Here is an 817,640-nt window from a genome sequence, read left to right on the forward strand (position 1 = left end):
TCCTTCCCAATGCACCCAGAGGGCTTCCTTTGAGTCTGTGTGGTCACCTCTGGTCCACAGAGTCGCCGATTGGCAGTGACTTTTGGGAAGCTTGGCTCCTGGCCCTGTCTGAGCAGGAAGCAGCTGGCTGCCTGCCCCTGGTGCCCTCCTACAGGAGGCTGGGAGCCCAGCAGGCAGCGCTGTGTTTGACAGCAACACCTCAAGGAACCCCACAACTCCCTGGGGGACAGTTTCTGGTGGAAATACACGTGTAGAGGGGATTTAAGTGGCTGGTTATCTCGGAGGAGCTCCTGGGGGCAGATTGGTACCCCCCAGCCTTCTCTCCGGACAGTGGTGCCGATAGCTTGGCACTTCCCAGCGCCGCTGCCTGGAAGTCAGCGTGAAGTAACTGCTCTCTTGTCGTCACCTTTGTCAGGCTCTGAGCTGGAGGCCAGGCAGAGCTTCCCGCTTGTGAGAAACCACTTGTGGAATAAATACAGTCGTTCCTGAGGGCATCCCAGGGTGCAGGTATGAAACGCAGGCAGTGGTTTCCATGGAGATTCCTTCTCTTCTGTAGTGGTCAAGGGCCAGTTGTTGGAATCGCTCTTGGCTGTGCTCGAGCATGGGGAGGGCTGTGACGGGAAGTCGAAGGACAAAGCCTTCTCTGGAGGGGAAGCGTTGTTGGGAATTCCTTCTCTGCTTTTTTATTCCCTGCGTTGTGCTCCTGGAATCTCTGTACATTTTTAAATAACACTCTTCTTTTTTCACTTGGTTCAGCGTGGTGGTGGTTTTTCCACCACGGCAGGGACAAGAATTGCTGGCAGAAGGTTCACTGTGTCCTTGTGTTCGCTGCGACCGTCGCCGTCTCCCACTGACTCTGCCAAGCAAATTGTGCTTTTCCTGATACCTTTTCTGAAGTCTCTAGGGTACAAGTGGGAACTTTTGGCCCCCGCCTGTGTTCGTGGATGAGCTTTTCCAACCTTAATGATTCCACCCTGCTCGAGTGAGCTGCTCTGACAGCAGCAGGAGCTGCTGCAGCTCCCTGAGGGCTTAGACACGGTGGGAGAGGGAGAGGGGAGGTGAGGATGGGTGCTGTATCCTTGTGTCTGGCTCTGGCAGCTGCTGTGGTGGTGTTGGAAGGCTGTGGTGTTCCCAGAGGAGCATGGACGAGGTCAGATTCCAGTCCAAGGTGGGAGAAACCACTTCTTCCCACGCATCCCTCCCCAATCCCAGCCCTGTGCATGGGAGGTGGGTTTGTCCTGGTGCCCTTGGTCTTTATCCTACCTCCTCACAGCTCTCCTGTCCCAACTGTGCCTGCGGCTGAGTGGCTCTGGCAGCAGAGCGATTGGAAAATGCTGCAGGGGATCCTCTGGGATGAGAAGGGCGATGGAGATAAAGGGAGTGACACCGGGAAGCGGATCTCTTTATTAGTGCTCCTGGAAGGGCAGCAGCCCCGGTCTTGGCACCGAGCAGCACCTTTGATTAGCTTGAACCACAAAAAATGAATATTAAAATCTTAATTTAATTTAAAACACTGTCATTCACAGTCGTGGCAAACACTGAGCAGAGTAATTATTATGCAAATTAGGCAGATAGAAAAATGATTAATAATTGTGCAAATTAAAAATTATTGTAAACATCCTGTGAGGGGTGATAAGTCGGGGAGGAGAGCTTACGCAGGAGGCAGCTGTGCTCAGCTGCATGCCTCCTGCATCCCGATTTCCTCATTAGTAGCTGGATTTAATGAGCAAAGGATGCGAAGGAGCCGCCAGGGGAGGTCGAGGGCCAGTGCTTGGTTTTGAATGAGGGGAGAGGGGTGGATGCCACCCAGGCAGGGATGGGTGAGGGAGAGGACTGGCTTCAACACTGAGTCCTGCTCCCAGCTTTGAGCTTGTGGCTTTGTGGAGAAGCCGCTTTCGGAGTGGATGTCTCTGTTTTGGAATAACTGCACTGCCAGGATGGTCACACTCTGGTCAATGTGGGGATCCTGTCCCTCCAGGCATGGGTGAGCTTCACCCTGGAGCAGCCCCCAGCTGGGGATGGCTAAGGAGCAGCAGAGCTCGCTCCCTCTAACGATTAACGAGCTTATTTGTCTGGTGGTTTGCTGCTAATTGCACAACATTATTTCCCCCCCCCAGCCCCGTTCCACTGTTTTACTTTTATACTTTTGACAGTGAGCACGATAATAACAATAATAGGCTTACAGCAGCTAATAGGCTTACGCTGTGCATTATTCATGTCAAGGACAAGCAATTAAGCTCGGCCTCACACATCATAATTAGATTTTTGTTGATGAGCTTATCGGGAATGGTTTTAGTTAAGATTAAGGGGTGAATTCCTCATGCGTGACCCCTGCCCAGGGGTTGGGAGGGTTGCTGGTGCCAGGGGGTGCACGGGGGCTGGTGGAGTGCGATCTCTTGGGAGCGGGATGAGGAAGGGCTGGGGTAGTGGCAGCCCTGGGAGTGACGTGGTGAAGGGTTGGCGGAACAGGAGCATTGGAGCAGGGTGGCAAAGGGCTGATGGAGTGGGATCCCTTGGCGTGGGATCTCTCGGGGTGGGATGGTGAAGGGCTGATGGAGCTGGATCCCTCTGCGTGGGATGGTGAAGGACTCGGAGCGGGATCCTTTGGGCTTGGAGTTCTATGCTCTGAGTTCTACCCTGGCAAGGGTAAATGTGGCTTTTCCTGCGCCTCCCTCATGGTTGGGTTTTCCCAGTAGCTCCCACCAAGCAGGCTCTGGCAGGTGAGCCTTTACCGTTGCCTACTGACATCTTCTATTTTTTAATTAAAAAGAGCCCAAGACATGCAATTTTCATTTCCTTCTAAGCAGCAATGGCTCTGGGGTGTGGGTGCTCCGGGCTTTGAGTGAGGAGCGCTGGAGGCCAGGGACATCGAGGGGTCCCCTGGCAGCTCTGATCCACCCAGGGGAAAATCCCTTTCCCCTCCCGGTGTTTCCAGTGTGGCTGGGAAGGCAAATCCCCGAGACTGACAGGTTAGTGATTGTATATGCATATGTGCGCTTTCCCTAATTATGGAATAATTAGGGACACGCAGAGATAAAAATTACTAATAATATTTACTCTAGACTCTATTTTTTTAAATAACCTCTCTCTCTCTCTCTCCTGCTCATTCTCCGAGTCTTGGTGGAAATAACTTTGCAGATCCCAGTTAATGAATATTTGTAAATGCAAGAATGTTCGGCGCCGGAATATCCAGAGGGCATCCTCGCTCTGCCTTGTAATTCTTTTTTCGCTAGATATTTAATATTTATGGTTCCGCAGCCTGGTGAGTAAAGAGCCGCCCGCAAGCCCCGGGAGCGCAGCGCCGGGGATATTTATGGCGCTGCCTCTTTTCCTTTTCAATTACGAAGACACCTCACATAATTAAGTGCTAATAACCTTGTTAATCTCAAATTGATACTCTTTTCTCTTGGCCATCTCTTAATAGAATTAAAAACAGATTAATAATCAAGGGTAGGACACATTGCACGCAATTAAGGAGGAGGAGGCCGCGCTCCGGCCAGCGCCGCGTTCCCTGAGGAGGATGCAGGAGCCGGGATGCAGGTGATGTCGGGGCGCCCTGGCAGGGAGATGCGTTTCCCCTGTGCTCTTTACCCAGCTTAAATTTTTAAGACAAACAGCCCATGTAACACCATCTCCTAATGAAACTGTTTTATGTTAATTAATTATGTATCAAGGCTCATTTTCATGCGCAGCCCAGCTCTGCTTCCCCTCCGCTGAGCCTTTGATCTGTCAAAGGCTAAACGGGAGATAAATAATCAAATTAAAAAAGCAGCCTGGATGGAAATAAACACATTTTCGATGGGTTATCTGGTGGTTGGAGCAAGGTACTGAGTAACTGCGCTCCTGGCGTGGGCGCTGCTCCGCCGTGCACTTGGGAAGTGTCCCGTGCCTCAGTTTCCCCAGCCCTGCTGACATCCCTGTGTCCCCACGCATGGAGAGAGGTCTCGGGTGCAGCGTGGTGGCTGCTGCATCCTGGAGAACTTGTCATCTCCATGAGGAGGAGGTTCTGGGGGTCTTTATCAGCACAATAGCGATGAAAAACTAAAGGTTGGTAGTGTTTTTTTTTATTTCCAGATGATGAAACAGCTCTGGGCCACAGCTGGTCTGTGCCCAGGGTAGTTGGGATGGTGGACTCTGCTTTGGGATAATTAAACACAGGCTCTGACAAGTTGTTACACCTAAGCGCAGGCAGATATTCGTTTTGAAGAAACTCCACTAGCCGAGCCAGCCTGGGCTGCCATTCAAGTGGAGAAGGTGAGGATGGTGATGAGGATTTATCCTCCGCAGCTACCCAGAGCCTGATCCCCTCAGTGTCAGGGCTGAGAGGGCTGGAGCACCTCCTGTACGAGGACAGGCTGGGGAAGAGAAGGCTTCAGGTAGACCTTGAAGCAGTTTCTAGTATTGAAAGAGGCTCTGGGAAAGCTGGGGAGGGGCTCTTGATCAGAGGGTGCAGGGATAGGATGAGGGGAATGTTTTTCAGGTGAAAGAGGGGAGATTGAGATGAGATTTTAGGAAGAAATGTTTTGCTGTGAGGATGAGGAAGCCCTGGCCCAGGTTTCCCAGAGCAGGGGTGGCTGCTCCATCCCTGGAGGGGTTCAAGGCCAGGTTGGATGGGGCTTGGAGCCCCTGATCCAGTGGGAGGTGTCCCTGCCCATGGGACTGGGGCTGGACGCCCAGGGTGCTGTGATGCCCCTGGCTGCATCCTTGGCTGCTCTGGAGGATGCTGGGGGCGGTGGCCGAGAGCAGCAGTGGGGCAGGACCCTGTGCACAAAGCACTAAATCAGGTGTTGCTGTAACGGTAAACGCCCTACGGCAGAAATTACAGATTATAATTGTGAAGTGCTTTATAGCCGTAATAAAACTGTAGTGTTCCAGCCTGTGTGTAATTACCGCTAATGGATTCCTGCTCACTGAAGGGCTCGGTGCAGCGAGGCGCCCGGTGGCTCTGGGCACCCAGGGCTTTGCCCACCCGCCCCGGCTGTGGTGCCACCACTGTGGGGGCTCCCTCCCTGCTGCTGCAGCTCCGAGGGACCCTTTTCCCATGCGGATGTGGGCTGGGGGCTGCGGAGAATCCCGGGGAGCAGGGACCCCTGCTCCAGGGTGGGATTAGAGCTTTCCTCGTCCTCCTCCACGTAAACAGAGCGGAGCTCTCGCCCCTTCTCGTTGCGCTTCTCACACCTGTTGCGATGCCAGGTTGCGTTATGCCTGGAGGTTGTTCCGTTAGATGAGGAGGGAGTTTATTATATTGCATCGGTATCTCTTTGGGGTGTTTTGATGATGTTGTTGTTGTTTTCTCTCCAGGTGCACTCGAGCGCTGCAGCCCCGGCTCCCCTGCGCGCAGAGCCGCGTCCGCGCCCTGCAGAGTGAGTAAATGTGCCGTGCCGGGATGTTAGCCAAATCCAGCCCTGCGTGAGTGCCGTGCTGGGGGGTTTCCAGCCTGGAGTGAAGCCTGTCCTGGTGCTGAGGACACCGCATCCCTGTCTTGGCTGGTGCTGTGCCAGGTGAGCATCCCTGACCTTCAGGAGGGAGGAGGGAGCACCTGTGAGAATGGAAGTGGTGTTGGTAGCAGCAGCCTGGGCTCATGCAGCATCTCAAGTCCTGCCTCTCAGCAGGATCGTAGAATAATGGAATCACCAGGTTGGAAAAGACCTATCGGATCATTGAGTCCAACCATTCCTATCAAACACTAAACTATGTCTCTCAGTGGCTCGTCCACCCTTCCCTTAAACCCCTCCAGGGAAGGTGACTCAACCCCCTCCCTGGGCAGCCTCTGCCAGTGCCCAATGACCCTTTCTGTAAAATATTTTTTCCTAATGTCCAGCCTGACCCTCCCCTGGTGGAGCTTGAGGCCATTCCCTCTCATCCTGTCCCCTGTCCCTTGGGAGAAGAGCCCAGCTCCCTCCTCTCCACAACCTCCTTTCAGGTAGTTGTAGAGAGCAATGAGGTCTCCCCTCAGCCTCCTCTTCTCCAGGCTAAACACCCCCAGCTCTCTCAGCCGCTCCTCATAAGGCTCCAGGTGTTTGCACGGGCTGAGTGCTGGGGTGCAGAGCCAGCCCTGGTGATGATGCCCAGTGGGAGCAGCTAGGGCTCTCAGCGAGGTCATGGCACCTGTCGATGCCAGCCAGCCCCGGGCAACCTGGCTTTTTCTGTCACCGTCCCGCAGAGGCACCATCTCGCCCCACTGCCTTGAGGCGAAGCTGAGCGCGGAGCAATCAAAGGGAACGCGTGGAGAGTGTCGTCCCCTCCAGTCTTGCCCCAGGCCCTGCCTTTGGGCTTCTGAAGGCTTTGCTCCAGTGCTGTCAGTTCTCGTTAATCCACGCATCAAAGCCAGAGCTGCCAAACATCCTGGAAAGATCCTAAGCGGCGTCGCGGGCAGGCAGGGAGGGGAGGTGGAAGGACAAGGCACGTGCCGAGGTGCGGAGCTGGGCTGCTCTGGGCAGAGCATCATGAGAGGGGTTCAAGGCCAGGTTGGATGGGGCTTGGAGCCCCTGATTCAGCGGGAGGTGTCCCTACCCATGGCAGGGGTGGGACTGGATGGGCTTTGAGGTCCCTTCCCACCATGGTTCTATGTCCCCTGGACAATGGAATGCCTTTTTGCAGCCCTATCTCTTACGCAACGCAGATCTGCAAGCCAGAAAAACAGATTTTGCAAGAAAACCGAAGTCCCCTGTCACTGTGAGACCGGATTTCCCTGCTCCACCGCAGCGCAGCATCCCTCCTGCAGGCTAATCAGGTCAATGCATTCCCAACGTGGCCCGGGAAATCTTTATATTTTTTGTCAGCCTCATTCCTCTCCCAGGCCTCTCTGCAGGGGGCTGAATTATTTAATGCTGAATATCAAGCAGAGCTGTTTTCCCTGGGCCGGGCTGCTGACGGTGCACTTTAGGGCTGGAGAGATTGGCAGGCGGCTGCTCTCCGAGGAGGGTGGAGGAGGAGGGTGGAGGAGGAACCCGTCGTAGCGAGCAAATTACCCACTTTACAGCCTGAGTTACGCAAAGGCTCTGCTCCTGCTCCCGGGCATCCAAACCGACCCGGCTGAAGGGGCGAGTGGTCCCGGTTTGTGCTGCCGGAGGACGATCCCCGTGGGTCTGGCGGGCGCCGTGCCCCTAATTGGGTGACAACGAACGTATGTTGGTGGGTGCGGGTCGCGCGCAGCGATGCTCCCAGGCCAGGCAAATAAACACCAAAGGCTGCTGTTTGTATCGTGGTTTATCTTTGCCATTAATGGCTTTCTAAATTGGTGGCAGTGGAGCAAAGAAACCCAATCTGAACTCAGAGCATGCATGATTACTATTGTAATAACCTCGGCTAATAAGAATATGATGTGGTGTTAGACGGGGAAAGAAAACACATTTCTCATTAGCTTTTTGATTAATTACTCCACATAATTTCCTAGGGGGACATGCCTGGGACTGATTGCCTTCGCTTTTGACGCGGGGAAGAGCTTTACCTTAACTTAATAATTTTCTTAGTGACATTTTAATAGCAGTCGTCGATTAATCTCTATCAGATGGAGGTGGCGCAGCCTTGTCCGAGCTTAGGGCAAGGGTCTTCGCATTTCTGGGGGCCTCAGCACATCTCCTGTACCCAATGTTGCTGCTGGGGTGAGTGATGCTCCATCCGTTCCGTGATCCACTGGGTGCCGTGTGGGCAGAGCTGCCCTGCCTGGTGCTGGCCTGGAGCATCTCTGTGCCGTGGAATCATGGAATCGCAGAACTATGGGATGGTTTGGGTTGGAAGGGACCCCAAAGCCCATCCAGTTCCACCCCTGCCATGGGCAGGGACACCTCCTGCTGGATCAGGGGCTCCAAGCCCCATCCAACCTGGCGTTGAACCCCTCCAGGGATGGGACATCCCCCAGCCCCTGGTCCTGCCCTTACCTGGTGATGCTTGTCTGGTAAGTGTTTTAAATACCTGAGAACGTGACGCAGCCGCTTCCTTGCCTGGCGAAGGCTGCCAGGGATCCAGCTGTTCTGAGGCATCTGTTTACATGGCTTGGAAGCGACCAATTTCCTTCCTTGCATTAGAATATAAATATTTTACGGGAGCTAAAATATTCAAAGATCGTTTGATGTTGCCACATGGAGCGGTATCAAATGAGGGTGGGAAGGAGGGGAAAGCACGAGAGGGGAGCAAGCAGAGATTCATTTGTTTGCCTTGCTGAAAATTGAATTATGCTGCCTATTTCCGTGTCATAAAATTACCCAGAACATTGATCTCTACTTATTGTTTCGGGAGCAGGCGCTTGGCTCGCAGGGTGATGTCCCGCTTGGCTGCGGGTGGTGGTGCCACCCCTGGGAATGGTTCTGGTGGCTCGTCATGCAGATGGGATGTCCATCCCACATGCCAGGTGGATCCACTTGCTGATGGAGTCTCCACCTGAGCGGTGCAAACCAACTCCCCCCGCAGCGCTCTCCAGCAGAGCCTGCGCTTTTAGACCAGAATTAAAACATTGGCAGATCCATCTGAATTCCCACTAAATAAAATGTCAGCGTAGTTCCACATCTCGCCCTGCTAGCCTGACATTTCGGGGGGTTTTGTGTGCTTGCTGATTGCCTGCTGCTGGGAGCTGTTTCTCATGGACCTTCTCTGCCTCTGCTCCTTTCTGGCTGCTTCCCAGGACCCTCATCACGCTGCTCGTCCTGCCTGATCCCAGGACTGGTGACAAACGAAAACGGAGCCTGGCTCCTGTTCGTGCTGCTTGCAGGAGGCTTCCTCGAGTGAGGGCTGGAAGCAGGGTGAGATTTGATAGGAATGGTTGGACTTGATGATCCGATGGGTCTCTTCCAACCTGGTTATTCTATGATTCTATGTTATCCCAAGGGTAGGGGCGAGAAGCCCCTCCTGCACCAGTGCCGCCTGGTGAGGAACAGGAGCAGCCTGAAAGGGGCTGCTGGAGGAGAGTGGGTGGCAATGGGTCCCTGCAGAACCTGAGCCGCTTCTTTTCTGAAAGTTAACTGCGTGTGTCTGTCTTGAGGAGTGATAATGCTTAATATTTATAGCTATCAGCAAAGGAATGGGACATGGGGATGCAGAAAGGCTGTTGCTTATCCTGATTCTTACAGAAACCTGTGCCCTCCTGGAGTTGTTGGAATGCCGTGAGTGAAAGGGGTGGAACAGGGTCACTCCAGGACAGGGGACCCAAACCTGGCCAGCAGGGGCTTCCATCCCATAGGCGTCAGACTCAGCAAAAAGCTTAGAGACAGTGAGGGTTGAGCCTTCTCCTTTGATAGCCAATGTTCAGCAAAGATCTCATCCTTCTGATCCTGATCCATGTGTTCCTGAACCCAGCTCCCATCTGCCCTGCACCCAGTCCGGGGCTCTCCGCGTGCGTGCCCTGCAGTGCTGGTGGGGATGCATCAAGGGGCTTGATTGTGTAGGTTTGTGTCTATTTTATTTTCCTTAATATTATTATTGTTTCTATAAAGCTATTTTAGTTTTACTTCCCAATCCCTGAGTCTCTCCCTCTCCTTTTTTGCCCTGTTTCCCTGCCAACAAAGCCAGAGGTTGGGACTCAGCCCTTGTCCTTGCACCCTGGATGCCACCTCAGCTTTCCCCATCCCCGCTCGGCACCGTTCCACCTTACAATGACTTTTGTTTACCGGCGTGTTTATCTTTCAAACAAAGTAATTAACTAATTAATTGGCGAGGAGCTTTATTCCTAATCCCTCAGCTGATGGGAGGGAAATCTGGCCGGGTCCGTGGATGCAGGTTTGTGTCTGTACCAAGCGCTCTGTGGCCAAACCGCAGCGAGCGGTGCCCGGCACGGGAATTGCCGATGGATGGAGCCGAAGCGGCAGCTCCTGCGAGCAGACTCCGGTAGGGACGGCGTGGTGTGAGATTGGGATGTAACGTGGCACAGAGCGGCTTTGGGGCTGTAGGAGGCCAAGGTGGCATCGCAGGGGAGCGCCGGCGGCTCGGCAGGAGCTTTCTTTTCCTCTCGCTCGAGGGAACGCCGCTTTGCTCTGCTGTGGTGTTTCAGCTGGTTTTAGGGCTTGGTACAGTAAAGCTGCTGTTATCTCGAGTGGCCTCTTTGGATAAACACGATGTCTCGCTGCTAAAGCCTCTGCCTGTGCGGCAGCCCTGCTGCTGGGCCAGTGCTCCCACGGCTTCCTCCTCCCTAGAATCGTTTAGCCTGGAGAAGAGGAGGCTGAGGGGAGACCTCATCACAGTCTACAACTGCCTGCAAGGAGGTTGTGGTGAGGTGGGCGCTGGGCTCTTCAACCGAGGGGCAAGTGATGGGGTGAGAGGAAATGGCCTCAAGTTGCACCAGGACGTGTTTCAGGTCAGATGTCAGGAAAAATTTCTTCATGGAAAGGATTCTTGGGCACTGACATAGGCTACGCAGGGAGGTAGCAGAGTTCCCATCCCTGGAGGGGTTTAACAGATGGATAGATGAGGTGCTCAGGGGTGGTTCAGTAGTGGACAGATGCGGTTGGACTTGATCTCAAAGGTTTTTTCCAACTAGTGATTCTATGATGCTGTGAAATCCAGTGGAACCAGGCATGGCTTGGAGATGATGGATCCAGCAGGGAGGCAGCACTCGATGCCAAGGAGTTTTTCTCCATTGGCTTCTTTTTATTGTGATTCTTTCTCTCTTTTCTCTCTCTTCTTTCTCTCTTCTGGCCAGTGCCAGGCGAGTTGATGAATTATCCCAATATATATTCTGTCTGGAAAGAAAACACATATCATATATATCTTTGACAAGTTATTATTCTTCCTTATCAGAATATGTGTGCATCCAGCCACGCCATAACTCACCCTCCGTGTTGCTCGTGTAACCAGGCAGGAGGAGTGCGGTGGCTTCTCTCTGCTCCGGGGGGGACCCTGGCTGGGGTGCGATGGGGCTGGGCAGGAGGGGTGTTTTGTGCCTCCAGAGCCCACCAGGAGGGGAGAGGGGCTGGAAGGAGGCGTGAGCATCACGTCAGGGCTAATTCAGCGCCTGCCTCACCTCCAGCTGATTGTTGCAAATTAAATTTCACGCCAATGAGCTGGAGGAGTCGGCGTGTGGTGCGGCGACGGGGAAGAGGGCTGGGTGGCGGAGGCAATCTGCAGTGAGAGATTGCTGGTGCAGCCTCCCCGCCCCAGCTCAGTGGGCACAGAGGGGTGTGCTTGGAGATCTGAGCACCTCCCGTACGAGGACGGGCTGGGAGAGTTGGGGTTGTTCATCCTGGAGAAGAGAAGGCTGGGGGGAGACCTCAAAGTAGCTTCCAGCACTGAAAGGGGCTCTGGGAAAGCTGGGGAGGGGCTCTTGATCAGGGAGGGCAGGGGTAGGATGAGGGGGAATGGTTTTGAGCTGAAAGAGGGGAGATTGTGATGAGATCTTGGGAAGAAATGTTTTGCTGTGAGGAGGGGGAGGCCCTGGCCCAGGTTGCCCAGAGCAGGGGTGGCTGCCCCATCCCTGGAGGGGTTCAAGGCTGGGTTGGATGGGGCTTGGAGCCCCTGATCCAGTGGGAGGTGTCCCTGCCCATGGCAGGGGTGGAACTGGATGGGCTGTGAGGTCCCTTCCAACCTAAACCATTCCATGAGCTGGTCCTGAGCTCCTCTCCATCAGTCCTTGGGCTCTGCTGGGGACCCCTCTGCCCCACGCCCCCCTCCTGCCCCGTGCAGGGGGACGCGCTGCAGGGCTGGGTGCGAACTGGTGCGCAGATGAGCGAGCAAACACTTCTCTGTTCCTTCTTCCCTGTAATGACAGCCCCGGACTCTGAAATGAAGCCCAGCGGGGCACCAGCTCTGCCTGGGCTTCGGGAGCGAGGAGAGACGTGCGCTGCAGCACGGAGCCGGCCCTGGGGATGCTTGGTGGGGTCCCCCAAAAGCAGGAGGTGCAGGGGTCCCTGCCGTGGCCATGCTGGGTGTGCACACACAGGTGTGCAGGGCAGCGAGCAGCAGCAGCGCTCCTGTCTCCTCCGTAGTGCCTTTAATGTTTAACTTATTAAGATAATAACTGTTCCATCTCCGTCGGTTTGAAACGTGATCTAATAGGACTCTTATAACAAAAGTTGCTAAGCAGCAAGGACATGATTTACTAATAGACTCTGAATGTGCTGTAACCGAGATGGAAATTAATTTAGTGATTAGGAGATTAATATATAGAGTTGAGCATATCCTCGCCTCTAACGGCCGGGAAGAACTGTGGGGACGCGGCGCTCGGGCAGTGGGAAGGGGTTGAAGCTGTTTAATCCCAACGTCTCCTTCCAGACCTTGGGGCGAGGGCGCGCTGCCTCATTTTCTATTAAATGCAATTTGTAAGCGTTGTTTTGGATTTTTAAATGCCTGAGCCTGGTATCTGGGGAGAAGAATCCCCATCTACCCCCCTGGATCCAGGACGGAGGCAGCGCTGGCACCGCATGCCGGGAGGGAAGCATGTGGAGCTCGCAGCCTGCCCGTTTTCATTTGTGTTGATTCTCCCCAGCAGCAGCTGTGCATCCATATTTATTGAGGGGAAGAGAAGGAAAATTGACGGTAATCCCAGGAAAGAGGAACATGGTGTAATTATCCAGGCAACTCAGCTCTGTGCATGCTCCCGAGAGCATGGGCTGACCAGGAGCGCTGCTCTGATTTCCCAGCTCTGGGTCACCGGGGAGGGCAGACAGGAGAGATCAGATGTTAAACAAGCTCTGAACATTGCAGGGAGAAAAGGAGCTGATGGACAATTGTCTCTCCCGCTGAATGGAGCAGAGCAGGGAGCCGATTGCCTCCTGCTCTGCGGCTGGGATGGAATAAGAGCTGCCTGCTTCCCACTGCGCCCAGGTGAGGTGTCCCCACCTCTACCCATTCCCCTTGCACCGAAGCTGGTGGGACAGCAGAGCTGGGGAAAGGCCGTGCATCCCCAAGCCTCCTGGGAAGATGCAGGGAAGCAGCGGGTCTCCTGCAGCAGCAGGCAGCGCTTGCCATGGCCCTGGGAACCGAGGCAGGAGCAGGACCCCTCCGCTGAGCCATGGGAATGATGCTCCATGCCCTACTGTGCTTTTCAGTTGAAAGAGGGGAGATTGAGATGAGATCTTAGGGAGAAATGTTCTCCTGGGAGGGTGAGGAGGCCCTGGCCCAGGTTGCCCAGAGCAGGGGTGGCTGCCCCATCCCTGGAGGGGTTCAAGGCCAGACTGGATGGGGCTTGGAGCCCCTTTTCCAGTGGGAGGTGTCCCTGCCCATGGCAGGGGTGGCACTGGGTGGGCTTTGAGGTCTCTTCCCACCCAAACCTTCCCATGACAATATTGAAAAGGCACCAGCATGCTCTGATACGAAGGGATCCCCAGCACCGGGGTCCATGTGGGGATGGTGTGAGGGTACCAGGTCCTCCTGCACCCTGGGTGCCTCAGGGACAGGGATGGGGAACAAGTCCCAAGATCTGAGCTGACAGCTCCTCCCTGCATTCAGCTGGCAAGGGAGGTGGCGTTTCCAGACGGCAAAACGTGATCTCTTGAAGATGCTGATAAGATTTCTGACAGAGGGCAGGGGTGCGAGATGAAGAGGAGCGTGTGCACGCGTTTCTTCTCCCTTCTTTTTTTTTTTTTTTCCTCCTTTCCCCAGCTATCTCCGGCGCATCCTTGCAAGAAGAAAAGCTTGTGGGCATCTGTGCCTCACTTCTGCCTTCCCCGGGGGCCATCAATATGCAGGGCCCGTTACCTGGGTAAAGGGCCTTCGTGCCGTCAAGGTCAACTTTCTGCAGGGAATGAGCCTCGAGCGGAGCTGGCAGCAGGGCAGCTCAGGCAGGATGCGCTGCCCTGGAGGAGGGGGATGCATGAGGATGAGGAGAATGAGGAGAATGAGTTCTTCTTTGGCTAGTGTTGATGCCTTGCAGGGTGCAGCCAGGCTCCAGCAGCCACCGTAAAACCCACGGAGCTGTTTTTCCCAGTAGGAATCCCCCATCCTGCCCTGGTGGGGTGGGAGGCGGTGGGGGTGAAGGCGGATGAACAGGCAGCCCTGCTGGATCCAGAGTCCCTGAACATCCGCGCTCCCCACCGTAGCTGCTCCAGGTGCTGGGACGAAGGCAAATATTTGGAGAATGGCAGAGCCCTGCTTGTGCGGCGTTTCAGCCGGAATCGGCAGCCTTTTGGAGGCTGGGATTAATTTGAAGGAATTTACTGGCGGAGTTTGTGGCAGATAAAACAGTTTGCTTATTTCACACTTGTATGGCCACCTGCTACGAACTGTTTGCTCAGTTTCAAATTCTTTAATTAAAATCAACATAAAGCAGATTGAAAACATCCCAAGAAGGGGATGCTTGATTTGCTGGAGGATATTGCAGAGGATGAGCCAAAGCACGTAAAAGGTGCTTTACCGGGGGGAAGTGCCTATGGGAGGATGCTCGGTGCTGCTGGTTGGTGGATGCCCTGGGGATGTCACTGAGGATGCCCCAGGGACCTCGGCTCAGTGCCAAGGTGGTGTTTCTGTGCGCCTTAGTTCCTTTCTTTGGGTGCCCTTCCCGGCACAGCCAGCCCGGCAGTGCCCGGCGCGGGTGGGTGCAGGCGCTGTGCGGCATCTCAGCCCTTTGCGGGAGCTGATTAGAGGCCTCCTCCAACAAACATCAAAGCTTCAATTAACAGGGGCCGCTTGCAACCCTCTTGCAGAGCCCAGATAAGAATAGAAATTTCCCTTGGAAAATGGATTTGTGTTTAGCTGCGTGTGCCGGGCGGTAAATGACCTGCTCCGCGCGGCGCGGAGAGGGGCCGGCGACAATTAGGGTGCTCGTTGGGAACTGGTTATCTGAAGGAAACAGGCGCGCTGCTATTTAGCTGTCTAATATCCCAGTGGGAGGGGAAGCAGAATTAAACCCCGTCTCTTTTCAGAGCCGATGCAGTCTGAAAGAGGATTCTTCCTTTATGCGGTGCCTTTTCATCTGAAGTGGCTTCTTCCCTTCTCTCCCGGTCCCTTCTTTGCGTGTGGCCACCTGCAACCGAGAAGGACGTTGAGGAGAAGGAGCTGAGGGTGCGGGGATGCTCCCAGCCAGCCTCTCCCAGATTCATCCCAGCGCCGGCGTCTCCCGCTGCGATGCAGGCGAAACAATAACAGCCGCGCGGTGTGGGAAGTTAATACGAAGCCAGGCGAGCGTTTTAATAACAGGAAAGGTTAAAAAAAAAAAACCCTTTCAGGCTGCGCGGGCTCCTGCCAGCTCGCGCTCCCGCGCGCCTGGGAGACCCAGAGTACCATGACTGTATTGATTCAATTATTCTCTACAATGTAATACTCTGCATTTGTGTGATAGCAACAAACACAGTTGAAAGACATACAAAAAAAAAAATGATCTGAAAGTTAATATGGCTGAATGAGCAGCTCTGAATAAGAGGAGAGCGCGCTTTGGTTTCGCATTGTAAAATCAATAGCGCGCAGAACAATGTCCCAACTTCCTCCAGGGACCCAGAGAGGACCCGCCTGCATCGATCTCTATGCAAATGAATGGAATTCATGAAACCCGCATCGCTGGGTAATTGATGCTTCTCATAATTACCTCCGAGTTACGAGCTTTTAGGGGGATTTCATTGATCCCTGCGCAGGGAGAGGGCGAGGGCAGGCTCCTGGCAGCGCCAACTCGGCACGGGAGGCTGCGCGGTGGCTCCCCGGGACCCTCGGCTGCGACAGCCGCTGCCAGGAGCTGATGGCATTTTCCAAGCGCGGATGCTGCCTGGTGAAAGGCAGGGAAGGTGGCTTGTTCTCAGCCCTGGGAGCTCCTGTAAAAGCAGAGAGGAGGTGCTGGGACTCCCAACCTGCTACAGCCCCTCGTGAAAGCATCGTCCCCCAGCTCTGGGGACGTGGGGTGGTCGGTGTAAGTGGCACTCCGCGGTGCCCGGCTGATGGATCGTGTAGGAGAGAAGGTTCTGTCAAAAGGGATAATAGGCTTACATAGTGCATTATTTAAGAAAAAGGGACAGGCAATTGAGCTCTGCAGACTAATTAGATTAAGTTGATGAGCTCATCAGTAATGTGTGTAATTAAGATCAAGAGCTAATTGCGGGCTGTTTGATGCCCTGTGCTAACCGAGTTGTCCCTTGCAGAGCGCGGTGTAGTTGGGCTGGTGGGGAAGCGGCTGGGCTCCCTGGGTTCATGCTCCTTCCAGAGCTGCAGAGGGGACAGGGGGATGTCACCAAACCCACTCCTGGGTGACACCGCTCACGGAGGCAGTTCCCAGCATTGTCACCTCCCTCCTCTGCCACGCTGCGGCTGCTTGTGAAGGTAGAAATCGCTCTGCCTCAGTGCCCTGCCTTGATTAATCCAGGCTGGCAAGGCCACTGTTTGCACCCAGGATCATGGGATGGTTTGGGTTGGAAAGCACCTCAAGGCCCATCCAGTCCCACCCCTGCCCTGGGCAGGGACACCTCCCACTGAATCGGGGGCTCCAAGCCCCATCCAACCTGGCCTTGAACCCCTCCAGGGATGGGGCAGCCACATCTCAGTGATCTTATGGTTTTTAAGCTTTCTTTTTAAAAATCTCTAGCCCAGGTTAGCGCAGAGGAGCAGAGACCTCTCCCAGAAGTAATGGATGTATCTGACCAGATATCTCCCTCTCCACCCTCAGCCTCGCTCCGGTGGTGCCTGTGGAGCTGTGTGTGCCAGGAGCTGCCGTACCACGTCTGGGGCTGCCGGGAATTTCTCTGGGAAAAGCTCACGTGCTGAAATTGTGGCCAAGCTGGAGAGAATCTGGAGGTTTGTGCCGAAGGGTTTGTGCCAAACGGGGGGACCAAAGAGTGAGCGGGATGGGCTGGATGCAAAGTAAGACAAGGAAAAGTCAACGCAAGTTCTGAGGGAGCTGCAGGCGTCTCTTGCTCTGGAGAAATGGCACGCGGCGAGGGTTCGGATTTATCAAAACAGCCACAGTGCTTAACAAGACAGACAGTTCTGGCTGTGTCGTGGTGGCTGGAGTGCTGGAGCAGCCTCTTTACAGCTTTTATCCTTGCTCTCTCATATTTCATACCTGATCTTTTTTCTTCTCTCCTGCATCAACGTCTCTTCTCTGCTTTGCTCCCTTATTTCTCTCACTTTGCTTCTTTCTTCTTCCACTCTCCCATCTGCCTCGCCCTCCCACTCCCTCCTCACTACGTGGGTTCTCCGCAGAACACTTTGTGCTCTTCCAGAGCCTCCTTGGGACCTTGCTGGGCTCCCCCTCATCGAGGGACAGTGTTGGGAAGGGGCTGGGACCCCTCCTCGCGGAGTCCCCCTGCGCTGCTGCCCATCCCCGGTGCTCCTGGTGCTGTTGTCCCTCCGCTTTGGGCTCCAGTTCTCCGTCTCCAAGGTTACACACGCTGCTTCCCTCTCCTCCCCTGAGCTCCCGGTGGGATTTCCTGACAATGTATGCTGTTTAGGTTTTGTTTTGTTCTCCGCTGCCTTTTGTGCTTCTCTGCTGCCTTTTGGACAGAGGGCTGGTTGCCGCATCCTCCCTTTGGAGAGCATCCCTTGTGCTGGGATAAAGGACATCTCTGTTCCCATGAAACTCTTCATAAGTCCCAGCTGAGCGGCCAGGACCACGCTGGGGCATCCAGGTCGGGCTGGAGGTTCTTGGGGGGCCCCTGGGCTGCTTCTGCTCTCCTGCCTTCAGGGAAGCAAAGTGAGGAGGGGCTCATCCTGATGAGAAAGCAGGGAGAGCGGGAGAGCAAATGCGAACGTGGTCTGAAAGGGGCTGTGGTGACCTGCAGGACCTCCCCGCTGCAGAGCCCTTCAAGGCAAGGATTTAGGGACATTGCCTCAAAATAATAGCAGGGGGATTATAATGCTCGCATCCTTTCTGTAGGTAGTTTCAGTTGTTACAGCCTGAAAAGTGATTGCAAGGGGAAAAAAAAAACCAAAACAAATCCAAACCCCCTTCCCAGATGTATGAGAAGCCTTGAAATATCTTCGGCTCCTCTCTCCGCAATAACTGGAGGGGAACAGGAGCAGATGTTTATAGGTCACACGCTGCATTGTTTTTTCCCCTTTTCTTTTTTGACGAAGAGTTTATTTTCCTCTGGTTTATTTTGCTAATTGGCAGCTGTGTCGCGAGTTCCCCTCTCCGTGCTAGATGACAGCGGCGGCTTCCCGCAGGGAGCATCACTGGCCACGCAAACCCTCGCTGGTACCCGGAGGGGGTCCTGCATGGGAGCTGGATACAGGGATGCTCCTGGGACAGCGGGAGCTGGTGCTGCAGGGATGCAAAGCCCTGTGGGGACCCCCTGGCACAGGGGGTCTGTGTGGGGCTGTCCCCACAGCGGCGTGGACGGGAGATGGCAGTGGTGCACTGGCGCAGGGCCCCGCATCCCCAGCTGCAGCCGCTCGCCAGCCATCCACAGGCCGCTGCAATTGTTAATTGTGTCTAATAAGAACCCGTTGGTCGCAGCAGGAACCCGGGATCGCAGCCTGGATGCTGCTGGGTTGGGACCAACAGCATCTCCCGCACCCGGGTGCAACCCAGGAGTGAGATGCGGGACTGAAAGCAGCTCGAGGCAGGGTGGGGGACACCGGTTGCTGCTCGAGACCCCCTGTCCCTGCAGGAGGATGCTGAAAGGGGACAAGGAAGCACCGAGCGCATGGGCAGGGCGGCTCGCAGCTGTGTTGGTCCCTTAGGAGCTGTGGGAGCGAGAGATGTCCCTGCAAAGTTCTTGAAGAACATAAAGGCTCTGTCTGCATCCTCCTGGTTGCTCAACCCAGCCGTGCAGTGGGATGCAGCAGGTCGCCATGACCTGAGTGGCTTTGGGGATGGCAGCATCCAGCCCCAAACAGCCCCAGCCAGGAGGAACCCAGTCCCTGCTCCGCTCTCTGTTCCCCTCGGAGCTGCTGGTGCAGAAGGGGCTGGTCCTCAGGGGGCACCTCCACAACGGAAAGGTCTTCGATCAGGAGAGATTTCTCTCTCAAGGCTTTTCTTTTCTCTAAAAGCTCTTTTGAAGGGGGGGTGTTTGGAGTCGAGGAGAGTTTAGACAGATCTGATTGCCCTATCTCAGACAAACACGCTCGGCTTTCCCTGACTGCAAATCAACAGGACACGTTCCAGGGAAAGATCATCTCGAAAGAAATGGATTTTCCCCCTACTGCTTTGCCATTTTTGCTTGTATTTCTGAAAGCCGGAGTGACGGGTTGTGAACTTTAAGGAGCGATTTCTATTCTTCTCTCTCGTCTGACATGTGGGCAGAGGGACTGCGAGCCTGAATAACGAGACAGGGCTGAAACAGCTTGGGGGGAGGATGCTGAGAGCAAGGCTGCATCCTCCTGCCTCCGAGAGCAGCTTCTGCTCTGAGCCTGCAGTAGGAAACTTTGTTCAGGATGAGAACAACCCCGGCTCGGATGCTGAGTGCAGTGTGGCAGAGAGCAATAAATACAAAGCAATCCAAGTAATAGAATGGCAGCGTTTAATTAATAGTGAATGACTCATATGGATTTCTATGTTAGGTCCGTGTTACAGAGAATCACTGAACCACAGCATTGCTTAGGTTGGAAAAGACCTTTAAGATCCCCAAGTCAAACCCTTGACCTTGCACTGCCAACTCCACCACTCAACCCTGTCCCTAAAGCGCCTTGTCTATGTGGTTTTTGATCAACTCCAGGGATGGTGGCTCCACCGCCGCCCTCGGTACCTCTTCCAGTGCTTGACAACCTTTTTAGTGAAGGAATAATTCCAAATATCCAGTCTAAACCTCCCGTGGTGACCGGTAGGCGAGTGCCTGCTTGGCTGTCCCACCGTGGTTCAATGGGAATGGGATTTTTCCAGCAGGTCCCGCCTGGTTTGGCTGATGCATCCGCCAACAGAAAGCTGAAGAAATGGAGATGAAGTTTCTGAGCTCCACCCAAATGCAATATCCTTCTCGTAAGTAAAGCCCCCCCATCCCAGCCCCGCAGCCTTTTGAGTTTTGTATTAAACACTCATTATACCTTTGGTGTGACAAATGATTGAAAAGTGTAATTTGAAAGCTAAGCTCCCCATCACACTCTTTCCTATTGTTTATTTGCCAGCTCCAAACGGGTTGGCTGCCAAGGAAAGTAATCAGAAGGTAATAGCCTGATATCGGATGAATCCCCAGAGCTGCCAGCAAGCTGGAAAACTACAATCTCGGTGCCGCCTGCAGTATTCATGCGCTGAAAATAATTGTGTAGAACAGCATAGCTGGGATCAAACTTGGGCTGACATTTTGCGTTGTAAGGCTTGCGTTCGGCACGGTCTGATGTGGTTATTAGTAACTTGCTCGGGGGCAAGGCAGCCAAAATTGTCTCAGGGAGGGATGTTGCGATTCATTTGCCCATGTAGATGAGACGGCATCTTCCCAAAGCAAAGTGCATATCTTTATTGCCGTCCCCTCCCTCCCCGCGTCGCCTCTCGCTTCCCCCTTGTGCTGCGATCCTTGTGAAGCGCTGATTTTATTGAGTGTGGCAAGTGGCAGTTCATTAAAAAGTGGGAGCAGATGGGGAAGGGATTGTAGAAGAAGATTAATGATGCACACCGACAACTAAATCGGCCCAGGTTTTGGAGTAAACACAATCACGCCGGCTTCCCGGGAGCGGGTAATCCTCCCCTGTCAGCTCCGGTCTCGTTAGCCGGCCGCGCGGGGCCGGGAATGCGAACGCTGTGCCGTGGATCCTGACGTAGGTGTGACTCGGCTGCTCTCGGGGGGGACCTCAGCTCCGGTGACGATGCTGGCAGGGGCTGCGGGCTGGTCTGGGAGCGGGTGCTATCATGGAATCGTAGAATCCTTTGGTTGGAAAGCACCTTTGAGATCATTGAGTCCAGCCGGACCATCCCTGAGCACCTCATCTACCTGTCTTTTGAACCCTTCCTGGGATGGGGACTCCACCACCTCCCCAGGCAGTTGTTCCAGTGCTTGAGAACCCTTTCAGTGAAGAAATTTCTTCCTGAAATCCAGCCTAAGCCTCCCCCGGTGCAACTTGGGGCCGTTTCCTTTTATTGTATCACTTGTTCCTTGAAAGAAGAAGCCGTCAGAGGCGGCAGGGTTGACGCTGGGTGCTCCGTGTCCTCGCCAGGGCAGGATTTCTCCATTCCTCCTCAGCCTCGCTGGCCACCCGCCGCTCCCAGCAGCGAGCTGAGCTTTGCACGTTATCGCTGGCATCGGTGGCGCCTGGCTCTGCAAGCCAGCTGGCAACCACGCGGGTGACGGACGCCCAGGGCGAGACGGAGCTCAGCTGCCCCTCCGCAGGCTCCTGGGCGCTGGGGACGCGCAGCGGGGCCGGAGAGGGACCGGGGGCAGAGTGATGCTGCGTGCTTGGGAAAACAGAGATGTCAGGGCTGCCGCGGAGGCACTGGGCTGCTCATTAAGCAGGCTAAATTTCTGTCAGAAGGCTCTTTTCCCAGCTGTGACAAAGTTCACCTTTCCCTACCTGCTTTGCTTGTCCCGGCCTCGCGTCTCCTTTCATTTTCTGACAGCACCGACCTATCCGCCAGGCTTTGCCGCGCGCTAATAGAAAGGCCAGAGACCAGCGAGCATCTCTGCCGCTGGATTTAAATACAGGGTACATTTGTCTTTCAGCAGGACGGCTGGTTCCTGCCAGCCTTCCCCTCAGGAGGACAAGCCTTTCATTATTGATGTGACTGTAATTTTGCTGCAATTTACGGCAAAGCGCCCGACACCTTGTTTAAACGCCGGCTGGGACGGGGCTGGTGCGTTAAGCGGCATCGCAGGGGGATGCTGCCCCTCGGGGGGTGGATTGTGAGCTGGGTGGGATGGGGTGAGCCCCATCTGGGCTGGGGTCCTCACCCGTGGGATGTGATGGCTCAGCCGAGGCTGCCACAGCCGCTGTCCCCTCCTCGCCTCTCGGATGCTGCCGGGGACGGCCGCTGGCCTGCTGAGCCACGGCCAGGGGCATAAATAATTTAATAAAGGAATGTTTGAAATTATATCATCCTAAATAATATAATAAACCCTAATTTACTCACATTTATCTCCTGGAGTTTTTTCTGAAAGCAGTAATCTTGCATCTTCTACAGTGATGGATTAGCAGGAAGGAAACTCCGCTGGGGAATAAAAACCCACATCGTGTAGTTTTTGACATGTTATTATTCAGTTTTATCTTGGGTTGCTCATTCCTGGGCCATTACTCATGTTCGCAGGGATTTTTCTCCCCCCTTATTTATTTATTTTTTGTCGTGACCAGAAGCAAAGATGCTAAAGAGTCGTCGCGCCCTGTCTGAGGGGCGGTGGGCACGGGGGTCTCCGTCGGCATCCCACACACTGGGACACTCTGCAGGGAGCTGGGACGATGCCACCAGCACTGGGCACCGCTCGGCACCTCCCCGGCATCGCTTTGGCCGTGGCCGAGCTCCTGAGGAAGCGAGGGATGCGACTTAATTAGTCCGCGAGTTTCTAACAGATCCGATCGATAGAACAGATTACAGCTGTGAGATCTTGTTGTTTTCAAGGCGCTTAATCACACAAAATAAAAGAGGAGCCGCTTCCCGCTGCCTGCGGTGAGCTGGGCGGCTTCGACAGGGCAGGGTACCGCGAGGGATGATGCTCCGGGCACCCCGACACGGTGCCGTGAGCCCAGAGGGGTGGCACGGGCTGCACTCCTCTCCTTTTCTGCAATTATTAACGCTGAGGACATGGGAATCCGCTGTTGGTAGCTTTAATTATTGCTAAAACTCTGTCTTTATTGCTTATTAGCAGCTATGCGTGGCGGTACCCGGCAGTGCCCTGTAGTTTTCCCCTCGGAGGGCAGGATTTTTGGCTGCCTCGCTGAAACTCGCAAAGAGGCGATTAAATAACTGCAAATTACAGGAGTAGTGCCTGGGATAGCGGCTCTCATTACCACTGCTCTGTTTATTCTGAAGCTTCAAAGACGTTGTGGAAATCAGATAACATCCAGGGTGCCACCTCAGTGTGTGGAGCGTGTCCGAGCAGCCCTTCCCAGGGCATCTCCCCGTTAGAATGGAATGGGACCTCAAATCCATCCAGTTCCACCTTCTCCCATGGGCAGGGACACCTCCTGCTGGATCAGGGGCTCCAAGCCCCATCCAACCTGACCTTGAACCCCTCCAGGGATGGGGCAGCAAAACGTTTCGTCCTAAGATCTCATCTCAATCTCTCCTCTTTCCGCCTCAAACCATTCCCTCTCATCCTATCCCTGCTCTCCCTGATCAAGAGCCCCTCCCCAGCTTTCCGTACTGGGAGGCTGCTATAAAAGCACAGTGAGACCAGTCCCCGCTGGTGGTGGCTGGCAGAGCTCCCCAGCTTTGCTCTCGCCCCTGCTGGTGCTCCTGCCCCATCTGGCAAAGCGCAGACAGGCAGCGAGAGCTTCCTCTGTGTACTAAATAGCAGCTTTCTGTTTGTTTATGTTTACCATAAACCGTGCCTGTTGCATATATATAAATATATATATATGTGTGTGTACACTGCATGGGGATGGGCTGGGAAGCGCGCAGCTCTCCGGGAGAGGCTGGCAGAGCACGAAACCCTGGAAGGCATCCAAACTCCAGCAGTGACAGTCACAACAAGCCCCCCAGTTGATGGGAGGAGGCAGGACTGCTCTCATTTCTCCTCCAGCGCTGCCAGCCGCTGCAGCCCCGCTGCTGCCCGCGCCGCCGGAGAGCTCTGGGGGCTCCTCCTGCCCTCCCACCAAATGCATCTTTGCATCAGCTTCTTGGAAAAAATATAAAGCATCCTGTAATGCTGAATTGAGGGAGGATGCTGTTGAGCCCCAAGCCTGGAGCTCCGTTTGACGCGGGCTTGGGGCTCGCTGCCTCTGCGCTCCCACTGCGAGCAGAGCTCGCCAGGCAACCAGCTCCCTCCCTGTTTGCCGATCCCTCTCCAAATTTGCTCAGCTCAAGCTGGAATCTGCAGTAAGCAAACGATTTTCTGTTTATACTCAGCGCTAATGAAGAGGCAGCGAGTGCTGCCCATTAATAACTGCAACGATGCCGGTGTTTGCCGAGGGCCTGTGTACAGCGTGTTGGGCTCACCGGGCAGCGCCACCGATTCCCCAGTGACCAGAGGTTCTCTGTTTGCGCCAGTATTTGTTTTTTTCCAGTGGGAGATTCTCTGTGCTGGGTAGGTGAGGATGGGAGGCCACCATGCACGCCGCCAGGGATGGGACAGCTCAGAGCATCCCACTTGTTGCTCCATCTGAGCACCACGCAGGCTTCTCCTGCTCCAGGTCTCATCATTTTCTCCTCCCCTGCTGCTGCCAAAACCTCTATCTGAGCAGATTTTCTGCCCCCGAGCCGGCAGCAGCTCCCGTCCACCTGCCCTTGTGGGAAATCACGTTTATTTGCAAATAAGGACATTATTGAGCCAAATGAGTGAGATTATTAGGGGCTCCTGGAATTGTCAGCGCAGGCTGTTTAATTAGAGCGCAGCCGTAACACTCATCATTACGCCGTGGCTCCTCTCTGATCTCGGGCTCCGTACCCCCGGGCTCCCCCACCACAAGGAGCGTGGCAAAGCCGGCTCTCTCCCCAGCCCCCTCATCAAATACCTGCTCAAGACTCTCAAGGTTAGCGCGATGGGGGTCAGCCGCGTTCAAACGCTGATTACAGAGTCGGCAGGAGCTGCTAAGATTTCTAATTAAGATTAAAGAATGCACACGGCTTATAAATGCTTCTTAGGAATGTATAATTTGATTAGCTTGTTTTCTCGCATCACTTTCCTTCCCAAGTTGGCTCAGACGGCCCCGTGCTGGGGGCTCCCGGCTGCCCCTCGCCCCGCCTGGGCTCCATCCCTGGGGATGCAGAGCGATGGGTCCAGGCATCGCTGCATCTCCTGCAGCATCCGGAGCAGACGTGGCCTTGCTAAACCTCCAGACGAAGGTTTTGCACAGCAGGCAGGGTCCTGTGGCTGGATGCTGCACCTCTTTGGAAAAGGAAGCAGCATAACAAGTGCCCAGCCCCTGCCTGGTGCTCTGAAAGGAGCTTGAATTTGATTCCCGTGCCAGGAGAGCCTCGAGCGGGTACCGGTGTCCCCTGTTGGTCTCACTCCCGGTCTGTCCACTGGCACAAGGCAAGCCCGGAGCCGGCACAGAGCTCTGCGCCGTACGTACCTGAGCGAGGGGACAGCTGTGCATCAATATTTATTCAAAACTCCCAGGAAACCTGGATGAAGTATAATTATCTCAGTGCAGTCAACCCGGATTAGCATACCATCAAGTCACCCATCAGATGGGGAGTTTGATTTCTGGGATCAAAGCCGCGTGCTGTAGCCACTGATTAAGCGGGTGCAGGGGAGGCAGGAGAAGAAAGCCACGTCCTTGGCTGCTTTCATATTCCCATTGTTGCCAAGTTAACTTTTTCCTCCTTAGCATCCCAGGGGAATCACAGGAAGCGAGTGCCCTGACCCCCGAGTGCCCATCACAACCCCCTCACTGCACAGAGCTGCCCCCTGAGCAGCATCTAACCCTCAGCTCCACTCCCAGTAATTAAGAACTAAATATAGATCTTAATTAAGGCACTGATGAATTTAATTTAGAGTGGCATTACTGCCTTAACTTCCAGAGCTCGACGCCTTGTTTGTATAATGTATAATATAAGCTAAATGAGTGCGTACTTGTTACCACCATAAATAATTCCCTCGCAAATCCCTGCGATACATCTCAGACACTAATCCACCTCCTCCTACAGAATATTCATCGGCACCGAGCCTCTTTCTTCCTATCTCACAGATTTTAACGTAAGCCAGCTAGCAAACCTCCCCCCCCTCCAACAATTAGGGAAAGACGGCAGCGTGGGGTGGGAGGAGCTGGAGTTTGGGTTCAAGGCTGAGGTTGATGGAATCACAGCATCAGGGAATGGTTTGGGTTGTAAAGGACCTCAAATCCATCCAGTTCCACCACATCCCACTGGATCAGGGGCTCCAAGCGCCATCCAGCCTGGCCTTGAACCCCTCCATGGATGGGGCAGCCACCCCTGCTCTGGGCAACCTGGGCCAGGGTCTCCCCACCCTCCCAGCAAAATATTTCTCCCTAAAATCTCATCTCAATCTCCTCTCTTTCCGCTGAGTGTGGGAGCCGGAGCAGGGAGGGTCTGGTGGGGTGGATTCCTGGATTAGAGCCAGTGGGAGCTCAGCTATCAGATGCAGCAGGAGGGCGGATAGTCAGAAATCAGCTTCTGCCTTTGATTAAATAACATCCAACAATCAATTTCCTCTGCCAAGCAAGAACAGGAGAACAGCGTGTGGAAGAGAAATAAAGCAGCCTGCATTTGCTCTGCACTCAGCCACGAGCCTCAGTTGCATCCTGCTTGCTCAAAGGATTTCTGTTAAAGCTCCACCACTTTTATTCCTTAAACTTATAGCAAAATAATCAATGGAATTTTTGATATGGCCTAAGCCGTGTGAAGCTTTTCATGGGAAGCAATGGTGAGTGGATAGAGCTGGCATTAAGGTCTGAAAAGAAACACGCACAGAAAAAGCCGCAGCTAAAATTCCTGGGGCTCAGGGGCTGAACGGGCAGCTCGGTGCCTTTCCGAGGGGAACACCCCGCGTTTGGCTGCCCCGCCGAGAGCTGTGTGGCCGCAGCGTCCTGCCCCATCGCTTGGTGCTGCCAGACCAACCCCTCCGCAGGTGAGTTGGAGCGCCACATCTCCATCCTTTGCTTGGGGACGGGGAGAGCTGAGCCTCCTCAGCAGCACCGGCCGGCTCAGGGATCGCTGCCCACCCTGCGCACCTGCAACGTGGCCGTAAAGATGAAATGAGGACGTGCTGCTGCGTGTCTTGGTGTGCAGGCTGGGGATGGTGCAGGTGAGACCGCTTAGGAGCCATCCTCTCCTCCAGGGACCCAACCTTCAGCTGGCAAACAAATCCCTTTGCTTTCCCACCTCCTGTGCTCGTTGTTTTCTCACATCTCTAACGCCCTGGATCACAACGCTGCACAGGTTTAGCCATCACCCTGCCTTTTATGAGTGGAATTGCCTTAAAAACAGGTCAGAGGTTCCTCTAATTTACTCGTTACTGAAAGGAAATCAACTGTTTGAGATCCTGCCTAATATAATTAGCCTGGTGACAAACGCTTTGCTGCCACGTTGATAAGGTGGCCGCGCTGCCGGCACCTGAACGCAGCTCTTGCCCTGGGAGGGACCTCGGTGAAACGCAAGCGCTGCCCCTTGGGTGCTGGACAAGGCGATGCTGGGACATGGGTCATGGACTCATCATCGTGGGGCTTTGCCTCGTGGAATGCACCAGCCACGTCCCCAGCGGATAAAAGCCAGGGCCCTGGCATCACCCTGCTCATCGCCGCGGCTACGCAAGAGCTCTGCGAGCCTCTCAGCCTTGCCCTCATCACTCTGGGAAGGATGCGACCTGCGATGTTGGTGATAAAAGGCATTCCAAGTCATGGAATTGTGAAGGCTGGGAAAGCCCTCTAAGCTGATCCAGTCCAACCCCACCGCACCTGCTAAACCGTGTCCTGAAGTGCCACAGCCACGCAGGTTTTGAACCTCTCCAGGGATGGAGACGGCCCCACTGCCCTGGGCAGCCCCTGCAAATGTTTGAGACCATGCTCAGGGCACAGGGATGTCCTTCCAGATCCTCTCCAGTCCTCAGCAGGGCTCATGAGATGCTCTGGCTACGCGGGGCAGGACGGTGGGTGCAGGGATGCTCTGCTCTGCCTCTGCCTGTCTGCTCCGTTTTCATGCTCCTTCCTGTCCCGGTACAAATCATTTGCTGAGATAACAGATGACGTGTTTATCCCGAGGGATACCAGCCTGAATATTAGGATGTCAAAACCAGCTGCATTTGCAATACGTTACTGTCAAATGGAAAATAAAAAGGGAGTTGCAGTTATTTAATTTGGTGCCAGCGAAGAGAAGGGGAAGCAGGGGGGGTGGCAGCGGCTGCTTGCTGGGGTCCAGACCCTGCTCCCCACCAAAAGCTCTTGGGGGCCAGGGGAGGCGAAGGCATCGCTGTGGGGGGAGATGCTGCATCGCTTCTCCTCCCACCTCGCTCCGGGAGAAGCAGCCTCGTCTGCGGGCAGGTCGCGTGGGGCACGCGGCAGCTCATTCATCCGCGCCAGGAAAATTTGTACTTTAAAACATTTTTTTTGGGGAAAAAAGAGGCTTTTTGAAGACAAACATCCCAGCTCCTGAGGGAAAGCTCGGAGTTTGCAGCATACCAATTAAAAATAGAAAAGTGCTTTTAAAAAAACAGCTATAAAGCCGGATTCTGTGATGAGAAGAGGGTTTTTTTTGGTGCATCGCGTCCTTTAGCAATAACACGTCAAGGGGAGGGAGGGGAGAAGCGATGCCATACAGTGCTGGTACCACAGCCGTGCCTGCTGGGATCAAAGGCGGGTTATTTATACAGATGCCTCGGCCCTTTGGCTTGCAGGAGACAGGCGTGTGAAAAGCTGCTCCCAGGAATCGGTACTTAGAATCATAGAATCATAGAATGACCAGGTTGGAAGAGACCCACCGGATCATCGAGTCCAACCGTTCCCATCAATCACTAACCCATGTCCCTCAGCACCTCGTCCACCTGTCCCTTAAACCCCTCCAGGGAAGGGGACTCAACCCCCTCCCTGGGCAGCCTCTGCCAGAGCCCAATGACCCTTTCTGTGAAGAATTTTTTCCTAATGTCCAGCCTGACCCTCCCCTGGTGGAGCTTGAGGCCATTCCCTCTCGTCCTGTCCCCTGTCACTTGGTCCCTCTTGCCCAGCAAACCCACCCTCATCCCCCTTTGGCTCCGGGCGGGATGAGTGACAGCCTGCCAGCGGCAGGGACCCGAGCCTCCCCGCTGATGCTGAGATAATGCACTAGGTAATAGTTTTCGACATATTTCATTGAAATATAACAAAATATTTGCATAGCATTATTAGATAAATGGGAGCTGACTGGAGGCAGAGCTCATTTGGAAATAGGATGTGAAAATTCATTTAAAATGAAAGAATATGGAAGCTTGCGTTTATGGTAATAGATTGATCGCAGAGAGTAGCTAATGACTCCCAACAAATATATCTCCTCAGCTGCTGGATCCGTTTTCCCTGCTTGGCTGCTGCCCTGTTCACACTCCTGCGTGTGCCGGCTCCCACTCCTTACGGAGGACGGGGACGCCTTCCAGCCTGGTGCTGCTGGTTTTAACAAAACCCTGCCTGTAGGTGTTAGCAAAATCCCAATTTATGGGAGCAAACTGGAGCTGCCAGCTCCGACCTGGCCTGGGAATGCTGGGAGCCCACGAGGAGCGCGCACGGGGTGCGATGGAGCGGGAGGAGGAGGAGGACGGGAAGGGCTGCGTGACTCCAGGATAAATGCTAGGGTTTGATTTCCATCTCTCGATGCTAAAGCAGATTGAAATGAAGCAACTGCAAAGCTGCAGATGAGAGGTGGGGAAATTAATAATGTCATAGTAATAATAGTAATGAGCGGCTGTGCAAGTGCTAATTAGTTTGGAGCCCTCTCTCCAACTTTGGAGCGCGTGTGCGTGCTGGTTTAATCAGCTCGCCTGGGAGTGGCACAGCAGGAGAAGCTCACAGGTGAGAGTAGGTGCTGCTGCCCACCTGAGCTGAGTTCTGCTCATTAGCACCCAGGGCGGCTCCAGGGCTAATTGGGCAAGTGAGAGCCTTCAGATAGAGGTGGCCCCCTCTCATCTCTAGGCTGCAGGACCTGGGACTCCTGGGTGTTGCTGGTGATGGGAGGAGCTGCTCTCTGGCTGTGGAACCCCAGGCAAGTTGTGTCGTGGCACGTGGGGCGGTTGTAGAAAGAGAAAAATGTGGTTTTTTGGCAGTGGGGAAGTGGAGCCCTGAGTATGAGCTGCTGTTCTCTGTGCTGTGAAGAGGAGGTTTAGATTGGACTTCAGAAAATGTTTCTCTCTGAGTGGTGAAGCCCTGGCTGAGGCTGCCTAGGGCAGTGGTGAAATCTCTGTCCCTGGAGGGGCTCAAAAAGTGTGTAATTGTGGCACTTTGGGACATGGTTTAGCAGGCACGGTGAGGCTGGGCTGATGGTTTGAACAGATGAGCTTGGAGGGCTTTCTAACATCAGTGATGCTACGATTCTAAGTGCCTCTATGAGCTCCAAGTTGAGAAATACCTTGTGCTGTATCCGTGTATTTAAACCGTTTTAATGCTGTGAGGCTGTACCGGCTCCTGCCTGCTTTGGAGCTGGAGCAGTGGGGAGCTCTCTGTGTGTCTCTGCTGCATTCTGGGCTGCTGGCGAGTTAGCACAGTGCTGTGAGATGTCCTCAAACCCCAGCAAAGTTGGTTGATGGATGCTGCAAGAGGCTTCCAGGATGCATGGGAGAAAAAAGGGCTGTGCTGTGTAGGAGCAAGGACAGTGCAGGGAAGGTCTCTTGAGCCACCGGTGGCACAGATAAAGGCAGCCACTGAATTTCTGGCTTTCAGTGCTTTGGCTGAGCTTCTCCTCTTAAGCTGGGGGCAGGTGTGGGAGGTGAGGCAGCACGGGTGGGAAGGGAGAGCAGATGAAAGAGAAGAACGCCAAACAAACAGGCAACTGCTCCCTCTTTGTGTCTTTCTTCTTTGCCTGCTGTTTGTCACAAGGTTTGGAGAGAGAGAACCTTGTCCCTAGGATGCTGGGTCATGGGTGGCTCTTTGGAAGACGTTGGCCAATCCTCCATGGAAATAGGTTGCTGCAGGTCTCTGTTGCTAAAGGAACCCCAGGTGGCATTGGTTGGAGATGCTGGGTTGTGTCCCAGCTGAGGTGAATCTGCTCTGTCTTGAAAGAGGGGAAGGTGGGATGGGGACAATCCTTGGGGCACTGCAGGGCTTTGATGCATTTTCCAGCTGGGTGCTGGGGTGTCGGGTACACCTGGCACAAGCTGGAGGGGGTTGTGCTGGCTGGATTTGTGTTTTCATTGTTCAAAACAAAAGCGATCTCTCTAAATGGCTTAAGGAGTCCACTAGCAGCCTCTGCTTCAAGCTTTTTTTCAGAAACCAACAGCCCCTGGGCTTCTACGAGAAGCTGATATTTCAATGTTGGTATTTCCCTAGCAGAGATGGTGCTCAGGAGGCCAAAGAACAACTGCTGCTTGCAGAATAGAGGGTTTTTCTGCACAAAATCGCATGTGAGAATAGCAGAAGGGAACCTTGCTGGCCTGCTGTGTGACAACGGGCTCTGTCCCTCACTTGCCTGCCTGCCAACACCATTTCCATTAGTATTCGGGGCGGGTGGGAGAAGCCACTTAGGCCTGGAGACAGCTTCACACAGGCACAATTGAAATGTTTTTATAAATGACCGTCCGGGTTTGAGTGACGTGCCCTTCTTAAGCTAAATAAAATTAAAGATAAACCTTCTAAAAAATACATGAGCTCAACATCCCTTCTACACTTCATTATGCAAATGCCTCTGCCCATCGCCTCGGCAATTAGCTGCCTCCCTCAAGGTGCTCCCTGCTCAGCTCGGCGTGGGATGGAGCTGAGGAAATGGGTGCCTTCTCAGCTTCTTCTCTGCTGGGAATTAAAGATCAGGCCAGCCCAGGCTGCTGGGCTGTGCTGGGGGTCATGGGGATGCGCGGCTGTGATGCGTTTTAGAGCTGGGGTGGGAAGAAATGCCTCCTCGCTGTCCCCTTGTCCTGCGGTGCGGCTGGGGAAAAGCATTGGCTGCTTGTGAGTCCTTGGAATTTGAAGGGTTGTGGTGTAAATGTTCATCTTTACAGCATCCTTTAGGTTGGAAAATACCTCAAGAGCGAGTCCAACCATAAACCTCACACTGCCAAGTCCACTACTAAACCATGTCCCTAAGCACCACATCTCCATGTCTTTTAAATCCCTTCAGGGATGGTGACTCCACCACTTCTCTGGTTTAATTACTTCCTTCTATTAAAGTGAGAGCCATGGTGTGCTCAGGAGTGCCGTATGGCTGGGTTTTGGGTCTTGAGCATCCACAGGAGTTGGCAACTCACGGCAGGAAAGCGGAGGAGACCCTTACCTTTCTTTTACAAGAGGAAGAGGAGTCTCTGATGTGACTGATTAGACTTCATGATCTCAAACTTCATGATCTCAAAGGTCTTTTCCAACCAACCAATCCTATGACTGGGGATTCTGACTGTGGATCCTGCAAGGGTTTTCCATGATTCTCTCTGAAGCAGATGGGGTGCAGAGGGGTGCTGGGGCAGCTCAGCTCTAGTGCTGCTGGCTGGGAGAGTCCATCGTCCTCTCCATCCATGGCATTGCTCACCAGCGTTCCCACTATGATGTTTTCTCTAATTGCCTCTGTCCTTGTTAACAAGTTCTCCCCTTCTTTGCGCTCCCTTTAATGAGTAACTCCCACTTGATGTACAAGATATACATATGCGAGTTATTAATCTTCTACTGAAGCAATTACATCGGTGTGCGATCCCTCCCCGCCGGTGAGCGTGTTCCGCCGTCACCCCCTTATCAGGTTCCCAGTTTCGGATCTGCGTTAAGTGTTCCGAAATCAATTTTCAGCTTATTTTGTGCGACAGACTTTGCCATGCCTGGATCTGTGATACTAATTGAACAAGAGCAATTGATGTTTTAGTAGTAATTAAAGATGGTAATTATTACCAAATCTCCCCGTGGCCCCGTGTGTTTGCTTTGGACTTGTCAAAACTGGAGGCAGGCGGAATCAATCTTAATAAAGTTGGTACTTTGAAGCTGGTGATGGTTTCCCACCAGCTTGGTGATGGAGCGAGAGGGGAAGGTGGGGAAGAATTATCAACCCTCATAGAGGGCAGGGATGTTAGTGGATGCTTCCTAATTAAAACAGTCTAAAAAAAAATCTTTATCCAGAATGAAAACTTGTTGCTTTTTAAATCATTGAATCCCTGTGAGGAGGTTGGGAAGTCACAAGGATGGGTTGGCTGGTCCCAGGCTGGGAACGCTGCCCCAGCCCTCGCTGCTGGTCCGTCCTCTCGCCAGCAGCCGGCAGGATCCATGTGTTTGGCCCCGTCTTCCCATTGAATCCGGAGAGCTGCTCGACAGCCTCGCCAAGCCTCGGCATGCTGCTGGTGGATGAATTGCTGACCTATTTATCAACACCTGCTTTACAGGCATTTCTGCCTGTTGATGCCAGACCTGAGAACCACGCTGGGACATGCAGATGATGTCCTGTGAGGATGGGCAGCCTGGAGAGGAGGAGGCTGAGGGGAGACCTCATTGCTCTCTCCAACTCCCTGAAAGGAGGTTGTGGAGAGGAGGGAGCTGGGCTCTTCTCCCAAGGGACAGGGGACAGGACGAGAGGGAATGGCCTCAACCTCCACCAGGGGAGGTTCAGGCTAGACATTAGGAGAAAATATTTCATGGAAAGGGTCATTGGTCACTGGCAGAGGCTGCCCAGGGAGGGGGTTGGGTCCCCTTCCCTGGAGGGGTTTAAGGGCCGGGTGGACGAGGTGCTGAGGGACATGGGTTAGTGTTTGATGGGAATGGTTGGACTGGATGATCCGGTGGGTCTTTTCCAACCTGGTGATTCTATGATTCTCTGCTGAAATGGCTTCTGGCTGGTATTTAGAGAGGCAGAAGCAGGATCAGGCCTGCTGAATCGCTGCCTCCCTGTCCCCATGGAAACAGATGCAGGATGCTGCAGAGCAGAGCTCCTTGCAGCTCCAACTCTGGGAGCTGGTCCTCATCCCCGGTGCCCTGGCAGAAGAGCCCTTGAGCAGGAGGCGGGGGGGCCAGCCCTGCTCTCCCTTTTTGTCTTAGGAGGGCGAGACCCTTCTCTTCAGGGGGAAAAATGGAAATGTAATCAGATCAGCTTGTACAGTGCAAATAGAAAATCAGTTTTAATAAAGCCAGGAGAAATGCAAAGCAGCCGCTTGCGATGGAAATTGTGTTAAATAGACACCTCTTTAAGGAAAAGCTGCTCGGGGATGTTTATCGGGGAGGTGTGCAGCCCTGGGCTTTGCTCTTTGAGGTGTTGGGTGGCAGCAGGAGCAGCCTTTGCAGGCAGAAATGGTGCTGTGGGTTGGCATTTGCTCAGTAGCATCCTCTGCAGGCTCTGGACCCCCTGAAATCCCAACCTCTCCCCAGAGGCTCCCCACACCGCAGCCCCTTTGAGGGAGCGGCTGCCTCTAGCTCAGCTCTGCTCACTTATAGCTCAGAGGAGGCATTTTGGCTTTATTGCTTTCATTTATTACAAAAAGACCAGTGTCTGTTTTCTGAAGCTGCTATCTGGTCAAATCGTGGCTGATAAGCAATGCTGGTCTGTCTTTTTAAGACAGCCAAAATTTATCACTTTTCACTTATTTATTTATTTTGCAGGGCGCTGGTGGTGGCATGTATTTTTCTTCAAGTGACATTTTGCAAAAGGCTTTATTTTCCCCATTTGGCTCTAGGGAAAAAGTGGAAGGCAACTTCCTTCTGAACCCCACTGGAAAGTGTGGGAGGAAACTTTGTGCTTGGCTCCAGTGGTGCGTTTGCTGCCAGGCACCCCAAACTCTGCTCCTGCTGCAGCAGTTGCCACCCGCTGTTTATTTTTATCTTCTAAATTAGCTGTTAAGTTGCACCGAGCTTCTTGCAGTGCAGGATGGGGCGAGACTTGCTTCCAGTGAAGGTGTGTGGGATGGGTTTGCCTGGCTTGATCAGCATCCCAGTGGGTGCTGCTCTGTGCTGGGAGGTGGCGAGGCTGGGCTGCCTGCATCCTTCAGAAATTGGGGTACAGGGGTTTGCCCAGCACTGCTCACTCCGGAGAAGGAGTTGGAGACCCTTAAGTGGACCAGACAGTGCGGGAGACACTTGCAAGTCTGTATTATCGCAAATGTCTTTAAATTTTTTCCTTTCTGAGCACCACTTATAGTAAAATCCTCATGGCAAATGAAACAAAACAAGGGGGAATTTAAAGCGTGAAACCTTTATTAGAGCCCTGAGGAACAGGCTCCCTTAAAGTTTCCCTTAATGAGATTAGGGGGATGATGTACCTTGCATCTGCTGGGCTGTGTCAAATGGGCTCTGAGCCTGTTTGGAGGCTGCGGGTGCTGCAGGGGAGGTGGCGGTGGGTGAGCTTGGGAGGATGCTTGGAACCTGACATCTCAGCCTTTGGGAGGGATTCTGCCCCTCTGTGAGACCCCATTTGCATCCAGCTCTGGAGTCCCCAGCACTGGAAGGATGTGGAGCCGTTGGAGCGAGTCCAGAGGAGGCTACGGAGATTATCTGAGGGCTTGAGAGCCTCCTGTATGAGGACAGGGTGGGATAGCTGGGGATGCAGAGGCTGGAGCTGGCATCCTTGGGCTGTCCCTTGCCTGGGGTGGCAGCAGGGTGTACCCCATCCCAGCCGCCCTGGGTGGAGATGCTGCCTGTAGGCAGCCCCAGTCCCCAATTACTGCTGGTAATCAATGGATTTCACTCCCCAGCCTTCCTTTATTCCCCTCTGCTGCCTTTCCACACAGGGTGGAAGGTGTTTCAGGGATAACAAGCGAAGGGCAGCGTTTCCCCTGTTCCATCAATTCTTCGCTCAAAGGAAAGAGCCGGGTGTTCGGAGGGGAGGGAGGAACTGAGAGGCGCATGGAGCAAAGGCACAATCTATAATTGGCCAGCCGTAATTTCATAATTCATCTCTATGAAACACAATGAAATTAAAAGAGTTTAGGTTCCAAAGTGTAATGATCATCAATTAAATTCTGCTGGGGCCGAGCTCCCCTCTCATTTGAATTTTATTTTATTATTATTATTTCTCTTTGATTGTGAGAGCCTGGAAACAAAAGCTGCTGTTGGGGGGAGCGGGTGGGGGAAATTAGAGCTGGCAATTACTGCTTGGTGACAGAGCAAACGGAGGGAAAGGAGGTTTTTCCTCTGCCTCGCACCACTGGCAGGCAGGGGAATCCATCATCCTGAGCCTAATCAGTTAATGCTGATAAACTGCCAGCAATAACTGACAATTGAGCTGGGGGTTTTGGGCTCGGAGTTCATTCATTTTGAAAGTGCCATAACTAACCCATTAAAACCAGAAAAGCACAAAAGCAAAGCCCCAGCCCCTGCCTGGGTGCCCTAATGAAGGTTGCTGCTGATTCCTTTAAGTGTGGATGATGGTGTGTTTAGCAGCTATTGATGCCAGAGGTTTAGCCCAGGCTGGAAAAGCAGCTTGATGCTTTGAAGAAAGGAGTTTGTGTTTATCCCTGGCAGCTTTTGCACTGGGCACTGGCTCCTGGTAATCCCAGGGAAATTGGGATGGTGGCGTCCCAGCAGATCCAGGGTGGGACTGGGCATACGGGGCTCTGTGTTGGGTGCCTATGGACTCGATGATCTGGTGGGTCTTTTCCAACCTGGTGATTCTATGATATGGGGTCCAGTTCCTAAACTGATGCTGTGATAGTGATAACACTGCTGCTGTGGTGGTTCCCTCTGGAGTTGCCTCCCTTGGGTGGGATCACTCATCTCTTAAATTACTGACGCAAATGCAGTCAGGCTGCGCTCACTCTTCTCACAAGCTGCCTCTTGAAAGGCAAAACCTGGCTTAGGAGCACAGTTACATCCCCTCTGTGCTTGCTCAGCGCTGGTGATGGTTAAACACACATCAACAAATACATTCAGTTGCTCTGGAGAAACTGGAGCTGTTCAGCCTGGAGGAGAGGAGGCTGATGGGGAGACCTCATTGTGCTCTGCAGCTCCTGGAAAGGAGGTTGTGGGGAGGTGGGTGCTGGGAGGAGTGACAGGATGAGAGGAAATGGCCTCAAGTTGTGCTGGGGAGGTTTAGATTGGATATTAGGTGAAATGTCTTTACTTGACAGAGTGGTGAAGCCCTGGCAGAGGCTGCCCAGGGCAGGGTTGGAGTTTCCATCCCTGGAGGGGTTCAAACAATGTGTAACCGTGGCATTATGGGACCTGGTTTAGCAGGCACAGTGAGGTTAGCCTGATGGTGGGACTGGACGAGCTTCGAGGTCTTCTCCAACCACTGATTCTATAACTGAGCTTGATGAGATGCTGGCTGAAGTGGGACAGCAGTGCCTTCCCACCTTGGACTGTTCTTCTGCTTCACTTAACTCCAGGCGTTGCCTGCAGAGTATGTGGTGAATGATTTAACCCCCAGCATGACAAATCATGGGAACTGAGCTCTGTGGGAAGCTCTGCACAAAAGGATGGAGGATGGCAGAGCATCTGGGGGCTGTTTGGAGTGACTCATTGCCCTGGGATGGGGTCCCTTGCAGCCACGTGGCCCCTCAGTCTGTCCTGGCTCACTTGGCTTTTGGTGCCATCCTTTGAAACTGTGTGGATGGGGGCATCCAGATTTATCCTAGATAGCCAGCTTCCCTTGCTTTAGATGAAATAGCTTTTCCCATAAAATTATACGGCCAGGGAGCCACCACTCTGGCTGCCCATCCCGTGCAACGTGAGCTGGAGCAGTTCCCATGCCTGCTTATTCTTTAGTGGGGGTGGATTCTTACCCAAACATCCCAGTGGGGTCACAGCTTTAATTATCCTTGCTGCAAAGCTGGCATCTGATGTCTGGGCTGCGTTTGTCTGGCTCTTGCTTCCAGGCACCGAGTTTTTTTTCCACCTTTGTTGTTAGACTGAAGAGCCCTCTATTATCAATTTTTTTTTGTTCTCTGTGTAGGTATTTAAAGACTTTGATCAAGTCACCTCATCACCTTCTCTTTGTTAATCTGGAGAGACTGAACTCCTTGAGACTTTTGCAATGAGACGGGAATGGTGCCTCTGTGTCCCTCGGCTGCTTTGAAATTCCCAGCCGGAGAGTCGAAGGTTGGGCACCTGAAAACGAGAGGGTATCAGGAGAACTCGCCCCGTCGTGGCTCTGTGCTTCTCCCCTCTTTTGCAGCGGGCTTTGAGATTGCAGAGGGATTGTGCTAGCGACTCTGTCGGCAAGTTTCTCTTCGTGTTTTTTTTGCCTTTCTTCTCCTGTGATGGATAATAACTCCTTCTCGGAAGCGGATTTCCCAGGGAAGCGCTGGCTTTTCTCCCAGTCCTCCCTCTGACAGCACTTACTGCCCTGAGCTGGCATCGCCGTGCCAGGGAGATGGGGAATTGCTGTGTTCATGAGCATCCTCCTCTCCTGCTGTCCTTTTCCTCTCAGTGGTGGCAGAACCCCTGTTGTCTGTGTTTGGGGAGGTGGGAAGAGCAGCATCTAGGGGTTATTTTCCTGGAGAGCTGAAAAGTTGCAGTGTGTTCAGCTTCGGATGCTTTCATGGATCAGTCAAGGAGGACTGACTTTAATCTTGACCCGGCAGACCCTTCTGCACAGCACATCTGGGAGGCTGCGTGAGCTGCTCCAGGAAAGCCTCTTGGGAGCCCACTAAAGCCCATCATCAAAGGTGTTTAGTCTTTGCAGGAAACAGGATTGTGGAAGGACTAAAAGCTCTGGAAAGGATGTTTCACCTCTGAGGGGTCTGTTTGCCAGCCTGGATCTGAATTTGAAACTCCTCGCTGTGCAAGGGGCCCAGCTTGATCTCCAAAGGACCCAAGTGCAGTGGGTTTGGGTTTCAGGACCGGGATTACCCGGGTGTAGCTCAGATATCCCACTGTGGCTGGGCAGGAGGAGTGGCAGGGTGGTGGGCTGTGCCAGCTCTTCCCATTGCTGATGTCCCTTGTCCTTGTCCGCCCCTCGTTTTTAGAGGCACTGCAGGGGCACATCTGGCTGGTGTTCTACCCCGTGCGGGGCTGTCAGAGCTGCTCAGCCTGGCAAGGAGCGAGCCCTGACAACCCCTGCAGAGCCAGCCTCTCAATTCCAGCCCGAAGGGAGGAAGGCTTCCTCCCCTCATCCTCCTCTCCCCAGCTGCCCCAGGGTAATGAGTTGTCAGGACCATGAGGATGGACGGGGCGCACCAGGTCCTGATGAGATGATACAGCAACGATTCCATTTCATCTCGAATTTGACATTAAACTTTAATAGTCTCAAGGACAAGAAGCCAAGAGATATCAGATGTAATGAGATAAAGCAAAGTTTCTCTGACAGCAAATTTGATCACAAATGGGCTCCGAGATTGCTTCTTTGATATAAATGAAACATAATTCATCTTCCAGTGCCTCGAATGGGCTTTGAGGCCATGTATAATAACAGTGTCGCCATTGCCTGGCTCTGACAAGTGCCTGCGTGGCACGAGGGGAAAGGACCCAGGACCCCTGCTTGCTCTTCTCCGTGGCCTTGGGTGGGACATCAAAGGAGGCAGCTGGGAGCTGCGGATCGGGCTGGTGGAAGGGGACAGGCAGCACTGATCTGCTCCAGTTTGCTGGGGAGAGATGCTTCCAGCCCTGGAAAGGAGCTGGGCTGTGCTCCTTGCACCCCTCCCTGCGCTCCAGCCCCAGTTTCTGCCAGCACAGAAGGGAGCTGGGACAGCTGGGACCCTTCCTGGGCACCTTTATGAACATCAACACACTTAGTTGAGCGATTGCTTCCCACGTGCCTTGGAAAAGGGTTGGTTTGCCTGTGGCCTCGTGCTGGGAGCAGAGGAGGGGCTGAGGCAGCAGAGAAAATGCAGCTGCTCCTCTTGAACCATGTTGGGAAGCAGCTGCGAGGTTGGCTGGGGTTGCGAATGTGAGCATCAACCTCCCTGGGGCACACGATGGGGTCTGCGGTGAGGTCAGCAGCGCTGGGGATGGAGCAGGCAGGGATGCTGGTTTGGAATGCAAAGAGGTGCACGCGGAGGGATGCTTGGGCAGATGCATGGGCTCAGCCAGGTGGCAGGGATGGTGAGATGCCCTGCGACTGTTGCCTCAGGGCTGCTGGGGCCACCCCTGCTCCCTCTGGCTCAGCAGTGGTCCTTGACCCCACGCCTGCAGGCACGGGGTGCAGGGGAGGGTGAGGAGGGCTTTGTGTTGCAGTTGCAGATACATTAATTGTCTGTGGGGAAATGAAGAGGAGTTTTCGCAAGATAAAGAAGCCTGAGAATCAGGGATGGCAGCTGCTTCATTTCCTGTAGCTTTTTTTTTTTTTTAATTTTTATTATCATTAAATTGCTTCCAGTGACCTGTAATGTTCTTGTGCAGTGGCAATTACTGCTCTTGGAGGATTAAACTGTGTGCACACGCACAACCCGTTAGCTTTGTCTAAAGGGCAGAGCTGAAGCTCCCTGGTGCACAGGGAGCCTGTGCTTCTCTCCCCTCACCCCGTTTACCCTAACGAGCTCTGGCGCTGACACCAGGATGCGCATCAGCCGGGTTTGATGGCAGCGAAGAGACACCGGGTGGGATCCCTGATGCTATTTGGTTGCTGTGCTGGTGCTGTCTTAGTTGTTGACCTGCCGCTTGTTCTCGCCAGAGAAGGAATTGGGGGTGTTTCTGTCATTTTATATTTTTAAATATTCAGTTCTATGTTTCCAATGACCAACGTTCCATTTGCTGGTCTGGGATACGGATCCTAACTGCCCATCTTCTTGCTGTGATTCCCTGGGTGATGGGGAGGACAGGGCTGGTGCATTCAGTGTCCTCTCCTTCTTGTTCCCCTTCCCTTGGAGAACAGCACCAGTGTCTTCTGGCTCTGCAGCCAGAGATTTTCTCATTCCCTTCATGCCCTCTGTGCGCTGCCTGGAGCTGAAGCGCAAGGGGTTGAGTGCAGGCGGCTGATGGGGTCCTTCCTGCCTGGAACTCCTGGTGAATATGAAAAGTCGAATTGATTCCCTCTAATAAATGAAGCAGTTGGATGTCTCATTTGTAACTTGACATCCACGCCAGTGCTTCAGCTGCTGCTTCTCACCCCTGGCTGAGAGATGCACTTATTAAGATGGCATTCTGCAAAGCTATTGCTGTTTACTGGGAGCCAATCTATCTGCAATTCGCTTCGGGTCGGGAAGGAGCTGCTGCCAGGGTGAGAAAGGGGTCTGGGGCTGCTTTGGATGCTTGTGTTCTGCCCATAGATCTCTGTCTTGTTCCTCAGCTGATGCTGAAGTTGATGGTTTGCTCTCCGGGCAAGTGTTTTGGGGAGTGTGGCGGCTGGTGGGGCACCGGCTGCGTGTGACAGGGCTGGGGGCTGCTTGGTGAGGGATGCTGGGGAGTGAGGATTGGGGCTTTGTGAAGCTGGGAACTTCTGCACGTGCTGCTGGGGCAGTTTAAGATGTTCCCTTGGTGCCTGGCTCTGATGGTTTCTCTGTTCCCTGCAAAGCCAATGACACAAACTGCCCTTTGGAGGGGGCACAGTGTTCCTGTACAGCATCCTTCTCCTCCAAGGGCCTCGTGATGGAAGTGGTTTTGCCCGCTTCCCCTCCCCTGCACTTTGTGTGGCTCCTCCGCAGGGCTAAAACCAATCACGATAAATCAGAAACCCTCCCTTGGTCTCGGCGAGGTGCTGCGAACTCGGGATAAGAGTTTATCAATCCTAAATAATAATGCACTGGAGCTGCCAGCTCCCCACTGACTCTATTTGCATGACGCTAAAAATCAATGACCCGAGTGGCTCTTTGATGCACGGAGAAGTGAGTCCAGAGGACTCGGTGCTGGACTATCCAGGGACACGCAGGATGCTGGAAGCTATTAACAGTGAGGATGTTGTTGCAGGCTGGCCATGCCCTGGCTTTCACACCAATCTAACAAAGGGAGTGAGTTGCTGCGAGCGCGGAGCCTGGGCTGATTAAATCTTTAAGAGCTCCAGAGCTCCATTACCTACATCAGGAGGGAGTTAATTAAACAAGGAAGGTGGGAGGTGGCAGCCGATGTGGCTGAAGGCATCTCCGTAGAGGCAGAGCTCCTGCGAGGCGCCAGCCGCCGCTCGCATGCTGTTGCTCCTCCGGACAGCACGCCAGACGAGAGCGAGTCTTCTGCAAAGCCGTCTGCTCACGTCGGTGCTGCCACTTTCCAGGGATGTGAGAGCAGCTGTAAAATTCCACTGTGGTGCCACCATCCCTTTTTCTTTCCCCTCTCCCAGGGAATATCTGGGAAATGTGGTTTCTCCCTGGGCTTTGGGTGCTCCTTGCTCCCTATTTGTGCTGATAGAGCTGGTGAGCAGCGCTCGGCTGAGTCCTGGTGCTCTGGCTGCTACTCCCTGTCAGCTCCCAGAATTGCTCCAGTGCAGTTGAGGTGGGAATTGGATGCAGAGTTGGTTTCACACACCAGCGTAGGCACCGGTCTGTTGGCATCCCAGCCACCAAGTGCTCTTGCAAGCGAGTGGGATTTCACCGGGTACCTCATTCATTGAGCGCGGTGTGGGGAGTGGGTGGGAAAATCAGCGGAGTTCCCCTCCAAGGCCAGCGCAGCTGCTGTCTCTCCTGGCCCCTATTTGTTATTTGGATATCAGGCTGCCCGTAATCGGTTTCCACTTCCATTAGGCGCGTCCCTGTCAGGAGCTGGAGGCTTGGTGGCAGCCACCCCGCTGCTTCCATTTGGCTGTACGAGGCAATAGATTAGATTCCTGTTTGCTTCATGGAAGATCCCTAGTGATATCAATTAGATGTGTCAGAGGGACCTGGGGGAATATTTCTTCCTTTATTTATTTATTGGAGTTGAAGACATCACAGGCTATCACGGTGAGACACATAATGTCTCTCTCCTTTCTTCACTCACACTCACTCTCTTTCTTTTTATGGCTTGTAATAAAGCACAGCAAAGGTTATTTCCAGGAGGAGAGAGGCTGGTACCCAGCCGTGCTGGATGGAGCATCCCTGCTCACACAGCCAGGCACGTGCTCGCTGTGTCTGAGCCAGAGCAGAGATGAACTATCGTGTCACCTTTGCTCATGTTTGATGTTTGAGAGCCTTGTGCATCACTGTCTGGGTTTGGCTGCCCTGCAGTGCTCTGGGTCCCCGGCACCACTCGCAGCCCTTTCCCTTCGGTCCAGCCCTGGCAGGTCCCACTGCAGGTGCCACTGAGAGACACCAGAGCGAATCGAATGGAACATGCAAGGAAGGGGTGCAAATAATTTTAATCTGTCAGTGGTGGAGGTGATGAGAGGTGAGGATAATGAAAGAAGCCCTGATGACACCTGACATCCTAGATGCATCAGGAGCAGGCGTTTCGTTAGTGCCGCGGGCCCTGGCCAGGCGCAGGAGAGGGGAAATGTCAGTTAATGATCTTGGATTCCTTGTGGCATGCCTGAGCAGCCTGGCCAGATCCTGCCTCTCTTGGAAGGACCTGGGGAATTAGCAAAGTGATGCTTGGGAAAGCTGATGGTGCAAGAGGAAAACATCTAGCTGGCGTGGAACTTGCTGTTTGTCTTTGCGGTACGCCTTGAGGGGGGGATGCTGGCCCCCCAGGGGAGGGCGTGCAGCCCCACGGTGGGCAGCAGGGGGATTGGGGCTGCGCAGAGCATCACTCCGTGCCCGGGTGGGCTCATGTGCTGCCGGGGCTCTCCGCAGGGCAGCTGCGTGCGCACCAGAATGCCCTGAAATTCCACAAAAGATGAAGCCCTGGCTTCCATGAAGCTGCTAAATTCAGATTAGCTGTGTTCTGCCAAGTTAAGAGGGCCTTGGTCCATCCTGCAGGCAACCCGCTCTCTTTCCAGGGCCTGTTAACCTGTTTGGATAAAATAGTGTTGGCTTCTGTCATCAACTGACTCCTCTTCCCACCGAGGTCAAGTGCAGCCCTCCTGCCTGTTGCAATGAGAAGGGCAGGCCATAAAACATGCTTTATGAGCATTAGCCAACGAATCCCTCCCGTGAGAAGTGCGCTGTGCAGCGAGGTGGTTGAATAGCTGCATTTTATCCCCCTGGAGTGGATTTCCTTGGTGTTTTGGGGGCGTTATTGCAAGGCAACGAGGCTTTTTTGGAAGGGGGACTAAGAGTGTGGACGCTGCTTTACTCACCTACCTCATGCTGGAGTGCGGGGACGATCCTGTGTCGCCCTCCTCATGTTGCCCATCAGGATGTGATGGTCTTGCCCAGGTTTGCTGGGGAGAGTTTACTTGCGAGCAGCCTGGACACAACGCACCGAGTCCCAGACTCAGGAGCCAGAGAGCTCCCAGCTCCCGTTATTAATGCTCCGGCTCCCCCCAACCCCTGGGTTTACTCTGGCTCCGGCTCTGCGAGTGAGTCCCATTTGAATGTTAATGCCTCTAAGATGAAACCTGGCTGATTAAATTTTAGACTTGCAAATGGATTTGGTAAATAGATGTTAGGGAAGGCGGGACAGAGACTGCCTGCCTTGATAGCAGATACAGTAAATAGCAGCACTTTGTGATTAGGTGAGAGATTCACTCTCGGAAAATGGGAGTCTCTAGGGGCTGTTTTCTGGTGAGAAATCCTTTAAGTAAATAAATTTATGGCAGTTTTTCTTTTCCCAAACAAAAAAGGAGTCCCTCATCTGCTTCTCCCTGGCTCTCTGCAGGCGGCTGAATGGGAAATAAAGCAAGCGGCAGCCAGGCTGGATGGGAGCCCTGCTTGGGTGCTGGGGGAGGCAGCAGGCGCTTGCATCCCATCCCAGCAGCATCCCAGAGGGCAGCGGGACCATGAGCCCTGATGCTCACAGCCTCTCCTGCTGTGGTTGGGAAAGAGGGTTTTGCAGCAAATGCCTCTGAGATGGATTTCTGGATGCTACAGATTGCTGGGGGCTCGCTGAGCTCCCCAGTAAATGCAGCCCCTGCAAGGGCTGAGCCACAGAGCCCTGTGGATGCTGCTGCAGTGAATGCAGGAGTAGCAGGCAGGGAGGGATGGAGCCTCGCTGCTCCTAGGGAAGCACTTGAGCATCTGTTCCTTGTGCTGCGGGTGGGAAAGCAAAGGCGAGGGGCAGAGATGCAGGCTGGAAGAAGGATCCTTGCTCCCTGCCCGGCCCTGGCAGCAGCCTCTGTCTCAGTTGCAGTGGAGGATGGATTATTCCTGCATGGGGCACAGGTCTTTCTTTTTCTTTCCCTGTGAAAAAGAAAGCCTGTATTTGAAATACCTTTAAAAATGCAGATAGCAGGGCAAACCACATCAACCCCTGCATATAATAGAGGGAGATTTTAATAACAGTATTGCATTCATTCTTATCTGGAGCAGTATGAAATATTGAGAAGAAAGAAGAAAAAAAGTAAGTGTTGAAGCTGGAGCCTGGATTTAGCACATATTAAACCATTTGTCTTTTGCTCCCTGGCACATGGGGCTGCTCCAGCCCTAACCTCTGGGGGAAGACCCAGTGCAGGCTGCGGTGTCCAAGGGGAAAGGGCTGTGAGCTGCCTGGCAGTGGATGGATGGATGCTTCCCCTGGAGCTGCTTCACTCCGTGGCGGAGCCTTTCCTGTCCTGGTGTGGTTTTCAGGGCAAACTGGGTGGGATGCTGCTCAAGGTCCTTTGCTTGGTATTCCCTGTGGTCTCTTGAGGGAGGGCACAGCCATGCACCCTGTCCTGTCGGTCTGCTGAGCATCTCCCAGCTGGAGCCTCTATGGGGTGAGGGGTACCTGGAGGGGGCTCCTGCTTTGGGTGAAAAAGCTGGATGCTGGGATTTCACATCCTCTAGGAGAGATGCGGCTACTGAATGTCCATGGGGAGTTACGCTTCCTATTCACCTGTCTGAAACCTCCATTGCTTTTCTTGTTCCAGATATTGAAACATACATCATCTGCTCATTAAAGCATAATCTCTGAATTATACTGGCCCTGAGCAAACAAGGTTGCGCTGACTGCTCGCATTAGCAGGGATCGATATCGCACTGGGCCCTGCTGCAGCTACTTGGGAGGAGATAGTGCTGAAATCCTCATTTCTTTGAGGCATGTGGAGGGATGCCCAGCCTGCAGGAGGGTGTAGCACCAGGATTTTCATTCGGTGCATGAGGCAGAAGCACCTTGAGATGAGGTTTGGTTGGGACTGGGCGTGCGCAGAGCACTTGTGTGTCATGTTGTGTGGTTGGATGGATGGAGATTTCTGGCAAAATTCCCTGGAGGAGGGAACTGGGGAAAGAAACACCAGACCCCAAGCAAACCAGCTGAGGCTTCTCATGGACAGGCTCAGGAGCAGAGTTCCTTGGGACTATGGAGACTCCTTATCCCAAGCAACAGGATGAGAGGATATGGCCTCAAGTCGCACCTGGGGAGGTTTAGATTGGATATTGGGGGAAAACTATTTTACTGAGAGAGTGGTGAAGCCCTGACAGGCTGCCCAGAGCAGGGATGGAATCTCCATCCCTGGAGAGGTTCAAAAAGCATGTAGATGTGACGCTTCAGGACATGGTTTAGCAGGCACGGTGGGGTTGGGCTGATGGTTGGACCGGATGAGCTGAGAGGTCTTTTTCCAACCTTAATGAAACCGTGTTTCTATAATTCTCGTTTCCCACAGGGAACCGGAGCCCGTACTGTAGCGGACACATTAATACACACAGTTTGCCAGCAGTGGAGCTCTGTGGCTCACACCGACTGGCTGGTGGCCAGGTTCAGTTGCGTGTTCATGCCTGTTTTCTCCAATATGTGACTTGTGTCCCAGGAATCTTCCCGCTACCGGCAGTGGACACGGCTGGGCTCAGACCCAAGTGTGTCCCCAAGCCTCTGTCAAAGGTGTCATCTTTGTAAATGAATTGGGAACAGAGGGACCTCCTCCTTCAGTCTCCTCCTTAGGGGTGAGGAGGGTGATTTTTAGGGGCTTTGGGCAAGTTTTAATTATCTTTTTAAGAAATACTGCTTCTCATTGGTGCTGCTGGGCACTCAGTGTCCCTCCTGGGGATCCTGTCCCTGCCATCCTCCATAAAGACGTGTCCTTGTGAGCTAGTTGGGGTGCATGGTGGGGCTCGGGGCTTGCAGCAGCACAGCAGGCAGCGTCATCGCGATGCTGCTGCAGTCCCCCGACCACCCTCCTCAGGGGCCCAGGAGCTGGGTTTGATTTGACAGGATTCACGGGGAAGTATTTTAAATAATACATGAATTTTCCGCGCAGTTCAAGGCTGGTGTGCTCGTTTAACAGCAGCTGCGATGTGTTATTGTCTGATAAACATGCTTGTTATATATTATGTATATCGCATCCCGATGCCAGATTCTTCGGGAGGTTTCTCCGGTCACACAGCTGGGCTGTTTGTGCATGTGGATGAGGCTGCGTTCGCGTCCCCGATGTAAACACTTGCTGGGAAGCTCCGTGCGGAGCAGCCTGGCGATGTAGTGGGAAGGAGAGGCTAATCGCTACATCTAATTACTGAGAAGGGGAAATCGATACGGAACGTTTCTTAAATGTCTTAAAATATCCTAAATTCCCTCCCTTTCATGGTGCTGCTTGCTGGCTCTGGTGGGGAGATCTCTGTAAGGGAGATCAGGTGCTGGGGCGCATCCTGACCTAGCTGGTGGGAGAGTGGGATGCAGGGGAAGGAACAGATGCTGTTTGGTTGTCTCAGTGCTGATGGTGCCTGCTCCATCCTTCCCTCACCATGTCCTGGTTAACTCGGTTAACTGGACCTCTGCTTTCTGGTGAGAAACCCTTCAGCCTAGACCCTTTGGTTGGGGGTCTCGAGGCTCCCAGTTGGAGAGAACACAGGTTTGGGGACCCTGCATGTACAACAGAGCCTGTCGGTGCTTGCTGATGGGAAGGTGCAGCAGGGATGTGCTGGAGCTGCTGGAGGAGCCCTGGCTGCAGCTCTCCTGCGTGTGCTGGGGAGGGAGACCTTGGTGTTTCAAGGGCCCCGAGGAACTTAGATTTCAGGCAGATGGAAAAAGGGAACTAATTAAAAATAAACAAACATGCGAGTTTGTCCATTTTTTAAAGGTTATATGTATTCTGCGAATTACGCCTGCCAGCTTCGGGCAGGGACTCGGGGGTTTTTGTTGGAAAATAGCAGGGCTGCTTGGCTGTGAGGAGCACAAGCTGTGCTCAGAGTTGGCCTCCCATCACTACCCCAGGTGCAGGGGCACTGGGACAGCGCTGTCCCGGGAGGGCAGAGCTTGGAGAAGCCTCACTGGCCTTTAGGGGTACAAAAATCTGCTTTTCTGGGGTGCTGGGGGCTCCCCAGGCAGCAGTGTGACCGTGGAGTGCTGCACACCCCACCGCTGTCCCAACCCAAGGGCATCCATCCAGCGGCAGGGGATGGGGATGAGGAGGAGGAAACTGTTTTGGGTTTGTTTTTCCCCTCAGGCTTTTCAGAAGACGGGAGCAAACATTTCCTACATACAATATTCAGGGCTCCGATTTAATCTCCCTTTTATTCACATGTTGATGAGGTCCTGGCATCCTTTTCCAGATGCTGCTCTTTGAGCTTTCCCAGCCTTTTCCTCAGCAAAGAAAACCCTTGTCATGGCTAAAAGTGCCCTTGGCTGCCTCCTGCCCAACCACCAAACACGTTGGGGCTGGGGGTCAGTGACCCCCATCCGCTGATCCCCATCACTTCAGACTTCGGTGCCTTCCATGAGCGAGGCATCGCGGTGCTTTGGGGAAGCAAGCCAGCTCGTTAATGAGAGACAACCACGGGCTCTTCCCTTGCTTGGCAGCTAATTGAGGTGTGCTAGCTGCTCTCCTGTTAGGTGGTGACTGGGAGTTTGTCGACAGCAATTGCTGAGCACCTGCTGGATCAAAGGGCGCAGGCTCCTCAACCTGCCAGTGCCCCGGCTGCTGACAGCGCCTTCTTCCCCCTTCTCTGAGTGACTGGTTGACAAAATAAATCTGTTGGAGAAGGAGGCATTTCTGATCTGCTGTCATCTTCCCCAAATGCTCCTGATGCATTTTCTTTCCTCATTACGCGCGAGATGTCAAGTCCTCACCTGTGAGAGTGCAGCTCAGCATCCCTCCTGCGCACCAGCCTCCCCCTGAAAGGTTTCAATCTCTGCCAGCAGCTAGCTGACAGGGTCCTTGCAGAGGTTTCTGCCTCTGGGGAGCTTCCACCCGCCTCCCTGCAGCTTTGCCTCCCGGCTCAGCACCCTTCGGGGTGGTTTCCATCCCACAGCCTGCTGCCCCATGTCCTTGATGGGAAAGGACAGTGTTTAGCCTCTTGCAAAGGTCCCTTCAGCCAGAAACTAGCTTGTTAGTGTGCACATCTTCCTCCAAGGCTGGGTTTTCCTGGGGTCCATACCTCTTTGAGGAGGGCTGAGCGTGTGTGGGTGCAGCCCCATCCCTGGGAACGCTTTCCCAGACCTATAGGGAATGATCTGGGGCTTGGGGAAGGGTGGCTGTGTTGCTTCACCTCCACTGTGCCTTTGTGGAGGAGAAGGAGCAATTAGCAGTCTGATAGCAAGATTAATAGCAGATGCTCATAATTAACTCACTATGCATGTAAGCAGCTATTGTCTCCATTTTACCCTGTGTAGATTGATATTCAGGAGTGACTCATTATAGAGACAGAACCTATTTTGCCTGCAGAGCGCAGCCACCAGAATGGAAATTGCAATTAGAGTTGGCTGTGTCCCTGCCAAAGGATGGGAGAGGAGAAGGTGCTGGGGTGGGACGGGCACCCCTTGCGCTCTGGGGGCACTGCCCTGGGGTCTCCCCTTGGTCCCCCCGCAGCCCTGAGCATCATCCCAGCCTGGGTGCTGCCCCCTGAGCCCAGCGCAAGGTTCATTACTGCAGAGTGGCTGCTGGGCTGTCCCCAGCCTGCGTTTGAAAAGGAGAGTTGAAAAATGGCTGGAGAAACTGGAGAGTAGCCAAAAACTGCAGAGAGTTGTAAAGAGAAGCAGAACAAAGCGAGGTCAAACACTGCAGCTCTCTCCAAGGCAGAAGAGCCTCGTTTCTCACCTATAAATGCCATCTGGACCAGCCTTTCCCTTGCTGGTGTGGATGTTCTCCATGCCAGCACGGGTTAGGGACCAGGTCAGGCTTGGGTGTCTGTTAAGGGGTGCGGGGGCTGTGCCCAGCACCCTGACAGCTGCAAGTGCAGCATCCTGGGGTTTGGTGCGGGTTCCAGAGGTAGGAGCACAGCAGGGTGCAGCAGGTACGTGCTCTGTCCCAACCCAGAGTGTGAAGGGCTCCTTTCCGCAGCAGGGGAACCCTGTGAATTTATCCCACCAGGGCCCTCGAGTGCATCTCTGGAGGCTCAAGATAAACCGAGCCATGTCCACGGGTGCAGATCCATCCGAGGAAACTCGTCAAGCCCTGTTGAGGGCTGATGGGGAGCTGGCCTGGTGCATCGGTGAGTCAGGGCTGTGAGCTCGCAGACAGCAACTCACAGTCTGTGTGGATGTGTCTGTATTTTAGTGATGTCTGTGGCCATGGAGCCGCAGGGACTCGCTTGACCCAGCTCCTTTGGACATCCTGGTAATTGCCCATGTCAATTCGCTTCCCTGGAGCTGCTTCTCTAAGGACGAGCCTCTCTGGGGAGAGGCGTGAAGCTGCTGCAGTCTATCTTTTGTTTTCTCCCTGCTCTCCATCACCTCTTAAAGGTGCTTTGCTCAAGATTGACTCAGGGAAGGTTTGTTTGTGTAACCTGATAAAGTATTTTCACACCACAAAGAAGCTACTGAAGCCAGAATTTGTTGGGGGAAATCTAAGAGGATGTTATCATAGTGCAGCCGCCAAGGCACCCGCTCGATGGGCTGTTGGGAAAATACTGAGCTCTCTTAAATACCCATGGCTTCTAAGAATTGTTGGAGAGATGCTGTGGAGCTGAGGGGGATGGATCTAGACACTTAGCAGGTCCAGAGAGCAGCACTGCTCTGTTGCTCGAGCTGTAGGGCTGTGTGGTACTTGGGAAACCCCAGCACCATCGAAAGATGTTGTGCTTCAGACTTTGGGTACGCGTAGTTTTGCAGTCTAGTGGTCTGTCCTCGCATTTCTCCTTCCTCCAGCCTGGTTTTGGGATGACGAGCTCTTCTGGACTCTGTTTCAGCCTATGTGAGCATCCTCACAGAGCAAGGACAAGACCTGAGACTCCTTGTAATCAGGGATATGGATGAGGCATGAAATTATTTGGATGCTCTGCTTCCCCTGTGCTCTGACAGCCTTGTGTCAGATGTCTCCTCATGCACCAATGCTCCGTGCTGCGCTAGTTCTGCATCACCCAGATTAAAGGAGAGATGCTGCACTGCTGGAAGGGCTTGGGTTCTCCTGCCTCAAGAGTCCTTGTACCTGCAGGGTGCTGCGAGGATGCTGAGTAACCGTGAAGGGAAACCCCTTGTCCCCCCTTGTGCTGTGCCACTGCGGTCAAGTCTGGTGACAGCATTGTGGGTCTTGTGGTACTTGGTGTGTTCTTAACACTTCAGAACTAATGTTGAATAACCTGGAAAGGAGACTTTGCAGCAGAAAAGCGAGGAATGTGCCTCTGGAGATTCCTAGAGCGGAAGCCAATGGGAAAACCAACTGAAACACTGCAGTCTGCAATCCCTGCAATGCCATGCTGGGCTGATGGTTTCCCTTTATTCCCCACTTTCACTTGCTAAGTGGTGGGATGGGGAGAATCACCCTGGGAAAGGAGCTCTCTAAAGAAAATACACCAATAATAGAACCACAGCAAGGCATCTCTGTGAGCTGCTTTGCCTGGTGTGACTGAGCGCAATGGGGCTGTGCCGAGACACCTGGTAAAACACCCATTAAATCTGATGGCAGTGCACTGATAGCAAAATAAAGTTAAAGGGCTGTTCATTAGCCCTTTGCTCACAAGCCGTTGCACTAAAGGGAGGGTGGAAGCTCGCGGAGAACCCTGGAGCAGCTGCCCCCGACCTCTACCCTGGGCTTTTGCCAGCACCAAGGGGCAGCATCGCAGGGCTGCAACCCCTCCTGGGCAGGAGAACTGCAGTTCAGCAAAGAATTTAAGTACGTGTTCAACTTTTATAAACCTGTGTTTAATATATTTCCAATTAACCGAAGCACTTGAGAATGTGCTAGGATTTAAGCAAGCGGATAATTGCATTCCGGGTCTGGCAGCACTGTCAGGTCCGGGGCTGTTCCTAATGGTGCTGGGTGGATCGGAAAGCGGGGCTGTCCTTCCCTGTGCCATGAATCATGCAGGCTTCATTAGCTGCCCACACAGCCTGGATGGAGAGGGCCACTCCTGCTGCAGGAATCTTTGCAGGGAAAGACTTTTATTGCTGCTCTCATGGCTGTGATGCGCTGTGAAGATGTGGGTATCGGTAGCGTTTGTGACTGAGGAGCAGGCGCTTGGTTTTGTAGGTTTGGGGCAGTTGCTGGAGGAGATTGAACACTTTAAATCCCACAATTTGCTTTCTTTTCTCCCTTTTGAAAGGGATTGTGGATGCTCAGACCTCACCTTAGTCCCTTGCTGTTTGCAGAGCTCACACGAGAGAGACAGTGGCAGTGAGGAAGGCGTGCGATGCAGAGCTGGCTGCTTTCGCAGGGAGAGGATGAACATCCTTCTCTAAACTGTTCCTTCTCTCCTCTGGGAGCAAAGAATCTCCTGATTCTCCCTTTAGAGAGCTGCCTCGCTCCCGCTGTGCCCAGCACAAAGCGGAGCCCTGGGGGCTGGATGCAGATGCAAGGCATGGGGATGGCAGAGGCAGTGGCAGCTGGGGCAAAGCAAAAGATGGAATTACACACGGCTGCCGGCTTGTAAATTATCCCATTTGTGTAATCCCTGCACCCTGAGCAGCCTTGCTGTCTGATCTCCTCAGAAACTCCAGCAAGAATCAAACATTTTTGGCCAGCATCGTCTGCATGGGTAATTCGAGAGCTACAATGACCATCTGGGCTCTGTGTTCACACAGACCTGCAGCCAGGCAGGGGTGTTGCTGTCAGAGCTGGGGAAAGCTGCTTGCATCGCATCCCTCGCAACTACCTGTCTTGTAGCAGTGGGGAAACTGCTTTGTCCTCTTCCCACTGCGAGGGTTTCCCTCGCTGAGGATGCTGCAGGTCCTTGGAATGGTTGGACTTGATGATCCAGTGGGTCTTTTCCAACCTGGTGATTCTGTGCTTCTTTGTCTGGGCTAATGGTTCCCATGGCTTTGGGGAGATGCAGCAGCGCTGCTCTCCTCGCACCCAGGGAGAGGTTTGTGTCCTGGCCCTGTGGCTGCAGCCTCTGCAGGGTGAGAGGAGAGTGGGAGCAGATCTCCAGCTGCTTAGTTGCAGGAGTGATGGCTCTGGGTGCAGGCTGGGGGTGCCAGGCTGGCAGGGAAGCAACACACTCTTCTTTCTGAGCTTCCAGCTCTTTGCTCCTGCGTCTTCTCACTGGCTTGCGTTGCCTTCTAACAGACCGCGAAGGCGCAGGCATATGGTAATGCATATTTAACTGATATTTACATTCAACATTGTCTCTCTGTAGCTCTGTTTTCCTTCCCAAACACTCTTAATTCCTCCAGGCTCCCGACTGGTGCAGCTGGGGAGGCGTGGGGGGAAGGCAGGGGCCAGAGGGGCTGCGCTGCAGGGGTGCAGCCCTCCACCTCTGCACCCTCTTTGTTAGCACAAAACCAGCGCACGGCAGGGCTGCTGGCTTGGCCATGAGCTGAAATGCTGAGACCTGCCCACTCTGGTCCCCTGCTCCTAGGCTGGGGGGTCAAACTGCTCTCTGAAGATAAAATAAAGCACCTGCCAAGCTGCTTTTTGGAGTTAAATACCTGGTGTGGCCGGGAAGGGTGTGTGAGAAGGCAGTGTTGGGGTCTGCAGAGAGCAGAGATGTGCAGCCCTCCAGGCTCCTGCCCTGTGGGTAGGTGAGCATCCTCCTGTGCTGGGACGGTGCTCCCCTTCCTCTTCTGCCACTGATCCCCTGACTGGGAGAGCAATGTTACAAGTGATAGGATGAGAGAAAACAGCTTCAAGTTGTGCCAGGGGAGGTTTAGACTGGATATCAGGAAATATTTCTTTACTGACAGAGCGGTGAAGCCCTGGCAGAGGCTGCCCAGGGTGGGATGGAGTCCTCATCCCTGAAGGGCTTCACAAAAACCACGTGGACGTGGTTCTTTGGGACATGGTTTAGCAGGCATGGTGGGGTTGAGCTGGTGGTTGAACTGGATGAGCTGAGAGGGCTTTTCCAGCCTTAATGATTCCATGATTCAAATCGCAGAAGGGGCTCTGCCAGACCCCCTTGGGTGCAGGGTCTCTGGCTGCTTGTAGCAAAGGCTGAGAAGTGGGAAAAGCAAATAAGAACAGAGGGGAACTGTTAAGGCAAAAAAATAAATAGCTCCTGTTCCAATTGACTCCGCTCCTTAATCTTGGTGCTCGGGAGCCATTGTTATTCCAAACATACAGGCTTAATAATTAAACATAATTACTTGTAGGTTCTGGGCCGGTGACTATCTATACCTAATGCTCCTAATGAAATTTCTATTAAGAAACACAGGCACTGCTTAATAAATAACAACAATTCCTTGCTGTCTGCTCATCAGGAGGGCCCTGGGGTGTTTGGGGCACCTGGTGAGGGGTGAGCAGGGGCATCCCCAGTCCCATCCTTGTGCTGTCCCATCCCCCTTAGAGTCTGGGGGTGTCAGAGCCCCCCAGTGTCCCTGCAGAGCGTGGCTTCTGCAGCCTCACCAGCCCCAGGGACTGGGGGGTCCCCACTGTCCCATCCTTAAAGAACAGCCCAGGGCTGTTAAGAAGTAAATGATTATTTTAGTACTGAGGATGTGGTCAGAGCTCCAGAGAGAAATCACCTGTTTAGCTCCGAACCTGTTCCTTGAGAATTAATCCTAATTTGGGATCCAATTATAAATACTGAGGGCCTGAAACATTAGTCAAGGCAAATTCCATAACTGATGACTGCTAACATGAAATAGTTTGAAAATGAGGACGCATTTTGTTTTCAAATCCTACCTCCTCCTCTGAGAAATCCACCCGCTTGGAGCACTTCAGGAGAACAAAGACCCTTTGAAATCTCCTTCCCCCACCTCCCCTTTTCAATGCTTATCTGAAAGGACATCTTTTTCCCCTTAGTTGCTGTAATCATAAAAGCGCAGGTGACAAACTGCTTCCTAGCAGGCATCCTCCAGTCTAAGGTGGGATTTTTATAAATACATGTGTGTGTATATATAGCAAAGCAGCAGCCTGCAGGCTCAGCGCCGGCGGATGATTCCTATCGGCTCGATGGTGAAAAAGCAAGCCAAGAAACTTTAAGGGACAACTTTTATCTGTATCCCCTGCGGTGGCAATGCTGGGTGCTGGCTGGTGGGGGGCACAGCATCCTGGGGCTGGTGTCGGGCTGCTGGGGCTCCAGGGCAGGTGCCCACAGGGACCGCTTGATCCTCTCCATGGTGAAAGGATGTGTTATTACCTCCTCGTCCGCTTTGCAAATGCACCACGGGCGAGTTTTTTCTAGGCTCGTGAATACTTTCATCTCTGCCTTGCGCTTTCCGTTGCTGCAGGAAAGAAAGATGACTTTTAATGTTGCGGCTCAAAGGTGCCCCGGCGTAATGTCAGTGGGCAGCTGGGGGGGATGCGCTGTGTTTTCATTAGTGATATGCTGATTTTTCACCCGGTTCGGGTTGCTCAGAGGTAGGCAGCGGGCTGCAGCGTGGATGCACTCACCACTCGCTTGGGTCAGGGGATTTACCATCCCCGTTGGTCCAGGATTGCAGGTAGAAGAGGGCTGCAAAAGTGTTTGCAATGTTGCTCAGAGCTCTGATGGACACATCAGGCCATAGCGATGAAGGGAAGTTACCCATAATAGACACTGCTCATGGAACTGGACGATGGATCTGCTGCCTACATGGAGAGGTGGCTCTGGCCCAGGTTACCCAGAGCAGTGGTGGCTGCCCCATCCCTGGAGGGGTTCAAGGCCAGGTTGGATGGGGCTTGGAGCCCCTGATCCAGTGGGAGGTGTCCCTGCCCCTGGTAGGGGTGGAACTGGTGGAACTCAAATCATTCCATGATTCTATGAATGGGAATGCAATCATCCAGCTGTGTGAATTCCTTCCCTCCCCACAGCACTGAAAAAGTGACTCCATGAAGATCAAACTAGGCTCAAAACCTGAGGTTGCTGCTTCCGCTGGAGCAGCTGTCCTGAGGAGATGCTTCCCTCCTCCTCCTGCCTGTGGTTCAAGTAGAACACTCTGGTGTTGTCCTCCTGGGACTGGGCAGCTGGTCCTGGCTGGGTCTCTGTGCTGTCTTGGCACTGCTCTGGTTTCCAAGGTGACTATCTCCTTCCCCAGCCTTTGAGCTCCAAGGTGATTTCTTGTCTCTGAACACCACCGCAGGTCTGCTGGTGTTTCTCCATGCCACATCTGCTGCCCAGGATGCTTTTCTCAGTCTGATCAACGAAGTGTTTTGGTCAGATAAGGCTGTCTTGGGTTGCCACACGCTTAAATAAATAAATATCTGTGCCTGTGTGAAAAATCTGCTTGGTGGTGTTGAGAAACCTGGGTTTTTCTCTGCCTGGTGTTTCCCTCCTCCAGCTCAGCCCAGGTGGGAAGAGGTAAGAGCTAAATCCAACAAAGACCCTTGGCAAGTCAGGGGCTTAGGGAATGGATTGGGGAGCTCTCAGCAGTGCCAGATGGATCAGAAAGGCAATGGGCTTCCCTGGGTTAGAGTTGGATACCCTGAAGCCTCGGAGGGACAACGGGATGGGGGAGAACCTGGTGCAGGACTGGGGGAGCAGTCAGAGCTCTGCTTCCCCTTCCTACAGCGCTCAGCCGTCTTCCCACAGGTTTTTATCTGCAATCTCTTTATGAGTGATAAGAAAGCAAAGGGAAAGGAAAAAAAAAAAAGAGAGAAATCCGAGGGGGCTGAAAGCCGCCCTTTGAGGATAACTTTATTGTTGTAGACTTTACAATCTGAGCGGCTGAATCCGCTCACAATTCAGTGCCAAGCAAATACCCAAACCATGTGAGCTCTGGCAGCTTTGATCCCAAAATGCTGATGTGCCGCTTGGCACGCGGAGCACCTGGTGTGTGGCCCCTGGATGGGTCTCTGCAGCCCTCGGATGTTTTGCGTTGCCGTTTCAGGCTTGTTGGCTGCTGAACCTCCTCCCAGCGCTGCTGCCGAGGGAGTTGGGAGCCCTGGGGTGCGCGGCTTGTGGATGTGTGTCCTGCAAGGCTGCTCAACACCCACAGCCAGGACAATAGCAACTTCCCATGGTCTCTTCCACCTCGCTGCCTGGTGTAGTTCTGTCTCCCTTGGCTGATAATGATGTGTCGGGCTTAACTCGAAGTCAGAGTCCGCATGGAGCGGTGTGGGTGTCATCACACCTAATTCAGCAGTCTCTGACCAAGCAGCTGACTTTCTTTTTTTCAAGGACAGGTCTTGGAGTTGTCTAACTTATCTCTCTGGAGGTTTTTTTTATGTCTGTCTGTCTGGATTTTTGTAATTTGCTTGCTCCCAGGGCACAAGGAGCATGCAGTGTTGCTCTAACCTGTCTCAGGCTTGTCCCCGTAATGGTCCTGTGGGAGAAGTTCAGTCTTCTTTGTAGGACCTGTGTGAGAACGGGCTTCAGAAACCACACAGCACCCTCCATCCACTGCCACCAACCTCCTTCCTGGAGGTTAATTCACCCTTAATCTTGGGCTCAGCAAGTCAGGGGTCCGTGCTCCTCTGTGAAGCAGGACAAGATAATCTGCTTATCTTCGAGTCCATCGTGCTGTCACAGCCCTTTGCTTGCAGCGAATTAGTGCAATGCTATTAGGGATTATGCCTACCCCTCCTCCCCCAACCCTGACCTCCCATAAATCTCTTGAGTTTCTGTGCCCAAGTGATGTGCTGCAGGGAAGCTGTGCCAGATGCTAATAGCACCGGACCGTAAATCCCTCCTCCTGCACTTAAAAGCCTATAATTTATGCTCCCCCTGGGTAGCAGCATGTGCCGTCATGGGGTGTTTGTCAATACCGACTGGGCAGGTAGAGGTGAGGTCCTGCCTGGCTCGAGGATGGATTCGCTGACAGCTCTTTCTGGCTGGAGCATCCTTTGGCTGGGAAAAGGGATGCTCCATGCTGTCCTTCCCTGTCTGCGCTCAGTGGAGGAGAACCAGGACAACCACCTTGGCATGGGCACCTTCCAAACAGCCCCTCTTTGGCTGGGTTCCACCTGCTGCTGTAGCGCAGCAGGGCTTGCAAAGCCTGCTCGTGCCTGACTCTGTCTCAAAAGAGAGGGGATACCCAAACCTGCTCCCCTTCGGGTTTGCATCCCTTCCTTCTGTGAGGTGAGATTCAACCCCACGTGCTTTCACCTGGCAGTTTGTGCCACCCAAGCGCTCCCCACGTGCTCCTGCCGAGCCTGGTGCGTAGCACCGCATGCATGCAGAGAGCTTTTGGCTCAGGCTCTGCAATGTCAAGAGCTTCAGCTAATCCAGCGAAGCATCCGAACATATTGCCTGATGTGCCGGCCAGCACCGTGCTGCTGATCTGCCATTTAATCTTCATGTTTCTGATGCTTCCAGCCGCGGTAAAATGCTCGCCAATGCAACAGCTTTGTGGCAGGCAGGGGTGCAGGCAAGTGGGGGGTTCTGCACCTCAGAAGGAGCAATTCCCTGCATTGGAACAGATGAGGGCTTGACCTGCTGCAGAGCAGCTCTGTGGAGAAGGGCTTGGGAGGTCCTGATGGACCAAGAGCCAGTGCTGTGTCCTCATGGCCAAGAAGGCCAATGGTATCTGGGGTACGTTGAGTGTGGCCAGCAGAGGGTTCTCCTTCTTTACTCTGCCCCATCTCAAGTCCTGCATCCAGCTCTGGGCTCCCCAGCTCCAGAAAGACAAGGAACAAGTGGAGGGAGTTTAGTGGAGGGCACAGAGATGGTGAAGGAACCGAGCATCTCTGTTACGGGGAAAGGCTGAGAGACCTGTGGCTGTTCAGCCTGGAAAAGAGAAGACTGAGAGGGATCTTATTAATACCTGATGGGTGTCCATTAGGGGGATGGGGCCAGGCTGTTGAGCGGCAGGACGAGGGGCACTAGGCACAAACTGGAGCCCAGGAGTTTACACCTGGACATGAGGAAAATCTGATTTCTTGAGTGGGTGATGGAGCACTGGAACTGGCTGCCTAGCGAGGTGTGGAGTCTCCTCTGGAGTTAAAACCCACCTGTACGTGTTCCTGTGCAACTTGCTCGAGGTGACCCTGCTTAGCAGGGGGGTTGGACAAGATGAGCTCCAGAGCAGGGTACTGGATGGGCTGGGGATGCTGCTGGGGTGGTGGGCAAAGCCTCCAATGCTGTGGGACACGTGTCAACGTTTTTCCTTCTCCCTCTGTGACATCCCTTTGCGAGAACCTTTCAAAGGCTGCTCTCCCCCTTCCCCTTCTTTAGGAAGGTTTATAAAAAACTTTAATTATAGTAGCACTGTTTAAAGGGGATCATTACACCTCCCGAACAAGCAGCAGCCACCAGTGTGACAAAAGCGCGCTGTGAAATATCAGGGTGACAAAATCCTCTCGGCGCTGTGTCAGCTCACTCGGAACTGTGTAACACCTCAATTTGTAAGGAAGATCGCGTGCCATGCCCTATGATAAATGTTTAAATGAGGCGTTCAGACGAGTTAGATGTTGAGGAAGGAACTGATTTATCCTTCTGTTGCCAAACATCCCTGGCGCACCTGCTTGTAATCCTGCAGATGATGAACCCCAGTTTCCAAGCTCCGCTCCAGCAGAGATGGAGGGGGATGGAGGGTGTCTGAGGGGGCATGACGGTGCCAGACTTCACATCCCATTTCAGGGACTGGTTTTTGATGGGTTCTTCAATGCAGAGTGCCCTCAGCTCTCCCCCCTGCAGCATCAGACGCTGGAGTCCAGGCTGGGACCCCTGGGCAGGAGAGCATGGATTTTTTGCTCTGGTGCTTTCCCCACAGGGCTGCGATTGCCTCGCAAAGGAGGAATTTACGCGTGAATAGATGGAAGGATGAGGCAGGAAGGTGACTCGGGAAGGAAGAGGTGGTAGGAGCCTATTTCTGCCTCTCCAAGAGCCTTCCCCAGGGGGCTGATGCCCCGGCTGGCAGCAGGCACGGCAGCGCGATGCAGCGAGTGGTGTTCGAGGACAATATGGCAGGTAATCGCTGAGCAGAGGAGAATAAATCTCTAGCATTAGAGGTGGATGTACAGTGCCGTAAAGCAAAGAACCAATATAACAGTCTACATAACACCATTAGTCTGGGAGCGAGGCATTTGATATAGAACGAGAGATGGCATGAGCCAACAGGTCTCTACTTTATTTTTTTTGCCTCGCGTTTAATACAGTGTTCTGGATGCCGCTTTCTATGCTCAATGTGTTTTATTGTTTTGCTCACCCTGAAAGAGGGACTGCTGGAGCTTTGATAAATGGATGGGTGTGTTGGGCTGGTTGTCGCTGAAGCTTTCCTGCACTGTGTGACCCAGCAGAGCCTGTCCTTGCGCAGGGAGGGTGTGAGATGGAGCCCCCAGGTCTTTTTGGGGCAGAGCAGGAGGGGACACGTTGATTAGGGGATGAGGAGCAGGGATAAAGTTGGGGGCATCCCCAAAGGGAGCCTCAACATGGAGCAAGAGGGGGGCAGCTGGGTCTGGCGGGGAGACTGGCAGAGTTTTGAGCAGAAATCCATGACTGGGGTGAAGGAACAAAAATTTATACCTCTATATCTCTAGTTGTGGAAGGGGAAGCAAAGCAAATGTGTTTGACAGTCCACAGGGAGTCAAGGTGTCTGTGTCCCCTGTCCCTGCTGCTGTGGCCAGAGGGCAGCTTGCTCGGGCTGTGAGCAAGCACCGAGTGACTTCAGGGTTGGAGGGGACAGTAGATCTGCCAGATGACACGCCTGGTTTGTGATGCCCTGGGCAGCAATGTGGGATAGATATTTTATTTATAAATTCTCTGGGAGAGGCTGCAGTGCCCTGTGAGGCTGGATGCACCTGGTGCCCTGGCCCTTCCCATCTACAGGGTGGTGACTCCCCAGCACCTTCCAGCTGAGCATCACTGTCCCTTCTTCCTCCCCCTCCTCTGCCTGGGACTCATCCTGAGCTCTGGACACAGAGATGCGGCTCCTGGCATGTGATGGGAGCTCCACCTGGGACAGTGCAGAGCCTATCCCAGCATCCTGGTTAGAGAATTAATTCAAGTATTGATTTAAAGACAAAAGGGAGCTGAAGCAGTGAGGTCGGGGGGACATAGGGATACAAAACCAGAGCCTCTGCTTCCCTGGAAGTGGCTCGGAGCCCTGATTATCTCCCTTGGATGTTGGCAGCTGGGGTCAGATCCATCAGGTTCCCACAGCTGGTTCCCCGCATTAGCACCTTGTTCCTCCAAAAGCCTGATGGGCACTGCTGGAAGCCAAAAGGGTGGCAAGCGGCACTCCTAGCCTCTCCTTCCCAGCTTTTGGTGGTGGGGTCCGGTCCCTGGGGCTCAGGGCTTTGGGTTTGGTGTCACTGTAGCACGGAGCCAGCAGGAAGAGGAAGGGTTGCAGAAGTGGCTGAACAAACCCCATGAGAATGAGCTGGGGAAGGAGCTACCGGCTGAGAAAGCAATTTTGGAAGACAAATGTAATCTGCGGATCTGAATATCCACAAGTGAAATGGGAGGAAAGATAAAAGGAGCAAAAAGTCAGGGAATCCAAGCAGCGCCGGTTGCACTTCAAAGGGGAAGGGAGCTGGCTTATAGATTTACCACCAGTTGCGGCTGTGCCGGCACAGAGTGGAGAGCCAGCATGGGAGAGAGCTGGGGAAGCAGAGGAAAAGGAATTTTAAAAGCAGAATTTCAGACGCGTGTTTCCCCCTGGGTGAAATTACACAGAGAAATATTCTGGCAAAATACGAAAGGGACCGAGATGAAAGCGCAGCCCAGAATATACAGAATATACATTGCAAATGACATCTGTCCAGGAGGGACAGCAGAGCTCGCTCCAGAATGGAGGGATGGGAAGTGTGGGGGAGCAAAGCCTGTGTTTAAAGTGCTGGTTTGGAGGTTGATGATGCAGAGGGAGTGGGGCTGGGGTTCACCCATGCACAGGTACCAGGGAAGAGGTGATAATGGCTCGTTGGAGTCCCCAGCACCTCTTGGTGCTCTGGTTGGGGGGGATCAATTAGAGCTGGGCAGAAATGATCACAGAAACATGGAATAGTTTGGATTGGAAGGGACCTCAAAGCCCATCCAGTCCCACCCCTGCCATGGGCAGGGACACCTCCCACTGCATCAGGGGCTCCAAGCCCCATCCAACCTGGCCTTGAACCCCTCCAGGGATGGGGCAGCCACCCCTGCTCTGGGCGACCTGGGCCAGGGCCTCCACACCCTTGCGGCAAAACATTTATTCCCAAGATCTCACCTCAATCTCCCCTCTTTCAGCTGAAAACCATTCCCCTCATCCTCTCCCTGATGAAGTGCCCCTCCCCAGCTTCCCTGCAGCCCCTTTCAGTACTGGGAGGATGGGCAGGTGATGCTTAGGTCAAAGATTGCTTGGGCAAAACAAATTTGTATGAATTTATACTGGATCAGTGCTTTGCATCGTGTGGCTAATGTGGGTCTGGTCCAGCAGCAGAAATCCTGAAAACAGTTTCCCTCAGGCCCAAGACCTGACGGCGGCAGGAGACACAACATGATCTAGGGATGCTCATGGGAATCCATGGGTGCAGGGGGATTTGCTGACCTAGAGCAGGCTGGGGAAGGACATGATGCTCGTGAGATGAGGAGCAGGAGTGCTGCAGGGGCAGGTGATGGAGGCAGGAAAGCAGCTAACACTGCTTTGGGGCTCTGCAGCATGACCCACCCGGGCGTGCGTGCCCGGGCGAGGGAGGGAGTTGCACAGAAAAGCTGGGAGTGGGTGGAGAGTGGAAACAAAAGCACCCCAGCGGCTTGGGGAAGGTTGCCTTTGCTTGCGGCTGAAAGCGCTGGGCAATAATAATCAAGATTTATCGCTCAGCGATCACCATAGCAACATCAAAACACAAGTGGGAGCCTGTGGAGCCAGGAGGAGGGCGGCTGCCTGCCCGGGAGGCTCCCGGCATCTCCTCGCTGCGGTCGCTCAACCCAGACCAGGAGAAGGCAAAGGCTGAGCAGCGCCTGGTGGGAAGGAAAACTGGGTTTAAATGGCGAAGGAAGGAGCTCTTCCAGCCGCCATTGAGCCCGGTCTTGCTGCTGAGAGATCGGAGATGTAGGTGACTCTCTGCATGCCCAGGTTTGAGATGGTCAGTCCTATCCCTATCGGAGAATGCTGGCAGCTCAGCTGCCCCTCAGCCCCTGTCCTGCTGCTCAGGGCGCTGCTGTCCCTCATCACCCTCTTTCTGGATGCCGACCAATGGCTGAGTGCAAACAGTGCATGGAAAGTTGAAAATGCTGGATTTTCTGTACTGTTTCAAGCCACAGGTTGCAGGCGTTGGTGACTCTGAGCTGCTCTGGGGGGGCGCAGGCTCCTCCCTGGCACTGGCACATACCTGCTACCACTGGGCAGCTCTGCTACGAGGAGCGCTCGTCTTGCTGGCTCTGGCTGCAGCCACATCTCTCCTACCAGCGCTGCTAAGCCTCGATAAATATGCTTCTAATAATCAAACAGTGTTTGTTTAGTATAAACCAACTCCCCTACTAAATCCGTGCAGAAGCCGGGAGCGGCGTGTGGTTCAGAGACATAACTCAGGGGCTGCCTGGTGCGGTCTCCACAGGGCTGGGGAGAGCATTCATCTCTGATCCTCATCGTTGTCCTCCTCCAGAGCCCCAGTGCAGGGCTGGCACCGTCCCGGCTGCTCCCTTAGGGTTTGGGTACCGGGTGGCTGCAGCATAGGGCTGGGAAAGGCTCCCTGGGGAAGCGCTGGGAGCAGGATGCGTCCCTGCTGGCACATAGGCAGTGACCAGCACCTCCAACACTAGTAATTGAGGATGCTGACCTGGCTGCAGGTGGAAATCTCACACCTTGTGCAGGGCAAAGAGCTGGCGAAGCATCCCCTGGAAAATAACTGAGGCAGTTTCTCTGTGTTTAACTTGCTGGGAGGCATCTCACCGTGTGATCCCCAGCCCTGGCAGGGGTAGGTTTGGGGGGTTCAGCCTCCCACAGGCCTTCCAGGTGAGCGCTCTGCTCCATGGAGACCAATAGTCTCTGACAGTGCATTAATAGCGGTTATTAAGGCACAAGTTTCTTCTTGCTTGTGTCGATGTTTGTGTATTGATGTCAGTGCCCTGATCCTGATCTCTTCTGGTGTGGGGCAATAAGCCAGCACAGCCCTTCACACATCTATATTCCAGTTTGGGGTTGGGGGGGATGGATGCTGTTGCTGGAGAGCAGTATATCTGCTGTGACTCGGTGGTGGGAGGAATTACAGCCTCGTATTTTGTCGGTGTGTATGGGAGAGTGGTTGAAGGCAGGCAGAGCTCTCCATCCATCTATCAAAGTGCTCACAGCTCAAGGTAGAGAGTGAGCACGAAAAGAGCAGGGAGACAATCAGTCGCCAGAGCTCTTTAAGTAAGGAGTTGGAAGGGGGTAGAAAGGCAGAAGGAGAATCGTTCTTGTGATTTATGGAGCTGGAGGGTGAGGGATGAAAGGAGACGCCTTCTGTGGGGCACGGTGCTCACTGCATTCCAGTGGGACAGTTTAAACCCATGTCTCCGTAGGACATGCCTACAGAGAGGAATTGCAGCTGCGTGAAAATAGAGGGGTGGAATTTTGAGGATGCATGTGCCAGGAGGTTCTTGGGAGCCCGGCATCCCCTCCTGTCCCCACACCTTGCTGGTCAGGACAGACCCCGAGCTCCAGGGGCTGCCCTTGCTCAGGATGCAGCAGCACTGGGCAAAGAATGCAGCAGGGAGGAGAGGGCTATTTCTCTTGTCCCACTTAGGGGCTGTGAAGAGACAGCATTCAGGGGGTGCTTTTCATGAACAAAAGCTGAAAAAGCAGCTTCTGCCTTTGAAGGGGCAGATGAGGTTTTATCTTCTGGGAGAGGAGCCACAGACTGCCAGCTCCTCTGCTTGCTGATCCAGTGCCAGGTTGCAGGGGCTGGAGCAGCCTGTGGAGTTAGCAAAATCCTTTATTTTACATTTGATATCTTGTTCAGATCAATATGGATTCCTTGAGCAATTCGGGGGCTTGTAGTCTCCTGATTAGCTGTCCCTTTATCCAGTTAGATTTTTCTTATCTAGAGTAATTGTTGTTCCAGAGAACATCTACAGCTGCAACATGACCTTACCAGCAAGGATATGCTAACACGGTGCTGGGAGCTGCTCCCCGAGAAATACAGCTCCCCACGCTGATTGCTGCGCCTGCCCCCCTCCCTGCCAGCCCCTCCGCATTATCTCCCTATAAATTGTTTCTGAAAGCTTTTGTTGCCTTCCCAAGGTGAGACGGGGCAATCCAGGAGGCAAATATATAAATCTAAACCACTCAGAGGCTCCAGCGGTGGCCATGGATGGGAGGAGGAGAAGGAGGGGGATGTTTACTGCGGCCACTTGTGTGTCAGTGCTCTAAAGTCTCCCTCCAGGATTGTTTGCACCCAACATACTTTAGGAGTTTCCGTTAACTGGAGCAGCTCGTCAACCCAGCCCTGATGTCTTTGGCGAGTTCCTGAGAGATGCTCCGGCTCGAGATTAATCAAATTGGGAAGGAATTGATGGTTAAATAAAACCCCTCTCCAGATGTGACAGTGATGAATAAAGGAGGCGAGGTGGGTTCAGGGAAGCTGCTTCTTTCTTGAGTTGCCAGTGAACATCTTGGCTCTTCTCGGCAGCACTAACTGGGATGCTCACAGGGCACCACTGCTTGCAGGAGCTGGAACAGTGTCTCAGGTCACTGTTTGGGGCTTCATTCCTCGTTTCCCCTAATTAGCCCATGGATACAAATACAGGGCTGATAATAAAGGAGAGGTTTGCTCAGTACCAGTCCCTCAAAAGCCACCTGACACTGGCACAGGCTGTACCTGGGAAGCAAACAGCTCTATTAAATTCAGTGCATGCATGGTCTGCTCCAGGGGGGTTGTCTCCACGGAGCACCTGTCTGCTCCTCCTCTTTGTCTTTACCAGAAGAATCAGAGCCGCAGGTTTTACCTGTGGGATGCTCAACTCCAGCTCGCTGTCCATCTGCAGAGATTGTCCGGAGAGGCAGCTGGGCAGTTTCTCCCAGAATAGATCATGGGAAACCAGGGACAGAGCTGAGCTGTGCTCTTGAAAGCAGCTGGTGACAAAAGGTAGGAGACAGGGTGTTTTTCCAGACACCTGGCAAATGAGCTCCCTGCTGACACTGGGAAGGGCCAGCGCTGCGAAGTGCTTGAGACTGAATTTGGCAGCGAGCTTTGGCCAAGCTGATGCTGAGGGGAAAAAAATATCATCAAAACCACCAAACACGTCAGCATTTCCAAACTGAGTCTGCCTTTCAGTTCCGACGCTGCCCCAGCAGGGTCCTGTGGTCCCAGCACCTGGAGAGGGATGGAAGGACGAGGGTGCTCGTGGGGTGGGATGAAATGGGACTGCTGAGAGGTCACAGTTGGGAAGCCGACCAACCTGCTGCCCTTGCCAAGTCCTCCTGTGGGTGAATCTCTGCCCTGCCGCACTGAGGAGGGTGCCAGGCTCCAGCTCCCGCATCCTCAGAAGCACCTGGAAAAGTCACTCTTGTTTCTGCTCCCTTACTCTCCTCTTGCTCCCCATTGTGTGCAAATTGCCTGCAGGGAATGTGGAGAATATTGATGGTGTTTGTGCTGCTCGAGGCCTTTTGCTGCTTGGCCAAGGGTGAGCATCCAGATTGGGCTGTGTGACTTTGTGCTGGGGCTGGAGAGAATCCCCAAGCGGGGCAGCATCATCCTCAGGCTGCAGAGAATCCCCTGGTGGGGCAGCAGCATCTTTGGGCTGTGGAGCATCCCCGGGCAGGGTAGCAGCATCCTTGGGCTGCAGAGCATCTGTGGGCTGTGGAGCATCCCCAAGTGGGGCAGCAGCATCCCTGGGCTGTGGAGCATCCCCAAGTAGGGCAGCAGCATCTCTGGGCTGTGGAGCATCCCCAAGTGGGGCAGCAGCATCCTTGGGCTGCAGAGCATCCCTGGGCAGGGTAGTGGCATCCTTGGGTTGCAGAGCATCCCTGGGCAGGGTAGCAGCATCCCTGGGCTGTGGAGCATCCCCAAGTGGGGCACCAGCATCCTTGGGCTGCAGAGCATCCCTGGGCAGGGCAGCAGCATCCTTGGGCTGCAGAGCATCCCTGGGCAGGGCAGCAGCATCCTTGGGCTGCAGAGCATCCCTGGGCAGGGCAGCAGCATCCTTGGGCTGCAGAGCATCCCTGGGCAGGGCAGCAGCATCCCTGGGCACTGCTGCCGCGGAGCCATGAGGGGGAGCTCAGCCCTTGCCTTCTCCTCGGCTTTGCGGAGCCAGCTTTGCGGCTGGATTGGAGCTGAGGGCAGGCGGTGCAGAGGTGACACCGCAGAGTCCTGCTCGCCCTGCCCTTCTCGGAGGGTGCTGGGGCCATGGGGTCGCACCCCTAAAGCACCCGCAGCATCTCGGTGGGATCGCAGAGCCTGGGCAAGACAGGGCTGCTCCTGCTCAGGGCTGGTACCCAACTGCAGCATCCTCATCCTCGCCTCTGTGCCGCCTTCTCCCACGCTTGTTTCATCCCCTGTTTCTGGTGTGAAGGCTGCGAGGCAGGAGGAGCACATCTAGGGGAGAAGGGGCATCTCAGAGCCTTCATCCAGGGTGGAAAGAAGGTCTCTGTCTAGCAGGGAGTCTGAAACTTCTCACTTGTCGCTCCCAGCCATCCTCTGGCCCTGGCAGAAAGAGTGCAAAGGGCAGGGTGTGTGTGTATTTTTCTGTAATATGATTTTCTGGAAATAGAAAAGGTTTTGTCCTGTGGTTGCAATTATTTTATTATGCAGCACTAATGAAAAATACACTCGAACAGCTAAAAAGGGCCTATGGTAAAGCGTCACTTAATGGAATAAATCTCTTTAAGTAATTATCCCCTTGATTTTTGTTCTTTCAAACACCGATTGGCTAGAGGTGCTCGGGCCGTGTTTGGTAGCGGCTGTGCGGGTACAGCGGGTGTTGCAGCTCCCGTGCTGTGGAGCAGGCAGGGCAGCAGCTCTGCGGCGGTGGAGGCGTTGCTCCAAATCCAGGCTGTGTTTGCCATGTGTGGTGCTGCGAGGCTGAGGATGTGTGGAGAACGCCTTCTCTTCTCCTCCTCCAGGTAATTTGAGGCTTGAGATCCTTACCAGGGCTTGCACGGGATACGGGGGTGACAGGGATTCCCCAACTGAATGGGGCAGGCGAACGTCCAGTGAGCAAACCATCTATAGCAAAGGTGCCCGGATGAAATGAGTGATGCTGTGGCTCTGCCGCAGTCCCTCGAAGACAGGTGAAGCTCAGAGAACTTAAGCAGGCAGGTGAGACGTGCATCAAACTGTTTCCCGAGTCAGCCCTGAACTGAAGGGTGAGCAGGATTTGCACGGAGCTCGTTCAAGCTGGTTTCCTAAGAGACAGCGAGTCGCTTCTCACCTCTGTGGTGTTGCTGGTGAGGGCTGGCTGGCAGCAGTTCAGGTTGTGGGTGCCCTGGTCCTGCTCCAGGTGGAGATGGGCTGCAGGATGCAGGACGCGGCATCCATCCCTGGCTCCCTCTGCACATCTCTGGTCCTTGCTGACAGCTCGTGCTGAAGCATAAGCCAGTGGAGCCTCTTCCCACAGCGGCGCAGGGAGCTGATGCAAGCAAGGAAGGAGGCAGGCGATAAATAAATAAGCTAAATAGCTGGGTTCTTCAAGGGGGGAATTGGGGCTATAAATTAGACAAAGATTATCTTGTGATCCCAGGATCTGAGCTTCATAAATATTAGCAGGCTAACACGTCCCAGAGTGAGGGACCAGCGCTGCAGAGGATGCTGAGGGGCCAGGCATGGGGTTTGTCCTGGGCAGAGGTGTTTGTATCCAGGCTTGATGTCACTTACTGAGGGAGGTGGCTCCCCAGGAGAAGGTGGCCCTCTGCAAGGTCCCAGCCAGCCCTCGAAACAGCTAATGGTGAGCACTGGGTCTCATGCTTTCCTCCTTCTGCACGGATCTGAGTCCCAGCAGCCTCGTGGTGCCAGCCCTGCGGGGAGCGGGTGCGATGTTGAGCCTCTGCTTTGTGTTCGCACCAGATGCAGTGTGAGGAAGGTGTGATAAGGAGCGGCGGATACACAGGTATCGCCTTTCTGCTCTGCTGAGTATTCCCCAGCCTTTCACACTCTCTGCTCCCGGCTCCTCTCCTCTAACAGATCTGTTCTCATAGAGGAAAACCAAACATCTTCCTGCAACTTTCTAAACGCCTCCTGCATAGTTTCATTCCCTCATCCCCTCCCTCCTGCTCAGTTTAGCCATGTGCCTCGGTTGGCTGAGCCACAGGGTGGGATCAGAGCCAGGATTTGTTCCCATTTTCCCTGCTTACCTAGGGTGCAGCTGCAAGGTCCTGATTTGCAGGACAGCTGAGAGGAGGGCTGGGATAGTTCTGCCTTGTCCCTCTCCAGGATTTTACGCTGTGCTGATCGTCTCCTTCATGCGGTTACGCCTTGCCCCAGCTCTGCTGCAGGGATGAGAATCCCCTTGTCACCAGCATCCCCTCCCCATCGCAGCTCTCCCCCCAACACAAACCTCAGCGATGCAGCACCCAGCCCCGTCCCCCGCCAGCCCCAGCCTTCTCCGGCTTATTTGTTAAATATCCTGTAATTATATAGAAATAAAAGGCTCCTACAGATTAGTGTGTAATTATACTTAATAGGAACAAAATGAATATTCCTGGTTAACCATTTGGGTTTGGGAGACAGATGGCACATAACCCAGTGTTTACCTCCTAACATCGCAGCAACAACAGCGCAGTAATTAACCAGTTGCTATCTGGCTCGTCACCGAAGGTATTAATTGGTTAACCGTCCCTGCATGCAGGCGAGCGGCTTTGCGGATAATTTATATGGCCCCGTCCTCGAGGCGGGTTCTCTGGATGGTTTCAGGGCTGCGCTTTGGGTGCAAGATGCCAGCATCCTCTGCCCTGCGTGGACCTGCCCTGCCCTTCCCGAGGGCCACGGTCACCTCATGCTGGCCCCACTAAATATTTCTGGCATTACGCGTCCTGGAAGCGCCCGTGCCCGGTCAATTGAACGAGGCGGCTGCTGATGGCAGCATGACAAGCAATATCCATAACTGCTTGTAATCTTCTGCAGACATTCAATTGCTCCCATCCAGCTCCATTGAAGATGAAGAGGCTTCTATTATCTTGAGATCCTTCTGCCACCGGTATCGCAAACCGATGCTGACACGCGGCCCGGGCGCGCACAGAGCGAGGCGCTTATTACAATACGTGTTTTGTCATCTCTAGTGAGACAGAGAAACCGGGGGGAGATAAATGGTTGCTGCATGGGTGGGAGGTGGTGGGGCTGGGGGATTCGCTGTCCCAGGCAGGGCTTGAGGAGTTGCTCCTCAACCTTTGACACAGGGGTGGAAACCCTCTGGGCTCTAGCAGCCTCTTGGAGGCACCTGGAAAGGACTCGTCGCTGCTGTTCGAATCCCCTTTATGTGCAGGAGCTACGATGCATTCTCATAATATTAATAAATATAACAGCAGCCACAGGGAGGACTTGGTATTTACTGTAAATTCAGCATCTAAACAGAGATGTAATTTTGTCTTCTACAGTTTAACACCATTCATAATTTTATGTTTTAACAGATTTCCCCCGGGGCCCCGGGATGCAGTTTTTTTTTTATTTGAGGCTATTCTCAATTACCCGCTGTGCCTCGCAGGAGCTGCCTCCTGGTTAAGCACATGCAGGACTGACTCCTCTGAAACAACAAAAGATGCCAAGACGCACACGGTTTCGGCTCCCCAGCCCCGTCCTCCCATTTTCTTAACGAGACCTTTGCAGCCCTGCGCCAGCGGGAATTCACCGGTGCCTGCGCCTGGGCAGCCCCTGCCCGGGACTCTCCTGTGTGTCTAAATACAGAGATGTATAATTCATCACGGCGCCTGCAGAGCCGCTCTTCTCTTCTGAGGCGCTTGGCAAAGCGCTGTGCTCGCTGTCCCCTCTTCTCCCGACCCGGGGCAGGGGAAGCGGCGAGAAGGGATGCGCGTGGGCTGGAGGGTTGGGTGGCATCGCTCTTGTGTACGTAGAATTTTGTCTGTGTGCAGTGGGAGGCGTGTAACTGCATCACTTGCAATTACTTGTCTCCTAAAATCTCTTTGCGAAAATGGATTTAGCCTGGAATAAGCCTTGCTCGGTGCTGAGGGGACACGGGTTAGTGTTTGATGGGAATGGTTGGACTCGATGATCCGGTGGGTCTCTTCCAACCTGGCTGCTGGGCTGGGAATGCTGCTCCCCCTGCACCAGGATGAGGAGCGGACTCGAGCGGCTGGCTGGGGATTCCCTCGGGATGGGCTCCGAGGAGGCTCCCGGTTTGATGTTCTTCTCCCTTATAGTTCTGGTGTTAGATGGTTTTGATGAAAGTAGATTTTTTTTTTTTTTTCAATTCACAAGGCTTTTTTTCATGTGAAAAGATGAATCTCGTCACAGTGAAGAATGGGAGCTATGAGAATAATGAAGCGTTTCTGAATGATTAAAATGAAAAGCTGGGCCTGATGCTGTCCAGCAGAGAATGAAGGTGGAGATCTCTTGGGTTAAGAATGAAGCTTTGACGCTGATTCCAGTGGTGCCTTTCCCTCCCATGGGCAGAAATGGGGTTTATCCCACTCTGGGATGGGACCTGTGGGCACATCTCCTCCGGGGCTGCCGCCTCCTCTGCTCAAAACCTCCTGCTTTTGCTCCAACTCTCCCTCCTGGGAGCAGGGGGCCTCTGTTTTTGAACTGCCAGGGCTGTATTTATTGGGGTCTTTGCCATTACCTGATTTCCTGGAAAATTAATTAGTGTCCCTGGAATGGAAAGCGACTACAGGCGGACAAAAGGCACGTCCCGAGGGAGCTATTGCAGCAGCGAAGAGCACAATCGCTCTCGACTGAACGCATTGGGATTTGGTTTTTGGGTTGCCAGTGCATCCCGCCCTTGGTATCATGGAATCACTAGGTTGGAAAGGACCCACAGGATCATTCAGTCCAACCATATGCCTCTGGCTCAGCCGCTTTGGAGCTGCTAGGGGTAGAATCTTGCTTCTCCACCGCCCTCCCCTTGGCTCCCGATACCAAAATTCAGCATCCAGCTAAGGAGTTAACACTCGCTTTTACCCCTCTCCTTCTTTTCCCCCTTCCCTACGCTCATCTCGGGGCACCGTGGGGTGGGCATCCTCGCCCTGCTCCCACCCCAGCAGCCCTGGCCTCTGGGCAGAGGGAGTTTTCCCCATGTAATGAATTTAGATTTAATTTGCAAGTGAAAAAGATCGTTTTCTTTTGTAGCTTACGCTGCAGCCCAAATGTCTAAGCTTCTAGGGTTTAAGTCTAATTAACTGCATTTCACAGCTTATTTAAAGAAAAGAATGGTGGCATTAAAATTGTAAAATCTAATTTTTAAGTAAATCTTTCAACACAAAATTAATGTCGCAGTCTCCCAGCCGCCTTGGCAATATATCTCTTGTCTTCAAATTTCAAAATGAGCTTTTGCAAACATGAAATTATTCATTAGACCGTCTGGTAAAAGGATAAATAAGTGTCTCTTCACATCCAAGATCTCCTGGTTTTTCCATTTAGCACAAGATTGGCTTATTCAGCCCGGTGCCAAGCGGGTGATGGGATCCCTGAGGCTGGAGGAGAAGGGAGGGAGGGAGCAGCCCTGCAGCCGGGCTGTGTGGCCAGGGTTTGTTGTGCCCTTAGAAGAAGTGAGGAGCAAATCATCCCAACATTTTGTCCTTTGAGCTTTGTCTGGTCTGTTAAAACTCACCATCGTGGAGCTCTCTCGACGCTGTAGGGTGCCCAGCACACCCATCCCTACCTGATCTCCTAAACCCGAGCGAGCAGGCTCGTTTTTTGCCCTCATTAAAAAGGAATAGATTTCGTGGAAGCAAAAAATATTATTTTAACAACTCTGCTTTTATATGGCTCTTAAAAACTCCGGTGATTTGTCTTTTTCTTGATTAACGCCAGATAATTAATTGTAGGAGCGACACGTTTAATGCTAATTACATAATTACTTTTGTGCGCGATGTCTCTGAACCCGGTGGTTTGACCTTGAATGAGCTCTGAGGGCTGCGTGGGGTGGGTGGAGGGGTGGGTGCTGTGAAACCTCGGGGTAGAGGGGATGTGAGCTGCTTGCCTTTCTTTGGGTTTTTCCTTGGGGTTTCTGGCCAGGGAGCTGGAGCATCTCCCTCCCCACCTCTGCACGCACCTGCCGACTGAGGACTTTGAAGGCAAAAATCTCCAGAGACGCTGGCTTGGAGACCTGGGGCTGCATCTCCCCAAGGAGCATCCTCATGCCAGGAGTGGGGGTTTCTGCTTCCCAACAAATAAAACGTAGCCCCAGCTCTTTAGAGGTAGTTCAAAGGGAAAAGAGAAGCAAGGTAGGGACGTTTCCACTGGTAGGAACAGGTTGTTCAGCCCCAGCCAAGCCCTTTATGGGAGAGCCGAACGCCTTAGTGGGAGCAATCCGAGCGCAGAGCTGCTGGAGAAGGGGGTGAAGGGCTCTACCCAGCCCTCTCCAGCCCCAGCACATGGGTTCTGCCCATCCCTGCTGTGAAGCTCAACAGCTCCAGCCTTGCCTCAGCAGATCAAAGCCTTCCCTGGTGCTCTCCCTACTCCTAGGCGAACGCACCATCTTCTTGAGCCCCTCCCCAACTTCTGTTTGTGATCAGGGATTGATTTCCTTTCCAGAAGCCCGTAATGATTTGATAAAGATCTCATTCCATGCTCATCCCAATCTGGGTTGGATGCTGATCCTTGTAGGAGACTTGGATGCTGGGGGAAGGCTGGATTCGGCATCGGAACTAGTGAATCTTCCCTCCCTGACCCACAAAGAGCCTGTGAGTTTGCAGGGAGGGTCAGCTCTGCCAGGCGCAGCCGCCGGGATGTGCTGATGCAGAAAAGCACATTAATTAACGGTGGGATGCCGAACGCAGGAGAGGAGCAATTAACAGCTAGGGGACATATAGAAAAATGATGCTCATTAGTGCACCCCGCAATTCTGGTCTGAGAATGGGATGTGAAGAAGGGAGGTGAGGTTTGGCACCGCAGGATTTGAGTGGCAAACAGTTCTGTGCCAGGAGGTGCTCATCTGGCTTTGCCCACATCCTCCAGCCGGCAGCACCGCTCAGGGATGCTCTTAGGGGTTTTTAATAGGGACACTTGTGTTTAAATCTTTCAATATTCCATTTGGAGCACTTGATTATCACCTGGCAGTTGGTGAATTTGCAAAAGCAGGTTTGAAGTGCTGGTCCCCCTGCTCTGCGCTGACAGCCTCATCTCCTGCCCCGCGCTCTGGGACAGCCTGGAGCTGCCTCCCGGACACCGGGGCCATTCCAGGGAAATAATGACCCACACAGGGGCCAGCCTGGACCAACTCCCCCTGAAAACACCTGGCAAAGTGGGACGCTTCAGTTTTATTTTGATGTTGCCTTAATGTAAAGAGAAAAGCGGCTGAAATCTCATTTCAGGCTGGGGAAATGAAGTAATGCGAGCGTGGTGCTCAGCCCCCAAAGCTCCCTGGGTGCAGCAGCAGTACCAAAGCCAAGGCATTTCTGTGAATATCACTTTCCCAGAAGGTAGGAAAGGACTCTGTGTTTTCCAGAGGGATGGGTGCCACCCTGCAGGGCCCCAGAGGGACATTTCCCTCCTGCGATGGGGGATCTGGGCTGGCCCCAAGAAGCATAAGCTGATTTTTTCTAAGCTGGGGCAGCCTGGTGTCTGTGGAGCCCCAGTCCCGAGCTCACGCCTCAGCTGGGATGGAGAAGGGAGCACGAGCACAGGCAGCGCTTCCCACAGCTCCTTGCAGGATTGCTATTTCTTGTTATTTTGGTTAAAGTAATTCAGAATTACAATGCGGTTCTGTGGGCTCTACTGTATTCCTGAGAATCACACTGTGTGCTAAATCAGTCCATGGCAATCAATGCTTTTCTAATGAATTCTGAATTCCTAATGTCAGGACATCACATTGCCTGTTTATTTTCTCTCTGCCCTTGTCTTATTCCCTCTGTGTTATTCCTGTAAGCTGCATAAAACACATTAGATGTCTGTATATATATATTTTTCCCCCTTTCTCCCCTCTGCAGCCCTCATTGGAAAAGTTAATGGTGTGTTTCTGGGGTAATTAGAATGATTTAAATGGCCTCATAACAAAGTTCTTCTGCAGAAGCAGCCACTTCTCACCCTCTGTGTCTGTCATATCTTGGCTGGAAGAATAAGCAGAGGGAAAACATGGTAGGAAATGGAGGGGAACAGCCCCCCAGCGAGGAGCGCTGGGCGCGGGTACGCGGCAATTAATTATTCACGGCCAGCAGTTCAGCAAGGTTTGCTTGTACATCTGGAAATCAATTAAAAAGGAGGGGATGGCTCCTGCGAGGACTTTCTGCAGTGAGCCCTCCATCCCTCCCCGCGGAGCTCTCGGCGCGGCACATGCAGGGGTGCACGTGGCATATTCCCACTCTCCGGAGCCAGTCAGAGGGGCCGTGAGCAGGACGAGTCTTGCCAGCACCAGAATATTCAGGAATATTTGCAGGCTGGGATTCTGGGCCGCAGGCAGCTGCTGGCTCTGCAAACAGCCTTGCCTTTTGGAGACATCGCTGTGTCCAGCTCTTTGCTGCTGCCCCTCTCCTGCAGCCGCTGAGTCCTCCAGGTGAAATCCTGAACCTGCCCTGGCCAAAGCAAACCCAGGCTACCCAAACTGGTGTCCCCAGCAGCTCTCCACCAGCTGTATTTTGGTCCCAAGTGACGGGCTCACCATGGCAACCACTCCCGTGGTCTTGTGGTCCAGCATCCCTGGCGCCGACGGAAGGAGCAGCCGTGGCTGCGTATTTCAGGGAGGGATGCGAGCCCTGACCCCGTTGCCGGTGGGCAGGGAGGGTGGTTGGGAATGAGGATGGGGATGGATTTGCTGTGGAGATGCTTTAAATGCGGTGGCAGAGGTGGCTTTGGAGCTACTGATGCCCAAAACGCACGATGCTTGGTTTTTGGGGGCTAACCCAGACCCCATAGAGGGAACTGAGAGGAGCTGCATCCCAAGTCCTTCTCCTTCCCCTCGTTCTGCAGACCCATGTGGCGATGATGGGATAGAGCCTGGCTTTGGAGTCTCCTCTCATGTTCCTGACAGTGCCTTAGAAATTAAGAATCAATCCGATTATTCAAGCCCATAAACAACATCATAAAAATAACATCAATTTGCACAGAAAGGCGCTGCATTAATGCGCCGAAATAATGATGCACTTTTACAACATAAATTTACAATCAATCTTGCTTTTAACACCGTGAAACAACAGTTGGAGGAGGATCAATCCTTCGCCTGATTTAGATGGCTTGAGTCAGAGATGCTCCGGGGGGTTATTTTTGGAAGCTTTTAACAACAGCTCTAGCAGGGCTTTCGCAAACAGATTCGCTGGGGCTGGGTGCGACAAGAGGGTCCCAGGCACTCACCTTTCAGGCCCCTCCGGAGGTCGTGGCAAGGGGTGACTCCTCTCCGCATGCTTTGCTCTCCCTCGGAGTGTCGATGGGGGAGCAGCGGGTGCTGTTGGAAGGGAAATAGTGAAGCATATGTAGCTGTAGAAAGCAGGCTGGGCTGCTGGCTGGCAACCTGGCTGGTGGCAGGTTCCCTCCTGGAGATTGGAGTTGCCATCTGGGGCATTGGAGGCAGGCAGGCAGGAGCATGTCTTGCTCTCCTGGTCCCTCAGACCAGGGTACGTATATCCCAGGAAAGGGCAATTGCCTGGATAAACCCAGATAACTGCAACTCCCTGCACTGGCCTTGAAAAGAAACATCCTTTTTGTGTTTCCCACGTCTCCTTTCGTGCTTCTCACATCCCTCAGCCTTGGAAAATTTGCTGGGCATCCTGGAAGCAACCACAGCATCTTGCTGTGCCTGTAGCTGCATCCCACCCATTTAATATTTTGGAACACTTTTCCAGTAAAGGCTCAGACCTTATTGACTCCAGCATTTCCAGGCCCTGGCGCTGCTGCTTTTTAGCTCACCGGCTTCCTATGTTTGTGTTTTTTTCTTGTAAATGGGCCCCAAAATGAAGTCTCTGCTTATGGAGAGATTGATTAGTTAACCAACTCAATTATATCTTTAGCTGAGAGCTATATTAAGTAATGCAGCGAAATTATTGCTCTGTGCAGATCCATTTTGTTAAACAGCTGCTCGCCGGCCCAAGGAGGAGAAGATGGAGGTTAAAAATACTTCTCTGGTTCTGGAGATGTGCAAAAACACACCAGTAGCAAGACAGGGATCCACCCCAGGTGTAGCTGGGACCCAGGCAAGGGGGGCAGCACCAGCCCAGGCTCCTTGGCTGAGCTGGGCTCCCTTCCTGAGGGACCCTCAGGCTCCAGAAGGTAAGAAAAACCATCCCTGAAGTCAAGCTGTCCCCCAACACCCTGGCCATCCATGAGCATCTTGCAGTGTTCTTTTCCTCGCTGTGTTTCTGGTGTCCACCCAGCTCTGCTGCAGGGTCCTCAGCAAAGGGACGGCCGGCAGCGCTGCCCCAGCCAGCTCTGCAGGTGATGGAGGAGCAGAAGGGGCATCTTTTACATCTGGTTTCCTTGCTGCCGTCATTAGCGTTGGTTTTCCATGCTGAGGGTTCCTTTCCTTCGCCTCGTCCTCCTCTGCTGCTTCCTCGTGCCTGCTCTCAGGGTCAGGGAGCATGTGTGGTGCATAGGGAAAATGAGAGTAATGATGCTGAGAGCTGCTGCAGGGGTGATCTCTGTGGCACGCTGAATCCTAAGAGACGTGTCCGGGGTCTGCCCGCTGCTGGGGCCACGGTGGGTGGCACAATTGGCTCCTCTGTCCCAGCACTCGGCTGCATACAGGACACTCACTGCAGGGTTTGGAGCCGCCTCCAGTCAGTGCTTCATAAATACTGAGTCGTGAGATCTCTGCATCCTCTGTGTCTTGGGTTTATAAATAGCAAAGACAGGCCTGTGTCGTGCTTGGGGATGAGTTGCAGCGAGAGATGCCTGCGGCCAGGCTCCGGCAGCCCTTCCGAGGATGCTGGGCATTCCAGCCTCGCTTTCCGCTCTCCGTCCTTCTTCCCCGGCTACTGTTAAAACGGCTTCCAGGGAGCTCCAGCAGGTTCTGCTGCATAATTAACTGAACTCATCTTCTTATTCTAAGTGTCTTTCTGGAATAAAATTATCTTCTGCACCACTTCTGTACTTTCTAAGCCTTTTAATTTAGTCATACAAGGACAAGGGTGTTATTGCCGGGAACAGGTATGTACAAATGTGAAAGGATCTGGGTCAGGCTTGGTCATAATTAAAATTGTATGCTCTGTGTTTAAGCGCTTTTCTGCATATTACAGCTGCCTTGGTGTGCGATTGCAAATGCCATCGCGGGGAGAGGGGAAAGGGCCACTTGTTCAGCTGTGGAAACCTTTCCATGCCGGGCAGGAGAAGCCTCCATGCTGTGAACCGCAGGCAAGGCAGGAGAAACCAGCGCCTTCCAGGGACACTGGCTCAGCCTCCAGGTCACAAACCAGCAGCTGGGAAATGTAGGTGGCATCCGATCCACTGGGCTGGAGGAGGCTGTGACTGCCCCGATCCAGTGGGAGGTGTCCCTGCTCATGGCACGGGTGAAACTGGAAGGGGTTTGAGGTCCCTTCCGACCCAAACCACTCCATGATTCTATGAAAGAAGAAAAAGAAACTGGTTTGACTTGGAGGGAGGATGTAGGGAAGCCAGCTGCTGGTCTGGCAGTAAGTGCAAGATATTCTATGATTCTATGAAAAGAGATTGAGCTTTGTGCAGGTGGCAAGGGTGACCCTGCCTGAAACCCCCAAGCATCCCTCGGTTCTGCAGAGCAGGGCAGGTGAGGAGCACATGTAAGGGTGGATCAAACCCTAAGGAAAGACGGAGCAAGGGTCATCCCACCCGAAGAAAGGGTGCTGGCGATCCGCTATGGTCCAGGTCCCTGTGCGTGTGTTCCTTCGGCTGGTAACTCAATAAAAGGGAGCCGCTCATTACAGGTCTGCCCGGCCGGCCGAGCGCCCTCATAAAAGTGCCCGATGGATCATTATGATCCAGCAGGCTCAGGTGAAATAATGAGTTTTCATTGCCGCGCAATAAACTTTATGGAAGTTGTAAAAAATGAAGCTCTGCGTCGATGCAAGCCGGCACCTGGGAAAGTGCAGCCGGGGGGGCACGGGGCTCGGGGGCCACACCAGGCACCCAGCGAGTGAATAATTACAAGCAGAACTGTAATTGGCATTGAGCAGCATCTCCATCCTGGCAGGAGAGGGGCGGTGTGAGGTGGGAAGGCTCGGCGTGCTCTGGTTTGATGTGCGGTACAGGGAGCGGAGGCGATGGGCACGTATGGAGAGAGAGAGTCTATGAATTAAACACCAGAACCACCACCCCATTACAGCTTCACATGAGGGTCACTTGTTTTATTGACTGTGGCACAATTCAATCCCTTTCCAGCCTGACATTTCTGGTCCTTCCTCCCTCTCAAAGCTTTTCTTTTACGGCAGCTCAGCTCCCCAAAGGGTTTTTTTTCTCTCTGCTGCCATTCAAAACCTCCAGAGGATTTATGTTTTCTCTGGATCTGAGCTCTCTGCCGTCTCTGGGCGGGCTGACTGGGAGCGGCTGGTGTCAGGCAGCAGTGCCACACTGGGCGATGCTCACACCCTGAGCCTGCCTCTTGCAGAGATTATTTCACATTTTATTTGCATTTTGCAGGTGTCAAACCCAAATTATGTTACCTGTCCTGCTTCTAAAGGCAGGTTTCTATCTCCATCGCTGGAGGGGTCCAAGGCCAGGTTGGATGGGGCTTGGAGCCCCTGATCCAGTGGGAGGTGGCAGGGGGTGGAACTGGGCTTTGAGGTCCCTTCCAACCCAAACCATTCCATGGTTCTGTAGTGTTTGGGGGAAGCACAGACCGTGGGGTGATGCTGGAGAGATGGGAGGGGCAGCGTCCCCAGGGAACAGGACAGTTGTGTCATCGCGGTGGAGCTGGGTGTGGGGCTGGCATCCCCTGCCTGGTCCCAGCCACCCCACAGCTCCTGCCTTTCCCTGCCTGGTGCCATCACCAGCTCTCAGGATGCTCTGGTTTCTCTCTCCATCACTGCGCGATGCACAGATGTCAGCAAGAGCCTTCAGGCTTTAATATTAATGATAACAACAGTAACTAAGTTTGATATGGATCTTTGTTGTCTGGAAGCAGAGAAAGGCTGGTGGCTTGCGGCTCGACATGGAAACCCAACCCTCCATGTGAAATTCTGCCTGGGCTTGACAAAACCTACCGTCTCGTTCTCGTGGGATCTGGGGATGGTGGGAGGCTGCGGCGTGCTACCCACAGCATCCCCAGGGCAGGGTGTGGAGTGGGATGCTGCAGGGCTGGTTGTGCTCAGTGTCACGTCTCCGAGCGAGATTGGCCCCGTGGTGCGGTGTTGCGAAGTTCGCTATTAAATATTTAATCCACGCTTAACGACTCAATACGGCTGGTGATGTCTGAGGGTCCGGGGCTCGCTCCCAGCCTGCTCTGGTTAACAAAGTACCTGGCTGGCAAAGATCTGCTGATCCAGTCACCCCGGGCTGTGTTACATGGCGCTCGATGCTGCCGGAGAGGCAGCATTAACTGGGAAGCATCGATTTCAGCATTAGCCGGCTTTTACATTCAAAAGCAGACAACGTAAGGACCTTCAATTATCTTCAAAGCAACTGAAGGGAAGGAAATTGGTCTTAGATGTGGTAAATAGACTCCACAAACTGCACTGAAGCATGCAAAGATGTACACAAGGGAATTACAGATTCTTGCGTAACCGGTTGGAGTTTACTCAAAAATTTGATTGGGATTCTCCTGATTTCATGCCAGGCTGTTTTGGTGCTAATCTGATCCAGGGAGTTGTTAATCTGATTGGGATTATTGCTTTAAGACAGAATTCTAGTCTCGTGTTTCCCAATGGGCCTCTCCCTACGTAGGAATGTCTGGAAAGTGAGAGATTTCCTCTCAGAGTAGCACTATGAGTTATCATCCCTCAGCTTTCTTCAAGATGACCGTGTACTTAGGACTGAAAACACAAAATAACAACAGGTCTTCTTTCAGCAGCCCTTGCACTTCCCTGAGCCTCATTGATGGTGTCAGCTGGGGCGGTGTTCGGTCTTTGGGTTTGGTTTAGTTTCTTGGGGAGGTTTTTTTTTTTGGTTTGGTTTTTTTTTTTCTGATAGTGTATTAATTGCCTTCCTACGTTGGACCAGATTTTCCCAAGAGCATCTGAGCAGCGAGAGAATGTTTCTTAGGCCCCTGAGTAATCTGCCTTTCCCTGTGGATGCCGTGCACACAAAAACATTGGTCCTTGATTCTCTTGAGACTGGTGGCTCCCAGTGCTGAGCGAGGCTCTTCTCCCCGGGTACCATGGGGCAGAACTCCCTGCTCCCATGGGCATCACCGCCCCATCCCCTCCCGTGGGATGCTGCATCCCAGAGCTCCCCAGCCCCTCAGCAGCTGTTTTCCCACATGGGCAGTGGTGGGGATCCCCTGGTATCGCTCTCATCAGCTTGGCAAGGGAGAAGATGAGGACCCAGGTGCCTCTTGCCTGGGTGAGAAAGGTCTGACCTGGTGATCAGGAGCCCAGGAGCACCTGATCCTTGCTGGACCCAACCTCCTCCTCATCTAATCTCACACCACCAAGTGCTGCTAATGAGGCAGAGCAGTTCTGGGGGCAGTTCCTGGCAATTAAGTTGCTTGGAGCCCTCTGCAGGCACCAGCATCCCAACAGTGCCCACGTCATCCACTCAGAGCCGTAACGTTGTGTAAGGAGCATGAGAGCAGCATTTTTGCTCTCACCACGTTCTGCTTTCACACGTAGGGTGACAGTGTGCCTGGCTTCTTCTGTCATCCCCTTTCCCCCAGGCATCTCTCCTGAACACCTTATTAACGCTGATGAGGAGCACGGCTCTCCCTGTGAGCCTGTCCTGCTCTCCCAGCTTTAAGGGACAAACCACCAGCAGGAAAATGACTCTGTTATTGTGCAAAGGCTTAAATAAGGAAATCCTGTTTAAAATGTTTTTTTTTTTCAAGCCCTGGTGGTTTCCCCAGCCCCAAAGGTTGTATCGAGCAAACACACCAGATCTTTCCGACAAGGATTATTGACTGGGAGTCACACTCCATGTAAACAGGGGTGGCAGTTTTGATCTGCAGTGTGTCCGTGTCAATACTCTAATTGATCCAAGCGGAGGGAGCTGAAAGCCCAGAAGGAAATGAGGCTGGGAACGCGATGCTGCTGGAGTGGGAGCCCTCTCCGCGTGGGTTATCTTGGCAGTGGGTCCCTGTCACGATGACGAGGGCGTTCGAGGGGCACGGGAAGATCTGGGGAGCCTGCAAACTGCTGGTTGAGGCACAGCTTTCCAGCCCAGTGGGTTTTCTCTGCGGCTGCAGGGCAGGCTAGGCTGGGCTGGCTCTCCCCATTGCTTAGCAACACCGCAGGGCTGGAGGGAGAAGAGGAAAACCACACACAGCTAAATTCAGCTTTGACCACTCTCAATCTCTCTCTGAGCACCCTTTGGAAACCTCTCCCTTGCCTCCCTCCCCGCCTGCCACAGGGTCCTGGTGCGGGGGAGGTGATGGAGCGGGGATGATGCAGCGCTCTGTGGGAGCCTCGGGCTGTGTTTATTCTTGCATTTATTTTGATCTTTGTGAAACAGGTGGTTTATGCACTGGTGAGACCGCTCCTCGAATCCTGGGGTCAGTTCTGGGCCCCTCACCACAAGAAGGACGTTGAGGCTCTGGAGCGAGTCCAGAGAAGAGCAACGAAGCTGAGGAAGGGGCTGGAGAACAAGAGGAGCGGCTGAGAGAGTTGGGGGTGTTTAGCCTGGAGAAGAGGAGGCTGAGGGGAGACCTCATTGCTCTCTCCAACTACCTGAAAGGAGGTTGTGGAGAGGAGGGAGCTGGGCTCTTCTCCCAAGGGACAGGGGACAGGACGAGAGGGAATGGCCTCAAGCTCCACCAGGGGAGGTTCAGGCTGAAGATTAGGAAAAAATTTTTCACAGAAAGGGTCATTGGGTGCTGGAACAGGGAGGGGGTTGTGTCCCCTTCCCTGGAGGGGTTTAAGGGACAGGTGGACGAGGTGCTGAGGGACATGGTTTAGCGTTTGATAGGAATGGTTGGACTCGATGATCCGGTGGGTCTTTTCCAACCTGGTGATTCTATGATTCTATGCTGCAGCTCGGACTCTGGCGTGTGGGTACCTCCAGAAGCAGGCTGGGGCATCTTGAGTTGTCTGCTTGGTTAAGTGCAGAGTGGTTGCACTTGGAATGCCTCTCCTAGTGTGGGTGAGTCCCCGTTCACCCCCACGGATGGTCCGTGTGCCTTGGATGAGGTGTAAAGTGTTGTTCTTGGGTCTGTGGGAATAACACCCCATGGAAACCCCCAGGGACTGGGCTCTGTCCCCACACCGGTGCCTTCCACCAGATCCCACTCACATCTCTGGTGCCTGCGAGCCGCGAGGGATGCGACTTCAGGAGCCGAGCACGGCCTATCAAGGAAACATTCCTCGAAACCCTTCATCTCATTTGTTATTTTATAGGAGCAGAATGATCTCTGGGAACATGAGTCAGCTAGCGACGTTGCGATAGGCACCGATGGGATAAATACAACCACGGTGACAAGGGAAATTCAGCACTGTCGCTCTCAAAAGGAGAAGGGAGAGAAAGAGCTGTCTGGGTGTGCGGCGTGGCCAAGAGCCAGGGTGATTTGTGGTGGGGAGAGGGGAGGCAGACGGGTGCGGATTCACATTTCAGGTGGTATGAAATCACTCTTACATTTTGATTAAATGCGGAGCTCCTCGGTAATGAAAAAAGCCAAAACGCAACCTGCAGACACTTGGTCACGACACAGGAGATCTGAAAGCCTCATTGAATATCTTATCTCCTCCTGGTACCGCTGTTGCTGTGCAATGAAACAAGGGGGAGGACAAGCCCTCAGTGCTCCCAGTAGCACCCCAGCCTGCCCGGGGCACCGCGAGGGCAGCCCTGGGCGGTGGCAGGGATCTCGCGGGGCTCCTGGGAGCTCCCTGCAGAATATTTTATATTTATACCCCCAAATAATCCTACTTCACTCTGTAATTACCCTTCTCTAGCTGCATTTTCCGTTATCTGGTAATTAAATCAAGCAGCACAAGTGCAGAAACACCTAGTGAGCTCCACTCTGGCGTTCCATCAACACCTCGGAGCTGCCAGTCACTCTGGTTTGACGCACAGCCTCAAATCTCGCTCGCTGGGAACAGACGGCTCTATGTCTGATTTCAGATTTCTTCCCAGGACACGGGACTCAGGGAGGGGATGCCAGCCCAGCTCTGCCCGGGGGTTCCCCCAGCATCTCTGGTGTCAGTGGGGGCATCCAAGGGCAAAGCTGAAGGGCAGGATTGAGGGCTCGGTGCATGCTGGCATTGGGTAGCCAGCGAACTGTGGCACGTGGGCTGGCAGCTTCGAGCAGCCTGTGCCGTGAACGGCCAGCCCGCTGGCCTGGGTTACACTCCGTTTGCCTGGGACGCCCTCCAAACGGCGTCCAGTCAGAGGGAATTTTCAGCCTGAGTGGTGATTTGGCTTCAGCCTGGAGGTAGCAGAAGGTTCCCCGCGACGCCGGGGGACTCAAGCGGTTTGGGCAGCGATCGCATCGCGCGTCCTTTAGGATCGATGGTGGCCGCAAGGCAGCCGGAGCCAGCGAGGGGGACAGAGAGAGGCTGGGAGAGCTGAGATCCTGGCACAGGGACTCTCTGCACCTTGGTCCAGCATCCGCTCGCGAAGCACCAGCTCCATGGGAGATGGGGTGCTTCTTCTCAGCGGGAGCTATTTATCTTGGGAGAAACAGAAGAATATTTTGTATCTTTGACAAAGCAGCACTTTACGGGTGCTTGACACTTTATTAACTAATCTCTGGTACTTGAGTAATTTATTATGTTTAAGCTGGTGCCATCAAGTCTCTCAGCAGTGTCCGTGTGCGCCGGGAAATAAATTAAAGACTGTCCAGAGATACTTGGCTCATCGCTGTGATTGCTGGGCTAGCGTGATGGAGGGCTAAGGTTCTCTCCTCCTGCAAATTGGAAATTAGGAATTAATAAGATGACAGGACAGAGAGCCCCGCTAGCTGTGTCTGGCAGAGAGCATCGGTGGGGGACGGGCTGTGTGGGCTGGCACGGTGGCTCCCCAACCGCCCCGGGAGTGGAAACACTGGTTGCCCCGGCTTGGGATGCTCTGGGGCTGTACGGAACCCAGTGTCGTGGCAGCATTTTGAATGAGTCAGTGGGATAATATGGATAATTACAGACCTGTCAGGCTGACATCAATCCTGGATGATATAATGGAAGAGCCGATACGGGACCTCATTAATAAAAAATTAAAGGAGGTAATATAATAAATGCCAATCAACATGGGTACATGCAAAATAGATCTTGTCAAACGAAGTTGATATCTTTTTGATTAGATTATGAGTTTGCTTGATAAAGGTAATAATGTTGATGTAGTGCTCTTCGGCTTCGGGAGTCGAGTTGGTGCCCCAAAGCTTTTGGGTCAAGAAGCTAAAAATGAATGAGGGCAGCACGGCAGGCGTGAGTGGCATTAAAAGTGGGCTGAGTGATGGGTCTTGTACTGCAGCATCTTTGCAGATGGAGCATCTGCCTGTGTCCTTTTCCCTGGGGCTGAAAGCAGGTGCTGGGAGGGTGACGATACAGTAGAGCTGCTCTCCAGGGACAGTGTCCATGTCCTCCTCCTCACTGAGTGTTGTGGGCTCAAGGCTGGATGTTACCCTGCTGCTGTTCATCCTGACTTGGCCCAAGGAGTCCTAGAGCCCACCTGGTACCAGGGTCACACACAGTGTCCCCCCAGTCCCACAGATGCAAACTTGCGACGGGCACCAGCATCTTCCCCGTGGTGGCAGCCGGGTACTCGGTGTCACCAGGGACTGACCCTGCCTCGCTGTAGGGCTCACTGGTGGTTTTTGGGGTATGTCCAGACACCTCTAGGAAGACTTTATGGCTCTTCCGACACCAGCAGCAACAAGATGGTGCGCTGCCCCATCCGCCGGTTTCCATGGCAACGCAAAATTGCTGCCTTTGGGGAGGAGCGCGGGAGCCGTTCGGCTTCTGCGTGCGCTGGCAGGGGTTGGGGTTGGGTTTCTCCGCGAGCCACGGGTGACATGAACGCATGGGCAGACTCGCAAGATAATTAAAACGTGTACCGTTTAACGAATGACAACTGCAACTTTAATTACTCAGCCTGCGCCTGGTGGGGTTTTTTTTCCCCTTCCCAAATTGCCCAGCACAAGGATGGAAGCAGAAGGAGGCAGGGAAGGAGACTGAGGGCAAAGCCTGATTACGTTTATTAAGCCAACACAAAATCTCGGCACTGTAATAATAATTAAATTAATTATAAAAGCAATTTGCTTCCAAAAATGTGATTTGACAGCTTACGAGCTGTTGCAGGGTTCCAACGGCTTCAGCTTAAACCAAGCAGGATGCAACCGGCCGCCCCGGCCCCTCAGAGCAAGCAGCCTCTGTGGGGATCGCAGCTCAACATGCCGCACACTGCCCGGGCTCGCTGGGACTTGGTTTTGCAGCATCTTGAGCTCATGGAGCAATCTCATCACCCTGGATTTTCACACCCCTGCTCCTTCGTGTGAGAGTGAGACCTCTCCCCGCTTCCCTGCTTGTGCTGCAGAGCCCCCATCCAGGAGGAAACGAAGAGAAGCGTTTGGAAGAGACGTGTGGGGACCAGCTAGGGACATCCCCAAGGTCTCCCTGCCCTGCCTGAGGAGCCAGCATCCCCAAGCAAGTTCTGGGCATAGAAATGGAATTCCACACTGCCTTTCCTAGCCTATGAGCACCCACCTCCCCACAACCTTTCCAGCAGCTGCAGAGAGCAATGAGGTCTCCCCTCAGCCCCCTCTTCTCCAGGCTGAACAGCCTCAGGTCCCTCAGCCTCTCCCAGAACCCCTGGGCTCCAGGCCCTTCCCCAGCACCCTGGCCCTATCTTTACTTCTCTGCTTGGCTACAAAACCATCCTCAATGTGAAGTTGTCAGCAGGACGCGTTGCGAGAGCCATCAAGGAGTGGAAAGGGAAGGGCTCTGATGACAGGAGGAGAGGCGACTTTCAGTGCCGGGAGCGAGACAGAAGCAAGGTTACTATAAAAATGTTTTGTCAAGACTTTTTTTTTCTCCTACAGAAAACAAGGTTTTCAATCAAACTCTTTCTGGTTGAAAGCAATCTGCTTCCTTTGAACGGCTTTCTATATCTAGCGGTGTGGGCCAAAATCTTGTCACTTCTAAGCCAGCTCTTTTCTCACTTTTCAGCAATTAGTTACTTACCACAAACCCATAAGCCATCCTCTGCCTGGCATTAGTCAGGTTTGGAGCCTGTAACCATCCCAAACATAATGGCCAAGGCTGTGTTGGTGTCTCCATCCCTGGAGGGATTCAAAAATCTTGTGGCTGTGGCACGTGGGGATGTGGTTTAGCAGGCACAGTGGGGTTGGGCTGATGGTTGGACTGGATGACCTGGGAGGTCTTTCCCAGCTTTAGTGATTCCATGACTCTGATATTCTGTTCTATGAAGCTGCCCCAATGCAGGTTTCTCCTCTCCTGCTGCCCCTTGCATCGAGGCGGGGCAGATGGGAGCTGGGGTCGGTGATGGGTACCCGCAGCATCGTTCCCAAATTGCCCCTGACCGCTGTGCAAAGCGACTGGGTCTGCGTTCTCGCAGCCTGCTGGGTTGTATTTTGCCATTTGGACTTCTTTAATGATGGAGGCAGCTTCTGCCATGCAAACTAGGTCAGAACCTGAGCAAAGAGCTTTTCAAACGCCCCGGGTTGGGAAGCGGGGAAGCGCTGTGCTTTTCTCCTCTCCCGTCCCACTCCTTTCTCCAAAGGCATGCTGACATCCAACCACTTCAAACCACTGGGTTTGAGCAGCAAATTATAAGTTGAATTATAAATAATGCCCAGCTCTCCCAGGGCTCTGTCTGTCGGGCCAGACTTGGAGCCGTTCCCCCGCCTGTCTCTGCATTCAGGCCGATGCAGTCATTATGTCTACGGGGTGCCGGGCTGCATTGATCGGCCTGAAAAATGCATGAGCGTGTTCCCTAGCCAAGAGCGTCGGAATCTCAGGCTTCCAGTGTCCTGCTAGAGCCCCCAGCAAGGGCTGCAGAGCTGTGTGAGGCAGGGACAATGAACCTGCTCGCTCCTGCCCTGCTGCAGCCACGCTCTGCTCACGCTGTGTCGTGCTGGGCTGCAGTTTCATCCAGAAAAACCCTCTTGTCCCACGAATCCTTGGCACTGCTGGGGATATCCAGCCCGGTGCTGCAGTTTCATCCAGAAAAATTCTCTTGTCCAATGAATCCTTGGCGCTGCTGGGGATATCCAGCCCACCTGGTGCTGGGGAGCACAGCTCCCAAGCGACGAGGCACAAGGATGCTGTGTTGGGATGTGATGCTGCTGTGGCATTACCATCGCCGTTCAGCTGCCACAGGGAGGGGATCATGAATCCCAGCAGCTGATCTGATGGTTTTTGCTGCTTGATCACGATGGTGGAGGGTAGGAGGCTGTGCGCTCCACTCTTGGACCAGCTGAATGAGAAGGACTAGGGGACAGGGCAGCCAGTGTAATGTGCTTGTTGGAAACACAAGTAGAGCTCAACCAGCAGGAAAAGATCAGGGCATATTGCAGAGAGAGGAGTTTTTCACACAGCAGCAGTGTGGCTGCACCATCTCCTGTGCAGCTCTGGGGAAAGACGTAAGAGTTTTCTAGCACTGTCTCCGAAGTTCAGGTGGAGAGGAAAGTGCTGGCTAAGCTGCTCCTCTGGCTCACCCCGTGCTTTACCCATCGGGTTTCCGTGTAGGTTTAATGGATGGAGAAGAGTGGGTTTGAAGGTCTCGGGGGCAGAGAAGACAGCATGTGAACCATCAGTCAGGTACAAAAGCAAAGCAGTAACAATTCAGTGCAGTAATTTTTAATAATTTATGATTTTCACTCGGTTCCCAGAGTGTTATTACCTCACTTAATATCATTTACAAATTGCACATGATCCCATCAATTGTAGTAAAGTGAGGAAGTGTCTGGGAGATGCTCAAAAATCAAACGGTATAGGGCAAATGAGAATTTATGAACCTGAACAGGCTGCAGCGGTGGCGGGAGCAGTGATGCGGTGCCTGGGATGCTGCTCACCCCAGTGCTGCTGGCTCAGTCCCCGCACTGGCACTTCCCTGGGCTGGCACGAAGATGTAATGGGTGCAGGGGGTGGGAGAAGGGAAAGGGATGAGCTGTGGTACCTGCCTGGACTGTGTGATCCATCAGACAGGGGTAATTTGGGTTCATGTGTGTCAAGAAGAGATGAGGAGGCAGGAGAGCAGCCCTGCCCCAGGGATAGGACAGGGAAAAGGGGACTGTGGGGCCGTGCAACCTTTGCTTTGCTGGGTTTGGCTGGTTAGCCTGCAAGCAGAGCCTCCTCGCTCCTCTTCCCTAGGTTCCCTCTGAGGAATGTGCAGCAGTGGGTGGAGAAGACACTTTGTTGAGCGGGTCCAGAGCTGTGTGTTTCCTCACCTCTCCGCAGCCGCCTTCCCTCCCCGCCTCTCTCAGCCTGGGGAGGAGAAGCACAAGCCGTGTGTGAGCTGCTCTCCTCCTCCAGGCAGCCTTCCTTGGGGGATGTCCTCATGAAAGCCAGCAGGGCCGTGTTTGCTCAGTGATGCTGCCAAGTCCCAATGTGATCGCAGAGGTCGGCTGTGCCGCGGGAACCTGCAGAGATGGCACAGGGATCCGACCTACGCTGTTGAGGAGGATGCTGACAGCAGGGACATAGAGGCACAGCCCCCCTCTCTCTCTGCACAGAGAGTGCACAAATAGGCTGAAAAAAACAGGATAAAGCCAAGGTGGGAGGGCTGGGGGTCTTGCAGGGGAGATGCTGCGGTTCCCCTGACCTGTTGCTTCGATGCTGCATCACGGCTGGTTCCTGACAGCGCCGTGTTGCCCTGCAGTGAGCAAGAACCAGCGCTGCTCGGCTGCAGATGCTCCCCACCCACCCTGTTTGGGGTTTTTTTTATTGTTTGCGCCCATGATTCCTGCAAGAAAGGAAGGCAGAAAGCAAGCCCCCTTGCCGCTCTCCTTCTCATTAGCGCTGCATCCCAGGCGAGCTCGGGGAAGTGCCATTTGCTTTGTGTCACTGGTGGCACAGGAATCTTCTCCATGGCAACGCAGCCGGCTGCGGGTGGGATGCAGCCCACCGGGATGCTCGGCCAGAGGGGAACCGGGTGCCTGGCAGAGGGCAACGCTGGCGTGGGGAGCTTCGGTGGAAGCCCCTCTGGCTTTGGAGGAAGGGAAGGGGCTGCATGGCACCGCCAGCTCGCATCGTTCTCTGCCAGGATGCAGAGTGGCATTGGGTGCCTTGCTTTGACCTGAAGAAAGGGATCAGAGTGGGCATCCAAGGTCCTTCTGGTGGAGGGGATCTGTGCGGGACGGCTGACCCGGGGCTCACACTTGTCCTCTGCCTCCCTGCCAAAACCCAGCTGTGTTTCTGCTGGAGGAAACCTGCTGGGAAAGGGGTGAAAACAATCCTCTGCACGGCTTCCTCCGGCATTCCTTAATTATCCTTCTCACAAGGTTCAGAGACAAGCAAGCCTCTGCAGAGAAAACAGCCCTTTGTTATCTAATAACTCACAGAGAGTGGCAATTTGCATACAGCAAAAGGAAGGGGAAAGAAAGCAGAGGAAAATGCCTGCTCTGAACATCACAGAGGCATTTGATGGCCCTGGCCGCTCTCCCTGCTTGGAGTTCTCCCCAGTATCTGGGACGAGTGGGACTCGCAGTTCTCTCTCCTTAAAGGCACTGCACTTGGCAGAGCCTTTCAACTAAATTGAATGTCCCTGCCCTGCAAAAATATGCTTACATTCCGCCTTTCATGCCAGCGCACCTGGACGCGGTGGTGGTTGCGCTGCTGAAGAGCAAAGCCAGATGAAAAAAGCTTCTGAAATGTCAGTGGCGATGGAAGTGGTCAGGGGCTGGCAGCTCTCTTCGGTGGAGGTTTTCATCCAGGGCTGGGAGGGGGAGCCCAGCTACCAGGACTTGTCATTAAAATGGGTTTTGTTTGGATTTTCAAGAGCTAAATCTCTGCTGGGGGCTCTGTGAGGGCTCCCTAGAGCATCAGGGCTATTACCAGGCTCCACGGACAGGGACCTTCTGATCTGCAAATGGATCATTTTTAAGCAAAAAGGCAATAACAGCTGCCTAATTGCGTTGACTTGTTGAAAAACATACAGATTTGGGTCTCTGTGCCGTCCAGCGCTATCACTTCGGTGTCTCAGCCCATCTGCGTAAAGTACCTATTGATTTTGGTTGATATGCATTGATTCCAAGAAAACGGCCCTGCTTTGAAAATGAACTTCCAGTAGTTTCAAGGGAAAATGCAAAGCGCGATCTCTCTCGCGGGGCTCCCATGTTTTGTTAAACGCAGCTCGTGCGGCTGAAAAACAGAAGCAAAGCCAAACAAATAGCTCGGAGGGAATTAAAATGCATCGATTCTCAGGGTGGGAATAATGGCCTCCGTTAAAAGCTTTTGGAGACGTTAACATACATTGCTTTGAATAAAGATCTCCCTCCATCCGCTCCTGCACCTGCTACCCTGGCGATTACTGGGATGGGGATGTGGGGAGCTGCGCTCCATGGGGCATCGACCTTGTGGATGTAGCTTCACCACGGACCCTGCCTGGCCAGGAAAACTTTGCTCCTCGCGCTCCGCTCCCGCTCAGGGGATGCTCTCCAGCTCCTCAGTACAAAAAGATCCTTATAAAGGGTTTTCGCTGGGAAATCTTGCTGGGGTGCACATGGGGCATGGCTTTTTCTGGGATGGAAAAGGGCTGCAGGCTCTGGTGCCCATCCTGGTGCCAGCACCAAGGCTGCCTCCAGCGCTCCCACACTCTGCGGGAGCAAAGCTGTGCCGCCTGTCCCTCCCTGTCCATCTGTCTGTCCCACCCGAGGCATCTCCTCCCTTGCAGTCATTTTAATTGGCAGGGAACGGCGAGGAATCCGGCAGCAGGTCCCAGCCAGCCTGACCTGGCAGAGCCTCACCGGTTAGACCAACAGGCAGAGAGTCCATCTGGGAGAGCAAGTCCTAGTCCCTCCAGCAAACCCTTCCTGTTAATTAAAGGTATTAATTGGCATGCAGCCTGCTTACTTAAAGAGGCGGTGGCCTCTGTGGTGCCTGGCAGTAATTAGAGCTCTACGGAGCTGCTCTCAAATCTGGGCACAGGCACAGAGAGTGGAGCGGAGCATCACATTCACACAAGGGACTTCTGTCCCCGTCCCTGGGAGGATGGGGCTGGTGCTGTGAGCCACGCAAAGAGACAGGGACGCAGGCCTGAAACACAAAACTAGGGTTGAATCCAGCCCTGCCATCCCCACAATCTCATCGTGGCTCCTCTCTGCATGAAGCTGGAGCTGAAAGCACCCAGGGTGTGTGTGGGCAGCGAGCAAGACCTGCTGCACGCAGATTTGTATTGTCAGGAAACACAATTCTTTTTGAAACAGATGATTTATCACGGGCTCCCTACCTTTCACCATTTAATTTGCATTATGAACCGTGAGAGGGACGTGTTCGGTGCTGTATTTTGCAGTAATTCCCCAGCAGCGTGGGATGGGGACGCTGGCCGTGCCCAGACCCTGGGTTGGCTCCGTCTCCCACAGCCCCAAGTTTTTCTGTTGCTCCACCCTAACTTCGTTAAAGTCTTTGCAGTTCAATTTCCGAACGTAGTCTGGGAGCGACACGAAAATTAGATCTAATAATGAATGATTACAACTTTCAAGTTAAGTCTAGTTGGTTGACTAATCAATTTGGTTAAGTGAAAATCCATAGCAAATGAGTCAGCCGCAGTACAACATTTCTCCATCCAATTTAAATTAAAATCACCAACCATAATAATTCCACAATTACTCTGTGAGGATGCACCAGGGACATGCCCCTCGCAAAGGAGAACGTCAAGGACTGCACGAGAGGCCCCTGGAGCAGGAGGGAGTGAGGAGCAGCCTCCGGCATGACCGGCCACTCCGCTGGGATGCTCAGGCAGGCTGGGAGGTGGTGATGGTCCCCAGGACATCTGGGCTCTTTCTGGAGCCAAACGCCTCCAAGTAGCAGCATCCTGCATCACTCACCCCAACACCAACCATCCTGCAGGGTGGACCCAGCCTGGATTTTACAAAGCAGCCACCAAGGGGTTGGAGAGCGGAGTCCAGTCTTGTAGATCGATGTGTAATTTTTCTCTTTTTGCTGTGGCAGGAATGTAAGGGATGCGAGCGTTAAATCCCCAGGAAAGTTGCCTCTGCAGCAGTCTTTAGCGGCGTGAATTATTTATGTGTGTACAGTGGTGCTGTGTGCTGAACTGTACCAAAGTTAATTAATTAAATAAAGTCGCTGCAGGCTGCGCAGGGTTGGTTTGGGCTTAGGGGCTCCTCGGGACGAGTCTCATCCCACAAGCAGGGGACTGGGTGGGGGCACAGGCAGTTCCTCCTCCTGGTTTTGGTTGTGTCTTTGGCTCCCCCATTATATACTGAGTGGCCGGAGCTGCTGCTCTCATCTCCCCTTGCTATAAACCTGCTCAGCTGCTGACCTGCTTGCTTGGAGGGGAAAAAAAAAAGAAAATCCCACGCCAAACAGCCTGGCTGGGGTGAGCACGGGGACAGCACCGGGGGGAGGCTCGCAGGAGAGGTTGCACGGTCACCTTGCTTCCCCGGGGACTCAGGCCAAACTTCGTGAGGGCTGTCCTGATAAATAATAGAGCAGCTTCATCTCCTGGCAGCTCTGAAAGAGCTCCTGCCCGGTGAGGGAGAAGCCTTTGGATGTGTTTTGATATAAAAGGGTCAGGAACTGGTGAGTGAAAGCCGAGAGACATTTATTTCATGTCACAAATGCAAAGGTCCCTGTGCAGGTGCTGGCTGAAGAGCAGTAATTGCTCACGAGTTTTGGAGATGATGTCTTTTCAATTCACCTTTCCTAGGCTGGGAAACTCAGGGGTTTGTGCCAGGGCCGCATGAGAAATGCTCGCTGCCCGTTGCTAGAGGAATTGCAGCATTTCCCCCTGGAAAGCTAACGGGAGAAGAGACTATTAGATGTGACTCGTATAACAGATGGATTTCTGGATTATTTGGAGCCTCTTGTACTAATTTTGCAAATGCTGTATGTCTACAGGCTCCTAATAGTTGCATTCCCAGCTAAAAGGATAAAGAATACGTCCTGTGGGGACTGAAGGCTTTGGGGAATAATTTATGCAAATCCTCCAGTCTGAAAGCAGGCTGTGACGAGATTTCTGCAGTCTCTCTTGCAGGATGGTGCAGACCTGCTCGGTGTGGCCACCAACTTGGTGCTGGCCGCATGCTCCAAGGTCTTGGGAGACACTGGAGCCCACAGGGATGGAGAGCAGTGTGCTTCTCGCCCATCCTGGAGGATGGAGCCAGGAGACCAGTGTCCCCTGCAGCCCTTGGCTGCCCTGGTTGGGGTGTGGGATGCTCGTTCAGACAATGTCCCCGCAGAGGGACCTGCAGATGGGACCGAAGGCAGGAGAGCTCGCGGGCACGTGTGTTGGTGGAGGGACTGTCCATGCTGCCTGCCGCTTCTCTTCTCCAGATGAGCGTCCCGCCTGCTCCCCGGTTCAAGATGTCTTTTGAATGTTAAGGCTCTGTTTTTATTACCACTTTAGCTCTAACTAAGAGGGAGAGCTCAGGCAGAGCTGCAGCCCAGTTGGAGAGCAGGAACCGAGGTGTTGAAAGATGCATTATGAATGCAAGGTGTGGGGAGGAGAAATTATTAAACTCACAGATAGCAACAGAGCTTCCTTTGTGAGCGGTGGAGATGGGAAATTATGCTGAAGCAATGCATTGCAAATCACCCACTGAAAGGCAGAGAAGGCCCTTTTATCCTCCAGGCCCTGAAGTTTTTCCGGTATCTTTGTATGCAGAGGCATTCCTTCAGGGGAGAAAGAGAAGCCAGCAATTTTGTGCCTGATTGGCAGGCTGTCCAGTGCCAATAAAGATATTTGTTTTTTCAGAGAAGTGCTCACAGACTGAAATCTCGCTCTTGCATTTTCCATTACAGAGGAAAATGAAACTTGGAAGGCGTTCTCCATTAGTGCTGCTTAGCCCCGGAGTAATAGCGGTGCTCCAGCGACTTGAAAGGAGGAACGCTCCGCTCCAGCCAAGCAGCCGGAGCAGACGCGCTGTGAGGTGCGGGTTCACAAATTGCTGAAGGTCTGGGGCGTGGTAGAGGCTTCTCCATCAGCTTTTAGTGTTTGTTTGTGCCCCCGATGCTGGTGTGGCTTTGGTGATGCGCTCAGCCGGCACCGAGGGTGGGTGGCAGAGCCGGGGCCAGGATGCTCTGCGGCAGCCGGGTGGGCGCGGGAGCTGGGGATGGAGCATTTCTGATTGCCCAGGTACAGCGAAGGGGATGGAGGTAGGATGGGTGGGAGGCTTGGTGGCACAGCCGGGATGGACGAGGTGCTAAGGGGCATGGTTTAGTGTTTGATAGGAATGGTTGGACTAGATGATCCGGAGGGTCTCTTCCAACCTGGTTATTCTATGATTCTATGGTGGGATGTTCCCACTGCTCCCCAGTGTAGCATCCCAGCAGGTCCCAGTGAGGTGGGCATCGTGGTGCTTGGGAAGAGGGTGCCTGTGGCTCTTGGGGACGTGGTTGAGTGATGGAGATCGGAACGTTGCATTTACAGTTGCACTTAATGCACTTGGCCTCTCACCACAAGAAGGATGTTGAGGCTCTGGAGCGAGTCCAGAGAAGAGCAAGGAAGCTGGTGAGGGGGCTGGAGAACAGGCCTTATGAGGAACGGCTGAGAGAGCTGGGGGTGTTTAGCCTGGAGAAGAGGAGGCTGAGGGGAGACCTCATTGCTCTCTCCAACTGCCTGAAAGGAGGTTGTGGAGAGGAGGGAGCTGGGCTCTTCTCCCAAGGGACAGGGGACAGGACGAGAGGGAATGGCCTCAAGCTCCACCAGGGGAGGTTCAGGCTGGACATTAGGAAAAAAATTTTCAGGGAAAGGGTCATTGGGCAGTGGCAGAGGCTGCCCAGGGCGGGTGTTGAGTCACCTTCCCTGGAGGGGTTTAAGGGACGGGTGGACGAGGCGCTGAGGGACATGGGTTAGTGATTGATGGGAATGGTTGGACTCGATGATCCGATGGGTCTTTTCCAACCTGGTGATTCTGTGGTTCTGATCTTAAAGGTCTTTTCCATCCTAAGTAGTTCTGTGATTCCATCCTTTTCCAAGGCTTTACCAACAGGACGAGGCTCTCGGGAGGTGTTTAATTTCTATAAGGCACGCAGGGATCAGCCGTTGCTCCCCATCCAGCAGTGGGGATGCTCATCCTTGTGCCAGGCTCTGTGGCACACAGGGAATATTCAGAGCAACCCAGGGGCTCCTCAGCACCCCCGTCCCCTCTGCAGGCACCACGCAGGGTTCAGCAGGGGCTGCCACCCCCCGAGCTGCCCCGCACCCCTCTTCCAGGCTCTGTGCCGTGGATCCAAGGCGGAGAGGAGGAACATCTGTTAACACAAATGCCTTTCTAATTTCTTCTTAACTCTCGCTCGGCATCTGCGTCGAACAAGCCCCCGCTCGGCTTGTACAATGTTTAATTCTGGAACAGATTCAAAAGGCGCTTCGGAGCCGGGAGCAGGAGGGAAGAGCCTCTAAATCTTTAATAAGGCGCCGAGTCAGAACTTCTGCCGGGCTCCGTCCTCATCACATGGAGGAGAACAACTAGAGACAAGATCCGTAATAACAAACACCTTTGCAGCAGCTCATTAAATCACCGCATTTCTGAAGCGCAGCAGGACACTTGTGTGAATAAATAGTGCAATCTCCCAGGCTGAAGTATTTTCACATCTGAGTTATTTCTCCCGCATATGATCAGCTCCTTCCTTGGGTTTTTTCACTCCCCTATCTCCACCATGAATGATTTTCGCTGATGAGCACAATTAACAAATGAGAGGCAAAGTCGAAAAACCACATCTCCCCCCACTCCTTCCTTTAATGTTTTACAGTTTAACAAATCACCCAGGAAAATGGAGTGAGGAGAGGTTTCTGGCAATGATCTGAAGGCTCAGTTTTTCTCTCCTTCTTGTTGCTTGTCTTTGTAGATGACAAAATGCCAGAATGAAAGGGGGAGAAAAGAGGTGGCAAAAAAAAAAAACCAACAAGGGAGGGCAGAAAAGACAAATTGTCTTCAGGGTGTTTATGTGCCCAGTGTGTTTGCCACGTTCCTGTCGTAGCTCAGATGCGATGCCAGCGAGATGCTCCAAAGGGAGACACGGAGCAGAACTGACCGTAGTGAAACAGGGGGAGCAAAAGGCTCCTCTGAACCCTCAGTGCCGCGTTTCGGATGAAGCAGCTTCCAGCACGGTCTAATTACAAGGTAAATAAACAGGCCCTCCCTTACAGTTAATTTGTTAGGTAGCTTTATTACCACCAGGAGAGAGATGACACAGAAGGATATTACATACAGTGTTGCTGGTAATTATTTTTATTACTTCATGCGAGTTTTATAGTGGTAGCAGGGCAAGTTTTGAGTTGCCGCTTCCCATTTCGGTGTAATTAATGTTCTTCGCGTGCCGCGGGTGGCTGAGCAGAGATGTGCCGGGGTCGGGTGATTCGGTCCGGGCTGGGCTGCTGCCAGGAAAGGGATCTCAGTGGTCTGGTCCAGCCAGCCTGGTGCCTGCACCCCAGCCTCCAGGTCCAGCGGCAGCGATGGGAAGGCTGAGGGGCTCATCCCTTGAAGATTCCATCACCTCCAGGCTTGTTTCCTTCCTCACCAGTTGGCCAAACTCTCCATTCGCAAATCAAACCACTCCGATCGGCAAAGAGCCCCTCGTTACTCCAAAGAATAAAAGTATATCATCATCTTTATGAAAGACTATCAATTCCCGTAGTCTTCTCTGCTGAATTCTGCTTCCGTAAATCTCTCTTTGCATGTGCTAATTGGTCTTAGCATTAATTAATCTGGTTTCATCATATTCTCTTTAATTTGTCAAGATGTAATTTCTTTATTAGGCAAAGAAAGGCTTTAAAGGATTGTCACAATTGGAATAATTCCCCCCATTCCTCTTCTTTAAAGTTACTGAGAGAAGTTGTTATCAATTAACCTAATTTGCATACACATTAGGGTAATCGTTTTAGTTTAGCCAAATTTGTGAAAATTTACACAGTAAATTGACCTTCCCCATTTTCACTTAAAGATATAAAGCAGGAGAGAGGCTCGAGCTGGCATTGATAATGAAACGGAGTTTATTTTGCACGGTTCTCTTACTAAAAGAGGTCTAATTAGACCAAGTAATTTTTTATTTTATCTGTAATTGCAAAACAAATAAGCTCCTTGGCAGTTTCTTCCCTTTTCCTGTGCCGGTGTTTTGCGGATGGGGAGCGTTAACAAGAAAGTTGTGTTCTCCTTATTGAGACAGATTTGATGTCTGTGCAGGTGCTTTGGTTTCTGACAGGTATCCAGCACCTTGGCTGAGAGAATTGGGGTTGTTCAGCCTGGAGAAGGCTCCAGGGAGACCTTAGAGCAGCTTCCAGCGCTGAAAGGGGCTCCAGGAAAGCTGGGGAGGGGCTCTTGATCAGGGAGGGCAGGGATAGGATGAGGATGCATGGTTTTCAGCTGCAAGAGGGGAGATTGTGATGAGATCTTAGGTAGAAATGTTTTCCTGTGAGGGTGGGAACGGTGAGTCCGCAGCGGGGCTGGGAGTCCTGGCACTGCTCTCTGCTGCCCGTTGGTACCCAGAGCATCCCAGGATCAGGCAGGGACAGGCAGCACGCGCTACCCCTGGCCAAGGACATTGCCATTTCATCCTTGCCACGTGGGTTGCCTGGCACGAGGTGCCAAGCAGTGGAAAATCAGCCTCTCGGACTGCTAACCAAGCCGGCCTCCTTCCCCCGCCACCACCATACATTTTTGGCCTTGAGTGTTTTTAACGGCAGCCTTCATGGTTTGATGGAGGATTTTACACTAATGCAAGGCATTACCTAGTTAATTTGGCCAGAATAGAGTGTAATTTTGCATGGTCAAAGTCATTGCTACTTGAGCTAAAAGTTCCATTACGGTGCACTGCCCACCTAGCGATTTCAGAGCACGGAGAGATAAGTAGCATTTTATTAATGGGTGTCCTCGGGAGCTTATTGAAAGGATGGCTTCTCGTCTGCATCGGAGATGAGCGTGGGAGAGGAGCCGAGGAAGCGAGGGATGCTGGTAGGTGCGTGTCTGACGTCTCGGGGTCATGGGTACCCACAATGTGCTCACGCCTCTCCTGCCTGGGGACTCCTTGGTCCCCAGGGCCCCGATCAGTGGCAGCATTGTGTGAGCATCTCATAATGCCAAAAGCTGAATAAACAAAGGACCAAAAAGTTGGCTCCTCTATCTGCAAATAATAAATGATCCTCTTTGATTGCTGGTGCCAACCAGGGTTCCCCAGCCTTTTGCGGAGCCGGTGATTGGAAGGGGCTGTGCTGTGCAGGATGCCCCTTCCGAGGGGGATCCATCCAGGGTTTGGAGGAGCAGACCTTTGTCTCGCTGAGCTGGTGAGATAAATCCCTTCAGTGTGCCATTTGTTTGGTTTTTCCCTTCTCTTGTGTATTCCCTCCTGCAAAACGAGGTGCACGACCAAGCCAGCCAACCTTGGGCAAGCCATCCCGATTCCTGACTTCTGAGCAGAGGCAGCTGGGACCGAAACGCCTCGATTCTCGGCTACAAAGCCCAGCTCATCTCCCTGCTGCCCCAGAGCGGGTCTGTCCCCGTCACAAGACTGCGCTGCCAGAGCAGGGAAGGGGGGTGACACTTTGGAGCCACTACAAACGCCTCGGAAAAGGCTCGGCCACGGCAGCGAGCAGCTGGTGCAGCTAATCCATTTTCCAGGCACATTTGCAAGATCCATAATTAAGAGTTCTGTCGAGGGGGGAAGTAAAGCAAACCATTAGGCTTGTTTATAACACTCTGGCTAGTGTAATACCCGCCCAGGACCTCCTCTTCTGGTGAAAGGCATTAAGATGATCCTGAGGAAACCTCCGTGGGCTTTCCCCGTGATGCCTGCACGGCATTAATTTGGAGTAAATATTTGCAATTCCACTTGCCATATAATTAAGCACAGCGAAGGGATCCTGCAGATTGTTGGGGTCTTGTTAGCTGCTAGATCGATTCCGCTGATCATCCCTTTGAGGTCCCTCCTCTGATTTCCAACCTCTCTTCCCTGCTCCGTTCCAACGAAGCGAAGCCAAGGTGTGAGTTTTCAGCCCTGCAGAGCCCACCAGCACTTTGCTGGCTTCCATAGCCAGAAAATCTGCTGTAATGGGAGTGGCAGGACTTGAGGCACCAAGCCAAGAGCTGCTGGTGCGTGTTTGAAACGGTCCCTCAGGCTGAGCGAGGGAAGGATGCTCAGGGGCACCCAGCGTGTCCCTCCCAAGCTTCGCAGATGGCTTTTAGATGGCAAGACTGGCACGGGGAGCTGGATCACCCTGCCTCGTGTCCCAGGGACTGGCCAGCAATGCAATCCATGCAAAGCTAAGTGTCCAACATGCAGGGAAGCAGCAGACACCTCTGCTGTGCCCAGCGCCGGGGCTGAGTCAGCAGAGCCGGAGGCGCCCGGCAGCTGAGCCCTCGCAGGAGTGGAGTCATCAAAATATTAGCAAAAAACACAAAGCGGGGCGGGAGAGGGATGAGTAATTTACTGCAGCCCCAGGCAGCTGCCTTGTCATCGGAGGTGGCGGCGACGAGCGTGCTGACAAGTTGCACGCGTTGTACATGCCCGTTAACTTGCTGGCTTAATAAAAAATGCATAGTTACCGCAGCGCCCGCGCACGCCGCCGCCGCGTGTGGCTCCTCTCCCGGCAAAATGCGTCTTCCAAAGCTGACAAAGAAATACTGACCGTGGCTGAAACCAGCCCAGCCTTGGCCTGCATCCAGCGCGATGCTTTCGGTTAAACCGAGGGATGCTCTGGGGGTCGCAGGGCACTGCCGCGTGGCACCGCTGCCCGTGATTGCCTGAGAAGAGCAGTCGTGCTAGAAAACACCTATTTCAGCTTTAAAAAATAATCTAGACAGTCTGTAATTTGTCTTTAGGGCACATCTAGCACCAAAGCAAGCCCATTCGACACCTCCAAATGAGGTCTTCCAGCCCCCTCCCCGCAGGGTCACACCTCGCCGGGGCCACAGCTGAGGCAGAGGGGGGGAATTGATTTGAGGGGTGGAAAATCAGCAGTACCCAAAGCCATGCACGGAGGTGTTGTGGAGGTGATGGAGAGTTGTGCTTGGGGCTGGGTTCTGGGGCTGGGGCCAGCTGGTGGCTCAGGGAAGGGGGCTGGCGGGGGAACCAGCCCCTCTCACAGCAGGAGCATCTCCATCCCGTTGGGTGTTCACAGCCCTGGACTTGACTAATTACAGCGTGAGGGAAGCGAGATGGGCTCCTGTCTGTCTAACTGTCAGAGAGGGTGAGTTTGCTGTGAGTCAGAGGCAGAGACGTGGAAATGATGCAGGAGAAAGGGAATGGTCTGTGCTGGGCTTGATCAGAGGGACCAGGTGCTTCACGTTTTCTCCAACAGAACTCTCTCCTCCGGGTGCCCGAGGCTAAGCCCAGCCTGGATGGTGAGGAGGATGCTCATCAGGCTGCCTTGCCTCCCAGGCACTCTCTCTCACATCACTGGGCACTGGCACTGCCGTGCTCTGTGCCTTTCCCTCTCCAGCATCCTACCAGAGGCAAATCCTTGCATCACTGGTGCAGGCGAGGGGCAAAATGCATTTGTTACCACGGCCCAGCCTTGCCTTGCAAGCTGTTTGCATCCTCATGGCTATTATTATTAATGATAATTACAATATTCTTAAGCCTGGCAGCAACACAAATCCTTCACCTATGCTAAGGATGGATTTCGTTTCTTCTGGAGGGATCCAGGAACCCTCCCCCTACCTGTGTAGTGTTTCTTGTGCCTGGTTAAAGATCATTAGAGCCTTTGTTAGTGGAGCTGACTGACAAGGGGAGTAGATTAATATTAGAACACCCTGTCAAAAGTGGTGAAAAGGCTGGATTGATTTTATAGGAAGTTTAGTCAGAGTTGTGTGTAAAGCCCTTGGGGGGTTACACTGCAGTGAATCAATCTCCTATATTAGCAAGTCCCTCTGGGAACAGTCAGCTTCACTGTTTATTACAGCCAAGGCTGCATATAATAGATATGGCATTCGCTTGCTCCCTCTCTCCTCTCTCGTAATTCGCAGCTTGAAATTGCAGCTGTGCAGATGAGCTCCCGAGACAAGAGGAGGTGCTGGGGGTGTCAGGGACCCGCAGAGTCCCTGCTCCCCAGGTTCTCCTCCCTTTGAGATGCGCTTGCTGAAGGGCAGGCTGTGTGCCACCCTCTTCCCCAGGCAAAAAATCCACCTCAGGGAACTGGTTCCCTTTCATTTGGGGACAGGCAAATGTGTTCTTCACCACGGCAGCTTTCATCCTGGTACCCAGGTAACAAAACGAATTCACACAGGACGATATCACAAGAAGCTTTTGCAAACATTAATTAAGGGTCTCCCACAATGCTTGCATTAAGAGAGGTTTTGGCAAGCCTGAAAGAGAAGGAATAAAGGCCACGGGTGGAAGCGACGTGAGCGCCATAGCCGTGCGCTCCGTTAGGCCTAATTGCGTGCAAGTGGAAATCAGCACAAGGGGAACAAAGCCCTTGTGGGTTACACGCCACGGAGCTGTAAGTCAGGGCAGGGGCTGAGGACCCTTCCCTGGCAGCATCCCCGCGCTGTGCCAGCCTTTGAGACACCTGCCCTGGGGATGGGTGGCAGCCTCAGCATCCCAGCAGCTCCTGTCTGCCTGCATCCCGCTCCCTTCCTGCACTCCAGGCATGTGCTGAGCTCGCAGGGCGAGGGCAGGCACCGCGAGCCCACGTACGGCTGGAAGTGTAAATATTGCAGTGGAATGTCCGCTGGCTGCTGTCAGTTAAGCCAGCATGAACTGACTCCAGCCTTCCTCCGCTCTGGAGTTGTACTCCATTGAGCCAAAAGAGGCTAAAGGTGATTGTGCTGCATAAAGAGACCGTGACATGAAAGCTCCTTTGTTCCTGACTCGAGCAGACTGGTTCAGGCTGCATGTACAACAGGATTTGCCTTTGCGGACTGCCAGTGCCGTGAGTTTTCCTCGAGATGCTCATCTCAGCACCATGGGTTCTCACCAGGGATAAGGTTCTACCCCTGAGATGTGGCGTGAGGACATGGGGGTGCAGAGACCCCAGCAGCTTTGGGCATGGGGAGGTTTTTCCAGTGCCTCGAGTGGGGGGTGAAGGCATCTCTGTGAGCATCGCACCGCAGCACCCCTCCTGCCCTGAGCAGCAGCTCCCAGAGGTGGGGCGAGGGAAGAGGGGAACAGCAGCCAGCTGGGGTCTCTTCCCAAGGTCCCCGTTTCACCAGCTGCAGTGCTCTCAAAGAGGTGCATCCCTCTGGGTACCTGGGGGTTCTGAGCCCCTGTCCCCCCAGGCTCATAGCTGGGTGTCCCCTCCGATCTCCTCCACCCTGCTGTGCTTCCCACCCTGGCTGTGGCTCCAGGGAAGGGATCTGGCCAGCTGGGGAGGCTCTTGCTGCAGATGAAAGGCTGTATATAAATATATATAAGTGTATATATATATATTCCGATATTGAACATCTTTGTTAGGAGACATCAATATTGTCTTAGCACAGCCGCTGCCTTCTGGTTGTTTTTTTTTTTTCTCCCTGGCTTTGCTGGGTTCTCCTCTCTCTCACCACATCAGAGCTGCTGGAAGCACTAAGAGCTGGACTCTCCCTGCTGCTGCCCCTCCTGGGTTTGCTGGACGCACTGGTTTTGCACAGACAGGAGGTTCCTTTTACAGTTAAATGTCTTTTCAAAGCTTTGTCTCTATGCTGGGCAACTCCGAGTGGTTGGTACCCAACAGCAGCAGTCCCAGCCCTTGGCTCTGCTGCTCCCCTGGGGAGGTTTTCCTCCCCGTGCTGGTGCAGAAGGACCCTCTGCACGCTTCGAAGGCTCCTGGGATGCATCCCAGTGGAGACGCAGCCCGAAGTCTGTGCCCACCATCTAAAAATAAGCTGGTGGTTCCCCATTGGCACGCGCTCCGTGTACGCAGCCTTTCTGTGTGGTGCTTAATAAGCTGGATAATTTTCATTCTTCCTCTTCCTCTGTCACTTCCCTTGTTATCTGCACAACAGAAATTCCTTCCCAGGCCCCCCATCCTCTCCTTTCACTAATGCTCTTCACTTTCAAATGCTAATAATCCGCGGCATTGAAAGGCTTAGAAGTGGTTCTGGATTGTTTGATCTTTGCCCTGTGATCTACTTTCATCTTTCAGCTTTCAAATGTTACTTTAGATTTACTTTAACCTGTTAACATGCTCGGTATTCACAGGCTTGGGCTCTTGCGATGTTTTGCACCAAATCCACCCAAAATCTAATGAAGCCAGAGAGAGTTAAACTCCTGGACACTGGTTTTTCAGAGTGGTTGGTCATCTGCTGTGGCAAACACAGCTGGGATTTTATCCCTCCTCGTGCACTAATGTTTCCAAGAGGTGCTGCCTGGCCACCCTGAGGATGGGGACATGGTCTTGCCTGCTGGAGAGGAAGGTGCTGAGGAACAGGGATGGCCATGGGCACAAGCTCAGTCTATCCTGGAGGATGCAGCACGCAGGGAGTTGAGCTCCTCCTTCTGCTTATGTAATTACTCCTCAGCCTCAGGAGAGAAAGGCTTTGAAACCATCACTTTGTTCTGAGCTCCTCCGGACTGCCTCATCCTTGTCAGAGCAGCAGTAGAGACATCAGAGCCTTCCCGAAGCTCTTGTAACTTTACCTGACCCTGGCCAGCCTGCGTCTCCACCCTCACCAAGAGAGGCAGCCAGAGCGCTGGGCGATTTTCAGCTATTAGAGAATGCAATAAATCAGAAAGCAGAAGTTATCGAGTGCTTCGCTAATGGACGTTTCCTTCCAGAGCATCCCCTCACGGGCTCCCAGGGGGCACGGAGGCTGCTTTCACAGGGGGAAGCCAAGGGGAGCCTTGCCAAGTCCTGATCTTCACTGGAAAACGTGCTGAGGAGGAAGGAGGATACAAGGGGAGAGGGAGGCACCGTCACTGATCGGAGGCAGGAGCTGCAAAACGACAGCTTGGAGGGTCCGACTGCTCATCCTGATGGAAGCGACATCCATGCAAAGGCAGCCCTGATTTCATGGTACCCTCCCTCATTCCATGGGGTCCCTGCACCAGTGTGGCTGCTGCTCCCACACTCGGGTACCACCCGCACGCATCCCCCTCTGCCTCGCCTCTGCTGTGGGAACCCCAACAGCAGCTCTTCTCCACGAACAGCAAACTGTTTAATATTTAAACCCAAGCAGCTTGGGCAAAGCTGCTTTTCTTTTTTTTTTTTTTTTATTTATTCTTTTAATTAAATGCCAATTAGAAAGGAAGAGAGAGGGGAAAAAAAAGGCATTAAACACTTAAATACACACTACACCCAGGTTGCTCGAAGTTGCTACGAGCTAATTAGCTATTTAAGTGATCATTTAAAATTCCATATCAAACAATTCATAATCTGCCCCAAAACCAGCAGCCAGCAAGGAAAAGCCCTCAGAGTCCCTTGCAATAAGCAGGCAGCACCCGAAGGGCCACCGGGCCACCTCTGTGCCCGGGCACCCAGTGTGGAGATTTGGCTGAAGGCACCTCCACCACCTTTCCTGCCACCCTGTGTCCAGGGACTGGGCAGCTCAGGCGGTTACAGCTCAGGACCTGAGCACCCAGGGCTGATTTTGGAGTCTCATCCATCACCTCACACGAGAGCAGCATGTAAAGAACAATAGGTTCATTAGCGATTCAGCCCCCACCCTCATTAATTCCAGCAGCGCCTGCGCTGCCTGCACATCCGACAACCTCTTCCACTCCCTTCCGCAAGATTTATTAATTATCGATGCTGGCTCCTGCGTGGCGCGCAGAGGAGCTCTCGCTGGCGTCTGGAGGTGATGGACTTGCCGCAGGAGATGCTGGCCAGCCTCATGGAGAGCTTTTTCTACCTTTATCTCTTTTCGTTATTACTATCAGCCTCTCTGCATGATAGCAGAGAGAAGTGGGCCAGCTGGTGCAGCGTGTGCGGCTGGAGTGGGGATGTGGGCAGCACCAGGGATGCTCCCGCGTCTACTCCTTCGCACGCCTCCAGTTTGGTCCTTCGCTCGATCTGTGGCTCCTGGAACTGGGCAGTTTGTGCCTCCAGAGCCCGGCACACGGTCACACCAGCTCATCAGCTGCGGTCCTTAAGAACCAAACCGCCAGTAAGTCCAAATACATCCATTGACAGATAACGCTTGGTGGGTTTCAGGTATGGCAGCTTAAGGGATGCCGCTGGGTTTTCTGTGTTCTTTTCTGCTGGTGCTGAGGAAGCTGCTTTTCTAAGGACTGCTGGCAGCTTCTCACCTTCCCTACTGGTTGCAGGGAAGGAGATGAAGCTGCTGAAGCTTGCAGCCCAGGTCACACCCCTAAGATAAGCTGGGTTTCTATTGCTGTTAGGGAAAACAAGTGTGGAAAGGTGTTTTTTTAATCATAGAAGCATGGAATGGTTTTTGTGGGAAGGGACCTCAAAGCCCATCCAGTCCCACCCCTGCCATGGGCAGGGACACCTCCCACTGGATCAGGGGCTCCAAGCCCCATCCAGCCTGGCCTTGAACCCCTCCAGGGATGGGGCAGCCACCCCTGCTCTGGGCAGCCTGGGCCAGGGCCTCCCCACCCTCACAGCAAAACATTTCTACCTAAGATCTCATCTCAATCTCCTCTCTTTCACCTGAAAACTATTCCCTCTCATCCTACCCCTGCCCTCCCTGATCAAGAGCCCCTCCCTAGCTTCCCTGCAGCCCCTTTCAGTGCTGGAAGCTGCTCTAAGGTCTCCCTGGTGCCTTCTTTTCTCCAGGCTGAGCAACACCAACTCTCCCACCTGTCCTCGTACAGGACGTGCTCCAGACCTTGGATCATTTCCTTGGCCTCCTCTGGACTCGCTCCAACAGCTCCACGTCCCTCTCATGCTGAGGACTCCAGAGCTGGATGCAGGGCTCCAGGTGAGGTCTGTACCCCTGCTCACCCACCCACCCCCCTGCAGGAGGGTTGCTGGGTCACAGCATAAATCGCCGGGAGCTGGGGCCGCGTGCAGAGCTATTTATTAGTACTTGCATGCTTGCTAATAAGAAAACATCATTTCAAACTTCAGCCCTCGTTTGCCTGCTACCAAACAGCAAAACAAAGCGAGCGAGAGGCTGTGAAGGGAGAGCATGTTCTAAATGCGCCGGGGAGAATTCAAAGGCACTTTAAAGTGGGGATGTGGTCTGGGGAAGAGTCTGTTTTCAATGCAGATTTGTTTTTGTTTGAATTAGTTGATGCTTATTTTAAGCTCCTGTGGCACATTGTCATCTCTGGATTGCTTGTTTTCCTGTGCCAAAGTCAACCTTAATTTCTCCCCTCCTTTCAAGAGGGAGCCGTGATTTTCCCTCTGCTGCACAGAGCATCAGATGGGCAGGACAGAGCCGGCTTCTCTAAGTAATGCTGACAAGATTACCTACTGATTGCCAGCGTAAAATGTTGCATTTCAACTAAAGCTGGGGCAGATGGCGGAGGAAAGCACTGGAAACTCGTCTCTAATTCCTAGTGAAGGACAAACCTCGCGGGGAGCGGAGAAGCGCTTTGGAGAAGCTGGGAAACTTTGGCTGCGTTTCTAAAGCTCAGCCGTGGATCCCGCGCATCCGGAGCCGTACGGGCTGCATCCTGCCCTGCGTCCCAGCGGATGCCAGGTTCCCTGCACCCTGGCACCTGGGAAAAGCCCCCGTGCCAACCAGGAGCCGGGCAGCAGCTGGCACTGGGAACCCCCATTCTGGCTTCTAGCCCTGCGTGGCACAAGGAACAACCACAAGGAGCCTCCAGCGGGTTTTTCTTCAGCAGAAAATAAATGTTTGCCTTGCTTCTGAACAAAAGGGGCCAGCGAGCTCAAACGTAGCCTGGGCCAAGCTGTGGGATGTGCCGCCTAGCCTGGGAATGTTCTACCTTTTATGTGGTGACGGGAGACTTGGAATTTGAACTCTTGTGAAACGGCAGCGGGTGTTTGCAGTCCCATGGGAGGCTCCTTGCCTTCCTGGGAAAAACAAAGCCAGGATGTCTCCCAGCTCCCCTGGGTGGGCAGGGGGGGCTCGCAGCCCCACAGCCACCACTTCACAGCAAGGAGAAACTGAGTCCAAGGAGATGACAGTGCAAGATTTCTGGTCCAACAGCACCTGCCACCCTCCTGGCTCGACATGTGGTGCCTGCACACCAGCACAGAGCCACATGGCACTGAGGGCTTTGCCTACGGGATGGACTCAAGAATCCAGTCCAAAGGATCAAATGTTAGCTAATTAGCTAATCACTTTCTTATTAACATCTAATGGTCAGAAACTTCACTGGCCTGTCACCTTCGCTGGCAGATGGGTGGATGCTGAGGAAGCTGGATCAAAGGAGGGATCCAAAGGTCCACCCTCTTGCTGCCCCAGCCCCTGTTTGTGCCACCTCTTGGTTGTGTTTGTACTCAGCACCAGCGCCTTTGAAGATGGGCACTTCGTAAATTATTTAAGGCAACAAATAAAACTCTTGACCTTCCTTGAGCTTGCCCCAAGGCGTTCTTCTCCTCCCGTATTTTGGTTGCTCGGCCACGTCGTTGCTTAGCCTGCTCTGTTTCCCCTCATCCTTTTATCCTGCTGGATTTGTTCATCATTAATCCCATTGGAGAGGTGCGAGGCGCAGGACCAGCTCCTGCTGGGGGAAGAGGATGAGCTCCGAGCCAGCATGTGTCCCTTGGCTCCACTCAGCCCTGCCAGAGCTCCTCGTGGCCTTCAACAAGATCACTCCTGGTTCCTGGGGGCTGCCAAGCCCTGGGATTTCAGCTCAATCATTTCTGAAAAGGGGAGCTGTGGCTAAACCGCCTTTGCAGTTTAACAGGATTGTTCCCAGCCTACACGGCGAGGCTGGAGCTGCCCATCACCCGCGGTTGTAATCTGCGCCGCTAAGCCGCCTGCTCGGTACGGAAAGCTTCTCTCTGCTCTGCTTATTTGCCTTCTCTGTTTCCTTGCATCCAGAAGCCACATTTCAGGGGGGAAAGTTAATATTTTTTTCTTCCCTTGACTCCAGACAAAGGCATTTCTAATGAGATACAAAGTGCTGATGCAATTACTGGCTCGGAGCCCCAGCTGGGAAAGGGCCACCTGAAAGAGTCTCCACCAAAGGGAAAGAAAAGTCATTTGAACAAGATGCTTGGGCCTCGCGTCCTGTGTGTCTTCATCTTCTCCTGGGGGTTGAAATGGATTAAGCAGAAAAAAGTTAGAGAGCAAAGCAGAGGACAAGACGCGCAAAGCCAGGTGAGGCTGGTGGAGATGCCCCGTCCGGGGAAGGAGCAGCGGCTGCTGTTTTGAGCCTGAGCTGCAGGGAACCTGAACCCCAGGGTGTTTTCCTGCCTCTGTCACACACCTCGATGTGCGAGGTCCTGCATCTGGGTCAGGGCAGCCTCATGCACAGTTATAGGCTGGGTGGAGAACAGTTTGAGTGCAGCCCTGAGGAGAAGGACTTGTGGATGCTGGTGGATGAGAAGCTCAACATGAGCCAGAAGCGTGTGCTCGCAGCCCAGAAAGCCAACTGTGTCAGGGCTGCATCCAAAGCAGTGGGACCAGCAGGTGAGGAAGGGGATTCTGCTCCACTCCATGAGACCCCACTTAGAGTCTGTGTCCAGTTCTGGAGTCCTCAGCACAGGAGCTGACCCAGAGATGATCTGAGAACCTCCTGTTTGAGGCTAGGCTGAGAGAGCTGGGATTGTTCAGCCTGGAGAAGACTCTGGGAAGACCTTAGAGCAGCTTCCAGTACTAAAGCCACTTTATATACAACTCCTCTGACCTTCTCCCCTGCAAATCTCAGTGGGCTTGGCCGTGGCTGAGCATCCCTGGGGTGTCTGGCTGGCCCGCTGTGTCCAGACTGGGCTGTGGAGGGCTCTCACTTCATTAGCTCTCATTATAAGCACCGTCTCAGAAGATAAATGTATGACTTAACACAGAGGTATGCTCTCTGGTGAAACTGAAAAGTTATAGATGTTAGCTTTGTAGCTTTATGAAAACGCTTTCTTATGGAACCTGAAATGACCGAGATTAGATTGAATTAATATGTACAGGTTTTTTATAAAGATTTCCAGCACAAGCATTTCATAAAAATGCAAATCTCAGCTGAGATTTATAATTAGCAGAGATATGAGTGGAGCTAACAAATTATCAGCACAGCCAAGCTCTCCACAGATAATTGCATGGGGCTGCATGCAGCATCCCGGCGCAGCCTCTGCACCTCGCGGTGAGCACGGGGCACTCCCGGCACCACGGTGGCACACGGGAAACCAGCCATAGCGCTGTGATATAGTGGGATGTCAGGGGATGTAGGAAGGCACCAGAGCATCCTCTGCCACCGTCCCTTGGAGGAGGAGGCAGGATGAAGATCTCATGGTTTGCTTGTCTTCAGCAGGGCCTCCGCGTCCTCCTTATCCTCCTGAGCTGCAGATGTTTCCATGGGTGTGTGACCAGGACCCTGGTGTGTCAGGAGCTACGGGATGGCTCTAGGAGCTGAGTGGTCCAAGATGCGATGCTTCTGTTCCCTCTGGGACAATCGTTTCATGAGAGACGCGTAGGCACGTATTGATTTTTATAGCATTTCTGTTTCCTGAGCATCCCTGAATCCCAGACCCTCAACACTGCATCCAAGAGCTACCAAAAAAGTTGTTGCAATTGCTTTAAAGTTTTTGGGGAGGAGGTGAAGCAGCGAAGGGCAGGAAGCTTTTGAAGGAGGATGACTTTTCTCCAGGCAATTCTTTGTGTGTCGTGCTGCAAGGCTTCATTTCTCCTCCCATCTCCCTCTGTCACTTCTCCTGGAGGCCAGGAGGAGATCCTGGTGGAATATTAACTCTGCGGTCACTGAGGGATTATTTATTATGATCATTGCTTTCGGGTCCTTTGACTTCTCTCTGTTAATTAGACTACAGGGTGTAATAAACATGATGGAAAGTGCTCAGGCGTGGGAGGGAGGGAGCCGGAGCCGCTCTGGGGAAGGCACGAAGGAGCAACCACACCAGGGGCAGCAACTGTCCCCACCGCATCCAGCCCCAGCTCGGAGCAAGGGGGCAGAGGGAGACGCTCTGAACTGAAATCTCACCCTGGGTCTGGAGAAGCAGAAGGTGCTGCCCCATGTTACCCTGTCCCAGCACCCCAGGGTTCAACGAGGGCTCAGTCCCTGCATGGATGAATGATGCCACGTGCACCCCAGGGCATTTCAGGGCGAGAGGATGCTGGGGCCCGAGGCAGCGCTGTCCTGCCCCTGCCCTGCGCTGGAGAAATATTAAGAAAGGAAGGAGAAATGAGCTTATTTAAATGGCATTTGGATTCCCCCCGGGGACTCTTGCAGAAGCAGAATATGAGCAGTGTGGCTGAGCGCCGGGTTGAGAGCCGAGAGCGGCTCTGCTCCAACGGTTATTTAAAATTTAAACCCACAAATTAAACAGATTCCTTTTTATGATGATAGAGTCCATGTCCCGGGTCCCTGAACACCTCTCACGCTGTGCAGCGGCGCCTTGGGGACTGATGCCAACTGAAATATCGCTGTTCACCACGGGCTTACAGGATTCAGCAGCGGCTCTCGCATTTCCAACCCAACCTGCCGGCCTCTTTGGGTCCCATGCACGGGGCACTTTCTGCTCCTTTGGGGTTTTCCTGGAGAAGCAGGAGAGGCGAAGCTGCCAGGCTCCCCTCACCCCCTCAGTGTGCTGCTGAGAGCCGGAATCTCAGCTGATTTCTGCTTTGAGTTTTGCCTTCATTTTTTTAGATTGTTGCTCAAAGCACAACTGCAGCAAAAGGAGAAGGAGCCTTGGCATTTGCATTGTGAAAGGAAACCTTTTTGTTTCTTTATCCTTTAAAGGTTTCCTTTTCTCCTGCTGCTACCTGTTGCGCTGAAGGGATTCAGCAAAAGGAAGCTTCGGGCTGGTGATGCTGAAGTTGGAAGCCCTGCAAGAAGAGCAGATGTCGTGGGTGAGAAATGTCTCTCTCAAAACAGAAGAAAAAATCAAGCATCGTTAAGAAAGGTGAGCAAATTAACGATGCAAAACAGCCTCGGCAGAGCAACGTTCCTCCAGGCAGCCGGGCACGGCAGAGTCGCTGCTGCTCTGAAGTCACCATGAGGCAGGAGGAATTTTCCCATTGAGGCTTTTCCCTGCAGAAGACAGCGGGGTTAATTAAATAAGTAGGTTGATGAAATGTGTCTTTCACCCCTCAGAAGCTCGCAGGTTTGCTGCAGGAAGGCAAACGCCACCAAACGCTTCTTTAATCTCCATCGTTCCAGTTGCAGCAGCCCCGGGCCAATAATTTGGGGTTATCGGGGTCGTCTTTGGCAAAGGCTGCCAGTCCTTTGTTGCGTTCTTGTTGTTTTAATGAGTACTTGGGGTTATTTAATGGAACTTGACTGATCCCAAGGCCTGACCCTGTCCCGTGAGTGGGAAGGAGGCTGCCCATGTAGCACGACAAACCTCAGCATCCTCGTCCTCCTCACCTGGGCTGGCCCTTGCTCACCAGTCCCTGGCTTGGAGGCTCTTCCCGGTGTGGCCAGAGATGAGCAGAGTGCTCAATCTTCCACCACCAAAACCAGCATCCGAGCTAGCCTCCAGGCTCCCTGTTGTAGCTCTTTTCCTTGCAAGCTGGGTCAGGAGCATGGGATATGAGATTAGAGTCTTGGTCCAAGTCTGAGACACAATGCAATGCAGAGAGAGACGGGAAGAAGAGGATAGCCAGCTATTTTATTTCAGTGCAAAACTATCCACTTTAAATACCCTTTTTATTACATTATCTGCATAGTAATACTAATAATAGATCTTGTTGGCAGTTCTAATGAGGCTAGAGAATATAAAGTTTCCAATAAAGTTAATTGTTGCCTTTAATACTCTCATACATTTATACATGGTAAATCTTTAAAGGAAAAAACACTCATTTCTTTTCCATTAAACTTTCAGGACTGGTTCATCCTTTGATGGGCTGAAAGCACATCCTCTCCTGGGTCAGGGACTCAGCACAAAAAGTCTTGTTATCTCTGAGAAAAAACTCAAAGGGGCTGAGAAGAGGAGGCTGAGGAGAGACCTCATCGTGCTCTGCAGCTCCTGGAAAGGAGCTTGTGGTGAGGTGGGTGCTGGGCTCTTCCCTAAGTAACAAGCAACAGTATGAGAAGAAACTGCATTAGGGGAGATTTAGGCTGGATATTGGGAAATATTTCTTGACTGAGAGAGTGGTGAAGCCCTGGCAGAGGCTGCCCAGGGCAGGGGTGGAGTCTCCATCCCTGGAGGGGTTCAAAAATCATGTATGCATGGCACCTGGGGACATAGTTTAGCAGGCACTCTGGGGTTAGGCTGATGGTTGGACTCGATGAGCTGAGAGGGCTTTTCCAACCTTAATGATTCCATGATTCTATGACTTTGCTTTCTTTGGGTGTTGGAAAATAGGAAATACTGGAATATCTCCACCTGCACAGGCTGCTGCCCCTTCTGCATGGGGTTGGGGCTCTCTGGGCACAACCCCTGATTCTCCCAGCCCCAGCACTTGCTGCGGGGTCCTCAGCTCCTCCTGCACAACGCTGCTCCGTGCTCTGCCGCCGGCAGCGGGGTAGCTCAGGGGGAGGCTGCCGTCGGCTGCGCCGGCGCTCCTAACAGGTGGTTGGATAATTAAGTGTGCTTTATGCACACAACACTGTTTTGCTCAGTGTAATTGCAGATTCCATATAAATAATTCACATGGAATTATTATACCGAGGACATCACCCGCCTCCTCATAATTTGCTTAACTGAAATAGGCTCTTTCATCGCTAGCCGTGATTTGCTTTAAGCCCGTGTACACACCGTCCCTTACAGGCTGCCTTCTTCAGTGGAGATTACTGAAAATTTAATTAAGTTATGCAAATTGTTTGTCCACTCCATGGTGGAAGGGTGGAAGGCCGCTGGACTGTGCCGTCCGAGGGCAGAGAATGCGGGCAGCGAGCTTGACGCCTCTGTAAGAAGTGGATTATTATTATTAATAAAATAATAATAGGGACTGACTTATGAACTTGCACGGCGTGCCTTCTCCCGGGGGTGGTGGGACTTGATGATCCGGTGGGTCTTTTCCAACCTGGTGATTCTACGATTCTACGATTCACTGGGCACCTCCAGGGCTTTCGGCATCCCAGGTGGAGCTGGCAGTGCCTCGGCTTGTAACGGGAGATGCCTGTTTTCCAGGGATACTTTGCCATGCCAGTGTGGTGAGAGGCAGCACCTGCCATTCCTGTGTTGAAGTTGAATGCACAATAGGGGCAGAGGAGCTGAGGGGACAAAACAGCTTTCCTCCTGTGCTGCATAAAGGATCCAAGGGCTGGTGTGCCAAGCGATAGCAGGAGGGTGGCCGAAGGCAGGGATGCAGGAGGTGTTGGGGCTGGCCCTGGGCAGCCATGAGCATCCCTGCCTCCCGAGCATCCTGCATGGCCAGGAGCATCCCTCCCTCCCAAGTATCCTGTGTGTCCAGAAGCATCCTTCCATCCTGAGCATCTCGCATGGCCAGGAGCATCCCTCCTTTCTGAACATCCTGCGTGTCCAGGAGCATCCCTCCCTCTCGAGCATCTCTGCCTCCTAAGCATCCCACATGGCTAGGAGCATCCCTGCCTCCCGAGCATCCCGTGTAGCCACAAGCATCCCTGCCTCCTGAGCATCCTGCATGGCCAGGAGCATCCCTCCATCCAGAGCATCCTGCATGGCCAGGAGCATCCTTCCATCCCAAGTGTCCTGCATCCATCCACCCACGCATCCTGCACCACAGCTGCCTTTGCAGGAGGCTCTCCTCCTTCCCAGTGAGATGCCACGGGGGCTGGAGACTGGGACGTGAGACTGAGCAGGAGGTGACCTTATCTCACAGAGGCAGGCAGGCCAGGTGGGCACAGCCCTTGGCTCCTTCCCAAGGCCGGTGAGCTGCCCTGGTACGCCCTGCTCCCGAGGCTGCAGTTACCATGGCATGGCTGCTGCTCACCCCGATAAGGGAGACAAAGCGACACGAGCTGCTCTTCACTATTCAGGAGTGCTCGCCGAGATGAGGCTGGCAGCTGGGTGGGAAAGATCTCCCCATCCCTTTCTCCTGCATTGTCTCCTCCTCCTGCTGCCTCTCAGTGCTGACTTCTGATCAGCTGCAGCCGGGAGAATGATGCTCACTGCCCTGCTGCCCATCCTAAATTCGGCTTGAGGGTCTTCCTAGGCTGCGGGTGGCACTGGGCAGCCCATGGGGCATCACAGTCCACCAGGGGTGCAGACACCCCAGAGCTGAGCTCCCCCAGAGCATCTGGCAGCCTCCGAGGTGCTTTGGGGACATTTGGATGCTACAAGCCCTTTCCAGCCCTGCGGACAGGGCTACGCACAGACAGTGGCAATAATTCCTGTCCTGGAGGGGGTGGAGAAGATGAGCAGTTGCCAAGTGCTGGAGGGAGGCAAATAGCCCTGTAAGCACAAAGGATGCTGTGAGGCCGTTGTTTATGTCCTCAGCCCTGATCCTTCCTCCCAGCCTCCAAACCCATCACCTGGGTGCTGCCTGACCATAAAACACTGCTGGGGGTGTGCTGGGGGACTCGCTGGCCAGCAGAGGAGGTGATTTAGCGATGATGCTCTGGCGCATGGGAAGAGCAAGTGAGGACTTGGCAAGAGGGATGTGCGGCACAGCCCTGCCCTATCTCCATTGCCCCCTTGTCCCTTCTCCCAGTGCAGCGCAGGGGATGGGGACCCATCCTGTGGCTCAGCTGCAGCGAGGGGTCCAGCTCCTCTCAAATGAAACGTCAACAAGAGCTTGGCCCTTCTGTCTGGGGGGGATGAAATCACTCTATAAACATTAATTAAGAATGAGGCTTCCCAACACCCCCGGGCAGCAGATCTCATGATTATCCCCATCTTAGGCATCCAGAAGCTCCAGCATGGAGAGAATGAGCGACCTCTCCAAGGTCACCCAGCGTGTCAGTGACAGAGATGGATTCAGAGCCTGGGCAGAGGCTTTTAAAAAAAAAAAAAATCTCCTTATCCTTATTTTTTTATTACATTTAGAAATAAAACACAGTTATTAAATATCATAATACCCATAATAGATTTTAAACTTGAACTGCATCCAGAGATGCTAAATGATAAATATAGCTATTATCAGAATAAGCACTCAGCAAAATTGATAGCTGGCTTGTGTTTAATGAGTGCGTGTGCACACACGCGCGGAGGCACGCATGTGTGGAGACGGGGAGAGACTCCGAATGTGAGTTTAGAAGGGGAGTTGTTATGTAATAATGAGTTGTCAACCCTGGGACTGAGCATCCCAGGGAGTCATTGAGACATCAATTCATTTTTTAAGGAGGACTTGGCTCCCACACCGCTGCGGCTCCCAGGACTGGGCACGCTGATGTGAGATCTACCCCCGAGCATCCCACCTGCAGCAGGGATGCAGCCAACGAGCAGCTCCACATGTCTGAACGGAAACTCAGTGTACAGTGAAGCATTTCTGGTGGGGTGCTCAGGCACCCAGGGTGCTGGGGGAGTGGAGGGGATGGCTCCCCTCTGAGCAGGACGCTGCCTTTGCTTTGCTCCAGGAGGAGGGCACCCACCCCTGCGCATGCCAGCCCACCTGGGCGCAGGGTTTGAGTGAGCTCAGAGCAGATACAGCGTAAAATCCTGTCCTGTTAAAGGTCACGGTGATACCTAGGAAATGCCCCACTTAACAATGGGGGGAAATATTTTTTTGGTAACTTTTAATTATTTAATTGCATGCAAACAGTCATTCCCAGGAGGCTGCTGGGACTGTGAGGAAGCAAACGATGAGAGTTTGGAGGGTCGTTGAAGTGGGACTCTTGGCTTTGCCAGGTCAGACACGGTGCATTTCCCACACCGCCAGGAGCCACCGGTGTGACCGAGGCAGGAGATGAAGCTGATGTAGATGCGAGCCACCAATCAAGGTGGTGGGATGGAAAGGTTTCCAGTGACAGCTGCAGATTTTGGGGATTAGGGAGCTGTAATTGTCAGTGCAGCAACCTTTTTGCATGCAGAACGCGGGAGTTACGGTTCACAGGGTGCCACTGGTCCCCAGGCATCACCCCTGGGGCGCTGGTGCATGTCAGGTGAAGGAGGGACTCCTTGGTTATTTAGGGGATGAAAGCAGAGCCCCTGGTGGGAAGGAGCAGCTGCCACCCATCACAGGGGAATATTTAAGGTGTTTTCAGCAGGAGCCTCTGAGCTGAGAGGAGCCGTATCACCACTACCTTGCAGAGCTCAGGTAGGTCTGAGAGCAGGAGGTGGGGAGCACCCTTCTCTGCTGCTCCCCTTGCTCCCCACCAGCAGAGATGAATCTGGTGGTGCTCTCAAGGCCTGTTTGGAAACCTGGAGGCTGCCACAAGGTATGTGTGGTGCTTCCTTTCTCTTTAGCCTGGTGGGGTGTGCAAGAGTCACTGCCCTTATGCTTCTGGGGCTACCTGTTTTGTTCATGGAAGTGCTCAAGACCCCTGCAAGGGACAACATGCAGACACCAGTTCCCATCCTGGAGCAACTGTGTGAGCTGCTGCTGGGGTTACTGGGACTGCATCCCGGGCAGGGCTCTGGATGGTGAGGTTTATAGCAATGAGTTAAAGATCTTCCTGCTCCCTGGCCCAGGTGCAGCTCTGCCAAATGGCCAAGCGACCTGCAGGTGGTGGAGGTGAAAGTGATAATGGTGATAATTGAGGGCTAATTATCTGCTGCTGCTGGCAATGGGCCACCAGGTATCTTGGATGGCACAGAAGGTGAGGTCAAGAGTGGTCCCTCCCTCTGGCTGAGGAGAGTGGCTGCGGTTGGTGATGCTCTAGGGAGTGAGGCTGTCGGTGGGACCTGCCAGAGAGGCTGTGGGAAAGGGATGGGGCTCCAGGCCTCTTTTGGGGGCAGTAAAAGAGAGAAAGCTTATTTCTTTCAGCTCAGCTTGCTTCACCTTGGCAATGCTGGTTTGGCTAAGCTGAGCAATCACCCAGCTCTGAATGTGCTTCAGCAGAGTTGCAGTGTCCCCTTCTCCCACCCAGGCTGATCCCTCTGATGTGGCACGTGGGTCCTTTCCTCTCTGTGTATGCTCCTAATCTCATCTCTTCTAAAACTACTTTGCCTTTATCTTTGTAGACCCTAAATATCTCTTTGCACCCCCTCCGTAATGTCTTGTTTCAATGGTTGAGCACTTGCGATGCAGAAATTAATGTCTCGCTTTAGTTTCAATAACTGCAGGGAAAATGAAGTGAAAGATCTGCTCTCAGGGCTTCCTGGGTATGAACTTTGGCTGGAAGCCCCTGGGTGCTGGAAGGTGCCAGGAGCTTTGCATCCACTGCCAAACAAGCCCCTCTCTTTTAAAGAGCAGTTTGCTCATAGATTATTTGGGCTCTTCTCTTCTAGGTGGCCAGTAGGGATGGGGCAATATTTTCAAAACAAGCATCACCTGAAGGAAGCCTTTGCAGGAGAGATTTTGTACCATGGCAATCAAAAACGGGGTGGTGGAGGGATGGGAGAAGGTTGGGGTGGTGGAGGGATGGGAGAAGGTTGGGGTGGTATCTCGGGTGCCCAGGACACACCGTGGCTTGGCCAGCAGGCTCGTGGCTGCCCAGCTCCAGCCCCGTCCATCCCAGCTTTGCCCCTGCTTTGTTTATTTACACTTTGGCTGAAGCGTAATATAAATAAAGCGCTGCCATAAAAATGTCAGGAAAAGTTCAAACCTATTCATTATCCATTTCGCTCGGATTAAAATTTCCATCAAGGCTGCTTGGTTTTGACTTGAGTCGCTTTCTTTTTAATGAGCTTGATATAGAAGGTAAAAGATGCTAATTCATCCTTACATCTCTATCATCTCCCAGCTTTTGCTATATAAAGCATCAAGGTCGCATTCTGGGGAAATGTCTTTTTACCAAAGGTGCCATAATAATAATGAAGAAGCAATTTGTTTCAGCAAACTGCCTACAGTAATGAAGCTTAATTATAACCGTGTTATTAATACTGCTGCTTAAGGTAATTCACTTCTGAGCGGGGCGCAGAACAGTAAACTATAATTTAAACAAGAATCGAGACCTAATTTAAATCATCAGATCTGCGGTGGGAAAAGGCAAACAGAGCGACTGTGCTCGCTGGCATCAGGAGTTTTCCCTCTGCTCGGCTCCCCGCGAGGCGCTGGAGATGCGGAATTTCTCGCGGGCTGCGTCGCTGCCCTGCTCCGTTCCAGGGGCTGCAGAGGTGTGGGAAGCAAACCCATCCTTCTGCCTGGGGGATGCAGCTCCTGCCTCTTCCTGACCTCTGAGCCTGTGAAGCAGGAAAATCCAGGAGCCCTAAAGAAAGATGGTACGTGTGTTCATGTAAACGCGCCTGGGAAAAGCACCCAGGGGGAGTCCTACGTGCTCCCCGAAGCTCCCCCAAGCAGGCAGGGCTATCAGCCCTAAATCCCCAACTTCATCTCCTTGTACTTTGGGAAACAAATGAAATGCTGCTGTTAAGAGTGATTTTTAGTTATTTATATATTTTTTTCCACTCTGATTTCTGGGTGTGTGCCTGAGGGCTTGGGACCCTAGTGGATTCTCAGTGCTTCCCATCACACGGCTTCCCCCAGCTCTGCTCCTCCACTCTGGACCTTCCAGGCTGAGCATCTCCATCCAGGTCCTTCCTCCTGTGTCAGCCCCCTCCCTCCTTGCCAGAGGCATGCAGGCTGTCGTATCAACTTCTTTGCTCCCAGATGCTCTTTCCTTTCTCTCCCAGGCCTCCGCTTCCCCCTTCCTCCCTAACAAGCTGCCTTCCCTTAGCACAGCTGTAAGCCCTGACATCCTCCTTCCCTGAATCCCTCATTATTTCTGTTTCTTCCCTGTGCTCTCTCACCTCAAAGCCTCAGTTCCCCTCCCACTCCCTCCAGCAGCATCTCTGCCTCTGTGCTTTAGCACTTGCATGGTTCCATCAGCTCTGTGAAGCCAAATGACAGCAGCTGATATTTCTGCTTTGCTGGTAATAACGTTTCCTCGCAAACCCCACTTCAGTAGGACATGGAGTAAGGAACCGCAGCAGCCTCTCTACTTTCCCACTCCTCTCCAGAGCTCGCTCTCAAAGCTGGATTTCCAAATCCTAGCATGCAAAATTCATCCATTCTTGCAGGGATCAGGCAGTCTGGTTTGCTAGGCAATTATAGCCCAGCTCCCCCTTGTCTCTGCCAGGTGTGGCTCTGCTCGAAGCGGTGACAGGGGAGGAGGAGGTGAGGAGGAGAAGTAAATAGGTGGAGTGTTTCTTCTCAGAAAGGGGGAAAAAAGCCTCCATCACTGTTCCACTTGACTGCAACCTCCCGCAGGCTGTTTCATCTCATATTATCTAAGCTCCAAGGGGGTGTCCAATTTGAGGAACAATAACTATAAAGTCATTTACAGTCCCCCGCTGCGACACAGCACATGATAGTGTGTGTAAAGCTGCAAACAGCCTTGATGGCCCCTTCTGCTGAGCCAGGCTTGGGCAGCGGTGTGGTGCTGGAGGGGTCAGCTGGCTCCTCGGCAGCGAGGGGGTCAGACCCTCCGGTGAGGGATCCTGCTGGGGAGCCGGCAGCTCATTTCACACAGAGCAGTGCAAGGGCAAGGCTCCAACCTCCTACATCCCTGCCACGCTCGCTGGAAGGTCATTGGGGCCACTGCGCTGGCTTGTGTGGAGCTGATGCACAGTTACCACCTTTGAGCTGCAGACCTTCTCTGCACTGGCATTTTTCCTTCCAATTTCCCACTGCTGTGATGCTGCCGGTGCAGCTCCATGGAGTTTACAGCTGCTGGGATGAACCTGCTCGAGATGATCCTGCCTATGGACTTGGATTGAGAGCAAGAAACTGGAAAAAAATAGGATTGCTTAGTGTCCAGCCTTTGGAAATGTGCTGGGGTGACCCTGAGCTGGGGTCCCACTGCTGAGCAGACTTGCTGTTGGGGTGCAAATATCCTCCCAGGGAATGCTCTTCCTCACCTCCCCTGTGTCACTTCACAGAACTATACGGTTATTTAGAATCATAGAATGGTTTGGGCTGGAAGGGACCTTATAGTCCATCCAGTCCCACCCCTGGCATGGGCAGGGACACCTCCCACTGGATCAGGGGCTCCAAGCCCCATCCAACCTGGCCTTGAACCCCTCCAGGGATGGGGCAGCCACCCCTGCTCGGGGCAACCTAAGATCTCATCTCGTTCTCCTCTGTACTTAACTATATCTCTGATACTCTCTCCTGAAAGCTGGGACTTCAGAGTTTCATGTAACCTTGGGTTGATCTGATCGGCTCTGCTCTGCCTCTCTGGACTTGTTCAGCTTGTTCCCTTTCCACTCACTCCTTTTCTGAGGAGGCTTTGCTAGAGACCCCCGACTACTCATTCCTATCGTGTGGTGCTCACCTGTGGCTGCGATATCCCCAGTGCCTTTCCTGAGCTGCTGTTGGTCCTGCAGGTGCTGGTGGCTTCTGCAGGGCTTGCTGGTGCTGGCTGCCTGCTCTGGCAGCGCACTTCAAGCTGCGCTCCTGAACTACAGGCTTAATCCCTGATAAGAGACTTGATCTCAGCGGGAGAGAGTCAACTGGCAAACACGGTGAGTGATATAAAGCAGCCCAGCGGGACTGAATGCATTACCTAGAGAGTATTTTAAGAAAACCAGGGGAGGGGGAAGAAGCAGGGGGGAAAATAGAAGTAAAAGCCAAGTACTGAGCTTCCCTGTGCATTCGTGTCACCTTGGGAAACACCTGGGACTGCCTAAGCCCTCCTTGAACCAGCATTTAAGATGAAAACCAAGTCCAGCAAGAGAAGATAGTGGAGTATGGTGTGTCAAAGGCTGTGGACTTTCTTCTCTCACGCTTGCTGTTCTGCTCAGCGCAGCAATGAGTGCCTTGCCGGGCATGAGATGCTGGAAGCCCTTTGAGAAGGCAGCTTCAGAGCCAAAGACCTCGGAGAACACGGCATGAATCCCCCTCCAGATTATGTTTTCTGTGTTGGCCTTATGCCTCCTGCTCACCCGCCCTCCTTGGGAAGAGGAAGGGTAATAAGAAAATAAGAGATGAGGTCTGGATTCCCTTGCACTGGGTTGCTCTGCTTCCCAATTCCAGGAGCAAAGTAGGTGATGGATCCTGCTGCTTCCCCAGCTGGGAGACTGGGGCATCAGTGAGCTCCCTCCTCCCTGTAGAAGTTGAATGGAGATGAATACTGGAAGAATAAATAAGAATGGGTACACCTGTTTAATGGGATTTGAACAAATCCCTCTGCAGAAATAGCACTGCTAGGTCTGTTTAAAGAATAAGCTGAGTCAAAAGGAGGAAGTCCATGACAATTCATATGGATGTTCTACATGATTCAGTGCTGGGGGAGAAGGATGAACAGTAATTAACTTATTGCACATCAAAGCAAATGTGCTGAAGAGTTTTGCTGCGCAGCGCTTCTGTTCAGCGTAGGAAGAAAATGGAAAAAATAGGGGGAATAAAGCATGCCCTCCCAGCTGTCACTACCCTCTAGCTTAAAGAGTCTCTGTAGAGTGGTGGGCTGGCTGAAAAATCCCTTTCGGGTCCATCAGGACCTCCCTAGAGCCTCTTCCTGGCATCCCTTGAGGAGCCCCCGTGGCTGCATGGAGCGTGGTGGGCAGAGCATCCTCATCTGAACAGAGCAGGTCCAGCCAGCCAGGATCTAATTTATACCAGAGTCTGAGAAGGGGAGGAAAAGTAGTCAGCAGGGACTTTGGGAAGAGCAGAAGTTTTAATTGGGTTTTATCTATTAGTTAATCGGGAAGTATTTTGGTGACAATTAGGTCAGAGCCTCTGGCATATCTGTGAAGCAGCCATCCATCATGAGCCCTACCTGGGCTCGCAAAGTGGTATTTATGACTTTCCAACTGGCGAAAAAGCCCTTCTAAGAAATTAAGGTGAAAAGCACAGTCCTGACCACGGGGGGAAGGCTGTCAGCTGTGAGTGATGGCCGGGAGTGGGGAAGAACAGCTGTTTATTGGGTGCAGCAGGGGCTGGAAACCTTTGTCCAGCAGCAGCAGCTGCTCCTGGAATGAGGCGATGTGAGGGTTTGTCCCAAAGGGCTGAATAGGCAGTGCTGGGGCTGCCTGGGTGCTCCAGGGCAGGACACGGGGTGGATGTGATGCTCCACAGCCAAACGGCAGCAGGAGCATCTGTGTGGCCCGTGCCGCAAGCATCTCCTGCATCCTCTACCCGTGTGGCATCGCTGCTGCCTTTGGAGGGGAGACGAGTGGCTGGGCACAACGACACAGGGCTGAAACGCAGGCTGTGGCACAGCAGGCTCCCTCCCACATGCCGGGGAGCAGGTTTCGTGGTGATGTGGAGCCCGTCTCTGCAGGCTGCCCTAACTTCATTGCTGCAGTGAGAAAATAATATTTTCCTGAGCTGCTGTGCACGCCTGCCGCTCTAAATGAGTGTTGTTCCAGCGGCTCTGCCCAAACAAGTCCTTGAAACTCAGTTAGGTGCCTGTTGTTGTTGTTCTCCTTGAGAAAGAAGGAATGGAAAAAGGCAGCAGCTCCCATCTTTTTGGAGCTGAGGTTTGGGCAAGGGAAGGACGTGGGTCTGCTGGGAAGAGACCAAGAGGAGGTCATGGAGATGATCTGAGGGCTGGAGCACCTCCTGTATGAGGACAGGCTGAGAGAGCTGAGGTTGTTCAGCCTGGAAATGAGAAGGTTGCAGGGAGACCTTAGAGCAGCCTCCAGTGCTGAAAGGGGCTCCAGGAAAGCTGGGGAGGGGAACTTGATCAGGGAGTGCAGGGAAAGGATGAGGGGAATGATTTTCAGCTGAAAGAAGGGAGATTGAGATGAGATATTAAGAAGAAATGTTTTGCTGTGAGGGTGGGGAGGCCCTGGCCCAGGTTGCCCAGAGCAGTGGTGGCTGCCCCATCCCTGGAGGGGTTCAAGGCCAGGTTGGATGGGGCTTGGAGCCCCTGATGCAGTGGGAGGTGTCCCTGCCCGTGGCAGGGGTGGAACCAAGTGGGTTTTGAGGTCCCTTCCGACCCAAACCATTCTATGTTTCTATGAAAGCTTGGCACGGATGGCACAGGCAATTCCCAGCAGAACTGTGTAGGACAGAATGACAGCTTTTGAAGCAAAGTTATTTACACATCCTTCGGTTATGTTTTCTTTTTCGAGTTGATGCTGGTCCACCCCAACTGAAACAGTTTGTTAGAAGGGGATCGAGCTCGGTGACATGTGTCTGAAAAATCCGAGTTGTGCTATCGGCTAAAAATGGCATTTCTCAATTTGCTAAATAATGTCAAAATAGTCTGTGTGCGGGGAAGGAGGCTGGTTTATTGCAAGGAAGCAAAAGACTTGGAAAGCAGCTATAAACCATTTCACAAATTGTGAGACAAAATATTTCAGCTATAGTCTGGCTCGTGTTTGGGGATGTTTGCTGACTCTCATGTTTGCTCATGCACTGCTGCTTTTTGGATCTAAACTTTTTGGCTCATTTTGAGAGGGACTTTAATCTTTTCAGTTCTCTGTGCGTAAGAGAAATATTTCCTTCCCAGTTCAAGTTTTCAGGTGAATCCTCCATCTGTAGAATTCACTTCGATCAAAAAAAAGTCCAGGGCTGCTGACCTGCAGGGCATCTCTCAAGATGTGTTTGCTCGTTCAGGCGATGCTGGAGGCTGTGGATTCAATGGGAGGTCAGGATTTTCCCCAGGGAATTGAGCAGAAAGCCTGTTAAGTTGGTTTTACCATTGGAGACCCTCAGAAAGATGCACAGCTGAAGGCAGAGGAAGCTTTGCAGTGTTTTTCTTTCCAGTCTGGTGTCGAGCATCCCTCTGTTCCCAGCAGAGCAGGGCCCTGTCCCAGAGCTCTGCACCGCTTGCTCCGTTAGTGTAAACACTGGGTGGAGTAACTCCCTTTGCCATGCAGCAGGAATACTGGGCACTGCCCCATTCCCGAAGAACGCTGGTGGGATAAATCCATTCAACATCTGCAGGAGAGGATCTGCACAGCCTGTGCAGGGATGCTCTGCTCTGTCCCGTCTGGCATCCAGAGCCTGGGGCAATGCAAAGCCCCGTGGGGAAAGCAAAGTGCTGGAAAGGTGGAGGTGGGAAAAGTGAGTCCGTTGCATCCTATGGATTTTGCCCATGATGAGCAGCTTGGGGTGGAAATAGCAGAGCCAGACCTGACCTGCAGCAATTTATACTCTGGAGGTTTTCCAAGCTTTAAGGCAATAACCATGGGTTTGTTTTTTTTTCCTTAAATAATTCTGCTTGAAGAAATGTTAATTGGGCATCTTCTGAACAATTTATTTTCATCCTTGCAGCTCTCTGGGGAGTGGCAGCAGGAAGGAGCAGCTGCAGCAGTGCACCTGAACGTGTGGCTGGTGGCCAGGAGAGAGCAAAGAGCTCGCTCCCAGTGGGACGGAGCCAGGAGAGAAGGTTTCCTCAGAGGCAGAGAATCACCAAGGGGAGAACATCTCAAGCTGGAGCCCAATCAGAGAGGAGGCGAGGGAATAATTGCTCTGAAATTACAGGTGAGGCGAGGCCAGCTTTGCTTTCAGGGCTTTGAGTGGAGCCTGCAGACCTCGGATGCGAGTGTTGGCGGCTTGGTTATGCGAGGTCCTCCTCGCTAAAACAAACACTTGGCTGTTTCCCTGCGAGAGGCCAGGCAGCCAGGAGCCCTTCTCTTCTAATTAGCTGTAGTGGAGGCTGTTCAGCAGGATGTGTTGAGCTGCTGGGCACACTGGGTACATTGCTCCTCTAGGTTAAGTGGCAATTACTCCTAATTAGGAGCACATAAATATTTGAGATGCTTTGGACTACCACAAATGACCAGTGGAAACCCAGAAGTGCTGGAGAACACCCCTACAAGGGACGTGGTAGATGCCTTGGCTGATGCTGCCTTTTCCCAGCATGGGGGTCTGCATGGCAGAGGCAGTGGCACCACGTTCAAGTAGGTGATGGTCTTGCCTCGAAGTTTCTCGTTTGTTGTGACTGCTCCTTTGAGGAGGTGCTGCTTCCTCTGTATCCTGGGTACAATGGGTGGAAGGATGTGCAGAAAGAAGTGAAAAAAAAAACAGGAGAGATTTTGCACACCTGTTGAGAACAGTAGAGGTTAAGTTTCTCTGCTGGGGTTTTGTGCAAGTCCATGGTGACACATCAAAGTTCAGCCCTAGCAGGAGCAGGCAGGCTCTGCCCCATTTTCCCATGGCTCCCTTTAGCTCTATCTCCCTTTTCCCAATCCTAATCCCCCTGCTTTCAGCCCCATGGCAGAAGAAGTTGTCCCTCCAAAGGAATCCGGGGTACCTGAAATCCCCACCATCCTCTTGGGAACCTTCTCTGCATTCCCCAGAGGAGGTCACTGAGAGCTGCCCAGCTCCCAGGGATGCTGGAGGGCCTCATTAGCAAATACCTGCAAATATTGCGCTCACACCTGCAATTCCTGCCCATCCCTGGGATTCCTGATGCTCCAGCTCCTCCATCCCCAGCCCCGTGCAAGTGTCCTGGTAGGGAAGAGGAAACGCAGCCTCAGCTTTGCCTTTTACTACGTTTCTGTTCTGTAATAAACAGCAGTGGGTATTCATTATTATTTAAACACCCCGTGCTTCTGAAGCCTTATTTAGGTGGCGTTTTTCCACAGCATATGTTGGAATTTACAGTAAGTGCAGCCGCTCTACAGTCAACATTTGGTTTCTCTCACCCACAGACTGCAGTGCTAATTAGGGGAGGTTTTCCCTTGTTATCCCGGGGAGGTCAGGCACAGCAATTAGCATTTTGCTGAGAAGCAAGAATAGCAATGGGAGCGATTCATCCTGCAGAAATATGGGGGGAGAGTTCCCTGCGTGGGGCAGAGGGGGCTCAGGAGCTCACTAAAACCACGGTCCTCATGCTACTGGGGCTGGCTGGGCTCTCCAAGAGGAGGATGACACATGCTGAGGGTGAAGGGGAAGGAGAAGGAGTCTCCATCTCAGCTGGAGAGATGATCTTGGGGGTCTTTCCCAATCTTGCTGATTCCGTGATGCTATGTGAAATGGTGGAGATCTCGCTGCTGGGTTAAGGGTGGCTGTACCCACTGTGGCCTTCACTTTCTCAGCCCTCAGCTGCCACTACAAGTGATGCACGTGCTCCTCCAAAGTCAAACTGCGTGGAAAAGCTTCGTAACTACATCAATTAATGAAGGGGTGCGGTGAGTGTCCTGTGTCCTCAGGTACTGGCCCACAACGAGCTTCCAAAGCGTTAACAGGTGTGGTCAGGGAGCAGTGTAAATAAGGGCATCCAAGTGTGTCCTGGTGTATTTGCACAGTGCAAAGCTTTCCAGACATGGGCTTTGAGATTGTAGAATCAAATTAAACTTTTTTTTCTCCTCTCAGCTGCCTCTGAGCCGGTGCAGCCAGCTCGGTGGGATAAAGAGCATCGCAACCCCTAGTCACCATGGTTGCTCCAGCAATTTTGCCTTTATACACACGCACACGCGGCGAAACAAAAGCAGAGCAGGTCCCTGTGGGCAAGGAATGGCAAGCAAAGCCGCTTCTGTGATTCTGCCTGCCGAGCAGAGCTCCCTCGCTCGAGATATTATCTGCAAGCTGCTCTCTGTAACTTTATTTAGATCTTTCTGGATTAATTGCAAGGAGAAGGGCTCCAAAGTTCAGGATGGGAGAGAGGGATCTTTGATGTAGGAGGCTGTTGTCTCTGAATAAAGCTTTATATTATTATGTAAAACATAAAGGGCATTAGTTAGAAAAACCGTGCTGATTAATTTAAGAACTGTCTTCTCCGGCTCTTCCCCCAGCTTTGTCTAACGAGCGAGGGGGAGGTGGAATCGCTTTGGAAATGAACCTTTTGCTCCCAGGCTAGCGGTGCAGAACTTCTCATGGAAGGATGAGGTGACACCACTGCCTGGTGGCAGCAGGGAAGGCAGCTGGAGCGGAGACTGGTACCTGTTTGCACCCAGGTAGGTGCAGGGGATGCCCGGCAAGGCACTAGCTGTGCCAGCAGCCCCAGCTCTGCCAAGGCTGCAGGTGACCCCTGCACCCCCAGGGGCTGCTCCCCTGCCAGAGACTCTCACCCCAGCCCAGCCGGTGCTGCTGCCAAAGGCATAATGAGAAAAACACACCCTTTCCCCCAAGAAAAATCAATAGGGAGACCTGTATGGTCACCTCGTTGGATGCTGCTCACCGAGAGGCTGCTACGATAAACTCAACCACACCACTTCAGCCTGTCTGCGAGATCATAAATCACACTGCGAGCCCGGCTCAGCCTTCTCTCCGTCTCGATGCTTCATTGATCGGATGCCACGGCACACTCCTGCGCGAGAGAGCAGATGGCCAAGGAGGACGTGAGCCGTGCTGGGCTGCTCCAGGCTCCCGGGAATGTCCTCGGGCTGGTTTCCTTAACAAGGAATCCAGTTATTTTTTTAGCAAAGGAATTCACTTGGGTTTCCTTCTTTATTTATTTGTTTTGGCGCTGGCTTTGGAAACACTCCAAGGATGTTGGCTAAATAAGAGCTAATTAATAGGTGGTGCTTCCCTTTGCCCAGCCACCGCCTGGTCTGCGCAGACTGAGCCAGGAGCATCTCTTCCCCATCCTTGTCCGGTACCCTGCTGGGACCACGGCTTGTACCCCACAACTCGCTTTGGTTCTTCAACTGCAGAGCCTCAGCTCTCTTTTTTTGTGCTCAGCTTGTTTTCCAGACTAGATTCAAAAGCCCAGTTCCCTGGAAAAAAGGTGTTCTCGGTGAAATGCCATCCATGTATTCACGATTGTGGTGTGCATCCCTTGAAAGAATTGATCTGAAGCAGCCTCTCCTTTCCTCCTCGAGGTGAGTAGAGCTGGGATCTGTTCCTCCTGCTCTGGGACCTTCCCACCAGAGACTGTGACAGTGGAACGGATAAGGAGCGCTGCTGGGAGAAGTCTCTGCAATACTGGTCAGTCCTGCACCCTCCTCCCAGCTTCTCCCTACGCTGGAGGAGCGCTCCCGGCTTGGAGACGATGATGCTGCCTTGCAGCCAGGCTCTCCTGCTGTCCCCAGCCGGGTCCTGCTTCCATAAATCTGAGCCCCGAGTGATTTAGAAACTGCTTTGCCTTCCCTGCCTGCCTAACAGCCTGCAAACTCCCATCCACTAAATCACCTGCCTGAAGGGAACAGTCCCAGCTGCAGCGCCGGGGTGGGAGGGCTGGGAAAGGGACAAGGGGCTGAAGCTGCACGATGGTTGGAAATGGAAAACCGTTAGAGAAAATGCTGGCTGAAGGCAAGCTGGGAGTGATCCTCGCTAGCTGAGCACTCCTGAAAAACAGAGGATATAATCTGTGGGATGCTTTGCTGGGGCATCGTGGGAATGGTCTCCCCAGAATTCTATGATTCTATGATCCCTGGAGGGGTTCAAGGCCAGGTTGGATGGGGCTTGGAGCCCCTGATCCAGTGGGAGGTGTCCCTGCCCATGGCAGGAGGTGGGACTGGATGGGCTGTGACCCTGGCATGGCTTCCATCCCTGCTGAGCTCCACCTAAAAGACAATCGGTCCCGTAGGTGCACGGGGGTCTGGCTGCCCTCGCTGCTGCGAATGCACATTTACTGTCCTTGCAAAAACAATCAGAACTTGCTCGAGAGCCTGCATGCTCCCTCGGATGTGCCTAGAAGGATTGCTCGGAGAGGAGCAGGAATAATCACCACAGATTCAAGATAAAAAAAATAATAATCAAAGACTAATCCTAAAAACTCTCCTTTAATCTCTGTGCTTCCAGACCGAGTCTCCCTTTCATCTAGGACTTTGCTGTTCTCTAGTTACTCTGTGGTTACAGAAACCACAAGGCCAGAAGAGGGGAAGAAAAAAGCAAAGATTAAATTAATGAGCAGGTGAGTGGGTTTATTATTTTGTCTGATCCTTTCTTCCTTCCTGCTAATTTCTCTGAGCCAATTTGGGAGGTAGAGCCCAGCGTTAACTTTGCAACAGGCTGTTGTATCCGTTTTCTTCATTAAACCATTTATCTGAGCAATATTAAGGTGCAATTTGCATAGATTCTTTAAGGAACAACGCAGTGAGGGTTCATCGGCCGCGCTGTGGCATCTGAAGAGAAAAGCATTTGCCTGCATGAAAACAATAAAATGGATACTTTGGGCTTCTGGTAATTATAAACATGCTATGCCTTAATTGCACAATATAGCAATAGCAGCTGCAGCATCCAGCACTGGTGCAGCAACCCAGCTTGGTGGAAACTGGAGCAGGTGACCAGGAAAAGCCACCTTTGGAGGCTTTAGGATGCTCACAACCTGAAATGAGTGGAAAAGCAGTGATGATTTGCTGCTGGGAAGTGCTACAGTCTTGGTCTGTACCGTGGGAAAAGCCTGCACTGCCTCTGAAATGACTGGGTAGAGACACGAAGGGAGCCAGGGCAGAATCCAAGGAGAGTTTTGAGAAGTGGGAGGCAAAATGCCTCTGTGGAAAAAAACTGATGAGCGTCCTCCAGCCTGCTGAAGAAGGACTCTCTTAGAGACTAAGGTCAAGGTTAGGTATGCACTGGACATGTGAGCAATACCTCCACAGGACTTTGAGGTGTCCTGGGCAACATCTTGCATCTGAGGGCATAAATCAGTTTAAACTGGAAATGCAGAAGGGTGTGGGAGAGGAGAATTAAAGAATCTGGGTGCTGACCCCACCCTGTCTCTTCCTATCTTAAAAACACCATGCTCTCTGCAATGTTCTGACTATTGTCGCTGTTCTTGGCTCCCCAGTGTGGTGCACAAGACGCCCTGATGCTCTGGGGATGTGAGGCCGTAGCCTTGGGTCTTGGCTGCCTACAGGGAGAGAGGCCACATCGATGCCATTAGGAAGAGCGCGTTTGCCACATCCTGGATCCCACATCTCATCAATCCAGCGAGAGAGCAGCCAAACGTGTGGAGCGATCGATCAAGCCTCAGTGGAAGCGTTTTCTGCCTGGGGCTGGGATGCTGCCAGGTAGCAAACACCGCAGGAGGAAAGGCCACCCTGCACGGGTACCTGTGCAGTGGGGAAATGTCTTGTCTTAACCTATGGAGGTTGTGGCCGTGGCAGTTCTCAATGGCCCATTCAAAAAAGCACTCGGAGCAGTAGATGCCTACCTAAAAGAAGGTTGTGGAGAGGAGGGAGCTGGGCTCTTCTCCCAAGGGACAGGGGACAGGATGAGAGGGAATGGCCTCAAGCTCCACCAGGGGAGGTTCAGGCTGAACATTAGGAAAAAATATTTCATGGAAAGGGAGGGGGTTGAGTCCCCTTCCCTGAAGGGGTTTAAGGCACGGGTGGGCGAGGCGCTGAGGGACATGGTTTAGTGTTTGATAGGAATGGTTGGACTCGATGATCCGGTGGGTCTTTTCCAACCTGGCGATTCTATGATTCTGTGCTCAGGCAGTGGGGTCTGTCTTGCCGGCTGATAAAGCTTTAGCTTAATACTTATGAACTGGAAACAGTCTGGTGCAGCGTGTGCTGTGCTGATGGCTCGTGGCTTTCAGCCTTGCTGCTCTGGAGCAAGGGTTTAAATTAATTCTTTTGGTGCCCTTTCTCACGCCAGTGGGTCAGTGCCCAATTGCAGCCTCCAGAACTGAGAGCAAGCGTTGCACCAGGCTCGGTGTCCCTGATCGTGTCCCTGCTGTCACCCGTATTCATCGTGCCTCATCCCTCCCCTGCTCTACGGTCCCATCAGGGCACTGCCCAGCCTTGCACAGCCGCCCTGAGGGAGATGAACAAACCGTTTGCTAAGGGGGCTCTTCACCACCAGACAGCTGGGTTCATAAATCCTCCGGCCCCTTCCAGATGAGAGATTACTGCCTGCCCTCCGTGAGTCTTGTTCTAAATTGGATTACGGCTGCTGCGTGAGACCCTGGAGGGAGAGGTCCTGCTGATGCACCCTGCACCAGCTTCTCTGATCTGGCAGGGGGGATCATCCCCCTGACCAACCACAGCTAGGGGAGAAACCCTGGCCTGAAGACTCCTTGCCGTGGGCGCAGCAAGACTGGGTGGTACCAGGAGGTCCCAAGAGGATTGTGCTCACCTATCTCCATTGCCCAGTAGGTCCAGGACTAGCTCCTCTTGCTTGCCTAAACTTTCATTTCTAATGATGTTTGTTGCCAAGATGTTTTCCTACTTTGTTTCCTTCTATCTGCTGCCTCCTTTCAATCCAATTAGTGCCTTGTTGATAGTTCCTTGAGTTCCAGTGGTGCTGCTCGTGTGACCCCTGACTTTGAGGTCCATCTCGCACCCCTACAAGGCACTGACATGTTCTTTCGTTTCATCTTCACTCGCTGGAGCTGCCTGGACTTCTCTGAAGTATTGGTGCTATCTCCAAAGTAGAAAGCTTTTCAATTAAGAAACTTATTTTTTAGGGCTCATTAAAAGAGAGAAAGAAAGAGATAGGGTTTTTTTTTTTTCCCTTTCTTTGTGGGTAATTATTATTAATGGCCTTTCTTTTTAGCAGAGGTTTGTTATGCTTGCAGAGAAGGGAGATGCTGGCAGGCTGGGGGTGTAACTGGAAGTGATGGAGAATGATGTCCTTTCCATTATTTCATTAGAAACAGAACACATCTGAGGGAATATGCGATGGGGATGTGGCTGGGCCTGATTCCCACCTCCCAGAAACTCTGGCTATCGAGTGCACAGGCACAGAGCCCTGTGGGACTGGTGCCTGCAGGCAGGGGAAACAAAAAATTGGTTCTGGGAAGAGGAGAAGCCTGTTGATACCCTGATCTCTGCATCTCCCTGTTATCTCTGGAAACAGGTAGCCTTTCATTTCCATAGAAGCCCTTTTGTCCCTGTACAGCCCTGCAAGTGCACTGAGGAAATTGCCTGGTAATTCAAGTTAAAGTCTGCACCATGTGAGCTGTACACCAGCCAGTCCTCCATCCTCTCCTGGCCTTCCCCCTCTCCTCGTGTATCAAAGCATCTCCAGCGCACCTCTGTACGTGACCCACTTTTGTATCCAGAGCATCCACTTCTGTTTGAAAGCTCATAATGCTGCTGTAATCCAGGATGATCAAAGAATCCCCCATCCACCCACGGGTACAACAAAAACAACCCAAAGCCCAGAGTGAGGTTGATGGGAGAGATGCTCTGGGCAGAGCACGCTACAGCACAGCCCTTTCCAAAGCACCGACAGCTCTTGAGCTCTGCTAGAGAAGAAACGGGGATGTGTCCCTGGAAAACCTCAGCCTCACTGGGAAATTCAGGCTGAGCAGGATGAATGTGTATGCTGAGTACAGGAAACTCCTCTGTCCATTGAGAGAAAGGCAGGGATGAAGAAATTCAGTGGTGGACCTTTGAAGAACGGTAGAAATGGTCCCCAGGCTGCCTGGAAAGGAAGGATGAGCAATTTGCTGTTATGGTGCTTTATTGTGGTGAGCCTGTGGTTTTGTTCTGCTTGGAAAAACTCATTTCCTGAGCCAAATCTGTAAACTGGGTCTACGCTTAAAGAAATTAAACTCCTGCTATGCCCCCATGCTCATGGAGGATTAAAAGCACAGGCAGAGGCTCTTCAGCTGGTACATCGGCACTATCTATCCTTCCCCACTCTGTGGAATGACGATGCATAAAGTCCTCCCTGCAAAGACCTAACAGGGGGCATCCCCTGCCCACCCTAGACCTCTGCTGCTTCTCATCAGGGGAATCCTGGTTCAGGCTCTCTGCAAACTCAGGCAGGAAAGCAGCATCAGCTCTGGCTGCTTCTGCAGCTGGGGAAAGCTTTACTGCAAATGACAGCCAGAGAACTGCTATATTATTTAATTTTTATGATCTTTTTAATGAAAGCTGAGGCTCTGGAGAAGGATGGAGAAGCCTTTCGATGACCCCACCAAACTCTCGCATTACCCTTCAGGGATGGGCAAACACTCATAAACACTTGGCTCAGGGACAAGGCTCTACATCATAAACATTGCCTCCTCGTTTGCACTAATTGTCCTCCTTGTCACTGCTCTTTACAGAGTGACAAACGATTTGGGTTTAAGGGAGATCAAATTCCCCTCTAAGCCAGGGGTAACTCCATGAGATGGGACAGGGCGTGTTGGGGAGCATCCTTCTAGAATTCCCTGTTCCCTACATACCTGTGTCTTCCATATCAGCAACTCCAGACCAATATTCCCCCCTGTTTTTTTTTTCCCAGCCAAAGCCACATCGTTGGCGAGTGTGGGAGCAACATTTCCCCTTCCCTGTGCCGCAACACCAAGCAAATGCTTGATAGAATTAAAAAAGAACACATTTAAATCTGATGCGAGTGCAGCAGGGAGGTTACCTGGGAAACTCACGGCTGCAGGGTCATTTTCCAGTAACAGTTTGGTAAGGACTTAAACTGTGACCCAGTGCAAGATGATGGCCAGAACCATCCTAAAATCGAGGGTCCTGTTTGCAGGATGGACTTCTGCATGCTTGGCTCTTGAAACTAAATATTAAAGGGGGGGGGGGGAAGCATCAAATCCACAAGTCCTCAGCTGAAGGGAAAAATATCCCAGTGACCTGTTATATGGGAGGCAAAGAACCCTTCTCCCCACGCCCAGGAGGGATTGTGGTAGCAGGATAGAGCCCCCCATCGTCTCGAGCATTCACACAACACTTTCAGAGGAGTTTACAGAAAACCTTCCTTTACCAGAGGCCACAAAGCATCTTTACCTGTTACAAACCTCAGCTCTATAGAAAAAGAGAAGCCTAACAGATGTGTGGCAGTGAGAGCAGGAGAAACAAAGCATTGACCTCTGGCCACAGCAATAGCCAGGAGTTTGTTTAGATATCAACAGAACAGAAAGTCGTAGAAGATTGCTGTTAATGTGATCTGAAAGAAATGTTGTTTTTTTCTCTCAATCCCAAATCCATCAGTTTAAGCATAAGCTAAAGTGCAGGACACAGCAACCAGGCTACACCAGCATCAGTGCACCTCACCTTGCTTTGCCCCTGATCCAGTGGGAGGTGTCCCTGCCCATGGCAGGGGTGGAACTGGATGGGCTTTGGGGTCCTTTCCAACCCAAACCATTCCATGATTCTATGAACCTGGCATCAAGACCCCTCATACCTAAGAAAAGCGTCCTGGCCCCTGTGTTGGTCACAGTGACTGTCACATCAGAGACTTCCTTCTCCCTTAGAAAACAAAAAAACCCACCACGCTTTACCTGGAAGGTTTGTCAGGAAGGAAATCAAACAAACCCCTCTTCAAAAATTATCTCAGCGAGTTAATGATGTAACGAGACTGCAAGATCCAGCTGGCTGGAAAAAAAAAAATCTTCCAGCTGAGATTCGCTAGCAGCCTCCTGGAGCTGGGAAGTTATTAAAAAATCTTGCCCCAGGGAAGAGCCCCGCACTGCGTTCCCAGCTCCCGTCACCCAGATGAGGATTCTGTGATTTTCTGAGGTGGATTCATTGCAATAAAAGAATCAGATTGTTGTATTTTTTTAAAATACATCTCTAACTTAGCTTCTCTGCCTGATTTTCTTATTCTTTGTTTTCTAGCTGCACCTGCAATAAAATGGGATGGTGATTTCCCCTGCTTAGAAGGTGTCTCTCATTTTGGGGTGCTTTGCAGATAGGCGCCTCCGAGCACTGTGATGTTCAGCTCCGGGAAGGTTTCAGCAGAGCGAGGTGCAAGGGGAAGGGTCCTGAGCTGTTTGGTACCTACTTGGGCATCTCTCTGCCCCTGCATCCGTTGGGGTTTCAGCCCGAAATGCAGCTGCTGGAATGTATCCCCCACACTGGCTGCTGACACTGTGGGGTTGGCAGGGGTGGGAAGTGGAGCGGTGAAACGGGGCCACCAAAACCTTTCACACAGAGCACTTAAAGCAGCAGTGCTGTGATTAGCAGGAGCGTCCTGCTCGTGTGAGGTGATTTTATTATGCTGTTTTAGCAAGCGGCGTTGAGAACATGACCTTGTCCACATGAAGAGGACACAGCTGCGTCCCTGGAAAGGCAGGGAAGGGATCTGCCTTGCTTGTGACTTACCTGCTTTCCAAACCATGCAGTGACTGAGGAAAAGAACAAAGGAAAAAGACATGAAAAGGTGGCATTTGGCCACTCCGAGGACACTGGGGATGGATGAGAAGAAATCGGTTGAACTCAGTGGGAATTGGATCTGCTGGTCAGCTGTTGGTGATCCTGTCCAGCCCCACCTGGCCTGCACGCATCCTTTTCCACAGTCCCAAGCTCTAACCTGCTAAATATCCCATGAACAAGGAGACAGACTCCGCTAATTGCAGAGCAAAGGCTCGGGAGCATCACACCCCCACTGCCAGAGCCCAGCAGGTACACAGGGCTGGCTCTGCGTTTTCCTAGGGACCTGCTCAGATCACTGAGCATGGTAGCAGGACCCCAGCTAAGCCCCCAGGGAGGGGCACACGAGGCCGAGTGAACCAGCAGAAGGAACCTAGGGGGGTTGAAATGGGGTCCTACCAAAAGGTGGGACCTTGGGAAGAGGTGGCTGCAGCACAGCTCCCTGCCCTCCAAGCAAGATTTGACCATGAGGAGCCACTGATGCAGGAGTTCTGGCTTGCCCTGCTCCATCCTCTAGGTTCAGGCTGTGCAGGGATGGAAGCAGTGTCCACAGCCATAGCTTTTCCCAAAAGCTGTGTTTTTTCCCTAAAGCGCTGCCCTTGCAAACGCATCTCTGGCCAGGGCTGGGAGTGGAGCCCACTGTGCCTCACTCCCTGGATGGCAGCTGGAGCTCATCATTGTTAGATGATCCCGGGTAACCTGTTGGGCTGTAAATCGCTTCCTGCTGAGCCCCCGTAACACACAGATTGGAGGTAACTTTACTCCAGAGAGCCAATTAGTACAAATCTAGGCCTGGTAATTACAGCGTGATAAGATCCCGGCTGCTGATATCTCGGGGCAGATAAGGCACCAGGAAGCAATCTCTTAATGCAATAGCAGTTATTACTACAGCTTCACCTCTGTCCTGCAAAACCCTTGGGACGTTGAGCACCAGGCAAGGAGCTGCAGCTGCCCATGCAGAGGATGGATGTAACCCCACAGCAGCTCCTCCCTGCTCAAGCCTCCGTACAGAGATGGAAATCTGCTCCTTGGCTTGCAAAGCCCCATCTAAGTTCTCCTGGTGGTGGGGAAACTGCAGCAGGCAAGCGTTGATCTGCTGGGGTGTTTGATCTGTGCCTGGTGGGAACTGGAGCTGCTGAGGGGAGCCCAGGGGGTTTCTGCAAGGAGGGATGCAAGCTGGTGCTAAGAGGGCTGGAAACCCCTTGGTGTTTCCACTATTTTAGCTGTGGGGTAAGGTGCAAGAGCTCTGTGTGATTCCTTGATTCACACTTCCTGCTACCAGGGGATAAGAAGCTGTGGGTCCAGAGTAGACTTGGTTGTGGGATGGGGAAAAGAGGATTTCTGCCTTGGAAAGAGTCCCTGCACAGGGCTATGCACTATGGCTGGATAAAGAGGAAAATCGGATTAGAATGTCTTCACGTCTTTGGAGCACTGTTCTGCATGATGCACTTTTCAGAATGACAATGCATCACCCCATCTGTGAATCTTAGGGTAATTTGTGAACTGTCCCCGATTTCTCCTCTTTCCCCAGCCCCCAGCAATAGAAGGACCCTATTTTTCCCGTATTATGAGACCTGAGGCTTGTGCATCTCGCTTAAAGATGTGTAAAGGGGCTGGGGCTCTTGTAGGTTATGTTGGTGTAAGCTGGGATGAATTCAGAAGAAGCTGGTGTGGAGGGGGTTGTGTTTGACAAAAATACTCTTGAGGAACTTGTGTTCTGAACTAGCTGGGTCGAGGACACTGAGCAAAGCAAAGAAAGTACAGATGCAGAGCGTCATCGGGCTCCATCGTGCATGTGGGGATGTCACAGAGAGGCTGGGGTGAAGGATAACGGGATGTCACATCCAGGGCTGCTCTGGAGCTGGGACCGGGTGTTCAGTATGTGTGAAGTGTGTGGCTTGAACTGGCCGGCTAGAGTAACTGTTATGAAATTAAAAGCCGTATAACACCAGGAACAGTGTAGTAAAGGGTCCTAAACCTCCCTGACGGTTCTGGTTGTTAACGTCAGCCTGTAGCTTAATTACACCATCAATTCCATTAAATAATGCAGTAACTAACTGGGATTTAATGAATACATAGGAAAGAATAAATTGGACTTACGGTGTAACTGATACCCCTTTATGGAATCAGAAGGAACTGGAACGGAGATTCAATTTCTGCTAAGAAAAATTAGGGAAATAAATAAATAAAAATTAAAAGCCTGACCTGCAGCAGCAGTGGCTCCAAAGCTGAGGAGCCTTGCGGTGGCTCTGGGACATATGCCGGAGGTTCCCCAGCAAGGGGCACAAACCCGATGAATGCCACGATGCTGTTTAGGGAACTGCAGGCTGCCAGCTCCCCAGCCCTGCTGGCACTTGGCTCCCTGAGACAGGAGCCGGCTGTCCCAGGGTGGACCTGGGGCTTTGCATCATCCCACAGGATGCAGATGCCCTGTTCTGTTCTTATTTCTTTTGAACTCCACATTTCAGTGAAAGATGTGTTTGCTTTTTTGGCTTAAATAACTGCATGCTGTTTGCACTAGAGGTGTTGAAGCACCTGGCCAAGTTTCCTCTGTGTTGACGAGAAGCAAACAGTCCAGAGGAACACAAGATTCTGGCACCAGGCAATGTTTGCAGAGGAAATCCTGAGGTGGTTTGGTGTGAGCAGAGCTGTTACTGCGTCAAGAGGGAACGCTGGCTCTGCCTGGTCTGTCTGGTGAGAAATCCCCCACAGGAGAGCTGCAGCATCCTTGGTAGGACGAGAGGAAACAGCCTCAAGTTGCTCCTGGGGAGGTTTAGATTGGCTATTAGAAAAAATGTCTTTACTGACAGAGTGGTGAAGACTTGGCTGAGGCTGCCCAGGGCAGGGGTTGAATCTCCATCCTTGGAGAGGCTCAAAAACCATGTTGAGGTGGCATCTTGGGACATGGTTTAGCAGGCACAGTGGGGTTGGGCTGGATGAGCTTAGAGGTCTTTTCCAACCTTAATGATTCCATGATTCTATGATCCTGGGGTAACAAAAGGAGGGATGTATGCTGCCAGGCGAGCTGAGCAGCACACGATGCTGGTTTAGGCATGAGATGTCTCCAATGCAAACCACCACAAGTTGAGTGGGAGGGTCTATTGGGAAGGAATGAGCGATTCCCACAGGGTGCACACTGCGTGGCCTTGACTGTTCTGCTTTACAAGGCGATGCAACCAGGACCTGATTTTCTGGAGAGCATCCCCTCCTTTGCCAAGCGTGTTCCTTGTTCCCCTGAGTCATCAAGCAGCCGAGTTAATTAGAAAAGAGAGGCTTTCAGCCGCTTGCCTCTTGCCCCTGGGCTGCACTGCTGCACACACGCCCTGCTCGTATGGTTTTCCCTGCCCGGAACAAGCCCAGGATTGCTGTGTCCTCCTCCCTCTCAGCGATGAACCGATGGAGCCAGGGGTTGCTCCCATTATCCGGGCAGTGATCTCGTATTGTCAGCGCTCGGCAAGCAGCAAACAGCAGCAGCAACGCGCGCGGGAGGGCATCGCGCTGGAGGCATCGCGCTGGGGCTGTCAATTCAGCCTCTCTCGCCGGCGCTAACCACACTTTCAAATTATAATAAAGCACAAAGGGAGCTCAGGCAGAAAGGTAACAAGCTGTGCTGCCGGGGAGCAGCCGCAGCTGAAAGCTCCAGCCTGCGGAGCACCGAAAACACATCGGGTTGCACGTTCTCCTCTACTGCTCGTTGATCGTGGTGGTTTCCCCAGCCCCCCATCTCTTGGCCTCTCCACAAACTGCTCCCGGGCTCCTTCTCGGCAGATGACACTGGATTTTTTTTCTTCCCCCCCACTTTAAACCCAGATGAAATCATTGTTTGCTGACAGCTCGGCCTCCCAGAGACAGCTGGATGCCGCGTAGGCATGTGCAAAAAATAGATGTGGAACTGCCTGTGCCTCCTCCCAGGGCGAGGGGGCTGGGGGGGACCCCGAGGGCTGCGGGCATCGATGGGGGGACGAGGCTCAGCAGCTCTTGCCTCCGCCGCTTGCTCTTCTCTGAGCTGCAGGAGGGTTGGTGTGGGCACCAGCCTTCCCCCACCTCCCCGCTTCCCGATGATATAATATCTTTCTTTCCATGTATCCCTGTAATAAGGCGGAGATGTGGCGGGCGAGCGGCGGTGACCGATGCGAGGGGCTGATTGTCTGTATGGAGATGCTGAAAGGGGTCGCGACTCTCTAAGTGCTCGTCAGAATGAAGGATGACAGCCCCAGACAACGAGACACTTCCCTCCTCTCCTGCTGCTAATAAGTGCTCGGGAAGCCAGGGCTGACGGTAGTTTTGGTTTGTTTTCCCTCTGTTCTTTCTTTCCCTATTTATTTGTTTAATTAATTTATTTATTTTAGGTTTCTTCCTCCTCTCCCTGCCTCACTGCTCCATCCTTTCGCTCCGTCCCCTCTGCTTTCTGCAGCAATTTGTGTTGGATCCCAAGCAGTTAATGCTCTGCAGTTTTAATTAGGCACTTGGACACAACCTGAAAGCTGAGTCCCTGCTGGAATTGAGCCTGTGAGACCCCCCAGACCCCCCAGCTGCTCTCTCCTAAGGCTGCTTTGCAGGGGGACAAGGGAGCCCCTGAATCTGGGTGGCTTCACCCTGGTCGTGCAGCCACCTCCATCACCAAGAGCAGATAGCTTTTATTCCCAGAGGAGGAACTGGGATGGAAATGGAAGAGCATTTTTCCATAAAACCTTTCCCCAGCTGCTTTTCCCCTGAAAAATCTGCGGAATTAGCCGGAGGGTGGGTGTGAGTGAGTTCTCTGCTAAATTGCTGGCAATTAGCTAACCAGCAAAAAGCAACAGATACAGCTCCAGGGCCCAACCACAGAGAGGGGCACACGCTGGCCTGTGGCATCTCGGCTGCTCCATGGGTAGAAACCTCAGGGGAGGCAGAGGAGGATGCCTGGGAGCTGGGCTGCAGCCAAAGGGGAGGCTCGGGAGAGGACGCGTCTCCAAACCCAAGCTCCCACTCTTCCCTAAAGTTCTGCTCTCCTGCCTTTCCTCAATGCCTTCCCAAGATGAGCTTTATCGGGCTCTGAAGGTCTTATTCTGAGGAAATCACTTAAAAAAAATAAAATACCCCACAACCTGTGTGGCATCTTCTCCCCAGGCTGCGGTGACACAGATGAGTGATTCTCATGCGCTGGCGCGAGCGCCTTTCCCAGGCACGATTGAAGGTTCCCTGACAATGTCACCCGGCTGCTCAAAACAACCTGCATCTCTCCTGGGGCCGCACGCTGGCACAGAGCTTCCCCTCATGCCAACAGGGATTGTTTGGGTTGTTTTTAATTCTATTTGAGAAATAATATTGTTTTTTTACATCCCTGCCTCTTCTGATCTTTTTTTATCCTCCTCCTCGTGACCAAACAATAGGACTTGCCCTGTTTTTATTCATTTTCTGATCTCGTGTTGTAGCAGCTCGACGTCAGCGGGGAGGCTGCGATGGGCTTAGGGGGGGATGCAGCAGAACCTGACATCCCCATCACTTACCCCTGATTCAAAGGTGAGGAGACCTCATCAGCCCCCTCCTCGTTCTCTATTAAATAATCACACACCCAAGGAAGCCCAAATGCTGCCTTCCCCTGGCACTGGCACAGAAGGGCTCAGAAATCTGAGCAGGCACTTATAAATTACTCACAGAATCGACACTTTGGCGATTTTTTCTACTGTAAAACAAGGGAAAAAAGACACCAGGCTCACTCTTGCCTCTCCCTTTATTTCTTTAAAAGGATCACTTAGACACAGGGGCTCCAGTGTGAATAAACTCAGATTTATGCCCCCATCAGTCGCATCCTTAAACTTCCTAAGTACTTAAACCGTGCACATTTTAGCTTGAAAAATTACCAGGTTTGTCTAAACGAAAATTTTGCACATAAACCAGGAAACTCATTTGAGGGGAGAAACTCTCCAATGAAGCGAACCCAGGCAGCCATAAAAACGTTAAACCAGGCATAAAGGGAAATGTCAGATGTGTGGGAGAGCCAGATGTCTCTCTATTTCTTCCTTTTTTTTATATATATTTTTATAACCCAGATCAGATTATAGGAGAATATATGAATGTACCTTGCAGGGAGGGGTGCGGTGAGAAGAGGAGAATTCCGCTCCCAGCCTTTAACTTGATGTGATGCGTGGCACTCTACAAAGAAAAACATTTTTTTATTTCTAAATAAAGCACTTCAGAGTGACACATTTAGTGCTGGCAGAGAATTAATCAAATCAGAGGCATTGTCAGCTATTTATTTTAAAAGCTTTTTTTTTTTTTGAGTTTTGGGGGGAAAAGAAAGAAAGAAAGATCAAAAACTCCTTTCCTTTCTTCTCACTATTCCCTTAAAAGCTTTAAAATAGAGTGGGTTTTCTGCTCCTAAGTTGCTTTTCTGGTGTTTTCAGGGCTCTGGAAGCACAAGAGAGCCTCGTGGAAAGCCCAGGGATGCTCAGGGATCGATGCAGGATCCCAGCTTGGAGGAAACAGGCTACCCAGGGTGGTGGTTGAGTCCCCTTCCCTGGAGGTGTTTAAGGGACGTGTGGAAGAGGTGCTGAGGGACATGGTTTAGTGTTTGATAGGAATGGTTGGACTCGATGATCCGGTGGGTCTTTTCCAACCTGGTGATTCTGTGATTCTATGAAACCCCATGGATCTCACATGGGATTTGCTGAACGTCACCCCCCATGGGCTTCCCATGGGATGGAGATGTCCGAGCTGGGCTGAAACACATGAGCACCAAGTTTTTCAACCCCCCCTCCTGCCGAGGTAGGGGGACAAATAGGCACAAAACCAGCCAAGCTGGTGCTCCCAGCTGCCCATTCCTCAGTGCCACCGAGGCCAGCGGTGCCTCCACCAGCAGCTTCCAGGTCAGTAAGAGAAATGGAGAGCCCGAGGCTTTCCCGGCTGGGAATGCAGCAACTTGGAAATAACAGGTCAAGCAAAGCGCCGCACGCTGTGCTGTTCCCCGGGACCTTGAGATATTAAATGCACTCTCGCTCCTGTCTCTATTTATCCAAAGCAGTGCGAGTCCCCGGAGTCTGCGGCTAAAATGCTCCACGCTGATTTGTTTCCGGAGCGATGGAGGCTGAGGGAGGAAGGGGCGATGCTGCACCAGGCGAAGTCTTTCTCGAGGCAGGGTTGCGATGGGTGGGATGGGGCCACTTGGGTCCATGTTGATGTGCGCGAGGCCCCATCTGAATCATAGAATCACAGAATCACAGAATCACCAGGTTGGAAAAGACCAACCGGATCATCAAGTCCAACCATTCCCATGAATCACTAACCCATGTCCCTCAGCACCTCGTCCACCCGTCCCTTAAACCCCTCCAGGGAAGGTGACACCTCGTTTGGGATGAGAGGCAGGGGAAAGGTGTCCAGGGGGACGTCAGAGCCAGCGCCAACACAACCCGCCACGTTTGGAAAGCCGTGATCGTTCCTACAAGGTCAGGTGATGTGAAACACCTCATTACGCTGCTCAGACACTGAGCCTTGTCTTTAACCAAGGCCTTTTGATGTCAGCTCCTACAGCAGAGGCAGCAGAGCATTAACATACCCGTCAAGGCTCCCCGGTTCACCTCTCCTGTGAGCGTGGTTTAAGCACCTTTCTCAGCCCATGGCTTGTTTCTCCTCTCTCCCTTGCAGGAAAAAAAAAGAAGGAAAATAGATCTTTCTGCACCAGGCTGCAGAGAGTCTCCCTGGTTGCATGTGGCTTTGTTTTACAGTGATAAATCTGTTTAACCCCACAGAAACATATCCCCATAGCCAGGACGGCCAGTTCTGTTTGGCAGTGGGAGCTCAGGGCAGCCCCACTTTGTGATGCCTGTAATTCCACGTGGGATGGGGCATCAGCTTGTGGGAAGGAGCAGGGACCAGGTGGAGATGTGGGAGGCCAAGGACAACGCTTGGCTTCCCCCTTGACCCGCCCTCCCCTTTCTGTTTAACACCAAACGCCCTTTAGTTCATCTGTGCACTGATACATTTGTCATTTCATTAGCTTTTTCATCTCAGCTACTTCCTTTCCCTCGTAGATTGTTCTTCTTCTCTTGCTTTCCCCCCTTTTCTGTTCATTTTACTCCATAATTGGATCATTTGCAGTTTATAGGAAGGTTGAGAAACAAAAGGTATTGACAACCCAAGCATCCAAAATTATGTGTCAACCTCAAAAAAATGAGATGAAAAGAAAATCTGGATACTCTTTCTTTGCATTCTGATTTCTGCATCCACGGAGCTCATTAGTTTTCTGCGTTCAGGGCTTTTTTTTTTGTGTCTGTAGGAACTAGGAGCCTACTTTTAAGAAGAGCTCTAGCTGGTTACTCCAGTGGATAGATGAGAAACAGAGATGTAAAAGCCTCTGGTAACAGTTCCTCTCTTCATTGGGTGAAGTTTTATGTTCTGACCCAATGCTCTTCACACTGGCCATTGGCAAAGATGAGCAGTTATTCTCTGGAAGGCTACAAATGGAGTTTTTAATGTGGCCCTGTCATAGAACCATAGAATCACCAGGTTGGAAAAGACCCATCGGATCATCGAGTCCAACCATTCCTATCAAACACTAAACCATGTCCCTCAGCGCCTCGGCACGAAGCCAGCGAAGGCGCCCGGAGGCAGGGACTGAAGGTGGATGCGGGCGCGGAGCTGCTGTGTGTGGGACAACCTGCCAGGTCTGACCAAGGCTCGGACCAATTACTCCTGGCAACAGCCCAAGCCATCCATCTCGGCAAATTTCCCTCCAGGGGCTGCCCCATTAGTAGCAAATAACTAATTATTGCTGTCAGCTTTAATAAAAAAACATTAGTTGAAAGATATTCCCCCCTCCCCCCCATAACTTTCTGGCGCTGTATAAATTAGCAGAGTCAAAACTAACTTCTAAATTGAGTAATTCCAGACATTTGTCAGACTCCAAGAAATGCTTTAATTAGTGTTGGTTAATAAAGTGTTTAGGTAATTAGGAGAACATTTGTCCTGTCTGTGCATTTTTTTTCCTCTCGCTTCCAACAACTCAAAAAAATTAATTGGAACCCAGGCTTCAAGAATTATTGGGTTTTAGTTATATTTTTTCCCCTCTTCCTTTGTATTAAAGTATCGGTGAGACTGTTAATGATTCCTAGTGGAACTCGTCTCTGCTGATGGGGTTCTGAAAGTTATTCCTCTTCTTTCTGGCTGCTTTTCTGGCGTGGGGAGCGGGGGCTCCCGGGGGACGGATCAAAAGCAGCGGCAGCAGCTGATTCCCGGCGGGGTGCCAGCCAGGATGCGCTCAGGGAGCATCTCTCGTCTGCAGCGACGGCGGCGGTGCCAGCGACGCGTCTATCTGGCGCTCCTCCTGCCAAGCAGCAGCCTTCGCTTCAATTCCAGCCCAGAAACCTGTCACTCCACTAGGAATCGGCCCTGGCAGCCTCGCCAGCCCCCAGCACCCTGCTCCTGACAGCCGTGGCGTGCGCCGCAGCATCCGTATTGCCCTCACATCTTGTGTTACCTTCGCACGGCCACCTGTGCCCATCACCTGGCTCCTGAGCCAACTCCTTAACAGTTTTCCGCTGGGTTGCATTTATTATTTCCCCGGTCCAGCAAATTATAACCTCCCCCAGACAAATCCCACCTTTCCCTAATGGAACTGCCCTTTAATTCTGCTTCCATGGCGGGTAGGGGCTGGTGGGGAAGGAGTTAAGGGCAGGCTTGGCTGGTGGAGGAGCTCAGCTGGCAAGGATTTGCAGTCAGGCTGTCAGGAATTAGGACCTGCCATGGCTATAAAAGGGCTGGTGCTGGGGGTAGGTAGGGTTTTGGCTGCTGAGGGGCAGGTTTGCATGCTAGGGAAGAGGAAATGTTATTTTTAGCAGTTTTTAGTAGTGGAGCTGTGGTGTTTCCTCCAGCCCAAGCAATGGAGAGGTAGCATGGGTGATGAACCCAGGAGGTGAGCACACGGCGGGCACAGAGGTGAGGCTCTTCAGGGCTTGCTGGCTTCAGGCTCCTCTCTTGCCTTGCACTTGAGCTGTGGGAATCTTTTCTCTGCTCTTGAAATGACTTCTTCTGCCTCTCTCTTCTGTCTCTCCCACAGTTATGGTCAGCATCCAGCAGCCACTTCATGTCAGCTCAGCTTGTTGAGTTTTGCTTGGTGGAGGACAGAGGTGTTTGACAGATGCTCATGCTTTGGGCTTTAACAATTCACAGAAAAGTCTTCACTTTTGAGTTGAAACAAAAAAAAATGTAGGTGTACTTCACATCTTGCAAACCACAGTGAGAGCTGAAACTCAATGTTGTTGCTCTCAGCAGGTCCCAGGGGCGTGTCCTAGCTGAATGCTTTATGTTAGTTATTGCATCTCAGCCTTTCCAATCAATACATTAAGTCAGTCTGCAATTAATTTGCTTGCCTGGGTTATAGAAGTGTGGGAGAAATGAGAAAAACAGGATTTTCTGGTCTGGTTTGGGCTCATTGCAGAAAGGGCTCCATTTGCATAGTGCAGGCAACCTTAAACTCCTCTGGCTTTGCAGTCGAGGAGTTCTTGAGCTCGTTCTGCACTAAATCCCTAGTTATTTGGTCAGTGGTTTCCTCCTTGGAAGCATCCTAGTGGCTCATCCCCTCTGGGAGAGAAGGGCTCCAAGAGACTGCTTGGTTCTGCAGTGGCAGATGGATGTTCCACCTCCAAGCTTTGAGTTTAGCAGCTGTGTGCAACTCAGAGGGGTGGGAAACTCCACAAAGAGCCCTGGCAGAGAAGGACAGGACTCAACTTTCAGCCCCCACAGCAGCCAAGCAACACAAAGAACCCCTGGGGAATTAAGCCCGGCACTTTCCCATCCTCTAACCCATGGTGATATGTCACTGATCAGCACAATTGGTTCTAATAGCTCCCCAAGTAGATTCGGCAGAGCAACGAGTTGAACATAAAAATCCCTTTATTATTGCCATTTTGCTTTTATATACCCATCAAGCTTTCATATTTAATCTCCTACATCACAATAGCTGATCATTTTTAACATTTGACATTGATAAAGTGCCCGCTGCTGTTATTCTGACATACTATAAAACATTACACCCATTTGCAATAGAAAAGGCAAAGAATCAATACTCAGCCCCATTTTCCAGCATGGCAGTAAATCACAGGGAGCCTAACAAATTGTTTTAAATATAAGCACCTTCAGAACCAATAAAGAACCCAACCGATCCCTGTCCGTTGTCATATCTGTCAAACATCTTTTCTGCTAAACAGGCACGTGGGTGTTCACCCAAAAACCTCGCTCCCGTAGGAAAAGGTCTGGGGATGGTGTGGGATGTGCCGTAAGTTCCTTTGGGCAGCTGGCTTTGGCTGTCGGGGGGGATGCCTTACATCTTACTTAGGGCAAGGGTGAAGGTTAGTAAGCCCATAAGCTAAATGAGATTCAAGAGGTGAAGCGCTTCACCCAGCGGTACAAAGCAAATCGATGTTCCAGAGCTGGGCTGTGAGGTCAGTCCTTGCCGGAGGTGTCGCAGCAAATGGTCCCAGGTTGCTTATTTTCCATGCGTTTGTTGCTGGAGAGCAGTGAACACGCTGCAAGCGAGGGCATCCGTGTTTTCCTCAGGCGATGCTCCTGGGGATGGTGTCTCAGCAGCGCGTTCGCTGCCTCCTCCCTTCGCTGTGAGCTGGGGGGCTCTCGGGATGTGCTGCTGGGCTGGGTTCTGGCTGCGCCGGTGCCTCCGTTGGGCAAGGGCTGAGTTCCCCTGGCAGAATAAGGTATCGCCTGACATTTCTTACACGGTTGTCCCTCCTTCTCAGGTCTGTGAGCTTGCTGCTCCCTGGATTTACCCTTGTGCTTGCTGTGCTGTGAGTTGTGTGCACCCCTGAGTAACCCCCATCCATCCATCTTCTTCCCCTGTGTGGGGAGGGCAAGGCAAAACAAACAAAAAAACCCATATTGTTTTTACATCTGAGATGATGTAAACCTTGTGCGCGTAGTTTAGAAGTGGTTTTTTTGGCACGTCTGCTGTCAAATAGCTCCTAAATAATGCGGTTTGCCTGGGTTGACTGATTTATGGGAACCTGGCTCCCAGACCCCAAGGATGACATTTTAAACGCATCTTCCTTTCATTTGTAAGGGATTAAGTGAACATGTTTTGACAAGATTGATCATATGGAGGTTCAGACGATTTCTCTTTGAGGCTTCAATCTATAGCTTGTAGAACTGATAGAATATTATTGTGTCTCATTAAAATAACGCATGGCTGGTTGGCGCCGCTGCACGCAGCCAAACAAATGTTTGGGGAGTTCCCTCTTCCATGGCTGCCCCAGAGAGCGATGGCAGCGCAGGAGGGGCAGCTCCTCACTGCTGTTCCCTCGTTACCTCCCGTAGCATCCTGTGGGGACCCTCTCAGTCCTTTATTAGACATTTATTCCTCGGTGCTGTCTTCTGAAAGGACTGCTTGGAGTTAAATCATGCCATTAACATCAGCTGAGAGCAGGAGGCAGAATCCAATTCCTCTCCTTCTCCCTAGGAAAGGTTTTCCCTCTGTTACCATGAATTTCTAGTGAGGGTTGTGTCTGCTCCCATGTGTTGGTGCTGATGGGGATGATCCTGGAATCTGGTTTGGTCTTTCAAGCCCTCATCCTGCAAGTGTTCTGCAGCTTTGGGCTCTGTGACTCCATAGCAGGATCAGATGAGGAGGTTTTGGAGTTTATACTCTTTGTTTCGATACCATTAACCTCATGACTGCCCAGGTTGCCCAGAGCAGGGGTGGCTGCCCTATCCCTGGAAGGGTTCCAGGCCGGGTTGGATGGGGCTTGGAGCCTCTGATCCAGTGGAAGGTGGCCCTGCCCATGGCAGGGGTGGGACTGGATGGGCTTGGAGGTCCCTTCCAACCCAAACCATCCTATGTTTGTGATTCTATGTAAAGCACCGGGGCTGTGGCACTGGGTGAAGGTCCCTGGATCCCTTTGGCATTTGTGATGTTTGTCACATCTTGCTAAGGTGCATGGAGAGGCCATTCCAGCCCCAGTGCTCGGTGGCCTTGGATGCCGTGCGGGGTGTCTGGGCTCAGATCTCAGCCCGAGTGTGACTGCTCTCAGCTTTTAAATTGCTTTCTGCGAAATTGCTGCTGGTGCCAGCGGGGCCAGTGGGAATGGAGTAGGACAAGGGAAAGAAAAACTGTGTTTCTTCCAGAGGCTGAATGCAGAGTCACCGGAAGGCTTTGCAGGGCTGGGCTGGTGCTGGTTCATCCCATATATCTCATGTTTTCCTCTTTTGCTAAATCAAAGCCATTCATTACGCTGCCCTTAGGCACGCGGCCAAATGGAAATGGGAGAGGACTTTTTCTCTACCCTGTTCTCAGCTTGTAGACGTGGCTTCTCTCCTTTCTCACTCATTCTGGGCTTAGGCAGCTGTTGGATGCAGGTGAAGGCAGCAGCCTTCTAGGTATTCGCTGGCAATTTGCATTGCTGCATTATGCATGGGCAGAAAACACAGAAATAAAGTACAGGGAACAGGAAATCATTGTGGTGTTTTTAATCTGAAAGGTGAGATCGAACTGCTGTTTGTAGGTTCCCTTTAATGGCCCCTCAATTGGTAATTAGTGTTATATTATCACATATCTTTAATAGAATATTGATGCTGTTGGCAGAGATATAATCCCAGTGTCAAGAGTAATTCCCCTCTTTCCAGCGCGTTGCATTTATTACACGTGGGCCCAGCAGAGCCGGTCGTGAGCCTCGGCTGGTGCATCTCAAATCAATTAGATACAGCACTTCACCACGAGTGACTTTGGGTACGTCAGAGAAATGCATATTAATGATTTGTTTGGGGAGTATGAGGTGCCGGCTCGGTCTGCCTGCTGCTCGGCTGGGTTCAAGGAGAGCCCTGGGGATCCAAGGTGCGTCCTGGCTGTGCAGGAACCCCCTTTCTCAGAGGAACAGCAGAGCCAGGCAGAGCTCTGGGATCATTTATCAAAGCACCTTCAGTTTCCGTTTGAAAGCAAGTGAAACAATAATAAATACCAAGCAAGGAAAGTTAATCTCTATCCTCAGCATTGTAATAAATGGGAGTTAAACAAAAATCAATGAGGATCTGTTAATTCTGGCCAGCTTCAGAGGCCTCGGTGGAGCAGAATTCAGCCCTGGTGGGACTCTGCATCCAGCCCTTTCCTTGGACAAGGGCATCCTCACCGTGCCACGGGGCATCAGTCAGTCCTGTGGCCCCAGAAAGCTTCTCCTGCTGGCTCTGCTGGAGCCTGAGAGGTCTCGTTTGGTGACGAGCATCAGGCTCTCGAATTATTTAGCTGCAGTCGTTTTTACTTCGTATACCGTGGGATTTGCAGGAGAATTGCTTAATGAATCACATCTCATCTCTTCCTGGTGCGCATGCACATGAGCTCGGATCAGGAGGATAATACAGTCTTCCAGCCGCTGCCTCACAAACGACAGCGACGGCAAATTGGGATCGATACTTCTCCTGTTATCTCCACCTGCTAAAGACTGTGGTGTTCCTGGCTCTCCGTGTGAGCCGCTCTCCCTCCTTCCCCTTGGCTGCGAAAGCCAAGCACGCCAGAACCCTCCTTTCCCCTCACTCTTGTCAAGGATTTCTCGGCCGCCTTCCAAGGGCACTCGCAGCCCAGGGGCGGCGGAGTGCAGACAGCATCCTTCAGCCTGTCTGACGGCAGCGATGCCACCGGCCCGGAGAGCCGGGAAAGGCTTTCAGCAGGGGCTCCAACAGCAAGAACCTCTAATTCCCTGCGCCTCCCTGCGCTCCCCGAACTCACAGATGTGCAGCGAGATCCCCAGTGGGACTCCAGCCTTTATCTCTCCCCCAGGATGACTCCTCCGTTGCCCTCTTGTCGGGGTGGCACTCGCGGCTCTGATGGATGTGTTTGCGGGAAGAGCGTTGTATCCCAGAGGAGCGATGCTGCGCGTGTTCCTGGCACATCGTAATGTCAAATATCAATCATGCATGATAAACACAGTGTGAAAGCAAAGGACACTTTGGAAGAACAGGAGAGAGGAATTTCAAGGCGAATTTGGACCTCTTGAGAGCCCTGGTTCCCCTGGAACAGGGTGATGCCAGGGAGGTGACCTCCCAGCAGTGATTCCTGGAGGAACTGGGTGGCCGTGCAAGCTCAGCACCTTTGTTTTCCCCTGGGATGAAGGAATTTGATTACTGCAGAAACCGCTGTACCGAGACAGCAGTAAACAACATCCCACACTCAAGACTGATGTCAGTATTCCCAAACACTCCAGACTTCTGGATGGATGGATGGAATTGCTTCTGGGGAGCCTTTCAGGGCAGCCAAGACCTCTCTTGCTACAGGACCATAAAATCCCTTCTCCGACCTGTGCATGGACTCTCCCTTGTCCCCCCTCTTACCTCCACCAAGGGGAGCTGCAAACCCATCTCAGAAGGGAAGATGGTTCAAGCTTTGGGCTGGGCTTGGGCTCCTGTTCTGGTGGCACCACCAAGGACATCCCTACGGTTACAGTTGGTTCTGGAGTTGGTTCATCCTGACCCTCCCTTTGGATCCGGCGATGTTCCCTCCTTCATCCAAGAGCGCTGATTTAAAGACAACCTGTGGATATCTCCTCTGACACCAACCTGCGTCAGGCCACCTCGAACAACCTTGTGCCAGCGCTGGCGTGGTAAATCTGCTGGGGCTTGGCTGTTTCCATTTGCACAGCTCCCTGATTTATTTCTTTCTTCCCTTCCAGTGCCTTCAGCCTCAATTAAGTAAAATAGCTTCGTGTGCGCCTGCATTACGGTCATAGTCCCTTTGACATTTACACTTGAGCGTGTTTTTTTTTAAGCGCCGTGCCGTACAGGAACCTTTAAATAGCCTTGTTTCCATTTTGTTGCATGTCGGCACCAATGACAAGGTACAAAACTCTCCAGGAGACAGAGCGAGGAGGCCACTTGTGCACAAGCTGCAGAACACGCTCCTTTTTCTACAGAAACCTGTTTTGATAACTCGTTTGTCTCCCATGCTTTCTGCAAAACCTCCAGGTCCATTTCCATGGAAAGCCTATGAAAATGAATCCTAACTAAAATTCCATGGCTGAGAAGAGCTTGTGGCATTGTCCACCACCCAGCACGAGTCCACTACAGCCTCTCCACTACCGGAAAGATGCGGTGCAGCACAGCATCGCACTCCCATCGTCCTCCAGTGGGATCCAGAGCTCTTGGAAAATTCGATCCATAGTCTTTAAAGAAGTGCCAGAGCTTGGGATTCGGCAGATGGGAACCACTACCTGGCGGATGAGGGCATTTCAAAGCCTGGATGTATTTAACTTGTAGCAAAACACCCGCAATCTGAAATCTCTTCTTCCTAGACACAGAAAAAGCATCTGTGGCAAGGTCTCCCCGATAATAACAGCAACGCGCATTAGCATGTATTTTCCTGAGAACTGAACTGTCACAAGGCTGGCCGTGAAAGCTATTCCGAGTATTTACAGCTTTTTATGGGCCCCCCCGGGAGAGAATAATCTTAAAGTACTGCAGACACTGCTTGGAAGAGCTGTGAAAAACATTCAATTTAAGAACAATTTTGCCTCCATCTATCTATTTTTTTTTTTGGAAGAGCTTGCTCCCACTGCCAGTTATTCCCCCAGCCGAAGCCCAGATCTCCTCTGCCATGGCAGTGGGTCGCAGCAGAAGCGATTCTGATGGCACAAGCAGGTGGAAAGCTTGGGAAAGAAAGTGATGCCTTCATGCAATACGTCTTTGAAAGAGAGAGAGAGAGAGTCGCAAGGAGACAAAGGAGAAGAATTGTCTCTAAACAGTGTGCGTTCCATACTGTTCCAGGAGGCACAGGTGGATTTTTGAGCCTGTCTGAATACCTGTGTCGTGTCCTATTACCCCATCCTGAGGATTCTGTAACCATGTCAACTGAGAAGGAAGGCAAGAAAAGCAAGAGTAAAAAGAAAAGGAAAACTCAGCCTGAAACCCACTATCTCTTGGATTATGCAAAACACATGAGTACCTGATCCAGCTCTCTAAATTACAGGGTTTTACAGCTTTCTGTTTATAGTGGGATGTCACAAGTCGTAATGATCTGCTATATCATTATGGGAGCAGATGCCAAACTTAGATCTGTGCATGTTTATAACAAGGCTCTCGCTTGCTCTAGCGCTGTAGAGAGGGGTTCCAGAGCTCCTTGGCAAGTTTGGAGGACGGGGGATGATGTTTGCCCAGGGCCGTGTGCATGTGCAAACACAGCTGTGAATGCACCGCTCCCCTTTTCATGCGCAGGCGTGTGTGGATGCTGCTGTGAGACACGGGGCTCTGCCAAACAGAAATATCTGTCCCATCCAGGAGCTGCACTGTCTGGTCACTGAATTACAACAGCAATGCTGCTGTCATTACTTCATTGTCATTTTTCTATTACTTAAAAACTTCAGCACAAAGCAGAAACAATCAGTTCTGGCTGTATTCCGTGTCAGTAAATGAAAATGGCACGTTGGGAGGCTCTGAGCAGACAGTGTGGACCAGGTATAACAGGCAGAAAATTCCTCTAGCTATCTGGTAGATAATTTTTAAATGCTAACAACAGCCATGGAAATGATTGCAAATTAAACTCTCTGAAGATGTACAAGCACCACCAAGCAGTTTGCCACACTTTAGCTAAAGGATGAATGGAGCTACATCCCTGGAGGTGTTCCAGGCCAGGTTGGATGGGGCTTGGAGCCCCTGATCCAGTGGGAGGTGTCCCAACTGGAACTGGAGGAGTTTCAAGGTCCCATCTGACCCGAACCATTCCATGATTCTATACCACGTGCAGAAACCTGAGTTGAGTCTGAGCTTGGCTTTGCTCTTGGCTCATCCCAAGCCTCGGGAACCATAAGGCAGCAATTCGAATGGGACAATATGAGAATGTGAAATCAGCAGTGACACCATCCTCATGCTCCTCCATGGATGTGGTTGGATGTGTATCCCTTGGAAATATCCCCCTGCAGCCTTCGGTGAACAGAGGAGGAACTGCTGATGGCTCTGGGGAGCTTGTGGCATTATCCATAGCATGGGTGCCAGCACCCAGCAGCTCCCAGGCAAGCGATGGGAAGCTTATGAAAACAGCAGCATTATCCCCTGCATGAAATAACCTCAGAGGAGCATCAGGCAGTGCCCCTCATTGCGGCCATTTGCCAAAAAAAATAAGCACGTGCCAGAATAGAAAAAGAAATAAAAGAATTATTGGAGCTTGTCTTGGGGGCGCAGCAGCATGAAGACCATGTTTTATTCAGTGAGGAGCAGCTGCACTACCTGGAGCAGAAATTCAGCTTGTTGAGGCCTAATCTAGGTAGATCACTGAAGCTTTGGGGAGTCTAAACAGGCAGAGAGCAGATCTTTGTTGCAAGCAAGATGCTTCTGCAGAAGGGGTCGGCCCTCTGCCTTCATCTCGCCTAGCGTGACCCCAGTGCAGAGTAGGGAGTGCAGAGACCACCCTTGGGTACAGCTTCCCATGATGCTGAGACCCTTATGGGGCTGCTCGTGACTCTGTTCTTCTCTGAGACCCCCCCCAATGCTTTCTCCTCACCTGCAATCCCCCCAACACCCAGACCTGTGGGATCTGTGCAGGACCCTTAGGATGTGCTGCTCTTTCCAGCCTAGCTGGAACCCAGGTCTGGAACTCTGCTGGCTCCCTGGCTGCTGTTCTGCACCCTAGGGAAGAATTCTGGATGCATCTGAGCCTGCTGCTGCTGCTTGAGGTCAGGCAGAGGGAGGAGGTCGTGACACATTTTTATTCTCCTTTCTTCCACGTGCGAGCATTCAGAAGATAAAGTTAGTAAAATTCCTCCTGTTCAGGGCAAAGAGCAGAACTTGTAAAGGCAAAAGCCTGGCACATAAAATCCCTCACGTGTCTGGAACACGAGGCACTCGGTGATGCTCTGGGGTTGCAGGGAGGCAGGCGAGACCCCAGGCACCAAGGCTGCCGCGTGCCCTGCTTCCCCCTGACTCTTTGTCAAGGTCCATGGTGCCTTTTGCTTGCCTGAATGGAAGGACTCGCCACAGGAGAACATTAGCAGAGGGATTCCCTTTCTTCCCCACCCAGCCGTGACCCCAAAAGCCTCTCCTCGTATTCTCTCCCTCTGTAGAGTCAAACAGAGCTGAGCCATCCTCCCTGCTCCTTCTCCGACTCCCAGAGCGCTGGCAGCTCCGTTCTGAGCCGTATCTTCAATATTTCATATTAAGCACACAGCAAGCCCGAGTTTCTCTTAGCAATTTCAGCCTGACTTTTTCTATTTTTAAGCTACATCTGTGTCAGCCGAGGGGCAGGGTGTGCTGCTCCTGAGCCTCACAGTCCTTGTACACGTGATGGAGCCCAGTTCTGGCTGAGCCGGAGCAGGGTGGGAATGGACTGGAGAGGTTGGGTGCTGTGTTCAGCAGAGCTTGGGTCTGGCCAATGGCTCCCAGCATGAAAAATGGTTTAGGGGCGATGCTTTAAAAGGCAGAGGCTCCTCCCCGAAGGGACACAGCATCGCTCAGCCGTGTCTTCCCGCACAGCATCCCAACACGGGCACGTGAGGTTAAACGGTTTGTATAGGAAGGAGCCCAGAGGTGTCCTGGAGACCCTTCCAGAAGCACAGGAATAATCTGGGAGGATGAAGGAAACAAAAAGGTCTGGGAAAAGGAGAGGAGCCGGGGGGGGGAAAGGGAGATTTTATTACTGAAATTTGCCAGAGAGACTCTTTAATAATGTCATTCATCTTTCTGTCAAATGCATCACATTAGGGTAGTGAAAAGGAACTTTGAGGAGATGAATTAAGACTTAAATACATTAAAATGACTTAAGGAATATTTAAATACAATACAATTTATTTTTTGTCTAGGCTTCTTTCAGGCTGGAGCCTCTGCCGTTTCAGAGGCCGGCACAAAGCCTGTGAAGCATGCGTGTGCGCGTCTGTGCATGAGCAATGCCACTTCCAATAGAAACCAGACTTAAATTAGCCTTTTCTTTGGACCGGAGATAAGCTGGATGCAATTAGCTGGCATGGAACCGTCGCCAGCACTGAATGCAAAACCCGAATTCCCCTGCAAACCCCTGCGTCCTGGCTGCCCCTCGCGAGGGGAGGCTCACAGAGGGAAACACCGCGTTTTGGTGTTGGCTGCTTTTAAATTCCAGCCGGCTGGTAACCTTCACCCGAACGTTTCCACCTGCTGCTTCCTCAGGTATTAGCAAGGGTGTATTTATCTGACTGTAGGAGAAACGCCATCCTCCTTGGCTGTGTGCTCAAAAGAGAAACGCGTCTCGGTCTCTTGGTTCTAGCTCTGTGATTTCACGTGGCATCACGTCCAGCACAGGGATGGGGTGGTGCCAGGAGCTGAGGGTGGGTGCAGGTCACCAGGCTCAGCCAGCCCTCCTCCTGAACCCCAGCTGCTGGTCTGGCTCTGAACAAATCTGAATAAAGGGGAATGGGGAGAAAGAGAAAAATTGCCTGGAGCTGCTCCTTGTTCAGCAATGTTCAGACTAAAAATATATTTGCAAAGAGTTAGTGCCCAGGGGTGCTGTGTGAGGAGCAGGCACCCGCTCCTCCCTTTCTCCTCCCTGGCAGAGCAGTCCCTGCTTCCAGTTATTTATTTGTTTTCTCTTTTTTTGGTTCACTTTTAGTTTGGTTTTGCTTCTCAGCTCCGAGTTCTTCATCAAGCGAAGCTACAGGAAAAGGCTGAGAGTGATTCAGCTTCAAGGGAATAAAAGAGGGTGGGGGTGATGCTGAAGCACAAACCTCAGTGAAAGCAGGACGCACCGTGCTGCAAAAATTGAGCTTTCCCTGCCACATAGTGCTCTTTGAAAGCATTCAATTATCTCCCCGCACCTATAGAAAACATTGGAATTGCTTCCCAAAGTCTTTAATGGCTCCCTGTGCAAAAGGCACACAGCCACTCCATAGCAGAGGAAATTAAAAACCTGTCGCAGCAACCGGTTTGTTTATCCCGGGAGAGGGGAGGTCACGGGAAGCATCCACACCTGTGCCTGCATCTTCATCCCTCTCTGGTGCAGCCTCACCTGGAGCACTGGGCGGAGGTTTGGGTGCCACAGGGTAAAAAGGATCTAAAGCTACCAGAGGGTGTCCAGAGGAGGGCACAGAGTTGGTGGAGGGTTTAGAGGGGAAGTGTGTGAGGAGTGGCTGAAGTCACTGGGTATGTTCAGCCTGGAGAAGAGGACACTGAGGGCAGACCTCATTGCACTCTTCAGCTTCATCACAAGGGGAGGAGGAGCAGATGCTGATCTTGTCTCTCTGGACCCAAGAGAATGGCAGGAAGATGTGCCAGGACAGTGTTAGGTTGGACATCAGGAGCAAATCCTTCCCGCAGAGAGTGGTGGAGCACTGGAACATCTCCCAGGGCAGCAGTCGTGGTGCCAAGGCAGATGATATTTCAGAAGTGTTTGGCCAATGCCCTCAGCCCCACGGTGTGAATGTTGGGTTGCCTTGTGCAGGGACAGGAATTGGACTCGATGGTCCTTGTGGGTCCCTTCCCACTCAGCACGTTCCATGATTCTAAAGGAGGATGAATAAAATGAGAGGCAGATGCTGCCTGTCTTGGGAGCACGGAGCAGGAGAGCGTGGGACCACTCTGGGATGGGGAGGGCAGGCAGGCATGTGTGTCCGCACCCAGCAGGTCAGTAGTTAGAGGATTAGCAGCCACCCAAGGTCATGAAGTTAACTGTAGTTGGATTTAAAGAGGAGCTGCCTAATTTTATTATGATCAATAATAACATCTGTATGCGTGCGTGGGAGGCAGAGGGCTAATCAGCTCCGGTCTCGAGGGTGGTGAGCTAATGGCTGCGGAGGTCGGGAAGGGTTTTCCCTGGGCCAGGCATCTGCCCAGGTGGTTCTGAGAGTGGTCACAGCTTCACCACCCTTGGAAACAAGAGGTACCGGGTCTGTGTAATTAGTCAATGTGCAGCACCCGTGCTTCAAAGCCACCTTGGGAGAGATGGAGGGTGACAGCTCCTATCGGAGGGAAGGGAGGTGGTTGAGTCACCTTCCCTGGAGGGGTTTAAGGCACAGGTGGGCAAGGTGCTGAGGGACATGGTTTAGTGTTTGATAGGAATGGTTGGACTCGATGATCCGGTGGGTCTCTTCCAACCTGGTTATTCTATGATTCTATGAAAGGTGAAGCTCGGAGCCCTCCCAGGACTCTCTCACTCCAGCTGCCTGGTGGAAGGGAGCACCCACCGTGCCTCCCACAACATCCCGTGATGTGGGACGGTGAGAGGAGAGGGGATGTTCTCCCGGTGCTCAGGCTCCATCCTCCCAGAAGAGCATTTTCCCAGCTGGCCTCCCCATCCCCAGTGCTCGGCTGATGTCGGTAGGGCAAACTGTTTTCCTAAGATCACAATTCTCCAACTATTAAATCGCAGGTGCAGCAACTCCAGTTTTGTCTCCTTTCCCAGAGCCAGCTATTACTGGGCATGCTCATTATTACACCTCACAGAAATCCCTCGGAGTTATTCCAGCATACAATACATGTCAGAACACAGAGAGACCCCGTTGCCACGCTGCGTGAATATTTATGGAGCATCATCCCAGGGCGAGGGAGAGCTGGTGCTGGGCGAGGGCTGCAAACAGCACCCTTCCGCACCATCAATCTGTCCTGCTGCCGTCTCATCCCTAGACAGAGCTGCCGCCTGAAATGCAAACTGATTCGTTAACAGATGTGACAAATAACTGGGCTATAATTGGTGTAACTTGTCAGAGGCTTTCTGGCGCGCTCCCGCTTGTGTGTGCTGCAGTCATGCTGCATTTTAGACTCCCCTGATCTCTGACTCCTGTCTCCGCAGAATGTACAAGGAGGATCTGAGCGTGTGTACACACACAGGGAGAGAGTGAGAGCTCGTTCTTGTCTTTCTCTTCCTAACCAGGAGGCATTATCCTCCCCCCAGCCCATGTGGAAGCTGTAGACAACACGGCAGAGCCTGTGAACGCAACGTCGTTTCAGGGCATCCTGCTGGGTTTGGGTTTGATGCCCTCTGTTTCCTGGAATATGAGCCAACATTTAAGGGAAAGCAAGCAGATTAGAGACTGAAAGTAAATGATTTTGTGGAGTGGGAGCGACTCTCTGGCCAGGAGGGTGAGGTGGTGACCCTGAGCAATCGTTGTCTGTGCAATCAGGCTTCCACCACTGGCTAAGTGTGTCTGACATCCCAGCCCTCCCCGGGCACCTCCACAACCACCCACGGCCCTTACTGACCACAGCAGCATCTTCCCTTCTCCCCAGTCCAAGCCTCTCTCTTCTCTGTCTCTTTTTCCCCTGTTGGAACCCATTGCTGCCTGTGATATATTTTCAGTCAACCTCAGCAAAGTTTTCCTCCTCGCGTTTATTTTATGTCCTCTGCAGGATTTCATGAGCTCTCGAATATTTTGCTTCTTTCTCCCATGGCATATTTTATGGGGTTTTAATTATTCTTGTTTATTATTATTGTGCTTTAATTGTCTGCTTGGGTCCCTCCGAGCCCTTGAGTGAGCAATTTATAAATAACACTATTTTTATTATTGCTGTTATTCCTCTAGCTTTCTCATATTCTCCACATCTCCCCTCTGCCCCTTCCCTCTTTTAAAGGCCTATATGTTAAGTTCCTTTGTCTCTTCCCATAAGTCAGACCTGCCAAACCCTCTTGGCTTTCTTTCCACTTGACATTAATGCTTTTTTTTTTTGGCTTTTAGTGAGATGCTTTGAGATGTAAGGATGCTGCAGGAGCTATTCCCAGGTGTAGCCCTGCAGTGATGAAGGAACCGGCCTCGGGTACCACCTTGGACTGCGACCGCGCTGTGTTCCCAACGCTGCTGTGCAGGAGCTGGGATGGATAACGACCACGGTTCTGTTGTTACAGGTGAGAGCTGGGGGATGGTGCACAGCTGCTCATCCCAGGTACCTCTCACCACTGGGGTTGTGCCAAGGGTGATCAATGAGGGGTGAGCAGAGGGGTGGGCTGGGCCATAAGGAAATGCTCCCTGCCCCATCGCTGGGTCTCTGTGGCTGCAGGAAAAGCAGCTGCAGGGACTGTCGGTGTGTAGGAGCTCAAGCAGGGATAATTCTGCAGGTACATGAAGGGATGCAGGGCTCGGGGAATGAGAAGGAGTGGATGCGCCTCCCTGCTGAGGGTCAGCTCCTTCCAGAGCGGCTGAGCCCCCTGGCAGCAATGTTTGGCTCTTTCAAAAGGTTGCAGCTTTGCTGGTACGGAAAAAAACACATGGGCTTTGCTCTTCTTCTCTGCGAGTGACCCACATGCAGCCTTTCCTGCGTTGCAGAGCGTTGCAAGCCCCTTGAGCTTGCTGTGGTGTCACAGCCTCGAAAGGTGGCCGTGGTCTGGGGTGATGGGCAGGCAGAGCAGGCGTGTGTGTGAAGCTGCTCCAGCACCCTGGGAGCTGCAGTCGCAGCACCTGGGTGGCTGGGTTCGTTTCCCCTGTACATTCACTCTCAATAAGTATCTCTGCTAATGAGTTTGCTGGCAGGAAGAACTGCATGGGCAGCAGTTTTGAGCTCAGCGTCGGCTAGAAAAGAATTTTTAGCTCATCAAGACAAGGGTTGTTGACCAAAGGCAGGTGCTGGATGTGCCAGTCGAGGGAGGTGTAACTGAATAGTACAAGAAAGATGTTGAGGGGTTAGAGAGTGTCCAGAGAAGAACAGGTCTCATTGTTTGGCAGCTCTAACAAGGGGGAAGCAAATCCAGGCTGGCAAACAAGCGTACGCCGCACCTCTCTGCGATGAGATTTATGAACTGGTTTAAATGGGTTTGGGGAAAATGTCTTTGGGATTGGAGCTACAAATGGCTTTGTGATCAAAACAAAGCCATTCACATTGAAAAGCAAAACTGTTTCATTAAATGTGTTTGGGCTTTGTTTGTTTATGTCAGAAGTGAGAGGTTTGCCAGGGTCTGAGAATTGAAAATTTTAAGTGTTCTTCCATCTCGGACTTACAATGAAAAAGCAAATCCCTTTCAGAGGTGATGGGGAAGAATAAGAACAATTAAAAATTTATATCCCAGGAGGAAAAGGAATGATTAGAACGATCAGAAAAGAAGTTCACTTGTTTCTTTTCAGGCCAACTTTGCTCAGCTTTAAAGGTAGGAGATGGCATCTGGTATGAATAGAATTGCACAGGGTCCTTTTGTGTCATTTGAAGCTGGCGAGGGGACTCTGCCGAGGGATGCAGAAAGGCTTTGCTGACACCTGACATTTGAGGCAATTTGCCCTTTTCCAAAGGCAAACGCCTTAGAAGTATTTTCATGAGCAGTAGCGATAATCAGACTGAAACCACAGATCCCCTGGACTCAATGGGCTCTTCTGCAGCCGCTGTAATGGGGCTGGAGTCTCCATCCTGATCTCTGCCAGGGAGGAATCAGCAGTGCCAGCGTGGGATGAGGCTGCTCGTCCTCAACCCTTTGGCAGAGAGACTTCCAAATCCCCAGGCAGAAAATGTGAGAGACCAGGGAGAAATTTTCTCTTAAGAGAAATGAGTGACATGGTTAAAACAAAATAATTCCATGTGCTACAGAAGACTGGAAAGAAAATACAGGCGTGTGGAGTAGAACAAAGCAAGCAAGGCAAAGCCTGGGCTTGAAAGACCAAAAGAAAGGCACATCTTATAAAAAAATTAAGGAAGGGTGGAGCAAAAGGCAGCCTTGAAGAGGAGGTAAGGGCAGAGCCTCCTCAGCAAGGGAGGATGAGATGGATGGAGAGCCCCAGGGAAGGGCACCACATCACGCCTCAACCAACCTGCCACCTGGACATCCATCCCAAATATCATGCTGCTTATTTTATACCCATTAAAAGTAAACGTAGCTTCTGGCTGTCTTCAGTACCTAGGAAACAGCTACAGCTGCCTGCCTGCCATGTAAGTCAGCAGAAGATTTAAGGACAGGCTGTGACCAGGGCTAAGAGGAGTCAGAGTGAACTGCAGGCACCACAGGCTGCACTGGATGAGGGGATCTCCTCCACCTGCACCACCTGCAAGCATCCAGCCTCCTGCCCGCTGTGCCGAGTATCGCGAGCCCGGGACAGGACCAGGCGTGGCTCTGGCTCCTTGTTGGCTTGCTGGGGATCATCTCTGCCCGCCAGGAGCATCTCAGCCTGGAGCAGCAGCCGCTTATGGGTGCGCCTGGGTCTGAGCTGACAGGACAGGCTCTCAGCTCCCTTTTGCTCTTGCTGGGCTGGTTGTGCATGACCTGTCCCCAACGCTGGTGTGATGCCTCCTCCCCAGGCTGTGCCATTTTGGCCTCTCTGCTAATAGAAGTGTGAGTGCCAAGCCCTACCTTGCAACCCTACAAAGGGATCTCTTGGTTCCCCTCTGGTTTTCCCAGAGGATTTTGCACAAGCCAAGAAAGTGAGAAATTGATGGTCAGCACAGAGCTCGTTACCAGCTCTGCAGACTCACAGGTGCCTCTCCTGCGACAGGCTCTGCTGTTCCTGCTCACAGAGGAGCAGCCCCTCAGCCCTGCACCCACCGTGCATGGGACTCCATCTTCCCATGGGGATGAAGCCTCCCCTTGCCACCAGAGCACTCCCCTCTACCCCTTCCCTAGGCAGGATTTTAGGCTCCAGTGGTGAGAACCCAGCATCTTTCACCCAGACAGGTGGTGATTGTGCTTCAGCTGGTGAGGATTGCCTTGCCCAGGGGAGCAGGATCCGTTCCCCACCACCACTGGGTAGAAATCTCTTTCTTCTACTCGGTGAGTCCTCTGGTCTTCATCCCATTTCCAAGGGATAATCTGCAGCTCCAATTCAGTTGACGGAGGTGAAGAGGAGATGTATCACAGCTCTGTGTGCTTCTGGAGCCCAGGGCAGCCTGGCCAGCATCGCTCGTGCAAAGCCCACAAATTCCTATATGTCCCTGAACCCGGCATCAGGAGCACGGATGAAACACAGTGGGATCTGGAGGACGGGGCTGTGTGGCTTGACCAGAGCCTGGATGGTTCCTGTGAACAAAAGAAACGCGTTTAAAATGAGACAGAACCGAACAGGCCTTTGCGAAGGGGAAGCAGCTGGCTCGACTAATTACATGTTAAAAATTCCAGCAAGACGAGCCTACCAGAAAACAAACAAGCATGACAGCCAGGATGGAAAGAGTTGGAAAGGATCCGTGTGGTTCCCCGTCTCTCCCATATGTGCCTGTATGGCCACTGGCAGCCGTGTGCTCCCACACTCGTGTTTATGCACTTTAGGGAGCGTGTTTCCGCATCGATCAGTGTAGATCAGGAGCCGTAGGGCTGTGCACCCCTGCTTCACCCCTCCAGGCTTCGCCTCGCTGGGAGGCTTCCCCATCACTCCTTAGTTAATGGCTTTTGGGGGGAGGGGGGTAAATATTTGTTGGCAGTGGGTTTGCAAATCGCCACTTTGCGGAGAGGAAATAAGAGCCATCCATTTGTGCTGGCGCTATTAAAGATTTTCTATAAAGTGCCTACATTTCCAGTACAGCTGAATGGATTTCGCTGCAGAAAACTGCTAGGACAGAGAGGCACAGTGGAAGAAAATATCATATACAATGATTCACGAACACATAAAAATACCCTTCCCAGCTTGTCTATTCTTCCACCGCACAACAAACACCTTGTGACTCATTCTTGAATGTATGGACTCATTTGAAAGCGAAAGTTGGATTTGAACATTATTCATTAAGACCTGGGATTAGTTCACTTCTCCATTTATCTCCTAAAAGCTAGCATGCCAAGTCAAGCTAAAACACATTTTAAGGCTGTCTTGGTCATAAGACAGCTCTAACACAGTGTTTTTCTACAGAAATGTTTCTGTATTCATCATAGGAAAAAAAAAAAAAAGAAGTGAAAGCTTAATTCCTTCCTCCTTGCATTGAATTAATCAGATATCTGAAGGTAGATGGGTGAAAAAAAAAACCAAACCCATCTCTTGGCAGGCACATTTACCTTGAAGGGCCACAGCTCTTCCTGCGGACAAGAAGATTGCAACGTTGAGAAAATAAAGAGAGAGGATGGAGGGACTCCGTGAAGTGACAGCTACCTGAATGCCCTGCCTCCAGCAATGGCAAAAATCACAATATTCGTGCTCCCACCTTGGAAGAGCTGTTAATGAGAAGCTACAGGAGCTGCTCCGACCCCTGTCAGCGGTAAAGATGTCGCTGAGTGCTGCTGGACTCTAGTCGGAGCTGAGGTTGGGAACAGCACCAGGGCTACAATAACACCCATGACAGCAGGAGGAGCGATGCGGGTTTACCCATGTTCGATGTGTAGGCACCTTCTCCAGGGGATGGCTTAAAGGACATAAGTCACGCAGGAAAACCAGCCCAAAACAGATGCAATTTCATTCACAGCTTAAACATCTGAGCTTGTGCTGATACGTGTGAGGCAACAGCATCCTCTCCTCCCTCTGCCAATGGGGAAACACAGCACAGCTGTGCTTACTGCTGCTCTAGGTATATTTAGCTTCGTTTGGTGACAGTACGGACCAGTTTGATACAAACATATGGATGATGCGACCAATCTTTGGTGATTACTCAGCTAACTGAGTTGCACCTACTCTCTGCAATGCCTAATTCTGCCTCGGGGATTGGGAGAAGCTGTTCCAGTGTGCGGATAAGGCTTCTATTAACAATTGTCTGCCCTTAGGAAATGCCCTTCAACGTGAGATCTCTCCCAGGCCATCAGCAGAAGAAATACAATGTGAGTGAAGCACCTAATTGTAAGCAAGCGAGCGGCCAGCCGGCTGAGCGAGCTACAGGCCAAGACAGCAGCTCCCCTGCATAATTTCACAAGACCAATCCCTCCGTGAGAAGCACAAGCTGCTTGTGGGCAGAGAATCAGCATTCGTAGAATAAATTATATGCGCTGAATTATTTGCCCAGCTTTGTTGATTATCCGCAGTTAAAAAGTTGGAGAGAGCCGAGCTCCTCCGCACATAAATACCAGACAGACGCTTGTAGTCAGGAGGTGTTTGGGGTTTGGCAGAGGGAAGAGGAGAAATTCCAGTCTTGGAGAGGTGCAGGGTGCCTCTGGACCCCTCTGGGCACCCCCGAGACTCGGGACAGGTGGCAGCCCCATCGCACGTGTAAACAAAAAGCTGTAGTCAGCAGCTTGGTGTGGTTTGTAGAGCATCACTCGCTACAGCTTGATGGTGATGCCTCCGTGTGTGAGAGGGATTTGCTGTTTGCTAACTGAACGAAATGAGGTTTATGATATTATCTATATGTTACAGAGCATTTAACCGCATCAATACAGTTCAGAGCAGGCACTTGGGGTGCTGCGCACTGCTTTTTCCACTCCTAATCCCTAGAAATAGTGCCAGTCCTGCACTGGAGGTTGCAGAGACCCACAGGAGTAAGAATGGGATGTCAGAGATAACGACGTTCGATTTATTTGTTTCCAATTCACGACAAACAGGCAAATATTTGTGGAGAAAAACAGTGTTCTGCAGCTGAAATCTGCTGGTACATAAACACTGTGAAGATGACTCTGAACATCCAGGTGATTCTCCAAACTGTGTTGGGGACGCCTGATGTGGCTCTATAATCCCAAGACAGAAAAGCCTTGGATGCCCCGCGTGCAGAGATGAAGCGTCCTGCTCCTCGTGCCTCTGGCTGAGCTCTGGCTCTGTCTGCAGCAGAAGAAGCCCACGCAGGGTCAGTGTATTGAAGGTCTTTGATTGAACCCAATGATGAATCGCAACTTGATGACTTCCTCTACGTCAATGTAGCTGAACTGGCTTGGGGAAACTGTTTGATTTAAGAGGAATAGGTCTAATTTTGGAAGTGCTTCACACCCATCAATCTAAGTGAAATTCATTTATCTGAGGCACAGCTGATACGTCTCCCATTTACATAGTATTAAGTGCCTCAAAATCCTTGATATATTGAAGCTCACAGCAGGGGAAAAGGATAGCGTTGCTAGCCACGTTTCGCAGGAGGAGAGGAGAACTTGCAGTGTAATCAAATGAGTCACTGGAGCCAGACTCTGCCCCAAGCCCAGAAACGTCCTCCAGCACCCAGAGATGTGCACACACGGGCGCTGACCGAGGGCAGACAAAGCAGCTGTGGATACGTATGTGGAGGAATGGACAGAAGGGGCCATCAAAGCATTTTCCATCTCTGCTCTAACATGGTTTTATGAAGTACTTGCAATCGTGTCTCAAAGGCAGGGTTGGAAGGCAGACTGGGAATCACAGCGGTATCTGATGGAAGAGATATTTAGAGGGAAGAGACATATGGCATCTTAAATAAAAAGAGCCTACTCAGTGGTTAATCTCCACTTGAAAAACATCCAGGACAGACTCGTCCATCTACCATTGTGCTCCCCGCCATGCAGCCTGCTGGCCAAAGATGCAGACGCTGCAGTTCATGCCGTGGCTCTTCCCTGGGCCAACCTCTTCCAGACTGCACGCCAGCTCAAGACATCCCCATGATGCAGCCTGGAAGTTCTTGCCTTACAGGAGGACGGAGCACGCTGTCGAACACCCTCAGCCCCCCAAGTCCCCACTGTCCTGCTCCCTGAGCCACAGTGGCACATGGAGGGGTGTCTCCATCCCCAGCCCGGTGATTCCAGCTGCATGATGGATGCTCTTACACTTGGGAGGGCGCAAGACACGTGACGATCTGGCACTCACCCATCTGTCCCACCAGCTGATGTTCCCCCGATGCTGGCTGTTCGCTGTACCCACCAGTTCACGGTCGGCTTGAGACTAAGGGCGCTGCACGTCAGTGGCAAGGTGGGTATTTGATTCCGTGTTCCCCCAGCTGAGGGTGATGTTCTCGATGAATGCCTGGCTGCAGGTTTGGTGTGAAAGGGAAAAGCAAGGACACTCAGCAGAGGAAATTTCTTGGAGTCCTTAGGCTGGGGATCAAAGCTTGTTCCTCTCACCAGGTCCCGTCCAGGCACCTCCGAAAACTCCAGCCCGAGACAGCAGATGGAGGTGGAGAAGCTGGGGAGCCCACAGGGGCGAGGGGATGGAGACCTTCAGCAGCAGCCTCAAGTTGTCAGCTTTGTCCTTGGCGCCTTGAAAACAGAAGTAGGCAGGAAAAACAAGTGCCTCCTTCCCGCAAATCTCCACAGGCACTTAGGACAATGATGAAATACTTGTGCAATCACACAATGTTTATTTAATGCCAAAACTATCCGAGCCGCTTTATAAACAAGCATGAGTAATGGGAGGGGGGGCAGAAGTTTCTCTCTCTTCCTCTCAGATCTTCTGAGTATGCACTTCTGCCGTGATTTATCCTTGTTGCAACCTTATCGACTGACCGGGGATGTAAATTAAGCAACCAAACATTTTACCCGGAATTCCAGTTATTTATACATAGATTGAAAGGGTATAATTACAGCTGCTAAATACGGCCCAGCAGAGAGGAGAGACACAGGTGTCCGTCTTCTCAGAGGTTAGGGATGGAAAAGTCCGCGCTGGCTCCCTGCCCATCCCTGCGGATTAGAGGCTCGCTTGCGCGTTTGCTGCTCTGCTGACGTGGAGGACAGGGGAGCAGAAGCCCTGGGCTGACATGCGGCGCGGGGATATATTTAGAGTTTGGCAATTAGGCTGTCCATCCTTCGGAAAAGACCTGACAGTGGCTCTTGCCCCTTTTTCCAGCTCATGTGTCCAACCTGTTCTGGGAAGAGGTCTTGGGAGGAGAAATCAATGAATCCTACGTGCGATTCTCTTCATCTCTCCTCCAGGAGCCGGTGTTTCTCATACAGGGATGTTGTGCCATGCACTTGCTGTCGCTGGGTGCTCATTAGCAGGCATGGGTTGTCTGGACATCATCCGTACGCGCTGCATCCCTGCTCCATGCGGTTTCTGCTGAGCTGGGGCAGCGGGATCGGGCAGTGGGGCACTGATTGCTACCAGAAGCTGCAGAGGCTGGGCTGAAAGGCTGATCCTCCAATGATCATTTCTGTGCAGAGCCCATGTGGGGATGGGCAGAGGGGCTTGGGGAAGCCACCGCTGCCTGCAGAACCCCCTGTGGCCCCACAGGGTCTGCCCTGGGGAGACAGCAGCTCTGCCTCAGCCACTGCAAGGTCCTTGGCATGACGGGAGATGGCGTGGCTGGTGATGGCTCTTCCCCATCTGGGTCTCCTAGTTGGAATCCTGGGAGGTGGCTGCATCTCTGGGTGCAAGCAGGGTCCATCCCAGCTCACCTCGGCTCAATGTAGCATCCATTGCATCCCAATTTTCCTGTGGATTTCTTTGTGGTTGGAAGAGAGAAGCAGACGCAGGGGTGAGTGGTGTTTTACTTCTCAAAGTAGCACCCAAGGTGTTGGGGAAGCAGCAACAGGCATGGCTGGTCCATCAGAGTGCTCCTGAATCTCCACACGACATCATCTTCGTTACCTGATTCACTCCATCCATTGGGGGAAAGTCCCTGACGAGTGATTTTGTGTCCCGGTGAAAGCGCAGCGGGAGGTGTCCCTAGCCGCAGGTGCCTGGCTGCCAAGCAAACTTTCCTTCCTCCTCTTCTGGGTGCTAAATTAGTCTCTCTCTGTAGAACAGCAATCTGCTGCTAATTAAAGGATACCCAAGGAGTTGACAACACCAGCCTGGGTGACAAGAAAAACATGGGACCGCTTCTCCCTCGCTGTTTGTGGCGTCCTGTCAGCTCATCCCCACCTCGCCTCCCCCAGATTCGGCTTCTCCGGCGCGGGCTCCCGCTGGGGCGGCAGCGAAAGCCGCTCCCGTCCGCGTGCCGCTGGGATGGCACATTAAAATAAAACTGTTACATGCTCGAAGGGATTTCAGCTATGGCTGGGATGGTGGGAAAGAGATTAACGGCGCCGCTTCCCCCCTGGCACCGGCTTGACTGGCAGCTTGGGTAAAGAAGAGCCCACTCTAAACGCTCCCAGGGGCCCCGGGAGGAGCTCATTACGTCTCGACTGGCAGTAGCCGGCAGTTCTGCTTTGTGAACTGTGAAACTAATGTTTATCCACCACTCAGATTCACCGCCATTTAAGGAATCCGGGGTATTAAGCAGGAGGAATGAGAAGTACGTTACCTGGCGTGCTGCTGAAGCAGATCTTGGTGAGGAGGGTGGGAGGAGGACCCCATCCCGATGAACTGACATGAAGAGCAAGGGGTGTCTGCAGGGCCCCCCATCCCATTCGCGCTTCAGCAAGGCTTGTTCTCTGACAACGTCCTATAAAAACCTGCTGCCAAACTGGCCTTCAGCTCAAGGCAACTGCTCCCTGTTGCATCTGTGAGTTCATAGAATCATAGAATCACCAGGTTGGAAGAGACCCACCGGATCATCAAGTCCAACCATTCCCATCAATCACTAACCCATGTCCCTCAGCACCTCGTCCACCCGTCCCTTAAACCCCTCCAGGGAAGGGGACTCAACCCCCTCCCTCGGCAGCCTCTGCCAGTGCCGTGTGCTTTAACAACACCTCCCTGATCCCTTGGAATCTTGTTTTTTAGCACCGCTCCTATAATCTCTCCCTCTTGTCCCATCCCTCCAGCAGCCACAGAGCCAGCAGCAGCCCTGCACACCGATTAAAGGCTGGAGAGCATCCCGGTGGCACCTGTAGAACCCGGGATCCCCGCGGTTGGTTGAGCATTGATGGTCTGGTAGACAGGGCTGAAGCCAAATCCCTGCGGGATGTCCCTGGTGCAGCTTCACTGAGATGAAGTGCGGCGCAGGGGCCACCACGCATTCCTCCAAGACGCTCTTCGGAGGCCCAGAGTGGAAAACATCTAAAATTCATAAATGTCAAGGAGGAAAGGAAGCGAGGACATCTAAATATAGATGTCTAAACACATTCTTTAAGGTTACAAAAGCAGTGCGATACACACAGCCTAAAAGCCTCCATAGACTTGAGCTCTAAAAAGCATTTAAGGGCAGCCTGGCACGTGGAGGTTCCATGTTCTTGTGTGGGAAAGTGGCACTGTGCACCCACAAACCCATCGTCACCCCACAAACCCATCCTCACCCCCATCCCGTGTGCGTCACAGCTCTCCTTATCTCGGCCAGAGCCTGCAGGGTTGGGAAAGGGCTTCTCTGGCTCCAATATCGCTGTCCCAAGGCTGTGTCTTCTAAAGAGGATTTCATAGTTAGACTCTGCTGACCACTAGCATAATCAATGAACATTACTGAGGTGGTTTTTTTGCAGATGGGGGCTGAAAGCAGGTTTCAGGAGTTGCTCAAAGCAGCCGGTCTGGGAGCCTGAGACTGGCTATGATGGAAAGCAGTGATGGGAGAGCCAAGCTGTGTGCCCAAAGACATGGTTTTAACTTCTTTCCCCCCCCTCCAAAATGGAAAAATATATCAGCCCCCCAACTGCCTTCTTCCCTGCTCATCCTCTTCTGGCAAATACAGAAGGACGTGGCTGGTGGGAGAACTCTGGTGCATCCCATACATCCTAACAAAGTACGTGGGCTGCCGGGAACTTCCTCACTGAAACCAGAGCTTCACTGACACTGCAGGCTTGCTTGGGAAGATGGAAGTGAAAAACATCCAGTGCTTCTGAGCTGAAAACATCTTTTCTTTCTGTCTCACAGGAATCGTCACTGTTTACTTCTCCATTCTGCTTCAAGGGGAACAAAAACTGGTCCTGTGGTGTCTGGGTTTCCTGTGGAAAGGAGATGCTAGTTTTTCAAAAGGGAATTGCAGAGCAGAAATAGCTGAAACCCGCAAAGACATCCAGGCTTGTCAGAGCCTTCAGTATCTCTTTTAATTATTGCTCTAGTGGGATTTTCTCCAAGATTATATTTTCACAGTGATAACTGTTATCACTTTATTTTATAGCCTCGGCTATTTGTAAGCTGGGAACGAGCAGGACTGGTGTTGAGAAGAGTTCCTAGGACATGTTCAAAAGCAGAAAGCACTGGCTTTCACCTGCCCTGCTTACAAGGACCACGATGTTGCACTTGCATCCCAGTCCTGATTTTCCTGCAGCCACAAGGCCACCCCTTGAGAAGGATGAATCGTAGGATCATCAGGTTGGAAAAGACCCACCGGATCATCAAGTCCAACCATTCCCATCAATCACTAACCCATGTCCTTCAGCACCTTGTCCATCCATCCCTTAAACCCCTCCAGGGAAGGGGACTCAACCCCCTCCCTGGGCAGCCTGTTCCAGTGCCAAGGATGTGTTGAAGCACCTCGTGTGCTTCATGCTCGAAGGTTGTGCTGGGTCAGCACCAAGGAGCTGCAGGATCCGGCCCTTCTAAGTTCTACACCAACAGAGCAAGGGAAATGGGATGCGAAGCGCGGCCCGCGTCTCTCCAGTCCCATAACTTTTGTTGGGAAGTTTTATCTTTTTAATTTGTTGCGTATCATGCATCGTCTGATTAATTATTGCTTCTCTGCGGGGAGGACTAGAGTTTATAGAGCAATATAGCATTAGTGTTAGCTTTATACACCCTCAAAGCCCAGAGGAAGCTCGGCAGAGTACTTATACGATGTTCTGTCGATAATAATGACTCAGCATTTGGCCGCTTCGTGGGTATATCAGGAGTGCTTTATTAAAATGTACACAGTGTATGCATCGAACATAAATACAGCCAAGAGATGCGGAGCGCGCCGTAGCGCATACAGAGCAGCCGGGGCAGCCACGCCGGGAGAGCTCAGGGCCGGAGCTGAGCTCCTGCAGCCCCCTCTGCCTCTCCCTGCCCGCTGCACCGATCCCCATCAATGCCCGAGTTTAATTGCCACGGTGGCCTGGGATGCATTTAGTGGCTCGGCGTGTCCTTCAGCTCCACGACTGCAGAAATAGCCACAATAAAAAAATCTCTTTACAGCCACATCTCTCTGTCTGCTGAGCGGGAGCCCTCTCCCTGAAGAAGCCTTCCCATCCAGCAAACGATATTAAGGTGGTTGTAGAACTGATTGGGGAAGGTACTGCGGCAGGACTAACGGCAATGAAATGCAGTTGAACATTTCCAGCACTGAGTAAACCATATGTCTTCATAATTTGATTGTGCCCCGGTCCCCCAGGTACCTCCCAGCTCTATTGAACACCGATGGAGTTATTTAGAATCATAAATAATATTATCAAAGAGGGTCTGCTGGGTAAACAGAGTCGGTGTATAAATTGTCAGAACATGGTATTGATTGTTCTGAGCTAACTAATGAATTATTCTGTTTAAGGGCCCCTGGAAATAATGCTCAGCGTTTGCAAGGCAAGGGGCCCTTTGAAGAATTTCCCCCCAGCACTGCTGGGCTTTGTTGTCCTGGGCACGGACAGTGGCCCCAGCAGAGCCCTGGGCAGCGGGCGGCTGGGCGAGCGGGCAGGGATGGATTAAGGATGGCAGCTTGTCACGGGCGACTCACAAAGCATTTCCCCAACCTTTGATCCCAACGGCTTCATCTTTTCCTTCTCATTTCTCGTCTCCCCTTCTGTCTTTATTGGCGGAGAAGGGACCTGATGTGAGATTTAGAGCTGCTCGTAGAGGTTACCCCTGACCACTGGAGGCTTCCCACTGCCTTCCCAGACCTAATTCTTTTCCCTAAATGCTGTGAACCTGGCTGCTTCCTCACCTGTTGCCGTTTAGTGCCTTTTTGGGGCTTGCATCTATTTAAGTAGGATTTTATCTGCCTTGATTCCTGCCCCAGAACGAGGAGGAATGAACCATCCTTTTTAACAGACCTTGTCTTTTTTTTTCCCCCCCTCACCTGCATAATATGTTCTGTTGAATTTATAGCTTTTCAATCCCTTTGATGTAGGGGACTCAAAACACTTCCCCGCTAATCTCAGGCAGCAGCGCCTGGAACGCTGAAGGCGCTGGCTGGGGATGTGGCAGGGAACCAGCGAACAATTATTGGCGTCTGGGGGCTGGGGCAGCATTAAGAGAGAGCTAATTTTAACATAAATGATGCCATTAAAATGCTTTTGTTCTTTTTCCCTGCTTTTTGGGGGCTACAGGCTCCCTAGAGAAGAGGAAAAGCTGGAGCATCCCGGTGAGCGGCTATGCTGGGTGCGGAGGAGCGCAGGGGTAGGAGGAAGAGGGGAGCTTGGTGTGGAAACCAGTCCACCAACCCCACCAAGTACCTGCATGGGAATGGCTCTTTCAAGCTGATCAGGCCAATCCCTCTTGCAAGGTGCTTCCCATTTAATAAACAATGATTTATACACTCCAAACCATTCTTCCATCTTACATCTGGCATGGATTTGCTGTGAGTTATTCGAAGTTGGAAGCAAAGAGAAGCAGTGTTGTGAGTCTGCCTGCCATGAATTCACAGATTTGGGGCTTTTGCCTGAGGAAGAGGAGAGAAAAAAGCACAGGACGTCGGGCCCTGCAGCTGGAAGGTGCACGAGAGGATTAGGAAGAGGCTTTGTGCAGAGTGTAATTCGCTGTTATTAAAAAGCTCAATTGCTAGAATAGCTTTTTCCTGCCACTGGCCCTGCCCAAGCTGGTGTCCCAATGAGTGCGGTGCCATGTGCTGGGGAAGAGGCACCGTGCCCTGGGGACGAGCCGCCTTCCCTTCCAAAGGGGGACACTAAACCATCAGCCTGTCACCAGAGCCCTTTCCCTGGGAATGTGGCCCTAGCTGCTGTTCCAAGGGCACAACTGCAGCTCCCTGTAATTAATACCAATTTTGCCATAATACCTTAGTGCATTAGCTTTCCTCTTTGTCACCCTGTGAGCTGTGATTGCTGCTTCGTGTTTTAAAGGAAGCCCCATTATCTTCCCTCGCAAATAGATCTGGGTCAATTTTCATCGCCCCTTTGCCAGCCCATTAAGCATTACTGGATTCACCATCTCTCAACAGTATTCCTGTCTCCGCTCACTTTTCTTTCCTGCCTAAAGCCCAGGAAGACACTTGCTTGTAACCGTGGGTTTAACATCCAAGGAACTCAGGGATCTGCTGAAAGTTAAGCAAAAATGTAAACTTTGCTATGGGTGGGATCAGTCAGGGCTCCAGCTTAGATTCTTCCCATAAGTGAAGAGAGTTTCTTTTCTGGATGAGATTCATTTTGAGAGGGTTGAGGTTGTTCAGCCTAGAGAAGGCTCCAGGAAGACCTTAGAGCAGCTTCCAGCACTGAAAGGGGCTCCAGGAAAGCTGAAGAGGGTCTCTGGATCAGGGAGTGCAGGGATAGGATGAGGGGAACAGTTTGCAGCTGCAAGAGGGGAGATTGAGATGAGATCTTAGGAAGAAATGTTTTGCTGTGAGGGTGGGGAGGCCCTGGCCCAGGTTGCCCAGAGCAGGGGTGGCTGCCCCATCCCTGGAGGGGTTCAAGGCCAGGTTGGATGGGGCTTGGAGCCCCTGATGCAGTGGGAGGGCTGGAACTGGATGGGCTTGGAGGTCCCTTCCAACCCAAACCATTCAGTGAATCTATTTTATTAATGAAGGTCTTAAGGGATGCTCAGTTTTGCTCAGAGGGGTCAGAGAACACAATTCTCTCCCACAAGAGCCTTTGCCTCGTGGAAACATGTGCATGAGGCTTTGGAGTGAGACGCTTGTGGAGATGCTGGATGGCAGGAGCTCATCCTCACAGGAGCCTGACTGGATGAGCGTGCAAGTTTGCTCTGGGTGTGTAAGGATGGGAAGGAGTTAAACCAAGCTACCCCAGGACCTTAATGTCCAGCATGATTCAGGCCATTTAATTAGTGTCCCATGCTTGGCATGTTCGATAGTGTTTTCCCCCCGGGGAGCAGTGCTCCGGCTCATATAGTGCCTGTTATCTTTCAAGTACTCAGAGCAGAATGCTTTTTCAGTAACCTCATCAAAGGATAAGCCAGGATTCTGATAAGCTTTTCAAGGAGGAAGTCAGGGTTATAATTTTCGGAGACTTCTGAATGTCACCTCCAATTTTCGGCTCTGCCGTTGGAGTGGCCGGTTTTGGAAGCCACCCAGGCTCAGATATTGAAATGGGTGACCTGTGGACTCGGGCCCCCTCAGCTCCTGGTCACCGGCAGCCTGGTACATCCCGGAGTTGAAAGTGCTTGAGATTTCTGACTTTATAATAGCGCGGTTTCTCAGAAGTGCAAATTACAGAGGAATTGGTGCTAAACTCCCTATTAACTATAGAGCCCGAGAAACCCTCCGTGTCCCAAATTACCTGTCACTTTCTCATAACACGGCATAATTCTGGCGCTTTAAAAAAGGGGCTGTAATTTGAAATTTCAGTGGAATTCCTAATTGACTGCACAGCTCGCTTCACAAGGGCGCTGCTCCCCATCTCAGCTGCAGGGCAGAGGGTGTTTGGCACAGTGACACCAACAGTGATGCTCCCCGAGTCCCCACGTGGGACCCTGCTAGTGATGCTCCTCCCTTCTTCATCCCTTTAGGGCACAGGGAACCTTTCTGCAGTGTTCAGCTTCCAGAAATTGTGGGATAGGGATGTGTTTTCAAGGATGGCCAGGACTTTATGTACAAACCCAAGCCTGATGCTGAAGATGATGGAGGGAAAGGGCAGCAGGAAAACTCCAGCTAAAGCTAATTTCAGGGGTAACCTGGCTGCTGTGACTATATTAAACCCCATGTCTCAGGGGAGAAATTAGCTTATTAGAAAGGATTTGAATATGGGAAGGTGGTTGGTTTGCCAGAGTGGGAGAAGGCGGCCAAATATAGATGATGGTATCAACAAGCATGTAAGGAATTAGACTCCAAACTGGTTTCTGAAGGAGGAAGTTTTGCTGTGAATTATAAATGGCTTTTGCCCTTGTTTTCAAGACCACATTTTTAGCTTTCATCCATGATCACAAGATGTTCACAAAAAATTTCCTAGACTGAAGAGAAAGGGCTTTTAGTTCAATACCGAGTGGGGAAACGATGATCAAAACAATAATCAAAACATCATCTTCTTTCAACAAACACCTGCCAGGAGGGACAGCAAGAACATCACCAGAGCTGGTGTTTTACTTGCTATTTCTACCTAAACTTTTGGGCTTTGCTGTAATAACCAATATCTCAGTGCGTTACCTTTGCTCTTTGGGTAGGCAGGTGAGACACTGTGGGCTGGAGGAACTGCAGCTGGTTCCTCCCCAGGGAACATCCTCATCCTCACCCAGACAGCTCTTTGTGCTCCTCCCTCCCCTTTTGTTTTAGTGATGCAGTTCCCGTAACTTCCAAACGGCTGGTTTGGACTTATCCCAGCAGGGGAAGAAAATTGCATCCCTGGAGTCCCTTTGCAAACACTCTCCGGCTTCAGTTTTTTTCTGCCTGTAAATGGCAGCACCGTTAAGCTGCTTTCTCTGAGAGAAGATTTCCAGCCTCGTCTGAGTGTATAAACCTGGTTCATCTACACTTAAAAACACACTCCTGCCACAGTTACCAGCAACGCTCCCTGGCCTTATTGCTCTCTCTGGCCTTAGCCTGGCATAGATTTCCTATTTTCCTTCCCCTTCCCCTGCTTTTGGAAGTTCCCCAGCTGTGGCCAGGAGCACAGGTGAGCTCGGTCAACCCCTCCAGGTGCAGAATGGGGCTCAGCTGGGGATGAGGTTATTTAGGTGCTGGTGCTGATGAGTATGGGGCTGTTTTAGTGCTGGTGCTGATGAGTATGGGGCTGCTTCGGTTGCTCCTGTGTCTCTCGTTGCATTGGCTGCTGCGTGTTGGTGACGTGGTGGAGGTGTCCCCTCTATCAGGGCTCGTAGCCCACCCTGAAAACCCTCAGCATAAAGAGATTCATTGCCAGCCTTCGGCTGTGTTTATGGGCTGTTATCCTCTGTGGTGTCATCCTGAGGGACTGAGCGCTGGTGTTTTGGGGTGTCTGCTCTGTGGTCCTGGCAGGGACAGGAGCCTTGCTGGCTCCGAGAATGGATTAACCACAGCTTGGAGGTTTGAGCTGGCTGGGTTTTACCCTTGGAGGTGGTTGATGTCCCAGCTCTGTGAGGAGAGATGCTTGCAGGCACCAAGGCTCTTGACTCGAATGTGCTGGTTAGCTTTTTAGCATCTGAGGAAGCGTTTCTGGTTCCAAATGTGAATTAAACCTCAGCCAAGATCTAAGCCCAGTTCAGGTGACGCCTGGCCAGAGGAGATGGGTGAGCTCTGTGTCTCGGTGCCTGGGGCTGCGAGAGGCTGGTGGAGCTCATTGTGTGAGCACGTGGCTCATGCCTGGTGAGGGACTGGCCCTTCACATCCTTCCTCCCCTCCTCTTCCTCACCCTGGTGCCAAGGAGGAGCTTGGGCTTCTGGCAGCCAGGATGCTCTGTGTTTCCTTCCCCTGGGATTGGGGCTGGGAAGCCGTGCAGGTCTGCACTCGATGGCTCAGTGCCTCTTCTTTCCCCTCTGTTTTTTTCCTTTTTCCCTCCTGGCTGAATCAATAATTAAGAATATTCTAAGTAGTGCAGTTTTGCTTGAATTTTTCCATTTGGCTTGTGCATTAGTTGGAAATGAAATATTTAGAGGACAGAATAAAGTAATAAAGCCAAGACACATTTTCTGCTGGTATATTTTATTTATTTTGTTTAATAATGAGGTTCTGTGTCTGTCTCCACCCCCTCTGTACCAGTGGCTTTCTCCTCTTCCCCTCGCCTTTGGAGGCAGAAGATAATATCCCCCTTCTAAAAAAATAATAAAGCTAGGCTTGTCTAACAAATCAGGTCCTGTGCTCTGATGTTGTAAGTGTTCAAAGGAGTTTCCCAGAAGGCTTAGGGAGAGGAGGAACCCGGCATCTCCGCACTGATGCTCCCTCTAACCAACGATTTGTCTGCCAGGGCAAAGCAGAAGGGATTCCTTTGCTTAAAATGATTTGTTCCCTGGTGCAAAACCTTTCATAATTCCCTGGGAAGAGAATGGGTCCTTTCCACATGGGAATGCAACCCACCCAGTGCCATCTCCTCCTCTTTGTCTCTGCGTTTCCAGTTGCAAAATAGATTCTGACTCGTTTGGAGCCTTTTTCGTGCCTTGTCTGCGGTGTCGAGAAATTTGCAGGAATTTATTCCCTGGGGGATTTAATAAATAAATTATGGATGTGGATGGTAGAGAGGAGAGAAAGGTCTGAATGCCAAACTATAGCCCCTTGGGACCTGGTGCCGCTCCCAACCCTTTCTGTGCCGCCGTGTTTTCTGGGCTGGTCCCAGTTCCTCAGCTGGTGAAGGTGGAGAATGGCTGCTGGATCCCAAGAAACAGTCTGAGGTTTCGACCTGTTTTTATTTTTTTCTTCCCTCCCTCATTCTGCTTTTGGGTTGTCAAAGCAAATGTAAATCCCTCAAATAGAAATTACTCCAAGGAAATTCATATCGTGTACAGTGAAGTGCCTCATCCCAACAGCTTCAAAATATTTCACTGAGATTTTGATCTTTTCTTCAAAACCAGTTTACAGTTTTTTAAAAAAAAAAGTAGAAAAAATATCTATGTATGTATTTGAAATTGTGGATGTATTTGAAATGGAGCAGTTCACGCGAGCAGCCTAAGTGTGTAGAAATGCCTCTTGTCTGAAAAGCAAATGAATTTTCCATCAAAGGAAAGAAACCCGAAGCTTGCCTGCTCCAGGCAGGGCTGGGGGGAGGCAAACGGCCCCGCTGGAGGGCTGCGAGTGTTTTATCACACATGAATTCCTACTAGGCCTGGGTTGTGATCCTTTCCTTGGGTAATAAAGGCTTTGTTGGGGCCCCACGTGGTCCGTGTTGGTGGCTGAGCTGGGTCATGGTCATCATTGCTGGTGCATGGACTCTGCAGGGCTTCTCCTGGTCCCATGCAGGTTTACACCAGCATCAGAAAGCATTTTCTGCTGGTAATCCCCCTCGTTTCTCAGTTGTTGCTTCTTCTCTGTGAAGGTGTGATTAAATAAATATAAAAAATAAACAGCAAACTGAAAAAAAAATCCCTCAGCCTTCTGCTTCAGGTGTGAAGGTGCTTAAGATCACTAATTATTTGCACAGCTTGGCTCTCTAAGCTCTTCTGCACTTTGGATAAACATTTTGTATACATTTGAACTCAGAAATTAAGAAGAAAGCTGCTCTGTGCTGATCTGCTTGGGATCTTGTCGTGTTTGAGGAGTCAATCCATTCATCTCCAGCAAATTAGGGGTGCCCTAAACTGATGTTTTTCTAATATTTGCTCAGGCAGCGTCTCGCGCTGCGAAGTCCCGGGAGGAACGGTTTGCGCAGGAATTCAATCACTGGCTCTTGTGCCTTCCTTGACTTGGCAGCTGTGGAGCACGGGAAGCGGAGTCGGTGTGAAAATAAATTCCTGGGGCCTGATTCTTCCGTTGTTCTGTCAGGGATGCTGCTCTGGGTGAGGACTGTGCCACGGATCTGTCTGTCTGTCCTTCCACAGCTGCTGCAGCCTTACTTTCTGTAGCCCCTGGCAGCCTCACTTGATGATTTCTGCTGCTAGTCCACATCTTGACCCTGTTTTGGGCAGCCCAAGAGTTTTTCTCTCTTTAGGATTTGTGCCAGGGCAGAGATAAGCAAGAAGGAGCGATGCTCTCCATTCATGGCTCTTGTTGCAGGCAGGAGGAGCCCTTTCTGGTCTGCTCATAGTAGTTAATTCTTGATAATAGTTCTCCCATTGTTAATATTGTTGTTAAACTCCTGCATTCTCACCGAGCAGAGCTAATTATAATAATTAATAGGGAACTCATGAACTTGTCAAACTGGTAATTATAAACTGTGGGGACACTTATCATTAAGAGATGCCATTCAGGAGGGGGCAAGACGGGGCATCTCTTGATGAGACCTGTGCCCGTGATGTATTTATTGCCCCCCTACCTGGGCGCCTTCTCTCCCAGGACCTGGATCGTGCTGCTCCAGCTAGAGCACAACCCGTCTTCTCCATGCCCCGGCTGAGCGAGGCGTTGGCACCGCAGCCTCCAAAATAAACAAGCGACAAAGGCAAACGCTTGCCTGCAAATCCACAAGCAGCCCCAAGGCAGCCAGGCAGGGCTGCTGCCAGCACGCACGCCGCTGCGCTTTGGCTCCGGAGGGGGTGTGGGGATGCCTAGCTTGCCATCTTCTTCCCTTGCCTTCTCCTCCCTCCTCCTGCCACCTTCTTCCATGGAAGAGGACCCTGTGGTCCATGATACGTGCTTCCTGCTCCCACCTTCCCCTGGTAAGGAGGTGGGGGAGCAACCTGTACGTGGAAAAGCATCTTTTCATATAAACCATTCCTCCCCTGTCCCCAGAAGACAGAGTAACCCAACGCACCTTGCTGTTGGATCTGTTGCAGCAGAGACCACATCTCTGCTTGCCCAGGCAGAGCTGCATTTACCCACAAGGAGAATAAGTGGCCACAAAGCCTGGTCCAGCAGCTCCCTGGGAGCTCGAGCCACGGGGAATGGCCAAGCACTCTGGCTTGAGCAAAAGGGCAAAGCCAAAAGCAGAGAACATATCTCCTCACCTTTAGCTACAAAACCATCCTGTCTTTTCCCTTCCATGTGCTTAAAACACCTCACCAGTGCCTCCCTGCTGTGCCTGGAGGCTTTCCCTGAGGGTCCTGGTTGTGTTATTTGGAAACAGGAGCCTCGGAGGAGCTGTTTATGTAGTTGCTAGAATAAATTATATGTTACACTCCATGCGTGGCACATTTTAGCTCCATGTGCACATTTATACGTGCGCAATTCTTGATGAAACCAGGAATAACAGCGCATTCTTCATTTTGACTTTATTAAAAGCACAAAGCTTGAAATATTTAGGTTAAGTGGAGCTCTGGAGGTCTGATTCGCCCTGGGAGGCGGCTCCAGCTGAGCTCATCATTTGGGATATGGCAGGAACAATCAGAGGAGATGATTTCTGCGTTAATCTGTGGATCTCTGCTTCACAGCCCTCTGGCACGCAGCTCCTTCACCTGCAACAGGTGGGCAGTAGGAGGGGAAGCAGGCACAGGAGACGCTTCATTCTTCAGTGTACAATGATGCCTGGTTTTGGCTAGTGAGAAAGTCAGCCTTGCTTGTGGTTTCCAGCCAGTTTTGGATGACTCGCCTTGAGGAGAAACACTCACAAATCCTTGTGAGCTGCTGTTGCGGGATCCCCCGTTGCATCCTTACCCATCAGTGGAGACCCATACTAATTTCTCAGGAAGGTTTCATTCCTCTGGAAGCTGCACATGCTGCATTTGCTAGGAGAGCATCCTTTCCCCTCCCAAGCCCTGGTGCAGCCACATGCATCCCTAGGGAAGCCCAGTGCCAGCCCACAGCATCGTGCTCTCCTCACTCTGCTTTGCACATCACCCAGCAAGTTTTCTGAGATATTCTCCAAGCTGCTTCTTGCGCCTACTGCGAGCTGTCTCTCCCGGACAGTAAACAACAAATGGTCCTTTTCACCCAGGAGATAAGATTGTTCATCTTCCAAAGTCACCGGCACTTGTGACGCCGGGTCTGGAGCAGTTTGAATAATGAGCCTTCAGGAGAACTTGTGTTTCTCTTCATGTCCTTTTCTTAACAAAGACCTGAGGCTCCCAAGGCAGCGGCAGCTCTGCCAGGCGATGAGTGCGACAGGGGCTGCTTCTGAAGGGCACAAGTTACAGCAAAGCTTTTCTTTTCTTCCTCTTTTTTTTTTTTTCTCCTCTACTTTTCCAATTGTATTTTCATCAGGCGCCGTCACCGAACAATCAGTCCTTTATAGAAAAATTCCCACCAGGAGCGACATGGATGCTGCTGTGCTGATCCCCCTCCTCCCTTACAACCACTATCTTTCAGTGCCTCGCATACACGTTTCAATTTAAAAAACAAACCAGAAGTTTCCTGTGTCCTTAAAGCCTTGCTTTTGTGGCTCGTGTGTTGTATTTCCCACCCTCCCTTGGCCTCTCTCTTCTTCTGCATCTCCTGGGTGAGTGGCTCCTGCATCCTACTCCATCCTGCTGCCCTGTTTCTCTCTGGGATGCTGGGCACTGCCCTCCTGCATCCCCTCAGAGCATCCTGCTCCATCCTTGATGGAGCAGCAGCCAGGCAGAAGAGGGAATGGTTTCCAGTGGAGACTCATCTTAGTGAGGAGGAAAGCTGTTTGTAGCCCTGGCAGGGTGCATAGCAGCCAGGAGGGTGACTGTTATCGGCCACTCCAGCATCGCCCGGGCTGTGCTGAGAGTCAGTTGACACGCTGCAAACTTGGGAGCTGTGGAGTGTGGTGGTGGAGTGGAATTGTGTCAGGAAAGTACTTCAGTGCACACTTAAGATCATCCATTCCAAGGCTCTATTTGAGCACCTGCTTGGCCTTCAGCTAGTGCAAGGTCCCATTTTAGCTGGGTGCACTGCACTTCTCCTCCTCTTCCATCCCTTCCAGCTCAGCCTTGTCCCTCTGGTCCTTTCCCTGTGCAGCCTCATACGACCCTGCCTTCCCATCCTTGCTGCTGGCTTTGGCCCCTCTCCTAAAAGGAGCATAACAAGAACAATAAAGCTGTTTTCACAGCATCTGCATAAAGCTTTGGAGGGTAAAAAGCATCAGTGACAAATTAGGGACGTTTGCCCAGTGTGATTGTGCTTTAGACCAGGTCCCTGGGCTGGGCAGGCAAACCCAAGCAGATGTATCCATCACCCAGCGGCTCTGCTGTTTTTCCAGCTGGAAAAACTCCTACCAGAGCTACACGGCTACTTCTGCCTGCAGTGGGAACCTGAAAATGAAGACACATGAAAATATGCAAATTGAAAATAAGAGAAGGCTTTCTCTCAGCAGTGAGGCAGTGAGAACGAAATCCATTCTCCCCGCTTCCTGGTGTGGCCACAGAAAGGGAAGAAATGCTTCATTTCCCAGCCACTCAGCTTGCAAAGCTGGAGCTGGAAACTCAGGTTTCTCTTCCTTACAGGCCTTCTGGAACCTGCCAGCCAGCGAATCTCCCTGTTTCTTGTGCAAGGCAGCCAGGTCTGTGGTCCCTGCTCCGTTACCCTGGGGGGGACCCAGAGGACCCAGGAGGGATGCAGGTGATGGCTGTGGGTGATGTGCGGCACCAGAACCATCGCATCCAGCACCGGAGGAGAAGTAGGAGGGGGAAAAAAACCCAACCTGGCTGTTGAAATCATCAGTCCCCCTGGATGCTATGGAATCTCCTTCAGGAGATGGTCCCATGAGGGGATTGCTGGGCTGCCCCCAGCAGGATGCGAGCCTGGCTTTGCTGTATATGCCACTTCTAGAGGCCGTGGAGAGGAGGGGAGTGATGCTGCCCTTTCCAGCCTGGTGCGTGGAAGCACTGGAACCACACATTTGAGCATTTAAAATACATGAAAGGAGCCTCCTTTGAAGTGGGAAACTCTCTGTTTAATCAGAAAGAAAGAACTTTTCAAAAGACTACTTTTCTTCCTCCTCTTTACCTTCAGCTGCCTAGCTTCTCCTGTGGGTAGTACCATGAATAAAACATGCATATCCCAATTAAATCTTGATTTAATTTCTCCTCTTTGCAAAGCTGATGAACTCGAGTGCTTTCATAAAGACATGAACATTAGCATTCTTTTGTCATGCACCAGCCAGTCAGAGGAACAAGGGACTAGAGTCATCACTCACCTCTCTCTTGGCCTCACCAAGCTCTTCTTCAGCTTGGAGAACAAACCCTCGGCTGGGATCATCCTCCAGAGCAGCAACTGTGGCTGGATGAACTGGGCTGGGATATGGGCATCCTAGCTGCTTTTTGTGATGAAAGCAGCACCAGCTCCTTCAAACCAGCTGCAAGAGCCATGAGCACAAGTCCTCTACATCCCATCCCGCTCCCAGGATGTCTCTGAGTGCTCGGCGCTATCTGGCAGCGGTGGCACATGGACATCCCATGGAGCTGATGCCTCAGGAAAGAGCTTTCATCTGCCTTTAAAGAAGAGATGACTGGCAATATCAAACAGAAGCATCCCAATTGCAAGTGTATGCGCTGCTGCTCTCTTGCAGCTGGCAAATCTATTCCAATTGATATATATTTTTATGGAAAAGAGCAGGTTAGTTGGAGAAAAAGAGGTTAATCATGCATTTTCTTGCATATACAACCTCTAGAATAAATAAAGCCATTCACACTGACATAGTCCTGCCCGTCATCGCAGGCGCTTGGCACTAATCGATGCTCTGTAGTGTTAGCGGATTGAATACAATGCTTCAAATTACCTGTCTTTGTGCTACAGCGCATTCATGGTTCTCCTTGCTGTCTTGGGGCCCCATCGTATGAAAATGCCACCCTTGTTTATTTTTCCATGCTGGAAGCGTTTCCATTTGATCCGATGACCTCATGTTGCAGCCAAATATGAAATGCTTCTTGTAGGAAAAAAAATGATAAATGATTCAACAAAGTTTACTTTCCACACAAGAAGCGAATGCAAAAATCCCTCCCCAAAAAAAGGTCAGTTCCCTTGTTAAGAAATGAAATCCTAAAACCCAGGACACTTCAGACTTTCTTTGCTGGAGACCTTTTTCTTTTAAAAAAAGGGTTTATGGAACATATTTCCCCCACAAAATTGTTTTTGCCCTTGCATTTTTAACAGGGATTTTTGAAATTCATTTCCTGCGTGGCTCTATGTGGAGCTGCTGAAATGTCACCATGGTGATTGTCCTTGTGACATTTCCATTCAGGACTTACAGCAGGAAAACAAATACACCCGCCTGGCTGGGGTGATCGCCGGCCGGCAGTGGTGTGGGAGCTGGGGAGGGTGGCAGGAGGTGCTGGACCCGTCACGACTGATGGGCTGGGCTCTTGGGCTGCCTGTGCCTCAGTTTCCCCATCTGTGGGATGTGGAGAGCTCCGGTAGGGTGGTGCTCTGAATGAAAGGGAACGGCTCAGCAGGAGGCAGGATTAAGAAATGGGAAAGTGTGCCATGGGGATGCCGTCATGGGTCATCGCAGGGGATGATGAATCCTGCTTGGTGAGGACCAAAATAGGCTTTGCAGGGTGAGCCCTTGGGATGCCTTCGCTCCGGGGGAACACGGCTCTGCTGCCAGGGTCGGGGATCCAGAGCTGGTGCTGTAACGGGCTGCCCGGCTGCTTTATCGGCTCTGGAGCTGCTGTATGACCAGCTCACCATGCAGTGAATGGGACAGGTGTGCCTCCCCTCTTCTTGTGGCTGCTCAACCTGGCTCCTTCACCCACCCTGATGATCAATGAATATTTCAGGCATGTTATTTATTTAGTAAAAAGTGATTTATTTACGCTCAAAAGAACTTTTTCTTGGAGTTGCTTGTTGGGTACCACAGCCTTGGAAATACTAGATCTATTGGCTGTGCCTTGGCGGCACCTGCACGTGTTTTCCAAGGCAGCCAGGGATCCTCAGCAATGCTGTTGCTTGTTGGGGGAGAAAAAGTTTCCCTTGCGTCCCAACTTCTCCTCTGAGCTATGGAAAATGTCTGTCTGTCCTTCCTCTTCCTTGCAAAGAGCTGCAGTGGTGCTGGTTGTGCCTGTTTGCCAGCAGCAGGGGAAGGTGGATGGCTGCGAGCATCACATCTTCCTCTGCGGGAAGCAAAGAGGTGCAGAAGGAGCCTTCCAGTTAATTGCAAACAAAGGTGTTGTTCGCAGGGGAGAGAGCAGGGAATAAAGTGCTTTTACCTGCTCAGCTGGATAATTAAAAGCCGCCTGAAGCACTGCTAACCTTTTTTCGTCACGGCATCATTCATTACAAAGCCAGAAAGAATTAGCTATGCTGCATTATCAGATAGAGAAAAATATTAATAGAAGAAATGGGAAAGAGAAAGGAGGAATTTGGGGTGAGTTAATTAAACTACACATCCTCAATGACTTATTAAGTAGCTGGACAGGCTTTCCTGGGCTTAGCTGGCCCCTGAGAGTGTGAGTTACTGTCTTGGAGGATGAAACTTGTCGGTTTGAGCAACTTTTCCATCCGAGGGCCAGGACTAATGTGGTCTTCCCAGCTCTTATCCTAATGTGGGACCTTTAGTACGAGGCAAGCGCCGATGCTCAGAGCCAGAGCACATCCCTGCCAGGTAAGGCTTGGACTGTTAGGGGCTCTGACATAACCCACCTCACCAGTAACACTTGACAACCCCATCTCATCAACAGCCGCTGACAGACTCTGCATCTCCTCCTCATGCTCTGTGAATGCATAGTTTCACATCCAGCACTACCAAAGAGAAGCGAGAATGTTTCTCCTGGTGACAGCTGAGCACTTAAACCCTGGTCAACCAGGTTATGTAGGTATCGGCTCTCAAACTAACCCTTGGGTGAGCGTGTAACGGTGGTAAAATGCTCCGCAGCCTGCGTGGGGTTAATTGAGAGAGGCACCCTTGTGCTAAGTTATAGGGCAAAGCTCAATTAAGTTGGGAACTGAAATGGATAATTCCATTAAAATGGATTTATTCACTGTGCCGCTGCTGATACACGTCACGCTGAGGAATTTTTTCAATAGAAGTTTGTATTTTACCAACTTTGCTTCCCCATCCTTACCATCCCCTGGCAACACTGGGTACCCAACGTACCCATCGATGGGATGCAATTCATCTCTCGCTTTACCTTCGCATCACGTTGTGGCATTGCCGTGAGGTTTCTGCCCTACAGCCCCCAGCTTAGGTTGTGCAGCAACAGGGAGCTTTTCCTTTTCTCCTTCTTGTGCCACGGTTTTACCTTTGCAAATGCTGAAGCACAAGGACACACAGGCTCGGGGTGGACGAGAGCCCTGGCGCCGGGCAGACGAGCCCAGTAATTAATAGGCGGTCGCCGAGTTAAACAAATACAGACTGACAACAGCTCGGCTCGCTTCTAACCCGAGCCTTCACCAACATTAGTTCTACAGCGAGACCCGCTGTCTGTTGACAAGTTGTTTCTCCTCATTAATAAATAACTGCCTGAAACAATTATCCGAGAAACCAGCCTTATTATTTTTACCTGTTCCTTTATTGGTTTGTTTGGCCTGTGAAGGGCACGGGAGAAACAAACAGCTCGGGATGCCTTCGTGTGCAGTCCCTGTGCAGGCATAATTTAAGAAGGAATGTAGGGATCTGGGTTTAATCCCTGATGTGGGAGGCGTTGTCCTCTGCCCACCCACCCCACCCCAGCCCCAGCTAAAGCCACCTCAGAGCACAACCCTCAAATCTGCGTTGTGGGCTGGTGGAGCTGCAGGCTTTGCATGCACGTGTGAGCTCCCACAAGGGATTTGAGCCGTGGGATGAGGTGGGCATCTTCTTCCAGCTAGCTGGCGTCCTGCAGAGGAGCTGAACAGCACCTCGCTCTCTCCTTGCTGGCCCAGCAGCTGGAGAACCTTTTATCTTGGCTGTGCTAGGACTTGGGGAACAGGAAAAGGGTCACTGAGCCGTTCCTGTGCCCACCCGGACCCAGGTCCTGAGGCGCCGCTGCTCAAGCCAGAGCATCCATTCATCCGAGAAGCACCGGGCTGCAAAGGGGGAAATAAAAAACAAGCCTTGAACATTTAAGAGATGAAATAGTTTCATCCTTTCCAAAGGTCAGTTTAGTTCAAGCCACCGGGGCACCTTTCAGTTTCATTTCTTGTGTTTAATTCTTGCCAGTTCATTAAAGCCTGACCTTCCGTGCTCTTGGCAACTGCTTGCGGTGGCCAGTGAGAGACAAGCCCTTCTGCTTTCAGGGCTGTTAAACTGCCAGGGATATTTTAGATTCTTTTCTTAATATTTCTGGTAGCAGCTCATCAGTCTCTACTGGAAACCTGAGTGTGGCAGAGAGCAGAAAAAGCAGAAGACAAAGCAAAACTGAAAGAATGAAGCCACCAAATGTTGTTTCTTGTGAGCTGAGGAAAGGTCAGGCGAGACTCTGGACAGTTATCTCCTCGCCGTTGTTGATAAAGCATGGAAGAGCTCATAGCCACCAGGCTGCCTTCAAACAAAGAGATATTTAATTAAAGCCCATGAAAAGAAAAGGAAGGATGAGTGCTTTAGAGATAAATTCCTACAAGCTAGCCAGGCTTCAAGAAAATTGAGATCAAATCTCCCTGTAAGCACTCAGTGGGCATCACTGGGTGCTGGGTGACTGGGTATGACCCAGAGACACCCCAAAGGCTGCGAGATTTGGGGGTGCTCAGGAGCAAAGCTGCTGTTCCCTGGGTGCTGGGGTGTGTGTTGTTTGAACCGAGGGCTAAAGTGGAGCCGGCACGAGCCAGGGCTGCGGGCTCGGTTCAGGATGGCACAGCAGCTCCTGCCTGTGTGGATGTAGGAGAACTCTGGTCTTGTAGGGATGTTACCATGATAGCAGTGTCAGAGGTGATATTAATAACTGGGGAAAGGACAACACACAGCCAGAGGCTCTGGGGGGGAGGCAACGCCGTCCCTGCCCTTGGCACCTGAGCTGTGTGGGTCTCCGAAGCAAAAGTTGAAGCTTCGAAGGGTAGAAAAGGTTCTGTTCTGGGTGGTTTTGGAGCTACTTTAGCCTGTGCTTTGGAGGTGGCGGGGGGTCACCTGTGAGGAGGTGAGAGCTGGAAGCTTCGAGCTTGCAATGCTGCACCCAGAGCACCCAACCCTGCAACCAGAGCACCCATCCTTGCACCCAGAGCACCCATTCCCATGCCTGCAGCAGTGCCAAAGCCTATCCAAGCATCCAGCAGCTCCTTCGCTGATGCAGGGGATTTAACTGCTGGCAGAGCCGAGGCCAGCTTCATCCGAGCAGGCTGGCTATGGCTGCTGAGGGTATTTAGACATCACATTTCACTTGTTCACCTAATTAAAACAGAGGTAGACCTGGCTCTTCCCAGCCCAACTGTCCAGTGCTGTTTTGAGGAAGGCGTTGATTGTGCAGCTCGCAGTGGAGGCGTGCAGCGCACCAGGTCCCACACGAGCTGCAGTTTAATAAAAACACTAGCATGATTTATTATCTCCCATGCTAAGGGAGCAGCCTCTCTCTCCAGGTAAAAAACACCCTCTGAATCCGCTTTCTTAATTTGCATAGGTAATGGTCATATCATTAACAGCTCATTAGGAACAGAGCTGTGTGACAAACAAAAATTTAGAAACGCTGAGGTAGAGGAGCAAGGTCCATGCCTGTTGAAGGAACCCAAGTGTACACCAAGTGGCAGGTTAAAAACACGACAGCCAGGACTGGGAGACAGGAAAACGTAAAGGGAAGAACCATGGGTCATTTAGATCTTATGAAATGTAATGTATGAGGAGTGATTTGCGGAATGAAAGTTAAAATTGCCCTGTTGTGGCCATCGCAGCCCTAAACTGCTTGTGACGGGGAGCTTGTACGCTGCCTTCAAGGTGAACGGATGGGGAGGAGATAATTGAATTGTAGCGGAGAGCGGAGGGAATGGGATGGAGCCCGTGCACAGATGCTGCCAGGCAATTCTCGGCTCTTGCCTTCTCTGGGCTGTGCCAGGGATGCTGTGACGGGGACCCCATGCTGGGGATGCTGGACTGGGGATGCTGGACCAGGGATGCCGTGCTTGGTGTCCCAGGTAGAGGATGCTGACCTGGGCACTCCAAACCAGGGATGCCCCCTCGCCCTGGCCAGGACCAGCAGCAAGGGCCTTTGTCAGGAGAGAACCCCTCTAGAGCTCTCAGATGAAGGGAAAAATAGAAAATGGGTGGAAAAAAAAAATATAAATTAAAAAAAAGAATAGAGCTGGTTTCAATCAATAACCCTTGAGTTATTGACTGCTTTTCCCATTACAGCCTCATCCCCAGCAATCCTGCAGGGAGGTCTCTGCGGAGCTGGGCCAGGTGAGGATGGTGGGCACTGTCGGGAGATGTAACCCCTTCCAGCCCCAAGTTACTGGCACCTATTGGGGGGTCCAGAAGTGATGCAGTGTCTTTGCGAATAACATGACATCATTATATCAAAGCCATACTGACTGTTATCAGAAGAGGTATGTGGCATGCTAGACGAGCTGTCACTGTGGGCAGGAGGACCTGTTTGAGCAGGGACGTTTTCTTTCCTTTTGTCAATGCGGTTCGACAGCTCTGTCTCGCCAAACTTCCCGCAGTGGTGGAGTTTTCCTCATTGAAAAGGGTGTTGAGAGGAAGGGAACTGCATGCAATCGGATAAAAAAAGAAGGAGCTCATGCTATGGATCAGGGAATCCATCGTTCTGCCCACGGAAACTTCTCAAGCAAAGAAAAAAACTCCGTTTGGAAAGAAAACATTGCTTAAAAAAAGCTCAGGGTGTTTTTTTTCCAAAACCCAGTAAGCGCATACTTTGATTTAAAAAGAAATACATGCAGAGTGTTGATGATGTGCGAGTAGCTGGTTGTGTGGAAGGTTTCCCTCCATTCTATGGGGGCTGGGAAACAGGCGTTTCATGTGTAATGTGTTTGGTTTTGACTGAGATGTCAGGGAAAGTTTCCAGCCTATAATTGGAGAAGAAAACAGCAGGTTTGGGAGGTTCTTCTTTTGGATGTGCAAGCAGGAATGCATCAGAGGTGTGAATTTGCAGGAAGGATGGACCCAACTGCTTTTCCTCCTGCAAGGCTGGGTGCAGATCCAAGAGCACTCGGCTTTCCCTAGAGCATCACGTCCAAATAGGAAAGCAAAGGTCTTCTGATTTTTATTGTGATTCCCAGGCAGTTCTTTTCCTTGGCAATTCTGCCCGCTGCCTTTATGAACGGCAATTCCAAAGCACTGATTGTCCTAGAAAGCAACAGGCAGGAGACAAACGTCTCAGGGAATGCAGGCGGCTGGTAATAAGTAAGGGCGCTTGTTAGGATGAGCCATGGGATGCTGCCCTTCGTTGGGAATCCTACATTACCTTTACTGCAGCACCTAGGATGCTGCTTTCCTTCAAATGAAGAGGGAAGGAAGGACGGAAAATAAGGACAGAGCGCAGCTGCGCTTGCAAATGAAGAAGCTGTGGTTCCAACACAGCGTTGATGACCAAGGCTGCGGGCACCCTAAAAGGAGCTGCCAGGACATCCACACTGGCCTTCCCAAGCATGTTATTAAGGAAATACTTCATTGTGAGCTTAAGCAGCTGAGGGGCCATTTGCTTAACGCATTGCATGAAGGTTTCGCCTGTTTATGAGCAATAATTCCTTCCTCTCATCCAACCACGGTCAGAGATGGGGAAATAATCGGCCAACTTGAGGGCAACGTTTTCGTTATGTCTTTTCAAACGAAAAACTAATTAGACTTTGAGAAATAAAAGATCTTGAGAGCCTTGTAAATCTTAAACCTCGTACTCGAAAATAACGCTGTCAGAGTGTCACCGCTGTCATCGCGCCTTTGCCTCAGCCTCCACACGACTCAATATTTATACATGAGAAAGTAAATGTTCAGAAGATAAAATATAAATCAGGTTAAAGTCCCGCTGCAGGAGCTGGGATTTAGTAGAGAGGGAGGAGAGCTCAGGAACCTTGCTGCTGTGTATGGTCCGTGCTGCACCTTTGCACCAAGAAAGGTCTTTTTGTTGCTTGGTTTGTTGCTTGGTTTGCAAATTCCTTTCTGCTGGGCACTTCTCATAGGCTCATGGAATGGTTTGGGTTAGGAAGGGACCTCACAGCCCATCCAGTTCCACCCCCCGTCATGGACAGGGACACCTCCCACTGGATCAGGGTCTTTGTATGGGACGATGCAGCCCATTCCCTTGTGCTAGAGAAAAATAATGAGCAGGTCTTGCCTACTCCCTTCTCCCATGTGTGCTTGGAGACAGGCTGCTCATGAAGCCCTGGGAGCTGGGTGCTGGCTGTGCCTCTTTGAGGTGACTGGAGAGCTGGAGCCTGGCTTGCAAAGCACTTGGGGATCTCAGGAATCATAGAATCACCAGGTTGGAAAAGACCCATTGGATCATCGAGTCCAACCATTCCCATCAATCACTAAACCATGTCCCTCAGCACCTCGTCCACCCGTCCCTTAAACCCCTCCAGGGAAGGTGACTCAACCCCCTCCCTGGGCAGCCTCTGCCAGTACACAATGACCCTTTCGGTGAAAATTTTTTCCTAATGTCCAGCCTAATGGAAGACAGGAGCTGTTTTGCGGTGACGGGTGCGCCTGCCTGTAACCAGCAGCGATTCGCAGGAGCCGCCAGCTCCGCTCACCCTATGCTGCGCTCGTGAATTAATTTCCCAGGATTAGACTCTGTGTGCCGGTACCACTCCTGGGGGGCTTTATTTGCACATTAATAATAATACGAATAATAAGAAGAGGAAAGCAGGGCAAGTTCTGACAACTTCCACAGTGGTCTGAAAGAAAGTCAGGAACTGGCTCTTTGCTGTCCTGAGATAATTCTGGTCCATCTCTCTCGTTTCCAGGTGCCCTTTTCTTTCTGGAAAGCCCCATCACCCAAGGAGATGTCTGGCTGAGTAGCCCATACTCATGCTTTGATTTAGTTCTGTTCATTGTCACCGCTGCTCCTCTTCTCCTTAATTGTTGTGTTATCTTAGGAGCAGGGTGCAGTTGGGGGATGTATTATTTATTGGTGTGTTGCCTATCGGGCAATTCTCTCAAGCTGTTAAGCGTAAACCCAATTCTTTGTTGAAGAGATCTGTTGCAAGCGTAATATAAAGCTGATACGCTGTCAGAATTGAATTGCTCCCCAGCCCTCACCCCATCAAACCCAAGATGCTCCCTCACTCTGCTCTTCTCTATATGAAACAGGGGTGGGTGAGGAGCATCCATCCCTTCTGCAGTGCCCTGGAGATCCCCTGGGCATCCAGGAGTCCGGGACTTCTCCAGTTTCCTCTCTCCTTTCCTTCTGGCACCGTTTTCCTTGCTCATGGGGGCCGAAGAACATCATCTCCTTGGCATTTGGAAATCCACGATGCACCAGCAGCTGCCACCTCCGCTTGGAGCAGTTTGGGAGGGCTGGCAGCGGCAAAGAGGCGCCCAGCCAAGGCTTTTGTTTCTGCTTTCTGCTTGCCTGCGTGCACGTTTCTTCCCAGGGCGGGAAGGTTTGAACATTTCCGAGGGCAGAGGAATAGCAGCAGGCAGGGAAGTCGTACTCCATTGACTGGGCTGCGAAAAAAACAGCACTATTAATGCTAAGCTCCAGCCCGTGGAACACAGAAAATGGTATTAAAGGATTTGCTTTTCATGACCATAATTCAGAGTTAATGTACATTTGATGTTTAATGTATGAACCACAGGTGATTTCAAACTGGCACGGCCTTTTCTAAATAGTGTTTTAATCTTAGGGGGTTTTTCAGTTTTTTAAGGTTCAGCTACTCAGCCTGTCAGACAAGAGGAGAAAAAAACCACGGCAAAGCTGGGTATGAGAATCCAATGTGGGCAGAGGCTTTTGTTCCGTCTTTTATTGAGGTTTTACCTCTAATCTCTGCCTTTTTGATGCAATTTAAGATTAAGGAAATGAAAGGCAAGGCTGCCTGCGAACCGTTATACAAACAGGACAGCCGAGGGGCGCTTGCAGGCGTTTTGTAAGAGGCTTTAGGCAGATTTCACCGAAGGGAGAAGCCAGAGGCTTGGCTGGAGGTCCTGGGGGAGTGGGAACAGGGCATCTCCTGCCCGGATGGAGCTGGCTTTGGGATGCTGGGTTAAAAGGAAAAGGGATCTGTGTTCTGACTGGGAGAGGTGTTGCTTGTGAGCCAGATTCAAGTCTCCCGTCGGCTTCTGTGGGTATTGTGCGCATGCTTTATCATGATAAAAATCAACATTTTGGGCTCAGCAGGGAACAGAAAAGGCTCTCTGAGCACAGGGACAGCCAGCTCATCTTCCAGCGGGCTCCCAGCAGCTCAGCTAACACGTGCTGGAAAAAAATCCACCTCTCAGCTTCACCGTCTCCAGTGGAAACTTGTACTCAATGCCCTTTTTGGGATGCCCCCATCCCCAGGTGCAAATCCATCGCTGCACACGGCTGGGCAGTAATTGTATTTGTGTTCACAGAGGGAGGATCCCTTGAAAGGCTCAGAAAACAAAGGGGAAAAACAAGTTCCTGCCAGGAAAAACATCTTGGGTAATCAAACCCCTTCACGTGGCTCTGGTGATAAATTGGCACTACTTATCCTGACGAGCTGAAAGGTCACGAGCAGACCTTCGGAAATAATTATTAAATAACTTTGCCATTTGTTCAGGATCAGTTGCAACCTCATTACCGGGACAGGGAGATGATATCTCTGCATCCTGGGCTCAGATCCAAAGAGATCATTAGAAACAATCGTCCCAAATTTTGCAAGGGGAGGGAAGATTTATCTTCAATTAACACATGCAACTTTCCAGGCTTTTGTCTGCCTGGTAAACAATCTGTGAGGATGTGGCAGATGTATATTCTCTCTTTCCATCACATATATTTCAGTAGCCTTGAAAGGGGCGAAGGGCAGAGTCGGAAAGAAATGTTCTGTCATTGCAAAGCTTTAAGCTCAGCAAAGAATCAAGCGCCATAAATTAAAACCTCTTTACTCAACCTCTCTCTGCCTTGCCTGCTGCAGGGACTGGAGCTGCTGGTTTCCACCCCAGTGGAGTCTCTGGGCTCCCAGCAGCACTTGCTGGAGCTGATGCTCCGTCTTGCCTGTCTCTGCATCTGTGCAAAGATTGAGGTTCAGGTTGCAGCTGGAAGAGGCTTTAGTTCTGAAGGGATGTGCATCTGTAACCCAGGGAATGTGCTCTCTGCCTGACTTTCAGCACAATTCCGAGACTTCTCCAGACCTTTCTGTTGTCTGGATGCCTCCTGCCCTGGGAGCCCTGGCAGGGAGGCTGTCCCAGCACCCTGAGCCCCACGCAGCATCACCAGTAATGGGATCAGCCAGCGAGGGCCATTAGTAGAACAGTTTGCCGTTCCCTTTTATTGTGCTGAAAATTTAATTGGCTGCTGATTCAAAGCAGAGAAATCCTATCTCTTTACTTTAATCTGGCAGCTGCTTTTGTCCTCCTGGGGTTGCAGCATTGGCCACCGATTCCTCGAGGACAATCAAAATGGTCTTAGAAGAATTCCCAATACCTTACAAGCCCGTCTCACATTATTAGAAAGTATCTGTCACGCCGCAGCTGGCAGAGGCAGCGCGCTCGTCCTGGCAGTTGGCTCCTAGAGGGCAGTTGCATCGCTCGCCTTTATCGTTCTCCAAGAGGACTGGAAGTAGAAAACGCGCACCCCTGTCTGCTCAGGCTTTGAGCTCGGCTCTTGTGATCACGGTTTGCACACCCCTGGTGCTCTCTGAGCACATGGGAAATGCAAAGAGAGCTGGGCTGTGGCACTGCTGGGGTTCTTGAAGCCCCCAACACAGTTCCAGAGGAAGGAGAAACCACTGAGCCTTGCGTTCTCTTGTGTTTCAGAGGTCAAATCTGACCTGGCTGAAGTAACCAAGAGTATTATTCACTGCTCATGTGGTGCCTACGCAGAATACACTGATGCCCTGAGTCTGTTTCTGACATATAATTGTATCAGGTCACTGCGCCTCTGCTCAGCACTAATAGAAAAAACAAGGCAGGGTCTGGAACCATCAAATCAGCACCAAGTTTTTAACCTCTTCCCAGCTTGTGTCTCAAGCTTGTCTCCCGTCACCGCGTGCCGGCTGCATTCAAACCCATATCGCAGAAGATGGGGTTGGGTGATCACCACACAGGTTATTTAATCCAGCTCCAGGGCTCTCTCATCCTACCTAAACTGCCCCAGCACCTGCTCATCCAGTCTCTCCATAGAATCATCAGGTTGGAAAAGACCCATCGGATCATTGAGTCCAACCATTCCTATCAAACATTAAACCATGTCCCTCAGCACCTCATCCACCCGTCCCTTAAACCCCTCCAGGGAAGGTGACTCAACCCCCTCCCTGGGCAGCCTCTGCCAGTGCCCAATCACCCTTTCCATGAAAATTTTTTTCCTAATGTCCAGCCTGAACCTCCCCTGGCAGAGCTTGAGGGCAGAGCTTGAGGCCATTCCCTCTCGTCCTGTCCCCTGTCCCTTGGGAGAAGAGCCCAGCTCCCTCCTCTCCACAACCTCCTTTCAGGTAGTTGGAGAGAGCAATGAGGTCTCCCCTCAGCCTCCTCTTCTCCAGGCTAAGGGAAGAAGAAGGGGGTTCCCATGCTCTCCCCAGGCCCTCCATCCCAGGATTTAACCAGCCGTGCCGTTAGCAGCACTCGCCGGGCGCTCGCTCTTCTCAAAGCTTTGCCTTGCCTTGGCATTAGAAGTGTTTCTGATGTCGAACATGAATGCTTCTTGCTGCAGTTTATGTTTATCTTGTCATCCTCATAGGTAACATGAAAACCTGTTTATTCTCTTCCTTTTCAGAGCTTTCCTTTAAATGTTTGAAGACTGTTCTCACGTCTCCCCTCCTCTTTCTTCTCTAGAATACGCAAGCTGAAATTTCCTCAACTTCTTCCCTGTATCAGGGTTTTAAGCTCTCTGCTTGTCCTTACTGCTCTCCATGAGATTCCCAACCTCAGGAGTGGCATCTTCTCTGGGAATGGGTTCAAACAGCACTGGGAAGCAGGGAAGAAGGGAAAACAAACCCTCTCCGGCTCATTGTCCATAGAGAAAAGCTGATGTTTGATTTTCTGGAGCTTTTCCCACTCAGCGTGCAGGGAAAGAGCTGATGGGGAGCATGGAGAAAGAGAGGGGGGCTCGGGGAAGCAGTAAGAGAAACACACCACTGGAGCTTTCATTTAAATAAAGAGCAAAGTAACATTGTGCTCCATTGATTACACATTTTTTTTCTGACTGTTGTGACATTTGCAGGAAAGCTAATTTATTCAAGCATGGAAATCTTTAAAAACTTAATTAAGTTATTTCTGCTATTTCCATGCCTTATTGTTTCGACTTCACATTTAACTTTTATTTCTGGTTAATGTCTTTTTAAAAAAAAGAACTAGAAAAAGGGGGAAAAAATGAAAGGGAAAGGAAGATGCAGTGGAACCTCTGGTTTTATACCTTTTGTGCGAGTGGTTTTGGAGGCCTGTCGTGCACTGGCTGGTCTCTGGGTTTGGCTGGTGGGTGGGCACGTGTGCAGTCGGAGCTGGATTTTAGTGATGACCTTGGCCTTGCGCCTGTTCCCATCTATTGCAGGCGATTTCTTACTCCTGATGGGGCAGTAGCATGGTTCAGAATTTGATGGAGAGGATGAGAGGTGGTGGTGTCACGGAATTTTGGAGTGTAAGTGGGTTGAGCGATGCCTCCCATCTCCGTGCTCTCCAGAGCATCCCGGTTAGCAATGGTTTGAGTACCAGCCTGGTTGTTTTGTGGCTCTCCACCACCGGTGTGTTCCCTGGGCAGGTGTGCAACCCCAGCTCCTCCCTGCCTGAGAGGAGAAGGGAGCAACCCTCGCTCCTCAGCTCCAGGGCAGGGCTGGTGGCTGCTCCTGGGGCTCCAGCAGGCAAAATAACAGCAGGAAAATCCCCCTCTGGGCCAGCTGCGCCGAGCAACCGGGGCTTGTCTGCCCCGGGAGCTGGTGTTTGGCTGAACAGGATGCTCTGAAGGGCGCAAGACGCTGCCAGCAGAGCTAAATGCTGCGTTAATAAAGTTTCTGTCAGTAAATTCACTAATTAAGGCTCACAGATGGAGCTGGAAGGGATGCTTGCGGTGAAACCCAAGAAGTGTGAAAATTGCCCGCTTTTTTGCAGGCAGGCAGCAAGTCTGGGAAAAAAAAAGGGGGAGGGAAAAGAAAAACCTTCAGGAGTTTCACAAAGCATCACCTGCATCTCAGAGCAGAGGGTGGGTTTGGTGGCCTCGAGTGAGGTTGGCCTCAGTGAGCCAGGTTTGGTCAATAAATGCGGCCACGATTTTATAGCAAAGCTGCCCAGGAGCAGGAATCTGAACCACGTCCAGGTTTCTCGAGTCCTGGTTAGTACCCTAATCATCCCATCTCCTTTTTCGTGACAACAAAGATGCATGCAAGGAGGAACTGCTGCTGCTAAACCCCCTTCAGAGCCATAAAAACCTCCAGCCATAAAAGACGAAGAGCTATAAACTCTCCCGCGGCAGCTAGGGCTGGGGCTGAGTGATCCCCTTGCTGTCCAGTGTTTGCTGAGCATTAGGCTAATTTCCCCTGGGCATTTCCACATGGCATTTGCTATTCTTGCTGAATTTCTGTGTATTATTTTGAAGCCGTTGGCCTGTCCCTCCTATTGTGACTTGAGAACTGTTACAGGAGATATTTACGGTGCTCCTCCTCCCCACAAGGTAGCAATTCACAGTGGTGGCGAACGCCCCGCGCTGATGGATGTTGCTCTTGGCTGGTTTTTTTCCCTTTTCTGTGCTGGAAGGTGCCAATTGGAGGGGAAAATGCTCCTTCTTCAGGCACTGGAGGTGGTTGAGGGGTCGGGGCTCCCTTACCTTGTGTCAGCCTTGTCCCAATATCGAGGTGAGGTGTAGGGGTAGGAAATGGGAACAGCAGCCTCATGCCTCTCACAGGGCAGCAGGAATCATAAAATCACCAGGTTGGAAGAGACCCACTGGATCATTGAGTCCAACCATCATCACCTGCTGCTCCTCGCTGGGGAGAGAGAAGGGGATGAAGGCGCTGGGGAGCTGCACCGCACTCGGTGTGGAGTTCATCTGCTTTCTCTGCTGTTGCATTTCTGCTTTTCCTCCCGCTGTAGCTAAGGCAACATTTGTATTTGTCAGCCCATGGCGATCCTTTGCATATGGAATACATTTGCTTTGGGTGTTTGCCATTAACATTTTCATTTCTGTTTAGCGTCAGGAGTTTTTGATTACTGGCCTCGCAGAGCAGCGAGCTGTTGTTTTCCTGCTCTCTTTGTTTTCATTTCCACCCGCTATCCCAGTAAATCACAGGACGGGAGCCCTGCCCTGGGGAACGCAGGGAGAAATCCAGTTACTGCACTGCGTTTGGGGTTGGCTGGTCTTATGCTGTTGTTGCCTTGCAGGGCTGGGTTTATCCAAGACCACGCTGAGCTCAGAAGCAGGAATGGAACGATCTGGTGGGTCTCTTCCAACCTGGTGATTCTATGATTCTATGAAACCCGTTGTCCCCTTTGTCACCTCTCCCTGTCCACGTGCAGGAAGGGGGCTGAGAACTGGGAGAAGCTCAGGGCAGGTGTGTCCGAGCACCAGGTCCACAGATGCTCTGTGGCAACATCCAGTGCAAGGTCCTTCTCCTCTCCCTTCTCCGGGCTTTGCTCTTCCTCCACTGTGGTTTTATGTCTCTGCTTTATAACTTAACTCCATGAAGTCGAGCAGATATAAAATTGCTTTAGCCAGTAAAGAAATGAGGGCCAAGTAAATGCACATCCTGACAGAAACAGCAAGCTCCATATTTCTGAAGTGCCACTTTCCTAAAATATAATTAAGCCATAATGTTTAGAAGCGAGCAGTTGAGAGAGCAATAAATGGTTGCCAGGTCAGGTAAACACCAGAGCAGCAGCAAAGTGTTTAGCAAAGCTGAAAGCCCTTTATTGTGAGCATACGCCGTGCTCCGAAACATTATTGCATTCCTCAGGCTGTCACCAGGCAGTGAGCAGAAAATCACGGGGGGGTTGGGGAGGTCCCCACGCCAGCCCCTGTGGGTGGGTGATGGACTGAGGGTTCTCGGCTGAGCAGTAGGATGGAGCTGGAGGAACAGATGCTTAAGCTCACGGGCTTTAGGAAGGCTATCACAGGCTCTCAGAACAGTTTGGGTTGGAAAGGACCTTAAAGTCCATCCAGTTCCACCCATGCAAAGGGCAGGGACACCTCCCACAGGATCAGGGGCTCCAAGCCCCATCCAACCTGGCCTTGAACACCTCCAGGGATGGGGCAGCCACCCCTGCTCTGATGCAGTTTGTGATGGGAAGGATGCTGGTGGCACCCGAGAACACCCAGAATCTGTGCTGAGACTTCCAGAAAGACCTCAGAGGTGGAGAAAAGCTGGTGTTCTCTCTTCAGTACAGAGGCTGCTCCTGGGGAGTAGGTCTCTGAGTGCACCCTGATGCCTCAGCTTTCCTGCCCTTGGCAAACCCAGCTGGGCTTCCCAGGGTGAGGAGCACGGGGTGCAGCATCCCAGCCTCTGCTCTGGACCTGCTGTGGGACCAGAGGCATCCCTGAGGACCATCCCAGCTCCTGTGCACACAGGGTGAGGCAGGGGGCTGGGGTGGAGCTGTGTTTTATCCCTGGTCTGGTTTATGTGCATTCCTGCAGCTGTTATTTATGAAAAGACAAGTGATTGGAAGTCAGTCCATATCCAGCTGGATATATTGCACTACGCCATTGATTTCAAATGCAGTAAAATTTGACTCATTTCATATAGGGCTAAATATTTTCTAAGTAATGCAACATCTCTTTTTAAATCAGTGTGACAAACATTTTATGGCATATGTAATGCAGGCAGGAGGAAATATACTGTCTTTTCTTGTAGCTAAACTTCAGCAGGCACTGGGGCAAACTCCATCTCAGCAAAGAGAAATGAGGCAAATAAATCCTGCAACTGTTTAATAACCGTACACACATCACCTCAAACATGCGTAGAGCCTTGAACAAACGACTGCTAGGCAGTCCCACAAACACACCCAGTGCCTCGCGTGTGATACCTCGCAACGTATCATAGGATTGCTGAATGGTTTGGGCTGGAAGGGACCTCAAAGCCCATCCAGTCCCACCCCTGGCATGGGCAGGGACACCTCCCACTGCATCAGGGGCTCCAAGCCCCATCCAACCTGGCCTTGAACCCCTCCAGGGATGGGGCAGCCACCCCTGCTCTGGGCAGCCTGGGCCAGGGCCTCCCACCCTCACAGCAAAACATTTCTTCCTAAAATCTCATCTCGATCTCCCCTCTTTCAGCTCAAAACCATTCCCCTTCATCCTATCCCTGCCCTCCCTGATCAAGAGCCCCTCCCCAGCTTCCCTGCAGCCCCTTTCAGCGCTGGAAGCTGCTCTTCTCCAGGCTGAACAACCCCAACTGTCTCAGCCTGTCCACATATGGGAGATGCTCCAACCCTTGGATCATCTCCATGGCCCTTAAAAGATGATCAGAGCGCTCGAACACCTCTCAATGTACAGATACAATGGTACACCTCAATCATACAGAGATACATCCTTTATTTCCTACCTTAATTTCCCATCAAGGCGTTGTGCCCTACCTCACTCCCAACAGAGCATCCCTGCATCTCCACAACACGGTGCAAGATGCAGCACCTACCCCTGCAGTGATGGGGATTGCGTAGGGAAAGGAGATCTCCCCAGCTTTCCGTAACAAATGGGGAAATCCAGGGAAAGGCATGAAAATCACCCTCTGATGGTCATCAGGGCCCGCAGGGTGCAAAGGAGATGTCGCAAGGTTCAGCGCTGTAGAGTTTTTCAACTGTACCAAATGCCGTTAACCTCTGATTTAAAGTCTGTGTTTCCTTTGATTTTGAAATGGTTTTAAAGGTTTCTGCGCTCCAGCAATCTAATTATCCAAAAGATTTCTGTTAGGTTCTTTTCCTCTCCCTTTGTTTCTAAAGAGGGCTTTCTATGAATGCCACTAGGTTAGAGTCGTTACGGCGTCTAATGCAAACAGGGCCATTTATTGCGTTTTTATGAGGGTAATGCTGCACCATCCAATAAATTTTACAGGAAGGCTTCAGTACAGAAATGCTGAGATTCAGCCACAGCAGGGTCAGCCAACATGAGCTCTAATTTCAGATGGAAGTAGTTAAGGGGGCAAAATGTGTATTTTTCACTCTCGTATTCTGGAGTGGGTAGGAAGGATGGGAGCTGAGGAAAAGGAAAGGAGACAGCAATGAACCAGCGCAAGCAGAATGAGGAGGTCCCAAGCTGCCAGTGCAAAAGCTACATCTTAACAGGTGTTAAAAACATCCATTTTCTCCCCCATCACTTTGCATTTCTGTGAGGGTCTGAGGTCTGCAAGGCCTGGTTTCTTCTGGGCTGCAGCACAGGGACTTTTGCCAGGAAAAAATGCGTGCTTGGTGGGAGAGAGGTGCAGAAATCCCCCTGTTGCTCATGTTGGAAAGTTGTTTCAACCAGCCTCACCCTTCTAACTCAGAGGATATCACCGAACATGGTCCAGGAGCCCTTGCCAGCACTGCTTTACAATATTCTTAGCTGATGAGCCTTGCTTGTCCGAGAGATCCGGTTGCTGCCCTTCTGCCCCACAAAAAGCTGCAGGCCAGTTTTCTGTCTGTTTTGCAGCTCTGCTTCTCTTAATCGGTTCATTACAGCAAGCAGGGGAATCCGTGTGAACAGGTTATCGATCGGAAATTCATAACGTAAAATTGTGCTGCTGGAACTGGTTCATTTCGCAATGGCAGAGACAAATCTATAGCTCCCATTCTCTGCAAGAGCCTCAGCTGGTGCCGTTTGCAACAACTCTTTTCCGATGTGGCCACCACAGAATCACAGAATCACCAGGTTGGAAAAGACCCATCGGATCATCGAGTCCAGCCATTCCTATCAAACACTACATAGAATCATAGAATCACCAGGTTGGAAAAGACCCATCGGATCATCGAGTCCAGCCATTCCTATCAAATACTACATAGAATCATAGAATCATCAGGTTGGAAAAGACCCATCGGATCATCAAGACATCCTCACAGTTAAAAAAATGCAGAGATGCTGCAATTAAGCACGTGCTCAGCCTGCAGCTGTGACGAAGCCCCGAGACTCTCAGGTGGTTTCTATTTTACCAGTTTGGGAAAAGTCATAGAACGATGGGGTGGTTTGGGTTGGAAGGGACCTCAAAGCCCATCCAGTTCCACCCCTGCCATGGGCAGGGACACCTCCCACTGGATCAGGGGCTCCAAGCCCCATCCAACCTGGCAATGAACACCTCCAGGGATGGGGGGATCCCCAGAAACCAGCTGTGGGTGCCCCTCCTAATGTGAACAACTGCTGGGAGCGGGTGTTTTGCAGCCACTGGGATGTGCATGCACGGTGTTAGGTGGCTCTCACCATGCAGGAGCAGGCACAGAGCTCACCTCTCTGCGTAACCGCTGCCTGTTGCTGCGTCTGCTGGAGGAAGGGGAGCTTTGACAGCTAATCCGATCTTTCATGTCTCTCTTGTTCTCCCCGCTCCCAACCGAGAGATCAAAACTCCCCACAAATGACCAGTTTCATGGGCTGTTTCCTCCGCTGTCAGGATGAGGAACGGAGATCTGTCATCGCCGCCCCTCCCCATGAAAGAAAGGATTCAATTATTTATTGTTGCCTCTTAGAAAACAAATTGTTTTGCTAATTGTTTTTTTTTCCTAGGAGGAATGTTACATATTTTTTTTTTGGCGAGTGGCCTCAGGCAGTGTAAGGATTTATAAAGAGTGTTTCATCAAACGTGGGATTCAGGAATGAACTCACTGAGATGACATTTCCTTTCCAATTTTCTGTTTATATTATCGAAGTGGGGCTTGCAGGAAGCCCAGGGCTGTAGCTGCTAACCTGATTCATTCCCTACACTGAGATGGGACTCAGCACAGATGAATTTTATCAAATTGGCCAGTGTTTGTATGTAATGGTAACAATAATGCTGTTTATCCATCTCGTGTTGAACCTGAGAGGAGTTTTCCCAGTAAGTTCAGCAGCAAGAGGATCAAGCTGCTGCTTAAATTTCTCATTGGAGGACCCCGAGGTATTTTTCTTTCACTGCTTCAGGATGGAGGAGCACTTAGCATCCCTGCACATCCCTTACACAAGGACAACCTGGGAGGAGGGAAGGATGGGGGCTGCTCTCCCCAGCACAGCCTGATGGGGAGGAGAAGCTCAGGGCTGGAACCTGGATGGGAAAGGACCAGCTTGGCAGGGACACGGCTCTTGGGGTGAGCCCACAGAGGGATGACAGCAGAGGATGTTTTTACCAGAGGCCCCTCCAAGGCTTCCTGCAAGTTGAAAGGGAAGTTAAATTTGAAGGGTTTATTCTTTACGTCTTTTTAACAGTTTTGCTCAACCTGCCAGACAGGGAACAAAGGAGGGGGGTGCTGGAAGGCACGGATGGGGAGCTCTCGTGGGCGACACGGGGTTTGTTAGCAGTGCAGCCAGCAGGGTCTTTAGAAGGCGGATTTCATCATCTGGGAGCCAGGGTCCTCAGGGCCGTCACACAGCACCCTTGGCGAGGCTGAAGTTCTGACTGTGGGAGAGCTTCGGCTCATGCACTGTATTGGACACGAAGGAGTATGGGATGCTTGCCTAGGGAAGCACCAGGCACACCAAAAAGGCAAAGGGATAGTTCAAGGCATGAGAATATCCATCCTGCATGAAGACATCACACTTTAAATGCCTCCTTTTCCAGAGGCAGAAGCTCTCCTATCCAAGTCTTCTGGCTTTGCAGAACCACGGTAAATCATCCCACTTAAAATACACCGTGAAGAGTGACAACATCAATTGTTTGCTAACTGCAATGTGTTTACAAGCTTTCTAACCCCTTCGATGCTTGGAGTGCCTGCTGTCTGATGGAGAAGAGACACATCCATGGATCCTTGGCACTGCTGGTCCATGTGCTCCCTCTCCAGCTCATCCTGCATCGACCTTCCTGATGCTGTACCTGAGCTCCCAGGACCACTATCTCCACCCTGGAAAGGAAAGGAGGGATGCAGTTCTGTTCTCATTTCCACAGCGTTAGGACTGAAGCGGGAGCTTGTGTCAGGTCAACTCCCTTTCCTGATTCCATACAATGAAATGCAGCAACCTGGGAAACATAATACTTCATTATGCTGCAATACAGCCAGCAATTTACATGCTGCTCCTTTTCTTTAATGGTGCCAGTGCACCTGAAGACTGAAATGAGCTGTAAAAACAAACACACACACACTCATCCCCCAGTCCTCCTGCTCCGAGACATCACAGACCCTGCAGATCACTGTAGGACCTGCTGTTGTAAAGCAGAAGCAGGCATAAAGCAGGAGGAGGCAAGGAGAAGCCCACCAAGGACAGCAGAGCTGGCTGAGGCTGCTGTGATTTAGCTGAATAGGTGACCACAGACCCTGACAGCTCAAGTCCTTTTCCCTGACTCTCCTCTACCTCCTCCTTTCCATAGGATGCTCCAGCCTGGGATGCTGGCAGTGCCTCGCGGGGCTCTGCCAATCCAACAGGAAGGCTCCTTATCCGGAACAGGAGCGCAGCCAGTGGTTCGACTGTAGCAGCGCGAGCCCACATCGTACAGGAAATCAATGAAACTTCCGTGCATTGACAAGCCCTTGCCTCTTAACTAGACAAGGAACAGGTAGCGATGGATCCTGCGGGTTCCTTCAGACCAGGAGGCATAAATCTCAAGGGAACAGCGGCGGAAAGATAAAACACTGCTGGAAAGGCAGGGTGGGATTTAGGGTTTGTTTAGAGATTTTCGTTTTGACAGCAAGGGAGAAACGACGGCGCTTTTTCTGCCAAGCAATTAGTACAGCAGCAGGGAAAGGCAATTTAACGGTGGGCATAGCAAAGACCTCGCTACGCATGCCTTGATGCTGCACGGCTCCTCTTTGTAAAAGCATCTTTGCCAACACATCATCACCCTGGTGATGGTTTTAGTTTGTTTAGAGAAGTCAGGCAGGGCCCCCCCTCCAGCAGTGGCCTCGATGTGCGTCTCAGCTGCAGCAAACAGGGTGCCACGCTGGGAAAAAGTTTGTAAGCATCCTGGAGACGGTATGAAAACAGTTAGAGGGCATCAGATGCTAAGATAATGAGCTCGGTGTAATTAGCCTTGATGGATAGGTAACAAGATAGAGTAGTATAAATGGGAATTAATAGATTAACCAGCCAGATTAGCTACTACTCTTTAACCAGCGGCTCCTGACCCAGCCCTCCAGCTCCAAGCGATGTCTCAGCCAGCTCTGCTATGGAGCAACCAGCCCATTGCACTGTGAGTCGGTTCTGTCTTTGGAAGAACAAATGCTAAAGCCATTACGTCCCTTTCCTTGTCCTTCCGAGGGGAACCAGGCTGTGCTGCTGTGAGCAGAAATGTCATTGCTGAAATGTAATTTGGCTGGAGCGTGCAGCAGGACAGCTGCAGCGGCAAATCCAAATAACGCTCAGCGCTGTAATTGCATGTGTAAAAAAGGGCAAAAAAAAAGAAAGAGCGAGTGGTCTCCTCTCTGCTGCGTATTACAGATGTAGCTGTCATCCTCTTTCCCTGGCGGAGTGGTTGTAGGTGTTCGGTCCTGGTGCTCCACTGGGTGTTGTAGAGAGACTGAAATGTATTTTCCAGTGCGCAGAGGTCAAGCCGTGAGGCTGTACAGTCGCATCAGGGCTCTGACAAAGACTTAGGGAGCTTAGAGCCTGATCCAAAGTCTCTCTGCGAGGATGACTGACCTGGAGCTGGCAAGCTGATGGAGCTGGTGAAGGGCAACGGGGCCAGCGGCCATGCAGGACCTGGTCACCACTCCTTGTGGGGCTCCCGTGTGCTTTCCCAGCAGTTTGGCATCATCCTGCTCACTATCCTGCATCACATTCCCTAAAATGTTCAGGAATCATCAATCCAGATGCCCCAGAGATGCTGGAACCAGGTCCCTTCCAAAGAAGAGCAGTGATGGTTGGATGTGCAGATGCACCCTGTACCTGCTGCCCTCCCAGGATAACCTACAGCCTCTCCAACTCCATTGCCTGTGAATAACCAGTACAGGCTTTACGCTAAAATCCTGTGTTAAATTCCTGTAGGTGCTTTGCAGAAGAAATATAATATTGTTTTACTGTGTCCTAAATTAGATGGTGTGCTTTATATAGACATTAATCAATACGTGAAAGAGACACCATTAGGGAGGACGGAGCTCTTTGCTTCCAAATGAACTCTTTGCCGTGTTACATCCCAGATAGCGAAAATTGAAATCAATTCATCAATCTAATTTTCTGTTCACAATTTATGCTTTTATTTTTCAGCTCGCTCTAATCAAGCAGCAGAGCTGAAGAGAGAGGTTCCTGCTGTGTGCGGTCAGCGTCCTCTTCCCAGTCTGACGGGAATTCACACTACGCGGTTTGCGTTTGTAGTGGGGGATGTGCTCTACCAGTGGGGATATGGAACTAATGTTCCCTTTGTGCTACAGGATCATTAGGGTTTCTATGTTATCTCTCTTTGTGCTGTTGAGTTAACCCACTCTGGTAATTTCATCCAGCTTCCCACTCCCTCTCCTAAATTATTTTGCAGCGAATACAGAGCGACCTGCATCTCAGTGGCAGAGGAAGATCTCTCCACAGATCTGCTCATCCATCACAAGGTTTTTGAGGTTCAGTTAACTCCTGCTTGCAGCCCGAGAGCCTCCCAAGGATGCGATTCCGGGTGGGAAGTGCAAAGCTCTCTTGTGCTGGACTGACTGTTGCCTTCCAAAGGTATTAGCCAGGTAATCCCCGATGGCGCTTTGCCACTCTACAAGCTTCCAGCTCGCTGTTTCTTCAGGTAGTAAATGTTTTCTCTTTCTAACAAGCTGTGAATCTGATGAAAGTGTAGAAAAAGACGACCAAGCAGCAGCAAAGCCAAGCTGTGCAGCGCACAGTGTGTTGCTCCTATAGGGTATCGTCAGGTTTGCCTCGTAATGCTCCGGCAGCTGTGGATCTATACAAACCAGCGCTGTTTCAGAGGGCTGTAATTATTAATCTGCTAACGCAGACACAATACACTCAGCCCTCCTCTCATCCTCTCCTAGGAATGGAAAATAATGCTGTAGTGGCAATTACCTTAATGCAATTATCTCAAATGTGAAAATTCATAACAGCACTTTGCATTTTTGAGTGAACGGAGGGGGAAGTGGGGGGCTCTCCCAGAGCTCTTGCACCCCAGGCTCAGGCACCGATCCTGGTGCCAGAGGAGCTCGTGTCCTGAGTCAGCTGGGTTGTTTAGAACTCTGCCAGAGGCAAAAGCTGAGCACAGCCACATCTATCCGTGAGCCCGCGCGGGCACGGAGCGTTGCTGTTGTCAACCGAGGCACAGGAACATCTTCACACATCTATCTGAGTGCCACTTTCCTCTCTTCCAGCCAACACTTTGCTTCCAAAGTGATGGTTAATGCCATGGATGTTAACGGAGCGGTGTCCAGAATAAGGATTCCTGAAATCAGGTGGCATTGGACGAGCGGTGATGGCAGCCCTCACCCCAGACACTGCCTAGAAGGAGCTTAGATCAATTTGTCTTGCTTAGAGGCAGCTCTCGGTAGCCCTCACCCAGGATAAAGGCAATACAGGGAGCCACACTTACGGTAATCCCTGGGTTAATGGTGAGCATTACCTACGCGATTCCTCCTCCTCACAAAACCCATGGCAACCCGTCATTAAGGGCACTCAGCAGGAAGATGTAAGCTGAAGAAAGAAAGTTCCTTGAAATACTTGCGCACACACACACCAATCAGACGAGGAAATATTCTGCAATTTGTTCGAGATGAACTTGAAGGCTATTCCAGCGTTCTCATCTCCGAGGGAGGAAGAAACTAATTGCAAAGGGCTTTGAAAAGAAAGATTGTAACTAGCCCAAAACAGTAAATGGATTTTACTTCCTCTCCTCTGATAAATATTTAACTATCAAATGTAATGCAGGGAGCAGGGTTTGTTCTCAATTGTTTTGATAGGCTTTTGTTTGGTTTTACACATATGTATTTATTTCTATTCTGTGCTTCCATTGCAACTGACGTCCTTGTGTGGCATCTTCAAGCTGATATCTCTTATAATTAGAGGGAATTGTCTTTTCATAGAGCTAATCTGCACTGACTAATTACTCAATGAATATTTAGCTCCTTGCAGAGGCAGATGTGAAGCGGGGAAGCGCTCCTCACTGCCGGCCAGGTTCGGAGCCGGCTCCATGTGAGCACGACGATGGGTTGAGGGGTTGCGGTGGGTTGAGGGGTTGCTGGCTGTGGTGGCCTCTGATGTCCAGGAGGTGCCAAGCCTAGTGGTATCTACAAAGAGCCAGGACTGCTGCTTGTGCCCCCCAGACTATCACCTTCTGTAACTGTCCTTACTTCAGTGCAGCCAAGGTGGCAGTAGGCAAAAGGAACAATGAGAAAGTTGGGTTTTTTCCCATCAAACTCCAGAAAACAAAGAAAAGAATTGCTTGTAGATATCCTGAGGTGCCCAGACGCTGCTCTGGACCCATGGGCTGCAGAACAGACCGTAGACTTCATGGTACCAATCCCATCTCCTGCAGCAGCTGTCTGAAAACAACCCCCCTCTCTGCAGAGCTGTCTCTGCTCTCCTCCCATTTCTCTGACAGCCTGTTTTCCCAGTTTGTTTTGGTTTCGTTTCCCTTTTTTGCTTTCTGGTGTAATCCTGCTTAATTCTTAACATTTTATTTTTAAAAATCTCAACACTATAATGTAATCGCTTGAAAGCGTTTATTTACTTAAGGGACTCTTTACTGAAAACTCCAGGCTCTTGACTACTAATATCATACATTTCCGTAATTGTGTAATTAGAAATCGAATGACAAATGTTTATATAAGCTCCATTTTTCACTTGAGCCTTTGGTTCACCCTGTTCCAAGAGCAGCGCATCGCTCCGGGCTGATTCCTGGAACCCGGAGCAGGCAGCCTTGTACAGCATCACCCGCTCTCCAGCACAGTGACCTTGCCCATGACCACACTTCATTTCTCCCCAGCCTGTACTCGAGGCTGATGAGTTATTACTCATGCAAAATCTCATTAAAATCACTGAGAATTTGCACAAATGAAGCACCCCAGGATCTGGCAGAGGACTCCTGCTCTATCTTACACAGTCAATATTGGAGCTACATCCTTGGCCAATGTACGTTGCCATCGATACACCTCAACATCTCGGAGTGACTAACCCCTGCCCCACCGCACGTACGCTGCAGCCTTCCTGTATCTCATTCCATGCAGCAGGATTTTTCCCAGTAGGATTGATAACAACACAGCCTCGTAAATAACGTTCCCCAATGGGATGCTGTGTCTGTGTCTGGCTATTAATGATTGTGTATTTTTCTTCATAAGTGCCTTATTTATGATTAATGGGATTCACTGTCTTTCTAAGGAGTAGTCGGATGGCTATTAATGGCTGGATTGGTGTTTCTTTAATGTATATTTTTAAATTGAAGTGGTTGTTACTCTTAAAGGCATCTACATGTTCTTAAAGCCAACCGAGCATGTCTGATTTTCATTTTTTGGCCAAGTTTATTCCCCAAGAGGTGATGCTCTCCTCCCCTGTGTCTGCAGCATCCCAGGTGTTCCCCTCCTTTGACGTGCAGAATATTCCCAAACACCCCTTCCTTCGGGGGAGGCCTGGTGCAATAAATCTTCCAGCCTTGGCTCCAGTCTCAGCTTTGCTTCTCACTGCATAAAGGTCTCTGTATCTGGCATTTGATGGCCTCAGCCTTGTAAGTAGCCATAAAAATGTAAGGGCAACTACACCTTAAGGTATTGTTTCCCCATCATCTCTCCCTGACACACGCCAGCGCGTTGCCGTGTGTTCCCAGCCTCTCCTGGCTGGGGATAAATGATGAGAATCCGTTACGAGCCGTGTTCCAGGAGGGAGATTGAAAGGTCTTCTCCTCTTTCCTCTTCATTAGAAGCCGTTTTGATAAGCAACCTGGCTTGCATCGTTCGCAGAGCTGAGCTGAAGTTTCAACAGCTGGAAAAGCCCTCCGAGACGTGTGGTGGTGTGGGTCGGCGCTGCAGGGCATCCACCTGAGAGTGGGGAAGAGAGTCTTGGCTCCGTACAGAGCCCGATGGGCCCCCGAGGAGCCATTGGGAGAGCCTTAAAGCTGGTGGGAATGTTTGATGTCAGCTTTCATCGTTTCATGAATCCCACTGAACCTACATCCATCAGTATAGAGGCTTTCAAAGTGCAGGGGAATAAAACTCCTCATTTATAACAGCCCCAAAAAATGCCTTTTGGCAGCTTTATTGCCTGTCACATGCAGGGAAAGGAGCAGATGCAGTTTAAGGAGCAGAAACCACTTCGATAATTCCATTAATAACCAGCAAAAGGTAAGACGAGGGGAACTTTGTTTTCACCAAGGAAGCCAGAGCAACCCAGGCTGCTGGAGCTCTCTGGAGGAGCTCTGGCTTGGATCTCAAGGCCCCTGCTGAGAGCCACACACACTGCTGATGGGAGCCCAGTGGGTAGGAAAAGGCTTGTACCAGCCGGGGAAACCAGCCCCGTGTGTTTTCATAGCAGAAATATCCAGAGCTTGTGCGTTAATCCCAGGAGGGAGGTGTTTAACCCGCAGGTATCATATCCCGATCAGCATGGTGTGAAGTTTACTGCCAATCTGCAGGGATATAGGAAAAGGCTTCTGAGTCTGCAGGATGGTTGGAACAGACCACAGATAGCACAGCAGGTCTCTGCCAGCCCTGTCCACACCGTCAGTGTGAGCTGACATCAAATCCAGCCCCAGAGCTCAGCCTCATCCCAGCTTCCTCTTCCACTTCAGTGCTCCAGACCCGGAGCATCGGTACCGATGTGTCTCACTGCGATTCCCAAACCCCAAGCAAACAGGCAGCTCGAGCCTCGAATGCCAGGCACGGTGTGCAGGTTGCTGGGGTTGCAGAGCCCACTGAACCCCTGGGGCTGCCGGCTCCAGCTCCAGCAGATCTTGGGTCCCCTTGCCCGGCAGCCGGACCGTGCCAGCAGATGGGCTCCTGGCATCCAGATGTTGTCACCGGGAAGTCCTGTCGGGGGTTGCTGGCCGAGGTCTCGTTCCCGCCTGTCAGACTTGACATCTTCAGCGTATAATTAAATGCCAGGACGCGAGCAGCAGAGCAGGTGCATGCTAATGAGGAGATCAATTTTAATTATGGTTTTAATTAAACACCCAATCCAGTAGGAAATATGACAAGCGGGCTAGAAATGCAAAATTTACAATGGGGGAAAAGAATGGTGAGAGGCGGGGAAGACAGAAGAGAGGTGAGTGCATAAGCTGAGGGATGGGAAGCCTGCTTCGTTAAGCATAAGCCACTAATGGGTAAGGGTTGTCCTGCTCTGGTCTGCTCCAGGAGCCCACGGGCATTCTGCTGGGACAGGCAGTATATTCCCAGAAGCCTTGCTGGAAACAGGAGATTAGGAGTTGGAATTGGATGATCTTTAAGGTCCTTTCCAAGCCAAACCATTCTATGATTCTACATAACTCTTTCTCCAGTCAATGGGGCACGGAGGAAACCCCTCCAGGTCTTTTGTTTCCCCTCTGTAAAGTATTTGCAGCTCCCCTAATGCTGATTTGTTACTGCAGGGGCAGCACAAGTACAAAACATGAGTCAGATGGAAGGGAGGATGGCTTGGTGGTCACAAGCCAGGGCTGAAATAGAGGGCATCTCACTCAGCCCCCTCACTCCAACACCCCCTCCTGCGCAGCCGTGCTGATGCCGCTCGGAAGAAAAGTCTCGGTGCCTCTGGGCTGTGTGGGCTCTTCAGGCTGGATGATGGCTAGCAGTGAATCACTCTTCTCAGCAGGATGCTCTCAGCACAATCAGAAGACAAAAAAAAAGAAACTGTGGATTTCAAGAGCTGCCATCATTTGATAAGGAAAGCTCAAAAAAAAAACCCCCAACCCAAACCCACATTTAACATTCTGTTGTTTTCTGCAACTCCTGCTTTTTGTAGGACCTGTATAAACACCATGGTTGGGCTGCTTGGCAGCGGTACCGCGAGGAGGATGCTCGGGCATCACCTTTGCCGCTGCTGGACCCCGGCTGCAGTGGCTGGATGCCTCGTGGTGGGAGCCAAAGGTGATGCTACCACTCCTTAAAGACAGGTGTGTCAGTTTAGAGTCCTGGCAACACACAGGAGGAAGGGGAAATCAGCTCGATAGGAGCCAGCTGAGAAAGGAGCAAAACAGGACGAGGAGAGGCTCTCTGCCAGGGCTTGCACGCTCCTGTGAACCACGGGGTGTGAAACCACATGGTAGAAATCAGCTATAAAGGGAATTCCCACCAAATTGAGATCTTTGGCAAGAGGCTTTAGGGAGGTCTGTGTTATAGAGGAGGCTGCGGTTTTGGATCACAGCTCAGAAGGAACCTTTGGGATCCATCAGTGCGTGGCCCAGTACATTCAGCTGCTGCGGATTAACTCCTATGTGAACTTGGGCATGCTTCAAAAGAACAAATCCCTCCTCGATTTATGGTCTTTCCAGGACAGGAAACCCTCCATCACTGCTGCCGTGGACCGCTTCCACCGTCTTACTCATCCAAATCTTTCTTGAGCTTGTTACCTTTGTGGTGTTACGGGATGCCTTTAACAGAGAGATGGGTGAACAACTTAAATCAGATTTTTCTTTTCCCAGCAGAGGTAGACTTGTGCGAAACACGGTTTAAGGTCCCAAGCCGTGGGCTCCGGCAGGAGCAGCTCAAAGCAGGTGTCCCATCCCTGCAGGACAGTGGCTGGTGGCACAGCCCTGCGGGGCGAAGAGAAGCAGTGAGATGCTCTGCTGGTCCATGACCCTGGAGAGGATCAGGAATGGTGAGTGCAGGCTGTTTTACAGACACTGAATGCTCACGGGCACACACCCACCACAAGCCCAAATGCTGGGAGTGGGATTTTTAAGCTCATTGCTTATCTGGCCTTGCCCCTGGGCTTGCTCCCTCCCTTCAATCTCCCCCTGACTCTGCAGAGCTATTGATTTTGCTGGGTTTTCACTATTGCATATTACAAATTTACTCCAGCAACCCTTTTCCCTAACTAATGAGGCCATTAGTGATAGGGTGTGGGCGGACAGGCAGCTAACCTGAGATCAATCAAAGGAGGGGATCTGTCTGCGCAAAGAGACAGCGAGGAGGTGTGGGCTCCAGTGGAAACGCTGCGCGCCCTTTACCTGCCACCTCTGCCACCCACCAGCAGTGGGGAGCAAGCTGATGGGTCCCTGTGCCCCGGAGCGATGCCGCAGGCAGTGGGGTTGAGTGCTGGGATGAGGACATGAAGCCTGGAGCATCGGTGAGGTGGGGCAGAAAGCAGCAGGCTCCCCAGGGTAAATAGGGAATTGGAGGTGGCCGTCAGGGATGTGCAGTTCTGCCATCGATCGTAGAATCACTGAGTGGTTTGGGTTGGAAGGGACCTCAAAACCTACCCAGTCCTACCCCTGCCATGGGCAGGGACACCTCCCACTGGATCAGGGGCTCCAAGCCCCATCCAACCTGGCCTTGGACACCTCCAGGGATGGAGCAACTGGTTCTGGGGCCTCCCCACCCTCACAAGAAAACTTTTCTTCCTAAGATCTCATCTCAATCTCTCCTTTTTCAGCTGAAACCCATTCCCCTCATCCTATCCCTTCACCCTTCCTGATGCAGAGCCCCTCCCCAGCTTTCCTGCAGCCCCTTTCAGCACTGGAAGCTGCTCTAAGGTCTCTGTGGAGCCGATTGCACATTTCCACGCTCCCACCCTTGGTGCTTTGACTTAGGGTGAATTATTCAGTGCTGTGAATGGAGCCCTTTGGCTGCAACAAGCCATGCTCCCCACCTTCCCCAGAAGCAGGAGGCTCAGGGGAGAAAAGCTCATGTCCCTCTGCAGCACGCCTCCTCCCTCACCCAGCCAGGCTTTCATTTGCTGGCTTGAAGTTCGCTCTGTGGTTTTGTCCCTCCCGCTTAATTAGCTGCTTTGAGAGCTCTGGCAGAAACGGAAAAGCCCTGGCCTGTGTTTTTGATATAGCGCGAGATCCTTCCTGCGTTTTTACCTTTCACCCTTTAGAAATGTCAGAGCAGCGGGGAACCCGCGATGCTTTGTTGCCTCTACTGTTTTAATAACTTTATGGCTCGCCATCCTCCGGTGGCGCCTTCTGCCCACCTCCCCCTCGGAAAAGGAGAGCGTGCAGGGAGATAACAGCCCATCTGATGTAGAGGAGGCAGCGAACAAGAGCACGGCGTATATCTTTAACCCCGGGCATCGGCGGGGTCATTTCATTTAGGCAGGATGGTATTTTCTGCTGCCTGAGCAGCCGAGTCCCGCGCACTTTCACATGGCGGCCCAGTAAATCATTCTGGCCAGATAAAAATGAAAAGGATGGTTAGTTACTTATCTGGGGCTCAATTTAAAAGCCAGCGGTTGTGGAGGGGGGGGGTGAGGCTGGTGAGCACTGGGGCACCTCGTCTCACCTCTGGTTGTTAGAACTGAGCCACCTGGGTCTGCAGGAAGCAATTTGTCTCCCAGAGGCTGACAGGGGCTCCTTTCTTCACTACTTACTCCTTGCTCAGAAATAAAAGGGGCATCTGCTCACATGAAAAGCAGGGAAGGCTCCATGTTTCCCTTGTAAGGTCTCTCCCAAGCTGGCACTGACGGGCAATTTGTTCAAATGACACTTCCCCAGGAGGGGGGAAAAAAAAAAAGAAGAAGAAAGACCAACCCCAGCTTCCAATTTGTGCTTCATCAGTCTGCTCCGTTTCCTCTTTCCCCCCAGCTTTTAACTTCATTCATGATGCTCTGGCTCAGGTCCCCAGCCCTTTTTCCCCTGGCAAGTGGCTTTATCCACTGGGGCAAGTGGAGCTGCCCTGGATCGATGGTTTATTTTGCATCACCCGTGAGCTCCTGATCCAGCCCCAGTGTCAGCATTTGGCTGGACGGCGATGTGCAGGCCAATGCATCCAAATTACCTCTCCAAGTGGATTAGCTAAACCTTTGCAGACTCCTTGGTGGGTGTTTTTATTCAGTATTAGAGTGGTTCTAATTCGATTTATCTTAATTCACTTACAATTTGCTTATAATTAAACTACACTGAACCAAGGGATCTGATTTACCCAGCGCACTGAAATCTGATGAGGATTGTGAATCAGCCACCGCAGTTCACTGCACAGCGTATTAATATAAATTGAAATCAATGGTGTTTTACATTAATGCTTTCTTGAATGTCCATATACGTGTGTGGCTGGGAGAGAGCACAAAAGGCATTTGTATTTGGGGAAAAACACCATCTCCTGGGCTTTACACCTGTTCACAGCACCCAGGACCAGCTTCTGGGCTTCCCATTAATTCTCCCTATTCCCTTGCGCCTTTCCAGAGAATGTGCAATCCTAAATTACAAAAAAAAAGCTCCCACTTGTCTGTCACACTGCAGCGAAGGGTTAGGACAGGTAAACTTGAGCCCAGGTGGGAAGACGCCCTGGGTATCGCACGTGGGAGACTTGTGGGTGTAGGAGCAGCTTCTCCATCCAATCCCACAGCTTCTTCTGAGCCAGGAACCGGGAAACAACCCCTAAATCCAGAGTTATCTCATTACAGAAGGACAGTTGAGGCTTGCATTTGGATGTGCCAAAGATGAGGATGCTCTTATCCCAAGTGCAACAGGTAAAACACATGGCAGTGATGACCAGGCAGACACCCAGCAGGGAAAAGCTTGGTTCAGAAGTGGAATAGCATCCTGTTCCCGCAAATAATCCGGAATCTCTTCATTTGCAGGCAGCTGGCTGAGGAGGAGAGGGCAGCATCCCTTCCCCCATCCCTTCCCCATCCCTTCCCCATCCCTTCCCCATCCCTTCCCCATCCCTTCCCCATCCCTTCCCCATCCCTTCCCCATCCCTTCCCCATCCCTTCCCCATCCCTTCCCCATCCCTTCCCCATCCCTTCCCCATCCCTTCCCCATCCCTTCCCCATCCCTTCCCCATCCCTTCCCATCCCTTCCCCATCCCTTCCCCATCCCTTCCCCATCCCTTCCCCATCCCTTCCCCATCCCTTCCCCATCCCTTCCCCATCCCTTCCCCATCCCTTCCCCATCCCTTCCCCATCCCTTCCCCATCCCTTCCCCATCCCTTCCCCATCCCTTCCCCATCCCCCTGCCAGCCCTCCGAGGATGCCACCACAGCCTTCGATTCGGAAAGCGACCCGTGTAATTGGACAAAAGAGGTAAGTGGGAGGATTTATTGCCCCCCAAGCCCCTCCTGATGGCCCTAGCACCTGACAAAAGGGGGTCGTTATCACGGGATAATGGACCTTGTCAACATTAAGCGCTCTCGGGACGCAATTCAGCGCACTCAATTATCTCCTAATCAGGGCCGTTTTGTCAGAGGTTATTGCCCTAAGGAATCAATTAGATTATATATACGTCATTAATATTTTATGGAAAAATCATTCTCATGAAAGTGTTAAATACCTTCGAAAACTGCCTTCCTTTCCTCCCAGCCCCGGGGAAAAGGCGTTTGGGGATGACTGGGAGCTGTGGGGTCTGGTCCTGGCAGGGGAAGGCGACAGCAACCCCACTGGCACCCTCTGCTCTGATCCCAAGGGATTCATCTCCATCCCCGCCACCACCCGCTGCAGCTGAGCTGCATCCTACAGCATCCCTGGGATGCCCTTGGTAGGATGCAGCGCTCGTACCTGGGCCAAGGGAGAACATCTCCATCCCATAGGGACAGAGGAGCCCCTGTGAAAAGATGCTCTGGCCTCATCCTGGCACTCCATAAGCAGGTTGGCAGCACCTGAGTGTGTCTAGGTGCTCATCCCTCTCCTGAAAACACGTTCCCCGCAGCGCAGCAGGAGCTGACACATCTCAGCGACGTCAAGCGTGCTTCATCCATGTGTCAGCGAAGCTTCTGTGCTGCCTGCAGGTCCCTGTCTCCAGTCCCTGGAAGGACGTGAGCATTACAGCTGTCGTCGCAAACCCGTCCCCTGTTGGCTCCCTGTACACGTGTGCTCTGAAGTTATTTTCATGCTCCGAGTTATATTTAACTCAAGACATAATAGTTTGGCACTTAGAAACCTCTCTGCTTTAATAAGTGAGGCATTTGGGTACTCGCAAGCGGAGCTGGGTGGAAAATGGAGCTGCAGAAAATTGCAGAGAGTGTGATTTATTTTCATTATTTTATTTTTTTTTTCCAGCTCCTGCCCCCCAGGTTTTCCCCTTCATCCAGCACATCTCACCTTCTGGACTGGGAGGTGATGGAAGCGCATCCTGCTGCTCACTGCACATGGACATCTCGCCCGCTGTGGCTTCCACACGTTCCCTCAGCAAACCCGTAGAAGGATTATAACGAGCGTACAGGGTGCTAAACGTCCTTCATGTCCACAGAGCTCAGTTCCTGAGCAACAGCCATTGAAATTAATGCCTTTGGGAGGCTTTTCCCAAACACTTCTCTGGTGGCCTCGTGCTGTTGCCTTTCTCTCAGGTGGATTTTCATGCTGGTAAGAACACAATGAAACGAGTGAACTTAACAGAGGAAAAACACATACAAAAAGCTAGCAACGCTACAAGACATTGTGATATTTGAGCTTTTTCTGAGATTTCTGTGTATAAACAAAAAAGCAGCTTTGCTCCTTCCAACAGCTTTGTCAGAAGTGCTCCCCAAAGCACTAAAGCTCCTTATGAAGTGGTGCTGGGCTCTGAGGATGTGACTTGGAAAAGTATTCATGGGTCTCTGGCGGTGCAGAGGTTCTCCAGGGTTTAGGGATGTGGAGAAATCTACTCCCAGTGATCTGAACCTCCGCTCCTCACACCCCAGCACGTGGATAAAAGGCAAAGTGCTTCGCATTAATGGGGATTGACATATGGTAGGGTGTTTTTTTTTAAAAAAAAAAAAAAGTAGTTCTCCTTGTTCCCCAGGCAGTTTTGATGTGAATATTAATATTAACATAATTTCATGATGATTAGAGAACACAAATAGGGGCTATTAATAATGACACAAATAATGACATTTAAGACCTCATTTTCATGTGAGTAATACTCTGTCTGGTGGTATTTAAACAGCTCTGTCTGGCAATTACCGCGCTGCCAAGGTGCAATCGCATAATCGCAGTATCAATCATGCGGCTCCTTGCCAGCGCGTGCCCCCTGCTAGAGGATCCAGCAGTTCGGGTGCTCCTATTGCTGGGAAGGGAAGGGGATGCTGGTGCAGAGGAATCTGGAGGAATTCTGAGAGTGGCACCAAGTCAGTGAGCCGGTTCAGCGAGCTGCTGCCTGACGGGAGCAAGGGGACCGCTGTCTCTGTGCATCGATAAGCGTTATCATCAACCTCTGCTCCCGTGAGCGCAGCCAAAATATGAGTGACCCAGCAGCTGGTGGCAGGTCACAAGTGGAAGAGCAAGGAGGAATTATAGGGCAGCGCTGGGGGCGGATGGAGCGATGGGGAGGCTCGGGGGAAGGGCTGGGGGGCTGCTTCCCTGCTTCAGGGGCTGCCTCCTATTTGCAGAGCATCCTCCAGCCAAGACTTCACCTCCCAGTGCCCAGGGTTCCTCAGTTGTGGGGTTGCAGGAGGAAAAAGGTGCCATAATATTAGTAGAATGCTGTCCCAGTGATCTCTCCCAAGTGACAGGGGACAGGACGAGAGGGAATGGCCTCAAGCTCCACCAGGGGAGGTTTAGGCTGAACATTAGGAAAAAATTTTTCACAGAAAGGGTCATTGGGCACTGGAACAGGCTGCCCAGGGAGGGGGTTGAGTCCCCTTCCCTGGAGGGGTTTAAGGGACGGGTGGACGAGGTGCTGAGGGACATGGGTTAGTGATTGATGGGAATGGTTGGACTCGATGATTGGATGGGTCTCTTCCAACCTGGTTATTCTCTGATTCTATGATTCTTCCACGCTCTCCAGAGACCAGCTCCCGCACCCCATGGTAAAAGCAGCTTAATGGGGCTGTTCCAGCATAACTCTGCTGAAGCCGGGCATTGAAAATGCCCCGTTTCTTTTACAATGTGCTCCACTGCCAAGCTCAGCCCTTGAAAGTGGCCGTGCTGTGCTAATGTGACTTAATGGAAACCTCTGAATCAATTTTTCACTCCCCAAAGAAAATCCCCCTGGTTTATGCAGCAAAAGCTGTAATACTGAAAATAGCTTCAGATTTTTTTGTGGGGGAAAAAAAAAAGACGGAGAAAGAGAAGAAAGGCACATTGTAGTTCTACAAAAAGAGGGTCAAGTGGAACTTTGCTGGGTAAGTGACTGTTCCCTGCGTGTTGTCCTCACTGCACTGGGCTCTGCATGAATGTGTCACGTCCCCCTGGCAGCAAGATGGGGAGATTGGTTTGGATTGGAAGGGACCTCAAATCCATCCATTTCCACCCTTGCCATGGGCAGGGACACCTCCCACTGGATCAGGGGCTCCAAGCCCCATCCAACCTGGCCTTGAACCCCTCCAGGGGTGGGACAACCACCCCTGCTCTGGGTAACCTGGGCCAGGGCCTCCCCACCCTCACAGCAAAACATTTCTCCCTAAGATCTCATCTCAATCTCCCCTTTTTAAGCTGAAATCCATTCCCCTTGTCCTCTCCCTGCTCAAGAGCCCCTCCCTAGCTTTGCTGTAGCCCCCCTTTAAGTACTCAAAGGATTCCCCCCAGCCCCACACAGTGCCCGGCTGGCTTGGAGCATCCCTCCTGGACCCTGGGATTCATTTTACACCAAGGAGGTGGGTGACCGCACAACCCAAACCCTCTTTATTCAAACCGATGCACTGGGGTGCTCTGGTTGTCTCTCAGGAGCAGCTGGAGAGATGCTCACAGCCCTCAGGATCACCTCCCATCACCATTCAGGGTCAGATCCATGGACTCTAGTCCTGCAAAATCCTGCAAAATTAAGGATCCTGCAAAGTTAAGGAGCTCAGGATTTCACTCGGCTCCTGTATTTGCTGTCCTTGAGGGAATCCCCCAGGCAGCGGATGCAGGAGCTGCTCCATTTGTTAGGCATTATGTACACCTATAATTCACACCTCCAACACACCACAACAAACAAAGCGTTTTCATTAAATTCTTAAGACAAACAGCCTGGGGCCATTCCGCATTTCAATGCGCACGCAGACACCTCGGTAAAATGCGGCTCCTTCAGCCTTCACAGAGAGGAATTTCCATGCAATCAGCACTCCAACCTGGCCTGCAGGGATTGCCCAGCCGGGAGAGCTCGGGATGGACCTGGGAAGGAGATCTGCAAGCAGGGATGGAGAGGCTCACCGGGAATGGAAAGGACCTTGCAGGCTGGGCTCTTGCAATTCGCAGGGAAGCATTTTCAGAGTCTAATTACCATGGATTTGATCATTCCAAAGGCTCTGGACAGAGCCAGGGAATGTTGGGGCAAGAGGATGAGCACAAACCCAAGGGATGTTGGGGTAAAAGCATGATTTGGACACTTCCAAGACGTCCACCTGGACCCAGAGTTGGCAAAGGGGAGGTTTAGGCTGGACATTAGGAAAAAAAATTTCACAGAAAGAGTGATTGGGCACTGGCAGAGGCTGCCCAGGGAGGGGGTTGAGTCCCCTTCCCTGGAGGGGTTTAAGGGACGGGTGGACGAGGTGCTGAGGGACATGGTTTAGTGTTTGATAGGAACGGTTGGACTTAATGATCTGGTGGGTCTCTTCCAACCTGGTGATTCTGTGATTCTATGAAAACAGGCACAAGAGCATCCAGCAGAAAAACAGCTCTGGGAGGTTCCTGAGACCTCTACAAACTCTTCCACCTCCTCAGCCAAAGCCCCCGAGGCCACCAGCCCCCCCAGCCAATGCTCCACCATGGGCAGAAAAAGCCACCAAACAAGGCATTAAACTTTAATCAAACAATGCAGAAGGCTGCAGAGGTATTACTAAAATTTAATGAGCCAGACTTGTTGGCTTCCCAGAAGAAGCACATTACAGTAAAAGCGCAGCTCCTGAAAGGTGCCTGACTTCCAGATATTATCCTCAAACCCTCCTCGCTCTTTGTCCCCCAGAACTAACGACCTGTGAAGTAGTTCATTATGGCTTGGTAAATGAGGGCTTGGTTTCCCCCCTCCTCCCACAGCCCAGGCACCAGTTCTTTTTTTTTTTTTTTTTTTTTTCACTTTCTCATCTTGCCACAATTTATTCCGGAGGTTTTTTGGGTTTTTTTTTCCTTCTTCAGAGCACGGAAGCAGAAAAGTCTCGTGGTCCAGCAGCAATGCAAACCCTCCTCAAATAACGGAGATGTTAAATTGATGAAGCAGCCCATCCCTGCCACCTGCAGCGATGCCTCTGACTCCTGCCAAGGGGTCCAATTCCAGCATCCTGCTCCACTATGCCTTGCACCCAGAAATCCTTAGAACGGTTACTACTAAGTTAGTACTTAATCCAAGGATTAAACATCTCTGGGCTGGGTTCATCACCAGCTCCTACAGCCAAACCTCCTTTTACTCCCTACCTTGCAGCTTGAGGAATGCAAAGACACCTGGCTGCCTCAGCCCAGCATTGGTGGGAAAAGGGAAAAACATCTGTAATGCCAACTGTGGGGTTGAACTCGATGATCCGTTGAGTCTTTTCCAACCTGGTGATTCTATGATTCTATGAAACTTTGCAGCCAGACTCCTGGGTGGGCTTGGAGACTATGTGGTGAGCCCTTCTCTTCCCAGGGTTTTTCATTCCTCCCCACCAGGGCATTTGCTCCAAAGAGTGTGGATTCCTACAGGCTGCTGAGCCCAGCATCCTCCCACCACAGCTCAGCAAGCAGCATGCAGGTTCTGGACAAGCAGAAAAGAAAAACTAAAACAAGAGTTAGGGGGTTTGTTTTTTCATGGAATCATAGAATAACCAGGTTGGAAGAGACCCACTGGATCATCGAGTCCAACCATTCCTATCAAACACTAAACCATGCCATTTTTTTTTCAGCTCTGAAGATGCTCCACCTCCCGGTTTAGGATGCAAGGAGCATAGCATCCCGAACCGCACAGCTGCGTGGAGCAATTCAAAAATTGCCTCGTTGGTCTACAATGTGCCAATTTCTCAAATTTACAGCCATTTTCAGTATTACAGCTTGTGGCGCTGGAGCCAGGAGGCTTTTCTTCAGGGAGCAAGAATTGCCGCAGAGGTCAACAGCGCTGCGCGCTGCTGCAGCTCCCGGCAGCGGGAGGGTGGGAGGCTGCAAAGAGAGGGATGGAGGAGGCTTCAGCAGCCAGATTCCATCGGCCCTTGGAGCGGTGGGATGGTGGTTGGCTCTTGCAGGAGAAAGGAGCGCGACGTGCCAGGTCGGAGCGCCCCGTCTAGACCAGGGGGATGCTGGCAGCGGTTCCTGCCCCGTTTAATATGCTTGGGTGAGCTCCAGGCTTGCAGAAGTGAATCAGCCCTTGGGTTGGAGCCAGGGCCCTGGTGCTCGTGCACTTGGCTCGCGGGAACACACTCAATCGAGGGACTGGTGATGCTCTGGGGGGCCAGGCAGGAGGGTGGCATCAAGGTGGAGTCCCAGGAGGGACGTGCAGCTCCGAGCACCCCAGCCTCCTTGCTGCAAGCGGGTTTGGGTACAGCTATGGATGCAGCAGCTCCCCTGTAGCTCTGGTGCAAGCTTAGTTTATACGATTGGAAAATGCCATTCAGTACTAAGGCTCTTTCCCAAAAATCCCCTAGGAAAGCGTTTCCGGGCAGTACCTGGCCCAGCTCAGAGCTGCTGGCATTGCCAGCAACACCCACTAGCGCGGAGAGCTGCGTCTGGCAGAGAGAAATGCTGGGGCAGCACCTTTGAAAGAACCTTCTGCTAGATTTTTCCACTCCCCTCCCCAGTCAGTCCCATCCCTGTGTTCCACGAGTTCCCCCCACAGCCTTATCTTGCCTTTATTATTAATTATTCAGCACCTGCTTGTTTTTATTTGCAAATGTGATTATTCTTCCTCAAAAAAAAGAATACTAATAATAAAAAAAAAGAGCTCTGCTCTTGCTGTGCTTCAGGATGGGCTGGGGCGGGTTGGTAAGGGGGCTGGTTAGGCAAGTGGGGTTGATAGGGGAGGGCAGGTGGGTCGAATTGGGCAGGTGGGGCAGACTGGGCAAGCAGGGTGGGCTGATGGCAAGTGCTGGCACCTGTGGGGCCAGGGAGGGGCTGTATAAGGGGGTTGGAAGGGTTGTACCTTCCTTTCTTTGAGCCAGGGCTGCACTGAGCTGAGCTGTGGTGAGTGTGGGGCTGGGGAGGGAGGGAGGGGGGGAGCGTGTACCCCTAAGTGATGACAGGACGTCGCTGTCAACACAATGTTCCGCCTTGATGAACCTTCATCTATAAAGATATTTAATGAATTAGTTAATTAATGAGCGGCGTTTGATGGATGGATCGTGGGGAGCTCTCAGCAGGGTGAGGCTGACCCTGGGATATCGCTGCTGTTGCTCAAATGCATCCCCTTGCCGGTCCGAAGCACTCTGTGTTCTGGCAATTTGCATGCATTAAATGTAGCTCCTTAATAGGATGTAATGTTAGTGAAAAGCCAAAAGCATAGCAGCTGTAACTTAAAAGACAGCCCCATTACTGCAAGCCTTATAATTAGGGTAAGAGGGAGACTTGCGCTGCCATATGTTAAACTCTTTTGAGGTTAATAGCTCTGTAAGATTTTGCAATTTAAAAAAATTAGTCTGGAGAAATGATGACAAGGCTCGTCAACGTGACTTGCTCCGGCGGGGGGCCGGGATGCTCTGCCCTGCTGCAGCCTCGCCACGCCACGTGCCGGGCTCAGGAGACGGGAGATGCTCGCAGGCATCCTCTGCCCTGCTGTCGTGCCCTCTTCTTCCTCAGCCTTTCCATAAAAACTGTTATTTCCCCCCTTGTTTCCCCTCACCTGCCCTCTGTGCCACCCTGGCTGCACCCAGGAGGTGCCCGTGGCCCCTCACCAGCAGCGCACGATGCGGGTGAGCATCCCTGCTCTTTTGAAGACAGCTTGTTTAAATTACGAGGAGCAGCTGATGCCTTTAGGTCCCTCATCGCTTATGCCGGGGTAGGGATAAATAACCCTCGTGCGATATTCCTTCGTTAAACCCCTTTTCCCATGGAACCGCAGCGAAGCGCCGTCTGCTTCGTGTGACTCCAACCCCTTGGTGCATGAGGGCTCCGTGAGGGATGATGCGTGGTCAGGGTAGGTCTGGTCTCCTGGCATTGGTTGTGGTTTGGAGCCCCGACAGCACTTGGATTTTTCCTTTGTCGCCGCTGCTGCTGATTTTTGTCCTTTCTTCTGTCATGTGGGCAAATTATTCTACCTTCCCAGCCTCAATTTCCTCATCCATAAAACTGAGACTAAAAATGTACTTGTTAAGGGTGTCACAGGGCCTTCTGAATCTACAAGGGCTTTGAAGTCCTCTTGTTAAAAGTACCGTGGAAGTGCAAGCCATTTATTATTATCTTGACGTGAGATGTGTGGCTATCAGGCAGCAGCCAAGGCTTTTTGTGTGTGGGGGGAATGTTCTGCTGTGGCTGGGATGGGTGGAATGTTGGGACTCTTAAAAATATCCTGGGATACTTAAAGGAGCCTCTGTGAAAGCTGGGAGGGGTTCCTTTATCTGAGGGCGAAGGGAAAGGACGAAGGCGAGTGGTTTTCAGTTGAAAGAGGGGAGATTGAGATGAGATCTTAAGAAGAAATGTTTTTCTGAGAGGATGAGGAGGCCCTGGCCCAGAGCAGGGGTGGCTGCCCCATCCCTGGAGGGGTTCAAGGCCAGGCTGGATGGGGCTTGGAGCCCCTGATCCAGTGGGAGGTGGAACTGGATGGGTTTGAGGTTCTTCACAACCCACCCCATGATTCTGTGACCCTTTGGGGATGCTTGAGGTTTGTGTACTTGATGCTGCTGCCCTGGTAGGGGGATTGTTTGGACACTGGTTTGTTTTCCCCTGTTGCTCAGTGTTAGTAAATTGTCTTTATTAGCAATCAGAAGGAAAAAGATGGGATGGCTTTGGGGAAGGGTGGGCTCTGCTGGGCTGTGTGAGGGTGAGAATGGGCTCACGGTGCTGTTGTGTTTAAGTCAGCCAGACCTGCTAACTATTAATGTTCTCAGCTGCAATAATGGAAGGCTTTAAGGTCATCCTGAAATCACTTTAATAGTTTCCTTCCTGCCCCCCCCCCTCACCTTATTAAAGTGTTTAATTGCTTTCTTATTTAAATGCATCAAGATTTCCTGATATGCTGGTCCATTTGGCGCACTTGGTCTCTTTAGGGAGGCTGGAGGAATTGAAAACAGAAAGTTATCTTGAAATGCCAGGTTATTGGCTGGGGGAGGGACAAAACTGTTAAATCTTTTCCATCAAAGCTGGAGTGTCCTCAGGTTTGGGGACTGTTTCGATGTTGCACTGGGTTTCAGCTTTGCAAGTTCATGTTTTGTTCTTTTATTATGTGGAGGAAGAAGCCTCAGCTGTCAGTGGTTTGGGCTGCTTTGTCGCTTCTGGGAGGTTTCCTGGGTGCTTTCTGAGGAGCCTGGGACCCACAGGTGTGGATTTGTGCTTGGGAAATACTCTGACCCTGAAGTGTTGGGCGAGGTGGTTCCCATTTGACATGGCACTTAGTGTGACAGAGCCCAGCTCTGTGTGGTGGTGGCACCTATGAACCCATGAGCAGCAGCTGATGGACCTGGTTCCCTCAGGAACAGGCTGTAAGCTGCTTCTTTCCTTTCCCATCGCATGCTCCAATGTCAAAGGCAAAATCACCATCTTCAGATCAATAGCAAAGCCATTAAAGAGCATCTTCAATTTCTGCTCGTGATGCTGCTGTGTTCATCACTGCTTTGGCCACTGTTTTATAACAAGTTCATCTCTTCTTGTAGAGGGAAATTCTTCACTGTGCTGTCTTCTGCAGGCTGACTGTGAAATGGTTGATCCCTTAACAGGGAAAAGATGGGTTAGAGAGGTTTTTGGAGCGGAGTAGCTACACAGCTGCAGATTTTCAAAATGAAGGAGTAGCTGCCAGCCTGCAGCTTGCTCACACTTCAAAAATATAGCTGCACTCAGGGCATGAGCGGTGCCAAAGCATGAATAACTTGCTTAGACTCCTCTTGCTCAAGGGGACTTATGCATTTGCAAGCACATTCTAAAGCATGACCCTCCTACATGAGAGCATGAAAAGCCCCTCGCTGCCCTCTTTGACGTTCCTCTTGGAGATCTGCCTAGCCTGTCACGCTTACAGGGAGCAAGCTGGATTGGCAGGTCCCGGGTCCAGCTGCAGCCTGTGGATCCCTTTAGTGCTGTTTTGCTGCTGTTCCCCATTTGGTGTCGGTAATCTGCTGATGCAAAGGGCACACTTGGTGCCTGGACAGCAACTGGTGCTTTACAACATGCTCAAGGCATTACTGGCTTGGTGCTGGGACACTGTTCTGCTCTATATTGAGCTGTGATTGCTCTCCCATAGCTATGAACCTTTAAACCTACTCTGTCTTCCTTTGTATGGAGGGGGGAGGTGAGGATGCTTTGGTCCTGCCCTCCCCTTATCTCCTCTTGCTGGGAACAAAGCTGACCCAGCAAGTCACTTGAGTTTCCATCTGTTTCTTCTGGAGGAGAATGGTATCTGGGTTGTCTGAGGGGAGGCTCCTTTTTAATCATTCCTGGTCTGCCTGGGGTTTGGGCGTTGTTGCCAGCTCGCTGGTGGGGAAAACAATGTTTAAATTATTTAATTAAAGGCATTGGCTCCCAGTTTCTCTGCCTCTGGCTGGCGCCTGATGGAGGGACGGTCTGCAAGGTGTGTGCCCCAGGAGACCTGGATGCTGAAGCAGCTTCATTCTGCATGAGGCTTTGTCCAGGCTCCAAGAAGATCTCAGCAGCTGTAAAGAGCTGTGCTCCCAGCAAAGGGAAGATACTTGTGTGCAGGGATGCTTCAGCCATGCCTCATCCTCCTTTGAGGAGGTTTTGGAAGGGTTTGACCTTCCAATGAGTTGGGGTGTGGAGTCCCCACCTGCTGCTGTTGCTGTCACATCACCTACGTCCCCACTGCTGCAGTTCAGGGTCCAGTTTAACAACTGATCACAGGGGAAATATCGATCTTAACCTGATTGTGCTCTGATGGATGGGGAAATTCGCTCCAGGAGCCTGGGAGCCTGACTGGTGTGTGATGAGTGAGGACAGTGAGCGTAACAGGAGGAAACAAAACGGAAATCCATCTTGTGGCTCTGGTTAAATAATGGTGTTGTTCAGACAGCAAAGAAATATCCCTTGGATAGCGTGACAGAAAACCTTATGGATGCTGTCAAACATGCCCTTAGCTCCTCTAAGCACATCGTTGATGTAGTTTCCTCCACGAGGTGAGACGAATTAGCTCTGTGCCCAGTGCAAGTCCAGTATTGTTAGTCCCTCTCCTAGCATGATGGCAGGTGCTAAAGCAAATGGGGTTTCTAGAATTCCTGTTGGGAACTGGGAATAGGCCAGGGGCCAAGGACCATGAGCAGCTGCTGAGGTCCTGAGCTGTCATTGCAGTGATGGGTGTTGTCATCCCAGCTGTCCCATTGCCCTGTGACTGTCACAGGCCTCTTAATCTTCTCCATGCTCCCCTCTGAAAGCAGAGGACAGTGACACTTGGCTAAGCTGCTTTGAGAAGGACAAATCATAGAATCACCAGCTTGGAAAAGACCCATCGGATCATTGAGTCCAACCATTCCCATCAATCACTAACCCATGTCCCTCAGCACCTCGTCCACCCGTCCCTTAAACCCCTCCAGGGAAGGGGACTCAACCCCCTCCCTGGGCAGCCTCTGCCACTGCCCAATGACCCTTTCCATGAAAATTTTTTTCCTAATGTTCAGATGTGCAGGGCTGTGCTGCCGCCCTTCCTTCTGTGGGCACCGGGCAGGGAGGGTGTCAAGATGTGTGAGGTTCCCCGTTGTTGGCAATTCTCACTCGCTTTTTTTCCCTCACCCCTCGATGGAGAGTGTCCTGGCAATGCTGAACGCTGATGAGGTATAAATCCTGATCCAACCTCAAATTTCAGCTACAAGTCCGCAGATTGAGAGCTGCAGATTAGCTCACCATTCCCCAGCAGGCTTGGTGGGGAGGGTGATGGAAATTGAATAATGCTTTTCCACCTCTTTGCACCAGGAGGTTTCCAAGCCCTTTGCAAATATAAGGAAAGTGCCCTGCGAGGATTAGTGTTCCTGTGTAACAGATAGACCTAAGCCAAAAGCTGTGCAGACGCGAATCCGAGGCTCTGCTGCACCTGAGCACCAGGATTAGGGCTCTGCAGCTTCCCAGACCTCTGCCTGGGCAGCGAGGTCCTGCTCCATCTGTGCTGGGTTGTTGGGATGCGTTGCCTGGTGCTTGGTCCATCAGCAGCGAACGGGAGCTGTTGCTCCTCCACATTTCCAGGTGTCCTGGGGGACAGCGGTGCCAGAAGAGTTCTCTCATCTTTGGTATCTCCCGCCTCCATGCTGAGGAACTGAGAATCCTAAGCAGAGTGACAGTCAGGTTGTCTACCTCGAGGTTTTATTTCACTTTTAAAATGGTTTAATTGATGAGCCCTTTCTTCTTGCACAGCCATGTTAAGCTGGTTTCCACAGTAACAACCGAACGTGGAACCCAAAGCTCTGAATCCTCTCAGAGTAAATAACACCAAACCCAATCTTTGAATATTTAGTTAAATTCACTGTTGTGCCTCTTTATCTTTATTTTCTGTGAATCTTCTGTAGAAAAATTTCATGAAAGCGTGGACTTTAAAGGAAACAGTGGAGGAGACCCTTCAGGGGAGATGCCCAGAAGCAGGTGCAGGCGGCCTCGGCTCTGCTGACAACGTCGTTCCTGGGCAGAAGAGCTCCTCTGCGTCTTGTAAAGCGCGTGTCAGTAAATGCCTCCTGCTCTGATGCCTTTCTGCTGTGCTGCGATGCTGTTGACTCATGTTCAATTTGTGCCCTCAGTAACCCCAGGCTCTTTCTGCGGTCCTGGTTTTCTAGAAATGTCTTACAAGTTCTTTAACTTCCCTGGATTTTTAGATCCTGTTTCCAGTTTCAGGGTCACTATCAATCCTAAGCCGAACCTCCGTATTATCACTGCTAGCACAGCGTCATCTGCATCTAATAATTCTGAGAAACACCTCAGTGGAGCTGTGGGTTACTTGGGGAGCCTGATTTCAGCGGGATTCCTGATGCTGGTCCTGTGCTGTTGGCTTGGTTCACCTCGAAGTGACGCGGGATGAGCCAGAGCATCACCGCCGCGGGCATTGGCTGCAGCGGTTAAAGCTAAAGAGAATTCCTCCCACTGAATCCTCTCCTGGAGGGAAAAGGAGGTTGCAAGACCTCTGCCTTTGGAGCAGAAGGCTTAAGAAATTGCGTGGTGTGTTCTTGCCCCAGATTTGCCTTCCCACACACGGGTCAGCGGATGCTGTTGCAGATGTGACATCAGGACAAAGAGCCGTGGTTCGAGTTGGTTGCTGGGAGCGAGGCTTCCAAAGCGGCTGGTAGATGATGCTGTGGGGAAAATCTGGCTCCCGACTCTCCAAGGGAAAGGCGATTAGTCCCACCATCTGGCCTCGTGGGCAGGATTCGCAGCCAGCTGAAAGTGGGATTTGTTCTGCCCCCAGCCCCTAAATCAAAAGAATTGCAGGGATTTATTTTTGGAGAGCCCCAAATCAGCTTTTCTTGAGCAGAACTTTGAGTAGAAGTGAAGGGTTGAGGTTGGGGGAGAAAATGAACAAGCACCCAGAGGTTTAATTTAAAGACAGATAAACAGGGAGGTCATTTCAGCCAAGGCAGAACTGCAGAACTGTGGGGTTTTAGCCTCTTTTTCCACCCCCACAAGCTGCTGCAAAGAGCAAGAGGTTTTACACTGACAGTATTGTCAACTTGCAGCAATTACGTTGATTAACCTCTAGGCAGATCAATTATCCATTCTGACAAGGAATATAATATTAATACCCAGTTGTGTTGGTTTACTTACAATAGCTCTTTGCTGCTTTTCCATGGTATCACAACACATCTTAATCAGATGGTGAGTGGGCTTAATTAGACGAAGTATAGGCTTTATTTTTGATTTCTATGACTACTTAATCTAATGGAAACACATTATCTGCTCCGAGGTCTGCAGTATTCCATTTGTAATTATTGCTGCTCTTAATTGATAGTGCATCAGGGGTTGTGGCTGCAATATGGGAGTTGAAATATGTCGCCTTTCTTGAGGACGGCTCCAGATCCGCTCCCGCTGAAGCGTCTGCGCCCCGGTGAGCTCCAGCAGATGGGTTGGAGTTGCTGGATACCTGGTTTCTGCCAGAGGAAGGAGGATATTCTATGGAATAGGGAGTATCGGGTGTCTGTGGTGCGGGAGCAGCGCGTGGGGAAGTTCATTGCGCTGTTCCGTGGTGGGGTTTGGAGAATTAGAATGCTTGGATGTAGTAGCTGGAAGCTGTTCAGGTGATGGAAGCAAAACAGCTTATCAATTTCCAAAACGAGGCCTGGCATTTATGACTAAAACCTCACATTTCAGGACATGCAGATGGTTCGGGAGGAACAGCTTGGAGGGATGGGCTAATAGAAAATTATTAATTGTAGCAATTTTTGAGCCTTTTCATACACAAGGGCACCTGTTGCAATCGGTGCCTGTTCAATGTGGCCGACGTGAAGGGCTGGGGTCTCCAGACACAGTGACACCAACCCCATGCTGCTGAGCCACATTAGCTGTTCTGTAAGTTTTCATGGACAGGGCTTGTAAAGTGATGTGATTTAGCCTCTTGCATCCTCCTCGGAGAGAAGAAACCAGCGCCCGGTTCCCATGGAGCAGCCTGTGCGCGGTTCCATCCTGTGCTGTTTGAGGTGGATAGGAAAACACATATTTGTAAGCATATTTCACAAATCCCAGCACCTTCACAAGGCTTTTGGGTGTTGCTTTTTCCAGCTTCTGCCAGCAGAGGGAATGTACATGTGTACCAAATGCTCTTTTCTCCTCCGTTTGCTTCCATGAAGAGGAGCCTGCGGAGCTGGGCAGGGTGGGTGCTCAGCTCCCTGGTGCTGCCCCTGGAGCTGGCTGTGCCTTGTCCTGGGCCACCCTGTGCTCAGAACCCTAGCAAGGGCTTCCCATGCATGCAAGGAGGCAGTTTGTTCTACAAAGTCTCTTGGATTCATGGATTCTCTTGTGCCCGACCTGCTTTGGTGACAGGGAGAAGCTGAAGCCTCTTCCCCAGCCTCTCGCAGGGTGACTGATCAGATAATGTTCTCTAAGCAAATGCACAAATAACATGAATTGGGGTTGGCACTGAGCAGTGAGGTGTAAAAAAAGCAATTTGAGGTGTTCGAAGAAAATGCCAGAGCCTCTGAGATGTGATTGCTTGTCCGCAAGCCGTGCCCACAGCGCAGAACCGCAGCACTGGGAGCAGGAGGCTGAGCCTGTGGATAAAGCACCGGAGCTGACCTGGGAGAAGGAGTTTACAGATTCCCTCTGGGATCCTGGGCTTATTTAATCTCCTTTAGCTGTGACATCTTGGCCGTGGTGATTTGTTGCTCGGTTTTGGAAGCTGCCCAGGGCCCCCAGGGTGATGGAGAGTTGCTGCGAGCAGGGACAGGCAGGGCTCCAAGGGAGATGAGGGCTGGGCTCCCTCCTCCTGAGCAAAGGGTGAACAAAACACACAGGCAGAGTTCAGCAGGGCTGGTATCATCCTCTGTTTTCCACTTACAAGTGTTGTCGAGCACAGATTGTGCTGCACGTGGCTGTGAGTCTGGGACACATCTCTTACTGTGGCTCTTCCTTTGCCCTCAGCTCCAGCCGAGCGCGGTGCGCTGGGTGCTGCTGTACCTTCCTTTCTGCGTGAGCCTGTCTGGAGGGAGGCAGACGATATCTGAGATGGCAGCCTTGCATTTCTGCTCCATTTCCCTCCAGCCCCTGCCTCCTCCCTCTCCTCCTGTAACATTCATTAGCTGCAGAGAGAGGCAAGGCTGAAGCGCGGAGCAGAGTCTGTGAGCAACCTCTGAGTCACCTCGCTGCCAAAGCCCTTGCCTCTGCACCCCCACCGCCCCTTCTCTGAGGAGTAATAAGTGCTCACCTCTGTGCCCCCACCACTCTGAGTAATACCTGTGTTCCTCGTTAGAGCCGCAGAACCAACATCTGTCTCCGCTGTGATGTCTCTTTACATTGGGGAGCTTCAGGGGGAAGGTATTTATTGCTAAAAACAAAAGCAGGGTTATAAGAGACCCGGGAATTCCATATCGTTTAGGAACCACACATCTTTCAAGTTTGAAATGAGCTGCTGGCAGCCTTCGGGGCCTTACGGACCCTTGAATGTCCATGAAAGTAAGTGGCTCTGTTCGAGGTGCTCAGGGACGTGGTTTAGTGATGGGTGGGATGGTTGGACTTGATGATCCAGTAGATCCTTTCCAACCTAGTGATTCTGTGATACCTGGGGGCCCCTTGGGTGCAGAGCGGTGGGTTGTTCTGGGATAACTTCCCTGCTCCAGTGTCTCCAGGAGGGTCCCACATCTGTGTTACCGAGATAGACCTGCTTGCCAAGTCACTTTGGAAAAAGTCAGCGTGTGCAGCCTGTGAAACTGGTCCAGCTCTGTGTAGAGGAACTATTCCTTGCTATACCTTTCATGCTCACTTCACTACCGAGCTCACATCCCTACTCCCGTCTCTCTTCTCCTCCTGCTCTTTCCTGCCTGGCAGAAGAAAGGGTGCTTCAATGCAAGGGGCCGTGGAGGAGGTCAGAGCTGAGGGCTGCGAGTTTTATATCTGTCGCAGAGAAAGGCAGGGAGTGGGATGGCTGCGACAAATGAGACCTGAGAGCAGTGCCAGATGAGGAGCACAAGCCAGCATGAAACATCGTGACCCCGTCGCACTCCAGGAGGACAAGGGGAGAACCTGTTTCAAACACCCCTGTTCTCTGCAACTGGTCTGACTGGTTAGTGCAGCTGGATCCACTGTGAGGGTTTGGCAGACAGGCTTTTGATGTGATGCACCTTTGTTCTTTCTGTGAAGCTAAAGGTGCCGGTTTCAGGTGAGCAGCTGGAAAGCTGATGTCCTCTCCATCCCCTCCTGAACGCTTCTGGTGCTTTCCTCACATCTTTACTGCTGCTTGAGCTCAATGCCAGGACAGGAGCTAAAATATAAAATACTCTTGCAGATAAGGATTCAAGGGAGTTATCTGGAAGCCTGCAGATACTGTATGTGAGGGGGAAGGTCACTGAAAAGAGGGAGGTGGCGGAGATGGAGATTAGGTGATTTGGAGATGGCTTGGGGGATTTAGTGGAGAGGCAGAGCTCCTGCAGAGCATGAATGGGCAGTAGCACCTCTGATGGATTATAGGGAACCTTGTTCAGAGGCTTTCCATGCTGCTGCAGGCACCAGCAGGAAAGAGATGGGGAAATCTTGCATTGAGGGGGGGGCTGCAGAGCTCCAGACAGTGACATCCTTGTGGTCTCCTTCCCTACCCTGAAAAGCACGCTGTCTGACAGGCAGAATGGAAGCAGCTGCCTCACAGCGTGTCAGTGGGTGCTGTGCCTTGTGGTGAATCCCTGGGGTAGAAGCGTGGCCGCGGGAGGTAACGGCAGGGGGGACAGAAGGCTTTCTCCGCATCTAGGAGCTCACGGTGGGATGCTCTCCCCGTGCAGGGTCTCTGCAGGGAGGTTCATGTCTGTCCTTCAGAGCCCCATCCTTGCTGCGTTCACTGCCAAGCAGCTCACCTGTGTGAGCTCTGGGGAACCACACCTGCATTTGGGATTTGCTCCTTTGTGTCCTTTTCCAAGCCCTCTGCTTTTAGTGGAAGCAGAGCTTAAGGCCCCCGTGGACAATGTCTTGTTTATGTTGCAGAGGGGCTTTTCCATGCCCCTTCAGTGGCACAGAAAACACATGGCAAGCTGATACCACTGTGCAATTGCTGTCAAGGATGTGAACCCCAGGTAATCAGCAACGAGATCATATCTGTTCGGCTGGACATAAGCAGTGAGATCCCTCCATCACAACCCGGCAAACTACAGCAGACTTTATCCCCTATTGTTAAGGACAAAGAAGAGGGATTTGTGTCCCAGGCTTAAGCTTTCTCAAATCTCCAAGTATATTCCCCAAACGCTTTTCTTGGCTGTGTTTCCGGAGTGGATTTTTTCTCCCAGTTTCCTTTGTTTTCTGCTGGTGTTGCATTTTGTATTTAGTAAATATCATCTGTATTTATTGCAAACTGGCATCCATGCTTCTTTTTCAATGGGAACGCTTCCCCTGGGATGCTCTGGCATCCTCTGAGCTGGACAGGAGAGGGACAGCCTGGGGACCCAACCCTGCCTGTTCCCCTTGCAGCAAGGTGCTCGCCTGCTGCCAGCATCATTTTGTGCCTCCTCTGATGCACAAGAGGTGCCTGTATCCTGGAGAGCATGTTAACATTTAAATCAGTGCAATGGTCTGGGAATAGCATCGAGTTAAAAGGACCTCTCCTGAAAAGAGCACAGCAGGGACTTGGCTGAAGAGTTCTCTTAGCCCTTTAAGTGTACACGGCTGCACGGATTTTCATCAGCAGCCGGCTTTGTGCTAGTCCATTAGGGCTTGATTTAGCTGCTCTGGGGGTGGAGAGGGAAGGGGGGAGAATGGGCATGTCCCCCTTCCCCAGGGCAGAGGGCGAGGGGGGCCTGAGACCTGCTGAGTCTCTTCTTCCACCTCCTGGAAGTCTGCCCTGGCCACATTCTCAGGGTCCTTCCCAGGAAGGAGAATCGCGTGAGCCGTTTCCAGGGGGGTTTTGTAGCTGGTGTCACGCTTCTGCCATCAAACTTGAGGCCAAGTTAATGAATGTATGATTACCTGCCCCATGCACGAGGCTTCATCTTAGTCTCTAAGAGTCCAAGATGCTCTTTAGCGTGACAGACGAGGTTTAAAATGCTTCTCAAACATTTCACCGTGTGTCTCAACGAGCCTGGGTGCTCCTGGTAGCTGTGTGAGCCTGTTAAGATTTTGTCCTTCTTTCCTGTGGCAATAACTTCAGCAACTTAATTACTGCACTGGAAAAGTATTTCTTTTTATCAGCTTGGACTTTCCTGCTGTCTGATTTTATTGAAAGCCCTGATTCTCCTGTCTTATGAGATGATGGAGAAGCCCCAATCTACCTCTTAAGTTTCATCCGTTGCCTTTTTATTGCCTCCTCTTATCAGTTGCCATCCCAAAGCCAGAGCCTCATTTTTTAAAACCTGCCTTTATTTCTGAGCTGTCCAGGACCTTCACGCTTTGTTTTGAGAAGTTTTGTCATCCCTGTAGGTGTTTAAAACAGAGTTGGATGGAGCTTTGAGCACCCTGATGCACTGGGAGGTGTCCCTGCTGCCCATGGCAGGGGGTTTGGAACTGGATGATCTTTAAGGTCCCTTCCAATCCAAACTGTTCTGTCATTCTATGAACACCTCTGTCTCTTTGATCTCTGTTTTGTGGTGGGGAGAGCAGACACGGGTGGGATGTGGGATGCAGGAGCCATCCCTACAGCAGAGCCATCCCACCCCGAGGACTCTTCCTCCCCTTTGCCGATGAGCAAGAGCTTTCAGCGAGCTGTCTGTAACACTGGCAGCCCCTTTAGCTGAGCTGACAGGATTAATTTAAAATCCCATATGGTGGAAGGGTTGGCTTTTCCCTCCCAGATTGCTCCCTGCATGGATCACAACCCACATTTGGCATCTCGTTGCCTCCGTACCTGAGCTGCTGCTGCTCTCTGAGGCTCCTCCGTCTCCCCCAGACCCAGGGAACCGCAGCAGCTGTCCTACCCACATGGTGTTGCCATTCTCTCCCCTTTCTGGGGTAATAAAACGCATCAAAGCCTGTAATCGGACACTCTGAGTGCATATGGGCTTTTGAGATCCTTCGTGTCACAGTCTGAGTGATTTATGGAGGAAGGGGGAAGATTCCATCTCTGACCCCAGATCTCACAACAGTGGTTAAAAAAAGAAATAACCCAGTTGCTGGGTTAAAGGTGTGGGGAAGTGCTCTGCTTTTCGTGGTGAGGCTCAAGGAATCGAGGCAAAACCCTGGTGCCTGTGCTGAGATCCCAGCTGGGTTATCTGGGGCAGCATCCCAAGAACGGCTTTGGCTTTGTGAGGTAGCCGAGACCCAGACACTGCTCAAGTTTAAATCAAGTTCGCTTTGATTTAATACAACTTTAGGCAAGTGAATTAATCTTTCTGCGTTTGTTGCTTTCACAGCTCCCTGCGCTGAGGTTTTGTTGCTTAATGTTTATAAAGTCTTTTGAAATGTGGCTGCTGGCGTGCGGGTCCAACAAAGAGAAGCAATTGTGAACAATAAAGGAATATTTTCCAAACTACAGCGTAGTAAAAGCAGCCGAGATAAGGTCTGCTCTCATTAATTTAAAAAATGATATTTTTCCTTCTTCTTTCAATAAAAACTGTCTGCATGATAAACTGACATCTCTAACAATTGTTTAAGCTGTGCAGGTTTAAATATACACTGCCTGCATCGGCTGCCGATGAGTCACTAGTCAAAATTATTTATCAGAAGCGATCGCTCTGTGCTAGACAGCGTAAGACACGGCTCTTTCTCTGCTTGCCAGAGCTACACGGTTGCTATGAACAATTACCGGGGCTCTAAAGTTCTGCCTGTGATTAAATGATTTTGAGTCAATTTTAGCATCGTTGGGGAGCCGGGTGAGTTCTAGGGAAGAGCACACACGGTGCTGAGGATACAGCGCTTTCCGTGGTCTGAAGGAAGAAGAAAAGCTGAAGCCATTCTCAGGCAATGCTGTTAGAAATGCATTTTGGAAATCTCAGATGCTCAGAGCTCTGCTGTCAATTTTTTGAACACTTACAATCCTATTTCTTTTGATTGCGAACACATAAACACTCTTCAGGTAATGTAAGAGTAACTCTATGCAGAGAGAAGCACCGACTGCAGCAAGGGCTGACAACATACACTGAGGAAAGGGATTTAATAAATGTATAAAAGCGCACACACCCCCAATGAGCTTTTATTTATGTCAACGCAGGATGGTATGTAATGAGCAAAAACATCTTAAGAAAGGTAATGTCTAAGATTCCTATCAAAAGCGAGCTCTGAAGTATTGAGGTGTTGATTTAGAGACTTGAATTGACGGGAGCTGGTGGCATTTGAGATTGGACTTCACCAGGGTGATAAGTTGTAATTACGGTGAATCTGGGAGGAAGTTCACTTAAAAACCAAAGTAGGACGTGCTTATGGGGAAAGGGCTTAAATGTGCTGTAGACTGAGCTGGATAACGTGGGTGAAATAATAAAGAGGATGCTCTGACTCTAAATTGTTCATGAATGCTGTTTGAGCCCAATGAGGGCTCCGGAGATCGGAGAGATGCTGAAGCTCCTGGTCCTTGGCAGAGCCCTGCTTGTCCTATGTCTCTGGTGTCTGGTGGTGGTGAGAAGCTCTCTAGCTCTAGGGTTGTGAAGCCTGGAGAAGAGGAGGCTGAGGGGAGACCTCATTGCTCTCTCCAGCTCCCTGAAAGGAGGTTGTGGAGAGGAGGGAGCTGGGCTCTTCTCCCAAGGGACAGGGGACAGGACGAGAGGGAATGGCCTCAAGCTCCACCAGGGGAGGGTCAGACTGGACATTAGGAAAAAATTTTTCACAGAAAGGGTGATTGGGCACTGGCAGAGGCTGCCCAGGGAGGGGGTTGAGTCCCCTTCCCTGGAGGGGTTTAAGGGACGGGTGGACGAGGCGCTGAGGGACATGGTTTAGTGTTTGATGGGGATGGTTGGACTCAATGATCCTGTGCGTCTCTTCCAACCTGGTGATTCTAGGATTCTATGAAAACCCGTCCCCTTGCCTGCTGGAGGACGGGGTCTCTTTCTTCCAGCATTCTCAGGGTTGGTCCCCTGCACAGAAGGCCTTTATTTTCTTTTAATCAAATTGTCACCAGGAGACACATCTGTTCCTGCTTGCCTGGCCGCTTTCATCAGGGGTGAGGATGGAGCCATCCTTTTTGAGCATGCCGATGCTTATGCAAAACACTTCAGCCAGGCAGGGCTACTCGGATATCAAAGGCAGAGACTGAAGAGGTGGCCTGCTGGAATTTGCATATAAAATTGCAAGCTGAAATCCAAACACCAGAGAGATGTGAAGATCAGTGTGAAGGGTGAGCATGAAAAGCACTGGCAGGCCCGGGGAAGGGGGGGAAGCGAGGGCAGGTGGGGGAGAGAAGCGGCGAGATATGAAAGAGGAGGAAAATGAACACACAGAATATTTTAACTCGGAGAAAAGTTTCTTGTACTGCAGACAGATGATGAAAGAGAGACAGCGAGGAATTATTAGGACAGAAGATAAGGAAACAGCAGAGATAGGAAATAATTATTTTGTATCTGTCTTTATAAATGAAAATGAAGGGCATTAACTTAAATAGGATTTAGATTTTCAGGGACAGAAGGGGATGAATTAGGAAGTGTTCAGATAACAGCAGAAATGATTATTAAAGGTTTGGGGCTCTTGAAACCGACGCCGCTCCTTGGCCGGCACAAAGGAGCATCCCGGGGTGCGATGGGCTGGGTAGGGACATCTCGGGGTGCTGCCACCCCAGAGGCAATAGCCATGGCCAGCTGGGAGGGTGCTGAGTGCTGATGGAGCCGGTGGGGTCCCTGAATCACTCGGGGAGGGATGGAAGGATATTCAAGGTGTTGGCTCCTGGAGAAAAGCTGTAGGTCATGCCTCCCCTCCCCAGGAAGCTGGCATCACTGTTTTCCCTCCACTGCTTTAGGTGAAAACTGAGCATCCCACCTGGTTAAGCTGAATTACTCCAAGAAAGAACATGGATGGGGGCCGTTTTCTCTCTCAACCCCCTCACCTGTAGCACACAGGTCCCCAACGAAGGTGCTGGTGTTGAGGATAATGATAATTAAGAACACATTCTGATGTTGCTGGGGGGGAAACCACAACAAGAACATCCTTCCCGGAGGTGATATTTCATCCCCCTTCCACACGTAAAAAGGAATTCAGCAAGTCAAGCATTTCCAGGTTCTTAAGCCAAAGAGCCCTGGGCCCTATTGCACTTTCATGCACTTAGACGAGCGCTTGCATCGTTCTTTTCATTTGCACTGAATTTAATTCCAGCTGATGCTTTCATAAATCGGCTTCCCCGCTTTGCATGCACAGCTTCGTACCTGCGGTTATTCACCAGCGTAAAACCTCCTCTGTAAGTAAAAATGTTTGTTTGCCTGGTTTGATAGAACAAATGGGTGGGTTTGAATATGCCAGTAATTGCCGATGCGGAGGTTAGGCTGAATGATTCATTGAAACTGCAGGTCAAGATTTTCCAAACAGACCAGCGACATCAAGTTTAATTTAGTGTCCAAAACGGAGCTGTTTGAGCAAGACCTGACCTTCAGGGGCTGCGTGTGAGCTGCTTTCTAAAAATGCTGGTGGAAGCGCTTCTGTTTGGGCGCTGAACCTCACAAGACACACGATGTAAAGCCCTGCCCCTTTGCTGGTTCTCCAACCTGCTGTGAACTTTTAACTTTTACCCTGATAAACAACATGTAATGGGCTTTAAATTAAGCAAGGAACAGTAATTTCGCTTAACCTCGGGCTCTTAATAACACTTTTCACTTCTATCGCTCTGATGTACTGAGTTTCAAGCGTGATGGATTGGGGTTTGGTGCCATTGTGTCCATCCAGGATCATAGAATAGAATCATTAAGGTTGGAAAAGCCCTTTAAGTTTATCCAGTCCAACGTTCAGTGCCCACTAAACCATGTCCCCAAGTGCCACATCTATAATCTTTCTGAACCTCTCCAGGGATGGAGACGCAAGCGCTGCCCTGGGCAGCGTCTGCCAGGGCTTCACCACTCTTTTGGTAAAGAAATTTTTCCTGAGATCCAATCTGAACTCCCCCTGGTGCCTCAAGGCCATTTGCACTAGTCTCCAGGGTTTGCTTGGACGGGGGCTGGACCTGGTGTGGGCTTTGGGGAGAAGACTGGGCTGATTTTTAAGCATCAGAGAACCAGCTCCCACCTCTGCTGCAGCTGGAGAACCCAGGGACGCGCAGTGATGGATCTTGCTGCCTGTATGAGCCCTGTGGTCGTGGCCCTGAGCCTCTGGCCACGCAGAGAGTGAAGGGTTGGCTCTGTAACCCTCCTGTTGAAGCCTCTATGGGAAGAGCTAGAGGAGTTCTGTCTGTCTGCTGCCTAAAAGAGGAGCAGGATCGACCTCTTGAGTGGGCGAGTCGCTTATTTATAACTCTCCCACTGAGTGTGAGGTTGTTTAATTTTCTGGAGCAGCACAGCCCTGGCGAACGAGGCTGTATAAATTTGCTAACAATAGTGTCTGTGCCTATATATAAACCTGGAGACGCTGTATCCGCGGTGCATTCCAATTAGCAGGATGATCCGTGATGTATGGCATGCCATAGGTAATCTGGGACCATACCTTGAGGCTGGTCCTATCAGTCCTGAAGGTCCCTGGCAGCAATCGTTACGCCTCCTTCCTTTATAGATCTTCAGAAAAGGTTTAATACCACCCAGTCTTGTTTTCTGCTCTTGCAATTTAGGTCTACCTGATGCATTTAGACCTACACATTGTGGGCTCCCTGGGTTTTTTACTGATGGCTTTTGCATCCTATTTACTTTTACACCCTGTGAGTGATAGCAATAAGCTGTGAGGGGGAATGTCAGGGTTTGTTTGTGCAAAAACCCTGGTGATGATGATGAGTGGAGCTAGTGAGAAGGGGAGGGGGAGGGATGCAGGGGAGCAGCGAGGTGATGCTGCAGTGTGAAAGGCAGCAGTTTCAGCACATCCAGGGTTTTTAAACAGACAGCACTGGAAAAGGGCTTTTTTTTTTGTTCCAGAGAGATGTCTATTATACTGTTAATTGCTAATTGATAAAATCTGACACAGTAAAGGCTAGAATCTGCATGAGGGAAGCTAAGCTTGTCCTGTAAATTACCCAAATGGAGCTCGAGTTTCCTCCTTGGCTATTCTGTCTGCAAGAATATGTCTATTCACCTGTTAAAGTGGAAAACCATGACTGAAATGAGATTTACAGCTAGGTTGTGGGAAATAATCAAAAGGAGAGGCTGCCTTTTCAAACCACTAACTGCGAGCAGAGAGGTGGCTAAAGGACAGGGAGCAGGGGGGGAGCTGGGGGTGCTGCTGCTGCTTGTCTGGAGCTTGGGGGAAGGGTGGGATGTGGAGCAAGGGGCATGAGTGGTGGGTGCATCAGCTCAGGCAGGTCCCAGTGAATCGACAGGTACCCACCAGGTGCAGGGAGCGCTGAGATGGGGTGAAAGTGTTTCAAGAGCAGCAGAAATAGCTGCATCGGTGAAGTACCTGCAACAGCAATGGTATTCCTGCAATACCTTATAAAATTCAAATCAGAAATAAACACTTACAAGCAGAAAGAAGTCAGAGACTCTTCTTCTGAGGGGAGACCTCATTGCTCTCTCCAACTCCCTGAAAAGAGGTTGTGGAGAGGAGGGAGCTGGGCTCTTCTCCCAAGGGACAGGGGACAGGACGAGAGGGAATGGCCTCAAGCTCCACCAGGGGAGGGTCAGGCTGGACATTAGGAAAAAAATTTTCATGGAAAGGGGCATTGGGCAGTGGAAGAGGCTGCCTGGGGAGGGGGTTGATTCACCTTCCCTGGAGGGGTTTAAGGGACGGGTGGACGAGGTGCTGAGGGACATGGGTTAGTGATTGATGGGAATGGTTGGACTCGATGATCCGGTGGGTCTCTTCCAACCTGGTGATTCTATGATTCTAGGGTGGTGTGATGTGTCTACCTGGTCTTTGTAGAGGAACTGGTTTTAAATGTAGCCTGGGCCTCAGTGAAGGCATTTGAAAACTTGGTAAAGCAGGTTTTCCTGTGTGGTCTGATGACAATTTATACCCTGGCTAAGCTTTCCGGGCACAGGGACAGCCTGTGTGCGCAGTGGCTGTGCTCGCTCGCTGTTTGACATGCAGCAGCCATAGCGAGCCGTGCACTGTCTTAATGGAGCAAAGTAAATTCCATCAGCTTCAGAGGCTGTAGACTGGACCTGGGGAGGGGCTGCTCCAACCTCTGGGTAGGCAGAGTCACACTATCACCATTTCATGTCATGCAAAACAAAAGGTGCAATTTAAAATACCATCCTTCGGGTGCATTGAGCAGCATTTGGTTGTCAAAACTGGGTTTCTTTAAGCCAGTGGTCCAGAATAAACTGGTAATGAAGAGTCATTTGACAGCAGGCAAGCTGGAAACATGTAGATGAAAATAATAGGCAAGTTCCCAGTTTATCATGCATTTAGCTGACTTATTTTTTCAGGTGCAGCCACTTACCGCAAGGTACTTCAGCATAACTATGTTTTGGGGAACGAGGCTGCATAAACACATTGCACATGTGTGAGGTTTATAAAAGGCTATTCCCGCAGCAGCCCATGAGGATATATAATGATATTCCCGTGCTGCTCCTGAGCGTGACTGAGTCTTGGCTCTGCTGGTATCAGTTGGAGAGCATGGAAACACAGGTTTATTCCTCGCCACGCAGCTACGCTTGCCTTGCAGCAGCTACAGGAGGGACTGGTTTCACCTCAGGCAGAGGTTAGAGATGCTATTTGCCATGCTGTATTCTGAAAACACATCTGGCTAGCACAGAGCTCCCCCCCATTCCTTGATTTTCACATCATTCCCCCGCAGCTGGGAAGAACTGGCTGACAAGACCTATTATTTTCCCAGTTATCCAAACTGTCCGCATCTTAACAGCTTCCCGCTTCAGTCGAGACAGTCTGAAAAGTTTAATATCATTTCAAATCAGAGCGCCGATAAAACTTGACATTATTAATATGATGTCAAGGGGTTTTCCAACTGCTTAGGGAAAAACAACGTGTCCCATTAAACAAAGCCTCTGCATTGTGAAATATTAAGTGACTTTTCAACGAGTGCCAGCTGGAGCTATTAGTTTTCCTTTGGTGCAGTTGATGTGGAGAGGAGGGCTGGTTGAGAACCTTTTATGAAGACATTAGCTGAATCTGTGCTTTTTGCTTTCCGAGGGACTGCGCTCTGGCTGGGCTGCATATGCAACGATGAATTATTAAAGACTGTAAACACAGTTGGTGGGATGCATTTTCTCTGCCCCCCCTCTCCTTAATGCACTTGTTACACTAGGGAGTCTGGATGATCTACTGGGACTTTGATCTGAGATTTCAATAAACCGAACCCACTTCTTAATCTTGTCCCACATCTTCCAGTGGGAGCTGGAAAAACAAGGGAGTGTTGCGGGTTTGCCTGCAGCGGGTTGACTCACGGCGGCTTGTTCTGGGCGTTGCTGCTGGGCATTATTGCCTCATCGCGGTCCTGGACCTTGACCTACAAAGCCTGGCTTGGCACTAGGGGGTTATTTTCCAGAATGGATTTCCCTGGGGTCGCCCCGCTGCTGCATTCCTGGACAGATTGTATTTCTGGTTGGTCCTTGAGCAACTTGGGGCAGCCTGATGTTCCCGTGATCTTCCCTTTCGCTCCCAGTTATTGTAAAAGCAAATCGCTTCAGCTCTTTGTCCGGACTAAACACGTTCTGCAGAAGAAACAGGTTTCTTTTTTTAGAATGCCTTTGGTAACGCACGCCGGGACTGAGCAGGTATCTCAAGGCTTTGTACAGCCCATTAAAGCCCCATCTATCCTAATGTTTACAATGGGCATGTGTCGGTGCACGTCCTTAAACACACCTCGCTCCTGGCCTCGGCTCTGCCTCCGCCTCTGTTTTCCCCACTTGTACAATAAGTAGGGCTTTGATGGCTCACAGGGGAAGTGTAAGTATTTAATTTAACTTTTATGAAGTTCTTTGACAATGCAAAGAGCACCGCGTATAAAGCGGAGTTTCAGGGAAGTCGAGGCAGTGATGTCCCACTTTCATCTCGGAGAGAGCGCTCACATCTGAGCACAAAGCCCTCCAACCCCCAGGGCTCCCAGCCAGCCGAGCTGTTGCCTTGAGGCCATAACTATTTTTCACGGTTTTAGCCAATAAAACCGTAAACCCCCTTTTCCCATTCCGATGCACCAGGGCCGTTTTATTATCCTAGCAGTGAATTCTGTTGCCGTGCTGCTTCTGCCAGGCACCCCGTCGCGGTTCAGGGCTGGGAGATTCCTCAAGGTACCAGCGTCCCATGCTGGAGCCAAGATCTTCCCCAGTGCCTCCTGTGGAGCATCCCTGGAGCTGCTGCTCCCTCCAGCTCTGCTGGGATGTGCCTGGTTTTTGGGACCCTCCAGGCAGGAGCGTGGGTCTCCAAGCCCGGCTGCTGTTTTGTTTCCCAAATAATCCAGGCTCCCCAAAGGAAAGCAGGCAGTTGTTACTCCTTCAAGGAGAAGGAAGCCTCACGCTGCCTCTTTTCTGCTGCACAACCTTCCTTCACCTTCTTTCTTTTAATGTCTTAATCAAGTGGCTGATAAGAGAAGTGATCCATGAAAAGGACGGGTATCTTGACAAGGCACAGAAGCTTGTGGCAGCACTTTCCCCACAGATCAGCATCCTCCACGAGAGGGAGAGACAAAAAAGGCAGATTTTTGTACCCTTAAGCTTCCACCACTGCAGTTCAAAAGACCAATCTTTACAGAAAATAAATTTAAAGGAGAATTTTTGATGTATATGATGGTCTCTTGTGGTCGACTGGAGTGCTGCTGGCAGTATATGGAGCTACGCAAAGCCAGAGTTGGGATTACTTAAAAGTGTCCGTGGTTCTTTGATTAACCAGTGTGTATTTTATTTTTTATATGGCACAATCAGAGCCCTACATTGATAGTATCTTGCTATTATTGTTCGATACGCAAAACTCCCCTTTTTCCTGCAGCATGCAGCTGCTTTTTAGGGCACTTTATAAAGAATTCGTTCTCTGCATATGAAATTCGTGGTTTTAAAGGCGGGTGTGCGTGCTGGGGTGCGATTCTGGAGTAACGTTGTGCATGGTTCATGGGTGTGGAAGCACAGAAAGGGAAGGATAACTGTAATGCAAGCTGGGGAGGAGATGCTGGACTGAGAGGTTTGCAGCATCCTCTTCCCCCCACGCTGAGGGTGCACTTAGAGCTGCCACAGCAGTGATTTTTGGTGCTCTTTTTTAGCATGATTCTCTGCCAGTTTTACGAGAAAGGCAGGTGAGGCACCAAGGAGGGGGCATGGTGCATCAGGCCACCAGCGCAGCCAGGAACAGATGTGGGGTCTCAGCTCTCCACCAGGACTGCTCTCTCCTCGCGCCCCCTCTCCTCAGCTGCCTTGTTCAGCTGTTTCCTGGGTCTGGGCTCAAGGCATGTGAGAGGTTTGCAAAGCACAGAGATAATAATAGTCAACTGTGAAAGGCAGAAGTGAGCAATCCGAGACTGGGGTTGCTGGAAGGAGAAGTTGAGCAGCTGTAGGGAAACAAAGGAGGAAAGCCTGCTCCGCACAGAGGGGTGGGTTGGGGCTTCAGGCTTGCTGCTGCCTTCTGCTTTGCCCTGTGCTCCGGACAGGGACCCTTCAACCTTTGGAGATCACCCAGGACCATGAGAAGCACGTAGGAGAGGCGAGGCTGGCTGAGCATCACACATGTGCAATTAGAGGCTTGTCCCTGCCCAGAAGTCCTTACACCCCGTGCAGCAAAGGCAAAACTTGAAGCAAGGCTGCGAATTCCAGCTGCAAGCTGAGTCAAGCTGCTCTCCTCTCCTTTCATCCTCTGGGTTTTGGTATTTTGCTTTTTGTTTCTGGCCCCTCCGCCGCTTGCGACTGGTTCCTGAGTCAGGACTGAGCTGGTGTAGCATTAATCCGTATGATCTATGTGTTCTGTGCAATGTAATAAGGCTCCGGCTCTCCCCTCCGCGGCTATATTGCCTTCGCGGTGCTGATGGCCCTAATGGCTTGTTCTTGTCAGTTGACTGAGCAGACAGGACTCCTGGGGTATACGCGGAGCCAGAGATGAGCTATATCAAGGTGTCTTATTTCCCCTGCAGACTTGCCTCCACCTCCCTTTGGAAAAGGAGGGAGGGGGGGAAAACCTGTATCAAGATTATTTAGCCTATTTTGGGGATGAGAGAGCATTCAGCATCGCTTTGGCTACACCAATGGAAAGGGCACCTTCTGTTTGCGTGCGCTGAATTTTCACAGGGATCGCGAGGGTTTTAATAAAACATCCACAGCAGCCCTGGTTCTGCCCTTGGAGCGATGCTGGGGACCCCCAAGGAGGACGAGGCAGATGCAGGGGGTGGGAGCTGGTTGGGTGCGGTTTGTTCGGTGATGTAGGATCAAACGTGAAGGAGGAAGGGATGCTCAGCCCTTTGATTATTTCCCTCCCTTTATAAAGCCTTCACTTTAAATAGAAATGAAGGTAGAGAGTAAATTTCACATCCAAAGATGGGTGTCCGCTCCTGAATAGGATTTATTGAGGGTCAGCGCTCCAACAGCACGCCGGGTTTGGGTTTCAAAAGTTCCCAGCCATTACTGCAGTCAGATTTTTCTAAAGGGCCCAGCGTGATGACATTTACAGCCAGATTTTTCAAAAACAGCATAGTACTTCAGATGCTGAACTCCTGAAAATCTAGTCATTTAATTTGTTAAATGAGAGCGAAGGTCTCTTCAGATAATCTCCCAGTCATTGTAAGAGTTGAGCTCTTCGGCAGGAAAGCAGCCTATGCCGTACTGAAGCTCTTTTCAGGTTCAAAACGCATCAGCCTGGAGTCACTTTAAAGTACATTTTAAAGGGGAAAAGCAACCTAAGGAGCACAAAATGCAACCTAATATCAATTAGCTGGAATTTGCATGGCTTATCGCTTAATTTTGGAGCTGTTTGGTCTGTGATGATGATGCCTGCGCTCATCGGAGGCGTCTTGCTAGAGTTAAGCACGGCATTTTCCCCTCGTGTGTCTCTGTTGGAGCGGGGAAGGGGACTGCAGGAGGCTGCAGGAGTGAGCGATGGGTCTCCGAAGGCAAATAAAGAGACTTCCATGACAATTCACTCCCAAGATTTCAGGCGCATCTTTTCCTTAAGAGACTCCAGCGGGCTGAGCACCGCCTGGGGAGGCACAGCTCGGAATTCATTACTCCCCTCAGCTGCAAACTGTGCGTGATGAGGGGCGAGGCACTTCATCTGCTGGTCCTGCTCTGTGCCGAGAGCTCAGCACCACAGGGCATGGGAATTCCCAGGTGACAGGGGACAGGATGAGAGGGAATGGCCTCAAGCTCCACCAGGGGAGGTTCAGGCTGAACATTAGGAAAAAATTTTTCATGGAAAGGGTCATTGGGCACTGGCAGAGGCTGTCCAGGGAGGGGGTTGAGTCACCTTCCCTGGAGGGGTTTAAGGGACGGGTGGACAAGGTGCTGAGGGACATGGGTTAGTGGTTGATGGGAATGGCTGGACTCAATGATCCGATGGGTCTCTTCCAACCTGGTGATTCTATGATTCCTGCTCTCGCTCTGTGGGCTGGATGGGATCCCGACCTGAGGGGCAGAGGTTCATTACTTCCCTCCATAGCTATAATAGTCCTCAAATTGTGAAATCGTGGCTAGTTGATACCTGGCCCCTCTCATTCCATCTGCTCTGCAACCCAAGGTACGATCCCAAGCGTGAACACAGTGACCCAAGATGCTTTCACCCCTCTGCACACGCAAAGTCCTTCGGGAAGATGCTTCTCGGAGCACCGTGTGTAAATATCAGCTGATGAGCTGAACCTCTTAGTGACCTTTAACTACTTGGTAACCAATTCCCTCCCATAATAAATATCTCCTGCAATTAATAGTCAATTGGTGCTTAATTAATGAAGCAATAACAGTGGAACAGAGCATTGTCACAGGATAATGGTCTCCTGCAGCCGTTATGCTGTAGCTGTCCCACTAAATCAAAATTAAGTGCAGTATTCTGCTTGTTTGGAGCGGGGAAAGCAGAGCCTTGTTGCGCTGGCTGCGTTTCTGCTGCCACGGGATGCTCCGAGCGGGCACGGAGGCGGCTCTGGTGTGAAACAGGCAGGGAATCGCAGTGAAGGTTAAGAGTACAGAACAAATGGAAGCTTTAAATAATCCTTCCCAAAGGTCTTGAGTCGAGGCTTGGTACGGCTGGAGCTGCGAGGCGGATGCTGGGAGATGTTGCCGTTGGCTACGTGGGGAGCAAAGGCTCGGCTCATGCTAAGCTGGGTTTAATAGCATGGACAGCATGGATCCTGTCTCCTCCTCCCTTCTCTCCTTCCTCATGCTGACCTTCTGCTCCAGCTGGCCAGAACAACAAACAATCAGGATTTCAAAGAGCAATGCAGGAGCCTTTTCCTCCAGGGACAAGGCTTTTTGGGAAGGGAGCAGGAGCTGGTTGTGCTGTAAAACACCCCTGTGCTTGGTGCTGGGCTGTGTCCTTTCCTGACATGTGGGTTGTTGCATTAGAGGTGACTCAAAGCATGCAAACACCAGCTTCCTTTTCATTTTTTTTTTTTTTTTAAGTCCCATTTTTCTGTCTTGTCAGGTCTATTTAAGCATTTAATGAGGTGAGATAGTACCAATAAATTTATCACAGCACAATAACTCTGATGCGGGCCAAAGCCTAATAAACCTCCATCTTTGGGACGGGAGGGCGATCCAGACGATGCCAGATTGCATCTGGTGTGATTGCTTTGCTCGGGTATTCCTGAGCTTGAACAAGGACTTTGAAGGAGCTGCCACATATCTGTGTTCATTGACATGGGCTGGAGGTGTTCAAGGCCAGGTTGGATGGGGCTTGGAGCCCCTGATCCAGTGGGAGGTGTCCCTGCCCATGGCAGGGGTGGAACTGGATGGGCTTTGAGGTCCCTTCCAACCCAACTCATTCCATGATTCTGTGATATTTTCTGGCGTTGCCAAAGTCACAGAAGGGGAGATTCATGATGAACCCCCTACACCCTGCTCCTGTAGATGCTGGACTTGCACAACGCTCAGTGCCTTGTGGGTGCTCCTGCCTCCACGCCTGCACCCCGCGCTGGAAGGCAACGTGGATGCACAACTGTTCCCTTCTGTTTGCTGTGACCGATGCCCAGAGTGCATGGGTTTGGTAGCCAGGCCCTGGGATGGAGCTGAAGATCCCCAAGCAGCTGGCTTGGATGCCGTAGTCGGGCTGGTTCCACTGCATCCAGCCTCAGATGAAATACTGGGAGATTTCTACGCTCTGTTGCAGAGTATAGAGAGATCTGTAACTTGGCTGTGTTCAATGCCTCCCGAATGAGTAACTTGACAGATTTGATTTTTTTTTTTCCCCCTCCCTCTCTCCCTACTTGCAAATCTGTTTGCAAGCAGCTTGCTTTCTTGGAGGAGGACTTGGAACCATCAGCTGCCTCCTGCGTCCCGTTTACTGAAGCATCCCTTCCCGTGACTGGCTTTGGCAATGCCTCTCCTCTTGATCTGAATGATTTTTATGAGTGGAGAGAACAGGGAAAGCTGAGTTTAAAGCCATTTCATCGAGGGGCATCTGCAGTTTTAAGGCAGTTTCTGGCTTGTTGGCAAGCGCGCTCGTGGCTGAAGCAAAGTGATGGTGAAGTTAGAAATGATTGTGTCTCACTTTGTATCTGTCTCAGGATTTTAATTGCATCTGCAGTGTGATATTGCCCATTCGGCAGGGGCAAGAGCTGAAGTAAGAGCTAATTTAGCCATCTTTATGCGGGTCCTATACGTTATAGCAGCGCGCAGCAGGAAACTATAGGGAATCCATGATTCTCGTGCCTTTTTCCTAAGGCTGTGTAAATACATAAGGCATAAACTGAAAGTCATCCAGCAGTGACACCACCTGCACTGAGGGAGAGGTAGGACAGCATCCACGCCCTCCATCAGCGCTCTCTGAGCCCTGTTTACATGGATCCCATACAAATTCACGTTGTCTTCCTCTCTATTTATAGCTTTAGCCTCTGCTAAACCCCATCATACTCCACAACTGGCCAGACACAAATCTAATTATCCCTAAAGAGGAGGGAGCGGAGAGAAGAAAGCTCATAGAAATTTCATCACCCAGCCCCGTGGAATGTGTGTGATTCGGAGCCTGGAGCCCTGGCTCAGCCGAGCGCAGCTCCCGTTCAGCACGCTGCTTCCTTCCACACTTCTGTTCAGCTGCTTTTTTTTCCCCTGCTCAGCTCACTGTGCTAAGGGACACGCTGCGAGTAGTTTATTACAGCTTTCTGTTTAGTTCTGCTGCAGTACAGTAGAAATAATGCAATCATGCCTCAGCTCCATATGGTCTCGGAGGCTGAGAAGCAGAACAACCTTTTGCTTTGTGTTCTCGCCGCTGGCGCTGGGGGATGCTGAGGGGATCGCTGGCTCTGCTGCTCCCCCTGCGCCCCCAGCCCCTCACCCTGCCCTGTGCCTGCTCCCCAAAGCCCCGAGCATCCCCGTGCTCGGGCTGGCGTGGCTGGAGAGGAACTGCAGCGCTTGGAAAAGAGCCACCGTAGAGCTAAATATTTGTGTTTGTGTGCGTGGGCTCCATATTGCAGGGAGTTGGAGCAAAGCTGTAGCCTCGAGCGCGGCGGGTCAGAGCATCCCACCCGAGGACGCCTGCCAGGTTCAGAACGCGCCGGTGCCTTCTCGTGCACGGCAGAAAATGACCTCGTGCTGCAGAAAGTAACCTTGTGCTGCCCGCCGGCTTTAATCGCCGTGGCCTTTGGCGCTGCTCTTACCCTGCAATCTGATCGGGGACTGTGGGGAAATTAGGGGTTGTCACCTGGATTCGGAGTGGTGGGACCTTGGAAAGGAGCAGCGTGGAAATGGATGCTGAAAGTCACCGTGCCAGGTCACGATTGAATCCAGCATGAAGTCAGAACAGAAATGACATGGGGGGTGTTGGGTAGAGGCTTGTCCAGAGCATCCAGTTGTGCATCTGATGCCTGGGAGCTGCTCCAGGGATAACTCGCTGCTGAGACCAGGGACTCTGTGCTTCAGCTAAATAAAACATTTAGCAGTTCTCTGAACAAAGGGTGGAAAGGTGCTCGTCCTGTCAGGTGTGCAGTGATTCAGTACACAGAGATGCCTGAACTGCTGGGTTTGCTTGGCTGCAGAGGTGGTGAGTTCTGCTAAATTCTCCCAGCCTCCAATTCTGGAGCTCCATGAAACAAACCTGGGGGAGAAGGAAAACATTCCTGATGCCCTCGTGTCCCTGCTGAGCTGCAGCAGCAGCAAATGTTTCCAATTACTGAGAAGTTTGCATGTGCCGGGTTATTCCACTCAGTGTCAGAGGGTCTGAATTTCCTCACTGCTCAGATAGAGTCTGTCAGCCAACATCTACAGTCGTGTAGAAACATAAAATCCATCTTGGTCTATCATTATAAAAATAAACTCTATCCCACAGAAGAGATGAGCAGAGGGAAAGCGTGGGGGAGAAACAGGGTAGATCCCAGTGGCCAGGCAGGGATGCTCAGGACACCAACCCCTCTGTGGGGAGCTGGGGCTCCACTGTGCAGCCAGGGCTGTAAAATAGCTCGTCTGACTTGGTGCCTTTGAGAGAGCGACGGGACAGAATGGCTGGAACTGTTCCTTAAACCTATCGAGACATGGGACCTGGCTGGACTTGACGATCCAGTGGGTCTTTTCCAACCTAGTGATTCTATGATTCTGTGTCTTTGGGACGTGGTTTAGCAGGCACGGTGGGGTTGGACTGGATGAGCTGAGAGGGCTTTCCCAACCTTAATGATTTTGTGATTCCGGGCTCGACTGCTCCGTGATGCTCGCGCAGCCGGATCAGGGGTCTGGGTGTCAGCCCGGGTGTTCCGCAAGGCGCGCTCCCCGCTGCGTCGTGAAGTGCCCTGCATACGGATGAGTGTTTCTTTAAAGCCTGTAAGAGCAAGCAGCAGAAGAGCTCCCTGGCTGCCTGACAACCCAAATGTGGCAGAAATGCCATATGCTTCTGGCTTTAACCCTCCACAGTGCCCCACTTTCTCCATGTTTTGATTTATTTTTGTAGATCAGACTCCAGCAACTCTTCCCGTCGGCCCCGGGGCTGGCAGGGAATGTTCTCCTCTCTGGTCTTTTGTTGTAGAAGCAAATTAGGCAGCGTCTCGGTTCCCTCGCCTTCCCACAATGCTGCCAAGTAAATCCCACAACTTTCTTGGGTGACGACATAAATTCGCAATGGTGTTCTACAAAACCTCCCCAGCATCTCGGAGCTGCCTGGCATCCCTAACAAGCTTATCAAAGGGTTTCTTTGCAGGGAGATCTGAGCCCTCCAGGTTTTGATTCAGAGCAGGTGAAGGCAGAATGTGCTGAAGCTTGATTGAAATGTGCGGGGTCAACAAAATAGAGCAGGGAGTGCACAATAATTGGGGAAGAAGCAGCAGCCTTGCTTTTCTGTATGTGTTCCAGTGATCCTTCAACTTTAATCTCCCATTTCCAAAGGGAAGCCTATCTTGCATACTTTATCATAGGGTTCATTTGCACAGGAGGCCTCTTTTTACAGAAAAGGGAGAGACCCCAAGAATAAAACCATCGCTGCGGGATTTATTCTACCCCTTTCTTGGTAACCAAAAAGGGCGACGCCTCGAGAGGGGCTGTGGGGAGAGGAGTGATACCCAGGTACCCGACTTTCTTTTTAAGTTGTCTGCTTTCTCCCAGATTTGAGCCTTTTCCCTTTCCAAAGGGCTGGCATGTGCTGCAGAGGTGAGACAAAATGAGGAAAGGGTTTCTGTGCCCTTTTGGAAGTTAAAAATCTCTTGCAGGATGAGGCAGCAGGGCTGAAACAGCCAAATCTATTTGCTAGTTCAGTTCTCACCTTGGCTTGGGGGAATTTACCATTTGGGGCATCTCTGGCCTTTCCCGGAGATTTTGGGGGAGAGGGAGGAAGAGTTTTATTATAAGCACGCGTTTTCCCCAAAGGCTGTAGCACTTTGTTGGAAAAGCTCCCTTCCCAAACATCTGTGCAGATTAAAACCTGCCTTTGCTTTGGAGTGTGCGTTTGGGGGCTTTCCCTTCCCTTCTGCGTCTGCTGCTGAAAGGGGAATGGATTTAAAAAAAAAAAAAAAGAAAAAAAGAAGGGAAGGGGGAAGAAATCTGTCCTGTTTCCCCTCCTTCCCATCTGTTGTTTAATCACCAGCTGTTTGTCCTTAAGCGTGGATTACAACCTCTCCATCAGCCTGCTCGCTGCAGCACCCTGTGCACTGGGGCCCCTGCGCCTCCCGTGCCGCATTCTGCACGCGCCGGCGGTTGGAAGAGCCCCAGCAATGGAAATCTGGGGAGATGGCAAGCCCGGTGCCGTCTCTCCTGCAGAAACGTTCATTTCTTCTCTCTGCCTGCCCCCGCTCGAGATGTCTCTGCTGGAAATGTGTGATGGGGCACGGGTCTGTGCCTCTCACCCCAGGATGCGAGTGTTTGGGGTCACTGTTTTTCCTGCTTGCAGGGGAATTGAATCTAAAAGGCAGTACGAGCACTAAGCCATCAGTCCTTGCATGTGTAGTAAATACTGGTTGTTAGGGCAGCGCCTTATTTGCTCTGCACCAGGGAGTGGGTAAACAAGGCTCAGTTTTCCACCCGCGGCTGGGAGGTGATGCCCTCCAGGAGCCTGGGAGGCTAAAAGGAGCCAGAGCATCATCCCCTTGCCTTTCTGGGGCTGCGGGAGCTGAGAGGGGCTTTGTGCCTTGCAGCTGCTCCCCGCGCCTTCCCAGATGGGCGCCTGACTCCCAGCGGGGAGCTGTGACAAGGGAGGGAGCTAATGGTGTTTGATGGAGTAAGAAGCCAAGAGTGACGCCGGGTTTTTAGGACGGGTGCCAGCTCTGCCTCCATCTAGAAGAGCTGGAGAAGTCAGCATAAAACCCAGGGATTGCTTAACAAGCTCTTTAGTGCTACTGAATGTGCTGAGCTCATCCAGGGAAGCCGTGGGTGCCAAGACTTTCTTATTGACAGGCTTAATGCCGTAGGACAGGGACCCATCAGTCCATTCCCTTTGCTTCCCATCTTCTCCTCAGGAAAGGGAACCTGGACCCACAGCCAGCCCTGTGCTGGCAGAGCGGATGCCTCGGAGAGGGGAAGAGCATCGCTTTGCTCCCCATCTCCCTTTGCCCTGGATGCCTGCTGCTCCATCCTTGGCATCACCCTCTCTCGTCCCGCTTTGCCGGGTTTGTAGTTCAGGCCCCCGGCCGGTGACGGCAGCAGCAGCAACGAGGAGGATTCAGCTGCACCGCGGTGCCTGCAGACACAGCTACTGGAGCCTAATTATCACCAAATCGGATCACTACCTCGCTGCAGCCACCAGCCTGATTAACAAACACCCCCGCCAGATGAGAGCTCCCCGCGTAACCCGCACGGAGAGCCCTGCGCGCTCCGCAACAAAGGAGGTGGAGGTTGAAAGAGGCAACGTCTCCCTAGGCGTGCGGCAAAGCACCAAGCAGCGCCGGCTACATCATCATTAATGATACCGGTATCAAATGTAAACTATTCTTAGACACCTGTGTCAATCGGGAAGGACAAGAAAAAAAGCAGAGCTGCCAAACACAGCATCCAAAATATTTTTATAGATTAGTCCGACTTCTTTTTACAGAGCAGGGGAAGTTCAAAGGAAAGCAGGGCATGGTGAGCGGTCTGGTACAGAGCGCTGGGAATCGATTGATTTAGCACTGAGTTTGTACTCGTATGAAAAAATCAAGGGAGGAGATGGGGCCGAGGTTTTCGGGACACAGCTCGCAGCAGGGGTTTGGGGGCTTCTTGCCTGTTCGGGTAAAGCTGCTGCTAGAGCTGAGACGGATGGTGCTCCCATGTCCATGTGGGACGCATAGAATCATGGAATGGTTTGGGCTGGAAGGGACCCCGTAGCTCATCTAGTTCCACCCCTGCAATGGGCAGGGACACCTCCCACTGGATCAGGGGCTCCAAGCCCCATCCAACCTGGCCTTGAACCCCTCCAGGGATGGGGCAGCCACCCCTGCTCTGGGTAACCTGGGCCAGGGCCTCCCCACCCTCACAGCAAAACATTTTTTCCTGAGATCTCATCTCAATCTCCCCTCCTTCAGCTGAAAACCATTCCCCCTCATCCCATCCCTGCCCACCCTGATCCAGAGCCCCTCCTCAGCTTTCCTGGAGCCCCTTTCCGTACTGGAAGCTGCTCTAAGGTCTTCCTTGATGTTGAACGTGGTGTTCGATCCCTTCAGGGGAGAGGGGAAATGGGTTCCCCTGATTTGAATCAATCTAGAAATGAGTCTTTAGAGGTGGGGGCCAGGGCTGGTTCTGCTGCATCAAAAACGCTGCCAAGCTTGGTATTTGGCTTCAGGCAGCTCTGATGCTGGAGTGGATCTTAGGAAGAGTGGGAAATCCTGTGTAGCGTACGTTAAGCTTGTGCTGTGGTTGCAGGGTCACTTGCCTCCCCCACTTTAGTCAAATCTGTGAAGGGCGGCTTTAAAAGATGGGCTTTTCATCTCGTATTTCCTGGGAAACTCAACAATGCAGGAGCAAGGAGCCGTTTGGAGTCAGGAAGGCCGTACACTTGCCGGTTAATGCCTCACCAGCAAACCCGAGCTTCATTAGATGAGAGCTAATCATTTACAAACAATACTTATAGATGTTTGGCTCAGAGTTCATTACTTCACGCTCCAGGAATGTGCCTTGGTTTCCTGGCTGTAGGGGGTGGGGGTGGCCCACTCTTTGTCCCCCTCTCCAGAAGGGGCTGGCAATGCGGCGTGAGTCCAAGTCGAGTTCTGCGTAGGCTCACGGCCTCTTGCCTGGTGCCCATCAGTGTCAGCCTCTGTCTGGAAAGAAAAATCATACTGCAGTGCCACTGCAAGTGTGGTGAGTTTGGAGATGCTTGAGCTTCTAAAAGTTGCTGTTCTTTAGCTTCTGCATGTATGAAAAGGGTGTAAATGAGTGGAAACCTCAGCCTTTGGCTTGGAGCAGGGCTTTTGGGTCTGACCCAGGAGAAAGTGTACAGCTTTAAACTCAGAATAGAATCATAGAATCACTAAATTGGAAGAGACCCACCAGATCATCGAGTCCAACCATTCCCATCAAACATTAAACCATGTCCCTCAGCACCTCGTCCACCCGTCCCTTAAACCCCTCCAGGGAAGGTGGCTCAACCCCCTCCCTGGGCAGCCTCTGCCACTGCCCAATGACCCTTTCTGTGAAAAATTTTCTCCTAATGTCCAGCCTGAACCTCTCCTGGTGGAGCTTGAGGCCATTCCCTCTTGTCCTGTCCCCTGTCCCTTGGGAGAAGAGCCCAGCTCCCTCCTCTCCACAACCTCCTTTCAGGGAGTTGGAGAGAGCAATGAGGTCTCCCCCTGACTCCTCTTCTCCAGGCTAAACACCCCCAGCTCTCTCAGCCGTTCCTCATAAGGCCTGTTCTCCAGCCCCTTCCCCAGCTTCGTTGCTCTTCTCTGGACTCGCTCCAGAGCCTCAACATCCTTCTTGAGGTGAGGGCCCAGAACTGAACACAGGATTCGAGGAGCGGTCTCACCAGTGCTGAGTCCAGAGGGAGAAGAACCTCCCTGGACTGAAACTCATGCCTGGAAGGTGCAAAACTTGCTCATGACTCTTAGAGCTCTGGGTTTATGTAGAGGGGAATGGTCTCTGTGTCGGTGGTGCCGTGCACGGGGGCTGCTGGGTTCCAGCTCAGCCTCGCTGCCGGCATCGCGCTCTGTCGCTGCCGCACGGCACGTGTGGCTTTACCGAGGGCTCTGCCCTCCTCCTGCCCCACGCCTCTGAGATCAGTCCCGGGGTTCACCTCTGAATTTCCCCTTGGAAGCAGCTATCGATTTTCCTCACTAATGCACCGGGCTGCACCGTGCGCCACACACCAAACAAAACAAAGAGAACTCAATCAACCACTTAAACAAAAAAAAAATAAAAAAAAAAATCAAACAAACCCCACTGGCTTCCCATTACAGGCCGGGCAGATCACGCAGTTACAGCTTGAAAGGGTTCCCATTGACCCATAGCACTCAGTTAAAATGAAGGTAGCAGTGCAAACGCCGGCTAGAGATGCAGGCTCAGGAGAGCTCTTTCCTTACATAAAAAAGAACATTTTGCTTTTTTCTTTCTTGTTTCCTGCAAATGAGAACGAAATGCTGCTCTTCTCCGCTCGGCGTAGCGTTATTCCAAGCGTACCAGCTCTCATCTCCCTTTTCCCTCAGCTAATAAGTAATCAGGAGGCGGTTTGTGGCCTTGTTTATTGTATTTGGCCCAGAAAATGCTTTTTTTCCCCCCTCTCCTCCACCCCCTGCCTCTTTCAGTAAAATGCTTTCTGAGATTTATTCGTAAGCCTGTAAATACAGAGTAAATAGCTTTAATTTAATTTACCGGGCCACCGTAAGAAACTCTATCTGCAAGCAGGAATCCCATCAGCCTCCGCTGAGCAGAGAGGTGTCTGTGGATGCTGGATGGGCAGATCTGTCCCAGTTTTGTTTTTTTTCTTACCCCTCTTTCCTAAGGAAGAAACCGTTTTCTCACCTTCTGCTGCCTTCATTGAGAGGCTCCAGGAGCTTGGCTCTTGGGATGCTCTGGGCATAGGTGAGATGCGTGGCACTGAGCGTGGTGAATCACCACAGCGACCCTGAGGAAGGGAAGGCTGAGCTGATCCTTCATGAGGTCGTAGAATCATAGAATCATCAGATTGGAAGAGACTCACCAGACCGAGTCCAACCATTCCCATCAATCACTAACCCATGTCCCTCAGCACCTCGTCCACCCGTCCCTTAAACCCCTCCAGGGAAGGGGACTCAACCCCCTCCCTGCGCAGCCTCTGCCAGTGCCCAATGACCCTTTCTGTGAAAAATTTTTTCCTAATGTTCATCCTGACCCTCCCCTGGTGGAGCTTGAGGCCATTCCCTCTCGTCCTGTCCCTTGGGAGAAGAGCCCAGCTCCCTCCTCTCCACAACCTCCTTTCAGGGAGTTGGAGAGAGCAATGAGGTCTCCCCTCAGCCTCCTCTTCTCCAGGCTAAACACCCCCAGCTCTCTCAGCCGCTCCTCTTGTTCTCCAGCCCCTTCCCCAGCTTTGTTGCTCTTCTCTGGACTCACTCTAGAGCCTCAACATCCTTCTTGTGGTGAGGTCCACGCTGCTGGTTTAAGATGATGGAGCCAGAGAGGGTATCTCCCTGCCTTTCCCAGCCTGTGCCCCATAAAAGCTTGTTTCTCAGGGAGATGGTTTAGTAGTGGGCAGGTACATTTGGACTTGATGATCTCAAAGGTCTTTTCTGAGCAAATGATTCTATGCTTCTGGATTTTCTCATGACTCTTGGAGGCTTCCTGGATTCTGGAAAATGCTTGGCAGGCAGGGCTCGCTGCCTGCCCGTTCTATAAACAGTGTCTCTGCAGAGATGTGAGCGAGGAAGAGTTTTATGAATGGGGAGTAGCGGTGGCATATGGGAATCAGTGCTGAGCCTAAAATCATCGTGAGAAAAAAGGGAGAGGATGGGAGCTGACGCTCACTGATGGCTGGAATGAATGAAGCTTCTGCCTTTCTCCGAGCCTGGATGGGTGCCCGGGTGCTTGCAGAGCCTGGCTGTAAGGGATGGCTCTTTCGGACCACAGCTTTATGATTGCTGCCGTGTAAGAGAGCTGCTCCCCACGTCTGTCTAAAGCTTGAGGTTTGGACAAGGACAACACCAAAACTTGGGTTAGCAGTGCCCTGCCCAGCCCTCCAGCCTGCGGTGGGGGCTTCGCTTGCTTCCTTAGCCCTTGTCCTGGGTTCCAGCAGATGGAACTGGAACAGCAGCCACGTGCAGCCTCCTCCTCATCTCCAGGAACAAAATGGGGCATCACAGCCGAGTGGTATCAGTTTTTAGCCCTAGTTCCCAGGACCAGAGTACGTGATAGCTAGTAACGGGAGCTCCTGTGCCACCCACACAGCTACGATAGCAGGAGCAGTGGGGGCACTGTCTGCTTTTGGAAAGATGGGGCCAGGGATGAAATGATGGCTACACTGCTTCCCCTCCTGATTCCCGGCGTTGTCCTGGCCATCTCCCCTCTCTCCCAGCCCTGTTGCTGTGGAGTGAAGCTGCTTGTCCCCGTGGAGCTCTATAGGAGTGCTCCATGGCCAGGAGCCCGGAGCAGGATGGGTGGGAAGGCAGACAAAGCTGGCAGCCTTGGCACGTGAGCCGAGATAAATCTGTGAGAAATGAGTCACCGACTTGGGAGGCTTTGCTGTGCCCCATTTCACCCCCATAGCAGGCGCTGGCGCTCACCCAGTGAATCCAGTGCTGCTCGTGCTCCTCGGCTCACGTGCGGGATGGGAGCTTTGCTCCAGGCTTTCTCATCCACCGAGCTCGGAGCTGAGGGTGCTGGCTGTGCAGTGCGCGTTTGCGTGGTTTTACACTTCCAGTTACAAGATTTGCCAGCTGAGATTTCTTATTTTGCATCAATTTGTGAGGAGGTTACCCCCCTACACACCCCTCTTTGGTTTTGTTAGCTGCCTCCGTTCAACCTGACAGCTTATTTAGGAGGAGCTGGTGCCCAGAGGTAGAATTTGCAAACAAATAACTTTCACCTGACGTGACAGCGCGCAAGACACTGCGAAAATCCTGGGCGATGTTCGCTGAGGTGACAGTGACAATAGGAGTTTTGTCCTCATTAGTTTCCCCAGAGACTTCTAGCTCTGCCTGGCAGTGGGAGCTGACTCCCACACCTCCTGGCTGCTCTGCAACCCAGCTGGTGAGAATCTGAGGGGTGCAAACCCCTTCCCATCCCTCCTTTCCCTGGCGAGCCGTGCTGATGTTGGTGCATCCCTTTCCCACCCCTCTTTTCCCCAGCGAGGAGCATGGATGCTGGCCTACACGAGTTTGATTTCTGCATCTACAAGAGGGTTTTTTCCCCCTGTACGCAAGCAATTGGCACGAGGGTGAATCTGGTTTGGGGTACAAGGAAGAAGGGAAGGCAGTTGTCTTGCCTCAGCACAGATCTCAGAGTTACAGCAAGTGTTGTTCTCTTCTGTGGTCATAGCAACTTCTAAATTAATTTTGCTTACTTTTAATCTGAAGTATTTGCGGTCCCCGCGTGAGTTGTCCTCACCAGTGTTGATCTCGATTACCTTGTTATGATGAGAGAGTGCGTGGTGGCAAGGGAAGAGCAGGAGTAAATCCTTCTACCACCAACAATGGGCTGCGGGATGGGATTTACGATAGGAGCTCTGCGGTGGTGGGGGCGGAATGGGGCTAAGGGGAAAGCTCATATTTAGTCATAGAATCATGGGTGGTTTGAGTTGGAAGGGACCTCAAAGCCCATCCAGTTCCACCCCCTGCCACGGGCAGGGACACCTCCCACTGAATTAGGGGTCTCAAAGCTTCTTCCAACCTGGCCTCGAACACCTGATTCAACTTATCTCTTGGGCAATGTGTCTGTCTGAACATCTACCTGATGGGAAATAAGGTTCTTTAACAATTTCAATCTCCTTTATTTAAGCCTCGGGACATGGAGCTCCTGGGGGATGGAGGAACCCCTTCTCCATCGCCTCCTGCCCCCAGGCTGCAGAGCACAAATGCCTCAGGGGCAGCTGATGAAGGTCCTTGGAGAAAACCTGCTGGTCTCCCAGCAGCAGGAACTGATGACACACTTCTCCTGCTGGGGTGCAAGCGGGCTACCATTTTTCCTAATTAGTCATGATGTCTTGCCCATCACAGGAATAAATAGCAAGCTTTCCCTAAGGATGTGAGATGAGAAGCACTATTTATCGTTTCTCTCAGAGGAAGCTGACAACATGACAGGTGAAATATCAGGAATAATTAAGAAAAATAAGGGCTTATGTACTTTATTGCACCAGCAGCAGGGATGTATTGCCAGCGACTCGTGCATCCTCATGTGTGCCCCCATCCTGAGATCAGCTGTGAATATCTTGTTCCCTGTGCTCGTGTGGTGCCTCTCGCCTGGGGCCCTGGGTGACTGCTGGCCACCCTGGCAGGCACCCCGTGGTGAGCATCCTTCCTGGTTTTAGCAGCTTAAATGAACCAAAGACACCTGTCTGGTGCCTCAGTGGCCAGGTTCAACCTGCAGTTGGAGGTCTTGGCTCTGAGATACAAACACGTTGGGTAACAAATGTGTGTTTAGGAAACACTGTTTTCCAGTGAGTGGGCTGCTTGTCCTGGAGAGAGGAAGGAAAAATATTAGTAACCTGTGTATGAGCAACAAACTTAAAGATTTTAGGCTTCTTATAAATTATTGGCTTGGGGAAAGCGGGACGCGGAACCTCTGGGTTGGTTTGTTTGAAGGGCAAGCTGCTCACCTTCTGTCCGGTGGTGCAAGCTCTTGGCTCTGTTAGGGAGAGCATCCCTGGCTCGGACGCAGAATTGTGCTGGAATCGATGATGAATGGTGCTCCGGGGCAGGGGAGCAGCTCCAATGACCTGGTTTTCCATTACAGCACTAGCTTTGCCCTAGGGTGCTCCTGGGTCCATCCAGGCTGTTGCTGGACTCTGCAGCCTCGTTGGGAACGAAGTGAGAGCCCCAGCCCGCCTGCGTTGGGAGATGTGTTTGCTTATGAGGCCGGACAGCTGGGGAGCTCAGGAACTGTATCTACTCAAACAATGTGAAAATCTGATTACAGCAAGTGTCACTGGGCATCACTGAACTCTTCCTCTGCAGCCCCAGCCTCGCCTGACAGGCATAATAGATCTCCTGGATACGTCTTGCACGGAATAAAATGCCTAGTCAAAAACGCTTAAAATCCCTCAGGTCTGGAGTTTGCTAATCCTGCCTTGCATCCCTGGGTGCTTTGGGGCCAGCCGTCCTGTGTTAAAGCCTCATTAGGGCCCTGCAGCAGCGTTTCCAGATGTGGTCAGTAGAATATGCCTTTTCTTAGGCACTTGGGGAAAAAAAGCGATTGTACAGCGCGGTCCTCATCCCGTCTCCTTTGACCATGAGCTCCCAGTGCTCTCTGGCGCTTTCTAGGAGGGCTGTGAAAGGGACCCTTTGTTGGGGGGAGGACGAAGCCAGCAGCAAACAACTCCTGAAGTAGGAAAAGCTGCTCTCGGGGCACTTATATTTAGCTCTCTTGCAGCTCTGTCCCTTCAATTTATACTCACCCTTTTGTTCCTTTTAACTACCAGCACCAAGGGTCTAAAAGAGAAGGATACAGTGAGGAACAGGCAGCTTCTCCTTGTGGAGCTTGAAGGTATTTTTAACACAATGCCAGAGAAAAAGGAATTTGTTTCCTCCAACCTTCACTCAGAAGCGGTGCTGCGAAGGAAAGCAAAGCCCAGGCGCTCCCATGGCACGCAGCAAAATCACATAGAAAAGCTGAGGAGGGGTGCTGAGAAGCAGAGGGAGAGGTTTATCCTTAGTGACTCCCTCCTGAAGGTGAGATGCTGCGAGGGAGGCAGGAAAACCACGTGCATTGATTATGAATTCCCAGGGTGGGCAGGATTCCAGCCCAGCAGAACCATCACCCAAGTGACAGGCGGTAGGACAAGGGGAACGGCCTCAAGCTGCACCAGGGGAGGTTCAGACTGGATGTCAGGAAGAAATTTTTCACAGAAAAGGTCATCGGGCACTGGCAGAGGCTGCCCAGGGAGGTGGTGGAGTCGCTATCCCTGAAGGGGTTTAAAAGATGGGTATGCAAAGTCCTCAGGGACATGGTTTAGTGACAGATAGGAATAGTTGGACTCGATGATCCAAGAGGTCTTTTCCAACCTGGGGATTCTATGATTCTGTGGAAGGGGTTGTGTTAGAAGGGACCACAAAGCCTATCCAGTTCCACCCCTCTGCAATGAGCAAGGGCAGCCTTCTCTTCTCAGGGCTGAACAAAGAAGGGGAGGATGATTGTTGAGTTGCAAGGAGAGCCAGGTCCCACTCAAAATTAAGTCTGTTTTTTGTTCTCTTAAATATTTATGGCGCTGTAGTGCCTTGTGCTACAGCCTGTGTTCCCTGAGGTTTTGGAATAGGAAAAAAACATCCAGAGCAGGCTTTATATCTCCTACAAGGTGCTACTTCAGAGCCTAACCTTCAGGATTTCTCACCTCCCTTCATCTCACGCGTGGTCTGATCGCTCTTGCCTCAGTGGAGCATCCCCCCCAGACGCCCTGGGGTGCTGGGCAGGCAGGGAGGGGACGGCTCAGCGTTGACCACAGGCAAGGAGCAGGGTTTGAAGGTGCAGGGCGTGCTTGCTCTGAGTAAAGGGCAGCAGTGGGAATCCAGGAATCTGGTGCTGGCTTTTCATGAGCAGCTCATGAGCATCTCTGCCAGTGATCGCTCACCAGCGCGTCTCCCCCAGTGTTGTGCCTTGTTCTGGGTAGGTTCTCACCACCCTGCCAAGCAAAAGCTTTTTCTGCCCCCCCCCTCCCTTAGCTATCTTTAAAATGTTTGCTTTCTTTATCAGCACCTGGCTGGTATCAAGCTCAGCAAGTCTTGGGTTTAACTGTGTGATTCCTCAATTCTCCAAGCAAATAAGTCCAGATAAAACCCAGACCTTTGAAGCCAATTGTAATTTAATACAGCTTAAACTGTAAACATTGAACAGTGGCAAAGGAAATATGATCAAAGCCATTGATTGCTTTGTAGTGACACGGTGTCTTTTTGAATAATGCCCAATAATGAGAGAATCTAAGGAAATTGAAACTTGTTTGCAGATATTATAAACCTCGATGGTCAAATAAATAATTAGCAAGCGACTTGTTTAAACTCTACATGTGGAAAAGCAAGAAGATCCTTACATTTGAGTAAAAATGCCAGAGTAAGCATCATTTTTGAGTAAAATGGGGGGAAAAGAGTCACTAGGCAGAGTGGAAGATGGATTTCTTCCACTGGAAGAGCAGGAGGCTTGCTGTGGAGAACAAATAGCTTTTTCCAAACGGCATCAATACAGTACGATATATTTTCCATTGCATGGCTTACATTTCTCTTCTGGTCTATGGATTAATTGCTAAGCACTAATGAGCTGGCCTGGCATAGAATTTAGAGCCTAGAAAGGGACTGAGGTATTGGTGAGAGTGAGTGTTTGAAGTTGTGAGAAGCTGTTTCTGATGGTTTCCAGATGTCCTGCTGCTCAGTCCTGCACTGGGAGCCAGTGGGGAAGGAAGGTGGAGGTGGAACATGGGGCTGCCCCGTGCCCAGACCCCGTGCAGGGTGCCACGTGCCACCTCCCCACCCTCTCAGCAAAACATTTCGTCCTAAATTCTCATCTCAATCTCCCCTCTTTCAGCTCAAAACCATTCCCCTCATCCTCTTTCTGCCCTCCCTGATCAAGAGCCCCTCCCCAGCTTTCCTGGAGCCCCTTTCAGCACTGGAAGCTGCCCTAAGGTCTCCCCAGAGCCTTCTCTTCTCCAGGCTGAAGAACCCCAACTCTCCCAGCCTGTCTCATGCTTCTTCCTAAACGAAAGCATCCTAGGGAGAGAGTATTTGGCCATTTCTGTTAAGGAATATGTTTGTAGTTGAATTTGTTTAATACAAGCTGTCTGTGATACCATAACAGAGGACGCTTTTAAAGCGCAGTTAGTGTTGTGCTGACTGCCTCTTTACATTTCTAAAGGGCAAAGTCCACCAGTGAAGAGGCTTAAAGAAATAGAAGCAATTTGTTGCTGCTTCCCTGCAAGTGCATGGAGAGGAGATGCTCCTGCTCATGCTGAGCTAACCACAGCGTGTCTTGCGCTATTTCTTCTCTCTCTGCTCCTCTTGTAAGTGGCCCTTAGCTGCTGGCTTCACTCCCGTTGGCCAGCTGGTCAAACCTCATCTGACCCTGTGGAGCCAATCCTGTCCCTGACCTGTCCCTCGAAACACACCTCGTGCTCTGCCAACCGAGATCGGTTCCAATTTCCGCTGTGAGGTTCTGGTTTTCTGCCTTTGTGCCTAAGCCAATCTTTGCTTTTATTAAGGAAAACGCATCCTCTGGGTCCCAGCCGGCTGCTGGGGGGCATGCAGACCCCGATCCCTGTGCCCACCCGCTTCCCTCCTCGCTGCTCTCCATCCACGGTCATCGCGTGCTGCACCGTGTCCCCGGCTCTTCCAGCACAGCAGCTCCTGCTCCATGACCCGGAGCGCTGATCCTACCCATTAGGTTTTACTGGAAGGAAATGGTTTTTGGTTTAATTTATCAGGCTTAGGAGAATGGCTTTTGCTTCTAAACTGGGAACCAGGGGCGTGGGGTATCGGATGCCTTTGAGCTTGTGTAATCCATGGTACGATGCTCGCAGCCCTGGCAGGCGCAGGAGTTGAGTGCTGCATGTGAGAATTACAGACTGGAAGGCAAGAAAGGGAGGCTTCCACTTTCCCCAGTACACAAAATACCCGATTACGGGCCCTGTAGAGGCTTCTAGCCTTTCAGAGCTGTGTCTTCCCAGCAGGAATGTTCCATGGGATGCCTGCCTAACCCCTGCGGAGATATCCCGCTCCCAAAATTCAGGTCTGTCTGGATTTCCACATGCAGCCGCGTTGGCTTTTGGATGCTGGGATTGCAGCCGGGTCTCGTGGCTGCCGTTCAAAGTGTAAAAATAGGGTGGTGGAAAAAATCAGGATGCAGCAGATAAAGCTGCCAGTCAGGGCGATGCTGCCGCTCGGGGCAGGAAGCCTCCAGTTATTGTTAATGCCAGGACCAGGCTCAAAGTGGATGTCCTCAAAACACAGCCGCGCTCTTCCCCAGCCCTTCAGACAGGAATGAAAAGGCTTTCATGTTCTGCGGGGGCGGAGAGCACGGTTTGTGGTGACCTGGCTCCGGCTGGTATCCGAAAGGTCACTTTGAGTACGAGGCTATCTGAGCCCATTGATTTTCTTAAAAAAAAAAAGAGCCCCAGCTCTGTACGGAGGGGAAAAGCAGGGGAGAGGAGCAAAAATAGCTCTGGCAACAGTCATTGTTTAAAACCAACAAAGAGGCACTGAAAGGCTCCCTGCTCGCCGCTGTCAATAGCCGTGGCAAGGGCAGTGGCTGGCACGGCGGTGGCTGCTCCGTGCTGGGAGCCTCTGCTCGGTGGCCAGGAGGATGGAGGAGGTGTGGAGGGTTGGGTACCCAACGGCCCTCAGGAGAGCTGTGGCAATGTGGAATGGTTTGAGTTGGAAGGGACCTCAAAGCCCATCCAGTCCCACCCCTGCCATGGGCAGGGACACCTCCCACTGCATCAGGGGCTCCAAGCCCCATCCAACCTGGCCTTGAACCCCTCCAGGGATGGGGCAGCCACCACTGCTCTGGGCAACCTGGGCCAGGGTCTCCCCACCATCATTTCTCCCTAAGATCTCATCTCAATCTCTCCTCTTTCAGCTGAAAACCATTCTCCCTCATCCCACCCCTGCCCTCCCTGACCAGGAGCCCCTCCCCAGCTTTCCTGGAGCCCCTTTCAGTGCTAGAAGCTGCTCTAAGGTCTCCCCGCAGCCTTCTCTTCTCCAGGCTGAACAACCCCAGCTCTCATCCTGTCCTTGGATGGAAGGTGCTCCAGCCCATAAACGTTGAGGGTCCCCACCCATGGATGGATCGTTACCCTGAAAGCATCTGGGGCTGGAAGCAGAAGGCTTTGCCCTAAAGAGCTCAGCCGACTCTCAGCCGGATGGCGAGCATTAGTGAATAATAAGGACCAAGAGCATCATCAGCCCGGCATCCTCCGAGTCATCTGTCGTGTAACAAGGGAAGTATTGGCACGCTGTCATGTTTCAAACACCGCTGATCAATGTTTAAACAAAACATAATAAAACCTGGCCCCATGCATGCGGAGATCCCCGCACGGGCTCCCTAGCAGGACTGGGTGGTGGGATTGGCTGGAGAGGCAAGGACCCTGCTCCTGGCCCCGTCCTTGGAGCGTGTGGAACGCGCCTCGCTGCTATTTTAAGCCGTCTGGCAGAGGAGCGAAGCGCGAGCTTTTAGCAGCTGCCCTGTTAGAGGGCTGGGCTGCTGTCTGCGTGATGCTTAAACCCCAGCGAGGGCCCTTTCTTCTCTTACCGTGAAGCGTAGGAGAGGATATCAGATCTCCTGCTCCCCGTGGGCATCGCGGCTGGTGTTCAAATAAATCGCCCTTGACCAGTCTTTGCACCCGAAAGAAATGAGTTGAGGGGAAAAGGGGTACAAGCTCACCCCAAGGGAAAGATTCAGTTATGGGGACCCAGAGAACCCCTTTACTCCAACACATCCTGGTCAGTGGGATGTGCTGAGGGAGGCAAAGATCTGCGCTGGCAGAAGAGAACTCAGAAAAAAATCACTTAATGGATTTATTCTTCCAATTTCCAAGCTTTGGATATAAGCGAGGAGAGCGAGTTAGGGCATAGATTATAAAAGTGATGGATCTATGGGAAAAGGAGAGGTTCGAAGGGTTGAGATTTACTGCAAAGCCTGGCCCAGCGATGACCCCCCGTCCTCCTCCTCTGGAATTTTTCAGTCTTGCGCAGAAAAATGCAGCTGGTCAGCTTGACAACTGGAAACTGTAGCTTTGTCATTAATGTGCAACGCTGAAACAATGATGTATGGCTGGCGATAGATCATGTTGGGTTTCCGGAGAGCAGGGAAGATGAAGGCATGAGACTAATTCATGATGCATGAACGCATTGATCTTCCTGGCTCTGAAAATACAATGTAATGAACCCCCGCTAACACATCATTTTTATGCCACTGCACCTCACTAATATCTAATGATTTCACCTTGCTCTGAGATAAAATATAATTGTATGGGAGTTCCAGCTTTGTTCTTTAATACTTGAGTAGAGTTAACGAATTATGTTTTGCTCTGTAGCTGTCGGCAAGTTGAGACAAGCTTACAAAAGCCCTGCAATTATTAGGCTAAGATGCACGTTTAAAACACCACGTGTGTATGTGTGTGTGTTCCTGGGGACAGCGTGAGTCGATGCCAGAGCTTGTGCTGTGACTGCAGAGGGTGAGGAATGACACTGTCGGGATCATGGAATCATTAAGGTTGGAAAAGACCTCCAAGCTCATCCAGTCCAACCACCAGCCCAGCCCCACTGTGCCTGCTAAACCTCGTCCCAGATGCTGAGGACAATTCAGGGATTGCTGGATCTCCTTCATCCGGCTGATGCTCAAGCAGCTTCCCGATGGAGATTACCTGTAAATGCTGTTGTCTGCAGCATTCCAGCTGGTGATTTAAAAGCACAGCAATCCTTTTATTGCTTCCAAAGCCCCAGTCCTTTGGAAGATCAACCCACTGCATTTTGCTCACCCAGAACCCCAGCTGGGCTGCATTTCTTCACCAGCCAGACAAAGCATTTTGCTTAAAATAAGTTTGGGGTCCTTTCGATAGAACTCTCCTGTGTTCTTTGTACTTCACCTCACAGAAGGTGCACATCAGAATTTTTCCTGCTTAGCGCTGTCTCCCTTCCAAGCCCGCAGTTTGTAGCTATTTCTGATGATAAAGGAGAAGGGAGCTTCTCTGTGGAAGCTAAGGTGGGCAGAAAGGAGAGAGAATCATAGAATAAACAGGTTGGAAGAGACCCACTGGATCATCGAGTCCAACCATTCCCATCAATCACTAACCCATGTCCCTCAGCGCCTCATCCACCCGTCCCTCAAACCCCTCCAGGGAAGGGGACTCAACCCCCTCCCTGTTCCAGTGCCCAATGACCCTTTCTGTGCAAATTCTTTCCTAATGTTCAGCCTGAACCTCCCCTGGCGGAGTTTGAGGCCATTCCCTCTCATCGTGTCCCCTGTCCCTTTGGAGCAGGTGACCACTGCCGGTCTGGATGGAGCTGGTGGTGCTGGTTTCAGGGGGCTGGTGAAACCAGACTGGGTGTGGGATGGGTAACAGGGACGATTCTGGCACCCTAGTCCCAGGCTGTCACAACCCCGACAGCTCGGGACCGACACTGTTTGTCTTGGCATCTTATCTGCAGTCACCTGTCTCCTCTTGTTTTATTTAGTGACGGGAGGCTCTTTCGGGGGCAAGCGAGCAGCAAACTCCTGCTTGTTGCGCAGCGTCTGCTGCAGCTGGGGGTCCCGGCCCCTGACTGCGGCTTTTAAGTGATATCGCAGCACGAAAAATGAGCAGGAGCTGGAGAATGTGAGTTGAAGGTGAAGATGTTTGTGGATTCTTCAAAGGCAAGCCCTCCTGTTACAAAAGAAGTCAATGAAAATCTAACCACTCCTGACAGTGAGAGCTGAAGTAATGCTGTACTTAATTTGAAATTCCCTCTAGGCTAAGTAAGACTTCTCCTTTCATGTGCGATGTTTGTATCCCTTCTGGGAGCCCTTGCCTCTGTACCATGCTTGGTTACATGTGGTGTTGACAGATGATTAAGATGTGAAGTCTCTCAAATCAGAGGAACAGGCAAAGTTTTGCATTGTGCGCTCAGGTGTTTACCCACAGCGGTTTAATCATTTCAGCCCCGACTTTGAGGTCTGGGACTTGCTGCCTCTTGCACCTTGAGGTATCCACTTGCTGGAGGGAACAACAAACCAGGGTTGTACGAGCGACGTACTGGAGGGGGAAACAATCACAGAGTCACAGAATCATTTAGGTTGAAAAAGACCTTTAAGGTCATCAAGTCCAACTGCAAACCAAACACTTGCTCAGCCCACTGCTCAGCCGTGTCCCTAAGCATCACGTCTGCATCTCTTTCACATCCCTCCAGGGTTGGTGGCTCCATCAGTTCTCTTGGAAGCCTCTTGACAGCCCATTCCTGGTAGCGATAAATTTATAGTGGATGATGTTACTGGATATAAGGGTGTCCTTAGAACTTACCTTACGGGGTTTGCTTTGTGGAGATGATGAGCACAAGCTTCTACAAGACCAACCACCGTGCAGGGTGGTTTAGGGAAGCCGTGATTCCTGCTCTGGGAAATGGTGCCTTTGCATCTTTTGGATGTTTCCAAACCCCAAGGATTAACAGGGTTTCTGTGATGGGCTGCTGTCTTGGAGCCTCAACACCGGTGTCCGCGCTGGGGTCTGGGGGTTCAGGTGGGGCAGACAACACCCACGAGGCATCTTGTTGTGGGGAAGACGCAGCTTCTGATGGGATCAAAAGGGCTTTTCTTCCCCAGCAGCTTGGATCACACAAACAAACAAACAAGAAGCCCCAAATACTTTTCCGTGGTGCCTGTCTGGAACCTAAACCAGCTCCACCACAGCACAGGGAGCGCGAGCATTGCAGGCAGACGGAGCTCAATGCAGAGCAGCAGCACTCTGCTAGCTCCAGAGCTGCCTCCTCATGGCTGTGGTTTCCCCTGGCACTTATTTTGATGGCTTATCCCTCCTGTCCTCCTGATCTCCATGTCTTGACTTCTGCAGGCACTTTTCTCCTATAAGAATATTAAACATATTTAAAAAACACTTAAATGCTAATGTGAAACCTGAGCAGAGGATGTCAAACGCAAGAGGCGCTCTGAAGACATGATGTCTCTGTAGAAGGATTTGACCCTGGTAATCTAATTTGCTTTACATTTAAAATGATACTTCATTCTCTTATTATAAGGCTCTGTGTCATTGGCTCATAAAGATTACAATTTCTTGTCTTCCAATTGTAATAAATCCAATTCAAGCACCCTCTTGATTTGAAATTTGTCACAACAACATGCAGAGGGCACAGTTCCTGAGTTTTATGGCGCGGGTGCATTAGAGACTAGTCTGCGGGGAAGATGATGCAAGACTATAAAAGGATTTGTCCCTCTACTCTCTCAATTGGATCTGTTTAAAAAAAAAAAAACAAACCCAAACCAAACCTGAATTATAGCTTATTCCTCATTAGCCAGGAGTAAAAAGGTTAGACTGGCAGGGGAGCCAGACTGGCTAGATTCTTCACGCTTTATCCTTCCACTGGGGAATAATCCGGTTTCTTTAAAACCGTCTGAAAATATTTCATCTCGTTTCAGCAGGCTCGGGAGCTTAACCTTTCTGGTTGTGCTTATTGGAGATGATGGAAAACTGATGGGTGTTTTGTGCATACATTTTAGCAGGCACTAAATAATAAAGTTGTAGCGGCTGCTGGGCACCGTGGCTTGATAGGAGCACGCAGCCTTGGCTGGGGGGGCTTAATAGAAGGGGAGGAACAAGCTGTTGGGGTGAAATAAGGTGTGGATTTGTGTGGCAGTGCACGGAGGTACGATGGGTATGGAGGCTGGTGGATGCTGGGAGTGTGAAGTGCCTCTTGGTCCTCGTCCATGCACTGTGCTTGGGAAGGAGAACCTGGTGTGGAGGTGACTCGCGGGCGTTGCTGCGTTCTGCTGGTGTATAAGCTTTGTGGTGGGCTCCAAACACAAGGATCTGTGAGATCCTGGCCCAGGCTGCCCAGAGAAGCTGTGGCTCCATCCCTGGAGGTGTCCAAGGCCAGGCTGGATGGGGCTTTGGGCAGCTTGATCCAGTGGGAGGTGTCCCTGCCCATGCTAGGAGGTAGAGCTTTGAGGTCCCTTCCGACCCAAACCATCCTGCAATTCCACCACCTGAACCATTCCATACCATTCAGGTGCAGAAGGAGCATAGGTTGAGTAGGATGTTTAATAGAAACCCACCTGGCGCTGTGCGAAGCCGTGCTGGGGCTATTTGAGGGAAGCATCTCAGGGCCGAGCACCGGCTTGTTCCAGCCTGCTCTGCCTGGAGCTGGAGCTGGGAATCAGGACCCCTTGGAACGCATCTCCCTGCCCTCCATCCTTCATCCCAACGCACCCCGTCCCTCCCCATCCCTCGAGCTGCTGCCGGAGGGCCAGGTGGTGGAACTCCATCACGTTGCTGGGTCGGTCCTGCTCGCTCCTAGCTGCTGTTCCGTACGGCGACGGCGACATCTCGGTCTGGAAGTGCCTTTTCTTTAAATTTTTTTTTTGGCTGGTCTTGAATAAATATATGCAGGAGACTTTGCTCGGCGAGAACTTTTATACTTTTAGTGTCTGCTGTTCCTTAGGGGTTTTTGGGTTGGTTTTTTTTTAACAAAGGTTTTAGCCGAGCGAAAAATCCCATCTGTATGGCTTTTTTATTAAAAGATAAAAAGCAGGAGTTCATAGGAGTTAGCATTAAGTCGCAGTCCGCAGCAATCTAAGGTATTCACTGGCTGGGGACTCTCTCTGTTTATTTCAAATACCCCTTTATCATTTTGTTGAAAGAGCGGTGTTCTCTGTAAAGCTCTGCCAATTGAAAAAAGAATCAGATAATGAAGACTGATGCCGCACTGATGACAGCCCTTCAGATCCTCAATAGGATTCCTCCAAAATCAAAAGACTTTTTTGTTTTATTGTCACACTTGTGGCTTCCAAATAATTAAATTTAATCTTTTAGTCTCTCGAAACAAAAATGAAAATTTAAAAACAGGCCCCCCACATGCAGGAAAAAGACAAAGCAAATGCAAATATCGAGTGGGTGCCGGAGAAAAATCTGTAAATTATAAATGAAAATATCATATTTGCAGTGGGTGCCAAGCATATGCGCTTTACAAAGAGTACATTATTGCTCCCAGCAAGCGTGACCGGGCTTTGTGTGTGCCTGCAGTGTTTGTCTCGAGGGAATTAAAGTCAACATATTATACACTCGTATAAATGGGGCTTTCATTTATTAATTTGGCACCAGTGGGTTTGTGAATAATTTTGAAACGTTCCATCCCTTCGGTACAAATCCAAGATACCCAGGCACGCCCAGGGGCTGCACCAAACCCTGCGGGTGATGAACGGGAGCGGGGGATGCTCCAGCAGGATGGGGTCCCTGCTCTGTACGTGGGAAGTGGGAGGCTGGAGCAGCCCCTGCCTGAAATACTTGGGTGTTCAGGAGTGCCAGGGTGCTCTCCAGGGATCCCAGTGCCTCGCTGGATGCCAGTGCCTCGGTTTCCCCTCCTGCGTGGTGGATGAGAATGGAACCCAGGCTCTGGAACAAGCGGGATGCGGCTGCTGACTGCGCAGAGCTGGATGGCAAATGGGTTCCTATTTCCATGGTGGTGATGGTCAGCGGGAATTCTAGGCGACGCTTTGGGATCTGTTTTTTATCTTTTAAAATTTTGGACAATTATTTTGTCCATCACAGTGGAAGGGAGATAAATAAAACGTATCGTGAGCTCTTTGCGCTGCATCTAAAACCCCAAATTTCCAGAGGGAGAGCGTAGCAAATGGCAACTTCGTCACAGCACATGAAAGACTGGAAATTAGGCTTTGCCTTGGTACCTGGTCTTTCAAGAGACTGCGATGGGTTCCTCGGGATGGGGACAGGGAAGAGGAGCTGCCGGAGGCTCCACCGGGAGCCCAGCGGCTGCGGGGAGCGCATCCCACCCGGGAAGCGCAGCGATGTCTTTCAGGCGAGCCGTAAAATCTGCAGGGCTATAACTTGATTATTTCCTCTCCGGCTTCCCTCTGACAAACTCCTCCATTTTCAAAGAGTTACACTGGATTTAGCCCCACGCTGGCTTTGGTGTGAATTGCGTGGCTAAAATTGCATGCGGCTCTTTGAAAATTTCAGACGGTGCTTTTTTCTGAGATCGACAACTGTTTTATTTCTCTTGACAGAATATGGAGAGCGAACAAACACCGCCAGTCGGGGAGGAATCTGTTTGGTCTCGGGCTCTGCAGCACCTTTAATCTGAGGCTCAAAGAGCTGCGTAAGAAAGGCAAGTCCTGCGGCACCTGCGAAGTTAAACGCAGCCCGTGTGAGCATCCTTTCCAGAGGGAATATCTTGGGTTCCTTTAGACAACCTTTAACCCTCCTTGGGGAGCGGCTGGCAAAGCTGGGGGCTGGGTGGGAAGCCTGTGAATAACCTCGGTTCCCTCTGCCCATCTTTGAGGAATTAAGAAAAGGTGATTTTGATCATTGGTTCTGTAAAGCGATCTGGAAACAGCTTCCACTAAAACTGCTGCAATGGGTGTAATCAATGATAGGTACCTGAAATCAGCTGAAAGTCAGGTGATGACATAGATCAGAATCATAGGATGGTTTGGATGGGTTGGAAGGGACCTTAAAGCCCTTCTGGTTCTCACCTTCCTGCTGTTTAAAACCATGAGGCTCTGACTCTGGAAGCAGATCACAGATTGGAGTTCTCGGTTTTAAGTCCATTTCTGCTCCTGGTTTAAAAGCTGCATGAACAAACAATTGATTATCGGTTTTAAAATGCAAACCCACCATCTGGTCCCTGCAATGTGCTGAAGTGCGACCGGGGGGAGGCTCAATAACACGTCTGAAGGGATCTCCACAAGCGGCACAGGGAGAAATTCCTGCTCCCAACCAGGCGGGCGAGGAAACTTGCTCTTCCTCGTGGGCGACTCCGAATTTGCTGCTGAGCAGTGGTGGAATCTCCATCCCTGGAGGGGTTCAACAGCCGTGTGGAGGTGGCACTTGGGGACATGGTTTAACAGGCACGGTGGGGTTGGGCTGGTGGTTGGGCTGGATGAGCTGAGAGGCTTTTTCCAGCCTCAGTGGTTCTATGAATTTATGGTCCTATGAAACATAGAGGGTGTCTTAGATACTGAGATCGTTTAAATGTTGGATTGTCACTTGATTTGTAATCACTGCTAAAACAACTGGTAGGACTCTCTTCCACCACCTCAGCTGAAGCTTTATTAAAAAGTGCAGCGCTTCTTGCATCACCAAAACATACAAAAGGATGGATGTAGGTATTGATGGACCCGAGGGGCCATCAAGTGCCGTCAGCCTCGCCTCCGGAGCGGGCACAGAGTGGTTTTCCAGCATCCTGCATCTCCTGATGGCATCCCTCGGGGGGACCGGTCACTGCGACTCTCAGAAACGAGGGAAATGAGTGGCTGCTTGTCAGCAGGACACATCGTTTGGGGAGCAACCTTGTCATGTAACCCCCATGATCACATCAGCCGTATTTGTGGGTGAGGGCAGCCTCCACCAGCCCCTTCCCTCGTTCCCACCACTGCTCCCACATTAGCTGCTGTCCCTGCTTGCCTGGGACTTGATTTAACACAGCTTTCAATCACTGCCAGTGGGGCTCGCGCTCCGATATCATAACTGCTAAACATACTGTGACAAATAATCTGACGCTAAGCTTCCAGGACAGAGGAAATCGTTTCCCCTCTTGAAATTAAAGTTGATGCATAATGGAATGCAAGAAGATGTTTCCAGCAGGAACGTAGCCAGTTTTAGTGCATCTCGGGTCCCTTTTTCTCCGCTGAACGAGACGTAGGAGGTTAGGGAAGTCATTTCCTAGAGTTCAGGATTTGTAATTTGCATTTTATAATCTCCTGGTCATTTAACAGAGGATAATTTGTCATGGTTTGTTTTAGCTGTTGCGATATTGATATTTATTATGCAAATTGTATTTCCTACTACTGATTGTTTTGCACCCTATGAATGCTTAAATTATTATAAACCTTTTTAGTTAATATGGGTTGTCTTTCAAGCTGACATTTGAGCAGCAGTGGGTCATGATGTACGCTATAAAATCATAGAATCATAGAATCACCAGGTTGGAAGAGACCCATCGGATCATCGAGTCCAACCATTCCTATCAAACACTAACCCATGTCCCTCAGCACCTCGTCCACCCGTCCCTTAAACCCCTCCAGGGAAGGGGACTCAACAAAAAGGGTCTAAACCATGTAATTAAAAAGAGAGGCAAAGAAAGAAAGGCATGGTTGGACTCAATGATCCAGTGGGTCTTTTCCAACCTAGTGATTCTATGATTCTATGGAAGGGAGCTTCTCTGTGGAGCCGCTCCAGCCAGGGTTGGTGTTTACCAGCACTCCAGTCCTTCCAGAAAGAAGGGAATTTGGTGTTGTAGGTGAAGACAAATGCTCTCTTATGAACTGGAGGATGAATCTGGCTTAGTTATGTGGTTACGGTGGCCTGAAACTCTGCACCCACGGCTCTCGTTGGGTGGGAAGGAGAGTTGTTGGGCACGTCTACGGCGCAGAAGGGCTCGCTGTCCTGGGAGATGTGGATTGTTGAAGGAGATGGGTGTACGGAGAAGGGTGGGAATGTTCCAAAGCGAGCCCAAAGGGGCTGGAGAACAGGCCTTATGAGGAGCGGCTGAGAGAGCTGGGGGTGTTTAGCCTGGAGAAGAGGAGGCTGAGGGGAGACCTCATTGCTCTCTGCAACTACCTGAAAGGAGGTTGTGGAGAGGAGGGAGCTGGGCTCTTCTCCCAAGGGACAGGGGACAGGACAAGAGGGAATGGCCTCAAGCTCCACCAGGGGAGGTTTAGGATGGATATTGGGAATAAATTTCTTCACAGAAAGGGTCATTGGTCCCTGTCCGAGGCTGCCCAGGGAGGGGGTTGAGTCACCTTCCCTGGAGGGGTTTAAGGGACGGGTGGACGAGGTGCTGAGGGGCATGGTTTAGTGTTTGATAGGAATGGTTGGACTCAGTGATCCAATGGGTCTCTTCCAACCTGGTTATTCTATGATTCTAAGAAACCAGCCTGGTTTTGCAATCGGGTGAGTGGAAACTCTTCCCAGCCCAGCGCTGTGACTCAACTCTTGCCCTGAGCAGTTTCAGCTTGAGGCTTGGCAGAAGCCAGGATGATAAAGTCAAACTGACAACTCACCTGCCTCAGGTTAACTCGGCAGAACCTAATTAATAACGTTAGAAATAGTCCATCCTCCCTCAGTGCCTGCGCAGACCCATCCTATTCCTGGTGGGAGGGAGCCTGGGGTCCCTTTCCCAGTGGGATAAACGTGCCTGGGGATGGCGAGGTGTCCCAGTCCCGATGGATTTGGGGTTCGGTGACTCGGTGCCAGCGAGGTGTCCCAGTCCCGATGGATTTGGGGTTCGGGGCGAGCGGTTGGGGTTCGGTGACTCGGTGCCAGCCGGAGGGGGTGGGGTGGGGGGGGTGTGGGGGCAGCCTATGGGGTGGGCTGGGGGCTGCTGGTAACGAACCTCTCTATCATCCCCGGCTCCCGGGGGCTCGCTGGGATCCCGGGAAGGCTCAACACCGCCTCCAGCGGCCCGGGCCCGGGGGGGGACCCGGGAGAGGAGGATGCTGCGGGGATGCAGTCCCGGGAGGGAGGGATGCTGCGGGGGGGTGATGGAGGGGGTGGGGATGCTGGGGGGGAGGGGACTCCGGGAAGGGGAGGAGGGAATCAGGAGGGGCTGCTGGGGTGGGCTGGGACTCTGGGAAGGGGGGGATGAGGCTCCAGGAGTGGGGGGATTCAGCCCCGGGAGGGAGGGAATGATGCTGGGGGTGGGGTAGGCGCAGAAACCGGGAGGGAGGATGCTGGGGACCAGGGGAGGGGAGAGGAGGATGCTGGGGGGGGGGATGCTGGGGGGGGGGGATGCTGGGGGGCAGAGGGGCGGAAACCAGACGAGGGGAGGATGCTGGAGATTAGGGGATGAGAGAGGGGGATGCTGAGGGCGACAGGACTCCGGGAGGGGGGACAACGGGACTTCGGGAAGGGACACCAGTCCCGAAGTGGGGGGGGGACACTGGGGTTGAGGGGGGGGGGGGTGTGTGACGGGGTTGGGGGCCATCGATCCCGAGGTGGAAGGCTCCGGGACTAGGGGGCACTGGTCCCAGGTTTAGGGGGTGCACTGGGACTGGGGAGAGGGGGGTGTACTGGGCTGTGGGCGCCCCTCCCCGGGGGGGGGGGGGGCAGCGGTCCCGGGTTTGGGGGGGTGGGATGGGATGGGATGGGGTGTACCAGGTCTGGGGTTCAGTAATCCAGGATTTGGGGGGGGGGGGGGTGTGTAACGAGTCTGGGGGGCAGTGTTCCCAGATTTGGGGTTGAGGGGTGGGGTGTACCGGGTCTGGGGGGCAGTGATCCCAGATTTGGGGTTGGGGGGTGGATGTACTGTGTCTAGGGGACAGTGGTCCCAGGTTTGGGGTTGTGGGGGGGGCTGTACCGCGTCTGGGGGGCAGTGGTCCCAGATTTGGGGGTGAGGGGGGCTGTACCCAGTCTGGGGGGCAGTGGTCCAAGATTTGGGGGTGGGGGGCGCTGTACCCAGTCTGGGGGGCAGTGGTCCCAGATTTGGGGTTGGGGGGGGTGTACCGGGTCTGGGGTCAGTGATCCCAGGTTTGGGGTTGGGGGGCAGTGGTCCACGATTTGAGTTTGGGGGGGTGTACCGAGTCTGGAGGGCAGTGGTCCCATATTTGGGGTTGTGGGGGGGGCTGTACCTTGTCTGGGGGGCAGTGGTCCCAGGTTTGGGGGGCAGTGGTCCACGATTTGGGGTTGGGGGGGTGCACCTTGTCTGGGGGGACAGCGATCCCAGGTTTGGGGGGACACATGAGCGGGGTGTGTGTGTGTGTGTGTGTGTGTGTCCCACTGTTTGCCGGAGGCACCGGGTCTGGAGGAGGCGGGGGGGGGGGGAGGGAGGGAGGAAGGGGGGGAGGGAAGGGTGGGGCACTAGGACCCGGGGGCGCGGCGACACTTGGCGCGCACAGGGAGGGGCGGCGCGGGGGAGGGGGCGTGGCCTGATGTAGCCCCGCCCACAAACCATTCCTAATAAGGCCCGCCCATTCCTCGCGCCCCCCGCCCATTGGCGGAGGCCCCGCCCGCTCCCCCAGAGGCCCCGCCCCCTCCGCGGAGGCCCCCGCCCCCCGCGCTCAGTCCCGGCGCGGCGCGCAGAGCCGAGCAGGTGCCGGGATGGCGGGCGGCTCGCACAGCGGCTCCGCGGCGGGCGGCGGCGCCCCGGGCCTCCTCCCGCTCCTCCTGCTGCTCCTCTGCGCCGCCGCCATCATCCACACAGGTAACCGAGGCGCCCGGGGTCGGGGGGGGGTGTGGGGGACCACGAGGCTCGGTTCGCTTCGGTGACGCCGCGGGGAAGCGGGGGCAGCTCCCCGGTTACCGGAGCCGCCCTCCGGTAGCCTGAGCCGCCCCGGTTGCCTCCAGCCGGGGGCCGGGTGTCGAGCCCCATCGGTGCGGGCAGAGGCTGCCGGTTACCATGGAAGCAGCTTCTGCCCGGGGGCTCGTTAAGCGGCCTCCCAATTAAAAAGTAATTACCGTGTGCGCCCCCCCCCCCCCCCCTCCGCCCGGTGTTGTTTTTGCACGAGGACTCTGCTTTCGGGGCTGAGGGAGGGGGGTGCAGCGCGGAGGATGCTGCCCCGGAGAGGAGGGGGGGGGGGGATGCACGGAGGAGGAGGATGCCCCGGAGAATGGGGGGGGGGGGGATGCTCTGAGGATGCTGCTTGAGAGAGCGGGGGATGCTCCGAGGAGGATGGGGAGGGGGGTGCTCCGAGGATGCTGCCCCCCGGAGAGGGGGGGGATGCTCCGAGGATGCTGCCCCCGGAGATTGGGGGGGGGGGGGGGGGATGCTCCGAGGATGCTGCCCCCCGGAGATGGGGGGGGGGGGGGGGATGCTCCGAGGATGCTGCCCCCCGGAGATGGGGGGGGGGATGCTCCGTGCCGCTGCCCGCGGGAGCGGGGAACCTGTTGGAATCCGTTTGCAACTTCCCAGGCGCTTCCCTCCCTTCCCTCGGTGGCAGCGAACGCGCCGTTTCTCGCCGCGGGCGCGTCTGGAAGCGGTCGCGCAGCTCGGAGGCTCCGGGCGTCCGTGTGAACGGGAGCGACCGGGGCTGCCGGAGCCTGGATGCGGCTGAGCCTGCTGCCTCCTGCGGCTGCCGAGCTCCCCACCCGCGGAGAGGCTGCCGAGACCCCCTTTCCTCCCACCCCCGGGGCTACCAACCTCCTTTCTCCCCACCCCGAGGGGCTGCGGCTCCCCCCATTCCACCCGCATCCCAAACCACGCGGAGCTACCGCCCCCATCCCCGCCTTGAGGGGCTACTGACCCCTTTCCTCCCACCCCGAGGGGCTGCTGTCCCCACCCTGTGGCTGCTAATCTCCTTTCCTCGCACCCCGAGGGGCTACCAACCCCTCCCAGGGGCTACCGACTCCTCCTTAGAGGCTACCAACCTCCTTTTCCCCACCTTGAGGGGCTACTGACCCCCTAGGGGCTATTAACCTGCCTTTCCTCCACCCTGAGAGGCTGCCGACCTGCCTTTTCCCCACCCTGAGAGGCTGCTGACCTCCTTTTTTCCCCAAGGGGCTACTGAACCCCTCCTAGGGGCAACCAACCTGCCTTTCCCCCCCACCCTGAGAGGCTGCTGACCTCCTTTTTTCACTGAGGGGCTACTGAACCCCTCCTAGGGGCAACCAACCTGCCTTTCCCCCCCACCCTGAGAGGCTGCTGACCTCCTTTTTCCCCAAGGGGCTACTGAGCCTCTCCTAGGGGCTACCAACCTCACCCTAAGAGCCTACTGACCCTTTCCCCCCACCCCAAGGGGCTACTAAACCCCTCTCCAGGGCTACTGCTGCCTCGCAGCCGAAGCCCAGTAGCAGCAGGAGGAGCTGGCACTGGTGCCTGATGGCTTTGATGAAATATTCCTCCTTTAATGCCACTTTCTATTTGCAGCGCGTCACCGGAGAGGCACAGGGCTCGCGTTCCGCGCCCGGCAGCGTTTGCCTGGGACGTTTTGGGAAGAACAAGCCGGGCATTGAGCGATCTGTTGAATCTCACTAATAGGGAGAGGGGAGGGGGATAAAGGAGAGGGCAGCGCAGTGGAACAAAGAGCTTTATTCATAGCCGTATTGTACACGCTTTTCCCCGTCTTCCCCAGTGGTCGTTTTGGTGGTGGGGAGGGAAAGCCGGTGGCGTTTTGGACTCGTTCTCCCTTCAGCATCCTCCAAACCGCTCCGACGGCGAGAATCGCTCGCTCGGAATGGTACGTCCGCGTCCGCCTGGTTTCGCCAGGGGGGTTCTGTTCTCCGAACGCAGCCGCGCTCCAGCCCGGAGCACCCGTTGAGGGCAGCCAGGAGTGATGGAAAGAAGCCATCCGTGTCGGCTCCTCTCGTCGCGACGCAGGGAAACGGTGCGACTGCTCTGTGCCCAGATCTTGGCGTAGGTAACATCTCCTCCGCCGTGTTCCTAGGGTGTTTTGTGCCTTTTTTTTTTTTTTTTTGTGGAATTCACATTCCCTTTAGCCCGTGGTGTAGCCAGTCTCCCACCGGTTTGACCTGGAGACCTCGCCGTTTGCAGCCGCCTGAATTAAAAACAAAAGCGCCGTAGCAGGACAGCCGCCCGCGTCCTTTGTTTGGCTGCCTGGCTCTTCAGCCCTCGCCTCCCGCTTCGAATCTGTGTCTGTAATTCCAGGCTGGTGTGATGCTCGGGTAGGGTAAGGCTGTTAATCGCCACAGCGACGCGGCGCAGAGCAGCGAAGCAGCTGAAGAGAAACAAAAGCAGGGTTGGACACCGAACGGAATCGCCTGCGCCCGACCTGTGCTCCTTGGGGTTTTCCGACGGTGAAAAACGTGGACGGAGAAGGCGATGCCGGCGGTGGGAGACGGCTCTCTTGTGGTGTCGGTGCTGTGTGGTGAATCCCAGGATGAAATCCCAGCCCCTCCTGGTTTATTGCCTTTTAGACAACATCTCCTTAAGGCTGAAGACCTCAATTATTTCCTTCCCCCCCTGGGCCTTCTCGAAGCTGTCAGCTTGTTTGCTTCGGCAGCCTCGGAAGAGCCAAGCAGTGCTGTGACAGTCGCATCCGAGTGCAGTTGTTGGCCTCCAAGGGGGTTGCTACCTGAGCACGATGGAGCAAGTGCCATATGGTGCTGGTGGAGCGCGTTTTGGAGCCTTTTGGCTTTTGGTGGGCATCACTGAAATGGCTAAAGGTGATGCTTGGATTGAGTTTAAACCAAGCTGGTAACTCGAGAGAAATCTGTGCGTTTCCGTGGCACCTTTATATCTGATGCGAATGTTTTACGGTTAATTAAACTTCATCCCTGTGAAGCAGGGAGAGCTTTGAGGAATGATTCTAGCTGCTCCTTTAGGTGGCTGGCACCGGGGTGGAACGCAGCGTCTGTCTGTCTGTGCAGAGCGACGGGACTCAATGAGCTGGTGGGTCTCTTCCAACCTGGTTATTCTATGATTCTATGAATAACTTTGGGGCTGAAGCCGTGGGAGGCGTTGAACGATGGCATCGAGCTGCAGCCCAGCTGCGTACCGAGGTGCGAGGAGGGATGGTTGCGATCGAGGGCTCTGTATCTGCTGGCATCCGACAAGCCCTGTGTGTGTTAGGAAGACCCTCTCGAATGCAGCCAGCGCTCCCGCTGGGGCTGGGTGAAGCCAGGCTCCTTTGTAAACACGGAATGAGTTTCCAAGGAGCTTCTGTGTGTGCGAACGAGGCGAGGCTCCCGATCTGCAGCGGCTTCGCTCAGCCTTGGCTGAGCTCTGGCGTTGGGAAACACGCGGTTGCGTTCTGCATGCGATGCAAACACCAGCGGAGCGTTGCAAGAAGGGGCTGGTAAATAAAGTAAATCCATCTGGGTTGCAGCTTGGGCTCATTTGTCTTGCATGTAGGCAGTTGAGCGCAGGTTTATGAGCACGACAATCTGGCTGGGAAACCACTGCCAAGGAGGCTCCCGAGGATGGGAAGACGGGGAAAGAGCTCGGCTCCACGCATGATCCGCACAGAGGAGGGGGGAATTGTTGGTGCCTTTGCCTGGATGGACTCTGTGGATGTTTGCTGGAGTCGGGATGCTCCTTGGCATGGGTGGCTGCTGCTGCTGGTTGGCAGAGACGGCTGGAAAGGGGAGTTTGGCTCCTCCAGGGAGGCCTTATCAGCAGCTGCTTTGCTGATGCTGCTTCGCCGTTGGCTGTGTTTGCCTTTGCTGGGTGTGTAAATACAGCAGGATTTGTAACCGCACGGCTCCGAGTGACCCCGGGTGGCTTGGCGAGCCTCCCTCGCCTGCGCCAGGAGGTGCCCAGGGTGCGCGGCCGTGGGCTCTGCCCTATTGCTGGACTGAAAATGGGTCACCTCTTAACCCTGTGCCTGCTGGGGCTGTTGGAACAGAGCGTTGGTGGCAGCCTGGGAATGCTCTCAGCTTGCAGTGGCTGCTTAAACGCTCCTGAGAATGTGTTTACTGGCTCAAAACACTTCCTGATATTGCATACACATGTTCCTGTTTAATGCGAGTTTTTCTAGGCATTGTTATCATACCTACAAGGTGTTTTGATAGCCTGGATCTCTGTTTTCTGATAGCACACGGGTGTCCTGAATGCAGGGGCCCCTGTATCCAAAAGGTTAAGTTGCCTCCTGCGGTCCAGGGAGACGGGATTTTAGCAGCTCCGGAGGCTGCAGCGCTCGCTGGAGCTGGAATTTGGCCAGTAAGTAAATACTTTATGCAGTGGTTTAATAGCACAAGCAAAGCTGGATGTGCAATCTGTATCTCGTCTGAGAAATTGGATGCTACACGGAGAAAACCCCGTCGTGTTTTGTTTCCCCGGGGAATATCGGGCGCCGTTCTCGGCTGGTGCAAACCCACCGGCGCTAACTGAAGAGCCTCTGTTTGGAAACCTGCAATGAAGGAGAGAGACCCTAGGTGGAATGCTGTAATTAGGAGTGGTATGTACTTGTTTAAGTTTCATAAATCAGCTGCTTTTCTGGGATTTAATTGCACGGTGCAGCCGGCAGCTGCTGTTGTGGGCAGTGGGGAGCTCCACCACAGAAGGCTTTGAAGGTCGTCCAGGGCTGGTTTGGATGCTTTGGTGTGCTCAGCTTCCTGGGGAACAAGGGTAGCTTTTGCATGTGTGGCAGGCATTTTTTTTTTTTTTTGAAGGAAAATATCATGAGGCTTCAACCAGGACTTTGGCTACTGGAGCAGGAACGAGGGAGCGGGTCGGCTGGGGCACACGTCGGCGCGTGGCAGGCAGCCCACGTTGCTCCGAGACGAGCTGGCGTTCGTGGTTGAGGCATGGGCTGAATTTAGATAGTCCAGTTTTTAATTTGCAAGCACCGAGAGCTCCCCGGCTGCGCGTCTGGCCCCTCTAAGGACCCCTGTCTGAGTGTGGCTGCCATCCGCTGGGCTTCTCTCTGCCTTTTTGGCCATTACAACAGTTTTTCTCCTTCCTAATGTACTCGTCGTCTGTTGAACTTGGTTTTCCTGCTCTGTTGTGCATCAGGTTCTTGCTGTAACGTTGCGTGAGGTGCGAGGAGGCTCCACAAACTGTATGGGGCTCCCGAAAACCTGACTTTCAGGTCTATCCGATTTACCCACTCCAGATTTATTATAAAAATTATTATTTATTATAAAAATACCCAAGGAGCAGTGATGGTTCTTGTGATGGGTGCTGGATCCTCCCACGTGCTCACCCCCTGAATGTGGTCGGTGGCTTTTGTGTTGTATTTAAAACACTCAGCTAGATTGTGCCAGAACTTTTGCTGGCTGGCACACCTCGTTATTTTAAATTCATGATGTCCCTTTGTGGGATTGGGCCTGGGTGCTATTTTTACCCCACGGTTTGATTTTAATCGATGACATTCTTCTGTGGTTTAAAAACTCGAGTATTAAAACCTTTCTGCCCGTACTGGATTCTCAAGGTGAAGCTGTTACAAGACTCGAGACCCCATTAAGATGCCAATATAAAGGATCAAAGTGATGCTTCAGCATTATTTCCTCAGAAATATAAGACTTTTGTGGGCTGCAGCTTAACTGAAAAGTTGAGTTTTGATTTTTTTGGGTATATTTGTCACTGGAAATGCTGGCAGCTTCTCGATGTTGTCCATTTAGTAGGATCAGAATGGTTTGGGTTGGAAGGGACCACGAAGCTCATCCAGTTCCAACTCTTTGCTGTGGGCAGGGGCACCTCCCGCTGGATCAGGGTGTTTGCCAATAGGTGCTGCCTTCTGGCAGGTTCCTGATGGGCTTGAACTCAATGATCTTGACGGTCTTTTCCAACCTTAATGATTCTGTGGTGGTGTGACCAGGTTCTTTCCTTATGAAGTGTCTTACCTTGAACGATGAAGTCTGTGTCGCTCCTTTTGAGTCGCAACGCCAGCCAAATGTAGATATGGATGAGAAAATAGACTTTAGCAGTAAAGGGTGGCAAGCGCTTTTCCAGACCCAGGTGTATGTTTGGCAGTTGGAGGTGGCTGTGTTTGGAGCTCGCGTTCTCTGCCAAGACCAGCTGTGAAGTTTGCCTCGAGCGGTTCCGTTACTGGCTCCGTTCTTCACTAGGATGGCAAAACGTTGTGTTTTCTGGAGTCCTTGGCAAAGTGATGGAGAGTGGGCAGCGATCTCTACCTGTGGAGCAGCGAATGTGGCTGTCGGAGCCAAGTACGCCCACGGGACCAGTGTTGCCTCAAGTTCCACTTGGGCTTGATGAGTGCTGGGTATATAAACCCCTGGGTTCAGGTTACGTATGAACCTCTTTCATCTGGTTATGTCCTTTTTTAGCAGTGTTAGTAAGCACTTGAGCCTGATTTATAATCCCTTCAAAGGTCTGCTTCCAGCAGGGAAATGTCACTGTATTCCCAAGCCACCGGCTGGATGCTGGTGGTGGTGTCTTCCATCCATAAAGATGCACTCGAGGGCTAATCCAAAGCTCCACGATGAGACTCATGGAGCTAAGATATCTCAAAATTTGATGTGGGAACACGCTTTTTTTGTTAGGTTGGTGATATATTTATAAGTATGGACTTTTCATGGACAGAACAGCAGCAGATCGGACCTCATCAAGCTCCAACGCGAGGCACGAGATTGAGCGGCTGTGGGTACCACCAGCCCATGGAACATCTCCACCTGGGAGGTGACTACATCCCAGACCCCTCATCCCCTTTAATCCAGCGCTCTGCGGTCTATATCCCTTCTCCAAAGTGTGACAGGGAAGAAAGAAATATCAAGCAGCAAAGTGACATTTCCCTCCCTCCCCTGCTCCCCCCGTGCAGTAATAGAAATAGGAGTCGGAGTCTGCAGCATCAAAAGAGAGATCAGAGTAATCGGATCAAGCATGAGAAACTGCTTGTTGCCGCTTTTCTGTTTTCAAATGAGGCTGCCTGGCAGCTTCCCTCGCAGAACACTTTTAAATATCAGGGATGTTAAGCTGTGGAGCTGGGGTTACAGTGAAGTGGAGCCCTGCTAAAATTGGGCTTAAAAGAAAACTTTCTTTGCACAGGCTGCGTGTTACGTGTAGCCTCTGGGCTAATGCACAGAAATGAGTCTCGTTCCCTCCCAGCCCTTATTTTGTACCTGAGGAGAGGAATGGAGTCGTAGAATCAGAGGATGGTTTGGGTCGTAAGGGTCCTCAAAGCCTGTCCAGTTCCACCCCCTCCCACTGGATCAGGGGCTCCAAGCCCCATCCAACCTGGCCTTGAACCCCTCCAGGGATGGGGCAGCCACCACTGCTCTGGGTAACCTGGGCCAGGGCCTCCCCACCCTCACAGCAAAACATTTCCTCCTAAGATCCCATCTCAATCTCCCCTCCTTCAGCTGAAAACCATTTCCCTTCCTTGTATCCCTGCTCTCCCTGACCAGGAGCGCCTCCCCAGCTTCCCTATAGGCAAGCAAGAATGTTTGTCCCTAACCCTAATTGCAGGGAGAGGGTGTTCACTTCATGTGTTTTATTGCAGTTGTGCTTTTCAAAAATGTGCTCTGTGATGCTGATACACATAATGACCTTGAAAATGTGAGGTGGCCTTCTCAAAAGGTCTTTGTGGCCAGGTTAACTGTGCCCTTTGTCCATCAGAAGGTGTTGGAATTCTATGTCTGTGTCATGCTGGAGGGGAAGGCTGTGGGCTCTGGTTTATGCCTCAACTATAAAGACTTCTCTTTATATACCAGCTCCTCCAGTGTTGTCTCTGCACCAGCTGGAGGACACCTACTCCAGTCCTTTATGATGCTCCAGACCATCACGCCAGTCGCTTCTCCGTACGGTTGCAAAGCTCCGATGCCTTCAGTTACACGGTTGTGTTTGCTCAGGCATTTTGCTTGGATTAGCTCAGTGGGTTTGAGGTTTGTAGAAGAACGGTGAGCATTGTTTGCTTTGCTTTTCTAAAGCAGAAAGTGATGCTGGACTTGTTGCTGGACATGGCAGATAAGATGACTTCCTTGCAGGAGCGCCTCTCGCAAAGATGCTAATCGGGTCCTTTACAACAGTGCTGCAAGTGAGGGGGTTTGTTTTGCTGCAGATAATCCTTTGATGCTGGACAAACACAAGTTGCTTAAGCATGCGGGACAATCAGAAACCCCGTCTCGCTCCTCAGAGGTAGGTTCTGAGGCCGATCAGCTAATTCTAACTGGCTTTATTGTAATAAGGACCTGAAATATTCGCATTTAGAGAACTGTTGCTGCAGCTTGGCTGGTTTTGGATTTGTATTCTAAGCTATTTTGCTTGAAAACATGACTTGAGCTGTTTGTGCTCCCATTACTTGCCTCTTTGATATCTTTATCCACATTAGCTAGCGAGACGTAGGCTGTGATATCAGAAGCTCAGAAGAGGCAGGGAAGCTCTTAGGAGTTGTCCCTCCTGCTTTCCCCACTCTGTATAAAATTAGATGCTCTTTTCAGCTGACTCAAGGATCCGCACTGCGTGAGCTCTCTTAAATGAGAAAGCACGCCGCGTTGTGTTGGGTGTCATCAGCTCTTTCAAAGCATTCATGCCTAGATTGCTTTTCCTGCCTTTACGCAGGGGAAGGTTTTGGTGTAACTGGGTAACGATGCTCGATGCTGTGACCCCGAGCGGTGCCGGGTTTCGTTATCATTCCCCGATGACATCCTGACCGTTCACGGCGTTGGGTACGGAGCTGATTGACAAACATTAATCCCGTGAATGCTTGTTGTTGAGCGAGCATCAGCTTTGTCACACAGAGCTGGTGGAGGCCAGCTTGGGTCTGTTAGGGCTGCACAAATCGAGCTTGCGTTTCCAGGACGGGTGCAGCAGCAACGGAACAAAGCAAAACCCGTGTGATGGGCTTTCACAGCCTCCTGGAGAATCTAGGTCGGCTTGACAGCACCTCCAGCTCTCCAGGCGGATTAAGTTTTTTTCCAACCTCATTTTTTGCTGTGCAGAGTCTGGAGAAACTATGTGCGCTTCCTTAGCGCCCGTTGGCCAACGGGAGCTCAAATCAAGTTGATGTGCGAGAGCGTTTTGATTTGCAGTGGAGCAGAGGGTGTAGTGTGGTCATAACAAGGTGCCCTGGTGAGCCAGCCAGTGTTTCCCTGGCTCTTCAGCAAACTCATCCCCTGCACGCTGCTTCTCCTGGACCTGGGAAGTGGAGCAGAGGAGGATGCTCGAAGCAGAGCCGTGTGCTCTGCTTATAGGGTCAGGGTACGCCGCTGCTTCTTCTGCCATATCACAGCTAAGTGCTGTTTTTCCTCCTCTTTGCTTAGCTTCTGGCTTGAAAGCGGCTCAGAAAGAGACGTTACTCATTAACCCGGTGGCCAGAACTGCTAAAAGTGACTCCTAAGCTGAGGTGTTTGAGCTCTGTCCACATTAACAGCTTCTCCTTCGATTTAAAGGTCTTATACTCTTAGTCGTCCTGTATAATCTTTAACAGAACGTACACATTTAATCAACTCTCCCTGAATCCGTCACTGCCAGGTATTGCTTCTTCAGCATGTGAAGTGCGGTCGCGTCTGTGCTTGGCGAGAGCCAAGATTAAAGCAGGATGGATAGGAGATTAACACTGTTCCCTTCAGACATCTTCAGGGAAAGAGGGGGAAACTTGTAGTCGACATAAAGAAAATACTCAGAGGCAAATCATTTATTGCTGTATGGGATATATAGAGCCTCATAAACAGAGGGGCTTTTAGCAAAAGCAGTGATGTAGCTTTTAAATCACTCTGGGAGAATTTTGGATGCACGATGACAGGAGGACTCTCTCCTCCAGGCTCTCTTTGGTAAATTGGATCTCGAGTTTTCGAGCGTATTAACACAGCGTGATGTACGTGGGGTGCAGCTCTGGAAGGTGCGCGTGGTCTGCAGGTCAAGCTGTTCTTTTGGGGTACCTCTCCAGTTCTGTGTTGAGGTCAGATGGGTCTGTTGATCTCATTCCTGTTTGAGATGGGGAGGCTGTCTGCCGACAGCTCTGCTAAATGTCATTCTAGTGTTTCTTATGGAGCGATTTGAATTCCTTGCAAGAATGAATCTCTTGCTGTGTTTATTGTGTCCCATTGTATTGACAATCTGCTGCTTCTTCCTCTCCTTCCCACTCATGTGCCGCAACCCCCCAAAATCTGACTTCCTTGGGTTTGTGTGCAAGGCTGCCAAGACAGGAAAAGTGAACAAAAATAGGTGTCCGTTGCTGGTTTGAGTCCAGCATTTTTATTAACTCCTGGAATTAATCACAGAATCGTGGAATCATCGAGGTTGGAAAAGCCGTCTAAGCTCATCCAACCCCACCGTGCCTGCTAAACCCTGTCTCCAAGTGCCACGTCTGGTTTTTTGAGCCTCTCCAGGGATGGAGACTCCACCCCTGCCCTGGGCAGCCTCTGCCAGGGCTTCACCACTCCATCAGTAAAGAAATTTTTCCTAATATCCAAATCCCCAGGGACTGTGGCCGCGTGCAGTGAGATCATAGAATCAGATGGTGCTGGTGGAATCAGATGGTGCTGGTGGAAGCGTGTTGCTCATCTAGAGAGTAAGACATCCTCGGCAGTTCAAACAAACTTGTGGTACGTGCAAATAAGAAATAAATATGTAAAATGGAGTGTGATGCTCTGGGTGGTGTTACCCCACAGTGCCTGTGGCTGCCCCTTAGAATGCGACTTTGCCTTGGGTTCCTGCAATGGACAGGGATGAGTGAATGGCACCTTCTTCTCCCATCCTCTCCCTCTTCTTATGGATAAATCCTCTCCTAACATAGGGAGTAGCTTAAATTATCCTGCGGTAAATAAATAAGGATTAGTAGGCTATTTTAAGCTTGGTCATCTGCCTGGCGAGAGCCCAGCAGACTGGCCGATCTTCGCTTGTAGGGATGAAAGGATTTTGCGTGGGAATTAACAAGGACATTGCAGGGGGATGTTGGTGAAAACCGGTGTGGATTGTTCCCTGCTTCTGCTGGATTTCACCGCTCAAAACCATCACTAAATCCACTGGGAAAACCTCTGAAAGTGCAAAGCAAAGAAGAGCTTGGTACAACATCTTTGTAGCAGTCGAAGAACCCAGCATCCATTAAAGATGCGATCCAAACCAGTGTGAGTTTTAATGACTTGGTATTTTTGTTGTGCCAAAAAATCGAATTATTACTGAAGGACTTCTACTTGCTGAGCTGATTTATGAATGTCTACAAAACCGCTTTCCGAAACCTATGTAGAAGTTGTATCTGAATGAACCAGCTAAAGAGATATTTTTGTGAGTCTAATAAGCATAATAAACTGATAAATTTTAAGAGGGAGAAGCCACCTCTGAAATTGATATCTGCGCATTTTAAATTGGTTCCTAGGATTTATAGGGAATTCAAGGGCAGATTAAGGGTGAGGAGCTTGGAGTTGGTATGGAAGCAACTTGACCCTGTTTTTCTGGGAACTCTGTGATTCCTGGGGCAGAGGAGCCAAGCTCTAGGGTACTGTTGTATGGGGATGAAGGCTTTAAGCTGAAAGAGAGGAGGTTGAGATGAGATCTTAGGTAGAAATGTTTTGCTGTGAGGGTGGGGAGGCCCTGGCCCAGGTTGCCCAGAGCAGTGGTGGCTGCCCCATCCCTGGAGGGGTTCAAGGCCAGGTTGGATGGGGCTTGGAGCCCCTGATCCAGTGGGAGGTGTCCCTGCCCGTGGCAGGGGTGGGACTGGATGGGCTTTGAGGTCTCTTCCAACCCAAACCATTCCATGATTCTGTGAATAACCACTTGTATAGCATAGACCATGGTGGCCCTGGGCTTTCCCTTCGGCTCTGTGGTCAACGGGCATTCAATGACCCCCATCTCTCACTGTGCAAGAGCTATTGGTGTTCGATTCTCATCACGTGTGATTTTTGTTCTTGGTCTCCTCTTGGAGTGTTTTTTTCCAGCCTTCGTTTGTCAGGATTATCAGCATGCAGAGGAGAGCTGACTCCTATTTACATGATTTAGTTGTAAATATGGTAAGTGTTGATAGATATTGTTGTCATAAGTGCTTACAGCTACCGGACTGATGACTGAATTTCTTATGTGCAAATCCGTACAAGCGATGCATGCGAGCAGCTTCCCAGGGGAAGGGCGTGAAAGGAGCCTGGGGCTGCTGTGAACAAATCCAACTGGAGGTGTGGCTGGAGTGGGTGGACTGATTGGGGCAGGATTGGCTAGCGGCAACTGCGGCTCCGATGCCGTAACGAAAGAAAAATAAAAGGTTCTTGTTCCTTTTTTTTGGATGTCAGTCTGGGGATGATGTGCCTAGGAGACACCTGTAAGGATGCACCCAAGGGATGCAGGGGATGAGCCGATGCAAAGATGCAAATCATCCTTGCCACTGGGATTGAGGGAATAAATGTGTTCTTTGCTCATCGTTTCTTTTTAATTGACTGCTAATGCTCTGCTTGAGCTGCCTTTGTTTAGTAGGTTTGATCCTCTACTACCTACCTAGATCCCTCTCCTTTGCGAACGAATATTTCTGGGAATCATCTCTCCAAATGCAAAAAAGCCTGGATTTGGTAAAGTCCTCTCCAGGGGCTGGGAATTGTAGAGGGCTCTTGGCAACCATCAGACATTCTTCATGTCTCTCAAGATCTGTGCTTCTTGTGTGTTTGACCAATGGAAATGGGAGTTTGGAGTGGAACTTGGGGTTTTGAGGTGCTTTAATTGATAATGTTAAAAAAAAAAAACAACACAGGGAGGGAGGAGCATGGTCATGTTGTGTGTGGAGGGAGGATGTAGAGATGTGACTGGCTCTGCACAATCACAGACCCATCAGGTTTGCTGGTGCTGGAAGCTGAGTCTGGATCCCAGGCAGTGATGGTCCCTCCTACCTTCCATGGGTTTGTAGTTCCAGCTCCTGCGAGTTGGAAACCTTGGACCTATAGGCTTTATATTCACACATTCCTAAGGAGTCAAAGCTTTGCAAGGCTGGTGATGCCATCAGTCCACTACCTCCTGATAGTGCACCCCATGCTGGATTTGGGGCATGGATAAAAAGCCTCTCCCCAACGTACATTGTCATACTAACATTTAAGACATCGCATATCTGGCTACGGCTCAGGTGATGTGAGGAGAACCTGGGAGCTGCGTCCCGGTTCTTATGGCGTTGGGTTTTAACAGCACTAAAAGTGTGAAATGAGAGGCAGCGGCGTCCGTGCCTGCTGCTTGGTTTCTCCATTTGGAGCGGCTTTCTTGGGAGCACAGACAAGTTGGAAGGAGTTCTGCTCCCTCCCAGGCAAAACCTGTCCCTTTGGTTGGCAATGGAGCAGCTTGTTGGGATTTGTGGTGTGGTTTGTTTGCCTCGCAGCCCCTGGATTCAGGAGCATTTTGCCTTAGGAGGGGGAAAACCCACAAAATGCTTCGCTCGTGGGGTCAGGAAAAAGGGAGAAGAGCCTCGAGTACTTAGTATGGGCAGTGGAAGCTTTGTGGAGTCACACATCCAGATGGATTACATGAGGAACTTGACATCTTGTTTAAAAACAAATCATTCATTATGTAGCAATGAATAATCAAGCATTACAGTTTCATCTCTGGAGGTTCCTTTTTTGGTTGGAATTTTGATAGTTCAGTAATTAAAAGCTGAAAGCTATTACACTGTCTACATGTTGATCAATTGGTAATTAAAAAGTTGATGATAGATATGGTATTTCATGGGACTGGTTTGTTACGATCAGATCTCCTTAGTGTGTTTTGAAAATTGTCATTTAACTGAGCGCTTAAACGAATTTCAATATTCATGGATGATTTTAGTGGAATTTTATAAATGCCTTTCAATTGCCACCATTTACATGCAGTAACTTGAGATCCTGATGGATCACGGGGTTTTTAATATGATCCAAAAGGTTGTTTTTCTCCCCATCCGCTGCGGCGTGTTTTGAGCCCGTGTCCATCTCCCTCCTCGAGTTGCTCGATCACTCTGAGGCTGTCATAGCACTAATTTGCTGCGGCAGATTGCTGTGGCTGCCTTAATCAGCCCGAACCCAAGGCAAATACTTAAACCTTCTTGAGGTGTGACCCTTTCCGCAAGATTCATTCCGTCTAAGAGTCCTTCAGCTTTCCTGCTGGCTTCTTAATCTGTACCTGGTGGCAAAGCGCTAATTGGGACGGCAGCGTGGACTGATCCAGCTGCGTTTCCCTGCAGTGATCGTAGAATCATGGAATAACCAGGTTGGAAGAGACCCACCAGATCATCGAGTCCAACCATTCCTATCAAACACTAAACCATGTCCCTCAGCACCTCGTCCACCCGTCCCTTAAACCCCTCCAGGGAAGGTGAAGCAACCCCCTCCCTGGGCAGCCTCTGCCGGTGCCCAATGACCCTTTCTGTGAAAAATTTTTTCCTAATATCCAGCCTGAACCTCCCCTGGTGGAGCTTGAGGCTCCAGGGTTCAGTTGGGGTTGTGGTGGGAGCATCGTGGCTCCAGCAGAGCCCCAGTTCCATGTCATCTTCCGAGCGGTCCTGTCAAATGCGTGGGTGGGATTCTTAATGGACTCTGGGATCTTAAGTGGAAGAGCTATCAAAATACTGCGTAATTTATATTGGAGGAATCTCTCAAAGCGATTAGCGGAGGACAGATAACACCGGGAAAGAGCTGGGGTTGTTTAGCCTGGAGAAGAGGAGGCTGAGGGGAGACCTCATTGCTCTCTGCAACTCCCTGAAAGGAGGTTGTGGAGAGGAGGGAGCTGGGCTCTTCTCCCAAGGGACAGGGGACAGGACGAGAGGGAATGGCCTCAAGCTCCACCAGGGGAGGGTCAGGCTGGACATTAGGAAAAAGTTTTTCACAGAAAGTGTCATTGGGCACTGGCAGAGGCTGCCCAGGGAGGGGGTTGAGTCACCTTCCCTGGAGGGGTTTAAGGGACGGGTGGACGAGGTGCTGAGGGACATGGGTTAGTGTTTGATAGGAATGGTTGGACTCGATGATCCGGTGGGTCTCTTCCAACCTGCTGATTCTATGTGATGTTCTGCAGCACCATGCTCTGCTTTTTGGGTATCGGAGCTGTGGGCTGTGGAGGACAGCTTGCCCTGCCTCAGCAGCTCCGGCTTTTTGAGCTTTCAGCTTCTCCAGGCAATGAATATTTGAAGAGCTTGGAGGTCTGCTGAGTCCTTTGCAGCTGAGGGAAGGTTGAAGATAAGTTTGATAGTACAATCAGGGGTAAAGCAGTCCAAAATGAAGGAAAACTGTGTTGGTAATGGCCTCCGTGATGAAAGATTCATTGCTTCAAGAGTCTAATCTGAGACCAAAATGAAGCCCGAACCTGATGCTCTTCAGAGCATAATGCAAGATTTACTGCTCTGCCACACTCCAGAGATTAAAAAAAACCCAACCATCCTCTGAAACACTCTTCTTCTCCTTGCAAAACTTGGGAAAAGTATGTTCTTTTTTTTTTTTTCTTGTGAGTAAATGTCCCCCATTTTGGTGATGTTTTTGCAAAGACGTGCCAAGTTCTCTTTTTTTGCAACCCTGCTGCTTGTAGGGAACTGGTGAGGTTGGACTCTGCAGGGATGGGTCTGGTGTGCGATGCTGCGGCAGGGGAGTGGTCATCACCCTGTTGAGACCACGGGCTGGAGAGGCGTTCAGTGAGCTCTCCTGGAGCAGCAAGGCACACGGTGGTGGCCTGGAGGCTGCTGCCGGAGGGGCTGTGCTGGGTTCGAAATCCCTCTCGAGCGCTCCTTGGCTGGGCTGGCGCGGGGCTGGCAACGCGCCCTACCTGAGCTGCAGCCCTGGCACCGCTTCCCCGGAGTTGGCTTGGAAGTAGAACACCGTTCAAGATCCCTGCCAACCTGATCTAGTGGAAAATACCTTCCCATCGCTTAGCCTGGCAATCCTGAAAAAGCCTGGAAAGGAGAGCTGGGGGTGTTTAGCCTGGAGAAGAGGAGGCTGAGGGGAGACCTCATTGCTCTCTACAACTACCTGAGAGGAGGTTGTGGAGAGGAGGGAGCTGGGCTCTTCTCCCAAGGGACAGGGGACAGGACGAGAGGGAATGGCCTCAAGCTCCACCAGGGGAGGGTCAGGCTGGACATTAGGAAAAAAATTTTCATGGAAAGCGTCATTGGGCAGTGGCAGAGGCTGCCCAGGGAGGGGATTGAGTCCCCTTCCCTGGAGGGGCTTAAGGGACGGGTGGATGAGATGCTGAGGGACATGGGTTAGTGATTGATGGGAATGGTTGGACCCGATGACCTGGTGGGTCTCTTCCAACCTGGTGATTCTATGATTCCCTCGTGGGGCACCTGAGGAGATGCCATGTTCAGACCGTGAGCCTCTCCTTCCCAGCATCACATCTTCAGTGCTGGGAGGTGTCAGAGGTGCCCGAAGGTCAAAGCCCAGATGTGTGGATCCTTTGGGTGGGTGAACCCCTTCCCAGCTTTCCCCCCTGACTGGTGGGACATCCTTCTGTACTCCAGGGCAGGGCAATCCTCATCCTTCTGCTGATGTAAACAATGATGAGGGCTTCACCCACTCCTCGGGGACATGGACAGCGTTTGAGGTGACCCATTTCTTCAGGGGATGAAGACGTGACATCGTATAAATGACACCGATGCCTTCTGGAAAGCCCTGGGTTTACAAAGCACTCTGTCCGTAGCCACTTGTTGCTTTGTGACAGCTGGTTCTAGTAATTTGTTTTTATAGGGCAGTTTGTACCAAATGAATGACACGTCGAATATTTTACTGAGATTTTAGATTATCTAAAGAATACTTTCTGGTTTACTAATTGGTAGATAATGCTGAGTACATTGATGTTGACATGAGCAAATGGATTTAAAATGATTTTGAAGTGAGCCTCATTAGAAGATGCTCTAATTCAGTCAACAGGAAATGTCAACTAATGTGTCCGTGCGCGCTCGGACCAGATTGCAGCAGCATTGGAGTTTTTACAGGTCTGTATTAATTACAAATATGCTGCTGCATGAGGCTACTGGTAAGTCTCGTTAAATTCTGGATGACAAATTCTGAGTTGCATTCGTTAGAAGGCAGTAAGTGTGAAAGCTGAGTAATTAGTGATCTTCCAGAGTTCCTTGTGGCCTTTGATGAGCCATCCTCAACCAGGCGAGGGCTGGGAGGCTTCTTTTAATCAGTCTCTTTCTGGAAAATACCAAAGAGCAATAAACCCAGTCGTAAATGTAGGAAGCTGGAAGGGGTGCTTGGGCTGAAACAATGCCCCGTTGAGTTTCTTCAAGTTCTGGAGGCAGGTGGTGCTTGTGGGTGGTTTTACGAAGGCTGTTTTTCCATGATCCTCGTTGAGCTGAGATGTGAGCTGGCTGCGTTGTCCAAAGCAGCCCTGGCAGAGCTGGGGATGAAACGCTGTGCTGCTGTGCACATGCAATATTTATCCATGGCGGGGAGAAAAGGAGACAGCAATCTTGTAAAGGGGCAGCTAACGTCTTCATTTCGCTGCGATGCTTCTGTTGGCAGAGGTGATCAGGTCTTCCGAGTGGATTCCAATGGGCACTGACAGTCCAAACGCATCTCGGTTTTAATCCTAAGGAAGGAGGTGGGTTTCGCTGTCTCCTCAGGTTTGTAATAAATCACCGTAGTGCTACAGCCCTCCCGCTCCAATTTGATTGCAGCGGGGGAGATTTGTTACTCACCCAGATTAGGATCTGCGCTTGTTTTTGGACCTTCCATCAGTAAAATCAACTTTTCCCTCTGTCTCTTAATCCATGTTGCTTTGCAAGTGGCATTGGAGGTTTTGAATTCATAAAACTGGATTTGTTTAAATCTCTTGCATTCAATTCCTCAAGACAAATGGGGAAATCAGTGGCTGTGCAGCTCTGGCCCAGCATTAACCCTTTTCTCTTTCGGGGAAACGAGTCTCTCTGCAGCTTAGGAAATGAAGGGAAAGATGCTCCGGAGACACGACCGACATATCAAATACGTGCTGTGCTGCATAAACCTATTAGGGCTGTAATGTAATGTTCTCTCTAACGAGATTCATGGCTGTTGGGGGGGAGCGAGGAGGCAATCCTTTTCACTAAATTGTGGCTGGATGAATATATTTTCAAAGGAAAACAGAGAAAGTGAAATATCTCCTCCCACGTCGCTGTGCTGCGCTGCCGCCGAGCCTCTCCCGTCGCAGCCGCTCTGCTCTCTCCTGTGCACCAAAACAAGGCTAATGAGTGGGAAATTGGACTGTGCTAATTGGCTTAGTGTAAAGGAAAGGGTTGTCTCTGGCTTGGTCAGCAGGCTTCGCGTCTTGAAGATGAAGCAGCAGCGCATTGCGGGCGGCTCGAGGAATCGCAGTTTCTTCCGAAGCGTGAGCTGCGTGCGGCGGCCGCGGGGTTCTCAGCCAAGTTTAAACCCTGCAGCATCAGCAATAACTCCTGTGCTCCCTGTATCACCACGTTTCCAAAGCTCAAGGCTCACGTCTGATGCGTTCAGCATGTTTGCTGCATGCAAGGGTGGTCGTGGCTGAGGGGACCTGCCCTTCCAGAACCCCTTTCGTATCGACTGCGCAAGCGCTGCCGGGCTTTGCTTCTGTTTTCCTCCTGTTTTCCAAACAGCCATGTGCATCCACAGCTTTTGCATTGCACGGAGCCTTGTAGGATGCAGCATCTGTGCTTGCTGAGCTTCTACTTGCTGGCCTGTTCCTCATCGTTGAGGAAAACCTTCCCTACCAGACCAGAGTAGAGCAATGATATAGAAAAAAGAGGGGATGAAGTGAATTTCCTTTATATTTCCATGATGCCCATGGGCCAACTGTTGGGAAATTATGAGAAGCTTTTAAAAATGGGGCAAAAAACCTTAAAAACCCTGAGATCAGGTTTTGGCATTCCCTTTGCCGGGGGTTCAGGTGGTGGCCAGAGCCCCTTGAAATTTTCTTTAATGTCTAGAATTGGTTTAGTATTTGATAGGAATAGTTGGACTCAATGATCCATTGGGTCTTTTCCAACCTGGTGATTCTATGATTCTATGATTCTATGAATAGAACTGTTAGCCATTTAGTGCGTTCTCTGTGCTGTAGGTGGCGTGTAGGCATGATCAAAGAGTGCTCGGTGTATTACATTACCTGTGATATTTGGGGATATTTTTATTATACTGTGAAAATAATCTGCAAGATCTGATATGAAGAGACACAAAAGGTGAGTTGAAAGCAGACAAGAACTGAATCATTGAATTGAATAGGAACTGCACTGTGCAGGCTGTAATGCTCCTTCCCATTCATTACTGCAATTATAATTATGGAACCCAAAGTATTTAATTGGCCTCACAGACTCTTCACACTGAATAGATTGCATTGTTACCATTTAAAAAAAATCCTCTTATGCATTGCAAATACACGTACGTGTTGCTCTCTGGTTCTCAAGAGGTTTCTTTGTTTATGTGATGAGTGATTAACTGAATTATGAATCTTTCTGATGTTGTGTCAAACTAAAATCTAATAGAGGAAAAATTCTTCCCATGCACCAGATGAAATTAGATAGGAGCTTTAAAAATATAGCTTCATATGTAGAAATGCCTGAGACCAGCATAATCAGGGCCATTGAAACGGTTTTCAAAAGTAAGAAAGTCTCTGCCCTAGGCTTGGGGCTTGAAGCTGGATGGCCCTTATTCCTGGAATAGAACAGAATTATAGAATTCATTGAATCACAGAATGGTTTGGGTTGGAAGGGACCTCCAAGCCCATCCAGTCCCACCCCTGCCATGGGCAGGGACACCTCCCACTGGATCAGGGGCTCCAAGCCCCATCCAACCTGGCCTTGAACCCCTCCAGGGATGGGGCAGGTTGGCTTGTCTTCCTCTCCTGCTTAAAGCTCCATCAAGATTTTTAAACAATCCGTATTGCCAGATTGTGTTTGTTGGGAAAATGAGTTCTTGGTGCTCGCATCCCGTTCTCTGGCGTGGACGGGCACCTTGCTCTGGGTTCTGGCGAGCAGCGTGCTCCCTGCGGACAAGGCGCCATCTCCACTCTGTTTTGGGTGAGCTTGCTCAAATTTTCTTCCTTTGTGCCACTTGGCTCTGTGTGTGGTGTGTGCGAAGCGAGCAGACGAGTTTAATTACAAAGCAGTAATTCCATCAGCAAGGCTCTAGTGAGCCCTTCAGATGCAGGGGAAGCCTATTTGTCCTCCGTTAACAACAGAAAGGTGGGGAAAGGTTTGTTTTTCCGCCCTTATTCCGATATCCCTGTTTGCTGCTCAGGCGGTATTTATTGTCCTTTCCTGATCTTTTAATGTTTCCACAAATGGAAGGACAGTGGGTTCCAATATACCCAGATCATAACTTCCCATTTAAATGGCTTTTTAAATGGAGCGTTCTTTCTGAATTGCCGTTTCTTCTTGTTGGCTTAATCTTCGCTGAGGGGCGGTGGGGGACGAGGGCTGGAGTCGTCACACACAAAGATGCTGTGTGTAACACTTGGCAGAAGGACTTGAAATTGGATTACAAGCTACTATTCCAGCAAGTAAATGTCCGTGGTGTTTTTATAGCTTATCTCTATTCATCTCTGTTTGCAGGGTTTTGCTTGCCAAGCGTTAATGTAAACACTCTATTTTGAGACATCGGTCCATTTGCCTTCTGGAAATCCTTCTTTTATAAGGTGGTAGTAAACCTCTCTACATAAAAACAAAATAGCCCTGTGGTCATAACTGCGCTGACTAACACTGCTGATGCACTTGCCACCTGTGTCAGCACTTTGGTGCACTCTAACCAGGGTCTGGTTTTGGTAAAATGCTCTTGTTCTGGGCACCGGAGCTTGTCGTGATCTCGTAACAACATCTTCTGGGTTCCCTGCCGTGAAGCTTGAAGCTCTGCTTCTGATTTTCAGTTGGTACCTCTGCAGCACGTTGCTCCTCTGTAGTTCTTTTGTGCCTGGTGGGCACGTGCTTCTACTGCAGCCTTTGTGCAAGGAGCTCCTGAGCCCTATCTCTTCCATTAATGATCTTTCTCTTTATATCTTTGAACTTCTTGTCTTTACTTCAGAGATTTCTCGCTTGTGCCTGTCCGGTGAGTATGTGGTCTTCATGACCTTATCCACATAGGTGTTTGATCTTGCTAGTTGGCCATCGTCTACTGAATGCAAGGGATGGCTTCTGATTAACTGCAACCCAGGGTGCTTCTGGATTGAAGAGAAAGCTCCTTTGAAACTGGAGCGAGCTTAGCTATAGATATAGACAGACAGATTTGGAGGGGTTTGCCCCACAGAGGATGGAGATCTCTTGTAGTTGAGCTTGGGAAATTAAGTTGACTTTCAACAGCGTTGCCTCTGATGGACTCTTCTAGAACAAGTTTTCCAGAGCTGATGTGCGATGCACAATGGAGAATAGCTCAAACTCTTCCAGGCATTTAGGAAATGATTTTATTGCTGGTTTGACTGAAAAAATCATGTACAAACATTACCTGAAACTTGGACTGAAAGGAGAAAATGAGCAAATCGCGTGTGTCCAGCCAAGCAGTTGATTGTTTTGGTAGCGTAATACATTGCACGATATTTTGAAATAAGCTGCAAACTCTCCGAAGTGCAGCCTGGAAAATGTGTGAAGAACGACGATGTTCTGAGAATGTGCAATCTGTGTGGTTCTTAGAGGGAAGTTGGTGTCAAGTGCTTAAGAATATTTTGTGGTTCAGAGCCTTCTCGTGTTTATTCTGGGATACTTTGTGATTGAAAAAAAAAAAAATTATTTACCATACTTCCCTGCCTCCTTTGAGAGCAGGAACAGAAGTGAATGAAAAGATAAAGGCGTAACTTCCCAGTGGAGAGCTGCTGCTGGCATATTTGTCTGGGAACAAAATGAAAATGTGTTCACAGCATAGGCAAATCAGCAGAAATGAAGGAAACGTGTACACAAAACCTGGTGGGTTTTCTTCCCCTCCGCGCGCTCCAGTTCCTTGACAACTTGTTTACGTACTAAACGGTGTTAAAGTGCTTCCCTTGGTGTCGGGTCTTCTTTAGAGGTGGGCTCAGGAGATGGGAATGAAAGCCTGAAATCGCTTCTTCAGATAACGAGGCCAGCCCTGGGAAAGTCTCTGAGAATTCATTTGGTTTTCAGCTGAAAGAGGATTGAGATGAGATCTTAGGGAGAAATATTTTGCTGTAAGGATGGGGAGGCCCTGGTTTCCAAGAGCAGGGGTGGCTGCCCCATCCCTGGAGGGGTTCAAGGCCAGGTTGGATGGGGCTTGGAGCCCCTGATCCAGTGGGAGGTGTCCCTGCCCATGGGACTGGATGGGCTTTGAGGTCCCTTCCAACCCAAACCATTCCATGATTCTATGATATTTTCTGGCATTGCCACAAAGTCACAGGAGGGGAGGTACAGGATGAACCTCCTACACCCCATATTGAGTGCGGGGGAACCGTTAATGGGGGCATCTCTCTGCTGCTGTGGGCTTGGCCGCACTTGCCCGAGGTGAAGGTTTAAGCTCGTTGCTGATGTTGGTGTAACAGCAGTGGTGTCTGGAGGAGCTTGTGCTGTTTCTAAAATGGGATTTTTCTCAACTGACCACTAGAAAAGAGGAACGAAGGGAGGGACACAGCAAAACCGTGAAATGGCATTAAATTGGAGAAGCTATTTTGGTGCCTTCGGAGGAGGCGAAGGGTCAGGGAAGAGCCTGTCACTGAAACGTGTTAGAGTGGTGTTCAGAGCAGAATGCAAAGCACAAAGCTCCACTGTACTTTAATAAACACATTTGTACTGGCATATAATAAAATACTTCTATACTGCATAGTGACAATTAAGATGTTTATTTACAGTGCCTCTTTGCTCTCTTTCAGGACAGGGAACTCCAGGATCAGCTGCGTGTTTGTTTGAGAAATGCCTCTCACCAGCTTCCCTATGACAAATGACATCTCTTGCTTCATTTTTGTCCCCAATTATGTAGCTCCAGGACCCATTTTTCAGGTGGGATACTGGAGCCATTAAAAAGAAATATGTAAACTATACTGTATTCCATCATTTTTGGCAGCTGCCCAGTGGTCTGTAGCCTTAATATGAGTGTTTCTATACAGGTATTTTTCATAGGGCTCCTGCAAGGTGACTGTTCAACCCTTTGTGCGTTGGTTTAACTTCCAGCAGACGCGTTAAGCAGATCTTGAGCCGAGCTCTTCCATGTGGAGCAGGTGATGTTTCTGTGCTGTGTTCCTGGAGGCTGGAGGTGGCTCAGTAGTGGATGTATTTAATACTTTCAGCTGTGGTATTTGTGGCCTCAAGTAAGGCAGACTCTTCTCTGAACTATAAATATTGAAGGGAAGTGACATCGCGTTGCTCTACTTGTTTTACTTATCGGATTAGAGCGAGATAGGCTGGTTTGCGCGTCTCACTCCTTGGCAGTGCGGTGGTTTCAGCCACACAGCTGTAATTTAAAGGCTGGCAGACCCTTCGTTTCATTGGAAGCGTTAATATACCATCCAGAGGCTTAGGCATTATCAAGCTTTGCCAGTTGCTCTCAGTATTTTCCTTAGAAAGCAATAAAGATCATGGCTTTGGGTTGCTATAACGCTCAACGGAGTGTTCAATTCTGAGTGTTCTTGTCCCCTCTGTTAGGAGGAACAGAAGTCCTGCGTCATCCAGTGATGCAGGATTTCCAGGCTGGTAGTTTATCATAGAATCATGACGGTTGGAAAAGCCCTCTCAGCTCATCCAGTCCAACTGTCAGCCCACCCCACCGTGCCTGCTAAACCATGTCCCCAAGCGTCACATCTACACGTATGTTGAACCCCTCCAGGGATGGAGACTCCACCACTGCGCTGGGCAGCCTCAGCCAGGGCTTCACCGCTCTGTCAGTGGAGACATTTTTCCTGATATCCAGTCTAAAGCTCCCCTTAGATTCCAGTAAGAAGCTTTACGGTGCGGTAGAGATGATTTTGCCTTTGTAAAGGTCATTTGAGGGAAGCTGCGTTACCTCAGGAGGGGCTGACAAAGTCTGTTCTTGGCATGGGCTTCGTGTTCGCTTCAGGTTTTAAGGTTTTGATAAAGGACCCGTTCACTTTGCTGGGGAATGTGTCCTCACGCGAGCGTAGCTCATTTCCTTATGGAGCTGTGTATTATCGTAAAAGCAGCGATTTGTGAGCACAGTGATCTCGTGCTCTCAACATCTGCCTTTTTTCCTTGGAGCATTCATCAAGAAGGGTTCAGGTACTTTTGTTATGAGTGACTTAAGCTTTACATTCAGTATTGCTGCTCTTCAGTGGCTTATTTTTATATATATTTTTTTATGACCTTGCTAAGTTGCGGAACAACCTCCAAGTTTATCTATTTCTTTAGTAGATTGATGTATGTATGTACATATAAATGGATATAAACCCAAAAGCTGCTTAGCAGCCGCAGCGCTGCATGCATCCTCGGCTGGTTGGCCACACACTCCGTCCTTGCCACTGTTGACATGGGGAAGATGCACCAGTTGGTTCCGGCAGCTCCTTCAGAGGAAACACTAGATTAGCATGTGTTAAGTTTTGTTCCCAGAAGGGATTTTTTTTTTTTTGACAAACTTCTTTAAAGCAGGGTGAATGTTCTTAGTGTGCCAACTCTGTTGTAAACCGAACGAGTCCCATTGCGTGGGACCTGGGTTGCCCCTGCTTGTGCATAAGTGAGGAGAAGAAGAAACGTGGGATTGGGAGTCCATCTAGGAATGCGGTTATGTCCCGGTGCATCTTCTAGCCTTCTAGATCTCAGTTCTTTCCCACATCCTCCCAGAATGTGGAGATTCCTTGATTTCAGTAGGAAATCTGGTGGTGTAGTAACTCTTCAGCAATGTTCTGCATGAATTATAAGAAGATGGGTAAACTGTGGAGGGGAAGACACCCCAGAGTAAACATCTCTGGTGTCATCCTTGTTCACAGATCATTTCATATCCCACAGCTAAGAGGCATGTCCCATCCAGGAGATTCAGGGTGGATGGCTTCATCCTACTGGAGAACAGCAGGGAGCAGAAAGGCTGGTGGGATGCCAAGGCTTGTGCTGTCCGTGCCGCATTGTGCTCAGCACATGCCAGGGAAATTGTGCTAGAACTTCTCCAGCTCCTGGCTCCTGGCAGCCAAGGCTGTCTGCCTGCTCGAGGTGGGTCCACCGCGCCGTCAGGTGAATGTTGAACAACCAGCCTGTGGGCTCCCAATGCAGCAAAACCGCTTCCAATTCCACGTTGGTACGGATTGAGCCCTGCTTTGCGAAACAGGCGTTCCTGAGGTTACTTTTTAATTGCAGTTGTTGAGGTCGGATTTAAATATGAAGTTTCTTATGAGGAAAGCACTTGGTGTCTTTCTTGGAAGTTATTTATCTGTATAATATTTTGATAGGAATGGTTGGACTCGATGATCCGGTGGGTCTCTTCCAACCTGGTGATTCTATGATAATGGAATTGGAATGAATGAGAAGTTACATCTGGTTGCAGGGGATGTTGACACCTTATTCTCTTTTCTAGTCCCGCTGTTATTCGTTGCAGTTCTAAGTTCAGGATTATTATATTGACAACTCTTGAAGCTGCTAAAATTGCTACTTAAGAGAAAGCCCTGGTGTGAGGTTGTAAGAGGATTATTAATATATGTGCACCTTTCCATAAAGGGGTGTTAGAGGCGTGTTCCATTTGATGGGGTGAGTGTTGGTCACTGTTCTTGGAATAAGTGCTGGTCGGTACCAGTGTGTGAGAGGAGAAGATGCCCAGGAGTGCAGGGCAGGCTCGTGTCGGTGGCTGTTTGGTACAGCCTGGCTCCAGGGTCGCTCTTTCTAGGCAGCAGCACAAAGCTCCTGTTGTGGGAAAATTTGAATGCCTTGAAAAATGGCAGAAACAACGATCACTTCTAAGGTTAGTGCTGGTTATAACCTCGCTTTTAAAACGGGGCAGGCTTAAGAGGTGGTGTCTTTGGAATAAAACACCTTTGTTAAAAAACTATCTGAACAAATCAAATCCTTCAGCACCCACGAAAGGGAACTACAAGAGATTATTTCTGGGATTGAATCAGGTATATAAGATAATTCGTAATTTAGTTTGGAAAATCCCCCGTTTACGGGATCCTGACATGTCCTTGGCAGCCTTTGCACGCGTTTGGCCGTCCTGGCAGTCGTATTTCTAAATTTCCTGACTATTGAGTTTAAATCTCCCTTGCTGGAGAGGTGTCTGCTGTAAAATTGCTCAATGGGATTCACACGCGTGCGCAGCGGATTCCTGCGGGCTGGACCTCAAGGGTGCCGGGTGCGGAGGGGCTTCCTTTGATCCACCTTAGCCAGGGAGGGAGGAGGATTCAACTAACGATAATTCTTGCAGTGTCGGGTTAGGGATGCAGCAGCGATGCCAGCCGGATGCTCGCACTCCACATCGGCACCACAAGACCTTGGGAGGCTGGATGGATCCTCTGCTGCCTGAAAAACTGGGAAGGTGTTTTCATCCCTGGCTCCAGGGCTCCTCGGCTCCCGTTGGAACTGCAGCGTTGGGCTGTGTCCGGCGTGGCTGGGCGATGCTGCCCCTGCCCTGGTCTCTGCCTTCAACGTGCTAGAAGCTTGCGGTGGATCAATAGCAATTTTGTTATGGGCCACGTGTTGGAGCACAGGAATGTGCTTCCAAATCCCAGGGCCTCTCTGCGACAGCCAGCGTGCTAACAGACATTTGCTTGGCAATCAAAGCCATCAATAGTGGGTTTTGTTGACCACCTGCTCAGGGGGAGGTTTTTAATTACCTTTTTGGTTGCTGGCCAGTGCGATAATGCCTCTACGTGTTTCCTTTCCTCTGTTTGGTTCCCCCAGCTTGAACACAAAGCCAGCATTAAATTGCCTTTCCAGAAGTGCTGCAGCCTTTGGAAGGGGTGATGTGCTTTCCCTGTATCTTCGCTGTATCTTGCAACCCGGGGTGCCAGGACGTTGAATTTCAAGGGAGAAAAAAAAACTCAGGGAAGGCTTCAGGACAGACTGGCAGCCCCGATGCTGCTGGTGTTTTCCTGGAAGGTTGCATGGTAGAGGGTGGCTTGGGAAAGGCACCTCCTGGCCACCGGTGGAGACTGAAAGGAGATGGGACAGCCAGTGCCTGCTACAACTTTTGGACCCAGTCTTCTAGTCTAAAAGCTGGGAAATGCAAATCCAACACCTAAATCATGTTTATTCCAGCGGCTTTTTGTGCTCTGCCAGCCTCAGTCCCTGCCCCCTGGTCCTGGAGGTGGGTGGCAGCAGCACGTCTGGCTCCTTGGGTTCCTGCCTTTTCTTTAGGAAGAACTGTGGGAATTCCACATGGAGATGTGGAGGGTGCCTGGGAATGTGTCACACGGGAACGAGTGGGGCTGGGCACCAGCATCAAGCCTTTATCTCCCTTCATTGCTAGTTCTGCCTCTCTCCTGAGTGTGAGCAGAGCTGACCTGACTCGCAGAGAGCCTTCACCTCAAAACCTAAAGGTGAATGGTGGTCTCAGATGTGACAAGCTCCCCACTGCGCTCCCTCCTTTCTCCGCAGCGTCTTTTTCCGATGGAGCTGCTTGGGATGCTCAAGGCTGGGGCAAAGGATGTGAGGATGGGATGGGATGGCTGCTGCCTGGCTCCAGAGGGAAGCCAGAGTGAGTTTGCTGGAAACCCTCTGTTCTCTCCTACACGGATGGATTCCCCTCCTCAGACTCCATAGGAAAAGGAAACCAGCTCTGCTCCAGCTCAGCCTGCGCTGAGCACCGAGTCCTTCAGCATCAGCTGTTTTGGTGGTGGGTTTGGCTGCCTTTCCAGGGAGTCAGACCTGTTGGAGGCTCTGGCTTGGTTTTCCTTCGTTATCGTGGGTGTCTCTGCTGTTGGGGTCCAAGGAGAGTCGAGGAGGAGCGGGATGCAGCGCGGGCTGGGGGAGCCGGAGCTGCTGTCAGGGATTTCTTTGATGTGGAAAGAGGATAACTCTGGCCTTCCGCTGAGGGCTGTTAAGGATTAATGTTTGCACAGGGCTTTGGGAATGTCAAGCTTTATGTAAATACCGGTTATGACTTTTTTATTAGCTCCCCGCCCCAGCCCTCAGTGAGGACCTGGGTTATTCTTAGCATGGGGTGTTTGAAGAGGAAAGATTGATCTGTGGATTTTACCTCCTCTGCCCATGTCTGTGTGTCTAATAACGGGGCAAAAGCTTCGTTGGAAGGAGAAGGGAAAGGTGGGATGGATCGGGCTGTTAGGGATTTTACTGCTGAGTTCAGGAACTCATTTCCAAAAAAACTTAGTGTTGTGCCTGAAACTGCGGAGGGTGAGAATTGACTCTGTGCCAGTTAGTTACTTAAACTTAAGAGATCTTTGCGTTCGAATTACTTATCTGGAGTGCTGGCAGGCTAATAAATTCCAGGGACCGTTCTAAACATTGTCAATCTCCAATGTAATCCTGTTAAAATAATTGAGTATTTTCAGGGTAAAGAATTCTCTCATCCTGTCCCCGGCGCGCAGGAGGGAACATGAAAGGCAGGCTGGAGTGTCCTCTGCACATCATTGAGCCAACCCGGCTCTGGGATCCCTGGCAGCCAGGACTTGTAACAGTCTGTGTTCTGGTTTTGTGCCTTTTGAGTCAAAAGGAGTGGGGTTTGTCCTTGGTCTGTGTTTGAGTTGGGTGAGGATAGGAGTGGTTGGACTTGATGATCCGGTGGGTCTCTTCCAACCTGGTTATTCTATGATTCTATGAGTGCATCTTGATTATGATGGGAGGCTGCTGCTGTCCTCTGGGATTTGTACCTGGAATGCTTGGAATGCCAAACCTAACCAGACCTGCTCTGCTCAGGGTGTCCGGTGACATTTAATTGTGTTTAAATTCGAGGCAACTGAGCCCAGAGGGAAATAGGTGCCGGCAATCCCTGCTGCCAGGGGGATTTCGCCCTTGGAAGCACAGATGGATGCTTTGGTTTATTAGGAAGAATGTTTTGCTGTGAGGGTGGGGAGACCCTGGCCCAGGTTGCCCAGAGCAGTGGTGGCTGCCCCATCCCTGGAGGCGTTCAAGGCCAGGTTGGATGGGGCTTGGAGCCCCTGATCCAGTGGGAGGGTTGGAACTGGATGGGCTTTGAGGTCCCTTCCAACCCAACCCATTCCATAATTCTGTGATTCAATGGTTTGTGGTGTTTCGGCAGAGCTGGGGCAATGGGCTTTCCAGGTGGGCTCTCCTCGTGGAGAAGCTGCCAGTGAAGCCCCTGGGAAATCAAAGCAGTCGCCTCTGTTGCTTTTTAAGAGAAGAGAGTCTCTCCAGTTTGCCTGGTGGTGATCTTCAAATGCAGACGTGACCTGAATTCACAACACAGAGGAAGAAAACAAGAGGAAAACTATCTCTAAAAGCTTTTAAGTTGTCTTTGACAGCAGTAAACTAGAGAAAATAAGCACAAATGTGTCCTCTCCCTATTGCTTTTCTAGGTCACTTCAGGGCAAATCTGAGCAAATCGGAGGACTTCAAAACCAAACCCATCGCTTCCACCACCAAACCAAAAACATCTCCTCCCGCGCAACCCACAAACCTCAGATTCTCTTTGGCAGGCTGGTGTGAAAAACATCTTTGAATAACTTGCCGCAAAGAGGACATGAAGTTCTCTTGATTTGGGAAAGTAAACCAATGTATTTTTGTTTGCAGAAGCTTTTGGCTCTGGCAGTTCAGCCAATCTGTAACTGAGAGAGAGGAGATTGAGATGAGATTTTAGAGAGAAGTATTCTGCTGTGAGGGTGGGGAGGCCCTGGCCCAGGCTGCCCAGAGCAGGGGTGGCTGCCCCATCCCTGGAGGGGTTCAAGGCCAGGTTGGATGGGGCTTGGAGCCCCTGATCCAGTGGGAGGTGTCCCTGCTTATGGCAGGGGTGGGACTGGGTGGGTTTTAAGGTCTCTTCTGACCCAAACCATTCCATGATTATTTGATTCTATTTACTCTGGGACTTGGCGTGCTGGAAGGACAGTGTCACTTGGCAAGAGGAAAGGGTGGGCTGCGCACGTAGCTCTGGTTACCCGTGCCCTCCTGACTATAAGGTATGATGCTGTTCAACCTGCGTTTTTCCACGGAGTAAAATCCACCACGTGAAGCCGGGGAAGGGGCTGGAGAACAGGCCTTATGAGGAACGGCTGAGGGAACTGGGGGTGTTTAGCCTGGAGAAGAGGAGGCTGAGGGGAGACCTCATTGCTCTCTCCAACTGCCTGAAAGGAGGTTGTGGAGAGGAGGGAGCTGGGCTCTTCTCCCAAGGGACAGGGGACAGGACGAGAGGGAATGGCCTCAAGCTCCACCAGGGGAGGGTCAGGCTCGACATTAGGAAAAAATTCTTCACGGAAAGGGTCATTGGGCACTGGCAGAGGCTGCCCAGGGAGGGGGTTGAGTCCCCTTCCCTGGAGGGGTTTAAGGGACGGGTGGACGAGGTGCTGAGGGACATGGGTTAGTGTTTGATAGGAATGGTTGGACTTGATGATCTGATGGGTCTCTTCCAACCTGGTGATTCTATGATTCTATGCCCATCGCCCCTCGTGTGCTCCCTTTCACCCGTGAGCTTGGGTTACCTTGACGTGAATTGGTTTACAGCGTGCCATCCTCGGTAAAGCGGGGAAAGGAACGATCGCATAACTCAGCAGGGCTTGCCCTTGGAGTGATTTAGTTGGGCTGGATGATGGCCGAGGAGCCGTATTGATTTGGAGCTCCCGCCGGAGCTGGATTGGGAAGGCTCTGCAGCACCTGCAAGACGCTTGCTTGAATAGAGCCACTGAGAAAAGCATTTCAGCTCCTGGCACCGCTCCTAATGCGTTTTGTATGTGTCTGTACCGCAACGAGAAATGTGTGGTTATTGTTGAAATATTATCTACATGGGTTTTCTGAGGATGAAGAAAAGGCACTTTGCTGCAATAACTGTTGTGGACGCGCTGTTGGGATAATGCTTCGGTGTTTTTATATTGAGATGGGGCTCAATCTATTTTCTATTTCCCGCGTATGTTTTTAAACAGCCGAGCAGATCTCTCTGATAAATGGGGCTTTGGAGGCTGCTTTCAGGTAGCCGGTCATTCTGGCTTGAAGTGTTTGTTTGGTTGAACCGTTCTTTTAGTTTAATCTCCTCGGATCCGGCTGGCAACGTCCCTCGGCTTTTCTCAGAGCTGCCCCTTGTGTTGACCATGAAATAGCGCTGGCCATAGGAATATGAAGGGATAAACGAGCCTCTCCAAATTGATGTTTATTGAGGTGAGCGTGTGGGAAGAGAATTTATTCTGCCAGGGCTTTGCAGCCTGCTGGAAATAGCTCCCAACACCTGTCCTCCCTCCTCTCGTTCGGGAATACCCTTGGCGTGAGATAACTGTGCAGGAAGGATTTGTGATTTTCCTCCATGAGAGCACTGGTCCTGTGGTTTATCCTCAAAGCCACGTGAAATGTGGCTCAAAAATCCCTTTATGTGTGTGTAGGGGGGTGTCTTTCTGTGGAAGGCAGTCGGGGACCGCTGGCACGAAGGCAGATGTGGAAAAATCCAAAGGTGAAACTTAGGAGCGGGCGCTGTATCTGTGTTTGTCTCCTTTGCTCAGCTTTCCTGATTTTTTTTGTCCTTACAAAGCAAAATGGAATTTATTGTCCGAGCGCCGGAGTTGCAGAGTAAGTGCTTATGTCCAGGGCGATCGTTGTCAGTGCCAAGAAATGGAATTGAGCAAAATTAAACCCACACATGATTAGTGACCTATTTGCAAGAGGCAGAGGGTGGTGTGGTACCGGTTAAAGCAGATTCAAATACTCTGTTTAATTGTTTTCCCTCAATTAAAAATATGTAAGCAAAATAAGATTTCTACAACAAGAAGCAACTTTAAACCACCACATATATTTTACCTTGGGAGAACTTAATGAGCTGTGAGCAGCACGATGCATGAGCGGTGACTTTTGAATGAAATGATGAAATCTCTGTTCCCGAGGCATTTTTCTCCTTTCTTCCACAGCGGAAGGGAACGCGACGGATTTGTTTAGATAGAAGTGAAGTCATTTTAGGAAAATGCTTTTGCCTTTGCTTTTTCCCTGCGTTAACTACAGCCTCGTACAGCTCTTTGGTTCTCGTTCCAAAGCGAGTGGTGAACACAGTGAGGATGTGAAATTAGGCTGGGAATGTACTTCCAAGCCAGTCCGAGATTGAGGTCTGTGGTTCTCCATTTAATGGGCTAATTTCTTAAGTGATTGAACTTCTATCATTCAACTGGGTACCACGGTAATTTACTTATTTCACAAATGCAATAAATAAAACACAGCCAGCAAATCACTCGAACGGTGCTAATTTAGGGCTCCTTGCTTCTGCTGACGTGTGATGGAAGCGCGGCGATCGGGAAAATTGATGCATTGGTTGAGCGCAGCGGAGGGAGCCAAGGATGTAGCGGCGAAGCGAAGGAGAGCGAGGCTCTTTAAGGTATTAAAATATCTTAATGTTTTGATGGGTTTGCAGTGATGTGAGTTGGTGAGACAGCGCGCCAGTATCAACAGCTTTGCTAGAGCATTAGTGTTAAATATAACCTGCCTGTTTTACCCAGGGTTGTCTCATGATAGAATTGAGTGGATTATTCTAATAGAGCCACTAAACTTGGCTTTCCAAGACCAGTTTGTTGCCTTTAGACCTGATGCCATTCTTTTTGTTTGTTTTTTTTTTTTTTCCCCAAGAAGCCTTCTCTTAATAACCTTAAATAAAAAAAGACCAATGAAACTCAAACAAACCTCTGGATTGTTCCAGTGGGGATGGCTGCATCTCCTTGGGAAATTTTATTTATGCATGCCTACCTTGATAATCAAACTTCCAGTCATAGCTTAGTTTCATAGAATCATAGAATCTTTGAGGTTGGAAAAGACCTCTAACATCATCAGGTGCAACCATCAGCCCAGCACCATCGTGCCTATTAAAACTTTGTGGCAAGGCATTTCCCAAGAGCCTTGAGTAAAGGTAAAAGGTACATGTAGCTACAGAAAACATCTACTGAGGGGACTGTCAGGTGATTTGTGAAACTCTCTTGTAGTGCTCTTACACTTGGGCTTCATAAAGGGTCAAGGTGACTTGGTGCTCCGTTGTGGCTCTTCTTAAAGTACAAGAATATGCCTTGAGGAGACACTTGGACTGGGTGATCCAACCTCTACAATTCTACATTTCTATGAGTTGTAGCGACGAGGCACTGTGAGACTTACTCCACTTGTTGTTCTCCGATGGTGATGTTCGAAGTACCTTCTGTCATGGTGATGCCTCTGGGTGTTGCTTGGCACTGCGATGTAGTCCGTCCCGTTGTAGCGCGATGTGTATGTTTTGCAAAACACCTCCGGTTTCTCTAATCGTTCTGTCAGGGTGTGAGGGATCTGCAGGGAAGGCTGGTGAGACGAGGTCCATCAGCAGTGCAACGCCAACTGGAAACGCTCCTGCAGTTCCTAAGTGATGGGATTCGGTCCACAGCATCCACGCACTGTAATGAATGAAGTCTGTGCCACTGATAGTTCTGATAAGAGCAAATTCTGGCTTTGGAGTCACTAAATCATCTTGACCGGTTGGTCATAACTGGATTTTCACACCTGGTTGGCACTAACTCGATGATGGACACTTGCGGGAACTGGTGACTCTGTGGGTAGCTGGAGTTGAGCAACAGCCCTTATTCTTAGAGCTTCAGCTTCTTAAATCATTTGAATGTACCTAAACCAACAGCTTCCCAGGGGGGCGAGGGGGATAGGATGAGGAGGAGCCCAATATTGTGATCCTAAGGAAAATCTTGAGAAATGTCTGGCCATATCTGGAACAACGTGTTGTAGGTAGCAGAGTAACAGTGAAAATGGTGCCAGAAGCACTCAGTGCGTGTGAAATTCGTAGCTGAAACAGAGCTGCAAGATAAACTATCAACATACTTTAAAAAAAAACATAAATAAAATGGGGATGTAGGGTGTCCCTGTGGCCCATCAGCAGCTCAAGTGGCTTCGGTGGAGCAGGCATCTGCTAAAAGGTGTATTTGCTCCTTTGCTACTTTAATATCTATGCAAATTTGTCTGAATCTGTAAAGAAGTGATTGCATCTTAGATGGGATTTGTACAAACGTGTTTTTAAGTGGCCACAGAAGCCTAACGTACGTGTGGGTCCTCATGTCTCTTGTTCCAGGAGACTTTATCTGCCTGTCAGCGGATGGAATTGCAGCGCCTGGCTATGGAATTCTGGATTTTTGAACAGAATGTGGAGCCAGCACTTCAGGTCTGAGCTTATGGGTGTTGTAAGGAGCTGTGTTTAATGCCCAGGGAAGGTCTGGCTTAAGTCAGAGGCCCTTGAGCTCGTGGCGAGCGGGGATGCTCATCTCCTGCTGCCAGGGGATGAGCATCACTCAGAGCTTTGAGGATTTTTCCTGTTAAAGTTTGGTTTGGCTCAAAACTGGGAAGGCTTCTGCCCACTGCGGGAGCCGTGCTAGCAGTCAGGAGGGAACCCTGGGGAGCTGCTACGGGAAGGGGCTCCTGGCAGGCTGGATGGTCCCTGCCTGGAGCTGTAGGGTTGGGGCTGGATGGGCTTTGAGGTCCCTTCTAGGGAGGTTCTTCTCCCTCTGTACTCGGCACTGGTGAGACCACTCCTCGAATCCTGTGTTCAGTTCTGGGCCCCTCACCACAAGAAGGATGTTGAGGCTCTGGAGCGAGTCCAGAGAAGAGCAATGAAGCTGGTGAAGGGGCTGGAGAAGAAGAGGAGCGGCTGAGAGAGCTGGGGGTGTTTAGCCTGGAGAAGAGGAGGCTGAGGGGAGACCTCATTGCTCTCTCCAACTCCCTGAAAGGAGGTTGTAGAGAGGAGGGAGCTGGGCTCTTCTCCCAAGGGACAGGGGACAGGACGAGAGGGAATGGCCTCAAGCTCCACCAGGGGAGGGTCAGGCTGGACATTAGGAAAAAATTTTCACGGAAAGGGTCATTGGGCAGTGGCAGAGGCTGCCCAGGGAGGGGGTTGAGTCCCCTTCCCTGGAGGGGTTTAAGGGACGGGTGGACGAGGTGCTGAGGGACATGGTTTAGTGATTGATGGGAATGGTTGGACTCGATGATCTGGTTGGTGGGTCTCTTCCAACCTGGTGATTCTATGATTCTAACCCAAACCATTCCATGATTTTATGACTTCTGTGACAAAAGCCAAGGATTGCTCTGGCAGAGCCTTGAATATCAAATATCGGGTTGTTTTTCTAGCCCAGATCCAACCTTCCCTCCCTGTCACCAGGTGCCGCACACCTCCCGATTGAGATTCCCCGCTCTCAGAGGCAGGGAGGAACGGTGCAGCGCTCCCCACGTCTTGGTGCCAACCTGTGACAAACAATTTCAAACTTGGCAGATGCGCTGGAGCTGTTCGCTCTATCCCGACGCTGCTGCCGGGGCTCAGGAATGGGTTTTTGTAGCAGATGGAGCTATTAGTTAGCGGTGCTATCTTGAAGAATTGCTTTCCCAGGTAATCAGCTCTGCTCATTTAGGATGTCGTTTCCCCACCTCGATATGTCAGCCGAGGAAGCAGGAATGATTAATCACTGCGGCTTGGACACTGCACAAGAATAACTGCGTGGAGGGAATCGGTTCTGCGGAGCACCAATGCCACAGGGAGTTTAAAGTGCTCTGATGCAAAGCAAACAAGATGGAAAAGATGACCGTGATGCTTCCCGATGGCTGCGTGTCAGCCCGGAGAGTTTCTGTGGCAACCCGAAGATTTGCAATTCATGGGAAGCCTGGAGCGAGACAAAACTTTTAAGCTGCGGCTGTGGCAGGGCCACACGGGCACCTGGCAGCCTCCTGCCGCCGCTTGCTTTTCATGCTTGGCAGGATCAATCATAGGAGAGGAACGCGCGCGGTAAGCCCTGCCGAAACACGAACGCCTTCCCCATTTCCAATGAGCTTGTGCTGAGGGAAGTGAAAGGTTTATGGTTAAAAATTAGCTATTGATCCCAGCTGCAGACTTTGGAGCTGACAGGCTGGGTTTGTGGACAGAGCCACAGCAGCGCTGGAAGAGCAACACATTTTTTTTCCTCTTGGGTTGAAGGCTGAGAATGAGATTTTGTTTTTTCAGTTACCACTGTTCTTAAATTGCCAATGAAGGAGGTTAATCCTTTGGTTTTATTTTGTTCCTGCAGATCTCAGGCTGGAGTCTCCTGGTGGCTGCCTCTCTTCTGCCCCTTAGAAAGGAATTTGGAATGTTTTGCATGATTTAATGTTGCCCTGCACCATATACATCTAAGGTGTAGATCAGGGCAGCCTGGGATTTGTGCTGTGAGAGGACATGGGCTTCATCTCTGAAGTTGGTGAAGGGTCTGGAGAACGAGTCTTTTGAAGAGCAGCTGAGGGACCTGGGGCTGCTTAGTCTGGAGAAGAGGAGGCTGAGGGGAGACCTCATCGCTCTCTGCAGCTCCTGAAAGGAGGTTTGGGTGAGGTGGGTGCCGGGCTCTTCTCCCAAGGAGCAAGTGGTAGGATGAGAGGAGGTGGCCTCAAGTTGTTCCAGGAGAAGTTTAGATTGGATATTGGGAAAAATATCTTCACTGACAGGGTGGTGAAGCCCTGGCAGAGGCTTATTAGCAGGATGGCTTTTCTTAACCATTAGGGTTAATCTCAATTTCAGATTGGCTTGTACCACAGCTGGTGAACTTGGAATATAAAAATTATAGCAGCATTAAACCTTATGTCGCGAGTTTTACGGTAGATGAATAGTCTGGTGTAAAGCCTGAAGAAATGTGTTGTAAAAGCTCATCAGGGGTATTTCTTATAATGAAAATAGTTGGTGCTGTCTCAGCACGTGGCGTATTGGTCAAATAGTGTAAAATACGCACTGAACAGTCACCTCATGTTGGATACTTCCCGACTTTACCTAAAACTCACTGCAGTGTTGGAACAAGTCTCCCAGAGCTTGAGCTTTGGGGGTCTCTTCATATCGGTGGTGGTTCCTGCAGCTGCCTGGCTGGTTTCTGCATGGGGTAGCGGGGCCTTTGCTGATGGTGTGTCCCTCTTCTGCTTGTTATCCTGCCAGCAGCAAAGGGTTTCCTTGCCGTGGCTTGTTTGCCGTGGCCTTTTCTGCAATTTCTGCACCTCATCTGAGGTGCTTCCAAAGTTATAGTGTGAGGTCATGCATCTTCTTATGTATCTGAGGTGTTGCATCCATAAAACCGGACCGAGTAAGAAGTTGTGCGTGTCATAAAGATCATCACATGCTGCCCAGGGTGGGTTGTTTGCTAGAGCATGTGCTGGGCTCGTTGAGGAGTTGTGAGGTGTAGTTGGGAGGGTAGCTGGGATATTGACCTTGGAGCGTGTTTGTGAACTTGTCTTCTCCTTACCTGCAAGGTCCAACACAAAAACCCATGGCTGGGGAACCACGAGTGGCTAGGGAGAGATGGAGAGGTGGTTGTAGAAGATGTTCTGAACTGTCACAGCAAGACCAGGCACAGCTCGATCACTGCACTTGGTGCAAGTGAACGCGTGTCCTAATGGAGACATCTCTTTACCTTCGATTGGAAAATCATAGAATCACCAGGTTGGAAAAGACCCACCGGATCATCAAGTCCAACCATTCCCATCAATCACTAACCCATGTCCCTCAGCACCTCGTCCACCCGTCCCTTAAACCCCTCCAGGGAAGGTGACTCAACCCCCTCCCTGGGCAGCCTCTGCCAGTGCCCAATGACCCTTTCCATGAAAATTTTTTTCCTAATGTCGCTGTGCAAGAGTGAACAGTGAGTGAACAGCCAGTTTCTTGTGAAACTGAAGAAATCCCTGATAGAACCTTTTCAATTATTGGCTGAGGCTGATGGGGAAGAGATCCCAGAGATCCAGTTGGTGCTCAAAGGAGCCCTGTTGTTGGTAGAAGATCCAAAAGTGATGGAGATGCTCAACAGGCTTTCAGGAAATGCCCTGTGGAATTCCTTCGGATGCCGGCAGCAGCATATGCAGCCCTGGGTCAGCTCCGAAGGGAGCTGTTGTGAAGGGAACTGGAGTTGATTTTCTTAATTTCCTAAATAAAAAGAGTTGCAGGCATCGTCTTGGGGTTTTTTTGTGTCGGACCGCGCTGCTTAGTCATGCCTGCTTCTGCAAACATTTTTGCTTGTTTTCAAAGCACCCAGTCCCTGTAGCGAAGTTTTGAAGTTAATTGCCTGGATGCGTGCCGCAAGGAAGGTGAAGTGTTACGAGAAGATAGCTGTAGATGGAGAGGCTGAGGAAATAACCTCGGGGCATCTGCCTATGAGCAGGCATGTGAAAATACTCATTTTTGAACTTTTGACTTCAAATGGTTTGTGTAAAAATGTTTAAGTATTTTTTTTTTTCTATCAGATTTGATCTTTTTGAGTCACAAGACCTTTTTGTGGTTGGCAGGGCTCCTGTAACATATTTCTTCTTAAACGATCTCTGAAGTTGTCGAGTGCGTTGGTATGAAAGTGCTTGATGGAAAGCTGTACAATTTGTTCAGGCACGAGCAGGGAATGAGGTTTTTTCAGTGGAAGCCGAATTGGCTTTTTGAATCTCCGCTCTCGATGCTGGAGAGGAGGTTTGGTGTGCGAGGGCTCGCAGGGATGGAGGCTCTTCCCAGCCAGCGAGAACGTCCGAGGTGGAAGTACATCTCGGAGTACGCCTGCAGGTGTAACGGGGCAGCAGATCTGCTTCTTGGAACTGGGAAGCCTTCCCGAAAATACGAACTTAAATACAGGGTGTGGGCTTTGCTGAAGATGTTTCCCTGTCAGCTTTAATAATCTGTCTGTGCCCCCCATCTGCTGTCATCGTGACGGACGAGTTTCTTGGCTACTGGTTCTCTTGTTGTTTTGACTGAGTAGGAGCATCCTGACACGCGGCACCGTACCAGACTGCGGCTGAGTCAGAAATGATTGAACTAGTTAGATTAGCACTTCCTACACACGCGCTCGGAAATCATCCCCAGAATCCCAATGAAGGGAACTTCCATGGGCGGAGGAAGAGTGCTGAAGGCTTTTAGGCGAGTATATGAATAAAAAAAAAAAAGTGAATCACTGGCCATTATTTTTAAATGTCAGATAACTGAGAGCCCACGCGGCCCCGGTGCCCCTCGGAGGTGACCTTGCAAACCTTCCGTGGGCTGCAGAGCTGGCGTTTCCCGCGCCTTGAAGGTGACTTTGACGACGGTTCCTGGCTGCGACTCTGGCATCGTCTACGGACAGGTAGTCAAATGTGCTCTGACATCGTTCTGACAACAGCAAGCAGCGTTGTTCATCAAGGCTAACCATGTCAGGTGATCCAGAGGCTCGTATGAGACAGGCTGGGAGAGCTGGGCTTGTTCAGCCTGGAGAAGAGAAGGCTCTGTGGAGACCTCAAAGCAGTTACCAGTACTCAAAGGGGCTCCAGGAAAGCTGGGGAGGGGGAGCAGGGGCAGGATGAGAGGAATGGCCAGGTTGGATGGAGCTTGGAGCTCATGATCTAGTGGGAGGTGTCCCTGCCCATGGCAGTGGGGTTGGAACTGGGTGGGCTTTGAGGTCCCTTCCAACCCAAACCGTTTTGTGATTCAGCATAAATAACTCCGATCTAAGAAATGTAACATTAGGAAAAGCACAACTCTTGTTTCCTGTATCAGGAACGATTGGACCTCATCCCTGAAGTTCTTATGCTTTGATCTTGAGGCTTGTTCCCAGGGAACTAGGTACATACGCCAAAGTATTTTTTGGTGGTGTCAAGTCTGGTTTTGACCCTAATAAGGCAAATGGACAGGGGAAAAAAGAGCAGCAGGGACGTGTCATCTGAAAAATTAAATGTTTTGAAATTGATTCTGCTCTGCAGAAACACGGCCCTCTTTCTGGTAGGAAGCTGTAAACAAAACAGATTGGATCAATTATCTCTTTCTTTGCAGCAGCCATTGCAATTAGTGAGCATCTGAAGTGCAAAACATGTTTCCCAGGTGGAGTCGGAGCGAAATGCCGGGCGATGCAGCCCTTGCGTTTACACCGGGAAGGCGTTCACGCCTCCTCTCCCAGCACAGCAAGAGGGAGCCTGCTCGGTCCTGGTTGCTCTGAGACACCTTCTCCCAGAGCCCGGAGCAGCGTGTTATCCGTAGGGTTGCCCATGAAGGGTACAGGGATGGGAGACAAGGTGGGTTTTTGGTGTGTGCTACCTTGCAGCTCCCCTTGGCGATGGGCGTCCTGTCCTTGTGTGTTCCCGCAGTGTTTCCCAGGCTCAATTCCAGCACGTGCTGGGATGTTTTGCTGAGTCGGGGACTTAACGAGGTGCCAGGTTGGGAAGGAAGTTGTGCCGGCAGGCTGGAGTTGGTGGTGGAGCTACCTTTAATGTGAAGTGACACTTGTCAAAATAAATGAGCGAGGTTTTTACTGCATGTTCGCTCGCTTGTAAAATCTGCGAGTCTGCAGTGGCTCTTAATCATTGATGTGAATTAGCCAGGTTCTCCTGTAGTTTAATTACTAGGATGTCATGTTTAAATTCTCCCTTGATGAACTAATGGCGAGATTATATGCACGGCTTCATAATAGGTAGCGGGCAAAATACAAACACACTGAATGAGTGGGGCTGGTGTGAAGGGCTTGGTTGGCAAAAGCTACAACTCCCTGAAAGGAGGTTGTGGAGAGGAGGGAGCTGGGCTCTTCTCCCAAGGGACAGGGGACAGGACGAGAGGGAATGGCCTCAAGCTCTGCCAGGGGAGGTTCAGGCTGGACATTAGGAAAAAACTTTTCATGGAAAGGGTCATTGGGCACTGGCAGAGGCTGCCCAGGGAGGGGGTTGAGTCCCCTTCCCTGGAGGGGTTTAAGGGATGGGTGGACGAGGTGCTGAGGGACATGGGTTAGTGATTGATGGGAATGGTTGGACTCGATGATCCGGAGGGTCTCTTCCAACCTGGTGATTCTATGATTTGGAGCAGAGAGCTGGGTGGTCCTGTCAGATCACCTCCATTCTCTGATGATGACTATCGCTGGCTTTGGACTCTCTTTACGTTGACATCATAGAATCATGGAATGGTTTGGGTTGGAAGGGACCTCAAAGCCCATCTGGTCCCATCCCTGCCATGGGCAGGGACACCTCCCACTGGCTCAGGGGCTCCAAGCCCCATCCAACCTGGCCTTGAGCCTCTTCAGGGATGGGTCAGCCACCACTGCTCTAGGCAACCAGGGCCAGGGCCTCTCCACCCTCTCAGGAGAACGTTTCCTCCTCCGGTCGTGCTGTTTCATGTTGTTGCTGCATGGTGTTTGTTCCATACTCACAGCTGGTTCTGTAGCAAGGCTTAATTATTTGCTAGGCAAAGCAGGGATGCTTCTTATTGTTTCATACTTCTTTGTTCCTGGGGGATTAATGAGGGCATGGGCAGGGGGTTGACCAAAGAGACAGACTTGGGAAAGGATTTTTTTCTTTCTCTGCTAGTACTTTAGAGCTTTTCAATAACGGAGAGCGCTTCCAAGCTGTGTCGTTCCGTGGAAGTGTTGCATGCTAATTGTTTGCCTTGCTTCTCGGAAGATGACGGAGCTTCAGTGATTAAACAGGATGGCAGGTGGAGCAGTCGATAACATTAAACCGAACCCTGCTGCAAGAGGTGTCCTCCTACAGCTTGTCTGAAATTCAGCGGCACCGTTCCTCGTTGCCAAACACACCAGCACCGGTTGGGCAGCAAACGCTGCGGGTGGAAAGCTGGAAAGGCAGCCTGGCCAAGGCTTGTAGGCAGCCGCGAACTCCTCCGAGTGCCTCCCTTGTCTTGACCTCTTGCTCAGAATGAAATTCTTAATTGCCAAGGAACCGGGTAACGAAGTCGTACGGCGTGTTGTCAAGGAGACAAGAGAAGCCTGTTGAGCTCATAGAAATCTTGTTGGGGTATCGGGCACGTTTCTTCTTGGTTCCAGAAGCACTTGGAGGCAGTGAAGTTCTCTGGGTGTTGCCTTTACAATATAGATTTCAAAATTACATACCTGAATATGAGAAAGCATATTTACCCGTGCTCCTAGGAAATTCTCTGTTTCCCGTGATAATGCAGTTTTCTAAGTAGCCATGCTCGATAATGACTGGGTAAGATGAGACGAGATGTGCAGAGGTTGTAATTGGGTAGAAAATAACATTTAAGAAGTGAGAAATTGAAGATGCTTTCCGTATGGAATAATATGTAATCAGCCTTTTCAATCTGAGGGCTGCCTGACTGCCTCTGGGGGGAGGACTCGCCTGTAAATCACGGGCAGTGCTGCCAAAGAGGAGGTCTCGCTCTAACTACCAAGGAAATAAGGCTCAGCTCCCAGCCTTAATTTACTGCTTTTACTGTTCCCTTCTGCTGTTTGTTTACCTGCAGCTGGAAGGGTGAAGGAAAATTAAGAAATGGAGGTGTGTGAACCCTTCTGTGCTGTTTTCCACTGCCGCGAGCAAAGGTCCGTGGCCACGGGGAGCGTGAAGTGTTGTTTGTGCTGGTAGGAGCTTTGCAGGGCTGGGCAGCCGGCGTGGTCTCCATCCTCTAGAAAGGTTTTGTTTCTGGATTTCCTTGCCTGAACAGATCTATATGATTGCTACGGCTTTGCCTGGGGAAACACCAGCGCCTGAGCAGTTTGAACTGCCAAGAGCATCGGTAGAGCAGCCCCTGGTCCCTCCCAACCGCGCCGCGAGGTTCTGCTATCCTGACATCCCTATAGGAGCATCACCTTCTTCCAGAGAAAATTGTAATTAAGGGCCTTAAGTCATTCCAGGACCTTAAACTTCCCACCAAGCCATTACACATAATATGAATCCAAGGATGCAGTGGGTGTTGCTCGTGTCTCGGAGCCACTCAAAGTTTAGTCCTTGTGCTGCAGTTTGCTGTAACTGGCTTGGGGCTGGGGAGGATCCAGATGTGCGTGCCCGGCGGCGCGTCTGCTTAAATTAGAGGTGACAAATTATTGATAATTAGCATTGCTTTTTGTTTTTGCCATTGCGGGGGAAAAAAAAAAAAGCAGATTTATAAAAAGGCAATTTATTTTTATCTTTGGCCTCGGGAGCTCCGAAGCAGTTGTACTTATTCTTAATTGCTTGTTTTATGGGTGAAAATTAAGCTGGAATGTAAACGGTGGTGAGGCGGCTGCTGTGTTCGAACAGTGAGGAGGAAAACGGGTGCTGAGGATGCCCGATACTCCACAAATCCCAGTTTTTATTAAGTTTAACCATGTACCCATTTCCAAGCTTTCTGTAACTAAATGTAGTAATGAAATTGTACTTAAAGCCAGGACCATTATCCAGAGAGGACGCGGTGTGTGTACGACACCGCCCGTCAGCCGAGAGGTACAGATTGTGTTAAATGGGCCTGAAATAAGCTTCAGGAGAGAAAATCGTTCTCTATTCTTCTTGACACAAAGTGTTTGTCACAGACACGCATTCCTATCCACATCTTGTTAGGGAAATCGTTATACTTTTCATTACAACTTTTATGCAAATACGCTGGTTTTCCTTGATTAGGTTTACATGAATAAGCTGTAATTACAGGCTGAGGTGATATTAATGTGCAACAATTAAATATGTAATTACTATGTGTAATTACGGCTTGAAGGATGGGTTGGAACAGCGTGGGTGCCGTGCTGGTGGTGAAGTTTCGATTCCTGGTGCTGTGGGTGGACAGGGTTTGGGACCTGTGGAGTTTCCATCCTTCTTGCGGATGCGAGGAGAAGCTTCATGCAAGAAGCTTCATGCTCAGGGACTTGGGGATGAAGGAGGGCTCTGGCTGAGCCTTCTGCTGCCATTTAGGACCTTAACAGCTTGAGGCAAACTCTTCAACCACGTCTTCGGGCTGTGTTGGTTTTACCTGGCTCCAAGGATGGCTTGGGGTCGGTTGCTTGTGGATATCTGCAGAGGAAAGCCGTTTGCCTCTCCATGTGTTCTTTCTCTGATGCTGTGAGGATGCTTTTTGCTTCAGCTCCTTCCCATTGAAGGCAACAGGAACGCCTGGGGGTACAGCATGAAGAGGGCTGCCACGGGGAGGATGCTTTTTGTGCTGGAAGCCTATCAGTGAGGGACCCGGGAACCGCCGCGGCTTGGCTTTTCCCTGGACTGAAGGAATCATAGAATAACCAGGTTGGAAGAGACCCATCGGATCATCGAGTCCAACCATTCCCATCAATCACTAACCCATGTCCCTCAGCACCTCGTCCACCCGTCCCTTAAACCCCTCCAGGGAAGGGGGGACTCAACCCCCTCCCTGGGCAGCCTGTTCCAGGAAGGAGGAGCGGAGGAAGGATGCGGATCCAGCAGAGTTACGATAAACTGCTGTCTGTGTGGCACGGAGGACATGGGCCAATGCTGACGGTATCCAAAGAGAATTGGAGGTCATGGGGATGCCCCTGTAGGGTCCTGGCACTGCCTGGTGTAAAGTTAGGTAAGGGTGAGCTGGAGGAACCAGCTGGACAGTGGAGATGTTCCCTGGGCAGGCAGAGCAGGAGCCGACCTCCAGGATTTCTGCATTATAACAAAGTGGGAGGAAGCAGCGTGCTGCTGGTGATCTCCCCAAAAGCATTCCCAGGTTGTACCCTCTGTCTCTGCGTTCCAAACTCCACGCGTAGCTGTATGTTCACCCTTTTGGTTGCTACAGGAGTGAAAGAATCCTCCACCTGATTTGGTTTGTGCTGGATGCACGCGTGCCCTTCCTTACATCTGATTTTCCTGCATCCTCAGCTCTGGTTACCCTTGGTTTGCTACCCCAGCGGGTGATTTTCAGCCGTCCTACTTGCATTCCTCCTCTGCCCACTGAAGCACGCGCAGCCTTTGAAGTGTTATATTTAAGGAGACTTTTTTTTTCCCAGGCAGCTTATTGTATCTGCTTTAATTTCTCTTAATCTCTTTGTGCACATGGCTCGTAACGTTTAAGCAGTGGGGATTCTTCCTCTGCGTGACACATTTTGCGGTGTTTTCAGTTGGTGCTGCAGAAAGAATACAAAAAAAAAAACCCTGAAGAGAAGCTTAGAAGGAGGAGGGACCAGCCAAAATGGTCCTCTTGGCAAGAGGTCAGCTGAGCTTTTCTAATGGATGGGATATTGAGAAGTTTTCCAATATTCAGGATATCCTAGTCTTGCCCTGGGAGCGTTCCAGAGGGTTTGTCAGAGTCGCTGTGTTGGGACAAGGGTGTCAATGTCACCAGTGATGGAAACGTGCTCTTGGAGGTGTCTGCGAGGAATGGAGAGATGTGCTGGCAAAGCAACGTATTTGATTGCCTTTGCTTTTCACAATATCCTTGTTCAAGAGCTCCCATAACTCTAATTCTTTTATTTTTGGTTTCGAGTGGGTTTTTTTTCTGTTGGCTGATAAGGCAGCAGGGCTTCCTCTGGTGGCTCCTGGCTGCAGATGGAGCGCAGCCTCTCCTTGCTGCCTTCCTGCTCAGCAGCATCCCAGAGCCTGGATCGTACTGGGATCCCAAATGCAAAAACACAACTTGCTATCTGTAGCTCGAAGAATGAGTTATTGTGCCGGTAAGAATTGTTTGAAGAATTAAAATTGACCCATTTCCTTCAGGCACAGAGAAGTTAATACTCCAGAGTTTTCGCAACGTAGGAATGATTTGAGAAGCATTATTCATCAAATCCCTGTGCTAATATGTATGTAGGTATAAATAAAAAGGCCTCAAAGGTTGGTTCAGTATTTATTAACCTCCCCTCTTCTTCAGGGGCTTAAACTTGGCTGCAAAAGCTCGCTCAGGCTTCTGAATTGGTGGAACTGGAGAAGCAGAAAAAGGGTTGTCAGCACCTCTGCAAGGAGCAGTCGCCTCCTGGGCTGTCGCTGTGTTCGTTAAGAGTGCCCTTAACGTAGAGAGGCGCCGGCATGGATCCTCTTGGAAGGGGGAGCCAGCTCTGCTCCAGGCATAGGGATGATTAGGGTCTTACCACGAGGCGCAGGGCAGGGGACCCTCGTGGGAAGAGTGTGAGGTTCAGCACTTCTCCTGTCTGAGGTCAACTTGGAGCAAGGGGCTGCGTTCACTGCGTTTTCATATTGCATGGAATGAAACTTCCCTCTGCCCAGGGGTTTTGTATCCAAGTTGCTACGTTTGTGCTAATTTTGTGTTTTCCCTGCTCTCTTTAGGTAAGTGAACGCGTTCAGACACTTAATTTGCACTGGGGAACGATGAGCGTGGACGCTGGAAAGCGTAAGCCCCTTGTGAGCCGGGAGATGCTTCCCTAGTAAGTGTGGAAAGGATGGAGCGTGCGAGCCGTGTGCTGACCCTAAGGATAGGGGGGGACTCAAGCTTTTCCGTGTCCTGGGGGCACAGCAGCAGCCTTCTCGTGCCCCACAAAGTGCCAACAGCCTCGGAGAGCCTGCTGCAGTTTCAAAACCCCTCTGAACCAAATCCTTCGGCAGCTTTCTGAGTTTTCCTGGGCTTCTCCCATTTGGGTGAGGAAAGGAGAGCCCCAGCGCTTCTTCTCCCACCCCTTGTGTGCAAACCCATCCTTTCCCAAGCTTTTGTTTCTGGTTTTCTGTGGTGTATTGAGGAGTGGTCCTCTTGTTTTCTTGGCTCGGGAGTGCTCTCCGGGTCCGTGAGGAAAGGGAGCAGGAGGGGAGGGGTAGGAAGGGGTTGGTTTTTTTTTTTTAAAAATAATGCTTAATCTAGAATTAAATTCTGAGGAGCGCCTGGAGAAAATAAGATCTCTCTGATCAGATTCTACGAATACTTTTTGTCTTATCTAATAAGCAAGAAAAGCCAGCGGAGGGAATTATATGCTGGAAGGGGAATTTTAATAGCAATAGATATGCAAAGAGGAAGGGATCTCAAGTGGATAAAGGATGCGGGCTGGCAAACGACGGATCATTTCCATGCTTGAAGAATGCAACTTTTTGCGGTGCAGATACAAAGCCTGCCCTTCCCCAGGGGAGCTGGAGGAGAGGAAGGGGCAAAAGGGGAGGTTTAAATTGGATATTAGGAGAGATTTCTGCACTGACAGAGCAGTGAAGCCCTGGCACAGGTGGCCCAGGGCAGTGCTGGAGTCTCCATCCCTGCAAGGGTTCAAAAACCATGGAGCTGTGGCACTTGGGGACAAGGTTTAGCAGGCATGGAGGGGCTGGGCTCAGGATTGAGCTGGATGAGCTGAGAGGTGTTTTCCAACCTCTGCGATTCCACAACTGACTGCACTGAGCTGGGGCTCATGCTCTTAGCTGGCCAGATGGGTCCAAACCTTCAGGAAACGTTTTTTAGGTCAGTAATTCCCTCTTAAGCTCGGGAACCAAGCAGTGCTCATGCCTGGGTCGCCTTGCTCGGCTGCAAGATTCCAGAGAAACTGGATGGTGAGCTTCAGCAGGGCCAGGCAGCTCCTTCCTCAAGAGAAACCAGGCGTTGGAGAGGGCTGTTAAAGAGAAGAAGGGAAAAATGGGAGTGGGAGCAAGATAAATTACCATTCCAAGTAGGACCCGTTTAGTCAAAACTCCTCATGTGATGTGTTAGAATCCCATTTCTGAGCAGTAACACCCTCATCCTTGTATTCAAACACTGAGATAAATGCATCAATCTAAATTCATGATTTTAGGTTTTTTTTTTTGGAGCTGCTAATTATTGAACATAACTGGCTTATTCATAATTTCTCTTCTCCTTCTGCTTGATAGCCATAATCCTGTATTTGTGCGGCTGTCATTCCCATGGCAACAGACTGGTGTCTGAAGCAGGAGATTATTAAACACAGAATAGTACATTAAAATAATGTTGAGGTTCTGACTTGGAGACTTTCACACGGGGGCAAACTTCAAAAAAAAAAAAAAAAAAAGAGAACAATTTTACAAAAAGCAATTTACTTTGCCAGTAATGTTCTCTATTCCCACAGCTATTACTGAAGAGCCGTGTTTGAGGAGCAGCCCGCTCCCTCGCAGCCCATCCCCTGCTCCTCCTGCTCTGCGGAGAAATCCTCGGCTCGTGTTTGTGTCGTCAGTCTGTTGCCAGGGAAACGTTGTCACCAGCGTATCCCGACCTCGCCACGGGATGGCAAAGTGGGGAACGTGGGCTGAAACGATTATCAAACGAAGGAAAACAACCCCGAGCCTTCGTGGATGTCACGAAGCGGTAGAAAATGGAACGGGGCTGTAGGGTGTTTATCTGATGGTTGGCGTGAGGACGTGTGTGACCACGTTGTTGTTCCAGGCTTGGTGTGCAGGAACTTGACTGCGAAGCCACATCTGAGGACTGGAGACTCTGCTGTACGAGGCCAGGCTGGGAGAGCTGGGGTTCTTCATCTTGGAGAAGAAAAGGCTCGGGGGGAGACCTTAGAGCAGCTTCCAGTATGGAAAGGGACTCCAGGAAAGCTGGGGAGGGGCTCTGGATCAGGGAGGGCAGGTGGATAGGACAAGGAGGAACGGTTTTCAGCTGAAAGAGGGGAGATTGAGACAAGATACTAGTAGTGAAGAGGTTTGATTATCTGTCACACAGATATCAGCCTGGTAACGTGCCGTGGCAATGAGGTGAAGCAGAAAATTCTTGCGTACCTGGCATGTTGATCACCAGGTGCTGCAACTTGTGACGGTTTCTGCTTGTTTGTGCTGACCAGACCCCTGCAGTAAACTTCCCAAAGACAGGAATTTCCCACCTAAGTGCTCCCTGTGACTTGGAGCAGGCGAGAGCTGCTTTGCTCTAAGGTGGGATGCGAGCTGCATCAGCAGTGTTTATTTCCAGGATGGACCTGTGTCTCCTCTAGAGAAGAGAAACGTGGTGTTTGAGGTTTGGTTTGGTGAACTGCTCGTCTTAGGGTTTCGGAAGGTTGGGAAGCATCTTCCAAACGCTCTTCTCTGGCAGCCAGCCACTTTGCCTTCTGACGCCACTTCCCTAAAGCATCTCTTGATGTCAGGAGCACAGAACGGTCTTAGGAGTTTGATGGACGTTTTCCTGATCCTTTTCAGAGCTGTCAGTCAGGACGTGGTGCCGGGAATTCTGTATCTGTCAAACAGGGGCAGTTAGGAGTCTTGAGAACGGACCTCCAAAGGGAAGATCTTGCTTGCAGCGTGTGTTCTGGAGCCTCCTCAAGCCTGTATGCAAGGCAGAGAAGGACCGAGGTGCCATTGATCTGTAGGAGTGGAACTTGGAGCGAGTGCTTGTATTACGCTGCCTTTGAGCTTAGATGTTTCCTAAATAGCAAGCCCGTAGCGAGCCAAGATGATAAAAATAGAGAAGCATACGGAGGTGACTGCTGCTCAGATGTTATCTCCATTCACAGGTGCTTAAAGCTGTGGAACCAAGTAGAAAAAGCGTGATTGTCCGCATATTTTGTGTATTTTTAGTACAGTCCCTTATAGCTCTTATATCATCATTGTTGAGCTTCAGTGGGTGCAAGTGGCTCCAGTGCTCGTGGATGTGAGGGACCTGGGGCTGTTCAGTCTGGAGAAGAGGAGGTTGGGAGGAGAACTCATCGCCCTCTGCAGCTCCTGGCAGGAGGTTGTGCTGAGGTGGGTGCTGGGCTCTTCTCCCAAGTGGCAAGTAGTAGGACAAGAGGAAACAGCTTCAAGTTGCACCAGAGGAGGTTTAGATCGGCTATTACGAAAAATCACTTCACGGAAAAGGTTGTCAAGCCCCAGCAGAGGCTGCTCAGGGCGGTGGTGGAGTCACCAGCCCTGAAGGTATTTAAAAGACATGTGGATGTGGCACTTAGGGACATGGTTTAGTGGTGAAAAACCCTCTTGAGGGTGTTTCTTGCAGTGTGCTGGGATGGAGCTCGACGGAATGGCATCCCCTTGCTGGTTCATCCCACATATTTTTTGTTGGGAATAAAATGAGGGGCTCCCAGGGAATGCTGCAGCACCTACTCCTCTTGGGAGCAGTTTCTCTGTTCTCTCTCCTCTGAAGAGCTCGAGCATCGCTTCCCTCTGGCAGTTGGCAGTGCCAGAAGAGATGAGTAGGTCCAGATTCCTGCGATCCATAAGCTGCAGAGTCCTGTCTGCTCTTTAAACCTTCGCTGCTTTATTTGCTTTGTTATGGCTTTTCACATGCGTTGGGTTTTAACAAACAAGAGTTTTCCCTCTGGAGACAGACTGAAAAAAAGAGGCTGTAAGGCGAAGCATTGTTATCGGCGCATCTTGTCTCACTCGTAGCCGTAAGAAATCAGTGACTTCAAAAGAAAACAGCAGTGGGTCTGTAGGTTCTTTCTACTCCTCCTTTGTTGCGTTTGCAACGTGTGCTGTCGAAGTTTGTTTTAGGCTACAGCCTGCAGCAGCTTTACAAGACAGCTCGGTGAAATTGGAGTGCTGGAACTCATCCTACGAGGGATGTGGATGCTCCAAAGGGGCTTCCTGCCGCTGGGAAAACTCTTCCCACTTGTTGCAGCAAGCGTGTCCGCTTTGCGAATCTTCCGTCGCAGATGAGGGAGGAGGACCAAGTTAGCAGAAAAATATCCTTTGAAAGTAGGGCATCCCGGCTGCTGCTCTTGTGTAACGCTGCCCTCCCTCCCCTCCCAGCCAACTCTGCCTCCTGGGGGATTTATGGCCGAGTTCGCCGTGGTTCTATATTTGGCTGATAGATTGAGAAATGCATTTGCTATCAATGAGTTCCTTTAATATAAAAGGAAGGAGATTTATGGGAAGAGGAGCGCTGGCATCACAAGTACCCTTTGTCTTTCCTCCTTTCACTCCTACCCTGTGTCTGTTGGTAGCCGGTGTGGTGCTGAGGATTTGGAGCTGTACGCATTCCTTGGATTTCCACCTCCAGGAGACGGCTGAGGACACGGGCTGCAGTTACGTAAAACACTGAGGTGCTTTCCTTTCTGTGCTCTGCCCAGTCTTAATCTTTCCTTGAGCTTTTCCTATTGAAGAAAGACTGGGAAGCAATGATATTTTTTTCTTACTTTTAACTTGACTCTTTTCTCGCTTGTGTCTGAAAACGCAACTGTGCTATAAAACGCTGCAGTAACTGCCTTTTGAGGGGACAACCCAAAGGTGGTGGAATTCAGGGTGACAACCACATAATAGAAGGTTTCAGAGGTCAGTTTAGATCCAAAGTGCTTGGATCGCTGAGCCTGAGGCACTGGAGGGTTGGGGGGCAGCGATGGACTGGGCACGGCTGTGGGAATATCAGCTCTGGCACCTCTGGGTTCAGCACCGATTCGAAATGATCCTCACGTTACCTTCTGTGCCTCCTCTTGCAATTCAGGAGGCTTGTCAGCATGTGAGTCCCTGGGCTTGGGATAACCAAGGAGGTCTGGCAGGGCGGAATTAAATCGGCAGTGGTGGAAGGAGCCTGGAGATGCTGCATTTGCTCTGTGTTGCTTGACTTCTAGAAGAAATGAGTGGTAGGGAAAAATATTCCCAGAGAAGAGAGGTAGACAAGCACCGAGGTTTGCAGCCGAGCTGGCCACGCAGGTCAGCGTAGAGGGTTTCATGGAGGGATTGCTTCCATATTAATCACCTTGATGAGGGGATGGTGACTCACTGCAAGGTGAGGCTGGTTCTCAAGGCATCCAAAGAGCTGATTTTGCGTCTTTTCCAAAGTCTGGGAAGCGCAGAGGTGCAGCAGTTGCTGGTGGGATGAAATGTCCCTGCTGAAGCCTGTCCCAGGAAGCAACCTACGGCTTGGTCCCATGGAGTGCCGGGGATTTGGGGACGCCACGCCAGTGGATGGGAGGAGGTCAGCGATGATCTGGAGATGCTAGGACTCATCGAGCACCAGAAATCCAACCTGAGATGCTGCGCTGCCTCGGTTTGTTTCCCAACAGCAGGAAGGCCGGTAGACGCCTGTGAAAAAGGCTTTGCGAACCGAATCTTGATCCAGATTTGTGTGCGAACTGGATTGCTAAGGTGCTTATGTTGAAAACGTAGAGGGAACGGCCGGCAGCAACGGTGAATCATTAGGTGCCAGTCTTGGTTTAAGCAGGACCATGTCAGCTGCTTGCTGGTGTGTGTCCGTGCGGCTCGGACACTCGACTCGAGAAGCTGCATTTTGGAGTCATGAGCCAGCGGTTGGCTCGTTGTTGAGGAGTCTCGGTGTTGGGTATCCCGTCCCATCCCACCGATTCCCTGTGAGCCTCTGTGATCCCTTGGCTGATAAAGACGGTGAACGCAGCAGTGGGACACGAGGCAGCGCACTCCTGAGAAGGAAGCAGGGTTAAACGGAAAGCATCTTTATTTTTGTTCGTTTTGATGAATTCTCTGATTCCTGTGTCTAATTGTGCTCAATTATTGCAGCCTCGCTCAAACAGGGTAATAGTTTTCAGGCAGTGATGTGCATTGATTTCTCACACAGGCTCTGAGACAACAGTCGATTTATAAAGAAGGACTCGTCCTGGTTTACTGTCAATCGCGGGGGGGTCGCGTTTTGCTGCTGTGTTATTGGCAGCCTTCAAATTGATTCAATTTGAAAACTGAATGAGAAATTAGCATGTTCTCGTGTGGACATGTTTCAACTAAATTATTAAATGAAGTGGTTGACTCTTCTCTCTGAATTAAACCAGTAGAAAAACTATAATTAACTATTTCATTAACTGGGGAGAAGCTGGAAAATTGGAGATGGGCATCGACCACATGGATTTTTCTCCCCTGTACTGTGGAAGCGAGGGGAGCTTTCAGGGGGATGAGGGAGGAGAACGGTGTCTACCTTGTTCCCAGAAATAAGAATGCTTTCATTTCATTCTTACAGCACTCTCTTGCTTTATATTTCCCCTCCCCTGGGAAATGTTATCCGGTGGTTTCCAGTGCAGTGATCCTTGCTGCTTGGCATCACATCGTTCACCCTTGCAGAGAGGTGCCTTTGGATGTCCCAGGGGGGCACAGGCTCCTTGCAAGACCTTGGAGTGCACTGATTATACGGAACGCGGATTTAATTGCGGCTCAGAGGGATGGGGATAAATGGGTTTCCTTCTTTTCATGGGAGAGACACGGAGCTGCTCCAGCCTTCCGCGCCTTCTCCTGGAGTGCACAGCTTTGTGCTCTGCAAGAGCTTAGGTGCCCACAGCAGCCAGACTGACCTCAGCCGTGCTGTCCTTGTGCAGCCCCCCAGGCTTGGGGAAGAGTATCTGGAAAGATGCCCAGCAGAAAAAGACCTGGGTGTGGAGTTCTCCATCCCTGGAGGGGTTCAAAAAGCGTGTGGCTGTGGCACTTCAGGACACGGTTTAGCAGGTGCAGTGGGGTTGGGCTGTTGGTTGGATTGGATGAGTTTAGAGGTGTTTTCCAGTCTTATTGACTCCATGATTCTGATTCCATAGTCCTTGTTGGCTTTTCCTTAAGAGAAGAGACAAAGGAAGGGGTGAAGTACTGCCTTCACTTTGAACGTTTGTCTTAACAAAACATGTGTGCTGCTTAAATTCTGACATAATCAACTCTTCCAGGAAAATTCCAACGAGTCTTAACTGACATTAGTGGTTCCTTCAAGTAAATCTCTGGGATGCCAGCCGATGCCCTGCATCCCGTGTTAGGCTGGGGTTCTGCAGGGATTTTAAGGATGGTGGGAAGACGTTTACTTAGCGAAGCTTCCCAGTCCTGCCAGAACACTGCAAAAAGTCACTGTTCAAATGCCCTTGTGAGCTTGGGAGCTCCAGGTGGAGAGCAGAAGGCAGTAGATGCTCGGCAAGGGTCCATGGTAGAAGGGCACCGTGCCCACAGCCGGGCTGCGCGTTCTCCAGCAGGATGCTGTGCGTAATCCCAGCACTCCGGGCACAAGGCGGGGTGGGATTAACTAGGGATTGTCGGTAAATCCCTGGTACGTGCAGTACTGCCAGCTGTTTATTCCTGAAGATGACAACGTTGTTCTCTGAATAGCGGGCGGCTTTGATTGCTTCTTGGCATGCAAAACAAGAAGCGCTTTTTGGAAAGCTGGGAACAGGGGGTTGGTCTGATGCTGTAGGTGGGGGAAGGAGGGATTCCATTCCTTAGTGGAATGTGCTGTCATGCTGTGGTGCTCCCAGCTCCTTCGAGATGGGAAAATACATGCTTTTTATCAAGAATACCCAAGTTATTCTCCTAATACAGAATTATATTGGCTATATAAAAGTGTACTTCTCAGCGCTGTGTGGGATTCATAATGGGTTCTGTTGGTTCAAATACATTACCTTTCACTCTCCAAATTTTGCATCCAAGTAATAAAGCAGTGTTATTACCTTTACTAACGTCATACGTGGAGTTTCATGAGGAATTGCTCAGGACTGTTTTATTTTCTTCCAAGGCAGCTGTGAGAGGGCTGTCTGTTGGCTGGATTTGAGGAGTAAAAAGGGAATGCATTTTTCTTTCCTCTCCTCTCCTCTCCTCTCCTCTCCTCTCCTCTCCTCTCCTCTCCTCTCCTCTCCTCTCCTCTCCTCTCCTCTCCTCTCCTCTCCTCTCCTCTCCTCTCCTCTCCTCTCCTCTCCTCTCCTCTCCTCTCCTCTCCTCTCCTCTCCTCTCCTCTCCTCTCCTCTCCTCTCCTCTCCTCTCCTCTCCTCTCCTCTCCTCTCCTCTCCTCTCCTCTCCTCTCCTCTCCTCTCCTCTCCTCTCCTCTCCTCTCCTCTCCTCTCCTCTCCTCTCCTCTCCTCTCCTCTCCTCTCCTCTCCTCTCCTCTCCTCTCCTCTCCTCTCCTCTCCTCTCCTCTCCTCTCCTCTCCTCTCCTCTCCTCTCCTCTCCTCTCCTCTCCTCTCCTCTCCTCTCCTCTCCTCTCCTCTCCTCTCCTCTCCTCTCCTCTCCTCTCCTCTCCTCTCCTCTCCTCTCCTCTCCTCTCCTCTCCTCTCCTCTCCATGCTGGGGGTCTGCGGAAGGTCCTTTGCTGCAGTGAAGACTCTCCTGCCAGTGCTGAGTTGGGTGACCTGGGAAGCAGTGGGTTGGGTTCTGCAGCGTGGAAAGCTTGATCTGATGCTGTGGGTCTGCTTAACGCATTCACATATCCCTGTCCGATACACGGTAGCTCCTTTAACCTCATCTGTTTTGAATCATTCTATCCTATAATAAGTCTTTATGATCGCTGGCTTGCGAGGAGGGGCAAAAATCACCGTGAATGCAGGTTCTCTGTAAGGTTCCTGAGAGCAGCGTTTAAGGCACGCTGTTAGAAGAAGGTGAGCTATCCATCAAATGCACAGTCTTGGATCTGAGCCTTCTATTTAGATGAAGCACGTTAAGAAAGATGGATGGCAAATGTATTTCAGCAGCGTTATCCCCAGCCCAGAACGGAATATGAAGGCTCTTGAAGAAGGATTCAATTACGTTGGCAAATAGCTTGAACAAGAACTAGGTGGAAAGGGACCTCGCGGGGCAGCGGGGCGCGGTTGTGGGTTGATGTGGTTTTAAGATGAAAGCGTTGTTTTCATCAAACCCTCCCAGTCGCACAAAGTCCCTACAGACTGCTTGTGTGGGGTGTTTTATGGAGACCTACCTGGAGCTCACTTTCGACAGTGATTTTTATGCTACTTCACTGTGTTGATCCGTTCATGATAGTTTGTAAGTAAGACGCATTTAAATAATGTTTGTACAAAACTGGAGAGCTTTGTTGGGATATCTTTTTGTTGGGAATTGCTGCTGGTGCCTTTTTTGGGGTGACATCCCAGCATTTGCCTTTTCTGTTGGGGCAAAGCAGCTTTTGGTGTTGAAGAGCACGCATCCAACGTGGTTTTGATTGTGCGGTGCCCGGGATCTTTGGGTGGTTGCTCTGCTGACTTTGACTGGCAAACACAGCATCAAATACAAATATTTCCAGTGCTTGGTTTTGCTTAAAGTAACAAAAATGTTTAAAGCGAGCTCCTGTTCTTTTGGCTTTGAATGGTTGAACTCAATGATCCAGTGGGTCTCTTCCAACCTGGTGATTCTATGATTCTATAAATATTCTTTTTCTAAAGCCCCTTGTGCCAACGGTGTGTGCGGCTGAAAGGTGACGTTGGTGTTCAGTATCTTAGGTACACAGAATTAGGAGAGCAAGAAAGCGCACTAAACCTTTGGATAATCTCAGTGTTGGCTCCAAAGGTGTTTGCAAAATGCTTTAGGGTGACCTGAACAGGGACAGTGGTTTGCTTGCTTTGCCCAGAAAGCATCGCAAGGAACTAGTCGTGTCCTCGATGTGGATGAGCTTTAAAAGGTAAAGGTGTGAGAAGCAGCTGTGTTCTATTGCTTCCTTGTAAAATTAATTAGTGCCCAAGACATACGTTAAGAAGAAGCTCTAAGTTCTGCTGCAATATGAGGTTCAAGGGGAGCGAGAGCAGAACTCACTGGCATTCCAAGCTCCCTTTCCTGAAGCTTCAGGCTGGGAGAGCAATTACAGCTGGCGCGCTGGTGAGATGTTTTCTTGTTCTTGACGTAACTGCAGTAGGTGCAACTTTGTTCTTTTCCTCCCAGTCTCGCACTTGGCAATTAGGAAGCCCTATGATGCCTGTACTTTGATCTTCCTTACTTGTTTCTATGATCTCCAGTGCTGCTGTGATTTGGCCAAGGGAAGGTATTAACCATTGCTTAGACCAAGAGCTAAAGTGGCATTTCCTTGTCAGGACAGTGTTTTGAATGGTTGAGTTTGTCCATTTTACTCCTCACGTGCCAAATTTCCCAACTAAATAACCCCCAACATCTACTGAAGGGGAAATCCTGTCTTCAAAAGACTTGATTTATCTCCTAACACACCTCTCGGAGGGGATTACTGTGCACTGAAGGGTTAATGTGGTTTTCCTCTTGGTTGCAGTTATTTTACTTGAAGATAAATGATTTTCCTTCCCAAATTCTTATTGCTATTCTGCGTGTTCATTTATTTTGCCCTCATTTTGATAGATATGAAAAGCCAAGTAACAATCCTAATCTCATTCAGCATTCAATATTGGGCTAAATTAAATAAGATGCAGGTGAATGAGTAAGTAGCTGGCGTGGCTGATTCATCCCATAAGATCTCTGTGCATTGGGTTGTGCTTGGGTTCTCTCTGTGGTACAAATACTTCGTATCGGTTCCAGTGCTGCAGACATAGCAGCCCTGCTAATGATCATTGGGATTCTGTGGTGGCACGCTCTCTCTAAAGCTCTGAAAAGTGATCTCTCCTTCACTTGGCTATCTAAAACACTCCAAAATCTACAACAAAAGAACCCACTCATGCATTTTGTTGAGTTTCTTCCCCTTCCAGGGTGTCCAGATGTGGTGCCACAATGGGATGTCTTCTCCACGCACCCTATTCCCTCTGTATTTACATACCCAGCTTGGTGGGGTTTGTGCAGGATGGTATTTGTTGTTTTTTCCCCAGTGATGGTGGTTTATATTTACATTTCTATGTGCTTTTGGATGATCCATGAGCCGTGTGTCCCATGGAGCTGGGTTTGGGGGTCAGGGTTTCAAGAAAGCTTCCCTTATTCCTTTGGGTGATGGGAATTTCCCATGAGAATCATCTCTCTTAAGCACAAAGTTTTCATCCAACCATGTGGATTTCCAGTATCAGTTTTCCAATTAATTTTTTGGTCATTGTTGCTGTGCAAGATGTAGAATCATGGAGGTTGGGAGGGACCCCTTGAGATCCAATCCCACAGCTCAAGACAGACTTTTTTAGCCTCTCAATAACGGATAAGTTAGGTGATTTTGTAGCAGTAGGAACTAGCAAAAGTATTCCTGTGATTTCTTTTTTTATTTTCACCTGTGGCTTGTCAGCCATTCAGATTGGGACTGGATGATCTTAGAGGTCTTTTCCAACCTTAATGATTCTATGATTCTGTTCTTCTCCAGGTTTAGTGTCCAGCCAATATCCAAGAGGCTTTTACCCCCTTCATTACCCAGCTCTTTTCATTTAATGCTGCTCCCTGAGTCATGTAGGGATGTTTGAGTGTGTTGAGACATGGTCACCGTGCTGTGAGCCAGGTCCCAAGCCTCCCCGCCTGGTTCTTGGAGGTGATAAAGTTGTGTAGGTCAGCTTGGAATCATCATGCTTGCAAGGAAAAAAATTAGAACTGACTTCAAAGGACAACTCTGACACGGTCAATTAATAATTAAAACAGTTTTTTAATGAGCTATGCAATTACCTGTGTGTCCCTGGAGATGATAGTTTATGGTATTATTGCTCGGTGCCCTTTCTTTAGTCATGGCAGATGACATCTGTAATTTAAAGCGGGCCAGACATTAAAGTGACAGAACTTTCATTAACCTTGTCTAAAGTTTGTTAATGACAAATGTCTTGTAAAAAAAGCTATTGTCAAAACACCAGCTTAGCAAAAAGAGGAGCCTCTAATCCTGCAGCTTGGGGGGGTTCTTTTCCACTAATAAGGGTGCATGAATCATTCTGATGTCCCGAGGATGTTGAGAAGATGCTGGTGTCCATTCCCATCTCCACATCTTTGAATGGAGTTATGTGGATGTTCTTCCTGGGTGCTTTTGGGTTGAGTTCTGTACTCAAGTGGATGTGATGAGTTCAAGCATATAATATGACGTATAATAATTTGGGAATTGGAACTGGATCATCTTCCAACCCAAACCGTGCTATGATTCTATAGCTGTGCCTTTGAATTTGGTTTATCATATGGTCTTCTGAACACAGTCAAAAGACCTTGTTAAAAGCAGGGTGATAGGAGAGGTCTGGAGGTCTCGAGCTCCACTGCTGATCCAGGTCAGGTTTGTGCCTCTCCTCCCAGCTTTGAAAGCCACAAGCCTCTGGTTGCCCCTCGCCCTCGCTGCTCATGGGAGTTTTCTTTCCCTGTGGTGTTTTGCTGCTGTGTCTGTCTGGCAGAGCATTTGGATGCTTCCATAAACACCTTCTTATAATGTATTGGTAAATCTAACAACCTTAACTCCTCAAACGCGAGATCTGTGATGCAGTGCTTTCCATTTGAGGCAGCGAGAAGATAATTTAGTTTCCACTGGAGTCTAGATTAAAGACAGAAATTATCTGCTTGAATCATGAGCAACTTTGTTGGAAGGGGATCAGCCACAGGGAAGGCTGGTGGGGAGAAATGCATTAGCGAGGAGATTGCTTTGAAAAGGATAAGTCAGATCTTAACATCTCAGTATTGAATGTCAGGCTGTTTGGAAATGGAATTTTTGCAGCAGCGTGTCAGCGGAGATACTGCAGGAGAAAACATTTTGTTTGGCACTCTCGTAGCCTCCAGTATGGATCAGGTAGGAGGAGCCTCGTGAAATTAATTATTACCTTCAGATGAACTTCAGAGAGTTTATAGTTGGTCTCTCCTCCTAGGTAACAAGTGGTAGGATGAGAGGAAATGGCCTCAAGGTGCTCCAGGGGAGGGTTAGGTTGGATTTTAGGAAAAATTTCTTCACTGACAGAGTGGTGAAGCCCTGGCAGAGGCTGCCCAGGGCAGCGTTGGAGTCTCCATCCCTGGAGGGATTCAAAAACCACGTGGCCAAGGCACTTTGGGACATGGTTTAGCAGGTGCAATGTGGTTAGGGTGGTGGTTGGACTGGATGAGCTGAGAGGGCTTTTCCAGCCTCCATGATTCTCTGATTGTATGACAGTGGCTTTAGGCTTTTGTTAAATGGGGTTAATTTTTGCTTCCAGTCCTGTGAGACTTAAAGACCTGTTATTATTTGCTGCAGTGTTGAGGAAGTGTCTTTCCTGCAGGACACCTCTATCCCAAGCTATTCTAGGATGGAGAGAGCTTGGTTTCACCTGCTGGACAGACGTGTTTCTGTTTAACGGTAAACGGGAAGGTAAATGTCTGTGTGAGGGTGACAACGTATTTCATGGCTTTCTCGGCTGTGGAAAATTGGATTTCAAAAACTTGCTTCTGCAGGAGGATTTTATTTGCCCTGCAGAAAGGATTTGCTGTACTTGCTGAGTCCTTCACTGTACAAGTGTCCGTGTGTACGTACACACATACATCGATATCTACCCCCATGTACATCTGTGTATGTGGGTGCAGAAGGGATGTATCCCAATTTTGTCAGGATTTGAGATGCAGGCTGCTGAAACATCTCCAGTTCCTCCTGCTGATCTCTCCGTGTAGGTTGCCAGTTGGCCTTGCATTGGCATGAGGTCGATATCCGATCTAATTTGTGAAGGACACCAAGCATCTTCATGTTATTAATGTCGCTATGACCGATACAGGGTCTTCTTTCCATATTCACTTCAGTTTCCCTATGAAACGTTGTCCAGTGGAAGCGGTGGGTTTCTTGGATGCAGGGCACTCTCGGAGGAGATGTTTGCATCCAGCTCCTTACTAATTCCATTGTTCTAATGCAGAAACCGAAGGATTGCCGCAGAACTGCGAGCGGCTCCTCCACTCCACTACTTCTTTAATAAAGACAAGACAAAACAAAGCAGATCCCATGGATTACTGTCATCGGAATGCAGAGGGAAAGGGCAGAGGGGATGCCGCAGGCAGCGTTATTATTAGTGGATTTTGAAGGCAGCTTGAGATTATTTACAGCCTTGTATGTGTGTCTGCTGATCCCAGAAAGCCTCTGTACACCTAAAAACTGGAACGGGATTCGCCACGCGGCAGGGTTGACCTTCTCAGCGCCGGCAGCGAGCCTCGTTGGTTCTTAGTCAATTCAACCGGCGGTGGAGGTGCTGAAAAAGAGATAGGGAATAGCTATTATGTGTGTTTATCTAAGTAAGACATAATGTGTATTCCCCAGATAGATGTATCGTGTTGCCAAATTTTGGTCTACAAATTGCTGAAACCGGTTATGCAAGCGCGTTCGCAACGGCACATGGCTCTGGGGAGCCTGCTTTTGTATTAAATAGCCCATTAATTTCAACAGAATGTTTTAAATAGTTTTAGATGATTTATTTCTAAGAGCTCGGTTGCTCGGATGTAACAAGGAGCAGATGTGCTGATGCTTGTTCTCGCGGATGGTGGATGGGCTTGAGCGGAGCCTCGGCTTGCACCGATGTTGTAATTCATGTAACATTGGGCTCCTGGAGTAGTGATACAGCGCTGGGTTGTACGAACGCTCGTCAGCAGGCGTTCCAGCGCATTTAATTGCTGATTTGCTTATGATATGCAAAAAGGTTGGAGAATGTATGTGGCTGGAGAGTTTGGATTACGCAGCCTGTTTGTATGAGCTAATAAAGGGAAGTACAATATGCAAACGCGCGCTCTAAGGCGCAGGCACATTCCAGAGAGGTTTCTCAGTGCTGCTGACAGGAATCACTGGGCAGGCTTGAAGTTAGAAGATGTGTGAGCTGGTGGAGTCACTAGCTCCTCAACCCGAGTTCCTGACCTCCAGTTTTGAGTCAAACTAGGGGAATGGTGTTAGAACTAGAGATGATTTTCTGGTCTGGAGTCCCCTGGTCACTGTCCGTGTTGCCTGGGCCAGGATCAAGTGTGCCTGGCAGCTTCTCCTAAACCAGCCTTGACTGCTGTAATCAACCTCTTCACGTGTTAAACGTCTTTCTACAGGCACAGACCTCACGTGCTGCAGTTTAACCTGTTGCAGCTCACCAGCTCCGCGGTGTTATGTGCAGAACAATGAAGTTTCTTTTCCTTCGTGTGTTTGAAGAGCCTTATCTTTTTCCATGTCCTCTCCGAGCTCAGCTTGCCAAATCTGCCAGCACAGTTGTGTTCTCTAAAAAGACACAGGATGGCAGTGATCTGAGCCAAGTAAAGACTTCTGACAGCTCTGGCCAGGTTGGTTTTCAGCCCTTGACACTGACTCGCTGTATGGTCCCACCAGTGCAAGAGTAGAACAGGAGATGGGTGACCACTTCTCACTAGTTTAGCTGATCTCTCAGCCTGTGGGTAAGGTCAGAACGGCTGTTCCAGGGCTCCTTGGTTAATGAAGATAATGCAATACGAGGGGTGAAGAAGTGGCTTGAATTGGCAGGATTCTGGGTTGCTCACTAGGTGCCTCCTTCTATCTGCAGCTGCCTGTTGCACATGGTTCGTTTTGCCAGCCTTGAAGAAGGCTAAAATAGGAACAAATTTGGTTTAAAGACAGCAAGATAACTGGTGCATAGCTAACTTGCGATTGTTGCTGCTCTTGGTGTTTTATAACCACAAAAATATCAAATGCTGCTCAGTTCAAGACTTATGATGTTGGGGGGAAGCAAGGTTAAATAGCATCTCACACCTTTCACTTCACATCTCATTATTCACTGCTAATAGAAGCCTAGACCATCTGTCTCCTCACAGAACACTGCGATGTGACAGGCATAGGAGATGTTACCAAACTTTCTCTGAGAGATGTTTATTTCTGGGTGTCTCTGTGAGCTCCCCGGCTCTCGCCGATGAGGGAACCGTGAGCTCGGCTGCTGCTGCAGTGAACTGACGGCTCTGCTGTGATTTCACTGTGTCCTTTTGGGGCTGTCAAGGTATGAACCTCACTTCCTTTCCTGTTGCCTTGTAAACAACCTCCTAGAAAGTCCTATGAATTTTTGCCATGTGTTAGAATCATAGAATCACCAGCTTGGAAGAGACCCACCAGATCATCGAGTCCAACCATTCCCATCAATCACTAACCCATGTCCCTCAGCACCTCGTCCACCCGTCCCTTAAACCCCTCCAGGGAAGGTGACTCAACCCCCTCCCTGGGCAGCCTCTGCCAGTGCCCAATGACCCTTTCTGTGAAAAATTTCTTCCTGATGTTCAGCCTGAACCTCCCCTGGTGGAGCTTGAGGCCATTCCCTCTCATCCTGTCCCCTGTCACTTGGGAGAAGAGCCCAGCTCCCTCCTCTCCACAACCTCCTTTCAGGGAGTTGGAGAGAGCAATGAGGTCTCCCCTCAGCCTCCTCTTCTCCAGGCTAAACACCCCCAGCTCTCTCAGCTGCTCCTCTTGTTCTCCAGCCCCTTCCCCAGCTTCGTTGCTCTTCTCTGGACTCGCTCCAGAGCCTCAAATAGAAATGTATGTTGGGCAACCAAGAGTGTGTTTCTGCCACGTAAAGCCATTTAACCCTCTGGAGATGGGTGTCTGCCTGGGGTTTCAGGACAGGGAGCTGAATATCCTTTCAAGATGTAGGGGCTGCTCAGGCAGAAGAGAAGGCGACCTTAGAGCAGCTTCCAGCACTGAAAGGGTCTCCAGGAAAGCTGGAGAGGGGCTCTGGATCAGGGAGGGCAGGTGGAGAGGACAAGGAGGAATGGTTTTCAGCTGAAAGAGGGGAGATGGAGATGAGATCTTGAGAGAAATGTTTTGCTGTGAGGGTGGGGAGGCTCTGACCCAGGTTGCCCAGAGCAGGGGTGGCTGCCCCATCCCTGGAGGGGTTCAAGGCCAGGTTGGATGGGGCTTGGAGCCCCTGATCCAGTGGGAGGTGTCCCTGCCTGTGGGGAGGAGAAGGGGGCAATGGGTGTTCACTGCTGCATACAGCGCCCACAGCACTCGTGAGAATGCTGCCTCTTTATTTTCCTACTGTTTTGCTGGGGAAATACTTAGAATATCAAATACCCATCTTCCCTAGAGGGGAAGGAGCTGCTGTGACATTCTTCTTATTCTTTTATGTTTTCTTACTGCAGTGGTGAGGAAAAATATCTGCTTGTTTCCATCAGTTTAATTGATGCTTGTAAAAGATTTAACAAATATCTTCTTTCCAAATGTTTATCAGGCTTGTGAATGTAAGCAGCAAGCGGAAACCAAAACACAGGGAGTCGTGTTGAGTTGTGATTCCCTTCTGTTGAGGTTGCAGTTGGCTTGGTGGTCGTACTGCAATTCCCGTATTTTTGAAGATTTTGAAGCCAATTTCCCCCCTCCTTTTCCAAGAAGAAAATAAAAGGGAAACAGTTGACTTTTTTTTGTGGCTGTGTAATAACTGCAATGTCTAATTCCCTGTGAGGGTGGAGAGAAGGGATGCTCCGAGAAGTGGTTGCTGCCTCATGCCTGGAGGGATTCAAGGCCAGGTTGGATGGGGCTTGGTGCCCCTGATCCAGTGGGAGGTGGAACTGGAAGGGACCTCAAAGCCCTGGGCCAGGGCCTCCCCACCCTCACAGCCAAACATTTCTTCCTAAGATCTCATCTCAATCTCCCTTCTTGCAGCTGAAAACCATTCCCTTCATCCCATCTTACCCCTCATCCTGTTGAATTCTGCGTGAATCCGTATCTGTGTGCACTGTGTGTCTCGGTGTGAGCGGTTGTTATGAAGGGCAGGGATTGATTTAAATGCTGAATAATTTAAGAGGAGAGTGCAGCGGGCCGGGGGCCGAGGCTGGCTGCTTCAGTGAAAGATGATGGATTCCTGCAGAATCCCTTTTTCTCACTTTTTGAAGGCATTTTAGGGAGACAGCGTTCCTGAGGGGATTGAGGTCATCGCTCTTTCCTTTTTAAGACCTGGTGAATTGCCTCTCGGACACTTTATCTTGTGGATGACATGGTGTTCAGTCAAGGGGTTCTGCCGGCAGCGCGAGCCACACGAGCAGGGTGCAGTTTGTGAGCATCAGCAGAATCGGAGATTGAAATAACGCTGCGGCGCTTATGATTTAGTCATGGAATGTAAAGAATTTTCAACAGTAAATGCATCGGGGTTTGAAGTATTTTTATCCTCTGCAGAGTGTTAACCGAGATGCCAATGGGATATCAGGATTCATTTTATAGAATTCTTTCCGCGAGATATTTCCCCTATTTTCGCCAGGCTGATACGGTTCGCATTCAGTTTTTCTGCTATCAATAACGGGGAAGGCAGCGCTCGCAGAGTTTGCAGAAATTGCTTTGTCTGTGCTTTCCTCCTCTGCTATTTATTGGCTGACAACACAAGGCGATTATTTCTGTGTCCCTGTTAATGACACCGCTCTGAGAGAGTCCATCTCAGGATGCAAAACTTGCACTTTTCCCCCACTGATGAATTTGTAGGAGAACGTAGCTGATTTGGAAGTTGTTTCTTCAGTAGCTGAAGATGAAGCATTGTATTTATAGCAGGTCGGTCCCAGATGGGGTGAACCAGCAGTGAGATTTCCTTTAAGGTAACGGATGCGACTGACACTGTTTACTCGGGGCTGAGTAAGAGCAACCTCGCCGCGAAGCTGGACGTGCAGTGCTCTGTCTTCATTGCTGCTAAATCCCCTGTAAGCGCTGCCTGGATTTCTGGAGTGCCTCTCATTCCCTTGTTCTGCAGGAGGTTGAGCAGCTGCATCATTTTTCTCCCAGTGTGGTGTAAGGAAATTGTACAGCGAGGGGAGAGGAGCCTGCGGCGAGGATGCGTGCGGCATCGCTCCAGCGCAGGGCTGGATGCGGTTGGTGCCTGTCAGAGGGGGCTGAACACAAGCCCTGGTCCCTGTAGTGGCCACTAAAGCCACCCCAGGGATAGAATCTTGTCCGCAGGCTTCTGTGAGCAAAGGGGAGAGAAGAGAGAGAGAGAGGAGGGTGAGCCCAGGATAATCTGGTGCTGGGAAGAGAGCACTTGAGTCCTTGTGGGAGCAGCTGGCACGGTGGCTGGAGTTCCTGGCGTCCCAGTTTAGATGTGCTGGGTGTGGATGGGAGCTCAGTGCCTTTCTGACCTCTGCAAACACAGCACATCCACAGTTTGCTGAGGTTGAAGAAAATGGGATGGAGATTCCTGTTCCGAGCAATCCCTTTTGTGGGTGGCTCCTGTTGGTCCGTTTCCCCTGGACTTTCAGGGGTGGGAGAGAAACCTGGGCTGTGTTGCTCAAACCATGGATTAGTCAGCGTAAATATCTTTCCCAGATAAGTGTTTTTTAATAAACGCATCAGTGCAGTGTTGCCAGCAATCCTAGATGAGAATCAACCAAGGAGAATCATTTACCTGGAGACTCTGCAAGCCATGGCCTGGCTGGACACAGTGGGCAGGGACTAGGTGGCCAAGAAGGCCAACAGCATTCTGGCTTGGATCAGCCATAGGGTGGCCAGCAGGAGCAGGGCAGGGATCATCCCCATGGACTGGGAGCCAGTGAGGCTGCAGCTGAAATCCTGGGTTCAATTCTGGGCCCCTCACTCCAGGAAAGACCTTGAAGGGCTTGAGCGCATCCAGAGAAGAACAAGTGGAGTCTCCATCCCTAGAGGGGTTCAAAAACTCTGTGGCCATGGCACTTTGGGACATGGTTTAGCAGGCATGGTGGGGTTGGGCTGGTGGTTGGACTGGACGAGCTGAGAGGTCGTTTCCAGCCTTAAATCATTCCATGATTCTATCACTGTGCTGATGTGGGCAGCAGGAGGACATCCCGTCTGGTTGGGAAGGGATCATTCCTTGGGGGTTATTAGATCAGGTGAAGGTCTAGAGTTAGCTTTTAGGTGGGATTTGAAATTCTGGAATGGTTTGATTTGGTTACACTCACAAAAGATGGCAGGATAGAGAAGTTGTAGCAGGACCAGAACCAAGTTCTTGCCGTCTGGGGTGAGTCTCTATTGGCAACACATGCCTCCGAGCGGGATATTTGGCCACTGAGCTGGAAAATTGTTATCGTTTGTGGGAAGGCTATTTTTAGTCAGTAACATCTGTGGAACACCATTTCCTCAAACTTTTGCTGTCTTTTGACAAGTCGGCCAGATGTGACTCACACGAGCATATTGGATGGGGAGGGGAAAACAAAGCGATGTGTTTACCGAAAATGCAAACATGACCTTTAGAGGATAAGTCAGCATTTATTCCTACCCCATGGAAGAGAAAGCAAGAAAAGATTCGTTTTCATCACCAGTATTAAATGTCCTTACAGTGCAGTGGTTTGGAGTAACGCTCTTGCAGGAGTCGCGTTGAATGGACTTGGGCAGATGTCCCATTCTCTCTCTAATTTCAAAACTGAAAGGGAAGGTGGCTTATGACAACGTTGCTGTTCACCCCCCGTGTGTCGCCTTCTGTGATACAACTTGCTTGTGCCACGGCTTTGTCTCTGCCTTGGGAACCTGTCTCACCTTGGCAATGGCTCTTGCTTTTTCTGCAGTGTCCAGCCCTGGGAGCAGAGTTTTTTTGCTGATGTTGGAGTTACTGAGAGCCCCTCTTGCTCAAATGAGCCGTGGGCTTTTAGTTTTCTCTCTGTGTGTTATGGATGACTTGCCATGGGTCATAGCATCATGGAATGGGTTGGGTTGGAAAGGGTCTCAAAGCCCATCCAGTTGCACCCCCTCTGCCTCTCTCAGCCTGTCCTCATATGGAAGGTGCTCCAGCCCTCGGATCACCCTTGTGACCTCTAGTAAGGAAGCTGTTGAGCATCATTGGCTTTTTATGAATGATGAACATGTTTTCTCTTTGCTGCAGCTGTTTGGGTGTCTGCAGCTTGGAGATAGTCACAGTTTGAGTTGCATTAACATCATCAAAGTTGGCGCTGGGCAGGGGAGCTGCAGCCCATCACCTCCAAGCCCTTCTGTGGCACAAAGCCACGATGAAGAGCCCTTGAGTCACCACACGAGCTCTGTGCGGGAGGAGAGCATCACTTATTGCAACGACGGGCAGCTTGGGGTGCTGCCGAGTGGGCGTGGGACGTCAACTGGAGGTCTCAGAAACAGGTTTGGCTTAAAATCAGTTGCCAACTGCTACAACCATAAGCAGATTTGTTTAAGTAACTTGTAAAATTTGATGGCATGAGTTGACTTACAGCAATAGATTCCTCGCTTGCTCCCTGCCCTCGTGCCAGCGCCCGGAGAAAGTGTAGTCCTGGTATCATCTGTGAACCATTGCAAGGCAAAATGGAATAACTATAGTAGTGAGCTGACTCAAACGGTGCCTTTTACTGCATGGAAGAACTCGCTGAATTGAGCACATCTCATCCTTTAACACTGCTGAGTCGAAGCAAATCAGCCCCGAGAAAATATGACCTGCCAGGCTTCAGCTGGGGTGTTAGAAGAGAGTCAGACCTTGACATTTGATGTTTCCGAAGCAGGCTTTGGCTTAAATTCAGTTGTTTACTACTGCAGTCGGGAGCAGATTTGTTAGACAGGGCTAATTACATGTGCATGTTCCAAAATCATTTGGAAACTGTAACATTTGTTGCTTTTCAAACACTTTAAAATATGCAAATATTTCACGCAATGAAGAGAGCTGATTTTCACAGGAATCCACAAATGGCATTAAAGCAAAACCTGGTTTTAGAGGCGGCCCAAAGCAAATCCATTCGATCCCCTGGAAAGAGAGGGGGAGGAGGAGAAGGAGGGTTCCTGCTCTGCACCACTTGCTGTGGACACGTGTAATCCCAGCTGCAAACGGAGCAGGCGGAGCAGTGGGTGACTCTCCTCGGTAGGGATTTGTTAGGCAAGACGTGGAAGGTTATCGAAGAACATTCCCAGCGATGGGGTGATGCTTCTCCACGTGGTCTGTGCTGCGCTGCCCTATCCGTGTGTGGAGCCTAGATCAGAACTCCCCATAGCAACTGGAATTCCACGATGTTTCAGGTATCTGTGGTTCTCTAATTACTGAGCAGTTAGCTTGAATGTTGTGTGCATTGGAGGGAACCACAGCTGGCTTCTCCTACAAGCGGGGATCACCCATCCCGCTCTTCTCTTCTCTTGTAGGGTTCTACAGGGACCCTGTTGATGTGAGGCTTTGGGATGTTCTGTTGAAGGTCCAACGTCCTCAAGCCACGTGACTAGAACAGACTCTGGTTTTGTACCATGGGTGCTGGGATCTCAAAGTGTTTCTTTTAGGTCAAAAGGTATCGCAGGAGAATCATAGAATCATGAAATCTTTTTGGTTGGAAGGGATCTTCAAGCCTATCCAGTTCCAACCTCTCTCCCGCTGGATCAGGTTGCTCCGGAGAAAAGCTCCTGAAGAGCGGTTGGGGTTGGAGTCACTGATGCATATTTTAAGTCTGGATAATTTTTTTAAAAGACTACTTACTTTGTTTGGTTCTTTTGCTGGAAACCATGTCTATCTGCCAACCTTCCTGAAATGTCATGATGTAATTATTTTAACAGGCAGCCTGTGCTCCTTTATTTGGGAGATATTAACCTTTCTAAACAAAAGAAATGTTAATATACATTGGAGACGCAGCTAATGGGATTTCATTTTTCTTATTAGAACAGGCTGGAGTTCTCTTTTTAAATTATTGTGAAAGAATTCAGCAAGTCAAGTAATTGCCTTCAGCTAATCCATGATAGCGAGTTTGAACGTGAGTATCCAGATCGTTCTGTATGGATTGGAGAAAGTAATGTGATTTTCTTGTTTTTTATTTGCTTTGGCTAAGCAGTGTTGAAGGATGATACAAATTCTTTCAATCCGAAACAAAGGAAATGCTAATTATTAATGCGCTGAGTTCTGATATGCTACGAACCGCGCTGTTTAATTTGCAAAGCCTGTTGTGGCCCATTTATATTTCATTGCGTATTGATTCCGGGTTTGTATTTGTATTGGGTTCAGTGGTTTGTTTTTTTTCCCCTAATAGCCTTGGAATTTCTGCTGGATTTATGGGCTTTTCCCTGTGCTGTGATGCTCAGCACATCAAGTGAACAGGGGACACAGATGGTTTTGGTTCCTCCAACACCACGAGTCAACTTTTGGGGTGGTCCTGTTGCCTTTGCAGTTGGGAAGCAGAGATTTGAGCAGAGTGCGGTGTTGGTTGACCATGAGGGGCTGCATTTAAGGTTGTATTTTATAGAGCTTGGCTCAAGCTGATTGTATTAATTAAAAGTTTATGTATGTGCAATCTATACCTAACGCCGTTTGCCACTTACCAAACGGCCACTTGGCTTGCGGTGCTATTTTCGGTGCAAACACTATTGCGTTTATGGGCTGATGCTGCATTTAAAGTCGTTCTTCCATCCCCGTGGAGCCTTGCGGTTGGAACGCGTCGAGATAAATATCCCAGGCTCTAAAGGATTTATCTTTCAATCTTGATTTTAAATGAATATTTCCAAGCGCTCTAATCACCTTGCTCCATCAGCAGCGATCCTGATGCATTTGGCACTGCTAGAACTGCTTCAGCACCTCTGTTGAGGTTACAAAGGAGCGACGCTTAGAGTTAACAAATACATAATGGAATTTAATATAACCCCTTGATGCATAAAGAGGATAAGTGGAAAGCAAGGTTGATTGCATGTCGTGAAGAATATTTGTGCCTGATTTATGTTCTAATTTAGCATTGGGTTCTCTCTGTGATACTGAAATGTCACGTTACCATGGCCCTTTGATCAGAACACACGTACCGACGTTGAGCCTGGAGTTGGGGAGAGGTGTTTCTTCTCAGCATTTGTGTTGGCTTTTTGCTGTAGGTCAAACCACACAATTAAAAGCAGCAGAGTTGACTCCTTGGTGCTGCGACCCAGGGTTGGATCCTCCAGGCTTGCCCAAAGGCTCAGCTGCTGCGACCACCCCATGTGAGAGCTGCTGATGGGAAGCTCTGGAGATCCAATCTTCTGTGGTGCTGGGGACAGCTTCTGAGCTGATTTTGATACACAGGAATTGATGGGTTGTCTTGCGTCTGTAGGAGGAGAAAGGATTAAATCTGATTGGTAAAAGACAGTTTTTGGCCCAGTGATTTGGGATTTTCAGTAACAAACTTGTAAAACTTATCAATAATACTGGAAGCTTGGAGTGGTTCAAAAACAATGTAATTGTGATGCTTCAGGACGTGGTTTAGCAGGCACAGTGGGGTTGGGCTGACAGTTTGACTGGATGAGCTGAGAGATCTTTTCCAATTTTGAAGGTTCCATGATTCTGTGAAATGAATGGTCTTCAGATGGTGAATTCACTTGGATCTGTTGCAGGTATCAGGCAAATTTCAATGGGTAGAAGGCTTCTGGTCAAGTTTGGCAGAAGCGGGGACGCTGGGGTTGCTGCCCTCGTACACTTGGAGCACGAGGAGAATGTGAGGACTTAATATGCACATTTGCAGCTTAGAGTTGCGTCGCACTCGCTTGGGATGATGCTGTTAAAAGTTGGGCTGCTTTTGTAGATAAACACGAAGACATCTGCTTTCAACTTCACATTCTTTAACCTTGTTTTATTCCTCGCTGAGTGCTGACACTTTCAAGGCAGATGAAAATCGGACTAAATTTAGCAGTGAGCGAAGCCCCCTGTTCCTCCTTCCCCCCTCGCTCCCCGTTCCAGGAGCAGCGTCCGTATCCTTTTGATTAGTTTTGCCCTTGGTTTCTGCCTCAGATGTGAAGTTTTGCAAAGTGATGCTGACAAGAAGCCTGGTTTTTATTTTTTTATGAAGCGAGCCCTTAGCATCGTGGCAGCGCCGTGGTCCCGCACTAGCCCAGCACCAGCTTGGGAAGCGCTGGGCTTGCTGCCCTGCACCGAGGGCTTCCTGCAGCACGGGTGGGACATCAGCGTGGTGGAGAGGGTTATGGTCTGCTCTGGGTTCTCATCCATGTGAATTAATAGTTTCTTGCTGTATTGGGTCAACCGGTGTTGGCAAAGGGTGCCAGATGTAGATGGGACTCTCGAGGTCATCCTCAGCCCTTCCCAAAGGCGAGTCTGTGGACAAACCTCTTCCCTCGCTTGGGCTGCTCCCTGCTCTCTGCGACTCTGTCCTCTTACTTAAGACTTTTGGTTTGTTTGCACTTTAGAGGGGTGGCGTTTTTCTGTACATTTCAGTGCAGGACAGAGCCACTGGTCTGGGGATCTTCCAGAGCTATAAACTATGAGCCTCAAGGTTTAGTTTGAACTCTCGTCTTTGCATTTGGAGAAGCAAACCAACCCTTGATAGCTGCAAACTATCGAGTAAAGGGACAAGAGGTTCTTCCACCGTACCTAGAATTGGGCAGGTAAAGAGGCAAGATGTGTGAGGTGAGTGCCCAAACTCCCCTTGTACCCACTGAGTGTCTTGAGGTGATGTGGGTGGGTTTGGTTGGGTCTTGGTCCCTTCCAAGACACCCTGGTGAGTTCTTCCCATTGTCCAGCGCCGTCTGCCCAGTGAGCAGCCCGCAGCTCCGCTCCTCGGCCCTCCTGTCTCTGCTGCGTCTTGATTGTTCATTGTTCTCCAGCCTTTCAGCGGCACCAGTGGGTTTGCATTTCTAATAAGGAGAAATTGGTGACATCTCAGGATTAAATAACCCCTATCGGTTGGGAAATTAAGCCCTCTTGAGTGTTAAAATGCTGCTTAGATGGCAAGTGTGTGTTTCTATTATTAGGCTTCGATATGCAGCTGAAAAATGAGTCTTGCTGTCCTGTTATCTCCTTCTGTAGCCACTTGAACTTGCCTGCATCTGTCTTGGCATGAAAGGCACCTGTGTAAATACCGTAACTTCTACGTGCCGGGTGCCAAGGGTTCTTGGATGAAGAGAAACTCTTTCCAGCAACTGGAAGGTCAGGGAAGGTCGGTGGGTTGTGGAGATGCAGGGCTGGCTTTCTCTACGATCCATGGCAAACATCGTGCTGCTACCAAACACACGGCTAAAACGTTTCGGGTGCCGTGGCTTCAAGATGCGCTGGGAATTTTCTCCTTAAATAAGGCCTCTTTGCATGTGCCGTTAAGCTTTTTGTTTTTCAAAACCACCCACGTGTGCTCTTCACTTGTGAATCCAAAAGGATGTAGGTAGCACTTCAGATTAGGGTTGGATCTCATCTCCTGTGCAGAAGGAAATCATGAATTCTGTAAGTTCTTATACACAATCGGTATGTTTTTAGCTGCTGTGCTGATGACATTCTTAAGCAAAGCATAGTGGTGGCTCTCCGCTATGATAAATGTTCACTGGTTTTAGGTCCTTTATTATCTTTGTTCCCAAGAAATCAAATTAAAGTAATCTTCTATTACGGCACGGCAGAACCTGCACACGCAGCTGTTTTTTATGGTAGCCGTAGTTCTTAAGGTAAGTTACAGTTATTTCCATTGTTACTTATCTTTGGAGTGACGGTCGTGACGAATGGGCGGTGTAATTTCTTCCCTTATAGATGGAAATAAAGTGAAGATATTACCTGGGCTTCTCGCTGAATTCATAAATTTTTAGATTGGGAACATTGAGTTAGATATCGAAACATTTAACTTGACAAGAAGATAGAGAATTGTTTTCTGATCTTGTTGGTGCCATAAAGTGGGACTCGGTTGACGAACTTTATGTCGGCAGCTTTTTCTTGCCATGTACCTTGGAGAGGAGGAGCAAATAATGCAAGAGAGAGAGGATGTTCTGCTTTTCTTCCCATTCCTACCATGTAAATGGGCTGTGAATTAAGGCGTGGGGTCTCCTGGGTGTACGGATGGGTGATCGGGGACCTGGGAGCAGGAGAAAGGGCATCTAGAAGCTGATGGCATGGTTTAGTGATTGATAGGAATGGTTGGACTTGATGATCCGGTGGGTCTCTTCCAACCTGGTGATTCTATGATTCTGTGAAATGCCTCAGCCTAGAGCTGCAGAGCAACATCTTAAGCAATGCCAGTGGTGGTGGTGGGAATAAACCCCTTCCCTGCATCCCAGGCTGGCTTCTGCTCTCCAGCCCTGCTCCTTTCCTTGTTTGCAAGACACTATTGGCTGTGCTCAGCCCAGAGCGAAGGGTTTGGATTAGCTTCTCCCCTGGTATTGCTGTTTGTATTCCTCTGGCGTGATTTGGAGCCAGGCGGGATCGGCGCGAGGTCCAGGAGCTTTGCTGATGGGCACTTTTTTCTTTGTGAAATGGAGTTTCATTTAGCGCGGTGTTAATTGCGTATTGCCCTTCAGAATGCATCGCGTGATCCTCCTGGTTTGTGAGCTGGGCGAGAAAGGAGCAGCTCGACTGAGAGGCAAAAGCAGCTCTTGTGGCTCCCTGACTGCTCAACGGTGCTGAGATTCTCGGTTGTAAGAGGGGAGGAAAATTTGGCTTCGGATTTTGCCAGCTATAAAGAAAATATTTTGATATGAGCTCATGAGTCACTGGAGATGAAAGGGAAGAAGCCTGGGCGCCAGAGCTGCCTGTGGTTTCCCAAGCAGCAGAGGAAGAGGCTGAGTATGGAACAGAGCTGAGGTCCGAGGAGCGGCTCGGTTGATTCTGCAGCACCGATGCCCTCAGGCTTGGGGTGGTACCCGTGTGGTTCCCATCTCTCTGCTCAGTAAGCTGGGGCTGCAGCGGCTACCACCACGCTGCCTGGACCGATCCTGAGCATCTCTGCCGCAACCCAGCGCAGCCTCCATCCTCGCACAAAGACATAATGAAAACGTGTTCTGTCTAAGGGATGGATGACCTCCCCACGGTCCCCTCCTTCATCCGTACGAGTGCTGCCTTTGGCAAACAGCCCCTCAGCTCTCCTGGTGTCATTTGTCATCATGTGGAGTGAACAGGAATTGCAGTCGGACAGGCTTGAAACCCAAGGACGTGGACTCGAATGGGTTTGGCATTTGTGCTACACTGGAGGTGCCCCTCTGCTGCTACCTGGAGGGCTGGGGGGATGGAGAAGTGGTGGGGAAGGGCTTGGCCAGCAGCTGCTCATTTTTTGCCCCACATTTTATTCCGAAAGAGCAGGTAACGTAGAATAAGGGCAGCGAGTGTCTGGTTTGCTCCTGGAATGACGGGCTGATGAGCAGCTTCTCTCTTTAACAGTCCAGTTTCTGATTTGCGCTGGGTAACCCCTGATGTTGCAGGCAGGACTACGCGCCAGATGGACTTTCCCATTTTACTTTATGTTTTCCCCCCAGGAGAGAAACCTCTTTTGACCCCCAAAAGGCTTCACCAGCCTGGAGGTGCAGGAAACCTTTGACGTGGGTGTTACGCAGCCCTCCCTAAGTAGCCACGGATGTAAACGCAAGTCAGACATGGTATTTTTATCCCATAGTATTCCAGATTGGCTGGAGACTGGAGCTTGTTACACAGACTGGGAAACAGATTGGCAGAATATTAAATCAGAATGGCTGAGCATGCTGGAGCTACCTAAAAATGAGAGAAATTACATTACCTGGGAGTACCGACCGACCATCTTCCAAGAGGGACTGGGACAGGGTTCTGGGCAGGGCTGGTAGCATGAGAAGGCTCTTCCAATTCCAGTTCTTGGTGTACCAGCTTTTAAACAATGCTAATTTACTGTTTCTCTCCCATTTGTGGGGTAACTGCTCAGAAAAGATAATGTTTTTCATTTTTCTTGTGTTTCTGTGTGGTCACCGTCACAAAGCCAAGCTGGACGCATTGCAAGGCGGCTGCGGGAAAAGCGGCTCTTGGAATAAATCAAATAAACGCGTGTAAATCTGAGGCAGCAGTAGAGGAGGACGGAAAGGAGAGGCTATTGCATGCAAACCGGGTCGTGTGCATCTCCTGCTGGGTCTAACCCAAACAGCAAAGCACTCGGGTGCACGGCGCCCGTTAGTGTCTTCAGCACAGAATCCTGAATATTAATTTGAAGCCGTATCAGTGAGCTTGTTATGTGGTGACGTGCAAATGAATAGGAGACTTTGGTCTTCCAGGGACTGTTTGTTCAGTATAATTGCGGCTTTAAACAAATTCAGTGGCCAGGAAGCTGTAAAACATTTGCAGGCAAGAGCACGCTTTTAATATTCATCTTCCTTAAGTGTCGCCGGGTGACATCTGAGACTGACTGGGCAGATAGGGGTGCCAGGCAAAATAGGGAGCGGGGAGCCTTGCTGCCTGATTTGTATTCCAGACGTGCATTTTAAATTAGTGTGAGGTTTTAAAATGGTTTTTTTAAATGCCAGGCACATAAGAGGCGGAATTGATATTAATATTAATAGGCTTTAAAAGATATTTAGTGAAATATTTGTATAATTGAATTTTCCTCGTAATCAAGGCAGAAGGGTATCTGCTGGCCACGGGGCTCGGGAGCCTTGGCTGCACCGTCGGTCTGATGTGCCGTGATGTGTTGAACGTTATCGGATTGACTGGATCCTCCCTTGGTTTGACTGGGATGATCTCTGCTTGATCGGCGTCTTCGCGTTCTTGCACCTTGAATGCCCATTGATTTGTTGTGGCATCAAAGCATCTCTCGAGGCACCGGAGCCGCATCAATCCTGCATTTCCCTGTGCTGGAAAACAGGGACAGTGCTTGGAGGGAAGCGATCCCTCCCTGAAATCAGGAGTGATGCATTGGTCAGTGGGGAAGGAGCCCAAGCCCTGGGCTGGTCCCTGCTGCGCCTCTTCAAGGGGTGAGAAGTGATGAGCACAGGGTAAAGGAGAAACATTTGCTCCCCTGAGAGCGTTCCTGCCAGCAAACAAGACCTGGGAAGAAGTGAGAGTGGTATCCTGCAGATATAAATAAAACGAGGTCGGTTGCAGGAGGAGGAGAGGGGAAAAACTGAAATATTAATGAAGATATAAAGCACTGCACCTACACTGAGAGCGGTGTGATGTTCTCGCTCGTCTGTTCATGTTGAGCTGGCTGGAGCTTTGAGTTCTAAAGCCTGGGTGGAGAAGAGGGGCAAGGTGAGGCAGCTCATTAGCGCTGTCGCTGTGCTCACAGCCAGCTTAATTGCTCCACAGGGGAAGAAGCCACCATCCCTGGAGGGGTTCAAACAGCATGTGGCTGGGGCACTTGGTGACATGGTTTAGCAGGCACGGTGGGGTTGGGCTGGTGGTTGGACTGGATGAGCTCAGAGGGCTTTTCCAACCTTAATATTCCATGCTTCTGTGTTTCTTAGCCTTCGGTAGCAGGGGGTTGGCAATATTGGTGTGTCCAAACCTTGGCTGTTACACATCGGTCCCTTGTCCCCAAGCGCTGCTGCTCTGATGTGGCTCCACGAGGATGGAGCTTGTGGATGGGACATCCCTGCTGCTGAAAGGCTGTCCGTGCTGAGGGAACGAGGGCAGGAACCCCTGAAACACAACAAGCAGTGCTCATTGCATCTTTGATGCTGGTTTCAGAGGGTTTTTCCCCAATCGCCTCATGGTCAAGGAGCAGATTTTTAGCATCTCTTCCTTGAAAATCTCTGGGAGGCAAGATGTGTTCTCAGTCACAGGGTAAGGTACATCCCTGTGTAAGTGGTGTGGTGATCGAGGGTTTTGTGAGGTGGAAATGACATTTAAGGTGCTCCGCAGCGAATGTTTTGAGTGTCACTGCACGTTTTGGGTCTGTTAAGCACTACGTGTGGGGCTGAGGCGATCTCCTGTGCTGGGAAGGCAGGAAGAATTGGAATTGGAGAAGATGCTCTCCAGCAAGAGGAGTGGTGGTGCAAGAGGGACGCGCTGGTGCTCCTCTTGCAGCCGCTGCAGGTACCTCTTGCACTGTTTTCTGTGCATCCTCCTCCTCTCAGCCAGGCATTTGCCTCCACCTACAGGAAGCAGAAAGTAAGAAAAAAAAAAACCAACATACTCACACAATACCGTCTGTTAGCCCTCATCTTTCAGAGAAGCTCTATAAAGCATCTCATCAGTCTCCGTTGCTGTGTGAAGCACTCAGACGTGCTCCTGAAAGGTGCCCTGGCAGCCTGAAGCCTTCTTACCCATCAGACAGGTTTTAATTCACCTTTTCTCGTAGCCCGAGCCTCGAAAAGAAAACGTGCGAAAGCTGACAAGCTGGTAATTGAATTTTGGTTGGCATTAGTGAGGCTTCCGCTGGGGTTCATGGTTGAAAGACAAAACAGATATTTCCGAGGAGAACAATAATGATGCTGGAAGGTTTTGGAAATTAGGAGCTTTGGGGAAAGAAGAACGTTGAGCGTGGTCTGGATGGAGTAGACAGGGGAGCGGGCTGGAGCTGCTCTCAGTGCAGGGAACGAGGAGCAGCAGGGATTGTTCACACTGGAGGGGTGGGCAGGAGCTGCAGGGTAGCAGGTGGGTGAGAGATGCCTTTTCCCATAGAAAGGCTTGGAGAAGGACACAAGGGACCTAGCAAAGGGCTTGGATCAGGCGATGGTGCCAGCCTGCGGCTCTGAGCCGGCAGGAGCATCACCAGCGGTGCCTGCAGTGAGGCTGAGCCCCGCTACATCAGCCACGTTCTGTTTTTACAGTTCTGTTCCCCTTTTCTCTGCTTGCAGGCGCCGAAGAAAAATAAAATGCTGACAAGTCCTCTGTGGCTTCTCTGCACGAAGCCTTTCGGTTCCCATTTCGTTCCCGGAATCAGGAGCAGCTCAGCTCTCACCCATCTCCACCGCTGTGTGTGAATGGTGACTCCCTTCGGGTGCACAAAACGTGTTTTAATGTGGATGCTGGGATGGTTTCTCCAGGTTTCCAATTGGGTTGTCCTGGTATGGACGTCTAGGATGAGGCACACTGAAGCTCTTGGTGACTTCCAGATATTGGAGTTGCAGTTGCATGCAAGGCAATGTGGAAAAAAAACAGCAGGGTAGCCTGGGCAGCAGGTTTTGCTTAGGATTTTATGGATGGGCACCCGCTGGGACGAGGGTTCTGCGTGGCGAGTGGATGGTGTGGTGTTTGAGTGATGTCTGGGTGAAAGAAATTCCAACCCGCACGCACGCAGGGTACCTGACAAAGCTGTGCGGTGACCTTTATCTTTATGAGCTGTGAGAATTAAGGAGTTCTGTATTTTAGTTTAATTAAGTAATAAGGTGTAACAGATGGTGCTTTTCTGGGTGATTATTGAATGTCTCTGGTTTGACTGAAGTGCAGTAACACTGCGGTCGTAAGCGCGTTGTGATTTGCGGTGTTTGAGATCTCTGCGCGCTCGTGTCTGTAGCTAAGCATCCGTCACCACTGCTGCTGTCACCCGGGAGCCTGCGCCTCTTCGCTTCCCGCTGCCTTTCACGGAGCTGGTGCCAATGTTTTCAGCCCTGTTTGGCCAAGGTGGTTGAGTGTTGTTGGACAACTCTACAAGGAGGTTGCGGAGAGGAGGGAACTGGCATCTTCTCCTGAGTGACAGGGGACAGGATGAGAGGGAATGGCCTCAAGCTCCACCAGGGGAGGTTCAGGCTGGACATTAGGAAAAACTTTTTCAAGGAAAGGGTCATTGGGCACTGGCAGAGGCTGCCCAGGGAGGGGGTTGAGTCCCCTTCCCTGGAGGGGTTTAAGGGACGGGTGGACGAGGCGCTGAGGGACATGGTTTAGTGTTTGGTGGGAATGGTTGGACTCGATGATCCGGTGGGTCTCTTCCAACCTGATGATTCTATGATTCTATGCACCCACTGCCTTGTATGGCTCAGCTGCCGCTGTGCAGGTGGAGCCATCGTCTTCCCCTTCCCACCTACCCGTAATTGGAAATCCTGCAGGGAAATACCCTTGGTTCATTGTCTGCCCGGAGCAGAGGCGAGGCTTGGAGGTCTTTTGCTAATAATATTGATAAATAAGTTACCCTAGAATCGCCAAAACTATACAGATTCAAAAGAAACCTGGCGGGGAAGTTCAACAGCCAGGAAGCCCAAACCAACAGCCACCTCCTCTTCTTGTGGATCAGGTACCCCCAGAGCACCAAAGAGTTTGTTATTCAAGTATTTGCATCCATAAACAGGGTCAGGTGTTGAAGATGCACTGTGGTACGGTTGGTGTGTAAACAAAAATGGGCTGAATTCATGGCAGGTTGATTTGCCGTTGGATTTTTTTTCTGACTGAGAACTTTGCATGAAATTTTCCGTGCTAGGAGTTTCTCTGCACACTCACAGCTGCTATATTTACTCCAGAGGAGGTTAAAAAGCAGCAGAAGGAAGGAAGAGCGTGGAATTAATTGAGCAGATCTGGCCAGCCTGTGGCTCTCGGAGCAGGGCAGTGAACTTGAGTTGCGGTTTCTCCTGCTGGCGTGTCGTAACCTTCCCCTTTCCTTGCCCCCGACACCACTGGAGATGAGAATTGCTTGCAACCTGGCACTGAACTTGCACTTGCACAGTATTTTAGATCACTGACTAATATGCCTCAATTTTTCTCATTAATGGAGTGTTTGAAATGATCAAAATGAAATAGATTCACTTACTGGCTGTGAAGTTGTTATAAGGATGATCTACGAGAGGGTTTTAACATGGCTGTGGTCTTTTCAGAGGAAATCACCCGTTTGACTCAATCCCATGCTGTTAGGAGGAGGTCATGGAGTCTTGGAATGGTTTGGGTTGGAAGGGACCTCAAAGCCCGTCCAGTCCCACCCCTGCCCTGGGCAGGGACACCTCCCACTGGATCAGGGGCTCCAAGCCCCATCCAACCTGGCCTTGAACCCCTCCAGGGATGGGGCAGCCACCCCTGCTCTGGGCAACCTGGGCCAGGGCCTCCCCACCCTCACAGCAGAACATTTCTCCCTAAGATCTCATCTCAATCTCTCCTCTTTCAGCTAAAAACCATTCCCCTTGTCCTCTCCCTGCCCTCCCTGATCAAGAGCCCCTCCCCAGCTCTCCCAGAGCCCCTTTCTGGACTGGAAGACAGTTGTGACTTAAAGCATCCAGGATCGTGCTTTAAATCCTGAATTTAAAAATCAACAGTTGTACAAGGAAGCTTTGAGTTTGGGGTTTGAAGGTCCTTTCATGACCTTTCTGCTCATCCAATGAGCCGTTCCTTCATTAGCCCTTGTCGGGAGGTCGCAGTGGTCGCAGGGTCCCCCCTCGGGGCTCTGAGCCCGGGAACGCTCCTCCCGGCGCTGCTGTTTCAGAGCTGTGCAACACAATTAAGGCAAATTCTTGGTTGGTGCTGAGCTGGCTTTATGCCATTTTCGGAGACAATGTCCCACTTAAATAGCCTGGATTGGGCTGAGAAGAATAATTGCTGCTATGAAATAATTTTGCAATTACCGCTGTAATTAAGGGCAGTTTGTTAATGAAAGTGCTCGGTGAATAATGACTGCGGGGCACTCCGTCCTGCGGCTTCGCACCAGCCGATTGGCTGGGCTGGTGGAGACGGCTGGGGACGCGGTGACACGGCTGTCAGGCGGGCTGGATGGATGTGGATCCCCGCCGCTGCCGGTGATGAAGAACCATCATTACCCTCCTGCCCTATGGGAGCTGGTCAGACAAGGCAAAATAAACTTAAAATATGGTGCCGAATGCTGTCACTTAGGGCTGCTGAAGGCCCCTCTTCTCCCCACCCCTGTTAATTTGATATGCAGATGCCCTTAGCCTGCTGATTCATTGCTCAGGCGTGATCCTCAGAATCCATTTTTCAGGAATATGAGCTTATTCAGGCTGTGTTTTTGTCGCTTTACTTGTTTTAAGCTTGCTTTTCCACACCATGTTTTGCTTTTAGAACGCAAACCATTATACGCTTTTCCTTTGTTTACGTTTAAGAAGGATCTGTTAGGAAATGTTGATGTATTTACATGTTTTTGTTGTGTAGCGCTGACTCTAAAATCAAGCGTGTGGTGGGTTTGTAGGTAGGAAGTCTTAAGTAGTTTTGTGTTTTAAAGACTTAAGCTAGGTGTTTAAGGCACGGATGGACGAGGCACTGAGGGACATGGTTTAGTGTTTGATAGGAATGGTTGGACTCGATGATCCGGTGGGTCTCTTCCAACCTGGTGATTCTATGAGTCTATGATTCTAATGGAGCCTCTAATGGGAGATAAGCAGCTGGTGGTGGCCACGTTGTCCATGGACTGGGGATCATTGAGGTTCAGTAGAGCAGCAACGCCAGCACTGGCATTATCGAACAAACAATTTTCAGTAGCCTCCAATATTTTTGATGTGCCCCAATACTTTGCTGTTTATTACTCTGGGCTCTTTGTGGGGTCAAGGAGCTGATTTTCCAGCACGAGAGAAAGCTGAGCTTGGCGTCTCTTTCCTGAGAACTCCAATTCGCTTGTTTGGTGCTTCGGTGTTGGGTTGGCCACAAGAAATGTGAATTCCCAGATGATGCTTCTTTTTATGGACAGCTTTTAAATCCTTTTTCCTAAGGATCAGGATAGTTTGCCTCTTTCTGGGGGCAGCAGAGGTGAGGGAGATTGTGGGAGAACTGGAAATGGGACAGATTTCAGGTTTACTAAAGAGTGAGGCTGAAAGGATGCTGGGTGGCTGGGTGGATGAGGTCTTGGGTGCCACCTGAAAACCGTTCCATGTGGCATTGTGTGCTTGGAAGGAAATGGTGGGATGTTTTAGGGGAATGGGGTGACTGGGCATCATAGAATCGTGGAATCACAGAGCTTGGAAAAGGCATCTAAGCTTACCCAATCCAACTGTTGCCTTCTAAACCACGTCCTGAAGAGCCACATCTGCATGTTCTTTGAAGCCCTCCATGGATGGAGACTCCACCACGCCCTGGGCAGCCTCTGCCTGGGCTTCACCACTTCTTCAGTGAAGAAATTGTTCCCAATATCTAACCTAAACCCCTCCTGGTGCAACTTGAGGCCATTTCCTCTCGTCCGATCGCTCAGGAGAAGAGCCCAGCGCCCACCTCAGAGAGCGATGAGGTCTCCCCTCAGCCTCCTCTTCTCCTGGCTGAACAGCCCCAGGTCCCTCACCGCTCCCCGTGGGTGTGAATGTTAGATTTTTTTGTTTTAAGCCGCTCAGCACCAAAGGGTTTTTTACCAAGTGCATCGCTCTGCAGCACCTTTTGTTTTAATTGGGTTTGCAAACACACCGCGAAGGGATGATTTACAGGCCCTGCTTAAACATGCACAGCGAGGTCTCCGGAACTGCTGAGGTGTTCATTTGGCCATCAGCGTGAAATAATGCAGGCCCTGTTTGCTCAAACCGAGCTCCACGAGGTGTGCGGGGAGAGGGGGAGGGAGAGGAGGACTCGTCGTGTCCCATCTTGCGCGGGAACGCCAGTGGAAATGGGAGGAAGCAGCCTGTGCGCCTGGTGTACGGGCTTGTCAAAGGCTTTATGGATCTCCGTAATGAAGATGGATCGGGTTCATTCTCGTTGCCAGTTGCTCTATCAAAATAGTGCTAATTACCGCAGTCGCACGTGTTCCGCGCCACCATCTTAAGCGGAAAAGCGTGCTCCGTGCCACTTAGAAAAGAGAAAACCGAGGCAACTTTTCCCATTCTATTTTTGGAAGAGTAGTTAGTAAAGGAGAAGGGAATTGATTTTGGTGTCAGAAAGGACATTTCTGACAGGAGCATACTTTGAAATGATTCAAGGCATCTGTTTCTGTTGCAGACGCCCAATGCTGCTAAGAGCTGTACCTAAATTAAACTGTTTAAGATGTCAGCGCCGGGTATGGATGCAATTTACATCCCGGTGGCATGGTTGGAATTTTGATCATTTAATGAACTTTCTCACTCAATTTACCAACAAAGTCTCTCCCACGGCAACCGTTTCTGTAATGCAGTTTGGGTGCTTGGGTTGCAATGGACGGGGCAGGGTTTGGAGGCACGGGTGGGCTCGTAGGAGCTTTGGGTGGGCTCTCTTAACAAAGATTGGCTCAGGGATGTGGGTTTTGTCACCCGTCTGTTATAATCTTGATTGTGGTTCACTTAAGCATTGGGGGAAAGCGTTCCACCTTTTGGAAGTTGGTTTCCTCTGTCCTCCGTGCTCTACTGAGGGTCTGAAGGAACCTCGCGCTTCAAGGTGAACATTAAATTAATATGCAAGACTTCTAGAGCTCTACAATTAAAAGGTCTTTTCCTTTCCCCATGTCAGACCAGATCCGATGGTTTATTGCTGGAGCCTTGGCTCTGAGCCTGGCTGACCTTGGATCCGTGCCTTTTAACTATCAGCGGGGTTTCTTGTGCGCTGTTGTGGCCTTTTGTGCAAAGAACAAGCCGCTATTGTGGCTGCAGGCTTTGCAGGAGAATTTGTGATACTTGATTTTCCCTTTCACATGCATCTCACAGTCGGCGCTTATTGTGCCAGTGAGGTATTTGTGAATGTAGATACATTTTCTCTTTAGATAATTATCTTTCTAAGCCCTCCTAAATGGCTGTAGGCCGATGAGGAGTCCAAGAAGGAACAGGCTACAGTTGCCTCTTACAAGTCAGGAAATTTGGTGTCTGGTTGCTCCAGCGCCCTTGATCTGTCAGAGCTAGAAGGGCGTTTGGCAAAGAGTCCAGAAGTGGCAACAAAGCCGATCCAATCCCCTTGAAATCAGCTTTCCGTATTCCTGCTCCGCGTGCTTGAGTTACCACCCGGGCTGGTAAAGCAAAGCATTCGGTTTGTATTGAAAATCACAGCGTATCATCTTAAAATGGGGCATTAGAATCATTTAATAACAAAATCATAGAATCGTAGAATAACCAGGTTGGAAGAGACCCACTGGATCATCGAGTCCAACCATTCCTATCAAACTCTAAACCATGGTTTGGTTTGTATTGGGAAGGACCATTTGAAATGGTTTGTATTGGGAAGAACCTTAAAAACCCATCCTGTCCCACCCCCTGCCAGGGGCAAGGACACCTCCCACGGGGTCAGGGGCTCAAATTAAACAATCTCTTGCTGATTTTGGCACGTTAGGAGGACCAGATTAATGTGGTTTAGGTATTCCTTTGCCCAAAGTAAATTTTCACTCAACTGGAGTTGTCTGCTTGAAAGGGAGAATAAATATTAGACTCGAGCGTAAGGAGCATATTTAAGAGGTCGCGGGTGACACGTCATTATCATTTGTATTAGTTTATATTGGCTGAAAGGATGAAAGGGGAAACAAGGATATTGACTGATGTTGCTGAATATTGAATTAGCCTCCCTTTGCGAAGGGCTTCTGGCTTCAGTCATAGCTGTAAATAGCTTCTGTTCCAACAGGGATGGGGAAGTTTCAGAGCAGGGATGTATCTGTCCCTTCCCATCACGTCTTCCACCGTTGCACTGAGCATCTTGAAATTTGTAAGAGCGTGCAGCGCCGCAACTGAAGTGGAGTTTGTTTAAGCTTTGACTTCAAACAGTGGATTACCTTTTATCATTTTATGTAATGAATTATTGATCCGCTGATTTTGAATATTTCAGTACAGGCTGGCGCCGCAAACCCCACGCCTGCTCTGCCCTTGTTCCACCCTGAAGGTGGATGAGCAGAGCCTCGCCAGGTCGCGTACGGAGCCTCTTCTGGGCTTGGACCAACCTCGGCTTGGACCAGCAACCAGTCGCTGGGTACCATCCCTGCAGAGGTGGCTCCGAGCCTCCTCTGGGCTTGGACCAACCTTGACTTGGACCAGCAACCGATCGCTGGGTACCATCCCTGCAGAGGTGGCTCCAAACACACACATCCTCAACCACCCATTGGGTTGTAATGCCTTTCCCTGAAATGCAGCATCACTTCTGTTACCGAGGAGGGAAAAATGAGGTGGTCAAACCCTTTCCCTGTAATACAGCATCACTTCTGTTACCGAGGAGGGAAAGATGAGGTGGTCAAACCCAGTGGCTGATGAAGGAGTCAGTGAGCAGGGTTCCAGTCTGCAGACGGAGAGATCTCCCCAGAATAGCACCTTTGGTCAGTCCTAGAGCTTCCTAGGGCTTCAGCTCCTTGTCAACTCAGCGTTCGCTTATGTTGAAGGGGCCATAATTTGTATTTATCGAGGTGTTGACGTGGAGGCAGCACCGGTGCCAGTGTCTGCTGTTCTGAATCTCGCTTCCTTAGGTATGTGCAAGTAAATTATGCTCTTGAGGGACCAGTTCCGATTGCAGCGTGTGTTTCCTGGGGGACTGAGGGAGCCAGCAGATGCCTGGAATGCAGATTCCCATTGTCCTCCCTATAGCAATATGGAGGAAGGAGATAAAGCAAAAAACGTTACGTATTTCTGGCTCAAAGCTGCCCAGCCAAGATGCTCAGGAGCTGTTTGCACTGAAAAAGGGAAGGGTATGGCGCATGCGAGAAGAGTTGTGGAGCCTGCTCGCCATCTGCAAATACAAAAGATGATATCACCGGAATCAGAAAGGATTTCGGGTCTTGGAGATGAGTTTCTGATTGTTTTGCTTCCTGCACGCTCCACGGTTCTCCTGGTGCACCCCGTGTGGTGCTGCTGCCCGTCTTTGGCATTCCAGCTGCATTGCCCTCCCTGCACCGATCGATCACGGCCGCGGCCCTGCCTGCTATATTGACAGACAGCTTAAATAGTTCTCATTTTAAGGAGTGCAGCATGGATAATTAAGCAATGCACTCTGCAAGTTGGTGATCAGCTTCTCGTGGAGGACCAATAATGAATAAAAAGTACATTAACTAAATTAAACTCTTGCTGCCTGTAGGTCTGTAACTGCGGAGTTGCCTTTATGAAATTCATTACAGTTTACAAGAGTTCTGTTAATCAAAAGGCTCCTGCAGAAAACATTCTGGGATTTAAAGTTTATTTTAATGTTTAGGACAGAGATGAGCGTAGTTGCTGTTCTGGTTGAGCACTTAATGATGCTCTGGGCCCATCAAATGCAGAGGAATAGGATTTAAACAATTAAATGGTCTCACCTTCTCCCCCGAATCTGCATAACGAGGGTTTATGCTGTTTGCTAATGGCATCAATGTCATCGAACGCAGGTGCTCTGCGTGGCTGTGTATTTAGTGCTCCTGAACAGGTTCCCAGGCTGCTGGAGAGCCAGCGTGCACACACGTTTGTTTTTCTCGATGAGCCCTGCTTGAACAAACGAATTCTGGTGAACATCCAGAATTCATCCCCTGCTTGAGGGTCGTAGGTTTATTTAGGGGTTCATTTAGGTTTCTTTCTCTGGAGGGCTGGATTTGTGTTACTTGCTGCATATTCAGTATAGAAGTTGGGGTGCTCTGAAGGGGCTGGGAGCTGGGGTGCCCTCTGAGCAGGAGGTTTTAAATTTATTGAAGGCACAAAGCGCGGGGTTTGCCCGCTTTTACTGCTCGTTTGCCATTGGCTCCACTCTGGTCCTGCTTCCCAGTGATGCTGTGTTGGGACTCCGCACCTGCTCTGCCCCTGAGCACAACAATGAGGTTTTCCATAGGTGGAATCATTCTGTAGGGTGTAATAATGTGATTATAATGTAAACATTGTGGATAAACAGGTGCTTATGGTGACAGTGTCGGTGCCCGGGATGCTCTCTCTCTGCAGACCTCTCAGCCAGGCTGACACCCCTCCTGCTGTCCAGCTGTAGAGGTGTTTTTGACCAACAAAACACGCTACAAAACCCGTGTTTGCTCTCCCAAGTTTCTTCGTGAGCGGCTGCCAACTGCCAGCTTGGACGGGAGCCACTGATTTGCAGCGCAGTCAATCTCCCCTTACAGCAACCCACCAGTGAATTAGCTTTTGCATAGTGTTTCAATCAAAGCATTTGATCCTTGTTTCTGCGAGATAATCCTAAGAACTTCTTATTTGGAGAATAGAAGACCGTGATGGATTTAATTCATAAAGGGAAGCAGCCGTAAGGAATGTAAATGTAAGAGGCTGATAAGGTAGGATTTCCTCGTTGCTATGACAACCCCTGGGTCATGAGCCTGAGAAAATATAAAGTAAGTCCTGGAGCTGTGAAGATGATTATAAAATTTAACTGTCATTCTTCATTTGGAGTTGATGGCAAACATTATTTACTTAAGTTTATCTCCAGGCAGGCGAGGATCCTTTCTTCCTCCTTTACGTCGCGGGCTGGGATCATAAATGAGCGCGTTGTGCGCGTCCGACATCATAAAGCGAACCCGCTATTTATTATTCGAACCAGACGATTTGCGCAGAATATCCCTGTGGATTCGGTCAGTCTCTTGTAGAAAGCGGAGGTGTTAACTGGTGTATCCCTCTGGAAAGCCTCCCTGGCACAGGGGATGCTCCCGGCGGGGGGGTTGGCTGTGCCCAGGACGGCTTCCCCGCCCCGGGGACGCCTTTATTCCTCTTTTCTTGCCCTGGAATATGGGTTTTGGCTTCCGTCCGGGAAGGAACGTACAAACCTAATTATTTCTTCTGCGCTCGTACCCTGCGCGGTGCCTGGCGGGAGGGAAACGAGGAGCCACCACCAGCCTCCCCCTTCGCCATGCAGCGTTCCTGGCGCTGCTCAGCATCCGCTCGCACGCATCCCTCGGCACCAGAAAGTTGGTTTTGTTGTCATCCTCCACTTTAAACTTGGTGGATAATTCCTTTTCCAGCCCGTAAATACTTTGTGGTGTTGCAGGCTGAAAGAGCAGTCCCAGGTGGAAGAGAATAAAAGCATAAAGTATTCCTGCGTGAGCTGCTGGGATTAACTGGGGGAGCTGGGCATCGTCTGGATATGCGGCAGCGGAACAGCCAGCTGCCTGATGCCAGAGTGTCCCAGATACACCGGCTGCTGCATAAACGCAGATTAGTTTTGTAAAAGCAGGTCTTAAAGCTCTTCTCCAGATGGAAATCGGAGAGTCCTGGCTTTCAGAAGCACCTTCTGTGCGCGCAGCTGGGTTTCAGGCATTTCTGCTTTGCTAGATCTTGTATCTCTCAAAGCGATGATGCATACTCAGCTTTAATATATATTAAAAAGGTAGATGCTATGAGCAGTTGCGGTGTGTGAGCTTGAGGAACAGCAGATGTGCCCCTCTGGCCTTTTGGGGCTGTGGGAGATGGGACAGCATCCTTCTCTGCCGTGGGGTTTCAACTTCACAGCACCTTCAAGCTAAGTTTTATAAAGATATGAAAGTAAATCACCTTCTCTGGAACGTTAGCCCCAGTGCTGTTGGGATGACTGCATTGATGCTGCCTTTTCCTTAATTAGGGAAGAAACACCCTTGCAGTTACTTTAAAAGTGTTCCAGCTCTGGTGCTCTTCCATCTGACCCAGATGACAAGCACTAAAAATCATCCACAATTTCACGCTGGACTTTTTTTTACTGCGTTTGAAAGACTTTTCTATTGCTGCTCAGTCTTACTCAAGGTGATAAAAAGCGAAGTCATTTGATTCAAAGACTTCACATAAACTAAATTCCTTTTAAGGCTTTTCACTGACTACTGGAGTTAACGCGATGCTATTTTTGAGGCCAGTCTCATGATTTCAGTTGGGAAACTCTTTCACCTTTGCAGCTTTCATCCTGAAATGAAGCTGGTGCGGGCGAGCCAGCGAGTTCTGGTGAGGATCAGGGTTTATAGCTGTTACTAAAGAGAAGGAGCTCTTGTGGAAATGGAGCAGAGAATTATTACTGCACTAAAAAAAGCAGAATCCATTACTTTTCTTAGGGTGCAAACTTTTTGAATGCTCTTGCCCAAGTGGAAATTGAAGGGACGTGAAGTTCTCCTTGCATTAACTCATGATCTGCCTGACCCCGATGCTGCTGGTGTCACCCCTGGGCTTGGACCGTAGACCTTTTAATGATCGCATCCTTACTGCTGTTTAGCTGTAGCGTGAAAAAATGCATCTTCTCCCTTTCCAGCATTAAAGGGTGCACAGCATCCTGCAGTGGGAGATGCCTTTGACTGGCTCTGTAGCTCCTGCTGTGCTGTTTCTCCAAGGGAAGCCCATGGAAACGATCACATCCACCCTCTTCCTAAGTGACAGCACTTTTTTCACAGCTCTCTGGCTTGCCAGGTGTGGTTCTTAGCTGTAAGCAAGGGCAGGGGCTTTTATTTCCACCTTATATAGAGTGTTTGCTTCAAGCAAAGGTGGTTCTTATCTGTGTAGGTCTTCCCTGTGCATCCTGGCAGGAGCTGCTGTTCTCCCCTGGCCCCACAGTTGGGAGTTTCACTCTAAATTCACTTGGAAAGGTTTTGTGGTCCGTGGAGAGCGATGCGGCTCTGGTCTCAGTGGTATGGGTTTATGTGAGTATCTGGAGCGGTGGTGGCTGCCCCATCCCTGGAGGGGTTCAAGGCCAGGTTGGATGGGACTTGGAGCCCCTGATCCAGTGGGAGGTGTCCCTGCCCATGGCAGGGGTGGGACTGGATGGGCTTTGAGGTCCCTTCCAACCTGAACCATTTTGTCATTCTGTGATTCTGTGATGTTTTAATTCCTGTTAAGTGTGTGGTCAGGCCGTGTTATGATATTACGATAAGAGCAAGGGTGGGTTTTGCAGCTGAGATGCCTTTTCTGGAGAACGGTGATGGAAAGCAAAGGGACGCCAGAGAAGGAGATCATGTTGTCTTAGCTGCTGCTATCCGTGCTTTAACATTTGCTTTGACGGTTGAAGACTCTTTTATTGAGTGTCAGAAAGGCTTCAAGTGGTACCTCTATGTGAACTCACATCATCTGTTTCCATCCCTCATGCGTTTCAGTGCTGGGGAAGCTGAGCCTGCGATGCCTGAGCTGGCAGGGGCTGAGCGAGGCAGTCCCTCCATGGGCTCTGCTGCCATGGGGACTCATCCCGGAGCCCAATCACAGTGGTTGAGACTATGCAAGTGTCTGTCGCCCTTCCTCTGGCTGGCGAGAATGGGAATCTCAAGCTTTTCCCTTGTGCTTGAGCTCTGAATCATCTTGCTGCCTGGGTACTGAGTTGTCCTTCAGCTCAGAACATGTGTACGTGTGTGTCTGCCTCTTGACTCTTCTCCCCGATGTTGGCATCATGAAGGTGTTATCACCATCTCCATGTCCTTTAAGAGCCAGGGCATCGTGGGTGTTGAGTGGGGCATCTTGGTCGATGGATCATATAGATCAAATAGGTACCGAGTCAACCGTGGTTTCCTACAAGGAAAAATACATTCAGGCAGGGGATAAAAAACCTATCACAAATGCTCGTGTTTCTGTTCAGAGTCCAGTCCAGCTTCCTGCAATAACTTATTTTTAGAAATTCGATGCAGAAGTGCGATACTTTTCTCCCCGGAGCGATTGAAATGTTCGTTTCTCTGTTTATAACCTAATTTTGCCAGAATAAAAATAAAGCTGTTATATTTGCATCTACACTTGAAGTAGCGCATTTGAAATTGTGTTTTTCTATCAGAAAGGAATTTCGACTGCTTCTGTGCAGAGGTAACTTCAAAGTGTTTCATTTTTTGCCGAGTTTGATTCCTTCTGCACACTTTGCACGTGCTTAAATGTGAAATCAAGTTTTTCCTTTGCTTGTTCAAGCGTTACCAGTTCAAGACAGGAATCTGTTTCCATCTCCAGGAGAGAATTGCTCTGGGGAAGGTGGAGCTGAGCGTGTCCTCTTGCTCAGCATCTCCTTCACCAGAAGGACTGATTTCTATCTTTATAGGGGCTTGCAGAGGTGGCGAACGCCTTGGGTGCCAAGGAAGGGCGATGTATTGGCATGTGATGTGGCCGGGGGATGTTGGGGGGTGTGTACAGAGGCTTTCCTGGCTCGCTTTTGGCCTTTGCCATTTCCAAAGCCTTGGAGAAGAGGAGGCTGAGGAGAGACCTCAGTGCTCTCTCCAACTCCCTGAGAGGAGGTTGTGGAGAGGAGGGAGCTGGGCTCCTCTCCCAAGTGGCAGGGAAGAGGATGAGAGGGAATGGCCTCAAGCTCCACCAGGGGAGGTTCAGGCTGAACATTAGGAAAAAATTCTTCACGGAAAGGGTGATTGGGCACTGGCAGAGGCTGCCCAGGGAGGGGGTTGAGTCCCCTTCCTTGGAGGGGTTTAAGGGATGGGTGGATGAGGTGCTGAGGGATATAGTTTAGTGTTTGATAGGAATGGTTGGACTTGATCCGGTGGGTCTCTTCCAACCTGCTGATTCTATAATTCTGTGATTTTTGCTGTAAGTCTCTGGAGAATGCTGTCTCTCGGCACAGTTTGCTGCAGACACTCATCCTCAGGCCTCCTTCAAGCAGGCGTGGGTGGGCGGTTGCGTTTCTCTGTGTGGTGTTTAGTCATTCAAGGCCACATTCAGGAGGGTTCATCCAAAAGTCTTGTCCAGGCAGCTTTCCCGGGGCAGGCTGCTGTGCTGGAGCTCTGAAATGCAGAAGAGCCTGGAAGCGCCTGAGCCCAACGGGTCTGAACGCAAGGACTATTTTTATTTAGTGTCTCATCAGTTCTTCTTAAGCGTTGTGGTGTCTCCAGGTTGATGGAGATTTAGCTCTCTTATCCTGAATTAAGATGGAAAACACTATTTTGTAAGTGGGAAGACAAACCCTTCAAGTTAATTAAAGTGAGGAAATGAGCCGTGAGCCGAGTGTTGCAGTCAGCCCTTCCCAACAGAGGCTGCGGTGCCCCGGTCCTGTCCGCCGGCTGTCAGCATCCTGATCCTGATCCAGCAGACTCCTCTCTAAAATGGAGTTTGCAAGCCCCGTGCAGGAGGCTGCGCATGTAAATCTGAGCCAGAAATAGCTGCTCTTACAAAGACTGACAGGTACATGCCATTCTCTTCAGCTGGCACGCGCTGCCGGCGATGCGCTACGGGAGCTGGCAGCCACCCTGCAGTGGTGGGTGGTGAACAAAGGCTGCTCTCAGAAATATTTTCCAGACAAACTTAGAATTAAAGCGCCGAGCTGATAGAAAATAATGGGGATAAAGATACGGATGAAGGGAGTTGCTGGAAATACACGACTAAAGAGAAGTTCGTAAACCCAGACGTTTTCTTTGTACTGTTTCCCGATGCTGCTTTCTCCTTTCTGGGAGGCATGGATTGCTTGAGATATTCGCTTTGCCAGCCCATTATTGATACAGCAGCGGAGATCAATAATTCATGGACACGCAGAACGCAATTAGCTCTCAATACGAGGTTGTTTGTTGGGTCCGGGAAGATGATGTTGCTGGTTGCTCCCTCTGCACGGAGCATTGTCGCTGCCCTGGATGCTCCCCCCTCACCAAAGCCTTCGACTCCTCTTTGAGTCGTCTCCGAAGGACCTGGGTGTGGAGGCGAGCGTAGTCATCTGCCAGATCTCTTTGGAGCGCTCGTAAAACTTGGTGCAAAGGCGCAGTGCTCCGCTCCCACAGCCCCCCACGCGCTGCCTGGAGCTTCAATCGCATCACTCATAAACACTCTGATAGTGTTGGTCCTGAGAGCTCAGCAGAACCCACTCGCTCGCCCTCCTCTGCGAGGAAGAGCGAGGGAAGGCTGCTACTCGCATCCCATTTTTGGCAACAGGAGGAATATGGGATATTTTTATAGAATCTGCTTGTCGGCGTCGGCCCCACAACCTGCCGGTCAGCACCATTTCGCACGATTGCTTTCGCTAGTGGTTTCCTAGCTGTTGCCGTGTTTTTCTTGTATTAAACATTCGCTGGAGACAGCAGCAGACAGAAGCGATCAGGGATGCTGAGGGATCAAAGCCATCCTTTCCTAGCATCTTGTTCCTTATCGTAGAACTGAGCGCTTGTCTGTCTGTCTGCCTTTTAATTACTGCAGCCGCTGTCTGTGACATTAGAGGTGTCTGTGCCGCCCCGCTGCTTCTCCTTGTCGCTCACAGGTACCCCGGCCCCTTGAACAGGAGCTGCCTGGCAAAGGTCAGCGATAGAGCAGGACACCCAGAGAATCGTAGAATCACCAGGTTGGAAAAGACCCACTGGATCATCAAGTCCAACCATTCCCATCAATCACTAACCCATGTCCCTCAGCACCTCGTCCACCCGTCCCTTAAACCCCTCCAGGGAAGGTGACTCAACCCCCTCCCTGGGCAGCCTCTGCCAGTGCCCAGTGACCCTTTCCGTGAAAAATGTTTTCCTAATGTCCAGCCTGAACCTCCCCTGGTGGAGCTTGAGGCCATTCCCTCTCGTCCTGTCCCCTGTCCCTTGGGAGAAGAGCCCAGCTCCCTCCTCTCCACAACCTCCTTTCAGGGAGTTGGAGAGAGCAATGAGGTCTCCCCTCAGCCTCCTCTCCTCCAGGCTAAACACCCCCAGTTCTCTCAGCCACTCCTCATAAGGCCTGAAGCACCTTCCTTTATCACAACTCTGAATTTATTGGAATACTTGGGAATTTGTGAACTTTTTGCTCTCATTACTGCAGCGTTTGTGGTTTCGTGGCAGAGCCCCAGCAGAAACGCAGGCAGAGTCTTGAGTTCAAGGAACTTTGTGAAAGGTTTACATTAAAAAAATGTAAGGTGAGGGAGTTTTTTGGTGGTTTACATGGTAGGAAGGATCTGAGTCAGCTCCAGGAAGCCGATTGACCTGGTGGGTAGCAGTCAGATCCCGCTGTCAGGCTGTGGCAGCCGTCAGGAGTCGGCAGCCCTGGGCTCTGCTGCCGCCGCGCCTTATAAATTGGCAAATGGTCCTGGCATGAGTCGTGTAATGACAGTGCATGTCACAGGAGAAAAAGGGATGCAGAATGTTCAGAGCAGCCCTGGCAGCCTGACAGTTACTCTTCACTCCGGGCTCCCTTGTGAGCCTGTGAGATGCTGAAGCTTTACTCCCCCAGTGTCCACCTGGTATGCGCTGACCTGGAATGCAAAGTTTGACGGGGGATTGTGAAGGTTATCTCATCCCTCGCAAACACCTTTGACCATCTCCACTTCAAATGACGCGTTCTAGGGTAGTACAAGCTCTTTTCAAGCCAATCTGTCACGCAGGAGATGTTGCAAGGCAGGGTTGGAGGTGCGTGAGTGTTTGTAGCCAACATGAAGTCGGGCAGCGCTGGGCGTGGGTGGAATCCCGTGCTGACATTTCAGCTCCAGCTGAAGGAAGCGATAATCGCGGGGTGGCAGTGGTGAATGCTGTGTCTTCTGCTCCCACAAGGGAGGCGAAGCAGTGCAAACAAATAGGCAAAGATCACGCAACCCATCGAGATCATAATGAATCATTGAATCACCAGGTTGGAAAAGACCCATCGGATCATCGAGTCCAACCATTCCCATCAAACTCTAAACCATGTCCCTCAGCACCTCGTCCACCCGTCCCTTACACACCTCCAGGGAAGGTGACTCAACCCTCTCCCTGCGTAAGTACAGAAGAAGAAGATCATCCTACATTCATATTGCCAACCTTTTTAGTTGCCAGAATGTAACTATCAAGTTAAATGTGTGGCTTTCCAAGCAAATCACGTTAAGCCTGTTTGTGAGTGTGCTCTACCGTAGGAGGCAATAACTCTAGTCCTTTGCCTCATGGGAGAGGGACACAGGTTAGCATCCCAACCCCAAAAGTGCCTCTGGCTTTTCAGAGTGCTTCTGGTTAGGATTTTTCCATCTGGAGTAGTTAAAATGGTCTGGGATTTCAGTCTCCCCTGGAGACTCCACAGATAGTTTCTGTTTTTCAGATTGTACTCTGCTCTGCTTCCATGTATTTTCCAACTTGACTCCAGTTTTGATTTGGGGTTTTCTTGTAGATGTTGAGAAATGGAGAGGTTTTGAGAGGACCGGTACTGTTTACATTGCTGAGTTGCCTTGCTTTGTATTGTCTTCATACATACCAGGTACCATTGAGCATCCCTGTTCCAAGAAGCCTAAATCCTACTGGTGATGGGTTACCAAAGGTGAAATGCTGATTGGATTGGCATCCAGGAAAACACACGTTCATACTAAAGCACCTTTCTGCTTGCCCTTGCTGGATGGAACCTCTGGGTGGTTCCTGGACAGGTTTTTTTGCCCACAGACTTTGTGCCTCTGCATTTTTCATTGACATTCTATTTTTCCCATTTGCCTGTGTTTGTGGGGGCTCCAGACCTCTTACCGACCCTCGGCGATTCCAGAAAGAAAACTTGAGGAGGAGGACTACTGGAAAAGCATATTGTGATTATGGTATCAAGACTCTGTTTAATTTATGGAGAAGAAGGGAGGTTAACACAGGAGAGCCAGCAATCCGCTGTTCCTTTGTACGGGAAAGGTCATGTTCCTGAGCCCCGCAGGGTGGATTGCTGAAAAACGAGCTCCTGTTTGCGAGGAATTAGAATGAGTCTGATTTTTTTTTTTTTTTTTCCACTTGTGACCTTTAAAGATGCTGCTCTTAGATTGATAAGCAGGCTGATGCTTTTAGAAACCCAATCCAAAGTTTCTTTCCCGTGGAAGGATTATCTTTCAAACGCCATAGGTGTCATTTCCAGAAAGCGTTTCGTTCTGTAGCCCCCCTGGGGAAAGAAGGGATGCGATGATGGGATCTTAACTGACTAACAAGGAGAATTCCAGTTTGTTTCACATGAGTAGAAAGGTAGCTTTGCTGTGGTCTGGAGCTTCAGCTTGAGGTCTTGCCGCACCTTTCTTCTGGCAAGTCTTATTTTAGCCTTTTTATCATTTTGTTGTGAGATTTGGAGCACAGTGGGAGAATGGAGAAGGCTCAAGGAGTCTGACGTTGCACCCAGAGCCTGGAGACTGGAAGCGCAAAACAGTTTGGGTTGGAAGGGACCATAAAGCCAGTTCCAACCCCTGTCATGGGCAGGGACCTGCTTCACTTCTGGCTCTGTTTCTGTACGTGCTCTCAAGCCTTGCAATGCTACCTAAAGGAGGTTGTGGAGGGGAGGGAGCTGGGCTCTTCTCCCAGGGGACAAGGGACAGGATGAGAGTTGGAATGGCTTTTTGCGTATTTTGCTGTTGCTTATCTCTGTGATGCCCAAATGCTTGCCCATCATGAGGTTTTCTTTGGTTCTCCATTGATGAACAGCTGAGGGGCTGCCCTTCAATGACCAGCCCTGGCCAAGGAAGAGGCATCCACCCTGATTTCGGCTCCGTTACCCAACAACTTCCCTTCCACAGGGTGATCACTGACCCAGCCCTGTTCTAAGATGCTCCCATTGCTCATTCCCCATGGTCTTTCTCCCAAGGAAAAAGTGATGGGATGAGAGGAGATGGCTTCAAGTTGTGACAGGAGAGGTTTAGATTGGATATTGGGAAAACTTTCTTTACTGATAGAGTGATGAAGCCCTGGCAGAGGCTGCCGAGGGCAGTGGGGGAGTCTCCATCCCTGGAGGGTCTCAAAAACCATGTAGATGTGGCACTTCAGGACGTGGTTTAGCAGGCGCCATGGGGTTGGGCTGGTGGTCGGACTGGATGAGCTGTGAGGTCTTTTCCAACCTCAATGATTCCATGACAGAAGGTGCCTTCACATTTTGACTTGGGCGAAGCATATTAAGTGAAGGTGTTGAATTTCTTTCTAGTTCTTGTGTGCACTGGGAAAGACTGTAAAAAACTGAAAATGCTAAGTGTGTTTGGGGACCAAAGCTCCGAATCTTGGAGCGCTGTCTTTAGCTGATTGTTGCACTGAGGTCTGATGCATCAAGTTGTGATGAGGCATGAGTGTCTCCATCATCCCGAGGAAGCACGGACTCTGCCTATGATGGGATGGCGCCGATTCAGACGCAGAAAGCTGCAGCTCTGTGCCAGTAAAAGGCTATTGCGGCAAGCCAACCCGCTGCTTTCCTGCGAGGAGAGCCGGCAGAGCGCGGGTGTGATTGTGCTCTTGCCTTTACAATATTGGTTTGTGAACGCCGCCCTCCCACGAGGACAATGCTTTGGCAGCGGCGCGGTGTCAACGCAATGGAAACCACGTCGGGCCGGCCAGGTTTGCTGGGTGGGAGCCAGACAGCTGGGATTGGGGTTTTCATGGCATCCTTCAGTAGCGTTGGGAGACCTCACAAAGCTGTCTCTCTGGGGTATTGTGCGAGATCCACATTCCCAACCAATTACAGAACCGGTTTACATGGGTAATGAGCCCTTACTTTGGGAAGGGACGGGGAAAGACAAAAGCAGAACTTTGAATGAAAGCTGCTAAACCTTTCAACATGAATAGATGTGGGCTTGTTAATTGGGATCGCCGTTTGAAACGTTCCCGCTGGCTCTGGTTGTGCGTCCCAAGCTCCAGCCGGCAGGAGATGGGGGTGGCAGCACAGGAAAATGGCTGAGAAGCTGCGGCTCTTTTGAAATTCACCGTTAATGATTTTTGGCAACGGTGATGAGGCACGGGGGGAGCATTTTTCAGACCAGAAAAGTGCTGCGAATGGTTTTCTCAGTTGAGCGGGTCTCTTCATCGTGAAGAGATGACACAGGACTTTGGAAGAAGGTTTGCTTTCTCTGCCTTCAGCACCATCCTCATTAGCTGTGATGTGATGGGAGGTACAGAAGTTGCTCTGGCCGAGTTTTTTATTCCTCGGTGCCCCCAGACCAGCAGCCTTTTGGAAAGCAGCAGCCAGGCTCATGAGTCCAGGCTGAGCACTGGTGATGGGCGCTGTGTCACGTAGGCTGGTGGCCACCCTCCATGCCTCGTGGCAAAGGTCTCATTCAGCTGCTTAGTGTGCATGGAACCAGCCGTTCTCCACCCTGCCATGAAGCGTTAGGATGCGGCTCTCAAGGAGCCGGGGTGGATGCAGCCAAGCTGCACCATGCATGACCTGTAAGGCACAGGATGCTGCTTGTGGATCAGCCTTTGCAGCCTGCGCATCGGCTCTGTCCCCTGGCTCCTGGCAGCCTGTGCTTGAAGAGGGACAAGTGGAATTCGTTGTATTGCATTTCAGATGGAAAGGCAGAGTATGACAGCTGAATTTCCTCCTTTTCTGATTCCTATCCCTGTTTGATTACACTATTGTTTCTCTGGGCGTATTAAAATAGAACTTGACTTCACTCATTATCTGCTGTCCCCCGCGCTGCCTCCGTGTAATTGGCTTGCTGCGCGCTCAAAATCCTCCGCTTTGTGCAGCGAGGTTTACTAATGAGCAGAATGTAATTCGGTTTTTTTAGGAAATTATACGAAACTGCATACCCATAAACCGTTGTGATTCATGATGGTTTGTTTTGTTCTCGTAAGGCGACGCAAACTCAAAAGCCATTCATCAACCTGCAGAGGCTGCTCCCGGCTGTCTCCGGGTAGAGGCGAGGGATAATTCATCCCCGACCAGAGAAAGGTCCCCGCTCGCTGATCCATTCCGGTTGTGCCGTTTAGCTCTTGCTGTTCAGAGAGGTGTCAGGGAGATGCTTTGTACCCAACTTCAGCATCCGCTGGAGGAGAAAGGTTCTTCTTGGTTGAAGTGACCCGGTTCGTTTTCGGAGTTAAGCATATAGTGTCTGTGTCAACGTGTTTTTCCACAGAAGTCGGGTGTTTTATCTCATCAACCAATCATAGAATCATAGAAGCACCAGGTTGGAAGAGACCCACCGGATCATCAAGTCCAACCGTTCCTATCAAACACTAACCCATGTCCCTCAGCACCTCGTCCACCCGTCCCTTAAACGCCTCCAGGGAAGGTGACTCAACCCCCTCCCTGGGCAGCCTGTTCCAGTGCCCAATCACCCTTTCTGTGAAAAATTTTTTCCTAATGCCCAGCCTGAACCTCCCCTGGCGGAGCTTGAGGCCACTTCTTCTTGTCCTGTACCAAGCTTAATAAACTCCATTCGCGGGATCGTTATTCTGTGGTTATTCTGTGGTAATGAATTTTGAGCAGCAGCCCGAGGAGCTGTGCTCACGCCATGCACTTGTTGCAGAGAGGTTGTGGAGGGCTGGGTGAGTTCTTCACGTAACTTCAGAGGTGGAACCTCACGCTTTGCGAGAGGATTCAGTGATTTATGATGCCTGGAAATTCTTCTAGTAAGCGGCTAGCCCACTTTGTGAAAAATACTCCAGTAAGAGGCAGCCCTGGCAGGTTTAAAAAACCCCAAAGCAAGAACTTGCTCAACACGGAAGGTGCCCAAGCGGCATTTTTGCAAAAGCCATTTGGAATCATAAGATCATGGGATGGTTTGGGTTGGAAGGGACCTCAAAGCCCATCCAGTTCCACCCCCTGCCATGGGCAGGGACACCTCCCACTGGATCGGGGTGCTCAGAGCCCAGCCTGGCCTTGAACACCTCCTTGAAGTTGATAAATTGCTTTTAAAAGCTAGACTGAGCCAGACGGTAATTATGGTGACTTGCTAGAAAAATACCCACGGTGAGTTGTACCAAGGTGTTTGTAGCTCCAAATCACAGCACATCACGCAGTTGGTTGCCAGCAGCTTTACTGAAAGGTCAGGATTTCTGGATTTTAAGGAAGGATGTTCTTGGCAGACCTTGCTGTAAGTTAGAGGGGGTTTTATGAAGTGTTTTTAGATGCAAGTGATCAAGGAGAGGGATTTCTCTTGCTTTTGGATGCAAGTGCAGCTCCTAAATAAAGCAGCCAACTGCTGAAAACATAAACTCTCATGACTGTGCTGCTGCGTGGTTGATTGTGGGGTTCTCCATTGAAAAGCAAGTCCTGTTTTTAACTATCCTACCCTTGATGTGTTGAGTATGAGAGGGCCAGTCCTACAGTTCATTAAAAGCTGGCAAGACCAAGCGAATCTTGCCAAACTGCTGGGATTTGAGAAAAGAATTGTGAAGGATGTGTAGAATTTAAATAGTTGGCAACATCTGTGGAAGGTCTGGCGTCTCATGTGGCGCGTCGGCAGGAGGGTTTGAGTGTGCTTAGCTTTGATGGTAGAGCACAAGGATAAGCTGCGAGAGGTTGTGAGTTTGAAATACAATCCCAGAATTGCAGAATTGTTTGGGTTGGAAAAGACCTTTTAAGATCATCGAGTCCAAGCGGAAACCAAACGGTGCCAACTCCACTACTAAACCATCTCCCTAAGCACCACATCCGCACGTCTTTTAAATCCCTCCGGGGATGGAGACTCCACCACCTCCCTGGGCAGGTACAGGATCCTTACCCCAGCAGCAATATTCGGTGTAAGCTCTGCAGTGGGTCATCTGGATATGGTTTCATGGAAGCCTCGGCGCAGAGGCTGCTCCCACTTTTCCACCAGCCAGGTAGAAAAGCCAATGTTTGACCATGAGCACCCAGTGACTCCTCCAGCTGAGCATCTTTTGCCCGTGCTGGCTCCTCATGAGTGTTTCTGAGAGCTGATCTGCAGCACCCGGTGGCTTTAGGTGGCACCGAGCATGTCGTTGTGTCTTGTCACCCCAAGGAACGTTGTCACTCATCGTTGCTGCCGTTGTCTATTCCTGGCTAGGAGAAGCCCAGCCCTCGGTGAAGCCAGGCGCGGCGAGGAGCTGCGGGTGTTTTGAGGACACTTTGTTAATCCTGGCCACGTCGGTGCTGCATGCGGGGAAGGAGAAGCTTTATTTAATTCTCATAACAGCAGAGATAATGTTGGCTTTGTGACAGTCCTGGGCAGAGCTGTTCTGCAATCCCCTCGCCGTACACGACGTGAATGGCTCGCAAGGTATTGAGCCTCCAGGATGTTTTTCTTGCCTTTCAGTGCTAGAATGGATTGTGTCGGTTTATTGGAATAGCGCTGACTTTGTGCTCGCAGTAATTAATTCCCGTTTCCGGGCTTGAGGGGGGAGGTTGGTTATAATTTCCTGCATTCTTTTATCATAGGGCCAAAGGAGAAGCTCAGAATAGCAAACAGAGAGGAGTGTTTCATGCATGCATTTTAAATCCTGTTTCAAGCAGTTGAGAAGACAGATTTTTAGTGAAGTGGTCTCGCTGTGTTTGCACACGATTTTAAAGCAAGGTGACCTGGAGGGTTGGTGCTGGGATGCAGTGTCTGTTGCCCAGATCCCTGGTCTTACTTTTGGCAGTGACAGTAAAGCTGCACCCCCTTTCTAAGGGCAGTTTAGTGGGCTGGGAGATGATTTTATCTACTGCTAGCGTTCATGTTTTGGAATGTGCAGGAGGAGGATTGGTAGGAGAAGGTAGAATTTTATACCAAGCCAGCTCCGTTCGTCCCTGGAACCTGGTCTTTGAGCTTAGGAACATGGCAAGTGAGAAGCACGGAACGCGTGTCCTCCTGCTGTCCTCCTGGTGTCTTCCTGCCTGTGCTGTGCTTAGGGACATCCCTGCCCAGGGCTTCCCACAAGCTGGGGATACATAGAAATCAATGCAACAGGAGGTGGGAAGACTCACTTGAGAGCCAGAAGGGCAAGAAAACTGAGGGAAGAATGAGTTTCTTGGACATCTTCATTGATTTGGGTATTTTTTTCCCAAAGATGGTGAGCACCTCCCAGCTCTCGCTGTTCTCAAGTCCTTTCTAATATTGCTTTTCCTTCATGGTTGTTGGTGTCCACGGCGTGCGTCCTCATCAGAGATGAGTGCCTAGAGACAATCAACATGGGCCAGCGCATGTTGACATTGACTTGATGATCTCTTGGTCCAACGCTGATGGTTGGACTTGATCTTAGAGGTCTTTTCCAACCGTAATGATCCCATGATTCTATGAGCAAAAAGGCTGTGTTGGTAACTGTTTGAGTTCTGGTAAAAGCCCGGCTTTAGTCCTAGTGTTTGTGATTTCTAGCAAGGGCTGCAGTTTCCCGTAGCTGCCCTGAACGGCCACTGGCTGCTGGCTTGGTCCTTGCGAGCATCGCATCAGCCCCACAACAGGGATGGCTTCCAGCCTTTCCGAAAAGGTCCAAATGCAAAGCGAGACAGCACTCAGGGGGTTTAAAGCGTTGCCTGATTGCTGCGGTCCTTCCCTTCTCCCCTCTCCGGGCGCAGAGGCGGGAGCCGGGTCCCCGCAGCCCTGCGATGCCTGTTGCCTTGCCAACACGGCGCGGGGGAGACGTTGGAGCCGAGCCGGTTGCTGCTGCAGAGCTGCAACGCCAGGCAGATCAGGGCAGCGGGGAGAGAGAGAGAGGAAAGGAGGAGGAGAGCCTCCTCCCCTCTGAAAACACACATTTACACAACTGCAGGAAGGGGAATTAATAAATACTTGCAGAAACATTCGACATTCGCCTCTTGCTACTTCTGGAATTGCACAACAGCATAATTTTTTAATAATGGTAATGATGAAACATCAATTTCAAATGGGGTTTTTTTGCCTTTTCTTCTGTCTCAAGCTACAAAGTCAGGGAGCTCGGCATAGTTTACAGTCGACTGGGTGCCCGCGATCCTTATTGATGGAGCTGATACCTGCTGGTGTTTACCATGTGAATATCAAGGAGGAGCAGTAAATTGAAAATTGCTTCTAATGGGCTCGGTTTACATGTTTTAGTGCTTCTCAGGAGAAAACAAGGAATGTTGAGATTATAAAACAGAACAGGCACAGCGCTATCTGGTAACACGCGTTGCTCGTGTTTGTCTTTCTTTACAGTTCGCATCCCCTTTGTGGTAGCTCCAACACACCCTTAAGCACAAAGCAGGCACAGAGATGTCAGTTTATCGTAGACTTCCTACCTGCTGTGGCAGGAACACCCTGCGTACGTAACACCAGGCATCGCTGTGCATCCGTTGCGTAGCCCCTCTCATCAGAACCGGGCAGCCCAGTGCATCACAGAGCCGTGACCGTCACGCTGTCCCTAGGATGGAGGAGTTGGCATGATCCTACCTCGCACTCCATGTTGGCAGCCAGAGATGTGTGGCTTGAGCAGGTGGGAAAGCAGAAGGTGCGAGAGCCAAGCAGGGTCGTAACGAGCAAAGCAAAACGTTCTGGTTCCTTCTGGCGCTCCCCAAAGTCCGATCCATGATTTCTGCCTCCTCCCATCCAGATTTACGAAGCAGAGATGGATGTGCAGGTGTTACCCTGGTAGGATTGTCCTTCGGGACCGCTGTCGGGGTTTGGTGAGAGGTTTCTCCTCCTGCCCCTGCGTTTGGGGCATCTTCTGGAGCTGCATTAGTGCACAATAGTTACACGTTGCCTGTCCTGGCACAGGCAGGAACGCAGCAGAAAATTAACATTTCAATCAAAAAGATGAAAATATGAAATGTGAAGACTTCTCTGGCTGCAGTTTTGCCTCGGAGCGAGCTGCTTCAGAGGCAGCAGCGATCGAAGGCACTAGCTGGAGCTGTCTTGTTCTTTCTTCAGGCAGTGTTTTGATAAATGTTGATGAGTTTAACTGTAAAACTAAATGACATTTATAGCACGATGTATGCTTTACCCATTGCTTAATTATATCTAATGGTGCTGGATGTAAAAGGCATTTACCATTTTACTTTTGTTTAAAATGACAATCTAAACCGCGAGGCCTATGGGGCTTTGTACGGAGATGAAGACGTAATTAAAAACTAAGTACAATCTATTTATAAAAGGCAACTGCAGCTCTCAGAAATAGGTGATAAAATTCACAAAGTGCTTGGTAAGAGAGGTGCTTGTTGAATTCGGAGGCGCTGGGCTGTGGCTTGCGGCTTTTGGCGAGCTGGGTGAGTGGAAAGGTCAGGCCTTGTTCTCCTCTCCCTCCTGCCAGGACACAGGGTCTCCATCCCTGCCGTCATTCGAGAGGCAGTCAGGGTGGTTTGGTTAATGCAGTTTATAAGATCATAGAATCATGGAATGGTTTGGGTTGGAAGGGACCTCAAAGCCCATCCAGTTCCACCCCTGCCATGGGCAGGGACACCTCCCACTGGATCAGGGGCTCCAAGCCCCATCCAACCTGGCCTTGAACCCCTCCAGGGATGGGGCAGCCACCCCTGCTCTGGGCAACCTGGGCCAGGGCCACCCGACACTCACAGGGAAACGTTTCTCCCTAAGATCTCATCTCAATGGCATCTTGGCTTGTATCAGAAACGGTGTGACCAGCAGGTCCAGGGAGGTTCTTCTCCCTCTATACTCGGCACTGGTGAGACCACTCCTCGAATCCTGTGTTCAGTTCTGGGCCCCTCACCACAAGAAGGATGTTGAGGCTCTGGAGCGAGTCCAGAGAAGAGCAACGAAGCTGGTGAAGGGGCTGGAGAAGAAGAGGGGCGGCTGAGAGAGCTGGGGGTGTTTAGCCTGGAGAAGAGGAGGCTGAGGGGAGACCTCATTGCTCTCTGCAACTCCCTGAAAGGAGGTTGTGGAGAGGAGGGAGCTGGGCTCTTCTCCCAAGGGACAGGGGACAGGACGAGAGGGAATGGCCTCAAGCTCCACCAGGGGAGGTTCAGGCTGGACATTAGGAAAAAATTTTTCACAGAAAGGGTGATTGGGCACTGGAACAGGCTGCCCAGGGAAGGGGTTGAGTCCCCTTCCCTGGAGGGGTTTAAGGGACGGGTGGACGAGGTGCTGAGGGACATGGGTTAGTGATTGATGGGAATGGTTGGACTCGATGATCTGGTGGGTCTCTTCCAACCTGGTTTTTCTATGATTCTATGATTCAATCTCCGCTCCTTCAGCTGAAAACCATTCCCCCTTGTCCTGTCCCAAGAGCCCTTCCCCGGCTTCCCTGCAGGCTGGAAGATGATGGGTTTATTTGTGTGCAGTGTATATTTTCCTTTCCCTTCTGTCCAGCTTTGCCTCTGTCCTGTTGGCCAGCAGACAGACCCGGCTCCTCTGTTTCAAGCAGGGAATGAAGGATGAGCAGGTACCAAGCAAGCTGCATCTTTAAAAACAAACCCTGGCTGAGAGCTCTGGGCCTTCCCCTCGGCAGGCAGAGCTCTGAGCGCCGGCAGGAGCGTATTCGGGAGCATCTGCCCTTTCTTTTCTCTCCACGGGCTTAGACAAAGCAAATCCCATACATGAAGGGGAAAATAGAAACACCAGACTGCGTTTTCTTCCCCCTCACCTGGGAGCATCGGTGGGTGAGGGCGTGCAGGGCCTGCAGCGCGTCAAGGAGTGTTTGGAGACATTAGCATTGGTCTTTTACTCACATTTATAGATCCGAGGGGTGGCAGATTGAGAACTGACTCCACATTTTTTTCTGCCTCTTCTGTCAAATAATAAATATGGTAAAATAGCTCTCGGAGCCGATTTAATCACGGGGATGAATCAGGACAGTTGGTGTTGCAAGAGACGTAAAACTTACAAATATGTTGCCCTTTAGGCTGGCATTCATCATCGTGTCTGATCCCGGCGCTCAACGAAAGGCTGTCGTTCTGCCTTTTTATCCTTTCTGGGAATGTGAATTGGAAACAGGGCTCGCTTCGGTCGCGATGCTGCAGCTGAAATTTCCCCTCCCTGGTTTTTTTGGGTGTAACCCTCGTATCTGTCATCTTCCCTTTGACAAAAGGTTTTGTCTCTTATCTCTAAAATAATAAAGAGAGGGCAAACCACAAGAAGGATGTTGAGGCTCTGGAGCGAGTCCAGAGAAGAGCAACGAAGCTGGTGAGGGGGCTGGAGAACAAGAGGAGCGGCTGAGAGAGCTGGGGGTGTTCAGCCTGGAGAAGAGGAGGCTGAGGGGAGACCTCATTGCTCTCTCCAACTCCCTGAGAGGAGGTTGTGGAGAGGAGGGAGCTGGGCTCTTCTCCCAAGGGACAGGGGACAGGACGAGAGGGAATGGCCTCAAGCTCCACCAGGGGAGGTTCAGGCTGAACATTAGGAAAAAATTTTTCAGGGAAAGGGTCATTGGGCACTGGCAGAGGCTGCCCAGGGAGGGAGTTGAGTCCCCTTCCCTGGAGGTGTTTAAGGGACGGGTGGACGAGGTGCTGAGGGACATGGTTTAGTGTTTGATAGGAATGGTTGGACTCGATGATCTAGTGGGTCTCTTCCAACCTGGTGATTCTGTGATTTTACGATATATATGTTTTGTTGAAGCCCTCAGCAACCACAATCAATCAATCATTCAATGGCTTCTGTCAGAAACCCATTTCTTGATGGGAAAGAGCGTAGCAGCACTTTTTGCCTTATTGTGTGTGTAGAAAAGACCTAGAAAACATTAACAGTGTGAATTCTAGAGGATGGCAAAGCTGGAGGCACATTGTGTCTCCATCATTAACTATGTTGGCCCCTGGAAGATGTTCACCTGGGTGCTGTGGCCAGACAAGATGTGAAGCGGGCAGTCGGTGCATGTGAGCGAAGCGCCTCGGCTGATATTCCAGCAGGAGCCGAGATCGGCTTTTCTCCCATGACTGCAACCCGGGAATTAACTTCAAAGGGCAAACTATGAACTGCCCTTAATCCATGGAGGAGAGCTCATCCCTGCGTGTTCAGCGTCCGGCAGGGTTCGATGTACAAGCTCTCGGCTGTCCGAGCTGCTGAATGTTTTGCCTTCTCATTTAGTGCAACAGCAAACACCTTGGGCTGGAGTTTTATTGAAGCCTTACAAAACACCTTCCGTGTGTAACGCAGCGAGTGGAGCGCTGTGATTTAGAGCTGCCCGCGTGCTGGCTCAGCCAAAGAGTAGGAATACCCCAAGAAATATATTGTATTCTGATTTATTATCTCTCATCCCATTGTGCTTGGGGAGATTTTCTACAGGTTAGCACGTTTGTTACGAATTTAGTCGTTTACTTCTTGCCTTTCGCAGAGGCAGAGCTCAAGGCTTTAACTTACACGTGCAAGCAGCTAAGGGAGGTCCTTTAGGAAAGAGATGTGGCTGATGTTGATCAAAATTCATCTTGGGTGCTTAATGGAAATCCAGATTTCTTGGGTTTAACAGAGATTATTGAGCTGCACATTGTGACAGATGCTACTGGCAGGGGAAAAAAAAAAGGGATGGTAAAAAATCCATGTGAAATGGGTTATAGGTATGGATATAAGAAAGATCTGTTTATTAGAGTCAAATGAAACCAATCATCTCACCTGAAATGGTTTTCCTCATTAAGGGAAAATCCCATTGTTTTGACTAATCCGTATTAGTTTTTTTGGTGGGGAGAGGCAGTGGCTGGAGTGTCTCAGAATTCAGAGTGTGCCTTAACAGGCTTTGATTGCAACAGCATCTTCAGGGAATGCTTGGACATGACAACGAGCATCTTGGAGATAAAGGCTTGGGGTGTTCTGTGTCCCTGCATGTGCTTCCAGCGGGAGTTTGTGAGCGGAGGGTGCTGAGGGACGGGCCAGCCATAGAATCATGAAATTGTTTGTGTTGGAAGGGACCTCAAAGCCCATCCAGTCCCTCTTCTCCAGGCTGAACAACCCCAACTCTCAGCCTGTCCTCATACAGGAGGTGCTCCAGCCCTCGAATCATCTCCGTGGCCTCCTCTGGACTTGCTCCAACAGCTCCGTGTCCTTCCTGCGCTGAGGGCTCCAGAACTGGATGCAGAGCTCCAGGTGAGGTCTGAGAGTAGAGCAGAGGGGCAGAATCCCCTCCTGCTGGGGCTGCTCCCCTCTGCAGTGCCTGCTTGATGCCCTCGGCCGTGCCGGTTTGACGGCTCGGGAAGAGGCAGAGAGGGAGCAGATGGGAGAGTTCCCTCCAAAGAGACGCTTGCCAGTTCGGAGTGTGACCAGTGCCATGCTGAATCTAAAGCATGTGGCTGCTGCCAGCCTCTCCTGCATGGAGGTGGAGGTGATAGCACAGGTGACAAACCTGCAAAGACACAAATTCTCTCCTTCGTGCTGGGGGTTCTGCCACGGCTTTAGCCCCCGTGGCAGGGAGAGAAATCAACACCAGGCAGTCGGGGCCGTTAGATGATGTTGTTCTGGTAATGTAAACGGACTGGATACACTTGTTGGCTGTGAAACCTGAATATTTCATCAGTGCTCGCTGCGCGTACCTGCAGGAGCCTGCTGGACATCAGGCTCGAGCTCCTAATGCAACAAGGCACGGCAGGGAGAGGAGATTCCACGTGTGGTTTATACTTGGGATTAATCAAGGTCTTCTTCCTCAGATCGAGGATGTGTGTGTGTCCTTGCGGCGATGTAGCTGGGAGATAAAATGCAGATGCGGAATTCTGTATTAGGGCGGCATTAATAATAAATGAGTGTTGATCCTAATTGAGTATTATTTAAACACACTGAAGGGAGGCAGCAGTCTGCTGGGACCGTCTTCTGTTGCCAAACTGCTTCTCCCATGGTGATGCTGCTTCCGAGCAACTTCTTTCTGTAGGGAGACGAGAGCATTGGAGTTCAGGCAATGTCCTTGATAGATGATGGCTTGTGGTGCTGGCTGGGTGTAGGGAGGAACATGGATGGAAGGTGCCCACCTTGTGTTTCTTAGGAGCCCGTGCCCTTTACTGCACTTTTGCTCCCTCCTCCGCGCTCTCTCCCTGCATCTCCCGTCCTCTGATGGATCCCTTCTCAGCTCACAGGCATCTCTTGCGGGATGAATTCCTCATCCTGCCTCTCTTTCTCAGATCCTTCCACCAACACATCACCCGAGTCTCCCCTGCAGCTGCCGAGGAGCTTAGCTCACAGATGTCCTTTGGATGATGCTCTGAGAGACCTCTGACTTTACCAGAGCAAGACAGGCTTTTAATAAGTGACCTTTTGCCATCTTGCAGTGGACTGTCAGCTTCCAGAGTAAGGGCAAAGAGATCAGCTGCTTCTGTTCCTTGAAAACTCTTATTCTGGGAAGTTTTTTAAACGTTTGAGCATCCCTGCGCAGATAGAGACATATAGAAATGAAACTGACAGCTACAGTAGCAGAATCTCCTATTTAAGAATTGTCAAATGGGTTAAGAATTCAGTTCTAAACCGAAAAAATGCAGCTTTCCAATGCAGCCATGGGGACAAAACGTGTAAATTGTGCTTTGAGACATCAGCAGCTCTGTGGTGGCGAGGGTGACGTGTAGGATTCCTCCTTCAAATGGTCCGAACGCATTAACTTGAAATATGATTGTGCTCTGAAAGGCTAAATTTCTGGCAATTGTTATAAATTGCTTCTGTCACAAGATTTGGTTAGAAATGGGGAATAAAAGACTTGAGATCTGCAGAACAACAGGTTTTGCTGCAAAAACCTGTGCTGATGCTGCGAGCTGAGGTGAATTCTTTCCCCCCTGGTTCCCGAGAGCCTCGTTCACCGTGTCCCCCCCCGGCAGTGACAGATAAGATCCGTATTGATCCTCAGCATCCGCCGGCGGTGACCTTTGAGGGGACGGGCGATGTATGGCCCTGGAATTTGACCTGTCAATATCTGGGTAATAGAAAGACGAGGCTGACAGCTCATCCCAGTGCAGGTGGCAGGTCATAAATCTGCGCCCATGTGGTTACCGGAATGCGAGGGGAGGGGAAGTCAGGAAATGCTCTAGGCTGAAAAACCCTTTGGCCAAAAGAGCCTGAGTTTTTATTCTTTGGATCAAAAGAAATGCTATAATGCGATCATCAGATGGGATGTGGGCGAACCGAACATGAGCCAGCAGTGGACAAGAGGGAATGGCCTCAAGCTCCACCAGGGGAGGTTCAGGCTGAACATTAGGAAAAGTTTTTTCATGGAAAGTGTCATTGGGCACTGGCAGAGGCTGCCCAGGGAGGGGGTTGATTCACCTTCCCTGGAGGGGTTTAAGGGATGGGTGGATGAGGTGCTGATAGGAATGATTGATAGGAATGGTTGGACTTGATGATCAGGTAGGTCTCTTCCAACCTGGTTATTCTATGATTCTATGAACTAGTTTCTTCTTCTCAAGTGATGTTCCCCATGCTCGTGGACCCCCCGTGAGTGCTCGCTGCCTAAATCGCACCTCGGAAAATGCCTGGATTGGGAGTGTTGCTTCTCCAGAGGGATCTGGTGGAAGTAGGACTTTGCCAGCTGCCACAATCGGTAGCACTGAGTGTTTCAATAGTTCAGGGAGAGGGTAATTCAGCAGGGGAATTGGTACCCAGCTGGCTGCATTGCTCCAGCTCTGTTGGACATGAGTTTTCTGCCTCTGTACAATTTTGGTTACAAACCAGTCGTAAGAATTCCCCGATGCCATTTCATCAGGCAGAAATTCACAAATGTTTAAAGTAAATGCAGCCTCTTGTGTCAGATCGGGGCTATCGGCATCTTTCATCCCTGCTCTTTAAGCGAGAGAAGCCATAAAGGTGGCTATAGCATTCCTTTTCTCTCCACAAATGTAATAGCTGCGCACAACTTGCTTGAATTTGCAGCTTTTCTCAAGAGTTGTTTCATAACGTAAACACACTCCCCGCAGTAAGTCATTTTTAGCACAATCTTGCATGTTCTCTCTGAAAGGCAGTGAGGAATTCAGCGGGGAAGCGCGAGCTGGAGCTCGGTGAGAGCTGGGGAAGGGGCCATCGCTGCTGAAAGGTGCTGAAAGCGTTCCCACGTGTGCCTGCTCGCTAAAATATGGGCTGAGAAAGAGGGGAAACAGGTCCCCGTGACTGCAGAGCCTGAGTAGAACGTGTGACAAGGAGATGAAGTAGCTGGCACCGAGGATGCGGAGTGGCAGGAGCAGGTTTGTCCCTGCAGAGAACGTCGGGGAAGCTCATGGAAATGTGCCGTACGGAGCAGAAGCCTCGCGGTGGCCTCTCCGGGCTCCGGGGTCTCTGATGGGGATCCATGTGGATTGCATGACCACCCATCCCAAACTGCATACGGGCTCCTCACCCCGGGTCTGGTGGTGAAGCCTGTGGGAAGAGCAGCAAGCAAAGCAAAAGGTGGAATGAATGCAGCTCCAGGAGGGTGAGGAGAAAGCACCTGAGCATCCTTAGGTGATACGAGACTGAATCAGCGGTGTCCTTTCTCAAAGCCGTTCCTTTAAACCCTGGCTGTGGCATAAAGGGAAGAAGGAGGAGGTTGCAGAGAGGAGGGAGCTGGGCTCTTCTCCCAAGGGACAGGGGACAGGACGAGAGGGAATGGCCTCAAGCTCCACCAGGGGAGGTTTAGGCTGAACATAAGGAAAAAAATTTTCATGGAAAGGGTCACTGGGCACCAGCAGAGGCTGCCCAGGGAGGGGGTTGAGTCCCCTTCCCTGGAGGGGTGTAAGGGACGGGTGGACGAGGTGCTGAGGGACATGGTTTAGTGTTTGATGGGAATGGTTGGACTCGATGATCCAGTGGGTCTCTTCCAACCTGGTGATTCTGTGATTCTGTGATGCTATAATCTGCATTAAATTTGAAAGTTAAAATATTGGTAGAAGATGGAAAATACCAGTGGAAATGGACGTCATTCCTGGTGCTCAGTACAGAGGGGTTTTCACAGGGCAGGACTGAACCTCGGAGTGGGAAGGGTGACCAACCTGCACAGCAGAACAAGCTGGAGAATGAAACTTTTCTAGAACTCTATTTATTTGCCACCATGACATTTTAAAGAGGTTTTTGCCGTGGGTAGCAGAGTTGTGTTTGGGCCACGTTGAGGCAGTGGCCATGGAGAAGATGTTGAAAAGGGAGTAAGAGCTGCTTGAATGCAGGAAAATCTCCGAGATACTTGACTCAAGGTCACAAAACTGGTGGGTAGAGCTTGTTAGAAGAGTATGTTGCCATTTCAAAATATTAATTGTAAATCATGGTGGAAAACAAGATTTTCTCTTGAGTGTGAGGCTCATGGACTTCAGAGTTGCCCGTGCATGGCCCCAGACTCGGTGACCTCACAGGGCTTCCACTAGGGATCACACATGGGTGGAAGCAGCACCAGCTGCCTTTTCAACAGGCTGAGAGAGTTGGAGTTGTTCAGCCTGGAGAAGATAAAGACAGCAGGGAGACCTCACGGCAGCTTCCAGCACTGAAAGGGGCTTCAGGAAAGCTGGGGAGGGGCTTTTGATCAGGGACTGCAGGGATAGGATTTTGGGGGGAATGTTTTTCAGCTGAAGGAGAAATCAGACTGGGCTTCAGAGTGGATTTTGAGGCGTTACTTCCCGATGCCAGACCCAATCCCCTGCTCAGCTGCAGCAGCATTCACATGTGGTGAAAGCCACGGCGTTTGCACGTATATTTTGTAGGCAGCCCCGTCTAAAATTGTCATTCTTTCGCCTGTGAAAAGATGTCATGAAATTAACTCTGTAGAAAGCAATTTCCTTTTCTTGCCGGCACAATTAGCACGGATTGTCCATTCTTCTCAAAAGTTCAAGTGTGACGACTGTAGCTTTTTAAAACAGCTTCTCCAGACTTCAGGACCAGATGCACCGAGCTCCAGCAGCTCCTTCCAGCACAGCACGGTCCGTGCTCTTCTTCCTGGAAGCGAATCTGTGGAGAAATTCAATGACAATTTGATTTCCTTCTCTTGCCTCTGAAATGTTTCTATATCTGGACAAGACAAAGAGTCTATTTGGTTCCTTCAGTCTTCCCAAGAAGACGGTTTGGGATGTTTATTTTGAAGGGATGCTATCTCCGTGATGGGTGGAGAGCGCGTGGAAGCTGCTCAGGGAAGAGACACAGCAACCAGGAGACAAAGCTTTGAGAGGAGGTGGATTGCTGGGTGTCTATAAAACCTGCTTGACGTTGCTTCCAACTTTAGCTGCTTGTTTAACCACCACATTCCCTTTAGGCAGCCGAATTGATAGATGAGTTTTGACACTCAAATTACATTAATTCTGTGGAAGGATCATCGTGTCATTCCTCAAGCACGTGAACCAATAGTTTGTTTATCTGTGTGGGTTGTTTTCCTTTGACTCAATTTATTAAGAGGAATTGTGTTTAAGTTTATGGGCTCACATAGTTCAGGTCTGGTGAAAACTACTTCTTCTTGGAAAGCACTCGTGTCTCCATCCTGAATCAGCAGCACTCACGGAAGAGTCCCTGTGGCCCCTGTTTTGTTGGAAGCTGAAGAACCATGCTCGCAAACACGTATTTTCAATCTTTCCCTCTTCTCTCCCTGACGCTTTCACCTCTCCCGGTGTGCGGCAAGTGAAGAAAGAATTGATTTTAAATGCGACCACTGCGTGTAAGCCAAGGTCCCCGGGCTGTGTCCAGCTAGGAGGAACTTGTTTGAAACACAATTTACTTGTCTGTGTCTGGCTTGGCAGTCTGGAAAGCAAAGACTGCTGTGGTCAAAGGCAGACAGACAAGTGCAAAAATGAGTTGTATAGATTCCAGCCAAAGCTGTTCCTCAGGCGTTGCGTCCCTTTTCTTGCTCCCCTTCCAGTAAGTGTCAAGTACAGTGTTGTTTTTTTACGTTGCACAGCACTGGCATGGTCTGCCCAGGGAGGGGGTTGAGTCCCCTTCCCTGGAGGGGCTTAAGGGACAAGTGGACTAGGTGCTGAGCGACATGGTTTAGTGTTTGATGGGAATGGTTGGACTCGATGATTCGATGGGTCTTTTCCAACCTGGTGATTCTGTGGTTCTAAGTGAAGCCAGAGAGTTGCTTTAGGTAACAAAGGAAACATGCATAGCAGGTTCTTTCCCTTCCCTGTGCATTGCAGGTTTGTGCTTGCTCATTAATCCTGTGTACGTGTGCTATGTTGGCAGCTCACCTTGAAGATTCCTTCGGAGGCCACCTCCTTCCATGTCCCTGTTCCCCTTACCATCTTCTTCTTGAAATCACCACGATCCAAACTCCAAGTCAGGTTTGGAGTCTGTCCATTATGCGCCTTGGGCCCTGGGAGAGGGTTCGGACCAAGCAACAGGAATCCCTCGACTAACACAAGGACAACACACATGGCTTTTACAGTTCTTCCTCCTGTAATAGCTGAGAATTTATCCCATACCATTCCACTGGGGTTTTCGCATTGTCCCTGCTCGTACCCCAACCCAAAGCATCGCTAATCGGCCAGTGTTTAAAGTTGGTTTCCAAGAGCAGCTTTCCTTTCCTTCTATCAAATTCTGTCGTTCTGTGTGGGACCCATAAATTCGCTTTCCACCCCCTTCCCACACACACAGTCTTTCCTTTTCCATTACAGGTTGGCGTGCTCTAGAGTGTCTTATTTTAATGCTCCTCAAAATACTTACAAACTGCCAGTAAATATTTACCAAGGAGCTCCCTGGGATGGTGACGTGAAGGTGGGTCTGAAGTGTTCTCACTTCACGTTGTATTTTTATTTAATTAAGAGTTTGTAATTTGTGTTGAGGGCAATGCCTTCCTTGTCTTGGTGAGCAGGAGGAATACAGACACCCCAAAGCGTTGCCTTGTACGGCCGGTGCTTTCCGTTAAGCAAGCAAATTCAGGTCAGCAGAGCCAGGGGAGCTTTGCAGACAACGACCGGATTAGACGCCCTTTGATTTGGAATAAATGCACCATGAACGTGCGGCTGGAGCTGCTTCGGCCCCTGGATTCAGCGTGTCCTTACGTGCACCCTGCCTGTTGTTAACCCAGGGAGAACAAATGCAGTCTTGAGAAGGATCCTGATGCCAGCCTGGACCACGAGGCTGGACTTCTAAAGCCATCAGTCAGCAAAGCTTTAATGTAGCGGCATCCCAGCGTGAAAAGTTTCAGTGGCTTGAACTTCAAATAATTTATTTCTAAATTACTTCCACTGTAATTCTTATTAATTCAAACAGGCTGAGCTGATGTAAAATTCAGTAAATGGAAGGAACGGTTTAATGAATTGAAAATAGGATTGAGTCTTTTAAAGTAAATGTAAAAAAATATGCTAGCAATAATTGCTGAGATGGAAATCGAATCTTAATAGCTTTGTTAATGATTTGTAGTGACTATTGCGTTTATGAGAACATATCAAGCTGATCCTTGTGCAAGAACCTTGTTTTGAATGGGTTTGATAAAATTATTCCCCAGAAGCCGTTAGGAATGTTAATATTTTTCCTTGCACTGCTGTTGAGGTATTGGAGTGGGGTTTGTGCTGGAGCCCGAGTGAGGCTGTTGTCTATTGTTGTGATTCTAGGAACTTGCAGGAGGGGAGCAGGAGCCAGAGAAACATCGATGACCCAGCTCTTGGCACTTCTTGCTATGGGCCTGGGGGACTCTCTGGTGCAGGAGTTATTCTGTTTGATAACAACTTTTCGTTGTTCATCAATCTGGAGAAAGGAAATTTATACCAAGGAGGCAGAAAAATGTGCCCAGGCTTCAACTTGACACCGTCAAGTGTGGAAAAGTGTCTTGACAGTTTATCCATCTCTTTCTTTTCTAAACATTGTCAAGCACTTATTTCCAAGGTGCCTCAAATAATAATAAATGCAAGTCAGAAAGGAAGAAAGATGGAGAGGATGCGAGACGAGAGAAAAACCTGCTTGGATGCACTGTTTGCAGACTTTATGAAAATCCTGTGGGTTTGCATTTGTCGGGGCGGAGGCAGGAGCTGGATCCTCTCCCAGCTGCTCTCCAAGCTCCTCAGAGCAGAGGGTTGATCTTCCCCACTCAGCCCTTGGCCGGCTGCCTCTGCACCTCCGCTTCATTTGGCAAATTGGCAATCAAGGCTTCGAAGTCTTCCCCCTTGTTTCTTTGCCTCCTGGTCCGTAACGCCCATGGGGTTGGGAAGCAAACCCACATCGTTACGGAAAGGGGCTCCAATTAGCGTTCCTGTGACTGGAGCCCCTCGGGTGCTGTGCCGGGTCCTGCCTTGGCTCCGTGCTCTTCCTAACGCGATGGACACTCGGTAGTTACGGAAAAATTGAAATGCAAAGCGTTGTTTTCCAATTCCCATCCCCTGCATTCTTGAGCATGGGAAGGAAATGTCTCGGTGCGCGTGTGATGTAATGATTCGATTCATTAGGAGGAGAGTTTTCGAGGTGATGACCTGTAAATGATTACAAGGCTCACATGGCATAATTGCATCGGATTCTTTTTTTCCTGCCTCTGGACGTTAATAGCGCCTACTGATTACACCGAGTGAGTAAAAACTGGTTCCCTAAAGTCTGTCTGCTCGAGTCAAAGGATAAATGCCTCTTACGGCGAATTGTTCTTTCAAGGCAATTTAACCAAATTCATCTTTTGAGAGAGGAAGTGAATTTCTGCTGTTCCATGTGTGAGGCGTGGAAGTTGCTCCCTGGAGGCTGGGACGAGCATTAAGGCACGGAGGGGTGTGTAGCAGCCAGCGAGCTCTTTCCCTCGTCCTTTGCCTTCGGTCGTGCTTTAAAATACAGCAGAGAGAATGTGACGGGATAAAGTGGCTTCTCCACAATAAAAAATACAGTCCATGATGGGGTCGTGCCGTGAGCATTTTACAGTTGGCCATGGAGTTGTGCTTTTTCCTCTCTTCCCATCATAAAGCTCCCTTCCAATTTCTTTCTTGTAAAGGTGGCTGGTACCATTTGGAGGGGAAAGTGTGTGTTTTCTTCCCTGGCAGTGCTGTTTTGAGGGATTGGTGTGCAGGTAATGCTATCTGTGCTGTGAAATTAGTCTCAATCCCTGAAAAAATGAGATGTGGCCGTGCAAGGGGTTTGTGCAGTCACTGGGGCTGGAGGACCTAGGGTCAGTGACTCAGTGGCTGAGGTTCCTCCATCGCCCGCCCCAGGTTCCTGCTCTGTTCAAAACCCAAGGTCATTTTGGCAGAGTAGCTGATGGGTCAGAATGCTGAGCATGTGGTGATGGTGGAGCCTTTCATTCCCAAGAGAAACTCGGTGTCATGGTTTCTGATGTTGCTCTTTGCTCTCTTCTGAAGGTGATGGCCAGAATTTGGTTACCGAAGACGTGACGGTGGTGGAGGGAGACGTCGCCACCATCAGCTGCCGGGTCAAGAACAGTGACGACTCAGTGATTCAGCTCCTGAATCCCAACAGACAAACCATTTATTTCAGAGATTTCAGACGTAAGTTGCCTCTTCCCTTGTTTGAGAACAACTTTTCCTGCACCTGACGTCATCTCTGGAGAAGGGTTTTGTAGAGATTTCTTCTTTTAATGTAATGCCAGACACTTAAAGTTTAGTCAATTCTTCAGAGGGTAGATGAGACAGGCAATCATAATCTTTCTCCTTAATGGAAACCTTGATGGTCCCCTTTAAAAGTCAAACCGTCTTACTTTGCAATAGGAATTGATTGTAGTAATTCAGGGTGAATTGCAATTGAGTGCCAAATATTTAGCTGACACAAACAAATTGAACAGGGCAACACCAAGACAGTGCTCTCAGAGGTAATCTCTTTGGTTTGAAGACTGAAAATTTGGAGACAATCTGTGCTTTTTTATAACCAAAACAAAATCTCCCATCGCTGCCACGTCCAGGGGATGAGCCTGGCTTTGGTTCCTGCTGTCACAGCACCGCGGAGCACGGCAGCTGCAATGAAATGCTCTGAATTTCATCCCTGCGGGGCAGGACAGAGGATGCGTAGTGTCAGCGTTGCGGAAGCACACGGCCACCCTGCTTTCTTCTGTGATCCAGTGACGGACACGTGCGGGAGCTGGCTCGCTCTGCTTGTGCCACTATTCGAGGCCCTTGTGTTTGGCTGGTGAGATTGAAAATGCTTGCTTTCCAAATTCCTAAAAGTATTTGGGCAGCTGTTACTGATCAGGAAATAAATTTGGAACTATACTTTTCCCAATTCTTCCATCTTTCACGCTGTGCCCAGTCCACCGACTGCACAGTCTGGAGTGGGTACATGTGGAAGTGGGTTGTCATGATCCTGATAAAAATAAGCACTGTCTAAAGATTCACTAGTGTTGACTCTTTGTAAGAAAAGAAATGTTTTATAGGTGCAGATGTAAAGGTAAGGAGCAGGATGGAGGCTGCATGGGGTGCGTGCCTGGGTGCCACTGCCCTTTGGCTCTGTTCATAGAACCGTAGAATCACCAGGTTGGAAGAGACCCACCAGATCATCGAGTCCAACCATTCCTACCAAACACTAAACCGTGTGCCTCAGCACCTCATCCACCCGTCCCTTAAACCCCTCCAGGGAAGGGGACTCAACCCCCTCCCTGGGCAGCCTCTGGCAGTGCCCAATGACACTTTCCGTGAAAAATTTTTTCCTAATGTCCAGCCTGAACCTCCCCTGATGGAGTGTGGTGTTGTGTGGTGAGGGGCTGGCGCGTCTCTCACCGAAGTCGCTAAGGGTGTGCTTGTTCTGCAGCGCTGAAGGACAGCAGGTTCCAGCTGGTGAACTTCTCCAATAGCGAGCTCCGAGTGTCCTTGACGAACGTCTCCATTTCTGATGAAGGACGATACTTCTGCCAGCTCTACACCGATCCCCCCCAGGAGATCTACACCACAATTACAGTGCTTGGTAAGGACCAAACGGGTGCTTGCAGGGAACTCTGGAATCCTTGGGCACATGGGGTCAGTGGGATGGGGATCTGCACGGCATTCAGAGAGCTCCATGCACTGGACAGATGCAGCTCTCCAGGAATCAAATACAGCAAGGGCTTGAATGCTGAGTGCTCTCCCACTGGAGAACAGCTCAGCTCTCCAGTTGCTCAACGCTGGGCACTGGGTTTGTGAGAGCTGCCAGCAAACACCCAGCAGGTTGTCCAGTGGCATGTGGTTTACATCGTATTTAGTGTGGTTCTCGGGTCTTCCCCTTTTTGTTCACGGACAATATTTGGCTTCAAAGAAGGAGCAGAGGTGTAAGCGGATGGGGTTCTTTGCTTGTGGGCCTCTCTTTTCCTTGGGCAGATCACTTGGAAAGGCTACAAGCTCAGGGCTGAGCAGAGCAGCACGAGCCATGAAAGACCAGCTCTCCTCCATCACGGGTCTGTTTTCTGTGTGGCTCATTTCTTAGGAAGACAGGAAGATAAGTTGCAGTGGTTTCATCTTGTTTGGTGAAGTGAGAAAGATGTCAGCCAGAAAGTAAAAGCTGTAGAAAGTGTCTCTCGATAATTATCTGGTAGGCAGAGGGAAAATAAATTAACGTAGATGCTTCATAGTATGGTAGAAGTGTTCAGTTTATGAATGTTGTGCTTCCAGTAATCAGACCGCCCTGATCACATACTGAATCTTTTCTTCCAAAACTTGGGGATTTCAAGGATTACGCTTTAATGACAAATGACAGCGTCTTTGCCCATCTCTGCTACTCCTTAAGGGCAAATATCAGCAACAGCATTGCTGCTGAAATCCTGCTGTTGTGAAGGCGCAGAAGTGTTTGCGTGTTTGTTGGTTGCTTTATGTAGTCGGAGAAGTCTGGAGTTCAGCTCCTGGAAAGTGAGAGCTTCCAATGAATTTTAGGGAAAATTTGTTCCACATGGGAGGGAAGAGCTCTGGGTTTGGGATCTGCTCCTGTTGGCAGAGCTGGAGTGAATTCTGACCCTCCCCGCAATGCACGTGCAGGGCCAACGCGGTTACCAATAATAGCAGCTCCCGCTATTAGAGCCACTTCGACAGATTAGCAGCGGCTTTTAGAACTCTATTAACGGGAGAACCCGAATCATGGAGGGTGACTCAATGTAAGATCTCACTCACTGATTAGTTTAAATCTTCCTCCTTTAATTTAATGAGATTTGGGCTTATACACTGTTTAAACAATGTTTAGTAGCAATTCTGTTCCAGCTATTACCTTTATCAAAGTTTTAGGGCATTTTCTGGTGTTCATCGGAAAAGGACGCTCTCTTCCAGCTCTTCTCTCAAATTATACACATGCAGAACCAGGTTTTTTGGGTTTCATTTCAAGGCCTGGTTGGATGGGGGTGTTGAGCACCCAGATCCAGTGGGAGGTGTCCCTGCCCATGGCAGGGGTGTTGGAACTTGATGGGCTTTGAGGTCCATTCCAACCCAAACTGCAAATTCTATGATTCTAGGAGTCATTTCACTGCTAACAATGGTAAGAAGGCGTTTGAAACAACAGTTCGTGCTTTATTCACCTGTAAGGAAGGACTTACAGCATGGTCAGTGTGTGCCTGCCTTTCTCTGATATCCATAAAGCAGCAGCTGCTTTCACCTTCACATTCTTGGGCCAAATCTTCATTTACAGAGTAGACAAAACCGATGGATGTTTATTGCTCAAAGGCTGAGGTGGGGACTGTTTTTCTTTGCTAGCATTTGAACTAAGAGACTGGGGACACCAAGGATAATACGGCTTCCCTGTCTTCCCTGTTACTGACTCCCTAATTAGGAGAGAAAACGAGCCGAGGTGGGTAGGGCTGGACCTCCTGGGAACGCACCCCGCACCAGAGATCCCCTGGTCATCCCTCCGCCTTGGCTCTATCAAAGAGCAGTTTTGTGGATCGGCTGCTAACGATACTCTCCTCGGAGAGCAGAGCCAAGTGTTGATGCATCCTTCTTTGTAGTCAGGATTCGGAGAGAGCTTTGCACTCCCTTTATCCTGCTTTCCAGTGCACTTCTCCTCACTCTCCCGTGTACTTTAAAGACTTCGGTGACACGATATGGAGATTTATTCATGCTTAATTGGAACATGTGAAAATCTGAAATAGGTAGCCCGTTCTGTTCTTTTTAGAGGAAAGCCACAAGTGACTAATTAGTCCATTTGATCATCTGGATGGTATTTATACATATTTGTTCTTCATTAGCTCAAACCTGTGTTAGTCACATTTGAACTATGCAGTTGCTTAATTATATTGATCAGAGCAAAGTTGAGTTTCCTTTGGAAGTCCTGGGGATTTCTGGAACTGCAGCTCTGTGCTCCATGAGTTCTTGATGTTCATTTTTTTCTGGGTTTTTTTGCCTTACTAGCAGCCAGTGCTTTCCTGAGGAAGACATTCCTTGACATCCCTGAGTTGTGCTGCAGTGGTGGTGGCCCCTGAAGTCCTAGCCTGGCCCAGATTGTCCACAGAAGTTGTAGCTACCGCATCCCTGGAGGTGTCCAAGGTTAGACAGGGCTTGGAGCCCCTGATCCAGTGGGAGATGTCCCTGCCCATGGTAGGGGGTGGGATTGGATGGGCTTTGAAGTCCCATTTCATGATTCTATGAGTATTACCGGGTTATTTTGCGTTGAATGTGGTCTTCTAGCTTTGTGAGTCTTGTTCCATGGATGATATGTGGCTTGGGAGAACGGCAAATCAGCATCCTAAAGGAATTCTGTGTGCCTCAAGTGCCAGTCACTGCATGCAGAGCTGGCACTTTCCTCTCCAGGATGGTTTTCTGTTTGGTTTGTGGTGGTTTGAGAGTGAGGACAGCGTTGTTTCAAAGGTGATGGCATTCCACTCAGTGCCGGGTGGCTTTCTGAGTGTCTTAAATGAGCTTGGTGTTTGCTGGCTTGCTTCCATCCTTCCGGCTGCGTCTTGAAGCTGAACAGCAGGAGAGAAAAATTGCCTTGCGAGGTGAGAGGCACGGTAAGTAATGCACTTCCAAATGTCAGCTTTTGTGTTTCCTCTCCTCGTCAGGAGAAGTCAAGGAGTGTGCACAGAGTCAAGCTGGAGTTTTAAATAGCAACGTGCACAACAGAACAGGGCAGGAAACTAAAGCTCTTCCCTGGAACGGTGCCTGCCTGGAGAGGGAACAGAAAGTTACAAATCTGATAAGTAATAATTTGCGAAACCACTGTGATTATTAGTGGAGAGTGAAAGCGCTCACTCTTGATTACGGTGAAACCACCTATCAAAGGGTTTGATCGATGGAAAGATCAAATAAATGCTGGTGGCTGGTTTCCTCCAGGAGATTTTACAGGCTTTCTGGACAGTTTTGTGTTAGTGATCAAAAAATTCTCTTTACATCAAACGTGTCTTGCGTTGTCTTTTTCCTTGTAGTCCCACCACGCAATTTGGTAATTGATATCCAGAAGGAAATCGCCATCGAAGGAGAAGAGATTGAGCTGAACTGCACTGCCATGGCCAGCAGACCAGCCACCAACATCAGATGGTTCAAGGGAAACAAGGAGCTGACCGGTAGATTTATCCTCTCACTCGCTATTTTCAGATTATGGAATTCCGGGTGTTTGTTCTCTGCTGTTGGTTTAAAGGGAAAAATAAAAGGAGTCGAGTGAGCTGCTTTAAACGCCAGCTCAGGAACAAAGAAATGTGTGGGCAGAGAGATTATTCTCTGACACAGAAGGGCTGAACTCCATTTTGTGCTCTGCCAACCTGGCAGCCTTGAGCACAGGGGCTGGAGTCTCTCTCTGACCTTGAGGAGCCCCGGCGCTGTGAGTGGAATTTATTTCCACGGTGGCTTCTGTGTGAGGCGCGAGCAGGATCATCCGCGCTTTGGGCTGTAAGGATTTTCCGTTCACCTTCACGTCTGGCTCTCTTGTTTAGAGAGCGTTTCCTCTGTGTTGGGTTGAATATTCATATCCGATGGGTTTCTCCTGCTCCCTGAAGTCTGGCTGCTCCCGCTATTTGCACATTCAAGTCACTGACTCTGATTGCCTGTGACGTGCTGTTAGTTTAAGTCTGCGTGCGGATGCGAGCTTGGCTGACAACACCTCTGTGCTTTACCCAGTCTGAGGCACTGAGGGCTCTCAGCACAAATCCACACTCATTACTTCAATCCACCCCCCTCCAAGGGCAAGGGAGAATCCTCGCTCCAAGTACAACAACTCTGAGCAGGACACATAGAATCATAGAATGGTTTGGGTTGGAAAGGACCTTGGCTCGACCACTGGGCTGAGTCCAATGGCAGGAGGTTTAACAAGGCCAAATGCCGGGTCCCGCACTTGGGGAACAACAACCCTGAGCAGCTACAGACTAGGAGAAGTCTGTCTAGAAAGCTGCCTGGAGGAGAAGGACCTGGGGGTGTTGGTTCACAGCAACTGACCATGAGCCAGCAGTGGCCCAGGTGGCCAAGAAGGCCAATGGCATCTTGGCTTGGATCAGACATGGCGTGACCAGCAGGTCCAGGGAGGTTCTTCTCCCTCTGGACTCGGCACTGGTGAGACCGCTCCTCGAATCCTGTGTTCAGTTCTGGGCCCCTCACCACAAGAAGGATGTTGAGGCTCTGGAGAGAGTACAGAGAAGAGCAACAAAGCTGGTGAGGGGGCTGGAGAGCAGGTCTTACGAGGAGCGGCTGAGAGAGCTGGGGGTGTTTAGCCTGGAGAAGAGGAGGCTGAGGGGAGACCTCATTGCTCTCTGCAACTCCCTGAAAGGAGGTTGTGGAGAGGAGGGAGCTGGGCTCTTCTCCCAAGGGACAGGGGACAGGACGAGAGGGAATGGCCTCAAGCTCCACCAGGGGAGGTTTAGGCTGGACATTAGGAAAAAGTTTTCACAGAAAGGGTCATTGGTCCCTGGCAGAGGCTGCCCAGGGAGGGGATTGAGTCCCCTTCCCTGGAGGGGTTTAAGGGACGGGTGGACGAGGTGCTGAGGGACATGGTTTAGTGTTGGATAGGAATGGTTGGACTCAGTGATCCGGTGGGTCTCTTCCAACCTGGTGATTCTATGATTCTATGAATCCCAGCTTTCCCTTCTCTTTTAAGGCTGCTGAGCTGAGCAGCAGTTTCTTGCTGTGCCAGCTCACCTTGCTGATGCTTTGGATTATTTTTTTAAGTGAAACAGGGGAACTGAAATACTTGGTTGTGGGTTGTGAATAGCATGAAAGCACAGCTTCTCCCATCAGAAAACCTCTCCTCCGGTTTGCAGCTCTCCTCTGGTTCGCTTTAATATAGGATACAGGAACAGTTTGTGTTTGAAAGACCTCTGAAGTTACTTTTAACGTTGTGACTGTGAATTCTTAAATGAAAAGCCACAGATGAGAGCATTTGAAAACGTGTTGTCAGCAAGCGCTTGCTGAGTTGTTGGAAAAAACCTTTTGCTCCTCTCTTGCCTTGTCTCCCTTCTTATTTCTGTGCCGTGTATTAGAGCATCCTTGGGGCAGCCAGCCCTGAGCTGTGCTTTGCTCCAGCCTTCACCCTAGCTCCCTCCTTCGCGAGGAGCACTGCGGAAACGCTTCCACATATCAATACTAGTTTTAACTGAGTTCATAGAATCATAGAATAACCAGGTTGGAAGAGACCCACCGGATCATTGAGTCCAACCATTCCCATCAATCACTAAACCATGTCCCTCAGCACCTCATCCACCCATCCCTTAAACCCCTCCAGGGAAGAGGACTCAACCCCCTCCCTGGGCAGCCTGTTCCAGAGCCCAATGACCCTTTCCGTGAAAAATTTTTTTTTTCTCCAGGCCAAACACCCCCGGCTCTCTCAGCCACTCCTCATAAGGCCTGTTAATCTGTTTAATCACATTTCTAGCTACTTGTTGCTCCGAGAGTGGGAGGGGATTTGTAGCTGCATTGATTTAGGGGTTTGAAGGTTTAGGGTTGGTGGAAGCAGGTGGTTAATCATCACAGTTACACAGTGTGGACTTGAGGTGGCCACAACCTCTCGGGGAGGAGCGGGGACAGTTCTCCAAAGGGGATGCATCACCTGGGGACAGCGGATCGTCCCTCCCGTGGTCACTCTCTGCTCTCCCATCCTCTCCCAGTAGGCAAATCGGAGGTGGAGCAGTGGTCCGACATGTACACGGTGACCAGCCGGCTGGTGCTGAAGGTGGGACGGGAGGACGACGGCGTCCCCGTCATCTGCCTGGTGGATCACCCTGCGGTCAAAGACTTGCAGACGCAGCGTTACCTGGAAGTCATGTGTGAGTAGCAGAGCTTTTACTTCTCTAAGTGTCTAAAATTGCTCGCTTAGGAGTTCAGGAACTATTCACAATGCAATGAAATTATAGCATAGATGGGGTTTACAGCCTGGTATTTAAAAATTAAAATAAAAACGTCGGGTACCGCTTCCTGGGTTCAGCCTTCCGTGACACTATAAATACGTACTTGTCTTCTTTTAAGGAATATCCTTCTGTGCAGAGAGTTTGTACCATTACAGGTTCCCAGCTGAGTTTATAATTGTCAGAACAGATTAAATCTGAGCATTTTTCTTTTAGCAACCTACTTATCTCTTTGAAAAGCGCTTCTCTGCTATCGCATCAAAGGGACTGGGCACCACTGCGAGCGTACTGGCAAAATCTTGGTACCGTGTAGAAGAAACCTGGTTATGAATATACAGCTCTGACTGGTTTCCTAAATCAGAGTGACGTGGGTTGTGTGGGAACTGCAGTAACACCGCTGATTAAAGCCAACCTATTTTCCGTAACGCTCCTACCATGTCCAGTGTTAATAATGCATTTCGCTCATGTAGGAGCTGCTCTGCTCTCTGTGGCGTTAACAAGGTTTGTGAGCAGGTACTGGAAAATGCCTCCGGTCCTGGGTGCAGCCGTGCCTGACTTGCAGCTGGAGAGATGATGGAGCTGCCGTGCGCGCACACCTCGACCCGGAGAACAGCTCCCAAAAGGCAGTCCATAAACCCTGGAGAGCCGGGCGCTAGGGTGATTAAAAATGCTTATTTTTGCAGGTTCACTTCAACTACAAGATTCCACTGAAAGGGGCAGAGGAAGTTTTGTATTAATTCATTTCATCTGCTTCATTATGTAGTTTCATTATGAACATCTTGGTTACAATTCTCATATCTCCGAAACTAGCGGGAAGTAATGTTCCTGTAATGAGGAAAACAGAAATGATCAGATACCACCTAAATTGGCAGATACGAGATTTCTTGCAACTGTGCTAATGTGTAATTCATTTATGCAAACTTAATGTCCATTAACATTTCTTGTAGAGCTCCATTAGCTTTAATAATACATTAGCACCTTTGTGAGGCTTGATCAAATTCTTAACGGGGGGGAAAAACAAAATCCCATCTTCCCTGTTGTGCGGAGGGATTGAAGTCTTGCTGGGTTTCTTCCCCTTGGTCGAAAGGGCATCAGGTGACATTTAGACTCCTTTTCTGAAATTCCTCTGCCGTCCTGGTCATTGTATGGGACCAGAGGGCACCACTGTTTCTGAAAAAAGTTACCATTTTCTCCATTCTTCCTCAAATAAATCCCTTCTTGACCTCTTTTCTTTGCAGCCTTTGCAGGGTTCCCATGCAGAGGGGGTAAAGCACGTGTAGGCTGCAGTTATTTGGATGTCCTGAAGGACACGTGATCCTCAGCTGACGAGTAAGAGGCTCCTGTGGCATCCACTGCACAGGACTCTGTGCTGGGCACTGATTTTGATGTTCCCTTCTTTGGTGGAATGGAGCTCCCACAGAGCCTCCTCGGAAGGGAACGGGGATGAGTAGGAAAAGAGCTTTCAACTGGTTTGGTTTGATGTTCTGGTCTGGGTTAAACTCTGAGCTTGTCGGAAGGAATCGTGTTTATATACGGGGACTTGACCCGTGTTAGCCCAGCGAGTTCTTTCAGTGGGCAGCGGCAGATGGTGGCGAAGAGGAGTTCCAGCAGAAGAACATGTCGTGCGTCATAACCTTGCGGCTTCCAGCAGTTAGCGGCTTCGGGACTTCATGTGCTGGAGTGCATCCAGACATTCGCATTTAATACCTGCTGTTGGACGTGAACTTAGGGTTTAGTGTTTGATAGGAATGGTTGGACTCGATGATCCAGTGGGTCTCTTCCAACCTGGTGATTCTATGATTCTATGATTCTATGAAAAGGCAAATTTTTACCCTTAACCTTTTCCTGCTCCTGGGAGAGAGTGAGCAGGAGGAAAATCCTCTTGTCTTCGTGGATGGGCATCTTGATAAGAGCTCCCGTGGGCCTGGGCTTGGCCTCCTGGGCCATCAGAGCTAATTGATGCTTCTTGATTGCTTTTTAGATGCAGGATTTGCAGTCAGAGATGAGGACTCCCCCCTGACTGCTGTTTGTGGTTCTGCTGACCGTGCTGTTACCTTGCAGGTGCAACCACTGCCCAGTCTCCAGCACTCGCTGTCATCCTGTACGTGTGGTCATTGCTGCTTTTGCTGCAGCTGGAGAGGCGTTGCTCCACGTCATTTAGCTGTGTTGCTTGCTCAGATCCCTGCTCTTACATTCCCTCCACGTAAGTCCTGCCCGTTCCCACCAAGGGCACGGCGGATCCACCCCTTTGGAACACCAGCAGGGCACAGGAAAATATTTCCCTCAGCAGACATTGTATTTCTCTGCACTTAATGTATCCAACTCGAGCATGAAATGCGGTGGGGAAGGACAGGCGGATGATGGATGGAGCCTTCTCAGATAATGAGGTGTTCTTTGTCTGACTTAACTTCAGAGTACAGAGAGATTTGTTCTAAAATGCAACTCAAAAGTTGAGGGGGGGGGCGATTGCCTAAAAAAAAAAAGCAAGCAGAAAACAGAAAACCTGCTCAGTGTGCAAAGTGGGGAAGGGAGAGATGAGACACCCCTTGCCAGCACAGGGAACAACTCAAAACACAACCTGGAAAAGGGAACAAACACTGGACTGTGTGCGGTTTGTGCCCTTTTGAGGCAGGAGAGCTTGAAACGCAAGCAGGTATTTCCTGAGTTTCCTCTCTCACATGCTCCTGCTTTTTTTCAAGAGGAACCTGCTGCTGCTGCTCCTCACGCTTTGTGGTGGTGGCTTTTGTAGCTCCACCAGGAGAGGATGGAAAGCAGAGCTGGGGCGCAGCTTGGGGGTGGTGGAGGGCAGAGAGGGAGGGAGCCATAGCTTCCCCCTCCAAGTTCCTTCGTTCTCCTTTTTTAAGGTTGTTTTCTTGAAGCTGGGTGTGTCAGATGTCTTTTGGGAAACGAGGTTCTTCAGTGTCATTGACAATCTGGAGTGTTGGTACTTCAGCCTGTTTGGAGGTCTTGCCTAAAATGTGTGTTGATTTTATTAAAACGTTCTCCTTTTCTAAAAAAAAATGAAGAAAGGTGCAGAGATTTTAGTCTGCAGTGACCTCCTTGCTCAGGTTTCAGAACAATTCATTGGAACATTTTCTTCTGTGTCATACGTCAAAGAAAATTGCAGACGCTGGGGTTTGGGGTGGTTTCAGTTTCTCGGTGACCTCAGGACCACGTTTCTGGATGTGTTGCCTCCTCCTCCTCATCAGTTGGGGTTGTTCTGGATTTCTGGAGCTGGGAGGAGGGAAGCAGCCGGTGCTCTCGGTGGGGACCAGGCAGAGCAATTTCAGACCATCACATCCCTGAGAGGGAGGACTGGGTCTCTTGCTCCTCCGCTTCTGTGCAAGGAGGCTTCTGTGACAGCAGAATAACAGAAATACTGCGTTACCTGATATGCTTTCATGATAGGTGTGATCGCCTCTTACTGTCCCCTGAGCCTAACTTTAATAATCAATAGCCCGTTCACATTGCAGGTGCTGGGGGAGGACTTCAGCAGAGCTGTGACTGGGGCGATTCCTGCTGGGTATCAGCTCATCCTGCTCTCGTCCTGCTGTTTATTGTTCAGTAACGTGGCTCAGCTTTGTGCAGCTGTGAGATAAACGCTTCCACGTGAACCTAAGGGTGTTCTTCAAAAGAGATCTCTGCACACAAGCGCTCTGTGACCGGTATGGAACCCTCCTGGTGATGTTCCTCAAAAGCAAATGGAGTTGGACAAGCGGTACTGGGCACTCGTGGCTGATTCACGCTTCCACGCGTGATTAACAACCACGGCGGTGAGCACATCGCCCCGTGTCCTTGGCCACCATGCATTGCAGGGGGTTGATGTGAAACCATCCCCTGGTTCTGGCCAGGGCGGCTTTCCCTTCGTGATGCCGATCCAGCAGCGAGGGGTGGGAGAGCAGTGCCTCGAGGGTAATTTTAGAAAGGAAATGAAGCAACAAAACGCATTAAAATATCATTAAGGAATTGAATGGAACCAGATATTCCCGGAGATGTTGAAGTTCAGCCTTTGCGGTACTTTTCCTTTTCTCATTACGTGATGCTGGAAGTGGAAGTGTCGAAGTCTTGATCTGGCATTTTCTCTGGGTTGCTGGCTTTTTTTGTCATCTTCTGCGGTTATAATTAATTGTGCGTTCATTTTTATAGTATCTACGCATGTACTTTCAAAAGAGGCACCGATGGAATCTGTTTCAGCCTCTGCTGTTGCAGTGGGAGAGTTTTTTGTGCCCAGTTATGTTAAAAAAGAGCCAAATCTGCCTGCCGTCACATCTCCAGCAATCCTGGTATTTCTATCGAGTACAAATATTAATTGCATCGTATGCAGTGAAGCGATTAACATCAGCGTAATTTATCATCTGGAGATTTCTAAAAACGCATAAACGAGTTGTTTTTGTTCAGCGAGGTGTTGACCCCTTCAGAAACTTTGATTTTAAAGCTTTTTTTCCCTTTTCTTTTAGTAAATATAAAAAGCACCACAATCAGCCAAGTGTTCAGTTATTTGATTTTCTGGGGCATTAGCCACTCTTGTTTGTGACATTTCCCAGTTGGGTGCTCGTTTGCAAGCTCATTAATAAGGTTTTCTCGGAGGAACGTTGTTGGGAGTGGGGAGCGCGCGATGCGGGCTGGGCTCTGCATTTTGCAGGCTTTAAGCAGCAACGAGCACTTAAATATTTAGAAGGGAAGTGTTTATACCCACTCTGCCTGACTGACTTCAGTTTTCCTTTTCCTGCTGCAGGCTGAGTATTTTAATGCCTCTGGTCGAGTTTTGCCAAGTCGAGTTTGGGGTCAAAAAGCTTTTCATGACAGGTTGTGAACTGCCAGCCATAGGCGCGATCATTATTTTAAACACAAGGTCTGTTTATTTAATGGATTGCAGTGTTTTGGCTGAAAATCAGCAATGCAGCCTCTTGTCCTTGGGAAACGTGAGGAGAAGGTGCAGGATTGCTGGGGCTGAGCTGTCTCTGGTGCAGGTCTTATTTATAGAATCCTGGAATCATTAAGGTTGGGAAAGCCCTCTCAGCTCATCCAGCCCAACCCCACCGTGCCTGCTAAACCATGTCCCAAAGTGCCATGGCCACACGTTTCTTGAACACCTCACTTCTTGACAAGCAAATCTGTGTGATTTTAGGGTCATGGAATGGTTTGGGTTGGAAGGGACCTCAAAGCCCATCCAGTTCCACCCCTGCCATGGGCAGGGACACCTCCCACTGGATCAGGGGCTCCAAGCCCCATCCAACCTGGCCTTGAACACCTTCAGGGATGGGGCAGCCACAACTTCTCCCTGCTTTAAACCCATCTGTAAATGTTGACTTGAAAAGCATCTTCCTTCAGCTCTTTCCCTGGAATTCCAGCATGGTGAGACACAGAAACTGGCAGGAGCTGGGTTTTTTGAGTTGTTAGATTGGGCTGCAGAGCAAAGCAGAGATGAGGAGCTGGATCAAATAGTGCCCCAAAAATGCATAAAATATCATCTAGGTGATTTTGAAGCTGGAATTACTTTAAAGTGGATGGGAGCTCTGCTTGATCCGTGGGATCCTTCTCCTGGGGATGCCATCTGTCATCATTTGTGCCAAGAGGTGCGCGTCAGCAATTAATACAGTAATCATAAAATGGATTTTTCAAACTTGGACTCGGGCCCCAGTTTCACAGTGCAGGCGAAAGGATTTTCAGCTGAATCATTGAAAGAATCCATTTTGTGGTTGTCTTCGCTGGCAAACAGTCCAGCGACGCAGAAGGTGCTGAGCGGCGTGTGGCAGTTCCCCATCCCACACCTGCAGCGGGAGCTTCTCTGCTGTGAAGAAACCGGCCATTGATAGTTCTTAATGTACATTTTTAGTGATAATTTGGAGCAGAGAGAGAGAAATCCTATACTGGGAACATGCCGAGGTCCTAGGGAGCCCCTCTTGTCATGCAATCCAGCCCTCAAGGAGATCCTGGGTGCTGCTGGTTGGTGCCCATACCAGCGCCGGGGACCCCAGCCTCTTTTCCTGGCTTCCCCATTCCTGATTTTGTATGGTTTTCCCCCAAAACAACTGGTGGGAAGAAGGCTTTCTGCTGTCTGCCAACCTCTACTGGGAAGGGTTGACTGGTTCATTGCTGGTAGTGGTTGGTGAGGGTTCCCTGGGTTTTGGAAAAGAAGTCGTGCTCCCCGCGATGGTTTCTCTGTGTTTTAATGGCTGTTTCAGTGCAGGGTTTGAGTTTAGGGCAGACAGATTGCTGCCTCGTAGGAGACGTATCGCTCACACAGAGGCTGCTGGAGGGCCAGGAGCTGCTGCTGGGCGATGACTCAACTTTGGTCTGGTTGGCAGAGCCCCAAAGAGCCCGTAGGTCGAGTGCAATGCAGGTTTTCTCTACCAGCTCCTCGCAGCCCTTGTGCACAGGGAAATTACTGGATGCAACCACAGAGATAAATCTATGGCAGGTACTTTCCTCATTATGCATGTTCTGATTGCATTTCATGGGAGCAGCATGAGGGCGAGAACATAACCGCCTTTCACGCTCTGCCTTGCCTTTCCCAAGAAAACCAGCCTTTTCCTTAAGAATGTGGTTGTACTTCCAGATAACGGTTTTTATCCTTGTGGGCTGCGGTGGCTGAGAATTTACCTATAGGATGGATAGCGAAGCCTGTGGCACTTCCCATGCCCAAAACCACCTCTGGAGTGCTGGCTGATGCCTCCAGGAGCTCCAGAGGTTCTGCTAGACATTCGGGAAGAGGTGGTTGGGGAATCATAGAATCACCAGGTTGGAAGAGACCCACTGGATCATCAAGTCCAACCATTCAATCACTAAACCATGTCCCTCAGCACCTCGTCCACCCGTCCCTTAAACATCTCCAGGGAACGTGACTCAAAAGTTTGTCCTTGGCTTTGTTTCTGAGTGCAGCCCTGCTAAGGAGCTGGGAAGGAGTGGAAGGGAGGGAGACGCAGCAGAGGGTCCCGAGGCTGACCCAACCGCAGCATCCCTGGGCACGTGAGGAGGTCAGGCTTGCCAGATCCACCTAGTGATTCACTTTGAGATGATGAGCTCACCTGTCTTTGAGGTCATCGGTTGTGCTGATGAAAGGAAATGGGTAGAAATAATAGGCTTAGGCTTTTGTAAGGCACTGAACTCGGTATAACGTGATATCTGGGCTGATTAATGAGATCTAAGCGTTATCGATGGAGCGCACATTTAAATGGATTAAGAAATCACTAACTGGCAGATCTCGAAGGATAGTCATTAGGGAGTAATCAGCAAGCGAGGGTATTTTTAGAGTGAATGCACTGGCCTGGGTGCTTGGCCTGATGCTGCTCAGCGCTCCCATGAATCATCTCAAGTTCTTAAAAAGTCACTGTTAATCATATTTGCTGATGGCACAGAAACTGGGCTGGCAGCTGATAGGAAGAACTGGGACAAATGCAGAATAACTGGAGTATTTTGGTAACTTCCAAGCTATGGAGCTTGAACACGAGGAGTGTTAAGGGAGAAATCCAAAGGGGAGAGGAGCTGGGCTCCATCGGAACCACCAGGTGCCTGTGAATCAACTGGAGGAGTCTCCACCATCCCCGTGCTCGATGAATTGTAGGCTGTCCAGCAGGGAGCAGGGGAAGGAGCATTCTTAGTCTTGGGGCCGGGGCACGGCTGAGGAGCTGGGTTTGTTGTCCCCACCAAGAACGCCGCCGTTCCCACCCACAGGGCTGAGGTTCCCTCTCCCGCAGGCGCCCGTCGTGCCTGTTGTAAAAGAAACCTCATCAAACGCAGAATGGGTTTGTAATAAGTTTTTCAAATTGGTTGCTGCTACAGCATAACCTTTAGACTCCTGGTATTTAACCTTGTATATCACTCTAGCTTTTGAATGAATTTAGCTTAATAAAGGTGCCTTATTAAATTACCAGGCTGGTTTTTTAAGCGGCTAGAAACAGGCGTACGAGGAAATAGCTTTGGGTTGTTGGATCTAATTGGCTGCCAGTGGAGTGTGGTGGCTTCGATGCATAGGTGCAAACGTTTATTTTTATGTAGTAATCCAGCAGTGTGATTTTATGGAGTTCCAAGTTGAGAATTTCAGGTTGCTGGAATGTGTTTGCTGGTAAAAACTCTGCTGCTGCCTGCTTGATGCCTTGGATCACCACCCGAGGTCACGCTGCTCCAGACTATACATCCACAGATGTGGCCACCAGAATGTGGCTTTCTAATAACGTAGTTAATAGGTGGCACACTGCTTGCCCAGACCTTGAAACACATCACAACTTTACCAGTGTGGGCTACTGAAGGCCACGATCGTGTGTGGGAATCGAGCTCAGGATCCCACAGCGCTCGGCATTTCACACAGCTTTGCTAACAGCCTGTAGCCTGTAGAAAATGCAGCGACTCTGTGTGAGATGGGATGCTTAAAGTAGATGTAGAATTTAGGATTAGATAAAGGCATGTTCTTCCAGCACAGGAAGGACACAGAGCTGTTGGAGTGAGTCCTGAGGAGGCCATGGAGATGATCCGAGGGCTGGAGCACCTCCTGTACGAGGACAGGCTGAGAGAGTTGAGGTTGTTCAGCCTGGAGAAGAGAAGTCTGTGGGGAGACCTTAGAGCAGCTTCCAGCACTGCAAGGGGCTCCAGGAAAGCTGGAGAGGGGCTCTTGATCAGGGAGTGCAAGGAGAGGACAAGGGGAAGAGTTTTCAGCTGAAAGAGGGGAGATTGAGATGAGATCTTAGGGAGAAATATTTTGCTGTGAGGGTGGGGAGACCCTGGCCCAGGTTGCCCAGAAAAGCTGTGGCTGCCCCATCCCTGGAGGTGTTCAAGGCCAGGTTGGATGGGGCTTGGAGCCCCTGATCCAGTGGCAGGGGTGGAACTGGATGGGCTTCCAACCCTTCCAACCCAAACCGTTCCATGATTCTGATTGTAACCCCCCCGCCAAATTACTGGTTGAAGCAAGTGAAATTTTTATGTAGTGTAAGCCTAATTAAAATGTCGGCTCTCATGGTTCCCAGCCCTCCTTCTGAACCCTTCTGACTTGAGGAGCAGTTTCCTAAGTACCTGCTGTAATTACCAGCACGCTGGCGAGCTCTGCTAAGGAGAGATGTTCACAGCGATAACTGATAACTCCATCGGGAACGCTCTTGTCTTCACGAGTGCGTGCACGTGTGCTGATAGAGCCCAGGTTTACGTTGCAGGTGACGTCTCTGCGGCGTCCAGATCCGAGTGGTGCGGGTTCACTTTGCTGCCTTCGTTTGTTTAATGAAGGCTGTGGGGCTGGGAAGCTGAAATGGAAGCGCTTGCCTCCTGTAGTTCTGGGAGAGCTCACTTAGTCTGCAGCTCGTTCACCAGCCTTCAGTGTATTTCTCCCGATTTCCATAAGTAATTGTCAGCTGGTAAACAGCTCATTAGAAATACTAAAATTTATCTAATGAGAAGGGGATGGGAGCACCAGGAGTAGTGAGCGCAGAAGATGTTGCTCAGAGCTTTCTCCGCATGCAGGGCTGTAGTCTTTGCGTTCTCCTGTAAATTGGGATGAGAAGGTTTTTCTGCTCTTCCTACAGCACGGGGTGCGATACCATCCGTGTCTCCGGCTGCAAAGCAAATAATAAATAGCGAGCAGATGGCCGGGGGGTGGGAAATGTGAATGAACGGTGAGCACAGCAGTTAAGATGCTGCTCGTGATGTACTCGCTGCACAACACTGGGTGTAACTCGCCTTCCCGCATCTGTCCATGGCGAAAGTGCTCGTGTCGTGATCCTGAGTGGCACAGACCAAGCTCCATCCACTGTTCCCTGCTTTTCTTGTGCGCCCTTGTGCCACCTCCCTGCCAGGCTCCCAGTCCTGGACCAGTCCCTGTGGCTAAGGGCACGCTCAGAGATGCTTTCATAGAATCATAGAATCACCAGGTTGGAAGAGACCCACAGGATCATCGAGTCCAACCATTCCTATCAAACACTAACCCATGTCCCTCAGCACCTCATCCACCGTCCCTTAAACACCTCCAGGGAAGGTGACTCAACTACCTCCCTTCCACCCTCCTAGGAAGGACCTTTTTAATCCTGGAACGTTCCATTCGCTTCCACATTTTTATTTTCCCCGTGCAAAGTGTTAAATGTGGGTTTCAGGCATGCTGGAGTCTCCCACATTTCCAGTGGAACTGGGACTCCGCGGCAGCCCTGAAGCATCGTGATCCCAGTGCGGAGCCGCCCCCGTCTCATAGCTGCGAGCAGCATCTGTACTGGGGATTAGTTTATAAAATGTTTGTGCGCAGTCATCTCGGGAGAGGATTTACTCATGTAGCTTATTCCATTACTGAAAATTATGAGAGTTTAAATTGGTTAAATCCTGACACGGGTTTTTTTTTTCTCCTAATCTCCGTTATTCCATAGGAAGCATGTTAATGAGTTAAACACAGTTAATAAAATGCAGCAAGCCAATATTTTTGGTAGTGGTTACTCTCAAAGGGAATAGAAACATTTACATGGCTCCAACCTTTATGCATACTGATATTTTTGCCTTCCTTTGTTCCTTACAGTTGAGTAAATGCCTGAAAAATATATGTGGCTTAATGGCATTTGTAGCATTGAATTGATTTCTCGCGCTGACAACATTTTAGCTACAGCTTAGGTTGCGTTTTTAATCTGTGTTTCACTTGTAGCAGATAATGAATTTTTTAATTGTGGGCTTCGGGTCTGTAGTTTGGGTTTGTTTTTCCTGCAGGGTCTCACTCAAGTGTTTTTGAGCTGCTCCCTAACTACGAACGCTTTAACTCTCTGTGTTTATTTTAGGATTTAGAAGAGCTCCGTTTGGATGGAATAAACGCTTCTGTTGTTTGAACAAAGGCTGCACCTTCTCTTTGTGTTTCTAACCAGCGTCTCTTGTAGACCCTAACATATTAACATGCGTGGACACCAGGGGTTGTCACACAGTCATGTACGACACCCGATAAAATGGATTCTCTTGGAGAGCCACCACCATCTGTGGTTTCACCACAATGTGGAGGCAAATGAGTTCTTGTAGCTCAAGTGAGTTTAGGGATAAACTCCAGGAAAACGTCTTTCCTGGGAAACATGGCACAGCGACCGCGGTGCAAAGGGCTGTTGGCTCCTCCTTTTCTGGCTACCGAGCACGTGCCGAGCTCGTGGAGGAGACTTTAGGCGCACAGGCGACTGCTCCGGGTGGGTGCGATGATTTACACGCCGCTGTTTTTGTCCCGCAGATAAGCCTCAAGTGCGGGTTTCTCAGAATTACCCGGTGCAAGGCCTGACGCGAGAAGGGGAGCCGCTGGAGCTGACGTGCGCAGCGATTGGAAAACCACAGTAAGTAGGAGAATTCCCGAGGAGGGGGCCGGGCTGGCCGCAGGGACCCGGTTGCGATGCAGAAACACGCAGACGCTCTTTGCGTTTGCAGACGCTCCAGGTGCCATTCTCTGCTGCGAAGAGGATGGAACGGTGGGAAAAAAAGGGATGCTTGCTGCACCTGAGCATCTGCCACACTATTAGAGACGTCTGTTTTGATTTGCATTTATTCCTATATAACGAATGGCTGTGGGAATTCCACTGGAAGGGCTCCTAGAAGAGCTCGGCAGAGCCCGCGGGTGCAGGAGGGTGGTGGCCCGGGTGCCGTGTCCACCTCTTCCCACAGGGAATGGTCTGGGGGGCAGCCGGCTGCAATGAATAGTCCTGAGTCCTGCCGAGGTGCCGGGATGCAGAGGTAGGGCTGGCACCCGAGGACTGAGCTCTCGTAGAGGTGGAATGGATCCCCGAGGTAAGGCAGCTGGTCTCGTATTGACTCTGCGATGATTTTCCTCTCTTTTTGGTGCCCTGTATGGTTTTTTATGAAATGCAGGTTTTTATTCTTTCTCCTCTTCTTGCCATGCCCTTGAGGCTCTTATATAGTTGAAGCAATTTATTCATCAGGACAATCCTGGCAAGGGAGGGTAGATTTCCTTCCACACTGTCATTGTTGTTCGAATTTCAGTTTTGTCCACTTTTTGGTTTGTGGTTTTTTGTATTTTTTTATTTTTTCTTTTGGAATCCTTCCTCTTCCACTTGGATTTATGGCTGTCGAGTATTTTCCTCTCCTTTTTCTTATTTTTGTCATGTTCATAAGACTCCTGCAAACATCCCCGAGAGCTGTCAGCGTCTCCTTGGTAGCGTGCCCAGAGCTGCGGCGTTCCCGCAGGTGGAGCCGGGCTGGAAGCTGCTGGCGGGGGCAGCGCTCAGCGGGGAGGAGGTTGGGGGTCCTGCCATCCCCCTGGTAGCGCACCTCCTCTCCCAGATTGTTTTGTTGATTCCTGCTCCCCAATTTCTGTTTGGCATGGGGCTGATTCCTTCCCCATCCATTAGGGACTGGCACGTCCCCTGCTGAGTTCTGTTTTAATATCTATTCCCCGCTCGGAGGCTGTCAGAGCCCCTGGGCATCCCTCCTCTCCGCTGTTCCTCCCATTTGCTATCATCTGGGAATTTAATGAATAGGCTTCTTTACCTTTTTTTTTCCTTCCAGGCTACGAATAAGACATACACACGTTAAATAAGGCAGACACACCTCCCGGCAGCACGCCGCTTAACGTTACGGTGATGCTAGGAACTCGCTTATGTAGGTCACTTCACCTGTGTCTCTCAGAGCATGAGAAAATACACAGTAAAATAACAGGCTCGATGTTTTTTAAGACGCTCACTTCATAAAATCCTTTCCAGAGGTTTAAGATGAACAGGGACGTTGCTCCAGTTAAACCAGGCTCATTTCTCAGCAGAATTTGGCAACGTAAACACTGGGGAGGGAAGCTCCGAGGAACGGGGAAGAGCAGAGAGATGAAATATCTGGTTTGGTATTAGTACAGTCATTTTGTTAGATTAAACACAAAGGCCCCCCAAGATGATGAGAAAAGTGGGAAGGTGCAGATGAAACAGTCACTTATAGGAGACTGAGAGTGAGCCAGGTCTCTGAGAAGCAGCGTGCTCATAGTGCACACAGCCCTGGGGCTCCAGAATCACAAACAGCCTTTGGAAATCACCACCTTTCCCACCCCTGCTGAGGTTCAACTGCGTTTCTGCTTCCTCCAGCACTGCTGCTGCCCTGCTGTGGCTTGTGGGCTGGCTGCTTGGAAGCCAGGAGAGCAGCTTTGAGCCCTTGGCCAAGCCCAGACATCAGCCTTGCAGCCGGCAAACGATAGCCCAGTGGGTTTCCCAGGGTTGTGTCCATCCCAGTCGTGTGGCTGGACTGTTGGAACTTCAGGAGCTTCTCCACCATGATCTCCACCAGCAGATGGAAAAGCCCAAGCCCATGAGACACCTGGCAGCACGAGCTCCCAGCAAAGTCCAACCTGGGAGAGGCTGGCTCAGGCGGAGCTGCTCTGTCCTTACTGCTTAACGACTATAAGAATAATAAATTAAGAAAGACAAAAGCCCTCCCTGCCTTCCCACGCCCCGCAGCACTCACTCTCTTTACTAATTCTAACCAAACACCCTAACTTCATTCCCTGAACGATGCCAACCCCACGCTCATTTGGGTTCTGGTAGCAAAGGGATGTGGGAGAGGGGCAGCCAGGTGGGACTGGGGAGAGGAGGAAAGGAGAAGGGTGTTCCTCAGCTCCAGCAGCTCAGACATTCTTAGCGAGCGGCACTGCCACCCCTGAGGGAACCAGGGCCATCACGTCGCTTTGTGGAAGGGTTCAAGCTTGACAACAACGTCCTTGTTCTGCCACATGCTGTCCAGATCTGCACGCAGAGCTCCCTGTGGATGCACCTCTAGTCCATAGCCTCAAAGGTTTCAGGTTTACCGAATTAAGCGAATGATTAACCACTAATGAACTTTCTTCCTGCTTGCATTAGTGTTTTCAGAAAATTTAAGGTCTGGATTCAGTTTCCTGTTGGGTTAAAATAAATTTAAATTGAGGAAGCCTGACAGCATCTGGGCTTGAGTAGTGCAAAAAAGTATGTGTTGTTTCTTTACAGTTTTTCTTGGTTTGGGCTTTCTGTCTGTGGATGAACTATTGAAGATGCCATCTTGACCATAGGAAAATAGTAATGTGATTGTTTCTTTTTCTCCCTCCTCTGTAGGCCTACGGACATGAGGTGGTTAAGAGTAGATGATGAGATGCCTCAACACGTTGTAGTGTCTGGTTCAAACCTTCTCATTAGTAACCTAAACAAAACAGATAATGGTACATACCGCTGTGAGGCTTCAAACGCGGTGGGGAAATCACATGCGGATTACATGCTGTTTGTATACGGTACGTGAGAAAAACCACCGTTCTTCTAGACTCATTTACACGTAATTGCAACATACCGCGCTCTGAAAACTTGACAGACGTTAACAGTTTGCTTAATGCGAGATTTACAGATAGCTCCGACACGTCTGCGCTGACACCGGGCTGGGGCAGGGACTGGAAATCCATTCCTTTTGCTTCCGTGAGTCTCGGTGTCGTGCAGAGCCTGTCCCAGCACCCGGTGAGCTCCCTCCTCCAGGGACTCATGTGCTGCCAGGTGAAGTGTGAGGAAAAGCCAGAGCAGGGACACGGGGAGAACTGGGAAGTTCTCTGGCCAGACAGTTCTCCTAGGGCTTCTCCAATAGTTCCTTTTCCTTTGTAATACCTTCTCCAGCAATGGCCGGGGACGACGGGGGTGTTGGGGGGGCTCCAGGTCTTTAGTTCCCTGATTAAATTACCAAAGAGTCAGCCAGCATCCCTAGATAATCCCAAACTAGTAAATATACTGGAGGAATGAGATGCTTTAAGCCTGTCTGGGGCCATGTCTCAGCATCCAAAGTGCCATGAAGTACGTCCTTTAATCCTCCAGTTCCTCTGCATGACTTTGCCATTGCTGTAAACCTTAGGCTCCTCTCCCAAGGCGCTGCATGACATAAAGATTCAGCAAGTGATCCCCCAGCGTATTTACGAGCAGTTCCTCTGGGCTGCATATTTACTCTTTACCTGCTGTGAGTGGTTACGGTGTGGCTGGACTAAGCTTGCGGTGGGTATTTATTGCCTCTTACTTGGATGAGATGGTAATTTGCTTTGGTTTGAGGTTCGCTCCATGCAAGAGCTGCTTGAAGCTTTGCAGTCCCCGATCCAGATAAATAGCTGACATCGCCTGGCCAGACGCCATCTGCGCGTGAGCCATTTTAAACCCAGTCTTAGAAATTTGCCCAAAGATTGAAGGCAACACCGAGACTGTAGCTTTGAGCTGAAATCAAGGCCCTCTGCCACATCATACAGGTAGCTTTCAAGTGCCTGTAGCTCCCAAGGACTCCAGGTTACAACATGAAGTCAGATATTCATTTATGAGGGGATAATTTGTATGCTTGTGGTATAAAACAAACCCTTTGTCTACATCGGTGTTTAAAGAAACAGCCACTTTTTGTGGAGACACAGGAAAGAAGCTGAAATAGGGCACGGAGTTCCCCGTGAGATTTAAACTATGGAAATCTGCTGCCATACAGCAGTTATAGATGAGGCGGTGTCATTCCTTGCATAGTTCATGTGCCTCTTTTGTCCCAAGTAAGTGCTAGATCAACCCTCACCATCGTTAGTGACCTGGGTTTGGAGCTTGTAGGAACTCTTGCCCTTGTTAATTGTTCTGAGTTTTGCTTGCGGGCGAGAACTGAACCACCCAGGACTCTATCAGCACTGCTCCCCCTCAGGATTAAATCCGCAGGGAGGCACCTGAGACAATATTATATTAAGGGGATGTAAACCTGTGGACTTCAGGCATCTGGCAGATGTTTTAGCCACATAGGGGAGGGCTTCCATGGTCTATCAGGAGCTCACAGTCAAATCGTGGTTTTACATCCCATCACGTTCAGTTTCTGCACATTTGGGAGCATTCCAGTGGAATCCAGCATGCTGGATATTATAAAGAACCCTGTCAGCCCTGAATTTGAAAGGGAGAAATCCAGAGGTGCTGGTGTGGAGGCAGCAGTTGGGCTGTGGCCATCATCTGAAGCCTTCTGATGCAGAACCAAACTCGCAGAGCGTGCTGGTCTCGCCCCACTCGGCAGTGGAAAGCGTTTAAGTCTCCAGCCCTTGGCACCTCTCCCCACTAAAAGGCAGCAAATAATCAGGAATTTGTGTCCTACATCTCTGTAGGCGTAACGTGAGAGCCAGCGGGAGACCGGGCTTCGCTGCTCGCCCTCGGCCTCACTGCAGATGGGGTGGCTCCCACCAATTACGAGGGCAAAGCTCCCCGGGATCACGTTACCTTGGGAAGTGGGGGGAATTATGGATCTGAGGTGTCGCAGTGATGGCCTGAGCAGAGCTGTGGTCCGAGCACCGTTAGAGGCAGGGTTGATTTGGGCTCCATCCCAGAGGATGCAGCTGCAGGGAAATGGCTTTAGGTGCCAAGGGTGCAAGCAGGGCATGGAAATAACTTGCTGCTGAGCTGGGCTTAACACACCTTCCCCGCTGCGCACGTGCTATGAGGATGTCTAATCATCCACACATGCCAAAAACATATTTATTTTTAAAGTTCGTTCCACACAATCATTTTTATTTGCTTTTCTTGAGGAAGACCCTGCTGCCCAGCATCTTCCCTGGGCAGTTGAGGCGAGCGATGCCTATCGGCCTTTGCTGGTCCCTGGTGAAAGGCCGGGGATTCTCTTCCTCTGGTTCTGCTGTTTCGCTCTCCGCTGCTCCCCAGGAGCCGTAGGATTTTATGAGCCAGGGAGTGCAGGGACTGGGATGCTTCGGCTGCAGGGGAAGGACAATAATCGCTTATAGCCGCAAATAACTGCTCCCCAGCAAAGCCGGCTCTGAGGTGATGCTTCTGAATTTTCAAGAAGTTGTATGGGATATAATAAAGGTGCAGCATATAATTAAAGTTCAGCTGTATTAATTAGGGAATCTGAGAGAGCTCACTTGGAGATAAAAGAGTAGCAGATGCGTTAGCGATGAGAAGTTGACGTGCTGTAGAGGAAACCTAAAATCAAAAGCCCCTGAAATGTTTCATGCTCCATTATTGCCGACTGAATCCGTAGTTCAAAGTCTTCCCGACTACTTAGCGCATTCAGTTTGATCATCTGGGCATTGATACATATTTTTTCTTTCACACCTTCTCATATCTACCTTCTCCTGCCCAATCATTTCGATGAGGATGTGCCTCTGCATGTAACATAAACACTTTGAAGAGCGGCCGTGTTTGAGTCTTGACAGGTCAAGCTCGTCTCCAAAATGGTTCTCAGTCACAGAGAGAAACATCCTGTACCCGTGTCTCTTGCTAACGCTGCATTAGCAGCAAAACCAGGAGCATTCACCTGAAATAGTCAGAAAAATATTGACTTTTTTTTATTAGAAGACTTCGGTGAAGTTCTCCCTACCTTGAGACTGATATGTAGCGATGATGGTCTCATTTCATTGTATTTATTACTAGCTTTGAAGTAGTTTTTAAAATCCTACTGCTGTGTATTTGTAGAGGAAGAATAGTTAAGGGCCCTGGGAAGCTAGTGTGGGATGTCCATGTGCTCCTGAGCAGGGCCCCTCACCCAAGCCTCCTCCTGGTAGAGAACCCCAACCTTCCCGCTGTCGCTGTACGTGTCGACTGTTCTTTTCCGTGTGGAACGCGTGCAGTTTGTTTTCCTTATGCCTTTCCCATCCCATCTCTCTCTCATTCACTAATTTATGCTGGGTTTTGTTTATTTTTTTTTTTTTTTTTTTTTGCAGAAGGGGAGCGTTTTGGGGCCAGATTCTCCAGCTGGAGCGAGCCGGGTGCTGCCGAGCCGTGGGTTGGACTCGGAGCCGTGTCCGGCTGCTGAGGATCTGGCCCTGTCCTCAAAGCCAGCTGGGCCATCCCCACCTGGGTTTAGAGGAGGAAAAGCGTCCGACAGCCGCACTGCTTCTTAGCATCCTTGTTTTTTTCTCTGATCAGTATTGATCGCTGTTGTGTTCTGCTTGGTTTTTTTTTTTTCTTAATTTGCTTTTTTATTATTTTCCTTTTTATATTTTATCCAGATCCCCCCACAACTATCCCTCCTCCCACAACAACCACCACCACTACCACCACCATCCCTACCACCATCACAGGTACGGTACCTTCATAACCATTGGAAATGTCCTGAATGTTATTGTCTTTTATGTATATAAGCAGAGCGTGAAGCCTGGGGAAAAACAACCGAGAAATCACTTGCTTTTTTTGTTTTTTCTCCCTCAAATACACCCACAGTCCTGTGCGAGTCCGGCAGTGCCACGAGTTGGATGTTCCTTACCGCAGGAGGTTCTGAAATGCAGGAATTGCCGTGGCAGAACAAACCTCTTAGGAACTGGTGGCTGATATTGGGGACTTGGAAACGCAGGATACAAAGAGCCTTAGAGCTCGTTTAACAGGGGGAGTTGTTTCAGCCTCAGCCCCATCAGGATTCATTTCTGGGCCATTTAGACTTGGAAGCAGAAAGTTTGATCTGTAGTAGTTTAATCCATGGGACTCGAGCTGCTTTTTCTCGTGCTGAGGTGTCTCTGTCTCTGTGATAAGCCCTCTCCCAAAAAAGGGGATTCCACCAGTCATTTTTTTATGGAATCGAACGCTGTCTGCAGGACCCTTTTTGAGGAGCTTTTGGCATTTTGAGATTTTCCCTGTCTTGAGAGAAAAGAGAGGAATAAAACCAACCAGCTGCTCCTGAGGCACCTCTCTCTCTTACCCACATCCATCATATTCTTCACTAGACCCGACTCCCCACTCATAAGGACGGTCGTTCTGATTTATGTGTGGTCATTTGCATTGCCATTTTTCTGATCTTTTCTATTCCGACTGCTGCTTTTGCTTTTTGCTTGCCTTGTTTTATTTTGTTTTGAGGCAGAGGTGACAAACGGAAGGTGAGAACGGACCATTGAATAGCTAACGGCATCATGTTTATTGTCGCTGTAAACCATCCCCTGTGGAAATGCCTTCACCTTTTATTTGCTGTTACGACATTGCTCCGCTGACTCTAACTGTCCTGCTCGGGGTGTTTCATGGCTTCTTTCCTTCTGAGGTTTTTTGCAACCAAGTCAGACTCCGCTGGCATGGACGAGCAGTTGAAGCCTCTCTTCCAAGGTGCCTTAACGCGCTCTGCGTGCGCCGTCTGCATCCATCACCGTGTTGTCCAGCCCTTGCCATTCTCTGTCTTCCTCTTTCCAGGTGGTTCTCAGTCAAACCGAACTCCAGGCACCCAAGTGTGGATGCTTGAGCCACTCTGCCGCGAACGTTCTCCCGTGTTGCGCTGTGCTCGCTTTGTTTCAATCCTGTTTTTCATTTCTTAACTTAACCAGCTTTCGTTTCAGAGTAGGTTTCAGACTTCATTAAGGTCCCCTTAAGAGCCGTTTGCAGAAAAACCCGGTCCCGTGGGTCTCAGTGGGAATGAACATTTTCTTTTGTTTTATGGCAATTTGTTCATGCTTTCAGTGAATTCTGGAAGGCCAAATGGAAGAACTTGTCTTGATGCGTGGTTGACCCCGTTATGTTTATGTCAGTGCCTGCAAACATTAATGACCAGCCTTTTCCTGGGAACTGGAGTGTTACCAGCCTGTCATTGTAGGGATCACCCTAGGACTGGCTTCCCAAGCGTTGCTGTCCTCGCCTGCCGTTCCAGACTCCACAGTAGCACTTGTTCCTAAGACATAGCGGGTTTGTTGTTTGCTTCTCGGCTGCAATCATTGCAATTAGTTTGTGAATTGTCAGTAGCTTCCAGGCTCTCCTTTGCAGACCTTTTGTAGCTTTTCCATATGAAAAATCAGCAAGGCAGGTGGTTCTTGAAGGCAGGAGTGGCTATCAGCAGGACTCCTGTCTGACCTGAATTCAGGTGTAGCCGTGGTCCAGCTGGGTTCTGGCCCCAGCAAGGTTTTCACCTTGCCCGATGAGTCGGTGATGCCCAGGAGCTGCTCAGCCCCCTTGCAGCCGCAGCTGGGCAGCGGCTCCGTAAGAAATCACTCTTGAAGTCCTCCTCCAGGTTTGCTTTGAACATGGAGATGAAGGGGTGATGGTCTTCCAGGAAAGGAGAGTCTTCTGGTGTGACATTCCCAGATATTTCTCCTCAGTAACTTCCCATCGGAGCAAACCGTTGCCCTGAGGATCAGCACTGCCCTGGGTGAGGGTGCTGTGCTGTGGGAGGGGGTGACCGCTTTGAAAATAGACTAGACACACGTGAGGATGCATTGATTGGCAGCTCTTTATTTCCTTTACAAGCAGCGTTGTGGGTTGCTTTTTTCTCAGCCTGGCAGAAGTGCACTGGGATCAGGAGTGCCTGCCTGTCCTCTGTTTTTCTCACACCTTTGTTTGCAAGGATGGAGGATCTGAAACCCAGGTGGGTCTCCATCACCTCCTTGATGGCTTTTAACTGCTGAAAAGGCTGGAAATGTTATGAAAATGTAATATTCTTCACCGATTTCAGCAGTTTCTGCTCACGGTACGTAGGAAGATTAGTTAATGCTGATAAGAGAAATCTTTCTGGTTTTCTCTGACACTGATCTAACGCTGAATCTTCTTGACATGTGTCTTCATATCTTCTACCCGTAAGTTCAGCAAGCTGTTCTTACAAAGAGCAGCAAAGACTTTGCCTCTCTTCTTTGTGCAGAAATGTGCACGGGGATGTTTTCCAGGCAATATGGAGCTCCAGAAACTTTTGCTCTTCGCTAGTTGAGAGACTTTTTAGCTGGAAAAAAATTTGGTCGAATTAACATAATCTGTAGACTTACATAGCGTAGTCATGTTGTAACACTTTTCAAAGCCTTGCGAGACAGTTGATACCTTAATTCCCATCATCACCAAAACAATGACATATTCTTGTGTGACATACGTGCTCTGGTACAGACGGGGTGGTTCCTTGTCATCGCTGCCAGGCTGGGCGCGAGTCAGCTGCCAGCCAGCTGGGAGGAAAACCTTTCCTTAGGATGAGGAGGGCTTGAAATCTGTTTTATTTTGCCTTTTCCCATTTCTTGTATAATACTGACCTAGTTCGTGTCCCCTGAAACCACAGGGTAGTTCTGAAAAGCAATTGTTTTGTTCTAATTTAAAAGCAAAAAGGGAAGAGACCTTTGCACTGAAGCAGTTCCTCTGTCCAAAGCTCATGCTGTAGGCATGCTGTCGTCTCCAGTAGCTGCCCGTAGGAAATTATGTTCTTGGAAGTAGTCCTTTTGTGTTCTTGGTGATAATTTGTTCTGGATTCATTTTCCTCCACTCCAGCTACCCAGCAGAGCAGTCTCCAAGGGCTGCGTTCGCTACCCCCGTGCATGGTAAGCTGCTCTTCTGTGCGGGTTCTGATGACAGACGTCTTTTTCACTTGCTTACACTGAGCGTTTCTACTCTAAACACGTTCAAACATGACACGGAAATGCGACCCTGTCCCAAGGAGTTTATCTCTGAGCGATGAGAGACTCTGCTTGACAAACAGGAGCCTGAGCGGTAGGTGCAGCAAACGGGAGTGGAGAGGCAATGGATGTGCCGTACGGTCTTTATTCCCCATTTTTATGGGGTGCAGGGTGCCCCCTCCCACCCCTGTGCTCCCAGGCTCTCCCTAACCCCACCAAAGTCCTTTTCCAGAGCAAAGGATCCCTTTATCAACCCCTCTTGCTTGACATTGCTTGACATTTAGTGTTTGATAGGAATGGTTGGACTCGATGATCCGGTGGGTCTCTTCCAACCTGGTGATTCTATGATTCTATGGCCCAATCCTGCATCGCTGCAGCTGCCGGCTTGACCTCCAAAGGCACGCTGAGCCGATAAAGTGGTTTTACAGCAGGGAGGTTTGGGGGAAGATCTCGGAGAAGCTGACCTGCTGCTATTTTCCGGGAGAAGGAAAAGCTGAGCAGCGGTAAAGTTTCCAAACCGGCACGACCTTTAAAGCTTTTCTTCTGTTGCTGTTGCTTTGCTTCTGTGTAGGTGCTTGAAAAGATTTCCTGCATGACAGTTTGATCTTTTTTTATGTCTCCTCCACCTGCATTGATATTCTGACCATCCTTTGGCGTTTCAGCCGTTATCGCTGCCAAGCCCTTCTTTATCAGTTCAAATTGTCCTTGTGGCTTTGTTCATTAAGATGTACAATGTGATACAGCAGAGCAAACTGCATCATTTGAATTACCTCTGGAGTTGCTCCTTGAAATGCTGGGTTTGGACAGCTGTTGTTTCCTGGGAGATAAAGGTTCTTAATAAGAGCGGAGCCCTCCTCTTCAGCGCGGAGTGGAGCGTTTCAGCCCGCCTTTTCAAGCATCGTTTCGCTGCCTTCTGGCCTCACACCTCCGCACCCCGGGGCCGGCAGGAGGATTTGTACAGGCAAATTTGCATCGCTCGCGCCTTCTCTGCAGATGGATCGCGCAGGTGTCTTGGCAACGGTTTCGGTGGAGACCTGGGGGTGCGACGCGCAGGCAAGGTACCGGGATTTCAAGCCTCGCGTTGGATGCTTCTGATGCTGCAAAGCCCCCGCAGCCCCTCTTTAATGCCATTTTAGAACATATTTTAAACCCTTAGAACACACAGTAGCCAATGGGTCTGTGTGTTCAGGGGGCTGAAACTTTGCAGGCGATGGTTTTGGTGTAACATTCCCAGAGATGCTCGTGCTGAACTGGGCTGGAAAGCACCGAGCCCGTGCTTTGGAAGCACTCCGTGCTCCTTCTTGAGCCTGGGGATTTTTATCAGCAGGAGCAAGCAAGCTCTGTTTGATGCGAAGGTGTTCAGAAGGCAGCCAGCTCCAAAGCAGGAGCTGTTAATTGATGCTGGGTCTGACTGTCACATCTCGAGCAGGGGCGTGCAGCAGCCCAGCTCCCCTTTCGTCCCCTTTTGGCTTCTGTGTCCATTGGCATTGGCTGGGAGCCATTAAAAACTCATTTCTGTGCCATCTTAACTTCCTAAGAAGTAAAAATCCATGGAAATCTGACGTATTTGAGAAGGACCAGTGTAGGATGTTTTCAAACCATGGATTCACGTGCCAGGAAACTTACTCGGAATGAGGAGAATAATGATTTTATTCTTCTTTTCTGATTACGGCTGGTTGTGTGGAAACACACCCTTGCATGGGGTTTATTCCAGCAGTGATCTGAGAAGGGGGTGGGTGGGAAGAATGCAAGGGGAGTCATTTGTCACTGAAATCACCTTGCAGCGGGTTTGTGGGAGGTGAAGAGGCAGCGTGGAGATGACAGGGGTACTTGTGTACCTGCAGGCTTTGCATCTCATCAGGGATGGTTGCTCGTGACTGGTGTTCACGTGGAATTGAATCCTAAATAGGTTTGTTCCTCACTCAAATCGAACACGGATGGGGTGTTCAGCTCCAGCCTGGCTCTCTAGGATCTTTTAGAGCTTTCCCTTCCTACTTTTCCAAACAGCCCTTTGGTGACGCCCACACGGCGAGCACGGAGCAGGAGCCGCCGAGCTTGCAGCTTGTCCAGGTGCTTGGTGTCAGCTCGCAGGGGCTCAACCGAATGATTTGTTCCCCCAAATTATTTATTATTTAACTTTTGCTTCCTGCTGAAGCTCCTGCCTGTCCCTGGTAAAATGTCAAGTTAATTTAAAGATGATGCTGCGCTCTTCTGACATTTTCATCCAGGATGTGACCGCATTAAAGGGAGAGAGAGGAGTTGACAGGCCTATTACAAAAAATGAAATTAAATATGATTCAGTCTTTAGTGCCGTGTCCGGTGACAGCAGACATGGTCCTGTCACAGCTGCTGTTACCGGCGGTGCCGCAGAAGCAGCCTGGAGAAGAGGAGGCTGAGGGGAGACTTCATTGCTCTCTACAACTCCCTGAAAGGAGGTTGTGGAGAGGAGGGAGCTGGGCTCTTCTCCCAAGGGACAGGACGAGAGGGAATGGCCTCAAGCTCCACCAGGGGAGGTTTAGGCTGGACATCAGGAAAAAATTTTTCACAGAAAGGGTCATTGGGCACTGGCAGAGGCTGCCCAGGGAGGGGGTTGAGTCCCCTTCCCTGGAGGGGTTTAAGGGGCGGGTGGACGAGGTGCTGAGGGACATGGTTTAGTGTTTGATAGGAATGGTTGGGCTCGATGATCTGGTGGGTCTATTCCAACCTGATGATTCTATGATTCTATGAAACCATCATTTTGTTGGGCAGAAGAGGTGGGTGTTGAGTAGAGCGAGGGCAGAGGGAGCTGGGGAGGAGACCCTGTTCCCTCCTGGAAGATGCTGTGAATAGAGCAGAGAAGATTGGGTTTTGCCTAGGGTCTGTATGGTACCTGGCAGCGCAGCGAGGCACCATCTGAACCCCAGATCTTGGTGGGAGCAGGGACAGCAGTCACCGTGCTGGGGGTTAAATAATACCCAAATCCTCCCAGATCCCCCTGGAAAAACAGGAGAAGACACAGCCAGAGCCGCAACGCTAATTTGGGGATATTTTTGTTCTTGTCACATACAACTCTCATGCAGATTGTGATGGTTTTTGTGAAACATCTGGCCCGCAAATGGAACGTCCCCGGGGTGTGTCGCAGCGTGCCTGAACACAAAAGCTTCCAGCGCAAGCTGGAATCGCTTTAGGGGGATCATCACAGAGGGTTATCATGCAAAGGGCGTTTTCATCTGTCCTTCTGAGGAGCATTTAGTGAGGGAGAAGGTAGCAGTGACTTTGCACCTCGTGTTTTTGCTGAGCTCCTCTGCCCCTCGGACTCGTTACTGGAATGGGAGATCCCTGCTGGTATCTGACTGGTGTTTGTCCAGTAGGAATGATGGGATTTGGAGGGTTTTTTTCGTAGCCTTAAAGACCTGAAACAAAGCAGAAATCCTGTTTGCGATGCTGCACGCTGGTCCCTATGGCTGCTGCAAAAAAAGTCATGGGAAGGAGTTAGTGCTCACCCTGGTCAGTGAGGAAAATCAGGAGGAATCAGAGCTGCATAAGTGAGTGATCGAACCCGCTTTTGTTTTCAGTCCAGAAAGCAATTTAAAAAGCAATATATTGAATAATGCTTATTTTGTATATACACGTATTAATACCTTTTTAAGTTTAAAAGAGTGTATTCATCTGTTCCTTTGGTGTGCTGCTGTAATTCTCTTTCCAGCAACCAAGTGGTTTAAGCTCCTCTCTACCAGGTGCTCCTGTACGGCCGCAGCGGTGCCGCTTACGCATTCCAGTTGGTGAATTCAATTCTGCTGCTGGGGTTTTAATATTCCTCCATCGTGCTCATTCTGTTTGAGGCCGCCGACTAATTACAGGCGAGTTTAGAGGGCCCAGGCTGTCACAGTGCGCAAATAGTTGAAAGTTGGAGAGAATCCATTTGATAAAATGAGGAGGCATAGCGATGGAGCTCGTAACTCAACTAAATGTTGCCCAGATGCCTCCGTGCAGTAATTTTATAACTCTGCGCGTGTGTGTGTGCGTTTGTGTGGCTGCCTAATGAAGTGGTGAGTGCCCAAAACTCGGGTGTCGTGCGAGTTGTCTTAGCTGGCAGATAGCACCATCTGTATCGCAAGACGATGTGTGTCCTCATCCGAGAGCCGGCCACGCTGAACTCTGTTCTCGGGAGTAATGCTAGAAAGAAATCACGATTAAGTGAAATGTGCAGCTTTATAGAGGCCGATGGTTCCTTTCTTGGACACCTTCTTTAGTTATAAACCAGCCCTCTGATGCACTTTTGTACGTGTAGATTCTGAAAGGCCATTGCATCACTTTTCTTCTCCCTGTGGAGCATATTTTGTTGCCATACTGATGACAATTAGGAAGAGAAGGCTTTATCTCGAGATGGAAAGCACCACGCTGAGCCTCTTTTGTTTATGCGCTTCCTGCATCCTCTGTGATTTGTTGTGTCTTGTAAACCAGCCCTTTCCTCAGCCCCAACTTATCCTTTTAAATGCTAAGCATCAGCCCTGTGTGATTGTGTGACTGCTCTTCACACCCACGCTCAGGACCAGGATGGTGCTTTTGGGTGATGACAGAGCCGTCCATTGGCTTTGTTCAACCTGAGATAACTCCGAGTCATATCTTGCTGGCCTATATTTGAGAAGAAGAGATGTTTTTTTTCTCCTAGGACTTGGGGGCAGCTCTCTGGGGCGCTGGGTGTCTGGTCTGACACATAGACACAGCTATTCTTGAACAGGCAGTAGAAGTCCCTGGCACTTGGGATTCAGGAAAGCGTGTTTAGAGTTAACCAGCCTCTCTGATGGCTCTGGGTTGTCTTAGCAGCAGAATTACAAGGCTGGGGACGTGCTTTGCTGTGAAGGCAGGTCAGCAGTTTGCTGTACGTGTGGTTTTACCTGTGTTCATTGATTTCACCCCAAAGCAACAGTGAATTCTTCTCTCCTTTGCCACGCAACCCCTGTAGTAGCGTGCCGTGTTGGGGGTGGGGGGGGCATCCTCTATTTTGCTTTAACGTGAGATTATTCCTGTTTGGAGCACTGTGTATATGCAATCCTTCTTCTCAAAGACGGCCCTGGGATTCCCGAAAACTCACTCTAAACTTTAACTGCTCTGTGTTTCCTATTGCAACCATCCAAACCATTTGCTAATCATAACTTTGTCATTCCAGCTGCAGCCAACATGTTGTTTGACTTGGATATTTGTTCGCACTTACAACCGCTTGAGAACTTTATTTTTTGTAACCTGTTGGTCTTTGTCCCCAGACGGGGAAGCGAGATGCACTGTCCAGTTTGCACTGTTTCTTGACTAATATCTCTTCCAGCACGTCAATACAAGTTTGCTTTCAGCAGATTCTCTATTTAGTGTAAAAGCTGATGTAACTTTTTTTGTTTCAGGAAGACAGTAAATTGAGACTATTTGTAGATGCCAAGATGCTATCTCAGGAATTAATACTCAGTTTTACAGCCCTTTCTAAACGACAACTTCCCCCTCGCCTTCACCACCATGTTCCCCTTCACCATTTCCTTGGTTAAAACAAGGCATCGTTTGGGAATTGCTACCCGAAAACAAAGAACAGCCTCGCTCTTGTTCTCCTTTCTGCTTTGGAAGGCTTCCCTTGCAGCCTTACCAGAGCTCCCAGCAGGAGAGCAAGCGCTGGCGTCTTTAAGTGTGCATTAGATTCGATTGCCAAGCTGAGAACACAACACGTTGGCAGTGGGAACAGGCTAATGACGGCTTGATAATCGGTTATGCAAATCTCGGTGCAGTTTGTTAAATTATGCAGGGTTTATTTGTTTTGCTTTCATAATTAAAGCATGTAGACCTCGTATCTGTAATATTGTGTATTCCTTGTATGATTCTTGTCCTCCCTGGTGCTTCAGAAATTTCAAACCTGGGCTGGCCTGAGCTAAATTGCAAAGGAACGGACCCTCCTTTTTCCACTGCTGCCTCTGAATGTGCAGAGGACTGTCCATCCCCAGCTGCTCTGGACAGCATGTTACTGAGGGGAAATGCCACTGTGGATTGTCTGTTGTGGCTACAAAACTCAAGCTCCGGGCTGCCTTGCAGGAATACGCCGTGGAGCGCTTCTCTGCACTTATTCGTACGGTTTTACTCATTTAAACATCGCCTGCATTGAACCGGGGGGAGTTGAGTGGAGGGCTTGGCCATGAGAGGCGTACGGTTGGACTCAATGATCTTAAAGGTCTTTTCCAACCTAAACGATTCGGTGATTCTGCTGTGAATGACGACATGAGTATCCGTAGGGATTGGCAGAGTCACAGCTGGGAGGAGGCAGCCCACTAAAAGCAAGCAACCAGCATCACGGGAACAAGAGGATGGGTAGATCCAGGTGAAAAATAAATGAGTTTCTTTAGCTGAAAAAGCCAGCACTTTGTATAATGTGAATAAATATAATTTAGACCTGTAGGTGTAGAGGAGGTAACGCAGGGCACCAACAGGGAAAGCCTTCAGATTTGGTTCAGACTTTAAAAGTGGCTGCTCCAAACACCTCTGAAGAGATGAAACATCTCGCTGTTGGCAAGGCAACCCCTCCCAGCAGATTTCCCACGGCACCTCAATCATGTGGAGTAAAGTCAGCTTCAGACCAAAGGCCAAACCACCCCCCCCAGTAGATTTTAATTGCAAATAGCTGTTAACCAGTTAAGAGTTGTAACATGGGGACTGGTGATGTCTACCTGCACCTGTCTAGTCTAGAATGTTGCGTTTACACTGAAAAAAACATGCCAGCTGCATGGTTTGGGGTAGCTGAGGCAGAAAGCTGGTCTCTCACCTTCAGAACTGGATGCGTGAGTTCCAGGAGTCTCTTCACTTTTAGCATTTGAGCTCAGAGCTGTGCCTTCTACTGACATGCTTGGGGGTTCCCTGCATTGGACAGACAAGGAGAAGAGCTGCGAGCGGGTCAGGCTTCCCTAGCGCTTTGCTGCAGGCGATGCTTGAATGTGTAAAACCGCTTTTCCAAGTGTCAAGCTCTTTGTCTTGGTCTTGAGCTTCTATTTTGGTCCTGACCAACGCAAGCGTTGGTGTCGGTGTTCTCCCCCGTCTCCTGTTCCCCTGATTTTGCAACCACCAGTAATTGTTCTGGCAAGGTCCTGGAAAAAGGCAAATTTACTGTTTTCCTCAGGCTCATAGCTTTTGAACTGGAGGCATGTCTTCTAAACAGTGCAACTCACTTCAAATGCTTTTTGCCTTTCATTTTATTATTGCTTGTCACGCAATGTTCTTTGAAAGCTTGCTCATATATTATCTGTTCCATTTTTTCCATTTTCCCTTTTTTTGCATGCTGTTCCTCCTGTTTCTTCCCTTCCTCCAATCCTCTGTTCCCGTGTGTAGACACAACGGCGACGACAGAACCGGCAGTTCACGGTTGGTATCACATTCCTGTTTATCTTATTTCTCAGCCCTGCTGAGTGGCAAGACAAGCCTGGGAAGGGGAAGCAAAAAAAAGGGAAATGGAGTCTTCAAGGGAAAACCATGTTTCAGGGGGACCGATCTCGTAAATATAACATCGATTTTTAAGGCTGGAAAGTCTGTCTGGTCTTGTCATTCCTGTCATGAACTTCGCAGCCGGTTGTTCCCATGTCAGGCAAGCACCGATCCCCAGACCCTGTGGAAACAAGGGAGAAGCAAGTGGAGAATTACCAGGGTAGAATCATAGAATCGCAGAATAACCAGGTTGGAAGAGACCCACCGCATCATCGAGTCCAACCATTCCTATCAACCACTAAACCGTGCTTCACGCATGAGAAGGAAATCCAGCATTGGAAAACAGGAATTCAAATTGAATTTTTTTGAAATCTTCTGCGTTTTTCTTCCATTTTGAGTTTCTAAGACGGCGCGGCCGGCGGGTCCCCCGGCGTGGGGCAGCGTTTGGTATTCGGGGGATGCTCCACAGCGCTCGCCTTGGAGGTCAGCAGTGAAGTTTGCATCGTTGCACTGCAGAAGGAGATTGGGAAAACAAATAGCAACACTTCCCTATCAGCATAGCAGTCTAGTAAAATAACCCTTCTCATCTGCTCCAGGCAGTCTAGCAACAGCTTGACAGCTTCCTCAGCTTCCTAAAGCTTTTTAAAGCGAGCCCGAATAGTCACTTCAGGCTGGGAGTTGAGCATAGCGTTTTTTGGCACAAGCTCGCTTTTCAGCTACAGAACCAAAACCTCTGACAATTTTAATTAAGGCTAATCCTTATTTGAGTTTGCTATTTTTGTTTCTTTTAACTCTGATAAATTGACTGTTTCTTCTATTGGCAGAAAGCTGTAATGCAGAACTGCCTCTTTATTCCTGCCTGCTCCCAACGAGGCTGATCCTGGGCAGAGGTAGAGGGAGGACTGAGTGAATCATAGAATCATAGAATCACCAGGTTGGAAGAGACCCACCGGATCATCGAGTCCAACCATTCCCATCAGTCACTAACCCATGTCCCTCAGCACCTCGTCCACCCGTCCCTTAAACCCCTCCAGGGAAGGGGACTCAACCCCCTCGCTGGGCAGCCTGTTAAGTATTGGTTAGGTAGTTGATGCTCCCTATCAAGTGGAGGGACGTGCAGGTTTCATCCCTAGTAACTTACCTATTTGGATGCATTTTCCAACTTGATGTAAGGATTGGAAGCCTTCAGGCCCTCTTCTGTTCTCTCTGCATTGCTGATCTCCTCGTGTGCCTTTAATGTCAAGATTCAACATCGATAATTCTGTAGCTACTGCAGTGAAAGAGGTGGCAAGGCCATAAAAGTCCAAGTGCCGTCTCGTCCCGCGCTGCACTGCCGCTCATGAAAGTCGGATGAAGGCAAAATGTTAATCGCCCGATCGTTAAGCCATGGGGAGAGCCTTGAAGAGCCGACTCTGAAGACGGTAGCGCAGTTTAATTCCCTGCAGGTCTGCCGAGTTGCACTCACTCAGGTGGTGAGGGTCCGACTGCTCCTTTGAAGTACCAGCCTGGCGCTTCGCTTTCTTAGAAGTGTCTGAGAGCAGCTGGGAAGTTGGGAGAGAGCCGGGGCTCCATCTGAAAGGCAGCCAGATGCCGTCCCCATTTCACTCTCTGCCTGTGATGCTGGTGGCAGCGAGCGCTTTGTACCGTGCAGGGTACCACTTTGGGGCAGCGGAGGGAGAGCGGTCAGGACAGAGCTTTCAGTGCTGCCCTAGTCCAGCTGGGATGCTCTGCCTTGAGCACTGGGATTTGCCAAGAAAGGAGATGCCTTCAGGCAGCAGAAAGCTGCACCATTTTTTTCTGGATTTCTCTGTCAGCCCTCGAAACGCACAGGTACAGGTGCTCATCTCTAAATTTGGGGAAGATCAGGCGGCTCTGACACTAGCCTGGCTGCTGACATCATTTCTAGGTGTCTTGGTGAGCCTTCTCTGACACAGGGTCATGAACCTCTGGCTGGGAACCGAGCATCATCACTGAATGCAGAGGAGCAAGGTGGGTGATGCACAAGGGGGCTGCCGAGCAGCCTTTGCCCATTTCTTTAATGCAATTCCCAACGGCTTCCATCATTTTTGCACTAGAGAAAGCCACAAAAGGCATGTTTTTAACTTGAGGAGAACCTCTGAATATCCCCACCTCTGTGGGAAAGGACTGTGGGATAATGGCTGCAATGACACAATGATCCCAGCCGCAAACTTTCCTGCCTTAAAACCCATCCAGTTTGCGCTGAACCCCCCTGCCCTTGCCCTCCTGGGTTGCTTTTCCCATGAAGACTCTGGGATTTCTTTCCAAGCTTGTGTTGCTGGAGTGTGTATGGAGTTTACCAGGTGTTTCTGTATGTTGGCCATTTGTTCTTACCGATGTCCGATGGGAGTGAGCATGTCTGTGAATGACTAGAAATGCATGGGCATGAACTGCAGCCAAATGGATTTTCTCCAAAAACGATTTAAGATGAATTGGGGGGGAAAAAAATGAAACCAAACCAAAAAAAAAAAAACCTACCAAAAAAAAAGAGATTGATAGCAAAGAAAACTAAATGTAAGGCTAGTGTGGAACCAGCACAATGCTTCAATCTGGGAAAGGATTTTTGAGTGATTTAATTTTTTGGAGTGTATCCTAGAGGACTGGGGAGGGGGGCAAGGAGTCCTGTATGTGTGTGCATGTAAAAGCGGTAGCAAAGCCCCTGCCATTCCCGTTTTCTTCTGGAATGGAGCTGAGGCAGCGATGCATGAGTGACTTTAAAGCACGAACATTGTTAATTCTTTTTGTTGAAAAAAAAAAAAAAAATGAGAGCTTAACTGTAAATTTTCTGATGCACTTTCTCCTTTCTCTGCACTGTTCATTGCCAGAACTCCAATAACAGCATGGTCATGGCCGGCAGGAAGGCTTGTGCTTCTGCTGCCCCTCGCTGAGCCACGTTTACTGCGCTTGAGCCCCCTCCTTCCCTCTCCCTTTGCCCCCCGTGGTGTCAGGGTGCCGGCAGGGCTGGAATCGCAGTTCCCTGACCACTTGCAGGTGAAATAAGGGCAGAGCCAGGAGAGTTGACGTCTCTCAATCTGCCACTGTGAATCTGGAAAGCAAGCCCTTCTTCTGCCATTCCCTTTCTTTTCTGCTCCCTTACCCCCAAATCCAACATGGGAGTTTTTAGTTTCGCAGCCGCCGGGGAGCTCGGAGCCCCCTGCGCGAGCAGCACGTGTATAAGCAGCCATGACCTTATACATGATGCTCTCCTGCTACGGCAAAAAGTGATGACTGGAATTTCACCCCTTTTTCCCAAATTTTTGCCCCCTCCCTGTCGTGAGCCAAAAGCTTAACGAGCTCCGGAATGATTTTCCAAGCCCATTGCACTGAGTTCCCCTCGGTACGTAGCTGTCTCGGGCAGCCCTGTACGTACGTACGGAGATGGGGATGCTCGGAGCTGCTTTCCAGCTCCCCTCCCCTCAGAAACCAGGAGCTGCTGCTCATTCCGCTGGAAAGGTAGGGTGGAAAACAATCTCCTCCGAAGCTGGCAAAGCAGGAAGCCTGGAGTGAAGGTTAAAATAACGAAAACATCCCAATCGTGAATGAAGAGTGACGAGAAAATACTTTGCCCATAACATTGCAGGTAAATTATTTTATAAGCTGGAAATTCTTCCCCGAAGGCCCATATGAATTTTTAATTACGGCCTTAGCAGGGTTTTGTACAAGAGCGTTTATCAGTGCTGTGCTGAGCTCTTGTAGCTTTTTCCGATAGCGCTCAGTCTCTGAAAATGAGTTGGACTTGTCTGAAGCCAAAAGCTCAGCCTGAGCATGGGGCGACTGCAGAGCTCCCCGTGTTCAAGGGAAAACCCTCAGCGCTTTCTGCAGTCACATTATCAAGCGGCTCCGCCTGTCCTACCACCTTTTTTCCTTTAGAAAATGCCCTACTTAAAAGTGCCACTAATAGTAAATACACTCCTAAATATATTTTTACAGATTTGGTCCTTGGGGCGACTGAATAAAACATCACAAAGCTCAGCACATGTTCCCATCGCTGTGCAGCGCCGCGCAATCCGCGGCATAAAACAGAATCCCTAATTGGTTATTTACAGCTCGATAGGGAAGAGTATCTGTCTTTTCCTTAAAAATTGGAGGTAGCTTAGGAAAAAAAAAGAAGAAAGTGCTGCTCTGCCCATAGCAATCTGTAAATACACGGTGTGCGCATGGAATTCCTTAACTGCTCGGCTGCACCCGCTCCCCGTTTACTCTTTGTCAGGGGAACGATGGGCAGGTGAAAAGTTGGCTTTGATTTCTTTAGCGGGAGTCGTGGCAGAGTTTGAATTCGTTCTGATCAGAAGCGAAGAGAAGGGCCTTTAATAGCAGATATGAAAGTTTAATGAGAAAAATCAAGAAGTAATTTACCGCAGATTTCAAATGCCTCACAACAGGTTTGAATGCCGTTCGGTGGCATTTCTGAGTGGTGCAGGTGCAGGTGGAACCCAATTGTTGAATTGTTAAATTTTCTTTTGAAAAAGACTTTTTTTTTTTTTTTTTGCTTCATAAAAAATGCAGCGTTGCCCTTTTTAGTTATTGAGAAAACTTCGTTCCTTTTAAGTGAAAAGGAAGACTACAGAGGCAGTTCTGCGGAGATAAAAGTTGAATGGCTCCTCTTCTGAGCCCCAGTTTGCATGTCCAGTGCCTCTGTGAGTCGACTATAATTATATTTATAGATTGGATTACAGTAGAGAAGGGCTCCCTGAAACCCAGGAGCGGCGCGCAAACAAAATTCTTGCTGTTAATCTAAACAGCTTCCCACTTCAGCAGATAATTCCAACCGTAGCTGCCAGGTGACTTGATGTATTTTAAACACCGCCGCTGAAAATGAGTTTGGTTTTTAATGAGCTCTATATTCACTGCTCGCTGCTTTCCAGTGGGGCGCAGCCTGCACAGCCGCTATCCTGCGGTCATATCTTGGCTGTAGATAAGAAGTCAGCATTTTTAAAGCTCATTATTCCTCCAAGCTTGGGATGCTGGCTTCCCAATGACCGGAGATGCTGGTGCCTCTTCATGGGAAGTATTTTTTTATTCTTTGATAACACATTTGCTTTAGCAGCCACTCAGTTATCGCAGCTTTCATAGTAACTGTTGAGCTGTGCCTGATTTAAACATCTCTCCGTGGCCTCCGGGCACCACTTTGCCCCATAACCTGTGCCGAGAAGGTCGCTCGGCCAGATCCTCTCATGGGCCCCCAACTTTTTCTCAAACGAAAGATAAAATAATGGCTTTACAGACAGCGTTTGCTGCCTTTCATGGTCCCGAGAGCGTGGCTCCCCTGACTGCTTTATCAGCTTTGAGGATAGATGCTTTTTCCATAAGCACATCAAATTTGGGAAATTAAAAAAATAGATGTTTTGGCAGAAGACACAGCCTGAGTCTGCACGCGCAGTCCTGGAGTGGGACCCACAACCTTCCCTAATGGATAAATTGCCGGGCTTGACAGCATTGCCAAAAAAACATTGTGGAAAATTGGAAGAAAATTTGACGTTGCTCTATGCAAACAGAACCAAACTCGATCTAAATTTGGAAATTGCCCCCTGTGTTGACTAAAAGCCAGAGTCTGGGGGCCTTTGCATGCTGTTATGAATGAGTGATCTTGATTCCATGTTTTGTGTGCCAACAGTGTAGACTGAGGAATGTTTCTGTCTGTAATAAAGGCAATTATTGCAATCCTGTCACACCAGTTGCCCTGCCCAAGCTGGCAGAAGGTGGCAAGTGCCTGACGCATTATCTTTAATCCCACCCCAAGAAATTCATCCTCGGTTTTTAAGTGTGTTGTTTTCTGTCGCTGGAGAAACGCAGAGAAAAAAACGAGTTTGTTTTTACTTGTAAGGCTTTACTCAGTTGCCCAATTCCGCAGAGGAGCTGGACTATGGGGATCTCTCAGGTAAGGGCTAGTACGTAGGTAACCGCTGCTCTTCTCCGCTAGAAACTGGTTCCACCCTGATTTCTGCATCTTGGCCATGTCGCATTGTACAGTCGCTGTGGTGCAGCCGTCCCTCCCGCGCGGTCTCGCAGCTGGATGTGCGCTCTTTTCCATTGGGATTTCCCTCCCTTTCGCTTTTATTTTGATTTTTGGCACCCATTTCTGTGTCGCACCCTGGAAACGGGGCGGGACGCATGCAGAGCAGCGACACTTCCCATTGCCGGCTTCCTCCCAGCTGCTGTGCCCTGATTTTTTTGACCACCGTGCGGTTGTAAAACTCTCAACTCTCCCGTATCGTGTGAAAGCATCTTTAAAAACGCAGCCACCGCCAGCTCCGGGCTGCGGGGTGATTTCTCATGATACAGGTTGGGGGTAAAGAGGAGGTGATTGTCTTACCAGCAGAGGCAAAACCACATAAATTGTTTAAACCTCTTTTTTAGCCACGCTGGACTGAAAGTTCCATGAATACATCCTTAGAGTCCTTGCACCCATCCAGATTAAGATCTAAAAGCATCTTCAGTGGGTGCAATCGGTGCATGCAAAACAGGGGTCACATCAGTGGTACAAATGTCACCTAAGCCTCTGATATCTATGTTTTCTAGGCATTTTTAGCAATTCACTCTATTTTTTTGCCCCTGGAGCAGCTCCGCAGGCTGATTTTACCGGTTGCCGGCTGTTGCGCAGGGTGAAGCAGCCCAGCATGGGCTCTGTGGTGTCCTGTTCCCAGGACCCTCTGGGAAGAGCCCTGCCCTCCACCACTGCTCCCTTGCAGGGTTTTTCGACAAAGCTAACAGCAAAAAAACCAAATCCCCGAGTCCTCCTCTCGATCTGTGAAACACTTTCCTTTTAGCCGATCGCACTGGAGCATCTCTCCCTGTGAGCCGCTATAGGTATGCTGTGGCCAAGAGGTTAGAAATGATTAAAATCAGTTTGTGTTCTAACATCTGAGCGATACTAACAATTATTGTTGCAGGCTGGGGCCAGATCTCCTAGGTAAGAAGCAGTAGGTGGCTGCTGAGTATCATGATACGGACGGGGAAGAGTTGTTTTGCTCTGATAAGCTTTATTATTTTTTTTTAATTTGTATTTTTTTTAAAAGAAAAACACACCTTTTTGGTGAATGAAGAGAAGAACGGGGAACGATTCCACAGTGGAATCTTCAGAATGGGTGTCTGATAGCAGCTCTGCCTTCTCCTTGAGCGCCTCGCTCTCGCCTGGTGCCAGCAACATGGCACGGAGAAGCAGCATCTTCTCCTGAGTGTATATCTCATTTTTTCTCTTTCTTCGAGTCTTGAACGTAAGTCAAAAATTCCCCAGACCTTTCCTGAAGGAAGAGGAGAGGAGGAGCGAGCAGGCTCTGTGCGCTAACAGACACCCATTGCGGAGCATCCGCTCTGACTGCGGGTTAGTTTCCCCCTAAAAACTTCAAATCTGTGCTTGTTGCTCTCTCAGGGGCTTACGAACGCCCCACGGGGAATCCCACCAAACCAAATTCACCAGAAAGAGCCCCGAGCCCTTCGCTGCCACAACCCAAACTGCCCCCATCCCACCACCTCTGCCCAAGCTCCCAAAAACCTGAAATAAAACCCCATTTGCAGGCTGGGGTTGGCAACTTTGGGTGGTCCAGGTGAGTGCTGGGGCTGAGCTCTCCATTGGGAACGCTGCCTGGGAGCTGGGAGCCCTCGGGGACAGGGGCTCCCCGGGGAACGCCAGACGCGCTGGTGCTGCCGCGGTGTTTGCTCAGTGTGCTGTTCCTTCCAGGTACTCCCGTCCCGCTAAACGCTTCGCCGGAGGCTCTGCCAACTGTGCAATTAAGTAATGCATCCCTTGCCTTCCGCCCAGGTAGCTAAGCTTCCAGAGCTCTACTCCCTTCTCCTGGTCGAGCTGTCTGTGTCCGTTACCACTCGCAAACCTCCTCTCCTTCCTAACACGCAGGGTATGGGAAGGGTTGACCTCGCAGCCCTGCAGCGCAGGTTGGCTTCTTATTCGCGGCGCAGCCTCCCGGATTGGATTCCTGCAGGGCTGGGACGAGCTGCTGTGCATTTGCGTGTGCGTCTGCACAAACCCACACATCTATACGGATCTATGTATGGATAACCTCGCTGCCGTGGGCTGCGATGGCGATAACGGGGGTAACGGTGTCGAGCACAGCTGCATCCCGGTCCCTCCGGTGCGGCGCGGTCCTTCTGCTTTGCTCTGGTGTCAGCACATCTCTTGTAAAACAGGGAGCAATCAAGAAGGACCCATGTAGCCTTCCTATCGGGTTTGATTAACTAATCAAAACCTGATTAGCACCTTTGTTCAAGGGGGATGCTGATGAATCAGTTGCTATTGATTGAGAGGGGGGCTTCGTTCTTGAGCAGAGCGGAGTCTGAAGAAGCCACGATAAACATTGAGCGCCTGTCAGAGCTGTTAAATTTATTAAAACAAAGCGCATTATTTTTTATGAAGCAATCTTGAAATGGGTCACTGAAGGGAAGCTTATTGATTGAAGAAGGATGAACTCCTCAAATTTCTGTGGCTTAAATTAGACCAAATTCAATTACAACCCAGCAAACAGGTTAACGCTTCTCTTTAACAGACCATCAATAAATTAGAGTAGGGGTAGCGCGCTTAACGCCGCACTATCCTAATGAATAACATTATTGCTCATCCTGTCATAGCCAGGCAGTGATTTCTGTCCTCCCACACCGTGGAGAATTGGTTTGTAGTGTTTAGGAAAGGAGGATGGCTGGTTCTTCCCCCAGCCCTGCCCACTGGCACCACCACCCACCCCGGCTCCTTGTGCTGCTCCAGCGTTTTGAAACTTAATTCCGCAAAAGAATGGGAAATAGCAGTGCTAGCATTAAGTTTCCTGCCTCTCAGCAGAAGGCAAGAGCCGGTTTATCGATATTCCAGAAGCACATGAGTGACTTCAGGCTCTTAACACCTAAATCGTGGCCAGCAGTGAAATGGCAGAGCTCAAGTCACCTTGGTGCATTCATTATTGAATTAACCACCCTCTAATGAGAGGAAGGGAAGACTGCCACGTTAGGAATTCTTCAAAGAAATGGGGTTAGGTTTTGTTTTCCCCGTGATGCAGATGTTAGGGTAACACCTGGGGAGCGCGGCAGCGAGCGCAGGAGCGTGTGCACACGCTTCACGTGCACGCACACAAATTCAGCCAACGTCGTCCGACGTCAACGGCTGGAAATAAATTTTGACTGAGAAACAGAAGATAAATTTTTGCGAGTGCAGCGATAAATCCAAATATGCCAGCGGGAACGCCGTGTTTGCACAAAAACCTCCAGCCATTTTCTGCTTTTGCAGCACAAACGTGCGTAGAGCGAGTTCAGAGATGCCCCAAAAATGTCACAGAGCGTTAGCCTGCAAAATGTGAAGCAGGAAGGGAGGTGAGAGGTAAGGACAGGAGAGGGGAGCTCCCACCGAGCAGGTGTTGGGTCAAAGCTTGCACTTTCTGAGTGAAAATGGGAAAAGCTGCATTTCCGAGCGCCGCGCTTGTGTCGGAGCTCTGGTGTGGAGAGAGACGGGGCTGGAGCGCTCAGGGAGAGCGGCGAGAGATGCTGTTTGAAGCAGGAATGATCCCAGGAACTGTGCTAGCAGTGGCGTGAGCCTGGGTGCCGGGCTCAGCCCCGATCCGGGAGCTGCTGGTGCAGGGAAGCGGCCGCTGCCTCAGGTGGACGAGGGTGCAGGGGGCTCCCTTCACAAAGGTGATCCCAGTCCCGGCTTTTGGAGCTTTGCAGAGCCAGTTCTGGAACCTCAGTGAGGGCTGGAGTTAAAAATTGAGCCTTCCTGATAGGTCTGAAGCTTTTAGAGTGGGTGTAATTGAGATTTAAATAGTTGGTGGTAAAATCAGCCAGGTCCCATCTCATCTTTTCTTAGTTTTGAGGAGCTGCCATGTACAGAAAGAGCAGAAGCGGAAACGTGCTCAGATAAAAATATATATATGTGTATTTTAAAGCCTCATTAGAAAGAGAACCGTAAGGAACCTTTTTGTTGAGTAGCTGGGAGGAGAAAAGTCTTCCATCTGCTAAACCTTGCTGTAAGCGCTTGACCCACATCATTAGGGCGCTGCTATTAAAACCTGCCAGCTTTTTTAATCCCCTTCAGACAGTCCACAGAAAGCAATTACCTCCACGAAAGTGTTAGAAAACTTGAAATCATTACTACACTGTTTTTTTTTGATGAAGTGTCTCCCCAAAGCCCCGTAGCTCGCAACCCGCAGGCTTAGAACGCGGCTGTTAGGGGAGGGAGCTTAGGTGAGGAGAAGCAGCTAAACCTCAGCCACGTGTCGCTCCTGACTCTCCGAAGAAGTCACGTTGAGATGGTGTTGGTTCAGTGACAAGTAGGACCTAGCGGAAAAAACCTGTCTTTCTGTCTTCGTAGAGTGTCATGAATTGCTCTTCTTATTTAAAGGAAAACTCCAGGCTGGCGCTGGGTGGTATAATCTATTTTTTTTGTCGATTACCTGAGCAGCTGCTTAAAAGAATAAGCAAAAACTTATATAAAGCTCCCAAAGTTTTATTGGCGACAACTTGAAATGGGATGACGATGCTGTTTGCCGCTGCGTAGAGATCTGCATCTTGTGCAGACAAGCTCAAAGCTACATCAGATAAAACGATGGCATCCCCGTAATGCGGGGCACAACGTCTGGTTTGCTCCGGGGAGCAAAAAAAATTGATTCTTTTCGGCCTTGATTGATTGTTTTCTGCCTATATTGAGTGATTGCAAGTGGGTTTGACCATCCTCACTGCAGTTTTCCTTTAAGGTGCTTTGATCCAAAGCATCGCCCCCGCGCACTGGGGTTCAGCCGAGGTGCAAAGTAGCCGCCGCATAGCCACGTAGCCGTGCTCGTTGTTCCCAACACCAGCGATGTCTGCCCCTTCCCGTGCCCTTCCCTCCCCGCTTCCTCTCCCACCCACAAGCGAACCAGAATCAAAACTATAATAGAAAAATTCTGACTGCTCGATTTGAAGGCCAGCGTGTTCCAATATATATTAACATCTTAATGGGAAAGCTCGGCGTGTATACATTTACTGCTCGCTGACAAGAGGGAATTAAATGTCAGAAGGATTTGTAGCATCTATAATTGAATTGGGGCTGAGAAAAGCAAATCTTAAGGAAGAATAACATATTAGGATTAGCAAATAATGTGGCATTTTGTCAGTTCCTGCCATCTCGTCTGTTCCCTCTTCAGTAATAAAGTTGTGATTTCGGTTTTAGTCAGAGAGATGAGGCGGGAAGAGCTTTTGTGAGTTGGAGACAGCGTTTAGAGCAGATCCCAGTTTTTAAGGTCAAGTCTCTCTCGGCACGAATTTGGGGAATTACGCCTTGCTCCGCAGACCTGCCACTTGTTTTTTTAATTACCAAAGAAATAATGAGTGGTGGGAAATGAAAGAGCCGCTCTCGTGCTGGTGGCATAAAGATTGATTTGCTCGTAGAGGTGGCCAAAGTGTTGGAGATGGGGGTCCAGCAGCTTTGCCGTCTGCGCTGGAGCTGGGTGACTGATGGAGCGTATGGAGTTCGAGGAGGTGGAGAGCAGGGGAAGAGCAAATGCTGAAGGAAAAGGCTCTAGAGAAGGGAATGGGGAAGATCCATCCTAGGTCAGGAATCATCAGGAAAGAGAGGAGGCAGGTGGATCCATGGTGGTGTTGGGTCGCGATAACGCACGTGGTGCTGCTGGGGAATCGATGTCCCCATACGGAGACACCCGAGAACCATTCCCTTCCCTTGCTGAGCTCATATCGAGAGAAATGCAGCACCTTCAGAGTGCGCTGCTGGTGCCGCCCAGACCCGATGTTGGATGGTTTGCAGCCACCGATGCCCTTAGAAGTTACTTAATTTTCACTTAGTCTGCAAGCTTGAAGAGGAACTCTTGAGCCACGCATGTAATAAAATAAACTCGCAGCTGGCACTTCACGGAGACCCTTTTTAATGGAAATAATTAAGAGAAATGGCCCTGTGTGTCCCAGCAGATGAAATCATCCTTAATGACCTGCTCTGGCCAGAGCTGTTTGCCACGCTGTGCGCTGAGGTCCTTCTCGGGGAAGCGCTTGTCTCCCTGCTCTCAACTTGATTGTGAGTTGAAGCAAAGCCGTGAAGGCTGCCGGGCGCGAGGCTTTGGCTCCCAGTAACCCGTGTCGGCTCTCTCAGGATGCCCCGCGGCCACTGCCAGAGGAGCACACCAGCCTGTCTTCGGGCTGTGTCTTCCCAACAACTTTGATGGATGGTGATTAAGAAAAAATGGCTCTTGATGCAAGATCCTGCTCTAAACACATCATAGAGCCGTAACTCGGTGTGTTTATTCCTCTCAGCTGTTCCAGATGTCAACAAGACATTCATCCTCCCTGCCTGGGATGCTGCTGCCTCCTCCTTAGAGCAGCCAAGCGCAGCTGGGCACTTGGTTTCTTTAAAAAAAAACAAAGTGGAGCAGAGCTTGTCCAAAGCAGCTGCTCCAGCGGACGAGCCGGGTCCACTCGTGTTACGGCAAGTAAACCCTGAAAAGCCTGGATTAACTGTGCTAAGAGCAGCAGTGAGGCGGCTTTATTGGAGCTGGAGCAGCTGGGATTGCTGGTTTCCCCCTGGCTGCTGTGCTGGGCAGGCAGTAGATGCTGAGCCCAGGTGAGGAGCTTCCAGAGCTGCAAACGCTGGGATGTGGTGATACAACCTGTTCTGCTGGAGAGGACACAAAGGTCTCTCCCTTTACCGAGCTCTCCAGTTCTCTCTGACACGCTCTTACCACACTGAAAGGGCTTAGATTTGGATTGTGTGGCTTCAAGTGCTTTTGGTTGCCAGGGGAATCTTGTTTTGCCACAGATTTTAGCTTCCCAGGTGAGTCGCTGGGAAGGATGCTGAGAGGCTTCTCCCTTGTGTCCCTCGGCAGCCCCGCTCCCAGCTCAGCCTGTGCCAGGGCTGGAGCACCTGCTTTTCAAAGTTACTCGAAGGGTTTTTTTTTTTCTTAAATTGTTTTAATTAAAGCCCACTTTATAGTGCTCTCAGTCACGAGTTATTTACTCGGGTCCCTCGGTCCTTAATCTTGGAGCAGAATTGGAAATATCGATGGAAAGCGTAAATCCCGGGCTGCTGCTCGAGAGCTTTGTATCAGGTTTCAGCTCAAAAGAGCCCCATTACCTTTGGCTGTCACGGATCTGTACGCTTGATCGATAAACTTCAAATATTATTAGAGGTGGAGGCTTCAGAGATTTGCTCTGTTCTTTGGAGGGAGAAGGGGATAAATCTTTCTTAAAAATTGACTTGCATTTGCACTCTCAGTCCTGCTGGTGAAACGCATTTCTCCGAGGTGTCTGGGCAGCTGCATGCAGGACAGATTTATAGGGCATGTGCTTCTTGTAGTGAAAGATTTAAATGGTAAATCCTTCACATATGACTTCACAAATCATGTAAAGTTAAAAGATTTTTACCGTTTCTGTTGCTGCTGTGCTTAAATTGTAAGGTATGGCCAGTAAATCATTTTAATGGAGGTGTCGCACTTGACTCAATAAAAAAAAAAAAAAGAGACAATGGTTTAGCTTCTATTCCAAAATGTTAATGTATTAATCAACGGGAGAATAATTGTTTTTTACTACATTATAAATCTCGGTTGCCATTAGGATTGCAGTGAGGGTTGATGTAGCTGCATTCTTAAATTAAAATTGTTTACACTGCTATACATTCATTTTACATGGCCATAGCTCATTCAGGGTTCATTTCGGAGTTGTTCCTCTGCCAAATAAGTCATCCCTCTCCCGGGTGACGGCGTCCTCAGGGAGAGACGCTTATAAAGGAAAACTAATTGCATGGTGAGGAGTTAAATAAATGAAAGAAAGCGGTTGGAGGCACTGCACAATTATTGCTTCTCGATCTGCCTTTGAAGAGGTTTTATCATCTGGAGTCAGTGTTGTGTCTCCGGACACCGTGGGCTGCGTGGCCAAGGTTGTGTTAATGATGAGGGCTTGTTGGGTTTGGGGGAGAGGGTGGTTGTGTGTCACCGTGCTGGGTTGGTTGGGTTCCAGTCATGCTGGTTTTCGTGCTGACGTTGAACTATTTTCAACAGGGCACTCATTAGGGAGGTATCTCCAGAGCCACTGGTGACTATTCCCATACCGTACTGCTATTCCCTGTGCCCCCTGTCCCCAGGGAGGCTGGAATCTGGGGAGCATTCTAGGGAAATTTCCCAAAGTAGGAACCCACCACCACCAACTCCATCTATCCTCTCCTCTCCCAACTGTCTTCCATGTGCGTAGTCGTAGTGTTGCTGCTTGTAGCGGAAAACACCTCGCGAGCCGAGCCGCCAGATCAGTTCGGCCGTGGACAAAGCTCCTCTGCCTGAACTCATCTGCCTAGATAGCTCCGTGCTTTATCCCTTCCTTTCGAGAGCACAAGGGTGGCTCCCCCAGCCCTGAGAGCAGCTGCAGCCAGACCCTTCCAAGTGCATCGTGACAAGTCCCCAAATTCTTATGCCTCTTCTAATCTCAACAGATTCCCGCGCAGGTGAGGAGGGGGCGATACGGAGCGTGGACCACGCGGTGGTCGGTGGCGTCGTGGCTGTGGTCGTGTTCGCGATGCTTTGCCTGCTCATCATTTTAGGGCGATATTTTGCGAGACATAAAGGTAAGATAAAGATGGAAAACTGGATAATGAGGGGAGATTATGATTCTATGATTCTATGGCATGGCACATGTTGTTCTGTCTGATGTAAGAGACCGTTTGTTGCTCTGGAAGGATGTGTCTTAAGAGCTTGGAAAAGGGCAAAGGAGGGAGGCTGGAGTAGCCCATCTGTGTCCTGGGCACCTGGAGCTTGAGGCACTGCCCCTTCCAAGGTGTCGTAGCAGCAGAATCCCTGGCTGATGGGGTGTATTCATTTTCCAAAGCAGCATTCCCCACCACGGGATACACTCAGCTCTTCTCAAATAGCTCCGTCGCCCACCCTACCTCCAGCCCTAGGTATTGGGGGTCGTTACCGTGCGTAACGAGGTGCAGAGCTGCACTAGTTCAGCCCCTTTTTGTGTAAAAAGGTCCATTTTAGGAACCTGCTGCAACTTCCAGAGCAAGTCTAAACCCACCAAAGAATTGTGGCTGTGCCCCTGTTTATGTGTCTCTTCAGAAGGGTTTAACGTTAACTGGGGTTTATATAGCATGTGTGGAAAAGCTGACAGAGGCTGGTTATGACCGTAGCTGGCGTGGAGTGGATAATGTTTAGTATAGTTTAGTATTTGATAGGAATGGTTGGACTCGATGATCCGATGGGTCTTTTCCAACCTGGTGATTCTGTAATTCTATGTTGAGAAGAGAGGAGAAAGGGGAAAAGAAAACCTAAGGCACAATAAGGGAGAGGGAAAGCGGAGATGAACGATTTGTCTCCTTTAAGTAAAGCGTGTAAAATGCTATTTTACTGATATTTTGGGCTTTTGAGAGAGGGAGATAGTTGTCGCCTTATTTCGTTTCCAAGTGAGGCGCTGCAGGGGAGTGGCACACTGCCACATTTCAGTGCCCAGTGTGTGGTCAGTCCCTGGGCATCTCCAGCTGCTGGAGGAGCAGGAGCGAGGAGCTCCCAGCCTTGCTGGTTGCTGTGCTGTTTTTCCATGCCCTAGCCTGGAATTTTCATGATTTACAGAGGCCAGGTGCCCAGCTCCTCCTTAAATAAACAGGGGTTGCTCACCTGGATGCCCAGGGCTGGCAGAACCCCCACCACCGTCTTGCTGATGGACTGTCTCAACTGCTCGGTCCCTCGCATTCAGCAGTAGCACTTTTTCTCCTTTCCCAATGGCTTTTTTTCCCCTTTCTGCTCGTGGCTCACCCTCAGCGCTTTGCAGAGCCCTCCAAGGAGTGACGCAGCCTCCCGCTTCCCTTGCAGGTACGTACTTCACTCACGAAGCCAAAGGAGCAGATGATGCGGCCGACGCAGACACAGCCATCATCAATGCAGAAGGAGGACAAAACAACTCCGAAGAGAAGAAAGAGTACTTCATCTAGAGCAGCCTTGGTTCTATGAGGTGTCCAACCGCGGACGGTTACTACTGGCCCTATTTAAACGCTAAAGAGACAGAGATATTGGAAGTTGCAACCAGCTTGTGTCTTTTTTTTTAAAGAAAATGAGTCGTGAGGCTGGGAGGGTCCGGGATTTGCTGTGTAAAAATATTCCTCGTGAAGTACACTCTGCTGTTTGACACCTCAGTTCGTTTGGGTTTTCTTTTTTTGGCCAAGTCCAGCTTGGATTTAGTTTAGTGAAGTCATTTGCAGAAGATTCTGTGCCTTGTTTAATTTCTGTTTGTTCGGGTCGGGGGGAGGCTGGGAAGAAGAGGGGCTTCTGTGCGTTAGTTCCCTTCGGGTTTCTGTGGCTCTTCGTTTGCCCTTTCCTGTTCTGTCCCGGGAGGTGCCTGCTGGGCCCCCCGGGAGTAGGTGGGTTTCTTTGAAGGTGTTTCTCTTTCTTCTCTTCACCGTTTTCCGTTCAGAACTCGAGCTCATCGGAGGAGAACCAGCACATTTTAGATTCCGTAGTTTGCCGTTCGGTGTGCCCATCTCCCATCCCCTCCATCGTGAGAAAGGCTTGGATAAACAACTTGGCGAGAACCCCTTGGTGGCTGCTTTCTGTGGCGGAGAATAGGAAACGGGCTGGAGCTCGGCGCAGGTGGGAAGCAGGGATGCTCCCAGGGATGCTCCTCCAGCAGGGATGCTGAGCCCGTCTCTCACGCCGTGCCCTCCCGGCCGGGCTCAGCACGAGCTTCTACTCTTGCCCTTTGCCTCTCGCACCGCTCCGGCGCGCTCTCCCGGCTGGCCCGGCCTCTCCCGATTAGCCGGAGAAGGCAAAGCCCTCCCGGGAGCCCCCGGCTCAGGCCACCGTCCCCCCGGACCCCCTGAGCCAAACTGCCTTTTTCTATCCGCTAAGTAAAACCTGGGAATCTGCATTAAAATGCCAGTGCTAACTGACTTCTAAAGCCATAGGTGAACCGGAGAATCTAGGCGAATTAGGGTCGCCACAGGTAGCAGGCGGGATTAAAATTATATATGCTGAATTTTTTTTTTTGGTGAGGAATCTTGGATTTCGAGCGATATAGGGGTTTGGGGTTTTTTTTACTGTGTTTACGTGGAAAATGTATGCTGATTTATTTAAGGGAAGCATTAATCTTAGTGTCAGGTTTGTTTTGTTCTTAGAGGTTTGGGGGGGGATTGTTTTGTGGGGTTTTTTTTAATTGTTTTTGGCAGAACCATTACAATGCGGGAATCCCTTGGGAACGGGATGAGAGCGAGTCCATTCTCCAGCAGTATATTCCGTCTTTCCCCTTTTTTCACGAGCCAAACCTCGCAGAAACACCCTTTTTCTCCCAAATGTTGTCGAGCGCAGCTCTTTTCTGAGCCTTGAGCACCATCGCCACACGCCCGCGCGGTGAGGAGCAGTCAGCGTGGCTGGAATTTCGGGGGGGGGGCTTTTCTACCCATCACCAGGGGCGGGATCGGCATCCTGGTTTGGAGCAGCCCATCTTTGTTTTGGAAGTGTACAGTAGTGCAGTGTTACCGATGTAACTTTGACTTACAATGTTGACATGTCTCAGGTTCATGTGTTTTGATTGGTGTTTTCCGTCTCAGGTAGATCGCAAAATTTCGGCCCCACTCATTGGAAAAAAAAAAAAAGCAAACAAACTAAAAACAGGACAAAAAAAAAAAGACAGGAAATTCCGAATTTTAGTTGTATATTGGTTTATGTATTTTTTCCTCAGTATACAGTGCACTGTTTGAAATGTATTGTTGAGTATTACTTTGTACAGCTTTAGATCATTAGGATTTTGAAGCGTGAAGAAAGAACAACCTTGTTTAAAGGAGTGTTACAAATGAAGGACGCGGAACCGATGATAAACAACCTTGTTCTTTATTCACCTGGCCTTTTTATTTTTTTCCCCTTAGGGCAGTTCTGTTTTAAGGTGTCCATGGAAGATGTTACAGTGTAAGAAAATACATATCCATCTGTTCCCATTCACATTTTGTATTGGTTCATGTATACCATTTTTACAAAGGAAAAGAAGTACTATAAAATATCTGTCTTCTTAATAAAAAAGAATTAATGTTACAAGACTAAATCTCTTTTTGCGCTCTTGATCCCCCCGCCGTGACAGAGAGGGCAGGCTTTGCCTGGCTTCTCTTCCCCATCCCTACGGCTCCAACCAGCTGGATGCGGGAATGACCTTGCTCCTCATCGCAGTCGAGCAAGGATGATGATGACCCAGGGAAAAGAGCACTTGATGCCAAGGTCCGCGCTTGCAAACTAAGGGATGTGTGGACAAGGCGCTGAGGGACATGGTTTAGTGATTGATGGGAATGGTTGGACTCGATGATCTGATGGGTCTTTTCCACCCTGGAAAATCATATGATTCTATGATTTTCGGTGCCTTGCACAAAGCTCATTTTCCTCCTCTGGGCACTGACATCCTTGGCCGAGGAGGATGCTGCAGGGAGGTCCCCGTCATGGTGTGGCTCCCAAAGCAGGAGCCCTGCTTCCCGTTGCCCCGCATTCCCCATGCCTTGAATGTCTCATAAGGGAGTTCGGCTCAGGTTAATTAATCTCCAGGCTTAACCTTGCTGTGAGCTGCTGGAACTCCAGCCTGAAGTCGGCAATGCTCCGCTTGCATCTTCTAACGGCGTTTATCCTGCATTAGTGTTTACTTAAGGAGAAAATTGATCTGTAAGTGATATTTCAATCTTCCCGAGCTGCCGCGGCAGAAGCAGGAGCTTGTAAGAGCAGACAAATATTTAAATCCTATGATGGTCGGCAGGCGTTGGAACGTGTGACCTTCACCCCATCCCTGTCTCCAATTCAGTTCTGCTGGTCTGGTTGCTGGATTTTATTGCGTTTCCCTTTAAAACGCTCAGGATTTTAGGGTCATAACGTGTAATGCCTCTTTGCCTCCGAACAGCAGCCCCGGTGAGCGGTGCTAGGAAGAATCCGTTTTGCTGCCTCCGCCTCAGCAGAGGTATCGATGAACCCAGTTCCTCCTCCAACATCTCCCTTCCCCACATCTCTTGGAACCAGGTTCGGAGGCAGCTGCGGCGCTGAAATTGGAAGCATCAATCTTTTATGTTTTGGACAGAGGAGGAGGAGGAGGAAAACAATTGCTTTCCAATGAGGAGATCCTACCGAGAGAGTTGCTGCCGAAATGACTGTGTAAACAAACTGCACTGGGCTGAGAGGAGCTGAACGCGTTTGCGCTCGGGTGGCTGCTGATGCTGTTGCTCGAAGAATCATAGAATCATAGAATAACCAGGTTGGAAGAGACCCACCGGATCATCGAGTCCAACCATTCCTATCCAACACTACACCATGCCCCTTAGCACCTCATCCACCCGTCCCTTAAACCCCTCCAGGGAAGCAGCAGTTCCTTTTCTTACATGAAATGGATGTGAACATGGTTGACTTTGATAGTTAATGTTAATTATGAATTAGCCACGTTCAATAACAGCATCTGGCTTTGCCCTCTCAGCTTCTAACGTGCTCTCTATGGCCTCAGTTGGTCTCAGAATCATAGAATCATAGAATAACCAGGTTGGAAGAGACCCACCAGATCATCGAGTCCAATCAAATTAAGAAAGAAATTAAGAAAAAAAAAAAAATCTGTGAATTTCCCTATCAGTGGCCCAAACCTTTCAAGGATCATTTCCCCAAAACACCCAGGATTGTGAGGCAGCAACCAGGAGCTGAATGCAAGCATCCAAGCCCCATACCCACCCCGTGGCTGTGCGGGGAGCCTGGCTGTTGAGCCTTTCCATTAAAATACCCTGAGGACACGTCAGAATTCTATGAAACTGAAGAAAATCATCATTACCTGAAAGAAGAAGCTACTGTTTGCCCTCAACATTTCACAAGTTGCCTAAGTCATTCGGTCCTAACTGCACAGTTATTGTATTAGGTAGGTGATGCAATTATTAATTATCTTTCCTTAGAGGTCTTTTCCAATCTTAATGATTCTGTGATTTATCAGAATCATTTTAACTTTGTAAACAACTCTGACTTGTGTAATTGCTGCCTCTTCTGCCAGGCTGAAGTTGGTGGTTTTCACTCAGGTTTGGAACGCGTTGGCCACATAAAGCAACTCGTGGTCAGCGATAGTTTCACGAACCTCAGGTAAGAGGCACCTGGGTTCAGGGATGGAACCACACGCGCTGTGGACAAAGAAACGGGGAGCTGGGGTGAGGCAGAGCCGTGCGGCTGGCAGCATCGATCTGCCCTGGCCGGTCAGTTCTCATCAGCGCGTCCTGACAACAGGGTAATAGCTTTTTCTGAAGATCCAATCCCATTTTCTAGGCAGCAGCGGGCCAGGGGGGAATAGCATCTGCTCCCCGCAGCATCGATCGGGGGGACGCGGCCCCTCCCCGGCCAGGGGGAAGCAGCAACGGGAGCAGTGAGGAGGCTGAGGGGAGACCTCATCGCTCTCTCCAACTCCCTGAAAGGAGGTTGTGGAGAGGAGGGAGCTGGGCTCTTCTCCCAAGGGACAGGGGACAGGACGAGAGGGAATGGCCTCAAGCTCCACCAGGGGAGGGTCAGGCTGGACATTAGGAAAAAATTTTTCATGGAAAGGGTCATTGGACGAGGTGCTGAGGGACAATTAGTACAACTGAGGAAAGCGTTCCAGTCTAATAGCCAATGCAAGTTTAAACTGGCCTTATATTCTCAAAAGGTAGTCGTGGAGCAAAGGCGAGTGTGCGGTCAGCAGGGTGGTTGGTTTCAGCTGATGCAGGTGGGGAAAGTGCAGAAAAGGGGATGCTGCAGGTGGGCAACGCTCTGCACGCCCTGCTGCCTCTCACCAAGTGCGGGAGCTCCTCGGTAAGCTTCAGTTTAATAAATAATCTTTAATTAAAAACCAGACTTCAGTGAAGCACCTAAACAAAGGCAGTGAAGCTGATCCCTGCTCTGGGAGCTGCGGCATCCACCGCTGTCTCGTGTTGGCAGGGCAGGGCGAGCATGCCCGGTGCTTAATCCCTGATGGCAGCAGCCTCTCCAAGAAATAATGCAGCTTTCCCGGCCTCCGGAGCAATCGCAGGCGGCTCTGGGCGGCTGTACAGCCCTGGGAGGAGATGCAGGGCTCTCTGGCAAAGCCTTCCAGGTGTCTGTGATGTGGGAAGCAGGAATGGCTCAGTTAGGGAGGGCTGTGGGCAGAGGGAGGCAATTGCATTGATTTAGGACAGCTGGGTGCCTGCCAGGTATAAAATCCACCCAGCTGCCCTGCTATTCAGGTAGGTTTAGCTATTTGTATGGGAGAAGGAGCAGCAGATTTCCTGCTGGAACCTGCAGAAACTACAAGGTAAGAGCCCATCTACCTCTGGTGGGATGCAGAGCAGCCAGACCCCATTCTCAGCCTGGTTAGGAGGGCTTCCCATCCTCCTTAAGCTCTGCTCCTCCTGGCTTATCCTCTCCTGTATGCCGTTTCACACTTGCTGGGGTGATGGGCTCCCTCGTTCTGCCCCCAAGAAGCCGTCAGGGCTTTGTGCAGGCAGGCAGGGGCTGCAGAGCTCGGCCATCCTTGTGCCCAGCCACCTAGAACCTGATAAAATTCATAGAATCACTAGGTTGGACAAGACCCATTGAATCATTGAGTCCAACCATTCCTATCAAACACTAAACCGTGTCCCTCAGCGCCTCGTCCACCCGTCCCTTAAACCCCTCCAGGGAAGGTGAATCAACCCACTCCCTGGGCAGCCTCTGCCACTGCCCAATGACCCTTTCTGTGAAATTTTTTTCCTAATGTTCAGCCTGAACCTCCCCTGGTGGAGCTTGAGGCTGTTTCTAACTCATTCCAACAGCTCCATCTCTTTCTTAAGTTGAGGATTCCCGGAGGGGACACAACACTCCAGATGAGGCCTCACAAGAGAGGAATAGATAGTCTGGGATGTATTTTTTTCCCCTCAGTGCTGGAAATGAGCCCTCTGACATAGGAACAAGCTCCAGCCCAGGCACAGCATCTGTTACCCATCCCATTGCCCAGGGGAAGGGATGAAGCCCGTGTCACCTGCCCCAGGTGACTCGCTCCCAGCCGCAGGGGCTACCTGGAGCATCGCTCCAACAATGCTCAGGATGTTCCCAGGAGCCAGGCTCCTGCCTGCAGCCCCAGGAGCCTTCCTTCCCCGGCCGTAATCAGCCCCGTTATGTCTGGATAATTTTCCCTTCTCTGCTAATGCTGCAGTTAAGCGGGAGCAAGGAGAGCGGCGGTGTTTTTCTGTGACTAAGAAACGGTGTACGTGGCCTTGATTGCAAATGAAAAATTAAGGCCCCGTGTCTTGCATTCATTCCTACTTGATTACACACCGGTACGTAAACAAATCTTCCCCCTGTTGCCTGAGGGCTGTCAATGATCTACCTGTTCTGGCTCTCGCCTCTCCTCCAGCAAATCTATAATGCATTTAATCTTCACCAGTCACTCTTCTCAGTTTTTAAATGTCTAATTTGCTGCCGAACACAGCTCCAATTCTCTCTGTGCCGTCGCTTTTAACTTTCTGGCTCGTGTTTGCCTGGCTGCTTGTCTGCTTGGATGGAGGAGACGTGCTCTGGGGTGAGAGCCCAGCTGAGGGGCTCGCCAGCATCCCTGTCCTGCTGCACCATCGCTTCCCAGTTCAGCTCTGGCTTGTTTTCCTGGGATTTCTCAGCTTTGTGAAGCCTGTCTGCTTCGACCAAAACCTATTGAGATTATCAAACACTCTGTAAAACTCACAAGACATCGTGTACCTGTGTGTCTGTATATATATGCTGCTTTTTTATATACTCTGTGGAGGTCTGAGGCTTTTCCTTCCACGAGCTTTTATCTAGTCATGACTCCTGCAATATTTAATCTTTATCAGAAGCTGTAAGCCTTGTATTTATTTTATGGGTCAGTTGTTCATCCTTTTCCCTTGATGCTCTCGCTGGATAGTATGGAGGGGGAAAGAAAAAGAAAACAAGAGGTAAAAAAAAGGAAGCCCTGCTTGTTTCTGCCCGTCAACATTTGTCCAGATGACAGGCAAACAAATCAGAGCTCTGAAGGCTAATAGCAAGGAGATAAATCTGGCAGAGAGTAAACGGTTGCATGAAAGGGATGTTGGAAATTTCCATCTGCAGCTGGAGCGCCTGGGGAAGCCGGGAAGGTGGCAGCGTGTGGCTCGGGCCAGGGTTTGCTCAGCCCTGTTTCTCCAAGGAAGAGTTTAGGGGATCACAGGGGCTTGAATTTGGGTGCTTGCATCATTATTGGTGCCGGCACAACCTCTGCCAGGCTGAGTCCAGCGTCAGGAGCAGTGCAGGAGGGGAAGGATGCACAGCATCTGGGCTCCTGCAAAAAAAGCTTAGAGCCTCCAAAGTCCTAATATCATTGTCACCTTCGCTGCGTAGATTTTTCCCTCAGAGTGGAGATGAACAGACTAGCACTACAGGGCAGGGGCAGCATCAAACATCAAGGGAATCTACTGACTTTCCTATAGATGCTGTAGAGGCACAAACCAGGAGATGAGTGTGGCCTTGGCATCCCAAATCTGCTTTAAAGATCCCCTGTGCAGCCTTTTAGCCCTTTGCGGGGTTCAGAGGCAAAGGCAGGTGGAGGAGCATCCATCAGAGGATTCCTGCCTAGCTGCTGCTCTCGGAGTGAGGCCGTGGAAGGAAGGTAGATGTGCTGTCGGGCGATACGGACGTGGTTTGTTTTAGACCCTATGTGGTTGAAAGGCAATGAATATTTCATGTCTAATGCACTATCTGAAGCGTGGGCAGGGAAAGACTCTTTTTTTTCTTCTTCCTCTCCCCCCCGCTCCCCCTTTTTTTCCCCCAAAGTCAGGAAAATCTGTCAAAACATTTATCAGAAATCTATGTAAACTGGCTAAGTGCTGCAGCGAGCTAATCTGAGCAGAGCAAACACGAGCGAACAAAGTCAGCACAGGCTTGCCACGGGCACTCCCGATAAGGATTTATCATAGGGAATGGAGCTGAAACACAAGCTGCCTCTGGAAAATGGGATGCAAACATGTTTTAAAATGGGAACGCCTCGGGGAGTCACCCACTTGTCCAGGGGTGGAAGAGCAGGGCTCCCTGATAAGATTAGGGGAGCACGGGGAGCCTGTGCCAGCCCGCTTGCTGGAGCAGAGCAGCCTCTCTGAGCACGGTGTGAAGCACCAAGGCAGGCAGAGGAGTGGGAGAGGGATGCTGTGGCTGTTTTCATCAGAGGTAACAATCCCAGTTGTGGTTCCAGTAGATGAACTGCTGGGGTGCCCAGCTCTGAGCCAGGGAAAGCAAAGGAGGATCTGGAGAGCTCAGAGCAGCGAGAGGGTTGTCTTGCAGCAGGTATTTATTTGGGTGCCACAGTAAATGAAATATGAGCATCAAGAGGCTGTTGTGCACTCTCCAGCTTGCGTCTTCATGGGCAAGTCTATTGCAGGCCAGTTGTGGTTTTGTGACTCAAAAGCAGCTGTGTTGCCACCTCTCTACTGAAACCAACCTCGCTAAGAAGCCCTGACAGCCACCAGTGCTGTCACCGACCCCACTAACCACTGGTGCTGCCTCTTTCCTTCAACCAACAGCATTTGACTCCACGTTTTTGACACTTACAAGTAAGTAAGATCACCCTGATCAGCCTTTGTGAGCCTGAGGGAACCTCTGGGTGATTACGTATTTAATTCAGAATGTAAATAGCCTAATTGGTGTACTCTTGGACCTGTCTGGGAAGCCCTTGTTCAGGAGGAGAAATCTCTTGCTCCCTCATTAATTAATCTTGGGCTGTGGGAGGCTGGAGCTCGCCTATCAACAGGAAGAGTGGCAGCTTGTACAATGGCACAGAAGAAAAAAAATTGAAGCAATTGAGTGGGGAAGAGGGAAGAAAGTTGAGTGTAGAGACGCACCTTAACACCCTTTGCTCTTTGTGCATAATAGCTGTGTTCCTTCTTGCAGTGTTGCTTGAGATCACTTCTCCCCATCCTCCCGCTGAAGGTGGAGAGCTTGTCTATCTACTTTGTTCCCTTCCTTTTATTTTGGAGAGTTAAACGCTGAGTTCTCTTGTCAGCTGTCACCCTTCAACGACTTTGTGCTTGACCTGCATGGAGACATGGCCAGGCAGCTCAGAAAAATGGCAGGTTGGAAAGCAGGTATTTCACAGGCTGTTGAGTTACTGATTTACATCACGCGTAGAAGCTGGAGCTGGAGTTGATGGTTCTGAGTAGCAGGCAGATGCTGGGCTGATGCACTTCCTCAGAGCTCTTCTCATTGATCATCATCGCTCACAGCAACGTCCTCCCCTGGCTGCAGCATCTCCTCTGCTGTGCTTCCCACCAGGTTCTGAAGCCTTTAGCGGCTCTCTCCTTGCGCTTTGTCCTCATTATCATGTCTACTTGCTGTTGCCTTTTGCACTTGCAGAAGTCCACGTGCACAGCACCCTCTGGATGTGCTGATGCCAAGTTTTGTGCACAAGGATGGGTGTGTTGAGAGGGGAATGTGGGAACTTCAAGCTCTACAGGCTGTTGGTAAACTGACAATACGTCCAGAATATCCAAGATGCCCACATGTGTCCTAAGCTTTACTCTTAGCCTCCTCCAAAGCAGAGTGCCAGCTGGCCCTGTGCACTTTATTTTCTTTGAAGAGTGATGTAGCACAAGCTGGAATAACATTCCGAGTGTTGTCTGGAGATGCCGAGCCCGGATACAGTGGAGAGACCACACTTTAAAATCTCATTTAAGCAAACACAATGAGAGGGCTCTTGGGTAGAAGGAGAATTAATTAATCTCATTCCTACATAGATACTTTTAATTAAATGCAATTGCATGATCTCTCAAAAAAAAAAAAAATAGTAGTATATGGAAAAGAACCCGCACCTTTGTACGTGTTTGCCCAGAAGGAGGAGGAGTGGGGAGTTAGGTGGTTTTGAGTGTTTTCAAGAGCATTGGAGCAGGCAAGGCTCATTTTTTGTGAGCAAACACCGTATTTTCTTCTGTCCCTCCCTGTGACCACTGCCGAGGACGCAGAGGAGTGAGGGCATTGCCCGGCTGAGGTCTCCAAAGCCACAAGGGAGAAAGTCAATGGCTCGGTTTCTCCATCCGTGCTGTGGAGGTGACTCTGGAAGCACAGCAGGTGACCTGGAAACTCCACCAGAAACCCCCAGAGGCACAGAACCTCTTTGGTCATTGCGGTTCAGGTGACCCTGCCTGAAGCGCTGGAGGAGACATGAACAAAAAAGTCCGTTTTATTTTACTTGCTGAAACTGTTTTTCCTCCTGCATCCCAAGTCCCCAGAGCTCCCAGGTTCTAGACAGCAGCCTGGATCCTTGGGGCAGTAACAGCAAGGAAGGCGAAGCTTTACCTCCTGCTTGTTACAGAGCTCCTTGAAGAAGCTGGTGATGATTCCCTGATTCCTGGAAACCCCAAACGCCAGAGGGTGATAGTTAGGCACGATTCCATATTTATGAAATGTTGGTTTTTGACAGGCATGGGGAATTCAGCCAAATATTGCTTGATTTTTATTTTTTTTTTTCCCTAACTCTTGCTTAAAATATGAAGAAGATAAACAAGGAAGGGGAGTTCTGTTTGCTCGTTCAGGAGAGAGAGCATTCCCCACAGCCCTCTCCGGGGGAAGTGGCTCTTATCAAATATAGTTGGTGTATTTTTTTCCCCCCTTAGATTTAACAGGAAAGTGGAAAAGCTACTGTGATTTGCTAGGCTGAGTGTGGTGTTACTCGAACAGCAGGCTCGGCTCTCAGACACGGGAAAACGCCGGCTGTTCCCAGCAGCCATCGGCCTGGCTGGGGCTTTGGCTCTCAGCAAGCATCACTCTTCTTCTTTGGGGCTGGAAAGGACCAGGGAAGGTCCCACCATACACAATGTGAGGCCCTGGGAGGGGAGGAAAGGCGTTTTTCTCATGAGCTTTCCAAGGAGTTTTCTCCCTGTGCCATGCTCCTTGCTGAATGACTCAATGATCCGGTGGGTCTCTTCCAACCTGGTTATTTTATGATTATTCTATGACTCTGTGTGTGCCAGGAGAGCAGGTGCCGGCGTACAGGGATGGCGTTTTGGTCCTGTTGCATCTTCAAAATGGGCTGAGTTTTGGATACGCTTCTGCTTTCCTGCTTGTTTTTCTTGCTTTCCCTCCTTCTTGCGCTCCCTTCAGCGATTCCTTACCCTGGTAGCTCGCCATCGCTCATCTGTGAAACCTCTTTAACATCAGGGAACGCTGTGAGCCGTGGAGAACTGACAAAACCGGGGCTGATTCCGACAGCAGCAGCGAGATGCGCTGACTGCATTTTCACACCTCAAATTATATTGTGCTGCAGCTGAGGCTGAAAGGGAACAGGAGCCAGAGGAGAAGGAGTGAGATTTAATAACTGAAGTGTGAGGTCTCTGGGAGCAGCGAGCAGAGCTTTCCGGGTGCTGCCAGCGCTCACCCATCCTGCTCTGCCGCAGAGCCGGTGCCTGTGTTGGAGCCCTTAGAATAGATGATGTTCTGCTGGAGACTTTTCAACCAGCTACTGGGGAAGGAGGCGATGGGATCTCTTTTGGATGCTGGAAACTGCCATGGCCAGGGACCTCCTGGCTGCTTTGTTGCACCAGCGCCTGCCAAACCGCCTGTTTGTGAGCGTCTCATAAAGAGCAGATGCCACTGTTTAAGCACAGGCTTATAGTTCCGCCTTCCAAAAGCGTAATTTAATTTTCCTGAGCGGAACGCTCTGTGGACATATAGGTTCCCACCAACCTGTGTTGCTACTCCAGCAGGCTTGGTCTGCTTTCCAAGGGCCCCTGTAATGCAAAGATGGCTTTAGGTTTGTAGAATCGCAGAATCACTGAATGGTTTGGGTCAGAAGGGACCTCAAAGCCCATCCAGTTCCAACCCTCCCACTGGATCAGGGGCTCCAAGCCCCATCCAACCTGGTCTTGAACCCCTCCAGGGATGGGGCAGCCACCACTGCTGTGGGCATCCTGGGCCAGGACCTCCTCACCCTCACAGCAAAATGTTTTTTTCCTGAGATTTTATCTCAATCTCCTGCCTTTGAGATTATTTCCCGCTTACAGGATTTTTCAGAGCTGCTTATTTGGGTGGCGGTGAGACCTCTGCCCTGTTGCAGTGAGTGAGGTGCCTGCCGAGGGTCACAGAGCCAGAGGAAAATGAGCCCCAAAGTTGGTTTCTTCCTTCCCAACATCTTCAAATGCATCTGTTTGCTTGTTTTATAGGTCTACCCCAAACCTGTGGGACAGCCCGTGCTGTGGGTGGATGGGGGTGTGTTTTACAAAGTGTTTGTGCCATCTGTTTGCTACCCACGGCTTCGGAGCCCGCGAAGGCTCGTGTTGAGCTGCTGTTATTTCCTGGCTGGATGATGAAACCGCTGTCAGGAGAACAGAGAGCAGCAAAAACGGTGTCTCCACAGATTTAGTGAGTACTTGCGTGAGCTCCAGAGCTCGTCTGAATATTTACTGGTAACATATGGCACCTGCTTAGAACAGGGAAGCTGAGTTTAGATAGAAATAGGTGGTAGAAATAGGCCAGGAACTCAAGCACAGCAAAGCAGCATGTGCTGTTATATTAAATGTGGCTTATCTATTACTGTATTAACTCAGGAGCTCCTCAGATGGTGCAGGGGGCTGTACCTCCTAACCAAAAGGCTGGTTATGGCACGCTCCATCTTTTCTGAGAAGGTGGTTATTGTCTGCCCTGCTGAGGAGGTGGTGTTTGCCATATGTGACGTGGATCATCGCCATTAGGAGACCCTATCACCTTTATCTGCTCCGCGCAGAGTGGCCTGGACCTTCTGAGAGCTGCTAAGTGAGGCTGAGGTGTCCCTTGCATTAAGGTACTCGGTGTTGTTATAGAACGTCAAATCAGCAGCATCAATATTTGTGGTCACTGTGGGGTTTGGGGGGTCATTTTAATAGATAAAGTGAAAATGTAGGTTACTTCTGGTCCAACAGAGAAGGTCATGAGGTGTGGGGCACCCTGCCAGGCAGCAATTAGGAAGAGGCATCTGATTATTTTCTGTATAAGTAACTATGCAGGTAACTAACAGGGAAGGGCTGAAATGCCATGTGGTGTCGACAGGTCCCCTGCCAGGCTGGGATTTCTCCCGTTGTGCAGAGCTGCCTGTTCTCTCTTTCGTGTCTTTACTGATGAGTCAAGTACTTCTGCTGGCTCGAGGGCATCAGCCGCTGCCATGAGCTGTCCCAGATGTCGGCCCTGGGCACCTATCCTGCCTTTGGATGAGTCTTCAGGCTCATTCCATACAAAAAATTCTTCACAGAAAGGGTCATTGGGCACTGGCAGAGGCTGCCCAGGGAGGGGGTTGAGTCACCTTCCCTGGAGGGGTTTAAGGGACGGGTGGACGAGGTGCTGAGGGACATGGGTTAGTGTTTGATAGGAATGGTTGGACTTGATGATCCAGTGGGTCTCTTCCAACCTGATGATTCTATGATTCTATGAACTACTTGCTCATGGCTGTGGGTACAGGAGCGCATCACAGCAAGGATGCTTTTTGTGGTTTCTCCTTTGGGTGCTGGAGTTTCGTTCCATTTCTTCACCTTTTATTTTAAGGATTTGTTGTACCAACCACTGAGCTTAAAGGAATGCGTTCGGCTTGTCCCCAGGACTGAGAATAGCGTTGCTTTATTATCCTGTCATGTTTTGGTGAAAGGTGGGAAGGCGGTCCTCCACGGTTGCCCCTTGGACTGACAGGATGCTAATGAATTGAGAAATGGCTGCGGATTCTGCTGCCTGCATCACATCTTCATTAGCATCCTTCTCCCAGAGACCACCGTGATTAACGTTGTCACCTCAAACAGGAGATGAATGAATAATTGCTGGACTATTGGAAAGTGTTGCCAGTGCTCCACGGTGCTCACACCTTTTGCTCAGCAGCAGAGCAGGAACCCTGTGGAGAACTTCCAGCTGTAGGTTAGAGGCTTCCAGGTTGCCTTTATTAGTGGTTATTAAGCAGCTGCTGGCTCTGTCTGTGGCTGGGATGTCCTTTTGGCTTGGGTTAGAGTGAGGAGGTATTAGCAACTGCTGTGCTGGAAAAACTCAGCAACTTGGAGCTTCTTTGTCCACGCAGTGAGTAGTTTCCTAGAACATCTGCACTACCCCAGATACGCACTTTGGCTGAGCTCCTTGAATTGAATGATCTGGATGACAGGATGGTTGTCCCACAGGTTGTCTCTGCACAGGGGGAAGACGCCCCTGCACTGGGACGGGAGTGGATTTACCTACAGAGAGAAACCACCCAACCTGCTGTCTCAACCTCCCGTATCCCGCAGCCCATTGAAAAAAATATAACAATAGGTGTGGTCTTGGTCCTTCATGGGACTGCATCTCGCACACTTCATTGGGTTGTAAGTTCCTCAAGCCAAAGGTTTCCTTTGGTAAGACTTGGAGGTATGAGTTTTTAATAATGATGTCCAAACTTGTTTGAAGTTGGGGATGCAAATCACGATGCAGGGATCTAAAACGTGGCATGTGTGTTTCTCTGTTGGCTAAGCAGCAGCTTGGACAACATGCTTGGATGCACCTATTCCAGCCCTGGGCAGTGCTGCTTCCTTACCCAGCCTTGTCACACTGGCTCCCCAGCACTATCATAGAATCACCAGGTTGGAAGAGATCCACCGGATCATCGAGTCCAACCATTCCTATCAAACACTAAACCATGACCCTCAGCACCTCATCCACCCATAATCTGTACGAGAAGGCTGCTCGAGCACCATCCTCCCAGCCCCAGCACCTCCTGCTTCTCCACCAGCCTCCCCATCCTGCTGGGTCTCAGCAGAGGGACTTGTAATGAGTCTCTTACTTTCACAAGGAGCTTTTTATGAGTCGAAATCTGACTTGTTACACAGATGCCGTGCCATACATGCATTTAGTGAGTCGAGAGGAGAGGGGAATAGAACCATCCCTAATGTGCTGGCACCTGCTTCTTTGAAAGGCACTGAGCAGGGAAAAATCCTGTTGTATGAAGGAGGCTGAAGTTGCATAAAACCAAGAAACTCACGGAGGTCAAAAGAATAAATCACTATAATTTTTAGGCTTTTGTAGGTTGTTTATCTCCCCTGTTTTCAAGTCAATCTAATCAAATGTGGATTTGCCACAATCACAGCTCATGCTAACCTTCACCTGGAGGGTATTAATATGCATGACGCTCGTTAAGTGTTTGTTTAATTTTTATTTATGGAAACTAGAATCTGCTAAGTGTAGCTGAGCTGGATGCGAGAGCATGTGCGAAAGACGTGCTGGCACGGGAAGCCAGAGCAGCAGGCAGATTGCTGGGTGGGTCTTGGCCAGGGGATGCTCGGTCTCGGCAGCCCCTTGGTCTGGAGCATGAGGTCAGTCTGTGGGAAATGGCCTCAAGCTCCACCAGGGGAGGTTTAGGCTGGACATTAGGAAAAAAATTTTGACAGAAAGGGACACTGGGCGCTGGCAGAGGCTGCCCAGGGAGGGGGTTGAGTCACCTTCCCTGGAGGGGTTTAAGGGACGGGTGGATGGGGCGCTGAGGGGCATGGTTTAGTGTTTGATAGGAATGGTTGGACTTGATGATCTGGTGGGTCTCTTCCAACCTGATTATTCTATGATTCAGGTTGTGTGCAGAGTTATCCTAGGGATGGTGGTGCAGGCATGCCCAGAGAACTCCATGATCTGACAGCCCTAGAAGGGACATCAAGAGCAGTTATTGCTGTTTGGATAAACTTGCTGAGATCCAGAATTGGCTCCATGCATGGGCATCAGCAGGACTGCCCTGCCCAGAAGCTTGTGATTTAAAAAGGCACTTGGGAACATTATCCTGCATTGTCCTGCAGGAGGTGAACCAAGAGGCAGAAGAACGAGGGGCTCTGCCACCTCAGCCATCAAACCCACCCTGATTCCATGCACTTTCCTTAGCCCAGGCACAAAGCAGAGGCTGAAAGAGTCGGGGGATCGGGGGGTTCACTTTGCCATGCAAAGCTGCCGAGTTGGCTGGGCAAGTCGGGAAGCATCGGGCAGGGGCTGCTGCCAGTGGCATCCTCCCAGCGCGCTGGATCCACAGGTTGCCTCCATATGGCCACGGCAGCGTTTGCTGGCGACTTCAGGCGGCAGGCAGGCTCTGCTGGATCCACTGCTGCTCCCAGGCATGTGCTCGGGGAGAAACTGGTGCTTGTGTGAAACGCAGCTGAGCTGGAAGGGGAAAAGAGGGGGGAAAAGGTTTGTTCTTGCTGGCTGCTCTTTGTCAGTGTTCTTGGAGAACAGCATCACGTGGGGAGGATGGCGCTGCACCCTGGCATGGGGTGAGCCTAGAGTTGTTTGCATTTCCATCAACAGTGGTGGATCCTCCTGGGAGCTAGTGGCTTGGGTGCTTAGTTTGGGGCCCACGAATCCTGCGGGCTCTGGTACGTAATTTGCCAAAACCACACCAGTAGCAGCTGCTGAAGGGCCAGATCCTGTTCTGGAGGTACAAGATCCCCTTCCTTCCTTTTTCCCCTGGTGACAGTGGGAGCCTAAGTCCTGAAGTTCTCTTGTAAGTAGATATTTTGGGGGGGAAAACTATAATTATCCATGTTTTTTCAGGTAGGACTCTAAAGCACCAAGACAGGGGGAAAAAAAAAAACCTCATCAGAGGCAGATTGCAAGCTGTGGCTTGAGGTTTGGAAACCCCCAGACCAAGGTGATGCTCCCCTAGAGCAGGTCCAGGCTCAGATGCTGAGGTTTTGTTTGGATGAAAGCGCATCTCCCTTGTTTGGACCAGCAACGCTGTGAGGCTTGGGGATGGGTGAGTGGTCGTTCTCTGCATGTTTTTCCTCTAAAACAAGCAGAAGCTGGAGGAAGCTGGAATGCCCTCCCTCACTGTTAGAGCCAAAGGAAATATTTTTCTAAAGGGGCATGAACGAAAGCAGTGGGGTCTTCCCCAGCTCCTCAACGTGTCCCAGGGCTGGAGTACACAGCACTGTGAGAAGCAGTACCACCAGACAAACACTAGCACAACATCTCTGCCATCAGAAGCAGAGTTTGCACTGACCTCCCAGTGGGCTAAAGAGTTGGCAGTGGGAGCACGCTGTTAAATAGAACTGCTTGACCCCCTCCAGCCCTGGATTACTGTTTAATGATCTGAACCTTGTGTGCCATTCTTCTAATCTATTGAAGATGTGCTCACAGCTCACTTAAATGGCAATAACATTGTGTTCTGGAGAGAGGGAGAGAGAGAGAGAGAGGAGCTTTTGTGACGGGGGATTTTCCTGCAAGCGGCTCTTACATTTAGAAGTGGCATTGGGAAAGGAACAAGGGAAAGAAAGGACACTATTTATTTTTAGTGCACGTCCTTAGTGTGGACAAGTTTCTCCGAGGCCTGAATCCTTGTAGACCTCCTGTGCTGGGATGCTGTAAGCATCTTATCTGTGCTGATGGCAACACGGCCCCTGTGGCCACGTCTCGGGAAGGATCCGTTGATGCTGTGGGTCTGTGCTGTTCCCGAGGCCACCACGGTGTCTGCAGCCACCGCGAGGCTCAGGGATGCAGGGAGGGCGATGTGCGATGCTGGCCATCACCTTCCTCTAACAGCAAGTCCCCTGGGTAGTGAGGGGCAACGAGGACAAGCTGTGGTGGCTGGGAGGAAGGATGTGAGTGCTCTCCTACTTCTTTGTGCTGGGATGGGGTGCAGCAATCCCCTTCTATATGACCATTAAACCCCAATGCAGGCACTGCTCACCCCCTTCCCCCTGACACCATCCCAGGAGCATCTCGTACAACCTGAGCATAAATCTGGCTGGCTGAGCAAGGGGCACAGAGAGAGGTTTCTGTAAGGTCTCGTTTGAAGGACATGTATCAAGCCAGGACCTAGTTTCAATGCAGAATTCTCATCCCTGTCCCCAAGAGCGTTTGTGGGGTCCCAGGTGGTTTGAACCCATCTGCAGGGGTGGTCCTGGAAGATGTTTGAATAATCAATAGACTGAAATAACTCCAAGTGAGAGGTTATCTATATAGATCAAGCCACAAAATGTACAAGAAATCAGATTATTGAAAAACATCCTCTCTACTCCACCTAATAGTGGTTCTTTTACGGATGAAAGGTTCCGCTGCCCCGTTATTTAAATCAAAGAGACATCTTCCTAATGCCTGCCCCGGCGCTTGCATCGTGGCCAGCTCCTGGCATGTGAAGGTATTAATCTAAGCTGTCACGGGCTCCCTCTCCTCCTCACCTTTGCAGCAAGTCTATACATAATAATTTATCATTGACCTCTCATCCGCAGGCTTTATCAGAAGCTACGGAATCGAATGTTTTTACACCAACCTGGGTGCATTTTGGCAGTCAGTCCTAATCTTGAAATTGATTCTAGAGTCAATATTTGCCTGGGTTTTCTTTGGATCCCTCTGGAGCAGGCGGTGGGTGGCGGTTGTGCCTGGCACATCCCGCTGCCACCGGGATCCGGCACCTCGGTCCTCGCACAATAGCGGCTGATGGACACGCTGCTGAGAGCAGCCAGCGCCCAAAACAAACCCACAGAGCTGTCTCCTGGAAACCCTTAACGCATTCATAATAGGAGTATTTATGCATCTGAATTAAAAAAAAAAAAAGAAAGGAAAAAAGCCTTAACCTTGGGGAGGGGGAGGCTGAGGGAAAGGAGAGAGGTTGCGGTGATTAAAGAAAGCTCTGTTCATTTGAGCAATATTAAATACGACGGGCATAATGACGACTGAGAGATCTGATAGAATAGAGAGAAGGCTGAAAATAAAGGGCTTGTATTTTTCCCTGATGTAACATAATGGTCACATTTTTCTTTCACAATGGTTTTTCTGAGATAAAGAACAAATTATACTGATTTGATTGCTACTTAGAAATACTTAAAATTGAAAAAGACAGCAGGTGGGCATGGTTAGGAAGGATGGTTATTTTAGCATAACAGATGCATGCATAAAGTGTTGCAGAGCCAATTTTTTAATCATGAGATCCAAAAAAAAAATTCCTTTGGAGTCTTTCTGTGCGAGCTGGGGTTGTGAGGAGTGTGGGTGATGCTGGGGTTGGAGGAGGACGGCTCCTCTGCCAGTGGTGCTGCCATCAGCGTTTGTTGTGGAGTGGGATAAGCCATGGGAATGGTCCTTGCGCCAACCAAGGGATGTCCTGGTGGGATCTCCCTTTCTAAGGGAAGCGGTGGAGGGGATCAAAAAGCATGTAGATGTGGCACTTGGGGACGTAGTTTAGCAGGCACGATGGGGTTGAGCTGATGGTTGGACTGCACAAGCTTAGAGGTCTTCTCCGTCCTTAATGGTTCCATGATTCTATGAACTATATCCAAGAGCAGACTTGGTGTTGGGGATGTTTTGAAGTTGGTAAGCCAAGGGGATGAGGTACCACTGCCTGGGATAGCTGAAACGGGTGCCAGGCAGGGAGGTACAAAGCCTCCTGAGTGCCAGCCTTGGCTGCGTGGCCTCTTGAATAGAAATTCATGGTAATTTTTAATTATTCCTGCAATTAAAAATAACTTGTTTACTCGTATTTATGCAATGCTAATAAATATGCCTTGGAAATCACTTAGTAAACCTTAGTTACTTAATAAAGACACCATATATAAAGCAAGTGCATCAATTAATTCACATTTAATTACTGGAAATTACTACCAGTGACTGGCCATCGCTCCAATTTACTCCAGAATGGACGTGCTTGTTTACAACTCCAGATAAATTATGTCAGGGAGCGCTGAGGTCTGCTGGGTGGCAGGGCAGGATGGACCTCTCGGAGGCTGGAAACAGCATCTGGGTGCATCCAGCGTGTGCCAAACCAACGGGAGGGAGCTGCTGCTTCCAAGCAGGGCACTGAGGGATGGGAGGGCAGAGCTGAATAACAGCAGCTGCTGTTGGAGCCAAAAATGTGAGCAGCCGGTTGCAAATAATGAAAGACAGCTGAGTTTTCTCCTTCTCCCCAAAGGAGGTTTCTTACAATACAGAAAGCACCAGGCATGGGAAGAGCTGCCAAGCAGCCGAGAGCTCAGCAGCGCTGGGACCCTTGCTTACGCTGCAAAAGCATTTTGGGGATTTGCATGAATAATCCAGATCGGTGGCAGAGCTGGCAGAACCTCCCTGATGTCTCGTGGTGCTCGCAGAGAGGTGGTGTGGGGCTTGTGTGCTGACAAACGCCTCCCAGGAACGCGACGGAGCCGTGGGTCGGAGTCACGAGGAGCAGCGGCTGCTGGAGCAGGTGGAAAGGTGTAAGGCTCCTCTCAATTTCATTTCTTTTTAGGACTCTGTGACTGAATCAGGATTTACTGCTGACGTTTCCTTCAGTCAAAATGAATACTCGGTTTCTTTATGTTTCTTATTTTAAAATTAAAGAGAGGCTCAGAGCTGGAGGCCAATTTCCAGCAGTTTCCATCCCAAGCTGCCATCGTTCATTTTGATGGTCCCGTGGACGGTGCGAGAGACAAAACCGAGATAGAAGCAGAACTGTTCGTTCCAAAATTTTGTTTCTATAAAATCGCAAGAAAGTTTCATTTGGTGATAAAGAATATTTTATATCTCTTTCCTGATGGTGTTTTAAAAACATCTCGGATTCTCCTGGGACAGTAAATCAGATCCTTATCTCCGTGTTGTAATGAGCTCCTCGCCCAAGCCTGCCTTCCATAACCATTATTGCAATGGAAGGGAATCAGCCTCCCGTGCCCTAGAGGAAAGGTTTGCGGGCTCCGTACTGGTCCCTGTACCCATGGGTGCTCATCTCACCCTGGATTTCAGCGAGCACCACGCGGTGCAGCTGGTGTTGGGGCACATCCTGCATCCCCACCAGCTCCTGCCGCTTCACTCGCGGCCAGGATGCTCAAACAACCAGCACCGTGGGGAATATTTCTCTTTGGCAGATTCTGAAAAAGCAAAACCAGAACGTTAATATCATCTATTCAAATTTCCACAGATCATAGGTATAATTTTAGAACAGGAGGGACTACGTGGTTCTCAAGCCTGGCCCCCCGTTAAACATTAAACCCGCAATTCAACCAGACGTGCTCATTTTGAGCTTCTGTTGGGCTAAGGAAGTATAGTGCTTTACGAACTCAGAGTTTTGTTTTAAAAAAAAACAATCTTTACACCCTGGAATTCCTGAGCTGCTGTTGTAAGGCTGATCAGCTGAGCCCTGCTAATTATTTTTGTCTGCAGCCGTGTCAGCTGGTGTGGTCCGGGAGAGGCTGTAGTGCAGCCAGTGCCCACCTCGCTGAGGGCTCCAGAGGAGATGCTGAGCTGGGAAAGGGGGGTTAAAACAGCAAGCAGCATCCCAGTGGGGATGGGATGGGATGGGGGAGCCCCGTTCCTCTGGAGCAGGCAGAGAGCCAGGTTGGGGGCTCTGCTCCAGCTGGGGTGAGAAACTCCTGGCATCCAGATTCCACGTGCATCTCTCTTTTGCTTTTCTTTTTCTTTCCTAATCCTGCCCCTCCTGTTGCATCCTCTGGGGCCTCCTATGAACGTATGGATTTGTCTGGCTTTTGTGTTTAATCCCGAATCTGTCAAACCCTTTAAATTTGATGGTGCCTGAAAGTCCTGGTGTTAAGCAAATACGTGGTGGCCAGAGCCTTTGATGGCAATCAGATGGAAGCCTGATCCTAAGGTAATGGCCTTTCCCGTAAGCTGGGAAGGCTGGAGGGTAAGCGGGAGGAGGAGGAGAGCTTGGAGTGATGCAGCTTTGCTGCTCACCTCTGCCTTGGGACCTCGCTCTGTTCCTCAGCATCCATCCTGCGGGTGCAGTGGTACCCAGGCTGGGACAGAGGTGGTGGGAGCCTGGAGCAGGAACCTTCCCAATAAAGCAGGTGGGAGCTGTCACTCCGGCTCTGGCTGCTTCCCAGGGGAAATCTGCTGGGAAGAGTGCTAGGGGATCTGATTAAACATTCATGCAAAAGATATAAACACTTTGCAAAGAGATGCTTAAGCAATCAAAGCTGGAGAGGGGTGGGTGCTGCATGCCAGCCATGCAGCAAAAAGCCACTAAAGGTTGCCTGGTGCCTCCTGCTCCCTGCCCTCTGCATCCTGCATCTTCCCCAGGGCCCCGACACTGCCAGGGGGAACTCTGCTCTCCTCTTGAGCTCTCTTTTGGTTTTGTGGATAGTTTCTTTTTTCGGAATCCTGCATTTTCCTTTTTTTTTCTTGCAGGATGCTGCAGAGGGCGGGCAGTTGGCTATGTGTAATGGTTATCTCCAGCTTAATGAGGTCCCGGGGTTTTTATTTGCTGCTGACTCTCGCTGTCTGGATTTGAATGGCCTGGAGCATTCAGAAACGGAGCAGAGACCTTTGGCATTGCTGTGGGACAGCCTTTCTTTTTAAGGGAGGTAGCAGACTGGCACTGGTAGCAGACTTTTACTTGTGTTTTAGGTCCTTGTTGTCATCCTTGAGGTGACATCCAGGCAGGTTTCTTGGCTTGGAGCAGATTTCTACAGGAATGTGTGTTCCTTTCAGAGCAGTGATGCTTAATCCTTCTTTTTACTCTCCTTCCTTCCAGCTGCAGCCCACTGGGCTGGGCTGATACTTTTAATTAAGTGAATATTACTGGTCCTGTAATTGAAATTCAACATTAAATATTAAACTCGAAAGCAATGAGCCTTGAAGGAAATTGCAATGCTCACCTACGCTCCTGCCTTGTTTCTGCAGCAGAGCGCGGAGGAGTCGCTCGCCCCAGGAAAAGCCCAGCCCACAGCTTTGCCTCCAATTCTGCTCTGCCAGGGCTCATCAAAAAAAAAAATTTTTTAATCTCTTTTTGCCCTTTTTCACAACGAAACTCACCCTGAAAGTTTGTGCAGTTAGCTAGGAGTAACAGCACTTGCTTTGAATGACTCTCACCCCTCGGTTCCAGCACAACGTTCATACCTTTCTGAGGATGAGCTGAAACCTCAGCGTGGGCACAGCCGAAGGATGCCGGGTCTGTCGGTGGATACGGCGCTTTCCAGCAAAACCAGGGCCTGGGATAGGAGGGGTTGGGTGGCTGGAGCTTCGCCTTCCTCCCCGGCTGCTGCTGGAATTCCCAAAGGAGAGCAGAAATGAAGATGTATCCTTCCCCATCTGCAGACAAACCAAGCTTTTTTTTTTTGTAAATTAGAGTAATTCATTGTGCGACTTCAGACAAATATGTGCTTGGGCATTGTTATTAATGCTGTCTCTGGTTTTAATTTGCTTTTTTTGCACCGGCTAATTACCTGTCAGATAAAGAGTTATCTACTATTTCATGTGCATTGAATAGCTGTTTAGGCAGCAAGGAAAGGGAGGAGAGGTGCAGGGGGTTTCAGGCTGATCTGGTGGTGGTGCAGGCGGGGAAGGGCTTCAGTACTGGGAATTCCTGGTCTGTAACTGGGATGTCCCACGTGATCCAGCTGCCTCCACGCTAATTCCAGTATCTCAGCCAAACCCAAGCGCTGCCCTGGAACCATCCACAGTGGAGATGCTATCGGTGTTCAGATACGTGGGGTGATGAGATACGTGGCCCTGGTTCAAGCAGCTTTCATGCTCCAACCATGGTACCATGATTTGTGTGCTTTACAAGAAATGGTATTATCTTTACTAGCGGGAGATGTATCTCCCCAGCCATCAGTAATTCCTTGATGCAGGATAAAATTATTAATCTCCAAGATGTTTTAATGTAGGGAGTGTTGCAAGGAGAAGGGAATGACTGCAGGCGGATGAGAGATGCTGCAGAACTGGGTCCAGTAGTGCTGGTCGTATCTCTTGAGCTCATCTTTGTGATGAATGGGACTCGTATAGCACCCACATTTAACGCTCTTGTGGTCCCTCAGATAAAATCCTATCTACAGAGTGGGCAGGGCTAATTTTAACACTTTGCATGGGTATCACTGAGGTCTTATCTAAATGGCAGGGACTGTGGATAGGAGCAGGCATCTCCCAAAAACCCTGCTTTGAGGGGGAACTAGACATGGAAAAGTGGGAAAAGGTGTCCTGAACACCTGAACTTGACAAGAAGGTGGAGGAGGTTGGGTTGAGTTTGGGTTTGCTGCGAGAAGTGGGATGCTGAGCTGCTGCTTGGCTGGAGAAACCATCTACTGTTCATTGTTGATGTCTTCACAAGGGTGATAGAGGTTGCCCAGAGCAGTGGTGGCTGCCCCATCCCTGGAGGTGTTCAAGGCCAGGCTGCATGAGGCTCTGAGCACCCTGATGCGGAGGGAGGTGGAACTCGATTGGCCTAGAGGTCCTTTCCAACCCAAAATATTACGTTGAGGTCCAATATTTTTAATAACTTTTCTGGTTTCCTGTAGTTAACCTGCTTGCTCCGCTGAGCCCTGACATAGAATTGAAAGTGCCCCTTGTGTTTGTTTTCCCTGTCGTGCTTTGGTTTACGTAGGGCTGATAAATGAATGAAAAGTTGTTGCGAGATCTAAGTGGGTGCGTGCTAGGTGATTATAAGCACATTAGCGGAATGAATTATGTATATGGTTGTAAGAAATTATCGATCTGTTGGGTTCTAATCATGCAGTTACTCATCAAATGATCTATTCCTCACGTGTTAACCCTTTGCAGCCTGCTGCATAGGGATCTTGTGTGCAAATTGCAACAGGTTAATGGTTGGACTCGATGATCCAGTGGGTCTTTTCCAACCTTGTGATTCTATGATTCCAGGATAGGTGGAAGCAAATGGTTTTTATGGGTGTCACGCTCGCTTGTGATAACTGTGATGGGAATCTGTGAATCCCCCAGGCACTCAAATGCCAGCAGGTGAATAATTACATGTGTAAGGTAAAAAATCCTCCTGATATGTGAACTGATATATCCTGATATAGGTCCTGGATGCTGCTGGGTCAGCTGGATGGTTCCTCCAGCTGCCAGGACAGGGCTGAGGATGCAGCCAGTGTGGTGTACGTGCCCAGCAAGCCCTGTCGGGTCCCACCTTGCCTTCTGCTGGCTGCGACTGGCCTGTGGCTGATGCCCTGCTCTGTGCTCAGTCTGCTGATGGAAAGAGCTCCAGAGCCAGCCTCTGGGGACCCCACGAGGTTTGTGTTGCTTTCAGCAGAGTAATGCAATTCCTCATATTTTATTAACCATAATAACCGTCAGTCTCGAGCCGTTAATATATCCCCATCCAGGGTTTTTTTTCCTGACTTTTCCAATTGCTTCATCTCCGTGCAGGATGCTGACAGGAAGCACATTCTAGCATCGTTCTTTAGGGGCGCGGGGAGAAAGCACCACCAGCTCCTTCCGTGAGCTCTTTGCATCGCAGCAGAAGGCTCCCAGCCCCGCCGCATCCCTTGCACCCACCTTGGGTCACATTAAAAACGAAAGAAACTATTGGAGAGATTTACTCTCCATAAAACATGTGTGACTGTTATGCCAAGTTGTTGCATTTTTCTGTCTTTGGCTTTAATAGGTGATAAAACTGATTGACTCACTGGCTTTAGACGACTCCACAGAATATTTGTTGGGGTGGGATTGATTTCCCTCCCCCCCACTTTTTTTTTTTATGCAGTAGGCACCTGACAACTTGAAGTTACGAACTTTGAGTTAAATTATGAACCTTTTAGTTTTGCATTACGAGGGGTATCTGAAACCTGATTTGCTACATCAAACCACATTAGTTGTGTTATGTTATTTTCCAAAAACACATTTCGGAGAAATAACTCCAATCTGTGTTGCATTTTATAGAGCAAAATAATTGAATGGCGGCTGTTTGTAATTTTAGCAATCTCTTAACCTTAATCATATTTAATGGCTTTTCTCTTCAGGCTAACAGGAGGGAAAAAAACATATTTCAGCTCCATTATAGAGCAGCACTACAGTAATGCACTCCCGGCTCTGGCAGGCACTGTAAATTCCTGCTTTCTGAATTGTTGGTTCAGGACAATCATTCAGCAGGGAATTACTTTCTCATCTACGAAATAAATGAGATGTTAAACTAGTTTTCTGCTTCCTGCGGTAGGAACATGGCAGCGTGCGGACCCGTGGAAGGCGAAAACGAGTACCCGGCCCTCAGCTTGTCAATAGGGAGCGTGGAAAAGGCACTCGGAGCGAGATCGGTGACATACCTGGGCAGGGAAAGGGATAGATCAGGTAAATCCAAAGCAGGCAGAAAAAGAGGCGTGTGGTTTAAAGCTTTCTGTCCTGCCCTGACTTTTTAAGGTGGGACCCGTTGGGGTGGGGAAGAGTTTCATTTTGGGGCCATTTGGATGTTTTCCGCACAGCTGACTGAGTCGGAAACACTCTGTGGCGTTACTAATTAAAATTTCAATTGCCTTGTTAATTGAAATATGTTTCAGGGATGGGCGTATGGAGCTTCTCAGTAACGTGTGGCCACTGGCTGATTATTTTGTCTGGCTCCAAAAGAGCACAAGGAGCATCCCGCACACGTGTAGGTGGTTCACAGGCATGTGGAAGAAAGGGAGCTCCCTTTCTCCTGGTGACCCATGGAAATGCTGGTCTGTAACCCATGGCATTGCCTGTAGGTCCAGTTGGCTTCTGGATTTTTAAGCAGCGTGTGTGTCCAGCCTGCAGGAGCCTTCTGGGAGCCTGTTAGGAGAGCAAAGTCCTGCCTGTGTTTGCCTGGCACTGATGCAGAGTCGTGGAGCAAGGGAATGGGAGCATTCAGAATGCAAACCATCCAAGTCCTGCTGCTCCTGCAGCCACCACTGCCTGGACAGGTGCCTGGTAAAATACCTGGTTGTTATCTCGAGCACAGGTGAGCATAGAAATGGAATTGACTCCGTGGAGGAGGGGGTCTGGATCCCCCTGCCCTTGGCTTGCACCGTGTGCCGCTCTTGTTCCGCGAGCAACTCTGCTGAGAATTATGGTGCCACCAGGAGGAATAAACAACCATTGTATCTCGGCACGAGTGAGGTGGGTAATTTTTCCCTGTCGGAGCTCTGTTGCTTTGAAACTCTCCTATTGTACTCATGAAAAAATATGCTCACAAAATTATGGATACGGGTCCAGGCAGCGAAGGGAAAGCATCATGGTGATTAATTCGATGTGTGTGGGAGAAGGAACCTTCCCTCACCTTGGCACAGAGCAAAAAAGTTCCTCTTTTTATTTCTGCTCCCCCCCCAAGATGCTGGAACTGGTTGAGTGGCAGGGCAGTGTCCATGGCACGATGCAGAATTCAGTACAAGAGGGCAAACCTGCAAACAGGGAAAGCAATTCTGCTGAATTTCTGGCTTCTCTCAGTTGGAATATGAATGCCGTTTTAACAGTCCTTTATATTCCATTTCTTCAGATAGATTTATTTTAAATGATGGGATTAGAAAGGCGACCTGCCCCCTCATGCTCCCCCCTGGGTTTCTGGCTCCATCAGAACAAGGTGCTCAGGAGGTCTTTGCTGTATCACACACAGTAGCGGCTCCTGAAATCCATCCACGCTGCGGAGAAGTCGCTAAATGGACCTGCTACAGCGCAGTGTCCCACTAGGCTCTGAAAGGCACCTTGCAGACCAAGCCCAAGGTTGGGGTCTGTGAGGAGAAGCAGTTTGGGAGGGATGGAGGGAGCCCAAACCAGATGCAGCCACTTGTGCTGGAGTTGCAGGATGTTCTTCTCTCTTAAGCCCTCTGAGTGCGTCGAGCATGGAAGGTTCAGCCTTAAATGTACCCAAGTGACCGAGGTAAGGGGAGGAAACACTCGAAACTTCTAGTTTTCTTTTTTTCTAAAAAGGTTTAAATTTTGGAAGCTGGCTCATGTATATGAAAATCTTCTTTGAAGAAAACTCTTCCTTGAAAAGTTAAAATCATTCTGTCCATTGTATGCTGCAAATGAAGTCCTGATTTGCCAAAGGGAGAGCACTTGGAGAGAGTGTTCACCTGCTCCCTCTCAGCTGGGCTGGCTCAAGGGCTTTCTCAGCTCCTATTGAGCAGCGCAGGGTACAAGAAGCCCGATCTGGGCTCAGCTGCTGGGGACAAGCCGAGCGTGATGGTCCTTGACAAAGGAACCTGCACCCCTTTGCGCTCGGCAGCATCCGAGGCTTTGCCAGAGGAAAACGGTAATTGCCTGTTTATTCATTTCAATAGCATCATGAAACATTAAAATCAGGTTTGGTTGGCCACATGGGAGTGTCATCCCTCAGTAACTCGGTGCGTGAGAGCGTGCTGGAGAGTTTCCCCACTGCAGGCAGAAGGTGTTATTAAAGAAACTAATCATTAAAAGAAACAGCCCAGATAACCTAGTTGTCTGATGAGCCTAATGGCTTTATTTTCCCATTCTCCAGCATAATCAGAGCAGCCTGGGCTGCTTGAATCTGCCTCTCCCAGAGTCTAATTGTTTTTAAATGTCTTTGCTAACCGCTTCACATAGAGCCCATAAATCTGGTTTTGGGTAACTGAGAGCCAGACTTCCCAGCTCCCTTTTAGGATGACACGTTTGTGCGTTAATTAAAAACACTATTAGGAAGATGTAATCTCTCAGTCTTTAAACCTCATGGTCGTTGGCTCTGCCGGCGCAGGGTCTGGGTGCTGGGTGTCTCAGTGGCTGCAAGGATGATGTAACTGATCCCCAGCAGCAGTGGCTGCCTGCAGGGTCTCAGCAAAAACACCAAGTTGTTGCGTTCCTGGCTGTGATGAATCTACCCTTGCTTCGAAGAAGCCTTTGGAGATGTGATGCTCATGGTTTGTTTTCCTCCCAAGCCATTCCATCACAATTATGACGACAGAAGAGATGGGTTTATGCAATGATGCCCTTTGCCATGACCACAAAGCTCCTCCAGCTCCTCCGTTATCCCCTAGAATGCTCTTTCTTCGAAGGCAAGTTCTCTAAAACTAAATGGTGCAGAAAGTCTGAAGAGGGTGAGATGGAGGATAAATACATTCAGATTTGGAATGATGGAATGACAAAGTGAAACAACAGAGGTAAACAGCGAGCGGGAGGTTCATCCCATCTCTGATCATCTCCAGAGAAAGCCAAAGTGTTTCTGTTCTCTCCGACACCAACGACGTTGTCCACATTAATTTCCAGCGGTTTAAGTACTTAATGGTCTGTAATGAGAACTGGCTGGAAAACGAAGATGGTTTTCACTGAAATGTCAGGGTTTCTATAGAAAATCAGGAGTGCTTTGATGTGGAAATACCGCTGTGGTTCTTCCTGGACACTGCCGAGCTCTCGGTCATCATGTTGAACTTCTCTGTTGGACCATGAGTCCTGTGACACTTGTGGCTGCGCATCACAGTGTCATAAAGCTGAGGTCGATGAGTCCCATCACCTCAGGTGACACAGGGTGATGTGAGGTGATATGCATCACCTGGGACACATGAGTCAGCTTCTTGAAAATCAGTATTATATACCCTCTTCTGGTTTGTTTTGCCTGTATACAAGAAGTGAGGAAGCTGCGATAGACATTCAGGGTGCCAGGCTCCCACTTTCCCTTCTTAGAAGAGAGAATCACAAATTAACCAGGCAGAGATTCCAGACGGGGGAGCGATGACCACAACCCAGCGAGGTTCTGAGAGCAGCAGAGGGTGTGCAGAGCATCCTCAGAGGCCCTAACAAGGAGGTGACTTGAAGCAGGGCTCGCTTTGCTTTTTAAGCAGAATATGCAACGTGTTTTGCTTTATTTGCAGACTTCCAAGAGCATTGTTTTCTCGGGAAATTCTGCATGGAGTCACTCAGCTCCTGGCGTGCTTTCCATCCTTCTCACAAACCAGCCAGGATCCTAAATCCTAACCCACCACAGCTACAAGAACAGGTATTCAGGAAGATCAGGACTATTCTGGAGAGTAGAAATGGTACCGACACAGAGAGAGAGAGTGTGTGGTCAATTGTTTGGGCTGCGCTGATAACACTCCACATCCCTTTAAAAACCAGAAGCACGTTCCTTAATTAAATGTAGCCTGTGTTTTTCCCTGTTAAATTAAATGATGTCTGAAATGTGTTGTGACCTTGACCCTTGGGCTGCGTTTAACCTCAACCGGCACGGAAACATTTCATTTTTTTCAATCTACGCACTCTGTTTTCTCCGTCTCAGAAGGCGAAATATTAACTGTGTCTGCTTTGACGCAGTTTAGATTCAATTGCCCCTCTCCCTGAACTGTGAGATGAAGCTAATGCAGAGGGATAGAAGTCAGGCACGACTTCCAAACAGTTTTCTTTTAAGCAGCCCATTACACATTAACCCACAAGCTGGTGTGTTTTAAGAGAGCCTTGTTCGTCACCTCAGAAAAGTCAAATTAACATAATTTCTGGAAAAGAACAATGGAGCCAGGAACCGTTAGTCATTGTTGATTGAACAGGTAAGTTTCAGTGGCGTGATCTGCTGAATATTCATACTATATTGTTTTTGACATTTAAGAACTCAATTATCAGCTGACTAATCAGTCTTTTACACTGCGTTATTTTTGTGATGGAAGATGAAGCCCTGGTAAGCCTCAAGGGGAGGCTTTTTTGATATTCAGATAGATCTTTTGATTTTGTGTTTTTCTTTAAGTCAGGTTTTTTCTTTATTAAATGGATTAATTTAGCACTTCTCGCAAGTGCCCAAGAGCCCTCCAGCAGGGTGGGTAGCTTTCATTCAGGCTTTCCAGCACAACTCGATCAAGGTTTGCAGCATCATTCCAGTTGAAGCCCGGGGGCTGGACCAGCAGATAGAGGGTTGTGGGTGTTCAGGGATGCTCAGAGGGGAAGAGGATCAGCCCAATGTGCCGTTCCAGACCTTCCCAGCCCTGGGTGTGGCACTCAGCAGAACTGGGCTCCTCGTTGAGGTTGTACCACAGGACTCAAAGACAAGTAATAACAAAAAAAGACGAGGGAAATGTGACTAATGAGCTCCCTGCTGCTTTTCACTCAGGGAAGACTCCCAATGCTCAGACGGCAAGAGTTGCTCGTTTTTCCTCCCCTTTTCTTGGCAAGGATGTGATTGCACCACCCACAGCTCGCGTGGCACCGTATCGTACTCATCTCTGCTCCGGTGCAGGTGTAGACACGCCACGGTTCATACTCCTCTGGTAGCAGCAGGGAAGGAGAGGAAAGACTGGAATGGCTCTGGCATCATTTGGAGCTCTAGAATAGTGTGAACCTCGGTTAGTAATGACTGTTTCCAAACACATTGCAAAGCAGGAGAGGAATGGGAGCTGCCTAAGGATTAATCAGGCCCCCAAACCTCTCCCTCTTCCTTCCTTTACCTCTTTCTGGGATGTATTTTGGAAATCTGGTAATAATCTTTGTGTAATTTCCCTCTTCCAGGGAAGAGCTCAGGGACCAGCTTTCCATTTGATAGATTATTTTGACATATTTACTCATAGCTGTGTCTGTCTCAGCAGCATCCACGTAAAGACCTCAAACTTTACATTAGCATGTAGGGACAGGGATTTTTTTTACCTGCAGTTGAACAGTCTCTTGACACACTCTCCTCTCTCCGGCTTTTAGTTGCATTTAGGTCTGAAATTGTAAATGCTACAAGGCAGCAAGTGTGTTTTGGGTTTTTTTTTAGAGCAGAAGTGGAGGCATCATTACATGGTGCGTGTTGTCAGGGTGATCCAGCCTGGTCCCCCCAAACCACGTTGATAACACGGTTTGCGGGTGCGCTCGCTTTGTGTTCCTCTGTGCTGGCATCAGGATGCAAAGAGTGGGGGCAGGAGGACTCGGACAATTCCCCCCAGGTTTATTTTAATCTATGAAAGCAAGCAAGCACATTATTTCACCTTCTTGGAATGTGACAGTTATTAATAACCCCATTACGAGCGATATTGTTCGGCTCTATTCAAGCAGGCAATGCCCGAATGATTGCTGAGAAGCAGGAAGGCTCCCCCGACTTACAAAGCTAACAAGATGTTGTGTTGCTAAGCATTGTTTTTCTCTCTCTGTTTCTGTAACGAGCTCTGCGAGGGGTGGCGCGGGTCAGATCAATAAGAGCGCAGCCCCGCTCCATCACCCCCGAGGAGAGGGGAAAAGGACAGCAGCTAGAGGATTTCTCGCCAGTTTTTAAATCAGCTTCGTTCCTTTGCACTCTTGTTTATTGCGCTCTCCTAGAAGCATTTTGGGTTTTTTTCCTTTCTGTGTTGTTTTTTTTTTAACGGAGCTCAGCCCTCTGCCGAGCAGCCTGGCTTCCCGAGAGGCTCGAGCAGGAGGCTGGGAGTGCGCGGTGTTGGGTCCATCCTCTGGTCCCCACTTGGGTTTCACGGGGTGCTCTGGGTCAGTGTTGCCAGTGGCGTTGATGGCGTTTGGCATCTTGGTTTGGTAGAGTTGGGGAGCACTGCAGACACGCTATGTTGCTCCCTTACCCCTGGGTTTCGCTCGAAGAGCCAAAAGCATCCAGAAAGCCATCAGCAGCCCCTCCATGGCTCCTGTAGGGTTGCAGTGCTCACAGGTGTCTTATGGCTCTGAAGCGAGTCCAGAGAAGAGCAACAAAGCTGGTGAGGGGGCTGGAGAAGAAGAGGAGCGGCTGAGAGAGCTGGGGGTGTTTAGCCTGGAGAAGAGGAGGCTGAGGGGAGACCTCATTGCTCTCTCCAACTACCTGAAAGGAGGTTGTGGAGAGGAGGGAGCTGGGCTCTTCTCCCAAGGGACAGGGGACAGGACGAGAGGGAATGGCCTCAAGCTCCACCAGGGGAGGTTCAGGCTGGACATTAGGAAAAAAAATTTCACAGAAAGGGTCATTGGGCAGTGGCAGAGGCTGCCCAGGGAGGGGGTTGAGTCACCTTCCCTGGAGGGGTTTAAGGGACGGGTGGACGAGGTGCTGAGGGACATGGTTTAGTGTTTGATGGGAATGGTTGGACTCGATGATCCGATGGGTCTTTTCCAACCTGGTGATTCTATGATTCTATGTAGGGTTCCTGCTGAGCGGTGTGGGTAGACAAGGGGTCAGTTCCCTTCGATCAAACACATGGAGCACACTGGTGTCTAATAACGAATGTGCCTGGCATGCCTCGGTGGTTGCTTCTTTGCTTCTCTTGTCTTTTTTTAAAGAGCATTGTGTCTTGGGGGGTTTGTTTGGGAGGAGAATACCGAGAATCATAATTCTTTTTAAAGCCAGTATTATATCTACACCCATGTATGTGTGCGACCGCTCCTCTGTCTCACATGAGAATAATGATGGCTGGTTTTACACAACTTGAATAATTCATCAGCACCAACACTTTGTGCTCAGCGCACGGCCACCCACTCCGTAAAATGGAAACAAACCCGGAAAAATGTTAATGAATAATTAGATATTTCTGGTCGCTGGCTGATTTTTGGGATTCAGGCTGCTGACAGGCAGGGGCTGCTGGTGGCAGCAGGGGTGCTGGACTTGCACCTCTGTCTGTGAGCTCCTGCTTTGTTACCATAGGTGATTTTTCCATCTTTTGCGCATCTGCTGGGTGGCTGCCACTGTCCCTCCGCAGAGCAGAAAGCAGACACGGGGCATAAATCCCAGGGAAGGGCTCTGGTTGCTCGTACTCTGCCCTGCACCACGTGAGTTGGGTTTGATTTATCCACTATCGGCGAACTTTTCAACACAAGCTTGTGTTTTATTTCTAATAAGCAATACTTAGGCCCAGCTGCCTTTTCACTTTCTGGAGAAGAAAACAGGCACCTTTTCCCTTGCAAATACATTTATTGTGCAGCGAGGAATCAAAACACTATTTAATCATGGAGATTAAAAGCTCATGTTGTTGAGGGATTCTTACACAGAGCACTTATTTCCTTTGCACTGATTTTCTTTCCCCTTTCTGATGGATACAGCTGCCTTTCCCTGTCACCAGCCAGACCCCTCCATACCGATCCCAGCGCTATTACTCCGTCATGTCTCCACTCTGCAGAAAGAAGGTATTAAGCAAAATAGCATTCTCAGAAACAGGAATTGCTATTGTTAGCAAAACAATACCTGCAAAATAATTTCCTCCCAACCAAAACCTCATTTCTTCCAGCAGCCAGAAGGGAGGGATGGTTTATTAACTGCTAGTCATGCTGGCTGTTGTTTCTCATCCCACAGTGGTGCTGCCTTCAGGAGGATGGCTTAGCCAGTTTGTGGAGGAGAGAGGTCTCCACCCTGAGTCACTCGCACAGGTCAGCAAGTGTTCTGATGCAGGACACATTTTCCCCCTGTATTGCCACTTAAATCATAGAATGATAGAATAGTTTGGGTTGGAAGGGACCTCAAAGCCCATCCAGCCCCATCCCTGCCATGGGCAGGGACACCTCCCACTGGATCAGGGGCTCCAAGACGCTTCCAACCTGGCCTTGAACCCCTCCAGGGATGGTAACTTTGCCTGAAACAAGCCATGAAGTACCTGTTTGCATCCTTTCTCAGCCCCGAACGTTCCTGGATATCAAAGTTATGGGAGAAAAAAGGAAAACAAAACGTGGGCTTGTTGGGGAATGTTGCTGGGACTGCGAAAGGACAGGATTGCCTTGCAGCCCAGGTTCCTGGGGTGGCAGAGCGCCAGGCCTGGAGACGCGCTGCTCATTTTTTCAACAACAACAATTAGCTTCTTGAGCTAATGAGGGGTTTCATAAGCAACCATGAATAATAGTGCTTAGGGCCTCTTGGCAAAAAAAAATAAAGCGGTGTTTTGAATCACAGAGCCACCGTGTTGTTAAAATCGATGCGGAGACTCCTTGCGCAGCAGTTTCCTCACAGACAGGCTGTCAGGCTGGAGATGGAGCGGCCGCAGGAGGAACAGCCTGGAGGATGTGTGTGATGGTGCTTTGGTTGCCAGCCTCTCTGAGGAGTCCCAGGAGGGGGCAATGATCTGGTTCTGCAGGAGCGGTCGGAGCTATCGGAATACGATGGCAACATTAGGAGGCACGGAGAGCCCTCTGACTCCATTGACAGGAAGAGGGGGAGATATCAATTCTACCTCTTTGAATTAATGAACTATAGCCTGAAACTTGCAGCCTGGTTTAAAACATTATAGACTTCACCTGCTTGCCGCTCCGAGTGGATCTCTGTCTCCTGTGTGCTCTCAGCTCTTCTCTACAGCCTGCGAGCTTGGTCAGAAGCATCCCTTCCTCCTCCTGGCAGCTGGGTTTTGTGTGGCTGCACAAAACAGGAGGCTCGAGGAAGTCCTTGCAGCTTCTCCAAGTGCTGCAAAGCAAGGAAGACTCCTTCTTCTGAAAGTGGAGGATGCTCTCATGTCCTGGAGCCCCTTAGACCCCCCTGGCACGGCACAGCCACCCTGTCCCTACACCGCAGCCAGCTCCTACGAATCCAGCCCTACCTTAAAGCATAAATTTGCCGTTCCCTGCGTGTTGTGAAGCCACGCGATGCCCTGCAGGCTCGGATTTAAGCCAAACTTGTTGCTTGCCTTGAAAGGCAGCAAGCAGAGAGACTTCCCTAAAATGAGGGGTTGTTCAAAGGGATTGGACAGAGGGTCCAGCACTGGGCAGTACCAGCTGTAAGGTGGCCGTCACTCCCTAGCCTCCTCCCAAGTGCGACGCAGCATCAGCTTTCTGATTTTAATTGTATTCATAGAGCCGCTATTACTCCATCTGGATCACGCGGGATGAATACTAATGGCCCTCTGGATTGTTTTAAGCGCAGATCTGAACCAGATACTCACTTTCATTTTGTCAAGAGCTGTCGCTTTGCGAAGAGATTTGTGGAGTTTTCCTTCTAATGGATTCCTCTCCGCTCCAGCGCTGGACCCTGGTGTGTGTGTTAGGGTAAAGCAACCTGGCACATGCCAGAGAAGGGGAGACGGGGGAAAATCTCTTCTCTAGATGGCTAATTATCAGCCTCAATGTGTAATTACTAAGGAAGAAAGGCTCTGCTCCTGGAGGAGGCAGTCTGAGGTTACAGTGCAGTGTCCACACGGCTGACTCCTCACTGTGCTCCATCCCACATCCCGTGATGTGACGGCTTTGCCTTTGCACGTGCCACCCATCTGAACCACCAGATCTCCTGGGTGGTGCCAGAGTCCACTCCAAAGTGGATCCTGTCCCTAACACCTCCTCCCCTTGTGCTGCAGGGCTTAGAGGGACCTTAGCCCAGCAGCTCTTGGTGCTCCTGCAGCACCAACAGTGATTAGCAGCAATAAATAGCTTTTCATCTTGCCTTCCCCTCTTATTCTCTTGTCTCTTTTTCCTCTGGAGGTTGATCTATGCCCCTCATAATCACTCCGGCTGCCCTACCTGAGGATGCACCAGGGAGCATCTTGACCTTCCCGTGTGGTCCCTGCTCTCCTCCCGGGCGCACGAGCTCTCCTGCTCCTTCAGTAATTGCGCTGCACGAGCAGATGCCCCTGGGTCTGCTCCGAGGGCGCTCCAGCCTTAGCACTGCATCCGAGGTGGGAATTATTCCAATTAGCAGAGAGGATTAATGTTCCATAACAAAAGGTAATTTATTCAATTATATGCAAAAAAAGGTAGCGGTAACAGCACATACAAAGCTATTGTGTTAGAAGTTTAAATCCTTTGAAAACATTGGTAACTCTGCTGAGCACCTGTGGGGAGAACTTGACCGGCCCCAGCCTGAATTGGATTGTGTTAATTAAACACTTGACTTTGATGGAAGAGGAGCCTGGCAGGCTCGTAGACAGACGCACAGTCTTCTCCTGAGCAGACAGCAGCGGGCTGATCTCCCAGAGCACCACGGTCTCCCTCCCCACACCTGGAGGAGATCCTCGAGGCAAACGGCAGGGATCATCATCTTTTGGTAGCCCCATTAACCAGCAACTGTTGGGGAATCCCAGTGCCCTGCTTGATCCTCTCCAGCATCTGTGTGGATGCGAGGCTTGATCCCAAGGAGGAGCCCTGACCCATAGGATGGCTGAGTCCGGACCTGTCCACATTGCTCCTGAGGGAATATCAGTTGTAGAATCATAGAACCATAGAATCATTAAGGTTGGAGAAGACCACCGAGATCACTAAGTCCAACCACCAGCGCAACAGAAGACCCAGGAGCATCCTCTCGTGCAGCTCAGTTACCAAAGGAGCAGGAGATCTTGTCATGTTGCTGTAACCACAATGAGCTCAAACAGTCAGCATGAGGAAAGAAATGGTCATTGGGCACTGGAACAAGCTACCCAGGGAGGGGGTTGATTCACCCTCCCTGGAGGGGTGTAAGGGATGGGTGGACGAGGTGCTGAGGGACAGGGTTTAGTGATTGATGGGAATGGGTGGACGAGGTGCTGAGGGACAGGGTTTAGTGATTGATGGGAATGGTTGGACTCGATGATCCGATGGGTCTTTTCCAACCTGGTGATTCAATGATTCTATGAAGTCTAGGAACGCGTAGGAAAAGCCAAAGTTGTCCAGTGGGAAATTATAGGAAAAAGCAGACAGACTTTTGGATACCCAAGATGATCTTGTGCTTAAAATTTTACCTCTATCCAGCCACATCAATGGTCCTGCAGAGAGACATTGCCACTCATCGTTCCTTGCTGTCACAGCTAGTGCTGCTGTGCAGCTCAAAATAAGCTGTTCTTCCACTCTGGTCTTATTTAGGTTGTTGGATGCTACCAGATCAAGACAGGCTGGTTACTGTCAGTACAGCCCTTTCTCCTGGGGATAATGAGGAAAGTACAGAAGGCAACTTGGTTTTCCAGACCTTTACTAACTCCTGTGTCTGTTTTTGGAGAATCTTTCTGTTCTTTGAAGTGTGAACCGGCCACTCTTAGCCTGGAAGGTACTGAAAGACAGCAGGCACACGAGGTGGCCTGTCACTCTGAGTCACATCCTTGACAGCGTGCATCCCTCAAAAGGGTTTTTTTCATGTTTGTCATGCCTGTGAGTCACTGCTCGAGCTCAGTGGCACCTTGTGCATGAGGGTTTCTGAGGGTGCAACACATCGAGACGGGAGGAAGGCTGCGAGAGGACAGCAGAGCCCTGAAAAGCCAGAGGCACGACGACGGCAAACGGGAATTGCATCAGTCCCTGCCGCAGAAGAACTCTTGCTGTGGGAGACCTGCCCATTTCCTGGGCTTTCAACTTTCTCCTGCGTTCACCTACAATTTGCCTTCAGTGAGTGATAATAATAGCAATCACAAATGTCCTTGCCTACAGGGCTTCTTCCTTCTCACTGCTTTGCTGTGGCTCTAAAATCTCCTTCTCTCAACACGCTGCTCTCCTCTTTACGTCCTAGTCCCAAGGTCAGCTGCACCACTGGCTGCTTTATTGATCTCCAACACCTCAGAAGGTGTTGGAGATGCATTTGTACCCATGACCTTCTTGGGACAAGCACACACCATCCTTCCATACCCAGCCCGGGCTACGGTGCCAGACATTGGCCACGAGCTCTTCGTTGGATTTGCTTTAGCCCCATTCCTATAGCCTGGATCTACCAGAAACTGAGGGGAGGTTGGCTCTGAACAAACACATTTGTTTATTATTGTTGTTTTTTTCAATCCAGACCGAAAGAAACACAGAGAAAATGTGTTCCCTGTCCCTTCGTGGCAGCTCTACAGGTCTGAATTCCTGGTGCAGGCTTTCGCACGTCTTGCTGATGGCATCGCACGCTGCTTCAGCATCTCAGGAGGTATTTATAGCATTTCAAGATCTTTTGTGTGGCGTGAACTCTTGAAATAAGCAACCCAGCAAGTGCTTTTACCTTCTGGGGGAGACTGTAAAAGCCTCGATATCTGCATTGATCCAGCCCTGGGGATTTGCATTAATTACTCTCTCCTCCGGTGACTTTCAGCTCCCAATTCAATTGCCGGCAAAGGCACCTGCAGCACACGCGATCTTGACATCCGAACCTCTGGCTGCGCTGTGCAGCCGGCTCATCTCTTACAGCTTTGCAGCACTGGAGGGGCATCTGCAGCAGGAAAGGTTTGGAGGGATAACACCACATCTGAGCTGCCGTGGAAATGCTGGCACTGAAGGAAAACGCAGCCAAGGACAGCCTCATTCTGTGGAGGGCAGGATGCTCTGTCCCAGAGCATCTCCTAATCTCTCCACTCCCTTACTGTCTCTCTCCGTGCTGAGCTGAAGAAGCTCTCTGGACCACGCTGTGCCGAATATGCTTTATTCTGCAGGCAAACTTCACCCTGCAAGGAAAAGGAGATGTTAGGGTCTTGTGAAAGCCTTTCTAACCCAGACAGCAATCACCTCAGAGCTGTCACGTCCCTGTGCTGGGCAGCGAGCACAGAGCAGGTCGATAATCTGAACTAGAGAAAGAGACACGAAATCTCTCTCCTGCAGAAAACAAGGTTTAAAGAAAATAAGTCATTGCACCACATTGTTGGCTGCTGGTTTCGCCAAAGTCAAAAATAGAGGGGAAAGGAATTTCTTAGGCAGTGCTGAGGGCTGTGCTGTGGAAAAGCCAGTAGCAATCAGTATAAAGATGCGATCTGGCACTGTAAACTAAATTTTGTGGGCTGCAGCACTAGTGGAGAAACAAGAGCAATGTCCTGCGACAGATGAGCACAATTAAACACCGTGCAGGGCGGACGATGGCTTGGAAAGAGTCTGTGGAACCGGCAGCGATGGCAAGGGACTCACTGGTGGGGGATGCTGTGCTGGAAATTGCGTATTATTATTATATATCTCTCTTTATCAGAGAACTTTTGCTCTGGTCTGCAGATCGCAAGCAAAACCGTAGGAAGCTGGCAATATTTGTGCCCAGTTCTCTGATTTTTATGGGCTTTCAAGGGATTTTTGTGGGTCCAGGTGGCATCTTTCAGCTGCCCATCTGCTTCCAGCAGCAAATCCCAGCTGTGTTTGCTGACCTGTTCTGCCCCCTGATGCTGGGGTGCTGATGCCACCACTAGCTCACAAACAACTTTTGATATTTGGTGTCTCTTGTGTCTCAGGGCCTTGTGTGTTTCTGCTGAGCTCTCCAAAAACCAGCTGCTCACCCATTCCACCGAGAGGTTTTGTTGGGAATGCTTTTATGCCTGCTTTGCCGGCCGTGGCATCAAGGAGAATAGCAGATAAATTGTGGCTGGAGACAATTAAGGGGAGCGCGCCTCTGGGATTTGTACCAGGTCCAGGACTGTGCCTTACAGTCATTAACAGTCTAGAAAAGCAATTAGCTGTGGAGGGATAAAATTCGCAGATGACACGCAGCTGTTTAGAAGAGGTGAGTATAAAGAAGACAGAGAAATTTTAAGGACATCTACCAAAGCCTGGTGAACAAGCACCTGGCTCAGAGGTGGCATTTGATTTGTCTAAGGGGATGACCGAGGTTTGCAATTATCTGAGGTTCTACGCGTATTTCTGTGTTCTGAGTTAACCCTGTCAGCTCAGAAAGCAGGAATGCATTTCATAGAATCATAGAATCACCAGGTTGGAAGAGACCCACTGGATCATCGAGTCCAACCATTCCCATCAATCACTAACCCATGTCCCTCAGCACCTCGTCCACCCGTCCCTTAAACCCCTCCAGGGAAGGGGACTCAACCCCCTCCCTGGGCAGCCAGGAGAAAACCCCTGCAACTATGATCCGAAAAGCCAAGAAACGAATGCACTCTGTAAAGCGTATGCTGGGGAAAACAAACAACTGTGGAAATATATTTTAAAGCAGTGGCTTATTCTCACCCAGAAATGCGTGTGAAGTACCGAGCGAGAGAATGAAGCAGGAGAAATAAAAAAATGATAGCAATACTTCCCAGAATAAAATGTAATTGCTCTGTGAAATCCCCTGCAAGAAGTTATTACTGATTTGGAAGGCTTGTCAGCATTCATAGATAAGTAGAGGAGCAGGCACTGCCCAGCACCTTTGGCAAAGGATTTGGTGGGGGAAAAGGCTTTGGTGGGGGTTTTCCACCCACTGTTGAGAGTCTCTTCTTAAGACAAATTGCCTAACGAATACGACTCTTTGTTCATCAGGATGAAACGTGAACCTCGTGCTTGTGGGACTGCAAGAGAAGTTTCCTTGGTTTCATAACTACCCATTTGAAGATGGTGCATCGAGTGGTGCTGGAGCAGCCGGGATGCTGGAACGAGCAGGTTGGTGGCTGCAGGATGCAGGGGGCGTTGAACTGGGAGGGGGGTTGCTCTGAACTGGCTTTGTCTTCCTTGGTGTGTCCATTCCTCTTGTTAACCTGCTCAATAAGGTAGATGAAAAACCACTCTAGAGGCTGCCAGATAATGCAGGAATCCCAGGACATCTTCCTATCCAAGCGTCCTCTTTGGGGCAGGTTAGATCTTCACTCTGGTGTTGGTTCAGTGCATTACAAAGCTTCACCCTGGGCCATCGTGTCTTGCCTGACTACAAGCTTTTCAGCCTGGAATCCCCATTCTGAAGCAGAGAAGTGGGAAGAGAATGCTAGAAAGGAGGCTGGAGAAACTAGAGAATTGCAACAGGTGAACACTGTCTCGATGATAAGTCTTGCCTTGCTGCCACCAGAGGAAGGGAAAGCATCTCCATCTCTTAGGAAATGAATGTGCATTTACTAGGAAAAAAACTGAAGTAGGATTTTTTCAAGGGCTGAGTCTGGTGGTGGCTGGGAAATCCATAGCACACACGTCCCTCGTTCTTCTGCACATCCCCATGTGTGGTGGCTGGGAAATCCATAGCACACACGTCCCTCGTTCTTCTGCACATCCCCATGTGTGGTGGCCGAGGTCTGGCCCCTCACTGAGGTGCTAGCAAAGCCAGAAAGGCCCCACAATTTTGAGTGGCAGCGCCTGGCCACCTCCTCCTGTCCCTCGGTGGCCACAGCTCCCTCCCGGGTCCTAGTCCCAAGCCTAGAGTGGTGGGAAGGGGTCTGGAAGGTCCAGCCTGGCCGAGCAGGGCTCCTCAGGAGCCTGGCAGCTCAGCCCTGCTGATGGGATTCTCCCACAGGAGACAGTAACGGATGGGAATGCTGCCAGCCCAGCCTTACTCTATTTTTGCCCCTTAACAACTGAACTGATTAGAGTGAAACTTTGACTTGATTAGTGATTATTGTCTCGGTGTGGCGGTTGCTCGCAGCCCTTTCATTTTCTTGGTTTGTTTTTAAAAAAACATCGGCAGGCATTTGCTCCTCTGATTTAATGCTCAGGCTCTCTGCTCCATATTCATATCTCCCTCCCTTCCTTCACCCCCTCATGCTTAAAAGAATCAAATTATAGCTTTATTTTTGTTTACATGTACAAAGTGGGGACTTGCGAGGTGGCTCTTCCCCTCGATTGCCATCACCGGAGGGAGAACGGGTGGGTTCTGCCACACAGGGCATGGGAATGAAGATGCAATAAGCCCTAATAACACAATAACATGCAAGAGCAGGTCTGTATTTCTTTCTTCTGGGCTCCAGCTCAGTGAAGTCCTTTACTCCTTGAGCTCCAATGCATTGGAGGCCTATTCAGCATTATTTTTGTTAATTATTGGCATTAGAACAACTTCTGGAAATCCTGGTTGAGCTCAAAGCAGTTACTGGTTTACAATTTATTGCCTTCTTTCCTCCTCCAAGGGCTCCAGCTCAGGTTGGGTCTCACAGTCATTGCTTTATAGGCAGGAAACACGAGACAGCACAGCATCTTCAGGCTGGTTTTAGGAACCAGCACAAAAGATGAGAGCATGTGTCAAGCCAAGGGCAGCTCATAATGCTAAATGCTTGCACCGGTGTGCAAGATGGATGTAACGATGAGCAGGACAGGGACCAGGACTCTGCAAGCCTCCAGGTAGGGTCTAGGACAACTCTTCACAAGGATGACTACACATGGAACCTTAAACCCTAACCCTCCTTGCATAGAGTTGTTCCTGAAGCAGTCAGCCGTATAGACTCACCCCGCGGAGAGTTGTCCAAGGGGAGTTGTTGTCCCTTTCCATCCAAATGCCCTTCAAGCAGGGAAGCTGGGTCTGCTGGATGCCTGCCCTGCGGCTGCCACTGCGGCTCCTCTTCCTCTGCTAAGTGAATCCCTGACAGGCCTGGGGCTGATGCTAAATCACCCTCCCACCTTCCTCCCACCTTGCAAACACCGGGCGTAATATTTATAGCAGGGACTGGCTGGATCCCAGCTCCTTCTGGGAATGCAGCTCACGTGCTGCATATTTCAATAACAATGACTTATTAAATAATAACTGACATTTACCTAGCTGCTTCTTGTCCTCAGAGCCCCCAAGACTTGGCAAACTTTAATTAATAGTTGTTTTAATAGTTAAATAACCTTTCTAACTGCATTTCATTGCAGTTAGAAATAAAGTCATAATGATCTGAGTCAAGTGATAAAGCACAACATCTGGTTTAATATTTGTGGTTTATTTAATGAACTGAGGAACCTGGCAGAAGGACGATATATTTATCTCTTTTTCTTCTTGTAAGGACATAGGTTTTTGAGAGAAATCCTGCTTGGGTGCTTCCGTCTCATCTCCTGCTTTCGATGCTCTCTGTTTTCCAGCTGTGGTTCAGCCTTAGGGATCCCGGGCACGCATCCCCTGAGGGAAATGGGTGCTGGGGAGTCCTGCTTTACCGAGCGTGTCCATGGACACTGTGGTGGAAGCACCGTTGATTTATGCCTGGGTGCAATCTTTGCCATCTGTTTTTATATTGCTCTTGGCACAAGATGAGTAGTTCCCGTACAGCATGCGTGCCTCACCGGCTGCAGAGTTCCTGCGTCTGCACAGTTTGTGATAAGGCAGAGAGATGCCTTAGCACATCCTTCACCAAGCAGGGGCCAGGACCAGCCGTGCCACTTCCAGATGTTCCTGTCCCATTGGGAGGTGGCCAGCCAGCCCCTCACACCCATCACAGCACCCAGAACTGTGATGCAGCTCCCACCTCATCCCAGGCTACCCCAGGCAGGGGTGGAACCCACAGGGGTTCAAAAAGTGTGTAGACGTGGCTCTTGGGGACATGATTTAGCTGGCACGGTGAGGTTGGGCTGGTGGTTGGACTGGATGAGCTTCGAGGTCTTTTCTAACCTTAATGATTCCATGATTCTAGGATTCTGCCTGGCTTGGAGCAAGCCTTGTCCCCAGCTCACCCCAGCTTGTTTCAGCCCAAGGTTTCCTGCTCTCCCTCCAACTTCTGACTCGAGTTTCCTCACCTTTCTCCGCAGCCTATTAAGAGTTTCCTGACTAATGTTGCTTAGCACAGCTCCATGGTTCCCGGAGCACCGTCTGCACAATAAAATTAGCTTCCTCGGGCGTATTTTGGGTACTCGCGCTCCCCCCGCAACGTTACCTATTAATTGCACTGAGAAAATATTCCAGAAATTTACTTATGCCCTTGAGCTAAATTCGTGTTTATTTCCATAACTCTTTGATACAATATTTGTCTTTGCCTGAGATAGTTTGCCAAAAGGAAAGGGAGAAGGAGGAGAAGCATATGAGGGATTTGGATTACCTCACATCTGCCTTTCTTTAAGCAGCCCATATGGGAAAACATATTCTTCCACACAGAATTTGTTAAAGGTTTTCTAAAACGCATTGCAGACACATTTAACGCAGAACCTAGCAATATTTATATTTAAAATGGGTCCAAACAGATCCATTTGGAGGGTGTTTGGAAGACATAGGGTGGCAGTGCAAATTGCGAATGTAATAGTCTTGTTAGCGAGCTCAGCTCGTGGGATCTGCTCACGCCGTGGGTTTGGTAGGAGGAGAGGAAACTCTCCAGCCTGTTAAGTCTAAAAATCATAACGTATGCGGTGCTAGGAGCATATTTCATCCATGGAGCTCAGAAAAGGTGACACTATCTGTGGTCCCCTCTGAGAAGGAGTAGCTGAGTAAATGGGAATTGACATCAGTGGGTGCTTCATCTGTTTCCTTCGTGCTGATGTAAATCACAGGAGGCGGCTTACAAACCCCTCGATCCTGTCAGAGCGCAGTTACTCGCATGGATTATCCCATTGACTCATGGAAATTGTGATTCCTGAGCCGGCCCAACAGGTTGATCCCATGGAGTGAGAGAGGGAGCAGGGAGCAGGTGCTGGATCCAGACCTTCTGCTTGCCCTGAATAGCCAGGGCAAGCCTGGAGCAGCTCCTCCAGCATCAACAAGGATGTGGAGCCAGGGGGAAGGAGAGCAGAGGCTGATCTGGCCTCTGGGCTACAGAAAGAGTGGAGTCATGGACATCTGCACCATGATTTCAGTTGGTCCAGCTGTAGGTTCTTCTACAGGAATGTGATTTAAACCCATGATGCTCTCTCCCCCACCCCCTGTGCTTTTCTTTAATCCCCCGCACCCAAGCAAGGCTGGATGATGCACAGGTCCTGCAGGCAGCAGGTGAAAGCAGAGGCTGATGAGTGCTAATCACATGCCATTAGCTGGCTCCAGATTTCACTGAGGTTTGTTTGGCCTGGTTTATCTGAATCTTTATTGGATAAGCTGGAATTGACAACAGGGTGTATGATGCAACAGCCAATGTGATCTCCATCTGCAAAGGCAGGAGGGCAGCTCCCCAGCCCGTTCTTCTGAGAGCGCAGCCAGCCCTGCCTGCCTGCAGCTAATTTTATTTAATCTTGGCAATCTTCCTCTATATACTTAAGTAAACAAAGATCAAGCTACTCGCAACCTTAATTAGGCTACACATAAATAATAGATTACTGGATTCATGGGAGAGTAACAATAACAATGCAAAAAAACCTGTTACCAGTGTTTTCCTTGCAGTGTAACCCCACAGATCATCCCTCTCCCTCCTCCTTCTCACCCCCTGCATCTCATTTTCTCACTTGCAAAACTAGGGGAATGATCTGAGCGTCGTAGAGCAAAGAGAGGAGGGAACGAAGAGGTGGGTGGTGGCTCATCCTGAGCTGTGCTGGGACAGGTGACAGCACCGTGCTGCTCCCTCGCGAGCTGCTGCGTGTCCTGCTCTGCTGTGGGTTGTTGATTTGACGATTGACCATGGCAAAGTCTGTTCTGAGTCTCACTAAAGGCAGGATGCTTTGCTGGCACCCAAGGAGAGCCTTGGGGTCTCATGCAAAGATCTCGTTTACTTCCACCAGACCTCGCGGGGTCTCGCCGTGCAGCATCCTGGGAAGCCCAGCAGCTCTCCCGCAGATGCAATTTCTGCCATGGGTCTTGATTTGCTGAGGCAGCAGCAATTTGGAGACGCTGACTCCTTTGGACAGAGCGTTGGCCATCGGAGAGGACAAAGGAAGGGAGCCCAGGCTCCCCCGCGGCATCGGCAGCAGGCAGAAACGATCGTGTTACTCCCCAGCACCTTCAGCCCTGAAATGATGGAGCACTTCAGCCCCATCAAAAATAACTCCCTGGCTGCGGCAGTTCATCCTGGATCAGCAGTCTCTGTGGTCTCTATCTATCAACGCGTGTCCTACCCTAATGATGTGATAGCTGTGAAAAGTTGAGCTATTTACACAAGGTCACTTTATTAGTAGGGAAATCGCTCTTATGATAAACGAGCGCTCTGCAGCCTGTCACGGGCACTCGCCCATCCCGCTCAGCCCCGCTGCCACTCAGCTCTGCAGCCTTAGCACAAAAATATGCCTTCGGTCAGAAAACACAGCAGAAAAATTGTGTTCCTCTGCCATCTCGTTGGCGCAGCTCAGGGTGGAGGGAAGGAACGACCCAGCTCCTCGCCGACTGCTCCTCCCGACAGCCTCGTTCCTCACTTGCGGCAACGTACGCTAACTGGGATACATGACCAAAAGGCATAAAGCATCACCAGAAGAGCTTTTTTCAGCCAATGTGCTGACACAGCACCGTCTTTGTTTCTTAACCGGGAGTGATGTATGAATTATCTCAACCTAAAGCCTGAAATATGCATTATAGGCTGTATCTTTCTGTGTTTTATTTGGGCTGTAAAGTGATACCTTATTATTTCTCCCCCCTGGGCATCCTTTAATGAATCTAGGTTTGAAAGTGAAATATTTATTATATTTCGGGTGCTTAACCGTGGGAGGAGAGGAGAAGGGATATGCAAATTTGCCAGAAAGCATTAAAAAAAATCTTTATTAAGGAAAAAAAAAAGTGCAAGTTTGCATGTGTGGAGCCACCAAACGGCTGTCCCCAAAAAGGGATTTAATGGAGATGTGGGGAGTGGGAAATCACCCTGCTCTCTGTCCTGTCGTGCTCTGTTTATACGTGACCTCCAGCCCAGGGTGTGAGATGTCAAAGACACGAGGTCCTGCAGGGAAAGGCTGGAATCAGGAGTTAGAGATGTGCCTCGTGATTTTCAGTCACATCAGCCTGGTCAATGCAGCAGATTAGAAAAAAAGCAGAAATAAAGCTTTTTTTTCTGCAAATAGACCAGTCATTTGTAAAAACAGAAAAACCCAGGTTATCCACATAGTTAAACACCATTAAAAGTTGTCAGCTCCTCCCTAACTGAACTCTGGGTTTCGAAGCCACAGTGATGAACAAGGTCTGCAGCTGCAGTTGTATCGAGATGAGCCCTGGCTTCATTACCCTGAATGCCATTTGTTTAAAATTAGAAATATTCCGCCGTCTTCGAGCAGCAGAAGTGAAGCGAGCTATTAAAGGATTATGATTCTGTGACTTCAGACCTATTGTAGTCTTAATATTTCATGGTGCATTGACACAGAGTACATAATATGCTGAGCAGCACTGCTGGCTTCAGCTGCTGCAAACAGTGTGGTGCAGAAATAATTGAACTAAAAAGGAATTACAGCTATTCGGGGAGGTGGCAACTCCGCTTTGTAGCTGTGAGGTTGCAGGTGCTGAGTCAAACACGCTCTTTAAAAAAGCAAGGAAATCAAATCACTGGGTTTGATGCTGGAAAGGTTTCTGGTGGATTCTCCTCTTGCTGGTGCTGCTGCTGTAATGAACGGCGGGCGTGCTCATAATCCTGCAGAGACGGCATAAAACACGGGAGGTCACTCCTTTCATCTGTTCTTATTTCAGTTGTTTTAGCTCAAACTAACTCCTAATCACAGAAAACCCAAACGAAGCTTGTTTCCAGCAGAACAACCCTCTGTGCAGCATCATCTCACATCTTCACTGAGTATCTCAGGCCAAGAGCATCCAGTGGCAGCACCAGCAACGGGCATCACTCCGCTCTCTTTTGCTTCTCCCACGTAGAATCTGCACCTGGCAATCTTGTGTTGGCATTTTGCAATTAAAAATAAAATGCAACTCTTACAGAAACCCGCTGAAGCTATGACTGAAACACAGCCAGCAGTGGCAGGAAACACATTGGTTCCTTAATCTACATTCAAAACCTCCGCATGGGAATTCTGAGAAGTGGCAAAGAACTAGATATTCTCTTTGTATGGCTGACAAAACAAATCCAGAGGCTGGAGAGGCAATTCAAGCAACTGGAAGGCACTGCACATTCAGGATCAGCATCAGCTTTTGCTATAAAATAAAAAGGACAGCAGAATCATCTTCTGCCAGGGACCCTGGCGCTCCGTTTCTCATTTCTGCAGCACATATGCAACCCCTTTAATAGCTGGAGCATCATTTCAGTGCCGGCAGAGAACAAGCTGTGGTTCCTAATGGTTACGGCATGAGGCTGCATCTCATGTGGCTTGATCCCTGGCTCTCTGGGTGTCTCGATGTTGTCTGGCAGTGGCTCTGAGCCTTTTCTGCCTTCATGAGAGGGGCTGCCCTCCCTCCACCAGCTGCAGCAACACCGCGCCACGCAAATGATCTGCTTGATAGTGTTGAATGGAGAAACTCTGCTTTGTGGCTTTGCTACTTGACGTGATAGGAGCTCTTAGGAGATGGGAAAACGGAAGACAATGCCTCTTTTCTTTATTTGCTGGGTAATAATACAGGGAAAATGTGCAAGGTCTCCAGGTAATGTAAGACTCTGGATCTTCTCATGGTCAATCACAGTCCTTAACCTTTCTCTCTTCTGCAGCAAGAGCCCTCGGCACTGTTTGCGTTTTGATTTCAAGGCTTTCTCTAGCAAAGCAAACAGGAGGGGGAGCTTGTCGTGCAGACACGTCACTCCTGCATTCCTCTCTCTGGTGGCATCAGACAGAGAAAGGCAGGTTAGAAAAAGGCACCATGCTGGGAGCTGGTGCTTTTCAAGTTTGTGTTGTAAAAATCTGCTCGCTCCTCTGAAGTAATGAGTGAGATCGTTCTGCTTTGCACCAGATGACAATCTGCCTTCAAATACACCCAGGAGTTTGGTCACCCGTGTGTTATCTTTTAGCTATTGGGGTTTTTTGCCCCAAAGAATCCACGCTGACCTCCCACGCTGCAGATGAAGATCTGCCAGTGTCAGAGCTGGCTGGAGAGGCAGCTGGGCACCTATTTCCCCATCGCCCTCCTCTGCCCCGCGGCCTCATCATCAGCCCCGTGGCCCCATCATCAGCCCCGCAAACCCTGAACTGCGCGATCAGTGCAGAAGCAGCAGGCTGGGAGCCCGCTGAGGTCCCATCTCAAACCTGAGCCCGAGGGCAACCGCCTCCTCTCTTCTCCCCCTTGTGCTCTGAAGGCGCTGGCAACGCCGTATTTATCTCAATGTCATTTTCCTCGAGATGTGAGCTGGAACAAATCTGGAGCAGCTGCTCCATCTCTAAGTGTCCTTCAGGGATCCCTTCAGCAGACACTTTGCAGGATATAATGATGACATCCTAACGAGCACTAATGCACATGTTGTCATCTTTCTGTATTTACACTTCCCACAGGAGGCATCGTTCTGAGAAGGAAAAGCAAGAGATGGAAACTTTTATGCAGAAACTTCAGTCTGAGCCGGGCTTGGCTGGGGAATCCGCTTGATTAAGAAGAGCTGTAAGGCAGGGCGATCCCCAGGCTGAGCCACAGGGAGCCATCCAGGACAAGGCAGCCCCTTTAGCAATCCCCCCAGGTCCCTGCAGTCTGATTACACCGGGCTGTTTGTAAAAAGAAGCGGGGAAAGGATATTTCTGGTGTGCAGAGTGACAACAGCCAGCGTCGCTCTGCATCTCATGAACTTCAGTCTAATGCTTTAGCTGCAAACCAGGCACATTATGTATCCCAGCATGTGCTTGCCTTCTCGCTGCTTCAGCTCAAAAAATGATGCGTGGAGCATCTCTACAGCCTTTGTGGTGGACACATTAACCACATCACTAAACGAACCCCGTGACAGCTTCAGTGAGCAACACTTTCCCATATCTGTCAATGGGAAGAGGGTCCTTGAGTCAGAAATGCAATCAAATCCTCTTTATCCACAAGGAAACAACTGCACCGAGCTCCTTCCCCAGCAGGAATGTTCTCACACACCTGTGGGTGCCTGTGTCCAAGTATAAATAAATAAAAGAGAACCTACCAAGCTGAATAAGTGAAATGAAACTGTTTGCGTGCTTGGTGTTTCATAACATCAGCAAATGCAATGGATAAGGTTGCCACTTTGTCCTCTGCATCCAGATCTTATCAAGGCAGACTGCATCAAATAAATAATGTATCAAAAGATTTCTCTCTCCATCTCTTTGCGCACACGCTCGCTCCACTGTCCCTCTTGCATTACCCCAGGGATGAGGATCCGGCCAGGATGATAAGCAGCAATAAATGGCTCTGCTTGGCTGTGGAAACTTTGCTGGCAAATTTCTGAACCCGATTAAAAAGCCAATTAGATTTCTTCTGGAGAGTTATTTTCGAGGGTTTTGTCTGCTGATGTTCCCTTGCACAACAGCAGCTTTGCCAAGGGGGGGAGAGAACAAAGAGGGAGGATAAAGCATCGAGATGGGAATTATCCGACTGAACGAGGTTCTCAGGTGGAAGGCACCTAATCAGGAAAGTCGGAAATTTATTTAAAGTACAAGGTGCAATACAAAATGTGTTTATAATCTGCCTCACTCGCCCAGATAAAACTGTTTCTAAAGGCAGGCAATTGTGGGAGACAAGCTGCAAAATGGAACAAATGGAATCAGATCGGGTATTAATAATAGCAGAATTAAATGATCACAAAAGCGGGTCGTTCCGCAGAGCACAGCTTCAGTTTCACAGACAAAGCAGATGGAGCAGCGTGAGACAGAGAAACATCATCCACCGGGGCGGGCGAGCGGGACAGGGGAGGCAGAAGTTGTGTTACTCCCTGAGTATAAGGAGGGAGGGGCCAGAGCCCCAGGTGCTTGCAGGGGAGTAACAAGGTGTAACTAATGAAGAAAGTAATGAGGCTGCCTCACCTGCAGGTAGATGAAGTTACTTATGTGCTGGTGGTGGGGAGAAACCCCCTTCTCCGGAGCTGGGTGCAACGTGATGCTCTCTGGAGTCTTCGCCTGGGACCCTGGGTGAGCCTCTTGGCCTTTATTTCTCTATTTCTGCAGCAGAAATGTTATTTTCTTGGTTATTTGATGTATTCCTTCAGTCCATGTGCACATAGGCCACGGTATCGTCTGTTCTTGGCGTTGCTTAGAAGCTCAAGAGTGTTTGTAATGGAAATAAGGTAGAGGAGGTGCTGGATGTAGAGCTGGGATGGGTTTTGCTCTTGTCCAGCAGCTCTCGCTCCAGCTGGACATGCAGGGAAGTCCTGCAGCGCTGTGAAAGCTGGTCACAGGGATGTTGTTCCAGTTTGTGTGTCTCCATGCTTTGTAAAATGCTCCGTGCCCATTGAAGGCAAGGTCAGCGCTGAGAACACTTTGGGGTCAAAGCTGGGAAGGTGAATTTACCTCCAAGTGTTTATAAAGCCGTTTGCCCTACAGAGAGAGGCTGCTCGTTGCATTAGCTGTGAGGGGAGAGGCATCGATCCGTTGGCTCGAGCATCGTGCAGAGGTAGGGGCTGACACAGCAGCAGGTTTAGAGTTGCTTATAAACATTGTCTGGGCAGGGGGGTGCTTCAGGCGTTTGTTTGGAGATGGTTTTGCAGGCAAACAGTTCTTCGGTGTTTGTAAGCAAGGTCTCTCTCCCATGTAACCTGTGCTCCTAAACGGTTCAAATGCATCAAAATCCTGTGATGAATAAAGCAAGCAATTCCTTCTCCTTCTTGCCACACACAGCTATTGGAAGGAGCAGCTGTAGAGGCTGTGAGGCGCACAGGAGCAGCCCTGAGCTGTCTGCAGGTAGCTTGCTCCTTATTCCAGACCCAGCCTGGGCCAGGCAGCTTCTGGCAACAGCCAAAACCCGGGAAGCAAGGCTGGGATTGTCCTTGCACATGTTGGTGACCGTTTCCAACATGCCTCACAATGGTTGGAGTGGTTGGAGAAGGTGTCTTCATTCCTTGTGTCACCAGGACCTCTGAAGGTCCTCTTGGCTTGGTTTCCTTGTTATTATGCAGCCCCTCAGTTGTGGTGCTCACCAGAGCCCCCTCCTGCATCCACCGCGGGGTGTTGGGGAGGGCTGGGGGCTGCGTAGTGGTGGCAATTTGTTTTTACTTCAAAAAAAAATGCAAAAAAAGACCCGCAAACTATGCAGCCAAAAAATGGTTTTCAGCATGTGGAGCCGTCGTTGGTATCCATCGCGTGGTTGTTGTGAGTTTGTAAGGTCAGGGAAAAGCTCGGGGGCAGAGGCTCATCTTTCTGGGGCCGTGCTGTTGAAATAAATAAACAAACATATAGATCATTCTTGCCTCTCTTTGCTAACCCTGCCAGTCAGTGACAAAGGAGAAGGGACCTTTTATGGAGATAAATACAGTGCAAGGGGTAATTAAACTGACTGATTTCTCCGTGGCAGGAGCTTTCCAAGGCTCTGCTCCCCACGGTGTCCTTGCATCCGAGCACAGAGAGGAGTGAGAGGTGCCAGTGTGTTTCAGAGCAGTACAAGTCGCGGAAAGCCACCTTCGAGGGGATCTCGCCTCTCCCAGTCCATCACCTCTCATCAGAGGGGCTTCAAAAGCCCAGGAGGTCTGCGAGCAGTCAGCGACACCCACAAATAATAACAGGCTCATTTCCCTGCTAGGTTGCATCACCAAGACCTTTTCTATCTCCTCTCCCTTTCTCTGTTGGCTCACAGGTTTTTGTCCTGAGCTGTTTTGCTCTCCAAAACGTGGGAGCCAGAGTTGGGAGCTGTCGCTGCCGTAGCTGGCAAAGCTGTTTAGGGGTGGGAGATCATAGACTCATAGAATCACCAGGTTGGAAGAGATCCACCGGATCATCGAGTCCAACCATTCCTATCAAACACTAAACCATGTCCCTCAGCACCTCGTCCACCCGTCCCTTAAACCCCTCCAGGGAAGGTGACTCAACCCCCTCCCTGGGCAGCCTCTGCCAGTGCCCAGTGACCCTTTCCATGAAAAAATTTTCCTAGATGAACACTGTGCAGTCGGGGTTTCCAGCAAAGAGGACCTTGCAAATCTATGAGGAGCAAAGATGACCCTGTCAAGGCAGAAGACTGGGTCTGGGGTGTCCAGGCTTCTCTGGAACAGTTGGAGTGCAGAGGGAGGGGACCCCGATCGGAGCCACCACAGCCCATCAGACCTGCACGTGTTCCCCAGCAATTTACACTTCTTTGTATGGTTCTTTTGTCCCTGCCCAGCTTCGTTATGGATCTTTCATCGCTTATCAAGAAAGAAAGTATGTCTCGCCTTGTTTACAAACGATAAATGGTTTATACACTGCGTGTTAATCATTACCCTGCACCTTTAATCTAAAGCGTTATCCAAAGCTGCAACCAGGGGCTCATTTAGCTTTCTTGTTTGTAGCAATAATACCCTTTTTAATACGCTAAATGAGAAAGTAAATGAACCTTCCTTGTGCTTATGAGTTTTTAAACCCCCCTTCCTTCTTTAGCAGCTGAAGGTCACTCTTATGGCAGATTCATCACGGTTGCTGTCTGGGGTCATAGAATCATAGAATAACCAGGTTGGAAGAGACCCACCAGATCATCGAGTCCAACGTGCTGGGGATGACCACATTAGTGGATTGGAGAGAGCTCGGGGCTTCTCTTCTCAGATTCCTGCACGCAGGGTCCCTTTGGTTGCTTCCCCAGTCCCCAAGCCCCATCCACATCCCAGGCTTTGATAAGGCTTTCGCTGTGGTTCAGCAGCAGACCCGTCTCTTCTGATGCTATTGCGCATTCCCCTCTCTCTTCGTTTTTGTTCTTCCTAGGAGTTCGTGTCCTGGTGATCTATGAGTTGTTTGGAGAAGCAGCAAACACTGCTTATGCATTATATACATGTCTTGTCTGTTCCACTTGATAATGCCATTCTTTAATATGCTCAGCAGTAGCTTTTTGGCTGGCTCTTCCCCTCGCTCCCCAAAAGCCTGCCTGGCACTCACTGAGGCCTTTTTACTCTTCACATAATTTAGGGGATTTGATATCTGACTTTGTTTTCCAAAATCCTCGCACACAGGGAAGAAGAAACCAGACAAAGCAGAGATCTGCCTCGGTAGCCTGGAGCGTTTCTGTCCCTTTCCTTGCAAAGACGTAGCGGCTCTGAGGTTTACAAGATGAAAGAAGGGAGAGTGATGCCAGATTTGTGTATATATCTGTATATGTACCTGTATTTATATGTATATAGGTATGTTTGTGTACAGAGATGCTCCATCGTGGGCAGCCGCCAGCACTGCAGAGGCAGCAGGGCAGCTCCCCCTTTTAGGAAAGCCCTAAAGGGGAGGTTTTGGAGACAAGGATCAGCCTGATGCTGCTTGTGCCAGAGCCTGGGATGCCTCTGGTTTCCCACTTGGCTGCTGAGGTGCAGCGTGATGGCTAAAAGCACATGGGCTCTCTTGGAGATGGAGAGTAATTTAAAGAAGGAGGGGGCGGGGGGAAATGTTCTCAGTCCTCTCTTTCCAGCTGAGCAGAGAGGATCTGGCAGCGCTAGTCTGATTCATGAAAATCACTCTGACCTCTTGCATCGATAGTCTCAGCTCTGCAGAGCCACGGGAACCGTGGCCTCATCCCTGAACTCTGTTATTTTACCTGTTCTCTCTCAAGATGCACTAAATAAAGCACTCGATGTACTATACTCAAGGCTCTCCAGCTCAGCTCAGTACAAGATCACAGCATGTTCTTTTTGATGCCCGTGCAAAAATTTCCACTCTTTCTTGCTTTCTGTTTGCTCTCCTCCTGAATTTTGCAGAGAGGGGTGCCTGTGTGTGTTCTCGCGTTGGTCTGGCTCAGTGAATGTCAAACAGGCTCTGCAGGACGTGATGCTTCCAGACTGGCTCAGCCATCCCACCACTAGGAAGGGCGGGGGGTGATTCCTCTGTGCCTGGCACTGAGGCTGCAGAATAAATCCTGCCTCCCTCCCCACACCCCGTCCTCCTCTCGGCTTGATGATGAGCAGGAGAGGAGAGAAGTGCATGATGGATAAGCTTTAAAAAGGAGTCCAGGGTCAGAGCTTTGTCTATAAAAAGTAAATAATGTGAAGAGCAGAGACCTATCTCCTGGCTGGCACATGCAATGAGCAGAGAACGTGCTCTGCCTGGTGATGGAGAGCTCTCCAGAGCCTTGGACCCGCCGGCAAAGGAGACACCCATGGGACGAGTCTCCCCTGTGCACAGCCTGGGGCAGCGAGACAGCCTCGATGTAGGCGACTGCTGACAGGGAACGACTTGGAGGCTGTAAAGATGTTTGCCTCCAGTATTTCTTCCTTTTATGTTTCCAGTTGGCAAACAGCTCTCTGATGTCTTATTCCGAAGGGCTCCGTACAGAAAACTTCCCCGACTCTGAGCAAATGCTACTGCATGAATAAATGATGGGGGGGCAAGCACGAAAGGGCTGGTGAAGAGGGGCATGTGTGTCGAAGCAGGTACAACTTGCTGCTGGGATGTGTCTGGGGGGATGCTGGAAGTGGCAGGGAGGGGAAACTCCATTTCTTTGATCGCTGGGTGCGATAACAGGCGTGCAGGGCCAGCATCCCTCCCGGGAGCTGAGCATCCCAATTGCCTGAGTCAGCAGCCACAGCGTACAACTTGACCTTGCGTGGAAAGGGATGTCAAACAAATCTTTGTGCTCATCGCACATGGGTTGACGCGCACGCACGTGCGCCGTTTCCCACAAATCAATCTCTCGCGCTGGCCTAGCTGCTTGATCCTTTTCTGGGGAGGAACGTGAGGCTGATGGTGCTACATCCACCTCCCACCTCCTCTCCTCTCGTCTGGAGAGTCCTGAGTTATAATGGGGTTACGGAGGAGCTTCGCTGCGCAGCACCCCCAGGACGATGAGCCGGTCAGACGAGCTCAGGCAATAACATTTAACACTGTAATTATGCCTTGAAATGTCCTTGGAGAGTCTGCAGGGGCTGCAAGAAAAGGAGGAGAGTGGAGAAAAATGGCTCCTTGCCAGGATAATGCCTTGCGTACCCAGAAATGGCTTTGGAGGTGTGAGGGTGGGGACAGGGAAGCAAGGAAATTCCTGCACATTAGAGTTTCCCAGTGTGTCCCTGCTTGCCCAGCTCACCAGGGTCAGCTCGTTTAACCGCTTCCCTTGTTCGGTGTCTAATTTAACAAACTCCATGGCAACGCGCCAGTCACCCTGCTTCTCTAGCCTGAGTCCAAAAAACCTAAGGAAGCTCTCGGACTCTAAAATTATGCAGCCAGGAGGTGAGAGGCTGAGGGGTAGATGGGTAAGATATTTGGGAAGGAAAGCTGGTTTTGGATAGCCTGTATGCACAAAGGTGAAAAGAGATGTTTGGATGGCACGGCCGGTAAAGGGTTCCTGGCCAGGACAGAGGCTGCAGGGATGGAGAGAAGTCCCTGCTTCATGAGCTTTACCCCAGAATCCCATGCAGAGGGGTAGGGATGGACCCACAACAGAGACAAAAGGCAAAAAGGAGCGCTCTGCAAACACGAGTGCTGCTCTTGAGCCGAATCTAGCCCTCCGTGTCCCAGCTCAGCCCAGACATTTTGCTCAGCGGTGTCTTAAGTGATAGGAAAGGGGTTTGTAATGGGGAGTGATGAGCTGCTTTGACACCAGGCAGCCCCCTCAGCTCCGGCCGCGATATTTCGTTCGCTGGGACGCGTCCGGGCTATTTTCAGCAAACGATGAAATTGAAATGATGTCAAACATACAAGGATAAAAGGGGTGGTTTTTTTTCTCTTGGGAACAGAAAGAGGTTAATTAAAAAGAAATGGAAAGAAAGTCTTTGTGCATTCCTGGACCAATTCAAGCGTGGGAATGTGCAGCTTTTCCTTCTGGATTAAACTGTGAGGGTTTGATTCCTAGAATGTGAGGCTCTGGTTGGCATCACGGTGTCCCATGTGTCCCAGTCACTCCCACTGTTTTTCTGTGCCAGGTTCCCAGTGAAAATGAGTGCAGACTAGTTTTACCCCTCATTGTTTGGGACGGGGACCTGGGACTGGTGTGGGATGCAGCTCCAGCTGCTTCCCATTTTCTCTGCACATCACGTAGCACCAGCAGGACCCAAGAACGAAAGCATTTCAGGAAGAAATAAAGCATCACCTGGAAAATCGTGGGAAGGCGCTGGGAACCCAGGGAGCTGAGCAAACCCATAGGAACCTACATGGCAACTTCCATCAAGCCTTCAGCCTCCATCATCGTTTGGAAACATTGGCTGCCTCCTCCTCCTCCTCCACTCTTTGGGGCAGGGAGGAGTTTCAATAATATTTTTTGTGCAAAGACATAATTATCATTCCCTGATTAATCTTCAGGCTGAGTCGAGCACTTGCCATAAATCTCTGAAACAAACATGTCTATTTATATTTTAATTACCTTTCTTCTTTCGTAAAGTTCAGGTTGATTTGAGCTTCTCCTACATATTTATCAATGGAGCGAGTCTCTCCTCGCAGCTGAGAGCCCAGTCCCTGCCTGCAAAGCTCTGGCTGCACCATCGCTCGATGTCAAACTCCTTGTTTAGGCTCAAAAACAGCTCGTATCTGCAAGTGCTCAGTCTTGGTGTGCCCACAGCCTTACTGGGAAAGGTTTTCCACTGTTTCCAGTGGCTCTTTGAGTGGGGATGGAGGGGAGAAAACATCTCGAAGGGAGCGCGGATGCTGAATTTCAGAGCACCACTTTCCCTGGGTAACTGCTCCAGCCGTCCTTCCATTTCCAGCGAGCCACTGTAATTTGTAAACATTAATAACCATTATTACTATTAGAAAGGGAAGAAAGCAAGTAGCCCTGTAACTAATTACTTGAAGTGTTTTCAATGAGCCACAGTTCAACTCCTTTATAAAATCCCCTGCTGCGCAGACCAGATTGTCATTATGATCGGATCTTTCCTCAGACCTATTAATTTTGCCCGGAATAGCAGCCGAACAGATGCAGGGAGAAGGCTCCTCTGATTAACATAATTCTTTTCAAAGCCCGTTTCATCCCTGAAGGCCAGTGCCAGCTCCTCCGTCCTCTCCCAGGGTTCCTCCCAGCCGGAGAGCGCAGGCGCCGGTGGGAGCTCGTGGATGACGTCCCTGCTTGGAGACGAAGCCTCTGCAGGGTGTGAGACTTTATTCCAAACTCAATGGGAACAACCAGCCCCAGCTCCGCGTTCTCCTTCTTCTGCGGCCAGATGGACATTTGGGATGAGCCACGATGTCCAGTTTGTAGCCAGGAGGTGAAAGTTTAAGAAATTCCCTAAACTCACTCTTTGTTCTCTATTATTTAACTTTTCGCCTTCTGATTCCCCTGCAGCTTCCTCTCCCTTTTTTTACCTCTCTTTCCTCTTCTCTCCCCTCACCCTGATGATGACGAAGGTTTTTTCTCTCCCGTGCAGCCAAAATCCCATTATGGGATGAAATATATTTCCATCCCCATGCAGGCGCCCACGTGCCATTTAAATGAAGCTTTTTAACTGAACGTTGCGGTGGCATTTCACATGGGGGAAATTGCTCCAGTATTTACTGCTATTAAATTAATTTCTCAGTAGAGGATTTTAGACTCTTGTAATTCATGAGGATATTTTAGGTCCTGTTTACTGTCTGGTGCTTAAAAAAATTGTCTCGAGCATTTGTTTGCCGAATATAACGCTGTTATTACATTAGCCCTCTCTCGCAGGAGAGACAGGGGTTCATTAATGTTGATGTGGAGCTTATTATATCGCCGAGCTCTCCAAGCAGTGGGTAATTTTTCATAACATATGTGTGGCGATATCCCAGAACATAAGGATGAGTGGGAAACGCTTGTAGCCTGGCACCCAGACACACTCTGGAAGGCTGCGGCTCTGGTAGCATCGAGGGGAGATGTTTTAATCCTCTGTGATATCGGTAGAGATATAGATACTTACATTGATTACATGAATAATCTCCCAAGTTACAGGGGACAGGACGAGAGGGAATGGCCTCAAGCTCCACCAGGAGAGGTTCAGGCTGGACATTAGGAAAGAGATTTTCACAGAAAGGGTCATTGGGCACTGGCAGAGGCTGCCCAGGGAGGGGGTTGAGTCACCTTCCCTGGAGGGGTTTAAGGGACGGGTGGATGAGGCGCTGAGGGACATGGTTTAGTGATTGATAGGAATGGTCGGACTCGATGATCCAGTGGGTCTTTTCCAACCCGATGATTCTATGATTCTATGAATATAGATATAGCTTATATAGATACAGATCATATAAATATAGTTCTAGTGCCCATCTGAAGCAGAAACACCTCCACGTCCAGGCAGAGGACTCCAAAGGATGGAGCTCAAAAGTGGAAATTTCTATTTTTCTCAAAGAACAGATAGGAAAAAGCTGAAAGAGACACAGCCTGAGGAGGGATGGGGCGGGGGAAGGAAGAAAGTGCTTCATTTGAAATGTTATGAGTATCTTTTAGTTCCTAATGCCTTCCCCTCCAAATGGCTGCATTTCTGCAGCGGAAATTGGCAGCAATCAGGCTCACAAGTGTTGGGAAGAGATTTACTTGGACAGATGAAAGAAAACCATTTTCTTCTAAATGCCTGTGCCCAGAGCAAGATAATCTGGCTTTCTCTGCCTATGCAGACGGCCGGAGCTGTGCACGCAGCTCCTTTGCTTATAAAATATAGCTGTGTGGGCAGGGGAGCCGCCGCGCTCAGCAGCGATGGAGGGGACGACGCGAGAGTGAAACGCTCCCGCCAGGTTCCTTCCTCCGAGCCAGCGTTTAGCGCAGGGTTTTTGATCAACAAAATGCTGCTATTTGTGACTCCGTTCTCGTTTTGAAGTTGAAATGTGAGGAGGCAGGGAGGGGAGCTCTGAAAGGCTGTGAAGATCCAACCAGCCGGACTTCTCAAAGCAAAGCTGGTAATTATTACCCCCCCTGAGAAAAGAGTTTTTCTCCCAGCCCCATCACAGCCACGCCGCATCCTTCAGATGAAAGCCCCATGTTTTCGCTCCCTCCTTTTAACACCTCGTTTGGTTTCGGCTCCGTTGTTCCTAAATGAACAAACGGTTTATCTGCGATGCCCAAAATAACTGAACAACCCCACCAGCAGCAGCTGGGCTGACATCACTGCGGAGCCGTCCCTGACACGGTCCCTACCAGCTGCCTCTCCTGCCACACACACTCTGATGCTGCCGTCGAGCAGGAGCTCATCCCCTTTTTTTCCAGGCAGTTCAGTGGTTCCAGACGGCAAAAATTCAGTGTATTCCAACTTTTGAAATAGAAATAATAAAACAAATGGTACCAAGTAGCAGATGTTGCAAAATGTAATTACCAGCTAATCGGTTTCTGGACAGTTTGGGTTTATATCCCCTCTCTCTGCGTAAAATAGATGCCTGGCTGAGCGGCAGAGCTTGCAGAAAGCTGGTGGAGGTGGCAGAAAGAGCACAGGCATATGGGGAGCTGATCCCAGGGATGGGTGGGTGTCTCTGAGCAGTGGAAGCACTTTGAGGGGTGAGACTGGCACAGACAAATGTGGAAAATGAGACCTGGTAGCTTCATCCTCCCCATAATCCATACTGATCTTCAATCTTCCGCTGTCTCGAAATGAACTGTGTGATGGATTGGAGGGGAGCGGAGCGAGCAGCGTTCGGAGAGGCTTGGCAAGCTGCTACCTCTGTTTGCTGTGAGGCTGAGGGGCGTGATCTGGGATTACTCCTTATTAAACATATATGTGCTCCATGTTTACATTTGCAAGAGGTTCGCGGATGCTTGAAGCGCTCCGTGTTTGGTTTCCTTTGTTCAAACTCTTTTTAGAAAGCCTAGAGGGAGCAGGCTGAAACGCAGCATTGGGTATGAGAGCAGGGAACCCACCGCGGGGGTGCTCAGACAGATCCCTCGTGTTCGTCGATCGGGATGTTGGAACGAGCCATCACAAAGCTGGGGAAGGGGCTGGAGAGCAGGCCTGATGAGGAGCGGCTGAGAGAGCTGGGGGTGTTTAGCCTGGAGAAGAGGAGGCTGAGGGGAGACCTCATTGCTCTCTACAACTACCTGAAAGGAGGTTGTGGAGAGGAGGGAGCTGGGCTCTTCTCCCAAGTGACAGGGGACAGGGTGAGAGGGAATGGCCTCAAGCTCCACCAGGGGAGGTTCAGGCTGGACATTAGGAAAAAATTCTTCACAGAAAGGGTGATAGGTCCCTGGCAGAGGCTGCCCAGGGAGGGGGTTGAGTCCCCTTCCCTGGAGGGGTTTAAGGGACAAGTGGACGAGGTGCTGAGGGACATGGTTTAGTGATTGATGGGAATGGTTGGACTCGATGATCCGGTGGGTCTCTTCCAACCCAGTTAATTCTATGATTCTATGATCAGTTTTCCCGTCCCTCCTGTCTCCCCCAAGAGAAGGACCGCGTCTGTAACTCTGCCAGCAGCAGGCGAGGTGGGGGGATCAGGAATGTGCATTCCTGTTCTCAGAAAATGATATTTTTCAGAACAAACAGCGCCCTGGGTTTGTTTCCATTCACTTTGGCATTCTGGGTTTATCTCCCCTCCCCGTGTTCAGAAGAGAGCAGAAGGCTTTCAAGTAGCATTTCAATTAAGATTTAAACTGGAGAGATGCAAGTTAGATCAGAGCGGAGCCTGATCTCAGCAACTCCCCTCCGCTCCCCGTTTGATATTCAGAAATGTCGCGGTTTGTACTTGTGCATCGTCGATGCGGCTCATGAACGATTGCAGCCCTGTGAACATTACCCAGGGAGATCTGAAGGGAAAGTGCTTGTTTTCCTCCAGAAACCTCCCCCTGCTGCCCAAAAGGAGCCGTGGGAGGGGGGGGCGATGGCTTGAGAACAGAAACTGGGCCGTGAAATCCATCATTTGGGTCTGGAATTACATCGCTTTATAGTTACAGATAACTTTATAGGGTGAGCTGTCATGCTGTGATAATATATCTATAATCTCTTTTTTTTTTCCAGTTGTTATGGGTCTGGGGAAATGTGCCTTCTCGCCCGTGTGGTACCTCGCAGGAGGGGCTGTTCAGTGCCCAGGGCCCCTTGGTACCATCAGAATACAAAGGATAAATAACAGTAAACACCCAGAGCTCCATCTGATGCCTTTCCAACCCACTCCTGCCTGTGAATATATCAATTATACATGAATGTTGTCCCTTAGCAAGCCCTGAACGTATGATAAATTCTACAAGATCCACACCTGGAGGCACAAGTTGCTCTTTTCTTTGGAGTCACCTTTCGGGGGCACTCGCTGCAGAGAGAGAGGCTGCTCTAAATTCACACGGGGATGAGCACACCCATGCGCTGAGTACACGGGGTTGTCCAGGTGTCTCTGAGACTCACAAAAAGTTGTCTTCATTTCTTCTCTGACTGAAAATTCTCACCCTGCAGGGGACAGGACGAGAGGGAATGGCCTCAAGCTCTGCTGGGGGAGGGTCAGGCTGAACATTAGGAAAAAATATTTCATGGAAAGGGTCATTGGGCACTGGCAGAGGCTGCCCAGGGAGGGGGTTGAGTCACCTTCCCTGGAGGGGTTTAAGGGATGGGTGGACGAGGTGCTGAGGGACATGGGTTAGATAGGAAGGGTTGGGACTCGATGATCCGGTGGGTCTCTTCCAACCTGGTTATTCTGTGATTCTGTGATTCTGTGAATTGTTTGCAGCAGAGCACTTGCCATCGCAGCTGCTTTGCTCACAAATCTTACCCAGCACGCAGGGACAAAGCCCATCGCACTGCACCAGCCCAAGCCCTAATCCCCTGCACCTTTTCCGCTGGCCTCTGCAGGGTGGTTTTTTTTAATAAAGGCAGCAGGGAAACCCTTTGTGAGTCTGTCTGTCCTGGGGGAGCAGTGCGAGAAGTCTGCAGCCGGCTTACCTGGGACTTTCTGTTCTGCAGATGATGTGTCTTGGGGGAGAAGATGAATGTGCAGCGCTGCACTTAGATAGGAATTAATCTGTGTGGCACCATTTATCTCAGGGGGACCATCTGAAAGCAGCGTTTAGCAGGGAGCGCTGCCGTCCGGGGCTGCTTCCCCTGGGACAAATATAAATACGTCGTACGGCTCTTATCTGGGTTTTAGGGGGATAGGTCAGCTGGAGGGGCAAGGAGGATGGGAGGTATTCTGCTTGGTGTCTGGGGTGGCAGCTCTTTAGAGGGATGCTGTGAAACATCTTCTCGTGTGCTGTGTATATCGCACTTATTCAGTGATTTGAGGTCTGTGTCCTCCCCAGTGCACCCTTGGCTGTGACAAGTCAGGTCCCACACTTGGGGCACAACAACCCTGAGCAGCTCCAGACTAGGAGAAGTCTGGCTGGAAAACTGCCTGGAGGAGAGGGACCTGGGGGTGTTGGTTGACAGCAACTGAGCATGAGCCAGCAGTGGCCCAGGGGGCCAAGAAGGCCAAAGGCATCTTGGCTTGGATCAGACACAGCGTGACCAGCAGGTCCAGGGAGGTTCTTCTCCCTCTGGACTCGGCACTGGTGAGACCGCTCCTCGAATCCTGTGTTCAGTTCTGGGCCCTTCACCACGAGAAGGATGTTGAGGCTCTGGAGCGAGTCCAGAGAAGAGCAACGAAGCTGGGGAAGGGGCTGGAGAACAAGAGGAGTGGCTGAGAGAGCTGGGGGTGTTTAGCCTGGAGAAGAGGAGGCTGAGGGGAGACCTCATTGCTCTCTCCAACTACCTGAGAGGAGGTTGTGGAGAGGAGGGAGCTGGGCTCTTCTCCCAAGGGACAGGGGACAGGACGAGAGGGAATGGCCTCAAGCTCCACCAGGGGAGGTTCAGGCTGGACATTAGGAGAAAATATTTCATGGAAAGGGTCATTGGGCACTGGCAGAGGCTGCCCAGGGAGGGGGTTGGGTCCCCTTCCCTGGAGGGGTTTAAGGGACGGGTGGACGAGGTGCTGAGGGACATGGTTTAGTGATTGATGGGAATGGTTGGACTCGATGATCCAGTGGGTCTCTTCCAACCTGGTGATTCTATGATTCTATGAATCGCCCCCGAGCAGAGAAAGGATGAGGATCAAAGGGCTCCTCACCAGCTCATTTCCCCTTAGCGACTGCTAGGCGATGGAGGTGAAGCCGGCAGAGACTTTTCCCAGTGGTGAGTGGGCACTGGCACACTTGGCTCCTCTCTTTCATGCCACGGCACTGGTGTCTGATGATCCTCTTCACCTTTCGGAGGTGGAATCCACTCTGCAGAAAGAACAGCAGAACTAATAGCAGGTTCCAAGCTGTGTTTCGTTGGCACAAAAGTATCTTCTTCCTGCAAACTGAAGGAGGAGTTGATCCAAACACCCACCCAGAGACCACAAGGAACTGGTGTGAAGTGATCTCTCTTCCTGAAAAACACTAATAACTATAGAGGTATGACGCAGGTTATCATCCAGGAATACTCAGGGTCCTTTCCGCAAGGTGGCTTCACCTTTCTGCTTTGAACTCCACCCCTCCTTGAGGAATAACATCTCACTCATCATCCCACCACAGGTCTCTTTGGACAGCATCCTGCTTGTGCGGGGGCTTCCCTGTTCTCCTTTGCTGCTTAGAAGGTAACAGTGAAGCTTTCTTTTCATCTATTAGAGTCTTGGATGTGAGCTGCCTAGCATGCTCCAGCTTGAAGTCTCTTTTAAGGACACCTAAAAGCTGGATGGTTTGCCCTTACGCACACACCGACGTCTCTACCTTTGCTGTCTTTTTTTCTCACCATCTCCACAGAAACATAAAGTCCACCTCATTTCTGGCACAGGAAAAATGAGGAGCATTGCAAAAATCAATGTTCAGGAGGAGGGCTGAGGGGGAGGATGATGCTCGCGGGTTCTGAAAGGTTATTTTAGCTAAAGACAAGAAAAGGATGCTCTGTTAAAAGAGTGGCTTTTGTGGAGTCCACCTAATCCTTGTGGCGTTTCTTAATTTAATTGCAGAAGCCTCCAAAAAGGGTGTTTCTCTGGTCATGACAGTCAATTCCAGTTTTACCCACTTTAATAGCACAGCCAAAAGATTCGCTGCCGTCCACTCTACCCTGGTGAGAAAATCTGAGGGATGTGCATTTGCTCTGTGCTGTAGGTGTCTCTGTGGAAGGAGCAATGACCTCAGCTTGGAGGGATCACTTTTTCTTTAGGGCATCCTAAAGGATCGCTCCCTTTGGCTTAAGGGTAAGGGAAAGTTGACAGAGGATCCTCGCCAGGAGATGTTCCCGTAAGCCACCCTCTGAAAAGCCAGACCGTTCAGATATTTACTTGAAGCAATTAAAAGTCTCAATAACTGGAAAAACCTAGTTAGAGTATCCTTTGTTAGTGCTTTCACATGGATTGATGCGAGAGGCTGGAGAAGTCCATCCCTGGGCTGTGAATAAAGGCTTGCTCGGGCTCGGTGCGAGGCGGTGGCTCAGCCACTCTTACAGACTCATAATGGTCTCATTTGAATTTTATCAGCACAATATAAATTTAATAGTTTCACTAGAATGTGCTATTCAGGTTGTCATAACACAGGGATGTTTGGGAAGGCTTCAGAGGTGGTTTAATTAGCAAAGTTAGTTGGGAGTGCATTTTGCATTATCTTCCTCCTTTTCTCTCTACTAATGCTCTATAATTTATGTCAGCCGAGAAGCGCGTGAGCTTTGCTGCACATAATAAACAGGGGGTTCAAAGCCAGCGGTGAGCTCGGCTTCAAAGGACACAGGGAAGAGGTCGCCGGCAGGCACTTTATTAGCTGTCATTTTCTGTACCGCCCCGAGAAAGCAAATAAATAAGGGCGAGCATCCCCGTGTTCCGCAGCGCCAGCGGCCTGTGGGCACAGGCAGCTTGTCCTGCCCCGTGGAGCCAAGCTGGGAACCACCGCTCAACGGGAGGAGGCAGAAATGCATCATAGAATCATAGAATCACCAGGTTGGAAAAGACCCACCAGATCATAGAGTCCAACCATTCCCATCAATCACTAACCCATGTCCCTCAGCGGCTCGTCCACCCGTCCGTTAAACCCCTCCAGGGAAGGTGACTCAACCCCCTCCCTGGGCAGCCTCTGCCAGGGACCAATGACCCTTTCCATGAAATTTTTTTTCCTAATGTCCATCCTGAACCTCCCCTGGTGGAGCTTGAGGCCATTCCCTCTGGTCCTGTCCCTTGGGAGAAGAGCCCAGCTCCCTCCTCTCCACAACCTCCTTTCAGGGAGTTGGAGAGAGCAATGAGGTCTCCCCTCAGCCTCCTCTTCTCCAGGCTAAACACCCCCAGCTCTCTCAGCTGCTCCTCATCAGGCCTGTTCTCCAGCCCCCTCACCAGCTTTATCGCTCCTATGGACTCACTCCAGAGCTTCAAAGGATGCTTGGAGGGGGCTCGTGGTGCTGAGTGAAGCTGGATTTCCAAGGGTAGCTCTTGAGTGCTTCCTGGGCAGGGGAAGTGCTGCTAAGGGCTTTATTTGTGTCTTTTTTTTGCAGCCAAGCCCTCTTGTGCGCTGGCTCGGGCTTTCCATCTGTCTTTCTGTCTCGCATCCCAGGAACTCAACGCGCTGCTACCCGTCTGGCTGAAAGCCCAGGGCAGACGAGGGGAAAGGTTCCTTTGACTGGCCTGGATCGGAGCCAGAGGCGGGAGTGGGATTAAGACATCGGCTGGCTCCCTGGCTGGCCTGGGCGATGCCCATCACCAGCAGCGCTCTCCTGCTCAAAGCCATCCTGGCTTCTCCTCCTGCCAGCGCCGCATCCATCAGAGAAAGCAAAAATCCACGCAGTGGCCGTGCTGCAGAGAGCACGCACGCCTGCCTTTCTTTGGACTTTCTTTGGACTTTCTTTGGAGTAGGGGTTATCAGTGTTCAAGTGTTCCACCAAAGCCGCCTGCTCCTAACATGAATAATAACAAGGGATGAGGTTTTTGCCGCAGTGGTGGGCAAAAAAAAAAAAAATCAGATTAACTTTCCCACTCCTTTTCTTTCTTTGCCTGCATCTCAGAGTGAGAAATACAATTGATTACAGTCCTATCAAATTAGTACCGCGGCTCAGGCTTTAAGTGGTCAATTATGATCAGCAGCGGAATGCTGGGACGGCTCGTTAGCTCACAGTGCTTTGTTTCCACCGATGCTTCCCTGCGGGGCCAGCTCCGAACCGCGTGTGTGGCAGTGGGGAGCGCCCAGGAGGTGCTGGCCGCACGCTGGGGCTGAGCCCCTCAACCCTTTCCCTACCCCCAGCTCCCTCTGGGTTTTGCTTTGGATTTTGTGGCTGCTCCCGTGTTGTTCTGTCCGGCTGTGGGAAATCTCTTGGGGTGTCCGAGGTGCTCCACAGAGGGGATAGAGCCGATTTCTGTGCTGGGCAGGGCTCAGCCTGGCTGCAAATCAGACAAGCGCTTGGGATTGCACGGGGAACGCGTCGGGAAAGCGGGGCAGCAGGGGGATGCTGAGCTGGGCTCTTGGGCCAGCTCGAGTGAACTGAATTTCATAGAATCATAGAATCACCAGGTTGGAAGAGACCCACCGGATCATCGAGTCCAACCATTCCCATCAATCACTAACCCATGTCCCTCAGCACCTCGTCCACCCGTCCCTTAAACCCCTCCAAGGAAGGTTTAAGTCCCTTAAACCCCTCCAGAAGCTGCTCCCTGGGCAGCCTCTCCCAGTAGTGCCCAATGACCCTTTCTGTGAAATATTTTTTCCTAATGTTCAGCCTAAACCTCCTCTGGTGGAGCTTGAGCTTTGTGCCAGACTCAATGGGTTCCAGTGGATTCATTTCTACCAGGGACTTTGGGGAATGAAATACGCCTGGATTGAAAGAGGAGAAAATATTCCCACCAAACTATTCAGGACTTTCCCCCCCTGCCGCTCTGCTTTCATGCCCATCGCTTCGTCTGCCAGCTGGTTCCCATGAAAAGCTCCCTTGGAGCTGCTCCTCTGTGCTCCGCTCACCCCTCTCCAATGGAAAAGTCTCTCGGAACAATGCAAAGCTAAAAGCTCCATTTATTTTTCCGTGCGCTCTGGCCCCTGTTAGTAAAAGCAGAATTAGAAAAAGTTATATCCTTAAGGAAAATGGTTCTGCTCCCTGTGCTAACAAGAGTGAGTCACGTTTGATGAGGCTGTTGTTTGACTGTCAGTCAGACCCGGTGCGCGTCACGCGTGGCTCACGCACGACCTGTGCCGATGCCACCTCTTCTTTGTGGGAACCTGCCACCCTCCTGGCTTCCATCCCTGCCCAAAATTAAATAAATAAACCCTCCCGGTTCTGAAGGGCACATCTTAAAGATTGCAGAGAGACGTTTAGTTATGTAGAAATAAAATATGAATTTTAATGCGAGGCATTAACATGAGCTCTTTTAGGAATAACTACAGGACTTTATGATGAACGTATTAGAACGCTGCTTCCACACAGGTGCCTGCCAGTCTTCATAAATCAGCTCCAACAAGTTAATTCTTCATAAAGGAGGATGAATTTGAATCCCAGGGATGGATGAATGGGTGCATCATAAAAGAGGCAGCATAACTTAGAGCACTCGGGTCCCAGCAGGCGGGAGGAGAACGGCAGCATTGGACAGTGCAGAGGCAAATAAGAGTTTCAGGGGACATTCTTTAAAGCCCAGCAAAAAGCAGTCGCTTGCAAGGACTCCCCTCACCTGGTGCTCATATCGCGATGGCTTCCAGAGGTGCCCAGGCTGGCTTGGTGCCTTTAGAGGCACCAGGGATGCTCCGTGCCCCAGCAGGGCAGCCAGCCCCGAGAGGCAGCGTTTTGCTTGCCATCTGAAGGTTTGTGTCAGTTCAGATCATGGGCATGGAGTGATGCCACTTTGCATGCTCTTGCCTGTTGATTTTCATCACTGAGAGCCTCCCGGGGAAGAGAGCGCAGGGGACGCTTCCCTCGCCAAGCCTGTTTAAACGCCAGCTGAGATGTTTCCCCTTGCACAGAGCCTGTCGCTGAGCCAAGCTGCCTTTTATTTGTTGTTGATTTTATTGATGGTATTGACTCCTTCATGGGGCACTTTGGGGACGTTCGCATGGTAGCGTGTGCAGGTGCTACAAATTGCTCGATGTTACCCGGTGTTTAACTCACGCTCAGCACCGTTGAGAGAGGCACATTTTTATTAAGAAGCCGTTGGAGCGGTTGCTTTTGTTTTTATGATAAAATATATAATGCAGTCACCACTGCTGCCTTCCCACTGTGGCTACCAGCTACAGCAAAATAATGATGTGCCATATAAACGCTTCTGGGATGGGAACAGCGCACGGAGTCATTGCAAAGAGCCTCCTGAGCTGGGAAGTGGCATCAGAAGACATGGGGACAAGCTGGGGGAGCTCAGCACGTCACTACTGGGTCACAAGAGTGGGGCTGCTGTTGTGTGGTTATTCCAAATTTCTGCAAGAAAGGCTTGAATCTCGCAGGAATTCATAATTGAGAGAGGTGTCATTGCAGAATGGTAATTACGAGGAGCGAAGAAGGTCACCTGAAGACTTTTGAGGTCTGCAAATAGAGTCGCTGAGCCAAGAGTGCGGTCTCTGCAGTCGCTCTCCTCATCGGCTCAGCCGCAGCGAGGCGGGCTGCGCATCCGCCGATGCTGGACAAGCTGCACCAGAGCAGCGACATCTGGCCACCAGAAAGATGATGGAGAACAGGGAAGGATTCGCTTGGAGCAGAGAGGGAATAAGGTGCAGATCACTGGTTGCAACCTCTCCCTAAGGCATTTCTCCAGGTCCTTGCTGCCCCTGCCACTCGCCTCCTCCACGCAGCAATAAGTGTTTTGACCAGAGATTTTATAGATTGAGCTCTGGAAATGTGATGTTAACACAGCAACACACTAAAACACCATGAATATTTCAACATGTGGGTGAGGACAGGGAGAACACGCTTGCATTCTTTCTTTCCCCCCTGTAAATAGAACAGGATCGCTTGTTTTCTATTCCAAGACTCACCGCCTGCCCGAGACAGTAATATTTTAAAGTTGATTGGATCTTAAAATGTAAGAGGTCCCCAGTGGCCCGACTTTAGCTGGCATTATCAGCTCAGCCATTGTCTTACGGAGCAATCTCCTCTCCAACCCTCCTGTGCTCCCTCATCCTTTAAAAACGCGGAGCCTGGAAGCGGCTGGGTTCTCGCAGGCTAAGGCTGCACGGTGATGGTGAGGAATGAAGATGAATATCTTCATGCCTCTGACCTTGGCAGCAGCCAGCCTTGTCCTTGGGACTGGGAGCACCTCCGGAGGGTTCTGTTTGCTTTTCTTTATCCACCAGGGACGGGTTGACAGTGCCATCCTTCAAGGTGAAAAATACTTGGAAGGGAAAGAGCTGGAGGAGCGTGACGGTGGGGGAAAGTCCATGAGCAAACGTGGGGCAGGCTGGGGTGTTAAAAGCAGTCGGTACGCAGGGGATGCTGGCAGAACACTGTTATCCTTGCAGGGATGCGTGTTGTAGGGACTCATAGAATTGTAGAATCACCAGGTTGGGAAAGAACAGCACCAGAACCAAGGTGCATCACCAGTGAGCACCACGAGGTCCTGCAGCATCATCAGCATCCTACCCATAAGCAGGAGACCGTCCTTCCAGCAGTCTCTAAATGGCTTGTGGCGCTGTGCGAGACAGTGATCTCGCCATCAGGATAGATTAAAACCCGGTTGTGATGTCAGGAGGATGAAGGAGAGGATCCAGAGCAGGACCTGCTGTGGAGCTTGGCCCAAGAAAGATGTTTTCGGGCAGAGCAACAGCTTTAGGAGAGAGAACTTGGCGTCTCCTTGCTGTAATTAACTGGGTTTTGCGCAGTGGAATTGTAAGGGCAGTTTCCAGAAGGCAGGAAAAAACAAGTATGGGCTCATCTGAGTCTCTGTGCTGAAAAATGACTGGGAAAAGGGAAGGAAATGGGGGTGAGGATTGGCTAAGGGAGTGCTCGCCTTCCCTGCAGCTCCCAGAGGAGAGGGAGTCTTGACAGAAGACAAGAGGAAAAGGCACAATTATACCTAGTGGTTAGAAATGGGAATTGGACAAATTCAGGCAAGAAATATGGGACAAATTCTTAGCAGCAGGGTCATAAAACATGAGAAGGGTTTACCTAGGGATGGCAGCGCAGCTTCTTCAAGTCTCTAAATCAACACCAGGTAGCCCCACCATCTCCAGGCACAGAGCTGTGCTGAAGGCTGCTTTCTTCTGTGCTAAGTTAACTCTGCTCTTAATTAGCCACTTTTTTAATTATTTTTTTTTAATAAAAAAAATGTTAAGTCATAACAGTTGATTGGCCTTTGCAGTGAATTTTCCCTTTGATATTCACCTGAGCTCCGTGAAACCAGGACTGTGTGTCTGCAGGTTTTATTACCAGCTTTAAATAATTCTTCCAAAATACCCTCTCGTACGAAATGAGACCAGTACTTATGTGCCTGTGGTATCCAGGAGACTGGCAGAAATTGTGCTCGGCGTGATTATCCAAAGCAGTTGTCATGTTATTCTCCTGGCTAATGGTATATAATTATGTATTAAGGCTCTCTCCAGGTAGAGCATCGCGGGGCAATTAGAGCACACAGCAGACGACACGACGAAGACCCCGGGCCAAGTGACTCTGTCCCTCTGGAAAGGGAAATAATTGTCCCAAAACATATTGTTTGTGTTTTCACTGCCACAAATTAAAGCGGGTCCGTTAGAGAGAGCTCATTTTCTAGAAAAAACCTTGTCTGAACAAGGTCCTCTGTCGGCTCCAGCTCTGCCATCGCCGAGCTGAGTGGAGGAGCCCACGCTAGCAGGGAAAATCTCATCTGCGTTTGCATCATTGTGCTGGGAACCCCAAGTGGGTTGAACCCCCAGCCAGCCCCACTTTTCTGATGGGCAACGGGGCCACGTGGGACATCGGTGCAGCCAGGCTGCGTCCTTTCTCCTTGGTGCCTCTATCGACCCCACGGGCTGTGGAGCCGGTGGTTGAGTCCCCTTCCCTGGAGGGGTTTAAGGGACAGGTGGACGAGGTGCTGAGGGACATGGGTTAGTGATTGATGGGAATGGTTGGACTCGATGATCCGGTGGGTGATTCTATGATTCTATGAGGGGGATACGTTCCCCTCAGCTTTTCCACTGATGTTCCGAGGGGGTGGTTTGATGAGTCCTAGTTGGTCTACTCGTATTATTGACGATTAAAAAAGTAGTCAGACCTCTCAAAAGCTGCCTGTGATATTTGACTGGGTGGGTTCTCCTAAGTGTGAGGTGCAAATCGGATTATATGTGAAGCGCGTTTCCTCGGAGGCTGTGGCTGCAGAGCTAGAGCCTTGGCTTCTTGGCAGGTACCTCCCACCTGGGTATTGTATCCAGGTGTTTAAATTCCCATGGGATACACTGCTGGGGAAAGCTGGGAATGCTGGAGATGTCCCCTCGCTGGGAGTGTGCTGGTGGCTCTGGGAAGGCAGGAGCAGAGAGGAGCCTGTCAGCTCCCCAGGGTGCTCTGAGGTGCCACCAGTGCCCGGGCAATCTTCTGAAAGGGCTCGCAGACCAGATATATCATTCAAAACACGCACTGCCACCCTAGATATGGGCCAGAGGGGCAGAGGGGAAAGTGCCAAACGTATGTTGTCGATCGCATGGGAATCAAAGCAGAGAAATTCTCACTTTCTCCACTGCCACGTGCCACAGTCCCAGGCACAGGCAGACACCCACATGGCACCAGGATGCAGCTGGGGCTCTTCTCTTTTGCAAACAAGGAACAAAACACCCTTCATTCCTGCAGGAGATTCTCATTCTGTTTGGAAGCAATGGGATTATACCTGGAAAGATAATATGTACCTCTAGTACCTCCCTTTGGCCACCTCCCTACGTGCGCCTTCTTAAAACAACCTCTCAAGGGAAAGCTGTGGTCTCTGAGCCGTGTTCCCATCCTGACTTTCCTTCCCTCTCCCTCCACCCGCTGCTGTGCAGCTCTGTGTATTTGGGAGACACCACAAGACCAACTGCAGCAACAGCAGCGACGCTGTCGGGAGGCAAAGAAGGATGCGACAGGTTGGAGAACTTGGGGAGCAATGTGAAGGGGCTGGAGAACAGGCCTGATGAGGAGCGGCTGAGAGAGCTGGGGGTGTTTAGCCTGGAGAAGAGGAGGCTGAGGGGAGACCTCATTGCTCTCTCCAACTCCCTGAAAGGAGGTTGTGGAGAGGAGGGAGCTGGGCTCTTCTCCCAAGGGACAGGGGACAGGACGAGAGGGAATGGCCTCAAGCTCCACCAGGGGAGGTTCAGGAATAAATTTTTCAAGGAAAAGGTCATTGGTCCCTGGCAGAGGCTGCCCAGGGAGGGGGTTGAGTCACCTTCCCTGGAGGGGTTTACGGGACGGGTGGACGAAGTGCTGAGGGACATGGGTTAGTGATTGATGGGAATGGTTGGACTCGATGATCCGGTGGGTCTTTTCCAACCTGGTGATTCTATGATTCTGTGAGTGGGTGTGAACCACTGGCGTCAACAGCAGTCAAAGCCAGGGAGCCTTCCACCAGCTTGGCTTCCTTTGGGTATCAACACAGACGTTTCCCCTCTTGAAAAAGGCTTTGGGACCCTCTTTGCAAGCGAGCTGGTGTCTGGGACCCCCCTGCCAGGAGCGCTGGCACAGCTCGGCTGGGCACAGCCCGAACCCCGAGCCCCTGGAAGGGATTCGCGTGCGAGGAGTGCTCAGCCCCGGGAGCCGCCACGCACGTAGCTCTCACCTACCCGTGCGCGTCGGAGAGCGCTTAATTGGGCCCACAGCAATCACAGCCCATTGTTTCCCCAACAAACGATGTCAGCGCGAAGTTGCGACTCGCCACAAGCCATCCCCAAAGGGAGCTCCTGTCTGGCTCGCGCGGCACGGATTAAACCCGGCAATCAAAGCCTTCATCATGCGATTCTTCTCCCCCGAGCTGCCAGGAGGCTGGCAGCCAGCTCCCTCGCATCCCCGCGCGGGCTGGCTTTGCTTGTGTGACAGTGCTGGGAACCGAAAGCCTTTTTTCCCGTCGTTGTCAGAAGGAGTTTTATTCCGACTGAAGGGAACAATGCGAACAGGCACCGCGGAGCGCTGGCTGCCGATGAAAAGTTTCGCTGAACCGACAGAGCTTCGCTTCAAAGGGGTCTGTGAAGAGATTCCGCTTTAATTATGGAGAGGAAAATGCCGTGTAACCTAACTAATGGACACACACAAACGGAGAGATGCACACGCATCCCCTAACACCTGCGGAGCACGGGAGCGCCGCAGAGAAATAAGCAGCATCCTGGTGGTGCCGCGGTCCAGGCAGCTCGCAGGCTGCTGCACTGAAGTCACGTTGCAGCCACAGGGAAACACAACCCGGTTTTATTTTTAACTTGGCTTTCTAGAGTGAAAGAAGAAGGAATATCTCGCGGTGGAAGAAGCAGATGAGGACTCCGGAGATCTCTGCTCGGTTCTTGGCTCCACCACAAATTCCCCAGGCGACCTTAAGCAGGTCACTCATCTCTCTGCGCTTCATTTCCCTTCTGCAAAGTTTGGAGAGCACAATCCTCCCTCTGGCCTGCTCTGCCTGGGGCGGGAGCACACGTTTATTCTATTTATTCTGTTCTATTTTATTATGGGGTTGGCAGAGGGCAGGAGGAGAACAGTGGCCAGGGGAGGCAGATATTGCAGGGCGGCTTCTCCGCTTGCGCCATCCCGCAGGCTGCACATTTATTTCAGGGTTACAAGGAGGAAAGGTTTTCTTTTTAACTCGGTAAAATATTACACGGGATTAAAGCAGATGTAGGATGCTGGTACTTCTTGCAGCCTGGTTCGTGCAGACAATCCCTTTTGTTGTTCCCTCGCCTTTATCTACCGGTCTGTCTGTTCGCTCTGCAAACATTGGCTTTCCAGAAGAGAGTCTTATCCATGTCGAACGCTGCCTCAGCGCAAGATGCTGTTAGAAGTGCTGGGTGAGGTTTTATCCCGAGATGCGCTGTTGCCAGCCCCAGGGAGGGATCACATCCCTCGAGTGGGGGCACCGCGGCCCCCAGGGTGCTTAGAAGTTGCTGGGATTTGTGTCCTCAGGATCTTTGGAGAGAACATCTGCAATGGGTAAACAAAATCTCACTGAGATTTTGATTAAGGAAAAGGACTGGGGGTTCTACATGGTTTCTTGAGGGTTTTTTTTCCAGTGGCATCGCTTTATCACAGCAGTCAGATTTATTTGGTTGATAAAATGCAACCCAAACTCTCTATGAAATGAGCCAAATAGCTTTAATTCTGTCCTTTTGCATGCAAGTAGGGTTCGGGGTCCGCTGTTCAAAAACATCGCTCTCCTTCAGGAGGGACATAACCCCTCTTTAAGCAGTGAAGTGGAGATAAAGAGGGGCTGGGGCTCTCAGCTGCTCTCTGCTGATCTCGGAGCTCCCCCACTGGCACAGCCCCCGTGATGCAACTGGGGTGGGGGTCCCCAAGTCCTGGTCCCAGCCTGGGCTTTGCCATCCTTCGCCGTCCTTCACTTTCCTTCGCCTTCCTTCCCCCTCCCACCAGACACCAGCTGGCTGAGCCACCATCACCAGCATTTGTGGCACCACAGGGGTACCAGGCGGTGCAGGAGAGCATCCTTCATCCCAGAGGATGGGAGGAAAGGTCTGGGGGGCTGAGGAAGGCATGTGGCTCTCCCCAGGCTTCCTGGGAAAGGGGATATCCATGATGAGCCACTCAAGCTCCGTCCTAGGGCAGCAAGGGGTTTTCTTGTGAATATTTATTCTGGGGGGTAAATAAGGGCTGCCTGGCTCCCCAGCTGATTGTTTTCCCATTGTCATGTCTGGCTGATCACACAGATTTATCCCCTTTCTCCGCTGCGGGTGCTGGGAGCGGATCTCATGCTCCCACCTCTCCCACCCTGTGCCACTTGGCACTTGACTGGCAGCCAGCGCCCCGCACGTAGCCCCGAGCCCCCAGCTCCCCCGGCACAGCCCATAAAACATTGCTCCAGCACCCAGCAATTTACAGCCATTTGGTTCTCATCCATCACGCCGGAGCTGGTTGGGAGAAGCCGCCCGGCCCGCCGTGAGCGCAGGGTCCTTTACGCCAGCAGGAGCCTCCATCCCCACCACTTGGGATGCTTTTCCTCACCCGCGTTTTGCTCTTTGCCTTTCTTTTCCCTCTTCCCAGGCTATTCCGCTCTCTCCTCCGCTGCCCTGGGAAGGGTGAGGGTTTTCCCAGCCCAGGTGGCTGAAGCGGCGCGCAAGTTTCTGACAAGTTGTGTTTTATCGAGTGTGCGCCGGATAATTTTGCACGTCCTTGTTTTGTCATTTAGGGCACTTAAAGTGTCACGGAGATTTCACTACCCTAAAAGCTTATCTGTCAGCATCAGTGAGTTATTCCAGTAAAAGGGTATCATCAACAGCAGCAGGAGGAGAAAAAAGAAGACAAGTCTGAAGGTTTTCTATTCCGGGCTGCTTGCAGCCGACCTTGAGCGTGTACAGTTGCACCCCACGGCCTCACAGCATCCCTGTTGTCCCCTGCATCCCCTCAGCATCCCTGCTGTCCCCTGCATTCTCGTAGCATGCCCACCGTCCCCTGCATCCCCGAAGCATCCCCGCATCCCCACAGCATTCCCACCACCCTCTGCATCCCCTCAGCATCCCCACCACCCCCCGCATCCCCACAGCATCCACGCATCCCCACAGCATCCTCACTGTCCCCCACATCCCCGCAGCATCCCCACCATCCCCTGCATCCCCGCAGCATCCCCACTATCCCCTGCATACCTGCAGCATCCCTGCATCCCCACAGCATACCTGCCATCCCGCACGGCCTCGCAGCATCCCCACTGTCCCCCACATCCCCACAGCATCCCCACCATCCCCTGCATCCCCGCAGCATCCCCTGCATCCCCACAGCATCCTCACTGTCCCCCACATTCCCTCAGCATCCCCGCCATCCCCTGCATCCCCACAGCATCCCCACCATCCTCTGCATCCCTGCAGCATCCCTGCATCCCCACCATACCCTGCATCCCCGCAGCATCCCCACCATCCTCTGCATCCCCATAGCATCTCCACCATCCTCTGCATCCCCGCAGCATCCCTGCATCCCCTGCATCCCCACAGCATCCTCACTGTCCCCCGTATTCCCACAGCATCGCTGCTGTCCCCTGCATCCCCGCAGCATCCCCCCCATCCCCAGCTCTGTCTAAGTGGACTCAAGGGGTTCAGCTTAGGGGGTTGCTGTTTCCTCACCTGCCTTCCTAAGGGTGGTGTCTGCCGGTGGTGAGGGCTGCAGAGGTGCCACAGCTCTTTTGGAGGATTGTGGATGAGGCCGGGTCTTTGAATTATAGAATCACAGAATCAGAGAATCACCAGGTTGGAAAAGACCCACCAGATCATCGAGTCCAACCATTCCTATCAAACACTAAACCATGTCCCTCAGAGCCTCGTCCACCCGTCCCTTAAATACCTCGTGTTGGGAAAGGAGCTTCCATATGGAAAAGCCACCAGCCTGGTGGAGCCTGGAGCTGCAGGGACTCTTGTTGTTAAGAGCCAACAGAAATCAAACTCGCCTTGAGCAGTAAACAGGTTTTAATGTGCTATTAACTGTCTTTATGCGACTTTCTATCCAAGGAGGGGGATTTTTTTAGTGGGATCACTGCAGCTCCGAGCTGTGCTGGAAACCTCCTGGAGGATCTGGAGCGAGTCGACAACTGTTCCAGTTTGTGGGGAGGGTTTGTTTTTTTTTTGCCAGATATAAATAATTAGAGCTTGATAGAGCGTGGGGAAAACTGTTGACTTATCACTGGAAGAGGGAAGCACAAAATATTTCCAAACAAAGTGGGTTATGTAGGGGTAAACACCCTCCTCCACTGGAGCTGTGGGAGATCCTGGGGTCCTGCAGCTATTTTGGGGTCACCAGAGTCCTTTTCTCTGCTTGATGGGACAATACTTCTGCTGTGCCTTTCAGTGCTGCCAAGGGTGGATGTTCCCAACCAGAGCAATTGCACATTCAGGGCAAGAAGGGCTTCCAAACCTGGACAGAATGAGCGATGCGTTTTTTTAACTTGCTTTAGGATTGTATCAGTAATCCATGGTCACATTATTAATTTAGTATTAAAGGACTAGGAGCCTCTCAGCAAATTCCTATTTCAAATAAATAATTACTGGAGCCAAGATAATTTATTAAATTAAATTGAAAAACCCAGCACACTTTATATTTGCCTTGCAGTGATTTTTTTTTTTTTTTTTTTTTAACTACCATGTCCAAAATACTGTGGGTTTGACATCGCCGTACCCAGAGGCTGGAATGCAGAGTTCTAGCAGGACCCAGAGCCCACAGCCTGGGTACCACATTGCTGGGTGAGGTCCCAGTTCTGCTTTTCACGCCTCCAGGCAAGGAGGCAGATGCAGTGCTCTGAATTTGTTCAAAAGCAAATGCACACAAGTCCTTATCGGTCTCTGCACCCCAGGTACCTTGGCAGAAGGCAGAAAGCAAAGGGATGCGCCGCACAGGATGTTGTTTGCATCCCATTTGCCTTTTGAAGACAGGAGAGGGGAGATGAAAAGGAGGAAGGGTGGTTTGATCAAGCTTCTCTGCGAAGCGCTGGGCTTCATCCTCTGCGTACAGCGCGACCGAGCAGGAGGGCCGGGACCACGTGTGGTCGTACCCAAACTCATCCCACAATTTCGCTTATTCCAGAATAATCTAACACTATCACAGGTGCTGGGATGGGTGTGGAGAGCAGGACAGCCTGGAAAGCTTTCCTCTGGTAGGAGTTTTTAATGCAAGGGCTGGTTGTACCTCGTTTGTTGGTCATTTCCAAGCGAGGCCAGTGTAATTCTTCATAAAACGCTTTGATTAAATAAATAATGAGGCTGCAAGCGCCTAATGTTATTTGACTGGTCAAAACCCCTGCGAGCATCAGTGCGGTATTGATCGAGCTTTCAGAGCGGCTCACACGGCATTAAACTCGTGCCAGTACCCCCGGGCAAGGGAAGGGTGCAGAGCTCGGGGTATCCGCATCCTTTCCACATCTTTTCCTCCTCCCCAGTTTCCACACAACTTGTGTGGGAGAAAGCTCCGCTTCCAGCCCGAACGGCACGCCGGCTTTGGTGGGTTTTATCTGCACTTTGCCAAGACGCGTGACAAATTTGTACTAAATCAGAACCTCAAACGATGCCAGCGCATAAAAAACAGGAAAGCTATTGCATAATACAGGAAAAAAAAATGAGATAAAAAATCCTTCACACAGCGCAGTTACTTCAGAAGCAAGAACAAACAATATTTAAAAATGTATAAACACAGATGGCGTATTTTCCTTAAAAAAAAAATGTTTCAAGAAAAATAAAAGCCTCTTAAAAAGGAATAAAATATGAAAAGGAGAAATGGGTCAGAGGGGAGAAGTCAAAGGGAGGGTGGAAAGCGAACAAAATGGAAATCAAAGATCAAGTGGGTTCTGCTGCACGTGGCCGTGGGCTGGGTCCAGGCAGCTCCCTGAAAGGAGGGCATTTAAAGTTGCCTGCTTATACAGGAATGAGTGACAAAGGAGAGACACTTCTAAACGAGCCATTTATTTGCACCTCTCTCCAGAACCAGTCGCCCCCATGGCTAGAAGAGCAGGCAGTCAAATAATAGTAATGACTGAGAGGCCTTGGAGGGTCATCGTTATTGATACTCATAATAAAAATGAATCAGGGAGATGTACATCCTGTGTGCTGGTTTTGATCCTCTAGTTTTTAGACTGGTGGCTCTTCTCTCTGGGACATCTGAGGAGGCAAAACCCCAGCAGTGAAAAGAAGGCGCTGAAAGCACCACCGGGACCTTCCCCTGTGGGAATTGGGGATGTCTGGGGTGGGTTTGTCCTTTGTTCTCTACTACCCTGCAACAGGGTGAAGGGTGCACAGGCTCCCCGTGCATCACATTGTGCCAGCGCCCTGAGCTCCGCTCAGCACTCCAGACCCTGCCCCACCAAGATTTGCTTTAGCAAGGAGTCAGTGCTCATAAAAGCGAAGCTGCTGCACTGAGGTGAATCCCAGAGCGGCAAAGAGCAGGGATGCAGACCCAGAAGGATTCAATTACGCAGACAGGTTGTACCACCTCTCAACAGAACCGTTTTTATTGTGTAGCGAAAGTCGGCATCTAAAACCGGATGAAGAGGAGAATCGAACAGCGCCTTAACTGCTACGCGCAAAGACGCTGCCATGGCTTGAGACAGAAAAGAAGCAGAAACTTGGGCTTCCATCTGTGTTCTAACAGCTGTTAAGAAACAAGGAAACTGAAGGGTGCGGCTTCAGGAGAGACTGGCAAACAGAAAAGAACAGTAGACACATCCAGGACGTGCCACAGGATGGCGTGGCAGGACAAGGAATCAACTGGCAGATTTCTCACTCTCTCCATTCTCTATTAGTTTCCTTTTCTTCTCATCCGTTTTCCTCTTGAAGATGCTGTCTCTGTAGAACTGGAGCTCTTTGATGCTTTCCCTGATGTCGTCAAGCGCTCTGAAAGAGAATTAAGGAGGGTTTCAAAACATTTGCACGCATCTTCGGCCACATCTAATGCTTCCGAAAAAATCCTGGCTGTAAGGAATCAAACTCAGACACGCACGGATTGCACATCTGTCAGGAAGGAAATCAACCCTCAGGTGCGTGGATTGAGACTTGTACGATAGTCACTCCTTCTGGTTCTGTACCCAAGCCTCCTCTCCAGCCCACACGACCACGTCAGAGTGGAGAAAAAGGTCAGCAACTCCTTTTCCCTGGCGTTTAGGACAGATGTAGGTGCTGTTTGGTACTTGGGATTACAAAAACCCCACCGCAGGAGCTCCAACACACAGGTAAAAGTAGAAACCTCACCTGTGAGAAGCCGCCTTCTTTGGTGCAAACTCGTATTCTTCTGGATACCAGCGTCTGTAAGGGGAAAACAGGAAACTGGGATTCACTGGGAAAAGGATTTCACGTTCACTGGCACCCGGAGAGGCCACAGTCAGTCACCACGCTGCAACCTCTAGCACAGCCACACATGGAATCTTACACAGCTCCTGCTGTGCCTCCTCCTGAACGGAGCAGACGGAAGATGATGGTGGCTGCAGGCAGCCTCGAGCCTTGGTTTATAGAGCACAGGTTGGCGCCACTTCCCAGGCATCCCCAGATGATCTTTCACTGCTCAACAGGGGGAACTTTACCTGCAAAGTTCTTTGACAGTGCTGACGTCAATGATCCGGTAATGGAGGTGCCTCATGAACTGAGGCATGTATTTGTCAAGGAACTTCTTATCTGCGTGAACAGAGTTACCTGCAAAGACACAAACCCAGATGTCTCTTCAAAGACATCATTACAAAGCTACCAGGAGCGATGTTGGAACGAGAAGCAGGCTAAAAGAACTGCGGAAAGATCACAGGGTATGAAAAGCTACTCGTGAGCAGCTCCTTTATCCCATTTTCTAGTAAATATGATTGTAAAGGTTTGTCAGATTTTCATTTCAGGATCACATGCGGTTTAAATACGTAATCCCTCTATTAATTCTTCAGCTACTCCTACAATATCTGTCTCACAGATAACTATCAAAGTGCTCTACAAGCATTTCTGCCAAGTCAGAAAAGGCACCCGTATTAATGTCCTTCTGCACAGGTCCCAAGACTGCATGTGAACACCCTGAACGTGGTTCCCAGCAGCAGGACACTCGGACAATTCATATTTGGTGTCTCACTCCTTGCTCACACTGTGGAAAAGGCACCATCAGGTTTGCTGTTCGGATTTACAGTCACAGGCTGCTCTCAGCCAGGTTCTAACCCACCCACCCCGGTTATAACTGCACACGGAAACGGTAACACCCAACGGAACCAAAGCTTCTCACAGCGACGTGCAGTATTTGCATCAAGGAATCTGCAGGACAGGTAATGCCAAAAGAAAGGAGGCACTTTACCTGCAAGAGGACAGAGCCCTGGGGGTGTCTGTTGCCGCACAAAGGACAGGAACTCATACTCCGCTTGCTGCAGTGAGATTTTACTCTCCTTCACGGCCTTTGTAAGGCCAGACTGCAAAAGAAAAGAGCCATCAGCATCGATCAGACACATAAAAGACACCTCCAGGAATGCCAAGGTCAGTGCTGCACCAACCGTTTGCTCCCCAGTGTGCCCAGAAGCCCTTCCTTTCACCCCAAAGGGGCAGCCCCTGCCTTATTCCCTCGAGTGCCTCCACAAGCGGGCCCAGCTCTCCCCCAGAAAGGGAAAATCAAATCAAGGAAAAGTGATCGGAGAACAGCAAAACAATGCTAGCCTGCCCGCGGCTCCTGTTTTCCTCTTGGTTCTTTCCAGGGGTTCTTCTCCACTACCAAGGCACTGGACAAGCCTGTTGCACATCAGGATGCACGCGGTCCAGCAGAACATTCCATTTCTCCCGGCTTACCAAGAGGCATTCGCCTCCCCAGCACACAGAGAAACAATCAGAATCCTGGCCGAATCTTTATCAAGATTCCTATATATCAGCGAAGTTCCTTCCTTCTTTTTCATTCCCAACAGTTAAATGTCAAACCTGCTCCAAGTGTTCCCAGTGATTTATTTCCATCTGGCTACACTATATATTTCCACGACTGCTACTTGACAGATCCAAGTGGTGGTTAAAAAATTCATTATGTGGCTGCATTTGCATCTATATTCTAATTGCTTCTCTTTTCTTAGTCAATTAAAAATAAGTAGCTCCTCAGGAACAGCGATAACGTATGCTACCATCTTCAACTTGCTTGTGAACTAAAGCCGAGTTTGAGCCCTCAAACAGAGACAGGGAAAAGCACCCATCACGGTAAATTAATATTCATTTTCCAAACTCTTACTAATCCTTCCTGGAGAGAGTGAGATGCCGACAGGGGGAGAAGAGGAGGGGTTATGGGTGTCTTAAAACTTCAGCCCTTAATTGAAAACTAACTTGAATTTCAATTCATAATCAGGGATTGGAAAATCCATTTGCTTTCTTGCTGCTGGCAAGGGGGACGCTTTCATTGCTGGCTGAAAGAACTGGAAATAATCTCTTGCTGTGAAAGTTAAGCTTTGGGAGGGGAAAAAAGCACATGGGGCTTGCAGCACTGCAGGGCACAGGCAATAAAAACCCGGTGTTCACACTAAATTGGCCTCTTTAATTCTCCAAATATCTGAATTTGCAGCAACCTATTTGCATCTTGTCAGCTGCAAACTATTCTACACCGATCTTGTTCCTGTTCTGAGTTGGGACTTCAGGCCACGTCTCCCCCTTCTCCATCGGAACTGTGCTTGGAATTATTTTATGTGACAGGGACCAGGTTTCAGCAGGAGGAGCCATCAGAGGAGTCCACCCAGCCATGGCCAACAGCTCAGCCAGCAGACCATGCCCAGCTTCTCCTGCTGAGCTTCTGTTTTCATAGAGGACTTTTTCGAGGACCGTGCTGCAACTAATAATTCTGATTTATATGTTATCCTCATTGCAGAAAGAAAATATGTGGTGCAACAGCTCTAGACGGGTTACCTTGCCGTGATGCTCCTTGCACCACTCGGACATGCTGTCCAGCAGCTCATCAGGCTGGTTGATAATCAGGTTCGGACCCTGTTCGGAAGAGAAAAAACATAAAAATAATGAAAAGAAGCTCAGTACCAAGCAGAGTTGCAGCCTTCAGCGGCAGCGCTACCACACACCATGAGCATTAGGGTTGCACAAGTGCTGTGTGGGGCGCACAGGGGATGGGAAAGGTCCCACAGGTGTCCCCAGAGTCCTGAGCGGGCACAGAGGTAACCATGGTCTGAAGCGAGTCCAGAGAAGAGCAACGAAGCTGGTGAAGGGGCTGGAGAACAAGTCTTACGAGAAGCGGCAGAGAGAGCTGGGGGTGTTCAGCCTGGAGAAGAGGAGGCTGAGGAGAGACCTCACTGCTCTCTATAACTACCTGAAAGGAGGTTGTGGAGAGGAGGGAGCTGGGCTCTTCTCCCAAGGGACAGGGGACAGGACAAGAGGGAATGGCCTCAAGCTCCACCTGGGGAGGTTTAGGCTGGACATTAGGAAAAACTTCTTCACAGAAAGGGTGATTGGTCACTGGCAGAGGCTGCCCAGGGAGGGGGTTGAGTCACCTTCCCTGGAGGGGTTTAAGGGATGGGTGGATGAGGTGCTGGGGGACACGGTTTAGTGTTTGATAGGAATGGTTGGACTCGATGATCTGATGGGTCTCTTCCAACCTGGTTATTCTATGATTCTATGGTGGAGCAGGGGCTGCTCTAAGGAGGGGGACTGGTGCCCATCGGTGATTCATTCCAGCTGCTCTGGGAAACAGGAAGCCTGATTGGGCAGTGCCCTGGGCAGGCAGGGGTAGAGAGAGCAGGTAAATAGGGCCGGGCTGGGCAGGCAAAGGCAGAAGGGACGTGAGGGCAGGACCGAGCAGGTAAGGGCCCGAGGGGACGGGCAGGGCAGGGCAGGGCCGGGGCGCAGGGGGACGGGAGGCCAGGCGGGGCAGGCAGGGCCCGAGGGGCCGGGAGGGACCCGGGGCAGCTCCCCGGGCGGGGCGGGGCAGGAGCGGGCCCGGGCAGAACCCGAGGGCGCGGGGGCTGACCTCGGCCAGCACGTTGAGGTCGCAGTCGGTAATGAGACACGCCATCTCCAGGATCTGGTCCTTCTCCACGTCCAGGCCCGTCATCTGCCACAGAGCGGCCCCGTCAGCGCGGCCCCCGGCCGCTGCGCCCCCTCCCGCCCTGCCTCCCCCGGTCCCGGCCCGTCCCGCACCTCCAGGTCCACCCAGACCATGCGCTGCCCCATCCCGCCGCCCGCCATGGCCGCCGCCCGCCGCCGGCCCCGCCACAGCCGCCCGCCGCAGCCCCGCAGGCGGCCCAGCCCAGCGCGGCTGCCGCCCAGCATCGCCGCCAGGCCGCAAAGCGCCGCCGCCGCCGCTGAACTACAGCTCCCGGCGGCCCTCGCGCGGCGAGGCGATGGGAATTGTAGGCGCGGCGGGCGCGGCGGATGCTGGGAGCTGTAGTCCCACGTGGCGCGGGGTGTCGTTATAGCCGCGGTGGGTGCTGGGAGGCGCGGGCGCGGAGGGCGCGGGGAGTTGCAGTCCCGGTGGGCTTGGGAGTGTCTTAGCTATAGGAGCGGTGGCTGCTGGGAGTTGTAGGCGCGCGGCGCAAGGGCTGCTGGGAGTTGTAGTCTTAGCGGGCAGCAACCCCTTGGTTGCTAACCCAGCTCGAATTTCTCTCCCAAAACCACAAAGAGGAGGGTTTGCCCGCGGGTTCGTTTCCAGGGAGGCTTTTAATGCTCTGCTCCAAGATAAGGAATACCCAAATAGCCTGTATCAAAACGCTGCGTGTAATTCTGAAAGTGCTAAAAAAGCACGGGCGCCGTTAAAAAGGACACGGATCCATCCACCCCCCCCACTACGAAAACCCAACGGCTGCTCCGCTCCGACGCTGCCTCCGAAACGGAGCTTTTCCCTGCGAAAAGCCCCGAGGTGTGGAGCAAACGCATTTAAAATGGAGTTCTGGAGGACTGCGCTGCTGGCAGCTTTACAAACACGGAAAAGGGGACGTTGACGGGCGAGGGTTTTATACACGGTGTCGCTAAGAAACGGATTTGAGCTTCTTTTGCAGCCCAGTTCCTTCGATCCCGCTGACTGGGAGCTAATGCCGCGACGGGTGCCACTTGACCTCCCTGTAGCTCTCCCTCCGGTAGTCGTAGTCGTGGCTCCAGCCGTCCCGGTGCCTCTCGTCGTAGATGGGCTCCCGGTAGCGGTGCTCGGGGTCGTGGCCCCTCTCCTCGAAACCGTAATCCTCCCTCCCGCCCCGGCAGAACTCGGAGCCTCGCTCCCCGAAGCGCTGCTCACGGGCGAAGTGATAGGGGTGGGCGCTGAGCCGGCCCTTGCGCTGCGACGGCAGCTCCGGGCGCCGGGGAGGCTGGGAAGCCAGCGCGGGGTGGAAGGTGTGGGGAGCGTGCTGGAAGGCGCCGGGGAGGGCGAAGGCGGGCGGCTGCTGCCGCGCGGCCCCGTGCATCTGGGAAGACAAGGGGAAAAGGGTCAGTGCATTTGGAGAGCTTGCTCCGAGCGAATCCCCGCGCCAGGCTCTGAATCACACATCAATCACGCTGTAAATACACAGGAAATCACGGAGTGGCTTGGGTTGGAAGGGACCTCCAAGCCCATGCAGCTCCACCCCTGGCAAGGACATCTCCTTAAAACCATTCCCCCTCGTCCTATCCTTGCAAGCCCTGATCAAGAGCCCCTCCCCAGCTTTCCTGGAGCCTCTTTCGGTCCTGGAAGCTGCTCTAAGGTCTCCCCGCAGCCTTTTCTTCTCCAGGCTGAACAACACCAACTCTCCCAGCCTGTCTTCATACAGGAGGGGCTCCTCTGGAGCCGTTCCAACAGATCCATGTCCTTGCTGTGCTGGAAAACGAAAGCTTTGGGGTTGGAATTGAGACTAAACTAAGCTCACAGGCTGGCTTTTAGCGATTGCTTCAGCTACATCTGAAGCCCTACAGCTCTTGCAGCTTCCCGAGTTGTCAGTTCAGCTCCACAAAAGCACATTCCCGCAGCTTCTCGCGGTCATTACAGGAAACAAGGACTCAAAACTTGAGACGACGCTGCCACAAACACCATCAGACAGAGGCAAACGGCCTACCGGCGCTTGTCTCGGAAGGCCGTCCGCTGTCGGCAGCGGCCGCTGCGCCGAGAACCCTGCTGCTACCGTGCTGTCAGGAATCCTGTCGTATCTACTGGAGAAAACACAACAAATCTCAGTCTGAAACAAGAGAAGATTGCAGTCCACGCAGCATTTACAGCCGAGTCACTTTAGAGACCAAAGAGCCACCCCCAGTGAGAGCCTGAACTCGCTGCCCAGCTCAGAAACCAGCGCAGAAGCGCTCTTGGCAGCGCCCTCCTCGCATCTTTTCCATAGTTGTATGAAAACATGATGCTAGTCCACTCGCATTAGGATTTCAGGCACCAAGGGCGTGCAAAGCCTTGCTCCATAGGGAAGAAAGGCCAAATTGGACTCGGAAAGAGAGCCAGGAAAGCAGCGAACCACACGAACGCTGTGTTCTACTTGGAATTTTGTGCTGAGGGGACTTCCTACCTGCCACAGGTGGGTGCTGGATGCGGTGAGCCAGAAGGGGCGTTGCCAGCGGCTCCGTGTGGGGAAGAAACTGAATTTCCATCCTGAGAGGCATGACTGCTCCCTGGAGAGAAACAAACACATCACGCCACCGACCAAGAGGAGCCTGGGTACTACACGAACCTGCAAGGCGCTACCAGTATCCACTGGCTTAATTATCTCTCGAGGATCATTAGTGACTGGCAAAAGTATGCAATCCCATCTCCCAGACTGCAACTTTGTACCAGCCGGGAAAGATGCCATCAGGCAGCGATGTTCCGGCCGGTTTAATGGATACCAGGGCAAATTTTACTGCTCGAGTGGTTAGTTTAGAGCAGCTTCCAAGAGAAGAGACAAGTCATCAAAAACAATCCCACCAAAAGGCTCAGCTCTGGGATTACAGCTCTAAAGCTCAGCTCTAGGATTACACTGACCAGCAGGTCCCTGGTGAAGCAGAGGGAGAAAAGCATGTGGGTGTTCGATGACGCTTTCCCTACAAGGCGAGTGCCCCTTGAGGACGAGCACGGGTGATTTACCCCGCTGAACACCAATCTGTCCACCTCTGCAGGGAGCTGGTGGTGGGTTTGCTGTCTCCCTAGCCGGGTCCTTTTCACGGGTACCTGCTCGGAACTGGATTTTGATGGGCCTCCCGAACAGCTTGATCCCATTGAGCAGGCTCAGCCCGTAAGGGACGGACTCCTCGTGCTTGAAGTTGACAAAGGCGAATTGCTTGGGCCTCCCATCTCGGTCCTTGGGGATCTTCACCTTGATCACCGGGCCTGCCTGCGAACCAAGATGCGAACGGGGTTAGAATCATGGAATCACCAGGTTGGAAAGGACCCACCGGATCGAGTCCAACCATTCCCATCAATCACTAAACCATGACCCTCAGCACCTCATCCACCCATCCCTTAAACCCCTCCAGGGAAGGGGACTCAACCCCCTCCCTGGGCAGCCTCTGCCACTGCCCAATCACCCTTTCCATGAAAAATTGTTTATGATATCCAGCCTGACCCTCCCCTGGTGGAGCTTGAGGCCATTCCCTCTCGTCCTGTCCCCTGTCCTTTGGGAGAAGAGCCCAGCTCCCTCCTCTCCACAACCTCCTTTCAGGGAGTTGTTAATAGCGAACGGGATAAAACGGGAACGGGATAAAACGGGAACAGGGCGGCTCTTCGAGACATCGTAAACGCCCCAACGCTGAGGAAGTTTGGCCCTCGGCGGCCGCCGTACCCCACCCGCCGCGGCCTCCTCCGCCGCCGGGCCTCGCCCTGCACAAAGCGCGGCCTCGCGGGGCGGCGGCTGCCGGCCGGTACCTGGTGGAAGAGCTCGAAGATGAGCTCCTCGGTGACCTTGGGGTCCAGGTTGCCCACAAAGAGGGTCCGATCCGCCTCCGCCGCCGCCGCGCCCATGGCCGCCGGCGGGCAACGCGCGCTCCCAGCCGCTGCCGCGTGCGCGGTGACGTGGACGGCGCGCGCCCCGCCCCTTCCGGTGTGGGCGGAGGCGGCGGCCGCCATGTCGGGGCCTGGAGCTGCTCGGGAGCCTCTCGCCTCTCTCCTGCCGCCGTCCCGGGCCCCGCGCCGCCCGTGCGAGCCGGGATGGGGCTAAACGAGCTCCGAATCAAGGAGCCGCGGCGTAAAGCCCATCCAGTCCCACCCCTGCCCACAGGGACACCTCCCACTGGATCAGGGGCTCCAAGCCCCATCCAACCTGGCCTTGAACCCCTCCAGGGATGGGGCAGCCACCCCTGCTCTGGGCAACCTGGGCCAGGGCCTCCCCACCCTCACAGCAAAACATTTCTGCCTAAGATCTCATCTCAATCTTCCCTCTCGCAGCTTCAGACCATTCCCCCTCGTCCTGTCCCTGCCCTCCCTGATCAAGAGCCCCTCCTCAGCTTTACTGCAAGAAGGACATTGAGGGTCTTGAGCCCAGGCGTTCTGGGACTCTGAGGCCGTTTACCCTGCAGAAGAGGAGGCTGAGGGGTTGCCGCAGTGCTCTCTGCAGCTTCCAGAAGGGAGGTTGTGGTGAGGTGGGTGTTGTTCTCCCAAGTAACAAGTGACAGGAGGAGCGGAAATGGCCCCATGTTGCTTCAGGGGAGGGTTAGATTGGACATCAGGAAAAATTCCTCCACTGGAAAAGGTTCTCGGGCACTGGCAGAGGCTGCCCAGGGCAGTGGTGGAGTCCTCATCCCTGGAGGGATTTAAAAGACGGGCAGACGAGATACTCAGGGATGCTTCAGGATTGGACAGGCATGGTTGGACTCAATGATCCCAAAGGTCTTTTCAAGCCAAACGGTTCTGCGATTCTATGATTTTCTGCTCCTCCCTCAGGAGCGGCTTCTGCCACGGGGATTTGCCAGGACACTGGGCTTTACATCTTCAAGGATTTTGCCAACAGCTCTGTCCTTTCCCCAAGTGCAGTTCATCCCAGCCCCCACCATCCCAGGATGCTTCCAAAGACACTGGATGTCAAACAGTTGTGTTTTCCATCTGGAAAACTTTTGAATAGGGGAAGTTGAGCCTTCATTTTTCATTAGATCCCGACGCGTTACGGCATATCCTATTTTCCTGTTAATTAGACGCTGTTCATTTTCTTCACTTCATTACTTATTACCGCACCTAGAATTTATATTCATTTGGTTTAATCATGGTCGCCTGGTTAAATTCTAAACAGTCACTCATTCAGAAAGGAAATTATTACCTCGCTTTGCCAGGACTTCCACTTTGCCTTAATTTCCCTGGAGCCTCATTTTCTTCCCTCTGTTTTCTTCCCTTCCTGGGCCCCCCGGGCTTGGCTGGGAGCACACGGTGGTTGTGCCGTTGTTGGGTCTCTCCTGCTGCTCCGGGTGCCTGCAGCAGCCGGGACCCACCAGCAGTGCCGAGGGGCTCGGGTGCTGCTCACACAGCTCAGACCCGACAAAATGTGCAACAGGAAAATAGGAAAACAGTTAAAGATTTTCACAGGCATGCTCTTATAAATTCTTTGGGTATTTTTCCCTGGTTTTGTTAGTATTTTATGCTCTTTTTGCTCTTCAAAGAAGTAAAACCAGAAAGTTTATTCAGTTTGGGGGACAAAACACGTTATATAGTTGCTGATCTCCACCCTTAATATGTATACAATCTTAAATATTGCAGAAATGAGCAGCTCATCCTCCTCAGGTCACCACCACTTATACCCATGCCTAATGCCTCTTTCTTCACCTGCCTTCTAGGTTGCTGCTTTTAAGCCGTGGATGCCCCCATCTCCCAGCTCAAGGCTCCAGGGCTTCGTGTTCAGGCACAGAGTGAGTCTGGAGTGTGTCAGCTTTGCAGGAGAAGGAGGAGAGGTGTGAGCCGGGAAGCCAGGCTGCCATCTCCTTTGACACCTCTTCATTGTGTGGGCTGCGTCCTGGTGTCAGCAAAGCTTGTACAGGTGAGAGAAGAGATGAGCTGTGCCCGGCCTGGCCGCCTCTGGTGCCACCACGATTCCTGTCGTGAGCAGCAGGCAGAATGCCACCTGGCCTCTGCACTGGGAAAGGTGCTCAGCGGCTCCTGGCAGGTTGCAACAGCAGGGTAATTGGAGCTACAAACTTCTCCGTGAAGGAAATAATTGTGATTTTTAAACAGACCATAAAACTCCCCAGCGATGCTGATGTTCAAACAGTTAAACAGCGATTAAAGACGCCAGCGCTACAAGACCTGGGCATGTTATTTCCAGAGAACATGCCAGCAGCTGCTGAATTCCTGCCTTTACTGCGCCGCGCTGGCAGGCGCGGAGTTTTTTATGGAAACGGAGGTGTTATATTCCTGCTAACTAGCCAGCACCAGTGGTCCTGAGCTGCCTCCAGGAAACCTCTGGTTTTCTGCTGTTGCTGGAGCATTTTTCAGAGCTGGACAATGAGGCTTTCCCGGGGCTTGCAGCCCTGAAACCTTCAGTGGGGTTTTGTAAGCAGATTCTCACCAGGAGACCATGGGACAGAGAGGAAACTGAGCTCCTCTGTGTTTGACCTGGGATTGCTGGGTGCTATGAAGCTTTTATGGTGTTTAGGGACCCAACCTTCCAACCTTTCAACTCCTTCCTGAGCTGCATTACTCACTATCTCTAGCTTTGTACCAGCCTCTCCTGTCAAAACCAATAAGATTTGTGACGGGGCTCTACCTGTGTATATCCAGCCTGAAAATTTCCTGTTCCCATATTTCTTTTCACTCTTGAACTAAAACTACCTCACAAGACCACCAGTATGAGGGAGGGGAGGAGGATCTTCAGCATTAAATCCCACTCTCTTCCTTCAAAAAGAGAATTATGACACATTGAATGCACTAATGTTAGTTTTTATTCATGTCTATGCTTAAGTATCTCTAACATGCATCTCTGACACCGTTAGGGCACTCACGAGTTTATTTGCATTAATATAATGGGGTGAGGGGCTGCGGGTGAAATCGTCAGAGCTTTCTTTAAACCAGGCACCGTTTTCCTCCCCAGTGCCCACCGTCTAGCTGGAGGAACGCTTGCGTGCCACGAGGCTCAACACATTTTCACAATCTGCACGGGGATCGCCAGGCAAGCACGGCTGCATCTCGCTGAACCTCACGTCAAAGCCAGCGGCCTCCACTGCTTCCTCCACATCTTTTTTCTCCAGACGGAGGCATGAGAAAACCTGGTTGTTGAAGGCATAGAAGGTTTCCTGGAGGACAGTGAGCAACACCAGGTGCCCTCCTGGCTTCACAAGAGCACCGATGTTTCTCACGGCACTGCGGTAGGTGGCCAGGTCCTTGCAGGCGGCCTCCAAGCAGAGGGTGGAGACAATGCAGTCAACAGGACGCAGGGCCACAGGGTTGGCTTTGGTCACATCGCACTTCAGAACCTGCTTCACCTTCTTCCTCAACCTCTCCTCTTTCTCAGCCCACGCGTCCCTAGCAAGTAAATAAACAAATAAATAGATAAAGGCTCATTATAGGGTTATTTAGCATCTGTGCCTGTGACTCCATGTATGCTGTTGTCAGTGGCAAGGTGGGTAAGAAGCCAGGCTCACCTGTTCCCTTCCAGCTCACAAACGTACTGCACCACCGGGCTCCAGTTGAAGGCTCCTGGTTCCTTCTTCAGCCACTTCTCCAGTTCCCGGCGGTTCTGATCAGTGTAATCCGAGGCAAAGATCTCCTGGAAGTTCTCACAGGCAGACAGAAGCTGATAGATGGTGGGGCCGCAGCCAATGTCTATCAGGGTATCGCCCTTCAGGCCATCTGGTACAGAGTGCAGGGAAGATGACTAATGGCAGGAGGTTTAACAAGGCCAAATGCCAGGTCCTGCACTTGGGGAACAACAACCCTGAGCAGCTACAGACTAGAAGTCTGTCTAGAAAGCTGCCTGGAGGAGAGGGACCTGGGGGTGTTGGTTCGCAGCGACTGAACATGAGCCAGCAGGGGCCCAGGTGGCCAAGAAGGCCAATGGCATCTTGGCTTGGATCAGAAACAGCGTGGCCAGCAGGGCCAGGGAGGTGGTTCTCCCACTGGACTCGGCACTGGTGAGACCAAACCTTGAATCCTGTGTTCAGTTCTGGGCCCCTCACCACAAGAAGGATGTTGAGGCTCTGGAGCGAGTCCAGAGAAGAGCAATGAAGCTGGTGAAGGGGCTGGAGAACAAGGGTTAGGAGGAGCGGCTGAGAGAGCTGGGGGTGTATAGCCTGGAGAAGAGGAGGCTGAGGGGAGACCTCATTGCTCTCTCCAACTCCCTGAAAGGAGGTTGTGGAGAGGAGGGAGCTGGGCTCTTCTCCCAAGGGACAGGGGACAGGACGAGAGGGAATGGCCTCAAGCTCCACCAGGGGAGGGTCAGGCTGGACATTAGGAAAAAAAATTTCACGGAAAGGGTCATTGGGCACTGGCAGAGGCTGCCCAGGGAGGGGGTTGAGTCCCCTTCCCTGGAGGGGTTTAAGGGATGGGTGGACGAGGTGCTGAGGGACATGGTTTAGTGTTTGATAGGAAGTGTTGGACTCGATGATCCGATGGGTCTTTTCCAACCTGGTGATTCTATGATTCTATGACAAGATCAGCCCGGTGATTTTGGAAACATCCCAGTGCCTCATTGGGCCATGCCTCCCCTAACTCAGAAACGCCACCCACAGTGCTCTGGACCTATGATGCGGCAGCTCCTACAGTGGGTGAGAGCCCCCAGTCCTGCCCGTGGACAGGGGCACCAACCCCACACCCACCCTGCCTGGCCTGGATATGCTGCTGTCTCCAGAAACTGGGGAACAACTCCAGCTGGCACTATGCTGTGTGCACAGATATAGAAACACCCGTATATATATATATATATTTGTGTATGTGTGCATGCGTGCGATACAGCACGTCGCTGGCATGCCTGCCAACGGCCCCGTCCAACGCTGCGCCCAGGAACACTCACCCAAGGAGAACATTTTGTGCAGGCTCTTCAGGTTTTCCATCAGGAACGTGTTGGGCTGGTTGTTGCTGTCGCTCAAGTTGTAGAATTCTTTCAAATACTCCTGAGGGTTGAAAGTGCGCTGGTAAACATCTGCGTCCGTGAAGACTTCTGGAGCAGCCATCCTGCCAAGCGCAATGTCTGCTGCTCGCTCTTCCTGCCGGACCCTGCTGTGCTTTCGATTTTAACCTCTGTCCCTCCTCCGCTTTGGTTTGGTGCCAGCTGCTCACGAGGGTGATTTTCTCTTGCTCTCTCTCTGTCCTGAGCGTTACTTCTGTTTCAACTTGCTGCAGAGCCCCCGAGCCCGACAATACCTGCACCAATGACTGTAATTAATGGCAATCTCTGGGATTATGTTACTCATCCCTGGATTTATAGTGATGGGCAGCAATAAAAATGTGCCATGCAAGTTGCTCTCACCGCCCATCACCGCTCTGTAGCTCCTAAACGGTGTCGGTGAGTCCAACTCCTGCTTAACAGCAGATGGAAGGCAGCGTGTTTGATAATATAATATATCAAGGAAGTTTCAGGGCCACTAGATGTGGAGGGGACACGGTGGCTGTGGTGCTGGTGGCCTCCTTCGCCTTCCCCACCACGAAGAGGCAGCAGAGCCCCGTGCTTCCCCTCGTCCCCGCATCATCTCTTCCTCTTCCCGCTCTCCCAGCAGGAGATGAACTATCAAACAGTTTTAGGCTCATTATTGGCTCCGAATCTGTATAATTGGCTTTTTTAAAGGTCTGTGACTGGGAGGGGCAGGTGGATGAGCCGCCGTATCATCCTTAAACTAATAAGCGCTGTTCCAGATCCCAAGCTGACTTTGCTTCCCAAACCCTGCGTGGCCGGACCCGCTGATGCGAACGCAGCTGCTGAAGAGGAAGCGTAAAAAGGATGCCAGCTTGAAAGATGAACACGTTAAAGACATTTTCTTCTGAAAGCAAAGCAAACATCAAGCGCTCCCGGCTACTCTGGCACTGAGACCCTGGGCTAGAATGGTCTCTAAAGCCACCAGCCCTACAAGAGCTTCTCGTACGACGGTAAGTGGACCCAGGGGCACCTCAGCACTCCAACGGGAACGGGAGGTGGAGAGGAGGTGAATTTGGCCTCATTAAATTCTTGGAGCTCAAGGAAGCGGTTGAGGTGCTGCGTGTCACACCAAGGAGCAGCCACGCAGTCTCACTCCCCGGGCTGCAAGGGAAGCTGCCAGCAGCAAAGCCGATGCTGAGAACTAAAATCCAATGACGCCTTGGTCCAGGCTCCCAAGGAATGGGCAGGGACACCACCGTGCCAGCCCCAGCTCTCACTCCTGAGCGGCCCCTGTTCTCACTCCACGTGGTATATCTGCATTTTTCCTGAAGGGTGCTTGGCTCATTCACTTTTCCCTCCCTGCTCGGCAGGGCTGGTGGCTCTGTAGGGCTGCTCCTCATCTACCTCCTGAGGGACCTGGAGCCACCAGGGTGCCCAAAGAGAGCACCCGATAGCATCAGAGCATCACCCGTGACCTGGCCATGCACTAAGCATCACCAAGTTCACCACAGGCTGTGCTCTGAACCCCAAAGCCGAGCCTAAGCACAGGCACCCTTGCTGGGGTCTGAATTTATTTACTGGGCTGAGGTACCTAATGCCGTGTAGCCCTGCAGCTCAGGGACTTTGGCTCATTTCTATGTGCCAGCACAGCTCTTGCCTTTCAGTCTGGAGAGCTTGTTTTTGCTCATGGAATGACGTGATTTGGGGATAAAAGTGCGAGCTGTCAGCACCCAGATCGCCTCAGGGATTCGTGAGTGGGAGCAGTGGAGCCTCTTGGGGATAGCAAGCCCTTTATCACCCACGCTGCCAGCCCAGACCTCGCTGCTCCTAGAACTCAGATACAGAGCCTGTCTCTGCATCTCCCAAGCTGGGAGCAGCCCCCAAACAGCTCTGCCTCCCCGTCTTTCCGTGTCTATTGAAATCACAGCTCTAGACATCTGATTTCCATTTTCCCCCGTACTCTCCGTTCAGTCAAAGTGTGTGATTAGGGCTCTGCGGGCTCCATTGTCATCTCTACCTAAGTGCTTCTCTGATTGATATAAACAGCATTGCGATATTTACACTGCAGAACGTATCGCTCTGCCTGCTTCCCTGGATAATGCACAAAATCTGCCATTACAGGGAGGAAAAACAACACTAAAAGGCAAAATCCCTGCAGAAAGCTGTTGGGAGGGCAGGTGCGGAGCCCTCGCTGATGGGACAAAGCTGTGCCCCATCAGCCCAAGGAGGAGCATCCTGGCCTCGTCCCATCACCTGGGCAGGTGTCAGCGGTTATAAAGGGCAGGGGGGGAAGGTTTTTACCCCTGGCAGCAGCTCAGGGAGTTTGAGCTCTCTGAGTGCTTGCTGTGAGTACAGTTTGTGCTGGTAGCTGGTTTTTACCTTGCTCTCAGAGCAGCCCTGCGCTCTCCCTGGGTTTAAGCCTCACCAGTTCCAGGCTGGTCCTGGGCTCTGCAGCCAGTGATGCCCGAGCTCTCCAGCCTCCCAGGATGTTCCTTCCCACCCATCCACGGTAAGCGAGGTGCCCAGGCGCTGTCGTGTGGCACAGAGCTGAGACGGGGATGTCCAGGGCAGGGAGGTGGGAACAAAACCACCCTTTTCTCTTTTTTACATGTTTTTTACTGGACTGAGCTTCCCCCCAACCTTCAGATGTGCAGGAATCTGTGTAAAGAAAGAACCCAAAAAGCCGATATTTCAGCTCTCAGATACTTTGTGGAGCAGGGAGTAATGGTTCTTTGGTTGAAAATGCTGGGTATTTGAAAAAAGGTGGAGGCAATTGTGCTTTTAAAGGATAAAATGCACTTATTTGCTGAAATGCAACAGCTCAGGGGCGTTCTGCAAACTCCTCAGCTTTCTCATGTGCCTTGTTGGGCTTTTCTGGGTAGAAGCTCTGGGGTGCCTGTGGGCAGCAGGGCTGGAGGGAAGGAATGGTGCTTCCCAGAGTGAGTCTGCTGGGATAGAGACAGTCATCAGTGTGGTAGCTGGTTGATTTGGTTATTGCAGCGAACTTTTCCAGTGGTTTCCTGTGTTTTTCTTGATCCAAAGGATTCCCCTTCCAGTTTCCAGTTGGGTCTGAAGGATTAGCTGCTATGCTTCTCCTTCTGCCCTCTTCCTTCTGGGGGCAGGAGCAAGTGCAGGCACTCAGCTGATTTTTTTTTTGGTCTGGGGTGTGTGTATTGATGCAATCTCCATTAAATTATATGTAATTAATAAACAAGCAGGCTGCTGGGATCTTGCCCCAGGTCTCACCGTGGTGGGAAGCAGGAGCAGCCGGGGCAGCACAGCACAGGGAACAAAAGCCGCCTCTTCCTCCGCGTGGTACAGAGAATCCTGAACAAAAGGTTCCCGTTCCCCTGCGCCTGTCTCTTTTTTTCCCCCCCCTCTCACTCTCCTTTCCTTTCTCTTGCTCTTTGATGGAGATTTAAACAGTTCTCTTTCTGGTTTGCATTTCTCTCTGCTGCAACAAGAAAGTAGCAATTAGCCATTACAAGGCTGTTTTACAGTCCTATGGAAGCCCTTTCCATCCGCTTTGCTGTAAATGGGTATATCTTTTATTCCTAGTTTTCAGGAGTGTAAAACTTTACAACATTTGCTGCAAACCTTCATACTTTGCTTTGCAGTTTATTGCTCCCTCTGCAGATATATCTCGCTCATAAATAAGGATTTCATCTCTACAGTACTTGACTAGGAGCCACGATGCCTCTGAGCTGTTTCTTTAATGGGACTTTGCTTGGAAATTGCAGCATGATTCCTCCCAACCCTCAATCTCGCCTTCACCCAGAGCTCTGCACGTGAGCTGCGGTGCCAGAGGAGGCTCAGCCCCAGCCAGCAACGCCCCGTGGCTCTGGGAGACGTGGGAGATGCCTCCAGAAGGTTTGGTGGGCACTGGGTTGGCTGGGTCTGCTGGCTGGGGTTGCTCGGGGCACAGAGGTGGTAAAGCCTTGAGCAAACAGAAATGTGAGCGCTGCTGCTGCCCCTGCAGATCCCCTGAGCAGGGCTGGTGCCGGACCTTGTGCAATAAAGCAGCAAATGGAGGGTCTGTGGCATTTGATTCAAGTGCTCTGCTCCTTGTCTTGTGAAACAGGCTGCGCTCCAACCCTTTGCTCGTGGCGTGGTGGGTGCTGGGATGCTCTCAGAGCTGCTTGTGTGCTGCCCCAGTCCATCGTGCTGGGTGATGAACGCTCCTCCAGCTTCCCAGGATGGTAGGATGAGTTGTCCAACGCCCTTTTCCAAGCTCTTAGGCGAGATGCCCTTGCTGGGTGGTTTCCATGTGCCCCCCTTGCTGTGTGTATCTGGTTCCTCAGCTTCTTTACAGCACAGGGAGTCTCTGCTCTCTGGATGTTGCTGGACATGGCAGCGGAGCTGTGGAGAGCTCTGGAGGACATTCACATCTCGCTTCCCTCTTGCTGGCAGCCCAGCTGAGGATTGCTTGCTCCTAGTGATGGCATCAACCTCTGCAGAGCAGGGATGTGGAGGCAGAAAAAGCTGCTGTGGGGCTGATGGGTGTGGAGGGAGAAGCGTCTGCTCTGATGCGTGCTCTGAGTGCCACGTCTTTGTGGGTGCAAACCAACTTCAGAGTCAGCAGAGCCAAGCCTCTCACACTTGGGAGGCTGCTTTAGGTGGAGAGTTTTGTCTTTTTAATGGGGATTTACAGGTTATTTTTAAGAGCCTCTTTATTTTCCTTCAATAAGTAATGAACCCAACCGTTTGCAGCTCCTGTGATAGAAGAGACGATGAGAGGCAGATCTGATGAACCGGAGCTTCCTATGGGTTCAGGTCTGATGTGGACGCTGGTGTCTGAGTGCCCTATAGCTCTTATTACAATGGGAGCACCAAGAAGGGCTCCTTTTCACTTTGAAAATCAGAGAGATGCACTGGGCATCCCTGGATAGTGGCTTTGTCTCACACAGCCAAAACCGGAGCCAGACAGCAAGGCAAGAACTGATGTGGGAATGGGGGCACGGTGGGATTTTGGTCATTGCTGGTTCCACCTGTCCCTCCGGGAAGGGGCTGAGGTGTTCAGCATTCCAGCGATGGTCCAAGGGGAGCAGTGGGGGGACTGGTCCCTGCTGCAGCCCCAGCCCAGCCGCTGTTTTTCCAGGACTGCTGTGACACAAAGGACTCGGAAAGGTGTGGGATATTAATTGCAGCTTTCAGACCCCTGCGTGCTACACGGTAATTTTATCGCATTACGGTGATAGCGGTTTTAAAAATCGCCCTCCTCCCGTCCCCTTTTAACAAAATAAGTCTTGTTTTGCGCGAATGCATTTAGGGCCAATTTGTTTATAGTCCAGAATGGCAGCAATTAAAGTAGTGTTGTGCATTTGGAATAAATGCAGTAACGCTCCTGTAAGCGTGACCTCTGCTGTGAAAGGATGAAACCGGGAGGGGAGATTGAGCAGCGTGGGGTGTCGTGCTGCAAGTCCGTGAAATCGCGGTACCTCGCGTCTCGTGCCTTTGAGCATCCCCGCTATCGTGTTATTTAAAGCTGTGTTACCTGGGAAAAATAAGCTAATTAAAAATGCCTTGGCTGTGCATGTCTGTGCCCCCAGCCCTGTGTTCTGCTCCCTCCGGCTGCGGGAGGGACCGGGTGGGTGCTGGCAGGTACCGCGTTAGCGGATGCTTTATGGGCTCATGTGCTGTACCTGCCACCAAGGTTCCAAATGTCAGAGCCGGGCGCGGGGAGGCGGGTGGTGGGAACAGGTGGGATCGGTGAGTCTCCAGGGTCCCACTAATTCACAGGGAATAAATTGGTGCCAGGAGTGGGGACAGTCCCATTCTGGGTGCAGGTGACTGAGCAATTCCCTTCTGGCAGGTGAGGGAGGGAGACCTGTCAGCCTGCCTTTGATTTTATTGTCTGAACCAGCTGTAAAGGTATCCTGCCTTCCGTGCTCGCTTTGCTCTTCCTCCAGGCTTGGAAGTGATGCCGAGCCTCACTTAAAATAATGAGCACCTCTGCTAATTACAGGAGGCTGCCCAGTTGTGACCTGCACCACCTCTTGCATCTTCCTCATGCAGGAACCAATGTTGGACTCGATCCAGTGGGTCTTTTCCAACCTGGTGATTCTATGATTCCCGGTGAGATGAGAGACATTCAGAGCCCTGTCAGGGAGTGGTGTAAAGGCGTTTACACCCACATGGACCCAAGCCCCTGCCTTTGCACCACACACAGGGTAGGAGCCTCCAAAAAGGAGAGTTGGTGTCGTATGGAGGGGAAGGTGTGTGTGAAGGGGATGCTTTGCAAGGAGCAAGGCCAAAAATACTTGGAAAAAGGAAAAATCCTGGAGTGGTACATGATTAAAGCAGCTGTGTAACAAACTGCTGCTACCCACGGACTCAGCTTTGATTTCCTGTGCTGGCTTTATAGGATTCCCAAATTAGCCTTCGGAAAAGCGATGTAGCATTTGGATTGTCCAGTGAGGATTTTCCCGTAGCATTTGCACTACAGGGAGTGAATTTTCAACCTGTGACTCCTCTGGGAGAGGAAAGGTTAATGAGCACCCGTGGAAATTCCTGGGTGCATTTCTAGTGTCTCCTCAACATTTGGGTTGCCCTTTCTCCAGGGAGAGCAGTGCAAATCCATAAGCCAAGTTTGAGGTCCCTGTGCTGCAGCAAGGGTGCAATTTGGAGTGGGAAAAGAAGAGTGGCTGTTTATTAATTGAGTACCTGCCTACGATTATCTCCTGCGTTTACAGGGGGAGCGGCCAGCCCTGTATTGATGTGGGGTGCCAGGGTTGCTGCCCGGCTCTGGAGCCAATCCGGATCGATGGCTCGATAACTGATAAATTAACAAGGAACGAGCCTTGCGACAGCTCTAATTTTTGCGTTGCGCAAATGAGATTTTGGGGGTTATTTACAGCTGCAGCTGGCAGTTAAGGATATTGGTGAGTGAAGCGGCTTGGATTAATACGGAATTATTGACTGGGAGGTGGGAACCGGGGGGAGGCAGGGAGTGCTGGGTTCTCTCCACCACTGCCTCTAGGAAGCACTCTGGCTTCAGGGAAATCACTGCTGCACTCCTCCAAACAGGGGAAAGCACTGCAAGTAATGCTGCTGAGCAGCTTCCTTAGTGTTTGCAAAGGGATTTCTTGGAGATGCGTGGCTCGGGAGCGGGTAGGAAGGGTGGTCGAGGGAGGTGCCTCATTGCAGAAGAGCTTGAGACTCAGCAATTGACTTTCAGCATGAAGATGAGGATGGAAAATGCCCTGCAGAGGATGGAGCTGCCTGGTCCCAGAGCTGGAAACACCTTCCCGTGAGAGGGTTCTCCTCTGGAACGGGGCACATGGGTTGGAGACAAGAATGTGGTGCTGGAGGGAGAATCATTCGTGAGGTTGGGTGCTGCTGCTGAACCTTCTTGCCCTGCAGAAGTGCAGGAGATGTGGCTTCCCAGGAGCAGGCGGCAGCCGCCCAGCCCAGCAAGCCCGCGCAGATGGCGGGGAGATAAATGACGCCATCTCCATACTGTAGTGGCTCGGCTGTAATTTCTGAAAGACATTTATTAGAGGCTGCCTTCCCTTTTTCAGGGACTGTGACTCCTCGGGCAGGGGGAATTGCGGCAGGGAAGGTGGAAAGCGCAACCCGGCATTACTGATGAGAGCAGTGCCCAAAACCCCATCCATTCCTCTCCTCCAGTTTTCTCCTCTGACAATTTATAGGTTAGTTTGATGCTTGAATAGCTGTGTCTCTCCAGTAATATGTATTCTCTGTAAGTATTCCCCGCTGTGGCATATCCTAAGAGAACTCCATCAAATAATTATCTTCCCTTTTATTTATTCACAGTCTTTTCACTCGATCTGCATCACGATAAAATATTCCAATGGTTTCCTCTTAGCGCTGAGCCTTCCCTAGATTGTAAAGTGTATTTATGTACAGTATTAAATCCGCCCTGCGCTGCTCTTTATCTCAGCGATGCCCCAGCCACCTCCTGCATCTCTGGGATGTGCACCCAGTCCGTGCTGCTCACCTGAAGCCGGGGCACGAGGGGCTCCCAGGTGGCTGGTACGGAGGGATGGAGAAGGCACAGCCCCACCGGGGAACCTTCCCATCTTCCTCCCTCGTGCTTTGAGCCAGGTTGTTGCTGCCTTGCAGAGCCGAGGCGGACGTGACTGCAGGATGGCCGAGTGCAATCAGAGCAGGGAAGAAACCAATAACCTCTTTTTTTTTTTTTTTTTCCCCCCCCACCTTCTGGAGGGACTGAAAGAGCAGTGCTGCTCTCCTCCAACGACTTGCTGGATCTCCCTGAGAGCCGACTCAGTGGATGGTCTCTCGAGGAAGGCTGCATCCAAAAAAAGGGCTTGTCATCCAGAGGTGACTGAAGGGGATGATGTGCAGTGTGAGGGAGGGTCTCCAATGCTAGCGAGTGTTTCAGAGCAGCCCTTGGAGGAGGTGCAGGCGTGGGACATCCCTTCCACGTGGGTCAGTGCATGTGATGGGGAGGTCTTCCAAAATAACATTCCCCAAGCTACTACATCCTTATCTTCCTGTGGATTGTGGCGTGCTATGCATCAGCCTAATGGGGAATATTTGATGTGCTGTGTTGCTGTTTGTGGTTTAAAAAGCCGCCGTGTGAGAGACGGGAGCGGTGGCTGCTGCTATCAGTGATACAGGCAGGATCTCTGCAGGCTGACTCACCTAAAGCTGAGCTGGGCTGAAAGGGCTCGTGTTTGAAAATTGAAAATCCATGGCAATGCCTGGGATTTCAGTAGGCTAGGAGAGCTGTTCATCTCTCCAGGGCTGAGGGAGTCAAAGCGAGTTGAACTTCATCTTTAAGTTTGCTTCTACCGCGCTCTCCACGCGTGCGAGTGCTTCCCAGGAGCCCGTGCGCTGCGAGGCAGAGGCAGCATCTGCGCTCGCTGCCACGTCTGCGATGCAAGGACAGCAGTTAGGAAGTTAGTCACGGAGCGGAGTCGCGGTGACCGTTCATAATCGTGGCTTTTATTCCCTGCTTTACCCACAGTCGGCTCGGCTCGTAGGCGGAGAGGCCGGGAGAAGGGGTTGCTCCCAGGGAGAGGACTCATCATGGTGAGGATGATGACCTGATGCTCCCACTCACGTGGCTCCGGTACCTCTTCGGAGTGGCTTCCCCTTCAAACCACGGAGAGGCGCGTTCCCTAGCAAGGGTTAACTGAGTGTATAAAATTGATTGCGATTTTAGTAATTCAGTATAATCACAGTCTACCAGCAGGTTGCTTTTCCAGCAGGAGGGTTTGGAATTATTTTCTGGAGTTTGCAATATAGAACTTAAATTAAGCCTCAGAAGTCAGAGGAGCTCTGCTGCATCTCTAATGTGGTGCTAAATTCTCAGCAGCACATTCTCTGTATTAAAGCCTTTGCTAGCAATTAGGTTCATTAACTATCACAATACCTTATTTATTACTCGGCATGCCATATGGTTTCCCAGCTAAAGAATGGCACCCGTTCTAGCACAGACCATTTGGCATCATAAAAATGTTAACAAATAATGTTATGGCTCTCAAGGGCAAAAGGGCTCGCCGGGTTGCAGGTCTGAACGGCAGGAGAGAATATGAAAACATTTTTCTTCTATGGCCAAATAAAGAATTCCTCGAGACAGAAGTATTCAAAGAATATCACGATCACATCACGCAAATGGGAGTTTTATACATGCCCTTAATGGTTATGTCAATATTTGCAGCAGGCAGCGCTCTCACTCATCTCCTTTCCTTCCCCCTTCTCCCCTCGCCGAGTGTGGACCTTGTTGGAAGAGCCGATGGCGAAGGAACCAGCTCCTACAAGCATCCCTTGTCTTATACTTCTTGATTTCTCTTTTGTGATGGGCACTGGCTTTCTGGTGGGTGGGATCAATGGTCAAGCACTATAAGGGGTGAAGTCTTAAACTAAGAGAGGGGAGCTTTAGGCTGGATATAAGGAAGAAATTGTTCATAATGAGCGTGGCAAAGCGCTGGCCCAGGTTGCCCAGGGAGGTGGTGGAGGCCCCATCCCTGGAAACATTCAAGGTCAGGTCGGATGAAGCTCTGAGCAACCTCATGGAGCTAAAGATGTCCCTGCTCACTGCAGGAGGGTTGAACTGTGGATGAGTTGTTAAGATCCCTTCCAACCCAATGATTCTAAGTTGTGCAGTGAAAAGAGCAAATAGGAAGCCCGATCGTGAAATGTCAAGTTGTGTGTTTTGACCCTGAAAAGATTAAAATCTGTTGTAGGTTTTAGTGGCTGTTGGAGGAGATCATAACTGCGTGCAGCCCGGGCTGTGGGCATTACACCGAGCACGCCTGCACTTGGTTCCTATTTTCAGCAGGATTAGGATTACAAGAGACAGGAGCAGCACTTCAGGTCACAGAGACTTGACTTGCCTCATCTCAGGCACCGTGTGGCCAACATGTAAGGAAAACATGCTTTTCCATTCCTGCTCCATGATGGGATGGTCCTAGGATAGGGATGCTCAAAGGGGGAGGCTGACAAGGTGTGATTTAAATCGCAGCAGTAATGAGAGCAGGGATTAAACCAGGAGGAGGGGATGCTCCAAACAGCTGGTGCTGTGAGGACATGGAGCCTATCAGACCTGAGGTGCCTATTATTATAGAATCGCCAGGTTGGAAAAGACCCATTGGATTGAGTCCAACCACTCCTATCAATCACTAACCCATGTCCCTCAGTGCCTTGTCCACTTGTCCCTTAAACCCCTCCAGGGAAGGTGACTCAACCCCCTCCCTGGGCAGCCTCTGCCAGTGCCCAGTGACCCTTTCCATGAAAATTTTTTTCCTAATGTTCAGCCTGAACCTCCCCTGGTGGAGCTTGAGGCCATTCCCTCTCGTCCTGTCCCCTGTCCCTTGGGAGAAGAGCCCAGCTCCCTCCTCTCCACAACCTCCTTTTAGGTAGTTGTAGAACAGCAGAGTACTCAGCCCAGTGCTGTACTTGTTCTGTGCAGCTCATGGGTTGCTGCATCCTCCAGAGCTGCTCGTGTCCTGCTGGAAACCCTGTTCCTAGGGGATGGATGTGATGGGGAGTGGTGTTACTGAAAAACTCCCCAGCTTTAAAGCCAGGGAGGATTACTTCTCATCACCTCAGCTGAACTCTTGAGCAGCGCCGATGAAGTTCTTCACCAGCCAGTTAACACAGTGCTGCTACAGGTCTGAAATAAAGGCATTTTTGGGTGGAACTCATCAGCTTTGGTTTTTCTGGCAGCTGAGGGCGTGCAGTGCCATAGGCAGAGCCACGGCTTGGTGATGTAAGTGCTCAGTTGGAAGGTGTGTAGCCAAAGATCAGGCCACAGAGCTGAGCATGGTGAGCACTTGAGATACACTCTGCTTCCACCTCAAAGAAAACATTTAAAGTCAGACATTTCTCAGCAAAAACACTGTAAGCAACTTCAAGCAGCACTGTCATACAGCATTTGCGGATGAGCCTGGGAGTTAAACCTTCTTTTCCCTATCCTGTTTCCAAAACTATGCCCCTTGACATCTGATCTGCCACCGGGATTAAGCAGATGGTCACTTTAATGTTCTTTCTGCCAGCCTCGCTGCTTCTCTTTGCAGGCTGCAAGTCCTACTTCCATCCAGCACCTCCGGTCCAGGTGCTGCTGTGCAATATCCCCATGTCACCCATGTGTCCTTGGGAAGCGTGTAAGGAGTAGAGAAGGTGCTCAGCTGCTTTACTGTAGGGTGAGGGTCCTGCAGCAGTGATAGCATCGCTCAGGCAGGGGAAAGAGACAGAAAATGAGCTGTTAGCACAGAGAGACGACCTCCCGGAGGCTCTGAACTCCTATGTGCTCTTGGGTTTTTTGCATTTTCCTTGTTCCTTTGAGATAATTGCTTTTTATTTTGCCCTTTATTATTTTTTCCCTTTCAAAGTTATTTCCCCTTTCATATTCCCCCTTGGTGGAATATTTCCAAAATGTGCCCCTTCAAAAGCCTCTGGGGCTGGAGCCCCACCAAGGCTGTTTTACTGTGTGAAGCCAGGAGAAGGCTCCCTGCCCTGTCTGTTGGTCCCTTTGCACAGCCCCGAGGACCTGCAATGATGCTGTAGCAGTTTCTGTAGTTGGATCAGTGATACAACCACTCTGACCCCGAGAATTTAGTGGAGAATTCTTGGTTTTCAATGGAGAGCTTTCTTCCAAAGGGTGGGGAGAAAGAGAATTCTGGTCCGTTTGTGGTGGAGTTGATATTTACTGGCTTAAGGATGAAGTACCTAGAGCAGCAGAAGCAGTGGAGGAGAGGCAAGCTGGTTAGAAGCACTGGGCTGGCTTTCAGAAGGGACTTTCTACCTGGAGAGGAGTCTGGGGGCTTTTGGAAGCAGCAGCATCGCTTCCTCCCCCCATTTGCATCGCCAGCTGCCTGCAGAAACCCGTGCGAGCCTCTGGCTCTGGGTAGATAGGTCTTATCCAGGAGAGGCTTTGCAGCAGTGTTTACTTTCATTCTTGGGAGGCCGATCGAGCCGTTCCCACAGGGAATGTGCCGTGGCCCAAGGTGAACGGTGCCAGCTCCCTCCAGCATGAAGGCTGCGTGGTCCGAGGGCACCATCGCTCCTTCAGGCTTATCTCCCAGCCCCGTCCCCCAGCCAGGATGCAAAGCCCGTGCCCGTGGGGTTAGTGGCCATTGACCGAGCTGGAATGCGCAGATTTCTCCCGACCTTCGCAAGGGATTCATAAATATCTCCCCTGAAAAGGGTGGTTTGCAAGCAGGCTTGATGCACGAATGTTATCTGAGGTTTCAGTCGCTTAGGAATCTGCGACCAGATAAGATACAGGGGGTTTATTGTATCTTCTGGCAATTATTAAGAAAATAAAATCAGTTAATATCTAACCTTGAACCTAGACTGTGATGTTTGGCCTCAGACTTTATTCTGACCCTCTCATAAGTCCTGGTGTTGCACCGTTTGGGGTGTCAGGAATGATGGAAGAGCTGGACAGGAGTTTAATCTGAGACTATTGCGCAGCCAGATCATCTCAGAAACGAGATCTGGGTGATGCGTGATTCAGGCACTCGATTTCTTTTTTCCTCGTGCGAGAAAGGGAAGGAGAAGCCCCTTTTGGCACAAGTTTCCCCAGCTGTGGAGGCATTTTGTGCGAATATTTAATGCACAGATATGCTGAGAGAAGGGGGGGTGAAAGGCTCCTGCCAGCGTGGGCTTTTGTTTGCGCTGTTAAAAATGGTAAATGCATCTTCTGCTCACACAGGGGCACGGAGATAGATATCTATCTCCCATCAGAAAGGGGAACGGGTGACTCATGCAACTGGAAATGGGACATGGAGCTTTGCCCTTGCTAGAAAGGAAAGCTGAAATTAGGAGTAAAGGTGTTTGCTGGGTGATGGGGATCTGGGATTTGGCTCACTCCCTCCAGTAAACGAACTCGAGTAGCGCCAGGGCATGAAAACTGGCTGCTCGCAGCGAGGCAGCTGATGCCACTTTTGGCCCTGGGTGACTTTCAGGGTTTTTTTTTTTAAGCTCCTGAGTCATTCAGGGGCTCTTGAAAGCCGTCCTGTTTCAAGGCACCAAGAGGTTTAAGCGATATGTTAATGAGATGCTAATCTCATGCTCAGAAAAGCATGCAATGGGTATTTAACTTGCCTGGAATTGTAGTTGGTGTCTAAACTTGGGGGCAATGCTCTGGAGAAGGATGCTCCCCCTTGCAGGGGGGTGCTGGGTGCAGTCCTGTCCTTGCTCATGGGGGAACCCGGCATTGACGGCACCGAATCCATCCTGAGGAGAACCGAAACCCCAAGGGATGTTTGGGAGATGGAAGGAAAGCAGGCTGAAGCTCAGAAATGAGCCTTGTGAGCGCATGCCCTGCTTTGGTGGCAGCACGAGCCCCCAGAGGGCTTTGCTGGGGCCCAACTGTAGATTCTGCTCTGTTTAAAAGTGAGTTTTTTCCAGGGTGAACTTTACCGAGCACTCGTGCAGCCGCCTCAGCACCGTACGGTTAGGGCTGACATTTAAATCTCTTCCCTTGTCCCGTGCAGGATGTCAAATATTTTAGGTTAAGAGAAGGGGAGAAGAGGAAACGTAATTACCCAGTAAATTAAACAAAGACACCCCCCGACTCCCGCTTCTTAGCACTTCAAAAGTTGCTGCCTCTGTCTCGAGCTCTCTCGCATCCCTACAAAGGGTATCGCTAAAAATAGGTTCTGTACCAATGATTAGGTCACAGCCTGCTAGAAGGAGAGGTTTTTATTTAATTAGCAACCTGGCAGCGTGTTGCTGGGGGGGACACACATAAACACGGCGGTTCAAAGCCCGGCTGTAAAGTTTGTGCTCCTTCGCTGAGTCACTGTGGCTAAATTCCCTTTTGTGTGAGGGATTTAGGGGAGGAATGTGGGAAGGCTGGCAGGGCTGCGCCCTCCTGAGTCACAGCTCCCTCATCCTCCCAGCCTCAGCTGGCTCAGGGCCCTAAGCTGCTAATTAGGCTCATTGTCTTAGGGGCTGCGTGAGGTCTATAACCTGGACAAACGGGAAGGGATGAAGGGATGCGCTCCTGAAAGCCACGAGCAGCACGTTGCTCCTTCCACCAGTGTTGGTGCCTTGTGACCCATCCCTCGTTAGAGCCGGAGGGACGGATGCTGAAATCCACTTGCTTGGCGAACGGCACCGATTCCATCGTAGCTACCGCTCGATGAGCAAAGTTGTGACTCAGAGCGGCGCTTACGAGCAGAAATGTCGCACCGTACGGATTTTAGTGTCCCCCATTTGTTGCTCGGGTGCAATATCCCTTAAAGGAGCCCAGCTTCAAACTAAACAGAGGATTTTTCAGGGTGAGAAACTGCTGGCTGCACAGAGATGCACGCGTGTGGCAGCCCCGTTGAGCAAGGCAGAGCCGTGCAGCCGTACACGGTGACACCCGGCTGTTGGGTCACGAGGCGGTGACGCAGTTATCGCTGCTGCCAGGCCTTTTTTTTGCATGCTGGCGAGCTTGCTGGATCACATCCCGTGTTGAGCTCCAGGGAAAAGGCAGGCAGCATCCTCGCCCCTGAGGGTCCACGTGGGGATGCAGCATCCTCATCCCTGAGGGTCCATGCGAGCTCCATCTGAATCATTTCTGGTTTGACTCAATGATCCAATGGGTTTTTTCCAACCTGGTGATTCTATGATTCGACTGTAGACGTTCACCCTTCTCACAACACGAGGGCTCCTCTGCGGCTCCGTCGGGTTCAGTTGCAGCTGTGCTCCCACAAAGATTTATTTCGATGTGGATAACTCGTGGAAAAGCGCAAAGCCGTGCGCTCGCATCCCCCCACCGCAGCCCCCAAACCAGCTGCATCCTCGGAGTGACTCTCGTTTCCCTTTGTGCGGCGAGCGGGGCCACAATAAAAGGTCTGTTCCCAACTCCTCCACTCCCTCGTGCAGCCACAATGCGCTCGGGTCCAATATCCGCACGGCTCGGACTCGTCCTGGTGCTAATCAATGGGTTTCAGAGGAAGCTTAACGCTCCGTGGCTGCACGCTGAGCATCCTTCTAGGGGCCAGACGTGGTTCGCCTCCCGCCCCCTTGCAAACAGCTTTGTGCGCTTAGAGCTTGAGGGTTTGTTTTTTTTTTATGTAAAGTCTAACACATTTAATCATCTTTTCATAAGCTGTCAGCCCTGCCACACGCGAAAGCAGAGCGCGGCGTTGTAGCCCATCTCCGAGGAACGCTAGCGTGCCTGACGAATCCTGGGCTGGGGCGTGCGCACCAGAGCTGGGATTCAGTCGGCTTCTCCCAAAGCTTGGAGCCATCCCAAAAATCACTCTGTAAATTCATGGGGTTTTTTTCTGATTTAAGCTAAAACAGAGCTTATTTTGCGCAAAATCCCTGCTCTGGTGTCTCATAATTCAGCCCTGCTCCAGCAAGACTGGAAAACCCTCCAAAGGCACCGAAAGCGAAACAGAACTGCTCCTAGGAAAATGTAGGAGCTACAGTGAGGGAAAGAAAGTTCCCATCCCCTCACCCTGTGGCAGCTCGGGGTGTGCCAGTTGTTTTTTAAGTGCAGGGGGGAGAAGAGGTCCAGCAGGTAGAGCTGGGCTGGGGGCAACCAAATTCAGATCCCAGTAAGCTGGAAAAGCTGGAGCCACTTCACTGCTTCTCTCGCTGGGGTGGGGAGAGGGGGGCGAGTCTGACATCACTGATGAGGTGGAGGGATGGAGAAGGGCCTTTACCCATGGGAAAGAGAGAGGGTGTCACAGAGGGAACATCTGTGGGGGCTTCTCCTCCCTCACATTTTCGCAGGGCAGGTGGTGCTGGGGACCTTCTGGTTGCAGTTGTCTCCCGCAATGGTTTTGGTTTGGTTTTTTTTGGTGGGCTAAGCATCCCAAACAAGGCATTTTCTTATTATAATTTGGGAGACTTTTCTGTTTTCTTGTTCTCCTGCTCAGAGCAGGGGTGGCTGCCCCATCCCTGGAGGGGTTCAAGGCCAGGTTGGATGGGGCTTGGAGCCCCTGATCCAGTGGGAGGTGTCCCTGCCCATGGCGGGGGTGGAACTGGATGGGCTTTGAGGACCCTTCCAACCCAACCCATTCCATGAATTCCTCTCCCTGTTCCCAGCTGGATGCTGGAGCCGCAGCCTGAAGCTGCCCTCATCCCCTGAAACACCTCCAGGCCATTAACTTGCTTTGCTCGTGCTTCGCGGAGCTTTTCTTCCCGTGGGCCTGCTGATGCTCGCCTGCCCTTTGTGTTGGGAAAGCGAATGTTGACATCTCCCCATCCAAAAATAAAGGAAGGGCTGGGGGCTGAAAGTGGATCTGAAGGGATCCTGAGGTTTACTGGGAAGGATGAGTGTGTTCCACCTGGTCCTTTGGCCGTGGCCATCTCAGGGGTTTGATGCTGGAGGTTAATAATAATCGCACCAGGCAGCACATCATTGCCCCCGTATCTGGTTGAGAGATTTACAACTGAAACTCGTGGCGGAGGAAGAAATTGCCTCAATCACTTGGAGTAATGGCACATGGAGAGGCACTTGGGCGTGACTGCTATTTAACACGAGAGCCCAGCTTGGCTTCATTTAACGTGCTGGTTCCTTTCTAATAAACACGTTACACTACAAGGTGGGGATTAAGATCAGAAAAGTAAATAAATTGGAAACTGATGGGGAGAGATGGGAGGGAAATGGAAGGGACTGGGCGGGGAGCGACGGGTGATTAACTCCCTTGCTGGGGATTGGGGAAAACGACCCTGAAGGCCATGGAAGTGGCTTCCTGAGCTTGTTTGGCACCTCAACAAGCATCACTTGGAGGGCTGCAGGTACTGGGCAGCCCTGTATCTGCCCTCAACCCTGCTGCTGGGCTCCCAGCGTGCCTGCAGGTCCGATGCTGGACCTGGGAGATGGGCTTTCCTCCCTTCTCTGGGGCGCAGAGGCAAGCAGCTACTCCTGCTTGCCCTCTTCAGCTTGTGAGTGCAACCAGCTCGGTCCTGTCCTTTCTGAATCAAGGTACCTGGCATAAGCAAGGTCACAGGTGCCTTGGCTGAGGCTCCGCAGGGAGGAATTTGCATTCCTTTAGTGTTTCCCTCGCCCAACACGCGGGGGGCATTGCTGGAGGAAAGGGAGCTGGTGCTTGAGGTCACGGACAAGAGTTTTTGGCTTTTTCCTATTTTGTGAATGTTATGATCGCTCTGCCTTCTTGCCAGGGAGGGATCGCCCAGCTCTGTGTGTGCAGAGGAAGAGTTTGGGAGACAACAGGGCTTGCCAGAGGGATCAAGATAAAACTCTGGGGACTCCTGGGGTATCCAGAGCTTCTGTTGGTGCTGCCCACTTGGAGCAGGGAAGAAGTCCCCAAGTGAAGGGAGATCTCCTTAGTTTTGGCTGACAAACGCGACTTGTGGAAAGATGCTCCGGCTAGAGTTGCCCAACCAGCTCTTCCGTCTTGCTCTACCTCTAAAAGCAAGACAAGATTCATGTTCAAACCCTCTGGAGCCCAGGGAGGAGGTCTCCAAAGATACTGTCTGGAGCACAGATGCCGTAGTGCCTTGTGGATCCAGGAGTGATCGGGGCACACAGGGTTTCTTTGCTCAGGTCGCAAGCCACTCGGTACCTTTGGGTAAAGCAGCTTCTTAAACAACTCAGTAGTTTTTTCTGTATGTATTAGAGGAGCAACAAAAGCACAACGCACCGGTTGACGGGAAGGGCTGGGGGGTTAATTTTCAGGATGCTGCCTGGGAATTTAGCCGTGGGATTTCCATTATGGCTAATGGGACTCACGCAGCTTAATTTCATGTGAGCTCCACTAAAAACATACCCCTAACCGTCTGCAAAATTTCAGTCCTGAAATCGAGCCTTTTAAAAGTTAGAGGAGGGTAAACAAACACCTGAAACCACACTGCCTCGCTATTCCCCCCTCCTTCTTCCAGTCATTCAGATTTAAAAGTCGGGGAGGAGGAGGAACTGGAGCAGTTTTAAGCAATTAAAAAAGCCGTAGTGCTGGCTGCCTGCGTGCCGCGTTCTCGCGCTCTGCCAATTGAAACAGCAGAGTTACAACCCCCGAAAAAATAGGGGTAGCTGATGCCTAACCCTTAAGTATACGACCGCGAGCGCCGCGTTATCATACGCATCTAATAACCCGAGCAGCGCCGCCGTTCGTCGTGAGGCCTCCGTTATTAGGCTGTTCTTGTTAAATGACTGCTATCATCTGGTCCCGGAGTACATTAAATCCCATTATAATTATAAACACACTTCCCCATAACGTTCTCCTTAGATTACATTTGCGCTGCTTTACCCCAAGGGGATCTTTGTACTAATACCCTCCGTATTTGTTGGTTTAGCTGATGACGCCCGCGCTGGCTGCTCCGTGTGCCACGGGCAGTGCTGGGGAGGGCGAGGGCTGTGGTGCCACCACCGTGGCTTCTCCCAAAATTAAAATGGTCTTTAAGTGCTCCAGTGCATCCACGTCCCTGGTTGAGGATGCTCAGGGAGCCCCTTGGTGTGGGGCATAGAATCATAGAATCACCAGGTTGGAAGAGACCCACCGGATCATCGAGTCCAACCATTCCTATCAAATCTCCAAGCTCAGGCTCCGCCACTGCCTCTTCCCAGTGGTGTTGGTGTTTCAGGGATGCTGATGTTTCCCATTCCCATTTTAGTTTGCTCCCGTTCCAAGGCTGTCATGGTTGACTTTTACCATCCTCCAGTGCATCCCCCCATCATCCCCCCACCCCATCTCTCCCCCTCGCTCCCCATCATCATCCCCATAGGACCCGTGTCGGTGTAGGGTGGGTGTTTAATCCGGGCAAAATAATCTACTCCAGGTGATGCAAACTCACTGTCCCACCTTGTCCAGAGCGGCTCCCACCCCAAACCCATTCCCGACCCCAAAACTTGGCTTTCTGCTTGATTTTTACCCCAAAACCTGGGCACCTATTTCCTCCCAGCACCCAGTGAGCAGAACTGGGTTTCAAAGCCCAGAGTTTGTTGGGGTGTGGAGGCTTGGAACACAGGGCAGAGTGTGACCCCCTGGGGGTCGCTTTCTCTCGCATGGGTGAGGCAGGAAAGCTGGTGCCCAGCAGGTTCTTCCGTGTTTGATGCTGGCAATGCTGTCCAGCTGCTGCTCCCCGTTCCCTGCTCTGATCCCCCTATTCCCTTGCTCCCCATTTCCCCCCGCTTTTCTCGATTTCCCCTTGCTCCCCCTGGTCCCCCTCGCCATCTCCCCCCCACTCTCCATCATCTCCCATCCCGGCTCCCCGTTTCCACCTCATTCCGGCTCTCCCTTTGCTCCCCATTTCCCCTTCCTCACCCTGTCTCCCCCCTACTCCCCAACACCCCCCATTCCATCTCTCCCCTCATCTCACCACTCCCTGCCCCATCTCTCCACTCTGCTCCCCATCATTCCCCATCCTCCTTCCCCCTTACTCCCCAGCATCCCCCACCCCATCTCTCCCCCCGTTTCCCCCCACTCCTGGCTCCCCCTTATTCTCCATCACCGCCAACTCCGTCTTTCCCCCCTACTCTCCATCATCCCCACACACCAGCTCCCCCCATTTCCCCCCACCTTGTCTCTCCCTGCTGCTCCCCAACATTCCCCATCCCAGCTTCCCCCCTACTCCCTGCTCCCCCCATCACACCCCCCCCAGTCTTTCCCCTCTACTCTCCATCACCCCGCACCTTGTCTCTCCCCATGTCCCACTGCTTCTTCTCTCCCCTCGTTTCCCCCTACCCCGTCTCCCCCCATCATCCCCCCGCCCCATCTTTCCCTCTCGCTCCCCATCATCCTCCTCCCTCCCAGCTCCCCCCTACTCTCCATACCCCCCATACCATCTCTCCCCACTACTCCCCATCACCCCCTGTTCCCATTCCCCCTCTCCTCCCAGCTCCCCCCATCACCCACCACCCTGACTCTCCCCCCGTCTCTCCCCCTTCCTCCCCATCACCCCCCACCCTGTCTCCCCCTCCTGCTCCCCATCATCCTCCCCCATCCCCCCCTCGGGTTCCCCCTATCAGCCCCCATATCGTCTCTCCCCCCTGCTCCCCATCACCCCCCCCCCTTTCCCCCCCGGTTCCCGGCTCCCCCCGTTTCCCCCCCTTTCTCCCCATCACCCCCCACCCCGTCTCTCCCCCTTGCTCCCCATCATCCTCCCCCCCGGCTTAACCCCCCGGCTACCCCCCCTCTCACCGTTCCTCCCCATCACCCCCCACCCCGTCTCTGCCCCCCCTCCCCTCTCTCCCCCCGCTCCCCCCGTTCCCCATCACCCCCTCCCATCTCTCCCCCCTCTCCCCATCACCCCCTCCCGTCTCTCCCCCTCTCCCCATCACCCCCTCCCCGTTCCCCCCTCTCCCCATCACCCTCTCTCCCCATCACCCCCTCCCATCTCTCCCCCCGTACCCCATCACCCCCCTCCCCGTTTCCCCGTCTCTCCCCCCTCACCCTCTCTCCCCATCACCCCCCTCCAGTCTCTTCCCCATCACCCCCTCCCCTCTCTCCCCCCTCTCCCCATCATCCCTTCCCCATTCCCCCTTTCCCCATCACCCCCTCCCGTCTCTCCCCCCAACTCCCCATCACCCCCTCCCGTCTCTCCCCCTCTCCCCATCACCCCCTCCCGTCTCTCCCCCACTCCCCATCACCCCCTCCCCTCTCTCCCCCCCCTCCCCATCACCCCCCCGTTCCTCCCCGTCTCTCCCATCCCCGCTGCGGGGCGGGGCCGGGGGGGGGCGCCCTCTCTCCGGCGGCGGCGGCGGCGGCGGGAGGCGGGAGGGAGGCGGTGGGGCGGGGTGGTTGGGGGGGTGTGTATGGTGTGTGGTGGGGGGGGGGGGTGTTGCGGGGCCGGGGTGGAGGGGGGGGAGCGCCCTGACGTGTTGTCGGGGCGGCCCGGGGGCCGGCGCCGCCGTGATTTGCTGCGCGGCTCGGCGAGCGGCGGCGGCGGCGATGAGAGCGGGCAGTGCGAACTGCGGGAGCAGCCGCCGGCCGCCGTGAGTGCCGGACCCCCGAACCCCCCAACCCCGGGCCCTGCCGCCCACCGGCACCGGGAACCGCCCCCCCCCCCCCCCGCCCCGGCCCTGCACCTGGTGGGGCCGGCAGCCCCCGGGGGTCGGCGGGGAGCGGCTCCGGGATGCGGACGCGGCTCCCACCAGCCCCGCGCACAAACTTTTCGGCGAGTCGTGCTGCGGGCTGACCTCCCTCTTCTCCCCCTTTCCCCCTTTTCCCTTTCCCTCTCCTCCTCCTTTTCCCTTTCCCCCTTTTCCCTTTTCCCTCTCCTCCTCCCTTTTCTCCTTTCCCTCTCCTCCTCCTTCTCCCTTTCCCTCTTCTCCTCCTTTTCCCTTCCTCCTTGTCCCCTTTCCTCCTCCTTGTCCCCTTTCCCTCTCCTCCTCCCTTTTCTCCTTTCCCTCTCCTCCTCCTTTTCGCTTTCCCCCTTTCCCCTTTCCCTCTCCTCCTCCTTTTCCCTTTCCCCTTTCCCTCTCCTCCTCCTTTTCCCTTCCCCCTTGTCCCCTTTCCCTCTCCTCCTTCTTTTCCCTTTCCTCCTTCTCCTCCTTGTTCCTTCCTCCTTCTCCCTCTCCTCCTTTTCCCCTTTCCCTCTCCTTCTCCCTCTCCTCCTTTTCCCCTTTCCCTCTCCTCCTCTTTTTCCCCTTTCCCTCTCCTCCTCTTTTTCCCCTTTCCCTCTCCTCCTCTTTTTCCCCTTTCCCTATCCTCCTCCTATTCTCTTTTCCCCGTCCTCCTCCTTTACCCTTTTCCCTCTCCTTCTCCCTCTCCTCCTCTTTTTCCCCTTTTCCTATCATCCTCCTCTTCTTTTCCCCCCCTTGTCCTCCTTTCCCCCTTTCCCTCTCCTTCTCCCTTTCCTCCTTTCCCCTTTCCCTCACCTTTTCCTCCTCGTTTTCCCCATTCCCTTTCCTCCTCCTATTCTCCCCTTCCTCCTCCTTTCCCCCTCTTCCCCCTTCCCTCTCCTCTTCCTTTTCCCCTTCCCTCCCCTCTCTCCCGGCTCCTTTCCCTCTCCTCCCCGCCTTTTGTTTCCACAGATAGTCGGCACACAAAGCTGGTCCCAGATTTGAGCGCCGCCGAGGCACCCTGATGAGCCAGCCTGGGGGAGCACCATGGATTTGACCAAGATGGGCCTGATCCAGCTGCAGAACCCCTGCCACCCCACGGGGCTGCTGCACAAAGCCAACCAGATGCGCCTGGCGGGGACGCTGTGCGACGTGGTCATCATGGTGGACAGCCAGGAGTTCCACGCGCACCGGACGGTGCTGGCTTGCACCAGCAAGATGTTCGAGATCCTCTTCCACCGCAACAGCCAGCATTACACCCTCGACTTCCTCTCGCCAAAGACCTTCCAGCAGATCCTGGAGTACGCGTACACGGCCACCCTGCAGGCCAAGGTCGAAGACTTGGACGACCTGCTCTACGCAGCCGAGATCCTGGAAATCGAGTACCTGGAGGAGCAGTGCCTGAAGATCCTGGAGACCATCCAGGCCTCCGAGGACAACGACACCGAGGTCGCCATGGCCGATGGAGGCGCCGCCGCTGCCGCCGAGGAAGAGGAGGAGAGGAAGTCGAGGTACATCAAGGGCCTTTTCGTCTCCAAGCCCACCGGCGAGGAGAGCGGCTTCGCCAGCGCGGCCGGCCAGAGCCTGCCGGGATCGGTGGCGGAGCAGAGCCCCTCGGCCTCCGCGTCCTTCGGGCCCCTCTCCGCCATGAGCCCCACCAAGGCGGCGGTGGACAGCTTGATGACCATCGGGCAGTCGCTCCTGCAGGCTTCTCTGCCACCCGGCGCGCCCGAGGACTCGCGCCTCGCCACCACGCGCCGCCCCGCTGGCCTCGCCGAGGTCAAAACCGAAGCGATGCAGGTGGACGACGCCTCCAGCCGCGACAGCCCCCGGACGGCCGAGCCCGGCGTCTCCGGCGGGGAGAAGCCTGACGAGAAGGGTAAGGAAGGGCCCGGCACCCCGACCCGCAGCAGCGTCATCACCAGCGCCCGCGAACTGCACTACGCCCGCGACGAGGGGGCCGAGCCGCCCGCCGAGCCCGGCCAGGGGCTACCGCTGGGCCCGGAGCCGTCGGCCGCCGCCGCTCAAGGTGAGAAGCCCCTGGGCATCTACTCCCTGCTGCCCAACCACAAGACTGAGCCGGTGCTCGGCGTGCCGTCCGCCGTGGCGTCCGCCCTGCACATGCAGCCGGCCCTGGCCGTCTCCATGGACTTCAGCGCCTACGGGGGGCTGCTGCCCCAGGGCTTCATCCAGCGGGAGCTGTTCAGCAAGCTGGGCGAGCTGGCCGTCGGCATGAAGACGGAGAGCCGAGCCCTGGGCGAGCAGTGCAGCGTGTGCGGGGCAGAGCTGCCAGACAACGAGACCCTCGAGCAGCACAGGTGAGTGCCGAGGGTGCGCCGCTGCCTTCTGCGCCGGGTGGCTGGACGGTTTTGGTTTCTCGACGGGCGTCACGCGTGCAAAGTTCCTGCCACGTACCCCAAAATAGGGACGTTGGAGATTTTCGGGGCTGGTAGTCGTGCCAGAAGGCTCCTTCCAGGTTGGACTCGATGACCCGGTGGGTCTCTTCCAACCTGGTTATTCTGTGATTCTGTGATTCCAGTGTGTGTTGGTTTGGGAGGACAGCCGGGATGGGGCTGTAGGTGTTCCCTGCTAGCATAAACCCGGACGGTTTCCCTGGCTGAACAGCTCGTGGCTGCTACCCTTTGAATTTTGGGATCGTATGTGAAGCCAGGCAGCCTTCACCCACCCTTTACCAAGAGCTGATCCCTCCTGCTCCAACACCCGGCACGTGTGTGTGGGGCAAAGCAGGGGGACGCCCATGCCTGGCCGCGGCGATGACATTTGGGATCGCGGCACCGCAGTGTCTTGCCAGCCTGGTGGTTTTGTGCTGCTCGGTTTCCTGATTTCTGGAATATCTGCACTTTGCACAAAGTAGCGTGTAGGTCAGGCTGGGCAATGCCGGGGCGAGCGCAGGGGCTTGTGCTGCTGCAGAGCTGGGGTCCATCCCTGTGGGAACGGGTTCAGGGTTGAGCCTCCAGTGACTGCAGTTCTGGGGCTCCCCTGGTCCAGGTGGGACAGATCTTTGTGCTCACACCGACCCCGCAACTCGGGAAGCTGCTGCGGGTTGGGAGCGTGGTGGTTGTTAGCGACACGTGAGTTCAGCGCTTCCCTGTTTACCGCCTTCCAATCGCAGGAGCAGGGACTGGAGCTCGTTCCCCAGTTCGGCTGGAGAACAGTCGTGTTGTTCGTTACTGTGCCTAAATCGGCATCGCTGGTCAAACACTTTGGTGCTGGGCTTGCTTTGGCGAGCACCGCGTGGCTGCAGCCCGGTGTCCTGCCCTGGGGGAAGGCAGCACCAGCTCGGTGCTGGAGCTGCTCGCTGTGCACTATCTCAGAATTTTAATGAAGCAACAGGTTGATTAGTCCTGGTACACGTAACGTGCTCCAGGGACCGTGGGGGAGCGACGCTGCCGGCGTGCTCGCTGCCTGCAGAGGCTGCTGCCGGGGAGCGATCGGGGTGTGCTGGAGCTGGTGGTGGGTGAAGGTTTTCAGCCGCTGCTCTGGGGTTCTCAGCCCCGCACGGGTCTGCGAGCGTGGGCAGCATTGTCTCTTGGTCTGGCCAGCGAGTCGGAGCTGCTGCACGGACCCCGCCAAGAGCAGCTCTCGGAGGGGTCCCCAGTTCTGTTTGTCCGCTTTCTGCTTTGTTCCCCTCTCCCACGAGCGGGAGAGCCGAGGCTTGTGTTGGTTAGCTTGCCCGAAGCCGCCTCTGTGCGGCTCTTCCCTGGCCGCGCGGTGATGCAGACCGAACGTCACCGGAGGAGAGCTGCAGTGAAGGCTCAGGGAGAATTTTAACGTGCCGTTCTGCCCGTCTTGAGCATCTCCCTTTCCCACTCCGAGCCTGATGCGCCACAGGAGAGGGCAATGCCAGGGGGTCTGCGCCGAGGCAGGGCTGGCTGTGAGGTTGGCTCCTTCCCTGCACCCCAAGTGGGAGGCAGGGAAGCGTGGCCCAGCCTGTCCGGTGCCACAGCCCCTATTTCACAGCGCTTGGCTTATTTTGACAACCACGTCTGCAGCCGTAGCTTATTTCTTAATTATTCGTGATCCTTATCGGGAGGTTGGGTGTGCGTTGTGCTCCGATGGGCCCTCGCGGGCGACCGAAGCGCGGGGCTGAGCGCCGTCCCCTGTAAGCGAAGCCTCGAAGGCAGTTGCTTAAGCCAGTGCCAAACTCCGTTTGCCTGCTCCTGCTTTCAGACGGATTACCTGGTGCTGGCAAACTTTGCAGCGCGAGCCAAATCCTTTGAGCCATTTTTAAACTGATCTGTGAGACCGTCCATGTTGAAAGACACTGGGCGACAGTCAAATGAACTTACCCCCCTCCAAAGTCTAAATCCAAGGTAGTTTGTGTGCAGACACGGTCTCATGTGGGTTTTTTATAGTGCTTGCTTTCTAATACCTTGTGAAAATTGCCATTTGGGGAGGATTTGTGGGGTCCTGTTGTATTCACAGAGCTTCTATGCTAGATTGGGATCTATAACTCTGCTGGAGCAGTTCTGGTGGTGGTGGCAGCTGCACTAGGTTCCTCTCACTCCAGTGCCTGGTGGAGAGATCGTTCGGGGGGATCTGCGCTCTGTGCCGAGGTCCTGGCATCGCTTCCCTGAGCCGGCTGGCAGCAGGGGCTGCGTGTGCTGGGGGCACCAACAGCTTTCACTGACCTCTTTCTGCTGTGCATTTGCTGCTGTGGTTTTGCTTTCTGACCCCGAAGGGAGCACGGAGGTGCTCAGGGCATGTTCCCAGCCAGGGTCTGGGGGCACCTAACAGGGCTGCGTGATGCTCGGCTGCCCAGCACAACGACTTCTACGCACCAAACCCCAGCAGGTGACAGACAGCGCCCAAACCCACCCAGAGCTGATGCTGCGAGGAGCTTGGTTGAGCCAGCATGTGCTGTGCCTGTTTACATTGCACGAGTGATTCTACGCATATGGCCGGTACGGTTGTTTACACACACGCATGCCTATAGAAGTATAAATATATATGTTTATCCTCAGAGCCTTCTAAGTGTTGTTCCTCTCCCCATTAGTATGGGAGACGCAGGCAGGAAAAGGGAGAGCGGAGGCTTGGCTGGGGTTTGCTGGGCTGCAGTGAGCGCCGGGGGTGACAACGGGTGCCCGAGCACCGGTCACCTACTCCAGCTCCGTGGTGGCAGCATCCTCCCTGCGAGTTTCATAGAATCATAGAATAACCAGGTTGGAAGAGACCCTCGGGATCATCGAGTCCAACCATGAGTTTGAGAGTGCTGAGCTGTGACCTTTGGTGGCCGAGTGGCTGCAAGCCACTCTGTGTTTTGGGTTCCCCAACCCGCCAACTGCTGCGCGATCCATTTTCCCCCTCTTTACCGAACTTATGATTTTGACTAATTGAGTGCGCATTGAGTCGGCATCTCTTTAATTTTTTTTTTTTATAAAAGATTTCCTTCTGGGTTCAGCAAAGTTCAAACTTAATCTGATGTTGGTATCGATCACCGCTTCTAATTGCAGACAAAAAAAGGCAGAGTTCAGCAGCCCTTTTTGGGGTTCTTGGCATGAGGAAAAGCCTCCTGAGCTGGTGAGCAAGTGCCGTGCTGAGCCCAGGCAGGTTGTCATTGGGAAGTTAAATACCTTAAAACTTTACAAAAGACATGGTTTCTTCTTTTCTGTGTCAATAGCAACAGAGAAGGCTGCAGGTGGGGATGGGATTCAATAAAGTTCATTAGCAGCACGGCCGAGCATCCAAAGTCCGATGCTGTCTGGGAATTCACCCACCATAGCGATGCCAGCGTTTTCCACGTGTGGCTGGGTGAAACGGAGATGCTCGGCTGGAAAAGTGAAAATGCTTCGTGGCGATGGTGTCCTGGGGCTGATGGTGGGTGGATGCTCCCCTGAGGACTAGTTTTGGCTGGAAGGGGCCTGTCCTCACTGTTGCAGAGGGATGCACTGGTGCTCCCTGGGTCTGGGACGCGTTGATGCTCCTACTGCTCTGAAATGCTCCTGCTTACAGAAACCACCTCTTCCCAAGGTCTTGGTTACAACCCCCAGCCATCCCCACGATGTGTAGCCTCTTGGTCCGTGTGGAGCTGTAACATTAAAGTTGTAGCAAACATTAAGTAGCCGCGTAGGGAAATATTCCAGCGTTTGGCTCTCTCTGCCAGCTTCACCTCCCTCCGTCTCCGCGTGGATTAGTGGAACGTTGTACTCCTAATGCCATTAGGCGCGTTGGCACTGCTCGACGTGTCACAGTGAGAAACAGATGCAGTATACCATTAAAGCAATAAACGTGATAAATCGGATCCCAAGTGCTTTGTGAGATGTTATTAGTGTTAATTTCGGGAGCCTGGTACAGTAGTTATTTTTTATTTTATTTTAAGCATTCGGCGATTTATGTTCCGCCGCGATCGAAACTTTAAAAAAAAAAAAGGAAAAATAGAAAACAAGTGGGGGAGGGAAAAGAAACAAAAGCTAGCAGCCCCCCAAACTCTGCTTGTGATTACTTCCAGAGTCCGAAGACGACTTGGCAGCTCTTGTTTCTTGCTGATGGGCCTTATTAGCGGCACCTGGCATCATAAGGGGCTAATGGAAACCAGTGTTCCCGGCTGCCTGAGCGCTGCCGCGCGGCTCCGGCAGCACGGGGCGGCCGGGCGAGGAAGCTCTTATTAGCTTTATGGTCAGGGGGACGTGCCCCGCTCAGGAAATGAATGTTGCAGCTAAGGTCCGTGGCGCTGACCCCGAGCGTGTAACCTGTGAGCGCTGGCGGAGACCCCGCTCAGGATGCTTGGGATTTCGGGGGCTCTCTGGTTCTTGTCATAGGCAGAGGGGGGATACGGCGGGGTGTGTTGCAGCCTTGAACTTTTGATTTATTCGGTGGGGGACTTAACTATTTCCATACTCGGCTCCTAGCGCGGCGCGGGGAAAGCCCCCTTTGGCTTCCGTATTATTCTGTCAATTATTCTGCATCATTTTAGTTGTGCATTTGAAAGCAAAACTCTGAGATTCCCATCAGAAAACACCATTTTTATTTTTTTTTCTCATTCCTTTCTCCCCTTGCCCACTTATAATTTCTGCCTCTTCCCTCCCGATGGCAGCGGAGGGGCTTCCAGGGGCAGCTGGGGATGCTCTGACCAGGGTGTCTCCACCTTCCCCAGTGCAGCTCCTTTCCCAGGGACTGGGGCAGCTGGATCTGCACCCCCTGGGGCCCTGGTGCAGAAAACCTGCCCCACTGAGGATGCTTGGGGTGGCTTTTCCCCAAAGCAGTTGGATAAGCTATGTGGAGCCTTTTCCATTCTCATTCTAACTCGGCCAGTGATGTTGGTTGAAAAGCTATTTATTGGCTGCGCAGAGGAGCCCTCGGAGAGCCTGGGCTGTCTCAGGGGCGATGCTATCGAGAGTTTGTTTTCCCCGTGGTGCGTGGAAACGGTGTCGAGCAGACCCAGGCTCTTTGGTGGAGCATCCCTGCATCCTTCCCGGCTCCTGCACGATGTTCGTTACCCCGGTGTGTCAATCTGTTTTCCTTGGATGGAGTAAAAACGATCTGCATTTTCCTTTTTGCTCGCAATTAGCAAGATTTTTCTTTTACTCCTCCCGCCCCTGCTCCTTGACAGCTTCAAGAGAGGCTTTAAATGAGTAATTACTAAATATTTCCCGGCAGCCAAACACGGGGCCATGGCATCTCCTGTTGCAAAAGTGAAAAATATTTCTGTTTGCAGTTAATTTTAGTGGCAGGCAGATCATGTTAACTGGGTGTAATTGCTTCCAGATATGGCAGAGGGTTTTGTGTGTTGGGATGAAGGGTCTGGTAAGTGCTCACTTCCTGTGTAAATTAGCCTATTCCATTCATTCCCCCTCACCCAGCAGTCCTGGCTTGTGTCACTCTGCCTGCGAGGTTCCCCCCCCAGCCCAGTGTTAGGAGCTCAGCACTTTATGGTCGTTTTAGCTCTTCGCTGGGCATCACTCCGTGTTTTGCCATCCCCAACAGGCGCTGTCAGGACGCGCTGGCGTCTGCGTCCCACGCTGCAGCCGACGAGCAATGGGAGGCAATGAGATTGCACTGCAGGTAGCACCTCGCAGGTCTCCTTGGGCTTGTGAGACGTCAGCTCTGCTCTCCAGCCCCGGCAGAAACCAGCGGCTGCAAAGTGGGTGCGACGGGTGCCAGTGAAACAGGGAGGGTGGCAACAGAGAAAGGTTTAGCCATTGTTTTGAGTAAATGCAAGCAAGGCAAATCTGAGATGCCTTTTAATAGGGGTTTATAAGCTTTCATAGAATCACCAGGTTGGAAGAGACCCACCAGATCATTGAGTCCAACCATTCCCATCAATCACTAACCCATGTCCCTCAGCACCTCGTCCACCCGTCCCTTAAACCCCTCCAGGGAAGGGGACTCAACCCCCTCCCTGGGCAGCCTCTGCCAGTGCCCAATGACCCTTTCCGTGAAAAATTTCTTCCTAATGTCCAGCCTGACCCTCCCCTGGTGGAGCTTGAGGCCATTCCCTCTCGTCGTGTCCCCTGTCCCTTGGGAGAAGAGCCCAGCTCCCTCCTCTCCACAACCTCCTTTCAGGTAGTTGTAGAGAGCAATGAGGTCTCCCCTCAGCGTCCTCTTCTCCAGGCTAAACACCCCCAGCTCTCTCAGCCGTTCCTCATAAGGCCTGTTCTCCAGCCCCTTCATCGTAGCTATGACATCCACTCCTCTTCCCAGACACGAGCCTGGTTGCAAAGGCCTGGGAAGCTCTGTGTGTTTGTGCTGAAGCGGGCCTGAAATACTCAGGATCAGTTCGGAACGAGTGTTTGCACTCCTCATGGTGTTTCAGACAACTCCTGCAGCCGATGTGGCGAGCAGCAGATGCCTTTGCCAGAGCATCAGGCACTGCTGGACAACACAGTTGTGCGAATAAAGGTGGATTCCTCTTTTTGACAAGAGCACCCACCAGCTCAGCCGTTTTGCAGCTGCGGAAGAGAGTGCGGCTGTAAAATTTGGGTTGTGGCGTGAGCCTTTGTGGCCCAGGCTCTCGCTCTGGCCGGGGGCCAGGGCCGCCCGTATCGTTTTCGCTGTAGTGTTCTTAACTGATTTTAAGTAGATTATGGTTGGATACGCGCCCCGCTGTGCGGGTTTAGTTTTCCCTCGGCCTTCGTCATCTTGTTGCTGTTTTATTGGCGCGTTGTTTAGCAAACAAGTCGGCGACGTGCGACCGAGGAAACGCTTCTCCACGTCGGCGCGAGCGCTACGAGGCGTGTTGAGCCCGGCTCGAGCCTCCCCGCCATAAATCGGCATTAAACACCCTGCTTTGTTACCGGTGTCAGCGCGGGAGATGGGCTGTTTATCTGTGTGTATCAGCCAGGCTGATAACCCCGTGCTCTGGTTAGCGCCGTGCGAGGAGCGGCTGGCGTGCTGCACGCCGGCATCGCCCGGGCACGAAGGCAGAGAGACAGGGAGAGGAGGATGCTGGCATGGGGATGCCAGGGTTCTTGCCCTGCACGCCGTGGACCCACCTCTTGAAAAAATACACCTCTGTCTGTCTGCAAATGTGGTGCGTGGTGGGATGGAGGATGCCCGCGTTCACCTCGGTGACCTATAAAGAAGGCAGACCTCAACCGAACGGAAAAACAAAGAGAAACTCAAAAAGCCTCCCAGCCCCAAACGCGAGGCCGTTTCCATCACCGGTATGTTCTCGAGGTCGAAAAGAGTGCAAGTACGTGGGGAAATGGGTTCCTCATCCCCACTGGTGGGTGGTGGGCTCTGATTTCCATGTGGAACGACTGCAACACCACATTTTCTGAGTCAGTTTTCCTACAGAAAAGCATCAGAAAGCTCTCCACCCACCAAAACGCCTTCCCGGCATGGTCCCCCTTGGCTGGTGGATCCAACCCTGGTGCAGTAGGTGTCACCTTGCCCAACACCGGGCACTGCGAAGGCTGGAAATGGGGTTTCCGATTGGAAACCTGTGTTGATTATTAAGTAATTCCTAAGGAACTGTGTAAAAGCATAGTGCAATTCATATATATAAGTACATCGCTGTCGCCTATCCTTTAATTTTCATTCATTGTGTTCATGTACCGTGTTCTATGCCAGTTACAACCACGTGCTCTTTGCTACTGATAGTGCTTTTCGGCTCTCGTCCCCGATTTTGGGGACAGCACTTGGCTCTGTGCGCTCTGCCCTTTGTCACCTTCCCGCATTCTTTTCTCCGCACATTATTTATAGTAAATCACATTAGAAAGGAGTGTTAAGGAGGAAGTGTGATTCATCCTCCTTGAAACCAGCACTGACATAAATAAAGGCAAAGCGCTTACTATGTGTTTTTTATTATGGTATTTAGGGACAGGTTGTACTAATCTTGGCGTGCACAAACTAAACCCGCGAAGGCTACAACTCTAAGAAATGCAATTTAACCGCAGCACAGACTGTACGTTAAAAAAATCCGACCAAAACCCAGCCGTTCTTCTTGGAAGTGTGCACGCGCGGCAGCATGAGGCTTCTGGAGGGGCTCATCGCTTTCCAGATTTTGTCGCCTGGCTTTGGCTGGTCTGTGGCTTCTTGATGGTTTGCTGGGACTTTCTTGGGATGCTCGGGTATCCGAATTGCTTGGGTGTATCGCAGGTTTAGAATCATGGAATCACCAGATTGGAAAAGACCCATCGGATCATCGAGTCCAACCATTCCCATCAATCACTAACCCATGTCCCTCAGCACCTCGTCCACCCGTCCCTTACACACCTCCAGGGAAGGGGACTCAACCCCTTCCCTGGGCAGACTCTGCCAGGGACCAATGACCCTTTCCGTGAAATTTTTTTTCCTAATGTCCAGCCTGACCCTCCCCTGGTGGAGCTTGAGGCCATTCCCTCTCGTCCTGTCCCCTGTCCCTTGGGAGAAGAGCCCAGCTCCCTCCTCTCCACAACCTCCTTTCAGGGAGTTGGAGAGAGCAATGAGGTCTCCCCTCAGCCTCCTCTTCTCCAGGCTAAACACCCCCAGCTCTCTCAGCCGCTCCTCTTGTTCTTCGGCCCCTTCCCCAGCTTCGTTGCTCTTCTCTGGACTCGCTCCAGAGCCTCAACATCCTCCTTGTGGTGAAGGGCCCAGAACTGAACACAGGATTCGCGGAGCGCTCTCGCCAGTTTGGCTTGAGATGCTCAGTTGATCCAGGCTACCTGAGGGGGAAACGAGAGGGGATGCTCAGCGCAGAGTGAACGGCTTGCAGATCGTGCGAACCGGGGCAGGCGATGGGAGCTCAGTGCCGGCATCACGGCACAGCGAGCGGCAGATGTCTTATCTGCGGCTGGGCACGGGCTGCGGTCGCAGCCTGCTGCGCAACACACACGAACTGCCGTGGCGTGGGAGAGATAAGGCGCAGGCGTTGTGCAACCCTCGCCGGCCCCTCTCTACCCACCCCGTGTCCTCGCACGGTGCTGCGGTTGGGTGGAGGGTGTGGGTCATGGTGCCACAGGCATCACCGGGGCACGTCCTCTCCGCTGGGGACACGTGGCGTGGGGCAGTAGGAGCGTGGCAGGGTGCCCACCGGCTTGCACGCCGGGGCCCCTTTCTGCGAAACAGCGCAGCGCTCGGAACCGAAACCCTCTGTGCCTCCCTGCGGGGTGTTCTGCTATTTTTACCAGTAACGCGGTGATTTCCTCTTCTCTTTCTTCCTTCCCCGTGTTCGTAGAAAATATCCCGAGCGCTGAGGGCAGGAAGGAGGGCACTTCTGCGAACAAGAGTGGTGGCCGGAGGTGCTTGGGGTGTGCGAAGCCTCCTTTGGGCGCCTTTCAAGGGGTGATGGAGCTCCAACGACTGTTCCGTCTCGTGAGGAGCTTGGGCAGTGGATGGTTGGAGCCCAGCAGAAAACCAGTTTCCCTGCAGCAGGAATAGTTTTTGGGGAAAAAATTTATCTTGGAAGAAAACCTTTCCTGTGGGAAGAAGTGAAAAAGAGGTGGTTATTTTTGCTTTCTGGGTCCCTGTCTCCTCTGGCCCTCAAAAGCTGGGGAGGGATGGGGGCAACACTGTTCTGGCTTTGCCAAGCCTTCACCCAAGCCGTTAAGTTTGTTGTCGCCCCGGCTGAAGGGCAGCGTTTCGTTTGAGATTTGAGTTCCATGGGGACCATGGCGTGTAGGAAAGGGGCCATGGGGAAATAGGTGCTGCGGTGGGAACTGGGCCACCAGCAGCTCCCAGCCCGCTGGGTGCTGAGTCGGCAGCACCGGGGCTGTCCCCAGCCCTGCCCGTGGGAGCCGGGGTGGGCACCGGGATCTCGGGATGCAGAAGCAGTCGCTCGTATTGATTTCTGGCTTATCTGACCCTTTAGCTGGAGGCGGCTGTTCCCTCAGCATCTAGCCAAACGTAACTGAAAGCAGCCCAGAAATGTATATCACCTGTCCCTCACGTTAATTAGGGCTGGCCGATGCATTATTTAGCAGGGTGGGAGATGCTGCGGGCTGCGACCAGCACGTGGATGGGGAGAGCGAGGAGGTCTAGGGAGTCACAGAATCACTAGGTTGGAAAAGACCCGCTGGATCATCGCATCCAACCGTTCCCATCAATCACTAAACCATGCCCCTCAGCACCTCATCCCCCTGTCTTTTAAACACCTCCAGGGATGGGGACTCAACCCCCTCCCCTTGGGCACAGTGGAGCCACTGCAAGGCCAGGCAGGAGGATCTCCCTTGGGATGCTTTCTTCCTCCTTATCCTATAGCCCATGCGATGCGTGGTGTGGTCAGCTCTGCCAGACAAGCACCAAGGGCTCGGCCGCTTCCAGGACAGGCAGCTGCGCCACATCCTCCTCTGGCTGGAGGTGGAGAGAAGCTCCCTAATTAGCACCTTTGTTGCTAAGTGAACGATGCGGCCGTGCGTGGCGAGCTTCCCACTAGCCGTGTGTGTGTTGGGGAGGGCCATCAAACGCCACCGCACACAACGCTGTGATAGAATCATAGAATCACCAGGTTGGAAGAGACCCACCGGATCATCGAGTCCAACCATTCCCATCAATCACTAACCCATGTCCCTCAGCACCTCGTCCACCCATCCCTTAAACCCCTCCAGGGAAGGGGACTCAACCCCCTCCCTGGGCAGCCTCTGCGGGCATTGCTGGCCAAGGCCAAGAGGAAAATGCTCCTTGCTTTCCTCTCCTCCCTCCCAGCCCCCACTTTGTCTGCTTGGGCGTTTGGTGCCACCCTCAGATACAGTTGGTGGGGGCTGATAAGGATCACTGACCTAGAGTGAGCGATGGGGACTTTCTTCCTGCTAACATGAACAGCAAACCACGTTGCGTCGTGTTTGTACGGCTGGGCTGGGCGTCTCCTGGGTTGGACGTGCCTGGCTGCCGGTTACCGCTGCGGCTTCTCTGTCGGACGTGCTACGGGTTGGGTTTTGCATCCTTCGTGCTCTGGTGGATGGGCATTTCCAGTCCCTGATGTCAAATGTGCTCTCTTGGACCGAGTCTCTTTGGGCTTTGGTGCAGGGTAGCAAGTTTCCACCTTCCCAAAAAGCAGCACGTGCATCTGCAAGCAGGATTTCACATGCAGAATCGTGGCTTTGCTATGAGCTGCTGCGGGAAGAGATGCTCTTGGTGCTTTGCCCACTCCTGCCTCCCCAGTGCATCACCTCCTCTTGCTGCCGGTGCTTTGGGGGGTTCGGTTCTTCCTAGGTGGGAGTTGTGTCTTTGTACGGGCTCCTTTGTGCTGCGATGGCTCACGTGGAAACCACGTTTTCCGCATAAGTGAGCGGAGGGTGAGAGAAACGACAGCACCGAGAGCACAAGAGCCCAGGCAGAGGAGAGCAGACAAAGAGTGGCTGGACACGGTGAGGCGGGTCCTAGGCCAGCTGAGTTGAGCGCCGGTCCCCGCATGATGTCCCTGGTCACCATGATGCCCCACATCTCTCCTATATAGCCCCCATGAGACCCTGCATCCCCCTGTGATGCCCCAGCCATGCCGTGCATCCCCCCAGGTCCCCTCACGGTGCTGAGTCTTGGTCCCCCTGGTGATGCTGGGGACCACCCCACAGGTGGGTGGATGCTGACCGGTGCCACCAGTGCCGTTGGGCCGTGGTCAGGCTGGAAGGGTGCTGGGTTTGCTCTGTGTAGGGGGTTTATCGCTGAGATTAACTAATAAGATGCTTCTTTTGCCATTTTTAAATAACTGTATTTTTCCATCAGTACGAGAAAGGGAAAATATCTTCTCTCAATAGTGCAGCTCTCAAAAGTCCTTGAAGGCATGAATTTGCCATTCTTCTGCACAAATGTGCCAGATTACCATACTTTTTATTATTAGGACTTGAATTGCTGAATCATGGAAGCGGGGTGATAGGAAATGTTTGCATACACGATGCTGGGGAAAAGGGGCTATTTTCAGAACTGCTGGTAGCGGGCTGGGGGGCTTTTTCCCCTCTTACCATGATGTTGCGTGGAGTCTGCGATGCAGGATGTGTCTTGGTTCCTGGACCAGCCTCAGTTCCCCGGCAGCGATGCCTCCTACAAGTGCAGTTCTGCTGCTCCACGTGCCCTCACGTGCAGCCCCAGCAAAGCTTGATTTACCGTGCGCACCGGTTGGTCTCCGGTTGCCGTCGCTCTTACCTGTTGCAACGAGGGTCACTGCTGAGGCAGCTCTTCTGCTTCGCTCCACGGTGCTTTTATTTTCAATTACTGCTGGTCACCTCTCGCGCGGCGTTTGCCCTGCGCTGGCGGGGTCAGACATGAGTTAGTCACAAGTATCACCCTGCTCAAAGAAATAATCGTATCATCTTCAGAGGGACGGGGACGATGGATGTGAATGCCAGCCTCCCAGCGGTTCAGAAACGGCGTCTCTACTCCCTCCCCTGGAATGAATAAATCCTGGATTTGCTAGTTAAGGTCTGCCAGCCCCACTAGCAGCTCAGCTCTCGCTGGTTGAGATGCTGTGGTCTCAGCTGCTCCTGCTCTGGTTCCAAGCCCCTCTCTGGGTCCAGGGCTTTTCCACCAGGCTCTGTAGAGCAACAGCCCACCATGGCACTCGTTAAACAAGACCCTGTTTGGATTGCCAGATCCCTTTGATTCATCCTGCATCGTCTTCCACCACATCCTGGCTCTGCGGGTTTTATTATTTTATAGGTGCTGTAACGTTCAGCCGTGTTTTGCAGCGCTGGCCAGTGTAGTCTCCCCACCATCCTCCTCCTCAGGATGCTCTCCAGCAGGAATCAGGGGCTGTTGAGTGGCTGGATGCACAGGGAGCTTGTTTCAGAACCAGGATTTCCAATGTTCTGGGGTGCTTTGTGGAGAACACACTGTGTTTGGGCTAAGAAGGGGTGGCTCACCTTCCCCTGTGCCTATAATCTTGTGCTTCTTCATTAGTAAATAGTGGAAAATAGGGAAATAAGGGTGAAAGTAGCAGAGCTGTGCAGAAGGACTGGCTTAGCCTGGTGTTGCTGTCTCCCAATCTTACTTTCAGGTCGCTGGGCAGCTCTAAATGATCTCCCGGGAACCAAAGCGCCAGCAAACCAAGTGCAAACCTGCTGGTTCCAGCACAGCTCGGAGCCGATCACCAGCAGCACGTGCCAGGGAGCAGGAATGGGCCAGGGAACCGTTTTCACCCAACAGATTGTTGTTCTTCTGACAGCGGATCCGAAATCCATTTAGCTTTTCAGTGTCCTGTACCCCTTTAAATGTTCCACGTGTATTCTTACTGATGGGTTACCTTTTCTTTCCCCCCGGCTATAATTAGTGTCCTTTACACAGAATTGCCTTAGAATTGGATTTGAAGAAGATAAGAATCAAATTACCAGTATTTATCTTGTAAATTCCAAAAGATCTACTGAGAGGCGATGTATAAAGAGGGTTTTTTTAAAAAAAAATTTATACTCTGACCATGCAAACCTCCCAAAGGTCTTGGGATCTCTTGAACTTCTTCCAAATGCCCTGAAACATGGGATGAAACCTGGAGTGCCAGGAGAGGGTTGCTCCTTCCCCCCTCCGAAACTCCACGCACAGACTGGGAAGGTGCCTTGCTGCTGGAATCCGTACAGGAATGGATGTTTCCATCACTTGATGGATGCTGACTTGGTTTTCAGTCAGGGCAGATGCAGTGTAGGTGGTGATGGCTTGGATGCTGTTGTGCCTCCAGGAAGGACTGAGGGGCAAACACTCGATGGCTTTGCCAGGTGAAGGGAGGTACCTGGGTGCAGAGCAGCGTTCTCTCAGGCTGAGTCCAGTCCTCACAGCTGGTCCCAGGTAGGTTGGAGGAAGAGAGTCTTTCCCAGGCTCCCGCCTGGCTTCATCCCCTCTCTACCGGGCGGGCTCTCAGATGACAAGGCGAGTTGAGCACGAGAAATGGATGGAGGTAATTTCGGTGGGCTCTGTTTTGACAGAAATTAAGCATCTGAATTTAAAATAAGGAGACGGAGAGCCCGGGTAGCTGAGACTATATTTTCATAGTGTAAACAGTTGCGGCAGAAGATTAATAGCATCTGTGTAAACACTCCCGTCACCACAGCGAAGGGTTGGTTTTTTTTTTTTCAATAGTTAGGAAATGCTAAGGACAGCTTGAAGCAGGAGCCGCCGTGCCTCCCCTCCTGCCCGCCCGCAGCGCAGTGCGCCCCTTCAACCTCCCTGTCCATCCCACGGTAAATATTTCAGCTGCCCTCGGCCCCGCTCTCCCTCCTTGCAGTAAATTACATATTAAAGTAGCCTGGTAACTGAGCACCGGTTGCTGCGCGATAAGCTCCGGGAAATCGATATGTTTGCCATGTGCCTGCTTGTTTATGACACCTGCCTGCAGAGCAGTTGAGCAATGCTCTGCGTGCCCTGCGCTTCGCAGCCTCCTCCGAACCCCCAGCCCCTCACGGGAGAGGGTGCAGCAGCTCCCGTGGCTTTGTGCTCCCTGAGCAGGGGGGTAAGAGCACACGAGCGATGCTATTTGATGGTCCAGAGCAAGGAGGGACTGGCAGGATGAGGGATCGGGTCGCGCCTTCATCCATCTTCAGGGCTTCTCCCGGCGCCCCTGCAGGTTTCTGCTCTGCTTCCATTTGTCACCTCTCTGGAGCAGGTTTGGGAGCCTGGAGGTTTAAATACTCATTTCGTGCACCTCGGGAAAGAGGTGGCTGCTTAAACACACGATGCTTTATGAGAGGAGGTTGATACCTTCAGCGTCTTGTGCCGTGCGAGCTGATAATACAGGGACCAGGCAGTCACTGACGCGATGCTGAGCACCCATTGGGTGCTCCCCAGTGTGCAGGGGATGCTCCAGCCCCTCAACCACAGAAGCTCCCACCCTGTGAGCAGCAAAGCCCTTTATGGACCAGGACCGGCCCTGTGGCTATGGAGAAAACTCTTCTTTCCTTGGGAGAGTGGATGCTCTAAAAGTTTGGGTGCTCTACCGGTGCCTGCCCGCATCCCCACTGCGCCGATGGGGCTTTGAGGGTGGGAGCAGGCATTTTTTTAGTTAAATCTCAGGTTAGCAAGCTGAGTAATTGACCTTTTGACCCAGATATGAAGTTGGGAGGTAAAAGCCGCGGCTTGCAAGATTTTTGTAAAACTGTTGACCTCTCGCAAGATTAACTGGGAGATAATAGTAATTATAAACAGCTTACGGTGGGTCCGATCGATAGTGAACTTTACCTCCTGCCTAAAACTGAAGGTCAGCGTTTTACTGCAGCAGAGATAACTGCTGTGGGTTTTCACACCGTCACAAGCCAGGAAGCATCCCTGGGTGTAGGAAATGTGTGCGTTCAGCGCGTATGGTTTCCATGGGCACGTCAGGACGGGGAAGGGGACCCCCGGGATGGTTCAGCGCATCGTCCCTGCGTGGGACGGTGCTTCGAGATGCTTGGGTTGTGAGGGGTGAGCACAGGGGGTAGCGCCCACCTCAGGAAAGGCAATTGCTCTTTGCGTGGCTTTTAACTGCTTGCTTTCACTTTTTATGTATAAAAGATTGTCCATTTAATTAACTTGAGAACGCAATTTCAAAAACGCTAGTGCTTTACACATGACGGCTCTTCAAATAAAAGCAGCGTTCCAGTGCTTCCTTTGCCTCTGCGGTAGCCTCTGGCGTGTTCCTCTGGAGAGAAACGATCCCTCACCATCAGCCCATAGTTCTTGACTAGGAGCTGGAAAGATTTGGGGTGTTTGATCCTGGGTTCACCTTGCTGGTGTTGCCGGGCTGGCTGGAGCCCTCCTTAGGAAAAGCTAGGGATTCCATCCATGTCATGTCCTTTCTTTGGATCTCACCTGTTAATCTCCCACCAACAGCACTGTGAGCCGTAGCATCTTCTCTCCAGCAGCCTGAGCATCGCTCGCTGCCCAGTGAGTGCCTGCTGTGGCGTGGGTGCCGGCCAGGATCTGCTCGGCGAGCCAGCGTGGAAGGCTTGGCTTGGTGGTGAGCAGGTTTAATTTCTATAGAGGTTCCTCAGCCTTGGATTTCTCTTTTTTTTTTCCCTTTGGAGCTGTTTTGTAATGGATGTTTCTGGGTACAGAGAGCACCCTCACCACGACACCTCGCTTAAAGCACCGGTAGAGCCTTCCAAGAAAGGTTAGCTTTTCCCAGGCGTGTTTAATCCGTACCAAAGGGATGGGCTGAGGGGATGCAGCAAAGGCTGGGCAAGCAGGTGGTGGTGTGGTCACTCCAAGCGGCTCGTCTGAAACCTGCCTGCCCCAGGGTGCCCTCGCTGGGACCGCTGCCCCGGCGCCCAGCCAGCACCGACGAGTCTGGAGCCGACTCTACTGGGCTTCGCTTGCCATCCAAGTGGGGTTTACAGCCAGTTTGGGGTAAACCCCCCATTTTTCACTCCTCTCTGCACTTCTGCTGGCCTTTCGCCCCAAGTGGAGCTGGAAAACCTGGTGGGAACTTTGAGGCGAGTCGCTGGGTTTGTTATTAAAAACCTACACGCACGCACACCCCGCTCCTTTCCCCCCCCTTTTTTTTGTAGCTTAGAAACCTCTCTTTGTGGCAGAAGGCTGGGAGGGTTTGAATACCACATGCGGGCGTAGGAGGCTGACTGAGACCATACGGCTTTATCATTCATTAATTCCTGTGCTCATTCATCCCCCTATTTAAACTTCTCTGTAAAGACGGGAGCTACAGATGGTCTTTTGGTACCCGCTTTAGCCTGCAGACCTCGACCCCGACAAAGGGGTACAGAGGGAGCAGCAGAGTGTACAAAATATTTCCAACCATTAGAAATCGAGGTCTCATTCACCGACAGCTCCTGTTTTGAAAGCGAATTTATGCGAGAGCATCATAACCCGCCAAATGGGGCATTGCCAAGAGTTGGGCTTAATTGAGGGGCATCGTTAGCTGCAGTGCTGCTGGCCGCAACTGCGCCTTAGAAACTGCAGGAGTGGCAGTGTTGCTTTAGCTGTGTCCTATCTGATGAAGGGAAATGAAGATTGCTTTTTCTTTTTGGCTTGCGTTGTTTTGAAGCCAGATCAGTGTTATAATTTTTCTTGAAGAACTTGTTGCTCTTAGGGCAGCCCCGGGCACGACAGGACATCCCGGCGTGGGAATGGGAACCTGGGGTGTGTGGAGCAAGGGATGCTGTCATAGAATCACCAGGTTGGAAGAGACCCACTGGATCGTTGAGTCCAACCATTCCCATCAAACACTAACCCATGTCCCTTAGCACCTCGTCCACCCGTCCCTTAAACCCCTCCAGGGAAGGGGACTCAACCCTCTCCCTGAGCAGCCTCTGCCAGTGCCCAATGACCCTTTCTGTGAAATATTTTTTCCTGATGTCCAGCCTGACCCTCCCCTGGTGGAGCTTGAGGCCATTCCCTCTCGTCCTGTCTCCCGTCCCTTGGGAGAAGAGCCCAGCTCCCTCCTCTCCACAACCTCCTTTCAGGTAGTTGGAGAGAGCAACGAGGTCTCCCCTCAGCCTCTTCTTCTCCAGGCTAAACACCCCCAGCTCTCTCAGCCGCTCCTCTTGTTCTCCAGCCCCTTCCCCAGCTTCGTTGCTCTTCTCTGGACTCGCTCCAGAGCCTCAACATCCTTCTTGTGGTGAGGGGCCCAGAATTGAACACAGGGTTCGAGGAGCGGTCTCACCAGTGCCGAGTCCAGAGGGAGAAGAACCTCCCTGGCCCTGCTGGCCACGCCGTGTCTGATCCAAGCCAACACGCTGCGTTTAAAGGGCTTTGGTGCCTGCCAGTGCAGTGAAGGCCCTTTAGAGCCTGGGAAGTGTCCCTCAATCCTGCCATCATAGGGGATTCAGGGGGACAGCAGTTGCACCCCTTGGCAGAGGAGGAATTGCTGGGTTCACTGGGGCAATTGGTGATGCAGGGGGAATGTGGGATTTCTCCTTCATCAGAAGCCTCGCCGCCTGCTGCCGAGGGGCTCCGAGTCCTAGCCCTGCGTGCAGCTCAATCCTTTCCACGGGAAAGTCGGGACCAAAAATTTCCTCGCAGAAAAACCGCATCCTGCGATCTTGTTTTTACACATGCTGTGCTTAAATATTAACACCAATTGAGCAAATTGCCTTTTAACTGCCTTTATTTACTTTCATTAACGGTATAATTTAAAAGCTCCCAAATTTGCATGGAACCTGTTGTGCACATTGGGGAGGGGGGTGGTGAGGCTGCTCAGAAATGAATTAATCGTGAGCAAACCTCCTTCGGGAGGTCTCGAAGCGCCAGGACAGCTCAGCAACGCCCGGGCTCCTCGGTTCGGGACAGCGCGTACTTTTGGCCGGGGCTGGGGGGAGCAGAGCGTGCCGTCAGGGTTGGCGTCCAGCTTGTGACTTGGCTCACCCGGAAGGTATTTATTTATTTTTCAGCAAAACATGTTGTAGGCTGAACAAAACTAATTACGCCAGAGCTGGAGGCTGCACTCTTCCCATTAATGCTCCGGCGTTTAAGTTGTTGCAGGGAGTCGAAACATAAAGGAGAAAGCTGCCAGTCCCGTGCCCCTAGTCCTCAGTGTGGGGCCCTGGGGTGTGATGCTGCGTGGCATCAGCCCGCCTTGTTCTTCTGTGAGATGACAAGTTTCCAGCGTGGTTTCAGCCCGCAGCCGCTCGCTCCCCTCTACGCAGATGTTCGTGCGGTTTCGGGAGCAAAGCCAACTCCAACGTGATGCAGGGAGCCCCGTGTGCTGCGCGGTGCGAGGCAGTTCCACCAGCACTCAGGCTGCATGAGCTCTTTTGACACCTTCTGCTTCCATTGTCCTTCCCGAAAAAAAATGTGTATGCTTTAAGAGTGTTTGAGTCACCTTCCCTGGAGGGGTTTAAGGGACGGGTGGACGAGGTGCTGAGGGATATGGTTTAGCGTTTGATGGGAATGGTTGGACTCGATGATCCGGTGGGTCTCTTCCAACCTGGTGATTCTATGAGTCTATGAGTGTTGGGTGCACAGCGATGGCCTCAGTCCAAGCTCTAGCTCCCCGCTCCATCCCAGCCGTCCCAACAGACACCGACCATGCTCTGTTCTCTCCGGCATCACCCTTGTTTTAGCAGAAGTAAATCACGCCAGTGAAACACTGATAACAAGCATTTTGTGTCTCCACCTTGAGAAACTGGGTGGAAAACCTGGCAGTTTGCATCAACAGCCTGGGTGAAAATGCTCGTCGTTCTCCGGGACGGCTGTCCCCGCGTTCCTGGGCATCTCGGTCCCTGCTGTCATCAGAGCATCCCTGGAGAACACTTGGCATTTTCTGGAGGGGCAGGGAGGAACACCCGTCTCTGCATGGTGCTTCTAGTTCCGCTGGTGCTGGAATATGGTTCTGTCTCACGCGTTTGCAGGAGGAACGGTTAATACCCGGGGATGTTAGGGTGCTGTTTGCCCCAGGCACCCAGCTTCTGGTCCTGCCCAGCAATCCCAGCCCACGCAAACCAAACACCAGCCTTGCATGAGCGCCTGTAGCTGCTCTGCTCCGTGCGGGACCCTCCGCAGGACCCTGCAGTGATGCTCCCTGGCTGGATGCTGGTTATTGATGCCAATGCCAGGTGAAAACCCAGCCGTGCCGGGGCTTGGCGTGCCCAACTCGTGGTCCCTGGGCTGCAGTGTCTCAAAGTCCCTCCTGTCGCTGCCATCTCCTTGCCCTGGGCGCTCTGGGCTCTCACCAAAGCCCAGCGCAGTTCAGGTATGTTAATTTACTGACTTGACAAGGTGCGTAATGTTCGTCTCCCAGCTTCTAATTGGAAATAATTAGTTCTTTGTCAGCTCTGGGAAGTCCCGAGGAAGTGGTGCAGACCCAGACAAAGGCAGCTGTGCTGGTGGAGAGCAGGAGGAGACCAGGCTGCGGCCAGGAGAAGACTTTGCGGAGCGCAGTGTGTTCAGCCTGTCTGAGGGCATCTCTCTTTGCCGAAGAAGGGCTGCGTAACAGCCGAGTCTTATGGTTTCATTAATCAAAGACACTTCCACTGCCCCTTTACAGCAACACAACTGCTGCGGCTGTCCCTCGCTGACAGCTCCCTAATTCATCTTCCCCAGGAAGGCAGGAGGACCTGCTGCCATGCTCCGTTCGCGCCACGGAGGCTGCAGCCACCACGCGTTTTCGGTGTCGTGGATGTGTGTGTGTTAGAGGTTCAACCCTGGCGCTTGGCAGGGTCTTAAGTGGAGACAAGTGTTATCCTTTGGCCCCTCACCTGCAAAACGTTCCGATCAAGCAGCGCAGGCTCTGCAGGTTGTTAGCCTTCATCCCGAGGTGGGAAATGGAAATTGGTGGTGTGGCATGTGCAATAGGTTCTTAAAAAGAGGACTCTGAGTAGCTCTCACCGTGGCTCTGGCAGGTTGGTCCCTTTGCATCCTTTCCAGACTTTCCAAGCCCAGCTGGCAAGGGAACCCCGGTCTGGTGAGACCCCTGGCCGGGCTCCTGCACGCGCTGCTGCAGAGGGAAAACACTTGGGGTTCTTCCCCTGCCCTGACTGAGGGAGGGATCTGTGCTTGTGCCCAAAATATGGGTGTAACGCCCAGTCGTGCACCTGCAGGTCACATCCCTGGAGCCCCGCAGCCTGGAGCAGCCCTGCTGCAGCACACGGAGCTGGGGGCAGCCTTAATTCTAGCCACAAAACCACAACATTTTGGAGTTGCTAGTAATAAGAAAGTATTTTCATCAAAGCTCTTTATTCATCTGTGTGCTGACATCTGGAGAGCGGAGATAGATATTTTCCTTAAGACTGTATTTCCAAGCCATGAGCTCTTCCCTGGCTGTTAATTAATCCTTTGTAGTTTAGCGACTGATGAAATCATGACTCTATGAAATTTTAATCCTTGTGCTGTATAGGCACAGCCGACATTATCAGAGGACCCCAGGTGTGTGCTTGAAATTAGTTTGTTGAATCTCTTGCATATTTGATTACATTATAAAACTCCTCGGGATCTGGGCCACTCGCTGGAAAGACGGTGTTTGCCTCTAATTTGTGCCCATTCCTGGCTGCAATTCCCAGCTGGGCTGGTGGGAGCAGGGGCTGCAAACAGGGATGCGCCAGGGATGGGGGCATCGTCACCATCATCTCTGTAATGAGGTGAGGGGCAGCAGGCACGTGGCTCCCTGCTGGGAGCTTCTGCTGTGGATTTATTTCATCCAGCACGAGGGACCCAAAGGAGCTGGCAGGGAGGAAAGGCAGGAAGGGCAATATGTGCATCCTGCAAGGAGTAGGCACGGCAGGAGAAATGGGATTGGGACGCTCGGGAGAAGTGGGTGCTGTGCAAAACTAGCTGGGAAAAGAAAGCTGAGCATAGTGCCGATGTGAAGTCATCAAGGGGGACACAGGGATGTCCCCTCCTGCCCCAGGGAGGCTGCACCCGCTCCCTGAAGATGAGCTCGGCGCAGGGAAGTGGCTCCCAGGCTCAAGGCAGCTCATCCCTGTGGGTACCACCTGGTTTCAGACACGTGTCCAAGCTCGTCCCTGCAGCTGGGTCATTGGAAAGAGTGGAAATTTTAAAAATCCCCTTGTCGTAAAATTGTCCCCCTTGTGCAAGTTCTTTGCTCCAGCATCTTCTCTTTCCCCTGTTCCCTGCTTTTGGCTCCCTGGGGACTTTTGCTGTCTTTGCTCCAGCATCTTCTCTTTTCCCTATTCCCTGCTTTTGGCTCCCTGGGGACTTTTGCTGTCTCCTCATGGCTCGAGGAGCTGCAGGGACGATGCTGCCTGGACCACTCCATGACCCTTTCCAGCGCCTCCTCGCAGAGGATGCTGTGCCAAGCGCTTTCCCTGTGTCCTACCCGGATGGGATGAGCGGCCACGGCTGGTGCTTTGCTCCTTGCGGACGATGCTGGCACCCCAGCCACACACGTGCTGCTAAGGAAACCAGATGATGAATGTATTTTTAAACTTGGAATCCATGAACCACTTATTATTTCTGAATTAGGAATCAAAACATCTGAATAATCGCGCTGCCGCTGCGGCAGATGTGCTCGGCTAAGGTCACTCGGCTTTTTTGTCACAATGCCGTATTATTTTTAAGGATAAGCTCCCTGCGCTCCACCTGACACCCATCCACATTCATCCCATCCAGCGTGAGCCCCTGGACCCCCTTGCTCGAATGGGCAAAGACAGAAGGTGCCGCGGATGAAGTGCACAAAGGGAGCTCCTGGGGGGAGGCTCTGTCCGGGGAAATCGCATGCAATAACGATTATTGAATGAATAACAGTGACCTGAGCCCAGGGCACTTGAATAAATTATAAATAATAGTCATGATCTTTATGCAGCCCGGTTTGCTGTGGCCGGTTCCTCTCTTCGCAGCCCGTGGGCCTGGAAGCGCGTGATGCTCTGGGGAGGCTGTTGGGAGCGGCCAGTGGGAGCTGCTGCCCTTGGGCAGCCGTTAGTGGTGTTTGTTTATGGTCTAAAAAAAGAAGTAAAGTGAGCTTTTGGCATTTTGTGCTTGGTTTTTATGTAAGGTGAAGGATCCTTTCCTCAGCTTTGGGGCGAAGGGGAAGCGTTGGCATCGTGATGAAATGATGTCACAGCACCGCATCTTGTTTAAGCTCATGAATTGGCTCATGGTAAATATAAATATTGTACAGACGGGGAGTTTTAGTGCTCTCTATTGATGGCTGTCCCCTCCCTCCTCTCAGAAATAGTAAAATCTTTATTTCCAGCTCCTGTAAGATTTATTTAATTTTTTTTTTTCGGAGCAGTGGTGGTTTGAGGGCAGTTTGTTTATTTTTTTTTTCCCCCTACTTAATTTATTAAACCGAAAGGAAGGTCTCGGCTCCCTTCCCCCTTCCCCGTGCCCTTAATAGCTCTCCCTGCTATTTTAATCCGCTGGGCTGGGAGCTGGGGGCCGAGCGGTGGCTGCGCGGGAGCCGAGCCTCCCCTGCCCCACGTCCCGCGCCGACACCGAGCGTCGTAAATAACCGTGTCGGGGGAAATCACCCATTGCTCCGCGCGGATGTTCAGCTCTTATCAGAGGATGTCGAGCGCGGGGTGTGCAGGCAGCTCATAGAATCATAGAATAACCAGGTTGGAAGAGACCCACCGGATCATCGAGTCCAACCATTCCCATCAATCACTAAACCATGTCCCTCAGCACCTCGTCCACCCGTCCCTTAAACCCCTCCAGGGAAGGTGACTCAACCTCCTCCCTGGGCAGCCTCTGCCAGTGCCCAATGACCCTTTCTGCGAAAATTTTTTTCCTAATGTCCAGCCTGAACCTGCCCTGGTGGAGCTTGAGGCTCGCTGCCCGCTGACCTTGGGCTTCCCGCGAGATGCGGCACCGCCGGTTGGATCTTGATAAAATAGAGCAGGGGATGAATTGATTTTCATATCGATTCACCCGGACGCGGGTGAGAATTGGGCGGTGGGGAGGATTTGGGTGAATTCTCTAGCCTGGTTGTGTTGGGGATGCGAAGCCGCGCTGGCCTCAGTTTACCTGCCCGGCGCTTGGTGCCGCGCACCGGCCGGCAGCCGCCCCTCCGGCGGGCACCGCAGTTACAGCTCGGTATAAATAAAATCAGAAGGCTCCTATAAAACTCTGTTATTGCTGCGGCACAAAGTTAGAACCGCTTGAGGTTTCTGCTCCCTGGCTCTCGCGCACGGCAATGAATATTTTATAGGAAAGGAAATACTTAGCGTCTGAAGCTTTTTATAGCGCTGCTGTTCCCGCGGGTGGTAACCTGCCCCTCGCCCTCCACGCCCACGCTCAGGGGCTGAGCCCGGCATCTTCTGGTTCTACGTCCCTGGAAAGTGCGGTGGGATGGGATGAAGCACAGTGGGATGGGGTGGAACACGGCACAATGGGGTGGAGAAGAGGAGGCTGAGGGGAGACCTCATCGCTCTCTCCAACTCCCTGAAAGGAGGTTGTGGAGAGGAGGGAGCTGGGCTCTTCTCCCAAGGGACAGGGGACAGGACGAGAGGGAATGGCCTCAAGCTCCACCAGGGGAGGGTCAGGCTGGACATTAGGAAGAAATTTTTCAGGGAAAGGGTCATTGGGCAGTGGCAGAGGCTGCCCAGGGAGGGGGTTGAGTCCCCTTCCCTGGAGGGGTTTAAGGGACGGGTGGATGAGGTGCTGAGGGACATGGGTTAGTGATTGATGGGAATGGTTGGACTCGATGATCCAGTGGGTCTCTTCCAACCTGGTGATTCTATGATTCTATGAAACGCAGCAGGACAGAGTGGGACACAGTGGGACGAGAGTCTCAACCTGTTGCATGGGCATCAGGAGATGCAAGCAAACCTTCTGCAAAATTCCCAAGGACTGATTTCTGTCTGCTCCTTTCACTTGCAAGTCGGTGCAAGGCTCTCTGTGTTGCGTTAAGGCGTATTTTTGTCTCGCTTTTAACTTATATGGACTCTGAGGTTTTGCATACGTCACGCCAGCCTTGGGATCCTCCCGCTGTGTTTGAACTGGTTGCCAAAACGTGGATCAGGAGGGATGTGGGCAGTGACGTGCAAACCTCCAAAGGCGGTTGGCATTGATCTCTCCAGGCTGGGCTGCGTGGCAGCGGTGTGGAGCTGCACATTCCCACGTGGGAAGTGCTCTGCTCCAGGCTTTGCCTCGAAATTCTCCTCTTCAACAGGTATCAAGCAAAGCTCTGCCACGCTAGAGCCTTTCCCTGGCAATGAGGGGGTTTGCCTTTCCGCGGTCGCCCTGCCAAGCTGCGCCCCAGCCCGGAGATGACAAAGTGCCCTTTAGTTAATTGCAGAACGGATCGCCTGGAGTTAAAAGTTCTGATTTATACGACTGTGGCTCTAACTGCTCAATAACACGGGCCCGTAATCTACTTTCATTTCAAACAGAAGGGTGATTTATGGGGCAGCATGCCGCTTTAGCTCAGAAATGAGGTGTTCAACATATGCTCTGTTGACATAAATTTGGAATTTATCGCTCCTGTCAAAACTGCCTGTTGGACAAAGGTGCGCATTAAGGCAATAAGTGGCTCAGAATAGTTTTCTGTCAAATTTCGTAACCATTGTGTTCACTCTGTTTGAGGGGAAAAAAATACACTCTTAAAAGTAATCAAACGGCCAAAAGCCATGTGTCTTGTTTGGTGCGGAGCGGAGGGGGTCTCCTCTCCGCTTCCCAAAAGGGCAGTGAGGAGGGGCCAGGACACCAGAGCACCTTAAATAAAAGTAGGAGAAGGTGGGATTGTGCAGGTTTTCAAGCAGGCAGGGCAGGAGTTTGCTGGCAGCATCACGAGCCACTTACAATGGTGCTTAGGTGCCAGGGTTGTACTGGTACCTGCACCCCGGGATGCTCCACTGAGCCCCTGCATCCACGGAGCAGGAGCGGGTAGCAGCGTTTGCCACCGATCCTGGCCTTTTCACACAAAGCACCCTGTGGGGAAAACTCATAATTTTTACACCGCGCGGTCTCGCTGGAGTCGCCGTCCCTTTGAAGTGCTTTTGGAGGGGCATTTACAGGCCTTTTTAATTACCGGCAGCTTGCGAGGGGCCAGCCTCCCGCCTGGCTTTTGTTTGCTGGTGCTGGGTGGGGAGGGGGTATCGCCCCATGGTTGGTTTATATCCTGCCTGGACAACCCTTCGCCAAACCTCCCCATCAGCCCACGCTCAAGAAGTTCAATCCTGGCCCTTGGGTGCCCCACGAGCATCCTCGTAGCCCTGGCAAACTTCTGCACCAGAGCATCCTCCAGGAAAAAACTCACAACCTGGAGGCTTCGATTTGCTTCATGTTTCTGTGTGCCTCGAGCATTGCATCGGGAAGGAATTGCAGAGGAAAACTGTCTTCTTTTTTTTTTTTTTTAAGAGGCACTTTTCTTAATTGCCGCTGCTTTCCATCCAACAAGAATCTTCTTGGCTGAGTTGCTTGTAAGGACCTTGCAGGAGAAAAGAATTACGTGGTATGTGGTTTTAGCATCAGGTTGGAATAATAATGCAGTTTATTCTTTTACATTCAAGTTTGGGCAGCATCACTGGGCAACGCTGTATTTTATCATCTTTAACTTCTCCCCCTCTTTCTAGAGGCACAACTTCAGAAGCACATATTGATCTTTCCCCTCAGATCTTAACAGCCCGAGCAGCCGTAATACCTTGCTTACATCTGCCAGGTTTTTGTGCCGTTTTGCAACATCTCCTTAATCCGGCGAGCAGAAATAGAACATTTCAATCATATTTTGCTACCAGGAAACCGAGCAGATAAAGCGCTTTAAGACCTTGTTGAAAGGGACTGTGCAAGATGGCAAGCGATAAGATCGTCCTATAAGCAGGTGCCGAATGGAAAACTTTTGTTGCTGCGGAAATTTGTTGATAGAGATATTGCAAATAAATTACTCAGTGAGCATCCCGGTGCGCTAAAACAACGAGGAGGTTACGCAGCAAGGGGAAATCACAGTCCGTGAGTTGGATGGAGATGTCGGTTTTCAGGACCAGTGAGAACAGAGGCTCATTGCTCCTTCTCCCTTGCTCCCATTTCTTCCAATAGGAAGAAATTTTTCATGGAAAGGGTCATTGGGCACTGTCCGAGGCTGCCCAGGGAGGGGGTTGAGTCACCTTCCCTGGAGGGGTTTAAGGGACGGGTGGACGAGGCGCTGAGGGACATGGGTTAGTGATTGATGGGAATGGTTGGATTCGATGATCCGGTGGGTCTCTTCCAACCTGGTGATTCTATGATTCTATGTTTTCCCCTCTCCCTGCTGGGGAAGGTGGGAGAGGGAATCGTATCTCCACACTCATTTCTCATTGTCCATCTCGCCATCATGGGGGCAGGAATAGATTGCTGTGCCTGGGAAGGCGATTGCGATTGCATAGAATCATGGAATGGGTTGGAAGGGACCTCGGAGCCCATCCAGTCCCATTCCCTGCCCTGGGCAGGGACACCTCCCACTGGATCAGGGGCTCCAAGCCCCATCCAGCCTGGCCTTGAACCCCTCCAGGGATGGGGCAGCCACCCCTGCTCTGGGCAACCTGGGCCAGGGCCTCCCCACCCTCTCAGAGAAACATTTCTTCTTAAGATCTCATCTCAATCTTCCCTCTTTCAGCTCAAAACTGTTCCCCTCGTCCTATCCCTGCCCTTCCTGATCAAGAGCAGGAATTTCACCTGGATTGCCCTGACTTTTGGGGCTCCATGCTGGGAGCGAGGTTGTATTTGCTGTTATTTCTATAGGCTTGGGTGATGCAGAGAAAGGAAGCCTGTTTGGTTTCTGCTGTGCTTCCTGACGCTTGCTTTAAAATAACCAAAAAATCCCAAGTTTCACTCGCGCTAATTAACCAAACACACTTCAATTCGCTGGAAAAGGGCGTCCTGGCCTCCAAGAAGCGAGTGCTGCAATGCTGGCACAGAGGATTCCACACTTTTCCTACCGAAGGGGTTTAAACCCTGCACTGAGTGCAGAACGGAGCTCAGCCCAAGGCAGGGAGGTGTGACAGGCACGTCCCTAATTAAAAATGCAAAATGAGAAGGTTGTCACTTATTTAGCTGACTTCTTGGCAGCACGAGTCTGTCAGGAGGCTGGTGTGTTATTTATTTTTGCAAGGCGGATAAATCCTTTGGATTGTAAACCTTCTTGGCCTGAATTCGTGCATGACTCTTAATCCTCCGCTATGACACAGTGAATTCAGGACAAGCCTGATTAATAATTACATTATACAGCAAAGTGGAGAGTTGAAACCAACTCCTGCTCTTTTCCTCTCCGCTCCATAGCGGTTGCTCACTGCAGACATCACGAGGTCCCCTCTGTGGTCCAGCAGCTTTGTTGCCGTTCAGCATCCCTGCAAAGCGGGATACGGGACGGGATGCAGGGCCGGCTGCATCCAAGGGAGCTGGACTTTGTGCATCAAGGGGAACCTTTGAGGCTCCAAACCCTCTGCAGCTGCAAGAGATGCTCTGGCTGGGGCTTGGTTAAGCAACATCTTCGCGTTGGTGGCAGGAAATAAAGCTTCTGCAAAGCCACATCTCCCCGCAGCCCAGCCCATGCGAGTGGTCCTTGCAGCACGGCATGTCCAGGGCTGAGCGCTCCCGCGGGAGCAGCGAAGGGAGGGGGAGGTCGATCCAGCCCTGGACAAGCCCGCTTCTGTTTTGTCTTTGGCAATAAGGCAATAAAAATACGCTCGTCTTGTTGCAGAGTGATGATAAATGGTGGATGCGATCAGAGGTCGGCACACAGCGATGTGCTGTGTTACTCCTCGAACACATACAAATGCTTCTCTGTTTACAGCATCCGATTTTGAAACGTTGCACGTGCTCCTGTCGCGAGCCCGTCGGTACAAATGGCTCACATGAACCGAGGTGTGGCTGGCGGGCAGCAGCCAGCGCGCTTGGCTGGAAGCGTTTGGGACTTGGGGGCTTGTTATCAGTGCTGCTGTCGAGCAGAGGGCTGGGTTGTTTTGCAAAAGCATCCATTTATCACCAGCTGACGTGGTGAAATAAAGCAACAAGTGCCCATTCCAGGCATTTCGGGTGCTGCGTGATGTCCTTCCACGTGCTTGGAGCAGTGGTGGCTCTTTGGGATGAGCCTTGGGATGCTCCCATAAGTTGGGGGGGAAATGGGTTTGGAAGGGGTCGCCCTTGGGTGGCAGCGACAGCTCGAGGAGTGAGATCATAGAATCATAGAATTACCAGGTTGGAAGAGACCCACTGGATCACCGAGTCCAACCATTCCCATCAATCACTAAACCATGTCCCTCAGCACCTCGTCCACCCGTCCCTTAAACCCCTCCAGGGAAGGGGACTCAACCCCCTCCCTGGGCAGACTCTGCCAGTGCCCAATGACCCTTTCTGTGAAATTTTTTTTCATAATGTTCAGCCTGAACCTCCCCTGGCAGAGCTTGAGGCCATTCCCTCTCGTCCTGTCCCCTGTCCCTTGGGAGAAGAGCCCAGCTCCCTCCTCTCCACAACCTCCTTTCAGGTAGGTGGAGGTTGGGTGGTCGTCGTCGTAGCCTTGGACAACGCTCCTGTCCAGGTCAGTGCAAATGCTGCCTGCTCAAGGTTATCTTATTTGATAGGGAGCTCTTGTCTGCTGCGGGTCCTTTGCTACCTGAAGACAGAACGTCAACACCTCCACGGCAAAGAGAGGGAAACAACATGGGTTTGGCTGTTGTGGCCAAGCCCGGCACCCGCTGCCCATGATGGCAAAGGTGGGGGAGATGCTGTGAGCGATACCCGAGCCCCACCCCTGCTCCCCAGGGTTCTGAGGATGCTCAGCACCGGGGTGTGATGCAGGATGGGCGATGCGGCTCTGTCGCTGCAGCCGGGGGGTTGCGCAAGCTCAGGCTCTGCCTCGTGGGGCCAGGAAATGGCAAGTGCCATGTTTCCTGTTTGTTCGCTGGTGGTGAGGGTTCTGCTTGTGATCTGTGTCACGCTGAATTTGGATGGAAATTGGGATTCAGTTAGAAACGCATATAAACAACCTCTTAAATTCTTTTTTTGGAGTACAGTCTCCCTTTCAAAAACACTTGCTGCGCGAGGAAGACCTTTGCCAACCCATACTTTGCATTAACTCCAGATTCAGTTTTATTTGGTTTATTAAAAGAATCCAACTGATAGCAAACATCAAACAGGAGAAGGTGATCTCGACAGCCCTGGGCTGTCCCACAGGACCTCCTGTCCATGCCCTTCTCACACCAGAACTGATTTGGGGCGATGCATCGGTTGCCTGAAATGTCAGCAGTTTCCAGGCATTGTCTTGGATAACCTTTCCCTGCACACAGGACTGACCCTTCTCTCTTCTCCCCTAGGAAGCTGCACAGCGGGATGAAGACTTACGGATGCGAACTGTGCGGGAAGCGGTTCCTGGACAGCTTGCGGCTGCGAATGCACTTACTGGCTCACTCAGGTGGGTTGGCAGGGATGCTCGGGGCGGGAGGGGGGGATGCTCTCCGTGCTCATCCAGGGATGCTGCAGCCTCTCATCCAGAGGCAATGCATGCGGCACCACTAGACCCTTCCCAGAACAGCACATAGCAAAGTTGTTCTCCAGTGCCCAGTAATTTGATTTATTTAAATTTTCTTTTTTTTGGAGTCTGTTTTCGAATTGGGGAAATATTTTCTGGGCTAAGCAGCTCAGAATAACAAACTCTACATACTGCATGGCTGCTTGGTGTCCGGCTCTGCTCGTAGCACGAGCGTCGCCTTCGCTTCGGCTCCTGTGAGCATCCTGGCATCATGTTCCTCGCGTACAGGCGCCCGCCGCAGTTTCATTAGCAAAACTGCTGCGGAATTAGGCATCCTCTGCCTAATGAATGTAACGAGCAGGTTCACATGTTGCAGGCCCTTTAATTAAATAGATAGGGAAGGACTGGAGCACTGCGCTGGTGGGAAGGCTTGTGCTCTGCAAGTCAATGTGGGCTGATGTTCCTGTTGGGTGTGCAGCCCCTCAGACAGCTGTGAATAAAATGCAGGTGGCCACCAGACCTCTTTGGTGGAATGCAGGTGGGAATCCCTGTCCCCCTCATTTGAGGGCAGATCACTTCAGGTGGCAGGTACCACAGGCAAAGCACTGCTTGGGGGGAGCTTCACGAGGAAGATATTTTATATTTTTTTTATATATTTGTATCTCTTTTCCCCCGTATGTTCATAATTCTGGGGCTCAGGATGCTGGTCCCCAGGATACTGGTCCTCATCCAACATTGGGGTGCAGGATGCTGGTTCCTGGGATGCCGGTCCTCATCCAACATTGGGGTGCAGGATGCTGGTCCCCAGGATCCTGGTCTTCATCCAACATTGGGGTGCAGGATGCTGGTCCCTGGGATGCTGGTCCCCCTCGGTATTGGGCTGGAGGCTGCTGGGACACAGGATGCTGGTCCTTCCCAGGACTGGAATGCAGGATACTGGTCCCCTCCCAGCTCTGGGGTGCAGGATGGTGGTGTCCTCTCCCAGTGCTGGGATGTGAAATACTGGTCCCCGGGATGCTCGTTTCCCCCGACACTGGGGTGCAGGATGTCTCCCCACAAATACTGTGGGGCAGGATGCTGGTTCCCCACCCGGTGCTGTTCCCTGGGATGCTGGTCCCCCCCCTCCAGTGCTGGCGCGCGCGGCTCGTGTTTATTATGGTCTCTTTGGCTCGTGGCCCGTCCCTGGCGGGTGGCCAGCTTTGTGGGTACAGTATGTACAGTGCGCGCCGAGCCAAGCTTGTCATCATGCAGGATTAATTATTTTTTTTTTTATTATTTTTTTTTCAACCCGGCGAGGGCGGGGAGCAGGGAGAGCTTTGCCCTGCTCTTGCAAACAGCCGCCGCGAATTCCAGCGCTGTTATTTATTAAAGCAAGAGACCTTTGCACCTCTCCCCTCGCCTCCCCCCCACCTTCACCAGCCTGGGATGCAACGAGGTTGTGCTGGAGCGCCTTGTTTTCGGTACATCAGCTCTCCGAAGGTGCTTGTCTTCGCATCCGTGTTTAATTGGGAGTTTGCCCCATGGGCAAGCATCGTGGTGGGATGGTTTGTGCCTCCCCCAGCACGCCCTCCCTCAGCAGCAAACACAAGGTTTAAGGGAGGTTGGCATCTCAAACATGTCCCCATCCAAGAGTTTATGGGATATCCCTCGTGGTGAAGGTGCATTTAAATTAAGGAACAAAGTGGGGACCAGCTCTAGGGGGGTTGAGGTCCCCCCCCGTGACATCACGGTGCTCGGCTGCTTTATCGCAGCAGCCTTGCAGGTGGAAGGTAAATATTCAGCCAAATGTTTACCCTCCAATATAAAGCGCAAATATAAAGCCCTTAATGCCGTGCAAAGCCCTTCCCTACGTGCTCCCCGACACCACCCGCTCCTGGCTGCAGTCACGCTTTCAAAAACCAGTAAAGACGATGTTAAGAGTTCCCCTCTCCCAGAAAAATGAAAGGAAAGGAGGTGAGAAGCCTGGCTGGTGGGAGATGTGGTTGAGCAGCACCATTATTTGCCCCGGGGAGGCTGATCCCAGCGATGCCATCACTCGCTTTGCGGGCATCCTCCCCACAGCTGGGCACACTGGCTCATGTCTTGGGGTGGTGGCTACCAAATATCCTGCCTGGATGGGGTTCCCCCCTGGAAAAGAGGGAGAAAAGCAGATTTCTGCCTTTCCCTGCTCTTGCTTCTTCATCCTGCGGGAGCCCCTGGTGTAGGGCACTCACAGCCTCCCAACCAGCAGCTTCCATCCCCACCCAAACGTGCTCTGGAAGCGGGAAGGGACACACCAAGGTCCTGTTGGGTGATGAGATGGGTTGTGCTGGGGGAGCAGGACCCGGCGTGGGCATGCGGAGGGTTCCTCGCATCCCAGCCCTCGCCTCCCCAAGCCCGTTTCCAGCAGCTCATCCCAACGCCGTGGCCTCTCCGCGGAGCGTCGCCCCTTCTCCCCATGGAGGTGATGGGGAGACGGTGGCTGTGTCCCCCTCGCCCCCGGCTGTCCCCACAGCAGCTCCTGGCCGCCTGCCCCCCCTCCCCGGCTGGCCGGCGTCCCGCGCTCGCTCCCGGCTGATGTCAGCGGCCCTGCCGGCAGGTCTGGATGTTCTGCCAGCGTTCCCGCGTTTATGATCATCCGCAGATGTGCATCCAAGAACACACTGTACCCACAGCAGAAATTAATGCAGGCTTGACTGCCGGCCAAGCCGCGCACACGGGGGAGAGGAAGAAAGAAAACAAAAACTGTTTAATGCTGTTTATAAATTATACACTGGCTGATGAAAAATACATTTCTCTGCCCCCCCCTCTCCCTCCCCATCCTCTCTGCCTCGAGAGCCTGAGCTGAGACCAGAAGAACATGGTTTGCTTTTTAGCTCCTGTTTTGGCTGGGTTCCTGGACCCAGCCGCTGGGTCGGAGCCAGCTCCTTTCTCCCCCCAGCCCTTACCTGATGTAATATATTTATTTTTTGCCGGCTCTCCCTGCTCCCCTCTGGGTGCCGCCCCTCGGTGCTGAGGGTGGGCTGCGCAGCGGGGTGCCAGCACCCCTCGCATTGCTGCGCTCCCCATCCCCAACACATCCCCCCGTGTCGCTACGGCTGAACAGCCGTGACCATCGCCGCCCACCCGCTTCCCCCAGCGTTTGCCAGGAGGGGAAACTTCCCAAAGTTCCCCCAAGGTCACGATGCTGGGGTGGCGAAGGGAATGAGGGGAGAGCCCCCATCGCACCCCATCCCTCTCCATCCCTCTCCATCCCTCTCCATCCCTCCCCATCGCTTCCCATCCCTCTCCATCGCTCCCCATCCCTCCCCATCGCTCCCCATCCCTCCCCATTGCTCCCCATCCCTCCCTGCGTGCTCGCCAGCCATTTAGGCAGCTTTTGCGGTTGGGTTGTGTTTTTTTTTTTTCTTTAATACCGCTAATGTTTATCATTTGCCCAACAGGCTTGACAGATTTTGTTTCCTGTCGAGCGGCGCGGCTGCGAAGCCCCCACCCGGTTGCCAAGGAGCCGCCTCCCGCACCGTCACGGGCTGATTTGGTATTCTGCGCGGCGCCCCGCCGCATTTCTGTATGCAAGACAAAGTGTTTTGATGGAGGACGATTGCAGGAGTGTCTGGAGGCTGTTTGGAGTTTTATGGGCTGTGCAGCGCACTCCGTGCTCGCTCGCTCGCCGCGCGGGGCTGCCAGCGATGGCAATGGGCTCTGTCGGTTTTTCCCTGCCGAGAGGAGCTCGCAGGGTGGAGGAAAAGGGGGAATTGTGGAAGGAATTGAGTGGTTTTTGCTCCTGAGCAAAAAAAACATGGATTTTTTTAAGCATGACTATAACCCGCTGTACCCATCGCCGTGCGGCGTGGGAGTCGGTGGTACCTTCTAGCAAAGGTTGGATGATGATGTTGGTGGCTCTCCCCACCATCCACGCCACCAGCCCTTGCTCCATAATTCCAGGTGCTTTCTCGGTCCTCTCTGGGGCAGCCTGTGCGATGCCGCTGGAGCATCCTCCTTGTGAGCTGAGGCTCACTCGAGGATGCTCGACCAGGAGAACCTGGGGCCCCCAGCGCTCCCCCTCCAAGCTGGGTCCCTCCTCACCTTCGAAACCCTTTGTGTCTCACATTCAGTCGTGGCCTTTTGATGGCATTTTAGGAAAAGGAGGAGGCAAAGCTGTTTCCCTCTCTACATCCAAGCTGCTCTGCAGCTCTTTTTGGCCCTTTTGGGTTTCTCTGATACGTGTTTTAGAGCAGAGATTTTCACGACTGTCTCCTCCACTTGTGTGAAACAAGGGAGAAGGGAAATAATAATAATAATAACAGCAATAATAAAAATCAAAAAGCAGCTTGATGTGGGCAAAAGAAGAAAACAAGAGAATGGGGTAGAGAACAGGCTAAATTTAAAATTGTAATTGGCTGACTTCCACAGGCTTGCGGGTGTTTTAATGACTCATAATAACTTCATTTAAAACCAGCTGAGCAGAAAATAGATTGGAGAGGAGCCTCAGGCCATTATGGATTTGGTTTTTTTTGACAAGCTCTGTTTTCGGCAGCCAGGAAGGCACTCGCGGAGGGCTCGGCTGCTTTGCTCTCCCCGAGTTGGTGGTCTGCCCAGCAGAGATTGTATAGAAACAGGGGCTGGCTCTTCTTTTTTTCCCTTCTTTTTTTTTTTTTTTCCCCCGCTGATTAAAAATAGATGCCTTGAGGTATTATTTTAGCATCACTGTGGTTTGGTGCTTTTTTTCTCTTTGCACTTTTGATGTGGTAAATGGAACATAAATAAAATTGTTTTTGAAATTACTGAATTAATTAGGTAGTAAAGCGACGACAGTGCATAAATTTACTCGGCAATTTTTTTTAATCCATATTTTCCCCCCTCTTCCACCTTCCTTCTTGACAATTACAGTCTGTTAATAATGTATAATCCCAAATTTTCATTAATCCCCTGTGCTGGGGAGGGTAGGGGAATAGATGTCACATCATACCAGCGGGGCCAGGGTGCTGAAACTGTGGTGGGGAAGGACCAGGGCGCTGGTGTTGCCAGCCCGTCCTCCCCCACCACTCTCATCCCTGGTGTGGCCGCAGGAAATCACTGATTCTTCTCCTCTACCCATTCTTCTCCTCCTCCAGAGATGCTCACGGCTCTTCTTTCCCCTTTTCCCCCTTTTTCCTGGACTGTGGTTGTATTTTCAGAGCATCCCTGTCCTCACAGCCTCTTGGACCCAGCCCCATCAGGTTTCTCTCTCAGGCGTGGTTGGTACATTGGGAAATCTGTTGGGAAATGGAAGAAGGTGTTTGCTGCGCCTGCTCGTTCCGCCGTGCTCGTTTGCGGGGAGAGGGGTGAGAAAGCCACGTTTTGAGTGGCCAAGGGGCTGCAGCCCCACAATGAAGCAGCAAAGCAGGCAAACGAGCCGTGTTCGTAGCCACTTTGGGGCCTTTTACTACTTCCTATCATCCAAAGTGCTAAAACTGGAGAGCCTGTTTCTCATCCCCAATAAAGTAATCAAAGAGAGTGGGTGTTGGGAGGGACTGTTGGGATGAGAGCAGCTAAAAGGAGATGGGCTCTGTCTTCAGGCCCATCTTGCTGAGCCTGGGTCGAGGGGAGGGAGCTGGCAGCCCCTGCGTGCACCCACCCGAGCTGAGCTCACAGGGATGCTTGCTTGGGATTCTCATGGTGATGCTCAAGGTGATACTTTTCAGGGATGCTCACTTGGGATTCTCATGGTGATGCTCGTGGCGATACTTTCCTGGGACGCTCACGGGGGTGCTCACCTGGGATTCTTATGGTGATGCTCATGGTGGTACTTCCCTGGGATGCTCGCAGGGGTGCTCACCTGGGTTTCTCATGGGAATGCTCACCCAGGATGTTCATCTGGGATTCTCATGGGAATGTTTGCCTGTGATGCTCACCATGACCCTTTCATGCATCCCCACCATGACCATTTTGAGCATCCAGTTTCCAAGTTTTGGACTCGATGATCTGGTGGGTTTCTTCCAACCTGGTTATTCTATGATTTATTGTAAACCCCAGCAGCGCTGCCCATCCCAGCAAGCACTGGGCTGTTCCCTCGCATTTCTTTTAGGGGAAATTAAATAAGCTCAGTCCTGCCCCTTCTCGTCGTTCTGCTTTGGGGCAGCGCTGACCTTGCCACGGGGGGGAGGCCAGGGCAGCGATGACTGTGCAGATAGCACTGGATGGAAAAAGCAGCAGCTCCTCATCCGTTCGCGCCAGCCTCTCACCGCAGGGACCTTTATTAGGCAGGAGCTATAAATTTCTTCACACGGATATAAATGTACGGCAGGGAGGTTGGTGCCGAGCGCGAGGCTCGCGCCGATACTTGGCAGCACGAGGAGTCCCGTCCCATCAGGAAGATCATCCCGAGATATCTATATCCTATAGGCAATACGAGGCCGCTGGCTAAAAATACCCTCCCCAAACTTGTGTGTATGTTCAGCGAGGCCAGTGCTTTCCATGGGTGTTGTTAAAGCACGAGGGAAAAGCGAGAGGGAGAGGAGAGAGCCCTGACCCAAGCTTTGGATGCTCTGCTTTCCAATGTGCCCTGCTCCCTTTAATAACAAACACCGAGCCGGGGTGGTTTTTTTTTTTCTGAGCCCTGTTATAATAAGCTCAGATGTTGGATGACATTTTTCCCAGTGACTCACATAGTAAAATTAACCTTGAACTATTTACATATTCAATCGCCGCCCTCCCTCCTCCTCCTCCTCCTCCCCTCTCCGCGAGCGTGTGTACATTACAGGAATCCTGGCTCTGGATCAGGTTTTGTTTTGCTGATGAGAAAAAAAAAAAAAAGAAGAGAGAGAGAGAAAAAAAAATTCCCCTGCCTGGAGTACACATCTACTTGAGGGAAAGAACACGCAGTCCTGGCCTTTGGAAATTGGCAGGCGGCGTGCTGTTCCCGCGCTGATAAGAGGTACTGGAGCGCCAGAGAAAAATGCCGGAGCTGTCAGAACAATGAGTACAGAGTACTCATTGTTCTGACAGCTCCGGCTTTTTTTGGGTCCGCTGTTTTGGTACACGCTGTGCTTCCTTATGTAAGCGAGCGCGCCCAGCTCCTCCCGGCATTCGCCCTGTTTATTTTCGCCTCGCCAGGAATTTTTTCTGTCCCCCCCCACCCCCAGCCAGATGCTGGACGCTGCTGCCGTTCCGCGCTGCGCAACGTGGGCTCCTGCGGCCCCTCTGGCCGTGCCCGCGCTCGGCTCTCGAAGGGCGCGTGGCACCAGGATGCATCCTTCCCCCTCGCCCTGCGTGGAAATGGGGGAAGAAAAGCAATGTTGAGGCTCTGGAGCGAGTCCAGAGAAGAGCAACGAAGCTGGGGAAGGGGCTGGAGAACAAGAGGGGCGGCTGAGAGAGCTGGGGGTGTTTAGGCTGGAGAAGAGGAGGCTGAGGGGAGACCTCATTGCTCTCTCCAACTCCCTGAAAGGAGGTTGTGGAGAGGAGGGAGCTGGGCTCTTCTCCCAGGGGACAGGGGACAGGACGAGAGGGAATGGCCTCAAGCTCCACCAGGGGAGGTTTAGGCAGAACATTAGGAAAAAAACTTACACGGAAAGGGTCATTGGTCCCTGGCAGAGGCTGCCCAGGGAGGGGGTTGAGTCACCTTCCCTGGAGGTGTGTAAGGGACAGGTGGATGAGGTGCTGAGGGACATGGTTTAGTGTTTGATAGGAATGGTTGGACTCATGATCCAGTGGGTCTCTTCCAACCTGGTTATTCTATGATTCTATGAAACTCCCCCTTTGGCACAACTCAGGCGCGTGGATGCAGCCACGGGGAGGGGGCAAGGACCTGTTGCTGTATCCTCCCGGCTCGTGCTCGGTGGCGGTGGGGCTGGAGGAGCTTCGAGTGGCGATGGAGAGTCATTGCCTTGGCAACTGCCGGCTGCGCATCACCCGCGCCAGCATGCCAGGCGGAGGGCAGCCCGTGGCCGCTGCCCTATCGATCCCCATCCCCTTGCCGCTCCGGCAGCTTCTCCCCATCCCGGGAGCTCTCGGTGCCCTTAGAGCCTCTCTCCTCTCCCTGCCGTGGGTGATGGGAAGGGGCCACCGGCAGCTCCCGCATCCGTGTCATGCTCCGCGTCCCCTTTCAGCTGCCCCACCGCCCTCCTCCCGTCACCCCACAGCCCTTTTTCCCCGTCCGTCTCCCTCCGGGATCAGCCATGTGGCCCGTGCACACTCGGGTTGTTTTGAATGCAAACTTGACATCGCGGCGAGGGCGGCGGAGAGCAACATATGCACAGTAAACAGGCAGACTGTCGTATTGATTAACAGATGAGACCTCTATTATCGATCAACGCTTGGCGAGAAAATTTATCACTTTTAATTTCGCCGCTGCCAAATATTTCTGCCTGCGAGCCAGCCGTTACCGAGACAATTTAAAGGCGAAGGAATTCTCTTTTTAATGCATCTCGTGCTACCTCCCTCTCTCCCTGTTGCCTTTCCTGGGCACCTTTCTCTCAATCCCAACCTGACACTGGGATGGGGGCTGGGAAGGGGGTAGGAGAGGTTGCCTGGACCCCTGGAAATGGGTGGCACGGCACACTGCACAGTGATGCCCTCGCCTTGAGGCTGCTCTGTCATGCTCAGCAGCTGAATCAAGCCTCGAAATCTAAGAAATGGGTCCGCAGCTGCGTCCCGGCAGTGGCGCTTTGGACGTGGTGTGTATCGTTAATCTGTTTTTATCTGGCAATTACTTATCTGCTGCTGGGCATCCTGTTTTTTCCCTCGCCTGAACTAGCGGCACATGTTGATAGTGATTTTCTAAACATTCCCTCCAGTACCACGCCTCTCTCCAGTAACCGAAGACACTTCCAAGCTCAGCCACATCTTTTGACCAGATGCATCCTCGGGTACCATCCTTGGGTACTGGCAACGGCAGCTGCGATGGGAGGGGGCAGGAAACCAATTGCAATTAGATGGGTTGCAATGCTAATGAAGCACATTGATGTTTAATGATTTTTTTTTTTAAAAAAAAGACCAAATATTTAATTTTTTTCCTGGCAAGCAGCTCGTTATGTGCAGAGAGTGGGATGCCGGGGTTACACCAGGCACTGCCCTTCGGGGCTGTAGGGGGATATAAACCATGAGACCCTCTCCATTGCACCAGTCTTGCGGTTTCAACAATACCGGTGGCCTCAGCGTTGTCCCCCTCTTCAGTTCAGGCAGGTGTCCCTCGAATAACCCTCCTCTTGCCTTTCTCTCCGCAGCGGGCGCCAAAGCCCTGGTCTGCGATCAGTGCGGCGCCCAGTTCTCGAAGGAAGACGCCCTGGAGACACACAGGCAGACGCACACCGGTACGTGGCCCTCCCTTTCCATCCTTCACTTAGGCACAAGTTTAATATTTAGGCTGCTTTCATAACCTCTTGCTCAAGGGGGAGGTTAACCCTTTGCCGTTCCCGCTTCTGCCCTGCCCAGATCTGTTCCTTGACTTAAGTTTAAGGTAAGTCGGCTGTGTTCTCTGCCAAACTCTTCATTGGAAGTGGTTTTGTACTTGTGTTCAAAGTTGTGTATGGCATTTGCGAGGGTGTTTGCTGCTCCTCATTTCAGTCTGGTTTTGCGGAGCGGTGCATTTGGTGGAAGGAGGAGTATGACCTGTGTCTTGGTTAAACTCGGCATCCTTGCACCACTTTCTGGTCACCCTCAGCTCCACGTGCAGCAAAATTTGACAAGAACGATGGCACTTTGGTCACCATTCAGGTTTAAGAGAAGCTTCCCAAGGGATAACTACCCTTGTCATGAGTGTTTGGATGCTCAGGAGCCTATGAGTGATGAGTTACAAATCATTTGTGAATCCCAGCCGGTGCTGATGGATCTGTTGCTGGTTTTCAGAGCATTAGTAGGAATACATGTGTTGCAGCTGGAGCTGCTGTGAGGTTTGTACGTGGGTGTGAGGGCCTGCTGGACCACAAGGCTGTGCAGTGGGTCTGCAGCCACTCATAGGAAAGGATGTTCAGGGACCTGGGACCCAAGGATGGAGCTTTGGGGCGGGCTGGACTCATCTGTGCGCAGAAACCCTCTTTCCCTGTACTCATACGAGTTTAAAACCCCAACCGGAGCCGTTGCTGTGGCCGAGCCTTTCTGGCTTTGCAGCTTGGGTGATTATTTGGCTTCTTGGTGCTTGTGCTTTGGAGGAGCGAGGGACCCCCAGCTCCTTTTCCACTAGAACACAGGTACGAGGCACCAGTTTGCACAGTGCCGTTGCATTTATTGCTCAGCGTTAACCTACGCACGTGGGAAACGACGGCGCAGCAAATGCTCAGTAATTTGTTCCCTCTGCGAGCAAAACACCGACCCTTTCCAGGCGGCTCGCAGCAGTTGGCTTGTGCCACGTTTCTGCTGTTGCGCTGCCATCGGAGCACAAGGAGCTCTTTATGCATCTTGCAAAGGCCACTTTGCCCAGGAAGGGTTTGCTCCAGCGCGTTCGTGGCCAGACGGTCCCAGGTGGAGCCGTTCAAAGCCCTCAAACCAGGCTGGAGCAGGGAACAGCGCCCGCTCCTCCCCACATTATATTGGGAATGGTTTAGCAGAGCACAGGCTCGTCTTTCAGTGCTCAAGTCCCCAGTAAATGCCACTAATGGCCGAGTTTGCACTGGGAGGTGGCAAGACGACGTGCGGGTGCTGGGTTGGCACGGAGAGTCCAACCGGCTTCGCGCCGTGGGTTTGAGGACCAGCCAGCAAGGCAAAGTGCTGTGTCACCAGGCAGGAATAGCTCCGGCCGTCATCTGATCCCGGAGCTGGCTGAGCACCAGTTTGTAAATTGTAAAGTAATTGCCCTCCTCATCTGGAGTCGACGGCTGGAGGCTTTACAAATCATGATCTTTTTAAAAGTGGAGTGTGCTGTAGGTTAAGGAGGAGGAACGGCTTCTGATGGGGCGGCCGGCAAAGCGAAGGGACTGACTCCGCTCTCCAAGCGACCTAAGCCAAGGCAGGGAGCAAATAACAGCTCCCTCCCCATTTCCTTATATTTCCTGGACCTGTTGAATATCCTGAGGCATTCATAGAATCATAGAATCACCAGACTGGAAGACCCATCGGCTCATCGAGTCCAACCATTCCCATCCAACACTAACCCATGTCCCTCAGCACCTCGTCCACACGGCCCTTAAACCCCTCCAGGGAAGGTGACTCAACCCCCTCCCTGGGCAGCCTCGGACAGGGACCAATGACCCTTTCCGTGAAAAAAGTTTCCCTAATGTCCAGCCTGAACCTCCCCTGGTAGAGCTTGAGGCCATTCCCTCTTGTCCTTCCCCTGTCCCTTGGGAGAAGAGCCCAGCTCCCTCCTCTCCACAACCTCCTTTCCGGTAGTTGGAGAGAGCAATGAGGTCTCCCCTCAGCCTCCTCTTCTCCCGGCTCCCCTCAGTACCCAAGACTCCATAGCTTATGTGTGACATCAGAGTGGATGCTGTTACGCAGCAATTTAACGATGCCCACACCCCAAAACATCCCACGGATGCAGAGTGGCTAACACGGCTCTGCTATCAACCTTAACTCTTCTGTGGGCATTAAAACCCTGGGGGCTGGACCCTTCCAAAGCTCAAAGGGCGACAGGAAAGGGGAGCGTGAGGGACGTGGTGACCCAGGTGGAGCGTGTTTATCATCGCTGCCTCCGCTGTAAACACGGGCGGCTCCGGTACGTGGCAGAGAGGGGCTGAGTGACCAAGGCAGACAAAATTAATCGTTTCCTCTCCTCCGGTGGCACGCAGAGAGCCCTGCCCTGGCATGGAGAGCATCCCTCCCCTGCTGTTGCTATAATTAGCTCTGCTCCCAAATAACAGCATCTCCCAGAAAGGACTTTTAGCGGGGGATGTGCTCCCTTCACCCTTAGCACCAGGCTGGTTGGTATAAGACTTTCCAACCATCCAGACATTAAAAGAAAAAAAAAAAAAAAAAAACCAAAAAACCAATCCTTTTTGGTAGATGTGCTGGTAGAATCTTTCAGGAATGATGTCAAAAACGGAGCGGGGTGGGTGTGGTGCAGCCTGCTCCAAACCACGATGCTCAGGGGAGGATGCGGGACCTGTCTGAGAACAGTTGCTGCTTGTCCAGGTGCCCTACAGCTCGCGAGCCTTTCTGCAACAGAGATAAAGGACTCTGGGGGGGTTTCTTTATCAGCCTGTGGGGCTGTTTCTCGGGTGAAGAGGCAGGATCCGGGACCACCCTTTATCTCACTTATTTTTTTTCCTATTGCTCCTTCAAATGACAGCACAAAATACGAAGCCAGCCCGGTGCTGTGTCATACGGCGCCTGTTTGTTACGGTAGAAAACCTACGCCCTGCTTTTTGATGTGAGGTAAAAAACAACAATAATCTAAGAAAAAATAGTGTCTGCTTATAAACACGGCCCTGGCTGTGTACAGCCCGCTCAGCTCTGGGCTGAGACGCCCTCTCCGGGTGTTCACTGTCCTTGGCCCCCGTCCCGCAGCAATAGGAAAAGCAGCAACTGTTTTGGCTCCCCTTCCAGCAGCAAAGCCACCCCAGGGGGGGAGAGGGTGGAAAATTCCTTCCCCTTCTCCTAAAACATAGAGGAAAAACCAAAATGCATTGAGGTGACAGCCCAAGGACCCCCAGCAAGCGCCGCTGGGGCTCGGGATGCTCGCGCGGCTGCTGTTCCTGCTAATGGGGTGCGGGCTCGCTGCCGACTTTTATAAATATCAGAGGTGACTCGTCTCGAGTTGCCTCCCGTGTGCCAAGGCAATTAACACGCGCGAGCCTCTATGTGCTGGGCAGCCGGTGTCAGCCAGCGGGCCAGCGCAGATTTACTCCTGACCCAATTTCACGTGGGCGTGCTGGACGCCTAATATAGAGTGTGTTTTCTTCGGCATGTAGTTGGCTTCTTGATTTGTGGGGTCGGCGTGCCCCCGGACGCTCTGCGGAGGATGCAGGGGAGCCTTCGCCTTCCCCTGCGAGCATCCCTGGCCGCATCACCTCTAAGCATCACCTGCCCGCGTTCCCTGCCTGCATCCTTCCCATCCTCCGGCTGGTGATGCCTTCGCTGGGATGCAGAAGCGAGTTAATAAAAGCAACGTGGAACTGAAAATGGAAAAGCTATAAATTTCACCCCCCTTTCCCCCCTCCCTCCCCCCCCCCCCTTTTTTTTTTTTTGCAGGGATGTTGGTAGCATTTTGATTTAATAGTTGGCCAAACACAAGGGTCTATTTTACTCGGAGTTTACAGGCCTCAGGGCTGTTATTCCTCCAAATTTAATAGCATTGAAATTGCAGGGTTGGCGATAATTTGCCTATCACTTTCTGCTCTCCCATTGATGTTTATTGTCAGCGGGATGGAATCTCAATCCGATTCACTTAGATAACATGTCTGTTAAACATTTAGATAATTGTGCCATCATTAACTTGTCACATTATTTTAGAGATTCAAAACAGTCGTGCGGTATAAGCAGAGGTACAAAGGGAGAGAAATCCAGCGCATGGGATCAAGAACTCAGGAGAGGAGACAGTGGTGGCAGCGGGATGCCCTGCGCTGGGTCCTGTGCCCAGCGGCTGCTTGGGAAGCTCATCTTCCCTCTCTGTCTGCAGGGCTTTAAGCACTTTTTTCCCCCAAAATAAATTCTGCTCCCATTTTAAATGCACACTGGGGCACACAGTGATTGGTTTTAATTGATCTCTTCTTTAAATGGCATTTTTCTGTGAAAGAGCATCCCAAAAACCCTGTTAGATTCTTGGGTTGGCAGGGGGGATGCGTGGGAGCCCGGAGGAGGGAGCCTGCTGATGCTGCGCTGTCACACGGGCAGGCGCCGTCTCTCTCTGTTCTATGAAAATTTACATTTGGTCCAGTTAATTAGGTATTTATCTCCTCGTCTCCCTTTTGCTTCACTTTCTCTGCCTCAAAATGGTACCTGCCTGAAAAATCTCAGTGATGTTACAGACATCGGGTTTTTTCGGTGTTGGAAATTCAGGATTTTGAGCAGGTGGAACGTAACGGGCGAGTTTGGTGATATGAGCCGTAAATTACATCGAGACATAAATTCTGTTTGCCTTGCGCTCAGCGTGGCGCCGTCACCCCACCAGCTTTCCACTGGGATGCTCCTCTGACTCCAGCAGCGTCCGGGGGTTGTCTCGGAGCTGCCTCTTGCCACCAACATCCCTGTGTGGGAGGTTTGGGTGCGGGAGCTGCAGTTCTTGACTCTTTTCAGTGCTCGATCAGAGCAGTGCCCGGCCTCGAGCAGTCGGTGTTTCCTTACCGAACCATCCCTGGGCTGCCCATGACTTTCTATTACGGTTTCACGGGACTCCTGAGGGTTTTCAGAGCGCGCTCGATGAGGCTTCTGGGGGAAATACCGCCAGATAGCATTTTTCTCCATAGCTAGAGATAATGCACTGTAGTATTAAGTACGCTTAGAGGTAATTATCCCTCCCGCGCTCGCTCCGGTTGCGCGGTCCCGGCTGGGGGAGGGAGCGTGGGCGACGCCGTGTAGCGATGCCCAGATGATGCTTTGCGTTTTTCCAGTGGATGCAAGCACAGATTTTGGATGCTGAGGAATGGAAACGCAGCACGATCCCCCCGTGCATGCTCCTCCATCGTGCCACCCTACCCTAACACTTCTATCAGAGGCTGCGAGCGCTAGATATGGGGCTGAGATGGGTTCAGATCACATGCAAGGGTCACAGCTCCTGTAGAGGATCCAGGAGTGCCCTATCATGCACCGGAATGGAGACATTTGGTGCTGGGTTCAAATCATGACTTAGGAAACAAATCTGGTTACCCATCCTACAGGCAGAGTGCAAAGACTTTATTCCTGGCGCCTTCAAACACCGTCAGTGCCCAATGGGAATCCTTGACCAACCTGGGAAAATCAGATTTGGGGCTGGGGAGCTGCTGCCAGAGGCACCGCCGGTGTTTTGTGGCTTCAGGAGCGACTGAAGTTTTGAAATGCCGAGAGTAAAGATGCTTTTGTGGCGGCTGTGACATTTTTGGGTACAGGCATCTGACTGGAGCCAAATGTACCATGTGCAGGCGTGGCATCTTTTGTGCAGCATCGCCTGCAAATGTATTTATAAGAACCTTGGAAAAATGCTCCCAGCTTCATTTTGGCTGCTGACAGGGAGCGGAGACTCGCTCGCTCCAATCCCCGCCTGTGGCAGAATGAAACGAAAACGATGAGCTGAGGAAGGGCGGTAAAGCAGAGCAATCTGAACGCATCCAAACCAAAGCGCTGAGCTATTTAAATCCTCTCGTGGCCAAGTTTATTTTCGAAGAGGACTGAAAACGGAAGGGGTCGAGGGAAGGGTGAGCAGCATAAGCTTCCTGACCCTCCCGTGCTTCCCTGCTCGTGGCCCAGGTGCTTTTCCCACGCGAGCTGGGATGCAAGAAGCTGCGTTGCATCCTCCAGCTTGCCCCTGCCGCCTCCGAGCGTGGCGCGGGGTCGTTGGCATCGCCTCGTTAGCTCCATCCCCGGCTGGACCGTGCGTGCCGCCGGCCCGGGGCTTCTGCAGGATCCCGGGTCCCGGGGGGTACAGCACAGAGCCCCTTTGTCTGACAGTAATGTCCTGTGACAGCGCTTGAAATCCGAGTCCCGGAGCACATTCCTGAAACCGGGAATCTCCCTGCCTCCCAGAGCACGGCTGCTTTTTCCACCGTTGGAAGCGTTTCCACGCTTCAAGGTGGGCTCGTCGGGAAGCGTGGTGAGGTTGGGCTTCGTGTGAGCAGCTGGAATCACCAAACCCAAGTCGGGAGATGGAATTGTGGCCGATCCACGCATCGGCGTCCGCAGCCAGCGGCCAATGGCCGGCCTTTAATTTTCCTGTGCAAATACTATTTAAAGCGCGATGAGAAAAGCCCTCTCGCTAAGCTACGGAGAAATCTTTCTTGTCCTTTAATTCTAGATGAAGGGGATTAGTGTGAACATATTTAACCTCTGACCCGTGGACAAAAGCATTATCAAATTTAGTTGCCGAGTGGCTCCCCATTTAACCGAACCAGGGTAGTATCTTAGCAATTCTTTTTTTTCCCTCCCTCCCTTGAAAGCTTTAACATCCAGAGAATGGGGGGACCCGGCAGCCTCCTCGCATTCAAGATGCTTGACGGAGCCCCAGCAAGGGGAACCAGCACTGTACGGGCACTGCTAGAACCTGTGGAGGCTCCAAAAAAGCAAGTAAATCCCCTAAAAAAGCAAAACCATCTTCAGATTGGGCTGGGTTTGCCCTGGTTTCTTCGTTCCTGCCTTGGCACTGGCCACGCGATGGCTTTGAGGGCGCTTGGACATCGCCGCGGAGCACGGAGAGACGCTTCTCCTACCCCTTTGCTCCGGAGCGGGCAAGAAAACGCGCTGGTGGTTGACGTGTTCACGCGCTCTGGGGGATGCTCGGAGCGGCCACGTTGGGGTTTTATAAAATAGGGATGAAACGCGGGCGAGGAGGCGGCCGGGGTCTCCTGGTCCGGCAGAGGAATGCCGAGAGGGGCCTCCCGTCAGGAGCCGGTGTCCGTTTACAGTGCATCTCTCATAAACCCGGCGGCGGGGCCGAGGGCAGGGGGACCAGCCCTCCTGGTATGTGATTGATTATCTGGTATTTATGCCATTGAGGACTTTTCAGCGGCTCGGGGTCAGGGGGTCATCTCATGTGTCTTGCTGCAAATCCGCTTCCTTTTGTACAGTGCGGGCTGGGTGAGCAGACACACAAAAACAGCTTTTTCTTTTCCTTGGGAAAAAGGGGAGGGGGGCGGGCTGGTGTCAATGAATTTTTTTTTTTCAGCCTTTCCTGAATAGTGTCCTTTTTAATTCCAAAGAACTTTTAATTAAAAGTAGCAGGAAAGTTCATCTCGACAAGGTTTAACTTACCTTAGCAGTTACTTTTGTCCCCCGGGATTCGCGTCTCCCCGCTTTACAATAAAAAAAAAACCCACAAGAAACGGGGGAGAGACCGCTCTCAGGACCGTTCTGCTGCTCCCCAGCTTTACCGAGAGGCCCTTTTCATCTTTTCTCTCTTTTTTTTTTTTTTTTTTAATGGTGGGGGTGCAGGAATAATAAGCGGACGCTGCGAGTCCCGGCTTTGTGCCTCGCAGCAGCCGGTGGCTCCGTTGGCCGTGCGGAAAGGGTCCTTTCATCAGCTGGGATGCCAACGTGGGCTCCCCGGTGCCACCGGAGGATGCTGGAGTGGTACCACCCTGGCCAGGAGGCATCCAGGACTGGGTGGGATGATGCCGATGGCGATGGTGGGAAGGGCAGCGGTGAGGAGGGTGGTAGCGGTGGTGATGTTGATGGTGGCTGTGATGATGCTGGTCTCCCGCGAGATCATAGAATCACTAGGTTGGAAAGGACCCACTGGATCATCGAGTCCAACCATTCCTATTGATGGGATGCTATAGCCCCATAGGTAAGCGTAGGGGCACCATGTGGGAAGGGCATAACACCGCTCACCCGGCACATCATCTGCTGTCCCCTAAAACCCTCCTGCTAGGGAAAAGTGCACACCCACCACAAGATGCCGGTTGGAAAATGCTCGGCTGGGAGATTCCTTGGCCAGTGGACCAGGAACACTGGTGAGAGCTTCATCTCCTCACCGAAGGTCTTTCTCTAACAATGCAGCAGTTTCTAACACGTTCATTTAACCATCACAGGGAAAGCAGTGGGGAAAATATGTTAGGTTTTCAACAGTAAGTCAAATTATTTTTTCAGCTGGTTCCACTCCAAATTCCGATTGGGAAGAGGAAATCGGGGAAGCCGGCGTGGTGACAACGAGTTAGCGAGTAGATGACAGCTTTGCTTCTGATGTTGTGGCCAGAAACACCACTGCAAATCGCCTCTGGTTGCCCCAGGGGAAGTGTTTGTCCTTGGGAAGGGCAAGGATGGATCCGCGACGCGTGGCTTCCTTGGGAATGGCAGGGATGGATTCAGGATTCTCCAAGGATGGAGGGAGCTGGGACTTAGAAGAAAGCGGCACCGAGGGGAGTTGCTGCACAAAGACAGGCAGATACCAAACAGATGAATGCATTTTGTTCAAGTGGTGTTTGTTTTGCTGGGAAGGAGGGCAGCTCTTCCAGCTGCGTCTTTAGGAGTGGCAGGAGCTGAACAGTGGGTTTTGCCAAGGATGATCATGCGCGACGGAGCTGGGATGCACGAGGCACATCCGTGCAAGCTCAGTTCAGCAGCGCTCGCGTCCCTGAGCATCGGCCCCTCCTGCCGGCACGATGCCAGCTCTGGGGCACGTTTGGTTGCTGCAGAGGGAAGGTGCATCCCCCCTGCTCATAGGTGTCTTTTCAGAGTTTCTCTCGGCTCCAAGCTTGCTGTTTTTCACGCCTTTGTTGAGGCTGAATTGCTCTCGCTGGCTCCTTTGGGGATTTAAACTGAGAACAGTTTGCAAGGTGTGGTGCTGCCCAGCTCTCCCCGCTCGGCTGTGCAGCCAAACAGGCTCGTTGCCTGGTTTATTGCTCCAGCCAGCATGCAGAGAAGCCCTTGGTGGCCACCTCCACCTCCAGAGGGCTTTATTCAGTGGCAGCGTGGCACCGACACCGCCATCCCGCATCCTCCCATCCACGCTTCTTGGTGCAGGTTATCATAGTGCTGGTGGTGCAGTTCGTGCCGTGACAGTGAGTTCGTTGGTACCAAAATGCCTAAAGGATGCTCGTTGATGCGCTGCAGTTTTAGCAGCCTGAATGTTTTTGATGTATATTGATATATTTTGACAGATATTCGCTACAAGAAAAAGGCCCTGAGGGTTTCACCTTTTGCACGCCTCCGGCTTCAGCCAGAAGGCTTCAGGGGTTGTAAACATCTTCAAACAACCACTTGGCCTAAAATAATAGAAATGAAGCTTGAAAGCACAGTGCAGCATAGGCACGAAGCCTCCACAGCATGTTCCCAGGCTTCTGTGATGGCAGGAGCTCGGGAAGCTCTCACCTCCCCAAGCCAAGGGGTGGAAATGTAGTAAAATGGGATTGGTGCCTAAAAAGCTCCTCAGGTTTTCATTCCCAAAGGCGAGGTTTACACAACACTCGGTTTCTTCAGGAGGAAAACGTGCTCATTCTCTGTCAGTGCAGGTCTGGGTGATGCTGAGCATCCAAAGCCTGGGGATGGTGTTTGGGAAGGGCAGGACACGGCTGGATGCTGTCTGTGATTCTATGTGTCTATGATTCTATGTGTTTGATAGGAATGGTTGGACTCGATGATCCAGTGGGTCTCTTCCAACCTGGTTATTCCATGATTCTGTCACAGCCAGAGAGCAAAGGTGGCTCTTCCCACGTGCTGAGGAGAAGGGCTCGGACAGGAGATGCTCAGGGGGTCACTTGTCCCCTGTGCTGGTGACAGGGCCGTGCCTGGACCATCCCTGGCCGCCAAGGGACCACCCGCACCCCTCGGTTTGGGCTCAGCATCCTACCCCCTCCACAAGCCGCTACAGCCCCCTTGAAACCGCATCCCTCGATGAGGTCCCAGTTTGGACCCGCGGGCTGGCTGGCAGCATTTACCCCGCGCGGGTCCAGCTGCCGCCGTGATTGACGCAAAGCCAGTCTATAAATAAAGTCTTTCTCTCCTCTCATAAAGACTTTGCGGTTTAGTTTGCTTTCAAGGTCAAGATCAGACCTTTCTAAATAAACACATATCAAAGGATCATTAGCGGAGCAGCACTGTTAAATTGAGATATTAACTTCTGTCAGCCGCGCGTTTCCTTTTTGTTCTGTAACTCGCGACTGCGGCGGGTTTTTATTATTTTGGCCCTAGGCGGTAGCATCTGGCTTCTGTAGAGACTGTAAAAATTAAAAAGCAACACAAATCATTGCGAGAGAAAAGCAGTAAATTCAATGATAAGAATTTAAAATTAAAATGTTTCGGCGCTTTTATATTCCGCGAAACATGAAACGAATGAGTTGTGTGCCTGTTGCCATAAAGCCGCCGCTGCTAATAGTCGCTGGGCTCCTTCCCTCCCCGCTCGCTCTCCCTCGTAATCGTTCTTGCCTGAGCATGAGGGAAGGCGATGGTGGTGATGGTGGCGGCGATGGAGATGCAGGGCAGTGGGGAAAGGGATGAGGTGCTGCCGATGGGACCCGGGGGAGCACGGGCCCCCCCCGAAAGGGAGGCAAGAAGGGGATGCGCTCATCCCACCGCGCTGAAAGGGAGATGGAGAGGTCGAGCAGGGAGGGTGTGACTAATGCGCGGGGTCACTGAGATGCGGGACCGCATTGTCCCCCAGGTCCAGATGGCCCCCAGAATAAATCAGCCCCGGCGGGCAGGAGCTGCCCCGTGCCAGCGCTGCGCTCAGGGCTTGGTGCCCGCTCCCCACGTTCCGAGCATCCTCTGCGTGCATCCCACCCCAGCGATGAGGAGAGCAGGGCTGCAGCCAGGCAGCAAGCCTCACCGTGCATCTCTGCGGGGGTGAAAATCAAAGCGTTTAGGGTTGGGGGTGGTTTTTTTCGCAAGGTCAGTGTGGTACATCTGCTCTGAAGCACTGGGGCTTTTCTAGGTGCTGGTAAAAAGGTGAACGGGTGCCGAGGCAGCGGGCAGTGCCGGGAGGAGGCAAACCCTGCCCTCCTGTTATAAGCAGCGCAGCCACATCCCAGCCACCCCCAGAGGAAAACCAGCAGCAGAAGAGCAGGCAGCGCCAGCCGCTTTTTAAGAATTAATTTCCCGTAGTCAGTTAAAGTTGGGAAGAAAGCTGTGCTATCTCCAAGTAAATAATAATAATCAAACAAATGCCCCCTTGGGAGAAGTTGCCTTCCATAAAGATGTTAATTAGCGTGGAAGCCAGGCTGTGGAGTCCAGAGGCAGCCTTTGAAACCAGGATGATTTGGTGACTCTGATACAAAATGCATGTATCGTGTGTTCACCATTGGGGGGTGGCTTTCCCCCTCTCTCTACTTAACCACGAAAGCTGTAGGCTTGCTGGGTTTCAACCAAGCAGTCAGCGTGGTAGTGGGTGACACCGTCACCCCTCAGCAGCACCAAAACCCCATGTGTCCACATCCCAACAGCAGCATCGGGGAAGGGCTCCTCCGCACCACCCCACAGGTTTGCTTCAGTGCTGCCACCAAAAGCAGCACTTTTAGTTTCGTAATAATCCCGAAAACAGACACTGAAACTGGGTTAATCTTCTCACCCCGAGCAGCTCTCATCCACCACCCTCCTGGGGCGAAATGCAACCTTGGTGCTGGGATCCAGCATCCCTGGGACTGGGACTGTGCCTGCTGCTTCAGCCTGTCCTTCATCACCCATCCTCCTCCTCGGCTCGGTGCCAGCGGGACGTGCGCGGCATCCCCAGGGAGCCCTCTGTGCCGAGCTGAGCCTGGCGCCTTAAGTACGTCCTTAAGTCCCACTGGCTTTAAGGGTTCTCAGTTCTATCCTTACACGTGTTGCCCAAGCCGGGGTGGCCTCCGTCCACTCTGCTGCCGGGCAGCGAGGGGTCCAGCCCACGATGCATGACGGCAGCGATGGGGTCGTGTGTGGGGAAGCCCCAGGTGATGCCCCCGTTGCTGGCACCCCAGGTCCCTCCCTGCCCGCTTTCCTACAGGATGACTATGTGCAGCTCCGGGCTGCGGTCACTGATGGTTTCATCCGCTCTCCTCCACATCCCCGAGGATGCTAAAAACACCGTCCTCCCCTAACGCTGCTTTTCATGCACAGCAGCAGCCTGCAGCTGCAGCCAGCAGCATTGTCCGGGAGGTGGAGGCTGGTAGGGAGCCCTTGACATGCTGGCAAAAAAAACATCAGGCATCTCTGAAATCTCATCTGGGGAGAGCCAAGAGCCCCTGGGCTCCTGCTCCGCACAGCCGGGGTGTTTTGGAGCCGTCTGCCTTGGTCCTAAAGACAGTGGCGATTTCAGTGCTCCTCTTTGGCACATGCGTCGCGTAAGAGATTATGTTAAATACAAAGCCTGAAGAAGGAGTCGGTCTTGTTGAAGACCTCAAATCTGCAGGACGCGAGTGGAGGGTTTGGGGTTTTACAGTGGGGTGTGAGAGGCGGCGATGGGCTCTGTCGGCATCCTTCGACGCACACATCCTCGTGCCTGCCACAACCCCACAGCCTTCCCGGCACACCCCTCCACAGCCTTTGATTACAGGTTTCTATTGATTATTGCTGTGATGGATGGACAGACCTGACTCATTTTTTGAGCCTCGTTGCATCACTCCGAGGAAAGTCAGCAGAGATGGCAGCGTTCGGAGGATTCAGGGAAGAGTGGTTTGGTTTGCACATCCCAGTGTCGACTCCACGTGCCGCAGCGGGGGCTCAGCGGAGGATGCTTCGCTGGCACGGTGACATCGGTGCCCCCGCTTCCAGAGCATCCCTGCTCCTGGGTCACCCGACATCCACCTGCACCCAGGATCTGGGCTCGGTGCTGCTGCCACGGGGCCAGTGGGATGGTGCACACACACGGGGAAAAACTTGAAGTCAAATGTCTGAAAGTCAGATCCCTTTTTAGTATGAATTTGCTGTATCTCATTCTGAGCACTAATTCCAATTTAATTGCAAGTGGCCTGAAGCCTCTTCAATAGGAGTAACAAATGGTTTGATTTTGTAAACTTCATCAGACTGCATTTTAAATGCGACACACTAGCCCGGCTCGAATGCCAATGAAGCACTGAAGTAGCTCTCTGTTTACTAATTATCCGTTTTTACTTCAAGCCACGCTGGCTGGCTTGTCTGATTAAATCGGATTTGTGGGATAGAGAACAGCTAGCAGAGTTTTCTCTATAGTAAACGAGATTGAAACTATGGGCCGCCTGGCTGCACACTGTAAATTATATTTCCTTTTAAAGGGGACGTGTCGCCTTTCTCCCACCAGCGCACCTCCCGCATCCTAAACTTCACGGCGCGGGAGCAAGCCCGGCTCCTTTCTGAAGGGAGACCCTCCCTGCCTTGCCCAAGCGTCTCCTATGCCCATCGCCACGCGGGTTTTATTTTAATTCTTCCTCCTGCGGAAGCAGAGGCAGGAGACGGCGCCGCGCTCGACGCCGCGGTGCCTGCAGCATCCCTCACCGTGAGCTGGATGGGGTGGAACAGCCCCTCAGTGTTGCGTGTTCCACCTCGCTTGTCTTTAAGTCCCCAGGAATTGCGTTTATTTGGGAGGGCGCCGCTGGGGAAGCGGGTTGTGCATCTCCAGGCTTGCAACCGTAGGGTTTTTTCCTCCCTGGAACGGGCATCCACCCTCTAAAATCCAGATTTCGGATGCCTGCCTCGCACGACGCAGCTGGTTTGCTCTCCCAAGGAGCATCCAAATCCCAGCGTGCTCTGGCTTCGCCTCCGAGCCCCACGGCAGCACCGGTAACCGCCCCGTTAATGGTTCCAGCTGCCAGCAAAGAGCGCCGGCTCTGGCAGAGACATAAAACCAGGGATGATGGGCGAAGGTGGCTGCGGACGCGGCGTAACGGGGCTGCGCTTAAACCTCCCCGGTTGCTAAGACTTTAATTCTGCGAGCTTGACCTACGCCGCCCCCTCCCTCGGTTTTTATCTTTGTGCCCGGGGGCTTTTTATATTTTAATTTGCTTTTGAACGTCCTGCAAAATTAATGGCGCGCTCGGGGCCATTGTGCGGTGTACAGTAGAGGGAAGGGCCGGCGGCGCCCGCCGAGAGCCACCGCGTTTCCCGGGGAATGAATTGCTCGCCCGCCTTCGCCCCTTTTAATTGTTGACAGTAAAAAGCGTTTAAATGCTGCTTAATTTGTAATCATCTTCCCGCAAAAAAAGGGGAGAAACCATTAAAACGTCAGGGAAATGAATAAATCCGTCTCTCGCTGGTTCGGGGCGGCTGCGGTTCTTTATCGGGAGTGATTTTTCTTCTGATGGCTGAGGGCTGGCTCGGGGCTGCTCCTGCCGGGAGCCTGGGGATGCGCTTAGGGTGGGAGAATGGGGATGTGCATGAAGTGGGAGCTCCAGGATGCTCTCCAGCTGGGAGAACAGCGATGTGCTTGAGGTGGGAGCTCCAGGATGTTCTCTAGCTGGGAGAACCGGGATGCTCTCCAGCTGGGAGAACAGGGATGTGCTTGAGCTGGCAGCTCCAGGATGTTCTCTAGCTGAGAAAACAGGGATGTGCATGATGTGGGAGCTCCAGGATGCTCTCCAGCTGGGAGACCAGGGATATGCTTGAGCTGGCAGCTCCAGGATGTTCTCTAGCTGGAAGAACCGGGATGTGCGTGATGTGGGAGCTTCAGGATGCCCTTAGGGTGGGAGAACAGGGATGTGCTTGAGGTGGGAGCTCCAGGATGTTCTCTAGCTGGGAGAACCGGGATGTTCTTGAGGTGGGAGCTTCAGGATGCCCTTAGGGTGGGAGAACAGGGATGTGCATGAAGTGGGAGCTCCAGGATGCTCTCCAGCTGGGAGAACAGCTATGTGCTTGAGCTGGGAGCTCCAGGATGTTCTCTAGCTGGGAAAACAGGGATGTGCTTGAGGTGGGAGCCCCAGGATGCTCTACAGCTGAGTCCCCATCTTTCCTGGTGCAGCTGTCCTCGTGGCAGGCCTCATAATGCCAAAGCTCAGCTGCAGCAGGGATGGCAGTGACCCCAGGCACCTCATAGAATCGTAGAATCAAAGAATCACCAGCTTGGAAAAGACCCACCAGATCATCAAGTCCAACCATTCCAACCTCCTCATGAGCTTTCCCTTTTTTCCCACTTCCCATCCTCGCTCCATCCTTCGCACCCGCGGATGCTCTACTCTTGGAGGGCGTCTCGCCCCGGCGAGCTGTGCCGGGCACGTTGACCTCCCCGTTTGGGGGGTTTGTTGACTTCCTGACGCATTAGCTAATAAAAAAGAAATAACGTTAAAAATGCCTTTTGCAGCTCCCGGGGGATGCCCAGCGCCAGGGGTCCAGCACCGTAGCCGGGACCCGCTGGGTGCATCGCACGTGCACGAGGCGTCTCGTCTCCATCGCTGCGGCTGCTAGAGTCAACCTCTTTTTTTTTTTTTTTTTTTTTCTTCAAGCGGGGGCCAATTAGTTTCACAAATGAGGGCCCTACGGTGCCAGGGAGGATTTGTTACGGCCCCGCGCGCCGGCCCAGCAGCATTGTCCTACCCTCGGCCCCTGCGGGAGCCCATTGTCCCCAGCCCCAGCGGGGGCTGCTGGCGGCAGATTTATCGGGGCTGGCGTCCCGCCGGCCAGGGCCTCCGCTCCGCAGCTGGCCGCGGGCTGGGGGCTCAGCCCCGGGGACCTTTGACCCGTCCTGCTGTCACCAACGGGGCCGCCGAGGGCCGCGGGGCCACATACCTCTCGGGATTTGCTTCGCACGGCCCGTTCGGAGCTGCCTTTTTTTTTTTTTCCTGGGTTTCTTTTTTTTTTTATTTTATTTTTTTTTTGTCTCGGGAGCGTTTTGTCCGCAGCTGCGTGGGGGGCACAGGAGGGAGAAAGGCAGCTCCCATGCAGCCTCTCTTGCTGCTTTTATTCCTGTTTCACTGGGGATTTTTTGCGGATTTGGGAGCGTTTCTGGGCTGCCCGCTGCGTGCTTCACCAAGTTTGGGGCTGAGCATCCCTCCTGAGGGGAGACCTCATTGCTCTCTCCAACTCCCTGAAAGGAGGTTGTGGAGAGGAGGGAGCTGGGCTCTTCTCCCAAGGGACAGGGGACAGGACGAGAGGGAATGGCCTCAAGCTCCGCCAGGGGAGGTTCAAGCTGGACATTAGGAAAAAATTTTTCACGGAAAGGGTCATTGGGCATTGGCAGAGGCTGCCCAGGGAGGGGGTTGAGTCACCTTCCCTGGAGGGGTTTAAGGGACGGGTGGACGAGGTGCTGAGGGACATGGGTTAGTGATTGATGGGAATGGTTGGACTCATGATCCGATGGGTCTCTTCCAACCTGGTGATTCTATGATTCTATTCTATGATTCTCCCTGCCCTGGTGGGCTCCCCTTCGCAGCACAGTGAGCAGCGCCCCTGCCCCTGCTGTTCCTAAAGGCAGCGCAGACCCGTTGGTTACCTTGAACATCTTGCTGCTGCTAATGAATTGCTAATACAATTTTCTAGATAATTTTATTTCCATAGTCCTCGCATTTTAATGTCTTCAAAAAGCGAGCATTTATTTGCTTAATCTCCCCACGTAATACAATTTGCACTGACTCATAGGTTCTGAACAATCAGCTATGCATAAACGAAAATAAATTGTTTAATAACACCAAGGTCTGATATTTTTATTGACGGTGCTTAAGTATCTGGGATTGGGGGTTTTTTCCTGCTCTTGCTGTTGTGTCGGTGCAGCCAGTTTTACCCCTGTGGCTGGTGGGATGGAGCTTGGGTTTGTCCTGGGGCTTGGCATCGCAGGCATCGCAGGGGTGGGTGCATCACTTTCTTGCATCCAACCAAGGTGGCTTTGTGCGATGCCTCTTGGGGTCCCCTTTCCTCTGCTCGTTTCGAGGTCTGAGCTCAGCTTGGAGGTGGTGATTGCCCCACAGCTGCCTTGCATTTGGGCATCACAGGGCTGGGGCTTCCAGCTGCCTCCAAGGTGATAAAAGCCCCTGCCCTCCTCCAGTAGTAGTAGGGTTGAGGTGGTTGGGGTTTTGCTGTTGCTCTGTGGCTCTTGGTGTTCCCTGCTGCTTGCTGGAGCATCTGAAATGGTTGGCTGGGCTGTGGGATGAGCGTCCTGGGTGCCAGGCAGTGCCTGAGTTGTTTCTCTCCCTCTCTCGCAGGTACAGACATGGCTGTTTTCTGCCTGCTGTGTGGGAAGCGGTTCCAGACGCAGAGCGCCCTGCAGCAGCACATGGAGGTGCACGCCGGGGTGCGCAGCTACATCTGCAGCGAGTGCAACCGCACCTTCCCCAGCCACACCGCGCTCAAGAGGCACCTCCGCTCCCACACAGGTACAAGGGCACCAGGCTGGGACACTTGGGGCAGCCGGGGCACGCTTCTTCCCTCTGTTGTAGAATCAGGGAATGGTTTGGCTTGCAACGGATCTCAAAACCCATCCAGTTCTACCTCCTGTCATGGGTAGGGACACCTCCCTCTGGATCAAAGCCCTCAAAGCCCTATCCAACTGGCCTTGTCAAAAAAAAAAAAAAATAAAAGCACGGTGAAGTTGCCTTCAAAGCATCGAGGCAACCGCAGTTGAGGTTGTTTGGATTTAAAAAATGAAACAGGAAAAAAAAAAAGCTCCATGTAATAAGTTGATCCGGTATAAGGTGACATGTGACCTTCTTAGGGGATGTGCGATCATACCCGCTTCATCAGCTTACAGGCGGTAGATGCACATAATCAGCCAGTGCTCGGCCCTAATGGGATTAGGGCGACCTGCGCTACGTGTAGCCGGTTGCTCCAGTGGCGCAGCCCATCGGGGCAGGGCTGGGCTCCAGGAGAGCCGAGCGGAGAGCGCGGCTCTGACCGCATTACGGTGTGTCCTCAAGGCACCGCGTCCTCAAGGCGCCGCGTCCTCGGCTCCTCCGCCAGCATCCCTAGGCAGCGCCCTGGGGTGGCACGAGGAGAGGTCCAGGCGACACCGACCCCTCTTGGCGCTCCCAGCCGTGATGAGCATCATTGGGTCCAGCCGCAAACGCCCCCCAGCGCAGGAAAAATCAAATAATTGGGTAGAGAGCGGGATGACGTGGCATCGGGGGGTCCTGCTCGGTGCTTTGCAGCCCCGCAAGGATGGGGAAGTGGCTGGTGGGGTCTGCAGGCAGCGTCCCGCGGGGTCCAGGCTGCAGCCGGCGGCTGCCAGAGCCGCACGTGCGCCTGGGCGCGGGGGTCCCGACGTGGGAAAGGGGAATCGCGCGCTAATGATAAGCGTGTTAATGCCGAGCGCTGGAGCTATTTATAGCCGGTAATCCAGTGACCTGGGCTGCGGGTCGGGCCGCGCGTGTCCCACCCCAACCTCTGCTGCTGCTTTAGCAGCTCCTGGCCGTGAAAAAACACGGCTCATTGGTGCTTTAGGGATATTTAATCATGCTGCCTGGGTTCACCCTGCATGGATGCAGGATGCTCACGCTCCTCCTGGGGCCAGAGCACTCCAGGGGCCCCGGTTCCTGTTTACGTGGCTTCTCCTAAAAACTGAGCACGTGGAACTGCTGTCTGCCTCTGGCTGCAGAATCGGTCTTTGACTATAGGATCGAAAAGCAAGGCACTAATTCGGAATTGGGAATGGGGAGGTGAAATGCAGGCTTGCCTTGGGGAGTTGAGTCCAAAACGCATCCTGAGCATCCTCCTCCTGCTCCGGTCCCAGGCAGCAGCAGGAGGAGGGGGTAGGGGGGGCGCAGGTCTCTGCTGCGGCACATGGGGAGAAAGTAAAATATCATTTTAAAGAGGAAGCGAAAGCACAGGCATGTGAGTATATAACGAGAAGGACAATTTATGCCCAGGCACGAGTGCAGTTTGACACGGGGATAATGAAAAAACGTAGGTCATTGTGGATGACTTAAGCCTTCACAGCTGAAGAAAATGTATGAAATGCGGGGAACATTACACGCTTGGCAGCTCTGCACATCTGCAGCAGGACAAGTGAAATACAGTTGGCCATTCTTTACCATAAACTGTGCTTGTAGGATATGCGGCACAGAGAAATTGTAATTACAGTGACAAGACAAATCAGTAATATTTAAATATTCATGAACAAAGTCTCGGACGATCAATCTATCTTTATTGTCCTTGCCTTCGCGGCTGTAATAAATAAGTAGCTCTAGCCCTCACCTTTCCTTCAAATCATTCTGCCTTTGGTGCCGAACCAGAGTTCATTTATCAGCCGCCCGGTCTGAAGCGCGGGAGACGCCCAGGGCTGGGTCTGTGCCGACAATGCCAGGTGAAAAGCCTGGGAAGCAGGGAGGGAGGGTTGCTGTCACTTCACCCTGCGGCAGACCCGAGCATCCCCGCAGCCCTGGGCCGTGGGGATCGATGTACCGAGCTGGGGTGGCTGGGATGCTCCATGGCCTGGAGGGCAGTGGTGGGTGCAGGGGGTAAATCCAGGCTGGTTTTGCCGTGGCATCGTGGTTGTGGTGGTGGGTCTGACACCTACCTGTGTGCTTGCAGGCGACCACCCCTACGAGTGCGAGTTCTGTGGCAGCTGCTTTCGGGATGAGAGCACGCTGAAGGGCCACAAGCGCATCCACACCGGTGAGAAGCCCTACGAGTGCAACGGCTGCGGCAAGAAGTTCAGCCTCAAGCACCAGCTGGAGACCCACTACCGGGTCCACACAGGTACGTGCTGGGGGTTCCTCTGGTGAGGAACCGGACCGGTTCCCTGGCAGAGATGCCAGCAGTGTGCATCAGGGCGGCGGCCGGGGATAACGAACCATTGGATGTGCCAGCACGTACGTATTGTAAATAGCAGATCAATAGCGAGATCGGTTTTGCTGTTCATTACTTGGTTATTGGCTGTGCCCACCACGGCAGCATCGATGCCGGGCAGTTAATTAGCGCCTGGAGGCTCCGAGCCCTCGCTGACACCCCTGTCTCCCGCAGGTGAGAAGCCCTTCGAGTGCAAACTGTGCCACCAGCGCTCCCGGGACTACTCGGCCATGATCAAACACCTTCGGACCCACAACGGCGCTTCCCCCTACCAGTGCACCATTTGCCTGGAGTACTGCCCCAGCCTCTCCGCCATGCAGAAGCACATGAAGGGCCACAAGCCGGAGGAGATTCCCACCGACTGGCGGATAGAGAAGACCTATCTCTACCTCTGCTACGTCTGAGGGAGGAGGCGCAGGGGCGGCGGGGCTGAGTGGCGGAGAACTGGGCAAAAAAGAAAAAAAAAAACCACCAAACCCGCAGCGTCCACGGCCTCGTTTGGTTTTGGTTCTCGTTCGTTGCTTCTCGCCAGAAGGATCCTGCGGATCACACCGGGGCGGGGGATGCACCAGCCCCTTCCCCAGCCCCATCCGCTCCCCCTCCCCAGCTGCTTGTGCGCCCGCTGCCCTCGCTGCAAAGCAGCTTTCGCCCCTTGCAGCCCCCGGGGAATCGGCTCCATCACCACTGGTGCTGCCAGGAAGACCACGTAGGATCGACACGCTTCCTCGGAAGCGTGTGTGTGTGTCTGGTGCTTTGGGAAGGCTTTAATCTCTGGTTTGCTCTCTCACTGCATAGACCCCACTGTGCACGCCCCGCTGAGGACCCCAGCTCACCCGTGGGTCGGCTCCGCGTGGGGCTCAGCCCCTGGTTTGGGAGGTTCCTGCGGTCCTCGGGCTGCGGCGTCGCAGGTGGGAGAGCGTTGGCGTCCGGCGAGCCGCGAGCGCTTCAGCGGGAGCATCCCTGGGGTGCATCCCACCTGGAGGAGGGTGTTCGGGGTAGGGCACCGTCTGCGAGCCGGGCTGCCTCGCGGAGCGGGTGCGAGGGGCATCCGGAGGCCGTCACCCTCCCCCTGACCAAAGACCTCTCTATGCATTTCCCCTTCCTTCCCCAGCTGCTGGGAGGCGAGGGCGAAGCCCCTGGGGGGAGATGCAGCCGCTTGGGTGACGCGTGGGCGATGCCGGTGCCTGCGTGGCTGCTGCTGGTGCACGGCATTATTTTATTTTGGGGGGATCCTCTCGTTTCTGCTAATTTGGGGTGCCCAGAAGGTGCCGAGCGTGGTTTTTTGCCCAGCTCTCAGCTGCAGGAGCCCACAAGCGAGGGGTGCCCGGTGGCGGGTGGCTTCGCTTGCCGCATTTTTTTTCTTTTTGCTTTTCGTTCGGTTTCTTTGGACTTTCTTTTGGAATATTTCCGCATTTAGCACATTTTACTTGAAATTACCTCATTTTTTTGTGACCTCATGAGCTTTTATTGATTTGGGGGGGACGGGGGGCGGCGTGGCCGGGAAGGTGTGAGCCGCGTGCCTGGCGGTGGAGGAGCCAGCGTCCCTGCCAGCCTCCCGTTGTGCATTATCCTTACCAAAACTGGTATTTTTTGCCTGGCCCCACGGGGCCGGGGGTGTCGGTTCTGAAGCTACCTCTTGTGTTCGTTTTTTTTTTTTTTGTTGTTGTTGTGTTTCTCTTTTGCGGTTGCGGAAGCGGGCTCATCCCGCACGGCGCTTGCGGCCGTGACTTTCTTTTCGTCCTTTTGCTGCGTTTGAGCGAAAAGAGTCGGGGGAGGAAAGTCAAGGGAAGAGGGATGGGGTCTGGATGCGGTTTGGAGGGATGCTGATGGCCCCTCTTGGTCTGAAGCCATCCAACCTCTCCTGGTGCCCAGCAGGGATGTGGCTGCGGGAGCAGCATCCTCCCTCGCGCCTCGGTCCGGCTTTGCGGGACCGTTGCTGCTCCGCACAGGGTGGCTGCCGCTGTTGTACAATCCGGGATGTGACTGTGGAGAACGGCTTGTTTAATTGTTGTGCCTAAGGAAAAAAAAAAAACAAAAAAAAAAAACCTAGAAAAAAAAATATTAAAAAAAAAAACAAACCCCAGTTCTTTCACATGAAAAGTTGCTGCAATTTCTGGTGCGTGCGCGGTAGCTCCCGCCGTGCTCCGGCGCTGCCGGTGCCAAGGAGCACGTGGCTGAGCTCATGTGGCTTTTTTTTTTTTGTTTTTTGCTTTAACCTCCCCTCTTATCCCGCCGTCCCCTTCCTTCCCTTAGTGCCGCGGCCTTTTGGCTGCGCCGGCGTCGGGGTCGGCGTTGGGGTTGGCGTCGGAGCGATGCTCCTGTGCCCGTTTGCCGCGGCGCAGCCCCCGCCGCCCCTCCATATATATTGAAATATATATATGTGTATGCTCGCAGTGAGGACCAAGCGCCCCACGGGGCCCGGGCTCCCTCTCCCCTTGCCTTGTCGTCGGTGTCGTGAGCGCCCGCTGCCCGTCCCATTGCTCTGTGTTTTCGCTCGTGGTTGGGGTCCGTCGCTGTCCTCGTTCCGTCTACCTCAGCACCTCTCTGAGCCCGGGCGCAGAAGGTGCCCAAGTTCCCCTTTGGTTTTTTTGGTTTGGTTTTTTTTTTTCTCAGAGTATCTATTATTGGCTCCTATTTTTTGTACGACTCTCTCTCCCCGCCCTTGCCGTCCGCTCCCCTGCAGTTCCGCTTGCGAGTCCTCTCTGTCCTCTAGCCACAGATGCCGTTAGCTAAAAGTTTCCTGAAAAAAATAAAGAAAAAGACAAAAAAAAAAAAAAATACCCAGTTGTGGTGTCTCCTAGTTGCAGCTCTCTCCGCATCTGCCTTCGTCCTGTGTAGATTCAGATGCATTTCTTTGTAAGACTTCAGTGTTTCTGACAGAGGAAAAAAAAAAAAGAAAAAAAGACAAAAAAGAGAAACAGAAGAATATACTGCTGCAGGTTTTTTTCTCTCCATGTGTCACTAAGTGAAGTTCGTGCCTTCTATAGCAAAGAGAATATTTTTTACATCCTACTAACAGTAGATTTTTTTGTAGTGAACATTTTTTGTATTTTTATTTATAAGTCTCATAAGGAAAATAGCAATGTTCAGTTGTATACCTTGAATCTGCAGTTAGAAAACAAAAGAAAACAAAACAAAAAAAAAAACCAACCAATAAAGTTAATTCCGTTGTCTCGGCCTGATGTCTCCTGTTCCTGTGCCTGCGACGAGGAGGAGGAGGAGGAGGAAGGATGCATCCCAGCAGCTCGTAGGGGAATCCAAGGCAGTGAGTGTGTGGGAGCTGTGGAGGGGGGTCCCTACACTGCTGGGTGGGGGAGCCCTGGGATGCAGGGATGCTGGAATCCCCATGGATGGGGAGCAGCTCCGCGTGCTCCATCCTGAGCCGCACGCTTCCCCATCCCGCTGCCTGCGCGCTCTCGCCAGGGAGCTGAGCAAGTTCGCCTCAATGAAAGTGAACTCGTTCATTTAAACCTGACTGCGGAGTAGTCTGGCCCCCCGCTGCGTTAATTATCCTGTAGTTCTCGACTGATTGCTGTACACTAAGCTTAAGCCCTCCTTTATTTATTTACTGACTACATTAACGGCGGCGCCTGCGCCGCTTTTGTGCTGCGGCACCAACCCTACGGTGCGCCCCGGCGAGGCTGGGCAGGTGCCGCTGCCCCATGGGCGCGACCACGCAATTAATCATTAATTATGGTGCGGTTGGAGTCGCTGGATGCGAAGCATCGCCTCTTTTTCCAGGGGTGGATGGCGTGTGCTGGGCTGCAGCACGCATCGGTGTTGGAGATTGGGCTTACGCCAGCAGTAGCCCAGGGGGCCAAGAAGGCCAATGGCATCTTGGCTTGGATCAGACACGGCGTGGCCAGCAGGGCCAGGGAGGTTCTTCTCCCTCTGGACTCGGCACTGGGGAGACCGCTCCTCGAATCCTGGGTTCAGTTCTGGGCCCCTCACCACAAGAAGGATGTTGAGGCTCTGGAGCGAGTCCAGAGAAGAGCAACGAAGCTGGGGAAGGGGCTGGAGAACAAGAGGAGCAGCTGAGAGAGCTGGGGGTGTTTAGCCTGGAGAAGAGGAGGCTGAGGGGAGACCTCATTGCTCTCTCCAGCTCCCTGAAAGGAGGTTGTGGAGAGGAGGGAGCTGGGCTCTTCTCCCCAGTGACAGGGGACAGGACGAGAGGGAATGTCCTCAAGCTCCACCAGGGGAGGGTCAGGCTGGACATGAGGAACAAATTTTTCATGGAAAGGGTCATTGGGCAGTGGCAGAGGCTGCCCAGGGAGGGGGTTGAGTCACCTTCCCTGGAGGGGTTTAAGGGACGGGTGGACGAGGTGCTGAGGGACGTGGTTTAGTGATTGATGGGAGTGGTTGGACTTGATGATCCGATGGGTCTTTTCCAACCTAGTGGTTCTATGATTCCTGCTGTTCTCCGAGGCTTCCCAGCAGAGTTTGGGGGGCTGTGAGGGCACCCTGAGGTGCCTCCCAGAGCTCTCCCAGGGAGGCTTTGGGGCAGAGAGGGGAGAACTTTGGTGCAGGCGTCCTGCCGCGTCCCCGGGGGGAGGAGGGGGTGAAACCGCGCTCCGGCGTTTGGCCTGGTGCGAAGGATTTTTATAATAACGGGGAAATTGTTGTAGGACTGGGCCTTTGTCTGCACACTTGCGCAGCAGCTGGGAGCGATTATGCTGCAACAATGTTCTGTTCCATCAACATTATGTCCTCATTAAACCTTTATTAGTAGATTAGATTCAGATTTATTGATTTTATTTTCTTTTTTTTAAAGAGGAAAATCCAGGCTGCTCTCAGAGAGACGCCTGGAACTTTTTCCCGGTGGGCGGCACTTCCCAAAGCAGCAAGAGGGCAAAGGGAGAACCTGGATCCTTCCTTTGGCGTGGGAAGCCTCCTCTTCCAGGAGGGAAGGATCGATGACCTGCACGAGGGGATGGGTTGGGCGTGGGATGGTTTCCCAGCATGGGGAAAGGTGGAAGAGCAAACACGGCGATCGACGTGGTCCATGGGGATGCAGAAGCACAGGGAGCATCTCATGGTGAGTCCCCAAGGGGCATGTGGGTTTCCAGCAGGCAGGAGAGGGACGATAAGGCTGGCCTGGGTGTCCCATTGTCCCCACAAATACACAGGCATCGCGTGCCCAGGTCGATGGGCCCATTGGATTTGTCTGTTGGAGCGTTTGATGTTACATGAAGGCGGCTCATTCCAGAGGGTGTTAATTGCCTGCTGCAGTGATCAGGTCTGTAGCACCATCGATCTCGGCAGGATCAATGGGCTGATTTAGTGTCTCACGAACTCTTTAACTGGACACCTCATCAATAGGCAGCCACTTACAGACCATCAGCGCATTAGCGCGGGCCGGCAGGAGCCCGCTCCACCCGTCCTCAGCCCCCCTGTCACTCAGCAGGGAGTTTTCCTACAGGTGACGGCTCCGGGATGGTGGGATGGGTGGTGGACATAGGATAGCTGGACACCACCAACCCACCTCTCCTGCATGGCCCACCTTCCAATCATCCGTAGAAGCGCTCCTAGAGCACGGGATGGGCCCTCCTGCCACCTCCAGCGCTTTTGAGGATGGTACCTGCGCTGGGTGTTCAGGTATGTTCCCCAAGTGATGGGTGGCATGTGTCTTATGGGGTGAAGGGCAAGCACGGCAGGGTTGGGAGCCACCAGAAAACATTGTTGGCATCTTGGGTGTTCTCATCGTGACCCCCAGCTCTGAAACGAGGGTGGGCACCGCAGCGGGCAGCTCTGCTCCTATAGTCTGGGTTCACTCCCGCTCCCCTTGGGAGGTGGGACTGGCCAGAGCTGCAGGAGCAGGCGGTGACCCCACAGCCTCCTCCAGCACCCCAGTTCATTTGGGATTCTCTCCCAGTTTACTGTTTGAGTGTGATGGGGATCTGCTGAACGAGAGGGTGCAGGGGGAACAGAGACCCGTGTGGAGCCAGCAAGCAGGAGGAGAAAAGCAGAGCAGGACACCTGTGTGGCCCCTGGGGCCAGAGGGGGGTTGTGGGGACTCCCTGGTGCAGAAGGGGCCCCCATTTCAGCATCCTCCCAGCTTCCAGGGATGCAGGGACCTTCCCGGAGCAGCAGGGATATTCCCCCAGGGCAGCTGGTATCCCTCTGGAATGGTGGGGAGCCCACCTCCATTTCAGCAGGAATCATCCCCCCAAAGGCAGCAGGGACCCCTGGTGAAGTGAAGACACCCCCCTCCCCCTCCAATTCAACAGCCCTCTCCTCCCCAATTTCAGCAGTAACACTCCCAGTTTCAGCAGGACACCCCCTCCCCCATTTAAATAGGACACCCCCTATTTCAGCAGGGCCCCCCAGCACGGTGAGGACCACCCCCATCCCAACAGCCCCCCCATCCAGTGTGGTGAGGAACCTCCATTTCAGCAGGGTCCCCCCATTTCAGCAGGGCTCCCCAGTGTGGTGAGGACCCCACCATTCCAGCCCCTCTCCCCATTCCACTAGCCTTCCCACCCCCATTCCACTAACCCCCCTCCTATTCCACCAGCCCCCCCATCCCATCACCTGCCCCCATTCCCCCAGTCCCCCACCACTCCCCCCTTCATTCCACCAGCCTCCCCCCATTCCACCCCTCATCCCACCAGTGTCCCCCCATTCCAGACCCCTCCCCTGTTCCCCTAGCTCCCCTCCATTCCACCAGTGTCCCCCCCATTCCTGCCCCCTCCCCCATTCCACTAGCCCCCCATTCCACCAGTCCCCCCCATTCCACCAGTTCCCCCTCCCAATTCCACCAGTTTTCCTCTCCATTCCACCAGTGTCCCCCCCCATTCCTGCCCCCTCCCCCATTCCACTAGCCCCCCATTCCACCAGTTCCCCCATTCCACCAGTTCCCCCCCTCCCCATTCCACCAGTTCCCTCTCTCTCCATTCCACCAGTCCCCTCCCACTCCACCCCCCCATTCCGCCAGTCCCCCCCACAATTCCCCCCCCATTCCACCAGTTTCCTCCTCCCCAATTCCCTCCCTGTTCCACCAGTTTCCCCTCCCTATTCCACCCCCCCCCCAGTTCCACCAGTTACCCCCCCCCCCCATTCCCCCCCCATCCCCCACGCTGGGCGGCGCGGCCGCTGTCCGCGGTGCTGAACCGGCGGGGCGGGGCGGGGGCTGCGTGGCTGCTCGGGGGGCGAGGCCACAGCTCTGGATCCTCGAGCATCTCCCCAACCCCCCCCAGCCCCCCCAACCCCACATCCCTCGGGCTCCCGAAGCCGGGCACGGCTCAGGCGTCCCGCCACACCGACCAGAGGGTGCCCAGCGTGAGGCTGTAGGCCAGGACGGCCAAGAGGTACGCGCGGAAGAGGAGGACGTCCAACACGTAGCCCACTTGCAGCCACTCATGGGCCACGCCACGGAACTCGTCGCGTCTCTCCAAGAACTGGCGGATGGCCGTGACCTCACGCAGGACGCCGTGTGTCAGCGGCGAGCCCGTCGTGTGCACGGCAAAGCCCGTTGACTCGCCCTCCCGGGGGTCATCGCAGCCGTAGTGGTTCAGCTTGGCTGCAGGGATCGAGAGAGGTGAGAGAGAAAATTCCCTTAAGACAGGGTGTTGGGATTTCAAGCAGGGCTACATGGATTATAGGAATGGTTGGACTCAATGATCCAGTGGGTCCTTTCCAACCTAGTGAGTCTATGATTCTATGATGACGTAGAAGGCTACCCGGGGCCTCGTCCCCTTCAGTGCCTCTGGGGTCTCTCTGTGTGTCCCTTAGAATCATAGAATCACCAGGTTGGAAAAGACCCACCGGATCATCAAGTCCAACCATTCCCATCAATCACTAACCCATGTCCCTCAGCACCTCGTCCACCCGTCCCTTAAACCCCTCCAGGGAAGGTGAATCAACCCCCTCCCTGGGCAGCCTCTGCCAGTGCCCAGTGACCCTTTCTGTGAAATATTTTTTCCTAATGTTCAGCCTGAACCTCCCCTGGTGGAGCTTGAGGCCATTCCCTCTCGTCCTGTCCCCTGTCCCTTGGGAGAAGAGCCCAGCTCCCTCCTCTCCACAACCTCCTTTTAGGTAGTTGTAGAGAGCAATGAGGTCTCCCCTAAGCCTCCTCTTACCTGTGCTGTCGTTGTTCTCCACCTGCCTGGAGATGTCCGAGCTCTGCGTCCTGCTCTGGCTGAATTTCTTCCTGTCCCGGATGCAGAGCAGGGCAGGGGCTCGTTCCAGCAGCAGGCGCTTCACCCAGTCGGGGACGTGGGGCTGCAGGTCTTGCTTGTGCACCAAGCGCACGATCAGGATGGTCTCCGTCAGGCTGATGACAAGCAGTGCCATGCACACCACGAAGTAGGTGCCTGTGGAGGCGTCAGCGCCGTGAGTGGCCTCCAAAGGCTCGTGCTCAGAGCATGGTGCTGAGGGAGTCCTCCCTGCCTGCTTTTCTAGGGGACTCATGGTGTTTGGACAGAGCAGCTCCTGCTGCCCAGGGCTGTGCCACCGTACCTATCAGCGGGGTGCCAACAGCAGTAGCCGGCAGCGTGTCGGATACGATGATGAGGAAAACCGAGTAGCCCAGCAGGAGGGTGATCTTGAAAGAGACCCTCTCGCCACTGTTGGGAGGTAGGTAGAAGCCCACGATGTCCATAACCATCAGGAAGATGCTGGGGAGCAGCAGGCTGACGGTGTAGAAGAGGGGGCGCCGCCGGATGACTAACTGCAGGACAGAGACACAAAAGGCTCAGCGAAGGGTTGGACCGAGAGCTTGAGCTGGTGCAGCTCTCCGCAAAGGTGGGAAGCACGAGGGTGAGCTAAAGGAAGGTCTCAGCACTGGGATCCTCCTGCCTACGTGACGTGGAGCAGCTGGGTGATCAAGCAACAGGGATGGTGGGAAGACCTAGCACCCCTTCCCCGAGAAGAGCGGTGGCCAAACACCCTTACGTAGAACTTCATCTCAGCGTAGCTGTCGCTGCTCTTGACGCTGAACTCCTGGAAGTGGCTGAGGATGTAGAGCAGCTCCCACTCGCCCTGGTTCATGAAGATGCTCCGGTCGAACTTGATCAGCTCCGGCTGCCGCCACAGCGAGAGGTTGAGGTCGCGGACTGGGGGGCAGAGGAGAGGTGAGGATTAGGGGTGCTCAGCCCCAAGAGCTGGCAGCTGCCAGCACCTCCACACCCATCCCCGATCCGCTGGGGCCATCTAGAGGGGCGAGTCGCCTTCTGCACGGAGCTCCAGCCCAGCCGAAGGTCCTGCCCGCTCCTCCCGAGCCCCAAGGCTGTGGGGGTCCTGGCACTCACTGTGGTGCAACCAGCTGGTGAAGGTGAGAGAGCAGTTCTGGACGTCGAAGGGGAAGTTGTAGATGTCCAGGCTGCAGGCGGTCATCACTTGGATGGGTTTGAGGTTCTGCACCTCCCCGTGGTGGTCAACGTAGACATAGGGGACGTGGGGGGACTTCCCAACGTCCACGCTGCGGGGCATGAGGTACAGAGAGCAGGGCTGGGGAGCACCCTGAGCAGGGGCTCCTCCTGCCAAGCGGCATTTTGGAGGGGAACTGCCCAGAAGCCAGGGGTTTGACCCCTGAGCTGGTTTTTTTTCGTGATACCCGTGCAAATACGCCTGCCTGGCATCACCTCTGTGCTGCCCGGGCTGCTGCCCTCTCCCAGCCCAAGGAGTCCTTGTTTCCTCTTCCCGGAACTCTCTGGAGCCGGTGGGAACACCTTAAAACCCAGCGAAGCGGGGAAGGATGCTGGCTGGCTTTGCAGGAAGGGCCAGCAGCTCTGCAGCTGCCCTGGTATTGTGCAGCCTTCACAAAGCCTTTCTCCAGCTATCTGGATCCCACCCCCGGCACCGCGCGGGTAATTACCGCCAGTTGCAGTGAGCCAGCGTTGGAAATGGCCCAACTGCCGAGCCGTTCCCCATCTGCAGCTCACCCGATGCGGGGAGGCTGCCAGCTCTGTGCCAGGAATACAAAGCGCAGAGGGGGCGGTGGGCGAGGGGGCCCCCAGCCCCAGGCTGCCTGACGCGGGGTCCCCCCGGGGTTTCACCTCACTCACAACTCGTTGATGAGGATGTCGGGCACCCAGATGTTCTCCATGGGGAGGGAGATCTGCGTCAGGTTGTCGAAGCGCGACGGGTCCCACCTGAGGAACTCATCCGTCCAGTGCTGGAGGAGTAGGGAGAGGAGCTTGGAGGGGAAGGTCCCTTCCACCCTGCTGGGACCCAACCGCACGTGAGGACCCTGCCAGAGGAGCCAGTCTGTAACGCCATCAATGGGAGGGAGGAAAGGGTCATCCTCCAGCTTTTGCACAACACAACGGTGCGAAGCACGGAGTTTGAAAGCTTGGGGTTCATGCCCTGACGAGGTCTCATCATCCCCTGGGATGAGTTCCACCTTTCTGCACTCACACACGCCTCCCCCACGGAAAAACTCTATTTGCAAGCATGCTCGGCCCTGGGGTTGGTTTCCCAGTGAGGGAGGGACAAGGTTGCATGGTCTCATCTGCTCACCTGCCTGTACCAGATGTAGGTGGTCAGCACCTGGTTCTTCTCATCCTGCAGGAAGAAGAGGACACGGCGTTGGCAGAGGGGGGTACTGGCAGTTTGGAGCGTGGGCTGAGCGTGCCAGGAGGATGCTGCACACCAGCTTCGGTTCCCCTTGCAGAAGGTGCCCTACCCTGTGTGAGACAGGAGCAGAGGACTCACCACGCCGAGGATGGCGTAGACCATGAGGTCGATGGCCACGTTGGTGGTCGTTCGCCAGTCTCGAACAGGGCGGATGCCCTTCTCGTAGTGGGCCAGCAGGTAATGGGACAGGCGGCGCAGCGCGGGCTCGGTGGCATCTGGCTTCTGTCCCCTCTGCTGGGTACCTGTGGGAGAGGGAGGGAGAGGGACACGGAGGGAGAGCTGCTGGCACCAAGGCAGCTGCTGCAGTTGCCCAGGGGTGTGGTTGGAACCAGAGGATGCTGCTGGCTGCCACCCTTCCATGACCAGCTGGGGTTTCCCATCAAAGTTAAACAGCAGTGACCTGATGGGAATCATAGAACCATAGAATCACCAGGTTGGAAAAGACCCACCGGATCATCGAGTCCAACCATTCCCATCAATCACTAAACCATGTCCCTCAGCACCTTGTCCACCCGTCCCTTAAACCCCTCCAGGGAAGGGGAATCAACCCCCTCTCTGGGCAGCCTCTGCCAGTGCCCAGTGACCCTTTCTGGGAAAAATATTTTCCTAATGTCCAGCCTGAACCTCCCCTGGCAGAGCTTGAGGCCATTCCCTCTTGTCCTGTCCCCTGTCCCTTGGGAGAAGAGCCCAGCTCCCTCCTCTCCACAACCTCCTTTCAGGGAGTTGGAGAGAGCAAGGAGGTCTCCCCTCAGCCTCCTCTTCTCCAGGCTGAACACCCCCAGCTCTCTCAGCCGCTCCTCTTCTTCTCCAGCCCCTTCCCCAGCTTCGTTGCTCTTCTCTGGACTCGCTCCAGAGCCTCAACATCCTTCTTGTGGTGAGGGGCCAGAACTGAACACAGGATTCGAGGAGCGGTCTCACCAGTGCCGAGTCCAGAGGGAGAAGAACCTCCCTGGACAGATGCAAGGACAGTGGTTTGGGGTGGCAAGGGACTCACTTCCCCCAGGTAGTTTCCTACCACTCACACCTTCCAGGGAACGTCGTCTTTGCTATGGAGGTGAAGGTCAGAGATGAACTAGGGTGCTAAATTCATTTATTAGGTATCTTGCTATTTATCGCTCTTGGCACCTGCATCCTCGCTGCAAGGCAGCTGGCGGCGCCGTGGCCGAGCCAGGGCTCGCGGCTTTGCTCTGCAGCACGCCCAGCCCGAGCCTAATTGCAACGTAATGAAAGGGACTAATTGGAATAGATCTGCGGGAACTTGGGAAAAGCTGCTGGGAAGGGAACTTTAATGTGTCCTTTAAGTTCAAAAAGAATAACCAGCATCCTCAGCCCCTCCGAGGCCGTGTGCGATCGGTGATGCCAGGGAGCTGGCTGGGTGCGTGGTCCTTGCCCAGGCAGGCGGGCACCAACCGAGGCGGCCAGGGTGGGCGAGAGGCAGCAATTAGGGCAAGGAGAGGAAAAGAGGCGCTGCCATCATCAAAGCTGGGGCCTTTCCTGCTGCAGCTGGTGGCATCTGGCTCACGCTCGCGCTCCTCCTCGCACCTTCTCCTCCTCACACCCACGCTGCCCAGCTCCAGGGCAGGATGCTCTGGCTTCGCAGAGGGAGGGTTGAGTTGGGTTTGCACCAACCACTCCCCCCATCTGCTGCGGGTGCCAGGCTGCCTGGCCCTAAACCTGTGCCAGCAACTTGCCTGGTGCAAATTGGCACAGCCCTGGCACGTGAGACTGTCCTTCCCCTCGCCTTGGGCATCGCTGGGACAACAGCATCATTGCTCCCACTCCTTTTCTACCACCTCTGCCACGCTAACGAGGTTTGAGAGTCAGGAAGGACACCCTGACTCCTTTGACCAATCCAAAAACCCAGCAAAAAAACCTGCTGAAACCTTCCAGCTGCGCTGGTGCAAACCAGCACGATTATTATCATGTCCTTTCTCAGGAAGGTTAAATAAAAAAAGACACTAATGGTAGCTGGTGGGCATTGTGGCAGTCGGCTTTGCGCTGCGCGGAGCTGGGATTCCAACCTGCGGGCACCGCGTCGCTTCTGCGCGCTGTCATCCCCCAAACCCAGCTCTGCATTCCGAGGGATAAAACGTCGCACCGGCGAAATCGCTTTATGGGATGGAGAGCTCCAGCAGGAGCTTGTGGACAGAGGGATGCAGGCAGGAGGTCACCCTGTTTCTCCCTCTCTTCCCCCAGGGCTGGGGCTCTCCACACTTCCAGAATGCTTCAAACTCCCACGCTGACAAGCCCACAACACCAAGCTGGGTTCAAACACCACGTTACCTTCGCATTCTGCCTGTATCACCCAGGCAGGGCAGAGGCGTCTCTCCCACCGGAGCCTTCCCTCTCTTGGGCTTCTCCCAGGTACGTAATGCTCGATAGCATTAAGGTCTCTCTAAAAATCAGCCTTTGCATGCCATGTAGCGCTGCTCGGGTTTCAGGAAGGTGTCCCACCACGCCTTTTGGAGGAGCTTTGCTCTCCCCGAGCCCCCCAGCCCTGCCCGCAGGTCCCACTCCTTACCTTGGGGCTGCAGCGTCAAGGCAAGAGGCAGCAGGGCCAGAAAAGGGGTGAGCATGGTGGTTCTGCTGGCTCTCAGCCTTCTCTCCACCTCCCAGCCTGCCGGCATCCGCAGAGGAGTGAACCCTAGCAGGGAGGCAGGCAGCACTCCTTGCTGGCTTTCCCCCCGCCGTCGGGCTTTTAAGAACGCCCAATTAATCTCGCGATCAGCCTCTCCTGCTGCATCAAGTTTCAGGCTGGGCGGATGCGAGAGGAACCCACCCCATCAGCTCTCCCAGGGCTCTCTTGTCCCCTGCTATGGAAAAGGGTGGCTTGGGGGTGCAAGCATCGTGCCTGCGTGCAGCTGGAGCAGGGGGCAAGGAGAGGAGGCTGCAGGTACCAGGGTGGTTGGAAAGTCAAGGAGGAATCCTCTGATAGGACTGGTCTGTCCCAGGAGGTTACAGAGACGTGACACCAACGTGGGGTAGGTTCCCATCAGTAGAGAACGAGGGCTGTGAAGGTATCAGAGACAACGATGTGGACAGATGTGGGTTTGGGGCAGAACGTGCTTCTACTGTCCTGCCTGGGGACAGCAAGACCAAGGGCCTCCATCACATTCCAAAGTCAGGGTCTGTTTTCATTGCAGCAATTAGGATTTGCATGCAAATTTCAGCAAATGAGAACACTTCTTACCAGCTTTGGTTTGCCCAAGTACCCAACACCTCTGGGTAAACAAGACCAAAAGCGAAGGTTGGTTCTGTATGACTGGTGGTTGAGTCCCCTTCCTGGAGGGGTTTAAGGGACGGGTGGACGAGGTGCTGAGGGACATGGATTAGTGTTTGATAGGAATGGTTGGACTCGATGATCCGGTGGGTCTCTTCCAACCTGGTTATTCTATGATTCTATGATTCTATGATTCTATGACTGAGAGTTAAACTTTGCGAGGTGCTGGTACCCAGCTGTGGTCACAGCATCCTTCCATCGTGTCCCTGCGGCGAGGGCATGTTCCTCTGCCTGGGGGGAGCCTCATCCCAACCCCGTTCCCTATAATCGCGTCTATCCACGTACGGATGGCCGCGGTTGAGTGTGTTGGGGATGCCCCCACCGAGGTGCTGGAAGTGCTGGGAAAGCGACGGGCAGGGACCAGAGCCCGCGGCAGCGGCACAGAGCAAATCGCATCAGATGGCAGCGCGGAGTCACTTAAACGAGATAAGAATTAGTGCGCGGCCCTGATGAACTCCCCCTCGGCTGCCAGCAGTGGTGTCAGGGAGAGAGCGAGAGCAGAGCCGGGGCTAATTTGATTTCTCAGCTCTGTTAGTGGCTGGCAAGTCACCTCCCGGGGAGCGCAGGCAGCTCGGAGCTCTTTCTCCTTATTGAATCTGGGTAATGAAAATCACGGGCAGCGGCGCCGCGGCGCTGGGGACCATGCCCTGCTCTGCCCCCTTTCCTCTAGCGCTCAGCGGTGAGCAGGATGCGGCCGAGGGGACGAGCACTGCTCGAGCGGAGCCTCTGCTGCAGCATCATTAACTCTGAATTTTCTCCCTTGGGTTTCACATCTTCATCTTAAAGAGATTTTAATGTAGTTCCTATCGGCCCTCCTGTTATCGGATATCTAATTAGCGTGATCTATTATAGCCTTGTATTACACGCGCGCGCAGGGGGCTCTTGCGGGACTTTTTGTGGGACAGCTGATATCAATCGGCAGCGCCCGGATCAGATTTACTTTCTGAAATGGCGTAATGGGATTTTATTAGCCCTGTAATCTGCTGTGCAGTAATTGCTTTTCCGGGAATCGAAGCGCTTGGAGTCTGGAGCTTCCCGGGGCTCAGCCCCGCGTCCTGCAGCATCCCGGCGCTGGAGATGAAGGGCGTTTTCCTAGGGAAGCCACACTGAGCAGGTACCTTGGCTTTGCAAGCAGTCAACTTTTCAAGCTGGTGCTTAGCCCCAAGCTCCAGTGACCCCAGCGGGTAGGGAGAGCACAGGGAGCACCGGCACGAGGTCCCTGCAGTGCGATGGGATGAGTGATGCTCAGCATCACCCCATGGGCAACAGGACAAGCGATTCTCTGCATCCCTCTCTACGAGGAGCCCAGTGATGCTCAGCATCGCCCATCGTCCCAACCTGCCCTTCCCAGGAACGTAACCAAGCTCTGTGCAGGAGTTATTCCCACGGCAGCCTAAGCAGCTCCCACCCCACGTGGTGGCACTTGCCGAGGGTTTTTCCAGGCTTGCCACTGAGCTCCATCCCAGCCAGGGTGCTTCAGCAGGGCTGGAAACCAAGGAGCGAGGCTCAGCTGTGGAGCCTGCCGGCGCGGAGCAGGCAGGAGAGGGAAGCAGCCCTCCTCCTCTGGGCTGCCAGGACTTTCAGAGCGCGTTTGGAGCGTCAAAAGCAATAAAGCGTTACCGAGGAGCCCTGGCAGCGCGGCCGCCTGTCGGCCCCAGCCCCATCACGCGCCCGAGGCCGCCCATTACGGAGCCTCGCGCTCTCCTGAATTGCATGTCTGCTATGATTTAACGCTGCGAGACATGAAATAAACACTGCGTGCAGGCAGGGCTGCCGGTGCTGGCACGGCCGGGCTCGCAGCAGCCCCCCGCGCCAGTGGTTTGCGGGACCCTTGGTGGGGTCAGGGGAGCAGGCAGGGCAGGTTGGAAAAGACCCACCGGATCGAGTCCAACCATCCCCATCAATCACTAACCCATGTCCCTCAGCACCTCGTCCACCCATCCCTTAAACCCCCCCAGGGAAGGCGACTCAACTCCCTCCCTGGGCAGCCTCTTCCAGCGCCCAATGACCCTTTCCGTGAAAAATTTTTTCTGCTCGAGGGCCAGACCTGTGGGGAGGAGGAGGATGGTGATGCTGGGGGGATGCTCTGCCAGCAGGAGAGGGGATAGGGCACCCACAGACCTCAGAGTGGCAAAAAAACCACCCTTGGCACTACAGATCCCATCCTCACCCTGCCAGCAAAGGAGCCCGGTGCTTTTAAATCCCCTGGTGAAGGGAGGGGAGCATTTCCCTTTCAGTCCTTTTTTCCATTAGACATCCTTCAGGTGTTCACAATATTCTGCCACCGTTTCATTACCCATTAAAGCCAGGGAACAATAACTACGGGAAGGTATTTGGAGCCCATTGCTGTTAATGAAGGAGACGCCGCTCATCCCGAGCGGGTACAGCAGCCACGCTTCGCAGGCACGATACGACCCGAGGTTAGGCAGGAATTACCTTGCTGAGAGCAAACCAAACCAGGGGTCAGTCTTGCGTGATTATCTTTTGCTTTTTCTTTTTTCTAAGGCCCACGCCAGAGCCTCATTGGGCAGGAGGAAGGAGCCAAACTCCAGCCACGTGCTGCATCACGGCAGAGCCCACCCCAAAGGCAGCTTTGCAGCTGGGGTTGAGAGCACATAAGGTACCTTTATATAAAAAATCTCGTGTCTGCCTTTCTCACCTTTCACCCCTGCTGCAGCAGTAGTTTTTAAGGAGTATTTCCAATCGGAAACCACAGCTCTTCCAGCCTGGATTTTAATAAAACCACATTGGCCATTACAGAGGGGTATTTTCCCCTTCGTTTTCCAGAGAAAATGAGAAAGATTTCAAGCAAATTGGAGAGGTTAATTTGGGCTGAAAAGGCTGTTAGCTTTGGATGTAAAACACCTGAAGAAGTCTGGCAGAAAGGCCTCCTCCCTCTCTGTCATTATTAACAACCTCGCAGTCTCCCAACATTTCTTATGTTGTGTTTACCCTTCACTGTGTGCCCTGTTTTTAATTCGCGTATCAGGAAAACTGGATAACACCACCAGCTTGCTCTGTTTTACTTTATCAACCCTGCTAACTCCTCCTCCACAGCCTCTCACCTCCCAAATTCTTGAGCAGCAATGTTTGTACCAGAGCACCCATGAGACCGTGGGAGCCGAGGTGGAATTCCCGCACCTCTTCCAAAACAAAAAGGGATGCTCTGTGACTGCCCAGGGGAAGGAAATCCACACGTGGGAGATGCCTCCCCAGCTGGGAATGGGCTTTTTGGCTGGGGAATTAGCAAACGGGGGGGGTGGAGGTGGTAAACTCTCACCTTTTTCTCCCTTTCTCCTGCTGACACGAGCATCGCTGCTGCCGCAGCATCTTCGCTGCCTTTGCAGGTCAGAGAGACGCGGATCGGCAATCGTAAGCGACACGTTCCTGATGATGCAGATGGATATTTTGCTCGCCAGCCCCTGGGGAGCTCGGCCCCGCCAGCGTGTCGGGCTGAGCCAGATTGCCCAGGCGCACAGGCTCGCCCGGGTCCCACAGAGCATCCCTTGCTTGGGATGTCTCCGCGTCAGACCTTAAGCTGTTTTATTAGGAGAGAGATGAAATCTCAGCTCTGCGGGCACGAGGATGTGATGGGAACGGCACCTGATGCCCTTTGGCTCAGCAAACCTGGAAAATGCCTATTTTCTCCTAGTTTTAACCAGACTCTGAAAAGCCTGGGCTGATAAGTGGCCCCCTCTGTCGTTATAAACCTTCTCTTCACGGTTTCCCCTCTGGATGTGCCCATCTTTGGCTTCACTGGACCACTGGCCAGCAGGAGCTGTTTGCTAACGACCGGCACCTTCGTTAGGTGTGATGCCCCCAGCCCTGGCAGCACTGGACCATGTCAGAGAGACACACAACAGCCTGCCCCTCGCTGGCAGAGGGCAACTTATAGAATCATAGAACCACCAGGTTGGAAAAGACCCATCGGATCATCGAGTCCAACCATTCCTATCGATCACTAACCCATGTCCTTCAGCATCTCGTCCACCTGTCCTTAAATTGGATCAAACCTCCTGCAGCGCAGGAGAGTAACAGACCCAGAAACCCCGGTGCGAGTGATGAAGCAACACAGGGAAGGAAAAAGCGCTGTTAAAATCAGCCACGATTTGTCACGGTTGACGAGAAAAGGACTTGTGGGGTGTAGTACGACACACTGCAGCGTTAAAGGGGTCGCAGTGATTTTGCAGGCATCCTCTACTGGGATGGCTTTGAGTCATCTGAGAGCCCCGCTGCCCCCTTCACAAGAAAGCTGCAGCGTGACGACGCAGCTGGCAAGCACCCTAATCACAGTATTGTTATTAATGCATTTCAATAATTATTATTATTAGTTTGCGTGATGTGTGTGTTGTGCTAATGTTAGCTCAGTGCAGGGCAGGTTCCCGTCAGGTGCCTGCATTAAGTCATTTAATGAGGAAACCGGCTAACGATGCCTGGGCTGGAACCATAAACCTGTAAAGCGAGGCACGACCGTAATTCTGGATTTAGTTGTTAATTGTTGTGCTCTGAAGCGGAGCCAGAGGGGCCAGGGCTGATCCCTGCTGCTGCGGAATTAGGGAATGGGGAAAAAAGGCTTTGGGGAGCAGGGGATGCTCAGGGCAGGCGGTGCTGGGGGGCAGCGGGATGTTGGGAGGGGGATGCTCAGGGTGAAGGGATGCAGGGAGGGATGCTTGGGGTGAGGGGTACTCAGAGGGAGGGGAGGATGCAGGGGAGATGCTTGGGGTGCAGGAAGAGATGCAGGGGAGGGATGCTTGGGATGAAGGGATGTGGGGGGGATGCTCAGGGTGAAAGGATGCAGGGGAGATGCTTGGGGGGGGATGCAGGGAGGGATGCTTGGGGTGAGGGGTACTCGGAGGGAGGGGAGGATGCTTGGGGTGCAGGAAGAGATGCAGGGGAGGGATGCTTGGGATGAAGGGATGTAGGGGGGAAGCTCAGGGTGAGGGGTACTCGGAGGGAGGGTGCAGGGGGGGATGCTTGGGATGAAGGGATGTAGGGGGGAAGCTCAGGGTGAGGGGTACTCGGAGGGAGGGTGCAGGGGGGGATGCTCGGGGTGAAGGGATGCAGGGAGGGATGCTGGGGAGGGGATGCGAGGGGTACTCAGGGGGCGGAGGGTGCAGGGGAGATGCTCGGGGGAGGGATGCGGGGGGGATGCTGGGGGTGAAGGGATGCAGGTGGGGGCGATGCTCGGGGTGCAGGAAGGGATGCAGGAGGGGGATGCTCAGGGTGGGGGGTGCAGTGGGGCTTCTGGGGAGGGGATGCTCGGGTCAGGGGGTGCCATGGGGCTTCTGGGGGGGGGGATGCTCGGGGCGGGGGGTGCAGTGGGGCTTCTGGGGGGGATGCTCGGGGTGCAGGAAGGGATGCAGGAGGGGGATGCTCAGGGCAGGGGGTGCAGTGGGGCTTCTGGGGGGGATGCTCGGGGCGGGGGGTGCAGTGGGGTTTCTGGGGGGGATGCTCAGGGCAGGGGGTGCAGTGGGGCTTCTGGGGGGGATGCTCGGGGCGGGGGGTGCAGTGGGGCTTCTGGGGGGGGATGCTCAGGGCAGGGGGTGCAGTGGGGCTTCTGGGGGGGATGCTCAGGGTGCAGGAAGGGATGCAGGAGGGGGATGCTCGGGGTGGGGGGTGCAGTGGGGTTTCTGGGGGGGATGCTCGGGGTGCAGGAAGGGATGCAGGAGGGGGATGCTCAGGGCAGGGGGTGCAGTGGGGCTTCTGCGGGGGGGATGCTCGGGGTGAGGGGTGCAGTGGGGTTTCTGGGGGGGATGCTCGGGGTGCAGGAACGGATGCAGGAGGGGGATGCTCGGGGCGGGGGGTGCCGTGGGGTTTCTGGGGGGGATGCTCGGGGCGGGGGGGTGCAGTGGGGCTTCTGGGGGGGATGCTCAGGGCAGGGGGTGCAGTGGGGCTTCTGGGGGGGATGCTCAGGGTGCAGGAAGGGATGCAGGAGGGGGATGCTCGGGGTGGGGGGTGCAGTGGGGTTTCTGGGGGGGATGCTCGGGGTGCAGGAAGGGATGCAGGAGGGGGATGCTCAGGGCAGGGGGTGCAGTGGGGCTTCTGGGGGGGATGCAGAAAGGGATGCAGGAGGGGGATGCTCGGGGCAGGGGGTGCAGTGGGGTTGCGGGGGGGTGCGGGGGATGCCCCGGGCGGTGGGTGCGGGAGGCGGCGGGGCCGGAACCGCGGCGGCAGCGCATGCGCGGAGCGGCCTAATGACGGCGGAGCTGCGGGACCGGGGAGGAGGCGGCGGCGGCGGCGGCGGCGGCGGCGCGGTGAGGAGAGGAGGGGAGGCGGGAGTCGGGGGAGGAGGAGAGGGGGCTCGGGGCGGAGGAGAGAGGGAGAGAGGGGAAAAGGGCCCCGGGGGTCGCGGAGCGAGCCCAACGCCCGCCCCCGCGCCGCCCGTGGCGCCCACGATGCCGCCGGGGCCGCCGCGCCGGGGGCCGCGGGTTCGAGACCAGCGGGGGCCGAGGCCGCCACGGGGGCCGCGGGGTGGAAGGGGGACAGGGAGAGCGCCCGGTGACACCCCCCGCAGCGGCTGGGGCCACGCCGGAGCCCGGCAGGCGTGGGGAGGGGGTCAGGATGGTGCCCAGGGCGCAGGGATGGCGCCCGGGGTGCAGGTACGGGGGCCGGAGGTGCCCAGGGCACAGGGTTGGTGTCCAGACAGTGACCAGGGGACAGGGATGGTGTCCAGGGGACAGGGATGGTGTCCAGACAGTGACCAGGGGACAGGGATGGTGTTCAGGAGACAGGGAGGGTGTCCGGATGGTGCCCAGGGGACAGGGATGGTGTCCAGACGGTGCCCAGGGGGCAGGGATGGTGCCCAGGGCACAGGGATGGTGTCCAGACAGTGCCCAGGGCACAGGGATGGTGTCCAGATAGTTCCCAGGGGACAAGGATGGTGCCCAGGGCACAGGGATGGTGTCCAGACGGTGCCCAGGGGGCAGGGATGGTGCCCAGGGGACAGGGATGGTGTCCAGACGGTGCCCAGGGGGCAGGGATGGTGCCCAGGGCACAGGGATGGTGTCCAGACAGTGCCCAGGGCACAGGGTTGGTGTCCAGACAGTGACCAGGGGACAGGGATGGTGTTCAGGAGACAGGGAGGGTGTCCGGATGGTGCCCAGGGGACAGGGATGGTGTCCAGACGGTGCCCAGGGGGCAGGGATGGTGCCCAGGGCACAGGGATGGTGTCCAGACAGTGCCCAGGGCACAGGGATGGTGTCCAGATAGTTCCCAGGGGACAAGGATGGTGCCCAGGGCACAGGGATGGTGTCCAGACGGTGCCCAGGGCACAGGGATGGTGTGCAGATGGTGCCCAGGGGACAGGGATGGTGCCCAGAGCACAGGGATGGTGTCCAGACGGTGCCCAGGGAACAGGGATGGTGTCCAAACGGTGCCCAGGGCACAGGGATGGTGTCCACGGAACAGGGATGGTGTCCAGACGGTGCCCAGGGTGCAGATATGGTGTCCAGATGGTGCCCAGGGCACAGGGATGGTGTCCAGGGTGCAGGTACAGTGTCCAGACGGTGTCCAGGGAACAGAGATGGTGTCCAGACAGTGCCTGGGGTGCGGCAACAGTGTTCCAGATGGTGCCCCAGGTGCTGGTATGGTGCCCACAGCACAGGGGTGGTGTCCAGACGGTGCCCAGTGCATAGGGACAGTGCCCAGGGCGCAGGGATGGTGTCCAGACGGTGCCCAGGGGACAGGGATGGTGCCCTGAAAGTGCCCAGGGCACGGGAACAGCATTCCAGATGGTGCTGAGGGCAGAGGGACGATGTCCAGATGGTACCCAGGGTTCAGGTATGGTGTCCAGGCAGTGTCCAGGGTACAGGGATGGTGTCCAGGGAACAGGGATGGTGTCTAGACAGTGCCCAGGGCACGGGAACAGTGTTCCAGACAGTGTTCAGGCAACGGGGATGGTGTCCAGATGGTGCCCAGGGAGCAGGAATGGTGTCCAGACGGTGCCCAGGGCATGGGGATGATGTCCAGATGGTGCTCGGGGCACACGGATGGTGCCCAGGGCACAGGGACAGTGTCCAGATGGGTCATTTCTTTCTCCTTCCCCTCAGCCTCTTGCTTTTGCCTCTTCCTTTGCTGTAATTCACTTTTAACAGGGTTTGAGTTTGGATTGTTATTTTTCTGGCAGGTAGGACTTTGGGTTGGTTTTTCCAAGCACGGGGTATATTAATAGAGGCAGCACGCCGGTGCTAATTAGCAGCTTGTTTTAAAGCCTCACAGTGCGTAACCTCAAAAAAGCAATCAGCCAGACTGCTCACAGCAACAGAACCACTCCCCAAAAACTGAGCAAATTTGTGGTGGTTCCCAGTGGTTTTTGTGGGCTGCCAGGCAGCCCCCGGCCTCTCAAAACTCATACGGGATGAGCTCGTTAATACAAACCTTCCTCTTCAAAGTCTGAATAGAGTTGCGCTGGGCACCGCTGGAATATCCCGCGGTGACTCAGAGCGGTGGGGATCGGCTTTTACAATCACAGCAGCCTTTGTGAGTCCTTTTGGTGAAGCAGAATTGCTGAGAATCATGCCCTGTCCTGCCTTGTAGTGGGTTGATTAGCGCAGGATTTTGCTGTCCAACAGAAAAATGCACCCAGCGGCGCTGGGTGGGGTTAACCGCCACGCGTGCCACGCGCTGAGGCAACACGATGCAAGTGGTTTGGCTTTGTGGAGCTGTGCCTGAGGCTTCCCAGTGCCTCCAGCTTTTCCAGAATTAACAGAGAGCGCGGGGTGTGCTGGGAGGGGTGTGCACTGAGCTTCTGTTGTGTTGGAGGTGGGACTCTCTCAAGTGACCTGGGGGAAGTCCCATCAAAAAGTAATTTGTTGGAGCCACCGATAGGGATGCTGCTCTCTTTAGTGTTTGGGCACGGGGCAGCATCCATCAGCAGGATGGATGGATGGTTGGACGGATCATAGAATCACCAGGTTGGAAAAGACCCATCAGATCATCAAGTCCAACCATTCCTACGAAACACTAACCCATGTCCCTCAGCACCTCATCCACCCGGCCCTTAAACCCCTCCAGGGAAGGTGACTCAACCCCCTCCCTGGGCAGCCTGTTGGATGGATGGATGCACGGATAGCTCCAAAAACTATTTGGCCTTCTGCTCACTGGGTGGAACTTGTGCCCCAGTGGCATGAAAGTATCTTAAATTATTTTTCCCAATGATGAGAGTAAGTAGGAACTTGTGTTTCTTCACGTACAGCGTTGCCAGTTAGGATGGACTAAAGGTGTGGTCTGAGGAAGCTGGGATGCCTTGAGCTTTGCTGACAGCAGGATCCCAGGCAGCCTTTGCAAACCAGGCATACATGATACAGGTTTTCCTGCTGTAATATCCACTACCCACAATGCCAGCCGTGTCTCAGTGTCAGGTTTCACCCAGACTGAGCAGCAGATGAACCACGGCCACAAAAGGAGGGTGGTGGGACCACTCTGCTGGGGCTCCTTGTAGAGCAGCTGGTTGAGTTATCCATGACTTGGTAAGCGCAGCGACCGCTCCTGGGGTGAGCCAGGGCTACAAGAGTGAATGGCCTCAAGCTCCACCAGGGGAGGTTCAGGCTGGACATCAGAAAGAAATTTTTCATGGGAAGAGTCATTGGGCACTGGAACAGGCTGCCCAGGGAGGTGGTTGAGTCACCTTCCTTGGAGATGTTTAAAAGGCAGGTAGATAAGGTGCTGAGGGGCATGGTTTAGCGGTTGATAGGAATAGTTGGACTCGATGATCCTGGAGGTCTTTTCCAACCTAGTGATTCTGTGATAAGTCTGGAAAAGAAAATCTCTGTAATCGTGGTTTTCAAGTGGTCGACCGTAGAACAGAACCTGGAGCGAGCATCTCGCCAAAGCTTGAGCCGCCCGTCTGGACGGGGAAGGAGCAGCGACAGCAGCCTCTGGGCCCTTATTCTGACACCTTATTGTCAGGGAGAAGTGACGTGCACAAATGGCATGTGTGGCCGGGCTGAAAATAGCCCCTCGCCGATCCCCGGGGAGCAGGCGGCCTCCTTATATGTCCCGCTGCACATGCCGCGGCCGCGGCCAAGAGGTGCCCCTGCCTTCCGCAGGTGCCGGGCGGCTGGTGGGGGGCCGGCGTTTCCTCTCGACCAGCAAACATCCTCGTGAGGCTACAGCAGAGTGCATGTTAATTTGAAATAACTCATGTTCAGGCTGACGTGGGCATTGCTGTTGGGTGAAGGGGGTTTTGTATCTGTCTGCAGCAATATTCCATTGAGCCCTCGGCGCGCCTTGTGGAACCAGCTCAACCAGTCCTGGCCATCTTTTCACTCAAGCTCTTTATTTCTTCCATGTAGGAACGCCAGATGCTTTTAAAACAGCTGAAAGAGATCACGGGAATTCAGGATCCGGCTTTCCTTCATGCAGCTCTAAAGGTTGGTGCCTGTTGTTGTTCCATGGATAGGAGAGCTCTGGATTTGTCCCAGCGGTCAGGCGAGTCCAAGCCCTCTCGAAATGCCTGGGTCGGATGCTCAGTGGCGAGCCCGTGGGCTGATGCTGAGCCCGTGGGCTGATGCTGAGCCTGGTAGCCAGTGCGTGGGCTCCGCAAGCCGTCCCGTGTGGGGTAATTTGGTTCATTCTGCCCTCGCTTTTGCTTCACCTGGGGCCACAGCTGCTGGTTGTCTTGTCATCTTGTCAGAACAGTCATCTTGACTCCAAAGCAAGGGGACACGGGAATCTCTGGAACTTGGAGAAGCATTATGTACCTGGAAATATTCCCTCTCCTAGTCTGTGTTTCAGTGTTTATTATAAACTGCAGTGCTGCACTGGCTGCAGCCGTGTGGGTCAGGGCTCATCAGATGCCATCCATCGTCCTGAGATGTCGCAGCAGGATGGGGGCTGTGCTGGAAGTACACGGAGGGGCTTGTTTGAGGAAATCCATAAATCATAGAGTAGTTTGGGTTGGAAGGGACCTTAAAGATCGTCTGAAGATCATTGTTTAGCCTGGAGAAGAGGAGGCTGAGGGGAGACCTCATTGCCCTCTCCAACTCCCTGAGAGGAGGTTGTGGAGAGGAGGGAGCTGGGCTCTTCTCCCAAGTGACGGGGACAGGACGAGAGGGAATGGCCTCAAGCTCCGCCAGGGGAGGGTCAGGCTGGACATTAGGAAAAATTTTTTCACAGAAAGGGTCATTGGGCACTGGCAGAGGCTGCCCAGGGAGGGGGTTGAGTCACCTTCCCTGGAGGGGTTTAAGGGACGGGTGGACGAGGTGCTGAGGGTCATGGTTTAGTGATTGATGGGAATGGTTGGACTCGATGATCCAGTGGGTTTCTTCCAACCTGGTGATTCTATGATTCTATGATCTAGTTCCACCCCCCCTGCCATGGTCAGAGACACCTCCTACTAGATCAATTAGATGTTCCTTCCAGAACTAAAGTCTAGGAAACGTTAGGGTAAGGGTTAGGGGGTTTAGCCCATCGCGATGCTTTGAAGAAGGTCCTCGCGCAGTAAGAAACACATCTTGAAATCGATGGAGAGTTTGATTCCCATGAGTCTCCCACTGGCAAGGTACCTGCCCACAACCTGGGCCTCCTGTGACTGCTGGAATCTCTTTGCGAGGAAATAGAACTGGATAACAGAGTCTATATTGTTGTAGCAATGCAGCTGGGGTGCTTTCTGGTAGAGACATTCCAACCTCTGCTATTTTGGGTTCGTACTATTGCTCGGCTCTCTGGTGAGCAGGGCAGGCAGAGCTGGTGGCGCTGTGCCTGCCTCGGCCGCGGACGCAGGACGTGTCGCCCCAGTGTAGGTGAAGTAACCCTGTGGATTTTTCCCCTGTCACCCTGCTAGGCTGCCAATGGAGACCTCACGGGAGCAGTCACCTTCCTGACAGACGAGCACTCTCAGGAGCCGGCTCAGGACGCGGCTGCTGCGGAGCCGTCCGCTTGGGAAGGCAGCGCTGTGGGCAAGCAGCTCACACCAAGTAAGTAATTTCTCTGCTCACCCATACGGTTTCACCCGTTCCAGCTGGAATACTGCTCCTCCCAGCTTCTGCCAGTGAATTCCTCCAGCTCCTGTCCCAGCACTGAGCTGATTTTGCCAGTACTCACCCCTTGCTGTGGAACAGCTCAAGGAATTAAGCCTTCCTGGTGAAGGAGAGCTGCATGCCAGAGGAAGGTGGCTCAGGAGTCTCCTAACAGCGTTTGTAGGTGAGACACATAGATACAAAGCTGGTCTCGTCTAACACAGAAATTCTACAAAGCTCCTAAAGCCAAGCAAGCAGGAGAGAGAACTGAACCCCTGTGAGGATCACACATTTCTTTCTAACAGCATCTACCGGCAAAACTGAGCATTCAGTATCACATTTCCATGGAAACTTAAACTGTTGTTTGAGCTGGCAATTCGACTACCTGGAAATTCTCTTAGATGTTACAGGTACTGGCAAAACCAGCTGTCCATTTGGCATGTTTAGATGTAAGAAGCGTAATTGTAGCCTGAGGTAGTTGAGAGCAGTTTATTAAACCTTTTTGCTCATGACACACCCATTAACTGGAACTTTCCCAAGTGGTGTTATCACCAGGCAGGTTCACAGTGCCAAAATGTGCTGGGAGCTTTGAAGCAGCGCCAGGAGCAGCGCAGTGCCCTTTGTTCCACCCTGGAAAGCTCCCACCTCTTCCAGAACGACTCGTTGTCCTTTCTCCTCCTTTCCTGCATAGCCGCTACGTTAAATTTCTCATAACTGAGCATCCTGACACGAGCAAAGGAGTGTGATTCTGTTAAAATCTTTTATTTCCCCTAACAGTGTCAGTTGTCAACACTGGTGTCGAGGCACAGGATGAGCAGCACCTGATGTTTCTGTTTCACTATTTCAAGAGATCTGAAATGTTTCCTCAAGCTCTGAATTCGAGGGTGAGGAAATTCAGCCAGTACAGCTGCCCAGTCTGTGCTGTTCTTATCCACCCAGTCCAGAGCTTTTCAGGTTTCCTGGCGTGATCCAAGCTACAAGGATTTGTATTTAAAACCTGAGCTAGAAAATTCTGCTCTATCAGTTGAAAAATCGTATTTGTGAGGTGTAAGATTTTCTAAAAGTTCTTTTAAACAAAGCATTTGCTTGCTTCTGGTGGAAAACTGATCAGAATGCTGCCTCCGCTCCTAGATGTTCCTGCCACACTTACCATTAACAACACAGACCTCCACACCATCCACACCTTCAAACCACTGGAATCACCAGGAGCTGAGGCTGTGGAAAGAGATGCTGCTGAAAGGTCAGTGGATCTATATGTTGGTTTTGATTTTTCCAGGTATTGTAAGTGGATTAAGCTGCAAAGCAAACATAAATCACCTTCCAGAAGTATCCCTGCTGCTTTTAGGTGTGCTCATTGCCACCTTCTGGCCAGTTGGCCAATATTTCTGGGGCAGCGCTGCAAAATGATGGTTGGAATAGAAAATACAAGTTGAGTCGTGGTTTATTCAGTCCCCGCTGCGCTGTGCTGGCATTATGGCAGGACCTTCAAATCCCGCGTGTAGATTCACCTCACAGCAGTGACTGCTGAGCTGTCTCCTTTTTGCCATGGGTGGGATTTGCCTCCAGTAACAACTGCAGCTCCAGTTCCGCAGGCTGCTGGTTCATAAAAGGAAATTCATAGAATCATAGAATCACCAGGTTGGAAAAGACCCATCGGATCATCGAGTCCAACCATTCCTATCGATCACTAAACCATGTCCCTCAGCACCTCGTCCACCCATCCCTTAAACCCCTCCAGGGAAGGGGACTATTGCCTTCCTCCATCATTGCAAGTTCTACTGCAGTCGTGTTTCCCATCTACCTCACTCAGGAGCTGAAATCTTTCTGGAATCTGGTTGCGCCACGTTCATCCATCAGCACCTGGCTCCGGTGTCCCACTCGTGCCTAGGGGAGTAGTTGTGGGGAGTCTGCGTGAGATGATGTTGTGCGTCTTTTGTGACAGATCGCAGGAAGCACATTCTGCCGAAAGCAAAAACCGCTCCAAAAGGAAACGCTGTGAAGTCTGGGGAGAGAACCCCAGTCAGAACAACTGGAGAAGAGTGGGTGACTGGCCGGTTGGAATGAAAAATATCGGAAACACGTGTTGGTTTAGTGCTGTCATACAGGTAAACTGTGTAGAATCATAGAATCACTAGGTTGGAAAGGACCCACTGGATCATTGAGTCCAACCATAGAATAGTCCTGGCATTGCTGCAGTCTTGGAATCAAAATGTTTATCAGTGTGAATTAAATATGCAACAGGTCTGTGAATCGGTCATCGTATGCAGATGAGCAAATGTGAGCATGGTCAAATGAGGCTTCTGATTTTATCTCGTTGAATCATGGGATGGTTTGGGTTGGAAGGGACTTCGAAGTCCATCCAGTCCCACCCCTGCCATGGGGAGGGACACCTCCCACTGGATCAGGGGCTCCAAGCCCCATCCAACCTGGCCTTGAACCCCTCCAGGGATGGGGCAGCCACCCCTGCTCTGGGCAACCTGGGCCAGGGCCTCCCCACCCTCACAGCAAAACATTTCTCCCTAAGATCTCATCTCAATCTCCCCTCTTTCAGCTTATTCGATATACTTATGTTTGGTTCTGGGTGTGCACAGACAGAGCCAAAGAGCAGTTTAATAGACTGTGTAAAAATAGATGGGGATACGCATCATCTGTGTGTGTGTGCAGGGGCTTTTGGTGCAGTGATGTCCAAATGCTTCCTGAATGACAGAGGCTTGACTGGCAAAATGAACCGATAATTTAATTTTACTGCAGTTATTGCTGGCTCCATAACACACGGTGTATCGTATTCCAGTTAATGGAACGCTCTGGCTGAGATGCCTGAACAACTAAGCGACTCGACAGTGTGTATTATTAGTGATAACCTCAGTGAGAAGAGACAGCAGTGAGTGGGGCTGAGCAGCTTTGTCTCTTCTGACCGTTTCAGGTCGGCAGATAGATGTTAATCAATCATGCGGCTCCAGCCTCGAGGGGAGGTCAGAAAGCTTCAAATGGGCCCTTTCTCACTGTGACGCATTCCTGGATCCTTGCTCTAAGCTTGCCTGTGCGGAGCGCTTTCCTAAAATGGTTAAATATATCTGGAAATAGTTAGAGGTATCCTTGAAATGATGGCATTTCATTCTTCGGGTTTAGATGTGCTGGTCCAGCACACGGACTGCTCACTTCGTAACCATTTCTTTCCTAACACAAGAATTAGAAGTTAGCAAAAAGGCTGTCGAGTAAAAGAGTGATGATGGGGCATGAAATAGCAGTGAGTCAGATCTGGTGGGTGCTGACTGCTCTATAACTCTCCTTCCCTTTCAGTCGCTGTTTCAGTTACCGGAATTCCGGAGGCTGGTCCTTGGATACTCTCTCCCACCAAACGTGCTTGAAAATTGTCAGAGTCGCACTGTAAGTTTTTATTGACTAACAGAGCAAAGCTTCCCTCTTTCGTGCTCTACTGTTCTACTCTTTCTCTAAGCGGATTTAATTTGGGGCCATCTGGGACTCCTGTGCCGCTGTTAACGGCTTTCAAATTGTCAGATTGCATTAAAGACAAATTTGGGGAATATATTTCAAAGACAGAGTCGCTGTGGAAAAAAATCCGATGCTTCTCATCAAGCTTTTCCCTAGAGCTTCTGACTGCTGCAGGAAGACATTTGTCCAATAAAACATTTTTGGTAGCTTCAGGTTGTTGGTTTGTTTAAAACAGAACCTCATGTGCTGTATTGGAGCTGGTGTTTGAGTCTCTTGGAAGGGTCTTCTCACCCCAGTGTCTTCAGAGAGTGGCCAGCAGAAGGTGCTCAGAGAATATTTGCATACACAGAATATCAGAAGCGAAGGCTAATTCCTTTAGCTTGTGGCCACCACTAGTGAAGAGCTTTGCTTTACTTGCTCTCATGACTTGGTACTCTAAAAAACCCAAAGTGCAGGCAGGATAAATTCATTAATTCAGTGGCTTTTGCTGCCTGTTGTAGCAGTGATCGCTCCTGGCACTCTGGGTTCTGTTCTGGTTAAATCCTTTCTCCCGTGTGTCTGCTGGGAGACCGATTTCTCCCAAGAAATGACACTGTGTGTCCTTCTGCTTTCATCCTTGCTGAACTCACCCCTTCCCTCGGCTGTTAACCTGCCTCTCAGGGTATGTGCCTGTGCCTCGGGTATTCTTAGTGCTTTGGTTTAAGACGCTGCTTTTTTGAGCTGCGGGAAGCATTTGGCTTTTCTTCTTTTGCGATGCAGGGAAAGAGAAATATTGCGTTCATGCAAGAACTTCAGTGTCTGTTTGCTTTAATGCTGGGGACGCGTCGTAAGTTTGTAGACCCTTCTGCAGCGCTGGAACTCTTGAGGGACGCGTTCAGATCCACGGAAGAACAGCAGGTAAATCTGCCTTAAAAAGCCTTTTGCTTTCTCCGAACGGCACTCGCAATCCTATTCCGCCTCATCCCGCTATTACTTCCAGAGGCCTCTTCCCATGTTTATCAACCGACAAGCAGCTGTCCCTGTGTTGTTTAGGGGAAATGTACGTGCTTGCTAATTAAACAGCCGGCATAGCAGCGCGCTACCCGGTGCCAGCTGGGTGATTGGGTAGCGAGCGCAATCATTTCCTCTCGTTTTGAGACGAGCAGAGCATTTGTCGTCAGTCTCAATCAGCCCAGCGCTTCAATTCACCCTCCCCTGGGCTGGGTAGACACGGCAGTGCCAGGGGGGTCGTGCTCCAGTAGGATTGTGAGACCGGAAAACCAGGGAAACAATTCCTGGTCGGCATCGCAACTGACTCTTGGCTTTTGTCTCTCTTGTAGCAAGATGTGAGTGAAGTCACACACAAACTGCTGGACTGGCTGGAGGACGCGTTCCAGCTTGCTGTTAATGTGAAGTGAGTTCTTGAGGATTTTGCTGAGGAGAACCAGGTTTTAAACAAGAGGGCTTTACGTGCTAATTCCAAGGAAATGCTAGAGAGTGGTTTTATTCACTGGCGATGATGCTCCTCCAGCTTGAAATGTGCTTATGAAACCTTATACGTACATTCTCAATGATCCGGTGGGTCTTTTCCAATCTGATGATTCTATGATTTTCTGTACCCAAGTGGAGGACTCTGTTTAATGCCGATACGGCCTGCAGAAGGAAATAAGCTTTATAGTGGATCTGAGCAGAGCTGGTGACCATGAAAGATCTGTTATTTTGGAACAGCGTTTCAAAAGGTGGTGCCTTCACTTGTTTGGGTTTTCTTCCTTGCCAGTGTGGTTGGAAGAGACCTTAAAGCCCACCCAGTTCCAACCCCCTGCCATGTTACGATGAGCTTTTGAGTATGAACACAGATGGATGTTTCCTCTGTATTTTGTGCTTGGGTAGAAAACTTATACTTTGGGCTGCAGGCAAATTCCCAAGCAAAGGCCTCGATTTAGACTTGGGGCTTTTTCCCAGCTCACAGCTGCAAACCGACATGTGCTTTTTCTTTCTGAACCAGGAGCCCAGGGGACAAATCTGAAAATCCAATGGTCCAACTTTTCTACGGGACGTTCTTAACTGAGGGCATCCACGAGGGTGAGTGCAGGGTCTGGGAGATGCTCTTCTTCACTTCTCGGAGTGTGTTGATTTGTGGCAGTGAGCACATGGGATTTTGTTTCACGTTCCTGATGAAATTGCCTTTTTCTTTAAACCTATAGATAGTCTTGGTGATAAAAATGTTACAGAACATTTTAAAGTCTGTCTTCTGAAAATATTAAGTACTCACAAGTGTTTGTGTATGTGAAAGCAGGAGAATTACTCTGCTTGAGGTGTGTACAGTGAGCTGGATGTGGTTCAGTTCTTTCAAGTTGTGCCCTTGCCTGGCGCTGACAGTCGTGGGTTAATCAGACTTGGTTTGTCCTCTGAAGTTCATGGTTTTCTATCATTTCCATCACCCAGGCAACGCGTTTTCCAAGATCGAGACCTTTGGTCAGTATCCCCTTCAGGTAAACGGTTATCGGAACTTGAACGAGTGCTTGGAAGGAGCCCTGGTGGAGGGAGAGATGGATGGGGCGGCATCGCAGTCAGTGAAGTATGGAGAGGAGGTTAGTTCTGGGGGGTTTCGTGGAGCTTTTGGGTGCCTGCTGCAATGAAATGCAACACAGATGGCGCAGGGGTGTCTCGGTGTGTTCTGGTAGCTTTAAATAGTGACTGTAAATATTCCTTAAGAGTGGAATACAAAATATTTTCTGGATACCTGGAGTCTCACATAAATGTACGTTAGCGTTACACGGTGAGACACCGAGCATTGCTTGTTTGTAAAGCTGTGTTGTCCTGTATAGCCAGTTCGAGGCATTTGTTTTAAATAAAAAGGTCAAGATGTTCTTCTGATGCCTTGTGATAAAGTCTCTCTCTTTCTGTTGAAGCCTACCTGTACCTGAGTAGGGGGAGAACCACTGCCTCCATAGTTTCGGAGGGTAAAAGTACAGTGCTTAACTCCATGGTATGCCATTTGGAATTTGTATCTTTCTCCCTGTTCCAGTGTGTGTTTTCCCTCTCATTTCCACTCTGCTTTTCCAACCGTGCTGATTTATTTTCTTTTTATTTCCTTTTTTTTTTTTCTTTTCTTCAAATCTCACGAATCACAAACCAATCATAAAACGCTGGGTCATAGGGAAGCGGGACGCGAGGGCGCGCGGCATCCGACACGTGGGAGAGCAGCCAAGGAGTTAGCAGAGAGGGAGGATAGGAAATAACGCTCAGAAACGCGCAGGGAGAGGTGTTCCAGGTCGGGGAGAGCATCTGAAAGACTTGTTGCTGTGGTTGCAAGGAGGGATGGAGTCTGGGACATGTAAACCCTGTCCGACTCTAGACACTCATGGTTGTTTCTGGATTTCCCAGTTCCCACTGGATGCGTTTACACCACACGTGGGTGAAGCTGGTAGAGGCTGATGCTGGAGACAGGGAGCTGGCCAGGCAGGATCTTCTCAATCCTAAGTTGTTAATTCCTCCAAATCCTTCGCCGAAAGATAAGGGAAATTGTGGTGGAGGTGTTTTAATCCCTCTTTGCACGGGCAGAAGGAAAAGGCTCTGGCTTTATTTCTGAGAAATCTGACTGGAAAAACTGTGCATCTTAATTTCACTTCCCAGGATGTCGTGGCTAGAGGACGGCATGATAGGGGCCATAGATCATTTTGTCTTTTGAGAACGTAGGTGAGTGTCCTGAGGCTCGAAGCATCAGTGGGGTTAACGAGAGCTTGCATTTCTCCTAGATTCTCACTGTCTCCTTCCTCCTCCGTGTTTGGGTTCTCTAGTTCCGGAGACCGGGCTTCTCATCGGAAAGTTCCTCTCCCTGGCCCTATCCTTCCAAAAAAAATAATAAAAGGAATGGCCTCTGCGGGGCATCTTTCTGATCTAGAAATGTGCTGTTGTGCTCTGATGTGGAATATTTTACTGGGTAGGGTGCCTGGCCTGGCTCCTGTGAAGGGAAAGGAGCGGAGTGTGCTCATCCCGAGCCCAGCGGGGCGCGCGATCTGGGGGTGTCGAGCTGAGATGGGGCCAGGGCGCTGCCGGCAGGGGGTTGGGAAGCCAGGAAGAGCAGGAGGAAGGGCAAATTCAACAGAGTTTTCCTTTCTGCATGGCATTTTTAGTGTTTGGAAAGTGGGGGTTTTCCCTGGATGTACAGAAAGTGGGGGTTTACCCTGAATCTCCTAAATTAGACAGTTTGTAAATAGACAGAGAGAGAGGAGAAGGACTCAGGCACCGCTTAGGGACTTCTGTTTTGTTCTTCATCGCTGCATGTGACCTACATTGGGAAAGAACTCTCTTGGAGGCTCGTAGCTGACATCCAGAGTTTGCTCAGTGTCTGCTAATTTTATAAAATTCAGTGCTGGACCCATTGATAATCCACGAGGCTGGATGTGTCAGGCAATGAAAAGTAACTTTCTGCAAGCTGTTATGAGGCTTCTTCACAGTAAAAAATGGAAAATGGCAGTGGAAATTTGAGTCTCATGAAATTTTGGTTTCTGACCAGTCACTCCGTAAATGAAGAATTGACTAATTTAGTATTTAGAGACAAACAGACATTTTGGATCAACATAAAATCATTTAGGATTAATCTAAAATCATTTCAGATTAATCTAAAATCATTTAGGATCAGTCTAAAATGTGCCGTTTAGCAGTCATCTTAAAACAAGTCCCTCTGGGGGCATTTCTGCTTCTGTTACAGCGCTGGTTTACAAAACTCCCACCAGTACTGACCTTTGAACTCTCCCGATTTGAGTTCAATCAGTCCCTAGGACAGCCAGAGAAAATTCACACCAAGCTAGAATTCCCCCAGACTATTTATATGGACAGGTGAGTCGCTCTGTTTCGGTACTTTTAAAGCTGTTGCTTTGCTGTAATTAAAGAAATTAAGCAGGTCGTATGGGTGAGCGAGGAAGGATTATGGAATATTTGTGAAAGACTGGATGTTAGAAGTGAATGGATCCGATGAGGAGGGCTCTGTGTTTTCCTATTCAGGTACCTCTACAGCAGTAAAGAGCTGATCCACGTGAAGAGAGAAGAAATGAAGAGATTGAAGGAGAAAATGGTGCTTCTGCAGCAGAAACTAGAAAGGTGAGGGGTCGGCTGGCTTTGGTTTTGTGCCCTCTGGAAGCAAAAGCTTCGTTTTAAACCAGCATTCCAAGAGGAGAGAGACTCGTAGGGGAAGAAGAAGCAGAACCAGGTTGGTTCTGAGAAGGGTGGAGGAGGATGTGTGGGTTTTATAACAAACTCGTGGGGTTGATGGTTCCTGAACGCTCCTGATGCTATTAAAGAGTCAATTTTTTAAATGCCACAGTTGTCACTGTCAACTGTGTGGCAAGTTTCATCGAGGGAGCCAAGGAACACGTTACAAAGGTTGCATTTTATCCTGGACGTCCCTTTTAGCTTGGCATCTGGCTTTATACATTAAGGAAGGACGGAGATTGAGAGCAAAGACCTGGCTTGGGGGCAGACAGGAGATTTACTTTTCCAGGTGCTTTGTGTAAGAGTCCTGTTAATCAAAACTAAACTTGCTTTCAGTTTGTGAAATGTAAAATGACATTGGTGAAGGGGCTGGAGAACAGGCCTTATGAGGAGCGGCTGAGAGAGCTGGGGGTGTTTAGCCTGGAGAAGAGGAGGCTGAGGGGAGACCTCATTGCTCTCTCCAGCTACCTGAAAGGAGGTTGTGGAGAGGAGGGAGCTGGGCTCTTCTCCCAAGCGACAGGGGACAGGACGAGAGGGAATGGCCTCAAGCTCCACCAGGGGAGGTTCAGGCTGGACATTAGGAAAAAATTTTTCGCAGAAAGGGTCATTGGGCACAGGCAGAGGCTGCCCAGGGAGGGGGTTGAGTCCCCTTCCCTGGAGGGGTTTAAGGGACGGGTGGGGGAGGTGCTGAGGGACATGGGTTAGTGATTGATGGGAATGGTTGGACTCGATGATCTGGTGGGTCTCTTCCAACCTGGTGATTCTATGATTCTATTTGTGAAGAAGGGGCAAGCAAAGAGGCGGCACCGGGGAGATGCTGGTGTGCCTGGAGAAAACGGCTCATATTTAGCCTGCACTTGTTTTTCTAACCCTCTTTCCTTCACTGCTTGAACTGCCTTCATCCCAATGCCGGAGTTTTTATTCCGCATTGATCTCCTCTCATCAGCTCAGGTTGGATGGGGCTTTGACCCCCCTGATCCAGTGGGAGGTGTCCCTGCCCGTGTCAGGGGTGGGACTGGATGGGCTTTGAGGTCCCTTGCAGCCCAAAACATTCTGTGATTCTATGATCAACCCACCCCTCGCTGTGTCCATAGGTACATGAAGTACGGCTCTGGCCCAGCCCGCTTCCCACTACCAGACATGCTGCAGTACGTTCTGGAGTTCATCACCACTGAGCCAGCGAGGGTTGTTCCTCCAGCCCAGGACTCCCAGGCAGCGCTCCTGCAGTCCCAGGCTGAGCCCGGTGTCCTGCACGGGCCCTCGCCACCAGACCGGTTAGTGAACAGGAGTAAAAAGAGAATACTTTGCCTTTCACCTTAGTGCACCTGGTTATAACACTGCATATAACACTGGGGGGCATGGTTTAGTGTTTGATAGGAATGGTTGGACTTGATGATCCGGTGGGTCTCTTCCAACCTGGTGATTCTATGATTCTGTGATTCTATTTAGTCCGTTCTATTTCCTTTCCCAAAAGCATCACTGTATTCCTCGTCTGAGCAGCAATTCTGGGTTAAATTCTGTGCTCTTTTCAGTTAGGCTGCTGATTTTTTTGCTTCATCAGCCAGTAAATTATTGCAGTACTGGATTACTACAAACCTGGCCAGCGTGGTTGGCTTACGCTGAGTTCAGCTGAGTAAATACATGAATTTCTTAGTAGTTAGGGAAGGGATTGTTGTTTAGCCTGGAGAAGAGGAGGCTGAGGGGAGACCTCATTGCTCTCTCCAGCTCCCTGAAAGGAGGTTGTGGAGAGGAGGGAGCTGGGCTCTTCTCCCAAGGGACAGGGGACAGGACGAGAGGGAATGGCCTCAAGCTCCACCGGGGAGGTTCAGGCTGGACATTAGGAAAAAAATTTTCACAGAAAGGGTCATTGGTCCCTGGCAGAGGCTGCCCAGGGAGGGGGTTGATTCCCCTTCCCTGGAGGGGTTTAAGGGACGGGTGGATGAGGTGCTGAGGGACATGGGTCAGTGATTGATGGGAATGGTTGGACTCGATGGTCGGATGGGTTTCTTCCAACCTGGTGGTTCTATGATTCTAATTGCTTGTTGTGGAGCTGTTCTTACAGACTTCTGTAAGAATTTTGGCTTTTATTCATCCTATGTTTTATGTGCTCTGTTAAGGAAGAAGCACATTTCAGTGTACCTGTTCTCTTTGTATTTTATACTGCCTCAGAAAGGGAATCCTGCTTTGGCTCCAGAGGACGTTTTATTGGGTTGATTTCTTATTCTTTACCAAAAAGGAAAAAAAAAACAAAAACAAAAAACAGAGAAAGATTGAAAAAACCTCCACTCCTCTTGGATTTTGCTTCGCAGCATACAAGAAAGGAAGGCTGCTGCCGTGGGAGATGCAGCTTGCTTTTCAGCAAGTTCCTCGCTGCAGCAGGAATCGAGTGCACCCCTGCAGCCTTCGGAAGTACCTGAACACCCAGCTCCTCGTGTGGTTTCTGAGGAAGAGTTGAACCTTGTCCGCACGTGCCTGCAGCGATGGAGAAACGAGATTGAACAAGACATTCAAGGTGGGCTCCTAATATGTTTCTCGCGTGTTTTCTTGTTGAATGCCAGCCAGGTTGCCCTCTGTTGGATGTATTTGATGTACCAACTCATCTTGTGCAGGCTCAGCCCTGCTGTTAAGTGTGTTTGATGGTTACTGCATGGCTTCGGACTTCTGGAAGTGGAAAGGGGCTGGAGCAGCCTGCTGAGCAGTCGTTAATGTCTCTGTCTTTCTCTCGTTGGTGATGTTCTTGGCAGAGCTGAAGGAGTCCATTACCAGAATCAACCTGTCCATGGAACAAATGTACTGTGACCCTCTCCTCCAGCAGGTAAGGAATGCAGCTTCAGTAGGGAAATATTGAATTGATACTGCTCTTATTGGCTTTTACTGTCATCCTCTTTATCATAGAATCATAGAATCACTAGGTTGGAAGAGACCCACCGGATCATTGAGTCCAACCATTCCCATCAATCACTAAACCATGTCCCTCAGCACCTCGTCCACCCGGCCCTTAAACCCCTCCAGGGAAGGGGACTCAACCCCCTCCCTGGGCAGCCTCTGCCAGTGCCCAGTAACTCTTTCCGTGAAAAATTTTTTCCTGATGTCCAGCCTGAACCTCCCCTGGTGGAGCTTGAGGCCATTCCCTCTCGTCCTGTCCCCTGTCCCTTGGGAGAAGAGCCCAGCTCCCTCCTCTCTACAACCTCCTTTCAGGTAGTTGGAGAGAGCAATGAGGTCTCCCCTCAACCTCCTCTTCTCCAGGCTAAACACCCCCAGCTCTCTCAGCTGCTCCTCATAAGGCCTGTATCATACTTTAAACAATCCCAGTACGATGACGAAGCAGAGAATAGGTTCTTCTTGAAAATCTTGTTGCTTTTTCCCTCAAAAGTCCATTCTCACTTAGTGGGAAATGTACCGCAGGGGTCAGGAGCTCTGAACTTGTCTGCAGTGTCTGTAGGGAGGTCGGGCAAAGTCATTTCCCTGAGGTACGTCTGAAACGGTGTCCGTGTGCGTTGCAGGTTCCCTACCATTTGCACGCAGTCCTGGTGCACGAAGGGCAAGCGAACGCCGGTCACTACTGGGCGTACATCTACGACCAGCCCCGCCAGCGCTGGCTCAAGTACAACGACATCTCCGTCACCGAGTCATCCTGGGAAGAACTGGAGAGAGACTCGTTCGGAGGCTTCAGGAACGCCAGCGCCTACTGCCTGATGTACATTCATGACAAGGCGTCCTGCTGTGCCACAGGTACCGCAGCCAGAACTGCTGATTAATTAAGCCATCACGTATTATCTTGTTCTTATGTTCCTTGGCTTTGGCACCGTCGTCTCATGACGATGCAAAAACCTCACCCCAAATAAACGTGCAATAATCTGCTCCGTGCTCAATTCATTCCTAAATCCCTGGTAGGGTTGAAGGGTAAAGCAAGCAGGGTACCAATGGGATTGGATACAGTGCTTTCAGTATTATTAATCAGTAATTAATCACTATCAATACTCAAGCTCCCCGTTTGCCCCTTCCACCATGCATCTATTCCTGACATTTTTCACTTTGAGCCTCTCTATAGTTTCATATAAACTAGATGTTTCTCTTATAAGGGCACGTGCAACACCTACTACATCATTTCTCCCATATTTATTGTGCTTTCTGACTACTTGGCTTCTTTTTTATGGATATGTTGAACCTAAACCAGGTTCTTTTTTTTTTTTTTTTTCACAGCCTTCCCCAGTGCATGAGTTATTGGATGTATATATAGATGTACAAGTGTGTTTGCAGTGCCAATGTATAAATAGTTACGGGGAGGAATTATTGCACACGTGGCACCATACATGGCAAGCAGCTGTAGGAGAAACTAATAATTTCACGCGTGGTTCATGGCGATGTAATAAATAGAAGGAAACAATAGAGAACTGTTATTCTGTTCATTGCTAAATCCGGCTGATGAGGAGCTGGTGGTTCTTTGTTTCCTTGTGACAGTTCCGTTTCTGAAATGAACCCATAGGTTGAGTTTTTCTTCCCTAATTTAATGCAGTTTTTGATGCTTTTACAATGGGTGGGTAAGAATATCCAGAGTATAGAACTGCCGTTCGCTTTTGGTAGATTTGAAGAGCTGTCTAAGGCTGATACCACTTGGGTTTGTGCTGGTTTAAAGCTGAATACTGAAGTAGCTCTAAAAAAGTGCTGTGGAATAGCAGCATGTCTCTCTCACTGTGGAATCCATGCAGTTCCCTACATTTATATGTTATGCAGAGTTGTGGATCTGATGTCTCCAGCTGAATTATGACTTTTCTGGCCATTGGCAGTGTAAATACCGTTCTCTGCTCAGTGGGAGCCCTTGGATAAGGATGTATTCCTGCAGCAGCAGGCTCCGTGTCTGGAATTTCTCTGTGATCAGTGCCGCCCGGTGGTAGAACAACACTGGGTTCTGTTTCCCATAACTCTAGATTTGTCTTTATTTTTGCAGTGTTGCTTACGAATCACCTTAAATCACAAAGCTAGTAGAAGGGTGGCTTTTCTCCCACTTCTCCCTCAATTTCAGTGTGGTTTTCCATAAATTTGAGTAGTCCATGATGGTGATGCCCCTCTCCTACGTGTTCAGTTAGAACCAGTCCTGCTTTTCTTGTAGACAAGGATGATGGCTCCGAGGCTGGGCAGTTCCAGAAGGAGGTGGAATCCCTGCCCCTGGAGCTGAGACACTACATCCAGGAGGACAACTGGCGGCTCGAGCAGGAGGCAGAAGAGTGGGAGGGGGAGCAATCTTGCAAGATGCCGCAGATGGAGCCGTCTTCTGCTTCAGAATCACAGGAACTCTCCTCTGAATCGGGACCAGGTAAGGCTGCAACCGGACATGCAAACCTGATTGCAACTAGGAACAGCCAGATGGTCAGAAATAGCCCTGTGCTGGAGCCTTGCACAAATTCCTGGATAACAGGAGAAAACACTGGTGAAGGAGGAACAGCAGCAGGGGGAGACTTTGTCCTGGCAGTACGAAAGGCTATTCCATTATTTTTGCCTGTGCATCCTGCCAGGCTGTCACCAGAAATGCTGTTTTCATAGAATCACAGAATCACCAGGTTGGAAAAGACCCATCAGATCATCGAGTCCAACCATTCCCATCAATCACTAAACCATGTCCCTCAGCGCCTTGTCCACCCGTCCCTTAAACCCCTCCAGGGAAGGTGACTCAACCCCCTCCCTGGGCAGCCTCTGCCAGTGCTCAATGACCCTTTCTGTGAAAATTTTTTTCCTAATGTCCAGCTTGACCCTCCCCTGGTGGAGCTTGAGGCCATTCCCTCTCGTCCTGTCCCCTGTCACTTGGGAGAAGAGGCCAGCTCCCTCCTCTCCACAACTTCCTTTGCTTTCCATCCATTCATTTTTTTTCCATTCTTTTTTTTTTTCCATTCATTTTTTTTTCCCATTCATTTCATGATAATGGGCAGGTCTCATTTCACTTCCAGCCTTTTTTTCTTTAATAAAGATCAATTAGAAAGTGTCCAAGTGCTGTTCCCTGGCATGGGGAAGCGCTACGTGGCAATCCCTGGTGGTGTGTGCCATCCCCACTGAAAAGGGGTGCTCACGCTCACGTGAAATGCCTCCTCCTCTGGGATGAACGCAGCAGCCTTTTAATCCTAACCTACAAAGCATTTTAGAGCAGGAGAGGAGGAGAAATCCAGCTGTTTGTGCTCTCTGATGCCACCCCTCTGTCCTGCAGATCAGGCTTCAGTCTGCGAGCAGAGCGTGCACTCTCTGGCCTCTGAACACGCCAGGATCGCCAAGGAGCAGACAGCCAAGGCCATCGCGAACACTGCCGATGCTTATGAAAAGAACGGCGTTGTAGCTGCTCTCGAGAAGGTAGGAGCTGGGCCCTGGCTGAGGAATCAACCCATTCTTGCCTTTGATTCTTCTGGACAGACCTTTGCTCTCTCCAGTTCTGTGCAATTCTGGGCCACGCTTGACTCGGTCCCTTTTGCTTTCCTGTGTTTTGCTTTGGTTTCTCTTATTCTCTTTCTTTTCTTCTTGGCCACAGCCCCAGGAGGCAGAGCCAGTGAAGGCCCATCCGGGAGAAACAGCCCTTACAGGTCAGGGAGAGCCACCACGGGACGCTAAGGGAACAGAGGCGGCCGCTCAGACTAGCTCACAGGTCTCTGAAGTGGAAATCCCCAGTGTGGGGAAGATTCCCGTTAGATCCGATGCAGACGGATATAATGAGGAGGTACAGATCCCAGTTGCAGGGGTTAATTACTGCCAGTCATTAAGCTATAACTCTGTAGTGAGCTGGCTTGGAGCTTTCACAAGATTGGGTGCGTTGTGGTCTGCCGTGGAACAGCTCTGTTAGCAACGTATGTTTTCCCACTGTGGAAATGAAGGCGTCCAGACCCAATCGTTCAGCGGTTTCGTTTCTAAATCCCCTCAGAAAAGCAGCTCTGTAAAAGCCACTCAATCATTAGGTGTGCACGTTGTTCCTTGAAGTCTTCTTTCCCTCATAACCACATCAGAACTGATCCCAGTGGCGTTAACGTATTGACAGGGCTCTGCTGTCCTCAGTCAGAGTCTCATCCCCTCTCCAAGCCGGGAACCGCTGACAGCAGGACTCACCACACCCCAGCTGCCAGTGTTTCAAATCCCACTGCGGAATCGCACTCACAGGAGCCCAAGCAGTGGGTTGGAATTTCTCTTTCCCAGAAATTTCCCAGAAAACCCAGCTGTTGGGTCTCCTCACATGCGTTTAACCTGGGTGATGTTGGCACCGTGAGCCGCAGCGCTGCGCTCACGTTCCCGTCGCTTAGAAAGGCTGAATAGGACACAGATTGCGTGTTTTGCATCCTCACCTGCTGAATTCGTACTCAAGGCTTGGAATGCCCAGCTTTTAAACTTTTAAGTGCTTAGGAAAGCCCTGCATGTGAAGCGCATGTGATAGACGGAGTCGCAGTGCGCGGCGAACCACAGCTCTGGCTTGTTCCAACGCGTATTCATACGATTTCCTTTGCGCCCCATCTTTTGAAAATGTATCCTGTTCTTCACCGTGCCTTCTCTTCTTTCCCTGTTACCGTTCCCCTGTTGCTGTCTGTGTCTGTCCTCCTGCTCTCGTGGTAGGTGATGCTGAGCCCGGCCATGCAAGGTGTCATCCTGGCTATTGCGAAAGCCCGTCAGACCTTTGATCGCGATGGGTCTGAAGCAGGGCTCGTAAAGGTATCTTCCCTGTTTGCTAAATCAAGTGGTGTGGATATCTGGCTTGACGGAATGAAGAATCCATGCTGTATTGACGTGTCAGGAGTACGAGGGAGCAATCTGTGCAGTTTTCCCTCTAGTTATTGGCCTTTCTGTCCTGCAGTTCAGTTTCTGCTCCTTTATTGTGACAACGTAATTCTATCAATGTACCCTTCGGCTCTAACCCATTTTTAGAGCTTGCAAGAGCTCCCTTCTCCAAGGAGAAAGAACATTTTTTTCTTTTTATTTTAATTTTCACTATTTATTCTGTTAGTATTGGCAATCCTCTCAATCCGGAAAATAAAAAGTAGGCTTCCTTTGTGTGCTTTTTGGAATTTGTTGCCTACATCCTCAATGCAATCAGCAGAAAATAAACCAGCACCCGTGACATGGATTTTTTTGGTACTGATCATGCACGCTTGCTGTGACCTCTCTTGTAAAATGTGTCCTCAAGGAACATCTGTGCGAACGGAGGGATTTGAAAGAACAGGCACTGCTGAATGTGTATGGAGCTGGTGTTGGGTTTTACAGGCAGATAGATTTTATGGAAAATGCCACATAGAATCATAGAATCACCAGGTTGGAAAAGACCCATCGGGTCATCGAGTCCAACCATTCCCATCACTCACTAACCCATGTCCCTCAGCGCCTCATCCACCCATCCCTTAAACCCCTCCAGGGAAGGGGACTCAACCCTCTCCCTGGGCAGCCTCTGCCAGTGCACAATCACCCTTTCCATGAAAAATTTTTTCCTAATGTTCTGCCTAAACCTCCCCTGGTGGAGCTTGAGGCCATTCCCTCTCGTCCTGTCCCCTGTCCATGCTGTTAATCCACAGGAATACAAACCCCTCAGGACAGGTTTAAGCTCCTTGTCAGCTGCCGTGGCATTCCCGGGATGAAGAGCGGAGGTGTCACTGCGTGTTTTCCATTGACAGGCGTTCCACGAGGAGTATTCCCGGCTCTACCAACTGTCCAAAGAGACCCCGACCCCGCAGAACGACGCCCGCCTGCAGCACGTCCTCGTGTATTTCCTACAGAACAAAGCTCCCCAGCAGGTGGTCGACCGGACCCTTCTCGAGCAGTTTGCCGACAAAAACCTCAGCTACGATGAAAGGTTTGTGCCAGGGATTCGGAGGTGAATCAGAATTCCAGGCTTTTCTCACCTGGGAGCAGCCGGGATCACTGTTCTGATTGTTCTCGCCTTGGAGCAGGTCGATCAGCATTATGAAGGTGGCTCGAGCAAAGCTGAGAGAGATCGGTCCTGCTGACGTGGACATGGAGGAGTACAAGGTAAGGGACCCACGTGCCACCTTGGAGCCTTCACGCTGTTGCTGTCCAAAGCGTCTGTGTCCGCGGGAGGATGCTGGAAGGGAGGAGGGATGCGCTGGGAATCTTCAGGAGCTGTCTTTGCAGCCGACTGAAGTGATTTGTGAGAGATGTTTAGACCCTTCCAAGGGTGGAATCCGATACACTCTGGAGCTGCGAAGGAATGTGAAGCGCGTGCGGGTGTTAAGGGTGAGGCTGACACTCAGCTTTCTCAACCCACAGAGATGGCACGAAGACTACAGTCAGTTCCGCAAGGTGTCTGTTTACCTGCTGACGGGCTTGGAGCTGTACCAGAATGGAAAGTAAGTTCCTTTAATTATATGTTCTGATAAGATAAGCTGGAGCCTAGAGCCCCACGATGGCCGGTTCGAGTTTAGTATCCGAGAGCAAGGAGCTTCCCACTTGGACTTTCTTTCTGGAATCTGCCACCAGCCCGGTTGCAGTTCAAATACCAGGACGAGATGCTGGCTGCTCTCTTAGAGTTGCCCCTGATTTTTCCCTCTGTGAAGCAGAGCGTTAGCTTCTCGTTCCCAAAGATGGGATTACAGCAATCATTGGCAGTACTGTCTTTTTTCCTTTGGATTCCTGTATTAAACAGTCTGGAATTGGGTGTTATACTTAGTGTAAACACACATTTTGGAGTTCCCTGGACTCTTAAGAACTTTTAAAGGGCTTTTTTTTTCTCCTTGCTGTTCTACAACCTGTATTTTACGTAAACAATGCAGTGTGGAGGAGGATAGAGCTGCTTTATGAAAAGTTTGTAATTTTCTGGATTTTTCCAATCCAGATAATAAACTGGCTTCCAGAAATAGTTCATTAATTGAAACAGAACTGAACTCCGAGGTGGTTAGCAGTGAAGAACCCCCAGATTCAGGGGGAGCAGTAGAGAGGAGGCTGGACAGGGAGTGTCAGAGCTTCCCTGAGGTGACCCGGTCTCCGTCGGCTGTTCTATTTCCTCACCAGGAGGTTTTATAGGTCATAAAAATGCAAAGAACTGAACACGTTACCTTCTGCCCTTCTCAGAGTGCTATATGAAAGGTCAGCTTTGGCGTTGGAGCTTGGGCTAAGCTGCACACAACCCGGCTTTAAGGGCTCTTCCTGAGGTGCTTGTTTGGCACACGGCGATGCGGAGGATTAATTACTTGACGTAGGGCATCTGTTCACTTAGGCTTTGGCAAGGAAATAAAGGTGCTCCTGTCAGGCTAGACTCGTCAGCCTGAGTGGGAAGGGTGTCCTGCCAGAGCACTGACCCTCTGCTCCTAGGTACCAGGAGTCGCTCACCTACCTGGTCTATGCCTACCAAAGCAACTCCCAGCTGCTGCTGAAAGGAGCCAGGAGAGGAGTGGACGAGTCGCTGATCGCCTTGTACAGAAGGAAGTGTCTCCTGGTTCGTATCGGGAAGCTCTACGCTTCTTCCTGGAAAGGAGGGGAGGGCACAGCCTGGGCTCCTGTAGCGCAGCTCCTGTCCCAGCTGCTGGGTGTGCGTCCTCCAGGGATTCAGCTCGTACCACATCCCCTTTTAGGCGCACGCTTAATTAGCACATTGCATTTAGAGGGAGGGCCCAGATGCTGCTGACCTCACTCTTGGGGTTTAACTCCACGTTTGCGTTGTGAACTCAGTCGTTGCATCCTTTTCTGTCCACTCACTTCTTCCCCCCCATATTTATTTCTAATGTTAATGGTTTCCTCTCTCCAAACAAAATATGATGGGGCAGAAAAATAGCGTAAAGAGGATCTTTGGCTTTAGCTCCCACTCTGTGGTTGCCCAGAGCACTGTAACTGTCTCTCTTGTGGCTGTTACTGTGGCTTCTGCCCCTGACCTGGTACCAGCAACGGTTTGGAACTCTAGGAAGTGATAATTCAGTGAAAGAATGTGCTGTACGACTATTGGGGAGTGTGAGGAGAGGCACATCTGGATCCTTGCATCCTAAAACCAGAATTATAAATAAGCTATATGTACTCTGTACATGTACATGATTAATTACATACACGTTTATAAATATATATATATTTAATCACAGGGGTCACCGCAGAAAGCAATCCACTAAAGGTGGAAGTTCCACCAGAACCTGGTGCCTGGCTCTTCGTGGCCTTCGGTGAAGGGACCGGGGCTGGTTGCCTTTCCTGACAGCATGAGGTCTGTGCTTGCTTTTTACAAGTCTGTCCCCTGATTCTCGCTCCTCTCTAGAAGCTGAACGAGGTGGCGTCGTCTCTGTTCATAAGCTGTGAGGAAGCTCACGTGACAGAAGGCATTAGCATCCTGAACGAGCTGATCATCCCCTGCATGCACCTCATGAACGGTTTCGAGATCTCCAAAGAGGACCTGGATGCCATCGAGGTCATGAGAAGCCACTGGTGCTCCTATCTGGGACGAGAAGACATGGATGGTAGGGAATGGCTGCTCATCTCGCCTTTGTCCTGCTGTTTGTGGGCAGGGTAGTGGATAGACCTGACCGAGAAAGGAATTAGAGGACTAGTTAAAACGCTTCCCTGGCATTTGTATCATAGCACGTCAGGAGCACTGACTGTGAGAGGGGAAATGTGCTTCAGTTGTGCGCTGAGCCATGTTGTAGAACTTAGTCTTCTGCAGCAGAGGAAGGATTGAACACCCTGGAGGTGTTCAAGGCCAGGTTGGATGGGGCTTTGAGCTGCCAGATCCAGTGGGAGGTGTCCCTGCTCATGGTGGGGGGTTGGAACTGGATGGGCTTTGGGTCCATGATTCCTCTGCCCTGAAATGTGAAAAGCAAGTTTCAAGAGAATGGCTTAGCGTTCTCCAGGTGTGCTTTGGGTTTGGTTCGTCTAACCGGATGGGGGGTTCCTGTAGAACCCTGCTTGGCAGGAGGCAGGTGGCCGTCAGTGCTGGGAGATCGTAGAATCATAGAATCACCAGGTTGGAAGAGACCCACCGGATCATCGAGTCCAACCATTCCCATCAATCACTAAACCATGTCCCTCAGCACCTCGTCCACCCGTCCCTTAAACCCCTCCAGGGAAGGGGACTCAACCCCCTCCCTCGGCAGCCTGTTCCAGTGCCCAATGACCCTTTCTGTGAAAAATTTTTTCCTAATGTCCAGCCTGACCCTCCCCTGGTGGAGCTTGAGGCCATTCCCTCTCGTCCTGTCCCCTGTCCCTTGGGAGAAGAGCCCAGCTCCCTCCTCTCTACAACCTCCTCTTAGGTAGTTGGAGAGAGCAACGATGGTTCCCTAAAAGCCGTCACAGCCCTTAGCTCGCAGCCCTGGAGCCCTCTGCCATCAGCCTGTGGCACCACTGACCGTTTCCTCCTCTCGCCCTTCACAGCGAAACAGGAGAGGAAGCTGGGCGAGTTGCTCCCCCGGCTCCTCGACTCCTCCACCGAGGTCGTTGTTCTGAAAGAGCCCCCCAAGATCCGGCCCAACTCCCCGTACGACCTCTGCAGCCGGTTTGCTGCCGTGATGGAGTCCATCCACAAGGCCTCTGCCGTGACGGTGAAGTAGCGAGCCAGCTCCCAGCATCCCAGAGCTCCCAGCACGTGTGGGTGTGCGAGGGCAGAGGAGGGGTGATTCGCGTCCAGCGCTGTCTTCTTTGTAAATACAAACAAATAAAAGCAGTATTGCACTTTTTTTTGGATCTGTAAGCCATGCTTAAGTTGTCCTGGATGATCGTCCACCCGAGGTGCCACGTCGGATCTTGTCAGGCTCCCGCTGGCTGGGTCTGGGTTGTGTGAGCAGGAGGCAGAGAGGATGCGGCTCGCGCTCCGCAGTGCAGGCAGCCGCCTTCTTCAGTCAGTCTTTGGAATCTTAACTGGCAAAAGAAAATATGCAGGAGTCTTCCATGAGTGAGGCAAAGCAAATGCCGGCAGTGCCGAGAGACAGGACGGGGCCGCAGAGGTTGTCTCGACAGCTGGAAAGCTGCCTGGAGGAGAAAGACCTGGGGGTGTTGGTTGAAAAAAACGTGAGCCAGCTGTGGCCCAGGGGGCCAAGAAGGCCAAGGGCATCTTGGCTTGGATCAGAAACGGCGTGGCCAGCAGGGCCAGGGAGGTTCTTCTCCCTCTGGACTCGGCACTGGTGAGACCAAACCTTGAATCCTGTGTTCAGTTCTGGGCCCCTCACCACAAGAAGGATGTTGAGGCTCTGGAGTGAGTCCAGAGAAGAGCAACAAAGCTGGGGAAGGGGCTGGAGAAGAAGAGGAATGGCTGAGAGAGCTGGGGGTGTTTAGCCTGGAGAAGAGGAGGCTGAGGGGAGACCTCATTGCTCTCTACAACTCCCTGAAAGGAGGTTGTGGAGAGGAGGGAGCTGGGCTCTTCTCCCAAGGGACAGGGGACAGGACTCCTCACCTCCACTGGGTTTTCAGTGCTGCCTTAGTGCTGATGACAACTGCGAGGGCAGAATCGGCTCCTTGCTTGGGGGCGGTGGGGTGTTTAATTGATTTTCCGTAGAAGATGGTCCCCGTTTGGGTTTCCTTTGCAGGCAGCCTGTGCTTGCGCTGTGGCAGTTGTTTTAAACCAAATGTTCCAAGTAAGCAGAGGTGAGTCCTGGTGGTTAAGATGATGCAGATTTTTCTAGAGGTGCAATAAAAGCATCTGTTCTATGTTAGAATGAAACAGCGCCCTCCTTGTGTTCATTTCAGTCGGGTCTTGAGGTGCCTCCTGGCTTTGGTGTCAAGAAAGGGAAGTGGAATAGAAAAATAACACTCACAAAGTACTGCAGGAATTTCTGCGGCTCCTGGAGAGGCAGAACGGAGCATGGGCTTGCGAGCTCATCGTGGGTCTCCTGTGGACAGCGGAGCACTTGGGACCTGCCGGGACAGGCATTTCAGGTGCCTTAGCAGAAAAACAGGTGAGTTTGGTGAGTTTGCAGAGATGTGCATTGGAAGAGGCTGGGAAGGCAGGTCCTGAGGAAATGTCTGTTTGTTATCAATGCTGAGAAGTTTCCTTCAGGTCTTGTTCTTTGGAGCAGAGAATCTATTCTGGAGCCCCTTCCCACTGCGAGATGCTCTGCCTTGGCTCTGGGGGTTTGGAAAAGCAAGCGTGCCCTTCCCGAGCCACCCGCAGTGGGTTAGAATTCACATTAAGTGATTGAAGAGGAGGGGAAAACACTTTCTGCCTGTAGCCAGTGTCTCAGTTTTCCTTGGTAATTGAGGAATTGAAACTTTTAATTCCATATTTAGCTGCTAATGTGACCCTGCATTATCACAGCAGCATTTCACCTGCTGCTGGCGGCCCACAAATTCTTGTCAGCTGCGGAGGAAGAGGGGATGGATACACGCTGGTGAGGGGTTTTTTCCCAAGAAATTAGACAGATGTTCCTGGGATTTGTTCTTAGTCCAAAATTTGTTGTAATTAGTGGAGCTGTCTCAGAATGGAGCTCGTCAGCACGGTCCCACCGCTCTCACTCTGTCGGTGAGCGTTCCCCCTTTGTTTAGGAAGAAACGGCTCCTGTGGGAGAGTCTTGCCTTCTCCTGGTGATTGCACGATAAAGTCAGAGTGCTGTTATCCGTGGAGACTCAAGCTGCCGTGTCCCAGCAGTGAGCCCTTCCCTTCCCTTCTGAGGGGCATGGTTTAGTATTTGGTAGGAACGGTTGGACTCGATGATCCAATGGGTCTTTTCCAACCTGGTGATTCTATGAGTCTATGATTCCCCAGGTACTGGGGTGCCATACAGCCAGGCTACAGCGTTTGAAGCTTTGTTTCCCATGAGGGAGGGCAGAGGGATGAGCCTTCCGACCGATTCCTGGGGTGCTCTGGGTACAAAGAACGCAAACACGGAGCTGGTGAGCAGGGACACCAGGGCCCCACCACCACATGCCCAGGCACAGCGCTCCTGTCTCCCGGCCTGTAGACCACACATTGCTGCGAGACAGCTTTTCATAGAATTATAGAATCACCAGGTTGGAAGAGACCCACCGGATCATCGAGTCCAACCATTCCCATCAATCACTAAACCACTCTGACTCGCAGGTGGTGGGATGTGGCTGGGGGAGAAAACCCTGAATTAGGAGAATACGGTTAGTCTGACCGTGATGAGACAGCAGCTCAGCCCCCGAAAGTGAAATATTGAGCAAGTGGCCTGAGTCTGCTTTAAAAAAGCCAAGCGAAGACTCCCGACGGGTGCAGGTAGGTGGCTAGGAAGTCGTGACATTTGGATCGGGCTGCAAGGGAGGAGTGTCTGACGCTGAAAACCTCTGCTGGGGGTCTTGTCCTCCCGTTTCTCCAGGGAGAGGATGACAGGCGACGGCTGAAACAGCTGCTCTTTGCTTTGGGGAATGGCCAGAGCTCTTGAGGGCAGCCAGCAGCCGGTGCAGCTCTTTGCAAAGCACTCGCCAGCCAGGGATGCCGCCCTCCTGGCCCTTTGGCTGCTTCACCTCCCTTGATCTGCGCGAGGAAGGACTGAGCAGCTGCCTCTCCCCTCTTAACTCTGCCCCGAGCCGCAGCGGGGTTGGGAACCCCTGGGATCAGCTCCCTTCTCTCCCCTCCAGCTGAGCAAAGGGCAGGTTTCAAAAGGGGACTCGTGGAGGAAAGCGGACTTTGCTTCCCCCAGGAATGCCGGTGCCGGCTGGGGGCTTCCTTGAGTTGGGTCACGCGCCGACGGCTTTCAGCCTGCAGGGATTAAACCAGCGGTGAACTCTGGTTTTAACCAGTGCTGGAGCAGCGGGCTGGCTGCTGTCAGGACTCTGGGTGTTAATCCAGCCTGATGTTCCGTGTTGCTGTCGCACTGAGGCGTGCGAGCAGGCTTTATTTCCACAGCCAAACTGAGAAAACCTGGAAGAGGTGGTTACGGAGAAGCCAAACACCATTCTCGCCTCTTGCACAGGGGTGAACGATGCTGTTAAGGAGCTTCTGACCCAACGGTGTGTGGCATGCTTACAGCTCCATCATCTCGATGCTCCATCCATCCCTGATGCGATGGGGATGCAGGAGCACTGCCTCGGCTCTTCCTTGCCCTCTGCCCCTCGCTTCCCACCTTTCTCTCTCTCCTTCCCACCCCTGGACCGACCAAAGCATCGCTGGAGCGGCAGCGCTGCTCCTCGCAGCTCCCACCCTCATCCCCACGTGCACCACACCTCGCGTGGTGGAAGCTCAGATGCAGCTGGATGCTCAGAGCACAGAAACGCCGCTGCCACCGCCCGCCATCCTTTATTGCGAGTACATCAGAGGGATACGGGGATGCGGGGAATGAGCTGCGACGCCGGGGCGTAGCCGTTCACCACCGCCACGGAGCCGGCTACAGGGGATTCTCAGGGGACGCGGATGCAGCGTCATCAGTGACCCGACCGCCGATGTCACCAGGAGCGCAAAGTGCTGCCCGCTGCTCTGCTTCTGCCTCGCCGCCTTCCCGCGGGGAAAGTGCTGCGGGGAAAGCTCGCGCTCCTCGTGAAAGAAAAAGGGAAGCAGACACACCGAGGAAGGAAGAAAAGCTGCGGGGTTGCTGAAGGAATTAGCCAACCACCCTGGAAAACACGCAGGAGCCGTCCCTGCGCTGGAAAGAGCCAAGACGTGCGCGAGGCTCGGCGTCCTGAGTCCCTAGATGACCAGGTCTGCGTTTTTCAGGTGTGAGGGGTGTCCCCCGGCTGGACACCGCGTGGTGGGGAGCTGGTGGCAGGCGGGGGCCGGCGGCGATGCCGTCCTGATGGAGCGGGCGCTGCAGGCCAGGAGCAGCCCTCCAGAGGCCAGGAAGGCTCCGGCAAACCACCCCAGGAAGGTGGCCTCCCCGAATTCCCACCGGGGGACGATGTCGGGGACGCTGTCATCCCAGAAGTCGAGGACGGTGTTGTAGGCAACCCAGGAGACCGGGGCCAGGGTGGCCATCCCCGCCACGCAGAACGCTGCTCCCCCGGCGAGCAGGAGCCGCCGCTTGAGCCGGGGTCTGTCCTCGCAGGCTCTCCAGCCCTCCAGCCCCAGGGCGGCGAGGAGGGCCCCCAGCAGCCCCAGCCCATTGGAGAGGCACATCAGGAGGCGAGAGATGCGCAGCTCGGGGGGCAGCGCCAGGAAGGAGCCGTGGGCTCGACACTCTACCGCGCCCTCCTCTTGGATGATGCAGACCTGCCAGAGCCCCATGGTCCAGACCTCCATCTCATTCAGGTCCAGGCTGAGGTTCTTCCAGAGCGGGACGAAGGTGGTGACGCAGGAGGAGACCCAGCCGAGGACGGCCAGCAGCAGCCCCCCAGCCTGCAGCCTGGCCCACCAGCTCCCGGCCATGCTAACGCCGTCCCGCTAACCTTCGCCGGGCTGAGATTAGCCGCCCCGAGCGCGGCCGTGGGCATTAACGCTTGTGGAGCAGCGTCCGCCCCGCCGCCGGCCGCGTCTGCCGCCCGGCTGAGCTAATTCAAGCCTGTTCCTCCGACGCCGGGGTGTGGCCACGGTCATTTTCCAGCAGTTGTTGGTTTTTCCACGCGAAGAGGGAAGAGCACCCGGCTGGGAAGGGAAAGCCAGGTAGCGTTGTCCATCGTGGTTGCGGCGCTGCTGCCTGGCAGTGCCCAGGAGGGTTAAGCCAAAGCATGCAAATCCTCTGAACCTCGGGCACCCCGGTGCGAGAGCCTTGGCAGGGAAAGCATCTCCCAGCAGCGGTGGCATCAGCCGTGGTGGGATGGGGAGTGGAGCCCGAGGTGGGATGAGGGCAGCGGAGAGCCGGCATCAGGCTCTTCTTGGGAGGATTTGAGGCACCAGCCCTCCTTTGGTCATTAAATCAATACACAAAGGGTCTGCATCGACGACGAGGACACCCGAGGGAGGGTCTGTCTCTCTGGCAGGTGGGTACCAACCACCCTACCCCGTGCAGCACTTCACCAGGGGCACAGCCCCTGTTGCTGCACGTCAGCGAGCTCCTGCCTGGGAGAGGATATCCAGCTGCAAAGCGAAGATGTGGGGAGAGGATGGGCGGCATCGTCAGGAAAATCCTAACTTTGTGCTGGCACTCGTCTCCCATCCACCCTGCCTGCATCTCCTCTGCAGAGTCCAGCTTGCAGATTCATCTTCCCTGAGAGATTAGCGACTAATCTCTCCTTCATCTGCCGTCTTTCCTATCAGAGCGGGTACAGGGGCTGGGCTGGTGCTTTCCTGAGTGCTCCTGGCACCGGGGACCCGGAACCAGAGAGCATCTTTGCCAGGGGGTCCCGAAAGGAGGAGGTGAGGCAGCACGGAGCACGTTCAACCTGGAGCACAGAGCAGGTTTGGGGTGGGGGATGTTTCCCAGCCCCTCACTGATGGTCTCGTCCCTGAGAACAGACGTGGAGCATCATCCTGAGGGCGAGAGCTGGGAAATCCGCTGGGAAACTCCTCCTGCTCCTTCCCTGGGCATCGGGGCGCCCGCGCTTTCCGATTAAATCATCTCGAGGTAATTGTGCCTGTCATTGAGACAGATTAACGGGCGACCTTCTGCCACTGGAGCAGGATTGGAGGCCACCGCCAAGCTCCCCGTCCTTCCCTCCCACTGGGCACAGCGGCACAGCCGGAGGATTCCCATCCGCAGCCGTCGGGAAGATGCCCGGCAACAGCCGGAGCAAAGCAGGAGCCACGAGCGGAGAGGACGACGCCTGCCGAGCCGGCAGCTGCTCCAGCCAGACATGAGGTGGGTGCCCGCCTCACCCAGGGCTCTCTCCTCCATCGCCACCGATCCCACTGCTCTGCAGCGGCACTTGGAGGAGGCAGAGCGCCCACGCTCCCCATCCCTGTCCCCATCCTCATGGGTCGCTGCTCTCCAGGTTGCGTTCCCAGGGATGTGACCCCCAGGCTGGACTCATCTGCGTCTCTCCCACGGGGTCTCCTTCTTCCCATACCCAGGGCTTGGCCGTTCCTGCCTGGAGCTCGTTAGCAAGCTGGTAACGATGGCCATGGCGTGGGACATCGCGGGGCACCACTGCGGGTGCTCACCCCAAGCTATCCACAGCCGGGGTCGCTCCCCGACGGAGGCGGATGCCTCCTTCCTGGCCTCTGCAATGCAATTACGGCTCCTAATGGGCTTAGCCATCTGGTACCAGCCTGTAGCCGCCCCGGCACGGATCCACGGCTGGCACGTGCCCCGCTGGGCAAGGGCAGCCCTTCCAGACCCTCGCCTGTAGGGTTGCGGAGAGGGGCTGGAGCTCCACATCCAGAATAACCCCCTGCTTTGTGTTCCCCATGGCAGGACCCCGCGCCCAGCCCGGGGCTGAGCCCCTGCCCCGGCCCCACCATGGTGCTGCCCTGCGCCCACAACAGCATCGGCGTCCGGCTGGCCCCCGACGAGCTGCGTGGCCGCAGCAACTCCATCCCGCTGGCGCAAACCCCCACCGCCAAGCACATGCTGGCTTATCTGCCCCGGCCACCCTCCGACACCAGCCGGTACGGCACCTTCCCCCAGGAGGTATGGCTCGCGCCGGGGCTCCCGGCATCCTTCGCGTAGGATGCTGCCGCGTGCTCGGAGGCGATTTCTCACCGCCGGGCTCCTTTCCCTCCTACAGCCCGAACCCCCGGACGCGCCTGTGGTGGAGGAGAGCCAGCCGAAAGCCGACGCCGGCGCTGCCCAGATGCCAAACTGCCCGTCCCCGCCTCGCCGCGGCGGCGGCATCGTCTCCAGCGTGGCGTCCCTGCCGCCGAGCCGCGGCAGCGTGGCCGCCCATCACCGGCCCAGCGACCCGTCCCGCTGGTACCCGCAGCAGGCGCTGAGCGTGCCCAACATCCCCAGCTCGGTGCGCGGCAAGAGCCCCGCCGCCGAGGGGCCGCAGAGCCGGCGCCGCAAGCTGCTGGAGGACGACGGGCCGGTGATGCAAGCCGGCAAGCGGCAGCGGCAACGCTACGTCACCAAGGTGGGCAAGTGCCAGGTGAACCTGGGCAACATCCAGGAGAAGAAGCGCTTCCTCTCGGACATCTTCACCACCATCGTGGACCTCAAGTACCGCTGGTTCCTCTTCGTCTTCATGATGTGCTACATCGTCACCTGGGTGGTGTTTGGCACCATCTATTTCTTTGACGCCTGGGCACGGGGGGACGTCTGGCACCGGGGCGACCCCGACTGGCCGGCGTGCATCGAGAACGTGGACGGCTTCATCTCCGCTTTGCTCTTCTCGGTGGAAAGCCAGCGGACCATCGGCTACGGCTCCCGCATGGTGACGGCCAACTGCGCCGAGGGCGTCATCCTGCTGATGGCGCAGTCCATCGTCGGCTCCATGATCGACGCCCTGATGGTGGGATGCATGTTCGTCAAGATCTCCCGGCCCAAGAAGCGCGCCCAGACCCTCATCTTCAGCAAGAACTGTGTCATCTCCCGCCGGGACGAGAAGCTCTGCCTGATGTTCCGTGTGGGGGACCTGCGGGAGAGCCACATGGTGGATGCCAAGATCCGAGCCAAGCTGATCAAGTCCCGGCAGACGGCCGAGGGGGAATTCATCCCGCTGGAGCAGTCGGAGCTGAACCTGGGGTACGACACCGGGGAGGACCGCCTGTTCCTGGTGGAGCCCCAGATCATCTGCCACGTCATCAACGCCCACAGCCCCTTCTGGGACCTGTCGGCCGAGTCACTGCGCCGGGAGCAGTTTGAAATCATCATCATCCTCGAGGGCATCGTGGAAGCCACAGGCGAGTGGTCCACGAGGGTCGGGTGGGGATGGGCAGCACCTCTGGGGTCCCAGAGATGCTGGGCACACCTGGGCTCGAGGTCAGCGTCCTGGCAAGAGATGCCCGGGGCCGAAACCAGCTCCCTAAACCCCTCATGAGGCAGCGGGTGGTCCATGGTGGAGCCCCACACTTCGATCGCTGGCTCAACCGTTGTCTCCCCGCAGGAATGACGTGCCAAGCCCGCACCTCGTACACGGAGGACGAGATCCTCTGGGGGTACCGCTTCGAGCCCTGCATGTCCCTGGAGAAAGGAGCCTTCAGGGTGGACTACAGCCGCTTCGACATGACCTTCGAGGTGCAGACGCCGGCGGCCAGCGCCAAGGAGCTGCAGGAGCTGGAGCAGCGGGAGCTCCCCGCGCTCAGCCTCCGCTGGGACCCTCGCAGCGAGGACGCCTTCACCGAGGGCAGCCGGGACGCGCTGCCGGAGCGGGGGACGGGGGTTGGTGGGACGGGGTGGCCGTCCGTCCCCATGGTGGGTGGTGGGATGGGGTGGCCGTCCATCCCCGTGGTGGGTGGTGGGACGGGGTGGCCGTCCGTCCCCGTGGTGGGCGGTGGGTGCCCAGCGGAGGGTCCGGTGCCAACAGTGCCATAGCCCACCCTGCACAAACCAGGAACGGGGGGGTTAAAGCCTTGGAATTCAAGCCACGCAGCCACAGAGCCAGATGTCGCCCCGTCCTCCCCTCGTTGCCCCCCGCCCCAGCACCAGCCCACAACCCCCCATCACATAAATTTGTATTTCTGCATCCACGCGTGTGTGTGCCAATTTAGAATCATAGAATCATAGAATCACCAGGTTGGAAGAGACCCATCGGATCATTGAGTCCAACCGTTCCTATCAAAATGTTATTTATACAAAACTCCCCAAATTCACGCATTTCCACGCTCCAAAGAGGAGCAGATCGGGAGCCCCGCTGGGGGGACCCCCAGGCGGACCCAGAGCACTAAGGACCCGCGGTGTCCGTGTGCCTGGGCTTGGATCCGTGTGTCCATGTCCATGTGTCCATGTCCATGTGTCCATGTGTCCAACCAGATGCCTGTGTCCATGTATCTGCCCCTGCGTCTGTGTGTCCATCTGCCTGTGTACCCATGTTCATGTGTTCCTGTGTCCGTGTGTCCCTGTCCCCATGTCCACGTGTCCCTAAGTCTCCCCGTGTCCCTGTGCACCCGTCCCCATTTCCCTGCGTCTCTGTGTCCCTGTCCCTCTGTCCTTGTGCGTCTGTCTGTCTCTGTCCCTGTGTCTGGATGTCCCCGTCCCCATCTCCCTGTGTCTCTGTCCTTGTGTGTCTGTGTCCCTGTCCCTCTGTCCTTGTGTGTCTGTGTGTCCCTGTGTCTCTGTCCCTGTGTGTCCCTGTCCCTCTGTCCTTGTGTGTCTGTGTGTCCCTGTCCCTCTGTCCTTGTGTGTCTGTGTCCCTGTGTCTGTGTCCCTGTGTCTGTGTCCCTGTCCCCATGTCTGTGTGTCCCTGTCCCTCTGTCCTTGTGTGTCTGTGTGTCCCTGTGTCTCTGTCCTTGTGTGTCTGTGTATCCCTGTCCCTGTGTCTGTGTCCATGAGTCCCTGTCCTCACATCTGTGTCCCTGTCCCTCTGTCCTTGTGTGTCTGTGTGTCTGTGTCCCTGTCCCCATGTCCCTGTCCCCATGTCTGTGCGTCCCTGTCCCTCTGTCCTTGTGTGTCTGTGTCTGTGTGTCCCTGTCCCTGTGTCTGTGCCCATGAGTCCCTGTCCCCATGTCTGTGTGTCCCTGTCCCTCTGTCCTTGTGCGTCTGTGTCCCTGTGTCCCTGTGTGTCCCCGTCCTTGTGTGTCTCTGTATCCATCCCCATGTCCCTGTGTCCCTGTCCCCATCTCCCTCTGTGTCCCTGTGTCTCTGTCCTTGTGTGCCTGTGTCCCTGTGTCTGTGTCCCTGTGTCTATGTCCCTGTCCCCATGTCCCCGTCCCCATGTCTGTATGTCCCTGTCCCTCTGTCCTTGTGTGTCTGTGTGTCCCTGTGTCCCTGTCCTTGTGTGTCTGTGTATCCCTGTCCCTGTGTCTGTGTCCATGAGTCCCTGTCCTCACATCTGTGTCCCCGTCCCTCTGTCCTTGTGTGTCTGTGTCCCTGTGTGTCCCCGTCCTTGTGTGTCTCTGTATCCCTGTCCCCATGTCCCTGTGTCCCTGTCCTTGTGTGTCTCTCTGTCCCTGTGTCCCTGTCCCTCTGTCTGTGTGTCCCTGTCCCTCTGACCGTGTGTGTCTGTGTCCCTGTGTCTGTGTCCCCATGTCCCTGTCCCCATGTCTGTGTGTCCCTGTCCCTCTGTCCTTGTGTCTCTGTGTCTGTGTCCCTGTGTGTCCCTGTCCTTGTGTGTCCCTCTGTCCCTGTGTCCCTGTGTGTCTGTGTGTCCCTCTCCCCATGTCCCCGAGGAGGGGGGGAGGCGCTGCCTCCTCCTGGCCGCCAGGGGGCGCCGCTGCCCCTCGGGGGAGGAGGGAGGGAGGGAGGCAGAGACTCTCGTAGCGCGGCTTCCGGCGCGCCGCGGTGACGTCAGGGAGGCGCGACGCGGCGGCGACGCGGGGAGTTGCGGAGCGGGGCCCCGCCACGGCCCCCCCCCGCATGGCGCGGCCCTGAGGGGCCATGACCGACCAGGAGAACAACAACAGCAGCAGCATCTCCAGCAACCCCTTCGCCGCCCTCTTCGGCTCCATCGCCGACGCCAAGCACTTCGCCGCCGTCCAGAAGCAGCAGCAGCTGCGGCAGCTGAGAGGTGGGGGAGCGGGCGCCGAGTCCCCCCGCGGCCCCCGGCCTGCTGAGTCTTCTCCCTCCCGGGCCCTGCTGAGTCTTTTCCCTCCCGGGCCCTGCTGAGTCTTTTCCCTCCCGGACCCTGCTGAGTCTTTTCCCTCGCGGGCCCTGCCGAGTTCCCCCGCTAGGCCCTAACAAGACTTTCCCTTCTGCCTCGACCGAGGCTCTCCCCAACCCTGGCCTTGGCGAGTTCCCTCCCCAGCCCTAGCGAGGCCCCCCCCGGCCGGTCAGACGCTGAGGGGCTCTGTTTTTTAGGCGACGAGGCTTCGGTCAGCCAGGATGACTCCGACAACAGCGTCTCTGAGAGCCTGGACGACTGCGATTACTCGGTGGCCGAGATCAACCGTTCCTTCCGCTCGCAGCGGGAGCTGTGCGAGCAGCTTAACATCAATCACATGATCCAGAGGATTTTCCTCATCACCCTCGACAACAGTGAGTGCTGGGAACTCGCTTTGCTGTGCCGGGGGGAGTGCACAGGCTTGGGAAACCCTGTTGTGCTGGGCAGAGCTTGCCGGACCCATCTGAAGGTGGAGGGGAGAGCTGGGAGTGGGAATGTGCCGCAGCAGCTCAGCCACGGGCAGGTTCGTGCCTGCTGGCACATTCTCACTCAGTTTTGGATGAAACGGGTCCATCTGGGCTTCCCTCAGGCGATCCCAGCATGAAGAGCGGGAATGGGATCCCGGCGCGCTGCGTCTATCTGGAGGAAATGGCAGCAGACCTGGACGAGCAGGACTGGCTGGACATGGACAATGTCGAGCAGGTAGGGGCACCAGTTTTCAGCAGCTGAAATTGAGCTTCTAGAAAGAAACACTGTCTGAAAAGCAGGCAGTTAACACTTAGACGAGACTGAGCCGTGGTTAGAAAACGGATCGTGCTTCAGCTCAAACCAGAACAGGCATGAGGGGCTGACTCTGAGCCAGGGCTGTTGCACATCCCGTCTGTCTTTGCTGGTGCCCAGGCCCTGTTCACCCGTTTGCTGCTGCCGGAACCTGGAAACCACCTGATCTACATGACCTCGGCCAGCACACAGAACCTCTCCGCTGACCGGGACGCCGGGGAGAGGCAGATCCTGCGCTACCTCTACGCCTGCTTCCAGAGGGCAAGAGAAGAGGTGGGCAGGGGCTCCTGAGGAAAGAGGCGGCATTGTCACCCAGCTTCCTGCTCCGAGGTGACCAAGCAGAGGTTTTAACAGCCAGAAGCAGGTGCCAGGGCCCCAACTCCATCTCCTTCTCCTCACCCAGATAACCAAAGTCCCAGAGAGCCTGCTGCCCTTCGCCGTGCGCTGCCGGAACCTGACAGTATCCAACACCCGCACTGTCCTCCTCACCCCAGAGATCTACGTCAACCAGAATGTGCACGAGCAGCTGGTGGACCTGATGCTGGAGGCGCTGCAAGGGGCCCGTAAGTCCAGCGGGATCGCGCTGCTGGCTTAAAGCCTGCAGTAAGAGTATTGTGGGCTCAGGTGAAGCCTTGGCTCCCCTTGTTGCTAAAAGGGAGGGCTGGGTGTAGCTCGCAGCGTGCATGCACGTGCTGGGGGTTGGCCGTGGGAGGATGGTGAGTAACAGCCCTGCTCGCCTTGCCAGACTTTGAAGGTGTGACTGCGTTTCTGGAAGAGGTGATAGAAGCCCTGACGATGGATGAGGAGGTGCGGACGTTCGGGGAGGTGATGGTTCCAGTCTTTGATATCCTGTTGGGCAGAATCAAGGACCTGGACCTCTGCCAGATCCTGCTCTACACATACCTTGATATGCTCCTCTACTTCACAAAGCAGAAGGACATCGCCAAGGTGGGTGCCTCTGATCCAGAGCTCCTCACAGGAAGGGCGTGTTGACAAAACCCAATCTGTATGTGTTTTTACCCCATCCTCCTTTCTCATAGCCAGCCTGATGGGTTCACAGGGTTCTTGACTGGGTTTTATGTAACCGCCAGCACATCCTACTCTGTGCCCTAGGTGTTTGCAGGCTATATTCAGCCCAAGGATCCCAGCAATGGACAGATGTACCAGAAGACATTGCTGGGTGCCATTCTGAACATCTCCTGCTTGTTAAAGACACCTGGTGTCGTGGAGAACCATGGCTATTTCCTGAATCCATCCCGATCCAGCCCACAGGAGATCAAAGTGCAGGAATCCAACATCCACCAGGTGGGCTGTAGCACGACAGTTCTGCTTCCCCACGCGTCAATGGCTTTTCACTGCCCAAGGGTTAAAGACCTGATGTCAGGGCTTGAGTTCTGTCACCAGTTCTTTAATGCCCTGGCTGGTGACTAAGGATGTCACAAAACTGCTGTGAATTCTCCAACGTGCCAGCAGTTTCACTGCCTTCCTCAGGTTGTTGTAACCCCGGTCCTTATATCGAATACAGACACAATTTGCTCTTAGCTGCTTCTCTGTATGTCCCTAATTATTCTTTTCTGCTGGGATTGGGATTTGACACGCTTCTAACATGCATGTCTGGCGGGTGATCAGTAGCCATGATTAGTTGGAAAGCTGTGGCCTTCATGAGCACAATGAGTTTTTGAGCCGGGAGAGCTCTGAGAGCGTTAAGGGTGGGGTGGCAAAAGAGCAATCGAGCAGTGACTCCTCTAGCCACTTTCTGTTCTCCGTAACAGTTTATGGCCCAGTTCCACGAGAAGATCTATCAGATGCTGAAGAACCTGCTGCAGTTATCTCCAGAGACGAAGCACAGGATTCTTTCCTGGCTGGGAAACTGCCTCCACGCAAACGCAGGCCGCACTAAAATCTGGGCTAACCAGATGCCAGAGATCTTCTTCCAGATGTACGCCTCAGATGCCTTCTTCCTCAACCTGGGAGCTGCTCTCCTGAAGCTCTGCCAGCCCTTCTGCAAACCAAAATCTCCCAGGCTGCTCACCTTCAACCCCACCTACTGTGCCCTGAAGGAGCTGAACGAGGAGGAGAGGCGCAGCAAGAATGTACATATGAAAGGTACGCCGGGACCTTGGGGAGCGAGGGAGGGAGAAAGGGGATCTGCTGGGCTCCTTACTGCTTCCAGTAGTGCCCACTCAACCTGTGGCAGTACAGGAGAGAGATCAGGATGAGCAGCGGGGAGCAAGGGAGGAAATGAATACAAACAAAGTGCTGCCTGGCATCACCAGCAGTCATTTCATGCCTTCAATGAAGGCCCAACGCTGCCAGGCAGGATTTGATGCAAGGATGCTTTGCATTCCAGGTTTGGAAAAAGAAACATGTTTGATACCAGCTCCAAGCGAGCAAGAGCCAGAGTTTGCAAACAGCTACAACCTGGTGACAGAAAACCTGGTCCTCACGCAGTACACCCTTCACTTGGGATTCCACAGGTACCTGCCCTGTCCTGAGAGCCTTCCCTGCTCTGGAGGCGTTCGGTGCGCTACCGACACATGCGGGCTTTGAGAGGGAACTTGTGGAAGGGCTTAAAACATCTGTAATATCTAAGTAACAGGGTGCTCAGGCTGTAGGTGCCACGTCACTCCCAGTGCTTTTTTCCACCTGTGTATGGCCACATAAGTTTTTATTGAATACTGGGAGCAGAGAGTAAGTGGGTAAAACTGTTGGTGTTGCCTGTGATCACCAGTGGACAAAGTTTCTTTGCAAAACCAGCCATCCTGAGGCTGGAATGACAGTGAAAAATGCACCGCCGAGTACCTTTCGCTGTGCTAACAGTTTTAGAGGCTCCACGTTATTTATAGAAAGGGAACAGCCGAGTGCTGGGTGTCTGTGAGTTGCTTGGTTCCCCCTTCTCCTTGCGGGAAGGCTCCAGACTGCCTCGGTAGACAGACTGCATGTGAAACAGAAACATGAGGTAGCTGTCTGCTTCCAGGAAAGGATTTTCTGGACAACAGAATGCACTGTTTTTCTCAGCTTCCCTCTGCAAATCGTTGCCTGGATACAGTGAGGTCAGGGATGATCCAAGCACCGTCCCCTTCTGCTTTATTCTCTAATTATAGAAAAGGAGGAAAAAGTTATGCAGGTGGCTCGTTGCTGGGAAACTGAAATGTCACCTGGCAGGCAGCTCTGGGTTTCCCAGATCCTTGATCTCAGTCACCCAAAGGGTTTGGTGGCTGTGTCAGCTCACTGTCCACGCTGCTGCAGTGGGCTTTGAGGCAGTTCTTAGCTTCCCAGGCCACTCCAGAGGCCACTGTGGTATCCTGGTATCCTCCCAAACCCTGGCCTGTGTTTCTCTAAAGACTTCCCAGTGCCTCAAACAGGTTATCTGCAGGAAATGGTTTGCGCAGAAGAAAAGCATGCGCTGGGTTTTGTTCCTGCATGCTGTGCTGGATGTTGTATGCGTCTCGTCTCACTCCTGCTTCCCATCTTTTCTGAGCAGGTTGCATGACCAGATGGTAAAGATGAACCAAAGCCTTCACCGCCTGCAAGTAGCTTGGCGAGAAGCTCAGCAGAGCGCCAGCCCGGCTGCCGACAGCCTCCGCGAGCAGTTTGAGCGCCTGATGACCATCTATCTCTCCACCAAGACGGCAATGACGGAGCCGCAGATGCTGCAGAACTGCTTGAATCTGCAGGTGTCCATGGCAGTTCTGCTGGTGCAGCTGGCCATCGGAAACCACGGGACAGAGCCGCTAGAGCTGAGCTTCCCGCTGCCGGAGGTGGAAAACAGCGCCTTGGCCTACGTGCCAGGTGAAGCCACTAGTTCTGCTCTGTGCCTGCCACAATGAACCAGCCAAGTCTGGAGCTCCTTGCACAGTGCAGTGTTTAGAAAGAGAGCAGTTCCTTAAGATGGTCCTAGCTCCTGGGTTTCCTCTTTGCTGAGATGTTTAAAGGGTGTTCTCCTTTGAAAAGAAGGGCTGGGGAGTGTATAGGAAATATCAGGTACAGCTTCAGAAATATTGGCAGCGAGGTCAGAAGCTCCAAAGAGTTAGGACCTCTGAGTTCATCTTGCAGCTGGACCTGGTGCCTCCGGGTCCAGAAAAGCTGTCCAGAAAAGCACTTTTCTGTCCAGGGCATGACACGGAGCTACGGCCAATGGCATCTTCCTTTATGTAGACCATTCTGTCTGAGGAATCACAGAGGAGGGTCACTTGAAAATCTAGTGCTCTTTGAGGGGCCATGCTGCAGGTGTCTGTGCTGCTGACCTTGAAGAGCCCACACATTGCTAGGTTGTGGAGTTTCACCAAATATTGCATGTGAAGTGAATCCTGAGCAATACAGATTTCATCAGGCTGGGACCTTCACACCTGCAGTGTTAGTTCCTGAAACTTCAGTCAGATCTAGGGCAAAGAGGGGAGTGCAGATGGGGGGCTAGGAAAGGGCAAACTGAGCTGCCTGAGGAGGAACTTATCTGCTATCTCCGCTTGCAGAATTCTTTGCTGATAATCTGGGTGACTTCTTCATTTTCCTGCGGCGTTTTGCTGATGACATCCTGGAGACTTCTGCTGATTCTCTGGAGCATGTCCTTCACTTCATTACTGTTTTCATGGGTGATGTGGAGAGGTACGTACGGCCCCGAGCACGAGCCCTGCGTGCTTGCCTGCAGAGGAGCACCCAGAGGGGAACGAGCAAGTGGAAACCGTCAGGGGCGCCTTTAGGTTTGGTTTAGGCATCCATGAATGGAAAAGATAAATTCCACCTGCAGGAGGCACGGTGAACAAGACCCTGCCTGAAGGCCAAGAGGAACAAGTGGGATTTGATGCCTGAATACTTTTTTTGGTTGCATTCTGTGAGCACCTGGTCGGGTAGAGCTGTTGTAGTGCCTGGGATTGATCTGTTTGGGGTATCTCTGTGAGGTCTACTGAGCACTGAAGAAATTGAGTAGTTCTATCGATCTTCCTGATAAGACATCACTGCAAACACGATGTTTCTGCTGTTCATTTGTTTGCACTTGTTTGTGTAAACACAGCAAGCCCAGGTCAGCAGGAGCAGGCGGAGGTTTCCCTCGGTGCTGCTTTTGCTGCTCGCTGGCCATGGGAGGCAGGTTGTACTGGGCAGTGTCAGCGTGGCAGTCACTTTGCCTTCTGCCCCACACAAAGCAGAGAGGAGTCACACCTTGGCCTCGGTGCTTTGGACCAGCACGATAGAGAGGAGGTAGGGAGCCAGTGAGGCAGGTTTGCACGGGAGCTACAGCTGATAAGCAAGCCCAGGCTGCGAGCAGCATGCGTGGCCGATGAGGGAGGCAACAGCTTCGCTCTTCTCACACCCTCTGGCCTCTCTGCCTGAGATTTAACTGTGAAAATCCAGTGCATGCCTTTGCCTTGTGGCTCTGGCACTGAACATGAGATGCTGGATGCCAGGGCTAGGTTACAGTTAGTCTGCAGCAACGGGATGCTCCTGTACGGATGGGCACTGCTCATGGAGTGCTTCCAGAACAGCTCAGGCCTCATGCCATCCTGTATTTTGCATTATTTTATTTTGCAGGATGAAAAATCCTCACCTGCGAGCCAAGCTGGCGGAAGTGCTGGAAGCAGTGATGCCGCACTTAGACCAGGCTCAGAGCCCGCTCGTCTCCAGCGTGTTTCATCGCAAGCGAGTGTTCTGCTCTTACCAAAATGCTGCTCATCTTGCCGAGGCACTTATCAAAGTCTTTGTGGATATCGAGTTTACTGGTGAGCAGGTCTTCCTCTGACATCCGCAGGAGGGAAATGTCTCTGGGATTTGTCAGTACAAACAAATCGGTTTGTGCTTCGTTAAGCCACTGAGCAGGCAGCATTCCAGAGAAGTGTCTTCCCAAACTTCTGCCTTGTGCAGAACTGCCTATCTAGAAAGGATAACAGCCAGAGCTCCAGCTTTTTTGCTCGGCAGTGCCTATAGGGCCCCTCACCCACCCTCTTCTGCAGTGCGGTCACTTGTGCTGCTCTCATCTGCACAGGAGCAGGGGTTTTGATTCAAACAAATGGTGAAAAGGAATTTGCAGCCCCAGCCTGTGTCAGCTGCCCACGGGAAACACTCTTGTGTTTGCTTTTGTCCAGGTGACCCGCACCAGTTTGAACAGAAGTTCAACTACCGCCGCCCCATGTATCCCATCCTGAGGTACATGTGGGGCACGGACTCGTACCGGGAGAGCATAAAGGTGAGCACGAGGCGCATATCTACGTGTGTGCGTGCAGCTCCTGTCGCGCGTGGAGCTGTGTCCTGCCAGGGGACCCTGCCAGAGCTCTAACCCTTCTCCCATTCCTTGCAGGCCCTGGCTGATTACGCTTCGGAGAACCTGGAGGCAATGAACCCCCCTCTCTTCTTGCGCTTCCTTAATTTGCTGATGAACGATGCCATTTTCCTGTTGGATGAAGCCATACAGGTAGGGCTGAGCGCAGGTGCTGTCAGCATCGCATAAGCAACATCTCTCACCTCACAAAGGCGGCCAGGGCGATCCTGACCTGTCCCAAGAACAGCAACAGCTCCAGTCCTGCCCTCTCGTTCCAGTACCTCAGCAAGATCAAAGTCCAGCAGATCGAGAAGGACCGCGGCGAGTGGGACAGCCTGTCCCAGGAGGCTCGCCGCGAGAAGGAGTCAAGCCTGCAGATGTTTGGTCAGCTGGCGCGCTTCCACAACATCATGTCCAACGAAACTATCGGCACTCTGGCCTTCCTGACCTCTGGTAGGGAGAGCAGCCCTTCCTGCCTGCTGGCACGTGGAGAGGGGCAGGAGCTTGGCTTCAGGGTGGCCGGGGATTGCTGCGCAACTCGGGGAACTGCCGGGTTCTCTTCCAGAAATCAAGTCCCTGTTCGTGCATCCTTTCCTTGCTGAGCGCATCATCTCCATGCTCAACTATTTCCTGCAACACCTGGTTGGCCCTAAAATGGGAGCTCTGAAAGTCAAGGATTTCAGCGAGTTTGACTTCAAGCCGCAGCAGCTCGTGTCCGACATCTGCACCATCTACCTGAACCTTGGGTGGGTGACGAGGGAGAGCTGTCCAGGAGCCATCCTGGGGATGGTGGGGCTGGCAGAGCCCTGACACCCCTGTGCTGCAGGGCAGGAGTTTTCCCCTCTGGGAATGGAACCAACAGAGCTCTGTGGTTTTCTGCAGGCCTTCCTGGGCCTTTGGGAAGCGCGCTGCGCTCTTCCATAACAACCTTAGTTTAAATTACCCAGGGAAGCTGTCTGCACCCTGCACTGCAGGGGGGGAAGCTGGGTACTATCACGGCTGTTGTGGGGACTATGTTTTGCTGGTTGGTAAACACTGATTCTTAAAGCTTTGCTCTCTTCTAACCCACGGTCCAGGGATGAAGAAAACTTCTGTGCCACCGTGCCCAAGGACGGCCGCTCCTACTCGCCAACGCTCTTCGCCCAGACCGTTCGGGTTCTGAAGAAAATCAACAAGCCTGGCAACATGATCGTGTCTTTCAGTAACCTGGCTGAGAGGATCAAGGTGAGAAGTGGAGGGGATTTAAGCACACAAAGAAAGGTGGAACTGGTCTCTGGTGTCCTTTTCCATCTGTGTGTCACTTCGTCTTTGCTGTGGAGCTGGATTTCTGGAAGCACAGCTCCCTCTGAGGTGGGGCAGCTGGGAGGGCTCCCTGCTGGCACTCAGGCTTCGGCTATGAGTCAGGAGCAAACTTGATCTTGAAGGAGCCGTGAGACAGCGTCTCTAAAAGCAGTGCATGTTCTCCAGTCTCTTGCAGACCGCCAGCAGCAGGAGGAGGAGACGTACGCGGATGCCTGTGATGAGTTCCTGGATCCAATCATGAGCACTCTGATGTTGGACCCGGTGATCCTGCCCTCTTCCCGTGTCACCGTGGACCGGTCGACCATCGCCCGGCACCTCCTCAGGTAGGCAGCACAGGCCTTGGGCTTTCTGGGACCTGTTTCACTTTTCTGATAAGACACTGGTCTCAGCTTAACGACAGGAACATCATGACAGTCTTCCTGGCTTTTTATTCCATCCAAATAACCCCTCAATGATTTGTCTTTCAGTGACCAGACAGATCCTTTTAACCGGAGCCCCCTCACTATGGACCAGATCAGACCAAACACAGAGCTCAAAGAAAAGATCCAGCGGTGGCTCGCAGAGAGGAAAAAGCAGAAGGAGGAGCTGGAGGAGACGCTGAACTGAAAGCCGGGGTCTCATCCCATGACCTACGGTCTCTGGCGAGATAACTGCCTTGCAGGGGTAGTGATGGGAGCTCCGGGCTGTGTTTCGTGCATCGCCACCACCTCCGGAGCCTCTCCTAGGACCTCCCTTTCCATCCCTTCTTCTGTTTTCCTTTCACAAGCTGCTCTTTACTCTTCAGACTCTCTACTGCACTACAGCTTTGAGCCTCTGCCTCGGGGAAGACTGCAGCCTCTTCCTTCTGGTGCCCCGGCCCTCTGTTCCTTGTTCTTCCTGTTGGCTGTGTTCTTCTGCAGCGGCACCAAATCCCCCTCTGTTCCGCTGCCGCGTGCTCCCGTGCTGTTTAAAGTCTGTGCATGTAACGCGGAGGCGATGCTTCTGCAGCCGGGCACGGGCTGGAGGGGAACGGTGGTGTAGCAAGTTCTCTTTTCTGAGTAATCTGTGGGAAAAGGAGGGGTGATAATTAAATTAAATGCAGAGGTGATCTTATAGCTGCGAGGAGCTTTGGCTGGGGGCGGCAGCGGCTTTGGCACCGCCTGGGACTCAAACTGCAGCTCTGGGAGCGGCACAGGATTCAAACCCAAGGGAGCTGGAGCAGCAACGGCACCACCCTGGGTTTTAACCTTGGCCGGGGCAGGAGCATCAACACCGTCTGAGACTCAGACCCACAGAGCACAGCCCAGGACTCGAAGTCGTGGTGCTGGGAGCGGCGCTGCCCTGGACTCTAAAGCGCAGGAGCTGCAGCTGCAGCACTTGGGCCTCGAACTGGAGGCTCCAAGGGTGGCACCATCACCGCCCACGTCTTAAACCCGCGGTTCGGGTGGGAGCGGCGTGTCCCAAGCCTCGAAATGCGCTGCGGTGGGAGCGCCACCCCCCGGGTCTCGAACCCGCGTCCCTCCGGCGAGCGGCGCGCCCCGCCCCGCGCACGTGGCGCCGGGGTCCTCGCGGCGGGGCTGCCCGCGGCGGGCGCCTGCGCGGCGGGCGCGGGGTCCTACGGGCAGGCGCGGGGGGGGCCCGGCCGGTGACTTTGAGCGGGGAGCAATGGCGCAGGCGGCGCAGAGGCTGGTGCAGCGCGTCGCCACCCGCGGGCCGCAGCTCCTCAGCGGTGAGAACCGGGGACGGGATGGGATGGGATGGGATGGGATGGGAAAGGACGGCACGGGGTGGGAAAGGATGGGCCCGAGGGCAGCAGCCGCCGCCGTGACCGCCTTTCCCTCCCGCAGCCGCCGTGGCCTACTCGAAGCCGCGCCTGGCTACGTTCTGGTACTACGCCAAGGTGGAGCTGGCCCCGCCGAGCCCCGCCGAGATCCCCCGCGCCATCGACGGCGTGAAGGGCTTGGTCAGGGCGTTCCAGAGCGGCCGCCTGGCCCAGCTCACCGTCAGGGTAAGGGGAAGGGCCGCCGGGACCTTCTTAGGAACGCTCCGGGCACTCCCGCTGGAGCCGCTGCCGCCCGGGGCGGCGGGGAGGTTTGCTGGAGGGAGGCGGGGATCTCACCGGCGCCGTTCTCCTTGCAGGAAGCGCTGAGGAACGGGCTGGTGGCCACCGAGGTGCTGATGTGGTTTTACATCGGGGAGATCATCGGCAAGCGCGGCCTGATCGGGTACAACGTCTGAGGGGATGCTGGAAATAAAGCGGGAACTGGTACCGGGCTTTCCTGGTCTTTTGTGGCGGTTGGGACGCGTGTGTCCATCTCCAGCCCCGGGGGGGAGGCTCCTCGGGGGGGGCTTCCCGAAAGCTGGGATCCCAGGACAGTGGTGGAAGCATTGGTGGAAGCATTGGGGATGCGCACCAGTCCTGGTGGTCCACTGACCGTGCAGAGCCTTTCCTGTGTTCCTGAACGGATCCAGAGCCAGAAAGAGAAGCCAGTGCTTTATTTACACCACCAAGGGATACCTGCCATGGTTTTTATAGCACAGGGAATGCTGCTTGGAGCGTGACTCTTCGAGCAGAAGCCTTTGGAGGTAAGCAGAGTGAGGCTGTCCCTGTCCTCGCCAGTGGTCTCGGTGTCCAGAATCCATACGGTGCCTCATTTACATCCAGCTGTCGTGGAGGTGCACACAAACCCTGGGGAGTCACGCCCAAGCTCTGAGGCTGCAGTCTTGTTGCAGCGGGATGTAATTCCTCATCACCTTGCAACGTGATTCTCTGTCAGCATTGTCTCTTGTCGATCCTGTCACTCCATCAGCTGCTCCTCGCTCCTGCGGGGCTGCTTTTCATCTCCCTAGGGAACCCGCAGCTCCAGCCTGGCAAACCCCAACGGTCCTGGGGTGGCTGTGCCTGTAGCACAGCAATTTCCTCATCTCCCTGCAGCAGAGCTGAACTCCTCAGCACCTCATGCCAGTGAGGAGCTGCCGGGACAGGTAGCGCAGGTGAGCTTGCACACTCCACATTCAGCCACCAGAAGGCGGCTGGTAGCAACCATTAAAAAAGTGGCTCTTTTTGTGTTCATAAGAAGGATTCCTGGGCTGGCAGCTGTGGGTCACAGCTTGGCCACAGCCACCTCCACAGGGTAGATGGGGAAGCCAAGGCTGGGTGATCCCTTTGCTCAGTCCTCTTTAAGAAGGGGATGTGTTTTCGCAAAGGGCACTGGCAATTCTAACTTGTGCCACAGCCTGATGCCCAATGCACGCACTGGTGAGAGGGAACAACAGCCTCAAAATCAGCTCTTGGCTCCCATCTTCCCGAATCTGTGGCCGGGCAGACAGACACCAGGGAGGGGAACATGCCAGGCACATCCCTGTGGCAGTCTGCAGCACGCATCCCTTAACAGCAGAGAGACAGGGAGGTTACATGTGGGATTTAAGGTCTGATCTGGACTTGCAGGAGGTTCCTGGTGCCAAGAGAGCCCCACGGTCCCGCTCGGAGGACGTGTTGCTACCTGTGCCAACCTCTCTTTGGGGCGGGCGTTTGCGAGGGCTCAGTGCTGCATCCCACAGCGCTGGGATTTAACATGGGAGAGAGCTCGGAAATCCTTCCGTGAAACCATCCGAGATTTTAATTGACCTGCCTGGAGGGGGCTGCCCCGTGTCTGGAGGGGTTCAAGGCCAGGTTGGATGGGGCTGGGAGCCCCTGATGCAGCGGGAGGTGCCCCCGCCCGCGGCAGGGATGGGACTGGATGGGCTTTGCCGTCCCTACCGACCCAAACCCTTCCACGAAGCGCCGGGGAGCGGCCTCCCCAGCAGCAGAAGCGGGTGCGCGGCCCTTATCCACGTTGCGGGGCGCCCCGCGCCTTCCTCCGGGCCGCGGCGCCATGCGGGGCGCGGGGCGGCGCGGGGGCCGGGGCCCCGGATCGAGCATAGCGCCCGGCGTTATGCAGGCGGGGCCCCCGCAGCCAGCCTCCCATCCAGGTTCCCGGGCGGCGGGGCGGCGGGGCCCCGCAACCTGGATAAGCGGCGCGGTTATGCAGGGCGGCTGCGGGGCCCCGGATCGCTATGCAGGGCGCGGGGCGCGGCCCGGCCCCGCTCTCCGGCTCGTCGCCTCACAGGAAAGATGGCGCACAGCGGTCGGTGGCGCTTCCCGGCCCGGCCCGGCAGCGGCGCCGGGGGCCGCCGCGGGCTGGGGGGGAACCGGCTGCGGGTGGCGGCCGTGCGCAGCCTGCGGGGCGCCGAGCCGGGGGCGGCGGCGGCGGCGGCGGCGGGGGGAGAGGGCGAGCGCGGCGGCCCCGGCGCGGCGGCGGGAAGCGGGGGAGGCGGGGCAGCGGCGGGCCCCGCGGGCCCCGGGCTGGGACCGGGCTTCGACGCGGCGCTCCAGGTCTCGGCCGCCATCGGCATCAACCTGCGGCGCTTCCGAGCCGCCTGCGGAGCCGAGGCGGGCGGCGGCGAGGTGAGCGGGAACGGCGGGAGGAGGGAGGGAAGGAGGGAGGGAGGGAGGGGGCGACGCGGGAGGGCGCGGCCCCGGCCCCGCTGCAGCCCCGCTCCAGCCCGGCCCTGCTGCATCTCCTCTCCATCCCCGGCCCCGCTCCATCCCCGCTCCATCCCGGCCCCGCTCCATCCTCCTTTCCATCCCGGCCCCGCTCCATCCCCGCTGCATCCCAGTCCTGCTCCATCCCCGCTCCATCCCTGCTGCATCCCATCCCTGCTCCATCCCCACTGCATCCCTGCTCCATCCCAACTGCATCCCAGTCCTGCTCCATCCCCGCTCCATCCCTGCTGCATCCCATCCCTGCTCCATCCCCACTCCATCCCTGCTCCATCCCAACTGCATCCCAGTCCTGCTCCATCCCCGCTCCAGTCCTGCTCCATCCCCGCTCCATCCCCGCTGCATCCCAGTCCTGCTCCATCCCTGCTCCATCCCAGTCCTGCTCCATCCCCGCTCCATCCCTGCTGCATCCCAGTCCTGCTCCATCCCTGCTCCATTCCCACTGCATCCCAGTCCTGCTCCATCCCTGCTCCATCCCTGCTGCATCCCAGTCCTGCTCCATCCCCGCTCCATCCCCGCTGCATCCCAGTCCTGCTCCATCCCCGCTCCATCCCCGCTGCATCCCAGTTCTACTCCATCCCCGCTGTATCCCATACCCGCTCCATCCCTGCTTCATCCCTTCTGCATCCCATCCCCACTCCATCCCTGCTCCATCCCCACGGCATCCCCGCTGCATCCTAGTCCTGCTCCATCCTCACTCCATCCCTGCTCCATCCCCGCAGCATCCTGGTCCCGCTCCATCCCCACGGCATCCCCGCTGCATCCCGGCTCTGGACCCGCTCCCAGCCCACTCCTCCCCACGCAGCAGCCCCACTCCCGCAGCATCCCCGTTCCGCCCCAGCGGCACACACACACACACACACACACCCCTCCTGCACACACCCAGAGACACACACCCACCCAGACACACCTCCCGCGTGCACACGCACACACAGAGACACACAAGCACACATACACACGTGCACCGGGATGCCCAAGCGCACATGCACACAAACCCTGGACACATCCCTGTGCCTCGCTGGCTACCTGCAGAGACAGAGGAGGTATGCTGGCCGCCCTCCTGCGCTCCCTGCCGCTGCCTCTTGCGTTATCCTTGTGCTCCAGGTAGGATGTGCGGGGGGTTCCCTCTGCCACGTCCTGAGGATGCTTCTCCTTCTCGCTGCACCTGCAGTGCTGGCTGGCCTGCTTCGCGTCGTATTTTCTCAAGTTGCTCCTCTTCCTGCCTAGGGTTTGCTGGGTTCTGGAGCCTCTCAGAGGCAGGCAGAGCCAGAGTCTGACAGCTGCCCACCTACTGACAGTGCAAGGAAGACATGATGGGGGTGTGTTACTTACTACACGCTGCAGCGTTCCCATCTCCAGTTCTTGTTTTGCGTCGCTTGTTAGCAGCAAGAAAATCCCCCAGGTCCCTTGTAGTAGGAGTGCTTGATTCTTTCTGAAAGGCTGGTTCTGTCCCTCCTGCGGGCAGGTCCTCAGCTGCAGAGCAGGCGAGCGCAGCTTTGCCCTTTTAAAGAGTGGCCGTGTTGCTTTTCCATTGCTGGGGATATCAGAGTTTTTTAAAACACATGAGAATATCCAGATTTCTTGTGTCTCAACAGCTCGGTGTCAGTGTTTTCTGTTGCGAGCCATGAAGTGGAGCTAGTCGCTCACAGCTGAGCTGGAGTAATTCCTGAGTTGTTCTAGCTCCGCAGGCTGCGGTGTGGGAGGGAAGGGGGTTGTATTTGTGCACACCAGACTGATTGTGGAAATGCTTTTTACCTGACCGCTACAGCACTTTGGGATTTAACTAGGACTGCCTGCCAGCAGCCCTTTTATTTAATGCCAGTTTCTTAAAGGCTGTGGTTTGGGATATTGGTCCATTTTATTGTCTGCAGTAGACCAGGGTCCAAGGAATTTACTGGGTCTACTTGGAAGAAGTTAATGTCTCGCGAGCGCTGGTTTGGTGGCAGAAATGACTGAAATCTGGCTTCCCAACTGGGCCACAGAGTTAACAGCTCAGGAGTCAGCAGGGCGGGTTGCTTTGTTTCCTTTCTTTCTTTTTTTCAAAGATGATATTGGTTTGATTTGCCTTTTAATTCCAACTGTATATTCCAAAAGTATATTTTTGCCTCTCAAAAAAGCTCCAAAACATCTTTGAAAGATCTTTGTGAACGTTCTTGGTTTTAGCAGTTGATGATCCAGGGTCTCCTGTATCATAAGGTTTTTAGCTCTTGCATAGCTTTTCTGTTTAGCTACTAAACCCTCTGCCTAATAGCATTGGATACAGTGGAAAGGAGTGCTAGAAGGTCTTTGTGGCTTGGTGGCTGTAGGTTGAGCTTCACCTGAGTGCTTCTGAGCAGGGAAGGGGTAGCCCAGATGCTTTCCCTCATGCTGAATTTGCAGCGTGTGCTGCCATACTCAGTGAGTGGATGCTCTCAGCTGTTCAGGTTTAGTTCACTCCTTGAGTTAGTTTCTTTCCCTCAGTGATGATCAAGACTTTTGCCTTAAGGGGTGCGGTTCTGCACAGTGCCTTGTTCTGCAGTGTTACAGTCAGAGGGAAGATCCCAGCACTGCTGACCATCACTTGGAGCTGCAGGACAAGCTCTGCTATCCTTGGTACGAGTTCTCTGTGAAGTGGGCACAGGGAATGAGAGAGGAGCTCCAGCACTTCTAGCCTGTGGATGCCACTCGTAGTCTACTTGGAGGAGAGGGCGGCTGCACGTTGGTGCTGAAAGGGTGATGCTCTGGTCCCTGTGGTTTTCTGCTCCAGGGGAGATGTTCTTCTGGAAGGGGCAAGGGCTCGCCATGTCCTGTGAAATGCTGCACACCCTGTCTCCTCCCATGGGACTGGGGGTCTCCCCTGACCCTACCAATTCCTGTTCTCAGCTAAGTTGGGGTTCTGCATCAGCAATGAACTCCAGGTTGCAGCTTTGGGTTCAGGAGCCTGTGGCAGTCAGGGGAAGGCGCCGTGTTATCTTATTATCCATAACTTCTGCTCTGCGTGCTTATTCTTTTGACCTCTTGGTGGCACGCTGCCTTCCAGCATTCGCTGCTGTGTATACCTGTTGAAATTGTGGATTCCCACAACTGGATGTAACAACAAAGTATAAGTTCAGAGTAGGGCTTGTGTTCAGCCTTTCCCTCGTGGCCTTGGCTACTTTGTGGTGTGGAGCAGGCCTTGCTTCTAATCTAAAAGGCCTAAAAGGCACCTGAATGCTGGGGTGTCACTGCCTACCCCAGGTTTCTGGTGGCTTTACACGAATCCTTGACTTGATGTTTCACTGAGTCATCTCGAAACCCGCTCACTCTACGGGAGCAGCCTGTGATACTTGGTTTTGGACCACAAGAACTACGGGGGGGGGACTTTTTGCACAGTAAAGCTTTGACTGGCTGAAAACGGCGGCATGTTTATGGCGCATCATCCCTTCTGCTCGATGTGCTTTAGTAATAAGAGAAATGTGGTCATGTTTTCTTGATTCGTTATGTCGATATTTGGAATAGAAGAAGCTTGCGCGTGGTTATAAGTCACTGCTGAGCCTGGCAGCTCAGAGCTTCCTCCTCATCCCTAAAGTTTAATTGAAGCTTTGGGACATAAAAGCTGAGAGGGCTCTGGATGCGTGTTGTCTCTTCACTCCTCGAATCTGCATCACTTTGCAAGGTGCAGGAACTTAATATCTGAGAGGGAACGTCACGGTAGCGCTTCTGGCATTAACATAGGTGATGAGTTTTTACAAGATAGGTGCTGGTCTGGTGGATGCCCACATTGGCTGCCTTGTTTTGAAACGGTGCAAGATCCACGTGCTGGGAGGAGGGAGCGGCTCCATGCCTCCACCACGGTCACGCCTGAGCTGGAAGAGCAGTGGTACTCACCGGTCAGCTCCACTGCGCTTCCTTCAGCTGGAGAACTCGTGGGACAGATTCTTGCATCTGTGTTTCGCTGCGTGCTTCCTGCATTGGCATCAGAGCGCGGGGCCGCAGATTTTACTGTGCTGCATTTGGAGGAACCAAAAGAAAGGACAGGGTGACTCTGAGGGCCCAGACCACCTCTAATTAAACGGGAAGAGACCAACTGTCCTGCGTGAAGTGAAGCTGTGACAGGGAGGCTTTCTGTTGAGGAACACAGGTAACCCGCATCCAGAGGGAGCGTTCCAGCAGAAGGACTTTGTTTTGTCAGCTTAGGTCCCAAACCAGCCCAGCTTTGTCGCTGCAGTGGAGATGGTCTCCACCGCTTGCCCTGTCCTGCAGGCTACGTCTGTCTGCAGAGGCTGCATCTCCTGTCTCTCTAGCACTGGTGGCCACCGAGGATGACTCTGGTGAAGAACACGAGTTCACAGAGAATCCCTGAGTTCAGTCTTGTGCACCACTAACATGCAAATCCTTGAGCCTGAAGGAAAAGGGATAAAACATGATTCCCACCAAGGGCTGAGGTGTTGCCCCCTGTGAGCCAAGCTACAAAACAGAGTTCAACTCCAGTAACGCCGCCCTGCGTTGCTGGTGGTGGACACGTCTCTAGGATTGAAAGATGAATTTGCCACTGCTAAAGATAGATGTGGTCCAGGAGGCTTTGGTCCGGCTTCTGCCTTGCCAGGTGCAAGTTCAGTCGCTCTAGGTAGTTTGGTTAACCCTCTTCCTTGGACGTGGTATTGGAAACTTCGTGTGACGAGCATGAGACTGTTTCAGGTAGTCGAGAAAGCATCCCTCCTTGTTCAGAGTGGAAATGGTAAACTGGAATTTCTCATCCAGGATGGAACCAGGATGCTGTGGAAAGCAGGGACTGGCTGTGTTTGGTTAGCGGGCTGCTGTAAGTTAGTCTCTCCTGCTGAGAGTTTGAGAAACTGGCTTTGCTGTTACATTCTGATGCTGGATTTTCCCATTTTCCTTCTAGCAGACTGGCTAGTCTAGCAGTGCTGGCAGAGCAGGAGCACTCTGCACTGGAGCCCCATAAAGACCAACCTGCCCTGTCCAGTTCTGAAACCAGAGAGACTCTGGGAGCTGCAGCCCTGATCACGGTTGTGCTGTTGTGGTCGATTGCTGAGGATACAGCTGCAGAGCAGCAGCAGGGGCGCATCCTCTCGCTGTTTGGATTTGGGGCTGTCCTGCGGAGGTGGCACTGCTGAGAACTGGTCTGTGCTCGCAGGACAAGCACTGTAGGTTGAGGCTGTTCCGAGAAGCCTCGGCAGAGCCCGTGCAGCACTCCCGTTCAAAACCTTCATCCAATTAAAGCGTGAACAGGCAAGTGGATGCTCAGCCCCATCCGTACCTCACAGTAACACCGAGCGCACTGCTGCTTGTTAGGGATGTTGCATTGCAAGTAATCCCTTGGGAAGCGTCTCCCTGGACTCTTGGATGATTCTGCAGCCGACAGGAGCGCTGAGCATACTGGTATTTGTCTGGGTGTTGCTTATTGCCAATCTCTGGGGCCGTTTACTCTGCTGAAGGAAGAGGAGTCTGTTAGATATTGTGCCGGAGTTACTAAGCAGGCTTCTGAATGGGCTTCTAAAAATAGTTTCTCTCTTTCCAGGAGGATGAGGAACGGTGTAACTGGGGCCAGATCCAAGGTGATGTGTGGTAGAGAGAAGTAAAGCACTGTTCTTATAGTTGTATTGCAACATTGAATGACTGTTCAAGAGTTGATTGGAATGGCTGGCTTACTGCCCCTGACAGCTCCAATCACAGCTTGTGTGACTCCGCACATCCGTAGTGGTGCAAGTTGTGCTGTCGTTCCTCAATCAGAGATCGGAACATCAGTCGGTGCCTTTGGGATAGTCTCTCATTTGAGGGTGGATTTCCCTCCAAGATCTTTAGTCATAAGTTCTTTCAGAAGTAACTTTGCTCGAGAACCTTGTCATAGAGATTTGCCTGCAAGTTTTCTGTCCTTGCAGCAGCCAGTTTACTTTGGGAAAAGCCTCTACATCTGCTCCCAACTTTGAGGTTTACATGGCTGAGGCCATGTAACATTTGAGTGGGAGATGCAGGTAGAAGCTCTTTTGCTGTTTGAGTGGGAGATGCAGGTAGAAGCTCTTTTGCCATTGAGAGATCATCCCTCTAGTTTGTTCAGGCGTCCTGCCTTCCGTCCTCCTTTTATTTATAATCCCAAGTGACCTTTTGTGCGTTGCATTATTCTTTCCCAGGTAAATGAGGTCACGTTCATAACCATTATGGCTTTTAATCACTCTCCATCTGTCCTGCTCTGTAGCCACTTCTGACAAACTGGAGAGAGGCCGTTCCTGCTTCATTTGCCTCAAAACTGCGTTCTGACCTGTGACGGCCAACTGGATGGGATGGCTTAGTCTGTGAAACATGCTGGTGTTTAGTGGCCTTCTCAGTCTTCTCTCAAGAGCTGGAAGGCTGCCTTTTCTGACAGCAGGAACAACCGTTTCAGGGTCACCAGTCCACTCACTGAACAAGCACAGATGATATGTTGGTTGTGCTGCTTGTAGCTGTGAATGGAACCAAAGTGGTTGTTGTTTTGAGAGAGCCTTTTACTGCAGGCACTCGTGGTGACGGCGTGGTGGGAAATGAGAAAGAACGGTCATTCCCAGGATACTGGGTCAAAACCAGAATGAATGTGTGCTGTTGGAAGAGCGAGGTAAGGGTGATCAGGTTAAAAACAACATAGATGCCGGCTGCAGGTGACAGGCAATTGTCAGAAACACAGCAAGAGCTGATTTGGCAGCTGCAGGTGAAATACTGGCTCTAGGATCCTGGGCAGCAAAAGGAAGGAAGCGACCACAGCAGGCATGTGGATTTGGAGGCAACTGCAGGTCCAGACTGTTTGATACTTGAGTCTTACTGTTTGCTTCATGGTCCCAGCCCCCGGATACTAGAGGTTTGCAGTTAGGAGGCCGGCAGTAAGCGTTTCGCACACGTGTGTCCAGTGCCAGGAACTGATTTTAGTATAAGGTCTTGGCTTAGATTGCACCAGACTGACCTGCTTCTCTGGGCAGGGCTGGTCTCTAATTCAGTCTTGCAAATAAGACTTTGAGTCTGGTTACTCTTTCAGAAAAGGATTTGTTTGTTTATTTAGTGCTTTAAACTGTCTGTTGGAAAGGTGCCTGCTTCTTAGAGCCCTGTGTCCCCCGAGTGTGTTGTTGCTGTACCAGGGCTCTGCGTGTTGGGCTGTGCTGCTTGAGCTGCAGCCGGCGAGCTGCTCCTTGCTCAGCTCTGTTCCTGTGCAGCAAATGAATGAAGCACTGGGGAGCTGTTTAATTAGGGCTGAGAGACTTGGAAATGAATTGGTTTATGGAAGGAAATCACTGCCGTCTTTGGGGCTGTATACGTGCCTTAAGAGTTCTCTGCTTGCGGCACTAAGTTCTGTTTCCTTGGGGAGGATGCATTCCAGTAACCAGTGTTACTTGGCCTTTCTCTGTGCCCAGCAGAGCGACAGGCACAGGGTTGTATGTTTGAAAACGCTGCAGATCTCTGTCTTTGGTCGGCTAACAACGAGGAAATCGCACGGGGTGTGTGGCTGTTCCCTTTGCGTTTCTAACCCTGGCTGTTTGTAGGGAGCTGCATGTTTTCCTGCTTGTTTGTCAGCAGTTAGACCATTTCAGCCCGAATTTCTCTTTGTTAACAGCCTCTCCGGGCGCTGGGACCCTTTTCTCTTGGTGCACGTCCCTGCGAAGGCAGCGCTGGCGCTGCAGTGTTTACATCTTGCAGGGAGCCCACGTGCTCGGGAGCGGCAAGCAGGCGTGACGGGACCATCGATCAGCAGGCTGGGAGCGGGTGTTTCTGCAGCATGTCTCACTCCGGTGGGAGTACTGCAAGACTAAAGTGGAGAAGTGGTAGCTGTTCCTTCTCCGGAACAGCTCCAGGATGCTAAGGTGGAATTGTAGACCTCAGCTGCTTCTGCTCATCCTGAGAGAAGACTTTTAAATGGGCGTGGAGGAAGTTCATCTATGTTTATAGCAGCAGAATAAACACAGAAACGCTTCTTTCGCTGGAGTTTGTCTTCAGGGCATCCTGAATAACAGCTTGTAAGGGTAGACCTTTGTGGTTTGATACAGGCAGCAGGTTTTATGTGGTAAGGGTTTGTTTTCCCATGTCTGTGTCCTTGGTTTCTCCATAACTCCTGTTACCTGGGGAGGGGAGGTTGTCCAGAGTACTTTCACACTTCGATGGTGGTTAAGCTGGATCTAGTTTCAATGTCCCTGTCTTCAGCTGTCAATCTGCTTTCTCATTGCAGGATGAACAGTTTCTAGGCTTTGGTTCAGATGAAGAAGTCAAAGTCCCCAGTCCCGCCAGGTCCCCCACAGGTATGTTCAGCCGCAGGATCGGATGTTGACGCTGTTTTCTCCTTTGGGATGGTTTTGTTGTGCCTTTCCTGTTTGTTCTATCAAATCTCATCTTCTGTAAAAGCTGCACTGTTTTTTTTTGATTCCACTCAGTTTCCAACTGATGTGTTATGGAACAGGGAAACTTTGTAGAAAAGAGTTACTGAAGAAACTGGTGTTTGAAACCCAACGTCTGTGTTTTGGAGAGGTGTTATTTTAATAGCAAGGATTGAAGTTGTTGTGGCACTGCAAGTGAACAAGCTCGGCTTTGACTTAGATTCTTAGAGCGTCAGTAAATGCTCTCGATGCATCATTCTGCTCCATCACCCCGTGCTCTGCCCAGCTCAGCCTTGCCAGCAGCCTCTGCCATGAGTGCTTCGCTGAGAGGTGTTTTGAGCCAAGGACGAAGGCGCTGTTGGAGCAGTGGGACAGCCCAGCACTGGCACAGCTTGGGTTGGATGTGCCCTGAAATGCATTGGTGGGCTAAGAGATCAAGCTCTGCTCAGTGATTCCAAGTGCAACACCAGGTGCTGTGTTTCAAAACCAGGATCGGTTTATTTAGTGAATCATTTTGCACAGCCTCTCCCTGTGCCTTGTTCTTGCCTCACAGACCTGTCCCTTAGCAGAGCAGATGGATGAAACTAGAGAAGAGAGATTTTTTTCACTTTCAGATGACTGTGATCTACTTAAAGAAAAGAAAACCAGCAGAACATCTTTTAATGTGTCTGAAAGCTGGCATCAGCCTGTGAGAATTATTGTTCCCTCTCACCATTAGGTTGGTAGTGGGTTTATGCCGCTGCATCCAGAGGTGTCATGAAAAGGCAAGATTGTGTTTTAGACAGAATTCCAAAGTCCTGTTTTCTGGTTCTTTGCTGTGAAGGTGCTCTTTACAAACGTGGCTAAAACTGTTGTGTTTGATTAACTCAAATGTCTTGGCAACTCGTACGGGCAGTGTGACTTAAATCAAGTAAATACTTGCGTGACCTGGGGAATGCTGATGTGACACTCAGAGAAATCTAATGTGTGCTCTGCTTTCTTTGCTTCCATCTCAGTTAAATCCAGTCCAAGGAAACCTCGCGGGAGGCCTCGAAGCGGTTCTGACCGGAGTTCAGCTGTGCTGTCAGACTCTTCATCGGTTTGTTCCCCTTCAAGCAAGTCTGAATCCACATCTATGGAGAAAGTGAAGAAGAAGGAATCAAAGAGTGGGGAGAAAAGACGAGGAAGACCTCCGACGCTTACGAGCGTGAAGTTCAAACTGTCACAAGTAAAGGACTCGTCAGACATTCAGAAGGGCAGTAAGGAAGAAAAAGAGAGTCTGAAAAAAATCAAAAGGTCACCGTCTACTACATTTCAGCAAGCTACTAAAATCAAGAAACTAAGAACTAGTAAGCTGTCCCCACTGAAATCTAAATTTAAGCCTGGGGCGAAACTTCAGATTGGGAGGAAGAGCGTTCAGATCGTGCGCAGGAGAGGGAGGCCACCATCCTCTGAGCGCTTAAAAACTTCCTCAGCCTTAGTCATCCCCTCGCAGCTGGAGAAACCCCAGAGGATTCGCAAAGAAAAGGATGGCACGCCGCCTCTTACGAAGGAAGAAAAGACTGCTGTGAGACAGAGCCCACGCAGGATTAAGCCCGTTAGGATCATACCTTCCACCAAAAGGACAGATGCCACAATCGCTAAGCAGCTCTTGCAAAGGGCTAAAAAGGGGGCACAGAAAAAGATCGAGAAAGAAGCAGCCAAACTGCAGGGCAGGAAGGGGAGAACCCAGCTCAAAAATATCCGACAGTTCATCATGCCAGTTGTGAGTGCAATCTCTTCACGGATTATTAAAACACCCAAACGGTTCATCGAGGATGAGGACTATGATCCTCCTATTAAAATATCCAGACTGGAATCCACACCGAACAGCAGGTTCAGCGCTACGTCCTGTGGCTCCAGTGAGAAGTCCAGCGCTGCTTCTCAGCATTCATCTCAGATGTCTTCAGACTCCTCGCGGTCCAGCAGCCCCAGCGTGGATACATCTACGGACTCCCAGGCTTCCGAGGAGATGCAGGCGCTTTCTGAGGAGCGAAGCAATACTCCCGAAGTTCACACACCGCTTCCTGTTTCTCAGTCCCCTGAAAACGATAACGGCGACAGGAGAAACAGGAGATTTTCAATAACGGAAAGAAGTTTTGGCCAGAGGACTGCCAAGAAGCTGTCGTCCTTGCCCAGCGTACCGCAGCAGCAGTCCTCCTCCTCTCCTCCTCCTCCTCTGCTCACTCCCCCGCCACCGCTGCAGCCTGCTTCTAGCATCTCGGACCATACCCCTTGGCTGATGCCTCCCACCATACCATTAGCCTCCCCCTTTCTTCCTGCTTCCGCTGCGCCCATGCAAGAGAAACGGAAGTCGATTCTGCGCGAGCCAACGTTCAGGTGGACCTCCCTGAAGCATTCCAGGTCGGAACCCCAGTACTTCTCATCAGCAAAATATGCCAAAGAGGGTCTTATTCGCAAACCGATCTTCGATAACTTCAGACCCCCACCGCTGACACCAGAGGATGTTGGCTTTGCGTCTGGCTTCTCAACGCCTGGTGCGACAGCTCCGGCGCGTCTGTTCTCTCTCCAATCTGGAACGAGGTTCGACATGCACAAGAGGAGCTCTCTGCTGAGAGCACCCAGGTTCATGCCGAGCGAGGCCCACTCCAGGATCTTTGAATCTGTAACGCTGCCCTCATCGGTGGGTCGAACCGCCACAGGGACCTCTGCAACAGGTGTCTCCTCTCGGAAGCGGAAGAGGAGAGTGTTCAGCCCCATCCGATCGGAACCCAGATCTCCTTCGCACTCCATGAGGACGAGAAGCGGGAGACTTAGTACCTCTGACCTGTCAACTCTCACCCCACAGTCCTCTGTCTCTTCCTCATTAACTAGCATTTCTGTTAGTTCTCTCGCCACTAGTGCCTTAAATTCAACTTTTACTTTTCCTTCCCATTCCCTAACGCAGTCTGGGGAATCGGCAGAAAGGAGCCAGCGACCGAGGAAGCAGACGAGCACTCCAGCAGAGCCTTTCTCATCCAGCAGCCCTGCTCCTCTCTTCCCCTGGTTCACGTCAAGTCCCCAGACTGAGAGGGGCAGGAGCAAGGACAGGGCAGCCGAGGAACTCTCCAAAGATAAAGACGCCGACAAAAGCCTGGAGAAGGACAAGAGCAGAGAGAAAGACAGAGAGAGAGAAAAAGAGAACAAACGGGAGTCAAGGAAAGAGAAACGGAGAAAAGGGTCAGAAATTCAGAGTAGCTCTGCTTTGTTTCCTGTAGGTAAAATGCCCAAAGAAAAAGCTGTCAGTGAAGATGTTGCAGCATCATCGTCTGCCAAGAAAACTGCTGGGCGGAAGAAGTCAACAGCAATAGACCCTGCGGCAGATGCTTCCACTGCCGCTCTGGCAGATACAGCAGCCACCAAAACCAAAACCTCCAAGAAAGGCAGAGGAGGCTTGGACAAATCAGACCTGGACCTCAGCCCCACTGTGCCCTCTTTGGAGAAGGAAAAAGCCCTGCGTCTTTCTGCTCCTTCGTCAAGCACTGTTAAACATTCCGCTTCCTCCATCAGTTCGATGTTGGCGCAGGCGGACAAACTGCCCATGACCGACAAGAGGGTGGCCAGTCTTCTGAAAAAGGCCAAAGCCCAGCTGTACAAGATTGAGAAGAGCAAGTCCCTCAAACAAGCAGATCAGCCAAAAGCGCAGGTATGCTTTGTCCCCAAACTGTTTTTTGCCTGAGTGCATCTTACTTTGAACTTGCACTGGAAGTTGCAAGTAGCTCCCATCTTCTAAGCGGAAAGAATTAACTGTGCCGAGCTCAGCAGCTGTTGGCGCAGCAGATGGCAAACAACCCGAAAATGAGAAGCCCTGGGCAGAAGCTGAGGGGGAGAGGGAGCTGCTGTGCACTAGGCTCCGGGGGGAGTCACGTGTGGCGTTAGAGATCAGCACGGTGCTACACTCATTGCCTTTCTCCAAATAAATCTAAACAAAGTGATCACCAAGAGTAGGAGTGCTTGCTCTTAGGAGCACGATCCCAGCAGTATCCTCTCTCCTCCTCAGTGTTTCTTGTAGCTGGCTTCTAGAGATGATGTTGGGCTTTTTAACTTTACACAGTGATGATTTGTCGCTTACGAGCAGGAGTAAAATCCATTCGAATTTTGCATCAGACTAGGGGACTGCTTCCTCCCTTCCCTCTCCCTGTTCCTCCACCCCACACCTCCCCTTCCTGCTGCCAGTACACTCTCAGGGAACACTTCTGTTTTGTTTAAACTATCGCTTTCCTCAGCAGCGCTGATGTTGAGAATCCCTAGTGCAGAGGCCTTCTGTCTCAGAAATGAAGTGCACACTTGCCTGTGTTGGGCCTGCCTGTAGAAGTCCAAGCCCTGTTCTTTTTGAGTTTATCCTCCTGCATAACTGAGGTTGAGAGTCTGTATTTTTATCCCAATTCTTACAAAGTGGAAGCTAAGATATAATTTAACTCTTTTTAGGTGATTTAGAAGTTTGCAGTACATGTTCCCCAGCTTTGTTCTGGTACGTTGCTCAGGAATACTCTCTGTTCCCATGTTCTGAAATCCAGGGACAAGAGAGCGACTCGTCCGAAACGTCAGTCCGAGGCCCACGGATAAAACATGTTTGCAGGAGAGCAGCTGTCGCACTGGGCCGCAAGCGAGCGGTGTTTCCTGATGACATGCCCACTCTGAGTGCCTTACCATGGGAAGAACGGGAGAAGATACTGTCTTCCATGGGGAACGATGGTGAGTTCAGATGGTTGGGTTTCATCTGTGGAGCCACGCAAAGTCAGCGTTTGTTGGCTGCTTAAAACGAGGGCTTCGAGCGATTAACGAGGGAAAGTACGCTGAACAGCTCCAGGCTCTCGATTACAGTGCCACTAAGACAGGGTCAATGCTTTTGACCGCTGGTAGTTGTTATAAAAGTGTGTTCTGCTCTGCAGATAAGCTTACACTTAACAGAATAAAGTCCGTTAGCAAATCAGGTGCTCCTGAAACGTTCTTTGACATCGATGAATTCACATTAGGTGTTTTTTTGATAGATAAGTCATCGATAGCTGGCTCGGAAGAAGCTGAACCTCTTGCTCCACCTATCAAGCCAATAAAGCCGGTGACCAGGAACAAGGCGCAGCAAGAGCCACCAGTGAAGAAGGGTCGGCGCTCGAGGCGCTGTGGGCAGTGTTCGGGCTGTCAAGTGCCAGAGGACTGCGGCATCTGTACCAACTGTCTGGACAAACCCAAGTTTGGTGGGCGCAATATAAAGAAGCAGTGCTGCAAGTGAGTATCGGGGAGAGACGCTGTCTAATCCCTGTCCCGAGTGGGATCAGCTCGCCCAGGTTCTGGGATCGGGAGCAGCAGGTTAGCCCTGTGGCACAGGCTTTCAGTGAATGTGGCCTGGGTTGAGGCTGGATCACAGCAGGGCATTGTAACCAGTTTCAGAGTCAGGATCCCAGTCAAGTTGTACTTGTGAAGGAAGAGCTCTTTTCCTGAAGTTCACTGCTGGATTATTCTACTCACGCTGATGAAATGGCAGAGCATTTGGTGTGAGATCAGTGGCTTTCATCAGGGAGTGTGAGGTTCTGCAAGGCAAGCGCTGAATACATCAGTATTTACCTCTTGTTTTCCCAAATTGCGTTTGTAAAGAGCTTATGTTTTCAAAGCGATGTTTACCTGGTGTATATACACTTCATACCACAAAGACATCTTGATGTCATTAAGAAATACCACTCTTCCCTGATTTTCCTGTCATTTTCTATACATATCACTGAGACTGAACCTTTTGCGTTTTCAATTGCTGCATTAAATTGATTTTACCAGGCTCAATAATCTGTCTGAAAAGGCAGCAGCTGAAGTGGCACCAGTCAGGAGTGCTGTGGTGTGAAAGCTATTTATAAAGCGTAGCTGTGAGGTTGCTGTGTGCTGCTCAGCTGTGTGCAAACGCTGCAGACGATGGGCTGTATGTAGGCGCGGTTTTAGCTGTGCCCAAGCTGCGGGCTCAGTTTCAAAATCACAGGTCCTGCTACAGGAATAACAGCAGAAACAAACCAGCCCAACCAAGAGGAGATGACATACGCTAAACCTAAGAAAAATAGGAAATTAAGCTGAAGGCTCAAAAAAAGGCTTGGTCACCCAATCTGATCTCACCCCAAGTGCAACTGCTGTTGTCTGGAGTGGCCTCAGTTCAGGTTACATAAAAATCACAGTTGTGAGAGTTCAATGTGGTTCCTTAGAGCTCTTGGAAACGTTCCGATACTTTTCAAATCTAAGAACTGGAATTGGTCGGGGATTCACCAGTGAAGCACTGTTGTAACCCAAGCAGTTTTATTAACTTGAGGTTGCACTGAGTGTGGAAAATCAAAAGGAGAGTACAGAGGAAAGTTGAAGTTCCTTTTACAGATCTCTGAGGAAATGTGGAATTGCTCGAAAAAAGGGAGTGGGTGGATTGATAATGGGTTTTTTATTTTTCCTGTTGGATGTTTACATACTGTCTTCTTCATGCCTACATTTTTCTTCTGATTTCACAACATGCTCTTTCTTTGTAGAATGAGGAAATGTCAGAACCTTCAGTGGATGCCTTCGAAAGCCTACCTGCAGAAGCAAGCTAAAGGTAGGCTAAGAGGCTCGACTTGAGTGTGTAGCACAAGAGAGGAACTGTCACCTCTTCTATTCTGCTCCCAGCTGCCACAGTGGCTGCGCTGTGCTTACGGAAGGCTGGCCTGCAGCCAGATGTGAGCAGGGAGCCTGCCTGCTCCGCGGGTGTCTGGTGAAAGAGGCAGGAGAGAGTGCAGGCAGCGTCAGTGCTTCCTCGTGGCAGCTGTCTCAGCGCCGCACTTGTAGCGTTCTGTGCCTCGTGTAGGGAGCTGCTGGCTGCTCACTCCCTTCTGCCCTTCAGGTGAAGCGTTTCTCAGAGGGCTCCCTGCTCTTGGAGCTTCTTGGAGCCTCCTGGTCTGTGTCACAAGGCTTGAGCATGTCATACGTGCCTAGTGCTGGCCCTCCAGAGCTCTGCAGGTTCATGTGGCAGCACCCAGCAGCTGCTGTGACTCCCTGAGCCTCACCGTATGAAATCTACCTTCTCCTTACACTGTTAAGCTCCGAATCTCTTGACAGAAAGGTTTTGCGTACTGCTGTGTCAGAGCAGAGATCCAGGGTATTAGAGCACAGATTGCAACGTGAGCCAAGTGCCTCAATTTTACCAACAAATTGCTTTACTTTTTGAGTACTGATTTTTTCTTTTGTGCAACAAAATGACAGCTCTCTGACATCAAAGTGTTTGCTTCCTTTAGAAAAGCAGCAGATCATTAGAAGTCACACCATGTTATCTGTGTTGCTTTATTGATGCTTCTCTTTCCCAGCTGCAAAAAAGAAAGAGAAGAAATCGAAGACAAATGAAAAGAAGGAAAGCCATTCTGGGAAGAACCAGCTGGACTCTGGGCAGAAACAAACTCCTCCGACCGTCACACCGAGAGAAGACAACACGGTGAAGAAGAGCAGTGAACCTGCCCGTAAGCCCATTGAGGAAAAGCATGAGGATGGGAATTCCTCTGTTCTCGTGTCAGAGCCCAAACAGGTCCCTGCATCTGGTACCAGAAAGGCTGGCAAGCAGGCGTCCCAGCCAGCCCAGCTCCCTCCTGCTCAGCCACCGAGTTCAGGACCCTTGAAAAAAGAAGCACCGAAACCTCCCACTTCTGAGCCTAAGAAAAAGCAGGCTCCCCAGCCAGAAATAGGTAAATGGGGATGGTTATCCTCCATCTGAGTCACATTAAGTAACAATCCCACTAAAGCTGGTGGATTCTAAAGCTCATAAATGCTTTCTGATCTGGTAAAATTACAGCAGTTTTTCTTAGAACTCGATTCCTTCTTGTTGAACGATGTGTGTTGGGGCAGGCAGGAAAATAGCCATCCTTGCTGTGATTTGTCACCATGTGGCCTCAGCAGTCACGATGTGTATGTCCAGTACTGTTAGTTTGAGTGCCAAACAAGAAGAATGTGATGTTCTTACTGTGCAAACATAGTCCAGTGTTGGATGCAGCACGGAACAGCCTGAACAGTGACCCGTGAGGTGGTTTCAGGGCTGCTGTGGCTCTGGCTCCTTAGCAGAGCCAGCACCTGGTCACGCCTCCGAGGCTACTCCAGTCACAATCATGAGGCGTAGTCACAGGAGATGGTGGGGAAATTTGTGTCTAAAATTCCTTGCTTATGACCCAGCTGATTGATTTCCCTCTTCTCCTTTACAGGTGGCTCTTAGTTACTTGCAATACTCATGCTTTTCCCTCCCTTCCTAGGCACTGAACAAAGCAAACAGAAAAAAATCACTCCCCGTCCAGCTTTTCCTGTGAAACAGAAACCAAAAGAAAAGGTGAATACTGCTTTTTGTACACAGTAGATTTCAAGACCCTGAAACTTCTGTTTGTCTGGAGAGTAGAACTGCACTGCTTGACCTTGTCACAGGCGTTTCTGGTGCTTAGAAAAGTTAGTTTTTTTCCTAGGGGCAGCGTGTAGATAGGAGAGTTTCCTCCAGTTCGGTTCAGGTGTTAACTTGTTCTCAAAGATTTGGACATTGTGGGGTGGAGGGGAGCTTTTCCATAAAAAAATGGAACTATCTTCATCTTAAACAGCTCTATTATGGAAAAAAAAAAACCCAAAACCTAACAACAACACAGCAAAACCCAACCAAACCAAAAAAATCCCTAACAAAACAAGAATTGTCACATTTAAATCAGAGAGAGAGGCGCATAGGGGCTGATTACACCTGAGCTGCCCCAGTGCAGCGAAATGAAAACCAGCATTCAGACAAGAGAGAACAGCATGGTGTTAGAGGCAAGCGCAGCAAATTGAATTAGAAACGTGATTGTGTGGGGAATGCTCTTAAAAAATGGTTTGCAGAGTGGTTACTTCCTTGCAGCTCTTACCTACTTGTTGATTCTGTGGTGGTTTGGGGGGCTTGTCTGTGAATTATGTGCAGAGTTTAATGTGATCAATGGGTAAGCGTTAACGTTCAGGGCTGGGATTAATGCAGGCTCTTTACTTGCCTAGGAAAAGCCCCCTCCTCTAAGCAAGCCTGAGAGCAGCACACTGAACTTGCTCAGCAGCCTGACTAACGGAAGCAGTTCCAAGCAAAAGCCACCCACAGATGGAGTCCACAGAATCCGAGTGGATTTCAAGGTAGAGGACAAAATGTTTTAAGTATTTGAATGTTTCCTGGCTCTAAACACTGGAAGTAGAGTCCCTCGTGCGCTGGTGGTGACCTCTGAGCTTGTGTCTCTGGTGCCGTTCAGAGAGAACCGCAAACAGGAGCCTTCCTGACAAGTTGGTTGATTTGTGGAAGTTTGTCATGCCTTGTTTTTCCCATAATTAGAGTGCTGGATGAAGAGAGACTTAAAGCTTTAAAACCTTAAGTGTCAATGTGTGAGGATGGGCAAGGATTTGAGATTTATGAAGAATTATTCCATTAAGATGGAACTATAAAAGCTTTCCACAGCCTGAGCCAACGAGATTTGGGGAGAATGTTAGTAACCTGTAACTCACAACATTTTGGGTACATCTGGGGTTTTAAACTGATAAATCTTGTACTTTTTTTGAACAACAGTGTTGAAATAATAAAAATTAATATTTTCCTAAGAATTTTTCAGTCCCTCTATAAGTGTTGATACCGGAGATGATAGTGACATCTCACAAGTGTTTTATACAAGCTTGAATAAAGTACAATTCTTCTGAAATTTCACTTTTAGTAATAATTGTGCAGTGATGAAGAACTCTGTCATGTTCCCGAGGCTGCCTTTCCGTAGCAGGAAGGCGAGGGTGTCGCTGAGCACGGAAGGGTGCTGAGCTGTGACCGTGCCGATAGTTGCTGTAAAGTAGATCGAGGCAGAAGCTGAAATAATTTCAGTTTGAGAGCGCTTAATCGCAGGACGTATAAAGCAGTGTGAGCCGTTTGTACTGATGTTGTGTTGCCTTGTTCCACATGGTGATGTGTCCTTTTGTCCTTGCAGGAGGACTGTGAAGTGGAGAATGTTTGGGAGATGGGTGGGTTAGGCATCGTCACCTCGGTACCTATTACCCCCAGGGTGGTGTGTTTTCTCTGTGCCAGCAGCGGACACGTGGAGGTAAAGCATTGCGTTCTGCTGTCGATGACTTGGTTACAGCACCGTGTCGTTACGAACGTAAACAGATATCATGACCTTAATCCGGAAGAAATGAGAATAAGACCCTTAAATCTGTCCTTGCTAAAGTTTGTCCCAAGATGCTGAAATACAAGGTGTTTAAAAGCAGTTTGGACCTTTTTGCACTGCTCACTGAGGCGAACTGTGTTAGACAAAGAGTAGTATATTTGAGAGCACCCACGTTTCTTAAGGTGGAAGCCCCTGCCTGGTGTAAAGCAGGGGCTTGGCTTTCTTTTAACGGGATGTAGGAAGGGCTGCCCAGTAATGTCAGAGGCTGTGGGCAGCGCTGACTGTCCCCGGGGGGGTGTGCCTGTGTCTGCCGAGAGCCTCAAACCATTCCTGAACTGTGACAGGAGAGATTCCTGCATAAAGGGCTCTTTCAGCTGCATTAAATCCATACCTTCCTAATACCTTCAGAGCAGCCGTTCTGGGAAGGGGATGCAGGAGCTCTGGGAAGGGGATGCTGGTGCTCTGGGAAGGCTCACTGAGTGAACACCACCTGGGGAGAAGGGGGTTGTGTGCTGCATGTGGACATCAAGTGCAGACCTCCAAGGTCCAGCATGGAACCACCCCCTCCTCAGCCAGGCTGTTCCAGGGGACAAACAATTCCCGTGTCCCCTGTCAGCCTGCGGTGTTCGCGCCCTGAGGAGGATTCTTTCTCCAATAGGACCAGCCTGGCAGGGAAGAGATAGAGATTAGAAGAACTTTCACACGGGCCACCCAAACTGCGTGGAGAGTGGAATGTCTCTCTTGGTTCCACGCATCCCTTCCTTCTGCACTAAGCACTGTTTTGGATGCGGTTGGCTTGTGTTAGAGGGAGGGAGGGAGACCCTGAAGAGCCCTGTAGGCCTTTGCCTGTACTCAGAAGACTTAGATAACGGGTTCCAGCCTCCCCTTTCCTGCTGAATGCCTTGTCTGGGTGGACAAGCATGAAATACGCACAGTTCCCCTCCTAAAATATGCCAGTAGGTACCCTTGTCCCATCAGTTATAAAGGTCAGTTGTAAAGCAGAATTCAGAGTCGTCAGGAGCGTGAGGGGTCTTGTTTGGGACTTGAGAGCGGCTTCTGACTTGCTAAAACCTCCCTCTCCCCCCTGCAGTTTGTGTATTGTCAGGTCTGTTGTGAGCCTTTCCACAAGTTCTGCTTGGAGGAGAGCGAGCGGCCCCTGGAGGACCAGCTGGAAAACTGGTGCTGCCGCCGCTGCAAGTTCTGCCACGTCTGTGGGAGACAGCACCAGGCCACCAAGGTACCTCCAAACTGCTGGGCACGTCCCACGCTGCTCCCAGAGCACCTCTCGCTCCGGAGCTCTGCTGGGGAGCAGGGAATCACGGGGTCTCTGTGCGCTGTGGGACTCCCCCTCAAGTCGCTTCGTTGCAGCTTCTTCCTTTGCCCTAAATGGGGGATCCAACTTAAAAGGAAAATGTGCAGGATCTTGCATCCCGGTCTCTGTTCCAGTGATTTTTCCCCTTGTTCTTGCAGCAGTTGCTGGAGTGTAACAAGTGCCGAAACAGCTATCACCCCGAGTGCCTGGGCCCCAACTACCCAACAAAGCCCACAAAGAAAAAGAAAGTTTGGGTGAGGTGCTTTGATTTCTCTTTCGGGTGGTTCACTCATGGGCTGATGGCAGCCCTGGGGGCCAGAGCTCTGCAGGGCACTGGTGCTCATGCCGCTTCTTCACCTTTTAAGGCCAAGTGCTTGTTGGTTGGGAGGTAAATAATGAGGTGAGGTGGTGATAAGGTGCTGAACAAGCAGGATTTTAAAAGAATGGCATCTTTTCTTAGTTGTAACAATTCTTCCAATCACAGTCCCAGAACGTGGAGGCAGCTCTTTAGGATGAAGCATTTAATTCATTAACAAACTTACCACTTGGAGTGGAGAGGCAGTTTGTATTTATGCAAATACAAAATTTGTGTCTCACAAGCTTTTGTTCCCAATGTGAAAGCTTTGCCTGTGGTGTATTTGATACTCGTGGGTTTGGGGTATTTTCTACTACAATATCCTCAGAGCTGCAATACTGCAAATAGAGAGGACAGAGCAACCACACTGTGATTTATTTCCGTCTTTGCGGTTGTATCATCACCATCCTACCATAAAGGGAATAAAAGTTGGGGCATTTGAAACTCCTTATTCTGCGCTCATTAATTAATAAAGATTATGAATTGTATCGTTGGGACTGAAGAACAGAGAGCGCTGGCCCAAAGCAATTAACTCTTGCCAAACCCTTTTGTTTTCCAGATATGCACCAAATGTGTTCGCTGCAAGAGCTGTGGATCGACAACGCCGGGCAAAGGGTGGGATGCACAGTGGTCTCATGACTTCTCTCTCTGTCACGACTGTGCCAAACTCTTTGCGAAAGGTAGATAAAGTCGAGATTCTTCCCAGTGGGACCCCCTCCGGGTTTGAATTGGGCAGCGTCAGTGTAGAGTGGGTAGAGGGTCTGCGGGGCAAGTGAGCTTGTCGCTGTACGGAGAGGAGTGCAGGCTCAAGGGCAAAAAATCTTGACTATTCCACCAAATCTCTTGCCTGCAGCTCATCTTTGTCTTCTCATTTTGCTCGGTAAAGCTAATGGCATGTAATGTTTTTGTTTGGAGTAGTCAGTGCTTTGCCAGTCAGGTTGTTTCTGTGGCCATTGCTGTGAAAGCAGACGTGGCTCTACTGGCAGCTTGCCGGTGGGAGGTTTCACAGAGCTGCTTTCTAAGCACGCTACGAAGCAGCCACCCAGCCTTTAAGGTGTGAACTTGTGATATAAATCGCCTCTCGTTTGCAGGAAATTTTTGTCCTCTCTGTGACAAATGCTATGATGACGACGACTACGAGAGCAAGATGATGCAGTGTGGAAAATGCGACCGCTGGGTCCACTCCAAATGTGAAAACCTTTCTGGTAAGGCAAATCCTTATCTCCTCAGCACTGAAGAACACAGGGCAGCAAGGAGGCCAAAACAGTCTAGTTTTGGACCTTTCTACTAGAGTGTTATGTTAGCACCCTCGCTGAAAAATACCTATAGAATGGGTGTCCGTGACATCCTGAGAGCTTAGAACCTACCTCACATGCAGAACTGCTCTGTTCATTGCGCAGGATGCTTTTGTTACATTAAAAGTGTTTCAGTTAGACAGTGGGTGCAGAGTAGGGGATTTTCCCTCTGCCTGTCCTTCAGTAAAGTAGCTCACATGGTTATTTTATCCCTTTTTGTCTCCAGATGAAATGTATGAGATACTCTCTAACCTGCCTGAGAGCGTAGCATACACCTGCATTAACTGCACCGAGCAGCATCCTGCAGAGTGGCGTCTGGCACTGGAAAAGGAGCTGCAGGTTTCCTTAAAGCAGGTTTTAACAGCCCTGTTGAATTCCAGAACTACGAGCCACTTGCTGCGGTATCGGCAGGTAAGCTGGAGCCTCACATCCTGTTAACATCCTTCTTTCCTGTTAGCAAGAATCTCTTTGCACATAAATGTACAAGGGAGTGTGTCACGAGTAGCAGCAACACTTCAATAGCCAATGTCCCTCTGTCTGGTTACTGATGTTAACAGGCAGCAAAACCACCTGATTTAAATCCTGAGACGGAAGAGAGCATCCCATCGAGAAGCTCTCCTGAAGGTCCCGATCCGCCTGTGCTAACAGAAGTCAGTAAACAGGAGGAGCAGCAGCCTCTGGATCTGGAAGGAGTGAAAAGAAAAATGGATCAAGGAGGTTACGTTTCTGTGGTACGTCAGAGTGTTCCACTCCAGTAATAGATCCCAGGAGTTGCTTTATGACCTGGGTATTTATAACCGAGCACACAAAGCTTTTTCTTTATGAACAAGGAAACAGGTTAGTGAGCTGCTAAAAATAATTCTGGCCGGTGCTGGCGTTAGTGTTGGCCCAAAGACAGGTAACCTACACTGTTGTGTGGGGCTTGAACCAGCAGTGGTGCTAGGTTAAAGTGCTTTTGCTCGGATGTTTATGTTCATGGAAACAGGATAGGCCATCCTCCATGTGCAAATTCCAGCTGCCAGCCTAGCTAAATAACCCAATGGTTGGCAGTTACCTGGGAGCCCATAATTCATGTGTGGAGGCCTGAGATCTTTAGGGCATTTATACCAAAATATACAGAGTCAGTTTTATGTGTAGGAAGCATCTCTTTCCTCTTCCCTATAGCAAATGTAATCTTGAGGATGAATGCATTCTGCAAAGTCACTGCTGGATCCCTGAGAGGCAGCTAGCTTGGCCACATTCAAAAGTGGTCAGCACTCAACTCCAGAGGGACAGAAGAAGGGAGCAGACGTGGGTTGGTTTGTGTGGCAATTCTACCAGCCAGTCTGCAGGCGTACAGGGCTGCTCGCTTCTTCACAGCCAAGTTCTTTCTGCTTTGGTCAGTGCTCCAGTTCAGTCATCTGGGGGCTCACCTGATGCCTTAAATGAGTGGCTGGTGTAGCTGTACAAGAGGTAGTCCTGTTAATGTGCCATTTTGTGGCTTTCTTGTAGCTGGATTTCAGTGATGACATCGTGAAGATAATTCAAGCAGCCATCAATTCTGATGGAGGGCAGCCGGAGGTGAAGAAAGCCAATAGCATGGTCAAGTCCTTCTTTATTCGGGTGAGCCGGGCAACGGTTATTTTGCAATCTGCTTGGTATTGTTCCACTGCTTGCTGCTGCTGGATTCCAAAGGGTTCATTGTTCTTACCATCACTTGGGTATTTCCAGGAATAAAATAATACAGCGTCAGAGTTGTTGATGTTAACAAAGTCTTCCTGGCTGTGCATTTACAGTAGATCTTGGCTGAATTTCTTTGAACCTAGGGTATGTTGTGTAACATTTCTAATAGAGTGTTGTTTTCCTTCAGCAAATGGAGCGTGTTTTTCCATGGTTCAGTGTAAAAAAGTCCAGATTTTGGGAGCCAAATAAAGTAACCAGCAAGTAAGTAATTGTTCTGTGTCCAACTGCGACACCCTGCAGTTTGCCAGCTGTCCAAGCAAAAAGTATCAAGAGAGCCTGTTTGGGAGATGGGGTTTTCAGTTTCCCTTTTTTTCCTTTCTTTTAAGAAGTTAAACAGGAATCCCATTCCCAGGTTGTGTGGACAGTTCCTTGTTCTAACGCAGAGCAATCAAAAACATTATTTAGACCTGGGTACAAATGTGTGCTGGTTTGTCAGCTCCACCTCCTCCTTGCCCCCACTTCAGTGTCACCCTCCCTCATCCTTGCCTTCAAAAGAAACAGGCAGCCACATCACCAGCCTTAAAGTAGAAGTGACCAGTGTAGCCTTTGTTAAGAGCGTGGGTGGATTGTAATTAATTACAAGAGTCATTACTGTGTGTTGAGTGTCAGCTGCGCTGGGGGACGGGGCGCAGGACCCCCTGGCGTGGCCAGGTCTGACAGCTGGCTCCTTGTTGCATTTCAGCAGTGGTATGTTGCCGAATGCCGTGCTGCCCCCTTCGCTTGACCATAATTATGCTCAGTGGCAGGAGCGTGAAGAGAACAACCGCACTGAACAGCCCCCTCTGATGAAGAAAATCATTCCAGCTCCAAAACCCAAAGGGCCTGGAGAGCCGGATTCACCGACTCCTCTGCATCCTCCTACACCGCCTATCTCGAGTAAGGAAATGTGGCAGCACTGTTGGTCCTGAACCCAGAGCACTTCATTCTGAACCTCCTAGCAGTACAGAGAGGGTGTTGTTAGCTCTGTATGCAACTGAAGAATTTGGGAGACCTCTGTGACCTGAAATCATTCAGAGGCTGAACATGATGTTTGCCTTTGCACCTCTTCTCCCAGAGCAAGGGCTGTGCAGAGCCTGTTGTGCGTTTTCTCTTGCTCTGCAAGCTGGGTATTGAAAACTCCACCTGCTGTTTGCTGCCTCTGTTCACTTACTAGGACTCTTCCCAGGTGAATTTTTGCCTCCCTGACTTTCAAGAATAAACAGTGTTTTCTCTTTTAACTGTCAGGCTCTGACAGAAGCAGAGAGGACAGTCCTGAACTTAACCCACCTCCGGATGTCGAAGACAACAGGCAGTGTGCGTTGTGCCTGAAGTACGGTGATGACAGCGCTAACGTGAGTATCCAGCCCATCGCGATAGGCACTGCGACTGAAGCAATGTGATTGCTTTGATACTGTGGGCGGGTTGGATGTGCTTTGTCCATCATTGTCTCCTGGAACATTTGGAAAAGAACCTTTCCTTCCATTCTTTAGGATGCGGGGCGTCTTCTCTACATTGGCCAAAACGAATGGACGCATGTGAACTGTGCTTTGTGGTCAGCGGAAGTGTTTGAAGATGACGATGGTTCCCTGAAAAACGTGCACATGGCTGTGATCCGGGGCAAGCAGCTGGTGAGTATGAGTGAAGGGAACACCGGTTTACACACAACCAGGACTCCTGTCTGTGCTGAGAAAAACAGCCGACAGCTGGGATGGTAGCCTGGTTTTAGAAGGGGTTAATTTTTAACTTGGTGGTTTTTTATTTGTTTTATTCGCTGTAGCGATGTGAGTTCTGCCAGAAGTCGGGTGCCACGGTGGGCTGCTGCCTCACTTCCTGCACCAGTAACTATCACTTCATGTGCTCGCGAGCCAAGAACTGCGTCTTCCTGGACGATAAGAAAGTTTACTGCCAGAGGCATCGTGACTTAATCAAAGGAGAGGTGAGGTTCTTTTGCACCCTGCCTTGTCTGAAGGCAGGATTCACCTATCACCATGAGTGCTTTGTAGAAGCTGTTATTCAACTCCCTTATTAAGGAGGAAGTTACAAAGTCATCGGTGATGAAGCTGGCATGAGGAACTTCAGCAAGTGATACTCTGGCAGTTTAAAAACCAAAAGACCAAATGGAGGATTGAGTGAGGCAGACTGTGTGGCGTATACATGGTGGTTCCTTTAAAATTAACGAGCAGTTTTGTGGATTCCTCTTCCAGGTGGTTCCTGAGAATGGGTTTGAAGTTCTGAGGAGAGTTTTTGTGGACTTTGAAGGGATCAGTTTGAGAAGAAAATTCCTCAGTGGCCTGGAACCAGAGAACATCCACATGATGATCGGTAAGGCCTCATCTCTGGACAATTGGTCCACCTTTGTGCTGGGATTTGCTTCACAGAACTCATCTGTCCCCCTTTCTGTTCAGGTTCCATGACCATAGACTGCTTAGGAATTCTGAACGACCTCTCTGACTGTGAAGATAAGTTGTTTCCCATCGGCTATCAGTGAGTATAAACTGTCCCATGATTAAATGTGTTTTTTCAGTGCTAGATGCCCTACCAGCACTGAAGTAACCTATGTAAAAACTGGCCATAGCTTTCCTACACTGTTTGAGAATCTTGTGATGAAGCCAGATGTGCAGAGTGTTTGCCAGGCAGCCTTTGTCCCATGTAATTTTGAGAAACAGAAAATCTTAAATAGGAATGCTGAGGTGTACTTGAGTAAATTGTTTTCTGTTTGAATGTTCCAGGTGCTCCAGGGTGTACTGGAGCACTACGGATGCCAGGAAGCGCTGCGTCTATACCTGCAAGATCATGGAGTGCCGGCCTCCAGTCATAGAACCTGACATCAACAGCACTGTAGAACACGATGATAACAGAACCATTGCCCACAGCCCAGTTCCCCTTACAGGTAATCCTGTAAGAATTTGCTAAAAGTACATTCTCTGCATGGTTTTGCCATGGTGCATCTTTACCAGGATGCCAGGAAGTGGCCAGGACCTATGTCTTGATCCAAATGGGGCTAGAAACCACTTCAGGCTTCCAAATTATGTTACAGTGACTTAAGACTTCAAAGTAAAAATAAAGCACTAAGCTCCTGAGGGTGCTGGTAACTCTGAAAGCTGGAGCCAAATGAGAACTGCTGTAGGAATCCTTCCTGCTCTGCAGATCTGAACTTTTCCAAGTGATGCGAAACTTCAGATTGTACTTCAGATGTCGGCACTGGTATGGAATGTAAACACCATGCTGGATAGCAGTACTGGGCTGCATCTGTATTCCCTGATTGTTTTCTCTGTATTCATTGGTGAGTTAAAGAAACAAAATCAAGTCTCAGCCTGATCCTTTTCAGTCCCTGGAAGGCAAGGCTGTGCAAGATGTTAACACATTTAGAACAATTGTCATTGCCAATGTAGAAACCGAAGCTTGATACAACTGCAGTGGCATTTTACGTAGAAGCTGAGGGTTATTGGGTTGCTGCAGGTGTTTGGAAATACTCTTAGGAGAATTCAGGCGTTACCTGATAGCAAGGAAGATCTTTGACTTTATGTTCATTTAACAAGTACCCTGATTTGCCCAGTAAAACCTGATGGCAATAGATACTTTATCAAATCATAACATTTAGGATTGAAAGTTGGCTTATGCTGCTGTTTCTTTTTTACGCAACAGCAGAAACTCTCCCTAAAGACAGTCGAAGTACACCTGAAATAGTAAACCCACCATCGCCGGATCGTCCCTTGCACTCTCAGACCTCTAGTTCCTGTTACTATCCCATGATCTCCAAGGGTCCCAGGATCAGAACGCCGAGTTACCCATCCGCACAGAGGTCTCCTGGCTCCAGGCCGTTACCTTCTGCAGGTACCACAAGTGCTGTTGACTCTGATTTTTTGTATTTGGGGAGTGTTTTTGTTTTGATTGCTTTGGAAATACCTTTGGTTTGGTTCGTGTCTTTTTTTGTTTCATTCAGAATGTGGCGTTCAGTTTCTTTTTGTAAAGAAAATTGTGACATGGCATTGGGTTTGAGGGATGGAGAGTTTTGAAAATATGCAGTAGGGGTGGCCTGTCAGGAAACAAACTTCCCTGGGAAGAAGATAACAGTGTTTGGGCATTGTAGTAGCAGCAACACAGAGGAGCTGTAACATAAGTAAGGGACTTTATGTCAGTCAGTGTTTTTGCAAAAAGAATCAGAAATCCAGTGTTGCAATTCAGCCCCTATTTCTGTGTGAATAAGTCATGTTTTGTTTCAAACCAATGTTGAATGTTCACTTCTGCAATTGAGGTGCGGAACCCTGAGATACAGACTCCATGTGGTGAGTGCTCATGGACGGTATCAGATTTTTGATACAGATCTCAAATATCACCATTGACACTGTTTGGCTGAAAGGCTTTTATGGCTGTAAATTTGGCTGAACAGATTTTATGGCTGTTAATTTCTTGTGTTTCATGTGGGAGCGTTCAGATCACCTGAGTGTCTTGCCTTGTTTTCTCAGGAAGTCCCACCCCAGTGACCCATGAAATCGTGACAGTAGGAGACCCTTTGCTGTCCTCTGGACTGAAGAGCATTGGTTCGAGGAGACACAGCACCTCCTCTTTGTCGCAGCAGCAATCAAAACTCCGCATGACTTCCCCTACGCGGGCTGGGAACACTTATTCCAGGCACAGTGCATCTTCAGCTTCCAACGTGGGCTCCTCTTCAGAACACGAGCCAAGCGTCAAAAGCACCGACCGCTTCGTGGGGTCGGTGAACACAGGTACTCCAAGCACTCCAGTTCAAAGCTGCTCTGCCAGTTCAGGCTCCCAGAAAACAGTGGCTCCAAGTGGAAGCAAAACTTACCAGCTGGATGCATCTCAGTCTACGGAAGGAAAACTTCCTAGCAGCTCAGATTCAATAGCCAAAGGTGCGCCTTCTAAGGGAGAGAAGATGAAAGCTCTGACCTCAAAGGATGCGGATTACTCAGCTCATAGCTTTGCTTCTGGAGGCAACTCCAAAATGTCCACTCAGCTGACCAGTCCATCAGGTGCCGAAATGAATGTTAAAATAGGAACCTTTCAAGAAAGTTCAGGATCATTTTCCTCCAAAGACACAGTGTCCTTTCCACCCTTGCATCAGAGAGGCCCGAGGAAAGACAGAGAACAGCACGTGGAACCTGTCCAGCCAGAGAAAACAACTTCGGTTGATGAGGTAGATGCAAAGACCTTGAAGTCTGCTGGAGCAAATAGCAGATCTCCTGCAGCGAGCGAGCAGGGAGTTTCTGCCCCTCGAGAGAGGCGTCAGAAGGGGAAAAAGTTAATGAAAGAGAGTTTCAAAGAGAAACATTCCCTGAAATCCCTTACAGAGTCCAGCCAAGGAGTAGTCAGTGATGAAGGAAATCTGAAACCAGAATTCGGTAATCAGGGTTTGGGAACTGAACAAATCAGCCAGAGGTTGTGTAATAATATTCCTGCTGAAAAAGCTGGCGAGAAGTCTCCACCTTCACAAGGATCATCTAAAGGTTCCACAGCGCAGACTGAGGCGGCCTCTGCCTCCAAGGAGTCGCAGGCACCTAGGAAACGCACTGTTAAAGTCACCCTGACTCCTCTGAAGATGGAAAGTGAAAACCAGTCTAAGAATGCACAGCAGGAAAGCGATGGTGAACCTCAGTCTGCAGGGACGGAACTGCCTGCTTTGGCAGAGCCCTCCTCAACTTCGGAGAGCCCAGAAGATAACTCTGTAGTTCAGGGAAGTCCAACCGAAGCACCAGCACAGGAATCTCAAAATAACACGTATGAAAATTTGCCCATTCAAGACAATAATTTGATGCTTCAGGATGGAACGAAAGCTCAAGAAGAAGGCGGCTCGTACAAGCGGAGGTATCCACGGAGAAGTGCTCGGGCCAGATCCAATATGTTCTTTGGATTGACTCCTCTGTATGGCGTGAGGTCTTACGGAGAGGAGGACATTCCCTTCTACAGTAATTCAACTGGGAAGAAGCGGGGAAAGCGATCTGCGGAAGGACAGGTGGATGGCGCGGATGACTTGAGCACATCAGATGAAGATGATTTATACTACTATAACTTCACTAGAACAGTGGTTTCCTCGAACCCCGAGGAGAGGCTGGCATCTCATAACTTATTCAGGGAGGAGGAGCAGTGCGATCTTCCAAAAATCTCTCAGCTAGATGGTGTGGATGATGGAACCGAAAGTGATACGAGCGTGACGGCAACAACGAGGAAAGTTAGTCAAGTGACGAAAAGGAGTGGTAAGGAAAACGGGACAGAGAACTTAAAGCTCGACAGAGCTGAAGAAGCTGGAGAGAAAGTACAAGTCACCAAGAGCTCCACCGTCCACAAAGCTGACCCGAAGATTGATAACTGCCATCCGGTGAGCAGAGTGAAAGCACAGGGCCAGGATTCGCTGGAAGCTCAGCTGAGCTCCTTGGAAACGGGCCGCAGGGCTCACGCAAGCACCCCTTCGGACAAGAATTTACTGGACACTTTCAACACGGAACTTCTGAAATCCGACTCTGACAACAACAACAGCGATGACTGTGGGAACATCCTCCCTTCCGACATCATGGACTTTGTGCTAAAGAACACGCCTTCTATGCAGGCGTTGGGAGAGAGTCCAGAGTCTTCCTCATCTGAACTTCTGACACTCGGAGAAGGTTTAGGCCTCGACAGCAACCGTGGCAAGGACATGGGTTTGTTTGAGGTGTTCTCCCAACAGCTGCCGACAGCTGAGCCAGTGGATAGCAGTGTCTCTTCCTCCATATCAGCAGAGGAACAGTTTGAGTTGCCACTGGAGCTTCCTTCCGATCTCTCGGTTCTGACCACTCGCAGCCCTACGGTGCCCAGCCAGAACCACAACAGGCTCGCCGTCATCTCTGAGTCTTCGCTCTCCTCCTCAGGAGAGAGGTCAATGCTTGCCTTGCCTTCCACAGAGTCTGGGGAAAAGAGAGTGACAGTCACAGAAAAATCCGCCTCAGGGGAGAGTGATACGGCTCTCCTGAGCCCTGGAGTCGACCCGAGCCCTGAAGGACACATGACTCCCGATCACTTCATCCAGGGTCACATGGATGCTGAGCACATAGCCAGCCCGCCCTGCGGCTCCGTCGAGCAAGGCCACGGCAGCAACCAGGATTTAACGAGGAACAGTGGGACTCCGGGTATCCAGGTGCCGGTATCGCCCACCGTGCCCCTCCAGAGCCAGAAGTACGTGCCAAACTCCACAGACAGTCCCGGCCCTTCACAAATCTCCAACGCCGCGGTGCAGACAACGCCGCCTCACCTCAAGCCAGCTGCGGAAAAACTTCTGGTGGTCAATCAGAACATGCAGCCGCTCTATGTCCTCCAAACTCTTCCCAATGGCGTGACTCAAAAGATACAGTTAACGCCTTCCGTTAGCTCTGCACAGAGCGTGATGGAGACCAACCCTTCCGTGCTGGGGCCCATGGGGAGCGGGCTTACGCTGACCACAGGATTAAACCCGAGCTTGCCCTCGTCTCAGTCATTATTCCCTCCCACGAGCAAGGGACTGCTGCCCATGTCCCATCACCAGCATATACATCCCTTCTCCACAGCCACGCAGACCAGCTTCCCTCCAAACATCAGCAGTCCATCGCCAGGACTTCTCATTGGCGTGCAGCCACCCCCTGACCCTCAGCTCCTGGTGTCTGAAGCGAGCCAGCGGACAGACCTCGGTACCACCACTTCCACGCCCACCACTGCCCTGGGAAAGAAACGACCCATTTCTCGGCTGCAGTCGCGGAAGAATAAGAAACTAGCTCCCTCTGGAACACCTCCTGCTATTGCTCCTCCTGATATGGTCTCCAACATGACCTTAATTAATTTTGCTCCCTCCCAAATCTCCAACCACCCGCTGGATTTGGGAACCCTTGCGAATTCAACGTCCCATAGAACCGTGCCCAATATTATCAAGAGGTCTAAGTCTGGGGTCATGTACTTTGAGCAAACATCTTTGCTCCCTCAAGGAGGGACCACTACAGCCGTGGGCACGTCTCCTAGCGTGATAGGACCAGAGGCCAGTCACCTCCCGGCAGGGCCTGTATCAGGCCTGGCTTCGAGTTCCTCAGTGCTCAACGTCGTATCCATGCCGGCCACGGCAGCTCCTACCACAGGTGGGTCTGTTCCTGGTCACGTTTTGGGGCAAAGCTCGGTAACGTTAACTAGCCCTGGACTATTAGGGGACCTCGGTTCGATAAGCAATCTCCTGATCAAAGCCAGCCAGCAAAGCCTGGGTCTTCAGGAGCAGCACATGTCTTTGCCGCCAAGCTCTGGGATGTTTTCGCAACTGGGAGCGTCCCAGACTCCGTCTACAGCAGCAATGACAGCCGCATCGAGCATATGTGTTCTGCCTTCAGCGCAGACGATGGGCATGACGGTTGCTCCATCATCTACTGACCCCGAGGGCTCCTACCAGCTTCAGCACATGACACAACTCCTAGCCAGCAAAACCAGGGTGTCTTCTTCCCAGCTGGACCTCGGCACGGCTTCAGCAACAACGCAGTTGTCGAGCTTTCCGCAGCTGGTCGATGTTCCTAACAATACTGGACTCGAACAAAACAAGGCGTCCTCGTCGGTGATGCACGCCAGTTCGGCATCTCCCGGAGGGTCCCCATCATCCGGTCAGCACTCTGCCAGCAGCTCCGGGCCGGGCCCCACGAAAATGAAGCCGAAAATCAAACGCATACAGCCGTTATTAGACAAAGGGAACGGAAAGAAGCACAAAAATTCTCATGCGTGGCCCAGTTCCTCTGAAGCGCCCGTTCCCGACAGAGGGGCTGTTGCTGCATCCCCCGTCTTGGCTGCAGGGTAAGAGGATTGTTTGATTTTGCTCATCCCTGAGAGTTTGTAATGATGTAAGAAAGAATCTCGCACCAGTTTGACAGCAAACTTTCCTTTCAGATGATGATTTATAGAAGGTTTGGGTTAGAAGGGACCATTAATGTTCCAACCTCCTGCCTTGGGCTGGGACACCCAGATTAAAATGACATTTTTACTGACACTTCGAAACACAGATCTGTAGGGAGAGGGAGAGCGGCTGCTCTGTGTTTTACATGCAAAACCGGGTGGTTTTATCGATGTGGCTCGTAATATCACGCTGCCAACAACTGTGTGTTTCACCAAAGATGTTACAGAGCTGAATTCCAGCCCTGGGTGCCTGAGAGACGTCTCCAAAACAATCACTGGTACTAAAAGACAGAAACATTCAACTTTTGGTACCTCAGAGTACCGCACATCACTGGTGTAACCCCGTGGTCAGCCCAATGTCTTTTAACAGGTCTGGTTCTTAAACTGTCAATCCAAAACCCTGTCAACAGCACAGCCTTTTAAAATAGCTCTTCTGAGCTGCTAACGCTTGCCAGTTGGTTTTAGTTTGTGTTTTCTGTGGCTGTTCCCACGCTCTGCCAGGCACCACTTGGCTCCTGAGCTCATTGCCTGTGGTTGCTGGGGCACGTTTCTTGTACATCCAGATTCATTCTCCTCGAAGGGCACGTCTAGATTCTGATGTGGTGCTGGAAGTGTGAGCTGGTTCCTCATTTCTTAGAAACGGTTCCTGCTTCCGTAGTTCTGCTGAGCTGCTGAATCGCTCCTGGCAGCTCCCAGTAGATCTGTTGCTGCTTTCCTGTCTTTCATGGCACATATGGCTTGGCAGGTATTTTGAAAGTTCCCAAATCTTCTCGTTCCAGGACTCCTGCTGTGAAGACAGATACGCAGGATACAGCAAGCGCGGATCAGCCATTGCAGAAACAGTGTGGCCAGTCTGCAGGGTAAGCACTAACCAGACCTTTCCATCAGATTCCGCTCGCTCGAGCTTAGGGGGAAATTCATATGGAGAATGCAAAAGGTCTTACTTTGCCAGTTCAGATCTCTTGGGAGTTTTTGGTCTGGAAGGAATGGGCATGTTTAGTTGCAATATGGAGCACGTAGCTCTGGGAAGCTGCAGAGAGGAGGATTGCTCACGCAGTTCTGGCTGATCGTATGTTAGCGTGTGCTTGATTACTGAGTTGGGCTAGTACAGGGAGCAGGACATAGGCTGTAATTAATTAGGCTGCTGCAATAGGTTCCTCAAAAATAAGTGCTATCGGGTAGAATCTTCTTACGTGTTTGTTACCAGTGGAACTGATGTTGGAAGATTCAGTCTGCAAAAAGGTTCCTGTACCTTTGTCAGGTTCTCAGATTTTGTAGGTGGGCGTTCAGGGCTGGGAAGAAGATGAAGTTCTTGAATGTTGTTCTTCATGGTTGCTTCCTTCATTCCTTCCTTCCTTAGGCAAACACCCGTCCTCCCAGAATCTCAGTCAACACAGAACCCAGCGAGTGAGCAGGACAGTGCAGGTACGTCGCTTCTGCCAAAGCCCCGAACCCTGGGATTCTCCAGGACTGGCAAATCAGTACCATGTAGTTTTGATTGTTGTGTGTCTCGTTCTCTCAGAAACAATCCCAGAGCTAACAGTCCTGTTATTCTTGCTTTGAAGGGAGGAAAGGTTTGTTCACTATCAATAGATGCTGGACAAATAGTTGTGGGTATTTTTAGTTTGTGGAAATTTCAGCTCTTGAGATTCTACACTTCTAGTATAGCAGTGTCCAGAGGCTTTCTTGGATGGATTTACTGCTCAAAAAGTGAGTTAGTCAGTAATTTCCAGCTGTGGAACAGCCAGTGGGTAAAACATAGTTGTGCCCAGTTTCCATCTTCACGCTGGCTTCTCTCTCCTAGGCTCACGAGCTCTCGAGGAAGAAGAGAGCACATTCAGCTCCCCGCTTATGTTTTGGCTTCAGCAGGAGCAAAAGAGGAAAGAGTGTCTTGGTGAGAAGAAACCAAAGAAAGGTTTGGTTTTTGAGATCTCTAGTGATGATGGTTTTCAGATCTGCGCAGAAAGCATTGAAGGTGAGAACAGTGTGGGTTTCGTTGTACTGGTTTTAGCTTCCCTTGCTAGAGGTACAATTATAACTTCTGAGGAGCTGTTAGTTGCTTTTTTAAGATTTAAAACCAGCCAAACTCTTGATTTATGTCCCTGGAATAATCCTAGTTCTTAGCAATGTCTGGATTGTACTGGAAAAGTTGGGCGATTGGATTTTTTTTAATCGTTGTCCCATTTTTTTATGAACTGACTACTGGTCAGGAAACAGCGTGAATCAGCCTGTAGGGTATCTGGGCTTTTCCTCCAGACCAGTGCAGCTGGAGCTGCTTCTTTATGACAAAGTCATTTCTCTTTATGCCATTTTTGGTGAGGATGGAAGCAGTGGGATCCGAGAATCTTAATATATAGCCCATGAAAGGATGCAACTCATATTCTCCAACTGGCTTGTTTACACACAAGCGTTTTGCTGGAAAGCAGCACGCTGTGCATGGACATAGGAGCCTAGTGAGGGCTTGTTTTCCTGGGGGCCTAAGGATAGCAAAGTGCTGGTTCTGGCAGTCGTCCATGTCCAGCTCGGATACTCCTTCACTGCTGTGCTCTTTGTGTGACCACAGATGCCTGGAAGTCTCTGACTGACAAAGTTCAGGAAGCCCGCTCCAACGCTCGCCTGAAACAGCTCTCTTTCGCAGGTAACAGCCCGTGCCAAATGCATTCCTACCACGCTTTTGAATGTGTGAGAGCAAACAGATCTTTGTGAGTGTCTCAGGGTTAAGAGTTGTCAGAGTTTCAGCTCAGCTGCTTTATGGAGGATAATTTCATCCTCGTGAAATGATGGATGGGGAATGAACGGCCTAGTGCTATGCTGCTGTGAAAGCTGGAGGCTGGCACAGTTTTATATGACAGCTGCTGCCTCCTCCTGGTCCTGTTCTGCGATGTCAGTTGGGCTGTTTTGTTGTGCTCTGTTTCTTGTTCCAGGCGTGAATGGTTTGAGGATGCTGGGGATTATCCACGACACTGTTGTGTTCCTGATTGAGCAACTGTACGGAGCGAAGCACTGCCACAACTACAAGTTCCGATTTCACAAGCCAGAGGAGGCCAACGAACCCCCTCCGAATCCACACGGCTCTGCTCGGGCTGAAGTCCATCTGAGGCAAGTGTGAGCTTTGGCATCGCGAAGGCTAACGGCCTGTTTGCTCGATTAACTCTGTGGCAAGGCACGAGCAACAAATCTCTGCAGCAGAAATGTGCTCAGTTAAAAAGAAACATTAGCAACTTTTTCATGTGAATCAATTGTGTGGCTTCATCTGAACCTGCACGTTTTTCTGTGCTGCCCCTTGCTTGGTTTAACAGCCCTTTCCTGGCTGGTGCCTTGCCTCGTGGTTCTCAAAACTGTCGTGTGTGTTACCCTGATGCCTGGAAGGTTTCAGGAGAGGACAGACTGGAGAAGGTGCACAACAGCAGACACGACAAACTGCTGTGGCCACCACGTGTTTGTGTTCAGTCAAGCCAAACTGCCTTTCCTCTCTTTAAATTGCAGGAAGTCTGCATTCGACATGTTTAACTTCTTGGCTTCTAAACACCGACAGCCACCGGAATACAACCCGAATGATGAGGAAGAGGAAGAAATACAGCTGAAATCAGCCCGGTATGTAGCAGGGCTTAAAGGTTCAAAGAGGGAAATAGCGCTGCGGTGTTAAGCCAAGCTGATGGGGATTAGTTATGCAGAACAATGTGATGAGACTTTGGGTTGAAAAGGAAGGAAATTGTCTACTACTTGGGTCCATAACCACAGAATTAATTTTGATTGTGCTCTCCGTGGGCTGCAGTGTCACAATCATTATATCTTGGAGAGTATCCCAGATAATAGACAGCACAACCTCTCAGATAAAGGTCATCACTGAGCAGCATCTCTTTGTTCCAGGAGGGCTACTAGCATGGATCTGCCAATGCCCATGCGCTTCCGACACCTGAAGAAGACCTCCAAGGAGGCAGTTGGTGTCTACAGGTACGGCTTTGCTCAGGCACTGCTGCTCTAGGACAGAGGGAGGTGAAAACTGGAAACCCTCCATGGAGTCTGACTGCAAATTAGAGCGGGGGGGAAAAGTGGCTTTGGATTTTTTCCCTCTTTCTCCCCACACAAAGTGATCTGGAAAGTGATCCGTGGCACAAATTGCATATTCCTTGCTGGCTGACCCTGCTGGTAGCCAAGGCAGGGTTCAGGGACAGGCAGGAGAGAGCTAATATTGTTCTTCTGAGCATTACATTATAGAGAGTGATCCTTGCGGTGGATAACCTGCTCTCCACAGCGTTTGTGGTTTCTCTACTTCACTGGTATGATTTGAAATACTCACTTCTCTTGTTCTTTTTGAGGTCTCCCATCCACGGCCGGGGTCTGTTCTGCAAAAGGAACATTGATGCAGGTGAGATGGTGATCGAATATTCAGGCAATGTCATTCGCTCCATCCTCACTGACAAACGGGAGAAATACTACGACAGTAAGGTGAGTGGTGGGCACTTGCAGGAGGTCTTAACGAGTTGGGGAGGACTAGAAAGTGGCCGTGAAGGTAGGACAGGCCTCTGGGACACCATGAATTGGGGTTACAGACTGCTCGGGCTGTTTTCATTCTTGCTGTAGCTCTGGAGGTGCTCACTATTTTCTGCTGTGGGTTGGGAAGGGTTCCAGTCTTAGCAGATCCAAAGAGCGCGGGATGAACTGGTTCAAGCGTGAGCTTATGAAGGCTGGTGGCAAGAGGCTGCAGATCCTCTAAAGGCTTGGCTTCTGTCACTGTAGTGCGCTGGGTCGTCTGCTTGCTTGGGTGGCTCCCTCTTCCCTTCACTGGCCTAACCCTCCTGTGTCCTCCGTGCGTAGGGGATCGGCTGCTACATGTTCCGCATTGACGACTCCGAAGTGGTGGATGCCACCATGCACGGGAACGCAGCCCGCTTCATCAATCACTCCTGCGAGCCCAACTGCTACTCCCGGGTCATCAACATCGATGGCCAGAAGCACATCGTCATCTTCGCCATGCGCAAAATCTACCGGGGCGAGGAGCTCACCTACGACTACAAGTTCCCCATCGAAGACGCCAGCAACAAACTGCCCTGCAACTGCGGCGCCAAGAAGTGCAGGAAGTTTTTAAACTAGAACTTCCTTCCGCTGCGCGGGAGCCCTCAAGGGCCTGGGTCGAACCAAAGCTTCAAGTGAATCCCTCCCCAGCTGCTCCAGCGGGACGGGGAGGCCGGAGGCAGGAGCGAAGGTCGGCTGGGCTCAGGGACCTGCCTGGCGGCTGTTTCTCTGTCAGAGTCCACATCCTCATGTCTCGCATGCGCACACGTACCCTTTGGAAAGACAGGAGCGACTGGAGAAGATCCTCGGCGTGATTATGTTTTTGTATCCTCATTTCCTCTGCCCCGGTATTTGTTTCTCAGCAAGGGGCTAACGAGCAGGAGCGGGGAGGTCGGCCCAGGCCCAAGTGTGAGGGGAGCAATCGCGCGTCCTGTCCCTCTGTTTCCTGGCTCGAAGTGCTGCGTGTGGAGTTCTCCTCCTCCGCCGCGGTCAAGGGCTGCGTTGGAGTTGGGTTGCACGGTGTGAGCGAGCTTTCCTCCAAGGCCCAGGCACGTGCGTGGGTCCCTGTGTGGCACCTCTTGGCGCTGTGTGACGGGCCGTTGGGCCTGGCTTGGCTGGTTCCACCTAGTGAGGCTTGGATGGAGGAGAGCGGAACACCCTGTGGCTTGACAGGAGAGGGCTTGGCTTGGGCTTCACTCCGAAACTCCGAGCGCAGGGGAATTCCTGGCGTTCTTTGGCAGAGAGCAGGCTTGCGCCAGCAGTTCAGGTGCTGTAAATCTTGGGGAGCAAAGGCCTTTCAGCAGCGCCCTCTCTCTCAGTCCTTTCCCTTGGCTTCCTCCTCCACCCAGCGGGCTTCCAGCTGGCAGTCCCCTTGCTGCTGTGGGGCTGGTCCGAGGGACGGGCGGCTCGAGGGAGGGAGCCGGCTCCGCGGTCAGCTGGGAACGGCTTACGTGGAGGCTCCAGCGGGGTCCGTTCAGCCTCGCTGCAGGACAGGGGTGCAATCCTGAAGGCAGGTGCCCATCCCACCAGGTGTGCTCGCGCCGTCCTCCCCGAAAGGCACGGCAAGATGCACCAAAAGAGCGTAAAGCTCTTGGGAAAGGCAAGACCGAACGCTGCCCGGCCTCGTCTGTGCCGGACGGCGCCCAGAAAGTCATAGGAAATACCGGAGCGATGGGTAGGGCTGGCGTTGCTGGAGCTGAGGCGCCTCAGTGAGCTGAAAGACACTGAGGTTCTGGGGAAAGCAGCGTAAATCCCCCTCCCTCTGGGCCTGCTCCGCGCCTCCGGAACCGAGACCCGGAGAAGGAAGTGGAAAGCCCTGCGCCTGACGAGCGGCGACGATGGATTTTACTCTGTTCTGTTTACAGTTTAGTATTTAAGGTTTTATAAATGTAAATATATTTTGTATATTTTTCTATGAGAAGCACTTCATAGGGGAAAGCACTTATGACGAGGCTTTTTAAAACGTGGTGTTATCCTAATTTAAGAGAATCTCTTTTTAATGATTTTTTTATTTTCATAGGACGGTTACGGGAAACGCCCGGCTGGGCACAGTATGGTCCTTTCTCCAGATGGGGTTACCCTTTGTTTTTTGTGTTTTACTCTTCTTCTGCCTGTTTGACTTCGGTCACTGTTCCAGGAGGTTTGGCTGGACCTGAAACTTTATTTACCCATCAGGGTAGGGCCAGAGGGAGCTGCCCTGGTTCTCTGCGCCCTGGGCAGGAGGCAAGATTCTGCCTTGCCTCCGAGTGTTTGGAAAGGAAAAAGGTGGGGAGAGAGCTGGCCCTCACTGTCTCCTCTGCTGGGAGGCTGGGCCGGGGCTCACGTGCCATCCTGCAGCCTCTCGTGAAGGCAGATGAGTTTTTCCACGGAGAAGGGACCGCTGGAAGCGCCTTCGCTTTTCCGAGCCGTCCGTGTGGGTAGAGGAGCAGCCGTTTGGGAGCCGGCAGGGGGGAAAGGAGGGGAGCGCCTGCTGCCCTCGCCGTGGGGCTCCCCGAGTCCGCAGCTGGGACAGGGCGGCGAGGCTCGGAGTGGGGCTGGGCGCTGCCGGAATCCTTTCGTTATTGCACTGTGTGAGGATTTGGCGCTAACCGTTGGAAAAGTGGCGGCGACGCTGCGGTAGTCACTGAGCTGATTTGATGCACTGACAGTTTGGGAACGCACATCCCTGGAGGAGACCCCAGCCGGCTCCTGGCCACGGCTGCTCTCGCTCCTCGTCCTTTCCTGTTTCTGATGAAGCCCGCGGGTTTAGCCGGGTGGCTCCGCTGCGTTCTCCCACTCGCGCGTCCCGTGGGTGGGTGGGTGGGTGAGGAGCAGCTCCTTGACCCGTGGGGAGCGGGGCTGGGGGCGGCAGGCGGCGAGATCCCCGCGACGGAGCCCGTGGGGGCGGCTGGCTGCGCGCTTTGCTGCTAATCCTGTCGGGAGCCGCGGCGGCCGGTGCTGCTGGTTGTGCCCCGGGAAGCTGCGCCGGGCGGCCTCCCCTGTATGAATGTATATTTTATAAGGACTGAGCCAGATCTCGGGATCTGGGAACCCTACAATAAATGGAACCTTAGGGCGTTTATTTTTCTCGTACCAAGGGTCGCGGTGTTTTCTAAGGAGAAGCGGGTCACTGCAAAGGGCTGGGCATCTTTTCGTTCCGGTTTTCTTTTCGTTTCAAAGCAATACCAGGTTCTCCGGCGGGACGGTCTGCGCAGAATCATGCCATTCACCCCACGCTGCTGCTCCGCTCGACACGCGCAAGGTTTTATAGCTATAAATACAATATATATAGGAACTAATATAGTGAAGCACCGTGTAATGAAGCCTCGTTCGGTATCGGTCCATGGCTTTTAATTCTCTTTAACACTATAGGTAAGGATTGTGTTACAGTTGCTGCCGACGGCCGGCACAGCCAGGCCCCTCGTTCCCCGACCCAGAGCCGGGAGCGGGCGGCCGGGCCCTCCCGGCCCCTCGTGTTCCCAGTCAGTACTCGTACAACTCGGTTTCTTCTTTTTTCTCCCTCTCGTTTCGGTTCTGGATGTTGGGGAACCACCTGCATATGGGGAAAAAAAAAAAAAAAACGTGCTCTGTGCTTTCCTGGTCTCTCGAGGTGCAGTAGCTTTGTCTGTCAGCGAGAGCTGTTCTTGTGGTGTTTCTTTTATTGAACTTAACGGTCTCTTTAGTGACTACAGGTAGGTGAGTAATTGTTTCAAAAAAACTTAAAAAAAACAAAAAAAAAAGACAAAAAAAAAAAAATAAAGCCCTGCCACGGCAAGGTTGTGTTCTAGAGCTGCAGTTCTGACAACTTATCATGTATAACAAATCGCGCCTCTTTTCCTTGTGTTCTTCCGAGCTTCTGGTTGTTCGTTTGGGGTTTTTTTTAAAAACAAAAAAACAAAAAAGGAAAAAAAAAAAAGGAGGAACGGTGTCTGATGCGAATCAGTGTTAACGCCCCGCGCAGGGCCGAAGGAGATACTTTAACGTCTAAACAATGCTGAGAGCTCTGCAAAAGACTGAATGTAAAAATAAAAACGTGTACATAGTTGTAAAAAAAGAAAAAAAAAAAAAAGACAAACAAGAAACAAAGGAGTTTTTAAACATGTTTATTTTCTATGCACTTTTTTTTATTTAAGTGATAGTTTAATTAATAAACATGTCAAGTTTATTGCTGCAGAGGGTTGCTCTCGGTTTCTTCTTGAGCTTTGGCCCCGGGGAGGTGCCGGGAGGCACGGATTGGGGTGAGGATCGGCTCGGGTGACGCTCGGCTCGGGGTCACCTTGGGGAGCGGGGGCTGATGCGGAGAGGCCGTGGCCCCCAGGGTCCCGCGGGGCGGCGGGGCCTGGCGCCCGGGCCGCGATAGGATGGCCAAGGGGAGAAGCGGCACCCGCCGGGTGAACATTAACTTGTTGGAGGCCGTGAGGACTCGGCCCCCAGCGCCATGGCCACGGCCAACGACAGAGCCGTCCTGCAGACCATCTTCAACCCCAGCACCCCCTTCGGGGACATCCCGGGGCTGGATGAGGAGGAGGAGGAGGCTCAGGAGGAAGGTGAGGCCATTCCCGTCCCCACGCCGGGTTAGGAGTGCGAGGCGGGCGCTGGTTGTCCTGGCACCAGCTGCTTCCCTGGCCACGCACTCCCCTTGGCGCTGCCCCAGGGGAGGAAGCCTTTGCGCCAGAGCTGCTGGAGCAGGTCCGGGACTTGGAGCTCCAAGGAGTTTCAGCCGCCGAGTCGGGAGACGTGAGCACGGCCCTGGAGCGCTTCGGCGAGGCCATTCGCCTGCTGCCGGAACGCGCCTCTGGCTACAACAACCGGGCCCAGGCGCTGCGGCTGCGCGGGGATGTAGCAGGTGAGCGGTGCCGGGTCGGTACCCCCAGCACTCATAGAATCATAGAATCACCAGGTTGGAACAGACCCATCGGATCATCGAGTCCAACCATTCCCATCAATCACTAACCCATGTCCCTCAGCACCTCGTCCACCCATCCCTTAAACCCCTCCAGGGAAGGGGACTCAACCCCCTCCCTGGGCAGCCTCTGCCAGTGCCCAGTGACCCTTTCCGTGAAAATTTTTTTCCTAATGTCCAGCCTGACCCTCCCCTGGTGGAGCTTGAGGCCATTCCCTCTCATCCTGTCCCCTGTCACTTGGGAGAAGAGCCCAGCTCCCTCCTCTCCACAACCTCCTTTCAGGGAGTTGGAGAGAGCAATGAGGTCTCCCCTCAGCCTCCTCTTCTCCAGGATAAACACCCCCAGCTCTCTCAGCCGCTCCTCTTGTTCTCCAGCCCCTTCCCCAGCTCCGTTCTCTTCTCTGGACTCGCTCCAGAGCCTCAACATCCTTCTTGTGGTGAGGGGCCCAGAACTGACCCCAGGATTTGAGGTGCGGTCTCACCAGTCCCGGTGCCCCGTCCCGCCCTGACACCTCTGTCCCCGCGCAGGTGCCATGCGGGACCTGGACGCCGCCATCCGCCTGAGCCGGGGCTGTGGCCGCGCCGCCTGCCAGAGCTTCGTGCAGCGCGGGCTGATCCACCGGCTGCAGGCGCGGGACGAGGAGGCCCGGCGAGACTTCGAGTGCGCCGCGCGGCTGGGCAGCGCGTTCGCCCGGCAGCAGCTGGTGCTGCTCAACCCCTACTCGGCGCTCTGCAACCAGATGCTCTGCGAGATGCTGGGGCGGCTGCGCAACCCCGGTGGCACCGGCAGCGCGTGAGGCGGGCACCGGAGAGGGTCCATCTCCACTGCTGGGAATTCTGTTCATCCTCGGGGCTGATGGGAGGCACCGAAGCGTGTTGGCTTTGTCTCAGCTCTGCTCCACCTCTAATAAACCCCCCGGTGGCCCCAGCTCTTGGGCTCTGCTCGCAGTGTTGTGTGCGGCCGTGGCGCGAGTCTCGCTCAGACACAGGGATGCGCAGGGCTGGGCTGAGCAGGATGCTCAGACCCCCAGTGGGAGAGCGGAGAGTGGGGGGTTCAGGAGGAAATTCATCCCTGCGCTGGCTGGGTGGTCTCTGGCCGCTCACCCGCGTGGGGCCCAGCGCAAGGGATGCTCGCAGCCGCGCAGGATCCGCCCCTGCGTGCGGCTCGTGGCGCAGAAGCCGCACTGCGGGCAGGGCTGGATGCGGCCGCGGCGATGCTGCAGGTGAGGTGCAGCCTGGCTGCATCCTCCGGCCTCGCTGCGCACCGGGATGGTGGGAGCCCGGCTCCGTTGGACCATGGGGCATCCCGGGGCTGCCCTCGCTCTCCTCCTGCTGCTCAGCTTCCCGGTGCTCGGCTCGGCAGGTGAGGATGGGGGGCTCTGGCGCACGGCTCCGGCACGCGGCTGTGGCTCTGATGCCCGGCGGGCTCCCTGGCAGGGCTGGGAGCGAGGGGTCCCTCCATCGACGGGCGGCTGCTGGCAGGGTGCACGCTGCGGGAGGGCGAGAGCCACGTCTTCACCTGCCGGGCTCCCCCGCCGGCCGCCGGCTCCGCGCTGAGCTGGTACCTGGACGGGCAGCGGCAGGAGGCCAACTGCTCAGCCTTGGGCACCGCCAGCACCATCACCCTCACCGCCCAGCGCTCCGACCACCAGCTCAACTGCTCCCTGACGGACCCGGCCTCGGGGGAGACCCTCAACGCCTCCGTCCTCCTCGACGTACAGTGTAAGGTCCGCGGTGCCATCCCTGCTCGGGCCAGGGGTGCTGGGGAGGGTGCACGGGGCCCGCGTCTCCTCCGTCCTGCGCAAACCCCGCTGGCCCCAGCGAGGCAAACGCCGCTCCAAGCCGCGCAGCCCTGGCTCACTGCCTTTTGTTGTCCAGATAAGCCGGAGATCCTGCAGGCAGATGCCCGCTACCAGGAGGCCGAGGGCGCTGGGCTCCTCCTGGTGCTCTCCGTGCTGGTGCGAGCCAACCCGCCCGCCAGCATCGCTTGGCTGGATCAGGACGGGCACGTGATGGCCAACGCTTCCGAGATCCTTTTCCTGGACGCCACGCGCTACCCGGGGCTGGCCAACCACTCGCTCCGTGTCCACCTTGGCAGCGCAGCCGGCAACGTCTCCGTCAGCGCCGCGAACAGCGTGGGCGTCACCACTGCCTCCCTCCTGCCCGCAGGTAGGTGCCGAGGCGGCTTGGCGGCCCTGCAGAAGGTTGCCAGGGGCTGGGGTGGCACCGCAGAACAGCGCTGAGGGCATCATGTTGTCCATCCAGGTCTGCTGGAAGCCCGCGTGCAGCTGCCCCTTCTGGGTGTTGCTGTCGGAGCAGCCCTAGCCCTGAGCGCCGTGTTTGGCCTGGGTTCCTGCGTTGCCGGCCTGGCGTGTCACCAGACCAAGCCGGTGCCAGGCCAGGAGCCAGCAGCAGGGAGCTGCTCCCGCTCCGGCAGCTGCTCCCGCTCTGGCACCTCTGAGCAGCCCCGGGGAGCGCATCCGCCCCGCCAGACCCGGTCCCTGCCGCCCGACCTGCGTCTCAGCGACCTCGCAGGTGAGCCCCGAGCTGCGGGCACGGAGGGACATGCTGGCCACAGCTATCCTGGCTCCCTTTTCTTTCCCTGCAGCTTCCCCCAGGGACGCAGTGGCTGGTTCCAGGGGAGAGGAGAGCACTCTGCCAGGGCTGGAGAACTCCCTGGTCTTCAGCAAGCCTGGTGAGGGGTACGGGCAGGCAAGCACCTTGAAAACCGTGCTGCAGAGACGCCGACCTCCGTAGCCGCCCTGGAAGGTGACACCAACGAGCTCTGTCCACAGGTTTTGTCCAGCTCCCGTTATCCGGGCGCATCTACAAGGTGCCAAGCGTGAGCAGCGAGGAGATCTGGCTGTGAGCGGCCAAGGCTGCCGGGCCCCAGGTACGTACCAGCCGGCGCCGGGTCCAGCGGCGTGTCCCGCTGCGCCCCGCAGCTCCCAGTGGCTGCGCTGATAACACAGCGTGGTTTTATCTCACCCGTCCACTTTACGAACGGGTGCTTATAACCAGAAATGCACCAAAGCTGTTTGCAGCCAGGCTCTGCTATGCTGCCAGCGCTGCGGTTCCTCCCAGGATGAGGCCCAGCACCAGCCAGGCTTTAGCAGGGCCTTGTCCGGATTTGCTGCGTGATCCCCCAGCCCCAGCTGGTCGGAGCAATAAACCCAACTCATACATCTGTGTGGTGCCGTGCTGGTTATTCCTCCCTGGAGGCAGCTCAGGGGCTTGGGTGCAGAGAAAAGGCTCAGTGATGGGCAGAGGGGATTCGCAATCCCCAGATCAGACCCAGAACACGTGGACAGGTCCAAGTGTCATGTTTGAGCACAGAATTTATTCCTGCCTGCACCAGTACTCGTAGCGTGAGCTCGAGGAACTACTGCCCTGCAGCATCTGGGGCACAGGGACCCTGTTGGAAAGAGCTGGTTTAACGCTGAACTGTTTGGGGACAACAAAACTGGAGCAGCTGGGCAGCTTCTGCAACAAGTGATGAGTAAAATTCCCACTCTGCCAATGTGGAACAGCTCCAGAGTATCCAGGGAGGCTCTGCGAATGCTGCATGTGGCTTCCCATGCTGCCCCGGCTGGTCTGGGTGTCCAGTGGCAAGCATCGATCCAGAAGATAAGGGTTCAATGCAAAGCTTCAAGTAAAGCTGAACACCTCTGCCTCTGCCACTCGTGATGGAGGGTTAGACACGAGGCTCCCACCCTTCTTCTCCTCAGCCAGGGGCTTGAAATGCTGCAAAGGATGGAACATGTCAGTGCAAAGCTCTGACTCTCGTTAATCAGAGCATCGCCCCCGCTTCAGTGGGAAGAGCCTTCGGTGCTTATGCCAGACTATCACAGCACGGCACCCCATCCCATCAGAGATCTTTGCACAAAGCTGAGGCACCAGGGAAAAAGAAACTTGGAAGTGTTCTCCAAAACCCTTTGTAGCAGGTTACCAGCCCTTTGCAAACACCCACAGCAAAGCCAAGTGCAAGGTGAGAGCCGCGGTAGCGTTCCCAGCAGGACGAGCGGCTCCTGTCCGGAGCTGCCTACCTGCGAGTTCTTGAACTCCAAGTAGAGGGAGAAGAGGACGTGCAGAGGCTGGATCCGACTTTTGTACACCGGGATGTCCAGAATGGCTACAAGCGAGAGCAGATGAAGTGAGAGAACGTGGAGACCAATCCTAGTCGCTCAGGGCTCTTGGTTTATGTGAGCGCACCAGGCCCGCAGCGCTCTCGTCTCTCCGCTTACCGCAGATCAGGTCAACGTAGTCGGCCAGTGCGCAGTCCAGCTCCGCAGTCGGGAGGCCCACCTGGAACAGAGCGGGCTCTCAGCTCTGCTCCCACACGGCCCGGGCCCGGGAGCACCACGGTCCCAGCTGAGCAGCCGCCAGGCACTGGGCTGCTCCCCATCCTCTGGCCAGGCGGGAATGGTAAGTAGGAACAAACTGGAATGGGTTGGGCTGCAGGCAAAGGGCTCAGAAAAGACCAGGAAGCCAGCTTCTGTGGTTTCTAACACCGTGCACTGAGCTAATCCTGGTTGCTTGGACAACATACCTTTCCCAAGAGCTCCTCGAATTCTGGGGACCATTCCTGCATGAGGGTCTCAATGTCAGGCATCGGCCTGCCAGGGAAAAGATGAACTTCAGGATCACAGGCACCTGGAATGGCTTCCTGCTGCCAGCCAGCTGTGAGGAAGAGCCTCCATCCTAACGGGCTGATAGCAAGCTGTGCAGCAGGCACTTTTATTCAAAGGAATGAGCCCGAGCTCGCTAAGTCTCAGGCTCCGGGTGCCGGCTGTTAAACTCATCCAAGTTCCATAGTTTCCAGAGAGCAAAGCAGTGTCCTGTGACCACCCTGAAGACCAGCGTGGCCTCTCCCTCTCAGAGGTGCTTCTCTGGTTTCAATCCCTGCTCCCAGGCTTTGCTGCCAGCCTCCCCCAGGCAGAGCCTGTGCTGCACACGGCCGTGGGAGGCTGGGAATGGCTCACCTGGAGTAATGGACTGTGGCGGGGGGCTTGCAGCGGTGCAGCTCGCTGATGCTTTCAATCCAGCTCTCGATAGCTTTGGGGTTCTTCTCTGCATTCTCCACACTCCTTACCTTTATCTGCTGCTGGAAACGAAAACAGGAACCTGTCAGCGCTCTGTGGGGTCCCGGGGCTTTTCTGCAAATGCTGTGCTGGCTCCTGACAACCCGCACGTTTGCTTTTCCCAGTTGTTCCAGTACCCACTGATCGCTGCCGACGGAAAGCAGCTGGGAAACAGAACGCTCAGTAAAACCAGACGGTGACAACCAAAAGGAAATGGATGCAAAGTCTGCACTAGACCCGACTGAGGCAAGACCTGGATCCACTGCAGGTTATGTTAAGGACAAAGGGAATGTTTTCCACTCTTAAAGCCAGGTTATCAGTTGCGCTGCGATGCTGGCATCACACAGGGACAAAATGAAGAGTGAAATGCTGTGGTTTTGCCCCAGCCAGCACCTCCACCCTCTCAGGGACTCACTGTGACATTGTGCTGCTTGGAGTTCTCCGTCAGCCAGAGGGAAAGCACGGTGGGATCTGACTGCTTGGTTGATGGCTCGTCCAGGACCAGCAGGCCAAGGTTGTCCGGCTTGCCATCAGGACGGGGAACCTGCAGAGAGGCAGAGACCCCATGTCCTGTGGGACCTCAAGGCTGGGGAAGTCAAAACTGTTTTGTGGAGCCTCTTTGCAGATCAAACTCGGCCCCAAGATAAATGGTAGGCAAGCTCACTCCAACAGGAGCCGTTGGCACAGTGCTGGACAAGGCAGAATGCAGCCCTCGCCCCGTCCCTGCCGTTGGAGGGGGCTGAACCACAGGATACGGTTCCAGGCCTCTGGAATGTTGTCCCTGCAGTGGGGCTGGCCTGGCCCCAGTGCCCCTCTGGCACTGATGCTGCATTCCATCTCAGCAGGAGGCACAGGAGGCCGAAGCAATGAAGCAACCGTACCTTGAGGAAGGCGTCGATGTCTCCAACTGCAGGAATAAAGTCGGGGATGAAAGGCTGCAGCTTGTGCTGCATCTCTATTGCTTTAGGAGCGTACCTGGAAAAACACCACAGCGAGAATGGCTGTGAATTCCCCGTGACTGGCACGACAGAGAGACAGAATTGGGATAACCCCCTCCCAGCTCACCTCCTGGTGTACTCAAAGAGCTCCTTGATTTCAGAAGACACAGGCAGGTAGTCGAAATCTGCAAGGTCCCTAGGGAAAGGAAGAGAATTGTGGGTAGAGATTTACACGTGGTCGGTTCTGTGGGAGCAGGAGCTGGGATCCTGCATCGGGAGGCAATCATGAAGGGAGCTGACACATGAGGTGGACGGGCCTCTCAGAAAAAGTCCTTTTGCACACAAAAACCACTGCTGGGCCATGTTTTGCTGTGGCAGGCAGCCAAAAAACACACTTGAGTGAAGGGCAGCGGCTCACAAGTGGAAGGACTCGGGTAGGGGGCAACAGGGTTGGTGAGCGACCAGCACAGAGGCAACATTAGGACAAGAACTGAGGGTTCAGCAATGGGTTTTGAACTGAAAACAGCAGGAAAGGAGCAAGTTTATCAGGGATGTGTTTGAGATGCTCCTTTTCCAGCATTGAATGCTGGCCAGTGTGGCAAAGCAGGACACGAGGATGGGCCGAGGAGTTGCCACGGGGGGCTGGGCTTCACCCTGCAAAGGAACTTCTTCCTCCTGGGCCACCTAAGGGTGAGGATGAAGGTGCTGCCTGCCCAGATAGCTGCAGTCACACACAGGGTGCCGTGCACGCCGAAGCCATCCGTACGGCACTGGCCTGGCACCGGATCCCGGCTCTGCCAGCCACTCACCCTTCCAGCCCAGCCCCATGTTCCTCCGAGTCCTCTGAGTCTGATTCAGAGGAATCCTCCTCCTCGGAGTCGTCGTCCTCATCATCCTCGTCCTCGATGAGGGCGGCTGCCAGCTCCTCCTAGGCGAGAGGAATGGGGCCTCACTGAGCCTCACTGGGAACCCCCACTGGATACCAACCAGATCCCACCGGGACCCCCCACCAGATCCCAACTGGATCCCAAACAGACCCCCTAGATCCCATTGGAACCCCCCACCTGATCCCAACTGGATCCCAAACAGACCCCCTAGATCCCATTGGGACCCCCCACCACATCCCCCCACCGGATCCCATCAGGATCCTCCATTGTATCTCACTGGGGACCCCCCCCAGACCCCTTTGTCCCCCCCACCGGGCCCTACTGGATCCCAACCGGATTCCAACTGGGACCCCCCCACCAGATCCCAATCAGATCCCATCAGGATCCCCCACCGGATCCCACAGGGACCCTCCCACCGGATCCCAATCAGGTTGCCCCTGGATCCCCTCGGGCTCCCCACTGAATCCCAACCAGGAACCCCACTAGATTCTCCCTGGGCCCCCCACTGGGCCCCACCAGATCCCATCAGGATCCTCCACCGGGAAGCCCCACTAGATCCCCCCATTGGATCCTCCCCAGACTCCCCACCGGATCCCAACTGGATCCGAAACAGACTCCCTAGATCCCATTGGGACCCCCCACTGGATCCCCCCACCAGATCCCAATCAGGAACCCCACTAGATCCTCCCTGGGCCCCCCACTGGGCCCCACCGGATCCCATCAGGATCCTCCACCGGGAAGCCCCACTAGATCCCCCCATTGGATCCTCCCCACACCCCCCCAGCGGATCCCATCAGGATCCCCCAGTGGATCCCACCGGGACACCCCACTGGACCCCCACCGGATCCCAACCGAGACTCCCCTAGATCCCATGTGCCCCCCCCCCGCCCCCAGCCCGGTACCTGTGGGCGGCCGCGAGCTCCGGGCAGCCCCGAGCGGCGGGCCCCGGGCGGGCTCGGGCCCTCGTTGAGCTCCAGGCTCTCGTCGTAGGGGCGGTTCTCGAGCAGGCGGGGCTGGGGGGGCGCCCCGGGACCGGGAGCGGGACCGGGACTAGGCCCGGCTCGGCCCCGCGCCGCCGTCGCCATGGCAACCGGTCTCCGCGCCGGCCCCCGCCTCCCCCTCAGGCCCCGCCCCTCGCGTCGCCGCGCGCGTGACGTCACTTCCGGGTGCGGACGTGGCGCCGCCATCTTGTGGGGCTGCCCGAGGGACGCGCAGCGAGCGCCGGGCCCCGCGCCGCCGCCAGCATGGTGAGAGACGGAGAGGGGGTGACCAGGGGGACCTCGGGGGGACCCCGGGAAGCGAGGGGGAGCGCGAGGGGACCGCCAGGCGGAGCGGGGGCCCGAGGCGGGGCCGCGCTGCGGGACCGCGGCCTGTGCGGGGGGCTGCGGCCTCGGGGGCGGGGGTGGGGGGGTGAATGGCCTCGGGGTTTGAATGGTGTTTGTGGGGTGACAGGCCCCAGGGGGAGAGCGGTTGTTGTAGGGGAGGGGTTCTGGCCCTCGGAGGGTCCACGAGCATTCGGGGGCGCGGGGTGACGAGCGCCGGAGCGAGGGGAGCGTCCGAGTTCCCCGTGAGGGGGCGGCCGGCCCTGGGAGGGTGAGACAGGGCTTGGGGGAGGGTGATAGAATCATAGAATCACCAGGTTGGAAAAGACCCACCGGATCATCGAGTCCAACCATTCCCATCAAATGCTAAACCGTGATAGGGTGGGGAGGGGCGGCCAGACCGCTCTGGGGGGTGGCCCGTGCCTCGGGGGGCGGCTGCGATTTTCAGAAACAGGGGCATCAGGGCTCGGGGTGGTCCCGGGCGGATCGAGGAGGGGTGAGCAGTGGCCGGGCTGTGCTGCCAGAGCCGCGGTGCCCCCTCAGCAGAGGGGCCGGGCGCTGGTGCCAAGGGTGTTAGGGACAGCGGGGCTGTCACCAGCCTCTGGGCGGCACGCAGTGTAGTGCTGGGAGCTTTGCTCTCTCTGGGCAGCCCTGCACCTCGACACCCAACCACAGTGGCATTTGAGACCAGCAGGTTGCTCCCTAAAAGAGCAGATCCCACTGCGGTGGGGCTCCTCGGCGCCGAGCGGTTCCTGTGGTCTGTGTTCTGTCAGGGAGCATTTATCTAGAGGCAGTGTAGTTCTGACCTGTCAGCGCTCTGGGTGTGCTGTCACCGAGGGGTGAAGTTGCAGAGCCCCTGGCAGTTGGAATCATCTTGTGGGGGAATTGCTCGTTCTTCCCTCGTGATAATAGTGACCGGGGATGTAAAACATCTTAAGTGCAGAAACTGCCTCGTCCTGACAAAGTTAATTAAGGACCTGATCTGTGAGAGAGAAACGTGAGGAGGGAGCCTCGGGAGTCTGAGAGAATGGGGAGACGGAGATGTAGGCTGGCGACTGCCATGCTGCCTTTGTGCTGTGGTGTGATAACATCTCCCAAATGCCCAGGAGAGCCATCCGTGGGCCATGATTAACGCAGCTGCCGAGGGTTTATTAACTGAGCTCTGCTTTACATTGGAAGGAAAGGTCTCATTTTACAATATCCTTGTGTTTTGGTGTGCGCTGGGGCTGGGCTGACAGAAATCGGTAACCCGGAACCTCCTTTGAGGCGGTTGGAGGTGGAGTTGCAGCTCTGTGTGTGTAGGAGTGGGTTGGTTTATGTGGGAGTACTGGTAACTTTCATTCTGGGTAGCCAGACAAACCGGAGCAAGAGAAAAGCAAAGGTGAATCTGCTCTTTTTAGTTCCCAGTGCTGATCACAGAATTAATCCAGTGTTTAAGGAGGGTTAGCTGATTGCACACTAAAGGTGAAGGGAAACAGCAGCAATCCTGTCTGTGAGGCTGCGCTCGCCTTGTCCGTAGGTGCTGTTGGCGGCAGCCGTCTGCACAAAGGCGGGAAAGGCCATCGTCTCCCGGCAGTTCGTGGAGATGACCCGGACCCGCATCGAGGGGCTGCTGGCGGCGTTCCCGAAGCTGATGAACACGGGGAAGCAGCACACTTTTGTGGAGACGGAGAGCGTGCGGTACGTCTACCAGCCGATGGAGAAGCTCTACATGGTGCTGATCACCACCAAGAACAGCAACATCCTGGAAGACCTGGAAACACTCCGACTCTTCTCCAGAGTGGTAAGGGTCTGTCGCTTTGCGTGTGTAGACTGAGGAAGCCTCTTGCTGGCACACTGCCTGGCAACAGGATTTTCCAGACCCTGGAAGTAATATTTGGAGTTTGGGTGGTATTTTTGAACTATGCATTAAAAAACTTCGTTTAGAGTTGAGCTGGTGAGACCAAAGGGATGCTGTTGTAAATTCAGCGTTAAATATTCTCTGTATTCTTTAAGTCACACCTGTGTTACTTCTAAAAATAACACAGCAGCGCGGCACGTGGCTGTTAGAAGTGCAGCTACTTTACGTGCGTTTCTGAGCAGTGAGTTTGTTCCGCTGCTTTTGTGCAGCTGAAGGATCATTCAGGAGATCTGCTGGCCCTGCTGTGCATTTGGGTTCCTCTGAGCTGGTGTCACAGCAAAGCTGAGGGGTTGTATGAGTGTTTCAGTGCAGAAAAACAAATAATGGCAAAACCTCATACTGTTTGTTAGCCGCATGAGGTTGGGAAGAGCAATGTAACGGTGTGCTGCTCCTCAGAGTGTCCAGCACAGCCATGAAGGCTGGGATTGACAGAAGTGTTTTTGTGGTATTGTCTACCTATATTCCTTTAAATTGCTTTCTCCTCTCTAGATCCCTGAGTATTGCCGAGCTCTGGAGGAGAACGAGATCTCCGAACACTGTTTTGACCTGATTTTTGCCTTTGATGAAATCGTCGCCCTGGGCTACCGTGAGAATGTCAACCTGGCACAAATCCGCACCTTCACGGAGATGGACTCGCATGAGGAAAAGGTGTTCCGAGCCGTGCGAGAGGTGAGTGGCAGTGACTGCGAGCCTGCTGCGGCTCTGTGTCTGTGAAACACTGCTGGCTTTGTGCAAAGGTTACTCCACTTTGAAGGGGATCGTAACGTTATTTAGCTTTTCAGTGAACTAAATGCCCATCTCATTTCCTTTTTCTTCTGTTCACGCACAAATGCCCTCAGCTCCTGTGCAGGACAAGACTGAGATGGCAAAGTCCTGTCAGCCTCTTGTCTCTTGCTTCAGACTCAGGAGCGCGAAGCAAAGGCTGAGATGCGCCGCAAAGCGAAGGAGTTGCAGCAGGCCAGGAGGGATGCAGAGAGACAAGGCAAAAAGGCACCTGGATTTGGTGGCTTTGGTAGCTCGGCCGTGTCCGGAGGCACAACGGCGGCAATGATCACAGAGACCATCATCGAAACGGAAAAGCCCAAAGTGGCACCAGCGCCTGCCAGGTGGGTCCCATCATTGCAAAGCCTCCTGTGGCTTCGCCATCTGTGCCTGTTGAGCTTTTAGTGTGCACATAAGGCCATCGGTTTCATGTGCCTTCTCCCCCAGAAATGCTGTGGGGGTGAAACCACGTACTTGGGATAGGCAGGCCACAGCACTTGAGGGTAACTGAGGAAGAGGGCTATGCTGCTTGAACTGACCAGGAAATTCTTCTGCCTTTTCTTCAGGCCCTCCGGTCCCAGTAAGGCTCTGAAACTCGGTGCGAAGGGGAAGGAGGTGGACAACTTTGTGGACAAACTGAAATCAGAAGGAGAAAACATCATGACTTCTGTAGGCAAGCGCTCTACAGAAGCAGCCAAGGTTCTTGCTCCTCCGGTTAACATGGAGAGGTGAGTATTGCCCTTGCTCTGACAGCGGGCTACTCACAGCGCTTGGCTTGTGCGTGTTGCTTTGTGAGCCAGCTTCCTTTTCCATTCTCTGAATGGGCTTTTGCCTCTCTCTCAGGTCTCCTGTGCTCCCTCAGCCTGTGAATTTTAAAAGATTGGGGGCAAAACCTTGGAAAGCACAGCAGCACAAAAGCAGATGGCTGGCTTGGTTGGGAATTGCCCTCACTAAAATGGGATGTAGGTCCATTGTTAGCTGTGGTGGGGAATCCCTCTGTTGCTGAAGAGAGCTGCTGGTTTTCCTGTACCCCAGATACAAACAGTTCCTGCCTTACTGTGGCTTAGGATAGAAGCAGTCATGGTGTATCTGGGCTTCCATCCCTCACAGAGCTGCGTGCCCCTGAGTTGACCCATCAGAGCAGCATCTGCTGTGCTGCCCTTGTCATTCCGTTTGGAGCCATCATGCTCGTGGGAGCCCCTGCTCATCACACACAGCCCAACCTTGCAGAACACTGAGCTCTCATCTGCCCTGTCACAGGACTTAAGAATCCTGCTTTTTTTTCTGTCCCTCTAGCGTGCACATGAAAATAGAGGAGAAAATCTCCTTGACTTGTGGCCGCGACGGAGGGCTGCAGAACATGGAGCTGCACGGCATGATCATGCTGCACATTTCCGACGAGAAGTTTGCACGGATCCGCCTGCACGTAGAAAATGACGACAAGCGGGGAGTGCAGCTACAGGTAAAGCCCATTAGGTGTCATGTGTGGTTGAACAGGCTTCTGCTGCTCTCCGGGGCAAAGTATTGTAGGTATTTGAGTGTGTTATTGTCTTGTGGTGTTGGAAGTGGGAGTAGTCACTGCAGACATTATTGCAGCGCAAGTTCAGGGCCTGCCTTTGCTGAAAAGGGTGAAGGTCACTGGAGAAATCTATCCTGTATGCTTATCTTCCTGCCTGGGGAGCCTTCTCCTTCCAGGAGCGCATGCTGTCTGATCTCCAGTGGACTTTGCTGCAGCCTGATGTGCTGCTGATGTGCTGCTTGGGGCTTATTTGTGTGACGCAAGCATTAGCCGTTGAGCAGGACCACTGGGGTTAGGTTACTGTGCCGAGGAATCCAGCTGTTACCTGGAATCCCTCTTCTCCTTGTGTCCTGTGACTACTGCCTCAGATAATTCCTGGAGCTGGAGCCCTTGCAGTCAGTGACAGCAGCTCGTAAGATTCTCAGATACAGCCTCCCAGGTTCTTCCCAGTAGCATTAAGTGCTTTTTCTTGAAGGAAAATATGTGTTATGGGTCATCAGGATTTTACGAGTTGTTAAAGTTTTCTAGGTGTTGGCCCAGAGCACGCCTTGCTGGAGTCTCCAGTGCAGCAGCAAGTGAAAATTGTGGTGTGGATCATTCCTAGCAGATCAGCGTTCTCTGAAGGGAATCCCAGAGCAAGAAGGAGATGTGCTTTGGTTGGGCTTCTGAGTGGGGATCACCACTGGTGCCGATGTTGTCAAGGGGAATACTCAGGGGTGTGCAGGGCTCTCTGGTTGGAACTCGTGTTCCCTACATATGGTTCTCCCTGTAGTCTCAGAGTTACAGCTGGGGCCTGTGTTCCCTTTCAGACTCACCCAAACGTGGACAAGAAACTCTTCACTGCGGAGTCGCAGATTGGTTTGAAGAACCCAGAGAAATCATTCCCTATTAACAGTGACGTGGGTGTGCTGAAATGGAGGTTGCAGACCACGGAAGAGTCCTTCATTCCATTGACAAGTGAGTGCGAGCCTGCCTCTGGGGTCTTGGGTGGCTGTTCATCCATGGGCTGCAGGCTCGTAGCCCCCTGCCTGGAGCCTTGTAAGGCGTGGGAGATGCCATCTGTCTTCTGTTTGCTGGTACCTATTGTTCTCGGCAGCGTGTGTTTTCTGTAGTGAAAAAACCCAGCTTTTCTTAAAGTTGGAGTTTTTTGGGGGTGGCTTTGCTTTCCAAAGTGAAGCGTGTCATCTTGTGGGAGCCTGTTCCAGGCAGAAAGCCCACGTGGTTCAGCACGCTGTTTCTGTGCCCACAGTTAACTGCTGGCCCTCAGAAAGTGGGAACAGTTGTGACGTTAACATCGAGTACGAGTTGCAAGAGGAGAGCCTAGAGCTGAATGACGTGATCATCACCATCCCCTTGCCGTAAGTAGCGTTTCTTGTCTGGCAGCGCTAACGAATGCTGGCCTGGATCCCCTCAGTTCCCTCCCCTTTCTGGTTTGTGTCAATGGGCTCAGCCAGCGTTTCCCAAGCTCCCTGTAGGTGAACTATCGTATCCACTCATTGTCGTCTCTAGATCTGGCGTCGGTGCCCCGGTGATCGGGGAGATCGATGGTGAGTACCGCCACGACAGCCGGAGAAACCTCCTCGAGTGGTGCCTGCCAATGATAGATGCCAAAAACAAGAGCGGCAGCTTGGAGTTCAGCATAGCAGGGCAGCCAAACGACTTCTTCCCCGTTCAAGTCTCATTCGTCTCCAAAAAGAACTATTGCAACATACAGGTATGGGCACTGCTGTCCTAATGACCTCTGGGCTCTTTCTGGTGTTAAGGTAGAATCAGGGAATGGTTTGGGTTGGAAAGGACCTCAAATCCATCCGGTTCCACCCCTGCCATGGGCAGGGACACCTCCCACTGGATCAGGGGCTCCAAGCCCCGTCCAACCTGGCCTTGAACCTCTCCAGGGATGGGGCAGCCACCCCTGCTCTGGGCAACCTGGGCCAGGGCCTCCCCAAGGCACTTAAGGTGCAGGCAGGAGGTGGCAGTTTCGGCTTCTCAGAGCTTGCAGGCAGCTCTGGTTGTGCCTTCATGCCTCAGTAATCCTTAATTCCCCTCAGCCTTCAAATCCATCCAAGCCACAGCGCTTCTCAGCATGTGGCTGTCTGTCTGTCCCTGCTGAACTGTAGCTAGTAGCTGCTGAACTCCTCGCAGGCCGCTTTCAGCAGGCACAGCCCCCATGGAAAACCAGATTCCCTGAGCACAAAGGTTTTTCTCCCAGGACAGACGTGGTTCGGAAGCTCTGGGTCGATTCTGGTGACCATCCCGGTGTCAGAAAGCACTGGGGAGTAGCACTGGCTCATGAGTTAACTCTGTTGTTGTCTCTGCAGGTGACCAAAGTGACCCAGGTAGATGGGAACAGCCCAGTGAGGTTTTCCACTGAGACCACCTTCCTGGTGGACAAGTACGAGATCCTGTAACGCAGCCGGGGGAGCCGCAGAGGAAGAAATTTTTAAATTTAACAAAAAAAAAAAAAAAACATAAAAAGAGGCCGCAGTTTATTCTGAATGTCGGGAACGCCACAGCCCCCTCTGCCCCGGCGTGGGCTCTGTGCCACCTGCAGCCTTCCCGGGTCATGGACAGTTTTGGCAGAGAAGTGACCTGCTCGGGGTGGGGAAAGGCTACCCATTTCTCTGGCAGATTTTTATCAGCGGGCGGAAAAGCAAGATCTCCACAGCGAACCTGGCTCGGACCCATCCCTTCCTCCCGCGAAGACACCCGGAGCTCAGCCCCAGTATTGTTCCCTCCTGTTCCAAGGCATCGTGTGCTGTTCCATTGTTGGTGCTGCCATTTTAATTTCTCCTCGGCCTTCAGCTTTCGGTTCCGTCAGTGAAAGGCATTAAGATAGCACGGAGCTGCCTCCCTTCTCTGGACCTTCTGTCGGGTAGAGGTGGAGCGATCTGGCCTCTGTCTCAGAGTGGGGCGTGGGGTGGGAAGGGACACGGCTTCAGCCCTTTTCTCCACACACTTCTTGCTGTCTCTCCACCTCTCTGTCTCTGAGAGAGCTCAGAGGTAGTGCAGGCCGTGGCTCCAGATGGGGGGAGGGAGAGCGTCCAGAACATCCTGTCCTGGTTATGGGCTCCCTGCCCTGGGTTTGGAGGCGGTTTAAGTGGGTTCAGACCGGCTGTGTGTCCTTCCCAGGGCCTTCTCGATGTCCTGAGAGGCTGCTGGCTTTTCCTGCCTCAGCACAAGCAGCTGTGGTGGTGGAGTTGTCCCAAACCAGCGCTCTTTCTCTTTTTAGGAAAGGGGTGGGGAGGAAATCCAAAAATGAGCAGCACGGGTGTAGCCTCTGCTCTCCTGGAGCTGTTCCTTCTGCTGCCCTCAGTGCTCGTCTGCCCTGAGTGGCTCCGGGCCCGACTCAGTCGGTTCTGCTGTGAGTCCCGAGCACGCAGGTGGGAAGGAAACACCTAAAATCCGTGTGTCCCGGGAGAGCATCCCTGCCTTCCCGCGGCTCCTCTGCCAAAGCAGCCCGTGGTCTCTGCCAGCAGCGCTCCCTTGGGACTGGATCCCTCTCCCTCTTCCCTGCTCGCTCCGCCGAGTGAGATGTAAAAGGGAGCGGAGGTTGGCTCCAGCAACCCAGGAGCTTGTTTTTCTTTTTTTTTTTTTTTTTTTTTCCCCTGCGTTGGCTGGAGGGTGGGTGAACCGAGCGGCCGGTCCCCGTTGTAGCCCCGCGCGGTGCCGGCCTAGGGAATAGCGCACATTCCAGTGTCCTCCGGTACCGTCTGTAACCGAATAAAGAGCATTGTCCGGAGCGGCCGCGGCTCGGGGCGGGGAGGAGAACGGGCTGGGGAGGAGCCGGGGGCGGGGACGGGGCCGGGGAGCGGCGGAGCCCGGGCTGGGGCTGCCGTCCCGGCCGAGCGGAGGTGAGCGGCGGCGGGGAAGGGGCCGGGGGGCGCACCGGGAGCTGCTACCCAAACCTCAGCCTTGGGGAGCGCCTTGGGGTGCGGGAGGGGAACCGGGGCTGGGGGTCCCGGCCGGGGTGGGAGCTCCGAGAGGGAGCGATTCCCATCCCGACCTTGTTTACTCCAGCTCGCTGACACGCTCTCCGGTTGCTGCCAGAAGCCCAAAGGAATTTGGCAGCTCCTGGAGATCTCCAGCTGCTGCTTCCAAGGGTGGCCGGTTATCCCAGGGCTCCGGCCGCTCTGCGGGTTGGGAGCACCGGGCAGCAGCTAGGAGGGCAGCACGGAGACTGGACAGTGCCAGCCGGGGGGGTTTGAGCAGTTCCTTGAATTGTGTGGTTTTGCCATGCTGCAGTGAGCCCTCTGCCACGTGGGGTTTGTGTGGCAAGGCAGTGGTTGTTGATGCCTGGACACCAGAACAGAGGGAGCGATGCCTGTTTCGGAGGAGTGAGGCTCACCGTGGCCCCTCTCCCAGTGAAAACAGGGCAGGGCTGGGTGATATGTTTGTCCCAGGGACTGGATCTGAGGCCCATTAAGCCCTGCTTTACATTAGGAAAAAATTCTTCACCGAAAGGGTCATTGGGCACTGGCAGAGGCTGCCCAGGGAGGGGGTTGATTCACCTTCCCTGGAGGGGTTTAAGGCACGGGTGGACGAGGTGCTAAGGGACATGGTTTAGTGTTTGATAGGAATGGTTGGACTCGATGATCCAGTGGGTCTCTTCCAGCCTGGTCATTCTATGATTCTATGATTCTCCTGCTGAGGTCACTGTGAGGAACTGCAGATGCTCTGAGCCGACCCAAGTGTCTGGCTTGGGGATGAGGAGCCATCACTGGCTACAAGAGGGCTTTGAGGAACAAGTCTCCATTGTGCAACCTCGCATGGTGTCCTGGAGCTCAGCGCTGGTGGGTTTCCCATCCACGTCGTGGTGGCCAGAGGCACGAGCTGATGCTGGACTCAGTGCTTGAGCTCTGGCAGCGACTGGGACCGCTCGTGGCATCACCAGCCCTTGGAGGTGGCTCATCTCGCGGAGCAGCGGGCACAGAAAAGCCAGGCCCAAGCATGCAGCAGGCATCCTGCAGCCCGAGGTGCGATGCTGGCAGAGCCACGGCCTCATCCCGGTTGCAGCTGTGCCGTGATGGTGTGGGAGCGCTGAGATCAGCGGGCGCGGCCGGGATTCCTCAGCTCCCGCCGGAGCTGTCTGGCGGCCGATGCACAGCGATGTTATTGCCAGCAGCGTTGCCTCAGCAACTGCGATGCAGCCCCCGCCGCCCCTCGCCCGCTGCGCTGGGGCCGCCTGGGTCTCCCTGCTCGTCGTGGGGCAGCGGCCGGGAGCCGGCGCCTGGCTCCCCGCTGGCTTTGCGCCGGAGACGGGCTCCTCTTCCCAGCTGCCGGCGGAAGGGCCGGTTGTTTACGGGTCAGAGGGTGTGGGAAGGGGTGAGCGCACCCGAAGAGCTTTAGCAGATGGGGAGCGAGCAGGCAGCCAAGTCGGATGGAGGCTGCGACGCTGCGGGGTGAGCACCCGTTAGCTCGGGTGCTGCGGCTTCTTCCTGTGACTCACCAGCCGTGGATGCTGTCTGGGTGCCCTGCCCCGCGCGCGGCTGGCACCGCTGGGATGCACGGCAGGGTGTGCCAGGCCACGCTTCGGTGCATCCACATGGCTCTTCGTGAGCGTGTGCGTACGGTGCGGCTCTGGTGTTTGCCTGCTGGCACGTGGGGCTGTGCCCATTGGGGATCCCGGTGGGTCAGACAGGAGCGAACCCCCAAACGCCGCTGCCCGTGTGGCTCAGGGCTGCAGGGAGGTCGCAGCCCGTGGGCAGCGTGTGTGCCTGCCGCCCTCCCGGCGTCGGCAGGGCCCCAAGTCCTCCCAGGTGAGGCCTCCGCCTGCGCCCGGAGAAGAAAGCGGCTTTTGTGCTCGCTCAGGCTGGGGCTGAGCGGGCAGCCCCGCGCGGGGGGCACGGGGGCTGCGGGGCGGTAACCGAGCCCGACCCCTTGGCATTTGCTGCCTTCGCCGCTTCCCACGGCGGGAACAAGCGGCGCGTTCTGCAGGCGGCAGCGGGAGAAGAAAGGCAGCCTTGTCCGCCCCAGCAGTGGGGCGCCGGCCGGGGCGGCAGCGCTCCCACCCCGCATTCCTCCAGCAGAGCCGGCTGCAGGGGCTGGGGGCACAGTGGGAGACTCCCGCGAGGTGAGGGGCTCCGACGGAGGGCGATGCTGGGGGGCCGGGGCACAGCAGCCGGCTGGGTGGGCGTTGGGGATCAGCTGGATGCCAGGGTCACCCTCCAGCTCACGGACAGGCAGGGCTGGAGCGGGGGATGCTGGGTGGCACGAGGTTAGGGGGAGCAAAGATGAACCCCATGCAGCGGGGCTGGGGTCCCCGTGATGCTCCCCCAGCCCCACCTGCCTGGCCGTGCTGGGAAGGAGTTAACACTGGTGCAGAATCCCACTCTGGCCCCGCTCCCTTCCTATGCAGCAGCTTGGCCCCTCCTGGCTTTTCCTCCTTCCTGGAGGCTGAGATTGTGGCTGGGTGCAGGCGAAGGGGTTCTCTGGATGCTGGGTGGCGTGTTCCCCCCTCTAAACCCAGAGAACATGGGCACGCTGCCGCGGAGGGTCCCTCTTGGCACCCGGGATAGGATCCAGTGGCAGGTAAGGGAAAGCGAGGGTCCCGCACGAGCAGCCAGCGGGCACTGGGGAGCAGTTGGCACCTCCGCTTCCCCTGCCCCATCCCGCATGGGGCAGCCGCGGTCCCCACGGAGACCTTGCTATGGGGTGGCCGACCCCGATGTCGCACAGAGCCGTCCGACCTCTTCCCCAGCCCTGCATCCCACGCCTGGTGTTTTCCAGCGTTTCATTTTTTCCGCAGTGTGTAATAGCCACCCCCGCGGCTGAGCCTGGCGCTGGCCAAGCCGGGGGGGTCCCTCGCCCCGCAAGACGCTGGGGTTGGAGGGACCGCGGGGGATGCCGCAGGGAGCCGAGCGCGGGGCTGCTCCCGGTGCCCCCAGCAGCAGGGACCCCGACGTGAGTGGGGGCTCCCCGGTTCGGCCGCCCCAGCTCTCCGGGAAGGGTTAAGCCACGCTCAGCCAGGCCTGGGCGGAAGGGAAGGGAGGGACGTGGGGAGCAGCAGACGGTAAATTTAGTAACCCCGAAGCATCCCGGGCTGCCACGGCAGCGGTGGCGTGAGTGCCGGGTGACGGAAATTGTTCCTCCGTGCCCACGCAGGGACCCGCTGCGGCGGCTGCTCCGGGGGGCGGCAGCGCTGCCAGCCTGGCGCGGGCACAGGGAGGGACGCGGGGCGCTCAGCTGGCCCCGGGCACCCCGGGGTGCAGGGCTGGAGGGGTGTGTGAGGGTGCTGGGGGCAGCCGGGTCCTGTGCCTTCATCCGCCGTGGCGGTTAGGGTCCAGCTGCCTGTTGCTCCTAGAGTTTGGGGGGTGCGTTTCCTACTCTGACTCCCCAAACTGAGCCAGCGTGCCGGCTCCTTCTGGCACCAGCGCCCTGTGCCGACACTTGGCTGCTGTGTGGCTTTCGCTGCGTGGACGAGGGCGCGTGCTTCGCCTGGCAGGGATGCTTGCCAGCTTCGGGCAGGCCAAGGAGGGGAAAACGCCAGTTTGGGGTGGGTTTCCAAGGCTCGGAGGACAGCAGAACCGTGCCCAGCGTGGCTGCCGACATCCTCCGTCTCTCCCCGCAGCAGCCTGTGCCTGAGGGTGCCTGGCGTCTCCGAGCGGGCACCATGGAGGCTCCCGGCAGGGCCCCTGCCAGCCCCACACGCAGGGTCCAGACCATCATCCAGGTGAGCGCACGGAGCCACGGCCCCTCTGCCCTGCGGGAGCAATAAAGATCCAGCTGCTCTCCAGGCTCTCCTCACCCCAATCCTCTTAGGGGATCGGTGGCAAAGCCAATTGCGCTAAGTGGCTGGCAGCTCGGATCCTCTTAGCCTCAGCCCTAGCCCTGGGGATCTCTGCTCTCTGCGGAGGGCAGGACGGAGCCCTCAGCTCTGCCTGCGCGCGGCTGTTTTGGAGCAGCCCGAGCGTGCAGGGGAGATCAATGAGCATCTCCCGTTTTCCTTGTGCAGAACAGCCCCTTGGACCTGATCGACACGGGGAAAGGGCTGAAGGTGCAGACGGAGAAGCCGCACCTGGTGAGCCTGGGCAGCGGGCGGCTCAGCACGGCAATCACGCTCCTGCCCCTGGAGGAAGGTGGGTGCTGGCGGCCGCGGCTTCGCTGCGGGCACGCGGGTGGCTGGGAGGCTGAGCCGCTCTCTCTGCCGCAGGGAGGACCACGGTGGGCACGGCCGCCACGGACGTCGTCCTGCAGGGCCCCGGCCTGGCGCCCCAGCACTGCTACATCGAGAACGAGCGGGGCACGCTCACCCTGCACCCCTGCGGCAACGCCTGCGCCATCGACGGTGTCGAGATCCAGCGGCCCACGCGCCTCACCCAGGGTAGGGACAGCGGCGTCCTCCAGAGCAGCGGCTGGCGGGCGGCTTGTGCCGGGGGGCGTCGGGGTGGGGGGCCGTGATCCATCCTGCAGTCGCACAGCCTGGCTGGGATGCTCCCGGGGTGCTCCAGGGATGCTCCTGGGGTGCTCTGGGGTGCTATGGGGATGTTCCTGGGGATGCTCCTAGGGTGCTCCAGGGATGCTCTTGGGGTGCTGCAGGGATGCTCTTTGGGTGCTGCAGGGATGCTTTGGGGATGCTCCTGGGGTGCTCTGGGGTGCTCTGGGGATGTTCCCGGGGATGCTCCTGGGGTGCTCCAGGGATGCTCCCGGGGTACTCCAGGGATGCTCTTGGGGTGCTGCAGGGATGCTTTGGGGATGCTTCTGGGGTGCTCTGGGGTGTTCCAGGGATGTTCCTGGGGATGCTCCCAGGGTGCTCCAGGGATGCTCTTGGGGTGCTGCAGGGATGCTTTGAGGATGCTCCTGGGGTGCCCTGGGGATGTTCCTGGGGATGCTCCCGGGGTGCTCCAGGGATGCTCCCAGGGTACTTCAGGGATGCTCTTGGGGTGCTGCAGGGATGCTCTTTGGATGCTGCAGGGATGCTTTGGGGATGCTCCTAGGGTGCTCTGGGGATGCTCTTGGGGTGCTCCAGGGACGCTCCCAGGCATGCTTTGGGGATGCTCCCATGATGCTCCTGGGGTGCTTCTGGGATGCTTCCAGGGTGCTCCTGGGGTCCTCCAGGGATGCTCCCGGGATGTTCCGGGGATGCTCTTGGGGTGCTCTTGGGATGCTCCCGGAATGCTCCCAGGGTGCTTTGGGGATGCTCCAGGGATGCTTCTGGGGATGCTCCCAGGATGTTCCCGGGGTGCTCCAGGGATGCTTTGGGGATGCTCCTGGGGTGCTCTGGGGATGCTTTGGGGATGCTCCCAGGATGTTCCCGGGGTGCTCCAGGGATGCTTTGGGGATGCTCCCGGGGCGCTCCCACCTCTTTGCCGTGGGGTGGGGACGCGGCGGGTGCTGGATGGGATGGGGAGGGCACCGGGCAGGAGCCGTTGCCGGAGGAGCCGCGGCTGCCGGGGCCCGGGGAGGGGCGGTGGAAAACGCCCGGGCTGCCCCGGGGAGGGGGGGGACCGGCCGCGGGGCTGGCGGGGCGGGGCGGACACAGCCCCTCCCCGGGGCCGCCCCCCGCACCGCCTCTCCCGGGGGGAACAATGGGAGCCGCGTCCCGCGGAGCGGTGAGCGGAGGGAGAGGCTGCGGGGAGCGGCTGCGGGGGGGCTGGGGTGCAGGAGAGGCTGGGAATGCAGGGGGGGCTGGGGTGCAGGAGAGGCTGGGAATGCAGGGGGGTCTGGGGTGCAGGAGAAGCTGGGGGTGCAGGGGGGTCTGGAGGTGCAGGAGGAGTTGGGGATGCAGGGGGGTCTGGGGGTGCAAGGAAGGTCTAGGGTTGCAGGAGGGGTTAGGGGTGCAGGGGGGTCTGGGATGCAGGAGGGGCTGGGGGTGCAGGAGAGGCTGAGAGTGCAGGGGGGTCTGGGGATGCAAGAGGGGCTGGGGCTGCAGCAAGGTCTGGAGGTGCAGGAGAGGCTGAGAGTGCAGGGGGGTCTGGGGATGCAAGAGGGGCGGGGGGTGCAGCAAGGTCTGGAGGTGCAGGGGTGTCTTGGGGGTGCAGGAGAGGTTGAGAGTGCAGGGGGATCTGGGGATGCAAGAGAGGCTGGGGGTGCAGCAAGGTCTGGAGGTGGAGGGGGGTCTGGGGATGTAAGAGGGGCTGGGGGTGCGGCAAGGTCTGGAGGTGCAGGGGGGTTTGGGGGTGCAGGAGAGGTTGGTGTGCAGATGGCTGGGCAGGCAATGCTCAGGGCATGGGGTGGGGGTACCCACTTTTCCGGAGGGCGGTGCAGCTCGGGGTGCTGGGCAGGAGGAGGCATCGCAGGTGGGGTGGTCGCCCTGAGCCAGGGCGCTACCACCACTTCAACCTTGGAAAGTCGTCCCATCCCATCTCAGCGCTCCGGTGATGTATCCCGGTTTGAGCCGTACAGCCTGTTGCTCGCATCGCCACCCGCTCCAAAATCCTGTCCCCTCCGGCGAAGGATTTTTGGGCTGTGGCTGTGGAGCCTCTCCCTGGGTGCTGGCAGGCGCTTCAAAGCGAGGTGTGCCCGGAGCACGCCTTCCACCGCCCGCTGCTCCCCGCTGCCCCTCGCCAGCCGCCGGGAAAGCTGCCTGGTGGGGCCAAGGCGAGGGGACAGCAGCTGCCTCGTTGCAGCTGGCAGCAGCGCTGGGCGCGGATCGCCGCCGCCTGCCCCGCGGGGACCCCAGCTGTGCCCGCGCGCGGTGACCTGGATCGCAGCCTCCCCCTAAGCCGCTGCTGACGGCAGGAGCCCGCTGCCCGCCCGGGGACGCCTGGTGGGGCCATGCCCGCTGCCTGCCCGCGCCAGCTGCCGCCTCGCCTCTCTCTCCGGCACCGCGGCGGCTGAGCCCTCTCCGCTCTCCGCAGGGTGCACCATCTGCCTGGGCCAGGCCACCTTCCTCCGCTTCAACCACCCTGCTGAGGCCAAGTGGATGAAGAGCATGATCCCGGCGGGAGGCAGGAACCCGCCGGCGTCCTTCGGGCTGACAGCAAGTAGGTGACCCCCCTGTTTGCCGGCGGGGACGCTGGGGCACCCCCTGGCCGTGCCACCGACCTCCCCGGGCGCGCGATGCTTTCCCAGCCCTGTCCCGCTGCCTTGGCTCGGCAGCCGTGCTGGTGGTCGTTAATGATTAACGTCACCGTGGAAGAAGGTGACTGCGAAGGTGCTGAGCCGTGGCCCCCGCTTCTGCTTGGCCGGCACCCATCGTCCTGTCATCCCGCGCGCCCCCCGGCTGCCTCGCGGCGGGTGTTTCCATGCCAGAGCAGCCGCACGGAGGCTGCGAAGGCCGTTTCCCCAGCTGCATCCTCCATCTCACCGGCTGCTTATCTTGTTGTGTCTGTCTGTCTGTCGGGTGGATGGGATGAACCCCCCCGCCGAGTCTCCCGGGGGTGCGGGAGCCCATCTCCCTGCCCCGACCGGCACGCCCTGGCACGGGGAGAGGAGCTTGGCAGCCTCCTCGTGCCACGTGTGTGCCGGGATAGCTGCGCTCCCCGCAGCTGGGGGACAGGAGGAGGGACACGGGGAGATGTCGTGGCTGCGGGGAATCCCGCGCCGGCGGAGCATCCTGCACCCACCGCCTGCTTGGACCCTCTCTGCTCCGCAGGATGGATGGGATCGCACGGGCACGGCTGCGGCACGTCTCTCTGGGCGCTGCCAGCCGCCGCAGGGGAGCCGCCGGGTGCCAGGGGTGACGCATGGCGGGTGGCACGCCGTCCCCGCCAGCCTCGCCGGCTGCTATTAGCTTGGGTTCTGAGTGACAGGGACATTGGCTGGGCCGGGGGGCACCCGGCTGGGGTCGCAGGGGGCCTGCGGGCAGCACGGCGCTGGGTCCGAACACTGGGTGGCATTTACCAGTCGCCTCTGTGTCCCCTTGCTGGGACGCCGGAGCGTGCCGGGGGCGAGTGGCAGGCGCTGGCGGCTGGCGCGGGCAGCTACTCCCTGAGGAGCAGGCGGCTGGGCTGCACTATCGGGTTTCTGTCTCCCTGGTGATGGGGCCAGTGGGATGCCAACCTCCTCCCTGGCGCGGGAAACGCTGGCAGCGAGGTGCTGGCTCCTCGGGGCGTGGGGAGAAGGGATGTGATTCCTTTCTTTGCATGGCAAGGTGAAGCCAGGCTGCTCGGTGGAGCCCCAGCCTGGGTCAGGGCTGTGTTGGGGATCCTGCTGAGCTGATGCCTGCTCCTGTCTCGCCCCGCAGAGCCCGAGGCCCTGGTGAACGGCAGCCGCCAGCCGGCTGAGCGCGGGCGCCCCAGCCACAGCAACTTGGTCAGCTCCATCGAGAAGGACCTGCAGGACATCATGGACTCGCTGGTGCTGGACGAGCCGGCGTCCCCTGGCAGCAAGAAGCCACCTGCCCGCGGCCGCTCCCCCTTGTCCCCCATGGTGAACGGGGGTGGCCGTTGCCTCCTGTCCCCCCCGCCCAGCCCTGGCACAGCCTCGGGGGGCTCCAGCTACGAGAACGCCTCCCCAGCCTTCTCCCCGCTCTCCTCGCCCAGCGGTGGCTGCACCAGCCCCTCGCCCAGCAGCAGCCAGGAGCAGGGGCCGGCCGTGCCCCCCCTCATCCCGCTCCGCTCCTCCAGCTACAACCACGCCGTGCAGCCCCCGCAGCGCCCGCCCGGAGGGGGTCCCGGTGAGCCTTGGCCACCCGAGAGGCTGGGGGACCCCCGGGCAGGCAGCCCCCGGCTGGCACCCAGAGCAGCTCCGCGGGCACGGGCAGCCCTGCAGGATCGGCCCCCCAGCCCGTTTCGGGAGGCGCGGGACCCCCAAGTCCCCAGCCGGCAGCCCCTCAGCAGGGCGGCCCCGGAGAGCCCGCGGGCGGCTCGCAGGAACGTGGAGAGCATGCGGGAGCTGCCCCCGCTGAGCCCCAGCTTGTCGCGCCGGGCACCCAGTCCCCGAGCGGCCCCCGACGCCCCCTCCCCGCAGCCCCGGCTGGGCAGGGAGGTGCCCGGCAGCCCCCGTGCCAGGCGCAAGGGGCTGGAGGATCCCAGGGGTGCCGGGAGCCCTTCGCCCCCGCTGCCGCCGGAGACCCCGGCACGCCGCCCCAGCTTCGGCTCCTGCCTGAGCCCCGCGTACGGGCTGGGCTCCCCGGCCGTGCCCTCGCCCCGCCAGAGCCCCCGCGTCCCCAGGAAGATGTTGGGGGACTCCCAGCTGCCAGCGGGGCCTCGGGAGCGCAAGAACAGCATCACTGAGATCAGTGACAACGAGGATGAGCTGCTGGAATACCACCGGCGGCAGCGGCAGGAGCGAGTGCGGGAGCAGGAGATGGAGCGCCTGGTGAGACCTGGACTTGTGTCCAACCAGGGGATGTCCTCTTTGCAAACGCCTTATGGCTTTTGCTGCTTTAAAACCCAGCCCTCGCCTCTCAGGGATTTGCACAGCTGCCAGGTGGCCGCTTCTCCAGGGGGATTAGAGCCTCGAGCGGCTGTCGGTGCGGGGCTCAGCCGGAGCACTAAGCCTCGAGCTCGCGATATCGGGGAACCTGAGGGGTTGGTGCGGCTCTGGGGGTGCTGCTGGCTGAAATCCCCGCGCCCCCGGCTTTGTTAAACCATCCAGCGTCGTGTCCAGCCCTGCCAGCGCCGTGGCATTGTGGGCACTGTATCTATATTTAGGGTAGACGGAGTTTTTATAGAGCCCGCAGCTGCCGGGGTGGGGTTTGCCCGCGCGTCTCCTGCTCCCAGAGCCCTGTTTGCTCGGCCCTGACTCACGCCCGGCGCGGGCGGCCTGAGTCACAGCCTGGAAATAGCGGATGCGCTCGGCCGCCTGTAATTAGTCTGTCTCCATCTCCCGGCACGTCGCGTGCCTGGCTCCGCTGTGGGGTCTGGGCAGGCTGCGTCGGGCTTCGTGATGTCCCCAGCCCATCCCAGCGCGCAGGGAGGGCGAGGAGCGAGCTGCATCCCAGCAGCCGCCATCGGCCCAGGGTCCTGTGGTGCTGGAATGAGCAAAGCGTCGAGCGTTCTTTCCCGTAGGAGCGGCAGCGCTTGGAGACCATCCTGAATCTCTGCGCCGAGTACACCAAGAGCGACGGCACCGAGCCGGGTGACGCGGATGCTGGCCGGCGGCTGCCCAGGGGAGCCGGGGCTGCGGGCCGAGGCGTCGAGGAGCTGCGGCAGAGGGAGAGTCTGGAGAGGTCGGACGAGGAGAACCTGAAGGAGGAGTGCAGCAGCACTGAGAGCACCCACCACGAGGTGAGGGGACAGCCGCGCTGTGTCGCTCCGTGCCGCGCCGCTCCGTGCCAACCTGCCCTCTCTGCAGCACGAGGAGCTGGCTGGACCCCGCGCCAGGGAGGCTCAGCGGCTGGAGGAGGAGCGCGCCGGCATCCTCGGCCGCCTGGACCAGCTGAAGGGCCGTGTCAAGGAGCTGGAGCAGCAGCTGCAGGAGACGACGCGAGAGGTGAGGGGACGGGGAGCCCCGATCCAGCCAGCGCCCCATCCCGCGGATGGGAGCCCGATCCAGCAGGGGCAGCTCTCCTGATGCGGCTGTGCCCATGCAGGCAGAGATGGAGCGGGCGCTGCTGCAGGGCGAGCGGGAGTCGGAGGCGGCGCGGCTGCGGCAGGAGCAGGAGTTGGCGCAGCAGCTGCAGGAGAAGCTCTCCAGCCTGGACAGCAGCATCTGGAAGGAGCGGGACAAGGTGAGCCCCCAGGCAGGGCTGTGACGTGTCCTCCCCGGTACTTGCAGCCGGTTCTGCGGTGTCCCCCTGGGGACACGTTCTCTGGTCCCTGGGCTCCGTGGAGGCATCGAGGAGCATCTTTTCTGGGTTCATGGTGAGATCTGTCTGTCCGTCTGCCTGGGACTGGTCCAGCAGTCCTGTGGAGGAGGGCAGGGCTGATAGCTGGGGTCCGTGGCGCTGGCGGGGTCTCGCAGGGATGCTCCGTGCCGTGGGGCTTTCCAGGGCAGCACCGATGCAGGGATGGGGGCCTTGGAGCTCCCTGCTCTCTGTCCTCACTGTGGGGCTGTGGCTGGTGGCAAGTCCCCCGGCTCTGCTGCCGATCGGGGCATCTTCATGCGCGGCAGCAGCCACTTGCTGGAGGTGGCACAGAAATTGCTGTGGGTGTTTCACTCGGCTCCGCGGATGAGGAAGGGTCCTAGGGTAGGGAGTGGGGTCCTGGCCCCTTCCCCTGGAGTTGGCTTTGGTGCAGTTGCCGTCGCGATCCACCAGCCGTGCTGAAAGGCACTGGCATCCCCTCACCACAAGAAGGATGTTGAGGCTCTGAGCGAGTCCAGAGAAGAGCAATGAAGCTGGTGAGGGGGCTGGAGAAGAAGAGGAGCAGCTGAGAGAGCTGGGGGTGTTTAGCCTGGAGAAGAGGAGGCTGAGGGGAGACCTCATTGCTCTCTCCAACTACCTGAAAGGAGGTTGTGGAGAGGAGGGAGCTGGGCTCTTCTCCCAAGGGACAGGGGACAGGACGAGAGGGAATGGCCTCAAGCTCCACCAGGAGAGGTTCAGGCTGGACATTAGGAAAATGGGGTGGTAGCCTGGCAGAGCAGTGGCCAGAGGTGTCCGGGCAGAGCTCCCGTCAGCCCCCACCAGCAGTGCCTTCACGGTGTTGAGGCTGTTTGTTCTGGTTTCGATCTTTCAGCCCTTTGCAAGTGTCTTCTCTAGGCTAGAGAAGGAGCACAGGGAACCCTCCTGCCAGCCTCTCTGCTGACCTAACCACCCGCTTTCCTAACCAGCCTGTACTAATTACACTAACGATGCCTGCTCTCCAGTCTGCAACCACCTCTGACATCTCTGCACACCCGGGAGCACCAGGGCACCCTGCAGCCCCTGTCCTGGCCCGGTTTTCTCCCCAGAGTGTCCCCTGCATCCCTTTCCATGGATTCCCTGTGTCTCTGCACCGCTGCAGCATGGAGCGGGGTTCCTTGCAGTGTGCATTTCCCAACATCCGTGGAGGGAACCTGCAGGAGGTGATCCCTGTGCCACGTTGCAGGTCTCCGTCGTGCTGCTCCTGCAGCTACGGGACAGGGTGTTGGGGCAGCTTCCCCCTCGTCCTGTGCCAGGAGCAGGGATCCGCTCGGCCACTGACTTGGTGCAGCCTGAGCAGCTCCAGCAGCAGGGCTGGACCTCTGTCTCACTGCTGTGCGCTCCCTTCTGATAGAGAAAGGGTGAGCCATGGTCCCTCAGCCTGTGTATGGGACCTGCTGTGCTTAATCGGCAGCGTCCTGGTTGGGGAGCATCCATGGGCTGTTCAGAAGCTGTGTGTGGGGCAGCTGTTGGCAGGAGCGGGTTGACATTATCCATGCTGTCAGTATTGATCTTCTTGCTTCCTCTAAGTGCACTTTCAGCATGGAAACGTGAGGCTGAAGGCTCCAACACTGTCCAGCATGGGTCCCCAAGGCTTTCAGTCTCTTGACCCCTCCATAGATCATAGAATCATGGAACGTTTTGGGTCGGAAGGGACCTCAAAGCCCATCCAATTCCACCCCCCTACCATGGGCAGGGACACCTCCCACTGGATCAGGGGCTCCAAGCCCCATCCAACCTGGCCTTGAACCCCTCCAGGGATGGGGCAGCCACCCCTGCTCTGGGCAACCTGGGGCAGGGCCTCCCCACCCTCACAGCAAAACATTTCTCCCTAAGATCTCATCTCAATCTCGGCTCTTTCAGCTGAAAGCCATTCCTCCCCTCCTACCCCTGCGCTCTCTGATGAGGATGCCCTGATGCTGTCCCCCGCAAGCCTCCTTCTTTCCCCGCTGACCCCTTCTCTAACTCTGCAGCTTCTGCATGGCGCCGATTTGAGAAGTGTGTTTTCTCTTTTTTTTTTTCTTTTCCTTGTTTTTTTTTTTGTTTTGTTTTGTTTTGTTTTGTCTCACTCTCCCCTGATTCAGGAAAGGGCAAAGATTGATGCTGAAAGGAAGGAGCTAGAGCACCTCCGGGCACTTTACCATGAATCGAAGAGCCACCTTGCTCAGTGCCCCGAGTCAATGCGGGAGCAGTTGCGGGAGCGGATGCGAAGGGTCAGTGTCTCCCCTCACCCCTCCCGGACCATGGCCCATCTCCCTCCGCTCCAGCTCAGGCCAGCTCTTCCCCGCCAGCACTGGGAGCGTCGCACCCGGGCTGGAGGCGGCTGGCACCGGGCACCGCCGTCCTGGTAAGCTTGCCGCTCGCCTGGGCACGGTGCTGGCTCCGCAGAGCCACGGAGCCGCTGGGCTCCTCCGGACCGGGCAGGATCCATCCTCTTCGGGGAGGCTGGGGAGCCTCAGGGACCTCTAGGTCTCTCTGCTTCCAGCTATTTCCTGCGAGCGTTTATTTACACAGCGCCGTCGGTTTACATTGCTGCTGATCCGCAGCATTTTTTCCCTCGTTATCTGGTATTTTCCGGTAGCGGCTGAGCATCCCCAGCTGTCCCTGTGCCGAGCGGGTACCCTGCTGTTGGATGGGGGCAAGCAGGGCGAGCGGTGGGACCGTTGTGGTGCACGGGAGCCCTTGGTGCCCCGCATCCTACGGGGAGCGCGGTGCAGTCTGTGCCGGGGTGGCACCGGCAGACCCTGAGCTGAGTGCCAGGGTTGGTGCCGGGAGGGTGCGCGGGCATTTCTCTGGTGTGGCGCTCGTCCGTGGGGGCTCTGCTGCCCATCAGCTTGCTGACGCGTGGCTGTGTGATGGCTTTTTTCCACCTGACAGGTCCCAATGTGGACCTGGACGCGGTTTGATGGGGGCTGCTGGTCTCCAAGAGGTGGGGGAAGCCCCTGGCCGTGGCAAACTCCTCGTCCCATGGGGCTGATGGCTCTGACCTAGCCAGTGCCCGCTGTTTTCATCGCTTTCTCCAGCTGCACGGAGGCTGACGGTGGCTCCCGCATCGCTGGCCTCGGGGGAAGCTGCCTGTGTCCCTGCACAGGACACCGGGTCCCCATTCCTGGCCAGCACCAGCCGGGACGCAGGGATGCAGCAGGAGGTTTTGCTGTGGGAGATCCGCCTGCTGCCAGCGAGAAGCAAGGTGCCCGTCCCGAGGGAGTGATCCGCTGTGCTTTTCTGTGTCCAAAGGAGGCGGAGGCGCTGGAGACGGAGGCCAAGCTGTTTGAGGACCTGGAGTTCCAGCAGCTGGAGCGGGAGAGCCGCCTCGAGGAGGAGCGGGAGGCGCGGGGACAGCAGCTCCTGCAGAGCCGGGCTGAGTGCCACCGCAGCATCGCCCGCAGGAAGGTAGCGGGGGAGAGGGCAGCGGGTCCAGCACGGATCCAGCTGAGCCCAGCGACCCCGGCTGTGGCTCACCGGCAGCCTGCTCATCCCTGCTGTTCACTCCCCAGGAGCGAGTGGCCGCGCTGGATGCGCAGGCTGCCCAGATCCGACTGCAGAGCACCCAGGAGGCTGAGCGCCTGGCCAGGGAGAGGAACAGCGTCCTGCAGCTCCTGCAGAAGGTAATGAAGCAGTTGCTTGGGGCAGGGGGCAAGGCCGTCCCAGCTCATGCTGAGGTACTGACAGCCAAGGTGAGCTTGAGGTGCCAGTGACCATCAACTGCCTCTGCTCTGTCCTGTGCCCAGGAGAAGGAGAAGCTCATGTCTCTGGAGAGGCGATACCAGCTCGTCACCGGCAGCAGGAGCTTCCCCAAAACATCCTCAGCTCTCAGGGAGGTAAGTGGGGAGAGGGGGTTACAGTTCCTAGGGCTGCTCCCCTCCTGTCACCATTGGGGATGAGCCTGGTGCATCACAAACTCTGCTCTGCAGCAAATCCTGAGTCCCAAATGCTTTCTGTCTGGAACTGGCTGCTCCCAGCCACTCAGAGCCTCTCCGTGGGCTGCAGGGAGCATCACCAGGTTGGGAGGGAGGGAAGCGTGATGGAACTGGGCTTGGGAGCAGCAGCATCTCCCCAGCTGGACTGCTGGAGTGCTGCAGGAGCCCCAGGGCAGCCCAGGCGTTTGGTGGGTGGCTGGGCAAGGGCTGCAGGTGCCCACAAGGGAAGGGCTTGGCGGCTGTGGGGCTTGGTACCGGGATGGGGTACCCCTTCCAATTCCCATCCAAAGGTGGGAGGGGTTGCCCCACTGTCCTGCTCACGGCTCTGACCAAAAGCCACGACGACGCCCTCGGGGGCCACGGCGCTGCCCGATCCGCTGCTCAGGAGAGGGGCAGGATGGCAGAGCCCTTGCTCCTGCCCACAGTGGGGCTCCTGCTGCTGCTGCCGCCTCGCTGTCTGTGCCCGCCTTGCCTACATGAGCTTTACCCTCCAACAGGAGACCCTCCACATCTCAGAGCCTTTTGAGCTGTTGGAGGGAGCTAAGCCCCTGAGCCCCCTGCCAGCAGCAGCTGCCTCCTTAGCTTCTCCTGCCACCCGCTCCTACCCCAAGGCACAAGAGGTAACGGGAATAACTGCATGTGCTCGCTTGCTCGCTCGCCCCTCTCTGGCTAAGCTGCCGCCAGATCCCTTACGTGGACTAACATTGCCTTCGGGCAGCAGGGCATCCCCGCAGCAGTACGCGGGGGCATTTCTCACTTAGCTCATTAACACTCAGACCCCTGTTTTCAGTTTTAACCCCAGCATGGCACCGTGTGGCACAGGCAGCCCTGCGCTTCCCCCTTACCCACAGGCTGGGCACCTCCTGACAGCATCCTGTAGGGTCCTGCTAGGCTGGGGCATCCCCCAGAAATGAGCAAATGCCCGGGTTTGGCATGTTTGGTTTGGAAAGGGTGAGGAAGTGACATTTAACTCGCTCGGAGCAGCAGAGAAGGGCTGGGAAGGCAGCGGTTGGGCACAAGAGCGCGCGGGGAGATTTGCTCCCGCTTTGCAATCAGCACCTGTGCATGAGTCTAACTCTCCTTCTCCTCCGCCGTGGATTTCTAGGAGTACATGAGGCTGTCTGACGTTTTCAGGTTCTGCAGCAATGCTCACGGCCCCAGCCTGGACACTAAAGCTTCTGCTGCTGCCCCTGCTGCCGCTCAGCGCTCTTTCTTGCTTGCTGTACCTCCCGCAGCTGACGAGGTACCCGCTCCAGAGCATGCTCGGGTTTGCTCCCTTGGGTTGCCTGGCACATCCTGGGCAGCAGGGATGCTGCAGACCACGCGTGCCCTGGTGCTCAGAGCACCTTGGGTCTGGCTGCAACTGAGCAGGGAGCAGAGGCTGGAGCCACCTTTTCTCCTCGCCGGAGAGTGCTTCTCACCTGCTCTGGATGGGCTTTGCCCTCTGGGGGGGCAGCAGTGGGGCTGGGGAACAGGGCAAGTGCCCAGTGGGGCAGGAGGGCAGCGTACCTGGCCGCCCGTGCCAGGCGAGAAGGATGCAGAGCAGGCAGGGACTTGACCTGGTGCCCAGCATCCCCCACGGCCCTTCCCTTTGGGGCCATGGTACTCTTTTTTTGGGTAATTGCTTGTTCCCCTGTGCCTGCTTGCCCTTCTTTGGAGCCTCTTCTGATTTAATCTGCTTCTCTCTGCCCAGTACGTAACCGTTGAGCAGCTCTCGGGCATCCTGGGTGGCCTCCGTGCCCCTGCTGCTTCCCCACCGGGCTGCACCCCTCCAGCACCTTCATTCTCAGGCTGCGCTGCTCCTTCTTCTCTTGCATCTCACTCTTCTCCCTCCATCTCTGCAGAGGTTTGTGCCCCGTTTCCCTCCCTCCTTCCCTGCGCCGTCCCCAGGAGGGGATGGGGGTGCAGGGTAAGGGCTGAGCTGTGGATGAGGCTCTCAGCAGCCCTCGCAGCCCTCTCTTCCCTGCCTGCCCGCTGTCCTGCCACCCTGCGGTGTGGGGCGTGGGGTCTCTGTGCCCTCCCAGCACTTGCACCAGCTCTTGCCGGCCCCGTGAGCAGCAAGGGGGTCCTGGAGGGTCTGCAGGTCCCATGCTGGGGTTGACACGGGTACAGGCAGGGATGCTCTGACCTCACTATCTGTGTGTCTGTCCCTCTTGCTGCATTTTGGCCTCCCTCCTTTCTCACGCAGCATCTCTCTCCAGATGGAGCAGCAGCCACCGGTGGGCCCCGCTTGGCTCCCGGCTCTTGATTTAGAGAAGTGGTACCAGGAGGTCATGGCTGGCTTTGAGACCTCCTCTTCTTCTGTCTCTCCTCCTTCTTCCCCTCCTCCACTTCCAGCTAAAGCTCACTCCTCTCACAAGCCTCTCCAGGTAATCCTGGCTCCCTGCTGCTGCCTGGGGCTCAGGCTTTGGGGCTGGGGGCTGTGGGGACAGCGTGGGGATGCTCCTTTGGGGTGCCCCGTGTGACATGCAGCTGCTGCCGCCTCCTGCCTGCACCGCTGCCACAGGGACGGGGTCTGGGGAGGGGATGCTCAGCCCCACCAAAGTCTGAGCTGTCCGTCCAGGGGGCGCTTTTTCATAGAATCATAGAATCACCAGGTTGGAAAAGACCCACTGGATCATCGAGTCCAACCATTCCCATCAATCACTAACCCATGTCCCTCAGCACCTCGTCCACCCGTGCCTTAAACCCCTCCAGGGTTGGTGACTCAACCCCCTCCCTGGGCAGCCTGTTTGCCCCTCTCACTTCCACGTCTCTGTGCCCAGGTCTATCGTGCCAAAATGGAGGGAGACACCGGTGCCCTCACCCCTCGGATGAAGAGTGGGACCCCCTCATCCTCCCAACTCAACCTCTCCGTGCTGGGGCGCAGCCCCTCGCCCAAGGTACGGCTGCGGGGGGAGCTGGGCACCGCGTGGCCCTGGACACGCAGCTCCTGGTGCCACCACCGTGCCCGTCCCTGCAGCTGAGTGCCTGCCCTCCTGCCCAGGGCCCCCCGAGCCCCGCGGGCAGCCTGCCCCGCAACCTGGCCGCCACGCTGCATGACATCGAGACCAAGCGCCAGCTGGCCCTGCAGCAGAAGGGTGAGTTCCAGCTCGGCGTCCTGGCTCTGGGGGGTGCAGGGGCTTTGGGAGACGCTTCCCTCGCTGCCACGCGGGGCATGGAGAAGGGCTCTGGCCCAGGGCGGCGCTCTGGCAGGATGCGGTGCCTCTCTCACGGTCTCTCGCTCTTCCTCCCTCTCTCCCTGATGGTGTGTGTCCAGCCGAGCCGCTCCCAGCAGAGCCCTTGCAACCGGGCAATCTACCAGGTAGAGACCAGGGGTGTTTTGGAGTGCCCGGGGCAGCCTGGAGGCGGCGGCATGGCTCTTTGCTGGCACCCGCTGCCATGCGCAAGAGGGGCATGACTAGCTCAGGACCCCAGAGCCTCTCAGTAGCGGCTTAGGGACAACCTTGGGCATCTCTCACTTGCTGCTGCTTTGCCCAGCCTGCTCCTGCCAGCCTGGCGCAGGTTGCCCCCCAGCTCTCTTCTCCTGCCCGGACAGATGCTGCTTCCCGTGCTCACAAGGGAGTTGTGACAGCAGCTCCCAATTAGAATCATAGAATTATGGAATCACCAGATTGGAAAAGACCCATCAGATCATCAACTCCAACCATTCCCATCAATCACTAACCCATGTCCCTCAGCGCCTCATCCACCCGTCCCTTAAACCCCTCCAGGGAAGGGGACTCAACCCCCTCCCTGGGCAGCCTCTGCCACTGCCCAATGACCCTTTCTGTGAAAATTTTTTTCCTGATGTCCAGCCTGAACCTCCCCTGGTGGAGCTTGAGGCCATTCCCTCTCATCCTGTCCCCTGTCACTTGGGAGAAGAGCCCAGCTCCCTCCTCTCCACAACCTCCTTTCAGGGAGTTGGAGAGAGCAATGAGGTCTCCCCTCAGCCTCCTCTTCTCCAGGCTAAACACCCCCAGCTCTCTCAGCCGCTCCTCTTGTTCTCCAGCCCCTTCCCCAGCCTTGTTGCTCTTCTCTGGACTCGCTCCAGAGCCTCAACATCCTTCTTGTGGTGAGGGGCCCAGAACTGAACCCAAGTATTCTGCACCTACCATCCCTCCCGGCTCCAGCAGCACTTGCAGCATCTTCTTGTGCCTGTGCCGTGGCTCTGAGCGCGGCGGCTCAGTCGTCGTCTCCTTCCCGCGGTGCAGGTCAGCAGGTGATCGAGGAGCAGAAGCGGCGACTGGCGGAGCTGAAGCAGAAAGCAGCCGCCGAGGCTCAGTCCCAGTGGGAAGCCCTGCACGGGCAGCCTCCCTTCCCCACCACCTTCCCCCAGCTCGTGCATCATTCCATCCTCCACCACCACCGTCCCCACGGCGCCGGGCCCCGCGCCGAGGAGCTGGACCACGCATACGACACCCTCAGCCTGGAGAGCTCGGACAGCCTGGAGACCAGCATCTCCACCGGCAACAACTCTGCCTGCTCGCCCGACAACATCTCCAGGTAGCGGTGGGGCCGGCTGCCGTGCCGGAGGGACAACCCGCTCGTCCGGCCGCGCTCCCGGCTCGGGTCCCTTCCCCTGGGATGCAGCTGTGGTTGTCTCGCAGCGCCAGCGGGATGGAGGTGGGGAAGATCGAGGAGATGGAGAAGATGCTGAAGGAGGCCCACGCCGAGAAGTCGCGGCTGATGGAGTCCCGGGTGAGTGGGAGCTCCGGTGCCGCGGCCGGCGGGGAGCAGATCCCCGATCCCGGTGCCAAGCGCCCGTGTGTGCCGGCAGGAGCGTGAGATGGAGCTGCGGAGGCTGGCACTGGAGGACGAGCGCCGGCGTCGGGAGCAGCTGGAACGCCGTCTGCAGGATGAGACCGCGCGGCGACAGAAGCTGGTGGAGAAGGAGGTCAAGCTGCGGGAGAAACACTTCTCGCAGGTGCGGGGCAGACCCAGCTCCTCGCTGGGGTCCTGGCTGGGGAGGACGTGGCTCTCGTGCCGCCAGTGGTCTTTGCAGAGCACCGTTGCTTTTCTAGGCTCGTCCCCTGACGCGGTACCTGCCCATCCGCAAGGAGGATTTCAACCTGCGGCTCCACATTGAGTCCTCGGGCCACAACGTGGACACCTGCTACCACGTCATCCTGACGGAGAAGATGTGCAAGGGCTACCTGGTCAAGATGGGGGGGAAGATCAAGTCTTGGAAGAAGCGCTGGTTCGTCTTTGACCGCATGAAGCGCACTCTCTCCTACTACGTGGGTGAGTTCCCGTGCCGTCGTCCCCTTCCCTGTGCCACAGAATCATAGAATCACCAGGTTGGAAGAGCCTCACCGTGTCATCGAGTCCAACGTTCCCATCAATCACTTACCCATGTCCCTCAGCACCTCATCCACCCATCCCTTAGCACAGTTGTTGACACCGGTTCCTTTGAGGTGCTGAGGGACATGGGTTAGTGGTTGATGGGAATGGTTGGACTCGATGATCCAATGGGTCTTTTCCAACCTGGTGATTCTATGATCGTCTTGGCCAGATAAACACGAGACGAAGCTGAAGGGCGTCATCTACTTCCAAGCCATCGAAGAGGTTTACTACGACCACCTCCGCAGCGCGGCCAAGGTGAGCTCGTGCCAGGGGTGCTCCTGGCGCGTTCCATGTCCCCTCGAGGTGCTGAGCTCCGGGGTGTCCGGACCGCTGACCCCCCCTCCTCGTCTCCTTCTTCTCCTCAGAGCCCCAACCCCGCCCTCACTTTCTGCGTCAAGACCCACGACCGCCTCTACTACATGGTGGCCCCCTCGGCCGAGGCCATGCGCATCTGGATGGACGCCATCGTCACCGGCGCCGAGGGCTACACGCAGTTCATGAGCTGAGGGACACCCGGGGCTGTGGGGCTTGGGGAGGGGGACGACGGGGCCGCACCGGCTTTTGTAGGGTGACTTTATAAAAACGGAGTTTATTGGAAACCGCAGCAGTGGAGTGATGGGATGGGAAGGGGCGGGGGGAGGTGGATGAGGGGCCGGGGCCTGTGAGGGGGAGGCCAGTGAGGGGAGGGGGTGAGGGGCGTGGCCTGCGTGAGGGGGCGTGGCCTGCGTGAGGGGGCGTGGCCTGCATGAGGGGGCGTGGCCTGCGTGAGGGGGCGTGGCCTGCGTGAGGGGGCGTGGCCAGTGAGGTGAATGGGCTGTGAGGGGGCGTGGCCTGTGGGTGAGCGGACTGTGTGAGGGGGCGTGGTCTGTGTGAGGGGGCGTGGTCTGTGTGAGGGGGCGTGGTCTGTGTGAGGGGGCGTGGTCTGTGTGAGGGGGCGTGGTCTGTGGGGGGTTGACTCAGGTATGGGCGTGGCTAAGAGGGGGCGTGGCTAAGACGGCGCTTAGTCTATGAATGGGAATGAACCGTGTGGGGGCGGGGCTAAGGGGGGAGGAGCCAATGGAGGAGCGGAGCTATAATTGAGGGGCGTGGTCAGCTAAGGGGGGCGTGGCTAAGGGAAGGGGCGTGGTTAACTGAGGGGGCCGCTGCGAGGCGCGTCCCGCCCGCCAGGCGGCGCTCGCGGGGAGGGTCCCCGCCGCACGCGCGCTCCGCCCCCCTCCGCTCCCCGCCTCCGTTTCCGGTTCCCGCCTCCGTTTCCGGTTCCCGGCCCCGTTTCCGGTTCCCCCGCCGGACGTGGCCCAATGAGCGCGCGCCGCGTGCGGGCGGGGCCGGGGCCGGCGGGGCTGCGGGCCGGGGGCATGGCCGGGCGGCGCGGCTGCTGCGCGATGGCCCTGCTGCCGCTGATCGTGATGCTGCTGTGCTGCCCGCTGCCCGGTGCAGGTACCGCCACCGACGGGGAGGCGGGGGGATGGCCCGGAACGGGAGCCCTGCACTTGGGGGGCAGCTCTGGGGCCATTCGGTGCCGGGAGGGGGAAGCTCCTGGGCCAGTCGGTACCGGCATGGGAGCTCCCGGGCTATTCGGTACCGGGCGGGGTGCTCTCCGGTTGTTCAGTCTCTTAGGGAGCTCCCGGTGCCTGGGTTGGGGGGAGCTCCCGGTGTTCCCGGTGCCTGGAGAAAGGGGGGAGCTCCCGGTGTTCCCGGTGCCTGGGTCGGGGGGAGCTCCTGGACTTCCCGGTGCCTGGAGAAGGGGGGGAGCTCCCGGTGTTCCCGGTGCCTGGAGAAGTTGGGGAGCTCCTGGTGTTCCCGGTGCCTGGGTCGGGGGGAGCTCCTGGACTTCCCGGTGCCTGGAGAAGGGGGGGAGCTCCCGGTGTTCCCAGTGCCTGGGTGGGGGGTGTCTCCTGGACTTCCCGGTGCCTGGAGAAGTTGGGGAGCTCCTGGAGTTCCCAGTGCCCAGGGCAGGAGCTCCCAGGTCAGTTGGTAGCAGTGCGGGGGGAGCTCTGGGGTGGCCTGGTAGCAGCCTTGGTGCCCTCCCTGCGTGCTGGGGTCTGACTGGGGTCTCCCTTTCCCTCCCCTGCAGAGTCCGTGGCCGTGATGTCGGTGGACGTGGGCAGCGAGTCGATGAAGGTGGCCATCGTGAAGCCCGGCGTGCCCATGGAGATCGTCCTCAACAAGTGAGCGGCCGGGAGGGGTAACGGGGCATTCTGGCCACCCTGGGGAGGATTCGGGGTTCTGAGAGCTCCATCAACGCCACCCCCTTGTCCTGCCCCTGGTCTCTGGTTGTGAGTGTTCTGGCCTGGTCCCTGCTCAGGGCAGGTTGAAACCCACCACAGGCGACCTGTAAAGCAAGACATCGAGAGCCTGCACGGGGCAGATTGTGCCGTGGTTTCTTTGAGAAAGGGCCTCATACTGTGTTCCAGTGAGGAAGCCCCATTCCCAGTTCTGTGGAGGCAGGTTTGTTGTGATGCCACTGGTCAGATTCCACGCTCCTCCGCGAGCTCTGCTTTGGTTCTGCTGCCCAGCCTCGAGACGCAGAACGATCCTTGTATTCTGGGAGTCAGGAGTGAGATTTAAATGGGTTTTTCACCCTGAAATGTTGGTGGAAGAAGGGAACTCACTTTGCTTGGTTGAGGGAAGGGAAAATAGAGCTAGTCTTGCTGAAGCATGAAGTGGCACATTCTAGAAAGCGACTGGTGAGCCTTGTCGCAGCAAGTCATTTGGTTGTAGCCTCACCTTAGGGAATTGATGGTGTGCAATGAGGCGTTTGGAGGTGGGGAGCCTGCACTGAGCTCCTGGAACAATTCCAAGCCATTTGTAGTTGTCGTGACGAAATACTTAGCATGGTGTGGTAACTCACAAACAGGAGCAGAAATGAGTTGCCCCTCATTAAATTCTCACGTGTTATGAAAGGAAAAAAAGCCTTCTCCCCCAGCTTACTCTGTGACTGCGGGAGGTGTCTGTCCGTGCTTTCAGCATGGTGTTGGCTTGTGCCGTGAGGAACCCAGGAGGTGCAAATGCTCTGGAGGGCAGTGCTGCTGCTGCAACCCCTAAGTGAGCGGGGCTGGCCTTCCTTTCCGCAGGTGGCATCCACCTGCCTTCCTGTAGCCTTTCGGAAAGGGAAAGAACGCCCTTCCTTGCTGGTGACAGGTTTGACTGGTTTATTCCTCTCTTCCTACACAGAGAGTCACGAAGGAAAACGCCTGTGGCTGTTTCTTTGAAGGAGAACGAGCGTCTCTTTGGGGACAGCGCACTAGGAATGGTAGGAGTCCGTGTTACTCATCAGTCCAATGCAGGACATACATTCCCACTGTCGGGTCCTTGGTGATCAGTGTCTGCACTAGGCAGCACTGTTTCTTGTCCTGCACTTCTCATCCCCTTGGGCTGTTCCTGGCTCTCCGTGTACCAGTCCTGTCCTCCAAACTTCTGTGACTAGAGCCGTTCTCCATGTACCTTGGGAGAGGCTCGTTTGGCAACAGCAAAGCTGAAAAAAATGCAGCAAAGTGATGTGCGTTTTCTTCCTGCAGTCCATAAGGACCCCCAAGGTGGCCTTCAGGTACTTCCAGGATCTGCTGGGAAAGCGCATCGACAATCCTCTCGTGGCGCTGTACCAGTCCCGCTTCCCAGAGCACGAGCTGGTGAGGGATGAGAAGAGGCAGACCGTTATCTTCAAGCTGTCTGAGTAAGTGGCTGCTGCTGGGCTGCCTGCAGGTGGGACTGGGGCTGCCAGGCTCCTCCTGCTGCTGCTGTGGCTCTAACTTCCTTTTCTCTCTGTTTGTTGTAGAACGACACAGTATTCTCCAGAGGAGATGCTGGGGATGGTCCTCAACTATTCACGTGGTCTGGCTGAGGAGTTTGCAGGTTGGAAGGATTTAGCTGTTTCTTACAGTACCTGTGTGTGTGTGTGTGTTTTGAGGATGTGAGGGGAGACATCTTCACTATGAGTGAACCTAGAGTTAGGCTCCATGAAGACGATGTTTGCTGAAATCTAGCGCATCCCAACATCTTGATGTGTGGCAGAGGCCAGCAGATATCTGGCTTTGTGACAATCCGTAACACCTGCTTGGTTTTACTGAGACAAAGAGAGATTCATCCCTGAGAATCCTGCTGCTGCCTCTTCAGGATTGTGTTCTGTATATGAGTCTTTACCTTGGATTCTCTGGCTTTGCTGCTGTCGCCTCGTATAACGAGTCCGCGTGTGGCAAAATGTGTTCTCTGCGGCTCTTCCAGAGCAGCCCATCAAGGACGCGGTGATCACGGTTCCTGCCTACTTCAACCAGGCGGAGAGGAGAGCGGTCCTACATGCCGCCCGCATGGCCGACCTGAAGGTGCTGCAGCTCATCAACGACAACACTGCCGTGGCGCTGAACTACGGGGTTTTTCGGAGGAAAGACATCAATGCCACTGCACAGGTACGTGCACCTGGGAGGTGCAGGGTGCCTGCATGTGGGGGAGAAAGGACTGCGGATAAAATTGTTTCTGGAGTGAGGAGGGCAGGTGGTAGGAGGTCCTGTTTTGTAAATCCAGGGGGAATAACATGCACGGTTTTCTAAGGCGTTGGAAGACTGACCACAAAATACGAGGTTCTTGTTCATGTGGCATACCCAGGTGTTTCTGCTTCACCATCCCAGCTTCTTTTTGCAGAATATCATGTTTTATGACATGGGAGCAGGCAGCACCGTTTGTACCATTGTCACCTATCAGACAGTGAAAACGAAGGACTCGGGAACCCAACCTCAGCTGCAGATCCAGGGCATGGGGTAAGAATTCAGCATGAGTTGCACAAAACCCTGTCTCCTATAATCTTACGAAGTAGGGTGTCTGAGTTGGAAACAGCAGAATATCCATCTAGACGGGGATGAAAACGCAGTACGTGTGCCAGATAAGGGGTGATGCTGTGAATCACCAACCCAGCAGTTTTAACTCCAGAATACCTGTGACCTGAGCTGGCTTCTCAGCTGTTTTGTGTGCTTGGCAATGAGGCTTTTACCATAAATTTAATGAAGTTTCCTGCTCAAAGGCTGTTGTGGTGGTGAATCTTCTTTTTTTTTGTTTCAGTCTTCTTTAAAAAACTTTGCTCTTTCATGGTCACCCACAGCTGATGATGCTGCAGCTACTTTTTTGACCACTTGCTGCTCTGCATGTGTATGAAATAGGTGGAGGTTCTTTGTACTTCAGCTTGGTTTAAGCCTGTATGTCTCTGTTCATTGTTTTGCTCAGGTTTGACCGTACTCTTGGAGGTTTAGAGATGGAGTTTCGCCTCCGGGACTATTTGGCAAAGCTCTTTAACGAGCAGCATCCTTCAAAAGACGTCCGAAAGAATCCCCGGGCCATGGCCAAGCTTCTGAAGGAGGCCAACCGCCTCAAGACCGTCCTGAGCGCGAACGCTGACCACATGGCACAGGTCTGACCTCTTGATCCAGTGTTTCCAGCTTTCTGAAGGCTGTGGCAGGCAGGGTTAAGGACAGGCGTGTAGGAACACTGTGGGTATGTGGCAGGGATTGCTGCTGGTGTTCCTGGGGTGAAGGCCATGACACTGGTGGTTCCTCTCAACTTGTGCCACTTAGCACCGGTGGGGAATGGGCTGGAGGAGAGCGAGTTGTGTGAGGTTTGCTAATAACTGGTGGGTTAAGAAAGCTGGAACTCTGCACACGGGGCAAGTCGGGCAAAGGTTTTGCTTGGAGAATGCTCCGGGAATAACTTCATTCTGGCTGGTTTTTTCTGGACAGATTGAGGGGCTGCTAGATGACATCGACTTCAAGGCCAAGGTCTCAAGGCAAGAATTTGAGGATTTGTGCTCTGACTTGTTCCAGCGAGTCCCAGGACCTGTGCAGCAGGCTCTGAGCAGCGCAGAGATGAGCCTGGTAGGTTAAGGAATGCATTAACAAGCCTGAAGTTCTTGTGCACGGAGCTGCTGTCCTGTCATGATCAAAGCATCGCTGATGGTGTTATCAGCACTGCTGAGAGGCGCAGATGCTGGTTAATGTAGCAGAATGGAGTTGCTGCTGCAGGGAGGTTCCTTGCTGCGATGTTAGGCAGGAGCAATCGTGGCTCCCTCCAAGGGACTTGGAGGAGGTGTTTTTTGCTGTTAAAAAGCTTTACTCTTGGGCTGGAGGTTTGAAATGCTGATCTTTCCTTTTTTTTATCTCATATGCTGGTTCGGGTCTTCTGACGTTTTATTTCAGTGCCTGGAAGCACCATCACTGCTGTTCAGGCTTTTCTTGCAAGTGCTCCCTTTAGAAGCCCTGTTGCGGTCTGCGCTGGGCTAAGCGCGCTGCAGTCCTTTGAGAGACTTGTTGCTTTGTTAAAGGCTCCCCTCCCAGGGTGCCACGGTGTTCTTGAGCATCTTTTTGCTTTGATATTCAATGCAAGGCCTTCTAGAGTCCAGGTTTCTGTCCATCCTACTCCAGCTTGCTGTCTGAGTCGCAGGCTTCCGTGGTATAAAGCTACAGTCTGTAGTTCTAAGTCAAGTCGCACGTTTCAAGTGACTTGTCCCTATTTGACAGACCTGATGCCAGGTTCCTTGTGCTGCCATGGTTTCCATCTGCCCCTCTGAGATCCAGGGGGCACTTGTCATGCCCTGGGGTAGCAGGATGTAGCGTGGATGTTGTCAGAGCACCGCGTCAGCGTGTGGTGACTGGGGAAGGAGCATAAGGAAGCCCTGAACTTAGCTTTCATAAATTGCTTTCTGAAGACAAGGTGCCTGTTTCCAATCCCTAGGATGGAATTGACCAGGTGATTCTAGTTGGCGGTGCCACACGGGTCCCCAAAGTGCAGGAGGTTTTGCTGAAAGCTGTGGGCAAGTGAGTATGTGAGGTCCCCTTCTTGTCTGCCTGCTACTGACAAGTTTGTGGCAGTGGCTGCGGAGCTGACATCTGTTGCTTTTCACTTCTTAGAGAAGAACTGGGCAAGAATATCAACGCTGATGAGGCAGCCGCGATGGGTGCGGTCTACCAGGCAGCTGCTCTCAGCAAAGCCTTTAAGGTGAAGCCTTTTGTTGTTCGGGACGCTGCTGTGTTTCCTATCCAGGTAACGTTTAGTTTTTCTCCTCTGCAAGGCGTGGGTAAATGGGGATGTGCTGGGAGAAACGTTCTGGGTCACCTGTTGGATTCCTGTCAGTAAGGATGTTATGGACATCTCTCTTTGTCTTACTGTATCCAAGGAGCCAGGCACATTAGAAACATCTCTTAAGAAACACTTACCTGTCCCTCAGCTTTTGCATGAGGTGGAGCAGCCAAACGCTGCGGACGTCTGACATAAGATGCCGTAGAGGAAATTCGGGCCTTCTGAGCCGTGTTTTCTGTTTGTTGCAGGTGGAGTTTACTCGTGAAGTTGAGGAGGATGATAAATCCAAGAGTTTAAAGCACAACAAGAGGATTTTGTTCCAGCGCATGGCACCCTATCCACAGCGCAAAGTTATCACTTTCAACCGCTACACAGACGACTTTGAGTTCTATGTCAACTATGGGGACCTGTCTTTCCTGAACCAGGAGAACTTGCGGTGAGTTGAGGCGTCTGAGCAGGCAGCTCCGGGGCACTGCAGCGTGTTGTGCTGGGAAACGTGACTGGCAGGCAGCCTGTGAATCCAGGTGGCCACCAGTGCGTGTGTATAGATCTGTTCGGAGTTGTGTGCGCTTTAGCAAACAGAACTGTGGTTTTCCTTGCTCTGTGCAGCTCTCCATCACTGCAGAAGTGTCTGTGACACGAGATTAGGTCTTCTGCAGCTGTCTTATATTGTGTTTTCTCTCTGCTTTTGTCTCTGTGTTGCCAGGGCTTTTGGTTCTCTCAATCTCACTACTGTGAGGCTAAAGGGAGTTGGGGACAGCTTCAAGAAGCACTCGGACTATGAATCCAAAGGCATCAAAGCTCACTTCAACATGGATGAGAGTGGAGTACTGAGTCTTGACCGGGTGAGCACCTCAGCTGTTGTCATGTTTGTCAGCTTGTGTATTCCCCAATCCTGTCCCTGCTTACAACTAATTCTGTGCGCCCCTCTCCAAGGTGGAATCTGTATTTGAGACCTTGGTGGAAGACAAGCTGGAGGAGGAGTCGACGCTGACGAGTAAGTGCTGACCATTAATATTTGCACGAGCTGAGGTGTTTCACCTGCAGTAGCTGAAACAGCTAAAGCATATCTCTGCTTGAAACAGCTAGCTGTGGCCTCTAATGGCATACACGGCTCAAAAATAACCTAAAAGCCCTTTGAAAGCTGAAATGCTTTATGTTGCTATGGTGGCTGTGGCATGTACTGCAACTTGAGAAATAGGAGTTGTTTCATCTTTCTTCAGCCACAGCTGCTAACATCAGGTCTGTCCTGCAGGGAAATTCTGTATCTACAACCCCACACCATTCTCCCTTTTTGTCTGGGTTGTGGTGCCCTTATCTGTGCTTTCATTGCTCGGATTTTAGAACATTCTTCCCTGTAGAGAGGAGTTGGAAAGCTGCATGCTTGGAGGTGAAGGAGAGATGCAGGGGTGGCTAATGCAGGGTGAAGCCTGAAATTTTTTATAGTCGGAGTTACAAATTTCAGGTCATACTCCAGCAGATGCAGAAGCCGCACTTGTCTGTGCTTGTGAAAACACACAGAGGTCAGGAAAGGATGAGTTTCTGTAGCTACCCCACCAAAGGAGCCCCTTGGTGGTCATTGTGGTTGTAAGGGGAGGAACCGAGCACTGAAGATGAATTTCTTCCTCCTTTGGATAGATAGTATTTTGCTTGTTTTGTCTCCCCTCGGCAGAACTCGGGAACACCATCTCAAGCCTCTTCGGGGGGGGCAGCCCGACGCCGGAGGCTGGAGAGAACCTGACAGACTCGGTTCAGGTGAGCCCCAGGGGGATCGCTGGCAGGATGGAGGCCCTGGGCCCTGCTGGGACTGCTGAAGAGGCTCATTTGAGCAGAATTAGAGGTGTTTGGCAGCAATTTAAGGATTTCCAGAAAGTGCTGTATTCCTATTTTCATGTGGCACGCACTTAAAGAAACTTGTGGTCTTTTGCTGGCAAGTCCAGCAGTGGCAGACTAATGCTACAGGACTTGTTTCTGGCAAAATCTTTTTTGTTTTAATTGTCCTGACTGTGTGTGGAATAGGCTTCTATCTGTGGAGGTGCCTGGCAGGCTCCTTGCTTTCTCTTGGGCTGCAGAGGCTCAGCTGCTGTTGTGCTGGCAGCAGTGGTTACATTTCCTGCTAGCGAGATGAAAGCGCTTTGTCGCAGAGTCGTGTCCTGCACTGAAGTGATTCTTCATTAATATTCCAGCTCAGCACAGTCCCTTGCTAATGGCTGCTCTGGCTGCGAGTGCTGATTTTTATTTTGCAGAGATATCTGTTTTGTGAAACATTTGCATGGAACTTCTACACTAAAAACGCTTTTGGTTTCCTCTTTGCTCGCCTGTGATGACCAGGAAGAAGAAGAAAGCCTTCCAGAAGCAGGTAAAGAGGAGCAGGGGGAGAAACAGGACCAGAAAAGCAGCGTGGAAGATGCTGGTGAAGAGCAGGGAGAAGAAAAGCAGGAGTCTCCAGATGAGGAAGAAACTGCCCCTCCAAAATCAGAGTCACAGAAAAAGGAAGAAGGCGAGAAATTAGAGTCTCAGGTGAGCATCAGGTTGAAGGAATGGGACTGTGATTTTGGTGTCTGAAAAGTGGGATTTCCTCAGTGGAATTATTCTTTCCCCATTAGTGCCTTGGAAAAAGTTGCAAATCTGCAGCTCTGTTCCCTTCCCTGAGAATGTTCTGAATCTGTTACAGGATCCCAAGGAAAACAGAGAGACCGCGAAAGAGGAAGAACCGTCTAAAAGTTCCGGTGACAGCACAGTCAGCAAAACAGAGGAAGAGAAGAAGATCAAAGTGCCCAAGAAGCAGAAGGTCGTCCATGAGATCACTATGGAAGTGGATGTAAATGATGTGCCTGACCTGCTGGAGGAGGAGCTGAAGAGCTCGATGAAAAAGTAGGTTTGCAATGGCTCTGCTGGGTTGAGCTCTAGTTAAAGAAAGTGAATTGCTTTGGGACGGTGATGGCTCATGTAGTGCTCCTGTCAGAAGCTGATGCGTGTGATGTGATGCTCATCTAAAGGCACTTGCTACCTTTGATTTCTCTTTGTATGTTAGGCTTCAAGACTTGACAATCAGAGATCTAGAGAAACAGGAGAGAGAAAAATCAGCCAACAGCTTGGAGTCCTTCATCTTCGAGACCCAGGTAGGGGAGGGGTGTAGAGAAATGAGAATTCCCAGGGAATAGGCAGAATTGTCTGATGCAGCTTGGCAGATCTGAAAACAGGGGAGGTGTTTGAACCAGGGAAGCTGATTTGAAGACCCCAGCTGTCATCTTTCTGTCACTTTTTCTGCTACTGCGACGCTTCCCGAGCCTGTGTGGAGTTGGGTGGTTTCCTTTATACAAAACAAACAGTTCCCTTCAGTGCATCCAACACATTAAACTTTGGGTTTCCAGTATCCCAAACCAGAAGCTACAGCTTCTCCAGAGCTCTTGTGCAGAAGAGGTTAAGTGTGTGTAACCACAGTTGTTTCAGCTTTACCATCACGTACCTGGTGGGTGTGGGTGGGTGTCTCTCTGTACCTGGTGCATTATTATTGTGCTCCAGGGAGTAACAGGAGTGCCAGTTTATGCTTCCAGGCTCGGTGACGTTGATGGAAACACTTGGCGTTGTTCTTGCAGGACAAGCTTTACCAAGAGGAGTATCAGTTTGTCTCAACAGAGGAGCAGAGAGAAGAAATTTCCAGAAAGCTTAGTGAGGCTTCCACTTGGATGGAGGATGAGGGCTACGCAGCAGCGACGAAGGTATGGCTGCACGTAGTTAGGATGCTGGTCTACTGTTAAGAACGCAGAAATCACCATGTGGGCTGATAGAATTGATCCATCTCGATCCTTTGTATAATAATCTGATTGAAAGTGTCTCGCTTGCTCAGTGCATTACGCACAGAACAAAGTATGACGTTCTTCCAGCCATGGGTACATCTTCAACAGCTTCAGCAGTAACCTGTTGGTTCCACATAAAGCTTGGTCCTATGGCTCGTTTTTTGTGTATCAAAGTAGTCTAGTTGACAGAGAGAATGATAAAAACCGCAACTCTAATTTCTGAGGTTTCATGGTTTTTCGGCAGTGGACAAACTGATGGTCTCCTTTCCCCTCTCTCCTGTTTGCAGGAGCTGAAAGACAAGCTTTCAGAGCTGAAAAAGCTTTGCAGGAACCTCTTCTTCCGTGTTGAGGAAAGGAGAAAGTGGCCAGAACGTCTGGCTGCCCTGGAAAGTCTGCTCAACCACTCAACCATCTTTCTCAAGTAAGAACAAGGAGGGGCATGTGATGTCAGAGATGCCAATGTCATTTTCTCTCTTGGTTCTATGGCCTCAGTTTTTTCTCCTCCCTGTTTTTCTGATCTTGTTTGCTGGCTCTGTTTTCCATTCTTAGCATTGATTTAGGGCTGTTTCCTGCAGATGCAAAAAGACACAAATGTAAACTGCACTATTTGTTTGGTATGTGCTAGTGATTATGATGATTACTGCAGCTGTAAACAGTCCCTTCAGTTTATCAGAAATAAACATTCTTCTCTCTAAGGGGAGCCCGAATGATTCCAGAATCTGACCAGATATTCACAGAAGTGGAGCTGAGTACGCTGGAAAAAGCCATCAATGAAACAACGGTAATAAAGTGGTGCCGAGGGAGGGCAGGGTGGTGGTTTGAGCTGTTTCCTCTCAAAGTAACAGGACGTGGACTTTCCCTCAAGGTCATGGGACAGAGTATGCATGTCCTGTTCCCGTGCCACCAGCAAAGCTCTTCAGCGTGTCAGTGTTTTCTAATGCCCAGGCTGACCCCAGACCACTCCGGGAGGGTAACAGGTCTTGTCTTGTGTGTGGGCATAACTGAGAAGCTGGTGGAAGTGTTGTCCTGAGTAAGTTAGAAGGTCCAGGAATGGTGCTTTGAGATACAGCGATGTACAGTGGTTCTGGGAAACAAAAAGCACCTCTTCCCTCCCGTCCCACAGACCTGGAAAAACGAGACCCTGGCTGAACAGAACAAGCTCCCTCCTGCTGAGAAACCCATCCTGCTGTCCAAAGATATAGAGCTCAAGATTGCAGCCCTGGACAGGGAAGTGCAGTATCTCCTGAATAAGGCCAAGTTTGCAAAACCCAAACCCAAAAAGGAGAAGAACACCACGAAAACAGATTCAGGCAAGAATGCTACAGCAGCCTCTGAGACTGAGGACACTATCCCTCCCACGGAGGGGAAACAAGAAGGTAAGGAGCAGGTGGGGAGTACGTATCTGAATCCTAGCATGTTGTTACCACGTGTAACGTGCTTGTGTCTCTGCCTGGAGTGAAAGGGAGCTAAATAAATGAAAGCAGCAGTTCACTGTGGGATCAAAGGATCCTCCTCCTCCTTTGCAAGGAGAACTGGGGCAGCACAGGTACTGCAGTGTCCTCCTCCCCCAGCATTTGTTGGTTTATTTCTGTGGAGGAATAGAAAATGTTTATAAACTTCCTTGGGGCAGCAGGTCAGGATCTGTCAGGTTGCTGGCTGCCTTGTAAGCCATCGGTCCCTCCTGGTCCTCTGCAGCAAGTATTTAACATCACATCCAATATTGAGGAACAGAAGGAGCTGTTGATGAGAGAGGTTTGTGGCTCAGATGGGCCTAGGAAAAAAAACTTTTTAAGATCCTTGGGTCCCAAGTGCCCTGGCCTGTTAGATTGCTGTTCATCAGCAGAGATCCTGCTTGTAGTCTCAGCTCCAGAGGTGACTTGCCTGTGCAACCAGTGAATCTCCAGGGCATCTTGGGCTGTAAAACCTGGCAGACAGAGGCAGTGGGAAGTCAGGAGCAGTTTTGTGCTGCTTGTCTGAGAGTTAGAGATCCATTGTGAGAGGGAAGTGCTGCAGTCCTGCTGGGGCACCAGGGTTTGTATGCCTCACTGCTAGTTGCCTCATCTGCCTGCACCCACTCCCCTGCATATTCAGTGTTAATTGTTGTTCCTTTCTGTTTTGAACACAGATAAACCTGAGGATGTCGGTCCAGCTGAGGAACCTCCTGCAGCTGAGAAAGCAGCAATAGGCGATGAGCCTGGCTCAGACGCCGGTGAGTAAATGTTTCACTAGCAGGCTGAACTCGGTAGCGACAAGCATAAGCAGTCTGCATGCTGCTTTCCTCCTTTTTTGCTGTAGGAGGCAGTGACATGGTAGAACCCCTGACTGGGAAGCAGTTGTTAATTCTGCAACAAGGAGGACACAAACGTTGGTTCCTCACTGTCCCCACACTTCCATTGTTCGATGCGAAGTGACTGCGTGCCCCTGCAGCTGATCCTCAGTCCCACGTGTGCCTGTACCATGGCCTGAGAGCCTGATGGAATAGTTAATAAATGGCAGGGGTGTTCAGCACTGCTTTGCTGCTGTGAAAACTGCTGCAACGTGTAACTGAGTTTGCTTCTTTACACAGGGTCCAAAACCGAGAAGACAGAAACTGGAGGAGAAAGCAGGAAAAATGATGAATTATAACACCCCTGAAATCCCACTGGTGTCAACATCTATTTATTTCATGATTACTTTCTTCTTTTTTACGAAGGACCTGGTTAGTCTTGGTGTAAATGGTACACAATGAACAGGCTGGAAACAACATGGGATGGAGATGTACATTTTATTTTTCCTTTCTGAGGATTTTTGCCGCTACTAACTTAGTGAATTGTTCTTTTTTTTTTTTTTTATGTGTTTAAATGTGGCAGCGTGACCACCACGAGCTGTCTCAATTTCAGCGCAGGGGTCACCAAAGTGACTTTTCTGTGGCAAGGAAGCAGAAACATCTTAAGCTTTAGGAAGTGACTTGGAACACAAGGGCCGTGCTGGGCTGCTGCTAGTGGAGATAAACGGGATGAGTGGGGAGCATCTGTAGCCAAGATGGGGTTGTCTTTGTGTACAGTGGGATTTCATCTGCTGGGAGGCAAGTTCTGTTTGGATTCCTGGGACGATGGAGCAGCAGAGAGGAGGCAGATACTCTGTTCTTGGACGTGGAAATGTGTCTGTCTGCCACAGACTGTTGTTAACACCATCTCCCTCCGGGGTTTCTGAAAACCATGGACTGGGACTTGACAAAGCAACTCCTTCTATTGTTTGCTATAAGATGAGAAGCTCAGAGAAAGAGCAGCACCCACCACTAAGGAGACAGGAGGAAGGAATGCGTACGTTAGCGCAGCCTGTAGTAGGAGCAGCCACCAGGAGCGGGCCCAGGGATCAGCAAAGCCCAGACTGGCCCAATTCGTTGTCGTTGGTGTGGTGTGCGCTGGGTGCTGCTCAGCCTCCCGCTGCCCTGGGAGTGCACAGGGCCACCGACACCATGAATGTGCGTCTCACGTTCTCCATTCGGGCCTCGTCCACCCCCAATAAATTTGACGCTTCCTGACAGTGAGAGCTCCAGGTCATAGAATCATGGGATGGTTTGGGTGGGAAGGGACATCACAGTCTATCCAGTTCCACGGGCAGGGACACCTCCCACTGGATCAGGGGCTCCAAGCCCCATCCAACCTGGCCTTGAACCCCTCCAGGGATGGGGCAGTCACCCCTGCTCTGGGCAACCTGGGCCAGGGCCTCCCCCCGCCTCACAGCAAAACATTTCTCCGTAATGTCTCATCTTGCAGCTGCACTGGGGCGAGAGCAGGGTGCACAGCCCAGGGCAGGGGTTGGGGGGGAGCCTGTCCTGGGGGTGCCTAGAGGGCTCCCTAAAAAGGTTCCGGGGGGTCACGGGGGTCCTAGAGGCCTTCTGGGTCTCCCTAAAAGGATCCTAGGGGTTCTAGAAAGGTTCTGGGGGACCCTAAAGAGTTTCTGGGGGTCCCTAGTGTCATACTGGGGTCCCTAGAGCGGTGCTAGAGTGGTTGTGTGGGCTCTACAGGGGTCCTGGGGGTCCTAGAGGAGTTACACGGGGCCCTAAAGGGGTTCTGGGGGTCTTAGAGGAGTTATGCGGGACCCTAAAGGGGTTCTGGGGGTCCCTAGTGTCATACTGGGGTCCCTAGAGCAGTGCTAGAGTGGTTCTGTGGGCTCTACAGGGGTCCTGGGGGTCTTAGAGGAGTTATGCGGGGCCCTAAAGTGGTTCTGGGGGTCCTAGAAGAGTTATGGGGGACCCTAAAGGGGTTCTGGGGGTCCCTAGTGTCATACTGGGGTCCCTAGAGCGGTGCTAGAGTGGTTGTGTGGGCCCTAAAGGGGTTCTGGGGGTCTTAGAGGAGTTATGCGGGACTCTAAGGGGGTTCTGGGGGTCCTAGAGGGGTTATGGCGGTCCATAGTTTCTTCCTGGGGTCCTAGGGTGGTTCTGTGGGCTCTACAGGGGTTCTGGGGGTCCCCTAAAGGGCTCCTGGGCATCCCTAAAGGGGTTCTGGGGGTCCCGAGTTTGGTCCTGTGGTCCCTAGAGCAGTCCTAGAGGGGTTCTAGGTGTCTCTAAAGGGGTGCTGGGGGTCCCTAGTTTGGTCCTGGGGTCCCTAGAGCAGTCCTAGAGGGGTTCTGGGTGTCCCTAAAGGGGTTTTGGGGGTTCTAGAGGGGTTCGGGGGGGGGGTTTCTGGGGGTCCCTAGAGCGGGGCTGAGGGCTCTAGGTGGGTCCTGGGGGTCCTAAGTGGCTCCTGGTGGCTTTACAGGGGTCCCGCGGTCCCTAGATGGGTCCTTGGGGTCCAATGGGAGCGAGGGGGCGGGGGCTTGTAGCCAATGAGAACGAAAGGGGCGGGGCCTGGGAGCCAATGAGGGCGAGGGGGCGTGGCCAAGGGCGCCAGGGGGCGTGGCCTGGGGGCTGTGGCGGCTCCCGCGGGCCCCGGGGCAGCGATGGCGGCGGGCGGGTACGGGCGGCACCGCGCCCTCATCTTCGCGGCCATGTTCGTGGGCTACACGCTCTACTACTTCAACCGCAAGACCTTCTCCTTCGTCATGCCCGCCGTCATGGCCGAGGTGCCGCTGGGCAAGGACGAGCTGGGTGAGCGGGGGGGGCCGGGACCCGCTGCCCCTGCCCCAGGGCTCTGTCCCCCCTTCTCCTGCCCCTCAGGCTCTGTCCCCCTTTCTCCTGCCCCTCAGGCTCTGTCCCCCTTTCTCCTGCCCCTCAGGCTCTGTCCCCACTTCTCCTGCCCCAGGGCTCTGTCCCCTCTTCTCCTGCTCCAGGGTTCTGTCCCCTCTTCTCCTGCCCCTCGGCTCTGTCCCCCTTCTCCTGCCCCTCAGGCTCTATCCTCCCTTCTCCTGCCCCTCAGGCTCTATCCCCCCTTCTCCTGCCCCAGGGCTCTGTCCCCTCCTGCCCCTTGGATTCTGTCGCCCCTTGTCCTGCCCCTTGGATTCTGTCGCCCCTTGTCCTGCCCCTTGGATTCTGTCCCCCCTTGTCCTGCCCCTCGGGTTCTGTCCCTTCTTCTCCTGCCCCTCAGGCTCTATCCCCCCCTTGTCCTGCCCCTCAGGCTCTATCCCCCGCCTTCTCCTGCCCCTCAGGCTCTATCCCCCGCCTTCTCCTGCCCCTCAGGCTCTATCCCCTCTCTCTCCTGCCCCTCAGGTTCTGTCCCCCCAGCTCCTGCCCCAGGGCTGTTCCCTCTTCTTCTGTCCCTCAGGCTCTGTCCCTTATCCTGCCCCTTGAGCTCTTTCTCCTCTTCTCCTGCCCCTCGGGTTCTGTCCCTCCTTCTCCTGCCCCTCGGGCTCTGTGCCCTCTTCTTCTGTCCCCTGGGCTCTGCCCCCTCTCCTGCCCCGTCTTTGCTTCTCCTGTTCCCTCTGCCCCAGCTCTAACGGCTCTCTTCCCACTGTCCCTTCTCTGTCCTCTCTGTGTCCCCCTCTCTGCCCTTTCTGTCCCCTCTGACCCCTCTCTGTCTCGTTTCTATCCTCTTCGTCACCTTCCTGCCCCCTCTCTGCTCCCCGTCTGCCCTGGCTCTGTTCCCCTTGCCCCCCACCCCCAGTTGAGCCCCCCCCCTTCCCCTGGCTCTGTCCCTTCTGCCCCAGCCCTGAGGGCTCTGCTCGCTCTGCCCCGCTGCAGGTCTCATCACCAGCAGCCAGTCCGCAGCCTACGCCATCAGCAAGTTTGTCAGCGGCGTGCTGTCCGACCAGCTGAGCGCCCGCTTGCTCTTCTCCTCTGGGCTGCTGCTCGTGGGCCTCGTCAACGTGGGTTTCTCCTGGAGTTCCACCGTCACTGCCTTTGCCGGGCTCTGGTTCCTCAACGGGCTGGCCCAGGGGCTGGGCTGGCCGCCCTGCGGGAAGATCCTGCGCAAGGTAAGCCCCGGCTAGAGAAAACGAGGCTCCTGGCATTGAGTTATGTCTCCTGTGCCCACCGCGTTGCCAGAGCACTCGCTCTGAACCTAGAGATGCTCGCTAACTCCTGCCTCCATCAAGCCAAGGAGGTCACAGTCTTGGTCAGACCGCTTAGCTGTGCATTCTGCTGCCTGCAGAGCACATTCCCACGCACAACAGTCTGCTTGTTCTAGCAAAGATTCAAGGGGTTCGTTAGCCCACGATTCCAGCTCGGTGTGATAAGTAACATCTCCTGGTAGCAGACCCTCTCGGCTGTAAGAGATGTCACTTGTCAGGATCTGGTGTTTTCAGTGTGCGAAGGTCTGCTCGCCTCTCAGGCCGTAGCAGCCGTTTGCTGCTAGGCAAGGATGAGCAGAATTCCATCGGCCTTCTCAGCGATCTCTGTAATTGCAAATCGTGGGCTCTTCAGGTAGAAAAACAACTAATGTGTGGAGCAACAGTGTGAGCCGAGCCCCTAAGCTGTGCGTATTCAGGATTTGTGAGAGTCTAAGGGGAAGAGATGGGTTTCTGCTGTAGGGCGGAAGGAAAGCAGGTCAGCTGGGTGATAAATGCTCTTGAAAGACGCAAAATCCAGGGATCATAGAATCACCAGGTTGGAAGAGACCCACCAGATCATCGAGTCCAACCATTCCCATCAATCACTAACCCATGTCCCTCAGCACCTCGTCCACCCATCCCTTAAACCCCTCCAGGGAAGGTGACTCAACCCCCTCCCTGGGCAGCCTCTGCCAGTGCCCAATGACCCTTTCCGTGAAAATTTTTTTTCCTAGTGTTTAGCCTGACCCTCCCCTGGTGGAGCTTGAGGCCATTCCCTCTCGTCCTGTCCCCTGTCCCTTGGGAGAAGAGCCCAGCTCCCTCCTCTCCACAACCTCCTTTCAGGTGAGGAGAGGTGAACAACCGCATCACCCTCCTGCAAGGTGCCTCACCTGATCTAGCTGGCAAGAAGAGGGCTGTCTGGGGTGGTTGTGTGCACAGAAAGGAGGGTCCCAAATAGTGGGAAGCACCCGGTGCTTTAGGAAGACGCTTGTGACTGCAGCGCTCGGGTGCTTTCGTACCAACAGCTGCCACCCAAGCGGTGCTGGCTCCAAGTGAGTTGTGGGGCGGCACCAGTCGTGCTGATACTGCAGCATCGAGTCCTAAAGTTACCCCGTGCCTCCCGGCATATCTGTTCATACTCCTGTGCCAGCAGACCTTTCCAGGAGGACGCTGTTCCCGGTGAGCGAGTACGCAGAACCGCACGCTCCTAAATTTGCCTCTCCTGGTCCACGTCTCGGTTTCACGGTCTGCACATGGAAATAACTCTAAGTTGGCTTGTGGCAGGAGCACCTGTCGGTGCTGGCTGAGCGTTTGGGGTGCCATCTGGGTCTGCATTGCCCCGAACCGCAGCGTGGGCCTCCATCGAGGGTTTCCAGGAGCAGCATCACTCTCTCCCTCATTGCTGTTTCTCTTGTTGTTGCGCAGTGGTTTGAGCCTTCCCAGTTTGGGACCTGGTGGGCCATCCTGTCCACGAGCATGAACTTGGCTGGAGGCTTGGGCCCCATCGTCGCGGCACTCGTGTCTCTGCACTATGACTGGCGCATGACCCTCTCCTTCTCCGGCTTCACCTGCGTGGTCGTCTCCGTGGTTTGTCTCATCCTGATTAAAAACGAGCCGTCGGATGTCGGGCTGCCCAACATTGAACAAGGAGCCAAGAAAGGGAAGAAAGGTGAGCACGGGACTTCGCTGCCAGACGTGGGAGAAGGCACTGCTCCTGCTCTCCGCGTTCTGGCACAAATATCTTGCTGGGTGTACTGGAACCTGTCCTTCCCCCTCCCCAAAGTCCCTGCTTGGTGGGAAATGTGTAAGAGGCTGCTTCCAGCAGCTTTATTCTGATAAATGTTGAGCTGCATTGAAGTTGCAAATGGTACAAACCAAGCCCCGGGGTGATCCCATGGGAAAGGGCCGGTGTACAGGCTTCTGAGCCCAAACCAGTGCCTGCCTCTGTGCTGCTGCGATGCTCAGGGCTGGCTGTTTCATCTCCACATTCTTTAATGTCTCCCTGCTAGCAATGCCACGCTTTTCTTGGGGCTTTATTTGCTTAGAGAGTGAGCTGAGTCTCCTGGGGGGCTGCAGAGAGAGGAAAAATGCCATGGCAGGGGACTCCTTCCTAAGCCTGACCTCCTCTCCTCTGTGTTACCTGAGGAATGAGTTTTCCCCTCACCCCGCCACGGGTTCTTGTGACCCCTGGCTCGCGGTGGACTCTGCTCAGTGTTTTCTGTCCTAAGCCAGGCCATCTGGTGAGTAAATGTTTGTTCAGAGCACTGAGAATAAAGGTACCACCTGAAAGTCAGTGTTGTCAAGCTGTGTAGCAGCACTCACTTAGCTTAAAAGCATTAGACCATCACCAGGAGCAGCACAGCGCTTTTTTTAACACCTTTGTGGAGGTTTTATTGGTGATCACAACACAGAAAGTGACGGGGAGTAGTGTTTTGATTGTTCTTTTGAAATCTTTAATGAACGTCGAATAAATTGACGGAACAGATTCTGAAATCCCAGCAAACCCACAACAAAGGGGGAGGTAAAGCTGATTGCTGCTGGTAGCTACAGATATCTCCTTCTGCGAGGGTGTCCTTACGCACGGCTCCTGCTCGCAGATGTGCCTGTCATGCCGCTGAGTCGCTGTGGTTCAGCAGCAACACTCCAGCAGGAGCAACATCCCTCCTGCTCTTCTGTACAGGTTCTTCCAGCGACAACAGCACTTTGACGGAGCTGCTGCTCTCGCCGTACCTCTGGGTGCTGTCAACGGGCTACCTGGTTGTTTTTGGAGTGAAAACGTGCTGCACCGACTGGGGACAGCTCTTCCTGATCCAGGAGAGGGGACAATCCATGCTCGTGGGTAAGACACAAAGCTGTATTGCCAAGTCTGGGAGTTGTGGCAGAGAGCTGGACTGGAACAGCAATAGGACACTGGCACTTCCACCTCCTCACCTGCCTGTTTAGACACGTGTTAATGAAATAGCTCACTGACAAAGTTCCTGCACGCTCCGTGTCGCGGTGCTGTTGTGTGCCAGGCCCTCCCGGGACTGCCGTATGGGCATTCCTGCGCAAGGATGAGCTGGAGGGTCTCGTCTGGCAGAGCCGTCCTGAGCTCTCAGTGAGCTGACAGTGGCTGAGCTTGGTGAATCGCAAGCCGCAGGTTTGCTGTCCTAACAAACCTGACAGCCTGTTCTTTGCTTCACCTATGTTCTAGGTAGCTCCTACATGAGTGCCTTGGAGATCGGGGGTCTGGTGGGAAGCATTGCTGCTGGGTACCTTTCTGACAGAGCGGTAGCGAGAGTGAGTACCCTGGGCCCTGCAGAGCGCTGGGCGTTGACACAGCCTCAGCTGGGGCTGCTTTGGAGTGTTTACATTTGATTTTGGCTTCCTGCAGGAGCGCTTAGAGATTATTTCCTTGCCCCCCAGGTCCCTGCACCAGCAGTGGAGCAGAGCGCTCCCCTCATTTGTGTTGCTCTAGAGATTCAGGATACCCAGAATGCAGAGCAGGGAGCTGCCGCCTTGCACTAGAGAACAGCCGTTCTCTGTACTCTGCTTGTTTCTTCTCAAGCTCTTCTTTGGCCTGCAGCTGTGTCTGAACTACCCTGCTTTGGATCAGGACTTGTGGGAATGAGACCATTCCCAATTAACTCATCTCTTTCTTTTCATGTGCAGGCAGGGTGGGAGGGACACGACCCGTCTGAGCGGGTTATCAAAGTGCTCAGCCAGGTGATAACGGCTGCGAGAGAGGCCCATACCTGGCTCTGCCACATGCCAGAGAAAAATGCAGAATGCCTTGGGACATCCATGTGCCGATGTTAGGGACTGCAACATTCCAATGAGGTGTCAGACACTCGATCTGTTTGATGTGTTGGCTCTGCTGCACCCTCCAGATCTCTGTGTCAAAAGGAATCCACCTGCTGGCAGTTGTCTCCAGCCAAAAAAACCCACACATTAGAATCCAGTGGTGGGATTCGAAGCCAAATTCAGAGTGGTCTAGGGTGCCGTTGATAACGGAGCAGTGTCTTCTCATCACTAGGAGCTGTTCGCTTAGCGCAGCTGGGCTGCAGCAGTCCTTAAACGCAACCAGAAGCCTGGTTACAAGGCTGCTTGGAGAGCCTTGGTGATGGCGAGGATAAAAGGGAAGGAGTCCTCCCACTTCCTAACTCTCCGTTTCCCCTCCTGTTTCCCAGGTGGGTCTGTCAAGCTACGGGAATCCTCGGCACGCGCTGCTGCTCTCCATGATGGCCGGGATGTGCGTCTCCATGTTTCTCTTCCGCGTCACGGTCACAGGCGATTCTCCCCAGGTAATCCTGCGTGGGCAGCTGGTCAGTGGTTGTAGGGGCAGCCCTGGAACAGTGAGGAGCACGACTGTTCTGTCACCCTTCCCCAGAGCTATTGGTGTGCGTTCTCTGTGCTTGTACGACGGAGGAGCGGGCTGAGCCTGCTTCTGCTGCTGGCATCGCTGGCTGCTGTCCAGATGTGTCTTCTGCTGTGTAAATACAACCTCTTTTCTCCTTTTCCCTTCTTTTCTCCAGGAAAATCCCTTCTGGACTGTAGCCTTCCAGCCTCTTGCTGCTCTTACAGGCCTAAAAGAACACGAGGTTTCTGCCTTGCATTCTTTCTCCCTCTGCCTGTCTCTGCTTTGGCTGATCTGCCTCTTTCCTCTCCTGGGAGGTTGGTTAGCACTGCAGAACTTAGAACCAGGGCTTTGAGAAGAGATTACTGTAAGTTCTGTCAAAGAAACCTTTTCTTATAATCGTTTGATTGCACTAACTGGCTTCAAAGAGTCCGAATATAAAACGTTTGAGTGCTTATATCGAAGGTTCTGAGGACATTTGCTCATCAGGTAAAACACAGGTTTTAAGGTGTCCTGTGAGCGAGGGCAGGACCGTTGATTCTGCTCCCACAGGCACCTTTCTGCTTAACTTTTGGTAAGTGTTTTCCTATCTCTCTGCTTCTGTTTCCCATCTGGAAAATAAGATGGCATTTACATCCTGCTGGGCATCTTGAAATGGTGTTTATGGTTCAAAAAGCACTCTGACAACTGGAGGTGGCCAAGTTGCTTATCCTGTGCTGCCCTTTCCAAACGACTGATAAATTCTGAGCCAGGTGGTTTTCCTAGAGCGTCAGCTAACACCGACGTTCCAGCTGTGGGGTTTTCAGTTTGTCTCTGTGTTTGTTCAGTAACAGAGATTATTGGATTGCAGCTTCCTGCAAACAAACACGCGCTGATCAGCCGCTTAGATCTAAAACGAGAAGAGCTTTCAGTTGCATTTCCAGGATCATTTTAAAGAGTGACTCGATTCACAGCTCTCCCTGTGATTTCACAGGCTCGCTGTCAATCTCTGTGATACCCTGGTTCTCTCCTGGGGAGCGGCACGTGGTGTGGAGCTATGGAGAGTGGGGAGCTCACTGGCCTGCAAGGCAGAGCTGGAGCTCCTCTCTCCGCAGGCCAGGGACCTGCACTCAGCCCAAAAAGCCACCCCCTCGTACCAGTCCTGGGTCCAAGATCCGTCGGCAGCTGCTGATTGATGGGGTAACACGTACAGATCCGGTTTCTGATCCTGACTTCTTTTGACAGCTGTGGATCCTGACGCTGGGAGCTGTGTTTGGCTTCTGCTCCTACGGGCCCATCGCCCTCTTTGGGGTGATCGCCAATGAAAGCGCCCCCGCCAACCTCTGCGGCACCTCCCACGCCATCGTGGCCCTCATGGCCAACGGTGAGTAACGCCCGATTCCCCAGAAAACAAACAGAACCCGCGTGTGTTCCTGGTGACGTGCGATTTAGCCCTGGGATGCCAAGGTGCTGCCCTCAGGAAGCTGCCGGAGCAGCAGAGGGATGCTCCCAGCTGTACCAGGCAGGCTTCTGCCATCCCTGAGCAATTTGTATGCATGCAAAGCCAGGGATTAGCAGCTAAAATGGAGGCGCTCGGGAGCTGCTAGCTGGCTGTCTGTGTTTCCAACAGTTGGAGGCTTCCTGGCGGGGCTGCCCTTCAGCACCATCGCCAAGCACTACAGCTGGGCCACGGCCTTCTGGGTGGCCGAGATCACCTGCACCAGCAGCACTGTGGCTTTCTTCTTACTGCGGAACATCCGCACCAAGATGGGCCGCGTTCCCCGGAAGGCGGACTGAGGATGAGCGGCTTGATGCTCCCACGCTGACGTGAACGATGCTCGTGTTTGTGTAACTGGAAACCGAGTTCACTCTAAAACTGTCCCGACGTCTCGTCCACTGTAACGTGCCCGACGGCATGAGATTCCTGCTGCTTTTTCCCTCCAGATGTGATAATCCAGATAGTTTACAGTTTGATTTTGACTGCACCTCCTCTCACAGCGCTGCTGGTAAAGCAGGCCTGACTTTCTCCGTGGGAGTGCTCTGGAAGTCCCAGATTGTTCAGTGCACGTTCTCGGCCCTGGAGCAGGGACCGATGATGGTGACAGTTTGGCCTCACCGCTGATTTGAGAGCAGTGTGGCTTTCGCTTTTAGTTGTGTTCCGCTCCAGAGGAGCAGAATGCCGATGCGGTGCTGCGGCAGGGCTCTCCACAGCATTTAGAAATAGGCATGCTTCCAAGAAATCCTTGGTGTTCAGAGAAGCTCCTGAAGCAGCCCTGCCTGGAGTGGTTTCTGTGCACAGCGTTAATGATTTGCCAGGGAGGCCACTGCTGCCAAGGCAGTGCCCCGCAAATCAGCCAGGAAAACGGGAGCCAGCAGCAGGAATTCTGACAGCAGCTGCCACCAGGGCCTGTGGAAACCTGTCCTCGCATTGGCTTGTGTTTTTTTTTGGAACCAGATCCATGGTCTGGGCTGTTTTCATTCAGGAGCTGCATGTCTTGCAGCTGCAGCCAGGGCTCGGACTGCGCGGAGCCTCCGCTGCCAGCAGCAGCCCCCGGATCCAGCCCACCGCAATCTTCAAACTCAGGTTTTTAGCTGGGGTTTTGTTTAATTTTCTTGGTTTTCCCCAGAAGGATTTAGTGAATTTGGGTCTGGGAGGAGGCGGAGTCAGCTCACGGAGCAGCAGGTACTTTGCAGAACAGCTTGGTTGCAAGAGTAGGTAGCCAGCCTTAATTGAAACAATGGAAGTTAATTACATTTTATACTTAATTAAAAGATCTATCTGTGAAATAAAAACAGAGCAGCATCACACGGCTCTGGCTGTCTCATGGAGAAGGGCACGTACAGAAGCCCCCAAACCTGTTTGTCCTCCCTGAGGAGCCCCTACCTGCAGGAAATGAACAGCCTCCTTGTTAGGGATGTTTATTCCCCCTACGCAGGACGCTCGGCACAGCCTTCAGTCGCAGCTGTGCAGGAAAATATCCGTACAGCCAAGGAACCACAGCAAAGAACCAACCGCGGCACAGCCGCGACCCGCACCCCATCCGTGTGTCCGTCTGTGCAGCCGCAGCAGCGGAATGAGCCACTCTCGGAGCGAGGCGGGGTGAGGTGAACCTCAACAAAGAGGGTAACAGTATCTCGGGAGAGAAGGAATCAAGTTCAGGGGATATGGAGTCTCTGCTGTGGAGGAGAGAGCTCGGACAGAGGCCGACGGGGAACAGGGAGGCTGAGTTTGTGCAGCCGGCGAGGCTTTCTCTAAGATCCTGGTCCAAAGGGTCCGGCTTTCTCTGCCGCCTCCAGAGCAAGTTTCAAGTTCTGGTCAAACAGCTCGCACCTGGAACGGTGAGAAAAGAGGAGGGGGTGACTTTACCTATGAAACAGGCTAACGAGGACAGGATCTCTGCATCCTTCAAGGAGAGATTCTGAAAGTCACAAGCCAGCAGTCAGGCTTTAGCTGTTAAGTGGGAGTCCAGCTTTCTGCTTGGTCACGTTAGCACAGCAGGGATGGCGCCAGGGAAGAGAAGCTCTGCAGAGCAGTGACAGGACGAGCCCAGCTCTGCATCCCATCCCACAGCGGAGCCTCCCCACTCCACTTCACCTGCTGCGCTGCTCACCTCAAGGGCTGCCGGCACAGGCAGAACGGGAGGAGAGGCTGTGGAATTCAAAGGGGGCTCCTCCCTTACCTGATGGGCATCTCCAGGGAGTAGAAAGGGTTCTTCAGGGCAAAGTCGGAGTAGATCTCGTAGATCTTGCGGAGCAGGGCATCTATCCCCGCCTGCCTCGGGTCAGCCAGCACCACGAATTTGATCCCTGGAGCCACAACGACAGAGGCAGAGAATCATAGAATCGCTTAGTTGGGAAAGACCTTTGGGATCATTGAGTCCAACCGTCCTTGTCTGCTACTAAATCACATCCCTGAGCACCTCATCTACCTTGTCTTTTAAGCCCTTCCAGGGATGGGGACTCCACCACCTCCCTGGGCAGCTGTTCCAGTACCCAAGAACCCTTTTGGTGAAGAAATCTCTCCCAATTACCCAATCTGAACCTGCTCTGTCCCTGGGGGTCTCAGCCCTGTCCACGTGGGGCGATGCCGGGGAGGGTGTGGGGACTTAGGCTGGACATTAGGAAAAAATTTTTCATGGAAAGGGTCACTGGGCACTGGCAGAGGCTGCCCAGGGAGGGGGTTGAGTCACCTTCCCTGCAGAGGTTTAAGGGACGGGTGGATGAGGCGCTGAGGGACACGGTTTAGTGATTGATGGGAATGGTTGGACTTGATGATCCTGTGGGTCTCGTCCAACCTGGTGATTCTATGACTTTTCTCCACCTCTCAGCGTCCTGAGGGGGCAAACAGGGTGAGGAGAAGGTCTTCCCAGCCCCGTCCCTTCACTCTGCCTACGCACAAGTCCCGGGCGAGCCCAGCCGAGCGGCGCCAGCTGCAGAGCTGGCCGATACCTGTCAGCGTCTGGAAGCAGTGCAGCTTGAAGGTGTCCGTCTCCAGCATCTCGATCCCAGAGCTCCCCACCTCGGGGGACAGCTGCGAGCCGATGGCGAAGAGCCTGCGGGGAGACGTCTCTCAGCACCCCGACATCCTCACCTTCTCCCCGCCGTTCCATCCTGTCCCATCCCGCCCCGGGGCTCACGAGTGGAACATGGAGGCCAGCATCAGCTTCTCGTTGGAGGAGAGGCGGTGGCGGCCGAAGCGGATGGACACGGGGTAGTTGGCGGGGTTGCTCAGGAACTCCATCACATCCTTCCCGTCCGCTGTCAGGCGCCCGTTCACCTCGGCGCCGTTGATGGCCAGCACGGCGTGGCCCACTGCGGGGACACAGAGGTGTCACGCAGCCTGTCAGTCCATCCCTCCGTCTGTCTGTCTGTCTGTGCACCCCTCCTCACCACAGACGCGTGTCCATCAGATGCCTGTCTTTCCGTTAAGCAGTCTGTCTGTGCCACCCCTCGCTGTGGAAGCCTGTCTGTCTGTCCGTCAGTCCGTGCCCTGTCACCGTGGATGCCTGTCCGTCCGTCTGTCCCTCTGTCAGTCCGTGCCACCGCCTCGCCACGGAATCCTGTCCTCTTCTCTGTCTGTCTGTCCATGCCCTGTCACTGAGGATGCCTCTCTGTCTGTCTGTCCCTCTGTCCGTTTGTCCCCCATCACCGTGGATGCCTGTCTGTCTGTCTGTCCCTGTGTCTGTTTGTCCCCCATCACTGTGGGTGCCTCTCTGTCTGTCCCTGTGTCCGTTTGTCCCCCGTCACTGTGGGTGCCTCTCTGTCTGTCTGTCTCTCTGTCTGTCCGTCCCCCCGCCCTCACCGCGGATGCCGTCGCGCTGCCCGAAGGCCACCACCACGCGCTCGTCGTGGGGCCGCAGGACGAGGTCGAGCGGGAAGCTGAAGGTCTTCTCGGTGTCGGAGCGGGGCGCGTGGTGGTCCAGCTGGTAGATGAGCCCCCCCGCCTTGTTCACCACGTAGACGCTGAAGATCGCCATGGCGCCCGGCTCCTCCCCGGAAGTGACGGCAGGATACGCCCCCGGATGTGACGTCAGCGCGCACGACTTCCGGCCGGGCCTAAGCTCTTCCTTTCCGGTCCGCCATCTTGGGGAGAGTAGCAGCATGGTGAGCGCGGGGCCGCGGCCGCGGGGGCTCGAGGGGAACCGGGGGCTCGAGGGGAACCGGGGATGGGCCTGATGGAGGGATTCCGTGATCCCGAGGCAGCCCGGGAGGTTCGAGGAGCCCTCCCTGCGCCCCCGCCGCTTAGCGCCCGTCTTTCTTCCCTCGTAGCCGCCCAAAGACGATAAGAAGAAGAAGGATGCGGGCAAGTCCGCCAAAAAGGACAAGGACCCCGTGAACAAATCCGGTGGCAAAGCCAAGAAGAAGGTAAGGGGCGGGGGCAGCCCCGAGGCGAGCTCGGAGGGGGCTGCGGGGCTGACTGGGGCCGAGGAGCAGGGCTGGTGCCCGTCGCCGTGTCCGGAGAGCTCTTCGCCGTCTGGCTGCACGTTAGGGATGACGGCGTTAAACTCGGGTAGCGAGTGGTTTTCTTAGAATCACGGAATCACCGAGTTGGAAAACGCCCTCCAGATCATCGAGTCCAACCATTCCCATCAATCACTAACCCATGTCCCTCAGCGCCTCGTCCACCCGTCCCTTAAACCCCTCCAGGGAGATGTTTCTTTCTCCGTTTGGGGATGCTGCAGTGTGTTTTGCAGTTCGTACCCTTACAAAGGTGGTTCTGTGCATCCCATTGTGATCCGGAGCCGCTGGACGGTGCAGTGTTCTGACTCCCAAAACTCGATCTGTTGTTGCAGCTCAGAATGGGGGTTAGTGGGGTTTTTTTTCTTTTCGAGTAGAAGTGGTCCAAGGGGAAGGTGCGGGACAAGTTGAACAACCTCGTGCTGTTCGACAAAGCCACCTACGAGAAACTCTGCAAGGAGGTGCCCAACTATAAGCTCATCACGCCAGCAGTGGTCTCGGAGAGACTGAAGATCCGAGGTTCCCTGGCAAGGGCTGCGCTCCAGGAGCTGCTCAGCAAAGGTGAGCACCCAGGACCACAAAACAAAGTCTTTTCTTTACTCGCCTGTAAGATTTGGCAGGGAACGCAGCTCGTGCTGTGTTCTGTGACTTTGTAACCCCAAGAAAATGCTGCTAGAAGGGTAAGTTGTGAGCCAGCTGTGGCCAGATCCATACAAAAGCCTCGTGCAGCGTGGGGTGCCCTGGTATTCCCTATCGTCTCTCATTCCATCTGCCACTTTTCAAGGGAGCACAGCGTCCGGGCCCCTTCCTACTCACGTAATTCCCGTCTTTTGTAGGTTTGATCAAGCTGGTGTCCAAGCACCGAGCCCAGGTGATCTACACCCGCAACACGAAGGGCGGGGATGCGCCTGCTGCTGGAGAGGACGCCTAGGGAGGTGAGATGGAAGCTCCAGGGAGGAGCAGGGCTGGGCTTTCTCAGGAGCCGGCAAACGGCTCCACGGTGTTAGCAGCCCGCTCACGTGTGGGCTGTTTCTCCTGAATCACTGAGGAATTCTTCCTTTCAGGTTCTCCTGTGGCCTCATTGATACTGTGTCATATGCGGGTGCGCAATAAAGTGATTGGAATACTTTTCCAAGAATGAGTACGTTTCATTAGCCGCAGTGGGTTCTGGTGCTGCCAGCCCAGCTTTGTGTTCCGCATGAACATGCTTTTATATCGCAGAAAGGGAAGGGGTTTTACTATCACTTGCAGCAGCCAGTGAGGTCAAACCATGTTTGGCTCTAGGAGGAGGAAAATTGGAGCCTGTTTCTTGTACTGTAGAGAGGGAAGGTATTGGTGTGATGTTTCCATTGTTTATTTAAACTCTTTCTAATCCAGCCTTGCCCCAAATGTCTGTGTGAGGCAACGTGTCCCACCAGGTTTGTGTCTAGTGGGGAAGCGGAGCTAAAAACTCCCAGCCTTATGTGGAGATGCTTTATTTAAATTAAAAGTGAGAATTGGCCAGGGTAAGTGTTCTAAGGCCTCCCTTCTACTGGGAAGTAAGGAAAGTCATCGTTTAGGTGAGGCAGAACATGTGGAAGCAATATAAGCTAGAACGAAAACATCATGTGCGCAGCATCGGTTTCAGTTGCTCTGCCAGGTAATTTAAACAAAAACGAAGTTTATTTCTCAACAACTCATTTTCTTGGTGGGACATCATGCTGGATGCATCCACACTCTCTGCAGAGTCACAGTCAGTGCTGGGGGGCAGGACACCAGCCGTATGTGTTAAATAAAGAGCACTGGCCTGGGCAGAGTCTGCTTGTCCGCGGCAGCCAGAGCTCTGTGTGCCTCTCATCACTGTTTTTTCTTCTTTTTCGACTCTGTTCGAAACTGGTGCCTGAAAGAGAGGGCAGGAGGCAGAACAGCCTTTAGAAAGGCGATGAGCGCTTCCTCACCTGGAAGCCCACTCTGAATCGTACCTGGATTGCCATCTCCTGCCGTGATTCCAGACCCGCCCGAAGGAGGGGAGCCAGCTCTCGCCCGTCTCAGAGGTGTGGTCAAAGTTTGCCCCAACACGCTCTGGTGGAAGTTTTCTCAACTTCTGCTTCTCCTCTAAAATGACGTTTTTGTTAACAAGAGGGGTTTGGGCTCATTAGAGTGGGAGTGTGGGGTTAAGAGAGAGCACACGGGCTGCTTACTTTGCTTGAGAAATTCCTCGTAGGAAGGTCCAATTTCTTGTTTACTCCCTTCCTCTTCCTCGGTTAGCCATGGAGGTTTTGCTCCTGGAAAACACAGGGAAAATGGATTTAGCGGAGGAAGTTATCCTGATCTGGGGACAGCAAGCAGTGTCCCCTCCTCCCTGACCCTGTGGATGGGTCAGCCCAACCACAGCTCCTAACAGGGCCTTTTCTCCTCTGGAACGTTGGATACCAGCAGGGGAGCGAGCACCTCCTGTTTATGCTCCAGAACTGCTTCCTGTTACCCCACTAGGTTTGCAAGGTGAGGGTTTCGAGGGGGGCAGTGACCTTACCTGTGTGAACGTTTCCTTTCCCCTCTGCTTCCTGTTAAAAGAAACAAAGAACACCGATGGGGAATTGCTACTTTAAAGAGCATCCCTGCGCGCGTTTCCTCCCCGCGACGAGTTCTGGTTCAGAAAGACAAAGGAGGCTCTCCCCCGCTTTCTTTGAGAGCGTTTTTTAGGGCTCGTTACAGAGCGTTTGTTAATGACACACAAGTTAACTGGCTGACTCCACAATGCTGCCTTTCCAGCAGTGCCTTGTTTTGCTTTGTACAGTCTGTGCTACGTAACCTGCAGTTAAATTGAGGTCGCGGTTGTTAGCGACCGCCCGTACCTGGTGCCCAATGAAGGTCAGCGCCTGGCCTGCTTCCATCCAGTTCAGGTCTGGTCCAGCCTGAATCCCACATGGACCAGGCTGTTCCACATCCAGAGAGGAGCTGCTGGAAGAGAGAGAGGCCCAGAGGCAGAGATCATAGAATAACCAGGTTGGAAGAGACCCACTGGATGATCGAGTCCAACCATTCCCATCAAACACTAACCCATGTCCCTCAGCACCTCGTCCACCCGACCCTTAAACCCCTCCAGGGAAGGGGACTCAACCCCCTCCCTGGGCAGCCTCTGCCAGTGCCCAATGACCCTTTCTGTGAAGAATTTTTCCCTAATGTTCAGCCTAAATCTCTCCTGGCGGAGCTTGAGGCCATTCCTTCTCGTCCTGTCCCCTGTCCCTTGGGAGAAGAGCCCAGCTCCCTCCTCTCCACAACCTCCTTTCAGGTAGTTGGAGAGAGCAATGAGGTCTCCCCTCAGCCTCCTCTTCTCCAGGCTAAACCCCCCCAGCTCTCTCAGCCGCCCCTCCTAACCCTTGTTCTCCAGCCCCTTCCCCAGCTTCGTTGCTCTTATGGTTGAAGCCAGGCAGGGCACAGCTTGTCCAGGGGGTTCTGGAGCTGGATTTGTGTTTGGAGAGCTTTGCCCGAGGAAGGAAAAGAAGCACTCTTGGGGCACAGCAGCGTTAAACACGTGTTGGATGTGGCTGTGCGCGTTCCGTACGGCTGTTGGTGGTGACCCACGAGTGCGTGGACAGGAGAGCGACCTTTCTGCAGCCACAGTGCCTAAGTAAAATCCCCCTGAAAGGCCACAGCGAGTGTGGTGTGCTGGGGACGGTGCTTACCTGTGGGGTCCTGCTGAGGGGCTGCAGACGGAAGGTCCCGCACGAAGCTCTGGCTCTGCTGGCAGCTGAGCACCGTTCAGGAAAAAGGAATGGTGTTTCTGGTGTTGAGCAGAGCCCCCGCCACCCCCAGCCCTTCCCAAGCGCTCCCAGTGCCGTGGGAGCGTGTCCCCTGTCGCAGCCAGGGCAGGATACGGCTCACTGACCTGGAGCGCGGCCTGCACCGTCTCCCGCTGCCGCCGCTCGGCTTCCCGGATCTCAGCTGCCACCTGCGGAGAGAACGCGGGTGAGGCCGTGCCTGGTCGGTGCACCGTGGGCCCAGGGGGTGCGGGGTTACCTGCTGGATGCGCTCCTCCTCCTGCTGCCGGTGCGTGGCCACCGCCTGCTCCAGCGCCTGGGCGAAGCGCTCATACTCCTCGGCCGACACCAGGCACAGCTCCCGCTCCGCTGCCTCCACGCGGTTTTCCCTCCAGAAGCGCACCGCCTCCCGCCGGTGCTCGGGCCTGCGGGGCTCCCAGCAGTTGGTGCCGGTACCGGTACCCACCTGCCCCCGGGCCAGAGCAACCCAGCGCGGGGCTGGAGCAGCCGGTCGTGCCCTTGTGCCCCTGTCCTAGGGCCGGAGGAGCCCATCCTGGTGCTCCCAGTGCTCCCAGTGCTCCCAGTACCTCTTCAGCCCAGTGCTGGAGGAGCCCATCTTGCTGATACCGGTACCGGTACCTCCCGTTCTGCTGGCCTTGCTCCCCACCGGGCCAGGTGCCAGTATCCACGGGGGCCCGTTGGTCCCAGTACCTCCAGTCCCGGTGTCCCCTCACCCTGACAGGTGCTCCTGTCACCCCTCCTGGTGTCCCCGGTGCCCGGTCCCCCCTCACCCTGCTGGGTACCCCCTCTCTGTCCCCCCTTACCCCTCCCGGTGCCCCATTCCCCTCCTCTCATCACCCCCTCGCTGTCCCGCTCCCCCCTCAACCCCCTCCCGGTGCCTCGTTCACCCCACTCAGCGCCCCGTTCCCTCTCACCCCTCCCGGTGCCCCGGTTCCCGTTCTCTCTCCCCTCCTGGTGTCCCCGTATCCCCCCCCCCAACGCCATTCCCCCTCCCCCAGTGTCCCCGGTGCCCCTGTTCCCCCTCAGTGTCCCCTCTCGGTGTCCCGTTACCCGCCCCCCCCCCGTGCCCCCAGTGCCCGGTCCCTGCTCACCCTGCTGGGTGCCCCGTTCCTGTCACCCCTCCCGGTGCCCCATTCCCCTCTCTCGGTGTCCTCGTTCCCCTCTCGGTGCCCCGTTCCCCCTCACCCCCCCCGGTGTCCCCGTTCCCGTTCCCCCTCACCACTTCCGGTGTCCCCGTTCCCGTTCCCCCTCACCACTTCCGGTGTCCCCGTTCCCGTTCCCCCTCACCACTTCCGGTGTCCCCGTTCCCGTTCCCCCTCACTCTCGGTTCCCCATTCCCGTTCCCACTCACCGCCCCGGTTCCCCCTCGCCGCCCCGGTTCCCCGTTCCCCCCGTTCCCGTCTCACCCCGCCAGGTGCCGCAGCAGGGCCGCTCGGGGCAGGGCGAGGTCCCCGCAGCGCCCGTCCCTCCTCACTGCCCGCTGGCAGCACGGGCACCACACGCGCCGCTCTCCCTCCGCGGGGCCTACAGGCCGCACGGCGCCGCTCCCCGCCGCCTCCACCTCCTCCCGCAGCCTCCGCAGCGCCTCCCGCAGCCTCCGCCGGTGCCCCAGGCTGTACCGGTGCCCGCGGCCCTCGAACCACGACCGGCGGCACAGCGAGCAGTACCGCTCCGACATCGGCACCGGGCACCGGCGCCGCCTCCCTCAGCCCTAAAGCCCGGGACCGCCCCCCCATGCCCGGGACCGCCCCCCGCCTCCCGCTCCGAGGCCTCCGAGGCCTCGTGGGGAAGAAATTCCTCCTTATATCCAGTCTAAACCTGCCCTTCTGCAGTTTATCCCCGCTGCCCCTCGTCCTGTCGCTCCAAGCCTTTATAAACAGCCCCTCCCCAGCTTTCTCGCAGCCCCTTCAGGTGCTGGAAGATCCCTATAAGGTCTCCTCAGAGCCTTCTCCAGGGTGAAACCCTCCAGCTCTCAGCCTGTCCCCGTGTCAGAGGTTCTCCAGCCCTCACATCATCTTTGTAGCCTCCTCTGTACCCGTCCCAACAGCTCCATCTCCTTCTTACCTTGAGGATTCCAGAACTGGACGCAATACTGCACGTCAGGTCTCACAACAGAGGAGCAGAATCGCTTCCCTCTCCCTGCCCACCACGCTGCTTTGGATGCAGCCCAGGACATGGTTGGTTTCTCACGTCAAGCTTCTCATCCACCAGCACCCCCAAGTCCTTCATGAAGTCCTGTCTGGGCACCCCCCCTCAGGGGTCAGGTCTGGGGTACAGCCCCACACTGACAATCGTAGAATAGTTCAGGTTGGAAGGGACCTTAAAGATCATCCGGTTCCAGTCCCGGCCGTGGGCAGGGACATCCCACTAGGTGAGGCCACCCAAGCCCCATCCAACCTGGCCTTGAACATCTCCAGGGATGGGGCGGCCACCACTGCTCTGGGCAACCTCTTCCAGTTCCTCACCACTCGCATCATGAAGAAAGATCCAGACTCCTCCAGGAAGAAGGTATGAAAAATCTGCTCTACTAGAATGCACCAGATCATAGAATCACCAGGTTGGAAAAGACCCATCGGATCATTGAGTCCAACCATTCCCATCAATCACTAACCCATGTCCCTCAGCGCCTCGTCCACCCGTCCCTTAAACCCCTCCAGGGAAGGTGATCCAGTGGGTCTTTTCCAACCTGGTGATTCTATGATTCTATGAAGAGGCAACAGCTCATGTGGAGGACTTTGTGTTGAAGCCATAGCAGGTGCCACCTCAGAACGCCTCTGCAGTTTGGGATGTGTGCAGCCAGAGCAAAAACTGCCTTACCGAAGGGAATTAGATTGGTCATCTTTCTCTTTCCACCCTCTAAGTCTGAGTCTTTACATTGCGATGCTCATAATTGCCACACACAGTTCTTGTGAAGCTGCACCTGAGACACAACCAGCAGGGTTTGAAAACGGATCGGACGTGTTCCAGAAGGATTCACAGGCCAAACAGAGATGTCATGAGATCTGCGAGAGAGAGAGAGGGGAAGGCGTGGGAGTTATTCAGACCCCAGTGACTGCTCTGGCACTGGTGGCTCAGTCTTTATCCATATTAAACTGAAAGGTGCTGTGTCACTGAGCAGCGTGGGAGATTGAAGCTCCACATTTTAATGTCGCATTATTTGTTTCTTTCGCTGTGCTGGTTTCGCTAAAGATTTCTTGGCCGGTCTGGTGTCCAAGCTCTGCTCGTGGGGGTATCTATGAGGACTTCTGAGTGTCTGGGACCTTCTCTCACCCCACATGAAGCCTGTGGTTTTCTCAAAGCAGCTGCTGAAGCACAGGCTGCGTTGGATGGTGTTTTTCCAGCCCTCTAGGGCCGTTTGGAAAAATGGGAAGTGCTGCCTGCGGAGAGATAAGATTTATCCTGAGCTGAAGCAAGCAAGAGCTGTGATAAATAATTGAACATGTCATATCCGAGCGAGGGAAGGAGAAGAGGGTCCCACAGGGTCACCCCATGGGGTCAGGATGGCTGGCACAGTTGAGCACTGCATTGGTTTTGAGGAAGGTAGGACAAAACTAAATTTCCAGCTCTCAAGACTCCTGGGATTGTGTGTTGGTAAAGAGGGGAAGCAGGGAAGCAGTTTTCTCTGTGGCGTCTGAGACCAGAACCTAAATCCTGACTGCTACATCCCTGCTCCCCCGTGGAGGACTGGAGATTCCTGTACTCCTTGTTGTCCCTCCTCCCCTCATTCCGTGCTGGGAGAAGGGTAGGTACCGTGTGAACTGGTAGATCTGCTGTTGTACAGGGCGAGGGTGGTGAGGATGCAGTAATTAAGGGGGGGCCGTGGCCAGCCCCCCTCAATTTTGGTGCTCGTCCACCACGGGTGCTTGAGCTTTGTGCGCTGAGGTCTGAGGAGCGTGGATTTCTGAGGCATCAGCATCCCCTTGAGTCTGGAAGCTTCCGCCGTCTCCTGAGGAGACGTCTCCTGAGGAACTGGGATGTCCACACAGGAAGCATCTTCATCTTCAGTATGCTGGAGAGAGAAGGAGAAAAAGGAGGTGGATATATCAGCCCCAAATGGGCTGAGACCAAGGGGATGAGGTTTAACAAGGCCAAATGCCACGTCCTGCACTTGGAAGCTACAGACTAGGAGAAGTCTGGCTGGAAACTGCCTGAAGGAGAAGGACCTGGGGGTGTTGGTTGACAGCGACTGATCATGAGCCAGCAGTGGCCCAGGTGGCCAAGAAGGTCAATGGCATCTTGGCTTGGATCAGAAACGGCGTGGCCAGCAGGTCCAGGGAGGTTCTTCTCCCTCTGGACTCGGCACTGGTGAGACCGCTCCTCGAATCCTGGGGTCAGTTCTGGGCCCCTCACCACAAGAAGGATGTTGAGGCTCTGGAGCGAGTCCAGAGAAGAGCAATAAAGCTGGTGAAGGGGCTGGAGAACAGGCCTTATGAGGAACGGCTGAGAGAGCTGGGGGTGTTTAGCCTGGAGAAGAGGAGGCTGAGGGGAGACCTCATTGCTCTCTCCAACTACCTGAGAGGAGGTTGTGGAGAGGAGGGAGCTGGGCTCTTCTCCCAAGGGACAGGGGACAGGACGAGAGGGAATGGCCTCAAGCTCCACCAGGGGAGGTTCAGGCTAAACATTAGGAAAAAAATTTTCACGGAAAGGGTCATTGGGCACTGGCAGAGGCTGCCCAGGGAGGGGGTTGAGTCACCTTCCCTGGAGGGGTTTAAGAGAGAGGTGGACGAGGTGCTGAGGGACATGGTTTAGTGATTGATGGGAATGGTTGGACTCGATGATCCTGGGGGTCTTTTCCAACCTAGTGATTTTTTGTACCTTCCCAGCCTCGCTGGAGGATGACCGCACACCCTCCTCGGAGCAGTCCAGGTCGGAGCGGTCCCAGGACGCGTTTGGAGATGATGTGTCCGTGGCCACCGGGCTGTCGGGTCGGGCCAGCTCCGTGCCAGGGCTCCCGGGGATGGGGCAGACCAGGCTGGGCTTCACCCACACCCACAGCCGGGACCGAGCATCACGTCCTGGGGAGAAGGAGACCAGAGGCAGCCTGGGGGAGCTCTAATGCAAGGCAGATCCCAAGGCAAAGGTCCCCGGCTGCCTTCTCAGCCTTCTGAACAGGGTTTATTTCTCCTTGAGGCACTGCAGCCGGTCCAAACAGCGGTGCTAGGCTCTGAAATTGTATTTTCTCTTTCCCTGGCCAAGCCAGAAGAGTATGAACCGCTCCCTCCAGCCCCTGCCTTCTTTTTCAATGCAAGCCAAGTCAATCCTTCCTCCCAGCCTCCTTACCTTGCAGAAACTCTTCATCAGTGACAGCGAGTTTGAGCTCCTCTGCCATATCCCAGTCCTCAAGGCCACTTTTTAAATGCAGACTTTCCCAAAATGACTTGTTTCGAAAACGCAGGTACATTTTCTTTGTAAGGCAAAGCAACCTCCAGGAGCAGAGCAGCGGGATCTGCAAGGGTGGCACAAAGAATCCCGTGAGCTTGAGGAACATTGTGAGCCAAGAGACTTGAGATCATTTTTTTTTTAAAAAGGAGACCCCATGGGTGGGTGAAAGGCTGGTCTACCCTTTCACACTTCTAAATACTTACTAAAGCCCCTTCCAGTGAGCAAGTGGTCTTTATTGCTGGAATAAGCAAGCTGATTAAGGACAAGCCAGGTGGCACCAGGTAGACTCTGTTTGCTGCCCATTTGCTTTGTCAGAGCCCTAATAAATGAGATGTTCCTGGGCTGGTCAAGCTAAAGTTTTATTTTCCTCTGTTTCTGATAAAACCCACTGTGTTGCCTACGCTCTGCAGTGGACTTCCCTGATCTGAGAACCCAAATGTTTCTGGAAGCGAGGTGGATCTCTGAGGGACGTAAGGAGCACTTGGGGTGTGTTTGCAGGTACTGGGGAGCTCCCTCACCCCACTTGCCTGCACACAGTAGGTTTTAAGACTGGAAGCTGCTTTAGATCAGCTGAGGTGGCACCAGAGTTGGGGAAGAGGAGCTGGGTTAAGCAGAACCTGTGTGTGCTTTCACAGTGCGCCTCCTAGAAACTTGAAGACGCAGTCTAAATTCTGCACCTGCCTGCATTGGTCGTGTTTCTTCGACTGTACCTTTCCCACAGCCCCTGCCTGACCTGTCTCAGGTATTGCGAGCGAAGCAGCGTGGTTTGCGCTGTTAAAGGGTGGTGGTAATCAATCCTTGTCCTGTTCGCCCACGCCCCATCGCTCTTCTGCTCGAAGGGCAGGGGAGGTGGGCGGCGCGCATGGAAACGGAGCAGATACAAATCAAAATCCAAGCCTTGGCTCAGTCCCAGCAGACAATTACGTCTCAGACTCTCTGCATATGTTGGCCTTTTTGTAGGAGGACGCAGGTGATGCTCGTAGCGGAGGAGGACGGCAGGGCCTTGCTGCCAGCGGGGAGCGGGGAGATGGACGGAGTAAGCCTGGTTTTGGCAGCTGCTGGAAGAGATTGTGCCATAACGGTAGCATCGTTGGGAGAATCTCAGCTAAAAAGTGAATTCCATGACCCTTGTACTAAAGGCTTTGCTGTGAGCTGTTTGGTTTTTTTTCCTGTGTTTAAGGCACAGATGGACGAAGCACTGAGGAACATGGTTTAGTGTTTGATGGGAATGGTTGGACTCCATGATCCGGTGGGTCTCTTCCAACCTGGTGATTCTATGGTTGTAAAGAAAAGGGGAAGAGGCTTTTCCCCACGGTGCTTTGGGCTGAATGTCCCTGTGCTGCTTGCTGTCACTGTTCTCGCCCTATACCTATCTGCATCTTTTGAGAGGGGCTTTGAAACCTAAGCCACGCACCAAGACATCTTTTTCTCAAAGGGCAGAGCAGAATCTGGCACGAGTGGGTTTGCCTCTGCGTTAAAATCAAGCGTGATAGATTATGCTGTACATAAGAAGCAGCACAGTCACACAGCTTTATCTACACAGCATTTTCCACCCTGGTGTGACACAGGGCAGCCTTTAGCAGAGCCGAGGTGCTCCCTGGCAGATTCCTCAAGGGTGAGCAGGACCCGCTCCATTGGCTGCTTCCCTCTGAGTGCGCCCCAAGCAAAATCCTTTCCCCTTCCTGAAACTGGAGCCTGGTATTTGACTTGAAATGTGTTGCAAACACTCCAGTTCCTACAGTTTAATGATTTACCAGGTACCACTTGACTTGTGCACCACAAAGTTGCTTTCCCTTTTCTATCTGGAGTGAAACTCGCACAGCTCCGTGTGCGTCAGCTGGGACGGGGTGATTCATTAGGGCTGGGATTACCTACGTGTGCCCTCGATCGATGCCTCGCCTACCCAGTAACCTTCGGTGCTTCACAATAAACTCACACACAGTGCTAGGCTGGATGCAATTACGTTAATAATCTTAGGACTGGTTAAGTCTTTTTGGGGGATAAAAGAAGCCATGCAGTAGCTGAGAGCTTGTGTGCAGATGAAGTGCCTTGACCTGCTTGCTGTTCAGCCAGGTGTGTTTTTTGGAAAGTAAGCGGAGCAACAGTGAGGCAGCAATAGGAAAGAAAGGGCTTGTCCATGGGAAGGATGCTGTTCTGTGTGCTGCTTTCCAGGAGCAACTGCAGAGCTGGAGAGGGATAACCAGAGTTTGTGGCTTGGCCCTGAGAGGCTGTGTGAGCTGACGTTTCGCAGGGAGCAATTGAATTCACCTGTAGCTCGTTCAGAGCTGGTGCCCCAGAGTTAGGCGGTGACTACCCAGCCAAACCTACTCCAGAGCAATGAAGGAGGTGAGAAACAGCAGCAGGCATTCCAGGGCTGCTGCAGCTGATGAGTCCTTTCTCCCATCTTCCCTAGGTTCCTGTGTCCTTGGACAAGGCTGTGGAGCTGGCAAGTACCACAAGGGGAGGGATAGGATAGAGCACGATATAATGCAATGCTCCTTCCAGAACAGTTGTACTCAGACCCTCTCCCTAAAAAGATATGAAAGAGCTTGCTGATATTTCCTGCCTCTGCTGCAGGGATGGAAAGTGTTTCCCCATCTGACAGCATTTGCTTCTTGCTGGTAGGGATCTGAGGTGCTGCTCTAACACAAACAGGTAAAGCAGGGGAATGAGCTCCGTGCTCTGCCCCATCCATGAAATGAAGGTGGCAGAACCGGGAGCAGAAGGATTGGGTTCCTGCTTAAAGCCTAAAAATGTTTTAAATACATACAGTTCCAACCACAGAGCTTTCCCATAAGTCTAGAAAAGGGCTAAAAGGCCTTAATTATGCCTTTGGCTGTTCCGTTGCTGAATTTGTATTTCGTGTATTCTGGGTGAAAGCATCATGACCCCTGAGCTCCATTTTGCCTTCCCTTGGAAGAGGGATTTTGATCAGACTGGTAGAGCCCATTGGTGGCAAATAAAATCTAAGACTGCCAATTCTTTATGTCCTATGGTTTAACTAGAGGCTCACAGTTACCACTAAGGCCATCTCATTTTTTTGGTCCCCCCGCTAGATTTGGAAAGGGAAACAGGATTTAGAAGAGAACCTGATAAGTGCAGAAGGTCAAGTAGCCTGCGTCTTTGCATCATGAATAGAGCTGAAAATGTAGAGAGGCGACAAGCTGGAGGTGTCTTGGCTCAGGACGTCTGGATTCTGCTAAGCCAGCTCTTTCCAGGTGAGTGTGGCCAGCACGGAAGCCAATTGATGGGATCGTTTTGCTGAAAACTAGTTTTTGCTTACTCTTGCACGTCTCATAACCACGGGAACTCCAGGGAAGCTTCATAAGGATGTAGGTTGAGGTTGGGGGGGCAGGTGCAGTTCTCTTTCCTTGCTGATGCCCATCTCCTGGTGTTTTAGATTAAGACTTGTTTGCAAATCAAGAGGAGAGACATTTAAGGTTTGAGACGTCACTGTGAGCGTGCTCAGTTGCTTCTTGGGGTGTCTGACTCTTGCACATGTGTTTTTGTGTGTGTAATTTCCTCATCTTCCTAGGACGGGGCGTACGGCAGGCACCAGGCTTGTCCTCACAGACTGCCCCTTCCCCGCGCTGCAGCAAGTGGCTGGGGCTATAACGTAGAAAGAGCTCCCTGGATTTGTATGGGGCAGGGTTAAAACCAGCTCTTTCTATTGAAGAGAGGCAGCAGAGGAAGAACAGGTGGGCAGGAGGAGAGGGAATGCAAGGAGAGGGAATGCAAGGAGAGGAGTCTATGGGCTGGTGGGAATTGTTGGCTTCATCGGGACCATCCTGGGTGCTGGGTTGGGGTGCCCAGCTGGGTGTCTGTCAGCACTGTAGGTAAATGCTGCTGCCGCCGTGGCTCTTCGTAGCCTCTTCAGACACAACAGACGTATTTGATGAGTGTCGCGGCCTTTTTTATTAGCCGTGTTCCGTTCTCTCTGAACAGATGTGCTGTTTTTCCAGTGGGGAAAAGGCAGCTGCTTACCCCCCACATCCTCAAATTCTGTGAAGCTGCAGTAACAGAGCTGAACTCGGGTCTCCGCCCCTCCTCCCTGATTTTTAAAACCACTTCAAAGGTGAGCTGGCGGACGATTGAAGCGACCGGTTCTGCTGCTGCTCACCTTTCGTGCAGCTCCCCCACAGAACAAAGTGCGGCGCTTCCCTTTGATTTCCCCCTTTGAAAGCCAGAGGGGACAGAGTCTGAAACACTCCATAACTTTTTTGGCGATGCCTTCCTGAAGCCCAGGTTGAATCAGGACAGGGCTCCAGGGAGGAGACCTCACTTGTGGCTCTAAATCAGCCATCTCCGCAGGCTGCCCGACAGGATGCTTCATCCCTCCTGGATGTCGTAGCCTCCATTCCCCAGGTTTGCAGCGAGGGCAAGTTTGCAGATGACACTAAGCTGGGTGGAAGTGTTGATCTGCTGGAGGGTCGGGAGGCTCTGCAAAGGGATCTGAACAGGCTGGACCGCTGGGCTGAGACCAATGGCATGAGGTTTAACAAGGCCAAATGCCGGGTCCTGCACTTGGGGCACAACAACCCTGAGCAGCTCCAGACTAGGAGAAGTCTGGCTGGAAACTGCCTGGAGGAGAGGGACCTGGGGGTGTTGGTTGACAGCGACTGAACATGAGCCAGCAGTGGCCCAGGTGGCCAAGAAGGCCAATGGCATCTTGGCTTGGATCAGAAACGGCGTGGCCAGCAGGTCCAGGGAGGTTCTTCTCCCTCTGGACTCGGCCCTGGTGAGACCGCTCCTCGAATCCTGGGGTCAGTTCTGGCCCCTCACCACAAGAAGGATGTTGAGGCTCTGGAGAGAGTCCAGAGAAGAGTAACAAAGCTGGTGAGGGGGCTGGAGAACAGGCCTGATGAGGAACGGCTGAGAGAGCTGGGGGTGTTTAGCCTGGAGAAGAGGAGGCTGAGGGGAGACCTCATTGCTCTCTCCAACTCCCTGAAAGGAGGTTGTGGAGAGGAGGGAGCTGGGCTCTTCTCCCAAGGGACAGGGGACAGGACGAGAGGGAATGGCCTCAAGCTCCACCAGGGGAGGTTTAGGCTGAACATTAGGAAAAAAAAAATTCATGGAAAGGGTCATTGGTCCCTGGCAGAGGCTGCCCAGGGAGGGGGTTGAGTCACCTTCCCTGGAGGGGTTTAAGGGACGGGTGGACGAGGTGCTGAGGGACATGGTTTAGTGTTTGATAGGAATGGTTGGACTCGATGATCCGGTGGGTCTCTTCCAACCTGGTGATTCTATGATTCTATGAAACGCAGGGCTGGATGAAGGGGAGGAGAGCAGGGCTTGTCTACAGGATGTGCGTTTCTGTACCCTTTCCGTGCCGTCGGGGCTTGTGGCCTTTGCAAAGCTGGAATGCACAAGGCTGTTGTTTGCAAGCGAGCAGTGATGCTGGTCCTCCCTGCATTGCGTGATGGGGTAAAGACCGCCCTGTACTGCATCAACAGCCCCACCGGAATTCACAGAGCCCTCTTATATCAAAATACAAACAGAGCTTTTCTCTGCCCAGCTCACGAGATGACGGGATTGCAGCTTGCAGCAGGGTGGCTGTGCTGCCAGTGCGTGCAGCGCTCAGTGAGAGGAGATGCAGGTCATGGCTGCGATGCTCGGAAACAGCAGGATGCTGACTCGGTGCAGGGAGCAGCGGTAATAAAGCAGTAGGAACTGGTTGTGCTGAAGGAAGTACTGGATGACAGACTTAGGCTAAGGTTAATAAATCTGATCTCTCTTATTCTGGCGAGACTCCGTGTTTTATAGCTGGTGTCACTTTTGTGTGTGTTGCAGAGCTGCAGAACCAAGAGGAACCCTCTTCTCGCCTGCTGGTTCAGGGCCAGGCTGGCTGCCTGCACGTGGCTTCTTATGGGGCAGCGCTGAAAATCTAAACATAGTTGGGTGGGTGGGTGGGTGTGTGCTCACCTCTCGGCCCCTGGGGTGTATCTGATGCTGCAGGTACGTCCAGCTGCTTATAGCAGCACAACCCCACGCATCAGGAACTGAACCTTTGCGTAAGACCACTCCGTGTGCTTCAGCCTCACTTGTCCCGCTCGTGGAGGGTCCCCGAAATCAGGAAGACCCTGTCACTGATAGTTTAGTCAAAAAAAACCCCTTTACTGCTGCTTGAAACAGGGATGTTGTATCTTTAAGGCACCCCCTTCCCATTCCCCTAATACCTCAAGGCCTCCAAGTGATTCTGAAGGAGAGGATCAGTGCAGGAGTTTAAGGCATCTTTCCCTGCCCTGCTGCACTGCTCACTTACTGTTCCGAAGGCTGTGCTTTGCCATTTCCATGGAAACCATTAGTTGCTAAGCAACTGGAGCATCATCTGCGCTGAGCCCTCGCATCTAATTATCCCATCAGAGTGGCTGCGAGGGGCTGGGGGGGGATTAACTCCTCTACCATGGCAGATCCATTGACAACACTTTAGTCACATTTAAAGGGACATCATCTCCCTTCTGCCGCTCGGGCAGTTACCTGGTTTTCTTGCATCCTTTGGCTGTGAGGAGAGGTACGGGTTGCTGTGAGCTGCAGAGATGCTGCCTGTGCTCATGGCATGCCTGCTGCCTGTTTGTGGAGCTCTGCTTCCCATCCAAGTTACGCTGGATGTTTGGATCCTGCAGTCCTTGCCTTGCGGGTGCTGCCTGGGCCGTACCCTTTAGTCTTCGTGTATCTCCTTTGCAGCTTTAATCGATGCTGCCCTTACGTTGTTGTCTGTGTCCCAAGAGCCTGATGTCATGTCTGCTCTGTGAATTATTGCTAATTCTCCAGAACCCGGCAATGCAGGAGGTGGGCAGCTCCTGCCTTCGGTCGGTCTGCGAACTAGGGCAATTGTTTCATAGCTTGATATTCTGCTCAGTGTTATATTTGCTGCTAGAAGTTGTCTTCAAGGGGCACTGAGAGTCTGAGGTGTAAAGTTACAGCTAAGGAAAATCTCGTTTCCTGACCCCTGTCAGTGGGCAAAGCCACCAGTTCCAGGTTTGGAACATTCCGATAAAACGGTCTAGGAGCCAATTCTCACTTTGAGTTTGTGAACCCACGGTTAATGTTGTGTAGGACTCCTCACTGTGACAGATGACATCCAGGTGAGGTTCCCAGGCTTGCAAGGAGAGCGTTCCAGCTAGCGTTACCTTTAGGCAAACACCTGAACTTCCCAGAAGCCTGGCTGCACCAGGGTCTGTGCCTGAGTAAATGGTACCAGCTCCTTGCCTGCTCCCATCTGGCTGGAGAGGGGAGAAGGTCTCGGTTTTCTCCTGGGAAATGGATGCTTTGCGGCTTACTGAGGTAGTTGCTTTTCTAGTAGATGGATCTGCGAGAATGGAAGGTTGGTTAAAGTTTTCCCACTTCTTTACTGCTGTGTGTCACTGCAAAGCTGCTCAGCAGTGTTTGCTGCACCTTCTATAGTGAGGACAGAGCCTCTTCAGCAGAAGGGTGGCCCGTCCTCACCTCTGAAAGGAAGAGAATCCCTCAATTTGTTGTTGTTTCTGTGTCCATCCGTGAATTGTCATGACTTTTGCTGCAGCCAAAGCCCGCAGGCACTGTCCAGACCCAGCAATATGTTGTGCCAACCTGTTAGCAGCACTTCCACCCCTCTCCCTTGGAATGGGACCAGGAATGAGTGACTGGGGCGAGGTGGGATGAGGTGGCTTTTGATAAGATGGAGCAGGTGCCCCCTGCCTCGCTTTGGGGCAGATGGATGCTGATTATAATTATCAACGCTCTTGTAATGATCTCAGGGAAGGGGAGGAGAGAGACATATTTTGTCATGAAAATGGGAAATGTAATTGAAGTCCACATGTTAATTAAGAGCTGGAGGGGAGAAATAGATGGATTTCTGCCTGAAGTCTCATTGGCATTGGCAGTTAGGCGCTTTGCATAATGCTAATAGACAAGTAAGAAAGGCTTTGGAGGGGAAGCATGGAAGATGGAAGTATTGCGTAGAGGTTCCCGTAGCTTGGAGCAGAGTTTGTACTGTAACAGAAAAGCTTTGTTTTCCCCAGCTCTTATAGGAAATGAATGTGAAAGAGTTCCTGGGCTCCCACTGCTCTGTCGATGGTGGGTGTCCCAGCTGAACCCAAGTCCCGTGCAGCTCCTGAGCACCATATGGGAACTGGGGTGGAAATGAATAGAAGGGGTGTGAGCGTAGGGGAGTCTGTGTCTGCTCACAAGAAGGTAACGCAGAGTCTGAACGCATCCGTGAGAAAAGAGGGTGGTAGTCCATGTGCACAGGTTGCTGTTTGGGGGAGCAGAGGATGACTCTGCTTCTTTGCAGAAGGGAGAAGAAGGTTATCTGCAGGCAGAAATTAAGGTAAATGTTCAAAATGTACTTTGTCATCGGCTGAGGGCTCGCAGGGATCAGGGGAGGCGAACGCATAAGCCTCTGACTCACGCACAAGGTCCCAGAGTCAGGAAGGAGCAATCTAAAAGCTGCTTGAGCCTTGTGTGGAATGTTAATGAGGCAGCAGCGCACACCAAAATGCTGCAGCCCAGCTCCTGCCACCCAGCTTTGCCACCAGCACGGCCGCTTCCTTGGCTCGTACTGGCAGAGCATCCCTGAGGATTTGAGCTTCTGTGGCTGGGAGAGCGAGGCAGCCACACAGCTTGCAGAGCTGAAGGGTGAGGATGCCTGGTTGCTGCATCCAAAAGCTGTTATAGGTGAAATGCTGCCTTTGCACCCACAGGTTTCTTGGTGGAGAAGAGCTCCAGGGCAAAACTCAAGAAGAATGTCCCAGCTCTCGTCCACAGAGCACGATGAATTTGATTTGTAAGGTTGTCCATGTCTGTCTTGGTGGATGAACGCAGCACACGTAACTGCACGGACACAGTGCCACGAGGAAGGAATTAAAGTGAGGGAGGGGATTTAGGAAGATAGAGAGTCACTGCCTGAGCTGGAATCTGGCCAGGACGCTGAACTGAGCAGCCTGGCTTCCAGAAAACATCGAGGGATTTGTAATGGCTGGTTTGGAATATGGTACTTGAGGTACGGCAGCTCCTCCTGCGTAGCTGGCAGCGTGGGAGGCTTCCCAGCTATGGGATGGCCAGCAGCAGTCCTGGAGGTGGAGCTGGGGAATGTCTCACCCCTTCCACTGGGTTGTACTGCCTCCTTGGTCTTCTGCTTCGCTTGTACGTTCTCTCTCTTGCTTTTCCTTTAATTTACTTTTGGCATCTTGGAGCTTAAAGGGTTTCCAAGAAGAACTGAAGTTAGGGGAGCAGAAGCCAAGGAAGCTTTGCCAAATGCTCTAAATTGGTTAAAAGCTCTCTTCAAAACCAGGTGGTTACTAATTAAAGGGAGTCAAGTGGGGAGACTGTGTTGGCCTTTCCATTTCCTTTCCGTGAAGAAATGAGTTGGTGACCTTGGAGGAAGGTCACCTTCCCGTTTGCAGGGATGTCCTCTTCCTGTGCTTGCAGTCTGTGGTGACCCCAGCGGTCCCTGCTGGGCACAGGATCCTTCTCAAGCAGTAGACACGCTGTTTGCTCTAAGCCCAAGGTAGCTGCCATGGGTGGTGGGACAGAAACACCGTGGTGAAGTGAAAACACGTAGCAGGAGAGGAGTTTGAAATATTGAGAAAGCGACCTTCTCCCAGATCTTCTGTGGGACCTCTCCTTGAAGCCTTACGTTGTCAGTAGAAAGAAGCCTAGCCTTCTTGAGCTGCCCTTTGATTGGGTCTTGCTGCCCCTGGGGAGCTTCTCCTTGTTCCTCAGCTTGCTGCACCTTTCCTGCAGAAGAGTATTTCAAACACAGCAATCTCTGTGTGCAAGGGTTGCTCCACATGGCTTTTCTCCACGGTACTGGGAGCAGGATGGCTGGGGAGATGAAGGGCAAGCACAGCGTCTTTCTCTTTTTATTTTCAAGCATTTGGTTTCTAGAGCCAATCTTAACAGATGCACTGTCAACACTTAACAGTTCAACCTCATGTGGAAGAACTATGGACGAGGAAAAATGTATTGGCAGTAACAAATGCTTCCCACTCAAATTCATGTCCAAGAGGAGTGTAACGGCTTTGTCTTAGTTACCTTCAGAGCCATGGTCGTCCACGGGCTCCCCTTGCTGAAATCCTGCTCCTTCTTCCAGCTGCTGCCTGGCTGGATTTTGGGGACTCCAACCAGGGTGGCTAATTGTTCCTTCCACACAGGGTTGCCGATAGGAATACACTTTGGTACTATGTCGCTGATGATTTTGCAGTTAGAGCACGCTTTGAGAGTCTCAGAGACGAGCTCAGCCCTGCTCTCAGCAGTCCTGCATCGAGCTGCTCCGTCTGTTTTCTTTCTGCCCCGTGCGTGTGCTCTGGAGACACAAGTGCTCCTTTATGCCAGGCTTCCCGAGGCTCTCAGGCAGGACCCGCTCTGCATATTGCGGAGTCAAAACAGGGTTCTTAAACCTCCCTCTCCTTTTGAAGGGAGGAAGTCGCTCGAGTGCCGGAATCAAAGGGCGTCTGTAGCGTTGGTGCCAACCACAGTCCAGCTCCCCTAGAGACGTCGCTTCTGGTTCCAGTTGGATCTTGCGCCTTTCTCAAAGCACGGGCTCTGGTGAGGAAAGGCTGTCTGGTTATGTCCTGCTGCTGGGGTGTTGTGGCAGTAGGGGGGTCCTGGGACTGATAGAACCATCCCTCTTCCCTCCTTGAATCAGGACAGTGCTTGGCTGGGATAGCACTGCCAGGCAGAGGATTGTGCAGAAGCTGCTGGCCCCACCAGAGCTGGTGTCGTTACCCTCATGGGGCTTCTCTCCCGGTGGGCTCTCTGGAAGCTGGAGAGGGTTGACCTGGGCTCCGTCCTTTTCTGTCCCTGACAGCACATCTGCATCTGGTGATGCCGCAGGAGCATCCTCTCCTTGTCATGAAATATTCACACCCGTCTCCCAAAGGGCCCAGCGCAGCAAACCCACGTGTCCCTCCCGTGCCCCTGCCACAAACACAGCGGCTGTGGGCTCTGCTGCCAGGTCAAGGCAGAGCCAGGCAGCTGATCTGTGCCTTTGAGGAAAGAAAACGGCAGAAAAGCAGGAGCAGAACCCCAGGAGGTGCTTTTGAGACTTAACCTTTTCCAGGCTGGGAAGAGCTGGCAGAGAGAGTGCGCAGCGAACAGCCTGAGCAGTGCAGGGAGACCCCAGTCTAGAGAGCAGCCGAGAGGCTTTCCTCAGGCTGGAAACATTATTCCCAAGCCTGGGAACTGTGCTGGAAGAGCCTCTGCTGCTGTTGGACGTCCTAGCTTAAATCCATCTGATGTGATTGTTGTGCT

The 817,640-nt window shown here is 52.2% G+C and overlaps 22 protein-coding genes and 2 long non-coding RNA genes across 71 annotated transcripts; 15 read left to right on the forward strand and 9 right to left on the reverse strand.

Moving 5' to 3' along the window:
* Window positions 1-164,300: 164,300 nt before the first annotated feature.
* Window positions 164,301-168,252, reverse strand: LOC138730928 (uncharacterized). The gene is made up of 3 exons (XR_011339120.1): window positions 166,092-168,252; window positions 165,838-165,997; window positions 164,301-165,405 (listed from the first exon to the last, which is right to left on the reverse strand). It is a non-coding gene; the product is annotated as an uncharacterized lncRNA (long non-coding RNA).
* Window positions 168,253-277,289: 109,037 nt separating this feature from the next.
* CADM1 (cell adhesion molecule 1) lies at window positions 277,290-445,834 on the forward strand. 8 transcript variants are annotated; one of them, XM_069876636.1, is made up of 13 exons: window positions 277,290-277,444; window positions 393,222-393,368; window positions 394,621-394,773; window positions 398,186-398,323; window positions 400,853-401,008; window positions 412,254-412,353; window positions 415,096-415,268; window positions 418,980-419,051; window positions 429,639-429,671; window positions 435,574-435,627; window positions 437,428-437,508; window positions 444,145-444,276; window positions 445,520-445,834. In XM_069876636.1, exons 1-13 carry the CDS (start codon window positions 277,342-277,344, stop codon window positions 445,636-445,638), a joined length of 1,461 nt encoding a protein of 486 aa, XP_069732737.1. In that variant the 5' UTR covers window positions 277,290-277,341; the 3' UTR covers window positions 445,639-445,834. The 8 variants fall into 8 exon arrangements, with proteins under 8 accessions (XP_069732737.1, XP_069732739.1, XP_069732738.1 ...); XM_069876638.1 differs by lacking the exon at window positions 437,428-437,508; XM_069876637.1 differs by lacking the exon at window positions 418,980-419,051.
* CENATAC (centrosomal AT-AC splicing factor) lies at window positions 437,558-802,741 on the reverse strand. 5 transcript variants are annotated; one of them, XM_069876651.1, is made up of 10 exons: window positions 802,436-802,741; window positions 801,268-801,433; window positions 801,137-801,199; window positions 800,934-800,998; window positions 800,103-800,208; window positions 799,781-799,811; window positions 799,449-799,532; window positions 799,230-799,362; window positions 798,963-799,176; window positions 437,558-437,569 (listed from the first exon to the last, which is right to left on the reverse strand). In XM_069876651.1, exons 1-9 carry the CDS (start codon window positions 802,705-802,707, stop codon window positions 799,002-799,004), a joined length of 1,095 nt encoding a protein of 364 aa, XP_069732752.1. In that variant the 5' UTR covers window positions 802,708-802,741; the 3' UTR covers window positions 437,558-437,569; window positions 798,963-799,001. The 5 variants fall into 5 exon arrangements, with proteins under 5 accessions (XP_069732752.1, XP_069732753.1, XP_069732751.1 ...); XM_069876652.1 differs by lacking the exon at window positions 437,558-437,569 and having other exon boundaries at window positions 798,890-799,176; window positions 800,103-800,205; XM_069876650.1 differs by lacking the exon at window positions 437,558-437,569 and having other exon boundaries at window positions 798,890-799,176.
* REXO2 (RNA exonuclease 2) lies at window positions 525,253-530,051 on the reverse strand. The gene is made up of 7 exons (XM_069876655.1): window positions 529,896-530,051; window positions 529,726-529,809; window positions 528,657-528,734; window positions 527,086-527,197; window positions 526,346-526,454; window positions 526,017-526,070; window positions 525,253-525,662 (listed from the first exon to the last, which is right to left on the reverse strand). Exons 1-7 carry the CDS (start codon window positions 530,025-530,027, stop codon window positions 525,533-525,535), a joined length of 699 nt encoding a protein of 232 aa, XP_069732756.1. The 5' UTR covers window positions 530,028-530,051; the 3' UTR covers window positions 525,253-525,532.
* On the reverse strand, window positions 530,396-533,698 carry RBM7 (RNA binding motif protein 7). 2 transcript variants are annotated; one of them, XM_069876378.1, is made up of 5 exons: window positions 533,560-533,698; window positions 532,867-533,029; window positions 532,229-532,331; window positions 531,776-531,866; window positions 530,396-531,151 (listed from the first exon to the last, which is right to left on the reverse strand). In XM_069876378.1, the coding sequence occupies exons 1-5, from the start codon at window positions 533,653-533,655 to the stop codon at window positions 530,783-530,785; spliced, it is 822 nt and encodes a 273-aa protein (XP_069732479.1). In that variant the 5' UTR covers window positions 533,656-533,698; the 3' UTR covers window positions 530,396-530,782. The 2 variants fall into 2 exon arrangements, with proteins under 2 accessions (XP_069732479.1, XP_069732478.1); XM_069876377.1 differs by having other exon boundaries at window positions 531,776-531,869.
* On the reverse strand, window positions 536,538-538,850 carry NNMT (nicotinamide N-methyltransferase). The gene is made up of 3 exons (XM_069876578.1): window positions 538,622-538,850; window positions 537,255-537,462; window positions 536,538-537,135 (listed from the first exon to the last, which is right to left on the reverse strand). The coding sequence occupies exons 1-3, from the start codon at window positions 538,779-538,781 to the stop codon at window positions 536,715-536,717; spliced, it is 789 nt and encodes a 262-aa protein (XP_069732679.1). The 5' UTR covers window positions 538,782-538,850; the 3' UTR covers window positions 536,538-536,714.
* On the forward strand, window positions 559,881-624,493 carry ZBTB16 (zinc finger and BTB domain containing 16). Of its 5 annotated transcripts, none has more exons than XM_069876630.1 (7): window positions 559,881-560,015; window positions 561,057-562,402; window positions 592,055-592,152; window positions 601,392-601,478; window positions 618,735-618,905; window positions 621,058-621,225; window positions 621,490-624,493. In XM_069876630.1, the coding sequence occupies exons 2-7, from the start codon at window positions 561,132-561,134 to the stop codon at window positions 621,717-621,719; spliced, it is 2,025 nt and encodes a 674-aa protein (XP_069732731.1). In that variant the 5' UTR covers window positions 559,881-560,015; window positions 561,057-561,131; the 3' UTR covers window positions 621,720-624,493. The 5 variants fall into 5 exon arrangements, with proteins under 5 accessions (XP_069732731.1, XP_069732732.1, XP_069732733.1 ...); XM_069876631.1 differs by having other exon boundaries at window positions 559,888-560,015; window positions 561,061-562,402; XM_069876632.1 differs by lacking the exons at window positions 559,881-560,015; window positions 601,392-601,478 and having other exon boundaries at window positions 561,132-562,402.
* LOC138730961 (5-hydroxytryptamine receptor 3A-like) lies at window positions 628,557-632,089 on the reverse strand. Its single transcript, XM_069876649.1, has 8 exons — window positions 631,969-632,089; window positions 631,774-631,818; window positions 631,320-631,429; window positions 630,564-630,733; window positions 630,208-630,368; window positions 629,773-629,983; window positions 629,394-629,627; window positions 628,557-628,834 (listed from the first exon to the last, which is right to left on the reverse strand). Exons 1-8 carry the CDS (start codon window positions 631,990-631,992, stop codon window positions 628,557-628,559), a joined length of 1,233 nt encoding a protein of 410 aa, XP_069732750.1. The 5' UTR covers window positions 631,993-632,089.
* LOC138730966 (uncharacterized) lies at window positions 631,952-637,781 on the forward strand. Its single transcript, XR_011339126.1, has 3 exons — window positions 631,952-632,067; window positions 634,087-634,254; window positions 637,676-637,781. It is a non-coding gene; the product is annotated as an uncharacterized lncRNA (long non-coding RNA).
* USP28 (ubiquitin specific peptidase 28) lies at window positions 645,380-668,389 on the forward strand. Of its 4 annotated transcripts, XM_069876626.1 has the most exons (25): window positions 645,380-645,540; window positions 646,953-647,085; window positions 648,259-648,367; window positions 649,070-649,232; window positions 650,428-650,514; window positions 651,340-651,477; window positions 651,900-651,973; window positions 652,565-652,641; window positions 653,005-653,150; window positions 655,274-655,401; window positions 655,567-655,662; window positions 656,868-657,047; window positions 658,083-658,285; window positions 658,518-658,588; window positions 659,277-659,505; window positions 660,884-661,087; window positions 661,970-662,109; window positions 662,285-662,470; window positions 663,352-663,447; window positions 664,401-664,579; window positions 664,677-664,755; window positions 665,014-665,093; window positions 666,055-666,178; window positions 666,980-667,178; window positions 668,089-668,389. In XM_069876626.1, exons 1-25 carry the CDS (start codon window positions 645,472-645,474, stop codon window positions 668,262-668,264), a joined length of 3,366 nt encoding a protein of 1,121 aa, XP_069732727.1. In that variant the 5' UTR covers window positions 645,380-645,471; the 3' UTR covers window positions 668,265-668,389. The 4 variants fall into 4 exon arrangements, with proteins under 4 accessions (XP_069732727.1, XP_069732728.1, XP_069732729.1 ...); XM_069876627.1 differs by lacking the exon at window positions 663,352-663,447; XM_069876628.1 differs by lacking the exons at window positions 662,285-662,470; window positions 663,352-663,447 and having other exon boundaries at window positions 645,382-645,540.
* Window positions 672,046-673,194, reverse strand: CLDN25 (claudin 25). The gene has a single exon (XM_069876419.1). It carries the CDS (start codon window positions 672,962-672,964, stop codon window positions 672,290-672,292), a length of 675 nt encoding a protein of 224 aa, XP_069732520.1. The 5' UTR covers window positions 672,965-673,194; the 3' UTR covers window positions 672,046-672,289.
* LOC138730782 (G protein-activated inward rectifier potassium channel 4-like) lies at window positions 673,584-676,946 on the forward strand. Its single transcript, XM_069876260.1, has 4 exons — window positions 673,584-674,333; window positions 674,889-675,104; window positions 675,202-676,315; window positions 676,519-676,946. The coding sequence occupies exons 2-4, from the start codon at window positions 674,934-674,936 to the stop codon at window positions 676,944-676,946; spliced, it is 1,713 nt and encodes a 570-aa protein (XP_069732361.1). The 5' UTR covers window positions 673,584-674,333; window positions 674,889-674,933.
* UBE4A (ubiquitination factor E4A) lies at window positions 678,880-688,609 on the forward strand. The gene is made up of 19 exons (XM_069876336.1): window positions 678,880-679,077; window positions 679,368-679,544; window positions 679,760-679,872; window positions 680,071-680,223; window positions 680,354-680,513; window positions 680,696-680,898; window positions 681,064-681,255; window positions 681,723-682,056; window positions 682,301-682,427; window positions 683,435-683,742; window positions 684,423-684,555; window positions 685,477-685,664; window positions 686,028-686,128; window positions 686,240-686,353; window positions 686,479-686,653; window positions 686,766-686,946; window positions 687,277-687,424; window positions 687,668-687,825; window positions 687,970-688,609. Exons 1-19 carry the CDS (start codon window positions 678,948-678,950, stop codon window positions 688,106-688,108), a joined length of 3,234 nt encoding a protein of 1,077 aa, XP_069732437.1. The 5' UTR covers window positions 678,880-678,947; the 3' UTR covers window positions 688,109-688,609.
* On the forward strand, window positions 689,082-689,750 carry ATP5MG (ATP synthase membrane subunit g). Its single transcript, XM_069876416.1, has 3 exons — window positions 689,082-689,210; window positions 689,329-689,489; window positions 689,621-689,750. The coding sequence occupies exons 1-3, from the start codon at window positions 689,147-689,149 to the stop codon at window positions 689,717-689,719; spliced, it is 324 nt and encodes a 107-aa protein (XP_069732517.1). The 5' UTR covers window positions 689,082-689,146; the 3' UTR covers window positions 689,720-689,750.
* On the forward strand, window positions 691,581-731,307 carry KMT2A (lysine methyltransferase 2A). Of its 4 annotated transcripts, none has more exons than XM_069876591.1 (36): window positions 691,581-691,928; window positions 700,186-700,255; window positions 701,326-703,994; window positions 704,866-705,043; window positions 705,340-705,574; window positions 706,840-706,904; window positions 707,650-708,021; window positions 708,580-708,653; window positions 709,331-709,459; window positions 710,287-710,400; window positions 711,557-711,703; window positions 711,937-712,032; window positions 712,693-712,813; window positions 713,225-713,338; window positions 713,655-713,839; window positions 713,986-714,159; window positions 714,920-715,030; window positions 715,278-715,351; window positions 715,833-716,026; window positions 716,375-716,481; window positions 716,620-716,757; window positions 716,907-717,065; window positions 717,334-717,451; window positions 717,535-717,613; window positions 717,859-718,019; window positions 718,778-718,963; window positions 719,596-723,916; window positions 724,795-724,875; window positions 725,376-725,440; window positions 725,820-725,990; window positions 726,579-726,653; window positions 726,940-727,118; window positions 727,506-727,609; window positions 727,886-727,969; window positions 728,335-728,464; window positions 728,834-731,307. In XM_069876591.1, the coding sequence occupies exons 1-36, from the start codon at window positions 691,596-691,598 to the stop codon at window positions 729,107-729,109; spliced, it is 11,889 nt and encodes a 3,962-aa protein (XP_069732692.1). In that variant the 5' UTR covers window positions 691,581-691,595; the 3' UTR covers window positions 729,110-731,307. The 4 variants fall into 4 exon arrangements, with proteins under 4 accessions (XP_069732692.1, XP_069732689.1, XP_069732691.1 ...); XM_069876588.1 differs by having other exon boundaries at window positions 691,596-691,928; window positions 718,775-718,963; XM_069876590.1 differs by having other exon boundaries at window positions 691,596-691,928; window positions 715,836-716,026; window positions 718,775-718,963.
* Window positions 732,905-734,242, forward strand: TTC36 (tetratricopeptide repeat domain 36). The gene is made up of 3 exons (XM_069876560.1): window positions 732,905-733,056; window positions 733,164-733,355; window positions 733,941-734,242. Exons 1-3 carry the CDS (start codon window positions 732,948-732,950, stop codon window positions 734,207-734,209), a joined length of 570 nt encoding a protein of 189 aa, XP_069732661.1. The 5' UTR covers window positions 732,905-732,947; the 3' UTR covers window positions 734,210-734,242.
* On the forward strand, window positions 734,709-736,317 carry TMEM25 (transmembrane protein 25). The gene is given in 6 exon segments (XM_069876261.1): window positions 734,709-734,780; window positions 734,783-735,134; window positions 735,291-735,581; window positions 735,678-735,947; window positions 736,021-736,107; window positions 736,208-736,317. Coding segments are annotated over 6 exon segments (1,146 nt in total). The 3' UTR covers window positions 736,282-736,317.
* IFT46 (intraflagellar transport 46) lies at window positions 736,733-741,423 on the reverse strand. 2 transcript variants are annotated; one of them, XM_069876300.1, is made up of 10 exons: window positions 741,221-741,423; window positions 740,241-740,359; window positions 739,559-739,627; window positions 739,375-739,468; window positions 738,909-739,037; window positions 738,395-738,513; window positions 737,962-738,028; window positions 737,657-737,717; window positions 737,459-737,544; window positions 736,733-737,156 (listed from the first exon to the last, which is right to left on the reverse strand). In XM_069876300.1, exons 1-10 carry the CDS (start codon window positions 741,401-741,403, stop codon window positions 737,061-737,063), a joined length of 1,023 nt encoding a protein of 340 aa, XP_069732401.1. In that variant the 5' UTR covers window positions 741,404-741,423; the 3' UTR covers window positions 736,733-737,060. The 2 variants fall into 2 exon arrangements, with proteins under 2 accessions (XP_069732401.1, XP_069732400.1); XM_069876299.1 differs by having other exon boundaries at window positions 738,395-738,516.
* ARCN1 (archain 1) lies at window positions 741,464-749,560 on the forward strand. Its single transcript, XM_069876635.1, has 10 exons — window positions 741,464-741,565; window positions 743,160-743,423; window positions 744,030-744,209; window positions 744,441-744,646; window positions 744,869-745,030; window positions 745,599-745,764; window positions 746,631-746,778; window positions 747,071-747,179; window positions 747,331-747,535; window positions 748,140-749,560. The coding sequence occupies exons 1-10, from the start codon at window positions 741,563-741,565 to the stop codon at window positions 748,227-748,229; spliced, it is 1,533 nt and encodes a 510-aa protein (XP_069732736.1). The 5' UTR covers window positions 741,464-741,562; the 3' UTR covers window positions 748,230-749,560.
* PHLDB1 (pleckstrin homology like domain family B member 1) lies at window positions 749,613-770,313 on the forward strand. Of its 22 annotated transcripts, none has more exons than XM_069876608.1 (26): window positions 749,613-749,672; window positions 753,389-753,490; window positions 753,773-753,896; window positions 753,971-754,141; window positions 756,618-756,743; window positions 757,946-759,021; window positions 759,714-759,932; window positions 760,000-760,137; window positions 760,238-760,375; window positions 762,571-762,699; window positions 763,724-763,879; window positions 763,984-764,094; window positions 764,218-764,307; window positions 764,904-765,026; window positions 765,512-765,649; window positions 766,100-766,252; window positions 766,608-766,775; window positions 767,172-767,288; window positions 767,369-767,486; window positions 767,666-767,710; window positions 768,600-768,891; window positions 768,996-769,086; window positions 769,166-769,312; window positions 769,410-769,629; window positions 769,901-769,986; window positions 770,097-770,312. In XM_069876608.1, exons 2-26 carry the CDS (start codon window positions 753,431-753,433, stop codon window positions 770,235-770,237), a joined length of 4,377 nt encoding a protein of 1,458 aa, XP_069732709.1. In that variant the 5' UTR covers window positions 749,613-749,672; window positions 753,389-753,430; the 3' UTR covers window positions 770,238-770,312. The 22 variants fall into 22 exon arrangements, 21 of the variants coding, with proteins under 21 accessions (XP_069732709.1, XP_069732711.1, XP_069732701.1 ...); XM_069876610.1 differs by having other exon boundaries at window positions 749,627-749,672; window positions 753,392-753,490; XM_069876600.1 differs by lacking the exon at window positions 749,613-749,672 and adding an exon at window positions 752,239-752,349 and having other exon boundaries at window positions 767,393-767,486; window positions 770,097-770,313.
* HYOU1 (hypoxia up-regulated 1) lies at window positions 771,099-783,330 on the forward strand. The gene is made up of 24 exons (XM_069876304.1): window positions 771,099-771,168; window positions 771,806-771,899; window positions 772,906-772,984; window positions 773,250-773,404; window positions 773,507-773,583; window positions 773,953-774,134; window positions 774,367-774,482; window positions 774,943-775,126; window positions 775,452-775,586; window positions 776,443-776,525; window positions 776,619-776,751; window positions 777,036-777,223; window positions 777,494-777,632; window positions 777,724-777,784; window positions 778,460-778,542; window positions 779,119-779,307; window positions 779,462-779,661; window positions 779,822-779,909; window positions 780,387-780,509; window positions 780,875-781,008; window positions 781,284-781,368; window positions 781,711-781,963; window positions 782,713-782,796; window positions 783,154-783,330. The coding sequence occupies exons 1-24, from the start codon at window positions 771,114-771,116 to the stop codon at window positions 783,210-783,212; spliced, it is 2,979 nt and encodes a 992-aa protein (XP_069732405.1). The 5' UTR covers window positions 771,099-771,113; the 3' UTR covers window positions 783,213-783,330.
* On the forward strand, window positions 785,487-793,382 carry SLC37A4 (solute carrier family 37 member 4). 4 transcript variants are annotated; one of them, XM_069876644.1, is made up of 9 exons: window positions 785,487-785,658; window positions 786,688-786,920; window positions 788,421-788,664; window positions 789,676-789,834; window positions 790,189-790,274; window positions 791,165-791,278; window positions 791,510-791,575; window positions 792,556-792,694; window positions 792,941-793,380. In XM_069876644.1, exons 1-9 carry the CDS (start codon window positions 785,511-785,513, stop codon window positions 793,105-793,107), a joined length of 1,356 nt encoding a protein of 451 aa, XP_069732745.1. In that variant the 5' UTR covers window positions 785,487-785,510; the 3' UTR covers window positions 793,108-793,380. The 4 variants fall into 4 exon arrangements, with proteins under 4 accessions (XP_069732745.1, XP_069732747.1, XP_069732746.1 ...); XM_069876646.1 differs by lacking the exon at window positions 790,189-790,274 and having other exon boundaries at window positions 789,676-789,830; window positions 792,941-793,382; XM_069876645.1 differs by lacking the exon at window positions 791,510-791,575 and having other exon boundaries at window positions 792,941-793,379.
* TRAPPC4 (trafficking protein particle complex subunit 4) lies at window positions 794,216-796,787 on the reverse strand. The gene is made up of 5 exons (XM_069876656.1): window positions 796,613-796,787; window positions 795,948-796,122; window positions 795,760-795,863; window positions 794,991-795,117; window positions 794,216-794,641 (listed from the first exon to the last, which is right to left on the reverse strand). Exons 1-5 carry the CDS (start codon window positions 796,785-796,787, stop codon window positions 794,563-794,565), a joined length of 660 nt encoding a protein of 219 aa, XP_069732757.1. The 3' UTR covers window positions 794,216-794,562.
* Window positions 796,786-798,406, forward strand: RPS25 (ribosomal protein S25). The gene is made up of 5 exons (XM_069876658.1): window positions 796,786-796,914; window positions 797,080-797,175; window positions 797,646-797,829; window positions 798,105-798,203; window positions 798,333-798,406. The coding sequence occupies exons 1-4, from the start codon at window positions 796,786-796,788 to the stop codon at window positions 798,197-798,199; spliced, it is 504 nt and encodes a 167-aa protein (XP_069732759.1). The 3' UTR covers window positions 798,200-798,203; window positions 798,333-798,406.
* Window positions 802,742-817,640: the final 14,899 nt, after the last annotated feature.

The sequence above is a fragment of the Phaenicophaeus curvirostris genome, chromosome 25 (genome assembly GCF_032191515.1).
Source record: "Phaenicophaeus curvirostris isolate KB17595 chromosome 25, BPBGC_Pcur_1.0, whole genome shotgun sequence".
NCBI lineage: Eukaryota > Metazoa > Chordata > Aves > Cuculiformes > Cuculidae > Phaenicophaeus > Phaenicophaeus curvirostris.

Coding starts and splice junctions, on each gene's coding strand:
- LOC138730782 (XM_069876260.1), top strand. CDS start 674,934: ATGGTGCTGCCCTGCGCCCACAACAGCATCGGCGTCCGGCTGGCCCCC. Junction 675,105..675,201: donor ACGGCACCTTCCCCCAGGAG/GTATGGCTCGCG, acceptor TCCCTCCTACAG/CCCGAACCCCCGGACGCGCC. Junction 676,316..676,518: donor GGGCATCGTGGAAGCCACAG/GCGAGTGGTCCA, acceptor GTCTCCCCGCAG/GAATGACGTGCCAAGCCCGC.
- REXO2 (XM_069876655.1), bottom strand. CDS start 530,027: ATGCTGGGCGGCAGCCGCGCTGGGCTGGGCCGCCTGCGGGGCTGCGGC. Junction 529,810..529,895: donor TGGTCTGGGTGGACCTGGAG/GTGCGGGACGGG, acceptor GCTCTGTGGCAG/ATGACGGGCCTGGACGTGGA. Junction 528,735..529,725: donor ACCTCAACGTGCTGGCCGAG/GTCAGCCCCCGC, acceptor TCTTCCGAACAG/GGTCCGAACCTGATTATCAA.
- CLDN25 (XM_069876419.1), bottom strand. CDS start 672,964: ATGGCCGGGAGCTGGTGGGCCAGGCTGCAGGCTGGGGGGCTGCTGCTG.
- ARCN1 (XM_069876635.1), top strand. Junction 744,210..744,440: donor TGTTCCGAGCCGTGCGAGAG/GTGAGTGGCAGT, acceptor CTCTTGCTTCAG/ACTCAGGAGCGCGAAGCAAA. Junction 747,536..748,139: donor AGAACTATTGCAACATACAG/GTATGGGCACTG, acceptor TTGTCTCTGCAG/GTGACCAAAGTGACCCAGGT.
- TTC36 (XM_069876560.1), top strand. CDS start 732,948: ATGGCCACGGCCAACGACAGAGCCGTCCTGCAGACCATCTTCAACCCC. Junction 733,057..733,163: donor GGAGGAGGCTCAGGAGGAAG/GTGAGGCCATTC, acceptor GCGCTGCCCCAG/GGGAGGAAGCCTTTGCGCCA. Junction 733,356..733,940: donor GCTGCGCGGGGATGTAGCAG/GTGAGCGGTGCC, acceptor GTCCCCGCGCAG/GTGCCATGCGGGACCTGGAC.
- TRAPPC4 (XM_069876656.1), bottom strand. CDS start 796,787: ATGGCGATCTTCAGCGTCTACGTGGTGAACAAGGCGGGGGGGCTCATC. Junction 796,123..796,612: donor GCAGCGCGACGGCATCCGCG/GTGAGGGCGGGG, acceptor GTGTCCCCGCAG/TGGGCCACGCCGTGCTGGCC. Junction 794,642..794,990: donor TCCCTGGAGATGCCCATCAG/GTAAGGGAGGAG, acceptor TCACCGTTCCAG/GTGCGAGCTGTTTGACCAGA.
- RPS25 (XM_069876658.1), top strand. CDS start 796,786: ATGGCGCCCGGCTCCTCCCCGGAAGTGACGGCAGGATACGCCCCCGGA. Junction 796,915..797,079: donor TTGGGGAGAGTAGCAGCATG/GTGAGCGCGGGG, acceptor CTTCCCTCGTAG/CCGCCCAAAGACGATAAGAA. Junction 797,830..798,104: donor CCAGGAGCTGCTCAGCAAAG/GTGAGCACCCAG, acceptor CGTCTTTTGTAG/GTTTGATCAAGCTGGTGTCC.
- HYOU1 (XM_069876304.1), top strand. CDS start 771,114: ATGGCCCTGCTGCCGCTGATCGTGATGCTGCTGTGCTGCCCGCTGCCC. Junction 774,135..774,366: donor ACATCAATGCCACTGCACAG/GTACGTGCACCT, acceptor TTCTTTTTGCAG/AATATCATGTTTTATGACAT. Junction 780,510..780,874: donor GCTACGCAGCAGCGACGAAG/GTATGGCTGCAC, acceptor TCCTGTTTGCAG/GAGCTGAAAGACAAGCTTTC.
- ZBTB16 (XM_069876630.1), top strand. CDS start 561,132: ATGGATTTGACCAAGATGGGCCTGATCCAGCTGCAGAACCCCTGCCAC. Junction 601,479..618,734: donor ACACAGGCAGACGCACACCG/GTACGTGGCCCT, acceptor CCTCTCTCGCAG/GTACAGACATGGCTGTTTTC. Junction 621,226..621,489: donor CCACTACCGGGTCCACACAG/GTACGTGCTGGG, acceptor TGTCTCCCGCAG/GTGAGAAGCCCTTCGAGTGC.
- UBE4A (XM_069876336.1), top strand. CDS start 678,948: ATGACCGACCAGGAGAACAACAACAGCAGCAGCATCTCCAGCAACCCC. Junction 684,556..685,476: donor TTCATGGGTGATGTGGAGAG/GTACGTACGGCC, acceptor TTTATTTTGCAG/GATGAAAAATCCTCACCTGC. Junction 687,425..687,667: donor ACCTGGCTGAGAGGATCAAG/GTGAGAAGTGGA, acceptor CATGTTCTCCAG/TCTCTTGCAGACCGCCAGCA.
- LOC138730961 (XM_069876649.1), bottom strand. CDS start 631,992: ATGGTCTACGCCATCCTCGGCGTG. Junction 630,734..631,319: donor GACATCCTCATCAACGAGTT/GTGAGTGAGGTG, acceptor CATGCCCCGCAG/CGTGGACGTTGGGAAGTCCC. Junction 630,369..630,563: donor CACCAGCTGGTTGCACCACA/GTGAGTGCCAGG, acceptor TCTGCCCCCCAG/TCCGCGACCTCAACCTCTCG.
- SLC37A4 (XM_069876644.1), top strand. CDS start 785,511: ATGGCGGCGGGCGGGTACGGGCGGCACCGCGCCCTCATCTTCGCGGCC. Junction 786,921..788,420: donor GCGGGAAGATCCTGCGCAAG/GTAAGCCCCGGC, acceptor GTTGTTGCGCAG/TGGTTTGAGCCTTCCCAGTT. Junction 791,279..791,509: donor TCACAGGCGATTCTCCCCAG/GTAATCCTGCGT, acceptor TCTTTTCTCCAG/GAAAATCCCTTCTGGACTGT.
- CENATAC (XM_069876651.1), bottom strand. CDS start 802,707: ATGTCGGAGCGGTACTGCTCGCTGTGCCGCCGGTCGTGGTTCGAGGGC. Junction 799,812..800,102: donor TGACCTTCATTGGGCACCAG/GTACGGGCGGTC, acceptor TTCTTTTAACAG/GAAGCAGAGGGGAAAGGAAA. Junction 799,533..799,780: donor GAAAGGAAACGTTCACACAG/GTAAGGTCACTG, acceptor TGTGTTTTCCAG/GAGCAAAACCTCCATGGCTA.
- PHLDB1 (XM_069876599.1), top strand. CDS start 752,254: ATGCTGGGTGGCGTGTTCCCCCCTCTAAACCCAGAGAACATGGGCACG. Junction 769,087..769,165: donor CGCGGCTGATGGAGTCCCGG/GTGAGTGGGAGC, acceptor GTGTGCCGGCAG/GAGCGTGAGATGGAGCTGCG. Junction 769,987..770,096: donor ACCTCCGCAGCGCGGCCAAG/GTGAGCTCGTGC, acceptor TCTTCTCCTCAG/AGCCCCAACCCCGCCCTCAC.
- CADM1 (XM_069876636.1), top strand. CDS start 277,342: ATGGCGGGCGGCTCGCACAGCGGCTCCGCGGCGGGCGGCGGCGCCCCG. Junction 277,445..393,221: donor CGCCGCCATCATCCACACAG/GTAACCGAGGCG, acceptor TCTCTTCTGAAG/GTGATGGCCAGAATTTGGTT. Junction 393,369..394,620: donor TTATTTCAGAGATTTCAGAC/GTAAGTTGCCTC, acceptor CTTGTTCTGCAG/CGCTGAAGGACAGCAGGTTC.
- IFT46 (XM_069876299.1), bottom strand. CDS start 741,403: ATGGCGACGGCGGCGCGGGGCCGAGCCGGGCCTAGTCCCGGTCCCGCT. Junction 739,469..739,558: donor CTCTTTGAGTACACCAGGAG/GTGAGCTGGGAG, acceptor GTGTTTTTCCAG/GTACGCTCCTAAAGCAATAG. Junction 737,545..737,656: donor CTACGTTGACCTGATCTGCG/GTAAGCGGAGAG, acceptor TCTCGCTTGTAG/CCATTCTGGACATCCCGGTG.
- ATP5MG (XM_069876416.1), top strand. CDS start 689,147: ATGGCGCAGGCGGCGCAGAGGCTGGTGCAGCGCGTCGCCACCCGCGGG. Junction 689,211..689,328: donor CGGGCCGCAGCTCCTCAGCG/GTGAGAACCGGG, acceptor TCCCTCCCGCAG/CCGCCGTGGCCTACTCGAAG. Junction 689,490..689,620: donor TGGCCCAGCTCACCGTCAGG/GTAAGGGGAAGG, acceptor TTCTCCTTGCAG/GAAGCGCTGAGGAACGGGCT.
- NNMT (XM_069876578.1), bottom strand. CDS start 538,781: ATGGCTGCTCCAGAAGTCTTCACGGACGCAGATGTTTACCAGCGCACT. Junction 537,463..538,621: donor GCACAAAATGTTCTCCTTGG/GTGAGTGTTCCT, acceptor ACTCTGTACCAG/ATGGCCTGAAGGGCGATACC. Junction 537,136..537,254: donor TGTGAGCTGGAAGGGAACAG/GTGAGCCTGGCT, acceptor TTTACTTGCTAG/GGACGCGTGGGCTGAGAAAG.
- KMT2A (XM_069876588.1), top strand. CDS start 691,596: ATGGCGCACAGCGGTCGGTGGCGCTTCCCGGCCCGGCCCGGCAGCGGC. Junction 691,929..700,185: donor CCGAGGCGGGCGGCGGCGAG/GTGAGCGGGAAC, acceptor TTCTCATTGCAG/GATGAACAGTTTCTAGGCTT. Junction 708,022..708,579: donor GGCTCCCCAGCCAGAAATAG/GTAAATGGGGAT, acceptor CTCCCTTCCTAG/GCACTGAACAAAGCAAACAG.
- RBM7 (XM_069876377.1), bottom strand. CDS start 533,655: ATGGGCGCGGCGGCGGCGGAGGCGGATCGGACCCTCTTTGTGGGCAAC. Junction 533,030..533,559: donor TCTTCGAGCTCTTCCACCAG/GTACCGGCCGGC, acceptor CTTGGTTCGCAG/GCAGGCCCGGTGATCAAGGT. Junction 532,332..532,866: donor CAAAATCCAGTTCCGAGCAG/GTACCCGTGAAA, acceptor GTTTCTCTCCAG/GGAGCAGTCATGCCTCTCAG.
- USP28 (XM_069876626.1), top strand. CDS start 645,472: ATGCTTTTAAAACAGCTGAAAGAGATCACGGGAATTCAGGATCCGGCT. Junction 659,506..660,883: donor GGCGTCCTGCTGTGCCACAG/GTACCGCAGCCA, acceptor CTTTTCTTGTAG/ACAAGGATGATGGCTCCGAG. Junction 665,094..666,054: donor GAGCTGTACCAGAATGGAAA/GTAAGTTCCTTT, acceptor CTCTGCTCCTAG/GTACCAGGAGTCGCTCACCT.